Source organism: Mastigoproctus giganteus, chromosome 7 (genome assembly GCF_048544385.1).
Source record: "Mastigoproctus giganteus isolate SK-2022 chromosome 7, ASM4854438v1, whole genome shotgun sequence".
NCBI lineage: Eukaryota > Metazoa > Arthropoda > Arachnida > Uropygi > Thelyphonidae > Mastigoproctus > Mastigoproctus giganteus.
In genome coordinates, this window is record NC_143581.1 from 105,310,221 (window position 1) to 106,435,427 (window position 1,125,207).

The 1,125,207-nt window shown below is 38.2% G+C and overlaps 5 protein-coding genes across 8 annotated transcripts; 2 read left to right on the plus strand and 3 right to left on the minus strand.

Moving 5' to 3' along the window:
- Window positions 1-27,822: 27,822 nt before the first annotated feature.
- LOC150083125 (mitochondrial glycine transporter-like) lies at window positions 27,823-325,918 on the plus strand. Of its 4 annotated transcripts, none has more exons than XM_090377060.1 (11): window positions 27,823-27,920; window positions 77,543-77,613; window positions 91,422-91,534; window positions 114,389-114,473; window positions 146,350-146,420; window positions 182,951-183,056; window positions 217,853-217,922; window positions 263,756-263,854; window positions 286,820-286,986; window positions 305,906-305,998; window positions 325,342-325,918. In XM_090377060.1, exons 2-11 carry the CDS (start codon window positions 77,554-77,556, stop codon window positions 325,366-325,368), a joined length of 891 nt encoding a protein of 296 aa, XP_090233186.1. In that variant the 5' UTR covers window positions 27,823-27,920; window positions 77,543-77,553; the 3' UTR covers window positions 325,369-325,918. The 4 variants fall into 4 exon arrangements, with proteins under 4 accessions (XP_090233186.1, XP_090233185.1, XP_090233187.1 ...); XM_090377059.1 differs by lacking the exon at window positions 27,823-27,920 and adding an exon at window positions 27,962-28,566; XM_090377061.1 differs by lacking the exon at window positions 27,823-27,920 and adding an exon at window positions 28,652-28,794.
- A 29,216-nt stretch (window positions 325,919-355,134) lies between these two features.
- On the minus strand, window positions 355,135-913,763 carry LOC150083126 (ankyrin repeat and fibronectin type-III domain-containing protein 1-like). Its single transcript, XM_090378398.1, has 25 exons — window positions 913,692-913,763; window positions 895,291-895,447; window positions 871,374-871,535; window positions 780,434-780,573; window positions 764,968-765,063; window positions 720,269-720,398; window positions 720,049-720,186; window positions 719,544-719,812; window positions 707,742-707,846; window positions 705,589-705,667; window positions 699,525-699,628; window positions 684,001-684,131; window positions 654,238-654,316; window positions 616,956-617,075; window positions 553,609-553,797; window positions 535,412-535,525; window positions 535,128-535,233; window positions 523,244-523,376; window positions 502,972-503,085; window positions 481,432-481,653; window positions 455,976-456,142; window positions 437,128-437,277; window positions 417,533-417,687; window positions 400,419-400,519; window positions 355,135-356,196 (listed from the first exon to the last, which is right to left on the minus strand). Exons 2-25 carry the CDS (start codon window positions 895,347-895,349, stop codon window positions 355,135-355,137), a joined length of 4,125 nt encoding a protein of 1,374 aa, XP_090234524.1. The 5' UTR covers window positions 895,350-895,447; window positions 913,692-913,763.
- A 1,453-nt stretch (window positions 913,764-915,216) lies between these two features.
- On the minus strand, window positions 915,217-936,155 carry mah (solute carrier family member mahogany). Its single transcript, XM_090378399.1, has 7 exons — window positions 935,878-936,155; window positions 926,912-927,083; window positions 926,096-926,281; window positions 922,903-923,144; window positions 921,296-921,502; window positions 919,104-919,296; window positions 915,217-915,422 (listed from the first exon to the last, which is right to left on the minus strand). Exons 1-7 carry the CDS (start codon window positions 936,050-936,052, stop codon window positions 915,257-915,259), a joined length of 1,341 nt encoding a protein of 446 aa, XP_090234525.1. The 5' UTR covers window positions 936,053-936,155; the 3' UTR covers window positions 915,217-915,256.
- Window positions 936,156-982,268: 46,113 nt separating this feature from the next.
- Window positions 982,269-1,053,308, plus strand: mRpL12 (mitochondrial ribosomal protein L12). The gene is made up of 5 exons (XM_090377063.1): window positions 982,269-982,475; window positions 1,003,580-1,003,718; window positions 1,026,663-1,026,731; window positions 1,040,263-1,040,400; window positions 1,053,074-1,053,308. The coding sequence occupies exons 1-5, from the start codon at window positions 982,357-982,359 to the stop codon at window positions 1,053,188-1,053,190; spliced, it is 582 nt and encodes a 193-aa protein (XP_090233189.1). The 5' UTR covers window positions 982,269-982,356; the 3' UTR covers window positions 1,053,191-1,053,308.
- A 13,567-nt stretch (window positions 1,053,309-1,066,875) lies between these two features.
- Window positions 1,066,876-1,108,634, minus strand: LOC150083129 (ribonuclease P protein subunit p21-like). The gene is made up of 3 exons (XM_090377487.1): window positions 1,108,538-1,108,634; window positions 1,082,504-1,082,586; window positions 1,066,876-1,067,041 (listed from the first exon to the last, which is right to left on the minus strand). The coding sequence occupies exons 1-3, from the start codon at window positions 1,108,561-1,108,563 to the stop codon at window positions 1,066,926-1,066,928; spliced, it is 225 nt and encodes a 74-aa protein (XP_090233613.1). The 5' UTR covers window positions 1,108,564-1,108,634; the 3' UTR covers window positions 1,066,876-1,066,925.
- Between the last annotated feature and the right edge of the window lie 16,573 nt (window positions 1,108,635-1,125,207).

The following is a 1,125,207-nucleotide window of genomic DNA, read 5'->3' on the forward strand; positions in this document are numbered from 1 at the left end:
CACAACTCCAGCTGGCTTCCGTTTTCTAGTCACACCGACCCAGCTGGTCGAGATGCCGAGGCTTTTGCAATTACTAATGACCTTGCACAGATTGTTCATTTACCTACAAGAATACCGAACAATCCTAACCATACAGTCAACACGCTTGATCTTTTTCTGACAAACAACCTTTCTAAGTACACGGTCGAAGTGAGTGGTCCTTTAGGCACTTCAGATCACAACTTGGTGATTGTCTCTTCCCCAATGAAACCTTTATCTCATGGCTATTCCCTACCTCGTGTTGTTTGGCATTACAAGAATGCAAAATGGGATGACCTACGAGATTTCTTTTCTTCTTTTCCTTGGTCGGATTACTGTTTCAAAACTTCTGATGTCAACGTTTGCTCAGATCGTGTCATTGAAATTATTCTTGCAGGAATGGAATCCTTTATCCCACACTCCACTTTAAAATCACGTCCTTTATCTAAACCTTGGTTTTCCAATAAATGTGCTAAGGCTGTTCAAGAGAAGAATGTTGCATATCGTAATTGGCTTGTTTCTAATTCTTCAGTTTCATTTTCTGCCTACACCAAAGCTCACAACAATTGTAAAGCAGTTATTAATCAGTCCAAACTAGAGTTTGAACAGGCTAAGAGTAGAAAACTTGCTTCTTGCGCTAATGGTAACCTAGCATTCTGGTCTCTTGCCAAACCTATTGGCTGCAACTTTTGCCCATCTCTGCTCCCACCTCTGTCCAAACCAGATGGTTCTGTTGTCACTTCAGCCAAGGATAAAGCTGACCCACTAGCATCCCATTTTTCTTTCAACTCATGCATTAACGATCTTGGTAAAACACCTCCCACCATTCCCAACCCGCTCCATTCAATGCCTCCTGTGGTCTTCCGTCAAAAGGATATCAGAAGGATTTTGATGAATCTTGATGCTAAGAAAGCTCCAGGTCCTGATGGTATTTCTCCACTTGTTCTCAAAACCAGTGCTCCTGAACTTTGTTCTCCTATTCTTTGCCGCCTTTTTTCACTTTCTTATTCCAAAGGTGTTTTTCCTTCTACTTGGAAATTTACTCTTATCCAGCCAGTTCCTAAAAAGGGTGACAAATCCCTCCCATCCAATTATCGTCCAATTGCAATTACTTCTGCTCTTTCTGAAAGTAATGGAGAAATCAATTAACCGCCAACTCTTAAACTACCTAGAAACCTTCCGTCTGATCAACGATCGCCAGTATGGATTCCGTCAGTGTCGGTCCACTGGTGATATTCTGGATTATGTTACCCATTTATGAACTAATTCAATGGAAAGGTTCAGTAAAACACAAGTAGTTGCTCTTGACATATCAAAGGCTTTCCATCGTGTTTGACATAAAGATCTTCTAAACACGCTAACATCTTCTGGTTTGTCAACTGTTTTTATTAATGGTTATCCAGTTTTCTCTCTGATCGCTCACTGAGGGTGATGGTAGATGTCTCTCTGTCTGCTAACTTCTCTGCTAATTCCGGTGTCCCCCAAGGTTCAGTTCTTTCCCCCACTCTTTTCCTCTTGTATATCAATGACCTTCCATTGACTGGAAATCCTATCCATAGTTTTGCTGATGATAGCACATTGCATTCAACTTTCCATTTTGAGAAACCTTGCCCTGCTCAATCAGCTTTAACTTCTCGAAAATCTGCTACCAATTTCTTAAATGCCGATCTTCAGGTAATTCATCAGTGGGGCAAAGACAACTTAGTCGATTTCAACCCTTCTAAAACTCAGTCTTGTCTTATATCTCGCAAAAAGGATTCTGCTCCTATGCTTATCTTTAGTGACACTCTGATTTCTAGGCAAAATGATATATCTCTTTTGGGGATTACCCTGACTTTTAATCTCTTGGCACAAGCACATTACAAATATTGCTTCCTCTGAATCTAAAAAAACTTGGTTTTCTCTTTTGCTCTCGGCATTACTTTTCTTCCAAACAGCTGCTCACTTTGTAAATCGAAAATGCGCCCTGCCATGAATATTGTTCCCACATCTGGGGTGGTGCCTCCAAAACCTCTCTCAGGCTTCTTGATTTCATTCAGAAGAGGGCAGTTAGGTTAATTAATGATTTATCTCTAACAGTCTCTCCACTCGCTTTCTCATAGACGTACTGTTTCTGCTGCATGCCTCTTCTGCAGATACTTCCATGGGCACTGTTCTTCTGAACTGGCTTCTATAATTTCCCCTCTCTCTTTCAAAACAGTCTGAACACGTGCTGCCACCAGCCAACATCCATTTACTGTCCAACTTCATACCCATAGAACCAACTTTTCATCTTCCTCATTTATTCATTCAACTGCCGTTTTCTGGGGCAACCTTCCTTCATACGTATTTCCTGAAAATTACAATCTGCAGAAGTTCAAGTCGAATGTCAACAAAAATCTTTCGTCTTCTCAACCTCCAACCCAAGCACGGTACTAAGTACTATAGGTTCTAATACCTCTCGTGTGAAGCAGAATAATGATCAAGGGTCACTCCCTTCTTGTTTTTGATAGGAGTACTGTAACTGCGCAGTTCTACTGAAAACAGATTGTCAAGCCCTATGTGCTACTTTTGAGTGATGCAGTTGGTCCAGATTTTCTTTTAAGGCACAACGCCACTGCGCATAGCACTCAGATAGTGGAGAAATGTTTTGAAACTGAAGATATACGACTGTAGTGGAAATCAGCAGACCTCAGTCCAATTGAGCATGTGTGAAATGCCCTTGGGGGCGCATTTCATGCCGACAGCCAACTCCTTGGTCAAATGGGATTTGTTGCCACAGAATCTTGCAGACACCTTTATATTGAGAATGACTCGCTGCTGACAGGCCTGTTTAGCCGTTGGGGGGGGGATCATATGCCATCCAGATATCATGTGACCATATTTTCAAGCACCTATTGACTTCTGTTGTGTGACCTTTTTGGTAATTCTTATACAGACCCTAAAATGTCTTGCTGTCTCCTCATTTCATTGTTATTCTATGGTACTCCACCGTACCAAATTTTGTCACGCTTTATCGCGAGCTACATAATTTATACCGCATTTTCTAATTTTGTCAACCAGTGTACATTCTAACAGTCGGTCTCACTTGGATTAGTCTATCAGTATGTATCACAATCGGGTAAGCATACTAGACTAAGTGGGGGCTATGTCACAGTCTGGGTAGTCGTAGCATAGTTGCTTTGCTTGATCTCAAAAACATTTTGAGCAAATTTAGAAAAGACTAATGCATCTTATCAGAGATGAGTGGTTGCTCATTTCACCGATTTATAGTTCCACGTTTGGACATTAATTTGTATCTGTGGAAATGGTAATTGGGATAGTCATAAAGGACATGGGCCCAATTCTCATCAGCTCCACGTGGACATTTGGGATTGTCTATGAGACTCAGTTGGCAAAGCTTTGCCTTCAGGAACCATGCCCCATTAGCAAAAATATGTCAAAGTCCTGGAGGAAAACGGGGTTGTTTTGGGAGAATAGGTTTACCTTAGGCAAGAACTTCCTGGTAATTTCTTGAGGTGCCCTTTCCCATCTGCTCTTCTATTGCTGGTAGAGTGTTGTTGATATTCGTTTTCTTTCTTTGATATCTGTGTCAGTTTATGGGAATCCCTAAGTTGGGATTAGCTTTCTGAGTCTATAGTTGAGCTCACTTTTAATTATTTCTAAGTCCAGCAGCAGTGTCCCTGCTAGGACCTGCAGAGCAGGTGTACTGACAGTGCAGTGTTTGCGCTCATGATGGTTAAGAATATAATTTTCTGTATGGAATTTAATTTTCTTTTTTTTTTTTTATCTAAATTGGCTCTGTAGTTACCATATGCCTGCACAATGGGTAATAATTGGGAGGAATATTAATCCAGCAAAGTGCAAGGTCTTGCATCTGTGGAACAGTAACCCCGAAATAACTGATAGCTTCGAGGAGTTGAATTAAACTCAATTGAGGAAGAAAGGGATTTGGGGGTTACGATATTGTCAGACTTTAAGTTCTCCGCAAACTGGAGACAGGTTGCAAGGAAGGCCCACGGTGCCCTATCGATTGTTTACCGAACATTTGTTAGTAGAGATAAGGATGTCATAATTCCACTATATAAAGCTATTGTCAGACAAAACTTGGAATACATTCAAATATGGAGATCGCACCTAAAAAAAAAAAGACTGAGCTTCTTGAGAGGGTCCAAAGACTGGTAACTCATTTCAGCTTACACAAAAGGACCAATAGATAGAGCCACAAACAGACTAACCTATTGGGAAAAATATATATTTAATCATCAAACACAAAATAAAATAAATCTTTACTTTTAGCTTTTCGTCGGCAAAATGGACTAATAATAACAACAGTCTATATTTCCAGTAGCATCAACACTGGAAATAAAAAAAAATAAATAAATCAATAAAATAAAAAAAAAAAAACTTTCTTGCACCTACCTTCCATCAGAAATAAACAGTGTCCAGCACCAGGTTCTGTGACCGACCCACAATTCATTGCAAAATACAGTTCTCTTGAGATCACACTCATACGCATTCCTATAATTACAACATTTACACACATTCATTCAACTTAACAGTGGATAAACACTAGCCAAGATTGGGGTTCGAGACTCAGCAAAAGAAATAGAAATAATAAAAAGGAAAGCCATCTAGTGAGTAAAATAAAATAATTTTCCCACTCAACATCCTTTTTTTCATTCATTTATTAATTACACACAATATATATAGTCTCAAGATTATGTACCTCAAAGTATATACGTGAGTTTTATGCAAGTTATATTTACATATAATTAGATGCTCTGTACATATTAAACACGTGTGTGTTGTTTAATCAGGCATAATCCAGAGATTTGCCGAGATTCTACCTTGAGAACTTGTAAATATAGTCTACAAAGCAGTCCTGGAAAAGTATGTTGAATTACCTAGGTCTGATTTTATTGTAGCGCAATTCGCGTATGAAATCCCGCACCCACTGGAGGTAGTGATACCAGTGAGTGCCAGCAATCCCGCTCCCTGCGTTGCCCATAACGGAGCCAGCAGGAAAAAAAAAAATAAAATATATATATATAATAAAACAAAAATAATAGTAAAAATATAGTAACCTTATAATACCGTGATAAATCTGACTAAAAAATGAATAGCAAATGCTTAGAAAACGGTACTCGCCTTGTATAAAAATCCGCAATAAAATATTTTTGGTAGATGGTGGTTAAATTTAGATTGGAAGAAGAATTAAATGCTTCTTCCAACCTAAATTTAACCACCATCTACCAAAAATATTTTATTGCAGATTTATACAAGGTGAGTACCGTTTTCTAAGCATTTGCTATTCATTTTTTAGTAAAACAAAAATCAGTAGTCTGGATGGCACAACTGTAAACGCCCAACGGGCTAGTTGGGTGGGTAAAGTGCCTGCTTGGCAACCCAAAGGTCGCGTGTTCGAATCCCGCCTCGGGCTTGGATCAAAGTACTGCAAAAAAAACTTGGGAGGTGCATTATGGCCACTAAGCTGATGTGCCAGCAACTACAAAAAAAAAAAAAAAACCTTCAAAAATCACAGTTCTTTCTACATGCATTGGAACTTCCAAACCCAATAAAAGGCCAGCAAATCTCCAACTATACACCATGGATAATAGAACCATTCGAGCACCAGACCTGATGCAATGAATCAGGTCCAGCACCCCAAAATCCAGAAGGGAGTATTCGTGGCTGCAGCCCATGACAACTAACCAGAGCATGAATCAGGTCCAGCAATCCAGTCACCAGGTTTGCCTCTCAAAGAAAGGCTCTGAGAACAGTTCTTGTAAAGACAGCAGCTGAAAACTTAAGTGAATTAAAACAGTCACGATTTGCAATAAGTACATGAATTGTATCAAACGTTAATAAACGCCAGGAATATGTGCCATCGAAGTGTTCCTTTGGTCTTCATACTCCCGACAAAAAATTTACATGCATCCAAGTCTCCTGTTCGCCACAGGTACAGAAAGGATGTCTCCAATGTGCTCATATAATTTGGCCCTAAGTGACCCATGCCCTGTTAACAAAAACAAAGTATACACGGAGGGGGCAAACCAAGATGCCACGGTTTTTAACTGCATAGTTTACCCGGCGAATATATTTCCTCATCACAGCTCCAAGATCACTTTCCCATATGGTCTGCCATAGATCCATTAATTCCATATTCGTTGTTTTTCTTCTTTAATATTATTCTCCAAATCGATTGTGATATCCAAAAACGTTAACGACATACTCTTTTTCAATTTGTACAAAAAACCTCTGTAGACAAATAAATCCAATGGCATGATACCAGGAATTACCTGTATAACAGTGCTGAAGTGATAAAAATTTCGATCGAATCCTAGTTTTAGTTACCACAGAAAACCAAGCAACAGCCGTATTTGCCACTATCTGGAGAAAAATAGTCTTATAATACAATGTCAGCACCCTCATTATTATTATTAGCTATATGGTGCAAGGAAGCCTGAGGCTTAAGCTTCACCAGCCAAAAAAAAAAAAAAAAAAATCCCAAGTTACCCTAAGACGGGAATCACCAAGAAAGAAGAATGATGATATTCAGCTCAGGATCCTGGGTGTACCAAGCCATACCAGCTGTGAGCCCTCTTATTCAGTCCCCACTCCTTACGAGAAATTCTAGCAATGGAGGCTATAAAGTGTCTTACTTTTACGTTCGGGTGTGAAATGTGGCAAAAAGGAAAGTTTGTCATCTATGATTTATCCCAAATACTTAGTTTAACAACATAACGAATCTGAACTTCACTTAAAAGAACTCTTGGAAGTCTGCCGTAATAAAATTATTTCTTAAAAACCAAAAAATAGGTCTTACTTGCAGAGATCTTCAATTTACTCAACTCAACAGCCACTCATAGAGAGGATCCGGACTAGCACAGCAGCCAATAAGACATCTTGTATGACATCACAACGTCCGCCATTATGCTTGTTTGCATCACCGTCTTAACTAATCTTCATTCGAAATTGAGCCAAGACTTAAAATTATATACAGGGTGTCTCAAAAATATTGGTACAAACGTTTAGGGGAGGTAGGTAACATCTAAAGGAATGTGACCCGCATAGGAACCCATAACCGGAAACATCACCGTAAGTCTGTACATGGTGCTGTTCATCAGTTTGCTAGTGAAAATTTCTGGTTTACTCATTCAAGCAGTAGTTGCTGCACAAAGAGCATGCATCAATATACGAACTGTGAGCTGGCAGACAGCACCTAATGTATGCATTAGCAGAGGGCCCACTGTGCTCCATGCGGCACAACATTGCTTCACAATGTGGGCAGGTATGGTTAATGACTGCTTAGTCAGCCCATACCTGTTACCATCCTGCATGAACTCTGCTAAATATCGGATCTTTCTTGAACAAGTTCTACCAGGGTTACTTGACGATGTTCCAGCAAATGTGAGATGCAACATTTCGTTTCAACATGATGGGATGGCTGCCCATTACGGAAGGTGTGTTCGTGACCATTTGAACAGGCGTTTTGTGCATTGATGGATTGGCCGGGTTGGACCCGTTGCCTGGCCCCACGCTCACCTGATTTATCGAGCCTTGATTTCTTTCTGTGGGGAGCGGGCCTCAAATCTATCATGTACGAATTGCCTGTGGAGATGGAAATGGATCTCGTGGCGAGACTCGTCTGCACTGCTGCTGTCAAAGAAACTCCAGGTGTGTTCGACCATGTCTGCCAATCCATGCTGCATTGGTGTCACCCATACATCGTGTCTCATGGTGGAACCTTCGAGCATCTGTTTTAACATCATGAAATGCATCCATCTCGTACTCCCTTGTTAATATTATGTCAAATAAATGTTTGCCACTAATTACTGTCTTGTGTCATTTCTGCCTCTTGTGCCTCTGCTACTACTACTTTCCTGTGACATTTCTGGTTAAGGGTTCCTATGCGATTCACATTCCTTTAGATGTTACCTACCTCCCCTAAACGTTTGTACCGATATTTTTTAAACACCCCATATATCGCCATGGACGTCAGGACCTGTGATGTCAATATTTGGAGGTACTTCTGTACATTGTGATGCACTTGTCATTGTGCTAGTGTCAGATACACTCTAGTAAGCATCAGGTGTTTATTTTGAAACATTTGAAGTCTTCTCTTTTTCGGAGTCCTTTTCGGCTTTTCTATGTTTTCTTTTTTCAAATACTTAGCCATAGATCCTTTTAGGCTACTTATAAATTCTTCCGAAGTCTATCTCTGCTCGTCATTTTATGGCTTGTTACTGGGATTCTCCGTTCGTTGTTAGTCCAGAAGTCTGGTTCCAAAATAATGTCAACCATAATAATTTAAATTTTCAAAATAAAATACTGTATTTAATCACATACCTCCAATTTAGGATGGTGAAATTAAGAAAAAAAGATAGGGTACTCAATAAACGATATCCGCGCACCCCAAATTTCGACCAAGATTTATGAAAAAAGGTGTGCGGCTTATGTGAGTAAATACTGTACTTTTTATTTTAGAAAACAACAGAGGAAAACTAGAGAAAACTGTTACTTAAATTTTACTTACGTGGAGATTATAGGTCACACAACTCAGTAATCTGTGGACACAAACTAAAATGACCCTAATTCTAATAAGGAACCAGCTGTTAAAATCTCGACTGTGACGTGTATACGTGTAATTGGCTCACGAGAATACATTCGCTCCTCATCGGGGTTCGACCAATAATTCGAATGAATGTATAGCATGTAAACACGTGCTTATTGCATGTTTTTGTGGCTACTAGTAATTTTTCATCTCAATCACTTTTTTTCCCTCTGCCATTAATCTTAAAAGTTCATCTGACATCCATTTTTGTTTAAAACAGCGTTTCTCAACCTTGCTTTAATTATCGTGCCCTGAAGGGCTATTTTAGGCAATTTTTCCCTAATGCCCCCCCCCGCGCGAAATTTTAAACATACTTTATACTTTTTTTTTATTCATTGGGATCCCTGAGCCTGATGCTTCTTAGATAAAAGTTCAATGTTCCGTATGACATTAATAAGTTTAATTGTAATGTCTCCTCTTGAACATATTTGAATTCTGTTTCTTTCATTTGTTAATACTTTATTAAGAAGAAGAACTTTATTGCATACAAAAGGCACACGCCGTACACAATACCCTTCATGGCTACAAGCCAGGGGTTTACAGTAAAGGCTAATATCTATATATATATATAACGACTTAATCATAACAAATAATTAATACATAACTATAGTGGTACACGTGATACGGAAGTTGTATAAAGGGAACTCGTAGAAAACACTAGATACCGAAAAAAATATATATATAACATAACTGTTTTGGGATATAACTTAAGGATTTAATTTTTGTTTTGAATTTTATTGAATTAAATCGGAATCATGACTCTGACCAGAGGAGCAAAGCAAAAGGCTCAAGCTAATGGGAGTGCTGTGGTTCAGGGGAGAACTGAGGGGGGCAGTTGCCCTCTGAATCACAGTCTATTAAAATGCACTGTTTGCTTGATGTTTGCGGAGCAGTCGGGTACGGGACATGATACTGCCAAGGGGGATGTCTTTGTGTGTGCACGATGTAAGGAGTGCAAGGAAATCAGGCGACAACTCAGCGTTGTTATGGGCCTTTATGAGAGCTTGAAGGACAGGGTGGATGCCCTCGAAGGAAATAAATTGAGGGGCCCATCAAGCTCTCAGCTGCCCACATCAACGCCAGAGCTTGCACTTGGTCATCAGGCAACACAGAAGCAGCCCCCTAGGCAGAATGCGCTGATCCCACAGGAACTAGTAGTTGTTGGTGACTCTATTGTCAGGGAAACGGGGAACATACTTTGTAAAAAGGATAGGTGGAATAGGACCAGGGTATGTCTGCCAGGGGCAAAGGTTGATGACGTAGAGCGGATATCATCTTTTAAGGGCACAAAAGGTGATATAGTTGTACACGTTGGCACTAATGATATAAAGAGTAGGAGACCGGCGGAATTACTTAGCAAGTACAGGTCACTGTTGAAAAAAAGCCGTGAATTAGGGGTGAACTTGAAAGTGTCTGCAATTCTGCCCAGACACGATAGGAGGGAGTATATGATGAGAGCCTTGTCGATCAATTCGGCCCTGGAGGGATTGTGCAAGGCTCAAGGGGTAGAATTTTTTTCAGCCTGGACTGTACTTGTTAACAGGAGAGATTGCTTCTACAGGGATGGGATACACTTAAATAGAAAGGGTGCAAGAATTTTTGCTGATGCTGTCGAGGCAGTGTTAGGTGGGTCGGAAAACTGCTAGTTGGGGGGATACAAGGACTAATAGATTAACAGTAGCCAGTGGCAGAGGTGGAAGTAATTCTTGCACTGCTTCTATTGAAATGAGCAGAAGTCTGAAAAACAAGATGCAGGATATTTCAGAGACTGCTGCTAGTCATTGCGGTACAAGTAAACACATGGGTTGTGTTAGGGTAGCTAAGAATAGAAACAGGTGCATGTATACCTGCGTGTACACCAATGCTAGGAGTTTGGTAAATAAATTTGAGGTATTGCTCAAAACATCAAAGGCAGATATTGTTGGGATATCAGAGACGTAGTGTCACACAGATATAAGTAATGCGGAACTGGAATTTGGGGAATACAATGTGTATAGAAAGGATAGACAGGACAGGAGGGGAGGAGGGGTTATGCTATTAATTAAGAAACACAAAGTCCAAGGAAGTGAAGCCAGTGGACATCGATGGACAGGGCAGTGTCGAGTCAGTTTGGTGTGACATAAGCATAGGGAAATCAAAATTGAGAGTAGGAGTGTGCTATAGGCCTAATGACTCTGATGAGTATAATAAGATATTGTACAGGGAAATAGAGTGGGCCAGTAAATCAGAGAGTCTTATAATGGGGGACTTTAATTTCCCAGATATTGACTGGAATTTGTGGGTTGGTCACTCGCACACTAGCAAGGCTTTTGTGGATTTATTGGATGATTGTTTTCTACATCAGCATGTTAGTGAGGCAACAAGAAGGAGCAATACTCTTGATCTGATTATCAGTAGTGATTCTTCATGCATTAAGAACCTGCAGATAAATGAACCACTAGGTGGCAGTGATCACAGTGTGTTGAAGTGGGATTTACTCAAGGAGGTAACTACCATCAGAGGTAAAGGGAAGGGTTTTTGTTTTCGTAAAGGCGACTATGATGGTCTGAGACAGTATTTAAATTCCATACGGTGGGACCAACTGATGATGTTACCAACAGCAAACTCAAAATGGGAAGCATTCAAGGAACTAATCTTGGACGCTACCAGGCTTTACATATCAACTAAGAAATATTGTTCAAGGTTTAGGCCTAAATGGTTGTCAGATGAACTAATGAGACATGTGGCAGAGAAGAAAAATGCATGGGATACATACAAATTAATGGTTGACATGGAAGCCTATGGTAGATATAAGTTGGTCTGTAACCGAGTCACAAAGGAGATTAGGCAGGCAAAGGCAGACTATGAAAAATCCTTGGCAAAGGATGCAAAGAAAAACAGAAAAGAGTTCTTTACATACTTGAACTCGAAAAGGAGAGGGATGAATCAGATTGGTCCACTGGATATTGATGGTTCAACAGTTGAGGATCCTGCTCAGGTGGCTAACAATCTAAACGAGTATTTTGCATCTACATTCACGCATGAGGAGTTATTCAGGAAGGAGAATGATGTAGGTAAAGTAAACATTGGCAGTGAGCTGGATGATTTTGTAATAACTGAGAGGAAAGTGGAGGAGAGATTGTTGAGGATAAACATAAAAAAGGCACCTGGGGTGGATGGGATCTATCCAGTTATATTAAAGGAGGCAGCAAAGGAAGTATGCAAACCCCTAGCCATAATTATGAGAGCTTCTTTGGACTCAGGGGAGGTACCCATAGACTGGAGATGTGCAAATGTAACCCCAATTCACAAAGGAGGATCAAAGGCTGACACAAGTAATTATAGACCTGTTAGTTTAACTTCTGTTCCAGGTAAATTAATGGAGGCACTGGTTAAAGAAGCACTGCAGGATCATCTAAACAAGAATTCAGTTATAGCTCAGACGCAGCATGGTTTTGTTAAGGGCAGGTCTTGCCTGACCAATTTGATTTGATACTATGATGTAGTCACAAAAGAACTGGATGCAGGGAATAAATTTGATATTATATATTTGGATCTTAGAAAGGCTTTTGATACTGTTGCACATGGAAGACTGCTGCACAAATTGGAGCAGTGTGGCATTGGAGGCAAATTGCTGCTATGGATAAGGGGATGGTTGAGTGGCAGAAGACAGAGAGTGGTAATCAATGGACACTGCTCAACGTGGACTAATGTTATTAGTGGAGTTCCTCAAGGTTCAGTGTTGGGTCCGTTGTTGTTTTCGGTGTTTATGAATGATATTGATGATGGGATATCAAGTTTAATGTCCAAGTTTGCAGATGATACAAAGGTTGGCAGGGTTGTTAAGGACAATACTGACGCTATGCTGCTGCAACAGGATCTGGAAAGGTTGAACAGATGGGCTGAGAGGTGGCAAATGAGGTTTAACGTCGACAAATGTAAAGTGCTGCATATGGGAAACAGTAACCCCAGAGCAACGTATCAACTCTGCGGTACTACACTGACAGTGGTGGAGAATGAAAAGGACCTGGGGGTAATTGTGCAGGCAGATATGAAGTTCTCTGAGCAGTGCAGACGAGCTGCAAGAGTAGCTCATGGTGTCTTGTCAATGATAAAGAGGAATTTTTCTAGCAGGGATAAGGAGGTGATTATTCCCTTGTATAAGGCAATGGTAAGGCCACATCTTGAGTACTGTATACAGGTCTGGAGGCCTCATTTCAAGAAAGATGTAGAGCTGCTGGAACGGGTACAGAGAAGGGCAACAAGATTAGTAAATGGAACAAAGGGTTGCTCTTACGAAGAAAGGCTTAAGTTTTGCAAATTACAGAGTTTGGAGACTAGGCACCGGCGAGGTGATCTAATAGAGTTGTATAAGGCTTTGAATGGTTTGGGCATGCTCAATGCCAATGGGATTCTTCGTCTTTCTCAGAATAATCACCTCAGAGGGCATAAATTCAAATTGAGGAAGGACGGATGTCGGATAGATATGCGGAAATTTGCCTTTGGCCAGCGGGTGGTTGGTTGGTGGAACCGACTTCCATCACTTGTTGTTGAAGTTGATAGCCTAAACAAATTTAAAGCTGAACTGGACAGGTATTTCGAACGAACGGAGGGGTGAAATGGGAGTGGGTTTTTTTTTTTTTTTTGGCTGATGCTGAATAAGCTTGCTTTCTTGCATCATATGCCTCTGCTAATGCTAATGCTAATGCTAATTCTAATATAATCAAGAATAAGATAGGAGAAAAAAAAAACAATATTATTGCTAATTATAAAAGTGTAGGATTAAACATTGGAGAAAACAATTGTAAATTTACATATGAAAATATATACATAACAGCGTGTTATCAAGTTAAATTATTTTCCAGGGAGCAGGTGCAGAAAGTTGGAACAATGTAGTGAGGGATCCATGGCAGTGATGGACAGGCCCTTGGGAGCAGGTTTTAATGTCCTGTGACATGATCCTGAGAAGGAAGTCGATGGAGTAAGTTCCGCCTATATTTTTTATCCAGTGCGAACTTGTAGAGGTCACCATCCAAGGAGTGTATATACTACAGCATTAGTACGGGTAAGAACCGATTGGATAACTTTAACCGGTTTGGGGTGGCCCGAAAGGCTTGTTACCGGGATTCTCCGTTCGCAGTTAGTCCAGAAGTCTGGTTACAAAATAATGTCAACCATAATTTTTACAGAAAAGACCAGTCTTCTCTCATGGATAATGGCAGCTAACGTCTGATATTTAGAACTGCCGCCATCTGGGTGCTTGGTGCATGGGGAAGCCGAAATTTCCATATGCGAAATATGGAAATTTCAATAGCCAAAATCCTCCAGCAAAAACCCGTCTCAGATGCGCTGCGGCAGTTGAGATCCAGACTTCTGTGCAATAAAGAATGACCGGATAGACATGTCTTAATATATCTGCACCCAACAGCCTGGTCATGGGCATGCATAAGTTGTTGCTTAAGCATCCACCACAGTCGACAGAACTTTATTTGCAGGTGGTCTATGTGTAGTAGAAAGGAGAGCTTGTGGTCAAAAATAACGCCAGGATCGATGTGTTGCTGAACAGCAGAAATCGCGGATCCTCTTATATTGGGTTGCACCACTGTTGGGTTCCGTTTGATCGAGAAAGTGAATTTTTTCGACTTCTTGGGATTGATGTGAAGCCTGAAACCGGAGAGGAAGGCCTCGAGGTTCTGGATTTTCTGTACGATTAATGCATTTTTGTAGGGTTGATAGCAGTGAACAGCTTTATATCATCAGCGAAGGTGATAATATCAGTTCGGCCCATCACGAAAGGCAGAAGAATAGCTGAGAAAAAGATACCAGAGAGGACCCCCACCTTGTAGGACTTCAGCTGTAATAGTTCTGGTGTGCCAATTGGCATCGCGAACAATAATAGTCCTGTTCTCAAGCACTGTCTGAATAAACTAGAGCACATCTCCGCCAATGAAATAGTACTCACGTAGTAGTCTTGCCAATGCGTGAATGGATAACGAATGAAATGCTGCCTGGATGTCGATATAAGTAACGGTGATTTCCGTACCGTGCTCAAATGCCTCGAGGATATTAGTAGTGGTTGTGACTAGATTTGTAGCTGTGGATCTTGACCAGGTGGCGTAGTGGATCTGCAGTGGCTGATGTGACTTTATTTGGGTGGTTAACGTTTTCAGAAGGGATTTACTGAACTAAAACACTTTCACCATACAAAACATTGGAAAACAAAGAAGTACTTTGGCCATTTCAGACCATATTGTTGGATAAAGAAGTTTGGTCGTTTTTGATCCCAGAACTTAGCCATTTCACCATTTTCGAAATTTGTTTGCATTCTTCGTTACATTTTAATTCAATGAGTTCTACAATAGCAGACCTGGCATCACATCCAGTTGGATCGAACGTGCATGGCTTCACTTCCAATGAAATCTAAAAATCTGTGTTTCATTTCATCTTTTAAAGAACGCAAATGAGCTGAACAATTCTTAAGATCAATTCTTGGTGAAGAGATTAATTGATTTCAGCCAACTCTTGCATATCATGAAATTGCTTTCTCATTAAATTGCTTTCAAATATTTCTAGTTTTTCGGTGAAGGATTTTAATACGCGTTTGCAGTCTATCACTGCAATTCACTTGAAGTGAGTTGAAGTGATACTTCATTAAGTTTTCTAAAAATCTAAGCCATATAGTCTGTTGTTTTTGTGTTTGCTGGGACACAGGGAAATCCTTTGCTAAATCTGTGTCTCCTTCGCCTTCTAAAAAACTAATTATCATATCAAAAAGGTTTACAAATCTTGTTAGACAGTTTCCTTTAGAAAGCCATCTAATTTCTGTATATAATAAAAGCCTTACATACTCAAAGTTTTCTGAAAAGAAGATCATATTTGTTATGTGACTTTATTGTATTGGTGGTTTTAATAACTATACTGAGAGATTGATAAAGAACGACTAATATTTTTGCCAACAGATGGTGTCAGTGCCCGATGCAGTGTATTGCAAGAACTTCGGGAGATGCTTCCTTTAGGTGGGCTATAAACCCTGTCTTCCGACCATGGAGGTAGCACAATCAGTGGCATAGGATACCAAATTTTCCAATGGTACATGCTTGTTTTTGTCAAACCATGTTTTTACAGCAGCTAAAATGAATGCTCCAGTTTCTATAGATTTTACAAACAGCATCTCTTCTTGCAATTTACAATCATCATTGAAATAGCAAACATATGCCATTATAAGGGTCTTATTGTCAGTAACTGGATTCGTCTATCTGAATAGAAAATTTTCTAGGTTTCAGTTTGTCAATTAGCTGCTCTTCAATGTAAACTTACATCTCACTGATTTGACTTAACTGAATCATTGCTCAATAGCAATGCTTTTAAAATACTGGAAAGGGTTTGATGCATCACTGTTGAAATTAATCTAATGTGGGTAGTATAACAGTCTCAGCAAATGTTATGACACTACCATTTTTTGCAATGATTTCTGCAGTTTAATAAGACAATCATTCCATCGTAATTTGTTTGTCTGTTCTTCTTAATTAAGGCGATAACAGTGTTACATTGCCCAAAATTCTGCTTTAAAATTTTAAAATATTCGACATGTTTACCAACTTTATCAGGATGTTTCCTTTTAAGTGATATAAAAGTCTTTTTTGATTTCGTAGCCACATTTCAAAAAGAACTATTACACATTATTAATTAAGAATTATTGTGTAAAAAGGATAGGGGGAACAGGACCAGGGTATATCTGCCAGGGGCAAAGGTTGATGACTTTGTAGAGCAGATATCATCTTTTAGGGGCACCAAAGGTGATATCGTTGTACACATTGGCACTAATGATATTAAGAGTAAGAGACCGGCAGAATTACTTAAAAGTGCAGGTCACTGATGAAAAAAAGCCGTGAATTAGGGTTGAATTTGAAAGTGTCTGCAATTCTGCCCAGACACGATAGGAGGGAGTATATGATGAGAGCCTTGTCGATCAATTCGGCACTGGAAAGATTGTGCAAGGCTCAAGGGATAGAATTTTTTTCAGCCTGGATTGTACTTGTTAACAGGAGAGACTACTTCTACAGGGATGGGATACACTTAAATAGAAAGGGTGCAAGAATGTTTGCTGATGCTATCGAGGCAGTGTTAGATGGGTCGGAAAACTGATAGCTTGGGGGGATACAAGGACTAATAGTTTAACAGTAGCCGTAGGCAGAGGTGAAGATGATCCTTGCACAACTTCTATTAGAATAAGGAGCGACCTGGAGCGAGGGGTGTTGGGATTTCAGGGACGCATGGCAGTCATCGTGAAACAGGTGGGTATATGGGATGTGTTAGAGTAACTAAGAATAAGAATAGGTGCATGTATACCAATGCTAGAAGTATAGTAAATAAATTTGATGAATTTGAAGTGTTGGTCAAGACATTAAAGGCGGATATTGTTGGGATATCAGAGACGTGGTGTCACACAGGTATATAAGGAATGCCGAACTGGAATTTGGGGAGTACAATGTGTACAGAAAGGATAGACGGGATAAGAAGGGAGGAGGTGTTATGCTGTTAATAAAGAAAAACATAAAATCAAAAGAAGTGCATCCAGTTGATATAGATGAACAGTGCACTGTTGAGTCAGTTGGTGTGACATAAGCACTGGGAGATCAAAATTGAGAGTAGGAGTGTGCTATAGCCATAATGACTCTGATGAGTATAATAAGAAACTGTACAGGGAAATAGAGTGGGCTAGTAAATCGGAATGTCTTATAATGGGGGATTTTAACTTCCCAGATATTGACTGGAATTTGGGGCTGGTCACTCACACACTAGTCAGACTTTTGTGGATTTATTGGATGATTGTTTTCTGCAGCAGCATGTTCGAGAGGCAACCAGAGAAATTAATACTCTTGATCCGGTTATCAGCAGTGATTATTCATGTATTAGGAATTTGCCATTTCAATTAGATCATAGTACTGACGTGGGATTTTCTTAAAGATTTAATTACCATGAGGGGTAAAGGAAAGGGTTTTTGCTTCCGAAAAGGCGAGTACAGTGGTCTCCGACAGTTTTTAAATTCTGTACAGTGGGATCAACTGACGATGTTACCAACAGTAAATTCTAAGTGGGAAGCATTCAAGGAATTAATCGTGGAAGCTACTAAAAGTTTCATACCTATTAAGAAATATTGTTTCAAGGTTTAGGCCTAAATGGTTGTCAAATGAACTAATGAGACTCGTAACAGAGAAGAAAAATGCATGGGATGCATATAAATTATCAAGCAACTCAGAAGCCTATGGCAGATATAAGTTAATCTGTAATCAGGTCACAAAGGAGGTTCGGCAGGCGAAGGCAGATTACGAGAAATCCTTGTCAAAATATGATAAGAAAAACAGCAAGGATTTCTTTACTTATATAAACTAAAAGGAAGGGGATGCATCTGATTGTTCCACTTGACATCGATGGTTCGACTGTTGATGATCCTGCTCAGATAGCAAACAAACTGAATGAGAATTTTGCATCTACATTCACACGTGAGGAATTATTAAGGTTTGAAAATGGCAGAAGGTTATCAAATTGTAGCAAGATACTTAATGATTTTGTAATAACTGAGAGCAAAGTGGAAGAGTAATTGTTGAAGTTAAATGTAAGAAAAGCACCTGGGGTGGATGGGATCTATCCAGTTATATTAAAGGAGGCGGAAAAGCAACTAAGCAAACCCTTAGCCATAATTAAGAGCATCCTTTGACTCAGGGGAGGTTCCCACGGACCGGAGATGTGCAAATGTATCCCCAATTCACAAAGGGGGATCGAAGGGTGACACAAATAATTACAGACCAGTTAGTTTAACTTCTGTTCCGGATAAAATAATGGAGTTGCTGGTTAAAGATGCATTGCAGGATCATCTAGACAAGACTGCAGCAATAATTCAGACACCGCATGGGTTTGTTAAGGGAAAGTCTTGTCTGACAAATTTGATAGGATATTATGATGTGGTTACAAAGGAACTGGATGCAAAAAATAATTTTGATATCATATATTTGGATTTCAGGAAAGCTTTTGACACTGTTGCGCATGGAAGACTATTGTACAGATTGGAGCGGAATGGTATTAAGGGTAAGTTGCTACAATGGATAAAAGGATGGTTAAGTGGTAGAAGGCAGAGGGTGGTAATCAATGGGTGCTGCTCTTCTTGGACTAATGTTATTAGTGGTGTCCCACAGGGTTCGGTGTTCGGTCCACTGTTGTTTTGTATATTTATCAAAGATATTGATGAAGGTATATCAGGCTTAATGTCGAAGTTTGCAGATGATACAAAGGTTGGCAGTGTTGTTAATGACAGTAATGGCAGTGTGCTACTGCAACCGGATCTAGATAATTTGGGCAGATGGGCAAAGAAATGGAAACTGAAGTTTAACCTTGAGAAATGCAAAGTACTGCATATGGGTAGAAGTAAACCAAGAGAAACGTACCAACTGTGTGGTACTACTCTTAAGGTGGTAGGAAATGAAAAAGACCTGGGAGTAATTGTGCAGGCAGATATGAAGTTTTCTGAGCAATGTAGATAGGCTGCCAGGGCAGGTCATGGGGTTTTGTCAATGATATATAGGAATTTTGCTAGCAGGGAAAAGGAGGTGATTATCTGTCTGTATAAGGCAATGGTCAGGCCACGCCTTGAGTACTGCGTACAGGTCTGGAGGCCTCATTTTAGGAAGGGTGTAGATTTACTTGAGCGTGTACAGAGAAGGGCAACAAGATTGGTGAGGGGAATGAAAGGATCCTCTTACCAAGAGAGGCTTAAGTTCTGAAAATTGCAGTGGCTGGAGACTGGGCACCTGTGCAGTGATCTGATGGAGGTCTATAAGGCCTTGAATGGGTTTAGCACGCTGAATTCTGATGGGATCCTTCCACTTGTTCAGATTACGCACCTAAGGGGGCATAATTCAAATTAAGAAACTTCGTGTAGAATAGATGTGCGGAAATTTGCCTTTAGCCAGCGGGTGGTTAATTGCTGGAAGAAACTTCCATCTGTCGTTGTGGAAGTTGATAGGTTGAATAAATTTAAGGAGGAACTGGACAGGCATTTTGGGAGAATGGTGTGATTTTTTTTTTTTGGCTGATGCTGCATAAGCTCATACATTTGCTTTCTTGCATCACATGCCACTACTACATGACACATAGACTGTCCTCCGTCAAATGGACTTTCAGTAAAACCATAAGCTAGATATTCATCCAGATACTGTCCATACTTTTTCTTTTCAGCAATTGACATGATGGGTTGGATAACTACAAAGAATTAAATAATAAAATATAAACTACAGGTAGCCCCTCGATTTATGTTGTTGTTAGGTTCCTGGGGGGACAGGCGCAAATGGTACCCTTTATATATTGGAGCCAATCAGAAATCACAGGTTTAGGTTTCGGGCACCAACAATTTTACTTGCCACTTTGCATCGATTGTTTTATTTTATTAGCATTCTTCATAGTTGTAGCAATAGTCTATGGAGGCATATTCATAGCCCTACAGAAATTAGGGCAGCTTTCACCAGATTCTATCCTCGGAATATTGCACTAGGATTCAATTAACTATTTTTACCAGACATGGCGTCTTTATTCTATTAAATTAAAATCTTTATAACGCGATTAGAAAAAACTGCACATGGCTATAATTATTATTTAATTTATTAATAGCACAATTAATAAAAAAGAAGTTGGGGTAATAAATTTCAAACACGTGCAAATAGCGTGAACAACAACCAAGTGAATGCTTCACCGCATGGACCTTTACTACCTGTATCCACGAGTGGTTACTTTGAGGGCGGGAATCTTTTTCGCCTCTGATATGAATGCACTAATTGCTGATCGGCTCAGATTGTCCTAAATCATGTGAACAGTGCACGACATAGCACAGTATGATGCCGATAAATTTTGTCTGACGAATTTAAATTTTCAATTAATAAAAAAATTGCAAAAATAAATAAAAATTAAAAGTGGCGTTGTGGTTAGTGATCGGCGCAGCACAAACTGAAGGCTACCTGTATTTTTATTTAACTCATAGCCCGTGTCACTCACAAAAGCACTGTGCATCAAAAATAAACAATTTCCACAATAAAACAATAAATCAATAGTAATTGTCACTTAGAAAGTAGAAACAATAGACGGAAACATTTCCTCATTCAATCGATGCCTCATATGAAACTGATGAAACAAAATAATAAGTAGATAAACCATATTCAGCTTTCGGAAAAGCCCAATGCCAAGGATTGTGGAGACATTACCTCTGAAAAGCAAAGGTGGTTGAATTAAATCCCGCCCACTATCTTCCTTTTATCGAAATTTCGTACTCACTCCTAATAAAATATACCTGTCAATTGTCTCAGGAGAAAAGAAAACCCAATGAGAGAAATTAATATTAAGGAATAAGATGTCATTGGATAGGGATGAACTTTGAAGGATGAACCCATGATTTTTTTTGCCCCCCAAAAACCAGTTTTTGCCCCTGTTGAGAATCACTGGTGTAAATCTTTAACAGTATCTTCTAGTTGTTACAGAAAGATTTATAGCTACTACAATTATTTGTGAACATTTTTCACTTAACATTTTTAGTATTAGTTGGTTGCATTGAAAAGAATTTAAAAACTAAGATTATTTTAATCACCATTGCAAAGGCAAATTCCCTTCCCTTTACAAATGTTATATTTTGTAAGTAAATCTCACATCGCTACACTATAATCCCTGTCACCTACTGTTTCCATTATTGAAGGATTTTCAAAAGTGAGTTTATAAGCAGTGTGTGTGGTGCTGAGGAGCAAAATTTTTGCGAGTTTCAAATTCATATGTGAATATGAAGATTTTGCATAAACCTTTTTAAATTTAACTTTATTTTATTTTTTCTGTGGTGCCCAGTTTATTTCAAAGAGAAAATCAGAACTTAAAAAATGCAAAAAAAAAAAAAAAAATATATCTTCGGGATCTGAATTCTAGACAATTTTGTCTTATAAAAACCAATATGCAACAGAAGTGGCTTGCCGATGTGATTGCCTCGTGGATTTTTAAAATTATTTTCATGTTATCTATTATAACCTCATTGGGAATGACAGTAGCCTTGCACAGGCGAAGTTTTTACTGCTCCTGAAAGCGCCTCCGTAGCCAGGTGGGAGGGAGCAGCAGTGCATAGCACACGCTTCTTGATTAGAATGGGGTTCGAACCCGTCACCACCAAATACGGAGGATGCGGAAAGGTCAGGGAATGACCACCGCATATCCCAGAGCAATATGGCCTTAGTTGCTAATGCTCCTAAAAACCAAATAACAACAACTGCTGCTGAATATAGAGAGGTTTTTGCTATTTTATTAACTTAAATTGGCATATTAACATTTCTAGAGTAGCTTTATATTCCGAGTTACGATACTTGGTTTAAATTTTAACTTAGAGACTTTGTAGGTTATTATTTAGTGTCGGTAAGGATATCCAATCCACGTGTTTACAAATTTTGCGGCTCCGCGGAATGGGTAATTTTTTAGCCAATATTTAGCCGCTTTATTGACTAATTGTTATATTAAATTATTTTGTATAAGTAGCTTATAGATCTAGTCAAGATCCTTGGTATATTCTGAATTGAAATAGCGAGATTTTGGAAGGTAATTAATACTTAAGTGTCCTTAGATTTACCATTCGTAACTTGCTGCCATTGTTATACTATACAACGTTATATCCCGAACTAGATAGCATTAGCTTAGTATAGTATAGTATATAATATTATCAATTAATGAGTAAAATTTATTAATCTTGTTAAACTTGATTGTCAATTAAATTGTACTTTTTAACTAAATACATATAATGACTTAGAGTTTACGAACATAACATAATAAATTAATATATAACTTGATACGGAAGTTATATAAACGGAACTCGGAGAACGGTACTTGATACTTGAAAAAAAAAATATAGATATATAGTGTTAAAACTGTGTTGGGATACAAGTTTAGGGTTATAAATTTGTATTGAAATTTAAATTTTATTGAAATTAAATCGAAATCATGACTCGAAACAGAGCAGCAAAGCAAAAGGCTCAAGCTAATAGGAGTGCTGTCGCTCAGGGTAGAACTGAGGGGGGTCAGTTGCCCTCCGAATCACAGCCTTTTAAAATGCACTGCTTGCTTGATGTTTGCGGAAAAATCAGGATGGGACATGATATTGCCAAGGGGGATATCATGTCCCATGTGTCTTTGTGTGTGCACGCGATGCAAGGAGTGTAATGAAATCAGGCGACAACTCAGCGTTTTTATGGGCCTATATGAGAGCTTGAAGGACAGGGTAAACGCCCTCGAAAGATCTAAATTGAGGGGCTCATCAGGCTCTCAGCTGCCCACATCAATGCCAGAGCTTGCACTTGGTCATCACGCAACACAGCGGCAACCCCCCAAGGCAGAATGCGCTGGTCCTACAGAAACTAGTAGTCGTCTGTGACTCTAGTGTAAGGGAAACGGGGAACATGCTTTGTAAAAAAGACAGGTGGAACAGAACCAGGGTATGACTGACAGGGGCAAAGGTTGATGACATTGTAGAGCAGATATCTTTTAAGGGCACAAAGGGTGATATAGTTGTACACATTGGCACTAATGATATTAACAGTAGGAGACCGGCAGAATTACTTAACTAGTACAGGTCAGCATTGAAAGAAAGCTGTGAATTAGGGTTGAATTTGAAAGTGTCTGCAATACTGCCCAGACACAATAGAAGGGGGTATATAATGAGAGCCTTGTCGATCAATTCGGCACTGGAAAGATTGTGCAAGGCTCAAGGAATAGAATTTTATTCAGCCTGGTCTGTACTTTTTAACAGGAGAGACTGCTTCTATAGGGATGGGATAGACTTAAATAGAACGGGTGCAAGAATATTTGCTGATGCTATTGAGGCAGTGTTAAGTGGGTTGAAAAACTGCTACCTTGTGGGGAAACAAGGATTAATAGATTAACAGTAGGTACTGGCAGAGGTGAAAGTGATTCTTGCACTGCTTCAATTGGGATGAGCAGCAGCCTGGAAAACAAGATGCAGGATATTTCATAGACTGCTGGGATTCATTGCGGTACAAGTAAACACATGGGTTGTGTTAGGGTAGCTAAGAGTAGGAACAGGTGCATGTATGCTAGGAGTTTGGTAAATAAATTTGATGAATTTGAGGTATTGCTCAAAACATCAAAGGCAGATATTGTTGGGATATCAGAGACGTGGTGTCACACAGATATAAGGAATAAAGAACTGGAATTTGGGGAGTACAATGTCTACAGAAAGGATAGGAAGGGGGGACGGGTTATGCTATTAGTTAAACACTTAAAATCAAAGGAAGTGAAGCCAGTCGACATCGCTGGACAGTGCAGTGTCGAGTAAGTTTGGTGTGACATAACCATTGGGAGATGAAAATTGAGAGTAGGAGTGTGCTATAGGGCTAGTGACTGATGAATCTAGAAGAAACTGTTCAGGGAAATAGAGTGGGCCAGTAAATAAGAGAATCTTATAATGGGGGATTTCAATTTCCCATAAATTTAATTTTAATATTGGCTGGCATTTGTGGGTTGGTCACACACACTAGCAAGGCTTTTGTGGATTTATTGCATGATGATTGTTTTCTACATCAGCATGTTCGGCAGGCAACTAGAGGGGATAATACTCTCGATCTGATTATCAGTAATGATTCTTCATGCATTAAGAATCTGCAGAAAAAGGAAGCACTGGGTGGTAGTGATCACTGTGCTGAAGTGAGATTTACTGAAAGAGGTAACTACCATCGGGGGTAAAGGGAAGGGTTTTTGCTTTCGTAAAGGTGACTACGATGGTCTGAGACAGTATTTAAATTCTATAAATTGGGACCAACTGATGTTGTTACCAACAGCAAATTCAAAATGGGAAGCATTCGAAGAACTTATCTTGGAAGCTACTAGGCTTTACATACCAACTAAGAAATGTTCAAGGTTTAGGCGTAAATGGATCTCAGATGAACTAATGAGACATGGCAGAGTAGAAAAATGCATGGGATACATATAAATTAACATGCGACACATAAGCCTATGATAGATATAAACTAATCTGTAACCAAGTTACAAAGGAGGTTAGGCAGATTATGCGCCATCTTTGGCAAAGGATGCAAAGAGTTCTTTACATATGTAAACTTCAAAAAGGATTGAATTAGATTGGTCCGCTTGATATCGATGGTTCAACTGTTGATGATCCTGCTCAAGTAGCTAACAAACTAAATTAATATTTGGCATCGGCATTCACACATGAGTTATTCAAGGAGGTGAATGCCAGAGGTGTACTGTATTCGACTCTGGCAGTAAGTTAGATAATCTTGTGATAACTCAGTAAAGTGGAGGAGAAATTGTTGAAGATAAACACAAGGCACCTGAGGTGGATGGGATCTATCCAGTTATATTAAAGGAGGCAGCAAAGCAAGTAAGCAAACCCTTAGCAATAATTATGAGAGGTTCCTTGGACTCGGGGAGGTACCCATGGACTGGAGATGAACAAATGTGATCCCAATTCGCAACGAACGGCACAAATAATTATAGGCCTGTGGGTTTAACTTCTGTTCCAGGAAAATTAATGGAGGCCCTGTTTAAAGAAACACTGCAGAATCATCTGGACAAGACTTCAGTTATAGCTCGGAGAGAGCATGGTTTTGTTATGGGAAAGTCTTGCCTGACCAATTTGATTGGATACTATGATACAGTCACAAAAGAATTGGATGCAGGGAAGAACTTTGATATTATATATTTGGACCTTAGAAAGCCTTTTGATACTGTTGCACAATGAAGACTTCTCCACAAATTGGAGCAGTGTGGCATTGGAGGGAAATTGCTGCTGTGGATAAAGGGATGTTTGAGTGGGAGAAGACAGAGTGTGGTAATCAATGGACACTGCTCATCGTGGACTAATGTTATTAGTGGAGTCCCTTAGGGTTCAGTGTTGGGTCCATTATTGTTTTCTGTATTTATAAATGATATTGATGGTATGTTAAGCTTACTGTCCAAGTTGGCAGACGGTACAAAGGTTGGCAGGGTTGTTAAGGATACTACTGATGCTATGCTGCTGCAACAGGATCTGGAAAGGTTGAGCAGGTGTGCTGAGAGGTGGTAAATGAAGTTTAACATTGACCAATGTAAAATACTACATATGGGAAATAACAGCCCCAGAGCAACATATCAACTCTGTGGTACTATACTGACAGTGGTAGATAATGAAAAGGACCTGGGGTAATTGTGCAGGCAGATATGAAGTTCTCTGAGCAGTGCAGACGAGCTGCAAGAGTAGCTCCTAGGGTCTTGTCAATGATATACAGGAATTTTTCTAGTAGGGATAAGGAGGTGATTATTCCCTTGTGTAAGGCAATAGTCAGGCCAAACTTGAGTACTGTATACAGGCCTCATTTCAAGAAGGATGTAGAGCTGCTGGAATGAGTACAGAGAAGGGCAACAAGATTAATGAATGGAACAAAGGGTTTCTCTTACGAAGAACGGCTTAAGTTTTGCAAATTACAGTGTCCGGAGACTAGGCACCGGCGAGGTGATCTGATACAGTTGTATAAAGCCTTGAATGGTTTGAGCATGCTCAATGCCCTTGGGATTCTTCCTCTTGCTCAGAATAATCGCGTGAGAGGGCATAAATTCAAATTGAGGAAAGACAGGTGTAGGATAGATGTGCGGAAATTTGCTTTTAGCCAGCGGGTCGTTTGTTGGTGGAACAGACTTCCATCCCTTGTTGTGGAAGTTGATAGCCTAAATAAATTTAAGGCTCAGCTGGACAGGTATGTCAAACGAACGGAGGGTTGAAATGGGAGTGGTTTTTTTTTTTTTTTCTGCTTGATGCTGCATAAGCTTGCTTTCTTGCAACATATGCCTCTCCTAACGCTAATATTAAAAAGCACAGGTTGAACGTGATTGTGGCTGGACACTTTATCTTGGTGCAGACCTTTTCAGCGTCAGAACCGGAGAATGTGGGCATTTCACGTTCAAACAATGGCTGTAGAACTTCAGTCTGGTAATACATTGAGTTGACTTTCACCTTTTTATTGACTCTACGTAACTGAAATTTGCCTTTATAACAATAACCGGCTACTACCATAAAACCTCGGCCAAAACTTTCCTTGCACTGATGCGCCCATGTTTGAAAGGCCTTGTCACCCAGTCGACGGTAATAAATTGCTCGAATTTTGTTGCAATAGGAGAGGTATACCCACGCTTCGTCCAATGTTGCTACGAATTTCACTTTTCAGCTTCCAGAACAAGGCACATTGGAGATATACCTGCAATGTGCCTTGTTCCTAGGTGGTGTACGAAGGACTAGCGTAGCTACCCTTTTTCTGGCTCGGAGGCAAAGAAAATGTTCGGATCCCTACTTAATTAATGAAAATTACAAAAACAGGAGACAGCCAAAGACGCCAAGCCCCTAAGGGGCCCGTAGGCAACTGCCTTGTCTGCCTATTTCAACTGGAGAAGAAGCCTTGTGCTTCTTCTCCAGTCGAAAATTTTCGTTGATTATGCGACAAACGGTTGACTGGGACGTTCTCACACGCGACACTATAGCTCTTTGGATTTTCACCGACAACTAGCGACTGCACTCTTCGTACTACCTTCCTCGTTCGACTTGGAGCAGGTTGCAGTTTTTACGGTGTTTTTCGCCCACTTGCAGAATCTTCGCGGGATTTTCCTTTGCCATTCAAAACTTTATGGATAACGAACTTCGATACACTAAAACTTTTCGACTTGCACCTATCAATAATTTTCGCATAACTGTACCCTTCTTCGGAAAGTGCGGTTATGTAACCTTCCAACTATGGGTACAATTCCCGAGGTATGTCGACATTAAAACAACTTCTACAACTGCTACACCTGTTCATAAGGTTTGGGACTACGCCTGCGGGAAATTTTTTTTTACATTGCTGCCAAAAATCACAAGCAGGATTAATGTCAAAATCGTTGTCAAAAGGCTAAATCAACCCTCCGTACTACTACTGCTAAGAATAGTATAAATCTCCTGTAGTAAAATTGAAGATAGTTCGGAGTGCACAATGCTCATATTTAATCCCGCGTTTACGCTGCTATATTATTCTTTATCACTTAAACTTGTACGACTCGATGTAGCTGGAATATAAATTGAATACTCGTATGCAGAACTTGTACTTAAAAATAAGCTATTTTTGCAAATACATGTATCACTAAATAAGATCGACATGGAAGCTCCGAACACAGAGTAGTAACGTTATCTTTCTACTCTGCGGCTCCGAATTACGTTTTCGTAATAGCAAGTGAATTGGAGCAGTCACAGGTAGGAGCCGAGGTGGAAGGAATGTTGGGTAAAGTAAGTAAAGGATAACCAAACGATCTACTAGAGTAACTAAAGGAATCGCCTGTTGATAAACGATGCTTGTGAGAGTGTTGAGATATTTTTTGTACTAGCATAGTATTTTTTAAAATGCAGCTATCTGCTGTTACTATTCTGTACCTTTCGATGCTAAAGGAAATGGTAATAGTGCAGCTTCTAATGGCAAGATGTTGAAACAGTTGGGGATTATAAAGCCATAGATTACCAAATAAATTATCCAGAATTATTACACAGATTTGTGTCTTTAGCCTTATATTTAATTTATTCACTGGAAACTTTTTAAAGTGATTACTAAGACATTTTTTTTGCATCATAATGACTTCTGCAAATAACTTCTGATTCTTGACTTGGTGGGAGGGGGGGTTTCCTTAGACTAACACTAAAAGCGATCAAAGATTGGAAGAATAGTCTTGATTCATAATAACTTTTAAAAAAAGTCAAACTGGTAGATAGATTTGTTACGTGAAGTGATTTAATATTGAGATTTTTTTCCCATGACGCATTCAAGAATGATACGTCGACCGTGACTTTCTGCTGACAGTGCTGTAGCATTTAATACGAGTCATGATTATGTGATACAACAAAGTGGAAAATCAAGCCTTTATTTCGTGTGTACTTTCAAGTAAGTACACACGACGTATGAACGATTAGAATCAAGGACGTTTCAACCATCCGCAAACATAAATTATGCAACAGTGGTTGACGGTCAGAAAGTGATCATACCATCTGTGACGCATCGCAATATATTTTTTATTTATTTTTTTGTATTACGCGGTTTACTTGCCTTGCGATACAAAATGCTGATTAGAGTCATATCTGTATTTAGATCTGATTAACTTTTACAATACAGGTAAAGTTTCGGGATATGCCATTGCCTACTGTTGTCACTTTCAGTTACACTTTTATAATAATATAACTGTTTATATATATATATATATATATATATATATTAATTTATATTATTATATATATATTTATTTACATATTTTAATTGTAAAGAATTATAAATATATATTTACAAATATATATTTATTTGTTTTAAATATCTAAATTTTCGTTATATTGTATTGAAATGATATTTATTCCTGTGTTTTTAACCATTTATACAATTCCTCACTCCACAATGATACTCATGCTTCAAATATGACACATGGCAGGTTAATTTCGTCTTGTGTGATGTTTATAAGTGATTTTTTTTTTTTTTTTTTTTTGTAAACAGATACCTATGAGAAGTGCTGTTTACTGTAATTATTCATTACCTTAAATTCTAAAGAAAGAAAATATAAGTACAGAACTGTTTTAGTTCGTCATATTGGGATGTAATGTAGTCAACATTTACCCCCCACCCCCACTGCTTCATATCCAGGGAAAAAGTGGCCCCAATATAAGAATTTGGAAAATAAAGATACAATAGAGCATCAGTTATCCAGAATAATTAATGTCAGACTTCTTCTGGATAGCCAAATTTTCTGGATAATTGAACATAAGGTAAGATTAAATAAATTCTGTTATAATGTGTTAAGGTAAAAGACTTTAAAAATCATGAAAAACACAAATTTATTTAATTAAAAAAATAATAATAACTTATACATAACAGTTTGCTCATTTACATATGTATGTATATTCTGATAGGTATTTTACTGCAAATTTTATGTAGAAAAAAATTTAAAGTAATTTTTTAAAATTCAATCGTTTTTTTGTTTCGTTTGTTGTGACTTTTTTTTTTCCCCCTTTTGCTTCTGAATCTCAAATTCCTTAACAATATCACTTTGATTATATTGCATTTTTCCTATTTTTCTGCCCATTTTAATTCTGTTTCTTTTCATTGATATTTTACTGTAAAAAACTGAGAAAAATATTAAATTGCACAGTTTCAGACTGATATTATTCTTACCGAATCTGGAGCTAATACACATAATAGGAAGTGAAGAGAGCAAAATATGCCATGGAAAATTGGGTTCACGGAAGGCAAATGACTGAACTCTTTCATTCATAGTTTCCTAATCCAAACATTTTACCAGATATAGCATTATCAAGGCACATGATGCAAGCTTATATAGCATCAGCCAAAAAAAAAAAAAATAAATAATAAAACACACACCCTTCTCATTTCAACCATCCACTCGCTCCAAATGTTTGTCTAGTTCTGCCTTGAATCTATTTAAGCTATCAACTTCTACAATGACAGATGGAACTTTGTTCCAGCAATCAACCACCCGCTGGCTAAAGGCAAACTTCTGCACATCTGTCCTACAACTGGCTTTCCTAAATTTGAATTTATGCCCTCTCAGGTGATTACTCTGAGCAAAAGGAAGAATCCCATCAGCATTCAGCATGCTCAAACCATTCAAGGCTTTATTTTATTTTATTATTTTTTTTATTAGCCATACGGTGCAGGTGCAAGGAAGCCTGAAGCTTATGCTGCACCAGCCAAAAAAAATTCCCAAGTTTTCCTGAGAGAGAGAGAGAGAGAGATAGATAGATAGATAGATAGATAGATAGATAGATAGATAGAAAGGAATCATGAAGAAAGAGAAGAATGAGGACCCTGGGTGTGCCAAGCCCATACTCACCAGATGTGAGCCCCTGGGGGAAAAATCTTCCTGGAGATGATGGGGTATGAACGCGGGACTTCTCACACACCTTAATCAGAATACCTCACAGATGCCTGGTCTCCAGACACTGTAATTTGCAAAACGTAAGCCTTTCTTCGGAAAAGCAACCCTTTGTTCCATTCACTAATCCTGTTGCCCTTCTCTGTACTCATTCTAACAGCTCTACATCCTTCTTAAAATGAGACCTCCAGACCTGAAGGCCTCATTAAACATGATATACCATCATCAATATCATTAATGAATACAGAAAACAATATTGGACCCAACACTGAATCTTGGGGGATTCCACTAATAACATTAGTCCACGAAGAGCAGTGTCCATTGATTACCACTCTGTCTTCTCCCACACATAGCATTAGCATTTAGCATTAGTAGAGGCATATGATGCAAGAAAGCAAGCTTATTCAGCATCAGCCAAAAAAAAAAAAAAAAAACAACCACTACTTCCATTTCACCCCTCCGTTCGTTCGAAATACCTGTCCAGCTGAGCCTTAAATTTTTTTAGGCTATCAACTTCAACAACAAGCGATGGGAGTCTATTCCACAAACCAACTGCCCGCTGGCTAAAGGCAAATTTCCGCACATCTATCCGACATCCGTCCTTCCTCAATTTGAATTTATGCCCTCTCAGGTGATTATTTTGAGCAAGAGGAAGAATCCCATCGGCATTGAGCATGCTCAAGCCATTCAAAGCCTTATACACCTCTATCAGATCACCTCGCCGGTGCCTAGTCTCCAAACTCTGTAATTTGCAAAACTTAAGCCTTTCTTCGTAAGAGCAACCCTTTGTTCCATTCACTAATCTTGTTGCCCTTCTCTGTACTCGTTCCAGCAGCTCTACATCCTTCTTGAAATGAGGCCTCCAGACCTGTATACAGTACTCAAGGTGTGGCCTGACCAATGCCTTATACAAGGGAATAATCACATCCCTCTCCCTGGTAGAAAAATTCCTGTATATCATTGACAAGACACCATGAGCTACTCTTGCAGCTCATCTGCACTGCTCAGAGAACTTCATATATGCCTGCACAATTACCCCCAGGTCCTTTTCATTCTCTACCACTGTCAGCGTAGTACCACAGAGTTGATACGTTGATCTGGGGTTACTGTTTCCCATATGTGGTACTTTACATTTGTCAATGTTAAACTTCATTTGCCACCTCTCAGCCCATCTGCTCAACCTTTCCAGGTCCTGTTGCAGCAGCATAGTATCAGTAGTGTCCTTAACAACCCTACCAACCTTGGTATCGTCTGCAAACTTGGACATTAAGCCTGATACACCATCATCAATATCATTTATAAATACAGAAAACAACAATGGACCCAACACTGAACCCTGAGGAACTCCACTAATAACATTAGTCCAGGATGAGCAGTGTTCATTGATTACCACTCTCCGTCTTCTGCCACTGAACCATACCTTTATCCATAGCAGCAATTTGCCTCCAATGCCACACTTCTTCAATTTGTGCAGCAGTCTTCCATGCGCAACAGTATCAAAAGCCTTTCTAAGATCCAAATATATAATATCAAAGTTATTTCCTGCATCCAGTTCTTTTGTGACTACATCATAGTATCCAATCAAATTGGTCAGACAAGACCTGCCCTTAACAAAACCATGCTGTGTCTGAGCTATAACTGAATTCTTGTCCAGATGATCCTGCAGTGCTTCTTTAACCAGTGCCTCCATTAATTTTCCTGGAACCGAAGTTAAACTAACAGGTCTATAATTACTTGTGTCAGCCTTTGATCCTCCTTTGTGAATTGGGGTTACATTTGCACATCTCCAGTCCATGGGTACCTCCCCTGAGTCCAAAGAAGCTCTCATAATTATGGCTAGGGTTTTGCTTACTTCCTTTAATATAACTGGATAGATCCCATCCACCCCGGGTGCCTTTTTTATGTTTATCCTCAACAATTTCTCCTCCACTTTCCTCTCAGTTATTAGAAAATAATCTAGCTCACTGCCAATGTTTACTTCACCTACGACATTCCCCTTCCTGAATAACTCCTCATGTGTGAATGTAGATGCAAAATACTCGTTTAGATTGTTAGCCACCTGAGCTGGATCCTCGACTGTTAAACCATCAACATCCAGTGGACCAATCTGATTCATCCCTTTCCTTCTTGAGTTTAAATAGGTAAAGAACTCTTTTCTGTTTTTCTTTGCATCCTTTGCCAAGGATTTCTCATAATCTGCCTTTGCCTGCCTAATCTCCTTTGTGACTTGGTTACAGACCAACTTATATCTATCATAGGCTTCCATGTCACCCATTAATTTGTATGTATCCCATGCATTTTTCTTCTCTGCCATATGTCTCATTAGTTCATTTGACAACGATTTAGGCCTGAACCTTGAACAATATTTCTTGGTTGGTATGTAAAGCCTGGTAGCTTCCAAGATTTGTTCCTTGAATGCTTCCCATTTTGAATTTGCTGTTGGTAACATCATCAGTTGGTCCCACTGTATAGAATTTAAATACTGTCTCAGACCATCATAGTCGCCTTTACGAAAGCAAAAACCCTTCCCTTTACCTCTGATGGTAGTTATCTCCTTGAGTAAATCCCACATCAGCACACTGTGATCACTGCCACCCAGTGATTCCTTTATCTGCAGATTCCTAATGCATGAAGAATCACTACTGATAATCAGATCAAGAGTATTACTCCCTCTAGTTGCCTCCCGAACATGCTGGTGTAGAAAACAATCATCCAATAAATCCACAAAAGCCCTGCTAGTGTGTGAGTAACCAGCCCCCAAATTCCAGTCAATATCTGGGAAATTAAAATCTCCCATTATAAGACTGTCTGATTTACTGGCCCATTCTATTTCCCTGTACAGTATCTTATTATACTCAACAGAGTCATTTGGCCTATAGCACACTCCTACTCTCAATTTGGATTTACCTATGCTTATGTCACACCAAACTGACTCGACACTACCCTGTCCATCAATGTCGACTGGCTTCACTTCCTTGGATTTTATGTGTTTTTTAACTAATAGCATAACCCCTTCTCCCCTCCTGTCCTGTCTATCCTTTCTATACACATTGTACTCCCCAAATTCCAGTTCTGCATTCCTTATATCTGTGTGACACCATGTCTCTGATATCCCAACAATATCTGCCTTTGATGTTTTGAGCAATACCTCAAATTCATCAAATTTATTTACTAAACTCCTAGCATTGGCGTACACGCAAGTATACATGCACCTGTTTCTATTCTTAGCTACCCTAACACAACCCGGGGGCTCACATCTGGTGAGTATGGGCTTGGCAAACCGAGGGTCCTGAGCTGGATATCATCATTCTTCTCTTTCTTGGTGATGCCTTCTACCTCTCTCTCTCTCTCTCTCTCTCTCTCTCTCTCTCTCTCTCTCTCTCTCTCTCTCTCTCTCTCACACACACACACACACACAGTGGGTAACTCGGGAATTTTTTTTTTTTTTTTTTTGGCTGGTGCAGCATAAGCCTCAGGCTTCCTTGTACCATATGGCTAATAATAATAATAATAATAACCCATGTGTTTACTTGTACCGCAATGACTTCCAGCAGTCTCTGAAATATCCTGCATCTTGTTTTTCAGGCTTCTGCTCATTGCAATAGAAGCAGTGCAAGAATCTCTTTCACCTCTGCCAGTGGCTACTGTTAATCCATTAGTCTTTGTCTCCCCCCAAGCTAGCAGTTTTCCGACCCACCTAACACTGCCTCGATAGCATCAGCAAATATTCTTGCACCCTTTCTATTTAAGTGTATCCCATCCCTGTAGAAGCAATTACTCCTGTTAACAAGTACATTCCAGGCTGAAAAAAATTCTACCCCTTGAGCCTTGCACAATCTTTCCAGGGCCGAATTGATCGACAAGGCTCTCATCATATACTCCCTCCTATCGTGTCTGGGCAGAATTGCAGACACTTTCAAATTCAGCCCTACTTCACGGCTTTTTTTCAACAGTGACCTGTACTTGTTAAGTAATTCCGCTGGTCTCCTACTCTTAATATCATTAGTGGCAATGTGTGCAACTATATTACCCTTTGTGCCCTTAAAAGATGATATCTGCTCTACAACGTCATCAACCTTTGCCCCTGGCAGACATACCCTGGTCCTGTTCCACCTATCCTTTTTACAAAGCATGTTCCCCCTTTCCCTGACAATACAGTCACCAACAACTACTAGTTCCTGTGGGACCAGCGCATTCTGCCTTGGGGGGGGCTGCCTCTGTGTTGCAAGATGACCAAGTGCAAGCTCTGGCGTTGATGTGGGCAGCTGAGAGCTTGATGGGCCCCTCAATTTATTTCCTTCGTGGGCATCCACCCTGTCCTTCAAGGTCTCATATAGGCCCATAACAACGCCGAGTTGTTGCCTAATTTCCTTGCACTCCTTGCATTGTGCACACACAAAGACATACCCATGGCAGTATCATGTCCCGTACCCAATTGCTCCGCAAATATCAAGCAAACAGTGCATCTTAAAAGGCTGTGATTCAGAGGGCAACTGCCCCCCTCAGTTCTCCCCCGGGTCCCAGCACTCCCATTAGCTCGAGCCTTTTGCTTTGCTGCTCTGGTCAGAGTCATGATTTCGATTTAAATGTCAATAAAATTACAATTTCAGAACAAAATTAAAACCTTAAACTTGTATCTTAACATAGCAGCAATTTGCCTCCAACACCACACTGCTCCAATTTGTGCAGCAGTCTTCCATGTGCAACAGTATTAAAAGACTTTCTAAAATCCAAATATATATCAAAATTATCCTTTGCATCCAGTTCCTTTGTCACTACATCATAGTATCCTTGTTTGACCAATTTTATTGGTCAAACAAGACTTCCCCTTAACAAACCCATGCTATGTCCAAGTTATAACTGAAGTCTTGTCTAGATGATCCTGCAATACTTCTTTAACCAGTGCCTCTATTAATTTTCCTGGAACAGAAGTTAAACTAACAGATCTGTAATTACCTATGTCTCCCTTTGATCCTCCTTTGTGGATTGGGGTCACATTTGCACATCTCGAATCCATGGGTACCTTACAAGTCTAAGGAGGCTCTCATAATTATGGCTAAGGGTTTGCTTACTTCCTTTGCTGCCTCCTTTAATATAACTGGATAGATTCCATCCAACCCATGTGCCTTTCTTTTGTTTATCTTCAACAATTTCCCCTCCACTTTACTCTCAGTTATTTCAAGATTATCTAGCTTACTGCTATAGTTTAATACACCTCTGGCATTCCCCTCCCTGAATAGCTCCTCATGTGTGAATGTAGATGAAAAATTTCATTTAGTTTGTTAGCTACCTGAGCAAGATCATCAACAGTTGAACCATCAATATCAAGTGGACCAATCTGATTCATCCCTTTCCTTTTAGAGTTTATATAGGTAAAGAACTCTTTTCTGTTTTTCTTTGCATCCTTTGTCAAAGATTTTTCATAATCTGCCTTTGCCTGCCTAATCTCCTTTGTGACTTCAAATTGAGGAAAGAAAAATGTAGGATAGATGTAGGGAAATTTGCGTTTAGCCAGCGGGTGGTTGGTTGATGGAACAGACTTCCATCTCTTGTTGTGGAAGTTGATAGCCTAAATAAGTTTAAGGCTCAGCTTCAGCTGGACTGGTATTTCAAATGAATGGAGTGGTGAAATGGGAGTGTTTTTTTTTTTTTTTTTTTTTTTTTTTGGCTGATGCTGCATAAGCTTGCTTTCTTGCATCATATGCCTCTACTTACTATTGCTAATGTGACTTGGTTACAGACCAGCTTATATTTATCATAGGCTTCCATGTCATCCATTAATTTATATGGTTCAACTGTTGATGATCTTCATTAGCATTAGTAGAGGCATTTGATGCAAGAAAGCAAGCTTATGCAGTATCAGCCAAAAAAAAAAAAAAAAAAAAAACCCACTTCCACTTTACCCCTCTGTTCGTTCAAAATACCTGTCCAGCTGAGCCTTAAACTTATTTAGGTTATCAACCTCCACTACAAGGGATGGAAGTCTGTTCCACCAACCAACCACCCGCTGGCTGAAGGCAAATTTCCGCACGTCTGTCCTACATCTGTCTTTCCTCAATTTGAATTTATGCCCTCTCAGGTGGTTATTCTGAGCTAGAGGAAGAATCCCATCAGCATTGAGCATGCTCAAACCATTCAAGGCTTTATACACCTCTATCAGATCACCTCGCTGGTGCCTAGTCTCCAGACGCTGTAATTTGCAAAACTTAAGCCTTTCTTCGTAAGAGCACCCCTTTGATTCATTCACTAATCTTGTTGCCCTTCTCTGGACTTGTTCCAGCAGCTCTACATCCTTCTTGAAATGAGGCTTCCAGACCTGTATACAGTACTCTAGGTGTGGCCTGACCATTGCCTTATACAATGGAATAATCACCTCCTTATCCCTGCTGGAAAAATTCCTGTATATCATTGACAATACTCCATGAGCTACTCTTGCAGCCCGTCTGCACTGCTCAGAGAACTTCATATCTGCCTGCACAACCACCCCCAAGTCCCTTTCATTCTCTACCACTGTCAGTGTAGTACCACAGAGTTGATACGTTGCTCTGGGGTTGCTGTTTCCCATGTGTAGTACTTTACATTTGTCAATGTTAAACTTCATTTGCCACCTCTCAGCCCATCTGCTCAACCTTTCCAGATCCTGTTGCAGCAGCATAGTGTCAGTAGTGTCCTTGACAACCCTGCCAACCTTTGTATTGTCTGCAAACTTGGACATTAAGCTTGATATACCATCATCAATATCATTTATAAATACAGAAAACAATAATGGACCCAACACTGAGCCCTGAGGGACTCCACTAATAACATTAGTCCACGATGAGCAGTGTCCATTGATTACCACTCTCTGTCTTCTCCCCCTCAACCACCCCTTTATCCATAGCAGCAATTTGCCTCCAATGTGACACTGCTCCAATTTGTGTAGCAGTCTTCCATGTGCAACAGTATCAAAAGCCTTTCTAAGATCCAAGTATATAATATCAAAGCTATTCCCTGCATCCAGTTCTTTTGTGACTGCATCATAGTATCCAATCAGATTGGTCAGGCAAGACTTCCCCTTAACAAAACCATGCTGTGTCCGAGCTATAACTGAAGTCTTGTCTAAATGATCCTGCAGTGCTTCTTTAACCAGTGCCTCCATTAATTTTCCTGGAACAGAAGTTAAGCTCACAGATCTATAATTACTTGTGTCAGCCTTTGATCCTCCTTTGTGAATTGGGGTCACATTTGCCTATTTCCAGTCTATTGGTACCTCCCCTGAGTCCAAGGAAGCTCTCATAATTATGGATACGGGTTTGCTTACTTCCTTTGCTGCCTCCTTTAATATAACTGGATAGATCCCATCCACCCCGGGTGCCTTTCTTGTGTTTATCTTCAACAGTTTCTCCTCCACTTTACTAAAACATTTAACTATTTAAAAGTAAAACTAAAAAACTATTTAAAACAAATACACCAACCGTTTAATTATAATGGTTTAATATTGGAAACTATAAAATGTGCCAAACGATACTACACTGTAAAATGATATATGCAAAATACTGATTTACAAAATAAATATATGATGAAACTTTAATATACAATAAAATATAAATAAATAAAATATTTAAAATACAATAAAGATAAAAGCGATAAAACATTGACTGAAGCTTTCGGAGGCTTCCGCCTCCTTTCTCAACAGCAATGATGTTTAAGCAACACATTCTTAAGTAACAGGCTCACAGCACACGTGGTTGACTAGGCACATGCTGAATATTTCTTTCATACGATCCAGAACCGGAAGCGGCTCGGGAGCATGGAAATATAAAACGCTCGTCTTTTGCCAGGACCACGGCTTCTAGTAGGGAGTGAAATCGAACACCCCTGTCCCTGTTCATGCTATTGTTCTCAGACGAGCCTATCCACAAACTCTCTAACCACTTACGGTCCCAGAACCTATGCGCCCAGTCAAGGATGACAGCATTCACCGGGGAGACCCGATGATGTTTCTCCCAATAATACTTAGCAATGGCGGACTTATTGAACTCTGCGGTCTGTATAGCTCGCATGTGCTCCCCCAGATGGTCTTTTAGTCGCCATCCTGTCTTCCCCACATAACATTTCCCACAGTCCCGGCATTTGATCTCATATACGACCCCACTAATTGGGCAAGTTAGGGCGGATCTTATGAAATGTGGTTACTCCCAGAGGGTCATTGATAAATATAATAGAGGCGTGGAGCCTAATCATGGAATACTGTCCGTTCCAGTCGCCACAGTTTATATTCCCTACTATCCGGGCTTGTCAGATCGTATTTCAAGAATGCTACGTGACTTTCAGGCACGCTGTGTGCAGCTTCCGGGTCGGAAGTTGCACACAGTGTTGTCACAGGTCAAAAACCCCATTCCTGGGGATTCCAGTAGTGGGGTCGTATATGAGATCAAATGCCCGGACTGTAGGGAATGTTATGTGGGGGAGACAGGACGGCGACTAAAAGACCGTCTGGGGGAGCACATGCGAGCTATACAGACCGCAGAGTTCAATAAGTCCGCTATTGCTGAGCATTATTGGGAGAAACATCATCGGGTCTCCCCGGTGAATGCTGTCATCCTTGACTGGGCGCATAGGTTCTGGGACCGTAAGTGGCTAGAGAGTTTGTGGATAGGCTCGTCTGAGAACAATAGTATGAATAGGGACAGCGGTGTTCGATTTCACCCCCTGCTAGAAGCCGTGGTCCTGGCAAAAGACAAGCGTTTTATAATTCCACGCTCCCGAGCCGCTTCCGGTTCTGGATCGTATGGAAGAAATATTGAGCATGCGCCTGGTCAACCATGTGTGCTGTGAGCCTGTTACTTAAGGATGTGTTGCTTAAACATCATTGTTGTTGAGAAAGGAGGTGAAAGCCTCCAAAAGCTTCAGTCAATGTTTTATCGCTTTTATCTTTATTGTATTTTAAATATTTTATTTATTTATATTTTATTGTATATTAAAGTTTCATCGTATATTTATTTTGTAAATCAGTCTTTTGCATATATCATTTTACAGTGTAGTATCGTTTGGTACATTTTATAGTTTCCAATATTAAACCATTATAATTAAACGGTTGGTGTATTTGTTTTAAATTCTGGATATGTACTCTCCCAACTGTAGAGGCCTTTTTGAAGACATCTGACATCTATTTAGATCTAAATTTTGAACAATATTTCTTAGTTGGTATGAAATGCCTGGAAGCTTCCAAAATTAATTCTTTGAATGCTTACCATTTTGAATTTGCTGTTGGTAACATCATCAGTTGGTCCCACTGTACAGAATTCAAATACTGCCCCACACCACTGTAGTCACCTTTATGATAGCAAAAACCCTTCCCTTTATCCATGATGGTAGTTACCTCTTTGAGTAAATCCCACTTCAGCACACTATGATCACTGCCACCTAGTGGTTCCTTTATCTGCAGATTCTTAATGCATGAAGAATCACTACTGATAATCAGATCAAGAATACTCCCTCTAGTTGCCTCCCAAACATGCTGCTGTAGAAAACTATCATCCACAACAGCCTTGCTAGTGTGTGAGTGACCAACCCACAAATTCCAGTCAATATCTGGGAAATTAAAATCCTCCATTATAAGACACTCTAATTTACTGGCCCACTCTATTTCTCTGTACAGTTGTTTATTATACTCATCAGATTCATTTGGCCTATAACACACTCCTACTCAATTTTTCTTTCCCAGTGCTTATGTTACACCAAACTGACTCGAAACTGCACTGACCAGCCATGTTGACTGGCTGTACTTCCTTGTATTTTGTGTTTCTTAACCAATAGCATAACCCCTCCTCCCTTCCTATTCTCTCTATCCTTCCTGTACACATTGTACTTCCCAATTTCAGTTCTGCATTCCTTATATTTGTGTGATATCATGTCTGTTGTCCCAACAATATCTGCCTTTGAAGTTTTTATCAACACCTCAAATTCATCAAATTTATTTACCAAACTCCTAGCATTGGTGTACACACAAGTATACATGCACCTGTTCCTATTCTTAGCAACCCTAACACAGCTCATATAAGAAGTAAAAAACAAGTAGAAATACTCTCGTAACATAATAGAAATTTCTCTCACATACTACCATTAATTAAAAAAAAGAAGAAACCTCGGCCTTTCAAATTATTCTGGATAACCGACTTTCTACTGTATAAATAGTAGTAGTTGTTCTTATTGAAGATCTACACTGGCCATATTGTGTCTTTCAAATAATAGTTTCAAGTTTGTAAGCTTTTAGTAGTGAGACAACATCCTTATTCTCTATAGAAAGGAGAAAAATTCATCTAGGTTTCCTTCATTTCCCAAGGTGTGCTCATTGTTATATGTTCCTCTAAACCTTTTTGAGATAGGAAGATTCTAGCTTTTTCTGCTGATAATAGGAGCAGTCAAGTAAAATATGTTTTACTGCGATAACATTATGGCAGCGAGTGCACCATGCAGGGTCTTCATTTCTGAGGAGGTAAAGATGAGTTATATGAGAGTATCCAATGCATGTTCTTGCAAGAACTACTTCTTTTCTTACTTGCCTTTTGCTAAAGGTTATCCACAAGGATGGCTGGGATCTTAATTTATATATGTTTATTGTTATGTTCTTGCCATGTATTATTTTCATATAATGATTTTGTAATCTTCATATCAATTACATTTGAATTTATTGGTTGTATTGCTACCTGATGTGTGTTTTCATTTCCAAGTATTCCACAATGAGCTGGGATCCAGCAGAATACCACTGTATGTTGTTTTGTTTTATAGCTGGATCACTTTAGATCTGATTTGTTTCAGCAGGGGATGGTAATTGTGTGATTCATTTTGATAGAACTTAAACAATTGGTATTGATGATATGCTGTACACTAGTTTGAGAATCCAGGTGATTAAGAGCAAGGTAGATGGAAAAAGTTCTGCAGAGAAATTGCTGAACTCTGTTGGTAGAGAAGCAGAAACAGTGAAAGCAGTGAGACTGCCATAGCATCAACTGCTTTCTTTGATTTTGAACCATTAGTTATATCTGATTATATTCAGCATAACTGTGGGTGTGGATAGCATGGAGTTGTCCTATATTTAAGCTTTCCAGAGAATGCTTACCCCACTGAGACAGAAAGAACTATCACATTTCACCATAATTGTAGCCCATGTAGGGTTAGTGAAGAGAAAATCTTGATAGATTTTTTTTTAATCTGTACATTCTAGTATGAAGTGATATGGAGTCTAATGCCTTCATGTTTATTGAAATGCAGCTTATTTTTTTTGAACAGACCATTGAGGCAGGAAGAGGTACAGCCAATTAGGATCAGTTGACGGGCTCTAAATTCTGGTTTCTTAGTTTACTAATAAAATTTTCCTTCTGAGATGTAATGGTGGATGGTGACTTTCTGTTATAAGCTTTGAGCTGGGGTAGTTCTAAAGGCTCCTAACACAATTCTGAGAGTGTTGTGCTGGGTAGGTTCAAGCTGTGCTGGTGCACTTTTCCTGGCAGAGTCATAGATGGGAGAGCCACAGTCCAAATGCAATCTAATTAAAGCTCAGTAAGGATAGTATTAGTGGCAAATGATGCAAGAAGGCAAGCTTATATAGCATTAGCAAAAAAAAAAAAAAAAAAACAAACAAACAAAAAAATCACACTTCGCCCATCCATTTTCTTCCAGTCACATTTGTTGTGTGTGGCACCTCCATAGCCAGGTGGGAAGGAGCAGCAGTGCATAGCCCAACACTTCTTGATAAGACTGGGGTTTGAGCCCGCCACCACCAAATACGGAGGATGTGGAAAGGTCAGGGAATGACCACCGCATATTCCCAGAGGAATATGGCCTTAGTTGCTAATGCTCCTAAAATCCAAATATCAACAACAATTGTTGTGGCCATCGACAAATTCCTCCAACTGCATCAATTACATGCTATATGAGCAACATCGCAAAATGTCACACCCAAAAGTTCACTGATCCCATCCTTCCACCTAGTTGCACCTCTTCCCCTCGATTTTTTTCCTTCCATTCTTCAACAGAAAGTTTTCCCTCCTTACTATGTGTCCAAAAAATTTAAGTTTTCTTCTGTTGATGCCACGAAGAAGAATTTTAGACCTGCCAGTTTTATTCGATATCCACTCATTTGTTCTTCGATCAAGGTAAGAAATACACAGTATTCTCCTGTAACACCATATTTCAAGTGCCTCAATTTTCTTCCTGTCAACTCTCTTCAGATTCCATCCTTCACATCCATAAGTGGCAACCGGAAAAATTAACGAATCAGTGATTCTCAGTTTCGTCTTTAGGGGCAGATCTTGATTTCTCCATAATTTTGTCAGATCAGTGATCAACATTTTAGCAATTTCCTGTCATCTCTTTACATTGTTTGAGTAGTCACCATTTTTATTCATTCTTGACCCTAAGTAATCAAATTCATCAACTCTTTGACATCTTGCCCACTAACCTTCACTTTACTAGAACTGTGATTATCACCAATGCCATAATTTTAGTTTTACACATATTCAGAAACAATCCTTTTTTCTCACTTGCTTCACATGTTCTAGTGTTCTCCCCAGGACCTATCAAATGAGTGCCCCCATTTGATAATTCGAATTTAACTGACCACCCTGCTAAAATTTAAGCGATGCTTGCAGTACCATATGGTACTGATCTCGATCAATATTAATTCAAACATACTATGAAATTGAATCAATGTGACAGGAGCATATAATGTAAAATTATGCAATTAATTTCTGCTCTGGATTGATTAAGTCACATTTATAAATAACAGAAAATTTTATAATATTGCAAAGTATTACACGTCCCCACTTGGCTACTTCATAATGGCACCAGGCTGGCAAAATTTTCCGGGGAGAACCCTGTACACTCAAAGTTTCTTTAAGATGATCCTTGGAATTGCAAATTAGCACAGTATCATCTGCCTGACAAAGGTTGTTTATCTTCAGTCCTCCAATTTTGACTCCAGTCTGTAAATCTTTCAAAGCTTCACACATAATATCTTTGGCATAAAGATTAAAAAGGCAAGGTGACAAAATACAAGCCCTGCCTGATGCCGTTACTGATTTTGTAAAAGTTTGTGTTTCCCATGTTGGTTCTCACATTACCTTCCTGTTCCTGTAGCTTTATCAGCTGAATTATGTGAATTGGGAATCCCATAATAGTCTTTGTTTCTCATGTTGAACACAATCAGATGCTTTTGAATAATCTATAAAACACAAAACAACTGGAACTTTGAATTCTTTACATTTTTCAATAATCAGTCATAGACTTAAGATCTGATCTCTGGTTCCTCTGCCCCTTCTGAAACCTGCTTTCTCTTCTGGTATTTCTTCTTAAAGTTTTCTTGAGATTTTGTTTAATTAACCCCAGGGGTTCGTTTGGTGAGTGTGGGCTTGGCACACTCAGGGTCCCAAGCTGGATATCATCATTCTGCTCATTCTTGGTGATTTCCTTTTGACTCACTCACTCACACACACACACACACACACACTCTCTCTCTCTCTCTCTCTCTCTCTCTCTCTCTCTCTCTCTCTCTCTCTCTCTCACTCTCAGGGTAACTCGGGGAATTTTTTTTTTTTGGCTGGTGCAGCATAAGCATCCTCAGGCTTCCTTGCACCATATAGCTAATAATAATAATATTATTTTAAGAAGAATCTTGTTTAGCATGAGAAATTACGCTAATAGTCCTGTAATTTGAGCAATTTTCAGATCTCCTTTTTTTTCACAAGGGAATGAAAATTGATTTCTTTAAATCTGATGGTCACCATCCCGTTTCCCAAATCTTTACAATCATTTTATGAAAAAAACTTGGCGCCCTTCACACCTGTAGCTTTAATCAATTCCACCGGGATTTCATCAATTCCAGGTGCTTTGCCACATGTCAGTTCTCTGATGGCTTTTTCAACTTCTTCCTTCAGTGGAACTGGTTCATGATCACACTTTCGAAAAGGGGATGGCAGATAGCTGTTCACAATACTCTTTCCATTTTCCTTTAATTGTATTCTCATCTATTAAAATTTCCCCCTTGGAGTCCTTAATTCCATTAAGTTTTGGATGGAACTTTTGTATTAATGACTTAATAACATCATACATCTTCTTAGTGTTGTTTCCTTTGTTGTGGTATTCAATCCCTTGACACTTTTGACTGATATAATCCTGTTTGTCCTTGCTTAAACCGCATTTGATGACTTTGCTCAGTTCCTGATACTCTTCGTTTCCATGTACACTCTAGGCCAGTGGTTTTCAACCGGGGTGCCTTACAACATTCTTGAGGTGCTGTGTAATTTGGGTTTAAGTTACTTAAAGTTATTATTATTTTTTTTGAAATTTAATATTTATTTCATTATAAAAATAAGGGTACAATATAAAAGGTACAGTACATTATCCATTGTACCGTATCTTTTTAATTTTGTGGTGATCTATAATTGATCTTTATTTAATACCTCTATATCAAGAATAAAATTATTATATAGGTATATAATAAAAGGTCAGAAACCACTGTGTTAGGTATTTCTTTTGGCCTAGGGGTGCCGTGAAAAAATTACTGGGACAGTAAGGGCGCCGTGAACCGAGAAAGGTAAGGAACCTCTGCCCTAGGTTTTTGCAATTCTTCTCTGATCAATATGTTTAAAAGTGGATTCTGTAATCCATGGCTTCCTGATCTTTGAGATCTCTCTCTAATGTATCTATTTGCTGAATTCTTAATAATGCTTCTTGCATTTTCTGACATTTATTCAGGCAGCATATCATCATCTAGTTCTAATAGAGCTTGAAAACAGTTGCCTGTTTCAAGTATATAATCATTTGGAATATTTTCCGCATCCAATCATCTAGGGTAGGGGTGGCCAACAAGTCGATCGTGGCTTTAATTTCGGTCGATCACAACGTATTTTAAATATATATAAAAAATATATTAGTCAAAATCTAAATGTTATTATTATGTGCTCCACTGCATACGCTTGTTACAAATCGATTGAACTACGTGACTACTCTTGTTGCCGCGTAGGGGCTCTTGTGAAAATTCACGCAGTTACCTTGTGGAGAGCATAGTATACGTGTCTAATTCTTATTTAGCTTACTTAATATTAATAACTGGGCAGTACTAATACTTTAATTTAATACTCTTTGATTTAAAATGAATACTATGAAAAAGAGTAAAACGTATCATTTTCATCAAGAGTGGGAACTAGAATACTTTTTGTATTTAAAGAAAAATGCTATTGTTTCATTTGCAATGCTTCCATGGCAATACCCAAAATAGAAAATTTAGAAAGGTACTTCAAAGCACTCCATGGTAAATACCAATCGGATTTTCAGCCTAATAGTGACCTTAGAAAAAAATAAATTAAAAGAACTTAAATTCAGATTTGCACAACAAAATTTCTTCATGACACCTAATTTACAATCTAAAGCAGTAACTATAGCATCATTTAAAGTGAATCATCTTCTTGCAAAAAAATGAAAACCATTTTCTGATGGTCAATTCATCAGAGACGCATTTTTAGGAATAACAGATCCTCTTTTCGAAAATGTTAAGAACAAAAATGAAATTAAAAGTGCTCTTCAATATCAGCAATTATCTCGAGATACTGTGATGCGACACATCAAAAAAATTAGTAAAAATGTAGCAAACAATTGCGTGCTCATATTGCTAATTGTGTCTTTTTTTCTTTACATCTGGATGAATCTACAGACGTCAGTGATGCAGCTCAATTACTCGTTTTTCTTTGTATGGCTTTCGACGATTCTGCCACTAGAGCAGAACTGCTGGGTATGGTTTTGTTAAAAGAAAGAACTAGAGGTCTTGATATATTTAACACATTAAAAAATTTTATTGAAAAAAAAATGAATTACCACCATTTAAGCTCGTATCAATAACAACAGATGGAGCTAAAGCAATGAAGGGGCATCTAAACGGATTCATCGCATTGTGCCAAGATGATGAATTCCCAGATTTTTTGTTACCACTGTATCATCCACCAACAAGTGTTAACCAGCAAAAGATTAAATACTAAAAGTGTTATGGACATAGCTTTCAAAATTATGAATTCCATCAGAGGACAATCTCTTCAAAGGAGACTTTTCAAAATGCAACTCAATAAAAATGAACCAGATTTGATATTACACACAAATGTGAGGTGGCTGAGTTGGAGTAAGTTTCTACAGAGATTTCGAAATTTGCTGAATGAAATTTAAAAAAAATTTTTAATTAAAGGGGAGGAGATAATTATCAGCAGCTATATAAGATATGGAGTGGTTGTGTTATCTGGCTTTTTTGGCAGATTTTACCAGTAAATTAAGTATCTTAATTTGGAATTACAAGGAAAAAATAAAATGTAGTGACGTGATTAGTAGTATTTCTGCATATAAATATCAATTTTTGGCAATGGCTAAGGATCTCAAAGAAAAAAAATTCGATCATTATGCAAATATGCAAGATCATTATCAACAGCTACATTGTTCAATATATTTCTTATCCGTTTAATGTCGATTTAGATATGAAACAAATTGCAGAAAACATCGTTGAGATCTTTTACATGGAGAAAATATTACTTGAAAATGAAATTATTACATTGCGAAACGATATCTTCCTAAAATCCAGATAATCAGAAAAAGACCTTTGGAAATATGTTTTCTGAGAAAAGTATTCAAATGTAAAAAAATGCAGTGAACATTTTTTTTGGTTCCACATATCTATGTGAATCCACCTTTTTGTATTTTAAGACGAAGACTTGCTCTACTCTTATGGACTTGCATACAGAAGATTCTTTACGGTTGGCCTTATCACAGTATATCCCTTATTTTGAAAGCTTGGCAGATGACACGAAGACACAAACTTCACATAAATCAAATTTAAATATGTATGAATGTAAAATAAGAATTCTGAATTGTATTTAATTTTAAAATTTATAAACAACATTTTTCAATATGTGTTGATTAACTTTTTTAACCATGTACAATGAATTTCATGAGATGGTAGATCGTGGCACATTTTGAAGAAAAAAAGTAGATCGCATCACAGATTCAGTTGGTCACCCCTGATCTAGGGAAACTCATATTCATGATCTTTTCAGCTTCAGCTTAAGAATGACATGGAGATCATTCTTAAGATGATCACTGCCACAGTCTGCTCCAGGAAGTGTCTTTGCTATGATTACACTTGAAAGCCATTTTTGCCGAATAAGGATGTAATCAATCTGATTCCTTGTTTTATGACCAGGAGATTTCCATGTGAAGAGTCTTCTTGGGTGTTTAATGCTAAAAGCATTAAACTTTCTCCTCGTTCATTTCTAGTGGCAAGACCAAACCTAGCACATTCCGGACGACAAGAAACTGTCTTGCCTACTTTTGCATTGAAATCGCCCATCATTATAAAAATCTCCTTTTTTTTTCCCCATCAGATCAAGAGTTGCTTGGAGATTTTTATAATAAAGATCCATATCTTCATCTGTGGATGTTAATGTTGGTGCATATGCAACTAAAACTGTGAGATTTACTGGCTGGCTCTGAAGTTTAACCGTCATCATTCAATTATTGGAGGCCTCCGTAGCCGAGTGGTCAGGTTTTTTTTTACTTTTTATCCAAGAAGAGACCTTGAACATTCCTTCAAATTAAAATTGACAGTGACACCACATTCTTTTACTTGGTCACTTCCAGAAAAAAATCAACCAAAAACCCATTTCCAGTTTTGAAATGACCTCGTCCTGTCCACATAGCTTTGGTTGCTCCTAAAATGTCAATTTTTTACCTATCTATTTCATTGATGACCATTCTTGCCTTCTTTTAAACTTTTTACATTCCATATGGCCACGGTTAGCCTTTTATTTCTTAAATTTAATTTGCAGGGCACACAGTGGCATCCGGGATCTGGTTAACAGCAGTTTTTGGAGTTTTTGTTGTGGTCTCTGTGGCATCAAATAATACTAGGGACTCTCATATCTGGTGAGTATAGGCTTGGCACACCCAGGGTCAGGAGCTGGATATCATCATTCTTCTCTTTCTTGGTGATTCCCTTCTACTTTTTTGTCTCTCTCTCTCTCTCTCTCTCTCTCTCTCTCAGGGTAACTTGGGAATTTTTTTTTTGGCTAGTGCAGCATAAGCCTCAGTCTTACTTGCATCATACAGCTAAAAATAATAATAACAATGTGGAATCTATCCACCCATCCATACTCTCCAAGAATTTGTCTAGTTCTTCCTTGAATTTATTCAAACCATACATTTCCATAAAAACAGATGGAAGCCTTTTCCAATGATCAACCACCTGGTTGGCTGAAGGCAAACTTCTGCTCATCATCCTGCAACCATCCTCAGCTTGAATTGATGCCCCTCATATGTGTATTCTCAGCAAGAGGAAGAATGCCATTAACATTTAGCTTTCTAATCTATTCAAGGCCTTAAATACCTAAATCAGCTCTCTGTGTAGGTGCCTAGGTCTCCAAATACTTCAATTTGCAGAATTGAAGCCTCTCTCTTTTTGTTCCCCTCCACAATCTGGTTGTCCTTCTCTGCATCTGCTCCAGCAGATCTATATCCTGCCTAAACTGAGGCCTCCAGACTTGTATACAGTACTGAAAATGCAACCTAAGGGATAATCACTTCTTTATACCTGCTAGCAAAGCTTCTGTATATCATTGATGAAATCCCATGGGCTGTCCTGGCAGCATGTTGGCATTGCTCAGAATTTCATATCTGACTGCACAGTTACCCCAGTTGTTTCTTATTTTCCACTACCCTGAGTACTGCACAGTTGGTAAATTACTCCGAGATTACTGCTTTCCAAATTCAGTACCTTGGATTTGTCAATGTTAAACATTAATTGCCATTTCTCAGCCAATCTGCCTAACCTTTCTAGATCCCATTGCAGTAGCCTACCATCATTCCTGTCATTAACCATCACTATCATTGATAAATATAGAAAACAACAATGGGTGCCCAACATTGAATCCTGAGGAATGCCATTAATAATATTATTCCACAAAGAGCATTATACATTGATTACCACTCTGTTTTTCTCTCACTCAACCATGCCTTTATTCCATAGCAGAAACTTACCCTTAAAGCCATACTGCTCCAGTTTGTACAGCAGTCTTTTACGTGTAACAGTATCAAAAGTTTTCCAATAACTTTGATATCAATAATGATATAAAAGTTATTTTTTTAATTTAATTTGGTCACTGTATCATTAACATTAGTAGTGGCATATGAGGCAAGGAAGCAAGCTTATACAGTATCGGCCAAGAAAAAACCTTCCTATATCACCTATCCATTCACTCCAAAAGTTTGTCTGGTTCTTCCTTGACTCTATTTAATCTATCAATTTCCACAACAACAGATGGAAGTTTGTTCCAGCAATCAACCATTTGCCGGCTAAAAGCAAATTTCTGCACATCTATTCTGCAACTGTCTTTCCCCAATTTGAATTCATGCCCTCTCCAAATGTATAATCTGTGCAAGAGGAAGAATCCCATCAGCATTGAGCTTGCTTAAACCATTCAAAGCCTTATATGCCTTAATCAAATCCTCTCGCAGGAGCCTAGTCTCCAGACTGCAATTTGCAGAACTTGAGTTTTTCTTGGTAGGAACACTGCTTTGTTCCTCTCACCAATCTCATTCCCCTTCTCTGTACTTGTTCCAGCAGCTCTACATCCTTCTTAAAATGAGGCCTCGGACCTGTATGCAGTATTCAAAGTGTGGTCTGACCATTGCCTTATACATTATATACCTACATCACTATTGTTGATTGATCGGCACCTCCATAGCCAGGTGGGTAGGAGCAGCAGTGTGTAGCACATACTTCTTGATTAGACCGGGGTTCGAGCCTATGAGCCACCAAATATGGAGGATGCGGAAAGGTCAGGGAATGACCACCGCATATCCCCGGAGCAATATGGCCTTAGTTGCTAATGCTCCTAAAAACCAAATAACAACAACTATCATTGATAAATATAGAAAACAACAATGGTCTCAACACCGAACCCTTGGGACTACAGATTCAGATGACTAGCATCATTGTTGCAGGCTCCAGGGTTCCCCCCCTTCTTTGCTGAGTCCTCAGTACTGGGCATAGCCCAAGCCATTACTTCCGGCCAACAACAGAGCATGGTCTACCCTTGGACAGACCCAACAGGCAGTGGTGGATTTAGCACTTGAGAGGCTCCAGGCGCAATTCAATTTTGAGGCCCCCCTCTAAATATTTTCGGTACTACTACAGTGTGAATTCTACGTGCATGTTTTTAGTATGGCACGCGCTGTAGATTTGGTGTTGCGGTTTTAATCATTTTGGTTGCACAATTCTTTCATACATATTTTAACTAATGTTTAAATGAAAAAATGGCACAACTAAGCATTAATGATAATACGTATTCTACTTCAGATTCACTAAGTTCACATAGATATTTCATATCTATGGAGGGATACAAGTACTAATAAATTAACAGTAGCCACTGGCAGAGGTGAAATTGATTCTTGCACTGCTTCTATTGGAATGAGCAGAAGCCTGGAAAACAAGATGCAGGATGTTTCAGAGACTGCTGGGAGTCATTGCGGTACAAGTAAACACATGGGTTGTGTTAGGGTAGCTAAGAATAGGATCATGTGCATGTATACTTGCCTGTACACCAATGCTAGGAGTTTGGTAAATAAATTTGATGAATTTGAGGTATTGCTCAAAGCATCATATTGTTGGGATATGAGATGTGGTGTCACACAGATATAAGGAATACAGAACTGGAATTTGGGGAGTACAACGTCTACAGAAAGGACAGACAGAATAGGAAGGGAGGAGGGGTTATGCTATTAGTTAAGAAACACATAAAATCCAAGGAATTGAAGCCAGTCGACATCGCTGGACAGTGCAGTGTCGAGTCAGTTTGGTGTGACATAAGCATTGGGAGATCAAAATTGAGACTAGGAGTGTGCTACAGGCCTAATGACTCTGATGAGTATAATAAGAAAATGTACAGGGGAATAGAGTGGGCCAGTAAATCAGAGAGTCTTGTAATGGGGGATTTTAATTTCCCAGATATTGATTGGAATTTGTGGGTTGGTCGCACACTAGCAAGGCTTTTGTGGATTTATTGGATGATTGTTTTCTACATCAGCATGTTCGGGAGGCAACTAGAGGGAGTAATATACTTGATTTGATTATCAGTAGTGATTCTTAATGCATTAAGAATCTGCAGATAAAGGAACCACTGGGTGGTAATGATCAGTGTGCTGAAGTGAGATTTACTCAAAGAGGAAACTACCATCAGGGGTAAAGGGAAGGGTTATTGCTTTCGTAAAGGCGACTATGATGGTCTGAGACAGTATTTAAATTCTATACAGTGGGACCAACTGATGATGTTACCAACAGCAAATTCAAAATGGGAAGCATTCAAAGAACTTATCTTGGAAGCTACTAGACTTTACATACCAACTAAGAAATATTGTTCAAGGTTTAGGCCTAAATAGATGTCAAATGAACTAATGAGACACATGAAAGAGAAAAAAAAATTGCATGGGATACATATAAATTATTGGGTGACATGGAAGCCTATAATAGATATAAGCTAGTCTGTAACCAAGTCACAAAGAAGGTTAGGCAGGCCTAGGCAGATTATAAGAAATCTTTGACAAAGGATTCAAAGAAAAACAGCAAAGAGTTCTTTACTTATGTAAACTCATGGACAGGGCAGTGTCGAGTCAGTTTGCCGTGACATAAGCATAGGGAAATCAAAATTGAGAGTAGGAGTGTGCTATAGGCCTAATGACTCTGATGAGTATAATAAGATATTGTACAGGGAAATAGAGTGGGCCAGTAAATCAGAGAGTCTTATAATGGGGGATTTTAATTTCCCAGATATTGACTGGAATTTTTGTGGGTTGGTCACTCACACACTAGCAAGGCTTTTGTGGATTTATTGGATGATTGTTTTCTACATCAGCATGTTCGTGCGGCAACAAGAGGGAGCAATACTCTTGATCTGATTATCAGTAGTGATTCTTCATGCATTAAGAATCTGCAGATAAATGAACCACTAGGTGGCAGTGATCACAGTGTGTTGAAGTGGGATTTACTCAAGGAGGTAACTACCATCAGAGGTAAAGGGAAGGGTTTTTGTTTTCGTAAAGGCGACTATGATGGTCTGAGACAGTATTTAAATTCTATGCAGTGGGACCAACTGATGATGTTACCAACAGCAAACTCAAAATGGGAAGCATTCGAGGAACTAATCTTGGAAGCTACCAGGCTTTACGTGCCAACTAAGAAATATTGTTCAAGGTTTAGGCCTAAATGGTTGTCAGATGAATTAATGAGATATGTGGCAGAGAAGAAAAATGCATGGAATACATACAAATTAATGGGTGACATGGAAGCCTATGATAGATATAAGTTGGTCTGTAACCAAGTCACAAAGGAGATTAGGCAGGCAAAGGCAGAGTACGAAAAATCCTTGGCAAAGGATGTAAAGAAAAACAGAAAAGAGTTCTTTACCTATCTAAACTCAAGAAGGAAAGGGATGAATCAGATTGGTCCACTGGATATTGATGGTTCAACAGTTGAGGATCCTGCTCAGGTGGCTAACACCTGAGCAGGATCTAAACGAGTATTTTGCATCTACATTCACGCATGAGGAGTTATTCAGGAAAGAGAATGACGTAGGTAAAGTAAACATTGGCAGTGAGCTAGATGATTTTTAGCATTAGCATTAGTAGAGGCATATGATGCAAGAAAGCAAGCTTATTCAGCATCAGCCAAAAAAAAAAAAAAAAAAAAACCCACTCCCATTTCACCCCTCCGTTCGTTCGAAATACCTGTCCAGTTGAGCTTTAAATTTGTTTAGGCTATCAACTTCAACAACAAGTGATGGAAGTCGGTTCCACCAACCAACCACCCGCTGGCCAAAGGCAAATTTCCGCACATCTATCCGACATCCGTCCTTCCTCAATTTGAATTTATGCCCTCTGGGGTGATTATTCTGAGCAAGATGAAGAATCCCATTGGCATTGAGCATGCTCAAACCATTCAAAGCCTTATACACCTCTATCAGATCACCTCGCCGGTGCCTAGTCTCCAGACTCTGTAATTTGCAAAACTTAAGCCTTTCTTCATAAGAGCAACCCTTTGTTCCATTCACTAATCTTGTTGCCCTTCTCTGTACCCGTTCCAGCAGCTCTACATCCTTCTTGAAATGAGGCCTCCAGTCCTGTATACAGTACTCAAGATGTGGCCTAACCATTGCCTTATACAAGGGAATAATCACCTCCTTATCCCTGCTAAAAAAATTCCTGTATATCATTGACAAGACACCATGAGCTACTCTTGCAGCTCGTCTGCACTGCTCAGAGAACTTCATATCTGCCTGCACAATTACCCCCAGGTCCTTTTCATTCTCCACCACTGTCAGTGTAGTACCGCAGAGTTGATACGTTGCTCTGGGGTTACTGTTTCCCATATGTAGTACTTTACATTTGTCAATGTTAAACTTCATTTGCCACCTCTCAGCCCATCTGTTCAACCTTTCCAGATCCTGTTGCAGCAGCATAGCGTCAGTAGTGTCCTTAACAACCCTGCCAATCTTTGTATCATCTGCAAACTTGGACATTAAACTTGATATCCCATCATCAATATCATTCATAAACACCGAAAACAACAACGGACCCAACACTGAACCCTGAGGAACTCTACTAATAACATTAGTCCACGTTGAGCAGTGTCCATTGATTACCACTCTCTGTCTTCTGCCACTCAACCATCCCCTTATCCATAGCAGCAATTTGCCTCCAATGCCACACTGCTTCAATTTGTGCAGCAGTCTTCCATGTGCAACAGTATCAAAAGCCTTTCTAAGATCCAAATATATAATATCAAAGTTATTCCCTGCATCCAGTTCTTTTTACATCATAGTATCCAATCAAATTGGTCAGGCAAGACCTGCCCTTAACAAAACCATGCTGCGTCTGAGCTATAACTGAATTCTTGTCTAGATGATCCTGTAGTGCTTCTTTAACCAGTGTCTCCATTAATTTACCTGGAGCAGAAGTTAAACTAACAGGTCTATAATTACTTGTGTCAGCCTTTGATCCTCCTTTGTGAATTGGGGTTACATTTGCACATCTCCAGTCTATGGGTACCTCCCCTGAGTCCAAAAATTTTGTAATAACTGAGAGGAAAGTGGAGGAGAGATTGTTGAGGATAAACATAAAAAAGGCACCTGGGGTGGATGGGATCTATCCAGTTAAATTAAAGGAGGCAGCAAAGGAAGTAAGCAAACCCCTAGCCATAATTATGAGAGCTTCTTTGGACTTCAATGATAATTATGAGGACTTCTTTGGACTTCTTTGAGAGCTTCAATGATATACAGGAATTTTTCCAGCAGGGATAAGGAGGTGATTATTCCCTTGTATAAGGCAATGGTCAGGCCACACCTAGAGTACTGTATACAGGTCTGGAGGCCTCATTTCAAGAAGGATGTAGAGCTGCTGGAACGAGTACAGAGAAGGGCAACAAGATTAGTGAATGGAACAAAGGGGTGCTCTTACGAAGAAAGGCTTAAGTTTTGCAAATTAGTGTCTGGAGACTAGGCACCAGCGAGGTGATCTGATAGAGGTGTATAAAGCCTTGAATGGTTTGAGAATGCTCAATGCTGATGGGATTCTTCCTCTAGCTCAGAATAATCACCTGAGAGGGCATAAATTCAAATTGAGGAAAGACAGATGTAGGATAGACGTGTGGAAATTTGCCTTTAGCCAGCGGGTGGTTGGTTGGTGGAACAGACTTCCATCCCTGTAGTGGAAGTTGATAGCCTAAATAAGTTTAAGGCTCAGCTGGACAGGTATTTTGAATGAACAGAGGGGTGAAGTGGAAGTGGGTTTTTTTTTTTTTTTTTTTGGCTGATGCTGCATAAGCTTGCTTTCTTGCATCAAATGCCTCTACTAATGCTAATGCAATACATAACAAAAAATTGGATACATTGGTGGAACAGGTAGTCAATTTTGGGCACCTGCTAATCCTGTTGTCTTGAGATGTTAAAATTATTTTGTATTTTCCAAAAGTATCTGGAAATGTCAGTTTTCATAGTCCGTTGGACATTTACTGATAAACATACTTAAATAAGTGTATAAGCAAGGCATATGAGCGACAAAAATTAGTTGTTCTCATCATGGCTCTTTAAGTGGAGATGACTGAATATGAGAGGGATGCTATTTTTCGTTGTTACACTGTTAGCTTGTTGATTCATGCAATTGCACGACCTACACCTCTCAGCTGACTGTGTGAGGTTATCATGAAATGGAGTGATGATCCCTCTACTGACCACTAACACACAGGAAGACTACTGAGGTTCACTCCATGTGACCAGAATGTACTCAATAATAAATGGAATTACAATAATGTTGTGAAACATCCATGCAAGCCATGAACCAGGGGTTTAAGGTTCAACAGGGAATTTGGTTTGCATGAATACCCTATATACAGAAGTATACATCCTTGGTTTTATGGCAGAATGCTGGCACATTAGACAAATATTGCAACCACAGTCAGCATTATTGGTTTATGTGGTGCAGTGAATGCTTAATTATCCATAGAACAGTGGAAATTGGTTCAATATAGTGATCATTGTTGCTATGCCCTACTTTGATCAATTTTATTGGTGGGTCGGTGTAAATATGACAGACATCTAGAAAACATCTAAAGCCTGAGTGCAGTGGTCCAACAATGAAGTTTGAAGTGGAAGGTGTGCTGTTTCTTGTGGTAAATTGTCCAAAATGTTAACATTTGGGACAATTCTGTGGTACAGACTCATGTTTGTTAGAAATGAATGGTTAGAAAATCCGGAATTAAAGGATTGGTTGAAAGAAGACAGTAATGAAAAAGGTGCGTCTTACTGTATTTGTTGTGAAATGAAATTAAAGAATGCCATTAAATCATGTTACTAGCGCATAAAAATACAGTTAAACATAAAAAAAAAAAGTGCAAATATTACTGAGACAAGTTCAACGTTAGACACGTTCTTCAAAAACGTAAACCTACGGAGAATGAAGAAGTAGCAAAGGCAGAGTTAACAATTGCTGCACTCATTTCTGAGCATAATATTCCATTTGCGCAATGTGATCACCTTATAGAAGCATGTAAGAAAGCACTTCATGATAGCAATTTTGCAAAACAAGTTCAGATGAAGGCAACTAAAGTCTCTTATCTTATACAAGATGGCATAGCCTATCATGAAAAAATATACATTTCTAACGTATGCAGAAACAACAAGTTTTCAATGATAATAGATGAAAGTACAGATTTATCTTTATCGCAAGTTCTAGCTGTTGTTGTTAGATATTTTGATATTCAAAAACTTGATGTTGTAGATATGTTACTTGACACTGTTTGTGTCGAAAATGGTACTTCAGAAGGGCTTTATCAAGCTGTAAAAGATCTTTTCATAGAAAAAAACATTCAAATAAGTAATCTCGTTGGCTTTGGAAGTGATAATTGTGCCACTATGATGGGTACTAAGAGTGGGTTCCAGTCATTGCTAAAAAAGGATGTACCATCAATATTTATAATGGGATGTGTTTGCCATTCTTTTGCATTATGTGCTAGTCATTCAGTCAAGGTACTACCATCATATCTAGAAATATTTATAAAAGATATCTCTTGTTATTTTTCCCGTAGTAGTAAAAGATTAAACAAGTTCAAAATGATTCAAGATGTTGTAGATACTGCTAAGCATAAAATCCCCAAATTAGCACAAACACGTTGGTTATCCTGTGGCAATGTAATAAAAATTATTATTGAGCAGTGGGATGTGTTAGTTCTTTATTTTCAGTCTCAATCAAAAATTGACAAAATTGATGGTGCAGGGAATATTTACAATACTATGATCACCAAAGGAACTAAGCATATGTTGTTGTTTTTAGGATATGTACTGGAGAAAATAAACTGCCTGAATATTGAATTTCAATCTGAGCATTTCAGATTGCACTTACTTCATTCAATGGTTTCAATTGAGTATAAAAATATTCTTAGTTTTTTCATAAAAGAAGAAGTTATTACTTCGTGCAAGCTGGTTGAAATTGATCCAAGCAATGCAATAAATCATAAGCCTCGGAATAAAATATATTTGGGAGGCCGTTGTATGGCCTTATTAAATTCAACACCACTTGGTGACAGTGAAAGCAGATTTAAAAATGATTGTTTAAAATTTCTTGTTGAACTTTGTATGGAAATCAGAAAAAGATTTCCTCTAAATGATGATGGAATTATCGCCAGTCTCAATGTTCTTGACCCAGCAGTGATACATGATCGTGCCAATTCGCCGTCCTCAATTTTCCATTCTGAAGACAAACTAGATCTAGATGATGAATGGAGATCATTTCGTTTAAATCAAGATTTAGATTTCTCTTACAAAACCATCCCTGAGTTTTGGTATCTGTTACGTAATGTAAAAGATGGCTTTAATAATTCTAAATATGAGATTTTATCTAACTTTATGACCAGTCTAACTATTTTACCTCACTCTTCGACAAGTGTAGAAAGAATCTTCTCCCAAGTAAACCATATAAAAACAAATGCCACAAACTCCCTTAAACCAGAAACTGTGAAAAATCGACTAATGGCAAAACAGGCGATAAATAGATCTAATTAAAATTGCTATACATGGAAACCTAAATCAGAATTGGTAAAAGAAGTCATACAAGGAACTTGTCATAAAAGATACGAAGAACATTTGAAAAAAATGAAAGAACTTCAAAAAATAAATGTGGAGGGAACTGAATGGGATGAAAATTCTGATTACAATTAAATAAAAGATATTTTTGCATGGTAAGTTTTATCTTATTTGTGTTGCTATACTATATGATGAAAACTAGGTTTTTTTTGGGTTTATTTAAGTTGCAATGTAAGTTTTTTTAAAATTTGAGAGTGGGAGCCCTGCATCCCACATTAGTAGCTCAGCATGTCACTATTTTGCAGGTGGAATGGGGGATTATAACTGTCCCTAAAAACATCAAACAGCTGTCGCTTTCACACGTGCAGTTTTCTTGTTTAGTTTATCTGGAGCTTTCAGTTTCGTGCATTCACATCATTTAGTTGAGACTGACAGTTGGGAAAATTCAAAGGTCAGCTGGGTGTGTTTCCCCTCCTGTATGTTTATTTTGTTTTTATTTTTTATTTTAATTATTAGTTTTTGTATTATTTATTTATTTTTTTGCGTAGTGCAACAAAAGCCTATGGACAGAGGTAGATCTGGGATTTTTTCTGGCTTTGGCCAAATATCAAAATGTACCTTTTATTTTCATTAAATTTTATTAACTTAAATTAATTTATTTCATTATAAAATAATGATTTAACAAAATTAATATTATAATTACAATTTAATATTTCAGTTAATTATAATATTACAGCAACTCCCAGACTTACGTAAAGGTTGCGTTCCGTGGAACACTACGTAAATCGGATTTTACGTGTCAGAATTTCCCCCATGCTTGTGCAGCACTTGCAGCTGTGCTCGCTGAATTGATTGAATCAAAAAAAAGTTTTACGAACATGTAAATAGAACTATTTATTGTATTTATTCAATTTTTTATCTAATGCGCAGGAAAAATTACAAAAGGGTGCAATTTAAAAAAAAATTCAAAATTATAAAATTACAAAGAAAGAGAGGAGAGGGGCATAACGTCAGTAAGTTTTACCTCTCGAGCATCATTGCCAGAATTGACATCTTCAGCTGATAAGTACGCCACTGCGGAGGTTGAGGGCTGTGAAGATTTAGAAGGAGTCGGCCGCTCAACCTTACAAAAGAACATATTAATGGATGACTGGATGGTGGCTTTTTTCTTTTCATCGTAGATTTCTTTGTAGCAAGCAAATATGTCATTCACCACTCTGTTACCTTTTAAGAATTGTTCACTGTCAGGATCCATTTTCTCAAACCTCACCATTGCCGATTCAATTTCACGAAATGCCATTACCATCTCTCTGGTGATGAAGCGTCTCGGCTCCTCACTTGGTTCATCTTGAACTTCGTCAGCATTTTCTTCTTTCATTATATGATTCATATTTTTCAAACCCTTCGAAATCTTTTACGTGCCTTGGGCATATTTTCTTTTATGCACCATTAAAACAACTTTTAGTAATTTTCACCCAGGCCTTATTAATGTTTAAGATGGCGTGGTAAATACTGGAAGATTTCGAAAAGTCTCTTAACGTAAAATTTTTCTCACCATCTAGTGCACACTGATCGTGTTTGGCAGTAGAAATATGACTTTCATATTCGAATTGAAATCATCTAGATGTTTAGGATATCCAGGAGCATTATCTAATAGAAGCAAAATCTTGAAAGGAACGTTGTTGTCTTTAAAAAATTTTTCAACCTTGGGAATGAAGCAGCATTTAAACGAATCCTCAAAGAGAGAGAGAGAGAGAGAGAGAGAGAGAGAGAGAGAGAGAGAGATTGTTATCCATGCACTCTGGTTCGATCAGAAATGCACGGGTAGGGTGGCTTTATTGATGCCTTTAAATGCACAAGGAATTCCAGAGTGGTACACAAGCAGTGGTTTTAATCTGTAATTTCCTGCTGCATTAGCCCCCAGCAAGAGCATGGCCCTATCCTTTGACACCTTGAAACCTGGCATTGTATTTTCCTCTTTGGCAATGTATGTTCAATCCAGCATTTTTTTCCAATACAGAGCAGTCTCGTCAATGTTAAAAATTTGCTGCGTTGAATAGCCGCCTTCATCAATTTCCCTGCAGTTGCAGAATCGACACTGGCAACTTCATTACATACTTTAACATTGTGGAAACCAGCAAGATGCTTGATCCTATTAAACCACCCCTTGCTTGCCATGAACTTGGGTTTGTCATAATTATCTTTAATATCTTGATAAATACTTGTTGCTTTTGCTTGAATGGCCATTGGACTCAGGGGCACTCCTGGATCTGATTTTCCATCCATATTATTAACAGCTGTTCCATCTTCGATATAGCACCGAACGCTGTTTTGTGACCACTGTTGATCCTTAAATGTGTCGATCCTTCTTTTATACGCGCACTGTCCTTTAAAATAGTATTCGCTGTTGAAGCAGCGAGACCTAATTCCGTGCAATAGATGACAAACTTTGTCCTGCTTCCTAATTAATAATCTTCATTTCTAAATTAATTTTGTTTCATTTCGTGGCACTACCACCACTTGCACTTTTCTTTGGTTGCTTTCCCTTCATCATTGTAATATGTAAATAGGAATGAAGAGAAGTTTCTGAAAATTTGTTTTTTATATGATTGAAGATTTCAGTGAAGAGGAACGTATTTCACCATAATAGTGAATTTCACCATAAACCCACACAATTTCAGCTCTCGGGATTATCGCAAATGCAATAAGATCGAGTTTACTACCCGTTTATAATTAGATGCACTAACAGAAAAGCCCAATAAACCGGAAAATGTAAATTGTTTTTATTGTTTTTTTGGTAGTGAACTCAAGAAACGTGCTTTAGAAAACTATCACAAAATTGATTCTTATAACGGAACATGTGATAACGATGAAAAGGTAGTGCAATTTCCATTTTATATATATATATATATATATATATATATATATATATGACCTTTTAGAGAGTTAATAGGTTGGTAATATAGTGAAACTTTCAACTTCCAAGAACTTGGAACGAATTACAAAAAAAAAAAAAAGAAAAAAAATGATTGAGTTCACATTACGATATTTTCATGATACTTCCATTTATTCCCAAGGGATGCAAAATACGTACTCCACGATTTTTTTAAGTTTGCACCAGCCGACAAAAACTTACGTAAAGTCGAATTTCCGTAAGTCGGGGAGTTCCTGTAATTAATTGATTACTATTAATGTTGATCTATGGTGCAAGGAAACCAGACCTTTGCAGCAAAAATTAAAAAACCCCACAACCTTGTATTTTATTTATCCTGTTGCTACTGATCTAAGCTATCTATTGAATTTTCCCAAGTCCTCTTCCCTCTTAATTGGAGTTATATGGCCCCCAGTTCAAGTATTATTAATATGTTAAAACTTTTGCCTTTGCTCATCCTATTGGCATGACTCAGAGCCTCATAAACTTCAGTCAGATCTCTTTCTAAGGTATCTAATTACCAAATTCTCTGGCCCACATATTTGAACATACATCAAATTGTCACCTAGTATAGGTGACCTCTTTCCAGTCTCACTAGATGTATTGCTTGTCTTATTGTGCATGTGGCCTCCATTCCTAGATGTAGTGTTCCAAGTGCAGTCCTCAGTTGCTGTATATAATGGAATTGTAACCTCCCATTCTCTACAAGCAATTAAGCAGTTGTTGCACAAATCATTGACAGGACACCATTGGCCCCAACTTGCCACCTGTTTGCACTGCATAGAGAACTTCATGATTACCTGTATCATAATCCCCAAATCCCTTTCATCCTCTTTTGGTTTTAATTTTTTCCTTTTCAAATATATAAATTAGTTTTTACTTTTTATTTCCAAAGTATAAAAGTCACATTTTGTAACATTGAAACATAGTTGCCACTAATCTGACCATCTTTGAAGCCTCTTCAAATCATCTTGAAAGAGAATTACTTATTGCTGGTCGTTAGCCAGTCTCTCAGTCCTCATTTCACTTTGAAAATTGGACATTGCATCCTCTATTCCTTCATCAGTGTTATATAAGAAAATCAGAGAGTGGATCAAGTTCTGATCAATGAGAGTCCCCACATTTAATCCTAACCCATTCTGAAAAGCAGCTATTAAATACACTTATTTAATAGTTGAATGCTTCTTGCCATATTGCACTCCTGTAATCCATTAGAATCTTATCCATGATCCTAATATTTCCAGCTTTTTTACAGTCTCTCATGTGGAACCAAGTTCAACACTTTGCTGAACTCCAAATAAATGTCAGAGTTATATCATGTATTTATTTCATGAATGACACTCCTCATAATAGTTTAAATAAATAAATTAGTAAATAAATAAATCTTTATTTGTCCCACCAATTTATCATAATAGTTAAAAAGACCTTCCCATTAAAAAACTATGGTGAATTCTCTTTATCATTGTCTAGATGATTGTATATTGCATTCAGTTTTAATTGTGGTTCTTGAGGTTGTTACAGACATTCTCTCAGATATGCCAGACAAGCTGTACTGGCTACCTGGGAGTCTAAAATGCTGATGGAACTGATATTCGGGTGACATTCAAGTCGGCGCCTCCATAGCCAGGTGGGCAGGAGCAGCAGTGCGTAGCACATGCTTCGTGATTAGACCAGGGTTCGAGCACTTGACCACCAAATACGGAGGATGCGGAAAGGTCAGGGAATGACTACCACATATCTTCCCGGAGCAATATGGCTTTAGTTCCTGATGCTCCTGAAAACAAAATAACAAACATTCACGTCAAGTGAACCCAATTTTGGCGAAGTCCAAACGGTCTGTGACAACCAAATCCTCTGCGTGCACTTTCACGATGGTGTAACTGTTAGTAATCCTGGGTATAACCTCCATGTACAAGCACACTGTGGGTGACTACCCAGGTGTAAACCAACATAAGCAGGAGTTGAGGTGTGGTGTTCACACCACATGGACGAATACCACCCCTCTGTGTTACCAGGCAATACTAGATGGTAGATGACTCTCATCACCCGGTGCAATACCACCACTTTGCTTATTGGAGGCTTGAAGTGGTGGAACCCATGTTTAGTCTTCAGAGCTAAGTTCCAGTCAATCCTTCCCCATCTCTTCCATCATGCAGTATGACTGATGACTTTTGAGGTTATGATGAACATCATGGTGAGATCCAATCTTCCTTGCATTTCAAGGGTACAGCTCTAAAATGGTGTTTGCAGGCCAGCTACTAGTTAGTACATCGGACCGAACCTATTGGTAACTCTTTAAAAGGCTTCCGGATCAGCTAGTGTATAATTTAGCTACCTCTACTCTCCCAGATAGTGACTGGAGGGAGTCCGAGTAGTGTGTATGAAGGGGAAATTGTCGAGGCCACGTTATGTCAAGGATTTGGGTGTATCCGTATTAGGGCTTGCATAAAACTGAGAAATTTCAAAACCGAGTTTAACCGAAGTTTACTCTTAAAACTGGTTTTAGAACTGATTTTCTCAGACTTAGGGAAAATAATTAAAAGCTTATAACACAGGTATTTATTTTATCTTGGGTAGATTGTACAAATCGCAATCAAATCTTTTAAACAAAATCTATCACCTCTTATAGTAAAAAAAAATAAAAAAATTAAAATGTTCCAAAAAAAGTAACCAGCTTGAGATTATACAAAATTACAAATTGTATTCAAATCCTTAGAATAAAAACTATCTTCTTGTATAGTAAAAAAAAAATAATAGTACCTATAATAATAATAATAAATAAATAAATAAAAATAATGCGAAAAAAAACGGTTTGGGGAAATTACTTTACTATTTATTGCTCAGGTTTTTTCTGAAAATGGTCGTTTAAAAAACACAGTATATTAAGCATTTTTCCTGATAGACTTGATCTTTTTTTTGTGTTAAAGAGACCAGTGATCGAAAACACTCTCTCAGATTGGACACTTGTTGATTTAATGGCCAGCAGTGCTCTATAAACTTTCTCCAGCTTTTCACTTCTACTGCTAGTTACCTCCAAAATTTTAAATTCTCTGCTGATTTCCAATTCACTCGGATATTTTGAAGGCTCTTCAGTTAATCTCTTTGTTACACTATCACACTCTCGCATGAGTGTATCTCCAACATCGGAACTAGACGAATCTTTGTTTTCTTCTAAAAGAACAGTTCGTTTATTTTCAGTTTCTTCATTCAACGCTAAGACTCCTTCTGAACATTTGCAAATAATCTCTGATAAATCTCTTCAGCGTGCTTTTTCAAAACTTGCTTACTTGGAAAATCAAAAGTTCTTGAATCTGAATCTTCTTTCCTAAACTTTTTGGTGTTCTGTAGATAGCTCAGCAAAGCCACAGTTTGGCAATTTCGTCTTGCATTGCAACGCTGCAAAAGGCTTTGATGAAACTTTAAAGTAAATGGGTTTTCTGTTGTATCAAGCTTAGCAAGCAGAAATTCTATTGAAGACTCTGCTTTAAGTAAGTCTCTATCTTCTGAGGTTATAGCCTTCAGAATCATTTCAACTGGTCGCAAAGTTTCACGTAGCAATTCAAGTGTTTTCCAGTCATCGTCAGACACAGCTTCAGTTGACAGTACTGCACATAGAGCATTTGGAATGCAATTTTTCAATTTCAAAAATCTCTCAATCATATAGAATGTGCTATCCCATCTAGTCTTGCAATCTAATATAAGTTTATATTCTTTCCCATTAAATTTTGCTTTAACAAAATTTTGTAATATGTCATTTTTGGTAGGCGATTTTCGAAAAAGCTTGCAAATTTTTCTGACTTTGTTAATAGTTTGTGCAATATTGGCCATTGGATTCAAAAAATAAATGAGCTCATCGGTAACGTCGGTTTGATAAAGCATGCCTTGCTGTCTTTCTTCAACTTCTTCATCATCACTACTTTCTTCATTATTTTAATTGTCTTTGGGAGACTCAGAGACTGTAGCACCATAAATGATTGCTTTTTCATAAAGTACATCTATAACTGACAGATGTATACAATGGGCTATACATTGTTGATGATTAGGCGTAATTTGCTTGCCAAACTTAATCATCATTGCTGCTCCATCGGTGGTGCAGGCAACAATATCCTCATCCGAGTTCAAACCAAATTCCTTCAAGCGTCCATCCACAATTTGCTCAGTTCTTCTGCTATCAAGTGAACCATTAATCTCAATAAGACCTAACGACCAATGATTGTCTTTTGAATGCACATTTATATTCATATACCTTTTATTTTGTATAGACGTATATTCATCTAGAGTCAATGAATGCTGTTACCTTAAAATAAAAAAAAAAAAGATAAAACAGTTGAACGATCCAGACAAATGAGCAAACAAAAGAAAATGGGCGTAACAAAAAACTATATTCGAGGGCTAACTAAAAAAATATTTGAATCCGGTTTTACAAGCTCGGTTTCGGTTTTAACAACTCAATATGAAAACCGGATTTAACCGGTTTATAAAACCAGTTTGCAAGCCCTAATCCGTACCATGTTTTTCAGAATGTAAGAGCAGTGAAGCTCGGTTTCAACAATCCTTTAATAGGGATATGTTCGCGGTTTTAAATATTTTAATATTTAAAGATATATTACATTAACCGGATTAGTTTGATGTGAGTGCCGGGTCAAGATTTTCTACAATAAAGGTATGATATTGATCTTATATTTAAACAATATTCTTACCACATGTACGCCATATCCAAAAATTCCATTACTTCATATAGCATGTCCTCCCCACTTTTTCTTACTATTGAATACACCATGCATTAGCATTAGAAGAGGGATACGATGCAAGAAAGCAAGCTTATGCAGCATCAGCCAAAAAAAAAAAAAAAAAACACTCTCATTTCACCCCTCCATTTGTTCCAAATACCGTCCAGCTCAGCCTTAAATTTATTTAGGCTATCAACTTCCACAACAAAGGATGGAAGTCTGTTCCACTAACCAACTGCAAGAATATTTGCTGATGCTATCGAGGCAGTGTTAGGTGGGTCGGAAAACTGCTAGCTTGGGGGGAGACAAAGACCAATAGATTGACAGTAGCCACTGGCAGAGGTGAAAGAGATTCTTGCACTGCTTCTATTAGAATGAGCAGAAGCCTGGAAAACAAGATGCATGGTATTTCAGAGACTGCTGGGAGCCATTGCGGTACAAGTAAACACATGGGTTGTGTTAGGGTAGCTAAGAATAGAAACAGGTGCAGGTATACTTGCGTGTACACCAATGCTAGGAGTTTAGTAAATAAATTTGATGAATTTGAGGTATTGCTCAAAACATCAAAGGCAGATATTGTTGGGATATCAGAGACGTGGTGTCACACAGATATAAGGGATGCAGAACTGCAATTTGGGGAGTACAACGTCTACAGAAAGGATAGACAGGATAGGAAGGGGGGAGGGGTTATGCTATTAGTTAAGAAACACATAAAAACCAAGGAAGTGAAGCCAGTTGACATCGCCGGACAGTGCAGTGTTGAGTCAGTTTGGTGTGACATAAGCATTGGGAGATCAAAATTGATAGTAGGAGTGTGCTATAGGCCTAATGACTCTGATGAGTATAATAAGGAACTGTACAGGGAAATAGAGTGGGCCAGTAAATCTGAGAGTCTTATAATGGGAGATTTTAATTTCCCAGATATTGACTGGAATTTTGGGGCTGGTTACTCACACACTAGCAGGGCTTTTGTGGATTTATTGGATGATTGTTTTCTACATCAGCATGTTCGCGAGGCAACTAGAGGGAGTAATACTCTTGATTTGATTATCAGCAGTGATTCTTCATGTATTAAGAATCTGCAGATAAACGAACCACTAGGTGGCAGTGATCACAGTGTGCTGAAGTGGGATTTACTCAAAGAGGTAACTACCATTAGGGGTAAAGGGAAGGGTTATTGCTTCCGTAAAGGCGACTACGATGGACTGAGACAGTATTTAAATTCTATACAGTGGGACCAACTGATGATGTTACCAACAGCAAATTCAAAATGGGAAGCATTCAAAGAACTTATCTTGGAAGCTACTAGGCTTCACATACCAACTAAGAAATATTGTTCAAGGTTTAGGCCAAAATGGATGTCAGATGAACTAATGAGGCATATGGCAGAGAAGAAAAATGCATTTGATACTTACAAATTAACACATGACACAGAAACCTATGATAGATACAAGTTGATATGCAACCAAGTTACAAAGGAGGTTAGGCAGGCAAAGGCAGATTACGAGAAATCCTTGGCAAGGGATGCAAAGAAAAACAGCAAAGAGTTCTTTACTTATGGTAACTCTAGAAGGAAGGGGATGAATCAGATTGGTCCACTTGATATTGATGGGTCAACTGTTGATGATCCTGCTCAGGTAGCTAACAAACTAAATGAATATTTTGCATCGACATTCACACATGAGGAGTTATTCAGCAAGGGGAATGCCAGAGGTGTATTCAACTCTAGCAGTAAGCTACAGAATCTTGAAATAACTGGGAGTAAAGTGGAGAAGAAACTGTTGAAGAAAAACACAAGAAAGGCACCCGGGGTGGATGGGATCTATCCAGTTATATTAAAGGAGGCAGCAAAGGAAGTAAGCAAACCCTTAGCCATAATTATGAGAGCTTCCTTGGACTCAGGGGAGGTACCCATAGACTGGAAATGTGCAAATGTGACCCCAATTCACAAAGGAGGATCAAAGGCTGACACAAGTAATTATAGACCTGTGAGCTTAACTTCTGTTCCAGGAAAATTAATGGAGGCACTGGTTAAAGAAGCACTGCAGGATCATTTAGACAAGACTTCAGTTATAGCTCAGACACAGCATGGTTTTGTTAAGGGAAAGTCTTGCCTGACCAACTTGATTGGATATTATGATGCAGTGACAAAAGAACTGGATGCAGGGAATAACTTTGATATTATATACTTGGATCTTAGAAAGGCTTTTGATACTGTTGCACATGGAAGACTGCTACACAAATTGGAGCAGTGTGACATTGGAGGCAAATTGCTGCTATGGATAAAGGGGTGGTTGAGGGGGAGAAGACAGAGAGTGGTAATCAATGGACACTGCTCATTGTGGACTAATGTTATTAGTGGAGTCCCTCAGGGCTCAGTGTTGGGTCCATTATTGTTTTCTGTATTTATAAATGATATTGATGATGGTATATCAAGCTTAATGTCCAAGTTTGCAGATGATACAAAAGTTGGCAGGGTTGTCAAGGACACTACTGACACAATGCTGCTGCAACAGGATCTGGAAAGGTTGAGCAGATGGGCTGAGAGGTGGCAAATGAAGTTTAACATTGACAAATGTAAAGTACTACACATGGGAAACAGCAACCCCAGAGCAACGTATCAACTCTGTGGTACTACACTGACAGTGGTAGAGAATGAAAGGGACTTGGGGGTGGTTGTGCAGGCAGATATGAAGTTCTCTGAATAGTGCAGACGGGCTGCAAGAGTAGCTCATGGAGTATTGTCAATGATATACAGGAATTTTTCCAGTAGGGATAAGGAGGTGATTATTCCATTGTATAAGGCAATGGTCAGGCCAAACCTAGAGTACTGTATACAGGTCTGGAGGCCTCATTTCAAGAAGGATGTAGAGCTGCTGGAACGAGTACAGAGAAGGGCAACAAGATTAGTGAATGGAACAAAGGGGTGCTCTTACGAAGAAAGGCTTAAGTTTTGCAAATTACAGTGTCTGGAGACTTGGCACCAGCGAGGTGATCTGATAGAGGTGTATAAAGCCTTGAATGGTTTAAGCATGCTCAATGCTGATGGGATTCTTCCTCTAGCTCAGAAAAATCACCTGAGAGGGCATAAATTCAAATTGAGGAAAGACAGATGTAGGATAGACGTGAGGAAATTTACCTTTAGCCAGCGGGTGGTTGGTTGGTGGAACAGACTTCCATCCCTTGTGGTGGAGGTTGATAGCCTAAATAAGTTTAAGGCTCCGCTGTACAGGTATTTGGAACGAACAGAGGGGTGAAGTGGAAGTGGGTTTTTTTTTTTTTTTTTGGCTGATGCTCTATAAGCTTGCTTTCTTGCATCAAATGCCTCTACTAATGCTAATGCTAACTACCCGCTAGCTAAAGGCAAACTTCCGCACATCTATCCTACATCTGTCTTTCCTCAATTTGAATTTATGCCCTCTCAGGTGATTATTCTGAGCAAGAGGCAGTATCCCATCAGCATTGAGCATGCTCAACCCATTCAAGGCTTTGTACACCTCTATCAGATCAGATCACCTCGCTGGTGCCTAGTCTCCAGACACTGTAATTTGCAAAACTTAAGCCTTTCTCTGTAAGAGCAACCCTTCGTTCCGTTCACTAACCTTGTTGCCATTCTCTGTACTTGTTCCAGTAGCTCTACATCCTTTTTAAAATGAGGCCTCCAGACGTGTATACAGTACTCAGGGTGTGACCTGACCATTGACTTATACAATGGGATAATCACCTCCTTATCCCTGCTAGAAAAAATTCCAGTATATCATTGATAAGATATTATGATCTACTCTTGCAGACCATCTGCACTGCTCAGAAAACTTCATATCTTCCTGCACAATTACCCCCAGGTCCTTTTCGTTCTCTACCACTGTCAGTATAGTACCACAGAGTTGATACATCACTCTAGGGTTATTGATTCCCATATGTAGTACTTTACATTTGTCAATGTTAAACTTCATTTGCCACCTCTCAGCCTATCTGCTCAACTTTTCTAGCTACTGTTGCAGCAATGTACTGTCATTAGTGTCCTTAACAATCCTGCCAACCTTCATATCGTCTGCAAACTTGGACATTAAGCTTGATATACCATCATCAGTATCATTTATAAATACAGAAAACAACAATGGACCCAACACTGAGTTGTCAAACTAATACAGTAAGCTTATCTGCGAAAAGATCTAAATCTCCCAAACACTTTCTAGTTCATTTCACAAATATACGTGGTCTCAATTCTAATCTCAGTAATGTCCATTTACACTTGCAATCTGCCAAACCCTATGTACTTTTTCTGACAGAATCTCAGTTATCGGTTGATTCAACTACTGCTCATCTCAGTTGCCCAAATTATTCGCTGTATGATTCCTTTCGCCTCAAAGGTGGTACTTGTGCATATGTCCGTTCTGATATTCCGTGTCAGAGACTTGGCAATTTGGAATCTCCTCTCTTTGATCTTCTCTGGCTTAAAATCTCTTCACCTCATTGTGTCAAATTCATCTGTTGTCTCTACCATTCTCCCAACTCCACTAATCACTTTGTGCTCTTGGTCTTCCTCTGTTTGCAACTTTCCTAACAGTGAGGTAATTTTCCTTGGTGATTTCAATGTTCACAACTCCAGCTGGCTTCCGTTTCCTAGTCACACCGACCCAGCTCGAATGTTGAGGCTTTTGCAATTACTAATGACCTTGCACAGATTGTTCATTTACCTACAAGAATACCAGACAATCCTACTCATACAGGCAACATGCTTGATTTTTTTCTCACAAATAACCCTCAAAGTACACGGTCGAAGTGAGTGGTCTTTTAGGCACCTCAGATCACAATTTGGCGATTGTCTCTTCTCCAATGGAGCCTTTATCTCGTGGCTATTCCTAACCTTGTTTTGTTTGGCATTACAAGAATGCAAAATGGGATGACCTGCGAGATTTCTTTACTTCTTTTCCTGTGTCAGATTACTGTTTCAAACTTCTTGTGTCAACGTTTGCTCAGATCATGTCAGTGAAATTATTCTTGTAGGAATGGAATCCTTTATTCCACACTCCACTTTAAAATCTCATCCTTTATTTAAACCTTGGTTTTCCAATAAATGTGCTAAGGCTGTTCAAGAGAGGAACGTTGCATATCGTAATTGGCTTGTTTCAAATTCTGCAGTTTCATTTTATGCCTACGTCAAAGTTTGCAACAATTGCAAAGCAGTTATTAATCAGTCCAAACTAGGTTTTGATTAGGTTAAGAGTAGAAAACTTGCTTCATGCCCTAATGTTAGCCGAGCATTCTGGTCTCTTGCCAAAACTATTGGCCGCAACTTTTGCCCATCTCTGCTCCCACCTCTGTCAAAACCAGATGGTTCTGTTGCCATTTGGCCAAGAATAAAGCTGACCTTCTAGCATCCCATTTTTCTTCCTACTCGTGTATTAATGATCTTGGTAAAACACCTCCCACCATTCCCAACACATTCCATTCAATGCCGTCTGTGTGTGTGTGGTCTTCCGTCAAAAGGATGTCAGAAGGATTTTGACAAATCATGATGATAAGAAAGCTCCAGGTCCTGATGGTATTTCTCCACTTGTTCTCAAAACCTGTGCTCCTGAACTTACTCCTGTTCTTTGCCGCCTTTTTTCACTTTCTTATTCCAAAGTTGTTTTTCCTTCTGCTTGGAAATTTGCTCATATCCAGCCAGTTCCTAAAAAGGGTGACAAATCCCTCCCAAAACAATTATCGTCCCATTGCAATTACTTCTACTCTTTCTAAAAGTAATGGAGAAATCAATTAACCAACAACTCTTAAATTATCTAGAAATCTTCCATTTGAACAACGATCGCCTGTATGGATTCCGTCAGTGTCGATCCACTGGTGATATTCTGCTTATGTTATCCGTTTATGGAAAAATTCAATGGAAAAGTTTGGTGAAACACAAGCAGTTACTCTTGACATCTCAAAGGCTTTTGATTGTGTTTGGTATAAAGGTTTTCTAAACAAGCTTCCATCTTATGGTTTGCCTACTGTTTTTTATAATTGGTTATCCAGTTTTCTCTCTGATCGCTCACTGAGGGTGATGGTAGATGGCTCTCTGTCTTCTAACTTCTCCACTAATGCTAGTGTCCCCCAAGGTTCAGTTCTTTCCCCCAATCTTTTCCTCTTGTATATTAATGACCTTCTTCCATTGACTGGAACAAGTTCATTAATCTAACCCTGTCTTGTCTTATATCATGCAAAAAGGATTCTTCTGCTCCTATGCTGATCTTTGGTGACACTCCGATTTCTAGGCAAGATGATATCTCTCTTTTTGGGATTACCCTGACTTCTAATTTCTCTTGGCACAAGCACATTACAAATATTTCTTCCTCTGCATCTAGAAAACTTGATTTTCTCTTTTGCTTTCGGCTTCACTTTTCGTCCAAACAACTGTTCACTCTGCACACATTACAAATTCACCCTACCATGGAATATTGTTCCCACATGTGGGGCAGTGCCCCCAAACCTCTCTCTCAGGCTTCTAGATTCTGTTCAGAAGAGGGCAATTAGGTTAATCAATGACTCATCTCTAACAGAATCTTTCCACTCGCTGTCTCATATACATACTGTTTCTTGCCATTTTATTTTTTGAATGTTTCTGGATTATGAATACACTGGAATATTTCCCATGCAAGTGACTGACTCCTAAATCCAGTCAAACCCTCATAATTAACCTTAATGGTTGGAATTCTCTTGAAAATAAGTTGGTAAAAAATATCTATTACATGGTTATTAGCTTGTGGCTCAGAAGTGTTTAGCATTAGTAGAGGCATATGATGCAAGAAAGCAAGCTTATGCAGCATCAGCCAAAAAAAAAAAAAAAAAACCCTTCCACTTCACCCCTCCGTTCATTTGAAATACCTGTCCAGCTGAGCCTTAAATTTATTTAGGCTATCAGCTTCCACAACAAGGGATGGAAGTCTGTTCCACCATCCAACTACCCGCTAGCTAAAGGTAAATTTCCGCACATCTATCCTGCATCTGTCTTTACTCAATTTGAATTTATGCCCTCTCAGGTGATTATTCTGAGCAAGAGGCAGTATCCCATCAGCATTGAGTATGCTCAACTCATTCAAGGCTTTGTACACCTCTATCAGATCACCTCTCTGGTGCCTAGTCTCTAGACACTGTAATTTGCAAAACTTAAGCCTTTCTTCGTAAGAGCAACCCTTCGTTCCGTTCACTAACCTTGTTGCCATTCTCTGTACTCGTTCCAGCAGCTCTACATCCTTCTTGAAATGAGGCCTCCAGACCTGTATACAGTACTCTAGGTGTGGCCTGACCATTGCCTTATACAAGGGAATAATCACCTCCTTATCCCTGCTAGAAAAATTCCTGTATATCACTGACAATACACCATGAGCTACTCTTGTAGCCGGTCTGCACTGCTCAGAGAACTTCATTTCTGCCTGCACAATTACCCCCAGGTCCTTTTCAATCTCTACAACTGTCGTTGTAGTACCACAGAGTTGATACGTTGCTCTGGGGTTGCTGTTTCCCATATGTAGTACTTTACATTTGTCAATGTTAAACTTCATTTGCCACCTCTCAGCCCATCTGCTCAACCTTTCCAGATCCTGTTGCAGCAGCATAGTGTCAGTAGTGTTCTTGACAACCCTGCCAACCTTTGTATCGTCTGCAAACTTGGACATTAAGCTTGATATACCATCATCAAAGATTTCTCGTAATCTGCCTTCGCCTGCCTAACCTCCTTTGTAACTTGGTTACAGATCAACTTGTATCTATCATAGGCTTCTGTGTCACATGTTAATTTTTATGTATCCCATGCATTTTTCTTCTCTGCCATATGTCTCATTAGTTCATCTGACATCCATTTAGGCCTGAACCTTGAACAGTATTTCTTAGTTGGTATGTAAATCCTAGTAGCTTCCAAGATAAGTTCTTTGAATGCTTCCCATTTTGAATTTGCTGTTGGTAACATCATCAATTGGTCCCACCGTATAGAATTTAAGTACTGTCTCAGACCATCGTAGTTACCTTTACGAAAGCAATAACCCTTCCCTTTCCCCCTAATGGGAGTTACATCTTTGAGTAAGTCCCACTTCAACACACTGATCACTGCCACCTAGTGGTTCGTTTATCTGCAGATTCTTAATGCATGAAGAATCACTACTGATAATCAAATAAAGAGTATTACTCCCTCTAGTTGCCTCCCGAACATGCTGATGTAGAAAACAATCATCCAATAAATCCACAAAAGCCTTGTTAGTGTGTGAGTGACCAGCCCACAAATTCCAGTCTGGGAAATTAAAATCCCCCATTATAAGACTCTCTGATTTACTGGCCCACTCTATTTCCCTGTACAGTTTCTTATTTTACTCATCAGACTCATTAGGCCTATAGCACACTCCTCTCAATTTTGATCTCCCAATGCTTATGTCACACCAAACTGACTCGACACTACACTGTCCAGCGATGTCGACTGGCTTCACTTCCTAGGATTTTATGTGTTTCTTAACTAGTAGCATAACCCCTCCTCCCTTCCTATCCTTTCTGTAGACGTTGTACTTCCCAAATTCCAGTTCTGCGTTCCTTATATCCGTATGACACCACGTCTCTGATATCCCAACAATATCTGCCTTTGATGTTTTGAGCAATACCTGAAATTCATCAAATTTATTTACTAAACTCCTAGCATTGGTGTACACGGAAGTATACATGCACCTGTTTCTATTCTTAGCTACCCTAACACAACCCATGTGTTTACTTGTACCGCAGTTACTCCTAGTAGTCTCTGAAATATTCTGCCTCTTGTTTTTCAGGCTTCTGCTCATTCCAATAGAAGCAGTGCAAGAATCACTTTCACCTCTACCAATGGCTACTGTTAATCTATTAGTCTTTGTATCCCCCCCCCGCAAGCTAGCAGTTTTCCGACTCACTTAACACTGCCTCAATAGCATCAGCAAATATTCTTTCACCCTTTCTATTTAAGTGTATCCCATCCCTGTAGAAGCAGTCTCTCCTGTTAACAAGTACAGTCCAAGGTGAAAAAAATTCTACCCCTTGAGCCTTGCACAATCTTTCCAGGGCCGGGAAATTATGGCTAAGGGTTTGCTTACTTCCTTTGTTGCCTCTTCTTTTACTATAAATGAATAGATCCCATCTACCCCCAGGTGCCTTTCCTATGTTTATCTTCAACAATTCCTCCTCCACTTTGCTCTCAGTTATTACAAAATCATTAACTCACTGCCAGTGTTTAATTCACCTATGGCATTCCCCTCCCTGAATAGCTCCTCGTGTGTGAATGTAGATGTAAAATACTCATTTAGTTTGTTAGCTACCTGAGCAGGATTATTAATAGTTGAACTTTCGATGTCAATTGGACCAATGTGATTCATCCCCTTCCTTCTAGAGTTTACATAAATAAAGATTACCACTTAAAGATTTCTCGTAATCTGCCTTTGCCTGTCTAACCTCCTTTGTGACTTGGTTACAGACCAGCTTATATCTATCATAGGATTCTGTGTCACCTGTTAATTTATATGTATCACACGCATTTTCTTCTCTGCCACATGTTTCATTTGTTCATCTGACATCCATTTTGGCCTAAACCTTGTACAATATTTCTTAGTTGGTATGAAAAGCCTAGTAGCTTCCAAGATTGACTATATCCCTCTTTTACTAAGGATCTTAGGAATTGGTATTACCATATAATTTTTGCATATCCTGAGAATGGAATCTAAACCTATAATCTGTTTAAACATATGAAATAACATCAAAAGTAAAATGCGTACTGAATTTCAGACAAAAGTTGGGGATTAAATTAGAACCAACCGATCGGGTAGTTTTAATAATCTTTAATTTCTTGTCAGAGCTTTCCATAAAACATAACCTATCATTAGATACATCACCAGAAAATCTGTAATATCAGTCAGCTCAGCTGGTCAATCCACTCTTTGACATTTAACATACTATTTAGACAAAAGGAACTTTCAGAAAAAAATCCTCTTACTAGAGAAAGCATGAACAGCAACAATCAAACCTCTGAATCATCTCTCTCTCTGCCATGATAAAACAGTTCCGAGCCTACCAAAACAAGTTGTGCACATTGTTGAATGGAAATTTCCTAAACAATTAACAGTATTACTTCTGCTTAAAAAAATAAAAAATATTTTGTCTACCAACATTTTAAATATATATAAAATCTGCACACTTTTGATATTGAGTGTTGCTCAATAAAAGCTAACCAATTGGACAACCAGAATGCAGCATCATTAATATGGAGATTGTTCAAACAGTTGGAAAAAAAAAAAAACTCCTTCAAGATCATTAACATGCTTAAGCGTATACATAGATAGTCTTAGTCACTACTGTATTTTTAGCCCCGCCACAACTTGAATCACTGACAAAGGCTCTACCCGAGAAAACACGGTGATCAGAATTAAAATAGACCTCGCCACCACTCTGAATTTCTGATATGCCACAATTTGAAAACATTATCCAGTGTACAGTTGGAACAGGTAGGGAGGAAAGATATTTCATGACATAATCATGACATAAGGTTTTTGGTTTTCATGAAAACCAAAAAACCTTATGTCATTAATAAAACCTCATGCCTCCTCAGGACTAGAATAGCTCACAAAATTAAAATCCTCTATAATTACAGCCATCTGTGCCCTATTGCAACCTAATAAGCCTTGTAAACTCTCAACACTTACTGATGTGGGGGGGGGGACAACAGAAACGTAATTAAAAAAAAAAATCTCTGAACAGTCTTAGTTAAAGTTTGCAAATTATCATAACTAATTTCTCAAAATGTCCTACTGATAATGAACTAACTATTATTCAAATATAAAACAAATTATTGTCTGTTGTGATACAATTATCACAACAGACAATTGTAATTAGTATCCTAACCAAGCACACTGGTCTTGCATGATAAGTACTGAATTTATAATTGCGTAAACTTTGCTATCTTTTCAGCTTTTGAGCAGATCATGTTGTTGTACCAAACTCTAATTTGCTTATATTGCTTATAAATATTGACTGCAAGCAGCTACCATGTTTACTTTCTCAATATCATTGGGATTGGGTTAATCAGTCAGTCTTGAACAAGAGTTACTTTAGTTTTTAATTTTGCTAACAGGGAAACTAACCATAAAATATATGTTTACAGATATGTTATGTTGCTTCACTGCTTATTTTTAACAGAACAAGTTGTAAAATTGCCTTAAACTACTACTTCTTTTTTATATCACAGTAAATATATCTTTTATATATATATTATTTTATTTTTTTCTGAATTTTGCTTAAAAGTAGCTCAACCTTGTAATTTGATAAAAACAAAACATGATTTCCTATTTTTTTTAAAAAAATAGATAAGTGTTATTCTATTTAAGTAAATATTTTATAATTATTTATTTATTATTATTTTTTTTTAATATTATGCCTATCCCAGTAAAAATAAAAGCTCAGTCTTTTGAAATTTCTGATAGGTTTTATTTGCTTAGCATTTATTTTTGTTGTTACTGAAGTGAAGATTTTGAGGTAGGCTGTGAAAGTTGTATTTTTTTTTTTTTTTTTGTGTGTGTTGAAATATCTCCTTAGGAACAAGTACTTGTATTGATAATAGTTGCTAGGAGAAATTTATAAGAAGGGGGGGAGAAGGTTATCATGATTTACGTAAACAGTTTCATCATCTTTTACTTCTCAGGCTTTGCTTGGATGTATCACTTGCAGGAGAGCCAGCAGAAGACCGGTACAACCATGGAGCTAGTGCAGAGTGTAAGTTTAATCTTAAAATGTGAAATATTTAAAAAAAACAAAAAAAAAAAAAAAAAATACACAATTTTGATAATTTTGCTAAGTATGTCAGCTTTTGTTACATTTTTCTTAGATATAATTTAAGCTTCTCTAAATAATACAAAAACTTTTCTTCATATGAAATATGTGATGTTATTTAGATATACAGTCGATTCCCGTTATTTGGGACACATCGGGACTAGCGCATTTTGGCCCGATTAAGCGGCTGCCCCAATTATGCAAAGTTTCATGTAAATAGTTAAAAATACAACTTTGCGATTAATTTTCTGTACGATAAAATCACGTTACGATGGACTCATAATAGTAAAGTACCGTTCACCACAGAGTAATGAGAGTGTCAACTCCCATAGACGATAATGTTAATTCCGTTTACACGTTAAAACGCATAGAAAGTGGCGCCACCAAAATCGGACCTAAGGAACAAGCCTGAACATAGCGAATAGTTCGTGGAACACTTAAAATAATTTTATAATTGCAATGGACAATATATCGATTCACCGAATATTAATATAAAATATTCATAATTAATTACTGTTGCTAGACAAAAAAGAGCACCATGAAAGTCCGGAAGAATAATAAAATATAAACATAAATAGGGATATCGAATTATCTAAAAGAAGTAGCCATAATAACCATGTGGTAAAGTTAAAAGATGCCGTTTTATTCTTCATGTGTTCAAATTCCTCTGTTTTTTTTTTTCTACCCCCCCCCACCCCAATTTTTTATATATTCTTATACTTTAATTTATGGAATACACGTGGTAATTTTGTTGTTTTTCACATATATATTTTTAAATATATAATTATTATGATATATAAAATTTAAATAATTGTTTTACCGGGGTTCAAGCCCCTGACTGCTGAATACGGTCGATCTGGCAACCTGCACCGGACCAGCGTGGCAGATTATGGTCCATTTCCTTCAGCATGAATTGTTGAGGAGGCTTCCATCCTGCGGTGGGTTGATAATGGCTGCACTTTACTTTTTTTTTTTTTTTTTTGCATTAGCATTATAATTTAAGCTTTAGTAGAGGCATTTGATGCAGAAAAGCAAGCTTGTGCAATGCTGCATAAGCTTGCTTTCTTGCATCAAATGCCTCTACTAATGCTAATGCTAAACAGTTATTAAAATATTATATATCATAATAATTATATATTTAAAAATATATATGTGAAAAAACAACAAAATTACCACGTGTATACTTCATAAATTACCGTTTATGAAGATTTACAGCCAAAAAAAAATAAAATAAAATAAATAAATAAAAAATAACCACTTCCACTTCACCCCTCTGTCCAGCTGAGCCTTAAACTTATTTAGGCTATCAACTTCCACGACAAGGGACGGAAGTCTGTTCCACCAACCAACCACCCGCTGGCTAAAGGCAAATTTCCTCATATCTATCCTACATCTGTCTTTCCTCAATTTGAATTTATGCCCTCTCAGGTGATTATTCTGAGCAAGAGGAAGAATCCCATCAGCATTGAGCATGCTCAAACTATTCGAGGCTTTATACACATCTATCAGATCACCTCGCTGGTGCCTAGTCTCCAGACACTGTAATTTGCAAAACTTAAGCCTTTCTTCGTAAGAGCACCCCTTTGTTCCATTCACTAATCTTGTTGCCCTTCTCTGTACTCGTTCCAGCATCTCTACATCCTTCTTGAAATGAGACCTCCAGACCTGTATACAGTACAGTCGGTCCTCTTATAACACGTGTTTACATTACACGAATTCGATCATACACGATTTATAAAAAGGGGAACGTTATCTTTTATAACACGAACCGAATTCGCTTATACACGATTTGCCTTTGTGTTTACAAGAAATGGCAGTCGAACGCGGAATCACCCCAACTGAACGCAACACCATAGGAATGAAGATTCTGAAAATGTATTTATGTGTTTTATATCAGTGAAGGGGAAACACATTTCACCATAATAACGTAAAAACCAACACAATTCCAGTTATCGATATAATAGCAAATGCAATTAGATCGAGTTTACTACCAGTTTATAACAGATTCCACTAGCAGAAACGCAACTGGAAATTGTTTTTATTGTTTTATGGTAGTCACCCCCAGAAATGTGCTTTAGTAAAATGTGAGGTGTTAATAGTGTATCTCGGCCTTTACGGTGTTGTTTATTCAGTTGCTACACGCGCGCAGCTTTGTTTATGTGTATCAAGCGTGCCTCCTCGTTTTATAATTGTGCTTTATTCCTAAAAATGAGTAAAATACTAAAAGGTGTGAAAAGGAAGCGTTCTGGCTAAGACACTGCAGATTCAGTGAAAAAAAAAAAAGCAATATCGATAAACAGAGGCGGACTGGATCAAAAATTCTTAAATGGGAAAATTTATAGTGGCGTCATACTACGGTTTATGGCCAAAATCACACCGGCCTCCGGCCCACCGTGGTTTCCCCCGTAAGGCTTCTGTCCGCCTCTGTCGATAGAGAAAAAATATGAAATTGTGAAACGCTTTGAGCGAAATGAAAGGCCATGTGATATTGCACGTGCTATAGACCTAAATCAGGCAACGCCGAGAATTACAAAGAATGCAGAGAAAATAAAAACAACTTTCATAGCAGGAACAACTCAGTGTAATTAAAATCCATTAGATTAAGACACAAGAATTGGAAGAGATGGAACGGCTGTCATCTGTTTGGATAGAAAATCAAACAAAAAGCAAGTTTGCTTACGATAGAAGCAAAAGCATTAGCAATATTTTATTACGACTTACATATTATAATTTATACTTACGTATTATAAAATACGTAAGTATTTTATTACGACTGTTTTATTTAATATAATAAATTTTTTACGAATAAAATACGTATTTTATTCGTAAAAAATACTTTTTTAGTATTAAAAAATACTTTATTATAATATTTTTATTGCACGATTTCGCATTGCACGAGGGTTTCTAGGAATGCAACTATCGTGCTATACGAGGACAGACTGTACTCTAGGTGTGGCCTGACCATTGCCTTATACAAGGGAATAATCACCTCCTTATCCCTGCTAGAAAAATTCCTAAATATCATTGACAATACACCATGAGCTACTCTTGCAGCCCATCTGCACTGCTCAGAGAACTTCATATCTGCCTACACAACCACCCCCAGGTCCCTTTCATTCTCTACCACTGTCAGTGTAGTACCACAGAATTGATACGTTGCTCTGGAGTTGCTGTTTCCCATATGTAGTACTTTACATTTGTCAATGTTAAACTTCATTTGCCACCTCTCAGCCCATCTGGTCAACCTTTCCAGATTCTGTTGCAGTAGCATAGTGTCAGTAGTGTCCTTGACAACCCTGCCAACCTTCGTATTGTCTGCAAACTTGGACATTAAGCTTGATATACCATCATCAATATCATTTATAAATACAGAAAACAATAATGGTCCCAATACTGAACCCTAAGGGACTCCACTAATAACATTAGTCCACAATAAGCAGTGTCCATTGATTACCACTCTCTGTCTTCTCCCCTCAACCACCCCTTTATCCATAGCAGCAATTTGCCTCCAATGCCACACTGCTTCAATTTGTGCAGCAGTCTTCCATGTGCAACAGTATCACAAGCCTTTCTAAGATCCAAGTATATAATATCAAAGTTATTCCCTGCATCCAGTTCTTTTGTGACTGCATCATAGTATCCAATCAAATTGGTCAGGCAAGGCTTCCCCTTAACAAAACCATGCTGTGTCCGAGCTATAACTGAAGTCTTGTCCAGATGATCCTGCAGTGCTTCTTTAACCAGTACCTCCATTAATTTTCCGGGAACAGAAGTTAAACTAACAGGTCTATAATTACTTGTGTTGCCCTTTGATCCTCCTTTGTGAATTGGGGTCACATTTGCACATCTCCAGTCCATGGGTACTTCCCCTGAGTCCAAGGAAGCTCTCATAATTATGGCTAAGGGTTTGCTTACTTCCTTTGCTGCCTCCTTTAATATAACTGGATAGATCCCCTCCACCCCAGGTGCCTTTCTTGTGTTTATCTTCAACAATTTCTCCTCCACTTTACTCTCAGTTATTACAAGATTCTCTAGCTTACTGCCAGAGTTGAATAAATGATGTTACCAACAGCAAATTGAAAATGGGAAGCATTCAAAGAAATTATCTTGGAAGCTACTAGGCTTTACATACCAACTAAGAAATATTGTTCAAGGTTTAGGATGTCAGATGAACTGATGAGACATATGGCAGAGAAGAAAGATGCATGGGATACATACAAATTAACACGTGACACAGAAGCCTATGATAGATACAAGTTGATCTGTAACCAAGTTACAAAGGAGGTTAGGCAGGCGAAAGCAGACTGCAAGAAATCTTTGGCAAGGGATTTTGGGGGAGAAGACAGAGAGTGGTAATCAATGGACACTGCTCATCGTGGACTAATGTTATTAGTGGAGTCCCTCAGGGTTCAGTATTGGGGCCTTTATTGTTTTCTGTATTTATAAATGATATTGATGATGGTATATCAGGCTTAATGTCCAAGTTTGCAGACGATACGAAGGTTGGCAGGGTTGTCAAGGACACTACTGACACTATGCTGCTGCAACAGGATTTGGAAAGGTTGAGTAGATGGGCTTCGAGGTGGCAAATGAAGTTTAACATTGACAAATGTAAAGTACTACATATGGGAAACAGCAACCCCAGAGCAACGTATCAACTCTGTGGTACTACACTGACAGTGGTAGAGAATGAAAGGGACCTGGGGGTGGTGGTGCAGGCAGATATGAAGTTCTCTGAGCAGTGCAGACGAGCTGCAAGAGTAGCTCATGGTGTATTGTCAATGATATATAGGAATTTTTCTAGCAGGGATAAGGAGGTGATTATTCCCTTGTATAAGGCAATGGTCAGGCCACACCTAGAGTACTGTATACAGGCCTGGAGGCCTCATTTCAGGAAGGATGTAGAGCTGCTGGAACGAGTACAGAGAAGGGCAACTAGATTGGTGAATGGGACAAAGGGGTTCTCTTACGAAGAAAGGCTTAAGTTTTGCAAATTACAGTGTCTGGAAACTAGGCACCAGCGGGGTGATCTGATAGAGGTGTACAAAGCCTTGAATGGTTTGAGCATGCTCAATGCTGATGGGATTCTTCCTCTAGCTCAGAAAAATCACCTGAGAGGGCATAAATTCAAATTGAGGAAAGACAGATGTAGGATAGATGTGCGGAAATTTGCCTTTAGCCAGCGGGTGGTTGGTGGGTGGAACAGACTTCCATCCCTTGTCGTGGAAGTTGATAGCCTAAATAAGTTTAAGGCTCAGCTGGACAGGTATTTCGAACGAACAGAGGGGTGAAGTGGAAGTGGTTATTTTTATTTATTTATGTTACTTTTTTTTTTTTTTTTTTTTTTTGGCTGATGCTGCATAAGCTTGCTTTCTTGCATCAAATGCCTCTACTAATGCTAATGCTAAATCTCTGGCATTCCCCTCGCTGAATAACTCCTCATGTGTGAACGTCGATGCAAAATATTCATTTAGTTTGTTAGCTACCTGAGCAGGATCATCAACAGTTGACCCGTCGATATCAAGTGGACCAATCTGATTCATTCCCTTCCTTCTAGAGTTTGCATAAGTAAAAAACTCTCCTGTTTTTCTTTGCATCCCTTGCCAAAGATTTCTTGCAGTCTGCTTTCGCCTGCCTAACCTCCTTTGTAACTTGGTTACAGATCAACTTGTATCTATCATAGGCTTCTGTGTCACGTGTTAATTTGTATGTATCCCATGCATCTTTCTTCTCTGCCATATGTCTCATCAGTTCATCTGACATCCTAAACCTTGAACAATATTTCTTAGTTGGTATGTAAAGCCTAGTAGCTTCCAAGATAATTTCTTTGAATGCTTCCCATTTTCAATTTGCTGTTGGTAACATCAGTTGGTCCCACTGTATAGAATTTAAATACTGTCTCAGTCCATCGTAGTCGCCTTTACGAAAGCAATAACCCTTCCCTTTACCCCTAATGGTAGTTACCTCTTTGGTAGTTACCTCTTTGAGTAAATCCCACTTCAGCACACTGTGATCACTGCCACCTAGTGGTTCATTTATCTTCAGATTCTTAATGCATGAAGAATCACTACTGATAATCAAATCAAGAGTATTACTCCCTCTAGTTGCCTCTCGAACATGCTGATTTAGAAAACAATCATCCAATAAATCCACAAAAGCTTTGCTAGTGTGTGAGTGACCAACCCACAAATTCCAGTCAATATCTGGGAAATTAAAATCCCCCATTATAAGACTCTCTGATTTACTGGCCCACTCTATTTCCCTGTACAGTTTCTTATTATACTCATCAGAGACATTAGGCCTATAGCATACTCCTACTCTCAACTTTGATCTCCCAATACTTATGTCACACCAAACTGACTCGACACTGCACTGTCCATCGATGTCGACTGGCTTCACTTCCTTGAATTTCATGTATTTCTTAACTAATAGCATAACCCCTCCTCCCTTCCTATCCTGTCTATCCTTTCTGTAGACATTGTACTCCTCAAATTCCAGTTCTGCATTCTTTATATCTGTGTGACACCATGTCTCTGAAATCCCCACAATATCTCCCTTTGATATTTTGAGCAATACCTCAAATTCATCAAATTTATTTACTAAACTCCTAGCATTTGTGTACACGCAACTATACATGCACCTGTTCTTTTTCTCAGCTACCCTAACACAACCCATGTGTTTACTTGTACCCCAATGATTCCCAGCAGTCTCTGAAATATCCTGCATCTTATTTTCCAGGCTGCGGCTCATTCCAATAGAAGCAGTGCAAGAATCACTTTCACCTCTGCCAGTGGCTACTGTTAATCTATTAGTCCTTGTACCCCCCCCCCCAATCTCGCAGTTTTCCGACTCGCCTAACACTGCCTCGATAGCATCAGCAATTCTTGCACCCTTTCTATTTAAGTGTATCCCATCCCTGTAAAAGCAGTCTCTCCTGTTAACAAGTACAGACCAGGCTGAAAAAAATTCTACCCCTTGAGCCTTACACAATCTATTCAGGGCCGAATTGATCGACAGGGCTCTAATCATATACTCCCTCCTATCGTGTCTGGTCAGAATTGCAGACACTTTCAAATTCAACCCTAATTCACGGCTTTTTTTCAACAGTGACCTGTACTTGTTAAGTAATTCCTCTGGTCTCGTACTCTTAATATCATTAGTGCCAACGTGTACAACTATATCACCTTTTGTGCCCTTAAAAGATGATATCCGCTCTACAATGTCATCAACCTTTGCCCCTGGCAGACATACCCTTTTCGTGTTCCACCTATCCTTTTTATAAATATTTTGTTTATAATATTTTGATATATAGTTTATATCATAGAAACTATAATATATAGTTTATAAATATTTTGAATGGTTTTAATAATATAATGGCTAAAATGCAGCATAGGAGGAGATTAATAAAATTCATGTGTGCCCATTGCAATAAAGATTAATAAATAAAGAATTTTACTTACACACTGCTGAGTTCAGGTGAGTAATAATAATAGGTTTCACTACAGTAAGCCCAGTGCACCCCTTGCACTGTAGTGAAACCCACCAGTGTGTATATAAAATTCTCTATTTATTAATGTTTATTGCAACTAGCACATGACTCTTTAACTTCCTTCTCCTGCTAATGTCTGGCCATTATTTTAAATTATTACTTTTTTGATCTTATTTAACTCCATATTTCTACATCTGGTCGCTTGAACTAAAACACTATTGTTTTCGGTTTCCATTTAATGAATTTAACTCCTTTTGATTTTTGTTTTAATTTTTATTTAATTCTTTTCCTTTTCCTTGGGGATTCCTGCTGTGGATGATGTCAATGGAGTGATGTCATCCATGGCAGGCTTCTGCCAAAGGCACTTCCCACTAGTAGTGTGATTAGAACACGTGACTCATTTTTCGTGACCAGTATGATATATTGAGTCAGCCTTGTCATCAGCCCCCCCCTTTTTACGATGATACCTGGATACGATAGTATCTCGAGTTCTAACTTTTTAGAATTTTTTATTAGTGTAATGTCACAATCATACTTCTTGAAGTAAGTATGACTGCAACAATACAAATATTTGTCAACAATTTATTTTTTCGTCTTACATTTTCATAACATTCCATTGTTAGGTGCCCCAAACAGCTGCATATGTCGTTTCAACTATTGTATTCTCTGTATTAATAAAAAATAAATTGGCTATAACAGCAGCCAAACTAAGAAAATGTTTACAATGTCGGTACTTCAATTGACGCTGTTTTCTAGACATTAGATACGTTGCAATCGCAGGTACACATCAATTACTTTAGTTATCATGAATCCATTGTATCTTGTCTTCCAGAAATTATAAAAATTTGCGAATGTTCAATTAAATATTTACAATACAAAAGCTCTATTATTTCGTAATCAATATCCAAATCAAAATACCTAAAAGAAATGCGAAGGAGTCACATAAAACCATTTAATGTGTGCTCAGTACACACACCACTTTTTTATTCGTCTCTCTCTTTTTTTTTTAACAAGGGAAATATAATGCATACATTTTTTTTTTTTTTTTTTTTTTTCAGGATAAAATTTTAATATTGCAAATAAAAAATAACATGAAATATTTCCCATATCACAAAACATTCTACATATAAAAAAAAATATTACATAAAAAACAAACTCTTCTAGAAAAGGTACACAATAATCACAGATTACATAAAAAAAAATATTATACAAATATTCTAAAAATTGCCATATGCAATTTACTTCTTGATTAATATTTGTTGTCAATCTTCTGCTTTGCTCGATAGCTGAGCCAAGATTACAGTGGAATGATTTGACATAACGATCCAGATCAAATTGAAGAAATAGTTTTCCATTTAGATGTATGATCAACATAATCTGCAATACAGTCAGTCCTGGTATAGCACGATAGTTGTGTTCCTAGAAATCCTCATGCATTGCAAAATCGTGCAATATAAATAACAGGCCCTATGGGAAAAATAGGGTTAGGTGCCGACCACGCAAGATTGAACACACATTTGTAACCAAAACATTACCAAACACAATAAATAATCGTAATAAAATACTTGCGTATTTTATTAAGACTATTACATAATAAAATATTGCTAATGCTTTTGCTTCTATCGTAAGCAAACTTATTTTTTTGTTTGATTTTCTATCCAAACAGGTGACAGCCGTTCCATCTCTTCCAATTCTTTGTGTCGTGATCTGGATTTTAATTACACTTTGAGTTGTTCCTGGTATGAAAGTTGTTTTTATTTTCTCTGCATTCTTTCTAATTCTCAGCATTGCCTCATTTAGGCTAGTAGCACGTGCAATATCACATGGTCTTAATTTCGCTCAAAGTGCATCAAAATTTCATATTTTTTCTCTATCAACAGAAGCGGACTGGCCATAAGCCTTACCGGGGAACCCCTGTGCTGGAGGCTAGAAGAGGCCGGTGTGATTTTGGTCATAACCACTACAAATTTTCCCGGGTAAGAATTTTTGACCAAGTCCGCCTCTGTTTATCAATACCGTATTGCTTTTCTTTTTCTCTCTGAATCTGTAGTGTCTTCACCAGGATGCTTCCTTTTCACACCTTTTAAGTATTTTACTCATTTTTAGGGAATAAAGCACAATTACAAAATGAGGAGGCACGCTTGATACACAAACAAAGCTGCGCGCGTGTAGCAACTGAATAAACAACACTGTAAAGGCAGAGACACACTAACACCTCACTAGCTCACATTTTACTGAAGCACATTTCTGGGGGTTACTACCATAAAACAATAAAAACTATTTCCAGCTGCATTTCTGCTAGTGGAATCTGTTATAAACTGGTAGTAAACTCAATCTGATTGCATTTGCAATAATACCGATAGCTGAAATTGTGTGGGTTTTTACGTTATTATGGCGAAAAGTGTTTCCCCTTCACTGATATAAAAAAGATAAATACATTTTCAGAATCTTCTCTTCATTACTATCATGTTGCATTCAGTTGGGATGATTCTGCATTCGACTGCCATTTCTTGTAAACACATAGGCGAATCATGCATAAGCGAATTCGGTTTGTGTTATATACGATATTGTTCCCCTATTTATAAATCGTGTATGATTGAATTTGTGTAGTGTAAACACCTGTTATATATGGTGCCTCCGTAGCCATGTGGGAAGGAGCAGCAGTGCGTAGCACGCACTTCTTAATTAGACTGGGGTTCGAGCCGGTCACCACCAAATACGGAGGATGCAGAAAAGTCAGGGAATGACCACCGCATATCCCGGAGCAATATGGCCTTAGTTGCTAATGCTCCTAAAAACTAAATAACAAACAAACAACAAACACATGTTATATGAGGACTGACTGTATGTTTAATTGTCAACGTTATTCATTTATTTATACAATATTATTCATTACACTGAAGGCACTGCTAATCACAATGGTTTGAAAGATATTTCTGGCTTTTATAATTGAAGAGGGAATTTCACTCGATTTTAAAGTTAAAGTGTCTTCAACAAAATCTCTAAAATGATTAATTTTTATTTCATATTTTATCAGAAAACTTAAATTTCTTATTCGTTTTTCACTGTCTTGTCATGGACACGAAAGTTCTTTCATATTCCACGATTCCAGGTAGCATATGTTTAAAATTTCTTTCAATTCCTCATCGTCAATAGTATTATTATTTTCTTTATTTAATTTAAAATTACTCTGTTGCATTAATAACATGTCACGAGGTAATTTTTTAAATGTGTTCTTACTTTCCATTCCTTCAAATTCTTTCAACTTCAAAATGCTCTCAATTTTAGCTTCATAATTTCCTTCAGAATTTTTCAAATTAGCAATAGCATTGATAGAATAATTAATTTATCTGCTTTTACCATAGTGATTCTGTAAAGCTTCTGAAAGGCATTTTCAGAAGCTTTACAGAAACTTTACTATGGCTTTTTCAAATTTGTGTGATGAATTAGCTTCTACTAAGACAGATAGTGTTCAAAACAAAGGAACAGAAGAAATGTTACCCAGAGTAAGTGAAAGAATATATGGTAATGGTGGTAATTTGTATGAACCTGCAAGAAATAGGCTATGTCCCGAAAATGGAGAACTCTGATTTTTTGCATTACAGTTTAAGAGTATTCAGTTTTGATTACTCTGCATAAAACTGTTTTTAATTTGTTTTTTTCCCTCAATACTGTGTAAAAAAAAGTGATAAATTTGATTAAAATACCTGTTAAGTTGCATTTTTTTTACTGTATTCTCTGTATTAATAAAAATAAATTGGCTATAACAGCAGCCAAACTAAGAAAATGTTTACTTAATTTATTTCAGTTTATCAAAGCTGTCTGACGAATCTCTTGGTAGTGATTAACTGGCTTAAATTTAGCAGGAAATGGCCAATTAATAAAACCGATTAAGTGAATAAAAACAGATTAACAATTAATTGGCCAAGGAGCCGATTACCGATTAATCAGTACATCCTTAGTTATGATATCCTTTTTGTAGAATGTATAAACTATAATTAATGAGATCTGTAAAACTAGGAGACCTTTCCCAGTGTACTTTACTATGGCTTTAAAAATGAACAAGGTCACGAGATTAATCTGTCACAATTTTTTTTTAATAATGTATCTCTATGTATCCGTGTTAACTTGATCTAAGTCATGCAAGAAATTAATGAGATCTGTGGAATTGGTGAAGAGGATCTTGTACCCAACAGCGTGAGTGACTGCATTTGATTTCTTAAGAAGGATCAAGTCACATTTCTTTAGTACAGGTACTTTAGTACCAGGCAGCCATAAGAAATGCTGTTGGAGTAGACAGAATTGGTCAGGATTATGGTCCAGTCTAAATGATGAGTAAGTAGTTTGATAAGCTTCTAGCCTCCACTTGTGTGAATGTAGATACAGAATACTCATTCAGTTTGTCAGCAACCTGAGCAGGATCAACAACAGTTCAACCTTCGATATCAAGTGGAGAAATGTGATTCATCCTATTCCTTCTGGAGTTTACATAAGTAAAGAAATCTTTTCTTTGCTGTTTTTCTATGCAGCCTTTGCCAAAGATTTCTCATAATGTAACTTTGCTTGCCTAACCTCCTTTGTAACTTGATTACTATAGTCTTCTGTGTCACCTGATAATTTATATGTATCCCATTCATTTTTCTTCTCTGCTACGAGTCTCATTACCTCATCTGCCATCCATTTAGGCCTAAACCTTGAACAGTATTTCTTAATTGGGGCAAAAAGCTCCCAATATTATTTCCTTCAATGCTTTCCATTTAGAATTTGCTTTTGGTAACGTCATCTGTTGGCCCCATTGTATAGATAGAATTTAAAAACCGTCTGAGACCACCGTTGTCACCTTTACAAAAGCGAAAACCCATCCCTCTACCTCTGATGGTATTTAAATCTTTAAGTAAATCTCACATCAACACACTGTGATCACTGCCACCTAGTGGTTCCTTTATCTGCAGATTCTTAATGCATGAAGAATCACTGCTGATAATCAGATCAAGAGTATTACTCCCTCTAGTTGCCTCTTGAACATGCTGCTGTAGAAAACAGTCGTCCATTAAATCCACAAAAGCCTTGCTAGTGTGCGAGTGACCAACCCACAAGTTCCAGTTAATATCTGGGAAGTTAAAATATTATTATAGTATATGTTATGTTTATATAGTAATTCAGACAACATCAACCATTGTTCAACTAACAAGGTATAATAGCTTGAGCAAGTCTATTCTAACAGTTCCAAACTGCATTTTTCAAACTGTTGTTTTTCATTAGTTATGTTTATTTTCTTGTGCTTTTATAGTATGAATATAATAACCTTCCATAAATGGCTGATAATAATAACTAATTGAAATGATTAGGTATATTTAAGCGGCATGGTAAATAGTTCTTTTTCACTTTAATCAAGGCATTTATTTTCAACCCTGAGCTAGTGTTGAGTATTGGAATATTTATTAGAAATAGTTATTAGCATTAGCAAAGGCACATGATGCAAGAAAGCAAGCTTATATAGCATCAGCCAAAAAAAAAAAAAAAAATCTAATTTCACCCATCCACTCACTCCAAATGTTTGTCTAGTTCTGCCTTGAATATATTTAAGCTATCAGCTTCTACAATAACAGATGGAAGTTTTCCAGTGATTAACCACCTGCTGGCTAAAGGCAAACTTCCACACATATAGGCGCATTATAGCCCTAGTTGCTAATGCGCCAATAAAATCCAAATCAAAATCAAAACCACACATCTATCCTAAACTGTCTTTCCTCAATTTGAATTTATGCCCTTTCAGGCAATTATTCTGAGCAAGAGGAAGAATCCCATCAGCATTGAGCATCCTCAAACCATTCAAGGCTGTATACACCTTAGTCAGATCACATTGCAGGTGCATAGGCTCTAGACACCGTAATTTGCAAAACATAAGCCTTTCTTCATAAGAGCAACCTTTTATTCCATTCACTAATTTGTTGCCCTTCTCTGTACTTGTTCCAACAGCTCTAGAACTGTAGACCTGTTATTATAAATAATGATGTCTTGCTTATGAGTTGTAATGATTATAAACCTGATCTTTCATGTTTTGATTGGATATTGAATTAGATACCAGTTGTTGAAAAGTGCATTAAATTAAGCTTTTGCTACCAACTTGTTTTAAATGAAACACTTTATTAAGGTTTTACATATTGTATTTTGGTGTTAAATAAAAAGATATGTTAATTTATTCAATAAAAGTATTTAATCATTTGTGATCATTTAGGAAATTTAATGTTTTATTTTCTAGTATCCTATCCTGAAGTCATTCCTTGCAGGTTCTTTAAGTGGAACATGTTCTACCTTATTGTTTCAACCACTAGATCTTATTAAAACAAGGTTGCAGAATGCATCACATAATTGGTTTGTTTAAAGTTTTATAAAGTTTGATTTATTAAATGATTTAATAGTTTTAATCAAAGTTGTTTTTAGCTTATTTAAAAAAAAAAAAAAAAAAAACGATAGAGGATTATGAAATCATTGTCGTTTTTTTTTTTTTTAATGAAAACCCCAAACACGAGAGGTATTGGAACATATAGTACTTAGTACTGTGCTTGGGTTGGAGGTTGAGAAGACGAAAGAAGATATTTGTTGACTTTAGACTTGAACTTCCGTAGACTGTAATTTTCAGGAAATACGTATGAAAGAAGGTTGTTCCAGAAAACGGCAATTGAATGAATAAATGAGGAAGACGAAAAGTTGGTTCTGTGAGTTTGAAGTTGGATAGTAAATGGATGTTGGCTGTTGGCGGCACATGTTTGGACTGTTTTGAGAGAGCGGGAATTATAGAAGCCAATTCAGAAGAACTGTGCCCAGGGAAGTATCTGTAGAAAAGGCATGCAGCAGAAAGAGTACATCTATCAGACAGCGAGTGGAGAGACTCTGTTACAGAGGAGTCTTTAATAAACCTAACTGCGCTCTTCTGAATGGAATCTAGGAGCCTGAGAGAGGTTTTGGAGGCACCGCCCTAGATGTAGGAACAATATTCCATGGTAGGGTGGATTTGTGATTTCTACAGATGGAACAGCTGTTTGGAAGAAAAGTAACGCTGAGAACGAAAACCTCTGCATATAAAAAACTAAGGTTTTTAGATGCAGAGGATGCAGTATTTGTAAGTGCTTATGACAAGAGAGATTAGAAGCCAGGGTGACCCCCAAAAGAGAAATCATTTTGCCTAGAAATCGGAGTGTTACCAAAGATAAGCATAGGAGCAGAAGAATACTTTTTGTGAGATATAAAACAAGACTGAGTCTTAGAAGGATTGAAATCAACTAAGTTGTCTTTGCGCCACTGGAGATCGGCATTTAAGGAATTGGTAGCGGAGGTGGTAGTAGATATTTGAAAATTTGAAGCTGATTGAGCAGGGCAAGGTTTCTTAAAATGTAAAGTGGAATGCAATGTGCTATCAACGGCAAAACTATGGACAGGATTTCCAGTCAATGGAAAAGGTCATTAATATACTAGAGGAAAAGAGTGGGGGAAAGAACTGAATCTTGGGGAACACCAGCATTAGTGGAGAACTTAGAAGACTGAGAGCCATCAACCTCAGTGAGCGATCAGAGAGAAAACTGTATAACCAATTACAAAAAACAGTTGGCAAACCATAAGATGGAAGCTTGTTTAGAAGACCATTATGCCAAACACAATTTAAAGCTTTTGAGATGTCAAGAGCAACTGCTTGTGTTTCACCAAACTTTTCTATTGAATTTGTCCATAAATGAGTAACATAAGCTAGAATTTTTTTTTTTTTGGAAGTTATTGGCGCATCGGCTTCTGTGGCCATAGTGCACCTCCCAAGGTTTTTTGCAGTACTTTGATCCAAGCCCGAGGCGGGATTCGAATCCGCGACCTTTGGGTTGCCAGCCAGGCGTTTTACCCAACCATTCTAGCCCGGTCAGCCTAAGCTAGAATATCACCAGTGGATTGACACTGACGGAATCCATACTGGCGATCTTTGATCAGACGGAAGGGTTCTAGGTAGTTTAAGAGTTGGCAGTTAATCGATTTCTCCATTACTTTAGAAAGAGTAGAAGTAATTGCAGTGGGACGATAATTGAATGGGAGCGATTTGTCACCCTGTTTAGGAACTGGCTGGATATGAGCAAATTTCCAAGCAGAAGGAAAACAACCTTTGGAATAAGAAAGTGAAAAAAGGCGGCAAAGAACAGGAGTAAGTTCAGGAGCACAGGTTTTGAGAACACTGGAAAAATACCATCAGTACCTGGAGCTTTCATAGCATCAAGATTTGTCAAAATCTTTTTAACATCCTTTTGACGGAAGACCACAGGAGACATTGAATGGAGCATGCTAGGAATGGTGGTAGGTGTTTTACCAAGGTCATTAAAACAAGAGTTTGAAGAAAAATGGGATTCTAGCAAGTCAGCTTTATCCTTGGCTTGAAGTGACAACAGAACCATCTGGTTTTGACAGAGGTGGGAGCAGAGATCGGCAAAAGTTGCTGCCAATAGCTTTGGCAAGAGACCAGAATGCTTGGCTACCATTAGGGCAAGAACCAAGTTTTCTACTCTTAGCCTGTTCTAAATTGTTCTAAATCTAGTTTGGACTGATTAATAACTGCTTTACAATTGTTGTGAGCTTTGGTGTAGGCAGAAAATGAAACTGAAGAATTGGAAGCAAGCCAATTATGATATGCAACCTTCTTCTCTTGAACAGGCTTAGCACATTTATTGGAAAACCAAGGTTAGATAAAGGACGAGATTTTAAAGTGGAGTGCGGAAGAAAGGATTCCATTCCTACAAGAATAATTTCACTGACATGATCTGAGCAAACGTTGACACCAGAAATTTGAAACAGTAATCTGACACAGGAAAAGAAGTGAAAAAATCTCTCAGGTCATCCCATTTTGCATTCTTGTAATGCCAAATACGAGGTTGGGACTAGCCATGAAATAAAGGCTCCATTGGAGAAGAGACAATCGCCAAGTTGTGAGCTGAGGTGCCTAAAGGACCACTCACTTCGACCGTGTACTTAGAAGGGTTGTTTGTGAGAAAAAGATCAAGTGTGTTGGCTGTATGGTTAGGATTGTCCGGTATTCTTATAGGTAAATGAACAATCTGTGCAAAGTCATTAGTAATTGCAAAAGCCTCAGCATCTCAACCAGCTGGGTTGGTGTGACTAGAAAACGTAAGCCAGCTGGAGTTGTGAACATTAAAATCACCAAGGAAAATTACCTCACTGTTAGGAAAGTTGGACTGGAGAAAGTCAAGTTGCAAAGAGAGGAAGTCAAAGAACTCCAAGTGGTTAGTGGAGTTGGAAGAATGGCAGAGACAACAGATGAATTTGACACAATGAGGTGGAGAGATTTTAAGTCAGAGAAGACTGAAAAGAGGAGATTCCAAATTACCAAGTCTCTAACAGGGAATATCAGAATGGACATATGCACAAGTACCACCTTTGAGGCGAAAGGAGCAACTGAGATGAGCAGTAGTTGAATCAACCGATAACTGAGATTCTGTCAGAAAAAGTACCTGGAGTTTGGCAGACTGCATGTGGAAATGGACGTTGTTGAGATTAGAATTGAGACCACGTATATTTGTGAAATGAAGTAGGAAGTGTTTGGGAGGTTTAGATCTTTTTGCAGATAAGCTTACTCTACTAGTTTGACAAATCATGGTATATTCAATAGTAAGAAAAAGTCAGGGGACATGCTGTATGAAGTAATGAATTTTTTGGATATGGCGTACACATGGTAAGAATATACGCAGATCCTTGACATAATGTGGCCTCGACAATGCCCCCATACATATACACTACTTGGACTCCCTCCAGTCACTATCTGGCAGAGTAGAGGTAGCAAGATTATACTCTAGCTGATCTGGAAGCCTTCTAAAGTGTTACCAATAGGTTCGGTATGGTGTACTAACTGGCAGCTGGCCTGCGAATACCATTTTAGAGCTGTATCCTCGAAATGTAAGAAAGATTGGATCTTTCCATGATGTTCATCATAACCTCAAAAGTCATCAGTCATACTGCATGATGGAAGAGATGGAGAAGGATTGACTAAAACGTAGCTCTGGAGACTAAACATGGGTTCCACCACTTCAAACCTCCTATAAACAAAGTGGTGATATTGCACCGTTTGATGAGTGTCATCTACCATCTAGTATTTGTCTGGTAACACTGAAGGGCGCCGTTCCTCCATGTGTTGTGGAGGAATGCTGCCCTTCTGACCCCTGCTTACGTTGGTTCACACCTCGGTGGTCACCCACAGTGTGCTTGTGCATGGAGGTCATACCCAGGATTACTAACAGTCCCACCATCGTGAAGGTTCAAGAAGAGGATTCGGCTGTCACAGACCGTCCGAACTTTGCCGAAATTGGGTCCACTTGACTTGAATGTCACTTTTGAATATCAGTTCCATGGCTGGTAATGAAAAACTGAAGCATTTGCTAATAGGAAAAAGTAAACAATCCTGATGTTTCTAAGGTGTCAAGTCATTAGTTGAACTGCAACAAACAAACTTGGATGACAAAATAAATTTTTCAACAGTGGATTTTTAATTTCAATAGAAAGACAATGAAAGAAAAACAGAGAAATTGTTTTCATTATCGACAACTGCTCTATCCACCTTCACTCGGTAATTTCTAAACTTACAAGTGTGAAGCTTGTTTTCTTCCCTGCGAATACCTTTTCTAAATTGCAGCCAATGGAACAAGGATTTGAAAATGCACTACCGAAGGTGCATACTGAAAAAAAATTATATTGAGAATAAAAACGAACCAACCTATAGATTCTGTTAGATTTGCAGATGTGCAAATCAGAGTTAGCATTAGCATTAGTAGAGGCATTTGATGCAAGAAAGAAAGCATATGCAGCATCAGCCAAAGAGGAAAAAAAAAAAAAAAAAAAGCTCCAATTTCACCCCTCCGTTTTTTCCAAATACCTGTCTAGCAAATATCTATCCTACATCTGTCTTTGCTCAATTTGAATTCATGCCCTCTCGGGTGATTATTCTGAGCAAGAGGAAGAATCCCATCAGCATTGAGCTTGCTCAAACCATTCAAGGCTTTTTTCACCTTAATCAGATCACCCCACAGATGCTTAGACTCCAGACACTGTAATTTGCAAAACTTAGGCCTTTCTTCATAAGAACAACCCCTTGTTCCATTCACTAATCTTGTTGCCCTTCTCTGTACTCATTCCAACAGCTCTACATCCTTCTTGAAATGAGGCCTCCCGACCTGTACAGTACTCAAGGTGTGGCCTGACCATTGCTTTATACAAGGGGATAATAACTTCCTTATCCATGCTAGAAAAATTACTGTATATCACTGACAAGACACCATGACATCATTGACAATTACCCCTAGGTCCATTTTGTTCTCAACCACTTTCAGTGTAGTACCACATAGTTGATACGTTACTGTGGGATTACTGCTTCCCATATGTAGTACTTTACATTTGTTAATGTTAAACTTCATTTTCCACCTCTCAGCCCATCTGCTCAACTTTTCTAGATCCTGTTGCAGCAGTGTACTGTCATTAGTGTCCTTAACAACCCTTCCAACTTTCGTATCATCTGCAAACCTGGTCATTAAGCTTGATACACCATCATCAATATCATTTATAGATACAGAAAACAACAATGGACCCAACACTGAACCGTGAGGGACTCCACTAATAACATTAGTCCACGATGAGCAGTGTCGATTGATTACCACTTCTCCCACTCAACCATCCCTTTATCCATAACAGCAATTTGCTTGCACTGCCACACTGCTCCAATTTGTGCAGCAGTCTTCCATGTGCAACAGTATCAAAAGCCTTTCTATGATCCTAATATATGATATCAAAGTTATTCCCTTCATCCAGTTCCTTTGTGACCACATCATAGTATCCCATCAAATTGGTCAGGCAAGACTTTCCCTTAACAAAACCATGCTGTGTCCGAGCTATAACTGAAGTCTTGTCTAGATGATCCTGTAGTGCTTCTTTAACCATTGCCTCCATTAATTTTCCAGGAACTGAAGTTAAACTAACAGGTCTATAACTACTTGTGTCACCCTTTGATTTTCCTTTGTGAATTGGGGTCACAATTCCACATCTCCAGTCCATGAGTACCTCCCCTGAGTCCAAAGAAGCTCTGAGAATTACGGCCAAGGGTTTGCGTATTTCCTTTGTTGCTTCCTTTAATATAACTGGATGGATTCCATCCACCCCAGGTGTCATTCTTATGTTTATCTTCAATTTCTCCTCCACTTTTCTCTCAGTTATTACAAAATCATCTAGGTCACTGCCAGAGTTTAACTCATCTCTGGCATTCCCCTCCCTGAATAACTCCTCATGTGTGAAAGTAGATGCAAAATACTCATTTAGTTTGTTAGCTGCTTGTGCAGGATCATCAGCAGTTGAACCATCAATATCCAGTGGACCAATATCATAATATTGGTCCACAATATCATAATATAATAGTGGACCACAAAATCATAATCTGCATTTGCCTGCCTAATCTCCTTTGTGATTTGGTTACAGACCAGCTTATATCTATGATAGACTTCTGTGTCACCTGTTAATTTTTATGTATCTCATGCATGTTTCTTCTCTGCCACATGTTTAATTAGTTCATCCGACCTCCATTTAGGCCTAAATCGTGAACATTATTTCTTAGTTGATATGAAAAGCCTAGTAGCTTCCAAGATTAATTCTTTGAATGCTTCCCATTTGAATTTGCTGTTGGTAATGTTGTCAGTTGGTCCCACTGTATAGAATTTAAATACTGTCTCAGATAACCGTAGTCACCTTTACGAAAGCAAAAACCCTTCCCTTTACCCCTAATGGTGGTTACCTCTTTGAGTAAATCCCACTTCAGCACACTGTAATCACTGCCACCTAGTGGTTACTTTATCTGCAGATTCTTAATGCACGAAGAATCACTACTAATAATCAGATCATGAGTATTACTTCCTCTAGTGCTGCCTCCGTAGTCAGGTGGGAAGGAGCAGCAGTACGTAGCACACGCTTCTTGATTAGACCGGGGTTCAAGCCCGTTACCACCAAATAAGGAGGATGCGGAAAGGTCAGGGAATGAGCACCGCATATTCCCGGAGCAATATGGCCTTAGTTGCTAATGCTCCTAAAAACCAAATAGCGAACAAACAACTCCCTCTAGTTGCCTTCCGAACATGCTGATGTAGAAAACAATCGCCCAATAAATCCACAAAAGCCTTTCTAGTGTTTGAGTGACCAAGCCAAAAATTCCAGTCAATATCTGGCAAATTAAAATCCCCTATTATAAGACTCTCCCATTTACTGGCCCACTCTATTTCCCCTGTACAGTTTCTTATTATACTCATCTGAGTTATTAGGGTTATAACACACTCCTATTTTCAATTTTGATCTCCCAATGCATATGTCACACCAAATTGACTCGACATTGCACTGTCCAACCACGTCGACTGGCTATACTTCCTTGGAGTTTGTGTTTCTTAACTAATAGCGTAACCCCCTCCTCCCTTTCTATCCTGTCTATCCATCCTGTACACGTTGTACTCTCCAAATTCCAGTTCTGCTTTCCTTATCTGACACCATGTCTCTGATATCCTAACAATATTAGCATTAGCATTAGTAGAGGCATTTGATGCAAGAAAGCAAGCTTATGCAGCATCAGCCGAAAAAAAAAAAAAAAAACCCACTTCCACTTCACCCCTCTGTTCGTTCAAAATACCTGTCCAGCTGAGCCTTAAACTTATTTAGGCTATCAACCTCCACTACAAGTGATGGAAGTCTGTTCCACCAACCAACCACCCGCTGGCTAAAGGCAAATTTCCGCACGTCTATCCTACATCTGTCTTTCCTCAATTTGAATTTATGCCCTCTCAGGTGAATTTTCTGAGCTAGAGGAAGAATCTCATCAGCATTGAGCATGCTCAAACCATTCAAGGCTTTATACACCTCTATCAGATCACCTCGCTGGTGCCTAGTCTTCAGACACTGTAATTTGCAAAACTTAAGCCTTTCTTCGTAAGAGCACCCCTTTGTTCCGTTCACTAATCTTGTTGCCCTTCTCTGTACTCGTTCCAGCAGCTCTACATCCTTCTTGAAATGAGGCCTCCAGACCTGTATACAGTACTCTAGGTGTGGCCTGACCATTGCCTTATACAAGGGAATAATCACTCCTTATCCCTGCTGGAAAAATTCCTGTATATCATTGACAATACTCCATGAGCTACTCTTGCAGCCCGTCTGCACTGCTCAGAGAACTTCATATCTGCCTGCGCAACCACCCCCAAGTCCCTTTCATTCTCTACCACAGTCAGTGTAGTACCACAGAGTTGATACGTTGCTCTGGGGTTGCTGTTTCCCATGTGTAGCACTTTACATTTGTCAATGTTAAACTTCATTTGCCACCTCTCAGCCCATCTGCTCAACCTTTCAAGATCCTGTTGCAGTAGCATAGTGTAAGTAGTGTCCTTGACAACCCTGCCAACCTTTGTATCGGCTGCAAACTTGGACATTAAGCTTGATATACCATCATCAATATCATTTATATATACAGAAAACAATAATGGACCCAACACTGAGCCCTGAGGGACTCCACTAATAACATTAGTCCACGATGAGCAGTGTCCATTGATTACCACTCTCTGTCTTCTCCCCCTCAACCACCCCTTTATCCATAGCAGCAATTTGCCTCCAATGTCACACTGCTCCAATTTGTGTAGCAGTCTTCCATGTGCAACAGTATCAAAAGCCTTTCTAAGATCCAAGTATATAATATCAAAGCTATTCCCTGCATCCAGTTCTTTTGTGACTACATCATAGTATCCAATCAAATTGGTCAGGCAAGACTTCCCCTTAACAAAACCATGCTGTGTCCGAGCTACAACTGAAGTCTTGTCTAAATGATCCTGCAATGCTTCTTTAACCAGTGCCTCCATTAATTTTCCTGGAACAGAAGTTAAACTAAGAGGTCTATAATTACTTGTGTCAGCCTTTGATCCTCCTTTGTGAATTGGGGTCACATTTGCACATTTCCAGTCTATGGGTACCTCCCCTGAGTCCAAGGAAGCTCTCATAATTATGGCTAAGGGTTTGCTTACTTCCTTTGCTGCCTCCTTTAATATAACTGGATAGATCCCATCCACCCCGGGTGCCTTTCTTGTGTTTATCTTCAACAGTTTCTCCTCCACTTTACTCCCAGTTATTTCAAGATTCTGTAGCTTACTGCTAGAGTTGAATACACCTCCGGCATTCCCCTCGCTGAATAACTCCTCATGCGTGAATGTCGATGCAAAATATTCATTTAGTTTGTTAGCTACCTGAGCAGGATCATCAACAGTTGACCCATCAATATCAAGTGGACCAATCTGATTCATCCCCTTCCTTCTACAGTTTACATAAGTAAAGAACTCTTTGCTGTTTTTCTTTGCATCCCTTGCCAAGGATTTCTCGTAATCTGCCTTCGCCTGCCTAACCTCCTTTGTAACTTGGTTGCATATCAACTTGTATCTATCATAAGCTTCTGTGTCATGTGTTAATTTGTAAGTATCCCATGCATTTTTCTTCTCTGCCATATGCCTCATTAGTTCATCTGACATCCATTTTGGCCTAAACCTTGAACAATATTTCTTAGTTGGTATGTAAAGCCTAGTAGCTTCCAAGATAAGTTCTTTGAATGCTTCCCATTTTGAATTTGCTGTTGGTAACATCATCAGTTAGTCCCACTGTATAGAATTTAAATACTGTCTGAGTTCATCGTAGTCGCCTTTACGAAAGCAATAACCCTCCCCTTTACCCCTGATGGTAGTTACCTCCTTGAGTAAATCCCACTTCAGCACACTGTGATCACTGCCACCTAGTGGTTACTGTGTCTGCAAATTCTTAATGCATGAAGAATCACTGCTGATAATCAAATCCAGAGTATTATTCCCTCTAGTTGCCTCCCGAACATGCTGATGTAGAAAACAATCATCGAATAAATCCACAAAAGCCTTGCTAGTGTGTGAGTGACCAACCCACAAATTCCAGTCAATATCTGGGAAATTAAAATCCCCCATTATAAGACTCTCTGATTTACTGGCCCACTCTATTTCCCTGTACAGTTTCTTATTATACTCATCAGAGTCATTAGGCCTATAGCACACTCCGACTCTCAATTTTGATCTCCCAATGCTTATGTCACACCAAACTGACTCAAAACTGCACTGTCCCGCGATGTCGACTGGCTTCACTTCCTTGGTTTTTACGTGTTTCTTAACTAATAGCATAACCCCTCCTCCCTTCCTATCCTGTCTATCCTTTCTGTAGACGTTGTACTCCCCAAATTGCAGTTTTGCATCCCTTATATCTGTGTGACACCACATCTCTGATATCCCAACAATATCTGCCTTTGATGTTTTGAGGAATACCTGAAATTCATCAAATTTATTTACTAAACTCCTAGCATTGGTGTACACGCAAGTATACCTGCACCTGTTTCTATTCTTAGCTACCCTAACACAACCCATGTGTTTACTTGTATTGCAATGGCTCCCAGCAGTCTCTGAAGTATCATGCATCTTGTTTTTCAGGCTTCTGCTCATTCTAATAGAAGCAGTGCAAGAATCTCTTTCACCTCTGCCAGTGGCTACTGTCAATCTATTGGTCTTTGTCTCCCCCCAAGCTAGCAGTTTTCCGACCCACCTAACACTGCCTCGATAGCATCAGCAAATATTCTTGCACCCTTTCTATTTAAGTGTATCCCATCCCTGTAGAAGCAATCTCTCCTGTTAACAAGTACAGTCCAGGCTGAAAAAAATTCTACCCCTTGAGCCTTGCACGATCTTTCCAGGGCCAAATTGATCGACAAGGCTCTCATCATATACTCCCTCCTATCGTGTCTGGGCAGAATTGCAGACACTTTCAAATTCAACCCTAATTCTCGGCTTTTGTTCAACTGTGACCTGTACTTGTTAAGTAATTCTGCCGGTCTCCTACTCTTAATATTATTAGTGCCAACGTGTACAACTATATCACCTTTTGTGCCCTTAAAAGATGATATTCTCTCTACAACGTCACCAACCTTTGACCCTGGCAGACATACCCTGGTCCTGTTCCACCTATCCTTTTTACAAAGCATGTTCCCCGTTTTCCTGACAATACAGTCACCAACAACTACTAGTTCCTTCGGGACCAGCGCATTCTGCCTTGGGGGTTGTCTGTGTCACGTGAAGCCCAAGTGCAAGCTCTGGCGTTGATGTGGGCAGCTGAGAGCTTGATGGGCCCCTCAATTTAGTTTCTTTGAGGGCATCCACCCTGTCCTTCAAGCTCTCATATAGGCCCACAAGAACGCTGAGTTGTTGCCTGATATCGATACACTCCTTGCATCGCGCACACACACAAAGACATCCCCCATGGCAGTATCATGTCCCGTACCCGATTGCTCTGCAAACATCAAGCAAACAGTGCATTTTATAAGGCTGTGAGTCAGAGGACAACTGCCCCCCCTCAGTTCTGCTCTGAGCCACAGCACTTCCATTAGCTTGAGCCTTTTGCTTTGCTGCTCTGGTCTGAGTCATGATTCTATTAATTTATTAATTATAATTAATTATGTTATGTTATTAATTAAGTTATATATAATTAATTATATTACGTTTGTAATCTAAGTTGTTATATGTATTTATTTAAAAGTACAATTTAACTGCTAACGAAGTTCAACTAACGCTATCTAGTACGGTATATAACTATCGTATCATAAAGGCGGGAAAGTTACGAACGGTGAATCTACGGACACTTAACCTTACCGATACTTTTATGCAATTACAAGGCCGAGTAAAGAATAAATACACCAAATTAATCAGAAAATCACAAAATAATGTTATACTACTAAATTTAAATCAAAAGTTTTAGAAAAACAATAATTTCAAATCAATAAATAAGAAAAATCCACTTAGCGGCTTTGAACACGACCGTCTCCTAGTAGCCTCGTCAGCAGACTTCAATCTGCCTTCATTTGTTTGTTTTGAGCTGAGCAATATCTGAAATACATCAAATTTATTTACCAAACATCCTAGCATTGATGTATATGCAAGTATACATGCACCTGTTCCTTTTCTTAGTACCTTAACACAACCCATGTGTTTACTTGTACCGCAATGACTCCCAGCAGTCTCTGAAATACCCTGCATCTTGTTTTTCAGGCTGCTGCTCATTCCAATAGAAGCAGTGCAAGAATCACTTTCACCTCTGCCAGTGGCTACTGTTAATCTGTTAGTCCTTGAACCCCCCTCCCCCAAGCTAGCAGTCTTCCGATCAACCTAACACTGCCTCGATAGCATCAGCAAATATTCTTGCACCCTTTCTATTTAAGTGTATCCCATCCCTGTAGAAGCAGTCTCTCCTGTTAACAAGTACAGTCCAGGCTGAAAAAATGCTACCCTTTGAGCCTTGCACAGTCCCTCTAGGGCCGAATTGATTGATAAGGCTCTCATCCTATACCCCCTGCTATCGTGTGTGGGCAGAATTGTAGACACTTTTCAAATTCAACTGTAATTCACGACTTTTTTTACAACAGTGAACTGTACTTGTTAAGTAATTCCGCTAGTCTCCTACTCTTAATTAATATCATTAGTGCCAATGTGTCACCTTTTGTGCCATAAACGATGATATCCGCTCTACAACGTCATCAACCTTTGCCCCTGGCAGACATTACCCTGGTCCTGTTCCACCTATCCTTTTTACATACCATGTTCCCCGTTTCCCTGAGAGTAGTCACCAACAACTACTAGTTCCTGTGGGACCAGCGCATTCTGCCTTGGGGGTTGCTTCTGTGTTGCATGATGACCAAGTGCAAGCTCTGCCGTTGATGTGGGCAGTTGAGAGCTTGATGGGTATCTCAATTTAGATTCTTCGAGGGCATCCACCCTATCCTTCAAGCTCTCATATAGGCCCGTAACAATGCTGAATTGTCCCCTGATTTCCTCACCCTCCTTACATTGCGCACATACAAAGACACCCCCCTTGGCAATATCCTGTCCCGTACCTGACTGGTACGGACAGGAGAAACTTAAGGTATTTAAGGAGGAACTGTCCAGTTCCTCCTTAAATTTATTTAACCTATTAACTTCCATCTTTGTGGCCCCTACCAAAAAAAAGGCTACCAGCCGGAAATGCGAAGACTTCAGGCTGATCAGTCTAATGAGCCAGGTGCTAAAAGTCTTCCTCAAGGTGATTCAGCAAAGGATAAGATGTAAGTGCGAAAGTGCACTAGGAAACACACAGTTCAGATTCTGCAGGGGACTAGGCACCAGAGAAGCAATTTTCTGTTTACAAATATTGCTACAAAGGTGCTATGAACATCAAAAAGACGTGTATATATGTTTTATTGACTACGAGAAAGCCTTCGATTCAGTAGACCACGACCGCCTAATTGACCGAATGAGAAAACTTGGGCTTGAAAAATAATGATATCAACTTTTATTACAACTCTCTACTGGAATCAAACAGCCCGACTTCGCTATGACAACGACCTGACAGACCCAATTCCAATAAAAAAGGCGTCCGGCAAGACTGTCCATTATCTCCCATTCTTTTTAACATCTATTCGGAAATGATCTTCGACCAAACACTGGCTGACAAGAACATCGGCATAAAAGTTAACGGACACTACATCAATAACTTAAGATATGCCGATGACACAGCACTAATAGCAGATTCAGAACAAGATTTACAGACCATCTTGAACGAAGTGGACATAGAAAGCCAAGCATGGGGGCTACGAATCAACAAAAAGAAAACAAAGGTGAAGAAGGTCAGCAGGACTGCAAGCAAAATCACGATCAAACTAAACAACGAAAAATTAGAGCAAATACACCGCTTCAAGTATCTCGGAGTACTCATTGATGACCAGCTGAACCACGAGGCCGAAATCAAAAGCAGAATTGAACAAGCCAGGCAGGCATTCACCAAATGGAGAACCCTCCTCACTGACAGAAGCTTGAACATCATGCTCAAATTACGCACATTGAAATGCTACATCTGGCCAATACTGCTCTACGGTGTAGAAACCTGGACTCTAACATCAGCCACTACAAAAAAGCTCCAGGCCTTCGAAATGTGGCTCTACCGAAGAATGCTGAAAATTCCGTGGACAGCCAAGATAACCAACGCACAGGTCCTGCAGGACACGCACACAGAATGGGACCTGCTCAAAACCATCATCAGCAGGAAATGCAAATACCTAGGTCACATCGCTAGGAACCAACAAAAATATCACCTACTACCACTCATCCTGGAGGGAAAGATTGAAGGCAAGAAACGCCCAGCAGACCGAAAATGGCATGGCTAGATAACATCAACACCTGGCTTCACATGACAACAGCACAAATTCTACACGCAAAGCGCTAGACAGAGAACAATATCAAAACGAAGTCGCAAACGCCATTCGGCAGCATTAAAGAAGAAGAAGATTAACTTCCACAGTGACAGATGGAAGTTTGTTCCAGCAATTAACACCTGCTGGCTAAAGGCAAATTTCCGACATTTATTCTACATCTGTCTTTTGGTAATTTGAATTTACGCCCCCTTAGGTTCGTAATCTGAACAAGTGGAAGGATCTCATCGGAATTCAGCGTGCTCAACCCGTGGTATCTAATATTATCCCACGTCCATTACATAAGGGTCTGATCTGAATCGTCCTTCTCTTCTTTGAATTCTTTATCCCCCATTCTTTGCTCTCTTTGCCAGCGATTTATTTATTGCTGGTGACTATTGTCAGAGAGATGGGGAATATACTATGCAAGAAGGATAGGTGGAACAGGACCAAGGTATGTCTGCCAACGGCAAAAGTTGATGTTGTAGAGCAGATATCATCTTGACACGTTGGAACCAATGTGTCAAGATGATAATTGATTCCAACATGACACGTTGGAACCAATGACATTAAGAGTAAGACATCTGCAGATTTACTCAAAAAGTACGGGTCAATGCTGAAAAAAGTTGCGAGTTAGGGTTGAATGTGAAAGTGTCTGCAATTCTGCCCAGGACGTTATAGGAGGGAGATGTGATGAGAGCCTTGTCAATCAATTTCGCCATGGAGAGATTGTGCAAGGCTCAAGGCGTAGAATTTTTCTCAGCCTGGTCTGTGCTTGTTGACAGGAGAGAGAGAGAGAGAGAGAGAGAGAGAGCGAGCGAGCGAGCGCTACAGGGATGGGGTACACTTAAATAGAAGAGGTGCAAGAATATTTGCTGATGCTATCGAGGCAGTGTTAGGTGGGTTGGAAAATTGCTAGCTTGGTGGGATACACAGACTAAAAGGTTAACAGTGGCTGCAGGCAGAGGCAAAAGTGACTCTTGCACTGCTTCTATTAGAATGAGCAGCATCCTGGAAAGCAAGGCAGTGGAGATTTCCAGGACTGGTGGGAGTCATAGTGGAACAAGTAAATACATGGGCTGCGTTAGGGTAATTAAGAGTAGAAGCAGGTGCATGTATACTTGCATGTATGCCAATGCTAGGTGTATAGTTAATAAATTTGATGAGCTTGAAGTGCTAATCAAGGGAGATATTGTTGGGATATCAAGAGAAGTGGTTTCACACAGACATAAGCAGTGCAGAATTGGAATTTGGGGAGTACAGTGGGTACAGAAAGGATAGACAGGACAGGAAGGGAGGAGGGGGTTATGCTGTTAGTTAAGAAACACAAAATCTAAGGAAGTGCATCCAATCAATTTGGTGGACAGTGCAATGTTTGGTGTGACATAAGCACTGGGAAAGGGAAAATGAGAGTAGGTGTGTGTTATAGGCCTAATGAATCTGGTGAGTATAATGAACAGTTGTGCAGAGAAATATTGGGCCAGTAAATCAGAATGTCTTATAATGGGGGATTTTAACTTTCCAGATATATTGACTGGAACTTGTGGGTTGGTCTCTCGCACACTAGCAAGACTATTGTGGATTTGTTTGATGACCTGTTTTCTACAGCAACATGTTCAAGAGGCAACCAGAGCGAGTGATCTGATTATCAGCAGTGATTATTCATGCATTAAGAATTTGTAGATAAAGGAACCACTGGGTGACAGTGATCACAATGTACTGATATGGGAATTACTTAAAGATGTAACTACCATGAAGGCTAAAGGGAAGGGCTTTTGCTTTCGTAAAGGTGACTACAGGGGTCTCAGAAACTGTTTAATTCTGTACAGTGCAATCAACTGATAAAAAAAAATAAATAAATTTTCTGTTTATACTCCGGGACGACCAAACGGTCAGAGGAGTTGATGTTGCCAACGTTGAGTTATAAACGGGAAGCCTTCAGGGACTTAATTTTGGAGGCTACTAGGCTTTTTATTCCAAGTTAGAAATACTGTTCTAAGTTTAGGCCTAAATGGATGTCAGATGAATTAATGAGGCTCATGGCAGAGAAGAAAAATGCATGGAACTCAAATAAATTAACAGGTGACATGGAAACCTGTGATAGATATAAGCTGGTCTGTAACCAAGTCACAAAGGAGGTTAGGCAGGTAAAGGCAGATTACAAGACATCTTTGGCAAAGGATGCAAAGAAAAACAGCAAAGAGCTCTTTACTTATGTAAACTCTAGAAGGAAGAGATGAATTATATTGGAGACCACTTCACTTAATTTAAATGGCGTTTTTATTAATGATCATGCTCAGGTAGCTGATAAACTGAATGAGTACTTTGCATCTACATTCAAACATGAGAAGTTATTCAATGAGGGGAGTGCCAGAAGTTTATCAAACTCTAAGAGGGTGCTAAGTGATTTTCCAATTAGCATTAGCAGAGGCATATGATGCAAGAAAGCAAGCTTATTCAGCATCAGCCAAAAAAAAAAAAAAAAAAAAAAAAACCCACTCCCATTTCACCCCTCCGTTCGTTCGAAATACCTGTCCAGTTGAGCTTTAAATTTGTTTAGGCTATCAACTTCAACAACAAGTGATGGAAGTCGGTTCCACCAACCAACCACCCGCTGGCCAAAGGCAAATTTCCGCACATCTATCCGACATCCGTCCTTCCTCAATTTGAATTTATGCCCTCTGAGGTGATTATTCTGAGAAAGATGAAGAATCCCATTGGCATTGAGCATGCTCAAACCATTCAAAGCCTTATACACCTCTATCAGATCACCTCGCCGGTGCCTAGTCTCCAGACTCTGTAATTTGCAAAACTTAAGCCTTTCTTCGTAAGAGCAACCCTTTGTTCCATTTACTAATCTTGTTGCCCTTCTCTGTACCCGTTCCAGCAGCTCTACATCCTTCTTGAAATGAGGCCTCCAGACCTGTATACAGTACTCAAGATGTGGCCTTACCATTGCCTTATACAAGGGAATAATCACCTCCTTATCCCTGCTAGAAAAATTCCTGTATATCATTGACAAGACACCATGAGCTACTCTTGCAGCTCGTCTGCACTGCTCAGAGAACTTCATATCTGCCTGCACAATTACCCCCAGGTCCTTTTCATTCTCCACCACTGTCAGTGTAGTACCGCAGAGTTGATACGTTGCTCTGGGGTTACTGTTTCCCATATGCAGCACTTTACATTTGTCGATGTTAAACCTCATTTGCCACCTCTCAGCCCATCTGTTCAACCTTTCCAGATCCTGTTGCAGCAGCATAGCGTCAGTATTGTCCTTAACGACCCTGCCAACCTTTGTATCATCTGCAAACTTGGACATTAAACTTGATATCCCATCATCAATATCATTCATAAACACCGAAAACAACAACGGACCCAACACTGAACCTTGAGGAACTCCACTAATAACATTAGTCCACGTTGAGCAGTGTCCATTGATTACCACTCTCTGTCTTCTGCCACTCAACCATCCCCTTATCCATAGCAGCAATTTGCCTCCAATGCCACACTGCTCCAATTTGTGCAGCAGTCTTCCATGTGCAACAGTATCAAAAGCCTTTCTAAGATCCAAATATATAATATCAAAGTTATTCCCTGCATCCAGTTCTTTTGTGACTACATCATAGTATCCAATCAAATTGGTCAGGCAAGACCTGCCCTTAACAAAACCATGTTGCGTCTGAGCTATAACTGAATTCTTGTCTAGATGATCCTGCAGTGCTTCTTTAACCAGTGCCTCCATTAATTTACCTGGAACAGAAGTTAAACTAACAGGTCTATAATTACTTGTGTCAGCCTTTGAACCTCCTTTGTGAATTGGGGTCACATTTGCACATCTCCAGTCCATAGGTACCTCCCCTGAATCCAAGGAAGCTCTCATAATTATGGCTAAGGGTTTGCTTACTTCCTTTGCTGCCTCCTTTAATATAACTGGATAGATCCCATCCACCCCAGGTGCCTTTTTTATGTTTATCCTCAACAATCTCTCCTCCACTTTCCTCTCAGTTATTACAAAATCATCCAGCTCACTGCCAATGTTTACTTTACCTACATCATTCTCCTTCCTGAATAACTGAGAGAGAGAGTGGAGGAGAAATTGTTGAAGTTAAACATATCCTGTCCACGCCAGGTGCCTTTTTTTAAGGCACCTGGGGTGGATGGGATTTATCCAGTTATATTAAAGGAGGCAGCAAAGGAAGTAAGCAAACCCTTAGCCATAATTATGAGAGGTCCCTATGGACTGGAGGTGTGCAAATGTATCTCCAATTCACAAAGGGGATTCAAAAGGTGACACAAGTAACTGTTAGTTTAACTTGTGTTGCTGGGAAAATAATGGAATCACTGGTTAAAGAAGCATTGCAGGATCATCCAGACAAGACTGCAGTAATAGTTAAGACACAGCATGGGTTTATTAAAGGGAGGTCTTGTCTGACCAATTTGATTGGATACTATGATGTAGTCACAAAGGAACTGAATGCCAAAAATAATTTTGATATCTTATACTTGGATTTCAGGAAAGCTTTTGATACTGTTGCACATGGAAGACTGCTGTACAAATTGGAGAGGTATGGCATTAAGGGTAAGATGCTACAATGGATAAAGGGATGGTTGAGTGGGAGACCACAGAGAGTACTAATCAATGGACACTGCTCTTCATGGACATGTGTTATTAGTGGAGTTCCCCAGGGTTTGGTGTGGGCCTATTGTTGGTTTGTCTATTTATCAATGCTATTGATGAAATATATCAGGCTTAATGTCCAAATATGCAGATGAAACAAAGGTTGGCAGGGTTGTTACCGACAGTAAAGACAGTATGCTATTCCAACTGGATCTAGATAAGTTGGACAAATGGGCTGAAAAGTGGCAACTGAAGTTTAACATTGACAAATGCAAAGTACTGCATATGGGTAGCAATAATCCAAGAGAAACGTACCAACTGTGTGGTACTACACTCATGGAAGTGAAAAGTGAAAAAGACCTGGGGGTAATTGTGCAGTCAAATATGAAGTTTGTTGAGCAGTGCAGATGGTTCGCCAGGGCAGGTCACGGAGTCTTGTCAATGATATATAGGAATTTTTCTAGCAGGGACAGGGAGGCGATTATTCCGTTATACAAGGCAATGGTCAAGCCACACCTAAAGTACTGTGTACAGGTCTGGAGGCCTCCTTTTAGGAAGGATGTCGAGTTGCTAGAACAAGTAGAAGGGCAACAAGATTGGTGAGGAGAATAAAGGTGCTCTTACCAAGAAAGGTTTAATTCTGCAAATTGCAGCGTCTGGAGAGTAGGCACCTGCGAGGTGATCTGATTGAGGTGTATAAGGGCTTGAATGGGATGAGCAAGCTGAATGCTGGTTGGATTCTTTCTCTTGCTCAGATTAAGAACCTGAGGGGACATTGATTCAAATTGAGGAAAGACAGTTTGTAGAATCGATGTGCGGAAATTTGCCTTTAGCTAGTGGGTAGTTGATTGGTGGAACAGACTGCCATCTTTTGTTGTGGAAGTTGATAGCCTAAATAAATTTAAGGCTGAGCTGAATGGGTATTTGGAACGATTGGAGGGATGAAATGGGAGGGGTGTTTTTTTTTTTGGCTGATGTTGCATAAGCTTGCTTTCTTGCATCGTTTGCCTCTACTAATTGTAATGCTAATTTCTCTTAATCTTCTTTTGCCAACCTAAACTTTTCTGTGGTACTTATTACAGATCAATTTATAGCTGTTATAGGCTTCAATACTTTTTATTGATCTGTAACATTTCCATGTTGTCTTTTTCTGCTCAAGTAATCTGGAAATTTTATTATTCATCCAACTTGAAATCCTCCTCTTGGAGTATTTTTTTTTTAATGGTATAAGTGCATTCAGTGCTTCTGTGATTAATGTTTTTAAGATATACCATAGGTCAGTTGTATTTGCTCTCTGTGAGATATCTACCTAGATATCTCATAGAGGCCATGTAGCCTTAAGCCATCATAATTTCCTTTCCTGAAATTATAACGTATTCCTTTGCCTTTACCTACTGCTATCTGTCTCTTCACTGTCCACCGTAGAACTCTGTGATCACTTCCTGCTACTGTTTCTTGTACTGTCAATCCTATTATGTCATCTGGTTCATGGGTGATGTTCAGGTCTAGAATATTCTTTTCCCTAGTACTTCCCCTGCTTCAACTCTCTCACACCATACAGATTCTATACTAGCATGCAAAACATTTGAATCCGGAAAATCTTTTGTTGTGTTCGGGCTTCTTCTGATAAGAAGCATGTCTCTACCACCTTCTATCTGCTCTGTCCTTCCTAAATACATTGTAGATACCATACTGAAACTCGTTATCTCCTATTTCTGGGTGGTACCACGTTTCCCTAAGCCCTATTACATTAGCCTGATTCGTTTTTCTGCTCATTCTCTTCATTTTTATTCAGGTTTATTCTCTTCTAATTTCTGCACTAATGCCACTATTCCCCAAAGTTCAGTTTTTTCTACCACTCGTTTTTCCTCTTGTATGTTAATGACATTCTATTGACTGGAAATCCTATCCATAGTTTTACTGATGATAGCAGATTGCATCATTCCACCTTGCCTTACACAAACAGCTTAACTTCTCATATATCCACTACCAATTCCTTAAATGCCGATCTCCATGTAAGTATTTCAGTGGGGCAAAGATAAATTAGTTAATTTTAATCTTTATAAAAGTCAGTCCTGTCTTATATCTCACAAAAAGGATTCTTCTGCTCTTATGCTAATCTTTGAAGACATTCAGATTTCTAGACAAGATCACATATCTCTATTAGCCATTAACCTGACTTCTAATCTCTCGTCCTAAGCACATCACAAATATTGCTTCCTCTGCAGCTAAAAATTTTGCTCTTTGTGTTATTTTTCTTCTAAAGTGCTACTCACTCTTGGCTTAAAAATCCACTCTACCATGAAATATTGTTCCTTCATCTGGGAGGGAGGGTGCCTCATAACTTCTCTCAGGTTTCTAGACTCCATTCAAAAGTGGGTAGGTTAATTAATGACCCAGCTCTTACAGTGTACCTTTCATCTCTGTCTTGTAGGCATTCTGTTTCTGCTGCATGCCTTTTCTATAAATACTTCTATGATACCCTTTCTATAGATACTTCCATGGGCACTGTTTTGCTGAATTGGTTTCTATAATTGTCTCTCTCTCTCTTTTCCAAACTAGTCTGAACATGTGCTGCAACCAGTCAGCATCCTATTTCTGTCCAACTGCATACTCTCAGAACCAAGTTTTCTTCTCTCTCATTTATTACCTTCCTTCACATGTATTTCCTGAAAATTATAATCTACAGAAATTTAAGTCTAATATCAACAAGTATCTTCTTTCATCATCTCAACCTTCAACCCATGCATGGTACTAAGGAATATAGATTCTCACCTTTTGTGTTTGGGTTTTTCATGAGAGAGAGAGAGAGAGAGAGAGAGAGAGAGAGAGAGAGAGAGAGAGAGAGAGAGAGAGAGAGAGAGTTGATTTTTTGGTAATTGTAGGACTGTATTTGGAAAGAGTATTCCATCCTTGGAATACTTTTTTCAAGTTGACCATCTAGAGTGTGTACAGGTAAGATATTGATTTCTGCACTTGAAGAGACAAAAAGATCCAAAGATTGGCAAATGGGTATCTATATGAAAATAGATTAAGTAAGCTATTGAAATAGGTACCTTAGAGGTAGTGTAGGGCGGTTATAAGGCTCTGAGACCATTACTAATATCTGAATGGTCCTGGATTGCTGGCACCAGACACCCATCTACTGCAGTTTTTTTTTTATTGTATGTTGTATGGTCCATTGTTTTTGTCTTTTCTTTTTTTCTTTTTTTTTTTTTTTTTACTTTTATTTCTTATATTAAGTAGGTGCATGGTAGTGTGAATCAGTATGCAGTTATCCTCTTTCGAGATACGATTTCTGCTGGCTCCTTTGAGTTTAGCACATTCTTTGCTCTCCAAAATGGTGTAGGATTCTCCCCTGAAGCTGCTGATTTGGGCTTCTGATGCCCATCCACTGTAATACTGGATGTGGGATTGTTTGCTCCATCTATTTTGATGGACATGTGCTCTTGTAGAGGCCCATTACCTCATGTCATGGATGGATATTTGGAAGCAGCCTTCTTGGTAGCAAAGTGGCCAGAAACAACTAAATAATGCATGACATGCATTACACAATCTAGCACTACTCATTTTTAGCCATTTTACAAAGTTACGGGGTTCAAGCCCGTGACCACTGAATATAGAGGATGCAGAAAGGTCAGGGAATTACCACTGCATATGCCCGGAGCAATATGGCTTTAGTTGCTAATGCTCCTAAAAACCAAATAACAAACAACTACGAAGTTATGTATCATCACAATGTCCATGGTGAAGTTGAAATAACATTCAGGAGTATCTATTCATAATGCACATATCCATATCTGAGGTTCAGAAATGTGATTGTAAAATGATTGCAGTTGAAATTATCATCTTTACAAATTATATTAGAACTAGGGAACCGAAATTCATATCGAAGGGGAAGTATTCTTTTTAAGCTAGCAAGTTTTTAATTATTGGAATGTTACTTCCATGGGCAGTTGAGGTTGGCAGCTTGAGAAAATTCAGAGATCAGTTGGATTGACACCTATTTGAGGAGGGAAACAGTTTTTTTTTTTTTTTGTTGTTGTTGCTTGGGTGCAACAAATCCTCTAGTTTTCCTACATCATATATATTGAAGGTAATACTAACTTTTTTAAGTACTTAAAGTTAGTATTAACTCCTTTTAACTCACTATTTCAGTATGAAAATTATAAAATATTTCAGAAACCTTAAATGTTTTTACAGTCTAGTTATTTTTGTGTAATTATGTGTAATTAATGTGTAATTAAGTTTTAATACTGAGCTTTATATTTATTTTATTTTATTTTAGCACTAAGCCAAATGGCATGACAAATCTTTTTATACAAGTTCTGAAAAATGAAAAGCTTGTGGGATTGTGGAAAGGAACTGTGCCAGTGAGTATTTTTATGTTTAACTGTGCCTTTAAAACTTTAAAACTGCTCCTAAAACACTCCTATGTTTTAAAACTTTAAATCACTCCTATGTTCTGATCCAACAAAAACAAGCAGGTGGCAGCAGTATTTTGGTATGGAGGATGTTTTCCTAGGAATTTTTTGTAGCCCTCATACCTCTATACTGGACTCTGATTGCTAAAAACTATCTATCCATTGTGGATGATCAGGTACACACCTTAATGGTTACTGTCTTCCTGAATGCCACAGATGTATTCAGTATTGTTCAAGAGTGGCTTGCCAAACACACAAGTGATTTCTAGGTGCTGCCTCGGTGGCCAAATTTGCTAAATATGAATCCCATAGAACTTCTTGGATTATGTCAGTCAGTAGGTTTGTGTTTGGATTCTCCACACTGTACTAACAGGACTCAATCCTGGTGATATGGTACAACTCGTATAATGTTCAGTGACCTTAGATTCCATGCCTCACCATCTGGTATTGGTACTCGTGGCAAGAGAACAACCTACCCACTATTAGGTAGGTGATTATAATGTTTTGACTGTACAGTGCATATACAGGTGTGTGTGTGTGTGTGTGTGTGTGTGTGTGTGTGTGTGTGTGTGTGTGTGTGTGTGTGTGTGTGTGTGTGTGTGTGTGTGTGTGTGTGTGTGTGGACATGTCATTGCCTCCCTGTAGATATTCAAGTAACATTTATTTTACCCTTTCATTATGGTCTCTAAATGTTCAGTAAGTACTTGAAAGCAAACGTGTGATAAGTGTGAGGAATTTATGATGCTGTATTTGATTTAATTTTTCATTCTCTTGTTTCATAAATCAAAAGTAAAAGTACTGTTTTTTCATATAGTTTATTTCTATATTTAATTTCCCCTACCCCACTCCAAATTCCTATTTTATATAGAACATTGTCAACTGAGATTTTGCCAAATATGGTAGTTTTTAGGAACATACTCATTTTTATTTGCAAGTACTTGTACTAATAGTTTTTAGATTTGAAGGTGTCACATTTAATGGAATTTAGTAGAATAATTGGACTGTTCTGCTGTTTGGTATCATTAAAGTTGCTATACATGCATTATGTATAAGTGTGGATTGGTAAGCAATACAGTCGATTCCGGTTATTTGGGACATGTCAGGACTAGTGCATTTTGGCCCGATTTAGCGGCTGCCCCAATTATCCGAAGTTTCACGTAAATAGTTAAAAATACAATGGACCCCCCCACCCCGCTTTACAATTGGTTCACTGTACAATCAGATCACGTTACGATGGACTCACAATAGTAAAGTATCGTTCACTATATGATGTGTAGTAAGCACCGTTCATTGTGATCATGTTTGTGAATTGAATTTTAATTCTATTAAACAGCAATTCTAATTAGCAAAAATAGGAGGAATATTATCCACAGGCTATAAAAGTAAAGATATATTAAGCTCAAACTTACCCTTTATTACCTTAGCAATTAAAAAATTAAATGATACATGAAAATCGGAAGAATATATGTGATAATCGGAATAATTAATATGTACTGTAATATGTACATACTAACTAGTTGACATTTCTGTTCACTGACATTTGTGGGTGGGGGTTAAAATTTAAAACAGTAAAAATATAAGCAATCTATAACAAAGAACACAGCACACACAAATTGCAAGTAATGCGATATGCGCAAGTGAGAATGGAGTAACAAGTTACGAAGCTTTAAAAATAGGAATGAAGAGAAGATCCTGAAAATTAATTTTTTTATATGATTGAAGACTTCATGGCAGTGTAAACACATTTCACCATAATAACCCACAGAATTCCAGCTGTCGGTATTATCGCAAATTCAGTAAGATCGAGTTTATTATCTGTTTATGTTAGATTGTACTAACAGAAAAGTCCAATAAACAGGTGCCTGCTAATTGTTTTTATTGTTTTATTGTTGTGACCTCTAGAAATCTGACCGAACCACGTGGTATGGTCGGGGACAGTTGTAGGGTTCTCTACTGCTGCGGTCTCCTGCCCCGATTAAACAGCATGCTGTTCCAATTAAGCAAAGTAAACTCTGGTTATTTTCTCGATTGGATTCTGTTTTTTAAGATTTGCCCCAAATAAATGGCTACCCTGATTAACCGGTGGTCCAAATAACCAAAATCCACTGTACTTTAATCAGTTCATTGCACATAACTATCTTCTGGATTTCTAGAAATAACACTTGAGTTTTATGGTTAACTAGTCTCAGGCAGAGGTGTTAGCTTCCCCCAAAAACATTTTTTTTTTTTTTTTTTTTAACTTCAGCATATATATACAAACTGGCCTGTACATGCAGATTACAAATGCAACACAACGTTTTGCTGGATGGAGTGTATTGAAGTTGCAAACACAGTTCATCATAGTACTCTACATGTTTCATTGGGGATACACTGCACATCACATATTTCAAGTTTTTATGCTGAAGCCAATAAATGTATCTGTAGGACATTGCTTCTGAATTACCCTGTTAGTATTAAAGCTCAGTCCTAATTATCTAGTTTGGAAAAATCTTATATTTCCCAAACTGGGAAATATTAAGCATGCTCCCTATAGGTTTTCACCTATAAAGGAGCATGTTTAATAAACCAATGGGAATATGGTGTAGCATCTTATAGCCACAATGGCTTTTTAAATTTGTTTAGGCTCGAGTACACCACCCGCTTCTCATGGATATACCGAAACTCCCCGACTTATGTAATACTCGACTTACCAAATTCGACTTTATGTAAGTTTTTGCTGGCCGGTGCAAACTGAAAAAAATATGGAAACGTATTTTGCATGTGTAGGGATAAATGGAGGTATTATGAGAATATCGTAATGTGAACCCAATAACACATTGGTTTTTTTTTTTTTTTGATTTTTTTTTGTAATTAGTTCCAAGTCTTTGGAAGTTGAAAATTTCACTATATTACTAAGTTATTTATCTTTCTTAAAGGTTATATTTATAATGGAAATTGCACTACCCTTTCATTGTTATCATAAGTTCCTGTTATAAGAATCAATTTTGAATGCCTTTGTGATATTTTTATAAAGCATGTTTCTGGAGGTCACGACCATAAAACAATACAAACAATTTGTACTTTCCAGTTTATTGGGCTTTTCTATTAGTGCATCTAATTATAAACGGGTAGTAAATTTGATCTTATTGCAGTTGCGATAATACTGCAGTTGTGTGGGTTTTTACGTTATTATGGCGAAATGTGTTCCCCTTCACTGAAATCTTCAATCATATAAAAAAACAAATTTTCAGAAACTTCTCTTCATTCCTATTTATGTATTACAATGATGAAGGGAAAGCCACAAACAGAAAGTGCAAGTGGTTATAGTGCCAGGAAACAAAACAAAATTAAGTGAAAATGATTAAGTACGAAGTAGGACAAAGTTTGTCATCTATTGCAAGGGAATTATGTCTCTCTGCCTCGACAGTGAATACTGTTTTAAAGGACAGTACGCGTATAAAAGAACATGTCAAAGGATCAATGCACTTAAGATCAACAGTGATCAGAAAACAGCATTCAGGTGCTATATTGAAGGTGAAACAGCTGTTAATAATATGGATAGAAAATCAGATTCATAAGCGAGTGCCCCTGAGTCTAATAACCATTCAAGCAAAAGCAACAAGTATTTATGAAGATATTATGTATAAGTATGGTGAACCCCAACCCAAGTTCATGGCAAGCATTTGGTGGTTTAATAGGTTCAAGCATCGCACTGGTTTCCACAACGTTAAAGTATGCAGTGAAGTCGCCAGTGCCGATTCTACAGCTGTAGAGAAATTTTGTGATGTGTTGGAAAAAATTATTGATTGTGGCAGCTATTCAATGCAGCAAATTTTTAACATTGACGAGACTGCTCTGTATTGGAAAAAAATGCTGGATCGAACATACATTGCCAAAGAGGAAAAGACAGCGCCAGGTTTCAAGGTTTCAAAAGATTGTGCCACACCCCTTGCTTGGGGCTAATGCTGCAGGAGATTACAGATTAATACCACTGCATGTGTACCATTCTGGAAATCCTCATGCATTTAAGGGCATCAGTAAAGCCACCCTACCCGTGCATTTCCGATTGAACCAGAGAGCATGGACAACAATCTCTCTTTGAGGATTGGTTTAAATGCTGCTTCATTCCTGAGGTTGAAAAATATTGTAAAGATAACGTTCCTTTCAAGATTTTGCTTCTATTAGATAATGCTCCTGGACATCCTGTGCATCTAGATGATTTCAATTCAAACGTGAAAGTCATACTTCTACTAAACAAGACTTCACTCATCCAACCTATGGATCAGGGTGTTATTCTGAATTTAAAAGCATACTATTTACGCACAAGATTTTCTCAGGCATTGTCTGCAGTAGATGATGAGAAAAATTTTATGTTTAAGAGACTTTTGGAAATCTTACAGTATTTACCATGCCATCTTAAACGTTAATAAGGCCTGAGCAGAAATTACTAAAAGTTGTTTAAGTGGTGCATGGAAGAAACTATGCCCACAGCACATACAAAGCTTCGAACGATTTGAAAAAGACGAATCATATGAAGAGGTTACAGATAAGATTGTAAAGGTTGCAGAACTACTTCAGTTGGAGGTTGATGCCAAAGACATGGAGGAGTTAATAGAGGAAGAAGAGAAGGAATTATCTATTGAAGAACTTATTGACTTGCAGGCAGTGATAGTGAAAGAAGAAAATGCTGACGAAGCTCAAGATGAACCAAATGAGGAGCTGAGATGCTTCATCACCAGAGAGATGGCAACGGCGAGGTTTAAGAAGATGAATCCTGACAGCAAACGAGTCTTAAAAGTTAACAGAGGGATGTGCATGATATGCTTGCTGCTACAAAGAAATCTACAATGAAAAAAAAAAAAAAGCCACCATCCATTAATATCTTCTTTTGTAAGGTTGAGTGGCCGACCCCTTCTAAATTTCCACAGCCCTCAACTTCTGCAGTGGCGTTCTTATCAGCTGAAGATGTCGATTCTGGCAATGATGCTCAAGGGGTAAAACTTACTGACATCTGTCTCCTCTCTTTTTTTTGTAATTTTATAATTTCGAAATTTTTTTAAATTGCGTGCTTTTGTAATTTTTCCTGCACATGAGATAAAAAATTGAATAAATACAATAAATAATTCTATTTACATGTTTGTCAAACATTTCTTTTTTGATTCAATCAATTCAGCTAGCACAGTTGCGAGTGCTGCACAAGCATGGGGGAAATTGCGACTTTTGTAGAGTTCCACAGAACGCAACCCTTACTTAAGTCGGGTAGTTGCTGTACCACTTTCCATCCTGTGACCTGTCATTTCAAATGTGGAGCCACTCTTCCATGTACCCCATTTTATGTGGATGACTCTTTTACATCAAAGTAGGGCATATCTTTCTGTACTCTACTAGGCTGTTCATATTTTGTATTATCCATTTTCCTTTTAATTTCCATATGGTTAAAGTATAGATTTGGCTGTTGTAGATACTTACAAATTATATGCTGAAATTATATACAGTAGAAACTCAGTTATCTGGATTTTTGATTATCCGGATTGCACAGGACAAATAAATCATAGATTACCCCATAGAGAAAAATATGTAGCAGGTATTGTGTTGCACAATGTTACGTAATGCGCAGTAGGTAGTGGGTGGTGCTCTTGACAGTATGGCATGTAGCAATTCGGCATTTGGGAATACTTAGTTTTTTTTCATGAGTGGGTATTTTTTTGATTGTAATTTATATAAAAAAAAAAATTGTTTAATACTGATATATCACCAAAAAATAAAATGTGTTGTGCTAACGTTTAAACACAAAATAGTAATAATTGAAGCCTTGAAAAGGGGTGAATTGGGATGCATTTTGGCTGAGAAATATGGAGTTAGCATGTCAACGGTCTTGGACATAAAGAAAAATAGTGAAAGCATTATAAAATTCTCTAATCATTTGATGAATGACGATGGCAGTTTAGCACTTAAAGTTATGAGAAAAGCTCGAAATGAAGAAGTAGAAATTCAAAATTTATCTTCTTGACAGCTGATATCTGGTCCTTGATTATATGAATAAAGAATATTTTTTACTACAAAATTAAATGGAGACCCTAACTTCAAAGCGAGTTCCAGTTGACCCAGAAAGTTTAAAGGTTCATGGTATTTAGAGAACTTGAAATAAAGCTTCTGCCTACATATCTTGAGCAAATGCTTTTATAGAAACATTGTAGTTGTTTTTAGAGGAAGAAGGATACAACAAAAACTTCATTTATAATGCTGATGAGACTTGTTTAAACTGGAAACTTGTTTAAACTGCTCTCCCCAGCAGATCATTATCCTTATGCTGTGAGACTACTACACCAGGGTACAAAACAAGCAAAGAGCTTGTAACCACAATAGTGCCAATTCAGCTGGTAGGCACTGATTGCTTTTGTTTCTTATTGTGAAGTCAAAGTCCTAGATGCTTCAGAAATGTAAGAAATCTTCCAATTACATATGAAAAAAAGACATGGATGAATGTGAAATTTTCAAAGAGTGGTATAAAAAAATGTTTATTCCAGAAGTGAAAGAATATCAAAAATCAATTGGTAAAGAAGGAAAAATATTATTCCTTGGTAACACACCTTTACATCTGTTGATAGAATGCTTAAACTAGATTGACAAAATGGTTACAGTTAAATTTCTTTCTCCAAATGTTACCTGTAATACAACCGATGGATCAATGTGTAATTGAAACACTAAAATGCCTGTATCGGGGGGGGGGGGGGGGAACTCCTTTGATGACTTGTCAAAGGAGTTTTTTTAGCTCTTATTAGTTGATGATAATATTGTGGAATCTTTTGTTTTTTTTTAAAAGAAATCTGGATTTAACTGGATTTCTTAAAAAAAAATCAATTTAAAGGACTGTTGCTACATGTTAGTGAAAGGTTTGAGTTCTATAGATCTATCAACATTGAAAAAATCATGGAATGAAATCTTCAAAAGGCTGTTGGGAAGTTCTGATGATGGAACACTAGTGAATAAAATAGGTCAGAGAAACATTAAATCAAATTTCAATATGCAGAGAATGCAGCTAAGATTATGTCAGTGCATGCTGATTTTTACAATCCTGGATTCCAAATTTTGAATGATGATGAGTCCTTGTCGAACATCTTCCATGTTCAAGAAGTTATAGAGTAACAGGACCAAAAAGATGATGAGGAGGAAAATATTGGTCCTTCACATTCTGAAGCTTTTCAATGTTTAGAGGTTGCTATGAAATGGTTTGAGAGACAGGAAGAATGTGACACAAGACAATTTTTATATTTAAAAAGCATATGTGATTTGGCAGCTACAAAAGGAGAGCAACATTTAAACAGATGTCAATAAGTGACTTTTCCTTGAAACAATAATTTTCTTTATGTACATATGTATGTATTACTATTACATAATTAATTATTTATTTTATTATGTTTAAATATTTTTAATAAAACATTATATTATTAAATTTATTTGTAAAACGATTGTTCAATTATATGGAGGCGCCTCCGTAGCCAGGTGGGAAGGAGCAGCAGTGCGTAGCACACGCTTCTTGATTAGACCGGGGTTCGAGCCCGTCACCACCAAATACGGAGCATGCGGTAAGGTCAGGGAATGACCACCGCACCGGAGCAATATGGCCTTAGTTGCTAATGCTCCTAAAAACCAAATAACAACAACAACAACATCAATTATATGGATTATTCATTATTCGGGCATCTTATATGTCTGTTTAATGTGGATAATAGAGTTCCTACTTACAGCATATTTCTGCTCTTTCTACTTTTATTGAGAGTGTCGATATTCACCTAAACAAATTTTAGGCAAACAGACACTTAATAAAAAAAGAGTTATAGATATTAACAAATAGAACTTCAAGAAAACCACATGCATGCACATTAGGGTTTATAAAATTCTTTATTTTCAGCACCTAACAGGTCAGAAGTGCTGGCACAAACAGATACATTAAAATCAGTATAGTAAGAATATCATTTGTTTTGAAACATATATCTGCTTTTGCGGTGTCTTTATTGGCAAGTAGCTTCTTTGCTGTGTGCTCACTAGCCTGAAAGTGCTTGTTACATGGTCACTTTCAAGGGTGGTTTTATGGCATGATATTAGCCCCTGCTTATCAGTGAACCAGTTGGAGACATAATCTTATTTGCTGTTATGGGATGACATTGTTGGACAGCAAGGGCCCTGGAAAGATTCTGTGTTAAAAGTCACTGTCAGGTAAATGTGTAAATTACCAAATTAAAACAAATGTTATCATTGGCAGATAAACAAATTACATGCAAGAAAATTATAACTTGCCATGCATTTGGAATAAATGCACAAGTATCACAATCTGTTTTCTTTTCTAGAGTGGTAAAATTAATTTTAGTTGCAGCAACATCATGATTGCAAATTTTAACCAGTGGCCTGAACTATCATCTGCATCTTTTTTACATAATTATTGCACAGATTCATTGAGTGCTCTTCAAGTTCTACAACAAACGAACAACCACACTAATGTTGATTGGATCTGCTTTATGCTCATAAGACTGAATGAGAGAAACAGATTGTTCAATTATCCTAAATCCGTGGATGCAGTGGAATGCAGGGAAATGAACTGATCTGGAACACTAGTGAATAAAGTATAACAGAATAAAGTTTCTGCTATAAGATAACAGAAACAATAGCAACCCTGTTAATTTCTCCTGCAGTGTACCATTTATAGATTAAAATGTTGAGATTATGTATCAAACAGTGGCAATCCTCCTGGTATTCCCAGAAAGATAATCCTGTCAAATTAAAGATCTCAAGTTATTGAAAAATAACGTATGCTCTAAAAGTTAATCAGTAATAGTTATTGCCTGTATATATACACTGAGTTGGCTTTGCATTAGCAACACCCCCCTTGTATAGGAATTGACTGGTTTGTTATGCTGATGAAGGTTAAGAGTTGGGAACAGCTGGTATAAGTTTATAGTTCACACATGTGATGGTTTTTCTGTGTCTGCTTGGAAGAATGGATCAGTGTTGGGCTCTTTCTGACTACAAACGTGGAATGATTGTAGGGGCAAAACGTGAAGGTGTTAGTATCTTGACAATGGCCAACGTGGTGAAATGCTCCCACTTCATGGTGTCATGGGTTTACTATGACTGGCTCAACAGTGATTGAAGAACCAACTTTTGGTTTGAATATGGGGAGTACAATGTGTATAGAAAGGACAATAATATGTGTGTACTTCTCTAGGTGACACTAGAGACTGATAAATACGATTAACATTTGTATTAATAATTTATTGTAAACTCCACTGACTTGGTGGTTGTGCCAGAGTGTAAACAAGAAGTACACATATCAACTCCACATGTTGTCTCTTTGTGATGTGTTTCTGTTTTTTTATTTTTTTTATTTTTTTATTTGGTAGTTGTTGGCGCATCAGCTTCTGTGGCCATAATGCACCTCCCAAGGTTTTTGCAGTACTTTTGATCCAAGCCCAAGGCGGGATTCGAACCCGTGACCTTTGGGTTGCTAGGTAGGCACTTTACCCACCCGGGTGGCCCGGTCGGCATGTGTCCCTGTAAAGCTGGTCACTGTGTGCAGTGTCAAGTGTGGGTTATGTTGTGCGTGTTGGCCTCTCAGTTACTTGGACGATAGAGATAACCTGGAAAACAACTTCCCAGCATCCATCCCATGGATGTGAACCTGGGCTGTCTACTGTACACAATTTATGAGAGGCTTGCCTGGGGAAGACTGGGTCAGCCATGAAATATAGAATTTTTGTTGAAGGAGAGAAGGAATGGGTAAAGATGAGTAAGTGGTGGATGGGATAAGGGAGGCATCCACCAAAAATAAAAAATGTTGAGAAGAGCACAGGAAGATAGAATTAGTGTTGGGAGATGGAGACAGAACTGGACATAAAGCAATTGCATCCACAGTGGAGAAGGAGTGATAGATTGGTGTGGAATAAGTTCAAGACTCATGATGGAAAATAGTGCAATGTCTGAGTCCTTGGTGGGTAGGGGGAAATCAGTGGAACCTGAGCACACCAGAGAAATATCCTTCTGGTTGAAGAGGTAAGAAGGCAGGGTAAATTAGTCCAATCAAAGTTAGGTCAGTGATATACATGGAAGTTAGGATGAAGGGTGGTTTTGAGGGAGGAGAAACTGGGGAGACATGGCAGATTAGAAGAGGAATGGGGGTCGGTCCACAAGATCAGAAAGATCTTAGTATTTTCTCAAGTTCTTCTAAATGTAGGGGAGGAGGGGGGGTTAATTGTAGACAATATTGGTAATGGGCGGATTGGGGGAATAGGTCCAGGAAGATCAAGTCATCAATGGTGAAGGCAGATGCTGGGGTTGATTTGTGGACACAGAGCAGTATATGAGGGGATAGGTAAGGATGATGAAGGGTGGAAGGATGAATGTTTTGGAGTAGGGCTATTGTTATGGGAGAGAGAAGTTGTGAAGTGGGCACGTTGGGCATGTTAGACTAGGTGTAATAGCAAGTGCCTGGGGGTAAGGTTAAGGCTGGTTGGGAGAGTAGTCAATATCGTGCAATGAGCAGCTCATCCCACCACAAGTCAAAAAAAGTTTACTAACTCCTTCCAAAATCAAAAAAAGTTTGCAGACCCCTATATATAACATATGCATATATATGTATAAGCCCTTCTCTTTAGTTACATCTTTAAGTAATTCCCATATCAATACATTGTTATCACTGCCACCTAGTGGTTCCTTTATCTGCAGATTCTTAATGCATGAAGAATCACTGCTGATAATTCAGATCAAGAGTATTACTCCTTCTAGTTGCCTCCCAAACATGGTGTTGTAGAAAACAATCATCCAATAAATTCACAAAAGCCTTGCTAGAGTGACCAATCCACATTTTCCAGTCAATCTCTGGGAAGTTAAAATCCCCATTATAAGACACTCTGATTTACTGGCCTACTCTATTTCTCTGCGCAATTGCTCATTATACTTATCAGATTCATTAGACCTATAAACACACTCCTACTCTTATTTTCCCTTTCCCAGTGCTTAAGTCACACCACACTGACTCAACATTGCATTGTCCACCAATGCAATTGGATGCACTTCCTTAGATTTTGTTTCTTAACTAACAGCATAATCCCCCCCCCCTTCCTGTCCATCCTTTCTGTACACATTGTACTCCCCAAATTCCAGTTCTGCATTCCTTATATCTGTGTGACACCACATCTCTGATATCCCAACAATATCTGCTTTTGATGTCTTGACCAGCACCTCAAATTCATCAAATTTATTTACTATACTCTTAGCATTGGTGTATGTGCAAGCATCCAAAGACCTATTCTTACTAGGGCTTGCAAACCGGTTTTATAAACCGGTTAAATCCGGTTTTCATATTGAGTTGTTAATACCGAAACCGAGCTTCTAAAACCGGATTCAAATATTTATATTTATTACTCTTAATGTCTAAGATGAAATCAAATGTATGGAATTATTTTGCTCGAAAAAGCAAAGATGAAGCACAATGTTCGAAATGTCAGAAGATAATGAAGTCGTCTGGAGGATCTACATCATCTTTGATGTTGCATTTAAAGAAAATTCATCAGATTGACATTAAACAAGATAACAGAGAACCTCCCGTAAAAATGGTAAGAACAGAAAACTTTATCGTTAAAAAATCTATGGAAGAAGAGATTTCAAAATTAGCTGCTTTAGATGGATTTTCTTTTAATTCAATTGCCAAGACTGAGTTTATGCAATTAAGCCTTCACCTTCAGAGAAATAAATACGATAAATTACCACCAGCCTCAGTGAATGGAGTTAAAATATGGTTCTGAATTATTATAAAACTAAGAAAGAAGAACTCATTCAGCATTTCAAAAATTCATTGGTTTTGGGTGCACGGTATTCATTGACTCTAGACGAATATACGTCTATACAAAATAAAAGGTATACGAATATAAATGTGCATTCAAAAGACAATCATTGGTCGTTAGGTCTTATTGAGATTAATGGTTCACTTGATAGCAGAAGAACTGAGCAAATTGTGAATGGACACTTGAAGGAATTTTGTTTGAACTTGGATGAGGATATTGTTGCCTGCACCACCGATGGAGCAGCAATGATGATTAAGTTTGGCAAGAAAATTACGCCTAATCATCAACAATGTATAGCCCATTGTATACATCTGTCAGTTATAGATGTATTTTATGAAAAAGCAATCAATTATGGTGCCACAGTCTCTGAGTCTCCCAAAGACAATGAAGAAAATGAAAATAATGAAGAAAGTAGTGAAGATGAAGAAGTTGAAGGAAGACAGAAAGGCATGCTTTATCAAACCGACTTTACCGATGAGCTCATTTATTTCTTCAATCCAATGGCCAATATTGCACAAACTATTAACAAAGTCAGAAAAATTTGCAAGCTTTTTCGAAAATCGCCTACCAAAAATGACATATTACAAAATTTTGTTAAAGCAAAATTTAATGGGAAAGAATATAAACTTATATTAGATTTCAACTTTATTGGAGGCTTGAAGTGCTGAAACCCATGTTTAGTCTCTAGAGCAAAGTTTCCGGCATTCCCCTCCCCCCCATACTTCTCCTTCAACCCATGCACGGTACTAAGTACTATAGGTTTTGATACCTTTCGTGTTTGGGGTTTTCATAAAAAAAAAAAAAAAAAGACTAGAAGGGATAGCACATTCTATATGATTGAGAGATTTTTGAAATTGAAAAATTGCATTCCAAATGCTCTATGTGCAGTACTGTCAACTGAAGCTGTGTCTGACGATGACTGGAAAACACTTGAATTGCTATGTGAAACTTTGCAACCAATTGAAATGATTCTGAAGGCTATAACCTCAGAAGATACAGACTTACTTAAAGCAGACTCTTCAATAGAATTTCTGCTTGCTAAGCTTGATACAGCAGAAAACCCATTTGCTTTAAAGTTTCACCAAAGCCTTTTGCAGCGTTACAATGCAAGACGAAATTGCCAAACTGTGGCTTTGCTGAGCTATCTACACAACCCCAAAAATTTTAGGAAAGAAGATTCAGGTTCAAGAACTTTTGATTTTCCAAGTAAGCAAGTTTTGAAAAAGCATGCTGAAGAGATTTATCAGAGATTATTTGCAAAACATTCCGAAGGAGTCTCAGCGTTGAATGAAGAAACTGAAAATAAACGAACTGTTATTTTAGAAGAAAACAAAGACTCGTCTAGTTTCGATGTTGGAGATACACTCATGCGAGAGTATGATAGTGTAATAAAGAGATTAACTGAAGAGCCTTCAAAATATCTGAGTGAATTGGTAATCAGCAAAGAATTTAAAATTTTGGAGGCAACTAGCAGTAGAAGTGAAAAGCTAGAGAAAGTTTATAGAGCACTGCTGACCATTAAACCAACAAGTGTCCAATCTGAGAGAGTGTTTTCGATCACTGGTCTCTTTAACACAAAAATAAGGTCAAGTCTATCAGGAAAAATGCTTAATATACTGTGATTTTTAAAGGATCATTTTCAGAAAAAAGCTGAGCAATAAATAGTAAAGTAATTTCCCCAAGCTGTTTTTTTTTACATTATTTTTATTTATTTATTTATTATTATTATTATAGGGCTTATTATTTTTTTGTTTACTATACGAGAAGATAGTTTTTATTCAAAGGATTTGACTACAATTTGTAATTTTGTATAATCTCAAGCCGGTTACTTTTTTGGAGCATTTTAATTTTTTTATTTTTTTTACTATAAGAGGTGATAGATTTTGTTTAAAAGATTTGATTACGATTTGTACAATCTACCCAAGATAAAATAAATATCTGTGTTATAAGCTTTTAATTATTTTCCCTAAGTCTGAGAAAATCGGTTTTAAAACCGATTTTATGAGTAAACTTCGGTTAAACTCGGTTTTGAAATTTCTTGGTTTTATGCAAACCCTAATTCTTACTCTTGTTCACCCTAACACAACCCATGTATTTACTTGTTCCATGATGACTCCCAGCAGCCCTTGAAATCCCCAGTACTTTACTTTGTGGGCTGCTGCTCATTCCAATAGAATCAGTGCAAGAATCACTTTCACCTCTGCTTGTAGTTACTATTAACCTTTTACTCTGTGAATCCCCCCAAGCTAGAAGTTTTCCGACCCACCTAACACTGCCTCGATAGCATCAGCTCACACTCTTGAACCCATTCTGTTTAAGTGTATCCCATCCTTGTAGAAACAGTCTCTCCTGTTTACAAGCACAGACCACACTGAAAAAAAAAAAAAATCTACCCCATGAGCCTTGCACAGTCCCTCTAGGGCCGAATCAATTGACAAGGCTCTCATCATATACTCCCTACTATCATGTCTGGGCAGAATTGCAGACACTTTCAAATTTAACCCCAACTCCTGACTTTTTTTCAACATTGACCTGTACTTGTTAAGTAAGTCAGCAGATCTACTCTTAATGTCATTAGTGCCAATGTGTAACAACAATATCACCCTTTGTGCCCTTAAAAGACATCTGCTCTACAACGTCATCAACTTTTGTACCTGGCAGACGCTGGTCCTATTCCAACTATCCTTTTTGCACAATATATTTCCCGTCTCCCTGACAGTAGTCACCGACTATAATTAGCTCCTGTGGGACCAGTGCATTCTGCCCTTAAGGTTACCGCTGTGTTGCTTGATGATGAAGTGCAAACTCTGGCATTGATGTGGTCAGCCGAGAGCTTGATGGGTCCCCCAATTTAAATCTTTCAAGAGCATCTACCCTGTCCTTCAAGCTCTCATAAAGGCCCATAATAATGCTGAGTTGGTGCCTAACTTCTTCGCACTGCTTACATTGAGCACACACAAAGACATCTCCCTTGGCACATTTCTTTAGGCTGTGATGCGTTGGAGAATTGCCCCTTCAGTTCTCCCCTGAGCCACAGCACTCCCATTGCTTTTTGTACGTTGCTTTGCTGCAGTCTGGGTCATGATTTCCATTTAAATATAATTTAATTAATTCAATTCCTACTATTAGTTCACACTCTCCCTATATATATTTATATATCTTGTTCAAATTTTCAATCGTTAATAAAATACTTTTTATTCATCTGCTGAAGTTCAAATAAATTTTTTTAAACTTGTAGTGGATGACACTTGATGTTAATACAGTTTTTTCAAATATTAATTCATTAATTAAATTTAATTAATTAATTTTAGTTTTATATGGGAGAAAAAAATTTCTCTTGTATAAGATATTTAGCAGGATATAAATTTAGGAATAAAATTGAAATCAACAGGCAGTAGCTCAATCGGTAAAATGCAAGGATTTCAGTATTTTTCACGTGAAGGTGAAGAATGCAAGTTCAATTCTTGCGAAAATCAATAATTTTTTGATAAATTATTGACCTAATAATTATTGACCTACTTGTTGACCTAAGTAGGAATTAACTTTAAAAATTTTTTTTTTATATTACTTGTTAACAATGAAAATTAATAAGGTTAATAAATTTAATTGATTAATTTACTATACCAGCGTTTCCCAAACTTTTTTTAGTCAGGGAACACTTTTCATTTCACAACATATTCATGGAACACTTACGAAACACAAGTTTAGCGGGAGTCACAGAACTGTTTGCTAATATTTTATTACATACGACACACTGTGCATTGGCACCTCCATAGCCAGGTGGGCAGGAGCAGCAGTGCGTAGCACACGCTTCTTGATTAGACCGGGGTTTGAGCCCGTGACCACCAAATACGGAGGATGCGGAAAGGTCAGGGAATGACCAATGCATATATCCCCTAGTTACTAATGCTCCTAAAAACCAAATAACAAACAAACAAACAACAGCACTGTGCATCAGGAGCATCTTTATTTCCAACACGTGAAGCCGAAATTCCAATAACTGTCATTATACTTTCGTTTTTGTCTTTTATTAGTTGGTTCCTGTTTTCACTTCTGGTTTTTGGGGAACAAAAGGCTGCGATTGTTCATCACTTTGAAGTGTGATAATATTGTGTTTGTTTTCATCAACCACAGTTGCACTACTGGAAATATTTTGCTTCTCATTTTAAAGTTCCTTTTTTCAACTATAAATCCATGGTCACATAATTTAATAATAATATTTCGAAATACTGATAATTGTCAAAAAAAATTTATATATGGAAGTGAGTTTAGTTGATATCGGTTCGCTTCCCCCTCTCCCTCAACCCCTGTACTCTAGGCTAAATCGCATACGAATGGCATATTCGATCACTACATTGCTACTTTTTCTTAGATGTCATTACCTCTACGCATACTTCTCTATGCAAAGCCTGCCAAAATAAAGTGTTCCGTGGCCTATTTGATTAATTAAAAACCGGAAAAAAAAAAAAAAAAAAAATGTTAAAAATTATAATGATACTTTATTTTTTAAATTATTAATTACGATTTTTCACGGAACAATAGTGTTCCATGAAACCCACTTTGGGAAATGCTATGCTATACTATGCAATACTATACTTAGCTAATGCAGTAATACATATTCCACTATATAGTTTTAGTCATACCATAGCTATAAAATTTGAGATATATGTTATCAAGTTACACTATACCGCAACAATCACAATGCCAAATTATTTATATTCTTAGCTAAATACAAAAGATAATATGCCCAAAAAGTGATTAAAACCTTCAAAATATTTATTACAATTAAAACCCTATTATTCTTCTACACTACGATATTCCACCCAAAACACCAATATGATAGCAGTAAAAGTAGCGAGTGACTTTGTAGCTTACAAAGTCACTAGCTAATTTTAAAAAAATATGCTAACAAACGCTATTAAGCCTATTTAATCTGTTTGTAAAACACAAATAGATTAAACACAAATTAATCCGTTAACTAATCAAAAAATACAACAGATATATGTCCAAAAGGTGACTAAACTCTTCAAAATACTTATTTAAACCTTACAATTCTTCTGAGCTACTAGTTATGCTACAATATTTCTGCCAAAAACACCACTACAATAGCGGTAAGAGTAGTAAGTTGTAACTTACAAAATTATTTATACAATTTACTTCCAATATGCTTAATAATATTAAGAGTAAAACTATTGCCATAGTTATTTTTAAGTAGATTATTTTGTACTGTATTGAAAAAAAAGTTTCGGTACTCTGTTTGTGTAATCACACTACTTTATATATTCTAATGGAATTATTAGGGTTCCAGTATGATAACATTTTCCAGAGGTAACAAATAATAATCATGCCTTTTATCATACAGTTTAATATTATTAGTGTGAGGTATTAGGCAGGTTAATGTTAAGATCTAAGAATCTTGCATTTATCATTCCAGTGTTGTTTTTTTTAAATAATATTGGTAAACACTGGAAGAAAGCAAGCTTATATAGCATCAGCAAGCACACACACACACACACACACACACACACACACACACACACACACACACACACACACACACACACACACACACACACGCCGACCGGGCTAGCCGAGTGGGTAAAGTACCTGCCCGGCAACCCAAAGGTCGCGGGTTCGATTCCCGCCTCGGGCTTGGATCACTGTACTGCAAAAACCTTTGGAGGTGCAATATGGCCACAGAAGCCGATGCGCCAACAACTACCAAATCAAAAAAAAACACACACACACACACACACACACATGTCCAACCCCCTCTAATAGTTTTCCAGTTGATCCTTAATTTTTCTTAAGTACCCACTTCCATAATGCCAGTAGGAAGTTTGTTCCAATGATTAACTACCTGCTGGCTGGATATATCCTGCAAGACTTTCATCAACTGGTGAAATACCACCACTTTGCTTATTGGAGGCTTGAAGTGGTGAAACCCATGTTTAGTCTCTAGAGCAAAGTTTCTGGCATCCCCCTCTCCCCATACTTCTCCTTCAACCCATGCACGGTACAAAGTACTATAGGTTTTGATACCTTTCGTGTTTGGGGTTTTCATAAAAAAAAAAAAAAAAAAAAAAATCAACCTTTCTCAATTTAAATTTATGTCCCTTCATGTGTTATCTGAGCAAGAGCAAGCTTGTGTCAGCAGCATTTAGCTTACTCTATCCATTCAAAGTCTTAAACACTTCAATCAGACCTCACAGGTGAATAAATAGCTTCTAGATGCTGCAATTTGAGTACCCTTTTGTTCCCCCTCACAAATCTCACTGCCCTTCTTTGCATCCATTTGAATAGATTCATTGCTCATAAAATGAGGAATGAATCAGGAATTCATTCATTCCTCATAAAGTGAGGCTTCGAGATCTTTATGCAGTACTCAAGATAAGGCCTAACCAATGCCTAATATAAAGGGATACTCACCTCTATCTCTGCTGAAAAAATTCCTGTATACCATTGACAAAAATCCACGAGTTTTCTTAGCAGCCTGTCTGCACTGTTCAGAGAATGATGTGTTCGACTGCACAATTGCCTCATGTCTTTTTTTATTCTCCACTAACTTCAGTGTGAATACCACACAGTTGTTGTAGTAGCAGTGGAATGTGATGCAAGAAAGAAAGTGTATGAGCTTATGCAGCATCAGCCAAAAAAAAAAAAAAAAAAAAAAATCACACCATTCCCTCCAAATGCCTGTCCAATTCCTCCTTAAATTTATTTAACCTATCAACTTCCACAACAGATGGAAGTTTGTTCTTCGCTGGAACAAACTTGCCTTTGTTCCAGCAAAGCATTAGCCAGCGGGTGATTAATTGCTGGAATAAACTTCCATCTGTCGTTGTGGAAGTTGATAGGTTGAATAAATTTAAGGAGGAACTGGACAGGCATTTGGAGGGAATGGTGTGATTTTTTTTTTTTTTTTTTGGCTGATGTTGCATTAGCTCATACACATGCTTTTCTTGCATCACATGCCACTACTACTACTATTAACCACCCGCCTGCTAAAGGCAAATTTCCGCACATCTATTCTACATCTGTCTTTTCTTAATTTGAATTTATGTCCCCTTAGGTTTGTAATCGGAACAAGTGGAAGGATCCCATCAGAATTCAGCGTCCTCAATCCATTCAAGGCCTTATACACCACAATCAGATCACTGTGCAGGTGCCTAGTCTCCAGCCACTGCAATTTGCAGAACTTAAGCCTCTCTTGGTAAGAGGATCCCCTCATTCCCCTCACCAATCTTGTTGCCCTTCTCTGTACACACTCAAGCAAATCTACATCCTTCCTAAAATGAGGCCTCCAGACCTGTACGCAGTACTCAAGACGTGGCCTGACCATTGCCTTATACAGAGGGACAATCACCTCCTTTTCCCTGCTAGCAAAATTCCTATATATCATTGACAAAACCCCATGACCTGCCCTGGCAGCCTGTCTGCATTGCTCAGGAAACTTCATATCTGACTGCACAATTACTCCCAGGTCTTTTCCATTTTTTTTACCACCTTAAGTGTAGTACCGCACAGTTGGTATGTTTCTCTGGGGTTACTTCTACCCATATGCAGTACTTTGCATTTGTCAAGGTTAAACTTCAGTTGCCACTTCTTAGCCCATCTGTCCAAATTACCTATGTCCTGTTGTAGTAGCACACTGCCATTACTGTCATTAACAACCCTGCCAACCTTTGTATCATCTGCAAACTTCGACATTAAGCCTGATATACCTTCATCAATATCATTGATAAATATACAAAACAACAGAGGACAGAACCCGGTGGGACTCCACTAATAACATTAGTCCCCGAAGAGCAGCACCCATTAATTACCACCCTCTGTCTTCTCCCACTCAACCATCCTTTTATTTATTGTAGCAACTTACCCTTAATACCATTCTGCTCCAATTTGTACAATAGTCTTCCATGTGCAACAGTGTCAAAAGCTTTCCTGAAATCCAAATATGTGATATCAAAATTATTTTTTGCATCCAGTTCCTTTGTAACCACATCATAATATCCTATCAAATTTGTCAGACAAGACTTTGCCTTAAGAAACCCATGCTGTGTTTGAATTATTGCTGCAGTTTTGTCTAGATGATCCTGCAATGCATCTTTAACCAGTAACTCCATTATTTTACCCTGAACAGAAGTTAAACTTACTGGTCTGTAATTACTCGTGTCACCCTTCGATTCCCCTTTGTGAATTCGGGATGCATTTGCACATCTCCAGTCCGTGGACACAGGGGAAGTCCCCCTGAGTCCAAGGATGCTCTCATAATTATGGCTAAGGGTTTGCTTAGTTGCTTTGCTGCCTCCTTTAATATAACTGGATAGATCCCATCCACGCCAGGTGCCTTTCTTATGTTTAACTTCAACAATTTCTCCTCCACTTTGCTCTCGGTTATTACAAAATCATTAAGTTCCCTGCTACAATTCGATGACCTTCTGCCATTTTCAAATCTTAATAACTCCTCATGTGTGAATGTAGATGCAAAATACTCATTCAGTTTGTTTGCTATCTGAGCAGGATCATCAACAGTCGAACCATCAATATCAAGTGGACTAATCAGATTCATCCCCTTCCTTTTAGAGTTTATATAAGTAAAGAAATTCTTGCTGTTTTTCTTAGCATCTTTTGCCAAAGATTTCTCGTAATCTGCCTTCGCCTGCCTAACCTCCTTTGTGACCTGATTACAGACTAGCTTATACTTTGTATCTGCCATAGGCTTCTGAGTCGTTTGATAATTTATATGCATCCCATGCATTTTTCTTCTCTGTCACGAGTCTCATTAGTTCATTTGATAACCATTTAGGCCTAAACCTTGAACAATATTTCTTACTGGGTATGAAACTTTTAGTAGCATCCACAATTAGTTCCTTGAATGCTTCCCACTTAGAATTTACTGTTGGTAACATCGTCAGTTGATCCCACTGTACAGAATTTAAAAACTGTTTGAGACCACTGTACTCACCTTTACGGAAGCAAAAACCCTTTCCTTTACTCCTGATGGTAATTATATCTTTTAGTAAATCCCACATTAGGCCCCTCGACGTGGGCACCTGTACATGGTGAGGGGACCTCCCAGTGACGCTGGTGGACTTCCAGAATAGCATCACTGGGATCCAATGCCCACAGCCCAGGTTCCAGGCTTATATCAATGGAATCCGGCGTGTTTGCGGTGCGCTGCGACCCGTGGAAATTCAGAACGGGGGATCCTGGTGGTTGAGGGGCCCAGCTTCAATACACCACTTTGCCCCCTGCTTCGACAAGATGGGTGGTCCTGGAAGGCCTGGCTAGGATCAATCGGCTAGTAGGCTTGCTTGCGAGGGTCAACCGTGTCAATGCCACGCCCCTACCCTCATGATCCGAGGGACAGGATTCAGGCTGGCGGCGGTGCGGGTATAGTGTCTGTGTAGCCCTGGCGTTCCACTCCTGAGCGCATTTATTGCATGCCGGGTAGTGGACGTCCCTTTGGGCTCTGTGGTGGGTGGGGAGCCCGGGCACTGAAAAATTTAAAAAACTCCACGAATCCTGATAAACTCACTTCTTCAGGGCCCCCAACCCGGTCCCTATCTGAAATCAATGAAAAGGAGACAGATAGCATTATTGCTAAAAAGAGGCAGCGAACCGAATTACCATCAGGGCCTATCCCAAGGTTTTTAATTATGCATTCTACCAATGAGAAACCGATTGGTAAAATGTCACCCTTTTTTATTCAAAAAGGGTTAGATGGGTTAGCAGGTTCACCCAAATCGGTTAAGAGGCTTCGTTCTGGAGACCTTTTAATTGAAACTAAAAATGACAGGCAATCTGAACATCTACTCCGAACAACATCAATCGGAGGAATCCCTATAACAGTGACACCACACAGAACACTCAATTCATCGAGAGGTGTCATTTCGGAGTGGGACCTTCTCGACGTAACCGAGGAGGAAATCTGCACCGAATTAAAACCACAGGGAGTCATTGCCGTCAAGAGAATCACTGCGCGAAGGAATGGAAAAATTGTTAAAACCAGGAGCGTTATCCTGACTTTTAACTCTCTCCTAAACCTCCTGACGAGATTAAAGCTGGATACATCAATTTTTCAGTACGTCCATACGTTCCGAACCCTTTACGGTGTTTTAAATGCCAGAAGTATGGACATTCTCAAATGGCCTGCCGTGGAGTCCTTGCATGCGCTTGATGCGGTGCAAAGGACCACGAAACAACAGCATGTTCAGCCGCAAAACCCACCTGTATTAACTGTGAGGGAGAACACCCGGCCTACTCACGAGCAGGCCAGAGGTGGAAAGAAGAAAAAGAAATTCAACGGCTGAAGGCAGAGCTAAATATATCATATCAGGAGGCAAGGAAATCTGTGAAACCCCTGAATATCAAGAAACCTACCTACGCCCAGAAGGTAGTAGGGAGATGTTCCGGTGGAACTCAGACAGACATGACCATTCCTCCAAAGGAGTCTTTCACTCCCATCGCGCGTTATCTTTTAAGTTCTCAAAAACCTGCACAGAAAAACCAATCAGCTGCCACTCCTATATCGGTACCTCCTAATGCTCCACAAGTAACAAAGGTAATTACGAAAGAAAAGAATAAGAAAGGGGAACTCCCCCCTAGTACCCAAGAAAACATGGATGTCGAGCAGAAGGAGGTACCCGAAGATTCAGTCTTGGAACTCTTTGCGGAGGAAGAAATGGACACGGGACAGCGTCCTTTCTTCCCCAAAAAGGATAAACCCAAGACTGATAAAAGTAAGCCCTCAGCACCTCGGAAGCCGCCTGATGGACCCACCAACCCAAAATAATGGCTAAATTCCTACAATGGAATTGTCGTGGATGCCGGCGAAATATTGATGACATCAAGGCCCTCCTGCAAAAGCACGAGCCAGTTTGCTTTTGCTTGCAGGAGATATATCTAAAGGCAAATGACGATCCCACCATGCACAACATCACAATTTTTCGAAAGGATAGAATTGCGGATGGCTCTGCTCATGGGGGAGTGGCTATCCTTGTGGGTAACCAGACCCCAGTGCAGCCCTTGCTAATTACAACTAGCATAGAAGCTGTTGCAATTCGCCTTACGGTGGGATTTTTTATTAACCGTCTGCTCTGTCTATTTGCCACCTGGGACTGACATCTCCCAGGAAGACCTTGATGATCTTCTAACGCAGTTGCCTCCCCCTTTCTTACTTCTCGGGGATTTTAATGGACATAACACCCTGTGGGGTAGTGCTAACATTAATGGAAGGGGACAAGTCATAGAGCATATGCTAAATGACAATGACCTTTCCCTTCTAAATACTGGAACAAATACCTTCTTCCACATGCCTACTCGTACTTTTTCTGCCATTGATCTCTCTATCTGCTCCCCTTCTCTACTCCCTTCACTCACTTGGGAAGTGGAGGAGAATCCATACGGAAGTGATCACTTCCCTGTGATAACCTCGTTACACAGTGGGAGACCATGTCTTCCCTTCAGGTTACCACGGTGGAAGATTGATCAGGTTGACTGGACTGCCTTCCAACATCAGGCAAATTTTAATCTTAGCACAGTCAAGAGCCTATCAATGATGCAGTTACGTACATCACAGAAATTATTGTCCAAGCAGCTGCGAATGCTGTTCCAAAAACATCTGCCCAGTTTCCACCATTTCCCAAACCTTGGTGGAATTCACAATGCACGGCAGCAAAAAAGGCTCAAAACAAAGCGTGGGGGATATTCCGCCGATATCCTACCACAACCAACCTTATAGCCTTTAAACGCGCACGAGCGAAAGCACGTTACATCCGTCGTCAGAGTCAAAAGGAATCGTGGATCCGTTTTACTTCATCAATTACTCAGTCCACTAGTACTAAGGTGGTCTGGGAAAAAAATCTGGAAAATGAAGGGTAAATACACAGCACACCCCTCATCGGTCCTTGAATATAATGGATGTACTATTGCAGACTCTACTGCAATAGTCAATGCTCTTGGGGAAACATTTTCTAACATCTCTGCAACATCATCTTACTGCCCAGAGTTTCTGGTCTTAAAGCGCAACACTGAAAATCAGGCCCTTAAGTTCACATCGAAGGGTTCCCACCCATATAATGGGCCATTTACTATCCACGAGCTGAAAACAGCACTTGCCCGTACAAAGGCTACAGCTGTTGGACCAGATAACATCCATTATGAAATGATCAAACATCTTTCACCAGAATCCATGGACTGTTTGCTTTTCATGTATAACAGAATCTTCCTTGAAGAGCACTTTCCAGATACCTGGTGCAAGGCAACTATACTTGCTTTTGCTAAGCCGGGAAAGGATCCTAAATGTCCAAAAAACTATTGTCCTATTGCTCTGACCAGCTGTCTGTGCAAAATATGGGAGAGAATGGTCAATGCTCGTCTCTTATATTTAGAATCGAACGACCTTCTCTCCCTCTTTCAGTGCGGCTTCCGAAGAAACAGGTCCACACTGGACCACTTAATTAGACTGGAAACATCAATCCGAGATGCTTTCCTAAAAAGAGAACACTTGGTGTCCATCTTCTTTGACATGGAAAAAGCGTACAACACAACTTGGAGATTTGATATTTTAAAAGACTTTTACAACCTCGGTCTGAGAGGTCACCTTCCCATTTTTATTAAAAATTTTTTATCCTGCCATTATTTCCAAGTTTGTGTAGGATCCTCCCTTTTGCGGCCTTTTTGCCAAAAGGAGGGGGTACCACAAGGATCTGTCTTAAGTGTTACGCTTTTTGCCATTAAAATAAATTCTATTTCTGAACAACTTCCTCCAACTATAAACAGTGCACTCTATGTCGATGACTTCACCATATTCTCTCAATCATGCAATATGAGGGTTAATGAGAGACAACTGCAACAAGCCATTGACCTGGGCCACGGCCAATGGTTTCAGGTTCTCACCGGAGAAGACAGTTTGCGTCCTTTTTTGTCGCAAACGTAACCTCCACCCCGAGCCTGAATTACGACTTGGACAAAGCACCATTCCAGTTGTATCAGAGGCGAAATTCCTGGGACTCATTTTTGACAAAAAGTTGACATTTGTTCAACACATTCGTCAGCTACGTACAAAGTGTACGAGAGGGCTTAACATCCTCGGCTCTCTTCTACCTCTTGGGGTGCAGACCGATGCACTCTACTACGTCTATACCGTGCACTTGTACGCTCAAAATTAGATTATGGGTCTCAGGTGTATGCATCTGCTAGAAATAGCGCTGTTCGTTGGCTTGACCCCATAAATCACCAAGCCATTCGTATCGCTACTGGTGCATTCAGAACATCACTTGTCCAAAGTCTGTATGTCGAAGCAAATGAACCATCCTTGTCGCTTCGACGAATGCAGTTGTCTCTACAATATGCCTTCAAGCTGAAGTCCCTGCCGGACCATCCCACGTGGACATCTGTCTTCAAGCCACGATGGGAAAATCTCTATAACACACGACGGACCGCCAATTGCCCTTTCGGCATTCGTGTTCAAGAGCTACTCATCTTAACATCTCAGTAGACAAGGTTGCTCGATCACCAAAGGAGCCCATTCCACCCTGGCATGCACACACACACCAGCATGTGACTTCTCGCTAAAGGCTGCGACGAAGTCTAATACTCCGTCTTCTGTCTACCTTCAGCTCTATTCACAACACCGTGCAAAACATTCCGACTTCTTGCCAGTTTACACAGACGGCTCGAAGTCAGAATCTTATGTGGGATCTGCTGCTGTCTTTCCAAATAATACCATATCAGAGCAGATACCCCTTGACTGCAGCATTTACACTGCAGAGCTGCATGCTATAGAGTTAGCTCTAGATCACATAAGAAAACATCGTTACCAACGGTGTATTATATATGCCGACTCAGTGAGTGCACTACAGGCTTTATCAGTGATGTCACACACTAATCATCCAACCCTGTCCCGAATTCAGCAGATAATATACAATCTCTATACAAATGGATTCGATATCCGCTTCTGCTGGATCCCCAGTCACATCGGGATTAGAGGAAATGATTTGGCTGACATTGCAGCCAAATCGGCAGCCCTGACAGATAATCTTGACCTGTTAGTCCCCTATACAGACTACAGGCAAGTGATCCGTAGTAACCTACAATCTCAGTGGCAAGATTCGTGGCATCGACTGATTACTACAAACAAACTATGTCGAATTAAGCCTGTGATCCATCCTTGGCGGTCCAGCTTACGCAGGGATCGCAAAGAGGAAGTTGTTCTTACTCGGCTCCGCATAGGACACTGTCATTTGACACACTCCTTTTTGCTGAGGGCTGATGACCCTCCTATGTGCGAGCAATGCGACACCGTTTTATCCGTCCAACACATTTTATGTGATTGTACCAGTTTTATAAATTCTCGTTTTACTGCTTTTACCCATCTGACTGAGCCATATACACTCAGTCAGATTTTAAATGACAACGACAATGTGTCAGCAGTTTTTAAAATCGATCAATATGTATACACTCATATGAAATATACAATTTGCTTTTATCATTGCACTGATTTTATGTGTATATATATATTTTATATATATACACATATATATATATATGCAACTTTAGACGAAGTAACCTTTTTAAAAGAAACCAGTCTAACCTTTTTTTGAATTTTAATCTTTCCATGGCGCACTATAACCTTGCTGTTTTTGCGCCACAAAAATCAAAATCAAATCAAAATCCCACATCAGTACACTGTGATCACTGCCACCTAGTGGTTCCTTTATCTGCAAATTCTTAATACACGAGTAATCACTGCTGATAACCAGATCAAGAGTATTACCCTCTCTGGTTGCCTCTCGAACATGCTGCTGCAGAAAACAGTCATCCAATAAATCCACAAAAGTCTTACTAGTGTGTGAGTGACCAACCCACAAGTTCCAGTCAATATCTGGGAAGTTAAAATCTCCCATTATAAGACATTCTGATTTACTAGCCCACTCTGTTTCTCTGTACAATTTTTCATTGTACTCATTCGAGTCATTAGGCCTATATAACACACTCCTACTCTTATTTTTGCTTTCGCAGTGCTTATGTCACACCACACTGACTCAACAGTGCACCATTCATCTGTATCAACTGGATGCACTTCTTTGGATTTTATGTGTTTCTTAACTAATAGCATAACCCTTCCTCCCTTCCTATCCTGTCTATCCTCTCTGTAGACGTTGTACTCCCCATATTCCAATTCCGCATTCCTAATATCAGTGTGGCACCACGTCTCTGATATCCCAACAATATCCGTCTTTGATGTCTTGACCAACACCTCAAATTGATCAAATTTATTTACTATACTTCTAGCATTAGTATACATGCAAACATACATGCACCTATGCCTAGTTGCCCTAACACATCCCATATACCACCTGTCCCTGAAACCCCCAGCACCCCTCACTCCAGGTTGCTACTTATTCTAATAGAAGTTGTGCAAGAATCACCTTCACCTCTGCCTGCGGCTACTTTTAATCTTTTAGTCTGTGAATCCCCCCAAGCTAGCAGATTTCCGATCCACCTAAAACTGCCTCGATAGCATCAGCAAATATTCTTGAACCCTTTCTATTTAAGTGTATCCCATCTCTGTAGAAGCAGTCTCTCCTGTTAACAAGCACAGCCTATCTGCACTGTTCAGAGAATGATGTGTTCAACTGCACAATTACCTCATGTCTTTTTTTTTTTGTTTTCCACTAACTTCATTGTGATACCACACAGTTGTTATGTTATGCTGGGATTACAATACTTAAACTTTACATCTGTCAATAATGTTATACATCAATTGTCACTTCTCAAGCTATATCTGCCTAATTTTTATAGATTGTTGCAGCACAATCATAAAATGACTGGGCACAATCATAAAATCACAACTCCAGTGCCATAATGCAGTACCACACATGCGTAATGTATGCCAGGAATAGGTGTTTTCACTCTGGAAATGATGGAAAACAATTTCCTGCCACGAAATTGTATGCACCGAATATGGTAAGAGAGTAAAATTCTAGCAAAACAATCCAATGTGCCCGGATAGTAGGTGATGTAAGCAATGGAGATACTCATTATCATGAGGAGGACTAAAGGCAATTGGAGATTGCTAAGGACCTTAGCAATCCCTAATTGCCTATCACTAATGGAATTGGAATGCATCCATGTACGGGTAAACAAAGTATGGGCAGTACTACTTCAATGTCCAGGAGCATGTGTAGACCCATGATCAGTAAATTGGCCTGAACACATAGATTTCCTGAAAATAGAGGTTGCAAAGTGTGCACCTACAAGTTGGATCAGAATGTTTAAGAAAGGAAGGGTATTGTTTGTTTCCAGCTCGATGGTAAATTGAATAAAGAGTGAAAGAATTCAGATACTGCAAAAGTCGAGTTTCTGATCCCTGAGGAGCAACAGCAAAGACATCATCAACATACCAACACCAGAGGGCGATGGGAACAGGTAAGTTCAAAAATGTACAACCTTCAAGTTCCTCCATAGCAATATTAGCTATGACAGAACTGGTGCCCTACCCATAGATGAGTTTTGAATCTGGGCAAAACAGTGTCATTAAATATGATCATGCTACCACTCAAACACAAATTAAGGGCAGTACAAATGTCATCAGTAGAGAGTGAGGTCCTCCTGCAAGGTAGTATCCCCATCCAAAAGTTGCCCCACACAAACAACCTGTTGCACAGGGACAGAAATGAACAGTGAGACCACATCAAAGGAAACCATGACCCTGCCCTCAGAAATAATAAAATCCTTAATAATACATAAAAAGTGCACACTACTACATACAGTAGATCAGTCTTCCTAACAAGGGGTGCTAACAGCTTGAAAATATATTTGGAAAATGCATATGTAGGTGTGTTACAACAAGAAAAAATCACAAAAAGATCCGTAAACCCAAAGTTTACGGATCTTTGGGAGTCCATAAAATTGTGGGAGCTGGAAACTTGTCACACGGAGTTTTCAGCGCATGTTTTTGTAATCTTGTTAGAAAGGAACCATGCGTGCACAAGCTTTATTTACTTTAGATTTCAAATTCCCTAATATCTTAATTTGAGAATCCTGGATGGGTTCATAGAGCTCACGATCTTGCAGAAAATAGAGGGCCTTGCATATATCTTTTGAAATAGAAAGATATTGGATCCATCAGTGTTTTAGACTGAGTATCTGATAACACACAGAATACCTGTTCCACTTTAAGCCCCCAGTACACCTTACACTACTGTACACTAACTAGCTGATGAAGGGACACTTCTCCCTGAAAGTTACTATTTTATCCTCTTTATTGTATTTTAATACTTTGATTTTATTTTATATCTGTTTTAGTGCGTTATTCATGTATATATTTTATATTGTATGTTATTTTTTTTAATAAAGTCTTAATTTAACCATTTTGTTGGTTGTTACAAAAAATTATAGTGAGTGTGTGTGAGTTTATTTTTCTTTCATATTAACTTATACTTTTCAAGGAGATTGCATTTTATTTTTAGTTTAGGGTAGAATTTTACTCTTACCATATATGGTGTGTACAATTTTGTGGTAGGAAATTGCATTCCATCCTTTCCAGAGTGAAAATACCTATTTCATGCGTACATTATGCATGCATGGTACAGTGCTGGCATACATTACGCATGCATGATACTGCAGTTTTTGGTTCAATGGTTGAATCTACTGCAATAGGTTGAACAGTTTTTGGCTGATCCTCTTATATTGAATATGCTCTTTTATTGCTTATACTCTTATAAACAATATAGAAAACTCATGAGCATAAATTCAAATTTCAGGGGAAGGGGTTCAGACTATATTGTAGGACGTTTTCTTTTAGCCAGTGAGTTTTTCACTGGAACGAACTGATTTCTTTCATGTGTAGTTGAGGCTGACAGTTTGAATAAATTCATAGATCAACTGGATAGTTACCTGTGTGAGGAGGGAAGCAAATAATCTGTATTTTCTTATCTATTTTTTTTTTTTTTTTGGCCACTGCAGTTAAAACCTTTGGTTTCCTTTCACTGTATAGCTATTACTATGTTAAATAGGTTAAAATAATGATTTTGATTTGTTCTTACTTTGTTTCATTGATCAGCATTAGAATTAAATTGTTGTGAACAATTCAGAATTTTAAAAAACTCTAAAAAAAAAATTGTTACTTTTTTGATTCGGTAATGTCCTCTTCTGCAATTTATGCATCACCTGATTCAATTTCGTTATTTCTGGATCTCAATTCTGGAGAATAATTTTATTTTGATTTTTGTAAACCCAAATTACAAATGAGATTAACAGCTGTAATATCTCTCTCACTCTCTTCCAGTTTTTAGTTTTCATTCTGCCATCGGTTATAAATTGTCTGCACGTAGTTGGAAACACACATAAGGAATAGAAGCATATGCTGTAAAAAATTTAAAACACTGGACACAGTGAAATATACAAAAGAAATATGTGTTGAAATTCTCCCCTTAGATTATGTTTGTGAAACATTGAAGTACTTATGAAAGGGCTAAGTTCACAAAACAGTAAATTCCTGTTTTGTGATCTCTTTTTTGAGACCTCCATCATATTTTTAATGTTAAAAAAATAGAACAGTGTAACAAAGAAAACTGATGTAGACTGATGATTAATGTCTATACAAATTATCATATAAATGTTCCATGTAAAAACATTACGGTGTTTATCAGATGATCTACTTAGACCTTGCTCCATTGAATTTTTTTGTACAAGTGTATGTTTGTGGGCTGATCTGCAGGAGAAACAAGATTAATTTACAAGGAGAAACCCCAACTCCCACTACCTGAGATTGGCTAAATATAGTATAATTTTAAGTATTTTTATTTTATTATTTTTTTAAGTATTTAAAAAAAAAATTTTTTTTTTTCACCTGTCTTTCACCTGTTGTGTCACAGGTGAAAGACCCCATTTCAAACGAAAATACAAGTGGGGTCGTCTATAGCATTAAGTGCCCGGATTGTAGGGAATGTTATGTGGGGGGAAACAAAGCGGCGTCTCAGGGATCATCTGGGGGAGCACGCAAAGGCGATAAGGAATGGAGAACTACGGAAAATCCGCCGTGGCCGAACACTTTTGGGAGAAGTAGCACCATATCTTCCCGGATGAAGCAGTAATCATTGACTGGTCGCATAGGTTTTGGGACCGCAAGTAGCTTGAGATCTTGCAGATTAGTTCCATTGAGAACAATATTAATAGAGACAGGGGTATGCGTATCCATCCCCTCTTTGAGGCAGTGATCCTTAGAGGGGATGAACGATTCCAACTAATGCGCTCCCAAGCCACTTCCGGTTCCGACACGCACAAGAACAGTGCACGTGCCATCGAATCACGTGACATGTGCCGTGAACCTGCGGGTATTTAAAGTTGCACTGTAAAGTAAAAAAGCGTACTGTTGAGAAAGAAGGCGGAGCCTTCGAAAGCTTCAGTTATTTTATCGCTTTTAACCTGGTATATTTTATTGTATTTTATATTTTATTTGTTTTACAGATATTTTATTGCTTATAATCTGGTATATTTTATTGTATTTTATGATATTTTAATTGTTTTATTTTATTTATTTATTTTTATTTTTTTATGAGAACCCCAAACAAAATTGTTTTATATCCACTGTAAATAGTAATTTATTGTAAGCTTAATTATAAAGTTATCAAATTTTGGCTTTCGTTTTATTTTGTCATTTCAATATACGGTTGGTGAAAAATACTTAAAATTATATTATGAATATACCCAATCCCAGAGGCCTATTTGGAGAATTGGCTAAATATAGCCCTGATTGATGGAAGACACCTTAAGAAATTGTTCAGTCATTGACAGAATTTAAACCTAGGCCTCTCCAAATGAGTGACCACTGGTGTAAAAGCTACACTGTTATGGATTCAGTGTCAGGTGTAGCATTTCTGTTTACACTTAGGTCAAAGTGATTATCAGTCACCTCTGATGTTAGTATTCAGAATGTTAATCACATTTTCATTTGTATATATGCTGTCTCATAACTGATTTATGTAATTTATTTTCAGTCTATGACAAGGTGCGTACCTGGAGTTGGAATGTATTTTAGCTTTTTACACTGGCTACAGACTAATTTCAGGTATGTGTTGTCTTTGTAAATTCCATTTTTCTCTAACTATTTATTTTTGATTTTAGTGGCAGGGAGGTGGGGGGAGGGGAGAAAACAGTATAGAGTGCCAATATTGGAAAGTGACTGTGCAGATAAAGAATGTTGAGCTTGTGGCAATGATAAGTTTTTCGAAATCTTTTTGATTAATTAACACATTAAATTATGCTTGACAAATAGTTTAATAGTCTTTATCATATTTGTTAGCTTATTTTTAAATTTAGCTAGAGATTTTGAAAGTTACAAATTATTATTTGTAGAGCTATTGTACTGATGTTTCGGCAAGAATATCATAGCATGTAAATACAGTAGGGCCTCGACTTACAATGACATCGACATCCGATATTATCAGGAACTGATATACCATCCATACAATCTTTTATTTTAAGGACCGATGATATTTGCAGGTACCGATATAGCTGGAACGATACATGGGTGGAAATTTTCAGACACATGGTGCACGGAACATCACTCGTACAATTGTTCTCAACCAATTAGCATCTTTGTTATTGTTCAACAACATTAGCATTCAACATGTGGTGCACGGAACACCACTTGTATGATTGTTTCAGCTCTATGACTATCTGAAACTTCAAGCTACATCAACCAGTGGCAGCGCTTTGAAGACTTTAAAGCCAGCAGAGGCTGGTTTGAGCGCTTCAAAAAAAGGGTGAATATCAAAATTGTTGAAAGGCATGGTGAGGCATCCAGTACTGCTAATAAAGCAGCTGAGACCTTTAAAATTGAATTCCAAGAGTTAGTTGATCAGGAGGGTTATCTTTCCCAGCAGGTTTTTAACATTTACGAAATCGGCCTCGTCTGCAAGTGAATGCCCAGGAACATGTACCTTTTCTAAGGATGAGACTAGTTTACCTGGGCATAAGCCTATGAAAGATAGGCTCACTCTTGAGATTTTAAGCTGAAGCCTTTGCTTATGTATTACTCTAATACTCCCCATAGAATTTAAACAACAAAAGGTCGGCAAATGCATGCTGGAGTGTTTTGGCAGTAACAAGAAGGCCTGGGTTACAGGACATGTCCTCAATGAATGGGAGCTTGAAGTTTTCTGTCCTTCAGTGAAGAGTTATCTAGAGAAAAATATAATCTTCCTGTGAAGGCACTGCTTCTGCTGGATAATGCGCCAGGCCATGATCCCAACCTTGTTCAATCTCTTCGGGTACAATTTGACTTTGTTCAAGTCAAATTTTTGCCACCCAACACCACTCCTCTTCTTCAACCAAACCAGCAAGTGATTGCAAACTGAAAGAAAATCTACACCATGAAAATGTTTGCAAGTTGCTTTGCAGCGGTCTCTGGTGAAAATGCTCTCACCCTCAAAGATTTTTGGAGGTCAAAGTTCAACATGCTGGACTGTGTGAGGCTGATTGTAAGTTCTTGGAATGATGTTTCTACCAGGTGCTTAAATTCAGCCTGGAAAAAGATCTGGCCTTTAATTATTCTTAATGTTGATGGATTTGAAGATGATGGAAGATCTTGCTAAATCAATGGGTCTGGAGTTTGGCAAAGAGGATGTGGAGAACCTTATTGATGCTCAATTTTTTTTTTTTTTTTTTATGAAAACCCCAAACACGAAAGCTATTAAAACCTATAGTACTTAGTACTGTGCATGGGTTGAAGGAGAAGTATGGGGAGGGGGGGGGGATGGTGGAAACTTTGCTCTAGAGACTAAACATGGGTTTCGCCACTTCAATCCTCCAATGAGCAAAGTGGTGGTATTTCACCGGTTGATGAAAGTCATCTACCAAGTTCATTGGTGTGTGAGCTAACAACGGAGGAGCTACAAGAGTTGAAGAAAATTATGGAGAGTGACACTGGACTTCAGAAAGCCACAAAAAAGTTGTCAAAATCAGTCCATTTGGACAGTTTCATTGCCAGTAGCAACAAAAGACTGAAAAGACACGTGACTCTTGTTATAGTCCCACCACCACTACGCCATCATTGGTTTCATCAGCTCTGCACTTCAAGTCTGTTTTTTTATTTTTTTTTTATTTTAAGATGTTTTATGACTTTATTAAGTAATCTTTATAAAAAAAACTAATTTTTTATATAAAAATGAAGTACAACATGCAAAAAATACCTATTTTATGTGTTGTTGGGGAACGAATTACAGGAAATCAATGTATTATTGGTTTTGGCTTACAATATTTTCAACTACAATGGGTTTTGTGAACAAATTACCATCAGATGTTGGGGCTCCACTGTAGTACTTTGGTAGAACTGTAGGGTTTTAATTGTGATAAATAAGTAACTCGATGGTTCTAATCATGTAGTTTGACATATTTTTAGCTAAGAAATTTTACTTTTAGTAAGGATATAACTAATTAAAAACTCTGTGAACGTAACAGTATAGCATAACATGTAACTTGAACTTGATAGTGTAATACTTATCATTACATTTAGGAATTTATTAGCTTAGTGTAGTATAGTTAATTAATAAATTAAATGAAATTGGGTAATTTTATTAATTTTCATTGTTAATCAATTAAATAGTATTTAAATGGGAATCACATCCCAGAATAGAGCAGCAAAGCAATGGGAAAGTAGCAAAAGTGCTGTGGCTCGGGTGAAAACTGAGGAGGTGATTCTCCTATGAATCACAGCCTAACAAAATATGCAACTTGTGTGATGTTTTCTGGCCTTTCTGCAATGGGACATGATACAGCTAAGGGGAGTCTTCGTGTGCTTGGTGCAAAAATTGTGAAGAAATTAGATGCCTAATCATAATTCTGATGTGCATTTAGAGAGCTTGACAGGTAGGGTGAATGCACTCAAAGGAATTAAAATGGGGATCCCTATCAAGCTTTCAGCTGCCGAACTCAACTCCAGAGCTCACACTTGTGTATCAGGCAACATTTTCAAGACAGAATGTACTGGCCCTGCAGAAGGCAGTTATTCTCAGTGACTATTGTCAGAGTAATGGGAAATATGTTGTGTAAGAAAGATAGGTGAAATAGGAGCAGGATATGTCTGTCAGTGGCAAAAGTAGATGACTTTGTAAGGCATATATCATCTTTTAAGGGCACAAAGACTGATAATGTTGTACATGTTGTCACTAATGTCTACTTACTTAACAAGTACAGGACATTATTGAGGAAAAGTTGCCAGTTAGGATTGAATTTGAAAGTTTCTGCAGTTTGCTCAGACATGATGGGAGAGAGTATATGATGAGAGCCTTGTCAGTCAATTCGGCCCTGGAAAGATTGTGCAAGGCTCAAGGGATAGAATTTTTCTCATCAAGGACTGTGCTTAATAGGAGAGACTGCTTCTGAAGGGATGCAATACACTTATATAGAATATTTGTTGATGCTATCAAGACAGTTTCAGAACACTGTTAGCTTTGGGGGGGGGAAATATGCAGACAAATAGATTAAATAAAGCAGCAGGCACAGATGAAAGTGTTCTTGCACTACTTTTATTGAGAGAGTCAGCAGCTTTGAAGCAGTGTGCTGGTGATTTCAAGGACTGCTAGAAGTCATCATGGAAGAAGTATATACATGAGATGTGTTAGGGTAACTAAGAGTAAAAACAGGTGTATACCAAGGAGCATAGTAAACAAATTTGATGAAGTGCTGTTCAAGACATAAAATTTGGACGTCATTGGGATATCAGATGTGGTGTCATTCAGATATAAGGGATGCACAATTTGAATACGGGGAGTACAATGTATACAGAAAGGATAGACAGGATACAAAGAGAGGAGGGGTTATGCTGTTAGTTAAGAAATGAAAAATCTGATTCCATGTGTCCAGTTGACATGGGTGGCAAGTGTAGTGCTGAGTCAGTTTGGTGTCATGGGAAAGCAAAAATGATATTAGGAGTGTGTTATAGGCCTAATGACTCTTAATGAGTACAATGAACAACCTTACATAGAAACAGAGTGGGCCACTAATTCAGAATGTTTAATAATGGAGGATTTTAACTTTACGGATATTGACTGGAACTTGTGTATTGGTCACTCATGCACTAGCAGGCCATTTGTGGATTTATTGGATGACTATTTTCTACAGCAGCATGTTAAGCAACAAAAGAGAGTGATACTCTTGATCTGATTATCATTGGCAGATTATTCATACATTAAGAATCTGCAGATAAAAGAACCACTAGGTAGCAGTGATCACAAGTACACCGATGTGGGATTTACTTAAATATGTAATGACCATCATAAAGGGAAGCGTTTTTGCTTTTGTAATGGTGACTACAGTGGTGTCAGACAGTTTTTAAATTCTGCACCATGGACCACCTGATGACATTACCTTCAGTAAATTCTAAATGAGAAGCATTCAAGAAAATAATCATAGAAGCTACTAGGCTTTTCATACCAACTAAGAAATACTGTTCAAGGCTTAAACCTAAATGAATGTCAGATGAACTAATGAGACTCATCGGAGAGAAGAAAAATACATAGAATGCATATAAATTATTAGTTGATTCAGAAGCCTATAGTAGATATAAACCAGTTGCAATTAAGTCACAAAGGATTTTAGGCAAGCTAAGGCAGACTATAAGAAATCTTTGACAAAGAAAAGTAGCAAAGACTTATTTTCTTATATAAACCCTAGAGGGATGGGGACTGAATCACATTGGTCTACTTTATATTCATGGTTTGATTATTGATGATTCTGCTGAGGTTGCTGACAAGCTGAATAAGTATTTTGCATCTACATTCCTGCATGAGAACTCTGTAGGGGAGTGGATACCAGAAGTTCATCAGACTCTACCAGGGAGCTAAATGATTTTGTAATAACTGAGATTAAAAAGTGGAAGAGAAATTGCCAAAGTTAAATGTAAGAAAGGCACCTGTGGTTAATGGGATCTATCCAATTGTATTAAGAGAGGCAACAAAGGATGTAAGCAAACCTTTAACCATAATTATGAGAGCATCTTTTGATTCACAGCAATTCCCCTTGGACTGGAGATATGTGACTGTATCCCCAATTCACAAAGGGGGATCAGAGAGTGACATCATAGAACTGTTAGCTTCACATCTGTTCTTGGCAAAATTATGGAGTCACTGTTTAAAAAAAAACAAGACAATTTATACAGGAGTGTAGTTATACTTCAGTCACAGATGGTTTTGTCAAGGGATGACCTTGTCTGATCTAGCTGATTGGATACTATGATGCAGTGACAAGGGAACTGGATGCAAAAAATAATTTTGTTATCTTGTACTGATATTTCAGGAAGGCTCTTGGTACTATTGCACTTAACAGACTGCTGTACCATTTGGGGCATTAAGGGCAAGCATTCCTTTATACCATAAATTTATAGCATACCATAGCTGCTGCTATGGATAAAGAAATGGTTGAGTGGGAGAAAGAGTATTTATCAATGGACACTGCTCTTTGTGCATTAATCTTATCAGTGGAGTCCACCAGGGTTAGGTGCTGAGCCCATTCTTGTTTTTATTTATTAATGATATTGATGAAGGTATATCAGGCTTAATGTCTCAGTTTACAGATGATATGAAGATTCGCACTGTGGTTAATGACAGTATTATTATTATTATTAGCAGCTATAGGGTGCAAGGAAGCCCGAGGCTTATGCTGCACCAGCCAAAAAAAAAAAAATAAATAAATAAAATTCCCGAGTTACCATCAGAGAGAGAGAGAGAGAGAGAGAGAGAGAGAGACCAAAGTAGAAGGAAATCACCAAGAAAGAAAAGAATGATGATATTCAGCTTAGTACCCTAGGTGTGCCAAGTCCATACTCACCAGATGTGAGCTCCTGGGGATATATATGGTATTCTACTGCAACAACAACATCTAGAAAAATTATTCAGTTTGGCCGAGAAATGACATTTGAGGTTTAATATTAACAAATGTAAAGTACTGCATATGGGTAGCAGTAATCACAGATTAACATACCATTGGTACTACACTCAGTGATGTGGAAAATGAAAAAGACCTGTGGGTAATTGTGCATTCTGAAATTCTCTGAGCAGTGAAGTGCTCAGAGAATTTCAGAATGGAATCACTGGATGCTAGGACAGCACGTGAGGTTTTGTCAATGATATACAAGAATTTTGTTAGCAGGGATAAGGAGGTGATTATTCCATTGTGTAAGGCAATGGTCAGGTCACATCTTGAGTACTGTATACAGGTCTAAAGGCCTCATTTCCAAAAGGATATAGAGCTGTTGCAGCAGATACAGAGAAAGACAGTGAGGGGAACAAGGGATAATCCAGTTCCCTTGTCACTTCATCATAGGCTGACCAGGCTAGCCGGGTGGGTAAAGTGACTGCCTGGCAACCCAAAGGTCGCTGGTTCGATTCCCGCCTCGGGCTTGGATCAAAGTACTGCAAAAACATTGGGAGGTGCATTATGGCCACAGAAGCCTATGTGCCAACAACTACCAAAAAAAACTGCATCATAGTATCTAGTTCTGCAAATTGCAGTGTCTAGACTAGGCAGCTGCAAGGCAATATGATTAAGGTATTTAAGACTTTGAAGGGGTTGAGCAAGCTCAGTGTTAATGAGATTCTTCCTCTTGCTCAGACTATGCACATCTGCTTCTTCCAGTCTCATAGCTCCCTGAGGAGCTGTTGTGGCCACCAATTACTCCAACTGCATCGATCGTCTGCTCTATGAGCAGTATCGCAAAGTGTCATGCCCAGAAGTTCACTGATCCCATCCTTTCACCTAGTTGCAGTTCTTTCTTCTGCAACTCTTCCCCTGGTTTTTCCTTCCATTATATTCTTCAACAGAAAGTTTTTCCCTTCTTACTATATGTCCAAAAAACTTGTTTTCTTTTGTTGATGCTATGAAGAAGAAATTTAGGCCTGCCAATTTTATTCAATACCCACTCATTTGTTCTTTGATCCAAGTAAGACTTTTGCAGTATTCTTCTTCAGATATAGTTTTAATACAGTTTGACAATATTGTCTTCTCCTGATCTATCATTGCTGATGGGTTTAGTTTGGGGTAGGTTGATTTGCATTGTCTGCGCTTGGCTCTTCCTTGATAGCAGTTAGCAGACTATGTGAATTGAAGACAAGTTTAGTTTTATATAATATCATATAATTTAACAATCCTTTAATGGGATATGTTTGCGTTTTAATACTTAAAGATTTTAATACTTCATTAACCAAGTTAGTTTGATGTGAGCGTCGGGTGAAGATTTCCTACAATAAAGATATGATATCGATCTTATATTTAAACAAGTATTCTCCTGTAACACCACATTTCAAATGCCTCAATTTTCTTCCTGTCAACTCTTTTCAGATTCCATCCTTCACATCCATAAGTGGCAACTGGAAAAATTAATGAATCAATGATTCTCAGTTTCATCTTTAGGGGCAGATCTTGATCTGTCCATAATTTTGTCAGATCAGTGACCAATGTTTTAGCAGTTGCCTGTCGTCTCTTAACATAATTTTAAACAGTCACTATTTTTTATTTATTCTTGACCCTAAATAATAAAATTCATCAACTTCTTTGATATCTTACCCATTAACCTTCACTTTACTGGAACCAAAATTATCACCAATTACCATAATTTTAGTTTTGCACACACATTCAGAAACAATCCTTTTTTCTTACTTGCTTCACATACTCTCTTCAGAGTTTCTTTAAGATGATCCTTACAATTGCAGATTAGCGCAGTATCATCTACATAATGAAGGTTGTTTATCTTCAGTCCTCCAATAGGCGCCTCCGTAGCCAGGTTGAAGGAGAAGCAGTGTGTAGCACACGCTTCTTGATTAGACCGGGGTTCGAGCCAGTCACCACCACCAAATACGGAGAATGCGGAAAGGTCAGGGAATGACCACCGCATATCCCGGAGCAATATGGCCTTAGTTGCTAATGCTCCTAAAAACCAAAATAACAAACAACAGTCCTCCAATTTTGATGCCAGTCTCTAAATCTTCCAAAACTTCATGCATGATATCTTTGGCATAAAGATTAAATAAGTGAGGTGACAAAATGCAGCCCTGCCTAACACTGTTACCTATTTTGAGTTTGTGTTTCCCATGTTAGTTCTTACAGTTCCTTCCTATTACTGGTACAGTAGCTTAATCAGCTGAATTATGTGGATTAGGAATCTCAGTCATTTCCCATAGTTTCTCATGTTGAACACAATCAAATGCTTTTGAATAATCTATAAAACACAAAATGACTGGAACATTGAATTCTTTACATTTTTCAATAATCAGTTAGACTTAAGATCTGATCTCTGGTTCCTCTGCCCCTTCTGAAACCTTCTTGCTCTTCTGGCATTTCTTCTTCAAGTTTTCTAGAGATTCTGTTTAACATGATTTTAAGAAGAATCTTGTTTAGCATGAGAAATTAGGCTAATAGTTCTGTAATTTGAGCAAATTTTCAGATCTTTTTTTCATAAGGGAATGAAAATTGATTTATTTCATTATCCTGAAAAAGGCTCTGAGGTTGGGCAAATTCATATTTTGGCAATAAATCAGCACATACACCAACCATAAGAATAAGTATTTTACTGTAACTAAAAATTTACAAATTAAAATAAAATAAAATAAATATTTACAAAAACTGCTATTATATTAAATTAAATTATGTACATGTGAAAAACACATTAAAACTGTGATAAAATCCTTGCGATAAAATACACTAAAATAAACCGGATTAAAAGCGATAAAATCTCTGGAGCTTTCGGATGCATCGGCTTCCTTCCTCAGCAGTAACAAAACTTCCTGCAGCACGTCCATATATAACAGGCTCACGGTACTTATACACGTGGTGCAGTCAGCACATGGTCTTTTTTTTTTTTTTTTTTTTTTTTTTAATGAAAACCCCAAACACGAAAGGTATCAAAACTTATAGTACTTAGTACCGTGCATGGGTTGAAGGAGAAGTATTAGGGGGGGGGGGAGAGAGATGCCGGAAACTTTGCTCTGGAGACTAAACATGGGTTTCACCACTTCAAGCCTCCAATAAGCAAAGTGGTGGTATTTCACCGATTGATGAAAGTCATCTACCACCTTAACTGAACTGGAAGCGGAAACAGCTCGGGAACGTGTCAAGCAAGACCGTTCATCCGTACTTAGGATGATAGTTTCAAACAGAGGATGCATACGCATACCTCTGTCCCTATTCATAATATTGTGGTCGGATGAACAGATTCGTAGGCTCTTGAGCCATTTACGGTTCCAGAACCCATGCGCTCGATCCACAATAACCGCATCCTCTGGGGAGATTTGATGCTGCTTCTTCCAAAAATGTTCGGCCACAGCAGACTTATTGTAATCAGCGGTTTTTATAACATTTGCATGCTCCCCCAGATGATCCTTGAGCCGTCGTTTTGTCTCGCTCACATAACATTCCCCACAATCCGGGCATTTTATCCTGTATACTACTCCACTACTCAGGTCCTTTGCTATTGGGTCTTTTACGTGAGACAACACTGTGTGCAACCTCCGCCCGGGAAGCTGCACACAGCATGTTTTATAACCCCGCAAAACTCTAGCAAGATGCTCAGTAAGGCCCGGATAGTAAGGAATATATGCAATAGCCACAGAACAAACAGTTCCTGACGGTTGGACTCTATTCCTCTACTAAAACTGTCTATGATCCTCTGGGGGTATCCGCATTTTCTAAGGTCTGTTGTGACTCGTCTAATTTCACATTCTTTGTCCTCAGAGGTAGTGCAGTGTGACCCTGCGCGATCTAGTAGAGCTTTCACTACACTATTCTTATGCTGCCCAGCTTGTGCTGAACTATAGCAAAGGACCTGAGTAGTGGAGTAGTATACAGGATAAAATGCCCGGATTGTGGGGAATGTTATGTGGGCGAGACAAAATGATGGCTCAAGGATCGTCTGGGGGAGCATGCAAATGCTATAAAAACCACTGATTACAATAAGTCTGCTGTGGCCGAACATTTTTGGGAGAAGCAGCATCAAATCTCCCCTGAGGATGTAGTTATTGTGGATCGAGCGTATGGGTTCTGGAACCGTAAATGGCTCAAGAGCCTACGAATCTGTTCATTCGACCACAATATTATGAATAGGGACAGAGGTATGCATATGCATCCTCTGTTTGAAACTATCATCCTAAGTACGGATGAACGGTTTTGCTTGACACGTTCCCGAGCTGTTTCCGCTTCCAGTTTAGACCATGTGTCAACTGCACCACGTGTATAAGTACCGTGAGCCTGTTATATATGGACGTGCTGCAGGAAGTTTTGTTACTGCTGAGGAAGGAAGCCGATGCATCCGAAAGCTCCAGAGATTTTATCGCTTTTAATCCGGTTTATTTTAGTGTATTTTATCGCTTTTAATCCGGTTTATTTTAGTGTATTTTATCGCAAGGATTTTATCACAGTTTTAATGTGTTTTTCACATGTACATAATTTAATTTAATATAATAGCAGTTTTTGTAAATATTTATTTTATTTTATTTTAATTTGTAAATATTTTAGTTACAGTAAAATACTTACAGGTGACCCCCGCTTAACGCTGATAATGCGATCCGGAAAAACAGAGCGCTAAGTGAATCCGCACTAAGCGAGCGCCGCATTCCCATAAGGTAACATATGTATTTGTGAGTTGCGGTCGGTGCCATAGAATATTTCCTAATCAATAATAAACAGTTGTGAAAAGATGACAAATGTCGGTCAAAATATTTAATATTTGTACATATAAAATATTCTGCATTACATACGTATATAATTATATGGTAACTACTTACATATCAAAATTAAACTTAAAAAATTCCAATTAAAATCATGAATTTAATTGATCTGATTTGATTTAATTTAATTGATGAATTTAATTATGAAAAATATCTCTATTTTGGGTTGAACTTTGGCCCTCTTCCAAATAAACTAAAAGGGGTATTAATTTTAAATCCCCCGCAGTTTAATACGACACTTTAATTTAACAGTTTAATACACCCAACAATAAAGTCATCCGATCCTTCGCCGCTTTGAAACCTGCATGTTTTATTCTTTCAATATGAAACTTCTTTTAGGCATTCGTTTCCACAAAAGTCCTGCTTCATCTATGTTATAAACTTGTTGAGAAGTATAACACACAATATCCCTCTTCAATAATTTTAACAAGTTCTTTTTTGAAAGTTTTTGCTCCTTGATCTGCACTTGCGGCCAGTGTTGCCATTTTAGCGGTTTTCCCGCTAGATTTAGCGGAATTGCTCAAGGTTTAGCGGATAAAAATATGAAATAGCGGATAGCGGATTTTTTAGCGGGAAGAGTATAAATATTCAGCATTTTATGTATTTTGGCAATGTAACATTTATATTAAGAAATATTAAATTAATTGTTCAATTAATTAACAATAAAAATAATTCATAATTGAAATATTAGGGATATCATATTTCATAGTGTTTTTTTTTTTTATAAAGCGAAGAATCGGTTTTATATTATTCTGGATTTCCCTGAGGAGAACCCCAACAATTTTACGTAGTTACGCTCGCGGTCAAACGGCCTGATCATTGGGTCATGGCTTTAAATTGTTGAATCAAATCTAAAAATGTGGAAAAAAATTCTAATGACGCCTTTTTTTGAAACAGCGAAGGAATGGCATTGGATAATTTTTCTTCGTCGTATTTGTTTGGCTTCCAAGAAATGCGATCCGAATTACCGACATCTCTTTCAACGTTTCTAATAACCACAGAGCAATAAGTAATAAGAGTAATAAGGAATAATTATTTCTAATAACCACAGTGTAATAATATCTTAGTATAGTCAGTCCACGTATAGCACGATAGTTGTATTCCTAGCAACCCTCGTGCAATACAAAATCGTGCGTTTAGTAAATCCACCAGCCGACAAAATCAATTCAAATATTTATACAGTGCCATAAACGATGGTGCAGATCCGAAAAAGATAGTGCATTCGTGTCAAACAAGGTGGTTATCCATTGAAATTGCTATAACAAGAATTTTAGAACAGTATATTGAATTAAAAGCCCATTTTGAAATAACTCGTTTGACTGACAAATGTTATACTGCAGAACTTCTTTATTCAATGTTTAAAGATGAAAGTAATTTAGCATATCTTTTATTTTAAAACCTATCTTATCTGAAGTACAAAGAGTAAACAAATCTTTTGAATCAAATACTGCCGATCCTACATTATTACTACATGATTTAAACACGCTATTGTCGATGATTGCCAATAAAATGTTTTTACCAAATACACATATTGAAAAGATAGAAGAGGCCATTAATAATTATTTAGACCCTAAGCCATATTTAGGTTACCAATTTGAAAGAAAAATAAATGAATTAATAATGAATAAACTTATCACAACAACAACGGATGAAATGGCAATAAGAGAGAGATGCCGTAATTTCTTGATTGATTTGTATCACAATTAAAACAACGCCTTCCGGACAACATAAAAGAATTAGAAAAAATGTCATTAATCTCAGTTAACAATATGTTAAAGCAACAAAAAGAACCACTGATCAATTTATTACAAAATTTGAAATTGTCTGAAGTAGAAATTGAAAAAATTGAGCAACAGTATATAAACATTACTCTCGTTAAATGGGAAAACATCAACAATCCAATGAAGTTTTGGTCAGAAGTTTCGAAATATCGAGATGCAAGCGGTAAAAATCCATTTAAAGAAATTAGCGAATTTGCATTGGGTATTTTAATTTTGCCATTATCCAATGCAGATGTCGAAAGAATATTCAGCAACTTAAATCTAGTAAAAAACAAAACACGCAACAGAATGAGTGTTGGCACGGTTAATGCAATCTTATCAGTACGATACGGGCTCAAAAGAGTTGAAAAGTGTTGTAAAAATTGTTTTACCTGAAGAAGTGCTTCGCAAAATAGGTACACAAGAAGCATATGATGAGGAGGTATTGAATTTCGAAATTAATTTAGATTTTTAGATATTGATTTTATATTAAAAACAGAAAAATAAATAACTATTTATACATGCTATTTGTTTGTTTGTTTTTATTCACTACAAAGTACAAACAAATGAAAATTTAAAAAATTTGGCGGGTCAAGTGCTAAAAATAGCGGATTTTGAGTATGCGGCTAGCGGGAAATATTATTAAGAGTTGGCAACACTGCTTGCGGCTTCTCCCTGAATTTTAAATCTATTCAACCAGCCCTTACTAGTTTTAAATGGTTCCAATTTTTTTTTTTTTAGGTGAGTTTTCTTCAGATCATCATATAGGCTAATCTCTCTCTCTTTTTTATTATTTATAATATTTAACTTAACTGAATTCTGCATTGGAATATTATCTTCAATAAAATGAGTTAGTGTCTTTCCATTTCAATCCTAATAGCCGGCCTAGCCCTAGTTGCTTGCAGTGAAACAGCTATCTTTCCCGCTGCTAATATTAATTCTTTATTATTTTTTTTTAATAATTGTTCTTACAGTTATACTTGCAAGTCCCAAATTTTGGCACACATCCGCTTGTCTTTGACCGGAATCGATTTGCTTCAAAACGTCTAATTTGATTTTCAAATTCAGTCTTTTTCCTTACATTTACAGTCTTCGTATTGCGCTCAGATGTTGTTGCTTTTTCATTCTTATCGGCCATTATTAACTCTTCGAAAATGTAACTGCGTTGGTTGCATTAATTATGATACAATGTTCAAGTAAACTGTCCGTTTCGCACTAATACGGTACTGAGTGATCACTAGACTTCGGATAAATGCATATAACGCAAATATTACAAGCAATATACGTGATCATTTTTATTAAAATGTTGATTTCCAAACAACGTAACAAGTCACTGTACTGCAATTAAATTAGCGCGAGAGAGAATTTCACTGAGCGTGGGAATATTTCTCAGGTCTGCCTGGGAAACGTTTTAACCGTATTTTTATATTCATTTTCAAGCTATCCACTCCATCAAATGAAACGATTTTGTTAAATATGCCAAAAATGCAATCTGTAAAAGAGCGTTATAGTGATCTATAACAGCGTTATAGTCAGATATGGGTTATAATATAAGAACAGCGTTATAGCGAATCAGCGTAAAACGAACCGCGTTATAACGGGGGCCTGCTGTATTCTTATGGTTGGTGTATGTGCTGATTTATTGCCAAAATATGATTTATTTCAATCTGATGGCCACCATCCCTTTTCCCAAATCTTTACAATCATTTTATGAAAAAAACTTAGCACCCTTCACACCTGTAGCTTTAATCAATTCTGCTGTGATTTCATCAATTCCAGGTGACTTGCCACACGTCAGTTCTCTGAAGGCTTTTTGACTTCTTCCTTCAGTGGAACTGGTTCATGATCACACTCTCGAAAAGGGAGTGGCAGATTATTAGTGTCAGCAGGTGTTTGGAAGAGCTGCTCACAGTATTCTTTCCACCTCCCTTTAATTGTGTTCTCTGTTAAAATTTCCCCTTTGGAGTCCTTAATTACATTAAGTTTTGGTCAGAACTTTTGTCTTAAGGACTTAATAACATCATACATCTTCTTAGTGTTGTTTTATTTCTTGTAGTTTTTGATTTCTTTACACTTTCGATTGATATAATCTTGTTTGTCCTGGCTTAAACAGCACTTGATGACTTTGCTTAGTTCCTGATACTCTTCATTTCCTTGTACATCCTGGGCTTCTGCAGTTCTTCTTTCAATAAGTTTAAAACTGGCTTCTGTAATACATGACTTCCTAATTGATGTTTCTGTAATGTATCTATTTGCTGAATCCTTAATAATACTTTTTGTGTTTTCCCACTATACACATGCATGGGCATAAATTCAAGTTAAGGAAGTATGGTTGCAAAATAGATGTGTGGAACTTTGCCTTTAGCCAGTGGGTGGTTGATTGATTGCAAGAACAAACTTCCTTGTACGAAGAACTAGACAAAGTGTTGGAGAGTATGGATAGGTGAAATGGGAAGTTTTTTTCTTTTTGTTTGTCTGATTCTGTATAAGCTTACTTTCTTGCATCATTTGCTACCACTAATACTAACAATTTTATTTGTATTAATAAACAGTTCTGAGATTGTAATTATCTGTGTTAGACCAGTGATTTTGCCTTTCAATTAATTTGTCTGTCTTCTTTAAGGAAAGAAGCATCTCAAAATTTCACTACTTTAACATTACAGTTTCTTGTATCATGTAGTAAGATGTATCTGACAAATGTTTTTTTGGCAGATAATATGAGTAGATGGCAGGGAAAAATATAGAGGAATGAGATCCACCAATTGGTTACAACTTCACTGTAGGAATATATATCTTTCCATACATGCACACACATGCATAGTGGTTTGAAGTCTGTTAATTTTTAAAATTATGTAATTATGTATATGAACTTGGTAGTCCACAGAGTTTTCTTTTTGAAGGGAGCAAAAAAGGCTTGGTGAACTACCAAGTTTCTGAGGTAAGTTATACCTTATTGTGGTGAGGAAATTAAATACCACAATAATCCTGAGAGAGCAATGTTGATTGGAAATTAAGCTCATAGCAGGACTCCCCCTCCCCATAAGACAGATCAAGAGATGGGGGCAATACTAAGTGTAGTCCACCACTTTTTACACATAAATGCTAGGTTACTAGCATTTATATGTAAAAATGTTTAAAAATTGTGGTCTGTAATGGAATTTTTTTTTAAGTGGGGTTGCGGGGCTCAGTAGATGACGAAGTCCATTGGGCAAGTTACACGAGTTATATCTTATTGTGGTGAGGAGATTTGAATAGCACAATGATCCCTAGACTAATTTGACGTGAGCTTAAGCTGCTGGTGGGCCTACCAGATGAGTTAGCAGTTACAGAGAGCAACCATCTCTCTCTCTTTGCTATATAATCAAGTGGATTAAAGTTTAAAGAATTAGTGGTTTGTGTAAAGAATTCAATAGACTAATTTTTGCTTTTCCTTGATTTCTTTAATATTGTAAATTTTTTATAAATTTTATTTTTATAATTTTTTTGTGATATTTTTAAAGGTAATTCTGGTTAAGTTAGATTCATTTAGGTTTCACATAAATTTAAATTCTTAAGGCAGTATTTAATAAATTTTTGATATCTGCTTAATTATTGTAAATTTCATTACTGTAATATTTTGCAAAGTTAATTCTGTAATATTTAATAAATTTAATTCTTACATCAACAGTGCTTCTTACAAGATTCACATTGAATACTTCAAGGACGTCACAACTCAGATGGAAATGGCCATAGGCCATTCCCATATGAGTCATGAGTTCAATGCTTATGTAGCCTATGGCTTGCATTCAAGGTCAATCTAGTTACCTGCCTAGTTGATAATAAAAGCTCAACTGATGATTCTTTTCTTTGTTCCCAATGTAAGGAGTGAATTGATTTCAAATTAAAAGTTGATGCGGTGCTAGATTTTGAGTTGTTGAAGAAACAGATGCTTGTCCTAGAGAAAAATAAGCCTGAGAACTCCTCAGGGACTAAAGTATCTAGATCTGCTTGGAGATGCCCCAAATTGAGGCTCCAGAACAGAAGTGCTGCCTCTCTGGTTAAAAAGGATTTTGTTTTATTTGGATACTCTGTTATGAGGGAAATGGGTAAAAATCTTTTCGGATATGTGGACCTAGGACCAAGAAAACAAGGGTGTGTCTTCTGGGAAAAACAATTAGTGATGTTCCCAACAGATTGTCAGTTTGAAGGTTTGGATAAAGCGATCATTATTATTCATTAATAATGAATAATAATGGTTGCTTTATTAATTTTTCATGGGAAATTTTTCTTAGCATAGTCTGCACTTATAGGTAGAAGGAATCTTTTTTGTAGAAACAATACACTTAAACAAAGGTAGTGCAAGAGTTTTTACCATTACCATTGAGAGTACCTTAATGATTTGGGGAAGGGAACAGGGATAATCTGATTATGTGCTTCTCTTATGATGTGGATCAAAGTTAAGCTTAGGCATTTTCAGAAGTTCTTATTTGTTACTGCAACTACTGATATTTGCAAGATCTACTATGGGTACTGACATTTTAAACAAATGGGAAGCTAATGCTAGCAAATTCTTAAATAAATCAAGAGGTATGTCAGGATCTGGTGAGTATGGGCTTGGCACACCCAGGGTCCTGAGCTGGTTATTATCATTCTTCTTTTTTCTTGGTGATTCCTCTCTCTCACTCTCTCTCTCTCTCTCTCTCTCTCTCTCTCTCTCTCTCTCTTGTAACTTGGAAATTTTTTTTGGCTGGTGCAGCATAAGCCTCAGGCTTTCTTGCACCTAATGGCTAATAATAATAATAATAATAAAAAAGAACATATAATCTCAACCATGTATATAGTAATGTCAAGAGTGTCAACTAATGCCGACATAATATAGATAATGGAAATGTGGTACCATCCTGAAATTGGGAAATGCTAAGTTTCACTAAGGTGTTCATGATGTATTTAGCATTAGTAGTGGCATATGATGCAAGAAAGCAGGTTTATACAGCATCAGCCAAAAATAAAATGAACTTCCTATTTCATGAACAATAAACGAAAGGAAACACGAACTACACTTTTTTTAGTTTTTTGAGACTGTGCAGAGCTGAAAGTGAAGGTAAGGGACCAGAAAGTATTAAAAATGTTGGAGAAAAAAGTTCTGTTGTGTCATCAAGTAAAAACAGTCATGTAAGATGTGTTTTCCAAGACAAATGGCTCAAGGAATTCAAATGGGTGTGATACGAAGAAGTGGCATTTTTTAATGTATGTTAAAATATTCTGGGGTTGCTGACAGTAACTCGAGATTAGTACAAGTTTTTCGAGGATCTTTCAAAGTGGAGACATATAGGTTTCCTGAGGTATCCAATTCTCACAAAAAATGCTGTGATATAGACTTGGCCAGAAATCACCCAGAAAACATACCTCTGGCTGCCTGCCAAAGAAAGATGGATTCTAATATGTTTGAACACCCCAAATGCCCAGCAATCCAAAGGCCTTTTTAATGCATGCAACCTTTTATATAGCTGAATTCAATAAACCATTTATTGACTTTGAAAACATGATAGCCTTACTAAATAAGCATGATGTAGATACAGGTCCAGACCCAGAAGAGTCCAAAATTACATGAAATGTAAAGAATTTGTGCCAGTTATTGCTGATGTAATTAAACAAGAATTAGTTAAGGAAATTAAAGACTCCAGTAGAGCTGAGCCTTCTGCTAGATGTGTCTACAGATATTTCAAATGAGGAGGAACTTGTCCTTTATGTGATATACGTAGATAAAAATCAGAAACTGAAAGAGGCATATGTTGCCATAATTCCTCTCCAAAACTCAACAGCTTTCGGGTACTTTTATATATTATAGAGTGAAATGAACAAATCATTCTTGCCATGGAAGACTGGTAATTGATTAGTAGGCAATGGAACAGATGGAGCAGGTAATATGCTGGGATAAAAAACAATGGGCCAGTGGCAAAATTAAAGAGATGTGCCAGATCTTATATCTACACACTGTTATTGCACATAAATTGAACCTGGCTGTTTTAAATTCTATTAAGGATGTTCCCATTGTTGCTGAAATTGAAACTGTGTTTAAAAAAATTATATAAATTTTACCAGAATTCACCAAAAAGACTGAAAGAATTGGAAAAAGTAGCAGCCATGTTACAAACAAATATCCTTAACTTCAAGTATCTTGATTCATTAAGGTGGGTATCTAATAGAGTGGGAGCTGATTGTGCTTGTTAACAACTACTCTACAGTGAAAATGAATTTGAAGGATATAAGCAGTGGAAAAGGGGATGATGCTGCAACATCAAAAGGTTTATTAAAAAAAAAAAAAAAATGAAGACACTTTGCAATAAGAATCCATTTTCTCTTAGATTTTTTTTAACTTTATAAAAGTAACTGTCACTGATTTTTCAAAAGAAAAACCTGCTACTTAGTCAATCAAAATATCATCCATACAGTACCTTGAATGCCCTGAAAGAAATGAGAGAAGCTCCACACAACATTTTGAGAGGAAATTTTTAGGTAACATAAATAGTCTGGGTGTATACAATGGTATTCAGCTAATGCATGCAGACAGCAATTCAAATTTTGAACGAAAAAACTGCTAGATGCGGGAATAAAGTATTTGACAAAAAGATTTGGCGAAATGAATCAGAAATTGCTAAAGCCATCCCAGTATTTTATACATTTACCTGGACTGAAGGTTTGGAAGATTTTGAGGAAATGTTTCAGCAAATATTTTGATAATAATGAAGAAACAGTTTCAATAAATTTTGTGAAAGAGTGATATGAGCTCAAAGTTGTGTGGAAGCATATAACCATACAAGATCTCCTTAAAAGAAAAAAGAGTAATAAGGACAGGTTTAGATTTCTCTCAAAACTTTACTTGAAATTGTAGCCATTTTACCAGCAAGTACTTCAACATGTGAATGAGGTTTTAGTCAAATTAGTCTAATAAAATGGGAGTTGAGGTTATCAGTGATTCCCTCCACTCTGAATGATTTATTGATGATACATATGAATGTTCCTTCTCTGCAGGACTTTATTCCAAATAAATCAGTGGGTAAGTGGTATTTTGCAACCACAAAAAAGACATACTGGAGGGTATAAGAAGCCCTTATGTAAATAAACTGTAAGTGTTAGTGGTGTACATTTTAAACCCATGTAAAGGAAAGGTTATTTCTGTATAATTATGTGTAAGGTGTAGTAAGAATTAAAGAATGTATTATGTTTCTTTTGCCATCATAACATTTAGTTTTTTAAAACGTTACCTATAAAAATATTTATATAAATTAGACTGATAGGTATAATATATATAAATATTTTTATAGGTTATGGGTGAGAATTTTTTTTGTGACTCATAGATTTAAGTTGTGTCTGGAACCCTGGTTATACTCATCACAATCATTAGGCCTTTTACACACTTTTACTCTCATTTTTTCCCAGTGTTTGTATTATATCAAAATTTCCATGCAATGCTGACTCAGCATTGCATGGCCACCCATGTTCCTTGGATTGCACTACCTTAGATTTTGTGCTGCTTAACCTTAAGGGCATAATCCTACAATGTCTGCATTTGTTGATTTAATCAGTACTTCTAATTCATCAAATTTATTTATTATGCTCCTAGCACTAGGGTACATTCAAGTATACCTACATCTGTTCTTACTCTTAGTTACCTCAACACAGCCCATGTATTTATTTGTTCCATGAATACCCATAGTAATGCTTGAAATCCCCAATACCAGTTGTTTTTTATTATTTATTTTATTTTTTTTTATTATTTATTTATTTATTTTGACTGGTGCAGCATAAGCCATAGGCTTCCTTGCACCATGTGGCCATTGTTAATACTAATACTGTAATTTTTGCACAATATATTATGGGAATGGGAAATATATAGCTAAGTGCAAGCTCAGACTTTGATGGAACCTCAATTTAATTCCTTTGATGGCATCTATCCACCCTATTCATCAAGCTCTGATAAATGCCCATCAGAACACCAAGTTCACATCTAATTTCTTTGCATTCGTTGCACCAAACACAAACACAAATAATCCTCCCTTAGCTGTATCTTGTCCTATTCCAGATATTTCACGTATATTCAAACAAGTATCACATTTTGTAAGGCTGCGATTCTTAGGAGAACCATTCCCTTCAGTTCTCCCTGAGCCACAGCCCTCTTTGCTGTTCTAGTCTGAGGCATGATTTCCATTTAAATTAAATTTAATTTTGAATACTACACTAAACTAATACATACCTAAATGCAATAATAACACTTATATTAACAGGTTATGCAGCAGTAATACATATTATGCTAGCAAGTTTACATTATATGCATTATATACATATACAGTAAAGTTATAAATTAGTTATGATAGATAATAAACTTATCTATTAATGGCAACATACATTGTGCTGCTACTTTATTAGGTACACCTAACTAGTAGCGTGTTGAGCCTCCTTTAGCCTTCAAAACAGTCTGAATTCATCAAGGCTTGGATTGAACAAGATGCTGAAAATGTGCAGGAATGGGGTACCATGCAGATATGAGTGTGTAACGCAGTTCCTTGAGATTCGAGGGAGGGGTAGGCCTGCAGCGAACAGCCTTTCCCAGCTCATCCCAAAGATTTTCAATAGGATTGAGATCTGGGTGACTGAGCGGGCCACTGCAGCAGAGAAAAGTCATTGTAATGTTCATGGAACCATTCCATAGTGATTCAGGCTTTGTGCACCGGCACATTATCCTGTTGGAAGTAACCATCTGACTGAGGATAAACTGTAAACATGAACAGATGCACTTGGTCAGCAACGATGTTTAGGTACGATGTGGCATTCAGATGTGAATCTGTGGGTATCAATGGACCCAATGTTGTGTCAAGAAAACATTCCCCACATCCTAACACTGCCCCCACCACCTTGCACATTAATCGTCAGACATGACGGGTCCAAGGATTCATGTTATTTACGCCAAATTCTGAGCCTTCCATCAACATGTCTGCCAGGGGCAAAGGTTGATGACGTAGAGCGGATATCATCTTTTAAGGGCACAAAAGGTGATATTGTTGTACACGTTGGCACTAATGATATTAAGAGTAGGAGACCGGCAGAATTACTTAACAAGTACAGGTCACTGTTGAAAAAAAGCCATGAATTAGGGTTGAATTTGAAAGTGTCTGCAATTCTGCCCAGACACGATAGGAGGGAGTATATGATCAGAGCCTTGTCAATCAATTCGACCCTGGAAAGATTGTGCAAGGCTCAAGGGGTAGAATTTTTTTCAGCCTGGACTGTACTTGTTAACAGGAGAGACTGCTTCTACAGGGATGGGATACACTTAAATAGAAAGGGTGCAAGAATATTTCCTGATGCTATTGAGGCAGTGTTAGGTGGGTCAGAAAACTGCTAGCTTGGGGGGGATACAAGGACTAATAGATTAACAGTAGCCACTGGCAGAGGTGAAATTGATTCTTGCTGCTTCTATTGGAATGAGCAGCAGCCTGGGAAAACAGGATGCAGGGAATTTCAGAGACTGCTGGGAGTCATTGCGGTACAAGTAAACACATGGATTGTGATAGGGTAGCTAAGAATAGGAATAGGTGCATGTGTACTTGCATATACACCAATGCTAGGAGTTTGGTAAATAAGTTTCATGAATTTGAGGTATTGCTCAAAACATAAAAGGCAGGTATTGTTGGGATATCAGAGACTTGGTGTCACACAGATATAAGGAATGCAGAACTGGAATTTGGGGAGTACAATGTATACAGGAAGGATAGACAGGATAGGAAGGAAGGAGGGGTTATGCTATTAGTTAAGAAACACATAAAATCCAAGGAAGTGAAGCCAGTTGACATCGCTGGACAGTGCAGTGCAGTGTCGAGTCAGTTTGGTGTGACATAAGCATTGGGAGATCAAAATTGAGAATAGGAGTGGCTATAGGCCTAATGACTGATGAGGGTAATAAGAAACTGTACAGGGGAAATAGAGTGGGCCAGTAAATCTGAGAGTCTTATAATGGGGGATTTTAATTTCCCAGATATTGACTGGAATTTGTGGGTTGGTCATTCACACACTAGCAATGCTTTTGTGGATTTATTGGATGATTGTTTTCTACATCAGCATGTTCAGGAGACAATTAGAGGGAGTAATACTCTTGATCTGATTATCAGTAGGAATTCTTCATGCATTAAGAATCTGCAGATAAAGGAACCATTAGGTGGCAGTGATCACAGTGTGCTGAAGTGGGATTTACTTATAGTGGTAACTACCATCAGGGGTAAAGGGAAGGGTTTTTGCTTTCGTAAAGGTGACTACGGTGGTCTGAGACAGTATTTAAATTCCATACGGTGGGACCAACTGATGATGATGATGCAAATTCAAAATGGGAACCATTCAAAGAATTAATCTTGGAAGCTACTAGGCTTTACATACCAACTAAGAAATATTGTTCAAAGGTTAGGCCTAAATGGATGTCAGATGAACTAATGTCAGAGAAGAAAAATGCATGGAATACATATAAATTAATATCATAAGCTTCCATATGGAAGCTTATGATAGATATAAGCTGGTCTATAACCAAGTCACAAAAGAGATTAGGGCAGGCAAAGGCAGATTACGAGAAATCCTTGGCAAGGGATGCAAAGAAAAACAGCGAAGAATTATTTACCTATGTAAACTCTAGAAGGAAAGAGATGAATCAGATTGGCCCATTGTATATTGATGGTTCAACTGTTGATGATCCTGCTCAGGTGGCTAACAAACTAAATGAGCATTTTGCATCTACATTCACCCATGAGGAGTTATTCAGGAAGGGGAAGGCCAGAGGTGAGTTAAACTCTGGTAATGAGCTACATGATTTTGTAATAACTGAGAGGAAAGTGGAGGAGAAATTGTTGAGGGTAAACATAAAAAAGGCACCAGGGATGGATGGGATCTATCCAGTTATATTAAAGGAAACAGCAAAGGAAGTAAGCGAACCCTTAGCCATAATTATGAGAACTTCTTTGGACTTAAAGGTGGTACCCCTGGACTGGAGATGTGCAAATGTGACTCCAATTTACAAAGGAGGATCAAAGGGCGACACAAGTAATTAGAGACCTGTTAGTTTAACTTCTGTTCCAGGAAAATTAATGGATGCACTGGTTAAAGAAGCATTGCTGGATTATTTAGACACGACTTCAGTTATAGCTTGGACACAGCATGGTTTTGTTAAGGGAAAGTCTTGCCTGAACAATTTGATTGGATACTATGATGTGGTCACAAAGGAACTGGATGCAAGGAATAACTTTGATATCATATATTTGGATCTTAGAAAGGCTTTTGATACTGTTGCACATGGAAGACTGCTGCACAAATTGGAGCAGTGTGGCATTGGAGGCAAATTGCTGCTATGGATAAAAGGATGGTTGAGTGGGAGAAGACAGAGAGTGGTAATCAATGGACACTGCTCATCGTGGACTAATGTTATTAGTGGAGTCCCTCAGGTTTCAGTGTTGGGTCCATTGTTCTTTTCTGTGTTTATAAATGATATTGATGATGGTATATCAAGCTTAATGTCCAAGTTTGCAGACGATACGAAGGTTGGCAGGGTTGTTATGGACGCTAATGACAGTACGCTGCTACAAAAGGATCTAGAAAAGTTGAGCAGATGGGCTAGGAGGTGGCAGATGAAGTTTAACATTGACAATTGTAAAGTACTACATATTGGAAGCAGTAACACCAGAATGACTTATCAACCCTGTGATACTACACTGAGAGTGGTAGAGAACAAAAGGGACCTGGGAGTAATTGTGCAGGCAGATATGAAGTTTTGTGAGCAGTGCAGACAGTCTGCAAGAATAGCTCATAGTGTCTTGTCAATTATATACAGGAATTCTTCTAGCAGGGATTAGGTGGTGATTATCCCCCTGTATAAGGCAATGGTCAGGTCACACCTTGAGTACTGTATACATGTCTGGAGGCCTCATTTTAAGAAGGATGTAGAGCTGTTGGAACGAGTACAGAGAAGGGCAACAAGATTAGTGAATGGAACAAAGGGTTTCTCTTACGAAGAAAGGCTTAAATTTTGAAAATTACAGTGTCTGGAGACTAGTCACCTGCGAGGTGATCTGATTGAGGTGTATAAAGTCTTGAATGGTTTGAGCATGCTCAATGCTGATGGGATTCTTCCTCTTGCTCAGAATAATCACCTGAGAGGGCATAAATTCAAATTGAGGAAAGACAGATGTGCGGAAGTTTGCCTTTAGCCAGCGGGTAGTTGGTTGGTGGAACAGACTTCCATCCTTTGTTGTGGAAGTTGGTAGCCTTAATAAATTTAAGGCCGAGCTGGACAGGTATTTGTAACGAATGGAGGGGTCAAATGGGAGCATTTTTTTTTTTTTTTTGGCTGATGCTGCATAAGCTTGCATTCTTGCATCATATGCCTCTACTGCTAATGATGCACCAGGAACTTTGACTCGTTAGACCAAGCAATTGTTTTCCAATCCTCGATAGTCCAGTGCTGGTGTTGCTCTGCTTACAGGAGGGATGCTCTCTTGTTATTCATTGATAACAAAGGTGTGCAATGTGGCCATTGGCTGTTGTAGCCCATTCGTGACAAATTGCGACTAGTGGTCCATTGTGATATTTTGTTCTGTGCACCAAAAGTTTGTATTCTGATGTGATGTGTGACATTGTGACCCATCTGTTTGCTTGCACAATTCTAGCCATCCTCCTTTGACCTCTCATCAACAAGCAATTTTCTTCCACGGGAGTGCCGTTGAGAGGATGTTTTCTATTCGTTGCACCATTCTTGATACACCCTTGAAACTGTGGTGCATGAAAAGGTCAGGAGAACTGCTATTTCAGAGATGCTTTGTTCAGCATGTCTTGCACCTACTACCATGCCATGCCATGTTCGAAGTCCATTAGATCACTCCTTTTCCCCATTCTTGCTACGGTTTGTATGCTTAACTGATACTAGAGTTCTACAGCATCTATATCCACAACTGTGGTCATGTGATTTTCAATGTTGTGGGACAAACCATTTGTGTGCACAGCAGGGGTGTACCTAATAAAGTGGCAGCACAGTGTATGTGATTTGAAAATTCATGCTACCTGTTTAACACAATTAAAAAAAAAAGTACAATTCCACTATCATCCACTACACTACTAGTTACAAGGTATGATATTTGTGCCAAATCACTGATTCGAAGATTCTATGAATAAAGTCGTAACTTAAAAAAAATTTCAAAAAAATTTTAAAATATGCTAAAGAACATGAGCAGGACTATTAAAACTATTTATTGAAACTAATTTATTTTGTTAATTAGTAAAAAAGGCAAAATTTTTCCAATAACTTACCTGCTTCCAAGAACTTAAAATGATTTGACTGCACAGTTTATACCCTCGAACTAAGTTGGCAGCTTATGTAATTATAATATAAAATTATTAAATTATTATCTGTAAGAAATGCTTTTTATATAAAAGTGGCAGATTTTATAATTTATTATAATAATAATTTTTGTATTTTAAAAATGAATTATAAATTTAGTTATTAGCTTTAGCATCAGCCAAAAAAAAAAAGACGACGACTTCCACTTCACCCCTCTGTTCGTTTGAAATACCTGTCCAGCGGAGCCTTAAACTTATTTAGGCTATCAACTTTCACAACAAGGGATGGAAGTCTGTTCCACCAACCAACCACCCACTGGCTAAAGGCAAATTTCCTCACGTCTATCCTACATCTGTCTTTCCTCAATTTGAATTTATGTAGGAATTTTTTTATGTAGGAATTTTTAGGTGATTATTCCGAGCAAGAGGGAGAATCCCATCAGCATTGAGCATGCGAAAACTATTCAAGGCTTTATACACCTCTATCAGATCACGCTTATGCCTAGTCTCCAGACACTGTAATTTGCAAAACATAAGCCTTTCTTCGTAAGAGCATCCCTTTGTTCCATTCACTAATCTTGTTGCCCTTCTCTGTACTCGTTCCAGCAGCTCTACATCCTTCTTGAAATGAGGCCTCCAGACCTGTATACTGTACTCTAGGTGTGGCCTGACCATTCCCTTATACAAATGAATAATCACCTCCTTATCCCTGCTAGAAAAATTCCTATATATCATTGACAATACACCATGAGCTACTCTTGCAGCCTGTCTCAGAGAACTACATATCTGCCTGCACAACCACCCCCAGGTCCCTTTCATTCTTTACCACTGTCAGTATAGTACCACAGAGTTGATACGTTGCTCTGGGGTTGCTGTTTCCCATATGTAGTACTTTGCATTTGTCAATGTTAAACTTCATTTTCCACCTCTCAACCCTTCTGCTCAACCTTTCCAGATCCTGTTGCAGCAGCATAGTGTCAGTGGTGTCCTTGACAACCCTGCCAACCTTCGTATCGACATTAAGCTTGATATACCATCATCGATATCATTTATAAATACAGAAAACAATAATGGACCCAACACTGAACCCTGATGAACTCCACTAATAACATTAGTCCACGATGAGCAGTGTCCATTGATTACCATTCTGTCTTCTCTCCCTCAATCACCCCTTTATCCATAGCAGCAATTTGCCTCCAATGCTACACTGCTAAGCAGTCTTCCATGTGCAACAGTATCCAAAGCCTTTCTAAGATCCAAGGTATATAATATCGGAGTTATTCCCTGCAACCAGTTCTTTTGTGACTGCATCATAGTATCCAATCAAATTGGTCAGGCAAGACTTCCCCTTAACAAAACCATGCTGTGTCCGAACTATAACTGAAGTCTTGTCTAGATGATCCTGCAGTGCTTTTTTAACCAGTGCCTCCATTAATTTTCCTGGAACAGAAGTTAAACTTACAAGTCTATAATTACTTGTGTCAGCCTTTGATCCTCCTTTGTGAATTGGGGTCACATTTGCACATCTCCAATCTGGGTACCTCCCCTGAGTCCAAGGAATTTCTCATAATTATGGCTAAGGGTTTGCTTACTTCTTTTGCTGCCTCATTTAATATAACTGGATAGATCACATCCACCCCAGATGCCTTTCTTGTGTTTATCTTCAACAATTTCTCCTCCACTTTACTCTCAGTTATTACAAGATTCTCTAGCTTACTGCCACAGTTGAATACACCTCTGGCATTCCCTCGCTGAATAACTCCTCATGTGTGAATGTCGATGCCAAAATATTCATTTAGTTTGTTAGCTACCTGAGCAGGATCATCAACAGTTGACCCATCGATATCGAGTGGACCAATCTGATTCATCCCCTTCCTTCTAGAGTTTACATAAGTAAAGCACTCTTTGCTGTTTTTCTTTGCATCCCTTGCCAAAGACATAGGCTTCTGTGTCACGTGTTAATTTGTATGTATCCCATGCAGTTTTCTTCTCTGCCATATGTCTCATTAGTTCAACTGACATCCATTTAGGCCTAAACCTTGAACAATATTTCTTAGTTGGTATGTAAAGCCCAGTAGCTTCCAAGATAAGTTCTTTGAATGCTTCCCATTTTGAATTTGCTGTTGGTAACATCATCAGTTGGTCCCACTGTATAGAATTTAAATACTGTCTCAGTTCATCGTAGTCCCCTTTACGAAAGCAATAACCCTCCCCTTTACCTCTGATGGTAGTTACCTCCTTGAGTAAATCCCACTTCAGCACACTGTGATCACTGCCACCTAGTGGTTACTGTATCTGCAGATTCTTAATGCATGAAGAATCACTACTAATAATCAAAACAAGAGTATTGCTCCCTCTAGTTGCTTCCCGAACATGCTGATGTAGAAAACAATCATCCAATAAATCCACAAAAGCATTGCTAGTGTGTGAATGACCAACCCCCAAATTCCAATCAATATCTGGGAAATTAAAATCCCCCCATTATAAGGCTCTCTGATGTACTGATCCACTCTATTTCCCTGTACAGTTTCTTATTATTATGCTCATCAGTCATTAGGCCTATAGCACACTCCTACTCTCAATTTTGATCTCCCAATGCTTATGTCACACCAAACTGACTCGACACTGCACTGCACTGTCCAGCGATGTCAACTGGCTTCACTTCCTTGGATTTTGTGTTTCTTAACTAATAGCATAACCCCTCCTTCCTTCCTATCATGTCTATCCTTCCTGTATACATTGTACTCCCCAATGTATACAGGGAGTACCTGTATACATTGTACTCCCCAAATGCACTGTCCAGCGATGTCAACTGGCTTCACTTCCTTGGATTTTGTGTTTCTTAACTAATAGCATAACTCCTCCTTCCTTCCTATCATGTCTGTCCTTCCTGTATACATTGTACTCCCCAAATTCCAGTTCTGCATTCCTTATATCTGTGTGACACCAAGTCTCTGATATCCCAACAATATCTGCCTTTTATGTTTTGAGCAATACCTCAAATTCATCAAACTTATTTACCAAACTCCTAGCATTGGTGTACATGCAAGTACACATGCACCTATTCCTATTCTTAGCTACCCTATCACAATCCATGTGTTTACTTGTACCGCAATGACTCCCACAGTCTCTGAATTCCCTTGCATCCTGTTTTCCCAGGCTGCTGCTCATTCCAATAGAAGCTGTGCAAGAATCAATTTCATCTCTGCCAGTGGCTACTGTTAATCTATTAGTCCTTGTATCCCCCCCCCAAGCTAGCAGTTTTCTGACCCACCTAACACTGCCTCAATAGTATCAGGAAATATTCTTGCACCCTTTCTATTTAAGTGTATCCCTTCTCTGTAGAAGCAGTCTCTCCTGTTAACAAGGACAGTCCAGGCTGAAAAAAATTCTACCCCTTGAGCCTTGCACAATCTTTCCAGGGCTGAATTGATCGACAAGGCTCTCATCGTATACTCCCTCCTATCGTGTCTATGCAGAATTGCAGACACTTTCAAATTCAACCCTAATTCGTGGCTTTTTTTCAACAGTGACCTGTCTGTTAAGTAATTCTGCCGGTCTCCTACTCTTGATATCATTAGTGCCAACGTGTACAACAATATCACCTTTTTTGCTCTTAAAAGATGATATCCGCTCTACAACGTCATCAACCTTTCCCCCTGTCAGACATACCCTGGTCCTGTTCCACCTATCCTTTTTACACACCATTCCCCGTTTCCCTGACAATAGTCACCAACAACTACTAGTTCCTGTGGGACCAGCGCATTCTGTCTTGGGGGTAGCCGCTGTGTTGGGTGATGACCAAGTGCAAACTATGGCATTGATGTGGGCAGCTGAGAGCTTGATGGGCCCTCAATTTAGTTACTTTGAGGGGATTCACCCTGTCCTTCAAGCTCTCATATAGGACCATAACAACGCTGAGTTGTTGCCTGATTTCGTTACACTTCTTGCATCGCGCACACACAAAGACATCCCACATGGCAATATCATGTTCCGTACCTGAATGCTCCACCAACATCATGCAAGCAGTGCATTTTAAAAGGCTGTGATTCAGAAGGTAACTGCCCCCCTTAGTTCTCCTCTAAGCCACAGCACTTCCTTTAGCTTGAGCCTTTTGCTTTGCTGCTCTGGTCTGAGTCATGATTTCGATTAATTTCAATAAAATTTCAATTTCAGTTCAAAATTTAACCCTAAACTTGTATCCCAACACAGTTATAATGGTATATATATTTTTCAGTGTCAAGTATTAATTATCTACGAGTTCCCTTTATATAACTTCCCTATCCGTTATGTATTAATTAATTATGTTACATTTGTAATCTAAGTCGTTATATGTATTTAGTTAAAAGTACAATTTAATTGACAATGAAGTTCAACAAGTTTAATAGATTCTACCGATCAACTGACAATATTATAACCTATACTATACTAACACTATCTAGTTCGGTATATAACGTATCGTATGACAAAGGCGGCAAGTTACGAACGGTAAATCTACCGACACTTAAGTATTAATTAACTTTCAAATCTCGCTGTCTCAATTCAGAATAAACTAACGATCCTTATTAGGTCTATATGCTACTTACAGAAAATAATTTGATGTAAAAAATATTCAATAAAGCAGCTAAATATGACTAAAAAACTTCTTGTTCAGCAGAGTTGCAACTTGTAACACGTGGATTTGATACTCTTACTGATAATTTTATGCAATTACAGGGCCGAGTAAAGAATAAATACACCAGATTAATCAGAAAATCACAAAATAATGCTATACTACTAATTTTAAATCAAAAGTTTTAGAAAAACAATAATTCCAACAATAAATAATAAAAATCCACTTAGCGGCTTTGAACACATCTGGCTCCTACTAGCCTCGTCAGCAGACCAATTTAATATTATATATATTGAGAAAATTGAGTAGTAGGGGTGCCGCAAAATAAAATAAATTACTTATGAGTGCCGTTATTAAAAAAAGGTTGAAAACCACTACTTTATATGCATCCATACAGTTTTCTTCTCTGCCATGAGCCTCATTAATTCATCTGACATCCATTTAGGCCTAAACCTTGAACAGTATTTCTTAGTTGGAATGAAAAGCAGGACTTCCAAGATTAAGTCCTGTTGGTAACATAATCAGTTGATCCCACTGTGTAGAATTTAAAATCTGTCTGAGACCCCTGTAGTCACCTTTACGAAAGCAGAAGCCCTTCCCTTTAGAATTGATGGTATTTACATCTTTAATTCCCACATCAGTACATTGTGATCACTGTCACCCAGTGGTTCCTTTGTCTGCAAATTCTTAATTCATGAATAATCACTGCTGATAATCAGATCAAGAGTATTACTCCCTCTGGTTGCCTCTTGAACATGTTGCTGTGGAAAACAGTCATCTAATAAATCCACAAAAGTCTTGCTAGTGTGTGTGTGTGTGTGTGTGAGAGAGAGAGAGAGAGAGAGAGAGAGAGAGAGAGGAGAGAGAGAGAGAGAGAGAGAGAGAGAGAGAGAGAGAGAGAGAGAGAGAGAGAGAGAGAGAGAGAGAGAGAGAGACCAACCCACATGTTCCAGTCAATATCTGGAAATTTAAAATCCCCCATTATAAGACATTCTGATTTACTGGCCCACTCTATTTCTCTGCACAATTGCTCATTATACTCACCAGATTCATTAACACTATAACCCCTCCTCCCTCTCTCCCTTCCTGTCCTGTCTATCCTTTCTGTACACATTGTAATCTCCAAATTCCAATTTTGCACTGCTTATATCTGTTTGACTCCACGTCTCTGATATCCCAAAAATATCTGCCTTTGATGTCTTGACTAGCACGTCAAGCTCAACAAATTTTATTAACTATACTCCTAGCATTGGTGTACATGCAAGTATACATGCACCTGTTCCTACTCTTGGTTACCCTATGTATTTGCTTGTTCCACTATGACTCCCAGAAATCCTGGAAATCTCCATTACCTTGATTACTGGGCTGCTGCTCATTCTGATAGAAGCAGTGCAAGAATCACTTTTGCCCCTGCCAGTGGCCACTGTTAACCTTTTAGTCAGTGTATCCTCCTCAAGCTAGAAGTTTTTTGACCCACCTAACACTGCCTCGATAGCATCAGCAAATATTCTTGCACCATTTCTATTTAAGTGTACCCCATCCCTGTAGAAGCACTCTCTCCTGTCAACAAGCATTGACCAGGCTGAAAAAAATTCAACCCCTTGAGCCTTGCTCAAGAGAGAGAGAGAGATTTGAAGAGTCTGAAAAATTTGAAGAGTTTTGTGACCAGTCACGTTAGCAGGAACCTGATGGAAGAATATAAGGCTCTATATGGGAAAAGTAAAATGAAAAGTAAAATTTTTATGGTTGATATTGGGGCCATGAATTCAAATTAAATAGGGAGAACTACATATGGAAAGTTTTTTTCTTTTAGCTAGCAAGTTGTGAATTATTGGATTAAGTGACCTGTAGTCACATTGAGACAGAAAGCTTAACGAAATTCAAAGGTACGGTGTTTTATAAAGTCTAGGAGAGGACTTCCTTGCACTATATGATTATGGCAAAGTTTAATTATTGACACTGGGGTGGGGAAAGAATTACCAGCACTGTAAGCATTTAGAAATAATTTTTGACCTATAGGGTCAAAAACTTATAGTTTCTCTGTAATATTGTAACAGTTTTGCCTATGAACGGTGGCCACTTAATTCTGAATAGTGGCATGGCATAAACTTTTTTTTTTTTTTTTTTTGTGCTTTTATGTAATTTCATTTCATTGACATTTAGGTGATGTTTCAGCCAAACATGAACTAATTTAACTGCAAAAATTGAGATTAACATAAGTGAATGAGTATCGTGGAAAGGAATGTGCTAATTCCTCCAGACTCTAAACTACAGCTAAGGTCATTGCATTTTTTTTTTTTTTTTTTTGTAATTTTGTGTTATTATTATTTTTTTTTATGATGCCATGTGGTGCAAGGAAGCCTCAGGCTTATGCCGCACCAGCCAAAAAAAATTTTCTGAACTACCCCGAGAGAGAGAGAGATAAAAGGGAATTTGTCATAGATCAGCTTGTTTGGTGTGTCAGCTATAGAGAAGTTACCAAGTTATTATCATTGAAAATTTCTTCTTATCGACATGCTTGATGTTACTATTTTGCTTTCAGTGCAACTTCTTTCGCTTAGTTTGCTTGACATGATTGCATTATTCCTATATTTATTTGTTAAAAATTCAAATAAAAATTTATAACCAATTGTATAATGACTTTTGCTGTACCCAGTCCTGAAAAATAATTTATTAATAATAGATTACAAAAAGAAATGTAATTAACTATTAAGGAATTTATTTTGGCAAAAGCCTAGGTTTTGTAGAATATTTTAAATGTATAAAATTTGACTAATGCCGATAAGCAAAAACTCCCCTCCACAACTGAGTGCTTAATTACAAGTGATGGGTGAAAGTTAGAAACTAAAAAGATTATGACCAGAAACATCCCAACTGAGAAAGTGTATAAAACTTCACAATATTTTGTAGCTATATGAAAAATTGAAGTTAATTTATTAAGAACAAGTTCTTAAAGTTTTAACTTAATTGTAATTTGTTGGTGGGTGGCAGATCTAAAGAGCTGGTGAGTTTGGCTGACTGGGTTCTGCTGAGTTAGCATTAGCATTAGTTGAAGCAATTGATGCAAGAAAGCAAGCTTATACAGCATCAGCCAGAAAAAAATAATAAATAAAACCATCCCATTTTGCCCATCCGGTCACTCCAAATGTTTGCTAGTTCAGCCTTAAAATTATTTAAGCTATCAACTTCCACACATCTATTCTACAACTGTCTTTCTTCAATTTGAATCTATGCCTCCCCAGGTCTTAGTCTGAGCAAGCAGAAGTATCCCGTCAGCATTGAGTCTGCACAAACCATTCAAGGCCTTGTACACCTCATTCAGATCACCTCGCAGGTGCCTAGTCTCCAGATGCTGCAACTTGCAGAACTTAAGCCTTTCTTTTTAAGCACACCCTTATTATTATTATTATTATTATTAATGGCCATATGGTACAAGGAAGCCTGAGGCTTATGCTGCACCAGCCAAAAAAAAAAAAAAAAAAAAAAAAATTCCCAAGTTACCCCCTGAGAGAGAGAGAGAGAGAGAGAGAGAGAGAGAGAGAGAGAGAGAGAGAGAGAGAGAGAGAGAGAGAGAGAGAGAGAGAGAGAAGTAGAAAGGAATCACCAAGAAAGAGAAGAATGATGATATCCAGCTCAGGACCCTGGGTTTGCCAAGCCCATACTCACTATTGTTGCTTTCACCAATCTTGTTGCCCTTCTCTGTACTCGTTCTAACAACTCTAGATCCTTCCTAAAATGAGACCTCCAGACCCGTATGCAGGTCTGGAGGTCTCTTTATACTCAAGGTGTGGCCTGACCATTGCCTTATACAAAGGGATAATCACCTCCTTGTCTCTGCTAGAAAATTCCTATGTATCATTGACAAAATTCCATGACCTGCTCCAGCAGCCCATCTGCACTGCTCAGAGAACTTCACATCTGACTGCACAATTACCCCCAGGTCTTTTTCATTCTCCACCTCCCTGAGTGTAGTACCACCCAATTGGTACATTTCTCTTGGGTTACTACTACCCATATGCAGTACTTTGCATTTGTGAATATTAAACTTCAGTTCCCACTTCTCAGCCCATCTAGCTAACTTTTATAGATCCTGTTGCAGTAGCATACTGTCTTTACTGTCATTAATAACCCTGCCAACCTTTGTATCATATGCAAACTTGGACACTAAGCCTGGTATACCTTCATCGATATCAGTGATAAATACACAAAACAACAATGGGTCCAGCACCAAACCCTGGAGGACTCCACTAATAACATTAGTCCACATTTTTTTTTTTTTTTATGTGAACCCCAAACACGAGAGGTATTAGAACCTATAGTACTTAGTACCGTGCTTGGGTTGGAGGTTGAGAAGACGAAAGAAGATATTTGTTGACATTGGACTTGAACTTCTGTAGATTGTAATTTTCAGGAAATACGTATGAAGGAAGGTTGTTCCAGGAAACGGCAGTTGAATGAATAAATGAGGAAGATGAAAAGTTGGTTCTGTGGGTTTGAAGTTGGACAGTAAATGGATGTTGGCTGGTGGCGGCATGTGTTCAGACTGTTTTGAAAGAGAGAGCAGGAATTATAGAAGCCAATTCAGAAGAACAGTGCCCATGGAAAGTATCTGTAGAAGAGGCATGCAGCAGAAACAGTATGTCTGTGAGAAAGCGAGTGGAGAGACTCTGTTAGAGATGAATCATTAATTAACCTAACTGCCCTCTTCTGAATGGAATCAAGAAGCCTGAGAGAGGGTTTTGGGGGCACCACCCCAGATGTGGGAACAATATTCCATGGCACTTTATTCCACATAAAGTAGTGTCCATTTTTTACTACTCTCTGCCGTCTCCCACTCAACCATCCCTTTATCCATTGCAGCAACTTGCTCTTAATGCCATACTGCTCCAGTTTGTACAGCAGTCTTCCATGTGCAATAGTATCAAAAACTTTCCTGAAATCCAAGTATATGATATCAAAATTATTTTTGGCATCCAGTTCCTTTGTGACCACATCGTAGTATCCAATCAAACTGGTTAGACAAGACTTCCTCTTAACAAACCCATGCTGTGTCTGAACTATTACTGCAGTCTTGTCTACATGAACCTGTATCACCTCTTTAACCATTGTCTCCATTATTTTCCCCGGAACAGAAGTTAAACTAACAGGTCTATAATTATTTGTGTCACCTTTTGAACCCCCGTTGTGAATTGGGGATACATTTGCACATCTCCAGTCCATGGGGACCTCTCGTGAATCTAAGGATGCTCTCATAATTAAAGGATTTGCTCCTTCAGTATAACTGGATAGATTCCATACACCCCCAGGTGCCTTTTTTATGTTTAACTTCAACAATTTCTCCTCCACTTTGAGGGCGCCTCCGCAGCCAGGTGGGAAGGAGCAGCAGTGCGTAGCACACGCTTCTTGATTAGACCGGGGTTCGAGCCCGTCACCACCAAATACGGAGGATGCGGAAAGGTCAGGGATTGACCACCGCATATCCCGGAGCAATATGGCCTTAGTTGCTAATGCTCCTAAAAACCAAATAACAAAACAAACAACAACCTCCACTTTGAATGCAGTGCTTGTTGAAATAAAAACTGTTGTTTATATTAATGTATAAATAGATATAACAATATTTTCATCTATTTATTATAAGAATTTATAAGAATGTATGATATAATATGAAATGCTTTTTATTGTTTTTTTTAATAAACGTAAATATGCTACTTTGAAATATAAACTGTTAGTCTTTGATGAGTTGACAATTTGATCCATCATTGTCCATTGTCCTCTACCCTAAAAAAATGGGCCTCACTATTCCATGCAGATTACTGAGTCACTATTTTAGCTTGCTGACTGACCGAAATAGGGACCATATTTGTTGACCATGATCTTCAACCTTAAACTTCTCAGATCTTTCACTAGGGAAGGTACATGCTTTGTACATGCTTAGTGATATGGTTTTTTTTAAGATCTTAATATTTTTAATTTATCCCTCACTTATAATTAACCACACAGAGGTGAGTTTTGTCTTCATAAGCATTAGCTAACCTTTTTGATTAGAATTTGAATTTAACAAAAATGTTAGTTCTTAATATTTTAAAACTATGAAAACTGGAAATAGAATAAATAATAATTTTGTTTCAAGCTAACTCAGACTATATTGCTTTATTCCTTCAAGTGATGGTGATCCTACTCCACTAAAAGCTGTTTCATTTGGTGTCATTGCAAGGTCTTTTGCTGGAACAACTCTTCTGCCAATCACTGTTATAAAAACTCGCTTTGAGGTAATTAATTTTTGTGTATATGTATGTATGTATGTATACAAACTATAGATCTGTGCAAACCCCTATTTTTATTATATTGGGTCAATCTTTGGGCTCAAGTGAAGTCCCAACAGATTAGAGACATGTAGATGGCTCTCCAGTTTACAAAGTTGGGTTGAATACTAAAATAGATAATTACAGACCTTGAAGCTATATTTCTGTGAAATTTCACCTTGAATATTTTAGTAGTCAAGGTGAAATTATTTCTTGTTTTCTGTGACAAGAAAACAGGAAAAGTCGTTGATTAAAGTTTTACTTTAAAAGCATGTTAAAGAGAAATTGAAATTATGTCTAACTAATTCATAAATTATTGGTAGGTGTGAGGTTATCACAAAAAGAACTGTAAGCAAAGAATATTTTCACATATTTTGATCTCAGTAAAGCTTTTGATATTTGCACATTCCCTTTCTGATACTATGCTAGATTCATCACTTCTTTGAAGTGGTCTGAGCTTGATTCCTGTTGAAGACTGCAGGAATTCTTAAAGTTCTCAATACTTAGTAAAACCACCCTCTAGTCTAAGAAACAAAGAGATTACTTTTAAATCACTACAGATTTTTCAACAATATTTTTTTATAGTTTAAGGCATTTAATAGCAATGATATGCTATCATAGGTTTCTTTCATAGCCACTGGGACTGACAGTTTGATATTACCATTGTGGAGCACAACTGCTTCAAAGAGTTTAAGGAGTTTGCTAGCAAATTTCACTTGCAACCTAGATCTTAATAGCTGAGCCTGTTGCTTTGAAAGATTTAAATCCCTAACCAAATCGTTAAGTTCACTTTGCTCAATTAAGTGTGGGGGTTTGTCATTTTCAGGATTGGCAGACATTGAGGGGGCAAGTATGGGCTCTAGCGACTCTTACTCTTCTTCCGGAATAGTGATTTCTTCACAAGGTGGAGGAATAGGGAGCTCTGGTGTGTGTGCGGCACTGGTCTTATTGCAGACGGAAGGTTGGGATATTTTATTTTAACTCTATTTTTCCTTGGAAACCTTTTTAGTATTTGTGAGGCAAAAATAACAATCTTTGAGGTGACCTGTTAGTTTTCACCAGGTCATCGGAACAGCAAAACTTTACATAGCACATTATACAGTACATATGCAGTGCCCACATTTTATCCTGATCACTTATGTGACAACCTAAATAAAACCAATAAGCCTGTTTCACCTTGTCTGTGATTGATCAACATTGCAACTTCACTGTAAATTGTCCACAAACATAGCAAAACTGTATGGTGAATTTTTTTCTTTTTTTTTTTGAAAACCCCAATCATGAGAGGTATTAGAACCTATAGTGCTTAGTACCGTGCTTGGGTTGGAGTTTGAGAAGATGAAAGAAGATATTTGTTGACATTAGACTTGAACTTCTGTAGACTGTAATTTTCAGGAAATATGTATGAAGAAAGGTTGTTCCAGAAAACGGCAGTTGAATGAATAAACGAGGAAGATGAAAGGTTGGTTCTGTGCGTTTGAAGTTAGACAGTAAATCAATGTTGGCATGTGTTCTGACTGTTTTTGAGAGAGAGAGAGAGAGAGCAAGAGCAAGAATTATAGAAGCCAATTCAGAAGAACAGTGCCCATGGAAGTATCTGTAGAAAAGGCATGCAGCAGAAACAGTACATCTATGAGACAGCGAGTGGAGAGACTCTGTTAAAGATGAGTCATTAATTAACCCGACTGCCCTCTTCTGAATGAAATCTAGATGCCTGAGAGAGGTTTTTGGGTCACTGCCCCAGATGTGAGAACAATATTCCATGGTAGGGCAGATGTGCGATTTTTACAGAGTGAACAGCTGTTTGGAAGAAAAGTAATGCCGAGAGAGAAAGAGAAAACTATGTTTTTTAGATGCAGAGTATGCAATATTTGTACTGTGCTTGTGCCAAGAGAGATTAGAAGTCAGGGTAATCCCCAAAAGAGATATATCATTTTGCCTAGAAATTGGAGTGTCACCAAAGATAAGCATAGGAGCAGAAGAATCCTTTTTGCGAGAGATAAGACAATACTGAGTTTTATAAGGATAGAAATCAACTAAGTTGTCTTTGCCCCACTGGAGAATTACCAGGAGATCAGCATTTAAGGAATTGGTAGCAGATATTTGAGAAGTTGAAGCTGATTGAGCTGGGCAAGGTTTTTCAAAATGGAAAGTGAAATGCAATGTGCTATCATCGGCAAAACTATGGAGACTATTTCCAGTCAATGGAAGAAGGTCATTAATATACAAGAGGAAAAGAGTGAAGGAAAGAACTGAAATTTGGAGGACAAAAGCATTAGTGGAGAAGTTAGAAGACAGAGAGCCATCTACCAACACCCTCAGTGAGCGATAAGAAAGAAAACTGGATAACCAATTACAAAAACATTTGGTAAACCTTAAGATGGAAGCAGGTTTAGGAGACCTTTATGCCAAACACGATCCAAAGCTTTTGAGATGTCAAGAGTGACTGCTTGTGTTTCACCAAACTTTTCCATTGAATTTGTCCTTAAATGAGTAACATAAGCCAGAATATCGCCAGTGAATCGACACTGACGGAATCCATACTGGCGATCGTTGATCGGACGGAAGGTTTCTAGGTATTTTAAGAGTTGGTGGTTAATTGATTTCTCCATCACTCTAGAAAGATTAGAAGTAATTGCAATAGGATGATAATTGGATGGGAGGGATTTGTCACCCTTTTTAGGAACTGACTGGATACGAGCAAATTTCCAAGCAGAAGGAAAAACATCTTTGGAATAAGAAAGTGAAAAAGGAAGCAAAGAACAGGAGTAAGTTCAGGAGCACAGGTTTTGAGAACAAGTGGAGAAATACCATCAGGACCTGGAGCTTTCTTTGGATCAAGATTCATCAAAATCCTTCTGACATTCTTTTGACGGAAGACCACAGGAGGCTTTGAATGGAGCATGTTGGGAATGGTAGGAGATGTTTTACCAAGATCATTAATACATGAGTTGGAGGGAAAATGGGATGCTAGCAGGTCAGCTTTATCCTTGGTTGAAGTGACAACAGAACCATCTGGTTTTGACAGAGGTGGGAGAAGAGATGGACAAAAGTTGCGGCCAATAGCTTTGGCAAGAATGCTCGGCTACCATTAGGGCAAGAAGGAAGTTTTCTATTCTTAGTGTGTTCAAAATCTACTCTGGACTGATTAACAACTGCTTTACAATTGTTGCGAGCTTTGGTGTAGGCAGAAAATGAAACTGAAGAATTTAAAACAAGCCAATTACGATATGCAGTGTTCTTCTCTTGAACAGCCTTAGCATATTTATTGGAAAACCAAGGTTTATAAAAAGGACGAGATTTTAAAGTCGACTGTGGAATAAAGGATCCCATTCCTACAAGAATAATTTCACTGATATGATCTGAGCAAACATTGACATAAGAAATTTCGAAACCGTAATCCGACCAAAAAAAAGAAGAAAAGAAATCTGCAGGTCATCCCATTTTGCATTCTTATAATGCCAAACAATACGAGGTTGGGAATAGCCATGAGATAAAGGCTCCATTGGAGAAGAGACAATCACCGAGTTGTGATCTGAGGTGCCTAAAGGGTCACTCACTTTGACTGTGTGCTTAGAAGGGTTGTTTGTGGGAAAAAGATCAAGCATGTTGGCTGTGTGGTTAGGATTGTTCAGTATTCTTGTAGGTAAATGAACAATCTGTGCAAGGTGATTAGTAATTGCAAAAGCCTCAGCATCTCGACCAGCTGGGTTGGTATGACTAGGAAACGGATGTCAGCTGGAGTTGTGAACATTAAAATCACCAAGGAAAATTATCTCACTGTTAAAGTTGGACCTGAGAAGGTTAAGTTGAAAAAAGAGAGGAAGTCGAAGAGCTCCAAGTGATTTGTGGAGTTGGGAGAATGATATAGACAACAGATGAATTTGACACAATGAGGTAGAGAGATTTTCAGCCAGAGAAGATCAAAAGAGGAGGAGGAGATTCAAAATTACCAAGTCTCTGACAGGGTATATCAGAATGGACATATGCACAAGTATCACTTTCGAGGCAAAAGGAATCGTACAGTGAATAATTTGGGCAACTGAGATAAGCAGTAGCCCAAATAAACTGATAACTGAGATTCTGTCAGAAAAAGTACATGGGGTTTGGCAGACTGCAAGTGGAAATGGACGCTGTTGGGATTAGAAATGAGACCACGTATATTTGTGAAATGAACTAGCAAGTTTTTGAGAGGTTTAGATCTTTTCGCAGATAAGCTTGCTCTATTAGTTTGACAATTCATGGTGTATTCAATACTAAGAAAAAGTGTGTGGGGGGGACATGCTGTATGAAATAATGAAATTTTTGGGTATGGCATACACATGGTTAGAATATACCGAGATCCTTGACATAACGTGGCCTCGACAATCCCCCCCCCCGATACACACTACTTGGACTCCCTCCAGTCACTATCTGGCAGCGTATAGGTAGCAAGATTATACGCTAGCTGATCCGAAAGCCTCCATTCGGTATGGTGTGTACTAACTAGTGGCTGGCCTGCAATCACCGTTGTAGAGTTATACCCTCGAAATGTAAGGAAGATTGGATCTCGCCATGATGTTCATCATAATCTCAAAAGTCATCAGTCATACTGCATGATGGAAGTGGTGGGGTTGACTATAACTTAGCTCTGGAGACTAATCATGGGTTTCCACCACTTCAAGCCTCCAATAAGCAAAGTGGTGGTATTTCTCCGGTTGATGAGAGTCATCTACCACCTAGTATTGCCGGGTAACTCAGAGGGGCGGCATTCCTCCATGTGATGTGGGCACCACACCTCGTTCCCTGCTTACATTTGTTCACATCTGGGTTGTCACCCACAGTGTGCTTGTGCATGGAGGTTATACCCAGAATTACTAACAGTCCCACCATTGTGAAGGTGCAAGCAGAGGATTTGGCTGTCACAGACCGTCCAGACTTCACCGAAATTGGGTCCGTTTGACTTGAATGTCACCTGAATATCAGTTCCATCAGTGTTTTAGACTCCCAGGTAGCAAGTACAGCTTGTTTTGCAAATCTGAGAATGTCTCTGACAACCTCAAGGAATTAATGCATGCATGCCGTTTTCACTCCATTTCACGAGTTTTCACAAGACCAAAATGGAATTTAAAAATACCACAATGTACCACACACACACACACACCTAAGGGCTAAAGAAAGCTTGTAAACAAGTTGTCTTCCATAGAGGCGCCTGGCCACCGGAAATATAGTAGGGTCCAAATGTCTACTGCATAATAAGGATTATAGCAGTATAACTAAGAGCAGCCACTCCTCAGGGACATAAAACTAAAAAGAGGTATTAGTATGCCAGATATGTCTCTTTTTGTTACAATAAATTCCACTGGGAAACGTACAGAGTGTGATGTTGGACAATTTCATTGATTTTGAAGCTATTTTATGTTTTTTTAAAACTGTTTTTTCATGTTTCTAAAAAATGTGATGTGATAGAAACTATTTACTGTGATATTCGTAACCAGCACATACTAATTAACAAAAAATGCTTACTTTCACCCATGTTAGCAAAAACCTTGTTGACTAGTGTAATCAGTCTCTGTTTCCTGCTACTCACCCGTACCTTTATCCATAGAAGTAACTTGCACCTAATGCTAGCTGTACCGCTCCAGTTTGTACATCATTCATTCATTCAAGAGCTTTACTGAAATTTAAGTATGTGATGTTAAAGTTACATTACTATTCATTTCTTAAATGACTGTTTTATAGTAACTAGTCATACTGGCCAGACAAGACTTTCCTTAAAGATAAACCTGCATTTTTGCTTAACCACTGACTCCATTATTTTCTGTGGCCTCTGTGAGCTCAAGAATGCCCTTGTAATGAAGACTAAATGTTTGCTTATCTCTTTTGCTACTTCTTTTAATATAACTGTCTAGGTTCAATCAGCCCCTAGGTGCCCTATTCACTTAGAACTTCAATAACTTCTCTTCCACTTTCACCTCAGGTAGCACAAAATTTTAGCAAAAACTTCTTGTTTGAATCCTAAATTCTTGTTTAAATCCCTAAAAACTTCTTGTTTGAATCTAGATGCAAAACATTTATTCAGTTTTATAGTATCAGTGGCAAGTGATGCAAGAAAATAAGCCTATACAGCATCTCAGCAAAAAAAAAAACAACAGTTCCTATTTCACTTATCAATCCCCTCTAACAGTTCACCTAGTTCTTTGAATTTATCCAAACTACCCTTCTCTATAATTTCAGAAGGGAGTTTGTTCCATCAGTGTACCACCCACTGTTGTTGTTATTTGGTTTTTAGGAGCATTAGCAACTAAGGCCATATTGCTCCGGGAATATGTGGTGGTCATTCCCTGACCTTTCCGCATCCTCCATATTTGGTGGTGATGGGCTCGAACCCCGGTCTAATCAAGATAATCTTACACAAACTCTTCTCTGCACCCATGCCAACAGATGTGCATCCTTCTCAAAATGAGGCTTTCAGACCGATATGTAGTACTTAGGTCGTGGTCTAACCACTGCCTTATACAATGGGGATAATCACCTCCTTATACCTGCTGGCAAAATTCTTGTGTAATATTATTGACAAAATAATCTTACACAAATTGTGTAATATCTTGTGACAAAACATTGAATTCAAAGAGAATTCTAACTAAAAGGCCAAAGCACACTTGTACAATCTTAAAACATCATACTCGCTTTCAGTTCACCGAATCCTCCATCCATTGTAAAGGCAGAATATCCAAATTGTCAGGTTCCTCCATATAGCTGAAACCCTACAAGATGTGATGTTTTAAATGGCAAAACTTGGCTCATTCACAGACAGTATGCAGAGAGTTGGCACTGCCTTAGTCTAGAGCAGGGGTGGCCAACTTAATTTGTGATGCAGTCTACATTTTTTCTTCAAAATGTGCCACATCTACCATCTCAAGAATTTCATTGCACATGGTTAAAAAAGTTAACCAACACATATTGAAAATTGTTGTTAATAAATTTTAAAATTAAATACAATTCAGAATTCTTAATTTAAATTAACATATATTTAAATTTTTAATTTATCTGAAGTTCGTATCATCATGGCATCTGCCAAGCTTTCAAAATCGGGGATTTACTGTGATAAGGCCAACAGTAAAGAATCTTCTTGTATGCAAGTCCATAAGAGTACAGTGGTTTTTTTTTTTTTTTTTTTGTTTGTTTCAAATACGAAAAGATGGATTCACATAGATATGTGGAACCAAAACAGAAATTTAAAAGTACTGCATTTTTTTATATTTGGGTACTTCTCTTGGCAAACATATTTCCAAAAGTCTTTTTCTGATGATCTGCCTTTTAGGAAGATATTGTTTCACAAGGTAACAATTTCATTTTCCAGTAATATTTTCTCAATGTGAAAAATCTCAGCAATTTTTTTTTCTGCAATTTTTTTCGTATCTGTGTTGACATTGAATTCACAATTTCGAAAGCTATATCCATAACACTTTTAGTATTTAATCTGTAGCTGGCTAACACTTGTTGGTGGATGATACTGTGGTAACACAAAAATTCTGGGAATTCGTCATCCTTTTGGTACAATGTGATGAATCCATTAAGATGCCCTGTCATTGCTTTAGATCCATCTGTTGTTAGTGATACCAGCTCGAATAGTGTTAATTTAATTTTTTCAATAAAATTTTTGAATTTGTTAAATATATCAAGACCTCTAGTTCTTGCTTTTAACAAAATCATACCCATCAGTTCTTCTCTAGTGGCAGAATCATCGAAAACCATAAGAATGAAAATGAACAACTGAGCTGTATCACTGACAGCTGTAGATGCATCCACTTGTAAAGGAAAGGACACACCATTAGCAATATGAGCTCGCAATTGTTCGCTCACGTATTTACTCATTTTTTCGATGTGTCGCATCACAGTATTTCGAGATAATTGCAGATCTTGAAGTGCACTTTTAAGCCAAGGAAGCATTGTAAATCAAACAACAACAACAACAACATTTTTCTTTTATTATTACAAAAAAGTATTATAGTTCCCATTCTTGATTAAAACGATACGTTTTACTTTTTTTCATAGTCATATTTTAAATCAAAGGGTATTAAATTAATCTATACGTACTGTCCAGTTATTAATATTAAGTAAACTAAATAAGAATTCGACACATACACTATGCTGTCCACAACGTAAGTGCTTGAATTTTCACTAGACAAGACTAGCAGCTGCACAGCGACAAGAGTAATCACGTGGTTCAACTGATTTGTAACAAGCTTATGCAATGGGGCATATAATAATAATAACATTTAGATTTTAACTAAGCTATTTTTTATATATATTAAAATTCATCATGACATGATTGACTTGTAGGTCGCAATCAACTTGTTGGCCACCCCTGGTCTAGAGTATCAAAACAGTGGGCTCAAAGTAACAGGAGTACTGTGGCTTAGGGGGAAAACTCATATGTGAATATAAAATATCTATTCAGTTTGCAAGAAACCTGAACAGATCAGTTATATCATCCCTCTCCTCGAGTGCTTACATAAATGAAGAAATCCAGGGTATGTCTCCCAGGGGTAAAGGTTGATGATGTTGTAGGGCAGATATCAGCCTTTAAGGGCACAATGAATGATATTGTTGTATACATTGGCACTAATGATATTAAGAGTAGGAGACCGGCAGAATTAGGCGCCTCCGTAGCCAGGTGGGAAGGAGTACCAGTGCGTAGCACACGCTTCTTGATTAGACCGGGGTTCGAGCCCGTCACCACCAAATGCGGAGTATGCGGAAAAGTCAGGGAATGACCACCGCACCGGAGCAATATGGCCTTAGTTGCTAATGCTCCTAAAAACCAAATAACAACAACAACAACCGGCAGAATTACTTAACAAGTACAAGACAATGCTGAAAAAAAGCCATGAGTTAGGGTTGAATTTGAAAGTGTCTGCAATCCTGCCCAGACAAGATAGGAGGGAGTATATGATGAGAGCCTTGTCGATCAATTCGGCCCTGGATAGATTCTGCAAGGCTCAAGGGGTATAATTTTTCTCAGCGTGACCTGTGCTTGTTAACAGGACAGACTGCTTCTACAGGGATGGGATACACTTAAATAGAAAGGGTGCAAGAATATTTGCTGATGCTATCAAGGCAGAGTTAGGTGGGTCGGAAAACTGCTAGCTTGGGGGGGGGGATCATGGACTAATAGATTAACAGTAGCTGCTGGCAGAGGTAAAAGTGATTCTTGCACTACTTCTATTGAAATGCAATTGAGAAAACAGCCCAGAAAGCAAGGCAACGGGAATTTCCAGGACTGCTGGGAGTCATAGTGGAACAAGTAAATACATGGGCTGTGTTAGGGTAACTAAGAGTAGCAACAAGAGCATGTATACTTGCATGTACACCAATGCTAGGAGTATAGTTAATAAATTTGATGAGCTTGAAGTGCTAGTCAAGACATCAAAGGCAGATATTGTTGAGATATCAGAGACATGGTGTCACACAGACATAAGCAGTGCAGAACTGGAATTTGGGGAGTACAATGTGTACAGGGAGGATAGACAGGACAGGAAGGGAGGGATGAGGGCTTATGCTGTTAGTTCAGAAACACATAAAATTTAAGGAAGTGCATTCAATTGATGTGGGTGAACAATGCAATGTTGAGTCTGTTTGGTGTGACATAAGCACTGGAAAAGGAAAAATGAGAGTAGGTGTGTGTTATAGGCCTAACAAATCTGATGAGTATAATGAGGAATTGTGCAGAGAAATAGTGGACCAGTAAATTAGAGTGTCTTATAATGGGGGATTTTAATTTCCCGGATATTGACTGGAATTTGTGGGTTGGTCACTCACACATTAGCAAGGCTTTTGTGGATTTATTGGATGATTGTTTTCTATAGCAGCATTCAGGAGGTGACTAGAGCATGTTCAGAAGGCAACTAGAGGCAGTAATACTCTTGATCTGATTATCAGTAGTGATTCTTCATGCATCAAGAATCTGCAGATAAAGGAACCACTAGGTGGCAGTGATCGCAGTGTGCTGAAGTGGGATTTACTCAAAGAGGTAACTACCATCAAGGGTAAAAGGAAGGAGTTTTTGCTTTCGTAAAGGTGACAACGGTGGTCTGAGACAATATTTAAATTCTATATGGTGGAACCAACTCATGATGTTACCAACAGAAAATTCAAAAGGGGAAGCATTCAAAGAATTAATCTTGGAAGCTACTAGGCTTTTCATACCAACAAAGAAATATTGTTCAAAATTTAGGCCTAAATGGATGTTAGATGAACTAATTAGACATGTGACAGAAAAGAAAAATGCATGGGATACATATATATTAACATGTGACAAAGAAGCCTAAGGTAGATATAAGCTGTTCTGTAACCAAGTTACAAAGGAGGTTAGGTAGGCGAAGGCAGATTACGAGAAATCTTTGGCAAAGGATGCAAATCAAAACAGCAAAGAGTTCTTTACTTATGTAAACACTAGAAGGAAGGTGATGAATCAGATTGGTCCACTTGATATCGATGGTTCAACTGTTGATGTTCCTGCTCAGGTAGCTAACAAACTAAATGAATATTTTGCATCGATGCTCACACATGAGGAGTTATTCATGGAGGGGAATGCCAGAGGTATATTCAACTCTGGCAATAAGCTAGATAATCTTGTTATAACTGAGAGTAAAGTGGAGGAGAAATTGTTGAAAAGAAACACAAGAAAGGTGCCTGGGGTGGATGGGATCTATCCAGTTATATTAAAGGCTGCGGCAAAGAAAGTAAGCAAACCCTGAGCCATAATTATGTTTATGTTTATTATTAGCCATAATGCAAGGAAGCCTGAGGCTTATGCTGCACCAGTCAAAAACATTTCCGAGTTACCCAGAGAGAGAGAGAGTCAGAAGTAGAAGGGAATCGCCAAGAAAGAGAAGAATGATGATATCCAGCTCAGGACTCTGGGTGTGCCAAGCCCATACTACCAAATGTGAGCCTCTGGGGTAAATTATGGGAGCTGCCCTGGACTCAGGGGAGGTACCCATGCACTGGAGATGTGCAAATGTTACCCCAATCCACACATGTAATTTCACACCTGTTAGTTTAAGTTCTGTTCCAGGGAAATTAATGGAGGCACTGGTTAAAGAAGCATTGCAGGGCTATCTAGACAAGACTTAATTATACCTTGGGCACAGCATGGGTTTGTTAAGGAGAAGTCTTGTCTGACTAATTTGATTGGATACTATGATGTAGTTACAAAGGAACTGGATGCAAAGAATAACTTTGATATCATATATTTGGATCTTAGAAAAGTCTTTGATACTGTTGCACGTGATAGTCTGCTGCACAAATTCGAGCATTGTGGCATTGGAGGAAAATTGCTGCTATGGATAAAGGAATGGTTGAGTGGGAGAAGACAGAGAGTGGTAATCAATGGGTACTACTCTTCGTGGACTAATATTATTAGTGGAGCCCCTCAGGGTTCTTTGTAGGGGTCCATTGATGTTTTCTGTATTTATAAATGATATTGATGATGGTATATCAGGCTTAATGTCCCAAGTTTGCAGATGATACGAAGGTTGGCTGGGTTTTTAATGACACTGATGCAACAGGATCTAGAAAAGTTAAGCAGATAGGCTGAGAGGTGGCAAATCAAGTTTAACATTGACAAATGTAAAGTACTACATATGGGAAGCAGTAATCCCAGAGTAGCGTTTCAACTCTGTGGTACCACACTGACAGTGGTAGAGAATGAAAAACAACTCGGGGTAATTGTGCAGGCAGATATAAAGTTTTCTGAGCAGTGCAGATGGTCTGCGAGAGTAGCTCATGGTGTCTTGTCAGTGATATACAGAAATGTTTCTAGCAGGGATGAGGAGGTGATTATCCCCTTGTATAAGGCAATGGTCAGGCCACACCTTGAGTACTGTATACAGGTCTGGAGGCCTCATTTCAAGAAAGATGTAGAGCTGCTGGAACAAGTACAGGTGACCCCCGCTTAACGCTGATCATTCGTTCTGGAAAAACAGAGCGCTAAGTGAATCCGCGCTAAGCGAGTGCCGCTTTCCCATAAGGTAACATATGTATTTATGAGCTGCGGTCGGTGCCATAGTATGTTTCCTAATCAATAATAAACAGTAATGAAAAGATGCACAAATGTCGGTCAAAATATTTAATATTCAAATATTTGCACATATAAAATATTCTGAATTACATACGTATAATTATGTGGTAACTACTTGCATATCAAAAGTAAACTTAAAATTCCAATTAAAATAATGAATTTAATTGATTTAATTTAATGGATGAATTTAATCATGAAAAATGTGTGGATTTTGAGTTGAACTTTGGCCCTCTTCCAAATAAACTAAAAGGGGGGTATTAATTTTAAATGGCCCACAGCATTACCACCCAACAATAAAGTCAACTGATCCTTCGCCGCTTTGAAACTTGGCATGTTTTTTGTTCTTTCAATATGAAACTTCTTTTAGGCATTCGTTTGCACAGAAGTCCTGCTTCATCTATGTTAAAAACTTGTTGAGAAGTATAACACATAATACCCCTCTTTAATAATTTTAACAAGTTCTTTTTTTGAAAGTTTTGGCTCCTTGATCTGCACTAGGCTTCTCCCTGGATTTTAAATTTATTCTACCAGCCCTTACCAGATTTAAATGGTTCCACTTTTTTTTTTTTTTTTTTTTATTAGGCGAGTTTTCTTCAGATCATCATATTGGCTAATCTCTTTCTCTCTCTCTCTCTCTATTTTTTTTTTTTTTTTTTTTTTTTAATATTTAACTTAACTGAATTCTGCATTGGATATTATCTTCAATAAAATTATTCTTTCCATTTCAATCCTAATAGCAGGCCTAGCCCTAGTTGCTTGCAGTGGAACAGCTATCTTTCCCGCTGCTAAAATTATTTCTTTTTTTTTTTGTTTTTAATTGTTCTTACAGTTAAACTTGCGAGTCATAAATTATGGCACACATCCGCTTGTCTTTCACCGGAATCGATTCGCTTCAAAACGTCTAATTTGATTTTCAAATTCAGTCTTTTTCTTACATTTATAGTCTTCGTACTGCGCCCAGATGTTGTTGCTTTTTCATTCCTATCGGTCATTATTAGCTCTTCGAAAACGTAACCGCGTTGATTGAATTAATTATGATACAATGTTCAAGTAAACTTTCCGTTACGCATGATGTCTAATACCGTACTGAGTGATGAGTAGACTTTGGATAAATGCATATAACGCAAATATTACAAGCAATATACTTGATCATTTTTAAAAATGTTGATCTCGGAACTACGTAACAAGTCACTGTACTGCAATTAAATTAGCGTGCGAGAAAATTTCACTGAGCGTGGAAAAATTTCTCAAGTCGGCGTGGGAAACCAAACGTTTTAATGCTGTTTTGCTATTCATTTTCAAGCTATCGACTCCATCAAATGAAACGATTTCGTTAAATATGCCAAAAATGCAATCTGTAAAAGAGCGTTATAGTGATCTGTGACAGCGTTATAGCGAATCCGCATAAAGCGAACCGCGTTGTAACGGGGGCCTGCTGTACAGAGAAGGGCAACAAGATTAGTGAATGGAACAAAGGTTTGTTCTTAAGAAATGCTTAAGTTCTGCAAATTGCAGTGTCCGGAGACTAGGCACCTGCGAGGTGATCTGATTGAGGTATATAAGACATTGAATGGTTTGAGCAAGCTCAATGCAATGGGATTCTTCCTCTTGCCCAGAGTAATCATAGGCGCCTCCGTAGCCAGGTGGGAAGGAGCAGCAGTGCGTAGAACACGCTTCTTGATTAGACCGGGGTTCGAGCCCGTCACCACCAAATACGGAGGATGCGGAAAGGTCAGGGAATGACCACCGCTTATCCCGGAGCAATATGGCCTTAGTTGCTAATGCTCCTAAAAACCAAATAACAACAACAACAGCTCCTAAAAAACAAACAAACAAACAAACAAACCCAGAGTAATCACCTGAGCGGACATAAATTCGAATTGAGGAAAGATAGTTGTAGAATAGATGTGCAAAAATTTGCCTTTAGCCAGTGGGTTGTTGATTGCTGGAACAAACTTCCATGTGTTGTGGAAGTTGACAGCTTAAATAAATTCAGGGCAGAACTAGACAAAAATTTGGGGTGAAATGGAATGTTTTTTTTATTATTGTTATTTTTTTTTCATTTGTTAGCTGATGCTATGTAAGCTTGCTTTCTTACATCTTATGCCTATGCTAATTGCAATATATGGTATTAATTTTATTTTTCTTACAAGCCTCACTGGAGTAGTCTGTTCAAGTCTATAGGTATTTTATTTTTAAATTTTATTTGATTTTGTGGAATTGATAATAAAGGAATATAATATATATATTTGTGAATAATTTTTAATAAAATAGTAAATATTTTATGTATTAAATATATAAAAGAAAAAAAAAATCTGAGAAAAAAAAAAGTTATTAGGTTTTAATGTTTGTAAGTACTGTACTACTTAACTACATTATGCATCAAATTCTAAAATAACTACAATATTATTTATGGTACTATTTACATCCAATTCATTGTATTGTCTAAATTCCTAAGAGAAACACTTGCCTGCGATCTAGGAATCTACAACAAAAGTCACCTTTGACATTGGTATATTTATTCAACCATGTATAACGTTTGAAATATTTCTTGATTTATTTCAAAACTTTTGAAAAGAAATATTTCAAAACTTTTTAAATATTTCTTGAATAAAATTTAGAAACAATTGAATGGTGGAGGGGGTTATCTCCAGCCACTTAATTTTATTTTGAGTAATCTTTCCAGCTGGATCAACTTAACAGATTAGCATTAGCATTGGTAGAGGTATATGATGCAAAAAAGCAAGCTTATGCGGCATCAGCCAAAAAAAAAAAACCGTTGGAGACTCTTTTGTCAGGGAAACAGGAAATATATCGTTTAAAAAGGGTAGGTGGAATAGGATCAGGGAATGTCTGCCAGGTGCAGACATTCCCTGTTCCTATTCTGTATTCCTCTACAACATCCTTTCATGATGTTGTAGAGCAGCCATCATAATTTCAGAGTACACAGGTGATATTATTGTACATGTTGGTACTAATGCTATTAAGAAAAGAACTGAGGAAAGCCTTAACAAGTTCAGGACACTGTTGAGAGAAAGTCACAAGTTAGGAATGAATTTGAGATCCTGCCCAGACAAAATATGAAGGAGTACTGATGAGAACCTTGTCAAACAATTCACTCTTGAAGAGACTCTCAAGGCTTATGAGGGTAGGATTTTTCTCAGCACAGGTTGTGCTTGTTAACAGGAGAGACTATTTTTAATGGGATGGAATACACTTAAATCAAATGGGTGCAGGAATCTGCTGGAAGAATACACAAAAAACTGTGGAAGAGGGATACTATTTGATTAATAGCAGCTACAAGCAGAGGTGAGAATCCTTGAACTGCTTCTTTTGGGACCTACAGCAACCTGCAAAGTGGCATGTCAGAGATTACAAGATCTGCATGGAACAAGCAAATACATGTGTTGCTTTATGATTACTAAAAGCAAAAACAGATGCATGTATACTTGCATGAACACTAATGCAAAGAGTATAGTACGGGAGTATGTACACTATGTTGGTGGCCAGTGCAACGTTGGTGTGACATAAATGCTGGGAAAAATAAAATAAGAGTAGGAGTGTGTTATAGACCTAACAACTGAATTGAATTACTTAACAAGTACAGGTCACTGTTGAAAAAAATCTGTGAATTAGGGTTGAATTTGAAAGTGTCTGCAATTCTGCCCAGACACGATAGGAGGACGTATATGATGAGAGCCTTGTCGATCAATTCGACCCTGGAAAGATTGTGCAAGGCTCAAGGGGTAGAATTTTTTTCAGCTTGGACTGTACTTGTTAATAGGAGAGACTGCTTCTACAGGGATGGGATACACTTAAATAGAAAGGGTGCAAGAATATTTCCTGATGCTATTGAGGCAGTGTTAGGTGGGTCAGAAAACTGCTAGCTTGGGGGATACAAGGACTAATAGATTAACAGTAGCCACTGGCAGAGGTGAAAGTGACTCTTGCACTGCTTCTATTGGAAGGAGCAGAAGCCTGGAAAACAAGATGCAGCATATTTCAGAGACTGCTGGGAGTCATTGCGGTACAAATAAACACATGGGTTGTGTTAGGGGAGCTAAGAAGAGGAACAGGTGCATGTATACTTGCGTGTACACCAATGCTAGGAGTTTAGTAAATAAATTTGATGAATTTGAGGTATTGCTCAAAACATCAAAGGCAGATATTGTTGGGATATCAGAGACGTGGTGTCACACAGATATAAGGAATGCAGAACTGGAATTTGGGGAGAACAACGTCTACAGGAAGGATCGACAGGATAGGAAGGGAGGAGGGGTTATGCTATTAGTTAACAAACACATAGAATCCAAGGAAGTGAAGCCAGTCGACATCGCTGGACAGTGCAGTGTTGAGTCAGTTTGTGACATAAGCACTGGGAGATCAAAATTGAGAGTAGGAGTGTGCTATAGGCCTAATGACTCTGATGAGTACAATAAGAAACTGACAGGGAAATAGAGTGGGTCAGTAAATCTGAAAGTCTTATAATGGGGGATTTTAATTTCCCAGATATTGACTGGAATTTTTGGGTTAGTCACTCTCACACTAGCAAGTCTTTTGTGGATTTATTGGATGATTGTTTTCTACAGCAGCATGTTCATGTAGGCATGAACATGCTGATGTAGAAAACATCTCATCTAGGCAACTAGATGAGTAATACTCTTGATTTGATTATCAGTAGTGATACTTCATGCATTAAAAATCTGCAGATAAAGGAACCATAGGTGGCAGTGCAGTGTGCTGAAGTGGGATTTACTCAAAGAGGTAACTACCATCAGAGGTAAAGGGAAGGGTTATTGCTTTCGTAAAGGCGACTACGATGGTCTGAGACTGTATTTAAATTCTATACAGCGGGACCAACTGATGATGTTACCAACAGTAAATTCAAAATGGAAAGCATTCAAAAAACTTATCTTGGAAGCTACTAGGCTTTACATACCAACTAAGAAATATTGTTCAAGGTTTAGGCCTAAATGGATGTCAGATGAACTAATGAGACATATGGCAGAAAAGAAAAATGCATGGGATACATATAAATTAACACGTGACACAGAAGCCTATGACAGATATAAGTTGATCTATAACCAAGTTACAAAGGAGGTTAGGGGCAGGCGAAGGCAGATTATGAGAAATCCTTGGCAAGGGAAGCAAAGTAAAACAGCAAAGAGTTCTTTACTTATGTAAACTCAAAAAGGAAGGGGATGAATCAGATTGGTCCACTTGATATCGATGTTTCAACTGTTGATGATCCTGCTCAGGTAGCTAACAAACTAAATGAATATTTTGCATCGACATTCACACATGAGGAGTTATTCAGGAAAGGGAATGCCAGAGGTGTATTCAACTCTGGCAGTAAGCTAGATAATCTTGTAATAACTGAGAGTAAAGTGGACGAGAAATTGTTGAAGATAAAAACAAGAAAGGCACCTGGGGTGGATGGGATCTATCCAGTTATATTAAAGGTGGCAGCAAAGGAAGTAAGCAAACCCTTAGCCATAATTATGAGAGCTTCCTTGGACTCAGGGAAGGTACCCATAGACTGGAGATGTGCAAATGTGACCCCAATTCACAAAGTAGGATAGACCTGTGAGTTTAACTTCTGTTCCAGGAAAATTAATGGAGGCACTGATTAAAGAAGCACTGCAGGATCATCTAGACAAGACTTCAGTTATAGCTCGGACACAGCATGGTTTTGTTAACGGGAAGTCTTGCCTGACCAATTTGATTGGATATTATGATGCAGTCACAAAAGAACTGGATGCAGAGAATAACTTTGATATTATATACTTGGATCTTAGAAAGGCTTTTGATACTGTTGCACATGGAAGACTGCTGCACAAATTGGAGCAGTGTGGCATTTGAGGCAAATGGCTGCTATGGATAAAGGGGTGGTTGAGGGGGAGAAGACAGAAAGTGGTAATCAATGGACACTGCTCATTGTGGACTAATGTTATTAGTGGAGTCCCTCAGGGTTCAGTGTTGGGTCCATTATTGTTTTCTGTATTTATAGATAATATTGATCGTATATCAATCTTAATGTCCAAGTTTGCAGACGATACAAAGTTTGGCAGGGTTGTTAAGGACACTACTGACGCTATACTGCTGCAACAGGATCCGGAAAGGTTGAGTAGATGGGCTGAGAGGTGGCAAATAAAGTTTAACCTTGACAAATGTAAAGTACTACATAAATGTAAAGTACTACAACCCCAGCGCAACGTATCAACTCTGTGGTACTACACTGACAGTGGTAGAGAATGAAAAGGAACTGGGGGTAATTGTACAGGCAGACATGAAGTTCTCTGAGCAGTGCAGGCGGGCTGAAAGAGTAGCTCATGGTGTCTTGTCAATGATATACAGAAATGTTTCTAGCAGGGATAAGGAGGTGATTATTCCCTTATATAATGCAATGGTCAGGCCAGAACTTGAATACTGTATACAGGTCTGGAGGTCTCATTTTAAGAAGGATGTAGAGCTGTTGGAATGAGTAGAGAGAAGGGCATCAAGATTAATGAATAGAACAAAGGGTTGCTCTTACGAAGAAAGGCTTAAATTTTGCAAATTACAGTGTGTAGAGACTAGGCACCTGCTTGGTGATCTGATAAAGGTGTATAAAGCCTTGAATGGTTTGAGCATGCTCAATGCTGATGGGATTCTTCCTCTTGCTCAGAATAATCACCTGAGAGGGCATAAATTCAAATTTAGGAAAGACAGATATAGGATAGATGTGTGGAAATTTGCCTTTAGCCAGCGGGTAGTTGGTTGGTGGTACCTTGTTGTGGAAGTTGATAGCCTAAATAAATTTAAGGTTTAGCTGGACAGGTATTTCGAACAAATTGAGGGGTGAAGTGGAAGATTTTTTTTTTTTTTTTGGCTGATCCTGCATAAGCTTGCTTTCTTGCATCATATGCCTCTACTAATGCTAACTGTGATGAGTGGAATGAACAACATTTTGGTCAAGTAGAGTGGGCCAGTAAATCAGCTATCTTATAATGGAGAATTTTAACTTTCCAGATATTGACTGGAATTTATGGGTTGGTCACTCACTCGGTAGGTGAGATTGTCTAAATTTATTGAAAGACTGTTTTCTATAGCAGCATGTTAGGGAGGCAACAAGAGAATGCAGTATTCTTGATGTGTTTATCAGCATTGACTTATCATGCATTAAGAATATCCAGATAAAGGAACTACATGCTAGGTGGCAGTGATCATATTATACTGATGTGTGATATATTTAAAAATATAACTGTCATGGATAAGAGCGAAGGGATATTTCTTTTGTAAAGGTAACTGCTGTGGTCCTTGACATTAAAAAATCCTTTTATTGGGACCTACTGATGATGTTACCAACAACCAATTCTAAGCGGGCGGGCATTGAAGGAAATAATCATAGAAGCTACTAAGCTTTTTGATGTGAAAACATCTTTTGCGACACCTACTAAATTTCGGACTGTAGTAAAACCAATTTGTCATGATTTTGATACGTGGAAATGACATTTCCATTAAGTCTACTAACTGACTAAATGAAATGACATCAAATGACACCATTTTCATTAGTAACCTTATTTTTTTAGTAACCTTAACTTGATTAGTAACCTTAATGGAAATGAAGTCAAATTACGTAATTTCCATTAAGGTTGCTAATCTTCGCATTTCTTTTAGGTGTTTTGATTTGTTTATCTTGGTTATGAAATAAGAGCTTTTGTATTTTAAATATTTTATTGATCATTCACAAATTTCCACAATTTCAGCTGGAAGACAAGATACAATCGATTTATGATAACTGAAGTAAGAGATATGAAGTTTTCTGAGCAGTGCAGGCAGGCTGCCAGAGTAGTTCATGGGGTCTTGTCAATGATATACAGGAATTTTGCGAGCAGGAATACGGAGGTGATTATCCCCTTTATAAGGCAATGGTCAGGCCACACCTTGAGTACTGTGTACAGATCTGTAAGCCTCATTTTAGGAAAGATGTAGAGTTGCTAGAATGAGTACAGAGAAGGGCAACAAGACTGGTGAAGAGAACAAAGGGGTGCTCTTATGAAGAAAGGCTTAACTTCTGCAAATTACAGCGTCTGGAGACTAGGCACCTGCGAGGTGATCTGATTGAAGTGTATAAGGCCTTGAATTAGGGCTTACAATACCGCGATCTTAGTAATTTGTTTCCGATATTCAAATACCAGTATTGATACAAAAATATCGGTTTTTCGGTATTAATTTAAAAAAATAATTTATAATTTAATCACATAAAGGTTATGAAATCACCTTTATGTGATTATGACATCCTTATACTCTATTAGCAAATGTTTGATAAATCATTGATAGGACACCATGCAACATTGCAACCTATCCACAATTCTCGGACAACTTCATATCTGACCATATAACTCCCAAGTCCCGTTCCTCCACTACTGACTTTAGTTCAACTCCACCAAGTGTATAAGTTATTTTGGGTTGCTGTTCAACAGGTGTAAGACCTTGCATTTTGCTGAATTAAAGCATATAGCTGCCACTTTTCTGATGAACCCGGAAGTCTATCTAGGTCACTCTGAAGAAGCTCTGCGTGGCGGCGATCGTTAACTACAGTACTGATCTTTACATCATCTGCAAGTTTAGACATCACACCCTATATCCTTTCATAGATATCATTTAAGATAATCAGTTACAACTGTGGTCGGCACTTTTATAGCCAGATGGGCAGGAGCAGCAGTGCGTAGCTCACGCTTCTTGATTAGACTGGAGTTCGAGCCCATGACCACCAAATATGGAGGATGTGGAAAGGTCAGGGAATGACCACTGCATATCTCCTCGGAGCAATATGGCCTTAGTTGGTAATGCTCCTAAAAACCAAATAACAACAGCAACAACAGCGGTCCCAAGAATCTTTGGGGAACCCCACTTCTTACATTAACCCAATCTGAGGAATAATCATTTATCACAATCCCCTGCCTGATGCCCTCAAGCCATCATGCTATCCATCTGAGGATTTTCCCTATGATTCCAGCCTGCTCCAACTTATAAAGTAACCACTCGTGTGGGACTGAGTCAAAAGCTTTGCTGATATCTAAAACAATGTTGAAATTATTGTCTAAATCCAGCTCACGAGTGACCTGTCAAAATTGCTAACCAGATTTGTTAAACATTATTTTCCTTTTATTAAACCATGCTGTGTATCCTACAGAATTCCATTTCCATCTAAATGATCCTGAATTCCACCCTTGAACATTGCCTCCATGATTTTCGCTACTACTGAAGTTAGACTTGCCGGCCGATAATTTCCCGTTACCCTTCTAGGACCGCCTTTATGTTCCAATTTACACCTATCAACGGAATCTCTCCTGAGTCTAGTGATGCTTTCATAACTAGCCTTAATGGTTTAATGCACTCCTTTGCTGCCTCCTTTGAGATTATAGGGTATATGCCATCAACCACAGGAGCCTTACTCCCCTGTGGGCATGAAAATTTTCTCATTAAATCAACGTGAAATTTCAGCATCACTAAGGTAAGAGGATCCCTTCATTCCCCTCACCAATCTTGTTGCCCTTCTCTGTACACACTCAAGTAAATCTACATCCTTCCTAAAATGAGGCCTCCAGACCTGTACGCAGTACTCAAGGTGTGGCCTGACCATTGCCTTATACAGAGGGATAATCACCTCCTTTTCCCTGCTAGCAAAATTCCTATATATCATTGACAAAACCCCATGACCTGCGCTGGCAGCCTGTCTGCATTGCTCAGAAAACTTCATATCTGCCTGCACAATTACTCCCAGGTCTTTTTCATTTTCTACCACCTTAAGTGTAGTACCACACAGTTGGTACGTTTCTCTGGGGTTACTTCTACCCATATGCAGTACTTTGCATTTGTCAAGGTTAAACTTCAGTTGCCACTTCTTAGCCCATCTGCCCAAATTATCTAGATCCTGTTGCAGTAGCACACTGCCATTACTGTCATTAACAACCCTGCCAACCTTTGTATCATCTGCAAACTTCGACATTAAGCCTGATATACCTTCATCAATATCATTGATAAATATACAAAACAACAGTGGACCTAACACTGAACCCTGTGGGACTCCACTAATAACATTAGTCCAAGAAGAGCAGCACCCATTGATTACCACCCTCTGTCTTCTCGCACTTAACCATCCTTTTATCCATTGTAGCAACTTACCCTTAATACCATTCTGCTCCAATTTGTACAATAGTCTTCCATGCGCAACAGTGTCAAAAGCTTTTCTGAAATCCAAATATATGATATCAAAATTATTTTTTGCATCCAGTTCCTTTGTAACCACATCATAATATCCTATTAAATTTGTCAGACAAGACTTTCCCTTAACAAGCCCATGCTGTGTCTGAAGTTTGCCTTTAGCCAGCAGGTAGTTGATTGATGGAACAAACTTTCATCTGTTGTTGTGGAAGTTGATAGCTTAAATAAATTCAAGGCAGAACTAGACAAACATTTGGAATGAATGGATCAGTGAAATGTGAAGGTTTTTTTTTTTTTGGCTGATGCCGTATATAAGCTTGCTTTCTTGCATAATGTGCTTCTACTAATGCTAAGAGACGTATACTTGTAATAACTGCCATGTATCTAAAAACCTCTTAAACACAGCATCAATTGATGTACCTGATCTTGTAGATGAGATTGAGGGATTAGTGTTCATTGTGAGATCAAATGTTTCTTGCATGAAAGTAATTAACTGTTTAGTTTCTTCTGATCAGAAGTTAATGTTGAAATAGCTGCTCATGATCATGTGTATTTTATGTAAATCTGTCTTTAACAGCGCTGCACCTTGAATTGAGTACGTGAGCAAAACGAAATGAATGAATTCAGTTAGACCATGTACAGCCACTCCTCGACTTTACATAAGTTTTTGCCAGCCGGTGCAAACTTAAAAAATATCATGGAAACATATTTTGCATCCCGTAGGAATAAATGGAGATATAATGAAAATATTGTAATGTGTACCCAATAACACATTGTTTTTTTTTTTTGGTAATTTGTTCCAAGACCTCGAAGTTGAAATTTTCGCTGTATAACTAGGCTATTTATCTCTCTAAAAGGTCATTTTTATAATGGAAATTGGGCTATACTTTCATTGCTATTGTATGTTTCGCTATAAGAATCAGTTTTGAACAACTTTGTGATATTTATCTAAAACACATTTTTTAAGGTCACTATCATAAAACAATAAAAACAATTTGCACTTTCCAGTTTATTGGGTGTTTCTGTTAGCACAACCTGTTATAAACAGGTAGTAAACTTGATCTTATTGCATTTTTGATAATGCCGATAACTTGAATTGTGGGGGTTTTTACGTTATTATAGTGAAATGAGTTCCCCCTTCACTGAAATCTTCAATCATATAAAAAACATAAATAAATTTTCAGAATCTTCTCTTTATTCCTATTTACTTATTACAATGATGAAGAGAAAGCGACCAATGGAAAGTGCAAGTGCTGGCCGTGCTAGGAAAATGAAGCGAAACAAAATTGATTTTAAGAAGTACAAAGCAGGACAAAGTTTGTCACCTGTTGCACGGAATTAGGTCTCGCTGCTTCAACAGTGAATACTATTTTAAGGGGGACGGTGCACGTATAAAAGAACGTGTCAAAGGATCAACGCATTTAAGATCAACAGTGATCACAAAACGGCGTTCAGGTGCTATGTCAAAGATGGAAAAGCTATTAATAATATGGATGGAAAATCAGATTCAGAAACAAGTGCCCCTGAGTCCAATGGCCATTCAAGCAAAAGCAAGAAGTATTTATGAAGATATTAAGGATAAGTACAACAAACCCCAAGCCTAGTTCATGGCAAGCAATGGGTGGTTTAATAGGTTCAAGCATCGTGTTGGTTTCCAAAACATTAAAGTATGCGGTGAAGTTGTCAGTGCCGATTCTGCAGCTGCAGAGAAATTTTGTGATGTCGAAAAAAAACCCTTCTAAATCTCCGCAGCAGCGTGCTTATCGGCCGGAGAGTTAATTCTGGCAATGATGCTCGAAAGGTAAAACTTGCTGACGTTATGCCTCTCTTCTCTCTATTTTTGTAATTTTATAATTTTGAACACTTGTAATTTTTCCTGTGCATGAGATAAAAAAAATTGAATAATTCTATTTGCATGTTCGTTGAACATTTCTTTTTTCGCTTCTATGAAATTCGGCATGCGAGTGTGGAATTTCCCTAAATGCTTATTTAGGGAAATTCCGACTTGCGTAGTGTTCCGTGGAACGCAACCCTTATGTTAATTAGGGAGTGGTTGTACATCACTGTTAGGAGAAATATAGACAACCGTTGTATCACTTGGCTGCTGGGTAACAAGCATTCCTCTGTACATATATCACCGATCGGCTGAACATTGACTTCATGACTCCATTTCAGAGTTTGGTTCTAAATTTGTTTGATTTTTAAAACTGTTCTGATTTTCGTCAAAGATGTTTTCACACACAACAGCTTTCGTACGTATGGGTACACAGTTTTTTTATATGAACTAAGATAGTTAAAGGTCTAGATCTGAATGGTTATTAGATGTACTGATGAAACTAATGGCAGAGAAGAAAAATGCATGGAATAATTATAAACTAGCAGGTTAGATGGAATCCTATAGCAAGTACAAAGTAGTCCGCATCCAGATCTCCAAGGGGTGATTAGGCAAGCTAAGGCAGATTATGATAAGTTGTTGGCACTAATGACATTAAGAGTAGGAGACCGGCGGAATTACTTGACAAGTACAGGTCACTGATGAAAAAAAGCCGTGAATTAGGGTTGAAATTGAAAGTGTCTGCAATTCTGCCCAGACACGATAGGAGGGAGTATATGATGAGAGCCCTGTCAATCAATTCGGCCCTGGAAAGATTGTGCAGGGCTCAAGGGGTAGAATTTTTTTCAGCCTGGTCTGTACTTGTTAACAGGAGAGACTGCTTCTACAGGGATGGGATACACTTAAATAGAAAGGGTGCAAGAATGTTTGCTGATGCTATCGAGGCAATGTTAGGTGGGTCGGAAAACTGCTAGATTGGGGGGATACAAGGACTAATAGATTAACAGTAGCCACTGGCAGAGGTGAAAGTGATTCTTGCACTGCTTCTATTGAAATGAGCCGCAGCCTGGAAAATAAGATGCAGGATATTTCAGAGACTGCTGGGAATCATTGGGGTACAAGTAAACACATGGGTTGTGTTAGGGTAGCTAAGAAAAAGAACAGGTGCATGTATACTTGTGTGTACACCAATGCTAGGAGTTCAGTAAATAAATTTGATGAATTTGAGGTATTGCTCAAAACATCAAAGGCAGATATTGTGGGGATTTCAGAGACGTGGTGTCACACAGATATAAGAAATGCAGAACTGGAATTTGGGGAGTACAAAATCTACAGAAAGGATAGACAGGATAGGAAGGGAGGAGGGGTTATGCTATTAGTTAAAAAACACATAAAATCCAAGGAAGTGAAGCCAGTCGACATCGCTGGACAGTGCAGTGTCGAGTCAGTTTGGTGTGACATAAGCATTGGGAGATCAAAATTGAGAGTAGGAGTGTGCTATAGGCCTAATGACTCTGATGAGTATAATAAGAAACTGTTCGGAGAAATAGAGTGGGCCAGTAAATCAGAGAGTCTTATAATGGGGGATTTTAATTTCCCAGATATTGACTGGAATTTGGGGGCTGGTCACTCACACAGTAGCAAGGCTTTTGTGGATTTATTGGATGATTGTTTTCTACATCAGCATGTTCGGGAGGCAACTGGAGGGAGTAATAATCTTGATTTGATTATCAGTAGTGATTCTTCATGCATTAAGAATCTGCAGATAAATGAACCACTTGGTGGCAGTGATCACAGTGTGCCGAAGTGGGAGTTACTGAAAGAGTTAACTACCATTAGGGGTAAAGGGAAGGGGTATTGCTTTCGTAAAGGCGACTACAATGGACTGAGACAGTATTTAAATTCTATACAGTGGGATCAACTGATGATATTGCCAACAGCAAATTCAAAATGGGAAGCATTCAAAGAACTTATCGTGGAAGCTACTAGGCTTTACATACCAACTAAGAAATATTGTTCAAGGTTTAGGCCTAAATGGTTGTCAGATGAACTAATGAGGCATATGGCAGAGAAGAAAAATGCATGGGATACATACAAATTAACACGTGACACGGACGCCTATGATAGATACAAGTTGATCTGTAACCAAGTTACAAAGGAGGTTAGGCAGGCGAAGGCAGATTACGAGAGATCCTTGGCAAGGGATGCGAAGAAAAACAGCAAAAAGTTCTTTACTTATGTAAACTCTAGAAGGAAGGGGATGAATCAGATTGGTCCACTTGAGATCGATGGGTCAACTGTTGATGACCCTGCTCGGGTAGCTAACAAACTAAATGAATATTTTGCATCGACATTCACACATGAGGAGTTATTCAGCGAGGGGAATGCCAGAGGTGTATTCAACTCTAGCAGTAAGCTAGAGAATCTTGTAATAACTGAGAGCAAAGTGGAGGTGAAATTGTTGAAGATAAACACAAGAAAGGCACCTGGGGTGGATGGGATCTATCCAGTTATATTAAAGGAGGCAGCAAAGGAGGTAAGCAAACCCTTAGCCATAATTATGAGAGCTTCCTTGGACTCAGGGGAGGTACCCATTGACTGGAGATGTGCAAATGTGACCCCAATTCACAAAGGGGGATCAAAGGCTGACACAAGTAATTATAGACCTGTGAGTTTAACTTCTGTTCCCGGAAAATTAATGGAGGCACTGGTGAAAGAAGCACTGCAGGATCATCTAGACAAGACTTCAGTTATAGCTAGGACACAGCATGGTTTTGTTAAGGGGAAGTCTTGCCTGACCAATTTGATTGGATACTATGATGCAGTCACAAAAGAACTGGATGCAGGGAATAACTTTGATATTATATACTTGGATCTTAGAAAGGCTTTTGATACTGTTGCACATGGAAGACTGCTGCACAAATTGGAGCAGTGTGGCATTGGAGGCAAGTTGCTGCTATGGATAAAGGGGTGGTTGAGGGGGAGAATACAGAGAGTGGTAATCAATGGACACTGCTCATCGTGGACTAATGTTATTAGTGGAGTCCCTCAGGGTTCAGTATTGGGGCCTTTATTGTTTTCTGTATTTATAAATGATATTGATGATGGTATATCAGGCTTAATGTCCAAGTTTGCAGACGATACGAAGGTTGGCAGGGTTGTCAAGGACACTACTGACACTATGCTGCTGCAACAGGATTTGGAAAGGTTGAGCAGATGGGCTTCGAGGTGGCAAATGAAGTTTAACATTGACAAATGTAAAGTACTACATATGGGAAACAGCAACCCCAGAGCAACGTATCAACTCTGTGGTACTACACTGACAGTGGTAGAGAATGAAAGGGACCTGGGGGTGTTGGTGCAGGCAGATATGAAGTTCTCTGAGCAGTGCAGACGAGCTGCAAGAGTAGCTCATGGTGTATTGTCAATGATATATAGGAATTTTTCTAGCAGGGATAAGGAGGTGATTATTCCCTTGTATAAGGCAATGGTCAGGCCACACCTAGAGTACTGTATACAGGCCTGGAGGCCTCATTTCAGGAAGGATGTAGAGCTGCTGGAACGAGTACAGAGAAGGGCAACTAGATTGGTGAATGGGACAAAGGGGTTCTCTTACGAAGAAAGGCTTAAGTTTTGCAAATTACAGTGTCTGGAAACTAGGCACCAGCGGGGTGATCTGATAGAGGTGTACAAAGCCTTGAATGGTTTGAGCATGCTCAATGCTGATGGGATCCTTCCTCTAGCTCAGAAAAATCACCTGAGAGGGCATAAATTCAAATTGAGTTATTTGAATTTATGCCCTCTCAGGTGATTTTTCTGGAAAGACAGATGTAGGATAGATGTGCGGAAATTTGCCTTTAGCCAGCGGGTGGTTGGTGGGTGGAACAGACTTCCATCCCTTGTCGTGGAAGTTGATAGCCTAAATAAGTTTAAGGCTCAGCTGGACAGGTATTTCGAACGAACAGAGGGGTGAAGTGGAAGTGGTTATTTTTATTTATTTATGTTACTTTTTTTTTTTTTTTTTTTTTTTTGGCTGATGCTGCATAAGCTTGCTTTCTTGCATCAAATGCCTCTACTAATGCTAATGCTAAGTCTTGGCTTAAAATGCAAAGAAAAGTAGCAAAGATTTCTTTATTTAATGTTAATACTAGAAGGAAAGGGATGAACAACATTGACTCACTAGATATGAATGGCATAAGTATTGATGATCCTGTTAAATTTGCTGATAAATTAAATGAATATTCTGCATTTATGCATGAAGGATTTTTTCTTCAATTAGGCTTCTGGGGTTAGGAAAGTTCTGATTCATAATAACTGCTATGTAATACAGCAACCGTACAACTGAAACTTTATTAAAATAGAAATAATATTATAATATAAGACTGTAATAATATTATAACATATAATATAAGATCAAATTAAAATGATGAAAAAAAAAATACACTTTTACAATAAAAGCAGTAAAATAATAAAATATAAAGAATAGCAATTACACTATATGGAATAAAAGCGATAAAAACATCTTTGGAACAAGAACTACCAAATTTCACTTGGTGACCCCATAATTGACTGTTCACATGGATATTGGAACTGCAAATGGTTCAAGAGTTTGCAGATTTGCTCTTCTAAGCATAACACCATTAATAGAAACGGGAATTCATATTCATCTCCTGTTTGAAACTGCATTCTTGGACAGGATGAACAGTTCCACCTGTCATACTACCCAGCCATTTCTGGTTTCCGTGCATGTGTGGAGGATACTGCCCATACTACTGTGATAACACGCACTGCGGGCTCTGATACTGCAGATATTTAAGGATGCACCATGACAAGTTGCCTTACCGTTGATAAAGGAGATGGTTGCCTATGAAAGTTACGGTTGTTTTATCACTTTTATTCCCTATAATGTAATTGTTATTGTTTATATTTAATTTTATATTTTATTATTTTACTGCTTTTATTGTACAATCAGTGTATTTTATTTTATAATTTTTATTTCATCCTGTCTTATATTATAATATTATTTTTATTTTAATTAAGTTTTAGTTATATGATTGGTGATTGCATTGCAGTTATTATGAATCATGAAGGATTTTTCAGGGATGGGAACAGCAGAAGTACACTAAGTTTTACTGGCAGCTAAATGATTTTGTTATAACTGAGAAGAAAATGGCAGTGAAATTGCTGAATCTAAAAGTAAAGGCACCTGGGGCTGCGGGACCTATCCAATTATACACCAATGAGCCAAAACATTATGACCACCTACCTAATATGATGTTAGTCCTCCACATGCAGACAAAACAGCTCATACTCAGTGAGGCATAGATGCTACAAGATTTCTAAATGTGTCTTGTGGTATCTGGTTCCAACACGTAACCAGCAGATCCTTTAAATCGTGTAAGGACCATGGTTGAGACGCCGCAGATCGGAGTTGCTGTTCCAACACAAACCACAGATGCTTGATGGGATTGATGTCTGGGGAATTTCGAGGCCAGGGGCAATACCTGGAAGTCTTCTTCATGCTCCGTGAACCAGTCTTGAACAATCCAGGCAGTGTGGCATGGCGCATTAACCTGCTGATAGATGGCACCGCCAGAGGGGAAGCTGCCATGAAAGGGTGAACCTGGCTAACAGTGATGTTTAGGTAGGTGGTAGACTTCAGAGTGCCCGGCACATGGATGACTGGATCCAGGGTATCCCAGCAGAACATCACCCAAAGCATGACACCACCACCACAAGCTTTTTTTCATTTCATGGTGCTATCACTTCCCCAGATAAACGACGCACACGTACCTGGCCGCCCACATGGTGCAACAGGAAACATGATTCATTGGACGAGACGACTTTCTACCAATCACTCAAGATCCAGTTTCGATGCTCATTTGACCATTGTAGGCTCTGTCACTGGTGAACCATAGTTAGCATGGGCACTCAGAGCAGCCTGTGGCTAAGGAGCCCCATTTTCGGTAGGGTTCGATGTACTGTGTTGTGACACATTACTCCCATCACCAGCATTTCAATTACCGGTGAGTTGTGCCACGGTCACCCTTCTATTGCCATGTACCATCGGGGAGAGCCTTTGCTCACCTCGAGCCGTGTTCGTCCAACACCTCACCAGCAGTTCGTGGGTTTACCCTCCTCAGACCACTTTTGGTGGGTACTAACCACAGCTGACCATGACCGCCCCATTAGCCGTGCCGTTTCAGATATGCTCTGGCCCAATCATCTGGCCATTACAATTTGGCATTTGCCAAACTCACTTAAGTCTGCTACCTTTCCCATCTGAAGGACAAGAGTAACGTTGATTAACAGAGTTCAGTATCAGGTGTTTTTTATACCATGTCCCGACCCGTGCATGCACTGTAGTTCACCTACAATTGCTTTGATTTGCATAACAACTTGCTGGTCATACTGTTTTGGCTCGTCGGTCTATAAGAAGCAGTAGGGTTAGCAAATTTTGGCCATAATTAGGAGAGTGTCCTTGGATTCAGGAGGTTTTCTGTAGGTTGGAGGTGTGCAGATGTGTATTCTATTCATAAAGGTGGACCAAAGGGCGATGCAAACCATTATAGACCTATGAACTTAACTTCTGTTTCAGGGTCATGGTTAAAGAAGTGTTGCAGAAATGAAATTATGTGGAAATCGCAGCATGGGTTTATTAAGGGGGAATATTCAGTCTGATTGGCTACTACTGTGGTGCAGTAACAAAGGTACTGGATGCAATTAATAAATGCGACATCATATAATTAGAGTCCAGTATAGCTTTTGACACTGTTTCACACAAAAATCTGTTGTAGAAATTGGAGCAGTGTGATATTAGGGGCAGTTTACTCTTGTGAGTAAAGGGATGGTTGAGTGGTAGATGATAGAGGGGTGGCTATAAATGAGCCCACTGCTCTGCTCAGACTAATGTTATTATTGGAGTCGATGGTTCAGTGGTGCTTGGCCCTTTACTGTTTATAATATTTATTAATGATGTTAATGGCATATCAAGCTTATTGTTTATGTTTGTAGATGAAAGAAAGATTGGGTGGGTCGTTACTGACAAGGATCAAGACATGCTCCTGCAGAAAGACAAATAAATTAGGCAGTGGGCACTGAGAAGTGGCAGTTGTAGTGTAACATTGGTTGGCATCTACAAAACTTATATGCATCCAATTCATGACCTTATATGATCCAATATTTAAACATAAATATTTATGTTTAAAACACAAAGTTGAATAGAATACATTGAAAATTAAAATACACTGGTTAAAAGCATTAAAAATATACATGAAGAAACTAAAACACACCTGTCCTGCACCTGTCTGTTTCTGATTTAAGTGTGTGTGTGTGTGTGTGTGTGTGTGTGTGTGTGTGTGTGTGTGTGTGTGTAACTCAAATCTTTGTGGGTAAAAGGGTAAGAGGCACAAAAGGGTAAGAATACCCTTTTGTGCCTCTGACCAGTCTTGTTACTTTTCTCCACACCCATTTCAACAGATTTACTTCCTTCCTTAATAAATTGAGGCTTCCAGACCTATATGGGATATTCAGGATGCAGCCTGACCATTGCTTTATATAATGTCCTTGTCTTATCCTTGTTAGCAAAATTCCTATATATATATATAAATATCATTGACAGAACCACCATGAGCTGCCCTAGATGCCTATCTGCACCACTTGTACAATCATCCCTAGATCTCGTTTCATTGTCCATTACATCAAAGCATTCATTGCTCATTTCACCCTCACCTTGTGGTGTGGAATGTGTAAACCCAGAATGATTGGTATATTATTCTGGGATTACTGTTTCCCAAATGCTGGACCTTGCATTTAACGGTGTGAAACCTTACTTGGCACTTTTCAGCTTATCTGCTTTATTCAAGCCTTGTTGGATTACACATCCTGATTACTGTCATTAATGACCCTGTTACCCTTTGTATCATCAGCAGATGTAGTCATTAAACTTGATATGTTTTCTTCAATATTATTAATAAATATTGAGTACTCTAAGGGGCCCAGCACCAAAACCTGAGGGACTTGACTAATAAGTTAAGTCCATGAAATGATGAGCCATAAATAACCACTCTCTCTCTTTCCCACCCCCCCTGCCATCCATTTATCTATAGCCTTTATGTGTTCATAATGCCACATTGCTATGATTTGTACAGCATTGTTTTTTGTGGAACAGTATCAAATGCTTTACTTGAAATTGAAGTACAGCAGACTCTCAATTAACTGGGACACTTCAAGATTCCAAATTAAAAAAAAAAAAAAAAAAAAAAAAAAAATCAACCAGAAATCATAAAATTCAAGTAAATAACTAGAATAGGTATAAACAGATGTTTTGCAAGTCGTAAATAAGCGACAAGTGGCATTATAAATTGTCATTAGAAGATTAGTGTACCTATTTTCTTGCAATCCCCGCTGTCTTCACATCCGCCGCTCAAAAAAAAAATAAAATAAAATAAAAAATAAAAAAAATGAGACCAAATGTTTAGTTTTTTTTTTGATGCGTTGTGTTGATTGTTGTGTTCCACTGCACCGTAAAAAGACAAATTTTGTTTCGTTATTTATGTCAGGGATGTCGTAATTTATTTTTTGTTTAGAAATAGTGAAAATGATGGGTAAACGCAAAAGAATTGCGCTTTTAGTTTAAACAAAAACTTGAAATCATTCAAAAGTTTGAAAACGGTGCATCCGTTAAATCACTAAGGAACCATTATAATGTTGGTGACTAAACCATACGCAACATGCTAAATAATATAGGAAAGCTATAGACTTAAAATCAACATCACAAAAAGGGGGGGGGAAAGCATCGTATTGGACACGTGAGTAGTGCGTGGTAAATTTTTTCGTTTTTTTATCTATCTCCATATTTTTTTACATAGGTTAATGAACATTTTTCGATACAGTAAGTCCCCAACTTACGCAACTACGGATTTACGTAAAATTTTTTTTGACAATTTTTTTTTTTTTTTTTTTTTTTTGTGTTATGATTGTAAAATTTAAAACAAAAAAAAAAAAAAAGTAAAATAAGCAATCAGTAACAACAATCATGGCATGCACAAATTGCACAAGTGAGATGCAGAGTAACAAGCAACAAAATAAGAAAGAAGAGAAGATTCTTGCAATTCATTTATGGTTTTTTTTTTATGACTGAAGATTTCAGTGAAGGGGACACACATTTCACCATAATAACGTAAAAACCCATAGAATTCCAGCTATCGGTATTTTTGCAAATGCAATAAGATCGAGTTTGCTATCCGTTTATAATTAGATGCACTAACAGAAAAGCCCAATAAACCGAAAAGTGCAAATTGTTTTTATTGTTTTATGGTAGTGACCTCCAGAAATGTGCTTTAGCAAAATGTGAGCTCGTGCGGGGTGAAAATAGTGAGTTTTCGCCTAAACCCTGTGAAGTTCTTTACTAAAAATTTCATTTTGACCGTTATTATGGTGCCGACTAAGAGAATAAGTGAAAGCACTACAAGTAAATCTACCAACCAAAGGAAAGCGATCGAGTTGGATCATAAAATTCATATAATAAGGATGTATGAAAATGGTCAAATATTAACAAGTATTGCACTGAATTCAGATTTGTCAATAATAATATAGTAGCAATATGTTATTAGTCATTCCTGAGTTATGTAAAACTCGACAAAGTAAGAAGTCCTGGAACATATCTCTTATGTATGCTGGGGACTTCTGTGTTTTTGGATTTACCGGGAAATCGATTATATATGATATTAAAATTATTTTTTGCATCCAGTGCCTTAGTTACTACTTCACAGTAGCCAGTTAGATTGGTTAGGCAAGTTCTCCTCTAAACAAATGGTGCTGTGATTGTCTTATAAGTGCACCACTGTCAGTATGATCCTGCATTACTTCTTTGACTACTGACTCCATTATTTTCTTTGGATTAGAAGTTAGGTTTACAGGTCCATAATTATTCATTTTGCCTTTTGTGAATAGGGGAGGGGGGGACATTTGCGCATCTCCATCCCTGTCTTTTAGGATACCTCCCTGAATCCAAGAATGCTCTCTAAATAAGGCTAAAGGTTTATTGCCTCTGTTGCTTCTTCTCTTAATATAATTGGGTAGATTGGATTGGACAAAAGACCAATAATGAGGTAGCAGGACATGATAAAAACCGATGTTATTAAGAGAGGAGGAAACTGGAGTGAAATCAACAATGGAGAGAAGTCATGGTGGCGCGGCTTCATACGTCGACCCGTCGAATAGCGGAACGATGACTGATGATGATGGGTTGGATAGTCTCAGGTGCCTTAGTTTTGTTTATCTTTAAAAAGTTATAATTAAGTATACTTCTGGTATCCGCATCCTAAAATTTCTTTACCTGTAAATGTAATATAAATTTTTTATTTTTCAGTGTGTGAGCAACCTAAACAGGATCAGCTGTAGTTATGCCATTCATATTGAGTAGACTAGTGTGATTCCTCCCTTTCCTTCTAGTATTAACATAAGGAAGGAATTCTTTGATATTTTTCTTTGCATTCTTAAACAAAATTAAACTAATAGTTCAGTTTTTGTTGATGATATAAACATATGAACATTTTGTATACTATGCTGTACTTAATTATGATGGGCTGTTTCATTTGCAAGTTATAGTTTGATTGTTATATGAATAAATTTTGTTTACTTTTTCCCCAGAGTGGTGTTTATGCTTATGGAAGTCTTTTGCAAGCTATACAAGTCATATATAAAACTGAAGGGGCTAAAGGTATTATATTTTTTATATAAAGTAGTTTTTCTAATGTTAAGAAATTGCTGGATATTAAAAAGTCTCAAAAAAGGGTTATCATTGTGAACAGATAAAATTTTATATTTCTTTTGTGTAAACTTTAATGTAGATGAGATGGGAGTAAATTTTTCTTTTACAGAGAACTGTCAACTTTATCAAAAATCATATTGGTATTTCCTGACCAAACAGCTTCACCATAAAACCAATAACCATAATGTTCAGTATGGCTGTGGAATATAATTATTATTATTACCAAATATATGATATCAAAAATAATTTTGATATCATATATTTGGATTTCAGGAAAGCTTTTGACACTGTTGTGCATGAAAGACTTGTACAAATTGGAGCAGAATGGTATTAAGGGTAAGTTGCTACAATGGATAAAAGAATGATTAAGTGGGAGAAGACAGAGGGTGGTAATCAATGGGTGCTACTCTTCATGGACTAATGTTATTAGTGGAGTCCCACAGGGTTCAGTGTTGGGGTCCACTGTTGTTTTGTATATTTATCAATGATATTGATGAAAGTATATCAGGCTTAATGTCGAAGTTTGCAGATGATACAAAGGTTGGCAGGGTTGTTAATGACAGTAATGGCAGTGTGCTACTGCAACAGGATCTAGATAATTTGGGCAGATGGGCTAAGAAGTGGCAACTGAAGTTTAATCTTGACAAATGCAAAGTACTGCATATGGGTAGAAGTAACCCCAGAGAAACGTACCAACTGTGCGGTCATCATCATCAGCCATTTTCAATCCACTGCAGGATGAAGGCCTCTCCAGCAACTTTCCAGTTCCTTCTGTTTTGAGCACTGGCCATCCATTTACAACCCAAAAACTCATGAATTTCATATATCCATCTCCGCCTTTGTCTTCCAGGTTTTCTTCTAGCTCCTCTTGAGTACCATTCTGTTATTTTCTTAGTCCATCTGTCTTCGAGCTATGTGTCCTGCCCAAGACCATTTTAGTTCTTTAGTTTTGATAAGAGTGTCCTTTACTTGAGTTTGCTGCCTAATCCATGTGTTCCTCTTCTTATCTAACAGTCTGATTCCCAATATAATTCGTTCCATTCTTTGCTGTGTAGTTCTCAGCTTCTCTTCCATTCTTTTGGTGAGTGCCCAAGTTTCACTTCCATAAGTCATGGTGGGGAGTATACATTGGTTCATTATTTTACGTTTCAGACAAACCGGGATATTGCTCTTCAGTATATGACTATATTTCCTGAATGCTATCCATCCAAAATTTATTCTTCTCTTGACTTCCAGCCATTTATCATTATTACAGCTAATAACTTGTCCCAGATAAGTATATGACTCCACCTTTTCAATTAATGCTCCTTCAATCATTATTTCCCTTTCCGTGGCATACTTGTTCATCATTACTTTTGTTTTAGCCATATTCATCTTTAGTCCAAAATCTTTACTAACTGTGTATAACTGATTAAGATTTTCCTCCAATTCTTTGGGATCGTGGCTTATGACCACAATGTCACCTGCAAATTGTAAATGGTTTAGGTACTCTCCATTCACGTTGACTCCTTTCTGTGACCAGTCTAATCTTCTGAAAGCTTCCTCAAGGGCAGTAGTAAACAGCTTTGGAGATATTGTCTCCTTGTCGAACTCCTTTCTCGATTTTAAATTTCCTACTGTCTTTGTCTAGCCTAATAAAGGAGGTAGCACTCTCATATATTTTCTTCAAAATCATAATATATGGGATATCTATGCCTTGTCTTTCCAGTGCCGGAAACATTGCCTTATGCTGTATGGAGTCAAATGCCTTTTCATAATCCACAAATGCCAGGCATAATGGTGTTTTATATTCATTTGCTTTCTCCATTAGCTGTGATATTACGTGAAGGTATTCCATAGTTGAGAATTCTGTCCTAAAGTCAGCTTGCTCTTTCGGTTGATTCTCATCAAGTATTCTCTCTTATCTGTTAGTAATGACCCTTGTGAACAACTTGTAGATGTGGGATAACAAGCTAATTGGTCTATAATTTCTAATTTATCTCCTTTCTTATGCAGCAAAACTATGATTGCATTGTTCCACTGCTTAGGCGTCAAACCTTTTCTAATGCACTTTGTGAAGAGCCTTGCCAGTTTTTGTGTTATGTCTCTTCCTCTCAATTTTAACAACTCTACAGTAACTTCATCTTCCCCCGGGGCTTTCCGATTCTTCATTTTCTTCAATGCATGTTCTACCTCACCAGGAAGAATATCGAGTATGTTGTATGTGTTGCTACTTTGCAATCCATCTTCCCCACTGCTGGCATTATTCCCTCGCTCCTTGTATAATTCTCTATAGTAGTCTTCTGCTATTTGAATTATGCCTTCTCTGCTGTTTATAAGTACACCATCGCTATTCTTCAGTTTCAGTATCATTTGTCTTTCTGTATTACTACTCATGGCTGCTGATTTAAATCCTTTGTTTTCCCTTAATGCTTGTTCTACTTTTCTTGTGTTAAATCTTCTTATGTCCTCTCTGAGTCTCTTTCTAATGGCTTTGCATAACTCAGTATACTCAGTTTTCTCCCTGTCAGTGTTTTTCTTGCTCTTCATCTGTCGTCTTCGGTTCATCATGACAAGTGTTTTTAGAGTAATTTTTTCCTCTTTGGATTTCTTTTTCCCTATAGGTTTCTTGGGCTTTATCACTTTCAGAAAGTTGTAATATTCCTCGTCGATATCGTGGTCCTGAGCAGTCTGCAGAAGCTCAAACTTGTTCTTAAGTTCCAGTACATACTGCTTTTTCTCCTCCTCTGTTATCTCAAAGACCTTTGTATTATTTACTCGAGTCAGTTTTTTCCTTTCCTACATCTATATCAAGTGTACATCTTACCATTCTGTGATCACTTCCAACATTTACCTTATTCAGGAAGGTAACATCATTCACAATATATCTTCTCTTAGTGAGGATGAAGTCGATTTCATTAGTTGTTAATCCATTTGGACTCTTACATGTCCACTTTCTGTTCACCCTTTTTCTTGAAAAAAGTGTTCATGACTGGCAGTCCTTGAGATTCTGCAAATTCCACAAGTCTTTCACCTCTTTTATTTCTTTCACCAATTCCAAAATTTCCTATAGTTCCTCTTTCTGCGCTGTTTTGCCTTTTTTCAACCTTAGCATTGAAGTCCCCCATAATAATAGTGTAGTGGGTTTTCTGCTCATCTAGAAGACTCAATTTCGGTGTACATTTCTTCAACCTCTTCATCATCATGGCTCGATGTTGGTGCATAAATCATTATAATCTTTAGCTTGTACCTCTTAGAAATCTTGATTATTAGTCTTGTGGTACTACACTTAAGGTGGTAGAAAATGAAAAAGACCTGGGAGTAATTGTGCAGGCAGATATGAAGTTTTCTGAGCAATGCAGACAGGCTGCCAGGACAGGTCATGGGAATTTGTCAATGGTATATAGGAATTTTGCTAGCAGGGAAAAGGAGGTGATTATCCCTCTGTATAAGGCAATGGTCAGGCCACACCTTGAGTACTGCGTACAGGTCTGGAGGCCTCATTTTAGGAAGAATGTAGATTTACTTGAGCATGTACAGAGAAGGGCAACAAGATTGGTGAGGGGAATGAAGGGATCCTCTTACCAAGAGAGGCTTAAGTTCTTCAAATTGCAGTGGCTGGAGACAAGGCACCTGTGCGGTGATCTGATTGAGGTGTATAAGGCCATGAATGGGTTGAGAATTCTGAATTCTGATGGGATCCTTCCACTTGTTCAGATTACGAACCTAAGGGGACATAAATTCAAATTAACAAAAGACAGATGTAGAATAGATGTGCGGAAATTTGCCTTTAGCCAGCAGGTGGTTAATTGCTGGAACAAACTTTCATCTGTTGTTGTGGAAGTTGATAGGTTGAATAAATTTAAGGAGGAACTGGACAGGCATTTTTTTTTTTTTTTTTTTTTTTTTTTTATGAAAATCCCAAACACGAAAGGTATCAAAACCTATAGTACTTAGTACCGTGCATGGGTTGAAGGAGACGTATGGGGGATGCCGGAAACTTTGCTCTAGAGACTAAACATGGTTTTCACCACTTGAAGCCTCCAATAGGCAAAGTGGTGGTATTTCACCTGTTGATGAAAGTCATCTACCACCTGGAATAGTGTGATTTTTTTTTTTTTTTTTTTGGCCGATGTTGCATAAACTTATACACATGCTTTCTTGCATCATATGCCACTACTACTATTATGTGACATATATTATGATTTAATCATAAAAAAGAAAAAAAATACAATAAAATAAATAAAAATACATTTCCTTTCACATGCATGCATGCACACTCACACGTACAAACAGGATGTGGCAGGAAGACGGGTGATTTCAATAATTAAATAATTTTTATTTGCCAGTTTACAAATATGCCATCTTAAAGTATGACTATATAGCATGCCATTTATTTATTTTCTGAAAATGATATCCTGAAGGTGACCTCTGTCTTTGCAGGCATTCTTCTAATTTTCCATGTATTTTTCCCATGATGCCATATCATCTCTGAAGGAATTCTGGCAGTTTATTCACAAATTCTTTCTTTCAGCTCTTCAGTGTTGTGTGGGCAATGAGATTGCATCTTACTTTTTAAAAGCAAGGTCTGAGCACCTTAAAGGTTAAGAAATGTCACCGTTCCTGGAGATGACATGGTTATGAAAAAGCAGTTGTACAGCACTCATTGACGTCCTAACAGTAAGAAACATTGCACCATCTTGTTGAAGCTAAGTATCCTCATTTACTTGAGGAAACTTTGTAGCTAATTCATTGGTCAAAAAAGGTTTGTTAGCATAGCAGTTTGACATCACAGGCAAAAGTTAGCATAGCAGTTTGACATCACAGAGGCAAAAGTGATTCTTGCACTGCTTCTGTTAGAATAGGCAGCAGCCTGGAATCCAAGGTAATGGAGATTTCCAGGACTGCTGGGAGTCATAGTGGAACAGGAAAATACATGGACTGTGTTAGGGTGGCTAGGAGTAGGAACAGGTGCATGTATACTTGCACATAAATGCATGTATACTTGCATTTATTAATTATACTCCAGTGCTAGGAGTATAATTAATAAATTTGATGAGCTTGAAGTGCTAGTCAAGACACCAAAGGTAGATATTGTTGGGATATCAGAGACATAGTGTCACACAGATATAAGCAGTGCAGAATTGGAATTTGCGTAGTACAATGTGTACAGGAAGAATAGACAGGACAAGAAGGGAGAAGGGGTTATGGTGTTAGTTAAAAAACACATAAAATCTAAGGAAGTGCTTCCAATTGATTTTGGTGGAAAATGCCATGTTGAGTCTGTTTTGTGTGAAATAACACTGGGAAAGGAAAAATGAAGTAGGTGTGTGTTATAGGCCTAATATAATGTGTTATAGGCCTAATATAATAGGCCTAAGGGGCTTAGAGGGGAACAGGTATCCTGTGTGTTATCAGACACTCAGCCTAAAACACTGATGGATACAATATCTCTCTATTATAGAAGATTTAAGAGAAGTCCGGTTGGCCTGCCTCCCTAAAATCCACTCATGCACACCTTCTTGATGGTAAGCCCTGTTACGTCACTTAGGTGGCAACGAATGTGTAGAATGGTTCTCTTCAAGACGCCTGGTCAGTGTGAAGAGGAAAAGACCAAACCCTCCAGCATATGACAGCACAACAATACAAATGGCCCTCAGTCCCCAGCAGCTTTCACTCTCCCTCTTACGGCAGTGAGAGGATCAGAGTAGAAGCAGAGGGTGCTAAGAATCTCTGGGTACGACCAGGCTGCCATGCACGGAAATTGAACTTGGCCTGTTATAACGTACGATCACTCATCGGTGAGGACAGGATATTAGAGCTGGAAAAGGAATTAGAAAATGTGAATTGGAATATCATCGGTTTGGCTGAAACAAGAAGAAGAAATGAATCACTTATAAGTTTATCAAGTGAAAATCTGCTGTACACCAATGGAAACTGAAAGGAGTGAAGGTGGAGTTGGGTTTCTGGTCCATAAAGATTTTAAAGACAACATTTTGGAATTCAAAAGTACATCACCAAGGGTGTCAAGACTAATACTCAAGATTTCTAAGAGGTACAAGCTAAAGATTATAATGATTTATGCACCAACATCGAGCCATGATGTGAAGAAGTTGAAGAAATGTACACCGAAATTGAGTCTTCTAGATGAGCAGAAAACCCACTACACTATTATTATGGGGGACTTCAATGCTAAGGTTGAAAAAAGGCAAAACAGCGCAGAAAGAGGAACTATAGGAAATTTTGGAATTGGTGAAAGAAATAAAAGAGGTGAAAGACTTGTGGAATTTGCAGAATCTCAAGGACTGCCAGTCATGAACACTTTTTTCAAGAAAAAGGGTGAACAGAAAGTGGACAAGTAAGAGTCCAAATGGATTAACAACTAATGAAATCGACTTCATCCTCACTAAGAGAAGATATATTGTGAATGATGTTACCTTCCTGAATAAGGTAAATGTTGGAAGTGATCACAGAATGGTAAGATGTACACTTGATATAGATGTAGGAAAGGAAAAAACTGACTCGAGTAAATAATACAAAGGTCTTTGAGATAACAGAGGAGGAGAAAAAGCAGTATGTACTGGAACTTAAGAACAAGTTTGAGCTTCTGCAGACTGCTCAGGACCACGATATCGACGAGGAATATTACAACTTTCTGAAAGTGATAAAGCCCAAGAAACCTATAGGGAAAAAGAAATCCAAAGAGGAAAAAATTACTCTAAAAACACTTGTCATGATGAACCGAAGACGACAGATGAAGAGCAAGAAAAACACTGACAGGGAGAAAACTGAGTATACTGAGTTATGCAAAGCCATTAGAAAGAGACTCAGAGAGGACATAAGAAGATTTAACACAAGAAAAGTAGAACAAGCATTAAGGGAAAACAAAGGATTTAAATCAGCAGCCATGAGTAGTAATACAGAAAGACAAATGATACTGAAACTGAAGAATAGCGATGGTGTACTTATAAACAGCAGAGAAGGCATAATTCAAATAGCAGAAGACTACTATAGAGAATTATACAAGGAGCGAGGGAATGATGCCAGTAGTGGGGAAGATGGATTGCAAAGTAGCAACACATACAACATACCCGATATTCTTCCTGGTGAGGTAGAACATGCATTGAAGAAAATGAAGAATCGGAAAGCCCCGGGGGAAGATGAAGTTACTGTAGAGTTGTTAAAATTGAGAGGAAGAGACATAACACAAAAACTGGCAAGGCTCTTCACAAAGTGCATTAGAAAAGGTTTGACGCCTAAGCAGTGGAACAATGCAATCATAGTTTTGCTGCATAAGAAAGGAGATAAATTAGAAATTATAGACCAATTAGCTTGTTATCCCACATCTACAAGTTGTTCAGAAGGGTCATTACTAACAGATAAGAGAGAATACTTGATGAGAATCAACCGAAAGAGCAAGCTGACTTTAGGACAGAATTCTCAACTATGGATCACCTTCACGTAATATCACAGCTAATGGAGAAAGCAAATGAATATAAAACACCATTATGCCTGGCATTTGTGGATTATGAAAAGGCATTTGACTCCATACAGCATAAGGCAATGTTTCCGGCACTGGAAAGACAAGGCATAGATATCCCATATATTATGATTTTGAAGAAAATATATGAGAGTGCTACCTCCTTTATTAGGCTAGACAAAGACAGTAGGAAATTTAAAATCGAGAAAGGAGTTCGACAAGGAGACAATATCTCCAAAGCTGTTTACTACTGCCCTTGAGGAAGCTTTCAGAAGATTAGACTGGTCACAGAAAGGAGTCAACGTGAATGGAGAGTACCTAAACCATTTACAATTTGCAGGTGACATTGTGGTCATAAGCCACGATCCCAAAGAATTGGAGGAAAATCTTAATCAGTTATACACAGTTAGTAAAGATTTTGGACTAAAGATGAATATGGCTAAAACAAAAGTAATGATGAACAAGTATGCCACGGAAAGGGAAATAATGATTGAAGGAGCATTAATTGAAAAGGTGGAGTCATATACTTATCTGGGACAAGTTATTAGCTGTAATAATGATAAATGGCTGGAAGTCAAGAGAAGAATAAATTTTGGATGGATAGCATTCAGGAAATATAGTCATATACTGAAGAGCAATATCCCAGTTTGTCTGAAACGTAAAATAATGAACCAATGTATACTCCCCACCATGACTTATGGAAGTGAAACTTGGGCACTCACCAAAAGAATGGAAGAGAAGCTGAGAACTACACAGCAAAGAATGGAACGAATTATATTGGGAATCAGACTGTTAGATAAGAAGAGGAACACATGGATTAGGCAGCAAACTCAAGTAAAGGACATTCTTATCGAAAATAAAGAACTAAAATGGTCTTGGGCAGGACACATAGCTCGAAGACATGATGACAGATGGACTAAGAAAATAACAGAATGGTACCCAAGAGGAGCTAGAAGAAAACCTGGAAGACAAAGGCGGAGATGGATATATGAAATTCATGAATTTGTGGGTAGTAAATGGATGGCCAGTGCTCAAAACAGAAGGAACTGGAAAGTTGCTGGAGAGGCCTTCATCCTGCAGTGGATTGAAAATGGCTGATGATGATGATGATAGGCCTAATGATTCTGATGAGTATAATGAGCAATCGTGCAGAGAAATAGTGGCCAGTAAATCAGAATATCTTATAATGGGGGATTTTAACTTTCCAGATATTGACTGGAACTTGTGCGTTGTCACTCGCACACTAGCAAGAGTTTTGTGGATTTATTGGATGATTGTTTTCTACACCAGTATGTTCAGGAGGCAACTAGAGGGAGCAATACTCTTGATCTGATTATCAGTAGTGATTCTTCATGCATTAAGAATCTGCAGAAAAATGAACCACTAGGTTGCAGTGATCATAATGTATTGAGTTGGGAATTATTTAAAGATGTAACTACCATCAAGGCTTAAAGGGAAGAGCTTTTGCTTTCGTAAAGAGTACAGAAGTCTGAGACTTTTTAAATTCTGTACAGTGGGATCAACTGATGATGTTACCAACTTTTACTCTAAATGGGAAGCCTTTAGTGAGTTAATTTTGGAGGCTGCTAGGCTTGTCATTCCAACTAGAAAATACTATTCAAGGTTTAGGCCTAAATGAATGTCAGATGAATTAATGAGGCTCGTGGCAGAGAAGAAGAATGTATGGGATGCATATAAAGTATCAGGTAACACAGAAGCCTGTGGCAGGTATAAACTAGTCTGTAATCAAGTCACAAAGGAGGTTAGGCAGGCGAAGGCTGATTATGAGAAATCTTTGGCAAAGGATGCAAAGAAAAACAGTAAAGAGTTCTTTACTTAAGTAAACTCTAGAAGGAAAGGGATGAATCACATTGGACCACTTAACATAGGTGGGTTGACTATTGGTGATCATGCTCAGGTAGCTAATAAACTGAATGAGTATTTTGCATCCACATTCACACATAAGGAGTTATATAATGAGGGGGGTGCCAGAAGTTTATCAGATGCTAACAGGGAGGTAAGTGATTTTGTAATAACTGAGAGAAAAGTGGAGGAGAAATTGTTGAAGTTAAACATAAGGAAGGCACCTGGGTAGATGGGATCTATTCAGTTATATTATAGGAGGCAGCAAAGGAAATAAGCAAACTCTTAGCCATAATTATGGGAACTTCCTTGGACTTAGTTGAGGTCCCCATGAACTGGAGGTGTGCAAATGTTATCACCAATTGACAAAGGGGGTTCAAAAGGTGACACAAGTAACTTGTGTTCCGGGGAAAATAATGGAATCACTGGTTAAAGAAGCATTGCACGATCATATAGACAAGATTGCAGTTATAGTTGAGACACAGCATGGGTTTGTTAAACGGAGGTCTTGTCTGACCAATTTGATTGGATAACTATGATGTGGTCACAAAGGAACTAAATGCCAAAAAAAAAAAAATTTGATATCTTATACTTGGATTTCAGGAAAGCTTTTGATACTGTTGCACATGGAAGATTGCTGTACAAATTGGAGAGGTATGGCATTAAGGGTAAGTTGCTATAATGGATAAAGGGATGGTTGAGTGGGAGACAACAGAGAGTGGTAACCAATGGATACTGCTCTTCATGGACAAATGTTATTAGTGGCGTTCCCCAGGGTTCGGTGATGGGCCCATTCTTGTTTTGTATATTTATCAATGATATTGATGAAGGTGTATTAGGTTTAATGTCTAACTTTGCAGATGATACAAAGGTTGGCAGGGTTGTTAACAACAGTAAAGACCTTATGCTACTCCAACTGGATTTAGATAAGTTGGGAAAATGGGCTGAGAAGTGGCAACTGAAGTTTAACATTGACAAATGCAAAGTACTGCATATGGGTAGCAACAACCCAAGAGAAACGTACGAACTGTTTTATTAACTTAAAATGGCATATTAACTGATTTTCTAGAGTAGCTTTATATTTCTAGTTATGATACTTAGTTTAAATTTTAACTTAGATAGAGATTTTGTAGGTTATTACTTAGTATTGGTAAGGGTATCCACATGTTTTACAAGTTTTGCAGCTATATTTATCCGCTTAATTGACTAATTGTTATATTAAATTATTTTCTATAAGTAGCATATAGAACTAGTCAAGATCTTTGGTTTATTCTGAATTCAGACACCGATATTTTGGAAGTTAATTAATACTTACGTGTCAGTAGATTTACCATTCGTAACTTGCCGCCATTGTTATATGATACGTTATATCCCAAACTTGATAGCGTTAGCTTAGTAAGTATAGTATATAATATAATCAATTAATCAGTAAAATTTATTAATCTTGTTAAACTTTATTGTCAATTAGATTTTACAAATGTAACGTAATTAATTAATAATAACTTGATACGGAAGTTATGTAAACGGAACTTTGAGAGAATACTTGATACTGAAAAAAAATATATATATAAGTATATAGTGTTATAAGTGCATTGGGATACAAGTTTAGAGTTATAATTTTGTACTGGAATTGAAAAATGACTCAGAGCAGCAAAGCAAAAGGCTCAAGCTAATGGGAGTGCTGTGGCTCAGGGGAAAACTGAGGGGGGGGGAGGGCATTTGCCCTCTGAATCACAGCCTTTTACAATGCTCTGCTTGCTTGATGTTTGTGGAACAATCAGGTACGGGACATGATATTGCCAAGGGAGATGCCTTTGTCTGTGAGCAATGTAAGGAGTGTTAGGAAATGAGGCGACAACTCAGCATTGTTATGGGCCTATATGAGAGCTTGAAGGACAGGGTGGATGCCCGGGGCCAATCAAGCTCTCAGCTGTCCACATCAACGCAAGAGGTTGCACTTGATCATCACATAACACAGTGGCAAGTCCCAAGGCAGAATGCGCTGGTCCCACAGGAACTAGTAGTTGTTGGTGACTCTATTGTCAGGGAAACGGGAACATGGTATGTAAAAAGGATAGGTGGAACTGGACCAGGTTATGCCTGCCAAGGGCAAAGGTTGATGACGTTGAAGAGCGGATATCATCTTTTAAGGGCACAAAAGGTGATATTGTTGTACACGTTGGCACTAATGATATTAAGAGCAGGAGACCAGTGGAATTGCTTAACAGTTATAGGTCACTGTTGAAAAAAAAGCCGTGAATTACGGTTGAATTTGAAAGCGTCTGCAATTCTGCCCAGACACGATAGGATGGAGTATATGATGAGAGCTTTATCTATCAATTCAGCCCTGGAAGGATTGTGGAAAGCTCAAGGGGTAGAATTTTTTTCAGCCTGGTCTCTACTTGTTAACAGGAGAGACTGCTTCTACAGGGATGGGATACACTTAAATAGAAAGGGTGCAAGAATATTTGCTGATGCTATCGAGGCAGTGTTAGATGGGTCGGAAAACTGCTATCTTGGGGGGAATACAAGGACTAATAGATTAACAGTAGCCGTTGGCAGAAGTGAAAGTGATTCTTGCACTGCTTCTATTGGAATGAGCAGCAGCCTGGAAAACAAGATGCAGGGTATTTCAGAGATTGCTGGGAGTCATTGCGGTACAAGTAAACACATGGGTTGTGTTAGGGTAGCTAAGAATAGAAACAGATGCATGTATACTTGCTTATACACCAATGCTAGGAGTTTGGTAAATAAATTTTATGAATTTGAGGTATTGCTCAAAACATCAAAGGCAGATATTGTTGTGATATCAGATACGTGGTGTCACACAGATATAAGGAATGCAGAACTGGAATTTTGGGAGTACAGTGTGTACAGGAAGAATAGACAGGATAGGAAAGGAGGAGGGGTTATGCTATTAGTTAAGAACCACAAAATCCAAGGAAGTGAAGCCAGTTGACATCGCTGGACAGTGCAGTGTCGAGTCAGTTTGGTGTGACATAAGCATTGGGAGATCAAAATTGTGAGAGTATGAGTGTGCTATAGGCCTAATGACTCTGATGAGTATAATAAGAAACTGTAAAGGGAAATAGAGTGGGCCAGTAAATCAGAGAGTCTTATAATGGGGGATTTTAATTTCCCAGATATTGACTGGAATTTGCGGGTTGGTCGCACACTAGCAAGGCTTTTGTGGATTTATTGGATGATTGTTTTCTACATCAGCATGTTCGGGAGCCAACTAGAGGGAGTAATACTCTTGATCTCATTATCAGTAGTGATTCTTCATGCACTAAGAATCTTGAGAACATTAAGAATGATAGAAAATGTTTGTTCACATAAAGTGCAGCCATTATCAACCCACTGCAGGGTGGAAGCCTCCTCAACAATTCATGCTGAGTGAAATGGACCATAATCTGCCACGCTGGTCCAGTGCGGGTTGGCAGATCGACCGTATTCAGCAGTCAGGGGCTTGAACCCCGGTCTGCTCAAAGAGCGTGTGCTACTGCACTCCCGCTCCTGCCCACTCGGCTACGGAAGCCGTGTTTGTTCACATATGTAAGTTGATTCAAAAATAACCAACATTTTTCGGGCAAAATCTTTAAGTTCGTAGAATTTGTCCGAATTAAGAGTATTGTAAAATTTACAGATTTCCTCATGATGGTGCAATTCTCTTAAATCAGTATCACACTGCAGATCTATAATCTGAAGTTGTAGTTCACTCGGTGCACTATCAATTTCTATTGTAAATGGGTCGCGCACTATTGCCAAACTTATCTAAATTTTACGGAAGTCGCCAAATCTTCGTGAAAATTCGTCATTTAAAGCGTTGATAATTTCACAATATTTTTCACATTTATTTTCTGGAATCTTCAGCAACTTCATGGTTGGAAAGTTACCTTGTTAATCAATAAATGTCGAAGGAACAACTGGAGTTTTAATTGAAATCCATTCCAAGTTTTTACCATATCATGGGCATATAAATTTTTCCCTTGTAACACAGTGTTGAAAGTATTTAAGTGTGTCATGATGTCCAGGTAAACGGAAAATCACAAATCCAGTTATTATCAGTTAATTCGGGAAAGTCCATAATATTTTTCAGTTTTAAAAATAGAATGATGTCATCTTTAAGATCCCATACTCACCGAAGAACTTTTCCTAAGCTAACCCATGAAATTTGGCTATAATAAGGAATATCTGTGTACTCAGATTCAATATCTTGAAGAAAATTAACGAATTGTCTGTGTTTCAGGCCTCTCGATCGTATTAAATTTACTAGTTTAATAATACAAGATGTGACATGTTCAACTTTTAACACATTTTTACATAATACTTGTTGATGTATAATACAATGAATTGTAATTAAATTATAATCAGGATAATTTTCACAAATTTTATGCTGAATTTTCTTTACCGCTCCAACATTTTTACCTCTCAAACTTGGTGCTCCATCAGTTGTTATGCTTACCATTTTGTTCCGTTGTAAATTATATCTTGTTAAGCATTTTTCAACTTTTTCAAATATATCAGTTCCCGTTGTTTGGTCTTTAAGAGATTCCATTGAAAGAAGCTCTTCAGTGATTTCGAAATTAGAGGTACATCCACGTATGAAAATTAATAACTGTGCAGTATTCTTTTGGTCATTACTTTCTTTGAGAGCTATCGAGTACCATGCTATGGAATCTAATACTGATAATAATTGCTCATTCAAATTTGTATTGATACATTCAATTCTTCTTACTATGGTTTTTCCGAGATAAACTTATATTCTCAAATGTGTGTTTAATGTCAGGATATATAATTCCACAAGCTTCAGTCACATTCTTTAATATAGTTTCCATCAGAAAAAGGCTTGTTGCTTTTTGCAATTATATGAGAAATAACAAAACTTGCCTCTACAGTAGCTTCTTGTTCCTTAGTTAGCCACGTAAGCACATATTGTTGTCTAGATAAATTTTGAATCAATCCATCAGCAGTTTTCTTTCTTGCTTCCGGAATTAAATTGGCACCATATTCAGAATGTTTAGTAGTGAAATATCTTTTAATATTGTACTCTTTCCACACTGAGACACTCTCCCGGCAGATGAGACAAATAGTCTTGTTATTTATGTTAGCAAAAAAATATTTTGTGTTCCACTCTTCATTGAAGACAGGATGCTCTTGTTGAATTTTTCGTTTTTTACTCATTTTTAAAAGGGTGTAAACATTATTTTTATCGCTACTGGCACCAAGATGATAACCGAAGATAATGCAAAAAACTAACTGCAGGATGACCGTCAGAGAAAACAGATTGGAACTGTGGCTGGTCAGCAGTCCTATCTGCAGCAGAGCCATTGTTGTCATCACTGGTTGTCTGTTATGACTACATATGGGCTCCCATATGTAGTACTTGACAAATGTAAAGTACTACATATGGAAAGCAATAACCCGAGAGTAACGTATCAAGTTTTGCGCGGTTAGTTTATAATTGCAAATTATACCGTTATAAAGCGCCCATTGGCTTGCTCTGGTTTTTGCACAATTTCAAATTCTATCTCAATTTGAATAATACAGAGATGATAAAACAATTTACAAGTTGAAAAATTCTATAATGTATTATATATACAAATTTATTTTTCAAAAAGGCATCGCAAAAGACATAAAATAAGTTAACTTTTTGAAAATACAATTAAAGCTCGCGGACCCCACAAAAATGTGCGGCGGGCCACATGTGGCCCATGGGCCATAGTTTCCCTGGGCCTGATATTGATATGGTACATCAAGCTTAATGTCCAAGTTTGCAGATGATACAAAAGTTGGTAGGGTTGTTAAGGACTCTAATGACACTACGCTGCTGCAACAGGATCAAAAAAGTTGAGCAGATGGGCTCCCATATGTAGTACTTGACAAATGTAAAGTACTACATATGGGAAGCAATAACCCCAGAGTAACTTATCAACTTTGTGGTACTACCCTGACAGTGGTAGAGAACGAAAAGGGACTGATGGTAATTGTGCAGGCAGATACGAATTTTTCTGAGCAGTGCAGACAGTCTGCAAGAGTAGCTCATGGTGTCTTGTCAATGATATATAGGAATTTTTCTAGTGGGGATATGGAGGTGATTATCCCCTTGTATAAGGCAATGGTCAGGCCACACCTTGAGTACTGTGCACAGGTCTGGAGGCCTCATTTTAAGAAGGATGTAGAGCTGTTGGAACGAGTACAGAGAAAGGCAGCAAAATTAATGAATGGAACAAAGGGTTGCTATTACGAAGAAAGGCTTAAGTTTTGAAAATTACAGTGTCTGGAGACTAGGCACCTTCGAGGTGATTTGTTTGAGGTGTATAAAGCCTTGACTGGTTTGAGCATGCTGAATGCTGATGGAAGAACTCTTGCTCAAAATAATCACCTGAGAGGGCATAATTCAAATTGAAGAAAGGCAGTTGTAGGATAGATGTGTGGAAGTTTGCCTTTAGCCAGTGGGTAGTTGGTTGGTAGAACAGACTTCCATCGCTTGTTGCGGAAGTTGATAGCCTAAATAAATTTAAGACTGAGCTGGACAGGTATTTGGAATGAATGGAGGGGTGTAATGGGAGATTTTTTTTTTGGCTGATGCTGCATAAGCTTGCTTTCATCCATCATATGCCTCTACTAATGCTAAGTCCATTAATTGGTTGTAGTGAAAGGTGCAAGAAAACCCAACAGAAATAACAGATGAGGGTAATAGACACTTCTCATCGATATTTACATTTGAAAACAAACTTGAAACTCTGGGTAATGTTAAAGTATCAGACTTCAGTAAAAAAGTGATATAATGATCTAAGACAAGCATTTGTTAGAAAAGATATTGAGATTAAAGAAGAGAAAAGCTCCAGGGAAAGATGGTATATAGTCAGTTTTAATTAAAAAAACTGCATAAGACGTATTAATCCATTGAGAATGTTAATGAGAACATCATTGAACTCTTGGAAGATTCCCGTGTGCTAGAGAAGTGCTAATTGGTAATTGGTTTAAGAGTACAGTCAGTCCTTGTATAACACGTGTTTACACTACACAAATTCGATCATACACGATTTATAAATAGGGGAACGATATCTTATATAACACGAACCGAATTCGCTTAAGCATGATTCACCTTTGTGTTTACAAGAAATGGCAGTCAAACGTGGAATCACCCCAACCGAACGCAACATGGTAGGAATGAAGAGAAGATTCTAAAAATGTATTTATGTGTTTTAAATCAGTGAAGGGGAAACACATTTCACCATAATAACATAAAAACCAACACAATTTCAGCTATCGGTATAATCGCAAATGCAATTAGATCGAGTTTACTACCAGTTTATAACAGATTCCACTAGCAGAAACGCAGCTGGAAATTGTTTTTATTGTTTTATAGTAGTAACCCCTAGAAATGTGCTTTAGTAAAATGTGAAGTGTTAATAGTGTATCTCTGCCTTTACGGTGTTGTTTATTCAGTTGCTACACTCGCGCAGCTTTGTTTATGTGTATCAAGCGTGCCTCCTCATTTTGTAATTGTGCTTTATTCCCTAAAAATGAGTAAAATACTTAAAAGGTGTGAAAAGGAAGCGTCCTGGTGAAGACACTGCAGATTCAGAGAGAAAAAGGAAAGCGATATTGATAAACAGAGGTGGACTGGGTCAAAAATTCTTACCCGGGAAAATTTGTAGTGGCCTGATACTAGTGTTTATGGCCAAAATCACATCGGCCTCCGGCCCACCGGGGTTTCCCCAGTAAGGCTTATGGCCAGTCCGCCTCTGTCGATTGAGAAAAAATATGAAATTGTGAAATGCTTTGAGCGAAATGATAGACCATGAGGCAACGCCGAGAATTACAAAGAATGCAGAGAAAATAAAAACAACTTGCATAGCAGGAACAACTCAAAGTGTAATTAAAATCCATTAGATTAAGATACAAAGAATTGGAAGAGATGGAACAGCTGTCATCTGTTTGGATAGAAAATCAAACAAAAAACAAGTTTGCTTACGATAGAAGCAAAAGCATTAGCAATATTTTATTATGTAATAGTCGTAATAAAATATGTAATATTTTATTACGATTATTTATTGTGTTTGGTAATGTTTTGGTTTGTGTGTTCAATCTTGGGTGGCCGGCACCTAACCCTATTTTTCCCATAGGGCCTGTTGTTTATATTGAACGATTTTGTATTGCACGAGGGTTTCTAGGAACACAACTATCGTGCTATACGAGGACTGATTGTATCACCATTTGTTGAAGACTTGAGCTTCTGGGAGTGGATGAGTTTTTAAAAAGTTTTGTGGTTTATTGACCGAAATAGCATATTAAATTGCTCTCTATAAATTTATGGTCTTAGTCACACTCATTACTTTTTTTTTAAACTTAGCTACAGATTTTGCTAGTTACTACTTAATATATGTAGAACCTTTGTATCGGTGATTTGGCACGAATATCATACCTCGTAACTTTGTACTGTAGTGAATGATACAGTAATTCTAGTGTTTTAATTGTATTGTAGTATATAGGTGTGTCTAAGTTCAAATCACGTAGGTTGGTGTTTATAGATAATTTTGTTAGCCATTATAATTAACTTAACTTTTCAGGCATAACAATAATGTAGCATGAATTGATTAAAGACTAGCGTATATCTACCATAGGCTTCTGTATCAGGCGACACAGAAGCCTATGGCAGATATAAGCTAGTCTGTAATTAAGTCGCAAAGGATGCAAAGAAAAACAGCAAATATTTCTTTACTTATAAACTCCAAAAGGAAGGAGATGAATCAGATTGGTCCACTTGATATCAATGGTTTGACTGTAGATGATCATTCTCAGATAGCAGCCAAACTAAATGAGTGTTTTGCAACTACATTCGCACATGAGGAGTTATTCAAGGAGGAGAAGGCCAGATGTTTATCAAACTCTAACAGAGAGTTAAATTATTTTGTAATAACTGAGAGCAAAGTGGAGGAGAAATTGTTGAAGTAAAACATAAGAAAGGCACCTGGGGTGGATTGAATCTATCCAGTTATATTAAAGGAAGCAGCAAAGTAAGTAAGCAAACTCTTAGCCATAATTATGGCTAAGCAAACCCTTAGCCATAATTATGAGAACATCCTTGATGAAAGTATATCAGGGGAAGTCCCCATGGACTGGAGATGTGCAAATGTATCTCCAATTCATAAAGAGGATCAAAGGGTGACATGAATAATTACAGACCTATTAAAGTCACTGGTTAAAGAAGCATTGAATTATTACTACAAGACTGCAGTAATAATTCAGACACAGCATGGGTTTGTTAAGGGGAAGTCTTGTCTGACCATTTTGATTGGATGCTATGACGTGGTCACAAAGTAACTGGTTGCGAAAAATAATTATGATATCATATACTGGTATAACAGGAAAGATTTTGATACTGTTGCACATGGAAAATTACTGTACAAATTGGAGCAGTATGGCAAGGGCAAGTTGCTACAATGGATAAAAGGATGGTTGAGTGGGAGAAGACAGAGAGTGGTAATCAAAGGGCACTGCCCTTTTTGGACTACTGTTATTAGTGGTGCCCCCCAGGGTTCGGTTTTGGGCCCATTATTGTTTTGTGCATTTATCAAAGATATTGATGAAGGTATATCAAGTTTAATGTCAAAGTTTGCAGATGATAGAAAGGTTGGCAGGGTTGTTAATAACAGTAATGACAATATGCTGCTGCAACTGGATCTAGATAAGTTGGGCAAATGGGCTGAAAAGTGGCAACTGAAGTCAATGATATACAGGATTGCTAACAAGAATAAGGATGTGATTATTCTTTTGTATAAGGCAATGGTCACTCCATACCTTGAGTACTGTGTACAGATCTGGAAGCCTCATTTTAGGAAGGTTGTAGAGTTGCTAGAACGAATACAGAGAAGGGCAACAAAGGAGTGCTCTTACGAAGAAAGCCTTAAGTTCTGCAGATTGCACCCTCTTGAAACTAAACTCCCGAGGGGTGATCCGATTGAGGTGTATAAGGCTTAATGCTGATGGAATTCTTCCACATTGCTCACATTACAAACCTTGAGTGGGCATAAACTGAAATTGAGAAAGACAATTATCAAATAGATGTGCGGGACTTTGCCTTTAGCCAGCGGGTGGTTGATTGCTGGAACAAACTTTCATCTGTTATTATGGAAGTTGATAGCTTAAATAAATTCAAGGAAGAAGTGGATGAATGTTTGGAGGAGTGAATGGATGGGCGAAATGGGATTTTTTTGCTTGTTGCTGTGTAAGCTTGCTTCCTTGCATCACATGCCTCTGTTAATGCACAAATAATTAAAACGAGCTGATCCTTTCTGATCTCTATTATGACTTTTGTCTCCTTGCCAATTTGAGCCCTCTTTGTGTGGGATTGTGAGTGAATGAGTGAGTGTCTTCTGTGTTGAATGAGAATGTGTGACTGGTTGTTTTAAGATTGTCTCAAACTGTAAATCACATATTTATAATGTTACAGTCAGACAGAATTGAATGTTAATGTGAGTTCACACTTGAAAGGAAGTGCATGCTGTCCCTGCTATGGCTGCCACCAGTGGCATTCCTGCCAGTACTGAGTGACTGATGTGGCAAGTGCACCAGTGTGTGAGCTTTGTGTGTAATTGTTGGCTTGCTTATGAGGTGGAACATCTGTCCAATCCTGTGCAGGCATGAGTGGATCGTTTATGAATCTGTGTTACTTATTCTACCCCCCCCCCCAAACTGTTCACTGCTTACAAAACTTCATATCTGACTGCACAATTACCCCCAAGTCTTTTTCATTCTCTACCACCCTGAGTGTAGTACCACACAGTTGGTATGTTTCACTGGGGTTACTGCTACTCATATGCAGTAATTTGCATTTGTCGGTGTTAAACTTCAGTTGGGCAGCCCATCTGCCCAACTTTTCTAGATCCTGTTGCAGTAGCATACTGTCATTACCAACCCTGTCAACCTTTGTATCATCTGCAAACTTGGACATTAAGCCTGATATAACTTCATCAATATCATTGATAAATAAACAAAATAACAATGGGACTCAACTAATAGCATTATTCCACAAAGAGCAGTGCCCATTGATTATCACTCTGTCTTCTCCAACTCAACCATCCTTTTATCTATTGTAGCAACCTGCCCTTAATGCCATACTACTCCAATTTGTACAGTAGTCTTCCATGTGCAACAGTATCAAAAGCTTTCCTGAAATCCAATTATATGATATCAAAATTATTTTTTGCATCCAGCTAGTTAATTTGTGACCACATCATAGTCTCCAATCAGATTTGTCAGACAAGGCTTCCCCTTAACAAACCCATGCTGTCTGAATTAGTACTGCAGTCTTGTCTAGATGATCCTGCAATGCTTCTTTAACCAGTGACTCCATTATTTTTTGCAGAACAGATGTTAAACTAATAGGTCTGTAATTACTTGTGTCACTCTTTGATCCCCTTTGTGAATTGGGGATACATTTGCACATCTCCAGTCCGTGGGAGCTCTCCTGAGTCCAAGGATGCTCTTATAATTATGCCTAAGGGTTTGCTTACTTCCTTTGCCACTTCTCTCTTCCACTGCTTCTATCCAATTGTTTAATATTACTGGATAGATTAAATCCATCCCAGGTGCCTTTCTTATATTTTACTTCCATTTCTCCTCCAATTTGCTTTCAGTTATAGTTTGATAAACTTATGGACTCCGCCAGTGGCAGATCCAGAAACAATGACAGGAGGGGCACCATTTTGCGCCTGTTTTTAGCCGACACAGGCACACAGCTAAACTATGAATTACTTTGAAGTACTTCATATTGCATTATGCATGACCAAACTGTGTGGTGCTTCGAACTATAATGCCGATGACATCAGCAGTGTTGCCAACTGTAGTCAGTTGAAAATAGCTGAGCCACAATGCAAAAATTGATAAAATCTTATATTAACAATGAAAAAAAAATTTTTTTTTTATATAGCCAAAGGAAATTTAAATTATTGATGTATACCTCTGAAAAACGACATGGGGGCACGTGCCCCTACCCTGAATCTACCTATGAACTCTGCTTCCCTACAGAATTCCTCATATGTGAATTTAGATGCAAAATACTTGTTCAGTTTGTCAGCTATCTGAGAAGAACCATCGATATCAACTGCACCACCTGATTCATCCCCTTCCATCTAGAGTGTATATAAGTAAAGAAGTCTTTGCTGTTTTTCTCTTCCTTTGCCAATGATTTTTTTTGTAATCTGCCTTTCCTTGCACAACCTCCTTTGTGACTTGATTACAGAGTAGCTTGTATCTACCATAGGCTTCTGTGTTGCCCGATAATTTATATGCATCCCATACATATTTTGTCTTTGCATGTATGTGTACATCCCATGCATGTGAGTCTCATTAGTTCTTCTGAGATCCATTTAGGTCTAAACTTTGAAAAGTATTTATTATTTGATATGAAAAGCCTAGTAGCTTCCATGATTAATTTCTTGAATGTTTCCGATTTAGAATTTGCTGTTGGTAACTTCATCAGTTAGTCCCACTGTATAGAATTTAAAAACTTTCTGAGACCCGTATGGTCACCTTTACGAAAGCAAAAACCCTTTCCTTTATTCCTGAGAACTAAAAACATTTGTGCTTACTCTTGTAATTAAGGCTTACGTAATCCACCTTCTTTTAAAGTTGTATCGTATATTTAATGGATCTTTTGTAAAAGGGAAAATACACTGTTTTATAATTAATACTTTCACACTATAACTAAGGGCCTCCCTAGCCGAGTGATCAGGAGCGGGAGTGCAGTAGCACACGCTCTTTGAGTAGACCGGGGTTCAAGCCCCTGACTGCTGAATACGGTCGATCTGCCAACCCGCACTGGACCAGCGTGGCAGATTATGGTCCATTTCCCTCAGCATGAATTGTGGAGCAGGCTTCCATCCTGCAGTGGGTTGATAATGGCTGCACTTTACTTTTTTTTTACTATAACTAATAACTGGCACCAAATGAATTGCATCACATGAAGTACACTGAATGAAGATAACGATGACAGTTATAGAAACACAACATGCTTCACTAGGTGATGTAAAGAATGTAGTTGTAAGGATTGTATTAATGAAGGAAGAATAAAAATATATGGTATATGGTGAGGAATTCGGCGTTCTTGTGGGCCTATATGAGAGCTTGAAGGACAGGGTGGATGCCCTCGAAGAAACTAAATTGAGGGGCCCATCAAGCTCTCAGCTGCCCACATCAACGCCAGAGCTTGCACTTGGGCATCGCGTGACACAGAGACAACCCCCCAAGGCAGAATGCGCTGGTCCCGAAGGAACTAGTAGTTGTTGGTGACTCTATTGTCAGGGAAACGGGGAACATGCTTTGTAAAAAAGATAGGTGGAACAGGACCAGGGTATGTCTGCCAGGGGCAAAGGTTGATGGGCCATACTCCAATATACGGTGCCCCCTTGTAATTGGTTGTCAGAACGGGGGGAAAGTAGTGATTGACAGGTTTTGATCCCGCCTACTGACTGCGTCCCCTCTTCGTTTCACGTGGATGTCACGTGACACGACGTCACTGGAGCGCTAAATGCGAAATTCGTTGCGTATATTCTTTCTTTTGAATGTTGTTTTTTAGTGCGTACGGAGGTGAGTTGTTACTTCTTCATTTTCTGGTTATTGCCTCGTGGTTTTCAGTTTGTCGTTATCCCGTTCCGTCCTGCTGGTAAACTGTTTCTTTGTTTATTGCTGCTGTGAGGTGAGTTTAGTTTGTCTTGTATTTCTGTGTTATTTTCACGTATTATTAACGTAGTATTGTGTCCGTTGCGGTTTTTTTTTTAAAAAAAGAAAAAATTCTATGTTGCCGTTTTGTGCTTATGCAAAGAGCAATTTTATTGTTCGTTGCACGTGTTAATTCAGATGTATTAGTGGCCATACAAAAAAAATGTATATTGGGAATTACGTTTTTAATTAATTGTCTTTCGTTTGTGTTTAATTAAAAATGGTAGGTTACCTTTTTGCGGGACTTCGCCAGTTATTTGTCGAAAATTGGTCGTTTGCTGCGTCTCATTATATATTTTTTCGTTTTGAAGAACGTTTTTCAATTGGGAATTACGTTTTTAATTGTCTTTCGTTTGTGTTTAATTAAAAATGGTAGGTTACCTTTTTGCGGCACTATGCCAGTTATTTGTAAAATTGGTCGTTTGCTGCGTCTCATTATTTCTTTTTCGTTTTGAAGAACGTTTTTCAATTGGAATTACGTTTTTAATTGTCTTTCGTAACCTACCATTTTTAATTAAAAATGGTAGGTTACCTTTTTGCGGGCTTCGCCAGTTATTTGTCGAAAATTGGTCGTTTGCTGCGTCTCTGTTTTGAAGAACGTTTTTCAATTGGGAATTACGTTTTTAATTGTCTTTCGTTTGTGTTTAATTAAAAATGGTAGGTTACCTTTTTGCGGAACTTCGCCAGTTATTTGTCGAAAATTGGTCGTTTGCTGCGTCTCATTATTTTTTTTTTCGTTTTGAAGAACGAAATTAGTGTGTTTAATTTGCAATTATTTTGGCTGCTGCTCCGAAAAAATTACTGTTGCCGATAATTTCGTTATTTTTCGGTTCCGCCATACTGTTATGTCGCGTGACATTCGCCACGTGCAGTTGTCGAGAAGAAGAGGGGGAACGCAGTGAGTGGGCGGAGTTACGAACCGTACGTCACTGCTTTTCCCTTCTTCTTCTCGACGTAATTGTCAAAGGGGCACCGTGTTCTGGAGTATTACCGGTTGATGACATTGTAGAGCGAATATCATCTTTTAAGGGCACAAAAGGTGATATAGTTGTACACGTTGGCACTAATAATATTAAGAGTAGGAGACCGGCAGAATTACTTAACAAGTACAGGTCACTGTTGAACAAAAGCCGAGAATTAGGGTTGAATTTGAAAGTGTCTGCAATTCTGCCCAGACACGATAGGAGGGAGTATATGATGAGAGCCTTGTCGATCAATTCGGCCCTGGAAAGACTGTGCAAGGCTCAAGGGGTAGAATTTTTTTCAGCCTGGACTGTACTTGTTAACAGGAGAGATTGCTTCTACAGGGATGGGATACACTTAAATAGAAAGGGCGCAAGAATATTTGCTGATGCTATCGAGGCAGTGTTAGGTGGGTCGGAAAACTGCTAGCTTGGGGGGAGACAAAGACCAATAGATTGACAGTAGCCACTGGCAGAGGTGAAAGAGATTCTTGCACTGCTTCTATTAGAATGAGCAGAAGCCTGAAAAACAAGATGCATGGTATTTCAGAGACTGCTGGGAGCCATTGCGGTACAAGTAAACACATGGGTTGTGTTAGGGTAGCTAAGAATAGAAACAGGTGCAGGTATACTTGCGTGTACACCAATGCTAGGAGTTTAGTAAATAAATTTGATGAATTTGAGGTATTGCTCAAAACATCAAAGGCAGATATTGTTGGGATATCAGAGACGTGGTGTCACACAGATATAAGGGATGCAGAACTGCAATTTGGGGAGTACGTCTACAGAAAGGATAGACAGGATAGGAAGGGGGGAGGGGTTATGCTATTAGTTAAGAAACACATAAAAACCAAGGAAGTGAAGCCAGTCGACATCGCTGGACAGTGCAATGTTGAGTCAGTTTGGTGTGACATAAGCATTGGGAGATCAAAATTGAGAGTAGGAGTGTGCGATAGGCCTAATGACTCTGATGAGTATAATAAGGAACTGTACAGGGAAATAGAGTGGGCCAGTAAATCAGAGAGTCTTATAATGGGAGATTTTAATTTCCCAGATATTGACTGGAATTTGGGGGCTGGTTACTCACACACTAGCAGGGCTTTTGTGGATTTATTGGATGATTGTTTTCTACATCAGCATGTTTGGGAGGCAACTAGAGGGAGTAATACTCTTGATTTGATTATCAGCAGTGATTCTTCATGCATTAAGAATCTGCAGATAAATGAACCACTAGGTGGCAATGATCACAGTGTGCTGAAGTGGGATTTACTGAAAGAGGTAACTACCATTAGGGGTAAAGGGAAGGGTTATTGCTTCCATAAAGGCGACTACGATGGACTGAGACAGTATTTAAATTCTATACAGTGGGACCAACTGATGATGTTACCAACAGCAAATTCAAAATGGGAAGCATTCAAAGAACTTATCTTGGAAGCTACTAGACTTTACATACCAACTAAGAAATATTGTTCAAGGTTTAGGCCAAAATGGATGTCAGATGAACTAATGAGGCATATGGCAGAGAAGAAAAATGCATGGGATACTTACAAATTAACACATGACACAGAAGCCTATGATAGATACAAGTTGATATGCAACCAAGTTACAAAGGAGGTTAGGCAGGCGAAGGCAGATTACGAGAAATCCTTGGCAAGGGATGCAAAGAAAAACAGCAAAGAGTTCTTTACTTATGTAAACTCTAGAAGGAAGGGGATGAATCAGATTGGTCCACTTGATATTGATGGGTCAACTGTTGAAGATCCTGCTCAGGTAGCTAACAAACTAAATGAATATTTTGCATCGACATTCACACATGAGGAGTTATTCAGCGAGGGGAATGCCAGAGGTGTATTCAACTCTAGCAGTAAGCTACAGAATCTTGAAATAACTGGGAGTAAAGTGGAGGAGAAACTGTTGAAGATAAACACAAGAAAGGCACCCGGGGTGGATGGGATCTATCCAGTTATATTAAAGGAGGCAGCAAAGGAAGTAAGCAAACCCTTAGCCATAATTATGAGAGCTTCCTTGGACTCAGGGGAGGTACCCATTGACTGGAAATGTGCAAATGTGACCCCAATTCACAAAGGAGGATCAAAGGCTGACACAAGTAATTATAGACCTGTGAGCTTAACTTCTGTTCCAGGAAAATTAATGGAGGCACTGGTTAAAGAAGCACTGCAGGATCATTTAGACAAGACTTCAGTTATAGCTCAGACACAGCATGGTTTTGTTAAGGGGAAGTCTTGCCTGACCAACTTGATTGGATACTATGATGCAGTCACAAAAGAACTGGATGCAGGGAATAACTTTGATATTATATACTTAGATCTTAGAAAGGCTTTTGATACTGTTGCACATGGAAGACTGCTACACAAATTGGAGCAGTGTGACATTGGAGGCAAATTGCTGCTATGGATAAAAGGATGGTTGAGGGGGAGAAGACAGAGAGTGGTAATCAATGGACACTGCTCATCGTGGACTAATGTTATTAGTGGAGTCCCTCAGGGCTCAGTGTTGGGTCCATTATTGTTTTCTGTATTTATAAATGATATTGATGATGGTATATCAAGCTTAATGTCCAAGTTTGCAGATGATACAAAGGTTGGCAGGGTTGTCAAGGACACTACTGACACTATGCTGCTGCAACAGGATCTGGAAAGGTTGAGCAGATGGGCTGAGAGGTGGCAAATGAAGTTTAACATTGACAAATGTAAAGTACTACACATGGGAAACAGCAACCCCAGAGCAACGTATCAACTCTGTGGTACTACACTGACAGTGGTAGAGAATGAAAGGGACTTGGGGGTGATTGTGCAGGCAGATATGAAGTTCTCTGAGCAGTGCAGATGGGATGCAAGAGTAGCTCATGGAGTATTGTCAATGATATACAGGAATTTTTCCAGCAGGGATAAGGCGGTGATTATTCCATTGTATAAGGCAATGGTCAGGCCACACCTAGAGTACTGTATACAGGTCTGGAGGCCTCATTTCAAGAAGGATGTAGAGTTGCTGGAACGAGTACAGAGAAGGGCAACAAGATTAGTGAATGGAACAAAGGGTGCTCTTACGAAGAAAGGCTTAAGTTTTGCAAATTACAGTGTCTGGAGACTAGGCACCAGCGAGGTGATCTGATAGAGGTGTATAAAGCCTTGAATGGTTTAAGCATGCTCAATGCTGATGGGATTCTTCCTCTAGCTCAGAAAAATCACCTGAGAGGGCATAAATTCAAATTGAGGAAAGACAGATGTAGGATAGACGTGCGGAAATTTGCCTTTAGCCAGCGGGTGGTTGGTTGGTGGAACAGACTGCCATCCCTTGTGGTGGAGGTTGATAGCCTAAATAAGTTTAAGGCTCAGCTGGACAGGTATTTTGAACGAACAGAGGGGTGAAGTGGAAGTGGGTTTTTTTTTTTTTTTTTGGCTGATGCTGCATAAGCTTGCTTTCTTGCATCAAATGCCTCTACTAATGCTAATGCCAAAAAAATTTGTAGTGATTAATTCATTTATTGCCCTTATTGAAGGTGTCAGTTGTTTTCATGCTATTTACATTATTTGAGCAATTCTTTCTCAGCACACTGTGAATTTTATCTACAGTTCGAATAAAAGAATCGCATATACCACTATACACTTCATTTAAGAAAGAAGTTAGAGATGGAAGACAAAGGGATATAATCTTTATTTCTTATTAACAGTTAAGCCTGTAAGTGATTTTTCCTTGAAGAATACAAGATTATTTTTGTTTTTTAAAAGCTTGTTTAGAAAGATATCAGGAAGGAGAATTTTCATTATTTTTATCAGAGAGAGAGAGAGAGAGAGAGAGAGAGAGAGAGTGTTGAGTGAAAGTTCTATTGGAATCTTAATTTTGGAATTATTTATTGTTGAGAGCTTATCTTCTTTCTTTTGGAAAAACTGTGATTAATGCCTGTCAAGATCTTTTGAGCTGTTAAGTTTGATATGGGCTTTTCCATTTTGTAGTTATGTAGCATAAATATATACCTCCTGCTAGGTATTTGATTGAGGAAAGCCAAAATTCTCAAGTTAAATATGGTCATGTTTAACACCAGTTCTCTTGTGTTAAATATGTTAGTTGCTTTGACATAGAGTAACATGTCTAATTGTTTTCTTGACCTCATTATATTTTGAATGGCCAGGGCAGTCATCAAAAGATTTCACAAAATGGACCTTCTTGGAATAATGGTAGGCAGATGTGTTGTGGTCCTCTGCAACAGTGGTTGACCAAGACTGATAAATTATCTTTTAAAAAACTTTTAATTACCCTCAAGATAGGAGAATGCCCTGAGGTGCTTCTCTGTCCTTTGGTTTGTTAGTTTAAGAAAAGGTAGTGCAAAAAATTGTTCCAGATTGTGTGATCCTGGGGCAAAGAATCTGGTTAAAAATGTTTTGCAATGGTTAAAAACATAGACACTGCAGATTTTCAATTTGAAAAGTGGAAATCCACTGGGACCATTCGAAAGTTTGTTGGACAGGCTGTTAACCACTTTGTCAATTCTCAATAGATTTCAATATGTGCAAGCAAGGCCCTGGTGATTTCTATCGTAACATGAAAAGGGAGGTGGGGGTGGGAATGGTGTTGTTCCAGTTTTTGGGTTGAAAGTTGTTTGTGTTCACTAGCAGTTAGTATTATAATGGCTAAATATGCAAGAGTAGACTTTGCTTGTATCTGCCATAAAGCAATATACAGGTAGTTCCCGACTTTGAGTTAATTCATTCCTAGTGCACGCTCATAAAGTGGGAATTTATTTCCCATAGACATAATGTAAAAATAGGGGTTACATTATCAACAATGAAATCAGTTACCTAATTAGTTTATGTTTAAACAATGATTGATTTATCCAAAGAAATGAAAACGTAGCCTGTAAAATCAAGCAAATTATAATAATAGAGAAATTATTTATGACTTATAAATGTTAATGAATGTTTATTCTTCACCATCATCATTGACTAAATGCACACTCATTATTGACTCGGCACTTGTTGGTTTGTTGCACAAGGAGTCATCTTCTTCAGAAATGCTTCAAAGAGATGTTTATTTCTGAGATAATCTTCTCTTTTCTTTTTAAATTTCAATAGCATGCACAAGCATTTTTTTAATGGAACAGGAACACACAAATTGCAAATAACATGATTTGTGCAGGGTAACAAGTTTACGAAGCTAAAAAAAAAAAAAAAAAGGAAAGAAAAGAAGGTTCTGAAATTTTATTTATGTTTTTTATACGATTGAAGATTTCAGTAAAGGGGAAACACATTTCATGATAATAATATAAAAAACCACACAATTCCAGCTATCAGTATTTTTGCAAATGCAATAACATTGAGTTTACTACCCATTTATAATAGATTGCACTAACAAAAAAGCCCAATAAACCGGAAAGTACAAATTGTTTTTATTGTTTTATGGTCGTAACCTCCAGAAATATTCTTAAGAAAAATATCACAAAGCTGTTCAAAATTGGTTCTTATAACAGAACATATGATAATGATGATAGTGTAGTGCATTTTAATTATTTGAATTGGTAACTAATACAATTTACACTATAAAAACGACCTTTTACAGAGTTATATAGCAAAAATGTCAACTTCTGAGGTCGTGGAACGAATTACCAAAAAACAATGTGTTACTGAGTTCACATTACGATATTTTCACGATACGTGGTGTCTCTGGAACAGATTAATATCATAAAGTAGGGTACATTGTATTGTATAGCTACGTGCTTGGTTTGAAATGCAATATTTATGAATGTTTAACATTCATTTTTTGCAATTAATGTTCGTTTTTTTTTTTTGATTTTGTTGATACTTGATAACAAAAAAAAAAAAAAAAAACCCCTCATAAACCTGTGAATTCGTAAAGCAAAAACTCATAAGGCGGGAACTACCTGTATCTATATCATTTGTACTTTCCCTATTGTTGAAAAGTGGCTATCCAGTTCCAATCTGAACTTCACCAAACTCGTCCGAAAATTCTACTTTAACAATTGGGGCAAGAAGTTCACTGCAGTGATCTATAACATGCTGCCTAAAAGTAAACTTTGAGACTCAACCTTTCCTTATCCCTCAGAATTTTGTATGTTTAAGTGGTTCTTCTCTCTCTTTTGTCAGCAAAACTATGCAGTGAAACTATTTTGTAGTGGACACCACTTGGCTAGAAGAAAGTGTCCACTATAGAGAGGTGTCTGCTTTTCTGAGGTCAGTGTGCACGTAGTCAGTTTCATGTAATTTGGAAAAATAAAATTCACTATAACTGGTTGCTTAACACAGACTTTTTTGTTGCTTATTATTATACATTTGTGTTTCAGTTAACTTTTAAATAATGCATAATTAATATTTAATAATAACAAACTTTAATTTGTGTTATTTTTTATAAAACACAGCTTTTAGGAGGAAAAAATGAATATTCTTTTAATGTGTTTAGGTAATCTAATGCCTCAGCATATGTTTTTTAAATTTGGGATCACACTGCTGTGCATCTGGGCGCCTCCGTAGCCAGGAGCAGCAGTGCATAGCACACGCTTCTTGATTAGACCGGGGTTTGAGCCCGTGACCACCAAAAACAAAGGATGCGGAAAGGTCAGGGAATGGCCACCGCATATCCCCGGTGCAATATGGCCTTAGTTGCTAATTAATATTAGTTAGTAGAAGCGTATGATGCAAGAAAGCAAACTTATGCAGCATCAGCCAAAAAAAAAAAACATGCTCCCATTTCATCCCTCCGTTCGTTCCAATTACCTGTCTAGCTCAGCCTTAAATTTATTTAGGCTATCAGCTTCCACAACAAAGGATGTAGTGACCAACCAACCACCCACTGGATAAAGGCAAACTTCCACACATCTATCCTACATCTGTCTTTCCTCAATTTGAATTTATGCCCTCTCAAATGATTATTCTGAGCAAGAGGAAGAATTCCATCAGCATTGAGCATGCTCAAACCATTCAAGACTTTATACACCTCATTCATTTCACCTCGCAGGTACCTAGTCTCCAGACACTGTAATTTGCAAAATTTAAGCCTTTCTTCGTAAGAGCAACCCTTTGTTCCATTCACTAATCTTGTTTTATGGCCTTCTCTGTACTCGTTCCAACAGCTCTACATCCTTCTTAAAATGAGGCCTCCAGACCTGTATACAGTACTCAAGGTGTGGCCTGACCATTGCCTTATATAAGGCGATAATCACCTCCTTATCCCTGCTAGAAAAATTCCTGTATATCATTGACAAGACACTATGAGCTACTCTTGCAGACCGTCTGCACTGCTCACAAAACTTCATATCTGCCTGCACAATTACCCCCCAGGTCCTTTTCGTTCTCTACCACTGTCAGCGTAGTACAACAGAGTTGATATGTCACTCTTCGGTTGCTGCTTCCCATATGTAGTACTTTACATTTGTCAATGTTAAACTTCATTTGCTACCTCTCAGCCCATCTGCTCAACTTTTCCAGATCCTGTTGCAGCAGCATACTGTCATTAGTGTCCTTAACAGCCCTGCCAACCTTTGTATCGTCTGCAAACTTGGACATTAACCTTGATATACCATCATCAATATCATTTATAAATACAGAAAACAACAATGGACCCAATACTGAACCTTGAGGAACTTCACTAATAACATTAGTCCAAGATGAGCAGTGTTCATTGATTACCACTCTGTCTTCTCCCACTCAACCATCCCTTTATCCATAGCAGCAATTTGCCTCCAATGCCACACTGCTCCAATTTGTGCACCAGTCTTCCATGTGCAACAGTATCAAAAGCCTTTCTAAAATCCAAATATATGATATCAAAGTTATTCCCTGCATCCAGTTCCTTTGTGACCACATCATAGTATCCAATCAAATTGGTCAGGCAAGACCTCCCCTTAACAAAACCATGCTGTGTCCGAGCTATAACTGAAGTCTTGTCTAGATGATCCAGTGCCTCCATTAATTTTCCTGGAACAGAAGTTAAACTACAGGTCTATAATTACTTGTGTTGCCCTTTGATCCTCCTTTGTGAATTGGGGTCACATTTGCACATCTCCAGTCCATGGGTACCTCCCCTGAGACCAAAGAAGCTCTCATAATTATGACTAAGGGTTTGCTTACTTCCTTTGCTATAACTGGATAGATCCCATCCACCCTGGGTGCCTTTTTTATGTTTATTTTCAACAATTTCTCCTCCACTTTCATGTCAGTTATTACAAAATCATCCAGCTCACTGCCAGAGTTTAACTCACCTCTGGCATTCCCTTCCCTGAATAACTCCTCATGGGTGAATGTAGATGCAAAATATTCATTTAGTTTGTTAGCCACCTGAGAAGGATCATCAACAGTTGAACCATCAATATTCAGTGGACCAACCTGATTCATCCCTTTCTTTCTATAGTTTACATAGGTAAAGAACTCTTTGTTATTTTTCTTTGCATTCTTTGCCAAGGATTTCTCATAATCTGCCTTTGTCTGCCTAATCTCCTTTGTGACTTGGTTACAGACTAGCTTATATCTATCATAAGCTTCCATGTCACCCATTAATTTATATGTATCCCATGCATTTTCTTCTCTGCCACGTGTCTCATTAGTTCATCTGATATCCATTTAGGCCTAAACCTTGAGCATTATTTCTTAGTTGGTATGAAAAGCCTAGTAGTTTCCAAGATTAATTCTTTGATTGCTTCCCATTTTGAATTTGCTGTTGGTATCATCAGTTAGTCCCACCGTATAGAATTTAAATACTGTCTTACCGTAGTCACCTTTATGAAAGCAATAACCCTTCCCTTTACCCCTGATGGTAGTTACCTCTTTGAGTAAATCCCACTTCAGCACACTATGATCACTGCCACCTAGTGGTTCCTTTATCTGCAGATTCTTAATGCATGAAGAATCACTACTGATAATCAGATCAAGAGTATTACTCCTTCTGGTTGCCTCCCGAATGTGCTGATGTAGAAAACAATCATCCAATAAATCCACAAATGCCTTGCTAGTGTGTGAGTGACCAACCCACAAATTCCAGTCAGTATCTGGGAAATTAAAATTCCCCATTATAAAGACTCTCTGATTTACTGGTCCACTCTATTTCCCTGTACGGTTCCTTATTATACTCATCAGAGTCATTAGGCCTATAACACACTCCTACTCTCAATTTTGATCTCCCAATGCTTATGTCACACCAAACTGACTCGACACTGCACTGTCCAGCGATGTCGACCGGCTTCACTAATGCTCCTAAAAACCAAATAACAAAACAAACAAGCTGTGCATTCTTTTCAGGTTCTTCATGAACTTCTTCCTCCATAAATTCTTCTTTGTTCATAAATTTACTTACAATATCCTATACTTTAGTGTTTATGCCTTCCACTGCTACATTAGAGTGTACAGGAATATTCAACACTGCCCAGTGAAGAATTTCTTAGTGTTTGTAGCAGCCATTAAGAACAGATGTATCAGATGCATCTGCAAATTCACCATCATACTGACTTAACACTCAAATCAAATTTTGTGGATGCAGTTTTTAATTGTAAAGGGACTCTGCATTCCATGCTGTACTAATACAGATTATAGCTTGCAGTACATCTATATTTTTGCAAAGTTTTGAAACAACTTTTTTTCTTTGTGGTTTTGAAATCAGGTGTTAAGGAACCATTTGTCGATGTTTCACCTTTAAGTTTATAATTATTCCTTGATCTGATGGTTGAGAGCAGATGTGATGTTGGAAGTAAAAAACACTATTTCAAAAATAATCATTTTAACGTGTGGGTGTGATGTGGCATTGTCAAGAAATAAAATAATTTTTCTGTTCTGGCAAATCATTCTTTTATCCAACTGGATTAGCCATTCTGTCATTATTTTCCTAGTCATCCAAGCCTTATTGTTTGATTTCCAATGTACATTGAGTTCGCTTAAATCCAAACCTTTAAAATATCTCAGTTTCATAGATTTGCCTGTAACGAGATATTTTATGAGTGCCTGTCATGCTTGTACACAAAAGCACAGTTAGAAGCTCCTTTGCCACTCTCCTTCCAGCACGTATTTCCCCATCTAAGTCACATTTTTTTATCCGGAACTGCATGAAAAAAATACCCATTTCATCAGCATTCAATATATTTTCTGGTGAGTATGCAGTATGTATTGATGGCAGCCTATTTTTCCACTCAGCAACAGTTTCCAAATTAATTAACATCAGTAGACTCCCCACAAATTGCTTTGAAGGAAATATTGTGATCTCTACGGAACTTATCTAACCAGCTATTAGATGCTTTAAAGTCAATGGTGCCAATTTCTTTAGCAATTTTTAAAGCTTTGATTTGAATCATAGGCCCAGAGATGGGAATGTTTTGATTGAATAAACCATTCAAATGTCAATTTATCCACCAAAGCACCATGCCATGAGAAAATGTATGGTACTGCTTTCCATTTTCCTGCCATTGTTTTAACAATTTTTTTGATTTTTAATAATTGCTGCTGCTGAGGTCTTTCCAATTTTGAAATACAGCTATCTTACAAACTCCACACTTGTCTTTTCTAGAATATATTCTAACATTTTTACTTTTTCTTTCAAAGTTAATTGCTTTTGAGACATACTGTAGTACAGTATGAGTAAATATAAATTCTTACCTGGATCTGAAATTGTACGGAATTTGTCCACTTGAAATTTACTACAATACTATAACAACCACACACTCTGAATAAACAAAATTGAGCCTTAACCTTACAAAATAGATAGATGGTAGAGCCAGATAAGGTAATTGCTTTTGAGACATACTGTAGTACAGTATGAGTAAATGTAAATTCTTACCTGGGCCTGAAATTGTACAGAATGTCACATTTGTTTAGAATCTGTCTGCTTGAAATTTACTACAATACTATAACAACCACACACTCTGAGAAAACAAAACTGAGCCTTACAGAATAGATAGATGGTAGAGCCAGATATGCAAGTCAGTTTTTATGCTTTGAAGATCTAGACATACAATATGTATAGTGATGATAGACTATGGAGCAGTTTCAATCAAAGTGACCAATTAATTTTGACTGACAGTTTATTAATGTATCATGAATGTGTAGAGGACTCTAATGCAAATGCATTAGAATCTGTTTGTAGAGTGTTAATTTTTTAAAAAAAAAATTATTGTACAGTACTGTATTACAACTGTATTCTCACATTTACACTAAAACTCTCCCCTTTTTCACTCAGCAATAGTGCAGCTCTCTGGTTTACAATTTTATTTCCTTGTTAAGTGATGCACACACCAGTGTAACTGCTTCAGATGGTCACAACAAAGTTTGTAAGTTCTCTATCAGCAGTGGTGAGCACATTAACAACATATTCTGCAATCTACTCCTTAAGTATTCCATGACTTTTGTCGCTTAATTGCTAAATGAAGACCTATAAAAAAGCGTATGTGTGCGTGTCACCTGCAATCAATGTGTTTGTTCGAAATGTTACCCTTGAAAAACTTTAAGTGTCTGCTGCAGAGAGGTTGAAAAATAAAAAAGGACAGCTAGCAAAATATCCACTTCGGAGAGGTTGCTTAACATGTAATTTAAAATATGTATGGCTGTATGGCTTCTTGTTGCTGACACCCAAGCCTGGGTGTCAGCAACAAGAAGTGTCCACTTTAAAGCTGTATTCATTAAAGGAGATTTCACTGTACTTCTTGTTCATTTTACTGATTCCCTTCTAGGCCTTACATACTTCTATCAGGTCTCTCTCCCCCCTCAATACATCAAGTTGTGAAGCTTTTCCCTTACCAATTTGATTGGCCTTCTATGAACTCTTTATAGAAGTTCTCTGCTTTTCTTCAAGTGTGGCCACTAGACACAAACATAATATCCTAAATATAATCTCAATTTCTTCTTATAAAAATAGAAAATTATATCCTTTTCCCTACTTGTGAAGGTTCTATTTATTATAGGTCACCATGTATCTTCCTAGCCATGCTGTTTATGCTATATGGAAAATTTCACGTCTGACTGAACAGAAACCCCCTAAGTTGTTTTTTTTTTTTTTTTTTGTCCCAAACAACTTTTAATACTACTCACCCTAGCTTATAAGTAACTCCTGGATTTCTATTTCCTGGGTTCAGAAGCTTGCATTTGAAAGAATTCAATTTCACTTGCCATTTTTCACACCTCTTGTGCAATCAATCTAAGTAATTTGAAGCAGAATGGTGTGGTTCTGGTAGTTAACCACCCTTCCTACTTTTAAATCACCAGAAGAGTTTGACAGCTCTCCCTGCACATCATCATCATCATCAATGTCCTTAAGGAAGTTAAGAAACAGATGTGGTTCTGACATTGATCCCAGAGGGACTTCACTTGCTATGTTGGTCCAACCTGAGGTATATCCATTTTTGGTTACCCATTGTCTTCCATTGTCTTAAACCAGCAATATCCTTTGCTGGTTTAAGGGTATCTAACCCTTAAACCAGCAAAGGATATTGCCATTAATCTTAATTTGTTCAAGTTTATATAATTGTGGAGAACTGTATAAAAAACTCTACTGAAGTTAAGGTGAAAATGTCAGAGTTGTTTCTTGCATACAATTGTTTTATTACTTCTGCATAACAATTTAACTAGATTGATCATTCCAGACTGTTAGAAGGTTTTGTTGTCCATTTCCAGTAGCTATATTTAGCAACATATGCTCACTGTATATATATATATATAACCTTATTTTTTAAACTTAATACCAACTGGATAAATTGGAGAAAATTGCATACAACTGGAGCAATTTAATAAGAAGCAAAGGGCCAAGTATTTAGGTAACCTAAGTTGGACTTCTTTGTTGTACCTTATAAATAAACACATAGATTATAATAAAATAGTAAAATTAAAAAGATGATGTAGCTAATTATTGCTATTTGGATACATTGATGGAAAGTTAACTCCACTCAATATATATCCCATCAATAAATTAGCTGAGGCTGTTTGTTTCTATTTGTTATTTGCCAGTTTTTCTAGGTTCAAATATACCGAGAATTTACTGTGAATATTCTATAAATTTAGTTTAATTACTTTAATATACATTAAATTTAGCAGAAAACTGACAGAATAACCGCTAGCCCGACAGATACCAGTGAAAATTATTAATAAAAAATAATAGAAGTGAATCAAGAATAATAAAAGTGAGTACCAACTATTAATTAGTGCAATTTATTTATGTAGTGAAAAGGAAAGGCTTATGCCAAAATTAAGGCGAAGAGGAAAAGGGATAGTAATAGACCTCAATCTCCCTCGAATTACTCTAATAGATTTTGAGATATAACCATTTAGAGTTAGCAAGCAGAAAGCAAAAGCATAGAAACAGCATGTTATATAGATACTTGGGATTTACCGGGAGCATAACTGCCCAACCTTTTAGTAAGGATCCTGGTATTACAGTATGTAGTGATATATGTTGTAAATTAGAAGAAATTTTAGAATACCCAATGTTTAATAAATCCAATAATGAATAGAAAAATTACCTGATATGATAGAAGTTTTATGAATAAGATAAATATAAAAATAGAAATATTATGAATAAGATAAAAATAATATAAAATAAAATAATGAATAGAAAATATCTGATATAATAGAAGTTTTATGGATAAGGTAAAAATATTGAAGATCTTTAGGAAATTATAAGAATAAATCTGCATTTACTGATATAGCAGATGAAATAGTAAATCAAAATTAGTTTTATGTAAAAATAGAAATTAAATAAATCGAAAATGAACTATACCTTCTTGCTGTGGACAACATAGCTAAAAGGATTTATAACTCAGTTTGCTGCCTTATATATGATGAAGAAAGACTGCAGCACCCTCTCACTTTTGGTTATTATGTGAACAATTAAATGTTTAATTAATTTAATAACTGAAATGTGGAAAAATGAAATTATTAATTGAACTACCTACGATGTTAGAAAAAGGCATGTTAGAAATTAAAAATTTCTATGATGTTAGAAATTAAAAATTTGAAAACCTAAATAAGTATTAGAAATTGGGTAAATATAAGAAAATGTAGTATGGTTATGCAGTAAGACAAGGAAAGATAGCAGCGCCCTCTTATTATTGGTTACCTTAAGACCAACTTAAATAAATAAACAATTATTTCCAAGGAAGTCAGATAGAAAATTACTGGAGTTCGTGTAAAATTAAAATGTTGAAAATGAATAGCAGAAAATAACAGACAATAGTATCTATCAGATGTGGAATGCAGAATTGTATCCATTACAGAAAACAACTGAAAATGGCTGTTATATTTTAACTCACTTTAAAAGAAATTAGTTGGTACCCTAATATGAGTGAATAATGTTAAATAATTCAAAAATTTACTACTGCCCCTAGAACAAATATAGGTACAACCTTTCCACAGTGTAAGCTATATGTAACAAGCTCTCAGAATAACCTTTATATATATATATATATATATATATATATAAAATATATATATATACAGGTTAACCACCGGTAATCCGGTTCCACTGCTAATTCGGACATAATTTTGGCTGACATAATTTCAAATTTCCTGGGTCGGCGCATTGACCTGCTGCTACTGTTTTGGTGGTGTTGGTTGCAGCATCAGCTGTTGGCACCAACTCGTAAACACTGGCAAGCCATTCTCGCTTGTTTTTCTGCATTTATTATTATAACCTGCTCACATTTAGCTCCAGATGTGGTTCCAATGCATAAAGGAAGTGCCTCTCGTGGTGTAAAGTGCAAACACTGTACATTGTCCATAACAGATAAAGTTGACTGAAAAAACTCGACAGCGGTCTGTCTGTGAGAAGTTTAATTCTGCTTAATTGTAAATTCCAGTAATTTCTCTCAGTTCCTCTTATCTTAGTCATTTTCTTTTAGCCATTCCTTTTTAGATTTCGTTTTTTTTTTTTTACAACACACTTATACAAACTAGCAGAAAAACACAACACAATATGATGGATAATACAGCGCGCTAACGAACTTGTTTTCACAAAATCTATAACAATACCGACAAACTTATTGTGACGTTTGAGAGTTTATTTTATCGCAATTAGTTTTATTGCAGCGCTCGCCACGGGTGCAATAACCTAATCACAAATGACCGTCATATGTATGCCATAATAGCATCACACATTTGTGGCTGACACAGCTTCTCAAGAAATAAATAAAGTAACCAACATACTTTAGTTATAAAACATATATGCGACATAAAAAAAAAGTCTTTTTTTTTTTTTTTTTTTTTTAATATATATATTTTAAGCGAAAAAATGACAACACTGACATTACAATATTTATTTTAGAATTACTAATCAAATTACTTCCTAAATATTTTTTGGCCCCTGGGGAATTTTTTTCTTAAACTAGCCTGACAGTCAACGTGTTAAAGGTAGAAGGAGGTGGTTAGCTGTTGAAATGTGTGCGCTAAAATAACCACCGGTGAACCGGCAAACTCACTAATCCGGCACCCCACAGATTCCAACGCTGCCGGATTAGTGATGGCCAACCTGTATATATATATACACCACATGAAGTGAACTTGTTCTTTTCCAGGCTCTGTAGGACTTTGTTTATTTAATCTTGAAGATATTTTTTTTGTTAAAGCTTGAGGGTTTCTTCTCTGAGTTAAACCACTGCTTAGTTTTTGAAGAAATTTTAATTTTCTTAGATGTATCATTAGAGATCATTAATTGGCTCTTCAATTAACTTGGAGCAGAGGTTATTATCCCATTTGTTTGCTAGTTTAGTGAAGATGATGCATAGCTTCACCAGGAAAGTTGATAAAAACATTTGTTTGCACTAGTCTGCCAGTTCACTCATTTTGTTCTGAGGCTGCTTTATTACATTGTTTCAAATAGTATTGGAAGATAGTCCAAGTTTTGCAGTTATTTGGAATGATTTGAATTTGCCTGGAGTTTTGGTACCACCACACTGACAAGATGTTGATTGGAACTTGTGGATTGATCACTCACACACTAGCAAGACTTTTGTGAATTTATTGGATGACTGTTTTCTACATAAATCAGCATGTTAAAGAGGCAACAAGAGAGAGTAATGCTCTTGATCTGATTATCAGCAGTGATTATTCATGCATTAAGAATCTGTAGATGAAAGAACCACAGGTGGCAGCAATCGCAGTGTATTGATTTGGGATTTACTTAAAGATATAACTTCCACCAAGGGCAAAGGGAAGAGTTTGTGACTATGGTATCTCAGAGTTTTTAAATTCTATACAGTGGCACCAACTGGGAATGTTATCATCAGCAAATGCTAAATGGAAAGCATTCAAGCAGTTAATCAGAAAAGCCTAGTAGAAGCTACTAGGCTTTTCATACCAAATAAGAAATACTGTTCAAGGCTTAGGCTTAAATGGATGTCACATGAACTAATGAGACTCCTGGCAGAGAAGATAAATGTGTGGGATGCAAAGGATGCAAAAAAAACCCAGCAAAGACTTCTTTATTTATGCAAACTCTAGAAGGAAGGGGATGAATCAGATTGGTCCACTTGATATTGATGGTTTCACTGTTGCTGATCCTGCTCAGGTAGCTGACAAACTGAATGAGTATTTTGCATCTGCATTCACACATGAGGATTCTCTAGGGAAGTGGAGTCGAAAAGTTTATCAAACTGTAACAGGGAACTAAATGATTTTGTAATAACTGAGAGGAAAGTAGAAGAGAAATTGTTGAAGTTAAGCACAAGAAAGGCATCTGGGGTGGATGGGATCTATCCAATTATATTAAGGGAGGCAGCAAAGGAATTAAGCAAACCCTTAACCATTATTATGAGAGCATCCTTGGATTCAGGGGAGGTTCCCATAGACTTGAGATGTGCGAATGTATCCCCAATTCACAAAGGGGGGGGGGGATCGAAGGGTGACACAAGTAATTACAGACAGGTTAGTTTAACTCCTGTTCCAAGGGAAAATAATGGAGTGACTGGTTAAAGAAGTAATTCAGGATCATCCAGGCATGCTGTATCTGAACTAGATCATCTAGTTCAGATACAGCATGGTTTCTTAAGGGGAAATCTTGTCTAACCAATTTGATTGGATACTATGATGTGGTCACAAAGGAGCTGAGTGCAAAAAATAATTTTAATATCACATACTTGGTTGGTTGATATGTTGTTTAATGGCACAAGGACTGCTAAGGCCATATTGTGCCTAAATACTTGGATATCACAAAAGCTTTTGATACTGTTGTACATAAGACTACTGACAAATTGGAGTAGTGTGGCAATAAGGGCAAGTTGCTATGGATAAAGGAATGGTTGAGTGGGAGAAGGCAAAGCGTGGTAATCAGTGGCCACTGCTATTTGTGGACTAATGTTATTAATGGAGCCACTGTTGTTTTCTCTGTTTATCAATGATATTTACTGAAGTCATATTATGCTTAATGTCCAAATTTACTAATTGATAGAAAGGTTGGCCAGTTGGTTAATGACAGGAATGATGGTATGCTACTGCAACAGGATCTAGAAAAGTTAGGTAGATGGGCTGATAAATGGCAATTGAAGTTTAATGTACAAATACAAAGTACTGTATATGGGTAGCAGTAAAAATAGAGTAACATACCAACTGTTTGGTACTAGATAGCGGAAAATGAAAATGACCTCGAAGTAATTGTGTAGCCAGATACAAAAACCTCCAAGCAAAGCAGACAGATGTGAGGACAGTTCACGGGGTTTTGTCAATAATATACAGCAATTTTTCTAGCAAGGATAAGGAGGTGATTATCCCATTGTATGAGGCAATGGTCAGGCCACATCTTAAGTACTCTGTACAGGTCTGGAGGCCTCACTGTAGGAAGGATGTAGAGCTGCTGGAACAAGTACAGAGAAAGACGAATGAGATTGATGAGAGGAATGAAGGAGGTGCTCGTATCAAGAAAAGCTTCAGTTCTGCAAATTGCAATGTCTGGAGACTGAGCACCTATGTGATCTGACTGAGGTGTTTAAGGCTTTGAATGGATTGAGCAAGCTCTTGCTCAGAGTACATGTTAGGGTGCATAAATTCAAATTGAAGAAGGATGGATGGTTGCAGAATAGACGTGCAGAAATTTGACTTTAGCCAGCAGGTAGTTCATCGCTGGAACAGACTTCCATCTGTTTTTGTGGAAGTTGATAGCTTGAATAAATTGAAAGGAATGGATAGGTGAATGGGAATTTTTTTTTGCTTAGGCCGTTTGTCTGAGCCAAATATCCAGAGATGAATCCCATGGCCATCCTTTATTTTGTGTATGTCTTCCTGTGCTTCTCTTAACCTTATCATTGCCTTGTTAGAATCTCCTAAAATGGTTGGTTATATTTCAGGGTACAAGTACACCGATGAGCCAAAACATTATGACCAGTGAGTTGTTATGCAAATCAAAGCAACTGCAGGTGAACTATGGCACATGCACGGATCAGACAGGGTATAAAAAACACCTGATACTGAGCTCCAATAATCAGTTACTCTTGTTCTTCAGAAGCGAAAGGCAGCGGACTTAAGCGAGTTTGACAGAGTCCAAATTTTAATGGCCAGACAACTGGGTCAGAGCATATATGAAATGGCATGGCTGGGGGGTGCTTATGGTCAGCTATGGTTAGTACCTACTGAACGTGGTCTGAGGAGGTAAAACCCAAGAACCGTCGGCGAGGTGTTGGACGACCACGGCTCATCGATGCTCGAGGTGAGTGAAGGCTCTCCCAGATGGTACGTGGCAACAGAAGGGTGGCTGTGGTGCAACTTGCCGGTAATTGGGATGCTGTTGGGCGTAATGTGCGAACACACACAGTACATCGAGCCCTGCTGAAAATGGGGCTGTGTAGCCACAGGCCGCCCCGAGTGCCCATCTAACCACGGTTCACTGGTGATAGCACCTAAAACGGGCACACAAGTATCAAAACTGGAACTTGAGTGATTGAAAGAAGGTCATCTGGTCCAATGAATCACGTTTCCTGTTGCACCACGTGGACGGTGGTATGTGTGCATCCAGAGATGCACACATACCACATGCACACATAACAACTCACTGGTCATAAGGTTTTGGCTCATCGGTGTACTTGTACCCTGAAATATAACCAACCATTTTAGGAGATTCTAACAAGGCAATGATAAGGTTAAGAGAAGCACAGGAAGACATACACAAAACAAAGGATGGCCTTGGGATTCATCTCTGGATATTTGGGGAAGTGATGCCGCCTGGATGCACCGTGGGTCGAAAACAAGCCGGTGGCGACAGTGTCATGCTTTGGGTGATGTTCTACTGTGATACCCTGGGTCAAGTCATCCATGTGCCGGACACTATGATGTCTACCACCTACCTAAATATCATTGCTGACCAGGTACACCCTTTCATGGCAACAGTCTTCCCCTCTGGCAGTGTCATCTTTCAACAGGATAATGCGCCATGCCACTCTGCCTGGATTGTTTGAGACTGGTTTGTGGAACATGAGGAAGACTTCCAGGTATTGCCCTGGCCTTCAAATTCCCCAGACATCAATCACATCGAGCATCTGTGGTTTTGTGTTGGAACAGCAACTCCGATCTGCTGGTTACCTGTTTGTACTAGATACCACAAGACACAATTAGAAATCTTGTAGCATCCATGCCTCGCCGGGTACGAGCTGTTTTGGCTGCTCATGGAGGACAAACATCATATTAGGTAGGTAGTCATAATGTTTTGGCTCATCGGTGTATAAAGTTATCTACGAAGTATGTTTGGAACTACTGAAATGACAAGGCAAATAGACAGAAACATACGTACTTTTTGAATTGAAGACAAATGCTATTAATTGAGATGACATATTAACATGCAGAAGGTGTACATGCTGTAAATCATATGTACATGATTAATTGAAACCTCTTAAGTATTTTTGGTTTAAATGAATTAGAGAGAAAATGATTTCTGAAACCTAGTAGCAGGTAATGGTGTAAGTTCAGATGTGCCAAAAGATGTTACATTTCAACTGCCATTCCAATTTTCCATTTTGATTTAATAATTACTGTTGCGAACCTGCGCAGGTGACTTTTACACTCAACTTCCATATTTCCAATTTACAATTTTGAGTTCCAATATTTAAACTTATTTTTATATGCAATGTTTAATTATAGTTTGAGACTGCTTTGTTAGATTGGTTTTAGACACTGTTGGTTTGAATTGAAGTGGATCACCTTGTCTAGTTAATTTTATGAATTAGTCCATATCAGTACTTATTGTTATGCAGGTGTTTCTGCAGTATTGATTTATATTGTTTAGTATTTCTTCTTCTTGATTGGTTTCATTAATCTTGATTATTTGAATAATCAAGTTTGAATAATCTTGATTAAATGAATAATTATTTGAATAGGTTATTGTCACTCGTCTGATTTCTTATGTTTTGTCAAATTCTTCGTGCTACATGCTAGAATTGTATTCAATTTACAGTTAAGTTATTCAAACAGTTTTTAAAGTTATTCAAAAAAACAAGTTCACATATCTCTGCTTGCACTTGCAGGAAAACATATAATTTGGTTGACATTGATACCTTTTATATAAAGTCACAATGCATTAGATGACATTGGAAGTTCACATCATGTTGAATTTTGTGCTCAACACATTTATTATCATTAATATTATTATTCATTTATTGTAAACAAATTCTCTTGATAAAAAAAATGTATTGTGTTGTATTTTATTATTATTATTATTCATATAATGCAAGGAATCTTGAGGCTTATGCTGCACCAGCCAAAAAAAATTTCCAAGTTACAGAGAGAGAGAGAGAGAGAGAGAGAGAGAGAGAGAGAGAGAGAGAGAGAGAGAGAGAGAGAGAGAGAGAATGAATGATGATATCCAGCTCAGGACCATGGGTGTGCCAAGCCCATACTCACTAGATGTGAGTCCCTGGGGTTCAGATGACACATTTTTGGCTACATGGTGAAGTACATCCTGGGGGAATATCATTAGCAAACTTGGTGAGCATGTCTTTTGATTGTTGGTGGTATCCTTTGCTTCAAATGAGTGTGAATTGTTTAAAAATGCCCATTATTTAAGATATTTACACAAAAAAATATCAGAAGAGGTTCAAGTGTCTTCAAAAACAGATTTAACCTGTCTTCAATAATGCCATGTGCATGCAGTTACCCCATTCTTGTTGTTGGAAATGCCCTTCTTGATTGACATACTATATCTTGCAGTTGGTTTATGATCCTCACAGACAATTCTAGATTTTGCTGGATGTTGATTATTTCTGTACACATTTGCAATTGTACATGATGGAGTGAAATCTTTGAGAATTGCACACTTTCTGTTAGAGATTGGTTATCAAGATCATCAAACCTTATCTCTCCTGTTTTTTTTTTATCCTGTAAGGATATCTTAATAAATATCTTAAATATCCTGCAGAAAAAATAAAAAATAACCAGCATTTATAACAATTCACACTCATCTGAATAACTAAAGGACATTGTCACCATTAATTGCTGATTCTGCAGGATGCATGCTTCACTGCATCACAAAAAATGTGTATTGTCAGGTTTGAACATGTTTAACACTGAATGATAGAAATGATTTGCAATGCTTTGTACAGTCCTTGTGTACATAATAATCAAGTTATATGTTATATGTCATAATAACCTAATTATTAATTAAGATATTTGCTGTTCCTGCAAGTATACCCGGAGATACATACAATTGCTTTTGTGACTTTAAAACGCCCTATAATTTTTATGGAGTAGCTTTAGGATCATATTGTTGAAGTCATATAAAGTAAGCCTTTAACAATGTGATTTGCCATTTGTATGTTATTAAGCATTACATTAAAAGTTCGTTTTTGTTTTGAATAGGACTTTTTTCTGGTTTAATTCCTACTCTTGTGAGGGATGCTCCATTTTCTGGCATTTATTTAATGTTTTATACACAAGCAAAGAAATCAGTGCCCAGCTGTAAGTAATAAAACATCAGTTTTAAGAATCAAGTATTAAGAAGTAGATGACTGTTTGTTTTTCTTAGTAACTTGTGAAATGCTAGTGATCTCACTTTATTTAAAAGACTTATGTATACCTATATATCTTAATCAGAAAGAATAATTTCTGTATATCTGACAGTAAATCTGTTATTTTTAAATCAGTTTTATTTAGGATTATATTTTTTCTGTTTTGTTTAGCAGAGCTCTGAAATAGGTAAGTATTTTGTTAAACTCTGTTTCGGTATTAACTGTGTAAGATACTTAAAATTACTATAATATATATATATAAATATAAATTATGATATTTTAGTAATCGTACTTTAATTGAAAAAAAAAAAAATAGCCTTACTTTATGCTTTCTGTACAAAGAATAGGGCACCGTTATATGAAAATTTCTTATTGAAATAGATTTTCGAAATCATTTTCTGTATTCATTTCTAAGGATTTACCTCTCTGTGATTTATAAATGATTTTAATTAAAATATGGCGTTTTTAGTTTTCCTGTAATATTTATCTGTTCTGCCAGTCTGACTTAACCTTATAGTGAAGCACTCCATTCACAGTTATTTTAAGTAGAATATTTTCCTGTGTTCTGTTAGGAGTATCTTCTCTCACCTTTCACTAGCTGGCTGAAGGAATGTAGATGTGAGTATTCAAAAAGATCTGTAAGCTTTTTTTTTTTTATTTTAAGGATTACTATTAATTGAATATACAGGCAGTTCCCACTTTACGAGTTCTTTTTTCAAGTATCAAGTATCAACAAAATTGAAAATATAAACATTATTAGCAAAAAATAAATGCTAAACATTCATAAATGTGACATTTAAAACCACACAATGTAGCTATACAATACAGTACTACTGTGCATGCATTTGTTTGTTCAGGCAGATGAGAGCATCTCACTGACTTACATAATATAAAGCAATTACCACACTGAAATTACAGAGTGGTTGTGTTGCTCTCCATTTTTGCTGTCTTGTCTTATTTCAAATTTATCTTCCTTATTAATACTGAACAGTATACCAAAATGAAGTAATAACACAGTGAGCGATTAATAAAAATAAAAAGAAACAGCAAATAGGAATAACATTGGAAACAAAATATGAGATGATAAGCAAACATGCGGCTGGAATGACTGTTAAAGATCTTTGTGTGAAATATTACCTAAGCACTTCAGTCGTGTGTACAGTTTTAAACGATAAAGAAAAATATTTGAAGGAAGTTAAAAATGTGTAATCCATGCAGTTTGCATGGTTATGTACTAAAGAAGTTGACAGCATTATTCTTCAAATGGAGAAACTTTTAACTACATGGATAAGTGATCAAACACAATGGTTGAATTTGCCTGTTACCTATGCTACTATTTGTGAAAAGCTTTATCCATTTTTGAGATGCTTAAAGACAAAAAAAAGGGAAGGGCAACTGCGAAGAAACTTTCACTGTGAGTAGTGGATGGTTTGATTGTTATAAAAAAAGAGCTGGTTGGCATAACATTAAAGTGCAAGGAGAATTTGTGAGTATTGATACTGAAGCAGCAAAATTATTTCCTAAAAAATTAGCAGAATTTATAGAAGAGGAGGATTACATGCCATCACAAATTTTTAATGTAGATGAAACTGAGCTCATTTGGAGTTATGCTGTCCAGAAGTTACATTGAAAAGGAAGTATCGTCGATGCCTAGTTTTAAAGCTTCAAAAGATCGCTTAACATTATTGCTTGGTGATAATGCTGCTGGCGACTGAAAATTAAAACCCTTGTTTGTGAAACAGATAAGAAGGGAGTGCTAACTGTTAAAGAATTTTGGAAAGAATTCCATATTTTGGATGCAATCAAAATAATAAAATGAGCCTGGATCAAAATTACAAAGAAGAACATGAAGGGTGTTGGGATTAAACTCTATCCTCAGTTTATTTGGAAAGTTAATTTGGAAAGATCATACAATATGAAACAAACGCAGTTGTTAACATCACTAACCAATTGCAGCTTGAGGTTTCTACAACTGATGTCACTGATCTGCTTCAAACAGTGGAGAGCTGACAAATGAAGCTTCATTGAAACGACAAAATGTGAAGTTGAGGAAGAAGATTTAACAGCTGAAACTCCTGTTCATTCCATCACTCTCAAGGGGCTTTACAAAGCTTTTCAACACAGAAAAAGCAATTGAGATTTTAAATTCATGAGATTCAAATTTTGCACACTAGAAAAGTTGCTACAGATTAATAAAATGCTTATGCATGCTATTGTAAAATTTATAAAGAAAAGAGAAGGCTGCCTTGGAAACAAATGACTCTTGAAGCATTTCTGAGGAAGGAGAAGACAACTCCTTGTGCTTCCAACAAACCAACAACGATTGCCGAACTAACAGTGAGTTTGTTTGTTATTTTTTGTTATTAGCAACTAAGGCCATATTGCTCCGGATATATGCGGTGGTCATTCCCTGGCCTTTCTGCATCCTCCGTATTTGGTGGTCACAGGCTCGAACCCCGGTCTAATCAAGAAGCGTGTGCTACGCACTGCATCTCCTGCCCACCTGGCTACAGAGGGGCCTGCTAACAGTGAGTGATGAACCATCAGCAAGTGACGAACCATAAGATTGTGCATTTAGTCAATGATGAAGAATAAACATTCTTTAACATTTGTACAACATAAACAATTTCTTTATTATTATAATTTGCTTGATGTTAAAGGCTATGTTTTCATTTTTTTGTATAAATAAATCATTGTTTAAACATAAACTATTGTTTCGTTGACCTTTATTTAATGTTACTATGGTAAAATTTCATTGTTGAGAATGTACACCCTGTTTTTAACATTACGTTTATGGGAAATAATTTCCAGCTTTACGAGTGGGTGGCAGCAACAAATTAACTCGTAAAGTCGGGTACTATCTGTAATTGAATGCATTCAATAAATTGAATGTGTTCAATTAATTATTTGAATACATTCAGTTTAATTTTAATTGAATTTAATAATGGAATGTATTCAATTGAATTAATTTATATATTCAATTAATGGAATGTATTCAATATGCCACTTATTCCTTTTCAAACAAAGTCAGTAAAATTAGTTTTCTTTTAATTACAAAACTTTGTTAGTTTTAGGTTCCTGTTACATGACACTTGTCCTTGTATTTGTAATGTTTTATTTCTTTTAAATTTTATCTAAATACAAGTTATATAAATACATATTCTTACTTTGCATATTCTCTAGTGTATTATTTTCAACACTCGTTAAAAATTTTTTCCTTTTTTTTTTTTTTTTTTTTATCTTGTCATTTTACTTAAGGTGTATTAGCAAATCAATTTTTATTCTCTTTACAGATAGGTTGATTTGCAAATGATCAAGTTCAGATATTGATTTTGTTTTTAACAAAGTTTTGCTGAGATTATATGATATGATTATGTCATTTTAATGAGAATCACTGACTTCATGTTGCTACTCTAATTTAATAGAAGTAATAAGAATTTGTCTTTGTAACAAAAAAAAAAAAAAAAAAAAAAGAAGCAAATATTTAATAATGAATTATATTTAAACTTTAGATTTGTTTATAAAAGTCTGTAACAGGATGCCACATTTTAAGTTTGCCTATAGTTTGCTTATAAAGAGTATTTATGTAATATACGGGGTGCTTCAGTTAAAAGACACTGGTCTATATTTTATATTTTTAAGTTGAGGCTATTTGTGGTATGTGGGCTCATTTTTGAATTTGCTGTTATAATTGTACTAAGTGTTACCTTTTAGATTTTGCAATTTTTACTAATTTAATAATCTCATTCGTCTTCCATTCATAATTCCTCCACTACTCAACAGGTACTTTGAACAAACAAACAAATGTCCAGTCAAAATATAGCTCGTGCATACCTGTTTCTGTTATGATTACTTTCTTATAAATTTTGGATGGTGGTTGGAGGGAGACCAAATATAATAGATACCTCTCTGAAAAGGACAACTTGTGGACATTGAGGCTTGGGTCTTGGTCAGAAGTATTATAAATTACACATTAAATGATATTTTCAAAACAGGCACTCTCCAATATGGATGCAGACACTTTAATGGACGTCTTTTTAATAGTTGAAATGAGCAGCAGCCTGGAAAACAAGATGCGGGATATTTCAGAGACTGCTGGGAGTCATCGTGGAACAAGTAAACACATGGGTTGTGTTAGGGCAGCTAAGAATAAGAACAGGTGCATGTACACCAATGCTAGGAGTTTGGAAAATAAATTTGATGAATTTGAGGTATTGCTTAAAACATCAAAGGCAGATATTGTTGGGATATCAGAGACGTGGTGTCACATAGATATAGGGAATGCAGAACTAGAATTTGGGGACTACAATGTGTACAGAAAGGATAGACAGGACAGGAGGGGTTATGCTATTAGTTAAGAAACACATAAAATCCAAGGAAGGGAAGCCAGCCAACATCAATGGACAGGGCAGTGTCAAGTCAGTTTGGTGTGACATAAGCATAGGGAAATCAAAATTGAGAGTAGGAGTATGCTATAGGCCTAATGACTCTGATGAGTATAATAAGATACTGTAACGGGAAATAGAGTGGGCCAGTAAATCAGAGAGTCTTATAATGGGGAATTTTAATTTCCCAGATATTGACTGGAATTTGTGGGTTGGTCACTCACACACTAGCAAGGCTTTTGCGGATTTATTGGATGATTGTTTTCTACATCAGCATGTTCGGGAGGCAACTAGAGGGAGCAGTACTCTTGATATGATTATCAGCGGTGATTCTTCATGCATTAAGAATCTGCAGATAAAGGAACCACTAGGTGGCAGTGATCAAAGTGTTCTGAAATGGGATTTACTCAAGGAGGTAACTACCATCAGAGGTAAAGGGAAGGGTTTTTACTTTTCGTAAAGGCGACTACAATGGTCTGAGACTGTATTTAAATTCTATACAGTGGGACAAACTGATGATGTTACCAATAGCAAATTCGAAATGGAAAACATTCAAAGAACTTATCTTGGAAGCTACCAGGCTTTACATACCAACTATGAAGTATTGTTCAAGGTTCAAGCCTAAATGGATGTCAGATGAACTAATGAGACATATGGCAGAGAAGAAAAATGCATGGGATACGTACAAATTAATGGGTGACATGGAAGCCTATGATAGATATAAGCTGGTCTGTAACCAAGTCACAAAGGAGATTAGGCAGGCAAAGGCAGATTATGAGAAATCCTTGGCAAAGAATGCAAATAAAAACAGAAAAGAGTTCTTTACCTATGTAAACTCAAGAAGGAAATGGATGAATCAGATTGATCCACTGGATATTGATAGTTTAACAGTTGAGGATCCTGCTCAGGTGGCTAACAAACTAAACGAGTATTTTGCATCTACATTCATCCATGAGGAGTTATTCAGGAAGGGGGATGCCGTGGGTGAAGTAAACACTGACAGTGAGCTAGATGATTTTGTAATAACTGAGAGGAAAGTGGAGGAGAAATTGTTGAGGATAAACATAAAAAAGGCACCCGGGGTGGATGGGATCTATCCAGTTATATTAAAGGAGGCAGCAAAGGAAGTATGCAAACCCTAGCCATAATTATGAGAGCTTCTTTGGACTTAGGGGAGGTACCCATAGACTGGAAATGTGCAAATGTAACTCCAATTCACAAACGAGGATCAAAGGCTGACACAAGTAATTATAGACCTGTTAGTTTAACTTCTGTTCCAGGAAAATTAATGGAGGCACTGGTTAAAGAAGCACTGCAGGATCATCTAGACAAGAATTCAGTTATAGCTCAGACACAGCATGGTTTTGTTAAGGGAAGGTCCTGCCTAACCAATTTGATTGGATACTATGATGTAGTCACAAAAGAACTGGATGCAGGGAATAACGTTGATATTATATATTTGGATCTTAGAAAGGCTTTTGATACTGCTGCACATGGAAGACTGCTGCACAAATTGGAGCAATGTGGCATTGGAAGCAAATTGCTGCTATGGAAAAAGGGATGGTTGATTGGCAGAAGATAGAGTGGTAATCAATGGACACTGCTCAACGTGGATTAATGTTATTAGTGGAGTTCCTCAGGGTTCAGTGCTGGGTCCATTGTTTTCTGTATTTATAAATGATATTGATGATGGTATATCAAGGTTAATGTCCAAGTTTGCAGATGATACAAAGGTTGGCAGGGTTGTTAAGGACACTACTTAACTGCAAAAGGATTTGGAAAGGTTGAGCAGATGGGCCGAGAGGTGACAAATGAAGTTTAACATTGACAAATGTAAAGTACTACATATGGGAAACAGTAACCCCAGAGCAACGTATCAACTCTGTGGTACTACACTGACAGTGTCAGAGAATGAAAAGGACCTGCGGGTAATTGTGCAGGCAGATATGAAGTTCTCTGAGCAGTGCAGACAAGCTGCAAGAGTAGCTCACGGTGTCTTGTCAATGATATACAGGAATTTTTCTAGCAGGGATAGGGAGATGATTATTCCCCTGTCAGGCCACACCTTGAGTACTGTATACAGGTCTGGAGGCCTCATTTCAAGAAGGATGTAGGGCTGCTGGAACGAGTACAGAGAAGGGCAACAAGATTAGTGAATGGAACAAAGGGTTGCTCTTACAAAGAAAGGCTTAAGTTTTGCAAATTACAGAGTCTGGAGACTAGGCACCGGTGAGGTGATCTGATAGAGGTGTATAAGGCCTTGAATGGTTTGAGTATGCTCAATGCTGATGGGATTCTTCCTCTTGCTCAGAATAATCACCTCAGAGGGCATAAATTCAAATTGAGGAAAGACAGATGTAGGATAGATGTGCAGAAATTTGCCTTTAGCTAGTGGGTAGTTGGTTGGTGGAACAGACTTCCATTACTTGTTGTTGAAGTTGATAGCCTAAACAAATTTAAGGCTCAGCTGGACAGGTATTTCGAATGAACATAGGGGTGAAATGGGACTTTTTTTTTTTGCCTGATTCTGAATAAGCTTGCTTTCTTGCATCATATGCCTCTGCTAATGCTAATTTTCAGCCATCATACACTGTACACTTTGGTCATGAACACACACACACACACACACACACACACACATATGCATGTTTTCTAAGTCGGTGGGATTTGCAATGAAGGCAAGTGGAGGTCAAGATTGTTATGGGAATACCAATTAGACGTGTGGTGGCCATGGATTACTCAAGCAGCAGATGGTACGGTATGCCATTGAAATGTTTACGAACTTATTTGGACTGTCTGGTTCAGCTCCATTAGCGCACAGCACTTAGCTAGGCAATAAAATTGCTAAACTGAGAGAAGCTGTTTTCCAGAATTAAAAGGATACTTGATTCAGTTTGTGGTACTGTACATAAAAAAAAAAAAGAAGAAGAAGAAGAAAAAGTGGAATACAGCAGTAATACATTTCTTTCAAAAGAAAAAAAAAAAAAAGAAAAGAAACCCTATAGCAGTGGACTGTATAATTTTGACTGGGACTTCTTGTTGACTGCAGAATGATGACAATTTTGCCACCAACATATACCACTTTCACTTAGCAGTGATAAATGCCAGTCATTTAAGTAACAGTGTAAACAGTGTACAAAGGTTTGATTGAAATTTGTTTGTGTATGCAGGTTCCCCTTTGGAATACTGGTCAAAATTTTTCATGTATTGTATTGATTGCATGTTAACTATTATATTACATTTCTTGCTATTTGCAGCAGAGCTGTTTGCAGAAATTTCAAAATGGATGGTTTTTGACCCTTTAAAGGGGGAGGGTTATATTCCTCTGCATCTAAAAAACTTGGTTATCCTCTTTCTCTCTCTGCATTACTTTTCTTCCAAACAGCTGTTCACTCTGTACAAATCGCAAATCCACCCTACCATGGAATATTGTTCCCACATCTTGGGCGGTGTCCCCAAAACCTCTCTCAGGCTTCTAGATTCCATTCAGAAGAGGTGGTTAGGTTAATTAATGACTCATCTCTAACAGTCTCTCTCCACTTGCTGTCTCATAGACCTACTGTTTCTGCTGCATTCCTTTTCTACAGATACTTCCATGGGCACTGTTCTTCTGAATTGGCTTCTATAATTCCCGTTCTTTCTTTCAAAACAGTCTGAACACGTGCAGTCACCAGCCAACATTCATTTACTCTCCTGCTTCAAACTCACAGAACCAACTTTTCATCTTCCTCGTTTATTCATTCAGAAGGCGCATCCATAGCCAGATGGGAAGGAGCAGCAGTGGCATAGCAGACACTTCTTGATTAGACCGGGGTTCGAGCCGTCACCACCAAATACGGAGGATGTGGAAAGGTCAGGGAATGACCATCGCATATCCCGGAGCAATATGGCCTTAGTTGCTAATGCTCCTAAAAACCAAACAACAACAACAACAAACTATTCATTCAGCTGCCATTTTCTGGAAATAACTTCATTTATACGTATTCCCTGAAAATTAGTCTAGAGAAGTTCAAGTCTAATGTCAACAAATATCTTCTTTCATTTTGTCATCCTCCAACCTAAGCATGGTACTAAGTACTATAGGTTCTAATACCTCTCGTTTGGGGCTATCACAAAAAAAATAAAATAAAATATTCCAGAAGTATGACCATTCTCAGTAGGCATGCAGAAGTTGATGCCATCTGTCCTATTTGTGGATCAAAGGATCATGCATAAACAGATTGTTCAGCCCCAACTTCCATCTGCCCCAACTGCAACTAAGCCACCCTGCTTTCTCTAAATTTTGTGAAATGTGGAAAATTGGAAAAAAAATCCAAAAGTACAAAATTGGATTTAGTGTCATATCCTGAGGCATGCAGACAAATTATGTTGACCATGCCCAATTGATCGCATGCATCTCACACCCAAATCTTTCTTTCAACTGCAGTCCAAACAGATGTATCAGTACCGCCCAACACCTCGCTAGCTAACTGGGTTAAAGCAACTTGATTAACCACTGGAAAGATACTTCTAAAATTAAAACCAGCAAAGCCAGCAACACTCCAATTAGTATCCTAACTGATACTACACAGTCTTGAATGATGATGAATTATACTGAAAAATGAATGAAAAATGACTTCAGATGAATTATACTGAAAAATTGAAAACTATAAAGATTCCAAAAAAACCAAATCACCCACAAACAGTATGGAAGTGGATGTACACTCAGATTATGGAACCCATCCTAGAACTCCATGCCAATGATACTATTGATACTGGACACCCCCATATTCCCAAAAAAAGACTGGAAAAAATGACCCACACACAAAAAACAGTCAGATGAATTATCCTTAACTAAATCTAAATAATGCATAACATCATACAGTGGAAACTGCAGAGGACTAAGCAGCTATTCTGATGACCTAATGGATTCACTAACTCAATTCAGTCCCATAGGTGTGTATACCTACAGGTAACATTCTTATCACCCCAATTTTTGCCAAAATGCTCAAATTATGTGATGTGCAGACGAGATAGGAATTCAGACTCTCCTGCCCATGGTGGAGTAGCTATTCCTCTTAACTCTAGTATTCCATCCAGGCTGATCCAATTGAGAACCTCTCTAGGAGCTGTGGCAGCTTATATTGCAGTTGGTATTTCAGTTATCATTGTTTCCTTTATATTCCACCATCTCTACCACTTCATCTTCAGAACTTGACTAGTTGATTACACAAGTTGCTCTTTCTTGAAGAGCAACTTGGCAGACTTTAATGGACACCATCTATTGTGGGGGTCTGCTACAATGGATAGAAGAGGCAAATTGATTGAGGAATTTCTGAATAATAATGATCTTAATTTATTAAACTCTGGATGTACTACCTACACCCACCTACATCAATTTGTTCACCCTCCATCTTTCCAATCATGACATGGTCAGTATTAACCACTCCCTTTGACAGTGGTCACTTCCCAATTATTTGCTCACTACAAACAGGGGTAACTCCAAATCGTGATCAACGATCCACTTGGTATTTTAAAAAGGTGAACTGGGGTGACTATTCTGTCCATCAATATGGCTTTTGGAAGATTAGATAAATGCTAGATGTACTTATCAAAGCTGAATCCGCAATGCCTCTTTCATGAAACAACATCCAGGCATGGCAAATTAGATCTTGAAAAGGCATTTGACACTACATGGTGTCATGGTATTATTATGGACCTTTATCATCTTAGGGGGGCCATATGACAGAAATAATTCAAAATTTTCTGCGTTGCATTCTTTTTAGGTCCGATATAAAAATATACTCTCTGCCTCTCACATTCAGGAAGGAGTTCCACAGGGATCGATACTTAGTTCAACATTATTTGCAATCCAGATTAGCAGCGTGACATGAGATATATCAAAAACCTTTGAAAAGTTATACGTATGCAGATCACCTTACCATTTCTCAGTCTCAAAATATGAATATCATCGAATGGCAGCTCCAACTTGCCCCAACCAAAATAGAATCTTGGACTATATGGAACAGTTACTGACTATCAGAAAATAAATCCACTGTCACTCACTTTTGTAAGCAACGAGCTCTCCATGAACTACAAATAAACAATGCTCCAATCCTGCTTGTTAATACTGTTAGGTTTCTTGGACTGATATTTGACAGCAAACTAAATTTCCAAGCTCACATCACTCATTTAAGACCTACTTGTACAAAGCATTTGAATGTATGCTGATCGGTATACTTTACTGCATCTTTATAAAACTTCAATCTGTTCACGGCTAGATTATGGTTGTTCAGTATATGATTCTGCCAGGAGCACTACCTTAAAACGGCTGAATGTGATCCAGCAGTGCTCTGAGGACTGCTGGGAGCTTTCAAGACTTCTCCGAACCAAGTCTTTATATTGAAGCACATGATCCTCCATTACACCTTCATAGAAAAGCTACTGCTCCACTACACTGCTAAGATTCAGAGTCTTCTATCACACCCCAGTCGGGAGTATCTTTATAACACTTGGCAGGATTTCTTCTATGAGAGTAAACCAAATGAAAATCAACCTGCCTCGCTCAGAATGAAAGAGCTTACTCAGACTTGGAATGGTGATTTAAGTTATTTTTTTTCAGGACACAACTGCACCTGTCCACTTTGAACCTACATTTCTGCCTGTCACGATATACACTTTCTCCAGTGGGGGAAGAATACTATACCTCCCTGCAATATCAGATAGTTATACTCAGCTAACTCTATGCCTCTAAAATACATACCGATGGTTCCAAAACTGACAGCATGGTAAGTGCTGTGGCAGCTTTTCCTTTGTGTACAATTTCGGCCATGCTACTGCTAGTTCAGCGTCTTCACAGCAGAATTATGTGCCATAATTTAGCACTTAGTAAGACTGAGCTTTCCATCTAATCTTCCATAATTTACACTGACTCCCTCAGTGCTGTCTCTGCCATAAGGAAGAATTTGTCATCTTCTCGTCCTATCTTGAAAAACATTCGGTCCCAGCTATTCTCCTGCAGCATGTCCAATTGGTCAATTAGTTTTTGCTGGATCCCTGGCCATTCTGGCATTCCAGGAAATGAAAGTGCTGACCTTGCCACTAAACATCATGAACTCATTCTCTCACAACATCCTAAGGTTCCTTATTTTGACTATAAGTCTATCATTCACAAAGTATGCTATGATAAATGGTCACAGGTGTGGAAAAGTAACACCAACAATAAACTTTACCAGATAAAAGAAGATCCAAAGCTGTGCCTCTCTGGCTTTCGACGAAACTGATGAGAAGAAGTGGTATTGACAAGACTCAGAATTGGACACACTCATCATACTCATCTTTTCCTATTATTGAGAGGAAACCCACCTCAGCACTGATTCTGTCACCGTCAATATATAGTCTGTCATTTTCTGGTTGACTGTCTTTTACATTCAATCATCTGCTCAAACATTTTTCAATCACTTTCCACGTTAAACATCTTACATGATATATCTCACTACTTAGGAAATGAAGCAAATATAGAACAACTATTAATCTATTTAAAATGTATTGGCCTATACAGTAGCATATAATTTAACAACTATAATTATATGGTCATGCAAATAACAGACACCATTTGGCCTCAGTAGTCCTCGTATCATTAATCCCAATAACAACAATAACAACCAATCATCTTATCTCTAAACATACCTGCATCAAACGTTTTATGTTTGATGTCAGAGCCGAAAAGAAATGTGGATCTGTTTTACATCCTCTATTATTGTCAAATGGTCTTTAGAAAGTATGGGATAAAGTCCAGAGAATGAAGGGAAAATATAAATTGCACACTTTATTGATCTAAGATTATATGTGCAGATGCTTAACTTCAAATTAAGTCTTTCACTTTACAAGAGTTAAAAATAGCTCTAACTCTTAAAATAAGTACTGCCTCATCAGAAGAACATTATAAATGATTAAACATCTTCTGCCAAAATCTTTCGATAACTGCTCTTTCTATATAAGAGAATCTTTCTTGAAGAGCAACAGTTTCTGTACTTCTGGCACAAAGCAGTTGCTTTAGTGGTGGCAAATGATACAAGAAAGCAAGCTTATACAACATCAGCCCAAAAAAAGAGAGACATTTCACCTATTCATTCCCTCAAATAGTTTGTCTAGTTCTTCCTTGAATTTATTTAAGTTATCAACTTCCACAACAATAGATGGAAGTTTGTTCCAGCAGTCAACCACTCACTGGCTAAAGGCAAATTTCCACACATCTATTCTGCAACCATGCTTCCTCAATTTGAATTTGTGTCCCCTCATGTGCAGTCTGCGCAAGAGGAAGAATCCCATCAGCATTGAGCTTGTTCAATCCATTCAAAACTTTAAACACCTCAATCAGATCACCTCACAGGAGCCTAGTCCCCAGACAATGCGATTTGCAGAACTGAAGCCTTTGCTAAGTCAGGAAAAGATCCTAAATTTCCAAATAACTATTGTCCTATCACTCCGAATAGGTGCAAAATCCTGATGGGAATGGTCAATATGTCACATAGTTTATGAGCAAACAACCTTCTTTCCAGAATACATGTAGCTCAACAGGTTCATCTGATTAGGCTGTACACAACTACACAATGCAGCAACTGGAAAACAAGACTCATGCTAGAAAAAAAATGATGTGTGAGTAAATTAACCTTGCTTTATTCAAAGTAACTTCCTTCTGTTTCCACACACTGTGTGCAATGACCACGAAGCAACTGAAACAACTGGTGGGAGGTCGTGATTTGTATACTGCTCAATGTTCTTGTTAGGGCTCTTTGAATGGCAACTTCATGAAAATAGCAGCCTTTCAGTTGGTGCCTTGAGCTTCGAGAACAAAAAGAAGTTTGACCTTTTGTTAACGAATATGGAACAAACCATGCACAGACCTTTGTTTTCAAATCATTGGTTATTATTTGTCAAATGGTTTCCTTATTAGCACACAGATTTTCTGAAATCATTCGGAGCATCGCACATCGGTCATTTGTAATGATTTCCTGCACCTTTTCAATCAACTCTGGCATTCAAACTGTTTTTGCTGGGGCCTGGATGTTTGTCATCTTCCAGTAATTCTCCTCCATGGATGAAACATTTATAACATGCATGAGACAGACAGTTCTCTCCATACACTTGCTTCCAGTGCCGACCTTAGCAAATGTGGGGCGTGAATGGAGCACACTGGCAAGGTCCCTTGAAAAATTCAATATTAATCCCTCAATATTTTGAAATAATGAAAAACTAAAACTATTAATAATTGTTTATTATTTTTATATTATTACAGTTTGTTAAAAATTGACCAGAAATGTTGATGATATAAACAAAACTAATCAGAAGGATATTTTTCTTGCCCATTTATCGGTAAAATCTTTCAACACTTTCTCAAAATTTAAATTCCTTGCTTCTCTTTCAGTGGATACAATAGCAAGGCTGGTGAGTCTCTCTCTTGAAGCGTTGTCGACCTTAGATATGTTTTAATTAAATAATTTGTATAATTTATTATTTAATTAATTAAGTTTTAATAAAATTTAATCAGGAAAAGCTTCTTTTCCCAGATGCTACAGTCACTGGAATCGTTAAAAATATTCTTAGCAATCTCAGTAAATTCGAAAATCTAGTGGCTCTATCATTAGTTGCGAAGAAATTGTAAAATATTTAAAGGATTTTCGAAGCATGATTCTGGAAGAACTGAAGAATTTCAGTGCTTCCATTTCCTCCACTAGCATATGGCCATCAATATCTGCCACCTTCACAGACTTGACCAATTTGTTGTCCTCAATGATTTTAGCATCTGAAAGTGCGATTTCTAAATCTGCAGTGTTTTCTTAACTCGTCCTTTGGAATTCTTAGAAATTTACCCAAGAAACCAAAAAGATTAGTATGTTTTATTAACTGCTAGAAACATGACTCTAGAGTCTGCAAAGCCTTGTCAGTTTACCTTGTAAGCTTCCTTAGATTTGTTATAGATTCATCAGTAGGCTGGTAATTGAAGTGCCTCTTTCTTTTTTGTAATCTCATGCAAAATTCTGGAGATAACTACCAATTCTATCGCAAGTTCTGTGGCACCAACTAGTTTGCATGGGTAGCACAGTGATATCGTCACTGTTTTCCCCAAACTGGAAAAGGCCCTTGTTTGAATCCTGCTGACAATGCAAGGAACTTTAATGGGCTTTTTTCACTCCGTGGCTGATTTGGTTGGTCTCGGGCATAGATAGCAAGGTTTTTTTCCATCAGTAACTGAGGTTTTTCATTCAGTAAAACAGAAAATCGACCATAGAACACATGCAATTAACAGACATAAGAGACACAGCATGGCATGTGAATTTAATTATTCAGGTGGCCTAAAAATAATAGTTTGTTTTTTTTTAGAAGCTGATTATAGCTCGAAGTCAGTGCCTTTACCCAGATTTCTAGAATATGCAAAGGATGCAAAATAATATTTCTGCCAGGGGCGCAGGAATACTTTAATCTGGCCTTGTTCCTGATGGCCGATATCTGCTGTACAATCAAGAATAACAGCAAAATACTTGGCGGATTTTGTTGCACTAGAAAATTTTTTTTTCTAGTGCTTCTATGGACTCTCTTTTCCTTTTAGCGTGGCCATTTCGTATGCTCTTATTCTTTTTTTGCATTCTAAAAAGAAATTATAAGGCAACAGATGATTAGAAAAAATTTTCTTGCATGTTTTGTTTCAATTTACTTGTTGTAGAATAATGAAATTTATAAAATAACTGCACTTTGTGCTTTATCAGCGATCAAATATCAACCATCATTCATTAAACTATAAAGCTTCTTATATTTAGCCTATTTAACAGGTGGGTGCGAGAACAATAAGAAAATCTGTTTCGTAGTAGACACTCATCGACACTGTTAGTTGGAATGAATGATATACACACTTGATAAGAAGCAGACAGGGAATCTCAGCCTTTAATTTCTTATACATCATTGTTAATTTAAACCATTATGAATGCATTGTCAGTACAAGTGCAATAAGTTGGTGCAACTTTAATCCATTATTTCTTAGGGATTTTAAAGATTCATATATTTCTTTTGCAATGCATTCATTGAGTTCGATTATGTCAAGAAAAGTTACTACAAATCAATTCTTGAAATTCGAATAGTACTGTATTACAAATCCCAATATTTTTATAACACTAATGTCAATACTTTCATTGATAATTAAACTGAAGTTTATGTTTCCTAAATCAAGTTTTAAATTATCCACAAAATGTGATGCTATAGCATTGCATGTTATTGAAGTACATTTTGTTCTTTGCAGTTTGGAATCCCTACTTACCCTATTGTCCTATTGTCTGAAAAACGAAATTCGCAAATGTCACCCAAATGATCAACTATGCTATTCTGCTTTCTGCCTTTGCAACTTCTGTATCGCCAGTTTTCTTGAATGGCAATATTCTCTGATGCTGAAAACTAATGGGCTCTTCGTCTTTCTTGTGATTAATTTGTAATTGTGATGCCTTTCATTATTACTTAATTTTGCTGTCTGCGTGCATGTACAATATTTTCAAAAAACAATTTAAATAATCACCATCTAATTTGCAGAGTCAGTTCTTATATTTAGTGTTCCTGAACCATTGATCACAAAAGTTTCAGAAAAAGGAAGTTTAAGAGTTCTGAATGATTGGTGCAAATTCATATTATAATTTTTCATATTATAATCGCACACGCTTCTTGATCAGACCAGGGTTCGAGCCACCCGTCACCACCAAATACGGAGGATGCGGAAAGGTCAGGAAATGACCACTGCATATCCCAGAGCAATATGGCCTTAGTTGCTAACGCTCCTAAAAACCAAATAACAAACATATAATCTTTCTCCGATCTGTAAATGATCCACCAACAAATTTTCAATAAAAGAAATACTGATATCAGAGTAATAAAATTACAAATCGTTCTGTCAAATTGTAACAAAATGCAAAGAATAGTAAAAAAAAAAAAAAAAAAAATTATGATATTAAGATCCCCCATAAATTATTACCTCTACCCATATATTTATTTTGTCTGTAAACTGCGTGTTCTCTGGTCAATTTGTGGGGAATAAATTTTGCTGTCTACATCTGAGACAGACTAACTCAGCCACGGAGTGAAAAAAGCCCATTAAAGTTCCTCATGCCATTAACGGGATTCGAATTCAGGCCTTTTCCACCCAGCGTGGGGAGAGGATGGTGGCGATACCACTGTGCTACCCGTGCAGACAAAGAATAGATTAAAAAAATAATAATAAAATAAATCTACAGCAATGAGTAACATTAACCCCAGCAGCTCACATCTGGTGAGTGTGGGCTTGGTACACCAAGGGTCCTGAGCTGAATATCATCATCATTCTTCTCTTTCTTGGTGATTCCTTTCTACTTCTGATTCTCTCTCTCTCTCAGTGTAACTCGGGAATTTTTTTTTGACCGGTGCAGTATAAGCCTCAGGCTTCTTTGCACCATATGGTTAATAATAATAATATATTATTATTATTATTATTATTATTATTATTACAAACTATACGTTTGACAATCGCTGACGTCATGGACCATTCATAATTTGTGAATGGTCCATTATGAAAACTGGAATAATAAAATCACTTATTACAGATTTACTACAAAGTTGGCACTGCATTGCGCACAAAGCAGATCAATGCTTAGTTCTTTATTCAGAGGTGTGCATTCATTGTTCACTAAGCACAAAAAAAAAAAAAGAAAAAAAAAAGTGCAGACAAGAAAAATAGCTTTTTGAAATTCACATTATATCTTTCTGTGATCTGTAAATGATCCTATAACAAATTTTCAATAAAAAAAAAAATTTACTGACACCAGAGTAATAAAATCAAATCATTCTGTCCAATTGCAACAGAATGGAAAGAATAGTAAAATAAATCTGAATGAGAACATATATTAGTATCAGTGAGTAACATATATGTTACTAATATATGTTACATATATTGTTACATAGCAATGAGTAACATATATTAGTATCAAAACTAGACAATGTCGTGAATCATTCATAATTTGTGAATGTGGGCCATCCATAAATTATGAATCCACAATTTGTGAACGAAAACTGGAATAATAAATTTACTTACATCTTCAGCCTTTCTATCACAAGTTGGAAAAAAAATGGTGGTAATGAGTATATTTTTTAATGTTCTGAGAAACTTAAAAATGTAGAATCACTGCACTTGAAAATGTAGAATCACAGAATGGTACATGATGCTTGATAAGAGCTGCATAACTTTTTCTGCCAATAAAGGAAATAAAAATCTCTGTGATTGGCTGAATTTTTTTGTTTCATTTTCCACTCTCTTTTCCCAAGTTACTCCTTCAATTAATTTTGCAGAAAATTTTCGCACCACAAACGAAAACAGAACAGATACAGTACATATATCCAACTCATTAAATTAAACGAAATTTAATTCTTTATAGTGACCGAAGTAGACGCTTTACTCTGCCCGGTCATTGCTTATTCCCTCTCTGAATACCATGGGATAAATGCTAAGTACGGAACGTGTTCCTCCCAATACACTGGTAAGGTTCAGAACGCCATATGCAAGGATCAAATGAACTGTGATTGAAATGTCTCTCTTGTTAGCATAGTAATAACTCATTCCTAAGTCCTTGCAGTTTTTCATTTCAGATGGGAAAAAAAAAAAAAAAAAAGCCAAATCTAGCACGATAGGCATTAAAAATGACACTGTCCATAGCCAGACTGTTATGCTACAAATCTGTGTATTGTAAAGTAAAACATATTACCCTCTGACAACAATCAAAGTATGCACACACGAAAAATGTAAATTCACCAACATTAAAATAAAATCAGACTATGATGTATATTTAATTTGTCACTTGTGTTGCTGAATATTTCATGACTATCTTTTATTTACTAATATTTCTATAAGCTTGAAATCAGTCTAAACAATACTTGGGTGGTGGCCAGTCGCTGGGTCGATAAGAATGTGTTTCATTTAATTTAAAAAAACTTGCTCATTTATGAATTAAAATCATGAATTGTCTAGAGAAATGAATCTGTCTTTCTCTTTCTAGAAAAATGAATCTTTCTCTTTCTGTGTCTAGAGAAATGAATCTGTCTTTCCATTTCAAGCTCGACTCCAATGTAGCTGCATTGGAATAGTAGTTATGCCACTGGGTTTGTGTTGCGTTCCAGTTCCAACTCAATAAATAAAATGAAGAATAATATAAATTTTACTTACTTACACAATAAGGAGCACAATTATTAAAATAAAACACACCAACATTACAATACAACTTTATAGCGATGTGTACTGCGTTCGGCATAGCGAGAGGGGTTGCTCGGCCATACAGCAGGAGCCAGACAAAAGTAATTAATTTTCATATATGTATACCCCACCTTATGTCTGGCCCATACCTAAAGTGGGGTATACATGTGTGAAAATTAATTACTTTTGATATTTCAAATGGTGTGTAAAAACTAGCCTTGAGATAATTACCTAGACAATGGCTAAAATTTCCACACATTTATAAATTATACAGACTTTGCTGTTCACATATTATGAATTAAGAAATAAATAAATAATAATAATAAAAACATTATTTTTGTCTGCATCATTTGTACTCATTAATAAAATGCTAATCATATTTTCTAAACATACGTAAAAAAAGTCATTGTTTCAGGTTTCACAGGAGCCCTTTAACTAAAAAAAAAAAAAAACTTTTTCCTTCTCTTTTTTTTTTTTTTTTTTTTTTCTATTCTTTTTTCATTTAATTTTAATTTTTCTGCCAAGCACAGGGTCCGATTGGGCCCAATCGGCCTAAAGCCGGCCCTGCTTGCTTCACCATTTGAAATGTATCTGTGGTACTTTTGCCCAGTGAAACACAAAACTTGATGCTTGCTCCTTGTTCCATTGTCCCCCCACAACACAGACATAGGAGTGATATGAAGTTCATCTTGCACTGCTTTCTGAAATGGTGACAATTTCTGACAACCTTGACAACAGTCAAGGTTGTCAGAAATGCTCAAGGAACAGACTTTTCATGTTTACCTTTAGTAGATGGCAGCACCAGCACTTATCTCATAGCATCAGTCTCCTTTTCCAAATGCACACTGCATGTATATGATATGATTCAACCATCTAATTAGACTTAATTACATGGTTCAATCTGTTTGATTGAATCATGTAATTAAACTGAAAATGTCTATGTGAGATGATGTTTTCCTAAAACGAGAGCACTGGATGTCCTTGTTTTTTTTGATCTGGATAGAGTACACGGGCAAATTCTTGCACCGCCACTGCATGTGACTGCATGCTCACTCTCTCGCCACTGTTCTCCTAACTCTTAATGTCATTAGTGCCAATGTCATCTTTTCTGCCCTTAAAAGATGATATCTGCTCTACAACTTCATAAACTTTTGCCCCCTTGGCAGACATGCCCTGGTCCTGTTCTGTTCCACCTATCCTTTTTTGCATATATATATTCCCCGTTTCCCTGACAATAGAGCCACTGACAACAAACAACTAGTTCCTGTGGGACCAGTGCATTCTGCCTTGGGAATTGCTGCTGTGTTGCCTAATGTTCAAGTGCAAGCTCTGGCGTTGATGTGGGCAGCTGAGAGCTTGATGGGCCCCTCAATTTTAGTCCTTAGAGGGCATCTACCCTGTTCTTCAAGCTCTCATAAAGGCCCATAACAACACTGAGTTGGCACCTCATTTCTTCACACTCCTTATATTGAGCACAAAGACATTCCCCTTGTCAATATCGATATCATGTTTCGTTCTTTATTGCTCCACCAACATCAAACAAGCAGTACATTTCAAAAGGCTGTGATTCAGAGGACAACCCCCCCCCCCCCCAGTTGTTCCTTGAGCCACAGCACTCCCACTACCTTGAGCCTTCTGCTTTGCTGCTCTGGTCTGAGGCATGATTTCGATTCAATTTTAATACAATTCAAATATAAATTTAATACAATTAAAGATATTAACACTAAACTTCTATCCCAATGCAGTAATAACACTATATATATGTATTTCAGTATCAAGTTTCATCTCTTTCCGAATTATTTATATTAATTTCTTGTCTCCTATCAGTTTAAGTTATATGTACTAAGTTATAATGTTACGTTTTTAAAATCTAATTGGTTATATGTATTAAATTAAAACATTGCATTTGTAAAATTGAAGTATTTATAATAGATAAACAAGGGGGCTTCGCTCGTTGCACTCGCTTCTTTTGATAAAATAAAATACTAACAGAAGCATTCAACACTGTGCGTCTCTCTCTTCCTCAGCAATGAAATACATAAATACGTTACTATATCTATATAATATCTGTGTAGATACACCATAGACAACTCTTAAAGAAAAACTATGATAGTAGTGTGAAAAACATCATTTCACCTCTATCTCATATTGTGCCCATCCTTCACAACGAGTTGTCATGTATTACTTGAATAAGTAACACTTCACTAATAGAAATGATTATTGTCACTTATTCTCAGATGGCACTGTTTCAAACCTAGTTGGCTTTTCATCAGTGGGTGCCTTTTACACTACGATTGTAGTTTTTCTTTAATAGTTGTCGATGGTGTATCTACACTGATTTTTTATAGATATAGAATCTTAAACTCTTAAAATATTATGCCTTGTTGCATTTAGTTTATTTAAAGAAGCTTGTTTTATTATAGTAAAACAAGCTTCTGTTATGTAGTTTTATATTTATGTATTACCACGTAACCCACATCTCTCTTCTCCCATTGGCTGAATAAATATCGTTAGGAGGAAAATTATTTTAATGTATAGAAAGATAAATTTATCTATTTATTGCCACCCACATGGTTCGAACTCTCACGCCAGCTATCTATGCCAAATCACCGATTCTAAAAGCTCTACTAATATTATTGTCGTTCGTTACAGCTACGTAAGAAGTTAAATTATTAAAACATGTAAGTAGTGCTATAATTTATAGTTTATAATCCTCTGCTGACACTAATTACACTGCTACTAGTTACATAGAAACTTTCAGTATCTGCTATACCGATACAAAAAAAACGATGGCGGCAGATTCAAATGCTACTGTCAATACAATGTCAGTAGCATTGACTGTGGTTTTCTGTGCAATTACAAAGCTGAGTAACAAATAAATGAATAAATTAATCAGAAAATCACAAAAATACTATACTAATAAATTTAAATCAAAAGTCATGGGGTTTTGTCAATGATATATAGGAATTTTGCTAGCAGGGAAAAGGAGGTGATTATCCCTCTGTATAAGGCAATGGTCAGGCCACGCCTTTAGTACTGCGTACAGGTCTGGAGGCCTCATTTTAGGAAGGATGTAGATTTACTTGAGCGTGTACAGAGAAGGGCAACAAGATTGGTGAGGGGAATGAAGGGATCCTCTTATCAAGAGAGGCTTAAGTTCTGCAAATTGCAGTGGCTGCAGACTAGGCACCTGCGTGGTGATCTGATTGAGGTATATAAGGCCTTGAATGGGTTCAGCACACTGAATTCTGATGGGATCCTTCCACTTGTTCAGATTACGAACCTAAGGGAGCATAAATTCAAATTAAGAAAGGACAGATGTAGAATAGATGTGCGGAAATTTGCCTTTAGCCAGCGGGTGGTTAATTGCTGGAACAAACTTCCATCTGTCGTTGTGGAAGTTAATAAGTTGAATAAATTTAAGGAGGAACTGGACAGGCATTTGGAGGGAATGGTGTGATTTTTTTTTTTTTTTGGCTGATGCTGCATAAGCTCATACATTTGCTTTCTTGCATCACATGCTGCTACTACTACTACAATACACAGTATATAAAACATTATTCCTTTCTGTTATCAAACATTGTCCAGTTCTGCACACCATTAATGTGTCTAAATAAGAGAATGCCTGTAGCAAGCTAAGAATTACAGGGGTTAGAATAAGGCCACCTTATTCTAATCCCTGTAATAAATCCCAATTCCCGTTGTGTGACATATATGATAAGATCATGGAAGAAAAAACATTTGAGGCTGTGGATCTATCATATGTGGTGGAGATGGCAGTGAAAGATTATATATTGTCAAAGACCAAGTGTAATCTGTAATTATACCTCTGTCTCATGGTCATGGCTACTTCTAGAAGGGCTATAACCCTACCATAAACTGAAGATCATTCAAGAACATGATAATAACTTCTGCAAGTTAACTTTAATTTATTGTGAAAATGTTAATGAGCATATTTATGGAACGAGATCAAAAGGTGTGTATGTGTTCTTGTCCCTCCCCTTCATTCTGCTGTGCAGGAATTGAGGAATGTCATCCAGTAATGCACATGAGCAATGTGCATTATCGAGTGTAGCAGTGGAATGTTACCAGCATTTTGTGAAGACTCTGCCAAATTGAATTGCTTCTGGTATCATATGAAGGTCCTGTTCAGTATTTTTAAAAATAATAAGTAGTAATTAACAGAAATAAATACAAATATATTGAAGTATCTAGTTATGATGTTAAAAAAGATGTTATGACATGTGTTGGTTAAATTTGAGATATTTAGCATTTTTTCCCCCTCCATCTTAAGCTTGGATTGAAACAGTGCCATCTCCCCCATTGAACTTTGGCTGTGGTTTAGTTGCTGGACTTTTGGCATCAGCTATAACACAACCAGCTGATGTTATCAAAACTAAAATGCAATTGTATCCCTTGAAATATGGTCGAGTTGTAACTGCTGCTCTTTGCATTTATCAGGTATAGTATAATGTAATGTTCATGTGAATGTGTATAGTATAAAATAATGTACATATGCAATAATAATAAAAAATATACATATATTATTATTATTTATTATATACAGGCAGTTCTTGCTTTACGAGTTCCCGGGTTTATGAGTTTTTTTTTTTTTTTTCCCAACGAATCAAATATCAACAAAATCAAAAATATGAACATTAATTGCAAAAAATGAATGTTAAACATTCGTAAATACCGCATTTCAAACCATGCGCACATAGCTATACAATACAGTGCACCCAGCTTTACGATATTAATCCGTTCCAGAAACACCATCGTATTGTGAACCGAGTAACACATTGTTTTTTGGTAATTCGTTCCACAACCTCAGAAGTTGACATTTTTGCTATACAACTCTCTAAAAGGTCGTTTTTATAGTGCAAATTGTATTAGTTACCAATTGAAATCACTAAAACGCACAACACTTTCATTGTTATCATATGTTCTGTTATAAGAACTAATTCTGTTATATTGGAGGCTTGAAGTGGTGGAACCCATGTTTAGTCTCTAGAGCTAAGTTCCAGTCAACCCTTCCCTATCTATTCCATCATGCAGTATGATTGATGACTTTTGAGGTTATGATGAACGTTGTGGCGAGATCCAATATTCCTTACATTTCGAGGGTACAGCTCTAAAACGGTGTTCGCAGGCCGGCCGCTAGTTAGTACACCGAACCTATTGGTAACTCTCTACGAGGCTTCCAGATCAGCTAGTGTATAATCTTGCTACCTCTACTCTGCCAGATAGTGACTGGAGGGAGTCCGAGTAGTGTGTATGAGGGGAGCATTGCCGAGACCACGTTATGTCAAGGATCTGGGTATATTCTTACCACGTGTATGCCATATCCAAAAATTTCATTACTTCATACAGCACTTTTTTTTACTATTGAATACACCATGAATTGTCAAACTAATAGAGCAAACTTATCTGTGAAAAAATCTAAACCTCCCAAGCACTTCCTAATTCATTTCACAAATATACGTGGTCTCAATTCTAATCTCAACGATGTCCATTTGCACTTGCAGTCTGCCAAACCCCATGTACTTTTCCTGACAGAATCTCAGTTATCGATTGATTCAACTACTGCTCATCTCAGATGCCCAAATTATTCGCCTCAAAGGTGGTACTTGTGCATATGTCTGTTCTGATATTCCCTGTCAGAGACTTGGCAATTTGGAATCTCCTCTCTTTGATCTTCTCTGGCTTAAAATCTCTCTACCTCATTGTGTCAAATTCATTTGTTGTCTCTACCGTTCTCCCAACTCCACTAATCACTTGGAGCTCTTTGACTTCCTCTCTTTGCAACTTGACCTTCTCCAGTTCAACTTTCCTAACAGTGAGGTAATTTTCCTCGGTGATTTTAATGTTCACAACTCCAGCTGGCTTCCGTTTTCTAGTCACACCGACCCAGCTGGTCGAGATGCTGAGGCTTTTGCAATTACTAATGACCTAGCACAGATTGTTCATTTATCTACAAGAATACCGGACAATCCTAATCATACAGCCAATATGCTTGATCTTTTTCTCACAAACAACCCTTCTAAGTACACGCTCTAAGTGAGATGTCCTTTACGCACTTCCGATCACAACTTGGTGATTGTCTCTTCTCCAATGGAACCTTTATCTCATGGTTATTCCCTACCTCGTGTTGTTTGGCATTACAAGAATGCAAAATGGGATGACCTGCAAGACTGCTTTTCTTCTTTTCCTTGGTCGGATTACTGTTTCAAAACTTCTGATGTCAACGTTTGCTCAGATCATGTCAGTGAAATTATTCTTGCAGGAATGGAATTCTTTATCCCACACTCCACTTTAAAATCTCGTCCTTTATCTAAACCTTGGTTTTCCAATAAATGTGCTAAGGCTGTTCAAGAGAAAAATGTTGCATATCGTAGCTAGTTTGTTTCTAATTCTTCAGTTTCATTTTCTGCCTACATCAAAGCTCGCAACAATTGTAAAGCAGTTATTAATCAGTCCAAACTAGAGTTTGAACAGGCTAAGAATAGAAAACTTGATTCTTGCCCTAATGGTAGCCGAGCATTCTGGTCTCTTGCCAAAGCTATTGGCCACAACATTTGCCCATCTCTTCTCCCACCTCTTTCCAAACCAGATGGTTCTGTTGTCACTTCAGCCAAGGATAAAGCTGACCTGCTAGCATCACATTTTTCTTCCAGCTCACGTATTAATGATCTTGGTAAAACATCTCCCACCATTCCCAACACGCTCCATCCAATGCCTCCTGTGGTCTTCCGTCAAAAGGATATCAGAAGGATTTTGATGAATCTTGATGCTGAGAAAGCTCCAGTTCCTGATGGTATTTCTCCACTTGTTCTCAAAACCTGTGCTCCTGAACTTACCCCTATTCTTTACCGCCTTTTTTCACTTTCTTATTCCAAAGGTGTTTTTCCTTCTGCTTGGAAATTTGGTCATATCCAGCCAGTTCCTAAAAAGGGTGACAAATCCCTCCCATCCAATTTTTTTTTTTTTTTTACGAAAACCCCAAACACGAAAGGTATCAAAACCGCTAGTACTTAGTACCGTGCATGGGTTGAAGGAGAAGTATGGGGGGAGGGGGATACCGGAAACTTTGCTCTAGAGACTAAACATGGGTTTCACCACTTCAAGCCTCCAATAAGCAAAGTGGTGGTATTTCACCGGTTGATGAAAGTCATCTACCACCTGTTTTATCGTCCCATTGCAATTACTTCTACTCTTTCTAAAGTAATGGAGAAATCAATTAACCGCCAACTCTTAAACTATCTAGAAATCTTACGTCTGATCAACGATCGCCAGTATGGATTCCATCAGTGTCGATCCACTGGTGATATTCTGACTTATGTTACTCATTTATGGACTAATTCAATGGAAAGGTTCGGTGAAACACAAGTAGTTGCCCTTGACATCTCAAAGGCTTTTGATCGTGTTTGGCATAAAGTTCTTCTAAACAAGCTTCCATCTTATGGTTTGCCAACTGTTTTTAGTAATTGGTTATCCAGTTTTCTCTCTGATTGCTCCCTGAGGGTGATGGTAGATGGCTCTCTGTCTTCCAACTTCTCCACTAATGCCAGTGTCTCCCAAGGTTCAGTTCTTTCCCCCACTCTTTTCCTCTTGTATATTAATGACCTTCTTCCATTGACTGGAAATCCTATTCATAGTTTTGCTGATGATAGCACATTGCATTCCACTTTCCATTTTGAGAAATCTTGTCCTGCTCAATCAGCTTCAACTTCTCGAAAATCTGCTACCAATTCCTTAAATGCCGATCTTCAGGTAATTCTCCAGTGGGGCAAAGACAACTTAGTTGATTTCAACCCTTCTAAAACTCAGTCTTGTTTTATATCTCTCAAAAAGCATTCTTCTGCTCCTATGCTTATCTTTAGTGACACTCCGATTTCTAGGTAAAATGATATATCTCTTTTGAGGATTACCCTGACTTCTAATCTCTCTTGGCACAAGCACATTACAAATATTGCTTCCTCTGCATCTAAAAAACTGGTTTTTCTCTTTCGTTCTCGGCGTTACTTTTCTTCCAAACAGCTCCTCACTCTGTATAAATCGCAAATCTGCCCTGCCATGGAATATTGTTCCCACATCTGCGGTGGTGCCCCTAAAACCTCTCTCAGGCTTCTTGATTCCATTCAGAAGAGGGCAGTTAGGTTAATTAATGATTCATCTCTAACAGAGTCTCTCCACTCGCTTTCTCATAGACGTACTGTTTCTGCTGCATGTCTCTTCTACAGATACTTCCATGGGCACTGTTCTTCTGAATTGGCTTCTATAATTCCCGCTCTCTCTTTCAAAACAGTCCGAACACGTGCCGCCACCAGCCAACATCCATTTACTGTCCAACTTCAAACCACAGAACCAACTTTTCATCTTCCTCATTTATTCATTCAACTGCCGATTTCTGTAACAACCTTCCTTCATACGTATTTCCTGAAAATTACAATCTACAGAAGTTCAAGTCCAGTGTCAACAAATATCTTCTTTCGTCTTATCAACCTCTAACCCAAGCACGGTACCAAGTACTATAGATTCTAATACCTCTCGTGTTTGGGGTTCACATAAAAAAAAAAAAAAAAAAATTTTTTTTGAACGCCTTTGTGACATTTTTCTAAAACACAGTTATGGAGATCATGACCATAAAACAATAAAGCAATTTGCACTTTCTGGTTTATTGGGTTTTTCTGTTAGTGCAATCAATTATAAATGGGTCGTAAACTCGATGTTATTGCATTTGCAAAAATACCAATAGCTGGAATTGTGTGGTTTTTTGCGTTATTGTGGTGAAATGTGTTTGCCTTTACTGAAATTTTCAATCGTATAAAAAACAGATAAATTTTTAGAATCTTCTCTTCATTCCTTTTTTTTTAAAGCTTTATAAAGCTTAAAAAAAAGGAATGAAGTTCCTTTTTCTTTTTTTTTACTAAGCTTGTTACTCCGTGCAAACCGTGTTAGTTGCAATTTATTGTTGTTGTTATTTGGTTTTTAGGAGCATTAGCAACTAAGGCCATATTGCTCCCCGGGGGATATGCAGTGGTCATTCCCTGACCTTTCCGTATTTGGTCACGGGCTCGAACCCCGGTCTAATCAATAAGCGTGTGCTACGCACTGCGGCTCCTGCCCACCTGGCTATGAAGGCACCGTTGCAATTTGTGCATTCCAAAATACTTATGCATGCTATTGAAATTTATAAAAAAGATAGATTATCTTGGAAACAAACGTCTCTTGAAGCATTTCTGAAGACGACGACTGCTTGTGTAACAAACCAATGAGTGCCGAGCCAATTATAAGTGATCAACGAGTGTGCATTTAGTCGATGATGAAGAATAAACATTCTTTAAAATTTGTAAGTCATAAATAATTTCTTTATTATTATAATTTGCTAGATTTTACAGGCAGCATTTTAATTTCTTTGGATAAATCAATCATTGTTTAAACATCAACTAATTTCATTGTTGAGAACATAACCCCTATTTTTAACATTATGTCTATGGGATTTAATTCCCACTTTACAAGCGTGTGCTAGGAACGAATTAAATTGTAAAGTCGAGAACTACCTGTATTAGTAGTCATTAACCAGCTTAATGAGAATAACATGTATTCCCCACATGCATATTCCCCCTCCCAGTGTTTTTTGAATTAAGTAAATTACTTTGGAAGATAAATTTATAGGTCAGTTCATAGTCAAATATATTTTATCATCAGGGAATATCAATAAAAAAATATGTGGACCATATTAACCCCAATGGCTGACATTTGGTGAGTATGGGCTTGGCGCCAGGGTCCTGAGCTAGATATCATAATTTTTTCTTGGAAAATTTTTTTTTTTTGGCTGATGCAGCAAAAGCCTCAGGTTTCCTAGCACCATATGGCTAATGATAATAATAATATAATGAGATGAGGATGTTCCGTGGCTATCTTTACTTTGTGCTCCATGTTGGAAATTGCAATAAAAGTGGAAAGAACTGGTCACTGACACAATTAGATCTCATAGAGCAATGGCAAACTTTTTCTGGCCTGTGCCCCAAAAGGAAATGGGTGAGGTTGTTGCATATCCTAGTCAAAAAAAAAAAAAAAAAAAAAAAGACTAAAATCAGTAAATAATCTTCATTAATATTATAATAAAAAAAAACTTAAGAATATTTGAAAGTTTCTAATGAGAGCTTTATTGTGCACAATTACACTTATAGCTGTTATATGTGATCGACACAGTGTTGTTCACTTGAGATATATTGAAAGCAAAGTCTTTTCAGCCAGTGAATGGTACCATTGTCAGCCATTTTTTCCCTATAACAACTCAGGTTTAGCATGGATAGACGTTGACTGTGTGAAAGGGCCATTATGGTTTCATTGTTAGATGTAACTCTTCGACCACAGTACAAATTTGCTTTATGATCTATTAGCTCATAAAACAAATTTTAATGGATTTAAAATGATATGATTTAATCCTTTCACACAAAAAATCCTTGTTAACAGTATAAACTGTTTATGGGTGTATGTGTGCCAGTATGTTTTCCTGTACATGCCGTCTTATGTGCCGTTGGATTGCTATGGCTGTCATAGAGTAAGAAGGGCAGGGCATGAGATGTACACATTGAAACAATATACAACATTCATATATAGCTGGGCATAGTAGTGTCAGCTGTGGCCAGCTATAGGTATTGCAAGCACATTGGGTAATGAGGAGAGCATCTTGAATCACATGTATAATAAGCTAATCAGCAATGCACAATAGAAAGTTCTAGTATAGGATGTGGCAGGCCTTTGTGCATGAATCACCTGTTTGTCACTGTTTATGTGGAACAGGTGCAGGTATTACTATAAACTGCCAGTCTGCCATATAGAATTTTCTGACAATTACTCTTTTGCCATTGCAATTAGAACTCTAGGTTTCTGACTATGATAGGGTGACCAGATATCCCAGTATCATAAAATATTTTTTGGATATATAAATGTCCCTGTTTTCAGAAGTTTTAAATGTATGGTTTATGAAGTCAGACAAATATTTCATATTTCTTTGCATAGTGAAATACAGTCATCAGCCAAGAGTCTGTCCTATGACCATGATGAAATTATTGCCATGTTTTGCAAATCACACAATAAGTGAAAATTTTTTTCTTTAGAAGTTGTAACATATAACATTCAAAAACTAGCTGGTTAAGTTTTTAACAAGCACTCAATTGGTATAAATTTATATCACAAATTTAAATAAATACACCAACTGTTTTGATTAAATTAGTTTAATACTGTAAAAATATAAATATGATAAAATGTACCAAACGATGCAGTGGATACTGTGAAATAATATTTACAAAACTGATTCACTATAAAATAAAATAAAATAAAATATATTACGAAAATGTTAAAATACAACACAATACGAAAATTAAAAGCGATAAAACAATGATTGTATCTTTCGGTTGTTGATACAATGATTGTATCGTAGTTGATACAATGATTGTATCAACTACAATGCTACTTGGGCAACACATCCTTTAGTATCAGGTTCACGGCACATGTGGCTGACCAGGCGCATATTCAGTATTACTTTCACGTGCACCAGAACCAGAAGTGGCTCGAGAATGTGGAAACGAGAAGCGTTCATCTCTTGCAAGGACTACAGCTTCCAAGATGGGGTGGAGCTGAACACCCCTATCCCTATTCATGCTATTGTTTTCGGACGAGCCAATCCACAAACTCTCCAACCACTTACGGTCCCAGAACATGTGTGCCGGTCAAGGATGACAGCATTCTCGGGGGAGACTTAGTGCTGCTTTTCCCAATAATGCTCAGCAATCGCGGACTTATTGAACTCTGCTGTCTTCGGAAACCAGGAAACTAGGCTTAGAACTACAGAACTTCCCTTTAGGAAACCAGGCTTAGAACTACAATCTTTAGGAAACCAATGTGTAGGAGCCAGTACACCCATTACAGGTCAGCACAGACTGCCCAGCATAAAAATAGCGTTGCCACAGCACTTTTGGGTAGGGTTAAGACACATTGTAGTACCTCTGAGGAGAGGTACTACATCTGGGGATAACCGTATAAAATGCGGTTATCCCCAGAGGGTCATTAATAAATATAGTAGAGAAGTGCAGTCTAATCACGAAACAACACCGTCCGTTCCAGTCACCACAGTTTATATTCCCTACTATCCGGGCTTATCAGATCGTATTGCAAGGATGCTTCGTGACTTTCAGGCACGTTATGTGCAACTTCCAGACCGGAGGTTGCACGTGGTAGTGTCACAGGTCAAAGACCCCATTGCTAGGGACTCTAGTAGTGGGGTTATATATGAGATCAGATGCCCGGATTGTGGAGAGTGTTATGTGGGGGAGACAGGATGGCGACTAATAGACCATCTGGGGGACGGTCTATTAGTCGCCCAGACCGCATACAGACCACAGAGTTCAGTAAGTCTGCGATTACCGTGGGGCATTGTCGAGACCACGTTATGTTAAGGATCTGGTTATATTCTTACCATGTGTTGTATGCCATATCCAAAATTTTCATTTCTTCATACAGCATGCCCCCCCCCAACATTTTTTCTTACTATTGAATACACCATGAATTGTCAAACTAATAGAGCAAGCTTATCTGTGAAAAGATCTAGACCTCCCAAACACTTCCTAGTTCATTTCACAAATATATACGTGGTCTCAATTCTAATCTCAATGATGTCCATTTCCACTTGTAATCTGCCAAACCCCATCTACTTTTTCTGGCAGAATCTCAGTTATCGGTTGATTCAACTACTGCTCATCTCAGTTGACCAAATTATTCACTGTATGATTCCTTTCGCCTCAAAGGTGGTACTTGTGCATATGTCCATTCTGATATTCCCTGTCAGAGACTTGGTAATTTGGAATCTCCTCTCTTCGATCTTCTTTGGTTTAAAATCCCTCTACTTCATTGTGTCAAATTCATCTGTTGTCTCTAACGTTCTCCAAACTCCACTAATTACTTGGAACTCTTTGACTTCCTCTCTTTGCAACTTGACTTTCTCCACTCCAACTTTCCTAACAGTGAGGTAATTTTCCTTGGTGATTTTAATGTTCACAACTCCAGCTGGCTTCCGTTTTCTAGTCACACCTATCCAGCTGGTCGAGATGCTGAGGCTTTTGCCATTACTAATGACCTTGCACAGATTGTTCATTTACCTATAAGAATACCGGACAATCCTAACCATACAGCCAACACACTTGATCTTTTTCTCACAAACAACCCTTCTAAGTATATGGTTGCAGTGAGTGGTCCTTTTACCTCAGATCACAACTTGGTGATTGTCTCTTTTCCAATTGAGCCTTTATCTCATGGCTGTTTCTCAACCTCGTGTTGTTTGGCATTATAAGAATGCAAAATGGGATGACCTGCGAGATTTCTTTTCCTTGGTTGGATTACTGTTTCAAAACTTCTGATGTCAGCATTTGCTCAGATTGTGTCTGTGAAATTATTCTTGTAGGAATGGAATCCTTTATTCCACACTCCACTTTAAAATCTCGTCCTTTATCTAAACCTTGGTTTTCCAATAAATGTGCTAAGGCTGTTCAAGACAAGATTGTTGAATATCGTAACTGGCTTGTTTCCAATTCTTCAGTTTCATTTCCTGCCTACACTAAAGCTCACAACAATTGTAAAGCAATTATTAATCAGTCCGAACTAGATTTTGAACAGGCTAAGAGTAGAAAACTTGCTTCTTGCCCTAATGGTAGCTGAGCATTCTGGTCTCTTGCCAAAGCTATTGGCCGCAACTTTTGCCCATCTCTGCTCCCACCTCTGTCCAAACCAGATGGTTCTGTTGTCACTTCAGCCAAGGATAAAGCTGACCTGCTAGCATCCCATTTTTCTTTGAGCTCATGTATTAATGATCTTGGTAAAACACCTCCCACCATTCCTAACACGCTCCATTCAATGCCTCCTGTGGTCTTCCATCAAAAGGATATCAGAAGGATTTTGATGAACCTTGATGCCAAGAAAGCTCCAGGTCCTGATGGTATTTCTCCACTTGTTCTCAAAACCTGTGCTCCTGAACTTACTCCTGTTCTTTGCCGCCTTTTTTCACTTTCTTATTCCAAAGGTATTTTTCTTTCTGCTTGGAAATTTGCTCATATCCAGCCAGTTCCTAAAAAGGGTGACAAATCCCTCCCATTCAATTATTGGAATTACTTCTACTCTTTCTAAAGTAATGGAGAAATCAAATAACTGCCAACTCTTAAACTACCTAGAAACCTTCCATCTGATCAACGATTGCCAGTGTGGATTCCATCAGTGTCGATCCACTGGTAATATTCTGGCTTATGTTACCCCTTTATGGACTAATTCAATGGAAAAGTTCAGTGAAACACAAGCTGTTGATCTTGACATCTGTAAGGCTTTCGATCGTGTTTGGCATAAAGGTCTTCTAAACAAACTTCCATCTTATGATTTACCAACTTTTTTTTGTAATTTGTTATCCAGTTTTTTTCTCTGATTGCTCATTTGAGGGTAGATGGCTCTCTGTCTTCTAACTTCTCCACTAATGCCGGTGTCCCCCCAAGATTCAGTTCTTTCACCAACTCTTTTCCTCTGACAAGAGGAAAATATACATATTAATATACATATTAATGACCTTCTTCCATTGACTGGAAATCCTATCCATAATTTTGTCGATGATAGGACATTGCATTCCACTTTCCATTTTGAGAAACCTTGTCCTGCTCAATCAGCTTCAACTTCTCAAAAATCTGCTACCAATTCCTTAAATGCCAATCTCCAGGTAATTCTCCAGTGGGGAAAAGACAACTTAGTTGATTTCAACCCTTCTAAAACTCAGTCTTGTCTTATATCTCGGAAAAAGGATTCTTCTGCTCCTATGCTTATCTTTGGTGACACTCCGATTTCTAGGCAAAATGATATATGTCTTTTGGGGATTACCCTGACTTCTTATCTCTCTTGGCACAAGCACATTACAAACATTGCTTCCTTTGCATCTAAAAAACTTGGTTTTCTCTTTCGCTCTCGGCATTACTTTTCTTCCAAACAGCTGTTCACTCTTTACAAATTGCAAATCTGCCCTACCATGGAATATTGTTCCCACATCTGGGGTGGTGCCTCCAAAACCTCTCTCAGGCTTCTTGATGCTGTTCAGAAGTGGGCAGTTAGGTTAATTAATGATTTATCTCTAACAGAGTCTCTCCACTCGCTGTCTCACAGACGTACTGTTTCTTCTACATGTCTCTTCTATAAATACTTCCGTGGGCACTGTTCTTCTGAATTGGCTTCTGTAATTCCCGCTCTCTCTTTCAAAACAGTCTGAACACATGCCGCCACTAGCCAACATCCATTTACTGTCCAACTTCAAACCCACAGAACCAACTTTTCATCTTCCTTGTTTATTCATTCAACTGCTGTTTTCTGGAACAACCTTCCTTCGTACATATTTACTGAAAATTACAGGCTACAGAAGTTCAGGTCCAATGTCAACAGATATCTTTTTTTCGTCTTCTCAACCTCCAATCCAAGCACGGTACTGAGTACTATAGGTTCCAATACCTCATGTTTGGGGTTTACATAAAAAATTTTAAAAAAATTTTAAAAAAACATCGCCACCACACACACAGTGACTGCAAGACGGGAACTGTGCATGCAGTACTGAGAGGTGTGACCGTATCCGAAGCAGTGAAAGCATTTCGTCATAACAGTATAAGGTCTGTGTCTATGAGAGCTCCAGGCAAGAAATATGCACTCCAAAGTAATTATATGGTTGTAAATCCTGAGGGAAAAACTAACAACCCAGTTTTACAGTTGAATTTGACTTTGCTTTAGTTGAGAAGCAAAAGAAAGTTCTGTTCTTAACCTCCTCAAATATAAAATCGGAATTGCCAAGATTTTTATTATATAAATTTTCAAGTATCTCATCACATGTCAATTCCTTTGGGACATCAAAAATCAGCACAATGGGGTTTTCCTTCCGATGAACACCTGAACAGATACCTGCAGATGTAAAGGACTCCGAGGACATTTTTTTAAGTTGGATTTAAGAGGTTTGGCCACCAATGTCTTAACGTCAGCACTTGACTTACAATCACTGTTTTCAGAAGCTCTAAGAATTGTCAGATTTCACTTTAGGAACATTTGCAGCGGAACGGGCATCACTAAAGGTACAGACAAGAGAGATATCAGTAGCTATGTCTTCCTGCAAAGTTGAATCATCCGAGATAATCAGTGCAGTGTCTCAGTGTAAATCCTGAGAGAAAAACTAACAACCCAGTTTTACAGCTGAATTTGACTTTGCTTTAGTTGAGAAGCAAAAGAAAGTTCTGTTCTTAACCTCCTCAAATATAAAATCGGAATTGCCAAGATTTTTATTATATAAATTTTCAAGTATCTCGTCACATGTCAATTCCTTTGGGACATCAAAAATCAGCACAATGGGGTTTTCCTTCCGATGAACACCTGAACAGATACCTGCAGATGTAAAGGACTCCGAGGAGCACAAACACTCAAGATCTCTTTTAGAGGCCACTTCCGGCAAGACTCCTTTGTTCCTCACTAGCCTAAGAGACTTGATCTTAACATTTTTTTAAGTTGGATTTAAGAGGTTTGGCCACCAATGTCTTAATGTCAGCACTTGACTTACAATCACTGTTTTCAGAAGCTCTAAGAATTGTCAGATTTCACTTTAGGAACATTTGCAGCGGAACGGGCAGCATCAGCAAAGGTACAGACAAGAGAGATATCAGTAGCTATGTCTTCCTGCAAAGTTGAATCATCCAAGATAATCAGTGCAGGGGACACATCTTAATGTAGGTTTGTCTATAGAGGCACTATCATGAACAGATTGTTGTGCCAAACAAGACATATTTGTTGTTATACTGGAAAATATATTTATAACTCTTTCCAAAAGACTGATATGTTTAGGGCCTTTAGCTTTTCATTCTCTACAAGGAGATATAGTGTTACCTGATTGCTTGGTAATCTTATTCCCTTTGTAAGAAAAGAAACTAGAGAGATCCTGTCTCATTTTTGCAGTTCTGTTGTATAAAGTAAGAACATTCTGTCCCGGATCACTTGCCTGAGCATTTGTTGAATTATTTTTCTCATCTGGACCTGCAGTTCCAAGTTTGAAGGGAAATCCTGAGTTTCTTTGTCAAGAGTAGATCGTGAAAGAGAATCACTAGCACCTTTTGAAGATGAACTTTCCTGAGAGGCAATAGTTGGTTCTGGTGATTGAATCAATGGCACTTGAGAGGTCAGAGTGTTGAGATCTCACCAGAAGAGGGCAACGGAGGAAAGTTACCAGCTGCAGAGAGTTGTTTATCATCCATGTTAACCAAAATCAAAGTATATGCGTAGTGCAATTTAATGTCTAAAAGTAATGAGACTGAGACAAAAGAAGAGTTTATCTTGAATCCTGTTCAGTCTTTCAGGAGTCCAGGAGAACAAGCAGAAGTAGATGGACTCTTCATGTCAGATTCTTGCAGTCTGGTAGCTGATCTTGGAAGAAAATGGGCATACGAAGGTCTTTATGTAAACAGTAAAAACTTGTGATGTGTGCATGCTATTAAAACAAGCACTGCTGGCACTGGGCAACAGTAAGTGTAAGAAGGAAGTAAACACCTGAGGCACAAAACGGTGAAACTTGAACGACGTACGTCCAAGGTCACGGAAGGGGGAAAACAGCCCCAGACAAATTAGCGAGGATATAACTGTGGTGGTCAGGCAAAGGAATGGCCACCTCCCTAACGCTTTGGCTATGGCACCCTAAGTGGAGTGACCAAAGACAATAGCGGTGAGAAGAAAATGGAAGATACTCGAAAGAGAGCCTTAAGCTTATCAACAGAATCCTCAAGTTGTGATTATTCATTTGGTAACAAACTGCACTTTTAACACAAAATAAATCCATAGTTCTGACACAATAATACAGGAGCTAAAAATAACGTATCCGCCATGCTACGAACAGTCACTTACATAACCCTGCATACAGGTATGGAGGCCTAATTTTAGGAAGGAAGGAGTACAGAAAAGGGCAATGAGATTGATGAGGGAGAACAAACTAGGAACCTGCGAGTGATCTGATTGAGGTGTATTAGGCCTTGAATGGTTTGAGCAAGTTCAGTGATAATGATATTCTTCCTCTTGGAAGAATTACACATTGGAGGGGGGGCATAAATTCAAATTGAGGAAAGAATGTTGTAGAATAGATGTGTGGAAATTTGCCTTTAGCAAGCAAGTGGTTGATTACTAGGACAAACTTCCATCTGTTATTGTAGAAGTTGATAACCTAAATAAATTAAAAGAAGAACTAGACAAACTTTTGGAGGGAATAGATAGGTTAAATGGAAAGTGGGTTTTTTTTTTGGCTGCTGATGAACTTGCTTTCTTGCATCATATGCCTCTACTAATGCTAATGACTTTAAAGTGATATGCATCACTTGCCCAACTAATTTCATTAAATTAGTTGGGCAAGGAGTAAGCACCGGGATGCCAAGGTCTGGCCGAAGAGGGGCATTTTGTTGTCTGGATCAAAGAATATAGTTCGTAAACACTGGTAGGTTCCAAAACTGTCCTACTTCCACCCTTGCACATCAAACTGGGTTTGATGAAACAGTTTTTGAAAGCTTTACTTCAGGAAGGTTCCTGCTTAAATTGCTTTTCTACAAATTCCCATCAATCAGCCAAGAGAAGCTTAAAACAAGGTATTTTTGTTGGACTTCAAATTCACAAAGTGATGGAGGACCGAGATTTTGAGGGAACTATGAATAAAAAAGAAAAAAAACGCACGGATTAGCTTCAGGTTGGTTGTTGAAAACTAGGATGTTTTTGAGAACAAGAACTGAAAAGACTGTGAAGTAGATGGACCTTCAAGAAAATCAAAGAAATGAAAATTTGATCCATCATAGATCAGTTTTTTAAATGCGAGGTGAGTGTTCAGTGGACTTTTTACCTCACTTCCCTTTTTAATAGTGCTTACAACATGTATTTAAATATAAAAGTCTGGTAAAAGTAGCATTTTGTTATAATTTCAGTGCTCAGATTATACCACAATTAATAAAAAATTTTGAAAAATTAAATTTTCTTTTGTGATTTTTGAAGATACCTGTGATGTGATGGAAATAAATGGAAATCGTTTTTGAAATCAGCATTAGAAAATAATTCAGAAAAATCCTTTCTGAGAAAACATCAGTGTTTTTTTTTCTCATTTTAGTTAATTTTTTTATTTATATGGTGAACTACTGGTATAGTGTTCTGGAATTTAGTGGATATTTTTTCTTGTCTCAGATGTAGTTCAGTACAACTCTGAGGGTTTACTGTGATCCTGTGGTAACGTACACAGACAGACATGCTGTGAGATAGAATCCATACATTTCTGCAAAACATTTGTGAGGTGTATTTTTGTATGTTGTGCTAGTTTATTCAGTAAGACAGTTAACAGTGAAGCTGTGATTGCCATATAAAGAATATAAATGAAAATTTATCGAATTACATCACTTTCTTTGTGAGTTGTAGTAAATTTCATTTCTAGTGTTTTTCCTTTTTTTTTTTTTTTGTACTATTTTTAAATTATTTGCTCATTATTGCTACAAAAAGAAAGAAAAAACATTCATTGTGAAAAGGGGGGAAAAAAAAAAGTGTAAAATCATCCAAGAAGTTAAAAAGAACCTGAACATCCCAACAGTAGAGAAAATATGAAAATTTGACCTTGCACTGTCTCCTTAATTGAACACAATTAAAAATAAAAATTAAGTAAATTAATTAAACGAAAAAAAAAAAAAGATTTTCACTTGCAATTTTTTTCATTAAATTAATTTCTTACTTAATTTTTAATTGTGTTCATTTGATTTTTCATTATTGTTAATTATTTCTTACTGTAATGTAAGATTTTCGATTTTTTTAATTGTTTTCATTTTAATTTCTGGAGAGTATCATATGGAAGTTTTCTGCGTATCATATTGAGGTGAACTTCTCTTATTCTTTTACAAACATTGATATCAATGTAGAACGTATTGAGCATTATAGCTCTGGTTCATACTATCAAAGTTCTTAAAGTACCGTGTTGTGTTAATACTCAATCAAATTCAAAAGTGAAGTTCATTTTTTCTACTTTTATAATTCCAATATGAATATGGATAAGTGAGGTAAGTACCGATAATTAAGCAGTTGCTATACTATTGATTGAGTATTAAATAACAATTATTTAATTATTAGCATTAGCAAAGGCACATGATGCAAGAAAGTAAACTTATATAGCATCAGCCAAAAAAAAAAAAAAAAAAACCCCTTATTTAACCCATCCACTTGCTCCAAATGTTTGTCAAGTTCTGCCTTGAATCTATTTAAGTTATCAACTTCTACAATGACAGATGGAAGTTTGTTCCAGCAATCAACTACCCGCTGGCTAAAGGCAAACTTCCGCACATCTATCCTACAACCGTCTTTTCTCAATTTGAATTTATGTCCTCTCAGGCGATTATTCTGAGCAAGAGGAAGAATTCCATCAGCATTGAGCATGCTCAAACCATTCAAGGCTTTATGCACCTCAGTCAGATCACCTCTCAGGTGCCTAGTCTCCAGACACTGTAATTTGAAAAACTTAAGCCTTTCTTCGTAAGAGCAACCCTTTGTTCCATTCACTAATTAGCATTAGTAGAGGCATACTATGCAAGAAAGCAAGCTTATGCATCAGCCAAAAAAAAAAAAAAAAAACCTCTCCCATTTCATCCCTCCATTCATTCCAAATGCCTGTCCAGCTCAGCCTTAAATTTATTTAGGCTATTAGCTCCCACAACAAAAGATGGAAGCCTGTTCCACCAATCAACTACCCGCTGGCTAAAGGCAAATCCTCAATTTGAGAATTTAAACCTTTCTTCCTAAGAGCACCCCTTTGTTCCCCTCACCAATCTTGTTGCCCTTCTTTGTACTTGTTCTAGCAACTCTGCATCCTTCCTAAAATGAGGCCTCTAGACCTGTACACAGTACTCTAGGTGTGGCCTGACCATTGGCTTGTATAACGGGATTATCACCTCCCTGTCCCTGCTAGTAGAATTCCTATATCTCCATGACCTGCCCTGGCAGCCCTTCTGCACTACTTAGCGAACTTCATATGTGGCTGCACAATTACCCCCAGGTCTTTTTCACTTTCCACTTCCCTGAATGTAGTACCACCCAGTTGGTACGTTTCTCTTCGGTTATTGCTACCCATATATAGTACTTTGCATTTGTCAATGTTAAACTCCAGCTGACTTCTCAGCCCATTTTCCCAACTTATCCAGATCCTGTTGGATTAGCATACTGTCATTACTGTTGTTAACAACCCCGCCAACCTTTGTATCATCTGCCAATTTGGACATTAAACCTGATATACCTTCATCAATATCATTGATAAATACACAAAACAACAATGGGCCCAACATTGAACCTTGGGGAACTCCACTAATAACATTTGTCCACAAAGAGCACATTCTTGTTGCTCTTCTTTGTACTCATTCCAACAGCTCTACATCCTTCTTAAAAATGAGGCCTCCAGACCTGTAAACAGTACTCAAGGTGTGGTCTGACCATTGATATTCACCATGGATAATCACCTCCTTATCCCTGCTAGAAAAATTCCTGTATAACATTGACAAGACACCATGAGCTACTCTTGCAGACAGTCTGCATTGCTCAGAAAACTTCATATCTGCCTCCAAAATTACCCCCTGGTCCTTTTCATTCTCTACCACTGTCACTGTGGTACCACAGAGTTGATACGTTACTCTGGGGTTACTGCTTCCCATATGTAGTACTTTACATTTGTCAATGTTAAACTTCATTTGCCACTTCTCAGCCCATCTGCTCAACTTTTATAGATCCTGTTGCAGCAGCGTACTGTCATTAACAACCCTGCCAACCTTCTTATCGTCTGCAAACTTGGACATTAAGCTTGAAATACCATCATCAATATCATTTATAAATACAGAGAACAATAAAGGACCCAATACTGAACCCTGAGGGACTCCACTAATAACATTAGTCTACGAAGAGCAGTGTCCATTGATTACCACTCTGTCTTCTCCCACTCAACCATCCTTTTATCCATAGCAGCAATTTGCCTCCAATGCTACACTGCTCCAATTTGTGCAGAAGTCTTCCATGTGCAACAGTATCAAAGGCCTTTCTAAATCCAAATATATGATATCAAAGTTATTCTTTGCTATCATATATTTGGTTCCTTTGTGGCTACATCATAGTATCCAATAAAATTAGTCAGACAAGACGTCCCCTTAACAAACCCATGCTGTGTCAGAGCTATAACTGAAGCCTTGTGTAGATGATCCTGCAGTGCTTCTTTAACCAGTGCCCCCATTAATTTCCCTGGAACAGATGTTAAACTAACAGGTCTGTAATTATCTGTCTCCCTTTGATCCTGCTTTGTGGGTCACATTTGCACATCTGCAGTCCAGGGAAGCTCTCATAATTATGGCTAAGGGTTTGCTTACTTCCTTTAATATAACTGGATAGATTCCATCCACCCCAGGTGCGTTTCTTATGTTTATCTTCAACATTTTCTCCTCCACTTTACTCTCAGTTATTACAAAATTATTTAGCTTACTGCCAGAGTTTAATTCACCTCTGGCATTCCCCTCCCTGAATAACTCCTCATGGAAAGTAGATGCAGAATATTCATTTAGTTTGTTAGATACCTGAGCAGGATCATCAGTAGTTTAACCATCAATATCAATTGGATCAATTTGATTCATCCCCTTCTTTCTAGATTTTACATAAGTAAAGAACGCTTTGCTGTTTTTCTTTGCATCCCTTGCCAAAGATTTCTCGTAATCTGCCTTCGCCTGCCGAACCTCCTTTGTGACTTGGTTACAGACCAGCTTATATCTATAATAGGCTTCTGTGTTACCTGTTATTTTATATGTATCCCATGCATTTTTCTTCTCTGTCACATGTCTAATTAGTTCATCTGAATTAATCTAGTTTGATATGATTAATTATGCAGTTATATTTATTTTTGTTATATATGTATAAAGTTTATAATGTTAATATTTAAAGAGTTTTTTAACAGTTTATATACAGTAACTTTATGTAATTTTATATAATTTTACAGAGTCCCTATTTGGTGAAAATAAAAATACTTCCTTAGTTTAAGAAAAGCTATTCCCTAAAGAATTCATGAAGTAGAGATTTCACTGTAGCCTTGTTCACCTAACGTGCAATTTAACTCCTTTTTTTTTTTTTTTTTAATGCCAGTTAAAAAAGTGTCATGTAGAAACCAGTGCATGCGGTTCAATATTTATATATGTTTATATTAATCTATTTAACTCTAATTAAATGTTATTGATAATGAAAACTGCATTTATCATAAAATTGTTTCTGTTCATTCTTGCTTGTGTTTTATTGCCTTTAGGACAATGGTCTCGTGGGTTTTTTTAGCGGATTGGCACCACGTATGGTAAGACGTACTCTAATGGCTGCAATGGCATGGACAGTATATGAACAAGTTAGTCTATATTTTTAGTTTTTAATTAAAGATTGTACTTTGAAATATTGATTTTCAAGAGGCTTATAGTTATTTGGAAATAGAACACTAACAACATGATCTAATTTTGAAACATTTATTTCTGTATCAATACCCTAACATATTCCTTTTTTACAACCTAAAACTTATTACATATCAGTATGATGAGAGAATGTTGTTTTTTTTTTTTTTTTTGGTTCCTCACTCAGTGATGGAATAAAAAAAAAAAAAAAAAAAAAAAACTATATATGCATTCTTCTGTTGTGTTAAAATGAAAAAAGAGCACTGTTGAGATTCGTGAAACAGTATTTTCTTTAAGTTCATTGAACAAATAAAGGCTCTGAAAATTAGATTTTATAGATTTTTCTGTTTCCTTTTCCAGATTATAAATTATTCTGTTGCTGGGAATAAATGCAAAATATATATAAATATGGCCATTGTAACTCAATATTTTTTTTGAGGTTTACAGTCTGTGTTTTTCGGAGCCATGGAGTTACTCAAACAGATTTCAGGGCTTCTGCAAAACTTCAATATTAATTTTTTTATTTAATTCTTTTTTTAACTTGCATATAGTACTGATAATTATTGGCATTCTGTGAAAATATTTTTACAAAGTATTCCATTGCTTGAAAATGTTTTAAAAGCACAGGCTTAGATGTAATGTTTAATATTGGCAAAAATATATTTGAAGTTATATTATTTTAAAAAATAATACTTACACGTACTCTATTCTAAGGAGTTCTTTTTACTCAGAACTTTCTATAAGTAACATAACATACGTTTTTAAACACAAATATAAAGTGTAACTGCCCTCATATAATACAGTTCCCTAAGTACGTGGACGGTAAGATCTCAGAGACACCCATATCACTGATGGCATTACCCCACTTACCCTAATTCATATGACCTAATAGCTTAATCCATATTTCCCACTTGCCCTAATCACATTTCTGTTGTGTGTGTGTGTGTGTGTGTGTGTGTGTGTGTGTGTGTGTGTGTGTGTGTGTGTGTGTGTGTGTGTGTGTGTGTGTGTGTGTGTAACCATATCCCAATTTTTTGGAGCAATAAAAATATAAAAATGGACTTCAAAAACATAATGAAAAAAATAAACAAATATAACATCAAAATAATAATTAATTTATTTTCTTTATGTAAATACAAATTGTTTAAAATACAAATGCCTTGATATCAAATAAAGAAATAAACACATTTAAAATACAAATTATTAAAGTTTAAATTATACTAATCATTTAGTGGAAGAAAGTAACCAACTGCTCGCATAAAAGTATGTAAATTGATTTCCCCATATTGTCTATCTGTTGTTAATTTATTAATTTCTTATATTAATGCCCTCGTATTTATGGTTTTTACAAGGTGGAAGATTTCCAACATTTACTAATCCTATTCTCTTAAGGTTAGCTTGTTGTTTTTTAAATAGGTAATCATCTTCCTTCCATGTATTAACATGATGGTGCCCTACAGATTTATTTAAGGCATAATGCCATCCTTCCACGTGATTTATTGTCCGAGGACCAAAATTAGCATGATTCCACAATGATGGCAGAAAGTGAGCGGTGAGTCCAATCCAGTTTGTTTCTTTTGGCACCTCCGTAGCCAGGAGCAGTAGTGCGTAGCACACACTTCTTGATTAGACCGGGGTTCAAGCCGGTGATCCACCAAATACCGGAGGATGTGGAAAGGTCAGGGAATGACCACCGCTTATCCCCAGAGCAATATGGCCTTAGTTGCTAATGCTCCTAAAAACCAAATAACAATAACAACAACCAGTTTGTTTCAAAGTATTTTATAAGCTCTTCACACTTTTCATATGAAGGATGTTCTGGGTGGGCATTCTTGAATGGTTCTGTCCGAAGCTTCTAAATAAACAAATGTTAATCCCACCATCGACTTCACTAGCTTTCTGACAATTTGTTCCTCTATGTATGTAATTTCAGCATCAGAAAATGTTCTTCTATGGATCTCATCCCAGCACTTTTGTAATCTTGGAATTTTCTTGGTTGATATGTTGTCCCGATTTGCAGTGCTTTCTGTTGAATTAATCGGAACATGCGATTGTACGTTGATTTTGACTTATCTGGAAGAAGAATATAAAGAAATGGAAACATTTGGCCTCTATGCATACTACAAGAATCCCGGATCCAGGATAAAAACGTAGCATCAGCATGGTCTGATGATAGGTATCGGTAAGGTCCTGAACCAGCTGGCACACCAACTATAAATTATAATATTAATATTATAATATAATAATAATTATATTATAATATTTATAATATAATTATATATTATATAATTATATTTATATAATATATATAATAATAATTATAATATAATAATAACCTTAATAGGTATTATTCCCCCGCTGTAAAGAGCAAACGGTGCTCTTTACAGCGGGGTATTTGCTGATTGGCTACTATTTGAACAAATTCTTAGGTCGACAAATGCAGATGGAAACACCGGGAAGGCATTACCTCACTTGCTCATCAACCCCACTGTAAAGAGTCATTAGAGTGAAAGGGATTGAAGGGATGCAATTATATACTTGCTTAGGGTAATTGATAGTAGTACCCCCCCTTTACCATTGGGACAAGATTAGGCCAGGTCACTATTAGGGCATGTACAATTCGGACATGTCACTATTATGGCAAGTGCTCATTAGGGCATGTACGATTCGGACATGTCACTATTATGGCAAGTGCTCATTAGGGCATGTGCGATTCGGGCAGGTCACTATTACGGCAAGCATTCATTAGGACATGTGCGATTCGGGCAGGTCCCTATTATGGCAAGCATTCATTAGGGCATGTGCAATTGGGGCAGGTCACTGTTATGGCAAGCGTTCATTAGAGCAAGTCACCATTAGGGAAAGTGACCATTAGTGCTTCTGAGATTAGGGCATATAAATTATGGCAAGTGAGACTAAACCGCATTGATAAAATCAATAATGTGGTATAAACTCGCTATAGCAGACATCTGACATGCACAAATAAAACTTTAAAATCTTCCTCAAATCGAGACTATAACACTTTTTTTGATCAGTTGTCATGTGTCAGGTAACAAAGATAGCAATCATATAGCCATCCATTAGTTTAAACTCTTATGCTTGGAGGGTAGGTAATTAGAGTTGGAAATTACGTTCTTATGTAAACCAGAATTCTATGCATCAGATGTTACAAATGGGCATCAGACATGAATCTTTATATATTTTGTTGTGAAATGTTTTTAGAAATGAAAGGTTACAATAATTAGATGATCTAGTATTGAAATTTAATCAAATTTGGATTTCTGATTATGAAATGTGCCATGGTGGACTAGTTATGATGCTCCTGAAACATCATATGAACATTAATTGAATCTTTATATATTTTGATGTGTATCAATGGATTTTTTTTATAATAAGGATAAGAGTAGTTGTTACAAGAGCAATTAATTATAATTTTTGAATTTTAGCCCACCTGGGGCACTCTTTATACCAGACACCTAGAGTTTGGTATAAAGAGTTTGAAGAGTTTGGTAAATCCTCTTGAAGGTATTAAATTGGGGGATGCATCAAGCTCTCAGCTGCCCAACTCAATGCCAACCTCACTCTTGTGCATCAGGCAACACAGCAGCAATCTCTAAGGCAGAATGCACTGGTCCCACAGAAGTTAGTTATCGTCGGTGATTCTATTGTCAGAGAGAGACAGGTAATATATTGTGTAAAAAGGATAGGTAGAATAGGACCAGGGTATATCTGCCAGGGGTAAAAGTTGACGACATTGTAGAGCATGTATAATTTTTTAAGGGCACTAATGATATTAACAGTAGGAGATCTGCAGATTTACTTAACAAGTACAGGTCAAAGTTGAAAAAAGTTGTGAGTTAAGGTTAAATTTGAAAGTATCTGCAATTCTGGCAAGACAGAATATGAGAGCTTTGTCAATTAACTTGGCCCTGGAGAGACTGCGCAAGGCTCATGGGATATAATTTTTTGCAGTGTGGCTGTTCTTGTTAACAGAAGAGGCAGGGATGGGATATGCTTAAATAGAAGGGGTGCAAGACTGTTTGCTGATGCTATCGAGGCATCGTTAGGTTGGTTGGAAAACTGGTAGCTTGGGGCGATTCACAGACTAAAAGATTAACAGTAGCCGCTGGCAGAGGCAAAAGTGCACTTTCACCTCTGCCAGCGAAAGAAACTGCTCATTGCAATAGAAGCAGTGCATTCATGCACTGCTTCTATTGCAATGAGCAGTTTCTTTTGCAATGAGCTTCTATTGCAATGAGCAGCAGCCTAGAGAGTAAGTTGCTGGGGATTTCAAGTGCTGCTGGGAATCATCATGGAACAAGTAAATACATTAGCATTAGTAGAGGCATGCAAGAAAGCAAACTTATGCAGCATCAGCCAAAAAAAACCCCTCCCATTTCACCCCTCCATTCGTTCCAAATGCCTGTCCAGCTGAGCCTTAAATTTATTTAGGCTATCAACTTCCACAACAAAAGATGGAGATCTGTTCCACCAATCAACCACCTGCTGGTTAAAGGCAAATTTCCACACATCTGTTCTACAACTGTCTTTCCTCAGTTTGAATCTATGCCCCCTCAGGTTTTTAAGCTGAGCAAGAATCTCATCAGCATTCAGCTTGCTCAACCTATTAAAGGCCTTATGCACCTCAATCAGATCACCTCGGAGGTGCCTATTCTCCAGTTTTTGCAATTTGCAGAACTTAAACCATTCTTGGTAAGAGCACCCTTTTGTTCCCCTCACCAAGCTTGTTGCCCTTCTTTGTACTCGTTCTAGCAACTCTACATCCTTCCTAAATGAGGCCTCCAGACCTGTACACAGTACTCTAGGTGTGGCCTGACCATTGCCTTGTACATCAGGATGATCAACTCCCTTTCCCTGCTAGCAAAATTCCTATATATCATTAGCAAGACTCCATGACCTGCCCTGGAAGTCTGTCTGCACTGCTCAATGAACGTCATATTTGACTGCACAATTATCCCCAGGTCTTTTTCACTTCCCACTTCCCTGAGTGTAATACCACACAGTTGGTACTTTTCTCTTGGGTTATTGCTACCCATATGCAGTACTTTGCATTTGTCAATGTTGAACTTCAGTTGCCACTTCTCAGCCCATTTGCCCAGCTAATCTAGATCCAGTTGGAGTAGCATACTTTCTTTACTGTCATTAACAACCCTGCCAACCTTTGTATCATCTGCAAACTTCAACATTAAACCTGATATACCTTTATCAATATCATTGATGAATACACAAAACGTCAATATTCAACCCATCTATGTTAAGTGGTCCAATCTGATACATCCCTTTCCTTCTAGAGTTTTCATAAGTAAAGAACTTTTTGCTGGTTTTCCTTTGCATCCTTTACTAAAGATTTTTTGTAATCTGCCTTTGCCTGCCTACCCTCCTTTGTGACTTGACTACAGACAAGTTTATATCTGCCATAGATTTCTGTCACACCTGATAATCCCATACATTTTACTTCTTTGCCACGAGCTTCATTAATTCATCTGATATCAATTTAGGCCTAAACCTTGAACAGTATTTCTTAGTTGGAATGAAAAGCTTAGTAGCCTCCAAGATTGTTAAGTCCATGAAAGCTTCCTATTTAGAATTCAATGTTGGTAACATCATCAGTTGAAACCCCTGTAGTCACCTTTATGAAAGCGAAAGCCCTTCCCTTTAGTTACATCTTTAAGTAATTCCCATATCAGTACATTGTGATCTGTCACCTAGTGGTTGCTTTATCTGAAAAATCATAATGCGTGAATGATCACTGCTGATAATCAAATCAAGAGTATTACTCCCTCTGGTTGACCCTCGAACATGTTGCTGCAGAAAACAATCCTACAATAAATCCACAAAAGTCTTGCTAGTGTGCGTGTGACCAACCCACAAGTTCCAGTCAATATCTGGAAAGTTAAAATTCCCCATTATAAGACATTTGATTTACTGGCCCACTCTATTTTTCTGCACAACTGCACATTATACTCATCAGATTCATTAGGCCTATAACACACACCTACTCATTTTTCCTTTCCCAGTGCTTATGTCACACCAAACAGACTCACCATTGCATTGTCCACCAATATCAATTGGATGCACTTCCTTAGGTTTTTGTGTTTCTTAACTAACATCATACGCTTCCTCCCTTCCTGTCCTGTCTATCCTTTCTGTACACATTGTACTCCCCAAATTCCAATTCTGCACTGCTTATATCTGTGTGACACCACATCTCTGATATTACAAGAATATCTGCCATTGATGTCTTGACTAGCACTTCAAGCTCTATCAAATTTATTAACTATACCCGAGCATTGGTGTACATGAAAGTATACATTAACCTGTTTCTTCTCTTAGTTACCCTAACACAGCCCATGTATTTATTTATTCCACTATGATTCCCAACAGTCCTGGAAATCTCCATTGCCTTGCTTTCCATGCTGCTGCTGTTCATTCTAATAGAAGTGTAAGAATCAGTTTTGCCTCTGCCTGTGGTCACTGTTAACCTTTTAGTTTGTGTAGCCCCCGAAGTTAGCAGTTTTCCAACTCACCTAACACTGTCTCGATAGCATCAGCAAATATTCTTGCACTCTTTCTATTTAAGTGTACTCCATCCCTATAGAAGCAGTCTCTCCTGTCAACAAGATAGACCAGGCTGAAAAAAATTACAGACAGGAAGAAAAGTGCACAATCTCTCTAGGGCCGATTTGATCGACAAAGCTCTCATCATATGCTCCCTCCTATCATGGCTGTGCAGAATTGCAGACACTTTCACATTCAACCCTGACTTGCGACTTTTTTTCATTATTGACCTGTACTTGTTAAGTAAATCTGCTAATCTCATACTCTTAATGTCATTATTTCCAACGTGTACAACAATATCACCTTTTGTACTCTTAAAAGGTGATATCTGCTCTACAACGTCATGAACTTTTGACCCTGGCAGACCCTGGTCCTGTTCCACCTGTCCTTCTTGCATAGTATATTCCCCATCTCCCTGACAATAGAGTCACCAACAATAACTAGCTCCTGTGGGACCAGCACATTCTGCCTTGGAGATTGCTTCTGTATTGCCTGATGCACAGGAATGAGCTTTGCTGTTGAGCAGGGCAGCTGAGAGCTTGATGAGCCCTCATATTAATTTCTTCGAGTGTATTTACCCTACACCTCAGTCTCTCATAGACTCCCATCACAGCACTGAGTTGGCGCCTAATTTCTTGATACGCTAGGCATCTATCACACACAAAGCATCCTCCTTGGCTAGATCATGTCCTGTTTTAGAAAGTTCAACAAACATTTCACACTTCGCACATTTTTTGAAATTGTGATGTGTTGGAGAATTGCCCCCTTCGTTTCTCCTCCAAGTCACAGCACTCTCACTAGACCGTGATATTTGCTTTGCAGCTGTAGTCTGGTTCATGATTTCCGTTTAAATACAATTTAATTAACAATGAAATCTAATAAGATTAATAAATATTTTTGATTAATTGATAATACTATACTAAGCTAACAATTCCTAATACAGTGTTGCGTATTAAGCTATCTAGTTTTACCTTATACCTTACACCAGTGGTTCTCAACCTTTTATGCTTCATGACCCCCCCGGAAATGTGTATGTAACTGGCATACCCCTTGTATAGATAGATAAAACTATAGTTATAGTATAACAATGAGAATAAAATAAAACATATATATATATACACACACATACACACATTAAATTTTGTGTTCATAAATTACATATATCGATAAACACAGAGTGACATAAACAATTTAACAAATCTTATAAAATTATAAACATTTCACTGGGTAATCCATGAGATGGTTGCACTTATTTACACTTGCACAGTTCAAAGTGTCGCCGTAAAAAAGATGGTTTCCTAGAATTTTGTGACAGGACTTCAGAGCAAACAACCCACTGGATTTGGTTCTACTAAAGTTCCTGTCCATGTAAAGCCAAATTGTAAATATGATTCATGATATTTACGTTTTTTTATATTTTTATCACTTGATTGTTTAACTTTTAACGTTCTTTTAGTTACTGCTGAATCCATCTCTTTACTCACATGGGATGATGACGTAGTTGTAGATGTTGAAGCAATCAGCTCCGGCTCCACGTTACTTTTCATCTTAATTATCCATTTATCCATGTTTCAGGTCACTTTTGAAACACGTTCATTTAACTTCACAGTAAACTGAAGACTAAAAATAACTTTAAGCACGGCAAGTGAAATAAATCACAACAAATAGATAGAGCAGTAAGAAGGCACATTCACTTAGAATAGATGTTTTGACTGGGAGATCAGCTGTTCGGGTAGATTTGGCTCTCAGGTAGGGAAGGGGAGGGAGGATTGACAAAAGTGTACAGACATGAACTACAGCGGTGTGCTTCGTCATTCAGTTCTCAGAAATTAATCAGTAACAGTGTTGCCAACTTAGCAACTTTTGAGCTCTCACGGCGTACCCCCAAAAGTTTTACCATGTACCCCACGTTGAGAACCACTGCCTTACACTATCAGTTTGAGATATACACGTTAGGCTAGTTCAACAATATTGGCGCCAACACCGGGAGTCGCAAGTTCCAAAAATCACTAGTTAAATTCAAAATAAGAAGCTAACGAACACTACTAAACCTATTTAATATCTTTGTAAAACACAATGTAGTATGTTAATTAACGAAGAATACGGTAAAACTATCAAAAATACTTATCCGTTTACAGCAGCCAAAAATCCACCGACTGTTCTCTTCGATTACATGGGCATATATAGTAAACAGGGTAACTGAGAGTAAGAACAGGTGCATATATACCTGTATGTATGCCAATGCTAGAAGTGAAGTAAATAAATTTGATGAATTTGAAGTGCTGGTCGAGACATTAAAGGTGGATAGTGTTGGGATATCAGAGATGTGGTGTCACACAGATATAAGTAATGCAGAATTGGAATTTTGGAGTGTAATGTGTACAGAAAGGATAGACAGGATAGGAAGGGAGGAGGGGTTATGCTGTTAATTAAGAAAAACATAAAATCTAAGGAAGTGCATCCAGTTGACATAATATGTCAAAGGACTCAAAATGCCCAAGATACCAAAAAGCTGTGAAACAACTCAAGGTCGTTTCACAGCTTTTGGTATGAGTATGGATGCACCATAAAAAAAGGTAAAGTGCAGCCATTATCAACCCACTGCAGGATGGAAGCCTCCTCAACAATTCATGCTGAGGGAAATGGACCATAATCTGCCACGCTGGTCCAGTGCAGGTTGGCAGATCAACCATATTCAGCAGTCAGGGGCTTGAACCCCGGTCTACTCAAGGAGCGTGTGCTACTGCACTCCCACTCCTGACCACTCGGCTATGGAGGCTCCTAACAAGAACTTTTGGTATGAGTTTTGTTCTTTGTTCATGTTAGAAACCAGTTTCTAACAAGAACAAAGAACAAAAAGAGATTCACAATAGAAGCTGATCCGATAGCAGTGATGTCTCTGAATCCAATACTCCCCAGTGAGCTAAAGGCATCCTGAGAGGGGTGCCTCTGTAGCCAGGTGCAGCAGTGCGTAGCACACACTTCTTGATTAGACCAGGGTTTGAGCCTGTGACCACCAAATACAGAGGATGTGGAAAGGTCAGGGAATGACCACCGCATATCCCTGGAGCAATATGGCCTTAGTTGCTAATGCTCCTAAAAACCAAATAACAAGCATCCCTTGAAAAGACTAAGGCCAACAGATGTCCCAAAAATGACCCTCTGGAGGTGGAGATAATCAAAAGATTTGCCTCCAGCCTCCCAGATTACCTAATTTGTCTTTTTAAAAATTGCCTTGCCAAAGTGTATACCCTACCCCTTGGAAGGAAGCAAATCTTAGAGACTTATATTGACAAACCTGGACAAGAATCCAACCAATCTTAGATCTTACCGACTAATAGCTCTGCTGCCTGTGCCTGGGACAACCAGAGTAATCATGGAGAGATTATGCTTGTATGCATTGATGGCTCACTGTGCTCAGGCACACTTACAATCAGATAGAGAGTATGGTTTTAAATCAGGCACTTCCAATGAAGATGTCACGAATTACATAGTTGCTACAGTTAACAGTACAGAGGAAAAATACATGCTGGTTATATCCATTGACTTTACAGCAGGATTCGATGCCCTGTTGTGGCCTAGCATTTTGAGAAGGCTGTGCCATCCAAAAGTACCTATAAACCTATACAGCTGTGTAAAAATCTATCTGCAAAACAAACAAGTCATAGTAAGAACAAAATACCAAGAAATTAGACATCTTGTCATAAAAAGATGCTCTTAGGGTTCAGCAGTAGGTGCATTTTTCTGGAACTCAGAAATCTTGGACAAATTGAAACAGTAGCCTTAGCTGATGTGATGATAGTCAAAGCATCCAGAGCAGATCTAGGACATCAGGCAAATCAAGCATTACAGAAACCCACCAACTCACAGTCTCTTCAGAGAAGACAAAATCTATATTGCTCAAAGGTATATTAAAAAACAGGAGACTTCAAATCAAAGTTAATAAAACCACAATTAAATTGGTAGAAGAACTCTAGGGAGTGTATTTGATAGCAAGCTATCATTGTACTCTCATCTGACAAACCTCACTAAAAAAGTAAGAAACTATGCAGCCATGATCTCCAGAATCAGTAAAACTAACTGAGCATTAAAAAGAAAAATCCTTGCTATTATATATAAATCTGTTTTCCTTCCAGTTCTCTCATGGAGCTGGAATTTGGAACAATAATACATCATTAGTAAGAAACAAAGCAAAATTACAATACATTTCAAAGAGCTATTCTACTTGCCACCACAAGAGCCTGTCATAAAGAAGTACCCTTACCATGCAAGTATTAGCTGGACCCATGCCCTTATATTTGGAAGTTACACAAAGACGTCTGCATTACAAACTCAAAAAAGGAATTCCCACCCAATATATGGGACTTGACTAATAACATCAGACAGCAAAAAGAAGATAAAGAATAGCTATTATGTGGAGTTGGGTGAAAATCCCAGTGCCGCTTGACATGATACACTATATACTTTCAGTACACATTGAATCCCCCCAAATTCAAATTACAAAGGAGGTTAGACAAGTGAAGGCAAGAAATTTTTGGCAAAGGATGCAAAGAAAAACATCAAAGACATCTTTATTTATGGTTTTTTTTTTTTTTTTTTTTGTCCTCACCTTTTTTTATTGTTTTGGCATGCAATTTTTACGGCTGGATGCCCTTCCTGACACCAACCCTCACCCTTTATTCGGGCTAGGAATATGCGGTCATTCCTTGATCTTCCGCATCCTCCATATTTGGTGGTCACAGGCTCGAACCCTGGTCTGATCAAGAAGCGAGTGCTATGCACTACTGCTCCTGCCCACCTGGCTACGGAGGCGCCACGTCTTTACTTATGTAAACTGTAGAAAGAAGGGAATGAATCAGATTGATCCACTTGATATTGCTGGTTTGACTGTTGATGATCCTGCTCAGATAGCTGACAAACTGAATGAGCATTTTGCATCTGCGTTCACGCATTGGGAGTTCTGTAGGGAAGTCGAGGACAGCAGCTTTTTAAACTCTAACACGGAGCTAACCAATTTTTTAATAACAGAGAGCAAAGCAGAGGAGAAATTGTTGAAGTCATAGTTGGATGGGATCTATTCAGTTATCTATAGGGGCAGCAAAGGAAGTAAGCAAACCCTTAGCCATAATTATTACAGCATCCTTGGACTCATGGGTGGGCCCCACTGACTGGAGATGCACAAATGTATCTCCAATTTACAAAGGTGGATCAAAGGGTGACATGAGTAATTACAGACCTGTTAGTTTAACTTCTGTTCCACGAAAAATAATGGAGTTACTGGTTAAAGAAGCATTCTAGATCATGTAGACAAGACTGCAGTAATAATTTAGACACAGCAGGGTTTGTTAAGGGGAAGTCTTGTCTGACCAATTTGATTGAATACTATGATGTGGTCATGAAGGAGCTGGATGAAAAAATAATTTTGATATCGTATACTTGGATTTCAGGTAAGCTTTTGATACTGTTGCACATGGAAGTCTGCAGCACCTCTGTAGCCAGGTGGGAAGAAGCAGCAGTGCATAGCACACGCTTCTTGATTAGACCAGGGTTCGAGCCCGTCACCACCAAATACGGAGGATGCGGAAAGGTCAGGGAATGGCCACCGCATATTCCCGGAGCAATATGGCCTTAGTTGCTAATGCTCCTAAAAACCAAATAATAAACAAACATGGAAGTCTGCTGTAGAAATTGGAGCAGTATTGCATTCAGGGCAAGTGCTACAATGAATAAAAGAATGTTTGAGAAGACAGAGACTGGTAATGAATGTACATTGCTCTTTGTGGACTAATGTTCTTAGTGAATTCCTCAGGGTTTGGTCTTGGGCTCATTGTTGTTTTGTATATTTATGGTTGATATTGATGAAGTTTGTTGAAGATAATACATGTTGAAGATGAAGTTTGTTTGCAGATAATACAAAGGTTGGCAGAGTTGTTGTTGATGATAGTAATGACAGTATGCTACTCCAGCAGGATCTAGAAAAGTTGGGCAGAAGGGCTGATAAATGGCAACTAAAGTTTAAACATTGACAAATGCAAAGTTCTGCAAATTGCAGCATCTGGAGACCTGCAAGGTGACTTGATTGAGGTGTATAAGGCCTTGAATGGTTTGAGCTCTCTCAGTGCTGAAGGGATTCTTTCTCTTGTTCAGAATTCGAACCTGAGGGAGCATAAACTCAAATTGAGGAAAGACAGTTGTAGAATAGTTGTGTGGCAATTTGACTTTAGCCAGCAGGTAGGTGATTGCTGGAACAAACTTCCATCTGTGGAAGTTGATAGTGTAGATAAAATCAAGGAAGAATTGGATAAACTTTTGGAGCGAATGGATTTGTGAAATGGGAAGGTTTTTTGTTTTTTGGCTGATGCTGTATAAGCTTGCTTTTCTTGCATTATATGCCTGTTAATATGTGACAGAGGATGTGGATGCATTGAAGTATTTTATCTAATGCTTCTGCAATATCAGTGACCGCAGAGATCAATAAAAGATAGCAAATCCTTTCCACTCAACAATTCAGTTACATTTGGGTTAGTTTCATAGGAGCAGCACAAAGATAACAGTTTTGTCTTTATATAACTTTAGTAAAAAATATGTGGATAAGTTTCCTGTTTTGCTGAATGGGTATTTTTATAGAGTACTTTGTGAAAAGTACTGAGTAAATGGACTTTCACAAAGTACTGTGAAAATTATAGTTACCTAAGGATATCTTGTGACATTTTCCCAAGATATCCTGTGGTAAATAGAATTTTTTTTTTTTTTTTTTTCAAACTAATTTCCCTCATTATATTATCTTTTTCTTAATTCCCAGCTTGAGAATGAACCTCAAAGTTTTGGGTTTAGAATGTTGGCATTTAAAAACAAGTGAGGTTGTCAAGTAGGTATAGGTCTAATTTATTTACTTGTTAGCTTACTAAAGCATAATCATATTTGGTATCCATTAAATTTTCAGTTTAAACTCAAATTTATATGGAATTAAATGTCCATTACTTTAGGTCATTGTGAGTAATAACCGACTTGATTTCAGTTTAGTAAATGAGTTGTTATTTGCAGGAATAATTTACGGCAACTCGGGAAAATTTACAGGTTAAAGTGTTTATGGTGAAGCGGCACCAGAGGTCTCCCCGAACTCTGCATTTATATCACTGTGCTGAGGTACAGACTCTGTGGAGGCCATAGATGTAAAGTGTTGTGTGAGTTTGCGTAAGTGACATGTTGGGGTATTTTGAAGTGTTCTTCCTCTGGCCATTTAGCTGTAGGGCTCCTAGTGTGATCTCCCCCCCCCCATTGCCTCTCCAGCGTCCTGTGGAGGCAGTACAGGCAGTGATAGTATTCTGGCAAGTCCTGCCACCTAATTGTCTGAGCTTTCATTGACAGGACCTAAAAGAGAGAGAGAGAGAGAGAGAGAGAGAGAGAGAGAGAGACAGAGACAGAGACAGAGTATGGGGTGTAAGAGCACAAGAAGGGAGGGGAAAAGTTCAAAGTATTGAGGATGTAGAGGAAGGCATCCTCAAAGATTTTCAATGGAATTTAGAACTCCATCAGATGAGTGGGGTTTAGGGTCAAGGTGTAACAGTTCACTGAGTAAGAGAACCTGGTGCAGATCAGCATGTGGCAGATACAACATAGCTTGGAGGGTCTTACCAAGATTGGCAGGCAAGCAGTGTCAAGTTCAGTGAAGTTGTTGCCTAAGTTAGAAGGTCCGAATCCATTAGTGGTTTCTGTTCGAGTGATAGTTGTTGCCTAAGTTCAGGAGGTCAGATTCCATTAGTGATTGCTAGTGTGCGTGTGCGCAGTCGGCAGTCACACATTGTTGGCTGTCCTTACATTGGTTAGCTTCATATAGATTGCAGCTCTGCAACGATGAAGGTAATATCAATATCTGCAAAGGGGAGGTGTCCCAGGTGAATTGGTAATCAGAGGATAGTTAAATGAGTAAGAGTTGGTCCAGAGGCTATGCTTATTTGATAATGGTGAATTGATAGACAGGAGGCTACTGGTAAGCAGTTAATGATCATTGTTAGTTTAACATAGTCCTCATGATCCTGCGATGGTTGAAGAGATCCTGTGCGAAGTGGGTAAAGTACTTGTAGTTATCGTGACTGGAGATGAGGATATGTTTCTGGTTCATTGGCAAGTTAGTAATTCATGTGATTAATAGTGACCGAAGATCTTCATATTCTGGGCACTCATACATGATGTGCCACCAAGATTCTTCAAGACCGCAGTGACAAACTGGATCATTGACAATACCCAGGGAGGTTAACTTCTCCCGGATTGGCCCATGGCCTGTAAATAGGTATGTAAAGTAAAGGGCTGGGGAGAACCAGTGTGGGATCTTTGGAAAGGTTGAAAGTCACGTCCGGAATGAATTTTCTGGTGATTATTCCTTTAGTACAGGGGTGGGGAACCTCTTGCCTGCAGGCAAAAATTTTTCTTCCAGTCAAATTTGAAACTGCCCACTGACAATCCTCTAAAATGGCATTTGAAAAAATGGCTTAAGCCTTAAGTGCAAAACAGTCATTTAATATAATTTGCTTTAGCACTCCATAAACAAATTTCTGTTAGCCATAATGATTGTCTTGTGATATTAATCACGAGTCGGAATACATACAAAATGATGATGTAATAGTCACACCATTATTACAGCATTTAGCATTTGTTTCTCCCCAAAACGACACTTGCATGCATTGGTGTGTCTTATTAGGTCTTGTTATTGGTAGCGGATAATCAGTGTTGATTAAGTTTTGTCTAGGTTGGTTGTCGGTTGCATCATTACACATCATTGCAAATTAAGTGCAATAATTTTGAATGCTGGCAACATTTATGGTTTATTTGCTTATTTCTATTTAAGTCGATATTGTAAAGTGCATAAAAGTAATTCCTTTCTGCAATGACTAGTAATAAAAAAAGAAGAGCTGCTTGCGAAAGTTTTTTGTTTGATGAAAAATGGATGAATAATTATTTTTTCATGGAAGCAAATGAAAAGTGTGTGTGTGTGTATCATTTGGAAATAATCGATTGCAGTTTATAAAAAGTACAGTCTTGAACGCCACTATTTGACCAAGCATAAGGAATACAAAAAACTTAGAGACTCTGCATTTAGACAAGGTAACATATTTAAAACAATCTTTATGCAAACAGTAATCTATTTTCAAAAGACATTATTCATGAAAATAAATAAATAAATATTCATTTATTGCAAATACAGCAAGCTTACGGTACAAAGGAAATAAAATAAAATAATTGAATACATAGATCTGTCACACAAGCAAGCAAGTTATGAAGTGTGTGTGTGTGTGTGTGTGTGTGTGTGTGTGTGTGTGTGTGTGTGTGTGTGTGTGTGTGTGTGTGTGTGTGTGTGTGTGTGAGTGAGTGAGTGAGTGAGAGCTAATTGCAAAGAAACTGAAACCACACATCGAAGGCCAGTTTATTAAAGAGTGTATATTTGCTGTTGCACGAATTTTAACTCCAGAAAAGGAAAGATTATTTGAAAATATTAGTTTATCGTGGAGGAAGCTTCTGACCGTATAAAAGACGTGGCTAGCGATATCCAAGTATCCTTAAAACAAACAGCATCAGAATTTGTATTTTATTCCATAGCTGTAGAGAGAACAGATATATCAAATAACGCACATTTGGCTACATCATTTGTACGTGGGATAACAACAGACTTTATATGAGAAGATTTACTTGCTTTAAAATCGATGCTCAGGACTACCACAGGTATATCAACCTGGATAATTTTGAATGTAAGCAGGTAGCCCGCACCTGTTTATCATGAGTATAGGGTTCCTGTATTAACACGATGGGCATGTTCTCTTCATTAGCAATCATTTTAAGTTGATCAGGAATATCCTTCACTTACTGCATGTTAAGTTGAAGGAATTTAATTTGCTGGGTATTGAACTGTTTAGGGTGTAGGCCCATCATCGTCATCAGCCATTATCAATCCACTACAGGATGAAGTGGATTGATAATGGCTGATGGCCCATAGTTGATTATAATTTGTTGTGTTCTCTTTGCCTTTAGATGTATTGGCCAGGTTGAGTCCCTTATTGAGTGATTGTGAGGAAGCTGTGAATTTTTAAAGTTTGAGCAGACGGGCTCGTTGGTTTTGTTGAAGCAATCCTTGTACTCGTGCCCACATGTTGCCTCGCCTCAGCCTGGGTGCAGGTGTGTTGGTGTGCCCAAACCTGCAGCATTTAAAACATTTTGGGATGGCCATGTTTTTTTTTGAAACGGTGGCTATCCCTAGTTTATGTATAGCCTGTCTTGGCTCTTGATTATATTCCAAGTGTGTGGGGGGGGGAGCACAAGAAGGGAGGGAAAAGTTCAAAGTATTGAGGATGTAGAGGAAGGCATCCTCAAAGATTTTCAATGGAATTTAGAACTCCATCAGATGAGTGGGGTTTAGGGTCAAGGTTTAATTCAACAACCAGTTTACATTGGCACCGGACTTGGATTTTGGGTGGTATTCCGGTCTAACAAGTTCCTCATGGGTTGAGTCTGGATGTAACAATTGTAAGTTACGGTAATAAATTTCTTCAGTGATTTGCAATGGAGAAGCCTTTGGAGACATCAAAGATAATCACTGATGGGCCTTTTTTCCCTGGGCTGTTCTATGGTTAGGACAAGGGAAGAGATGGCTGAATTATTCATAATGGCCTCTATTTCTTTGGATGTGTCATTCTCAATCAATACTCCCACATTTCTAGTCTTCCTGAAATGTGGGAGTATTGGTTGAGATTAGTTACAACAGTATTTTTAACTTCTTTGCAAGACTTAATTTCCTCATTGTCAATGGGCTTCAAGATTACAATATTTGGGGTTTTCAATAACGTCTTTCTTTTGGGTGTTGGGCCGGAAGGTTCATTGCCTGTCTTGCTAATGGTCCTCAGTGCATTGGTGTACAAATGAATGCATTGTTGCATTTGGTTTATTAGTTCCAGCATACAGGCCTCTAATATAGCAGAAGCTTTCTCACCCTCTATATGTGAATTTAGAAGAAGGTATTCCATCTTGGACCACATTGTAATAATTTCACCTCTCAGTTGTTGTAGTCAGCCTACATAATGATTACTGGAATTTGCCATAAAGTTCTCCAGCTTGCATCTGAGAGTCAAGACTTGATCCATTAGCAGGCTGTCAGGGAGCATTGGATCTAGACTGGGGAATTCTCATTAAATGTGCTTAGGTGCTCCTGAGGCTCTGTAGGGTCATTGGTTCTCGTTGTCTTGTCTCTTACTATTTTTCTTTTGCTTATTTTTACTTGCAGAGCTGGGTCTGCATTCTTTATGTTCAATGGGTTCAAGATTGTCTTGGTCAGTGCCAGAGCTCTCACATGCACTCATATTTGCTGGATGTCAGTGGGAAGCCAGGATGGAATTCTGTAATTTTCTGCACCAGTAAAGTCAGGGAGCACAGCTGGGATGAAAGTAACAAAGTTCCAATTGGGCTGGGCTACCCTGGGTAGAATAATATTTGTTGCAAGGTTAATAAGTTCAGGTAAAGACCACTAGGGGAGCTGGTATTTATATATTAAATTGAGTTCATGGTATGTATCCAAGGTTGAAGAGAGGGGACTGAATTCGTTAGTTATTCAGCAAACACCCTTAAAATACATTCTATAATCACTAATACAGGCAATATGAATATAAATAAAGTTATTAATAACAGATTGATTTGCATATCCAATTATATAGTAAGAGTAAATTCACAAGTTCCATTAGCAGTACCTGTGCCGATCATTCATTCTATGGTAATGTAATCTATCATTTGAAAACAAAGGCCTTTGTCCATTTATTGGCCGTCTCACAGCTACATAAATTATCTCTAACACAAAGGCAACAGCATAGAAATCCCATAATTCAACATCTTTAAATGTAAAACAGTGTAATAACTAAAAACCTTAGAGTTTTGGAATTCTAATAAACCTACAAAATTGACACGTTAACTAACTTTAGAGAAAATTAGTACTTCAGAAACAACAGCCAGACAAGTACAAGGGGCAGCCATGTTATACAAATGTGAAAGCTGAACTGAACAAAGCAAAATTTTGAAAATCACTGATAACATAGCAATCCCATAAAAGCCTGCCACAAAAAAGGTATTGCAAGACTCACCAACTGCTGGGGAATCTGATGTACATATTTTAACTTACTAAAAACAAAATTAGACAACTTAATATTCCAACTGTTGCAGAGCACTCAATCCAAGTGGATGGTAACATTCATAGCCACCACTGAAGTTTATATCTGCTGGATAGGGAAACCAGAATTTCTGTGGATTGGGGGCATCCCTGCAAATTTATAGGCCAGCTGAATTTAAGGGAGGAGTGAAATGCATTTTTAAGAGTTTCTATTTTGCTGATGCCACAAAATCATGGGCTTCCTCCCACCATATGTCTAACACTAATGTTAATATTTTTGATGATCACCTTTTTTAAAAATTTTCCAGAAATTTTTTTCCAAATAGTAATCAGTAAAAGAACTTGAAGACTGAAAAAGAATTTATTTACAAAATAATTCCTTTGTAAGGATTTGAATACGTTCCAACTTAAAATTCACTTTAAAAAAAAAACTGGTTATATGAACTCATTTCTTCTGAGCTTCAAAGTGATATAATGGATAGTGTGTAATATTAAATAAAAATGCTATAAGTTTTAAATAATTCTAATTGAAAATTTGGTATTTTACTATTGTCTACTGAAAATGCTGTTTCCCTATTATAGGTAATAAAGGCAATTGGCTTAACATGATAAGCTGTTGAATGTCATATTAGGGCAAAGAATTATAAATCAAGTTAATTGAATAGCTGTATCCTGGACAACAGAAAACCTTGGAGATTTCTAATGAATGTGTATAGATTGTTGAATGTACATTATATAAAGTAAGAGAAGTGCTATTGCCTTGAATTTGTCTGTGATGTAAGCATAATCAAATATTTTAAAGTGGAATTAGTTAGTCTGAAAGTAATGCCTTTGACTTGTTAGGAAAAACCTTTCTCTATATTTATTTTAATAATTATACAATTATTTTTGTAAAGTTTATTTTATATATATATAAATTTCAGTAACTTTAGTGTTATAATCTTTTTAACACTAAAGAATATATTAGAGCTGCTTTTATCACACTGTCTCGGCACTTCGGGTGGGGGAGGAATGTGCACAAAATAAAAATAGTTTAAACTATTCTGTTATTTACTGTTACAAAGAAGACATTGTTTCTTGCTAGTAAGTTATGCTGTGTGATCAGAGTAGTGATGTTATTATAAATATAGCTGAAAGAATAAAAAAGCATTTTCATGAAGTTTAAGTGTATTATGTTTTAATTAATTTTACAGCACACATGCACACAGCACACTTATCTTGCCATACATTCTTGATGATTGTTTATTTAGGGGAATTTTAGGATAATCTATCTTAAGAAATCTTTCTAACTGAATGCATATATGCTCACACATACTTGGAAAATAAAAATGTCTTCAGCTTATTTTGTTATAAAAATTAAAAAAAATAATTGCATTACAGTATAACTTTTAGCTCTCATCCTTACTACCATGCCATTTAGAATTCTTGACTGTTGTGACTATACTTAAATCACATTTGGTATCGACTGTCTAGTACTGCCTCATTTAGGATAGCTTTCTGTGAAAGATTCGCTGATATATTCATAATTAGATTTTTCTGCTAATTCTACCCAGAATAAGGTTATTAACCGAAAATTTGCCAAATTGTTTTATTTTAAAATTAATTTCAAGACTAATTACACCAACCTTCAAGGCTTTTTTCTTCCAACAATGTCAAACTTTAAACACTACCAACACCAACATTAAATGGATCCCTAACCTAATTTTCATTTGAATCAAATAAAGAGGAGTAATTAAGGGTAGCCTCCAAAATGTGCAGGTACTGGATAATGTTATATATTTCATTGTATGGCATTTCCAGAAAGTTCACAAGTGTTGAAAATGAATCAATACTTGGTGTGAATTACTTCACAACTCAAGTTTTTAATAAACACTTCAACTCTGTTATTTACCAATATAATTACAGTCACTGCTAGAACTCAAAGTTAGTAAATTCAAATGCAAGAAGACATCTACTATGTATGGTAACATAACTCACTCGGTGGAAATGCCATTTCCACTCAGTGTTAGTAATTTTTTTATATATTATTCGAGTGCCTGAAGCTAAATGGCAACGCACTACTAATTTGAAGACTTGATACCATCAAGAAATAAACTGTTCAAAAATGTTATACACCACAATAAATAATTTTGCTAAACAAGCATCATTATAAACCCTTTACTATGTTCTTGTTCACATCATGATGAGTTAGAACAAGGATTACAAATTAGCCTTTCTCTGGCTGCTGACTTAATTTTAATTGTATTGATGAAAAGCATATTCCATAGTATATTTCTCTCTTTGTTTCTGTTTTAAAGCCACCTGGCTAAATATCTTAAACTAAAAGGCTTCCTTTATATTTCTTTTGCGAGTATCCCCCCCCCCCATATTACTGCAGCATTCCTATCATTGTATGCCTGAATTGAATCATTGAATATGCCTGCATTCCAACAAATGTTCTGCTGATTCTGATCTTTAGTATTCCCTTTAGCTCCTCCATGTTTGAAATTTTCTTCTGGCCTTGCCTATCTATACTTTGCCACATATTTTAACACATAACGCATATTTTTTATATATTATATGCTTTCTGTTATGCCCTAGTGTCAGATCTTTAAACAAATCTTCCCACTTATTAATTAGCTTAAAGCCAAATGGGCTTTAAGCCCATTTGACTTTAATGGGCATTTGTACTTTTTTAACAGAACTCAAATTTGTTGAATTTTAGGATGTGTAGAAGAGGGGTGGTGTTTTTTTTTTAAGGCTGATACTGCACTTAGAGAGTTGGTGTATATTAAGATCTGGAGTGTAGCTAAGTTATATGCATGTTCTAAAGCTAGTTTAATGGCATATAGTTCAGCAGTATATATGCTGCATTCTATCAGTAGGGAGATAGCACCGTGCAATGCATTAGATACAGCTACTGCACCCACAACAATATCAGTTTCAAGCCATTCATTAGTGTAAATTTGATAACAATGAGAATGATTAGTTGGTTGGGCTGCATGTAGTTGCTGGTGGCTAATGTATTTTTCCTCCAACATTTAAAGTAGCCATTGCAGGAAGCAGTTTCTATTTCTTGGTGATTAATGTTAAGTTGAATGTTCCAATTATTCATCAGATTTTGTTATCTTATTCTAGCAGGTTTGTTTTCATTTAGCTACTTTCATAAAATTGAATTAATGGTGGACAAAAGAGGTATTTCTTGACAGGATGTAATGGTAGGCTTCGAATATTAGCTGCATATCTGAGCAGTAGCATTTTCCTCCTGAGATTTAGTCAGCATTTGTTTGATTATATATGAAGACTTTGTACTAGAGATGTTCAAAAAGCTCCCAAAGCAGTTCTTAGAGCACTATGTTTGGTGGCATTCAATTTTATGAGTGCCCTTTCGAGCTGAATCATAAACAGCACCCCATAATCTTCTAAATAGGACCTGATTAGTACATAATACAGATGTAGCCAGGTGTAATGAACAGCATCCCACGTTGTTGCAGAAATACTTTTAAGAATGTTTTTTAATTTTTTTAAACACAAAGTATATAAATGACTGATGTGTGCTACAAATGTGAGTTTGCTATCTAATATTAGACTTAGAAATCAGACATAGTTATTGGAATTAACTGACTTTTTAATTGTAGTTCTGGTTCAGGATGCATGCTATAATTCTTAGAGAAGTGGATAATGGTGGGTTTCTGTCCTCAGAGGTGATATCCATTACGTGACATTCAATATCTTATTCTGTTCACTGAAGTTTTCTTTCTATGGTGTGCTTATTCTGAGAGTGACTCGAGATTGTGAGATCATCAGCATACATCCTTTTTGGGATAACATTTTATTTACTCGAATAGAAAATAATGTATCACTAAGTATTAATCCTTGTGGTGAGCCTTCTTCCTTAACATATGACTGAGATTGTACATTTTTGTATCATTAGCATTAGTAGAGGCATATGATGCAAGAAAGCAAGCTTATTCAGCATCAGCCAAAAAAAAAAAAAAAAAAAAAACACAACCACTACTCCCATTTCATCCCCTCCGTTCGTTCGAAATACCTGTCCAGCTGAGCCTTAAATTTGTTTAGGCTATCAACTTCAACAAGTGATGGAAGTCTATTCCACAAACCAACTGCCTGCTGGCTAAAGGCAAATTTCCGGACATCTTTCCGACATCCGTCCTTCCTCAATTTGAATTTATGCCCTCTCAGGTGATTATTCTGAGCAAGAGGCAGAATCCCATCAGCATTGAGCATGCTCAAACCATTCAAGGCTTTATACACCTCTATCAGATCACCTCGCCGGTGCCTAGTCTCCAGACACTGTAATTTGCAAAACTTAAGCCTTTCTTCGTAAGAGCAACCCTTTGTTCCATTCACTAATCTTGTTGCCCTTCTCTGTACTCATTCCAGCAGCAGGTCTACATCCTTCTTGAAATGAGGCCTCCAGACCTGTATACAATACTTAAGGTGTGGCCTGACCAATGCCTTAAACAAGAGAATAATCACATCCCTATCCCTGCTAGAAAAATTCCTGTATATCATTGACAAGACACCATGAGCTACTCTTGCAGCTCGTCTGCACTGCTCAGAGAACTTCATATCTGCCTGCACAACCACCCCCAAGTCCCTTTCATTCTCTACCACTGTCAGCGTAGTACCACAGAGTTGATACGTTGCTCTGGGGTTGCTGATTCCCATGTGTAGTACTTTACATTTGTCAATGTTAAACTTCATTTGCCACCTCTCAGCCCATCTGCTCAACCTTTCCAGATCCTGTTGCAGCAGCATAGTGTCAGTAGTGTCCTTGACAACCCTGCCAACCTTTGTATCGTCTGCAAACTTGGACATTAAGCCTGATATACCATCATCAATATCATTTATAAATACAGAAAACAACAATGGACCCAACACTGAACCCTGAGGAAATCCACTAATAACATTAGTCCACGTTGAGCAGTGTCCATTGATTACCACTCTCTGTCTTCTGCCACTCAACCATCCCTTTATCCATAGCAGCAATTTGCCTCCAATGCCACACTGCTCCAATTTGTGCAGCAGTCTTCCATGTGCAACAGTATCAAAAGCCTTTCTAAGATCCAAATATATAATATCAAAGTTATTCCCTGCATCCAGTACTTTTGTGACTACATCATAGTATCCAATCAAATTGGTCAGACAAGACTTGCCCTTAACAAAACCATGCTGTGTCTGAGCTATAACTGAATTCTTGTCCAGATAATCCTGCAGTGCTTCTTTAACCAGTGCCTCCATTAATTTTCCTGGAACCGAAGTTAAACTAACAGGTCTATAATTACTTGTGTCAGCCTTTGATCCTCGTTTGTGAATTGGGGTTACATTTGCACATCTCCAGTCTATGGGTACCTCCCCTGAGTCCAAAGAAGCTCTCATAATTATGGCTAAGGGTTGCTTACTTCCTTTGCTGCCTCCTTTAATATAACTGGAGAGATCCCATCCACCCCGGGTGCCTTTTTTATGTTTATCCTCAACAATTTCTCATCCACTTTCCTCTCAGTTATTAGAAAATCATCTAGCTCACTGCCAATTCACCTACGACATTCCCCTTCCTGAATAACTCCTCATGTGTGAATGTAGATGCAAAATACTTGTTTAGATTGTTAGCCACCTGAGCAGGATCCTCAACTGCTGAACCATCAACATCCAGTGGACCAATCTGATTCATTCCTTTCCTTCTTGAGTTTAAATAGGTAAAGAACTCTTTTTTGTTTTTCTTGGTTGGTATGTAAAGCCTGGGAGCTTCCAAGATTAGTTCCTTGAATGCTTCCCATTTTGAATTTGCTGTTGGTAACATCATCAGTTGGTCCCACTGTATAGAATTTAAATACTGTCTCAGACCATCATAGTCACCTTTACGAAAGCAAAAACCCTTCCCTTTACCTCTGATGGTAGTTACCACCTTGAGTAAATCCCACTTTAGCACACTGTGATCACTACCACCTAGTGGTTCCTTTATCTGCAGATTCTTAATGCATGAAGAATCACAACTGATAATCAGATCAAGAGTATTACTCCCTCTAGTTTCCTCCCGAACATGCTGGTGTAGAAAACAATCATCCAATAAATCCACAAAAGCCTTGCTAGTGTGTGAGTGACCAACCCACAAATTCCAGTCAATATCTGGAAAATTAAAATCCCCCATTATAAGACTCTCTGATTTACTGGCCCATTCTATTTCCCTGTACAGTATCTTATTATACTCATCAGAGTCATTAGGCTTATAGCACACTCCTACTCTCATACTTGAAGGATTCTGGGACACTCATACTTGAAGGATTCTGGGAAGTAAAAAGCTTTGTATAAAGCAAGGTAATTTGTCCCCTTAGTCCAAAGGAGTGAAGGTATTGTAAGATGCCGAATCTCCATGTTGTATTGAAAGCTTTTTTGACATCTAGACTTACCACAACTGAATGTTCCTCTTAAATAAATGCATTATGGATGTTTGATCATCATATCGAGTGTAGATCTCTTTCACCTAAATCCACGATTTTCATTTGTTAGATTTTCAGTTTCCAGATACTACGTGAACTGCTTATTTATGTACAGGTTTTTCTAATGGTTTTCCTAAGCAACTGTTGAGTGATATTGGTCAAGAGTTTTCTAGAACTAGCTGATCTTTTCCAGCTTTGGGAAAATTTAAGACAAAGGAATGTTGCCATGACTGCGAGTATGAATTTTCCAGTATGATCCGATTATAAAAAAATTATAATTTTTTAGCAGCAAATTTAAGGCTATTTTATTTTGTTTTAACATAATGTTATATATTCCATTTGGACCTACTGCACTGTTGGATATCCTGGTTAAAGCCTCTTTTATTTCACTTATTATAATCAGGAGATAAGTTAGTTTATTTGTTATTGCTCAGATGTCTTTTTGATATGTTTGAAAGGCTGTTCATATGCAGTTACTGCTGATGCCTTATACAAGGTATCAGCAAGGGCATTTTCTCTCTCCAGAGGGGAGGATATGTCCTGTTCATCACAACTGGAAATCAGGGAGGATATCAGTGGATATATGTCATTTAACAGTGTTTTTTTTTTTTTTTTTTCCCAAATTACATTGATATCTGTCATTAGTAATAGTAAATACAAAATGTATCCATGAGTTTTTTTTTTTTGTAGTTCACCAAATTTGCCTAGCTTTTGCTTCCATTTTCTCTTATAATTGATGAGGTTTGCTGTTGTGGGACACCTACGAAATAAGTTTCAAGGTTTTTTTTTTTCCATGTTTTCTTTATTACAAGATTCATTCCACTACTGACATATTTGTGTTTTCCACTGTGTGACTGGGGTATTGACTTGTAGCTGCTTCTAGTATTTGCTTGGTGATGTATTCAGTTACATTGCCTATGGGTTGGTCATGAAAAATGCGATTGTTAAGAGAGAAGGAGATACCTGCAGAAAATTTTTCCCAGTGTTTCTTTGAAGAATTTCCAGTTTGTTTGATTTTCTCTGTAATGATCTGAATGTCTGTGATTTGCAAATAATAGGAAAAAGCACATAAGCAACATACTGTTGAGGAACATCAATCATACGAAATCAGTATAGACACAGACAATTGGAACCACGATGAAGCAGCGATATAAGATTTTCATACAGAAGACAACCTAGAGGCAGACATGGAGTCTGGATGCTCCCTTTTACAAAAAAAAAAAAAAAAAGGAGGAAAGTAGACAATCGACACAAGCAAGTGAGCAACTCATAAAAAACAGTCCAATTCTTCTTTTTCTTTCCTGAAAACAACATAATGCAACTATACTGATGTCATCTTTTATGTGATCTCTAGATATGATCCTACATCCATCTGCTTGCAAGAGACTAATGTGACTTCTCAGGTGACTCCCAAAATCAAGAACTATACTTTGTACTGAAAAGACAAATGATCACTGCCAAGAGGGTAATTTAGTATAGTCCACTCTATGCTTTGGATAACAGTGGGGGAGCATATAGAGAGAGGTCAGTAGCAGAGGTGTGTTGGGAAATGCATATGAGTTAAGTACTGTTAGGTTTTGCTGATCCAGTAAATTTTCTGTTATATGTCTCCTTTTCTGTCCATGTGGGCAGAACCCCATAATGGTGGTTTTCATTGAAGTTGCCCAATAGGCAGAAGGGAATTGGAGTTGCATTATAATTTATTCGAGTTCTTCAGTGGTATAAATGTAGTTTGGAGAAAGATGTGTAGAAACAACAGTTATTGAAATTCCCAGCAACATGGAAATAGCAACTGTTTCTAGGGAAGTTTGAAGAGAAATTTTAATGGGTGGCACTCTTGTGTGCACTAGAATTGCCACACCACCACTTGCAGAGGAGATTGTATTTCTGTCTTTTCAGTACAAAGTATAGTCCTTGATTTTGGGAGTCACCTGAGAAGTCACATTAGTCTCATGCAAGCAGATAGATGTAGGATCATATCTAGAGATCACATAAAAGATGGCATCAGTATTGTTGCATTAGGTTGTTTTCAGGAAAGAAGAAGAATTGGACTGTTTTTTATGAGTTGCTCACTTGCTTGTGTCGATTGACTTTACTTTTCTCCCCCCTTTTTTTTTTTTTTGGTAAAAGGGAGCATCCAGACTCCATGTCCTCTAGATCGTCTTCTGTATGGAAATCTTATAGTGCTGCTTCATCGTGGTTCCAATTGTCTGTGTCCATACTGATTTCGTATGATTGATGTTCCTCAGCTCAACAATATGTGCCTTATGTGCTTTTTCAGGATGCTGTATTACCAAGATTGTCTGTCAGTATTACGATTGGTACATTATACCTTTGATTTATGAGACTTAGTCTGGAATATGGATGGGTCAAGTGCAGTGGGGGGGGGAGTCACTTCTGTCTGAGGCCCTACAAATTTGTGATTTTTTGAGTATTTAAAGCATATGTAATCTTTGGCGAAGTTAGCTTAAATTATCTCAGCTCTTGGTATGTTATTTTGTTTTCAATGTTATATTTCTGTATCGTCATTATCAGCCATTTTCAATCAGGATGAAGGCCTCTCCAGCAACTTTCCAGTTCCTTCTGTTTTGTGCATTGGAGATTTACAGCCCACAAACTCTTGAATTTCATCTGTCCATCTCTGTTGTTGTTGTCTTCCAGGTTTTCTTTTAGCTCCTCTTGCATATCATTCCGGTATTTTCTTAGTCCATCTGTCATCATGTCTTTTAGCTATGTATCCTACCCAAATCCATTTTAGTTCTTTAGTTTTGATAAGAATATCCTTTACTTGAGTTTGCTGCCTAATCCATGTGTTTCTCTTCTTATCCAATAGTGTGATTCCTAATATAATTTGTTACATTCTTCGCTGTATAGTTTCAGCTTCTCTTCCATTCTTTTGATGACTGTCCAATTTCACTTCCAATTCAGGGTGGGGAGTATACATTGGTTCATTATTTTACGTTTCAGACAAATTGGGATATTGCTCCTCACTACGTGACTATATTTCCTGAATGCTATCCATCCAAAATATTCTCTTGACTTCCAGCCATTTATCGTTATTGCAACTAATGACTTGTCCAAGATAAGTCTATGACCCCACCTTTTCAATTTCTGTTCCTTAAATGATTATATCCCTTCCTGTGGCATACTTGTTCATCATTATTTTTGTTTTAACCATATTCATCTTTAGATTTTCCTCTAATTCTTGGGGGGCATGGCTTATGATCACAATATCATTTGCAAATCGTAAATGGTTTAGGTAGTACTCTCTATTCATGTTGAATAGAGAGTACTACCTAAAGTTCTCCTTTCTATGACCAGTCCAATCTTCTGAAAGATTTTTCAAGGGCAGCAGTAAACAACTTTGGAGATATAGTGTCTCCTTGTCGAACTCCTTTCTCAATTTTAAATTTGCTACTTTCTTTGTCTAGTCTAATAAAGGAGGTAGTGTTCTAAATTGTAGAATAGATGTGTGAAAATTTGCCTTTAGCCAGTGAGTGGTTCATAGTTATGGAGGTCAAAAACTTAAATAAGTTCAAGACAGAACTAGAAAGTATTTGGAGTGAGTGGATGGATGAAATGGGAAGGGGGGTTTTTTGGCTGATGCTATATAAGCTTGCTTTTTTGCATCATATACCTCTACTAATGCCAATGCTATATTTTCTTCAAAACCATAATGTATGCAATGTCTGTATCTTTCCAGTGCCTGAAACATTGCCTTATGCTGTATGGAGTCAGTTGCCTTTTCATAATCCACAAATTCCAGGTATAATGGCATTTTATATTCATTTTCTTTCTCCATTATCTGTGAAATTACGTGAATCACCTTCCTAAAGCCAGCTTGCTCTTTTGGTTGATTCTCATCTATAATTAATGAGGTTAGCTATAGTGAGAAATTTAGAGAACTGGTACCAAGCTTTAATCTTTCTTGATTTCCCAATTGCATAATCCCTACTCCACATTGCAGAGTCATCTACTTATGATTTTGATGTACAGGTAGTTCCTGACTTTACAAGTTAATTCATTCCTAGCACGCACACTCATAAAGCCGGAATTTATTTCCCATAGACGTAATTTTAAAAAAACAGGGGTTACGTTCTCAACAATGAAATTTGACCATAGTAATGTTGAGTAAAGGTCAACAAAACAATAGTTTGCTTAAATAATGATTTATTTATCCAAAGAAATGAAAACATAGCCTTTAAAATCAAGCAAATTATAATAATAAAGAAATTATTTGTGTCATAAAAATGTTAAAGAATATTTATTCTTCATCATCATCGACTAAATGCACACTCGTTGATGGTTCATCACTTGTTGGAAGCACAAGGAGTCGTCTTCTTTGGAAATGCTTAGAGTTGTTTGTTTCCAAGATAATCTTTCCTTTTCTTTATAAATTTCACGATAGCATGCATAAGCATTTTTTAGAGTGAAGGAACGAACAGGAATTTCGGCTGTTTAACTTTCTTCTTCCTCAGCTTCTTCAGATTTTGCCATTTCAATGAGGTCTTCATTTGTGAGCTCTCTATATACTTGAAGCAGATCAATGATTTGAGTTGTAGAAACCTCAAGCTGCAATTGGTTAGCAACATTTATGACTGCTTCTGTTTGATTTTGTACAATCTCTGCCAGTTCTTGAAATCCTTCAGTTATCAATAACCTGATGAGAGAGTTTATTCCAAACACACTTTGTTTCTCTCTGTAATTTTGTCCCATCTTCATTTTATTTTAATTGCATCTAAAATATGGAATTCTTTCCAAAATTCTTTAAGAGTTGGACTCCCTCGTTATCTCTGCCTGAACAAATGCATGCACAGTAGTATGTACTATATTATATAGCTACACGCATGGTTTGAAATGCGTATTTATGAATGTTTGGCATTTATTTATTGTAATTAATGTTCATATTTTCAATTTTGTTGATACTTGAAAAAAAAGAACTCGTAAAGTGGGAACTGCCTCTATTTTATTTTTAATGGCATATTGGCAGCTTAGGCCATAATGTGTTAAGTCAAAAATTGAATGTGCTAAAAGTTATAGACAACAGAATATGGGTTGCCATGTCAATAAATACAAGATGTGGTTTTAAATAATGAGACTATTTCAATAAAATAAATATAATGAAATATTTCTTACCTTACAAGTTATCACTTTCAAAAATAATTGCCTTGGGCTTACACCATTCCATACATTTCTTCCAGACATGGAAACATTTCTGGAAGTCATCTTCTGTAAGCCCTTTTAACACTTCAGTCATTTTTTTCTGGATGTCTTAAGTACAAGAAAGCGAAAAAAGTCACAAGGGACTAGGTCTAGTGTTTAGGGTACATATTCACACACACAAACACGGATGGTTTTTTTTTTTTTTTTTGTTTTTTTTTTCCCTTCAGAAAACTGGCAAACAAAGAGCACACTGTGTTTTGGAGCACATTGTCTTGATGGAATATCCAACTATCCTTCCACAATTCGGGTCTCTTCCTTGAAATTGTTTCATGCAACCTTGTAGAACTTCAGTCAATGTAGCATGTTTGATTGACAGACTGATTTGGTGAAATGTATTCGGCCGTAATAATTCCTTTAATAACAAAGAAAACCAGAAGAATTGTTTTCATTTTGATTTTGACATTTTTGCTTTTTTTTTGGTCTGGGCGATTTTTTTGTCTTCCATTGGATTGACTGTCTTTTAGTTTCTGGGTCATACTGGAACAGCCAACTTTCATTTCAAGTAATTACAGTACTCAAAGTCTGGATCTTCTTCACAAACTTTAAGGCTTCTCATTCTCTAAACTTCATTCAAAATTTTTGGCACCACCATGGAACACTCTTCTCGTGCCTAAATTTTCTGTTAAAATTTATCTAACTGTTTCTTTGTCCATACTTATTTCTGATGCAACCATTCTAATGCTTAAATGATGATCACTTAAACATCTTTACCCAGTCCACATTTTCATCAGTTTTCATGGATACCAGATGGCTTGGTCATTCATCATCTTCCACATTCTCCAATGTGCTTTGATTTGTTTGGTTCCTGTAGAGCTGGCTCTTTGTCAGGTGCCGTAGTGATTGGGATGTTTGTTATCACATTAGTTGTGTCTGAGTGTATTTGTTCTTATGGGTGAGAGTATTGATCAGGTCCAGGAAGCTAAAGTTAAGTTTGGGGCAACCAAGACATCCTTTTGCTGCCCTGGGTTCCAAGAGTTGTAGTGATCAATTTTCCCGAGTGATTCATACAGTGTTTACTCCAAACTACAGTTGTTCTTTAGTTTAAAAAGTTTTTTATGCTTTCTTTAATCAATAACTTAGTCTTATGAATTGTAAGCAAGTTTCAGAAAGGAAAATCACCTTTCTTTTTTTCCTTTAAACTAACGCTAACTTTTATACTGCTTGGTCATTCTAATGGCACTGCTCCTGCCTCCCCAGGGCTAAAAGGAGCAAAGATGAATAACAAAACGTTTCCATCTTTAGAGCCATCAAGCTCAAGGATAATGACTTTTCTCAACTGAAGAGATTGAAAACAACCCCTCAAGAGGAGATACCAGCTTTCCTCATATTACATTCACTATTAGACCAGCCTCTGAGTAAATTATCACCATTCCTTTTGCAAAAGTGCATTAAGACTCTGCAGGTTCACCTAAAATAATTAGGCAACTCCAGTCTGGTGATCTTTTGATATAGACTACCCAACCTCAACATTCTGCAAAGCTATTAAGGCTCACAACATTTGCAGGACACTCAATAAAAATTACTCTCCTATTCCACCCTAAACTCCTCTAAGGGAGTAATAACAAAATGGGATTTATTAACTGTATCAGAGGAGGAAATTGTCAAAGAGCTTCATGAACAAAAGGTCATCCATGCAAGAAGAATTATGACTTTAAAATATGGTAATCTTGTTCTGACAAGGAGCATAATTCTTACTTTTAACATGCTTAGCTTATCAACATCTGTGAAAGCAGGTTATCTGCATTGCCTTGTCTGACCATACATCTCAAATCCCATCAGGTGCTACAAATGCCAAAAATACGGACACTCCCAGGCTACATATCAATGTGAGACAATATGTCCCAACTGTGGGTCAAGAGAGCATAACCAATCTAATTGCACCGTTACCACTCCGCATTGCCCAAATTGTAAGGGTAACCACCCAGCTTTCTCAAAAAATGTGAACTGTGGAAGCAAGGGGAAAAAAATTAAAAAATATAAAGTAGAAAACAAAGTGATGTACTCAGACGTGAGAAGACAAATAATGAAGACAGAGCATATGTATGCCACAGCCGCTCAACATTTCCAGTCAGTGGGGATTCAAAGTGATGTATCAGTTCCTACGAATGTATCTATTGCTAATTGGGCACGTTTGTTACTCTCTATTTCGAAACAGTCTCCTTCGCAACAAACAACTGAACAAGCCAGTAATACCTCCAATTATCATACCAACCGACGTTTCCTCAACAATAAAACCAAGAGAGACAGAAACCACAATCATCACTCTCCACCAGAATGGACATTGATGAACAGCATGATTCAGACAATGGCATATTAGAACTACATGCAACCAGTGAGAAAGACAAAACAAAAATAGATCGATACAAGCAAACTGCAACTAAAAAACTGTCAGAACCGAAAACAATCCATAAAACCACATAATGGAAAGTTTCCTTCAGTGGAATTGTAGAGCCTTTTGTAATACTAAAGATGATTTGCAGGATCTTATCAATAAGTATGAACCAGCTGGCATAGCCTTACAGGAAACTCTTTTAAATTCATGAGTGTCTCCTATTCTCAAAAATTATACTACCTTCAGATGAGATAGGAGTAATGACTTGGCAGCCCATGGAGGGGTGGCGATTATTGTCAGAAACAACATTCCATTCAAACATGTGTCTCTTCAGACTACTTTTGAAGTAGTGGCAGTGTGCATCATAATTGGTATCACTCTTACAATAGCTTCTATATATCTCCGTTCTGCTTACTTGGGGGACTTCAATGCTCATCATCCACTATGGGGGATCTCCAACAGTTGACAAAAGGAGTAAAATAATAGAATCCCTGCTTGATGCTCATAACCTTACCCTGTTAAACATTGGCAACCCCACCTACATCCATTTTTCTACCAGATCCATGACTGCAATTGATCTTTCAATTTGTTCTCCCTCCATATATGCAAATACGGAGTGGAAAGTTCTTGATTATCCACTAAATAGTGATCATCTACTGATTCTTTGCAAGATTCAAACACAAGTAAAGTTGTCCCCATTGCAGTGACCCACTTGGAAATTCTGTAGGGCAAGCTGGAATGAATATGCCTCCCAAATTCAGTTTGATGATATAGTGCAGTCCCAGCCAATAGATATTGTCACCAACCATATAACCAAGATATTACAAGCTGCAAATTGTGCAATACCTAAATCTTTCCCTGGAAATGCAAACACAGCAGTTACTGGTGGAATCAGTAATGCACACATGCTAAACAGACAAAAAATGGAATCTGTTTAGAAAAAAATTCCGTACAACTGCTAATCTCATTAACTTTAAAAGACTCAAGGCCAAGTTCCAAAAAAATTAGAAGAAAAGCAAAGAATGACACCTGGATAAGTTTTACTTTCACCATTAACAAGGACATGGACAACAGACTCATCTGGAAGAAAATCCAAGCACTTAATGGTAAATATGTGCAATCCCCAGCTTCAATCCTAAACTGGAAAGGGCAGGAGTTGTCCACACCAACAGAGATAGCAAATGCATTAGCCGAATCATTTTCCAATATATCAGCAGTGTACACTTACAGCTGAACTTTTCAGAAAATTAAGACATCTAAAGAACAACATAAAATAAACTTCTTTACTCTAGTATCACACTGTACAATCAACCATTAACTTTAACTGAACTTTTAGGGTCTCTGAATAAAACATCCAGTACTACTGCTGGTCTGGACGGAGTCTGCTATATAATTTTAAAAAAACTAAACAAAGCAATAAACTCCCTGTTGAATTTCTACAACAGAATATTTTTAGAAAATGCTTATCTGCACTCCTGGTGCCACTCAATTGTATTTAGATTTCCAAAGCTAGGGAAGGATCATACCATGCCACATAATTACAAGCCAGTTTCACTGACTAGCTGTTTAGGCAGTCTAAGAAAAAATTGTTCAGAGGTGGCTAACATGGTTTCTGGAAACTATCAATCTGCTAAACCGAAACCAGTATGGGTTTCAGAAGAATCTCTTAACCTTAGACATGATGATCAAAGCAGAAACAAACATCTGAAATGCTTTAAGGAGACAAGATCTGGTAATGGTTAATCTCGATATTGAGAAAGCCTTCAATACCACTTGGCGATATGTTGTCCTCCAAGACCTTTGTTCTTTTGGTTTGAGGGGGCGGTTACCCCAATTTACACAAAACTTCCTTCACCACAGAATGTTTCAGATAGATCAGATATATGAACAGTGTATCCAAATCATTCGAAAAAGAGGAGGATGTACTGCAGGGTCCCATCCTAAGGGTAACATTATTTGCAATAAGAATTACAAATATGACATGAGACATACCAAAAACAGTTGAATCATACATGTTTGCTAATGACTTCATTATCTCTTGTCAGTCACAAACTATGAATGCCATTGAAAGGCAACTTCAACTATCCATCACCAAAATAGAATCGTGGGTGCAATGGAATGGCTATTCCTTAGCAGAAAATAAATCGACTGCAGTTCATTTCTGTAAAATACAAAAATCACATCCAGATCCTGAAATATATTTAAAAAACAACCTGATTCCTCTTACCAACAATTTTCGTTTATTGGGCTTATATCTAGACAATAAACTTAGTTTTTCCAATCATATAGCCTACCTTAGAACGGCCTGTGTAAAGAAATTGAACATCTTAAGTGCTATATCCGCTAACTCCTGGGGTGCCAATAGACACTCCCTCTTACATCTTTATAAAACTTTAATTCAGTCCCACTTAGATTATGGATCACCTGTCTATGAATCCACAAGAAACAATTCCTCCTTACATCTGAATACTATTCAACATAGTGCCCTAAGAATAGCTATGGGAGCCTTCAGAACGTCTCCAGTTCACAGCATGTATATTGAGGCAAATGAATCCCCACTGCATCTCAGACAAAAATCCTACTGTGTAGCTATGCTGCAAAAATTAAAAGAATTCCCATTCATTCTAGTGGGAATGGCTGTTTAACCCACAGTATGTAATTCTATACCATAATAAACCTAATTAAAACCCTCCCTGCGGGTCTTAGATTGCAAGAGCTCATGCTCAGTTGGAATATTAACTTCCTGCATAACCTCTAGGACGTTACTCCTCCTGAACATCCATAGATTCAATCGTCACCTCTTTGTAGTAAATTCTTTCTGAGATAGAGTAAAGGCTCCCTGCTGCACAACAACTTCCAGCAGCTACATGAAGCCCACTCCTTAGAAAACTCAGAGAAACTTCATATTTATACTGATGACTCCAAAATAAATTAAGTTGTAGGTGCTACAGCAATTTGTTCTGCGTTCTCAATAGCTGTGTCTCTTCCTACAGAATGCGGTATCTATACCGCCAAATTGTATGCAATAAAACTAGTCCTAGATAATATAACCCAGCAGCAATTCAAGCAAGCTCTTATATATACAGACTCCTTATGTGCAGTCACTGCCATTCAATCTACTACATCCTCCCACCATCCCATTCTGAAACAGATCTGGTCTCAATTATATCAATATCCAACCAGATGGTCACATTCTGCTGGTTCCCTGGTCATGTCAGCATCCCAGGTAATGAAAGTGCAGATCGTGCTGCTAAACATCCTGAGAATGGATTTTTCTGCCATCTAAAAGTGCCATATACTGATTATAGATCCATTGTTAAAACAGCATGTAGGAATCAATGGTCTGAACTATGGCAAACTCAAGTTAATAATAAACTATTCCAGATTAAAAAAGAACCTCAACTGTTGACTTCTAGTTTCAGGAGAAGCAGGTGAGAAGAAGTCATTTTGGCAAGATTCCGAATCAGTCATTCCTGTATAACTCATCTGTTCTTGCTTATGGGAAAGAACCCTCCTCAATGTTCCTTCTGTCAATCCCAATTAACAATCAAACATATTCTCATAGAATGCCCTCAATATTCAAGTATCCGAAAATCCAGTTTTTGCTCTCTATCCAACTTTCTGGAACCTTTAACTTTACTGTACATACTTGGCAATAATGCAAATTGCGAAGCACTGTTTCAATACTTGATAAGCATAAATATATATAATCGCCTCTGATAACTATAATATAAAATATTCAGTCATATGTTCATCATGAACAGGCACAAATGGCCCAGGAGGCCCTTGTGCCAAAAAACCCTCACCACAACAACAACAACATCCTTTTGAATGGCAACTCTTTTGTAACCTTTGATAGTGGCTGCATATGAGCAGGTAGACAGGCATACTTGCTAAGATTTGTTTTCTTGATTCTGGATAAGTTGCTTTGTTTTCTAACTTGTATTTTTAACCCCCCCCCCACAAGTTTCCATAGTTCATAGGTCTTAGAAAAGGCGAGATGATTTCCTTTGAAGTTTGGCCATAGAGGAGGAGAAACAGTACATTCCAGCTGGCCATGTTCTTTTGCCCCACAAAGAGGACAGATCCTATTTCTTCAAAATGTCACCCAAGAATGGGCACATTTCAGGAATTTATAAAATCTAATGGTTTTGATACATAAGGATGAATTCGATGTAACAAATAACCTGCTTTAACTGTTTGTGATAAAACAGGTGTATTGAACATAAGTATGATCTCCTTGTTGGAATGAAATTTCCATCTTTTGTGGTCATAATTCATCTTGCATGTATAATCTCACTGATCTTTAAATTCCTCAACTATTTCCTTCTCTGACATGGTTAATAGCTTCCACCCTGGAAGCATTCGTGGTAGCATGGGGAGTGACTGAAACTGTCAGTCCATCAAAAATGTTTTTGCTTTAACAGCTGCTCTGAATGTCTTGGCTGAGATCTCCAGACTGAAGTCTTTTAACCTTCTTTAGAGTAACCAGCTACTGCCTCAGTCAATTCTTTTCTGTTCAAGAAAAGGAGAAAGTTTGCTTAATGGTTGTGTAACCCAGTGAATGTATTAATAAGAGAAGATAGTAATTCTTTCTGAGTCTCTTCTTTAACCTTTTAGCCTGTGAAACTTGTGGTCCTTTTCATTCATGATATCTAGGTTAGTGCATGTTGGTTGTTATCAGTGGATAAGGGGTGAAATCCATTTTGTGCTCCTTTTAACTATGAATGTTGTCTTTTTACTCACATTTCTAGGCCCCACCACATAGAGTTAGAAGCAGTATCAGCAGTGACCAAGTGGTTGATAAAGTTAGTTTAGTTAGTAAAGAAGTTAATAAATATATTAAGAAAAGATCGGTGGATTCCATTTTTGGGTTCTGACTTTAAGCCTTTATATGGTAACCTCTAAAACCTTTGTATAGAACCAAGTGCAATAAACCGCAGAGAGAAAAAAGGCACTACAAGTAAAACAGAACTAAATCGCTTAGAAAAAAATACTTTATATATCATACAAGAAAATTGCTTATACACTATCAATTGGTACTTGTGGTCTTTTTTTTGTCCAGGCATAATTATGCCAAGAAATGGGATACTGGAAACAGAAGGAAACACATGATCTACCACTTTTGAACTGAAGACGACAAATAAAGAGCAAGATAAACAGACAAGGAGAAAATTGAGTATACTAAGTTATGCAAAGCCATTAGAAAGAGACTCAGAGAGGATTTAAGAAGATTTAACACAAGAAAAGTAGAACAAGCATTAAGGGAAAACAAAGGATTTAAATCAGCAGCCATGAGCAGTAATACAGACAGACAAAAGATACTGAAACTGAAGAATAGTGATGGTGTACTTATAAATAGCAGAGAAAGCATAATTCAAATAGCAGAAGACTACTATAGAGAATTATACAAGGAGCGAGGGAATGATGCCAACAGTGGGGAAGATGAATTGAAAATTAGTAACACGTACAACATACCCGATATCCTTCCTGATGAGGTAGAACATATGGTGAAGAAAATGAAGAATCAAAGCCCCGATGGGGAAGACTAAGTTACTGTAGAGTTGTTAAAATTAGGAGGAAGAGACATGACACAAAAACTGGCAAGACTCTTCACAAAATGCATTAAACAAGGTGTAATGCATTTTCGAATCAGATTGTTAGATAAGAAGACAAACACATGGATTAAGCAGCAAACTCAAATAAAGGACATTCTTATCAAAACTAAAGAACTAAAATGGTCTTGGGCAGGACACATAGCTCAAGGACATTGATGACAGATGGACTAAAAAAATAACAGAATGGTACCCAAGAGGAGCTAGAAGTAAACCTGGAAGAAGACGACAATGACAGTGATGGACAGATGAAATTCATGAGTTTGTGGGTAGTAAATGGATGGCCATTGCACAAAACAGAAGGAACTGGAAAGTTGCTGGAGAGGCCTTCATCCTGCAGTGGATTGAAAATGACTCATGATGTGGGTTTAAATTAGTCTCTTGCAAGCAAATGGCTACTGGCTCATATCAGGAGATTAAATCATAGAAATCATTGATACTGCTGCTTAAACCTCTGCACCTTCGATTGAAGAACATGCTGCATTATTTATTTTTGCTAGTGGAAGATGAATCTATCTGTTTTTCTGAGAGATGTTTGCTTATGCCAATAATTTTTAATTTTCTTTTTAGGGGGGCATCCAGGAGTTCTGACCTTCTCCTTCTATGCTTGAAAGATAGAAGAAGGTCATCTTCTACATATCTATATATCATCTTCTGTATGGAAATCAAGCACTGTTTCACCTTGGTCAGTCATATCATTAGTGTCCACACCATTCTGATTTGCTTGTATTGACTGAACGTCATTTTGCCTCTGTAGTTTCTGTTGTTGTGGTCCAGTAATTCTGAGTGATGAATGCATATGCCCTAGCATAGTTAGTTGTTTTTTCACTTCTTAGTAGGTTACTTTATTTTCAATCTTTTATCTTTGAATTTTTTCCCTTAGTTTCCAAAGATCACTTTTAGGAAAGCTCGCTTTTACAATTGTGGAGATTCATTTTGTGCATGAGTTTCACATCTGCAATTTGCACAAGTATCACCCCAGCAAACTGCCTGGGAGTGTTCAAACTCCTGACATTTGTATCATCGTAAAGAATTGATGTATGGTCAGACACGGAAATTTAATTATCCTGCTTTAACTGAGGTCAGCAAATTTATTGAATTAAAGGTAAAAATGATGTTGCATGTTGGTATTACATTACCATCTTTTTGGATCATTATCTGTTCTGCTTATGCTACCTTCTGATCTTATAAACCTTGGACTATTTGCTCTTCTCAACAGTTTAATAGGTTCCTTTCATATATAATTCCCTTGGAGGAGTTCAGTGTGGTATGGAGAGAAATTTGAACTGGGATTTCACTTGATGAGGTAAGCTTTCGTAAGTATTCTGTTTGGGTTGAGTTGTCTCTATCAGTAGATCACCCGACTTTAGCCTTCTGACCCATTTCTGGTGATTCAACTGCATTCACTAGACATCTCTGTATGAAGAAGGGGAAAGTTTTCCCATTGGCCGAGTTGATAAAGAGTATGTTATCAGGAATGCTAGTGGCTCCTGCTTGCTTAGGTCAGTTTTAAGTCTCTTTGCGAAAGAGGAGTTGTGATCAGTTTTGTGGTTATATCTAAATTGGGAGCTCTTTGGCTCTAATGGTAGATATTCACTTGTATCCATATCTCTAGCACTACCATATGGTGGTAGGAGTGACCAAGCAGCTGGAAATGGTTAATTCAGTTAGTTTTAATAAATAAAAGGAAAAAGAACAGAAAGGTAATTTTCCTTTCTGATCTCTATTGTATTTCTTGTAGAATTGAAGCTGCTGATAACAAAACTCGAAGCCTTGATATTAAACAAAAACTAATAATAAAAAAAGAAAAAAGGTAAACTGCAGCCATTATCAATCCACTTCAGGGTAGAAGCCTCCTCCAACAATTCATATTAAGGAAAATGGACCAAAATCTGCCATGTTGGTCCACTGCAGGTTGACTGTATTTAGCAGTCAAGGGTTTGAACCTCAGTCTACTCAAAGAATGTGTGCTACTGCACTCCCACTCCTGACCACTAGGCTATGGAGGCCTAAAATTTAATATCTTTTAAAGAGAAAGCACTTTATAGATGGTTTGAATTTGCTTAATCACTGAGTCACCTGGGGCTGCTGGTGAAGGCAATTGGCTGGTAAGTGCATGGATTTGTTGTGTCTCTGCCTGGTTTTAATAAGGTTGTGACATGGTCATGGTACCAGTTATCTAAGAATGCATTTTATGTGAAAATACAGTTATATAGGAGGATTAACAAATGAAAGGCCTCATCACTGAGATGTGCATCTAATGCAAGACACAGTTTTGTGGTAAGAACTTTTTATGCATACAAAAGGCAAATGCCTTACACAACACACTTCACGGCTACAAGCCAGGGGTTAATAAACAACTGTAAGGTTGATTGGGAGTGGTATAAAAATTTACAGTCTGCTTTTCAACGCAAGATCTTAATTTGTGGAAGGCTGGCGGTTCTGATTTTATGGCATAAATCTGAGCCAAGGACTTACTTGGAGTGTTTCAGCTTTGTCTGTTGAGAATGAAACTTCAATTAGGTGCCAACTCAGCATTCTGATGTGTGTCTATGAGAGCTTGAGTTGTAGGGTAAATGCTCTCGAAGAAATTAATATGAGGGGCCCATCAGACTCTCAGCTGCCCAGCTCAACGACAGAGCTCATTCCTGTGCATCAAGCAACACAGAGGCAATCTCCAAGGCAGAATGCGCTGGTCCCAAAGGAACTAGTTATTGTTGGTGACACTATTTCAGGGAGACGGGGAATATAATATGTAAGAAGGATAGGTGGAAGAGGACCGGGGTATGTCTGCCAGCGGCAAAAGTTGATGACATTGTAGAGCAGCGGATAAGGATAAATGGGCCTGTTGTAGAGCAGATATCTTTTCAGGACACAAAAGGTGATATTGTTGTAGACGTTGGAACTAATGACATTATTTGCAGATTTACTCAACAAATACATGTCAATGTTGAAAAAAAGTCGCGAGTTAGGATTGAATGTGAAAGTGTCTGCAATTCTGCCCAGACACGATAGGAGGGAGTATATGATGAGAGCCTTGTCAATCAGTTCAGCCCTAGAGAGACTGTGCAAGGCTCAAGGGGTAAAATTTTTTTCAGCCTGGTCTGTGCTTGTTGACAGGAGAGACTGTTTCTACAGGGATGGGATACACTTAAATAGAAAGGGTGCAAGAATATTTGCTGATGCTATCGAAGCAGTGTTAGGTGGGCCGGAAAACTGCTAGCATGGGGGAATACACAGACTAAAAGAATAACAGTGGCCACAGGCAGAGGCAAAAGTGATTCTTGCACTGATTCTATTAGAATGGGCAGCAAACTGGAAAGCAAGATAATGGAGATTTCCAGGACTGCTGGGAGTCATAGTGGAACAAGTAAATACATGGCTGTGTTAGGGTGGCTAGGAGCAGGAACATGTATACTTGTACATACACCAATGCTAGGAGTATAGTTAATAAATTTGATGAGCTTGAAGTGCTAGTCAAGACATCAAAGGCAGATATTGTTGGGATATCAGAGACGTGGTATCACACAGATATAGGCAGTGCAGAGTTGGAATTTGGGGAGTACAATGTGTATAGGAAGGATAGACAGGATAGAAAGGGAGGAGGGTTGTGCTGTTAGTTAAGAAACAGAAAATCTAAAGAAGTGAAGTGATGCAGTGTTGAGTCTGTTTGGTGTGAAATAAGCACTGGGAAAGAAAAAATTAGAGTAGGTGTGTTATAGGCTTAATGAATCTGATGAGTATAATGAGCAATTGTGCAGAGAAATAGAGGGGGCAGTAAATCAGAATGTCTTATAATGGGAGATTTTTAACTTTCCGGATATTGACTGGAAACTTGTGGGTTGGTCACTCACACACTAGCAAGACTTTTGTGGATATATTGGATGACTGTTTTCTACAGCAACATGTTTGAGAGGCAACCAGAGGGAGTAATTCTCTTGATATGATTATTAGTAGTGATTCTTAATGCATTAAGAATCTGCAGATAAAGGAACCACTGGGCAACAGTGATCACAATGTATTGATGTGGGAATTATTTGAAGATGTAACTACCATCAAGGCTAAAGGGAAGGGCTTTTGCTTTCGCAAAGGTGACTACAGAGGTCTCAGACAGTTTTTAAATTCTGTACAGTGGGATCAACTGATGATGTTACAAACAGTGAATTCTAAATGGGAAGCCTTCAGGGACTTAATTTTGTATGCTACTAGGCTTTTCATTCCAATTAAGAAATACTGTTCAAGGTTTAAGCCTAAATGAATGTCAGATGAATTAATGAGGCTAGTGGAAGAGGGGGTGCCTCCGTAGCCATGTGGGCAGGAGCAGCAGAGTGTAGCACACGCTTCTTGATTAGACTGGGGTTCGAGCCCGTGACCACCAAATACGGAGGATGCGGAAAGGTGAGGGAATGACCAATGCATACCCCTGGAGCAATATGGCCTTAGTTGCTAATGCTCCTAAAAACCAAAATAACAAACATAGTGGCAGAAAAGAAGAATGTATGGGATGCATATAAAAAAGTATCAAGCGACACAGAAGCTTATGGCAGGTATAAACTAGTCTGTAATCAAGTCACAAAGGAGGTAGTAGTAGTGGCATGTGATGCAAGAAAGCAAGTATATGAGCTTATGCAGCATCAGCCAAAAAAAAAAAAAAAATCACACCATATCCCTCCAAATGCCTGTCCAGCTCCTTAAATTTATTTAACCTATCAACTTCCACAACGACAGATGGAAGTTTGTTCCAGCAATTAACCACCCGCTGGCTAAAGGCAAATTTCTGCACATCTATTCTACATCTGTCTTTTCTTAATTTGAATTTATGCCCCCTTAGGTTCGTAATCTGAACAAGTGGAAGGATCCCATCAGAATTCAGCGTGCTCAACCCATTCAAGGCGTTATACACCTCAATCAGATCACCGTGCAGGTGCCTAGTCTCCAGCCACTGCAGTTTGCAGAACTTAAGCCTCTCTTGGTAAGAGGATCCCTTCATTCCCCTCACCAATCTTGTTGCGCTTCTCTGTACACGCTCAAGCAAATCTACATCCATCCTAAAATGAGGCCTCCAGACCGGTACACAGTACTCAAAGCGTGGCCTGACCATTGCCTTATACAGAGGGACAATCACCTCCTTTTCCCGGCTAGCAAAATTCCTATATATCATTGACAAAACCATGACCTGCCATGGCAGCCTGTCTGCATTGCTCAGAAAACTTCATATCTGACTGCACAATTACACCCAGATCTTTTTCATTTTCTATCACCTTAAGTGTAGTACCACACAGTTGGTACGTTTCTCTGGGGTTACTTCTACCCATATGCAGTACTTTGCATTTGTCAAGGTTAAACTTCAGTTGCCACTTCTTAGCCCATCTGCCCAATTTATCTAGATCCTGTTGCAATAGCACACTGCCATTACTGTCAGTGTTAGGCAGTTGAAGGAAGATTATGAGAAATCTTTGGCAAAGGATGCAAAGAAAAACAGCAAGGAGTTCTTTACTTATGTAAACTCTAGAAGGAAAGGGATGAATCAGATTGGACCACTTAACATAAATGGGTTGACTATTGATGATCATGCTCAGGTAGCTGATAAAGTGAATGAGTATTTTGCATCTACATTCACACCTGAGGAGTTATTCATTGAGGGGAGTGTCAGAAGTTTATCAAATGCTAACAGGGAGTTAAGTGATTTTGTAATAACTGAGAGCATAGTGGAGGAGAAATTGTTGAAGTTAAACATAAGGAAGGCACTGGGTTGGATGGGATCGATCCAGTTATATTAAAGGAGGTGGCAAAGGTAGTAAGCAGGCCCTTGGCCATAATTTTGAGAGCTTCCTTGGACTCAGGGGAGATCCCCATGGACTGGAGGTGTGCAAATGTATCACCAATTCACAAAAGAGGTTCAAAAGGTGACACAAGTAACTACAGACCTGTTAGTTTAACTTGTGTTCTGGGAAAAATAATGGAATCACTGGTTAAAGAAGCATTGCAGGATTATCTAGACAAGATTGCAGTAACAGTTAAGACAGCATGGGTTTTTCAGAGGGAGGTCTTGTCTGACCAATTTGATTGGTTACTATGATGTGGTCACAAAGGAACTGAATGCCAAAAATAATTTTGATATATACTTGGATTTCAGGAAAGCTTTTGATACTGTTGCACATGGAAGACTGCTGTACCAATTGGAGAGGTGTGGCATCAATTGTAACCTGCTACAATGGATAAAGGAATGGTTGAGTAGGAAACAACAGAGAGTTGTAATCAATGGACACTGCTCCTCTTGGACAAATGTTATTAGTGGAGTTCCCCAAGATGTTGGGCCCATTGTGTTGTTTTGCATATTTATCAATGATATTGATGAAGGTATATCAGATTTAATGTCCAAATTTGCAGATGATACAAAGGTTAGCATGGTTGTTAACGACAGTATGCTACTCCAACTGGTTCTAGATAAGTTGGGAAAATGGACTGAGAAGTGGCAACTGAAGTTTAACATTGACAGATGCAAAGTACTGCATATGGGTAGCAATAACTGAAGAGAAATGTACCAACTGGGTGATATTACACTCAGGAAAGTGAAAAAGACCTGTGGATAACTGTGCAGCCAAATATGAAGTTTGCTGAGCAGTGCAGACGGGCTGCCAGGGCAGGTCATGGAGTCTTGTCAATGATATATAGGAATTTTGATAGCAGGGACAGGGAGGTGATAATCCTGTTATACAAGCCAATGGTCAGGCCACACCTAGAGTATTGTGTACAGGTCTGGAGGCCTCATTTTAGGAAGAATGTAGAGTTGCTAGAACAAGTACAAAGAAGGGCAACAAGATTGGTGAGGGGAACAAAGGGGGTGCTCTTACCAAGAAAGGCATAAGTTCTGCAAATTTCGGCACCTGGAGAGTAAGCACCTGCGAGGTGATCTGATTGAGGTGTATAAGGTCTTGAATGGGTTGAGCAAGCTGAATGCTGATGGGATTCTTTGTCTTGCTCAACCTAAGAACCTGAGGGGGCACAGTTTCAAATTGAGGAAAGATAGTTGTAGAATAGATGTGCGGAAATTTGCCTTTAGCCAGCAGGTAGTTGATTGGTGGAAGAGGCTTCCATCTTTTGTTGTGGAAGCTAATAGTCTAAATAAATTTAAGGCTGAGCTGGACAGGCATTTGGAACAAATGGAGGGATGAAATGGGAGGGTTTTTTTTTTTTTTTTTCGCTGATACTGCATAAGCTTGCTTTCTTGCATCATATGACTCTACTAATGCTAATGTCCTCCATTAATGTTTAATACAGACAAATACAGCATAAGATATTTATTATACATTTCACTGATTTTATTCTAGATGATCTATGTTTTAGAATACCTGCTAATTGTAAAGACAAATCATCTAAACCAGTGGTTCCAAAACAGTGCTCTGTGGATCCCTTGGGATCCACAGACAGTTCACAAGGAATCTGTGAATAATTTCTGTAATGGAGGATACTTTGAATTTCACTTATTTTTTTAAACAAAATCTAAATGTTATTACAGACTGGATGTTGCACTCAACATGAGAAGTCAGTTGTCTACAATTACACCCAACTTTAAAGAACTTTGTGGAAAAAAAAAAGTAACAAAATATTTGAGGTATGAGGTATGATTGATTGTATACTCAAATAGACCAGTTGATTATTCAGTTATGTTTTGAGTCAGTCTTAAAAAGATAGATTGTAAACATATAATAAATCATTTCTGAGATATAAATTTTTAATTTTGGATACCTAATGTCTGGACACCTCATATTTAAGTCAGCTAGGATGTGAGGATCCATGGTTATTTTTCAAAGCCAAAAGCGTCTGTGAACAAAAAAGTTTCGGAAACACTGATCTAGACCACTAAATGCATCTGGCTCTCTAAACTGCAACATACTGGCAGCAGTCAGCTGTCTACAGAAGCTATTCCAAACTGCTTTTCTTGAACTTGGCTTTGTTACATTCATTGTTCCACCAATCTTCTGGATTTGGCCTTCAGACTGTGGACTTTGGAATGGTCTTAGGATTGTTTGTTCAGCAGCTTGCAGTATTCGCTTTGTGATGTTAGCAACACATCATCAAGATGTCCCTGACATAACTTATTTTGTCCAGTGTTACTAGTTGTTAATATTTTTCTCAATTAGCATTTGCAAAATTCCATCTGATGATATGATTAGGGTAATATAATAACTTTCCATTTATCTGACAGATTGTTGAATAATGGTCACTGTACCCAGTACAGTGTTATAAAATGACCAGTCAAATAGCAGAAAGTGAGCTGGAGAACATAAAGAGAGATTGATGCCCAAGCTAGATCCAGTAGGAAAATGAAAGTACATATGTGATACCCTAATAAATGGTGTTAGGGGTAGCCTATCAAAAATTTTTTCTAAAATTTGTCTCCATTTATAAATTGCTTAATAGTTATTACCCCACAAGGGATAATAACTATTAAGATCTCCCATAATACAGAAAGGAAAATGTAGCTGGGGTACTAGATTTTCAAGACCTTCCTGTAAAATATCTTGATTAGGCAACAAATACAAAAAGGTAATGGTAAGCATAAAATTTAAGATATGTAAACAACTACAGCTTCCAGATTTGTTTTCAACATTTTCAAATCTGGAGGAAACATCAAACCTGACAAATCAAAGCTCCATTTCATTAGCCACAATATATTTCCTATGAATGACAGAGTTTGAGCAGTGTGTCAATAGAAAGGTGTTAAATTAGGGTATCATAAACAACGAGACTGTGCTGCACAAGAAGATCCAAAACCAGGCTATACGACAAAAGAAGATCCCAAATGTCAATAACTGCCACAACATCCTCTGCAATTCCACTGAAGGAATGTGGCCATTACTTAGACTTAGTATGATCCTCAGTTTGCTTTATAAGATGTTGATGTTTATTTTATGAAAGCCATCATTACCTTTTCTTTCCTATCCATGCAGTTTTTTACTAATAATGCATTATTTTTTTTTGCTATTTCATTATTACAAAACATGCAATATTTCGGAACAACACATCTGCACAGTCAACACAACTCAGAGTACTACATGCTGTATTTATGCTTATTTGTTTGCAAATGGATGATTATATTGTGTTTCCTACCACTTCAAATTGAAAAATCACATCTACATACAGTATACAAGGCAAACATGTCACTGTTTTCAGATTTTACAATACAAAAATTGTATATCTTTTGAAATTTTACATAAGACTGTTATCTTAGTGAAAGACATTAATTAGCTTTGCACCACACAAGTATAATGAAACAGTTGCACATTACGGAGAACAAGCTATTTTCTTGTGTTTGTTTTAAAATATAGACCAGGCAACATTTACTCTTAAAACTGACTGCCAATTCGTCAACAAAAATAAGCAGAAATTTGCAATTTTTTTTTTTAAATGTCAATTTTAATGTAGTTTTTTTTTTTTTTTTAAAGAATATAGAGAAAACTTGATTTTTAGAAAAAATACAGAAAAGCTCTTTGTCACCAATTATATTACAACAGTGAGATAGTGAAAGGGTCTAATTGAATAAAAATGATGATTCTTTGTCATAAATATGGCAAGTTAGCAATTATGATTATATGCTCTTTGTTTTATGTATGCACTACACTTCATCCCTGGTGGCTATAGGAAGGCTGCTTTTCTGTGTTCTAGTTAGCCTTTTAACAATTTATTTATATAAAAGACTAAGAACAAACTAATGTATTAAACAAGGTGCAATTAGGGTGTGTGCCGAGGAACCTGATTTTCTGGTGACATCATTACTTCATCACCAGAGTGCTTTTCAGTGCCCATCGAAAAAAAAAACTGCTTAGTATTGGAGGAATGGTTGGAGTATAAAAGTCAGGGAAATTTTAGTGCTATACTTTCAGAACCAAAAAAAAAAGTACCTGATGACAAGAAAATCTAATATTAGTATATATCATCATTCTTAGGGGGGACAGTGCATTTTTCATCTGGAAAAGAAGTATTGATATAAAAAATAGTACTCCAGGCAACCTTAGAAAGACTGCTAGATAAATCTAATATAATTTAGTTTGTTTTAATCAGAAATATAGCAGATAGTAAGAAAATTTGGTGTTCTTAATACTTTTTATGAAAATACTTTACCAGTCAGTTTGTTTTTTTTACATTAGGATGAAAAGGTAACATACAAGAAAATGTTAAATAATATTTTGATACATATACAGCATTGGCAGAAGAATATATTGAGAACTTAAGTAGCCGAACAAGCCTCAATATAAAACTGTGTATCTTATCACTTAAATTCTGTAGTGCATATAAAACTGTTTAGTTTATTTTCTGGAGGCACAATTGAGGAAAAGAGAAAAAAAAAAAAAAAGTTTTTCTCTATTTTAAATACACTATCACTTTTTTTTTCTTGTACAATTCAGTCCCTTTTGGATTCCTTGCTGAATGGATGGGTCAGAAAAATGATCAAAATTCTTTTTCAGGATGTAAGTGTAAACAAGACCAGATTATTATACCAAAATTATTACTCTCTTTCACTGGGGTTTCAGAGTATGCAGTTCATCAAATTAGGACTGACAAGAATTCTATCACAGAATCAGTACCTGTTAGTGATCCAAACATTTACATGTATTGACATTCAGATTATAATACTTGCAAAAGTAGTGATCCAATGTTTCTCTGATTATGTTTAACATTATATAAATATGCATAACTGATAACGAAGAAAATTTACAAAAGAAGAGCACCAACAGTATGCATTAAAACAAACCTTCACTAACTATTCATCAGAAGAGTTTAGCATGCCACTTTTAACTTTTATAAACAGTTTTCCTTTGGTCCATGGATTTTGTAAATTAAGAGGTTGAAAGTCATCACCAAGACAACATTCCCGGCTACCAATAACTGCCACTAGACAAAAGTTCTGAAGTTGGTTAGTTCCATAGATTGGACCACCCTTACCTTTTAATATAACTGCCATATTTAATTGCTTTACTACCAAGTCTACTACTTCTCTTGCTGTTGTCTGGGGAGTTACATGCAACTTAACACTAGTTCCACTTGGTAGCCCAGTTTCATAAGCAGCATACACTCGAATGATGCCTGAATGGCTATCGCCACAGAGAGAACTAGAGGATGAGCTTGAATTGGATGAAGATGGCCTGTTCAACTCTGCTGGAAATCCATCCTCCACTTCTTCTAGCTTTCTACACTGTATTCCTTCTCCAACACTGCAAGCACTATCCCTAGAATAAATACTCTCCTTTTCTAGACTGTCTTCTTCCACCCGAAAGCCTTCAGTATCCTGGGATGACACAGACTTAAAACTTCCAGTGCAGCTACTGTTATGGCTTTCCTTACACATTTGCATTTCTCCTTGTTGATCAGTATATTCTTCCTCAGTTTCCTCTTGGTTTTGGCCTTCGTGACTGGACAAAGAATTTGCTTCAGCACACCCGACACTGTCATAATCAAAACTGTTCATAGGGAGTCGAGAAGTTGAAGCACTTCGATGAATTTCAAGGTTGCTACAATCAGGCTTTGTGTCAGAGCATATGTTGCCAATCTGTGAAAAACTGTTTGACTCATTCTGAATCATGGGAGCAGTTAGCTTTTGCCAGACACTTATCTGTTCCTGTAGATGTTCAGGAGAAAATTGGTCATGCTTTTCTGTCCACAGTGTTGATACTGGAATACCACCAGGAGTTTGTTTATCTCGGGCAAAGGTTAACACATCCATGATCCACCGCATTGCTCTCCAAGTGTTGTCTACTTGGGTCTGGAAATCATGCAGCTGACTGAGGCGTAATTTAGCAGATGCAACCTCTGCTGAAGAAAAAGCCTGTAAGAAAGATATTGATATTTTTGGTTTCAAGTTTAACTGGCAAATATAAAAATTATAATATGTTGGGCACTAAGTTGAAAACAACCATTGGCCATTTTATCAAACACAGATTTGGTCAAATGGGAAAGAACCAAAGCCAAAGAAGCAAATAGTGAGAGTTTACCCATTGGTCAAATACTGTATTGGATACAGGAGAAGTGTGGAGAGGATAGGAATAGCATTGCAAATGTTTCTTGACCTCTACAGTAGTATTAATTTTGGCACCATTACATTGTAAATAATTATTGTAGCCTAATATCAGATTAACACTTTCTATTATCCATACACCTTAAGCAGTGACAAAAATTACAGGACTGACAAACTTGAGTTTCCCAAGGGTGGAGGGTGACACCCTGTATACAGGTTGTTAACTTACCAGAGTTTCTGTATATTTTTAGACGTGAACCACTATATGAATAGTGAAAGTGGTGGGGGGGGTGGACTTAGGCCATCAATATTTGCCAATATTGCCAATCAATATCAAGGCTTATCAATATTTGCTAGCTCTGTGTCTTAAATGAAACTTAGCCAATGGCCATTATTGAAATTTGTGCCCAACATATACAAGGTCTGCCAAACTTAGTTTAGTGATTTTACATTTCCTAAAAGTAATGTTTTTCTTTCTCCTCTCCCAGATTAAGGGTGAAAAGTGAAATTTATATCAAGGAGATGTGGACATTGTTTTTAAAAGTGTGTTTTAAAAACAGCTGTCTTATTGTTGCTGCTAAAAGAATATACCAAAGAGAAAAGAATGTTTCTCCTAAATGTTGTTTAAGGGTTTTATAATACTAGGACAAAGGTGAAGATGAGTCTTATCCAACATCTTTATGTGACTCATGTTTTATTAACTTGACAAAATAAATAATTTTTTTTTGTCAAAACAGATTTTTTGTATAAAAGAAAATAGTTCCTCTAGATTTGTAGTTACCTAGAGGGTAAGTGCATTCTGATTATTATATAAACTCTGAAATCAAAGTAACCTTGAATTTCTGAACTGAGGGCATATCAGTAAAGTATGTATGTATTATGTGATGTGCACATACAGATAAAGCAAACACATCTAAGCATACTTCTGTAGTTTATTCTTCAGATGGTAGAAATGCTTGATGATTGACAAGAAATAGCAAGCTTGTCTGTATGTATGAAAGTTTCTACCATAGGAATGTCTTTTGTTATGTTACTGATATGTAATGTAGAAAAAGTTGCACTTAAAATTGATCCTTGAGGTTTGCTTTCGTATGGTGAGTTGAGGATAATGTTTACTGTTATCATACTTGAAAGGTCTTAGGCTGAGAAAAAATATTATGTATCAAGGCAGCTTACCAGTGGGCTCAAGTAGAGTATCCCATGTTTGTAGGTGGCATACCTAGAAACATGTTTTTTAATAAAGGCTTTCTGAATGTGCGCTTTCTAAAAGAGATATCCACATTAGCTTTGTTGTGTAAAAAAAGAATTTATCTAGTAAATTACCTAAGTAAAAAAAAAATTATCTAATTCTTCCTTAAATTTATTTAAACTACCCACTCAAGGCATTTGGTCACCCCCTTTCATTGGCTCATGAGTATCCAACAGTCAAGAGTTACACTTTACAAAATCATTAATATCTAAAATTATTACACAATACTTATGTGTAACTTAATTTATAAAGATATAAAATGGCAATCTATAATTAATAAACAGTAAGTACATTAGCATTTAAAAAGTAATTTGTTAATTAACAAATCAACAAGAATTGTAATAAAAATACCAGAAAATAACTGTCAGATTTTGTTTTATTTAAAAGTTTGGATGCAAAGTCTTCAATTATGTCTTCATATTTTAACGATTCCATAATATTGCTTTCTATTGACATAAATGACAAACCAGTTAAATGATTGTCAGGCACCGTTGTGTGTAATTAATTCTTTATAATTTTGAACTTCAAAAATGACCTCTCTGCAGATACCACTGTCAAAGGCAGGGTCAACAAAATTCATATGGCTATAAAGGTATTTATGTACATAGTTAATATTAGTAAATTAATAAGAGGAGTTTACCTCAATATAGTACGTGGAACACTTCCGTATGATACCCTCCAGAAATTAAAACGGAAAAAACGAAAAAATCGACAACTTACCGGTCCATTAAAGTAAAATATAAATAATTAAATAATCAATTTAACACAATTCAAAATCAATTCAAAACAATTAAAATTCAAATTAACGCAATTAAAAGAATAACGAAAATATTCAAAACGATCTTCCTTCCTCCTGAATATTTTCGTTATTCTTTTAATTGCGTTAATTTGAATTTTAATTGTTTTGAATTGATTTTGAATTGTGTTAAATTGATTATTTAATTATTTATATTTTACTTTAATGGACCGGTAAGTTGTCGATTTTTTCGTTTTTTCCGTTTTAATTTCTGGAGGGTATCATACGGAAGTGTTCCACGTACTATATTGAGGTAAACTCCTCTTATTAATTTACTAATATTATTATCAACGTAGAACATATTGAGTATTACAGCTCTGATTCATACTATCTAAAGTACATAGTTAATAAACAGTAAGTACAGTTTAAGTGATTTTGGTAAATGAAATTCAATATATCTATGGGTGAATATTCTAGGGTGATAAGTTTCATTAAAAACTTAATTTTTCACTCATATCTAGAGCATCAACAGCACTTTCATCACCAATACTCAGTATAACTGCAAATTCCTACAATGATAAAAAAAAAATTGTTTTCTTACCCATTTTCTTCAGTACACTCAAGTTATGTAAGAAACTAAAATATTTACTGTGATTTTTAAGTAACTGACACCTCTCCTTTACAGAAGAAATTGTTTGGTCAAACACAAAAAAAATATTTTTTAGGGAATAATCTTAGGGATTATGAAAACTTGCATCAGCCTGCACAGATTCAAAATTGGTGTTCTTTCTTCTTGGCTGAATTTCTGTCTCTGTTGTAAACGTTGATTCTGCCTCTGTTTCTGTTGGCAGTTCTCGAGCAACTATAATTATTTTATTAAACCTTATTTCTGATCTACAGTCTTCAAAATATTGTTCAATCTGTTTGAGAGACCGTAATGAAGTTGTCATATCCATGGATGGACTTTGCAAAAATTTATTTACTCCGTTTATCTTAAATAGAATGTCATACCAAATTACAAGTGAACAAAGAAATTTGAATTTTTTAACTGTTTTGGATAAACACTTGGCCCCATTTCTGGAGGCAGGATCACACAAGTTATTACCAAATATCTCAAAGAGGGCATCATGAACCTCTCCGATTTGAAATATGAAAAAACTTTTAGGCATTGACACAACTCTCCCAAAATGTATCACCAAGGGTTTTAATGTCATTTTGGGAATGTTCTTAGTGCTTCCCAACATTTACTTGAATCTGAAAAGAAATAATAAATTTCTTGAACAGCAGGAAAAAAAAAAAAAAAAAAAAAAACCTGTTACTTTGCATGATACTTTCACAGCATCACTTACTACTAAATTAAGAGAGTGAGTACAATAAAGAATAAAAATCACCCTGGAGTTCAGGTTTTGTATCCTTGACTGGATGCCACAGTGCTTGCCTTGCATGTTAGATGCATTGTTAACCCTTGGAATCTCATATTGCTCAATGGTAGTTTTAATTTTCTCAATTCCTCCAGCAAAAAAATCTGATAATCTATCCCCTAGATGTATCCTGAACTGTAAAGAAACCTATGAAATGTTCATTGATTTTTATATTTTCTCCTTTGTGAAATGAAATAAAGCAAATGACAATGACTGTTCTCAATGGCGTCTATCAAGAGTGCAATCCATTATAAGTGAATAATATTTTGCCTTCAAAGCCAAATTAATGATATGTTGCTTAATGTGCATTAGCATTAGTAGAGGCATATGATGCAAGAAAGCAAGCTTATGCAGCATCAGCCAGAAAAAAAAAAAAACTTCCACTTCACCCCTCCGTTCGTTCGAAATACCTGTCCAGCTGAGCCTTAAATTTATTTAGGCTATCAACTTCCACAACAAGGGATGGAAGTTTGTTCAACCAACAAACTACCCACTGGCTAAAGGCAAATTTCCGGACATCTATCCTACATCTGTCCTTCCTCAATTTGAATTTATTTGCCCTCAATTTGCGCTCTCAGGTGATTATTCTGAGCAAGAGGCAGAATCCCATCAGCATTGAGCATGCTCAAACCATTCAAGGCTTTATACACCTCTATCAGATCACCTCGCCGGTGCCTAGTCTCCAGACACTGTAATTTGCAAAACTTAAGCCTTTCTTTGTAAGAGCAACCCTTTGTTCCATTCACTAACCTTGTTGCCCTTCTCTGTACTCGTTCCAGCAGCTCTACATCCTTCTTGAAATGAGGCTTCCAGACCTGTATACAGTACTCAAGGTGTTGCCTGACCATTGCCTTATACAAGGGAATAATCACCTTCGCATCCCTGCCACAAAAATTCCTGTATATCATTGATAAGACACCATGAGCTACTCTTGCAGCCTTTGCCGCTTCTGTAGCCAGGTGGGCAGGAGCAGCAGTACATAGCACACGCTTCTTGATTAGACCGGGGTTCGATCCCGTGACCACGAAATACGGAGGATGCAGAAAGGTCAGGGAATGACTACCGCATATCCCTGGAGCAATATGGCCTTAGTTGCTAATTCTCCTAAAAACCAAATAACAAACTCTTGCAGCCCGTCTGCACTGCTCAGAGAACTTCATATCTGCCTGCACAAATACCCCCAGGTCCTTTTCATTCTCTACCACTGTCAGTGTAGTACCACAGAGTTGATACGTTGCTCTGGGGTTGCCGTTTCCCATACGTAGTACTTTACATTTGTCAATGTTAAACTTCATTTGCCACCTCTCAGCCCATCTGCTCAACTTTTCCAGATCCTGTTGCAGCAGCATAGCGTCATTAGTGTCCTTAACAACCCAGCCAACTTTTGTATCGTCTGCAAACTTGGACATTAAGCTTGATATACCATCATCAATAATGGACCCAACATTGAACCCTGAGGGACTCCACAAATAACATTAGTCCATGATGAGCAGTGTCCATTGATTACCACTCTCTGTCTTCTCTCCCTCAACAGGCGCCTCCGTAGCCAGGTGGGAAGAAGCAGCAGTGCCTAGCACACGCTTCTTGATTAGACCGGGGGTTCGAGCCCATCACCACCAAATACGGAGGATGCGGAAAGGTCAGGGAATGACCACCGCATATCCCGGAGCAATATGGCCTTAGTTGCTAATGCTCCTAAAAACCAAATAACAAACAATCCAACAAACCCCCTCAACCACCACTTTATCCATAGCAGCAATTTGCCTCCAATACCACACTGCTCCAATTTGTGCAGCAGTTTTCCATGTGCAATAGTATCAAAAGCCTTTCTAAGATCCAAGTATATAATATCAAAGTTATTCCCTGCATCCAGTTCTTTTGTGACTGCATCATAGTATCCAATCAAATTGGTCAGGCAAGACTTCTCCTTAACAAAACCATGCTGTGTCTGAGCTATAACTGAAGTCTTGTTTAGATGATTCTGCAGTGCTTCTTTAACCATTGCCTCCATTAATTTTCCTGGAACAGAAGTTAAACTCACAGGTCTATAATTACTTGTGTCAGCCTTTGATCCTCCTTTGTGAATTGGGGTCACATTTGCACATCTCCAGTCTATGGGTACCTCCCCTGAGTCCAAGGAAGCTCTCATAATTATGGCTAAGGTTTTGCTTACTTCCTTTGCTGCCTCCTTTAATATAACTGGATAGATCCCATCCACCCCGGGTGCCTTTCTTGTGTTTATCTTCAACAATTTCTCCTCCACTTTACTCTCAGTTATTACAAGATTATCTAGCTTACTGCCAGAGTTGAATACACCTCTGGCATTCCCCTCGCTGAATGTGTGAATATCGATGCAAAATATTCATTTAGTTTGTTAGCTACCTGAGCAGGATCATCAACAGTTGAACCATCGATATCAAGTTGACCAATCTGATTCATCCACTTCCTTCTAGAGTTTACATAAGTAATGAACTCTTTGCTGTTTTTCTTTGCATCCTTTCCCAAAGATTTCTCGTAACCTGCCTTTGCCTGCCTAACCTTCTTTGTAACTTGGTTAAAGATCAACTTATATCTATCATAGGCGTCTGTGTTACGTGTTAATTTATATGTATCCCAAGCATTTTTCTTCTCTGCCATATGTCTCATTAGTTCATCTGACATCCATTTAGGCCTAAAGCTTGAAAAATATTTCTTAGTTGGTATGTAAAGCCTAGTAGCTTCCAAGATAAGTTCTTTGAATGCTTCCCATTTTGAATTTGCTCTTGGTAACATCATCAGTTGGTCCCACTGTATAGAATTTAAATACTGTCTCAGACCATCGTAGTCGCCTTTACGAAAGCAATAACCCTTCCCTTTACTCCTGATGGTAGTTACCTCTTTGAGTAAATCCCACTTCAACACACTGTGATCACTGCCATCTAGTGGTTCCTCTATCTGCAGATTCTTAATGCATGAAGAATCACTACTGATAATCAAATCAAGAGTATTACTCCCTTTATTTGCCTACCGAACAGATGTAGAAAACAATCATCCAATAAATCCACAAAAGCCTTGCTAGTGTGTGAGTGACCAACCCACAAATTCCAGTCAATATCTGGGAAATTAAAATCCCCCATTATAAGACTCTCTGATTTACTGGCCCACTCTATTTCCCTGTACAGTTTCTTATTATACTCATCAGAGTCGTTAGGTCTATAGCATACTCCTACTCTCAATTTTGATCTCCCAATGCTTATGTTACACCAAACTGCTCGACACTGCACTCTCCAGCGATGTTGACTGGCTTCACTTCCTTGGATTTATGTGTTTCTTAACTAATAGCATAACCTCTCCTCCCTTCCTATCCTGTCTATTCTTTCTGTACACATTGTACTCCCCAAATTCCAGTTCTGCATTCCTTATATCTGTGTGACACCACATCTCTGATATCCCAAAAATATCTGCCTTTGATGCTTTGAGCAATACCTCAAATTCATCAAATTTATTTATCAAACTCCTAGCATTGGTGTACATGCAAGTATACATGCACCTGTTCTTTTTCTTAGCTACTCTAACACAACCCATGTGTTTACTTGTACCGCAATGACTCCCAGCAGTCTCTGAAATATCCTGCATCTTGTTTTCTGAGATATGTGCTGAGATATTAATCCTATAAGGTCATTCTATATGTTTTTTCCTCAATAATGTACTTGCATTATAGTATTTTTGGGTCCTCTTTTCTGTTTTTCAATTTTAATAAGTGCTGCTCATTCATATCACTCTCAAAGTTTCCTATCATTTCAATTAATGCTAAAAAAATTTCCATTGTTTGGATTATACAACTCCTCAGAATTTCCTCAAAATGCTAAGCATTGTTTGGCATGATATTGTACTACTCTCACAACCCATTTCATCACTTTATATAAATGCTTTTTTCACTTTCCAAAAGACAAGTTAACGGACTGAATGGTTTGTCATTTTTAAATCTTTTGAGAGTTTCTATCCAATCATCATACCTGAAAAAATGCATTCTACTGGTTTCCTGTTGCTTCAGAACTTCCTTTCTAGACATATTTTTACAATTATCAAAAGCTTTCTCCCCAGATAGACTAATGTCAGAATTTAAAAACAGTTTACAGCAAAAACAAATCGAATTATGTATTTATGAATATACTAATCAATCTCTATTCATTTTCCTCCATTTGGCACAAACCTTTTGAAATTTTTAATTGTTAAAGATCTTCCCCTTTTTTAATTTTAGGAAAACTAAATGCTTGAAACCTCAAAGAGGTCTCCTTGTTAGTGTATATCATGAATGACACGACTTGACATTACAACAGGCCAAGAAACAGGACCACTAGTAATTTTCAGCAAATCAAAGTTGAGTTCCTCTTTAGCTGTTTCACGAAAATGTTTATTGTTAATATTGTTGTGAATGGTTTGGTTTGGGTTCCTGTACTACAGTCTTCGTTACACAACTCTGTTAAATTGCATTATTATCTTTATTCATATCTGCATCTTCATAAAAAGACTGTTGCTGACATAGGTCATTGTCCACAATGTTAGTTTCACTGCTTTTAAAATGGTCAATCTGCCATCTAAATTTTGAAGGATTACCTCCTGTGCTTTTTTTGCACTTCCAATACTAAACTCAATAGATGTTTCTTTTTCTGATTGGCCATTTTAAGGATAAATTTTCTAACTGTGAAAGAAATTTAATATAAGATTTAACTTTTTATACTTTGAAAGTTGTAAGTATATTAACTAAAATTAAATAAAATAACATCACTTTATGAGAGAGTCCATGGAATAACAATTTTGGGAGTTTAACTACAAAACAAATTTTCATTCGATTAATATCCTGCACCAGGTTTTGTAAAAAAAAAAAAAAACACCAAACCATATTTGTAAGACTAAACTTGATAAATGTGTGACTAACTGCTGCATCAGGCTGCTCCTCCGCCTCCAGTGCTGAAACCTGAAGCAATTATCTCACTTGCTTATTGTCTGAAGCTGCCCCTGCTTCTACAGCACCAGGTGGTAATTTGTTTCAACAATCAGTTACTCTCTGGCTGAAAGAAATTTTTGCACATCTATCTTCCACCCATTCTTTTTCAGTTTATATCCCCTTATGTGTGTTGTCCAAATAAGATTAAGGACGACATCAGCATTTAATTCACTCAATCCATTCAAAGCCATAAAAACTTCAATCATGTCTCCTCACAGGTGCCTAGTTTCTAAGTGAGGAAATTTGCAGTTTGTGGTAAGAGTACCCTTTCGTGCCCTCGATTAATCAGGTTGCTCTTCTTTGCACCCATTACAAGAAATCCACCTCATTCTTAAAAAGAGACTTAGCATTAGCATTAGTAGAGGCATTTGATGCAAGAAAGCAAGCTTATGCAGCATCAGCCAAAAAAAAAAAAAAAAAAAAAAACCACTTCCACTTCACCCCTCTGTTCGTTCAAAATACCTGTCCAGCTGAGCCTTAAACTTATTTAGGCTATCAACCTCCACCACAAGGGATGGAAGTCTGTTCCACCAACCAACCACCCGCTGGCTAAAGGCAAATTTCCGCACGTCTATCCTACATCTGTCTTTCCTCAATTAGAATTTATGCCCTCTTAGGTGATTTTTCTGAGCTAGACGAAGAATCCCATCAGCATTGAGCATGCTTAAACCATTCAAGGCTTTATACACCTCTATCAGATCACCTCGCTGGTGCCTAGTCTCCAGACACTGTAATTTGCAAAACTTAAGCCTTTCTTCGTAAGAGCACCCCTTTGTTCCATTCACTAATCTTGTTGCCCTTCTCTGTACTCGTTCCAGCAGCTCTACATCCTTCTTGAAATGAGGCCTCCAGACCTGTATACAGTACTCTAGGTGTGGCCTAACCATCGCCTTATACAATGGAATAATCACCTCCTTATCCCTGCTGGAAAAATTCCTGTATATCATTGACAATACTCCATGAGCTACTCTTGCAGCCCGTCTGCACTGCTCAGAGAACTTCATATCTGCCTGCACAACCACCCCCAAGTCCCTTTCATTCTCTACCACTGTCAGTGTAGTACCACAGAGTTGATACGTTGCTCTGGGGTTGCTGATTCCCATGTGTAGTACTTTACATTTGTCAATGTTAAACTTCATTTGCCACCTCTCAGCCCATCTGCTCAACCTTTCCAGATCCTGTTGCAGCAGCATAGTGTCAGTAGTGTCCTTGACAGCCCTGCCAACCTTTGTATCATCTGCAAACTTGGACATTAAGCCTGATATACCATCATCAATATCATTTATAAATACAGAAAACAATAATGGACCCAACACTGAGCCCTGAGGGACTCCACTAATAACATCAGTCCACGATGAGCAGTGTCCATTGATTACCACTCTCTGTCTTCTCCCCCTCAACCACCCCTTTATCCATAGCAGCAATTTGCCTCCAATGTCACACTGCTCCAATTTGTGTAGCAGTCTTCCATGTGCAACAGTATCAAAAGCCTTTCTAAGATCCAAGTATATAATATCAAAGTTATTCCCTGCATCCAGTTCTTTTGTGACTGCATCATAGTATCCAATCAAGTTGGTCAGGCAAGACTTCCCCTTAACAAAACCATGCTGTGTCTGAGCTATAACTGAAGTCTTGTCTAAATGATCCTGCAGTGCTTCTTTAACCAGTGCCTCCATTAATTTTCCTGGAACAGAAGTTAAGCTCACAGGTCTATAATTACTTGTGTCAGCCTTTGATCCTCCTTTGTGAATTGGGGTCACATTTGCACATTTCCAGTCTATGGGTACCTCCCCTGAGTCCAAGGAAGCTCTCATAATTATGGCTAAGGGTTTGCTTACTTCCTTTGCTGCCTCCTTTAATATAACTGGATAGATCCCATCCACCCCGGGTGCCTTTCTTGTGTTTATCTTCAACAGTTTCTCCTCCACTTTACTCCCAGTTATTTCAAGATTCTGTAGCTTACTGCTAGAGTTGAATACACCTCTGGCATTCCCCTCGCTGAATAACTCCTCATGTGTGAATGTCGATGCAAAATATTCATTTAGTTTGTTAGCTACCTGAGCAGGATCATCAACACTTGACCCATCAATATCAAGTGGACCAATCTGATTCATCCCCTTCCTTCTAGAGTTTACATAAGTAAAGAACTCTTTGCTGTTTTTCTTTGCATCCCTTGCCAAGGATTTCTCGTAATCTGCCTTCGCCTGCCTAACCTCCTTTGTAACTTGGTTGCATATCAACTTGTATCTATCATAGGCTTCTGTGTCATGTGTTAATTTGTATGTATTCCATGCATTTTTCTTCTCTGCCATATGCCTCATTAGTTCATCTGACATCCATTTTGGCCTAAACCTTGAACAATATTTCTTAGTTGGTATGTAAAGCCTAGTAGCTTCCAAGATAAGTTCTTTGAATGCTTCCCATTTTGAATTTGCTCTTGGTAACATCATCAGTTGGTCCCACTGTATAGAATTTAAATACTGTCTCAGTCCATTGTAGTCACCTTTACGGAAGCAATAACCCTTCCCTTTACCCCTAATGGTAGTTACCTCTTTGAGTAAATCCCACTTCAGCACACTGTGATCACTGCCACCTAGTGGTTCATTTATCTGCAGATTCTTAATGCATGAAGAATCACTGCTGATAATCAAATCGAGAGTATTACTCCCTCTAGTTGCCTCCCGAACATGCTGATGTAGAAAACAATCATCCAATAAATCCACAAAAGCCCTGCTAGTGTGTGAGTATCCAGCCCCCAAATTCCAGTCAATATCTGGGAAATTAAAATCTCCCATTATAAGACACTCTGATTTACTGGCCCACTCTATTTCCCTGTACAGTTCCTTATTATACTCATCAGAATCATTAGGCCTATAGCACACTCCTACTCTCAATTTTGATCTCCCAATGTTTATGTCACACCAAACTGACTCCACACTGCACTGTCCAGCGATGTCGACTGGCTTCACTTCCTTGGTTTTTATGTGTTTCTTAACTAATAGCATAACCCCTCCCCCCTTCCTATCCTGTCTATCCTTTCTGTAGACGTTGTACTCCCCAAATTGCAGTTCTGCATCCCTTATATCTGTGTGACACCACGTCTCTGATATCCCAACAATATCTGCCTTCGATGTTTTGAGCAATACCTCAAATTCATCAAATTTATTTACTAAACTCCTAGCATTGGTGTACACGCAAGTATACCTGCACCTGTTTCTATTCTTAGCTACCCTAACACAACCCATGTGTTTACTTGTACCGTAATGGCTCCCAGCAGTCTCTGAAATACCATGCATCTTGTTTTTCAGGCTTCTGCTCATTCTAATAGAAGCAGTGCAAGAATCTCTTTCACCTCTGCCAGTGGCTACTGTCAATCTATTGGTCTTTGTCTCCTCCCAAGCTAGCAGTTTTCCGACCAACCTAACACTGCCTCGATAGCATTAGCAAATATTCTTGTACTTGCAGACAGACCTGTATGCAATACATTAGATGCAGCCTAACAAATGCCTAGTACAATGCACGTCATGTACTTGTTCCTGCTGAAAAAATTTCTGTATATCATTAACAGAATCCCATTAGCTGACCTATCAACCTGTTGCACTGATCAGTAAACTTCATAACAGACTGTAGGATTATTCCAGGTTATGTTATTCTGGGATTAGCATTAGAATTAGTAGAGAAAGCAAGCTTATAGAGCATCAGCCAAAAAACACCCTTCCCATTTCACCCATCCATTCTCCACATGTTTGTCTAGTTCTGCCTTGAATTTATTTAAGCTGTCAACTTCTACAACAGATGGAAGTCTGTTCCAGCAATCAACCACCTGCTGACTAAAGGCAAATTTCCACACATCTATATTACGACTATCTCTTCTGAATTTGAATTGATGTCCCCTCAGGCAATTGATCTGGGCAAGAGGGAGAACCCCATCAGCACTGAGCTTGCTCAAACCATTCAAGGCCTTATACACCTCAATTAGATCAACTCACGGATGCCTAGTCTCCAGATGCTGAAATCTGCAGAACTTAAGCCTTTCCTGATAACAGCAACCCTTTGTTCCATTCTCCAATCTCGCTGCCCTTTTCTGTACTCGTTCCAGCAGCTATACCTTCCTCCTAAAATGAAGCCTCCAGACCTGTAGACAGTACCCAAGGTGTACCCTGACTATTCCCTTATACAAGGGGATAATCACCTCCTTTTCCCTACTAGCAAAATTCCTGTATATTATTGACAATACCCCATGACCTGCTCTGGAAGACAGTCTGCACTTCTCAGAAAACTTCATATGACTGTACAATTGCCCTAGATCTTTTTCATTCTCTAGCACCCTAAGCATAGTTACTCTGGGGTTGCTGCTACTCATATGCAGTACTTTACATTTGTCAAAGTTAAACTTCAGTTGCCACCTCTCAGCCCATCAGCTCAACTTTTCTTGATCAAGTTGCAGTAGCATACTGTCATTAACAACCCTGCCAACCTTCAGATTGTCTGCAAACTTGGACATTAAGCCTGATATACCTTCATCAATATCAATAATAAATAGAGAAAACAACAATGGACCCAACACCAAACACTGGGAGACTCCACTAATAATATTAGTCCACAAACAGAAGTGCCTCTTAATTTCCACTCAGTCTTCTCCCACTCAACCACCCTTTTACCATTGTAGCAACTTGCTCTTAATACTGCACCAATTTGTACAGTAGTCTCACATGTGCAACAGTATCAAAAACTTTCCTAAGATCCAAGTATATGATATCAGAATTATTTTTTGCATCCAGTTCCTTTGTAAGCACATCATAGTATCCAATAAAATTTGTCAGACAAGACTTTCCCTTAACAAAACCATGCTTGAATTATTACTGAAGTCCTGTCTAAATGATCCTGCAATGCTTCTTTAACCAATGACACCATTATTTTTCCAGGAATGGAAGTTAAACTAACAGGACTCTAATTACTTGTGTTACCACTTGATCCTTATTTGTGAATTTGGGTCACATTTGCACATCTCCAGTCCATGGGTACCTCCCCTGAGTCCAAGGAAGCTTTCATAATTATAGCTAAGCATTTGCTTACTTCCTTTGCTCTCTCTTAATATAACTTCCTTTAATATAACTGAATAGATTACATCCACCCCAGGTGACTTTGTTATGTTTATCTTCAACAATTTCTCCTCCACTTTACTCTCAGTTATTACAAGTTTATCTAGCTTACTGCCAGAGTTTAATACACCTCTGGAATTCTCCTCCCTGAATAACTCCTCATGTGTGAATGTAGATGCAAAATATTCATTTACTTTGTTACCTACCTGAGCAGGATCATCAACAGTTCAATCATCAATATCAAGTGGACAATCAGTTTCAAACTGATTCATCCCCTTCCTTCCAGAATTTACATAAGTAAAGAAATCTTTGCTGTTTTTCTTTGCATCCTTTGCTAAAGATTTCTCGTAATCTGCCTTTGCCTGCCTAACCTCCTTTGTAACTTGGTTACAGACCAGCTTATATCTATCATAGGCTTCTGTGTCACCTGTTAATTTATATGTATCCCATGCATGTTTCTTCTCTGCCAAATGTCTAATTAGTTCATCTGACATCCATTTAGGCCTAAATCTTGAACATTATTTCTTAGTTGGTATGAAAAGCCTAGTAGCTTCCAAGATTAATTCTTTGAATGCTTCCCATTTTGAATTTGCTGTTGGTAACATCATCAGTTGGCCCTGCTGTATAGAATTTAAATACTGTCTCAGACCACCGTAGTCACCTTTAAGAAAGCAAAAACCCTTCCCTTTACCCCTGATAATAGTTACCTCTTTGAGTAAATCCCATTTCAGCACACTGTGATCACTGCCACCTAGTGGTTCCTTCTAGTGTATAAGTGACCAATCCACATTTTCCACTCAATCTCTGGGAAATTAAAATTCCCTATTATAAGACACTCTGATTTACTGGCCTACTCTATTTCTCTGCACAATTGCTTATTATACTCATCAGATTCATTAGGTCTATAACACACACTAAACAGACTCAACGTCAATTGGATGCAGTTCCTTAGATTTTACGTGTTTCTTAACTAACAACATAACCCTTCCTCCCTTCCTGTCCTGCCTATCCTTTCTGAACACATTATACTCCCCAAATTCCCATTCTGCACTTGTGTGACACCACATCTCTGATATCCCAACAATATCTGCCTTTTGATGTTTTGACCAACACCTCATATTCATCAAATTTATTTACCAAACTCTTAGCATTGGTGTACACGCACGTATGTACAATCACCTGTTCCTATTCTTAGCTACTCTAACACAGTGCATGTGTTTCTTGTACCATAATGACTCCCAGCAGTCTCTGAAATCCCCTGCACCTTGTTTTCCAGGCTGCTGCTCATTCCAATAGAAGCAGTGCAAGAATCACTTTCAACTCTTTTTACTGTTAATCTATTAGCCTTTGTTTCTCCCTCCAAACTAGCAGTTTTCCGACCCACCTAACTCTACCTCGAGAGCATCAGCAGATATTCATGCATCCTTTCTGTTTAAGTGTAGAAGCAGTCTCTCTTTTCTACATTGCTGTAGAAGCAGTCTCTCTTTTCAACAAACACAGACCAGCCTGAGAAAAATTCTACCCTTTGAGCCTTGCACAATCTCTCCAGGGCCAAATTGATCGACAACGCTCTCATCATATACTCCCTCCTATTGTGTCTGGGCAGAATAGCAGACACTTTTAAATTCAACCCTAACTTGGCTTTTTTTTCAACATTGACCTGTACTTGTTAAGTAATTCGGCCGGTCTCCTACCCTTAATATCATTAGTGCCAACGTGTACAACAATATCACCCTTTGTGACCTCATGGCTTTCTTTGGTAATTGTGATGATTGTTAGAGGTGTCTTTCTTAGTAATTTTGAGGTGGGTTCTTCTTTATCTGTGATTAGTGAAGAAGATCAGTTATTCTCTTCCTGTTTTCTTCATTTGCTAATTAGTTGGGCACAGTTGCTAATTAGTTGGACAATTGGTTGTCCAAATGTCTTGGACAACCTCCTATTCTTCAAGTTCTCATAAAGGCCCACTGAGTTGACACCTAACTTCCCCACACTCCTTACTAGTGGTGTATCCAGGTATCATCAGGGGGCGTGGCAACCAGGTACAGGTATCATTGTAAGGGGGGCATACCAACCAGGCTTTTGAGTTGTTTTTTTAGAAAGCCTCCTGAATTCTTTATCTTTAATTTCAAATTTTTGGTTACGGGGGGCATATCCACCTCTTCCCACCCTGCTCCTTACATCGAGCACACAAAGACATCCCCTTCGCAATATCCACTCCTGTTTCTGATAGCTCCACAAACATGAAACAAGCAGTACATTTCAAAAGGCTGTGATTCAGAAGACAACCCTCCTCAGTCCTCCTCCAAGCCACAGCACTCCCACAACCTTGAGCCTTTTGCTTTGCTTTGCTGCTCTGAGGCAAGATTTCGATTCAATTTCGATACAATTTAAAATATTACACTAAACTTATATCCCAATGCAGTAGCCACTATATATATATATAAATAAATTCACGTCAATTGATTTAATGCTTCAATATTGGTCGATTTAATCTATTTTCTGGTATTTATTTATTAATGTTATTTATTTATTTATAGGTATTTAAGTGTATAGGGAAGAACAGGTTAACAAGTTAGCATATGTGGGCTAACTTTAGCCTGGGGGCCTGTAATTGCAATGGTAATAATTAATGAAGTTAAATATATATATATATATATATATATATATATACACACACACTAATGGTATTAAGCAATGCAAATTTCAGTAAAATATTTTTAGGTAAATCATCAAATATCATTAAATAACATTCTTTCACCTAGTTATCTATCCGCTACTTCATCGGGGGTTTGAGCAGATCGATAGCCAAACTAAAGGAATGTCTCATACCTACATGTTTCTGTTATCCCTTTATCAGTTTTGCCAATTATTGATTTTGATTTACTTTAATTTAATTTAATTTTAAATTAAATTTTTTCTATTCAATTTAATTTTTAATTAAATTTTTTTCAATCATATAGTCGGAAGCAGCAAACTGGTATAGGTGATATAAAGCCCAACGGGTAAGTATCTGAATAAAGGAGAAAGGTTTTTACTTACTGCTACTTGTCCTGTGGTGGTCTGTTAGAAAGGGGGTTATTCTCACTTTCTGTTTGTTTTATTGACAGATCGGTTTTTACTGCGCAGTCGCGCCTATTGCGTGATGTCGATATTGCTGTAGGGCAATATATTTTGCAAGTCATGAGTGGGTTTATTTTTACATTTTTCGGGGGGGGGGGGGGGGGAAACTTTCCAAGTTGAAATGATGCGTTTTTATATGTACAAGTATTGGAAATTACGTGGTGATAATTGATAAAGATGATGTTTTGCTGAAAGGATGATGATGTTCATATACGTTATTTACATGAAATTATTTTGCTATCCCTTGGACTTTCATCATAACATCATTCTTTTCAGCAAAACATCATCTTTATCAATTATCACCACATAATTTCCAATACTTGTACATATAAAAATGCATCATTTCAACTTGGAAGGTTTCCCCCCAACATCAATCCCCTCCCCCGACAAACATAAAAATAAACCCACTCATGACTTGCAAAATATATTGCCCTACAGCAATATCGACATCACACACAATAGGCGCGACTGCGCAGTAAAAACTGATCAGTCAATAAAACAAACAGAAACTGGGAATAACCCCCTTTCTGACAGACCACCACAGGACAAGTAGCAGTAAGTAAAAACCTTTCTCGTTATTCAGATACTTACCCGTTGGGCTTTGTATCACCTATACCAGCTTGCTGCTTCTGACTATATGATTGAAAAAAATTTAATTTAAAATTAAAAATTTAATTAAATAGAAAAATTTTAATTTATAATAAAATTTTAATTTAAAATTAAAAATTAAATTAAATCAAAATTAAGTGCAAAATCAATAATTGGCAAAACTGATAAAGGGATAACAGAAACGTGTAGGTATGAGACATTCCTTTAGTCTGGCTATCGATCCGCTCAGGGCCCCCGATGAAGTAGCAGATAGATAACCAGGTGAAAGAATGTTATTTAATGATATTTGATGATTTACCTAAAAAAAAATTTTACTGAAATTTGCATTGCTTAATACCATTAGTGTATATATATATATATATATATATATATATATTATTTGTACATCATTTATTATTACCATTACAATTACAGGCCCCCAGGCTAAAGTTAGCCCACATATGCTAACTTGTTAGCCTGTTCCATATACACTTAAATGAAGTTTAACATTGACAAATGTAAAGTACTACATATGGGAAACAGCAATGTATCAACTCTGTGGTACTACACTGACAGTGGTAGAGAATGAAAGGGACCTCGGGGTGGTTGTGCAGTCAGATATCAAGTTCTCTGAGCAGTGCAGATGGGCTGCAAGAGTAGCTCATGGTGTATTGTCAATGATATATAGGAATTTTTCTAGCAGGGATAAGGAGGTGATTATTCACTTGTATAAGGCAATGGTCAGGCCACACCTAGAGTACTGTATACAGGTCTGGAGGCCTCATTTCAAGAAGGATGTAGAGCTGCTGGAACGAGTACAGAGAAGGGCAACAAAGGGGTGCTCTTATGAAGAAAGGCTTAAGTTTTGCAAATTACAGTGTCTGGAGACTAGGCACCAGCGTGGTGATCTGATAGAGGTGTATAAAGCCTTGAATGGTTTGAGCATGCTCAATGCTGATGGGATTCTTCCTCTTGCTCAGAATAATCACCTGAGAGGGCATAAATTCAAATTGAGGAAAGACAGATGTAGGATAGACGTGCGGAAATTTGCCTTTAGCCAGCGGGTGGTTGGTTGGTGGAACAGATTTCCATCCCTTGTCGTGGAAGTTGCTAGCCTAAATAAGTTTAAGGCTCAGCTGGACAGGTATTTCGAACGAACAGAGGGGTGGAAGTGGGAGTGGTTTTTTTTTTTTTTTTTTGGTTGATGCTGCATAAGCTTGCTTTCTTGCATCAAATGCCTCTACTAATGCTAATGCTAAATACCTATAAATAAATACTAGAAAATAGATTAAATCGACCAATATTGAAGCATTAAATCAATTGACCAGTATTATTTCATGCACGTATAATGTCAAATTGCCACATGACAATAGCATTAACGTAGCCCGTGATAAAGAAATAATCATATGCAATTTACCAGAATTTAAATCATAAGCTTTAATAAAAACACAATATATATATATTCATATTCATATATATTTCATTATCGAGTTTTATCTCCTACCGAGTTAAGGTTATATGAATTTTGTAACTCCTATCAAATACAGGTGACCCCCGCTTAACGCTGATCATTCGTTCCGGAAAAACAGAGCGCTAAGTGAATCCGCGCTAAGCGAGCGCCACTTTCCCATAAGGTAACATGTATTTATGTGCTGCGGTCGGTGCCATAGTATATTTCCTAATCAATAATAAACAGTAATGAAAAGATGCACAAATGTTGGTCAAAATATTTAATATTCAAATATTTGCACATAAAATATTCTGCATTACATACGTATAATTATGTGGTAACTACTTGCGTATCAAAAGTAAACTTTCCAATTAAAATAATGAATTTAATTGATTTAATTTAATGGATGAATTTATTCATGAAAAATGTGTAGATTTTGAGTTGAACTTTGGCACTCTTCCAAATAAACTAAAAGGGGCATTAATTTTAAATGGCCCGCAGCATTACCACCCAACAATAAAGTCAATTGATCCTTCGCCGCTTTGAAACTTGCCATGTTTTTTGTTCTTTCAATATGAAACTTCTTTTAGGCATTCGTTTCCACAAAAGTCCTGCTTCATCTATGTTAAAAACTTGTTGAGAAGTGTAACACATAATACCCCTCTTCAATAATTTTAACAAGTTCTTTTTTGAAAGTTTCGGCTCCTTGATCTGCACTAGGCTTCTCCCTGAATTTTAAATATATTCTACCAGCCCTTACCAGATTTAAATGGTTCCACATTTTTTTTTTTTTTTTTAGGCGTTTTCTTCAGATCATCATATTGGCTAATCTCTCTCTCTTTTTTTTTTTTTTTTTTTTAATATTTAACTTAACTGAATTCTGCATGGAATATTATCTTCAATAAAATTAAAGTCTTTCCATTTCAATCCTAATAGCCGGCCTAGTCCTAGTTGCTTGCAGTGGAACAGCTATCTTTCCCGCTGCTAAAATTAATTCTTTATTTTTTTATAATTGTTCTTACAGTTAAAGTTGCAAGTCCTAAATCATGGCACACATCCACTTGTCGTTGACCGGAATCGATTCACTTCAAAACGTCTAATTTAATTTTCAAATTCAGTCTTTTTCTTACATTTATAGTCTTCGTACTGCGCCCAGACGTTGTTGCTTTTTCATTCCTATCGGTCATTATTAACTCTTCGAAAATGTAACCGTTGGTTGAATTAATTATGATACAATGTTCAAGTGAACTGTTCGTTACGCACGATGTCTAATACTGTACTGAGTGATGACTAGACTTCGGATATAACGCAAATATTACAAGCAATATACTTGATCATTTTTTAAAATGTTGATCTCGGAACTACGTAACATGTCACTGTACTGCAATTAAATTAGCGTGCCACAAAATTTCACTGAGCATGGGAAAATTTCTCAAGTCGGCGTAGGAAACGTTTTAATGCTGTTTTGCTATTCATTTTCAAGCTATCGACTCCATCAAATGAAACGATTTCGTTAAATATGCCAAAAATGCAATCTGTAAAAGAGCGTTATAGTGATCTGTGACAGCGTTATAGTCAGATACGGGTTATAATATAAGAATAGCGTTATAGCGAATCCGCGTAAAGCGAACCGCGTTCTAACGGGGGCCTGCTGTATAAGTTATATTTATTAAGTTAAAACATTACGTTTGTAAAATCTAAATAGTTATAAAAGGTAATAAGTTTAACTCTCTACTGCCATCTATGTGGTTTGAACTCTCACACTAGTGATTTCTGCACTAGCTATGCCAAATCCCTAATTCTAAAAGCTCTACAAATATTACTATCGTACATTAGGGTCTATGTGACAAGTTAAATTATTAAAACACGTAAGTAGTGCTATAATTTATAGTTTATATTCCTCTGCTGCAAGTTATGTAGAAACTTCCAGTATCTGCTATATCGATATGAAAACAATGGCGGCAGAATTTGAATGCTACTCATACAATGCTGGCCCAAGTTGACTGTGATTTTCTATGCAATTACAAGGCCGAGTAAGGAATAAATACATCAAATTAATCAGAAAAATACTATACTACTAAATTTAAATCAAAAGTACTTGTGATCGTTAGTGTTGCATGTGTAATTTTGCAACAAATTATGACAGAATAACATGATCCAAGTCGTGTGGTCTCTTCTCATATTTGTTAAACCAGTTCTCTTTCCATATGTCGCACAAATCCTTAACAAGGTTCTCTCATTCATCTCTTCATCAGACTCCCTCATTCTGTGTCGCTCATTCGGCCAATCGGGAATGTAAACTACCACCACAGAGCTCTCCAACATGGGCTGTGTAGCAAGTACCAGGTGCCTTCTTGACTTGTGATCTTGATGCTGTTGAGCATGTTGATGGATAGTTTTCTCATAATTTCAGCAATGTTGGACTCATGCATGGTGCTTGTTTATGATTGTAATGATCTGTTACTGTAAATTGATGATCCCTCGGTTCATATTGTTTACGTACTGAATGACATATGCAGCTCAAGAGAATTCTTCTGTAATGAATCATCAATGTTGGCATAATCGTTATACTTTAGATTTTGCCACATCTTGTAGTGAGCAGTGTATTTTACTTTGAGTCTGTCTGTGTTAGGCATGGACTCTATTAAAGTGGTCAAGCAAAAAGGCACGAATGGTGCTTCAAATCGACAAGTCTATCATTTATCCGGCATTATTTTCTTGTAACACATGAATGTATGTTTTTGCGTATGAAGCTTGATGCTACCCGAAGCCTCGCTAACAGACAGACATTAACTTGTCAATCATTGTGATGGTATCTTCTTTGTTCCCACCCAAAGGGTCTTTGGGAGCATTATTTAGTCTCAGCAAAATGTGGGCTTGTGGACTACCACGATGTTGAAATTCTATGTGCTTGAAAAAGTTGACCATGTAAAATTGACCAAAAGTACTCTAACATTTTGGCTGAAATATGTTCATAATTACATCCATAATCTTCTTGAAGTATATTGCATAAGTTACAGCACCTTTGTTCACTAGCACTGCCCCTCTGCACAAAATCCATGTTGCCCATGTCTTCCCCAACATTGCACCCATTATTCCCTAACTTCTACAATAGCTGAAGCAAGCGCATCCAACCAATTTCATTGGCACTCAGTAAAGAACACTGTAGGTTTACCGAGCTTTCTAATCACAGCGAATAGATCATGCTTACGTTGAGCCCAGCAGTAGGTTGTGTTTAGAATTGTCCATATTAAGGCCAAATTTTTTTCAATACAGCTGTTAACGTATTCTTTGGATTGAACTTGCTCATGGGTCAGTTTAGTATCTTGACCTATGTATTTGAAAGCCACTATCAAAGAATCTGTAGTTCTCAATCTCATTATCTTCATTGCAACGTAAAGATGATATGGAGTAAAACCATGTCAGTCAGATTGTGTGAGTTCACTTGTTGCCATCATTGGGTCACACATATATTCTCTCCGAATGTTCTAAACAGTCTAAGATAAATGCTGGGAAAGAACAGTTCCCTGTGTGCTCATCACACAGCTGTGCAATGTGTTACTTTCCCCTTGGGCGATGCTAAGATGTTTATCGTCACTCCCCAACGATGTCTGCTGTTTGGGGATGAGACTTTCCTCGATCAGAACCACTTTGCTTACGTCATCTTTATCCAAATTAATTGCCATGTTACTGTCATCAAAGAATGACTGATTTATCTTGATTTGATACAATCAATAGAGAGGTGTGTCGACCAAATACTGAAGCCACACTTTAAAACCCACTCGCTTTCTTACTAACCTGATCAAAAAAGCTGGACTTAGGTATTTTCCTCCATTTTATTTGCATGTTTATACAATGATCATCGTAAATCTCCCTTGGCTAGCGATGGGCCATCATGTTCACTGACACAGGAACATTGTCAATTGGCCCAGAATGCTGTATTGACCATATGTATGTATCAGGCACCTTATCTGCATGAATGGTAAGTGAGGAGAAATGAGTCTCTCTATCACTAAATCCAACTTGTGTAAAGCAATAGAATTTCTGGTTAGACAAAGCCGTTCGACTTAAATAGCACTGGAATGGTGTTGTTCAGCGATCCTCTACAGCTATTACACACAGAAATGCAGTGCGTATCAAACAGCTGCTAAAATAGCTTTAGAACCTGTTTTATTTATTTTTTTTGTGTCGTTTTCAAACCATAGACAATTGAAAATGTAGCATACAGAACAGAAATTATTTTTTATAAATCTCCTTTCAAACTCTCGATGTGCATTCTTATGTAAGGAAAAGGAGCTTGATCATTTAAACTCATAGGCTCTGCAATTGGAGAAATGTTCCATTGTACACAATTAATACTCACTTCGAGTACATCATTGAGCGGCATTGCTAAATCCAAAGCTTCATTTTCTGTTTATCTTTCATGCAATCTCGATAGTCTTGTTCATTCTCATGCATGTATCTTTATTTTGTTTGGTCTTTTCACTTTCATTCTTGCTCGATACTTTCGACAATGCTTTGCATTTGACTTCGGCCTGGTTGAACACCTTTTTCGAAATTTTAATGTGAAAACTTCTATATGAAACAATACAAATACTTGTAGTGTTGCAGTCATTCTTCATGTAATAGTAACTGCAGGAAGTATGATTGTGATGTCATACTGTTCAACAAATAAAAGCAACAATAAAATGGGTAATTAGGCTATTGGCCTAGATTTTGCTAACCTCTTCCAAGTCAAGGATGTTTTAACATAAAAAAAAAAACATCTTTCATGTGTACTTGTTTGCACGAAAGCATGGGAAGTGCCTCTCGTGGAAGCCACAGATGATGTGAAATGATGTGAAAATGTAAAATTATGTCACATTTTTCATGACCAATCAGATTTACTTGGTTGAGGTGCCAAGGATGTTGAGAAACATCTCTGGTGGAAGCCATGGATGTTTGACATCAAAAATAATTTTAACATATAGGTTAGATCCAGTAAATCTTTTGATACAGTTCCACAGAAAAGACTGATATGCAAATTGGAGCACATGGCATTGGGAACAAGTTACTGCTGGTGATTATAAATGGGAGCTGCTTTTCTTGAACTAATGTTTTTAGTTCAAACATTCAGGGTTTGATGCTGGGTTGCTTATTGTTTTCAATATTTATTATTGATGCCAATTAAGTCATATCAAGATTATTAGTGAAGTAGCATTAGCATTAGTAGAGGCATATGATGCAAGAAAGCAAGCTTATTCAGCATCAGCCAAAAAAAAAAAAAAAAAAAAAAAAAAACACCACTCCCATTTCACCCCTCCGTTCGTTCGAAATACCTGTCCAGTTGAGCTTTAAATTTGTTTAGGCTATCAACTTCAACAACAAGTGATGGAAGTCGGTTCCACCGACCAACCACCCGCTGGCCAAAGGCAAATTTCCGCACATCTATCCGACATCCGTCCTTCCTCAATTTGAATTTATGCCCTCTGAGGTGATTATTCTGAGCAAGATGAAGAATCCCATTGGCATTGAGCATGCTCAAACCATTCAAAGCCTTATACACCTCTATCAGATCACCTCGCCGGTGCCTAGTCTCCAGACTCTGTAATTTGCAAAACTTAAGCCTTTCTTCGTAAGAGCAACCCTTTGTTCCATTCACTAATCTTGTTGCCCTTCTCTGTACCCATTCCAGCAGCTCTACATCCTTCTTGAAATGAGGCCTCCAGACCTGTATACAGTACTCAAGATGTGGCCTAACCATTGCCTTATACAAGGGAATAATCACCTCCTTATCCCTGCTAGAAAAATTCCTGTATATCATTGACAAGACACCATGAGCTACTCTTGCAGCTCGTCTGCACTGCTCAGAGAACTTCATATCTGCCTGCACAATTACCCCCAGGTCCTTTTCATTCTCCACCACTGTCAGTGTAGTACCGCAGAGTTGATACGTTGCTCTGGGATTACTGTTTCCCATATGTAGTACTTTACATTTGTCAATGTTAAACTTCATTTGCCACCTCTCAGCCCATCTGTTCAACCTTTCCAGATCCTGTTGCAGCAGCATAGTGTCAGTAGTGTCCTTAACAACCCTGCCAACCTTTGTATCATCTGCAAACTTGGACATTAAACTTGATATCCCATCATCAATATCATTCATAAACACCGAAAACAACAACGGACCCAACACTGAACCCTGAGGAACTCCACTAATAACATTAGTCCACGTTGAGCAATGTCCATTGATTACCACTCTCTGTCTTCTGCCACTCAACCATCCCCTTATCCATAGCAGCAATTTGCCTCCAATGCCACACTGTTCCAATTTGTGCAGCAGTCTTCCATGTGCAACAGTATCAAAAGCCTTTCTAAGATCCAAATATATAATATCAAAGTTATTCCCTGCATCCAGTTCTTTTGTGACTACATCATAGTATCCAATCAAATTGGTCAGGCAAGACCTGCCCTTAACAAAACCGTGCTGTGTCTGAGCTATAACTGAATTCTTGTCTAGATGATCCTGCAGTGCTTCTTTAACCAGTGCCTCCATTAATTTACCTGGAACAGAAGTTAAACTAACAGGTCTATAATTACTTGTGTCAGCCTTTGATCCTCCTTTGTGAATTGGGGTTACATTTGCACATCTCCAGTCTATGGGTACCTCCCCTGAGTCCAAAGAAGCTCTCATAATTATGGCTAGGGGTTTGCTTACTTCCTTTGCTGCCTCCTTTAATATAACTGGATAGATCCCATCCACCCCAGGTGCCTTTTTTATGTTTATCCTCAACAATCTCTCCTCCACTTTCCTCTCAGTTATTACAAAATCATCTAGCTCACTGCCAATGTTTACTTTACCTACATCATTTTCCTTCCTGAATAACTCCTCATGCGTGAATGTAGATGCAAAATACTCGTTTAGATTGTTAGCCACCTGAGCAGGATCCTCAACTGTTGAACCATCAATATCCAGTGGACCAATCTGATTCATCCCTTTCCTTCTCGAGTTTAAATATGTAAAGAACTCTTTTCTGTTTTTCTTTCCATCCTTTGCCAAGGATTTTTTGTAGTCTGCCTTTGCCTGCCTAATCTCCTTTGTGACTTGGTTACAGACCAACTTATATCTACCATAGGCTTCCATGTCACCCATTAATTTGTATGTATCCCATGCATTTTTCTTCCCTGCCACATGTCTCATTAGTTCATCTGACAACCATTTAGGCCTAAACCTTGAACAATATTTCTTAGTTGGTATGTAAAGCCTGGTAGCCTCCAAGATTAGTTCCTTGAATGCTTCCCATTTTGAGTTTGCTGTTGGTAACATCATCAGTTGGTCCCACTGTATAGAATTTAAATACTGTCTCGTAGTATTTAAATACCATCGTAGTCGCCTTTACGAAAACAAAAACCCTTCCCTTTACCTCTGATGGTAGTTACCTCCTTGAGTAAATCCCACTTCAACACACTGTGATCACTGCCACCTAGTGGTTCATTTATCTGCAGATTCTTAATGCATGAAGAATCACTACTGATAATCAGATCAAGAGTATTGCTCCCTCTTGTTGCCTCACGAACATGCTGATGTAGAAAACAATCATCCAATAAATTCACAAAAGCCTTGCTAGTGTGCGAGTGACAAACCCACAAATTCCAGTCAATATCTGGGAAATTAAAATCCCCCATTATAAGACTCTCTGATTTACTGGCCCACTCTATTTCCCTGTACAATATCTTATTATACTCATCAGAGTCATTAGGCCTATAGCACACTCCTACTCTCAATTTTGATTTCCCTATGCTTATGTCACACCAAACTGACTCGACACTGCCCTGTCCATCGATGTCGACTGGCTTCACTTCCTTGGACTTTATGTGTTTCTTAATTAATAGCATAACCCCTCCTCCCCTCCTGTCCTGTCTATCCTTTCTATACACATTGTATTCCCCAAATTCCAGTTCCGCATTACTTATATCTGTGTGACACCACGTCTCTGATATTCCAACAATATCTGCCTTTGATGTTTTGAGCAATACCTCAAATTCATCAAATTTATTTACCAAACTCCTAGCATTGGTGTACACGCAGGTATACATGCACCTGTTTCTATTCTTAGCTACCCTAACACAACCCATGTGTTTACTTGTACCGCAATGACTCCCAGTAGTCTCTGAAATATCCTGCATCTTGTTTTTCAGGCTTCTGCTCATTTCAATAGAAGCAGTGCAAGAATCACTTCCACCTCTGCCAGTGGCTACTGTTAATCTATTAGTCCTTGTATCCCCCCCAACTAGCAGTTTTCCGACCCACCTAACACTGCCTCGACAGCATCAGCAAAAATTCTTGCACCCTTTCTATTTAAGTGTATCCCATCCCTGTAGAAGCAATCTCTCCTGTTAACAAGTACAGTCCAGGCTGAAAAAATTCTCCCCCTTGAGCCTTGCACAATCCCTCCAGGGCCGAATTGATCGACAAGATTCTCATCATATACTCCCTCCTATCGTGTCTGGGCAGAATTGCAGACACTTTCAAATTCAACCCTAATTCACGGCTTTTTTTCAACAGTAAAGTCAACAGTATTGTCTAAGGTTGCACAAAATACAAAGGTTGGCAGAGTCACTAATAACAGGAATCAAAGCATACTACTGCACTAGAAAAATTAGGAAGAGTGGGTGAAAGGTGGCAACTGAGGCTTAAAATCGATAAATGCAAGGTATTTTGGCTAAGGTAAAGAAAGCCAACACGAAAACGACGAGAAACGTTGGATAACTTACATGGAAAACTAGTTTCCTGACACCGGACTCTAGCGCTGCTCTCTTGGTAAACAGACGGTGGGTGTTATTGTTCTGGAGCCGAAATTGAAAGGATATATTGATTGACAGGTAGGTGTGCCAAACGATGAATGATTGGTGGTGGGCCCAACAGATGACAAGCTACTGTGTAATCATTGGTTTGCATTATAATATGTATTTATGAGTAAAGAATGGTGCATAATAGTTTTGTGATGAATGCTAAACAGGTAATTGTAGCCATGAATCTTTTAAAGATCGGAAAAATTTGTAAGGAAAATAAAACGGTGGTTGATTTTTTGATGGAAACTAAATTAATAAAAGTTTCATTCTGTTCATTTTTATGTTCTTCATTATGTTTTTTTCTCATTATTAAAAGCAGATTTTTGGAGTTCATGAGTGTTTTTACTATATTGTTGATTTAGGTTTGGTTACGAAAAAAGTTAAAAGGTTTCTTTATTTTTCGTTATATTTCGTAATCTGACCTTAAATGATAGGATAGGAAATAATAGAAAAGGTTTCTTTATATTTCGTGACCTAACATTAAATGTTAGGTTATGAAATAATAGGAAAAGAAAGAAAGATTCTTTATATATATATATATAGTGAATAGCAATTGAGGTGTTGATTGACGTTATGATGCGTGTGTGTATCCGCATGAGTATCTTTAAAAATAAAAGTATAGTAATAAAAAATTTATGCGCTAGTCCACCCATGATTTTAAAGAAAAAAGGTTAGGTTATCCCCCCTCCATTTCAGGAGGGGTTCAATGATGAAAAAAGATCAGGTTACCTCCACTTGAATCCCATGGGATTAAGTGGTGGTAACCTGACCTTTTTTCACCGTTAGGGCATATTATTGAACGAGAAAATAAAAATAGTCATAAAAATTTTTTTTGATTGTATTTCTAAATATGACTGATTCTAAAGAAAAAAAGTTAGGTTATCCCCCTCCAATTTGGGAGGGGGTTCAAGCTCCCATAGGATTCAAGTGGAGGTAACCTGACCTTTTTTAACCATTATGGAAAGCATTCATTACGGCAAGTTACCGTTAGTGCTTCTGAGTGCTACAATATGATACTAACCCGATGTTATTGTGTGTTGTGTTTGCGCACCAATCTGCACATCGTTTGCCATGCCTACCTGTCAATATATTGTTCTCGACTTTGCTCCAGACCGATAACACTTACCATCTGTTTACCGAGCGAGCAGCGCTAGAGTGCCATATCGGGAAACTAATTTTCCGCATAAGTTATCCGATGTTTCTCATCGTTCTTGTGTTGGCTTTCTTTACCTTCGCCGGTATTTCATATGGCAGCAGGGATTCTGCTTATGAGGTACTGGGAGCCAGATGTGTTACAAGAAAATAATGCTGGATAAATGATAGACTTGTCCATTTGAAGCACCATTCGTGCCTTGTTGCTCGACCATTTTAATAGAGCCCATGCCTAACACAGACAGACTCAAAGTAAAATACACTGCTCACTACAAGATGTGGCAAAATCTAAAGATAACGGTTATGCCAACATTGATGCTTTCATTGATGATTCATTACAGAAGAATTCTCTTGAGCTGCATATGTCATTGAGTACGTGAACAATATGAACTGAGGATCATCAATTTACAGTAACAGATCATTGTAATGATCTGTTACTGTAAATTGGTGATCCTCAGTTCATATGAACATGGTGCTTGTTCATTACAATCATGAACAAGCACCATGAATGGGTTCAACATTACTGAAATTACGAGAAAACTATCCATCAACATGCTCAACAGCATCAAGATCACAAGTCAAGAAGGCACCTGGTACTTGCTACACAGCCCATGTTGGAGAGCTCTGCGGTGGTAGTTTACATTCCCGATTGGCCGAATGAGCGACAGAGAATGAGGGAGTCTGATGAAGAGATGAATGAGAGAACCTTGTTAAGGATTTGTGTGACACGTGGAAAGAGAACTGGTTTAACAAATATGAGAAGAGATCACATGACTTGGATCATGTTATTCTGTCATAATTTGTTGCAAATTACACATGCAACACTAACGGGATCTGCAAGAAACAACTGTATCCAAGCATAATACCCTATCAAAACTGACATGGCTCAGGATCTCAACAAGTACAAGAGTGAGATGGTAAAGCTGTGCATTCCAGTTCGCAATGAGGAAACAGAGATACTGTCAGAGATAGCATATGTCAAGGTTTATGATGAAAATGAACAGCTCATACTAGAACAGCATTTATTGGGGGCATACAAGGACTAATAGATTAACAGTAGCCACTGGCAGAGGAGAAAGTGATTCTTGCACTGCTTCTATTGGAATGAGCAGCAGCCTGGAAAATAAGATGCAGGATATTACAGAGACTGCTGGGAATCATGGGGGTACAAGTAAACACATGGGTTGTGTTAGGGTGGCTAAGAGGAAGAGCAGGTGCATGTATACTTGCGTGTACACCAATGCTAGGAGTTTAGAAAATAAATTTGATGAATTTGAGTTATTGCTCAAAACATCAAAGGCAGATATTGTTGGGATTTCAGAGACGTGGTGTCACACAGATATAAGGAATGCAGAACTGGAATTTGGGGAGTACAATGTTTACAGAAAGGATAGACAGGATAGGAAGGGAGGAGGGGTTATGCTATTAGTTAAGAAACACATAAAATCCAAGGAAGTGAAGCCAGTCGACATCACTGGACAGTGCAGTGTCGAGTCAGTTTGGTGTGACATAAGAATTGGGAGATCAAAATTGAGAGTAGGAGTGTGCTATAGGCTTAATGACTCTGATGAGTATAATAAGAAACTGTACAGAGAAATAGAGTGGGCCAGTAAATCAGAGAGTCTTATAATGGGGGATTTTAATTTCCCAGATATTGACTGGAATTTGGGGGCTGGTCACTCACACACTAGCAAAGGCTTTTGTGGATTTATTGGATGATTGTTTTCTACATCAGCATGTTCGGGAGGCAACTAGAGGGAGTAATACTCCTGATTTGATTATCAGTAGTGATTCTTCATGCATTAAGAATCTGCAGATAAATGAACCACTAGGTGGCAGTGACCACAGTGTTCTGAAGTGGGAGTTACTCAAAGAGGTAACTACCATTAGGGGTAAAGGGAAGGGGTATTGCTTTCGTAAAGGCGACTACGATGGACTGAGACAGTATTTAAATTCTATACAGTGGGATCAACTGATGATGTTACCAACAGCAAATTCAAAATGGGAAGCATTCAAAGAACTTATCTTGCAAGCTACTAGGCTTTACATACCAACTAAGAAATACCGTTCAAGGTTTAGGCCTAAATGGATGTCAGATGAACTAATGAGGCATATGGCAGAGAAGAAAAATGCATGGGATACATACAAATTAACACGTGACACAGAAGCCTATGATAGATACAAGTTGATCTGTAACCAAGTTACAAAGGAGGTGAGGCAGGCGAAGGCAGATTACGAGAGATCCTTGGCAAGGGATGCGAAGAAAAACAGCAAAGAGTTCTTTACTTATGTAAACTCTAGAAGGAAGGGGATGAATCAGATTGGTCCACTTGATATCGATGGGTCAACTGCTGATGACCCTGCTCAGGTAGCTAACAAACTAAATGAATATTTTGCATCGACATTCACACATGAGGAGTTATTCAGTGAGGGGAATGCCAGAGGTGTATTCAACTCTAGCAGTAAGCTAGAGAATCTTGTAATAACTGAGAGTAAAGTGGAGGAGAAATTGTTGAAGATAAACACAAGAAAGACACCTGGGGTGGATGGGATCTATCCAGTTATATTAAAGGAGGCAGCAAAGGAAGTAAGCAAACCCTTTGCCATAATTATGACAGCTTCCTTGGACTCAGGGGAGGTACCCATGGACTGGAGATGTGCAAATGTGACCCCAATTCACAAGGGAGGATCAAAGGCTGACACAAGTAATTATAGACCTGTGAGTTTAACTTCTGTTCCCGGAAAATTAATGGAGGCACTGGTTAAAGAAGCAATGCAGGATCATCTAGACAAGACTTCAGTTATAGCTCGGACACAGCATGGTTTTGTTAAGGGGAAGTCTTGCCTGACCAATTTGATTGGATACTATGATGCAGTCACAAAAGAACTGGATACAGGGAATAACTTTGATATTATATACTTGGATCTTAGAAAGGCTTTTGATACTATTGCACATGGAAAACTGCTGCACAAATTGGAGCAGTGTGACATTGGAGGCAAATTGCTGCTATGGATAAAGTGGTGGTTGAGGGGGAGAAGACAGAGAGTGATAATCAATGGACACTGCTCATCGTGGACTAATGTTATTAGTGGAGTCTCTCAGGGTTCAGTATTGGGTCCTTTATTGTTCTCTGTATTTATAAATGATATTGATGATGGTATATCAAGCTTAATGTCCAAGTTTGCAGACGATACGAAGGTTGGCAGGGTTGTCAAGGACACTACTGACACTATGCTGCTGCAACAGGATCTGGAAAGGTTGAGCAGATGGGCTGAGAGGTGGCAAATGAAGTTTAACATTGACAAATGTAAAGTACTACATATGGGAAACAGCAACCCCAGAGCAACTTATCAACTCTGTGATACTACACTGACAGTGGTAGAGAATGAAAGGGACCTGGGGGTGGTTGTGCAGACAGATATGAAGTTCTCTGAGCAGTGCAGACAGGCTGCAAGAGTAGCTCATGGTGTATTGTCAATGATATTTAGGAATTTTTCTAGCAGGGATAAGGAGGTGATTATTCCCTTGTATAAGGCAATGGTCAGGCCACACCTAGAGTACTGTATACAGGCGTGGAGGCCTCATTTCAAGAAGGATGTAGAGCTTCTGGAACGAGTACAGAGAAGAGCAACAAGATTAGTGAATGGAATAAAGGGGTGCTCTTACGAAGAAAGGGTTATGTTTTGCGAATTACAGTGTCTGGAGGCTAGGCACCAGCGAGGTGATCTGATAGAGGTGTACAAAGCCTTGAATGGTTTGAGCATGCTCAATGCTGATGGGATTCTTCCTCTTGCTCAGAATAATCACCTGAGAGGGCATAAGTTCAAATTGAGGAAAGACAGATGTAGGATAGATGTGCGGAAATTTGCCTTTAGCCAGCGGGTGGTTGGTAGGTGGAACAGACTTCCATCCCTTGTCGTGGAAGTTGATAGCCTAAATAAGTTTAAGGCTCAGCTGGACAGGTATTTCGAACGAACAGAGGGGTGAAGTGGAAGTGGTTATTTTTTATTTATTTATTTTACTTTATTTTTTTTTTGGCTGATGCTGTATAAGCTTGCTTTCTTGCATCAACTGCCTCTACTAATGCTAATGCTAAATTGCATGAATCAGATGTGGACATTCGCAAAACAATGACAATGCTGACTCTGGCAAAGCATGCGGTAATGACCTGCATAGCTTTGTTACACGACTGCTAGAAGAAGAATGTTTCGAGCCTTTTACAATTATCCAGACAGCGAGATGAATGAGGAGCCAAAGCTCGCCATACTCTACAGACTTCCTGCAATTGCAAAGAAACAAGAAAACTTAATGACCAATGAAGACTTTTGTAACTTAATGAGAATGGCCAACGAAAAGCAAATGTTTCTACTCAAGCAAGTAATTTGGAGTCTGTTAACTCCCAATCACAAGCTGATTCAGACATCCTTGACTGGCCCAACTGGTTGTGGAAAATTCAGGTATTGTAATACCTACATTACATGTGCTTCAGTTGGTAAGGCTGCCATTGCGATAGATGAAACCACTGTGCACACTGCCCTCAATATATCCACTGGTCTGAGCCAGTTTATAAAGTATATACAGTGGGACCAATTGATGATGTTACCAACAGCATATTCTAAATGGGAAGCATTCAAGGAAGTAATGATGGAAGCTACTAGGCTTTTTGTTCAAACTACAAAATACTATTAAAGGTTAAGGCCTAAATGGATATCAGGTGAACTAATGAGATCCGTGGCAAAGAAGAAAAATGCATGGGATGCATATAAATCATCGGGCGACAGAGAAGCCTATTGTAGACATAAACTGGTATGTAATCAAGTCACAAAGGAGGTTAGGCAGGCAAAGTCAGATTACAAGAAATTTTTGGCAAAGGGTGCAAAGAAAAACAGCGAGTTCTTTACTGATGTAAACTCTAGAAGGAAGGGGATGAATCAGATAGGTCCACATAATATCAATGGTTCGACTGTTGAGGACCCTACTCAGGTAGCTGACAATTTAAATGAGTATTTTGCATCTACATTCACATATGAGAGGTTATTCAAGGAGGGAAATGCCAGACGTTTATCAAACTCTGGGAGAGAGCTAAATGATTTTGTAATAACTGAGAGCAAAGTGGAGGAGAAATTCTGCAAGTTAAACATATGAAAGGCACCTGGGGTGGATGGGATCTACCCAGTTATATTAAAAGGGGCAGTAAAGGAAGGAATTTCAGGAAAGCTTTCAATACTGTTACACATGGAAAACTACTACACAAATTGGAGCAGTATGGTATTAAGGGTAAGCTACTACAATGGATAAAAGGGTGGTTGAGTGGGAGAAGACAGTGAGTGATAATCAATGGACATTGCTCTTCGAGGACGATTGATATTAGTGGTAATCCCCAGGGGTTCACGTTGGGCCCATTGTTGTCTTCTGTATTTATCATTGTGTATTTATCAATGATATTGATGAAGGTATATCAGGCTTAATGTCCATGTTTGTAGATGATACAAAGGTTGCAGAGTTGTTAATAACACGAATGAGAGTATGCTACTTCAACAGGATCTATAAAAGTTGAGCAGATGGGCTGAGAGGTGGCAACTGAAGCATTGACAAACGTAAAGTACTGTATATGGTAACAGTAACCCCAAAGTAACGTATCAACTGTGTGGTCCTACACTCAGGGGATAGAGAATGAAAAAGACCTGGGGGTAATTGTGCAGTCAGAAATGAAGTTTTCTGAGCAGTAAAGGCAGTCAAGAATTGTTCATGGTGTCTTGTCAATGAAAATACAGGAATTTTTCTAGCATGGATAAGGAGGTGATTATCCCCTCATATAAGGCAATGGTCAGCCCATACCTTGAATACTGTATACAGGTATGGAGGCCTCATTTTGGAAGGGTGTAGAGCTGCTCAAATGAATACAGAGAGCGGCAGTGAGATTGGTGAATGGAACAAAGGGTTGCTCTTACAAAGAAAGAGTTGTTTTGCAAATTACAGTGTCTGGTGACTAGGCACCTGCGAGGTGATCTGATTGACGTGTATAAAGCCTTGAATGGTTTGAGTAAGCTCAATGCTAATGGGAGTCTTCCTCTTGCCCAGATTATTCGCCTGAGGGGGCATAAATTGAAATTGAAGAAAGACAGTTGTAGAATAGATGTGTGGAAATTTGCCTTTAGCCAGCGGGTTGTTGATTACTGAAACAAACTTCCATCTGTAATTGTAGAAGTTGACAGCTTAAATAAATACAAGGCAGAACTAGACAAAGTAGAGTTAATGGATGGGTGAACTGTGAAGATTTTTTTTTTTTTTTTTTCCTCTATGCTAATGTTAATTCTGACTTCAAGAAATCTGCCTTTGTCGGTGGAAGTCGCACAATAGAGATTGCTGTTTAAGTACAGCAGAGTGCTAATAATTGACGAGGCCACTATGACTAATGTCAAGCTGTTATTGCTAATGGACACAAAGCTAAAACAGATAACTGGAAATGTCGAAATCAGCTTTGGCTGGCAGAATATGTTCCTAATCAGGGACTTTCTCAGCTGCTTCCTATTCGCATGAACCCAGTCCATAAACAGATAAGGCATTGTACTGCCGCCCCCCACTCTCTGGTGTGGCCTCAATTACTACAAGCTCGATCGAGTTATGCGCCAGTCAGACATAGTGTTCTCATCTATGTTAACAAAAATTGGTAAAGGAGCTAAATTAGATCAGAATGTGCAAGAACTAATTGAGTGGCATTTCTTCGCTAGGGAGAAAGCCGATCACCTATGTCCAAATGGTATACAACTCTATTTGCAAAATAATTCCATGAATGAGTAGAACTGCATGACCCTCAATACCACAGTGAAGATAGTGGAATCGGTTGTGGAAGACATCTTTGTGGGCTGCATGAAGGCAGATCAAGAGGCACACGTTCACCAGAAACTATAAAATGTCGGTTATCAATACTGGCAGATGAACTTATGGGCTCTCACTGGTCATCTGAAAGCTGTATATTGTCAATCCAAACGTGGACATTAATGATGTGCTCAATAATGGCACTGTGGGTAAATTATCCAAGTCGAATACAATGAAGAGCAACAGCTAAAATGATTGTTGCTCGAATTTACCACCTCACCTAAGACTGGAAAGTTATCTTGCAAGAAGGCGGCGAGATACATGCAAGCAATCTTGCTACCTCTACTCTGCCAAGTAGTGACTGGAGGGAGTCCAAGTAGTGTGTATGCGGGGAGCATTGTCGAGGCCACATTAGGTCAAGGATCTGGGTATATTCTTACCACGTGTACGCCATATCCAAAAATTTCATTACTTCATACAGCATGTCCCACCCACGTTTTCTTACTATTGAATACACCATGAATTGTCAAACTAATATAGCAAGCTTATCTGCAAAAAGATCTAAACCTCCCAAGGACTTCCTAATTCATTTCACAAATATACGTGGTCTCAATATACAATGTCCATTTCCACTTGCAGTCTGCCAAACCCCATGTACTTTTTCTGACAGAATCTCAGTTATTGGTTGATTCAACTACTGCTCAACTCAGTTGCCCAAATTATTTGCATATCCAAATCTATCCTCCACAGAATCTATCCAGTTATATTGAAGGAGGCAGCAAGGGAAGTAAGGAAACCCTTAACCATAATTATGAGAGCATCCTTGAACTCAGGGGAGGTCCCCACGGACTGGAGATGTGCAAATGTACCCCCATTCACAAAGGGGGGATCGAAGGGCGACACGACCTTCGATCGTGTCACCCTTCGAAGTAATTACAGACCAGTTAGTTTAACTTCTGTTCTGGGTAAAATAATGGAGTCACTGGTTAAAGATGCATTGCAGGATCATCTAGACAAGACTGCAGCAATAATTCAGACACAGCATGGGTTTGTTAAGGGAAAGTCTTGTCCGACAGATATGATAGGATATTATGAGTTTGGTGACAAAGGAACTGGATGCAAAAAATAATTTCGATATCATATATTTGGATTTCGGGAAAGCTTTTGACACTGTTGCGCATGGAAGACTATTGTACAAATTGGAGCAGAATGGTATTAAGGGTAAGTTGCTACAATGGATAAAAGGATGGTTGAGTGGGAGAAGACAGAGGGTGGTAATTAATGGGTGCTGCTCTTCGTGGACTAATGTTATTAGTGTAGTCCCACAGGGTTCAGTCTTGGGTCCTCTGTTAGTTCCCCACTATTTAGCATTTGGGTGTGTTTTCTGGCCTCTGCTCTTATTTTAGTTTTTGAATTTCTTTTTCATCCTTCCACCACTGGCATGCTCTAGAGCAGGGGTGGCCAACAAGTCGATTGCGATCTACCAGTTGATCATGGCTTTAATTTCAGTTGATCACGACGAATTTTAAATATATATAAAAATAGATTAGTCAAACTCTAAATGTTATTATTATTACGCACCCCACTACATACACTTATTACAAATCCGTTGAACTACATGACTACTCTTGTTACCGCGCAGCCGCTAGACTTGTCTGATGGAAATTGACGTAGTTATGCTGTGGAGAGCATAGTGTATGTGTAGAATTCTTATTTAGCTTATTTAATATTAATAATTCGATAGTACTTATACTTAATTTAATATCCTTTGATTTAAAATGAATACTATAAAAAAAAGTGTAAAACTTATCATTTTCATCAAGAGTGGGAACAAGAATACTTTTTTTAATGATAAAAGAAAAATGTTGTTGTTTGATTTGCAATGCTTCTGTGGCTATATCCAAAAAAGGGATATTTAGAAACGGCACTTCAACTCACTCCGTGGTAAATACCAATCGGATTTTCCACCTAATAGTGACCTTAGAAAAAATAAATTAAAAGAACTTGAATCCAGATTATTCGCACAACAAAATTTCTTCAGGACACCTAATTTACAATCTAAAGCAGTAACTGTAGCATCATTTAAAGTGAGTCATCTTCTTTGCAAAAAAATGCAAATCATTTTCTGATGGTCAATTCATCAAAGACATATTTTTAGAAATAACAGATTCTTTTTTGAAAATTTTAAGAACAAAAATGAAAATAAAAGTGCTCTTCAAGGTCTGGAATTATTTTTAAATACTGCCTGTGACACATCGCAAAAATGACTGAAAATGTGAGCAAACAATTGCGTGCTGATATTGCTAATTGTATGTCCTTTTCTTTACAACTGGATGAATCTACAGATATCAGTGATACAACTCAATTGGTCGTTTTTATTCATATGGTTTTCGATGATTCTGCCATTAGAGAAGAGCTGCTGGATATGGATTCAAAAATTAATGCATTCAAAAATTTTATTGAAAAAATTAAATTACCACTATCTTGTATCAATAACAACAGATTGAGCTAAAGCAATGATGGGTCATCTTACCGGATTCATCACATTGTGCCAAAAGAATGATGAATTTCCAGATTTTTTTGAGTTACTGCTGTATCCACGAACAAGTGTTAGCCAGAAAAAGATTAAATACTTAGTGTTATGGACATTGCTTTCAAAATCGTGAATTCCATCAGAGGACAATCTCTTCAAAGGAGACTTTTCAAATTGCAACTCGATGAAAATGAACCAGATCTGATATTACATACAGAAGTGAGGTGGCTGAGTCAGAGTAAGTTTCTACAGAGATTTCGAAAATTTCTAAATGAAATATAAAAAATTTGTTAATGAAAAGGGGAGATGATTATAAGTAGTTACAAGATATGGAGTGGTTGTGTGATCTGCCTTTCTTGGCGGATTTTACCAGTAAATTAAGTGATCTGAATTTGGAATTACAAGGAAAAATAAAAATGTGGGTGACATGATTAGTAGTATTTCTGCATATAAATATCAACTTTTGGCAATGGCTAAGGATCTTAAAAAAAAAAATTTCATCATTTTGCAAATATGCAAGATCATTTGTAAAAATATCCTGTTTTTGAATTTAATAGTGAGAAATATGTTTCTGAAATTGAGAGAGTTGTGGATAATTTTCAAACCATATTCAGCGATTTTAAAACAATTGAAGACATTGTTCAATATATTTCTTATCCAATTAGTGTCGACTTAGATACAAAACAAATTGCAGAAAAAATTGCTAAAATTTTTCACTTCATTTTCAAGAAATATTTTATTCCTTGAAAATGAAATTATTACATTGCGAAACAATATCTTCCTGAAAGCTAGAATATCTGAAAAATACTTTTGGAAATATGTTTGCTGAGAAAAGTACTGAAACGTAAAAAAAATGCAGTGAACTTTTAAATTCCTGTTTTGGTTCTACATATCTATGTGAATCCGCCTTTTCGTATTTTAAACAAACAAAGACGAATAATTGCTCTACTCTTACGGACTTGCATACAGAAGATTCTGTACAGTTGGCCTTATCACTGTATATTCCCGATTTTGAAAGCTTGACAGATGACATGAAGACACAGACTTCACATAAATTAAATATTTAAATATGCATGAATTTAAAATAAGAATTCTGAATTGTATTTAATTTTAAAATTTATAAACATTTTTCAATATGTATTGATTAACTTTTTTTTAACCATTGTGCAATGAAATTCTTGAGATAGTAGATTGCGGCACATTTTGAAGGAAAAAAGTAGATTGCATCACAAATTAAGTTGGCCACCCCTGCTCTAGAGTATGCAGGGTGTTCTCCTTGGCAATTCACACAGATCAGTTTGGAAGTAGAACATTCCTTACTCTCTGGTCTTTCGCACCACATCGAGCACGGGCAGGGTGCGATTAAGCTGTTTGTTCCACATATCTATGTGAAATCACGTCCCCACCTGATGAGAACTCAGGTGGAGACGTGATTCCCATCCTTTCGCATCGATATTCTCTTGACAGCTGTAACTCCTTGGTCTTTAAATTCAGAGCAGATCTCTTCTGATACATGAAGAAGGTCTCACTCTGATATGAACCCTCGTGAAGAGTTCAGAGTTTTGTAGGGGTTGCGGTGATAGGTATTCCCCCTATCGACATGACCTTCAGGATTTTTTCAGCCTGTTTCATGTTGAAGCTTCAACCAAAAGGTCACCAGAATGCAGTTGTTTCATGGATTTTGGAGATCCTGCCAACCCTTCTGGATGAAGAAAGGTGACATTTTCCAGATTGCTTGCTGGCCGGTGGAATGGGGAATGAGGAAGAGCGGTGTCACTAATGGTGGTATGTCTTCAATTCTGGCTCTTTTTACACAGGTGTTTTCAGTATTTTCACTTCAATTACCTTGTTGGGGCCCAGAAGAAGAAAGAGGGATTTAAATTACTCAGGAGTAAAAAAAAAAAGAAAAAAAAAATTTCAGGTGCCCTAAGTACCTCACCAACCACAGAGTCCACTTGGAAACTAACAGGTACTGCCAAGTTCACTTAGGAGCATCATACCCACATTTGCAATAAGCCTTGATCCTGTTCCTGGGCCAAAGGGAGGGAGACTTATTGAAATGCAATTGACCCTAGCAGTAAGAACCATCTGCCGATTGATCCCAGTATGGCCGATCCAGGACCACTCGTCTTGTTGAAACAGGAGCCAAAGTGGTCATTTCCATGAGTCGCAGCGCACAGCTACACATGCCAGATTCCAGTGATGTAACCCTGGAACCAAGGTATGAGCGCTGGATCTCAGCGATTCTAATCTGGAAGACCAGGCAGCATCACTGGGAGGTCCCTTCACCACATACAGGTGCCCATGTCGAGGGGTCACTGCCTGGCTGATGGAAGATGTGAAGTGGATCCACTATGCCTTCTGACTTTGATGCCTAACATAGCATGCATGTGCCCATTTGAAGGCTTTGAATTATTAGATTTTCTGTGACAAGATATTGACAAAATATCCAACCATGCTTGATTTCATTCTTGCATTCCATTCACTCTGGAAAGAACTGTAACCCATTTACATGTAGAGAATGAAGTTCTTCAAGCAAAATTAGTGTGTGTGCAACATTAAATACAAGGGGGAACCCTCAACAAAAAACCATTACCTATGTCCAAGCTGTAAGAACAAGACAGCAGCCGACTAAAGGAAATGCCAGACCAATCACAGAAAATCGTGATAACAATGATGACCAAAATATTATAATCATAAAGTCTCTAAATAGTGAGCAGCATTCTTCCAGGGAGGCTGCAGCCTCAATTGAAGAGTGTTAAAATCAAGACTGTGAAAAACAAGATATCAAGGTATTGCAATTGAGACAGCAGGTAAGGAAGATGCCAATAAAATAAAAAAAAAAAACTTAAAAAGAAATGGAGGATATGGGACTAAAGGCAGTCTCCTAGGCGCAGGAATCCTCAATCTTAGTTTTTGACATAGAAAAAGAAAAATCAATGCAACACTTCATGGAGGAGGTTTATCTAAAGAACTTCAAAGATTATATGACCGAAGTACAGATGGCAAAAGAATTCATTTTAAAGAGAGCTTTGAGATGCAGGTCACAAACACACTGCAACTGTGTTGTATGCCTTTCATCCAGGACTTAGCATTTTGTAAAATCAGGAAAGAATCTACAGTGTCTGGACCACCCATAGATTCAGGAAGCATCTCCCCATGCTAAAATGCTATATTCCAGGATGTTATATTCCTGCACTCTCTTGGCATCCAGGCGCCTCCGTAGCCAGGTGGGCAGGAGCAGCAGTGCGTAGCACACGCTTCTTGATTAGACCGGGGTTCGAGCCTGTGATCACCAAATACGGAGGATGCGGAAAGGTCAGGGAATGACCACCACATATCCTCGGGAGCAATATGGCCTTAGTTGCTAATGCTCCTAAAAACTAAATAACAAACAAACAAACAAACATCTTGGCATCCAGGATCTGCCACTTACGTGGAATTGAAACAACCAGCTAATCATCACATTAATTGTGTGTATTCTGTGTTTGTCTACTTCCATTCTGCATGATTGAAAATCCAAGTGTCCAGAATTTATAAAAAAACATGCAGCCCCTCTCCTGGATGAATTAACTCAACTATGATACAAAAAATGCATAAATGTTCCACCTTAATGGGATTTTGAATGAGGGCAAAAAATACGATGATAGAATAGCGATAATAACTGCTGTGCTTTATTATGTTTTAGTCATCATCATCATCAGCCATTTTCAATCCACTGCAGGATGAAGGCCTCTCCAGCAACTTTCCAGTTCTTTCTGCTTTGAGCACTGGCCATCCATTTACTACTCAAAAACTCATGAATTTCATCTATCCATCTCCGCCTTTGTCTTCCAGGTTTTCTTCTAGCTCCTCTTGGGTACCATTCTGTTATTTTCTTAGTCCATCTGTCATCATGTCTTTGAGCTATGTGTCCTGCCCAAGACCATTTTAGTTCTTTAGTTTTGATAAGAATGTCCTTTACTTGAGTTTGCTGCCTAATCCATGTGTTTCTCTTCTTATCTAACAGTCTGATTCCCAATATAATTCGTTCCATTCTTCGCTGTGTAGTTCGTAGCTTCTCTTCCATTCTTTTGGTGAGTGCCCAAGTTTCACTTCCATAAGTCATGGTGGGGAGTATACATTGATTCATTATTTTACGTTTCAGACAAACTGGGATATTGCTCTTCAGTATGTGACTATATTTCCTGAATGCTATCCATCCAAAATTTATTCTTCTCTTGACTTCCAGCCATTTATCATTATTCCAGCTAATAACTTGTCCCAGATAAGTATATGACTCCACCTTTTCAATTACTGCTCTTTCGATCATTATTTCCCTTTCCGTGGCATACTTGTTCATCATTACTTTTGTTTTAGCCATATTCATCTTTAGTCCAAAATCCTTACTAACTGTGCATAACTGATTAAGATTTTCCTCTAATTCTTTGGGATCGTGGCTTATGACCACAATGTCATCTGCAAATCGTAAATGGTTTAGGTACTCTCCGTTCACATTGACTCCTTTCTGCGACCAGTCTAATCTTCTGAAAGCTTCCTCAAGGGCAGCAGTAAACAGCTTCGGAGATATTGTGTCTCCTTGTCGAACTCCTTTCTCGATTTTAAATTTGCTACTGTCTTTGTCTAGTCTAATAAAGGATGTAGCACTCTCATATATTTTCTTCAAAATCATAATATATGGAGTATCTATGCCTTGTCTTTCCAGTGCCTGAAACATTGCCTTATGCTGTATAGAGTCAAATGCCTTTTCATAATCCACAAATGCCAGGCATAATGGTGTTTTATATTCATTTGCTTTCTCCATTAGCTGTGATATTACGTGAAGGTGATCCATAGTTGAGAATCCTGTCCTAAAGCCAGCTTGCTCTTTCGGTTGATTCTCATCAAGTATTCTTTCTAATCTGTTAGTAATGACCCTTGTGAACAACTTGTAGATATGGGATAACAAGCTAATTGGTCTATAATTTCCAATTTCTGATTTATCTCCTTTCTTATGCAGCAAAACTATGATTGCATTATTCCACTGCTTAGGCATCACACCTTTTCTAATGCACTTTGTGAAGAGCCTTGCCAGTTTTTGTGTTATGTCTCTTCCTCCCAATTTTAACAACTCTACAGTAACTTCATCTTCCCCCGGGGCTTTCCGATTCTTCATTTTCTTCAATGCATGTTCTACCTCATCAGGAAGAATATCGGGTATGTCGTATGTGTTGCTACTTTGCAATCCATCTTCCTCACTGCTGGTATCATTCCCTCGCTCCTTGTATAATTCTCTATAGTAGTCTTCTGCTATTTGAATTATGCCTTCTCTGCTGTTTATAAGTACACCATCGCTATTCTTCAGTTTCAGTATCATTTGTCTTTCTGTAGTACTGCTCATGGCTGCTGATTTAAATCCTTTGTTTTCCCTTAATGCTTGTTCTACTTTTCTTGTGTTAAATCTTCTTATGTCCTCTCTGAGTCTCTTTCTAATGGCTTTGCATAACTCAGTATACTCAATTTTCTCCCTGTCAGTGTTTTTCTTGCTCTTCATTTGTCGTCTTTGGTTCATCATGACAAGTGTTTCTTGACTAATTTTTTCTTCTTTGGATTTCTGTTTCCCTATAGGTTTCTTGGGCTTTATCACTTTCAGAAAGTTGTAATATTCCTCGTCGATATCTTGGTCCTGAGCAGTCTGCAGAAGCTCAAACTTGTTCTTAAGTTCCAGTACATACTGCTTTTTCTCCTCCTCTGTTATTTCAAAGACCTTTGTATTATTTACTCGAGTCAGTTTTTTCCTTTCCTTTCCTACATCTATAGCAAGTGTACATCTTACCATTCTGTGATCATATGTTTTAGTATGGGTGTTTTATTAGTATGCAAGAATGTAAAATTAACTAGCTCATATGAGTGATCTAACAGTACCAATGCATGTTTAACCTAGTTATTCATTTTTGCCTCACTAATAAAAGCACAAGAATTTTGTGACTCTAAACTAAAAACACTGCTTCAGTTATTATGGCTCATGTAATTAAGAACTCCATACACAATTAAATTAAGCACCTACCTCTCTATGAGCATGTTGAGCTGCCATGGTGTCAATCTCAAGGATGGAGGAGAGTCGGGAGTAGCGAGCAATGAAAGTTGCTTCATAGGTAGTCATATGAACTGGAGGAAAAATAAAAATTATATGAATTTTAACTTATTTACAGAGAAATTAGGTGGTTGTGACTTTTTCAGAATAGCAAATTTATAAATACTGTACAGGAAGAGTTTGTTCAACACCACAGATGCATTCCTATAAGATAATACATTAATTAAAACTGCCTTGGTCTCGGTGTATTTAGATATATAGTTTTCCATCGAAATATGTAACGTTGCACTTACCTTTGATATTAATATATTTGATATTAAGCTAGTCTCTTCAGCAGCTTTTAAATATTCCTCCCCTGTAATCCTATCCTTGTGTTCAGTTGATTGGTATATGCATTTATCAGCACAAGGGCTATTAATGCCAAAATGTGCCTATTAAAGTTTGCCTGTGCTGCAGGAGAACATTTTGATGATTATGCTAATCTATAATCTATTATATATTTGGTCTGCTCAAAAAAACTCAAAAAATCATTTAGGTTAGCATCATTTCTTATTAGATATGATACTCTCAGTGGCTCCTCTTACTTTGACAGGAATTGTAGAATTGCTCCTCGAATATCATGATGATAACTACATTGGAGGATATGTTTAACCGAGTTGCATGTTACAATACATGTATTGGGGAGGATTGTCTCCTGTTCACACATAAAATGAGTCAAATGTGTATGAGCAATATGTGTTCTTGATAATATAACCTCTTCCTCTTGAATGGTTCTGAAACTAGGCTGCCATAGTTGTGGTCTTTGTTTAGTCTGGAAAAGTTTAACGTGTCTGATAGATTTCATGCCATTTATCTTTACACATTTTTTGTATTATTATTTTATAATCATGGTGTCAATAATTCTGCTGTATTTGAGCAGGATGTGTGTTTCCCAGCTTTGTCTGCCAGTTCATTCCCTAGGATACCTGAATGTCCAGAGATCCAACCTAACTTGAATGACTGGTTCTTAGTTGTTTTGCAGTCCCATAAACGGGATCAAATTTCTTTCAGTATTGGATATCCAATCAAAGAGCTGTTTATGACAACAGATATCGCACTCATAGAGTGTGTGTATTAAGGTCTGTGAGATGTCTGTGAGTAGTGGTTGTGTTTTTTTTTTTTTTTTTTTTTTGGCTGATGCTGAATAAGCTTGCTTTCTTGCATCATATGCCTCTACTAATGCTAATGCCCAAGTTGTTAACAAGTTGAAGTACTAGTTTGATGGTGTATAGTGCAACAGCGTAAAGACTACATTCAATCATAAGAGAAGCCTAATACCTCTCGTGTTTGGGGTTTTCATAAAAAAAAAAATCATAAGAGAAATAGCAATGTGTAATGTACGAGACACTGCTGCTCTAACAGTAGCATCTGTTGTTTTTGAGTCATCAGTATAAATTTGATATTCTTGGATTTGCATATAGAATGAGGCCATGAGCACTGGCAGAATTATGCAAGGTGGTGTAAGTGCACCACCTTTGGATTTTGAAGTAAAACACAATTTTTAATATTTTTGCTAATTTATGGAAACATTAAAATAATACAGCTAGGCCTTGCATAACGCGAGTTTGATTAACGCGATATTCAGTTAACACTATTTGAAAAATGATACCACTTTTCACTTTACACGATGCAAATTTCCAGTTAACGCGATCTGTTTTTTTTTATGCGATAGTTGAAAAAGATTTGAATCGTGGTAAGCGTTAAGCTTACCATGAGTCGTACGGTCAATAAACAAACGTTTGCCTGCTGCCCGCCTCGGTGTGTTCCATCAACCATCGGAAGAAGACGTGTTTGTCTCCTGCTAATAAAGTCAATGCAGACTTGCATTTAAAAATTCAAATTTTTAAATGAGCCAGATGAAAATGTTACCGCGAAGGCGATAACGGTAAAAGAATTAGATGAAATCTTTCGTATCGCATAGAACCTCAAACAAAAGGATTGATGTTTTCTGCGATATTTATTTCGCCAGGGCCCAGAGAAGATTGTTGTAGGCTATCGGAAATTGATTGATGAAAAGAGAAAGTCAACACTGTTGAAATATTTCCGCAACAGTAATTTCTTCATTGTGTATTTTATGTCAGAGGTTCCCAAAGTTTCTCAGTTCACGGCGCCTTTAATGTCACAGTAATTTTTTCAAGGCGCACCCATACCAAAAGAAATACCTAACAGTGTCGTTTAGTAGTTAAGTCCAAACAACTTAATAAGAAATGCCGAAACTGTGAACTACTTCGGGCTAGTAGTTCGCGCAGTGTCCGACAGATGTCGAGTATCGCTGTGTTTCCCTCGAAAATTTAAAATATTCTGCGGCGCACAGTTTAAGAACCGCTGTTTTATGCAATAAACATTTAATTCCATAATTATTTTCATTATATTTTACATTATATACAGTTAAAAAAAGTTATTTAAAAGGTATTTTTAAAATTCTTTATGGACATTCCAGAAGGTCAAGGACCAATTATAATTTTTCCTATTGGTTATGATATTCGATTAACGCGTTTCTGTTTTGCACGATGCGCTCGCGGGATGAATTAATCACATTAATTGAGGCCCACCTGTACAAATTCTACGAAAAAAAAATTAATTCAAGTATTTTCTCCCGCTGATCACAAAACATTGGCTCAGCTATAGGTGTAAATCAGACAAACTTGACTTAATTAATATTGCATGCATTCGAAAATTTGGTGAACAAAAAATTTGTTCCCATTATTATTATTATTATTAGCCATATGGTGTGAAGAAGCCTGACGCTTAAGCTGCACCAGCGAAAAAGAAATAAAAATATCTGCATTACCCTGAGAGAGAGTCAGAAGTAGAAGGGAATCACCAAGAAAGCAAGAAAGAGAAGAATGATGATATCCAGCTCAGGACCCTTGGTTTGCCAAGCCTATACTCACCAGATGTGAGCCCTGGGGTAGTGCAACACCTTGCAAAATATCCTGCCGGTGCCCATGGAATGAACTGCATGTAATTGCTGGATGTTGGAAATAGCTAGTGAATTTTTTTTCGAATGTTCAAAACAGTCATCCAGCATAGGAGGCCCCAAGCACCCAAGTGAATTTGAGGACAAACAATTACAGTGAAATTTATATAGTTATCTAGAAAAGATTACCTTTCCACTAAAGAGGTACTTAAAGTAGTCTATACTTAAAGTCACAAGTTATAACACAAAGGAAATTTGCCTTTCTTTTCATTATACAGCTATTATTAACTTTACTAACCAACTATTTCTTTCAACCACTGGGCCTCATAGTGGCACTGCTCCTCCCTCACATGTGCATACAGAATATCTCCATGTCAAAAAGGCACAAATCATGGAATATTACAATTGTGCTCCACTATGTTCATAAAAGACTGTGTACAGATAAACAGAAACAGGAATAACATTATTTCTTATCTTGCATTCACTATCAGATAGACGTACAGGCAATTCCCACTTTACAAGTTTTCACTTTATGGGTTCCCAGGTTTCGAGTTCTTTTTTCAGGTATCAGCAAAATCAAAAATATGAACATTAATTGCAATGTAAACATTAATTAATTGCATTAATTAGCATAAATAAATGCTAAACATTGATAAATACAGTATTTCAAGCCACCACCCGTGTAGCTGTACAAATACAGCACAGATATATAACCCTTATATAACATGGTAGATAGGTTCCTATAAAATGTCGTGTTGTGTAAAACTATGTTATATGGGACTAAGAAAAAGGACAAAAAGGGGGGGGGGGGTTAGGTTCCAAAAGCTAACAAAAATACACTATTTTGTTAATAAAGTATTAATAAAACTAACAAAAATACACCATTCTAGATTTCATGTATCTCCTGCTCTGTTTAAAATATCAGTAATCTGGTTTTGTTTGCTTTCGCTTGATAAATCTTTGTGAATTTCATCGTATAGAACTAAGCATTTTTGAAGCTTCCTTTTGAACCCTGGCACCTTTCATTCAAGAATCTGCATTCAAAACATAATATTTTAATTGATCGGCTAAATTTATGTCTTCACGTATGCTTTTAGTGTAAAATTTGAAAGTTTAGAATTGTCATCTGCACTGAATTCCACTGAATTGGTTTTACCTACCTCCGATGCCATTTCCATCAAATATGCTTTGCTAGCCTCTTTTTCTACCAGTAGTTCTTGAACGTCTTCAGTAATCATAACTTTGTTTATTTTTTTTAGGAGCATCAGCGACTAAGGCCTCGGATTTTTCATCCAGCAAAAGAGAAAATCGATCTTGGGACATGCACTTTATAGACAATACACACAGAGTAATATTGTCTATAAATTGCGTGTCCCAAGATTGATTTTCTGTTTTGATTTATGAAAAACCCAAGTTTCTGGGAGAAAAAACCATGCTATCCTCGCCTGAGCCCAACTAACTTAGCCATGTTGTGAAAAAGACCCATAAAAATTTCATCCCCATCATCGATGAGATTCAAACTCAGATATTTTCCACCCAGTGTGGAGAGGAGGAGGGCGATTCCATCAACTGTGCTACCCATGAGGGGCTGCAGTAGTCATATCATCAAAATGTTCCTTCCTACCGATGTAGCGAGTTCTACAACTGCACCGATTCCGTTTTCTGCCGGTTTGACCATATTTCTTGAATGAACTGACTCTGGCCATACATTTTTCCACATGCATTTAATGTTGACAGTTTTACTTCTTTGAGCGATAAAGCTATGATTCTAATACAGTCCACAATTGAGAAATGTTTCCATGCCTCCATTACTTCAATATTGGAAAATAATTGATTCGAAATCAATTATTTTCCAAAATCTGTTATAAGGATTTTGTGATATAGTGAGTTTTAAAGGTAGATATAATGCCTTGATCTAATGGCTGAATGAAAGAAGTTATATTGACCTAGTACAACTCTGGTGGTGGAAACATAACTTCAACGTTTAGATGGCTTAAATCTTTTGGATGGCCTGGTGTGCTATCCAATAATAATAAAACTTTGAAATCTAGATTTTTACACAAGTTCAACAACTTAACACACCCGTGTACAATAGCCCAGAACATAACGGAGATTTCCCAACAAAACGATATACAGGGATTTCTCAATAATTTTTATTTTTTTATTTTTTGACTAGTAATTCAACAGTGGGGATTCAAAAATTGTGGAAATGTTGAAAAATTATATCCAACATACAGTAATAGCAGGGTTTAACCCACACAAAGGCTCAAAAATACCCTGTTATGCGAGATTTGCCAAAATTCTCTAAACGTGTTAGAGCGAAACCATGCTATATAAATACCGTGTTGTGCGAGGATTGCCAAAATTTATCAATCGTGTTAGAGTGAAACCGTGTTGTGGAGGTACTGTGTTATACGGGGGTTGCCTCTACTACACTGCGTTCAGGCAGATGAGAGCATTTCACTGACTCACATAAAGCAGTTACCACGCTGACGTTACAAAGAGTGTGTTGCTCTTCATTTTCGCTATCTTGTCATATTTCATTGAAAACAAAATATGAAATCATAAGCAAACAGCAGTGATCTTATAAAATGAAACAGAAGCAGTTGTTAAAATTGCAGCTTGAGATTTCTACAATTGACGTCACTGATCTGCTTCAAGCAACCAATGGAGAGATCACAAACGAAGACCTCCTTGAAATGGCAAAATGTGAAGAAGCTGAGAAAGAAGAATTAAGCTGAAATTCCTGCTTCTTCCTTCACTCTCAAGTAATTTTATGCAGTTTTTTTAACACATAGAAAAAGTAATTGAGATTTTCAAGTCAAAAGATTCAAATTTCAAGCGCACTAGAAAATTTGCTACAGATTTAAAAAATGCTTATGCATGCCATTGCGAAATTTATAAAGAAAAGAGAAGACTGTCTTATAAACAAACAAACCTTGAAGCAAATCTGATGAAGACGACGACTCCTTGTGCTTCCAATAAACCAACAAAGGTGATGATGAAGAGTAAACATCCTTTAACATTTGTATGACATAAATAATTTCTTTGTTATTATAATTTTCTTGGTTTTAAAGATTATGTTTTCATTTCTTTTGATAAATAAATCATTGTTTAAGCATAAACTATTGTTTTGTTGACCTTTATTAAACATTACTATGGTTGAATTTCATCTTGTTTTTAACGTTACATCTATGAGAAATAAATTCCCACTTTAAGAGTGCACGCTAGGAACAGATTAACTTGTAAAGTCGGGAACTACTTGTATAAGTTCTCTCCACATCTCATACAGAAATGCTTAGAAAATGTATCTGTAATAAAATCGTAAACATCCTGAGACTCTGCTAAAGTTTTCAACCTATGGTGGAATACCATACAAGTTACTCAACATGCATCATCATCAACACTATCCTAACACCTACTTGTACCTGCGCTTCCTGAGCAATAAGCTCATCTGCGCTTTATTCCTCTATCCTATCAATTGTAATCTTTTGATCCTTAGTCATATCCTCCATATGATAAAGCAAACATTGAGGATATGTTACTGCCCCTGCCCCGAAGAGATAGATCTCCACTATCTAGAACTCAATTAAACTTTAAACTTCAAAGGCAAACTTCTATAAATTGTGATTCTTGTTCCAACCAAAATTAAAAAAACTCTAAACATTAAAATTCATCAATATATTTTTTGTATTTTATACTTTTTTCAACATTTCCTTTTTATACAACTATAAACTATAAAATTAATAAACTCCAATTTCAACTCCATAAAAACACTATTTACATATATACAAATTTTTACGATTATCTAATCCTGTTTACTTCTCTAGAGAACTCAGCAAAAGCTTCATTCCATTCTCTATTCTTAAACAAGTCACTCCAGGAGTATGAGTCGGAGCCAATCTGCCTAATTAACATATTCCTTGCTATATCATATCTTACACATTGCCATAAAATATGCTCTGTATCCTCTACCATCCCACAAATACACAGTGGATTTTCTTCTACACCAAGCTCTGCTGGTCTTTTTTTTAACCCATGTCCAGTTACTAACATTGGAACATTCCCAGACCAGACCAAGATGAAATCTCTTTCACAGTTTTCACCCCAGACAGAAAGGCAAAGGTAACACGCCCCTTAGCAGAACCGCTCCATCTTTCCTGCCATATTGTCTATACCACCCCAGGGACTCACATCTAGTGAGTATGGGCTTGGCACACCCAGGGTCCAGAGCTGGATATCATCATTCTTCTCTTTCTTGGTAATTCCTTTCTACTTCTGACTCTCTCTTTCTCAAAGTAACTTGGGAATTTTTTTTTCTGGTTCAGCATAAGCCTCAGGCTTCCTTGCACCATATGGCTAATAATAATAATATCGTGCTGTAACCTTTTCTTTTCTACTTTCAAATCCTGTCTTCCATACTCTGCCAATGACAGTAATGGCAGTGTGCTACTGCAACAGGATCTAGATAATTTGGGCAGATGGGCTAAGAAGTGGCAACTGAAGTTTAACCTTGACAAATGCAAAGTACTGCATATGGGTACAAGTAACCCCAGAGAAACGTACTAACTGTGTGGTACTACACTTAAGGTGGTAGAAAATGAAAAAGACCTGGGAGTAATTGTGCAGCCAGATATGAAGTTTTCTGAGCAATGCAGACAGGCTGCCAGGGCAGATCATGGGGTTTTGTCAATGATATATAGGAATTTTGCTAGCAGGGAAAAGGAGGTGATTATCCCTCTGTATAAGGCAATGGTCAGGCCACGCCTTGAGTACTGCGTACAGGTCTGGAGGCCTCATTTTAGGAAGGACGTAGATTTACTTGAACGTGTACAGAGAAGAGCAACAAGATTGGTGAGGGGAATGAAGGGATTCTCTTACCAAGAGAGGCTTAAGTTCTGCAAATTGCAGTGGCTGGAGACTAGGCACCTGCACGGTGATCTGATTGAAGTGTATAAGGCCTTGAATGGGTTGAGCACGCTGAATTCTAATGGGATCCTTACACTTGTTCAGATTACGAGCCTAAGGGGGCATAAATTCAAATTAAGAAAAGACAGATGTAGAATAGATGTACGGAAATTTGCCTTTAGCCAGCGGGTGGTTAATTGCTGGAACAAACTTCCATCTGTCGTTGTGGAAGTTGATAGGTTAAATAAATTTAAGGAGCTGGACAGGCATTTGGAGGGAATGGTGTGATTTTTTTTTTTTTTTTTTTTTTTTTGGCTGATGCCATAAGCTCATACACTTGCTTTCTTGCATCACATGCCACTACTACTACTACTACTCTCTTCACTCTTCTCTACAAGATTTTATTCCCATAAGTTCTATTCTCTTATTATTCTTAATCGCGTATTCCATTGTCCTTTTAAGTATAACCAGATACACTGGTTCCTTTCCCACAATAACTTGTAGAGAATCATTTGAAATGGTTCTGCAGGACCAAGTCACCGCCAGAAGGGCAAATCTCTGTGCTGCAATAAGATTTCTTTTAACATGTCTATTAGTCACTCTATGTCCCCGAGCCCTACATGCATATGTCACAATTAGTACAAATATACATTTATAGAGGAGGTCTAAGAACTTGCCTTTCACTCCCCATTCTACCCTTGTGACTTTCCTAATTTTTAAATAAATCATCCTTACTTTATCTCTTAATTTTTGCACGTGAGGCAAAAAGGACATCCTTTCATCCACATAAACTCCTATGTACTTGACCAAGGGGGCATATGCTATTGACATACCAAATATTTTTGCAGTCTGCCTTCTTCTTTCACTGCGCTTCCCTTTGAGCAGAACCATGTGAGTTTTATTCATAGATATCTCCATTTTATGGACCTCAGCCCATTTTACCACTTGTCCCATAGCTCTCTTAATTCTTTCCTCCAATTCTTTTCTAGACTTTCCCAACACCGTTATTAACAAATCATCAGCATATGCTACTGGTTCACATCCTACCCACTCCTGAACCAGTAGCTCATCTGATACAATATTTCAATTATAGGGACCTATGATTAAACCTTGTGGAGCATCTCTTGTTACTGCATGAGTAACTTTCCCATATTTTGTTACAATGTAACTTTCTTATCTTTAAAATAACCTTTTGAAACTCCATAGAATTGCCCAGTACACTTAATTTTTCTCATTTTTGCTAGAAAGCTCGGCCACCACATAAAATCAAATGCCCTCTTAAAGTCGAAATATACCCAGGACATAATTTTCTGAAGTCTCTTGTACATATGACATCATTTTAACCATAGCATCTTCAGTAGATCTGCCCCTCCGAAAGCCAAACTGCCTAGGGCTACTCATTCCACTACCCTCGTAATATCCCTCCAAAGAATTTTTCTTACATACGGATGAGATGGATGATCTTCTGTCTGTAAAGCATATATTGCACTTAATGAGTCTGTGAAAATGATACTTTTTACGAGGGAAGTTTTGGCAATGTGATCTAGGGCGAGACTTATTGCAAACAATTCGGCACTAAAGATACTGCACTCTATTGGAAGAGACTGTGAGATTATGCTGTTTGGCAATACAACAGCGGCACCAACGTGTGTGGCCGTCTTGGATCCATCAGTGTACAGATGAGAATTGCATTACATAAGAGGAATGAAGCTGTTTTATATGTTGACTTGGGATATTGTTCTGTTTCCATTTTATGAGGACCATGTCACAGTCAACTGAACTGATTTTCCACAGTGGAAGGGCTGTGGGGGTATCTTGGTAGATTTTATCTATACTTAAGTTCAATTGTGAGAATATTTCTTTCAGTCGGATGCCTGCAGGTTTGCATATATTAGGTTTGTTCGTATATAAATTTTCCCATTTCGGTTTATACAGATATTGCCATGTTGGATGTCCAGGAAGGCTTTGAACTTTCGCAGCATAGTTCATAAGAAGAACTTGTCTACGAAGACTGAGTGGGAGTTCATGGATCTCTGTGTATAGACTATACACATGTGAGGTACGGAAGGCTCCTGAAACAACATGTAATGCATTGTATATTTCTGATGAATTGGATCTAACCAGTTCAACACACTTTTCCTAGCTGAGGAGTAAATGGAAGAACCATAATCTAATTTAGATCTTATCATTGCACAATAAACATGCAAAAGTGAATAACGATCAGCTCCCCATGTCATGGCTGATACAGCTCGTAGAATGTTTAATTTCTTTAAGCACATTGTACGTAGATATTTTATGTGTTCTAGGAAATTTAATTTTTGATCCATGATTAGTCCTAGTAGCTGGATACTCCGTTTGAGTGGAATTTGTTGATTGCTTATCCTTAGTTCTGGATCAGGATGCATCTTTCGTTTTCTGCAGAAGTGTATTGCCACTGTCTTTTGTACCGAGATTCGACATCCATTATAGACGGACCAGGACTCTATTTTGTTAATAGCACATTGGAGCTGCCTCTCGATTGTCCGCATATTCTGTGAGTGACATGATATTGTGAGGTCGTCGGCATATAGGTAGGTTTCAACTGTTGCTGGAATAATTTCTGTTACAGGGTTTATTTTGATAGCAAAAAGGGTTGCACTGAGGACTGAGCCTTGGGGGACCCCCTGTTCTTGATTGTATATTAGAGACAGAATACGATGGTAGCGGACTTGAAAAGTTCTTTTAATCATGAAATTCTGAAGTAACTTCGGTAAATGGCCTCGAAAACCTAATTTGTGCAATTCATGAAGGATACCATATCTCCACGTAGTACCGAACGCCTTTTCTATATCAAGCCATATCATTACAAGGTGTTCGTTTCGGAGAAAGGCATTGCGAATATTTGATTCAGCTTTTGTCATTATGTCTATTGTTGATCTATTTTTCTGAAAACCATATTGACTAGGACTAAGGAGGTTATGGAAGTCAAGAAACCATGTTAACCGATCATTCACCATTTTTTATAAAATTTTACCTAGACAGCTAGTGAGCGCGATGGGACGATAATTATGTGGATTTGAATGGTCCTTCCCAGGTTTTGGAAAGGCCAGTACAAACGAATGTCGCCAAGGGTCTGGATATGTATCCTCAAGGTATATCCTATTATATAGCAGTAACAGCATGCATAAAGAATTTTTAAGGAGTTGTTTAATCATTTGATAGTGGATTCCATCCGGACCTGCTGCACTTTCTTTAGATTTGGCTAGGGCTTTATGCAATTCATTTATAGTGAAGGATTGGTTGTATGAAATCTCATGAGCTGCATGGAAATGAATTTTGTATTTTTCGATTTGAGCTTTATATGTTTGAAAGATTGGTCTGTATGACGTTGTTGCTGACAATTCCTCAAATGTTTCTCCTAGTAGATTTGCAATTTTTTCTGGTTCAGTTATGTCATGATCTTTCCAGCTTATGATCGGTTTAGGGACGGTTGTATATTTGCCTGAAATTTGTCTAATTTTATTCCATATTATTCTGCTGTCCGTATTTCTATTAATTTTGCTTGCAAAAGATATCCAGGATTCTTTCTGAGATTTCCAGTGTATATAGCGTGCTTTTGCTCTGGTTTTCTTATATTTTATGAGATTAGTGGTGGTGGGATACTTTCTGAATTGATTCCAAGCCTTATTTTTTTATTTCTTTGCTTCCAAGCATTCTTCATTCCACCACTGCTTGTAATGTTTATGAGACTGGTTAGCTGTCTTTGGTATTGCAATGTTTGCTGCAGAAATTATTTGATTTGTGATATGAGTAACAGCATTATTGATATCAGTATGTCTTATGATTTTCTCATCTAAAGAAGCAGCATATTGGTATTTTTCCCAGTTTGCTTTGCAAAATTTCCATTTTATACCTCTTATAGGTTGCTGTACATCATTTGCTAGTAGGTGACAAACAACTGGGTAATGATCACTGTTATAGGGATCATCGGAAACAGACCAGTCAAGGAGAGGAAAGAGAGCTGGGGAACAGATGGTGAGATCAATTGCAGAGGTAGTCCCTGTTGGTAAGTGGACATGGGTGTGAGTACTTGTGTTTAAGAGTGTTAGGTTCCTATTATTTATAAGTTTTTCAATCATCTGTCCTCTTTTGTCTGTATGAAGTGATCCCCAGATGATATGATGCCCATTAAGGTCCCCCATCAAACAAAAAGGAGATGGTAATTGTTCAATTAAATCCTCAAATTCTTGCAGTGTATACGCGCGATTAGATAGAAGGTAGAGTGAAATCATAGTCAAGGTAATTCCAGTCACGATGCGTACTGCAACTGCTTCAAGGGCTGTTTGTAGCTGAATATGCTTGGATGGAATATTAGAGTCAACAAGAATGGCGACTCCTCCATGACCTGTATTGGTTTTACGATCTTGCCTATATACATTGTAGTTCTTGATTGAAATACTTATGTGCGGAGTTAGGTTGTTTGTTTCTTGCAAACAGATACTTGCAGGAGCATATACGGAAATTAGACCTTTGATATCGCTTAGATTACTTCGAATAATGCCACGACAATTCCATTGTAGAAGTGTACGCATTATTTGGGTTTAGCATGACTTACGATGAGCTGCTTGTTTTAATCGATCTGTTTTAATTTTTTCTTTTCTGGGGAAGCTTGGTCGGCCACCACTGTCCATGTCATCATTTGCATAAAGTTCCAGAACTGGTTCATTTTCTGTCTCCTTTTCATCAATTTCCATAGTGTCAGTATTTTTTTGTGTTTTTTCAACAGGTTTGGTGGGATTTGTGTCGGTGTTGGATCTTCAGCATCTGGTGAGATTATAATGGGTGTATTCATTGCCTGGTCAACTTTTTGTTTTGTTTGTAAAAGAAGATTACATGCCCAATCTGCTATTGAGATGTTAGGTGGGACTGTGATGTCAGTCTGTATTGCAGTTACCTTTGTTTTCTGCACTGTAGTTGCTGCTGTTGCTGCTGCATATGATCTCACTGCTGGAAATAGTGGTATCTGCTTTTTTGGCTTCTCCATATGTTATCTTATGTTCAGTTTTATATTTTTGAACTTGCTTTTCTCTTTTCCATATATTACAGTCTCTGGAATAGGCAGGGTGGTCTCCTTTGCAGTTTGGGCAGCGAGGAGACTGTGTATTGCATTCTTTACAGGTATGTTCTTTTGAGCCACAAGTGGCACAAATAGCTTGTCCTCTGCATACTGTTTGGGAATGGCCATATTTTTGACACTTGAAGCATCTTATTGGATTGGGGATGTATGGCTTTACCTGGCAATTCAGGTACCCGGCTTTGACTGATGATGGTAGAGTTGGAGTACTGAAAGTAAGTATGATGGTGCGGGTTGGAATGAGGTTTCCATCCTTTTTAATAAGGATTCTTTTGGCATGTATGACATTCTGGTTTTGTAGCTCTTGTACGATTTCTTCTTCAGAGCTGTTTAGGAGGTCCCATTCCACAATAACCCCTTTAGATGAATTTAAAGTGGCATGTGGAGTGACTTTGATGAGAATCCCTCCAAAGGTTTCAAGAAGAAGCTCAGAACGTCGATGATTTGTCATTTCTATCAGAAGGTCACCTGATTTCAAGTGGCGAACCATTTTCGGTGGACCAGCTATATGTTCTAGACACCTTTGTATAACGAAGGGAGAAAGTTTACTAACTGGTTGGTCTGATAGGGAATGGACAATTAGAAAGAGTGGCAAGATGGTTTGGGTCACATCTTTCTTTTGTCTTTTGGCAGTAGATGGAGGATCATCTTGCTGCCGATTATGATCAGTTTGATCCATAATTCCAGGAGAAGCCTGGTTTGCCAAGTCCATTGTTGCTCCTTTTAGCCCTGAAAGGATTATTTTTCCTTTCAGGTTTCCGGCCCCACCACGGGGAGGCAGGAGCAGTGCCACCTAGTGACCAAGCGGCTGGCAGATTAGTTTGTTAGTGAGAAAATGGATAAATATCCTAAAACAGAAAGGTGATTTTCCTTCCTGGGTTCTACTTAAAATCTGCTAAGTGAAGAACCACTTACAATGAACTGAGAATAAAAGAGTGGCTAGAAATGAAACAGAACAAAATCACTTGGAAGGATCACTTTAGAATTCGCTTAAGAAAAATCGCTTGGTCCCTATCACTTGGCACTCGGGGCCTTCAAGAGTCTCTCATCATATCTGTGTTCATTCATCTCCATTTATTATCCATTAATAAATCTTCAAATCTTAGTTGGCCAACCAAGAGTCTCTCATCATGTCTGTGTTCATTGATCTCCACTAATAAATCTCTAGATCTTAGTCGGCAAACCATTTTTGAGGGCCAGCCGCATTTTCAAGACATTTCTGAATCAAAAATGGAGACAGCTTACTCTGTGGTTCTGTGGAGGAATGTAATATTAAAAAGAGAGGAGCAGAATAATCCATCCCTTCTTTTTTTTTGTCTCTTAGCATGGGATGTGTTTAAATCATCATGATCTGGGTTGTGCCTATCTAGATCTGGATCAGAAGATCTGCAGCTGGACTGTTTTGTGTTGTCCATCATTGCTCCTTTTAGCCCTCAGAGAGTAGATTTCTTCTCTCAGGTTTCCAGCCCCACCATATGGAGGCAGGAGCAGTGCCACCAGTGACCAAGCGATAAGGAAAGATTAGTTGTTAATGTACTAATAAGTTAGTCCTATATATAGAAAAAGAAAGGTGTCCTGCCTTTCTGTCAAGCGAGCTAACTTCTGTACTTCAGAAGAGCAAAATTAAATAACTTTATAAAAATGATGCTATACTATTATCAACCACTCTTTTAAGTATCAACCACGCTTTCAAAATCGCTCAGGAATCGCTATAGTCACTCACTCAGCACTTGGGGGCCTGATATTCCGGCATCCATCACATCATCTTCTTTTCCCGGTTTTGTCTTTTTTTTTTAACTAAATTTAACCATTTGTCCATAATGATAATTAATTTTATTATATTTTAAATTTTCAGTTCTATTAAATTTCATATATTGTTACACACTATGAAAAAGCAACGATAAACGAAAAAAAGCAACGATGATGTCAAACTGTGCCAGATATCCCAAGGCATTCTAGTCAGCCTTATCAAACTTCTACTGAGATATCCTTGATGGTTGACATGGTCTTTTTGCAATCTAACGACATATCACAAGTGATCACTCCTGTAGGGATTTTTTTCAACCTCTCGTGAGAATGAAGGGGGGGGAAGAGATAGATCAATGGCAGTAAACATGGGTAGGCATATGGGAAAAAGATGTTCGTTCCCATATTTTGGAGAGGGAGAGAGAGAGCAGTGCCACCTTGTGACTAAGCCGATTGGTTGGTTGTTGTAAGATTTTAGGATCTATGGTCAATTTGTCTGTTTGCTCAATGTAAAACCCAAATTTTCAAGTGAAAAATGAATGCTTCCTGAGACCAACTCAGCTATGCTTTGAAAAAGTCCCATAAATATTCCTCACATGATCAACGGGATTCAAAATCGGGGCTTTTCCACCTTTGTTGGGGGGGATGGCAATTCCACCAACTGTGCTACCACAGTTGGTGGAATTGCACAGTTGGTGGAATTGCCATCCTGTTGGTGGAATTGCTGGATTTCTCCTCTCAGGTTTCCAGTCCTACCATGGGGAAGCAGGTGCAATGCCAATGGTAGCCAAAATATTAAGATTAGTGAGATTAGTAACAAGAACAAAATAGGATAAAAAGAAAGGTTTCCTCTTTGTGGACCACCTTTATTACAATTCAAAAGGTCTTAGTGAGAACTTTAGAAAACTAGATGTAAAACTAAATGTAACTTTAAATTCTCATTGTAATCATTATCAATAACACACAAAAATTGCTTAACCACATGCAAGCAGGGGGACTTAAAATTTTAGTTAAGGTCTAAAAGCTTCTATTTACCATTTAGATTAACTACTAATACAGTATTTCCCAAAGTGTGATACACATACCCCCCAAAGGTTACACCAAAGTGTTTTAAAAGGAAAAGGGCAGAATTTATAAAATAAAAAATTCTGTTTTTTATTTTACTTTATCATAGTTTTTTTGGCTACAGAAAACAATTTAATACAGCGGGTTCTGCTTATAGGAATCACTGGTTAATTGAATCAGCTGCTTTATTGAATCAAAACCTGAAACTCTTCTCTTATTATAACTACAATAATTCAGTTTATTGAATCTGGTGTGTGTGTGTGTGTGTGCGTGTGCGTGTGTGTGTGCGTGTGCGTGCATGCGCACGTGTTTAGTGACCCAAGCAACACATTTTACCACACATCTGAAAATTTCAAAAATCCCCTTTTCAAAAAGTGCATCTTGTTAACTTTTGCCGAATCTTTTATTACTCAGTAAATGTTGTAAGTTGTCATGTAAAATGTTAAAAAAAGTGCTTGGTACATAATAATTTAAACTTCATTTAAATTTATACATATTAATGCCAATTTCAATACCAAAATAGTAAGTATTAAAAATGTACTTTCTTTATTAGCTAATGCGTACTTTAATTTCAGACTGGTACGAATCCACCATGTATATCTATGCTGTCCTGTCAGAATGTTTCTCGATTTATTACTTCCATTTTTTACTTGTTATTTCTATATATAATATATAAATTTTATTATATATTAATGAATGAATACTGTATATTGTACTATATTTGCTCTAGTCCAGATAAAATAGTATTATTAAAACTATCTCCAAATTATCTTTCCCAAAAAGAAATATACCGGTAAGACAAAACTCTCAAAAGGGGCAAGCGATTATTGTAAGTTTGAAAAACACTGTACTAATAAAATAATCAAATAGTGTTTCTATCTGAAAGAGTAGAGTTACTTTCAGATAGAAGCTTATTTATATAATTAACCATTTCAAATTTTTAAATTTGCACTATTTTTACTCCTGCATGTACAGTTTCCTTTTAATCCCTGTATAATACAATTAAAAAAAGTGCTTCTTTTCACTAGAATAAAATAAGAGGTCATGGTAAATGATTCAACCCAAGATCTGCAGATACCTGATGTAATTCTGCAAAATTCTTTTAAATGTCAAGTATGTAATATTAACCAATGTTTATAAATACGTTCACAACATATCTATACTAATTTTTAATTCTTTAGCCACACATTGTAATTGTGATTCCTTGTTGCATAACTAGTATGATTAAAAAAAAAATTATGTATTATGGCATATGACATAATAAATATTTTATTTATGTATTTATACTGTACATACTTATCTCAAAGATCTGCACAGGAAGTAAAATGCAGTCTTGTCTTGACGTTAATTCATCTGTCTGTCCTGGAACAGCAAATACACTTTCAACAGGTGGTAGTAATAGCACAAAAGATACATTTTCATTGAGCTCCAGCACTTCTGCATCATACACCCTAGGAAAAGAACAAATTATAGGACAAATATAAAAGGAGGGTTTTTTGGTTTGTATTGGAGTTGTTGGCATATAGCTATAATTTTCCAGACTTAGGATTAGAAGTTGATATATGTGGTATTTATTCTTGTTAATCAAGATTAAACTATTGTATCTAAAGTATGTCTTGTTTAGGACTTTTAAATTCTGCATTATTATTAGTCTTTCTTCTCCTTATGGATTTTTTCCATTTTGCAGCAGTTACTAGTACCAGGTGCATGGAGTGACTGTTACATCTGGCTATTATTATTGGTTGGAGAATTTTCTGCCTATTGCACAGATAGTCAGGATCACAGCTTTCTGGATTGTAGGTTTATTATTATTACCTTTTTTTCCCCCCTGACAGTGGTTCCCACCCTGTGGCCGGTACTAATAGCAAGTGCACTGGGTGTTTGTTATGCTGGCTATTAGTACTATTGGTTGAGGAACTCTCTGACTATCCTATAGGTGTTGAGGATTGCAAATCTGAAGAAGTTCGTTGTTGGTGTTCTCTGTCAGGCCTATTGCTGCTGGGCTCTTTGGCATCATGCCAGTGGTTGAAATTATTATTATTATTATTGTTATTATTATTATATTTAGCCAATATGGTGCAAGAAAGCCTGAGGCTTTTGCTGCACCAGTCAAAAAAAAAATAAAATCTGTGTTACCCCGAGAGTGAGAGAGAGAGAGAGAGGAACAAGAGTAAAAGTAGAAGGGAATCACAAAGAAAGAGAAGAATGATGATATTCAGGATTCTAGGTACACCAAGCCCATACTCGCCGGATGTGAGGCCCTGAGGTAAGGGTGTTACTTGTTGAGTATGCCAGTATTTGGCACTGCTATGCCAATCAGATAGGTGGCATTTTCCTTCTTTTTCATGAGGGTTATGTCCGGTCTGTTGTGCAGGGCTGTCTTGTCTATTATTAGTGTGTGCTCCCAGCACAGCTTGTGGGTTGGTGTCTCTAGTACAGGCTGTGGTTTGTACTTGTAATACAGTACCCGTTCTTTAATTAACTGGCATTTCCTCGCTAGCTTCTGATGTATTATCCTGGCTACCTGGTTGTGTCTATGGGTGTACTCCATCTGGGTGGTCACCCTGTATTCTGAGGTTGTGGTGGATTCTTTCGGGGGCCAGGTAACATCATAAATGTGTCACCTATCTCTGGGTTGTGTTAATTTCTTCTGTCTGGATGGGGGCCCTCGCTTAGATTGAATGAGGTATCACTATAATTTCTAGTAAAGACCGACAGACTAGTTTAAGTTAAACTTTATTAAAATAAATAAATAAATAGATATATACATGAATAAAGCACTAAAACAGATATAAAATGAAATAAAGGCATTAAAATATATATAAATAAAAAGCAATAAAATACAAGCTTTAGGGGTGAGGTGTTGCTTCATCAGCAAATTAGTGTATAGTGTACTGAGTATATATATATATACATTGGGTAAAATAACAGAAGACGACTGGGCATGATAATAAAATCACAGCTCCAGTGCTCATCGTACTGTAGAATGGCATCCTCCATAATGGGGTGTATGTGAACTCTCCTAGTATGGTTACAGCTGACTATGCGGAGTGCCTCAAGCCATGAGTACTGGCCGTAATCACTGCCAGTGCTCACGAATAGTCGATGGTTTCAATGTCGCATCGGGATCAAGGTTATGTTGCTCAACCCAATAATTTTCAGCAACAGGAGAGCATTCAAAGTTAGCAGTGAGGAGACCCACCTCAAGCTCTGAAGCATGATTTTTTAACCTCCTGGCAGCCTCACCAACAAAACACATGCTGCAATCCGGACACGTAATATGGTATATGGAACTGCTCAGTAAAAAAAGGAGGAATTCATACACCGTATATGGTAGGAGCGTAAAATTTTAACAAGATGTTCCAATGTGCCTGGACAATAAGGGATGTAGGCAATAGAGATAAACTCATTATCATGGGGAGTATATGATTGGGTGACAAAATTACAAGCTTGTAACTCGCACCTATTCAGAACACCAGGAGATAACCGCAATTAGAAAGCTCCATTCTTATTTTAGAAATCTCCAAATGCCTATCGCAAATGGAACTCGAATGCATCCATGCGGGTAAACAAGGTACGAGCAGTGCTATGCAGATGTTCAGGAATGTGTGCAGACTCATACTTCATTGGAGATTTAAGGAAATTGCCTCCAGTGCATACTACACCTATATATAAACGCCTGAAGAATTCATTGATTGCTCCAGAATTATGGCATTCACTAAAATTTCATGAATTAGTACAAGTTGTTTGACTGTCCGATAGTACATATTCTAAAATTCTTATGAAAATAGGCAACGGAGAAGTGTTATTAGCAAATGAACTTAAAATTATAGAATTGAGATTTGTTACCAAAGAAGATGCTACTAATTTATGTCCACTATATCATTATTGTATCATCAGTACATCTTGCTTTGCCTGATGTACTGATGACATACACTAATACTAAGAGCACTATAAATAAATTTGATGAATTTGAAGTACTGATTAAGTCGTTGAATGCAGACATTGTAGGAACAGCAGAGGCGTGGTGTCACTCAGACATCATCATCATCATCAGCCATTTTCAATCCACTGCAGGATGAAGGCCTCTCCAGCAACTTTCCAGTTCTTTCTGTTTTGAGCACTGGCCATCCATTTACTACTCAAAAACTCATGAATTTCATCTATCCATCTCCGCCTTTGTCTTCCAGGTTTTCTTCTAGCTCCTCTTGGGTACCATTCTGTTATTTTCTTAGTCCATCTGTCATCATGTCTTCGAGCTATGTGTCCTGCCCAAGACCATTTTAGTTCTTTAGTTTTGATAAGAATGTCCTTTACTTGAGTTTGCTGCCTAATCCATGTGTTTCTCTTCTTATCTAACAGTCTGATTCCCAATATAATTCGTTCCATTCTTCTCTTCGAATGGAAGAGAAGCTAGTTCTTAGGTTCTCTTCCATTCTTTTGGTGAGTGCCCAAGTTTCACTTCCATAAGTCATGGTGGGGAGTATACATTGATTCATTATTTTACGTTTCAGACAAACTGGGATATTGCTCTTCAGTATGTGACTATATTTCCTGAATGCTATCCATCCAAAATTTATTCTTCTCTTGACTTCCAGCCATTTATCATTATTACAGCTAATAACTTGTCCCAGATAAGTATATGACTCCACCTTTTCAATTACTGCTCCTTCAATCATTATTTCCCTTTCCATGGCATACTTGTTCATCATTACTTTTGTTTTAGCCATATTCATCTTTAGTCCAAAATCCTTACTAACTGTGCATAACTGATTAAGATTTTCCTCTAATTCTTTGGGATCGTGGCTTATGACCACAATGTCATCTGCAAATCGTAAATGGTTTAGGTACTCTCCGTTCACATTGACTCCTTTCTGCGACCAGTCTAATCTTCTGAAAGCTTCCTCAAGGGCAGCAGTAAACAGCTTCGGAGATATTGTGTCTCCTTGTCAAACTCCTTTCTCGATTTTAAATTTGCTACTGTCTTTGTCTAGTCTAATAAAGGATGTAGCACTCTCATATATTTTCTTCAAAATCATAATATATGGAGTATCTATGCCTTGTCTTTCCAGTGCCTGAAACATTGCCTTATGCTGTATAGAGTTAAATGCCTTTTCATAATCCACAAATGCCAGGCATAATGGTGTTTTATATTCATTTGCTTTCTCCATTAGCTGTGATATTACGTGAAGGTGATCCATAGTTGAGAATCCTGTCCTAAAGCCAGCTTGCTCTTTCGGTTGATTCTCATCAAGTATTCTTTCTAATCTGTTAGTAATGACCCTTGTGAACAACTTGTAGATATGGGATAACAAGCTAATTGGTCTATAATTTCCAATTTCTGATTTATCTCCTTTCTTATGCAGCAAAACTATGATTGCATTATTCCACTGCTTAGGCATCACACCTTTTCTAATGCACTTTGTGAAGAGCCTTGCCAGTTTTTCTGTTATGTCTCTTCCTCCCAATTTTAACAACTCTACAGTAACTTCATCTTCCCCCGGGGTTTTCCGATTCTTCATTTTCTTCAATGCATGTTCTACCTCATCAGGAAGAATATCGGGTATGTCGTATGTGTTGCTACTTTGCAATCCATCTTCCCCACTGCTGGTATCATTCCCTCGCTCCTTGTATAATTCTCTATAGTAGTCTTCTGCTATTTGAATTATGCCTTCTCTGCTGTTTATAAGTACACCAACGCTATTCTTCAGTTTCAGTATCATTTGTCTTTCTGTATTACTGCTCATGGCTGCTGATTTAAATCCTTTGTTTTCCCTTAATGCTTGTTCTACTTTTCTTGTGTTAAATCTTCTTATGTCCTCTCTGAGTCTCTTTCTAATGGCTTTGCATAACTCAGTATACTCAATTTTCTCCATGTCAGTGTTTTTCTTGCTCTTCATTTGTCGTCTTTGGTTCATCACGACAAGTGTTTCTTGACTAATTTTTTCTTCTTTGGATTTCTGTTTCCCTATAGGTTTCTTGGGCTTTATCACTTTCAGAAAGTTGTAATATTCCCCGTCGATATCTTGGTCCTGAGCAGTCTGCAGAAGCTCAAACTTGTTCTTAAGTTCCAGTACATACTGCTTTTTCTCCTCCTCTGTTATTTCAAAGACCTTTGTATTATTTACTCGAATCAGTTTTTTCCTTTCCTTTCCTTTCCTACATCTATATCAAGTGTACATCTTACCATTCTGTGATCACTTCCAACATTTACCTTATTCAGGACGGTAACATCATTCACAATATATCTTCTGTTAGTGAGGATGAAGTCGATTTCATTAGTTGTTAATCCATTTGGACTCTTCCATGTCCACTTTCTGTTCACCCTTTTCTTGAAAAAAGTGTTCATTACTGACATTCCTTGAGATTCTGCAAATTCCACAAGTCTTTCACCTCTTTTATTTCTTTCACCAATTCCAAAATTTCCTATAGTTCCTCTTTCTGCGCTGTTTTGCCTTTTTCCAACCTTAGCATTGAAGTCCCCCATAATAATAGTGTAGTGGGTTTTCTGCTCATCTAGAAGACTCTCAATTTCAGTGTACATTTCTTCAACCTCTTCATCATCATGGCTCGATGTTGGTGCATAAATCATTATAATCTTTAGCTTGTACCTCTTAGAAATCTTGAGTATTAGTCTTGACACCCTTGGTGATGTACTTTTGAATTCCAAAATGTTGTTTTTAAAATCTTTATGGACCAGAAACCCAACTCCACCTTCACTCCTTTCACTGTTTCCATTAGTGTACAGCAGATTTCCACTTGATGAACTTAAGTGATTCATTTCTTCTTCTTGTTTCAGCCAAACCGATGATATTCCAATTCACATTTTCTAATTCCTTTTCCAGCTCTAATATCCTGTCTTCACCGATGAGTGATCGTACGTTATAACAGGCCAAGTTCAATTTCCGTGCATGGCAGCCTGGTCGTACCCAGAGATTCTTAGCACTCTCTGCTTCCACTCTGATCCTCTCGCTGCCGTAAGAGGGAGAGTGAAAGCTGCTGGGGACTGAGGGCCATTTGTATTGTTGTGCTCTCATTGATGGAGGGTTTGGTCTTTTCCTCTTCACGCTGACCAGGCGTCTTGAAGAGAACCACTCTACACGTTCGTTGCCACCTAAGTGACGTAACAGGGCTTACCATCGAGAAGGTGTGCATGAGTGGATTTTAGGGAGGCAGGCCAACCGGACTTCTCCTAAATCTTCTGTAATAGAGAGATATTGGATCCATCAGTGTTTTAGGCTGAGTGTCTGATAACACACAGGATACCTGTTCATGTTAAATTTGAATATGGGGAGTACAATGTATACAGGAAGGACAGACAGGACAATAAAGGTGGAGGGGGGTTATGCTGTTAGTTCAGAAGCATATTAAATCTAAGGCAGTGTATCAGTAGTGTACTCTCTTTTTAAGAAAGTAGAACTACTTAACAGAAAGTTTATTAAGTAAGGGAGAAAACAATTAGATAGTATGAATCAGAGCTGTAATACTCAATATGTTCTACGTTGATAATTTTTTTTTTTTTTTTTTTTTTTGGTAGTTGTTGGCGCATCGGCTTCTGTGGCCATAGTGCACCTCCCAAAGTTTTTGCAGTACTTTGATCCAAGCCCGAGGCGGGATTCGAACCTGCGACCTTTGGGTTGCCAGGCAGGCACTTTACCCACCTGGCTAGCCCGGTCGGCGTTGATAATAATATTAGTAAAATAATAAGAGGAGTTTACTTCAATATAGTACATGAACACTTCCGTATGATACAATCCAGAAATTAAAACGGAAAAACCGAAAAAATCGACATTAGAGTAAATTACCGGTACATTAGAGTAAAATATAAATAATTAAATAATTAATTTAACGCAATTCAAATCAATTTAAAACAATTAAAAATCAAATTAACACAATTAAAAGAATCTAATGAAAATATTCAAAACGATTTTCCTTCCTGAAGCTGACAATGCTTTTCGGCCATATATCGTGATCACAGGAATGAAAATTACCAAATTGGGTTAAACCTGAAACTTAAATAGTGATTATCTGTCTTCGCGCATGCGCGAAAAGGTCCACGCATTGGAGATCAAATATGGCCGCCGAACATTAACAGAATTCTCGTGTAATTTAATTTCAACGGTTTCTGCAATTAATAGTCGCATATAATTACGTTGAACGTTAAGTATTTTGGCCTCGTTAAATAAAAAAAGTATGTTTTTCGTTAATGGCATGAAAGGCTAATTCTAATGCTGCTGAACGAGAAGCACGAACTGAGGCTTCATGTTGATTTACACAAATATTAAGAGAAAATCGCGTCGAACCTTGGTAAGACAAGTCGCAATCACCGCAAGAAATGTTGTATACCAGGTCATTAATTTGTGTTGTGAACCTGGAAAGAACCGAGCGATTGTTCAGTATAGTGTGTAACTTCCGTATTGGCCTAGCTACAGTTTTAAATTCGGTATCTTTAAAGAATCTGTTAAGCTGTTTGTGCCACTGTTCAACATATGGGACAGAAATAAAGTATTTTTTGATATTACTATTGTTGATTGGTGTAGTATTTTGTATCCTATCCTTAGCCTGTACCCTAATTCGGTTTATTGTGGTAATGGAATAACTCCTGTTTAAGAATCTGCTAGTTAATATTTGTATTTCTGAGTCCAAAGCAGATTCCGTCGTTGAATATTTATAGGCATTTAGAAATTGATTAAAGATAATCGATCTTTTGTAGGTGAACGGATGATAGCTATTATAAGGTAGAAGCATACAGGTGTTTGTAGGTTTTCGATAGATGCTAAATTGTATTTTATTCAAGTCCCGGGTAAGCGTGAAATTTAGAAAGTTTAATGGCTTTGTATCCGTATCCTCCCTTTCCAATGTAAATTCGAGTCTAGAATGAATATTATTAAACGAATGTAAAATGTCTTGGATAGTACTACTATCGGTAATAACTAGAACATCGTCTAAATACCTCCCATAGTATATGATACGGGGTCGAAAAGGTGTCAAATGTATATGCTCAATCGTTGAGAGATAGATCTCTGACATTAAGCCACTCAGGCTCAAACCCATTGGTAATCCAAAAATTTGTTTGTACACCTTGTCTCAAAAGGTGATGTAGTTGGCCTCAACTAACAGTTTAATTAAGTGAAAAATTTCCTTAATAGGTAGCTTCGTATAATTAATCGGTGTCGAGTTTTTATTTAACATATCCCAAATAATATCTAATGTGTATTGAACATTTACATTTGTATATAACGAGGTAACATCTAGTGAGAATAAATTGTCATTGTCGCCGAGTCTACAGTCTTTAAGATTATTAAATAATGTATCGTACTTCTTAATCCCAAATTGTATTACCTGTCTAAAGGGTTTTATAATGTTATATACATGTGTGGCTAAGGATGAAAATGCCGAGTTCCTGTAGGAAATAATAGGTCGAATAGGAAATCCAGTCTTGTGTAATTTTACCTGACTGAAAAGTGCAGGGATATTGTATGTTCTGGACTTCAATTCCTTTATCTGAACCATAGTAATGTAGTCGTTTTTTTCGATACGTGGTTAACATTTTATTGTATTGATTGACCAAATTGGTAAACAGTGCCGGGTCTACTTCACGATAAGTGGAGGTATCTGACACAACTGAATCTAACTTATTAATATAATCATGTTTATCTAGTATTACCACTGTATCTCCTTTATCTGCCCTCTGTATAACAATGTCCTTATTTCCCCAAAGTTCTCATAAAGCTGAACTGTCATGTGTATTTAATTTAGGAAGTCGCATTTCTTTTATGTTATTCACTGCTTGGTTAACTTGTTGAATAAATACATCTTTTTGTGGAACATTACGAAGTCCAAATTCAATATCAATTACACATTGTTTTTTAGGTAATCACTACTTGGTTAACTTGTTGAATAAATACATCCCTTTGTGGAACATTACGAAGTCCAAATTCAATATCAATTACACATTGTTTTTAAGGTAGTTTTCAAGGTGGTAAATTATAATTAAGTCCTTTGGATAAAAGTGAAATCTGGTCCTGGAAGAAAACAATGAAAACTCAGTCGCAGTAGATAAAAACTGATCTTTATATGCACGAAAATCACTTGGCTATGGAAATGCCTAGCACCTAGGCCTACCTTGTGGAGATCTAATAGAAGTTTAAGGTCTGGAATGGATTGAGTAAGCTGAATTCTGATGTAATCCTTCCTCTTGCTCAGAATAATATAAGATAATATAATATAATAACATAAGGGAGCATAAATTCAAATTGAGGAAGGTGGCTGCTGGTTGTATGTGCCAAAATTTGCTTTCAGTCAGAGGGTGGTTGATTATTGGAACAAACTCTCATCTGGTGTTGCAAGGGTAAGTATTTTGAATAAATTCAAGGAAAAACTAGATAAACTGTTAGAGAGAGAATGACAGGCAAAATGGGAAGTGTTGACTTTTTGGCTGATACTGTATAAGCTTGCTTTCTTGCATCATTTGCCACTACTAATAATAAACATGTCCACATGTGTGTCCTGCAAAGTGGGCCATTAGCTTCTAAATAGCACATGAGGTGAGCACTGATTATTTTTTTACCAGGATCTTGCCCAGCAGCTAGTCAGAGGAATTGGGCAGAATTGTTCTTGATTTTTGGTTTCATTGTTTTTAATGGGCTTTACAGTGCAAGGACCACAAAGCCATAATGTGTCCAACTATGATAAAGTAAATTAAATGGGCAGTTTCACTACTATTAACTACACTTTAACTTCAATAATATTATGTGCACAAATCAGTTCAAATTGTGCTATATCCGTTTGAGGAAGTTTAAAAATTTTAGTTATTTGGTGTATCTGCTAGGAGGTGAACCATATGGAGAGTGGTGTTCATTATGGAAAATGTGAGAAAAGTCTCTCAGTCATTATTGTGTACAGGATAATCAATGAGTACATCTGCACAGTACAGTATGTTTGCTAGATTTGTTTGTGCAGTGTAGTGGATCAGTGGCCACAAGCAGATAAAGCTGCGTCAGGTACGTACGTTTGTTTATGGCCTATCCTAAATCAAGCTAGTTCAACTTAGTCCATTATTGCCTATTAGTTTGATTTGATTTCTGTTTTACTGGTGCAAAACTGCCTGAGACTACAGTGTGCCATCACCACACCATAAAAGGTACAAAAGCATAAAAGAAGAAAGGCTTTTTATAACCTTTCAGCAAGGTTATGTCTAAAAGTATATGCAAATAAAAAACAGTAAAAAGCAGTATGTAGAGGTTATTGCCTACTGGATATCCATTTTAACATCTTTCTTTCTTTATACAAAGCAGAATGTTATTGACTTGGTTTTGCCAGATGTACTGCCATTTTATAACATATCGCTTCTTTACAATGGACTTGCAGTCTCAGACCAGCATAGTAAACAATTGGTCTGTAGGAACTATAGCAGTTTTGACAGCTAAATCAACATTTTCATTAAAAGCCATCTGGTTGGTTGGTTAAGTGTATGGTTTTAGGTGCATCAGCAACTTAGGCCACATTGTGCCATATATAATGTCTGTAAATTGCATGTGTTTTCTGAATGATTATCTGTTTTTGCTAGAAGTAAAACCAGAGTTTCAGGGAGAAAAGCCATTTTATCCGCTCTTGAGACAGACTATCTGAGCTACATTGTGAAAAAGACCGATAAAAATTCCTAACTGATGGGATTTGAACTCAGCTCTTTTACGCCGACCTGGCTAGCCGGGTGGGTAAAGTGCCTTCCTGGCAACCCAAAGGTCGCAGGTTCAAATCCCGCCTCGGGCTTGGATCAAAAGTACTGCAAAAACCTTGGGAGGTGCATTATGGCCACAGAAGCTGATGCGCCAACAACTACCAAAAAAAAACAGCTCTTTTACATGCAGTGTGAGGAGAACTGCAATTATACTACCCACAAGGGCTAAATTCCAGCAAGGGATTTCTGGATCCTTTCCTAGTTTTGGGAAGGCACGTATGATTGCCTTATGCTAGGAATCCAGTGCACTTCAAGATAGATTATGTTGTAGAGACAGAGCAGGAGATTGAGGATTCAGATGAAAGATGTTTAATAATCTCATAATGGATGTCTTTTGGCCCAATAGCATTTACATGAAAGAGAGAAAAATGATTGAAAGTTTCAAAACAGTTTGAAAAGTTTCAATAGTGATATTTCATATTTTTGTTTAAGGGCCAGAAACTTGATAGTATGATATTTCAGCAAATACTTTCTTCCTAGACTGTTGGCAACTGCAATTGATCCTGCAAATACACATCCATTCATCCATTATGTACAAAGATCAATATGAAGGGTGTGCGTGCGTGCGTGCGAGCGTATGCACACGTGCATGTGGACTTAATAGCACATAAACTACTTGGTTTATAATGTGCCCCTCCATTAATGATATAAAAAGAAATTATTACATTCTCTTAATATTAACCACTTCAACTTATCAAAATCTGAATTATAATTGATTAGATATTATAATTGGCTTCTGTAAGTTGAAAAATTCAGTAATGTTTGAACTTTTGAAGTACAGAACAATGTGGACACTGAGGTGGATTATTTCCCACGAATAGATAGTGGGTCAGATAAGTTGTCCTAGTTTTTCCCTGACAAGAACTTCTTCTTGCTGGGATACAGACACTGGGATGCCAAATCATTGCATCTGGTTTAAACTGAAAGAGTTTATTACTGAATTGAGAGTGCTGTAGTGCTTTCCCCTATACAAGGCATTCTGCATAGATAAGACTGTAGTTTGAAGCTGGAACAGTGTTGTTGGTTAGATCTAAGGTGGTTGGATATTTGCAGCTTAATCAACCAGTTCATTCTTCACTAGGCAGCAATGAGCAAGGAACCAACAAAAGATGACCAGTTGATGGCATTCTTCAATTAGCAGTACTAGGCTCTTTATTTTATTTAAAGTCATGAACTTTATAAGGAGTTATGCAATGCCATGATTAAGCTGAGAGAATCAGTGTAAATAACACATTTTAAAGAATCAAAATTGAGATTTTACAAAGCCAGTTAATTAAATGTAGTTCAGCTGAACAGCTACTACATTTAGATGGAAGGAATGCAGAAAGGATTCAGTCATCAGTATATATTGGTGTAAAATCAACAGATCTATCAATGTGGACTGCATGGAGTTGTTTCACACTAAATGCCTGTATTAGGTTCTTCCCTAATTGGCAAAGATAAGTGCCACAGGTTGGACGAGGAGCCCTTGGTAGCTACCCGTGTATGACTCAGTGTTGACTACCTTTTGTATACTCTGTGACATTTAAATTTCAGCACCCAAAAGGAATGGTCGGAAGTGCTTGCAAATCAGCAGATGGATGGCTTGCACAGAGATATACAAATTATTAAAATAAGTGACCAATCGGGCAAAAACTTTGGCTGATATAAAAATAAATGCAGAGACCGTGAAGGTCAAAGCAGTTAACAGACTTCTGTCTTGCAGGAACCGACTTCAGATAAAAGGAGATTGTAGAGAATGATGAGATATCACGTCTGACACCAATATTAACAACTCAGTGACTTCAACAGAGGATGGGTTATTGGCTGGATGGTCGATTCATTGTGTAGCAGAACATGTGGACCATGGCAATGCACAGTGCACAGATGTTGGCAATAATGGCTGCAGAGGACTACAAAATGGGAGGATCGTCTTATTCATCAACAAGTTTACACCACACCTACAGCCACGCTGGCTACCATCTAATAAGCTGGGACATCAGATGGCTGTCAACCCATCACCAGTAGAACCATTGCATGCTGACTGGCAGAAGGAGGCCGTTGTGCATACTAGCCATTTTGTTGATTACTCCGACTACTGCCCATCATCAACAGCATCTGGAATGGTTCCAGGCATGGGCCACCTGGGTTAAAGAATGGCATCAAGTAATCTTCAGTGATTAATCCCACTTCTGCTTGGGATCTGATGATTGCCGCATATATGTGTGGCAATTACATCGTGAACACAATGATCCTAGAGTCATTGTCGAATGCCATACTGCACACCTTGCTGGTGTTATGGTTTGGGAGTGTGATCAACTTTGATAATCAGCCATTGGTATTTGCCAATAGCAATCAACCTACTCACCACTACGTCACTGAGATTATGGAACCTATTGCTCTCCTCTTTTTGAGTAGGTACCTGACACCATTTTTCAGCAAGAAAATTCCACAGTAATTTCCCCTGAGTGTCTTTGTGGTATGGAGATACTGTCTTGGCCAGCCAGGTCCCTGGATTTCACTTCCATTGAGCACCTGTGGGCTATGATTGGATGCTACCTACAGAACCAACTACAACTAGCAGAGACCACATATATTCTGCTGCACCAGGTTCAAAATGCATTGTGGAAAATACCTCAGGAGGCTATTTGACACCTGCTCGACTCAAAGTTAAGATGCTTAGTTGAATGCATCTGTAACCGTGGTGAATTTACATCATATTGATCTGTCCACTTTAAGCATTATTTTTAGTCATTAATTGTGTGTGTGAACACATTTAATGTGTGAAAATATCTTCTCTACCCCTCTGAGAATAATCTGTAACTCTAAGAAATTAAAGGTAGATTACACTCCGCGCAGGTTTAAGTGCTCATTATTTCACCAATTTCCAGTTCTTGATATATTTGCACACTATGCTGCTAAAAGAATATTTAAGCCTGTACTGAGCCACATAATGGCAACTTCACCACATATGTTGACGATACTATACTGAGCAGAGCCGACCGGTGTAGTGGTAAAAATATCCATGTAGTGTGATGATGATGGGTTATGTTGTTTGGGTTATCTTTTGTTTTGTTTTATTTTGTTATGTTATGTTGCGCTGTTTTGAGTTGTGATGGATGATCGGCATCTTAGCCCAGTGAGAAGAATATGCAGCACTGGTTTTGGTCCTGTCTAATAGATGGTCCCATGGAGGTGGGCCATCTGTTATCATTCTAAATGCCACTACTGATAAAAGATCCTATCTTGTGTTCCATGGAAATGGGTTCAACAGAAACCAAATTATAAAAAAATAATCTATAATTATTATAAATTAGTGAAAAATAGTCCTGATTCAACATGACATACTAATTGCTTTTAAAAAAATGTCAAAGCTAAAGGATATTACTTAATTTTTTTTTAAACATATTAGTATATGCAGGAATGACTGACCTCATATAATAAGGGCTGCCCAATTTGGGATGGGGAGAAGGATGGTACACTCAGATAAGTAATGTCAGATCCACAGAGATTACATCTCAGGGGCTCACATCTGGTGAGTATGGGTTTGGCAAACCCAGGGTCCTGAGCTGGATATCATCATTCTTCTCTTTCTTGGTGATTCCTCTCTCTCTCTCTCTCTCTCTCTCTCTCTCTCTCTCTCTCTCTCTCTCTCTCTCTCTCAGGGTAACTTGGGAATTTTTTTTTCGCTGGTGCAGCATAAGTCTCAGGCTTCCTTGTACCATATGGCTAATAATGATGATGATCTCTCAAGTTAAAAATGGTTAATTATTTCACTGTTAATTATAATTATATTAATAATTTTGATCAATAAATGCTATTTATATGAATTAATGTAATTATATATAAATTAATAATTTATTATTAAATAGTTTTTATTGCATTTAATTATTACTTTTATTCTTTTCAGTTTGTATCATTTATGATTTAAATGATCATGAATGATCCTTTGGAAATCAGCGCAATCATACTTCCTACTTATTGCAAGTATAGAGCAAGTATTTTTTTTTTTACTTCATAATGAAAACACAGAGCACTGCAAAGTATAAACTTTGATATATATGTTAACAGGATAGTATGAATCAGAGCTGTAATACTCAATATGTTCTACGTTGATAATGATATAGTAAATTAATAAGAGGAGTTTACCTCAATATAGTACGTGGAACACTTCCGTATGATACCCTCCAGAAATTAAAACGGAAAAAACGAAAAAATCGACAACTTACCGGTACATTAAAGTAAAATATAAATAATTAAAGTAAATTATAAATAATTAAATAATCAATTTAACACAATTCAAAATCGATTCAAAACAATTAAAATTCAAATTAACGCAATTAAAAGAATCTAACGAAAATATTCAAAACGATTTTCCTTCCTGAAGCTGACAATGCTTTTCGACCGACTGTCGTGATCACAGGAATGAAAATTCCTGTGATTTTCATTCCTGTGATCACGACAGTCGGTCGAAAAGCATTGTCAGCTTCAGGAAGGAAAATCGTTTTGAATATTTTCGTTAGATTCTTTTAATTGCGTTAATTTGAATTTTAATTGTTTTGAATCGATTTTGAATTGTGTTAAATTGATTATTTAATTATTTATAATTTACTTTAATTATTTATATTTTACTTTAATGTACCGGTAAGTTGTCGATTTTTTCGTTTTTTCCGTTTTAATTTCTGGAGGGTATCATACGGAAGTGTTCCACGTACTATATTGAGGTAAACTCCTCTTATTAATTTACTATATGTTAACAGGAGAGACTGCTTCTACAGGGATGAGATACACTTAAATAGAAAGGGTGCAAGAATGTTTACTGATGCTATCGAGGCAGTGTTAGGTGGGTCAGGAAACTGCTAGATTGGGGGGGATACAAGGAATAATAGATTAACAGAATCACTTTCACCTCTGCCACTGGCAGAGGTGAACGTGATTCTTGCACTTTCTATTGGAATGAGTAGCAGCTTGGAAAATAAGATGCAGGATATTTCAGAGTCTGCTGGGAGTCATTGGGGTACAAGTAAACGCATGGGTTGTGTTAGGGTAGCTAAGAAAAAGAACAGGTGCATATATACTTGCGTGTACACCAATGCTAGGAGTTTGTAAATAAATTTGATGAATTCGAGGTATTGCTCAAAGAATCAAAGGCGGATATTGTTGGGATATCAGACAGATATCCCAACAATATCCGTGATGTCACACAGATATAAGTAATGCAGAACTGGAATTTGTGGAGTACAACATCTACAGAAAGGATAGACAGGACAGGATAGGAAGGGAGGAGGGGTTATGCTATTAGTTAAGAAACACATAAAATCCAAAAAAGTGAAGCCAGTCGACATCGCTGGACAGTGCAGTGTTGAGTCAGTTTGGTGTGACATAAGCATTGGGAGATCACAATTGAGAGTAGGAGTGTGCTATAGGCCTAATGACTCTGATGAGTATAATAAGAAACTGTATACAGGGAAATAGAGTGGGCCAGTAAATCAGAGAGTCTTATAATGGGGGATTTTAATTTCCCAGATATTGACTGGAATTTGTGGGTTGGTCACTCACACACTAGCAAGGCTTTTGTGGATTTACTGGATGATTGTTTTCTAAATCGGCATGTTCGGGAGGCATCCAGAGGGAGCAATACTCTTGATTTGATTATCAGTAGTGATTCTTCATGCATTAAGAATCTGCACATACAAGAACCACTAGGTGGCAGCGATCACAGTGTGCTGAAGTGGGATTTACTCAAGGAGGTAACTACCATCAGGGGTAAAGGGAAGGGTTATTGCTTTCGTAAAGGCGACTACGATGGTCTGAGACAGTATTTAAATTCTATGCAGTGGGACCAACTGATGATGTTACCAACAGCAAACTCAAAATGGGAAGCATTCAAAGAACTTACATTGGCTTTACATACCAACTAAGAAATATTGTTCAAGGTTCAGGCCCAAATGGATGTCAGATGAACTAATGAGACATATGGCAGAGAAGAAAAATGCATGGGATACATATAAATTAACATGTGACACAGAAGCCTATGATAGATATAAGTTGATCTGTAACCAAGTTACAAAGGAGGTTAGGCAGGCGAAGGCAGATTACGAGAAATCTTTGGCAAGGGATGCAAAGAAAAACAGCAAGGAGTTCTTTACTTATGTAAACTCTAGAAGGAAGGAGATGAATCAGATTGGTCCACTTGATATTGATGGTTCAACTGTTGATGACCCTGCTCAGGTAGCTAACAAACTAACAAACTAAATTAATATTTTGCATCTACATTCACACATGAGGAGTTATTCAGGAAGGGGAATGCCATAGATGAAGTAAACACTGGCAGTGAGCTAGGTTTGGTTTTTTTTTTTTTTTTTAGGAGCATTAGCAACTAAGGCCATATTGCTCCGGTGCGGTGGTCATTCCCTGACCTTTCCGCATCCTCCGTATTTGGTGGTGACGGGCTCGAACCCCGGTCTAATCAAGAAGCGTGTGCTACGCACTGCTGCTCCTTCCCACCTGGCTACGGAGGCGCCGCAGTGAGCTAGATGATATTGTAATAATTGAGAGTAAAGTGGAGGAGAAATTGTTGAAGATAAATACAAGAAAGGCACCTGGGGCGGATGGGATCTATCCAGTTATATTAAAGGAGGCAGCAAAGGAAGTAAGCAATCTGTTAGCCATAATTATGAGAGCTTCCTTGGACTCAGGGGAGGTACCCACAGACTGGAGATGTGCAAATGTAGTCCCAATTCACAAAAGAGGATCAAAGGCTGACACAAGTAATTATAGACCTGTGAGTTTAACTTCTGTTCCAGGAAAATTAATGGAAGCACTGGTTAAAGAAGCACTGCAGGATCATCTTGACAAGAATTCAGTTATAGCTCAGACACAGCATGGTTTTGTTAAAGAAAGGTCTTGCCTGACCAATTTGATTGGATACTATGATGTAGTCACAAAAGAATTGGATGCAGGGAATAACTTTGATATTACATATTTGGATCTTAGAAAGGCTTTTGATACTGTTGCACACGGAAGACTGCTGCCCAAATTGGAGCAGTGTGGCATTGGTGGCAAATTTTTGCTATGGATAAAGGGATGGTGACAGAGAGTGGTAATTAATGGACACTGCTCATTGTGGACTAATGTTATTAGAGGAGTCCCTCAGGGTTCAGTGTTGGGTCCATTATTGTTTTCTGTATTTATAAATAATATTGATGATGGTATATCAAGCTTAATGTTCAAATTTGCAGACAATACAAAGGTTGGCAGGGTTGTTAAGGATGCTACTGATGCTGTGCTGCTGCAACAGGATCTGGAAAGGTTGAGCAGATGGGCTGAGAGGTGGCAAATGAAGTTTAACATTGACAAATGTAAAGTACTACATATGGGAAGCAGCAACCCCAGAACAATGTATCAACTCTGTCGTACTACACTGACAGTGGTAGAGAATGAAAAGGACCTGGGGGTAATTGTGCAGGCGGATATGAAGGCAGAAATGTGATAATATGTCCTTTTCGGGCTGCAAGAGTAGCTCTGGTGTCTTATCAATTATTTTCAGGAATTTTTCTAGCAGGGATAGGGAGATGATTATTCTCTTGTATAAGGCAATGGTCAGGCTGCACCTTGAGTACTGTATACAGGTCTGGAGGCTTCATTTCAAGAAGGATGTAGAGCTGCTGGAACGAGTACAGAGAAGGGCAACAAGGTTAGTGAACGGAATGAAGGGTTGCTCTTATGAAGAAAGGCTTAAGTTTTGCAAATTACACTGTCTGGAGACTAGGCACCGGCGAGGTGATCTGATAGAGGTGTACAAAGCCTTGAATGGGGGTGAGCATGCTCAATGCTGATGGGATGCTGCCTCTTGCTCGGAATAATCACCTGAGAGGGCATAAATTCAAATTGAGGAAAGATAGATGTGCGGAAATTTGCCTTTAGCCAGCGGGTAGTTGGTTGATGGAACAGACTTCCATCCCTTGTTGTGGAAGTTGATAGACTAAATAAATTTAAGACTCAGCTGGACAGGTATTTCGATCGAACGAAGGGGTGAAGTGGAAGGGTTTTTTTTTTTGGCTGATGCTGCATAAGCTTGCGTTCTTGCATAATATGCCTCTACTAATGCTAATGCTAATATATGCATTTGTGAACATACAAAAATATATATTTACTTGAAAGGGTAAATAATAAGTTCTGTATAAAAGATTTTGAAAGGTATGAAAAAATTTGGTTCTTCACCATATATTAAAAGTACTTTTAATATATGGTGTAGAACCAAAAAAGTAAAATGCATGGTACCACTTGGCTGTTGAAACTATGGAGCATCTTTCACTAAACTGATTAGTTATATTCACATTTCGGTATTATTCCTTCTTTTAGAGGGTAACTTTTTATGTGTGTGAATTTTGTATTTTAAATTAGGGAATGGCTACAATTTAAAAGTGTAGGGGGAACTCTCCAAGGAAATACTTCCCAATGTTCAAGGCTATTTCTGTGCCACACAATCGTGGTTCCAGTTTCTATGCATTTTAACTTTACCACCATGCTAAAAAGAGTGCCTACTCTGGTTTCCTTTTTTTTTTTATGAAACCCACAAACAGAAAGGTATTAAAACATATAGTACTTATCACTGTGTGCAGAATGAAGGTCGTATTTGTTAACATTAGTCAGTAATCACGTCAATACAGAAATTACTACTCTATGCCATGTATTGGCCAAGTATAGAGGTTAGTACAATAAGTTGAGCTAATTAAAATTTAAAAAAAAGGTGCATTCCTTTTTCTGCATTCTCTTCTTGGTCCTTTTAAGAAAACCTAAAGATTTATAACTGTCAGACAAAACAGGGAAAACTATCAGTTGCCGGAGAGAAAATGCTCTATAAACACAAGGATCACTTGAGCCACATTTTACAGAAGAGGTGGTGGTGTGGCATCAATGGTGCAACAGATCAAGGACAATATTTAAACTTTGAATATGAAAAATTTTCGATTATTAGTTGTTTACATTATCTTCATTAAAATATATACTTCTTTTAAATAGACAGATTTAAATAAGCTTCATGGCTGATTAATCAGCCAAAATTAACTCTAAATAATGTTAACCAAATCATACCTTATATTTTACAAACTAACAGCATGCAGTCAATCCAAATCAAGTTTAAATAGAATTTTCTGACCCACTCGCTCACCTGTGTATGTCTGCATGTTCAGAAATTTCTAACTGGGCAAGTAAAGAACGTGAAGCTGCAGAGATGGCTCTTTGAAATTTATGTTGAATTCCTGTAGCCGCACAGCAATCTTCATTAGTTTCTAAAGATCGGAGCCACTGCCATTCTTCACTAAGAGATAACAAAAGTATTCATAATTAGTATGCAATCTGTAATACAGATGTGGCTGCTCTTTCCCCCCCCTCACATTTGTTATTTCTTTTGACTCTTAACTAAAATGCTATTTCACTAAACATAGTAATACCAGCAATATTATCTTAAGATATTATTATGAAACTGCTGATTACACTGAATAAATAAAGAGCTCACTATCACAGTTTCATCTCACAGTCAGAAATTCACACAATTGATAAGTCCATTGATATTTCAAGTTTGTTGATGTTTAGTGATAGTAAATAAATAAATTTTATGTGGGACAACCACATATGGTTGGACGAGAGAGAGAGAGAGAGAGAGAGAGAGAGAGAGAGAGAGAGAGAGAGAGAGAGACATATACAAGAACATGATCATATTTAGTAGTCACATGGCTTGAACCACATTCACTCAAAGCCTGTCTATACCTGTACTCTCATTGCTTACCCACTCGGCTATGGCAGAAAAAAAAAAGAAAAAAGCATATAAACGATTCTTTTGATGTAATCTTCAAATGAAATGTGAAAATATGTCCTTTTCCATATAATGCATTGAAAGTTCAGGCAACCCTGGCGGAGGCCAGCCAGAGTATTATAGACAGCCTGGCTCACTTCCCAGTGGTGGTGGTGATGACGGGCAACATAGGGTCCCACTAGGGGGGCCCCTGCTGCCAAAAAGCCAGAGACATAACAACAGAACATAGCACTACTTTGACACAAATCAGAGATTACTTTTTCTGGCTTTTACAGAGATTCTGTACTTCTTCACAAAGTACTAATGCACAGATGTGGGAAACCACTGGTGGCACCTTCCACAAAACACTATGTCCATTTAGGTGTAATATATGTCATTATTTGGCACTAATATGTATGTATTTTACATTTTAGACTGTTTCAACCCACAGGATATACCTGCTAGATATTTGTAAATGTGAAGTACTGTTCATTGTAAAACAAATCAGAAAGTGCAGTGTTGTATGACTGCCCACTTAGTCCAGAGGCACATAGAACACTATCAACCTCTGGATACTGTCCCAAGGCAATGAGGAGCCAGGCCATTTCTACTATTCGTAACTGTATTAATCAGATAGCATTTTGAGCCCAGACAGGCAGCCTTCCCTGGCCTTAGGTAAGAAAAGAAAAGGAGAAGATAAAAGCAAATTAATTGGGATACAGAATGCTGAAAGTTGGCTCTTACATATAGAAGAATACTGGAATGAAGTTGTAGCAAATTTAAGTTCATGGATGAAAACAAGTTCCCGTCTAAGTTCATTGATCATAGAAACATCCACATCAGACATATCACCACCCTCAGTACAAAATCTAACATATTCAAAAGTTTTAAGATACACAGGACAGAAAAAATTTCACATGGAGTATGTTGAGGAAAACCCTCTACTTAAACAAACTGGCTTTTCATTGCTTGATTTACATATGAATAACCTTTTTGTGCACAGTGGGAACAATTACTTTGCTGTAATACTTTTCTGCTGTGTGTTGTTGCACAAACCTGTGGCATTAGTAATGACTCGTTAAAAACTTACAGCCTCTGCAGCCAGTAAAATCTACTCAGAATTCCCAATTCAGTTCTGAATCTTAAAGGAAGTTTCCAAATTCTATTGACACCCAGATCAATGTTTGTTCAGCTTCAAAAAATGCACCAATAAATAACCAAAAAAACTTCCGTGTAAAGATATTTTCTGTCCTGCTGTTTTCCTAATTACATCCAATATGATGATACAGCTGTAGCCTTGAAGATTGTTTAGTTATAAGTCCAAAATTCCTGAGTGCAGAATTTGCTTCAATTAATTCCATGTCCTTAGAGCAGTTGATAAGTACTGCCTTATTATTTCCTTAACATAGTTCACTTTCAGGTCATTGTGGGAAGATTTAATTTTAGTCATGAATATGCTTTTAACATCAGTACTAGAAATATACTGAGAATTTTCATCAATAATGAGTACAGATGGACAAATCTAATCCAAAGCTTGAGACACAATATTTCGCCATATCGCTGAGGTGTTTTTGTTGAAACCAAACTGTTACAACCTATCACTAAAGAGGCATTGTTGTGTTATTTGCACAAATTTTCGCTGTATCGCTAAGGTGCTTTTGTTTAAAAAAAACTGTTATGACTTTTCATTGTATCAGTGAAGAGGCATTTTGGTGTTGTTTGTGAAAGCAGACATGGGTGTGTGTTGTGTCTTATGTAGGGCAGCTCATAAATGTTAGTTCAATGCTGCCGTGCTTCCTTGCAATTACATAAAAAACTCTATAAAATGAGTATACTGGGAAAGCAGCTTCCAATACCCTTCCATGCCACAACTATATAGGTATTATCCCAAAAAAACTCTTCCCATTTCACCCATCCATTAACTCCAAATGTTTGTCTAGTTCTGCCCTGAATTTATTTAAGCTGTCAACTTCTATGTATATCTTAGTGCACTTGCATCATTAATACACAGCCAATTATAGATTAGCAAATATTTGCAATAGCAGCATTGTTTAAGTTACATCTCATATTGTGAATACCTTCACGACGAGTTGCCATGACATTGCACTACTTCGAATAAGTAACGCTTCACCCAAAGGAGAAGACTGTTGTTACTTATTCTCAGTGGATACCACCACCCAGATGGCACCATTTCAGGGCTATTTGGCCCTTCTTCGGTGGGTGGGTAGGTACCCAGTCTTCTCCTTCAGGTGAAGCGTTACTTATTCGAAGTAGTGCAATATCATGGCAACTCGTGAAGGTATTCACAATATGAGATGTAACTTAAACGATGCTGCTATTGCAAATATTTGCTAATCTATAATTGGCTGTGTATAATTAGCATTAGCATTAGCATTAGTAGAGGCATATGATGCAAGAAAGCAAGCTTATTCAGCATCAGCCAAAAAAAAAAAAAAAAAAACCACTCCCATTTCACCCCTCCGTTCGTTCGAAATACCTGTCCAGTTGAGCTTTAAATTTGTTTAGGCTATCAACTTCAACAACAAGTGATGGAAGTCGGTTCCACCAACCAACCACCCGCTGGCCAAAGGCAAATTTCCACACATCTATCCGACATCCGTCCTTCCTCAATTTGAATTTATGCCCTCTGAGGTGATTATTCTGAGCAAGATGAAGAATCCCATTGGCATTGAGCATGCTCAAACCATTCAAAGCCTTATACACCTCTATCAGATCACCTCCCCGGTGCCTAGTCTCCAGACTCTGTAATTTGCAAAACTTAAGCCTTTCTTCGTAAGAGCAACCCTTTGTTCCATTCACTAATCTTGTTGCCCTTCTCTGTACCCGTTCCAGCAGCTCTACATCCTTCTTGAAATGAGGCCTCCAGACCTGTATACAGTACTCAAGATGTGGCCTAACCATTGTCTTATACAAGGGAATAATCACCTCCTTATCCCTGCTAGAAAAATTCCTGTATATCATTGACAAGACACCATGAGCTACTCTTGCAGCTCATCTGCACTGCTCAGAGAACTTCATATCTGCCTGCACAATTACCCCCAGGTCCTTTTCATTCTCCACCACTGTCAGTGTAGTACCGCAGAGTTGATACGTTGCTCTGGGGTTACTGTTTCCCATATGTAGTACTTTACATTTGTCAATGTTAAACTTCATTTGCCACCTCTCAGCCCATCTGTTCAACCTTTCCAGATCCTGTTGCAGCAGCATAGCGTCAGTAGTGTCCTTAACAACCCTGCCAACCTTCGTATCATCTGCAAACTTGGATATTAAACTTGATATCCCATCATCAATATCATTCATAAACACCGAAAACAACAACGGACCCAACACTGAACCCTGAGGAACTCCACTAATAACATTAGTCCACGTTGAGCAGTGTCCATTGATTACCACTCTCTGTCTTCTGCCACTCAACCATCCCCTTATCCATAGCAGCAATTTGCCTCCAATGCCACACTGTTCCAATTTGTGCAGTAGTCTTCCATGTGCAACAGTATCAAAAGCCTTTCTAAGATCCAAATATATAATATCAAAGTTATTCCCTGCATCCAGTTCTTTTGTGACTACATCATAGTATCCAATCAAATTGGTCAGGCAAGACCTGCCCTTAACAAAACCATGCTGCGTCTGAGCTATAACTGAATTCTTGTCTAGATGATCCTGCAGTGCTTCCTTAACCAGTGCCTCCATTAATTTACCTGGAACAGAAGTTAAACTAACAGGTCTATAATTACTTGTGTCAGCCTTTGATCCTCCTTTGTGAATTGGGGTTACATTTGCACATCTCCAGGCTATGGGCACCTCCCCTGAGTCCAAAGAAGCTCTCATAATTATGGCTAGGGGTTTGCTTACTTCCTTTGCTGCCTCCTTTAATATAACTGGATAGATCCCATCCACCCCAGGTGCCTTTTTTATGTTTATCCTCAACAATCTCGCCTCCACTTTCCTCTCAGTTATTACAAAATCATCCATCTCACTGCCAATGTTTACTTTACCAACATCATTCTCCTTCCTGAATAACTCCTCATGCGTGAATGTAGATGCAAAATACTCGTTTAGATTGTTAGCCACCTGAGCAGGATCCTCAACTGTTGAACCATCAATATCAAGTGGACCAATCTGATTCATCCCTTTCCTTCTCGAATTTAAATATGTAAAGAACTCTTTTCTGTTTTTCTTTGCATCCTTTGCCAAGGATTTTTCGTAGTCTGCCTTTGCTTGCCTAATCTCCTTTGTGACTTGGTTACAGACCAACTTATATCTATCATAGGCTTCCATGTCACCCATTAATTTGTATGTATCCCATGCATTTTTCTTCTCTGCCACATGTCTCATTAGTTCATCTGACAACCATTTAGGCCTAAACCTTGAACAATATTTCTTAGTTGGTACGTAAAGCCTGGTAGCCTCCAAGATTAGTTCCTTGAATGCTTCCCATTTTGAGTTTGCTGTTGGTAACATCATCAGTTGGTCCCACTGTATAGAATTTAAATACTGTCTCAGACCATCATAGTCGCCTTTACGAAAACAAAAACCCTTCCCTTTACCTCTGATGATGCAAGTGCACTAAGATATACATAGTCTAACTCCTTCACAGCTTGAGGCATAAGCCCTTAATGCATTAGAGTCCTGACTTATATCATACACCATCAGGCATCTCTCATATTGTGGAGATATACTTCACAACTGTTTTGTCATCATTACATCACTTGGGTACCTACCCACCCACCGTGTGCCTCCGTAGCCAGGTGGGAAGGAGCAGCAGTGCGTAGCACACGCTTCTTGATTAGACCGGGGTTCGAGCCCGTCACCACCAAATACGGAGGATGCAGAAAGGTCAGGGAATGACCACCGCATATCCCGGAGCAATATGGCCTTAGTTGCTAATGCTCCTAAAAACCAAACAACAACAACCCACCCACCGAAGAAAGGCCGGATAAACGTTCCTCTTTCAGTTGCCTGACGAGGTTGCGCTGCTTCAAGGTCTTTCTAGATATTGTAAGTTCTAACATTAAGTTTTCTTTGCTGACCCTGCGAAAGTTTCCAGGCTGGGATTAGTGCCTGCGGGCACGACTGTTGTTACATTTTTTTATTTTTTTTTCCTTTCCCAAAATGAGTTTTTATATACGTGAGAGGACCTTGGAATTCACTCTGGATGCAGAGTGAATTCTGGATGCAGAATGAGTTAATTACTTGTCAATTACCGAGACAAGTAATTGAGGGTTTAGCAAAAAGCATAAATTTATCCAGATTACAAGGATTCACTCTCCTGCCCTTGAGGAAATACCAGATAGTTTGTAAAGACTGCGTGACAAGAGACGCATTGCTGAGGGGCTTCCCTTTTGAAAACCAAGTGATACACCCCCATTTGGTGGGTAGTATCAGGAAATATATCACCATTGAGCATTACCCAATTGAAATGCTGAAGACATATCTAAAAACTTCATTAGAAGCATATGGAAAAGTCTCGAGAAGAGAAATGCACGTGTGGGAGGGCTTTCCAGAGCTGTATATGGGAAAAGTTACAGTGCAAATGGAAATGAGAAAACCAGTTCCAAATATTATCTACGTTATGGGGAATCGATTACTTCTGAATTACAGAGGAGTAGAGAAGAAATGCTTGAAATGCGGTAGCTTAGATCATTTAGGTGTGTATTTCACCAAAGGGGGTTGTTTCAATTGCAGAGAACTAGGGCACATTAGTGACTGCCCCAAAGCGGGCAGCTGCTCAGTTAGATCTTATGCAGATGCCATCAGAGGAAGGGGAAGAAAAGGAGGCGAAGAAAATTCGGAAAAGGGAAGCATGGTCATTTTAAGACCACAGGGAGCCACAAAAAAATACTGTTAGCAGAACCAGCGAAATCAACTACAGGAACAGAGGAAGGGAAGGGAAAGGGGTGATAGGTATAAAACAAGATACCCCCACTTTAATGGAAACAGAGGATATAGCGCGAGGTCAGAAGAGGGGGGAAAACAAAGATGAAGAAAGTCTAGGGGGAGAAGGAAAAAGAAAGAGACAAATTGTAGAAAAGGGAAAGGATATAATACAAGACTTGAATGAGTTAAGTTCAGACGACTCTGAAAGAAAAGGCATTAGGCATGACAAACTACTGGGGGTGGAGCATTTAAAGATACATGTGCCAGTAGGAGCGGAAACATTAGCTGTCAAATTAGCAGAATGGAAGCAGCGGCTAGGGAGGCCTAGAATAGTGTTAGAGCATAATCAGGAAGGCAAAGTAGGTAACATTCAATTCATGTGGAGAGACATATTTTTTGGAAATTTGGTGGGACAGACGCTACTGGGAATAGTTCAGTAGCTAAACAATTCCCGAATTTCATGGTTACTAGGACATGAACAAGAGTTAGGCAGAACCTTGTATGCTTTAATCATATCTCTGACACAATAGATAAAATTTTCTAAGGTAAAGCGAATTGTATATACATGGTAATCATCGGTACTTGGAATATACAGAGCTTTGCTCAAGGGCAGGCTCAACATCATACATGGAGAAGCATGCTATTACTAGGTGTAAAGATCTTATTCATTCAAGAAAGCCACTTTTTTAATAGTGTGCAAGTGCAAAACTTCCAGAACAGATACAAGTGTCTAAGTTTCTGGAGTTTTGGCTCAAGGAATGCCAAGGGGATGCCAAGGGGGTAGGCATCATAGTCCTACTACCAATTATAGGAAAATTCTGCAATCTCCAAAGGGACATAGAAGGGAGAATAATTTGCATTGACTGGAAACTAGGGTTGCACACAATAAGATTAGTGAATGTATATGCACCAAACACTGCTCCAGAATGGAAGCGGATATTCACTAGCCTACATCTTTTTATGTTGGGGGCCCGATTGATCATACTAGGAGGACACTGGAATTGCATTTTAGACCCATTAAAAGACAAGACAGGTACGCGGGATCTAACAAGAGGCACAGGGGGCTCCTTGGAGCTAAATAGTCTGTGCTTAAAACACAACCTGATATATATATATGGAGGAAGAAATATCCCACAAGTGATGGAGCTACCTGGTCTAGGGGAACGTTAGGGACCTGCCTTGACAGGTTCTATGTCCCAAGCAAGATAGCAGACAAAATAAATCGGGTAAGGCATATTAACATTTCGGGACCTCACGCAATAACAGATCACAAATTAGTTATAATGGACTTTCCATTAAGCTTAACTGTAGAGCAGGGGAAGGGCACCTGGTGGTTAAAACCGGTGCTCTTGCACGGTGACCCACAGGATATTAAAAGACTAACACAGCTTTTGAGAAATCCCAATCACTGGACAGAAGGGAGCTGGGCGCACTATAAAAATGCAATAAAAACAGCTTTTCAAAGATTAACAAGGGAAAAGTACCTGGAAAGCAGGAGAGTGCTAAGGCATCTCTATGAAGTTCGAAGACTCCTAAAGTCTTGTCAGGATGATGTGGGAGAAAGAGAAATACAAAAAGAAATCCTGTCGCTATTAGAGAGCCAGGCAGAAAACGAATCTATCCAGATGCGCATATGTTATAGAAAAACAGATAAGTCATCTGCCTTCTTCTACAAGCAATTTAACAGATCACACAGAGACAGCAGTTTAATCCATCAAATACAGGAAGGTCCACACCAATATCAGAACAACAGTGATATTGTTATGTGTTTTGTAAATGTGTATAAGCAAATGTGTTCACAGCATTTAGAGGACCAGCTTTATTAGAAAGATGGGAAATACCAGGGTTCTTGGCAATTCACAGACAAAGACAGGATCAATCTATCCTGTTAAGTGAACTATCATTAGCATTGAAAGAAATGAAAGGAGGTAAAACGCCAGGTCCAGATGGGCTAACAGTGGAGTTTTATAAAAAGTACTGGAAGGAAATTGGGCCAGTCTTGGCCGTCATTTTCTCCAGATTTTTCTCGGAAGGGGTAGTACCGGAAGAATTTATAGAAGCCCAAACCATTTTTCTTAAAATCTGAATTTACCCATAAGGAGTTATTCAGGGAGGGGAATATCAGAGGTATATTAAACTACGGTAATGAGTTAAATGATTTTTTAATAACTGAGAGCAAAGTGGAGGAGAAATTGGATGGGAAAGGTGGATGGGCTCTATCGAATTATATTAAAGGAGGCAGCAAAGGAAGTAAGCAAACCCTTAGCCATAATTATGAGAGCTTCCTTGGACTGGAGATGTGCAAATGTGACCCCAATTCACAAAAGGTGACACAAGTAACTACAGACCTGTTAGTTTAACTTGTCTTTTGGGGAAATTAATTTAGGCATTGGTTAAAGAAGTACTGCAGGATCATGTAGACAACACTTCTGTTATAGTTCGGAATAAATGAGTATCCAATCAAATTGGTCTTGTCTGACCAATTTGATTGGATACTATGATGTGGTCATAAAGGAATTGAATGCCAAAAATAATTTTGATATCATATACTTATGATATTACGAGGATTTCAGGAAAGCTTTTGATACTGTTGCACATGGAAGACTGCTGTACAAATTGGAGAGGTATGGCATCAATTGTAAGCTGCTACAATGGATAAAGGAATGGTTGAGTGAGAGACAACAGAGAGTGGTAATCAATGGTCACTGCTCTTTGTGAACTAATCTTATTAGTGGATTCCCCCAGGGTTCAGTCCTTTGGGTCCATTGTTGTTTTCTTTATTTATTAATGACACTGATGAAGGTATACCAGGCTTAATGTCTAAGTTTGCAATGATACGAAGGTTGACAGGGTTGTTAATGTTATGTTAATGACATTATTGATGGTATGCTACTGCAAAAGGATTTAGAAACATTCAGCAGATGGGCTGAGAGGTGGCAACTGAAGTTTAACATTGAAAAATGTAAAATACTGCATATGGGTAGCAGTAACCACAGAGTAACATATCAACTGTGTGGTACTACACTCAGGGTGGTTGAGAATGAAGAGGACCTGGGAGAAATTGTGCAGTCAGATATGAAGTTTTCTGAGCAGTGCAGACATTTTGCAAGAGTAACTTATGGTATCTTGTCAATGATATACAGGAATTTTTCTAGTAGGGATAAGGAGGTGATTATCCCTTGTATAAGGCAATGGTCAGGCCACATCTTGAGTACTATATACAGGTCTGGAGGCCTCATTTTAGGAAGGGTGTAGAGCTGCTGGAACAAGTACAGAGAAGGGCAATTAGATTAGTGAATGGAACAAAGGGTTACTCTTACGAAGAAAGGCTTAGAATTTGCATAAACTCTTGAATAGTTTGAGCAAGCTCAATGCTGATGGGATTTTTCCTCTTGCCTAGATTAATCACCTGAAGTGACATAAATTCAAATTGAGGAAAGACAGTTGTAGAATAGATGTGTGGAAATTTGCCTTTAGCCAGCATGTGGTTGATTGCTGGAACAAATTTTCATCTGTAGCTGTAGAAGTTGATAACTTAAATAAATTCAAGGCAGAACTAGACAAGCATTTGGAGCCAATGGATGAGTGAAATGGGAAGGTTTTTTTTTTTTTTTTTTTTTTTGGCTGATGCTGTATAAGCTTGCTTCATTGCATCAAATGCCTTTACTAATGCTAATGCTAAAAAGTTCTGGAATATGCAGGGTGAGCACCCTGGAAGTTGCAACACTTTGGTGTGCATTCAGTTTGGGAGTGGTCCAGACAGCTAAATGAGGAGCAAATTGCCTTTCCTTGACATGCTGTTTGAGAATGATCGTACTTCTGGCATTTAAAGCATCTAAGTGGTAGCCAACTTTAACTAATGCAGGGAGATTTGGAGTGTTAAAGGTAAGGATAGCATTTCTTGTGGATGTAAGGACACCATCTCATTTGGTCATTATTGTTTATAATAATAATAAGATTCTTTATTAACATAAATTTTATACACTAGTGATTCCTTACACAGAAAGCCAGAGGAATCTTACAATTAGTTGTTCATACAAGTGATTTTGATTTATAAAAAAAAAAATAAATAAATAAAAAAAAAATAAATAAATAAAAAAAAAAAATAATAATAATAATAATAACTAAATAATAATTAACAGATAAAAGCAAAGATAATAGTCAAAATGTAAAAATGAATGAAGTAGTAATTACAGCAAAAAAGGACTACAAGTTGAGCAGAACATGAAATTACATCGGCTAACTAAGATCAGCACTTACATAAATGTCCTTTACAAACAGCAAGATGGGACAAGATGCCATCGCGATATGCCTTGTCTACAGACCACAGGTCGATGTCGATGTTGAGCGAGTTGAGAGTCACATTTGGGAAGTGTCTTTAAGCACTGATGACACATTCTGCCTTGAGTTCTTCAGCAATTTCATCCTTGGGAACATTAAGGAGGTCCCATTCTGAAATGACCCCTTTTGAGGTGTTTAAAGTTCTGTGTGGGGTTTCTACAAGGAGATCTCCTGCATGGGTTGTGTTGGGGTAGCTAAGAAAAAGAACAGGTGCGTGTATACTTGCGTGTACACCAATGTTTGCATGTATACTTGCGTGTACACCAATTTACTAAACTCTGGTGTTAACTTGCGGGTACACCAGAGTTTAGTAAATAAATTTGATGAATTTGAGGTATTGCTCAAAACATCAAAGGCAGATATCGTGGGGATTTCAGAGACGTGGTGTCACACAGATATAAGGAATGCAGAACTGGAATTTGGGGAGTACAATGTCTACAGAAGGGAGGAGGGGTTTTGCTATTAATTAAGAAATACATAAAATCCAAGGAAGTGAAGTCAGTCGACATTGCTGGACAGTGAAGTTTCGAGTCAGTTTGCTGTGACATAAGCATTGGGAGATCAAAATTGAGAGTAGGAGTGTGTTATAGGCCTAATGACTCTGATGAGTATAATAAGAAATTGTACAAGGAAATAGAGTGGGCCAGTAATTCAGAGAGTCTTATAATGGGGGATTTTAATTTCCCAGATATTGACTGGAATTTGGGGGCTGGTCACTCACACACTAGCAAGGATTTCGTGGATTTATTGGATGATTCTTTTCTACATCAGCATGTTCGGGAGGCAACTAGAGGGATTAATACTCTTGATTTGATTATCGGTAGTGATTCTTCATGCATTAAGAATCTGCAGGTAAATGAACCACTAGATGGCAGTGATCACAGTGTGCTGAAGTGGGATTTACTCAAAGAGATAACTACCATTAGGGGTAAAGGGAAGGGTTATTGCTTTCGTAAAGGCGACTACAATGGACTGAGACAGTATTAAAATTCTATACAGTGGGACCAACTGATGATGTTATCAACAGCAATTTCAAAATGGGAAGCATTCAAAGAACTTATCTTGCAAGCTACTAGGCTTTACATACCAACTACGAATTATTGTTCAAGGTTTAGGCCTAAGTGGATGTCAGATGAACTAATGAGACATATGGCAGAGAAGTAAAATGCATGGGATACATACAAATTAACACGTGACACAGAAGCCTATGACAGATACAAGTTGATCTGTAACCAAGTTACAAAGGAGGTTAGGCAGGCGAAGGCAAATTACGAGAAATCTTTGGCAAGGGATGCAAAGAAAAACAGCAAAGAGTTCTTTACTTATGTAAACTCTAGAAGGAAGGGGGTAAATCAGATTGGTCCACTTGATATCGATGGGTCAACTGTTGATGATCCTGCTCAGGTAGCTAACAAACTAAATGAATATTTTGCATCAACATTCACACATGAGGAGTTATTCAGCGAGGGGAATGCCAGAGGTGTATTCAACTCTGGCAGTAAGCTAGAGAATCTTGTAATAACTGAGAGTAAAGTGGAGGAGAAATTGTTGAAGATAAATACAAGAAAGGCACCTGGGGTGGATGGGATCTATCCAGTTATATTAAAGGAGGCAGCAAAGGAAGTAAGCAAATTCTTAGCCATAATTATGAGAGCTTCCTTGGACTCTCTCAGGGGAAGTACCCATGGACTGGAGATGTGCAAATGTGATCCCAATTCACAAAGGAGGATCAAAGGGCGACACAAGTAATTATAGACCTGTTAGTTTAACTTCTGTTCCCGGAAAATTGATGGAGGCACTGGTTAAAGAAGCACTGCAGGATCATCTTGACAAGGCTTCAGTTATAGCTCAGACACAGCATGGTTTTGTTAAGGGGAAATCTTGCCTGACCAATTTGATTGGATACTATGATGTAGTCACAAAAGAACTGGATGCAGGGAATAACTTTGATATTATATACTTGGATCTTAGAAAGGCTTTTGATACTGTTGCACATGGAAGACTGCTGCACAAATTGGAGAAGTGTAGCATTGGAGGCAAATTGCTGCTATGGATAGAGGGCTGGTTGAGGGGGAGAAGACAGAGAGTGGTAATCAATAGACACTGCTCATCGTAGACTAATGTTATTGGTCGAGTCCCTCAGGGTTCAGTATTGGGTCCATTATTGTTTTCTGTATTTATAAATTATATTGATGATGGTATATCAAGCTTAATGTCCAAGTTTGCAGATGATACGAAGGTTGGCAGGGTTGTCAAGGACATTGACACTATGCTACTGCAACAGGATCTGGAAAGGTTGAACAGATGGGCTGAGAGGTGACAAGTGAAGTTTAACATTGACAAATGTGAAGTACTACATATGGGAAACAGCAACCCCTAGAGCAACGTATCAACTCTGTGGTACTACACTGACAGTGGTAGAGAATGAAAGGGACCTGGGGGTGGTTGTGCAGGCAGATATGAAGTTTTCTGAGTAGTGCAGACAGGCTGCAAGAGTAGCTCATGGTGTATTGTCGATGATATATAGGAATTTTTCTAGCAGGGATAAGGAGGTGATTATTCCCTTGTATTAGGCAATGGTCAGGCCACACCTAAAGTACTGTATACAGGTCTGGAGGCCTCATTTCAAGAAGGATGTAGAGATGCTGGAACGAGTACAGAGAAGGGCAACAAGATTGGTGAATGGAACAAAGGGGTGCCCTTACGAAGAAAGGATTAAGTTTTGCAAATTACAGTGTCTGGAGACTAGGCACCAGCGAGATGATCTGATAGAGGTGTATAAAGGCTTGAATGGTTTGAGCATGCTCAATGCTGATGGGATTCTTCCTCTTGCTCAGAATAATCACCTGAGAGGGCATAAATTCAAATTGAGGAAAGACAGATGTAAGATAGACGTGAGGAAATTTGCCTTTAGCCAGCGGGTGGTTTGTTGGTGGAACAGACTTCCATCCCTTGTCGTGGAAATTGATAGCCTAAATAAGTTTAAGGTTCAGCCGGACAGGTATTTCGAATGAACAGAGGGGTGAAGTGGAAGTGGTTATTTTTTATTTATTTATTTATTATTTTTTTTTGTCTGATGCTGCATAAGCTTGCTTTCTTGCATCAAATGCCTCTACTAATGCTAAAGTCATTTGACCATTTTAGGAGTACCTGCTGCAGCATCTATGCTTTTCTGCATAAGAAATGAAGATAAGCTGTTAAGAGGTTTCGTTGACATAGAATGCAGAATTAAGAAAGCAGGTATATCAGATGAAGAATCATCGTTTTTAATTGCTTTTGCTTGAGATGATTCAAGTTCACGTGAGCACGTAGGCTCTACAGATGGTAAAATTAAAGGATCCATATTTGCCCTGAGTACTGAATTTATACTCAACCCCACCATGTGGAGGCAGGAGCAGTCCCACCAGTGACCAAGCGATAAGAGGTTAGTGTGTTAGAGAAGTTAGTTATACAAATACAAAAGAAAGGTGTATTTTCTCTTGATATGAAGCATACTTCTTTATTTAGAAGTTGCTACAAATAAATAACTTTGAAAGAAAAGACTTTAGAAATCTCTTTAACCACTCATCTATAGAAAGGATACTTTCAAATCCTTTTGGAAAATTGCTAGACCACTTCACTTGGCACTTGGGGTCCAACCATTGCTATCTTCATCTTTATTTTCTTATGTCTTGACCAATACCCTCGACAACACTTTGCACTTGACTTTGGCATCGTTAAACACTGTTTCCAAAATTATTGTTGTGAAAACTTCTATAGCAGCACTTAATAATGGAACGTAATGAAAATGCGAGAAAAAACAGAAACTGATAACAAATATTTGCATTGTTGCAGTCATATGACATTACTTCTATTGTTGAAATTATATTTTCTGCAGCGGCAACTGCAGGAAGTATGACTGTGATGTCATACAACTCAAAAAATGAGTAATTAGGCTACTGGCTTGGATTTCACTAATCTCTTCCGAGCTAAGGATGTTTTCACGTAAAATAGAAAGGGTGCAAGAATATTTGCTGATGCTATCGAGGCAGTGTTAGGTGGGTCGGAAAACTGCTAGCTTGGGGGGAGACAAAGACCAATAGATTGACAGTAGCCACTGGCAGAGGTGAAAGAGATTCTTGCACTGCTTCTATTAGAATGAGCAGAAGCCTGAAAACCAAGATGCATGGTATTTCAGAGACTGCTGGGAGCCATTGTGGTACAAGTAAACACATGGGTTGTGTTAGGGTAGCTAAGAATAGAAACAGGTGCAGGTATACTTGCGTGTACACCAATGCTAGGAGTTTAGTAAATAAATTTGATGAATTTGAGGTATTGCTCAAAACATCGAAGGCAGATATTGTTGGGATATCAGAGACGTGGTGTCACACAGATATAAGGGATGCGGAACTGCAATTTGGGGAGTACAACGTCTACAGAAAGGATAGACAGGATAGGAAGGGGGGAGGTGTTATGCTATTAGTTAAGAAACACATAAAAACCAAGGAAGTGAAGCCAGTCGACATCGCTGGACAGTGCAGTGTGGAGTCAGTTTGGTGTGACATAAACATTGGGAGATCAAAATTGAGAGTAGGAGTGTGCTATAGGCCTAATGACTCTGATGAGTATAATAAGGAACTGTACAGGGAAATAGAGTGGGCCAGTAAATCAGAGTGTCTTATAATGGGCGATTTTAATTTCCCAGATATTGACTGGAATTTGGGGGCTGGATACTCACACACTAGCAGGGCTTTTGTGGATTTATTGGATGATTGTTTTCTACATCAGCATGTTCGGGAGGCAACTAGAGGGAGTAATACTCTTGATTTGATTATCAGCAGTGATTCTTCATGCATTAAGAATCTGCAGATAAATGAACCACTAGGTGGCAGTGATCACAGTGTGCTGAAGTGGGGTTTACTCAAAGAGGTAACTACCATTAGGGGTAAAGGGAAGGGTTATTGCTTCCGTAAAGGCGACTACGATGGACTGAGACAGTATTTAAATTCTATACAGTGGGACCAACTGATGATGTTACCAACAGCAAATTCAAAATGGGAAGCATTCAAAGAACTTATCTTGGAAGCTACTAGGCTTTACATACCAACTAAGAAATATTGTTCAAGGTTTAGGCCAAAATGGATGTCAGATGAACTAATGAGGCATATGGCAGAGAAGAAAAATGCATGGGATACTTACAAATTAACACATGACACAGAAGCCTATGATAGATACAAGTTGATATGCAACCAAGTTACAAAGGAGGTTAGGCAGGCGAAGGCAGATTACGAGAAATCCTTGGCAAGGGATGCAAAGAAAAACAGCAAAGAGTTCTTTACTTATGTAAACTCTAGAAGGAAAGGGATGAATCAGATTGGTCCACTTGATATTGATGGGTCAAGTGTTGATGATCCTGCTCAGGTGGCTAACAAACTAAATGAATATTTTGCATCGACATTCACACATGAGGAGTTATTCAGCGAGGGGAATGCCAGAGGTGTATTCAACTCTAGCAGTAAGTTACAGAATCTTGAAATAACTGGGAGTAAAGTGGAGGAGAAACTGTTGAAGATAAACACAAGAAAGGCACCCGGGGTGGATGGGATCTATCCAGTTATATTAAAGGAGGCAGCAAAGGAAGTAAGCAAACCCTTAGCCATAATTATGAGAGCTTCCTTGGACTCAGGGGAGGTACCCATAGACTGGAAATGTGCAAATGTGACCCCAATTCACAAAGGAGGATCAAAGGCTGACACAAGTAATTATAGACCTGTGAGCTTGACTTCTGTTCCAGGAAAATTAATGGAGGCACTGGTTAAAGACGCACTGCAGGATCATTTAGACAAGACTTCAGTTATAGCTCAGACACAGCATGGTTTTGTTAAGGGGAAGTCTTGCCTGACCAACTTGATTGGATACTATGATGCAGTCACAAAAGAACTGGATGCAGGGAATAACTTTGATATTATATACTTGGATCTTAGAAAGGCTTTTGATACTGTTGCACATGGAAGACTGCAACACAAATTGGAGCAGTGTGACATTGGAGGCAAATTGCTGCTATGGATAAAGGGGTGGTTGAGGGGGAGAAGACAGAGAGTGGTAATCAATGGACACTGCTCATCGTGGACTGATGTTATTAGTGGAGTCCCTCAGGGCTCAGTGTTGGGTCCATTATTGTTTTCTGTATTTATAAATGATATTGATGATGGTATATCGAGATTAATGTCCAAGTTTGCAGACGATACAAAGGTTGGCAGGGTTGTCAAGGACACTACTGACACTATGCTGCTGCAACAGGATCTGGAAAGGTTGAGCAGATGGGCTGAGAGGTGGCAAATGAAGTTTAACATTGACAAATGTAAAGTACTACACATGGGAAACAGCAACCCCAGAGCAACGTATCAACTCTATGGTACAACACTGACAGTGGTAGAGAATGAAAGGGACTTGGGGGTGGTTGTGCAGGCAGATATGAAGTTCTCTGAGCAGTGCAGACGGGCTGCAAGAGTAGCTCATGGAGTATTGTCAATGATATACAGGAATTTTTCCAGCAGGGATAAGGAGGTGATTATTCCATTGTATAAGGCGATGGTCAGGCCACACCTAGAGTACTGTATACAGGTCTGGAGGCCTCATTTCAAGAAGGATGTAGAGCTGCTGGAACGAGTACAGAGAAGGGCAACAAGATTAGTGAATGGAACAAAGTGGTGCTCTTACGAAGAAAGGCTTAAGTTTTGCAAATTACAGTGTCTGGAGACTAGGCACCAGCGAGGTGATCTGATAGAGGTGTATAAAGCCTTGAATGGTTTAAGCATGCTCAATGCTGATGGGATTCTTCCTCTAGCTCAGAATAATCACCTGAGAGGGCATAAATTCAAATTGAGGAAAGACAGATGTAGGATAAACGTGCGGAAATTTGCCTTTAGCCAGCAGGTGGTTGGTTGGTGGAACAGACTTCCATCCCTTGTGGTGGAGGTTGATAGCCTAAATAAGTTTAAGGCTCAGCTGGACAGGTATTTTGAACGAACAGAGGGGTGAAGTGGAAGTGGTTTTTTTTTTTTTTTTTTGGCTGATGCTGCATAAGCTTGCTTTCTTGCATCAAATGCCTCTACTAATGCTAATGCTAATGCTAAATAAAACATCTTTTGTGTGTAGACATGTGGTTTTTTGTTTTATTGGGTTTATTTATTTTTTTTTATGGTGTTTTACTAATGCAGTATGAAAAAATTCAAACAAATGGCATTTGAATTTTGTAAATTGGTTCACTATAATTCGAGATATTGTGCCATTCATGAAAAATGAGTCACTTGCTCTAATCAAACTACTAGTGAGTGCTCAGCATGGGCTAGTGGTGGGAGAATGGGAAATGCCTCTAGCTGAAGCTGCAGAGGCATTGTTTGTGACCAATCAGATTTAGTTCGTTGTAGGTGTCCCCAAGGATGTGTCACATCAAAAACCATGTGTATACCTTGTACGCATGAAAGATGTTTTATTTAAATTCAGCACAGACTCAATACTAAAGAATACACATAATTAGCCAGATCCCAAATCCAGTGAAGGAATGTTTTAAATCAAGTTTCCTTAGTTTAGATTACTATAATGAAAAAAATTAATAATTAATTAATAAAAATACTCATGATATAAGACATGTTTACTTAACCAAAGGTTAAACTAAGAAAGAATGATTAGTACAGAGTTATTTCTCTACATATTTGGCTACTGAATGGAATTAAATTACTACAGCAAATCACATTCAAAAGAGAACTTACAAGCAATTCTGTGACTCTTGGCCTTGCAAGTCAATATCATGAGCCAAGCAAGTGTACATATGCAAGTGTACTGTTGAATGACAACCATCCATGCCAATAAAAGACGACAATATTTTCCTTTTATTAAAATATCTAACGGATATTTTCCCGTTGCCAATTCGAACAGACTTTACATTATGGGTTACATTTGAAATAGCAAGAAAACTTTCTATATAACTTTTCTCTGTAACTTACCATGAAACATGAGGGTTTTCCCGTATTCGACAATATGGAAGCACATTGGGCGCTTTACGTGGTGCTAGTACTCGAATAAGATCAACAGAACTCTTTAATTTTACATAGCCCAAGTAGAGACCACGGGGCAACGAAACAGTGCTCACTTGATTGTATGAGATCATATCCTAGAACAAAAAGAAATTACATCAACCAAGTTTGATAAAAACTAAGCAGAGAACATTATTTAAAAACAGGGAAGTGGTTGTTGCACAGCTCCTCAAAACAATATTAAATTATTTCATTCCTGCAGTTTACAGGTTTCACTCATTTACAAAATGCTACAAACACGCACACAGATATATACAGTATATATATATAAGCATGTAAGCATAGATAAGTCTGATAAAGTTTGCATAGATGGACGTAAAAATTACACAAAGTGCCAAGGACTAGAAGGGTACAGATAGCAGAAAAAACAAGTAATGCAGATTTTAAAAACGCAAAAGAATTTTAATATCCTAAAAGTTATAATGAATTAAGAAAATTATGGGCTGAATTGCAAAGCCAATTTGAAGGTGAAGGAACTGTAAAGTAAAATTATTAATATCAAATGATTAAACAAAATAAAGTAAAATAAAATTAAAGGTGGTAGAGCTGTCATCAGATACGGGTGGGAAAATTTAGTTATAAGTTGAATACAGGGAAGGCAAAAATGTAAAGTTTGATGTCAGCAGAAATAAATATTGATACATGGTTAGGTATTTCATCAGGGGACTATACCTAACCATATATCAGGAACTACATTTCTATAATTGTCCATAACAGTAGAAGAAATGTGAAATAAAGCCAAAAGGCAAAAAGAAAAAAAATTAGCACATTCTTTTACAGTATGGACAAGGTAGTCCCAACACAGTGTCAATGATATGTAAATTGGTAAGGTAAAAATAAGGATAAGGCTAAAAAATATATAATAAGTGTTTTCAGAGTGGGAAAAAGGTTTTGAAATATATGTAAATTTTTGGGTAAATTTGGAAAAATATTTTAGTGTTGGAATTTTGTGGGGATTAGAAGAATTAAAATAAATAGTAACAAGCACATGGTTTAGGGAGAGGTATTAAATTGAGGATGGGGAAGGGATAAAGGTGTAGTTAAATAAAGACAAAAATAGTGATAGAATGAGGATAGTTGGAACATTCGTATCACCCTCGTATCACATTAATAGCTCTACGAGCAGGAGGAAAGTAAAAAGGTAAAAAGTATAGAAAAAGTTATAAAAACATACTGAGCTAGCTGGGTTTGTAAAGCCCAACCTTTTAGTAAGGGCTCTGGCTTTGTAAGAGTTAGTATAAAAAGAAGATCAATACCAAATGCTTGTGCTGTAGGGAAAAAACTGGTAAAAATATGTAAGTCAAAACAGGCCTAGAAACAAACTGAAACTATAATAAGAAAGGGAACAATACCTGGAGTTTTCAAGTAGTATGTAATGGAAGGAAGATAAAACGCACATATTTAGTAGAGTAGATGAATGTATCTAAAGCACAACTACATTAGTAACTTAGTTACAGGATAAAGCAATTTATAGCAGCATAACGGTCTTGACAGAAAGTGTGAAGAGGCGGAAATAGATATGGAAATAGCATTAGCATTAGTAGAAGCATATGATGCAAGAAAGCAAGCTTATGCAGCAAAAAAAAAAAAAAAACCCTCCCATTTCACCCCTCCATTTGTTCCAAATGTCTGTCCAGCTCAGCCTTAAATATATTTAGGCTATCATCTTCCACAACAAAAGATGGCAGTCTGTTCGCAATCAACTACCTGCTGGCTAAATGCAAATTTCCACACATCTATTCTACAACTGTCTTTCCTCAATTTGAATCTATGCCCTTCCCCCTCAGGTTCTTAATCTGAGCAAGAGGAAGAATCCCATCAACATTCAGCTTGCTCAACCCATTCAAGTCCTTATACACCTGAATCAGATCATCTCGCAAGTATGGGATGATCTGATTGAGGCGTTGCAATTTGCAGAACTTAAGCCTTTCTTGGTAAGAGCACCCCCTTTGTTCCCCTCACCAATCTTGTTGCCCTTCTTTGTACTCATTCTAGCAACTCTACATCCTTCCTAAATGAGGCCTCCAGACCTGTACAGTGCTCTAGGTGTGGCCTGACCATCGCCTTGTATAATGGGATAATCACCTCCCTGTCCCTCCTATATATCACTGACAAAATTCCATGACCTGCCCTGGTAGCCCGTCTGCTCAGCAAATTTCATATTTGACTGCACAATTAACCCCAGGTCTTTTTCACTTTCCACTTCCCTGAGTGTAGTACTACACAGTTGGTATGTTTCTCTTGGGTTATTGCTACCCATATGCAGTACTTTGCATTTGTCAATGTTAAACTTCAGTTGCCACTTCTCAGCCCATTTGCCCAACTTATCTAGATCCAGTTGGAGTAGCATACTGTCTTTACTGTAGTTAACAACCCTGCCAACCTTTGTATCATCTGCAAACTTGGACATTAAACCTGATATACCTTTATCAAAATAATTAATGAAGGTATATCATGTAAGGTATACGACTATAGTTACCTCTATAGTCATATTTTGAACAAATAAGAGAGTAGAGATACATAAGAGTAGCGTTAGAAAAGAGAGAGTATATCTATAATGTAGAAATGTGGTTGGAATAAAAGGACTTTACCGATGTAAAGTCAAAAGATATACAAAAATAAAACAGTTCATAGATAAATAAAAAGTATTGAACATGGCTGTAATAAAATGAATAGAAAGTAGACCAGATATGGCTACTATATACTTAGCAAAAAAGGATGTAGTATAATCCTAGTATATAAATTGAAATTATACCAATTAGGTGGGTGGGTATAGCTTACACATAAATAAATATATATATATATACATATATCCGGGAATATCCAGGAAATGAGTAATTACATATGTAAGCAAAAATAGCAGGAAATATGTAAAGAACAACATAAAATCCTGAGATGGAGCGGCCAGATCAGATAACCTGTAGTCCAAAATGGAGTGAAACAAAACTGAAGTAATATCAGTAATCATTTCTGTAAAAATAAATAAATCTATTGTTGATAAAGTAGCATAAATCCAAAGGTAGTTTCAGATATGAATCCAAAGGTGTAATAAGAATCCATAGGAGGTTTTTGATGAGGAAATCTAGTTTAAATCCAGTGATGAAAGAATAGGAAAGAAATCCGAGGATTCATATAACTAGATGACTGTAGATCCAATGGTGGGGTAATTAGGCATCAAATCCTAAGGAGACTAGAAAATAAAAAAAAATTGTAATATAAATAAAGAGTCACAAAGATCCATGGAGTTGAAGAATCCAAAAATGAACAAGTACTGCATAAAATTTCAGTAGTAATGAAAGTGCACAATAGTAAATGAAATTAGTATACATCTAGAGCAAATAAATCCAAAGGTGGATATTCAAAGGTAGAGTTGAAAGATATCAAAACTTTTAGGATACCTTAAAGTAGTTTTATTACTTGAAAGATCCAAGATCCAAATAATGCAATTTAGCTACATATATTATCTGTATATATGTAGATATGTTACAAACCTGAAGGTTGGCTGAAAACAAAAATGAAATATCAATGAAGTCTCAACAAGGGAAGTGAATTATCAGTAATTTCATAAAGGATTGTTAAAACATATATCAAATGAATTCATAAAAGAAGTGGATACTTAAAAAGTAGAAACTTAGTGAGTAAAGAAAATTCCAGTGAAAATGATTGCATAGGAAATCATGTATAGTTATTACTCATCAAGTAGTGGAAATCCCACCAAATAATATTACAACTGTGCAAACATGAATAGAACTGACCAGTTCATAGTAAATTATAACTGAATTTATTTTTGATCAAATGGGAAACTATATTGAAGCAGTATTTTATAAAATAGATAGGATGTTATTATTAATTAGCTTATTGTAAAGAAGTTTAAGAGCTTTGGTGAACAGTAAATATTTACTGCATATGTCAGCCAGTCTAATACAGGCAACCCCCGTATAACACAGTACTTCAACATGGTTTTGTTCTAACATGATTGATAAATTGCTGCAATCCTTGCACAATGTGGTACTTATATAACACGATTAGAGAATTTCGGGAAACCACATAACACAGTATTTTTGAGCTTTTGTGCTGGATGTAATTTTTCAACATTTCCAAGGCGCCTCCATAGCCAGGTGGGAAGGAGCAGCAGTGCGTAGCACACGCTTCTTGATTAGACCGGGGTTCGAGCCCGTCACTACCAAATACGAAGGATGCGGAAAGGTCACGAAATGACCACCGCATATCCCGGAGCAGTATGGCCTTAGTTGCTAATGCTCCTAAAAATCAAAAATAACAATAACAATCAACATTTCCATTCCTTTTTGTGAATCTCCGCTGTTGACTCGCTAGTCGTTATCGCCTTTATGGTATTTTTCTAAAGCACATTTCTGGAAGTCACTACCATAAAGCAATAAAAACAATTTGCAGTTTCTGGTTTATTCGGCTTTTCTGTTAATGTAATCAATTATAATCGGGTAAAAAACTCAATCTTATTGCATTTGTGATAGTTCTGATAGTTGGAATTCTGGGTTTTCACGTTATTATGGTGAAATATGTTTCCGTGAAATATTCAGTCATATAAAACACATAAATAAATTTTCAGAAACTCATTACTCCATATCCCACTTGAGCATACTGTGTTTGTTGCAACTTGTGTGTGTCATGTTCTTTGTTATTTATTAAAGTGGAAAAATCTAGATTTCAAAGTTTTATTACTATTTGATAACGCACCACGCCATCCAAAAGTTTGTCATCTAAATGTTGAAGTAATGTTCCTACCACCTAATACAGCTTCTTTAATTCAGCCATTACATCAAGGCATTATATCTATCTTTAAAACTCATTCCATCAGAAAATCATTACAATGGATTTTGGAAAAAATTGATTCCAAATCTATTGAAGTGATAGAGGCATGGACACATTTTTCAGTTGTGGACTGTATCAGAATCATAGCTTTATCACTCAAAGAAGTAAAACTGTCAATATTAAATGTGTGTTGAAAAAATGTATAGCCATAGTCAGTTCATTCAGGAAATATGGTTGAATCGGCAGGAAACTGAATTGGTGCGATAGTAGAACTTGCCAAGTCGGTAGGGGGGGAAGGTTTTGATGACATCACTACTGAAAACTTTCAAGAATTACTGGTAGAAAAGAGGCTGGTGAAACAGATATGGTGGAAATGGCATCAGAGGTAAACCAAATCAATTCAGAGGATGATAGGCAGTTGAAAATTCTGAAGTTTCATATTTTACACTGAAAAGCATACAGGAAGGCATAAACTTAGCCGAGCAATTAGAATCTTATTTTTTGAATGCAGATCCTTCAACTGAAAGGAGCACAAAGTTCAAAAGGGAGCTTAAAATTTTAGCACCATACCAAGAAATTTACAAAGATCTATCAAGCAAAAGCAAACAAACCCAGGTTACTGATTTTTAAGGAGAGCAAAAGACGCGAAATCTAGAAGAAAGTTCAGAAAGTGATATTCTGCAACAGACAAAACGTTCTCTTTTGATTGTGCTTAGCTGCGATTAAGGGGAAGAAAATTAAATGAATGTATATTATCTGACATATATGTATCACAGTCTGTAAGGTAAGACGTTTGTTCAATTTAAGTTGCTACTATTGTAAAAATAAAGTTAAAATATTTAGTTATTACTATTATAAAAATGAAGTTTCCGATAGTTATAAAAAAATTGTGTATTTTTGTTAGCTTTTGGAATGTAACCTTCCTTTTTGTACTAGTTCTTAGTCCCGTATAACACAGTTTCGCATTACAAGAGATTTTGTAGGAACCAAACTACCGTGTTATATGAGGGCTCCCTGTAGTTTCAAATTATATTTTTATGTATTTTGTTGGAAATATCAGAGTGCCAATTAGTAAGGTAGATGACATCAAAGTTGAATTTATTTCTTTTATCATATATATCAATATTATATGGAAGGGAAGCACTGCTAAGAGTAATATAGAGGTCAAGGAAGTTGGCTGTATGAATAGTAGAGTTTGGTTGTATTTAAAATCAGGATGTCATCTACATATCTGAATGCTAAAAAGTTATGGTTAGGGTTATTTGTGGTGTATAATTCTTCATAATAGTGTAAAAATAGGTTGGATACTAAACTGGAAATTTGGGAACCCATGGGCACACCGATGGTTTGTTTATAAGTAAGTTTGCCGTCAAAGATATAATTATTAAGTAAACAGAGACTGACATAATTATTCCATGTATTATCACTTATATTCAATTTATCTTTGTATCTGTGATTTAGCACAAATACCAGAAGGTTGTTTTAGCACAAATACCAGGTTATGTGGGATTGAAATGAAGAGGTTAGTAAAATTAAAAGTTTCTATGCTGGTTATGGTGATATCAAATTTGAAGATGTTAATGACAGCTTGATTACTGTTTATGATCCAAGTAGATGTAAGATTGTTAAAAACAGTATTGAGTATTTTGAAAAATTGTTTACCTGGGAGGTAGCAGCCACCATTTTTGGAACTAGTAATGAATCTGAAGCCTACAGGTTGTTTATGGAATTTGGCAATCATATACAGAAAGGGTAGGGTTGAGTTCTGTAATTTAGTTTGCAGTTTTTTATGTAAAGCTATTAGCTTTTTAATTGTGGAAGCAGGACTCAGATAGCAGGGAGTAAACAGGCGCCTCCGTAGCCAGGTGGGAAGGAGCAGCAGTGCGTAGCACACGCTTCTTGATTAGACCGGGGTTCGAGCCCGTCACCACCAAATACGGAGGATGCGGAAAGGTCAAGGAATGACCACCGCATATCCCGGAGCAATATGGCCTTAGTTGCTAATGCTCCTAAAAACCAAATAACTAACTAACTAACTAGCAGGGAGTAAAAGTGGAACTATTTTCTATTTCATTTTAAAGTTGGTTATAGTAAAATTGCTTGCAAAAGATGGCAAAGTTGTTGGAAGTTATATCTACTGGGGTGATGATAAAATTGTCTATAATTCTTTTATATGTTTCAGTATGGTGTGTAGCAGTTATTGTACAGTTTGTAGGCCTCCGTAGCCGAGCGGTCAGGAGCGGGAGTGCAGCAGCACACGCTCTTTGAGTAGACCGGGGTTCAAGCCCCTGACTGCTAAATACGGTCGATCTGTATTTAGATTATGGTCCATTTCCCTCAGCATGAATTGTTGAGGAGGCTTCCTGCAGTGGGTTGATAATGGCTGCAGTTTTTTGTACGCATTTGAGATGGCTTTTACAATGTCATGATAGATGATGGTGATCCAGTTTTGGAGTGCTTCGTGTGGAATGGTGTATTTAAAAGCAAGTTTGTTAGCAAAATGCATTAACATTAGATATAATTCTCTGTTGATGCTATTCAAGTTAGCCTTATTTATAGATCTATATTTAAAATCTTTGCTCATAGCAGCTTTTAGGTCATGGTTCTTTATGATATTAAGATTGCCAGTTATAATATGCCCATGATATTGATCAATGGAGCATAGACAGGATTATTGCAGTGGAATGGGAGATTTGTAAGCAGAATATTTCCTATGTTGGTAGCAAGTTGTTTGTAGTTACAGATTTTTAAACCTAATGGAGAATCATAATTGAAATAATGATGTAAATTAAATTTGTATAGGTTATGTGTAGGTAGTAGGTTATTATGTTTATTGAGTAAGGAAGACCAGGGTACTTTGTCGAACCATTTTTGTGCTAATTTGATATTGCAAAATTCAATACAGTGAATTGTTATATTGCCAATTCTGTAAAGACCAATATCTTGTATGATGTGTTTAAGTTGGATATTACTGAATGTGAATTTTTGACTGAATGAAACTAAAGCTTTAAGAATTGTCCCAAGAACTAAGGATATTTTTAAAATCAAATTTTATATTTTTGTAAGGATTATGCTTTTTGTTGCCACATGAGTGTCTGTGGTTTTGAGGCTGCATAATATGACTAAGGATAAATAATTTATAAATACAGTGTTTGGTGTTAAAAGAGCTATTACTTAACAAAATTTTATTGAAGAATTTGTTATTTAGTCCATGTGGATACAGGGACTTGTGAATTACACATATAAATGTTTTCTTAATATTCACATATGAGGCTATTTTCAATGATAGCTAAGATTTTTATGATAGCATTAATGAAATTGTGGTGGTGAAAGTGTAGTAGTTCCCGATCTGTGTCATTATTTTTACTTATGGACAGGTTATTACTTTTTGACCTATGTCCATTAATTCTGATATTTAGGAAGTTTGATGTTTGCCTCCTATACAATTAGTACTGCAAATTTTACAGGTAAGTAGATAGTTAACATTTGTAGTTTTGCAAAAAGGAAGGGAATTTGGACTTTTTTTTTTTTTGTTAATTGTTGGCGCATTGGCTTCTGTGGCCACAATGCACCTCCCAAAAGTTTTTGTATTTACTCTGATCCAAGCCCGAGGCAGGATTTGAACCCGCGACCTTTGGGTTGCCAGGCAGGCACTTTACCCACCCGGCTAGCCTGGTTGGCATTTGAGCTATGGTTAATTTCGAGGTTTCCCACAGAGGGTCAGACAATGTTTATCGTGGCATTTGGAGAAGGACAGTGTCTGATTTAGAATATGCTTATTGTGTCCAAGTTTGAAATGAACAGAATTTAGGTCAGGACCAAAAGATGGATGGAATTCAGCATGCTTTCTAGCAACACTAGAGGTGTCACAGTGCTGAGTCACTGTTTTCTTATCTGGTTTTTTACTCATGTTGTATGGAAGATATAAATTGAATGTAGCAAGATGTGCAAATTCATCATTTCCTCATTCTATCGCTTTGTCTTTATTTAATTACATCTTTATCCCTTCCCCATCCTCAATTTAATGCCTCTCCCTGTACCATGTGCTTGCTACTATTTATTTTAATTCTTCTAATCCACACAAAATTCCAACACTAAAATATTTTTCCAAATTTACTCAAAAATTTACATATATTTCAAAACCTTTTTCCCACTCTGAAAACACTTAATTATATATTTTTTAGCGTTATCCTTATTTTTATCTTAACAATTTTCATATCATTGACACTGCATTGGGACTACCTTATCCATACTGTAAAAGAATGTGCTAATTTTTTCTTTTTGCTTTTTGGCTTTATTTCACATTTCTTCTACTGTTATGGACAAGTATAGAAACGAAGTTCCTGATACATGGTTAGGTGTAGTCCCCTGATGAAATACCTAACCATGTATCGATATTTCCTTCTGCTGACATCAAACTTTGCATTTTTGCCTTCCCTGTATTCCACTTATATACTTTTAGGATATTAACATTCTTTTGCCCTTTTCAAATCTACATTACTTCTTTTTTTTACTATCCGTACCCTTCTAGTCCTTGGCACTTTGTGTAATTTTCACCTCCATCTATGCAAACTTTATCAAACTTTATCTATTCTTACATATATATATATATATATATATATATACACATACAGTAGACTCTCGATTTTCTGGGATAGATGGTAAAAAACAAATCCTGGATAATCGATTTCCCAGTTAATCCAAAAATACAAAAGTCCTCAACATACGTAAGGGATATGTTCCAGGACTTTTTACTTCGTCGAATTTTACGTAACTTGGGAATGACTAATAATATATTGTTACTATATTATTATTGACAAATCTGAATTTCGCGCAATATTTGTTAATGTTTGGCCATTTTCATACATCCTTATTAGTTTAATTTTCTGATCCAAATCGATCGCTTTCCTCTTTGTTGATAGATTTACTAGTAGTGCTGTCACTCACTTATTCTCTTAGTCGGCACCATGATAACGGTCAAAATGAAATTTTCTGAAAAGAACTTCACAGGGTTAAGGAAACACACTATTATAACCTTCACAGGAAACACACTATTATAACCTCACACGAACTCACCAGAAATTAAAGCACATTTCTGGAGGTCACTGCCATTAAACAATTTTCACCTTCCGGGTTACTGGGCTTTTCTGTTCATGCATCTTAATTATAAACAGGTAGTAAACTCAATCTTATTGCATTTGCGATAATACCGACAGCTGAATTGTGTGGGTTTTTACGTTATTATGGTGAAATGTGTCCCCTTCACTGAAATCTTCAGTCATATAAAAAAAAAAAAAACATAAATAAATTGTAAGAATCTTCTCTTCTTTCCTATTTTTTTGCTTGTTACTCACTTGTGTAATTTGTGCATGATCGTTGTTATTGTTTGCTTATTTTATTTATTTATTATTTTTGTTTGTTTTAAATTTTACAATCTTAAAAAAAAAAAAAAAAAAATTTGAATGAAAAAAAATTTATGTAAAACCGTAGTTGCATAAGTCGGGGACTTACTGTATCGAAAAATGTTCAGCAACCTACGTAAAAAATATGGCGATAGATAAAAAACGAAAAAACTTACAACACGCTACTCAAGTGTCCAATACGATGCTTCCCTTTATTTTTTGCAACGTTGATTTTAAGTCTAATAGCTTTCCTATATTTTTTTTACGATGTTGATTTTAAATCTAATAGCTTCCCTTTATTTTTTACGATGTTGCATATGGTTTGGTCACCAACATTATAATGGTTCCATAGAGATTTAACAGATGCACCGTTTTCTAACTTTTGAATAATTTCAAGTTTTTGCTTAACTGAAAATGCAACTCTTTTGCGTTTACCCATCATTGTCACATTTTCTAAACAAAAAATAAAAAAAATTTACTATAAAAAAAATTCTGACATCCGTGACATAAATAACGAAACAAATTTTGTCCTTTTGCGCTGCAACGAAACACAACAATCGATGCTACACACTAAAACAAACTAAACATTTGGTCTTTTTTTTGAGTGGCAAGTGTGAAGACAGTGGGGATTGCAAGATAATAGGTACACTAATCTCCCAGTGACGACTTATAATGCCGCTCGTCGCTTATTTACAACTTGCAAAATATCTGTTTATACCGATTCTAGTTATTACTTGAATTTTTTGATTTCTGGTTTTTTTTTTAATTTGGAGTCTTGAAGTGTCCTGGTTAATCCGATCCCGGTTAATCGAGAGTCTGCTGTGTATATATATATATATATATATATATATATATATATACATATACACAGCAGACTTCGAACTTTAAACATAAAAATTAACATAAAAATATTTAATGATAGTATATATATATATATATATATATATACATACTATCATTAAATATTGACAAAAGTTAAATTATAATAAAATAAATAAATAAATAATTGAGCATTCATTAGAGGCAGCGACTTGCAATTCCTCCATATCAAGCCGAAATATATTTTAAATAAAATAAAATAAAACATAAGCCAGTAGTATGGCAAAAACTGTAGAGCGAAAATTAACATAAAAATAACCAAATAATCAAACGAACGGAAAAGAATAAAAGTTAGACATAAATAACAGCCCAGAAACCCCTATATAATTTCGAACTTTAAATCCAATTAACATGACGTATATAAAATTTAGAATAATGCCAATTACATGTTAATTTAGCGGTACCCCCCCGGGGTATGTCGCTGCCTCTAATGAATGCTCAATTATTTATTTATTTAATTTATTATAATTTAACTTTTGTCAATATTTAATATAATTCAATAGTAGTATGGGTTAAAATGCTAATTTAGCAGTGCCTGTGCTGCCATCTATTTTCCTTTCTTCTATATAAGCTGATTCAGCTTACAGTATGTCAGTGGTGTGGCTCTGCTTTAGAGTGCTGTCTGTTCTATAATTTATTTTTCGCTGCATAAGGACCACCGCCGTGCAAATCCTCTGCATTGGGGGAGGAAGGGTGATTTGGTACTTCGATCTTTTCACCATTGCGACGATTTGTATAGTGATTGAAATGAAGCGATTCCATGAGCATTATTGGCCTCGTGGTCCTCTGTCGATATGGGGCATAATGGTCAGTCTATTTTATTTTAATTTATTTTGATTTTGTTATCTTTCAGTAGTTCCTTCAACCCCCTTTTTTGGTGATATTTCACGTCTTTTGGAACTGGTACCTCTCGGGGGGGGGGGGGGGTACCGCTAAATTAACACGTAATTGGCATTATTCTAAATTTTATTTACATCATGTTAATTGGATTTAAAGTTCAAAATTATATAGGGGTTTCTGGGCTATTATTTATGTCTAACTTTTATTCTTCTTTTCTGTTCGTTTGATTATTTGGTTATTTTTATGTTAATTTTCGCTCTACAGTTTTTGCCATACTACTGGCTTATGTTTTATTTTATTTTATTTAAAATATATATATATATACACACACATACACACACCACAAGGTAGTCGTTGAAAATGTATACATAAAATAATTAAGTTATTTACAGCATTGTAAGGCACCTCCGTAGCCAGGTGGGAAGGAGCAGCAGTGCGTAGCACACGCTTCTTGATTAGATCGGAGTTCGAGCCCGTCACCACCAAATACGGAGGATGCGGAAAGGTCAGGGAATGACCACCGTATATTCCCGGAGCAATATGGCCTTAGTTGCTAATGCTGCTAAAAACCAAATAACAACAACAACAGCATTGTAAATTTTCATTAATTCCAATAAATAACCTCAAAGTGTTAAAAATGATCAAGTTTATACTGATCTATTATATTTAATAAATAATTAAGGGGACTATTTTTCCACAATCTGTTCTGTAGGTTATTTTAAATATTAGTGAATCTCTAGTGGTTCTTGACAGAACATTTAATTTCATGTGTGATAATAATGAAGTGTTTAAACATTGTTCAAGTCCTTGTATATTAACTTTAATCCTTGGGTGTACTTCTTATATATAACAGTTTTACATAATATGTTTATAAATAAACAATAATAAATAAATCTATTACAATATTAATTCTGAATTCTATTTTTTTGCAACTGATATATTTGATTATCCATATCAGTATTTTTTTTTCTCCCAAAGGCAAGAACATTCTAAATGAGTAATAATGATTTGGAAAACAAAGTTTCAGTCAGGTTTGAGTTGTTTAAAGAGAAAACCGTTTTGTAAAACCTAATTTTTTGTATGCTTTATTTATTATTTGGTTACCATAGATAACAAAGGAGCAGTAATATGTGAAGTTTACACCTAAATTAAAAACAGAATTCTCTCTGAGTATTCCTGGCTTTCAATATTATAATTATACAATATGTTTTTCCTGGAAACTCTAACCAATACTTCCTTTGTATATCAAAAAGATTAAGGCCAATTAAAAGGTTTAAGGCCAATTACTAAAGATTTTGAAAGATTTTTGCATGTTTACTCAGTTGAGTTGAGTATTGTACAACTAAATTAACTTTATGTTGTCTACATACAATAAAATTTTTACTATTTCTGTAAATCAATAACAGCCTGAACATAAACATAGATATTAAATAATAGTCTCAATGCAAACCCCTATGGTATTCCCACTGAAAAAGTAATCTGTCTTGATGAATTTCCTAAATAACACCATATGACTGCAGTTTAAATTAAAGCAAGTTATGATTGATGGAATTGAATCAAGATCAGTATGAAAGACACCCACCCGCCTGCTTTGTGTTGATTTCCATAGAAACAAAATGCCACAGGAAGATGAGGTTTGTTGACACTGACCCTTAAGGGTGATATCAATGCAGATCATGAGATAGCTTAAAATTAAAATACTGAGATAATTTTTGCTGAATAACTGTATCTATATTCTTTGATAGGATGTTTAACAGAGTAATATGTCAATAGTTGGTTACTTCTCCTGGGGCTTTTTTGTGAATAGGAAAATTATATGCTGATTTAAAATAGGATTTAAGGATAGATTCTTTTTATTAGTAATTTTATTAAAAATATAGTGTCTTTAATGATTACAAACATTGTATCCAGAACATAAGGAAAATTTCATCAGGTCCCCTGGAGTGATTGTTATATGAATCACTGATTGCAAATGTTGCATCACTGTCTTGCACTAGACAGAAAGAGAATTGGAGAATTGACCACAGCTTTCATAACATCAATGGCACCTCCGTAGCCAGGTGGGAAGGAGCAGCAGTGCGTAGCACACGCTTCTTGATTAGACCGGGGTTCGAGCCTGTCACCACCAAATACGGAGGATGTGGAAAAGTCAGGGAATGACCACCGCATATCCCGGAGCAATATGGCCTTAGTTGCTAATGCTCCTAAAAAATCAAATAACAACAAAACATCAAATTATAACATAAATATTTGTTCTATTATATCACAGTTATTTATTTTTTCAAGGTAGTCTGCAAATGTATTCATTATTTCAATGGCTAAATAAGCTTTATTATTCTTATAGTTTAGATGAGTTCTATTCATTGAATTATTTTTTTCTGGAAGAATTAACTAATTTCCAGAAATAGTAGGAATTATTATTTTTCGATAGACTATTAATCTCACCATCATTCATTCACATCTCTTCAAAGTCCAATAAAAAATTTACAAATACATTTTGAAAATTTTTCTCCGAAATGTGTTTTTCTCAAGAATGATAACTGAGGAATAGTAAAAGAACACCAAAAAGAGTACTGTGAACAATTATAACTCAGTAGTTCATGTGCATTTTTATATGTTCATCAGTAGCGTAGCTACTCTTTTTCGGGCCCGGAGGCAAAGAACATGTTCGGGCCCCTACTTAATTAATGAAAATTTCAAAAACAGGAGACAGCCAAAGACGCCAGGCTCCTAAAGTGCCAGGGCCCAGAGGCAATTGCCTTGCCTGCCTACATGATAGTTACACCATTGATGTCCATCGGTTCAAGTACATTAACCATTGAATTTCTGAGAAAAGTTCTTACACTTGCACTTATGTTTGTGCCCAGAGATATTCTCTCTTTCTGAATACCAGAAGTTAGCATTAGCATTAGTAGAGGCATTTGATGCAAGAAAGCAAGCTTATGCAGCATCAGCCCAAAAAAAAAAAAAAAAAAACCCACATCCACTTCACCCCTCTGTTCGTTCAAAATACCTGTCCAGCTGAGCCTTAAACTTATTTAGGCTATCAACCTCCACCACAAGGGATGGAAGTCTGTTCCACCAACCAACCACCCGCTGGCTAAAGGCAAATTTCCGCACGTCTATCCTACATCTGTCTTTCCTCAATTTGAATTTATGCCCTCTCAGGTGATTTTTCTGAGCTAGAGGAAGAATCCCATCAGCATTGAGCATGCTTAAACCATTCAAGGCCTTATACACCTCTATCAGATCACCTCGCTGGTGCCTAGTCTCCAGACACTGTAATTTGCAATACTTAAGCCTTTCTTCATAAGAGTTCCCCTTTGTTCCATTCACTAATCTTGTTGCCCTTCTCTGTACTCGTTCCAGCAGCTCTACATCCTTCTTGAAATGAGGCCTCCAGACCTGTATACAGTACTCTAGGTGTGGCCTGACCATTGCCTTATACAATGGAATAATCACCTCTTTATCCCTGCTGGAAAAATTCCTGTATATCATTGACAATACTCCATGAGCTACTCCTGCAGCCCGTCTGCACTGTTCAGAGAACTTCATATCTGCCTGCACAACCACCCCCAAGTCCCTTTCATTCTCTACCACTGTCGGTGTAGTACCACAGAGTTGATATGTTGCTCTGGGGTTGCTGTTTCCCATGTGTAGTACTTTACATTTGTCAATGTTAAACTTCATTTGCCACCACTCAGCCCATCTGCTCAACCTTTCCAGATCCTGTTGCAGCAGCATAGTGTCAGTAGTGTCCTTGACAACCCTGCCAACCTTTGTATCGTCTGCAAACTTGGACATTAAGCTTGATATACCATCATCAATATCATTTATAAATACAGAAAACAATAATGGACCCAACGCTGAGCCCTGAGGGACTCCACTAATAACATTAGTCCACGATGAGCAGTGTCCATTGATTACCACTCTCTGTCTTCTCCCCCTCAACCACCCCTTTATCCATAGCAGCAATTTGCCTCCAATGTCACACTGCTCCAATTTGTGTAGCAGTCTTCCATGTGCAACAGTATCAAAAGCCTTTCTAAGATCCAAGTATATAATATCAAAGTTATTCCCTGCATCCAGTTCCTTTGTGACTGCATCATAGTATCCAATCAAGTTGGTCAGGCAAGACTTCCCCTTAACAAAACCATGCCGTGTCTGAGCTATAACTGAAGTCTTGTGTAAATGATCCTGCAGTGCTTCTTTAACCAGTGCCTCCATTAATTTTCCTGGAACAGAAGTTAAGCTCACAGGTCTATAATTACTTGTGTCAGCCTTTGATCCTCCTTTGTGAATTGGGGTCACATTTGCACATTTGCAGTCTATGGGTACCGCCCCTGAGTCCAAGGAAGCTCTCATAATTATGGCTAAGGGTTTGCTTACTTCCTTTGCTGCCTCCTTTAATATAACTGGATAGATCCCATCCACCCCGGATGCCTTTCTTGTGTTTATCTTCAACAGTTTCTCCTCCACTTTACTCCCAGTTATTTCAAGATTCTGTAGCTTACTGCTAGAGTTGAATACACCTCTGGCATTCCCCTCGCTGAATAACTCCTCATGTGTGAATGTCGATGCAAAATATTCATTTAGTTTGTTAGCTACCTGAGCAGGATCATCAATAGTTGACCCATCAATATCAAGTGGACCAATCTGATTCATCCCCTTCCTTCTACAGTTTACATAAGTAAAGAACTCTTTGCTGTTTTTCTTTGCATCCCTTGCCAAGCATTTCTTGTAATCTGCCTTCGCCTGCCTAACCTCCTTTGTAACTTGGTTGCATATCAACTTGTATCTATCATAGGCTTCTGTGTCATGTGTTGATTTGTAAGTATCCCATGCATTTTTCTTCTCTGCCATATGCCTCATTAGTTCATCTGACATCCATTTTGGCCTAAACCTTGAACAATATTTCTTAGTTGGTATGTAAAGCCTAGTAGCTTCCAAGATAAGTTCTTTGAATGCTTCCCATTTTGAATTTGCTGTTGGTAACATCATCAGTTGGTCCCACTGTATAGAATTTAAATACTGTCTCAGTCCATCGTAGTCACCTTTACGGAAGCAATAACCCTTCCCTTTACCCCTAATGGTAGTTACCTCTTTGAGTAAATCCCACTTCAGCACACTGTGATCACTGCCACCTAGTGGTTCATTTATCTGCAGATTCTTAATGCATGAAGAATCACTGCTGATAATCAAATCGAGAGTATTACTCCCTCTAGTTGCCTCCCGAACATGCTGATGTAGAAAACAATCATCCAATAAATCCACAAAAGCCCTGCTAGTGTGTGAGTAACCAGCCCCCAAATTCCAGTCAATATCTGGGAAATTAAAATCTCCCATTATAAGACTCCCTGATTTACTGGCCCACTCTATTTCCCTGTACAGTTCCTTATTATACTCATCAGAGTCATTAGGCCTATAGCACACTCCTACTCTCTATTTTGATCTCCCAATGCTTATGTCACACCAAACTGACTCAACACTGCACTGTCCAGCGATGTCGACTGGCTTCACTTCCTTGGTTTTTGTGTGTTTCTTAACTAATAGCATAACCCCTCCCCCCTTCCTATCCTGTCTATCCTTTCTGTAGACGTTGTACTCCCCAAATTGCAGTTCTGCATCCCTTATATCTGTGTGACACCACGTCTCTGATATCCCAACAATATCTGCCTTTGATGTTTTGAGCAATACCTCAAATTCATCAAATTTATTTACTAAACTCCTAGCATTGGTGTACACGCAAGTATACCTGCACCTGTTTCTATTCTTAGCTACCCTACCGCAATGGCTCCCAGCAGTCTCTGAAATACCATGCATCTTGTTTTTCAGGCTTCTGCTCATTCTAATAGAAGCAGTGCAAGAATCTCTTTCACCTCTGCCAGTGGCTACTGTCAATCTATTGGTCTTTGTCTCCTCCCAAGCTAGCAGTTTTCCGACCCACCTAACACTGCCTCGATAGCATCAGCAAATATTCTTGCACCCTTTCTATTTAAGTGTATCCCATCCCTGTAGAAGCAATCTCTCCTGTTAACAAGTACAGTCCAGGCTGAAAAAAATTCTACCCCTTGAGCCTTGCACAGTCTTTCCAGGGCCGAATTGATCGACAAGGCTCTCATCATATACTCCCTCCTATCGTGTCTGGGCAGAATTGCAGACACTTTCAAATTCAACCCTAATTCTCGGCTTTTGTTCAACAGTGACCTGTACTTGTTAAGTAATTCTGCCGGTCTCCTACTCTTAATATTATTAGTGCCAACGTGTACAACTATATCACCTTTTGTGCCCTTAAAAGATGATATTCGCTCTACAATGTCATCAACCTTTGCCCCTGGCAGACATACCCTGGTCCTGTTCCACCTATCTTTTTTACAAAGCATGTTCCCCGTTTCCCTGACAATAGAGTCACCAACAACTACTAGTTCCTTCGGGACCAGCGCATTCTGCCTTGGGGGTTGTCTCTGTGTCACGCGATGCCCAAGTGCAAGCTCTGGCGTTGATGTGGGCAGCTGAGAGCTTGATGGGCCCCTCAATTTAGTTTCTTCGAGGGCATCCACCCTGTCCTTCAAGCTCTCATATAGGCCCACAAGAACGCCGAGTTGTTGCCTGATATCGATACACTCCTTGCATCGCGCACACACAAAGACATCCCCCTTGGCAGTATCATGTCCCATACCCGATTGCTCTGCAAACATCAAGCAAACAGTGCATTTTATAAGGCTGTGTGTCAGAGGACAACTGCCCCCCCTCAGTTCTGCTCTGAGCCACAGCACTTCCATTAGCTTGAGCCTTTTGCTTTGCTGCTCTGGTCTGAGTCATGATTCTATTAATTTATTAATTAATTATAATTAATTATGTTAAATAAAATTAATTATATTACGTTTGTAATCTAAGTCGTTATATGTATTTATTTAAACGTACAATTTAACTGCTAACGAAGTTCAACTAACGCTATCTAGTACGGTATATAACTATCGTATCACAAAGGCGGGAAAATTACGAACGGTAGCGGAGTTGAAACACGTGGAAACCCTTACCGATACTTTTATGCAATTACAAGGCCGAGTAAAGAATAAATACACCAAATTAATCAGAAAATCACAAAATAATGTTATACTACTAAATTTAAATCAAAAGTTTTAGAAAAACAATAATTTCAAATCAATAAATAAGAAAAATCCACTTAGCGGCTTTGAACACGACCGTCTCTAGTAGCCTCGTCAGTAGACTGACCCAGTTAAGTTAATTGAAATGATGTATGTATAGCATTTATGTAGTTTTTATATAGTGCTAATTGTATATTATGCATTGCTCCCATACTGAATTATATTCTGTATATGCAACTATTATAAAATTTATATGTATAAATCTATTTCTATGTATAATATACTGCCACATTGCTCTGCTAACTTTGCTGTTCATGGGCATGTACCAGTTATTAAACTGAATGAATAAATAAATATTCAATTAGTGAGATAGCATAATTACTTTGACACAGTGCTAACAGCTGTTTTACTTTTTTGATTTTCCCTTAATTATTGAAACAAAATAATTTGTAATTTCATTCAAGTGCTTGTTTTCATAGATATGTTCACAGTTTACCTCAGATAGAGAAGTTTAGCTTGTTCCAGTTGGCTTTATGGAAATTTTTTGTATCTGATTTAATGTTTTTATTAATTATTTGATACATAAACAGTTTAAAAGTGTTGGCTGTGTAATCCAAGGTAAACATTTCTTCAAGCACCTCAGTACTTCAGCTATCACCCATGTTACCCAATTATGAATGTATTACAGTGGAGTATCACAGTGGATATAAGCGTAAGTACTACCTTAATTCAAAAGGAATCATATCATGAATAATTAGACCAAATGAACGTCGGTAAAGGAATTTTGATTTGATTTTCGCATGAAGGTGCATAGTAGGGTTTTACTCCTGAGATGAAAAGGTTTCCTTAAATTGCCTTAAATACACTGGCTGTGGACTGGAAATGTTCTGAATGCCTTCACAACTATCTTTAGGAGCATTATGCTGGATGACATTCATGTGTATTAAAGAACTTTTCTTAGCAGAGTCATTATATTGGTGATCCATAATCAAAATTAAGGTTCTAAAGAGGGAGTTTCTATCAGCAACTCAGAGAATAGAGAAGATGGCTCTTAGAATGTACTTTCCCTTTAACAAACTGTTTGAAGGTAAGCTATATGAATAGCAAAATGTTTATTATCTAAAAATGAACATGAAAAAATGAGAAATAAAAGTTGCTGTTAGAGGAATCAGACTGTTTTTAAATATATTTTTGAATTAAGTTAGTTTGTATTTCTTGACAGAAGTGGATTGAAGTAGATTTATTTTCCATTAGGAAGCAGCCATTCCACATCACGCACAATTCTATTTTGGAAATTCTAAGGAAATTCTAAGCACAATTCTAAGGAAAGCTGAAGTTGCCTTAATAACACTGAACAACAAATTTTGGGTCATATCTTGTTACTGGCATGAAAGCAAGTTTACTTGAGAGATTTTGGGGTGCTAAACATGGAAATAATGCTTAAAATGGCAGACCGGATCTTGTTTTCAAAAAAAGTAATTTTTTATATTTATACAAAGGTATTTTTTATTTATATGGCAGTAAGATGTAGCTATGAACATACCTACTATCAGAGAAAAATGGTCAAGTGGTTCAGGAATAGGTAGTACTTCACCATGAGGCACGGGGTGAATTGCAAATGGTATATTTGGGTATGTCACTCACTGTCCACGTTTTCCTTATTGTCATCCCTTTTCTAATAGGAGGCACCGTACAGAAGTAACAGTCTGTAACGTGATTTGTTGGCTTCCTCCATATCATGGGCACTGAGAAAGGCATAAAACGTCCCTTTTGATTCACTCATGCATTGAGTTTTGATGAACAGGTAGTGCAGCATATGTGTGTGGAGCCTAGTTTTTATCCTGGTCGCCTACCTTATGCCCAAAGTACAAGGCCAAGGCCTTTTTTATGGCTCGAGTTAAGGGACACTTTTTTGAAGCTAACGTGACTTCTCCACATATGTAACAGAAGTCATCCGGACTATTCACACAATTACAGGGCAAATTACAGTCTGGTGATTAGGCACCTGCGAGGTGATCTGATTGAGGTGTATAAGGCCTTGAATGGTTTTAGCGAGCTCAATGCTGATGGGATTCTGCCTCTTGCCCAGATTAATCGTCTGAGGGGACATAAATTCAGGTTGAGGAAGGACAGTTGTAGAATGGATGTGTGGAGGTTTGCCTTTAGCCGGCATGTGGTTAATTGCTGGAACAAACTTCTATTGTGGAAGTGGACAGCTTGAATAATTTCAAGGCAGAACTAGACAAACATTTGGAGTGAATGGATGGGTGAAATGGGAAGGTTTTTTTTTTTTTTTTTGCTGATGCTGTATAGGCTTGCTTTCTTGCATCATATGTCTCTACTACTGCTAATATCATGTCTGTAAATTGTAGGTACATGTGTAGTACTCTATGGCAAGTTTGTCTAATTTTCTTGATGAAAAACCCAAGTTTCTATGTGTGAGGTGGGAAACATGCAACTATTACCCAAGACTGACTAACATAATCAGTGCCTAAAGTATGCTTGCAATATTACGTTATCATAAACAGCTTTGACATCTAAGATTCAAGTTTGGGTGAAATTACCTTGAAAACCTAGGAGCAAACAACCCATGAATTAGATATAAATTTTTTGTGATCTTTATGCTGTATTTTTTTTTAATTTTTTTTTTTGGGATGGGATTGACAAAATAGGCTTATGACTCATGTTATTCTGGAAGATACTCCTCTTGGATAGAAAAAAATTTCAAAGCATAAATTGCAAGTGGTTGCTCGAGCCAGTGATATATGATCATCTATAGGTATGAAGATACAGAGCTTATGCAAGCAGAGGTGGATTTACCATGAAGCTTAAGCTTCAGGCTCCCCTCACCTGTACCAGCCCTGGGAGGGGCCCTAATAATGTGTGTTCACATCGTCACATGTTTTTGTAAAATTTGCAAAAGTAAGATATTTTAACCACAATCAATTAAGACCGCTGTCTCTTTCCACACCAATTTCCCTTTCATCACACTTTCCCTCGTGGCATTGGAGTGGCCGCAAGCATTTTTGGATCTAGCTAAGGGGAAGTTGAGTTGGCGATACATTTAGTTAGTTAGTGCCGACCGGGCTAGCCGAGTGGGTAAAGTACCTGCCCGGCAACCCAAAGGTCGCGGGTTCGATTCCCGCCTCGGGCTTGGATCAAAGTACTGCAAAAACCTTGGGAGGTGCAATATGGCCACAGAAGCCGATGCGCCAACAACTACCAAAAAAAAAAAAAAAAAAAAAAAAAAGATACATTTAGTTTGGGTTTAATGGGATATATTTATGTGGTTTATTAAAGAACTGAGAGAAAACTTGGATAAAAAAATTAATGGAATATGAAACAAAACCGATAAACATGAGTGATGAAATCAACAGAAATTATTCGGACATCAAAAAGCAAATTGTAAAATAAATTTTCAGATGGTACCAAAAGCATTAATTCATTAAGAGGAAGAAATAAATTTTGAATAGAAGTAATGAATAGGCTCTTGAATTGTTTGATTATCCAATTAATGAAGAGGAGTGAATCATATGAACACATTGGAAAAAGATTTAAATTTCTAGCTGATTTGACACAAAAAACTGACATCAACAAAGATAACATAAAACCCATTGCCCCAGGGGCTCTCACATCTGGTGAGTATGGGCTTGGCACACCCAGGGTCCTGAGCCAGATATCATCATTCTTCTCTTTCTTGGTGATTCCTTTCTACTTCTCTCTCTGTCTCTCTCAAGGTAACTTGGAATTTTTTTTTTTTTTTTTGGCCGGTGCAGCATAAGCCTCAGGCTTCCTTGCACCGTATGGCTAATAATAATAATAATATTAATCTTATGCAACACAAATACTGTGCAAAAAGTAATCTCATAGAGAACAACCATTAACTGAGAACAAATCATCCAGTACCTAGCTGTATTTGAGGATTACTGCAACAGAGTTGAAGATGCATATGAGAGGACAAAAACTTATCATGTGATGCAGAGCAAGGCGTCAACTGCCAATCACATGATAAGTGGTGATGGTACTGAAACTGCAGTGTTGCCATGTGTTTTGCCGAGCGCTGTTGATAATTTAGAGTAACTCGCTAATATGTTATTCAAAAACAAGAGCCAATCGACAAATTTTAATGTAATTTTCATGTTCAGCAGAATGAAATTAGTAAAAATTGGGTATTTTTGTTTTTATAACATTTTACATGTATTTTTTATAACATTTTGACCAGTGTAATGATACTCATAATTTGAAACTGACAATGTAATTGTGTGATTAACCATCTCTTTATCCATAGCAGTAACTTGCCCTTAATGCCACACTGCTTCAGTTTTTTTAGCAGTATTTTTTTTTTGCAACAGTATCAAAAGCCTTCCTGAAATCCAATAATGTTAAAATTATTTTTTTGCATCCGGTTCCTTGGTTACTGCATCATAGTAACCTATCAGATTGGTTAGACAAGACTGCTCCATAAGAAATCCATGCTGCGATTGCAATATAACTGCCTGCCTCCCAGCCCAGATGGTTTTGCATTATTTCCACTATTTTCCCTGGAATGGATATTAAGCTAACAGGTATTGGCCTCTCAAACCAAAATAATGAGGAACTTAATGAGGACACCATATTTTTCAGTACCAACTGGTAGTGAAAGCTTTCAGTACCAGTTGGTACTGAAAGCTTTCTCAATATTGAGATTAACCATGATCACATTGATCATGGTTGGTTGATCACGTCTGCATATGAAAGCACTGTAAATGTTTACTTTTACTTTGATCACATCATGTTTAATATGGACCAATTCTACTGACCCCTATTCTTTTGCTGCTTAGCAACTTATTTAGTTTTCATGAACCACGTGAGCTGCTTGTGAACAACTTTTAGCCAAACTTTGCCAAAACAGATAGTAAGTGAAATCGGCTTGGAATAGCAATCAAAAGAACAATCTTTTTCTGCTCATTTTGTCCATTGGAGATGACCTTTTTCTCCAAGGTTATCAACCCCACCACAGAGGCAAGAGCAGTGCCACCTAGTGATCCAAGCAAAAATTAAGGTTAGTTTATACAAAAAAACAAAAAAAAAGGTTAAAGAAAGACAATTTTCCTTATAGGCCCTAATATACAATTATCCTTCTTTAATTCAGATACTCAAAAATTACATATTCACAATTGAGTGTGCCAGGTAATTGCTATGAAAAGGTACTGTAGTCACCAGCATCATTCGAAGCTTTCTAGAGCAAAAGGCTACAAATCACGAAAACATGATTTGTAGTCTACAGAAAGGATAGACAGGATAGGAAGCAGGAACAGATTAAGGTCGGTTGAGGCCTCGGGCGAAAATATTGGGGCCCTTGAAAAAAAGAGAGAGACAGGGAAAATAAAAATACATGTTAACCATTTTTTTAAATAAATAAAAAATATTATGTACTATTGATGTTTTATTTCCAATAAAATTTGAATATAATTAATAATAGCATAATAATAATCACAAAGTTTTGAACTAATAGTTGAACATATTAGTTTAACTATTAGTTGAACTAATATGTTCAACTAATTTGTTGGGGTTTTTGTGTGGGCCCTTCAGAAGTCGGGGCCCAGGGTGCGCGCCTGGTGCGCCCACCGTTAAATCATAAATGAGACCTCCTAATTTATGATTCCAAATTTGCTTCTTGTTCCTCTTCTTTGATTTAAGCATTTTTCAAAACTTCTAGGAAGAAAAAAACATGAAAGACAGTAACTAATGGTCAACATGCTTTTTTTCCCTTTTTTTGTGGTGAAAAGACTAATACACCATATCATTTGCACACCTTATTCAAAAAAGGGTAGGAAGAAATATGGTCATATCTTTCCTCTAGTAGCTCCATTAATAACATGGTTACACAATGTCATTCATTCACAATTTAAAGTTTTTGTTTCTTCTTAAACAACTTTGATGTATGTGGATTCCAAAAATAATTGGTTGCACTGAATTTTTTTTTCAAAACTGTATTCTAAAACAAGAAGTACAAATAATAAGGAAAGCAATCCAAGGATATGGAACTATTTTCACTATAGTGAAATTTCAATAAAACAATATTTTTTGTAATGTCTGTTGAATTACATACTGAGGATTAAGTAGGTATCATGGGCGCTGGCAGCATGGTGCAAGTGCACCACCAATTTCGAAGTAATGCATACTTTTTAATATTTTCATTAATTTATTGAAACAAGATACTGCATGTATTCAAAAATTTGGTGAAAAAAAAATGTATTCCTACATGCACTATCTTGCAAAATATCCTGCCAGTGCCCATGGTAGGTATAATATATTGCAATGGTTGATTATTTCAAATGTCATCCAGTTAGAAAATACACTTACTTGAAGAGAATCAACCAACAATTCATTCGTTGTAAATGTATCTGCAGTCTCACTGCCACCACGCTTTCTTTGTAGTTTTGATAAGGGAAGCCAGCGGACAGAAAGGGTAGTGAGGCTCTTTGGATCACAGATAAATTTTGTTGTGCATAACACCATGGTGCCCTCACCATCCTTCAGAGGTGTATAATAGAGTTGTCCAAGGTCTTGGATACCTAAAGATGCCTGCAAATAATAGAAAACTGTACTTCAGTATTCTGCCTTAAATATTATGAAAATCATGGTTTAATATAAATTCACGAGCAAAAACATGGCCTCCATGAGTAAACAAATCGCAAAGCATCTAGCAGTGATGTCACAGACCAGTGAAACATATATAATGACATGGGTAGAGCATGCCAGTTCATGAAAACAAGATGTAGGATATTTCAAAGACTGCTGGGAGTCATTGCGGTACAAGTAAACACATGGGTTGTGTTAGGGTAGCTAAGAATAGAAACAGGTGCATGTATACTTGCGTGTACACCAATGCTAGTAGTTTAGTAAATAAATTTGATGGATTTGAGGTATTGCTCAAAACATCAAAGGCAGATATTGTTGGGATATCAAAGACGCGGTGTCACACAGATATAAGGAATGCAGAACTGGAATTTGGGGGGTACAACGTCTACAGAAAGGATAGACAGGATAGGAAGCAGGAGCGGATTAAGGTCGGTTGAGGCCCCGGGCGCAGAAGAAAATATTGGGCCTCTTGAAAAAAAGAGAGAGACAGGGAAAATAAAAATACATGTTAACCATTTTTTTAAATAAATAAAAAATATTATGTACTATTAATGTTTTATTTCCAATAAAATTTGAATATAATATATGTATAATACAAAGGGTACTAGGAAAGTTTTGCAATACAGCTTTGTTTATTTAATTTTTTCAAAGTAATTTCCTCTACATTCAATACACCTCTATATCCTCCGAAACCAATCTTTAAACCAGTTCTGCCAAGTTTCACTAGGGAGTACAGCATTGTCCCAAGCCCGTAGAAGGTCCTCATCACTGGAAAACCGCCTCCCTTTTAGCTTCATTTTCACATGCGGGAACAGTGCAAAGTCGCAGGGAGCAAGGTCTGGACTGTAGGGAGGGTGCTCGAGAAGTTTCAGTCCTCTCGTGGTCAAATATTCGATGCAGGCTTTGGCGCAGTGAGCTGGAGCATTATCGTGATGGAGGTACCAGGTGTCCATTCTTGACTTTGGCCGCAGGTTCTTCATAGATCCAATGACTTTAGGCAGGCATTGTTCAGTATACCACTTAGCTGTGACTGTCTTCTGCGTGTCCAAAACGACACGTTCCACAATTCCACTCGATTTGAAAAATACAGCTATCATTTTCTTCTTTACAGATCGGGATTTTCTGACAATTACGGGTGTGTCGTCATCATCAAAGACCCAAACTTTGTTTTGAGCCTTGGTCGGCAGATCGTAATAGTACAGCCAAGTCTCGTCACCTGTCACGATGTTGTTCACATACCGAAATTGTCCCTTATCAAACTTTTTTAACATCTCCCGGCACCAAGTCACACGTTGTGTCATCTGCTCTTCAGTCAGTTGATGCGGCACCCAGAGAGAACAAAGTTTCTTCACATGCAAATGATCTTGCAGAATCGAACGAATTGCTGGTGCATTTAGGCCCAAAGTATCCTCTATCTGCTGGTAGGTCACTCGCCTGTTTTCGTCAAGCATTTTCCTCACAGCAGTAACGTTTTCCTCCGTAACTGACGTTCGTGGCTTTCCCGGCCTCTCAGAATCCTCCAGAGTGAAATTTCCCCTTTGAAATTCTCTATACCACTTGACTATCGTTGTACAATGTGGACAATCATCATCTAGTGCAAGAGTCATTTCTTCTAAGCACTGGTCTATGGTTAAACCACGCACGAAATTATACCGCAAAACTGTCCTTATCTCATTTCGTGACAACGATGCCATCGCAAGCACTTTACACTCTCACTACTAATGAATAACTGAGCCCATCGACTTGGCACAGCGGCTACTATGCACGTATGAACATGTCTCAACATGCAGCAACAAGCAGCTTCCTGTGATTCATTGTTGCGTCATATTGCAAAACTTTCCTAGTACCCTTTGTATAATTAATAATAGCATAATAATAATCACAAAGTTTTGAACTAATAGTTGAACATATTAGTTTAACTATTAGTTGAACTAATAAGTTCAAATAATTTGTTGGGGTTTTCCGTGGGCCCTTCAGAAGTTGGGGCCCAGGGTGCACACCCAGTACGCCCGCCGTTAAATCCGGCTCTGATAAGAAGGGAGGAGGGGTTATGCTATTAGTTAAGAAACCCATAAAATGCAAGGAAGTGAAGCCAGTTGACATCGCTGGACAGTGCAGTGTCGAGTTAGTTTAGTGTGACATAAGCACTGGGAGATCAAAATTGAGAGTAGGAGTGTGCTATAGGCCTAATGACTCTGATGAGTATAATAAGAAACTGTACAGGGAAATAGAGTGGGCCAGTAAATCCGAGAGTCTTATAATGGGAGATTTTAATTTCCCAGATATTGATTGGAATTTGGGGACTGGTCACTCACCCACTAGCAAGGCTTTTGTGGATTTATTGGATGATTGTTTTCTACATCAGCATGTTCGGGAGGCAACTAGAGGGCGCAATACTCTTGGTTTGATTATCAGTAGTGATTCTTCTTGCATTAAGAATCTGCAGATAAATGAACCACAAGGTGGCAGTGATCACAGTGTGCTGAAGTGGGATTTACTCAGAGAGGTAACTACCATTGGGGTAAAGGGAAGGGTTATTGCTTTCGTAAAGGCGACAACGATGGACTGAGACAGTATTTAAATTCTATACAGTGGGACCAACTGATGATGTTACCAACAGCAAATTCAAAATGGGAAGCATTCAAAGAACTTATCTTGGAAGCTACTAGGCTTTACATTCCAACTAAGAAATAATGTTCAAGGTTTAGGCCTAAATGGATGGCAGATGAACTAATGAGACATATGGCAGAGAAGAAAAATGCATGGGATACATACAAATTAACACATGACACAGAAGCCTATGATAGATATAAGCTGGTCTGTAACCAAGTTACAAAGGAGGTTAGGCAGGCGAAGGCAGATTACGAGAAATCTTTGGCAAGGGATGCAAAGAAAAACAGCAAAGAGTTCTTTACTTATGTAAACTCTAGAAGGAAGGGGATGAATCAGATTGGTCCACTTGATATCGATGGGTCAACTGTTGATGATCCTTCTCAGGTAGCTAACAAACTAAATGAATATTTTGCATCGACATTCACACGTGAGGAGTTATTCAGCGAGGGGAATGCCAGAGTTGTATTCAACTCTGGCAGTAAGCTAGAGAATCTTGTAATAACTGAGAGTAAAGTGGAGGAGAAATTGTTGAAGATAAACACAAGAAAGGCACCAGGGGTGGATGGGATCTATCCAGTTATATTAAAGGAGGCAGCAAAAGAAGTAAGCAAACCCTTAGCCATAATTATGAGAGCTTCCTTGGACTTAGGGGAGGTACCCACAGACTGGAGATGTGCAAATATGACCCCAATTCACAAAGGAGGATCAAAGGCTGACACAAGTAATTATAGACCTGTGAGTTTAACTTCTGTTCCAGGAAAATTAATGGAGACACTGGTTAAAGAAGCACTGCAGGATCATCTAGACAAGACTCAGTTATAGCTCACACAGCATGGTTTTGTTAGGGGGAAGTCTTGCCTGACCAATTTGATTGGATACTATAATGCAGTCACAAAAGAACTGGATGCAGAGAATAACTTTGATATAATATACTTGGATCTTAGAAAGGCTTTTGATACTGTTGCACATGGAAGACTGCTGCACAAATTGGAGCAGTGTGGCTTTGGAAGCAAATTGCTGCTATGGATAAATGGGTGGTTGAGGGGGGAGAAGACAGAGAGTGGTAATCAAGGGACACTGCTCATCGTGGACTAATGTTATTAGTGGAATCCCTCAGGGTTCAGTGTTGGGTCCATTATTGTTTTCTGTATTTATAAATGATATTGATGATGGTATATTAAGCTTAATGTGCAAGTTTGCAGACGATACGAAGGTTGGCAGGGTTGTCAAGGACACTACTGACACTATGCTGCTGCAACAGGATCTGGAAAGGTTGAGCAGATGAGCTGAGAGATGGCAAATGAAGTTTAACATTGACAAATGTTAAGTGCTATATATGGGAAACAGCAAACCCAGAGCAACGTATCAACTCTGTGGTACTACACTGACAGTGGTAGAGAATGAAAGGGACCTGGGGGTGCTTGTGCAGGCAGATATGAAGTTCTCTGAGCAGTGCAGACGGGCTGCAAGAGTAGCTCATGGTGTATTCTCAATGATATATAGGAATTTTTCTAGCAGGGATAAGGAGGTGATTATTCCCTTGTATAAGGCAATGGTCAGGCCATACCTAGAGTACTGTATACAGGTCTGGAGGCTTCATTTCAAGAAGGAGGTAGAGCTGCTGGAATGAGTACAGAGAAGGGCAACAAGATTAGTGAATGGAACAAAGGGGTGCTCTTACGAAGAAAGGCTTAAGTTTCGCAAATTACAGTGTCTGGAGAGTAGGCACCAGCGAGGTGATCTGATAGAGTAAAGCCTTGAATGTTTTGCGCATGCTTAATGCTGATGGGATTCTTCCTCTTGCTCAGAATAATCACCTGAGAGGGCATAAATTCAAATTGAGGAAAGACAGATGTAGGATAGACGTGCGGAAATTTGCCTTTAGCCAGCGGGTGGTTGGTTGGTGGAACAGATTTCCATCCCTTGTCGTGGAAGTTGCTAGCCTAAATAAGTTTAAGGCTCAGCTGGACAGGTATTTTGAACGAACAGAGGGGTGAAGTGGAAGTGGTTTTTTTTTTTTTTTTTTTTTTGGCTGATGCTGCATAAGCTTGCTTTCTTGCATCAAATGCCTCTACTAATGCTAATGCTAATACGAAAGCTGTGCAAGTGGAAAAAGGAACAACCTAACAGAGTTTGAATGGGGAATGACTTCTTTTATTATTATTATATTTAGCCACATGTTGCAAGGAAGCCTGAAGGTTTTGCTGCATCAGCAAAAAAAAAAAAAAAAAATTCTGAGTTACCCTGAGAGAGAGAGAGAGAGAGAGAGAGAGAGAAATAAGAGTCAGAAAAAGAAGAGAATCACCAAGAAAGAGAAGAGCGATGATATCCAGCTCAAGTTCCTGGGTGTGCTAAGCCTATACTCACCAGATGTGAGCCCCTGGGATTTGCAGCACTAAGATAGCGGAGGCGGCATCTCATCAACAGGAGGTGTTTTTGACTGTTCGAGGGATGGCTGTTGAGGAGGTGGACCAGCAATGGTCTGAAGAACAACACACAACCACCTAACATACCAGGACTGGGGGAGGGAGGGTGGGAATTAAATTAAGTTAACTAAATTAATGTTAATTTAATTAACGTTAACTAAATCATAATAAACATAAAGAACTTAATATACATATGTGTTGTGATAGAGTATGATGGCTGTAGTTTGGTGGCTTCAATCACCAGTTTAGCTATATCTGGAGGAGCATCGTCTGGAATGGTGTTAGGGGAGTGCCAGCTTGATCAGAGGTTTGTTGCATTGTGCACTATTCAGATTTGGAAAGAAAGGAATGTTGCCATCAGTACTGGAAACAAAAAATTTGAGAAGGCAGGAGGAGCCAATAATTCTGCACCAACTGACTGAAAACATTGAGTAGCTATGAGACTGATACTCTTTGGATTATTTGTCTTCTTCCCCTCTGAGTATATGACTTTCCACATTTTATTTCTGGATTTATTTTTTTTTTACCTTGCTTCTGTAATTCACATTTTGGAGAATGCCAGATGGCCATCTTTTCAATTTGGCCAGCAAGGTTGACTGACTGATTGATTGATTTATGAGTTCTTGGCACAAGAGCTACTATGGCTAAAATGCACCTTGAAGATTTTATATGGCAATTCTGTTCATGTTTGTATTTTGCCAGAAATAATTTCCAAGGGTCAAGGAGTGTGCATAGCTTAATGCAGGGATAATATTTAGTTTCATATTTGGTTATAGAAATTTATTGCCTTGAGGAACTGAAAAACATCTGTTATAGTTTTCTTGGCTTCCAACATGGTTTTGAGAGTGAGAAAGTGATGCTTGGTCATTAACTCTTTAAAGCAGTTTCGGCACTTTGCTGCAAAAGATGGACAAGTAATTAGTACATGTTCTACTGATTGTTGTGTGTGTGTGTGTGTGTGTGTGTGTGTGTGTGTGTGTGTGTGTGTGTGTGTGTGTGTGTGTGTGGCAAGTGAGACATAGAGGGGGATCCTCTTCTTGCAAAAGATGACAGTGGCTGAAATGATTGTGTGTCCTATTCTTAATCTTGCAAGTATCACTTCGCCATGTCTGTTTTGTTGTATGCTGGATTTCCATGGTTGGAGTAAACTTTTAATTTGATGCAATTTGTTATTGGTTAGGACCTGCCATTGCTGCTGCCAGTGTGCTGTAACTCACTGTGATGAATAACTTGCTTGTAGTCTTAAAAAGGAATGTATTCGGGTGCAGAAATATTGCTGTTGGTTTCTTTAGCAGCTTTGTCTGCTTGTCAATTACCATATATTCCGACATGACTTGGGATTCAGCAAATTCTAATGTTATGACCTTGTTCAAGAAGCTTTGATACTTAGCATTGGATTTGTTGCTGGAGTGGGTGTTATTAGAACTGACATTTTGTATATCTATCGTGGAGCTAAGGGAGTCAGTGTTTTGACAGCTTGAAAATTCGATTTGATTTAGTGCTAACACAATGGCTTGTAGTTCTGCAGCATAAATGCTGCAGTCTTTTGGAAGTCTTTGGACCAATGTGAAGTCTGAAGAATAAACTGCTGCTCCCACTTGAGATTCAGTTTTTGAGCTATTTGTATATAGGATGCAATGATCTAAACATTGTGACTTGTAAGCAGCATGTAGATGTTGATAATTCATAGAAGGGACAGCTTGTTTGCTCCAAAAGTGGAAGGAGAAGTTATATGTGGGTTTTTCATTATCCATGGTGGAGTGGTACCTCATCAGTGGAGTAATAAAATCTAGATTAAGATTTCTACTGAGGAGAAGATTTTTAATCTCACATTCGCAGGTTTATTGATTTTTTTTTTGTTGTTGTTGATAATGTTGTTCCCATTCTAAAGTAAAAAGAATTTTCTGAAGGGAGTGACCTGGTAAGGATTTAATTTTAACTGCATAAGAAAGTAATTGATTATGTCTTCTGATTTGCAAAGGAGGTTCTTGGGCCTCTGCACAGGCAAGGTACGGAAGGCACCAAGGGCTATTCGGAGTGCACAGTGATGTACTGGATCAAGCTATCTCAGAGCACTAGGTCTTGCCAAGTCAGACTGGAGCACCATAGTCTAACTTAGACTGGATGAGTAGGCGATATAAATGTAGTACTGTTCCTATCTGCTCCCCAAGATATAGCAGATCGGACCTTTAAGATATTCATTTTCTTCAAACAGTGGACTCTTATGTGACTATTTTTTGTCAAAAACAAGTCATAAGAAATGGACATTTTTAACTGGGATGATCTGTTCTTTCAGCCTGAGTTCAGGATAAGGATGGAGATTCCTTTTTCTGCAGAAATGTATACATATGGTCTTTTGTATAGAAATTCTATATCCATTCTTTTCTGTCAATTTTATGACTTTGTTTATAGCTAACTGTAATTGTCATTCTATTGTCCTCATAAGCAGTGGTGAGCTGTGAATATTTCAACAATGGGCTCGCACGCATTTTGCCGACTTTTGAAGCGAAAATTCTTTAATAGTGCCATAGGCAGTTTTCACATTGGAGTGACTTGCATCCGTGGATTGACAAAAATCGTCACGAAATGATTCCCCCACCCCCCCACCATTGTACAACTCCGTACCAGGCATGAGCTACACAGCGCCATACGTAGCAGTGCCATACAACACAATCAGTACCCCTACAGTGCGACCATGGTGTAACTCGAGTTTACATTTTGAATCGCTATATCTCAGCTTCTAGCAGTCTGATTTAAAAAAACAAATTATTTCTTTTGTCATTCTCTACCGTATTTCATAAAAAAATTTGACGGAAAAAAATTTATAATTCAACATGCCGAAAAGTAAACGTTTCTAAAGAAGTTTCAAACTTCCACTATGCATGCTCAGGGAACACACTTCTTTTTTTTATTCTTATTTTGTTTACAACTAAAGAATTTTATATTTTTTTCATGATCAAATTTTAATATTGCAAATAAAAAATAACGTACAATATTTCCCATAACATAAATAACATAAACAATCACAAAACTTTCTAGAATATAAAAACAAAAATTACATAAAAAAATAAACTATTCTGGAAAAGGTACAAAAAATTACAGCTTACCTGAAAAAAATTATTACACAAATATTTAAGAAAGATTTATTATTCTAAAAACTGCCATATAGAATGTACTTCTCTATTAATATTTGTTGCCAATCTTCTGCTTTGCTCAATAGCTGAGCAATGATTACAGAGGAACGATTTGATGTAATGATCCGGATCAAATTGAAGCAATGGTTTTCCATTTAGATTTATGGTCATCATATCTGCAACATGTTTAATTGTCAAAGATGTTCTTTTTATTGTCACAATGTCATTCATTAGGCTGAAAGCTTGCTCAGCTTCAGCACTGCTAATCGTAATGGTTTCAATGATTTTTCTGGCTTTTTTAATTGATAAGGGAATTTCACTGGAATTTAAACATAAACTGTCTTCAATAAAATCTCTAAAATCATTAATTTTTATTTCATATTTTATTATAAAACTTAAATTTCTTATTTGTTTTTCACCCTCTTGCCAAGGAGACGAAAGTTCTTCGATATACCACGTTTCCGGGTAGAATACGTTTAAAATTTATTTCAATTCCTCATCGTCAGTGATATCACTATTTTCTTTCTTTAATTTAAAATTGCTCTGTTGCATTAATAACTGATCCTTTAAGGATAAAACAATGCAGCTTAACAATTTGTCATGAGGTAATTTTTTAAATCTGTTCTTACTTTCGATTTTGATTCTTCAAATTTTTCAACTTCAACCTGCTCTCAATTTTAGAGCAGGTTGAAGTCGAAATTTCCTTCAGAATTTTTCAAATTAACAAACAATAGCACTGAAAGTTCAAATAATTAATTTATCTGCTTTTACTATTGTGATGCTGCGACTTTGTAAAACTTCTGCAAGGTAAGAGAGCTCCCACAGGATGTTGATCATTAGTGCTAAATTTTTAAGAAATTCGAGATTTAAAAGTCGGTTTAATAATCCCGATTATTTAACTTCTGATGCAAAATGTTTGTACAAAGCAGGATAATTCCCCCAAACCTTATTCCTTTCGCATCAAAGGTGGAACTCAACTAATTGCTTTCTCTGAGGCACCTACCCTCATACACAAATCAGCTTATTTCAATTGCTCATTTATCCCTACCATGTGGCTTAAGACAACCGTTCGGATAGGTTACATGAAGCGCAGCATGCTGAGTGACATTTCATACTCACTCACAAGGCAATCCTGTGCCTGCAGCAAAAGTAATACAGGAACTCTCTGACTTATGTAAGGGTTGCATTCCACGGAACTCTGCATAAGTCGGAATTTTCCCCATGCTTGTGCAGCACTCGCAACTGTGGTTGCTGAATTGATTCAATCAAAAAAGAAATGTTTGCCGAACATGTAAATAGAATTATTTATTGCATTTATTCAATTTTTATCTCATGTGCAGGAAAAATTACAAAAGCATGGAATTTAAAAAAATTTCAAAATTCTAAAATTACAAAAAAAGAGAGGAGACAGGCATAATGTCAATAAGTTTTACCATTCGAGCATCGTTGCCAGATTCAACGTTTTCAGCTCATAAATATGCCGCTGCAGAGGGTGAGGGCTGTGGAGATATAGAAATGGTCAGCCGCTCAACCTTACGAAAGAACATATTAATGGATGATAGGACGGTGGCTTACAAACTTATCTGTAACCTCTTCACATGATTCGTCTTTTTCAAATCCTTTGAAGCCTTTTACGTGCCATGGCATATTTTCTTCCACACACCACTTAAACAACTTTTAGTAATTTCCGCCCAGGCCTTATTAATGTTTAAGATGGCGTGGTAAATATTGTAATATTTCCAAAAGTCTTTATGTAAAATTTTTCTGACCATCTACTGCAGACAATGCCTGAGCAAATGTTGTGCATAAATAGTATGCCTTTAAATTCGAAATAACACCCTGATCCATAGGTTGGATGATTGAAGTCGTGTTTGGTGGTAGAAATATGACTCTCACGTTCAAATTAAAATCATCTAGATGTGTAGGATGTCCAGGAGCATTATCTAATAGAAACAAAATCTTGAAAGGAACGTCGTTGTCTTTAAAATATTTTTCAACCTCGGGAATGAAGCAGCATTTAAACCAATCCTCAAAGAGAGATATTTTTATCCATTCTCTCTGGTTCGATCTGAAATGCATTGTAGGGTGGCTTTATTGATGTTCTTAAATGCACAAGGATTTCCAGAATTGTACACAAGCAGTGGTTTTAATCTATAATCTCCTGCTGCATTAGCCCCAAGCAAAAGCGTGGCCCTATCGTTTGATGCTTTGAAACCTGGCATTGTATTTTCCTCTTTGGCAATGTATGCTTGATCCGGCATTTTTTTCCAATACAGAGTAGCCACGTCAATGTTAAAAATTTTCTGCGTTGAATAGCCGCCTTCATTGATAATTTTCCAACACATCACAAAATTTCTCTGCAGTTGCAGAATCAGCACTGGTGACTTCACCGCATACTTTAATGTTGTGGAAACCAGCGCGAAGCTTGAACCTATTAAACCACCCATTGCTTGCCACGAACTTGGATTGGGGTTCGCCTTACTTATCCTTAATATCTTTATAAATACTTCTTACTTTTGCTTGAATGGTCATTAGACTCAGGGGCACTTGCTTCTGAATCTGATTTTCCATCCATATTATTAACAGCTGTTCTATCTTTGATATAGCACCTGAACGCTGTTGTGTGATCACTGTTGATCTTAAGTGCATTGATCCTTTGACATGTTCTTTTATATGCACACTGTCCTTTAAAATAGTATTCACTGTTGAAGCAGCAAGACCTAATTCCCTTGCAATAGATGACAAACTTTGTCCTGTTTCGTACTTCTTAATCATTTTTATCTTCAAATTAATCTTGTTTCATTTCTTAGCACTACCACCACTTGCACTTTCTGTTGGTCCCTTTCCTTTTTTTCATCACTGTAATATGTAAATAGGAATGACGAGAAGTTTCTGAAGATTTGTTTTTTATACGAATGAAGATTTCAGTGAAGGGGAAAACATTTTACCGTAACGTAAAAACCCACAGAATTCCAGTTATCGGGATTATCACAAATGCAATAAGATCGAGTTCACTACCCATTTATAATAGATTGCACTAAGAGAAAAGCCCAATAAACTGGAAAGTGCAAATTGATTTTATTGTTTTTTGGTCAAGACTTCCAGAAACGTGCTTTAGAAAAATATCACAAAGGTGTTCAAAATTGATTTTTATAATGGGAACATATGATAACGATGAAAGTGTAGCACAATTTCCATTATAAATATGACCTTTTAGAGAGAGAGAGAGAAATAGCTTAGTAATAGAGCGAAATTTAACTTCCAAGGACTTGGAACGAATTACAAAAAAAAAACAAAAAAAAACCACCAATGTGTTGTTGGGTTCACATTACGATATTTTCACGATACCTCCATTTATTCCTACGGGATGCAAAATACGTTTCCACAATATTTTTAAGTTTGCACCGACCAGCAAAAACTTATGTTAAAGTCGAATTTCCGTAAGTTGAGTATTACGCAAGTCGGGGAGTTCCTGTATAAATATGTCCCCATTATATGTAGAGGGCAATCTTTATGAATGTATAAAAATTACTATTGAACCAATGTATGATTTGTATATATTTATTAATAAAATAATTTAAATAATACAACGAATATAATCAGTGCTTCTTTTGGTATGGTACGCAACGGTATGGCGTACCGGCACCTTTATTAATAGTGACATGTGACATTTGGATGCAGTGCACTTCGAAATTGGTAATATTCCGTAAATTTTTTCCACATGTTTACCTACAATTAAAATAAACTTAAAATTATTTAACCAAATTTGCATTTTTCACTGTCTATTGTTAAGATATTTTCTACATAAAACTGTATAATCATTTTTATAATTCTAAATTATTCAGTCGGACCTCTGTTTAATGATGTCCTTTTATAGTGAATTATTTTGAATTCCCCTTGGAAGTTACAATTAAAATACTTTCCGTTGAGCAAAGAAAATTTTCATATAGTGAATGGGGAATTAACTCGGTGAGCACTGTTCGCATTTCTGGCCTTCAGGCAATTTAGGCAATTAGTGCTGCTGTGCAAATTAAGAGAGCTAAAGAGATTACCATTCTACAACTTAGTGGTACCTGGTGAAACCTATCTGACCACCTGTCCCACATAAGGAGAAGATGAAGGGGTATTCCCAATGGGCTCTGGTCCATCGTCTACTGGTACCTCTGTAGCCAGGTGGGCAGAGGCAACAGTGCATAGCACATGCTTCTTGATTAGACCGAGGTTCGAGCCTGTGACCACCAAATATGGAGGATGCGGAAAGATATCCTCGGAGCAATATGGCCTTAGTTGCTAATGCTCCTAAAAACCAAAATAGCAATAAAATAACACCTTCTACTGCAGTGGCATCCAAACTTTTCCCATACAGGGACCATATTCAAAAAAAATTCAAAGTTAGATTTCTTTATGCTGTTTTAGTTGACTTTCCGGTTGGGCCGTAGATTGGACATTACTGTGAATGAACTGTAAGTGCCCCGTTCGAGAATTAGGAGAGCATGATTTTCTTTTACCTCGAAAAATAATCGTCTGTTCTTTCGTGGAAGTGCGTTATCGACATTTTTCCGTAAATTTTCTCTATCTCTGTTTACATGTACCAGTACCTGAATATCTGAATGACACTGCCATTTTGGACAGTTTCAAAAAAAAAAAAAAAAAAAAAATTCAAATTTAAAAACTAATGACAAGAGAAGGAAAACGAGGACAATGAAGGTATTAAACCTTTTATATATGAATTGTTGCCATTTGGTGAAAATGAAATTATAAAATTGTAAATTGCAGTTAAATTAAAGAGATGCAATTCATGGATTTCGGGAATACCTAATTAAAAAGATGGTTTCGGAAGAATTGAAGCATTTGATGGACGCTCTGAGTACGATACCAATTTCATCGAGTCAATGTGAATGAGGATTTTCACAAATGAATCTGATCGCCAGCCCAATAAGAGCTTTGTTGATGACAAAAACAGTTTCTTCACTACTGTTTCTTAAAATTGTAGGCCGCCGCTGACCAGCTTTGATTCAGAAAATATGTCAATTCGTGGCTGCTTCGGACAACAACCGACACACAGAGAGGAAGAAAGAAGTCGGCATAGGGTGTCGGATGAAAACTTAATAAAAATTTGAATATTCTACAAAAACTTTATTATGGAATTATTTTTACTTATTAATTTTAGAGTCCATAGTCTAACGAAGGACCCTTATAATGTCACTCAGTTATCTGTCCGTCCATCTGTCACAGCATTGTATCTCTGGAACCACTCAACCTATTGACTAGAAATTTTGCATGGGTTTGTACATCATGTGGGCCAACATAAACGCCATATTGATTGCTGTTGACAAAAATTTGTCTGAGAAATGGAGGGGTAAATGTTGACAACCTATAGCTTATTATACACCGTTGGAAAGAGCTCAACGGGTAGGTTTAAAACATAATTTTAAAATTAAAAATGGTGGCGCCAGACTGCAACACGTGACCAATTTTCGTGTCCCCACCTATTTCCGTCATTAATAGAGTTAAAAATTTAAAAATCAGATTAGCTATGCATTATTCGATGCTTATCAAAGGAAAACTATTCCCATTGAACTCTATCATTTACTTTTTGTATTAAAAATTTTTTTATTGCACTTCGATAGCATGCTTCTTTGTACTAAGTAACTCTCCTTTTCCTGACAAAAAGGTTGCTAAATAGTTCAGAGTTCAGGTGGCAGTGGAGGATAGGCACCTGTGCGGAGCCTTGCATGGCCCTCACCTGCCAGTTGCTTCTCCCCCAAGGTTTAGTCACTTCTCCAGGAAAAAGTCGGAGTCGCTTCTCCCACCCTTGCCATTCACACCAACTGGAAAGACTCAAATAGACAACGTTTTCGTTAGTTCATCAGTTTTAGGTCAAGCCGGGGTACTAGAAACTTTTTTCAGTTACCATACAGCTTTCTATTTGAGATATTACACTAATGACCATTAATGACTACAGACCTTTCATCCTGAGTGCCCAGAACTCAGTAGTTGACCGATTTATTTACTTATTTTACTCACATTTTACTTATTTTTTTATATACTTGAATAATAAATTTATGCTTAATAAACTGTGTTAATATACTAAATTTGTTGTTCTTAATCCAAATTACCACTAAAGTAACAATATCAGGGGAAAAAAAAATTTAGAGTACTTTTCATATCCTTTTAATTTTCAATTTTTTCTGATAGCAAAGAATGAGTACCGGCACCTATTCTTTTACAAAAAAAGCACTGAATATAACAAAACAAAATATCAAGTAAAAAGAAACTTACAAATACTTGTTTTTATTTACAGAAACTTTGTTCCTATATAAACTACAAAGAAAATATGTACATATAACTACAAAGAAATAAAAAAATAAAAAAAACCCACAGATATCATTGATAGATTAAGTTTATATGTCTAGAATAAAATCATAGAAACAAAATATTGCAAAATATAATATAGAATACTTTGAACATGATAACATAAACTAAAAATATGCAATGAAGATGTATTTTTAACTGAATTTTTTCCACTTTTGCCAAAGAAAAATCATCAATAATGTTATCACAGTTTATGTTTTGTGAAACGTGATTTTCAATGGATATAATTGATATGTTGGTTAGTCGTTCTTGTCCAGTTGTTGATCTAAGGTGATTTTTAATCCATTTAAGTTTACCAAACGACCTTTCACAATAAGCTACTGTTACAGGCAGGGTAAGAAAAAAATCTCAATGCTATTTCTATGTTTGGATAAGATTCTATTAGACAATACTCATGAATGATTCAGAGAAGTTTAAACGGAGTTGGAGATTTTTATATTTTGCAGAATTGATAAAACATGATTTTTGAAATTTTGAATTTCTGTTGAAGTATCTGAGGTATTTAAATCTTTGTTGGGTTTCAATGCAAGGTCAGAAGTAGCCTTCTGCAAAGTCAGATATATTAATTAATGTGAATGAAATTCTGAAGAAATAGTATTCAGTTTTTCAAAACTAGTGCTGAAGTCACTGTTAAGAACATTCAAAATGTATTTAATTTCAATACAAAATTTTTGTTCAGCAGATAAATTGAAATCGTTGGCAGATTTGTAAAATGTCATTTTTCTTTCTTTCTTTCTTCTGGAAATGTAACTGGTATACCCATTTTTTCTGCTGTGGTAACAACATATCCAAAAATAACTTGAAATTCATTTTCCCATATTTCTTTGAGATACGTATTTTATCAATCCACTTATTAATTGTTAAGAGTTATGTACACAAAGCTTTAGTGTGCAATGTCAATGTTATGAAGAATTTTATTCCATATAGCCAATCTGCATAAAAATGGATAGTCTGTTTGTACAAGCAGACTTTGAGCAATACTGATAGTTTCCACATTTGCATACGTATCTTCAATATTAATAAGACTTCATGAACTTTTGTTATTTGTAAGAACAAAGATTTTATAGTGCGTTCTTTGGATGGCGATCTTTTGTCTGTATATGCTGTAAGTGTAGGGCTACTAGACATCCTCATTTCAGAGGACATGTTCTAGTTTTTACGGCGTCCTCGCAGATTTTACACTTGCATCCTAGTTTTTTTGTAATTTAAAAAATCATAAAATGAATTTTCATTAAATATTCTATGCGTTGCACCTTCAGTCAACACAACAGAATAAATCTCGTGTTCTGCCCTGGGCTGGGGCTCCCCAGGCCAAGCCAGCAAACCCTCTCTCTCTTTTATTTATTTATTTATTTTATATATATATATATATTTTTTTTTTTTTTTTTTTTTTCCCTCTCTAAAAATTATCCTGGATTGGGGCTCCCCTGGGCCGGGGGAGTCCTCCTCCTCTCTTCTCTTTCCCCCCTCTTCACTTTGCACTTATTTTCTTTTGCTCCCTGGGAACCTCATTCCTCAGGTAGAAGGGCGAGCAGATAGTAGGGAAAACCTTGCCTTCCCATGGCTAGGGGCGAGTATCTGGAAGCGGTTGCTGCTTCTTGGTAACCGAAAGGCCAAAACACAACACTAAACTACACCACAGAACACACACATAAGCTCACAGAAAAATTCTTTCTGTTCTATCGCTTTCTTCCATGCAGGATGAAAAACTTTTTTTTAATTTTATTTTTTATTATTTTTTTTTCTGTCTTACCTTCCTTTTCCACTATCCCGTTCAACCGGCACGGGACTCTGATCCTGTGCGGGATGAACATCTTTTTTTTTTTTTTTTTTTTCCCCTACACGACACACTGGCCTTACCTCAACAGAGTCTGAACAGAGCAATGAGGCGGAGATGAACTTTTGTTCTTGGAGCCACCCATACTGGAATTACTGGAATAAGTTGCCTACACGGGTGGTAGAGGCTGACAGTTTGGGGAAATTCAGAGGTCATCTGGATAGTACCTTCGGGTCAGGGAAGCGCATAGGAAGATAGCTTTAATTTCCTTTTCTTTAATTAATTATTATTATTATTATTTTATTTTTTTTTATATCATTGTTTAATTCGTTTTTTTTTTTTTGGCTGGTCAGCATAAGCCATAGGCTTTCTTGCATCATGCGGCCATTACTAATACTAAATACTAATACATACAAAAACACAAAATACAAATACAACAGAATAAATAAAAATAATACGCTGGTTGCATTAAGTGGACTGTATTATTAGAAAATTTTACCTTTTTATTATCCTCAAATTACATGTGAACTGTATCTTCATCATTTGTCTACTTGAAAATCGATGATAGTAGATCATTTGACCAATTTATGAATTTTAAGGAATTAGTTTCTGAGAAAATGAGAGATTATAATTGGGAAAATTTATTAGCCAATAGAAAGTCAGCTGAATATTTTAATCAATGCAAGAGTACCGAAGTATGTTCTGAGCTTTTAAAAATTGCTCAATATACATTTTCTATTTTTGCCCACAATAGGAACATAGAGAGTGTAATTTTGTTAAATCAATGGAGTAACATTAGAAATAAAATGGAAACAAATACTGTAAATAGTATTTTATTGGTTACTTATAATTTGAAAATGGATTGTAAAACATTTTATAATTACTTACTTTGTAATCCAAACTTACTGAAAATGATTGGCAGTAACGATAAACAAGTATTGCAATTTTTTAATAATAAATATAATTTTTAAAATATCCCCGTTTATAAAACTGAAAATGTCCTAGTTTTTGAATTCTAGATCTGGTAACCCTAAATTATTGGAAATCTTCAAAGTATTCATTAAAATTTCCCAGCGACTACGGGAACCAGAAAAAAAAAAAAAAAGAAGTAAATATTCTTTGAATGCCAAAAAAACTTATCGTTCCAGGAGTTATCATTCCAGATAAATTTATCATTCCAGATAAATTATGATTATGTGCCGAACATGGTACAAACCTTGCATTTTTTTTTTTTTTTAAATTATTTTGTTGTTGTTGTTGTTATTTGGTTTTTAGGAGCATTAGCAACTAAGGCCATATTGCTCCGGAGATATGCAGTGGTCATTCCCTGACTTTTCCGCATCCTCTGTATTTGGTGGTCACGGGCTCGAACCTCGGTCTAATCAAGAAGCGTGTGCTATGCACTGCTGCTCCTGTCCACCTGGCTATGGAGGCGCCTTAATTATTTTGAAACATTTCCTTCACAGTGAAAGCCTTGATGCTGTTTCAAAATCTACCAATGTTTCATCTTCGGAAAGTTTATTTAATATCTCAGGTGCCCTGTCGGAATCACTCAGATATTCAGCTACTGTGACCGTGTAAACTTAGACAGGAAAAATTTACTGGAAGGCATGTCAGTCAGTCAAACAGGCAGTCAAACAGATGACTGTCTGCCGGAATAAAGGTGAACCACAAAAGAGGTTGACCAGAGGCTTTTATCTGTCTCGGGATTATGCCTCAATCTTCCGACTGGCTATGGAAAGCACATTCTAGCGCAACTTCTCAGTATGTGGGGCAGGTAGCTGCATTGGTTTTATGGGCATCATTAACATTGTGCAATGCCAATCCCTTTAAAACCTTAATTCTAATTGCCTAAAGGCCAGATGTGGGAACAGTGCATATAAAGTTAAGTCTCTCATAATTCGTTTCTTATATGGAGATTTCTTCATTCTACGGAAACTGTTTTAAATGTAATTACCAAGAGAAATTAAAAAATAAATTCCCTATAAATAAGTTCGTGAAACAGAGTTCCAACTGTAATTAAATCAAAAATGAAGCAATTTTGAAATACATAACTGGTCAAGTGCGCCCTTAAAATGCTGCACGAGGGGCTGAGGTCCCTCTTGCCCCACCCTAGTTCCAGCTCTGAATACTCAATAATTGAATTCAGGATTTAATTTGTAACATAAATGACCGTTTCAATGGGCTCACAAATTTTCAAAAAAAATAACAATGGGCTCTTGTGAGCCCAATGCCAGCCCACTATAGATCACCACTGCTCATAAGCAGTGCTTGGTTAGAAATGCTGAAATCATCAGCATAAACAGTTGTAGTGATGTTGTTTGGTATTTGTTCTGTTATTGTACTGAAGTGGACTGCAGAAAGCGTGGCACTTAGTACAGATCTTTGAGGGGCTCCTAAACTTTCGAAAACTCAGTATGTTTTCAAAAGTGTATTGTTTATTCGGACTTGGAAAGTCCAATTCTTAAGAAAATTGTATATGTAGAGGGGTAGATGTCTTCTAAGGCCAAGTTGATGTAACCTTCAAAGGATACCATAGTGTCACGTGGTATCATATGCTTTTTCGATATCAAAATTAACCACGACTTGGTGTTATTTTCTGAGAAAAGCATTTTTTCACTGGTTTTCCAGTTGTATAAGTACATCTAAGGTGGAGTGATTTTTCTGAAAGCCATACTGTGCTGGATTGAGAAGATTATTATTTTCTAGATACCATGTGAGTCTATAATTGATAACTTTCTCAAGGATCTTGCCTAAGCAGTTAGTCAAAGCTACAGGGCAATAATTCTGTGGCTCTGATAAATCTTTTTCCTGTTTCAGGAAAGTGGGTATTATGACATGTTGCCATTTGCCTGGAAAAGAATTTTCAAGGTATATCCTGTTAAATAAATCTAACAGGGCTAATTGAGATTGTTCATTTAATTGTTGTATCATTCCATAATTTATTTCATCAGGGCCAACTGTGCTGTTTTTTGTCTGTAGCAGAATTTGTTTTAGTTCTGCTACTGTGAATGGCCAGTTGTATTGTTTACAGTGGTTGGTGGAAAAGTTTAGGTTTGTTTTTTCAGCCTCATTCTTGTAAGTTTTGAAAGCAGTTGGGTATGCACAATTAGCAGATGTAGTAGCAAAATTTTGACCAAGGAACTGTTTGTCATCTTTCTGATCTTCCAGACGATCCCGGTCACTTTTTTGCTGATTTTGTATACTTTCCTGGCCTTAGCTCTGGCTCTCTTGAATTGGATTTTTTCAAAATAGGTTCCATGCACTATTTCTCTCTTTTTTTTTAGCTATCTGACACTCACTGTTCCACCATGGTTTTGGATACATTCTAATGTTATCATGTGTTTTGGGTATTGTCTTTTCAGCTGCTTGGAGGATGCAATCTGTGACATAAGCCACTGCTATCCATACTGAATCTTGTTTGATAATATTGGGATCTAATTTTGTTAGTGTCCTGAAAGTTTCCCAGTCCGCATCATATATTTTCCATCTAGGATATCTACTGACTTTTGACATGGAGCTTTCTTCGTGATTTTCAAAAATATGGGGTAGTGATCACTGCTCAATGGATTCTCCTGCATGGTCTATAGAAATCATCGGATACAGTGTGGGAGTACACACTGATAAGTCTATTGCAGAGCTGCTTTTTGATGGTAGTTGGAAATACGTGTGCCATCATTCAGAATCATGAGGTTCTTCTCAACTATTATTTTCTCGATTTGTTTACCTTTCTGGTAAATTTTGGGATCATCCCATAGTGGGTGATTCCCATTTAGGTCACCTAAAATACAGAATTGAGATGGCAATTGAACAATCAGTGCTTCAAAATCTTTCAAGTAGAGTTCATGACTAGGAGGTAGATGGAAAGCAAGGGAATGATGCAGCAAATACAGTTTGATTGTGCCATTAGATGCACAAGTAGGGCATGCTGCCTCAATGCAACATGCAGCTGGGTAGAGGCCATATTTTTGGCAACTTGTAGCACCTAATGGACTTAACTGATGTTGCCAAGTTTATTCCTTGTTAGAACAAAACTACCGTCTTTTTGAGTCATGATTCTCTTTGCTTGAATATTTATAGTTACATACAGCTATTGGACAATTTCTTCAATGATGAATTTAGTAGATACCATTCTGAACTTTTAGTGTTAGCCATATGGTACAAGAAAGTTTTCCTGCATCAGTCAAAAATAATTCATTAATCAATGAAAAATATAATAAATAAATAATAAAACAAAATAAACTATTTGACTCACATCACTGATGTCCATTTTCACACCTGGTGTTAAGGCTGGATTTGATTAATAAAATAAGAAATTCACAGTTTTTAAAAAAAATTATGATTTTAATATAGTTTTACAAATTTTCTGGTGCCTCCGTAGCCAGGTGGGCAGGAGCAGCAGTGCATAGCACACACTTGTTGATTACACTGGGGTTCGAGCCTGTGACCACCAAATACGGAGGATGCGGAAAGGTCAAGGAATGACCACCACATATCCCCAGAGCAATATGGCCTTAGTTGCTAATGCTCCTAAAAAACAAATAACAAGAACAACAACAAATTTTCTACAAACAAAAAAAGACAGAAAAAAAAAACAGTTATTGCAAAAAGATGGAAAAAATTTGTTACCAATTATGTGTCATCATAGCCGAGTGGTCAGGCATGAGGGTGCATAAGTACACATGCTTTGAGTGACCAGAGTTCAAGCCTGTGACTGCTAAATATGGTGCTGTTTCTTCTATTCTCTCTCTCTATCTTATGAACTCATCTGACTATTTCATTGTCCCAGGGTATAAACAGAAAATCTATTTATTTATTATTATTTTTTACAACAGTGGGAAAAAAAACAGGGGGTTGAGTCAAAAAGATGCATTCTCCATTGTAAAATTGAAAAGTTGGCAAATATATGATTTTATCATAATAATCATTAATATACCTGCATCTGTTCAGCCGTCTGAAGAAGTTTACTTCTGAAATGAACACTGGAGGAACTTTGGCTCTTTTCCATATCTTGTCTTAACGTCTTTACATCTTCCCACGTGCATGCTACCTGCCCAAAAGAAAACATACCACACAAGTTAATAGGACAAACGTCATTTAGCATTATAATTAAAACTAGATTTATTTATTAGATTACTAGTCGCCTGGGGAATAGGTAATGTGTGGTTAAATGCCCATGTTCAATGAAACCAAAACAGTTCAACCAGAGGATTAAGTTGCATATTGAAAATGATAAATTGAACAAAAGCTCGACAAACTGTGCAGAACTGGAATTTGGGGACTGCAATGTGTGCAGAAAGGCGGGGTTATGCTGTTAGTTAAGAAACACATAAATCTAAGGAAGTGCATCCAATTGATGTTGGTTTAGTCTGTTTGTTGTGACATAAGCACTGGGAAAGGAAAAATGAGAGTAGGTGTGTGTGTTATAGGCCTAATGAATCTGATGAGTATAATGAGCAATTGTGCAGACAAACAGAGTGGGCCAGTAAATTAGAGTGTCTTATAATGGGGGATATTAATTTCCTGGATATTGACTGGAATTTGTGGGTTGGTCACTCACACACTAGCAAGGCTTTTGTGGATTTACTGGATGATTGTTTCAACAGCAGCATGTTCGGGGGCAACTAGGGGAGTAATACTCTTGATCTGGTTATCAGTAGTGATTCTTCATGCATCAAGAATCTGCAGATAAAGAAACCACTAGGTAGCAGTGATCACATGGTGCTGAAGTGGGATTTAAATTCTATATGGTGGAACCAACTGATGATGTTACCAACAGCAAATTCAAAATGAGAAGCATTCAAAGAATTAATCTTGGCAGCTACTAGGCTTTTCATACCAACAAAGAAATACTGTTCAAGATTTAGACCTAAATGGATGTCAAATGAACTAATTGGACATGTGACAGAGAAGAAAAATGCATGGGATACATATAAATTAATATGTGACACAGAAGCCTATGACAGATATAAGCTGGTCTGTAACCAAGTCACAAAGGAGGTTAGGCAGGCGAAGGCAGATTACAAGAAATCTTTGGCAAAAGATGCAAATAAAAACAGCAAAGAGTTCTTTACTTATGTAAACTCTATGAGGAAGGGGATGAATCAGATTGGTCCACTTGATATTGATGGTTCAACTGTTGATGATCCTGCTCAGGTAGCTAACAAACTAAATGAATATTTTGCATCGACATTCATGCATGAGGATTTATTCAGGGAACGGGAATGCCAGAGGTGTATTAAACTCTGGCAGTAAGCTAGATAATCTTGTGAGAGTAAAGTGGAGGAGAAATTGTTGAAGATGAACACAACATCCTGGGGTGGATGGAATCTATCCAGTTATATTAAAGGAGGCAACAAAGGAAGTAAGCAAACCCTTAGCCATAATTATGAGAGCTTCCCTGGACTCAGGGGAGTACCCATGGACTGGAGATGTGCAAATGTGACCCCAATCCATAAAGGAGGATCAAAGGGAGAGACAGGTAATTACAGACCTGTTAGTTTAACTTCTGTTTCAGGGAAATTAATGGAGGAACTGGTTAAAGAAGCATTGCAGGATCATCTAGACAAGACTTCAGTTATAGCTCGAACACAGCATGGGTTCGTTAAGGGGAAGTCTTGTTTGACTAGTTTTATTGTATACTACAATGTGGTCACAAAGGAACTGAATGAAAAGAATAATTTTGATATCATATATTTGGATCTTTGAAAGGCTTTTGATACTGTTGCACATGGAAGACTGCTGCACAAATTGGAGCAGGTGGTATTGGAGGCAAATTGCTTCTTAGGGATGTTTGAGTGGGAGAAGACAGAGAGAGGTAATTAATGGATACTGCTCTTCATTGAATGTTATTAGTAGAGTCCCTCAGGGTTCAGTGTTGGGTCCATTGTTGTTTTCTGTATTTATAAATGATATTGATGATGGTATATCAGGCTTACAGACGATACCAAGTTCGGCAGGGTTGTTAATGGCAATAATGACAGTACACTGTTGCATCAAGATCTAGAAAAGTTGAGCAGATGGGCTGAGAGGTGGCAAATGAAGTTTAACATTGACAAATGTAAAGTACTACATATGGGAAGCAGTAATCCTAGAGTAACGTATCAACTCTGTGGTACCACACTGACAGTGGTAGAGAATGAAAAGGACCTGGGGGTAATTGTGCAGGCAGATATGAAGTTTTCAGAGAGTGCAGACGGTCTGCAAGAATAGCTCATGGTGTCTTGTCAATGATATACAGGAATTTTTCTAGCAGGGATAAGGAGGTGATTATCCCCTTGTATAAGGCAATGGTCAGGCCACACCTTGAGTACTCTATACAGGTTTGGAGGCCTCATTTAAAGAAAGATGTAAAGCTGTTGGAAAACGAGTACAGAGAAGGGCAACAAGATTATTGAATGGAACAAGGGGTTGCTCTTACAAAGAAAATCTTAAGTTTTGCAAATTACAGTGTCTGGAGACTAGTCACCTGCGAGGTGATCTGCTTGAGGTGTATAAAACCTTGAATGGTTTGAGCATGCTCAATGCAGATGGGATTCTTCCTCTTGCTCAGAATAATCACCTGAGAGGGCATAAATTCAAATTGAGGAAAGATGGTTGTAGGATAGATGTGCGGAAGTTTGCCTTTAGCCAGTGCCAGTGGGTGGTTGAATGCTGGAACAAACTTCCATCTGTCGCCGTAGAAGTTGATAGCTTAAATAGATTCAAGGCAGAACTTGACAAACATTTGGAGCGAGTGAATGGGCGAAATAAGGGGGTTTTTTTGGCTGATGCTATATAAGCTTGCTTCCTTGCATCATATGCAAACCAAAGGAAAGGATTAAGTAGCCTTGTTAAAAAGATATATATAGTTGTGGATGCAAACAGTGCATGAGCCTCCACTTCTATAAGCACAAGCTATGAAAACTATTGGATTTCATATTGGAATGAAAAGAGCAATTCAACAAAAACTGTGCACTTCAAAAAAAAAAAAAAAAAACAATTAAACAAATACGTAGTTGCATAGTGTAACTACATGTATTTTATTTATTATATCAGTTTAGCACAGTCACCCAATACAGCCAGTTATGGTTCATTAGGTTACAAATATAATACATAATTTAAAGTTTTGTTACATCATATTTATTGCTAACATGAAATATTCTTTAATTTTATTTTATTGTAATAAACATGCACAATGGCATACTCATTAATAGAACGTACACATATATAATAATAAGGGCATGATTAGTCAAGTAGTTATGACCCCAAACCACCAATATCATGGACAACTGATATTGGTGGCCTGGAATTCGAAACCCACCGTGGGATGAAAAAAAAGAAGAGAGAAAAAAAAAAATCGCTTCACTGGGCCTCCCTCCCTCAAGGTTGAAGTTGTGGCTGAGGCAAAGAGTTAGTTGTATCATCTGCTGCTGCTCCCATAACTACCACCCACGACTGGATGCCAAAGCTAAAGCAGATCCACCTCCATAGCTGTATGAAGATGAGAAGTAGAAATACTGAACCTACTGCATCGTGTGGCACAGAAAAAAAACCAAGAACATGCAAAAGATGTCAGAATGGGAGATTCGGGAGAAAGAAGTACAACAATTGATCAGGAAGTTCTGCAACTAGTGAACCCCAGGAATAGATAACATCCACAACTACTGGTACAAGGAGCTCAGCTGTGCAAAGGGGTATACAGTGGTGTAGTTCACCAAGATGATAAGGCACTCTGACACAACATTAGTCTCTGACTCAAGGTATCACCTACCTGAAGGCTAAGGACAAAGACACCACAAATCCAGCAAAGTACAGACCAATCACCCATTTCCCAACAATGTACAAGATTCCTACCAGCGACACAACTAAAAAAGATATAAGGTCACTTGGAGAGTCAGAACACCATGGTCAGGAAGCAGAAGGGATATAAGCAAATAAGTAAAGGATGCAAGGAGCAACTGGCCGTTGATGTTGTAGTTATGGAGCAAGCCTACAAAGAAGCACCACAACTTGTAAATGGCCTAGAGCAACTACTGCAAGGCCTTCAACTCCATTCCCCCATAGCTGGCTGATAGAGACATTGAATATCTGAAAAGTAACCTGATACTGACACAATTGCTAGAAGCAACCATGGTAAAATGGAGACTACAATCAAGGTCAAGAACATCACACCAGATTTCAAGGAGATTCCCTGAGCCCACTATGATTCTATCTAGCACTCAACCCACTGTCCAAGGCTCAATTACAGCAAGAATATACCCTAAAAGAAGGGAGGAAGAACCTATACACTCTCTCTCTCTCTCTCTCTCTCTCTCTCTCTCTCTCTCTCTCTCTCTCTCTCTCTCTCTCTCTCCCCCACCTTAAGGTTGTACATGGATGGCATCACACTCCACGCAACAACCAAGAATCAACTCCAAGAGCTACTCCAGATCAACGAAGAGTCCAGCAGTAATATCAGGATACAATTTGGCATAGACAAATGCAAGACAGACTGCATCAAGGACATCTAACCAGTGGAAACTACCAGCTGAAGACTAGTGAAGAGATTACGCCATGACAGAGGGAAAACCAACAAATATCTGTGGATGAAGCAGACTCTCCTTAGAATACAAGGAGATCAAGGCCGTCAGACTGAGAAACACCATGTGAGAATGAGAAGCCTAATATAATCAAAGCTGAATGGTGAGAACATTGTCACAGCCATAAACACCCAAGGCTTCTCAGTATTAATGTACTCCTTTGGGATCACAGATTGGACCAACACTGAGCTGGAGGACTTTATGAGATAGATCAGGGTAGTGATGACCAAGAGCTACCAACACTTGCCAAAGTCAGACATCAAGAGATTAACATAGCGAGGGAGGGAGGGAGGAGAGGGGATTGATTGACCTCATTGAACAAGAGAAGGCAATTAAGAACCTGCAGGATTACTTCCAGGAAAACAGAACTAATCTACCAAGCCATAAGAAAGATAGAAAAAAGGTGCACAATGCTCAACCTCAACAAGGAAACCACACTGACACAGACAGAAGAAACAAAGAGAAAGATAAGAGAAGATAGCAGTCCATGGCAGACACTACAATGACTCCCAACAAGACTGCGTAGATAAGATGGCTTCCAAAGCTTGGCTCACAAAAGGAACCCTCTTCCCTGACACCAAAGGATTTATGCTTGCCATCCAAGATCAGGTAGTTAACACCAGGAACTAGAGGAAATACACTGAGTGATTACTGAATTATGACCACCTACCTGATACTTCGTAGGTCCTCCTTTTGCCTTCGGTACAGCAGCTATCCGATGTGGCATTGATTCAACGAGATGTCGAAAGCATTCGGGGAGGTATGGCCAACCAAGCTGTGTGGAATGTGGTCAAGCATCTGGTGTATCCAGATGCCTGATATGCCTTTCCATAGTATGACTATGGGATTGATATCTCACCGATAATAACCCCATAGTCACACTCTATGGGATTGATATCGGTGAGAGTTCGGAGGCCAATCGATATGCTGGAAGTCAGAACTGTGTTCCTTGAACCATTCCTGCACAAAAAGTGTCCGATGGCTTGCCGCATTGTCATCTTGGAAGGCACCATCGCCATTCGGGAAAAAGTGTAACATGTCGTGGTGAACACAGTCAGCAAGCAGTTGACAATAGTGGAGACCACTGATACGTTGTTCCACATGCACCGGAGGTCCAAGTTCCTGCCAGTGAAACATGCCCCACACCATACAACCGCTTCCACTGGCCTGCACTTTTGATACCATGCATTATGGATCAAGAGCCTCATGTTGTTGATGGCAAATCCATACATGACTCATCCAACTAGCACACCTTCTTCCAGTCTTCTAACGTCCAACTTGCATGCTCTTTGCACCAGGTGAGCCTTTTACGCCGATGAACTTTGGTTAGGAGAGGATGCTGTAGGGGTTTTCTGCTGGTATAGCCCATATGTGCGAGCGTGCGACGCATGGTCGTGCCAGATATTATTCCAGGTTGGCCCATGTTCTATTGGGTAGTCAACTCTTCAATGTGCTGTGCCTGTTCGCCTGTATGAGTCATTGGGCCCAGAACTCACCTCCAACAGCAACCTTTTGCTGACTTTTGAAATTTTGCTGTCAGTTTGTTGTTTGACCATTTTGACGGCAGTCCTGGTACACTTTAAGACTGTTCTCGAACACCCCACTAGTTCAGCTGTTTGCGAAATCAAAGCACCAGCTCGTAGAACACCCACAATCTGTCCTTTATCAAAGTCCGATAAATCCTTCCTTTTACCCATCATGCTCAGAATTTTACTACCTACTGAACCACTGACACCTTATTTATGCTATGTAGGTCAACTAACTCCGCACTCTCATACTTCACGTGGTCAACGGGTCACATTCAGTTTTCATAGGGTGGTCATAATTCAGTGATCACTCAGTGTATATTGCCAAGGACTCCAGAGTAACAGATGACATGTCGTCAATACCACCTGGCATCAGAAACAATCCAAGACATCACGGCAGGATGCAGGGTGATCACCCACACTGAATGATCACCCCACAGACAAGACCAGATCTCCAGGATAATACATCAGAAGATAGTGCAAAAATACCAGCTGATTAAAGAAAGTTTACCATATTACTAGTATGAGCCTCAGGCTAAACTAGAGACCTCTACTCACAAACTACACTGGGACCATGCAAATATAATGGACAAGACGACCCCGCACAATAAACCAGACATAACCCTCATTGATCAGGAAGTAATCAGACCTAAGACAGGAAGTCAAAGATACGTAGCATATGGAACAAGTAATGACCATCCCGATCATCGTGTCAATCGTGACCATCCCAATCATTTGGCACCATACCAGAGGTATGGTGCCAAAGGCCTCCATAAGAACCTACCAGCAATAGGCCTCCCAGAGGACAGTTACATCGAACTCCAGAAAGTCATAATCCTGATCAACCATAATCTCGACCAACAGTAATAATAACAATAATAATAGTAACTGGACACAACCAACCACCCCCATGCACTTGGTACCAGTACCCGACATGGAGCAGAAAAAAATCCCATAAAGGAGAAAAGGTTTTAAATCATAATAATAATAGATAATGAGAACAATTACAATAAATTTGAAAATAACACTTACCAGAAAATCCAGGAAATATATAAACTTTCTTTGAGGAACATCCAAAAAGAGATTGTTTGCTTCATTCGTAAGAATAATCTCAGTTGCAATTTTGTTAAAGGCTTTTATCAAATAAGTCTACGTTGAACCTGTTGGAAAGAGGTGAGTCTCCTTCATTGGACTGAATTTCATGTCACAGTTCAGCTGCTCCTTCAGCGAGTATGGAAGAATTCATTTTAAAGGATATTAGGAGAGTCAGATTGCAGAGTGGAGTTTTTAAGAGAAATGATTCCAGATACAGTTACTTCTGATACAGAATGGCTTAAGTTTCAAGAAGACACAGAGATCAGTAGTAGCATATAAGGTAATAGAAAGGATCCCTGAAGGCTAGATATCTCATGAAGTTGCACTGGAGAGCTTTCAAATTTAATTCTTTCCATACTGGAAAGAAATGGATTGAATGCTGCAAAGTCCATCATTGTCTGAAATCTGTACTGGGAAGTTCATTTGAAATTCACTTCCTAATATGAGTTTTACCCAACTGAGCCATATTCCAAACTTGGAAGAATCAATGCATGAAACAAAAGAACATATCTGGGACTTTAAGACATTAACTATTATTTCATAGTGTTATTAAATGTAAGTTTAAAATTCTTTCTAACTGCTTATTTCTAAGCAGTTAGAATTTTTTTCATTTCTTTTATACATCTTAAATTTAGGTTAACATATCAGATTCTGAATTATTCTTTTAAATATTACAATCAAAATGAAAGTTCATCTTTAGTCTTAAAACTAATTATTTGATAAACTACAGTCATCATGCCACCACAAACGTTAAGTTTCACTTTTTTTCACTGTTCCATATCTGTATGCCATTAACTTCTTTGTCTGTTACTTATGCAATCTAGTAAGTTTCCCTTTGTTAACCATTTTATATATCCTTTTTCTTTTATGCAAATTAAATTTTATTTCATACAGGTTTTCTAGCTGATGTGCAAGGAACATGTGCTCCATTTTTGTAACATAAATTTTGATCCTTATGATTTCATTTTGTTCTATTTCCAGGTATATCAATAATATCACTGAGATCACAAACATTTATTTCTATTAACAGTTTTGCAAGCTGGTTAGTTTTATTTCCTGCAATCTGTGCTTTCCATGATTTAATACAGAAGTGCCCAGTAAATGGTGTGCACCTTTGTTTAGCCATTTTAGCATTAGCATTAGTAAAGGCATATGATGCAAGAAAGCAAGCTTATACAGCATCAGACAAAAAGAAAAAAAAAAAAAAAAAATCTCATTTCACCCATCCACTTACTCCAAATGTTTATCTAGTTCTGCCTTGAATCTATTTAAGCTACCAACTTCTACAACAACTGATGGAAGTTTGTTCCAGCAATTAACAACCCGCTGGATAAAGGCAAACTTCAGCACATATATCCTATAACTCTTTCCTCAATTTGAATTTATGCCTTCTCAGAGGATTATTCTGAGCAAGAGGAAGAATCCCATCAGCACTGAGCATGCTCAAACCATTCAAGGACTTATACACTTCAATCAGATCACCTTGCAGGTGCCTAGGCTCCAGACACTGTAATTTGCAAAATTTGAGCCTTCCTTCGTACGAGCAACCCTTTGTTCCATTCATTAATCTTTGTTGCCCTTCTCTGTACTTGTCCCAGCAGCTCCACATCCTTCTTAAAAATGAGGCCTCCAGTTCTGTATGCTGTAGTCAAGGTGTGGCCAGACCATTGCCTTATACAAGAGGATAATCACCTCCTTATCCCTGCTAGAAAAATTCCTCTATATCATTGACAAGACACAATGAACTACTCTTGCAGACCGTCTGCACTACTCAGTCTAACATAAACATTTATCACTGCCACTTAGTGGTAACAATTATCCCCAGGTCCTTTTCATTCTCTACCACTGTCAGTGTGGTACCACACAGCTGCTACATTATTGTGGGATTACTGCTTCCCACATGCTGTAATTTACATTTGTCAATGTTAAACTTCAGTTGCCACCTCTCAGCCCATCTTCTCAACGTTTCTAGATCCTTTTGCAGTAGCGCACAGGCGCCTCCGTAGCCAGGTGGGAAGGAGCAGCAGTGCGTAGCACACGCTTCTTGATTAGACCGGGGTTCGAGCCCGTCACCACCAAATACGGAGGATGCAGAAAGGTCAGGGAATGACCACCGCATATCCCCGGAGCAATATGGCCTTAGTTGCTAATGCTCCTGAAAAAAAACCAAATAATAATAAGCAGTTGCGCACTATGATTAGTGTCATTAACAAATCTGACGACCTTCGTATCATCTGCAAACTTAGACATTAAGCCTGATATACCATCATCAATATCATTTATAAATACAGAAAACAACAATGTACCCAACAAAGAACCCTGAGGGACTCCACTAATAATATCAGTCCGCGAAGAGCAGTGTCCATTGATTACCACTCTCTCTGTCTTCTCCCACTCAACCATTCCTTTATCCATAGCAGCAATTTGCCTCCAATGCACACTGCTCCAATTTGTGCAGCAGTCTTCCATGTGCAACAGTATCAAAAGCCTTTCTAAGATCCAAATATATGATATCAAAATTATTCTTTTCATCCAGTTCCTTTGTGACCACATTGTAGTATACAATCAAATTGGTCAAACAAGACTTCCCCGTAACGAACCCATGCTGTGTTCGAGCTATAACTGAAGTCTTGTGTAGATGATCCTGCAGTGCTTCTTTATTGGTATTGGTATGGTTATTTCTGGCGCAAGGGCTACTTAGGCCATATTGCGCCTATAAACGAGATGAGGATTTCACGGTGTCTGTAAAAACAGTTAGAAACAATTATACAGATTTATTCGTTTTAAGAAGCGGAAAAATTCCGGGAGATTTGCATCATTACCTATGAGCTTGGAGTGTCAAAGGTTGTTGAAGATTACTGAATGAAGCTTTTCGAGCATCAGTGTATAAGGTACATTCAATGAGTATGTGCTTTATTGTGAGAACAGAGTTGCAGTGCATACACTGCGGAGGATCGTTTCCTGTAAGAAGAAAAATATGGGTGAGCTGACTGTGCCCGATCCGGGCTCTAGCCAGGAATCACTTCTTCCTTTCTGTTTACACAAAAACTGGAAACCCATAACTGTGGTTCAGGTTTTATTTCACGGAGCTTGTTATTCAGTTGAGGTTGCTATAGAAGTGTCCATTGTTCCTTACATGTATTTCTTATATGGGATCTGTAGTCCATATGTGGAACATAGTAATCTGGTGATGCTATGTTGGATGAATGTTTGGCTGCATAGTCTGCTTTTTCATTCCCTGATATCCCAGTGCGACCTCGGATCCAGCAAAAGATGACAACTTGTTGGTGATCATGGATATGCATCAGTTGGGATTTTATAGATTTTATTAAGGGATGCGTTGTTGAGGAGGAATTTTGCAAGGCTAAGATTGAACTCTGTGAGTCACTATATATTACACTTTTTTGGATGGACAGTTGGAGAATGTTTTCTAAGGCAAGCTTGATAGCACATAATTCAGCTGTATAACTGCCGCATTGGGTGGGAAGTGAAACAGAGATAGTGTTAAAGGGAAAGACAGCTGCAGCACCGACTTTACTACCAGACTTTGATCCATCAGTGTATACTTGCGTAAAATTTGGGTAATTTTGTGTGTGAGCAGCATGCAATTGCTGCATATTGGTATTTGCAAGCGATTGTTTTCCCCAGTTTAAGAAATAGCTGTCACAGGATGCTTTAATAAAAGACCATGGAGGATCTGAACTGTTCAGATCATGGAGGATTTTGTCCAGATGTATATTCCAAGTTTGTGATAATTCCTGTAATCTGATGCCAGCAGGTCGAACTGCTCTAGGTTTATTTCTGTAGTACATTGGGAACTGTGGATTGTTAAGTATTGGCCAATTGGGGTGAGTCTGCCTTCTCACCCCAATTGGCCAATACTTAACAATCTTGGCTTGAATTTTGGCTGCATAGTTCAGAAGTAACATCTTTCTCCTGAGGCTGAGCGGAGGTTCATGGGCTTCGATATAAAGACTTTGCACTGGCGATGTTCTATAAGCGCCTACAGCAATTCTGAGGGCAGAATGTTGAATAGGGGCAAGACGTGCTAGCACGCTTTCCCTAGCAGAATCATACACCGGGGTGCCATAATCAAGGCGAGATCTGATTAGGGCTCTGTACAAGTGAAGTAAAGTGTGACGATCTGCACCCCATGATGTAGAAGAGATAATTCTTAATAAGTTCATTTTTTTCTGGCAAGCAGTCCTTAGATGTGTGATATATTCTAAGAAGTTCAGTTTATTATCAAAAATTAAACCAAGGAGACAAATGCTATTCACCACTGTGATGGGATGATTTGTTAGTTGTACCTCTGGATCTGGATGCATCTTTCGTTTATTACAAAAGTGAATGACTCTAGATTTCTGATAGGATAATCGGTAACCATTGTGTGTCATCCATAGCTCAATGTTATTTATAGATGTTTGTAGTTGCCTTTCGATAAAGCTCATGTTTTGCGAGCTGCAAGAGACAGTCAAATCATCAGCATAGAGGTAAGAGTTTACAGCTTTTGGAATATTTTTTGTCATCTGATTTATTCTAATTGCAAATACGGTTGCACTGAGTACAGAGCCCTGCGGGACTCCTTCTTCTTGTATGTATGTTTGCGAAAGTACTTGCCGATAGCGGACTTGAAAGGTCCTGTGGTGTAGGAAATTTTGTATGAAATACGGTAAGTGTCCTCTCAGGTCCAGGGAATGAAGATCTCTCAGGATACCAAACTGCCAAGTGGTGTCAAAGACCTTTTCTATGTCTAGACATACCATTACTAGATGTTTGTTTTGGATAAACGCATTCCTGATGTCTGTTTCTGCTTTGATCATGAGATCTAGAGATGATCGGTGCTTTCGGAAACCAAATTGATTATCAGAGATAATATTTTGGGAATCAAGATACCACGTTAGTCGATGGTGTATCATTTTTTCTATGGTTTTACTTAGGCAGCTTGTGAGCGAAATGGGTCTGTAATTGTTCGGAATAGAATGGTCTTTCCCTGGTTTGGGTATCGCCAGTACAAAAGCATGACGCCAGAAGCTGGAGAAGGAATGCTCCATAAATATGCGATTGTAGAAGGTCAGTAGCGAAGATAATGATTTATTGTCTAGATGTTGTAACATTATGTAGTATATTCCATCCAGGCCAGCAGCACTGTTCTTAGCGGTGGATAAAGCTTCTTGAAGTTCTACCAAAGTAAGTGGTGTATTGTATTGGAAAGAGGATGTAGTTCTAAATTTCGGATGGGATTTTTCTGCTAAAGCTTTAATCTTTTGAAATGATGGATCATATGCCGTAGAGTCAGACAACTGTGAAAATACCGTCCCTAGAGCATTTGCAATCTCTGCAGGAGTAGATAGCTCCTGTCCATTCACGGTGAAAAGTGGGGACGACAAAGGGGGAAATTTACCATTTAATTGTCTTATTTTCCTCCAAATAATTCTTACATCAGTATTTTTATTAATTGTAGTGGCGAATCGAACCCAAGAGTCTCTTTTTGCTTTCTTTCTAATATGACGGGCTTTAGCTCTAATTTTCTTGTAATTTATAAGGTTAGTGGTGGTAGGATGTTTGCGGAATAAATTCCATGCACGGTTTTTTTCTTTTTTTATATTCTTACAGTCCTCATTCCACCAATAATTTCTGTTTCTACGAGTGCTTGACTTTGACTGTGGGATGGCAGTGGATGCAGCTGCTAGAATCTGTTTTGTAATATGGTCGGCAACTGTGTCAATCGGATGAGATTTGATGATCTGATTGTCGAAGGATACGTTAGTGGTATACTTCGCCCAGTCTGCCTTGGAAAATTTCCATTTTGTGTGAGTTTCTGAAGGTATGCAGTGTGACGTTTCAATTTTACATATTAGTATTAGTATTAGTATTAGTAACGGCCGTATGGTGCAAGAAAGCCTATGGCTTATGCTGCACCAGCCAAAAAAAAAAAAAAAAAAAAAAAAATCTGAACAAAACAATGATAAAAACAAAAATTAAATAAATAAATAATAATAATTAATAAATAAATAAAAATAATAAAATGAAATTAAAAATTAAATAAAAAGGAAATTAATCCTATCATCCTATGCGCTTCCCTTACCCGAAAGTACTATCCAGATGACCTTTGAATTTCCCCAAACTGTCGGCCTCCACCACCCATGAAGGCAACTTATTCCAGTAATTTATAACTCGCTGGCTAAAATAAAACTTCCTGCAGTCCAATCTAAACATTTCCCTGCGTAACTTGAATTTATGTCCCCTAGTTCTAGCATCATTTATAATCTTGAAAATTTTGTCCTCATTCATTTTACTGATGCCTCTCAGAGCCTTAAACACCTCAATCAAATCTCCTCTAAGGTGTCTAGTTTCCAAACTCTGCAACCCACATATTCGAAGTCTTTCTTCATAAGGACGCCCTTTTGCCGATCTCACCAGGCGAGTTACCCTTCTTTGCACCCTTTCAAGAAGCTCGATGTCTTTCTTTAGGTGCGGTCTCCATACTTGAACATAGTATTCCAAGTGTGGTCTAACATAGGCCTTATATAATGGGATTATCCGTCCCTATCTCTACTTGCAAAAGTTCGATAGATCATCGATAGGACACCATGGGCCTTCCTTGCAACCTGTTTACAATGCTCAGAGAATTTCATGTCTGACCGTATCGTAACACCCAAGTCCCTTTCCTCCAGTACTGGGTTTAGTTGAACTCCACCAAGTGAATAAGTTATTTTGGGATTACTGTTTCCCAGGTGTAATACCTTACACTTTGTTGGATTAAAGCACAGCTGCCATTTTTCTGACCATTCTTGAAGTCTATCTAGGTCTCTCTGAAGAAGCTCAGCTTGACAGTGATCATTAACTACTCTACCAATTTTAACATCATCTGCAAATTTAGACATCACGCCCTCTATCCCTTCATCAATGTCGTTTATGAAAATTAAAAACAACAGTGGTCCTAATACTGATCCTTGGGGAACCCCACTTCTTACATCAACCCAATCTGAGGAATAGCCATTTATCACAACCCTCTGCCTCCTGCCCTGAAGCCATCCTTCTATCCATCTAAGGATTTTCCCAGTGATTCCAACCTGTTCCAGCTTATAAAGCAACCGCTCATGTGGGACTGAGTCAAAAGCTTTGCTGAAATCTACATAAACAATGTCGAAATTATTTCCTAAATCCAGCTCGTGAGTGACCCTTTCGAAATAGCGAACCAGATTTGTTAAACATGATTTTCCCTTTACAAAACCATGCTGAGTATCCTTGAGAATTTCAATTCTATCCAAATGATCCTGAATTCCACCCTTGATCAATGCCTCCATGATTTTCCCTACTACTGAAGTCAGACTGACAGGTCGATAATTTCCCACTTCACTTTTAGAGCCACCCTTATGTATGGGAGATACATTTGCACTTTTCCAATCCAAGGGAATCTCCCCAGAGTCTAGTGATGCTCGCATAACCAGCCTCAGTGGTTCAATGCACTCGCTTGCCGCCTCTCTCAAGATTATAGGGTATATTCCATCAACTCCAGGAGCCTTACTAGTCTGTAGGCTTGAAAGTTTTTTCATTAAATAATCTTGCGAAATTTCAATATCATTAATTACATATTTTTTAACTTCGCTCCCACAATTTCCCATTGCCACAAAAGGCTTTTCATTTGTAAATATCGATGCAAAATAACTGTTGAGGGTAGTGGTCACTGTTGAGTGGATCATCTAGAGCTGTCCACTGGATACTAGGGAAAAGGATTGGAGAGCAGATAGAGAGATCTATTGAAGAGACTGTTCCTTTTGGGAGGTGGAGGTAAGTTGGTGAACCAGTATTTAATATGGTTAAATTTCGTCTTTCAATAAGCATTTCAATGATTTTTCCACGTCCGTCTGTATTGGAAGAACCCCACAATGGATGGTGTCCATTGAAGTCACCCAATAAGCAGAAAGGGGTTGGCAACTGCTGAATGAGATCTTCAAGTTCATGTATGGTACAAGGGCGACTGGGTGGCAGGTGGATTGAAGCAAGTGTTAGGGTAACGCCAATGGCTATTCGTGTGGCAACAATTTCAACAGTGGTTTGCAACTGAATGCGTTTGCAGGGTACTCTTCCATCTATAAGTATCGCTACCCCTCCGTGAGCATTATTAGTAGCAGGTCTGTCTTGCCGAAAGAGAGTGTAATTTTTTATCGAAGTAGACACCTGAGGTGTTAAATATGTCTCTTGTAAACAGATTCCAATTGGTTTATAACTCTTAATTATCTCGTGGATGTCGTCGATATTGCTGCGAAAGCCTCTACAGTTCCATTGGATGATGTTTTTCATTGTTTGGATTTAAATGAAGAAGCTATGTCTGTCTGTTTTTTGGAAATCTGTTTCTGTCGGTCAATTTTTATTTTGTCTCTCTTTGAAAATATTGGTCTGGCCTCTATTACATCTTCTGGATGAATTTCCAGAATGGTTTCCGTTTCTTCATGAGAGCAAGTCTCATTTGTGTCCATGAAGAAAGGTTCAGCATGCTGCTTGTTACCGGGATCAGAGTTTTCTGTTTGAGTAGATCTTACAGGAGTTGTAAGAGTAACAGGAGGTATCATGACTGGTGTGTTATTAGATCTATTAGAAGTCTGTTGCTTTGAGGACTGAGGTACAGTAGAGAGTAAAGTTCGAGCCCATTCAGAAATAGAGATGCTTGGCGGGATTGATGTATCTGTTTGAACTGATATTGAGTGAAATTTTTGAGCAGCGTCGGCATATGTACGTTTTGGCATCGGTATTAGTTGCTGTAATTGTTTTCTGGCTTCGGAAAATGAGACTTTCTTTTCTATCTTGTATTTTTGGATTTTCTTCTCATATTTCCACTGATCGCATGTTTTTGAGAAAGCTGGGTGATTGCCTTTACTATTAGGGCAAAGTGAGGACTGCGATTTACAATCGGCTTGGGCATGTTCCTTCGATCCACAGTTAGGGCATACTGCATCACTTCTACAGACAGTTTGGGAATGTCCAAATTTTTGACATTTATAACATCTTAGCGGGTTTGGGATATACGGGCGAATGCGGCAGTTCAAATACCCGGATTTTACTGATGATGGTAGGTTGGGTGAGCTAAATGTCAGTATGATACTGCGAGTTGGAATAAGTTCGCCATCTTTCTTAATCATAATTCTCTTCGCTTGTATGACCTTCTGATCCTGCAATTCGTTGACAATTTCCTCTTCTGAGACATTCATTAGGTCCCATTCTGAGATAACACCCTTGGAGGTATTGAGTGTTGCGTGTGGTGACACCTTAACAGGGATTCCATTGAATGTTGTGAGCTTGAGAAGGTACTCTGAATGTTTAGAGCTTGAGAAGGTACTCTGAATGTTTAGAGCTTGTAGTCTCAACCAACAGATCGCCAGATTTGAGACGGACCATTTTGGGGGAATCTGCTACATTTTCCAGACACTTTTGTATGAGGAATGGCGATAGATTGCCTAGGGCCTGGTTCCCTGAGGAATGCAGGATCAGGATACTCGGATTCTATTAGGGAATCATCCATCTTCAGTCTCTTTCGGTTGGTTTTGTCATCATTAGGTTGCAGACGACCGGGCTAGCCGAGTGGGTAAAGTACCTGCCCAGCAACCCAAAGGTCGCGGGTTCGATTCCCGCCTCGGGCTTGGATCAAAGTACTGCAAAAACCTTGGGAGTACAATATGGCCACAGAAGCCGATGCGCCAACAACTACCAAATCAAAAAAAAAAAAAAAAAAAAAATTAGGTTGATGCAAATCCTTTGAATTTGGATTTGCTGTCTGAATCGGGGGAAAGTTTTCAAAGTCCATGTTTTGCTCCTTTTGGCCCTGGGAGTTTGCTTTACCACCCAGGTTTCCGGGCCCGCCACGGCGAGGCAGGAGCAGTGCCACAAGGTGACCAAGCGGCTGAGTTAGGAAGTTAGTATTAATATAAAAACAAACAGAAAGGTGGTTTTCCTTCCTGGGCCTTTGCCTACTTCTTGTAGTGTGAAAGAGCTACTTTGATCGAGAAATCAAGAAAAACGGTTGTTTAAACGAAAAAATAGAATCTATTCACTGAAAATCTCTTTAGAAAAAACGATTTTACAGATGCACTAGAATCGCTTGGCCACGGAATGCTTGGCACCCGGGGCAGTGCTTCTTTAACCAGTGGCTCCATTAATTTCCCTAGAACAGAATTTAAACTAACAGGTCTGTGATTCCTTGTGTCACTCTTTGATCCTCCTTTATGAATTGGGGACACATTTGCACATCTCCAGTCCATGGGTACCTCCTCTGAGTTCAAGGAAGCTCTCACAATCATGGCTAAGGGTTTCCTTACTTCATTTGTCACCTCCTTTAATATAACTGGATAGATTCAATTCACCCCAGGTGCCTTTCTAAGCAGTTAGAATTGCTACGTTTTTTGCTGTTTTTATTTGCATCCTTTGCCAAAGATTTCTTGTAATCTGCCTTTTGCCTGCCTAACCTCCTTTGTGACATGGTTACACACCAGCTTATATCTATCATAGGCTTCCGTATCACCTGTTCATTTATATGTATGCCATGCATTTTTCTTCTCTGCCACATGTCTCATTAGTTCATCTGACATCCATTTAGGCCTAAACCTTGAACAATATTTCTTAGTTGGTATGAAAAGCCTAGTAGCTGCCAAGATTAATTCTTTGAATGCTTCCCATTTTGAATTTTTCTGTTGGTAACATCATCAGTTGGTCCCACCGTATAGAATTTAAAAATTGTCTCAGACCACCATAGTCACCATTATGAAAACAAAAACCTTCCCTTTACCCCTGATGATAGTTACTTCTTTGAGTAAATCCCACTTCAGAACATGGTGATCAATGCCACTTAGTGGTTCCTGTATCTGCAGATTCTTAATGCATGAAGAATCACTATTGATAATGAGATCAAGAGTATTACCCGCTCTAGTTGCCTCCTGAACATGCTGCTGTAGAAAATAATCATCCAATAAAGCTACAAAAGCCTTGCTAGTGTGTAAGTGACCAACCTATAAATTCCAGTCAGTATTTTGGAAATTAAAATCCCACATTATAAGACACTCTGATTTATTAGCCCACTCTATTTCTCTATACAGCTGTTTATTATACTCATCAGAGTCATAGGCCTATAACACACTCCTACTCTCAATTTTGCTTTCCCAGTGCTTATGCCACACCAAACTGACTCGACACTGCTCCGTCCACCCATGTCGACTGGCTGTACTTCCTTAGATGTTATGTGTTTCTTAACTAATAGCATAACTCCGGCCCCCCTGCTATCTTTCTCCTGTCTATCCTCTCTCTACACATTGTACTACCCAAATTCCATTTCTGCATTCGTTATATCTGCGTGACACAATGTCTCTGATATCCCAATAATATCTGCCTCTGATATTTTGACCAACACCTCAAATTCATCATATTTATTTACTAAACTCCTAGCATTGGTGTACATGCAAGTATACGTGCATCTGTTCCTATTCTTACCTACCCTAACACAGCCCATGCATTTACTTGTTCCGCAATGACTCCCAGCAGTCTCTGAAATTCCCTGCACCTTGGTTTCCCGGCTGCTGCTCATTCCAACAGAAGCAGTGCAAGAATCACTTTCACCTCTGCTAGCGGCTACTGTTAATCTATTAGTTCATATATCCCATCAAGCTAGTAGTTTTCCGACCTAAGTAACACTGCCTCGATAGCATCAGCAAATATTCTTGCATTCTTTCTATTTAAGTGTATCCCATCCCTGTAGAAGCAGTCTCGCCTATTAACAAGTACACAACAGGTTGAGAAAAATTCTACCCTTTGAGTCTTGCACAATCTCTCCAGGGCCGAATTGATCAACAAAGCTCTCATCATATACTCCCTCCTATTGTGTCTGGGCAGAATTGCAGACACTTTCAAATTCAACCCCATTTTAACTGCGAATACTCAGCTGCCTTCATCTTTATTTGGTTAGAGGGCTAAAGACAAGATAATGTCACCATGTATTGCTACTCAATACAAACATTTTGTGAAGTATGGAATTATCAGTTGGGTTTCAAATTTTTCTGAAACTTCTTGTTGCTTGATTACCCACCAGACATTATATATTCCTTTTAAGTTTTTTAATGTGATTCTTAAATGTGAGCTATCCCATATGATCCATGTGGTATTCAACCCTCTTCACCCCCAATTTCAATTTTTTGTTTTAATTTAAATTTTCCAATTTTTTTATTTTTAAGTTTTACATTAGTTCTGAAATTTACCTGATTTAGATACTAAATTTTTTAAGGTCCTGCTAGTCTGATCTTGTAATTATTCTTGATCTGTCTTTTTATCCGAATATATAAAGACCTCGAGGTCATCAGCATATGTTATTACTGCTGATATTCAATAAAGGTTCAAAAGCAAAGGCAAAGAAGAACCCAGAGAGAGAAATATGTCACAGTTAAGTGTAATTTGCCTTTATTTTGTTCTGCAATCCCATGTTCTGTTAGTGAATTTTTCCAAAATTTTTTCCTTGGAAGTACTCAGAGTATCTGCCGTATTATTCCAACATTTATGTTAGTGATCCATGACAGTAGAGCAGGTTTGCTATTTATCACTCACTTGAAGAGGTCTGGGTTCAATTCCTATCTGTGATTAGAGGAATTCTTCATGTCCTCTTCAATTGAAGCTGCAGTTAACTGATCTTCAGGGGTAGGGAACAGGGTTCCCCATGAGCTATTCTGTGCTTTTCAGCACACAGAGAAATATCTTTTAGAATTAAATACTTAATCTTAGTTATAACTAACAGGAGTCTAAAACTATAACATATTTTACAATAAAAAAACACAAGTCACTGGCTGGAAAAAAGAGTCAGAGTGGACTTATGTTTCATAAACTAATGTTTCATAAGTGTTTCTTCACTTTATTCCAATTCATACGAATGACTTATGAAGGTAACGTAAGAAATGCAAATACTGGAAGCAATAACAGCAAATTACTGCTGGCAAGAAAGGAATAGCTAAAAATAATTATTAATCAAAAATAATGCTATATGCAGTCTTACCTTCATAAGCCAATGAAAGTCAGTGTGTAAAGAGGAAGGGTATGTCTCATCTACTTCAAGGACTGGTAAGGTTTCTTCTGCTGTTACTAGAACTTTATCTTCGTTGTACAAGAGACAGGCAAGATAGGCACCTCTGAGAAATCAAGTAAAACAAGCCAATAAAGAAGCAATTCTGCACAATTTGAATCCCCCAAGCAAAGCTGTGTTAGAGTAAGATATTTTTAATAATTTGCTAAAACATTTCTACACATAATGGCTGAATTTTGCACTTCACAGTGATTGGCATTTTTCCTATACCAATTCATTATATTTTAAATGTGAATGTCGTACTAAGCAACATTCTTAGGATTATTATTATTATTGGCAGTAAAATGCAGCAATACAAAAGTGCATTACCATGCTGAACAGCAATGCTTCTTAAGAAAAACAAAAACACATACACACTGATGTGTACTCAACCGTGAGAGGTGTCAGTTAAACTTTTAAAGTAACTGCATCCTTTGATACAATTAGTTTCCTGAGCTAAGGTAAAGAAAGCCAGCATGAGAACAAAGAGAAATGTTGGATAACCTATGTGGAAATTTAGTTTCCTGACACCAGACTCTAGTGCTGCTCGCTCGGTAAATAGACGATAGGTGTTATTGGTCTGGAGCCGAAATCGAGAAGGATATATTGATTGGCAGGTAGGTGTGGCAAACGATGAAATGATTGCTGGTAAATGCGACAGATGACAAGCTACTGTGTAATCATTGGTTGGCATTATAATGTGTATTTATGAGTAAAGCACGGTGCATAATAGTTTTGTGATGAACAGTAAACTGGTAATAGTAGCCATGAATCTTTTAAAGATGGAAGAAATTTGTAAGGAAAATAAAACGTTAATTGATTTTTTTTGGTGAAAACTAAATTAATAAAAGTTTTGTTCTGTTCATTTTTATGTTCTTCATTATGTTTTTTTCTCATTATTAAAAGTAGATTTTTGGAGTTCATGAGTGTTTTTACTATATTGTTGATTTAGGTTTGGTTACAAAAAAAGGAAAAGGTTTCTTTATATTTCATAACCTGACCTTAAAAATAAAAGTACAGAAATAAAAAATTAATATTTTATTAAAAAACAATTTATGTGCTAGTTGACCCATGATTCTAAAGAAAAAAGGTTAGGTTACCCCTCCATTTCGGGAGGGTTCAAGCTCCCATGGGATTCAAGTGGAGGTAACATGACCTTTTTTCACCATTAGGGCATATTATTGAACAAGAAAATAAAAATACACTCATAAAAAAATTTATTTCACCCCCTCCACTTTGGGAGGAGTCAAGCTCCTGTGGGATTCAAGCGGAGGTAACCTGATCTTTTTTCACCATTATGAAAAGTGTTCATTAGGGCAAGTTACCATTAGTGCTTCTGAGTGCTACTAGACCAATGTTATCGTGTGTTTTGTTCGCACACCAATCAGCACATCATTTGCCACGCCTACCTGTCAATCAATATATCATTCTTGGCTTTGCTCCAGACCGATAACACCTACCGTCTGTTTACTGAGCGAGCAGCACTAGGGTGCTGTATCGAGAAACTAATTTTCCGTGTAAGTTATCCAACGTTTCTCGTCGTTCTCGTGTTGGCTTTCTTTACCTTCGCTGTTTCCTGTTTAATCAAAAACTGCAATCCATGCCCTTCTGCTCATAGTTCTATCCTTGATGCCAGTAGGTCAAGATCCCCCCCCACCACAAAGAATGTTGTTTTATCTTATATTTTATAATTGTACTTTCATGCTGATGCTTGTAAAGCTACCAACATTGAGTGCACAATCCCTCCTCTCTTCCCTCCCCAAACTAAAGTATCTGAAGGTTGTTGTTATTTGGTTTTTAGGAGCATTAGCAACTAAGGCCATATTGCTCCGAGAATATGCGGTGGTCATTCCCTGACCTTTCCGCATCCTCCGTATTTGGTGGTGATGGGCTCGATCCCCAGTCTAATCAAGAAGCGTGTGCTATGCACTGCTGCTCCTTCCTACCCGACTACGGAAGCGGCAGTATCTGAAGGAGATGACCTCTTAGCTCTAGATGATAATGGTCCATAATAATAATACCATTTCACCAGATAGTATAAAATGCCTTTCTGATATCTAACTTGACCATTTACATGTTGTTTCATGACAAAGGCATTGCAGATATTGGATTGAGCTGTAATGAGTATGTTGAGAGTGGATCTGTTATGGAAGTCATACCGATGATCTGATAAAACATTCTCTGATTCTAAGATCCATGTAAGCCTCATATGTACCATTCTCTCAAAACACTTTTCCCATGCAGCTTGTAAGAGAGATATTAGCCTATAATTTTGAACCAAAGAAGAGTCTTTGCTGGTTTTAGTATGGCAAGAATGAAAGAATAACACAAGGAAAGAGGATAAACATTCTCTGAGTAGATCCAGTTATAGAAAATTATAGTTATAGAGTTGAAAGAGATTCTTGCACTGCTTCTATTGGAATGAGCGGAAGCCTGAAAAACAAGATGCAGGATATTTCAAGACTGCTGGGAGTCACTGCAGTACAAGTAAACACATGGGTTGTGTTAGGGTAGCTAAGAATAGAAACAGGTGCATGTAAACTTGCATGTACACCAATGCTAGGAGTTTAATAAATAAATTTGATGAATTTGAGGTATTGCTCAAAACATCAAAGGCAGATATTGTTGGGATATGAGATGTGGTGTCACAAAGATATAAGGAATGCAGAACTGGAATTTAGGGAGTACGTCTACAGAAAGGATAGACAGGATAGGAAGGGAGGAGGGGTTATGCTATTAGTTAAGAAACACATAAAATCCAAGGAAGTGAAGCCAGTCGACATCGCTGGACAGTGCAGTGTCGAGTCAGTTTGGTGTGACATAAGCATTGGGAGATCAAAATTGAGAGTAGGAGTGTGCTATAGGCCTAATGACTCCAATGAGTATAATAAGAAACTGTACAGGGAAATAGAATGGGCCAGTAAATCAGAGAGTCTTATAATGGGGGATTTTAATTTCCCAGATACTGACTGGAATTTGGGGGCTGGTCACTCACACACTAGCAAGACTTTTGTGGATTTATTGGATGATTGTTTTCTACATCAGCATGTTCGGGAGGCAATTAGAGGGAGTAATACTCTTGATTTGATTACCAGTAGTGATTCTTCATGCATTAACAATCTGCAGATAAATGAACCACTAGATGGCAGTGATCACAGTGTGCTGAAGTGGGATTTACTCAAAGAGGTAACTACCATTAGGGGTAAAGGGAAGGGTTATTGCTTTCGTAAAGGCAATAACCCTTCCCTTTAAATTAATAGTATTTAAATTCTATACAGTGGAACCAACTGATGATGTTACCAACAGTAAATTCAAAATGGGAAGCATTCAAAGAACTTATCTTGGAAGCTACTAGGCTTTACATACCAACTAAGAAATATTGTTCAAGGTTTAGGCCTAAACGGATGTCAGATGAGCTAATGAGACATATGGCAGAGAAGAAAAATGCATGGGATATATACAAATTAACACGTGACACAGAAGCCTATGATAGATATAAGCTGGTCTGCAACCAAGTTACAAAGGAGGTTAGGCAGGCGAAGGCAGATTACGAGAAATGGTTGGTTGGGATGCAAAGAAAAACAGCAACGAGTTCTTTACTTATGTAAACTCTGGAGGTTTACATAAGTAAAGAACATAAGTAATACATAAAGTTTACATAAAGTTTACATAAGTAATGAATCAGATTGGTCCACTTGATATCGATGGGTCAACTGTTGATGATCCTGCTCATATCGCTAACAAACTAAATGAATATTTTGCATCGACATTCACACATGAGGAGTTAATCAGTGAGGTGAATGCCAGAGGTGTATTCAACTCTGGCACTAAGCTAGAGAATCTTGTAATAACTGAGAGTAAAGTGGAGGAGAAATTGTTGAAGATAAACACAAGAAAGGCACCTGGGGTAAATGGGATCTATCCAGTTATATTAAAGGAGGCAGCAAAGGAAGTAAGCAATCTGTTAGCCATAATTATGAGAGCTTCCTTGGACTCAGGACTGGAGATGTTTGTTTGTTATTTGGTTTTTAGGAGCATTAGCAACTAAGGCCATATTGCGCCAACTGGAGATGTGCAAATGTGACCCCAATTCACAAACGAGAATCAAAGGCTGACACAAGTAATTATAGACCTGTGAGTTTAACTTCTCTTCCAGGAAAATTAATGGAGGCACTGGTTAAAGAAGCATTGCAGGATCATCTAGACAAGACTTCAGTTATAGCTCGGACACGGCATGGTTTTGTTAAGGGAAAGTCTTGCCTGACCAATTTGATTGGATACTATGATGCAGTCGCAAAAGAACTGGATGCAGGGAATAACTTTAATATTATATACTTGGATCTTAGAAAGGCTTTTGATACTGTTGCGCATGTAAGACTGCTGCACAAATTGGAGTAGTGTGGCACTGGAGGCAAATTGCTGCTATGGATAAAGGGGTGGTTGAGGGGGAGGAGACAGACAGTGGTAATCAATGGACACTGCTCATCGTGGACTAATGTTATTAGTGGAGTCTCTCAGGGTTCAGTATTGGGTCCTTTATTGTTCTCTGTATTTATAAATGATATTGATGATGGTATATCAAGCTTAATGTCCAAGTTTGCAGAGGATACGAAGGTTGGCAGGGTTGTTAATGACAGTACGCTGCTGCAACAGGATCTATAAAAGTTGAGCAGATTGGCTGAGATGTGGCAAATTAAGTTTAACATTGACAAATGTAAAGTACTACATATGGGAAACAGCAACTCCAGAGCAATGTATCACCTCTGTGGTACTACACTGACAGTGGTAAAGAATGAAAGGGATCTGGGGGTGGTTGTGCAGGCAGATATGAAGTTCTCTGAACAGTGCAGACGGGCTGCAAGAGTAGCTCATAGTGTATTCTCAATGATATACAGGAATTTTTCTAGCAGGGATAAAGAGGTGATTATTCCCTTGTATAAGGCAATGGTCAGGCCACACATAGAGTACTGTATATAGGTCTGGAGGCCTCATTTCAAGAAGGATGTAGAGCTGCTGGAATGAGTACAGAGAAGGGCAACAAGATTAGTGAATGGAACAAAGGGGTGCTCTTACGAAGAAAGGTTTAAGTTTTGCAAATTACAGTGTCTGGAGACTAGGCACCAGCGAGGTGATCTGATAGAGATGTATAAAGCCTTGAATAGTTTGAGCATGCTCAATGCTGATGGGATTCTTCCTCTTGCTCAGATTTATCACTGAGAGGGCATAAATTCAAATTGAGGAAAGACAGATGTATAGAAGTGTAGAAATTTGCCTTTAGCCAGCGGGTGGTTGGTTGGTGGAACAGACTTCCATCCCTTGTTGTGGAAGTTGATAGCCTAAATAAGTTTAAGGCTCAGCTGGACAGGTATTTCGAACGAACAGAGGGGGGTGAAGTGGAAGTGGTTCTTTTTTTTTTTTTTTTGGCTGATGCTGCATAAGCTTGCTTTCTTGCATCAAATGCCTCTACTAATGCTAATGCTAATAACAACTGGAGATATGTCTTTTTTCTTCCAGTTTGTAAGATATGATACAGACAAAGGCACATCTGCAGTTGGCAGCCAAAGAGGTTCTGAATTTATATCTACTACAGAAATGTGCTGGAAATGTATTTCCCAAACTCATACTAAGCGTCTGAGACGCAGTCCTACTGGTTTATTATGATTTTGCTTGCGATCATAATTACGTGCATAGTGGATCATGAATAATGGACCAATTTGGATGTGATGGTTGACTGTATATTTTTGGCGCATACATGCATAGTAGATAATCTCGCCGAAGGTGCAGCAGGGGTTCCAATGCATCTGCATACAAACTGTAAATTGGTGACGTTCTAAATGCTCCTAGAGTTATGCAGAGAGCACTATGGTGAATGGTATATAGGCGATGTAACATGCTCCGTCCTTCTGAAGCATATACAGGAGATCCATAATTCAATCGAGATCTAATTAAAGTTTTATATAATTTTAGTAATGTATACCTGTCGGCTCTCCAGGCCATTGAAGATACTGTGTGCAAGATATTAAGTTTTGAGAGACAGCTAGTTCTAAACTTTCATCGTTCATGAAAGTTTAGTTTCCTGTCTAATGTTAAGCCTGTAAGAAGGAGAATTTTCAGCAACAAGTAGAGGAAAATTAATGGGGGCTCACATCTGGTGAGTATGGGCTTGGCACACCCAGGGTCCTGAGCTGGATATCATCATTCTTCTCTTTCTTGGTGATTCCCTTCACTTTTGACTCTCTCTCTCTCTCTCAGGGTAACTCGGGAACGTTTTTTTTTTCCTGGTGCAGCATAAGCCTCGGGCTTCCTTGCATCATATGGCTATTAATAATAATAATAATAATAATAATAATAAGTATAAAACTGGTTCAGGATGAAGACCACTGATTTTACAGAAATGTATAACAGCTGATTTTTTCTCAGATATTCTATATCCATTATTTTTTGTCCATGCTTCTATTTTGCTTATGGATAATTGGAGCTGTTGCTCAATCGTGTTCATGCTTTGTAATTGAAATGAAATGGAAAGATCATCTGCATACATATAGATTTCAAGTGAAGAGGTGATATAACCTTTGTGACATTGTTCATCGTAAGGGCAAACAGGGTTGCACTTAATACTGAGCCTTGGGATACTACTTCCTGTTGTATATGTATTGTAGATAGACACCCTTTATATTGTACCTGAAACGTTCTGTCAGTAAGGAATTTTTCTGTAAACTGGGGAAGTTGTCTTCTGTATCCAAACTGAAAAAGATATCGTAGGATTACAAATCTCCAAGTTGTATTGAAAGCTTTTTCAAGATCTAGATTTACCATCACCATATACTATTTTCTTATAAATGAGTTTCTAATATTTGTTTGACACATAGATCTAGCATCGAACTATTTTTTCTGAATCCAAATTGGTGGGATGACAAAACATTCCCTTTTTCTAGCAACCACGTAAGTCTGTTATGCACTATTGGTTTGAAGATTTTTCCTAAACAGCTGGACAATGAGATAGGGTGATAGTTATATGTATAGGAAGGATCGTTTCTGGGTTTGGAAAATGCAGGACAATTGCATGCCGCCATATGGATGGATACAAGTTGTTTAGAAAAATTCTATTTTAATTTCATCTGTGCCAATGTGTACAACTATCACCTTTTGTGCTCTTAAAATATGATAATCTACTCTACAACATTATCAACTTTTGCCATTGATAGACATACCCTGGCCCTATTCCACCTATCATTTTGCAGACTATATTTCCTGTTTTCCTGACAATAGCTACCTGCTGTGGGACCAGCACATAGCACATTCTCCCTTGATTGTTGCCTGATGTGATAGTGCAAGATTGCATCTGGTGAGTATGGGCTTGGCACACCCAGGGTCTTGAGCTGGATATCATCATTCTTCTCTTTCTTGGTAATTCCCTTCTCTCTCTCTCTCTCTCTCTCTCTCTCGCTCTCTCTCTCTCTCTCAGGGTAACTTGGAAATTTTTTTTTGCCTGGTGCAGCAAAAGCCTCAGGCTTCCTTGCAACATATGGCTAATAATGATAATGTGGTGTTGAGGTGAGCAGCTGCAAGCCTGGTCAGCTACCCAAATTAATTCCTATGGGAGCATCCACCCTGTTTTCAAGCTCTCATAAGTACCATGTTTTCAACCTATCAGAATGCTGAGTTAATGCCCAATATCCTCACGCTCTTTACATTGAACTCACACAAAGGCACCCCCCCATGGCCGTATCATGTCCCATTCCACACAGATCTGCAAACATCAAACAAGTAGTATATTTTGTGAGGCTGTGATTCAGATGACAACCATTCCCCCTCAGTTCTCCCAAAGCTACAGCACTCAAGCTACTTTGAGCCCTTTGCTTTGCTGCTCTGGTCTGAGGCATGATTTCAGTTCAAATCCAATTCAATTACTATACTAAAGTATATTTGACACTTATTGTGTCAAATATACTTAAATGCAATAATAACACTATGCACCAGTTATGCAGCAATTATGTGTACTACATTATCAAGTTTACCTTATTAAATATATATAAATATTATGATATTGTTTACATAGTATGAATCAGAGCTGTAATACTCAATATGTTCTACGTTGATAATAATATTAGTAAATTAATAAGAGGAGTTTACCTCAATATAGTACGTGGAACACTTCCGTATGATACCCTCCAGAAATTAGAACGGAAAAAACGAAAAAATCGACAACTTACCGGTACATTAAAGTAAAATATAAATAATTAAAGTAAAATATAAATAATTAAAGTAAAATATAAATAATTAAATAATCAATTTAACACAATTCAAAATCAATTCAAAACAATTAAAATTCAAATTAACGCAATTAAAAGAATTAACGAAAATATTCAAAACGATTTTCCTTCCTGAAGCTGACAATGCTTTTCGACCGACTGTCGTGATCACAGGAATGAAAATTACCGGATCAGGCTAAACCTGCAACTTAAATAGTGATTATATGTCTTCGCGCATGCGCGTAAAGGTCCACGCATCGGAGATCAAATATGGCCGCCGAACATTAACAGAATTCTCGTGTAATTTAATTTCAACGGTTTCTGCAATTAATAGTCGCGTATAATTACGTTGAACGTTAAGTATTTTGGCCTCGTTAAATAAAAAAGTATGTTTTTCGTTAATGGCATGAAAGGCTAATTCTGACGCTGCTGACCGAGAAGCACGAACTGAGGTTTCGTGTTGATTTACACGAATATTAAGAGAAAACCGCGTCGAACCCTGGTAAGACGAGTCGCAATCACCGCAAGAAATGTTGTATACTAGATCATTAATTTGTGTTGCGAACGCGGAAAGAACCGAGCGATTGTTCAGTATAGTGTGTAACTTCCGTATAGGCCTAGCTATAATTTTAAATTCGGTATCTTTAAAGAATCTGTTAAGTTGTTTGTGCCACTGTTCAACATATGGGACAGAAATAAAGTATTTTTTGATATTACTATTGCTGATTGGTGTAGTATTTTTTATCCTATCCTTAGCTTGTACCCTAATTCGATTTATTGTGTTAATGGGATAACCCCTGTTCAAGAATCTGCTAGTTAATATTTGTATTTCTGAGTCCAAAGCAGAATCCGTCGTTGAATATTTATAGGCATTTAGAAATTGATTAAAGATAATCGATCTTTTGTAGGCGAACGGGTGGTAGCTATTATAATGAAGAAGCATACCGGTGTTTGTGGGTTTTCGATAGATGCTAAATTGTATTTTGTTCGAGTCACGGGTAAGCGTGAAATTTAGAAAGTTTAATGACTTAGTATCCGTATCTTCCCTTTCCAATGTAAATTTGAGTCTAGAATGAATATTATTAAACGAATGTAAAATGTCTTGGATAGTACTACTATCAGTAATAACTAGAACATCGTCTAAATACCTCCCATAGTATGTGATACGGGGACGAAAAGGTGTCAAATGTATCTGCTCAATCGTTGAGAGATAGATCTCTGACATTAAGCCACTCAGGCTCAAACCCATTGGTAATCCAAAAATTTGTTTGTACACCTTGTCTCGAAAGGTGATGTAGTTAGCCTCAGCTAATAGTTTAATTAAGTGAAAAATTTCCTTAATGGGCAGCTTCGTATAATTAATCGGTGTCGAGATTTTATTTAACATATCCCAAATAATATCTAATGTGTATTCAACGTTTACATTCGTATATAATGAGGTAACATCTAATGAGAATAAATTGTCATTGTCGCCGAGTCTACAGTCTTTAAGATTATTAAATAATGTATCGTAATTCTTAATTCCAAATTGTATAACCTGTCTAAAAGGTTTTATAATATTATATACATGTGTGGCTAAGGCTGAAAATGCCGAGTTCTTGTAGGAAACAGTAGGTCGAATCGGAAATCCAGGCTTGTGTAATTTTACCTGACCAAAAAGTGCAGGAATATTGTATGTTCTGGACTTCAATTCCTTCAACTGAACCATATAATGGACCCTGGGTGTGCCAAGCCCATACTCACCAGATGTGAGCCCCTGGGGTTATGTTAATTAAGTCAATAAAATGGCAATTTTTTTCAAAACTTATCTCTTCCCAGTGACTCAAAATTCTCCGACTATTATTATTATTATTAGCCGTATGGTGCAAGGAAGCTTGAGGCTTATGCTGCACCAGCCAAAAAAAATTTCTGAGTTACCATGTGTGTGTGTGTGTGTGTGTGTGTGTGTGTGTGTGAGAGGGAGAGAGAGAGAGAGAGAGAGGTAAAAGTAGAAGGGGAAAATCACCAAGAAAGAGAAGAATGATGTTATCCAGCTCAGGACCCTGGGTGTGCCATGCCCATACTCACCAGATGTGAGCCCCTGGGATTAAGATATAATTTGAAAATATGTCAAAAAAAAAAAAAAAAAAAAGTTCATCTCTCATAAAAATAACTACTGCAGTATTTGGTTTTGTTGCTTTGGTTTAAGTGGCACATGGATACTCTCCACCAGTCCCTTAAAATAATTAAAGGTATCTTAAAGAACTTAAAGAGTTGTTATAAAATATAAAAAACCATGATATATGGCTAGTATGGAACCTTTCTTCCCTTTTTATTTCTAAAAAATTAAGAATAAAGAAATTTATTATTAGAAGTGAATAGTTCAACAGTCAAGACGGTGATTATTTTAAATGAGAATCTAGGAGAATGCGAATAATTTTGAATGAAATTGCTGGAGACATGATTTTTACAAGTAACATTCTTTATTCTCTGACCTTACAAAAAGAATGTTGAAAATGTTTACCATCGTAATCACAACATAACTGTTCTGTGCAATGAAGCATGTTCAGAACACTGCCTGAGATGTATTGGGAGTGATGTTGGATATGCTGCTTTTCAGTTCAAAACACAAAAAAGGACAATGACTACTGTGGTGGCCATATTCCTTTTGAAATTATATCTCCAAACAAGGACAGTGCAGCCATAAAATGCATGCAAAGTGTAACTTATTGTGTTGTTGTCTTACTGAAATAATACTTGAACCATCTCCTCTACAGTGCGATATTACAAGAATTCATGAACTATGTCCATATACAGAAATATACCTCATTTTCTGCAATGAGAGGGTGTGATTTCTCTGAAAAGGATGGTCCCAGTATTCCGTAGCAACTCACTGCACACCATACACCAATCTTCACATGGAGTAGAAAAGTTTTGTATGCTTCAAAAGAAGTTTCCCTAAACATAGGCAAATTTCTCAGAGTTTACATAATGAGCTAGACAAACCAAGCCTCATCAGAAGGCATTTTCAAATAATCATCTGTAGTGTAACAGCTTTGCTGATATGCACTTTGCACAGAACAGTTTCAATTTCCTTGCTGCTGCATGACAATTGTCATATTAACATTCCCTTTTTTTTTTCTGCAGTCCTCAGTAGCAACGTGGACTTGCTACCAGGCTCCCTAACCTGTGCTAAACATTTCTCAACCACAGCAGCTGATGAACAATCATGATACCACTGTCTCCCTAAACATTCTCCTAAGCTTCCAAATCCCATAATTTCACTTCCTTAGATTGTCGAAATTGCCTACAAAATCCATGTTATGGAGTTTTAAAACTAAAATAAATTTTCTGTTTATACTCCAATACACTATATGCACAAACTCATTTGTAGTTTTGCAATTTTTTCAGAAATTTACTTATAAAATTCATGTCTCCAGCACTCTTACTTAAAGTTATTTGTATTTTAATGGATATCCATTTAAAATGAAGCACCCCATATATAAGAACATTTCCATTGGTCAGCATAATAATGAATGGACAAGGCAATCTACAATAAGGGGGGACTAAAAACTACATGGACTCACCTTTTCATTATTTTCTGAAACTTTGGGGAAGGAGTGAAAAGATGTTTGATGCTTTTTCTGACTTGCCGTCGTTGCTGCTGGGGCGTGTCCGTTGACTCCGCAATACCTGTAAATAATTAGAAAACAGAGAATTAGAATTGTGAGTGTTATGCTGTTTTTGCAATGTTAAAGTTGATATGTGGGGTTTAATCAATGCGAGTCCCCTTAGAAATGTCTGTGATAATGGAAACAGGTATATAACTATCAATCTGTCCAGTAACTGTTTTTGAAAAGAAATTCTTTACCTTTGACTTCCGCTGCATGTGCAGGCCGCGAATTGATGATTTGGTGAAAAAGGTCGTCTAATTTCCCCAGATGGCCTTCTGAGCGAGACTTTTTATCATCAACATCTCTCCAGCCTAAACAAAAAAAAAAAAAAAAAAAAAAAAGGGTGGGAAGTATGAAAATAGCAGCAGCAGCAGCTAGCAACATTCAGAACAATTTGGCAATTAGAATCTCCTTACCCCCCCCCATTTCCCAAAAGAACACATGATTTAAACTCTCTCATGCTTTCTTAAATTGTGCTCATAATATGAACAGCATATAGTGTTATTTGTAATGCAGCTCCGGTGTTTTCCCAAACTCTGTGTCAGGCAATGTGATGAATACAGAATTCTGTTGAGGCCAGATTTATGTAGGTTAGTGAGTGTTCATGTAGTTAGTGTGGTGTTGTGTTGTTCATCCAGCCTCTTAGCCTAGGTCTGTGTTTTCACACAAAAACCTCTAGTTTAGCATCCAGCACCACAAGGAGGCAGGCCAGGCAGTAGGGAGTGTAAAGCACTCATGAGGACAAACCCTGTTGATGGGGAAAGCCCAGTTAAAAAAAAAAAAAAAAGTGAAAATGGAAGATACTAGTCAGAAGACGAAGTGGGAGGAGGTTAATAAAATACTGCCCCCCCCCCAAGGACTGGATGTCTATTGTGCCCTGGGGTGAGAGGTGACAGCTGCTCATGGAATTACCACCAGGCAAAAAGGGGAAGGGCACCCATGTTGGGGGGGGAGAGTGAGAGAAAGTTCATAAGGGAAGGGATTCCTATGTTGGAGCACCTCTTTGCTGCTCATTTTCACACTGGTCAGGTATGAGTCCTGCTGACCAATATCTGTGTCCCACACCATGGCAGCGAAATAGCCATGGTGTGGTGTCTGCTTGGGTAGAGAGGGGGGCCATGCTGGTTCATCTGCCCACCAATCAGTCCAGGGGTAAAGGGGGTGACAGGTAAATTTTTCTCACTCAATAGCCATTCGCTCTCCGCTGTCATTCTTGTTTTTTTTTTTTTTTTAAACATTGTCATCTGATTTTGTGCTTTTTTCTTACATTTTCTGCTTTTTATTTTTTTTTCTCTCATTATCCTTCTTCTTTCTCACACCAGGAGGAATGCAATGGTGTGACTGTTTTAACTTATTACTATAATGACCAGAATCATAAAAAAATTCTCTTCAACCCATCCATAAAAGCCAGTGTGATGAATTTTTAATTACCCTGGCCTTTGAAGGCCAAAGTAATATTAACAATGCTAATGTTATTTCATAATGCAGAGTGAAAATAAATTTTTGTTTCTAATAAAATAATCAATCAGTTAATTTCAGAAGCACAAAAATTCTATCAAAAATCTGGGTGCAATTACCATGCTTTATATTATTTATTATTATTATTAGCCATATGGTGCCACTGGGTCCATTGTTGTTTTCTGTATTTATAAATGATATTGATGATGGTATATCAAGCTTAATGTCCAAGTTTGCAGATGATACAAAGGTTGGCAGGGTTGTCAAGGACACTACTGACACTATGCTGCTGCAACAGGATCTGGAAAGGTTGAGCAGATGGGCTGAGAGGTGGCAAATGAAGTTTAACATTGACAAATGTAAAGTACTACACATGGGAAACAGCAACCCCAGAGCAACGTATCAACTCTGTGGTACTACACTGACAGTGGTAGAGAATGAAAGGGACTTAGGGGTGATTGTGCAGGCAGATATGAAGTTCTCTGAGCAGTGCAGACGGGCTGCAAGAGTAGCTCATGGAGTATTGTCAATGATATACAGGAATTTTTCCAGCAGGGATAAGGAAGTGATTATTCCATTGTATAAGGCAATGGTCAGGCCACACCTAGAGTACTGTATACAGGTCTGGAGGCCTCATTTCAAGAAGGATGTAGAGCTGCTGGAACGAGTACAGAGAAGGGCAACAAGATTAGTGAATGGAACGAAGGGGTGCTCTTACGAAGAAAGGCTTAAGTTTTGCAAATTACAGTGTCTGGAGACTAGGCACCAGTGAGGTGATCTGATAGAGGTGTATAAAGCCTTGAATGGTTTAAGCATGCTCAATACTGATGGGATTCTTCCTCTAGCTCAGAAAAATCACCTGAGAGGGCATAAATTCAAATTGAGGAAAGACAGATGTAGGATAGACGTGTGGAAATTTGCCTTTAGCCAGCGGGTGGTTGGTTGGTGGAACAGACTGCCATCCCTTGTGGTGGAGGTTGATAGCCTAAATAAGTTTAAGGCTCAGCTGGACAGGTATTTTGAACGAACAGAGGGGTGAAGTGGAAGTGGGTTTTTTTTTTTTTTTTTTTTATAAGCTTGCTTTCTTGCATCAAATGCCTCTACTAATGCTAATACTAATGCTAAAAGCCTGAAGCTTATGCTGCACCAGCCAAAAAAAAAATTCCTGCGTTACCCTGAGAGAGAGAGAGAGAGAGAGAGAGAATCAGAAATAGAAGGGAATCACGAAGAAAGCAAGAATGGGAAGAATGATTATATCTAGCTCAGGACCCTGGGTTTGCCAAGCCCATACTCACCAGATGTGAGCCCCCGGGGTAATAAGCAAACTAACTATAGAAATCTGAAAATCAAAATGCATTTTTATATTTATAAACCTATTCACAAATATTTGTCATCTTCTTCACTAGATCTTATTTTGTTTAGTTTTCATATTTTTTAACAAAGTAAAAAATTCTAAATTCAATTTATAATCAGTTGCTACTTGCAGCATTGCTTTCAGTATGGAGCTTCCATTCATTTTGCTCGTTTTCTGTCACAGTGTATGTTCAAAGAATGTTTTATTTCCACACTGGCATTATGTTAAAGAAACAGAAGAAAAAAAAAGGGAAAAAAAAAACATATTGGTGCAGCTTCAGGTTCCGCTGAATATGGAAAAGGCCTGGGTTCAAATTTCATCTCAACAGAAGGAACTTTTATCATCTTTTTTGCAATTCAGTCGAGTTAGTCGGTATAAGGTGAGGATCATAGGGTTTTATCTCTCGGAAACCTGGGTTTTATCGTTGAGAAGACCAATCAAAAAATACGCACTTATAGAATATAGGATGCAACATAGCCTTTAATGCTTAATACACTTGCAGTTGATTTAACACTTACTTTTAATACAGTTCCTTTGACACTTAATACACTTTTTCACTTTTTTGGTATTATATTGTTTGATAACATCTTTCAAAGAATGGTGTCCCTTCTCAGCAACTCCAAGGAAAAGAGTGAGAAGAGGTCAGGTGCACTTTATTTAACTTCTTCATTGGACTACTGTTTAGTTAAAAAATAAAATCAATCGGTTTTGAAGAATCTGAAGTCAGGGATGTGTAATCATGACCCATGCTAACATGGAGATCACTACTTCCAGTCGTCAGCTCTCATGGATGGAAAATGTTTTGCTGTCCTTTCCATGAGCAGCAGCATTTTCTGCTTGTATCCAAGGAATGCAATAGCTTGACATGGCACTACCTGCAGTTTACCTTTTAAATGGTAAAACTACAATACCACCAAAGTCTATCATCACTGTGGTGCCAAAAATTCAGAAGACCCAACAATTGGTTCAGTATGTTGTTAAAGATCATAGGGTGGTGGCCAGTTCGCATATTTTGCTACAAGGTCAAATCTGTTGTTTTACTTTCCCAATTTTGTTTGTTTTCATTACTTTGAGTAAGCTTTTATATCAGCACCATCACGCTATTTAAGAGTACAATGCATATTGTGTATACACTTTGCCAAGAAGATAACTTTTTCGTTAAATGAGCATTCCTTCGAATATGGCTCGACACATATTTACTCATAAATATGAGGAAGAACAAATATTTGATGATCCATTTTACCAATAATTATAACAGGCTTCTTCTGCCTACTTGATTATTTAAGGCATGAAAACAGCACTATATGAATAAGTATTGCATGAGCAAACAGACTAATACTTTATTAAATGTCCTTGTGCTTCAACAGTATCAAATGTAACATGTCAAGTATATCTAGTTATCATGATAACTTTAACTGATTAGTTTCAACATTGTATATTTAGTTCAGAAAATCTCAATAAAATTACATCCCCAAAACCTTTTTGGGGAAACCAGAACATTACGGAAAAAAATCTATAAATATTTGGTCATCTATTTATTATTGATACATCTTATTAAAGTCATACAGAATACACTACCTCCAAATGGTATCTGGGTATATGCTGGTCATTAATATCAACTGCCACTCACTTCAAAGCTTGTCATACCCCGTTGACCACTATGACACACCTCCCTGTCCTCGGTAAGCTTTCCATCAATATAAGACAGTGGATATCGCAATTCAAAGAAATCTCTTCTGAGTCCACCGATGCTCTCATAATTAATCTAAATGGTTCAAAGCACTCTCTGGCTGCCTCCCTCACAATTACTGGGTATATATCATCAACTCCAGGAGCCTTAATTTTAAATGCCTTTAATTGCATAGCATTAGCAAAGGCACATGATGCAAGAAAGCAAGCTTATATAGCATTAGCCAAAAAAAACCAAAAAAAACCCCTTATTTCGCCCATCCACTCACTCCAAATGTTTGTCAAGTTCTGACTTGAACCTATTTAAGCCATCAACTTCTACAACGACAGATGGAAGTTTGTTCCAGCAATCAACCACCCACTGGCTAAAGGCAAATTTTCGTACATCTATCCTACAACCATCTTTCCTCAATTTGAATTTATGCCCTCTCAGGCGATTATTCTGAACAAGTGGAAGAATCCCATCAGCATTGAGCATACTCAAACCATTCAAGGACTCAATACACCTCAATCAGATCACCTTACAGGTGCCTAGTCTCCAGACACTGTAATTTTCAAAACTTAAGCCTTTCTTCGTAAGAGCAACCCTTTGTTCCATTCACTAATCTTGTTGCCCTTCTCTGTACTCGTTTTCCAACAGCTTTACATCTTTCTTTAAATGAGGCCTCCAAACCTGTATACAGTATTCAAGGTGTGGCCTGACCATTGCCTTATACAAGGGGATAATCACCTCCTTATCCCTGCTAGAAAAATTCCTATATATCATTGACAAGACACCATGAGCTATTCTTGCAGACCGTCTGCACTCTCTGAAAACTTCATATCTGCCTGCACAATTACCCACAGGTCCTTTTCATTCTGTACTACTGTCAGTGTAGTACCACAGAGTTGATATGTCACTCTGGGATTGCTGCTTCCCATATGTAGTACTTTACATTTGTCAATGTTAAATTTCATTTGACATCAATCAGCCGATCTGCTCAACTTTTTTAGATCCTGTTACACCAGGGTACTGTCATTAGTGTCATTAAGAACCCTACCAACCTTCGTATCATCTGCAAACTTGGACATTAAGCCTGATATACCATCATCAATATCATTTATAAATACAGAAAACAACAATGGACTCAACACTGAACCCTGAGGGACTCCACTGATAACATTAGTCCATGAAGAGCAGCGTCCATTGATCACCACTCTCTGTATTCTCCCACTCAGCCATCCCTTTATCTATAGCAGCAATTTGCCGCACGCCCAGGGTCCTGAGCTGGATATCATCATTCTTCTCTTTCTTGGTGATTCCCTTTTAACTCTCTCTCTCTCTCTCTCTCTCTCTCTCTCTCTCTCTCTCAGGGTAACTCGGGAATTTTTTTTTTTTTGGCTGGTGCAGCATAAGCTTCAGGCTTCCTTGCACCATACAGCTAGTAATAATAATAATAATAATAATAATAATAATAATAATAATAATAATGTGAAACAGTATCAAAAGCCTTTCTAAGATCCAAATATATGATATCAAAGTCATTCTTTGCATCCAGTTCCTTTATGAATACATCATAGTATCCAATCAAATCGGTCAGACAAGACTGCCCCTTAACAAATCCATGCTGTGTCTGAGCTATAACTAAAGTCTTGTCTAGATGACCCTGAAATGCTTCTTTAGCCACTGCCTCCATTAATTTCCCTGGAACAGAAGTTAAACTAACAGGTCTATAATTAACTGTGTCTCCCTTTGATCCTCCTTTGTGGATTGGGGTCACATTTGCACATCTCCAGTCCATGGGTACCTCCCCTGAGTCCAGGGAAGCTCTCATAATTATGGCTAAGGGTTTGCTTACTTCCTTTGCTATCTCCTTTAATATAACTGGATAGATTCCATCTAACCCTTTCCATCTAAGCCTTTCTTGTGATTATCTTCAACAATTTCTCTTTCACTTTACTCTCAGTTATTAGAAGATTATCTAGCTTACTGCCAGAGTTTAATACACCTCTGGCATTCCCCCCCCCTCCCTGAATAACTCCTCATATGTGAATGTAGATGCAAAATATCCATTTAGTTTGTTAGCTACCTGAGCAGGATCATCAACAGTTGAACCATCGATATCAAGTGGACCAATCTGATTCATCTCCTTCCTTCTAGAGTTTACATAAGTAAAGAACTCTTTGCTGTTTTTCTTTGAATTCTTTGCCAAAGATTTCTCATAATCTGCCTTTGCCTGCCTAACCTCCTTTGTGACTTGGTTACAGACCAGCTTATATCTATTATAGGCTTTTGTGTCACCTGTTATTTTATATTTATCCCATGCATTTTTATTCTCTGTCACATGTGTAATTAGTTCATCTCACATATCCATTTAGGCCTAAATCTTGAACAATATTTCTTAGTTGGTATGAAAAGCCTAGTAGCTTCCAAGATTAATTCTTTGAATGCTTCCCATTTTGAATTTGCTGTTGGTAACATCATCAGTTGGTCCCCCTGTATAGAATTTAAATACTGTCTCAGACCACCATAGTCACCTTTACGAAAGCAAAAACACTTCCCTTTACCCCTGATGATAGTCATCTATTTGAGTAAATCCCACTTCAGCACACTGTGATCACTGCCACCTAGTGGTTCCTTTATCTGCAGATTCTTAATGCATGAAGAATCACTGCTGATAATCAGATCAAGAGTATTACTCCTCTAGTTGCCTCCTGAACCTGCTGCTGTAGAAAACAATTATCCAATAAATCCACAAAATCTTGCTAGTGTGTGAGTGACAAACCCACAAATTCCAGTCAATCTCCGGGAAATTAAAATCCCCCATTATAAGACACTGATTTACTGGCCCACTCTATTTCTCTGCACAATTGCTCATTATACTCGTCAAATTCATTAGGCCTATAACACACACCTACTCTCCTAGGTGCTTATGTCACACCAAACAGACTCAACATTGTATTGTTCACCAACATCAATTGGATGCACTTCCTTAGATTTTATGTGTTTTTTAACTAACAGCATAACCCCTCCTCCCTTCCTGTCACGTGTATCCTTTCTGTACACATTGTACTACCCAAATTCCAATTCTGTACTGCTTATGTCTGTGTAACACATGTCTCTGATATCCCAACAATATCTGCCTTTGATGTCTTGACTAGCACTTCAATCTCATTGAATTTATTAACTTTACTCCTAGCATTGGTGTCCATGCAAGTATACATGCACCTGTTTCTTCTCTTAGTTGCCCTAACACAGCCCATATATTTACTTGTTCCACTATGACTCCCAGCAGTCCTGGAAATCCCCTTTACCTTGCTTTCCATGCTGCTGCTGCTCAATTGTATTTCAATAGAAGCAGTGCAACAATCACTTTCACCTCTGCCAGCGGCTACTGTTAATCTATTAGTCCATGTATCTCCCCCCAAGCTAGCAGTTTTCCGACCCACCTAACTCTGCCTCGATAGAATCAGCAAATATTCTTGCACCCTTTCTATTTAAGTGTATCCCATTCCTTTAGAAGCGGTCTCTCCTGTTAACAAGCACAGATCAGGCTGAGGAAAATTCTACCACTTGAGCCTTGCAGAATCTCTCCAGGTCTGAATTGATTGACAAGGCTCTCATCATATACTCCCCCCATCATGTCTGGGCAGAATTGCAGACACTTTCAAATTCAACCCTAACTCACAGCTTTTTTCAGCATTAACTTGTACTTGTTAAGTAATTCTGCCAGTCTCCTACTCTTAATATCATTAATGCTTGAAATACTAGGCTTGAAATGACAGGCCAGGCTAGCCAGGTGGGTAAAGTGCCTGCCTGGAAACCCAAAGGTTGTGGGTTCGAATCCTGCATCAGGCTTGTATCAGAGTAAAATGCAAAAACTTTTGGAGGTGCATTATGGCCACAGAAGCCAATGTGCCAACAACTAACAAAAAAAAAAAAATTCATTGTAGGGAAACCACGATCACTGACGTTTTCCTTTATGATAACATTTACACGTTCCCATTGATGTGTTTGCTGTTTTCTTTGCATTCTTTGTCAGAGACTTCTCATAATCTGCCTTAGCTTGCCTAATCTCCTTTGTGACTTGATTACAAACTAATTTATATCTACCATAGGCTTGTGTATCACCTGATAATTTATATGCATCCTACTTTCCTTCTCTACCATATCTCAATAGTTCATCTCACATCCAATTAAATCTAAGCCTTGAATAGCATTTCTTCATTGGTATGAAAAATCTAGTAGTTTATTGATTACTCTCCGTTTAGAATATGCTATTGGTAATATTATCAGTTGGTCCCACTGCACAGATTTAAAAACTGTCTGATACCACTGTAGTCATCCTTACAAAAGCAAAAGCCTTTCTCTTTATTCTTAACACTAATTGGTATTGGTATATATTGGAACAATTGGTAAATATTGGTATAATACCAATACCAATTGGTATTGGTATGGATGTTTAAGGGCATAAAGGTCAGCTGAGGCCAAAATGTGCCAGTTCCTATATTATCATTCTACAGTAATATAATAATTTTGTCCAGTTTGGCATCAATTCATATGTATATATTTGTTTAAGGAAGGTATCGAGTTTGGCTCAATCAGCACTATTTCCAATGATGTGGGTAAGCGATAATCATTCTTGCAGCCATGACCGAAAGTGGAAACTATTTTTTCTGAAATGGGAATAGTGCGTACAATCTAAGAGTATATGTTTGACTGTAAGTGGTAAAATACAATGCATGCATCGAGGTGGGTCATCCCCTACGAGAAGAACCATATGGGTTAGGTGTGTATGTCCTATTCTTAGACTTGCTAGTACAACTTCTTCCTGTCTGTTTTGTCTGAAGCTGGAAATCCATAATGGTGGTTCCTCTTTGATTTGGAGCAATTTGTTATTCTTTGTGACTTCCATATTTTTGACCACTGAAATGTGCAGACTTTTTTTATATACTTCAAATAATCCATGTATGGTACTTGATAAATTGCTCATGTTGTACTGTTTGGTTGTTTGGCTGCCTGATCTACTCTTTCATTACCTGTTATACCAGAATGCCCAATTCAACAAAACTTCACTGAGTGATTTTATTCCATAGATGGTTTTAATAGGAAAGGATTTGTTTTATGATGGGATGCAATACCGAAAATTTATTCTCCAATGCAGACATGGCACTTATGGAATCAGCGTACAAGCTGGCCTCGATTAACACAATTAATTCGTCCCACAAGCACATCGCGCAAAACGAAATGCATTAATCGAATATAATAATCAATAGGAAAAATTATAATTGGTCTGTGACTTTCGGGAATGTCCATAAAGAATTTTAAAAATACCTTTTAAATAACTTTTTAACTGTATACCATATAGATTGTAAAAGATAATGAAAATAATTATAGAATTAAATGTTTATTGCATAAAATACACAATGAAGAAACTATTTTTTATGGAAATATTTGAACAGAGTCATTTGAACAAATGAAATTAAAAATCAAATTATTATATTAGGGTTACCTGTAATTCAATACATAAACCCATATTTGTGTCTGTAAATTGCGTGTGTTCTCCGGTTGATTTACCTGTTTTGCTGGACAAACCCCCCCCCTAGTTTCTGGGGGGAAAACCTTGCTATCTACGCCTAAAAAAAAAAAAAAAAAAAAAAGTAAAGTGCAGCCATTATCAACCCACTGCAGGATGGAAGCCTCCTCAACAATTCATGCTGAGGGAAATGGACCATAATCTGCCACGCTGGTCCAGTGCGGGTTGGCAGATCGACCGTATTCAGCAGTCAGGGGCTTGAACCCCGGTCTATTCAAAGAGCGTGTGCTAGTGCACTCCCGCTCCTGCCCACTCGGCTACGGAGGCCTTATCTACGCCTGAGACTGACTAACTCAGCCACAGAGTGAAAAAAGCCCATTAAGGGTGCATACACTGACATGTACTGAATGGTGTATTGCAGAACATAAACTTTTGGAGTTTCATAATAATTTGAAGTTTCTTAATAATAAAAAAGACTGCAATTGCTTTATGTCATTTAGTTGTGACAATTAAATTTAAAACAGGCACAGGACTTTATGGAGTACCATTTATAAGTAAGAGTATATACAGGGTGTTTCAAAAGTGATGGTCAATAATTTAAAGGTGAACTGTACAGACTACAATATGCAAAAAAAGCCTAGTAAACATGGGTCCTTAAGTGAATCGTTTTTGAGATATTGCACATTTCTAGTTGGGATCCACCACTGACTTTGTTTAGGTTAGGTTTTGTTCATTCTCTCCCTTTCCCCCCTCTCTCGATGCTCTGAGACATAACAGGCATATTAGTCAAAGGATAGTCAACATGGAAAGAGGTTACAGCAACGAAGAGTAGGCAGACATGCGCTTCTTGTATGGTAAAGCCAATGGCAGTGCACTTGAGGCTACATGTTTGTACCAAGAAGCATTTCCCCGCTGAAGGCAGCCCAACAAGTGCACATTCATCAGGGTACATCAACGCCTTAGAGAACATGGGTGCTTCACACATGGAGTACGAGCAGGTAGGCCTAGAAGCATAACACTTGATGTTGAGGAAAGGGTGTTAGAAAGAATAGAAAATCCAGGAATTTCAACAAGGAGGGTTGCTCTGCAAGAGCATGTACTGAGTCATAGCAGTGTGTGGGGAATTTTACATTGCCAATTACTGTACCCCTACCATATCCAGTGTGTACAAAGTCTCAGCAATACAGACTACCCTCCCAGAGTGAACTTCTGCCAGTGAATGCAATAACAATGTGTCCTGAATCCCCAATTTTTAAACAACATTTTGTTCACTGACGAAGCTGGGTTTACTCATGATGGTATTTTTAATTTTCATAACTGTCATGTTCGGTTTGATAAAATCCCAATGCAATTCACGAGTCACGACATCAGCAATGTTTCTTGTTGAATGTCTGGGCAGGAATACTAGGAGACTGTCTAATTGGACCACACTTTCTGCCAAACAGGCTAAACAGGAGAGCTGTACCTTCAGTTCCTGCAGAATGTTCTTCCAGACCTCCTTAACGATGATAACGCTCCACTTCAGCAACGCCAGAACATATGGTTTATGCATGATGGTGCACCGGCACATTTTGCATAAGTTGTGACTCGGTATCTAACTATAAGGTATGGTCAATGGTGGATAGGTAGAGGTGGGCCTACAATGTGGCCTCCCAGATCACCAGACTTAAATCCTATCGATTTTTGTATCTGGGGTCATGTAAAAAGCTCAGTGTACACTTCTGACATTAACACAGCTGAGGAATTGCAGTGTCGGGTTGAAGGAGCCTTTCAGCAAATCAGAAATGACCCAGGAATGCCTGAGAGGATTTGCAACTCAATGCAGAGAAGACTATAAAGCTGTATACGATGCAAGGACAGCATTTTGAACACATTTTGTAACATCCTGTGGTGTTGAAACCAAAAATTAAAAATTTATTATCTTATGTTTAATAAAACCACCCTTAAAAAGGAGTCACAGCTTTTTGCTAAACTAGTGCTGACATAGTCAGTGGCGGATCTTAACAGAAAATGTGCATTATTTCGAAAATGGTTCATTTGCAGCCCAATGTTCACTGGGACTTTTTTTGCTTATTTTAGTTTGTACTTTTCACCTTTAAATTATTGACTATCATTTTTGAAACACCCTGTATATAGATAAGAGTAAGTAAATTAAAAAAAGAAATATACTCTTTATTATACAACAACAGAAATGAATAGTACTATGTACAAGCCCTTCATAGCCAAGAAAGCCAGGAGTCAACAATTAAAGTACAATAATAACACTACACTATACCTAAGTTACACAATATAGTATGTACTACACTACAAAAATAGTGTTATAAATTTAGGTTATAAAATTATTATAAATTTATAATTTACAGACCTAATAAAAACACTTCTATTATTAATTATACTACATAAAAGAATATTAAATATTGTTTATATCATTCACATATTTTATTCATTATCATACTAAATGGGATTAAAGCTTATATAAGATGTACGAGACAGAAAAAGATAATACATAAAGTCAGTAAATGCAGAACACTGTAAATAAAATTTACATTATAAAGCTCAATATAAAGGCGAAAGCAAAATCAGGAGATATAAAATAGTGAAACTCTAAATAATAAAATTTCTTATTAGTAAATTAATAAGAGGAGTTTACCTCAATATAGTACGTGGAACACTTCCGTATGATACCCTCCAGAAATTAAAACGGAAAAAACGAAAAAATCGACAACTTACCGGTACATTAAAGTAAAATGTAAATAATTAAAGTAAAATATAAATAATTAAATAATCAATTTAACACAATTCAAAAACAATTAAAATTCAAATTAACGCAATTAAAAGAATCTAACGAAAATATTCAAAACGATTTTCCTTCCTGAAGCTGACAATGCTTTTCGACCGCCTGTCGTGATCACAGGAATGAAAATTACCGAATCAGGCTAAACCTGCAACTTAAATAGTGATTATATGTCTTCGCGCATGCGCGTAAAGGTCCACGCATCGGAGATCAAATATGGCCGCCGAACATTAACAGAATTCTCGTGTAATTTAATTTCAACGGTTTCTGCAATTAATAGTCGCGTATAATTACGTTGAACGTTAAGTATTTTGGCCTCGTTAAATAAAAAAGTATGTTTTTCGTTAATGGCATGAAAGGCTAATTCTGACGCTGCTGAACGAGAAGCACGAACTGAGGCTTCGTGTTGATTTACACGAATATTAAGAGAAAACCGCGTCGAACCCTGGTAAGACGAGTCGCAATCACCGCAAGAAATGTTGTATACTAGATCATTAATTTGTGTTGCGAACTCGGAAAGAACCGAGCGATTGTTCAGTATAGTGTGTAACTTCCGTATAGGCCTAGCTATAATTTTAAATTCGGTATCTTTAAAGAATCTGTTAAGTTGTTTGTGCCACTGTTCAACATATGGGACAGAAATAAAGTATTTTTTGATATTACTATTGTTGATTCTATTGTTGTTGATTACTATTGTTGATTACTATTGTTCAACTATTGATTACTATTGTTAATATTGTTGATTACTATTGTTCATACTATCTAATTAATTTTCAAACTCTTATTGACTATTTCATTCACTTCCTGTCTCTCCAGTAGTATACAATCGATACACACAATTATGGGAGATTTTTTGAATGGCTTGGTACAAAATTACATTAAATCTACACTAAGGTACTCGGCCCAAAATTACCATATTTCTTTCCTAAAATATTGCCTTCAAAACAACATCGTTCCGAAGTTTGCCAGGGTGAATTTAAATCAAAAAATTTCAGGCATAAAACAACTATCACTGGCGACATCGCGTAATATTGTTAAGCTTGCCTTAAAATCTCGATATTCGGATAAATAAAAATACCTTTCCCAGGTTAGGAAGCTTCGCGATAAATTAAAAAATTATCTACATCCGAACGATTGGTCTGTATTGAAGACCTCCATAGATTTGCGACGGGAAGCACAAGCCTCAGAAATAAAAAACAGACACGTTAATAAGTTGCAAACATTATCGAATAGTTCAAGACACGTTCATGCGAATTCTAACACATTGTCGCGAGCTTGCGACCAAGTTCACACGAGTTGGGTGACATCCCCCCCACAGACACATAACGCACTACCACAGAATATGTCGGCTAGTTCACGAACACCCCCTCACCCAGTATCCAACGAACCAACATATCAACAGGTTACAAATCTTTCCTCGTGTACACTATCGCAGGACCAGATTTCACTTTTATCCAAAGAATTAAATTATAATTTACCACCTCGAAAGCTGCCAAAAAAACAATGCGTAATTGATATTGAATTTGGACTTCGTAGTGTTCCACAAAAAGATGTATTTATTCAACAAGTTAACCAAGTAGTAAATAACATAAAAGAAACGCGACTTCCTAAATTGAATACACATGACAGTTCAGCTTTACGAGAACTTCGAGAAAATAAGGACATTATTATACAGAGGGCAGATAAAGGAGATACAGTGGTAATACTAGATAAACATGATTATATTAATAAGTTAGATTCAGTTGTGTCTGATACCTCCACTTATCGTGAAGTGGACCCGGCACTGTTTACCAATTTGGTAAATCAATACAATAAAACGTTAACCACATATCGTAAAAACGACTACATTACTATGGTTCAGTTGAAGGAATTGAAGTCCAGAACATACAATATTCCTGCACTTTTTGGTCAGGTAAAATTACACAAGCCTGGATTTCCGATTCGACCTACTGTTTCCTACAAGAACTCGGCATTTTCAGCCTTAGCCACACATGTATATAATATTATAAAACCTTTTAGACAGGTTATACAATTTGGAATTAAGAATTACGATACATTATTTAATAATCTTAAAGACTGTAGACTCGGCGACAATGACAATTTATTCTCATTAGATGTTACCTCATTATATACGAATGTAAACGTTGAATACACATTAGATATTATTTGGGATATGTTAAATAAAATCTCGACACCGATTAATTATACGAAGCTGCCCATTAAGGAAATTTTTCACTTAATTAAACTATTAGCTGAGGCTAACTACATCACCTTTCGAGACAAGGTGTACAAACAAATTTTTGGATTACCAATGGGTTTGAGCCTGAGTGGCTTAATGTCAGAGATCTATCTCTCAACGATTGAGCAGATACATTTGACACCTTTTCGTCCCCGTATCACATACTATGGGAGGTATTTAGACGATGTTCTAGTTATTACTGATAGTAGTACTATCCAAGACATTTTACATTCGTTTAATAATATTCATTCTAGACTCAAATTTACATTGGAAAGGGAAGATACGGATACTAAGTCATTAAACTTTCTAAATTTCACGCTTACCCGTTACTCGAACAAAATACAATTTAGCATCTATCGAAAACCCACAAACACCGGTATGCTTCTTCATTATAATAGCTACCACCCGTTCACCTACAAAAGATCGATTATCTTTAATCAATTTCTAAATGCCTATAAATATTCAACGACGGATTCTGCTTTGGATTCAGAAATACAAATATTAACTAGCAGATTCTTGAACAGGGGTTATCCCATTAACACAATAAATCGAATTAGGGTACAAGCTAAGGATAGGATAAAAAATACTACACCAATCAACAATAGTAATATAAAAAAATACTTTATTTCTGTCCCATATGTTGAACAGTGGCACAAACAACTTAACAGATTCTTTAAAGATACCGAATTTAAAATTATAACTAGGCCTATACGGAAGTTACACACTATACTGAACAATCGCTCGGTTCTTTCCGAGTTCGCAACACAAATTAATGATCTAGTATACAACATTTCTTGCGGTGATTGCGACTCGTCTTACCAGGGTTCGACGCGGTTTTCTCTTAATATTCGTGTAAATCAACACGAAGCCTCAGTTCGTGCTTCTCGTTCAGCAGCGTCAGAATTAGCCTTTCATGCCATTAACGAAAAACATACTTTTTTATTTAACGAGGCCAAAATACTTAACGTTCAACGTAATTATACGCGACTATTAATTGCAGAAACCGTTGAAATTAAATTACACGAGAATTCTGTTAATGTTCGGCGGCCATATTTGATCTCCGATGCGTGGACCTTTACGCGCATGCGCGAAGACATATAATCACTATTTAAGTTGCAGGTTTAGCCTGATTCGGTAATTTTCATTCCTGTGATCACGACAGGCGGTCGAAAAGCATTGTCAGCTTCAGGAAGGAAAATCGTTTTGAATATTTTCGTTAGATTCTTTTAATTGCGTTAATTTGAATTTTAATTGTTTTTGAATTGTGTTAAATTGATTATTTAATTATTTATATTTTACTTTAATGTACCGGTAAGTTGTCGATTTTTTCGTTTTTTCCGTTTTAATTTCTGGAGGGTATCATACGGAAGTGTTCCACGTACTATATTGAGGTAAACTCCTCTTATTAATTTACTAATATTATTATCAACGTAGAACATATTGAGTATTACAGCTCTGATTCATACTATATAAAATTTCTTATATAACAGACATTTCGATTAACAGAGTAATAAAGTGAAACTCTGCAGAAATGATTAAAAAAGAGGAACTTCATAAAATCATTGACTTGTTGCCTTTTAATAATCTCTAATTAAATCCATTGTTAAATTATGAATGGATCCAACTTAAAATCATTAATCAGTTTAAGCACTTTTGATAAAGGGCGAAATCTGTCACACTCTTTTTTTTTTTTCAGAATTGATTTTAAATAATGTGTGTTGTCAGGCGTCTTTGAAAGGAGCATGGAAATGCACTGCCGATAAGGTGCCTTGTAAATTAGGGGATTGCATAAAGCATTATAAAAAAAAATTAAATTAGCTATGTCTCCATGTGTTTCTTAGTGCAGGAGATTATATCTCTCAAAATAACCAGAATAGTGATGTTTACAATAGAGAAGTTTGCAATCATTCCTAGCATATAGATGCAATGAACATTGAATAATGAAGATAGAATTCTGTACTAGAAGCCAGAATTGTTTTGAGTGTTTGGCACTGAGGTGTTTCAAACATTCAAATTGTAGTAGTTCAATAAAAAATTACTTAAATCTACCACATGATATAAAATGTAGTCTCAATTAATTAATTATCTCAAAATGATGAACAATCACATAGATCCCCTCTTCCAATTAATTAGAATTCTCCTTCAAATATTAGATCTTTTTACATACTGTACGTAAATTTACAGCATATAATATCAGAGTAGATACACCATAGTTTACCCATAAATTAAACTACGTATGTAGTGTGAAAGGCATAATTTTTAATTGTATCTCATATTGTTTTTAATTGTATCTCTACCTTCAACAAGATATCAGGTATTGCACTACTTCGAATAAGTAATGCTTCTATAGTAGAGAAGACACCCAGACGTCACCACTTCAAAGCTGTTGGCTTATCATCAGTGGGTGGGTGGGCAGGTACCTAAATAATGCAAACATGCCATCACATTTTCAAAGTGGTTCCACAATAGGAGAGATGCCAAATGGTGTACAGAATGATACAATATTTGTAGATTGAATGCACAAGGCATAATATGATATGGGTTTAAATTAACTATATAATACAGGTGTTATGTTATTTGGTTTTTAGCAGCATTAGCAACTAAGGCCATATTGCTCCGGGGATATGCGGTGGTCATTCCCTGACCTGTCCGCATCCTCCATATTTGGTGGTCACGGGCTCGAATCACTGTCTAATCAAGAAGCATGTGCTACGCACTGCCGCTCCTGCTCATCTGGCTATGGAGGCACTAATACAGGTGTATATACACCATAGTTTACCCATAAATTAAACAATGTAAGTAGTGTGTGAAAGGTAGCCACAATATGCGATATAGTTAAAAATGATTTAACACTACGTACATAGTTTAATTTATGGTGTATCTACACCAATATTATAATTTAAACCCATATGATATTATGCCTTGTGCATTTAATCTTCAAATATTGTAAATTTACAGACAGTTAGCAACCCTAGTGGGATATCTCATTCCAAGACAGAAATATTCTGGAAGAATGCAAGATGATGGCAGCAATGTGAATAAAATTAATCAAAATTGACATCCTCAAAATGGTTTTGAAGATTCAGAACCATTAAAAATGCATCTTTGAAAAGACACATTTCTTAACTGATGCTGTTGAAATGGAATTCACATAAAACAATATAAGATCCAGTTCATCCGATAATTAAGAAATTTATGCAAATCAGAAAGCAAAATCTAAAAAATAAAAACAAAGCTTTTCAGATCTCTAGATATGTATGTAAATTCCACTGACCTTATGTATAAACCAGGGCATAAACAGAAAATTAACTAAAAACTGTACATTTAATTTAAAATGTACTTACTTGATGGGGTTGCTGAAAGTGGAGCTGCACAACAGTACGTGCTGTAACCTGTGGAATTTCCCGCAGCTACTCGAACAAAGTAAGTGGTGCCTTGGGTGAGATCAGGGATAGTAACTTCAAGTTTCTGGATGTCAGAAATTTCTTGAGAACCTGCTAGAGGTTTAAAATCTTCATAACAGCTCCATTCCACTATAAGAAAAATAAATAACCAGATACTCTTCAGCAAAGATTTAAGCCATTGAAGAAATGCTAAGATGAGAACACTGCAATACAAACAGTTGTTGGTTATGCTCCTTTCGAGCTTTGGCTAATTTCGTGTCCTTAGCAGAATTGTTAAGGCACATTAAGGCGCATCTTTTATTACTACAAAGTTAATGAATGATGTATCTGATATTATTATTATTGCTGCTCTTATATTATTTCTCCCTGATTGGGGGTTCCACCTCGTGACGAGTATTGCTACCAAGTACACAGGGTGGTTGTTGTTATGTCTGATGTTACTGTTGAGCGAGGAACTCTCTGACAATCCTACAGATGTTCAGGATTGCGACTTTCTGGAATTCCTTGTAGGTGTTTGCTGGGAGATCTATTGCTGCTAGATTGTTATGTAGAGTCTTTGGAACCATATCTGTGGTTGACATGATGATTGGGATGGTCTTTACTTGTTGAATATGACACATCTCTTTGATCTCCTGTCTTAGGTTTGTGTACTTCCTGATTTTTAACCCCCATTATTATTATTATATTAATAATATTATTGTTGCTCGTATATTATTATTTCTCCCTAATTGGGGGATTCCACTCCATGACGGGTACTACTACCAAGTACACAGAGTGGTTGTAATTTCTGGTGTTACTGTTGGTCAAGGAAATCTCTGACTATCCTACAGGTGTTCAGGATTGTGACTTTCTGGAGTTCCTTGTAGGTGTTCTCTGGGAGACCTATTGCTGCTAGGCTGCTATGTAGAGTCTTTGGAACCATGCTAGTCGTTGACACGATGATCGATACTTCTTGCATATGCCACATCTCCTTGACCTCATGTCTCAGGTTCGTGTACTTCCTAATTTTTTCCTCATGGGTTTTCTGGACATTGCTAGTTTTGGGCACCGCTATGTCAATCAGGTAGGTAGTCTTTTCCATTTTGTCCACAAGGATTATGTCCGGTCTGTTGTGTGGGATGGTCTTATCCGTTATTATTGCGTGGTCCCAGTACGGCTTGTGGATTCGGGTCTCTAGTACTGCCTAGGGTTCATACTTGTAGTATGGTACACTTTCTTTGGTCAACTGGTATTTCCTCGCTATCTTCTGATGTATTATATTACCTGGTCTTGGATGGCCAACATGAATCCTTCGGTCTCAGGGAAGAGCGTCCCGCTTGTGAGCCATGCATTGGAAGCAATGGTATCAATGTAATCTTGATGTTGGTCACTGTAGTGTCTGCCATGGAGTGTCTTCTTTGTCCATCTTTCTAAGTTCGTTTCTTGAGCTGTCTTGGCGGGAGGGGTTCCTCGCTTAGGTTGAGTGGGGGTATACCACTTATCTATCTTCCTTATGGCCTGGTGGAGTGGTGCTGCGTTGTTCTCGAAGTAATCCTTCAGATTAACTATCGCTGTTTTCTGTTGCTCTATCAAGTCTATCAGGCCACTACCTTCCTCTTTGCGAGCTATTGTTAGTCTCCCCACTGCTGACTTCGGGTGGTGTTGGCAGCTCTTGGTCATCATTGTCCTTGTCTTTCACATGATATCTTCTAGCTCGGTGTTATTCCAATCTGACCCCGAAAGTGTAAGTTAGTACTGGAGCTGCATAGGTGTTTATGGCTTTAACTGTGTTCCCTCCGTTCAATTTTGCTTTCAGCAGGCTCTGAGTCTCTGATGATATTTTTCGATCAGGCACTTCTTGATTTCCTTGTGCTCTAACTGCTGAGCCTGCATCATCCCTAGGTAGGTCTCTCCTTCTGTCATAGCTTCGATCTCTTTACCCGTCAGCAGCTGGTAGTTTCGGCCAACTAATTTTCCCTGGTGCAGTGTGTGGGTCTTGCATTTGTCTAGACCAAATTCCATCCTGATGTCCTTGCTGAATTCTTCGGTGATCCGGAGTAGTTGCTTGAGTTGCTTCTCATTTTCTGCGTAGAGCTTGATGTCATCCATGTACATCAGGTGGGTGAGGGTGTACAGGTTCTGTCTTCCTTCTTTGAGGTTATATCCATACTTGCTGCCATTAAGCATGGTGGATAGCAGGTTGAGTGCTAGACAGAACCACAGTGGGCTCAGAGCATCTCCTTATTATTATTATTATTAGCTATATGGTGAAAGGAAGCCTGAGGCTTATGCTGCACCAGCCAAAAAAAAAAATTCCCAAGTTACCCTAAGAGAGAGAGACAGAGAGAGAGAGAGAGAGAGAGAGAGAGAGAGAGAGAGAGAGAGAGAGAGAGAGAGACAAAAGTAGAAGGAAATCACCAAGAAAGAGAAGAATGATGGTATCCAGCTCAGGACCCTGGGTGTGCCAAGCCCATATTCACCAGATGTGAGCCCCCAGGGTTATATACTGTAATCATAATCACAAACAGAAAATCTTATAGAAGTTTTGAGAATGCACAGGGCAAGAAGGCCCTGTGAATTAATATATAAGTGGAGCAGAATGCCAACAAGTGCATTTTTCCTATTCCTCTTTTTTCTTTTTTTATAAAACAATGGCAGAACCATCTTTATTTTATTATTATTTTTTAAATTTTTCTTTGCACTGAAGTATGGTTGCAAGAGGTTGCATAAATAAACCTGACATTTCTGGCAGCTACGTTAAAAAAATAAAATAAAATAATGAATGAATAACTTTTAATTAGTTAAAACGTATCTTTCCGTATTATAGGAGGTCACTGTTACTGAAATAAAAATGAAGAAAAGGCAATGGATAAAAGGAAAAAGAAAAATGGAGAAAAGCAATATTACTGAAATGAATATGAAGAAAAGGAAAATGAAACGAAATTTAGAGGTGAATGTTTTTATTTATTTATTATCACAAAAATTGGGGATTAAACTCCACATAAAACATATGGGACAGAAAAATGCAATAAATAAAGACCAACTACAGAACACTGTAAATAAAATCTAAATTAAAACACTAAATATAAATATAACATTAGAGATATAATATAGTAAAACACTAAATAATAAAATTTGTTATATAACAGACATAGATTTAAGCCATTGAAGAAATGCTAAGAGAATTATAAAATGAAACTATTAAGAAATTATAAAAAAAAAAAAAAAAAAAAAACTTGACAAGAGTATCCTTGTGCCAATCAAAGAATTTTCAGATGCAAGAAATGGATAAGTTCTTCAAAATTGTTTTAAAATAAAACATTAAAAATTGCCATTTTATTGACTTAATTGTCATATTAAATCATATTGACATTAAATCATATACTATAAGTAGCTTTATAGTCCTAGTCACCTTTATATTGTTTGAATCTTATTCAAACAATACAAAGGTATTATTGAGTGAATGGTTAGGGAATTCTAAATTTTAATTATGGTAAATAGGTAGCTCTAAATTTACAATCACACAGGTTGGTTGTTGTATTTGTTTTTTTTTGCCTCAAGGGCCTCTTGAACCAAATTGTGCCTGTTTGTGATTTATTTATCACTAATTTCACATGTTAATATAATCAGAGACTATTATACAAATTTATGCATTTTAAATAGATAAATAGTTCTTGGAAATTTGCATAATTTCCAAGAAATGTGCTAAAGCTGGATTTTTAGATAGTTGGAATGTTGGAGATATTCCACGAGAATATGTTTTATTGTTAGCTGCAACTAGCAAAAGAAACACTGAAGAGGATTCTCTCCTATAAGCAAAAACAGAAGAGTCGGATGGGAATAATCAATGCGGAGGCTTGTCAGAATTACTTCTTCTTCTTCTTCTTCATCTACTTCTCCTGAAACTAGATGCCAACAGCTATGGCCCTTTTTTTATCTGCAGTAACTTATTATTGATTTGAGTTTGCCAGAGTTGGGACCATTGTTTCTTACATGCTGTAATGGATTTATAGTCAGTGTAAGGCACTTTCAGTTGAGAGGAAAATGCAGTGTCAGGATGTTTAGCAGCATTATCTGTACGTTCATTACCTGGGATGTTGACATGACCAGCAATCCAGCAGAAGGTAACTTTCTGGTGGTTGGCTATTTGGTGAAATAATATAGATTGGATCTCTTTAAGAATGGGATGTGAGAGGGAACATGTAGATTGAATGGCAGCGATTTCATCAGATCACTATCAGAGATTGCTTAATATGGTGGTTGTTCATTTTATCTAGAGCTAGTTTTATTGCAAACAATTTTTTTTTTTTATTTATTATTTTTTCCCCCTCACTGGAACTGTCTGCGAGCTTTTTTTTTTTTTTTTTTTCTCCCTGTGAGCACTGACAGAATTGTCAGTGAGGAATTTTGTTGCAGCAGTCCTGAGGAGTTTTTTTTTTTTTTTTTTTTTCTGTGTGCTCTCAGGTGTGGGCAGCCTGACAGCTGGATTTGCTGGCACCTACCAGTCTTACACTTCACTGGTAGTGTGCCGGATTTTTGATGTTTTTAATGCACAGACATTGATAGTGGAGCCGGGCCCGGCTCCTTGTGCCAGGGATGGGCACTGGGAGGCATCTGCCCATGTGGTGGTTGTTCCCTGGTGTCAGAGTTGCCTGCCTATTATATATTACACTACAATTTACACACACACACATATTCTTTACACATTCTGGCCATTTATACGCGAAAAGTTTTGTTTTCGAATACAGATGGAGATAGGCGTAAGCCTGGATGCCACTGCCGACAGGATTATATATACATATACAATATACATATACACATGCCAAAACCCGTACTCCATACGACCAGACTCCGCTGTACCCATTAGTAAATTTCCCATAGAGCTGATTAATAAATAAATGTCCTAATTTTTTTGTAAATCCTATATATTACGGAGCCATTTGCTATACAATCTGAAGGGTGTACTCATAAGTAAATTTCTCGAAAGTGACCGGTCAATGCCATAAACTATACTCACTGCCTCTCATCCCTCTTCTCTTCACTTGTATGTTTCATGGGAGACAACTGCTTTCCCGTTCTGCTCCTTGCCTGCACTTTTGGCTCTACGGCTGTCTCTTATGAGAAATTTATTTATGAGTACACACAAAATAGAACAAAAAAGATTATAATGGTATGGACATGTTATTAGAATGGGAGGAAGAGACACTACCTAAAAAGCAATAAAATGGACACCCCCCCCCTAGAAGGAAAACGAAAGGAAGACCTAGAAGGATGAAGAAGAAGGGTGCACACTCTCACACTCTCTCTCTCTACGGCTGTAACTTAAAGGGACAGTGTAGTCCGGTATTACGGCAACAGTCAGAACTCACTTAGCAAGAACTTTACTTATGGGTACCGTCTCCAGACTGAACAGCAAATGGCTCAGTAAAACAGAGGATTTACAAAAAAAAAGCAAGCAGGACATTTATTTTTTTAACTGTACTCAGTAACACCAGGCTCCACTGTACCCATAAGTAAATTTCCTGTCCTACGTTCAGAGATCCTCATTTTCTTTGAGGCTACATAATTAGAAATTGTTACGAGCCAGCGAGTTAAGAGATCTAAGGCAAGTTGATTATCACATTGCTGAAGTGCATGCCAAGGAATTTCAGTGGCTGCTTCTAGACATTTATTAATGTTGAGTAATTTTGGGCTCGTTATTACTTCAGTTGTACCCGAGTCGAGACGTTGTAGTTTTGAGTCGGAAAATGTAAGTTAATTAAAATAGGCATGTGATCAGATTGAAAGGCTGTTTCTGCTGTAGAATCAAGTTCACAGTTTCTTGATGACATCACAAAATCAAGATGGTGGTCATTCCTGGTCGGGAGATTATTAATTAAATGGATTCCTAATGGGTAAATGTTATTTAGCATTCTGGACTGAAGATGAAGAAGTTGAGGGGAAAAGTTGAAGTCTCCACCGATAACATGCCTTACCGAGTGATGAAGCCCATGAATGAGCCAATTAGTCATCTCATCTATGGTTTCAGCATTGTGTCTGGGGGGGGGGGGTATATATCTGCAATATCAGTGTGAGCAGATTTAAATTGGCATGACGCAATTAGCCCTTCGAATTTAGTGGAATGGCTTTTGTAAAGGTACGTGTGGTGTTTTATAGAAGAGGCCTACCACCTTCCCTTTTGTCCTGTTGGGAGCAGAGAATCACGTTATAGCCAGCCGACAATGCATATGGAAAATCCTCTTCATTCCAAGCAAGGTTTCTGTTATGCAGAGTCAAAATTGTGTGACAATAAAAGCTCTAATACAGTTTCAAGCTTGTTATGGGCATTCTGATAGAATATTGACAGGCTATTATGTTTGGGGATCTTCCTTAGTACCCTCTATGTGTCATTTTCTGTCTGTTCTGGAGGTTTCTTTGAAATATGCTAACAGAAATTGTGTATTGGCTTCCATCTATGATTTCGGTACTGAGTCAGCTAGTAGGGCTGACTAAGACCCTGAATGTGACCGTGGCATGTTTGGCTGTGCATCTGAAGTCTGGCGGGAGGTGAGGATTGAAAGTAGGGCCTGATGAGGAGCCCTCGAGGTCAAGTGGATGGCTGACACAAGATTTTGTATTGGGTTCTGTTGCAGTCTAATCTGAAAGATGAATAGGAAGACCATTTTGTGGGTAGTTGTTATACACCAACAGATATGTTAAAATTATATATTATGCCATTTTTAATTGCTCAGAGGTTGTGTGTGGAGCCAATCGTAAAATGAATAGGCTTTTGCTAGTGGGTTGTTGTGGTCGACATGTGCTGCGTTGCCACTAGTCTGGAGCCAAGTAGTTCGGGCCGTCCCAGTTATATGTGATCGTCTCGATCTCTTGTTTCTTTGTGTCTGCGGTACTGTCCTTGCCTCTTGGGTTTTGCGATTTTCCTTCGTTGCGTTTCCTCTGGATATGTGAGGGGATGGCCCAGCGACAACCTCAGCCCAGTATGAGGGCCAAGGTCAGTATGACGTTGAGTTTCTGTCGGAGTTTCCTGATAGTTTTTAATAACAGAATCGGGATGAATGGTAGGCATCATCATGAATCTATCCAAGACTTGATTTGGTGTGTCGAGTTGGTGAGGTGTGCATGTTCGTCCTGCTGTAGGGAGAGAGAGCTAGGGGATTTTCACTTACAACGTTACTTTCATCATTTGATTTTTCATAGGTTTCTTTTTGATTCCGCGTTGGGTTCTTTGTCAGTGCGGAAGTCTGATTGTATGCAGTTACACCACCCTCCTTATGTGTCATCCCATCACCCTGTTTGACTGGGATTAGTGGGGCTGCCGCTGTAGCTGAGTGGTAAGTTTTTGTTCATTTCATTGGTGGGTATAGAAGAGGCGAACGGGAGTTCGCCTCTTCTAAGCCCACTTCGGGATCACAATGTCACGTGACATTGTGATCCCGAATAACCAGCATAATTGTTACTTGTTCTTCAAAGCGGGACAATGAAGTCTGGAATTATGGAAGCAGAGGAAAGGACAATTGCTTTCTCTCCTCTGCTCCTCGCCTGCACTGTCGGCTCTATGGCCATCTCTTACGAGAAATTTATTTATGGGTACATTCTCTATAGCCATCAATTATGGGATGGCTCTCTGGTATTAAGGCAGCAATCAGCAGTCAGTGAGAAATTTACTTATGGGTACCCCTTCAGACTCAGACAACAAACAGCTCTGTAAAACAAAGGATTTACAAAAAAAAAAAAAAAAAAAAGCAGGAAATTTATATATTTAACCATACTCCTTAACACTGTGCCCATAAGTAAATTTCCCACTGTACTCTGCTGTACCCATAAGTAAATTTCTCGTTAGTTGTCCTTTAGCGTTCCTTTTCCTTCTTTTTGATGTCACGTGATATTGTGATCACCTCATTGGTCACCTGTCTGATCCCTTCAAAGTTACATTCTGGACAGTAAATAGATCTATGATGCTATGCAGTATTTACTCAGATGTAAGGATGCATAGGCACCTCCATAGCCAGGTGGGAAGGAGCAGCAGTGCATAGCACACGCTTCTTGATTAGACTGGGGTTCGAGCCCGTCACCACCAAATACAGAGGATGTGGAAAGGTCAGGGGCGTTTGTAAATTTGTAATGCCCATGCATCATGGGCATTTGCTAATGCTAACAGTCCATTCGTCTGTCAGTGCCATCTTCAGCTGGTGAACATTTTTTGGTGGATGTGAACGTGCCGCTAGGCGTCTCTCCAGAGCGACCCATATATGTTCGATGGGATTTAGATCAAAGGAATGGGCAGGCTAGTCCATACGAACAATATTCTCACTTTCCAAAAGCATATCAACAGCTGCAGTGCGATGGGAGGTAGCGTTACATCCATAAACACGAACTCGGAGCCAATGGCACCTCGGAACAGATGCACATGGTGAAGTATTACCTCAGTTTAGTAGCATGCACCGGTTACAGTACCGCCTTTCAGTATCTGGAGTTGTGTACATCCATCCATCTAAGATAACGCTTGCCCAGACGAGAACACCTCGACCGCCATATCGATCCCTTTCAGTGATTTTTTTTTTGATTTGGTAGTTGTTGGCGCATCGGCTTCTGTGGCCATATTGCACCTCCAAAGGTTTTTGCAGTACAGTGATCCAAGCCCGGGGCGAGAATCGAACCCGCGACCTTTGGGTTGCCGGGCAGGTACTTTACCCACTCGGCTAGCCCGGTCGGCCCCTTTCAGTGATGATACCATATGCCAACCTCTCGCCAGATTAGCTGACATCCAGAATGGCTGCTGAACCTGAATCTACTCCCATCAGTAAAGAGTACCTTACCCCATTGCGCTGCTGTCCAGTCCTTGTGTTCGATGCACCACTGTAAACGGTGTCTCCGATGGGCAGGTGTTAAAGGGACACAGCGTACTGGCCGTCGTGCAAACAATCCACCTTTGTGGAGTCGCCTGGCCACAGTAAACGGCGATATCTTGCGTCCTGTGCAGCTGGTTTGTAATGGATCCCGCTGTCTGGTGTCGGTCCCTCTTGGCCTGTAGGAATATATAGCGGTCATCATTGGGCATTGTTTTTCGTGGATGACCACCACTGGTCTTTCAAACAGCTGTACCTGTCATTGTTAAGGAAGACCACGCACGTGAGACGATGCTATGGGCGAAACTGAACTCTGCAGCCGCACTCCTCGAACTTCGACCTTCCTCGAGCTTCCCAATTATTCGACTCCAGGTAATATCATCCAAATGTCGTCTACTAGCCATTTCGTTGTCTGTAGCACTGTATCAAACCAATCGAACGTCTGTAACAATCGTGCTCACTCTTTATCTGTTTATGTGAGCCCTCTCATCACGATTCAAATTTTTGCATGTGCATCAGCTTTCAACTGAATGGTCACAGTTATGCAAATCGCTACAGGCTGTTTCGTTTGATTTTGTGGTTGTAACCTTCAGAAATAGTGTTAGTCCTTAAATTTTGTACACCAGTGTATATATTCCTGAAATTGTTAATCAACACATTACAGCTGAAATGTTAAATCGCTAATTGATTGAATTTATTATTATTATTATTATTAGCCATATGGTTGAAGGAAGACTGGGGCTTATGCTGCACCTGCCAAAAAAAAAAAAAAAAAAATTCCAGAGTTACCCTGAGAGAGAGAGAGGAATCACCAAGAAAGAGAAGAATGATGATATCCAGCTCAGAACCCTGGGTTTGCCAAGCCCATACTAACCAGATGTGAGCTCCTGGGGAATTGTTCCTTCTTCTTCTTCCAATCACATAGTTCCCTGAGGAGCTGTTGTGCACACCAACAAATTCCTCCAACTGCATCGATCGTATGGTATACGAGCAGCATCGCAAAGTGTCATGCCCAGAAGTTCACTGATCCCATCCTTCCACCTAGTCGAATGTCTTCCTCTGCACCTCCTTAACTCGGTTTTTCCTTCCATTATATCCTTCAATAGAAAGTTTTCCCATCTTATATATGACCAAAAAAAAAAAGAGTTTTCTTTTGTTGATGCTGTGAAGAAGAATTTTAGGCCTGTCAATTTTATTCAATACCCACTCATTTCTTCTTCGATCCAAGTAAGCAATACGCAGTATTCTCCTGTAACAGCACATTTCAAATGCCTCAATTTTCTTCCTGTCAACTCTTTTCAGATTCCATCCTTCACATCCATAAGTGGCAACTGGAAAAATTAACGAACCAATGATTCTCGGTTTCGTCTTTAGAGGAGGATTATGATCTCTCCATAATTTAATCAGATCAGCGACCAACGTTTTAGCAATTGCCTGTCGTCTCTTTACATCGTTTGAGCAGTCACTATTTTTATTTATTCTTGACCGTAAATAATCAAATTCATGAACTTCTTCGATATCTTGCCCATTAACATTCACTTTACCGGAACCGAGATTATCACCAATCATCATAATTTTTTTTTTTACACACATTCAGAAACAATTCTTTTTTCTTACTTGCTTCACGTACTCTCCTCAGAGTTTCTTTAAGATGATCCTTAGAATTACAAATTAGCACAGTATCATTTGCATAACGAAGGTTGTTTATCTTCAGTCCTCCAATTTTGATGCCAGTCTCTAAATCTTCCAAAGCTTCATGCATGATATCTTCGGCGTAAAGATTAAAAAGGTGAAGTGACAAAATACAGCCCTGCCTGACACCGTTACCTATTGTGAAAATGTCCGTGTTTCCCATGTTCATTCTCACAGTTCCTTCCTGTTCCTGGTAAAACTGCAGAATGGAGGCCTCCTCAATAATTCATGTTGAGGGAGATGGACCATAATCTGCCACGCTGGTCCAGTGCCGGTTGGCAGATCGACCGCATTTAGCAGTCAGGGGCCTGAACCCAGGTCTACTCAAGGAGCGTGTGCTACTACACTCCCGCTCTTAACCACTCGGCTACGGAGGCGTAGCTTAATCAGCTGAATTATGTGGATTGGGAAACCCATAATAGTCATCGTTTCCCATAGTTTCTCATGTTGAACACAATCAAATGCTTTTGCATAATCTATAAAACACAAAACGACTGGAACATTGAATTCTTTGCATTTTTCAATAATCAGTTCCTTTGCCCCTTCTGAAACCTGCTTGCTCTTCTGGCATTTCTTCTCCAAGTTTTCTTGAGATTCTGTTTAATAAGATTTTAAGAAGAATCTTGCTAGCGTGAGAAAGTAGGCTAACAGTCCTGTAATTTGAGCAAATTTTCAGATCTCCTTTTTTTGGTAAAGGGATTAAAATTGATTTCTTCCAATCTGATGGCCACCTTCCCGTTTCCCAAATTTTTACAATCATTTTATTAAAAAAAACTCGGCGCTCTTCACACCTGTAGCTTTAATCAATTCCGCAGGGATTTCATCAATTCCAGGTGACTTTCCACACGTTAGTTCTCTGATGGCTTTTTCGACTTCTTCCTTCAATGGTACTGGTTCATAATCACACTCTTGAAAAGGGCGTGGCAGATCATTAGTGCCAAGCAGGTGCTCGGAAGAGCTGCTCACAGTATTCTTTCCACCTTCATTTGATTGTATTCTCCTCCGTTAAAATTTCCCCGTTTGAGTCCTTAATTACATTAAGTTTTGGTCTGAAGTTTTGTCTTAAGAGCTTAATTACATCATATATCTTTTTGGTGTTGTTTCGTTTGTTGTGATATTCGATTTCTTTACACTTTCGATTGTCCTGTTTGTCCTAGCTTAAACAGCGCTTGATGACTTTGCTAAGTTCTTGATACTCTTCGTTTCCTTGTATTCTTTCGAACTGGGCTTTCGCAGTTCTTCTCTGTTCCAATATGTTTAAAAGTGTCTTCTTTAATCCGAGGCTTCCTAATCATTGACCTTTCTCTAATATATCTATTTGCTGAAAAATGATTCTGCTGTCCGTGTCCTTGTTTGTACAAGAGGAAAAGCTAATCCAGGCATCTTTCTTTGCTTTTCGTCTTATTTGGTGGAACCTGGCTTTCAGCCTTTTAAAGGTAATTAAGTTACTAGTTGTGGGTAATTTGTGAAACAAGCTTCATGCTTTATGTTTTTCCTGTTTAGCATGTGTATAATTTTGATTCCACCAGCGATTACTGTGTTTGCGCTTCCCCTGCAAAGATCTTTGGTATTGTAGAAGTGGCAGCTTGCAATATTTGATTACTTGCGTGTTCTGTGATATTATCTATGGGCTGTGATTGGACTATTTCATAATTAAATTGGATATGAGAAGTATATTTGTTCTAGTGTGCCCTATGAATTTCCAAGTGGAGCGACGCAGTGAAGGGAAGTTTACCAGGGTTGGCAGCTTGCAGAGGATCGGTAGATGATCCCTACTCGTTGGAATTTCAAGAACAGACCACTTCGTATTGGTATACATATGGAGGGAGAACCGATTGAAAGATCTATTGCACTCATGGATCCTGTAGAAAAATTATTATTGTTATTAGCCATATGGTGCGAGGAAGCCTGAGGGGCTTATGCTGCACCAGCAAAAAAAAAAAAAAAAAAAAATCCCACGTTACCCTAAGAGAGAGAGAGAGAGAGAGAGAGAGAGAGAGAGAGAGAGAGAGAGAGAGAGAGAGAGAGAGAGAGAGAGAGAGTCCCACGTTACCCTAAGAGAGAGAGAGAGAGAGAAGTAGAAGAAAATCACCAAGAAAGCAAACAAGAAAGAAAAGAATTATGATATCCAGCTCAGGACTCTGGGTTTGCCAAGCCCATACTCACCAGATGTCAGCCCCTGGGGTTATATAGGTAGGCTTGCCATTGTTCAGAAGGGTAAGTTGCCAAACATCAAGAAGTGATTCTATTGATTTACCTTTCTTGTCAATTGTTGGTGATCCCCACAAAGGATCATGTGCATTGAAGTCTCCGAGCAAGCAGAACGGTTGTGGTATCTGGTCTATTAGATTTTCTAGGTCATCTGAAGAGAATGAGAAATTAGGACGAATATATATAAATGCTATTGTAAGGGTGCTTACACGTAGAACGCCCAAACGGAAACCAGCAGCGACATAAAAGCGGAAGCTGCTCACTGACTATGAACACATAGAAAACAGTTGACCAGTGCAACTTCTCGGTATGAACACATAGAAAGCAGTTGACCAGTACGTGTAAGTACCCATGGCATGGATGCTAACAAGTAGAGCGGAGGTAACCGCTTACCTGGAACCAGTAGCGACTTGCAGGTAAAGCTTCTCACTGGCTATGAACACAATAGAAAGCAGCTGACCAGTGCAAAACTTTACCCCCATCGCATACCAGAAGTTGCATTGGTCAACTACTTTCTATGAGTTCATAGCCTATGAGAAGTTTCCGCTTTATGTTGCTGCTGGTTTCCGGTAAGCGGCTATTTGCGTTCTACGTGTAAGCACACTAAGAGTAGACCTAATTACAGCGAGCACTGCCACTACTTCAAAAGAAGTTTGAAGAGCAATATGTTTGGATGTAAAGTTGTTTCTAGTAGGAACCGCCACCCCTCCACAAGCTGGAGTCACTCCTGCCTCGTCTGAAAATAGTGTAATTTTTAATGGTAGGACGCACATGTGAATTTAAATAAGTTTCCTGAAGGGATATGCCTGCTGGATCGTAGCGTTCGATGAGATCATATAAATAATCTTTTGTGTTTCGAAAGCTACTACAATTCTATTGAAGTATTCTGTCCATCAAGCGGTTTTGTTAGTTGTTTTTGTTTCTAACTGATTTTCAGTTGAAGCTTGTTTGTATCTACCTATTTTTGCTTTTTCTTTCTTAGGAAAGAAAGGACACTTCGTGTCCATTTCATCGGTTGCATGAAGTTCAAAAATTTCGTCACCGGAATTATTCTATTGATCAAAATGATCAATAGAATAATTCCGGTTGAAATCGATAGTTGCTGTTTTGTGGTTTCTGTCACTTTTGGTTTTGATGTTGGAGGAACATCGGCTGGAATGGTAATTGGGTGTTACCGGATTTTCCGTTTTCTATTGCATTGGACACTGTTTGGAAGTAGAGAGTATGGAACGTGCCCAATTAGCGATGGATATATTTGGAGGAACTAAATCATGTTTGAATAGCTATGGACTGAAATTGTTAAGCAGCTGTGGCATATGTATGCTTTGGCTCTGTTTTTATTGTCTTCTCGTCTCTAAACATGTGACTTTGTTCTCCACTTTATATTTTTGGATTTTTTTTTTCTTTTTTTCTTGCTTCCATAAATCACATCTTTTGGAGAAAGCCGGGTGATTATCCTTACAGTTTGGGCAATGAGAAGTGGTAGCAGTGCATTCAGATTGATTGTGTACCTCTGATCCACAATTAGGACATATTGCCTCACCTTGACATGCAGTTTGGAAGTGTCCGTATTTTTGGCACTTATAGCACCTGATGGGTTTTGGGATATAAGGACGGACACAGCAATGGAGACATCCTGCTTTGACGGTTGTGCGTAAAAGTGAGGATTATGCTCCTAGTTGGAGCATAATACCATGATCGTCCTTGCTTGGATGACTCTGTGTTCAACTAGCTCTTTGACGATATCCTCCTCTAATACCGTAAATAAATCCCATTTGGAGATTACTCCCTTTGAGCAGTTTAGGGTGGCATGGGGAGTAGCTTATATTGGTTTTCCGCCAACTTTGCAGAATGCTGGGATTTCATGGTCTCTACTAGAAGATCCCCAGATTGCAGTCGCCTAAATGATTTTGGTGAATCTGCAGCACACTCAATGCATTTCTGCACAAGGAATGGGATAGTTTACTCAGGGGCTGGTCTGAGTGAGAGTGAAGTAGGAGGAATGTTGGTATCTCCTCTTGAGGGTTTGTTTTCAACCTCTTCAGTTGAGAGAAGTCATTTTCATTGTCATTTGTAGGTGGTCTTGAACTCGATGATTCTAAATGTGGAAACACATTGTTATCCATCTTTGCTCCTTTCATCCTTGGAAGAGAGTGAATTTATTCTCCCAGGTTACCGGCCCCTCCACGGGGAGGCAGGAGCAGTGCCGCTAGAGTGACCAAGCAGTATAAAAGTTAGTACGTTAGTTTAAAGGAAAAAAGAAAGGTGGTTTCCTTTCAGAAACTTACAATACTAAGTATTACAATACTTAGTATTACTTCGTAATACTAAGTTTACTATTACTTAATGGGAATGTAAAAAAACTTTTACATATGAACAAAACTGTAGCCTTGAGAAAAACGCTCTAGAAATCACTGAAGAGGATCGCTTGATTGCTATAACACTTGCCACCCGGAGCCCAAAGATCCACGATTCATACAATGCTCCACGCCTGCAGGACACTCTCAACTGATACCCTGCAAGTCATTGCTGGAGTACTACCTCTGGACTTGCATATTTTACATCGTGCCTTCGGTTACTTCCAAAAATATTAAACCTCGATGGAATTCTACGAACAGAATGATATTCTTGCAGACACCAAAGCTGAAAACGCCCGGATTTGGTCAGAATTAATAAAAATTTGGCAATATCGTTGGGAGACAACTTTTAAAGGCAGAACTACATATAAATTGATACCAGATGTCTCCTTTACTGCCAACAAGAAACATTCCCTATGGTTCTATCCAAACCTTTAACACCACATTTATCATAACTGCACTTGGCACTTTTAACTCCAACCTCTTCCAGTTCAGAATAGTGATAGATTCTTGCTTTTGTCTCCAACTGGAGGACTGGAATCACCTGCTCTATCACTGCCCTTTGTACACTGATCTACGGAAATCCCCACAAGCCCGGATAAACAACCTTCTCACCTGGCAATGTAAAACATCTAGTAGAATCTGTTTCACACCTCGAAATCCTACAACAATTTGGTTCTGATTTATATACTAGAAGAAAAGTTCTGTTGGCCAATCCCACTTCTGCTCCACTTCAACCAGCACCTTCAATACTTTTGAAGTCAGCTTCAACATAGTGTTATGGAAACTGAATAAAGAACGACGGAAGATGGGGATATGTGATTTTTGTAACAGAAAGAGCGAATGAAACTGAAAAACCATGGAAAGTAGACGGCAGCATCCTAGCCATTGACCACGATATATCCCCATCGCTGACGTCATTATCGCCTGCCGAACCTCCTCATGACTGTGTTACTAACGAAACGGAAACGAGATATCTTGTAATGGATCCAGCACAAAAACTATTATTTATTTATTTATTTTTTATGTGAACCCCAAACACGAGAGGTAGTAGAATCTATAGTACTTAGTACCGTGTTTGGGTTGCAGGTTGAGAAGACGAAAGAAGATATTTGTTGACACTGGACTTGAACTTCTGTAGATTGTAATTTTCAGGAAATACGTATGAAGGAAGGTTGTTCCAGAAAACGGCAGTTGAATGAATAAATGAAGAAGATGAAAAGTTGGTTCTGTGGGTTTCAAGTTGGACAGTAAATGGATGCTGGCTGGTGGCGGCACGTGTTCGGACTGATTTGAAAGAGAGAGCGGGAATTATAGAAGCCAATTCAGAAGAACAGTGCCCATGGAAGTATCTGTAAAAGAGACATGCAGCAGAAACAGTACGTCTATGAGAAAGCGAGACTCTGTTAGAGATGAATCATTAATTAACCTAACTGCCCTCTTCTGAATGGAATCAAGAAGCCTGAGAGAGGTTTTAGGGGCACCACCCAAGATGTGGAAACAATATTCCATGGCAGGGCGGATATGCGATTTATACAGAGTGAGCAGCTGTTTGGAAGAAAAGTAACGCCAAGAGCGAAACAGAAAACAAAGTTTTTTAGATGCAGAGGAAGCAATATTTGTAATGTGCTTGTGCCAAGAGATATTAGAAGTCAGGGTAATCCCCAAAAGAGATATATAATTTTGGCTAGAAATCGAAGTATCACTAAAGATAAGCATAGGAGCAGAAGAATCCTTTTTGCGAGATATAAGACAAGACTGAGTTTTAGAAGGGTTGAAATCAACTAAGTTGTCTTTACCCAACTGGAGAATTACCTGAAGATCGGCATTTAAGGAATTGGTAGCAGATTTTAAAGAAGTTGAAGCTAATTGAGCAGGACAAGGTTTCTCAAAATGGAAAGTTGAATGCAATGTGCTATCATCAGCAAAACAATGGATAGGATTTCCAGTAAATGGAAGAACGTCACGGATATACAAGAGGAAAAGAGTGGAGGAAAGAACTGAACCTTGGGGGACACCGGCATTAGTGGAGAAGTTAGAAGACAGAGAGCCATCTATCATCACCCTCAGTGAGCGATCAGAGAGAAAACTGGATAACCAATTACTAAAAACAGTTGGCAAACCATAAGATGGAAGCTTGTTTAGAAGACCTTTATGCCAAACACGATCAAAAGCCTTTCAGATGTCAAGAGCAACTACTTGTGTTTCACGGAACATTTCCATTGAATTAGTCCATAAATGGGTAACATAAGCCAGAATATCACAAGTAGATCGACACTGACGGAATCCATACTGGCGATCGTTGATCAGACGAAAGGTTTCTAGGTAGTTTAAGAGTTGGAGGTTAATTGATTTCTCCATTAATTTAGAAACAGTAGAAGTAATTGCAATGGGACGATAATTGGATGGGAGGGATTTGTCACCCTTTTTAGGAACTGGCTGAATATGAGCAAATTTCCAAGCAGAAGGAAAACAACCTTTGGAATAAGAAAGTGAAAAAAGGCGGCAAAGAATAGGAGTAAGTTCAGGAGCACAGATTTTGAGAATAAGTGGAGAAATACCATCAGGATCTGGAGTTTTCTTAGCATCAAGATTCGTCAAAATCCTTCTGGCATCCTTTTGACGGAACACCACTGGAGGCATTGAATGGAGTGTGTTGGGAATGGTGGGAGGTGTTTTACCAAGATCATTAATACATGAGCTGGAAGAAAAATGGGATGCTAGCAGGTCAGCTTTATCCTTGGCTGAAGTGACAACAGAACCATCTGGTTTGGACAGTGGTGGGAGCAGAGATTGGCAAAAGTTACGGCCAATAGCTTTGGTAAGAGACCAGAATGCTCGGCTATCATTAGGGCAAGAAGCAAGTTTTCTGCTCTTAGGCTGTTCAAACTCTAGTTTGGACTGATTAATAACTGCTTTACAATTTTTGCGAGCTTTGGTGTAGGCAGAAAATGAAACTGAAGAATTAGAAACAAGCCAATTACGATATCCAACATTCTTCTTTTGAACAGCCTTACCATATTTATTGGAAAACCAAGGTTTATATAAAGGACGAGATTTTAAAGTGGAGTGTGGGATAAAGGATTCCATTCCTGCAAGAATAATTTCACTAACACGATCTGAGCAAACGTTAACATCAGAAGTTTTGAAACAGTAATCCGACCAAGGAAAAGAAGAAAAGAAGGTCTCGCAGGTCATCCCATTTTGCATTCTTGTAAGGCCAAACAACACGAGGTTGGGAATAGCCATGAGATAAAGGTTCCATTGGAAGAGACAATCACCAAATTGTGATCTGAAGTGCCTAAAGGACCTCTCTCTTCGACCGTGTACTTAGAAGGGTTGTTTTTGAGAAAAAAATCAAGCGTATTGGCTGTATGATTAGGATGTCCGGTATTCTCGTAGGTAAATGAACAATCTGTGCTAGGTCATTAGTAATTGCAAAAGCCTCAGCATTTCGACCTGCTGGGTCGGTGTGACTAGAAAACGGAAGCCAGCTGGAGTTGTGAACATTAAAATCACCAAGGAAAATTACCTCACTGTTAGGAAAGTTCGACTGGAGAAAGTCAAGTTGCAAAGAGAGGAAGTCAAAGAGCTCCAAGTGATTAGTGGAGTTGGGAGAACAGTAGAGACAACAGATGAATTTGACGCAATGAGGTAGAGAGATTTTAAGCCAGAGAAGATCAAAGAGAGGAGATTCCAAATTGCCAAGTCTCTGACAGGGAATATGCACAAGTACCACCTTTGAGGCGAAAGGAATCATACAGTGAATAATTTGGGCATCTGAGATGAGCAGTAGTTGAATCAACAGATAACTGAGATTCTGTCAGAAAAAGTACATGGGGTTTGGCAGACTGCAAGTGGAAATGGACATCGTTGAGATTACAATTGAGACCACGTATATTTGTGAAATGAATTAGGAAGTCCTTGGGAGGTTTAGATCTTTTCGCAGATAAGCTTGCTCTATTAGTTTGAAAATTCATGGTGTATTCAATAGTAAGAAAAAGTGGGTGGGACATGCTGTATGAAGTAATGAAATTTTTGGATATGGCGTACACGTGGTAAGAATATACCCAGATCCTTGACATAACGTGGCCTCGACAATGCTCCCCGCATACACACTACTCGGACTCCCTCCAGTCACTATCTGGCAGAGTAGAGGTAGCAAGATTATACACTAGCTGATCCGGAAGCCTCCTAGAGAGTTACCAATAGGTTCGGTCCGGTGTTCTAACTAGCGGCCGGCCTGCGAACACCGTTTTAGCGCTGTACCCTCGAAATGTAAGGAATATTTGATCTCGCCACGACGTTCATCATAACCTCAAACGTCATCAATCATACTGCATGATGGAAGAGATAGGGAAGGGTTGACCGGAACTTAGCTCTAGAGACTAAACATGGATTCCACCACTTCAAGTTTCCAATATGCAAAGTGGTGGTATTTCACCGGTTGATGTGAGTCATCTACCACCTAGTACTGCCTGGTAACATAGAGGGGTGGCGTTCCTCCATGTGGTGTGGGCGCCACACCTCGATCCCTGCTTATGTTGGTTCCCACCTGGGTGGTCACCTACCATGTACTTGTGCATGGAGGTTATACCCAGGATTAATAACAGTCACACCATCGTGAAGGTGCAAGCAGAGGATTTGACTGTCACAGACCGTCTGGACTTCGCCGAAATTGGGTCCACTTGTCTTGAGTGTCACCCGAATATCAGTTCCACCAGCGTTTTATACTCCCAGGTAGCAAGTACAGCTTGTCTGGCATATCTGAGAGAATGTCTGTGACACCCTCAAGGACCATTATTATGCCTGAAAGCCCGATGGTCAATACTGACCAAGTAATCACCAACGAGTTAATAAGTAGAAGCCTTACAGACATCATCACTGAGCACACGAGAACTATCACAGCCCTACAAACAGATAATGTAAGAATCACGTTAGGCAAGAATGAAAGAATTTTTGAATGTGTCGCTGACCTCTTCACTGAAAACCAGTTCCCGAAAAACAGAGATCCTGCAAGAAGTATCTCATCTGAAGAGCCAGCTTGAAGAACTTAAGTGCATTACTATGAATTGTATCTATTCGAAGCCTAGTCAATGTGGAGGACTCCCGTTCGCCTCTTCTATGCCCACCAATGAAATGAACAAAAACTTACCACTCAGCTACAGCGGCAGCCCCACTAATCCCAGTTAAACAGGGTGATGGGATGACACATAAGGAGGGTGATGTAACTGCATATAATCAGACTTCTGCACTGACAAAGAACCCAATGCGGAATCAAAAAGAAACCTATGAAAAATCAAATGATGAAAGTAACGTTGTAAGTGAAAATCCCCTAGTTCTCTCTCTCTCTCCCTTCAGCAGGACGAACACGCACACCTCACCAACTCGACACACCAAATCAAGTCTTGGATAGATTCATGATGACGATTACCGTTCATCCCGATTCTGTTATTAAAAACTATCAGGAAACTCCGACAGAAACTCAACGTCATACTGACCTTGGCCCTCATACTGGGCTGAGGTTGTCGCTGGGCCATCCCCTCACATATCCAGAGGAAACGCAACGAAGGAAAATCGCAAAACCCAAGAGGCAAGGACAGTACCGCAGACACAAAGAAACAAGAGATCGAGACGATCACATATAACTGGGACGGCCCGAACTACTTGGCTCCAGACTAGTGGCAACGCAGCACATGTCGACCACAACAACCCACTAGCAAAAGCCTATTCATTTTACGATTGGCTCCACACACAACCTCTGAGCAATTAAAAATGGCATAATATATAATTTTAACATATCTGTTGGTGTATAACAACTACCCACAAAATGGTCTTCCTATTCATCTTTCAGATTAGACTGCAACAGAACCCAATACAAAATCTTGTGTCAGCCATCCACTTGACCTCGAGGGCTCCTCATCAGGCCCTACTTTCAATCCTCACCTCCCGCCAGACTTCAGATGCACAGCCAAACATGCCACGGTCACATTCAGGGTCTTAGTCAGCTCTACTAGCTGACTCAGTACCGAAATCATAGATGGAAGCCAATACACAATTTCTGTTAGGATATTTCAAAGAAACCTCCAGAACAGACAGAAAATGACACCAGAGGGTACTAAGGAAGATCCCCAAACATAATAGCCTGTCAATATTCTATCAGAATGCCCATAACAAGCTTGAAACTGTATTAGAGCTTTTACTGTCACACAATTTTGACTCTGCATAACAGAAACCTTGCTTGGAATGAGAGGATTTTCCATATGCATTGTCGGCTGGCTATAACGTGATTCTCTGCTCCCAACAGGACAAAAGGGAAGGTGGTGGGCCTCTTCTATAAAACACCACACGTACTTTTACAAAAGCCATTCCACTAAATTCGAAGGGCTAATTGCGTCATGCCAATTTAAATTTGCTCACACTGATATTGCAGATATATACCCCCCCCCCCAGACACAATGCTGAAACCATAGATGAGATGACTAATTGGCTCATTCATGGGCTTCATCACTCGGTAAGGCATGTTATCTGTGGAGACTTCAACTTTTCCCCTCAACTTCTTCATCTTCAGTCCAGAATGCTAAATAACATTTAGCCATTAGGAATCCATTTAATTAATAATCTCCCGACCAGGAATGACCACCATCTTGATTTTGTGATGTCATCAAGAAACTGTGAACTTGATTCTACAGCAGAAACAGCCTTTCAATCTGATCACATGCCTATTTTAATTAACTTACATTTTCCGACTCAAAACTACAACGTCTCGACTCGGGTACAACTGAAGTAATAACGAGCCCAAAATTACTCAACATTAATAAATGTCTAGCAGCAACCACTGAAATTCCTTGGCATGCACTTCAGCAATGTGATAATCAACTTGCCTTAGATCTCTTAACTCGCTGGCTCGTAACAATTATGTAGCCTCAAAGAAAATGAGGATCTCTGAACGTAGGAGAGGATGGTGTACTCCTGAGCTGAGCAACAGTTTTATGCTTAAAAAAAAACTCTACAAACAATGGAAAATGACAGGACTAATTCCAAACCGAATTGTATACTCCAAAGGACAAGCAAGCTTCAACCGCCTCAAGTATCAAGCCATAAAACATCACGCTGAAATCACACTTCGTTAGGGCGGTCCATCATACCCACAGGTATACTGTGAACTTCCCTGACAGTTTGATCCTGTGATGTCTGAAGTCTGGATGGACTTTATTGTACGAGTTCAGCGAAATCACCATGAGCCCAGTGATATTCCCATGTCTGATGATGATATGCCCAGAGATGCACTTGAAACCATCGTATTAACATGACAAGGCCTTTTATCTGCGATTAATAAATTGCCTGCAACTGGCACTGCGGTAATCGACAAAGTACCACAGTTTATCATTAAATGTTTGAGCCCATATCTAAGTGATCAGCTCCTAGTAATTTTTAATACTATATCAAAAGGAGAATTTTTCCCTCCAACATGGAATATGAATTATGTTAGGCCACTCCCACAAATTTCGCAGCCAACTGAAGCCAAGCACTTTAGACCCATCTCTCGTTCCTCATGTTTATTGAAGTTGCTTGAGAAAACAGTACTGAAAACCCTTATTACGCATATTCTCCCTCACAGGCCTCAGCAAATTCATTGTGCTTTGCACGAGAGATCAACAATTAGTAATCTGATCATGACTATCAATGCCATCCTTGGATCGCTTGAGAAGAAAAAAAAATGGCAATCACATGTCTAGATCTACAAGTTGCGTTTGATAGTGTCAACATCCCAGCCTTGCTTAAACGCTTTCAAAATTACTGCTACATCACAGGCCAAGTATCGAAGTTTCTGGCATCCCTTCTTCAGAATAAAACCATCCAAATGTCCATAGGAAAGCAAAGGTATACTAGACAAATACAAGCAGGCGTGCATAAGGAGGAGTCCTGTCTGGAATTCTTTTCACAGCTATCATTAACCCGCTAATACACAGTAGAACAGATATTGTATCATATGCGGATGATTTAAAGATCTTAACAAAAATAAATTTGACCAACGAAGCAAAAGACACCACAGTAACCATCAACAAGACCTTATCAGAAGTACAGCAGTACCTCACGAAAGGTGACCTGCAAATTAACCCTGAGAAATCTGCCATCATGGTATTCTCACTTAAACCCACACCAACCATAATTCAGCCTGCGATTGACGGAGTCCTGATCCCCTGCATCTCTAAAAGCAAAGAGATCTGGGAGTGTTCTTTGACAGAAAATTAAGATTCCATCATCATATAGAACAGGGGTGGCCAACTTAATTTGTGATGCGATCTACTTTTTTCTTCAAAATGTGCCGCGATCTACCATCTGAAGAATTTCATTGCACATGGGTAAAAAAGTTAATCAATTTTTAATTTATGTGAATTTTGTCTTAATGTCATCAATTTGAAAGCTTGGCAGATGTCTTAATGTCATCTGCCAAGCTTTCAAAATCGGGGATATTATTATTATTATTATTAGCCATATGGTCAAAGGAAGCCTGAAGCTTATGCTGCACCAGCCAAAATATATATATATATATATATATTTCTGAATTACTCCGAGAGAGAGAGAGAGAGAGAAGTAGAAGGGAATCACCAAGAAAGAGAAGAATGATAATATCCAGCTCAGGACCCTGGGTGTGCCAAGCCCATACTCCCCAGTGTGAGCCCCTGGGGTTAAAAAAAAATAATAAAAATAAGGTCAACCGAAAAGCATCTTCTGTATGAGTAAATCGTCTGTAAGCGTAGAGCTATTCTTCGTCTTTGTTTCAAATACGAAAAGGCCGATTCACACAGATATGTGGAACCAAAACAAGAATTTAAAAGTTCACCGCATTTTTTTACATTTGGGTACTTTTCTCGGCAAACATATTTCCAAAAGTCTTTTTCTGATGATCTGGCTTTTAGGAAGATATCGTTTCGAAATGTAATAATTTAATTTTCAAGTAATATTTTCTCCATGTGAAAAATTTCAGCGATTTTTCCTGCAATTTGTTTCTTATTGAAGTCAACATTAAATGGATAAGAAATATACTGAACAATGTCTTCAATTGTTTTAAAATCACTGAATCTGGTTTCAAAATCATCCACAACTTTCTCAATTTCAGAAACACATTTCTCACTATTAAATTATTCAAAAACCGGATATTTTTGCAAATAATCTTGCATACTGTATTTGCAAAATGATCGATTTTTTTTTCTTTTAGATCCTTAGCCATTGCCAAAAATTTAATTTTATATGCGAAAATACTACTGATAATGTCACCCACATTTTTATTTTTTCCTTGTAATTCCAAATTCAGATTACTTAATTTACTGATAAAATCTGACAAAAAAGCCAGATCGCACAACCACTCCGTATCTTGTAGCTGCTGATAATCAATCATCTCCCCGAAAAAGTTTGATCAACAATTTTTTAAATTTCGTTCAACAAATTTCAAAATCTCTGTAGAGACTTATTTTGACTCAGCCACCTCACATCTGTGTGTAATATCAGATCTGGTTCATTTTCATCGAATTGCATTTTGAAAAGTCTCCTTTGAAGAGATTATCCTCTGATTTAATTCACAATTTTGAAAGCTGTGTCCATACCCCAGGGGCTCACATCTGGTGAGTATGGGTTTAACACGCCCAGGGTCCTGAGCTGGATATCATCATCATTCTTTTTCTTGTGATTCCCTTCTACTTCTCTCTCTCTCAGGGTAATTCAGATTTTTTTTTTTTTTTTTTTTTGGCTGGTGCAGCATAAGCCTCATGCTTCCTTGCACCATATGGTTCTTCTTCTTCTTCTTCTTGGTCCTTAGCTGGCAGCTGGGGGAGGCGGTTGGCCACGCAACCAGTATGCTGCTGTAGGTGCCGCAGGGTTTCGAACTTGCTCTGTGATGTTCTTCCATACTTTACAATCCATGGCGTCAGTACTGGCCTGGTTAAGGTCGAGACGTCGGCTCTTCAAGTCATTTTCCACTTGCTTGGCCCACGTTTTCCTAGGCGCGGTCCGTTGGATGCTCCATTGGGTGGGTCGTTGTCTCCAAAGGAGTGTGGATGGTATTCTGTTCGTGCCCATTCTACATACGTGGCCTAACCATCTAAGCCTTCGCTTCTGGATTTGGTCGGCAATGGTTGGTTGCTATTGGCATCTGGCGCGGATGGTATCATTAGTGATGCGGTCACGAAGTGAGATGCCCAAAATCTGCCGCAGGCATCGCATTTGGAATACCTCAAGTTTGTTTAAATCTAGCTTGAGACAAATCCATGTTTCTGATCCGTAAAGGAGAATGGGCAGGATCAAAGTCCGGAAGAGTCGGATTTTAGTCTTCGAGGAAATGTTGGTCCTCTTCCACAGACACCGTTTGAGCGAAGCGAACGCAGTGGCCGCCTGTCCAATTCTGCTGTGGATTTCCATGGTGGATGCAACTTTCTTCTCCTGGACCAGCGACCCAAGGTATTTAAAGTCCTGCACTTGCTCGATCTGGACGCCTTCGAGATAGATGGTGGCGTGCGACCCATCTGTTGTCAGGGCCTTTGTCTTATCAGCATTGATCTTCAAACCGTATGGCCGGGCAATGTCGTAGAGGATGTCCGTGGCTTCAGAGTCGTTACCAGCAAAGTTAGCACTATCATCGGCAAACATCAGGTCAGTCACATAGCGATCCTTGTCATATTGTATGCCCCGTCTGTTTCCGAATGCTTGCCTCATAATGGCGTCGACCACGATGTTGAAAAGCAACGGGGAGGCTACATCCCCTTGGCGGACTCCAGTTTGGATGGTAAATTCCTCAGATAAATCGTTCTGGATGCGCACCTGGCTGGTTAAACCATTGTGTGCAGTTTGGAGGAGTGTGATGACTTTTCGAGGCACATGTTCGACCTCTAGTAGTTTCCATAAGGCAGGCCGATGGACACAGTCGAAAGCAGACTTAAAGTCAATGAAAACAATGACGGTTCGCTGTCCACACCGGATCCTCTCCTCCATCAGCTGACGGATGGCAAAGATTTGATCACAGCATCCTCGCCCGGGTATAAATCTCGCCTGTTCTTCTCGACTGGTTTGCTCGCGATGTTTTTGCAGCCTTGACTGGATGATCTTCACAAAGACCTTTCCGATGATGGAAAGGAGGCTGATGCCACGGTAGTTCTTGCAATCCCGGTTATCACCTTTCTTGTGGATCGGTACGATAATGGCTTTCCTCCATGTTAGCGGAATTTGTTCAGTGCACCAGATGGTTTTGAGCAGTGAGTGTAGTCGGCGAAGCAGTATATCTCCCCCAGCTTTGATCGCTTCTGTGGTGACTTGGTCCACTCCTGGTGCCCTGCCATTCTTTAGGGATTGTATGGCTGCTTTCACTTCTTCTACTGTAGGCTCAACATCGACCATGGAGACTTCAGGGGGATCAATCGATAGTGCGGCTTCTGGCGGTCCCAGAGGTGGGTCGTGATTATACAATGCTTTGAAGAATTCACTCCACCGTTGCAAGCGTTCGGACGGTGATCGCACGAAGGTCCCATCAGCATTCTTGATGTTGTCACTAGTCAATTTGGTCTTTCCACTCAGACATCTGAAGGTGCGGTAGAGAGTGCGGTACTCGTTCTTGAATGCCGCCACTTCAAGATCGTCTGCCACTTGGTTCCAGTATGCTTCTCTTTCCGCTGTCATCCTCTGTCGGACTTCTCGGTTTAGCTGCCGGTACCGTTCAAAGTCGACCAACTTTGCCTGCTTCCGTTTGTCCACGAGGTCGAGGCACTCGTCTGATATCCATGGTTGCGTTCGACGTCGGGCAGGTGGACATAGGGGCTTGGCACATTCCAGGATGGCATCAGAGATCTGCTTTTCTTCTTCATTTATATCCTCGGGCACGGCTAGCGTCTCGAAGCGGTTGGATAGGGCGATCTGATATGCCCCTTTGTTGGCAGTATTCATTAGCTGCCTCCAGTCCAGCTTGGCTGACCGAGATGACCTTTTTGCATGCCGTAATTTGAGCTGCACCTTAGCCCGGATGAGGTAGTGATCAGATCCGCAATCAGGTCCCCTCATGGCACGAACGTCCATGAGTGATGAGCGAAATCGGGCGTTGATCAGAATATTATTATTATTATTTTATTATTTATTAATACATTTTATTAATATTATTATTATTATTATTAACCATATGGTTAATAATAATAATAACACTTTTAGTATTTAATCTTTTGCTGGCTAACACTTGTTGGTGGATGATACAGTGGTAACTAAAAAAAATTGGGAATTCGTCATCCTTTTGGCACAATGCGATGAATCCGTTAAGGTCCCAGGTCATTGCTTTAGCCCCATCTGTTGTTATTGATACGAACTTAAATAGTGGCAGTTTAATTTTTTTCAATAAAATTTTTGAATGCGTTAAATATATCAAGACCTCTAGTTCTTTCTTTTAACAAAACCATACCCAGCAGTTCTTCTCTAGTGGCAGAATCATCGAAAAACCATACGAACAAAAACGAGCAATTGAGCTATATCACTGACGTCTGTAGATCCAGCCAGTTGTAAAGAAAAGGACACACAATTAGCAATATGAGCAAGCATTGTTCGATCGCATTTTTACTCATTTTTTCGATGCATCGCATCATAAGATAATTTTAAGATAATTGCAGATCTTGAAGAGCACTTTTAATTTCATGTTTTTTTCTTAAAATTTTCAAAATGAGAATCTGCTATTTCTAAAAATGCGTCTTTGATGAATTGACCTTCAGAAAATGGTTTGTATTTTTTTTCAAGAAGAAAACTAATTTTAAATGACTACAGTTACTGCTTTAGATTGAAAATTATGTGTCATGAAGAAATTTTGTTGTGCAAATAATCTAGATTTAAGTTCTTTTAATTTATTTTATCTAAGGTCACTATTAGGCGGAAAATTATTATTTACGGCGATTGTTATTTACCATGGAGTGCGTTGAAGTGCCTTTCTAAATTTCCTTTTTTTTTTGGGTATAACCACGGAAGCATTACAAATCAAGCAACATTTTTCTTTTATCATTACAAAAAAAAGCATTCTAGTTCCCACTGTCCATGAAAATGGTACGTTTTACTCTTTTTCGTAGTATTCATTTTAAATCAAAGGGTATTAAATTAACGTATAAGTACTGTCCAGTTATTAATATTAAGTAAGCTAAATAAGAATTCGACACATACTCCCACAACGTAACTGCGTGAATAGACAAGTCTAGCGGCTGCGCGGAAAAAAGAGTAATCATGTGGTTCAACGGATTTGTAATATGCGTATGCAGTGGGGCTACTAGATATAGAAAAACTCTGTGCCACATTCAACTGGTGGGTGCCAAGCAGCACTTGCTGCACATTCAGAACACAAACCTGATAAAAATGTATAGGTGTAAAGTGTATTCGTGTCAAACAGCGCCAGAGATTTCCCCCATCTCCATGTTGCTTTCATTGTGGGTATAGTACAGTTCACTGCAAAGGCCAGAGGTTTAAAAGTGTATGGATATTGTATTTGTGTAGTGTTGTGTATCGTTGTTCATCTGGCCATTTAGCCGCAGAAGCCCTGCTGGAGCATAAAAATGTATATCAGGACGATGATTTTCGGAGCTGTACTACACCGGTGTGGAAAACTTAAAGACCAGTCAGGTTTTCACCTGAAGCTTCTCATAGGAGTGGCCTGGATATGGGAAAAGCATACCAAAGGAACCTTGTGAGGTACAGAAATGATGAAAGAAACAACACCGACAAAACAACGGAAACAAAACGGTACAGAGGGACTTTATTCAAAAATGGCAACGTAGCACTGGCTGCCATGATACAGATGCATCACTGCGAAAGATGGAACAAAGGGAAGAGGTGGTCTAAGTAGGAGATATGGCCATCCCTAATGTCGATGCAGGCTTCGCACCGCCTGTCCATACTTAGAACAATGTTGTTGATAAGTTCTTGCGGTAACATCGTCTATTCCTCTGTCAGCGCCATCTTCAGCTGGTGAACATTTTCTGGAGGGTGTGGACGTGCCTCTAGGCGTTTCCCCAGAGCGTCCCATATGTGTTCGATAGGATTTAGAACTGCGGAACAGGCCAATCCATACGAAAAATGTTCTCACTTTCCAAAAGCATATCAACAGCTGCAGTGCGATAGGGTGTGGCGTTATCATCCATAAACACAAACTCGGGGCCAACGGAACCTCGGAACAGACGCACATGGGGAAAGATTACCTCAGTACAGTAGCGAGCCTTCCAGTATCTGGAGTTGTGTACGTCCATCCAAGATAACGCCTCCCCAGACGAGAATACATCGACCGCCATATCGATCCATTCAGTGATATTTGCGGAGTGATACCGTGTGTCAACCTCTCGCCAGATTAGCTGACGTCCAGAATTGCTGCTGAGACAATCTCTCATCAGTAAAGAGTACCTTACCCCATTGCGCTGCTGTCCAGTCCTTGTGTTCGATGCACCACTGTAAACGGTGTCTCCGATGGGCAGGTGTTAAAGGGACACAGCGTACTGGCCGTCGTGCAAACAATCCACCTTTGTGGAGTCGCCTGGCCACAGTAAACGGCGATATCTTGCGTCCTGTGCAGCTGGTTTGCAATGGATCCCGCTGTCTGGTGTCAGTCCCTCTTGGTCTGTAGGAGTATATAGCGGTCATAATTGGGCGTTGTTTTTCGTGGACCATCACTGCTCCTTCGAACAACTGTACCTGTCGTTCTGAAGGCCGACTCCGCATGTGAGACGATGCTATGGGCGATACCGAACTCTGCAGCCACACTCTTCGCACTTCGACCTTCCTCGAGCTTCCCAATTATTCGACCCCGGGGAAAGTCATCCAGATGTCTACTGACCATTTCGTTGTCTGTAGCACTGTATGAAACCAATCGAACGTCTCTAACAATCGTGCTCGCCATTCGGTAATTTGCACTTAACTGCTGAAATGCTGCTTTTATCTGTTTATGTGAGCCCTCTCATCACGATTCAAATTTTTGCATGTGCACCAGCTTTCTACTGAACGGCCAGAGTTATGAAAATCGCCACACACTGTTTCGTTTGATTTTGTGGTTGTAATCTTTAGAAATAGTACAGAATATTTTCGGGTCTAACGGCACCAGGGATTTACCCAATCTTCGCGTATGTTCTTTGTATCGTGGACCGTAAACTGTGAAGGACAGAGGTTTAAAAGTGTGTGGGTCATGTGTTGTGTAATATGTTGTGCCCCTTGTTCATCTGGCTTGTTAGCGGCCAGGCCCCTGATGGGACCCGACATTTACGTGCTCCGTCATGGGAAGCCCAGCCAGGTGTTCCGTTAAAGTTTGCTCTGGCAGGTCCTACCACCTACTTTCCTGAGATTTCAGTGGCTAGGACCTAAAAAAAAAAAATTATTTTCTTTTGGGTGCAGTTGGGACGGTATATTATACGCTGTTTATAGGGACTATAAGAGATATACACTGGAAGGGATAAGATTTCCTAATAGGTCGGACATGAATTTTGGTGTTTTAAATTTGGACGTCTGGGACAGGCGCTGAAGGGAAAGAGCTGGGAGGGGAGGCAGAAGACTGGGGATTTGTAAATTGGAAGTAAGGGGTCGATAGGGAAGATGACCCCTGTTGAAATAGTGGGGCATGCCCATGTCCCATCAGAGGAGAAAGAGGGGTGGCAGGAGGGGGGGAGACAGCAGGCTGTCCCCTCCCCCCTGCAAGGGAAAGAACAGTAAAAGGCAGGATAGGCAGTGTCCAACCAGGGCGCCATATGGCTGTATGGCATCATAAGATGCAATGTTCACCTTTGTGTTAGCCCAGTGAAGGTCCGAGTTTAGAAATAGTGTTGGTCCTTTAGTTTTGCACACTAGTGTATATGTAGTAGAGTTGTGGGGCTTGGCTGCAAACACAATTAAACCATTAATCGCCGCAGAATACTGGCTCCTGAAGTGGGTGACCTGGAAGTGTCATCTCCTACCACAGCAACACACAACGCCAATAGCCAAAGGGCTGAAGTTAACAAGGTTTTCAGCATTAACGCATGAGAGAAGACTCATCTTCGTAAAAATGTTCGCTGGGAGAGTCTCAGCGCCCAAAGTCTGGCACAACGTGTGCTGGCAGGTTCCCCAACCAGCGCTGCCCTCCACACCCAAGCTTCTTGCTCTTCTTTCGAGGCTGCATTTTAAAGATCGTTTCCTCTCGTATCAAAAGCTCCATCTACTTGAATACTTGGATGCTGACTTGTATAAAATCGTAAAGGATAAAAAGCATAGACTGCTCATCCTAGATCTGCACGCGGTCTCCACAACTACTAACTGATTTCAAATCGTTACAGGGAACTTCACGGAACACTGAACTCAGAAAACTATCTTCCAAGTTAATATTATCTGCTATATGAATTGGGATTTTTTTTTTTTTCCCTGCGGCTTGTTAACCCCTGGCATGGTGCCGTGGTTCATTACTGCCGTGAAGGGTATTGTAAAGTCGTGGTACCTGCATGTACCGGAGAACCTTACAATAAAGATCTTATTTATTTATCACCTTACCTCAGTGAGTGGTGTCTTACAAAGCTGAAACCTTGTCACCTTGAATAGCTGTTAGATGATCATCCTTTTGAAGATCGGCCCTACATTGATCCAGTTTTTTTTTTTTTTTCTCTTTTATATTTATTTCCCCTCAGGCCTGGGCAACCTGAGGATTGTTGGCACCCAGTGGTATTGCACTGCCTCCAGCGGGTGCGGGATTCCCCATTCCTTTTATTCCATTTCATATTTACCATTATTATTTTATCTCTATTTTTATACTTCTATTTATAAATTTATATTATCTTATTTATTCTTTCCTACCTTATTTTATTTTTATTGCACGCCTCAGGGAATGAGGTGTGCAATAAAAAGACAAAGTTGGGTGAGGATCTTCGCCCTCTCCAGAGCGGACAGAGTTAGTAAGAGACACTTCCAGTTGTGGCCCACCTCCTTGTGGTTATAACAGGCACCAGGCATGCCTTTCCGGTGACAGACCAGAAACAACTAAACAACAGAACACATACTCTACGCAAACATAACACTACACACATTTCTTGCAGTTCTACACAAGTTTTTTTATCATCACAGAGTGCCATGGCGGAGTTCAACTAATGTTCCTGGAAAAAGATACTATACATGTCTACATATCCAGGGGCCCTCTGATGAGATGTGATAAAACAGAAACTCCCGTTCTGCTCTGGAAGCTAATGCTCAGCGTGTTTTGTAAGATCTCTCCATCTGGACTAGGCTAAATAAGCTCCACATAAATCCAACCAAATCCAAAATGATGATCTTCAAGAACTTGACCTGCGGGGACCCTCGCAATTCAAGATCTTGGGTGTGCAACTGCCCTTAGTTAGCAGGCAAGGGTATTAGGAGTGAGTATAGCCTACAAACTCTTTTTCTTTCCAAACATTCAACGTCTCAGCTTCAAAGTTAAAGGTTTTTCTGCCTCCGTTCTCAATGCCTCTCGAAGTGATTGTGGTTTGTACAGGATAACGTTAACCTTGCATACAAAGCAGTATTCCTACCCATCATAACGTAAACCACCGGTGTGAGGTTCCACCCTATAGTTATTTTAAAAATGAGAAACAAACTCAAATTCGGTGGGTGGCCAGGGATTGATCCTGGCTACCCACCGAATCTGCAGGACTGTCTCCACTGCAGCATTCAGGAACACTCCCGCTTGATCTGATTACAGTTTTCCGCGGGCGCTCTCTCTCTCTCTCTCTCTCTCTCTCTCACAAACACACAGCCCTGAGACTTTCTTCTTGGTGACCGGTCATGGTTCTGACCTATGCTTTTGTGGAGCCAAAGAAAATTGGTACCATCTTCTTTTTGACTGCAATTTGTATCAGAATCTCAGAGATCAACTTCGGAGAGAAATTTCCAACTTCTCCCGAAACCCGGTGGACCAACTAATAAAATAAATAAATTTTCTGTTTATACTCCGGGACGACAACACGGTCAGGGCAGTTCACAAGGTAGAGAGAATACAAGAAACAGCACCGTATTCAGCAGTCACGGGCTTGAAACGGGTCACTCAAGGCACATTGATCTTGACTTATCCACCAATGACATTGACTTATCCACCCGCGCGCCTAATCACTCGGCTACGGCGGCCTTCCAGACTCCGGACAATTTTTCTTCCCTGCAGGCCTCTTGTATCCGGCATTTTTTCTCGGGGAAAGGCCTTGCATGTCAATACTAACCAAAACCAGACAAGCGATTCTACAGTCTAGCCTAGATTTCACTGGTGTAAAGACTAAATTCCTTATATATATTCTCATATTCCCTGTCAGACATTTAGTAATTTGGAATCTCCTCTTTTCGATCTTCTCTGGATTAAAATCTCTCTACCTCACTGTGTCAAATTCATCTGTTGTCTCTACCGTTCTCCCAACTCCACTAATCACTTGGAGCTCTTTGACTTCCTCTCTTTGCAACTTGACTTTTTCCAATCCAACTTTCCTAAGAGTGAGGTAATTTTCCCTGGTGATTTTAATGTTCACAACTCCAGCTGGCTTTCGTTTCTAGTCACACTGACCCAGCTGGTTGAGATGCTGAGGCTTTTGCAATTACTAATGGCCATGCAAAGATTGTTCATTTACCTACAAGAACACCGGACAGTCCCAACTATACATCCAACACGCTTGATCTTTTTCTCACAAACAACCCTTCTAAGTACACGGTCGAAATGTGAGGTCCTTTAGGCACTTCAAATCACAACTTGGTGATTGTCTCTTCTCCAATGGAGCCTTTATCTCATGGCTATTCCCAACCTCGTGTTGTTTGGCATTACAAGAATGCAAAACGGTATGACCTGCGAGATTTCTTTTCTTCTTTTCCTTGGTCGGATTACTGTTTAAAAACTTCTGATGTCAACGTTTGCCCAGATCGTGTCAGTGAAATTATTCGCGCAGGAATGGAATCCTTTATCCCACACTCCTCTTTAAAATCTCGTCCTTTATCGAAACCTTGGTTTTCCAATAAAGGTGCTAAGGCTGTTCAAGAGAAGAATGTCGGATATCGTAATTGGCTTGTTTCTGATTCTTCAGTTTCATTTTCTGCCTACACCAAAGCTCGCAAAAATTGTAAAGCAGTTATTAATCAGTCCAAACTCGAGTTTGAACAGGCTAAGAGTAGAAAACTTGCTTCTTGCCCTAATGGTAACCGAGCCTTCTGGTCTCTTGCCAATGCTATTGGCCGCAACTTTTGCCCATCTCTGCTCCCACCTCTGTCCAAACCAGATGGTTCTGTTGTCATTTCAGCCAAGGATAAAGCTGACTTGCTAGCGTTCCCTTTTTCTTCCAACTCATGTATTAATGATCTTGGTAAAACACCTCCCACCATTCCCAACACGCTCCATTCAATGCCTCCAGTGGTGTTCCGTCAAAGGGATGTCAGAAGGATTTTGACGAATCTGGATGCTAAGAAACCTCCAGTTTCCGATGGTATTTCTCCACTTGTTCTCAAAACCTGTGCTTCTGAACTTACTCCTATTCTTTGCCGCCTTTTTTCACTTTCTTATTCCAAAGGTTGTTTTCCTTCTGCTTGGAAATTTGCTCATATCCAGCCAGTTTCTAAAAAGGGTGACAAATCCCTCCCATTCAATTATCGTCCCATTGCAATTACATTTGCTCTTTCTAAAGTAATGGAGAAATCAATTAACCGCCAACTGTTAAACTACTTAGAAACTTTCCGTCTGATCAACGATCGCCAGTATGGATTCCATCAGTGTCGATCCACTGGTGAAATTCTGGTTTATATTACCCAATTATGGACTAATTCAATGGAAAAGTTCGGTGAAATACAAGCAGTTGCTCTTGACATCAAGGCTTACAATCGTGTTTGGCATAAAGGTCTTCTAAACAAGCTTCCACCTTATGGTTTGCCAACTATCTTTTGTAATTGGTTATCCAGTTTTCTCTCTGATCGCTCACTGAGGGTGATGGTAGATGGCTCTCTGTCTTCTAACTTCTCCACTAATGCCAGTGTCCCCCAAGGTTCAGTTCTTTCTCCCACTCTTTTCCTTTTGTATATTAATAACCTTCTTTCATTGACTGGAAATCCTATCCATAGGTTTGCCGATGAGAGCACATTGCATTCCACTTTCCATTTTGAGGAACCTTGTCCTGTTGAATCAGTTTCAACTTCTCGAAAATCTGCTACCAATTCCTTAAATGCCGATCTCCGGGTATTTGTCCAGCGGGGCAAAAACAAATTAGTTGATTTCAATCCTTCTAAAACACGGTCTTGTCCTATATCTCGCAAAAAGGATTCTTCTGCTCCTATGCTTATCTTTGGTGACACTCCGATTTCTAGGCAAAATGATATATCTCTTTTGGGAATTACCCTGACTTCCAATCTCTCTTGGCACAAGCACATTACAAATATTGCTTCCTCTGCATCTAAAAAACTTGGTTTTCTCTTTCGCTCTCGGCGTTACTTTTCTTCCAAACAGCTGTTCACTCTTTACAAATTGCAAATCCGCCCTACCATAGAATATTATTCCCACATCTGGGGTGGTGTCCCCAAAACCTTTCTCAGGTTTCTTGATACCGTTCAGAAGAGGGCAATTAGGTTAATTAAAGATTCATCTCTAATCGAGTCCCTCCACTCGTTGTCTCATAGACGCGCTGTTTCTGCTGTATGCGCCGACCGGGCTAGCCGAGTGGGTAAAGTACCTGCCCGGCAACCCAAAGGTCGCGGGTTCGATTCTCGCCTCGGGCTTGGATCAAAGTACTGCAAAAAAAACCTTGGGAGGTGCAATATGGCCACAGAAGCCGATGCGCCAACAACTACCAAAATCAAAAAAAAAAAAAATCTGCTGTATGCCTCTCTTACAGATACTTCCATGGGCACTGTTCTTCTGAATTGGCTTCTGTAATTCCCGCTCTCTCTCTTTCAAAACAGTCCCAACACGTCTGCCACCAGCCAACATCCATTTACTGTCCAACTTCAAACTCACAGAACCAACTTTTCATCTTCCTCGTTTATTCATTCAACTGCCGTTTTCTGGAACAACATTCCTTCATACATATTTCCTGAAAATTACAGTCTGCAGAAGTTGAAGTGCAATGTCAACAAATATCTTCTTTCGGCTTCTCAACCTCCAACCCAAGCACGGTACTAAGTACCATAGGTTCTAATTCCTCTCGTGTTTGGGCTTTACATAAAAAAAAAAAAAAAAAAATATATATATATATATATAATATATATATATATATATATATATATATATATATATATATAATATATATATATATATATATATATATATATATATATATATATATATATATATAATATATATATATATATAATATATATATATATATATATATATATATATATATATATATATATATATTGTTTTGAACTCCGGGAACGGGTATGGCCTTTTTGAAAATTTTTTATTGCTATTATTATTTATTTATTTTATTTTATTTTTTCTTACACTGCTATGTTTTTTTTTTTCTCACAACCAGCACTACGGGTGGGTTTTTTCTCTCTTCTCTTCTCGCTTCCTTCTGGAATGATACCCGCAGAGGATCGTGGCTCGGGTATAAAGACATTTCTTTCCCCCCTTATGCTATTTTCTTCTTTATTTCTTCGTCTTCTGCTGTCCTGTCTTCTGGGAATGATTGTGTGTGTGTGTGTGTGTGTGTACGCTGTTGCTGGCACGGGGTTCTTTTGAATGGTTCATTGCGTGACTATTGAGGTTGGCCATGGTACATGCGCAGTTATAGCCTGTCGACATGCGGACTGGGGCAAAATTTCTTACCGGGGAAAACAAATAGAATGTATCGGAGCTCAGAGTGAAATATTGAAAATCACACCGGCCTCCGTCTCACAGGGATTTCCACCGTAAGTCTTATGGCCGTCCGCTCCTGGGTCTACCTCCCCGTGGTGTAGACGGACACTGGCAAGGTTTCTAAGTGATCTGTTTCCTGGTCACAAATGGCCAGAAACAACACACACTGCACAAACATGACATGACATACATTTCTGGCCTTTTACACAATTCTGTATTCATCAAAGCGTATCAAAGCGGAGTTGAATTTTCGTTCAGGTGGCGTCCTACATAAGATAATATACATAACAGTTGTTTTTATTATATTTCACATTTTTTGGCCTCAGCGTTATCAAGTAGGCGCGGGTCTAAATTTATCATTTATTGGCTTATTATTTTGGCTTTATATGCCTTATATCTAATATTTTTAATTTTTATATATATACTGGTTATATCCGTGGCGAAATTTTCGCAATTGGTAGCAGAGTTTGTATTTCCTGATATTTTCACGAAAGTTTTTGGACAATTCTTGTCATCTGTATATAAAGGACTTATATAAGCAGGCAATGAAACTGTAACCGGCAATGAAACTGTACCGTTTTGGAAACATGTAGAAAAACGATTTTTTCACACTTAATGTAAGGCTTGACAATGAACACACCTTTCACTAAGAAAGCCAATACTGTGACATATTAATTCTTTCGGATCCTTAAATGCACATTTCAAATCGATCCTAAATACATTTTCAGAAACACGAAAAACGCGTGTTCCTTCTTTGCCACAAGGTACGTTCAACACGACCAGTCAGAGTAACATGGCGGCGCACACTTCTTCCGCGTTCAGACTGTGACATACTGCAAAATCCTTCGAACTACTTACTTTAGATAACCTCAAAACAAAGAACAAATAAACTCGAAATTGATAACGATAAAATGATGAGTTCTAACGTATTAAACTTAATGAATGGCAATGAGTGTATGAGCTCGCGTGCGTAATAAGCGGTGCGAGCAGTGCAATGGAATCCCAACAATTAGTTCTTTCTTTGAAGGTAGACAGCGCTAGTAGAGAAACTTGGCCCATTCTGTATAATAAAACTATTCGGAATTTTTATATTTTCCCATGTTCTGCACACCTAGGAAGAAATATCTTCAATCTGAGAAAGGATCAGTTCTATCGTACGCAATGGCTACAGCTAGATGTACCCGTTGCGAAAATTTCGCAAATGCTAGCAGAGTTTTTCTCTATTATCCTATTATTTCTTTTTTTGGAACAAAGGATACGATTGTGCAAACGTGCAAATTGTTAAATCAGAAAAAAATACCTTATCAACTTATACAACTGTTTGTTTAACAGTTAACTTCTATGAAGTGAATGTTCAACTATTCTCGTTTGTAGTACAAAACTGGCCCGTTCAGTAAAATAAAACTATTCGGAATTTTACCATCTTTCTAGGAAGATATATCTTCAATTTGAGACCACTTTCAGCCTAGTCGATTAGGCCTATTGTTCACATTGACCGTCTCAAGAAAACGGCTTCCGTATTAATATATAGATTCCTGCCACATATTTTCATTCTTCTATTCTGTCTTTCTTATTTATTTATTTGTTTCTTTGCTCTCTTTCCCTCTAATTTATATTTCATTTATATTTTGCACGACATATCGGATAATGCTTTATGCAGCCACTTAAGTTCGTGGTTATCTATTCTTTTTATTTCTTTCTTTCTTTTTCTGAGCAAAGGTGAGCAAAGTGACATGTATGGATATATAAGCTAATTAAGCTAGAAAAGTTATATGGCAAATTCACTTTTATATGGCATTTGCAATTTCTCTTTTTCTCTCGCTTTATTACTTCAACCTTACATATATATATATATATATTATTCTTTTGTATTATCATTCTATTGTGGTTTAATTCGTCTTTGTTCATCATTAATGTCATTGTTTTACGCCATGATGGCTAATTAAACATTATCCGTGCCGGTGTTTTTTACCTACAGATATTATAGTTAATACATTACTGGTCTTTAAGCTAGCCTATTCTCGGTTATCTTAATTTCCCGTGGCCTATACATTTAGGATTTTGCAACTTGTTGCGTATTGCTAAAGAAATTGTCATAACACTTATTGATGAAAAACTGTAGCAATAGGCAAATTATCAATACTATTTTATAACTATATAATATAATTTATACATTTTTATACATTTTTGTATTACATCACATGGACGTCAATCCCCTACTTCATCGGGGGCTTTGAGTGGATTGACGGCCCATTCGATGTAATGCATTTTTTTACTTACCCGTTTCTGTTTGCATCTATCACAGCTTTGCTATTTAATTAATTCTAAATTCTAAGGTTCTTTTTGAATTTTTTTTGGACTTATGTTTATCTTATTCTTCTTAATTGTTGTTAGTTAAATTGGTATTATTTATTATGAATTAAATTAATTCTTTATAATCTCTACAGCAACTGTTATAGAATACACAAAGCCCTACGGGTAAGTTTTTTTGTATTGCAATACTATTACTTACTTGATGTGTTCCAGCGGAGGTCGAAGAGGCGACAAGGGAAAGTTTCCCGCCTTTAACTTGTTTTAAGGATGGCTATTTTTATGGCGCAGTCGCATTAACGTTTCACTGTGTGCCGATGGTGTATTGGCCGAAGTCCCCGATTTTCAGGCCAATGTCTATTATGGTGGTTTTGTTGTTGATTCGATGAATTTATTTATTTGTGTATTTACATTATTTTTACATTTGTTTTATGCCTTACCTCGGACAGTGCCGGTACCGCTTTTCCAAGGCGTAACAGCACTTATTTGTCCAGAGGCAAAGCTATATACATATATACAGCCTCTTACTATGGGGGGGGGGGTCAATTTTGGCAATAGGTCGTAGTGAAGTCAGGCGACGAGCCTCGCCTGAGTGCAATAAACCTAGTAAATAAGGGGATACTCTTCTGAGTAATTACTATTTTATTTTTATTTTTAGTTGGTTTTTGATAAATGTATGTGGGTCTACATTGGGGTGGTGTTTTCTAATATTTGGTCCTTGAGGTTGTCACAGACATTCTCTCAGATATGCCAGACAAGCTGTTCTTGCTACCTGGGATTCTAAAACGCTGATGGAACTGATATTCGGGTGACACTCAAGTCAAAGTGGACCCAATTTCGGCGAAGTCCGGACGGTCTATGACAGCCAAATCCTCTGCCTGCACCTTCACGATGGTGGGACTGTTAGTAATCCTGGGTATAACCTTCATGCACAAGTACATGGTGGGTGACCACCCAGGTGTGAACCAACGTAAGCAGGGGTCGAGGTGTGGCGCCCACACCACATGGAGGAACGCCGCCCCTCTATGTTACCAGGCAGTACTAGGTGGTAGATGACTCACATCAACCGGTGAAATACCACCACTTTGCTTATTGGAGGCTTGAAGTGGTGGAACCCATGTTTAGTCTCTAGAGCTAAGTTCAGGCCAACCCTTCCCTATCTCTTCCATCATGCAGTATGATTGATGATTTTTGAGGTTATGATGAATGTCGTGGCGCGATCCAATATTCCTTACATTTCGAGGGTACAGCTCTAAAACGGTGTTCGCAGGCCGGCCGCTAGTTAGTACACCGGACTGAACCTATTGGTAACTCTCTAGGAAGCTTCCGGATCAGCTAGTGTATAATCTTGCTACCTCTACTCTGCCAGATAGTGACTGGAGGGAGTCCGAGTAGTGTGTATGCGGGGAGCATTGTCGAGGCCACGTTATGTCAAGGATCTGGGTATATTCTTACCACATGTATGCCATATCCAAAAATTTCATTACTTCATACAGCATGTCCCACCCAATTTTTCTTACTATTGAATACACCATGAATTGTCAAAATAATAGAGCAAGCTTATCTGCGAAAAGATCTAAACCTCCCAAGGACTTCCTAATTCATTTCACAAATATACGTGGTCTCAATTGTAATCTCAACGATGTCCATTTCCACTTGCAGTCTTCCAAACCCCATGTACTTTTTCTGACTGAATCTCAGTTATCAGTTGATTCAACTACTGCTCATCTCAGATGTCCAAATTATTTGCTGTATGATTCCTTTCGCCTCAAAGGTGGTACTTGTGCATATGTCCGTTCTGACATTCCCTGTCAGAGACTTGGCAATTTGGAATCTCCTCTCTTTGATCTTCTCTGGCTTAAAATCTCTCTACCTCATTGTGTAAAATTCATCTGTTGTCTCTATCGTTCTCCCAACTCCACTAATCACTTGGAGCTCTTTGACTTCCTCTCTTTGCAACTTGACTTTCTCCAGTCCAACTTTCCTAACAGTGAGGTAATTTTCCTTGGTGATTTTAACGTTCACAACTCCAGCTGGCTTCCGTTTTCTAGTCACACCGACCCAGCAGGTCGAGATGCTGAGGCTTTTCCAATTACTAATGACCTAGCACAGATTGTTCATTTACCTACAAGAATACCGGACAATCCTAACTTGATCTTTTTCTCACAAACAACCCTTCTAAGTACAAGGTTGAAGTGAGAGGTCCTTTAGGCACTTCAGATCACAACTTGGTGATTGTCTCTTCTCCAATGGAACCTTTATCTCATGCCTATTCCCAACCTCGTATTGTTTGGCATTACAAGAATGCAAAATGGGATGATTTGCGAGACTTCTTTTCTTCTTTTTGTTGGTCTGATTACTGTTTCAAAACTTCTCATGTCAATGTTTGCTCAGATCGTGTCAGTGAAATTATTCTTGCAGGAATGGAATCCTTTATCCCACACTCCACTTTAAAATCTCGTCCTTTATCTAAACCTTGGTTTTCCAATAAATGTGCTAAGGCTGTCCAAGAGAAGAACGTTGCATATCGTAATTGGCTTGTTTCTAATTCTTCAGTTTCATTTTCTGCCTACACCAAAGCTCGCAACAATTGTAAAGCAGTTATTAATCAGTCCAAACTACAGTTTGAACAGGCTAAGAGTAGAAAACTTGCTTCTTGCCCTAATGGTAGCCGAGCATTCTGGTCTCTTGCCAAAGCTACTGGCCGCAACTTTTGCCCATCTCTGCTCCCACCTCTGTCCAAACCAGATGGTTCTGTTTCACTTCAGCCAAGGATAAAGCTGACCTGCTAGCATCCCATTTTTCTTCGAGCTCATGTATTAATGATCTTGGTAAAACACCTCCCACCATTCCTAACACGATCCATTCAATGCCTCCTGTGGTCTTCCATCAAAAGGATATCAGAAGGATTTTGATGAATCTTGATGCTAAGAAAGCTCCAGGTCCTGATGGTATTTCTCCACTTGTTCTCAAAACCTGTGCTCCTGAACTTACTCCTATTCTTTGCCGCCTTTTTTCACTTTCTTATTCCAACGGTGTTTTTCCTTCTGCTTGGAAATTTGCTCATATCCAGCCAGTTCCTAAAAAGGGTGACAAATCCCTCCCATCCAATTATCGTCCCATTGCAATTACATCTACTCTTTCTAAAGTAATGGAGAAATCAATTAACAGCTAACTCTTAAACTACCTAGAAACCTTCCGTCTGATCAACGATCGCCAGTATGGATTCCGTCAGTGTCGATCCACTGGTGATATTCTGGCTTATGTTACCCATTTATGGACTAATTCAATGGAAAGGTTCGGTGAAACACAAGTAGTTGCTCTTGACATCTCAAAGGCTTTTGATCGTGTTTGGCATAAAGGTCTTCTAAACAAGCTTCCATCTTATGGTTTGCCAACTGTTTTTAGTAATTGGTTATCCAGTTTTCTCTCTGATCGCTCACTGAGGGTGATGGTAGATGGCTCTCTGTCTTCTAACTTCTCCACTAATGCCGGTGTCCCCCAAGGTTCAGTTCTTTCCCCCACTCTTTTCCTCTTGTATATCAATGACCTTCTTCCATTGACTGGAAATCCTATCCATAGGTTTGCCGATGATAGCACATTGCATTCAACTTTCCATTTTGAGAAACCTTGTCCAGCACAATCAGCTTCAAGTTCTCGAAAATCTGCTGCCAATTCCTTAAATGCCGATCTTCAGGTAATTCTCCAGTGGGGGAAAGACAATTTAGTTGATTTCAACCCTTCTAAAACTCAATCTTGTCTTATATCTCGCAAAAAGGATTCTTCTGCTCCTATGCTTATCTTTAGTGACACTCCGATTTCTAGGCAAAATGATATATCTCTTTTGGGGATTACCCTGACTTCTAATCTCTCTTGGCACAAGCACATTATCAGGTGGTAGATGTCTTTCATCAACCGGTGAAATACCACCACTTTGCTTATTGGAGGCTTGAAGTGGCGAAACCCATGTTTAGTCTCTAGAGCAAAGTTTCTGGTATCCCCCTCCCTCCATACTTCTTCAATCCATGCACGGTTCTAAGTACTATAGGTTTTGATATCTTTCGTGTTTGGGGTTTTCATAAAAAAAAAAAAAAAAAAAAAAAAAAAAACATTACAAATATTGCTTCCTCTGCATTTAAAAAACTTGGTTTTCTCTTTCGCTCTCGGCGTTACTTTTCTCCCAAACAGCTGCTCACTCTGTATAAATCGCAAATCCGCCCTGCCATGGAATATTGTTCCCACGTCTGGGGTGGTGCCCCCAAAACCTCTCTCAGGCTTCTTGATTCCATTCACAAGAGGGCAGTTAGGTTAATTAATGATTCATCTCTAACAGAGTCTCTCCACTCGCTTTCTCATAGACGCACTGTTTCTGCTGCATGCCTCTTCTACAGATACTTCTATGGGTACTGTTCTTCTGAATTGACTTCTATAAATCACTCTCTCTCTCTCTCTTTCAAAACAGTCCGAACACGTGCCGCCACCAGCCAACATCCATTTACTGTCCAACTTCAAACCCACAGAACCAACTTTTCATCTTCCTCATTTATTCATTCAACTGCCGTTTTCTGGAACAACCTTCCTTCATACGTATTTCCTGAAAATTACAATCTATAGAAGTTCAAGTCCAATATCAACAAATATCTTCTTTCGTCTTCTCAACCTCCAACCCAAGCACGGTACTAAGTACTATAGGTTATAATACCTCTCGTGTTTGGGGTTCTCATAAAAAAAAAAAAAAAAAAAAAATTTGCGTATATGGCAGTTTTTATGTGATATCTACTGTATTGTTTGGGAATTTTGTTTCTATCTAGTGTTTTGATGAGTTTTTGTATTGCTATTTTTCCGCTATTTATATTGTTGCATATTTTTAATAGTCTGTTTGTTTGATTTCTTATGGTATTACCATGTATATGCTTTGATATGTTACTTTCCCAGTGTGTGAGTTTTATTGTTTCGAAATTAAAATGGTCTCTTTTATCATGGTGATGTGTATATATTTTGTCTGGGTGGATGGCAATTTCGCTGTCTAAGTAGACAGCTTTTTGGTTGTTATCCGGATTTGTACATTCAATTTTTAGGTCTGCTGGGTAATGCATTACATCGAATGGGCCGTCAATCCACTCAAAGCCCCCGATGAAGTAGGGGATTGACGTCCATGTGATGTAATACAAAAATGTATAAAAATGTATAAATTATATTATATAGTTATAAAATAGTATTGATAATTTGCCTATTGCTACAGTTTTTCATCAATAAGTGTTATGACAATTTCTTTAGCAATACGCAACAAGTTGCAAAATCCTAAATGTATAGGCCACGGGAAATTAAGATAACCGAGAATAGGCTAGCTTAAAGACCAGTAATGTATTAACTATAATATCTATAGGTAAAAAACACCGGCACGGATAATGTTTAATTAGCCATCATGGTGTAAAACAATGACATTAATGATGAACAAAGACGAATTAAACCACAATAGAATGATAATACAAAAGAATAATAATAGGTACTCTGTTCGTACCCATGCATTGCTAAAACAGCTACTGAGACAACAGAAAAAGCTAGAAAGAAATTAAATAAAACTACTATAATAGAATATTAAAAATAAAATGCGAATTGAACCATCATAATACAAAAGAATAATTATATATATATATACACAGGGTGTCTCAAAAATACACGTCATAACTTCAGGAATGAGTTCCTCATATGCAGACAATAAAAATATTTTATACCAACATAGTTCCGGAAATGATTGGTTCCCGAGTTATTAACCGGAATTTCTTATCTCCCGCAGGTGATTTCCTTCATCACAAGGTACTGACAGAATCTGGTGGTTTTCTATTCCGACCATGTACTCAAATCAGGAGCAAGCGGATATGCACTTTATGTACGGTTTGGCTAGATGTACTGGAGGCAATGCTCTGGAAGCTCGTCGTTTGTATCACGAAAGGTTCCCAGAACGAAGATGTCCAGACAGGAAAACGTTTGAAGGTATCCATCGCTGTCTTTGTGAACATGGGACCTTTACACCTCGTGCTCCAGGTCGGTTGATAGGTAGAGGTGGACCAACTGCCTGGCCTCCACGCTCACTTGATTTAAACGCACTAGATTTCTTCTTGTGGGGCCATTTAAAGTCACTGGTGTATTCGACTCCGCTAGCTGATGTGGAAACTCTCCGCAATCGAATTGTGGCAAGTTGTGAGACAATACGAAACATGCCAGGAATTTGGCATCGTCTTCGCGAGTCCATGAGACGTCGATGTGAGGCCTGTATTCAGGCAGAAGGTGGACATTTTGAACAATTACTGTAAGGTAAGGTGATGTGAACAGTTAAAGTGTCACACACAGACCTTCAAAACTCGGAAACCAAGCATTTCCGGAACTATGTTGATATAAAATATTTTTATTGTCTACATATGAGGAACTCATTCCTGAAGTTATGCCGTGTATTTTTGAGACACCCTGTATATATATATAGCGGAAGACAAAAAAAAAAAAAAAAAAAAAACTGTATCATCTTAAGAAAAGTAACATTTGTAGTGAAACGTATAAGATACTGTATTATTTGATTACAGTCATTTTGTTTGTCGCAAAGCAAAAGTATTGCATCAGATAACGCTTCTATTTCATCACACAGTAATTGCAAGGTACTGCATCAGCCCTTTCTATAAATGTGGCGTTGGAATATCCTTCCAACGCTCATTAGTATCCTGTTTTGTGGAGGTGTAAGCATGGCTCCATATGTTCAGAGTAGAGTGTAGAGTGTGTTTAGTGTCAAACGGCACCAGGGGTTCCCCATCTCCGCGTGCTATACATTGTGGGTGTGAAACAGAACACTGTCAATGCCAGAGATTTAAAAGTATATGGATTTTGTTTTTGTGTAGTGTCATGTACCGTTGTTGGCTCCATACGTTCATAGTGGACATACTGTTATTGCTATGCGGTTCCCGTGGTTTCCCACAAATCCGCGTTAAACACTCTGTTAACACAGCAAAGCCAGTCAGTGTGAGTAGCTCCACATATTCAAAAGTGTATAAAGTGTGTTAAGGTCTAACGGCACCAGGGGTTTCCCCCATCTCCATGTAGTCTACATTGTCGTGTGTTACAGAACACTGTAAAGGCCAGAGATTTAAAAGTGTATGGATATTGTTGGATGTAGTGTTGTGTACCGTTGTTCATCTGGCCATTTAGCCGCTGGACCCCTACTGAGGCCCAAAGTTGCCCACACTTAGCCCCGTGGAGGCAAGCCAGGTACACCAGTATTTTTAAATAAGTACTCTGGCAGATCCTGCCACCTAATTTCCTGGGATTTCAGTGGCTAGGACCAAAAAAAAAAAATAATAAAATAAAATAAAAGGTGCGCCAGAGGTTGGGTCAGGCCAAAGGAGTTTTAAGTTATATAGTGTGGAATTAAGAATTTTGGGTGTAGGGCTAGGATAATTTTGACATGGGATGAACGCTAGTTGGAAAGCTAGAGGGGGGGGGAGACTGAAGGCTGGGGGGTGAGAGACAGAAGTATAGGGTCGATAGAGTAGATGACCCCAAAATCAGTGAGGCAGGCCCATGCCCCACCAGAAGGAAAGAGGGGACGGTGGGGAGGAGACAAGGGAACCTTCACCTCCTCCCCGCCAAGACAGGGAAGAAACAGGGCCGTGCAAGGGAGCACGGGTTCAGGATCACCACGTGGCATTGGCAGCAATGCTGCGTGAAGTCATAGTTGGCAAAGTCTAGTCCGAGAAGGTCAAATTCGAGTAGTGCAATCCTGGGACAGACAGGTCCCATCCAGGTGGTGAAGTCATTTCAGTAGTGAGCTGTATGAAGATATATTTGGTAGAGTCAATCCGAGAGGATCAAATTCGAGTAGTGTCAATTCTGGAACAAAGAAGTCCCATCCAGATAGTGGAGTCATTTCAGCCGGAGCGGCAGTCATGGTAGATCGGGGTTATATTGAGGCTGCATTGTAAAGGCACAATTATTGTGCAGGTTGAAAGTCTTCACGGGGATTGCAGTATGCTGAAGCAAGTAGTGGTCTTGACACATGGCTGATTGGGCCGTTTCATTGTCTGGTTGGGTCTGATTCTGAGGTTGTGGTAGGGTTTTCCCCCTCGTGAAGAGGCCCTGAGCAAAGTTCGAAAAGGCTGTATAGGTATGGTGGTCTTCCAGAAGATGTTGCTCGTGGTCTCTCAGGATGAAATGAATTTGTGTGATGAGAGAAGGTCTGAGGTCATCATATAGTAGGCAGTCATGCATCAAGTAGTCCCAGGTCTCCTGAGCACCACAGATGCAAAGGGAGCTGTCGGAAAGTCCAAGAAAGTTCGGTTTTCTGCAAAAGGCACCATGCCCTGTTAGCAGGTACGTGGTTAGAAGGCCTGGGGAGAACCAGGACGGCGATTTGGGATATACTTTACATATGTCCGGTATAAATTTGCGGGTGATGGCCCCTTTGGTGGATTCAGACCGTCTAGCTTGCCAGGTCTGTTGTAAGTAGGTTAGGAGTCTGCTTTTTTTCACTGGAATAGGTGTTAGCAGGATCCGTGGTAAAACCAATAAAGGTGGTAGACTTTCCTCTGCTGAGCTGATACAGCATCCCAACATAGGCCATCTCAAGGTCTAGGGGCAGTACACTGGCGAGGACCTGTAGAGCGCGCGTGCTGGAGGTGCAACATGCTCTGGTTATCGCAAGGAGAATTGGCCGTTGAATGATGTTCAGCTTTCTTCGTCCTACCACAGTGGAGGCTTTGGTGAACCATATGCCAGAACCGTAGGTGATAGCCGGTATGAATATGACTTTATAGAGTAATGCTAGAGTGCGTTTTTGAGCCCCCAATCTCGGCGGGTCACCCTGGCAACCAGTGCAATGTAATTTCTTATTTTCTTCGGTAGATAGTTGAGATGTGGGAGAAATGTTAGTTTGCTGTCGATGATAATGCCAAGGAGTTTCAGCTGAGTAACAAGCTTGATGGTTGTACCATGTATCTTGATTTGAGGCGGCCTCCGCGGATCAAGATAGCCCTTCAGGAGAATGGATTGGGTTTTAGTGGATGAGATGCTCAGATGGTTTTTCCGGACCCACTCTTGCAGGGTAGTAAGAGCTCTGTTGGCAGATACTTCAAGATGAGCCCTGGAGTCCCCTGCCAGGATCAGGGAGAGATCATTAGCATATGCCAAGGTCTGGACATCGCCTAAGTCAGTAGTGAGAAGCTCGTCGAGTACAGAGTTCCAGAAAAGGGGACCCAGAACAGAGCCCTGAGGGCAACCTCGGTGGACACAACATTCCACACTGGAGAAGGGAGCCTGAACCACAATGCTCCTGTCACTGAGGTAGCTGACAATGCAGTTGTAGAGATTTCCTGGAAGCTCGGCGCATCTCCATATGTTCAGTTGATACCAAGAAAAAAAAAAAAGTGTAGCTGTTGCTCTGTCCCAGGAAGGCTTTCTATGCGTGCTATCGCTGATAAAATAGGCTGCCACCAGTCAACAGTATCCCGGATGCTGCAATTAAAGCGTGAAACCGGCGATGTGAAGAGAAGACCTAGATCAGGCCGTAAGAGAGTGACTACGCCTTCCCAAGATCGATATTTGAAACGGCTATGCCTTCGTAATCGCCATTGATGATAGAGAAAGCTGGACCACTTCAGACCACCGTGTAATAACTTTCCAACTGCACCAATCAGTAAGCCGACATCCAATTATAAGGCAAACTCTACATAGATTTGCAATTGACAAGGCAAACTGGCAGCAATTTAAGGATTCACTGATCATGGCCTCAGCACAGTTGGACTGAACGCAGACCAGCACCAAAAGGCAATTGTAAGCCTAGTCACTGAAAGCTCAATTAACTCTATTAAAAGGAAGAAACGTTCTCTTGGAGCCGTACCTTGGTGGTGCCCAGAGCTCCAACAACAGCGACGGAAAAATTTTCAACGCGCAAGACGGACATGGCCGGAAGCGGAAGTAGAGTATCTCAAGCAGCAGTAACGAACGGCAAGAAATGAATACACAGCCCTGATTAAACAAAGGAAGAAGCGCTCCTGGGAGCATCTAGTCTCCACAGTTGGAAATTCTGCTTCATGGGGAGTGGTCTACAGAGTAATCACAAACAAACTCCCCAGGGGAGAAGTCATCCCAGCCACAAGGCACATGGACATGGTCCGAATCTATAAATAACATCCTTGACGCCATGTTCCATCAACACACGCCACCAAGCACCCCAGAGCAAATACTACTATGTGAGGAAAACAGCACATACACCACGGTCCAAGTGGAAGACAGCCTCACCAAGGAAGAACTGGACACCGCTGCAGCAAAAATAAAAAACAAGAAATCTCCAGGAGGAGATATGCTGGAGCCCGAGATCGTAAAGAAGGCTGTTGAAACCATCCCAAATGAGATCCTAAACCTCTTCAACCACTGCCTTGAAGCAGGCCATTTCCCAGCAGTATGGAGATCTGCAAAATTAAGGCTTATTCTCAAGAATCCGACAAGACCTTCCGGAGTCATACCGGCCGATCGCTCTTCTATCCATACTAAGCAAACTCCTAGAACATCTTCTAAGCAATAGAATAGAAATTCATTACTCCAAGGCTGGCTTTCACTCTGACAACCAATACGGCTTTAGAAGGGGATGCTCCACGGTGGACGCCTTAGAGAATATCGTCAAAGCAGCTATCACTACCAGCCATAAATACTTCCTTGTCATTTCAGTGGATTTTGCCGGGGCGTTTGACTCCCTCTGGTGGCCAAGCGTCCTCGGCAGACTCCGGAAAGCAAAACTACCAGCTAATTTGTACAATTGTATAAAACCTATCTTGCAAACAGAACAGTAACCGTCAGTGCTCCGTACTATTCAGTCACACGACCAGTCTATAGAGGATGCTCACAAGGCTCAGTACTTGGCCCACTTCTCTGGAACGTGGTGCTCGACAGCTTTCTAAACCTCGACATTGATGATGTGAGGTCACAGGCGTATGCGGATGACCTGATCCTGATGCTGGCGGCAGACTCAAGAACTCAACTAGAGATCTCTGCAAACCGTGTTATAAATATCCTACAAGACTGGGTCACCCAAAACCACTTAAAGATATCCCCAACAAAAAAAAAAAACCTGCTCCATCCTACTTAAAGGTTCTCTCAATATCAGAAGGCCTTCCCAGATAAAGATTCAGGAAACAACAATTAAGCTTTCCACCGAACTTAAATATCTTGGTATTCTGCTGGATAAAAATCTGTCATTCACACCCCATCTTACTTACCTCCGAAGCAAAATCAAAAAATACTCCGCACTAATAGCTAGAGTCACTCGTCGGGACTGGGGGCTTAAGAATTAAGAAGAGGACCCTAGCCCTCTTCTATAAGGCAGTCTTCTTACCAGCAATAACATACGCATCAGGAGTCTGGTTCCACAAGGCGGTAACAGCAGTAAACAAAAGGAAGCTAGAGACCATTCAACGTTCAATCCTACAGACAATCTCGAGAGCCTGCTGTACTGTAAGCACCCACGCCCTCCGACCTAGGTCCTCTTGGGCGCTCTCCCCCTGGACCTGGAGATTGTCCGCTGTGGGTTGCTTTATCAACTATCCAAAGGCAAAGCAATCACCTGCCTAGACTACACAACTGATCCGGCGAACGATCGTAAACTCGAGAAAAAACGCCTTCTCACCCACCTACAGCAGGCCTGGCAAACCCGCTGGACGACTTCGACAAAAGGGGAAGTCACCCGAAAATTCATACCGGATAATCAACTAATGTTTCCCAAAAGCCCAAACTAGTTTTCTCCGGACTGCTGACATCTTACCTACTCACGGGACAAGGCGCAATAAGAGCAAAACTCTCCAGTTTCGGATTGAGTGACACCCCTCTCTGCCACTGTGGACAGCCAGAGACATAGGAGCACCTCATGCACCACTGCCAACTATACGAAGACCTCCGCTGCCTCTTAATAACTAGAATAAGTTTCTCGCCAATAAACCAAGAACAATATCTCCTGGAGAGAGAGGACAACTATAAAGCCTTAACGCAGTTTGCGCAGGATCTTTTTACTAGAAGAAGAACATACCCACAACCTTAGCAGGGATTTTCCCACAAAGTAACCACCCGTCATCCATAATAAAGATCCTTAGATGTGTCAACCAAACAAAAACCTAACAGGTACAATCTGAAGAACAACTAATTATTAACTTAACCTGGAACTGACCACTGGCTTAAACTGGAGTCATTATCTGAACTTGACCACTCACACGGACGGGACAACATGTCCCAGGAATGGCATACGAAGACATGACAAAGCCATTGTGCAGTTTGCTGCCGAAACATCATTAGGCGATCTGAACCGGGTACCCTCACTCGGTTCACTTTCCTTCCCTTCCCTTGGCAGGGGGATGGTTACTCTGTACCCTCGCCCCCTGCCATCCCCTATCTTCACCTGGTGAGGCATGGGCTTGCCCCGCCGACTTTTGGGGTTATCTTCACTATTGACCCCATATTTCTGTCTTTCATCCCCCCCCCGTCTTCAGTCTTCCTTCCCTCTCTAGCTTTCTTGCGACTAGCGTTTGACCCCTGTCAAAACTACACAAGCCCCACACTTAAAAAAAAAAAAAAAAAAGGGAAAAGGGAAAATTAACTCTACCCCGCATAACTTATATCTCTTTCGGCCTGACTCAATTTCTAGCGTTTCTTCCCCCCCCCCTTTTTTTTTTTTTTTTTTTTTTAGGTCCTAGCCACTGAAATCTTAGGAAATTAGGTGGCAGGACCTGCCAGAGTAAATAGTAAATCTCTAAAATACTGGTGTACCTGGTCTGCCTCCACGAGGTTTAGTGTGGGCAACGGTGAGTCTCATTTGAGACCCAACGGCTAAAAGACCAGATGAACAACGGTACAAAACATTACACACCACAATATCCACACACTTTTAAACCTCTGGCCTCTACAGTGTTCTGTATCACACCACAATGTATACTACGCGGAGATGGGGGAAACCCCTGGTGCCGTTAGACCCTAAACACACTATACACTATGCTAATCGCCATTGATCTAAAACTGGACTTTGAGATGGCCTCTGGTGTTGAAACAAGTGCACGAACCATCCAAAGACGGCATTCGGAATGTGGTCTGCATACCTATCGGCCCAAGAAGAAGCCTTTGTTGACCCAAAAAATGAGGAAGAAGCGACTTGCTTGGGTTCAAATGAATGTTTCATGGACAAAAGAGCAATGACACCGTCATCTTTTCTGACGAATCGAAATTCAACCTGCATGGCTCTGATGGGAAGCGATATGTCAGAAACGAAAATCCTGTCCAAGTCCATTTGAGTTCTCTAGTTTTGATAAGAATATTCTTTACTTGAGTTTGTTGCCTAATCAATGTGTTTCTCTTCTTATCCAACAGTCCCATTCCTAATATAATTCATTCCATTCTTCACTGTGTAGTTTTCAGCTTATCTTCCATTCTTTTGGTGAGTGCCCAAGTTTCACTTCCATAAGTCATGGTGGGGTTCATTATTTTAGGTCTCAAAAAAATTGGGATATTGCTCCTCAGTATGTGACTATATTTCCTGAACATACCATGCTGACTTAATAACATCGACTGTAAAGTTTTCCGGTGGTCAGATGGTCTGGGGATGCATGACAAGCAAAAGGGTGGGGCGAATTAAGTTTATTAACGGAACGGTGAATGCAGAAACCTACACTGCTATTTTGCAGCGGTGGCTGAAAACCGTTATTAAGGATCACCACACAGACGTCCAAAACTGCATTTTTCAACAGAAATGATACTATGAGAAATGGTACTATCTGGAAAGACTGCAGTTGAATTGGCAATTGTCGCAGTTTTCGAACCATCAGTATGTGCAACAAAAATTGACTGATAAACATGTGGCGGAGTTTTTCCTTGTGAGAGTTCCAAAAGTACGGAGAGAGAATTTCTATGGACAGGTCAAGATCATTCAATAGCTATTCAGCGAAGCATGCACACTACATTGCCACATCTTCTCGTCAATAAACTGTTGCTTTAAAGAAACCTACTGCTTACGTAAGCAGTCCACACCACGAATTATGTGGTTGATTGAGAAGAGGGCAGCTAGCAAATGGCCGTGAAACTACCTCAAGAATTTCTATACTCTATTATCAGGCTACCAGATGTTAAGTACATCCTTTCGGGCGTTTATAGACGTTTTTTTTTTTATAGAGGTACGTTTGAAATTATGGTGGCATAGTGTTTTAAAAAGAATAAAGGACTCACAGTGCTGCTCCCAGTGTTTACATGACCTGATGAAGAATTATTTTACTGAAAGGAAGGGGCGGATAAGGTAATAACAAAGCATCAGGTGTGGGTCCGACGGGTTCATTATTCGGCCCTTTGCTTAGAATTATGAGTTTCGCGAGATATTAAATTTGCATTCAGATAGCAGCATAATTATGTTATGTTAATGGTTTTTACATTCAGAATTATGAACAAAAAGGGCTACGTTCAGTTCTTTTTAAAGTTTAAAAATTTTGTATTTTAAGATATATCGTTTTAGTTCACTCAGCCATAAGTATGAATAGCGGATTGCAGTGTACTGCAATCCGTTATCCATACGCATGGCTGAGTGAACTCTCTCGTGCCTCGTCACTGTGTGCTATTTTATCACAAAACTAGTTGTTGTTTGGTTTTTAGGAGCATTATCAACTAAGGCCATATTGCTCCGGGGATATGCGTGGTCATTTTCTGACCTTTCCGCATCCTCCGTATTTGGTGGTCACGGGCTCGAACCCCGGTCTAATCAAGAAGCGTGCTGCTACGCACTACTGCTCCTGCACACCTGGCTACGGAGGCTCCACAAAACTAGTACAGTAACGTAAAATCCGACTTACGTAAGGGTTGCATTCCGTGGAACGCTACGTAAGTCGGATTTTACGTACGTTGGAATTTCCCCAATGCTTGTGTAGCACTCGCAACTGTGCTCGCTGAATTAATTGAATCAAAAAAGAAATGTTCAACGAACATGTAAATAGAATTATTTATTGTATTTATTAATTTTTTTTTTATCTCATGAGCAGGAAAAATTACAAAAGCGTGTTGGCGCCTCCGTAGCCAGGTGGGAAGGAGCAGCAGTGCGTAGCATACGCTTCTTGATTTAGACCGGGGTTCGAGCCCGTCACCATCAAATACGGATGATGCGGAAAGGTCAGGGAATGACCACCGCATATCCCCGGAGCAATATGGCCTTTGCTAATGCTCCTAAAAACCAAATAACAAACAACAACAAACAAAAGCGTGCAAATTAAAAACATTTCAAAATTATAAAATAAGAGAGGCATAATGTCAATAAGTTTTACCTCTCGAGCATCGTTGCCAGAATAGACGTCTTCAGCTGATAAGTACAGCGCTGCAGTGGTTGAGGGCTGTGGAGATTTAGAAGGGGTCGGCCGCTTAATCTTACGAAAGAACATATTAATGGATGACTGGACGGTGGCGTTATTCTTTTCATCGTAGATTTCTTTGTAGCAAGAAGCATATCATTCACTCCTCTGTTAACTTTTAAGAATCGTTCGCTGTCAGGATCCATCTTCTCAAACCTCACCATTGTCGATGCAATTTCACGAACTGCCATTGCCATCTCTCCGGTGATGAAGCGACTCGGCTCCTCATTTGAGTCATCTTCAGCTTCTTCAGCATTTTCTTCTTTCACTATCGCTGCCTGCAAGTCAATAAGTTCTTCGTTAGATAATTCCTTCCCTTCTTCCTCTATTAACTCCTCCACGTCTTTGGTATCAACCTCCAACTGTAGTAGCTCTGCAACCTTTACAATCTTATCTGTAACCTCTTCATATGATTCGTCTTTTTCAAATCCTTCGAAGCCTTTCACGTGCTGTGGCCATATTTTCTTCCATGCGCCATTTAAACCACTTTAAGTAATTCCCGCCCAGGCCTTATTAATGTTTAAGATGACGTGGAAAATATTGTAAGATTTCCAAAAGTCTCTTAACGTAAAATTTTCTCAGACAATGCCTGAGCAAATGTTGTGCGTAAATAGTATGCTCTTAAATTCGAAATAACACCCTGATCCATAGGTTGGATGAGTGAAGTCGTGTTTGGCGTCAGAAATATGACTCTCACGTTCGAATTGAAATCACCTAGATGTGTAGGATGTCCAGCAGCATTATCTAATAGAAGCAAAATCTTGAAAGGAACGTCGCTGTCTTTACAATATTTTTCAACCTCGGGAATAAAGCAGCATTTAAACCAATCCTCAAAGAGAGATATTATTATCCATTCTCTCTGGTTCAATCGGAAATGCACGGGTAGGGTGGCTTTTATTGATGCCCTTAAATGCACCAGGATTTCCAGAATGGTACGCAAGTAGTGGTTTTCTTCTTTCACTATCGCTGCCTGCAAGATTTCCAGAATGGTACGCAAGTAGTGGTTTCTCCCACTGCATTAGCCCCAAGCAAGAGCGTGGGGCTACTGCAGCGGGACACCTTGAAATCTTTTGACACCTTGAAACCTAGCATCGTATTTTCCTTTTTGGCAATGTATGTTCGATCCGGCATTTTTTTCGAATACAGAGCAGTCAAGTCAACGTTAAAAATTTACTGCGTTGATTAGTCGCCTTCATCAATAATTTTTTCCAACACATCACAAAATTTCTCTGCAGCTGCAGAATCGGCACTAGCGACTTCACCTCATACTTTAATGTTTTGTAAACCAGCGCGATGCTTGAACCTATTAAACCACTCATTGCTTTCCACGAACTTAGGTTGGGGTTCGCCGTACTTATCCTTAATATCTTTATAAATACTTGTTGTTTTTGCTTGAATGGTCGACTCAGGAGCATTCACTTCTGAATCTGATTTTCCATCCATATTATTAACAGCTGTTCCATCTTCGATATAGCACCTGAATGCTGTTTTGTGATCACTATTGATCTTGAGTGCGTTGATCCTTTGACATGTTCTTTTATACGGGCACTGTCTTTTAAAATAGTATTCACTGTTGAAGCAGCGAAACCTAATTCCGTGCAATAGATGACAAACTTTGTCTTGCTTCGTACTTCTTAATCCTTTTTATCTTCATTTCTAAATCAATTTTGTTTCGTTTCCTAGCACTACCACAACTTACACTTTTCGTTGGTCGCTTTCCCTTCATCATTGTAATACGTAAATAGGAATGAAGAGAAGTTTATGAAAATTTGTTTTTTATATGATTGAAGATTTCAGTGAAGGGGAACACATTTCGCCATAATAACCCACACAACTGCAGTTATAGGTATTATCTCAAATGCAATAAGATCAAATTTACTACCCGTTTATAATTAGATGCACTAACAGAAAAGCCCCATAAACCGGAAAGTGCAAATGTTTTTATTTTTTATGGTCGTTACCTCCAGAAACGTGCTTTAGAAAAATATCAAAAAGGCGTTCAAAATTGATTCTTCTAACGGGAACATATGATAACGATGAAAATGTAGTGCAATTTCCATTATAAAAATGACCTTTTAGAGAGATATATAGCTTAGTAATACAGCGAAATTTTCAACTTCCAAGGACTTGGAACGAATTACAAAAAAAAAAAAAAAAAACACCAGTGTGTTTGTATTCATATCACGATATTTTCACGACACCTCCATTTATTTCTACGGGACGCAAAATACGTGTCCACGATTTTTTAAAGTTTGCACAGGTCAGCAAAAACTTACGTAAAGTCGAATTTCCGTAAGTCGAGTATTACGTAAGTCCCGGAGTACTTGTATAATTTAACTGGGGGGTGGGGGGACGAAGTTCGAGTCGGCCTTGTTAATGTTTTGCATAAGTTGTTAAGCATAAAATAATTATAAAATTACTATTATTCCGGGGATTATTAGGAGCGATCATTAAAATCTTAGCTGACAAATTCCCATCGATAAAGTAGCAGGAGCGCTAAATCGCCATTTCCTCATCTTAGCAAGTCACTCAAAGACTGCATTCCATACTGATTTAGAATGGCCCAATGAATCGTACGTAAAAGAATAAAAAAATTACAATTTAAATAAATAAAGTCCAGAGAGGTTATTCTAACAGATAAAATAGCTGCTTCTGTAAAGACGCAGCACCGAGATACAAACTTGTCTAACTACATTACATCCCTCTTAAATATGGGTCACACAGCGAGGCGACACTGAGCTGTGAACAGCAGTCATGGAGATTTATTAATGCCTATCAGTAACAATAAATCCTACTCTACCCTTCCAATGTCTACTCCTTTTAGCCTCAATTTATTCACTTTTTTTAATGATCAAATCAATGCGCAATGAGAAGTCAGGGTGAAATGGCTGAAGTTGTATTTACATATCTTTCAGCAACTTTTATTGAACTGTGTTATTGAACTGCATGAACTGCCTTCATGTTAATCCGTTGAAAGAAGATGAAGATATTAATTTTCCCGAAATCAAGTGAAATGCAAAGGCACAGTGTTATGCCTTTCCTGCATTCTCATATTTAAGAATAACCTTTAACTGCACTGTCTGGTCACTTGATTAGGATTATGGACATTGAAGATATAAGCAACAATCTATGAAAAATATGTAAATCGAAGAGATCACATTGTGTGTTACGCGTGAAAAAGCGCTTAAAACTCTATGACCTGACTAGCGCTAAATCAGTAACCGACAACGGTGAACGGACAATTACACTTCCTTCAAAGAAGTATGACTGTCAATGCAGAGAGGACGGGTGCACTGGTAGAGGAAAGTTGACAAGTGTGACAACTTTCCTCCATCAGTGCAGCCAATCCCCCACCAAACAAAATTTCTGGGTGCGCCATTGAAATCCACACAGCCATTAAATGATGAGAATATAATCGTATAGGGCGGTTTCACATCACTTTCACAATCGAACAGCATTTTTTTTTTTAAATTGTAGCTGGACACATTGTTACCGAAACTATGAATGGATAGAGAGATGGGGATATGTTGGAAAAGTTCATTCCAGAGTTCAGATAGAGAGAAAGTGTTGTTGGCCCAGGTTCTTTTTCAATAAGAGAAGGCCTCACACATATTAATCTGAGAATTGGTGCACTGGTGTATGTGGTGCATTTGGAGTTGTCCACTTTGTTTCTACTGATATAACGATAGAAACAAAGTGGACAGCTCCAAATCCTGCTAATTACTGGTTGTGATCATAACTAAAAGGCTGCGTTACGGATATAGAAAAAAAGATATGGATCACCTCCTAAAAGGGCGATTCGTATTTGTACTAAATGACTTGCGATGCCAGAATAAAACTTGGCTATCATGCTGTTTTCTTGTACATATATTACTATTTTTACTTCAAAGCACTTAGTTTTAAATAAAATATTAATTTATATTACTAAACTAATTTATGACCGCCCTGTACACAAAATGTACGTAGGTACGAAGAAAGATGGCGTGAAAAGAGTTTTGGTTTTGAATGTCACAGAAATAAAATTCTTTGGATGGTTGAAAGCACGAAATCCCACCTCCCGTCGCCTAACAACATTGATATAAATACTGTATTACTTAAAATGCGTACAGCATTGGGTTAAGTTAAAAATTTTAAACGGCTTGTTGATACCAGATTTATGTATCCTTTCAATGTCAATTACTAAATTTGATTAAAGCATTGTATAAGATTCAAAAAAAAAAAAAAAAAAAAAAAGACAACAGAATATGCAAGGTCATGGACGTGCATGAAAGAGGAAACTGTTGAGTGCCTGCTTATAGAGAGGGTAAAGGATAACTGTCAGCTGCGTGTGGCATCTGAAGCATATTGGAGATGCGTATGCGGAATCTCGAAGTATTTCATCCTCTCGTCTGTTTAACCAATTACATGAGTTCCAGTACTACAATTCTGGTTTGATTTGGAGAAGTTTATTGTTAATTTTATCCTGCTAGATCTGTTACCAATGGTATTTTTGGGAACGTAATATTTTGAATTTACAATCACTGTATGGAAGCAGTCTTTAAATAAAATGATACTTCAATAGATAACACTTTTGGCAGCTTCATCACCACATTCATTTCCAGTGATTCCAACATGTTTAAAAATCCAACATATTCGGACAACCTGATGATTTTCTCCCTGAAGTTTTTTTATAGTAATCTGAATTTTATTTAGCAGAAGACATGAAGATGAGTACTCTGCCATTTTAATGCACATGACCAAGAAGAATCATATGCAGGAGTACCGTAATCCATTCGGGATTTTATCAGAGTTCTGTCGACCCATATCGTTTTTCCTGATATAACTTGGGATAATATTTACCAGTTCATGCAGGTAACATAAACCTCCATGAAGTTTTTTCCAGAGTAATGGCAAAATATTACACCAAAAGCAAAGGGATTCATACAATTCTCTAGCTACATGATTCTTTCCTGCATAAATGTATTCCAATCGTTTTATGTACAGACAGCTGATATTCATTATTCAGAATCCATGTTTATATTTTATTGATTGAGCCTTGTAGTTGACGTTCGATATTGTGCATGTCTTGCGATTTACTGGAGATTATCAGCATATTAATAGGAATCTACTGTGTCAGATAAACAGTGTCACTCAGAGCTGAGGCCTAAAAACTCTCTCTTGGATATAGTTACTAGGAAGGGTATTACTTACTCGAGCTTGAAAAGTTCCATTATATAAGAAGCTTTGAATAAATTTCGAGAGATGCCCTCTTAATTCAAAACTTTGTGTCAAAGGCTTTCTCTCTGAAAAAACAAACCATGAGCAGATGTTCGTTTTTCGGGAAGTAATTTCTGATATTTCTTCTGCTTTGACAATCGGATCTAGCGCTGATATACTTTACCGCAAGCCATTTGTCTGAAAAAAAAAAAAAAAAAAAAAAACACAAGTCTGAGTATCAAGAGGCCACACTAGTTTGCTGTTTATAATTTTTTCCAGTACTTTTCTTGTAAGAGAAATAACTCGATGGCGGTTTGGATTTGTGGAATCTTTGTTCGGTCTCAAGAAGGCAAGAATAGGACAGCCAGAGTTTTAGACAGACATTCTTAGTATGTATATATATTCTCTTCTGTGTGTGTGTGTGTGTGTGTCCTGGACAACGCGACGCTGTCACCCCTCCAGGTGGGTTCGTCAACCTTGTGGTGAACGAACCCACCGCTTGGCAGGTATATAGGTGCACTGCATTCACGTAGACGGTAATTCGATGTCAGTATAGATAAATGTCGTGGGTTAACAGATTTTGAAAAGGGATGATGACTGATGAGGAGCCAATAAGGTACCGTATGGGATATGGTATCCGCTGAGAATAAGTTACAATAGTCTTCTCCTATGGTGAAGCGTTACTTATGAGATATACTTAATGATGCCAATTTATAACTACTTAAGTAGTTGGCTACGCACAGAAATGATGAAACTGCACTAACTTGTACGCTAGTTAACTTCCTACGTAATCTGAAATTTTAGCCGTAAACTATTCTGCATTTACAACATCTTATTAGGTTTGAATTGTATGGCTTAACCTTGAGGTTTAAATAACCAGGTTTCTTCAGTCAGGGTTGGACTAGGTGAACCAAAGATCAGTATCGCATTACAAGGTGGTATAATCAATCCATCTCGTTTTCTGATAAATTCTTTCTCGCTTGTTTCACACCTTTATCTTTCAGTTACAGTCGTATTTACTTATCTGATATGACAGGTAAGTCGACCCCTTAGACCTTTTCGGGTTGTTTAACGTAGCATGTGCAGTAACTAGTGCACATGGGGATTCCGCTGAATGTAAAAAAACCTTAAGATTTTTTTTCAGAATAATGTTGGCTGTTTTTTTTTCTTCCAATATTAGAAGGAGAAACAGTTAGCGAGAGAAGGCATTATAAGAAAGGGAAGAGTATAGGCCTGTACAGTTTTCGTTTTCTGGTGCTTCATAGAAGACTGTATGGAGTTATCCTCGTCATGTTTAGTCATTTGGTTGAGGGTTTGTGGATATTCCTTGAGCAGCATGGTACGTATGTAAACTTGTGTTATTTGAAGATAATAAAGCACTCAAACCTACGTTGGTTTAATTATGTTTATTTCCGATTTGGAAATATGTACATAATGGATTCAAACTGGTATTTTCTTACCACTTCTTCAGTTACTGCAAAGACTAACTAAGAGTGGAATTATTGTGGAACCCTTAAAAAATTCTAGTGGAATTAAATTTCTAAAAATTATTATGGAATTCTTAAAAAATTCTAGTGTAGTTAAATTTAAAAAAAATGTCAGTAAATTAAACTCGGGTGTAATTCGAAGAAATTTGTTTTAAGGTTAGTTTTAATAAGTAAATAATAAGTTGGTTTCTTCCACGTTGGTTCGTTTTATCCCTGGGAAGGGAAGATTTCCTTCCATGTTTATTCTATTCTTATGGCTTTTTTTCTTCCGGCGTTTATTTAAAGAGATTCGATTTTAAATTCTTTTTTTAAAGAAGGATATAGAATACTATTCCATGGATATCGCTCTATAGCTCGCACTGGAAAATCGCTCAGCACTCGGGGCTAAACGGTCGTACATTTCCTTGGCCATGCCAATTCTGGAACACCAGTTTAGTTAGAGCATTATTGCAAATATACGAGAAGCCTCTGAGAATATTCGAAAGGATGTAGATTACGGCATTTGTCTGCAATTTGACAGAGTGAAGATTACTCCACGTCACTCACAAAAATTAGTAAGAATTTTTACTCACACCCCATTTAGTATTACTAAGTTAATTAGATCTAAATGTTTTTTTATCTGCTTGCATTATCTTACAAAAATCAAATTAGAATTTAAGTCTATTTGTATTTGTTAGTTTTATTGCCAGTTAATTTTGAGAAAAAATTATAAGTTTTATTTTTCAAGGAGAGAATAATGTTGATTTAAATATAAAAAATTATGCATTCTTCTTCTTCTGGCGTTATAACTCAAGGTGGGTCTTAGCCTTCTCAACAATGTTCCACCAGTAAGCCCTCCCAGAAGTCAAACTTCTCCAACTTCTTATTCTCATGATCTTTAAGTCCTCTTCTACGTCATCCATCCATCTTTTCCGCGGTCTTCCTCTTGCCCTCCTACCGGTAGGTTTCCATTTCATTATACTTTTAGTTGTACTACTGTTATCCATTCTCATAACATGTCCTAACCAGGCAAGTCTCTGGCTCTCACAAATCTGACGATGTTCGCACCTGAATATTGGTTAAGTTCATGGTTCATTTTGATCCTCCAGGATCCATCAACGTTTTGTACAGGCCAAAAAACTTTTCGTAAAATTCTACTCTCGAACACTTTCAACAACTGCTCATCTTTACTCGTTAATGTCCAAGCTTCACAACCGTATGTCACAACTGGTCTAATGAGACTTTTGTATATTCTTAATTTTAAATGTTTGTTCAGTATTCTGGACTTCATTAGTTTTTCATGTGCATAGAAACATCTGTTTCCACTCAGGACTTAATTTAATTAGTAATAGAGTTGAACTGGTTTATCTGCTAGCCTAGATAGGTGAAATTTTGAACATGCTCAAACGAGAAGCCGCTGGTTGTTAAATTTTCCATGTTATCTGCCATTCTTCGAACTTCCATATATTTTGTCTTCGCTTCTTTTATCCTAAGTCCTCTTCTTTATGCTTCACTATCCAGCCTAGCCACTGTTTCTTCCAGTGCTCCATTAGTCCTACTGATAATATAGCGACATCGTCAATATATGCACAGACCTGCACTGTCTTCGTGCCTATGTGCTAGTCACTTCTAATTTTCTGACAGCCTCTAAAACCACGTTAATAACACAGTAGAGAGTCCATCGCCTTGTCTAACACCAGCGTTAATGTCAAAGGGAGTCGTCAACTCGTTATCAATTCTCACCACCGCCTTAGAGCCAGCCAGGGTTGCTTTTGTGAGCCTAACAATCTTTGCAGATATGCCCAAGAGAAAGGGATCATTTATCATTTCCTCTCTTTTGAGGGAATCAAAAGCTTGTTTGAAATCTACATATAGGTTAAATAAATGTATATTGTACTCAAATGCTTTTTCCTGTATCTACCTCAAGATGAAAATCTGATCAGTTGTTGAGCGATAAAAATAATATATAAAATATATAATTTGTAGAACAGTAAATATTCACTCAATGTTTTTGCGCTTACCTCTATACCTAGTGACGATACTGCTAGCGTCATTGGCAGTTTCAGGTTCCACGAATTTTACTTTGAGTGAACGTGTTCCCACCACCTCCATCTGGACTGATGTTGGAGGGTCGGGGGGACCTGGGGGGAAAAATGCGAATTATTTCTCACTTCAAGCCAATATACAAAAATCCTGCACTACATGAACTATGGTACTTCGGTAGTTAATTCCTAAAAAAATATTTACTAAACTAGCAGTTCGGGTGTTAGTGTTTTTTTTTTTTTTTTTCAAACATGACAACACACCATAAATCACCCGCCATTACAGTTTGAAAAAGTACCCAGTTTACCAATCTAATGAGACCTTGGTTTATCTTATTAATCCCCACCTTTAGAACTTCCTGTCAACTGAATACTAACCCAGTTTTTACAAATATTTCTGATATCATGGAATTCTAATGATCTGCATTTCTTATTCCCTTTAATATTGGACATGAAGTACGGAAACCTGATTGTATGAATTGTATTGAAACCTGAATCATTCATTCGGATAAAACCACGAAAAGAGAAGGAAAAATATAATGAAAGGTATTCGTAACGTATGGGGGAGCAAATAAAAGTGTTTTTTTTTAAACGATAGCTTAAAAAATCTGTTTATAACCTTTTAACAAGTTATTCGGGTATTTAGAATTACAAAGAAAAACAAATCTACCTGTAAAAGAAATAAAAAAAAATTTACATTAACAAGATGAGTATACAAACAAACCTGTGAAAAGAAAATTCAAGAGAAGAAAAGTTTGTTATTCATATAGATGATCAATTTCAGGCAGATTTAGTTGATATGCAAGAGTATAAATCGTTTAACAACAATTACATATTAACAGTAATAGATACGTATGTTTTCTAAGTATGCATGGGCTATACCTATTAAGAAAAAAAAAAAAAAAAACAGATATCAAAAACAGTGACGAGATATCAAAAGCTTTTCACATTACATTTGCAGAATGAATTCCTGAAAAAATACAAACAGATAGGGGTACTGAATTCATAAATAAAAAATTGCAACAACGTTTTAAAATATGACGTTCACTGGTTTACTACTGAGAATATAGGGCGCCTCCGTAGCCAGGTGGGAAGGAGCAGCAGTGCGTAGCACATGCTTCTTGATTAGACCGGGGTTCGAGCCCGTCACCACCAAATACGGAGTATGCGGAAAGGTCAAGGAATGACCACCGCATATCCCGGAGCAATATGGCCTTAGTTGCTAATGCTCCTAAAAACCAAATAACAAACTGAGAATATAGAAACTTTCTTTATATAGCACAAACAGTAGAACGATTTAACAGAACTCTGAAATCAAAAATGTGGAAATATTTTACAGCTAATAATACTAAGAAGTGGATAGATGTATTAGACAAACTAATTTCAAATAATAAAAATTCATATCACAGATCTATAAAAATCGAAACCTATAGAAGCAAGTAAAGCTGAAAATGAAAAAACAGTGTATAATAATTTTTACAAAAAGGAATTATCTGTATCTTAACACAAATTTCATATTAATGATAAGGGTTAGAATCAGTAAATACGAAAGTGTGTTGATAAAGGGTTATTTACCTTATTTTACTGAGGAAATATTTGTTATTTCTGAAATTTTGAAGACGCCTATTACATATAAGATAAGAGACTTGAATAATGAAGAAATACAAGGTTCATTGTATGAACAAGAGTGAGTAAAATATAATATGCAACATGATGTTTATCAAATAGAAAAAAGGAAATAAATATCTAGTTAATTGGAAAAGTTATTCACATTGGTTTAATTCATGAATAGATAAAGAAGATTTAATTTTAAATTGAATAATTACCCCATGCTAATGTATGAATTTTATGTTCTAAGATACATATTTTTTCATTAAAAGGACATTAAAATTGGTTTATTCAGTAGAAGAAACATTTTTGTTTCTTCTACTGAATAAACCACAATTTTTTATTCTTATTAGATTTATAGTCATCAAACATTATTCTTTCTTTTTAATTACACATTTTTTAATTCCTTTTGATTTTTTTCCCAATTTCTCATAAATTTTATATGTATACATTTTTTCTCTTAAACCTATGAATTCATTCATAATTTTTCCATTGCATTCATCTTTCATTTTTCCAATTTTTTTTTATTTACTCTAGGCATGCTATATACAGGATGTCTCAAAAATATTGGTACAAACGTTTAGGGGAGGTAGGTAACATCTAAAGGAATGTGAATCGCATAGGAACCCATAACCAGAAAAGTCACGGGAAAGTAGTAGCAGAGGCACAAGAAGCAGAAATGACACAAGACAGTAATTAGTGGCAAACATTTATTTGACATAATATTAACAATGGAGTACGAGATGGATGCATTTCATGATGTTACAACAGATGCTCCAAGGTTCCACCATGAGACGCGATGCATGCGTGACACCGACGCAGCGTGGATTGACGGACACGGTCGAACACACCTGGAGTTTGTTTGACAGTAGCAGCATTTCCAAAAACGAGATCCATTTCCGTCTCCACAGGCGATTCAGACACGATTTATAAGTCAACCTTCATCCCAGCAATAATCTACACAGCTGCAGTATGGTACACCAAAACATCACTGGTAACCAACAAGAAAATCCTGGATATGACACATAGGACCATCCTATTGACAACCACACGAGCTTGCCGCACGGTAAGCACACCTGCACTGCAGGTGCTTGCTGGAGCGCTACCCCTGGATTTAGAAGCTGTGAAAGCAGGACTGCTCTACCTGCACTCAAAGGGAGTGGCCGCAAATCATGAGGACTTCACAATCAACCCAGAAAGCAATCAAAAAACGGAAAGAGCACGGCTACAGACCTACCTCCTTCAGGAGTGGCAACAAAGATGGACAGAGACGACAAAGAGCGAGATCACTCGTAAATTCCACCAGAACTGAACAAAATATACCCAAGGCAACCGGGCTGGTTCTTCCCGGGCTTGCACCTGACCTCGTTACTCACAGGACATGGACCCTTCAACCAGAAACTGTTCAGCTTCTGCCTCGTCGATGACCCAAATTGCACGTGCGGGGAGGAGGTCGAAAGCTGGGACCACCTGCTTTACGACTGCCCACAATACGAAGACCTCAGATGCACCCTCATCACGAAAATCCATTACCTCCTCAAAGGACTTGAACATCACTTCACTGACACGGAAGAGGAGTACCGCGCGCTCTCCCAGTATGCACAGGACCTCTTCACAAGGAGAAGGGTGTTAATTGCCATACACCGAGACTGATAGTACAGTAACATAAATCGCATAAGACAGAGAACTCCTGGAAAACAAAACTGTGGAAGAAAAGAAAATGAATGGAAAAGAAAGGAATAAAGAAAAGAAGAAGGGAAAAAGAAGAAGAAAATAGAATTAACGGAAAAAAAAAGGACAGGGATTGCCTCATGAGTGTCCCAATCTGAATCAAGTGGACAAAAATAGAGACAACAAACAACAAACTGCAGCCTAGCTCCCAAAGCCTCACGGCAGCCTGAAGAGGGCACCCTAGCCCCCTTCACCTTTAAACCCTACTCCCCCGGGGAGACGATTCTCTCGCCCCCCCTCATTTCTACTCTGGTGGGGCATGGGCATGCCACACTGAAACTTGGGGCTCTCTTCCCTATTGGCTCCATACTTCTGTCTTTCTCCCCCCCCAGTCTTCAGCCTCCCCCTTCTATCTTCACGCTAGTGAAGCCCCACACACCTAAATTTAAATACATCCAAAATATCTTCACCCCACGTTCTGGCCCAACTCAAGCGACGTCAACCCCATAATTGACGTTGGTATGTGTATGCACATTGTGTGTATATATGTACTTGTATGCACGCATATATACACCCAACTCAAGTGACGTCAACCCCACGATTGACGTTGGCACATGTATGCTGTACATATGTGCATGTGTGTGTGTATATATGTGCTTATATGCACGCATATATGCATGCAATATAAATACAATAATTTTTTTTTTAGGTCCTAGCCACCGAAATCTCAGGAAATTAGGTGGCAGGACCCGCCAGAGTAACTTAAGCTTACTGGGTTCCTGGTCTGCCTCCACGGGGCGAAGGTGGGGCAACGTTGGGCCTCAGCAGGGGTCCAGCGGCTAAACGACCAGATGAACAACGGTACACGGCACTACACATATACAATACCCATACACTTTTAAATCTCTGGCATTTCCAGTGAAGTGGTACATCCACAATGAAAACTACGCGGAGATGGGGGAAACCCCTGGTGCCGTCTGACACTAAATACACCTTACACCTCACCTTACACGATAGATTTGAGGCTCCCCCCCGCAGAAAGAAATCAAGGCTCGATAAATCAGGTGAGCTTGGGGGCCAGGAAACGGGTGTAACAAGGCCAATCAATCGACGCCCAAAACGCCTGTTCAAATGGCCACGAACACACCTTCCATAATGGGAAGGCGCCCCGTCATGTTGAAACCAAATGTTGCGTCAAGTAACCCTGGTAGAACTTGTTCAAGAAAGATACGATATTTAGCGGAGTTCATGCGGAATGGTAACAGGTATGGGCCAACTAAGCAGTCACCGACCATACCTGCCCACAGATTTATTGCGAAGCGATGTTGCGTCGCATGGGGGCGCACACCGTGTGGGTTATCGTGAGCCCACACATGAGCATTGTGCTGATTGAATAATGCCTTCCCGAGTGATATAAGCCTCATCCGTGACCAAAACATAGGCTGGAAAATTCAAGTCTTGAACACTTTCTTGGAGAAACCTTGGTCTTGGGGAGCAGTAACTGAACCCTTTAGAGATGAAAGGAGTCGTCGTGCCAGACTCGCTGTACACTGCAACGAGACACTCCTAAGGCAGAGGCAACGGCACGTGTGCTGGTAGTAGGATTAATCTGGATGGCATTCAACGCACTTTCTTCCATGGTGGGAGTTCGCGTCGAACGTGGTCTGCCCGCACTAACTACTCTTGCTACCTCTAAATGACCCATAATCGCACAAATTTTGATGCACACGCTCAAACAAACGGTGGTCCGGTACATGTCTGTCTGGGAAGAGTTCTCCATAAATTCGTCGAGCGGCTTGTCTATTGTCCTCTGCTAATCCATACACTAGGTGCATGTCTGCCAGCTCACAGTTCGTATATCGATGCATGCTCTTCGTGCGGCGACTACTGCTTGAATGAGTAAACCAGAAATTTTCCCTCTCGCGAACTGATGAACAGCGCCGTCTACCGACTTACGGTGACGTTTACGGTTATGGGTTCCTATGCGATTCACATTCCTTTAGATGTTACCTACCTCCCCCTAAACGTTTGTACCAATATTTTTGAGACACCCTGTATATATTATTTTCTGTGTAATCTGGTGTATCAAAGTAACGAATCATTTCTTTCATATCATCATAAAAGTCGTCAGTTTTAATATTATATATAAAACTAACTGTATATACGAGGGGGGTATCAAAAAGTTCGTACCATAACCTAGATAAAACATCAGTAGGAAGGTGTCGTTTTTCATATAAGTTGTTACATATTCAATAGCTAACATACGAAATGCCATTAAGGTAGGTGATCGTACAACAGAGGTGGAGTCTGGAATCTGAGGAAGGACGCTATGGTTGACAAAGTGGAGTATCGAGCAGTGATCAAGTTCCTGCATTTGAAGGGCAAGAAAGCTCAGAAAATTGACAAAGAAATGAAAGCTATGTATGGGCAGAATTGTTCACCTATGACACTAAAAAAGTGGAAACGGGAGTTCCAGTGCGGTCGTTAGAAGTGTCTTTGGCGAGCCAAGAGGTTTGTTTGTTATTTGGTTTTTAGGAGCATTAGCAACTAAGGCCATATTGCTCCAGGGATATGCGGTGGTCATTCCCTGACCTTTCCGCATCCTCCGTATTTTGTGGTCGCGGGCTCGAACTCCGGTCTAATCAAGAAGCGTGTGCTCCTGCCCACCTGGCTACGGAGGCGCTAGAGAAGGAAGGCCATCAACATCCACAGACAATGAGACGGTTGCAAAGGTTGAGCAGCTGGTTCTGAGTGACAGACGTGTGGCAGACCCATAACTAATTCCCACCGCATCGCAAATGCAATGGGAATTAGTTATAGGTCTGCCCACAGCATTTTACATGACCAGCTGCACATGTCTAAGGTCTCCGCACGATGAGGTCCAAGATTGCTGACGCCTTTGCAGAAGCAATGTCGAATGCAATGTTCTCGCCAACTGTTGGATTTGCGCTACTGCAGCACCCACCCACCATATTCTCATGACCTAGCGCCGCCAGACTCTTGTTTCGAGAAATGAAGAAACCATTTTTTGTTTCGAGAAATGAAGCGTGGAAGCCGCTTTGATTCGTCTCAGGAACTCAATGAAGTGAAATCGTGGTTTCAGGCAAAAAAAGTGCGAACTTTTATGATCAAGGCATTAAACAACTGATCCATAGATGGGAGAAATGTGTTACTATACTCGGAGAGAGTACACAGAAAAGGATTAGAGTTCCTGTTAAGTTTCACCTTTCTAGGGATATTATTTCTAGGGAAGGGTACGAACCTTTCGATATCCTCTCGTACAAGATTTAGATTTGTACCATATTTATGTTTCATAACATTATATTGAAAATTATACATCAGTAGTTTAGATATATCTAAAATACACATTCCAACATAAATAGGCTAATCTAAAGTTACTAATGTTTTTTCATATGAACTGCGCATAAATTTTCGTCAAATATATCTCGTTTCTTAAAGTGAGGTTTAGCTATTATTTTTTCTACTTTATTTCCATCACAAGATAATCTAACATCAACTTGTTTTCTTACATTTTCCATAGTTTTTCCGTAAAACGAATTATTCATTAACTTATAGAAATCTTTCTCGAATGTGTTATTAGCTTTAGTTCTTTTAACTGTATTAAAAATCTATATGATTTTAACCAATTAGATTGCTTAAATTCTAACACTCTATGCATTATTGTTAATTTTAACCCTTGGTTAAAATTAACAAAATTAACCCTAACATCATCATCATCATCATCATCATCATCAGCCATTTTCAATCCACTGCAGGATGAAGGCCTCTCCAGCAACTTTCCAGTTCCTTCTGTTTTGAGCACTGGCCATCCATTTACTACTCAAAAACTCATGAATTTCATCTATCCATCTCCGCCTTTGTCTTCCAGGTTTTCTTCTAGCTCCTCTTGGGTACCATTCTGTTATTTTCTTAGTCCATCTGTCATCATGTCTTCGAGCTATGTGTCCTGCCCAAGACCATTTTAGTTCTTTAGTTTTGATAAGAATGTCCTTTACTTGAGTTTGCTGCCTAATCCATGTGTTTCTCTTCTTATCTAACATTCTAATTCCCAATATAATTCGTTCCATTCTTCGCTGTGTAGTTCTTAGCTTCTCTTCCATTCTTTTGGTGAGTGCCCAAGTTTCACTTCCATAAGTCATGGTGGGGAGTATACATTGATTCATTATTTTACGTTTCAGACAAACTGGGATATTGCTCTTCAGTATGTGACTATATTTCCTGAATGCTATCCATCCAAAATTTATTCTTCTCTTGACTTCCAGCCATTTATCATTATTACAGCTAATAACTTGTCCCAGATAAGTATATGACTCCACCTTTTCAATTACTGCTCCTTCAATCATTATTTCCCTTTCCGTGGCATACTTGTTCATCATTACTTTTGTTTTAGCCATATTCATCTTTAGTCCAAAATCCTTACTAACTGTGCATAACTGATTAAGATTTTCCTCTAATTCTTTGGGATCGTGGCTTATGACCACAATGTCATCTGCAAATCGTAAATGGTTTAGGTACTCTCCGTTCACATTGACTCCTTTCTGCGACCAGTCTAATCTTCTGAAAGCTTCCTCAAGGGCAGCAGTAAACAGCTTCGGAGATATTGTGTCTCCTTGTCGAACTCCTTTCTCGATTTTGAATTTGCTACTGTCTTTGTCTAGTCTAATAAAGGATGTAGCACTCTCATATATTTTCTTCAAAATCATAATATATGGAGTATCTATGCCTTGTCTTTCCAGTGCCCGAAACATTGCCTTATGCTGTATGGAGTCAAATGCCTTTTCATAATCCACAAATGCCAGGCATAATGGTGTTTTATATTCATTTGCTTTCTCCATTAGTTGTGATATTACGTGAAGGTGATCCATAGTTGAGAATCCTAACCCTAACATGTGAGTATAACCTTTATTTATACTCACATGTGCAGGAGATAAAGGTGATTCATTGTGTAAATAATGTAATTATTTAGGAAATTACAAACCTACTTCTGAAATATATCCAGTTTCATTATTATCAGTTATCTGAGTTACATCTATATTTGTATCTACCCATTTAAACCCTCCATAAGGTAAATATTCACTCATTGCCCATCCGTGTAAGTTATTTGCATCTAAATACATTACAAATGATGATAATTCATTTTTATTAAATTCTTTTTGATATTTGCCATTTGCGTTTATAACACTTTATTGCAGTTATTAATAAAGTGTAATTAAAAATTTGTCATCTTTACCATTGCATTTAAGATAAACTAGGAGCTGTATAATAATACCAAGCAGGATCTAATTTACACGCGTCTAGACAAACATCTCTGAAAATTTCAAATATATCAGCTAATAACACATCAGTTTTTAATTACAAATCAGAATAGTCACCCGTTTTTTATGTTAAATTCTTTCCACGATTTTTGTGCATGAATGTAATATCTTCAGATGTATCACTGTCGTTTAATGTGCTATAAAAGTTTTCCTTTTCAGGTAATTTAGTTTCTTTACATTTTTCTAATGAGTTCATATCATAGGGATATACACATTTTCTTATCACTGAATCCAACTTATCTTCTGAAAAGTGTTCCTTTATGTTTTCGAACTGTTCTTTTTAAAGATTATTAGCAAGTTTATCTATACTAGTTCCCATAAATCTGAATGAATCTATAAATCTCAAATAATGTTTTGGTAATCGCTGTTTAGAATTTTCTTCGTTGTCAATAAAATATTCATCTTTGAGTTTAATTTCCTTATCAAAACTGATATATTTTTCACCATTTTTGCAATAACTTCAGTATTATCATTATTAAATCCTAATTCCTTAATAAATACGTGTGAATCATAACCACTTAAATTATGTATAATTACTGGAATAAAATCTGTAATTTTATACTTCAAATTACAACAACTATGAGCTGTACCTCTAAATATTTCTGTTAAGTGATTAACTTTCCGTAATATTTTTTTATTACATTCATTTGCAAATTCACTACAAATTTCATATCCACAAATATGACAAATTGTTGCATTATCATAATTTATTTGCTCTTCTTCTGAAAGAGGTAACATATCTTCCTTTATATTTTAGATTCGAAATATCGTTTATATTTGTCTCCTTTGTACTGAATTTATGTCCCTAGCCTAGCGCTGTGATGGGCTTGCTGTATTTGCAATAAATGAATATTTATTATTTATTACTTCTGTTTGACAGTACTACTTTGGGCAGCACTGCATAAAGACGTGGGCAAAGACATGGATAAAGATTTTATTATTTTTTTATTTATCGATTTTTTTATTTTTTGTTTTATATTTATTTATTCTTATTTTTATTATTTTTATTTTGATTTATTCTTTTTTTAAATTTTTTTATTATTTTTATTTTGATTTATTCTTTTTTTAAATTTTTTTTAAAATTTTTTTTAAAATTTTTATTTATTTATTATTATTTTTTTTTACTTTATGCTATTATCTTCCTTATTTCTTCTGCTGTCCTGTCTCCTGAGAATGACTGTGTGTGTGTGTGTGTGTGTGTGTGTGTGTGTGTGTGTGTGTGCGCGCGCGCTGTTGCCGGCTTGCTGTTCTTTTAAATGGTTCCAAACTCTCCTTGGACATTCAGTGCGCGATTGTTGATGTTGCCCATGGCACATGCGTGGTTGTGGCCTACGTCCCTGTGGTGTAGACGGACACTGGACAGGCTTTCCAGGTGATCGCCTGCCTGGTGCCAAAACGGCCAGAAACAACTACACAACACAATAAGACACACTGCACGAACATAAAATTACACACATTTCTGGTCTGTTACAGTGCTCTATAGCCATCACAGTGTACAAAGGCGGAGTTGAACTTTCGTTCAGGTGCCGTCCTACAAAAGATACTATACATCCTACATATAGATACTGTCTACACACACTCCGCGCCGCGCAGTCTGCGTGGGTAGCACAGTGGTATCGTCACCGTCCTCCCCACACCAGGTGGAAAAGGCCCGGGTTCGAATCCCGTCGATGATGTGAGGAACTTTAATGGGCTTTTTTCACTCCGTGGCTCAGTTATTCGGTCTCAGGCGTAGATAGCAAGGTTTTTTCCCCAGAAACTGGGGTTTTTCGTCCACAAAAACAGGCAAATCGACCACAGAACACACGCAATTTACGGGAGACTCTAATATAATATAAAATGTGCTCCGCGCTTTTTGCGCGAATCACACGCAAGGAATTGGGCTTGAGGAGAAAAATCCTCATCCTCTATTATAAAGCTATTTTCCTGCCAGCGATTACATATGTTGCTGGAATATGGTATCGCAAGGCCACCACTGCAGTGAACCGGAAAAAACTGGAGACTACGCAGCGATACATACTCATAACCATCTCGAGAGCACGTAACACTAAGTACCCACGCACTCCAGGCTCTAACGGGTTCCCTCCCTCTGGATCTGGAGATTATTAAGAATGGACTACTCTGTCAACTGACCATAGACCTGAAAAATGATCCCAAAGTAGAAAGGAACCGTCTCTCCGCTTACCTCCAACAAACTTGGCAGGTCTGCTGGGAGACCTCCAGCAAAAATGCAATAACTAGAAGATTTCTACCCAACATACGGCTGGTATATCCGGATTATCCACCATGGCTCTCACCAGGACTCTACACCACCTACCTGCTGATGGGAGAAGGGGCGATTAGAGACAAACTACAAGGATTTGGACTGAGTGAAATGCCGTTTTGCCTCTGTGGTGAAAGTGAAACGTGGGAGCACCTAATATACAGTTGCCCACTATATGAAGAACTCTATTGCAGGTTCATCACTAGAACACATCTTAACCTCCGTACTCAAGAAGACCTCGCCATAACTGAAGTCGACACATACAAGACGTTCGCACAGTTGGCCCAGGACCTCTTCACAAGAAGGACGCTCCCACAGCCTCGCCACTGCAGTAAACAACCATGCCGTGCAGACCAGCAGAAAGTCTACACAACCACAAAAACCTACCCAGATGAACTGGACATGACCAGGGTGAAACAACCATGGAATCAAACATCACAACTGAGTCTGCCTGAAGTGATAATCTCTATGACAACCTGACGTGACAACCCCATCACAGCTGTATCCACCTGTATCCATCTTATCCATATCACGTTCAACACATGAACGTGATATGGATAAGATAACTGAACCTGACCTGGACGTAACCAAATAAAAAAAAAACAATCACACTGTGACAACCCAATTAGACGATCTCATCCAGCACAGACATTTGACAAACTGATCAAGACAAAAAGACTACCAAGCAAGGACTCAGAGAAATGACTGCAGCACATTGCTGCCACCTAGCCACATGGCGATCTGGGCTGGGCACCTCGACCAGCCTTCTTTCACTCCTATTCCTTGGCAGAGGGGGAGACGGCTCGCTGTCTTCTCCCCCTCCTGCCACCCCCCTCTTTCCCTCTGGTAGGGCTATTGACTGTAGGGGCCATCTACCCTATCGGCCCCTTACTTCTCTTTCTTCCCCCAGCCTTCAGTCTCCCTACCCTTCTCTTGACTATACACTGCGAAGCCCCAGACATTCAAATTTAAATTAACACCAAAATTATTACCCGACCCATTAGGCCTCTAGAACTTATCATCTTAGCGTACAATCCCACGGTAATTTCAGCGAACAAACCCCACATACTGTCTCTTAACAAAAATACCACCGCTATTATCATTTTTTTTTAAATTTTTTATTAGGACCCAGCCGCTGAAATTCCAGGAAATTAGGCAGCGGGACCTGCCAGAGTACAAATAATTACAGGGTACACCTGGCCAGCCTCCTCGTTGGCATAGTACGAACAACGTTGGATCCCATCAGGGGCCAGAAGAACAACAGGCACAAAATACTACACAACTCATGCCAGTGGGCCAGAAGAACAATAGGCACAAAATACTACACAACTCATGATCCACACACTTTTAAATCTCTGGCCTTGACAAACAGAGTACTGGCCCTCGATACAGCGAATACTCGCGGAGATGGGAGAAATTCCTAGTGCCGTTTGACCCTCAACACACTTTGTACTTGTACCAAAACATTATTGCTGACCAGGTACACCCTTTTATGGCAACGGTTTTTCTCTCTGGCGGTGCCGTCTTTCAGCAGAATAATGCGCCATGCCACACCGCCCGGATTGTTCGAGACTGGTTCGCCGAACATGAGGAAGACTTCCAGGTAATTTGGAGGCCCTGGCCTCCAAATTTCCCAGACATCAATCCCATCGAGCATTTATGGTTTGTGTTGGAACGGCAACTCAGATCTGCGGCGTCTCAACTACGGACCTTACAGGAGTTAAAGGATCTGCTGGTTACGTGTTGGTACCAGATACCACAAGACACATTTAGAAATCTTTTAGCGTCCATGCCTCGCCAGGTACGAGCTATTTTGGCTGCACATGTGGACCACCATCATATTAGGTATGTGGTCATAATGATTTGGCTCATTGGTGTACACAGAAACAATGCCCAGAGTAATCTTTGAACGTATCTGCAGTATCTGTAAGTTTGGATTTAATTTTTACTGCAGCCACTGCAATGAAATAAAAATTCCTATTATTTGACAGTACTGAATCCGGAGTAAGAAAGACGGACTTATTAATTACTCTTAACCTCTATCATTGATTAAGTTGGTGGCAGCGCAGCAATATCGGCTATAATGTGCCAAATGCTATTTTCCTCCTTAAGTTTAAATATGTTTAACTTGAAATATTATACAAAAAAGTATGATATGTTAAATATATAATAAATAGAATACGTATAAAAATTAGTAAATATTAGAATAATATAAATTCGTTCGTTTTATAAAATTAAAAACATTAGACACATTATCATCGCCATATAAAATCTGTCTGAATGTATACGGCTCAAAGATATGTTTAAGAGTTAAAGGTGATAAAAGACTCACTGCGGTCAGTGATAAAATGTGAACGATCAAAGAGTAAATGCTGAGCGGTTCCACAATATTCACATGAAAGTAGAGTGGGGGGTCAGTAGCTCGCAACAAAATGGGGTATGTGAGGTAGCTACGCCCAAAAAAGAGTTGCTAGTCAGGCCAGAAGGACCTCTTCTTTATGTACTTTGCGTTGCTTAGAGAAGTTTAATCCATGATTTCAAATTTAATCTAACTTATTTCTATCCTGTGTGTGTGCCAGAATGTTTGCCATCGTGCCCGACAAAGGCTACGTATGATGGGAATATAACCAGCATACGGGACAAAAGTACTCTGGTTGTTCACTCAGGAGTTTTGGATGCCTCATCGGCCAAATCGTTTCCCTTGATTCCAATATTGCTCTGAATCCAGCAAAAGCGAATGTCCACCCTCGATTTCAACAGGGAGCAAAGCATTTTGCGAACCCGACACTGAACTGGATGGGGGAGAGGGATATACATTGTATCTAAAGCCTGTAAGCCATTCACGCAGTGTATGTATACCATACACTTCGAATACAAATTCAGTATGTATCTCTGCCTTGTAGATGCTACACTCAAGAGGAATTTGTTGCGATATGGTGCTGTCATGGAAAACCGCTGCAGATCCTACAGAAGATTCAGTCTTTCACTCGTCTGTGTATATCATTCATTAATTCTGACTAATGTGAGAAAGCGTCGAATAATTATCCAGGGTAAAACAAAATTATCTAGAGAACGACATGAAATATTTTCATTATGGAAGACTGATATAGATTCAGTAACGAAGGTAAGGCATTTAGTTTGGTGCCTGTCAAATTTAAAACTTTTTTCTTTTTTTTTTCTTTTTTTTTTCATGAAAAAATATGTTATCCATGTGTATTTTGTAGTAACGAATACGAATATTATCTTAATATTTTATATCGCGCCTGGATTCTGAAAATAAATTTATATTTTTTACTAATTTATTAACATTTAATAAGCTTTAACAAAAAACGAATTTTTGAGCATAAACTGTTTTGAACCCTGATTTTAGCAAAATTGACATACACCAATTCTACGAAGACAACAATACATTCAATAATACACTCTTATAAGCATCTCCTAGTAATGAAGACATTGCTAGGAGATGCTTATAAGAAAGCAACCACAGCAGGCAAATGTGCCTGATGGTTGGTTGTAGATGTTCATCGGCACAAGGGCAACTTAGGCCAAAATGTGCCTATTCTGGTATTTGGATAATGCTGAAAATTTGCTTTATTTGATTTTAGAAATATTCATATAGTCTGGTTTGTTTAAGATAAGCAAAGAGCTCGTCCAGATTAGCATTGTTTCCCAACAGGTGGGTTAGTGATAAGGGTTCTTGCATTTGCGTCAGAGAGCGGAAAGTATGATTTCTGATGTAAGAATGAATTGAACAGTCTAAGAAAATATGCCGAACTGTAAGTTGTGATGAACAATGCGTGCATATAGGAGGGTCATCGCCCATGAGCAGGAACAAGTGGGTCAAGTGTGTGCGCGTGCCCTGCGCGTAGCCTTGCCAGTATTACCTCTTCATGCCTCCGTCTGTAGCTGGAGTTCCATGGTTAATTTCAAACAATTTATTGTTCATAAGTGTCTTCCAGATGTTTAACCACTGGTCTCTACAGATATGTCGGATATGTGTTAGTAAATCTACATAGGGTACTTGGTAAGATGGAGGTGCGGTACTGTTTGGTTGCCTGCTCTGCCGTTTCGTTACCTACGATGCTAGCATGCCCTGGAATCCAACAGAAGCTTACAGTATGACTCATATTCTGTAAACGATTTAGACCAGACCGGATTTCCTTTACCATTGGAGTTGAGAATTTATTACTTATTGCGGACAGCGCACTCATGGAGTCTGTATATATTAAACTATTAGTGTTCAGATGGATATTGATATTGTCAATAGCTAGCTGGATTGCATACAGTTCTGCAGTATAGCTGCTGCATTCAGTCGGGAGAGAGATACAGACACTGTGAACGAGGGAAAAACTGCTGCACCGCCGTCTCATTTTGAGCCATCAGTATATATTATGCAGCTATTATTTATTATTTGGTTTTTTTAAGGAGCATTAACAACTAAGGCCATATTGCTCCGGGATATGCGGTGGTCATTCCCTGACCTTTCCGCATCCTCCGTATTTGGTGGTGACGGGCTCGAACCCCGGTCTAATCAAGAAGCGTGTGCTACGCACTGCTGCTCCTTCCCACCTGGCTACGGAAGCGCATTATGCAGCTCTGCGCATCTCTATTAAGCATGTCCTTCGTGCAGTTGTTTGATGTTACAGTTTTCCAGGGACTTTTTCCCCCATTGTTGGAAATATGTGTCCCAGTAAGGTAGGTTTGTGGACCAGGGTGGATCAGGTATTTTAGTTTCTTTGAGCGTGTTTTCAAAATGTACGTTCCAGCAATGAATCAACTCTTGTAGTCTAACACCAGAATCGTGGGTTTATTTTCAGTGGGCTTATTGTTATAAAATGTTTTCCATTCAGGATTGAAGAGCAGCGGTTGATTGGGACGATCTGGAAGGCTTTTAAGTCTGGCTGCGTAAGTGAGTAGTAACATTTTGCTCCTGAGATGGAGTAGAGGTTCGGCAAATGTGCCTGAATGCATCCATTCAATCCAAGAACAAAAGTTAGGGCTTTTAATTTTGTTTTGAACTTTGCTACGTGACATAAAAAATTTCTAGTGAACGATACGCTGGAAATGAACTTAGGTATGGCCAAATGACATCCCAACAAGAGAAAGAAATAATGTCTGTTCAATGAGCCCATCCGAAGGTGGAACAAGTAATGTATGTAAATATAAAACCAGTTGAAAACTTATGATATTCAGTTATTCAACTGATAAAAGTAAAAACTGTAAAATAATATTAACAGTGAATGCAAACATGTGAATATAGCGCAAAAAAATAACTACTATATATTATTCAAACTGTTTTGTACGTACAAAACCAATCCAATTTATATCATAATGCAACCACATATAAATCAATGTTATTCCAAAGCCCTGCTTCACAACAGGGTTAGCTTTCTCGAAAACAGCCGACCGGGCTAGCCGAGTGGGTAAAGTACCTGCTCGGCAACCCAAAGGTCGCGGGTTCGATTCCCGCCTCGGGCTTGGATCAAAGTACTGCAAAATCCTTGGGAGGTGCAATATGGCCACAGAAGCCGATGCGCCAACAACTACCAAATCAAAAAAAAAAATCAATCAATTTCTCGAAAACAAGTGGTATAAGTGAAATGTTATTAAGAGAATAACAATTTTCCATATTCAATGAACTATTGAAGAAAAACCTTGAAAAAAATAAGTAGAGTAGCAAATATTAAATATAACAGTTGGTAGAAAAACAACTATTATATTTAAATAGAGCACTTGTGAATATACTTAATTTTGCATAAATAACGTAACAACTCAGCTATATAATAGCGTAATAATAATAGAAGATTGAAACTTCATGAATCGTGGGTTTATTTAACATGTAACCATTCCCGTTAGGCTTATGGAAGGAATTAAAATTACAGAATAAAAAATGTACATTTTTTTTAAAGTCTATCACAGCCATGATGCTTTTTCTATTGTATGTTGTTAACATTTGTAGGATTTTTTATGTCCCAGTTTTATGCCCCCCCTACTCCTTTGCACGTCTTCTTTTTCAGCAAAGATAATCATTTCACTTCTAAATGGGAATTCCAAACATGTCCTTAGCTGTTATTAATTTTTGTGATTGCTGTTTTAGCATTCCTCAGCCTTAACTTGCAGTCTCTGATTTTCAAGTTCCAGGAGTTCTCTGGTAATCAAATCCTCACCACGTGATTCAAGTAAATCGACCACATCAGCCTCCTCAGCATTATCCAAGCCAGCCTTTTTTGCAGTCTGTGTTTCTTTATATGTATCCTGCGCTGGCTCTCCCAAATCAGGGTAATTTTGCAATTAAGCGATACTTTTCTCCAATCTCCAGCCATATTTGATGTTTTTCTGCTCCCCATTTTAAAAAGAACTACTGAAGAAAAACTAATAAGTGAACCAAGTAAGAACAGAATAAGTGAAACAGCGTATCAGTACTATTTCACTATGAAATAGTACTGTCAACTTACTAAATGACGCTTCAATTTGGCTATTAACGTCGCAAGGTTGGTTTATTTTAATCAGCTTAGAGAGAGAGCTGCTATTTGGCGGCGCACTTTTCAATCGGTAGAAATTATTTTTGAGTATCGTTATAACGAGGCGAGGAATATGACAAACTGAATATTGGTGGAAAATTGAGTGTAATGAAATGTCGTTAAGATATTAGAATGTATACTGAATTTCTATAACGAAAGGCACGCTTGACAGTTATTTTATTTCCCATCCTAGCCAACTGGCTCTACTAGGGTGAATATAGAAACCAAATTAATAATTATTATTTATATTAATAACATAACCCAACTGGTTGGAACATGGCGCGGCATATCGTGACCAGTCAACAGTAACGAGTATCACCTAGACGCATTAATAACTTAAAGCCAATAGGTTTCTCTCTGAGGATGGAAATACACAGCTATCGGCGAAACCGTTAGTGATAATAAACTTTAACTGTTACTCACTTAACAAAGTAAGCAACAGTCACTTATTACTGACGTGTAATTCGTTCCTTACGAGGCTTCAATCTTCAGAAAAATGACTTTCTTGTCCTATCACATAAATGCAGCTTGTCATATAATATAATGAAAGATTTTTTTAAAAAATCTAACGCGATGGTCATTTTTTTGTAACCAAGGAGATAAAGCTCATTAAATTCGGTTCATTTTTACTCAAAATAAAAAAAAAATAATAACAAAAATAAAGAAATCACCTATACTGACGACGCTGTTCATACCCCAGCGTTGATTGATCGATCTGCTCGAAATTACTTCTGCATTCGACCTGCTGCTCTTCCAAGGTGAGGCACTATCGGAGATCCTGTTTACTGCAATCTCTGTCCCCTTCATTATGAAGCGTCCACGACATTATAACCAAAGGCTGACCTCAACCACATCAGCTCTCACTAGGCCAGCAGAAGCCGGCCGACCTAGAAAACTACCTGAAGCACTTCAAACTATCAATCACTCTAAAACAGCACAGATGATTTTTGGCTTTGAGCAAAACCCCCTTTCACTTGCGAATATCAATTGACGGTATCCTTATTCCTAATGCAATGCAACACTCAGCCCTTGGAATAACATTCGACCCAAAATTGATCTTCAGATCTTACAATGGCAACCTTCAGATTTTTAATCAGCTTCACTGACTAACAAATAACCAATTAATTCATGTCCGTGATTCTGAACTAAATATCCTGTGGGCGTCTTCTGCCGCAATCAAAGTAAGGTTAATCTATACAGCAGAATACTTGTTATTAAGATGCGCCTCATATATGCTCCGAATTACTCCTCCCCAGAGAACAAGATAAGAAAGAATGCCATTCTTGGTTGAGGAAAAAAAACACTAGTCTTCATCCCAAGAACGATCGGATCGGACTGATCTCCCTCTCCCCGAAGCCAAACCTCTCTGAAGCAGCACCAGGAGGACTCCAGAACTACGCGCCACACCCGTGGTTATAGCCAGGCTTGCCTTATCTGATCGATTCCTATCCATTCAAATGCTACAGAGAATTGATAGCGACCTTAAATTTGCCGTCAATAAGAAGTACAGAAGCAACCTGCTCAATCCCCTTCCCTCAGATGATAACTGGCAACACCGGATGTTACCTGAAAGCAGATGGACTAGCTATAACTCAATACTGACGCCTAAGGTCAGTAACATGTTGTGCATGAATAAATTCCTAACGATCTCCTAATGTGCTATATTTAGCTATGTAAACTATATGTAGTTATTTTTGTCCTCTAATCCTTGTCCTTTAATACTATATGTCTGTAAATGTTTCTTTAGGTTATCTTTGAACTTTATGCTAATATTATGTAAATCCCTGGAGTTCTCGAACTGACGGGCACTACTGAACTTAATGTTACCTATACAATTAAGATCGTTCATTTACTTTATTACCATTTTAGACACTCTGTAATCTACTCTTCATTTCAGATGTATCTCAACAATTCGAGTAGTCTCACAAGAGAACAATTCCTCTTGTGAGACACTACTCCCGTCTCACAAGTAGACGAATAATCCTGTACGCTCTACTTCCAAAATGCTATTGAATTTGCATAACGCTTATTTTAAATGTTCAAAAATTCTCAACTATATACGAGCATATACACATACTGCCCTACTTAATATTCCGGACACCTGCATAACACCAACAAATATATATATATATATATTTTTTTTTTCTACAGGAAAACAAAAAACGTTTGCTTTAAACTTTTAGCCTTTATGACAGCCTGTAGTCCATGAAACAATCTCCACCAGTTTTCTGGAAATGTCCGACATTTTCCGCCTTTCGGCCTTCAAAAGCGGCAACCAGTTCAGCTCTCTTTTTGGGAAGCTTTCTTCACATGCACCCGACGATCCAGTTCATCCCAGAGATTCTCTACAGGATTGAAGTCAGGGCTGTAGGCTAGTCACTCCAACTTTTCGACGTTCATGCCTTCAAACCAGTCCATCTCAATGCAAGCAGTATGAAACGGAGAGTTGTTCTGCTGATACATGGATCTTTCCCCGAAGTGAACGTAGGTAACGCGTGTTGTCTACACAGGCCTCAGCATTCATGGTTTTATCCATAACAACCAATGGTCCCAGGCCAAACCATGAAAAACAACTCCAGACCATCACGCTGCCCCAACCAAACTGCACTGTCGGGACAGTACAGTCTGGCAGATAGCTTTCTCCGAACACTCGTCACACTAAGGCACGACCGTCAGACTGACAGACCTAGTGATCTTCAGTGCGGTTGAAATGATATGTATAAAACGATTCCTTATGTGAAACCTTATTATCATTTCCCCGCTGGAAGTTTGTTAATTCCGTCGATCGCAGCATCTTGCATTCACAATCATCGTACCAATGTCTCCTAGAAGGCCCACGAGCATATTTATAGCTGTGTCTGACACATGGTACTTCGATAGGCCATGACAAACTATCAACGGAGAGTTTGTCACAGTTATTAATGGCAAAGCAGTGCCACCAACCCAGACATTACGAGGCAACGCTCCTACAACGCAAAGTGCTTTTGAGTCAAGTGTAGTAACATTTTCAATATACGAGGTAACGTAGGTAACGCTCGTACAAATAAATAATGGAAGGACTCTATAATGGACAATGTATTCTTACATGTTCTAAACATACTTTTCACTCATTTTTAATGGATGGAAGACTACAACACCTCTATGCCATATTTTTTTGAACAGAACTAGGCCAGTTTGTTAGTACTTGTCAGAGAACTCAAAAAGTGTCCTAAAGATATTTGGAAACCATCTTGGAGCAGTGCAGAAAGGGGGAATAAAAAGAGAAATTAGTATCTAATGTAAAGCGAAGGTAAAAACTGAATGAAGCGTCTTGAAGATAATGACACAACCTAGCTCGCAGTGTCGTTATTCCTTACTCAGAAGACTAATTAGTCGAATAGTAAAATGCAAAGGTACAGTAGTACATGTGTTTGAATTAACGATGGTTCTAGTAGAATGACTGCTAAATACGCCGAGGTTCTTGTATTATGGGTATCCTTTAAATCTCCTCAGACCTATATGGGCGTCCCGAAGTGCAAAGAGATTTTTTTTTTCTTTTCTTTTCTTTTTTTTTTTTTACATTTCAATATTTATACTAACGCGTTGACCAGATAATAAGCATCTATGTCCTAGGTCAACAGAAGAAATGTCATTGACACTTTGAACTCAACAAACATTATTACTACGTTTCATGCAGTACTACTATTTCATTATTCATTTCCTGATAATATCACAACTATCAAGAGAGGAATTTAAGAATAGGTTTCTTCTGTACTCAAAAGCAAAATAATTCGCTTCAACCGGGTACGTGACAGAAGTTAGATAAATATATCCTGTATAAAGGCACGTGTAAGTTTACGTACAAAACGCCAAAAACTTCTGGCTGCTTCTGTACGTGTAAAAACATCAATTACACTTGAACAATAATAAAATTGAGTTTCTTTCTCCTTTTTTTTTTTTTTTTTTTTAATTTCAGCAGTTACATCTTTATTTTATTATAAACTCTCCGGGAATTGCAGTAGGTACCCCTGTTTTATTATAAATAAGGGTACTACAATTCCCTTTTCATGCACAGTACTTTTCAGGCAGCATTAATGGTTCCTTCACCTTTCGTACAACTTAAGTGAGGTCACACAGCCAATGAAGGTTAACACCTGCAGTTCATTAGGAAATTCGAGAAAATGCATGACCTCTGACTTAGTACCGGTCGCTATCCCTGACCTGTGTACATTAGTCGTGTCATGCGGTACCGGCACACATGTCCTTTTTCACTGTCAACTCCACAAACAGATACAGTTCCACAACAGGCGACCTCAAGATTCATCATCATTTGCTTCATTAAAATTAATTCTAATGCTGATGGCTACAGCTGTTACTGCATTACACATATCCTTTTTATATTTAAATTTCTTTGAAATAGGGCAGTAACAAGAAGACGTTTTAACTTCACTGGTGCAACACACTATATAGAAAAATTACACACAATTGTCCTAGCCTGATCACTGGTAACGGAAGTTACGTGCCAGGGCAGTTCAGCATTTGACATTGAGATTTATTAAGGCTACCGTTAAACTAAACGTAGGAAAAGTGCCAATCAATTGATATAAAAGCAGCTTTCCTACAGATAAGAAACAATATCCTCATTTTCCTTTCCTCCTCTTCAAAGAGGCTGCACGTCTACCCATTCTGAATTTTTCCAACTAAGCTACTTTTATCTTTTTGTAGTAATCTCCAGCTTTGTCATTTATTTCAGCCACTTTCGTTAATGTTTTATACAGATTTCTGCTGCCATTTAGCATCACTTTCTTGATTTTCGTGTAATGATTGACTCTTCCTCATTTTTCGAATTTGAATGTAATGCTATGCTGGACGTTTATCAAATTCCCAGCGGGTTTCCAGGTTGCTGTAACTTAGAAGAAAATCTTTATTGCACTGCATTGCGTACATGGGAGATATACAACACAGATATAATATGTATACGTCAAGGTCAGGAATAAGCAATTCGTCAGCAGAGGCATGAGGAAACTTCTAAAAGGTGGTTGTCCCCTGCAGGTCAGGAGGGGTACCTGTTTACACGAGAACACAACATACATTCCAATACCGCACACATTTACACACCTGCCAGTCATACAAGCAAACAGGACGTTTTAAAATTTTTTTGATGTTTATTCAGGGCACATGCAGAATATTAACTTTACCTAGCATTTACACATCTGTTCCCATTCGCTCCTTCTTTCATACAGACAGCACCCCGAGTATGGACATAGTGTATATAGTGTTTAGGGAGTCAGGTGCCACCAATGGTTTCCCACATCCGCACCATAAGTATCTCTTGTGATGAAATACAGACACAATGTAAAAGCCAAAAAAATGTTGTGTTGTTTTCTCCGTTCAAAGATTCTGCGCAAAACGGGAGAAGGCTTTATAGTGATGTGCATCATTGATGTAGATATACTCGTGTCCTCGAAGGATATTTTGAATTTCTGTAAAAAAAAAGGGTGCATCGAAGATCGTCGTAGCTGCGGCAATCATAAACGATGTGGTACCACTCTTCTGGCTGGCCACAATGACAGAGTGACTCTTGTGTGATTCCCATCGATGCTAATTTATCCTTGATGGAGCCGTGACCGGTTATCAAGGAAGTAGTGTGGAGACCAGGAGAGAACCAGGACAGAGATTGGGGGTTATTTGGCTAATGTTTGGAATAAACTTTTTTATTATTTGGCGTTTCGTTGTTTCGAGCCATCGGTCCTGCCACGTCTGCTGGAGGTACAGTGAAAGGCGCTTTCTCTCCGCTTTGATCTCGTTGGCGGGATTATAGGTGAATTCCTGTCTTCCTTCCCAGGAAGGAAGCAGGAAGGCCCTTCAATAGATGATAGTGGAGTCTTCGAGAATTCTTAGCTAATTCCACTCTTACATTCGTCAACCTGCCCCACAACCTTCCCACATTCTCCAGCACCCTGCGGGAGACTTCCATAGATGTAACCCTTGCTACCAGATCAATGGCAAGCTACCTCCAGAACTGGGTGGTGCAGGAGGCTTGGACCACCTCTGATCACCGAGCTATTACCTTTGAAATGAAGCGCTCTATTGCCCGCACTCTCATCCAACGATTGATGATAGAGAGATATGCGTTCAATAAGACCGGGCCCTTTTTCCAAAAACCCTGTGCGACCTCTTCCACCAGTTACTAGCAGATGATCCTAGGCTAACTGACCCTAACCGACATCAGAAAACTGTCACCAACCTCATTACTAGTGCGTGTGACACAGCAATGAAGAAGAAAAATCCTAGACCAGACGCTGTCCCCTGGTGGTCCGCAGAGTTACAGAATCTTAGACGGGAGGTGAACCAGAGGAGGAAAATCTTCCAGCGTGCCAGGAGATCTTGGCCTGCCGCTGAGGTTGTAGAATTAAGACGACAATACAGAAACATCCGAAATGAGTACACTGCTCTAATTAGAAAAAGAAAAATCATGGGAAGATCTTGTCACCTCAGTTGGAAATCAAGACCCCTGGGGAGTGGTATAGAAGGTTACCACCAACAAACCCCTCTAGGGGAGAAGTTATCCCGTCAACTAAAACACCAACGGGAAGTATGAAAAACACCTGGACCAGCTCGATAAATAATATTTTTGATGCAATCTTTAAGCAGCCATCAATGGTAACAATCCCACAGCAGCAACTTTGCTATGCAGAGAAAATGGTGACTACAGCACGGAAACAACGGAACCACCATTTACTTTGGAGGAACTTAACTTAGCAGCAGCAAGAATTAGGACACGCAAGTCACTTGGTCTGGACAAACTCGAGCCATAAATTGTTCAGAAACTAATTTAGTATACCCCACACCCTATCTTGGACCTTTTCAACCACTGTCTCCAAGTAGGATATTTCCCAAGCGCATAGAAAGCAGCAAGTGTACGCTTGATCCTAAAAAATCCAAAGAAGCCGCCAGATAGACCAGACTCCTACTGCCCAATTGCTCTTCTCTCCTTCCTAAGCAAACTTTTTGAACATCTCCTACATAGCAGAATAACAACTCATTATGTCAACGCCAATCTCCAGTCACAAAACCGGTACGGCTTCAGGAAGGGACGGTCAGCTGTGAACACCCTGGATAACATCGTCACACCAGCCAAAAGCTCTACCGAGAAATATTTCCTTGCAATCTCAATTGATTTCGCTGGCGCGTTTGACTCATTCTGGTGGTCAAGCGTCCTGGGTAGACTTCGAGCCACAAACCTGCACCAAAACCTATATCTTTGCATCCACAGCTATCTCTCGAACTGCAGCATAACTGTCAGAACACCATACAACCAGATCACCAGACCGATCTACAGGGGCTGCCCACAGGGGGTCCGTGTTAGGGCCCCTCTTCTGGAACATTGTCCTAGACGAATTCCTCTCAGGCATACGCAGATGACCTGGTCCTTACCCTGGAAGCCGATAACAGAGCACAGCTTGAAGATATAGGAAATAGAGCACTTGCTACCCTACAGAATTGGGCTAATGAGAGCAACCTCCAGATCTCGCCGGATAAAATCTGCTCCATACTTCTTAAAGGAACGCTGGATATCCGGAGACCTTCACAACTAAAAATACATGTCAGAACTGTCAAGCTTGCCACCGAAATGAAGTATCTAGAAGTCATCCTGAACAAGAACCTATCCTTTATCAAAATACATATATGGGTATATATTAGAAATAATGGATGGCCCTAATATAATAGTTTGAGTTTGATATTACTTCTCTAAGGGCAAAGAAGTATCAATCGTGGATTACACAACAGACCCAGCTAACACAACTAAAGCAGAGAAAAAACGCCAAGCCCATTACCTATAACAAACCTGGCAATCCAGGTGAACCAACTCCGCTAAAGGAGAGATTACGAGAAAGTTCACTCCCGACACACAACGGTTTATCTGAAAATGCCGAAATGGTTCGCCCCTGGCCTCCATGCCACGTTCTTCTTAACTGGCCATGTGCCCATCAAAGGAAAATTACAAGCAGTACGCATTATTGATGACCCCCCCATGCCACTGTGGTTCCCCGGAAAGCTGGAGACACTTAATGTATGACTGTGAGCTCTATGAGTACTTAAGATGTACCCTCTTAACCAAAATATATAAATAAATAGTAAATAAGATCTTTATTGTAAAGTTCATCGGTACACGCAGGTACCAATTCATTATATTCCAAAACACCGGGAACAGCAAGTCCTTGATAACGCCGAAGACTACATTGTCTTCACGCACTTTTCTCAAGAATTGTTCACCCAACATAGGGTGCTTCCACGAACACAAACTTGAAAACTGTAAAGTACCACCCACAACTCACGACGCAACTTTCAATCACTCACTGGAGCTTCGACTGAGAAAGAAGTTCCATTAACGCACAGCGGACGATAAGGAAACTCACACACTCAAACCCCCATCAAGCGCTGTCAGGCGATTTGAACTAGGTGCCTAACCTGATTCCCTTTAAATTCTCTTCCCTAGGCGGAAGGAGGATACGGGTTTCTGTCTCCTCCCCTTTGCCTCAAAGCCCCTGGTGGTGACTACCAAGTTTACAGAATTTCAATATTTAACCAGTTTTTCATGTTTTCTACTATAATCGAATTGATTTCTTCAGTGGAATAAGTGCATTTATTTATATTTCTAGATGTAAAAAAAAAAAATAATAATAACTAAATAAATAGTTATTGGGCTCTGGTGAGTGAATTTTTGAGTTTAACTGTCTCCTGGCTTGATTCTTCAATCAAGAATCACCAAAACCTTGTCCGTTTTCCTTCTCAACAAGAACTGTACTGTTTCTTTGCTCTATTCCCTATGTTAGAGGTATCCTACCACAAAGACAATGTGAACGAAAAATCTTTCTATTCTCATGGTGCTGAGAGAGAACCCTCGGACTCTTCGTCTGATCATAATTCCAGACGGGTTGCAGATGTCCCGCTAAAGTCTATCCGGAAGACACGTCCCAAGGTCCTTTCAGATTCGAACTCCTGTCCCTCTTTGAAGATGAATGAAAATCGAGAAAAACAAAATATCAAGTCATTCGGCTTCAGCTGTTGTCAAGCTGAATGAAAATCCAGGAAAACAAGTTAATAAAAACAGTCAAAAGAAATTTAGTGATTTGGCACCAGAACAAACTTTCAAGACAGTAAATATTGGTATAAAAGACCTCAAGATTTCCTCAGAGATTTCCTCTTCTGAATCTCACGAAAGTACAACCTTAGAAACAACAAACAAATCCACTGGCAAGGAAGCTCCTAAAGTAGTTTTAAGTTGCTGTGACCAAGTTGTCCCCCCAGAGGAGATCAAACCAACTACCAATCGCAGAGCACTACTGGTTAACCCACCACGATCTCAATCCCAAAGCGGGACTACGAAGTAATTGACCAGGCCCGACACTTTCGCCACCGCCTCTGGTTAGAGTCACTCAATATATTATGTAATACGGGAGCCATGAACCGCAACAAAGGCATGAGACTACACCCTATCTTAGAGGTAACTGTTTTTTGAAGGCAAAACTACGCACGTCCATGCAACAACAATGATCACCAGTTTAATGATTGAATGGCCTGCCTCGTGCCCTCTCACGACTCACTGCACGCTCAACTCTGTGTCCGTTAAATAATTTATCTGTAAAGTTTCCATTTGTTGATAGAGGCACGTTCAGCCTCGAAAGCTCCAAAGTCAATTAAAATATTTCACTGGATATATGTATTATTATTTGTATAAGTAAATTTGTTATGACAGTTAAGAAAAGATATACAAATTTTTTGTATAAATCAACCAGTATAGTTATCTCTTTAATTATTAAGATCAATTTTATTTTAAGTGAATTTTAACTTGCTGTGAAGTAAATATGATTATCAATTTAATACCATTATTGTAAATATCTTGAAAATTTGTATAAAATTGTATATGATGTATATTTCAAAACATATGTACACTCTCCTAGCCCACTGGCTGTACAGGGGGGTGAACCTTGGATAAATAAACTAATAATAATAATAATAAATGAAGTTGTACCACGATGTTAATACAGAGCCTTATAAGAGCAACGGGTGTACGATTCTCATTATTCTCACTATACTTAAATGCTCAATGAGTGCAGTTATGTGAGGACTACTTTTCACTTCTCATATTCAAATACATTAATTGCGCTGTAGAAATCAGATTGGAATGGCATTGTAAAGTGATTCCAAGGTCACTCACTTGCGGAATTAAGAAGTAAATAGCAACATTTTGAGAAAAGTTTTACGCTGTATTTTCAGCAATGAGAAAACCCGAAGGTCTAGAAAATTGTGTCACGGTCACCACGCTCATATCTGAAAAGAAACCGAGGTAAACGATATGCCGAAATGAGGGACAGAGATACTTATTATGAGATGAATAAAGGGAGAATCACACGGCATACAAAAAAAAAAAAAAAAAAAACAATCAGAACAGCGATGGAAAGGACTGTATTTTACAAATTTCAAAAGGTGGCTGCATTTCTAGTATACAAAATATAGTAATAAAGTGACTCGCAGTGTCATGAAACATTTGTTTGAATAGTTATTTCTCACAAATAACTATTCAAACTAACATTCTACTGCTGTTTTCCAGGCCAGAACTCGGGACTATCATCCACAGATTCCGGCCTGGAAAAGATGCACGTTCTGTCGCATACAAATCTTTCGAAACTACTTATACTGGTTAAGGATTAACTAATATTAATGTTTTGTGACCGGGAAATAAATTTCTGTTTATACTCCAGCACGACAGCCAAGTCAGTGGAGTTTACAATAAATCGTCAATACAAATATTTATCGTATTTAGTAGTCACGGGTTTGAACCCCGGTCTACTCAAGGAACGCATACAATGCACTCTTGCTCCTGACCACTGGGCTACGCCAGGCCTTACTGGTGTAGAGAAAATTTCGAAACGCCACGGGAAGTGCTGCTCTGGGGTTGGACCTACCTTCATAAGCTGAACGCTTCGCAAAATCTTTTGACAATTTTATTGGAAAGAAAATTTATCCACAAAGTGACATTTTAACCAAAAATCGTTTCTTACCGCTTTCGAATAGCTTATTTATAAAGTTGGAAGCCATCTGAATCCAAAGGGGCCTGTACACAATCTGGTCCTAGGGTCATTGGTCACATCACATAAACAAAGAGTTTTTTTCCACCTTTCGAGAATCCTCTTGCGCAGTAGCACAATACCGTCCATTAGGTCCTACACATGCAACAGTCCCGCACATCTTGTCTTCCTCTCAAGCACTTGGAAAATGTACACATCGCCTTCGATAATCCGTTTTCATTATACCTTAAGCAATGCGTAGAAGCTAGAGTTATTGTGGATGTTCTCTTGGGAATCGGCAATGTTTGTTTTCCTTACTTTGGGCGTTACGTCAAAAATATGGACTGCCGCTATAGCTGTAACGCGTGAATGGTTCTCCTCTAGTCTTCCGTTCCAGTTCATATCGATTTACCATTCAAGAAAACTTGAAGAAGCTTGCTTTTCTTTGCAGTTGTCTCCCTGCTGTTAATTTTAAAACAGAGGGTTCTACACAAGCTTCTTCGGGAAGAGATGGGATGGTACTGAGGGGGGGGGGACTAATTCAAAGCTTATGCTGCATACTGTTACAACCTGCTCTTTGATGCATTTTTTTTAGCTCCGATACAAAGTATATTTAGATACCGTGCTAATTTGTCTTGTATTATTTGATACCTCCCCTCATCGTTAGCAAGAATAAAATTCCGAGGCTGTTTAAAAGAAAAACTTTTTCTGAGCAAACTAACATCTCACGACCTCGGTCTCGGTACTCTGAATGGAATCTCTTGCCAAATAGGACCCAGAATGAGATGAACCCCTATCGAAATATCTTGAATGGTGCTTTTTTTTTTTTTTTTTTTTTTTAAAGAATTTTATAGTTCTTCGTTGTCACAGGTCTCCATTTTCTTTATGTCAAAAATAACAGATATAAATTTAATACGTCATTTTTTTACAGTTCTACACCACATACAATTTAATATAAAATGAAAGGTATAAAACAACGACATTTGATGGGAAACTGCATTTGATGGTGAGGAGGAGGGGGGGGGAGTGAAAAATGCTTCATCAAAATCAATACGAATCTTATAGTATCCCAAAAATGGTTTTAACAAATACAGATATAAACGTTTCCCTGATTTTAAAAAATCGGGTTTGGTTCCTGAGTACAGTAATAACATTTCAACGAATACACACTCTTAAGTCTGATTGCGGTTAACAGACAGAAAAACGGTCGTCTGTCATGTATCAAATTAGTGCAACTTAGATCCTTCTCTGTTTCAAACAAATCAATAATGCACTTACTGTAACTTCTTTTGGAAAAAAGTGTTCGCTTTCAAAATACTGTTTTACGCTTGTTGTTGTTGCTGCTTGGGTTTTATTGGCGAATTAGCGACTAAGGCTATAATGCGCCACTGTTTTACGCGGCGAGATATGTTTGAACCATGGCCATGAGATGACATAACCTTATGACCCAAAAAACATTATGACCACCTACCTAATAGCACGTTGGGCCGCCTTTCGCCATGATAACCGCTTGTACCCATCGTGGCATCGACTCCATGAGATCGCAGAAAGTGAATCAGGTATCCTGGACCAGCTGAACAAAAGGACGTTCCGGAGTTCGGCAACAGAAAGCTGCGTTCCATCACTTCCCACAAGTTGTTCGACAGGATTGATGCCAGGGGAAAACACGAAATGCTTGGACATGATCCTCGAAACATTCCTACGTAATGCTGGCCTTATGACACGGGCGGTGTTTTGCTGAAAGAGTCCAGTGCCATCTGGATATACGGTCACCATGCAGGGGAAAGCTTGGTCCAAAACAGTGCTGAGGAAGGATCTGGAAGCAAGAGTGTGTTCAATGGGGATGAGAGCACTCAGTGATGTCTAAAACAACATCCCCCCAAAACCATGAAACCACTACGGTCGGCCTGATTTCATACCGTGCAGCCTGGTTGCAGTTGTTCACCTGCTAGCTGACGAATACATACCTGTCCATCGGCATTATGGAGCTGGAACTTTGATTCATTAGACCAAACGACTCTTTTTCCAGTCGTCCCATGTCTAGGAATGGTGCTCCCATTCTCATTGCAGACGGTGGTGTCGATGACGGTCAGTCAACATGGGCACATGAACAGGCCTGTCCTCAAGAGCGTCCGCTGGATGATGTGCTCGAAAACGTTTCTCTGTGCGCTCTGGTTGTAGTCTGCAGTTAATTGGTGATAATCTGAGCCGTATTTTGTCCCGGACAACACGTAACAACTTCCGTTCACCTCGACTGTCAACAGTAGTGCTCTCCCGATCCCGGCAAGTTAAATGGTTGTGTCCCTTCAGACCATTCCCGCTACATCTTCACTAAGACGACCTCCATACAGCCGCTTACCGAAACCACAGCATAACAGGAAAACATTTCACAAACATACTTCGCGGAAATGAACTATCAAGAAACAATCCAAGCGTCGTTATGACTGAGATCGGTACACACGCAAGCATCGAAAAGCGAAAACTCAAGATCGATAAGTTACATATGCCAGAATGGACATGATTCTACACGTTGGCGAAGCGTTTCGATGTTGTCAATGAATGTCACACGTAAAATTTTGATTTCAGATGACCTCACAAGAAAAAATCGAATACTTATCAAGTATCAATATTTATGATGCAATGTTTCCCATTTAATATCGTCAAGTCTTCAAAAAGCTTCAAGCCTACATCAAAATAATACTAATAGTGGGCGATCCAAAATTCATGCAACCCAAATTGTAAAATATTAATTTATCACTAAGAATTTGATGCAATTTGATTCTAAACGCTACATTCGCAGCACTGTTCATCGCCCCATGTCCAACGGCTGTTGCTGTTATTATATGTTGGTGCTCATTCACTGACCAAAGTGCTTTGTGCTTTATTTACAAAGTAGGCATCAAGTCATTTTTTTCCAAGGCACAATACATGTTCATTATTGACTTATCTTTCGGAATACTTAAAAGGAGTGGTACACACTCACAACCTTCACATCTTGAAAGAATTAAAAGTCAGTATCAAATTGGAAATTTCAACGATAACATATGTCAAATCTCATTAAAAGTTATTCAAGGAACTTCAAAAACCATCAGAATCTCAAAATGGACAAAACCATGATTCTCAAGAGACCTGAAGCCCGCCTTCCTAGATAGGCAGCGTGCCTTCAGGAAATGGAAGAGTTCTGGAACCACACATGATATTATTAACTTTAAAAAGAAACGTGCATTTTTTCTGAAGCAAAAACTTTGCTTCAGAATAAATGCTATCTTTGTACCAACAATAGATATATAGCTAACAAATTAGTGTGCTCGAAGTGGCCGTTTGCAAAGCACCACAGGGATATTCAGATGGATGAGAGCCGCTTCATCGAATGGGCGACAATACGTTTGGTGAAAGTTCCGTAAAGGAGGAATCTAATCGTCCCCTCTTCATCCCTTTATGTGATTTGACTCCCCTCTCTACGCTTAATATCACGAAGGAAAATCTGATGAAAGTTATCAACCAACTACCAAACAAAGCTATTCGTCGGGCCTGATGGGTTTTCCTTATTTATCATTAAAATATCCTGTGTCTTCATTGTGGATGTTCTTTTACATACCTTCAAGGAAATTTTGCGAACATCTGCTGTGCCTGAAATTTGGACACAATACTGCGTAAAACCAATTCCAAATAATTCGAGGCCTAAAACTGCGAAAAATTTTCGCCCGATCTCAGTGGGCTCTTCGCTCCTTAAAGTTTTTGAAATGGCAATCCTAGCGCAATTTATTGAGCACTGTTTTCATCACAGACCTTGCCACCTACAGCGTTATCCCTGGGAGATCTACTACCACCAATCTCCCTCAAATATTGTTTCACATACAGGAAGCGTTGAATTCTCGAACGCAGCTAAACATAATTTATCTTGACGTAAAATCTGCATATGATAGGATTTCCATCATATCTTTACTTAACATCCTGAAGAACTACTTCAAGACAACTAAGTATATCCGATCTTGTGTTACGTAAAACTCCCCTCTCCATCCCTCTGATAACCTCTTCTCTGTACCCAAAAAAAAAATTGCAGGAAAGACGACTCCTTGTTGAGCATAATGGTCTCTCACGATCATTTACTGTCTTCAGAGGGGTTCCACAGGGTTCCGTTTTGTCAGAAGCGCTGTTCGCAGCAGCTTTGGAACCTCTGCTAGCAAATTTCCAAAACATGACATCGTATGCCGACAATCTGAAGCTTTTCATTCTTTCGGATCAGCCGGAGCAAGCGTTCTCTATCCAAAGAGCTGCAACAAAACAAATCTTTGAGATAAGCACCTTTCTTCAATATATTGGTCTTGAACTAAATGCCGAAAAATCTGCCCGGATGACGTTTACAAAAAGGAGAAGAATAACCCCAATGCACATCTCTATAAATGGACATCAAATTAAACTTGTCAACTCTCACAAGGACCTAAGGCTTGGTGTGGGATTCGAACCTGTCTTTTCAGGAGCACTTCAAGTAATCTAGAAAGAAATTCTTCTCAGCCCTTTGGTCAGCTCGACAAGAACTGGTGGGTTACCGCAATTGCAAACTGACAACTAAGTATATCCGATCTTGTGGAGTACCGGCGGCTCTCTGCGAATCGAAAATCTGGTCCTCTGCCCCTCCAACTTACCTACGGCAGTTCTTGGGGATTGAGTATTGGCTTCTTCGATCCCTCAATAGGACTTCAGACATCCCCTTACTATCTCAAGGGGTATACTACATTCGCTGCATGGAATGATCCCTTGGAAGCAAATCTTCACCACTAGCAAAATAATTACCCTCTCTAAGCTCGCAGCATCGATTGCCTCATCATTCTGCCCAAGAATAACAGAAGAATAAGTAACCGGCAAACATCTGTGATCCAACCTGCCCTCAACCAAATCAGCTCGCTCAGTCATATGTTCCCAGCAAACATGATTAGACTTCTCAACGACTTAAACATCAACCCTGAGGCAATTTGCGTTGACAAGACCTAGAGAAAAAAGTTTTTGCAGATACCTACGCTATCCTACAATTATAGACCTTCATTTCACCATCATCCTAGGTGGCTTCTGTAATTGAGGATCATCTGTACTCCTCAATTACAAAAATATAATGGATGATATAGGCTCCAAAAATATGCAAGATGATATAAGCTGAGTGGAACAGGATTTCTCCTGTTCCAATCAGCCTATATCAACCTGCCGGCATCCCGGCGCTCTGCTTGGACAGCCGCTGACTGTATATATTGAGCATCTATGTCCAACATAATCTGTTTTCGCCTTGTATCTTTATCTTTGTATATTTTATATTACTCAATATAGATTTTGTATTGCTCTGTTATGGTTTTGTTTAACCTCCTAGCATCTGATTGCTGTCTAGGGGTGAATGTAACTTTTACTTTATCTGAATTAAATAAAAATAAAAAATAAAAATGATGAAGTGTGCTTACATTTGAGAAGGAGACCATGTTCAGCATTTACCGCAATCTATTATATTTATAATAATAATTTAAATAAAACTGAAATATGCTATTTATTGTGCGAATCACCTATAACAAGGCTTGCGCCCATTTGACATCACTCGATAGCAGGCTGCAATTCGCTTGTGTGTGTGGGGGGGGGGGGCATTTCTTATGATTGATTTCTCATGTGCAGCAGCGCAGTCATCATGAGTTGTCACGACCTATATTATACAATTAAAATGCGCCGCATGGGGGAGATTAGTGTCTTTCAGTGATAAGTGATAATCCGAACTAAATGAGGAGTGACCAGTGAACGAACCGGAAACCAATTTGTCCACTTTGATCAGTTGGAAAATAAAGTTTAAAGGCCATTTCTCCCTTTTAAAACCTCAAGTTGGAGATTTTCCAAAATTCAGTTACCAAACATGTATCTAACATCTTACATTAATCGCATCCATTTCGTCGTTGATTCTTCAAAAAAAAAGGGGCTCACATCTGGTGGGTATGGGCTTGGCAAACCCAGGGTCCTGAGCTGGATATCATCGCTCTTCTCTTTCTTGCTTTCTTGGTGAATCCCTTCTACTTCTCTCTCTCAGGGTAATGCGATGCGGGAATTTTTTTTTTTTTTTTTTTTTTGGCTGGTTCAGCATAAGCCTCGGGCTTCCTTGCACCATATGGTTAATAATAATAATAATATATTCTGTGCGTTGGCTTAAAAAAAAAAGGCCACATCGTTTTGTCAGTTCTTTTAGTCTGCCAGTTCCTTGAATGATTTAACTGACGTCACAGTTGTATATTTATTTATTTGTTTGCTAATAAGCCCACCAAAACAATAATTTCTTACTTATATTAGTAAATTAAGATTCTCGACTTCATTAAAACAGCAAAAAAGCATGATTCGAATCACTTGTCTATTCATTCATGTTCATTTATTTTTCTTCTTTAAATCAGCTTTCAAAATACAATTTATATTTGAAATTCTTAGTTCATACGTTACAGAAATGAGCATAGTCTGGTCTAGTGACCTTAAAACTTAAGAAAGAACAGTGGAAGCAATTCCATAATCTTTAAATTATAAATACACGAACAGGAAAATAGGCTGCGGCCATGCTGATTTGACAAGAATGCAACAGTTGGGACTGGAAACCAATTCTTTGCTGTCCTGTGATCCGGACACAATTGCATTAAACATGCGAGTACTTTTCGTCAAAACCATTCCAGAAATTACTGTGTACATTGTCCCAGTAAAATGATACAATGCCATTGCTAGAAACAGTGAGTATTGTTTCATGTCATACAGTATTCGAGGAGGGTGTAATGGTAAATCCCGTGCCTTTATTTTTCTAGCTACTAGAAACTAGGTATTCGTGCTATTACAAACGGAAAATTAGCCTAATATAATTGCTTAAAAAAATAAATTAAATAAACATTCGTGAAGGATAGTGAAAATTTGAGCACTTCAAACATAGAGTAAAATCTGTCTTTAATTTCTTAACAGAATATAGATAATTCTCAGATGTTTCTAGTAATTTCCGTACCACTTCGTCAATGACAGAATATCACACGTCTGTGAGGTCGACATTATCAATATGGTTGTTAGGGAAGCAGTGACACAGATTCCTTGGCTATAAGGCGCCTCCGTGGCCAGGTGGTCAGGAGCAGCAATGCGTAGCACACGCTTCTTGATTAGACCGGGGATTCGAGCCCGTGACCACCAAATGCGGAGGATGTGGAAAGGTCAGGGAATGACCACCGCATATCCCCGGCACTAGCAACTAATGACCTTAGTTGCTAGTGCCCCTAAAACCCAAATAACAACAACATTGTTCCTTGGCTATACGCGAGAGTTGATTGAATAAGTCAGTATATGTAGGCAAGAATTGTGTCCAGTATGATTCGGCTTAATCAGCGCATCACACACATACACACCGCAATGTATGGGCGGAAAGGAGTTGAAAGAAAGAAAGACTGGAATCGCAATTACTTCATGGGTCGACAGAATTCCACTTGCTTCAGAAAGATTAATTTGTAGTGTGATCCGGTATAGACGAGTAGGTGGCTGGGCCTTAAATCATTTTTTTAGCATTTTGTGACAATTGTTCGGTTGTCTACTGGATCAATTCAAATCAACAGTTTTAAGTCAAGGCCGAAATATGCTACGAGTATTCTTAGCAAACGGTTAGAAGAGTAGACAAGTATGGGGAGGAAGAAGAGCGATTGATTTTTTCCATGTTATATATTGAAAATTCCATGTTATATAAATACTGTTAAAAGTACGAAATGCCTATTTGTTGGTACCAAGATTTTCAGAGTATTTTTTTTTATACAAGTGTTACGCGATGTCACCAAATTCTAAAATATTAAACGTCTATGAGACGTAGTTTTATTGCCAGCAGCTCTTAGTCCCTAGAAACACGAATCATAGAGTTTATCATCGAACCATCCAATAATATCATAGCTTTGAAGCAAATACGCAGCTTTGAGAAGTAAAAACTTGAAGTCAATACATTATATATGTCGAGCCTTACGTAACACTTGAGAATTTGTCCAGTCTTTGACAATATTAGAAACCAGATCTCTCTCAACAAGTGAGAAGCGAAGAAACCACTATACTATCGAGGAAGACAACTATGTTGGAAAAAATATGCTAGGAATCATCTTTTTACTTCCATAATTCATAACTGATCTTTGGCTCATTCCTTTTCAAAAGTAGTCAACACAGCTTTCCTCGCTGGAAGCAAAACAAGTTAGTATATTAAATGCAGTAACCTGTTTTGCATAAAAAGTTATTTACAGAAATTGTATCTAAAATCAAAAATGCCCAACTGAGAAATCTACAATCATACCTTTCGGGAATACGTTTACAGCTAAACTATGACAAGACACCACAGCTGACAATAACTGATAAGAAGAGTAATAATCAAACAGATTTACATATTAATGGATCACACTAATATAAGAAAGTCACCTCTTACTATGGGAGTGAAGTAGAAAGAGAGCCTAACGTTTCAACAGCACTTTCAAAGCACCAGAATAAAAACTTTTAACTACCATATGGGCGATAACACAATGAGATAAAAAAGGAACTCGTAACCTTGAAAATTTGTGCGTCTTACAGAACTGCAGATTAATATGGAAACTACACTAAATTGAACGTTATCGTTTTTAATTACTGAATCCATAAATTAAGGGAAGAATTGGCAGATATCTCCATATTAATGATATTTGTAAAATAAGGTTTTATGGAATGCGCGATAGAGAAAATGCTCACATTTTTTACATTAGTAAATACTGTACCTCAGAGATCGCATTTCAATAATATAAAATTCCTTACGGAAATGTTGTTACTTACGTATTCGGTCAAAGCCCGCTTTCATCCGCTTTAGAAGCTGATATCTTCGTTGCCATAAAGACAGTTGTCTTTCTTTTTCCTACAACAAGAAAAAACAAAACGAATAAAGGTCACTAGAGGATCTTGAAATTCAGAACCACAAGTCAATGAGACTATACACAAGTATTTATATTTTTATAAAAGTTTTACTGCTATTTTAATACCAATACAAATTTAGTATTAAAACTAAAAACTCAGTGGATTTAAGCAATCACAAGTATTCGGAATTCCTGTAGCCAGAGCACCTCTATAATGACAGCAACAACAAGCATTAGTTGGTATGATTAATACAAAAGAAGAAGAAGAAAAAACATTAGAGTACATATCTTGTGCAATAAAAATTAACTCAGAGGTGTGAAAATAAAAATTACTTGTATAATGCTGATTAACAATGACAATGCATAAATAAATCTGTGGCTAGGAAATTAAAAATTAACGAAATGAAATAAATTTTGAAAATAAATTTTTAAAATACAAAGGCATAAACGTTTGTAATATAAATAATGTCATTACAACAGAACTAAGAAGGCCAATTTGGCTTTATTTTACATTCGTTTGTAAGTAAATGCGTTATCTTGTGTTTTATTATTGGACTGCCCCCATTTAAAATCTGTAGAAGAAAACTGGTCAGGAATTACCAAAATGCAAACCCATTCTAAAACTGAGCGTGTTACACACATTACATAACACACCTATTATCTTCATCGTGTCTGTCGCATATAACAAACTCGACTCCGAATAGACAGATTTTCATAAAATTTTATATTTGTACCTTTTAAAAGTGTTTGTGAAGCCATTCCAAATTTCATTTAAATTGGACCAATAGAAATATGGCAAAAATCTCTTTTTCTTGTTTCTTATTTTTGTTATTTCACGATTGAATTTTCGTGAAATTTCATGCTCTGTTATAACGCTTTGTCAAGCTTTCCCAAATTTCATTAAAGTCGGACCAAGAGAATTCCGACAACTTTAATTAAAGTTGGCGATTGTTGAGTTTTGCATCATACTATATCCATAAATTGTGTTGAGAAGCTAATTCACAGTATGCCAAAATAGATGCAAGATAGTCATCAAAAACAAAGACTGTCCCATTAAATATTGACAATACAATACCAAATTAATAATTTAAAATATGTCAAAAGTTAATAAGTTTTATCCAGTGCTGATTTTTCAGCATAGGATTTTTTACAAACTGCTGTCACAAGCTGAATGAGTTGGCGACTAGTTTTACTTCTTTAAGAGAGAGAGAGAGATTTTTTTTTTTTTTTTTTTGGCTGGTGCAGATAAGCCTCAGGCTTCCTTGTACCATATGGCTTTAATAATAATAATAATAATAATAATAATAATATGTCTTCATATTTTGAAAAATTTAATCGATTTCATTGCATTCAATAATATCCTCGTGATTTTCACTCATTTCAATTTATAGACCTATTTAATTTAATAAGCATTATTAATTTTAATAATAATAGTAATAATACCCGGTACTTTACAATTCAGAATTCTTTCAGATCTGTCATATTTTATAAAAAAATAAAAAATAAAAAAACACACAATTTTAAAATCCGGAAATATTAAGAAAATAATCGGCACTTGTATCGACGATCTCATTTGTCTTTTAAGAATACACGCGAAAGGGGGTGATATTTCTCTCTTTTTAAGTTTCTTGCATTCGTCCTCTTGTCTCCTTTTTTTTTTTTTTTTTTTTGGTAAGGCCATCTGTTTAAAAGTAGTGCAATAACAGGGCTCCTCATTGCAAAGGCAAGTTTGTTCTGCTGTGAGAATTAAGACCATTGCATTATCACTGACTTAACGGTCTCAATGGTTTAAATCTTGCAAGTCGCAAAAATAGATGAAAAGACAAGACAGTTCTGCAAACATCTTATAAGCTTTAGTGCTATATCTTATTCAGTAAACTCCGTAACTTAGCTTGGACTGCTTTTGCAAACTGCATGAGTTGCGAGAGTTTTACATCAATTTAAGACATCTGAAAGCACAGAGAGAGAGAGAGAGAGAGAGAGAGAGAGAGAGAGAGAGAGAGAGAGAGAGAGAGAGAAATGTCCAGTGTAGTTCTTTTTCTCTCTGCTATAGTTATGGTGTTAAAAACGAAAGATCTTAATTATTACGTATATAAGGTGTGGTACCACAAATTTGAACATATACACCAACCTTAATTATTTAATAATAAAATAAAATAAAATAAAATGATACAAAAGACTGTAAAATAATATTTACAAAAAATATGATTATTTACAAAAAACTAATTTACAACAAAAATAAAATAAAATAAAATAAGTAAATAAGTTAAAATGCATTAAAATATAAATTTAAAATCGATAAAAACACTATTATAGCTTTCGGAGGTGTCTGCCTCCTTCCTCAGCAATAATGAAATTTAAGCAACACATCCTTAAGTACCAGGTTCACGACACACGTGGATGACCAGGCGCATACTCGGTATTCCTTTCACTTGTACCAGAACTGGAAGTGGTCTGGGGACGTGGAAAACTAAAACGTTTATCTCTGGCAAAAACCACCGCCTCAAAAAAGGGGTGAAGCCTAACTCCCCTGTCTCTGTTCATGCTATTGTTGCCAGAGGATCCAATCCACAGACTTTCCAGCCACTTGCGGTCCCAGAATCTATGAGCCCGGTCAAGGGCACTACCCGATTGGGCTCTTCCTCTCTATTGTATTTATCAATGACCCTCTGGGGGTAACCGCACCTCATAAGATCCGTCATTATTTGCCTAATTTCCTTCTCCCCCCTCCTCAGAGGTTCTGCAATGTGTCCTCACCCTACCCAAAAGTGCTCTGGCCACACTATTTTTATGTTGGGCAGTCTGTGCCGTCCTATAATGTGTGTACTGGCCCCTACACATTGGTTTCCTATAAACCTTAATTCTAAGTCTGGGGCCTTCTCTATATACCATAATGTCCAGAAATGGGAGGGTACCATCTATTCCTACCTCCGAGGTGAATTTTATAAAGGGGGAAAAACCATTGAGAAACGAGACCACATCTTTCCCTCTCCCCTTCTTTACAATAGTAAACGTGTCATCAACATATCGTTTCCACTTACGCATAGGGAACTCCAATCTCGCAAAAACCCTATTCTCTAGTTCCTCCATCTGATCACTCGCCAACTGCATGTAAACTATCCTTACCGAGCAACTCCCTTGGGTTACCTGACGAGTACTCCGCTGAATTGCCTAGGATAGCCTTCTCTACCAAATATCTGAAGCCAGAGATCATTCTCCAATGCTTGATTGGGTTTGACTGGGAGCGTCTCTATTCTCAGCCGTTGGAGGATGCCGTTATGCTCTTGTAGGAACAACTGAAGTTAATTGCGCTACAGGGTGCAGCCAGAATCACCAGGATTGGTAACAGGTCGAATCGGGGTTTCAATAAGGAAACTAAGATGGCTTTCATCAAGAAGCAGAAGGCCTACCAGAAATGGCAGAAAACTCAACTTCCCTCAGACCGTTCATTTTTAAGAAAGAAAGAGCTTGCTTCTTGAAAAAGAAAAGGCAGGTCCTTAACCAAGCTGTTCTCAATAGGTTGAAGAGTGGTAGAAGGATCCTTTCACATCATCATCTAGCCATTGACAAAAAAGCTTGTCAAGGAATGGGCACAGTTCAACTTACTGCAGGCAAATTTTCCTGACTCTGATTCCTCTCTCTCTCTCAGGAGGACTGGCTACCTAGGGCACACTTGTCTGAAATAGAAATAACTAGAGAGACCCTAATTGATGTCATCAATAAACTACCCAACAAAGCCACTGTAGGTCCAGATGGTTTCCCACTCTTTATTATCAAAATTTGCAGCCCATATATAGTCGACCTTCTCCTTCACCTTTTCCGACAAATTCTGCAATCTGGAATAGTTCCTTCAATTTGGAAAACCTACCATGTTAAGCCCATTCCAAAGATCAAGAAACCCAAATCTCCTAAAGCCCTGCGACCAATATCCATCAGTTGTTCTTTACTCAAAATTTTTGAAAAAGTAATTCAGCCAACAATTGCCCAGCATTGCTTTGCACACAGGCCCGAGTACCTGCATACCGTTCTACAAAGGAGATCGACAACTATCAATCTTCTGGATACCCTCTTCAGAATTCAGCGCACCCTTAACAACAAATCACAGATTGATATCATATTCCTCGACATAAAATCGGCTTATGACAGGATACACCTCCCAGCTCTTTTTACCATTCTGAAACACTACTTCGGCCTGGCAGATACCTTATTTCAAATTTTGAAGTCTATTTTACTTCCTAGACATCTGTCTGTGACCCACAATGACTTTCAAGTAACTATTGACGTCTCAAGAGGCATTCCACAAGGAAGTGTACTGTCAGATATCCTGTTTGCAGCAGTTTTGGAACCTTTCCTTGCTCAGAATCCGAACTTTGTCTCTTATGCCGACGATCTGAAGTTCTACGTGAGCTCAGATCATATCAACGAATAAGCTTCTAGGCAGATATTAAGCTTGGAAAGTTATCTTGCCACAATTGGGCTGCATCTGAGCTCTTCCAAATCAGCGCAACTGACGATAACCAAGAAGAAAGTCAAAAATGATATCCAAATCTTTGTTAGTGGGGAACCGGTGCAAAAAGTGACCTCTTATACTGATCTTGGCCTCACCTGGGACGTTGGGCTCACATTTCAGCCTCACTTTGCCAGGATGAGGCAGAAGACGTACGCTGCTCTTTGGGCAGTGCGTCAAGAGCTCGTTGGTGTGCATCAGCCAGCACTGCTTGTTCGGCACATCCTGAGGTGTATTACGCCGATTCCTCTCTATGCTTCAGAAATTTGGTCATCTGCCCCTGCCTCATACCTTCAGAAGTATCTCAGTTTAGAGTACTGGTTGCTTAGATGGATGAACAGGGTGGTAGGCCATCCCCTAACTATCTCCAGATCTATCCTACAAGCAAATCTGGGCACCACTCCCATATCACCATGACAAAAAATGTCTTCACGCTTGCACGGCTTATAACGAGGCGAATTGATGCTCCATCGGTATCCACATTAATCTCTGGACCGAGGAGGGCAGGAGGGGAGCACCCCGACTCCTGTCTCCCTCTACGCCTTACGCTGTCAAACACTGATTCCCTGAGGAACATGTTTCCAGCCAATTGTCTTCGGATCTTCAATAAATTTAGGATCCATCCTGATAGGTTCTGTGAAGACAAGCCCTACAGGAAGGAAATCCTCAAGAACTGCTACCAGATTATGAACTTATAATACTCACCTGCTCCTGGACAGGACTGACTGTTTTTTTTTTTTTATATTTTGTATATTTTTGTATGTTTAATCCTGTAAATATCTCGGGTCGAGCACGCATGTACTCTTGTCTATTGTACATGTGTTCCTCGCACCTTAGTCTGTAAATATTCGCACCCTTCTGGCACAGAGCCGTCCCAGGGTGACTCAAGGTTTCTTGGGAAATAAACTGATTTAATAATAATAATAATAATAATAATAATAATAATAATTTGCAACAATGGCGCTGATTGGAGAACCCATGGCTGTGCCGTGAACCTGTTTATACATCACTCCTTGGAAAACCAAGGTTGTACTGGAAAGACATAATTCAACAGCACAACATATATATTCTATGTTTAGGTGGGATCTAGCACTTAAGGTATTATTATCCTTCTGTAAAGCCAACTTCACACATTCTACCCCATGTGCTATGGGGATACACGTGAATAATGATATGACATCTAATGACATCATCATCATCTCGTCCTCTCCGATATCTTGACTCCTTACAAAGTTCACAAATTCCACACTATCTCCAATAACCAACGCGGACCGACCCACAACCGGAGAAATCAGCTGCGCCAGATATTTAGATAGAGCATACTTAGGGCTACCAATGAAGGAAACTATGGGCCGTACTGGAACATTCTCCTTGTGCGTCTTAGGTAACCCATAAAATCTGGGCAGCAGACACCCTGTTGCATGCATGGACCAATACTTGTCCTTCGGAATCTTTTCCATTTTTATGGAAAATGGAAAATAAATTAGGCAAATAATGACGGATCTTATGAGATGCGGTTACCCCCAGAGGGTCATTGATAAATACAATAGAGAGGAAGAGCCCAATCGGGTAGTTCCGCCTGTACCGCTTACCACAGTGTATGTTTCCTACTATTCGGGCCTGTCGGATCGCATTGCGAGGATGCTTCGCGATTTTCAGACACGCTGTGTGCAGCTCCCGGGCGGAGGTTGCACACAGTAGTATCACAGGTCAAAGACCCCATTACTAGGGATTCTAGTAGTGGGATTGTATATGAGATCACATGCCCGGATTGTGGGGAATGTTACGTGGGGGAAACAGGACGGCGTCTCAAGGACCGTCTGGGGGAACATTCAAGAGCGATACGGACCGCAGAGCTCAATAAATCCGCCATTGCCGAGCACTATTGGGAAAAACAACACCAGATCTCCCCCGACAACGCTGTCATCCTTGACTGGGTGCATAGATTCTGGGTCCGCAAGTGGCTGGAAAGTCTGTGGATTGGATCCTCTGGCAACAATAGCATGAACAGAGACAGGGGAGTTAGGCTTCACCCCCTTTTTGAGGCGGTGGTTTTTTCCAGAGATAAACGTTTTAGTTTTCCACGTCCCCAGACCACTTCCGGTTCTGGTACAAGTGAAAGGAATACCGAGTATGCGCCTGGTCATCCACGTGTGCCGTGAACCTGGTACTTAGGATGTGTCGCTTAAATTTCATTATTGCTGAGGAAGGAGGCAGACACCTCCGAAAGCTATAATAGTGTTTTTATCGATTTTAAATTTATATTTTAATGCATTTTAACTTATTTACTTATTTTATTTTATTTTTGTTGTAAATTAGTTTTTTGTAAATAATCATATTTTTTGTAAATATTATTTTACAGTCTTTTGTATCATTTTATTTTATTTTATTTTATTTTATTATTAAATCAGCTATAAACGGTTGGTATATATGTTTAAATTTGTGGTATGAATAATCCCAACCTTAGAGGCCTTATTGCAGATATAAGGTATGGTAATTAAATAACGCGCACAACGCGACTACACACCAAATGCAACCTGTGAAAACTCTACAAAGTGAAGTTAAAACATGCTCATTCGCCATGCAGTGAGACAAGTTTTCATTACCTCTTACTTTTGCAGTTTCCGGAATAACGACAACAGAATCACCCTCAAACTTTTAACAAAACTAAAGAAAACACCAATATTATGAGTTGTTACGTCAAGTTTATGGGGAATATGCCATATCAAGAGCTCGCGTGTTCGAATGACAAAATATTTTAAAAGGAAGGGAGAATAAGGAAGACTGAACGACCAGGCTGTCCAATATCCATGAAAACTGACGAAAATGTGGATCGGGTAAGGACATTGATTAGAAGCGATCACTTTTAATCAATGTCGTTTAATGTCTCGTTTAAGTATTAGAATGATTTATCATGACTCAATATTGACAAAGAAACAACTTTTAAGTGAAAATTTAGCAATAATGAGAAATGTGTGTGCGAAGATGCTGCCAAAAGTTTTGAATAAGAAGACTCCAAGTTCATGAAGATATTTTGGAAAAACCTGAATACGATCCAGACGTTTTGAGTACTGTAATTACTTGCGATGAAAGCTGGCTGTTCCAGTACAATCCAGAATAAACGATAGGAAATGCAATCCCCAGACAAATAAAAAAAAAGTCAAAATCAAATATGAAAACCATGCTTCTTGTTTTATGCGATATTAAAGGACTAATTATGGCTGACTACATCCCACCAAATCAGATTACCAATCAAACGTACTACATTGGAGTTCTGACAAGGCTGCATAAAAAAATTCGAAGGTAGAGACCTGAATTGTGGAAAGATGGTTGAAAGGCCATCTAGACAATGCTCCAGCATACAACGTGCCTTCAATGAAAACTGGCCAGTTTCGTCAGTTTCTGGCTAAAAACAAATCCCCGAGTGTGAACATGCACCCTACACCCTACTCGCCAGGCCTAGCCCTTTTGACGTTTTTCTCTTCCCTAAACTGAAAAGTATATTTGAGGGAACCTATTTTCAGTCCATTGAAGACATTGAGAAAAAACGACCGAAGTGTTAAAAGGACTTACAAAAGATGACTTCCAGAAATATGTCTGTGCTTAGAAAAAATGTATGGAATGATGTGTACAAGCCCAACGCGCCGACCGGGCTAGCCGGGTGGGTAAAGTGCCTGCCTGGCAACTTAAAGGTCGCGGGTTCGAATCTACTCTGATCCTCGGGCTTGGATCAGAGTAGAAAATGCAAAAACCTTGGGAGGTGCATTGTGGCCACAGAAACCGATGCGCCAACAACTAACAAAAAAAAAAAAAAAAAAAAAGCCCAAAGAATGCGTGTATTCAGTGTAGTGGCGGCACCTGGAACAGAGTTCAGCTCCGCCAGTTATCATCGTATTGTTTACAGAATGCTGTGGTTTGGCCAAATGGAAATCACATGTGGTTTGTATGTGCCACCTTAACCGGGCAGCAGAAAAACGATACCCATCCTCAGCACGAGGAGGTGGGCCTGTATTAACTTACTTGCCCAAAAAGGAACAGATCCCGCACCCACCGAGGGCAGTGCTAAATCGGTGGGTGCCAGCATATTTCTTTAGTTGCCCATACTAGAGAAAAAGAAAAGGAAAGAAAGAAAGAAATAAGTCACTGAATGCTTCTTGAATATCAGTACTACTAAGGATAATCTTGATAGGCAAGTAGGATGAGTGAAGAAAACAGTTGTCAGTAACTGCCTTTGCTGAAAACGTCAACAGAAAACTGTTGAAAATGGTTGAACATGCCTAAGGCAATGATTTGGAGGGGATAACTTACAAGGAACGAAATAATAATTAATTTTTTATTTTATTGCAACAGTCTTGTTATTTAATATCCACACCTCGTATTATTAAAAGCAAAATGTCATGTAAACTGGTAAAGAATGCCTCGCTATAATAATGTTCCTTAAGAAAATTAGTACATTTTTTCTTATTATCCAATTCGAAAATCTTTTCTCTCTGAAGCACAGTTTGCTGTGACTCTGTTTAATGTTATTTACAAAACAAAAACTCTTATTTACATTTTAACTGGTACAATATAGGGAACGAGGGAATTATATAAGGAGTTATATGGTATTATATAAGGAGTTATATGGTATTACATAAGGAGCATCGAAGTAAATGAAAAATCAGAAAGCCCTGGGTGAAGATGAAGTTACTGTACAGTTGTTAAAACTCGGAGGAAGAGACATGACACAGAAACTGGAAAGACTCGTCACAAAGTACATTAGGAATGGAGTGACGCCTAAGCAGTGGAATAATGCAATCATAGTTTTGCTGCATAAGAAAGGAGATAAATCAGAAATTGCAAATTATAGACCAATTAGCTTGTTATCCCATATCTACAAGTTGTTCACAAGGGTCATTACTAACAGATTAGAAAGAATACTTGATGAGAATCAACCGAAAGAGCAAGCTGGCTTTAGGACAGGATTCTCAACTATGGATCACCTTCACGTAATATCACAGCTAATGGAGAAAGCAAATGAATATAAAACACCATTATGCCTGGCGTTTGTGGATTCTGAAAAGGCATTTGACCCCATACAGCATAAGGCAATATTTCGGGCACTGGAAAAGATCAGACATAGATATCGCATACATCATGATTTTGAAGAAAATATATGAGAACGCTACCTTCTTTATTAGATTAGACAAAGAAAGCAGCAAATTTAAAATTGAGAAAAGAGTTCGACAAGGAGACACAATATCTCCGAAGTTGTTTACTGCTGCCCTTGAAGCTTTCAGAAGATTGGACAGGTCGCAGAGAGGAGTCAACGTGAATGGAGAGTACCTAAACCATTTACGATTTCCAAATGACATTGTGATCATAAGCCATGATACTGAAGAATTAGAGGAAAATCTAAAGATTAATGTGGTTAAAACAAAAGTAATGATGAACAAGTATGCCACAGAAAGGGATATAATCATTGAATGAGCAGAAATTGAAAAGGCAGATTCATATACTTATCGTGGACAAGTCAGTGATAAAAATGATACATGACTGGAAGTCAAGAGAAAAATAAATTTCGGATGGATAGCATTCAGGAAATATAGTCACATACTGAGGAGCAATATCCCAATTTTTTTGAGACGTAAAATAATGAGCCTAATGTATACTCCCCGCCATGACTTATGGAAGATAAGCTGAAAACTACACAGTGAAGAATGGAATGAATTCCATTAGAATCACTGTTGGATAAGCAGAGAAACACATTGATTAGGCAGCAAACTCAAGTAAAGAATATTCTTATCAAAACTAAAGAACTCAAATAGACTTGGGCAGGACACATAATTCGAAGGCATGATGAGAGATGGACTAAGAAAATAACAAAATGGTACCCAAGAGGAGCTAAAACAAAACCTGGAAGACAACAACGGAGATGACAGATGAAATTCAAGAGTCCGTGAGCAGTAATTGGATGGCCATTGGACAAAACAGAAGGAACTGGAAAGTTGCTGGAGAGGCCTTCAATCCTGCAGTTATTGAAAATGGCTGATGATGAAATTGAGAAATTGAAAATTTCTTTTCAATTTCTCAATTTCATCATCAGCCATTTTATTGAAAATGGCTGATGATGAAAAAAGCTGATGATGCTGACTACCTTTTCGCCACTATAAACGTTTACGGATGTAAATGGCTCAGTTGTTAGTGAAAACGTTCAGAGAAATGCGTTTCTCTAAAACTGCTCCACCACCAGGTACACCTCTCTAAAATCCGGCACTCTCAATCCCCCAGGGTGCCGAATTTTAACGAGTTTACTCTATATATATAATACTGAAATCTATAAATTGTACTTTATATTAACATATAACATGATATAGTTTCTCTGAAAAAAAATATATAATAGCAATAAATATTTTTTAGATTATGCATAACGCGAAAATGACTATAGAATGTGTGGTTGGTAGCATCCATTCGTGAACAAGAAAGGTGTAACTTGCCGACAAGTTTTGACAAAGTTAAAGTTCCGGAAATGACAAAGGTAACTTTTAACTTCCAAATTAAAGAGGGAACTGCTTTGAAGGGCTACTGCCCTTCAAGGCAGTTTCCTCGGGAATCTCTACACGAAGTAATTCTCTTCTTTTAAAACTGGAAGCAATTCTTGAACTCCTTTACTGATATCGATTTTAGTCCCTTCGACGTACGCTGCTGGACTTCCTCCAGATTCAAAATATGTCCTTGTAAGCAGAATGCTCACAGTTGGGAACGGAAATAAGTTGGATGGAACAAAATCTGGTTGGTAGGGATAACATTCCACCTGTAGGCATGTTGTTATTGAGTGGTATCATTCATATAGAAGATCTTCCCTAAATATCGTGTGGTATATTTACATGAATGGTTTCATATAAAGATACCACATGATCTTTAGGGAGAAGCAAAATATCAATTTTAACTTAGTCATAAAGTCATTTCTGAAACTTTCCAGCCACACGTCATATGCTGCCATTCTGTTGCTTCCAGACTGGAAAGTAATGAGCAACAGAATGACAGCATATGAGATGTGGTTAGAAAGTTCTATCCATAACAATCACCTTTGAAGTCTGAGTGAAGGTTTCCAATACCCAAAAGTGAGAGGAATAGGTTCCTCCCCATCGCTCTCTTGCTGAAGAAAATTTTCACTATTTAAACTCTTCACCACTCGGCAATAAAGAAACGTGCAAACAAAATTGCCTAAGCGACTTTGGATACAAATTTTTCATTCTAGAGATACATATATCACATATAAATCGATTGATATGAGCTGTCATCGATAACTATGAAGAAAGAACAAGTGATCAACATTTCACAGTGAGCTATTAGTCAATAAATGCAAAGCAGTACAAGCGTTTCCGTTAATTAACAGTTAGTAAAAAATCAGAGTTACAGGGCTCAATAACTTCCACGATTTTAATATATTAAAAAGTAAGAGATTACCTCAATATTTTTCGTGGAATGCTTCCAGTCAATTCTCTCTCATATGTGACGAATAAAATAAGATGAAAAAATTGGAATAAAAACGAATTAATGAATTCCTTTACTCACAGAGATACGACCAAAAGGAACACGGCGACCAACGAAAAGCGTGGTCTGCTTAAGAAAGGGAAACAGCTGTGCATTTCGTTTAATTTGAATATTAATCCAAATCGTAACTTTTAATCCGTTTAATTTTAAATAGTTTTTAATCTTTTTAATTGTGATTTTAATAGTGTTTTTAACCAGTGATTTTAATTATTTATTATCGGAATCAGTTTTAACTATTTATTGTGACACAATGTCTTCTCGCACTAATGGTCTTGCTGCGGTGGTTTGATGTGTTTCGGGATCGGGTTGGGGCTCTCGGCTTTTGGTTCCGTTGCGCATCGGATTTAGTCGTATCTCTATGAGTGAAGGAATTCATTAATTCGGTTTTTTTTTCCAATTTTTTCATCTTATTTTATTCGTCACATATGAGAGAGAATTGACTGGAAGCATTCCACGAAAAAAGATTGAGGTAATCTCTTACTTTTTAATAAGTTAATTAACAATGGCGTTCTAGCCCACGTGCAAAATACATTTTAAACAAAATTTTTTTTTTTTTTTTTTTTTCAAGTGAACACAAGTTCTACATTAATTAACAATGGCGTTCTAGCCCACGTGCAAAATACATTTTAAACAGAATTTTTTTTTTCAAGTGAACACAAGTTCGACATTAATTTTTCTAACATTCATCATGTTAATAGAATTAACTGCCGCATATTTACTGCGAAGCCCACTTGTAAAATCAGAGCGTACATTACAGATCTCTTAATAAAATTGTTATATGCGCCATATTCATTTAGCAGGTAAGAAATCATCGTACTTGCGGGGAGGTCATTGACTCGTAGAAGACGTCTATGATAATAACAAATCAGTGCAAGTGACCGCAACTCTTTACCCAATGAAAATTCAGAAGTACGCTTTTAGACTAACTCGGCAATCATAACATTTATTACGGTGCACGCAAGGAGGGGAAAATTAACAGCGTAGGTGGCCTCGCTACAGGAATGGCAATTAAATGGAAGACATGCAAGTAGAACTTCTGTTAGACATCTTTGTGGAGCAGAAGGAGGCGGGGGGGGGGGATCATTAAAAGAAGTCACTGTTCAGCACATCTTTTGTCAGGAGTGTGTATTGTTGTTGCAGTCGTTTCTGCTGTCGAATATGGTTTCTTTTATTGACCCAATGCTCTCTCTCTACCATCGTTCCCCCTCCCCTCCTATAGTACGTGATGTGTAATAGTTTAAGGCTATTTAACGGAATGGTGAGGAGGAACAGGAAATACATGGGGCACTTTTCCAAATCGGAAGGGTGGAAGCCTTGTGACAATGATTTAAGCTCTTCCTGATGCAAGATGGGATAGAAAAACGTTCACATTTGTTTATATAAAAAACATTCCAGAAGAAATTTTCTTTCCAGAGGACTCATACAGGACTTACTTGAATTGATGAGTGCAAAAATAAATAAGAATAAAATAAAATCTGAATAGCTGCTATGTTAGACTTACTCAGTAAAGCAATAAGGGGAGGGAAAAAGAGGGGTATAAAAGAGAACAGTCTGGGGGAGTTCTCCTTTATACTCCTCGTAAGAAATCGATTTCTGAGGAATCGAACAGTAAAGAGGAATTCTCTTTACTTTTAAAGAGGGTGATTAGGGTGATTACAGGCTACTACAGCAGATGGAAATAATATATAAAATAAAAAACCGCAGACTATCAGGTGGGTGTGTTTCACCTCTGCAGAGCTCTGATAACCAGAAACCTAAATTGCTTCCAGGGTCAATATATAAATATAACTAAAGAATTATAGTAAACTGGCATAACTTGGTTATTAAATATATAAATATTTTCTGTTTATACTCCAGGACGAGTATATAAGATAAAAAGTTAACAAAATATGTAAACATGTATAGTAGCTTATGTAGGGCGACTCCCAAACGCTAAGCAACAAACATCAGGAAGGCGCATCCTGGTACACGTCTACGCCACGAGGAGGAGGGCCACAACTGAGCGCAAACCGGGGAAAACCTCGAGTGCCACGTACTGAATGTCCAAACCGTTAAAAAAAATTGAGTAAATAAAATAATAAAAATTTTAAAAATTAAAAAGTAATAAAATAAATAGTATAAATAAAAAATAATTAAAAATAATAAAATAAAAATAAGAATTTAAAAACCAATTTTAAAAATTGATAGAAAACTACCAATAAATCCTGCACCAGTGCAAGGCCGGTGCTAGCAAGGACAAACACAATAGAGGAAAGAATAGCAGAAAAAGCGGGGAAAATAAAAAGTAAAAACTGATAGACAGATGAAAAGGAAAAGACAAAAAATAAAAGGAAATAGATGGAGAGAGAGAGAGAGAGAGAGAGAGAGAGAGAGAGAGATACAAATTACATACAGGACAGCCTGTGCCAGTAGATGATCCGGCCTCTCGGCACCAGCATAAGACAGGAAAACACTCTAGTCGTTCAACGTTCTACGAATATGCTTAGAAACTGTCCAAGTCTAAGGTGATGGTGTTAGCTGAACTAAATACGACGGTAGTGACGACGATGGTGGTATAAAGAATTGAAGACAATGGAGGTGGTGGCCTGGACTGAAGGTGGAACTGGAACAGAAGTATTTCCAGGAACTGAAGTACTAATGATGAGTTGTTCACGTCTGGTGAAAGCTTTATGGGCAAATTCTTGCAAAAGATTAAACTTTTCTTAGGAGTCCAAAAGAGATGTTTCATTGCCAGGAGAAAATGGTTGGCATGCAGCAAGCAGGGGCTGACGAAGATCCAAGTAATATGGACAAAAACAAAAGTATTATATTAGGGTCACCTGGAAAATAACTTTCAACCCCATGTGTATTGAGTCTGTAAATTGTTTTGTTCTCTGGTCGATTTGCCTGCACGAAAACTCCCAGTTTTTTTCGGGGGATAAACCTTGCTATCTATGCCTGAGAGTGACTAACTCAGCCTTTTTTCACTCTTGGAGTGAGAAAAGCCCATAAACGTTTTTCGCGTCATCGACGGTATTCGAACCCGGCCTTTTCCACCCAGTGTGAGGAGGACAGTGACGACACCACTGTGCTACCGGGCAGACAAGTAATATGGGCAGATGAAAAGAACACACTGTCAGTCTTCTGGGCTGCCATAGTTACAGAGAGGAGAACTAGACAGATTAAACATAGAAACTTTAGTGCAAAGAGAACTATGGTCAGTGAGAAGAAAAAGATTATGGAACTCGGTCAGAACCATTTTAGAGTAGACTTTTGTAAAGCAAAAGACACAGATGTATAATAAACTTTCTTGGGACCATACCTTTGAAAGAAGACCACCCATTTTGCCAGAGTTGCACTAGTTGGATCCAACAACGAGTCCTTTCAGTTTTAGAATCGCAGTGAATATTAAGAGTTATGCCTAAAACGTCAACGGAAATGGCGTATCTAAGATAAAAGCAGAAACATCGATAAACAATTTGGAGGTCCGAAGGTAGGCAACCATTTAAAACCTGCAGCGTTGCTCTAGAGACTGCTGCCACAGGAACGACTCATCATTAAGAACATACGTCTTTGGATACATAAGATTTTCTCTTGGATAGTAACCATCTTAGTATACCAAATCCAGGCACAAGCGCCATAGGTACTGATCGTAACAAACTCCACTTTGTACAAAAGACGAAGAGTACGGCGGTTAATACTCCAAGAATGATGCGACTGACGGACATACACATAAGAATGTTTGGCTATTTTAACATGATGGTGGAAGTCATGTTTCTGAAAGTTTAATTTGCGATCTAGAATAATACCCAAAAATTTAAGAGTAACGAGAGAGAGAGAGAGAGAGAGAGAGAGAGAGAGAGAGAGAGAGAGAGAGAGAGAGAGAGAGAGAGAGAGAGAGAGAGAGAGAGAGCATTAGCGCAGGCATATGATGCAAGAAAGCAAACTTATACTGTATAGAACTGTGAGAGTCAACAGATTTGTAAATTTCTGGAGGGTGAACCTTGTTTCTAGAGAGAATCGATGAACCAGACCCCAAGAGTCATAATTACCTACAGTTAGAACAAATGTTCTCCAAGGTGATCTTTTACTGTCATTTATGGTCTTGACGTTTGAGGTTGCGATATTCATTTTTAAGCTGTACAACGTCTACGGTTGGCCAGCTCGTATGATGTCGCTGGAAGGACCACAGAGCACGAAAAACACGACAGCGTAAAATGGTCAAGTCCTGACTTCACCATGGTGTTGGATGTTTAGGCAACACTTTCCTCTTAGCATCATGAACAGAGTTCCCGAACATAAAGTGCATAGTCAGATGCAGAATAATTAGAAATAGTATTCAAGATGGAGTTCGAGAATGAGAATCGAAGAGTATCATCAAAAAAGACACCAGAATATACATTTAAGGAAAAAGCGGCGAAGGTCCTGCAGAGGAAAAGAAGTATCTGAAAAGGAAGACTTAATCACAAAAGTAATAGCTCTGTGATCACTACAGCAAATGCCAGAGTTAAGAGACCAGTCAGAACAGTGGAAGCATTGTACTCTCTCCAGAGTAGAGCTGAAGATAAAAGGCATGTCGCGCTGCTTGGGAGTAATAAGGTGACGAGAGAGTGGGAATTCATTCATAGAGAAAGAAGAAGAGGAAAACCAGAGTAGAGACTTCACATTGACATCTGACATGATGAACAGGCGTGTGGAACCAACAGTAGCAATAACATTATCAAAGTATCGAAGATAAACAGTGACATCAGAAGCAGCTGAACAGTATAAAATCTCGACACGTAATAGATCAATTTTTGTCACACGGCTTACCCCACAGAAAACAGTTGAACAGACGAGATCATATCTGAATAGGTATAGATGCAGAAGTTACTAGGCTTACCACCAAACAACCATACTATGCATCATTCAAAATCACTTCTGCGGAATCTAATTACAAACTAATCAGCCTTGCATCATCTTGGCCTGCCGGGGCATTTGTGAAACATTTCTACCCTTCCAAGCGTCTCTCTACCGGGATGCAGTTTCCTGAACGGTATGAAACCACGACTAAGGAAAGGAAGAGCTGACTCAGACCCACTATCAACTGTAAGAAAGGGGAGAAGCATTCAGGAAGCAGAAGTTCGGAACAGTAGAACTTCTACTGTTCCGAACCTCTCCAAAGGTCCGAACAGCCTCATAGAAGCAAGTCAGCGACAAGAATACCTGCTACCAACTGCTGAGGCACATATGAAGATTAAAGTGAGGATTACTTCCAGAACGAATCAAAGCCGATATTCGAAGGCCACCAGAGCTCCAACAAATGCCAGAGAAACAAACACGTTGAGAGAAGGCGACGTCCTCTTCTATGATGTGCACTATTTTCTACAAAAACGCTAGAAGCCTGAGAAATAAGCTTCAGACAATGGAAATTCTTCTCATATCAAAGTTGTATGACTCCCCTAATGAAGAGGACCTCGCCTTCTCTCAACGTGCTTGTTTCTCTGGCATTTTTGCTCAAGAGAGCGGAGGACTGGCGGCAGTGTAGGCATTCTCTTCAACACACACAGCAATTCTCAATGACTAGCTCAGCCACTTTGAAGACGGAACTGTTTTAAGCTGCACGAGTCTCACTCAGTGTCCAAGACAACATTGGCGTGTGCACAGGCTACATCCTCCACACCCTCAGTTAAGAACACTATACAAGAGGTCTCTAACTGGATAATTAATCAATGCCACCCCAAACCAACTTTACTTGTGTGTGAGAAGACTTCAACATTAGCTCAGACCAACACAGTCTTCGCCAGACTGTTATACTCTAATCTGGATGCAGTAGGACTGACCCTCCAAAACTTTGCCCCTACTAGAGGCATTAACCTGTTAGACCTAATCTTTGCAACAGATACCCTCAACTTAGACAGCCTACATGTCAGACCACTTACCAGTAGCCCTCTGACTCCTAATGGCATCCAAGACACCATGGCATGATCAGATATCAATTAAGAAAACTGATTAGCCCTTCACTCCTCAACCCACAGAAATGCTGCTTTTCAGCATCCATCTTTCCCTGGGATGCATTAAACCAATGTCATCCACAGCTCGGGCTGCACTTTTTTACCTGCTGGCTGAATTCCATTGCTCGATCTGCAGCGTCAAAAAACCGCGTCAATTTCTCGCCGGAGCAATGAATGGTGGAACCAATAGCTAAGTCTCGAATTTCAGAATAAGCAAAGGAAATGGAAAGCCACATCAGACCCAATAGACAGGATAGCATACTCAAGAACCCGTGCTCAGTTTAACAGAAGTAAATCTAAAGCCATGAAAGCCTACATTGATAAAACAATCAAGGTAGGGAAGACACCGTTTAAGGCAAGACATGATGATTTCCCTGAACAAATTAATCCGATCGATTTAATTGACTACATTACAATATTCAAGCCAAGTCTGCGTTAGACCGTAAGAACCTTCACAACAGTTGTCAGCGAGATACCCTCACATCCATCATCATTAAAAACGGAGAGCTCAGCCAGGCCATCAATAGTATCCCACCAAAGTCATGTATTGTATCTGATGGGATCGCACAATTTATCCTTAAGAGCATAAGTGTTTTCATCATAATGCGCTTCTACGAATCATAAATGGAATTCTCACAATTCAAAGTTTCCCAACAGCCTGGAACCAATATGTAGTTCGGGCAATTCAAAAACGCATGGAGCTACCTCAGTATCACAGTTCAGGCCAATTATGAAAGCGTCATGCACCGTCAAAGTTATGGAGAAGTGCCTTCTTCCATCTTAACCAACCAGGTTCTGCCATGTAATTCACAATCTATCCATTACGCACTGAAACGCAGGTCCACCATAACCAACCTGCTGGCAACCACTAACACCATTCTGGAGGCTCTACAAGACAGGCAGGAGACGGAAATTGTGTATCCAGTCTGCCTTCGACTGCATTGACGTCCAGCCTCTCCTTCAGCTTTGTGAGGAGGGATACCAGATTAAAGGAAATATCCTTGAATTCTTAAAGTCGCTTCTTACAACAAGGGTTTTTCACTTGACGGTGAATAAAAAATCCTTCACTAGGAAAGTCAGAACAGGCGTTCTCCAGCACGGAGTTCTTTCTGGGCTTCTCTTTACTGCTGCTATCCACCCATTCCTGTGCCAGGAAACCGATTTTCTCAGCTACGCAGATAATTTGAAGCTCCTCTATCGGATCCATGGGACCGATCAACAAAATTGTCATACACTACCCTTCCGAGTAGACCGTGTGTCACGTGGAGCGACTTCCGCGATCTAACTATGCGTTGCTGTAAGTGGTGATATGAGCGATACGTTTCCATTTCATAATGGCATAACCGACGGTCGAATTTTGGCGGGATAGGCGTTCAGAAACTACCCGAATCAACAAGCCAGCAATACTGGTTGGTTGGTGTCAAGATTATAGGTGCAAAAAGCTACTGAGGCTATATATTGCATCTTTCAAATTCATCATTCCAGCTTTATATATTTTCCCATAATCCTTTGAAACTGCTATCGGAATTTCCTCGATACCAAAATTTGAGATAGAAACCCGTTCCCAGACGGAGATAAGGGAAACGCAGGAAAATCTCACAGAGATTACGACAAAGGAGACTAGCGACGACAGGACACAGGACAAGACACAGGAAACCTTCCTGGATCCTACCTTACCCGAGGGTACAATGCATGAAAAATCCCTGTTCCTGAAAACTGCTCTAGAATCCTCTTTAAAGAGCAAACAAACAGAGTCACCACTGCACTAAGGGCTCAAATAATAACACTGTGGAACAAACTCGATGCACTCCTTGTCGAAGCCTACCTCGAGAGCGAAAGGGCCAAGGCTAAACTGCAAGCCTCCGCTGAATGTGGGGCAAAACAAATGCCACAGCGTGCACCCACATATGCACAAGCGCTGAGGACCACTGCTCCAGATACCTCTCTTCAACTGCCACGTGTGGCAACTACTACAAAACGCTCCTGCCGACTCCACACCTGGTAATATTAAAACCGACCTCAACAGCACAACACCAGATTAGTGAAGAGGTGAAACAAACCATTATGAAGAACCTCACACAGGATCTAAAGACTACAAAAATCAAATCTGTCCGAAAAATAAGGAATACAGGTGTGATCATTGAAACCCAGACGAAGGAAGACGCAAACGAAATCCTCAACAACCCAAGGATCCAAACACTTGGTTTAGAGGCAGCGCCCCCAAGAAAAAGGGGCCCAGTATGGTCATTTTTAACACGAGCAAGTATCTAACACCAGAAGCTCTGCAGAAGGAACTATATTCCAGGAACCTTCAGCATGAGTACCCAAACGTGAAACCAACGACCCTAATCACCCCAAAATTCCAAACAAAATCCAGGACAGGAGACCACACAAATTGGGTGGTTGAACTTACACCAGAGGCATGGAAAACGATTGCACAAACAACCAGGGTTTTCATACATTGGGGCAGCCATCGCTTCAAAGAGCATGTGTCTGTTCCCAAATGCTTCCGTTGCTGTCGATTTGGACATACGACGCACACCTGTGCCCTACTTGCGGCCACTGTGCAGAGAAAGGCCATGAATTTGGCACCTGCCCTAAAAAAGATGATCCGCCCACCTGTGTAAACTGTAAATCACAGAAGATGCCAGCGGACCACTCACTAAGGGATAATCAGTGTCCCATCTACATCAAAGCTAAGGGTGCATACCAAATGAAGATTGATTATGGACGCACGCCTTAGACCTTTTAACCTAGACAGGGTAAACTTCGCGCAACTAAACGCACAGCGATCTAAGGCCGTGGCCGGACAACTCACCAAGAAAGCGAATGAACAGAACCTCGACATCCTACTTATCCAAGAGCCATATGTGCACAGCCGGGGGGTGAGAGGATATCCCCTATCCTACAAAATAGTTCAGGATAATAGAGACAACCCCTGGGTTTGCATCCTGGTTAAGAACCCTAGTATCACTGTAACCAAGATTTCCAGCTACTGTACATCCTGGGCCGCATGTGCCCATATTATAACTTCGCTCGGGGAATTCTATGCAGTCTCACTGTACTGCCGCCCAGGGGGAGATATCCTCCCAGCTACCAGGTACCTGCAGAGTTTACTCACAGAATTCCAGAATGCCAGGATCGTCGTGGGAGCGGATGTGAACTGTCGATCCCCGGCGTGGTTCAGCCAAACCCGAGGGCATCACAGCGCCACAAATGGACAACACCTAGAGGAGTTCCTGGCAAACAGTACCTTCACTATACTCAATCAGCCAAATAACCCCACCACCTTTTTCAGCACAATGTGGGAAGCCACAATCGATATTACACTCGCCTCAAGGTCTCTGGCTGGTCACCTCTCGGGATGGATGGTCAGGAAAAGCTGGACCACATCGGACCACAGGGTCATAACCTTCACGCTTCAACGCACCATAGACAGACAACAACCAACCCGACAAATCCAACATAGATACGCCATACAGAAGGCAGACTGGTCTCTCTTCCAGACTACCTTAAGAGAAGCAGCACAAACCCTCCAAATAGAGGGGCTGAGCCCGGAACAGCACCAAACCGCCGTGGTGGATCTCATCACTGCCGCTGCAAACTGCTCAATTAAAAGGAAAAACCCAACTCCAGGGGCCGTCCCCTGGTGGTCCCCGGAACTACAACAGCTCAGACGCGAGGTGAACACAAGGAGAAGACTATTCCAGAGAGCACGACTTTCCTGGCCAGCAGCAGAAATAGACCAACTCCGCGACCACTATCGCACCGCAAGAAATGAGTACACGGCTCTAATCCGACTCAGGAAACAGCGCTCATGGGAGCAACTAATTTCTACAACCGGAAACGAGCACCCCTGGGGGGTTGTCTACAGAATAACGACAAACAAACTCCCCAGGGGAGAAGTCATCCCTGCAACAAAGACGCCGCTAGGCACTTATACCAAGACCTGGCAGGATAATATCAACAACATCCTGGACAGCATGTTTCCTGGACATATTACTCCCACTACCCCAGAACAGAAAAAATTATGTCAAGACAATGATACCTATACTACCACCAATAAGGAAGAACCACTGACCATCACTGAACTTCATACTGCTGCAGCAAAACTGCGCAACAAGAAATCACCGGGTATCGACTTACTGGAGCCTGAAATCGTCAAGGAGACCATCGAGACAATTCCAGAGGTAATACTCACCCTCTTTAATCACTGCCTTAATGAGGGATGCTTTCCACAAGCTTGGAGGACTGCCAAATTGCGCTTAATCCTGAAAAGTCCAAACAAGCAACAGGACCTTCAGGAGTCATACCGACCAATAGCCCTTCTCTCTGTACTAAGTAAACTCTTTGAACACCTCCTCAAAGATAGAATCGAAATTTGCTACATGGCTGCAGGCCTACAATCACAGAATCAATTTGGCTTTAGGAGGGGCTGCTCCATTCTGGATGCCCTGGAAAACATTACCAGAGCTGCTGAAACAACAAACCATAAATATCTACTTGTAATCGCAATAGATTTTGCCGGGGCATTTGACACCCTGTGGTGGCCAAGCGTCCTCGGCAGGCTCCGGAAGGCCAACATCCCGGCCAACCTATACCAATGCGTCAAAACATATTTTGACAACAGAATGGTTGTTGTAGAAACTCCATATCATTCTATTTCCAGACAGATCTTCAGAGGCTGCCCACAGGGATCAGTCTTGGGTCCGTTCTTGAATGAAGATCCTCAGGAATGAAAATCCTCAGGATTTTCATTCCTGTGATCACGACAGTCGGTCGAAAAGCATTGTCAGCTTCAGGAAGGAAGATCGTTTTGAATAATTTCGTTATTCTTTTAATTGCGTTAATTTGAATTTTAATTGTTTTGAATTGATTTTGAATTGTGTTAAATTGATTATTTAATTATTTATATTTTACTTTAATAGACCGGTAAGTTGTCGATTTTTTCGTTTTTTCCGTTTTAATTTCTGGAGGGTATCATACGGAAGTGTTCCACGTACTATATTGAGGTAAACTCCTCTTATTAATTTACTAATATTATTATCAACGTAGAACATATTGAGTATTACAGCTCTGATTCATACTATCTAATTACTTATAATAACAAGAGCCTGCAATACTGTAAGCACACACGCCCTCCAGGCCCTGACAGGGATTCTTCCCCTAGACCTTGAAATAGTCTTCCGCAGCCTAATATATCAACTCTCCGAGGGACGTGAGGCTAACCATCTGAACTTCACTTTGGACCCTGAAACTGACCACAAATTGGAACGCAAACGTCTCCTCACACATCTCAACCAGAGCTGGCAAACCCGCTGGCAGACATCAACCAAAGGTGAAATAACTAAAAAATTTATTCCTGATTTACAACTGGTGTACCCAAACTATCCACCTTGGCTTTCTCCTGGACTTCTCGCCACCTACCTGTTGACCGGCCATGGCGCCATAAGAGGAAAACTCCATGGATTCGGATTGAGTGTCCCCCCCCCCCTATGCCACTGCGGTCTACGTGAGACATGGGGGCACTTGATGTACGACTGCCCACTGTACGAGGATCTCCGCTGCCGATTTATAACCACCACCCAAATAATGCTAAGAGACCAGGAATATCTGATACTAACTGAAAAAGATACTTATAGTGCCTTCACTCAATATGCGCAAGACCCCTTCACAAGAAGTGGACTCTCCCGCATCCACCACCACAACAGCAACAACCATGAAATGAATAACTTATGAGAGCAAACAGTACAAACCAACAACTAACTTCCTCAGGAAAGAAAGGAAAAGGAAGAAAGAAGGAGGAAGAAGGGAAAAAAAAAAAAAAAAAAAAAAAACAACATGATAAGATGACCACACGAACCGGACATAACCCACGAAAAGTGCACACCGTATATTTGGACCCCCTCCAGATGGGACACAGCCTCATGAGTGACTTTCTATCCAGCTGAATTCCAACCAGCCCAATGAGACCGCAGAGCTTTCTGCATATGCCAGCCATAGTGGCAATCGGTGCCGGCGCTCTTGCTAGACCCATCTTTCTTTCCCCCTCCCTCGGCGGTAGGGAAGGAGACAGGAGGATACCCTCCTGCCTCCTCCCCTACTCGCCAACCCAGATTTCCTCCTGGTGGGGCATGGGCATGCCCCACTGACTTATAATGGGGTCTCCTCCTCTATTGACCCTATTTCTTCTGTCTTTCTCCCCCCAGTCTTCAGTCTCCTCTCCCTCTCTACCTGCTCGCCAGCGTATATCCCACAGGTCAAAATTTAATAGCTCCAAATTAATTTCGCTCACATTTCGGTCTTTCAATCTAGCGATCAACCCACGCAAACTTTTTTTTTTTTTTTTGAGGTCCTTGCCACTGAAATCTCAGGAAACTAGGTGGCAGGGCCTGCCAGAGTAAAGCTCCATACTACTGTGTACCTGGTCTGCCTCCACGGGGCGAAGTGTGGGCAACGTTGGGCCTCAGCTGGGGTCTGGCGGCTAAATGGCCAGAAGAACAACGGTACACAACATCACACACCTCAAGATCCATATACTTTTAAATCTCTGGCCTTTACAGTGAACTGTATCACACCACAATGTAAACTACGCGGAGATGGGGAGACCCCTGGTGCCGTTTGACCCTAAACACACTTTACACTTTATTGGAATTTCCTGTTATGATTTTTTTACGGGATAACTTTACGTGCCTTTGTTTTATTTTTTGTTCTTCGTAATATTCATATAAATATTTATTGGTTTTAGACATCTGAAAAATTCTAATACGTTCCATTGTACAAGTGTCTTGTAGAGTTTTAGAGCGTAGCGAACTTGTGCTCTGGATAGGGAGAATGCTATTTGTTGCTCTCAAATAAACTCTGGGTAGTCAATGATGAGTACAGTATGACAATATTTGAGGAGATTTTTGAGTCCTCTCCTCAAAGTAAGTGACAGCCTAAGTTGAAATGTATCTCGTTCCTAATCTGGCTAGAATGACTTCTTCCTGTCTATCCTTTCTCATGCTTTTTTTCCAGAGTTGTAGTTTTGGTTTGATGTGTCGAAGTTTGGTTTCGGTTTGATTTTGCCACCGTTGCTGACATTTTTACTTTCCGCTGCTGTGAATGACATATTTATAGTCTGTGAATGGTATTTTGGAATTTGAATTTGTGAGATTTGTTGTGACTTTAGCTATGTCCTAGACTGGTTCATTTCTCGGGATCCAACAGAATATTCAATATTTTGTAAGGCCTGAACTGAGGGAATCTGAAAATTACTGTACGGAATATTTTTACTGCATATTTCGGTCATTGCTAATTGCAGGGCGTTTAGTTCGGCAGTATTCTGGTTGCGTTCTGTTGAAAGTTGCTGTGATACTGTCGTATCTGGAAAAGCTGCTGCAGCTCCAATCTCGATGTCTGATTTGGAGCAATCTGAGTAAATTTATGTACATATATTTTGATATTGTTATAGTTAACTGGTATGTAACTGTGGGTAGCAACGCTATGGAAGAGTATTCTAACCACATTTTAGTATAAGAGATCACAGATTGTGATTAGTCCACTGTGGTAAAGGAGCACTGGGGACAATTGCTAAGTTGTGAAAATTTATAAACTAGTTAAGCAGCATGCTTACTGCTCTATTAATGGTTAGACGAGCTCTAAACGCTCACGCGCGTACGCGTGTGTGTGTTTGAGAGAGAGCACGAAAAATCCATCAAGAGCAGCGATTCAAATTTCATGTTTTTTTTTAGGTTCTTAAAACTCTTTTTCTTCTTTTATTTCTCATTCTTTTCTTTTTCTTATATACTGTATATTCAAATATTATAGCAATATATATATATATATATACACATATACATATATATATAATAAGAATATATTATTATCAACAGTATTTCCCTTTCACATAAAAGGGTCTTACTTTTTTTTTTTTTTTTTTTTGGACAGCGTTACTGAATTTAAAAAATGTTGCAAACTCCTCAATAATTAAAAATAAACGATAGCTATAACTATTATGCAAAAAAACATTAACGTTTAGTTTGTAAAAGTTAAAATACTGAATAAACTGTGCTGAATTGGGTCTAAACATGATTTTAATAAAATAATTATAAGTGCAGATAAAAACATGGTAATGGTATTATTCGTCAGTAATTCGCCTATACCATTTTAACCAATTTAATCTCACATGTCTACACTTTATTTATTTATTTTACAAAGTTCAGTTGCGCACGTGAAAATGCTTATACTCCAGGACGGCCACATAGGGTCAGGACGTTTATAATATGAAGAGAACAGAACAGTACCTTGTTTTGCGGTCATGTGGGCGTAAACCACGTTAATTTCAAATGCGTGTACTACTGGATCCTCGCATTGGACTACGGCAGCCTTCTCCACTAACCAGAAAGTACGATGTTAAGATGCCGAATGGATCGGGATATTAAATATATGACTTACCTGCATACATAAATAAGAAATTTTGCTCAAATATTTGAATATGCAGTATATATACAGCTTAAAAATCGATTTGGAATTCAATGTATCTGACGATATATACAACTGTATTTGTATATTTGTATTTTTTTAAGTTGTATACACACGCGACTTAAAAATCGGTTTGGAATTCGATAATGGACGAAAACAATGAAAGACCTTTGCGCTTATTTCTTAGAACATAAACAACTAAGTAAAGCTTGGGGTATAAATTGTGCGCTCGTTATTTATTTATTATCATTTTTTTTAATTTAGCGATTAAGATTAACCAAATTAACTACTTTTCTCGATTTGGGAGAGTTTGCCAATTTGAACATTACATATATCAGCTGTTAGGTGTTGATGGTTTTACAATAATTTCCACACAGCCGTAATTCATTGTTTATAAAGATTTTAGTGGGCGTTGGAAGGGTTTTGTATGAGATTTGATGAGTCTGCTTCTCTTCATTTGCATACTTTCAACTAATGTGACCCTGGAGATTTTTTTTAAATTAATTCTTCTAAACAGCAATGCTCTAATATATGACGAACTATTTTCATTTTGAGAAGCTTTGCTCCATTAACAGAAACACAAATTTTCGTTTATAGACACTGATTCTAAGAACTATAAGAGGAAGTTAGAGGGAGCCTGGGGCAGGTTATTAAAGGCAATATGAAAGTTAACTGCGATCACGCGTCCTTGAAGAGGTATTTCACTTTTTAACCTCAGTAGACTTCGTTAAATTGAAAAAGCCACGTCATCGGGAGCAAGGTTTTTTAACGTCAATAAATTCAGAAACTTTGCCAAGGTCCTGAATCAGAGTTCACTAACGGCAAACATCAGATCAAAACAAAACCCTCAAAGGAACTGCCACCCAAAAACGGAGTTTTAATACTAATAAATAGAGATGCGACAAAAGTCTTGCACGTCTTGCTTTGCATGAATTATGGACGCTCTCGCATGTCGTGAACAAGCCAGAAGTGACTTCCACTCTCCAGGATGAGAATTACAGCTATACAGCCAGATTACACAGGGCGTGAACTACGATCTTGAATTCATGAATGCGACAGGTCACCAATAATAGTTTGCTTAGAATGAGAAAGTGTTTACACGCGAGAGTGTATCTCTACTTCACGAAAACAAAGTATAGTAAGGAGAGCTGAAATGAGGTTATGTCACTACAGAGATATACAGTTCGTAAAAATTCTGCATCCATTTCATTAATTGTTCCAAATCCTTGAATATTTAACTGTTTAGCAGCCATTATCAAATTAGTGATTAATTTTTAAATTGCGACTGTTTTTGTTAGAGCTCCTCAAGGAACATTCAAATGAGCGGAGACTGCGTGATTAACAAGCATTTGGCGAGGATGCAATACTTAATAATAAAATTTTGTTGCCGAAATCTGAACAGTTTACAACAGAAAATAGTGAAAATATTGTTCTCAACCCGGGAAAATTGATACATTTTTATAGTTCATTGATGAAATTTTCAGATGCGAATTTTCAGATGAACACCTTAAATCACATTGCAGTAATTTGCAAACAAAATTAACAGATGAGTCTTCGCATGAAGTGATGTAAATGGCGACGAACTTTTGGAATATCTGAATTCATTAAAAACATTAAACATTACCCATTCTGGTTCAAAAAAGATGTTAAAACATCATTTGAACATAATGTGAACATAACAGTGCAGTTGGGGCAGTCCTTCTCCTGGACTGCCCCAACTGCACTAGCACTCTTCTTTCTCCTTTTCGCCTGGGGGGATGCCTACACTCTGCCATCCCCCACCGCCCTCCACTTTCCTGTCTTCTCTGCTCTTTCCTTGACTCCTCCCCATTCTCGCTCCTGCAAGAGTGTGGACGACCCGTCAGATGTTTTTCGACTGCCTGGCCCGGCTCCTCGTGCCAGTGGACGCATGCTGGGAGGCTCCTTCCTGGTGATCGAGCCTCCCAGTAACGAAGAGGCCTACTCACACAACCCACATTGACTGGGTTTGCAATGTTTTGCAGCATCACAGAGTACTTAACGCGGATTTGTGGGAACCACAGGAACCGTATAACAATAACACTGCGTCCACTATAATGTGAACATCATTTTTAAAAAATGAAATACCAAATATTGCAAATAAAGAAAGAAAATTAACATGCAAAATTATTAGCCTAGTGGTCAGACGCGCGGGTGCATGAGTACACGTGCCTTGAGTGACAGGGGTTCAAGCCAGTGACTGCTGAATACGGTGCTGTTTCTTGTATTCTGTCTATCTTGTGAACTCCTCTGACCGTTTGGTCGTCCTGGAGTACAAACAGAAAATTTATTTTATTATTATACTTTGCATTTTTCATCCTTTTATTTTGTAACTTTCATCCCATAGAAAAAGCAAAAGATTTTACGCTTTTTCTATATAATATTTTTTAGTATTTTACTGCGTGTTTCATTTACTTTTGAACGCATAAAAAATGGTAAGTTTTGCTTTTTATTTATCATTGGAAAGGGCGCATATTTAAATTTAAACGAGCCATATAACTATAGGCCCGGGGGTACTCACTTCAATGACTAACCATCCCCCCCCCCAACTCGTTCCTGGGTACTAACCACATTTTGAAATTAAAAGATACCTCACTCCTAGAGAGGCGGTTCGTGATTGAAATTATAAAACGCGGTTTGATATAGCAGAAGCAGTCGTCTGGTTTCGTGGAAGTGGCGTTCATAATCGTATTCCATGGATTGTCTGTTTACATAGGCAGTAAGCTACGATTTCGTGAGTCACGATCGTGGTTTACGCTCCGTGTAAACCCAGCTTAAGTGGGTACGCAGGCGCGTGAGCATATCCTTGTTCAACACTACACTTAGAAAAGGAGTTCAAAAACCCATTGAATATGCATCGCTTATTATTAAGGTCCTATTCTGTTGAAACACCTGCACGGACACCTGTCAGTGAACAAAGAATAGAAGAAAACGTTTTCTTACCTTTCGCCCCATGTCCCTATCGTACAGTCTCCGCACATCGCACTGTGTGCCGACGTCCGATTGCAGGTAGTTCACCTCGCCCAGCTTACCCACACCGTTCTGCCCGCCACTAAACATTTCCGCGAAACTGGGTCATGCTGTGACCGGAAGGCTGTAGGGTGGTCCGCAGCGACTCGAGGTGTTTGCAAGCGTCTACCAGAGTTGAAGCTACTAACCAGTTTACTATAAGAAAATAAATAAAACTGACCTTGAGAAGGGCAGTAGAGAGACTACCGTTGGTGGCAGCACTGAGCACACAGGTCGTCAGGTCCTCCACGCACCTCCCAGCTTCCTTCATGAGACTGTTCAGGTGGGTTGCTCGGCTATCCTGGCTCGTGACTGGGGAGGAGATATAAAAAAGTTCAATGACCTAAGTGATACTCCTACGTCTAGAGAAGAACAACTTAAGTAGACGGCACTACACCAGCAAAACATATAACAATAATATTGCTTTACAGATGGACGCCGAACATTTGTTTTGGAAGACACAGTGGCGTCATCTAGCGCAAGAATCTTAAACTAAAATGTTAATTGGCAATCACGGAACTAATTATATGAATTTTCAGAGAAATGTTAGTGGTGAAACCACTAACAGTTCTCAGAGTGGTGTAAGTCAAATTTACACTCATCCGAGTATTTTAGTACACCACAGAAAATTCAAGAAACAAGGTGAAATCTTAGTAACTGTTATTGTTACAGCGAAAGAGTTAAACTATCATGGAAGATTACTAAGATTACAAAAAATAGAAAAAAATGTATGTTTTAAATGGCAAAAATGGCTTACCCCACTATTATATTCAAGGCTAATAAAAATAAAATAAGAAAATATAATACTTTAAATTAATTTTAGTATGAAATAAAAAGATAAGCAAATAAATTAGAAAAATACTCGAACTTTCAATAGTGAAAAAATATTTTGAATAAAACAGAAAGGAAAACGGCATGATTAAATTCTGGCCGATTCCTTTTAAATCTATTCTTCTTCATGTAAGTCTAATGGTATCTCATCTTCTTAGTTCCAGCAAACAGTAAGAATAAACAGCAAGTGTTCTATCACATTCCTTTTCTTCAAATTCTTGACATAATTTCGTATGCGATAATTGACACCAATTTTAATTATTTTTTAAACTCAAAAGCTAACCAAATTTTGCGTTTGATTAAAATTTGGAAAATCCACAAAATCTTAAAGTATTTCTTTGTACAGAATTTCAAAAGGGAGAAGTACATTTTTAACAGTTGCGACCACGGATCCCTACATGTCCGCTACAGCAGGGGAAGACCCCATTCCTACTGGTTTGTTACTGTTGTTAAAGATCACGTGGGAGAGAGAGGTAACCTGACGAGGGTGGGGAGAATTTATAGTTTCCCCATTGATTTTTAATCAGCTGACTGGCGAATTTTCCAGTTTTTTTTTTTTTTTTCCCTTGACTAGTGATATCCTTTTCTACGGGCGTTGTAGAAAAATACTCTTCACAATGTATCTTACAAATAATAAACTTTTCTTGTTACGAAATGATGTGCCAATGTTTTCTATTTTAATATTTTTCGTTCATAAATGTCATCATATGATATAATATAAATATAATTTATATAATATAATATTATGAATATTAAGAACCTCGAGGTTATCTAAAAAAGATTCCTTTATTTAGTAATATTTTAAATAACAGTATAAGTTGGTTTTACTAAATTTAAAGTTTTAAAATTACGCGTGCAAAATAACACTACCCGACAATTTTTTTTTTTTTTTTTTTTGTCATACCTCTGGAACGAAAATTTGGTTATTCTGAACAAAATTAATGTCCTGGTTATGAAAATATCAATCTTTTACTTCTGTCACGCCTACATCAAAAGATATAAGCATTTTTCAAATTCCTTGTTTTTAAACAATACATGGTTATAATTATTACACACAATATATGTTATTTAGACATGTTTCCCACTCAATAATTTCCTTTTATACTCCAGATTGCTTGCCCGTTTAAGGAACCAACAGTAATCTCCCATCATGGCAGAGTCCCAGCGACCTTGGTATCGTTTTTCCATTGTAGATACGTCCTGGTGGAAGCGCTCTCCTTATTCATCACTGACATCTGCTAAGTTTTCAGGAAAAAATTCCGGTTGGGAATGAAGGAAATGCATTTTCAATGACATTCAGCACCCCATGTTCTTGTAATATTTCAGCAAGTTTGTCACCTGTTGCTCATAGTTCTCTTCTTTTCTCTTTCCACGGAATCCGTGTACCACAGCCTTGAAAGATTTCCGCGTAGCCAGTTCAAAATCATTCAGGTTTCTTTGAAATTCTTCATCTTTTAGGAGCTTTCTTATTTGAGGACCTATGAAAATTCCTTCCTTCAGCTTTGCATGAGATAAATTTGGAAACATTTTCAGTAAATATGTGAATCCTCTTCTTTCTTTATCCAGTGCCTAAGTGAAATTCTTAATCAGTCCAAGCTTGATGTGTAAAGGGGGAAGAAAAACCTTTTGTGGATCAACCAATGGAACATACTTTACATTATTTTTGCCGGGAATATATTCATCTCTCTTTCTTGTCCCAGTTGTACGACGTAGTGTTTGGCTGTTGCACGACTATCTCACAAACACAGGAAACAACAGTAATTAGTGAAACCACCTTGCAACCCAACAAGCAGTCCAGTCACTTTGAGATCACCACAAATATTTCAACCATAGTCATTGTAACGTAGAGCAGCAAGAATTTGGGGACATACTATCGTAAGTTTCTTTCAGGCCAACAGCATGAACAAGAGGAATTAATGGTAAAGTATTTCCATTATGAAGCAATACTGCTTTCAAACTTGGCTTTGACGCATCAATGAACAAGCGCCATTCAGAAGTATTGTAGCCGACCGGGCTAGCCGAGTGGGTAAAGTACCTGCCCGGCAACCCAAGGTCGCGGGTTCGATTCCCGCCTCGGGCTTGGATCAAAGTACTGCAAAAACCTTGGGAGGTGCAATATGGCCATAGAAGCCGATGCGCCAACAACTACCAAATCAAAAAAAAAAAAAAAAAAAAAAAAAAGAAGTATTGTGATCAATGTTCAGTTCGTGCATAAGACCAACGACGTCTTTGCAGACACATGTTGTTTTCCATTGCAAAATATCTTAAAAATCTTAAAATTCTTCATTTCGCTTACGGTATATTGTAATGTTTGTACCTTCGGCGAGTAAATTTCTAGGTGGTAGATGACTTTCATCAACCGGTGAAATACCACCACTTTGCTTATTGGAGGCTTGAAGTGGTAAAACCCATGTTTAGTCTCTAGAGCAAAGTTTCCGGCATCCCCCTCCCCCCCATACTTCTCCTTTAACCCATGCACGGTACTAAGTACTATAGGTTTTGATACCTTTCGTGTTTGGGGTTTTCATAAAAAAAAAAAAAAAATTCCACTGTTGCAGTCTGGATCCGAGTAATTCGGCCTTCTCTTTGGGTAAGCCCAAGTCTCTGATCAAGTCGCTTAATTCTTCTTGTTCAATGTAGTGTGGGGCCTTTTCTTTTTCTGGCTCGTAGTCCAAATCATGTGAAGTACATGGTTCTGCGACATCTGGTAATACGATTTCTTCTGTACCTTCATCACTACTTCCAATACCCTAAGATTTTGATAGCACAGGTACTGGCAGTTCTTTACCGTGTGGCATCCCCACACCGGGTGGAAAAGGCCCGGGTTCGAATCCCGTCGATGACGCGAGGAATTTTAATGGGCTTTTTTCACTCGGTGGCTGAGTTAGTCGGTCTCAGGTGTAGATAGCAAGGTTTTTTCCCCAGAAACTGGGATTTTTCGTCCAGCAAAACAGACAAATCGACCATGGAACACACACAATTAACATAAGACACACAGGACGGCAGATGAATTTAATTATTCGGGTGGCCTAAATATAATAGTTTGGGTTTTTTTTTACCGTGTGGCACTGGCCTAATTGTTGATAGGATATTTGATGCAGTGCTTCCTCTTTTTGGAAACACCTTTTATTTTTGTCATGCAGAAATAGCAGTCGTCGAAATGATTCATGGGCTCGCGCCACACCATAAGTTCGTTGTACAAGTAATACAACAGATATGTGGAGCCCAATTTTTTTCTTGTTCACCGATCTTGCAGCCGAAGTACAATGAATATGCAAATTTTGTGACATTTTATATTTTCTTCCTATGAGTTTTTGGGGTTAAGTGTCATAGCAGAAGTAGTTGTCTGGGTGATTGACGCAAGTTCTGTGCTTTGTCTTCTCCATTTTAACAATGCATTAATCTAAAAACAATAAAAGCAATTGGTACATCTGAACTCAAGGTAAATTCTTGTAGCGTAGTTTACCGTACACTATATATTGAACAGTTGGTTTCATGGTGTAATAAAATTAATAAAAATACTGACTTGTCTGGAAAAGTGCATCAAAGTCAAAATATACTATATTGCAAGAACAGTAATGATGTACTTGCTTAACTTTTAGCCCAATAAACAAAATCAACCAAAAGTTAATAAGTTTAAAAATTGTATTTCAAACAGTAATGATATCTTTGTACAGAATCCACTTATCTGTCTATATCTTATAATTGAGACGTTTTAGGAAACGTGAGACGTGATAGGAAATTTTTATGAGCGATTTTAAATTCTATACATAAAACTTGACTAGAAACAACCACTGATTTGCTGGAGGTAAAAATCGTGTTGGGTAGTGTAACTAGTGTAATGTGTAAAGGCAATTTCCTCAATCAGAAAAATTACCGCTTTCACGGTGTAAACATAATCTTACACAACTCTTTTTGAAGAGTTTCTAATTTTCACCCAGTATGATAATGACCGTTTCTCATTTCTCTGTGATCACTCGTAGAACTAATGACTTAATTCGTTCGTAAAATAAAAGGAAGCAAGGTTAAGGAACATGCACGTAGGTATCATTTTTTTTAACTGATGATTTACACTGTTATGATTCTTACTGGCTGAAATGTAGAAAAACTGATGACTAAAGTTCTGCCAAAATATTTTCATATCAAAGATTTAGTACAAAATCGTTAATACTTCAGCAATACAATAAAACTTGTTTTGCTCATTCAACCGAAGTTGTCTAAAGCAGCTTCAAATATACACCGCTCAACAAAATTGATAGAAGAAAATGTTTTTCGTGAATATTTTATGTGAACAGTGTCACTGAAGGCGAATATTTGATATAATAGGCATCCCGGCATACAAATTCCGAGTATCCAATAAAAATCGATCTACAACCTTTCAGAGCCGCACATTATGCAAATTATTCATGCCTATAGAAACACGGGTTGCGACCACATCACTTCATTTCCGTTTATTGGCTTGCTCAGTGAAACAGTCACGTCTCCAGTACCCAGGATAGCACGTCATCGTCGATCGGACGATTCTTTGAGATGGTGGGCTGTTGGACGACTTGAAGCCGGGCAGTCACAGGCGAAGATGGCACATTGGCTTAACGTGTCACGCAGTGTCGTCTCAGTTCTTGTCTACTGAAACTGCTTCCATAGAAGCAGTTTCAGGAGACAAGAACCATTACAAGAAAAGCTGGCCATGGTTGCCCGAGGTCTACGTCAACCAGAACAAGACCGCTATCTGGCTCTAACAGCAAGACGAAACCTTACGATGCCCTGGCATCAACTGTCTCTTGAGGTTGTTGCGGTCACAGGTGAAAACATTTCCAACCGGACTGTGCTAAGAAGACTCAATTCAAATAAACTATTTTGCAAGGAAGCCAGTGGTTTGCATTCCATTAACCCCATGGACGATCGGTTGTTTCATCGCTCATGCCCGGTATCTTGTTCAAAAAAATTAAAATACTGACTGGAAAGATCATGAGACTCTCCAATAATGTATGGGGTATAAAACCTGTCACTTTAAAGTTGTATTGCAAATGTGTCTTCTTACCCATTATTTGCTATGCTGCTGGCACTTGGGGCTTCCAGATAAATAATAACTCAGTTAGAAAATTTATTACTCAGGCTCAGCGCTTTTTTTATTCTGGTCATAACTAGGAACTGCGTCTACGGTAGCTCTACAGGTACTGAATGGTAGGCTTCCTATTCAGTATGTTTCATTTCGTGTGTCATTTATCATTATTTACAGTTTTTTCGTAGGAAGGCTATTCCTGCAAGGTTAGAAGAGTATGCTATAGATTTGGATATGCCTGTCAAGGAAGGTAGTGAAAGAATTAGGAGAGAACTTATAAACAGTTGGCAGTCTTCATGGACGGCTGCTGATTTAGGTAGAGCTACATTCAATTTTTTTTTTCCAAATGTGTCAGAGTTTCCTACGCAAAAGGTGTCCTGGTTTTGTCCAGGCCTAAATTTATCATTTCTACTTTTAGGGCATGAAAATCTGAACTCCAAGCTGTTTGCTTTGGCTGCCTCGCCACTTTTTATGTGTGGTGTCCCAGAAACAATAGAACACTTAGTTTTTAATTGTAACTTATACGTAGATCTAAGACAGGAATTACAAGTCCTGACTGATGTTTACCTGGAGGATGAATTACCTCGTTTGGTGGAGACAAAGGAAAATTATATGGTTTTCTCTAGTTTTGTAGATAACGTGTTTAAAAGACGTAAAAGACTTTTGGGTAGAAATCACTAGAGTTTATTAATTTAGTGTGGTTTTGGTTTTCACCTTGTTCTGGAATGGGTACGAATTTTCTTTTTCTAACTGATCTTTTGAAGCTCTGTTCCTTGTTGAACAGGCTTGAATTAGATTATTTTACTTAGGATTAAAGATGGACATAACGAACTGATAGTTTTGTTAATGGTTTTGATTTCTTTGAAGACAAAGTATAAGTGAACATATTTGGGTTGCCTTGATATAGGTCAACCGAAAGAACTGATTAGAACTGCGAAATATTGAAATGATTGTCTTAATTCCACACATACAATTTGTGGGTACTTGAAGTTCTTGAAAGACTGACTATATACATGTAATAACACAGCTGTCGGGTTGCCTATAGGAAGTTACCATATAAGCGAAGAGGTAATTTTGTATGGTAATTTGTGAATGAAGTTAGTACAATTATGATGCTGTTGTGTCAAGGAGTTTAAAACTCCTTTAATTTAATAAAATTAAATTAACTTTAATGCATAGTTTATTTTTAGTTTTTGATTTATCTTATATTTATTTCTTTCAGTTGCACAGTAAAATGAGCAGTGCAAGTAAAAAAGTTCGTCAGTATTCAGAGGAATACTTAAAATTTGGTTTCATACCCGCTGTCCACGATCAAAGTCACCTTTTTGTCTTTTATGCCAACAATGCTTGACCAACGAATCAATGAAGCGAGGTCGTCTTGAGGCGCATTTGAAGGCGAAACATAATGCTCATGTAAATTCAGATTTAAATTACTTTCAAACTTTAAAGAAGAATTTTGAAAAAAGAGCAACATTAAAGTCTCTGTTTATTGCTCATACTGCAACTGTCAATCGTACTCTTGAGGCTAGTTATGAAATTTCTTTACTCGTTGCTAAATCTGGGAAAAATCATACTAGAGGAGAGAATTTAATCAAACCATCAATATCAGCATTTCTTAAAACAGTTCTGGAAAAAGATGACGAAGACGTGAAAGCTATGCCACTCAATAACAATACTGTTAGCAGAAGAATAGATGAAATTAGTGAAGATATTGAAATACAACTTGTTGGAAAGCTGAAAACAAGAAAATTCTCAGTTCAAATGGATGAATCAACTTTGAGAGACAGTGAAGCCGTATTGATAACTTATGTAAGATATATTGATAAAGGTAATTTTGCTGAAGAAATGTTATTCTGTAAATCATTAGAGAGCACCACTACCTCCAAAGATATATATAATAAGCTAAAAAATTACTTAGATGACAATAATATACCAATGAAAAATATAACATCTTGCGCTTCAGATGGTGCTCCTAATATGATGGGCAAGAAAAATGGCTGCTTAAAATTGATGAAAGATGAGAATCCAGAAATGCTTCTTGTGCATTGTGTTATTCATAGGGAAAACTTGGTAGCTAAAAATATTTCGCCTATTCTTAATGAAGTACTAAAATCAGTTATAAAGTGTGTCAATGCTATTAAAGCTAATGCAAAATGTGAGCGTCTCTTCAAGCTTTTTTGTGAAGAACAAAATGCAGACCATGTGAGACTTTTACTTCACACTGAAGTAATGTGGCTCTCGAAAGGGAACTGCTTGAAAATATTTACGACCTATTTGATACTATTAGTGACTTTTTAAGTGACAAACCTGAAATGAAGCATCTGTTAACGGTCGATGGTAAAGCATTTGTGAGTTATTTAGTCGATATCTTTGAAAAACTCAATATATTAAATAAACAACTTCAAGGAACAAATAAAGCTCTCGTCGATGCAAAAGCGAAGATATTTGGTTTCATTACATTTATTGAATTATGTCAAAAATATATTTGTAACAAAAATTTTGAACAGTTTCGTTGGCTGCAAAAATGTGAAGTGACTGATACTTGTTATTGTCGATCATCTGAAAATTCTGTCCGCTGATTTAAAACAAATTGATTTTCCAACCTGGATGATGCAACCAATGTTAGTGGATTTGTCTGATGTATCAATGCAGTACCAAGAAGAACTCTCAGAAATGCAAAATGATGAGTCAGTTAAAACTTTATTCAATATAAAAGGAGCGATGGCATGGCTTTGTGATGAAACAGAAATTAAATACCCAAATTCAACCAACTTTGCAAGAGAGCTATTGTTACCGTTTCCATCTTCATATTTAGCTGAATGTGGATTTAGTGCCATAAATGATTTGTTACTAAAGAAAAGAAATCGACTGGATATCACAAAACGGGGAGACTTGAGACTGAAGCTGACTAAATTGGAGCCCAATATAAAATCTCTCTGCGACAAGCATCAAGCACAAGGGTCTCACTAAATTTAGTGCACTCATCTAGAAGTGACTTCACATGGAATGTTGAAATTATTAAACAATTAAATAATAATTACTAAAAATTAAAATATTATAGAAAAATCTTTCATATAAATTATTTTGTACTTGAATTTTAGTCGTCTATTATATGTTTTGAAAATTTACTTACTGTTTTTTTCTTAATAATTTCATAATGATTTCTTCCTAAAACCTAAGTCTTGTGTCCTGAACAAGTTGTAATTAGGCTTCATTTAGGGAATAATTCAATTTTTGAATATAAAAAATATGTATATGTTACATAGGGGGCATCAGAATTTTAGAAAGACTTAGGTGGGGCATGGTAAAAAAAGAAAGGTTGGGCAACACCGATCTAGACCAAGGTTACATGTTGGTTCTATATCCAAATGCAATAGTATAATTTTATTGTATATAGTTATTCTTGAATTGAGGTTAAGATGTAAATGAGTGCAAAATTTGAAAGATTTGGTATATAGCCATAGGAAAGAATTTTTTTTTTTAAGCTCCCTGATTCAGATGAGCTATTTAACTTTGATGTTTAACAAATGATGTGATGAAATTGCTGTTTTAGCTCCATATAGTGCTGGCCATTCAAGTGTGGTTCATATCTAGTTGGAAGGATGTTTATTTGGATTTGCTCTTTTCTGACAAGACTTCCCCTTAACAAACTTATGCTGTGACTGAACTATTACTGCAGTTTTGTCTAGATGATCCTGTATCACCTCTTTACCCATGTGACTCCATAATTTTTCCGGGAACAGAAGTTAAACTAAGTGGTCTATAATTCCTCGTGTCACCCTTAGATCTCCCTCTGTGAATTGGGGATACATTTGCACATCTTCAGTCCATGGGGATCTCCTCTGACTCTAAGGATGCTCCCATAATTATGGTTAAGGGTTTTCTTACTTCCCTTGCTGTCTCCTTCAATATAACTGGATAGATTCCATCTGCCCCAGGTGCCTTTTTTATGTTTAACTTCAACAATTCTTAAGTTCTGCAAATTGCAGTGGCTGGAGACTAGGCACCTGCGCGGTGATCTGATTGAGGTGTATAAGGCCTTGAATTCTGATGGGATCCTTCCACTTGTTCAGATTACGAACCTAAGGGGGGCATAAATTCAAATTAAGAAAAGACAGATGTAGAATAGATGTGCGGAAATTTGCCTTTAGCCAGCGGGTGGTTAATTGCTGGAACAAACTTCCATCTGTCGTTGTGGAAGTTGATAGGTTAAATAAATTTAAGGAGGAACTGGACAGGCATTTGGAGGGAATGGTGTGATTTTTTTTTTTTTTTTTTGGCTGATGCTGCATAAGCTCATACACTTGCTTTCTTGCATTACATGCCACTACTACTACTACCACCACTACTTTCTCCTCCACTTTGCTCTGAGTTATTAAAAAATCACTTAGCTCCCTGTTAGAGTTTAATAAACTTCTGGTATTCCTCTCCTTAAATAGCTCCTCATGTGTGAATGTAGATGAAAATTACTCATTTAGTTTATCAGCTACTTGAGCAGGATCATCAATAGTCGAACGCCTTACGTAGTTACATCTATATTAAGTGGACCAATCTGATTCATCCCCTTCCTTCTAGAGTTTACATAAGTAAAGAACTATTTGTTGTTTTTCTTTGTATATTTTACCAAAAATTCTCGTCACTTGATTACAGACTAATTTAAATTTTTAAAAAATTTTAAAAATTTTTTCTGTTTATACTCCGGCACGACAACCAAGTCAGTAGAGTTTACAATAAATCGTCAATACAAATATTTATCGTACTTAGTAGTCACGGGTTTGAAACCCGGTCCACTCAAGGAACGCGTGCTATGCACCTCGCTCGTGAACACTCGGTTACGTCAGGCCTCTTGCTTATATCCCGTGGGCTTCAGGGTCGCCTGATAATTTATATGCATCCTATGCATTTTTATTCTCTGCCACGAGCCTCATTAATTCATCTGACATCCATTTAGGCCTGAACCTTGAACAGTATTTCTTAGTTTGTATGAAAACTTAGTGGCCTCCAAGATTAAGTCCCTGAAACTTCCCATTTAGAATTCACCGTTGGTAACATAACCAGTTGATCCCACTGTACAGAATTTAAAAACTGTCTGTCACCTTTACGAAATCAAAAACCCTGCTACTTACGCCTTACGTAGTTACATCTTTGAGTAAATCCCACGTCAGCACACTGTGATCACTGTCACCTAGTGGTTCCTTTATCTGCAGATTCTTATTTTTGATACATGAGGAATCACTAGTGATAATCAGATCAAGAGTATTACTCCTTGCCCCTCGAACATGTTGCTGCAGAAAACAATCCTCCAATAAATCCACAAAAGTCTTGCTAGTCTACGAGTGACCAACCCACAAGTTCCAGTCAATATCTAGAAAGTTAAAATCCCCCATTACAAGACATTCTGATTTACAGGCCCACTATTTCTCTGCACAACTGTTTGTTGTACTCATCAGAATCATTACACACTCCTGCCATCATTTTCCCTTTCCCAGTGTTTATTTTTTATTTTATTTTATTTTTTTTAGTTGTTGGCGCATCGGCTTCTGTGGCCATAATGCAGCTCCCAAAGTTTTTGCATCTTACTCTGATCCAAGCCCGACGCGGGATTCGAACCCGCGATCTTTGGGTTGCCAGGCAGGCACTTTTTTTTTTTTTTTATGAAACCCCCAAACACGAAAGGTATCAAAACCTATAGTACTTAGTACCGTGCATGGGTTGAAGGAGAAGTATGGGGGGAGGGGGGTGCCGGAAACTTTGCTCTAGAGACTAAACATGGGTTTCACCACTTCAAGCCTCCAATAAGCAAAGTGGTGGTATTTCACCTTATCACCTTTTGTGCTTTTAAAAGATGATATCTGCCTTACAATGCTATCAACTATCGCACCTGGCTGACATACCCTGGTCCTATTCCACCTATCCTTTATGCATAATGTATTCCCCGTCTCCCTGACAGTCACCAACAATAACTACTTCCTGTGGTACCAGCGCATTCTGCCTTGGAGATTGCCGCTCTGCTGGCTGATGCACGGGAGTGAGATCTGGAGTGAGATTTGGCAGCTGGGAGCTTGGTGGATCCCTCATATTAATTTCTTCTAGGTCATCCACCCTACACCTCAAACTCTCATAGACGCCCATCAGAACGCTGAGTTGGTGCCTAATTTCTTCAGTCTCTGCACCTAGCACACACAAAAACATCCTTCTTGGCTAGATCATGTCCTGTTCTAGATAGGTCTGCAAACATTTTACATTTCGCACATTTTTTTAGACTGTGATGCGTTGCAGAATGGCCCTTCGGTTCTCTCGCGTACTATTTCCCACAGTTCTACCGCTACTTTGTACTCGCTGCTTTGCTCTCTAGTCTGGGTGATGATTCCGTTTAAGAACAATTTAATTAACAATGAAATTTAATAAGATTAATACGTTTTACTGATTAATTGATAATACTATACTAATCTAACTGATTTCTAATACAGTGCTACGTATTTCGCTATTTAGTTTTACGTAAAACCTTAAGCTATTAAGTATTTTTTTTTTTTTTTTTAATGAAAACCCCAAACATGAGAGGTATTGGAACCTATAGTACTTAGTACCGTGCTTGGGTTGGAGGTTGAGAAGACGAAAGAAGATATTTGTTGACATTGGACTTGAACTTCTGTAGATTGTAATTTTCAGGAAATACGTACGAAGGAAGGTTGTTCCAGAAAATGGCAGTTGAAGGAATAAACGAGGGATGAAAAGTTGGTTCTGTGAGTTAAAAGTTGGACAGTAAATGGATGTTGGCTGGTGGCGGCACGTGTTCGGACTGTTTTGAAAGAGAGAGAGCGGGAATTATAGAAGCCAATTCAGAAGAACAGTGCCCATGGAAGTATCTGTAGAAGAGCCATGCAGCAGAAACAGTACATCTATGAGACAGTGAGTGGAGAGACTCTGTTAGAGATGAATCATTAATTAACTTAACTGCCCTCTTCTGAACGGAATCAAGAAGCCTGAGAGATGTGGGAACAATTTTCCATGGTAGGGAAGATTTGCGATTTGTACAGAGTGAACAGCTGTTTGGAAGAAAAGTAACGGCGAGAGCTAAAGAGAAAACCGAGTTTTTTAGATGCAGAGGAAGCAATATTTGTAGTGTGCTTGTGCCAAGAGAGATTAGAAGTCAGGGTAATCCCCAAAAGAGATATATCATTTTGTCTAGAAATCGGAGTGTCACCAGAGATAAGCATAGGAGCAGAAGAATCCTTTTTGCGAGATATAAGACAAGACTGAGTTTTAGAAGGATTGAAATCAACTGAGTTGTCTTTGCCCCACTGGAGAATTACCTGGAGATCGGTATTTAAGGAATTGGTAGCAGATTTCGAGAAGTTGAAGCTGATTGAGCAGGACAAGGTTTCTTAAAATGGAAAGTGGAATGCAATGTGCTATCATCGGCAAAACTATGGATAGGACTTCCAGTCAATGGAAGAAGTTCATTAATATACAAGAAGAAAAGAGTGGGGGAAAGAACTGAACCTTGGGGGACACCAGCATTAGTGGAGAAATTAGAACACAGAGAGCCATCTACCATCACCCTCAGTGAGCGATCGGAGAGAAAACTGGATAACCAATTACAAAAACCAGTTGGCAAACCATAAGATGGAAGCTTGTTTAGAAGACATTTATGCCAAACACGATCAACAGCCTTTGAGATGTCAAGAGCAACTGCTTGTGATTCACAGAACTTTTCCATCGGCAAAACTATGGATAGGATTTCCAGTCAATGGAAGAAGGTCATTAATATACAAGAGGAAAAGAGTTGTGGAAAGAACTGAACCTTGGGGGTCACTGGCATTAGTGGAGAAATTAGAAGACAGAAAGCCATCTACCATCACCCTCAGTGAGCGATCAGGGAGAAAACTGGATAACCAATTACAAAAAACAGTTGGCAAACCATAAGATGAAAGCCGATTAGAAGACGCTTTATGCCAAACACGATCGAAAGCCTTTGAGATGTCAAGAGCACCTGCTTGTGTTTCGCCGAACTTTTCCATTGAATTAGTCCATAAATGGGTAACATAAGCCAGAATATCACCAGTGGATCGACACTGATGGAATCCACACTGGCGATCGTTGATCAGACGGAAGGTTTCTAGGTAGTTTAAGAGTTGGTGGTTATTTGATTTCTCCATTACTTTAGAAAGAGTAGAAGTAATTGCAATGGAATGATAACTGGATGGGAGGGATTTGTCACCTTTTTAGGAACTGGCTGGATATGAGCAAATTTCCAAGCAGAAGGAAAAACACCTTTGGAATAAGAAAGTGAAAAAAGGCTGCAAAAAACAGGAGTAAGTTTAGGAGCACAGGTTTTGAGAACAATTGGAGAAATACCATCTGGACGTGAAGCTTTCTTAGCATCAAGATTTGTCAAAATCCTTCTGAGATCCTTTTGACGAAAGACCACAGGAGGCATTGAATGAAGCGGAAGCGTGTTGGGAATGCTGGGAGGTGTTTTACCAAGATCATTAATACATGAGTTGGAAGAAAAATGGGATGCTAGCAGGTCGGCTTTATCCTTGGCTGAAGTGATAACAGAACCATCTGGTTTGGACAGAGGTGGGAGCAGAGATGGGCAAAAGTTGCGGCCAATAGCTTTGGCAAGAGACCAGAATGCTCAGCTACCATTAGGGCAAGAAGCAAGTTTTCTACTCTTAGCCTGTTCAAACTCTAGTTTGGACTGATTAATAATTTCTTTAAAATTGTTGCGAGCTTTGGTGTAGGCAGAAAATGAAACTGAAGAATTAGAAACAAACTAGTTACGATATGCAACATTCTTCTCTTGAACAGCCTTAGCACATTTATTGGAAAACCAAGGTTTAGATAAAGGACGAGATTTTAAAGTGGAGTGTGGGATAAATGATTTCATTCCTGCAAGAATAATTTCACTGACACGATCTGAGCAAACGTTGACATCAGAAGTTTTGAAACAGTAATCCGACCAAGGAAAAGAAGAAAAGAAATTTCGCAGGTCATCCCATTTTGCATTCTTGTAATGCCAAACAACACGAGGTAGGGAATAGCCATGAGATAAAGGTTTCATTGGAGAAGAGACAATCACCAAGTTGTGATCTGAAGTGCCTAAAGGACCACTCACTTCGACCGTGTACTTAGAAGGGTTGTTTGTCAGAAAAAGATCAAGCGTGTTGACTGTATGGTTAGGATTGTTCGGTATTCTTGTAGTTAAATGAACAATCTGTGCAAGGTCATTAGTAATTGCAAAAGCCTCGGCATCTCGACCAGCTGGGTCGGTGTGACTAGAAAACGGAAGCCAGCTGGAGCTGTGAACATTAAAATCACCAAGGAAAATTACCTCACTGTTAGGAAAGTTGGACTGAAGAAAGTCAAGTTGCAAAGAGAGGAAGTCAAAGAGCTCCAAGTGATTAATGGAGTTGGGAGAACGGTAGAGACAACAGATGAATTTGACACAATGAGGTAGAGAGATAGTATAAAATTATACTATCTCTCTATAACAAGGTAGGTATAAATTTGTTTCTCTGTATAACATTACCGTTATGCAGAGAACGTAGTTTTCAGTAATGAGGAATTTTCTTCGGCCTGTCAAATATTCCAAAAATTCATGTGGTCCGCTTCTCTAAAAGTGTGGGAACCCCAGCCTTATACGGATTCAACAATTTGTATGGTAATAGAAAGAACTAAAGGAAGATTCCGTAATTCTTTCCATTACCAACTCATTCCATTTAATGCAATCTTATTTAAAATTACTTTTTTCCAAATGGCCAATATATTCCTTAAAAAAAAAAAAAAGGTCGAATAAATTTACTTACATTTCTCGCTCTCTGTTGCTCCATGGGACTGAAGTAGCTTCACCATGGTAACGTTATTTGTCATGGCAGCAATGTCTAACAAACTAAAACCGTCGGCATTCACACTGTAAAATATTTCATTAGTAATTACTGGTTGTTGTAACTATGCAAATAAACATCATAATAAATTGAATTATGAAATACAGTATAAAGTTCATTATTACAAGCTAAGTTGGTTGTAAGTCATGTTGACCGAACAATGTACAATCAACGTGGCCAATGGAATTCATTGTTGATTGTAATGCTGCAGATGGACCAGCATAACAATCAACAATGGGACGTATACTTTGTGGCAGCAAATCCGACGTAGTTCAAATTTAAAAGGTGTAATGCTATTCATACATTTTATCAGAAGCAATGATTTTTTTATTTCATTAGAAAGAATAAACATAAAATATAACACTTCTTAAAAACTGTACAGGATGCACCATAAAGTAATTGAAACCCCATTTAAATGCATTACGTAACTTTAAAAATGCAACTTTAAAAACTATCTGCATGAAAGAATACTATTTCAATATAAATGTACAAATCATGCTAGAATACAGATAAATTTCAATAACGTTAGATGGAAATCAACGTTGTGTAACAAGAAATTGTAAAAGGCACCAGAACAAAAGTTATATTCCGCCAATCAATACAACGATAATTGCAAAGTGGTTATAAAAGTAATATTAATGGTGTTTTTTTAAAGATAATAATATGTAGTAAAAATAATTATGTTTAACTTGTTTATTTTGTTTGCTGAAACCAACGGCGTCTGGTTTTTCTCAAGCACCAATATTTTAGCGACACCTGAAGCTTTTATTGTTTTGCGACATTTATATGCAGTATTACATAGGCGAGTACCAATCTGTGATATATATATAAGAGCCAGGGGCATAGAATCAATATCAGCGTAGACAAGAACACCGAGTAGTGCATTCAACCTTGACCAATCATCATTGAACATGGTATAAATTCCCACTAAGTAACTGGCAGAGTGCTCTAGGAAGCCCTGAACTATGAAATCCCCCAGACTAACCCCAAAAGGAGTAGAATAACTGCTAGCAGTCCACGGACTGCAGGATCAAAACTAGCTGACGAGCTGCTATGCTTGTCAGCTAGTCATCGGGTAGGAATACATCAGCTAGTCAAGCTTGTCATCGGGTAAGAATACATCAGCTAGTCAAGCTTGTCATCGGGTAGGAATACTGCAGGCGGTCGCTGAGCGCGGGATCCTCGGAGAAATTCATCGCTGCTGGCACCCGACTGGGATCCGAGACCACCATCTCAGCGTGGCCAATGAAGCTCACACAGGGACATCTTCCTCTGTGACTACCCAACCCATTTCCCTCACTGCTATTTGGTGGACTCTCTACTCTATGGTATCTCGGGTTAGTAATCTCAATTTTATGGCAGAAGGCTGCGAGACAATTCTAGTTGATAAACAGGAGAACTTCTTGGCTTTTGCAACTGCAATATTTCTTAGGCGGAAGACTCTTCTGCATCTGGAAGCCTTGGATTTGTAATGTGGTATGGTATAGTGCCGAATTACCTCAAGTTCTGTAAAATCGTGGAGGCTTGAGTCTGCTATAACCACTGCAACTCCAGCTCCTTTATGCTGGTATTTCTGTTCTCGGCAGCTCCTTGTGCTGGCATTTCTATTTCTATTCTCGGCAGCTCCTTGTGCTGGCATTTCTATTTCTATTCTCGTCAGCTCCTGGCTTTCCAACAGACTGTGAACAGATGTAGCTCTTTCCAATGAAGTTTGGACTTTGTCTCAAATTTAATTATATATATATTTATTTATTTTTTATGGAATTTGATTATTTCCAATTTGTTCATATCAATCTTTTTTGGTCATGGCAGGTTTTTTCCTCTCCCTGCACAGGAGAGGAAGTATATAAGAATACTGCTAAATTATGTTTAACTGACAGCGGGGTTGCCATTGGTTGGCTGGAACCGCTTTAACTAATAAATGTCAATCAATCAATCAATAAATACCCTCCTTCATATATTCCCTGTGCTCTTTTCTAATAAAAACCTTTTTTTTTTTTTTTCACTTAGCTTCTGTCAGGAAGCTCAGGCGACCCTGGCAGAGGCTAGCCATAGAGTAATCCCTACCGACCTGGCCGCCTCACCGTTTGCTGTGGACGGTAAAGTTGGGTTCCAGCGGGGGTCCTCAGCCAAGTGCCAGAAAAACAGAACAACCACCACACTACCCGACACAAACTACACATTTCTGGCATCTACAGTCTGTAATCTTCACAAGGGTGCTAACGGTGCAGTGGTGGGAAACCACCGGTGGCACCTACTCTCAACACTATGTCCACTATATTCGTATAATAAGTTTTTTTTTTTTTTTTTAAGTTAGCTATGGCTACCAAACGAAGCTGTATTTTAACTGCAGAACTGATCTACTATGTCTGTGAATATTACACATGTCCGGAAGCAAATGAAGAATAACACTGTTGATAATACCAAGTTTTGCAGTGCATATGGAATGCCTGTCGGCGACCAAGACGATTTGTGCCCACCTCACTTCTACTGTGATATTTGCAGGTCAATATTCGAGGGGTTTCATGGCAGTCGCAAGAGTATGCCTTTCACCATACTCGAACATGGGAGAGCCCACAAACTGACATGACCAAAGCCTATTTCTTCAAGTGCCACACAATGAAAACCTGCAAATTTCCACTCCACCTTCCAAAGAAGGATCTTCAGAACAGAATAATTGGTATTGCACCTCAGAAGCCTGTTAAAATAAAGCGCCACATTTCTCTGATCAGCAAGAATTGAATGACTTAGTAAGGAACTCAGGTTTAACAAGTGCAATGGAGATTTGTTTACATCTATCATTTATATGGATCTCAGGTGCAAGACACGTCACTTATGCAAAATTACAGAATCCCTTTGCTATCGTTTTATTTTGTCATTACATAGAAATATATTAGTCAAGAGTAAAAGTTTGAAAACCGTCTTGCTTCACATGGGAATATACACCAATCTGGACCTGTTGCGCACCCTTTTCATATTAAATAACACTACGGAAATATAAAGCATTAGAGAAGATTATGTCTACCAGTATAAATGTGATGTCTGTGGGCACATCAAGATGCTGGGGATCCTTCTTGTTTGCAACGTGGTTTCATTGCTTTTTCTGCCTCTGGCACAGTAGGGCAGTTGATAAACACTACAGGAGGAGAAGGTGTTCTACCAGAACTGAGCCTGGAGCACATAATTTAGTAAACATTCCTTTGGTTCCATGAAACAGTATTGCTTCCACCATTCCATATCAAGCTGGCACTGGTCAAACGATTTGTAAAAGCATGCATTGAATTGGTGATACCAATTGAATTGGTTAAATGTCATAATAGAAAATCATTAAATTTATACACCTAATATTATGGAACAATGGCATAATCAAAGGGGAGGGAGAAATATCTATTTTACCCATTGCTACTAAAAAATATATATTAATAGTAACTTTAAAATTAATAGATTTCTTTAAAAATTTATTTAAAAACAAAAATGTAAATTTCGCAATTAAACTTGAACGTTTCTTACTAAAGTACAATGTGTTAGATGAAGAGATCCAACCAATGAGATATACTGTGATGCGTGCGAACGCTGCATTTTGATTCGCCATGAGCTGACTGGCGTTCTAGACTTCAGACTCACGGTTCTATGAACCGTGAGTCTGAAGTCTGATTCGGTTACTGTACAGTCGATGTGGTATTATCATATAGTCTTCTGGAGAACGAGCGTTCCGGTACTATTTTTTTTAACAATGCACCTACATTTTGTTTCTGGTGTACGAAGTAAAATGTGGCATATTTATTGGCCCACAAGTTAATATAATATTACAGCATACATTTCACTTTTCTTTAATTTCTGGACAAACTGTTGATGTTATGCAAAAACCAAGACCGTGTACTGGAGACAATGGAAACAGCCAGTTTTTTTTTTTTTTTTTTTTGCACGAGCCATCTCGATTTCTGTTCCGCTCCTCCAAAGACATAGGGAAATGTTTCTCTTGAACTGAGGATACTGATAGCATCATATGAAGTTGTGCCTTATCTTGTCATCTTATGTGAACTAGGGTGATCGTTATTTGTATATCATTTTATTTATATATCTTGCACTTTACTTTTATGTTACTTTTTCTAATTGCACATTAATCTATCCACAACCTTTATGTTATACTCCTGGCATAGTCTACAGTGGTGGACAATTCTATAATAATAATGATTATTTATTTATATTCGGAATCAGCATACTCGAAATCAAAAAAGAAACGATAAGAAACAAATAATCAGCACCTTTTTGAAATGTTATGTAGTGTAATTTATTCTTTATAATAATAAAGCAGACAATGTCATATATGTACACTGAGTTGGCTTTGCATTAGTAACACCCCCCCCCCCCATCCCTGTGTAGGAATAGACTGGACTGTGACGCTGGTGAAGGCTCAGAGTCAAGAACGGCTGATATAAGATTGCAATTCGCGCGTGTGGCGATCAGTTTTTGAGTGTTTGCGAGGAAGAATCAGTCAGCGTTGATTTTCCGACCTTGAACGTGGAATGATTGTAGGAGAAAGACGCGTAGGTGCTCGTATCTCGACAACAGCCAACATGGTTAAGTGCTTCTGTGGTGTCACCAGTCCACCGTGACTGGCTCAACAGCTATCGAACAACTAGCTAAAGGTCACAAGTGGGACAGCCACGTGTGGTCGACCCCGTGGTGAGTGTCCATACAAGGTACCATTTATTAATGACTTCCCTGTTAGCTCCTTTTTAAAAATTTCATCAGGTACTGATGCTGAAGAGTGGTGTCAAATTTTGTTTCATGAAATGAAGTCACACAAAATGCTTTTCCACTTGTGTAGCCGTATTTGATTTATATCGCCATTCATCCGTTAAAGGGATGAAGTGAGTAATACAGACCACCTGTAAGTTTGGCTTCTATGACAGGGAAAAATAATGAAATCATCAGTTCAAGAATACAAGATAATCTCAATATGAATAAAGTCAAAAGGCAATCCTAGCCGGGATTTCTTAAGGAGCGGAGTGTTGATCATGTCTGACGACTCTAATAAGAGTGGTCAGACATGATCAACAGCTCCTCAGCTACTCTGAAGTTTCATAAAGGAATTTGATGTAAAGAATATTTCGACATCATATACTTGCTGATGGAATCCTTCCTCTTTACACAAGAGGGGGCAAATTCAAATTGAGGAAGGACGGTTGCAGGTTTGATGTGTTGTGGAAATTTACCTTCAGCAAAAGTGAGTAGTTGATTATTGGAACAAACTCCCATCTGGTGTCGTAGAGGTGGGAAGGGTTCAGAAATAACATGCTTTTGAAAATCTCGACACTAATTAGCTATCTTATATTTAAATCTGCGTCTGTTGGCTAGCTTAAAGGTTAGAACTTCATTACATATAACTGATCTGTTACATTTCTACAACAGCTTTTTTAGTATGATATTTAATGTAATGATGATGATGTACTGGGCAGTATCAAAGTTCGCGGGTTCGAATCCCGCTTCGGGCTTGGATAAACGTACTGCAAAGACCTTGGGAAGTGCATTATGGCCACAGAAGCCGATGCGCCAATAACTACCAAAAAAAAAAAAAAAAAAAGTATCAAAGTGGCAACTTATTTTATATCTGATCTAAGTGTTTTATGATCTAAGTGTTTTAAAATCCTTATGAGAAGGCAAATTTCTTGCGGGAAGTATTCAGTATTCAGCTTTGGTATTCAGATATACCCAGCTGGTATATCTGAATACCAAACTTTATGTCGCTACCCAGTTGATAAAGCTATTACTTTAAAATTTCATCACACAAATCGGTTATCTGAACTCACGTGATAAGCAATTTCGATGTCTCTAAACTCTTAAAGAAGTAATCAAGACAGATTGGGGAATATGCCAGGAGAGACGGTAACCAAGTAGATTTTATGTAACAATGCACTTAATTATTTCCTAATTTTGAACTGTTTCATTTCATTTAATTGGCCAGTTAAGAAGAAAACCTCACCTGTTGATATCAACTTCGGTCGTTTCCAAAATACTCCGAGCACGATCCTCATGTTGATGTTCCACTGCAGCGAAGACAGCTGAAATTATAAAATTACCCATTTAGCTCTAGATGTGTGGTATTTACTTACACACGATTACAAATACCAGATCTGATTGTAATATTTCAGCTAGGTTAGATTAAGTTACACATTTCGGGTTGGTTACATATTCTACGACCAACTTGATTACACAAAGCGATCACAAAAATTGAACTCAATTTCTCCACAAAATAAAATGTGTACTGCCGTATTATTGAAGCAAAGCTGGGCATTTGATAATGAATATATTTATGTCACGTTTTTAACTCATAAACATTAGACAAAACTTAGGTTCCAGACCACAACACATAGGAAATGGCTAATAAAATTTGGCCGCAATTAGCGTGCTACATTTTCACTCACACTGCACTCATCGGAGGAATAAATGGCATTGTAAAGTTAAACTATAAAATCCTCGTGAAGTCATTTTAAAAGTAAGCTACTATGATGCCTTCCACTATGGAAGCTGCAAGCTGTATTTTAAAAACATTTTAAGCAGTGTGTTTCTTTCAGAGTCGATCGTTTTTTTACGTTACAGTTTGTATCATGAAATTTGTTTTGTGAATGTGTTTCTTAGACTTAAAGTCACTGGGTTTGATGAATTTCTTCCCGATGGTGTACTCTCCTCGATACGATCGTTCCACATTAAAAGCTAAACACAGAATACTAAAGAGTCTCCTGACAGTCTGAATTGACATCCGGCCTTTTCACACGGAACTTGTTACACGAAGAGGCAAATATATGTAAACTCTGACGATGAGTAGCATGGGTATTTTGCAATGATCTTTGCAATTGAAGCAGAAGACAATGAAGAGGTCAGCTTGATATAAATTTTAGTAATACAAAGATCACTATATTAATTGTCATTGAGTTGTACAAAAATGCGGCACATAAGTGTATCAAACCGTCAGTAATGTTGAGATCGTCGTGAAATTATGGGATGAACCCCTTGGACAGGAGAAGTGTTTCCCCAATCCATAGGAAGGGGGATCTAGGAAAGGGATGAGAAACTGAAGATTGGTGAGCAGGGACGTAACAAAACTTGAGTAAGGCGAATGTGGTCCTCGCCATTGACGCCAATGGGACGAAATGGAGTACAAAACGCCTATTTATTAAATTTTTGAATATTTTCTTAAATTCTGACAAGACAGTGATGAAGTACCCATTAAACTGTGGATTCAAAACGTATATATATATATATATATATATATATATATATATATATATATATATATATATATATATATACACACACTATCATTGAATTATATTAAATAAAGTTAAATTATAATGAAATGAATAAATAAATAAATAATTAAGCATTCATTAGAGGCAGCGACATGCAATTACTCCATATGAAGCTGAAATACATCCAATATTTTAAATTAAATAAAATAAAACATAAGCCAGTAGTATGGCAAAAACTGGAGAGCGAAAATTAACATAAAAATAACCTAAAAATTAACATAAAAATAACCCAAATAAACAATCGATTGTTTATTTGGGTTATTTTTATGTTAATTTTCGCTCTACAGTTTTTGCCATACTACTGGCTTATGTTTTATTTTATTTAATTTAAAATATTGGAGATATATATATATATATATATATCAGTATCCTTACCTTAATATTATGCAATATAAAGCTTCCCAAAGATACAAATAACAGGATAATGGGAAATTTGAACCACTCAAAATGTGAACTTTATACGAATTTCTATTCTTCGGTTACGAAGAATAGAAACTTGTCTAAAAGTGCCTCTGATAAAACAATCCAATTTTCAAGTAAAATTAGTTTCACAGCCACAACGTGGCTGCGATGAAAAAATTCCTCACGTCATCGACGGGACTCGAACTCAGGTATTTTCCACTCAGGTGTGGGGGAGGACGGCAATCCTACCAACTGCGCTACACCCAGGAAGCTGTGTGTGTGTGTGTGTGTGTGTGTGTGTGTGTGTGTGTGTGTGTGTGTGTGTGTGTGTGTGTGTGTGTGTGTGTGTGTGTGTGTGTGTGTGTGTGTGTGTGTGTGTGTGTGTGTGTGTGAAAATAAGTAAAACAAAAGTAAATCGATTTACCTTGCAGATCGATGCTGAATTTGCTTATTTTCTCTTGTTTCTTCCGTTCAGCCTTGTTCAGAAGAAGGCTGTCCACCAAGGGCTCCACAATTCCTTCACTTGGGACTGCAATGAACACCAAAATGATCAATCGGATTCAACAAATACTTGAAGGGGAAAATATCACATTTATAGAACAAATTAATTTAGAAGAGTACAATCATATATTAGTAACGCGTGTCATTAAATCATGAACCATTATAAAGAACTAAGTACGATGGTTGTGTGAGCTACTATGCACAGTGAGGTAGATACAAGATAGTCTACTACTGTCAATATGAAACGTCTAGAACTCCCCATACGAATGGAGAGAGAGAAAGAGAGAGAGAGAGAGACAATCAAATAAATTATGTATGTTATATAAGTTTTTGTCCATAACTACTAGTCAGGACAAAAACTTATATAACTACTAGGATTTTTAGGCATGTTTAGTTGTCCATTCCATACTGTTTGAATGCTTGTTCTCTGCAATGGAGAAGCAGAATTGAATCTAGGAGTATTTTTAGCTTGTTTTCGAATACGTCTCGCTTGTATTTGAGATTTTCAGTAGTGGTCTAAAATAGATCTAAGCTCTTTTTTGTAGCCCTCTTGTTCCATGCATTCCTCTTCCACTGAGACTTTGATCTTAATGGAAATTGGGTTGAGGAGTTTGTGGAATTGTCTTCACCACTTCTTGAATGAGGGGTTTCTGTAACACAGAAGAATGTAGGTGTAACACAGAAGAGTGCAGTCCTTCAATACAGACCAGTTCAGTTCTTCATGATCGAAAATATCACCAATCAAGTCTTGTCGTCATACTGTTCGTGCAGAAAATCTTCTGCACGAGCAGTTTTTCCTCTTATAGAATTGCAATTGCTGTGTAATCTTGGGTAGGAAGAGGTAACCAGGAACCACACAAGTCTTGGTCCTTTCTCCTTGAATATTCCTAAAAAGTGACTGTACGGCAGACATGCGTGCAACTGGAATACAAAGAGACAAACACAATTACGCTATTATTATTCTGGTGGATTTCAGGGTTTATCGTGACGACGTGTAACTTGTTCACCAGCCAAAGTAACGTCTGCTCTATCAACAGGTTTTTTAAAAAATGCAGTGTCATTGCATACAGTTCTCCTCGGTTTATTTCGTCAGATTATTTTGATTAGAATCATCTTTACCGAGTTATTTTGAGCGTGACCGACCGTCTTTTTTCTATTTTGTAAGTAATCAGTGAAATACCAACCATACAGGCGACCAAGTGACAAAGTTCGATGGAGCCCAGAATAAATATACGATTGTTTGGCGTTCCTACACCACTACTACTACTAAGCCATATCCTATCTACTTGGTGTCAGCTGTTTGGTTTATCCTACGTATACGAGATAATTATACAATGTTCTGTGATGACTTTTGGTGTAAACAAAATCCTCTAGTTCGGCTATAGATTAAAAAAAAGTAAAAAAGGAAATCCTCTTCCTTCTAAGAATCAGATGTTCCTGGAAATATATACTAATTTACTTTGTAGATATTTGTGCATCGGTATTAGATCCTCCAGGCATGAGAGAGAGAATTGCATAACATCACAGGTAATTCCGTTTCAGGCTCTCAAACGTTATTTACATCTTTCCCAAATGTGCCCAGTCATCCATCTTAACAAATGACATTCCAGTAGCTGCCTGTCCAAAGCCTTCATTACGATAAAGTGATATTTGAGAAATTCTCTACCGTTAACTCTAACATCTAATTTACAGCAAGATTAGATTAGGTTTCTTTCACGCCTATTCTTCAGTTTGTATTACAAAAGAGCAAAGAACAGCAAAAAAAGTAAGAAGTGCACTGAAATTAAAAATATGACGTAATTCTAAATGCGGAACAAAAGATAGTATACTGCCAAAGTCATTAATGAGCGAATTTACAGAAGCGAGTTGCCTTCTGCAGCATAAAATCCTTGTGGGGAAAAACAGCAACTTTATCTTAGAAATTTAAAATTAAAATTAACAACTACACAATTACAGTTTGTTTACCAATAGTAAACAAACTGTAATTGTGTAGTTGTTAATTTTGTGTGAGAAAAATTTCTGAGTTTTGTAATTTTACTATGCTGTGCGAATCGCAAACCGACATTTTCACTAAGGAAATTAGTTATGAATTTTTCTAAAACACAAATTGAGGATATGCATTCTGCGGCCACTTAATAATAAATATCACCAAACTAATTACGATGCGACACAGAGATCTTAAGAGGGCACTCTTTTCATGTCCATTTCTTCCAATTATAAATGAAATGAAGGTTTTAAAAGAAATGCAAGTGTTTGGTACTATTTTTTTCTCTTTAGGTGTGAACATAAGAATTTAAATACCTTCAATATCTCGTAGGCACAAATCTCTCGAAATTTTCTTTCCTGTTATTCTCCATATAGAATTCAGCGATTTCGAAATAACTAAATTCAAATTCTCTTTACTGCTGTTTCGAAAAAATCATGCCAGTGACTGACTACCTTCACACGCTCATTTTCAGAACATAAAAGTTTATAAACACTTATACAAGATTTTTTGATTATAAAAGGTTTTCATATCTGTTCGCTATTATCACCAGTTGATATTAGCAATTATTACAATTTTCATTACTTTAAATGTCCTGTATAAATTGCTATTTATTCAGTAAATAAATTAATTGGCTCGGTAAAATAAGTTTATGTATGTTGTATTATCTTCTGTATTTCCCTCCTAATATAAGAATGAACGTTTGTAACCTTATCAACATTTTCCAGTAGGAATTTCACATAAGACTTGATATAACCTATTAAATTTATTCCTTTAAATGTGTACAAAACATAAATGAAGCACATGTTCATTAGGCAATGGTTTCTTCAAAGCCTTCAAAAATCGCTCTGCAACGTCTATCTTCGCATAGGTGGTAGATGACTTTCATCAACCGGTGAAATACCACCACTTTGCTTATTGGTTTAGTGAGGGTGACGATGTTCCAGGTGGTAATTAGAAGCATCCATGAAATTGTTTCCAAGAGTGAGAGTAAGGCTGCTTGGATATGGTGGGAGGTTTCTTACTTGCATGTATTAGTTTTTAAGGAGAAATACTATTACAAAAAATAAATAATCAAGAGAGAAGAGGCAGGTGAAAGGCGACATGTTACAGAAATCATATGAACATCTTCCGTGTCATTCAACAAGCACTCAAGCTGATTTTTGGTGCAAACATATATCATAGTGAAGTTTGACTCTTCATTAGATGTTTTGGACCACTTTCCTCAACATCACGGTTACAATGCTCATTCTGTTAACATTTCCTAAAGGAATTCGTTCAAATCTAATTTAATGCTTAAATAACTTAACCAGATCATGAATTTTTAAAGCAAGGTGAGAAAATTAGCAGCGAATTTATGTAAAAGACAGAGTTATGAAGATAATTTAAACTGAGCCCGGTTTATGAACCTCTAATCTGTTCGAATAAAGAATACAATACGCTTATTTAATTTCAGGTGTTCTTAAAACCTTGCTAGACCTACTAGCAAACCCAACCTAGAAATTTGTTTACATGTAACTAATAAAAATTTTGGGGCAGAAAGCTTCAAACTATGACACTGTTAGTCGAATATCCACTACCAATTCCTTAAATGCCGATCTCCAGGTAATTCTCCAGTGGGGCAAAGACAACTTAGTTGATTTCAATCCTTCTAAAACTCAGTCTTGTCTTATATCTCGCAAAAAGGATTCTTCTGCTCCTATTCTTATCTTCGATGACACTCCGATTTCTAGGCAAGATGATATATCTCTATTGAGGATTACCCTGACTTCTAATCTCTCTTGGCACAAGCACATTACAAATACTGCTTCCTCTGCACCTAAAAAACTGGGTTTTTTTTCTTTCGTTTTCGGAGTTACTTTTCTTCCAAACAGCTGTTCACTCTGTACAAATCGCGAATCCGCCCTACCATGGAATATTGTTCCCAAATCTGGGTTGGTGCCTCCAAAACCTTTCTCAGGCTTCTACATTCCATTCAAAAGAGGACAGTTAGGTTAATTAATAGCTCATCTCTAACAGAGTCTCTGCACTCTCTGTTTCATGGATGTTCTGTTTCTGCTTTTCTACAGATACTTCCATGGGCACTGTTCTTCTGAACTGGATTCTATAACTCCCGCTCTCTCTTCCACAGCAGTCCGAACACGTGCCGCGACCAGACAACATCCTTTTACTGTCCAACTTCAAACTCACAGAACGCAACTTTTCTTCTTCCTTATTTATTCATTCAACTTCCGTTTTCTGAAACAACCTTCCTTCATACGTATTTCCTGAAAATTAGAATCTACAGAAGTTCAAGTCTAATTTAAACAAGTATCTTCTTTCATCTTCTCAACCCATGCACGGTACTAAGCACTATAGATTGTAATACCTCTTGTGTTTGGGATTTTCATAAAAAAAATAAATAAATAAAAAGTTTTCTTTGAAGCTTGAAGATGACGAAACAAATACCAAAAAGAATGGAAGATATTTATTTAAATCTTGATAAGGATAAAGCACAACAACTGGATCGAACACCAGATGCAGAAGCTGTACCAGAAATTTTGGTAGAAGAATTTTTTTTTTTTTTTTTTGGACTGTACTTTATTTATTTATTGTACTAGGCAGTCCCGGCCAGCTTTCGTAGCATCCCCTGCACTAATCACAGTACTGTTCAGATATTTAGACTTACAGCAATAATTCCCGCTCCATTACAAGATATTGAAGTTCTGCGCTTCATGTTCCAGCACCATTATAAGACATTAAAGTGCTGCATTTCGTATATGATGAATTTGGAGTCCCTGCTACGGAAAGTAGCTAGTAAGAAATTGCATACAATTTCCAGTATGAGAAAATGTCCAGTAATGTCCAGTATGAGAAAAAAGTCTTTTTAATAAATTAAATCTAACCTGGAAAGCTGAATTCCACACCATGGAAGTATTCTACAAAGTAAATTGCAGTCAGAGCAGGGAAGTATTCTCATCATTAAATTGTAGTCAGAAGATGAACACAGATCCGTTGCAAATGTGTCAGCTTAATAAGCGTTGAAATATGCTTAGTTAGAGGTTGACGTTTCCAATGGACTCGTCGAGTACCTCGAGTTAAAAGACCAATCAATGATGAAACGATAGAAGACATAGCAGATGCTATAAAATCAATGAAAAATGGTAAGGCAGCAGGACTCGATAAAGTCACTGTTGAAATGTTGAAACCTGGAGACCAGCCGGAATGTAAAGCTCTAGCCAAACTACTTGAAAAATTCCTTTTACTTAAAAAAATACCTGCAGCATAGAAAAATGCAGAAGCCATTCTACTGACAGAAATTGTGACAAGGCAGATTTAAAAAACTAACGACCAATAAGCCTATTGTCAGTTGTTTCCCAAAGGTACTTTCAAGAAGAATAGGCACAATAGTTGATGCGGCACAACCCAAAGAACAAGCAGATTTCAGAAGCGGCTTTAGTACAATGGATCACGTCCAAACAGTACAGCAAGTTTGCACTGTTCGGATGTGAAGCAAAATTAATACAACCTTCCATTATGTATAGCCTTCATCAACTATGAAAAAGCATTCGACTCAGTCACAAAACCTGCAATAATCAACGCTCTAAACAACCAAGGTGTGGAAGGAGCATACATCAATATTCTCCAATCAATATATGAAAAGGGTGATTGCATCAATAAGGGTCAACGATGATAAAGTTCAGATAACATAGAAAAAGGCATCCGACAAGGAGACACAATCTCCCCAAAACTATTTTCTGCATGTTCAGAAGGAAATTTTTGCAAACTAAATTGGGATAATAAAGACTGAAGATAAATGGAAATTAGTATTAGCATTGGCCATATGATGGTGCAAGCATAGGAAGCCTATGGCTTCCTTACACCATGTGGCCAATGCTATGCTGCACCAGCCAAAAAAAAAAAAAAAAAAAAAAAAAAAGAAGAAAATAATAATAGGAAGAAAATTTTAAAAATAAAATAATTAATAAAAGAAAAAGAAATACAATCTATGCGTTTCCCATATCCCATCGGTAACCCCAGCTGACCTTTCAATTTCCCCGAACCACCCATGTAGGTGCTCATTCCAGTACTTTATAGCTCGCCGGCTAAAATAAAACTTCCTGCTATCCAGTCTATACGTTTCCTCCCGAATTTACATTTATGACCCCTAGTTCTAGAATCATTTATAACCGTGAAAATTTCGTTCTCATTCATTTTACTTATGCGTCTTAAACACCTCAAGTGAAGTCTCATCTAAGGTGCCTAGCTTCCAAGTTCTACAATCCACATATTCGAAGTCTTTCCTCATATGGCGATCTCACCAGGCGAGTTACCCGTCTTTGGCCCTTTCAAGAAGCTTAATGTCTTTCTTTAGGTGCAGTCTCCATAACTGAACACAGCATTCCAAGTGAAGTCTAACATTAGCCTTTTATAATGGGATTATGACGTCCTTATCCCTACTTGCAAACGTTCGATAAATCATCGATAGGACACCATGGGCCTTCCTTACAACCTGTCTACAATGCTCGGAGAACTTCATGTCTGACCGTATCGTAACACCCAAGTCCCTTTCCTCCACTACTGACTTTATTTAACTCCACCAAATGTATGTTATTTTTGGGTTGCTGTTCCCCAGGTGTAATACTGGATTAAAGAATAGCTGCCATTTTTCTGACCATCTCTGAAGTTTATCTAGGTCACTCTGAAGAAGCTCTGCTTGGCGGTGATCATTATCTACTCTACCAATCTGCAAATTTAGACGTCACACCCTCTATCCCTTCATCGATGTCATTTATGAAAATAAAAAACAACAGTGGTCCTAATACTGATCATTGGGGAATCCCACTTCTTACATCAATCCAATCTGAGGAATAACCATTTATCACAAAACTCTGCCTCTTGCCCTGAAGCCATCTTGCTATCCATCTAAGGATTTCCCCTGCGATTCCAACCTGTTCCAGCTTATAAAGTAACGCTCATGTGGGACTGAATTAAATGCTTTGCTGAAATCCAAATAAACAATGCCTAAATTATTCCCTAAATCCAGCTCATGAGTGATCCTGTCAAAATAGCTAATCAGATTACTTAAACATGATTTTCCCTTTACAAAACCATGCCGAGTATCCCTCAAAATTCCATTTCTATCTAAATGAACCTGAATTCCATCCTTGATCATTGCCTCCATGATTTTCCCTACTATTGAAATTAGACTGACCGGCCGGTAATTTCCCACTTCACTCTTAGAATAGCCCTTATGTATTGGAGATACATACATTGGAACTTTTCCAATCCAATGGAATCACTCCTGAGTCCAGTGGTGCTCTCATAATTAGCCTCAGTGGTTTAATGCACTCACTTTCCGCCTCCCATAAGATTATAGGGTATATGCCACCGACCCCAGGAGCCTTAACTGGCCCGTAGGCTCAAAGTTTTTTTATTAAATAATCATGTGAAATTTCAATATCAATTACATATTTTTCAACTTCACTCCCATAATTTCTCTTTGACATAAAGGGTCTTTCTTCTGTAAATATAAATGCAAAGTAACTGTTGAGTTCATCTGCAACATAAGCTGGTGTATCTAATACTTTCCCACGTCCATTACATAACGGTCCGATGTGGTTTGTCCTTCTCTTCATATTTATATATATGAAGAATTCCTTATCCCCACTCTTTGCTATATTTGCCAGCGATTTCTCAAAATCTGCCTTTGCCAGTCTAACCTTTTCTGTAGCAGTATTACAAATCTCTTTGTAGCTTTTATAGGCTTCAGTACTGATTATTGCTCTAACTTTTCCGTGCCGTCTTTTTCTGCTCTGCTTTTCTGCTTCTGGGCCAAGCTGATAGAAATTTCCCTCCAAAAGCCTTCCAGAGTCCTTCAAGTCTTGAGTTAATCCATAAAGCTTTCAGTAAAAAATCCTATCGTGTCTGGGCAGAATTGCAGACAGATAGACATTGTGACTTGGTGACTTCATTAATTATTGTTCCCGTATAACAATTGTGGCAAGTTACGAACGGTAAGATCTACGAATACTAAGTATTAGCTTTAAAAATCGTTATCTAAATTCAAATACAGTGGCGGGCAAAAAAAACTGCATCACTTGTGAATTTTTGCAAATAATGTGTTTTGCGCCGCATTGTGGGTTGCAGAAATGTTCGAAATGCATTTGTTAGAAGGGATATATATCTCTGTGAATGAAATCCAGTAAAAAGACTCCACCTGATATACCTCCTTGCCATAAATATCTTCCCAAAGGGTAAAATGCGCAATTAATGGAAATATGAGAAATCATGCAAATGCAGTTTTGGATGTCTGTGTGGACATAAAGAGTTTCAGGCACTGCTCCAAGATACCAATGTAGGTTTCTGCATTCACCGTTCCGTTAATAAACTTAATTCGCCCCACTCTTTGCTTGTTATGCATCCCCAGACCATCTGACTGGCGGGGAACTTTGCAGTCAGGATGATATGCCTCCGATTTTCGTCTTCTGACATATCGCTTCCCATCAGAGCCATGCAGGTTGAATTTCGATTCGTTAGAAAAGATGACGGTATCATTGCTCTTTTGTCCATGAAACATGCATTTGAACCCAAGCAAATCGCTTCTTCCTCATTTGTTGGGTCAACAAAGGCTTCTTCTTGGGCCGATAGGCATGCAGACTACATTCCGAAAGCCGTCTTTGGATAGTTCGTGCACTTGTTTCAACACCAGAGGCCATCTCAAAGTCCAGTTTTAGATCAGGACCACTAGCATGGCGATTACGAAGGCATAGCCGTTTCAAATATTGATCCTGGGAAGGCGTAGTCACTCTCTTACGCCCTGATCCAGGTCTTCTCTTCACATCACCGGTTTCACATTTTTTTCAGCACCCGGGAAACTGTTGACTGGTGGCAGCCTATTTTATCAGCGATAACACGCGTAGGCGTGCTATCGCTTACACCTTCGCAAAACAGGATACTAATGAGCGTGTATACCCTTCCAAGGCCGTATTTCTAAAAACGGCTGATGCAATACCTTGCAATTACTGGCTCATTCAATAGAAGCGTTATCTGACGCAAAACCTTTGCTTAGCGACAAACAAAATGACTGCAATTTTTTTTGTCCGCCACTGAAAGTACTTTTGAACCACAGTAGTTTGCACTTGGTTATTCTGTACTGGGGCCCGAATCGGCATCACTTGGTAAGTTCCTAGTGTCTTTAAAAGCTGACGAGCTCACAGTTACATTATTCTCGAGGGAAAGCGCCAATTTTTTCAGCAACTCAATTTGTTCTAGCAATTCGCCAAATTTTAACTTAAGATCGGTACACTCCGTACAACGGTGAGAAAGAAAAGCATAGCCAGGTGAGCTATGATTATCCACTAAGTCGACTTTGAAATACATTTACATGCCACAGGTTCTGTAAAGTATAAAATTATGACTCACCCGGAAATCGCCATTGGCTATTTCCGTATGAGCCATGATACCCTCTGACTAAGTGTTCAAGACGGGTCTTATAACAACCATTGTAAATTTTACTAAATATTAATTAACTTTCAAAAAATTATATTTACTATATTATAAAAATCAAACTATTATAGGAAAAAAACTTAAATCAAACTATATACTTTACAATATACTAAATAAATTATTTAAAAGCAATATTCAAACCTCTTTAATCCTACTCTACTCCACTAATCCCCTCTAATCTAAAATTCTCTGTAATCACTATGAAGAGCACCGTGAATCGCTTACGATTTGCAGATGATACCACTCTCTTTGCCACTGATTAAGAAAAATTCTAGCAAAACATGGAATGACTCCAGCACGAAAGTAAGAAGTTTGGGGTTTGAAGATCAGGAAAACATAGGTTATGTTCAACAAATTTACCAGACCAAAGAAAATCATCGTTGATGAACCAAACTAGAAGAACTGAAAAGGTATACCTTGGACAGGAACTTTCAATAGGTGGAAACATCATGATGGAAATTGAACGTCGCATAAAATTGGAATGGCAAGGTTAGTCTTCAAGACAAACTTGCCACTCTGTCACAATCGTATCAATGTATAGATCAATATATCCTCCCTATCTTAACATGTGGTATGAAACATGGAGATTGAATGCCAAAGCTTCACAAAGGCTGTGGGCCACACAAAGGAGTATGGAGCGCAAAGTTTAAACGTAACCAAAAGAGACCGAAAAACACGTGCATGGATTCGCCAACAAAGGTCTGTAACATCAATTGAAAGAACAAAATGTTTGAAATGGAAATGGGCAGGTCACATATCAAGAAGAGTTGACCAAACGAAATGGATACCGTTTGATTCTAAATGCCCAAGGAAAAAACCAAAGATGAGGTGGATCGATGAAATTGGGAAATTTGCTGGCGCACGATGGCAACAGAATGCACAAGACCGCAGTTGCTGGAAGGAAAAGTGTTGAGGAGGCCTTCATCCTGAAGTGGATGAAGCCTCCTCAACACATTTTTCGACAATGGCTGAAGATGACGATGATGGTATTATATATACACCTAGATCATAAACTATAAAGAGATATATAAACAAGTACTTTTATACGGAAAATGAAGGCTGTCTGTCTATTTTTTATCTACTCGGAATCTCTCAGGTACCGCTACAAACAAACTTGGCATGGCTTCTTTAACCAACCAACCTTTCATCGAAATTATATTGAATTATGTTAAAAACATTCTACCAAGACGTAATTATTCTTAACTCCAAAATAAATTAGAAATTACCCAACCCATTCATCAACGTAGGATTTAATTTCAATAGACGTGCATTGGAATGGCGTTTCCATAACACGGAGGTACTTTAAAGCAATAATATTTAATATAAATGGTTGTGGAATGCAAATGCATATTAAACATAATCATTCGTTTATATGGAAATATGCACAATTTGAAGTTGCTATCTAGGCGTGGTAAACAGAGTGGTATTCAGTCTCTTGATTATTTTTGACATATTGAGAAATAGAATAGGTTTAGTAAGGCTGAAAAAAAAATAGGCTCAGTATTAAGCAACATATTTGTTTACTTTTGGGAAAATAATCCTGATTTTCCATAGAAAGAAAATTTTCTGTGTGCCACACTTATTAAATGAGAAGCAGAAAAAAAACGGCAGAAAGCGAGTAGAACCTGCACTATCACTTCTTTCTGGGCAGTTTACAGCACGTAGTGACATATTAACACAGAGAGAGAGAGAGAGAGAGAGAGAGAGAGAGAGAGAGAGAGAGAGAGAGAGAGAGAGATGTATATAAAAGAACAACGCTAATAAAAATGATGCATATTCTTTAACTGTAAACTCTTGGAGACGCAAGTTGTCTGTGGAAAGTTAAATGCAGCTTACCAAACTGCGTTTCAGTACGGTTAGTCCATATTTCTCCAAAATGGAACGACTTCGATCTGCCATGTGAAATTTCTTAGCTGAGACAAATTTCAGGATTGGCCATTCTAACATCTCAAATACAGCAAGCGAATTATGAAAGACTTTCCACCATATTTTTGTGCAGAGAGCGGTTGCAGAACCAAAGCCGCAGTCTGCAATCGTACAATTAAGTCGACTAAAAGCTAGTAATTCACTTCGATAAGCAAGTACCGGTTCATGGACACATACTCTCCCTTATAAAGATCTGAATTTAAATTTTATTGGGAGAAAAGCTTTAAAACAAAAGATCTTCCTAGGCCTTGCCACAAGTTTACAATTACAATAAAAGGAGTCTAACCTATTTGAAGCATTTAAAAACTAAGACAAAAATCAACAGACCTGCCAGTTCCTTGGTCAGCTTGCTAGGCATACTGGGAGATGTAGGAATGTTTTCCTTCTTGTGAGACTCTAACTTGGCTGGGACGCTAGGAGACGATGTAAGCAGCTTTATGGAGGTGGGTACGGCCAAGGTACCGGAAGCATCAGAAGCTGATGCGGTAGATGAGATCATGTTTCCTTCTGAGGTAGCAGAGATGTTTAGGTTGTAGGCAGTGGTGGAGTCGAACAGACTGTCTATGCTGCTTGCTTTCTTCATACTCGATACCCCTCTGTTCCAGGAGAAACAAGACCTGCAATCAGAACGTTGTACATCTAACAGAATCTAAAAGTGTAAATGTGTGACAGAGGAAGACAAATCAATTTTTCCACACAAATTGCATCCGATCTTCCATCGTAGTGCCTCAGTCATCACACGGACACTCCCATTGAACAGCTATAATAATCATTCTCCCATTTACATGTATGCAAGTAAGGCTACATAAATAAAGGATCTGCATGTACTTACACTTCCCTATCAAGAGGACTATCAGACATTGAGGAATTCTTTTCAACGGGTGGCTTTTCTTTAGGGATAAGAAGTTTTGCCAATTTCGACAGACCAGCTCGAGAACTTTGACTTCCACTAGCTGCAGCTTGGAACCAACTGAAAGTAGACAAGAAAATAGTGTGAATTTTTTTTACCATAGGAAGAGCTGTCGCAACAGAAACAATGAATTCAACGTTACCTTTGTTTTGTCGACTCCTTGCTGGTGGAATGTTGGGAAGATCCAGACCCTGTAGATGAGAGGCTGTGTCTTGGAGAGATACTAGGAGACTTAGAGGATGCCTGCTCGTCTTCTAACATGAGGTTCCATTCTGGAAATACAAGAATTGCAACTCTAAATTTTCAAGAAATTAATGTGGTTGTTGTAATAGTATCTTATGAGCATCAGCGACTAAGGCCATATTACTCCATATATAATCTCTGTAAATTGCGTGTGTTCTGCAGTTGATTTTGTTTTACTGGACGAAAAACCCAAGTTTCCGGGAGAAAAACCATGCTACCCTCACCTGAGACCAACTGAGCCACGTTGTGAAAAAGCACCATAAAAATTCCTCACGTCATCGACAAACCGAACTCAGGTCTTTTCCACCCTGTGTGAGGAGGAGAAATGAATGTGGAATATACTGACACCAGTCAGGTGTCTCTGATCGCTTGATATAAATAAGTATAACGACTGCATTACTTATCATAAAATAACTAAGCAAGGACGAAACGGAACTCCAAGAGGGCCATTTGAGAGTATAAAGGCATCTCTCAGTAAACTGCGAATGGAAGGGGCAAATCGATATTCAGCGACCGGAATCAATCGCAGAGTAATAAAAACAAGTGGAAGTTTAACGTCTACAACACGCCCCATCACTTTATGAGGACTTTGTAGTGGGTTTCATTCTGAGCAGTAAGTGGGACACTATTAATGGCTATTTTACGTAGTACCTTTAGGCCAGCACTTTTCAACTTTTGGCCGCGAAACACCCTTTTCTAAATCGAGGTAAACTATTCCTAATAAATATTAGAATTCCAATTTCTTCTATCAGCCTCACAAAACTGATAGCGTCTCGGGTTCTCCAGAACCCAGGGTTCTGGAGAACCCGAGAACCCAATTGAAAACAACAGCTCTAGACAGTTTTGAAAACTTGATATTTCTTATTCCATATTAAGAAATGTATAATATTTCTTAATAAGAAATATATAATATAATGTTATATATATAATATTTCTTAAACCTTATTAAAATATTGTTAATATACCAAAAATCCTCATCCCAGCCATTTTTCTCATTATCTACTCCTCTTTCTTTAAAAAACAAATTTAACAAAGATTGTAAAAATCACCTCTCGTTTAAAAATCTCACCAAACCCAGTTTTAAAACCTATGCTTTAAGCGACTGCTACGTGGGCTGAAAAACCTGGAATAACTCACGAGGAAAATCCTACATCCTACGCCTGAAATCGGTTAACTATAGCGGCGAATGAAGAGGCGTGTAGAAATTCATTCAGTCTTTGACGGGAACTGAATCCAGACTTGTCTAAACGAGTGACAAATGTATTCTGCTGACTAGGCTGCCATGGAGGGCATCTCTCTGCAGTTGGAACAGTTTGGTTGAGAAGCTGTGCATATATTGTTTTTGTGATCTTTTGAGCTGCATCTCACACAGGCAAACATACCACAAGGATGTTTGAGAGTGGCCATACTTTTGGCATCTTAGAAAGTTTGGAATCCAGCCTAATACTGGACAGTTTTATCCCATTTAGACAGATACTGGAGGTGTTGGTAGATTACGATAAGGATTACGTTCCTCTAGCACTAGCACCCCATTCCTGGCGTAGATGCGTTTAAATAGTGACTACCACTCTCTGGTCCGATAGTTCCAAGCAGATCTCCTCTTTCGACACGTCAAGCAGTTCAACTGTTAAATTACACCCCCCATGATAATAAAGGTATTATGGAGAATTACTGTAATGGGTATTCCACATATCGTCGCGTTCGACATATCGTCGCGTCTGAGTGTTTTCAGGAAATCTTTGTTTCCACAAGAATGTCTCCAGAACGCAACTGTTTCGCTGACTTGAGCAAGCTTTCCAATCCGCAAAGAATAAAAAACAAAAACGACATTTTTCCAATTGTTTGATGTTCTGTAGAGTGTATAAATTAAGGAAGCTGATTTTACAAATGAGGTAGAGGCTGTTCTTTTTCGTTTTATGGAGGGAATGTCTGTCTTCAGGCGATTAGCAGTCCTAGGCAGTCACGAGGATTTCGTCTCAGTGAATGGTCAGCTATTTGAGTGGACCGGAATTCAAGCCCGTGACTGCTAAATACGATTAATATTTGTATTGATGATTTATTGTGAACTCCACTGACCTGGTGGTCGTGACGGAGTATAAACAAGAACATTTTTTAGACCTGACGTAGCCGAGTGGTCCGGAGCGAGACTGCATGCGCTCTTTGAGTGCACCGGGGTTCAAACCAGTGACTGCTAAATACGATTGATGTTTCTATTGATGATTTATTGTAAACTCCACTGACCTGGTTGGGCCGGAGTATAAACAAGATAATTTATTAGTAAAATCTTCATAGAGATCTCAGAGACGGGAGGAGTAGGACTACTCATATTTTAGTTTTTTTAGCCCCGGAAGTGTTGCTTTACTCCTCCAAGTTACCACTCAACCTCGGGGGAAAAAGAGTGCCACTTAGCGACCAGAACTTGAAGTTAATGTAGTTAGTGTGAACAAAAAACCGAAAAAAAAAAAAAACTTTATTATTTACTTAACTTTTTAATTTTTTTTTTATTACTAACACTTAACAAACAATGCAGAGGTGCTATTATATCACTTAGAAAGTCGCTACAATTCCTAATAAACTCGGGTGACACCAGATTAATGGGCATTTGATAAGCTTACAAAACTACCTATAAAGGAACGAATCGTACACGAATATCGCGAATCGGTTCCTTGTTTGTCGACTGCTGTCAAGTCACAGGAGTGAACGCGTTCACGTGCAACTCGATTTAGATCAACGTAGAGCGGATGCAAATCAATATTTCCCCCAAAGCAGAGCGGTAAGAGGAATGCGTGTCTGTGTACACCAGTAAGTTATGCTTCCTATGGTGGATCAAAGGGGCGGCGTAAAGCGTTGCCTAACGGAGAAGGTGCGAGACAAATTGACGTAGACAGCAGGGATTGAGTGGCATGCACTTAATTCGATTACTAGTTACTTCGAGTAAAATTGCTTGGACACGATTATTAACGGTACGTAATGGCAGCGTTAGGAACACTTAAAATAACAGACAAGGAATACGGATAAAGACAAGCAGAAGGGAGGCTAAAAAATATGACAAATCAGCGAATTGGATTTTCATATTCAAAATTAGGGAAAACTCTGGAAGCTGTTTTAAATGGGGGAGAGGAAATATTAAAATAACACACAAACCCCCGTGAAGAAGGTGGAAGGACCTTGGCTGTTAATATAAACGATCAGAATCAAGAATGAAAAATGTTAATTAGCTGAGAGAGTCGATCGCCGGCAGTTCACTAACGGGAAATGTGTTAATTCAATTCATTCACACAAACCCGGTACTTAACCTGTTCTACCTGCAGCAATTCAACCATCTGCAAGCACAAAAACACACTAGAGTAAATCCACGCGGAAAGGAACTATGACATTTAACCGCCGAAAGGAGATATATTATAAAACCGATTCTGCCGACAAGAGAGAGGATAACACAAAATCTTTGTGTCTCGGATACCAGATATGTCTTAACTCTACTATCTTTCAAATTATCATTACCATTAGGAAATCGTATATTAATTTATTACCAATTGGTTACTGCCCCTGGAACTGCCAGATGGCTAAACAGGTGTACAGTGATTTTTTATTTACAGGAAAACATTGTACAGGCTGAAGGAATATGGCACAGCTGAAAATAACTAAATTGATAAAAAGATTAACAAAACAGAAAATTGTAGGAAACATCCCCCCCCCCCAAAAAAAAGAAAGAAAAAGCAATAACCTTTCTAATATCGAAGCGGAATCTTTTGTAGATCTTGTAGAAAGTCAATATCTAAATATAAAATCGACTCTCGATTTTATATTTAGATATTGACTAGTAATAGCAAATCATATTACTAAAAATAACAATACGTGCAAACAACAGGAGTACCCGTTGACAATTAACACCGAGCTCCTCAATCCTAGCAAAAGACAACTATGCAGAGGTCCGAACTTTTGGATCTGACCCCCCCCCCCCCCATGCAGTGACGCAATTTAGCATTCAGACCCAAAAGTTTATGCCAACCAATTACGCTGAGGCAAATAAGGCTATGAGGCGTCCGTATGATGTGTTTGTAAATGGTGCGTATTTTCAGATCAGTTTGCAAAATGAAAAGCTCCCGCTTCTGGGAAGAAAATAAAGCAACCCAAAACCTACCAATTTGACCCACGGAAAAAAGTACCCAAGTTCCTGCTGTCCCACGGATTCGAACCCAGGCCTTTTCCACAATTGTTGACAGAAATGGCAATTGTGGCCACTGTGCTATTCACAAGAATTTATTTTATTGCATGATGCAACAGAAGCGATGAAATATCATAATCAGGAAATTTTAAAGGTATAAATCATATCAATGTTAACAACAGATACAAAAAAAAAAAAAAAAAACTCTAGATTTAAAAAATTTTAAATTTGTTTTTCATAAATAAGGTTTTAAATTTCATAAATAAGGTTTTAAGTTTCATAAATAAAGTTTTACTCTCCTAAAAGAATTTAAAACTGCAGTTATGAAAAACAAAAAAAAAAATATATGTTTTAAAACAGAAGACAGATTGGCCCAACTAACCAGAACAGAACATCAACATTGTGAACTACATGCACAAAACTGCAAATTTACCAAGATTTTTTTAATGGCTGCAGTCATATCGAGATGACACCTTGGCCTATCTTACTGTATCTAAGGTACAGGCGTGCAAGTGCGGGTCCTAGTATGCTGATGTCATTTTATGTTATGCTTAATTTGTAGGCTTGTTTGTTTTAATTAAGATAATTTTCTATTCTGATATTTTGTTTTTAATGATTATTTTGTAGGAACTTTGTATTTCTGTGCTTGGTCACAAGTATAGTTAACGTTTTGCAAGATTCCTCTGGTTATCTGTGAATGGAATCACAAATGTATACGATTTAACTTAAAGAATTTTATTATTATTATTATAAATTAGATAACAAGAAGAAATATAATAAACTCTGTAAAATCCGGCGCCCTTGAGGATTGATAGATGCTGGATTTTGAAATAAACGAATTTTTGAGAGGTATACTTAATGGGGGCGCAGATTTAAACGATCCTATTTCAATGAATATTAACCCCAAACAAAAATAATTTAAAAATTAAATTTAAAAATATTAAAAAGTAAACATTTATGATTACTATCTTGTCTTTTCGTCTGCTTTTAAGAGCAGAATTTAAACTGCATCTTCTTAATTCTCACAAAATAAACTTGCTTTGCAACGGATTGCCATGGTTTGAAACTTTGAAACTGATTTTGTATATATACCGCATGCCAATATCGAACAACTTCTTTGCACTACTTTGCGTGCAGTTACCATAGATTACTCTGACGACGGACCATAAGCCCTGAAACAGGCTATCATTGCAGTCTCGTCTTTTAAATAAATGGTTAATTTACCTGAACAGCGAGCCATCTATTTGAAAATAGTGCAATAGTGCATAACAAACTTGTCTTTGCAACTCAGCAAAGGCAATGTTGTTCTTTTGTGACAGTTAAGACCACTGTCCATTGCTGCTTGCCGAAAAAATAGATAACATGATAAGACAGAGCTGGGAAAAAAAAGAAACGCCACTCTTTCTTTTTGCATGGATTCTTAAAGACAAATGCGATCGTTTATACGAGTGCCGGATTATTTTCTTCATATTGATATTTTTTTCTTTTATTATTTATTTATTTGTAAAATATGCAGAATTTTGAAGTATTCCAGTTTCTAAAATGCTGAATTTTAAGAGTTCATTGCAGATATAATAGTGAAATTAAAGAAATTACAGTTGCAACCTGTCTCTCTCTTCTTTCTTTTTTTTTTTGGGGGGGGGAGGAGGTTAGGACCTGTCGATGACCTAACAATTTCTACCATAAAATAAATAACATAATTTTAAAACACGTTTCGTTATTATTATTAAAAGGAATATACTGTACGTAAATAATGTTTGTGAAAAAACTGAAATAATACAGTTAACGTTTATGAAAATTTCCAGATTGGTATAAGTTGCAGAATTTTTGGCATGTGGGGATATGAAATGAACAATGATGTAACGAGAAGATATTTATCAACGCCTATCCAGAAGTGGGTGAATATCTTTACTATTGAGGAGGGGCCCACAACCAGAGCGGCTGCGTCTTTGGATCAGTTTTTCGAGGCCTCCGTCCAATTTTCTTCTGCACCACTGCCTGTGAATCGCATTTTTATTTTACTGTAATTTTTGTGTCCTCAAATTTAATCGTGGCATAAAAAATGCCTATTAATATATTCAACTGTTACTGTGTAATGAATATAAGGACGAAACGGTTGTCCTACGAACTTGTTTTACCTCACTGTTGTAGGGAATGGAACTAGAATGTATGAAACACGGCGCATTAGAACGACCAGCAATTGCCGATTACCCTTAATGAGATTCGTAATGAGATTCTGCATCAATGTCAAAAGCTAATTTATAGTTAACTAGTTACAGACAATTTTAGGAAACCTGAGGTGGGGGGAGGAACTAGAGTAAAGGGCTTTCGTTTGCCGTTCAGCTTATTTACACAAGAGTATATTTAAAGGCTGAAGTCTTGTCGTTCCTGAATTCCCTTAAAAATTTACTGTACAGAAAAAAAATATTCATTCCCTCTGCTCATTGCAATTCGGAAATAAAAACGCGACAACAACGTCACATTCTTCCTAATGGTTGTGGGACAATATTTTTGGAGCTTCTTGTTTTTTGGACAATATTTTTGGAGCCTCTTCGGCCGAAAAGGCGCGACCATACCTTATTTATGTGATATATTTCGTAATAACAAAACTATCTCAGTAAATATATATATATATGTACAGTATATATGAATATACGTAACTCTGTCAATGTTATTGTAAAAAATAAGAAGTCACAGCTCGTTAATACACAATTTATGAGTATAAAAAGAAACTCATAATAAAAAATATGATTAAAATTGTTAAAAACATTTTATCAGAATTAAAAGAGAAACTTGTAATTTAAAATTTAGGTCCCATAGCAAGTAAAAAACAAAAATAAAATAAATATAAAATTGCGAAAATATGTAACTAAAAAAACAATAAAAATAACAACTTCAATAGCCCAGTTTGTCACTCATATCCGTACGTGTACATGTACTATAAACGCACAAGTGCATGTGTGTGTTCACGGGCCGATGTGCATATTATGAGGGGTAAAAACTCCGGTATAACCAAGGGGGACCTTACTTTCCCTCTGCTTGAGATCGATCAACTACAGCCTCAATTGAAGAAAAGCTTATAAATTCCTCCACTCGTCGAGGGGAATCAAACCCAGACTTCTCCAAACAAGTGAAAGACGGCGGGGAGACACAACCTGCTTATTCAGGATCCACTGATAAGTACCAAATCACATTAAATCTATTTATAACTTCACTAGTTTAGTTTGCAATCCTAGACTTCTGAATATCCCGGCGCTTCAAAAACCAATACTGGCAGGCGAATTCAAAAGGGTCTAAAGTGGGCCACCCATAAACGCCAACTACCCCTACCCGTTACAACTAACAACCTTACTATGGTCAAACAGCTAATCATCCCGTGGCTTCTCGATATAATCACAATTTTAGAATTCCATTTTAGAAAACCGCTGTCAAGATGTTCACAGCAGGATTACCTCCCCTAATTTCTGGATATCTGCAAATGGAACAACTCTCCTCCGCGATCGAGGCAAAACCAAAACTTCACTTAATCGAGAATCGCAAAGAGCTCTCCTACAAGCTTCTTCCTGGGCAGATGCTGCTAATAATCCTCTTACTTCGGAACATTGGATCAGACTTGAATAAATTTTCTTGAAATCCTGCATATCGTCTCTTTTATTCTCGACCTAAGATCCAGACGATGTCTACGTATTTTCTGACCACCAATCGTACAAGATGATCGCGGAGAGGTGTGGTATTCCATTTGCTTCACTAGACTCTCTGCACCAATCAATTCCTGCTATGACTCTCTTCTTCCTCCAGTGCTCGAGACATACTGAACTCAATTTGTCCTGAACTTATATGCTCAAAATTGACCCTGTATCAGCTCAGGTATGTGAATTCACGTTAAGCTGCATGTTATGATTATATATTTTTAATGATACTTCCATTTCATATTACATAAAATCATCTGCGAAACCTTTTATAAAATGTAAATTTTTCACAGAATATTTTTAACAGTAAATTGAAAATAGTAATTGAAAATAGTAATTGAAAACAGTACACAAATCAAATAAAAATCTGACGAAAAAAATTAGAAAAATAACGGAGCACAATTTCAAAACATCATAGTTCCCCGGAACCGTTTTAAAAGCACTACTCTAGGTAATTCTAAACCTTGGATGTTAAAAAAAAAAAAAAAATTATCCCAAAACTTTTTTTTTTTATATTATCTACTCTCCTGTCTTTCATTTAAGGAAGTAAAATAAACATAATAAAGATGGTAACATCACTGTCTCTCATTACAAATCCCAGGGAAGAGCCTAGAACGAATAACCAACGGCGGTCACATAAACTGCATCCTCCTCCTCCTAAAGTCACACATTTCCTTAACTCCGTCTATAGGTAAAATTACATCACCTCAAGACACTATTATAGCATCCTGCAAAGCTAGTACGATATCCTCATTCTGTAATAGTGGTATTGCATCATTTTGTTTATAAGAACATTCACCTGCTGCTATCTTCACATCCTATGCAACAGCGGTATGGCACATACTCAGTTAACTCCAAGGAAGAAAAGAGTATTTTAGCAGTAAATACGCTTTTCTTGTCAACATACAGCTGCAGAAGTTTGCTGTAGTAACTAGAGTGTAACTAACCAGTCTACGGTGTCAAAATTACTTAAAAAGAAACGTGAGACCAGAGATGTTAAAAGAAAATCTGAAACCGAACTGAAACTAAATATTGCAGCACAGGACAGTTTTGACGCGTCTATGCCAGTTCCACAGACCTAAAATCCATGGAAGGAACTTACTGGAGTAAACGCAAATGATGATAGAACTCTCCGACAAAAACAACTTGTAGCATTCAGAAAGGCATATCGACCTCGTAAGAAGCCCTCAACGACAAAATCCAAGAGTTAAAAACGACTAACCTGGACTAAAGGATACGCTAATTGGACAATTAAGCGATGTGAATCTGTACCATTCTCTGATGAATCCAAATTTAACCTCCACGGATCGTATAGTAAACGTTCAGCGTAGATCTAACGAAGCTTATCACCATGACTGTATTCAATAAACAGTAAAATTTCCATTGGGCCAGATGGTTTGGGGGATGCATAACGAGCAAGGAGCAACATTTTGTAAATGGTACTGTTAATGGTCACTGCCACACGAAAGTTCTAAAGGAGACGCATCTTCCCGTCATTAGAGACCTCTTTCTAGGAACAGAAAATTGTATTTTCCAACGTGATTCTGGGCCTTGCCACACTGCAGGAAGCAGTACCGATTGAACCCAACTGAAAAATTACTGGAGTGTTATGGGACAGAAAATTGCTGCTAAAAAGCCATATATATAACATTGCAAGAAACCATTATTAATATCTGGGACCTGAACTAAGCAGAGATTATATCAAGAATCTAACACACTCCATGCCACAGAGGTTCAAGGGGTTAACTAAAGCTCATTGTGTGTCAAAAAATACTGATATCTGTTATGGAAGACCTAATGGTATCACAAACGTATTTGTTTGTTGCTGGTATTTCTCCCCATCATCCTATTTCAATATTAATTCTTTAATTTATTTTCTTATCAATAAAATGCATAATCATTTTACAGCGTATAACATATTTCAGACTATAGGGGCAATTATTTCGATTGTAACGCTTGCTTTGGGAGAAAATTTCAGTGATGCAATTTATGTAACGGTCACTGTTATGATCTATATATAATCTTCAAGTAATGCTCCAAGCTCTGTTGGCCGTGGGTGAGAACCAAAACTTCATTTAGTCAAGAATTGCCTTAAGCTCTCCGACCAGCTTATAACCGAGAAGCTGGTCAGGGAGAATCATATCGGAGAAAACTCTACATTAAAGATTATTCATAGAAGAGAGAGAGGCATACTTTGCTAAAATAATGATACGCTGGCATGATGAGTTCATTCAGGGTACGCCTAGATTGTAACTAAAGACTAATAATTATTTACAATTTAAACACAGCCTTTTAAAGAAAAAAAGTTTTAAAAATGATTATGTTCAGTAAAAAGGTAAACTGCAGCCATTACAACCCACTGCAGGATGGAAGCCTCCTCAACAATTCATGCTGAGGGAAATGGACCATAATCGGCCACGCTGGTCCATTGCGGGTGGGTAGATCGACCGTATTCAGCAGTAAGGGGCTTGAACCCCGGTCTACTCAAAGAGCGCGTGCTACTGCACTCCCGCTCCTGATCACTCGGCTAAGGAAGCGTAGAGTTATGTTCAGTATCGAGATCATTTCATTACAGGAACTGTCTACCAGGGGTGGCTAACAAGTCGATCGCGGCTTTAATTTCGGTCGATCACGACGAATTTTGAATATATATAAAAAATAGATTAATCAAAATCTAAATGTTATTATTATTGTGCCCCCCCCACTGCACACGCTTATTACAAATCCGTTGAACCACGTGACTACTCTTGTCGCCGCGCAACAGCTAAGCTTATCTAATGAAAATTTAGGCAATTACGTTGGGAAGAGCATAGTGTGACGAATTCTTATTTAGCTTACTTAATATTAATGACTGGACAGTATTTATACGTTAATTTAATACCCTTTGATTTAAAATTAATGCTACGAAAAAGAGCAAAACGTACCATTGTCATCAAGAGTGGGAACTAGAATACTTTTTTGTAATGAAAAACGTTGTTGTTTCATTTGCAATGTTTCCGTGGCTATACCCAAAAAAGGAAATTTAGAAAGGCACATGGTAAATACCAGTAGGATTTTCCACCTAATAGTGACCTTAGAAAAAATAAATTAAAAGAACTTAGATCCAGATTATTCGCACAACAAAATTTTTTCTTCGAGACACCTAATTTACAATCTAAAGCAATAACTGTTGCATCATTTAAAAGCGAGTCTTCTTGCAAAAAAATTAAAACCATTTTCTGATGGTCAATTGATCAAAGACGCATTTTTAGAAATAACTGATTCTCTTTTTGAAAATTTTAAGAACAAAAATGAAATTAAAAGTGCTCTTCAAGATCTGCAATTATCTCGAAATACTGTGATGCGACGCATCAAAAAATGAGTAAAAATGCGAGCTTACAATTGCGTGCTCATATTGCTAATTGTGTGTCCTTTCCTTTATAACTGGATGAATCTACAGACGTTCAGTGATACCCCTTAATTACTCATTTTTATTCGTATGGTCTTCGATGATTCTGCCACTAGAGAAGAACTGCTGGGTATGGATTCGTTAAAAGAAAGAACTAGAGGTATTGATAAATTTAACGCATTCAAAAATTTTATTGAAAAAACTTTATTTAAGCTCGTATAAATAACAGCAGATTAAACTAAAGCAATGACGGGGCATCTTAACTGATTCATCGCATTGTGCCAAAAAGATGATAAATTCTCAGATTTTTTGAGTTACCACTGTATCATCCACCAACAAGTGTTAGCCAGCAAAAGATTAAATACTAAAAGTGTTATGGACATAGCTTTCAAAATCGTGAATTCCATCAGAGGACAATCTCTTCAATGGAGACTTTTCAAAATCTCGATGAAAATGAACCAGATCTGATATTACACACAGATGTGAGACGGCTGAGTCGGAGTAAGTATCTACAGAGATTTCGAATGAAATTTAAAAAATTGTTGATCAAAGAAGCACGATATGGAGTGGTTGTGTGATTTGGCTTTTTTGGCTGATTTTACCCGTAAATTAAATGATCTGAATTGGGAATTACAAGAAAAAAATAAAAATGTGCGTGGCATGATTAGTAGTATTTCTGCATATAAATATTAATTTTTGGCAATGGCTAAGGATCTCAAAGAAAAAAATTCGATCATTTTGCAAGATCATTTCCAAGATCATTTGCAAAAATATCCTGTTTTTGAATTTAATTGTGAGAAATATGTTTCTGAAATTGAGAAAGTTGTGGACGATTTTGAAACTAGATTCAGTGATGATTTTAAAACAATTGAAGACATTGTTCAATATATTTCTTACCCATTTAATATCGACTAAGATACGAAACAAATTTCAGAAAAAAATCGCTGAAATTTTTCACATGGAGAAAATATTACTTGAAAATAAAATTATTACATTGCAAAGCGATATCTTCCGAAAAGCCAGATCATCAGAAAAAGACTTTTGGAAATACGTTTGCCGAGAAAAGTACCCAAATGTAAAAAAATGCAGTGAACTTTTAAATTTCTGTTTTTGTTCCACATATCTATGTGAATCGGCATTTTCGTATTTGAAACAAACAAAGACGAAGAATAGCTCTACTCTTACGGACTTGCATACAGAAGATTCTTTACGGTTGGCCTTTTCACAGTATATCTCCGATTTTGAAAGCTTGGAAGATGACATGAAGACACAAACTTCACATAATTTAAGAATTTAAATACCAATCAATTTAAAATAAGAATTTTGAATTTCATTTAATTTTAATTTATAAACAACCTGTGTTGATTAACTTTTTTAACCATGTGCAATGAAATTCTTGAGATGGTAGATCGCGGCACATTTTGAAGAAAAAAAGGAGAGCGCATCACAAATTAAGCTGGCCCCTCCTGGTCTACACCATCAACAGACAAAGTTTTGAATATTTCAAGTTTTTGTTCAAGCACTAAACAACATGCATCCATTTCACCTCCCATAAATTAGTGTCACTCAAACTTTTCAAAGTAAAAATAAATAAAATTTGTATTTCGGGACGACCACACAGTAAGAGGAGCTCACAAAATAGAGAGAATACAAGAAAGAGCCCCGTATTTAGCAGTCACGCGACTTGAACAACGGTAACTCAACGCACATGTACGCATGCATGCACCCTCGTAAGTCACCACGCGGCTACGGCGGCCGGCGCCTCCGTAGCCAGGTGGGCAGAAGCAGCACTGCGTAGCACATACTTCTTGATTAGACCGGGATTCGAGCCCGTGGGCCACCAAATACGGAGGATGCGGAAAGGTCAGGGAATGACCACCGCATATCCCCTGAGCAATATGGTCTTAGTTGATAATGCATCCTAGAAACCAAACAACAACAACAGCTACGGCGGCCGAATCTCCACTTCATGATCTAAAATAAGTTATAAAAAAGAGAAAACAAAAAGAGAGAGAGAGAGAGAGAGAGAGAGAGAGAGAGAGAACTCGCATCACACTCAGACATTTCTACTAACGGGGTGAATTGCAATACTCCAAATGGCGTACGTTCTCGAATTGCAGTACTCGTTCTAGGTGCCGCCCTAACAACAGCAAAAATAAAAAAAAAGTACCTTGAATTAAAAATAGTCATATGGCCATTACTTATTACAAGTTCGAGCATATTCGCAATCGTGTTGAATGTTGTAATCAATGAAAACTAGTTCTGCGAAGTATTAGACAAACATTTGACAAAAAAAAAAAAAAAAAAAAAAAACGCTTAGAATGTAACTTCTCGAAGAAAGAGCTGAATGAAAATTAATAATCATAATACACTTAATTGTAATGTAATGATATGCCCGTTAATACCTACAAACTAACTGTGAACAATTCGCATAAAGGTTACAACAAACGATGCAAAGTAGCAAATTCATCGGGGAATTTGCTACATTATGAAATATGACATGAAGAAATAAAGCTTTTTTCACATTTTTCTTTATATATATATATATATATATATAAAAGTAGATTAGAGTATGAATAGAAAAATGCTGATCGCATCAGATTTGGTAACAATGAAAAAATTAAATAGGTACCTGTAGAGTAAAAATAAAATTAAATTAAATAAATAACTTTTATTTTATTTACTTATTTTATTTTATATTTCATTTAATTTTATTTTACAGGTATCTATTTAATTTTTTCCATTGTTACTATATCTGATGCATTTCTCCATTCATACTGTAATCTACTTATCTATATTCCATTATGGTCGTTGGGTATTTCTGCTATTACTAGCAGTGCCCCTTGTCCATAAACCATCCCAATTTTTTTAATTATCATTCTTTTCAAGCCGTTACTATTCACTACAACCATTTGTTATTAATACATTATATATATGCCTGGAATCGGTAAATTTATAAATTCAGCAATTTATAACTTGTATCTATTTGGAGATTTCTTCTGCTTTGGTTATAATTGAGCTGAAACGGAAAACACGTTGAAGGAAGGGCTTGATACCAAAAACGTAGACTCTTGGAAATACTTTAAAGAACATTCAGTTGTCTGGTTATAAAAACTTCTTAAGAAGGGATGCGCCACGTTTGAAAGATTATAGAATATGATTATTCGGTTTATTGAGAAACAAAGCACCGTAATCTCCTTTTGTTTTCTCTTCCGATTATTTATTATAGATTATTTATTTTCTACAAGGTTAATTTTCTGTCAGCATTCTTAATGTAGTTTTATATTTGTCCTAAAATGTCATAAGCTACATATACACCTTTTTTTTTTGTTTCAGAATAGTGCGTCCTTGCACTTTACTTTCCGTAAACTGCAGGTTCCAATAAGTGGTTATGAAATCCGCTCAACTCGTATCATATTGTGAGTCAGCTAAGGCAACTATAGTAAGAAAAAAAAAAAAAAAAAAATGCACGTCGCAGTTTATTTACTGCGCATATAATATATATATTTTTAAATCTGTTTCATCCCAACATCAAATTACTCTTTTAATCACCAAAATTTGTACAAACGGTGTAAAGGGGGAGGGGAAGCTTCAATAATTAATAATTCTAAGCAATACAGGAAAACAATAGAAAATGGATAAAAACTTAACTCTCCGAATTCTCACGAATTCGGAGAGTTGTACTGAAAAATTGTTAAAACTATGAATTCAACCACCTATCTACTTAAAAATTCACAAAATGCGAACTACTCCCAGTCTGGTTCGAGATGTTACAAGCGGAACTAACGTACCTGCAGCAGGTGGATTCGGAGACTGGCACGGTATCAAAACAGACCCCTGGAGTGTGACAGCGTGCTTAGACTACTGACACGCTTCGGGAATTGCTGAGACGTTTTTGGTGTAATCATACTACAGAGGGGCAACATGACGACCGGGTACAGCTACAATGTTGACGGCATGAGCGTGCTGTACTGGCACGTGACTCCTGAACAAAGTACAACGGAAAATTCTTCCCACTGTCATTTCATTGAGGGGCGTTCTTCACACTATTCTGTAACAAAGTCATAGGTAGAGTTTCCATCCGAGTACAGAAAGATTTTTTAGTAGTGGCGCTTTAGTCGTTATTACCCGCCATCATTGTGAGTCTCTATTGTACGGAAAAAACTATACAATATATTAAAAATGAATGTTCAGACTTCCGTATAATATCTGTACATGATTTTTTTTTTTCTTTTTCAAACGATGGTTAAAGACGATTATAGTTACATACACTTCAGGTAGCAAAAAGCTCAGATTAGCATCATTTCCAAGAATATGCAGTTAACAGTTCCTGTATATTGGAGATGCAAAGCTACCTAAGAGTAGCGTTACAGTTATTTTACAGTTTTGTTGTTGTTGTTTTGTTGTTTGGTTTTTAGGAGCATTAGCAACTAAGGCCATATTGCTCCGGGATATGCGGTGGTTATTTCCTGACCTTCCCGCATCCTCCGTATTTGGTGGTGATGGGCTCGAACCCCAGTCTAATCAAGAAGCGTGTGCTACGCACTGCTGCTCCTTCCCACCTGGCTACGGAGGCGCCTATTTTACAGATAGAGTGATGGAATCGAAGGATGTGGCTGACTGTAAGTTGGGTCACCATTCGCAATGTACAATGAAAACCAGAAGTGGCAGTTCACCTGCTACTTTCCATTACGTGATCATTCTGATTCCCTTTAGTAATCAAAGAATGTAAACTATCTAAAGTCATATAAAATTTTTTTTAGAGTCCGAGACGTCCATATAAGGTCAGAGGGGTTATTAATTATTTAATCCCTCTGGCTAATTATAATTGGAGTACCTCTCACCACAATTCGTAATACCTCAAAGGGCACGCAACTCACATACCATAAGGGAAATCACCCTACAATCACGTAGTGTTACTGAAAATCACTGCATATTGTGCATAAGGTAAACAAGCTTCACTAGATTCGAAGAAATCTGAAGTACGAAATTTCTGCATCCTTCGCGAAGAATTATTTTCAATGCTGGATACTTACGGGGTATTAAAGATGCGGGATTTCCTAACAAATAAAACGAGAGAGAGAGAGAGAGAGAGAGAGAGAGATTAAATTGAAGAACATGACAGTCTCAAGATTCAATTCAACAAGATTCAAAAAGACCCGAAATAATGGTAAGCTGTTACAGTCAGAAAGCAGGACGTCATAAATTCTCAGTTATTATTCCTCGGAGTAATCTTGAGAATGATATCACAAGGTGCATCATGAAATAAATATCACAAGATGCATCATGAAATAAAGTCAGGTTCAAACCCTTTTTGTTTCTGTATGTGAATCAGCATTCATCCATCGAGCAACAATTTAATGAAAGCAATTATTTTATCTGTTGGCACTTGGATGACAGGCAGTTTGTTTCAAAGTGTAATTTCTGGGTCAAGTTTTCGCACTATCATCAACAGATGACGAGGCTTTGACTAGCTTGTCTCATTATGCATGTGCAACGAAACGGACCAACGAAAGATTAATTGCCCCTATGTTGTTGAACTGTGGCAGTTCCTGGAGAATGTCGATCAGTGGTGGGTCATGTTGAGTTCCTTTCATGATAAAGGAGGTTGCAGTTTTCGCAATGCTGTGTTGGTTGTTATTGGGTTTTAGGAGCATCGGCGACTAAGGCCATGTTGCTCCGTGTATATTGTTTGTAAATTGTTTTCATGTGTCCTGAGGTCGATTTTCTGTTTTCTGGACGAAAAAAGCCGAGTTTCCGGGAGAAAAAACCATGCTACCCTCGCCTGAGACAGACTAACTCAGCCACGTTGTGAAAAATACCCATAAAAATTCCTCCCATCATCGACGGGATTCGAACTCAATCTTTTGAACCCAGTGTGGGGAGGACGGTGATCCTACCAACTGTGCTACTCACGAGGGCGCGATGCCGTGTATGTCTCTTTACAGTTCCATGTGACCTGTCGTGCATGCAATTAGGAACAGTGAACCACACTGTAACTGCAATGTGGTAGATTCTACTAGTAGTCAGAAAATCGATCTTTACGTTAATTAATGTTTTTAACAAGAAGCCTTTACCTTTAAAAAGACCGTCTTTATTGATCTTGCTGTGCTTTAATTCGAGAAGAACTTTTAATACTAGCCTTTTAGTCAGAAGCGTGCTTCAGTCAGACTTTGCAAGTTCTATATGGTTGTATATGAAAATAGCTGCATGGTAATAATGTAACTATCTCAGAAGATTAGCTGTGCCTCTAGGATATCACTAGAGGATTGGCTGACCAACTGATGAAATATATGGTTTAACAACGAATCTAAAGTCGCCTTGAGGAAGAATCAATACTTATTTGGAAAATAGAAGAAGACAGGAGAGAAATCCCATCTGAAAGAAAATAAGAAGAGGAGATCCATCTCCCTGAAGGTAAACAAGAAGATGAGACTGCACTGAATAGGATCAGACTAGACAAAGGATTGAAGGCACCTTTCAAGGATAAACTTATGCTATATTCAGGAAGAGTTTAGAAATACGATATACGCATGTCTCTCACAAAATAAGACTCTAAAACCTCCGATGAAGTATTTTAGTGTCAGCAAATATCGTATCATATCGTAGAGGTAGTCAATAAACTTCCGAACAAGCCAATAGCAGGTCCAGATAAATTCCCATTCTTCATTATAAAAATACGCTCTATTTACATTACTGACAGACTATTACTGAAGTTTTTGAAAATTTATCAACGGTGGAATAATATCAAAACATGTGGGAGGGAGGAAATCATAAAACCGATTCAAAAAAACATCATCATCAGCAAAAAAGTTGCAGACTAACAGCAATCGGTTGCTCACTGCTCACTGCTGTAACAGCAAATGGTTCCATTTGCGGCTAGTCGCCTTTTAGAACGAAGAAAGAACGAAGAAAGCGTTGGTTGGTTGGTTGGTTACAGCATAAGAGTTTAGAAAGGAATAAGAACTTAAAAAGTGCAGAACGAATAGGTACTGTAACAGCAAATGGAACCATGTAACAGCAAATGGTTCCATTTGCTGTTACAGTACCTATTCGTTCTGCACTTTTTAAGTTCTTATTCCTTTCTAAACTCTTATGCTGTAACCAACCAACCAACCAACGCTTTCTTCGTTCTTTCTTCGTTCTAAAAGGCGACTAGCCTTTTACTTTCCTGAAGAGATTCGTCACTTTCTTCCATTTAAAATATTTTAAAATAACAGTCACCTAGGGAAAAAAAATTCGTAAACAATCAGTAGAAATAAACTTGAAGATTACTTGAACGAGTCCTCCATGACAGTATAGTGGTTTCGCCACTTATCACTCATCTAGACAGGTCCGTGTTCGAGCCCCATCGATGACTACGGAACATGGATGGAACTCGAACTAAAGATCTCTTCAATCGGGTTGTAGTTAGTGATCTCAGACGGAGTGAGTAGAATTTTTTCCACGTCAGTTATTCCAGGTTTTTCATTCTGCACAACATGCAAATCGTCCGTTAACACACGAGCTTGCACAGACATAATTGTACACTTTGTACACAGCTTGTACACTAAGGCCTAAGTTGCTTATGCACCTTTAAAAAAAAAAAACTGAATATGACCAGTCAAAGGTTAATATACTTCCGTGTAGTCTAATTAAATAAGATTAAGTAATTCTATTCGCATTATACCCACAATCAAATATATATTGGTACCGTTGTATCGAATAATGCTGCATGCCATAAGCAAGCGTTTCACATACCACAAGGCACTCTTCGAACGTTGCATGCAATGTCACTGCGCGACTTCATGTTCACACTGCACATGTCAACGTCCCCCTTCTATCAAGTTCCTACTGTTGCAAATAGTTGCCACAATGGCAAGCGTAATACATAGAAATATGCGAGCTTTATTTTCAAAAAATATAGTTTCATCATGTTTCCATGCTAAATTTTGGTCTCAAAATTTAGCTTATGATGTTACATGGGGTTTCTCTTGTAATATGGTAACTTAACTAATTTTACTATGCTGATTTCAAATTCGGCATTATTTTTAATTAATGAAATAATAACATTGTGTAGGAAAATTGAAAAATGAGAATTTTGTAAATTCCCAATTTGGGAATCTACAAAATGCACTTATTCTGCAAATTTTGTTTCATTTATGAAATAACAAAGTGAAACTTTTTACATTAATATAGATAAAACCCAAAGGGAAGAAAATGAAGAACATTAATAGGTGTACGTGATGCAGACTGACAACATTTCTAGAAATAAATTCTAAATGTTTTTGGTCTCAAATTTAACGTTTTGTTGTTTCTTTTACAGATTACGTGGCAGCCTCCATTTCCAAAGATTAGTAGAATCTGCTATCCCTAGTAATTTCTTGCCATTTCCTTTATATCTTGGTGGAATCGCTCCCTCAGCTCCTCCTATGGAAGAAAGATTTTACAGGGAAGTAAATTTGTGGTAGTGCAAGAAATGAACCGTTGAGCTCATCTTACATCCCAATTACTGAGAGTATTTTCAACAATACTTTCATAATTGGCATCTATCTTATTCTCGTGCATTTTTATGCCGAAATAGGCACTGTCGTCATATACATTACATTCATAATCTGATGATGAAATTTTATGGAGAGGTTCTGATGGAACTCTCAATAAAATACAGTTTATATTTCTGTCACAGGTCATACAACGAATGGCAGATCTGGATAAGAAAAGTCCTTTTTATATTTAAATATATATAAATTTATATATATTTAGACTTACGATGGCACACGATGCAAGAAAGCAAGCTTATGCAGCATCAGCCAAAAAAAAAAAAAAAAACTCCTCCATTCATTCCAAATCCTGTCCAGCTCAGCCTTAAATTTATTTAGGCTATTAGCTTCCACAACAAAAGATGTAAGCCTGTTCCACCAATCAACTACTCGCTGGCTAAAGGCAAATTCCCGCACATCTATTCTACAACTATCTTTCCTCAATTTGAAACTTGGTCCCCTCATGTTCTTAGTCTGAGCAATAGGAAGAATCCCATCAGCATTCAGCTTGCTCACGGCCTTATACATCTCAATCAGATCACCCCGCAGGTGCCTGGTCTGCAGCACTGAAATTTGCAGAACTGAAGCCTTTCTTGGTAAGAGCACCCCTTTGTTTCCCTCATCAATCTTGTTGCCCTTCCTTGTACTCGTTCTAGCAACTCAGCATCCTTCTTAAAATGAGTCCTCCAGACCTGTACACAGTACTCTAGGTGTGGCCTCATTGCCTTGTATAACGGGATAATCACCTCCCTGTCCCTTCTAGCAAAATTCTTATACATCATTGACAAGACTCCATGACCTACCCTGGCAGCTCGTCTGCACTGCTCAGCGAACTTCATATTTGACTGCACAATCCCCCCCCCAGGTCTTTTTCACTTTCCACTTCCCTGAGTGTAGTACCACACAGTTGGTACGTTTCTCTTCGGTTATTGCTACCCATATGCAGTACTTTGCATTTGTCGATGTTAAATTTCAGTTGCCACTTGTCAGCCCATTTTCCCAACCTATCTAGATCCAGTTGGAGTAGCATACTGTCTTTACTGTCGTTAACAACCCTGCCAATCTTTGTATCATCTGCAAACTTGGATATTAAACCTGAGATACCTTCATCAATATCATTGATAAATATACAAAACAACAATGGGGAACTCCACTAATAACATTTGTCCACGAAGAGCAGTCCACGAAGTCCATTGATTACCACTCTTTGTCGTCTCTCACTCAACCATCCCTTTCTCCATTGTAGCAACTTACCCTTAATGCCATACCTCTCCAATTTGTACAGCAGTCTTTCATGTGAACAGTATTAAAAGCTTTCCTGAAATCCAAGTATATGATATCAAAATTTATTTTTGGCATTCATAAACGCCTTAATTAATAAAAGGTAAAAGTGAAAATGTTTGAATTGAACTGCACGAAAAGTATAAAAAGCAGGAAAAGATTCCCAGATCAGATTAATGCCATCAAATTAGTGATTAAACATTACAGCTGTCTGTAAAATAATTAAAACAGTATATAAGGTAAGGATTTAAGATAAAGGATTTGAATCTGCTTAAAGTACAATATTGTACAATAAAAGCTATACCATAGAGCCCTAAGACCAAATTAATTTGCATACAGAGTTAGCCTTTAGGCCAAAAAGGAAGATAAGATTTCAGAATATACATTATAAAAGTATACCCGGTGAGCCACGAGGCCAAAAAACTTAGACAGCCTGAGCTAGTTTATTTAGTTATACCCTATAAATAAACAAATAATTAATAATAAAATGAATGCAAATTAAATAAAATGATGATAATGAGGCAAATTATTGACATTAGAATACATTTAATGGTAAGTTTATGAGGGCTAGCAGGCGCCTCCGTAGCCAGGTGGGCAGGAGCAGCAATGCATAGCACGCTTCTTGATTAGAGCGGGGTACGAGCCCGTGACCACCAAATACAGAGGACGCGGAAAGGTCAGGGAATGACCACCGCATATCCCCGGAGCAATATGGCCTTAGTTGCTAATGCACCAAACAACAACGAGGGCTAGCACCATCACAGCAAAGCCCGCGAGGATCATCCACGATGTTCAGAAGCAAGTTTGTGATTTATGGAAAGTGGTGTATAAACCTGGGCTTTACCATGCTGGAGCTTTAGGATAGATCTAGGCTATTTGATGTAAGAATTTTTTTAGCGATGGATTTATTGGTGGTGTTTTCTTGGTTAATAGTGAAATCTGGGACGTGGTAGGGAGTCACTTTGCGAGCCGGTAGTGCACGCCTTTGCGAATTATCTGCAAGTCCAGAGGGAGAATACCCGCCAGGACTTGGAGCGTTGGGTTGCTTACCGTGCAGCAGGCACGTGATAGTGAGAAGGATATTACGCTGAATGGAGGTGAGCTTCCTTTGATTACGAGCAATGAGTACACGATGATACCAGACGTCTGCACAATAGGTTATAGTGGGAATAAATACAGATTTGTATAGCATTTACAGTGAGCGGCGATTGAGAGCCCAGTCAGATCTGCTGATCCTCATTACCACTGCGGTGTAGTTCCTGCGATGAAGGTAGTCTAGATGCGGGTAAAACGTAAGCTTGGGATCGAGAATTACCCCAAAGTACTTCAGATCAGTTGCCAGTTTGATGGTTCTGCCAGCAATTTTAATCTGCGGCAGCGTGCTTATTTGAAAGGTCCCTCTGAGTAGAACTGAAGTGGTTTTCTCAGGGGGTATATGAAGTTTGTGGAGGACAGCCTATTCTTGTAGCTTTGTTAGGGCTTCATTGGCTGTTGTTTCGAGGGAACCTCTGGAGTTTCCAGTGACTCTCAGAATCAGGTAATCTGCGAAGGCTTGTGTGGAAACACGGCCCGGTTCAGGAACTCATCCATGACCACATTCCATAGGAATGGGCCAAGTATTATATATATTTTTTTATTTTTTTACCTTGAATCAATTTCCGCAAATTTTAAAACAGAAAAGAAGACTGTTTGGTGCCCACTTCCTTGGTCACCAATTTAATCCCAAAATAACAACAATAGGCATTTTTAACAAATTCTATAAATGTTTTTCCTCTCTTTTCTTACAAATAAAGCTGCCACAAATACAACAAAATGTATCAGATTCATTTAGCATCGTTCGGTTGCCATACTGTTCTACGAAATTAAAAAGACAGAAATAAACTGGTTTTACTTGGAGTGTACAGGAAAAAGCATTTGAGTATAATATACACTTATTTAACCTATATGTAGATTTCAAACAAGCTTTTGATTCCCTTAACGGAGAAGAAATGACAAATGATCTCCTTCTCTTGGGCATACCTGCAAGGACTGTTAGGTTCGTGAAAGCAACCCTGGCTGGCTCTAAAGCAGTGGTGAGAAGAGCATTGGCGAGTTGACGACTCCCTTTGACTAACGCTGGTGTCAGACAAGGCGATGCACTCTTTACTGTGTTATTTTACTTGGTTTTGGAGGCGGTAGTCAGAAATTTAGAAGTGACTGGACTGGGCAAAAAGACAGTGGGAGAATTTAACAATCAGCGGCTTCTCTCGAGCATATTCAGAATTTCGCCTATCTAGGTTCACAGATAAACCAGTCCAAATATATTACCAATGAAATAAGTCCATATCCTGAGTGTAAGAAGATGTTTCTCATGCACATGAAAAACTAATGAAGTCCAGAGTATTTAACAGACAATTAAAATTAAGAATATACAAAAGTCGAGTAAAGATGAGCAATTGTTGAGAGTGTTCAAAGGTAGAATTTTACGAAAAGTTTTTGGGCCCGATTATCCGGGAATTTTGATTTACCATCTATCCCGGAAAATCGAGAGTCTACTGTATTTTGAGTGAAACAAATGTTTCAGATCAATTTTACAGTAGCTTTCATTAATCTTGTATATATCTTTTCGTGCTTCATAAATATAAACTGTTTTTGCTTTCAGCATTCGCGATTAACAATATAAAAATCGTGTTCAATGGATTCCTCAAATAAAACCTCTTCCAAACAATTTCCTTTAAAAAGCCCAGTGTGTTTTTTTTTTTTAAATTAAAAGTCGTGAATATGAAAAATACAGTATTTTGGAATATGAAAATTTGACCACACTTAAGCGTGTTTCATTAGTTATGGCAACACTTCATACAAATACCATTTAAAGCATTTGAGGATCAGCTTTTAAAAACCCTTTTGCAGTGATATCGTAGACAACAAACAAGTAAACGTTCCAATGACAGCGATAAACATAATTGTTAAAAATAGAATTAATAGGAAAGACTTAACCCCTTTCTCTTCCACCGTTACCATTTGGTATATTTAAGTTTATTCTGAATCTGAATACTTTTAAGCAGAAATTACAACATACAATTACGTTGCAATTCCTAGAAAAAGTTGATCGTAGAAATTTTTTATAAAGCTCCTTGCTCCAGAGCACAGGAATCTTTCCACGACCTTCGCATTTAGTGCTGCTTCACAGATATTCATGAACGTAACGATCCGCGAATTTCTGAGAGACAAAAAATTATCAAAAGAAAACAAGAACTCGTTAGATAATAATATTTCGCATCAATTTACAGTTGATTCAACTAAATATGCCTTAACAGTGCGAGCAATTTCATACAACGAGATACTGAAACTCATAGCAATATTTGAAAAAATGATGTTGCTAACTATAGTTACAACACCTAGCAACAGTAGATATGTTTGTATAATACAAACTTTTTGATAGAAAATAATTGATAGCTGTTCTTAGTGTAATAAGATTTTTCACTATTAATCCCAGTAACAAAAAAGGGTTGTGCTTTTTCTTCTGCTAAATGAAAGACTATTTAAAGGATTGATATTGTGATATATACTTACATGTGATTGAATGAGGGGCAGAGGGGTGGGGAGAGCGGAAAATAGTAGGCTATTATTCGTACTTCTCATATAAAAAAAATGTATGTCAAGTATATCAGCAGTAGGAGGTTGTACCTGAATTTCATGCAGAATATCCATAAAGAACTTCCTACGATGTTTTCGGCCATGTTTACAGGTAACCTAGAGTCGCCTGCCCCTCGTCTCGAACCCACGCCATTAAGATTTTACCTGGCTATACACCTGTACTTACGTGGTGAGATTCCTGGGAGCTGGCAGGACAAACTTCTCGGTCGACACACTGTTTTTCCTTCTCCGCTGGACAAGGTGATGTCTGACGCTGTTGACAAACGATCTTCGTCGCCAAACGTACAGTCGATTGTGCTTGTCCTCTTGGGCGTCCATTTCCGAAACTTCCTCCATATTGCCGGCAATACAAGGGATCTCTTTGACAGGTGTGTTTGTTTTTTGCATGCCATCCAGCGTGGAACGTTTCGTGTTCGCGGGGATTCGCAATGCAAGTTACTCTTCCATCGGTGCCAACAGACGCAAGATTTCCGAAGATGCACGTGAAAGTATATCTCTGCAGCTACAGGGAGTCGGCGGCCCACGCTCTCCACAAAGCAGTGCCGTCTCTATGACAACCAGGAACACAATTTAATAGAAGGAGAACGGCGAGAATAAGTGTGTCCCTTCAGAACACAGCAACAAGATGACAAGTGGAGTCAATAAAGAATTGAATTCTTTCCTTAAGCGACACAAAGCTGGCAGAGAAGGAATGGAAAAACAGTGATAGAGTCACTTAATTGGAAAGGGGGGGGTGCAGTCGGGCAAACTGAGTACTTGCTAATCGTCAGACTTCGCAACCACTACAATTTCAGACAAAAACCGCATGACGAGATTATATGGTATGCAACCGGTCCATGTTTTGTATGTGTATGCTATCTAGGGCAGCTGAGAGAGAGATTATCCTTCACTTGGTATGCACGAAGAATAGACATATTTCTAAATATACCGAGGAGAACAATCAAACCATAACAGTATTAGAACGCAAATAGTGTACATTAGTCTTGCAAGTCATTTTGATAATGTGGTGTGCAGCATGACAACAAGAGCCTTGCCTGAACCAGTAACGGCACTATGGGAATGAGACTACATTTTCAGGCGTGAACATCACATTACTTTAGGAACTGTATTTTAAAGAAATCTGTTCGGAAAAATTCTGCATAAGCAAATTCACTAAAGGACAGTTTGAGAAAATATTCGTGGCTGTAGATCCTCACCCACGGTGTCTTTCTTGGTAATATATGTTTCCATTTAAATAATCCCCTCGCTTTCACCATCCCGAACGAAAGCGCCGTTAGCATGCATTAGCTGCTTGTGGGACTTAAAGAAAGTGTGTACGTTTAAAACTTCGCATGCTAATGTGCAAGAATAAAATTACAATGTTCTATCGAACTTTCCACGTATGGATACCTAATGCAATAAGACAACCGAACTTGTTCTGTCATTCAGTGTGGTGTCAGCTAATTTGAAGCTATAAGTTTCAAACAGGTAGACAGGACCGAAGTTGATTTAGTAAAAATGTAGTTGGGGATTTTACGAGGTGTTTTTCCACAGAATTTTACCTTTAGTAATTACCAATCTTATACCACGCGTTGGAATTGCGTACAATTAATCCCGTCGTCACGGAATGGTGGTGCCAGGAGTTTACAATACATATTTACATCCATAGCGACTTAAGAAATACATACATATTACATAATACATACCCATACATATATGCAACAAATACATAAATAAATAATTGAATCATTACATTAACCGTAACTACAAATTTGCAATGAGATATTAATGAAGTGGCCGAGTGGCAAGCTGGACAAGCGTGGTCACATGTGCCCACGGCGTTTAGCACATGGAGGACACATCTGTGGTAGTCACGGGTGTCGCTACTGCAAGGCAAAGTTTGAAATTTTTAATGTAACGAGGATCCCTTTCTGTATTTTTTGTTGTTTCCCACTTCTTAGAGACCACCATCTACTTTGGCAGGAATCTGTCGATCAGTACTAGCCGGTTATGGTCTGTTAGCAGCTGTGCTGAAGACCGGAGATAAGGGAGAAGAATGCGCCAACAGCAGTGATCCCAAAAATTCGGCTCTGTAATTTTACCCGTGACCATCTTGATTGTGAATAGCAACCTTCTTTCTTCGATGTAGGATAGGAGCCTATGCAGTTGAAGGGCAGCTGCTAACTGAACCAGTTGGTCTGAAAACTGGATAAAGGTGGAGTTTGGTGTTGGCCCATTTTAACTGCCAGAATTCGGCAGAAATTATCCTTTTAAGGTTGGATTCGGCAGCCGAAGCCCATATCTCTGAAGTGTATAGTACTGTCGGATATATACGGTATCTTTTTACCAGGTGTGGAGCAGCTGTATGAGGTTAAGGTGATCGGTGAAATATAGATTTGAGTCGAAAGCGTCTCCCAGATCTTTGTGAGTTTGAACACTTGGAACTGAGGAGCCATTGAGCGCAGCCTCCAAAATTAATGGGCTGCCCTTTAGCGAGAAAATGATTTGTCGTGATTTCAGAGGATTGATTTGAAGGTTGAATACGTTGAGGTACTCACGTATGTACTGTAGTTTCCTGTTGATTTGCTTTCGGCTGCTGAGTGCCGATATTCTATCCCACTCAGCAGCTGATCACATATGCTGACGATGTCAAGGAACTTGACATCGTCAGTATATGTGATCCAATTGCATTTGTTGACCACACACGGCACCATGATTAACTTGGGGAACACCAGCAGTTACTAGAAAAAAAAAAAAATATATATATATATATATATATATATGTATATATATTGCATTAGAGTCACCCGGAAGTTATTTCATATAACCATGTTTATGGCGTCTGCACATTGCCTGTGTTGTTGGACGAAAAATCTTAGTTTCTGGGGGAGGGGGGTGAACCCTGCTATCTATGCCTCCGAAAAACTAACTCAGTCACGGAATGAAAAAAGCCCATAAAAGTTCCTCGCGTCATCGATGGGATTCGAACCCGGATCTTTTCCACCCGGTTGGGATGAGGACGGTGACGATCTTAGTTAACTTATGTAATTTGTTTCTGCTCAACTTGTATTCCTTTTTCGCTGTAATTACTACTTCATTCATTTTTACATTTTGACTATTATCTTTGCTTTGATCTATTAATTATTATTTAGCTATTATTATTATTTTATTTTATTATTATTATTTTTTTTTATAAATCAAAATCACTTGTATAAACAACTAATTGTAAGATTCCTCTGGCTTTCTGTGTAAGGAATCAGTAGTGTATAAAATTTATGTTAATAAAGAATCTTATTATTATTATTATACCACTGTGCTACCACGCAGGCACACACCAGCAGTTACATGACGTATAAAGGTCTTCTTTCCGATCTTTAGCACAAGTGTCCTCTTGGATAGGAGAGATTCTAGGAAACAGAGAACATTACCGGGGAAATTGAAGGAGCTTTCTAAGAGATGTAGGAGTGAAGTATACAGATGGAATCTTAATTGCCGCTGATTTGTTTCTGTTGAATTCGGCTCTGGAATATAAATGAGATCTTGGATGCCGCCAGAAGCTTTCCATTTGGCGTGTGTAGTGTTTGGAGTGGAAATTTTAGTTGAGTTGGAGCGTCCAACAGGCTCTGGAGCGCGGGGTGATGGTGACGGTCTTGGTAGCGGTGTGAAGGGTGATAGTATTGATCCATTTGGTCACTAGATCAATTTCGAGGCTCAGTTCGCATCTGTCTAAGATGTGCCATAGGAAAGTAGATGCAGCTTCAATGCAGCGCACTAGATTCAGATATTGTGGGGAACCAAGAACAAAACAAAATCTGTGTGACCTTTTTCGCACAGATTTTGTTTTGGAACTAATGAACTTTTTTTAGGGGTAGGAGAGTTATAAATATGATTCAGCTGGTGGCCAGATTGAAACTTGTCGCCTGTGGTTTCTTCGAGTTGACATGTCGCCAAAGAGTAGACTACAGGTTTTGGTTTCTCGTTGGCCGGTAGTTAACGTGGAAGATTTGGAGTGACTGGAGAGCTTCTGTGAGCCGACTTTTGTGGTATTGGATAGAGGGAAGAATTAAGTTTCCACGCATAATATGGGTGACTGCTGGGTGCAGTTTATTTATTAACCAGTTAGTGGCTACGTCGTTAGCCCTCATAGTTGATGCTGGAAGTAGGTACACGATGCGACGTCTATAGTGGTATCTTGATGTTTCAGAGCTACCATTACGGCTTCGACGTCTTGAGACAGAGCGTAAGATGGAGAACTTTTCTATATTGAAAATTAGAACAACTCTACCAAACCCCACCCCCTCCCTCTGCCGTTATCGCGAGAGGCGGCCAGTACATGAAAACCTGCGAGAATGGAGCAACTTATATCCGTCTGGTTTGGCTCTAGCCATGTTTCAGCGAGGCACAAGAAGTTTGATAATAGAATCTCTTCCAGTGCATTAAGTTTGTTTCTTAAGGACCTGATATTCTGAAACATTATCCAGTACAATACACATATTCCTCAGGTTACATCTGATTCTGATCTGGGTGTGACATTTGACCCAAACTGCGATTTAATCTGCAGATTGAAAAACTGTCATCCCGTGAGGCTGGACTGAGATGGATGGCAAAACGAGATATACAATATATTAAGGATCGCGTAATAATAAAGAAGTATATCAGGACGATATCTTATCCACTACTATTATATGGGGCTGAAATAAAGGTTCAGTAGCCTCAACGACAATAAAGCCACTGTTGTCAAATGAGTTTTGGTTGCTAAAATGGGCAAACTGGAAAGCAAGGCTTCCATAACAAGAGCACGCTAAAGCCATGACGATGGAGATACAGCGGATTCCTCAACTCATTAAGGCACAGGCGATTCTCATTACTGAGAAAACGCTCACTGGACAGATTTAGGCACCCTTAATTTTGGACACTTACTAATGGCGCATCCCACCGCCTGACCTTCTCTACACTCCACTCCAACGTTGGAAACAACCAAAACCCGTATAGGCCACACATAGACCGGGTTTATTCCCTTATCAAATGCTGCATACTGTGCAAAGGCTAGGTGTCGACCTACAGAAGTTTGCCTCTAATCGCACCTATAGGAACAGGACATTGGCATCTGGTACCACCACTCCTCTTTAAGACGCCGAATAAATCAAAGACCCTCTGATTGCAGTGTTATTAAACCGTCTGCCAAGCTAATTTTATTGGCAACCATCCATACAAAGTAATACGACCTGGAACTGTTTTTCTGGTGCCTTACGCAATTTACTTCTAGTAAAAATGCAATTCTTGTGCATGTAAAATTACACCGTACGCCAATCCTATGCCATGTCAATAAATTCGTGCAACTTATCAATTAACTAGCAAACTTAACTTTGTTAAATTTATTATTTATTAATTGTTAAATTATATTTTAAGTAACCTTAGGAATGTATATGTTTTTATTTCAAAATCTGTTCTGTGAACCCTGGGCGTGATGACATTAATTGTAATCACCTTGTGTATATATAGTTGCAATAAAGATTCTCTCTCTCCTCCTATCTGATGATACGATTCCACAGGGGATCAGGAAATATCGCCAAATTATGGGTTAATTGCAAAGTTTAGGTGTAGATTTTATTTATACACTGTACAGACAAATATATTTACTATCTGTAACTCCCTTCTAAATCAACTTACTATTTAAGTGGTTAATTAGTGTTTTCTTTCGTTACAAATGGCGTTTACACGTGTACAAGCAAGATCAAGATAACAAAAAAGTGGGCGATTTAAAAAATAACAACAGTAAATTGGTACATGTGTCAGCACTACCTCTAAATGATTTTGCAATGACGAACTTTCAGAGAGAGAGATGACAAAGCTGAAAGTAAAGAGTTAAGGAAAGTCAGGAAATATGGAGAAGAGATACAGTAACTGTGTAAATGTTTCCATACATTTACAGCTTTATAGAATGCTATTTAAGAATTTACAGCTCTGTAATAATCGAAAACAAGTTTCTTAATTTCTAATTTTGAAGATAATCAGTTTGTTTCTGATCACTCATTGTAGGCGTCAGTAAAGTAGTCAACGGTGTATCGCATTTCAGTTCCCTATTACTATGAGAAGTCTTTTTCTCTACTACTTATTTCTGCTCTTTCAATACATTCCATCTGATGTTGACACATATACCTCATATACACTACCATGTCTCTATGTTCTGCTTTTACCTTCTCCATCATTATCTTATCAATAACATATTCAACCTCTTCTGCACCCCCCTTACTTCGTCATTCAACTGCAATATCATTTCTTCTCTCTTTCATCACAATACAAATTCGAATCCTAACTTCTAAAGTCCTTTTCCCCTCATACAACCTTACCACATCCCGTTTACTCCTCTCCATCTGTCTTCTAATGTCTTCCAATTTCCCGTTTTCCTCATCGTTCCTTATTCCCTATTGCTATACTTATTCTACTTCCTGTCCCTTCTCTTTCTCAGTGAAGAGGATAAACCTGTTTTAAATCTGCTCTTTTAGCTCCCTTTTGTCTCTTCCCAAAAGTTCCGGCTAACTACAATCTCTGCGTCGTTGAAGTAAACTTTTTGCACGAAAGAAATAGCAGGAAATCGTCCAGTAAACTGACACACGCCAACTACTACCCCCCCCCCTTCAAATTAAAGGGCACAAGTCTGAGTACGTCAACCAAAGGAGTTGGCAGAAATACCTGTAGGCGCGTGTGTAAAACATTCGTAAGAAGTGACTGCTATGTTTGGTAACCTGGCAACCAAACAACTGCCATATTTACCTCATTTGCCAGGTAATACCTGGGATGCTCTGTTTACCTTACATTCACAGTTGGGAAGTAAGCGATTGTCAACTTCATCATGCTGCATTCTTTGTTCAAGCAAGAAAGCGCCATCTAGTGGAATTTATAACTCGATATTATATCGATCACAGTCAACAGATTTCTAGCTGTGTGATCGAGCAGTAAAGAAAGAAAACACCTTGTAACTTGTAGCTCGTGATGAATGGCTGTCATGGCAACCGGCTACATGCTGACGGTGAAAAAGTGAAGTGCGACACTTAAGTGACAGAAGTTTTGCGTTCAAAGAAAACGACCTTGTAATTACCGTTTCCATATACTGCCAGATTTCAACCGCGTTTTGTAATGGGTATTCAGCAAGGAAATACAGTTAAGATTACATAACACCACTAAACGATATCTGCACGGTCCACTGAAATGAGTTCCACCTCTACCCCATCGCAGAATGCTCGTGGATTTGGAGATGCCAAACGGAAATGAGAGAGAGCGTACTCTTGGAGACAAAGGATGCTGGTTAAGGGCGGTGTTGAAGAAGGAAACTGAAGGAATGTACAGAGACAAAGAACTGTAATTACACTTTAATGAATGAATTCCATCACTGAATATGGAAGAAAACTCTTAAGCATACGTTTATTGTGTAGCAGCACTAAAGGTAATAAGTCAGGAAGGGAAAAAAAAGAAATTTCTGCATACGACATTCACAGTAAATAAAGCGATAACAAAATTCGGGAAAACTCTGCAAAATGCGGCACCTTACAATCCAGAATTCTTTAAAATCCGGTACTTATTTTACAATCCGGAATATTAAGAGATCTTGATGTCAATCCGGCAATATCAACGATGACGTGTGTCCATGAGAAAAAAGGATGATATTTCTCTATTTTAGTGCTATTACCTATTCAGTAAGCTTAGCGCAACTACTCTTACAAATTAAAGCTATGTGGCTAGTCAATTCAGCACGTGGGTGAGACGGGGTGTAACCAGTGTAATCCCACTTTAGGCCAGCTGAGAGCGAAGAAATAGAAAATGCCCAGTGTGGGTACAACTGGAAAAATGTGGTTAATCTTCTCCATAATCAGCAAATTAGCTCAAGTGCATAAAGAATAGTCATAATGACATAGTTATAATACAACCAAGGCTTGTATTGACAATATAACTATAACAGGAAGAAAACCACAGGCAGTTCAGTCGTGCAATCGGCCTTCTCTCCCGCAGAATCAGGACAGGGTTTGAAAACAAGCGACCGTTAGGCCGCCTGTTGTTCCCCACTCACTTCAGTCATGTAGCTCGTCAACTGCATAACTACTTATAATGGCGGCTAAAAGAAAACTTGGTGATTATTACGTGCGAGAAATTGAATGAATTTCTCGGCAGCATATTATTAAAATCAAAATGTCACCTAAACTGACAAAGATTTCATATGTCTCGTTGTAATTATTCCTTAAGAACAACAGCATACTTTGACTTTTCTAAACTTACCTCCTGATAGTTAAATAGTTATGGAGGCAACCTAATAGTTACCTACGTATAGTTAAATCTCTGTAGCGTTGGGAAAAAAAAAACACATGAACGGGGAAAACAAATTCTGAATACTCTAGGGAAAAAAATGCCCTTCTCAACAGTTCGTCTCAAGAAGAAAGAGGACTAACGTTGGTGTTCGCGAGCATCATCTGTTGGTTCGAACTCTGTATGTCCGAAGTGAACTTCGTTTTAAAATGAATTTGGTTCCCCTAATGAATACAAAGTGCGCAAATAAAAATCTGACAGTATTAACTGTCGTATTTGTGAAAAATTGACAGGAAGCTTAACGTTGAGAACGTTAAGCTATGAATTCTAAAGAAATCATTCAACAGCCAAAGTTCCATAAGTAACTTATAATTTGAATTAAGCTTTATCAGAATCTCAACGTGGGAAAAGAAAATGCAGCTTCAAGAAATGAATCCTATATACACTTCATTTACAATGGAAGCAAAATGTTGTTTCAAAAAAATTGCCTCAAAATTGAATTACAATATCTAATCAGCGCACCCTCGTGTGTAGCACATCGATATGATCAGCCTCCTCCCCACGTCGGGTGGAAAAGACCTAAGTTCATTTCCACAGGAAAACTAAGGATTTTCGGCAAGCAAACAGGAAAATCGACCACAGAATACACCGCATAATATGGCCCTTAGTGGCAGATGCGGCTAAAACTCTACAACAACCAACCAATCAAATCAGCGTATTTTCCAATAAAAATTATCCGTGCCGCCTTCTGCGCGGTAGCACAGTAGTATCGTCACCATCCTCCCAACATCAGATGGAAAAAGCTCAGGTTCGAATCCCGTCAATGACGCCAGTGACTTTTATGGGCTTTTTTTTCACTCCGTGGCTGAGTTAGTCGGTCTCAGGCGTAGATAGCGAAGTTTTCCCCCGGAACCAGGGTTTTTCGTCCAGAAAAGCAGGCAAATCGACCAAAGAACACACGCAATTTACAGACACAATTCACATGGCTAGATGATATAACTTTCCGGGTGACCCTAATAAATAGGTTTTTATTATTTTCTTTTAACCGTGCAGCCACATTTATAATACAAAATCAGAAGGAAAAAAATAGATTAATCTCCCTCCTCGCATTGACGCTGTCTATTGCACAAAATATTAAGATGATCCTTCATATCACAGTTAATATCCCACCGACTGAAAAGCATTCCAATTACAGCAAAACTGTAATGAGTGCTATATTAGCAGTACTACTGTTAAATACGGATCTACCGCAATTTCGATTATCAGAGCTTACTATCACCAAGTTAGTTTTCGTACAAATTATTCTATCACTGAACTCAGCCAGTACGCACATTGGTTTTTCCATAATCTCTCAGTAGACCCCGCTATGGTTCTGATAATACTTACAATTTACTCACATATAGCAGCTTTGACTATTGATAATTTCGTCAGAACTGGCAAGCTAATACTGGTCTCACTGGTCCCAATTTTTCGCAAATATGCCAGTTAAATCGTATCAAACTTCCGATTCGCGCGCTTGAAATGCATCATGTGAACTAGATTCAGTTTAACAAAGTCCTCTCCCAACATTTTATTTATGAAAACCCCAAACACCAGAGGTATTAGAACCTATAGTACTTAATACCGTGAATGGGTTGGAGGTTGAGAAGATGAAAGAAGATATTTATTGACATTAGACTTCAGTTTCTGTAGATTCTAATTTTCGGGAAATGCGTATGAAGGAAGGTTGTTCCAGAAAACAAAAGTTGAATGAATAAATATGGAAGAAGAAAAGTTGGTTTTGTGAGTTTGAAGTTGGATAGTAAAAGGTTTTTGACTAGTTGCGGCACGTGTTCGAACTGCTATGAGAGAGAGAGAGAGAGAGAGGAATTACGTAAGCCAATTCAGAACAGTGCCCACGGAAGTATCTGTAGAAAGGCATGCAGCAGAAACAGAAAATCTATGAAACAGAGAGTGGCGAGACTCCGTTAGATATGAGTCATTAATTAGCCTAACTGCCCTCTTCTGAATGGAATGTAGAAGAAGCCTGAGAGAGGTTTTAAGGGACACCTCCCCTTAAAAGATGTGGAAAAAATATTCCATGGTAGGGCGGATTTGTGATTTGTACAACTGTTCGAAAGAAAAGTAACGCCGAGAGCGAAAGAGTAAACCGAGTTTTTTAGATGCAGAAGAAGCAATATTTGTGATAAGCTTATGCCAAAGTGAGATTAGAAGTCAGGATAATTCCAACAGAGATATACACTGGTGTGCAAAAATTAAGGACCAACACTATTTCTAAAGGTTACAACCACAAAATCAAACGAAACAGCCTGTGGCAATTTGTATAACTGTGGCCGTTTAGTAGAAAGCTGGTTCACATGCAAATATTTGAATCGTAATGAGAGGACTCACATAAACAGATAAAAGCAGCAGTTATGTGCAAATTACCGAATGATGAGCACGATTGTTACAGACGTTCGATTGGTTTCATACAGTGCTACAGACAACGAAATGGCCAGTAGACATTTCGTTGTCTGTAGCACTGTAGACAACGAAATGGCCATTAGACATTTCGTTGTCTGTAGCACTGTAGACAACGAAATGGCCATTAGACATCTGGATGACTTTACCAGGGGTCGAATAATTGGGAAGCTCGAGGAAGGTCGAAGTGCGAGGTGTGTGGCTGCAGAGTTCGGTATCGCCCATAGCATTGTCTCACATGCGTGGTTAGCCTTCAGAATGACAGGTACAGCTGTTCGAAGGACCAGTGGTGGTTGTCCACGAAAAACGGCGCCCAGTGTTCACCGCTATATACTCCAGGCCAAGAGGGAGCGACACCAGACAACGGAATCCATTGCAAACCAGGTACACAGGACATCGCCGTTTACTGTGGCCAGGCGACTCCACAAAGGTGGACTGTTTGCCCGACGGCCTGTACGCCGTGTCCCTTTAACACCTGCCCGTCGGAAACACCGTTAACAGTGGTGCATCGAACACAAGAACTGGACAGCAGCGCAACGGGGTAAGGTATTCTTTACTGATGAGAGTAGATTCGGTCTCAACAGCGATTCTGGACGTCAGCTAATCTGGCGAGAGGTTGCCACACGGTACCACCCCGCAAACATCACTGAAAGGGATCGATATGGCGGTCGAGGTGTTCTCGTCTGGGGAGGCGTTATCTTGGATGGATGTACACAAGTACATCCATCCATACAACTCCAGGAAGGCGGTACTGTAACCGGTGCACGGCTACTGTACTGAGGTAACCTTCCCCATGTGCGTCTGTTCCGAGGTGCCATTGGCCCCGAGTTCGTGTTTATGGATGATAATGAAAAATCACCACATTGCACTGCAGCTGTTGAAATGCTTTTGGAAAGTGAGTACATTGTTTGTATGGATTGGCCTGCCAGTTTCCTCCGATCTAAATCCCATCGAACACATATGGAACGCTCTGGAGAGACGCCTAGCGGCACGTCCACACCCACCAGAAAATGTTCACCAGCTGAAGATGGCGCTGACAGAGAAATGGACAATGTTACCGTAAGAACTTATCAACAACATTGTTCTAAGTATGGATAGGCGGTGCAAAGCGTGCATCGACATTAGGGGGGGGGGTGACCATATCTCCTACTGAGGACCACCTCTTTGTTCCATCTTTGGCAGTGATGCATCTGTATCATGGCAGCCAGTGCTATGTTTCCATTTTTGAATAAAGTCTCTCTGTATTGTATTGTTTCCTTCATCATTTCTGTACCTCACGAGGTTCCTTTGGTATGCTTTTCACATATCCAGGCCACTCCTTTGAGAAGCTACAGGTGAAAACCTGACTGGTCCTTAAGTATTGCACACCAGTGTATGATCTTGCCTAGAAATCGGAGTGTTATCGAAGATAAGCGTAGGAGCAGAAGAATCCTTTTTGCGAGATATAAGACAGGACTGAGTTTCAGACATACACCATTTGAACCAAATGACAGAAGTCCAATGTTAGGACTCCTGGTCCTTTTCGTATTCTCACATATTTTAACATGTACTTCTCAATAAACCGTTGAGAAGTACACTTTTTATGGAAACTTCAAATGTTAATCAATGACGAAAAGTATTTTAGTAACACGACGAAAGAACTGAAAAATGCTTTCGTCTATTTTTAATTTTTTTTTTCAACACAACAATGATTAACACCATACGGAGGGCAATTTTCAAAAGATAAGCTGTGCTATTTCATATGAAAGCCAGTGTCTCGAAACTTACAGACAATGCTATAAAAAATTATCTAAGAAGAACAGATACTTCATTTTTTTAACCTCCAATGCGAAAATATTTTTTTCTTTGAAGCACATTCATTGATATTCTTTCTGATGCTGTACTGGACCTGCATTTAAAATTGAAATTACCGTACATGACAACACTTGCTGTTACTATTCACTATCATTTATATACATTCAACAAACTGAACTATTATTTACATTTTAATCACTAGTAAGTAGCTGAGCAGTCAGCTCAAGAATGTAGTATTTTCGTAATCGTGTTTAGAGATGTAAATAAGTTCCGTTGGCGCTTAGTGTTCATTGAAATGCGCTTCTCCAAAACGCACAACCACTTCTATTACCTCTGTAAAACAAAAATCCGGCATTTCTGAATCCCTAAAAGTGCACGATTTTAAAGAGTTTAATGTAAAAACGGGGAGGACGGGGTTCAAAAGAACAGAACTGCTTTAGAGCAATTATGGAAAGGGAAAAAAATAACGAAGAATAATAGTAGAAATCTGAAGACTGAAGAAATCTTAAACAATTAAAACTGCTGAAATATCTTAAACGCCGATATTTTTATGGTTCATAACGAATTGTAGAATTATTTCTTCCAAAATGAAGAACTATTCACTATTCTTAGAAACACATATTGAAGTCGACAGCTTAACGCCTTAGCCAGAATGAAATAACTTTAACAAGCATATTGGTGGTAGCTCAAAAGTAAATAGTGCATAAAATTCCAGCTAATATACACTATGTAACATATTGTTAAGCCATTGTTTACATATGCACACTGGTGTTCAAAGAAAGTGCATCACCCCTTAAAATTGTAATTGTCGTCCGAATAACCTAAGTATATGGCAATATATCTTACAGATTACATCAGATAAGATTTACACGCGTAGGTAATGACGTAATATTGCATCAGCTGTTACTTTCAGCTATACAAGCACGCTCTGCAAGAGTTGCAGTCATTCCTTGCTTGTGTCAGGATGGCGAGTTACGTGCAGTTGACGCCACGAAGAAAGAGTGCTATGTTTGCTTTACGTGAGGAAGGATGTTCTTCCCGTCATATTGCTTATACAGTTTCTTGTAATCAGTCGATAGTGAGTAGATTTCTTTCCAAACTCAAGAATACTGTTTCTGCTGATAGGAAAAAAGGAACCGGACGCAAACGAGTCTCTACGGCAAAACAGGACCGCGTTTTGAAGCGCTTATGCCTTAAAAACCGTAACGCTTATTCATCTGAGCTGAAAAGAGAATGGGAAGAACATACAGGAGTGGTACTTTTTACCACTCCTGTATGTTCTTCCCATTCTCTTTTCAGCAAGTGCAGTGCAGTAACAGTCAGAAAACGCCTCTTCAAAAATGGACTTGTATCCCGTAATCCTAAGAAGAAGGCCCCCCCCTCACAAAAAAATTAAAATGGCCCAATTAATTTGGTGTAAGGAGCATGTCCAATGGACCTCCGAGCAGTGGAAGTCAGTTATTTTCTCGGCTGAGAAGAAATTCAACCTGCATGGCTCTGATGGGAGACAAACGATCCGCCGTAGACGTGATGAAGAATACCATCCAGACTGTACGGTGTCTACAGTGAAATTCCCTACCAGCCAAATGATATGGGGGTGCATTTCGTATTGTGGAGGTCACCTGCAGTTTATAAAAAGTTCCCTAAATGCCAATGGATATTGGAAGACAAATTGCTGCCAACCATTAGAGACCATTTCAACCTGCCAAGTAACTGCATCTTTCAGGACGACTCTGCTCCTTGTCATCGGGCGAAAAGTGTAAGTAGGTACTTCTGTAGTTACTTTAGCTTCATTTCTGCATTAGAGGTGCGACAGTAATGTATTTACATTTGTTAGAGGTGAAAAAATGGTTGGAAGAACGGTCTATTACAACTCTTAGCAGGCCAGGAAACAGTCCGGACCTGAATCCTATAGAGAACTGTTGGCATCGTGTGGAATCTGCAATTGCCAGAAAGAAACCAAAGACCCTTCGTGAACTTCATAATTCGTGTTTAGAACCACGAACTATCAGTTGATTATCTTCAGAAATTGATCTTGTCAATGCCTGGACGTTGTGCTGCTGTCATCAGGGCCAGAGGCGGTTCAACTAAATATTAATTTGCACCTGGTGAATTTTTCATTTTGTTTTCCATTTAAAATGATAAACTGAAGCAAAGTGAGGACTTCATGACATTTCAGCCATAATTGTCGTGTTTACCAAAACTGTTGTATAAAGGTTGCAAATGCTCATTTTGGAATATTTTGAGAGCACCTGTCAAATATTACTTAGATTTGCCTTAACTATTAATAAATATCTTTTGTTTTTATTTCTATTTGCGATGCTAGTCATTAATGTAACATACCATCGCGAAAAAGGGTTATAAATATGAAATTCCTAGGTGATGCACTTTCTTTGAACACCAGTGTATATAAACGAGTATATCGCAAAATTCATGGCATTATACCATAAGGTTTGAGCATAATATACAAGCAATATATACAGAGTAGGGCGTCAATTTATTTAATAAACTCCACTCCTCGTGATAACCCCATACGGAGAAATACTGCTAAGTGACTCAATTAAATTTATTTCATGTATTTTAATTAAATTTTGGTTAATATCATAAAATCGGTTCCTTGTCACGAGCTTCACAATGATATATATCGTTGTAGATGCAAAACTCGAAGTCATAATCGTGGAGTAACATATTCAATAAAGGCTTTAGTAACGTACGATAGATTGATTAAAGAGAAGTGCTGTTGGTGGCGTGAGCTGTTCGCATGAAACTCATTCCAGCGTTGTATTTGACGGCATCCGCGTAAGCCTTAGCAGACTGATAATCTGACGCGACAGAGAAGCTTCTCGGTTTATTTTTGAATGCAGTTTATTCTGTTCTTCACATAATTGCAACTTAATTATCACAGCATATGGGATTATCCTCAACAGTGGATATGCTGCCAAGTTACCCAATATACTGAGATCCGGGAAAGTGAATAAGCCCGCAAGTTTTAAATGTATACTATTTACTAGTTGAAGATTAGCTTGAAAACAACTACAGAACAAAAATTTGGGTTGATACCTTCTACCTTCTCTATAATTCAAGGTTAACACTTTAAGAGGCACCAGAAAGATAACTAATTGCCGCAATGAGAGAATTCCATGTCCACAGCCGACAACGCCTGTTCATTTCTGACATGTTTGTTATTTTAATTTACTCTTGTTGTTTTTTTTTTAATTTTTTTTTTATTCTCAAAATTTTCGTAACTTCATACCGAATCTCCAATTTTATTATTGCCATACACTGTTCATGTTTTGAGTTTTATAATCCCATTGTAACTCATAAATGAACCGTAACTGAGTAAACTCCGCCATCACATTATTATCCTGGGGTGAGACGATGGTGGTCTCAAACTAAATAAATAAAGAAATAACATACTCGTGCCATAATAATTAAGTCCCAACTAGCTTCCAAGCCCACCTAACATGCACAAAATTTAATTCATTACAATGAATTCAGTACCTTTCCCACAAGTTGCAGCAGTTATTTCTTCTGGTGTTCATAGTTCACATGGGGGAGGCCCCCCATGTAGACGTCACGTACAACAAATAATATAATACAATAGCCATAGCTAGCATAATGAACTTATTATCTTCACCATATTCGACTCCCAGTGAACGGATTTTTGTGAAATTTTATACGTGGGCCATTTCGTTGAGCCATCCCATATTTCATTAAAATCAAACCAATAGAAATTCGAAAATTATTCTTTCTTTTTTCCCATACATATCACGCAGGCTAAATATATACCGTATATTGCGTCTGAAGCAGTGGATATTGTCCTTGTTGCCTTGCACTGATTAGTGAAATGAATGGGCAATGTGACGAATGCGCCGAAAAGTATTTTTTCTCGAGAGTCGCATAAGAGTTTAATAAATTAATAACCATCAATTATTTCTATTTGCTAACACACCTTAAATGTAACGCACTGCATATATTAATAACTTGTTTGTTAAGTTTGTAACAAAAAAAAAAAAAAAAAAAACTCCATGTGTACCCCTGTAGGCACGAAATATGTTTTATTTTATATGAAAACATCCTTAGGAATGGTACACTTGAGATTGTATTTTAAACACTTTTCACAATTCGATAGTAGACGACGAAAGAAAATAGAAACCAATTCAATTTTTAAAATCGAACAGTTAGAACCGAAGTTATGAACGATGTAACGTTTTATGCTCACGCCCGCTACTTACTCTACAGAATCAATGTTAGTGACTCAGTTAGGGTTATTAGAGTCATCTAGGAAGTGACGTCATTTCCGTCACAAATCGGGTTTACTGAAGTCTGAAAAATTTAGCAGGCGCCGCAAAAATGTTTTCTCATCAAAAAATCAATTCCAGATGGAATTGAGAAAAAAAAAAAACGCAGAATTAACGTTATCAAACCTCTTTAAATAAGTACAGAAAACCTCTACTCACAATATTAAGAATGCTAATATTCTGAGTAGTTTTAGAATATCAGTATCCTGAAGTAACCGCCTGAAACCAAAGTACTTCTAAAACCAAAGCCTATTTAGATGTGCGAGAAGAAACTGCCGTGATATCGTGGAAGGCAGACTTACCTTAATCTCTGATCAGTGTAAATAAAAGGAGGATGAATTATGAATGATTTATAGTGTCATCCATAACATTATTCTATTTCAGTTACCCTCAAAATGTCGATGAATGCTCTAGAGCAGGCATCGACATTTTGAGGGTAATTGAGCACGTGTGCCACCAGAAGGCGCGCAAGATTTTATGCGGCATCCTGATGCTTATTCGAATTGCTTATTTTTACGTTCATAAATCGGCCACGCATGTATGAATAAAAAAGTTCACACGCATGAAGATTTTTATTATCGTAATGATCACAAATGACACTCACAAGGTCGCAGACCCCTGCTTTAAAGCATGAAAAATATATCAAGCTGACGACTAGCAATAACGTGGAAAGGGCTACTTACTTTTTATTACTGCAATCAATAGTACAGTATGTGGGACTATCCAGCACCCTCAACAAAATATTCTTGAAATAGTTCACGTCTGCCATATTAGTTTCACCAAAATGAATGCGTGTGAATAAAGAAAACCTACATAATGATAATAATAAAATATAAATACCGAAGCTAACATGCAAGAGCTAGGACTTAGACAAGCACAACATATGGAATCCTTACAAAACTCGAACCCGCCAATGAGATAGAGAAGGAACCAGACAAATCACGCTATAAAATGATGACTATTGACCGACCATACAAAAACCTTTCGCTACTTTCCATATAGACGTTTCGGTGCTCATTGGCACCACATCAGTGGGTAGTTTAGGCATAGACTAAAAGACGTGAGAATGAACAGAGTTATGCTCACTAACAAATCAGTGAATCTCACTCACGGAGAATCACTGATTTGTCAGGCGAGTTTGTTCAGATTCTTTATATGTTATGTATAATTTGAGGTCGTCTGCATATAATGAAAAATCAGTGTACCTTGCGAGGAAATATTCAAGGGCAGCGGCGAACAGTAGACCGGACAGGACATGAACTATGCCTGCTTCTCACTGACGAAGCGCAAGAGCCGAAAACAGCTGTATAGGGCGTAGCGAAAAGTTTTTGTATGGTCGCTCAACAGTCATCATTTTACAGCCTGATTTGTCTAGAGGCCAAGCTCGAGGCCCTTCATTAGCCGGTTTCGGCTTGACTCATTATCCAAGGCATCAACTTGTAAAAAGGGTTTATGTAGATAATAGCGCGAAAAGGCGTTTATTCGTAAAGTTCATACGTAATTCTGCAATGGTAAGGCGCAAGAAATGAGAGCATTTGGGAATTTTCAGTATCTAATTCCTGCCTCTGTGATCAAGTGGTCACTGTGGTTTCCCAAAATTTCTTTTTTTATATGTCTGTATTCACCAAAAAGTTTGTAAGGATGGAGGGGTTTCTTTTCAGGCAGCAGTTGCGCCTTACCACCGCAGGATTCTATGCTGGTGTGCTTCCTCGGGTAAGTGCAGCCACCTGCTTGTCAATAGTATTTTTATTTTGCTGTTTTCATTATGTAGGTTTAATTTTTGATATGTTAGCGTACAATTTTCAGTTAGCACCTCTCTAGTAATATTTGTTGCTATTTGCAGCAACAAATTTTACAACAAATTTTGGGGCAAAAGGGGAAGGTACAGGAGGTAGATGATAGGAAGACTTCCACTTGGAGATAGAAAGAACAAGGGGATAATTGGGGTACCCCTGTAAAGGCAACCCGCCTTCTCCTGTTAACATGGGGGGGGGGACTGTTAAGAGGCAGACACAGAATTAGGGTGGTAAGGCCCACCAAGCGAAAAGAATGGGAGAGAGGATGTAGGGGACAGAATGAGCAGGGCCTCTGGGAAGTGGTGGAAAAAGAACAGCACTGCGTCAGCACAGCCACGAGGGGCTTCCAAAAGATGGTTCAGAGATAGAGAGAGAGAAATCGTGAACACAACCCATTCTTCTACCATCAGAAAAAGGAAAAGTACTGTGGTGGCCTGATAGTAGCATCATGATGGAAGGCCGCGCCGATCTATATATCCTTGAGGAAGGCACCATAACTGTTCAAAAACACAGGAATGAGAATCAGATGTAAGGACTTTAAGAAGTGAGAGGTGTCATGGTTTCTGAATTCATTCCACGGACAGTATTGCTCTTCGACATAATACTCAGCTAGTCGAATTCATTCGAAGAGAGAATATGGTCTTCAGATGGAGCGGATAGCCATATCTACCGACCTGAATGCGACTGAGTATACGGAATACTTCAGAAACAAGAACTTCGATCTCTTCCTCATAAATCTTCCAGATCCTAAGATCTACTACTGTAGGAAAGAGGGATTTATTATCACAAGGCCCCCTTGTTAGAATACACTGAGATTTTCTGCTTAAGGTGTGATCATATTAAGTGTGATCAGCAATTTTGCTAGAAGGGTGTTTATTCTCTAACAATTTTACAATTTTTAGTTATGCAATATATCATTTTAAAAGTGTCCAAAATAATATATTATCAATATCTATCACAATTTATATGCAAGTTGTTTAGCAATTCAATTTTGTTGCAGTTCATGTTGTTTCATAAAAATTCGCTTTCACAAAAGACCCGATATAATTCTATCAAGTTTTCATTCTATCTCAAATGATATAATGGGATTTATATCATCTGATTTATATTTATGAAACTTGAAACGGAACTTTTTTCGCATCAGTTTAAATGGTAGAATAGAAGTTTATGCCTTTACAAGCCCGACAGAGATAACAGTTGTGAAAAATTCAATACAGTTAATCTCTGCGCAATCATGAAAGCACAATTATGTTTTATTCTGGTCAGATGCACAGTATAAAAATAATACTCACTTTCTGTACTTGGGGATGAACTGGAACGATTACCTGGAATGGACGCATTTGTTTTGGTTCTGTAATCACCAGATGGTGCTTTGGTATGTCCGGAATCTGAAATGTAGAACAGCGATTATTACATTTCCATTTTCGACAAATGAGAGAAGTTATTTCGTTAGATATAATTCTATTTTATTTTCTTCTCTACTTAAGAATTTAAAATAAATATGCAGGCCGTTAGATTTTGTATGCGATACGAAATTTTCACCTTTGATTTTTAGAAGAGTCGTCAGAGAGGAAACGAACTATAATAAAATTCTCGCCGTAGCCAGAGTCAACTTTGCAACAAGCCAATGAAATTAATTATTTTGTATTAGCTTGAGCTTAATTTTCTTCTTATATATAAACCTTCGATTTATATAAATAAATTATAACTACGTACAAAATAATGCAAATATATTTATGTAAACAACTTCTATTTATGTAAATAATCTCCATATTTCTATCTATGCACCGGTAGCCTTATTTCCAACATGTATTCTATGTGAATTGTAATAATAATATAATGCAAACAAACTGTCTTTTTTGTCTGGTACAGCATAAGCCTCAGAGACTTCCTTGTACCATGTGGCTAATAATAATAATAACAACACGTTAAATATCTTAAGAATTTGTGTAACTGCACTGTGCATAGGATACGAGGTATTTGTACATTCTCCTATTCCAAAGGCTGCACAGTGAACTAATAGTTAATAAACATATTCAATAATAATAGTAGTAATAAAAATAAATTGTATTACTAAGAACATGAAGAAACACAAGTGGAATTATGACATGATATTTAGATTAATTCCAACACTTTTTTCCCCACGTGAGCGTACTGCTGAAATTACATCAAGTATGTTTGTCAAATTGCCTCAATCAAATTGCCTGCCTACTGCCTGAGCAAAAACAAAATAGTTACTGTAGTTTCAGCAATAGGTTCACATAGCAAGTTTTATTTCAACACTTTATGTAAAAAAAAACCCTTCCTATATTTCAAGCAGGCTGGTCCAAGAATCGATAATACTAGTTCATGGAGCAGAACCTGACTGAAGAGTTCCTCTAAGCCTATTTAATTCAGGCACATCTATTTCTGTAATTCTGTAAATACTTGGACCTGCCTGCATTTGACAGTTGTACTGTAACCTTTATCTCATCTTTTATGTGAATTTATATTGTATTTTTTTATTTCCAATTTCGTTTATGAATATTTCTTAGCAAGTGTCTTTTTCTACAGGGTGTCTCAAAAATATTGGTACAAACGTTTAGGGGAGGGATGTAACATCTAAAGGAATGCGAATCGCTTAGGAACCCATAACAGGAAACGTCAGCATAAGTCGGTAGGCGGCGCTGTTCATCAGTTCGCGAGAGGGAAAATTTCAATGTTTTGTTCACGGATGAGGCTTATTTCACTCGGGAAGGCTTATTCAATCAGCACAATGCTCATGTGTAGGCTCACAACAACCCACACGGTGTGCGCCCCAATGCGGCACAACATCGCTTCGCAATAAATGTGTGGGCAGGTATGGTCGGTGACTGCTTAGTCGACCCATACCTGTTACCATCCCGCATGAACTCCGCTAAATATCGGATCTTTCTTGAACAAGTTCTACCAGGGTTACTTGACGATGTTCCAGCAAATGTGAGACGCAACATTTGGTTTCAAAATGACAGCGCCTGCTCATTATGGAAGGTGTGTTCGTGACCATTTGAACAGGCGTTTTGGGCGTCGATGATACTAGTTCATGGAGCAGAATATTGGCCGTGGATGGACCCGTTGCCTGGCTCCAACGCTCACCTGATTTATCGAGCCTTGATTTCTTTCTGTTGGGGGGCCCTCAAATCTATCGTGTATAAATCGCGTGTGGAGACGGAAATGGATCTCGTGGCGAGACTCGTCTGTGCTGCTGCTACTATCAAAGAAACTCCAGGTGTGTTCGACCGTGTCCGCCAATCCATGCTGCGTCGGTGTCACGCATGCATCGCGTCTCATGGTGGAACCTTCGAGCATCTGTTGTAACATCATGAAATGCATCCATCTCGTACTCCATTGTTAATATTATGTCAAATAAATGTTTGCCACTAATTACTGTCTTGTGTCATTTCTGCTTCTTGTGCCTCTGCTACCACTTTCCCGTGACGTTTCCGGTTAAGGGTTCCAATGCGATTCACATTCCTTTAGATGTTACCTACCTCCCCTAAACGTTTGTACCAATATTTTTCAGACACCCTGTATAGGATTTTCCATATTTAAAACATATAACATTGGTCGTTACTATTGTAACGAGCAATGTTATGTACTTATCATATTTCCCTAGAAGTTATAATAAAAAAATACTTTTTTTTTCTTTTTTCTTAAATAAAAAATAAATTACGCGCTTTCTCCGATTTAATCTCTGGTCACATAAATCATGTCTGTAGCTCACTGCAGCTTAACTGGAAACAGACTACCAGTTATCATCACCACGTAAATAATTTCTAAATGCTTTCTTTTGCATTCTTCATGCTAAGGGATATTCCCAAAGTTAACAGTACCTTTCTGATTTGTCCAGTAAACATAGATAAACAAGCAAGATGCATCTCTAAAGTGTAATAATTAAATGAAACCTCTTGCATTAGCATAATAAGACAAAGAAACTCCAGAAAACATAGATAAACAAGCAAGATGCATCTCGAAACTGTAGTAATTAAATGAAACCTCTTGCAGTAGCATAATAAGACAAAGAGACTTGAAAGAAATACAATTAACAAATTAATACCTTGCATTCCTGAGCTTCAATAACCAAACTGTTTTCTTTACTAGAGCGAAGCGGAATTGAATATCTCATAGTGTTAGGGTCGGGCGCCACCTGTGGTTTCCCACATCTGCGCAATCTCACTTATATTTTCTGTAAAATCCATTTTCTATCTACATTCAAGAACCTCCATGCCTCAGCGATATCTCCCATAAAGATTTTTCTCCGCCGACAGAAGAAAGAATTGAAACACCCAACCGAAAAAGTGAGCATTCAAAACTGTCTCTGCCTTCAGAGAAGAGGACACAGACAATCAAATAAAGGTTTTGTGAATAATTCCCACTAAAGACTCTTCAGCTATCTTGAATTTCTAAAACTAATGAACCCATAGTCAAAAAACCTATCCTTATTATGGATTTTGACATTGAGCTACCGAGAGAGAGAGAGAGAGAGAGAGAGAGAGAGAGAGAGAGAGAGAGTTATTGCGTGCGCATGATTCTGGAGAACCTGATAAGAATCCTGTTCTATCTGAAGCAGTTCATCATATAAGAATCGCTAACAGTCAGCCATCGCCAAATTCCTTTACTCACCATAACCCCTATTAACTCTGTGGCAGCAGTTTGGAATTGCAGTCTAGATGAGTCGTTCCAGGTGACTGGAATCGACAAGGTGCATTTGAGTGATTGGTTGTGCAGAATTTTAGGCGCATCAGCAACTAAGGGCCACATTGTGCCGGCCGTATATAAATGTTTGCAAACTGCGTGTGTTCTGTGGTCGATTTTTCTGCTTGCTAGACGGAAAAACCATGCTACCCTCGTCTTAGACCGATTAACGTGGCCACGCCGTGAAAAAAAAAAAAACTATAAAAGGTCCTTTGGCGGGATTCGAACTCGGGTATCCCCCCCCCCCCACTGCCTGGTGTGAGGAGGTCACTGATTACATAAACTGTGCTACCCATGAGGGGCATTTCAGTGGTGTTAAGGGTCACCCTCTTGAGCCAGACCTGCCCTATGGGCAATCCTCTGCCAACTGAGCTGAGAAGAAAAAGACTAGAATAATAAGCCTATACGCAATGAGCCCCCCTCCAGGAGGGCCTAGCAAGTTAATGTTGATTTATACTACTCACAGTGAGTGACCACATGGTTTCTTCCTACAGGGATCTCTGCCTAGAAAAAGAAGAATCTCTGTCTCTCATTTACTTACTCACATTCATTGAGGCCGAATTTGCAGACCCTCATTGAGACCGAATTTTCGAATAATTTCCGGATTTCTATTGGAAAGGCAATATAAAATTTCATGAAAATCCATCCACTTGAAGTCGAGTTATTCTATGCGAACTGATAGACATGGTGAAGACAACAGGCGCTTTACGTATATATATATGCAAAAGAGCCCAAAAATGTCTGAGCCTACTATGATCTATAATTACATTTCTAGAAACAAAAACCCTATTACCTTTGCCAATAGTTATATCTTTAACTAAATCCCACATCAATACAGTACTCTATGATCACTGCTACCTAAAGGTTCCTTTACTTTAAGATATTCTTAACACATGATAAATCACTATTGATATGCAGATCAAGAATACTGCTTTCTTTTGTTGCCTCTCTGACGCGTTGGTGTAGAAAGCAGTCATCCAGCAAATCAAGAAGTGTAAACTACTGAGTAAACTGCCAACCCACGAGTTCCAAGTACATCTGGAAAGTTAAAATCCACCAAGATAAGACATTTTAATTTGATGCCCCATTAATTTCTCTGTACAGTTGTTCATTATATTCATTACAGACATTTGGCTTGTAGAAGACTTCAAGTCTAACTTTTGTTTTCCAAATGTGTATATTGTCACACCATAGTGACTCAATATTACACTGGTAACTGTGTCTACCAGTTGAACTCTACCAGTTGACTTTAATCAATACATCAAATATTTACCATTTCATATTATAAGTGTACAAGCAAGTAAACGTGTGCATCACTGTTTTAGCCTCTTACACAGACCATGTAATTGTTAATCCAATGTGAACCGTCATCGGGCCTTGCAATATCCCCTTCCTGCTTTTTAGGCTACTATTGCAAAACAGAAGTAAAAGAAAGAATTATTTTCACCTCTGCTTGCGGCTATCATTAAAGTATTAGTCCATATATCTCTCCCAAACTAGCAGTTTTCCGACCCACCTTAACATGCCTCGATATCATCAACAAATATTCTTATGCTCCTTCTATTCATCCCATCCATGTAAAAACAGCCCTCCATTAACAAGTAACGGTCACGCTGCGAAAAAAAAAATTACTCCATGAGCCTTGTACAATCTCTCCAGGGCCTAACTAATTGACAAGGCTCTCATCATAAACTCCCTTCTACTGCGTGGTAAAACTACGTTCCAACTACTTTAAAATTCGACCTTAACTTGCGTCTTTTTCTCAACATCACCTCACACTTTTTAATTAAAACCTCAGAAGGTCTATTCATCATTAGTAGCAACATGTACAATATCATAACTTTTATCCCTGGTAGACATACTCCTGATGCTATTCCATCTATCTATCCCTATATATAAGACGGGAAACTCAGTACTTGATGAGTCAATGATTTAATTCCTTCGAGGAGAAGGACCCTTTTCTTCAAGTACCCAAATTCGTCCAACAAAATGCAAAACGTTTGCTTAATTTTCTCTCTCTCTCTCGTATCAAATCATCTCCTGTAAGCATTATCCAGCTACAGTAAACTCTGCACACACCACAGCACATACAATAATTTGTAGAACTACCACCACGAAAATTTCACCCAGAGCCAAGACATCCTCGCTACTCTGGGGTCATAAAGTTTGCTGCAGTATTTATAAACATAATATCAGTTAACTTAATTTAAAAAAAAAGAAAACTGAATTAGTCCTACAGCACTAAACCTGAATACTGAAAAACTACACAATAACACTGTAATACTATAGTATAATAGTAATAGTACAGTACTACATACATTACACTATTCCAGCTAATACAGCAATATATGTATTACGTAATATTTATAAAACACTGCAATATTTTTAATTATATACGCACGAAGCCTCACAAAAGAAAATATTCAACAAGGATACTTATCGTCCGGATCTGTTTACAAACTACTCGCGACATTAAATATTCCGATAACAACGGCCAACTTTGCTTTTATGTTTAACTTCACAATTATCTAGATAAACACAGAAATAAACAAATACCCGCATAAAGGTACTCAAAACTATTCCTTTGCTATAGATTACAACGTCTGTTAAGCAAAAAAACTTAAAAATTATCGCACGTGTCCTGAATTTACGAACGTCCGCCACAGAATAGCTTCGTTCCATAAAATTTTTAAAAAGTTTCTACCATATTCTCGACAAATTGAATCATTCGAACGAAAAATTACACTCAAAATCGCTAGTAAATGCCAGTGCGAGAACTTAGCTGCGGAAATTCCTTGGATTAGATAAAATCTCCTTGATCCGAGTTGAGAAGTTACGGTTTTAAAAACTGAGTCCATAAAATGAAACGAGAAACGAATAGTTGCAGTTACCGTAAAACGTTGATAGGCCGAAAATCGAATGGGATTAAGCCAGGGCAATAAGATTTAGCCGCGATAAAGTGAATGATGATTCAACCATGTTATTAATAATTTTAAAAACAAAATAAATGGCACGTAAAGAAAAAATATTGCATTACTGCACGGATTTCTTTCTTTGTGAAATTTTTGATTTTGGAAGCAACAAAAATGATAATATTAAAAATATTAGTTTGCAAACATATTTTTTTATAATTTAGTATTTATGCGTTGTTTATTTTATTGTCAAATACTGTAATGAAATAAAAGTATAAACTTTTCAAATATTAAATTTACCATCAGAAGCATTACGGGAGAAATCTTTGGGCATGTGTCTCTTGAGAATAGTTAGAATCCCCGCAATAGTACCTTAATTGCGGGGATTTGTTTATTTTTGTGTTTATCTAAATAATTATGAAGCAAAGTTGTCCATTGCCGTTGGAATATTACTGCGATGCTTGTATTCTGAATAAAGGAGAGTGCTTCTATATGTTTGTGAACACTCATTTGTCATTCAGATACAAAATTATATATTTTTTTCCATTTCACTACGGTTTTGACCAGATAATCATGTACTAATTTCTTAGGGCTTTTCTCAGGTCTGTTTCTGGAACTACGATCCGTTTGATGCATATTCTGGACTCTTCCATAAAAGTGTTGGGTTAGAATAGAATGATCGTAGTTGTAATGGGTTGCTGCGTGTTCGTACTGTGTTCGTTGAGCTCCACATACTGTAAGATGCAGTAATGGCAACAGAGAGTGGAGAGTTGCATGCAGGCGGTTCGCTTCTAATCCTTTTAATTTCTTCGTTTAGGTCACGTTCTTTACTGTAGTGATTTCCAATCTTTTTTCACTAAAGTTACACTTGGGAACCACTACACTGGAAAAAGGTTATTTGATTAAGACTGCCTCTGGTTACTGGTTAACATACATCGACTTTACTACTACGCTTTTCACTCTGACATTGCAAGACAAAGAGATTATTAGAAAAAAGTTCAAGGACCAGCTAATTGTTTATTTCCCAGCGCCCAACACCATATCAACAATTACAACCCTAATGCCAATATATAAACACAACTACAAGAAAATGTGCTGTTTTAATTTATCATAACAATGCAATTTTACTTTTGTTATGAAAATGAAGTTTTAGGACTTCGCATTTAAGCGAAGTCCTAAAACTATATGCGTCCAAAGTACCGTATTGCAGTGAGGTAATGAATATACGAGTACACAAATACAGAATCTTGGTCGGATTACTGTTTCAAACGGCTAGTTCAGTGACTTGATTCTCAAATTCCCTTGTCATCTTGGGTGATAACAGCAGATGGATGCCTTTCACATAACTGAATCCTGACATTCCGTCTGTATTCTGCCAGAAATATTTAAAATTTCGAGCAAAAGTAGGGAAAGTAGTAGGGAAATCCATTTATTCATAGATTTCACGGCTCAATGCTTTTAATTAGTTAAATGGGAACCATTAAGAACAATTTTAATTAGGTAAATGGGAACCATTAGGTAAATGGTTTCCCATTAAGATTAACACGTTATTTGGAACAATGATTTCCAATTTCAAAAAGTACATGAAATTAATTGCAGGTTCTCTACAAATAATAAGTTCCGATCGATCCCGAGTTTAGAATCCTCATCAGGAAATATGGCAACCGATGGGTCACCATAAACAGCTAACAAATTCCTGCTTCCTCCTGCCACCGCCATTCATATCCGGAACTGTCAGCAGGGCGATAACGCTTAGTGAACTCTCTCTCCCGCACATCCGTGCCATCACCGATAAATGCTCATAATTATTCGAAATATGGAATTCATATTATGAACTCCATATTTCCAACTGACTTTAAATTTACATATTATGTAAATTTAAAGTCAGTTGAATGAAAGATACGCATATAGAATAGCGGGAAACTTCCTTGAACACTCGAGGTAAATTGTTGTAAAATAGTGAAAACTTTCCATTCCATATGGCAACATATTTTTTCAACAAACTTTAAAATAAAAAAGGTTTAAAAGAATGCCACCGCTTTGATAGCTGTTTTATTGAATGGCACAACAGTTGGACTCTGACAAAATAACTAAAATATAAGTATAGTTAGGGGAGGATGTTACGTGGTTGTTTTCCATTAATATTATTACTATAATTAATACCACTCATACCACGTGAAATTAATAATATAGTTCATTATGCTATTCGCCTAAATCGCTATATAGAAACCTGAAGTTCTGGGAGCATTGGCAAGAGAAGTCTGACAGCAGTATGGTCTGATGATGGGTATCGGTAAGATGCCTGAAACGTCACCTTAAATTGAATAGTGATTTAGGCGAATAGCTTAATAAACTATATTATTAATTTCGCGTGGTATGTGAGTGGTATTAATTATAGTGATAATCTTAATAAAATACTAACGAGCTTCGCCGCCTGCCCGCTGCGCTCGCTTCTTTTGATAAAATAAAAAAAAAAAAATACTTAAAGATTTCGATACTGTATGTGGCTCTTCCTCAGCTATGAATACATAAATACGTTACATATTGAAATCAAGAATGGTACCGCGTAGTCATGCTAGACGAACAAAGCTCGTGCACGAGGTTTATCTAGCATGAACACGCTAAATCAGAAGCTTGTTTTGATTTAAAACAAGCTTCTGTTATGAATTTTAGTATTTGTTACGTATTACCACGTAACCCGCATCCTTCTTCTCCCACTGGCTGAATAAATATCACTAGGAGGAAAATTATTTTAATGTATAGAAAGATAAGTAGTTTTTCGAGAGCTACTTTTATGTGAACAGGTTCTTACGAAAATTTTAACCAAAGAGAACTACAGGAGAATGAGGGATACGAATTTATCTTTGTAGAGGGCTTTTTATTTAAAAATGACTCAGTACGTGACCATTTGTCGTCAATCGAGGAACTTAAAATCACTAAAAAAAAAAAAAAAAAAAAAAAAACGAACATCTTTTTCAGCAACCGGAAACAATAAAAAGGAAGGAAACAGTTCGACTGCACATTCTACACGAATTCATATGCCTTGTTTCAGGAAGTCGAAATTTTCATGTTTCTGAAATGCCGCTGACATCACTGAGCGACATCAATGACACAGCTTGATCAGCGCGAGTACTACTGCCCATTGGTACCACGCCACGGTGTAGAAATTTCTGGAATAACTTCGCAGCCATCTTAAAATCATTCTTTGCTAAGATTTTTGAAATATGATTAAATTCCCTTTTGTTCCTCGTCTGTGTAACCTTGACCAAGTATGCATTTCTTGTAATTTAAATATTTCAATGCTGCAATAAAATTGGCAGCAGCCATAGTTTCAACCTGACTCCACGTCTGTTATAACGAACAAGCGTCTCACAGCCGAGTGTTCAAACCCTAGGGTAGAATAGTACACACATTTCAGTTTACCGTAGTTCTATCTCACGTGACTGCCTAAATTTGGTGATGTTCTTGTATGCTCCCTCCATAGCAGTCCCAGACTACAAACAGAAAATTTATTTGTATACGTTTAGCAAGCTTTCAGTATTGGAATTGGTTGTACACTCCGTTAATACAGAACGCTTTGATGTTCTGAAGACATTTTTTGTATCTTAATCACATGACCTGAAGATAACCGGGTGATCTCGATCTTTTCAGTTCAATACTGTGCAACTCCGCAATATTACATCAGACGCGCTGAGAAACATGTATCAAATATCTGTTAACATCCTTGGTATCGCAATGTGCGTACCCGTGTTCACATATGTTACCCCAAGACCACAGCCGTCCCTAGTTACCCCAACATCCTTTTCACTTCAGGCATATCCCGTCGCTAAATTGAATTTATTAGTCGATTTTGAATTTAGAGTACTTATACTTTTGGACATGAAATTTCAGTCACGTTCACTAATCATGAAAAATACAGATGTTAGAATATCTTTAAATAACGTTTTAGCGTATAAAAAAAAAATAAATAAAGGTGCTTCTTTTCTCCGTACAAATGCAAACCTTTTCGAGCTTTCTCACATAATCAATATTGGATTACGCTTCGTATAACGTTGGTTAATGAAGTAGTTAATGAGGTAACGAGACATTGATTTATCTTTAATAAGTTTTCGCATTTATGAACAGCGAATGAAGTGTTGTGTTATGAATATCCCTCAACAAAATAATTACTTCTGATTTTTTTTTTTTTTTTTTTTCGTGGAGGAGGGAGGGGATTTTGCGCATCATAGTACTCTAGTACAAATCGTCTTAGGTGCTGCCATCTTCAGAGTGTATTACATTTATAAAAGTACGTCTGCGCATACCTTTATGTCGTTTACTTTCAGTTGAAAAAATAAATACATAAACACCCATCTTCCTGACTAATTATTTGTTTTCATTGATATTTCGCGTATATATTTTTCTTTTTTATTTTAAAGTGTATCAAAATATCGAAATGTAGATAAGAGGTAAATTTGGGTGGAACATCCGTTGAAAAACACTGCCCTATTTCCACTTGAGGTCGACTTACTACAGTCCCGATTTCAAAGACCTTTACGAATTCCTCCAGTTCACACCTAGACCTACTTTTCACTATACAGTATGGACAGAATAACAGAGAATGACAACGACAGCCAAATGACTGGAACAGGAGAAGGAGCACAGATGATTCTCAATTACAGAAGCCACGTAAGAGAATGATGACACGAAGGTCTAAAATTGCAAGATAGCGTAAGTATTTGCAAAAACTTTTCTTCTGTGGGTCTTGTCAATGCAAATTGCCTCAGGGTTGATGTTTAAGTCGTTGAGAAGTCCAATCGTGTTTGCTGGGAACATATGATTGACGGTTACTTATTCTTCTGTTATCCTTGGGCAGGATGATGAGACTATCGATGCTGGGAGCGCCTAGTTTACCGGAAATGAGCTTAGACAGGGTACATATGTTGCGAGTGATGATCTGCTTCCAAGGGGGTCATTCCATGCGGCGAATGTACTATACCGCTAGAGATAGTAAGGGGATGTCCTGAAGTCCTATTGAGGGATTGAAGAAGCCAATACTCAATCCCCAAGAACTGCCGTAGGTAGGTTGGAGGGGACAGAGGACCAGATTTCCGATGCGTAGAGAGCCACCGGTACTACACAAGATCGGATATACTTAGTTGTCAGTTTGCTGTTGCGTAACCCACCAGTTCCTGTCGAGCTGACCAAAGGGCTGAGAAGAATTTGTTTCTAGCTTCCCTGGTGTGCTTCTGAAAAAACAGGTTGAAATCCCAGATCTAGGTCCTTGTGAGAGTTGACAAGTTTAATTTGATGTCCATTTATAGAGATATACATTGGGGTTATTCTTATCCTTTTTGTAAACTTCATCCGGGCAGATTTAGTTCAGACCAATATATATAAAGAAAGGTGCTTATCACAAAGATTTGTTTTGTTGCAGCTCTCTGGGTAGAGAGCGCTTGCTCCGGCTGATTCGAAAGAATGAAAAGATTCAGATTGTCGGTATACGATGTCATGTTTTGGAAATTTGCTAGCAGAGGTTCCAAAGCTGCTGCAAACAGCGCTGCTGACAAAAAGAACCCTGTAGAACCCCCTCTGAAGACAGTAAAGGATCGTGCTCAACAAGGTGTCGTCTTTCCTGTAAATTTTTTTGAGTACAAAGAGGAGGTTATCGAAGATCCTGAAGTAGTTCTTCACGATGTTATGGAGATCCTATCATATGAAGATTTAACGTCAACATAACTCGAGCTGCGTTCGAGAATTCAAAGCTTCCTGTATGTGAAACAATGTTTGAAGAAGATTGGTAGATCTCCCAGGGATAACGCTGCGAAGGTGGCAAGGTCTGTGATGAAAACAGTGGTCAATAAGTTGCGCTAGGATTGTCTTTTCAAAAACCTTAAGGAGAGAAGAGCCCACTGAGATCGGGCGAAAATCCTTCGCAGTTTTAGGTCTCGAATTCTTTGGAATGGGTTTGACGCAATAGTGTGTCCAAATTTCAGGCACAGCAGATGTTCGCAAAATTTCCTTGAAGGTATGTAAAAGAACATCCACAATGAAGACACAGGATATTTTAATGATAAACAAGGGAAACCCATCAGGCCCAACGATAGCTTTTGTTTGGTAGTTGGTTGATAACTTTCATCAGATTTTCCTTCGTGATATTAAGCGTAGCGAGGGGAGTCAAATCACGTAAAGGGATGGAGAGGGGACGATTAGATTCCTCCTTTACGGAACTCTCACCAAAAGTATTGTCTGTCCTACGTGGCTTCTGTAATTGAGAATCATCTGTGCTCCTTCTCCTGTTCCAGTCGGCCTACAGCATCCTGCCGGCATCCTCGCACTCTGGACAGAGGCTGACTGTATATATTGAGCATTTATATGCAGCATAATCTGTTTTCTCCTTGTATCTTTATCTTTGTATATTTTATATTACCCAATATAGATTTTGTATTGCTCTGTTATTGTTTTGTTTACCCTCCTACCACTTGATTGCTGTCTAGGGGAGAATGCAACTTTAACTTTATCTGAATTAAATTAAAATAAAAAAAATCCCCGAAAGTAACAGAACAGAATGAGCGAGATTTGAGATGCGCTAACTTTTTTAACAGTGCCAATCAGTGCGCGTTGATTGGCTATTAATCGTACGCTACTGCCAACAATGACAGCCTAGCAGCTTTCAAAACACGAGCTACAGCCAGATAAACGCTTACTATGGTACTAATGTGATCTCGTAATTCGAACTTGTGCATTCATCCAGTCCCGAATGCCAATCACCTCAGAGAAATTTCTTCGCCTTACCATTCCTATCGAAAATCGTTACTGCATGTAAATGTTATCTAAGGTCACGGCCCACATGGCAGATATCCGTGTTTGAAATCGTAACGAAGCCTTTCTCACTCTTCATTTTCAGAAATATTCGTTAACGATGGAGTTTGTTGTGCTACTATGCAACCAACTGCAGATAACGTTCATTTTTTCCTGTGTGTAGAAAGAGATTGGAAAAAAATAAGTAAAATTCCTGTATCCTGGACATATTGCATTAAGTTATTATACCCAATATTATAAATAATGCATACTGTGAAATTCACTCAGTATACATTATCGTAATCCATATAACCTGTTTTATTAATGAGAGTTTTCTGGTTCTCAGATGCACTAACAGATAGCACCACCATGCAGTCATGAGGAGAGAACAAATACGAATTACACAAGCGTAAATCACTGTTGAAACAGAATGAGTAATCATTCCAAGAATCTGCCTTTATCTGAGGTTTTCGAATTTTTAATTAACAGCAGGCTTGGCTAAATATCAATGCTAATTTCAAAATAAAGGCGTCCAGCTAAGCTCGCTGTTAATTTAAAATTCGAAGACAGCAAACGTGGAACACAACAAGATTGAAAGCAACGCTACCTAGGATATTAACTGGCTCGCTCAACACTCTCTAGGACAATAAAAATAGATAAATACCCAAGTTAACAAAGAGCGTAAGTAAAATTTTAATAAACATTTTCTATAAGTAATACATTTATTTTATCTACATGGAATAAAAAGAAGTTGGAAAATTAACGGAAATATTTAAATAGTCTTTGCTGAACAATCCAATATCGCGTGGTTGTGGCAATCTTTTAAAACAATCTTGATATGGAAAGGCCATGTTCGTCACTGGTGAAACGTGATTCTGGTTGATGTCATCCATATATTACATTAAGACAGCTTTCCCCGTTCCAAAATTTTATATTCCCCATGACATTAACTTTACAAAATTAAATATATTCACTCTTCCCCAAACTCTCTATTTACAGCATCACTGAAAGAGCCAGGATGAAGTATTCTAGGTCTGAGAAAATATCTCCACAAACAACTAACCATATTTATTGGCAGGGTACCATTAAATCTCTTAAATCTTGCATCTCCACTAACCTTTCGTCCAAGGCACCAGCGTCGGCCAGTACATCTCACTGCTGTACTGAGTGAAACGAATTGTAAATAAATATTTAAAACGCAGTTTTTGCATAATACAGTATTTTTTACAATTTCATAATCATAAACTGAAGAGAAAAAAACCAAGCGCATTTTTTGATCATTTTCACTAAGATCATTTTCTAAATTTAATAAAAACGATGCGCACAGTTCAATGAAGAAAACGTTAGCTTTCACTGTGATAGCACCAAAACAAACGAAGCGCACAAAAAATGTACGTTCTGCTCAAAAGAATGAAAGTATATGAAAATAATCGCTTAAAAACTTCATTTAAGGTCTGCTAATTTAATTAAAAAGATGTATGAAAGGGGGGGAAAAACTCATTTTTACGATTCGTATATAAAGCATTTTTATTAACCTTTCAGCATTTTTATTAAACTTGTTAAAAAACAAATTGTTGCCAATGAATTTTAATTAACGTCAATCTACCGTTATAATTAATTCACAATAAAATGAATTATTTTTTTAAATTCAAAATGACTGTAAGATTGCTTCTGCTGTTGAAGCAATCAAATTTTTTGCAAGATAAGTAAAATGTTAGTACAAAGGTTTAATAATGGGGATCCCGTAGGATTTATTTAATAAAAATATACGCAACATAAATTTCAATACAATATACACTTACTAAATAAGATAAAATTAAAAACTCATACATTTCAATAAAGTAATTACATTTGAAATTATTAAAAAAAAAAACGGGTTTTTTTTATAACTTCAAATATCTTAAGCGCAGTTCAAGAAGATCTAGGATCTTGGCTAAATTCCACTGATTCACGACGATAAGCGTAACTAATTTTAAAGGGCTCGCTTTTTCCGAATTCTGTATTTTACTCACAAAAATAAAATAAGAAAAATAAAATAAAATAAAATAAAAATTCTTTGCAGTGATATTAAACAATACATCAGCAATAATGTCTAAAGCAAGCTGTAAAGACATGATGCAAAGATAAATTTCTCGGCAGAGAAATTTCTCTTGCAGGCACTCTATATTTTCCACTACATTACGGTTTTAATCAGATTAATATGCGCATATATTCTGGTCTGCGTGTTACTATTGATGTATTTTCTTGTCCTAGCTGCTCATGACTGTCAAGAAATATGTACAGTATTTAATAATACAAGGTCCATAAAGATCATTTGCAAATGTACGATCTAAGCAAAGGCCAGATGACTTACCTGGACGGGAACTGAGAACATTGGTAACTTCCAGCTGTGCTTGGATGATACTGAGGCTAGGAGTAATGATAGCAGGCAGAGTTTTGGCACGTAGTAGTGGAGGTTTCTTCTTCTTTATTGAAGGCTTGTCTGTCACATGACTACAGAAAGAAAAATTGCCACGATTGATTATGCAGGAAAAAATTCAGATCAGAAATTTGTACATTTGTACATATGTGAATATTCCCTAAGAACTAATTCTACTCCTTAGTTTCTGACCATTCTTTCCCTTCTTTCGATCTCTTCTAATCAGGGGTGTATTGCTAAAAACAAATAGTACCAGAACCTCGTCGTAAAAAATATAGAACCGGAACATTCGTTCTCCAGAAGATTATATGATAATGGCACATCGACTGTACAGTAACTGAATCAGACTTCAGACTCACGGTGCATAGAACAACCAGTTCTAACGTTCAGCTCATGGCGAATCAAAATGCAGTGTTCGCACGCATCACAGTACATCTCATTCATTGGATCGCTTTATCTAACATATTGTACTCTAATAAGAAACGTTCAAGTTTCATTGAGAAATTTGCATTTTTGTTTTTAAATAAATTTTTAAAGAAATCTATTAATTTTAAAGATTACTATTAATATATATTTTTAGTGGCAATGGGTAAAATAGATATTTCTCTCTCCCCTTTGATTATGCCATTGTTTCATAATATTAGGCGTATAAATTTAATGATTTTCTATTATGAAATTTAGAAAAAAGTACGTCGTTCCGGTGCGTTCGGCCCGAATACATCACTGCTTCTAATCCACAATAAGGATCGAAAGAGCCTTTCCTTTACCCAGATTATTCATATGAGTATAGCGTATGACACAAACTTCAAAACATATTCTTAATTAAAATATTTCAATTCAGGTAATAAAGTAGACAATTAAAACAGAAATCAATCAAACAGGAGAGGCATTTGAAAAATTCGCGCCCTGAGTGTGAAGGATTTAGTGAGGAGGCTGGCAACATGTTATCTTTCAACATAGTATCTTTTGGAGTCAATACACTTTTGCCACCGATGCTGCAATCCGTTGATTGCAGCTGCGAAGAAAGTTTTCGCTCGGACCTCCACGAATGCATCTACTGCAGCAATGGCGACACTGTAGGTAGGAAAATAGATGCCAGTCAGGTATTTTTCAAATTATGAAATAGGTGCAAGTCTGATGGTGCTAGGTGGTGGACGGTACAAGATTTCAAAGTCGCACTCGTATTGTGTAAATGGCATTGACAGACTTGGAACAGGAGCGTTGTCCTGGTGTAGCAAAGTCTTTTGCTGAGTCTCCCTCGGCGTTTGTCATTGACATTTTCACGAAAACGCCTCACATGGTCTGCGTAATAAGCCCTGTGACTGTCTGGCCTTTCTGAAGATAATCCACTTGTAACACTCCATCAATCGACTTGGCTTTCTTTGGAGAGGGAGAAGAGCTGTGTTTCCACTCTTTAGCCTACCTCTTTCGTCTCTGGCTGAAAGTGATGGATTCTCTCATCCACTGTCACAAAACGTTGTAAGGAAATTTCTGGATCTAGTTGAACACGATGGAAGGGTTCAATTGACTCGACAACTCTTGTGTGTTTTTGAACTGCTGTCAACAACTTTGGAACCCATTGTGCTGACATCTTTTTCATAGTGAGAACCTTTGTTATTATGCGAGGTTCAAGCGAAATGCCCAAGATGCTAGCAATGTACCTAAGTGTCACTCGTGGATAACTCTTCACCAGATCATGCACACTGTCAACAACTTCTGAAGTGATGGACGTTGCAATCTTCCATAGCGTGGGTCGTCTTCCAGACTCTTCCTCACCCTCCCCCACGTTTAGATTCTGTTACTTCTTAACCATGGTATAGGCAGAGGCATCATCCCCGAATGTTGTAATCATATTCTCGTGAATTGCCTTTGGCTTTAGTCCCTTTTTGTCTAAATATTGGATGGTTGCATGGTGACTGATTTTGTCCATCTTTCCTCATTCACTCATTTCCTCATGTTGACTTCAGGACTTGTAATTTAAAAAAAAAAAAAAAAAAAAAAGACGTTACTGAAACTGCATGAAACTTGGTAGGTTACTATTTGAAGTATTATACTTTTAAGTACAGAAAATTTTAACACTGTACCACTATTCTTTCATACTCAGTCCACAAAGTTTACAAATCACTCCCACACACTTATAAACAATAAAACGGAACAAGAATAAATATTCGAACTTTACGATTAAAGAAAAAGAAATATATATTTTTATTTTCCCCATTCTGTTCCCTTTTTAAATCAGCACGGATAATCTACACCTCCAAAACAGTGCAATATGTAAAAAAAAAAAGAAAAAAAAAGGTAAATGAGGGAAAAGATGAGGGAGAAGAGGTCCAGAAGAAGTTAAAGGAAATCTAATAGATGAATGCAATGTGAATCGAAGATGGGGTTGGATATGGGGAGATGAAGAGAACCGCTCATGATAAGGAGACGTGGAGGAGTAGTTCAATGTACGCGTTGATCTGCCCTTGGAAGAACACCGATAATGAATGAAATGAAAACAAATAAATAAATTAATTAAGACAAATAAAATATTACTTCCAACAAATTTCATAATAAATACAAAATATGTAAAAAATACTTAAGCAGAGTTAAAGTAATAAAAACTGAAAGAAAAATGGGAGTTCAAGCACATTATTTAAGCACATTTATTATTTAAAGTTTTAATATTAAAACTTTAAATAATAAATTTAAATAATAATATTAAAACGGGATAATAATAAATAGTAATAATAGTAAAAAGTTTTAAATAATATTTAAAGTTTTAAATAACAGTCATTGACATCCGTATTCTATTTTAAATGTAAATAAAAAATTATTTATTATTTCTAGTAAAAAGCGGAGGTAGATGAAATCGGAAGTGTGATAAAAAATAAAAGTTCGAGCAATAATTTTATTGTGAAGAAACGTATTTAAGAAGCAAAGGCATGCCACAGTTCTTTTGACCAACGGCTTTAAACGATGTATTAATAAATATTCATTATACTTTTACTTTTATAAAAGTATATTTCTTTACTTTTTTAGAAATGTATTTCGCCGTCCAGGCTTGTTTTCTTGACTGCGCAAAACTGATTTTTTTTTCCTAATACAGATACGTACGATTCAGGGTGTGATAACCAGATGGGCGCCGCAAGTTCCAAACGTGACAAGAGTTATGTCGTATATATTGTACAATACAGTAGAGAAAACGAAATGGCGAAATGAATCTGAATAGAAGACCAAAATCTGATATCACCGGCGAATCTTTAAAAAAAATTGTCATTAGAAGAACACGAGACACCGAATCTTTGCAATGATGGACCCTTGAGATTAGGATTTTATTAATATCAGAGTTCCTATATTTGCTATGGAGATCAGCAAATGCTTTAGTTTGACATTTGAGAGTATTTATTATTAAGTTACTGTTTGTGCCCAAATATAGAATCTAAAGTATTTAGTAAATTGTCGGCACTGTCTTTAATAACAGCGGTCATCAGCATACAGCAAAAAACTGTGGGAGCAAGGAACGATGGCAAATATTGACATTAAAATTAAATAACAGTGGTCTGAGGGTAGCCACTTTTTTTTTTTTTTTTTTTTGCTTTATTTCAAAATTATGCAGTATTAAAATAGAGGGCCACGCATGGCTGTTTCCGTATTGGATTATAGGGTATGGTCCGATCATGTTAATAAACTTGGAATAACTTATTTTGCTCCCTCCTCCTGTCATCCATTGACTACAGGCTTAATACCCTTTACAATTTTTCAAATCTCCGAAGTGTTTTGAACAAAGGCTTCTTCAAATTAGTGACAAGTGGTAAACAGATTCATCATGGAAAAACTGCTAAACATGCTCGAGAGGTGCATTTATCAGGCACGTGAACACAGCGAGTGATGTGTTTTCACGCAATGACTAGTATAAAAGAGTCGGGAATGGAGAGTACAACTTATGAGAGTTGGTGACATGAAAGTAAACCTTAATAAATTAGGAGGAATCACGACAGATGGGGTTCTGATAGGAAGAAAGTGACAGATTGCTTTAATTGAAGTAGAAAGACATAGAAGTCACGCATCAGTTAGCAATGTATTACACCAGTCATGTCTCTATGCTAAAACAATAAAGATGAACACTGAAATTAACACTATTGTGTCTACAGTAATACAGATATATCTTTTTATCAGCCAGTTTCAGGAACTTTTAAATGACAATGATGCATACTGCGGGTTCGTAATCAGAGAAACAGAACCGTGAAGTAAATGTATGAATAAAGAAACATAAGTATTCATGGAGATGGAAAGTAGACACTATGGTTTGCTAATGAAGACTGATTTTGAAACTTGTCCTTCCAAAATAAAGACCAACTAACAAATAACACATCCTTAAGGCTTTTGAACTGAAATATATGGGAAATGCAAAACTTGGAAATTTTAAACTTAAAAGTTGGAATTAAAATACTGATCACATCTTCACACAGCGCATCGAAGTAGACATTGAGTCAATATCTGAAAGATCGACTGGAACTGCAGTAAAGAGAAAAACAACAGATGGCCCAAGTTAACTCAACTTGCTCCCCAGTCCGTACTAACGCTATGGAATAAAAAAGCTTAATAAGTAACCTTGAGCAGTCTGTTGTTTTCCCCCTGCTACTGTTTGTTTGTTATTTGGTTTTTAGCAGCATTAGCAACTAAGGCCATATTGCTCCGGGGATATGCGGTGGTCATTCCCTGACCTTTCCGCATCCTCCGTATTTGGTGGTCACAGGCTCGAACCCTGGTCTAATCAAGAAGCGTGTGTTACGCACTGCTGCTCCTGCCCACCTGGCTACGGAGGCGCCGCCCCCCTGCTACTGCCGAAGAGCAACGCAATCTGCATTGCTAGGGGCACTTGTTGAGGCACTGCTTTTTTCTTCGCAATCGCTCCCAATTCCTAAAATCAATCTGTTACGCTTACAGCTTTGTTTGGAGTACAACAGTTTATATCTCGATAATTGTCTCCAAAAATGAAGTACTGCACACCAAAACTCAGTTGCTAGGCTTACTGAGAATCATCGTTCATACAAACCGAAATTTCAACCAACATCACCGAAATGGTAAGAAAAATAAATAAATAATAAAATTTTTAAAAAATGCAGATCAAACAAGAAACAGCGGCCATAAACAGTATAAAACTGTCATAAATCTAACATACGGTGTTGAAAAATTACGTAAAATTTTGCAAGCAGAAATGGAACACAAAACAGCACTTCTCGACATCTGAGAGACGACACCTCTATTCAATGCAGTGATACATCCAGCTATCATCTATGGAGTTGGGGTCGCTATGCGACTGAGTCTCCTCTCTGCGTCATCAACATCAAAGAATATTGGATGTTCGGGTGGGTGGCTGTCGTTCAAACGCCAAATCAGTGAGAAAGTTCATAACTTTGATACCGAAGATATTAAACACTGAAAAATTCAAGCGAACATGGAACCGAAAATGCTCGTCATAGCAATAAAAATTATTATCCGTTTATTAATCAAATACCGCCGCTGTACAGAAATTTATCTAGGAGGACGATGGCACATTCACATTCGTCAATGTTCCTTCTTCAATACTTAATAGAAATACCGAACAACCATATATAGTTTCAGTAGGGTAGCTACCCTTTTTCGAGCCTAGAGACAAAGAACATGTTCGGGCCCCTACTTAATTAATGTAAATTGCAAAAACAGGAGACAGCCAAAGATGTCGGGCCTCTAAAGGGCCCTGGCCTGGAGGCAATTGCCTTGCCTGTCTACATGGTAACTACGCCACTGTATAGTTTCATACATGCAGTTATATTACACTAATTAGTTGACTCACAGGAATTAAATCTTTTGTGCAGACTTTTATCAATCTTTTAAGAGCCTTTTTCAGATACTTATAGTTTCTACGTGTAAAACACTGTTTAAATGGCTTCAACAATGTTCTATACGTGGATCCTTTTGTTTTCCTATTATTTTTTGTCTGTTTCTTCATTAAATTTCGAGTTGGGTGCAATTTCAGCCGATACGATCTTGTCATAGGTTTTGTCATGGCAGTACCAGTTCGGGTCGATTTTTACCCATCTAGAAAGTTCCAGGGAATCCTACTAATACTATGCTAACGCGTCCCACCTATGGGAACAGTTATTCCTACTTTCAGGACGTCATGTCATCACAAGGTTCTCAATCTGAAAGGTATCTGAACTGCCAAAAGTTGAGCAAAGGTGCTCAACTTTTGGCAGTTCATGATCCAAGGTGCTAAGTTCACGTTGTAGCCGAGTGGTCAGGAGCGGGAGTGCAGTAGCACACGCTCTTTGAGTAGATCGGGGTTCAAGCCCCTGACTGCTGAATACGGTCGACCTGCCAACCCGCACTGGACCAGCGTGGCAGATTATGGTCCATTTCCCTCAGCATGAATTGTTCAGGAGGCTTCCATCCTGCAGTGGGTTGATATTAGGTATTAGGTATTAGGTATGTTCGGGGTCTGACGGCACCTGGGATTTCTCCCATCTCCGCGTATGTTCTCTGTATCGGACAAGCCAGAGATTTAAAAGTGTGTGGGATATGTACTGTGTAGTTTGTTGTGCCCATTGTTCGTCCGGCCTGTTAGCCGCCGGGCCCCTAGTGAGACCCGACGTTACCAATACCTGCCACAGGGAGGCCGGCCGGGTGTTACCAATATTTGTACTCTGGCTGGTCTTGCCACTTACTTTCCTGGGATTTTAGTGGCTAGGACCAAAAAAAAAAAAAAAAAAATCGAGGTTGATATTAGTGATACAAGTTAGTATTAATATTGCGCGACGTGGGGCTGTGCGGTGAAAGTGAGTTTTAAAAACCAAATAGGTTCGGGCAAGAATTTTGATGTTCTCTTTTGATTTTGACATGTAGGGCTAAACGCTGTGCAAGACAAAAGTTTGGGGGGAGGATGAAGACTGGGGGGAAGAAATTGGAAATAAGGGGCCGACAGAGTAGATGGCCCCTGCAGGTAGTGAGGCATGCCCGTGCCCCACCAGAGTGAAAAAATTGGGGAGGCAAGGAGAGGCAAGCCTCTCCTCCCCAGGAGTTTGGAAAGAAAGATCCGCTCAAGAGAGTGCGGATTTGGGTCGCCAATAGGCTGTTCCGGCGGGAGAGTGCCACGTATGTCGTCTCCATCAGTTTGCAGGCCCTAAAAAATTGGCCGTTGAGTCTCATCTAGGTGGGACACTAATAGGGGATTAAATCTGGATGTCATCCTTCCAGACTGCATGTGGTCTGGGGCTTATTTTCTGGTCATTATCTTGGGGTCATAATCAAGTCTACTGGCTGTCATTATGGGGTTTTATCCCTTCCGTGATGTTTGCTAGTCCTTACACTACCTTTTGTCATTATGTAGTGGGTCTATGCTGCAAGGTCTTGGGGCAGTGTCCCTTTGTTCTGATGTCACGACTATTTAAAGGTGTTTTTTCGCTTCTATTGGCGGTAATCATGACTCTTGTAGTTCGACAATCTATTGTCACTTGTCTTTTCCTAGTGCATTTTGTAGTCAGTCCAAGGTCTGTATAGTCGGTTCCTCTGTGTCGTCTCGCAGCTATTTGCAGTTTTGTTTTGTCTCATTCCGTTAAGGTCTTCGGTATATGGCGGCTAGTGTTTGGCGCCTGCTAAATAATCCCTGGGCAAAATCAGTTAAGGCTAAATATTCTTCTTGTGTATCTAGTAGATGTGACTCGAGATCCCTCGGTAAATAGTGAACTCTAGTTATTAGTCTGCATCTAAGGTCTTCGTATTGGACACACTCAAACATAATGTGCACCCAGCTTTCTTGTTCCCCGCAAGTACAACGCGGATCCTCCACTATTCCCAATGCTGTAAGCTTTGCATTGAAAGCCCCATGACCCGTAAGGAGGTAGGTCGTGTAAAGTCCGGGTTGCAGCCAGGTTGGAAGAATGGGGTATACTCTGTCTACGTCCGGGATGAACTTTTTGGTGATGTTCCCTTTTGTTGTGTTTGTCCAGCGGTATTGCCAGGTTTCTTTTAGGTATTTCTGCAGCCTGTTCTTTTCAGCCTTGTGGGTTGCATTGTTATCCACTGTGTAGTCTTGGTGGGTGCAAGGCATTCCTTTGGTTATATAATAGGCTATTCCAGTACGTATGATGTCCAGGTCAAGGGGAAGGGCTCCGGCCAAGACCTGTAGGGCAACAGTGCTAGTGGTGCTACAGGCTCTGGTAATGGTTAACAGGATAGTTCTATGGATTGAGTCGATTATGCGTCTATTTACGGCGGTTGATGCCTTGTGATACCAAACCGCAGAGGCGTATGTTATAGCTGGTAGGAATGTCGTTTTATAATATAAGGAGAGCACGCGACGTTTAAGTCCCCAGTCCCGACGAACCACACGTGCTAACAGTGCAGAGTACTTCCTTATCTTTGTTCTTAAATGTGTTGATAATGGCTGCACTTTACCTTTACCTTTTATGGCTCGTGATATTATGGATTCTATTCATTTTTGACAATTCCATTCATCTATCTGAGCGCCAAGTATTTTAGGCCAGAAAACTTTCTTAAATAGGTATTTGGAGCAGAGGAACAAATTGTCCAGTTTCCTTAGAAGCGGGATCAATATATAGCCACTGATTACGAATCCCAGTTACACCTGTTTTGTAACCATAGTTTTTATTCTAATATTTCGAAAGTGCTACTGAAAGGTGAATCCCTCGTTCCATGTCACTTCCAGATCAGAATTTCTTAATATTGTCCTCTAAACTGCACGACAAAATTAACAGAACATGTAGAAAACTGGTGTAACATGTGCAGCTTGCGATGAAGCGGAAAAAATTTGTTGTGGTGATGGTGTACCATAGAATAACGATGAAATAAGGAGACAGCGAGAAACTTCGGACAGAGACATTTGTAGGAATTCTATACGAATTACCAAAAAAAGGTCACATTACAGAATTCGATACGATATTCGAAAATATGGTCACATGACATCAGTACGGAATATGATCCTCTCCAAAGGCTAAACAGTCCTGACAACAGTTAACTATGCGCGATATAAGTGGGCAATAAGATTCTCTGGCGACAAATCCCATTCTTCCACCAGCGCAGACCTTAGCTCACAAAGTGACCGAGGAGTTGGCTGTCGGCGTGAAATTCAATGTGCAAGGACGTCCCACACATGTTTGATTGGATGATTTAAGTCTAGTGATCATGCTAGCCACGGCAGTAGTTGACTATCTTCCGTTTCAAGATGTTCCTCCACCATTTGAGCTCTATGTGCAGTGGACCAAGCGCACCCCTAAAAAAGTCGTATATACAGTTCGAGAATCTGTTCTCGGTACCCCTGAGCAATCACAGTACCCCTATCAAAAACATGAAGAGAGGTATGTACGTCCCACAAGAGAACACTATCTCCACCGTGTCCCTTTTACTAATGTTGGAAGAATGGTACAGCATTCCTGGTTGGGGTTGTCTCCAGATGAAATAATCTAAAATCTGTATGCAGGTTAAAACGGAACTAAGAGAACAGAACTGTACCCCATTTGTCAAGGCTCCAAGTCACATGTTCATGGCACCAGTTTCGCGAGCTCTGCGGTGGTCTGGGATTAATGGGATACAAACCACTGGTTTCCTTACGTAGAGTTTTGAATTGAACTTTCGTAACACAGTTGAAAACATTTCCACTGGTGGAAATGTTTTCACCTGTGGCCGCATCAACCTCAAGAGATTGATGACAAAATATCGTAGGGTTTCACCTTGCTGTTAGAGCCATATAGCGGTCTGTTCTGGTTGATGTAGACCTCGGTTGTAGACGACCTTGGTCAGCCTTCTTCCTGTCTCCTGAAACTGCTTTCATAGTAGCGAAACGACACATCGTCGTTTAGATGATTCTTTGAGAAATGCGGGCCGCCTGCGACTGTCTGGCTTCAAGCCATCCAACGACCCGCATTTCTCAAAGAGTAATCTAAACGACGATGAGTTGTCATTCCTGAGTACTATAGATGTGGCTATCCCATGGGAATGAAGTGATGCAGTCGCACCCGTGATTTTATAGGCTTGAATAATTTGCATAATGTGGGCTTTGTAAGGTGCTAGATCTGTTTCTATTGGATATTCGGAATTTGCATTACAGGATGCCTATTATATAATAATGTAATTCTTTCTCTTATTAATTATGGTCAGCTGTCAGAGTGAAGCTGTAAACCTATTTCAGGCAAATATAATATATAAATCATAAAGTTGAGCGTCAGCATGTGTATTGGCGACAGGCGCGAGAGCTCTTTCATTAGATACAACAAAATATTTCATATCCTTCGGTATAAGAAATTAAATTACGATGCTGCTATTTATAGCTTCTCAGCTGCTATTTTTGTACTGCTATTTCTAGCTTCTCAGCTAGAAATAGCAGCACAAAATTCGTTAAAATACGAAGAAGTCTGCACAACATATACAAAAAAATATCTAAGACAAGAATGTGTCACCTTACAGTTCGGCTCTGGCTTTCATTCTAACACTCTGGGAAAAAACACCAGAAGCTTCATTGGGGAATTCTGTAATGCATCTCATTATAAATTTTATTCCTTCTATATTATATTTTTATTATATATAGGGATCTTTATTCGCTATACACTTCCACCTTTAGTTATGTGGATTGTCAAATAATCTACATTCCCGCCACACTTCAGCACAGCGGGGGTCCTAGCGATGTCAACAAAATACTTAGTATCTTACTTTAACAGAAGTAGCCAAGGCAGCCTGCAAAGTCGCGCCCACGAAACACAACTCATCCATTATGGCATTAGAAACGAGAAACTCCGAAAGATGTTTTCTGGACATGATACTTCGTCCAGTATTCTGCTCATAGTCTTCTTTCGCATCTCGTACGGCAAAACAATCTCTTAACTCTCACATTTTATTCCTGTTTCTGATGGAAAACAGTAATTATATGCATTGCGACAGTTAAAAGTGCAGTTTGGAAAAACAAGAAGTTCGCTGCGAATAGGAAATCGGGAGTTAACCAAATAATCTTGTCCACATTGATATCCTCTTTTACCAACTAATCTCTTTCCTGTAAAAACTTTCTTCATACTGATTTATCGGTATGAGCAAGCACACCAATATCTTACTTCTTCAAAGAAAGAGTTCTGAGAAAAGACACTTTTCTTAGAACTTAATTCACTTCCATACGACTGCAAGTTACTGCATTTCCACAAAATAATGACAATATACGACCAGTAGTTATGCTTAGCGCACGTTCTCGGTGCCTAATAGATATGGATATATTAGTTGTAGCACGTATTTAGTACTAATGAAATCCTATTTAAACGTGTAAGATGATCCATGCAATCAAGCTACTACTTAAGAAGATAACTGCGTAAACTGCAAAATTATTCAGAAAGATTAAAATATTTTATAGTGAAACAGAACACAAATTAACAGCTAAGATCAAGTTTACCCCTTGGCCTCTGTTTGGAGTAGCTGAAAGGTATACGTTATTACAACGCATTGTAAGTTCCTCACACATTTCTTAAGGAATTTATAAACCTTCTCAGCAACAAACTGACCATCAGCAAGTATCTTACAATGGCATTACCAGAGCCATAACTAATCTAAGTAATATCAGGACTTTAACTGCCCATTTCTTAACACAATGCGCCATCTTTAGGGAAAATACCCGAAATTTACTTAAAGTTAATTTTAAAGTTAATTTATACTTCATCATACTTAAAGCAGCTCAATACTTTATTCAAGGGATTTGTGAAGCGTATAAAGATACAGCCACAGTCCATGAAAAACGGGGGTGGGGCTGTTGTTGTTGTTTGGTTTTAGGCGCATCGGTGACTAAGGCCATGTAGCTCCGTGTATATTGTCTGTAAATTGCGTGTCTTCTGCTCAATTTTCTGTTTGCTGGACGAAAAACAAGTTTCCGGGAGAAAAAACCATGCTACTCTCGCCTGAGACGGACTAACTGAGCCACGTAGTGAAAAAGGCCCATAAAAATTCCTCCCGTCATCGACGGAATTCGAACTCAGGTCATTTCCACCCGGTGGCGGTGACGGCGATCCTACAAACTATGCTATCCACGATGGCGGGATGGGGTCCTTGTAAAATGCTACAGAATCAGATTAAACTACAGGCTACTCACCCAAAACATAGAAATGACAGAAAATATGAGAATGAGATTTTTTTTTTTTTTTTTTTTTTGATTTGGTAGTTGTTGGCGCATCGGCTTCTGTGGCCATATTGCACCTCCCAAGGTTTTTGCAGTACTTTGATCCAAGCCCGAGGCGAGAATCGAACCCGCGACCTTTGGGTTGCCGGGCAGGTACTTTACCCACTCGGCTAGCCCGGTCGGCATGAGAATGAGAACTTGAATGAAAACAATCAAGCAGAGAATGAGAAACTGGGCATCGAATAGGAAGGCTATACTCTAATATCGGTGCAGAGACCAACATCACAAGGAAAGAAACCCTTCAAGACTACGGAGTAATGGTATTCCGAAGTTTCAGCAAATATTGTTTTAGATGGACTAGTAGAGGGAGATCACCTAATCCCCTTATTCGGGGCCAAATATAATCCCCAAAAAATATTAGATTGCTTGAATGAACAAACTACTTCGGGTGAAATATCACCTGAAGCAACTTAATTGCAATCATATGATGCATTTCTTGACAGCAGTCGTTACAAAAATAGAGAACATGCATCAAGTCAGGTTGGGATTATGAAGATGTGATAGCAATTTCAGTTAGGAGATATACCTTTGGCACAGGATGCATCCTGGAATGGGAATGCTATTCGATCCCAGGCAAAAAACTATCAATGGACACAGCCAATGGGTTCAGCTCAGAAAATCTAATATAATGACCCGTTAACACCAGCGGATACCAGACTCCGAAGACAACAGGGTCCCCCTTGACTTCCACACCACTGAGAAAAAAAAATTCTCTAACCATGCTCAACATCAACGTGGAAATACAGGGTCAAGTGTCCAACAGGATCAGTTGGTGGGCCATATCTTATTTTGAAACAACCACAAATGTCCCACAAGAAGATAACATCAGCAAGGGCAGTATTAATCAGACACTCACATTTACACAGGCGGCGTCAGGCTCACACCCACATAAACAAGAAATGTTTCCTCACTTCGAATCAGAGCAGAAATAACTCTAAATTGAGAAGAATGTGACTGTGGCAAACACCGTCATGAACATCAACGCCGCCCATCGAGAGACAGACAGGATGGCCGACCCAAGAAGAACAGCACCATCGTACGGAAACTCGACGACTGGAATCAATGTATAACATCACCGCTGTCCTCAGGGAACAAGTCTCGTTGTATCAGCAAGGCAAGTAACACCAGAGACATCTTTTCTACAGAGTAAGGAATCCAGAATGATGTAAGAATGATCCAAACCAATAAGCGATTCTTTATAATCGCTTATTCACAGACAGCTTAGAGATTGTTTTGGGCTCTTGACACCTGGTCTCCTGACATTAAGCCCGTTCTCAAAAGATAAAAGAGAATTACTATCACAAAATAAGAAATGATGATGCAGCAACAGAACAACCAAATAAACAGGAAAGGTGTTCATTCATAAAGATACTTAGAGATGTTATATCCAGAATGTTCACAGCATTTTAATAATGCTTCGGACATTTTGTTATACCCAAAATGTCCGGAACATTATGAACAATTGCTAGCGAATACTAAAATACAGATGCTCATCGAATTGGTAGCGAAGCGCGACGGGGGACAACAAGAACGTGAGGATCATCTTATCCATCGACAGGTTTACACCGTACCTACGGTCATGCTGTCTACCTTCAAATGAGCTGTGACATCAGCTGGTTGCTACCCCGTCATCCGTCGAATCATGGTACGCCAACTGGCAGAAGGGGGCCGCCGTGCATACCGATCATTGCGTCGATTACCCCTTACGGCTACCAATCGTCAACAGCGCCTGGAATGGTGCCGCGTACGGCCACCTGAGATACACAGAATGGCGTCAGGTGGGCTTCAGCGATGAATCTTGTTTCTGCTTGGGGGCCCGATGATCGTCGCATACAAGTGCGACGACGACATGGTGAACGCAATGCTCCAAGAACCCATCACTACACCCCTTTCTTACTGAGATGCCTGACGCCATTTTCAAGAGGACAACGCCCGAACACTAACACACACACACACATAACGCAGGGGTTTCCTCTGAGTGTGTCTTCGTGGCTGTCTTGGCCAACCAGTTCTCCGGATTTCTCCCCAATCGAGCTCGTCTGGGCCATGATTGAACGCCATCTACAGAGCACCAGAAGTCATCACAGATCACGGATGTTCTGGGGATCGGATGCAAGAGGCTTGGTGGGAAATACCGTAGAAGGCTAGTCGACACCTGTACAACTCAATGAAGAGACGCTTAGCTGAACGTATCATTATAATCTAAATCCCCAAGCGTGGTGGATTTAAATAAATCTTTATTTGTCCTACCAAATTTAAAATATAGGTGTACATTGGTAAGTGACAAATTCCCTTCACGGCAGACAATGCCAGGGGATTATCATAAAATGTGAATAAAAGAATGTCTAAAATATACAAGAAAGGTTAAATATACACGAAAAGATGACATTTAAACTACATTACTCTTCACTACATTTCTGTCTAGAGTCCTGGCAATTGTAATACAAAAGTTCATCTTAACATCACATCCACTGATCAACTTGTGCGAGATATACATTATTCAATTGCGTACACACAGTTCGACAGAAATTCACACAACTACTAGGCAACAGTAGCCTCAGCGAGCCACACTGCGGTTTGTTTCCTATATTTCCGGTCTTCGATGAGCCTTAGTAGGTCAATTCCAATATGTGTTAGGCACTGAATTGATTCTAACGCACTGGCGGGTATAAACCTGTCGGCCATCTTCAGTCTGTTGGTCTTCATTCTCAAGGATTTTGTACCTCTTAATGCAGATGGCGGGATGTGCCACTCACAAAGCTGCCAGAAGCATGGTGATGATATCGTGCCAGTCATCATTTTGATTGTAGTTATTAATCGTTTCCAGGAAATGATGTCTGGTAAACGCCGCAGTTTAAGCTGTTCAGAGAGCTGCGTGGTCCTTAACTGTTGAGGGAGGTGGTGCTTATGGTTTGCCCACTTCAGCAGCCAGAATTCACTCGCATATATTCTCCTAATGTGGGTAGGGGTGGCTGACGCCCACAATTCAGCGCCATACAAAATGGCCGAATACACTGTGGTTCTTAAATATCGTGCGGTTGTTGCAGTCTGTTTCACGTGCAAGAGGTGCTGTTTTGTTGCCCACCGTAAGTAGTTCATTTTCTTCACAATCAGGTCAATATGAGAGTTGAACGTAAGTTTCGTATCAAATGTTACTCCGAGATCTTTATGCGTCTCAACAACTGGGATAGGTTTGCCATTAAGTTTCGGGTGTACGAGCGTAGGCGATTTTTTGAGCGAGTACACCATGATTACTGTCTTCTGCGGATTTAGGGTCAAGCCAAATTTGTCTAAGTACACGAAAAAGTTCAGAAGCTTATAATTAATCTGCTCACACAATGCCCTGTTGTTCATGGACGGTTGGATGGGTGTTAGGATCTTAATGTCATCTGCATAAGTGCATACATCATCCCTACCGTTGCAGAACGGGATCATCATGGCGGTAAAGAGGAGTCCTGATAAAACTCCACCCTGTGGAACTCCTGCATGGAGTTGGCGTTGGAGGATCTGACTATCTGTGCGGTAATAAATGGACCGACAAGTAAGTAGGGTCTGTAGGAACTTCAGCAAATTTCCTTTTATTTGGAAGGCGTGTTGGAGCAGATGAAGTAAGGCATGTACATCCAGACTATCGAAGGCTGCTTTTATATCGGCATAAATTATTGCCATTTCCTTTCTGGCTTGGAAAGCATTTAGTATCGTGGCCTGAACTGTGAGGAGGTTAGTTATTGTTGATCTTGCAGTCATTGAATAATGAATTTGTTGAGGTTGCCCAGCCAGTATCTGATTCGACAACTTTGGCAACAGAGCTTTCTCCAGTACTTTTAACAGGGTAGATGAAGTAGATATTGGCCTATAATGCTCCACAAGGTTAGGCTTTGTAATTTTCGGCATTGGAATTACAGCGTACTTATTCCAGCTTTCAGGGAAAACTCGGCAAGCAAGGATAGAGCTATAAATTGCTTGGAGTGGTTCAATTAGGTAAGGACTAAGACACTTTACCATGAAGTGGGTCACTCCATCAACTCCAGCTGTGTTAGTTGGCCTGAGGGAGTTAATACTCTGTATTAGTGCTTCTTTAGTGATAGGAACAGACTCCATCTCATTGTCAACTAATTGATCCCACTCAAACTCCTTGACTTAAGACTGTAGATCAGATTTACTGTAGATCATAATGATCTGTCCATTGTAAGCATCATTTTGTGTCATTAAATACGTTCACACTCGCACTCCTCATGGGGAGAGCAGTCTATTTGATATCTGCGTTCAGGAAATACACACACGCACGCACACTAGGCAAAAAATACAAATCAGGCCGCCTTTGTTTCGAATAACAGCAAGTGTGCGGCGCAGCATGGATTGTATAAGGCGTTTTATTGCGTTTTGATCTAATTGTAATCATTCTTCCAACAAAATGTCTCATAGCTGCGACAAATTTGAAGGAAAAGAACTTCATTTCAGAATAGCTCTCTCCAGCATATCCCACACATTCTCAATAGGATTGACATCAGATGAATGTGGGGGCCAGGGAAAATGGTGAAAATCTGTGTCATGTTCTCCAAACCATTCTTGTACGATTCTGGCACGATACACTGTTGTATTGTCACAACTAAAGTGACCATCACCTTCGGGATAAAAGTGTAACATTGCAGGGTGCAGTAGATCTGATACAAATTCAGGTATTTTCTGGATGATATTCGACCTTCCACCAGTATCAACGGACTCGGTCCGTGCCAACATTATCTATAATCCTATACCATGATACCACCTACCAATTGCACACTTGAATTGTCTTAACAAGGCAAGCAGGATCCATCGCTTCATGAGATTCTCGCCACACTCTCTGCTTACCATGAGTGCAAAACAAATAATCGTGATTCGCCTGACCACATGACTTTCTCCCACTGTTCTACTGTCCAATCACGACGTTCTCGGCACCACTGAAAGCGGATTTTTCTGTTTTCTCAGAAAAAAAAAAAAAAAAAAAAAGGTTTCCGAATAGCCAAGAGACTGCCAATGCCCAATTTCTTCAATTCCCTGCGAATGGTATGGGTTGAATTTAGATACCGAATTAGAATTTAGATTTTATACAACTTGGTTGAATTTAGATTTACTGCACACTGGATGTCCTATTTTTCCGTTATAGTCCTCCTTAGAGTACGACGACTTGGCTCTTCAAGTATTGTTTTTCCTGCCACCTTTACGCCTTTGAGATGTGAAAGAACGGCTTACTTTCCAGTCATTAAAAACCTTTCAGATGGATACTTTTGCGAAGTGGATGCTTTATGTCTTTCTTTTCCTGAATCGTGGCCAAACGTGCTCTCACGATAAGATCATTTACAAAGTTGATCATGCATTTTCTCCATTCTGGCCTTCAGATTACTATAGTCGAACGGCCTGTGCAGTCTTTATATACTCAAGGAGGCAACACATCACCTTACGCACAGTTTTCTTTGCATTTATTTTGTCTGTAACTGTCTTAATACAAAAGTTCGTATTATTTTTAGCCAGTGAGCGTATATCATAATTAATTGTATACTGTAGGATGGCCATATACTTTCGCACAGGATTATTTTGCCAGTGAAGCTTTTCGGTGGCAGAGGTAGTGCCAGCAAGTTACAAGAACTGCAGCATTCATAGTGATCACTCAGAATTCCCAAGAACAAATCTTAGTACAGCAGAAGTTCACGAATGTGATTTTTAATTATGATCTCAATGATTTCATAAAAGTTTTGAAATAAGTATCAAAAAGGCATCATGAAAACAAAGATCTGGTTGTTTCTGCATTGACGAAAAAAACGATTCCTGACATCTCTGTTTTTGCAGTCCCCTCTGATCCTTGCATCTTCACAATTATCGATTATTTTCCGTAAGAACTGCCAACGTTTACGTAAGTGACCTTCGAGACGTCCAGAATAACTCCTTCCCTTCTCTACAGCTGCTACCTGACATTTACCATGATCGCGTCATTAAGAAAAAAATACCAACGGCAACTGAACGAATTTATTCTTTCCATGTATAAATCGGCCCTAGGACACACTTCAACCGCTTGAAATAAACGATTTTTGCATTGTATAAGATTTTTCGACCGCTGAAGGAGCAATTAGAGTTAGATTAATCAAATTACCAGTTAAAATAAATACATCAGATTAAATTCAGTTACGATTGGGGTCGAATAAAACGGATACTGCTCTGATTCGTTATTCGTCAAGATTAATACTTAGGAATATCAAAAGTCAATAGCCTTATACTAAATTTTGTATACTTGGGCTTCTTAGCCATATCTTACCGACTTACACGAACATTTTCAGCAATTCTGTACTACGTAAACTCTAGCAGTTCCATGAAAATGATCCTACTTTTATCAGCATCACAATAATCTTGGCTCCAAAGCCAGGCTTTTGAGCGGTTTCAGGAGAATGACGTTGCCCTAGTGGTTGGCTGTTTTTTTATGCGCTGACAGTTAACATTGGGCTCGTTAAAAAAATCAATGAGCTCACTACCTGAGACTAGTAATGGCATAATCAAATGATCATTAATCGAGATACTTGAATAATCGAATGATTAGTAGTTACTAACTACTGAACATTTGAATTGGGTATAATCACAATAATCTATTACGACCGCTCGATTACACCGGGTGGAAAAGAGTTGAGTTCGAATGACGCGAGGAATTTTTATGAGTCTTTTTCACAACGTCGCTGAGTTAGTCGGTATCAGGTGAGGGTAGTCTGGCTTTTCCTCCAGGAAATTCGGGTTTTTCCAGAAAACAGCAAATCGACCACAGTACGCACGCAATTTACAGACATATATAAATCGCAATATAGTTGAAGTTGTTGAAGCGCATAAAACCCCACAAAAACCAACCAACTTCTCGATTATGCCATCACTATATGCGTAACTAACTGCCTTAACAAAACGCACGGAAAAACAACAAAAATATATTCAGGCTCTCGCACGAACCCACTGAGCCCGTGGCGACACATCCCTGCTGGCTAACACTGAGTTCTAAATTAATTCCACGAAACATTTCTAGAGAAGCGTTGAAAGTCCATATCGATACATACATCTTTGATTATACACCTGACGACTGTTTTGAAAGGGTTGAGTCCAAACACCAGCTCGCTACTATCTGAAATTCGCAGGATCACTGCCAGAAGCCCATAATTGTGTCATTAATGCTAAAGTTTGGCCCACCCATTATTAATTTCCTGAATTCCTGAAAAGTGAATTAATTTCACTTTACTGAACATCGCCGCTAAAGTATAAGGGTATTTATCATGACTTTTCTGCCGAATCAACCCCAACATGTAGAGAGCTTCGAAAATGTTTAATATTAAATCAGAAATATTAATTGTTTTTTTTTAAATAAAATTATTCCGTAATACTGTGAGTGAGTCAATGATTAGAGAAAAAAAAAATTTGCGACATTAAAGCTCTAAACTGCAAGCAACCTTCCCTCATAGGAAATATCTGCGAGGGAAGATTGCTTTGAAGAATAAAAGTGAATGAATGAAGAGGAAGAGATAAGTTGGTTCAGTTCGTTCGTAACTAAACATGAACGGGTGGCGATTGTTGTCCAAAAGTTATTCCAGAGTTAGGAATGAAACCCTTCCTTCGTCGAATGCGTTGTTTTTTTCGTGTGCTACCTTTGAACTATGCCCAGTTTTAAAGTTTCCTATAACCATCGAACCTTCAATACAAGGCATGATCGGTTACATAATTCCATCCCTCCCCCCAGTAATCGAAGATATCTACAGACTACAGCTTCAACAGACGTGCTCTCTCCTTGTCAAAACAAGCCCTAGTCACTTCAAAAAGTCTACTTGAATGCGGAATACTGCGCATGAAATCATATCTGCCTTCACAAGTGCTCCTGCTGTTCTGAGACCAGGTAGTCATCATTTCAAAGAAATTGATAAGCTAAAGAACAACCAAAATATTTCCTTTATCAGTTTTCTTTCTTTCTTTCTTTCCAAAGCTATAAGGCCATGATGTGATGAGCTTGCCTACATTTTTTGTCAATAAAATTAGGATCTATTTAATCATATTAGATGGATATGTAAATTAACTTCTATCCTCATCGGCCATCGATGTGAAGAGAAAAATCTAATTGATTTCTCCCAGATATCACCCTGGCTCAAATGAGACTAACAGAAAGATGTTGGCACAAAATCCTTAACTTACAAGTAGATCATAACGTAAGTAACGCTTACAAAGTTACTTAACGTAATCTTAAAAACAGCAAAGACGGTAAATTAAAATTTGCACCAAGCCTGATCACCATCGAGCGAAAGCAGAAAAAAATCGGACGTGCTGAGTAGACCACCAACGACTTTATAAATTCGAATCAGATTGGCCCATTTCTTTTAAATTTTCCAAAACTTGAATGAATTCTCTTCAATTTTGCATATAGTCTGGCAGCAATTCGATTGACATCATTTTTATGAGTTGGTCTGTATTTACCAACATAAATTCCTAGTTATAATGATGAGGTCAAAGGATTCCCTAAATCATAATTATGTACACTGATTGAACAAATGTCTGTCATGATTTTTTTTTTAGGAGAGTTTAATTTTCCAAATACACTTTGTGCATTTTACGTGTAATTGTGCATAAGCAAAGAAAGCTTCCTAGCGTAACTCTTTCCCAGATGGCACTTGGAAATTCATAAAAAGTGATACAAGCCATGACTGGGCTCATTTAAGCAACTAACTTCAAGATACAAAATAAAGCAGGACTTCTCAGCTAAAAGTAACGTAACCCATTGGCCACCGAGGCAAATGGCCGTTGCAGCATCCCGGTAGTTTATCAACAGCATTAACAAGGCAGCAGCACCTCCAAATGTATGTTTACACTAGCTCATTCCGCATCCAGATGTGTTGTGGCCATCTGCCGAGAGAAACGCTATTATTAGTATGCAACCCCTACAGTGACCTGCAACCTCCTTTATGAGAAAATAAAATATTGCAGCCATTTAGAAATAGCATTCCTGTCAGCGATCACCACGTCAGAAGATCCAGCTTTATTTTATTTATTTATATATATTTTATTTTTTTATTTATTTATTTGTTTTTCGGGCGGATGTTGCAGAGGTAGGAAGCACAGAGAACTTTCTGTAAAAATCATTCGTAAAGGATATACAGGTGAGATTGACATTTATGATAATGCACTTCAATCACTGAGAGGGAAACACTTGCGTGCGAAATGAAGAAACATAATCATACTCAGTACATGCACAGACATTAATCTCAGTACCCGTAACACTTTTCTTTTGTTAATTTGGTGCCTAAACATTCTATTAACCCATTTTGGATAGTGGGGCTTAAATAAGTTATTGAACCAGATGGCTTATTAATAATTTGTTTCATTATGTCATCATAGTAGGAAAGTAAACGGACTTGCGATAAAAAATTGCCGTTGTAATCTTCCGAAAATCCTTCCCGATGACCGCGAAATGCTAAAGAATTTTTAGCCAACATAAGCGTTATCCGAAATAACCGTTCTAGTACCATTTTCCAGAACGAGGATCTGTATCTTACTTGTTCCTCAAGATCTTTATCAATCGTTGCGTTCTTTGTCAGATTTCATGTATAGCACATGCCTCGATATGATGTTGAGAAACACTGAGTTTTTATCCGAAAAGATAGATTTTTCCAATCTCATAGTCCGGAGTAGCACAGCCACAAACGAAGAACTGGACCATACGTTGAAGTAGTATGTCACTAAAACGTTCATTTTTTGTTCAGGATCCCTTGGAAATGGTCCTTTAGGTCTCTGAGGTGAAAAACTCATAATATTTCTTTTTGTTTCATCGGAAATGTTGATGTCCACGTATTCTCCAAGATCACTTGGGGGAATAAACGCTGCAGTGCGTTCAACACTAATTTCCGACGAAGGCATATCTATAATTGTTGAATTGTTTTCGTTTGATGACCCTGCTTGATTTAAATTATCCGCAGATATATTTACACCAGCAGCAGCATTCTTTTCCGCATTTTCCGATTCAATACTGGTCTTTTCTTTACTTTCTTCTGGACATAATTAATTACTGTGTTTTGTAAAGAAATGATCTAATTTAGGTAATTTATTGACTGCTTGTTCTTTTGCTTTCTTCATTGTTCTTTTTGGGCTCCACTTTTTCCCTTTTTCTTTTCATCCATTTTTAACTAAAATTTTTATTAATTTAATTTTAAACTTTATATTTTAAATACAAATAGCAATAATAAACAAATACATTTTTGTATGTCAATTGCTGTTTTGATAATGACTTGAACAAACTTGAATTGAAATTAATCAACTAACAACTTTTGATCAAGTATATGGCTAAATGTTCGTATACGATGGGCCATCCCCCCCCTGTGCTCCTGTCGAGTTGGGGAATCCCGAACACCATACGATAAGACGCATACACATACAGTAACCGAACGGATGTTTGATCACTATACAAAGTTGCATCTGTAAAAGCAAAATAAAGACTGCCTGGGTTTGTTATGTTTTGGCAATAAGATCTAAGAAGAATTCCTTCCTTATTCTAGATCTATAACATTATTGAGGATCTCAGTGAGAAAAATATTTTCATTACATGTTGCGTCTGAATATATAGGCCCTAGCGTAATAGGGGCGACTCCTACTGGCATCTGTTTATGGGCACTAGTAAAGTAGGAACCCTAATTCACTAGGGCCCCTAGGCTTTGCCTACTTTTGCTATACGGTAGCTACGCCCCTGGTCACAGTACATGCTCAGATACCGTATATTTCATTTTATATCGATCTTTTAATAGCTCACTAAACCAAAGCCCTGTTCTGGAAGTCTTCTGGATCGTCATCCTGATTCATGCGTGATCCAGTTATGTACAGAAATCGACAGATACCATTGGACAGTCAGGAATTTCATAAAATTATGCAAACTTCTACAGCTGTTCAAACCGTCCAAAAAGGACAGTTTGACCTTTTTGTATTGAAACTAGAGAACCGGCACAGAGAAGTATTGGAATTTAACAAAATTCCATTCTAAAGAACAGAATTTTGGAAACTAGAGAACCGGCAGAGAGAAGTAATGGAATTTTGGCAAACTTATGACTTTGTTCACATTTTCGTTCATTAAAATTGGCTTAAAAAATAAGAAATATTTATTGTATATTTACCCAGTCTTCCAGCTTATCAGGGAATACCATGGTGGGATTTTATGGCGCAGTTTGGCCGTCAATCTCTGCTCTGATGCACCACCCTGTTCATTCCATTAGACAAGTCTCCAGCACCAGCGAATAAACTCTTCCATAGTCAAGTCTTTGCCCCTACGGTCGAGTAAATTAGTGCTCCGTTATTTGAGTTAAATCGAGTTAATTATTTTGCATTTCTCGGAGTAAATTCTGGTGTACTACAATCCATATGAGAGGGTGAGTCTTTTGGTGTCTTTTTCATGCTGAACTTCTAAGACGTTGAACACAAATGGAGATTTTAAAAATTTCACATTATGTCGTTTTTCTCTACGACGTGCACTATGGCGACGCCCTATAGGTCGGCCGTTGTTTTTCAGATTCTAATTAAGTATAAATTACAGGTGCTTCAGATTTAAATAACTATAACCATTTTAAATCTTCTAATAGAACTGCAATGCCTTTTTAAATTATGTATCCTGTGAGTTTATCATTGTAGTGGTAGTAGTAGCATGTGATGCAAGAAAGCAAGTGTATGAGCTTATGCAGCATCAGCCAAAAAAAAAAAACAAAATCACACCATTCCCTCCAAATGCCTGTCCAGTTCCTCCTTAAATTTATTCAACCTATCAACTTCCACAACGACAGATGGAAGTTTGTTCCAGCAATTAACCACCCGCTGGCTAAAGGCAAATTTCCGCACATCTATTCTACATCTGTCCTTTCATAATTTGAATTTATACCTCCTATAATCTGAACAAGTGGAAGGATCCCATCAGAATTCAGCGTGCTCAACCCATTCAAGGCCTTATACACCTCAATCAGATCGACGCGCAGGTGCATAGTCTCCAGCCACTGCAATTTGCAGAACTTAAGCCTCTCTTGGTAAGAGGATCCCTTCATTCTCCTCACCAATCTTGTTGCCCTTCTCTGTACACGCTCAAGTAAATCTACATCCTTCCTAAAATGAGGCCTCCAGACCTGCACGCAGTACTCAAGGCATGGCCTGACCTTTGCCTTATACAGAGGGACAATCACCTCCTTTTCCCTGCTAGCAAAATTCCTATATATCATTGACAAAACCACATGACTTGCCCTTGCAGCCTGTCTGCATTGCTCAGAAAACTTCATATCTGACTGCACAATTACTCCCAGGTCTTTTTCATTTTCTACCACCTTAAGTGTAGTACCACACAGTTGGTACGTTTCTCTGGGGTTACTTCTACCCATATGCAGTACTTTGCATTTGTCAAGGTTAAACTTCAGTTGCCACTTCTTAGCCCATCTGCCCAAATTATCTAGATCCTGTTGCAGTAGCACACTGCCATTACTGTCATTAACAACCCTGCCAACCTTTGTATCATCTGCAAACTTCGACATTAAGCCTGATATACCTTCATCAATATCATTGATAAATATACAAAACATCAGTGGACCAAACAACGAACCCTGTGGGACTCCACTAATAACATTAGTCCACGAAGAGCTTCAACCATTGATTACCACCCTCTGTCTTCCCCCACTCAACCATCCTTTTATCCATTGTAGCAACTTACCCTTAATATCATTCTGCTCCAATTTGTACAATAGTCTTCCATGGGCAACAGTGTCAAAATCTTTCCTGAAAACCAAATATATGATATCAAAATTATTTTTTGCATCCAGTTCCTTTGTAACCACATCATAATATCCTATCAAATTTGTCAAACAAGACTTTCCCTTAACAAACCCATGCTGTGTCTGAATTATTGCTGCAGTCTTGTCTAGATGATCCTGCAATGCATCTTTAACCAGTGACTCCATTATTTTCCCCGGAACAGAAGTTAAACTAACTGGTCTGTAATTACTCGTGTCACCCTTCGATCCCCCTTTGTGAATTGGGGATACATTTGCACATCTCCCGTCCGTGGGAACCTCCCCTGAGCCCAATGATGCTCTCATAATTATGGCTAAGGGTTTGCTTAGTTGCTTTGCCGCCTCCTTTAATATAATTGGATAGATTCCATCCACCCCAGGTGCTTTTCTTATGTTTAACTTCAACAATTTCTCCTCCACTTTGCTCTCAGTTATTACAAAATCATTAAGTATCCTGCTACAATTTGATAACCTTCTGCCATTTCCAAACCTTAATAACTCCTCGTGTGTGAATGTAGATGCAAAATACTCATTCAGTTTGTTTGCTATCTGAGCAGGATCATCAACAGTCGAACCATCGATGTCAAGTGGACCAATCAGATTCAACCCCTTCCTTTTAGAGTTTATATAAGTAAAGAAATCCTTGCTGTTTTTCTTAGCATCTTTTGCCAAGGATTTCTCGTAATCTGCCTTCGCCTGCCTGACCTCCTTTGTGACCTGATTATAGACTAGCTTATATCTGCCATAGGCTTCTGAGTCGCTTGATAATTAGTATTAGTAATGGCCGAATGGTGCAAGAAAGCCTATGGCTTATGCTACACCAGCCAAAAAAAATTTCGAACAAAACAATGATAAAAACAAAAAATAAATAAATAATAAAATAATAATAATAATTAATAAAAAAAAGGAAATTAAACCTATCATCCTATGTGTTTCCCTCACCCGAAGGTACTGTCCAGATGACCTTTGAATTTCCTCAAACTGTCAGTCTCTACCACCCATGTAGGCAACGTATTCCAGTAATTTATAACTCGCTGGCTAAAATAAAACTTCCTGCAGTCCAATCTAAACATTTCCCCCCGTAACTTGAATTTATGCCCCCTAGTTCTAGCATCATTTATAATCTTGAAAATTTCGTCCTCATTCATTTTACTGATGCCTCTCAGAGCCTTAAACACCTCAATCAAATCTCCTTTAAGGTGTTTAGTTTCCAAACTCTGCAACCCACATATTCGAAGTCTTTCTTCATAAGGACGCCCTTTTGCCGATCTCACCAGGCGAGTTACCCTTCTTTGCACCCTTTCAAGAAGCTCGATGTCTTTCTTTAGGTGCGGTCTCCATACTTGAACACAGTATTCCAAGTGTGGTCTAACATAAGCCTTATATAATGGGATTATCACGTCCCTATCTCTACTTGCAAAAGTTCGGTAGATCATCGATAGGACACCATGGGCCTTCCTTGCAACCTGTTTCCCAGGTGTAATACCTTACACTTTGTTGGATTAAAGCATAGCTGCCATTTTTCTGACTATTCCTGAAGTCTATCAAGGTCTCTCTGAAGAAGCTCAGCTTGACAGTGATTATTAACTACTCTACCAATTTTAACATCATCTGCAAATTTAGACATCACGCCCTCTATCCCTTCATCGATGTCGTTTATAAAAATTAAAAACAACAGTGGTCCTAATACTGATCCTTTATATGCATCCCATGCATTTTTCTTCTCTGTTACGAGTCTCATTAGTTCATTAGATAACCATTTAGGCCTAAGCCTTGAACAGTATTTCTTAATAGGTATGAAACTTTTAGTAACATCCTTTTGTGTACTCGTCCAGTTTTTTTTTTTTTTTTTTTTCCCGGGAGGTGCTAACTGCTTAGAAAATACAACCACGTGGAGGTGGCCATTCCTTCTTCCCTAGTTGAAGAATAAAGGGGTTAGTCTGCGGTGCTTCTGTCACTTGACTCAGTTCCCATTGGCTGACAGTTCCTTGGTTGAAGTAGTGTTTGATAGCTTATTTTAGTAATCAAACTGAACCCAATCTAATGATGATATCACGATATGGAATTAATAGTTGATTTTTTATTAATATTATAGGCATCTATTAATAATGATTTTTGATCTTTAATCGGGTCCTAATTAATGCTAGTTTGTACTGACGCCATACTCCACTGGCGTATTACAGTGACGTGTCTTCTAACAGAATACAGTACTGAATTAATTATGGTAGATTATGACGCCCCCTTCTGGAAGTAATTGCAATTAATAAATACCAGAAGTAAATCTTTAGCCTAAAATAACTTATCTGGAAACTGACACTAAAATCGGTAGACTGCGCTACCTTATCGGATTTTCATCCAAACCAGCACAAACAAAGTATGAGTTCTCGAGAAGAGTCCAGTTCCTCAGCTCCAGAAGATGTTCCTGAGGATGCGAGGGATGAGGCTTCGGGCTCCCTCCTCCCTAGGGCGCCAGTAAGAACTGCTCCCAGGAAGAAAGGTAAAAAGAAATCCAAGTACCGGGAGCCTCGCTCGCCCCCTCTGCTTCCCTTTGATGATAACAGTAAGTCTCCTTGTGCCGACCCCCCAGATTCTGACCCAGACCCGCTGGTGTCATCAAAATTAGAATTTAGCATGTCGACACCAGTTGCCAATTCAACTACTAAAAATCCAGCTTCAGACTGTTCACATCCACCTGCCTCCCCACCACTTCTGAAACTGGCCACTAAGGCTTCTTCTGCATCTCCAGCAGCCCTCCAACTTGCTGCAGTTCAACCGATATTGCCAACCCCAAAAGCAGCTACCACATTACTCTTGGCAAGCGATGCTACCCCAGTTCCTGCAGTAACTACTAGCAATACAGCCTCTACTGCCCAATCAAGCTCTTCAGCTGCAGCCACTCCTGCTACTCTAACTGCTGCTGCTCTGGCACAATCGGCCCTTGATCAAACTATAGCGGCTGGAATTCAAACCTCCAGCAAGCTGGCAATTCCATCTACATTAGTCCCAACTCTGACTGTCAACACTAATAATACTTCATCTCTATCCCTGAATCAGGTAGTAGCAATGCTACATAAAAAACTGGTTGCGTTCCTTAACCAAGACTCCAATAGGATTACAAAGTCAGCTAGCAATACGGTACAAGAGCTTTGGAATAATTTGGAAACTATCTCCACAGCTCTCCTAATAGACAATGAGAAACTCAAAGCAGTTAATGCTGAACTCAAGTCCAAAATCCAGCTATTAGAAAAAGTGGTTGATACAGTCTCCAAGTTCTCACCAAATCTCCCAAAGAGTTCTGAACAAGACGTGAGCCATCCTTTGGAAATCCCACTACCATGCACCTATGCTGCTGCAGTGTGAACACAGCCGTCCGGAACTAGCCCAGAACCAACCTCCAACCTACGGATAAATAGATCAGAAATGCAGAGCCCGCAACACGTCCTACTACTGAGAGCCATTGAAGATTCTGAGTTAAAAACAAGTAGCGCGGTAAAGAACCTTGTTCAAAACACCCTGAAGAATGAGTTTAAATCGATCAAAGTCAAGTAACTGCGCCCTATAAGAAACAGGAGTTATTATTGAAACTGCCTTAAAACAGGACCTGGAAAACATCTCTACAATGAGTTCATTTCAAACTGCTGGGGTTACAGCTGGCCCTCCAAAGATGATTAACCCATCAGTGATCATCTATACTTTCCCCAATTCAATGACCAACGACGAGTTGGCAGAAGACATGTACCACAAAAACCTGGTGGCACCTTGGATGAATTAAAGAAAGGAGTAACATACAGATTCTCCACAAGTGCGACAGGCAGCTCTACTGCCCACAGAGTCATAACACTAGACCCCTATCTTTACAAAAAAATTATATCGCTCAACAGAATTTTTCTGGGCTGTAGTTCCCACAAGTTCAGGCCGTTCACTGTGCTAACCAAGTGCTTCCTTTGCCTGGGCTATGAGCACACTTCGGTCCACTGCACCCACACCTCTCCAACGTGCGGACACATTCATGCTGAATGTCCGCACCGAGACGAACCTCCAAGCTGCATTAACTGCAAACGGAGAAAGAAAGACCATCAACACTCAGTTAGAGAGGTAAATTGCCCAGAGTATCAACGAGCTCTATAAACGGCACGGCAAAGGACCACTAATGGATAAGAACCTAACTTCTCAACAACAGCTCACCAGACCTGCCCGGCAGCATCATCCTCAGCAGCCAGTAATAGCCAGAACTCCAGCCAAATTAAATTACGCGTCATGCAGATAAACGCTCATCGTTCCCGGACAGCTGCAGATGAAATATAACAGGCAGCCGAGGCTCAGCAAATCGACATAATTGCAATACAGGAGCCATACACCATCAAAGTCCCAGCAGAAAACATTCAAAAAGATAGTGGGCTATTTAATGCAGACAAGAGTTATACAGCCAGCTAGCACTGACCCTAAGACCTGCATAGTTGTACTCAACAAGAAAATTGATGTCCTTATAATTAACAGGCTATGCACAAAGTTTGCTACTTGCGTCCAGGTTAGGTTCTTTTCAATCACACTATATATCATCTCCCTCTACTGTCCGCCTTCCAGGGATATAGATGACTTCCTAAGATATATTGAGTTTGCCATTGACCTTTTTAACTCTAACAGTATACTAATAACAGCAGACGTTAATGCCAAATCCCCATTATGGTTCTCAACTTCCTTGGATGCACGTGGGCGACTTCTAGAGGAATTAATTCTGAACAGAAATTTAACCATCCATAACCTACCCAACAACCCTCCGACATATTGTAGCACCACTGGACAATCTAATATTGATGTCACACTAACCACCAATGACTTACGGACATGCGTCTGGGATTGGGTTACAATACCGTACTGGACGATAAGTGACCATCGGGTCATCTATTTTCATATTGGGAACAGACGCCTGCCGACAACTACTAAGGAAAGAATGCCAGAATTAGTAAGGTTTTCCTAAGAACAGTCGACTAGGATGCCTTCGACTACTCCATCAATAGAGACTTTCCAACACAGTTCAGCATTAACTGCTTTGAGTTTCTCATATTGAACGTCTCCAATATGAAGAAGCAACACCAGAAGAATACAGTGAAATAATACAAACAGCAGCAATTACCAGAGCCTCGTATAGAGCAACAAGGAAGAAAGTTCCATGCAACAGACTTTGTGCATTAAGGAGGGACACTAAGGAGGGAAGTCCATCGCGCACGAAAGCAGTATCAGAACTGACATAACTGGCCAGCAGCAAACGTCGAAAGACTACACAGGGAATACTTGAATAAAAAGAACATATACACCAAGGCAATAGCAACTAGAAAGCGAGAAACCTGGGCTACATTCGTCCTAGAATCTGGAAATTCAAACCTCTGGGGGTTACTGTATAAAATCACACGGGGAAAAACCTTTACAACAGATATCTCTGGCACTGTCCTGGCTGACCAAAATGAAACCACCAACTGGACTGACTCTGTCAGTGCCATCATAAATAAGCTTTTCCCGGACGACAACCCTCAGAATGACTTGCCGGAACACAAAAGTATCCGGAAGAAGAAGAATGCCGAATATATAACACAGACCCAAGCTGAACCCTTCAGCAGTCTGGAATTGAATCAGGTCCTCAAAAAGGTAAATACCAAAAAAAATGCCCAGGGCTGGATTTAATTGAATATGCCTTCATCATTAGATTTCACAAATTAAAGCCAGAACATCTATTATTGTACAATAAATGCCTCCAAAAATCAAAGTTCCCCCAGCCCTGGAAAGTTGCACTGCTCCACCTAATACCAAATAAACCAATAACGAACCCTCGTTCGTACAGACCAATTGCCCTGCTGGCAAACCTGGGCAAGACCTTGGAAAGACTAATGGTCATCCGAATCACGAATCTCTTTCTCTCCACAGGTATGATTTCACCAGCCCAATATGGATTCACCCAGGGCAGATCACGTGAAGATGCCCTCTCTGATTTGATCCTGCATCTGGAAACTTCGCAATCCAAATATAAACTCGCTCTGTTTATTGACTTCGAGGGGCCTTCGATAATGTACGGTGGGAAAGTGCACTGGAACGTCTTCGCACAGCAGAATGTCCAAACTATCTTTACTATCTGTTCAGAAGCTACTTCTCACAACGCATAATAGTAGTTAAGTCAAAATACCACCAAGTCCTTAAACCCATCCACCGGGGGTATTCCCAGGGGGCCCTTAGTGTGGAATATGGTACTCCAGAGCTAGCTCAGTAACAGTTTTGAAAAAACGAAAATCATAGCATTCGCCGACGACCTCGCCATCGTGGTCGCTGGTCATTCCAGAGCAGCCCTCGAATCCACAGCACTGAGAGTACTCAACCATCTCTACCTGGACAACAATCAACAAATTGCAAATTAACCCTACCAAAACTAAGATGATGGTGTCTAAAAACCAACTCGACTTAAGAAGACTCCCCCCCCCCCCAAGTCAAAATCAATGGAACCCAGCTAACCTTCATAGAACAGACAACCGCCTGTCTTTCTTCCCCCATTTACAGCATCTGAGTTCCAAGACCAAAAAGTTCTCCGCCGCAATTATACGGATCTCAAGAAGTGAGTGGGGACTATCAAAATGAACCCTTCTTCTTTATTATAAAGCTGTCTTTCTCCCAATAGTAACCTATGCTGCCGGGGCCTGGTTTCACAGAGTACCCATCATTAATATGAAAGAAAAGCTACTCTATACAAAGAGCTATGTTACTGGCGACCCATCGAATCTGCCGTACAGTTTCTACAGCAGCTCTCGAAGTTATAGCAGGCACCCTCCCTCTCGACCTTTATACAATCTACAAGGGGCTCTGCTATCGAATTAAAAAAAAGGTATTCCGGCAACGATCCTGGATATAGAACTCTCAATAACTACGGATATAAAGCAGGAGAAATCTCGATGTCTCAATAAACTCTTCAATGTACAGCAGATCAGATGGGGTTCTTCTACTGTAGGGGTTGTAACTCGGAGTTTTCTTCCGGGGGTAACCTTTGCAACCACTAAAAATAACGCCCGATGGTTCTTCCTCAGCCTCGAATCTTCCTTTCTCATTACCGGACACGGTTCTCTAAATGAGAAACAGCATACACTGGGACTCACTGACATCTAATCTAATGAAATTTAAAACAAGAAGTTGCTGTAATTTCTCCATTTATTGAAATCATCAGAACAATACAACTTCTTAAAACAAGACTTGCGGGTTGTACTATTATACGTGAGAAAATTAAGTATTCTCTTAAACCATGATGAACATAATTAGTTTGATGAAAGGAGGTAAAAGTTTCCAGAAGCGTGATTAGCATTACGAATTACCTTTAAATGGGATTCGCTGGAGTGAATTCTGCGTGTTTTGATTACAATTAGCACCCATCAAGTCAATTAGCGAGTGCAGGGTACCTTATTAAGTCATTTAATCGCCTCCTGCTTTTCCAGATGACAGTTGGTCTACCGACAGCATAGTGCTTACCTGCCACAAACTAAGTGGAACAAAAACGGGATTAAACTGTCTCATTTACCTTCATCATTTACCTTCAACATCAATCTTTAGTTTACATTTAATCAAAAAAACAAAAAAAAAAAAAAAAACTAAAGCTCTTTATGATCTTGCAGCTTGAACCTGGAACACTGACCTTTTAATGAAAGTGTGATCAGTGATATTTTTCTCTAAAATGTTATGAAAGACAAAAAAAAACAGAAGATAACATGCATAACACAATAAAATAAAATGAACTGCTACAATTCACAGCAGTTTTAATGTGTTGGAAGGCAAAGCTAACACGTGTTTTGCCCTTTCAAACAACATATCTCATAGCGAATGCACACACACACTAGACTACTAGAGACTTCCTGCTTGTAGTAGCATGTGCAGAATCTATCAACAAGATAACGTTTATGAAGTGCCTAATGGGAGATTGTACGTTACACTGCCCCCATTATTTCCGTGGATCAGCCACTGCTGACAGTGCCACAGTTTTACGACTGTGCATTTCTTTACGCATATCACTGGAAATGGCTCTAAGCCGGACTCCTGGAAAAAAAGTTTGATCGCTACGTGAGAAAAGCAAACTCAGCAAACAAAAAAATGTCTCCAGAAAAGTTTTAGAAAGCGAAACAAAAAAACGCGATTCGGAATCAGTAAGACAATAATAGAAACCATCTAAGTTCCTTGTGGATGATAAACCAACGTTACATCTTAAAATTTTTAGAGCAAGCGTTTCCGAAACTAGGTATATTTTTTCGGGAAAGAAATCTCGACGGAGATTTCTTTCCAGAACACTTGATCCTTTTTACTAGTGAAAAAGTTCATTTAAACAAAATTCTACTGAGCTGGGACACTTAAAGTAGCACAAAAGTGTGCTACTTTAAGTATCTTTTGGTACTTTTGTGCTCTTTTAAAGTATCATGAAAGTAACTTAGATTGCCTCGAAATTATATTAACACATTGCGTGTGCTTTTTCGGTGTACAGTAAACCCCCGCTATTCGCGGTATCTGTATTCGCGGTTTCGCGTATTCGCGATCGCCGATTTAATATAAAATGAAACCTAAAAAATGTGAATTTTAAAGCGCCGTGAATATTTTCCGCCATAAAAAAACATGGACGTGGCTAAAATTATCTTTCCCGGTCAAAACAGCGCTCAGTGGGTGGGGGGAGAGGGGTGACAAAATCGCGAGCGTGAATGTTTCTCGCTAATCCTTGTTCAATATGTGTTATGCGCTTGTTATGGAAGGTTTCGTCGTTTGCTTTTAATTTATATGCTTATAAATTGAATAAATTTATCAATTTATAAATTGATATGCTTACAAAAGTGATAAATCTACCGTTTTGCGGTGAAAAACAGACTTTTTCGAGTGTGTTAACGGAAGAAAGTGACTTTGTTGTGGACAAGTTCTTTCTAACCCCTACAAAAATATCACTACGAATAACAAGAGAAATGTGAAAATATCAAAGAAGGTGATGACATTAGCGAATAAAATTGAGTTATTAGATAAAATTTCTAATTCCTCAGTGGCAAAACATTATAAAATCAATGAGTCAACGGTACGATCAATCAAAAAATCGGAAGAAAAAATCCGCCGTAGTGTCCGTGAAAACGCGCTAATTGCTTCAAAAATTTGCTCTGTAACTCGTGATGTTAAATTAGAAAAAATGGAAAAAGCTTTAAATCTGTGGATAGAAGACCGAACTCAAAATAAAATTCCGTTAAATTCACTCATCATTCGTGAAAACGCAAAACTCCTTATCAACGCTTTAGCGAAACTGGTGATAGCACTGGCGGGATAGGTTTTTTAGCTAGCAAAGACGCTGGTTTGAAAGATTTGTTTGAAATTTCTAATAAATATTACATTTAATATTAAATTGTTTCTTATTTTCATTTCGATGCCATATGCTTGCATTTCACTATGTACTGTCTATGTATATAGTCATATTATGAAGGTACATATAATACATACATAGACAAAATTTTAGACTAGTTTTTCTTATATATTTCATACTTTGGAACGGAACCCCTTTATTACTATGGGAGCCATAACTCAGTATTCGCGTTTTCGGTATTCGCGGCATTTCTCAGGAACGTAACCCCCGCGAATAGCGAGGGTTACCTGTATTTTCACTAGATGAAAACACGGGACTTATCGAGAGGAAGATCCCTAAACCTTAACCTAATGCTGTCGCATATTAGCATATTTTCCTGATAGTGTAGGGTAAATAAGGTCCAAATAGGATTGCACAAGATGATCTTTGACGCCTTGGTCTGTATGGAAAGTTTCTTTACACACAACAGAAGATTGCTGCGATATGGCATCTGTTGCCTGAGTTTCAAATGCTATTATTTTGTGAAATCAATGTTGTATTGTTGTTGCCTTCCACCTTGTTGATGAATTCAGGAAAACATTCTGACCACCTTTTCCAGCAGTGAATAAAAGCTACTGTGTATATATAATCTTCAATTAAATTTATGCTGAACATGTCCAGTTAACCATAAGAGAAAAACACATGGAGGGTAGGAGCGGCGACTCAAGAAGCAACCTATTTATTTTCTGATTTCCTGCTTACAAGTTAAATATTTACAGGTTGTTGTAGGGTTTTTCAGGCGGATCAGCAACTTGCCAATATTGCTCCATATATAATTCTGCATATTGTGTGCTTTCTGCGGTTGATTTGCTGTTTTCTTGACGAGAAACTCGAGAAAAATCCGTGCCACCCTCGCCTGAGACCGACTACATCAGCCACGTTGTGAAATAAGGCCATAAAAATTACTCGCATCATTTACGGGATTTGAACTCTGGTCTTTTCCACCCGGTGTGGAGAGGACAGCGACTCTACCAATTGTGCTACCCAGAAGAGCTATACAGGTTCTGTGAACGAAGGCCACATTGCATCCTCCGTATTTGGTGGTCAGGGCTCGAACCCCGGTCTAATCAAGAAGCATGTGCTACGCACTGCTGCTCCTGCCCACCTGGCTACGGAGGCGCCGGTTCTGTGAACCTGCTAAGCTAGAGTTAATAATTTTTAATATGTTTGTGGAAAGTAAAGAACTCGCCTTGACATTAATGATTATATCCATAGACTGGCCATCTGTATCCACCAACATGCAGCACTGGGAACACTAAATGGGAAAAAATAATAATAATCTGGTCAAAAAAAAAAAAAACTTAATATCGAGATGAACTGGGGGGGGCTACCACACAATTTGACATATTGAGACCGGAATCTTGTTATGCTCCTTTAATAAGTCTGCTTGAACTAGTTCGGACTCTCAACTGTCATTCCAAAGTCTAACAAAGAATTCAGATCTAGATTATGAGCTAGAAATAACAGGTGCATCGCATTATTCTCATAAAACCATTGTAATCATTGAACAAAAAATCACCAGGAGAGGATGGCACCAAAATAGAATTGTTCAAATATGCTGACAATTCTTTAAAACTAAGACTTACGAAATTCCTGACTCAAATATAGCATAGTGAAGCCCCACCAGCAACTAGGCAGAAAACCATAGTCATTCTAATATATAAAAAAGGCAATAGCAAAGACTGAAAATTACAGAGGAATAAGTCTTTTAATAGTGTCTACAAAACATTTGAAAAAATATAGTGATAAAACTGGAGAAGAATAAAATGGATTTAGGAAAGGAATATCTTGTGCTGATGAATTTTTTACTCTGCAGTTACTAATCGAAAAATACAAGTTTCACAGACAACACACATAGCATTCGCATTGATTATAAAAAAAGCCTTTGACCTTGTAGGAAGAAATAAACTTTTAGAAATACTAGCTTATTATGAAACTCCCAACCAAATAATAGCTGTAATCCATGAATATATATATAGACGGAATGCAATTGCAGTTAAATTGGGAACAGAAATATCAAACTGGGAATAAATAAATCGTGACGTCCGACAAGATCATCCCCTATCTTTATTATCTTTCAACATATACAATCAATGCCACTGTAAAACACTGGAAGCTAACAATCCACATAAGTATTACGTTACCAAATGGCAATCACCTTGATATTTTACTATAAGCTGACAACAAAGTGCTCCTGGCCAATAAAGAACACGAGTTACAGTACTCAATACACCATCTAAATCTTACTGCAAAATAATTTAACATGGAAATATCAACTGCAAAAACAAAACTCATCGCTTTTCAAGGAAAGGAACCCGTCCAAAGCAAAATTTGTATTGGTAATGCAATTCTTGAAGAAGTAAATTGCTTTAAATATCTTGGTTACAGCCTGATTTATGACAAATAATAAAACGATATTAGTAACAAAATTCAACACTATAACAGAACACTTAGAACAGGGACATATCAGAATAAAAATATACAAGACAGTAGCCAGACCAATACTCATATACGGAAGTGAAGCTGGACCATCAAAAAAACAAGATGAACATCGAATCACTTCGGTGATATGAAATTTACGAGAAAAACTGCAGGATTTATTAAAATACAAGGACACACTAACAGGCTGTCTAGTAGTCCAACAGTACAGACAGAAATGGAAAAGAATGAAAACAGTGAAAAGAATGGATAAAACCAGGATACCTCGTCAGATTTTCCGATCCATCCCTAGAAGAATGCCAGGAAGGCCAACCAAGAGATGGCGGGAGACCGTAACAGGCCAATAGGCCTACTACCTAATACAATGATGATGAATCATTGTACCGACTGTGCTTTGTAAGATGCGGCTCCCTCCCCAAAAACATTGCAATTAATGCAAAATGCAAGTAATTGTGCCGAATGTCAGAACAGACATTGAGTTCTTAGTTTCATCGATGACAACCATGACTATGATATTTAATATTCATTTTAGTGATAATTGTATCCAATTAGGCTACTATTCACCTTGTTGTTTTACATAAATATTTATTTTAAATAAATTAAGAAATATTACTGCTATTGTATTAGTTATAATAACTTGTTGGCTATGTTTACTTGAATTTAAATTCACCAGATCAATTTGTTAACTTATTCGACTTCAATTGCATTGGTAGAAAGATCCTTCTTATTCATTTTATCACGTTTGTAATCACGGATGTTGTTGGTGAATCTTCTACATCTCAAAGTCTCTTCTCCCAAATTTATGATGGCTTCGAAGGCAGCACAACATAATCTTCGAATTTTCTTCAATAATTTTCGTATTATTTTGAAGCAGAAATTTATCCAGTACATATTTTTCTAAGAGCCGCAGATAAAATGTCAAAGAGTCATATGCTTAGTAAGCCAAGGTTCGTGTGGCTTGGCAAATATACAGAGCGTCTATCTTGAGTGATGAACTTTGATAATGCGAATAACTTAAATATGTTAAATATTTAAGTTTGTGATGTGCAATCACGCAATAAGCCAGGGAATTACTGATAACAACACTACAATCAAGAATAAGCATCATGTTATTTCTATATCAGTCATTTTATGACATGTATCTTCATTCAATACTAATACACAAAAGGAAATTTCTCATTGAATAAATCTGGTATCAGTTAAAAAAAATCCATACATACTAGAAATATGGAAAAAAAAACATCGTGGCATCTTTGATAACCATCATCCACAGCTACGATTTCATATGAGAGATTACGGTTTCGTAATCCATGGGTAGAAAACGTCCAAATCGACAAAAATGTGCTTGTAGACTTGTACATCCAAATAAAAACGCAGACGTACGCGGCACTTTTGGCAGTGCATCAGCCAGTGCTGCTTTTTCAGTACATCCTGAGGTGCATTACCCCTATCTCTCTCTACGCATCTGAAATTTGGTCATCTGCTCCTGCCTCCCACCTAAAAAAGTACCTCAGTCTGGAATATTGGTTGCTCAAATGGATGAACAGGATGGTGATCCATCTAGATCCATCCTCCAAGCTAATCTAGGGACCACTGCCTGGAGACTTCTCATTACGACAAGAAGTGCACTCATGCTAGTTCGGCTTATCACAGGCCGAATAGATGCTCCATCTGTATCCCCGTTAATCTCTGGTCCAAAAAAGACAAGAGGTGAACGCCGCGACTCCTGCCATCCTCTGCGGTTTACACTTGCAAACACTGATTCCCTTAGGGGAATGTTTCAGGCCAACTGCCTCCAAATATACAATAAACTGAGCATCAAACCTGATAAGTTCTGTGAGGACAAGCTCTACAGAAAGGGATGCCTCAAGAACTGTTATCAACTATTGAACCTGTGACGATCACCAACACCTGGTCTTTCTGCCTGCTGCATTTTTTTTTTTTTTACTTCTGATGTCTATTGCTATAAACTTTGTTTTTATTTCAAGAGTATGTAAGTACAATTATGTAAATATCTCGGGTCGAGCACGCATGTACTCTTGTACATTGTACATGTGGTTCCTCGCACCTCAGTATGTAAATCTCTCACCCTCCTGGCACACTGCCGTCTCGGGGTGACCCACAGTTTCTTGTGGTTAATAAACGGATAATAATAATAATAATTTTGATGTATATTTTGACTGTCTTCACAAAATGATTTGGATTTTTCTATTTTATAATCTGTAGATTATAAAATAGAAGTGTCAGGTTTTTCTTGAAACTTATGCTAACATCGGTCTCTACTGGAAATGTTCTTAGCAACTTTTTCACTGCAGAAATTATTGCTTCAGTTGTTATCGGTATTCTAATTGAACACTAATGAAGGAAACTTTTTCTTCATACACCGATATGCGATTTATGCACAATATCTGGCCAGAAAGACAACAAATCTTGCAGTTTCTTCTGACTTTGAAACCGCCTCTTCCAACCCGTTCTTTGGAGACCTTGCCTTTATCCAATGATTAGATCCATAGAATAACCATCTCTAACCTCAAACATGCAGCACTGGGAACACTCATCAGCTACGCAGTCCCAGGTGCCGATGTTTTACTCCTAACAACTCGAGATTTTCATCCGGCCAAACACATAAACTGATCATAGAGCTGATCGATTTGTGTACTTTGCCTCGTAGTCTCCTCGAAAATTCTAGACAACGAAAGTTCGGTCACCAACAGTCCCTCTCACCGCTCGTCATCAACAATTCCTTTCGTACGATGAGACATTCAAACACAATTCAGAAAACTTCCAAATATTAAAAAAAAGAAATGTTTCACGATTCAACTAATACGATATGAAATATGACGATGCTATAGTGCAGTACTGATTTATGTAAGTCAGTCGTTAAAAAAATATTGGCGAATATCGGAAAACAACTTCGTTTTGAAAGTTGAAAAAAAAAAATGTAGACGTTTGCTGAGAAAAATCAGCTCGGTCTGTTCAAACATGTTATTAAATAAATGAGTATTCCTGCCGCACTTTATTACACAGAATATTATTACACTGTATAATATTCTATTTTTAGTTGTTTTTTTTATTAGGCATTACGTAGTACTAGGCATGTCTATAAAGAATAAAATCAAAGATGGTCTAAGAAAGCGCTAGTTGTACAGAAATTACCTTCAAATAAGCAATTATCTTTTTACTCCGATGAAGGAACTATACAGCGTTATTTTGCTGGGTAGTTGCTTCATCCCTTTCTCTCTTCTGCGTGTATGTGCGCGCGCGATCGGTGTTTATTCCACAAATATATATATTCTTCATAAATATGCGTTAAGTTCTGGGATGCAAATCAATGACGTAATACTTCAGTGATTGTCGCACGATGCAACACAATAGTCAACTAAGACATTCAGCTGAACAAAAAAAAAAAAAAAAAAAAAAACCTAAAAACAGGAGCTACTCACCCGAATTTTCTCTTCTTCTGAAATACTCGTTTTATTCTAATGAGGAGAAAAGCAGCCTTGTCAAGAGTTAGGATATTTCCTGAGGGTGGCATGGATGCAGTTGCCATATTACCTGCTTGACGGAAGCAGAAGTGAACGAAAAGTTTAAGAAGATAATCTACCTAATTCCGTCAACTTTCTTTGAACCTCGTATTCCCGTATAAGTCCTCATCGCAGGACTGTTCCGTTCACACACACAACCTTAAGAACAGAGTAATTCCTCTGCCAGTTCCAATGCAAACAGTTGTGAGGTACCCTGATTTGTCCGTCATCGTCGTACAGCACATTGGCCCTAACGTAACACCCTCGGTTTCTCTAAACAAATAGAGAACATCAAGAAACTGCGAGAGCCGATACGTACACCTCTATTCCCTTTCTCTGTGCCACGAGACATGCGCGAAGCACGCAGTTGCGTGAGAGTTGGGCAAGTAACTCCGTCCTCACTACCGTAAGCATCCACAGGCCAAGGAACTGCAGGAGCTTACTTGGGATTTCAGCGATCTTCGTGTGCAAACCTTAAAGGTTCTTCTGTGGAAAGATTTTCAGCTGAAAGTGATTATTGGATGACTTTTCATTGAAATCCTCCTTGTTCTTAAACAAAAACAGGAAGTTCGCAAGCTATTTACTTTTGCGAAAATCGCATGAAACCCATTTCGAATATGCAAAAAAACTATTGCCCATCACAGTGATCACTGTTCCTCCCTAGGAAATGAAAACAGTTCAAATAACACCAACAGTTCAGGCAGATATATTCTGGAAACTAAAGCGCTGCTAATGATCAAACGTTCAAGGAAAGAACACAGACGCCTAATTCTCCTCTCAAACTGTACAGCTGCATTAGGCACCTGTATTAAAAATTACAAGACGTTTCGTGGTCCAATTTCTATAAAAATACACTAAAGATACGGAAATCATTCTGCAACAGACTTCATTTATTACCAGTCGTCATAATACCGATCCAGATCAAATTATACGCTTTATTTGGATCTATTTCACATAGAACATAAACTGAGAAATCAATCTGAATGTTTTGCCTTGTAATAAACTGCGACGTGATACTAAATTTCCCATTACTTATTATTTCACTGCCACCACGCAAGGTGTCTTCGCTAACACACTCCCTTCACAAGTACTGAGTATGAACCACGCTCGCTTCTAACTCCTACGTGATAGTTTAGACTCCTCCTGTCTGCTTAGCTGTGACACCCTGTACGTGGGACAGCAGACAGATGAACCGCCAAGCCTCATTCAGGATTTAAAATTGATTTGAGGGACGTAAGCAGTTCCCGTCTCCAGGATGGAGTCAGCAATTTGTTTTCTAGCCACCTGCGAAGCCGAGTGATTTGCAAAATTTCTCCAAGAGCTGAACTTCATTCTTTACTTCCCACTGCAGGACGAACATTTGAGATATGCTGTGGGACTGAACGTCGATATCAGTGAATGACTCGCTTTAGAATTTTAATTTTGACAGTCGTCAAAATTAAAATCGTAAAGCGAGAATTAGCATTAATAGCAAATTTGATAAGTAATTCAGCAAAAGTTTACTCTCAAGAAATATTAAATATTTCATCGGCTCTAATCACTCCTGATAGAGTTGAAAGATCTGGAAACCAATTATGGTACAAGACAAAGCTTAAAATAACGCTGGCTGGCTGAAAAATTAGCTGTGAAACTCATACAGTCGCAACTGTAATAAATACGTTTTCTCTTTTATCGCTTAATATTTATTATTTAATATACACATAATAAACAGTTATACATTTAAATTTAATAAGTATATTTAATCCTTAACAATAATAAATAAAATAGCTTTTATTTACGATTTGTGTTGCACAGCTGTCTACTACGTTTCATTTTCAGGGGACGTCCCAAATGCATAAGATAAAAAATAAACTAACAGCAAGTACATCTGCCGCCCCACATGTTAGCAATTCCAATTCCATGAGCGGATTTTCATGAACTTTTCCTTTTGGTTCTTTTAGAAAGTTATCAGCTATTCCTAATTTCATTATAATCTAATCCAGCGGTTCCAACCTCTTTTGCCTCGCGAACCCATTTCAACGTAATATTTTTATCGCTAACCCATAAGCCTATATTTTCTGAAATTGTATAATAGTTCTGAACTTTTATCATAAAATATTTCCATTACTACGTTTTTATAAGCAATATTGCGTAATAATAAAAATTATTATAAAGTACCTATACATAACAACGGTCTTTGAGAATGAAAAAACATTTAGTATGGAAAAACACACTTATTTAACAGGATAGTTAACTAATTATAAGGAATTGTGGAAGATGTGGTTTCTTTCGTTGGCAATTCTTTACTTTATATTTAATGTTATCTGACTTTATTCTTTATTATTAGTTATATTTTGTAGTTTACGAAAACATATGTAAATCTAAGCAGACGCCATTACACAATTTTTAGTGCGAAACCCCAGGGGTTCGCGAATCACCGGTTGGGAACCTCTGAAATTTATTCTAATCTAACAAAATCAGAGTATTATTGAAACAAAAAAAAAACTTTTTCTCCTTTATGGGATTTTACCGCCCCGTAACAGGTACTGGTATCAAGTGTATAGGGTGGTTGTGCTAGGTTCTTATGGAGGGTCTTTGGCACCATGCGGGTGGTTGACACGATGATCGGGATGGTCATTATTTGTTCCATATGCCACATATTTTTGACTTCCTGTCTTAGGTGACTACTTCGTGATCATTTCCTCGTATGTTTTCTGGAGGTTTCTGGTGCTGGGCTATGTCGATCAGGTAGGCAGTCATTTCTTTCTTGTCGATGAGGGTTATGTCTATTCTGTTGTGCGGAATCGTCTTGTCCGTTATTATGGCATAGCCTGTGAGTAGAGGTCTCTAGTACGACCTGAGGCTCATACTGGTAATACGGTACATTTCCTTGTTCAGCTGGTATTTTTGCGCTAGTTTCTGATGTAGTATGCTGGCCAGCTAGTCGTGCCTGTGAGTGTAATCTGTCTGGGTGATCATCCTGCGGTGATGTGCCAGATTGTTTCTGGGGGCAGGTGTTATCGTCGACATGTGTCATCTGTTACTCCGGATCCTTGGCGATATATTTCCTGTAATTCCTAGTGTCGATTACCTGGTCTTGGATGGAGATCATGAATCCTTCGGTCTCTGAGGAGAGCCTTCCGTTTGTGAGCCAAGCGTTGGAAGCCATCTTATCTATGTAATCTTGATAGAGGTCACTGTAGTGTCTGCAGTGGAGTATCTTCTTCGCCCGTCTTTCTGTCTTTGTTCTGTCTATGTGTGTGTGTGTGGTCTCCTTGTTGAGGTTGAGTGTTGTATGCAGTTTGTCTATCTTTCGTATGATAATTGATAATTTATTGATAATTTATTTATCCCTATTTTGTGTTACAATTGTTGGGAGATAACAGCAAGAAGGGAGGGAGAACACATAAGCCAGAGGCTTTTTAGGGGGTGTTCCCTTTGAAAAAGATAACAATAAAAACAGATACATCATGAATCGGACATGTTTCTACATTCCATTACCGAGACTACGTAAGCCAACCACACATGTCGCGTGGTTAACAACAGTACATACTTATAATTACATTGTGAGTACTTTTACAATAACAAGTATGAAAGAAAAATTATGAAATAATTGCATAGAATGTTACAATTTATGACAGCTATTCCTTCAACTTGTTTACACAATTTCCAAACTGGTATGCATTGTGGAAAGTTCAGGAGTTGAGTGGAAGGTGATTTAGATCAGACCTCTCTGGTGATGTGTTCAGTCAGGAGCTTCTTGAACTTGTTTAGTGAAATGGCATTTTTGATGTTTTCAGGAAGATTATTCCAGGTTTTTGCGCCTCTGTATTTTATATTTTTCTGGCCTATGGCTTTTCTGAAAAGCGGAACCTTGTAGGTTCGCTTCATTTCTTAAATTATATCTTATTCCTTCTTCTTCTATTGTTATAAAAAAGGATCTGAAGAGAGAAGGAAAGTTTAGTGTTTTCAAAGCATTGTAGACAAAGACCGCTTCAGCTTTTTGTATCAGTTGGTAGATGCTTAAGAGTCTCGCTTCCTTATATCTCGAAGTCACCGATGCATTCCAGGGAAGGCCCAAAATTGAACGAACACATCGATTGACAATTGAATTGATTCTCGTAAGGTTATATTGACTGGTCGTACCCCATGAGATAATTCCATATGTGAAGTGAGGCTGTATTAAGGAAAGGAATACTAGTCTGAGAAGGGAAGGAGGTACCCAGGCAGATGCTCGGGCGAGTATTCCTGCTAGTGACGAAGTTTTCTTTCGTAAGGTGATCATTTGTTTATCCCAACTCAGCTTGTCATCTAGCCAGATTCCTAGAAACTTGGTATCATTCACCCTTTCCAGTTGTTTTCCTTTGTATGTTATAATTGTTCTGTCTATGTGTGTGTGTGTGGTCTCCTTGTTGAGGTTGAGTGTTGTATGCAGTTTGTCTATCTTTCGTATGGCTTGATCGATTGGTGCTGTGTTTTCCTGGAAGTAATCACCCAGGTTCTTAATCGCCTTCTTTTGTTCAATAAGAACAGTCAATCCCCTCTCTCCTTCTTCACTGGCAATGGCCAGTCTCTCGACGGCCAACTGTGGTGTTGGCGGCTCTTGGTCATCATTATCTTGGTCGATCCCATAACTTCCTCCAGCTCAGTGTTGGTCCAATCTAAGGAGCACGTTAGTACTGGGACTGCGTAAGTGTTGATATCTGGGACCATGTTCCCGCCATTCGCTTTGATTTTAGCAGGCTTCTCAGTCTTAGATGATATTTCTCAGTCAGGAGAGCCTTGATCTCCTTTTGTTCTAACTGGTGGATCTGCATCATCCCCAGATACATGTTTCTCCCTCTGTCATGGCTTCAATCTCTTCATCGGTCTTCAGCTGGTTGTTTCGTCCGACTGGTTGTCCTTAATGCAATCAAGGAGTCTTGCATTTGTCTAGGCCAAACTGCATTCTGATGTCAGTTCTGAACTTTTCAGTGATCCGGAGTAGCTGATAGTTAATTGAATATGATACAGGCTAGTTAACCATGTGATACGCATGAGAAGGAGCACATGATAATGTGCATAAAAAGTAATTAAAAATTATTTCTAGACTTCTTATCAGAAAATAGACGTAATTTCATTAATATAATTTAATTAAATAAGTAATTTCATTTAAGAGTAATTATAAGATAAATAAGAACAATGTTTTAAGAAAGAGTGATAAATAATGCAAGAAGCTTCAGAATCTATATCATCACACACAGACAAACTGGTTACGACCTCGAGTTGCAGCACAATCTTCGTAGTATCGCCCTTTACCCTTTGCTTAGCATTGAATTCAGTCACCCAATTATTATTCATCAGAATACTCCAGAAGATTGTTTATTACCTAAAAATTAAAATCTGCTGGTATGTCTCAATGGTTGCGGAAAAACAAAAATTATATATATATATATATATATATATATATATAATTTTTTTTTTTTTTTCCAGCAACCACAGAGACAAACGAGCAGAAATAAACTTTCCCATTACAAAATGTAGCATTGACAGCAAGGGCTTTATTAGTTCGACACCTGACCACCAATATGCTACGTGCTCGATTTGGCCATCTTTACCTTACTGTGTCCGAAACTGCATGTACTCTATACTCGTTTTGCCTCTTTTACTGGATGAAAATCTTTCCGCGAGGAAAAAAAATTGTGCAACGACAGCATTGCACCTCCTTCTAACTCTCCCAAGGTGGAGATGAAACGCTTCCATCGTGACTGGATTCGAACAAAGGAAATACATAAATAGTAACCACTGCGCTGAACGTACGATTTTTTGTACAGCGAATAAAGAATACTACAGTACAAGCAAATTTCAGTTCTCTTCTTAGATGGCATTTTTTGATAATTAAGAAGCGTTTCAAGCGCCCCATTTGACAATCCGTAATATACTCTATTTAGTATAATTATTATAATAATAAACACAATGGTGTACTTGCTTATCAGCCTAAATTTCGAACTGAGTAAAAGAATATCTTCAAGGTTATTCATATATAATTTATTTCAAGTACTCTTAATTAAATGACTTCTTATTAACTAAAATTTAGAGTGATAACTAATCTGAAGTTATTGCATTACTTCAGCTTAGTAATCACAACGATTAAATAAATTTAAAAAATGAAACTATGGTTCAAATTCAACAATTTTGAACAATGCGAATGCGTTGGTTTACAACAGCTGGCTTGACTCCACAAATAAATAAATTTTAATTCTAAACAAAAAAGAAGCACTAAATCACAGCCAAGAACTCTGTTGTTATAATTCTGCAGTTAGCGCACGGAAAGACGGCAATAAACTAGTGCGAAGAGCAAAAGTTTTACTACGGTGTAGAGCGCTCTTTCTTATATTTCCTGGTTAATTCAGGTGCAAAGATAATTAACGTCATTCGTTCAAGCCAAACTTCAGTTCGTCGAGGATTACGTGTTAATAAATTCCTCATTGGGCGAACTAAAGACTGGCTTAATCTTGTCTGACTCAATCTGGTAATATTCGCCCAAATGACACAAAATAAACACTTCAACGAAGAGCATGCGCAATTTGCACACGGATGAGAGAAGCTAATGAGTTACACGCGCCTAAAGTTAATTAACATAGTCATCACAGGAAGGTTGACAAAAATAACAAGGGAAGCGCGCTAATCATAAGTTAATACGTGAGGTGTTCTTTGCAAATATTTGAATTTGTCTGAAGAGAATCATGGCACTCCCAAAACACATTCAACTAGTCAGAAGCCACAAGAAGAGGCACAAAAATTACGCTGAAGTAGGATGCTTCTTAGTGAGCTTCATCAAAATGAATTTAAATTATATATATATAAGAACAGTGATGACTATCGTTCACTTCACTAAGGGAACATCGCTACTCATACAATCTGATGAATGAGGATGATTTCGCATAATTTGTTCTGTAAAGACAATGTGTCCAAAATGAGAAAATACTGCAAATGACTTTCCCGAGCAGTCATGTGGGCGGGTGTTATTTTGCCAGTGCTCAATCACAAATACATGCGCATCTGTGATTCCTTGTGTTACGATTTATTTTTCACCTTCACCTCTTAACAAATAAGGAATGTGGGGCGGGGGTGGAATCCATTCAACTACTCAAGGGGAACAATTTCTCATAAAGTTTTTCGTGTATGTAAGAAAACCTCTTCAAAAGTGCGAAAGTAAAACTGACAGTATTAGCAGAGAATACTCTCTTGGCGGTACTACTAAGTCTGCAGTTAGTTTAATATTATTATTTAAATATAAGGAAATAATGGATTCATGTACTACCATCTTATCGTAGCGAGGAAGCTTGAGTACCGCAATGAGCCCGAGAGTTATTCTGTCAGGGACTCCCACAACTAGGACCACAAAGGTTAAAGGAAATTTAGCCCACCATCGAAGGGATGGCAACCCACCCTTTAGATTTAATATTTCTCAAACCGGACTAGAAATATGGAAGCGACTTCGGACAGTTTAAGTGGAACTAATAAGAAAGAAATAATAACAGTAAGAACATGGGATGTAAGGTCAATTAATGAGAAAGAAATAGCATGGGAATAACCAAACTGATAAAAAAAAAAAAAAAAACTGAGAAAGAGGATAAGGATTTTAATACATGAATTATTGAAACGAAACATAGCAGAACAATACAATCTACAGAAAACAAGATAATCTAGAATCAGAAAGAACATTGCAAGTTTATTAGACCTTTCTTTGATGAAAAAAAGCCAACCTCCCAGCAATCCCTGCTAACTCGTCCTCTACAATAGCAATCATCTATTCCAAAAAACCTCCATCCATGCCCCACATTCAGGGTCTTCTCGCAAAATGTGCGCAGTATTGTTAACAAATTGGCCCCTCTGCAATCTCTCCTCCTGCTCGACGAATATGATTTCATCTGTATCCAGGAAACTTGGCTTAACCGTGGAAGACAACTTACCCACATGGCCACTCCCCACCAATAGGGAAATGTTTGCAACGGCAGGGACCACAAACGTGGAGGTGGCGTCTCCATCATTTACAAAGACATCCATCACCTTGTGTGTGCACAACGCAGCGACTCCCCTGCATTTGAAGCCAAATCTGCAAATTTTAAAGTCAAAGAAGTGAGGACTCGAGTTGTAGCTGTATATTTACCTCCTGACCATAATCCCAACACAAGGGATGATCTAACTACCTGGATTATAATCCACCTCAAGCCTCACATGCTCATCTTTGATTTAGGAGATTTCAACATGCCCTCCCCAAGACACGAAGCTGCTATGAAGGACGTCGTACGCTCCTTCTCATCTCTAGGCTTTAGACTAACCCATAAGCAACCTACAAGACGACATCAAAACCTCGACCATCTCACTCTCAAAACGCCGATTTTTAAGTTTGCAACAGATCACCTCCCAATTGCCATTGATTGTGAAAGCCTATGCTCTCCCCGACAACTTGAACAACATGACCATAAAGAATCCCAACTCAAGACTTCTCATTAAAATATATGCAACCTCAAATCATCCTACAAAGACTAAAAGACTGGAAAAAAATTGCTGCTAGCCATCCTGATCAAATGCTTACCAATTTAGCTAACTTGTTAAAAGACATAGCCCGTGAAGGGGCCTCCAAATCTGTCCGCCTGTCTCCCAGGACCAAGAACTGATTTACCAGCGACGCAAAACTCGCTTTCATCATGAAACAGAAACTATACAGGAAATGGGAAAGGATGCGGGATCTGGCCGACTACCAGCTCTATAAAAACATCGGGCACGCTTCCTACGCATTCGGAGGAAGGTGCAGAACGACTGGATTGCACACAGAATGAAACTTGGGAAAAGAATCTACACCAACAAGAACCAACAGTTTCCCCCCCCCCCATGACCACTGACATCTTCCTCGCGTGGGCTAACTCGCTCGAAACTAAGCCCCTACCTGTCCCAAACCCCTTTATTCGGGTTAATCCACCAGCTAACCAGACATCACTGGATAAAATAGCCATCACAAAGGAACGCCTTACTGAGGTCATCAACAGTCTTCCCAACAAGTCTACCACTGGCCCGGATGGATTCCCTGTTTTCATGATTAAACTATGCAATGTATATATCATAGACCTCTTGCTTGACGCATTCAACTCCGTCCTCGTTACAGAAGTTTACTGCTATCTGGAACACATATTATGTTTCACCCGTTCCAAAAAAGTCTAACCCAAAATCGCCTAATGACTACAGACTAATTTCCGGAGGATGCACTTTCTTCAAAATCTTGGAAAAAGCCATACTTCCTGCTCTCACCCATCACATGTTCAGCCAAAAACCTCCATACCTCCATAGTGTACTACCTGGACGATCCACGATTACCAGACTCTTGGACACACTGTTCAGAATTGAAGGTATCTTAAGCAACAAAGATCTGTGCTGCACGACGTCGTATTGCATGCGGGTTCTCAACCGCCCAGATATGGTCGTTATGCGTGTTGAAAATTCCCTCCCTTGTGAAGGATGCCTCATCGGAAAACAACACTTCAGCAGGAAAAAGGGGATTTGTAGCACATTTTCCAAGGTACCACTGTGTGAAAGCAATACGAGGTTGAAGAAACTTCGAACACTTACTTTAATCCATGTACCTTTTGCTTCTTTTCATGTATTATTAAAACGATTTCTCACTTACGGTCTCTTTTCTTTATGGTGCTTCTGTGTACAACACCGCTTCAGGAAAGCATTTCCGACCCCACATTGCTATATGATTTCGAGTTGTCAGGATGTACCCTACCCCTCTTAGTTCTGAAACGTTTAACTGAAACAGGGTGTCTCAAAAGTTTAACTTTTGAGACACCCTGTATATATATACAGGGTGTCTCAAAAATATTGTTACAAACGTTTAGGGGAGGTAAGTAACATCTAAAGCAGGGGTGGGCAACAGCCGGCCCGCGGGCCACATCCGGCTCGCGACGATGTTGAATCCGGCCCCCTCGGTAAATGCATAAATATAGAAAATCCATACCTGACTACACTCGCCGTAAACGTTCGGCTTAATTCGGTTCAATCGGGAATCGCGGCCAGTAGAACAGTAACCAAGTGATTCTACGCAGCGTCAAAGAGTTATTTCCTAATTATTATTGTAGCATCGATCGAACGAAGTTCCTTTGGGTTTGACTTCTTATTGAAAAAAATTATATTGGTGCGAGATATTTTATGTTTTATGCCTTTTCTAATTATTACAATTTTTAATTTAATATAATTTATAGCCCATAAAATGAGCCGATTAAAAAAAAAAGAAAAATTGATGCCGAATACCGCATTTTCAATGATAATTGGACATTCAGATATTTTTTTAAAAAATACATTAATAATTTGGTAATTCAAGTAATATAATATTTTTAAGGTTCTGATTTTTTTTATTAAATCATTCAATCTATTCCGGCCCGCATCATGATGCGAAAATTTCATTCGGCCCGCATCACGATGCGAAAATTTCATTCGGCCCGCATCACGATACGAAAATTTCATTCGGCCCGCTGACGAAAAAAGTTGCCCACCCCTGATTTTAAAGGAATGTGAATCGCACAGGAACCTATAACCGAAAACGTCACGAGAAAGTAGTAGCAGAGGCACAAGAAGCAGAAATGACACAAGACAGTAATTAGTGGCAAACATTTATTTGACATAATATTAACAATGGAGTACGAGATGGATGCATTTCATGATGTTACAACAGATGCTCCAAGGTTCCACCATGAGCCGCGATGCATGCGTGACACCGACGCAGCATGAATTGGCGTACACGGTCGAACACACCTGTAGTTTCTTTGACAGTAGCAGCAGCGCAGACGAGTCTCGCCACGAGATCCATTTCCGTCTCCACAGGCGATTCATACACGATAGATTTGAGGGCCCCCCCACAGAAAGAAATCAAGGCTCGATAAATCAGGTGAGCGTGGGGGCCAGGCAACGGGTCCACTACGGCCAATCCATCGACGCCCAAAACGCCTGTTCAAATGGTCACGAACACACCTTCCATAATGGGCAGGCGCCCCGTCATGTTGAAACCAAATGTTGCGTCTCACATTTGCTGGAACATCGTCAAGTAACTTGTTCAAGAAAGATCCGATATTTAGCGGGATCGTAACAGGTATGCGCCGATTAAGCAGTCACCGACCATACCTACCCACACATTATTTATTGCGATGCGATGTTGTGCCGCATGTGGGCGCACACCGTGTGGGTTGTCGTGAGCCCACACATGAGCATTGTGCCGATTGAATAAGCCTCATCCGTGACCAAAACATAGGCTGGAAAATTCAAGTCTTGAACACTTTCTTGGATAAGCCACTGCGCAAAAGCCACACGTGCAGGATGATCTTGGGGGAGCAGTTACTGAACCCTTTGGAGATGAAAGGGGTGTAAGGAATCGTCGTGAGGAATCTCGTTGCACGCTGTACACTGCAACGAGACACTCCTAAGGCAGAGGCAACGGCACGTGTGCTGGTAGTAGGATTATTCTGGACGGCATTCAACACACTTTCTTCCATGGCGGGAGTTCGCGTCGAATGTGGTCTGCCCGCACTACCCCTGTTACCTCTAAATGACCCATAATCGCACAAATTTTGATGCACACGCGCAAACAAACGGTGGTCCGGTACATGTCTGTCTGGGAAGCGTTCTCCATAAATTCGTTGAGCGGCTCGTCCATTGCCCTCTGCTAATCCATACACTAGGTGCATGTCTGCCAGCCTTACAGTTCGTATATCGATGCATGCTCTTCGTGCGGCGACTACTGCTTGAATCAGTAAACCAGAAATTTTCCCTCTCGCGAACTGATGAACAGCGCCGTCTACCGACTTACGGTGACGTTTCCGATTATGGGTTCCTATGCGATTCACATTCCTTTAGATGTTACCTATCTCCCCTAAACATTTGTACCAATATTTTTGAGACACCCTGTATAGTGTGTCCCAGGAGGAAAGGTCAATATTCCAGGAGGTGAAAGGATAGGTCATTTTAAGCAAAAAAGTTTATATAAACATGTGCCCTCTCCCGAATGGTTTCCGAGATAGAGGCATTTGAATATTTATTTTCCAAGTAACAAATTTGGAACAGTTTATAATAAATTTTCAAAAATGTCACCATCAACTTCAATGCACTTTTCTACTCTCATGAGAACATGGCGTGTTGCTTGTCTAAGTGTATCTTCACGTTCCTTTATATGGGCAACAGCGTCCATTATGCGAGCTAGCAGATCATCTCTTGTATCCACCTTTCTTCTGTACACTTCACTCTTCATCCAACCCCATAAACAAAAATCTAATTGGGTTAGGTCTGGAGATCTTGGTGGCCAGTTAATGGCACCACCACGACTATTAGGGAAAATTCAGTCCAGATATTGCTTCACACATCTGGTAGAATGGGAAGGGGCACCGTCATGCTGAAAGTACATAGCACACCGTGTGGCCAAAGGAACGTCATCTAGTTGTTCACCTAATGTATTTTGCAAAAATTAAAGGTAATTGTGTCCTGTCATTCGATGTTCTAAAATAACGGGACCTATCAACAGGTAATCGATCATACCGCACCACACATTGATTGAGAAACGAACTTGGATATTTTTTTTCCACTGTACCATGTGGATTCTCGTGCGACCATCGATGAGTGTTACGTGTGTTGTTGATTCCATTCCGGATAAACGTGACTTCATCAGTAAATAGTATTGATGGAAGCACTTCACGATTGGCATTTAACCAATGACAAAATTCAAGACGCGTGGCACTGTCCCCTATGTGAAGATTTTGCACATGCTGTGGGTGAAATGAGTACAAGCTCTCTTCATGTAGTGTTCGCCGTACACGTGTTCGTGAAACACCGAGACGTGCAGAAAGTCTTCGCGTGCTAACTGTAGGACTACGCTGAACCATGTTCAGAATGTATTCCCGTTCCTGCACATTTTCTTGACGTCCTCGTTCAGATGAAACATGGGCACTGGGAAGTATACCACTTTCACGCGTGTTGAAGACTTTGGAAAACACTCTACGATCCGGAAATCGACGCGTGGGAAAGCGCCGACGGTATTCTTCAATAGCAGCAGGGGCACTACCATCGCAGAAGCCGGAAACATACAGCATATCTGCATATTCGATACTATTATTATTGTTTACTATTATTATTCCTGTAATCCAATGCTGTTTCTATAATTTATACTCTCCTCCCTCCCACAGCAGTGTGCTGGGGGAGGGGTATACATTTCGAGACTGTTTATAACTTCAAATGAATTGTTGTTTGTTTGGTTTTTAGGAGCATTAGCAACTAAGGCCATATTGCTCCGGGATATGCGGTGGTCATTCCCTGACCTTTCCGCATCCTCCATATTTGGTGGTGACGGGCTCGAACCCCGGTCTAATCAAGATCAAATAAATTAAATAAAATAAACATAATACTAAAACCTCACAGTCTTAGTTGCCTCAATGTTTGCTTTAAACAATCTAACTACACTCAGCCTCAAAAAAAACAACTCTTGAAGCAAAATTTTATGGGAAGTTATGCAGTTAACTGCTCTGATCAGACTGCATAATAACAAAACAGTATTCGTAATAACAGCGTATCATATACAGTTTCTACTTCCATGAGAAGTTGAAAGATCGATAAAACTAAGGAACTGCTGATTCAGAATATTCAAATGCAAGAGTCTTTGTATCGGTTTATTATTAAACACAGATATACCCCAAATGTCGTCGGGACTGCGTACATCAACGAGGGATCACAAAGTTCAGTGAGTTCTACGAATGCTGGTGTACTCCATTAAGAAGTCGACTTTGTACGGACGACGTTTTATTATAGTAACATATGCGTAATTTCTGCGTAGCTCGTGACAGTACCAAGAGCAACTTCTCTAAGACAGAACTGATCGATAGGATCTCCTTGACCTCTACAGAGGTGACTGTCTGTAACAACCGGACGAAGGAAAATTATGGACAGTCGTTAATCGCATTTAGCCACACAAGCAGCCTCATTAAAAATGAATTTATTTAGAAACAACGCTTGACTGAATTGTAAATTATTACACAATTAGTTATTAAAAAAAAAAAAAAAAAAAAAAAGGAAAACGCAACAGCCGAGAAACTATGCATAGTTAGGATTCCGATCGATTTTCTCAGTTCGATTGCAATCAGTTCTCCACAGTAGTTACTTGTAGCACGCTATGTCAATAAGTACGCTCCGTAAGCGAAAAAATGCGAGTCTTCAAGTGTGAAATTACGGCGCACAGTTGTGAAGGAAACAGCCACTGGCTTAAAATAACGCATAATGAGTGGGAGGAGGGGGAGATATTGCCATAAAACCTGGAAACAGACTTTACATGTGGTTATTTTATGAAAATTATAAAAAAACGCACAAAGTAAACTGCATTACATAATTTAATTAGAGAAATGAAATCATTCCAGTAAAAATAATACAAAAAAGGAAAGGAAAACAGAACGGGGGCTCGAAATATCGGCTATCGACAGGAACAGTTTTAGGGAAAAGTTATTCTATAGCAACACAGTGAGTGGGAGAACCTAATAATGGTTCAGCTTTGGGTTCACAAAAGGTGGCCCTGCCCTTACAAAACAACTATAAAAGCCGTATAGGAATTAATTACGTTATCAATTCCCAATTCCGTTCTTGAAAATACTGTATGTTTGTTCACGATATTGGATCAGAATTTTACATCTACAAAGATAAAATCATATATCATTCGAAAAGTTTCAAGCAGATCGGGTTTGTGACAGAGGTGTGCCTTTCATGAACGAACAGGTCATCGAGATGCGTGTATGTTCCCGAATCTTTTATTTCAGTGAACGATTGTTCACTGTTCCTGACACTGTCCAAATGTATCGGACACTGTCCGATACATTCGCCTTCGCTGGCTGCTTTTGAAAGATCACCTGTGAGGGCATCTATACGTGAACGATCCTACGTGTCCCTCTATAGTATTCATCTTTGGCAAATTCAACGGAAAAGTGTCGTGAAACTCCAGCAGTAGCTCTCGACTTTTCCAAAGCGTCCATCTTATGGGCCGCCAACAGTTTTTACAATTTGGTATCCCGTTTTCTCTCTGACCGCTTATTGCAGCTGATGCCAAAATGGCTCTGTTTTAACTTCACATATTCTAGTTTGCCCCAACGTTCAGTCCTTTCTCCTGAACTCTTTTCTTTGCAGTGAACTGCTGTATGCATCACAGAGTTACTACGTGGAGTTGGGAGATACCCTCGGTGCCACCAGACAACAAACACTGTCTTTACATCTTACTTTATATCAATGACGTTCTTCCACTGACTAGAAATCCTATCCATAGTTTTGCTGATAATAGCACGCTGAATTCCACTTCCTTGGTTTGCACAAACAATTTCAACTTGTCGAATATCCACAACTAATTCCTTAAATTGTGATCTCTGGGTAATTATCCAGTGGAGCAAAGCTTGCTTATTTAGTTACGATCCTTCTAAAACTTAGTCCTGGCTTATATCTCGGAAAAAAGTCTACTGCTCCTATCATTAGGTATTGCTCCTATCAATAGGTATTGATATAATGCTTATCTTCGATGACAAGATTTATAGACAGACCATATATCTCTATTAGGGATTACACTCTCTCTCTCTTAAAAAAGTTTATGATTCAAAAATCTGGTTTTTCGGTCTGGGATTTACTTATTAATGAGTCGTCTCCTACGTAGTCTCCCCACTTTCTGTCTCCTAGAAGTTCAGTTTTGCTGCATACCTTTTCTATAGATACTTCCATGGGCACTGTTCTGAATTAACACCTAATTCTACCGCTCTCTTCCAAATCGGTTCGAACATGTGTCTCAACTAGTTGATCCATTCACTGTTCAGCTCCAAACTCGGAACTCACTCTTTCCTCTTCCTCACCCAATCCTTCTATTCCCTGTAACAACCCTCCTTCACATACATTTTGCAAAAATTACAATCTACAAGAATTCAAGTCTAATGTCAACTAGTACGAAAGGTTCTAATGCCTTTCGTGTTTCGGGGAGGTTCACAAAAACACATTGTCCGATAGTTTCGTATTCATTGGTTCGTTGTGTTCAGAAATAACCAATGATGGCATGAAAAGATCGCTCGCTGTTTTTTCGAACGCCATCCGATACCATTCACTGTCCTAAACCTTCATTCACTGTGTTCCCAACAAACTCTGAGAAACATGTCAATGGTTTTATTTTTAACCAGTAATTTTATAGTAATTATACATTTCTGAATTCCAGTATGCAATGTCCAGTAATCCGTGACAGGCGATTTTTAAAATTTCCTTTATTTGAAAAAAAAAAAAAATTTTATCGCATTCACTGATAAGTGATATCTTTTAGTCTCTGAAGAAAGCCCTTCTAGTTGGGATATCTTGCGTAGGAACTTACTTAAACACGACTATTCAAAAGAGTAGATTTAATAAACTATAAAAACAAAATAAAAGAGAAATAAAGCAATAGTTTAAATCAGTAGTCTCAAACTGGCGGCCCGCGGGCCGCATCCGGGCCCCCGAAGCAATTTTACAAGGCCCGCGAATACATTTCAATTATGTATTTGTTGTAAATACGGTGCTTATAGTTTTAGTGACATAGAGATATGGACTGAGCCTGTGCGCGACTGCTACTGAAGGAAAAACAGATAGAATGAATAGGTTGGAGCTTTGTCTTTGTCACTGTATGCTTGTATGCCAGACCACGTGACTGGGGTAAGGTGGGAGAACTTCCCACGTCGGTACAAGCAGTAAATTTAGTTCGCCAGCCGACAGTTGGTGGCGCTTCAGTATTCTGGTGTTTCCGATTTTTTCTATTGAGTTGGTACTTCTGATATATATTTTTCTTGAGTCACTCACTCACTAGTTGGTTAGCTGGATACACAGCTGCGCAGTTCATATTGCTATATAGATGGAGACAAACTAACGTACGGCTTATAAAACCTGTTTATTTGTGCTTGTTGTTAGATCTACAATGTAGATCTAACGACAAACGATAGGTATTGATATAATGTAGATTCTACATTATATCAATACCTATCGTTTAGAATTGTGCATAACTTTTGAGTGTTGCTTTCATACGAAAATTCATCTTGTTAAATTAAAGTTGTAAATAAAATTATAATAGTGATTTTAATTAAGAGATTAAACTGCAAGCCATGTCTTTAACAAAGAGTAAAAGAAAAGTGGATGAAGGACGCGTTTTTCAAGATAAATGGGAAATTATGTACTTTTGTGGTGTTGTGCGCAATAAAATTGTGTGTTTTATTTGTAATAAGGGAATATCAGTTACAAAAGAATACAATTTACGTCGCCATTACGAAACGAATCATAAAGAACATTTGAAATGTTGGAAGGCAAATTGAGGGAAGAAAAGTTACAGTTTCTGAAATCTGGCTTACAACGACAACAATTTTTTTACTGAAGCAAATAAATCCAGTGAAGCAACAGTTCACGCAAGTTTTGCTCTCGCGCACATCATTGCAAAACGATCAAAACCATTTGCTGATGGCGAATTCCTTAAAGATTGTTTGATTAACTCTGCTGAACTTCTTTGTCCTGACAAACAACAGTTATTTAAAAATATTAGTTTGTCAGCCAACACGGTAGCGGAACGTATTAACGAAATCGCTAGTGATTTACGATATCATTTAAAAGAAAAAATTATAGATTTTGCAGCATTCTCAATATGTTGAGAAGTTGATGCGAGTACTGACATCACAGATATAGCACAACTTGCCGTTTTCGTACGAGGTGTTACTGATGAATTTGAAGTAATTGAAGGATTATTGGAAATAATTCCTATGAAAGGAAAAACTGATGCGCAGGATATTTTTTCTGAAATAAAAACTGTATTAGATAAATATAAATTAAGTTGGGATAAAACATTCCAAACTTCATCAGAATCGAAACGCCATCAAGTGTCAAGTTGTAGTAAGAAATAATGAAGTTTATAATTATTTACATACAAACATGTATTTTTTCTGTATGCGTCGAAGAAAAATTTAATAAATAAAAGAAAGAGAATATTATGTCACAAGGTTGTTATTATTTATTCTCAAGTTTTGTCCCACTTGGAAAGTTTTCATAATTTGTTTATTTTTAGTTTAAGTTAAAAGTAAATTATTTAGTGGTTAATTCAACATATTAGAATTATTTGAAATAAATGTCAGTCTGAAAATTTAATATTTAGCTGTCAATACGTTTGAATTACAAAGTGTAATCAACAGAAATTTCTTGCAGGTACCAACCTTTAGATTTCAGATAGAAAATAAATATAAATTTGAATTTTTTCCTTCGCGTTATTATTATTATTGTTTATGCATGTTTTGATAAATATTTAGTAAGTGATTGGGCATCTAGAGAAAATAGAAAATAAAATTTAACCGAAAGAAAGAGTCTCATAATTTTAGCCAGGGAGAGAAGGAGAAAAATATGTTTGAGAAATAAAAAGTAAATATAGAGGAAAACATTGTAGAAAATACAATTGAACATTATTGAAATAAATTTTCAATTAACCCATGTTCGAGGCAAATTAAATTTTAAAAGTAAAATTTCCAAACTTCTTATAAACTTACGCGCAACACACCACACACACGCGTCACACCAGGTTATAAAGGGGTGGTATCCATACATTAGGGGTAAGTACGGTGCAATATATATATATATTCACTCTCATTTTGTTAAAAAAAAAAATTCCGGCCCGTCAGCTGCTTTCAGATCGTGCATTCGACCCGAATGCAATTTGAGTTTGAGACCACTGGTTTAAATAATGTGTGCTTGTAAATGTTAAGGGTTAGTATTATAAATTTAATATTCATTATTAAATAAAAATTCATGTACAAGGCAGTACTTCAAATCTTAGCCAGCAATAAGCCGAGTTGGGTCAACTTGTGATTTACAAAATTAAACATTGTTGTGCATAAGAAAGTTTTGCATGATAGACGTGTTTAATTTGATTACAGTTACTAAAAGTTAAAAAGGCATATCCTCAGTTGCTGTAAACAAACACGAGAATAACAGTAACAAATTTGATGGATTGGAATGCACTACTGGCTAATTCACTAGATGATTACATAATAGGGATTATGCAAGCAGGTAAGATGTGTATGTAAAAAAAAGACAGGCATGCAAAGAAGGGGGGGACGGAAGAGATGATCACTGCCCTGATAAATAAATAAAAAACAAATGGATTCACGAAGAGTTTATCCACTGCATGAGGACCATCAGAATAATTACTGAGTTAGTGCAGTGTGATGTAAAGAGTAAAACAAACAAAAAAAAAACTGTACTGGAGTATGCCAAAGACCTAACAAATGCGTTCGGTGTGATCACCTACATGAATAACTACAGTGGCAAAAAAAAAGTCCCACGACTGAGCTAGAGAACGTAAAGGTGGATTTAAATAAACAATAGAGTCCCAAGGTTGAAACAGTCACTGAACTAAAGGTTCCACATGGAGCAAACTGATCACTTATTCATCGAGGGCAGCTGTATACAGAAAAGATAAGTTCCTTGGTTAGTGGAACAGAACCATTTTTTTACATTAAAATTCATAAGTCGTTAGAAAGAGATTGAATAGCTGAGAAAATGCGGGTTCGTGGGAGACCGCTACAAAAAAAAATTTAAAAAATCCGCGTGGGCACTTTCACAATACAAAGTTCAGTATGAGAAAGTTACTAGGAGGTCGAAGACATGATAGAGAGACACGATGTAACTGTGATCACGGTAGAGGGAGAAGAATGTCATAATGAAAGATTAAATCAAGAAACACAAAAGTCAGAGGTTCCGGTTGCGTCTACATCCAGAAGGAGAAGAAAGCAGAAAATATTCAGGCTTAAGTTCGTTGACTTCACACTAAGCGAACATGTGAACAGAGACCGTCAACCGGCTGGTAATATCAGACTTCAAGTCGCCTCAACTATGACGAAAAACAGCGTACCGTTTCAAGGCAGGCTTTGCAAGAGACGCCTAAAGAGCATCATTATTCTGGCCTATGTACAGAGCAGTATGAGTACTGATGGGGCGATTACATCAGTGTGTGACCCTGAATAACAACTCGCAATGACTGAACATTATTGCTCATTTAAAGGGAATGAAAGTTTGAAAATGTGCTGTATATTGCAGGGAGTTATTTTTATTTTTTTTTTTTTTGATTTGGTAGTTGTTGGCGCATCGGCTTCTGTGGCCATATTGCACCTCCCAAGGTTTTTGAAGTACTTTGATCCAAGCCCGAGGCGAGAATCGAACCCGCGACCTTTGGGTTACCGGGCAGGTACTTTACCCACTCGGCTAGCCCGGTCGGCCCAGGGAGTTATAAAGTGGGTATCGGGTTATCTAAATCTGCATTGATATGCGAAATCTGAACAAATTAGGTTAGCAAGAAAATGTTTAAAATCGTATGCACATTATGTGTCTGGAATACATTATGTTCAGCTGAAGAAATTTTCTAGAGCTTAGGATTTCCCCATCCCCCAAAGTGCTGGTGAAGGAATTTCCAGTTCAAGTCTAGGAATTTTGTAGTACCACCTTCAGCGTTCATGAGCTCCCTAAACATGATACTTAAAATTCCTGGTGTTCTTTAAACAAGGTTACAGCAGGTGGCTAAAACTGTATTATATAACTAACTTTTAAGTTTTCCTCAATACGGTGATAGCCGTAAACTCTTCTCAAAAATTATAATTAAAATAAGGAAAAAATTATCCTGCGGATCATTTTTAGGCGCGTTCTCGTAAGTACCTTTAGTTGTTGTTGTTATGGGGTTTTAGGCGCATCAACAGCTTAAACTACAGTATATTGCGTATTTATTGTCTGTAATTTGAGTGTGTTCTGTGGTCGATTTGCTGTTTGCTGGGCAAAAAATCGTGCAACTTTCGCCGAGACCGACTAACTCAGAAACTTTGTGAAAAAGATCCATAAAAATTCTTCGCATTACTGAAAAGATTAGAACTCGGGTCTTTTCCACCTGGTGTAGGGAGGATGGTGATTATACCAACTGTGCGACACGCGAGGACAAGTACCTATTATCTTCACCATGTGCACCAATCTCTGTCTGTTCGTCCAACGTTTAATAACTCGACTCCCAGTGGGCAGATTTCCAAGAAATCTTACAAATGTTGCTTTTAGAAAGATTTGTCGAGCCAGCCCAATTATCATTAAAATCAAACAAACAGAAATTTGGCAATTATTATTTTATTTTTATACATATGGAATCTTTATTGTATGGGTATACGGTAGTGCACAGTCTTTCCAGGTATATTTTATAGTGTAGCCTGATGTACTGTAGGTTCTGTGCCCACTCTGTGATTCTGACTTGAAGCGGCAGCTGGTGCTTGAAGTTCAGCCATTTCAGAAGCCAATTCTCTACTGAAAAAAGAGGTTACAGGGTTGTAGGTGCGGCAACACCTACAACCCTGTAACCCCCAAAAAAAAAAAAAGTTTGTTTGTTTTTTTTTTTTTTTTAGAGAAAAAACTATGATGGCAGATTTGGCAGGGTTGATAGTCAGCGAGAATTGTGCCGCGTAATCAGAGAAGTTGAAGTTGCTGAGAAATTTGTCTATTCTATTGGTAATAAACTGATGATCACGTGTGGAACTGATAGTAATAATAAATTCGATGTCATCAGCGTATCATAAGCACTCTTTCCAGTGAACAGAAGCCCAGAGAGAAACGGCGAGAGAATGACTGGCATCCAGCAAAAAGGTGTACAACTCTGGAGGTCGGAGTGAGCATGGGAAATGCCAAGGCATTTCCTCTAACCTGAAAGAACCTTTCCAAATCTTGAGACTGTTGCTATTGCATTGATAATCGAGAATGAGAGGTTAAAAGCAATCCATGATGAAATTATTAAGAGGGCTCAATTATTGGAACAGGTTATATGTACGTGTACTTCTTCAACATTACCTATAAAAAAGGTAGAGGTTGATAAGCAGTTGAGTATTTCTTTATATGAAGCTGAGGAAATCGAAGTACACCGGGATTGAAGTCAACAAAACCTACAGAAGCCAAATTATAGACCAAATCTGGACTAAATCACCAGGATTGCTGTGAAAATTGAGCAGTTTTTATTAGAAATTTGATGATATGACCAAATAAAATGCAATAATGTAATGAATAAATAAATCTGTTATGTTAGTTACTGATAAAGAAGTCAACCTATGTATTTAACTCTTCACTTATCAAGATTATGATATTTCAAAGTGAATACAATTAAGCAAATGTATATATCTATTTAATAGTTTTTATTATACAATAATTATATTGTAAAGAGCTGAAAATTTGTACAAAAGTGTATAATGTATATTTTATAATTTCTGTATACCCTTCTAGCCCACTTGCTGTACAGGGGGTGAACCTTGTGTTAATAAACTGATAGTAAATAAAATAAAAAATAAATAAAATAGTGAACAGTTGGTTGGCAAAGTTCCCAGGCGTTCATATGCTGATACTGTTAGGGAACCGCAGAAAAAGGTAAGTGAGCGGACGAGAATGTGATGATACTTAGAGCTGCAGATAACAGACTTGAAAACCAGTTTGGAAATAAAGAACGCAGTGACATATACTTTAAAAACTAAAATTAAAGCTAAATCATTGAGAATGGTTCGGAATAAGGGTGTTTTACTTGTGACGGATTCAAAGTCAGATTTAATAAATATTTCATCATCAGGTGACTTGTCTGCAATGGGAATAATTACAGGGGCCCCTAAAAGAAATAATCCTGCTATTATAATTTATGATATTCCTAAGGATATGAATCAGGACGAAATTGTTGAAGATCTTTATTGTAAAAATCTTGAGGAGTACGGGTTAACATTTGAGGAGGTTAAAAGAGAAACGACATTTAGATTTATGATGAGGTCAAGGAATTCAACTACGGTCCATTGGGTGATCAGCTTTTCTCTGAGATATATAAATATATTGCTACATTAGAAAGAATATATTTGTCATTTAATTCGCACAGACACCGTCCGTTTACAATTGTGTCAAATGTTTCGTATGTCTTGGTTATGGGCATACAACTAAATATTGTTCTCATAACTTCTCATAACATGTCCACTCCTAGCACAATGTCCATCTTGTGGACATTGTGCTAGGAGTGGACATGTATTTGTGGAGTGCCCGAATAAAGACCAGGAAGCGTGTTGAGTTAACTGTAAAAGGAGACGGGATTTCCATCATTCAGTCGGTGATATTAGGTGTCCTGAGTATGTAAGAGATATGGAGTTAGTTAAAGCAAGAACAGCAAATGAATAACACATCATTACATGATTTAGGAAGCAGCACTGGTTCAAGTTATTTGGGAAGTGATGAAGGAACATTACCTCGGGGAAGTTCTGTTAGAACTAGTATAAGTATTAATGCACAACGTTAAGGCTAGTGACAGATGAAATATGTCGATCTACTGAGGAAAATCAAATTGATATAGTAACACTGCAAGAGCCGTACTGGATGAGGGTGCCCTCAGATCAGTCAGCTAAGATAGTAGGATATTCTTTGCGCTCTTGAGTAATATAGCCTGTTCAAGATGATCCTAAGGCCGGAATAGTTGTTATAAATCAGGATATGGATGTGGTTGTTGTTCATGGCCTGTGTAATGGTTTTGCAACTTGTGTTATGGTTACTTTAAATTTTTTGACATTTTATTTAATATCACTTTTTTGTGCTCCATCTGAGGATTTTAATGATTCAATGAATTATTTGGAGTATGCGTTAAGTTGTTTAACGTCCAACAATATTATTATTATTGTTGATGCCAATGCAAAATCCCAGTTATGACATAGCCGAATAATGGATATGCGTGGTTTACGACTTGAAGAATTAATTGGGAGTTACAATCTACATGTCATTAATACACCTAATCAATTGTTTACTTTCTATGGTCCAATGGGAGAGTCGAATATTGACGTACCCATAATAACCGCGGGCCTGAGACGGCAAGTACAAGATTGGCGAACAATAGCGCACTGCACGTCGAGTAACCATGGCTACTTTGTTTTATATTGATATTTTTCCACAGTCTTCAGCTGGGCAGCCTCGACTTCCCAAACTTATTAGGTTCTCACTTAAGACAATATATTGGTCTTCATTTAATGATTCTATTCGTCTTGATTTTCCTGTGTATAAGCAAAATCAGTTGGTTGGCAACTCTGCAGTAGAGTTAATTTTGTATAAACATCTATTTTACGGGCAGCTTATAAATCTGCTAAAAAGAAAGTTATCAATTCAAGATCTTGTCCATGGTGGTAGATTGGTTTGGTTTTTTAAGGAGCATTAGCAACTAAGGCCATATTGCTCCGGGTCATGCGGTGGTCATTCCCTGACCTTTCCGCATCCTCCGTATTTGGTGGTGACGGGCTCGAACCCCGGTTTAATCAAGAAGCGTGTGCTACGCACTGCTGCTCCTTCCCACCTGGCTACGGAGGCGCCTCCATGGTGGTAAAGAGAACTAACTATTTTACATAAATCTGTAAACCGAGCTATGCGTCAATATCAACATCATCGGACTCTTAATGAGGTGAATCGGCTGCATGAAGTCTACATACAGGAATGAAATTGCAGATTGGAAGCGTGACACATAGCGTTTATTTATTCAGGAATCTGGGAATGCTAACCCATGGGGATACTTTATAAAATAACTATAGGTAAACTGCGAAGTGGAGAGGTTTTTGGAACAGTTACGTAAGGTGATCATGAGACCGTTGGTTGGAAAGATTCTATTGAAGTTATATTAAATCAGTTATTGCCAAAGGATGATTCCACACATGACACTCAATTACAATTGGATATTAGATCTGGAAATCGTGAATATGGAACAAATACGGCTACAGATCCATTTTTACCTAAATAATTATTGGCAATCATAAAGAAAGTTAAGATTAATAAGTGCCCTGGGCTGGATTTATTGGAAAATGAAAATGCTTTCATTTTCCCCTAGCTGTTTCCAAATGTGCTGCTTCTGATGTATAATAAATGTTTAGTTGAAGGTGTGTTTCCCAGTGATTGGAAAATGAGTTTACTAAAGCTTATCAAGAAACCAGGGAAGCCAGCATTTGACTTCCCTGGGAAGCCGTCCTGTGACTCTCTTAACTAACTTGGGGAAAATGCTTGAACGGCTTATGGCATTACGAGTCTCTGAACTGTTGACATCTAAAAACTTGATATCCCCTAGAGTCTAGACAGTATGACTTCACGCCTAGAAAACCTTGTGAAGATGCTTTGGTTGATTTCTTGGCGCACACTGAAAACTCTGAAACTAAATATGAATTAGCTATATACACAAATTTTGAAGGGGCATTTGATTCAGTCTGGTGGGAGGCTGCTCTGGCTCATTTGAGGCGTGCAGAACGTTCATTTGAGATCTATAATCTCTTCAAAAGTTATTTCTCTGACAGGTGTGTTATAGTTAAATCTAAGTACTTTTATGTTAAAAGACAAGTGATACGTGGGAGGGCCAAATCCAGGTGATACCTGGACTTGGCCCACCTTCCCGTGATGTGGACAAGTACTCAGAAGCAGATTTCCCAGTGATTGCTGCTTCTGGATAGCCAATAGGCCAGCACCACACAACACACACTGATTACACAAACATGACATTAATACACGGTTGACCTATTTTATAGAGTCTGTTCAATTAACATGGACACGAGGCAGTTTTGAACGGACGTTCTAGGTGCCGCCCTTACACATGTCCATGAAAGAACCTTTCCAGTAGCCGGAAAAGAACCCCAATATTTACAGCGTTAAATGCCGATTGCATGTCAAGATATACAGCAGCAATTTCAGAATTATTCTCAAAAGCTTGCATAATTTTCGAGCGTGCTGATCGGAGGTTGGTGACTGTGGATCTGTGCTTGAGGGCACATTGACTTTGGCGAGACACATCAGGAAAAAACTGGTAACTGTATTTTTTTCAAGAAGCTTAAGTACACTAGACGCTTTAGATATGGGCCTGTAGTTACTGATTGATTTTGGTCTATTGGATTTCGAAATAGACATTACTTCACAAATGTTCCATTGCTGCGGAAAGTAGTTTTCTTTTATCAGAGTATTACAGATTGTTAATGAGACATCAGCAAATACGGACTTAAGCATTTTAGCATGAAGTGCCCCCCATATACCTACCGTGTGTTGTAGCTGAAGCACTGGATATTATGCTTAATACGTTAATAGGAGAAATGAAAGGAAATATGGCACATGATCAAAACCGAGATGTTCTCCGTTTGCGCATAAGACGGTCTTTGAGAAGCTCATTATTTTGTTTTCAATAAGAGTATGTAACGCGAATTATTACCATTTGCTTATTATATTAATCACAGCAGAACGTAAATTATAACAAATTACAAATCCAGAAACTTTTCACTTATATTAATTACAGAAAAATAAAAACATTCGGGTTGGACAATGTAACGCACTGCGTACGTTGCCTAACTTGGCTGCTTACAAAAGCTTTCTAAGTTACAATGGTCTTTCATTTGCAAATCACTGCCTTTTATTCAGTCTATCAGATTGTGTAAATTTTATAAATTTACGCAATCTGAAATCAAATAATTCAGCGAGTTAAAAATCGTAAGTATCCAGGTAAAACAAACGTCAAAAAATTTGATGCGTCAAAAGCTTGGGGGGGGTTGTTTTATTTATGGATTTACCAATCCATTTAATAGTACTTCGCCACAGTTAAATGTAGGAAAAGTCAACATTTTGACTTTGTCATAATAAAACGTTGAAAAGTCAACGTTTTATTATGAAGATGCTTATTGGAATCTTCATAATAGAACTTTAGAATTTTTTTAAAACACAATGTAACCCACCATTCACAAAAAAAAATGTTATATTGATTTACGAATCTCTCTCTCTCTCACACACACACACACCTTATAATACATATTTAACAAAACCGAGACACATATTTTCCTCCCAGGAAATGCATAGATATTAAAGTCATTTCTGGTAAATCAAAAGATGGAAATCAGCAGGCTTATAATTCCAAATGAGTTAAATATCGATTATTTTCGTTATTAGACTGCCTTTATTCAAGCTGTAAAACATCTTAATAATTTTAATGTTAATTATGCTTGAAAATTAATTTATTTTAAATTATCTACAAGCTTATCCTTATAATGAAAGATACTTATGAATGCCAGTTTTTCGAGCATATTTACTGTTTAAAATCAGAGCCGATCGTGAATTTCAGGAGTGAAGAATTAATGTTGCGGGTAAAGGATGGAAACGAACACCCTTCTTTTATGACCCCCCCCCCCTTTTCAATATGGGGTCGGTATGGATTGCACCTGCTTCAGCCCCTAAGAACTGACCCAGTTTAAAAAATAAAAACCTATACTACACAAAAAAATGCAGGATCTTTGTACTAACAATATTCATGAAGAGTCGTGTAATTTATGAATGCTTGCGGAAATTTAAGAGTCTGTTTTATTTAAATAAATTTTATAAATTTTACTATTTTTATATAACACTACGAACTTATAAAACAAGCAACACTTAATGCTACACAATAGACATTTGAGGGCTGCACTCTGCCCGTTTTGTATACCTTAAACCAAGTGACTCACCCCTTCCAATAAATTCTCGTTCTTATATCAGTTATATCATAAGATTATAAATAAAACCAACAGATTTATTTAAAACCTTATGGTTTAACTGATATAACAAAACAATTTTAAAAAATAAACCATTTTACATTTACGAATACTGCTTTTTTAAAACTGGACTAAACTTTTTTCGAACATGTAAATATTTCATTCTCAAGCGCACGGAAAATATCAGGGCAAAAGCCCTTAGAGTTTCCTACATTACAGGGTCTTTTTCCGACCTTGTTTGCTCGTGGTTCATTAATGAACAGATTATTTTGCACAAACTCATTATACGCTAACAGCTCCGGTCTTGGTCATTATGGAAGAAGAGAAACACTATAAGGCTTATTCAATTACCGGTTTCCACAAGTTTTATCTTTGTGAACATTAAGTCTGTTGAATGACAGAGGTCAATTTATCAACCTTCAAAATACGAAGCCTAACGAACAAACGACTTTTCTCAACTATCATCAACGTATTCACTACCAGATATTAAAATGAAGTAATGGTTTAGGAAAGGATATAAACTACAAAAAATGCATACAGTATAAGCGAAAAGAAAGTGTATGCATGTAAAAGGAACCACACACATACACACTTCCGCAGAGACGGATATTAACAGCCTTGATTACAAATGAGGTGGCAGTCACGGAAATTGATAGGCAGATAATTTAACTCAATTAACAATATTGTGACTATATCAGGAAACAAAACAGAACGTGTGATTTAGAGGACAATCTTTGTTGGGATAAATAATTACCATTAACCCACTGCCAATATGAAGCATGAAAGTTAAAAATGTCATTAAAAATCGTCTTAAGCTTAATCGGTGTAGATTGGCTACTAAATACAAAACACCTTCGGGGAATGACATCAATCACTCCTGCTGAAAATTAGGACGATAGCATTTAAAACAACAAATTTTCATAAATAATAAGTTTTTTTTTAATATTGAGAATACAATAAACTAGTTAAGTGATGTACACAGTGCGTCACATTTCAGGCGCATTAGCAAATAGGAATAATTCATGATTAATAACAAAAAAAAAAAAGAGCAAAAAAATAACTTTTACGTGCGATCCAAGTTTCTGCGGATCCGCCACATTGACCATTCATTCCTTCAATCAATACATGGAACCAACAATATCTATTTCTACAGAAATAATATTCCGGACCAACTGTTAAATAATAATTGCCGGTTTTCTATTAGCCCGATTTTAATGAAATTTTGAAATCGTTCTAACAGAGCGAAATATAAAATTTCATGAAACACCACTGGGAGTTATATTGGGATGGACGAACAAATAAATAACAATTGTCGGCTTTCTGGTATGATTTTAATGAAATTTGGAATGACTCCCTAAATCTTTCTAAAAGGCCAAGATATAAAATTTCATGAAAACCATTCCACAGGGAATCGAGTTGTTACTTGGGGACATAAGGGATGGTGGGGTGAGAGAAATAAGAATTTTTGGATTTCTACTGATCCGATTTCAATTTGTTGAGCCATTCGAAATGAAATTTGAATCAAATATAAACTTTTATACAAATCCGTCCACTGGAAGTCGAGTTGTTACCAGACGGACAGACAGACAGACAGACAAACCTGGTGAAAACAATACGGGTATTATGCATATATGTTAACGCGCCTAATAAAATTAATAAAATGTTGTTATGCTATTACCAGAATAGTATAGTTCGTTTTTTTTTTTTTTAAATTTAATTATCAAAAAAGGTCCAAAAAAGTGATACAAAGCGAAAAACTATTGATTAATCTTTAAATAAAAAAAAGAATAAAATCGGTGCATATCAGCATGAGTTTGTTGGACTCTGCAACGTAATTTATTAACATATTTTCTATAACTTTCTCTTTTCCTTTTGGGAGCCCCTTCAGCTCAGGAACTTGATGCAGGTGTGCCGCTGAATAAAACTGAGGCAACTACTAATTCTATTAGTACACATGTAATTTATGTAGAAAAATAATTTTATTTTTCTACGTACAGACAGTGGTTGCCACAAGCATTTGTAGCACCCACTGTTTGCTACGACACTGGCATATTGGGCTGCCCAAGATTTATTTATACTTGATACAGCCGCAGGGCTGTATCAACTATAAAAAAAAAAAAAAAATATATATATATATACACACACACACACACAGTGGCGGACAAAAAAACTGCATCACCTTAAAAAAAAGTAATATTTGTAGTGAAACGTATAAGATATTGTTTGATTACAGTCATTATTTTGTTTGTCGCAAAGCAAAGGTATTGCGTCAGACAGTAATTGCGAGGTATTGCGTCAGCCTTTTCTATAAATACGGCGTTGGAAGGGTATACACGCTCATTAGTATCCTGTTTTCCGGAGGTGTAAGCATGGCTCCATATGTTCAGTTGACACCAAGAAAAAAAAGTGTAGCTGTTGCTCTGTCCCAGGAAGGGCTTTCTACGCGTCCTATCGCTGATGAAATTGGCTGCCACCAGTCAACAGTATCCCAGGGTGCTGAAATTAAATTGTGAAACCGGTCATATGAAGAGAAGACTTGGATCAGGCCGTAAGAGAGTGACTACGCCTTCCAAAGATCGATATTTGAAACGGCTATGCCTTCGTAATCGCCATGCTAGTGCTCCTGATCTAAACCGGACTTTGAGATGGCCTCTGGTGTAGAAACAAGTGCACGAACTATCCAAAGACAGCTTTCGGAATGTGGTCTGCATGCCTATTGGCCCAAGAAGAAGCCTTTGTTGACCCAACAAATAAGGAAGAAGAGACTTGCGTGGGCTAAAACGCATGTTTCATAGGCAAAAGAGCAATGGGACACCGTCATCTTTTCTGACGAATCGAAATTCAGATGGTTTGGGGATGCATAACAAGCAAAGGGGTGGGGCGAATTAAGTTTTTTAACGGAACGGTGAATGCAGAAGCCTACACTGCTATCTTGGAGGAGTGCCTGAAACCTGAAAACGTTATTAGGGATCACCACACAGACGTCCAAAACTGCATTTTTAAACAGGACTGAGCACCTTGCCACACAGCAAAATTGGTAGGTTTTATGCTATTTAGATTTAATAATGAGTCTGGCTTCTTGTCTCACAAGCCTTAAAACATACACCAATGTTTTCCCTCGTTTTTCTCCCTTAAGGTGCAGTCATCCCTCAGAAATGCTGGCATTACAGTGTTGGACTGGCCAACACTGTAATACTATTACGTTAACTTGTCCTTTCAGTTTGTACACGTAAATCCAATAAAATGTGTGTTTGGTTGTCATGAAACAGGTGCCTAGTTTCCATTAATTACGCATTTTACCCATTGGGAAGATATTTATGACAATTAGATATATCAGGTGGAGACTTTTTATTGGATTTCATTCACAGAAGTATATATCCCATCTAACAAATACATTTCGAACATTTCTGCAACCACCATGCAGTGCAAAACATGTTACAAGAACTCCCCGATTTTCGTAATACTCGACTTACGGAAATTCGACTTTACTTAACTTTTCGCCGGTCGGTGCAAATTTAACAAAAAATCTGAGCAAAGCATTTTGCATCCCGTAGGAATAAATGGAGGTATCGTGAAAATAATCTGAACTCAATAACACGTTGCTTTTTTTTTTTTTTTTTTTAATTCATTCCAATCCTTGGAAGTTGAAAATTTCGCTTATTACTAAGCTATATTATTCTAATATTGCTAATTATTCTAAGCTATATATTTCGCTATATTATTTATCTCTCTAAAAGGTCATATTTATAATGTAAATTGCACTACCCTTTCATCGTTATCACACTTTCCCATTAAAAAATCAGTTTTGAACGCCTTTGTGATATTTTTCTAAGGCACATTTCTGGAGGTCACGACCATAAAACAATAAAAACAATTGTTTTTTTCGACTTTTCTGTTCGTGCATCTAATTATAAACGGGTAGTAAACTCGACCTTATTGCATTTGCGATAATACCGATAACTGCAATTCTGTGGGTTTTTACGCTATTATGGTGAAATGCAGTAGTGCAGCATCATCAAAAAAAAAAAAAAAAAAAAAATTCAAACAATTCCCTCTAAATGTTTGTTCAGTTCCTCCTTAAATTTATTTAACCTATCAACTTCCACAACGACAGATATAAGTTTGTTCCATCAATTAACCACCCGCTGGCTAAAGGCAAATTTCCGCACATCTATTCTACATCTGTCTTTCCTCAATTTGAATTTCGTAATCTGAACAAGTGGAAGAATCCCATCAGAATTCAGCGTGCTCAACCCATTCAAGGCCTTATACACCTCAATCAGATCACCGCGCAGGTGCCTAGTCTCCAGCCACTGCAATTTGCAGAATCTTGTTGCCCTTCTCTGTACACGCTCAAGCAAATCGACATCCTTCCTAAAATGAGGCCTCCAGACCTGTACGCAGTACTCAAGGCGTGGCCTGGCCATTGCCTTATACAGAGGGACAATCACCTTCACTGAAATCTTCAATCATATAAAATACAAATTTTCAGAAACTTCTCTTCATTCCTATTTACGTATTACAATTGTGAAGGGAAAGTGATTAACGGAAAGTGCAAGTGGTGGCAGTGCTATAAAACGAATAAAATTGATTTAGAAATGAAGATGAAAATGAAGCACGAAGCAGGACCTCGTTCAAATCTATTGCAAGGGAATTAGGTCTCGTTGCTTCAACAGTGAATACTATTTTAAAGGACAGTGCTCATAGAAAAGAACATGTCAAAGGATCAACGCACTTAAGATCAACAGTGATCACAAAACAGCGTTCAGGTGCTATATCGAAGATGGCACAGCTGTTAATAATATGGATGGAAAATCAGATTCAGAAACGAGTGCCCCTGGGTTTACCATTCAAGCAAAAGCAACAAGATATTAAGGATAAGTACGGCGAACCCCGCGGAAACTCCGTAGCCGAGTGGTCAGGAGAGGGGTACTCAAAGAGCGTGTGCAGTAGCAGAACCCCGGTCTACTCAAAGAGCGTGTGCAGTAGCACACGCTCTTTGAGTAGACCGGGGTTCAAACCCCTGACTGCTGAATACGGTCGATCTGCCAACCCGCACTGGAGCAGCGTGGCAGATTATGGTCCATTTCCCTCAGCATGAATTGTTGAGGAGGCTTCCATTCTGCAGTGGGTTGATAATGGCTGCACTTTACCTTTTACGGCGAACCCCAACCCAAGTTCGTGGAAAGAAACGGGTGGTTTAATAGGTTCAAGCATCGCGCTGGTTTCCACAACGTTAAAGTATGGGGTGAAGTCGCCAGTGCCGATTCTGCAGCTGTAGAGAAATTTTGTGATGTGTTGGAAAAAATTATGACGAAAGCGGCTATTCAACGCAGCAAATTTTTAACATTGACGAGATTGCTCTGTATTGGAAAAAAATGCCGGATCGAACATACATTGCCAAAGAGGAAAATACAATACCAGGTTTCAAGACGTAAAAATATAGGGCCACGCTCTTCCTTTGGGCTAATGCAGCGGGAGATTACAGATTAAAACCACTGCTTGTGTACCATTCTGGAAATCCTCGTGCATTTAAGGGCATCAATAAAGTCACCCTACCCGTGCATTTCCGATCGTACCAGAGAGCTTGGATAACAATATCTCTCTTTGAGGATTGGTTTAAACGCTGCTTCATTCCCGAGGTTGAAAATTATTGTAAAGACAACGACGTTCTTTTCAAGATTTTGCTTCTATTAGATAATGCTCTTGGACATCCTACGCATCTAGATGATTTCAATTCGAACGTGAGAGTCACATTTCTACCGCCAAACACGACTTCACTCATCCAACCTATGGATCAGGGTGTTATTTCGAATTTTAAGCATACTATTTAAGCACAACATTTGCTCAGGCATTGTCTGCAGTAGACGATGAGAAAAATTTTACGCTAAGAGACTTTTGGAAATCTTACGATATTTACCACGCCATCTTAAACATTAATAAGGCCTGGGTAGAAATTATTAAAGTTGTTTAAATGGCGCATGGAAGAGAATATGCAAACGACACGTAAAAGGCTTCGATGGATTTGAAAAAGACGAATCATATGAAGAGGTTACAGATAAGATTGCAAATGTTGCAGAGCTACTTCAGTTGGAGGTTGATGCCAAAGACGTGCAGTTAATAGAGGAAGAAGAGAAGGAATTATCTAACGAAGAACTTATTGACTTGCAGGCAGCGATAGTGAAAGAAGAAAATGCTGACGAAGCTCAAGATGAACCAAATGAGGTGTCGAGACGCTTCGTCACCAGAAAGATGGCAATGGCATTTCGTGAAATTGCATCGGCAATGGCGAGGCTTGAGAAGATTGATCCTGACAGCGAAAGATTATTAAAAGTTAACAGAGGTTGAATGATATGCTTGCTTGCTACAAAGAAATCTACGATGAAAAGAAAAAAGCCACCGTCCAGTCATCCATTAATATGTTCTTTCGTAAGGTTGGGCGGCCGACCCCTTCTAAATCTACACAGCCCTCATCCTCCGCAGCGGCATACTTTCAGGCAACGATGCTCGAGTGGTAAAACTTACTGACGTTATTGCCTGTCTCCTCTCTTTTTTTGTAATTTTATAATTTTGAAATTTCTTTAAATTGCCTGCTTTTGTAATTTTTCCTGCGCATGAGATAAAAAATTGAATAAATACAATAAATAATTCTATTTACATGTTCGTCGAACATTTTTTTTTTTTTTTTTTGATTCAATCAATTCAGCGAACACAGTTGCGAGTGCTGCACAAGCATGAGGGAAATTCCGACTTAAGGAGCGTAAGGCAACCCTTACGTAAGACGGGACGTCTTGTATTTGCAAAATTCACAAGTAATGCAGTTTTTTTGTCCGCCACTGTATATATGATGTAATAGTTAAACAGCTGGATGCAGTTAACAATTTTGGCATTATATATGTAGACTCAGTGGCGTAGCTACCATGTAGGCAGGCAAGGCAATTGCCTCCGGGGGCCCTTTAGGGGCCCGGCGTCTTTGGCTGTCTCCTCTTTTTGCAATTTTCATTAATTAAGTAGGGGCCCGAACATGTTCTTTGCCTCCGGGCGCGAAAACGGGTAGCTACGCTACTGTGTAGATTTCAGTAAAGCTTTTTATACTGTCCCTCGTGAAGGCTGCTGTATAAACTGGAAGAAGTTGGAAATACTAGTAAGATCCTACGTTGGATCTCAGGGTGGCTAAAAGAGGAAAAAGAAGGCTGTCAAATAGCCAGTCTCTAAGATGGACTGGTGTAACTACACGAGATCCCTCAAGGCTCGGTGTTAGATTCCCTTCTATTTCTAATTTTCAAATGATATTGAAGAATGTAACCAAGGGAAGTTGTCCAAGGTTGCTATGGTTTAAAGTTGCGAAGGTGGTTAACAATTTCAGCCAGGCCATGATGACTTGGATTGGTATGCAATACGAGTATATAGTCGTATATGCCACCTAGTCGAGCATACAAAATGCTAACCAAATTTTTATGCTTCTAAATGTAAGGTTGTGCATTTTGGAAATAAGACTCTCGGAATCAAATATAAACTAGGGGAAGAGGAGGGTTTCGACACATTTTCTATGCAGCGTAAACAGACGGCTAGTGTGGCCTGTCCGTGATTTACAGGGCCTTTGTTAGTAGGCAGACGCCTTCTTTATCCCTCTATAAGAGAGGACGGTAAAACTATATTTGTATTCAGGCCTGTAGACTGCATTTGTAAAAAAAAAAAAGAAAAAAAAAAAAAAATACAGAAATTCTGGAGAAGTTCAAAAAAAAAAAAAAGACAAGATTAGTGATGACAGCAAATCTATGATGGCTTAGAAGATGTAGTCCGAAAAGTTTGGCTGCTAGACAGCTGAAGGGAGATCTGACAGCTGCATAAAACACTGAAGAAAGGTCTGACTCCTTCGTAGATGGAACAAGAACCATAACAGACATGGAATCTCGGAGAATAACAGAAGACTGAACAAGTATATCATGAAGTTCGTCTATGGGCAATGGGTTCTGAACACTGGATTCCAAGTTTCCTCCAACGTGGCAGAGACAGTGTCTGCAATTCAAAACCATCAAATTTAAAGATGAACTTTATATATATATATAAAGTGTGTTGTTTATTCATTAATATGACATAAAATATATACTGTTTGCATAACTGCAGCGTACATGTTCCATGTGTTCAAATAAAATTTTAATGTTTAGTGGCCGTTTTGATTACATGAAAAACATTTTTTTATTGTAAAAACAGTTTTCGTTTTTTTTTAAATACAAGAATGTCGGGATTTTGGGCGGCACCGGGTATTGGTTTTTTTTTTTTTTAGTAGTTGTTGGCGCATCGGCTTCTGTGGCCATAGTGCACCTCCCAAGGTTTTTTTGCAGTACTTTGATCCAAGCCCGAGGTGGGAATCGAACCCGCGACCTTTGGGTTGCCAGGCAGGCACTTCACCCACCCGGCTAGCCCTGTCGGCACCGGGTATTGTGAATTGCACAGGCTGCTCATTTTAAAAATAAACCACATTATTTGTAAGTGCTGTCAAATAACGATCGTTGGTGTAACTCTGCTCTGTGAGATCGCGCTTGTGGAAGATGTTACGTAGCTGGAGGAAGTGGTAGTTTTTCCATTTCAAGTATTCAATTTGTCACAATTCGTGTTTGAAGTTAGCATTATTGAATAAACACAGTATACCATCGAGCAACTTTTTTTGTGTAATCTTTACTTGGAAACGAACTCTTACAGCGAATATCAAAAAATTCCCTAATACTAATCGTCCGTGCAAAGCAGCAATTTTCAATATAATAAAAGAAACTGCATGAGTATGGATCAGTTGGGAATAGATAACATGAAAAGAGAAGTGTCTTACGTGTCGTTAGATGACATTAGACAAACAATTTTGCAATCTACAAACAAATCCGTACGAAACTCAGTATTCAACAGGGGGATATCACTTCTTTCAGCTCATTTCGCTGTAAGAAAACAGATTTTTCCCATACCGAATCCACAGTATGCATAAGCTTCAATTTCAGGATAATGTTAAAAGATTACAGTAATGAAGTAAAGTGTAATCTTAAGCAAAACTGTCGCTGGCTTAAAAGTTTACTTCAACGTGCAGGTATTGAAATGTTGGATAAAATTTATTTCACCTACGAAGCGTAGTTTCGACTTAATTGCCACGTCAACAGTCAAAATTGGAGAATATGGAATGCTGAAAATCCTCACGTTTTTGAGAAACCCGTTTATGCCCAAGAAAAACCGATGCTTCATGTGGCATATCTCGAAAAAGAATAATGGCAAGGAGGTTCAGTTTTACTGAGAAAATACGGGAACACAGGTTTATTAAAATCCTTTTAACAGGAAACACATAAGATAGTTTTTTGTATTAACGCTTTCCAACTGATTTGGGGAAATTTATGCCCCAAAGCTATTGATGTATGTTTAACTTATTTTTACTTATCTTATGTGTTTCCTGTTAAAAGGATTTTAATAAACCTGTGTTCCCGTATTTTCCAGTAAAATTGAACCTCATTGTCATTATGAACCCTGAGAATAGAGGCCTCTTTAACTTAGTTTGAAGAAGGATAGTTGGGCCGATATTTTTTGGGAAAAAAACAAAAACTGTCACTCTAATGTTTATCACAATGCAGTATATTGCATTACTAGAGGCAAATGAAAGAGACCTCTGGCTTGACCAGGACAAGGAAACCTGCCATACCGTACGCTCGCTTACGAGAGCAACCGACAAAAGCATTCAGAAGCTCAAAAACAGCAATGAAAATACAGTCATGAGTGTATAGAGACACTTCCTCGCAACGTAATCAAAAATGTGAATTTATGTATTGCTAACAACGGAGAATACTTCTGGCATATTCATTATTTGTTAATTATTCTGATAATAAATTGTATTTTTCATTGAACGTTCTTGGGTTCACTCTTAAAATGAACACCCTGTAGATTGTGTATAATACGAATTGCAATGTATATGTATATTGCGAATTGCAGTTTACGTATGAGTCTTCTGTAGTGTTATGAAAACTTAAAAGTGCTTCTTAAATGAAAGAAGAATTATTTATGAAAGCGTAATATGAATTGACTCGCATTTATTTAGATGACAATTTATCACTTAAGAGAGTGTGATTACAGAACACTTTTATGTTGGCAAGATTTTGTTATACAGTTCTATGAAGTGACTACTGTTTCTAATAATAATTTGCTTCTTGAGAATTGTTGGTAGCGTGAAAAGGGTGGTCATGAAACCTTGAATAATAGGTATTAATATTATAGGTTTGGCTGGATTCGGCACCACTGTTTAAGAAGCAGGTTTATATATCGGGATTACTTGTGATTAACTGAAGTTGCATTGTACTGCTGATTAAGAGAATTTTTAAATGAATGAAAGAAGTGAATAATGAATGTAAATTTAAATTAGTCTTTGTTACGGATAGTTCCCTTTTGCGTATATGTATGTATGTATATGTATAATAAAAGAGATATTTTCGGCATCTTCTGATCATAGTGAGAATTAATGTAGTAGTCAGTTTGCACTGCGGACCTTAGTGCTTTGAGGGAAGCTGTTGTCTCAATTCTCAGTGAACAGAGAGATACAAAGGACAACATAAATAGAAAAGGTATTAAAGGAATAGATAAAAAAAAAACAAATATACAAAGAGGTGGAATAAAAGCTTTCTCTCTTTCATGTATACCTCTCAGCAACGCTTCTCATTGACGCTGGTGCTGCGCAATATTCACCAAATAGGCCTCCTAAGTGTCTTCCGACAGGACAACCAATGAATGAGAAATTCAATGGCCTTACCAGACTTCTTTTTTTTTTTTTTTTTATGAAAACCCCAAACACGAAAAGGTATCAAAACCTATAGTACTTAGTACCGGGTATGGGTTGAAGGAGAAGTATGGGGGGAGGGGGATGCCGGAAACTTTGCTCTAGAGACTAAACATGGGTTTCACCACTTCAAGCCTCCAATAAGCAAAGTGGTAGTATTTCACCGGTTGATGAAAGTCATCTACCACCTTTAATCGTCCTACTACTTTAATTTATAGATACGCTAATGCTTATTCAAATGAACATATATGTACAGAATATATACGTTTATATGTTTTGAATATTGCAAGAAAAAAAAAACATAGGAAGAAGAACTATCTTATGACCGAAGAAAAGGTTCGACGAAGGAAAAATACCTCAATTTCAGTTTATTAAAATGTGCTTCTTATTTATATATATAAAAAAGTAATTTCTAATGCAGTAGTAGAGTGTTAATAGAATCTGAAATGGTTTTTTCGCTAAAATAAACAATTTTAGTATTCGTTTTGAATTTTGAGAATGAGAGAACTTGCAAAATTCAATGTTTTCCTAATTTTAGTGAAAATTTCCAAAAATACTTGAAAATTCTATAAATTCCTGCGCTATTAATAATTTTCGAATTTTCCGAAAGTTTTCCAGTTATCTTTTGTTGCCCTTTTTTTATTTTATTTATTTATTGTTTTATTTTATTATTTATTTATTTTTGCAATACACAAGACCGAATTAACTCAAGACGCCAACGCTAATATTACCGTAGTTCATAAAACATTGATTTTTTTTTTTTATTCTGTAGTACAGGTAGTTCACACTGCACTCTAAAATTAATTCATAGTAGCTGGCCGACTAATAAAGCACTGCAATGCACACACCAGATTTTCTAGATTCCCAACCAAATGCAATTCTTATTTTTTTTAATCCGTGGAATTACTTCCAGTGCAATTCGTATGTATTTAACACGTCAACTCCACTCCGTATTGTACTCTCCATATACACAGACTTAGCATTTAATTCACGAATTGGCAGCGGCACCGTACAACCATTCAAGTTTCGAAAAATGGCCACTAGATGGCAGAGGAGCATATCCAAGAATAAGATGATACAGTTGCAATTTCTGGCACGTTTCGTAATGGCCTTAAGTTGAAACCAAAATACGAATTTTGTGAGCTGCATAACGGTAGATCTGAAGTCTCAGTACAGTTTTGCTATTCACTATTGCGTTCGACGTGGCATGAATGCTACAAAACAGTGTGAGAGAAATGTCAGGTTTTCAGAGATAACTGTTTGAAAAAAACTGCAATTTTAAAACTGCACAAGCATTGCACATTAAAAAAGGTCCAGAATCTGTGGCCACAACGACCACTCTCAAAGGCTAATGAAGAAATGGCTTCCGGGAGTGTTTCTATGAATGTGTATACATTTCGACGGAGGTTGTTTAGAAAAGGAGAGAGCACCAGCAGACTTTAGCAACGGATATTAAAATTAAGGTAGGTCCACTCCACTAATTATATGAACAACTTGTGTGCTTACTTACTTGTTTGAATTATTTCGACCGCCCATTTCAACTAATGCAGGACCGTACAAAAGAGCCATGCACTAGATGAGAAGAACACGGAGTCTAAACACAGAAAGAGGAAAGTTTCTTTAACGATAATAATGTACATGCTCCTCCCAAAACCAACTCCAGGACACCACTGCAAAGTCTGAGTTGGCATAATGTTTAGGTTTAAGCAGCATCGGTGAGTGGACAAGATGAAACATCTTGACATACAAGTAAAGTGTGGAGAAGTTAAGAGCATAGTTGAATAACGTAGAATATAAGAAAATCTAGAAACGCTTTATATTTATATGGTATACAGCCTGAAATCAAAATTTATTTACAATTGCATTCCAACCGATTTTCCGTGGTAATAAAGAGCTGGAATGTGCTTAAGGTAATACCATATATTACTGTACTTTGATTTAGGAAAATTTTAAAAAATATTCATCTCCGATACAAAATCAGAATCAAAGAAAAACTGCTCCTAGAGAGAGAGAGAGAGAGAGAGAGAGAGAGAGAGAGAGAGAGAGAGAGAGAGAGAGAGAGAGAGAGAGAGAGAGAGAGAGAGACTGGACCCAGATATTACTGTCAAAGAGAAATATTAGTATTAGTAATGGCCACAAGGTGCAAGGAAGCCTATAGCTTAAGCTGCAATAGCAAAAATAATAAATAAAAATATACGTATACCTTATAATTTAAATTTCAACCCTTATCTTCTATACCGGCTTTTCAAATCTAGCACGTGCTGCATATATTTCATGCTAGAAACAGAGGCCTTACTTCTTACTGCTTTTTCCTTTGATTTCGGCGGCTGGCCCTCGAAGAAGACGTTGAAATCATAGGATACGCAGCATTAAGTACTTCTAATTACTTCTTATTAACTTCTGTACCTTCCTTGTTCTCCGATTTCAGTTCCGTTAGCCCTTTACCTATTCCACTCTCTACCGAAAAACTTTTATATATATATATAGTCAGAAAAATCTTCTGATATGGATTTAAACGAGAATTTATCAAATATTCTACTAATGATATAGATGCTAGACATTTCGGTTGAAATAATTCAGTTTCTTTATACTCACCATCGAGAGGTAAAATTCTATAATAATAAAAAAATTATTTGGATATTTCCGTAATATAAATTATTTTGAGAATACTCTATTATGCATTTGTGCACCTTAATAATGCTTCTAAGGTTAATAGATTATAATCTTTATAGGTTTAAAATTTATGTTTATTTATTAAAAACATATTTACAATAAGCTGTCCTTTTTTCTTAATATTTGCTCAGAATTTGTTTTTTATTATTTTAGCCAAATCCCTATACATACAATTTTTAAAATAAAAAAGCCTCAAATCAGTATTGCAAGTTTCTATATACATCCACCCGCCACGCCCGTTATTTTATCTATGATTCATAAATTTATAAACGCGCCGTGAATAGGCCCGCCAAATTGTTGAAACCACCACAGAGTGGCCCACTCAACCAAAACAGGAAGAGCCCTAGGTTCCACTAGAATATAACACGAAAACTTGTGGCAGCATTATGAAAGTTTTTTTTTTTTTTTTTTTTAAATGAATAGTACTTTTCAAGAAAAACTGTTCCAATACTTTAATACGCCGCAATAAATATCATGATGTACAAAGCATTGGGACACCGTAGTTTAATTCTTTGAGGATATCACCCGCAGAGAAGAAACCTCATTTAAAACCATGCTCCATTGAAATTACCTAATTATTATCCTTCACCGAAATTACCTAATTATTATCCTTCATTTAAATTATCGTCATTATCCTAATTATACATTTACGCGCATTGTGATTTCTACAAGAGGAACCAAAATGAATGGATCTTCACCTAAGGGCTTTCAAATAATCTAAGACGGTTAATCACATTCATTACTAATGATTGCGATTATACATTTTTTTTTCAAGAAAATGTAGGAGGTCTGAAACTGAGTTCCAGCCCGGTTCGAACACAGCAGTACATTCTCATTATTGTGGGTGGTAGAGGTGAATAGAGACTGGTACTTACTTCGATTAGTAAGTACCGTATTCGTAAGCATGCGTATTCGTTTGTCGCGTAGTTTTCAAAGGATTTTGAACAACAGTAACGTCACAGTTAGTACATAGATGGCAGCACAAGCGATTAACTTGTATATCGGCTTGAGGCTATTAACTTGTATATCGGCTAGGGGCTTAGAGGGGAACAGGTATCCTGTGTGTTATCAGACAATCAGCCTAAAACACTGATGGATCCAATATCTCTATTACAGAAGATTTAGGAGAAGTCCGGTTGGCCTGCCTCCCTAAAATCCACTCATGCACACCTTCTCGATGGTAAGCCCTGTTATGTCACTTAGGTGGCAACGAACGTGTAGAGTGGTTTTAAGAAGAACTCTTTATTGCATACAAAACGCACATGCCGTACACAATACCCTTCACGGCTAAAAGCCAGCGCTTAAAACCAGGGGTTCTCTTCAAGACGCCTGGTCAGCGTGAAGAGGAAAAGATACCAAACCCTCCAGCATATGAGAGCACAACAATACAAATGGCCCTCAGTCCCCAGCAGCTTTCACTCTCCCTTTTACGGCAGCGAGAGGATCAGAGTGGAAGCAGAGGGTGCTAAGAATCTCTGGGTACGACCAGGCTGCCATGCACGGAAATTGAACTTGGCCTGTTATAACGTACGATCACTCATCGGTGAAGACAGGATATTAGAGCTGGAAAAGGAATTAGAAAATGTGAATTGGAATATCATCGGTTTGGCTGAAACAAGAAGAAATGAATCACTTATAAGTTTATCAAGTGGAAATCTGCTGTACACCAATGGAAACAGTGAAAGGAGTGAAGGTGGAGTTGGGTTTCTGGTCCATAAAGATTTTAAAAACAACATTTTGGAATTCAAAAGTACATCACCAAGGGTGTCAAGACTAATACTCAAGATCTCTAAGAGGTACAAGCTAAAGGTTATAATGATTTATGCACCAACATCGAGCCCTGATGAAGAGGTTGAAGAAATGTACACAGAAATTGAGAGTCTTCTAGATGAGCAGAAAACCCACTACACTATTATTATGGGGGACTTCAATGTTAAGGTTGGAAAAAGGCAAAACAGCGCAGAAAGAGGAACCATAGGAAATTTTGGAATTGGTGAAAGAAATAAAAGAGGTGAAAGACTTGTGGAATTTGCAGAATCTCAAGGACTGTCAGTAATGAACACTTTTTTCAAGAAAAGGGTGAACAGAAAGTGGACATGGAAGAGTCCAAATGGATTAACAACTAATGCAATCGACTTCATCCTCACCAACAGAAGATATATTGTGAATGATGTTACCGTCCTGAATAAGGTAAATGTTGGAAGTGATCACAGAATGGTAAGATGTACACTTGATATAAATGTAGGAAAGGAAAAAACTGACTCGGGTAAATAATACAAAGGTCTGTGAGATAACAGAGGAGGAGAAAAAGCAGTATGTACTGGAACTTAAGAACAAGTTTCAGCTTCTGCAGACTGCTCAGGACCAAGATATCGATGAGGAATATTACAACTTTCTGAAAGTGATAAAGCCCAAGAAACCTATAGGGAAACAAAAATCCAAAGAAGAAAAAATTAGTCAAGAAACATTTGTCATGATGAACCGAAGACGACAAATGAAGAGCAAGAAAAACACTGACAGGGAGAAAATTGAGTATACTGAGTTATGCAAAGCCATTAGAAAGAGACTCAGAGAGGACATAAGAAGATTTAACACAAGAAAAGTAGAACAAGCATTAAGGGAAAACAAAGGATTTAAATCAGCAGCCACGAGCAGTAATACAGAAAGACAAATGATACTGAAACTGAAGAATAGCGATGGTGTACTTATAAACAGCAGAGAAGGCATAATTCAAATAGCAGAAGACTACTATAGAGAATTATACAAGGAGCAGGGGAATGATGCCAGCAGTGGGGAAGATGGATTGCAAAGTAGCAACACATACGACATACCCGATATTCTTCCTGATGAGGTAGAACATGCATTGAAGAAAATGAAGAATCGGAAAGCCCCGGGGGAAGATGAAGTTACTGTAGAGTTGTTAAAATTGGGAGGAAGAGACATAACACAAAAACTGGCAAGGCTCTTCACAAAGTGCATTAGAAAAGGTGTGACGCCTAAGCAGTGGAATAATGCAATCATAGTTTTGCTGCATAAGAAAGGAGATAAATCAGAAATTGGAAATTATAGACCAATTAGCTTGTTATCCCATATCTACAAGTTGTTCATAAGGGTCATTACTAACAGATTAGAAAGAATATTTGATGAGAATCAACCGAAAGAGCAAGCTGGCTTTAGGACAGGATTCTCAACTATGGATCACCTTCACGTAATATCACAGCTAATGGAGAAAGCAAATGAATATAAAATACCATTATGCCTGGCATTTATGGATTATGAAAAGGCATTTGACTCCATACAGCATAAGGCAATGTTTCGGGCACTGGAAAGACAAGGCATAGATACCCCATATATTATGATTTTGAAGAAAATATATGAAGTGCTACCTCCTTTATTAGACTAGACAAAGACAGTAGCAAATTTAAAATCGAGAAAGGAGTTCGACAAGGAGACACAATATCTCCGAAGCTGTTTACTGCTGCCCTTGAGGAAGCTTTCAGAAGATTAGACTGGTTGCAGAAAGGAGTCAATGTGAACGGAGAGTACCTAAACCATTTACGATTTGCAGATGACATTGTGGTTATAAGCCACGATCCCAAAGAATTAGAGGAAAATCTTAATCAGTTATGCACAGTTAGTAAGGATTTTGAACTAAATATGAATATGGATAAAACAAAAGTAATGATGAACAAGTATGCCACGGAAAGGGAAATAATGATTGAAGGAGCAGTAATTGAAAAGGTGGAGTCATATACTTATCTGGGACAAGTTATTAGCTGTAATAATGATAACTGGCTGGAAGTCAAAAGAAGAATAAATTTTGGATGGATAGCATTCAGGAAATATAGTCACATACTGAAGAGCAATATCCCAGTTTGTCTGAAACGTAAAATAATGAATCAATGTATACTCCCCACCATGACTTATGGAAGTGAAACTTGGGCACTCACCAAAAGAATGGAAGAGAAGCTGAGAACTACACAGCGAAGAATGGAACGAATTATATTGGGAATCAGACTGTTAGACAAGAAGAGAAACACATGGATTAGGCAGCAAACTCAAGTAAAGGACATTCTTATCAAAACTAAAGAACTAAAATGGTCTTGGGCAGGACACATAGCTCGAAGACATGATGACAGATGAACTAAGAAAATAACAGAATGGTACCCAACAGGAGCTAGAAGAAAACCTGGAAGACAAAGGCGGAGATGGATAGATGAAATTCATGAGTTTTTGGGTAGTAAATGGATGGCCAGTGCTCAAAACAGAAGGAACTGGAAAGTTGCTGGAGAGGCCTTCATCGTGCAGTGGATTGAAAATGGCTGATGATGATGATCGGCTTGAGAAGCTCGTAATATAGTGACTGGATCGTTTGTCTTCTTTTCAACCTAAGGCATGCTGAACTTTGTACAACTTAATTATAAGTTCTTGGCTAACTTTCACCCTTCCCCTGAACACACTACCGTTGGCTACATTAAGAAGTTAACCACTTATCGAATATGTAATGGAAAAGCTCGTGAAAGCTGTGTAAGACAAAGAATTTTCATTTTGTCCTTTTATAAAATCTACAGCACTAAGTAGCAAGCATGATTTTGCACTAGCCAGATCTCAATTTTTCTCATTCGGCTTTCAATGGACAGCCAGATGACTTCGTGTGAATTCACTCGAGGCCTACACGAGTTAAGGAGCTGACAAGAACTGGACAAACAGTTGCAAGAGTAGTAAAGCTTTCTTAGGTTACTCAAAAAGTGGGGAGCACCGCAATGAGATACCAGGTAGCGCATTATACCTTCATGGGGACCAAGGCAAAATGGAATTTTGGGGCCCAAAACGAAGAAGGAAACGTTTCGTTTTTTTCTTCGTTTCGAGTCATTCCAAATTTCATTAAAATCAGACAAATAGAAATCTGGCAATTATTATTTCTTTCTACCATACAATTGTTATGCAAAAGAACTTCATAGATAAAACTTTACTCTTAGCCACCACCACTAGCTCTATCCTCTCTGCGTTTGAATCTCATGCAGAGCTTGCAGTCACCTATGTAGACCTCGCAGCAGCTTTCGACTCAATAAACGTTCCTGCAATGCTGAAGCTACTTTCAGACCATTATCAAATCAAGGGAGACACTCTACAGTTCCTCACTTCACTCCTTCAAAATAGAATAATCCGGCTTACTGTCCACGGCCGAACATTCGAGTGGTGTCTCTTCAGGCGTACCACAGGGTGGTGTCTTATCTGGGCTCTTATTTACAGCGCTTATCTCGCCGCTTGTTGAGTCCAGGCAGATACTCTTTGTCATGCTGATGATATGAAATTCCTCACACTGATTTCTCCACATGATGATCTTCTCATGATAACAGCATCAATTAACAATATACTCCTGGAATTTTCAAACTACCTCAACTAGTTTGGACTAAAAATAAATCCAGAAAAGTCTGAATTTATGATATTCTCATTAAAGAAAACGCCTTCCTACATTCAGCCAACACAATGTAATTCTCCTATTCCCATCGTCAAGAAACATACCGATTGGGGGTTATTTTTGATTTCCATGTCGGTAACCACATGGAAAAGCTGCTCACCCAGGCAGCTCGACTCCGATGGATGGCCAAACAGCATTTGCATTATATTAATGAAGTAACAACCACCAGAAGATATATATAAAAGCACAGTATACTCTCCGCTTCTATATGCTGCAGAAGTATGGGCATCTGCTGCCCCTAGCACAATTCGACCACTCTTTTCTACTGCGTTTTGGCTCTTAAAATGGGCCATAAACAAACATGAACTTCCTCCAGTTAAGGACAACTGAAATGGCCAGTTTGATAAAACTTCACAGGCTTCCCACTCTGATTAGGGTGAAATGCCTTACCACAACTGTAATAATGATCACTGGCAAGATTTCGGCATCATCCTTCTGGGACCTGTGCTCTTGGAGAGTCCCTCAGAGCGACTCCAACTCTGTGCCCACATCTCAGCCGTCTCCAATCTGATCCGATAGGTTTCTGCCATTTCAGCTACTTTCATGTGCCCAGTCTTGGATGCTGACCTTAATAAGTTTTCTTGTGATAAGGAGTACAGACGCCGCATTCTTAAATTGTACTTCCCTGTCCCTGATCCTTCTCCTTGAAGCTCATCTTAATGCTGCAAGCCAGCAATATGACATGAAGATAGCTTACCAACAAACCTTGCAGTTTTCCACATATATATTCTTTGTACATTGTGATGTTTATAATTGTATTATACTTTGAGTGTTGAGCTGTATTTACTTTTATTCGTTCACATATGCATTTTTTTATATTTAATTTCTTTGTCTTACATATTGTAATATTACTGTTAACCCCTGGCCTTGTGGCCGTGAAGGGCTACACTGCAATGTATCCATTATATTATTATTATGATTATTGTTGCGATAAAGATTTCTAAAATGTACATACACTGGTGTTCAAAGAAAGTGCATCACCCCTTAAAATTGTAATTGTCGTCCGAATAACATAAGTATATGGCAATACTTCTTACAGATTGCATCAGATAAGATTGACACGCATAGGTGATGATGTAATATTGCATCAACTGTTACTTTCAGCTATATAAGCACGGTCTGCAAAAGAGTTGCAATCATTCCTTGCTTGTGTCAGGATGGCGAGTTACATGCTGTTGACGCCACGAAGAAAGAGTGCGAAGAAGAAAGAGTTGTTTAATGTGAGGAAGTATTTTTGTTGTTCTTTCCGAACAACAAAAATACTGGTTCTGCTGATGGAAAAAAACAGGAACCAGAAGCAAACGAGTGTCTATGCCAAAACGGGACTGCGTTTTGAAGCGCTTATTCCTTAAAAACCATAAAGCTTCTTCGTCTGAGTTGAAAAGAGAATGGGAAGAACATACAGGAGTGGTAACAAGTGCAGTAACAGTCAGAAGACGCCTCATCAAAAATGGACTTGTAGCCCGTCGTCCTAAGAAGAAGCTCCTCCTCACACAAAAAATGAAAAAGGGCCTTTTAATTTGGTGTAAGGAGCATGTAAAATGGACTCCTGAACAGTGGAAGTCAGTTATTTTATCGGATGAGAAGAAATTCAACCTGCATGGCTCTGAAGGGTGACAAACGACTCGCCGTAGACGTGGTCAAGAATACTGTCCAGAGTGTATGGTATCTACAGTGAAATTCCCTACCAGACAAATGATATAGGGGTGCATTTCGTATCTCGGAGTAGGTCACCTGCAGTTTATAAAAGGTTTGGTAAATACCAATGGATACCTGGCTATATGGAAAGGCAAATTGCTGCCAGCCATTTCAACCTGCCAAGTAACTGCACTTTCAGGATGACTCTGCTCCTTGTCATCGGGCAAAGAGTTTAAGTAGGTACTTCTGTAGTTACTTTAGCTTCATTTCTGCATTAGAAGTTTGACAGTAATGTGTTTTCATTTGTTACAGGTGAAAAAATGGTTGGAAGAACGGTCCATTACAACTCTTAGCAGGCCAGGAAACAGTCCGGACCTGAATCCTATAGAGAACTATTGGCATCGTCTGGAATGTGCAGTTGCCAGCAAGAAACCAAACCCCCTTCGTGAACTTCATAATTCGTGTTTTGAACCACGAACTATCAGTTGATTATCTTCAGAAATTGACCTTGTCAATGCCTCGACGATGTGTTGCTGCCATCACTGCCAGAGGCGGTTCAACTAAATATTAGTTTGCACCTGGTGAACTTCTCATTTTGATTTCCATTTAAAATGATAAACTGAAGCAAAATGAGGGCTTCTGATAACATTTCAGCCATACTGTCGTATTTACCAAAACTGTTGTATAAATGCTCATTTTGGAATGTTTTGAGAGCACCTGTCAAATATTACTTAGCTTTGCCTTAACTATTAATAAATATCTTTTGTTTATATTTTTATTGGTGATGCTGGTCATTAATGTAACATACCATAGCAAAAGAAGTGTCAGAAATGTGAAATTCCTAGGTGATGCACTTTCTTTGAACACCAGTGTAGTTTTGATGCAGTATTGTTAGCTTTAGGCAGGTCTGTGCACGCTTCGCGTGTATTGTTATGTAAGACTCGTGAACGTGGTGCCGCTTGTGATTGTTTGTTTTGATTTTATTGGCGCATTAGCTACTAAGGCTATAATGCGCTCCGCTTGTGAAGAGATACATATACAGAGAGAGAGAGAGAGAGAGATTAAAAAAAAAAAAGGGCACACCGACAAAAAGTAATAAATATTATACAATAATAATTAAACTGAACGGCTAAGTTTAGAGAAATTAAAACTATTGTTATTGAGTTACTGAATACAGTTAGGGAAGGACATTACGTGGTCGTTTTCCATTAAGATCATTACTATATTTAATACCACGTGAAATTAATAATAGTTTATTATGCAATCGCCTAAACCCCTATACATTAAGGTGAAGAATACTATCCAGAGTATTTCAGGCATCTTACCGATACCCATCATCAGACCATGTTGCTGACAGACTCCTACTTGCCGATGCTGCCGGAAACCAGGAATACACATCAGGTTTCCGGCAGCTTCGGCAAGTAGGAGTCTGTCAGCAACATGGTCTGATGATAGGTATCGGTAAGATGCCTGAAGCGTCACCTTAATGTATAGTGGTTTAGGCGATTGTTTAATAAACTATATTAGACTAGAAAAGAATAGCGAAAGCTTAAAATTTAACTATATTATTAATTTCACGCGGTACATGAGTGGTATTAAATATAGTAATAATCTGAATGAGTTATTGAATGTTATTTAGTGTTCTATAAAATTATAATCTTAGTAATTAGTTGATAAAAAATCACTATATTTACTTTTCACTTCTATTAATCACAGAAAATGAAAAATAATTTAAGAAAAAAGTCGAATGCGCCTGAAATGTAACGCACTGCGTCCATAAACTGACGTGTTTCTTGTTACAAACAGTTGCTGCTTGTATAACTCATAAATTCATCCACCACGAAATACTTTTCACACATCTGGGATGGTGTTCTCAGAACCTCGCCAGCTGTTACACTACCCACAAGAGGCTGATTAATGACCCATTTCTTATAAACTCTTTCAACACACATTCAGATAGATATAACCATGGGCACTATTCATCTGAATTGGCAGCTCTATCTCATTCCCCAAAACCAATCCACTGCCCCAACTAGTCCGCATCTTCCCAAAGTTCAACACCAAAATTTCCTCCTTCCACGTATCCTTTCTAGAACAAATCTTATTTTGCTAGAATTCTATAAGTTTCAATACCTTTTCGCGTTAGGGGTAACCCTAAAAAAAAATAAAACAAAAGCTTTCGGAGTATATGACTTTGCCATTTTGGTCATTTGGCAACACATTCGTTAAAATCCCTTAGATATAAATAAAATGCAAATTAAACAATCGGAACTCCTGTGATCTTGTGAGGCCACAATAGGATCAAAGGAATTTTGATTGGTTGAATCAATTATTGACAATCTATATTCAACGTCAGACTTTTGTTTAGAAATTACTTACCTTACAGCTAGGATGTCATCTATCCCGTCGAATTCCTCCATTGGAAATCCATTTAGATGAATTCCGTGATCGGCATCAGCATCGGAGTCATCTATTCTGTTCTGATTACCGTGACAACAACAAGGTCCTTCCGCATTGCAGATACAGTCGCATTCTTCTACACTGCAAATGACAATTACAGTTATTGCAATAATCCCCTACTTTAACAAATTAGGGCATAACATATGCCCATTTATACACAGCAAACACTAAGTAAAATATATTGACCTCGAGAAAATGATTTAACCATAAAATCTACAACTAATCTTACATACAAGTGTCGTCTTCTTTATCTAGTAAGCAGTATTGGAGAACTGATCAAGCCACATCTGCCACCGTTGGCAAATATGACTGTGATCAGGTGCAAGCAAAATTACGGAGAACCCCCCGCCCAGGATGTTAAGAAAAGAACAATGTAAGTAATCCATGACATAATAATAATAAAAAAAACTTTATATGCTATCGCAAAAAAACACGTAGTTTTCTCTATCCCATGATTATCCTTATGAGGTCGAAATCTGTGAGTGGGATCAGCTGCTCCATTCAACTTGAAGCGCCTTTACGCTGCAGAATGTACGCTCGCTATGAAACATCCAACGGTGTTTCATGATTTACGCGCTCGCGAGCATAACTATGCATGATACTCCAAACTTTCGTGCATTATCCATGATGAGGCCACTAGAGCATTATTACGAAAGTTCTAAAAGGATGAATCGGTTATCCCAATCGTCCAGACGTCTGCAGCTGGCGCATCCTTGTTTGTTCGTTTTTGGAGTTGCTCTCCTTATGCTCTTTAAATATCGGGTTGCACTTAGTAGATAGGTTGCTACCTGCCAAAATACTATCTAACCAGTACAGACAAGCTGCCATGACAGCTCATGAAGTTTTATCGATGATATACAATAATTTTGCCAGCAGTGATTAGAAATTGACTATCCCGTTGTGCAAAGAAAATATTAGGCCACATATTGAATACTGCATACAGGTCTGGCAGGCTGATGTGCTGAAGGATGTGGACCTGTTGGAACAGGTACAGAAAAGAGCAACAAGATTAGTGAGCGGAACAAAAGGGTGATCTTAAAAGGAAAGCTTCAGCTTTTCAAATTGCAGAATCCGCAAACTAAGTGCCGACGAGGAGATTTGATTGAGGCGTTTTAAGGCTTTGAATGGATTGAGCAAGCCCAATGCTGATGGCATCCTTCCTATTGAATTTATGCCCCTTTATGTGAAAACACATATAAAGGGCATAAATTCAAATTGTCTTTGCCTTCAGCCAGCGAGTATTTGATTGCTGGAACAATCTGGAATAATTTGGCCGATGCGGTATAAACTGGCTTTCTTTCATCATTTTACATTACTAATACTGTAGTCTTGACGTCCATCTGCTCAAAGTTTACGACAGCACCATAGATCTTATGAAATAACTCGCAGGGAACATTTTTCCCACGTTCCTTTATATTCAATAATGAACAAACATTCGACTGATGTGATTATACCATTTTTGAGAGTTTCCCATTATTATCATTAGCTATATGGTACAAGGAACCCTGAGGCGTTCGCTGCACAAGCAAAAAAAAAAAAAAAAAAAAAAAAAAATTCTGAGTTACCCTGAGTGAGAGAGAGAGAGTCAGAAGTAGAAGGGAATCACCAAGGGAGAGAAGAATGATGATGATATCCAGCTTAGGACCCTGGGCGTGCCAAGCCCATATTCACCAGACGTTAGCCCCTTACCCAGACAAAGGTGAAACCAACCAAATGGTCCCATTTTCTCCAACAGTGGCGTTTGATTTAGATGTCACAAGCATTTCTGTAAGTGGCCCTATTTTTTTTTTTTTTTGTTTTCGAATGATGTAAGGCAATAGACTTTCTACATCTGCAAAAGAAAAAAAAAAAAAAACTATCACGCATACCTTCCCAGTCGCCACAGAGTACCTATGCAATAGCGGAGATGGGAAACCCCCCTGGTGCCTTCAGACAACTAACAGTACCTATGCAATTCTGCTTTGAATTTTACCAAACTATCCGCCTCGACTAACTGTGACAGGGAATTTATTCCACTGATATAAAACACGCTGCACGAAAGTAAACTTCATGAGATCTGGCCTTCACTTCCTCCCCAGTATGAATGAATAAATATTATTTATTTGGAAATTCGTGCCCGCTGGTCCTTCTCTCTTTTACGAATGAAAATATAAAACTCATTTTACCGATTCCTTTCATGGCCTATAAATACTTCTATAAGACCGCCCCCCCCCACAAGATGTCTAGTTACCAAGCTTTGAATTCTGCACCTTTTCTAAGCCAATGTTCATATGGACATCGATTAGCACTCACTCACTGACCAATCTGGTTGCCCTTCTCTGAACCATTTCTAAAAGTTCTGTCTTTCTTCAAGTGTGGCCTCCCGATCCGAACACAATATTCTAAACGTGGTCCCACTGTCGTTCTTTTATGAAGGGACCATGGCATCTTTTTTTTTTTTTTTTTTCCTACTTTCCAGGTTCTTTTTTTAATCACAGACAGAAACCTTACGGCCAGTTTACACTGCGCGGAAAATATCACGTCTGACTGAAACATAATCCCTAAGTCTTTTTTGGTCCTGGACCACTTTTAACTCTTGCACCCCTTCCCCAGCTTACAAATAACATATGGATTTCTGTTCCTTAGGTGCAAAACCTTACATTCCAAAGCATCAAAGTTTAGTTTCCATTTTTCAGCCCATTTGTGAAGTCTATCTGTAATTTTTCAGCAAAATGGCCTGATTTTTGGTAATTTACAACCCCTCCTACTTTTAATCACACCAAACTTCGACAATTTCCCCTGCATTCCCTCATCAGTGTCACTAAAGGAAGATAAAAAACAGAAGTGGAAGGACTCCACTTGCTACTTTGGTCCATTCTCAGGTTTTTTTCATTTATTTAACCTCTGTCTCTTTATCTTTTAAATCCGACAAAGAACCTTGATATTAATCCCAATTGGCTCCAGTGCATATAAGGGCCTTTCAGTTCGTCAAGCTGACTGCAGAACAGTAAATCATTGCCATTTACTACGATGCTTATATCTGCAGCATTTCGTTTTGTAAATATGATGTACTAAATACATTTTAGATTAAAAGTACTTAAATAAAGCAAACAATCATAATAAAATAATGTTTAATATCTGTTCTCTATAGACACAATATCTGATAATATCTGAACATAAATATTAAATAATTCTTATTTGCTATCGCAAAAGTTGCTTTCATTTCTCTGTTCACCGTCTATATGCATTCTGTGTGTTTCTCCTCTAGCCTTCTTCCGCGTGTGATAGGGGTGAGTTGCGTCTCTCTCCCTCTTTTTGTCTTTATTATTGTAAACTTGTGGCATATTTCTTGCCACCAACGGTATTATTGTTTGTATATGTTTTCTCCATACCCAAAAGAAAAAGACATTTATAGTACTGACACTACTAAGAATAAGTCACAGAAATTAATAAGAAATAAAAATTATATTTTAGTTAATGTTTTTAAGGATTCTGCAAAACATTCGTCCGGGCCTGTGCTTTACATCCATCTGTTTGTTGATTAGCGGTGTATAATTCAAAGAGAGCATATAATTGTCCAAAATACTAAGGTGGGGATCAGTGTTCATGGTTTCAAAAGGCTTTGCCTATGCCACGAAAACAGCGCCGCACCATATCCACCCCTCCGAACTTGTAGGCATCATCTACATTCATTTGATTGACATAGGGCGTAGCGAGATTCGTCACTCCGTATAACGATTTCCACTGCTGTATGGACCAATTATAGCATCCGTCGCACCATGCAAAGCGAGATCGCTCAATGCAATTGTGGTGTTTGGCTTTTCTCTGCGCTGCTGCTCTCTTCCATGAAAACCGAGACTATGGAGCTCCATACGACACATCATCTGTCCTAACACACTGAGGTCGCAGTGTGTTAGGACAGACTGCGACCTGCTAGCGCCTTAAATTCCTGGTTGATATTTTTCCAGGGATGCCTGGCGAAATTGTAGTACTATCCTTCCGAGTAGTCTCTGGTTACGTGGAGTGGGCTTCGGTGTTCTTCCTGGACGGTAAGGCGCCTCCGTAGCCAGGTGGGCAGGAGCAGCAGTGCGTAGCACACGCTTCTAGATTAGACCGGGGTTCGAGCCCGTGACCACCAAATACGGAGGATGCGGAAAGGTCAGGGAATGACCACCGCATATCCCCGGAGCAATATAGCCTTAGTTGCTAATGTTCCTAAAAACCAAATAACAACAACAACCTGGACGGTAGTGGTACTTACATGCTTCCATTACATGACATCGGCGACAGTCAACCTTGGATAATGTAGGCTGTCGGCAACAACTGCAAAAATCGACAAACCAGCAGCATGGTTTCCTATACACCCTCTCAAAATCAGTCTGATTATCTCTACGTACCATAACGAAAACCACTCAATGATTTGCTCCCACCGACTGGAAATTTTGCACATTCATTATGAACAATGAACCATTCTCATACGCCTTCCTTAATACACTGCTTTCAGTTGCATCTTTACCCAGAAGGTCCGATGACAATGAAATCAGGGGTATCCGTATATTTTTGGAGTATAGTGTGAGTATATGCACACACAATCAGAGTTTGTAAACTACACTGACAAAAATTGTAGTGGTTCTATGTGCCAAAACAAGTGAAAAAGCTCATATAAACATGTGTCCGGTTATGAAAGATTAGGGATTTATAGAATTTTAAATTATTAAATTAAATTAAACACACACGTAGTTATGAATAAATATTTACTAGATACGCACCTAAATAAATAAATTTTCTGTTTATACTGCGGGACGATCACACGGTCAGAGGAGTACACAAAATATATAGAATACAAGGAACAGCACCGTATTTAGTAGTCATGTGTAGAGGCCCGGTCACTCAGGGCACGTGTACTTAGGCACCCTCGCGCCTGACCACACGGCTACGGCTTATTTTTTGTTATTATTATTATTTTTTTTTTTTTGCTATTCAAAATTCCATAGATTTTTTTTTTTTATTCAAACGGCCACAGTTTCATAACTGTTCAGAATTAGGCACATATATATATATATATATAGTAGTCATGTGTAGATATATATATATATATATATATATATATATATATAGTAGTCATGTGTAGATATATATATATATATATATATATATATATATATATAAAGCATCCATAATATTACTGAGTTTAGGTTGTAAAGATGTAAAATTATAGTTAAAGTGTAATATATAGAACACCCAATTAATGCCATCAAACGATCGAACATTACATCGGACGTTATGTATATACTAAATAGATACGTTATAGTGTAAAGTTAATATCTTTAAAGTTTGAAAATCCATATAGCCATAGTCCTGCCATATCTCCAGTATACATGAAAACCAAAATATAAATCATATTAAGTAAATTAATAAAATAATAAAATAATAAGCCCAACACAGGAAAATTATTTTGCAAGGAACTTTGTCGAGGGCTAAACCCTTACAAAATAACCAACCCATGCTAGACTGAGCCATCGGTTTCTGTTATCATCTGCCTGTATACTAAAGCCAAAATAATATAATAGTGGAAATGTGGAATAATTTAGTATAACATTAACGTAAGATTTGAGACAAATGTAAGTCTAGAATGCCAAAACAACAAGTGTCGTACCGTAATACATAACAATAATTTATAAATGATACAGGCTGGATGATATTTAGCCCGACCGATCGCTACCACATTATAAGCACAACTGAGTAATTATTATTAGTAATTTTAATAATTACTCAGTTGTGCTTATAATGTGGTAGCGATCGGTCGGGCTAAATATCATCCAGCCTGTATCATTTATAAATTATTGTTATGTATTACGGTACGACACTTGTTGTTTTGGCATTCTAGACTTACATTTGTCTCAAATCTTACGTTAATGTTATACTAAATTATTCCACATTTCCACTATTATATTATTTTGGCTTTAGTATACAGGCAGATGATAACAGAAACCGATGGCTCAGTCTAGCATGGGTTGGTTATTTTGTAAGGGTTTAGCCCTCGACAAAGTTCCTTGCAAAATAATTTTCCTGTGTTGGGCTTATTATTTTATTATTTTATTAATTTACTTAATATGATTTATATTTTGGTTTTCATGTATACTGGAGATATGGCAGGACTATGGCTATATGGATTTTCAAACTTTAAAGATATTAACTTTACACTATAACGTATCTATTTAGTATATACATAACGTCCGATGTAATGTTCGATCGTTTGATGGCATTAATTGGGTGTTCTATATATTACACTTTAACTATAATTTTACATCTTTACAACCTAAACTCAGTAATATTATGGATGCTTTATTAATTAGGAGTTTGCCTTTGTATTGACTGGTCTGCAAGGATTCTCCTTATCGTTATCGTTATCTAATTACATTAAATTTCTACATCTTTTTATATCAATATTTTTGTTTTCGCTATATTAAAGTATAAGGATACTATTATGCTAGTTATCATACTCTGTGAGTTTGGTAAGATATATAGTCGATGGTTAACTGTATTTCCCCCATTTTTTAGTTATTTTTACCTTATAATACTATCATGAGTTACTACACTTTGAATAATCATAAGATACTACGTCGGTCGCGTAGGCTAAACTGTACCGCGGATTCTACTATGGCTATGAGTGATCCGATAAGTAACCAAAATAGCCATGTTGCATCTAATGTATTAGGCTTACCAAGTAACCGCCCGGTTAATGATACTATAGACAATAACTTACATTTGGACACGAGGACTTTTGCATCGGAGCTATACTTAAAATTCAACAAATGCAACAATATGAGATGTCAAACTTGCCCGGCCATGAACATTAAACATGTCTCCCATAATACCTATGATCCGGTTTTCTGCCATTCTAGGGGAGCTATTTACCTAATTACATGTAATACGTGTATGGCTAAGTATATTGGACAAACAGGAGGTGAATTACATATTAGAATTAATGGGCACAGATCCCATATTAATAATTTTGTTAATAAAAATGACATTGAACTGCAGCACTTCCAAACACATAGTTTCGATAATATTTCTATTACTATATTAGATATTGAACATAGACACAGCATTAGATTACAACGTGAAAACTGCAATATTCTTAAATATAAAACCCTGTACCCTTATGGTCTCAATAGTTTGTTTAATGGACGTAATTATAATATTGGTAGTTTAGATACTTGTGTTTATAAACTTTTTCATATGGCTAATAGATCCCAGCCTAAATTGCCACGTAGTAAGATGAGAAACAAAGTTTTTAACAATACTGGTACTGGCATTCAAATGCGCACTAAGCATACTTTAGGAAAATTTACCGACATGCTGGATACTTGGGATAAAAATGTTATAAATATTAAACTCATACATGATATCTTATTCGGCCTCAAGCATAGCAAGTTAAAAGCCTTAGAAAAAATTAACCAGACATATTCACATCGTAACCAGCATCTTGACCACTTACTTAGGGATATTTTTAAATATCGTCTATGTAATAAACCTGTTATCCATAACATCTATATCAATATTAAATTCAGTAACATTATATTTGACTACTTACCGTTAAAGGAGATATTAAATAAACATGTTAGCAGTTTTCCACTCAGTAATAGGAATATAGTAACTAGGTTTAGTTACAATAAACCTTTTGGGCTTACTGCTTGTAATTATAAGCAGCTAGCCTGCAACTTAGATAATGTCTACCAGGATGCTATTTGCTACTGCCACTTACCACAATACCATGATTTCGTTGACTTACATCATGGGCATGTAATTACTGGTAATCTTAACCTGGTTCCTCACCAGGAATTGAGATCTGTTCTTTCCTACGGTTTTAAATACAGACCTAACACTAGCCTTAATGCTAATCTTATAACCAAACTAATACATTCTGACCTTATGCATTTTTGCCTTAAATTGGCCTATAAGTTTAATTTACCACTAGAGGCCTTCTATAATTGGCTAGTTCTTACTAATAGCGATTTTAAACAACATATATTTAGTATGCTTTTACATAGGAAGCATCATACCATTAGAGATAGCAAAAGATATAATATGCAGTTAATCAAACGACATTTAAAGGAGTTACAGGATATATTTATCATAACAACTATAGATAAGGCCGCTAATAATTACAGTTTCATCTGCAAAAAATTCTATGCCACACTATTATACAATGAACTACATAGCAGTGCTACATATACTAAATCTAACTGTAACCTTGGTACTATTACCAAAAAGCTACTGGCTATACAAAAAAGGTTAAAAATTAGTAACTATAATACTAATTTTCCGTATTTGTATGGTATTCCCAAGTTTCACAAATCGCCTATTAGTTTCAGATTTATTACATCTTGTAGAAATAGCTACTCAAAAGTCCCACATAGTAAGCTAGTTGAATTGCTCAGCATGATTTTCAAGGCTATAGATTCCTCCAGAATTATTAATAACAATAGACCTATTTTAACCTTTATAAAGAACAATATGAATAGCATCAAACATATAAATACATATGATTTCAAAAATTTATTTACTAGCATCCCACATGATAGTCTAAAATTGGTGTTAAATAATTATTTTACAGAATATAGCCAAATTTTACCCTGCCAACGTAATTATTGGGATAACTTGATTAATCTTTGTATTTCCAACAGCTATATTTATAATGGTAGTAATATTTTCATACAGCATGCTGGCATTGCCATGGGGGCGAGTAGCTCGTGTCTCATCGCCAACTTATATCTGCATCATTTTGAAAACAACTTTGTTAAAGATATCCATATGTTCAGATATATTGATGACCTAATTGTGTTCAACAATACTAGCTTTCTTACAGAAGCGGTTAAACACTACCCGCAGGAGTTGGTTCTAGAAGTCACTAACAACGGTGACCCTTTTAAAGTAGCATATCTGGACATAGATATTCAGATTAATAATAATACACTATCTACCAAGCTATTTGACAAACGCAAAGAATTCAATTTCAAAACTATAGACTTAACCCGTTGGGGTACTAATATCTCTGTACGTATACTTAAAAACATTATAGTGACACAAACTATCAGAAGAGTATATATTTGTAATAATAAAAGTGATGTTATATATGCGCTTATCGATCTTAAGCATAAATTATTGGATAACGGTTTCCCATATAATTTCATTTTGAAACATATGAGTACTGCTTTATCCATAGCACTAAAAAAGTACCACGATAATTTAAACCAGTTGGAAATTATCGAAAATATTAGGCAGGCAGTTTATTAAACTGTTATATACATTTTGGATATTGCCGTGGTCTTAATGTAATCATTATTGTTTTTTAATATAGGGTATAGATATAGCGAGTGGTGTACTAATTAGCCTTTGTATATACATGTACATACTAGGGACTGCTGTTTTGAACTCGCTATATATAGCTTACGCCTTAGAAAAGTGGTACCTATATGGGTTCTTTACAGTAGGAATGAATTCTATATTATACTAGGATTTCTCTTCTACATCTGAGTATTATTGGTTTTGTTTTCTCTATTATAGAGGGCGCTATTATGCTTTTGTTCATCCAAAAAACACCGGCTAATTCTTGACAAATCTTAGGTGGCGCATGACGCTTTGTAGTTATATAAGTCTAGTGAGGTTGCTGCAGGCGTTTTGTTTTTCCCGCCTTGGGCTACGGTAAAGTATGCTTGGTAGATTCCTTACGGGGTTTTTACCATGTCCCCTCTTTTGTTCTCTAAGCATTACTGACAATTCGACCTTATCTGACAGGTTCCGTCTTTCGTTCTCTTAGCATTACTGGCAATTTGACTTTATCTGACATTATTTATGTCATACTTAAAGTAAACTTTATTAGGAATTAGCCATTCCGTTTTTTCCTTTTTCTTTTTCTTCTTTTTCTTTTTATTCGATTGATATATTTTTACAGGCCTTTACTACCTAACCAGGATCCCTACTTTTAGGGTCGGGAAGTTACGCTCCCGGTTAATATCCGATGTACTATCGATAAATTGACCTTTTCTTTCTTTTTGCTTTTAGCTTTCCTCTTGCCTTATTTTTCATACCTCGCGAACTATTAGAGTAATTCGAGGGGGAGTGAGGTACTATTGCTCTACTATACATTTTTCCGTTCTCCTTCGGTTAGCTTTATTAGCTATTTTCTGCAAAATTTTATGCTAAATTGTGTTCAGCAAAAATTTTAATAATTACTCAGTTGTGCTTATAATGTGGTAGCGATCGGTCGGGCTAAATATCATCCAGCCTGTATCATTTATAAATTGTTGTTATGTATTACGGTACGACACTTGTTGTTTTGGCATTCTAGACTTACATTTGTCTCAAATCTTACGTTAATGTTATACTAAATTATTCCACATTTCCACTATTATATTATTTTGGCTTTAGTATACAGGCAGATGATAACAGAAACCGATGGCTCAGTCTAGCATGGGTTGGTTATTTTGTAAGGGTTTAGCCCTCGACAAAGTTCCTTGCAAAATAATTTTCCTGTGTTGGGCTTATTATTTTATTATTTTATTAATTTACTTAATATGATTTATATTTTGGTTTTCATGTATACTGGAGATATGGCAGGACTATGGCTATATGGATTTTCAAACTTTAAAGATATTAACTTTACACTATAACGTATCTATTTAGTATGTATATATATATATATATATATATATATACACACACTTATATTTGAATAATGTTTGAAATAATTGAAAACTGAATCTTTCATAATAAAAGTAAAGTAAATTAGAATGATAATTAAAAAAATAAAAATAATACCAGTAGCATGGCAAGACAGAAGAGCAAAAATAGACAAAATTAAACATAATGATCAAACCAACAGGGAGGGAAGAGAAGAGTAACAAGAGTAAAAATATTGCAGTAGAAACTCTCCAAGATAATTTAGAAATTCTAAATACAAAGATAATAATCAATTAAATTTTGAAAGCCAATTAAATAGAAATTTAACGCCCCCCCCCCCCTCTGACGGGCGCCAAGTCCAAATTTATGAGAAATATCACCAGCAGAGAAGTAAACCAACTACAATAAAATAAAACAAAAATAGACTGACCATTACGCTGCCAGTGTACTGGCAATATTTTTATTTTTTTTAATTATCATTCTAGTTTACTTTACTTTTATATTTCAAGCATCATGTAGAGGAATATGCTTTTTTGTTGCCTCTGATGTTTGCTTTATCTTTATTTTTATTATGAAAGATTCAGTTTTCAATTATTTCAAACATTATTCAATTATAAGTATATCACATGGCAGTAGTGGGCGGATTTGCTAACGCTGCGTCTGTGCTGCCATCCATAGTTCATTATTCGATTATATAATCCGACTATATTTTTTGTCAGTGGCATGGCTTCGCATTGGAGTGCTTATATCTGTCCTATTTTTAATTTTCAATGCATCAGGACCACCGCTATTCAAGTCTTCTGCATTGGCGGTTCGATCTGTGGATCGGATGGCGGACTGATCTTTCGATCGACTGGCCTTTGCGGCGATTTGTCTAGCGATCGAAATCCAGCGATTCCCTGACCATTATTGGTCTTGTGGTCCTCTGTTGAGATGGGGCGTAATGGTCAGTCTATTTTTGGTTTATTTTATTGTAGTTGGTTTACTTCTCTGCTGGTGATATTTCACATAAATTTGGACTTGGCGCCCGTCTGAGGGGGCGCCCTTAAATTTCTATTTAATTGGCTTTCAAAATTTAATTGATTATCTTTGTATTTAGATTTTCTAAATTATCTTGGAGAGTTTCTGCTGCAATATTTTTACTCTTGTTACCCTTCTCTTCCCTCCCTGTTGTTTTGACTATTTTCGCTCTTCTGTCTTGCCATGCTACTGGCATTATTTTAATGATTCTAATTTACTTTACTTATATATATATATATATGAATGTATGAATGGCGTGTTTTTTTTTTTACTTGCTGTGGTATGTAAAACTACCTTTGTAAATCTTGTCAATATAATTTAGAAACACCCTATGTGTTTATTACTCTTAAGTTTGAATTATCTCAAAATGAGAGAGAGCAACGAAATTTTCAATACTATGTCATTATTTCAATTTTATTCTTTTATTTATTTATTGTTGTTTATTAAGGAGAATTAAACTTTTTTGCTCTGGTGCTGGAATACAAAGATACAGCTCTGAGTTTTATGCTCGCCCCCCCCCCCATATTTAACAAGGAACAGCACCGTAAGTTGATTAATAACAGCTCTGTCCAAAACTTCGGGAATTTTGGGAATCAGTAATAAAGAAAATGTTCTAATAAGGAGTCCTAAAATGCTTTCGTCTTCAATTAAAGCTTTATGTATATAGAGCTGTTATAACTGGATTGCGAATCAGGAGTTTGATATGAAACTATAAATTATATTTAAATAACAACACAAGTGGTAAATAAAATAATTAATTACGTTAGAAATTTTTCAGTTGGCAGGAATGATCGGTTTAACAGGAGCAATAAAAACCTCAAGTTTAGAATTTACGCGAATGCATTGTTTTAACTTATCAAGTGTTTTTTTTTTTTTTTTTTTACGACTTAGCAACACTCTCCACATCGCCTGTCAAAAATTAGTAGGCTTAGTAATGATATTTTACTTCCTGTAATAGAACGTGACTAAAAGGTTGTACTTACCAGTAAACTGTAATTAAGTCCGTTCTTAAAATTATCGGATAGAAATGCATTTCTAATCGTCTTGTGCACCCTGAATAAATATTGGATAAAGTAAACGAAAATAATTAATGTATTATCCAGACTTTTGCTTGTGAACTGTTGCTTTGCGAACTGGCGAGCGTTTGTACTTAGAGCGTATTGGGTACTGGCGCTACAAGCGTTGAATGAGGAGAAGTAAGGTAAACTCTGATAAAGGCTTTTTGTTTAATTTTCTAACCATTAATTTATTTTGTGATCGTTTTAAAGTTAGAAAATTATTGTTTTAAAAAAAATAATGTAAGAGGATATACTGCTTTTTATGTAGTGTATCAATGCGCCTTACGTCACTAAGGTAAGTTAACTATCTCGTTAAGAAAGTACTGTATGCCGATGCATCTTTATTAGAGGTTTATAATGGATATATTTATTTTGAATGACTATTTCCACATTCCCGAATCTGAAAAGTAAAATTCTCATTATATTTAACTATTTTTCTCTCTTATATTTTAACCAAGCTGTTAATATATGCACGATATAAGCAATTTTTCCCCCATATTTTGATGTTCACCAATCTTAAAAGTGAAACCATTTGAACACAAAAATAAAACTCGTAAATAAATGAAATTCAGACAATAAGCTCATTAATAAGTTTAATTATGTAATTTCAGCGTCATCGATTTTGAACGGGTTATTTTGCACGCTCCTAAAATGGCAACTCTGTGGACAAGGGCTCACATCTGGTGAGCATGGGCTTGGCACACCCAGGGTGCTGAGCTGGATATCAATCATCATTCTTCTCTTTCTTGGAGATTCCCTTCTACTTCTGACTCTCTCACTCTCTCTCTCTCTCTCTCTCTCTCTCTCTCTCTCTCAGGGTAACTCAAAAAAAATTTTTTTTGGCTAATATAAAAAGGTTTAATAATATTTTTGAAATTCCTGACAACTTAAAATCTTATAACTTATTTACTTTTAACTATAAATACGACATTGATCATACGGTATTCTTTCTTTGGGGGGGGGGAGGTACTTTTCTATAAACTCTGTACAACCACTCGGTGACAGCCCCCATCCCCATGGCAACTGTTCTAACAGAGCTCAATTAACATTTTTTATTTGTTCATTTTTTGTGTATGCATCAGTAAATAAAAATACAGGAAGTCCTTGTTGTTCGTCGTTTCATTAATTCGCGAACACTTGTCTATCACGTGTACGCCACAGTCCATAATATATTATCGGTGTAGTTATTGAGAATTTCTCAGAATTTCTTTTAAATTTTATTGTAACTTTAATGTTATTTTTATTTATTTAAGCATTTTCAAAAATTATTTTAAAAGCTAAAAATATCATCAGATGTTTTAATACACTTCTTCTTATTATTAATGAAATTATTGAAAAGATCTAAGTTTGGGCGTATTTGGAGAAACTGTGTTCTGTTTGATCATGATGTTTATCGAGATTGTTTAGAAAACAACTTTGAAATTTGGTTGGTCGATCTGCAAAATCTGCTTGAAGAGAACAAAAGGCAAAGATAATTGGAAGTGCTGCACATGTATGCAATAAAGAGTTCTTCTTCTTCAAATGTTACTATGCAAGTACTGCCAAAGTAACAAGAAGTAATGTTATGGGAAACTTTTAGCTATCTGGATTCCTCAGTCCAAATGGCTAAAAGTATCAATCATTCAAGAACATATGCTTATTAAAGGTTTCGGTAATATAAAAACATGCACAGTATAACAAAAAGATAACATGAAATTAATTAAAAACGTAGCATTAACATTCAATAGATATGAGTATATCCAATATTTTAAATTAAATAAAATAAAACATAAGCCAGTAGTATGGCAAAAACTGTAGAGCGAAAATTAACATAAAAATAACCCAAAGACATAACTCCAAGACAAAAAATAACCCAAATAAACAAACGAACGAAAAAAAAAGAATAGACATAATAGTAGCCCGATAACCTTTGTATAATTTCGAGTTTTAAATCCGATTAATAAAAACTATACAAATTTTAGAATAATGCCAATTATATAATAATTTACTCCCCCCCCCCCCCCCCCCCGAGAGGTACCAGTTCCGAAAGACGTGAAATATCACCAAAAGAGGGTTAAAGGAACTACCAAACAATAACAATAACAAAATCAAAATAAATTAAAATAAATATAGACTGACCATTATGCCCCATATCGACAGAGGACCACGAGGCCAATAATGGTCATGGAATCGCTGCATTTCAATCGCTTTGAAATGCAGCGATTCCATGACCATTATTGGCCTCGTGGTCCTCTGTCGATATGGGGCATAATGGTCAGTCTATATTTATTTTGATTTTGTTATCGTTTGGTAGTTCCTTTTAACCCTCTTTTGGTGATATTTCACGTCTTTCGGAACTGGTACCTCTCGGGGGGGGGGGGGGTATCGCTAAATTATTATATAATTGGCATTATTCTAAAATTTGTATAGTTTTTATTAATCGGATTTAAAACTCGAAATTATACAAAGGTTATCGGGCTACTATTATGTCTATTCTTTTTTTTCGTTCGTTTGTTTATTTGGGTTATTTTTATGTTAATTTTCGCTCTACAGTTTTTGCCATACTACTGGCTTATGTTTTATTTTATTTAATTTAAAATGTTGGATGTATTTCAGCTTCATATGGAGGAATTGCATGTCGCTGCCTCTAATGAACGCCTAATTAATTATTTATTTATTTATTCACTTTATTATAATTTAATTAATGTTAATATAATTCAATGATAGTAGATATGAGTATATACATAGTTGTGAGACAGACAGTACAACACGTTCATATGTACAAAGCACATATTTCACAGGCGTGCATTAAGTTGTATACGGTTTCGCATTATCTTGTGAAACAGTTCGTCGGTGTACCTGCGACGTGCCGCTCTGCGCCTCATAGCAGGTGGAGATGCCGACATCAGGGGCCAAACAAAAGGGGAACATGTTCGGCCAACGAGCGCCTGTAATTGCGATCCGAAGCGAATTTCTGGAGATCTACTCCAATCATTAGCAGGGCTTGTATTGTAGGAAGTACTTGGCTAGGTAGGAATCTATCACTGATCTTCAGCCTGTTCCGTTGTAGCTGAAGAAGAGGGGTGGCTCTTAGGGAAGGAAGCGGAACATACCCCTGACATATATCCCAGAAGTCAGGGGAGTTGATTTTGCCAACCAGCATTTTGACTGTGGCCACAGTTCTCCTCATGCCGATTATTTGAGGCAGCCGCGGGATTTGAAGTTGGTCGGCCATTCTGGTGGTCCTCTGTTGAGGGGCGGGGAGTCTATGTTTGCGAGTTGCCCACTTCAGTATCCAGTATTCGCTGGCGAGGATGGGCTTCATGAGAGAAGGTACCGCGGAGGCCCATATTTCAGAGGCATACAGAAAGGTAGGATACACAACGGTTTGCAGATAACTGATTGTAGTTTTTGCGTCTGTGTTATGAAGAAGATGTTGACGGGGTAATCCAACGCATTCGGCTGATCTTGCGTAGAACACATTCGATGTGACAGTTGAATCTAAGGTTTGGGTCGAAAGTTACACCGAGATGTTTGTGTCTTTGTATTACACCGAGATCTTTGTGAATTCTTTGTGTTGGAATTATAATTATTCCAATTATACTTGGAATAATTGCACCCTCCAGTGAGGGTTGTATGAATGTGGGACATTTCTTCAGAGAGAAAACCATAACAACGGATTTTTGAGGGTACAGTTTAAGACCGAAATGGTTGAGATGGCTAGAGAAAGCTGTGATCTTATTACAGGTTTCCGATGTGATCACTCCTCTGTCGGCTGATAGTGGTATTTCCGTTAGGAACTTTATATCGTCGGCGTAGGTAATAACATCATCTCTGTTACAACAAACGGAATAAAGAGGGCAATAAAAAGTAGCCCCGATAAAACGCCACCTTGCGGCACACCTGCATTGATGGATCGGGTATAGGAGAGGTTGCGATGAGCGAGGTACATTGTTCTATTCCAGAGGAGCGAGTGCAGAAAAGCGAAAACGTCACCTTTGATCCGAAAGAAATTAGAAGATTCAGAAGGGCTGTGATGTTAAGGCTATCAAACGTAGCTTCGATATCGGCATAAACAACCGCCATTTCTGATCTAGCCTCAAATGCATTTAGAATTTCCGTTTGGACTGCCAGAAGGTTGGAGACAGTTGATCTATTAGGGAGAACATAATGGAGTTGCTTTGATGGTTGTGGAAGAAGATGGCGTGTTATATGCGGAGGAAGGACTTTTTCCAGTAGCGCTTTAGGAGCGTGGATGCAGTGGATATCGGTCTATAGTGCTTCGGCTGGCTTGGTAGTTGAACTTTAGGTAGTGGGGCGAGAGCGTATTTGCTCCAGGATGCAGGAAACACTCTATGAGAGAGGATGAAGTTGAAAAAGCAGAGCAGAGGATCAAGGATATATGGACTGAGGCACTTTACGATGAAATGCGGGATTTTATCGACGCCAGCGGTGCATGACGGACGCAGCGAGTTGATGGCTTGAAGGAGCTGCTGTCGATCGATTTGAATGGAAAACAGCTCATCATCTGGACCAGAAATGGAGTCTGGTTGGTAATCATATGGTTGTGTGGTGTTGTCTTGGAATCTGGCTACATAGTTGATCCATTCAACTGGATTGAAGTTGGAACCTGGTTCAGAGTTACGGGTATATGGCTCTTTGCCTTTGGATAAGGTCTTGTCAGTATATTTTTTAATGGCTTGAGACTTCAGTCTCTTAAACAGTGCTCTAGCTTTGGAGTACTGAATTCGGTCATATGCTGTACCAGACTGTTTCCATTGTTTATGGAGGGATTGTTTGCATTTGAAATTGTAATTTAGCTCCGAAGACCACCAAGCATTAGTTCTAGCGGAGATACTGACCTGTTTAGCTGCTGAGAACATGGTAACAGTATGCAACCATCTAGTTAATGTCTATAGTCAGTTCCGGATCTCCTGATTCAAGAACTCCCCAGGGAATTAATCTTGCTGCATAATGGCATCTGTTCGGTTGTAGGAAGGTGGAAGAGATGATAATCTTCCTTTTCACGTTGTGGGAGACATTAAAGTTGGGCATTGGGAGCTGCAGTAGGACTACGATAGGTTCATGATCGGATTCAAAGTGAGTTTCAGGTTTAATGTCGACGCTACAGGAAACAGACGATAACATGAGGTCCAGGCGATGAAGACCTCTAGTTGGGACTTCATTTATGATCCTGAGGCCACTAGGTGCAATCTTAGCCATAAGTCACTCATGAAGATTTTGGAGACTTAAAATCTCCGCAGATGAGGTGGATGGCAGATGTGTGGAGCGTATTTATTAGCCAAGACGCAATATCATTGATTGTCTGAGCATCAATGCTTCGAATAGACTGGATTTGCTGGAGACTACATGTACGAACTCAAGTCTGCTAGCACTTATGATAAGAGCAACAACACCCCCACCACAGGTGTGAGATCGGGAGGTGAAGAAAGATTTGTAACCGGCAGCTTGGGCGGAGGCAATTGATTCTTGTTGTGGTTCCAGCCAGGTTTCAGACATGCAGATGACATCAGCCATTTGGGACAGGAGTATCTGCTCAAGTGTCTCAAGCTTATTACGAATACCACGAACATTACCGAGTTTACATATGCGCGTAAATCAAGAATTGGGCGAAAGTACGAATGATTTTAATGGTAGTCATGGATGGTTTGATCGCTTTAAATGCAATTTCCTGTTACGAAGAACTCTACTACGAAAAAGAAAGACAAACAAAACAACCGAAAATTAGTTCTTTCTCTCAAAGTAAAATGAGGCCAATGTATTCAAGTCGTTACGGAAATAAATTGGTAACTATTTTGTTTATTTATAGTTCACATTACATGAAATTTATACAAAGGAGAAAAACAGTTCGACTCAAGAACACGAATGGCGGGAGAGGGCAACTCGTACACAGAGTTAGAAGGGGGGGGGGGGTGATATGAGTCGCTAATTGTTTTTCTCTTTAGAAATTCTTTTATATTTGTACTGTTTTACGCAGAATTTTTTTTTCTTTGGAATATATCTTTCACCCAGTATATGTCACATACAAGTCAATACATACGAGGCTGATCGGCTCCGTTGTTCATCTAGGAATTTAATTAAGATAAACAGTGAAGACTTCCTGTATAAATTACGTATAGGAAGAAAAGAGTTTGGTCAAATATCAAAAAACGCTAAATTTAAACAGGCAGAGCATGGATTCCACCACCAGTATAAGTGATACATTTCTTACAAATTAAGTCTTTTATATTACTTTCTTCCCACCATGAAAGATAAGTAGAAGATCATTATCACAGCGCTCCAGATATCAGAATCATGTTAATAAAATTTTGCGTCCAACTTAGTCAATACACAAAAGAAAATAATGGCCTTTTCCCAGAAATGTAAGAATATTTAAAATAAAGCAGACGTGGAAACACAGCACTCTTCGACATGAAAACCGAACGAGCTCTAGGACATTATCAAGAAATTACTATTGCCACGTAATAGTATACTTTGGCGATGTCTCTTCTTGGAATACTGAAAGGAATTATAATAAAAATCAGGAGGGACACACAAGAATTCGCAGATTTCTCCTTCCGGAGGTTAGGCAAGCTGTCAAAGAAAAACAGGGGGGAAGGGCACCTTGGCACCCTCTGAACTCTCGTTAAGATCTCAGCACAGATCCAAACAAAAATGCTTTTATTTTCTCAGGGAAAGTTTTCTTTCCAATCCGACCCCGCTTCAAGCAACAGCAGAAAAGTTGGCTATTATTTTGCCAAAATGTGTAGTTAAATGAGAACGTTAGATGGCAAAACATAAATAATAATAATATTCAGGCACCTCTATCTTCATTGTGATTAAGGTAAAAATCGTTGCAATTATAGCGTATTCACAATGGAAAACCTTCCCATAGCCAGTACCCATGTTATATGATTAACGGATCGTTGCCAACCAAATTCCAGAAAGTATTTCTCTCTCTCTCATAGTAACCAACCCTAAGAAACTGTTTCAAACTTTTCATCTCTCTCTGTTTGGCATAGAGATACATTCTTATCCGGACATAATGTAATAATAATATCAAAGAATGTGGTTCTTTTATTGAGACAATTGTAGCTCCTTTAAGGTAACAACATGAAAATTAAGGAACCAGCAGCTGAAAGAAATTTTTCTGCAGAAATAGGCGCAGTAACTAAGTACACGTGCCTTGAGTGACCGGGGTTCAAGCCTGTGACTGCTGAATACGGTGCTGTTTCTTGTATTCTGTCTATCTTGTGAACTCCTCTGATCATTTGGTCGTCCCGGAGTATAAACAGAAAAATTTATTTATTTATTTATTTTACTAGAAATGGCTTGTGCCACATATAGCACACTATAGCATAGTTAGAACGAGACCTCCAGTGTTACACACGTCAAAGCATAGAAATTTATGAAATTACCTTGTATACTTAACATCGTCAGTGGCCATTCTAGTGCAACAATAAAATCAGCATATTTTGACAAACACATCTTAATTCTAACTCCATAGGGGCTTTTAATATTTAGAGCAGCTAAAAGCACAGTCGTTGTAATACTTTCCAAATTAAGTAATTGATTATTAATAAATACTTCTTCCGTGAATGTCGTGTGGATTCGTTATATGTAAATTACCGACAACTTCATTCGGTTTAGTTGCATTGACCTGAAACCCTATTTCAATCAAATAACTTCAAGCAGTTTTCAGTTGGATTTTAATTGCAGCTGCGTTTTTGCCCATTCTGATTTTATTAGTCAGCATAATAAAATTCCACTTACTATTGAACGCAATTTTGCTTAATATGCCTAACATTGTAGTCATAACAAATGAATATACTGTAATGAATATTTAGCCCATTGTGGTTCAGAAATGAATTTAGCCCAGAAATGAATTCCTAAATTATTTAGGAATTCAGAAATGAATTCCTAAATAATTTTAACAAGTTAGTAGAATCTGTAAGTAACGATTGTATGTAGAAGGAATTACCGGTGACCCTTCATTATCAGAAAGGCTTCATTATGGAAGTTTCCTGGGATCGTGCATGTCTTCGATTAGAAAAGAAATAAATGCACAGATGTATGACCTTCTGCAAATTTGAAATCACATAATATCACTGCAGACATTTACACGGAAGTTAAAGAAAGAATTAAAGTTTCACTTTCATAAACTAACTGCAACGAAAGTGAAACCTTCGTTAGGGTGATTACTCTTTAATTTTTGCAAATGTCTACAGCGATATCGCAAAATAATGTTGACTAGCATCGACTCATGGTCGAGCGACTTATTTTCTCCGGAACAAAAGTCAAGTTCCGGAGAAAATAACGATCTCAATGGTTAACGAAGCAGGAGTATCTTGACAGGAATGTAGTTATATGGAAATCACAGCATGCATTTGTTAAGGGGGGATATTGTTTGATCAATCTCATTAGCTACTGTGACGCAGTTAATTGAAGAACTGGATGCAAAAAATAATTTTGACACCGTATACATAGATATCAATAAAGCTTTTGACACTGTTCCATATGAAAGTCTGGTATACAAATTGGAGCAGTGTGGAATTAGGGGAAAGTTACTGCCATAGATGAAGGGATCGTTTCGCAAAAGACAGAGGGTAGTTATTAATGAGCACTGCTCTTATTGGAATAATATTATTAGTGGAGTCCTCAAGGTTCAGTGCTGGGCTCCTTACTATTTTCAGTATTCATTTAATGATACTGATGAAGGCATATCAGGCTTAATGTCTGCCTGCTGATGACACAATGGTTGGCAGGATGGTTAATGACAGGAATCAGAGAGTGCTGCCGCAACAAGACCTAGAAAAATTAGGCAGATGGTCTGAAAAGTGACAATGAGGTTTAACATTCATAAACACAAGTTGTGCCTATGGATAGCAGTACTCTCAGAGCAACGTACCAACTGGGTATGATGCTCATTGATAATTTACACTGAAACAGTGGAGAATGAAAAAGACCTAGGGGTAATTGTACAGTCCAATATGAAGTTCTCTGAGTAGCGCAGATAGGCTGCTAGACCAGCCCATGTGATTCTGTCAATGATATACAAAAATTTTCCTGACAGGGACAAACAAGTGATTATCCCGTTGTATAAGAGTCCTCAAGGGACAAGTTAAGTATAAGGTGATGATTATGTGTTACAGGTCTGGAAGCTCCATTTTAGAAAGGATGGTGGATCTTTTGGAAGGCCCAGAGAAGAGCAAGGAAAGTTAGTCAGGGGCACAAAGGGTACTTTTATCAAGAAAGTCTTCGGTTCTCTAAATTGTAAACTAAATACTCACGGCATCATTATTCTTTCTCGGATGACATACACACACAAACGGGGCATAAATCAAAATACAATTTGTATGAAAATTAAATTTTTCTTCAGCCAAAAAGATATTTATTGTTGGAACAAATTTTGGTCTTGTCTTGTGGCAATGGGTAATTTGAATAAATTTAAGGAAGGTTTCGACATATTATTATTAGAGAGGATGGACAGATGATTGATGTTGTTGTATGAGCTTGCTTCCTTGCATCATTCGCCACTACTAATAATTATACTAACTAAAACTGTTCAACCTTTAAAATATTGCGAATTTAGTACTCCTAAAATGCGAATCAAATAAATAAAAGTCTGGCTAAACAGATAGCGCGTAAGCAAGTAGCTGCCTTTTCAGCATAACTATGAGAACCAGACGCAGGCAGATCTTATGTGCCCTCTGTCGGTTCATATATGATTTGTCAGGACTAAAGAATATCTTCTTACTGAAAACTAATAACGTAAGAAAAGATTATACATCGGGTAGAATGTAAACCATCCGATGTAATCCTTATCTCTTCAATATCCCTCGCACGAGAGGAAAAAATCGTGTGGCAGATTTGGAAGCAAAATTCTGTTGTCTCTCCTACGTATTTTTATAAAGTTATAAGATTACAACTTTATAAAAAATACTTGATAAAACTTTATAGTTTTACGTCCTCTAAATTTAAAATTCAGATTAATTTACAACTGTATAATATTTATTACAGTTCTCCTGTATAAGTCTCCTTTCTCTCTGTGTATCTCTTCACAAGCGACACCACTTTCATAAGTCTTACAAAACAATTCACGGCAGGCACTGGCTAAAGGTAACAATGCGGTATTTAAACTACATTAAATCTATGGATTTCTCTTTCACATATAATTTATTAATTGTATTATTAAAAAGATATTAATTGGCAAATTTCTATTCATGCGATTTTAATGAAATTGGCTTGACAAATCTTTCTGAAAAAAAAACAAACTAAACATAAAATTTCACGAAAATCTGTCCACTAGGAAGGAGTCAAGTCATGTGGACGGACGAACGATCGGACAAAGTGAAGGCAGTAGGCGCTTATGCATATGTACTGTATATATGCAAACGCGCCTAAAAAGGTCAGATTAAGAAACCCGCATACGCTGGCGCATAGATTTTTTTGTAGAACCCCCGCCCCAATAAGTAAACAACTGGATAATAACTATATACGTGTAGTTCACGAAATCATGTTTCTCAATCTATATAGTGTATGTAATTACTTTAACGAAACGCAAAACAACAAAGCTTAATTAATATTGTTCAATTAGTAATTATGTTGATTGAAAAACTTCGCACCAGACTTTCTCAATCATCATCAATCGTTCTTAATCCGAGATTATCGTTAGTTTAATGACATATCAGCAACCTATTTATTTATTTTTTTTCTGGTTTGAGGGGGCAAACGGTTCCACCACATACTGGAGGAACGTATTTCCAATCGTGAACATATTTTAACTGAAAAATTAGAAACAGAAATCTTTTTATTTCCACGTCTCTACACGAGTAATTGGATACTGCAGTCATTGGAGGCATCAGGATAATTATGTATGTATCCTTCGGTCGGTTTGTTGATCGAAAAAACCCCAAATTTCCGGAAGAAAATCCATGCAGCCCTCACCTGAGTCCGAATAGAAAAGCGACGTTGTGACATAAGCCCATAAAAATTCCTCAGGATTCGAACTCAGGCCTTTTTCACCCGGCGTTGGACGATGGTGATTATAAACACTGTACTACCTGCCCAGGCCATAACTGATATAACTTGGATATAAAGAATGCAATACTTACATTGTGATAATGTTGGGCTTGGCAATCATGGGGAGCCACTGTGGAGTATTTGTTCCCATGGTTATCTCGCACTCACAGCAAACGCATCTTACACTTTCGAACCCTCATCTTTACCAGATGCTGCGTTTTTTATTCGCTCATTCCGACGTCAGTTAACCTATTCAAAATTAAATAGAAAACAAAAAATATACGTATTATATAAATTACTTATTAGTAAGGATATTAAGAAGCAATATATAAAGGAAAATCAACAGTTTAAGGATTATAACACTTTCTATTGTAGTTATTATTATTATTATTATTAAAATCAGTTTATTTCCCAAGAAACCTTGGGTCACCCCGGGTTGTTTCTGTACATTTAAATACAAACTGACAAAACGCACCATAATCTCCACTTTGGAGTAGTGTAAAGTGTGTTAGCTGCCTAACGGTACCAAGGGTTTCCTCCATCTCTACATTGTATGCTTTGTTCATTTGACACAGAACTCTGTGGAGGCCAGAGATTTAAAAGTGTATGGGTGAATGTGGTGTAGTGTTATGTAGCGTTGTATCTCTGACCATTTAGCGGTTGGGCCCTAGTGGACCCACAGCACCCAGTGGGTCTAGGGCACCCAGTGCCCTAGTGGTCAGCCACCCAGTAGATTTATAAGTACTCTGGCAGGCCTTGCCACCCAGTTTCCGAAGATTTCAGAGGCAAGGGCCTCAGGTTTCAACCCCAACGCTAAAAAAAAAATATATATATTTTTTTTTTTAACGTTGGGATTTATTTAAGGTCAAAAGAAGTTTATATTTGCATGATAGTTAAATTTGGACGGTGATTTTGGTTTAATTCGAATTAGAAGTATTCGCGGTAGGTTTGGTAAGTCAGAGTGCGGAGGGAGACTGAAATGGAAGGGGGTTATAAAAATGGGGATGAAAGGGAAGGCATCCCCAAGTAATCAGTGGGAACGGGCCCCACCAGGAGAAAGGGGGTGCAGGAGGTGGGGACAGAGAACCACCCCCTTCCCAGGGAAAGAAGGGATACAAAGTGAGAGAGGCTAGTGCGTCGTGCTCATGACGTTAAAATGGCAACACAGGCAACAGATCAGCTGCAGTCTCTGGTGAGGTGTCCCATCTGTCCTCCCAGCGTCAGGTCCAGTTTAGAGCGTCAAGATCAGTAGGTCATTCATGGGACAAAGGTCCAATCACGGAGACTATTATATGCTGTTTGTAGCTCAGGGGTTCCTACCCCGTTTTGAAAGTCGAGTCCATCCAGGTGTCTTTGGTATCTCATGGAGCATAATGTAGTCCTCTTAGGAATACATCCTGTTTGGTCTAGAGTTGGTTTGTTTGGATCTAATACTCATATCCATGCTTTTGGCATGGATATGAGCTCCTTTGTTTTGTCACAGTCAGGTTGAAACTTACGTGAGTTTCAACCAGGTTATGTCATGATGTTATCATTGTCCGGAAGACCGTTCCTCTGGCTTCTATATTAGAGTTTCTTCCCCTAAGGTTTGGTTTGGCGGATTTTAGATTTGCGATTTATTAAAAGACAAGCTGTGATCGGTGACTTTGCGTCTAGCGGTCCTCAGGATTCCGTGGTTTTTAAGGTCGTGGGAAAGTTCTTTGTCTTCAGAAGAGCTCCTGTGCAAAGTGCGCAAAGGCATGATAGAAGTCTTCATTTCGCAACACGTACTGCTCCTGGTTCCTAAATGGAAAGTAAATCCTCGTAGAGGGGACATTCATGTGTGAGGTGGTCACACGTTTCCTCCTCTCCACAGTGACATTGTAGTATCTCAGAGATGACAAAATCAAACAGTTTTCTCCTGAAGGAACCGTGTTCATAAGGAGGAAGGTGGTATAGAGCCCTAGGTCGTGGGTAGATGCACTGAATGTCCGGGAAGAACTTCCGCGTTATAGCCTCCCTTGGGAGAATCAGACCACCTAGTCTGCCAGATATTTGGAGTAGTGATGCTAATTATTCGTTTCACCAGATTATCTCCTGCTCATTGTTTAGGGAATTCAAGGGGTTCCTTGGTGTATCGACTACTTTCTACTTTTTTTTTTTTTTTAATCGGGATTTGCATGTTGTGCAGGCTAGAAACCCTACTCCCTAAGGAGTGGGTTTTCCAGAAAGTTTTTAAAAAAAGCCTATAAACTTTCTCGTTTCAAAAGGCGGTTGAAATACTCTCACCCTCATGTTTTGATGAGCAAAATGAAAACAAGATCTGAGAATGATGGTTCCCAATGTAGAGCAAAATTAAATTTGGTCCATGAATTTCATGAAGAACCACCAATTCCATATTTTATTTTCAATCGATTCATCCAGAATGGAGCTACTATATTTCACATATGCAGTTGGGCCGAAACGGGAAAGACTTAGTTTCTTTGCCCACCCAATGAAAATATTGGAAGACAATGCTTGCCAATCTTTTAAAGAAAACAAAATGGCAATAATCAAATGAAAAGTACAAAAAAAAATTACATCACGAGTGACGTGATAGGAAAAAGTATTATAATATTCATATCTTATTTTAAAAAATATATCATTTGTCAAATATTATGCTATTTGATGTAAAACACTTCTGTTTGCGATTCCAAATGCATAAACTCCTTCTCTTTTGACATGCGGTCACGATATCTTAGAATTATTTTCTGTTTATTTTACATGTCTTCCCAATGTAGGTTCCCAATGGGTTCTCAAAGTATGTTCTCTACTTGCATCTCCTAGCGGCCTCAGCCCAGACCAGCATCAATGTGCAATTACACAGCTCGTCAGTAATGCTGCAAACAAGGCTATCAAAAAGAAGAGATTCACACCTGGTGCTGTCCCCTGGTGGTCACCTGAACTCCAGGCTCTTAGACGCGAAGTCATTTACCGACGAAAACGCTATCAACGTGCAAGAAGAACATGGCCTCCAGAAGAAACAGAGGCTTTACTGCAGCAATATCGAGTGACCAGGAACCAGTATACCACAACAATAAAACAGCGCAAAAGGCGCTCATGGGAAGCCCTGGTAAGCACTGAAGGGAACGCCGATCCCTGGGGGATTGTGTACAAAGTGACCACTAACAAGCTTCCCAGAGGCGAGGTCGTATCAACCACAAAATTACCGAACGGACTGTATACAAGATCGTGGCAAGATACTATCAATAATATTTTAGACGCTACATTTCAGCAGCCTGCTGACCCACACACACCGGAACAGCTACAGCTCTGCATGGAAAATGAAACATATCACACAACTGCAATTGAAGAACCCTTCACCACAACCGAGCTCAACTTAGCTGCATCTAGAATCAGAAACAAGAAGGCTCCGGGCAGAGACATGCTCGATCCAGAAATCGTCCAGAAGGCCATTGAACTTATTCCCACTACAATACTCAACCTGTTAAACCACTGTCTCCACCAAGGATTCTTCCCCACACAATGGAGGACTGCAATCCTTAGACTTATATTGAAGAATGCAACCAAACCACATGATCTGCCACAATCTTACCGGCCCATTGCACTGCTGCCAGTCTTCAGCAAACTTCTCGAAAGGATGATCTCCCATAGAATAGAAGCCCACTACAATGACGCTGGTCTCTCCTCACCTAAGCAGTACGGTTTCCGGAAAGGACGCTCCACGATTGATGCACTGGAAACAATCATTGAAGCTGCTACCAACTGCAACTCCAAATACTTTCTACTAATCTCCTTTGACTTTGCTGGTGCCTTCGATTCCCTCTGGTGGCCCAGCGTCCTGGGCAGACTCCGAAGAGCGCATGTCCCAGAAAACTTATATAGATGCATCAAGACCTATCTCCAGGACCGGCGAGTTGTCGTGTCTGCTCCCCACTGCAGTGTCTCCAGACCAGTCTTCAGGGGATGCCCTCAGGGATCTGTCCTGGGGCCTCTCCTCTGGAATCTGGTGCTGGATGATTTCCTGAACACCAAACTCAACAATGTACAAACCCAGGCCTATGCAGATGACCTGGTCATGCTCTTTTCTGCCAATAACAGAACCCAACTAGAAGCAACTGCCAACCAGGCCATCTCCACCCTTCAAGCTTGGGCAGAGCATAACAACCTAAAGATCTCCCCAGAGAAAACCAATTCGATCCTACTAAAAGGCACCCTTGATTTGAGAAGACCACCCCAAATCAAGGTCAATGGTGTTACAGTAAAACTAAAAACAGAGCTTAAATATCTAGGTTTGATCTTAGACAAAAACCTTTCCTTCACTCCTCATCTAGACCAACTCAGGATTAAGATCAGGAAGTATGCTGCCCAAGTCTCAAGAGTTGCCCGGAAGGACTGGGGCTTAAAGAAGAGAACGCTGTCACTCTTCTATAAGGCAGTTTTCATCCCGGTTATCACCTATGCTTCTGGAGTCTGGTACAAGAAGGCCAATACCGTAGTAAACAGATCGCGCCTAGGAACTATCCAGCGCTCTCTTCTCCTTCTGTCCTCGCGTGCTTGTCGCACTGTCAGCACCCATGCGCTACAGGTCCTCACTGGATCTCTTCCACTGGACCTGGAGATTGTTCGTCATGGGTTGCTCTACCAAATAGCCAAAGGAAGAGCAGTTACTTGTGCAGGTTTCACCACTGACCCAGCAAATAATAGAAACGCTGAAAAGATGAGACTTAATGAACATCTAACAGACACCTGGCAAGAAAGATGGCAGACATCAACTAAAGGCGCTGTCACCAAAAGATTCCTCCCTGATGTCAGGGCCTTCTACCCCCTCACACCTGTCTGGTTTTCACCAGGACTCTATGCTACCTACCTCCTCACTGGACATGGCTCCTTCCAGAAAAAACTACATGACTTCAGAATTTCAGACTCACCCCGCTGCCACTGTGGAGAGGATCAGACGTGGGAGCACCTTGCCCACAGCTGTGAAATCTACGAGGACTTCAGGAGGATCCTAATAACAAAACTACGCTTCAACTACCAAAATCAAGAACACCTCACCCTACAGAATGAAGAAACTTACCGAGCTCTGACTCAATTTGCAATGGACTTATTTACCAGGCAGAAAGCACTACCACCACCTTAGTATCCGAATCAATAGGTCATAACAACCATGACTGCCAATTGTTGCTATTCATCATTGAGCCATGAATGCTAATGCCTTGGACCAACTTGCACAAGACTTGACCAGCAGTGCAATCAAAGACAGGGTCCACACATACTTTGACAAATTCCTCATCATTGATTCCTGGACAAACTTTTCTCGACCAGACGTGACACATCTCATCAAGAAGAGGCCTAGCATCGATCCCTGGACTTGACCATTAATCTTGGACTCCCGGTTTTGACCACCCCCACTGTTCGTTCTGATGGACTACTGGACCAGCCTTCAGTCTGGATGCGACAAAGACTCACCAAATGGAGTCCCAATGACGGCACCTGAACTAGACCTTACTGAACATGACCTATCCACCATAGCAGCACTCGCACTGCTGGATTTCCAGCAAGTTGTCGGCTGCAACTGACTGGCCGTGCTAGCTGTACCTACCCTGAACTTGCGGGGTATATCTCTCTCTCATTTTTTTTTTTTTTTTTTTTCCGGCTTTCTTCTGTTTCCTGCCATCCGTTCTTTACTCCCCCCCCCCCTATTTTTCTCTTACAGAATGATTTTTTTTTTTTTTTTTTTATTTATTATTATTATTTTTTATTTTTATTTATTTTTTTTTTTTTGTGGGGAGGTGGTTTTCGTCCACCCGCCACCCCACTCTTCTCTCTGGTGAGGCGTTGGGCATGCCACACTGTCATCAGGGGCCATCTTCTCTATTGGCCCCTTTCTTCTGTTTCCTACCCTCCAGTCTTTTTGCCTTCCTCCCTTACTTTTCTCTTGCACAACGTTTTTTTTTTTTTTTTTTTTTTAGTTTATATATATATATATATATATATATATATATTTGTGTGTGGGTGTGTGTGTATATATATTTTTATATACACACACACTCATGCCCCCACAGGTCTAAATCTAAAAACATCAAAATTACTGCCCGACCTATTTGGCCCTAGAACAAGTTATCAGCGAACAACCCTACGCTCTGTTAAAATTACAACCGTTGCTCAAGAAACAGCGATCATCTCATTCTTAAATCTGGTCCTAGCCACTGAAATCCCAGGAAAGTAGGTGGCAGGACCCGCCAGAGTACTCTAGCTACAGTGGTACACCCGGTCAGCCTCCCCGTGGCATGGTGTGGTAACGTCGGGTCCCACTAGGGGCTCGGCGGCTAATAGACCGGAGGAACAAAGGGCACAACACAATACACAGCACATGACCCCCACACACTTCAAATCTCTGGCCCCGATACAATGTACACCCGCGGAGATGGGAGAAATCCCAGGAGCCGTTAGACACTAACATACCTTATACCTTATACCTTATACCTTATACTTGCATCTCCTAGAGGACGAAATCTCGAAAAGTGTCGAGTTCTCTCGGATGTCGAAATCTCCTTAAATGAATGTGATGTGAAAGAAGCTCCTGTTCACAAGCTGTGGTTCTCAATAAGAGGAATCTCCTCTTCCCACTCCTTGTAGAAACATTCATGCTTGCCCTGGAGCTAAGTAATTTTGTTAATAGCAGCCTAAAACATTCTCATCGTTTAAAGTTCGCAGCAGAAATAGCTCAGGTTATGTTTGTGTTTAATGCCAGAGCAACTAAGGCTGTATTCTGTGGTAAGTTTTCTAGACGAAAAACCGGAGTTTCTGGGAGGAAAAAACTTGCAAACCTAGCCTAAAAACAGACTAAATCAGTGACGTGGGGATCCCTTAGAAATTACTGAATTGGGAATTCAGATAACATCCTTGATAGACAAATGGTCCAGGACAGTGTACAGCTGGCTGTTCCTTATATGAGTAATACTTATTATGACGTGACTTGTCCCACATTACAATAGCAGTCCCCTCTTGATTTTGATGTCGATCAGTGGCTTCATCTTCTGTGATTCCCTTGGTTCTGTCGTCGATCAGTGGTTTCATCTTCAGACAGTGAAATAACAGATTACCAGTGATATCGTATATGTAACCTCCCTCTATGTATATACGTATACATATGAATACTCACTAGTCACATCTGCTCATCCACAGCGTGAACGTGTTAAATAAATTTAAATATATCATATTAGGGTTACCCGAGAGAGAACAAATTCAGCCACTTATGTGTACTATCCCCGTAAATTGCGTATGTTCTGTGATCGGTTTGCCGGTTTTGCTGGACAAAAAAACCTCTCCATCCTCGCCTGAAATGGACTAAATCAGCCACGGTGAGAAAATGGCCCATAAAAGTTCCTCGCATCACTGATGATTCATACCCACAACTTTTTTTCAAGCGGCGTGGGGAGAAAAGCGATTATAACCGCTGAGCCATCTGCAAGAACATTATGAACGTGTAATTAACTGTTATTTTTCATAACCAATGTAGCAAACACGGTCTGCGCGGGAAGCACAGTGGTATCGTCACCGTCCTTCCCACACCGGGTGGGTGGAAAAGGCCCGGGTTCGAATCCCGTCGATGACGCGAGGAACTTTATGAGCTTTTTTCAATCCGTGGCTGAGTTAGTCGGTCTCAGGCGTAGATAGCAAGGTTTTTTCCTCAGAAACTGGGGTTTTTCGTCCAGCAAACAGACAAATCGACCATAGAACACACGCAATTAACAGACATAAGACACAGCGCGACAGATGAATTTAATTATTCGGGTGGCCTAAATACAATAGTATTTTTATATAGCAAACATGGGATGATATGAGAAGAGTCTCATAATTCTTTCATCATCGCATATCAAAAAACATCGGTTACCTCCCGTAATTTAGATGAAGTGATTGAACCAAGAAGCTTTCTTCGGTATCAGATGAATCGCATCTCATGGCCCAAACAAAATTAGACTATAAATGATGTCTGTTTCTATGGTCAATTTTCCCGTTTTCTGGATAAATAAATATTCAACTGGAGAAAAGCTCACTTAACACTCGCCCAAGACCTATTAACTGCAGGAAACATTGGCAAATAGTGATCAGACAGTCGTTAGTTGGAAGATAAAGAAAGACGTTACAGTCGTTAGAGGTAAAGGCACAAGTATTTCAGATAAGGAGACTATAACAGTTTAAGGCACTGTATGACATCTGTCAATAGGACGGATTCCAAGGTAGGAGGGCAAATACATTAGAATTATGGAATACTTTTAAAGCCATAATCACAGAAGCCATGAACTAGTATAACATGAAACTAATATACCATTAATAAAATATTGCACCAGGAAAATGCCGAGATGGATGAATACGGAGCTGGCCAGTCTAATAGAGCAGAAAAAGGCAGGGCGAAAGTTACAGAGGGAGAAAAACTACTGAAGCCTACAACAGCTACAAGTTCATCTGAATGGTACCACAGATAAGGTTAGGGAGAACAAAGCTGAGTATGAAAAGGCTGTTTTTTCACATACATGAAAAACAATGAGTTTTTCATGTATGTGAATACAAAGAAGAAGAAAACTAATCAGATCGGACCCTTGTGTACTGGGTGAGGGAAAGTCTTAAATAACCCAGCTGATAATTCGTATGCATTAAACAGGAACTTCACATCGGCCTTTACTGACGAAAGATCCTTCATGCTGAGAAGAGGCTGTGCGACTGAGGCCGAGACATGAAAATACAAGTGTAGTTATTTCGAAATTTCAGATGACTACTTATTTGAAAAACTTTCGAGTCTAAAGACATATCTCCTAGAGGTAATTGCATATACCCAGTAATTTTCAGAGAGGCGACCAGAGGATGTATTGAACCAGTGAGGTTAATAAAGAGGGCATCATTGGAGAGATTTCTTTGGATTGGAGTAGCGCCAACGTATCGCTAATACATAAAGATGGTTCTAACTTCAGTAGTACGGAATACCTTGGAGGCAATGATTAAGAGTTCAATCCAAGGACATTTAGATAGAAATGTCATTCTTAAAACTTTTGTTAAGGGAAAATGATGTTTACCTAACCTCGTACGCTCTATCAGCACATCCAACTCTGGAGCTGGATGTAGGGAACAATTTCGACATAGTTGATATGGATTTTAGGAAGACATTTGACTCAGTCCCTCATAAGACATTATAAACTGGAAGCTGGAAATGTATAAGCTGGAACAATATTGAAATTACTGAAAAGATTCTAAGATGGACTGCGGAGTGGCCTCAGGGGTGGGATCCCCCAATGATAGGTTTTTGGACCACTGTTTTTTTTTTTCTGATTTTCATAAACGACATCGACGAAAGAATAGAGAGCGTGATGTCAAAATTTGCAGAAAATGTAAAGATTGGGAGAGTCGTTAATGATCAGTATCAAGCAGCGCTCCTTCAGGATGACTTTAACAGGCTTCAAGAATGATCAGAAAAGTGGCAGCTATGTTTTAATGCCTTACACTTGGGAAACACAAAACAACTTATACTTCTTCTTCTTCTTCTTTATCTTCGCCTTCTTCCCACGTTTATATGGGCTCGGCATTTCCGTCCTTAGTTCTTTTCCTCCATTCCTCCCTATCCTGGGCTTCCTCTCTCCTCCATCCTCTCTCTTTTAAATCCTCTGCCACCTTGTCCTTCCATCTCAACTTAAGTCTCCCCCTCTTCCTCTTCCCTATCACCTCCAACTTTTCACACCTCTTCCCCACATACTCCTCAATTCTTCGTTCCACGTGTCCAAGCCACCTTAACCTAGATTCCTGCATTTTTTTACTCAGAGGCCCACCTTAACCGTACCTCTGATGTAGTCATTTCTTATCCTGTCCTTCCTCGTCACACCACACATCCACCTTAGCATCCTCATCTCCGCCACTTCCGTCTTCTTCTCCTGGGCCCTTGTAATCGCCCATGTCTCAGCACCGTACATCAATGCAGGTCTAACCACAGTTTTATACACTCTTCCCTTCATTCTACAATTTACTTTCTTATCACACAGCACCCCACTCATCTTTTTTCCAGTTCAACCATCCACATTACACTCTATGCTGTATTTCTGCACTCAATCCTCCATCCCTCTCAACGTTCGATCCCAGATACTTAAATTTCGAAACTGATGGTAGCTTTTCCTCCTGCAGTTTTATAGAACTCTCATCTTCTCCATTCAATACCATATATTCTGTCTTTGTTCTACTTATCCTCATGCCTCTCTCTTCCAACGCTTTCCTCCACTCCTCCAATTTCATCTCTACCTTTCCTTAGGATGGTTCGCACAGTACGATATCATCCGCGAACAGCATGCTCCATGGTGCTCTACTCTTCACTTCTCTCACCAACACATCCATTACCAGATCAAACAGATATGAGCTAAGAGCTGATCCCTGGTGCAGTCCAACTTCTACAGAGAACCCCTCAGTCATACCTACACTACCTACTCTTAACCTGAGTCACCGCTCCCTCGTACATTTCCTTCACAAACCTTACGTACTTTTCTGATGCACCCTTCTCCCTCATGCATCTCCATACCTCTTGTCTAGGAATTCTATCATATGCTTTTTCCAGGTCTATGAACACCATGTGCAACTCTACTTGCATCCCCCTGTATCTTTCCATCACCTGCCTTAAAGCAAAGACCGCATCTGTTGTTCCTCTTCCCAGCATGAAACCAAACTGTTCCTCTCCTATTTCCGCCTCCTGCCTTATCCTTCCTTCCACAATTCTTTCCCAGATCTTCATCGAATGAGATATTAACTTTATTCCCCTGTAGGTTCCACATTCCTGCACATCACCCAAAAGTGTATATAAGTTGTTTTTCCACAAAATAACTTATCACTTTGTGTCTAATAGCAACACAAAATAATTATACACTTGGTGGGGTTTAATTAAAAACAGAGGCCGAAAGAGATTTGGGAGTTACAGTACGAGCAGATATGAAGTTCTCTGAGCAATGTTAATAGGTGGCCAGCAAAGCCCATGGTGTTGTATGGCTGATTTATCGAACAATATCCAGTAGAAATATCTTTATTTCTAATTTCCGGAATATTTCCGGTTGAAATAATAATCCCACTGTATAAGACAATTGTATGACCACATTTGCAATACTGTGTCCAAGTATGGAGACCTCATCTAAAAAGAACAAGACATTAAGCTTCTTGAAAGGGTCCAAAGACGGACAACTCGCATAGTGAGATCGACAAAAGGGCGACCGTACGAGGAAAGGCTTTAATTATGTGGGCTACAGCGCTTAGCAACCAAGACCTTAGAGAGGACCTGCTTGAGGTTTATAAGGCTCTGAGAGGGGTTTGTATGAAGGTGGAATTTTCATTGTTATAAAGAATTCCAGAACTGGGGGTCCATAAATTCAAATTACAGAAGAAGTTTAAACTAGATTGTAGGAAGTTTTCTTTTAGCCAGCGAATTGTTGTGGAATAAGTTGCCACAGCAAGTAGTTGGGGGCGAAGAAAAACGCTTAATTTGTATTTTATCTATTTTTTCCTTTTTTTTTTTTTTTTTTTTTTTTTTTTTTGTGGCCGGTTCGGCAAAAGCCTGTGGCTTCTTTGCACTATATGGCTAATACTAAAACTGCCACAGAGTGAAAATGGCCCACAAAATTTCCGTCTGCTGTCCTGACGAGAAGTATTCCTCTACATGGATAGGATCTGTAATCGAACCGAGGCGATTTCGATAAAGTATGGAATACATTACTGAGAGTAGAATAGCAGTTGTAATCCACCGTGCTGACCGTAAATGCATCCTTTCGACTAAGTTTTCTTCTTTTTTTCCAGTCTGTTTAATGTATATTTTACACCTTTTTGCTTCGTAGAATTTGACAAGTGTATAAAAGCATTACAGCTACAACTTCAAATGCAGTATAGCCACATGGTATTGGAAATTAATTAAAATGTTAAATCCGTAAGAATCAAATCGAATAAAAATATAATAAAATGCAACTTGGAGATTTATTTACTACCATTTTCTTGGAAAAATGTGTGAAGGCATTTGTAGAAAACAGCCTACCTGATTCGTACATCATTAAACTCAAGATATTTTTTAGGAGCACCGGCGACTAAGGCCACGTTGCTCCGTGTATATTGTCTGTAAATTGCGTGTGTTCTGAGGTCGATTTCTGTTTTGCTGGACGAAAAATCCAAGTTTCCGGGAGAAAAATCCATGCTACTGTCGCCTGAGATATTTATATCTTAATAACAACCTCTGTCTTATTGGAACCATGTGGAGCGCATAAAAAAAAAATTACCTCGAAAAGTTATTTAATCTAGCCATGTGTATTGTGTCTGTCCTCTGATCTATTTGCTAAACGTAAAACCCCAGGTTCGGGGGAAACCTTGCTGTTTACGCCTGCGACCGACTAACTCTGCTACTGAGTGAAAAAAGCCCATAAATGGTCCTCGCGTCATCGACAGGATTCGAACCCGGTCCTTTTTCATCCGATGTGGGGAGAACGGTAACGATACCACTGTGCTACTTGCGCAGACTGCAAAGCGCATAAGAAGTCTTTTAATGTGAAGTGGAGATAAAAAGATAACTATCCTATCCTATGTTAGGATAGGATAGTTATCTTTAGGAGTGATTCACCTGGTAGACACACAGCACCACTGAGTAATGCCATCCAACTGCATTTTTCTGTGATGAAGAATTTTGAAGCGCATATACGGTAATTTTTTGTTGACTTTACTGTTCAAATCAAAATGAGCCTCAACAAACATCTTGATTGTCTTCAAATATGCTTATCGTTGTTTGACAGGAGTGAGATCTGTTTGCTTAATCTGTAGGTTCTCTGTTTAAGTTCTCGATAGGTTAGAGCTCACGGGAAAAAAAAAAAAAAAAACAACTGAATTTTTTGGTGCATTCTCCTGACACTTGTCGATTAACGTTTGTCATTTCTGACAATCTTTTTATAGATTTTTCGTGTCTTTGTTAGACTACAGCCCTTACTGGTGGTTATTTTTTCATTATGCTAATTGGCGGCCAGCGATACCTCTATCTCTGTGTATCCACTGCACTTTGAGCAATGCGCAGATGTGGGAAGCCACCGGTGGCGCCTGACCCCAAATACTATGCCACTATGCACTCTGAGCGAAACAATGAATCGAATTTTAAAATTAACCAAAATTTTAGTTCTTTCCAACAAGTTGCCGGTATTCATAATAATTCCAATTAAAATTCCAATTACTGGCGTTCAGTTGTTGTTGTTTGGTTTTTAGGAGCATTAGCAACTAAGGCCATATTGTTCCGGGTATATGCGGTTGTCATTCCCTGACCTTTCCGCATCCTCCGTATTTGGAATGGCGTTCAGTGGGATCATGAATAATAGAATTTGAATTAATGTCACAAATGTTATCAACATTTATGATTGTAACACGATTCTTGGCCACTTCTTAACATTCTTAATGATATTCTCGGAACCGAAAGTTATCAGTTCACACAAGAGGTGTATAACTGAAGGGTTTACTTCAAATCGAGTTCATTACAGTGCTACTTAGAGAACTGCACAGTGGTGGTGATTAAAGTACTTCAAAATTAAGATTATTTTTATATATTTATTTATTTTTATTTAAATATTTTTAGTTTTAAGTCTTAGCTATGAAAAGTATAAATTATCATTTTCAGTATCGTCACTTGGAATTTAATGATATTCGAACACTCGAATATCATTCGAAAGAGTGTTTGTCGTGTCGCAAAACTAAGTCAATTAAATTCATGTGAGAATATTCAGACTTCTTTGGAAAGCTGGATCTCGACAAAGTGCCAAAGATTTTCTTCACTTATTTTCCATCGTCCTGCGGAAGTCTGAATAAGCATAAGTCAGTTTCCGCTACTTATGATACAAAAAACTTTAATGCTTATCTGATATTAGCAATCGTATATGGTCCTTTAAGTGTTCAAGCGGAAGAGTGCAGTACTGCACAAGACTTGAGTGGGCCGTGGTTCAAGCTCACGTGACTACTGAGTATGGTTAATGATAGTATTTTTTGTCAAAGTAATTACCATATTTTCTGCATTGACACACAAGATGCACTTTTTTCCCCTGGAAAATGTTGCCTAAAATTGCCCTGCGTCTTATTGCCCTTACTGTCCTAAGGCTAAGTGCGCGCAGTCATTTCTTTATCTTTAGCCGTGACTAGAGATGGCACGTCCAGGTGGCCTTTCCATCAGAAATGATGACTGTAACAGTATCAATGATAAAAATAAAAGCTGTTCAACAAACGCTCGTGAATCTGTGTTTCTAATATATGCAATGAAATATTTTTCTCAAAATTTACCTTCTAAATTCTAAAACAAGGGTGCGCTTGTCGCGTGGAAAATACGGTAATTATAAAATCCTTTGACAGCGGTCGTGCCTGATTATAAACAAGAAATCATTTTACTGGATTTATTAAATTTTAATTAAATCATCATTAACACGTATACACACAACCAGTGGCAGACTGGGTCTAAAAATATTGGTTACCAGGAGACAAAGGGGGCCCACCCACAACTATTATATTTTCACGCTGCTAACATATTGTCTAATGTTATTGCAAAGGGGCCCACTTGCCATTGGGCAAGCTGACACCCTGACCATTCCGCCACTGCTGACAAAACATTTATTTTGAAACAGTCTAGTCCTAGCCGAATACTGGAACATTTCCCGTAGATGCGTTTACCTTAAGTGATTGCAAAACATACAGCGGTAGTCCTAGTGTCTTTAAAAACAGCACTTCCATCATAAGTAAGTTCGTTTACGAAAGGGGTTTGTGATGGTTCTTTGAAAACGGGTACACTAAAAGTCACGAGGAATGATAGCTTAGCTGTAATGACTTTACAAGTAATTTTATTACAAATCACTGGAACATTATTTCTTGATATAACTCCTGGATAGATCGCACTGGAGCTATGGACCCTAAGCAGTGGTATTATTCGAGAATACAGTAGAGTTACAGTTATCAAACTACCACCTATATGAAATGTTATTTTTAAAAGCCCCCCCCCCTCTTAATTTCACTTAAAGTAATTGACGCATATTATTTAACATTTACGTGTGAAACACAAAACCATCATATAAATACAATAAAATCATGATTTCCACTAATGTAAAGCATTATAAATGAAACAAATTGTTAGTTGCTTCAGTTACCATCCGGGTTATCACTTTTTGACAGTCAGTTTTAATTAAAATTTAATTTTAATTAATTTATGCTAACGAAATCGGACAGGAACTGAAAATTAAGAGGAATATTATAATGATAGAAGCTATGGAAGCGTTGTCACACACTTCACAGCTAGTAAAGACCGCCAGACCACTCCTACACGGACCGAATCATAAGAACTGAATACGCATGAATAAAAAATTGATAATTAAATTTCTCCTTTATCGTTTCAGTTATCCAATAATTCTGTATATATTAATCTCATTTCATATGTTAAATAACAATCTTTATAGGTGTAAATATTTATTATTATAAACGAATACTGTAAATATTATTGTAAATCAACACAATCTATGTAGCTATCCACTTGCACTTCTCTAGCTTGTAAGCCGTACAGAAGGTGAATGTAAAAAGCATACTGAATAACAACAAACGCTGCACTGACGGAAGGTGTTCGATGTTACGGAGTTTTAGCGAAATACTCGTTTAAGGGAACGCTTGGAAAGGATGTTGAAATTTAGTTGAGGCCAAAAAAATCAGATGCCCTGCCGGGAGTCAAACAATGCATTAAATCAAAGAAAAGATTTAATATAACTGCTACGGACAATATAGACCGTCAATGTGAATTGTTTCTAGCTCCCACCTCCTTATCTGGAAATTAGGGAAATTTAAGAACCCACTTGTTTATTTTACACTTGCTTTTCTGTTGTTTCTAGACTCTCCCTCCTTTTTTGGATAATTTTCTGTCATTTAGTTGATTAATTATATCGGATAGCATTGCTTCTGTTATTATTTTCTGCGATTACCTTTGTATTACGATTCTGTTTATTTTGTTTTGCATATTTCTATTTAGTCTGATTAATCGATTCGCCACTAGTCGTTATAAAAATTTACATTTTTTAATTTGATTATGTGCAACCTTACTGTATTATCCGTGCTTTCCTTAGTTCCATCTTTCACAGGTTGTATGGAGGGGGAAGAGCCAGTGAACGGTTGGCTGCATCTCAGCAGTTCCTCCCCCTCTGGGAATACGACCTTTTGGGGATTTGTTTGTACTTTTCTTTTGAAATCATACCTGTTATTTCCTTCATATTTCTTTTAATTTTATTATTTTTTGTTGTATGAGGTATCTACAGTCACTATTACACAGTCTACCCGCTTGATTATAAGCAGTTGCACCATTATAGCGGAATCTGCGTTGATCGCTTTTCATGGTGAGGGTAGACACTTAATTTTTAATTTTCAGCACTTAATCATTTGTGTTTTTTTTTTTCTGTTTGCTTGTTTGCAGCTAATAGTAGTTGCAACCAAAATACTTGCTTGTTGTTTCAACAACCATGCTCACGTGTTAGAAGTGCTTAATCTTAGTTTAAACCATTTTGAAATGTGCATCTTTTCAGTACAACAATAAGTTGAGATTCAAGCAATACACTGATTTTATTTCTGGAATATTAATGTGATTAATAAATTTAATTAAACGATTAGCTAGTGAATACAAAAAAATCCAAATCTACTGGCATATGCCGATGATTTAAAGTTATTTATCATTTCCAAAGCCAGCGATGACATTCGCAAAGTTATCAATGAAGCGAATTTACAGATTTGTGAAATCAAGTATCTGAAAGATATCAATCTGACTATAAATGCAAGCAAATCTGCTCAAATTACTTATTTCCTTCAGAAACAACCCAACCACATAGAAATAAAAATTGCATGTCCCACTCCCAAATGTTTATGTCCGCACAGACCGTGGAGTTGTTTTTTGATAAAAATTTCTCCTTTAATACCCACTATTTATATGTTGCTCGAAAATTTCAAAAAGCAAAACGGTTAATCAAAGAAACAGCAGCGATTCAAAACAGAAAAACAGTCATTAAGAATGTTCAAAGATGCATCTTTCCTATGCTTTCGAAGTCTGGTCTGGTTCTCCTCAAGTAACCGTTAAGAAATTCCTTGCCCTAGAATATTGGGTTAAGACTTAGATGGCTCAATAGTAAGCTTCGTTTTCCCCATACAATATCCAGGCAACAGCTTTATGAAAACTTAAAAACAAAGCCTCTGCAACAGATGATCAACGAGTCTGGAGTCACGCTTCTTGCAAAGTTAATTACTTCTGCATGTGATTCACCAAACTTAGCCAATATAATAGCTGCTCCCAACAGGAAAAATTCAAGAAACCAACAATTCAAAATCCAATCTCTCCAGGCTCAAACAAATGGACAGAATGTTTCCCAATGCATCCCTTCACCTCATAAATCCCAACAGGTTACTCAACTCTGAAGCCTACAGGAGTCAGATCTCCGATAAAATCAAGAGAAATAAAAACAGCACCCTGCTTCCAACTGCAAGCCAAATGTTCTGTTCTGCAAATTCTTTTTTTAATTCAGAAGTATAATTCCTAGTCATTGTTAATTATGAAATCTGCTATGTATTCGATTATTTTATGTGCTGTATTTGCAATAAATGAATATTTATTTATTAATACTCTGCCATATTATTCTCTATTACATTCGGAATTTTAATTTCTCCCTATTCTCTATACTGTGAAATCCTTGAAAGAAAAAAATTGTTTTAATTAATGCACTGAAATCTTAATAAAGAATGAAAAATAAAAAAAAAAAACTCTCGTGATGAATAGTTCAGCAGGTTTAATTAACCCATATATATATATCCCTCTTAACGAACACCCGAAGCCGAAGCCGTTATTTTGAGTATAGGGGAACTGCCGAGGCAATTATAATCATCTGAAAAACACTCCAAGATATAAAAAGATGCATACCAAAGATGCTATAGGATGCATACCAAATGTGTATATGAAAACAGCCTAATCCGAGAAGAAACAGCATAAACGAGAAAGCGCACGCCACATACAATCCCCACACATTTACTTGCATATTTTACGTTCAGGCCGAGAAGGAAGTAATGAACGGAATGTATAGCGGTGACAAACGAATTTCACAAATGTGCAGTCTACAAACTTGCAGATGGCAGTGAACTTGCATTGGCTCACCCACTTGTAGTAAATCCTTGAAAAGTAGTGACACAAAAGATCCTTATCTTCGAATGTAGAGACAGGCTGAGAAACTCCACCCAGACTACGAAACCGCTGGCAGCAAGGAGTTGCGCAGACTGCGTTAGTCATTCGACCAACAAAAACTGTGGCCTTTTAATTTTCCCAATTGGTTTTTTTTTATCTCTCGCAGCAATACATATTCGACCGTGCACATACACATACCCGCCTCTGTTGCACAGCGTGTATTTAAATATGCATGCACCACACTGAAAACAGGAGGTGAGAATATCATCTCAGACGTCTTACAGGGACACTTACCTGTTCATCCTAGCGTTCTTAAATACAGCTAGAAGCGATCAGAGACCCTGCCGTCATCTGCTGGTGGCTCCCTTTGTTTCTTGAGATAAGTAAACTTCTAGCTTGCTTTGGACGACACCGATCGTGAAACTTAAGCCAACCTTGTGCATGCATGCACGCACACACATGAGAATAGTTACGAACCTTCAGTCATTTGGAACAGTCATGGAGGAACGGCTGAAGGGTAACAGAGAGAGCATTCCGCGAACTGCACTACCTAGGGTTACACGAACCTACAGCCCGTCTGATGCATGCCTCAGAAGCGAAAGTTGTCGGGACAACATCACAACTCCAGGTAGCAGAACCTCCTTGGGATAAGGCAGCTGGGCTGAGGGGCGGGACCGACTGCATTTTTCCCCGTCTTTGCCGTCGGCGACACGCTGCTGCCGCAGTTCAGATCATTCTCCGTAAATTGTCAGTCCATAAGTTTCGACCCGAAGAGCGGCTAAAACGTTTCGCGTACCTGCGCTTGGTAGTGTATGTCACATCCACAGACAGACACAGGTAGAACGCATGGTCCACGTGTTTGCACAAAGACACCGTAATGGCCGACAGCGGCGCTAACATCGCAAACCACCTGCTGGAATGCGCTAGGCCAGGACAGGCCACTGTATTTAGTGCAAGCCAGGCGTTTTTCACGGAACGAAAACCCCTTTTATCTGAAGAAGACGGCCGTCATAAAATGAGTTTTTTTTTTTTGTTGTGTTTTTTTTTTTCTTTACTTATTTTGTATTTTAGGTACTTCGCTCTTATTTGTCTGTCTGAAGGCACCGGAGATATTTTCAACCGGAGAAGAATAAACGCAACGAATGAAAGCCGTGAACTCAACACGTCATTTATAAAAACTAAGAAATCTCTTGCTAGTGATTTTAACTTTGCTGTTGCTATTACTCTGAATTCAAACAGTTTCCTAAACTGTTTGTTTGTAAATTTTTTTGAATTAAGTCTTTGGATGAAAGGATATAATAAATACACATAAAAAACTTACTGAAAATTTTATTTATGTACGTCCTCCTAATAATAACAACTAAATAAAATAAGAATCAAATAATTTAAATTAATTACAAAAAAATTGAGGAATTCTTCGGGTACAGTTCCTTCCCTCCTCCCATAAGTTAAGAAATTAAGCTTTGGGATTCATTACAGAGGTTTGAAATGCTAGTAGAAAATATCATTAAACATTTCAATAACGTACGCGATACAGTAATGTGTTGGAACTGCTAAGAAGAACGGCATATTTTTATACAGACTCAAGTTTTGTATGCTATTCTTTTTTTTTTTCTCGTTATATTTGTCTCTCAGAGACAATCAATAAAATTAAAGTGATGACAGTTTTCAGATGATTTTTTTCCCTTTATAATACTGCACACCCTTTAAACATTTTAAATACAGTTAGACGTGTAGATTCCGGCTTCTGAGTAGGCTTTTGGCTAATTACTGAAATTCACTTTTCCATCCTTCTTCGCAACTTCTACTTCCAGTTTAATTTCTTTCCTTTGGATCGATGTTTAAGCGGACTTTGTCTCTTAACCCGAGCATGTAGCTCCTTGACTGACATTCACATAACACGGAGGAGTAAAAGCTGAAGGTTTTACAATCTCTTTGACTGCCGTGTACGTAGAAATGGAGCCTCCCAAAATGCCGATTACCATAATCTCGATTAGAAGGGTCTTCACGTGAAGAGGAATAATCCTGGAAAAAAAAAATAAAAATTATATTAATTTTGGAACAAAAAAAAACAAAAAAACAAAAATGGATTTGGGTAACTTATGAACAAATAATACATGAATAGTTCGGTATGTTAACTAGCGTGGTTTACAGCTGAGCCACTATGTGGAGGGACTCTGAGAAGAAATTAGTATTAAAAGTATGCAACAGGTGCTTTCTAAAAAAAAAAAAAGTCTTTCTTTAAATAAAGAAAGAGTTGTCTTTGTCAAATTATAGGTAGAGAGAGACTGACGACTCTCCATTCCATTCAGGTTGTTTATGTGGAGTTTTTATTAAAATAAAAATCTTTCTGTGCCTCTTTCTAATTCGAGTGCCTGATCTCGTTCTTCAACTGCCATATGCAGTGGTCATGTATCAAACTCGGCGAAAGCGTCACCCTTTTTGATAAATAAAAATGAAGGTGAGGCAACACGTTATCAGGATGCTCTAAATTGCGTGATTCAACAACTCCAAGAGTTTGCTGGGGTTTTTTTTTTTTTTTATGCTTTTTCTTTGTGCCTTTAACTTAAAGTCAGTTACAAGACCCACAATGTCCGGCGTGATACTTGTAATCAGTAAAGATTGTTTATTTATATTAGTGCATACGATTTTGATGATCATGAAGGTAATCAGTGTCACTCTAAACACAATGAGGCATGCCTTGACCCAGTGGCGCCTTGGCATTGGGGCAGGTGCCAAGGGCGCCGACAGGAGAAGGGCGCTACTGACAGACTACATCAGTACAGTGCCAAGCTATTTCGACACCCGAGGCTAGCTAACGAATCAAGATGACAGCACAAGGAGGATGAAAATTAATTTTCACACGGTAATTCAAGCCTGTATGCATCCTTACATCCGAGTACATACTGCATAGCATCATAGATCTATTTGCTGTCCAGAATGTAATTTTGAAGGGACCAATCAGGCGATCGCTTCATCAGCGCATGCTCGAATGCACAGTAGTTCGCAATTCACGCATTGTGTACAAACTGAATAAATTAGTGTTTTTGTGATCGCTATATAAGCAGGTAATTGTGAATATTGTGATTTATAATTTAAATAAATTAATAAAAGCCAAATTAATTTTAAACATGCCACCAAAGGAAAAAAGTGGACATCAGTACCGCGTAGAAAGACTGCATAAAGAGGAAATTAGAAAAAAAAAAAACATTCCGCTAGTTAACAAAACTGGCTTACAACAAGCAACTCCAAACCTGAAAGTGACAAAGAAAACGAACATGATTCGAATGAAGATGAAAGAAATGATGATGCCTCTGAAATGTAAGTCCAAGAAAAAGCTCAAACAGTTGAAGTTCTTTTAAAAGAATTAGAAAGTGTGGACAATACCAACAACAGTTGGCAGAAGAAAATGATGGCAGCAATAATATTAACATGGAATATATAAGTCTGAATTTTAATGGTCCAACCACATGGAACTTTAAATACCCACAAAAACAGATCTCTTATGGTGCAACACGGTCTCGAACATAGTCTTAATTTCGTACCCTGTCACTAATGGCCGATGTTTCAATAATTCGTGGAAATACAAAAATGAAGGTATTGAAAAAAAAGAGAGGAAATTGTTATTTTGTTGCAAAAACAAATATGCAATATATTGTTTTCTGTGCCTCTTATTTGTATCTGGCACAAATAATGTTCCATTTTGCAGCTCAGATGGATTTAAGGATTGGAAACATCTAAATCCAAACATTCTTTTTCATGAGAATTCATTACAACACAAACAATTTCACAAAATGGAAATTAGAAAAGGGTCTTCAAAAAGGTGGACTAATTGATGATGCTGCTGCACAAGCAAAAAAATAATATTGAAACGTATGTTGTTCTCTGCTGAAAATAATTTGGCATTTCGTAGATATGCTAGTAATATCGATACCGAAGAAGGGGGAGAGAAAAAAAAAAAAAAAAAATTGTGGTGTATTTAAACTTGATAAAATTTGTCAGCCAATTTGACGTTGGTATGAAAAATGCCCTGGAATCGCATATTAAACACCACACTATTTATCTCCAGAAATTCAGAATGAATTTATTAGCAACAAAGTACGAAGTGAAATAATTTAAAATTACTAAATGCAACAAGGCATAAATGTTAAGAGTAAGAGTTTTATATCTATATAATATCGGTGTGGATACGCCATAGATAACTCTTAAGAAAAAACTACGAGAGTAGTGTGGGAGGCATCATTTCCTCTGTATCTCATATTGTGCTTGATGATAGGCCAATAGCTTTGAAACGGTGCCGTTTAACTTCCACGAAACAACAGATGACCGCTTGTCGGGATAAAGGGAAACCACTCTTCTAACTCTCTAACAGGGTGATTACAATAGAAGGTTGACCAGAGCCTACTGTCCGAATGTTTAATACACCTTGGTCAGCCCACTGGCTATGGATACACAAAGTAGTTGACCAGCTCGACTTCTCGGTATGTGGGACAGGTAGTCGGATAGGTTTTACCGGTCCCACTGAGTTGCAGATGGTAATCTATCTTTTAATTCGGGTGTAACAACAGCACCCGAATAATTTATGCTTTCTGGTGTAACAACAGCACCATGGCCTTCAAGTTTGCTTGAAGGGTATGGGTGCGAACGATGTACCCAGGTAATTCTCGTAATGCATTCGCTATATGGAAAATTTTATTGGTTCTATGAACGAAGAAAATTTGTTTCCATAAAATGAAGAAATAAAAAATTCGGCAAAGCATGAAATTCTATTTAGCGAATTCTAAAAAAATTCGGCAAAAAGAAAACATTTATCTCTAAATAGAAAAATTCGCTATAAAGAAGTTTGTTAAAAACAGCGGTCCGACTGTGCTTATGATTTTACCAATTACTGTATCGAAAAAAGACGGTAGCCACGAATTTGCCAAGGGCGCCGAAAACCTAGCTACGCCTCTGCCTTGACCTCCAACACAAACAATATCACTGAAAAGGGTCATCACGAACGATAACTTGCACAGGTAGAAGCTCGTAATAAATTCGATTTATGAATGTAACTGAATGAGAATCTTTTGCCTTATTCATTTCATTTAAGCGCAGACAACAGCCTGCATTTAAATGAAACAAAAGTTTCAGTCCTTGGCCGACTAACCCTAACATCAGCTTCACTGCTGTGTTTAGTAATTGGCTTCCTTTCTTTCTTTGTGCTGTACTTCTTTTCTGTGCCCTATCTGATTTCGATTGCTGCCATCAAACAGGCACAAAGTGTTTCCAAATAATTTTTAAAATTCTTTTTTCTTATATCTGCTGTTCGTAAAGTGTATTCAAACTAAAACAGCATGTCTGGCGTATTAGTCCTCGCAATTTTGCTACATTCATTTTGATTTAAAAAGAGACCCGACATCACTTATAAAATTTCATTTTTGTCATAAACTGAGAATATTTAACCTGTTTTTATTTTCGCTATGTCTGCCGTGCATCCGTTTAATTTAACAGGTGCATAATAAATAGCCATATTAATTATACTGAGTCAAGAGTGGTGACAACAATTTCATTGTAATTATTCATACACTGAAGGGGGAAAAATCTAAGTTTCGATATGATTTTCACCATTTCACAATACTGTTATCTTTTACATTTTGTTCCTTCTTCGTTTCTTCCCCTCGGATATATTTGTATTAACAAATCATTACATGAATGTTAAACACTTACCGTTTCGGCCAATCCGGATGCTCCTGTTTACACAGTAACAGATAAAACAGAGGAGGAAACACAAAAGTCATTAAAGCTACTGTAGATCCTCCCACAAGATTAAGAATCTTTCCAAAATGTGGTACAGTTTCTGCCACGAATACCACCAATCCCATAAGTCCCGTCCTGATAACGCATCGCCTCCATCCAAAACCTAAAACAAAAATCAACGCTTAAATGTCATTACATAAATTTGCTTGAAATTAAATGGAGTTAGCACAATCAAACAATTATGAGCATTGGTACAATATTATTGTTAAACTGTACTTACGACTGAGCAAGGCAAAATATTTGCACTGGCCTGAACACAAATCAACAGATCAGTGCCATTTGACATTATGAACATAAAACTAGACAAAATGTTAACGCGCTGTTTAGTTGGTTGGCGAGTGTTAAGGGCAAAGGAAATTAAGGCCATGTGGCGTCAGTATATTTTGTCTGTAATTGCGTTTTTCAGTTGTTTTTCCTGTTTTCTCTATGAAAATTCGAAATTTCCCAGGTATAAAAACCGTTTAACTCTACTCTGTTGTGAAAAAAGTAGATAAAATTTCCTTCCATCGAGAAGGGAAATGTGCGATCTGAAAATCCCATAAATGTGGGAAAACACATACAATAAAGAGCATTAAGTAATGATTAAATGGCAAGAATACAGCATACAACGAAAAATATACCTCTTTCTCTGCTTCCTTCTCTAGTAAAAACAAAACAAATTTTGCAAAGTCTACTTTTAAAAACGGTCGACTGACTTAATTTGATGGGGGTTTTTTTTTGTTTGTTTTTTTTTTAAATCTGGCTTTTGGTGTTCAGTAGTTTCCACTCGTACTCATATGCAAAGAAGAATATATCAATGAGTTTTTTTTTTTTTTTTTCATAATTATGCAAATCTAACTTTATATTCATCAGGAAGAGGTTCCATAAGTGAAATTTTTCCACGAGCTCTTTCTGCTCTTAAGGTACGCTAATTATTTTTACTACAAGTTTTTGAAAGTGTGCAAATCATATTTAAAAATAATTTAAAGGGTGAATGAAAGAAAAGTAAAAATTTCAAATGGCACTGGCTACTTACATATGCACGCTAAATTAAAAAAAAGGTAAATTATTCACATACATTTCATTTTTTCACACCCAAAATATAAATATATAAAAATTTTCATAATTAAAAATAAAGCTCGAAAATGCAAGAGCAGATTAATCTCAGGGGTCAGACTAGTAGATTTTGGACCCATCTGAACCACTTATGTCATGTCATCGACTACTAGTGGATGACCCAAATTTTCTGTTGGGCAAGATTACATCCCAAAACATAAGATAATAGATTACATCCCATGCAAGATTTTATAATGGTAATATATTTAAATGTCATTGTAAATGTTTGTTTGTGAGATATGTATGGACAAATAAATCAATCTCGTTGGCAAATGTGCTCAGCGAGTTCCCAACACATGCATCGAGGAACTGACCAATAATGGCTTTGTATTATAATAATATTTTAATATTTAAGAAAAATATTAAAAACAAGTTAACTGCCTCAAAAAAAAAAAAATAAAAAAAAAAAAATAAATAAATAAACCATGAATAAAATACATGGAATAATACGCACATAAAATAAAAAAGTAAACTTACAAAAGTAAAATACATTTCATAAATAAAATCTTAAATGATACAAAAGAAAAAACAGAAAAGCTTGCGTAAAAATAGCACAGAGGTACTTTTTAAAGTAATTAAATATGTACAAGTTAGTGCAAATGCATCATATTAGTACACAGCTAAACTCTGAATTAGCACATTTTTGCAAAGGCGGTATCATTTAAGTTATATCTCATATTGTGAATACCTTCACAACGAGTTGCCATGATATTGCACTACTTGTAATAAGTAACGCTTCAGGGCTATTTGGCCCTGAAACGGTGGGTAGGTACCCTAGTGATTTAGTAATTAAATATTTAAGGTACAAAAATGGATCAAGGTCTAAAATATGTTAAAAATTGCGTCTCATGGACTGCGCAATTCGTTCTGAAATTTATAAAAAATAAATAAATCAGTTACTCTCAGTTAGTGCTTAAGGATATTTGCTTCGATATGAATTTTATTTTCCATCTTATATAGAAGATATCTTTTCTAAACAGGAAAAAAAAAAAAAAAAGGCAGCATACCTTTAGGGAACTTTAAAACTTCCTCTATTTCTTGGGCAGTTGGATTTATTGCTATCAAAAAAGCAAAGAACAAGTGAGTGATGAGGAATCCTTCAGCAGGTTTACGAAGCTTTCCATTCTTTACAGACATCAAGATATTGTCATTCAGGGCCGAACCGTATTTGTAGTAACCAGCTGCAGCAACCGGCACGTACAAGATAGCAAGTACTGAAAATAAATTAGAAAAGTTGGATTAGGCAACAGGCCAGAGTATCTTATTTAAAATTCAAATAGTACTGATGTTTTCAGTCAGTCATTTAACTTTATTTTGCTTCTCAACCCTTCTAGATTCAAAACTTATGAGCGTTTGGTGTTCGGTGGCATTATGTTCGCCATGTAAGCTCCATCTCTGCCATGGGAACAATTGCTGTGCCATTCCTTACATATTGTCGAAGTAATTACGCCCAATCCTGTTACTGACCGGATCCCAGTAAAAAAAAAAAAAATTTCCTCATTAGCAAGGAAACAAACTTTTTCTGCCAAAAAAATTTGGCATCAGCCAAAAAATAAAATAACAATAAAACAGAATATTCATAAATGAACTTTGCCATTCCACCCAAGTAACCATCCAATTTACCTCTTCCAAGGTGGAGGGCAACTTATTCCACTATTCAACAATCTGCTACCTATAAGCGAATTCACGAGTTTCAGTCTAAAACATATGTGCAGTCTTGCAGTCTCCAGGCCTAACAATCGCCTTGTATTTTTATAATACAACTCCAACAACAGAAACGATCTGGTAGAGAAAGCCAAATCGTTTCTATTGTTTGAACCATTCTTTCATATTGTTGCAATGTCAGCTAAAGTCGAATTCTTAAGTTTCAACGGAATGGGAGCAGCACACAATAACAATAGATGATATTGTATATGAGCGAGAAACCAATCTTCGGAGGCAGTCAGACTCATTTTGCATAAGAAAATAAATGTGCTCACCATAAAAGCCCTAGTAGGAACGTCATTATGGGATGAGTCTCAAACTGGGTTCGCAGTCTATAGTTTTGAATCGTTGTTGGTTTCAAATTAAAGAGGAAAATAGATCCGGGATTTGCTCTTTAATCTGCCCTACGCACCCACGTTGCGGGTGCGTGGGACAGATTTTTGTAGATTAACACTTTACCAAGTATTTCAAAGATTTTCGTTGTTGAGAGAACTTGAGTTGGTATGCATCCGTCGCTATGCTTGAGCCTGTAAGTTGTGCAGGTGTATAAAAGCCCTAGTAGGAACGTCATTATGTATGATATACATGATCATGATATATCATGAACGTCATGATATACATGATCTGCAGAGATCATGTATATCAGCAATTTGGTGGCAATTGCGATGGATAGCCTCTTAATCTATGTTTATAAAAAGGCCCATTTTTAAGAACCAATATTCCAATGCAAAGACGTGTTTATACCACTGTGGCAGATGAAGTCCATAATTCTGTAGCATAAAGGATGGATTAATGAATATACTATTGTTCTGAGATTGATATGTATCCAATATATATTTATAAATATGTACAGACAAGTAAATATATCAATTGTCTATACAACATAATTAAAATTATGTTTTAATCTTACCTGCAAAGCCGATAGTTGCGGCTTTCGGAAACTGACGTTTATCTCTCATGTCATTTTGGAAAGTGGGAAAAACCGATGCTCCTCCAAACGAGAAGAGTATAGTCCCAAAGGAAAGGAATACGGATAAAAACGATGGCGCATTGTAGTGCTGTTTTGTTCCGTTCCCTTCGTCAGTCAAGATTCCAACTAAAGTTAGCAGGCACGCCAGAACTGTAGTTACTAAGGCTATTACAGCAGCGAACCTGCGTAGAAATCAATTCCTTGAAATCCGAACATAAGTTAATAAAGGATAATTGGTATATTTGATTTAGGTAGAAAATTGATATATTTAGGATAATTGGACCATTAAAAGCTCATATGTTATGAAAGTGTTATTTAAAGAACACTTTCATTAAGAGTAACTAGTCAGACAATTCAATTGATCATATCTAAGTTTTAAATAATTCAATCGAAAATGTAAATTTGTATCCATTCTTCACTGTGTTTAAATTGCTCGAATCATCAATGGATGATCGTCTTAGGAAAGTTGTTCACACGTGCAGTCAAGCAATTGAGATTACTGAAGTAAAGACACGAACCATGACTGCGGTTATGGTTCGTGGTTAGTCCGCACTATTGGCAAACGCTTAAATAACAAGCATGGCGAGTCAATAAATAAAGTAAAATATTCACTTTTCACATGCTAAGTACCCATTATTGAGACATCTTTATATGTTATGACGCATTTTGTTTCCGCTATCTGCACTGCTGTTCAAAGCAAAATGATCTGCCGAAGCTTCTGTTCATATGTTTTGTTATGATTTTATAACTTAGTTATGTTATGATTTTATAACTAACTAGAGTCCCCTCAGGGTTCAGTGTTGGGTCCATTATTGTTTTCTGTATTTATAAATAATATTGATGATGGTATATCAAGCTTAATGTCCAAGTTTGCAGACGATACAAAGGTTGGCAGGGTTGTTAAGGGCACTACTGACGCTATGCTGTTGCAACAGGATCTGGAAAGGTTGGGCTGAGAGGTGGCAAATGAAGTTTAACATTGACAAATGTAAATTACTACATATGGGAAACAGCAACCCCAGAGCAACGTATCAACTCTGTGGTACTACACTGACAGTGGTAGAGAATGAAAAGGACCTGGGGGTTATTGTGCAGGCAGATATGAAGTTCTCTGAGCAGTACAGACGGGCTGCAAGAGTAGCTCATGGTGTCTTGTCAATGACATACAGAAATTTTTCTAGCAGGGATAAGGAGGTGATTATTCCCTTGTATAAGGCAATGGTCAGGCCACACCTTGAGTCTGGTGGCCTCATTTCAAGAACGATGTAGAGCTGCTGGAACGAGTACAGAGAAGGGCAACAAGATTAGTGAATGGAACAAAAGGTTGCTCTTACGAAGAAAGGCTTAAGTTTTGCAAATTACAGTGTCTGGAGACTAGGCACCGGCGAGGTGATCTGAAGAAGTGTATAAAGCCTTGAATGGTTTGAGCATGCTCAATGCTGATGGGATTCTTCCTCTTGCTCAGAATAATCACATATGAGGGCATAAATTCAAATTGAGGAAAGACAGATGTAGGATAGACGTGCGGTTTTGATTTGATTTGATTGTTGTTGGCGCATCGGCTTCTGTGGCCATATTGCACCTCCCAAGGTTTTTGCAGTACTTTGATCCAAGCCCGAGGCGGGAATCGAACCCGCGACCTTTGGGTTGCCGGGCAGGTACTTTACCCACTCGGCTAGCCCGGTCGGCTAGACGTGCGGAAATTTGCCTTTAGTCAGAGGGTAGTTGGTTGGTGGAACAGACTTCAATCCCTTGTCGTGGAAGTTGATAGCCTAAATAAATTTAAGGCTGAGCTGGACAGGTATTTCGAACGAACGGAGGGGTGAAGTGGAAGTTTTTTTTTTTGGCTGATGCTGCATAAGCTTGCTTTCTTGCATCATATGCCTCCACTAATGCTAACTTATTAATTCCTAAAAGTTATACTTCAGAGCGAATTCTGTATATAAAATATTTTATTATTGTAATTATTTATACTCATTTGTTATATATATTTAATGTCTGTATACAAACTTCACGTAAAGAATTTTATATGCTGTCTTTGTGATATAATAAAAAGAAATTAACTGACCACAGATACATGGAGAGTATGCTGAGATGGCGCGATCTGTTCGGAAATGGTTGATGAATTTCGGTCTGATAGATCGGTGAAAACAGCGACACCTAAAACAGTTTAAAGTGCCGAACTTGTTTTTTTATTTTCTAGACTTTGCAAGGAACATTTGTTTGTTTTCTAAATTTGTTCAAATGGCATTAGTTTGGAAGAAATACGATAAAGTAAATGCTAACCAGCAATTGGGTACAATATGTGTGGATCTCCAAGAACAGGAATTATCCTGAAGGATTGCTTGCTCCCATATTGCGAGGTCAACACTTCGTTATATCTAGGAGACGAAATTCCGGATCCTACCACATCCACAGTACAGTAGTAAAACGTGTAGGAAATTTTCCACATTCGTGCAAAATATTCCACACTCTTCACGACTTTTATTTTCTCTGGTGGAATCAAATCTTCAGCGATTGGAAAAAGTGTGGAAGTAGAGCTTGTTTGTTATTTGGTTTTTAGGAGCATTAGCAACTAAAGCCATATTGGTCCGGGATATGCGGTGGTCATTCCCTGACCTTTCCGCATCCTCCGTATTTAGTGGTGACGGGCTCGAACCCCTGTCTAATCAAGAATCGTGTGCTACGCACTGCTGCTCCTTCCTACCTGGCTACGGAGGCGCCGCAAAGTGTAAGTAGAGCATGATTACGTTTCAAAATAGTATCTACCCGTGTATCAGGAATAAACCTTTTTAAGCTAAAGGAAAATTCACATCTTAATAGCCTCATACATCCATATGGTATACTTGGATACATTTTTTTTCGAAGTCACATTATTCCTTCCCTTTAATCTTCAATGATTTGTTAACCAAACCACTAGCAGCTTGGGCTTTTTTTTTTCCCTATGTACAGAAATAACAGTAGCACATAACAAGCAAAAATTGCTGTAATTACTGCAATATTTTCATGTGTTAAAAAAAGGTGTTTAATTTCAATTTAACCATCATTATAATCTAGCTCTCTGCACAATATATAATGATAGCACTGTATTCCTAAAAACCTAGAGCGATTAAATGACAACGCGCACACTTACCAGAAATCGTCTGGAGTACCAAGCCACGTCAGAGGACATAGAACTGCACCTACTATAAGAATCCAGAAGCATAATGACAGTTTAACATATTCACAAAGCAAGGACTGGATCATCTGGGAGCAGAGCAGAAGAAATACTGTGGCTACTCCGAACATAGTGATATTGAGGCAAGCTGACACAACGTACCTGTGTGAAGACCCATTTAGAAAACTATTAATTACTCAATTTTTTATAATTTTATTATATTAATTGAAATTCTATTACAATTTTTACAAGATAACAGACCTAGGAGTGTATGCAGTTCACAGGGATGATGGTACCGATGCTTTAAAGTTGACTTTCCACTAACAACTTAACATTTCTTTCGTTATTGTTGTAACGACATTAACATTAGAAATATTGCTTATTCGTTATCTAACGGCGCAGAGATGACCTGGACCTTACAGATTCGTGAACCATAAAATTCTATTGTATTTTTAATATATTTCTGCAAGCTCCTTTTTCTAAAATTTGTAACAGACCTTTAAAGTAAACCTTTGTTATTTCAAATCCATTAAAACATAAATCGTTACTGGTATTCACTACGAACTTACACTAATGTGTGTACACCATAATCATGGAAAACTACCCGGAATAATAATAGCCGAACAATTCCATATTATTAGCTGTTTATCCACGGTGGGGTGGGGCTGGAAACTGATTTCGGTAGCACTTTCTATTCGATACAAATATTAATTTTCAGGAATTTTTAAAAAATGTTATTTATTTATTTATTTTTGTCATCGCTCTTACAGTACCGTAGAAAGAAACACTCACCTCATCCATGGACGCACCGCACGTGCACCAATATTTGGATATGGGTACCGATTCTTTTCTTCACGATATTCCACCCATCTTTCCTCTAGAATCAACCAACAACGTCCTAGGCAAATTCCAGAGTAAAGTGAAAGGACTGAGCAGGTTAAGATTATCAGAATTCCGATCCATCCTGGGAAATACAAGAAAACATCCTTTTGTCTATTTATCTAACTGAAGTACAAAAAATTAGTTAACAAATAATCAAGCGATCAAGGTGCATTCCAAGTAAACCTAAGGTTAGGTTTACTTGGACGAAAGGACGCACAATATCATTAGTCAATTTGCTATTAATACTTAAAAAAAATTAAGCAGGCTCCACAAGCTGTTTTTAAGAGGGATAAAAAAATTCTAAGTAGCTATATACAAGTTTATGTATATAAACAGTCTATATGGAAGCATTTTTTGGATTTTCAATATGGTTTTTACTATCTAACACAACAGTATATAATACGAGAGAAGACCGAGCGCATACAATAGCTAGCAATAAAGTAAAATAACGTATATTAATTTCGCTGGTTTTGGATGCTGTTAGAAATACAAGACAAAGCAGTTTAAATTCGGTTCAAGACCAATGAACAGTTACGTTTGTTGGTACAGAAATAGAAGTTTAGTGACCCACATTCGATGGACAATTTATTATTATTAGGAACATCACATGCGAATAAGTCGAAGCTACCGTTACGCGATTTCTGAGCTGGATCGTTTAAAGTAGGCATGCAGGCAACTTATGCCTGCATGCCTACTTTAATCGCTCATTCCACCTTCTTCCACAACTACCAAAGCCATTATATTCTCCCTAATAATCAACTGTCCCCAACATTTGATTATTATAGATTATTCTGGCAGTCCAAACGGCAATTCTAAATGCATTTGAGTCCAGAGCAGAAATGGCGGTTGTTTATGCGGATATAGAAGCTGCTTTTGATAGCTTATATTTTACAGCCCTTCTGAATCGGCTAACCAATTTCTTCCGGATAAAAGGTGACGTTTTCGCTTTTCGGCACTCACTCCTCCGGAATAGCACAATGTACTTCACTCATCGCAACCCGATCCATCAATGCAGGTGTGCTGCAGGGTGGCGTTTTATCGGGGTACTATTTACCGCCCTCCTTATTCCGTTTGTGTGTAACAGAGATGATGTAATTACCTACTCCGACGATATAAAGTTCTTAACGGAAATACCGCCATCAGCCGACAGAAAAGTAATCACAACGGAAATCTGTAATAAGATCGTAGCTCTCTCTAACTATCTCAACCAATTCCGTCATTATGGTTTTCTCTCTTAAGTGTCCCACACTCATACAACTCACTTGAGGAAGAAATTATTCCAAGTGTAACTAAACACAAAGATCTGTGTAACTTTCGACCTAAGGCTTAGGTTCAACTGTCACATCGAATCTATTCTACGCGAGATAAACCGAATGCGCTGGACTGCCCGTCAACATCATCTTCATAACACAGACGCAAGAACTACAATCAGTTATCTGCAAACCGTTGTGTATCCTACTTTTCTGTACGCCTCTGAAATATGGGCCCTCGTGGTACCTTCTCTCATGAAGCCCATCCTCGCTAGCGAATACCGGATACTGAAGTGAACAACCTGCACCAGGTCTTCCCCAATAACAGAGGACCACCAGCATGGACGATCAATTTCAAATCCCACGGCTGTTTCAAATAATTCGCATGAGGAGAACTGCGACCACTATCAAAATGCTGGTTGGCAAAACCAATTCCCTGTCTTCTGGAACATATGTCAGTGGCATGTGCCACCTCCTTCCTAAGAGCTGCTCTTCTACTTCAGCTACAGCGAAACAGGCTGAAGATAGGCGACAGATTCTACCCGGCCAAGTACTTCCCGTAATACAAGCCCTACTAATGATCGGAGTAAACCTCCAGAAATTGGCTTTGTATCGCAATTACAGGCGCTCGCTGGCTGAACTTGTTCCGCTATTGTATGACCCCTGATGTCGACTCTCAAACTGATATCCCTACCTGCCATCTGAGGCCTAAGAACCATGCATATACTCAAAGCTATACCACGTTTTATATTATATATACCACGTTTTATTTTTTAATTTAATGTGATGTTTAATTTCGCATAGATGTTTTTATATTACCCTATAACCTTATCAAGCCCCTGGCTTTCTAGCTGTGGCGGGCACATTGTATTTTTACTGTACAAAGATTTCTTCCTCTATATTTTAAGAAATTAAATGTAAAGAATTTTACATTGTCAGATTCGCTTTCGTCCCCTATCTGGGAACTGTCGGACTTAATTTGACCCTCATTGCGCGCGACTCCAGAATCTCGTGTAGCCTCCCAAAGCGAATTTCTGCGGTTTTGGAGATGTCACATACTAAGTTGATAACCTAAAATATCGAGTAATTATAAACCACAGTTGCTTTATCAAAACTCAATTTTGCTTTTTTGGTAAGTTAGCATTGAAGAACAGCAGTCTGTATTCCATTAAACGTAACAAAATAAAATAAAAATCATTATACACATTATATATAATTTGACAGAAATTAAGATATGTCGGTTATTGGAGTTATCCGCTCGCTGCCACTGAATTATTTTTCATTTGGAATACCTTTGGCCCTTTTATCATTCGTTGCATATACTATATCACAATGACTTGCCATTATCTACATCACGTGCACTAAAATTATCTTGCCTTCAAATATTAGATAATAACAGTGAAGTTACTAAATGTGCATTCGCAGGAGCGATCTTGTAAAGATAAAACGGTAGTGAAGAAAATTTCTTTACCGCCTGTTCACTGTTTCGTTAACACCAACACTGGGGAGAGATGTCTTATTGCTGTTTTGAGAAAAAACAAAAAATCCTTGTCCATCTGCTTGGTTCTTATTTTATATCAGACGTTGCCGTGAGATTAACCCCACCACTTATAAGCTGCCAGTGATTTGTCTTTTACACCTCTTTTCAAAGAAACTTTGTGAACAGCGAAGCGTCAGTTTTCATTTCATCGCGTTTTTCCTGTGTTCTCGGAATACAGTAGATGGATCGAGGCATTGAACTTCCTGCAGGGGATTTATCATAGGATGCTTTATTAGCAGTCAAACTGTTCGTGTTATTCAGCAAAACCTCAATTTAATTAGTGTGTTGAGTGGACCACTTTGGATAGATACAAAGATCTGGCGGCCCGCTGCAATTTTTATATATATAAATTTAAATATCAAAAAGTATTTATTTACTTAGATATTGTTAACATACGTAGACTAATACTTAATAAAAATTCAGGCAAAAGCCTCAGACGGAGGGAAAGTTTACAGACATAAGTTGTGCAAATGGCTTTAAGAAAATAACTTGTAAGTTTGCCAGCTAAGTAAAGTTTGATTGACAATATCTGCCAGGATTGACAATTTGATTGACAGTTGTTAATCGTGGTGAGCAGAAATCACTGAAAAACTAACAACATGTAGTGAGACTACCAAGCTACGTACCAATCATATCGAAGATATGGGAAGTTTTCCGTAGCGTTAAAAAAATTCGTTTAATTTACTCCTACCGAGAACTTATTTACCTTTATTCTGACCTTTAAAATGCAGTTCTTTTATAAGATGCTGGCTTTGAACTATGAATAGGACATCAATATTTGCTTCTCTGAATATTAATGAACACAATACAAAAATATACACAATTCAAATTGTACTCTTCAATTTTCAAACCAAAAACTGTCTAACCATTTAATTTGACAAATCTATATTAATTCTTTTGTCTGTTTGAATTTAATAATCTCTTCACAACAGTTAACTAATTTTATGTAAAAATCAACAAGTGAAATTTCACCTCTTATTAAAGGACTCATTTTGTTATTTCTTAAGCTAAATAGACGTTGAAGTTTATCGTAACGGGCAGTTTGTTAATCCTCTTAAAATTGCTAAGTTCATTCATTATCAGTTTTGTTTATTAATGTCAAATTAGTATCTTCCAGCCGAGTTTAAGATGGGGTTTATTCTGATAAACTGTAATGAAAATAAACATATACATTGTACTTCTCACTTCGTCTAATCAATACCCCTAGAAAATACCAATGAGACCCGTAATGCTCTTTGAATGACAGAACGCCAAAACAATGAACATGTACTTTACATAGAAAATAGGCTCTCCCATCCTCAATTACCTCTTTATTTGGCTATATCTATTTTATGGGTACACCTTGTCACCGTGTCGCAGGCGTAGCGGAAGAACGGAGTGATTGTCCAGTCGATTTCTGTAATTGGGGCGAGTTTTCTTTGTATTCAAATAATCATTTTTGGTTAGTGAAAAACGGTTATGTTTTACGCGACTTCGGGAGAGATTCAAGCAAAAAATCGGTCGTTGGCCACGGCCAGGACTGCCTTCTTCCTTGTCGAAATACGGAGGTGTACCAATAATCTGGAGCATAACCTTTTATTTTATGGCTGGTTGTTATAAACTTTGTTTCCTTGCGTCGATTTTATTTTGTTATTACTATGTCCTGTAATCCGCTCTGACTAAAAAAGGCCCACTTGACATTAGCCCACAAATGACTATTTCGCTGAGTATAGAGAAAATAGATCTATTTTGGGTTAAATTTAGAATAAGGATCTTGCCCGTGGATCTTTGCGAGAAGTGACAGATCTAGCTAATTAGTATTTTAATCCGTTTTATAGGCTATTTATTGGCTTTTATACGCATTCCAAAGCAACTGAGCGGTAGTAGCCGCTCAGTTGTTTTGGAATGAGTTAAATTCGCTGTAATTTACCACTTTTTTACGTTGGTATGCGTTTGCTGGTCATTTGCTCTTAGTTACTCTTTTTGCTGCCGATATATTATTTAAAGGTCAGGTTAGTTTACGCCTCCCCCCAAACGAGATATTCAAGTGAAAAACGGTGTCCATAATATTCAATAGATTGCTGACACCGTTTTTCACTTAAATCGGTCCCGATTTGGTTGCGCACTAACCTAACCTTACACCGAGTGATCACTGAATTATGACCACCTACCTAATACTTCGTAGATCCTCCTTTTGCTCTCAGTACAGCAGCTATCCGACGTGGCATTGATTCAAAAAGGTGCGGGAGGTATGGCCAACCAAGCTGTGTAATGTGGTCAGCAATGCAGGTGATTGATATCCAGGTGCCTGATATGCCTTTCCATAGTGTCCCACAAGTGCTCTATGGGACTGATATCGCGGGAGTTCGGAGGCCAATCGATATTGGAAGTCAGAACTGTGTTCCTGAAACCATTCCTGCACATCAAGTGTCCGATGGCTCGGCACATTGTCATCTTGGAAGACACCATCGCCATTCGGGAAAAAGTGTAACATAGCGGGGTGTACACAGTCAGCAAGCAGTTGACGTTAGCGGAGACCACTGATACGTTATTCCACATGCACCAGGGGTCACGTTCCTACCAGTGAAACATGCCTCACACCATACAACCGCCTGCACTTTTGAAACCATGCATGATGGATCAAGAGCCTCATGTTGTTGACGCCAAATCCGCACACGAGCATCCATAGTGTGGAGTAAATAACACGACTCATCCGACCAGCACACCTTCTTCCCATCTTCTAACGTCCAACTTTCATGCTCTTTGCACCAGGCGAGTCTTACGTCGAACCTTGGTTAGGAGAGGATGCCGTAGGGGTCGTCTGCTGGTATAGCCCATACGTGCGATGCACGGCCGTGCCAGATATTGTTCCGGGTTGGTCAATGTTGTATTGAGTAGTCAAACTCTTCAACAGTGTTGCGCCTGCTCGCGTTGTCGGACCTGGAGCTCACCTCTAACATCAACCTTTCGCTGACCTTTGCAGTTTTGTTGTCAGGTCGTTGTTTAACCATTTTCACGCCAGTCCTGGTACACTTTAACAACAGCGGCTCTCGAACACCCCACCAGTTCAGCCGTTTGGGAAATCGAGGCACCAACTCGTCGAGATCCCATAATCTGTCCTTTATCAAAGTCCGATAAATCCTTTTACCCATCATGCTCGGAATTTTACTACCTACTGAACCACTGACACCTTATCTATACTACGTTGGTCGACTAACTGCGCACTCGCGTACCTCACGCGGTCAACGGTCGCATTCAGTTTTCATAGGGGTGATCATAATTCAGTGATCACTGAATGTATTTCACTAGTCAAAGTGAACGTCTATTAAAAAAAAAAACTGCACTTATTTCGCTTGAAATAATTCCTAGCCAAAGGAGGGAAAAATATTGAGATTGTAAGTCCACTACAAACGAACGTTAGGTTTCGCGACCTGTACATCGTATTTCTGGCGGCTGCACTTGTTTACAAAAGGGTATGCACGCAAAATCGTGCTGATTAGCAGCCAATCACTGCCGAACTAGATCTGCCCACTTTTTGTCGCAAAGATCTATAGGTAACAGCCTTATTCTAAAGCTTACCTATTTTGAATATTTTAAAATTATCCTATTGGAAAAATGACAACCGATTCTTTAATTACGGTGTAAAAGACGAGTGGTTATCTTATTAATTCTGACGTGATCCTCTGGCTTTAATATGTCCAGTTTTCAGTATCAAAGCTATTACAAAATCAGATTATGTTGGATCCCAGGTCACACAGGAATAACTGGAAACGAAAGAGCAGACAAAGCAGCAAAAGAAGCTTCCACCTCTGATTATGCCTTTTACACAATACCATATACAGATTACAAGTCCTTAATCGACCAAAGCATTAAAGAAACAATGGCAACAATACTGGCTAGATCAGCGTAACAACAAACTTCGACCGTGGCCTACTAGCTTCCGATCGAATAGACGGGAAGAAGTGGCTGTTGCTCGATTGCGAATCGGGCATACACATGTGACTCGCTCTTACCTACTCAGAAGTAAAGACACCCCCCCCCCTCAATATCAAAATTGTCAAGTTCCTCTAACTATACATCACTTCATGGTGAAGTGTCCAAAATTTCATAGAGAACGACTAAAAGCCTTTAAAACAATAATGAATGCACAAAACAACTTAATGCTAACAATTTTAGATAACCGTCCAAATATCACTGACGAGTTCTTCTTCTTCCTTTAACTGGATACTTCCAAAACATAAAATTAATATGTATACCATTTATAGAGAAGCTACATGATTATAAAGCAGAATCTTGGCTTTATTCTAAACCACAAAAGTGAAAAATGCTGATATACGAAACTCTCCTACCTATGCTAGGCGCATTATAGCTCTTGCGCCAATAACTCTTAAACAACAACCACTTCTGGCCATGACTGAACAGTTGCAGCATTACCCATACCCTATATTGTATTCATCTGGTTGCAATAAAAGCGCTCTCTCTCAGATAATTTAAAGCTTTCAGTCTCACGTCTAAAACCACATGCCTATTGAAGCGACTACTATTACAGCAATCAACAATACCATTAAAAAAGAATTTTTTTGTAGAATTTAAATCACAATAGAGCTAAACCAAAATATTTCAGACACGTTCACACAAATAAAAGGACGCATTCAAAATCTAACAAATTTGTTATGTATACCTAAAGAATCTATAGTTTCCGATAACTATTTTTAAATCAATCTTAATTCCAGATTAGTCAAAATACGAACTTTCTGAATAACCCACATAACTGAGTAACAGTTATACATATGTCATATTTACACATTTTGAAGATTTTGTTAATGTATTTTTCTCCCCCTGCCTATTACCGTATGTCTATTTCTTTCATTTTAAAATTTTACTTATATTATCGCATATTTCATCAATCACTTAAACAACTGTATTGCAAAAATAACTTTGGTACAATGCGTCAGTATAATGTTTGTTAACTCGATCTTAACACTTGTTTTTATGTTCTGTAATGGTGAAAACACGGGAACGAAGTTCTTAAAGATTACCTGTCTATTAAATTATTTCTTAAAATTAGTTCTTAAAGATTACCTGTCTATAAATTATCTATTAAAATCTTCTAGCCATTTTTTTTTTTTTCAGCATAAAATAATCACTGTTCTAATTTCCTCCGATAGTCGCGTTACAATACATGTTTTTTCGCTTTATTCTTACGATATTTTTTATCATGAGATCTACATTGTTCTTTAAATTTACTCGCTCGTTATCTAAAATGTGTATGGCTATCTCAGATAATTCAGGGTATTCAGCCTTATGCCTATTATAATCACGTTTACGTGCTTCTTTTCTATGAGTGGCAAGATCTGTTAAAATTATCATGGAAAAAAAAAATGTTAATTGAGGCCCGTTTAGCTGGAGCACACCGGAACGCCATTCCGATTAGTCATATGCGTTAATAATATCATGTACATATACTTGATTATTAAAAATATGATATTTTGTTAATGAGCGATGCGTTTCGTAATTTTAGGTCTCTATCTCTATATATATAGATAGACCTAATTATCTATCTATCTATATATATAAATAGAAAGAGAGAAAACTGACACAGTCAGACTCATTGCTCCACTTGTCCTATTCTACATGATAAAACTTGCTTCCCTGGAAGGGGGGTGACTGCATTATTCTGTTAAATTACAATAACACCTCATCCCATTTGTGGAACATTAATGTTCCACAAATAATAATAATAAAAGGCGCCTCTTTTCAGTCAGGCTAATATTATTGCTATTATGGTTTATATAGCACATAAGGCCACATTTCTGTGTGGTCCCCCACCCGAGAATAACTCAAGGGAATAAAATCACCCTAGTCTCTACATCTGCGATCTGCTAACTACAATTCCGACTGAAGAAGCCCATAAAAATTCCTCTTCCTCCTTGGGATTAGAAACCAGGCTTCACCAAATGGGTGACAGGTGGCAAAACTGCTGTACTGTCAGGGAGAACCCTCGGTTAGGTTTACAGTTAAAAATGTGCCTATTTTTAATGCAATGTTTTAATTGAAACTTTTCTAGAAGAGAAAGTTATTATTTAAAACGGTATATTCTTACTTACCCGTGCCTTCAACTGCTTTAGGAAGAGCGAGAACTCCACTTCCTGCCATTTCTCCAACGATAAACACGGACGCTGTAAGTAGAGATAGTCCTTTCTTCTTGTTTTTCGTATCGGTAACGATGATCGAGTCGCTTTCACGAATATCCTGAAGAGCTAAGTCGTTGTTATTACTCATTGTGGTTTTTAAGACTTTCTGTATGCCTTCGATAAGACTGTGATCTACAAATGCTAGCAATAGTAGTGTTTGCCGATAATGGATTGATTTAATCAGCTTTTTCGTCACGTGTCTCAGATCAGTGGCTAAATTATGGTTGGTTGGTTGTTTAGAATTTCCGATGCGGAAACTATGATTATGAGGTGTCAATGTAATGTTTGAAAAACTGCGCGTATTTTATGATCAGCGCACGCGCACACACTCCTGTAAAACCAGATTGTTAGTGCTAATAAATCAACATTGACAACCTAATTCAGCACTGCATTAGCCTTAATTACGAAGAGTGAATTTCTGACAGCAGCTGAATGGAAGGATTGAATTTTGCTTGTCACTTCATTACAGAAACGAAAGCATGTACAAGCAGCCCCGCCAAATTATCACTGAATTAAAGCTCTGCACGGAAGTTCGCTCGTCCCTAATGAACTGCACAACGTAGAGAGGGGAGGGGGGTGAAACATTCGAAGTGTGATCTTGATTTAGTAAAAAGGTGAACACTGCTGAAAAAAATCGTGATATGGGCAGCTGGGGTTGCACAGGGTGCTGCTGCATGGCATGCGTACATACCCAAAATGACGGTGTAAAGTGACGAAGAAATTTAGAATACTACCCATACAAATTTCATCGCACCCACCAGATCAAAGTATTACTTTTGTATTGCGATTTCTGACAAGTGTCCAAGTTATTACTGAATTTCCGTGGAACATTTCGCGGTTGGAAGACGTAACTTGCACTTAAAAAAGTGTGGTAAGCTTTCATAACGTTTAACTGTGGAATATGGGACAAATAATACATCCATTCACAGTTCAAAGCAATCTTTATTCTTATTTAAGATGGGTTTGTTGTACTGCTTAACGGAAGCCCCCCTGGCCCTCTCAAAGAAACATGGATTTTTTCATCACTGCACTACCTGGAGGACTCATATTCTCTATAAATGTAATTATAAAATACGAAAGAACTAATTTTGTTACAACAAAATCGCATTTTCTGATAATAACAAAATGCACTAAACTCGAAGCGATATATCACTTAAATGACAGATACCGTTATTATAAGCTTTTTTTTGCTTCAAAATTCAAACAGGCTTTGCATGGTTGGTTATTGCCTTCCTTAGGGACCTGCAATAGTTAAAGTTGCCCTGAATTGTGCCTTATCAAATGAGCCCGTCATTGAAACAATATAGTGTCTAAAAATCACATTCTTTATGAGGTCTTGAACACTCCACCTCTCATTATTAATGTTGTCAAAAGCTTTGCTGAAAGGTGCACTCATTTTTTTTTTTTTTTTCATTTTACCAGTTGCCACGTTATATCCTCCCCCAAACCAATCATAGTGCCCGTGAATATTTTGGTTATGTAATTACTGTATTTAAAAAGCATATGTACCGCAGCTTACAAGGGAAAGCATTTCCCATGATATCAGCTACCTCGTTCTAGACATATTACTGTGTAAGGTCCCAGCCTTACAATAATTTAATAAAGTTTGTTAAATATTGGAAGAATTAATTGTGGCGTATATAGTTAGTTTCAGACAAGTATCATTTGTTAAGAAACACTGAAATTCGAAGGTTAGTCCAAACACACCCAGTTAGTTAAATCTCGGTTGTATGGAAAAATTCCTTAAGCGAGTCAGTAAAAGCAATCATAATGGACCGAAACAAATCCCACTTAAGACAGGAGCATATACTCTATAGAAAGGGCACTGAGTGCGGAAGTGGCCCTATTATAGATTTCACGGTTCGACCTCTAGCAGGTGTGGGCGACTAGAAATGGATATGGGGGTGAGGTCACAAAGAAAGCCTGAAACTCTCTTAGCTGACCGGAACTTACGTTTAATTTCGAGAAATTACCAGTATTTTCCAGATTATCGGAAGTTCGGTCACACTAGGAAAAAGAAAGCACGCCCACGGAAATGAAGGGAGACGAATAGGATCACGAAGGAAAGGATAGGGAAGTCAACGATTGGCCAGGAAGAAAGCGGTGGGAAATTTGAGAGAAAGGAGAGAAGGGAAAAAAAAAATTGATACTGATCATTCGGAGAGGAGTTTTTGTGGTGGAAGCAGTCCTGGGGAGATGGAAGCTGTAGTGGGAGAATTGATTATAAGAATTTTTTTTTGTGAAAGTCTAGAGTCGGAAGTATCGTTCCCTTGAAGAAGTTAATGCAGTCAATGGAGGAAGAATGGTGAAACACCCTAGAGGCAAATTTCTCGATTGAGCAGTTGAGTGACTAGTCGACCCGGAAGGTATCCCAGTCCTCGGACGCAACGCAGATGGAGGAAGAAAGGAGATAAGATCCGGTATTATCTTCAGCCGTGCAGTACCCGGTAGAGAAACCCAGGATAGATTACTGTGTTCCCCGGATGAGCAACCTTTCGCTTTCCAGTCCTCACCCCGAACAGATAGGAAGAGAGACCGAGCAGGGAGGAATACCAGACCATTGCGTAAGTGTTAGAATAAGTACTGAGAATATAATTTGTAAAAAAAAGGGGAACTAATTTAATAATGAAAAGGACTCTAGGAGGACGCTATAAGTTTAAGAGAGAATGTCAAAGTACTAAATATATATACATATATATTTGAACGAGTGTAATACTTAAGGAGTGATAATTTAATTTAGTATAGAGATCAGAGTAATGCAATTTAAGAGTAAGTTAATCTGTAGTAGGAAGTAAAAATTTTGTCCTTGAATTATTGTGAATGTTAAATTGCTGTGAGTATGACTTATTTGGAGAAAACTAAAAATGATTAAACAGGTAAACAATTAAATGAGCATCTAGCCCTAATTGTGAAATAGTGGATTAATTGAACGGAAAGGTAACTAAGTAAATTGGTTGGATATTGTTGACTGTTGACATGTTTGCAAGTAAGGATTCTGGAATGAATATACATGTATTTCCTAATAAGTTGGGAAACGAGCACTTATGAAATTATATTTTGTCTGTTCATTGGCTGATGGTGGTTTATTGACTTACATGGACTGTTAAGGAGCAAAGAGACAGATTGTGCATTGTGAGGGGTAATAAATGCCCGGACCTACTGAAATCTTTGTAGAGCAACATGAAGAGACACAGTGATATATATGTAGATATATATAAGTATTAGGATTTAGTAGTTCTTTTGATAACAAGGTTGACTGTAAATTACAAGATATATACACATTTAAAAATTAGTAAAATAACAAGTGTCAAACTAAATACTGTATTCTGTTAAAGGTTATTGTAATTTTCTTATATATAATATGACAATAAAAAACAAATTTGTATATTCTACATTCTTGTGTGTGTGTCTGTCATTTCTAAACTCAGCCAGTCCAGTGGAAGAATACCTTAATATATTAGGGGTCCCCGTGAGTCTGGGAATTTTCTGAAATCAATCAAGTCAGGTGTAAAAGTGGGAGGGGTTAAAATAAGGGGATATAAAAAAAATATAACATAATATAATATAATTGTAGGCCTCTTTGAGGAATAGGATTTTCAGAATAATAAAGATAACGAAACCCACCCCCACAATTGGCGAGCCAGAGCCAGGATAATTCTTCACGACGGAAGGCTGAGTTCAGAACGACAAAAAAAAAAAAAAATATATATATATATGTATATATATATGTAATCCAGTTGCTGAAACTGATAGAAAAAAATTCAGCTGGCGAGCCAGAAAGTGAAAAGTGAAAAAACGTAAGTAGTTAAAGGTTAAAGTGGGTACTGAATTAGAATTTCATGTGTTTTAGAATTAGATGAAATAAGTTATAGAATAAGAAAGGTATTGATAGAAAATAGCTAGTTAATTAGAATAAACCCCACCTCGAAAGATAAGTCATGGCTACAAGGAGAGCGAACAGCAGTAGGGATAGAGAAAGGGAGGAAAATATCAACGGGCAGGAGACATCAGGAGAAACAATTGTTAGTATAGGGAATGATAATAGGGGCCCAATTAAGTTAAGCAAATTTTTAAAAGTATTTAAAGGGGAACCATCAGAAAATGTGGAACATTTTCTGAGAAAACTAAAAATGATTAAGGAAAAGGAAGAATTAACGGAACTAGAAATAGTCATGATGGCGGAATTCAAACTGGAAGGCAGGGCCCAGACTAGGTATTTAGAGGAGACCCAAGGGATGGAAATAGAAACATTAGACAAATTTGAAAAGATATTAAGGAAGTTATTTTCCCCAAAGATCACGTTCCTTGAAGGAATCGGGATATTAAATAATTGTAGTCAAAATAATCGCGAAAGCATTGAGGACTATTACAAAAGATTTTTAACAGTAAAATTAACAACAGAAGTATCGGAAAAAGAAAATAGCGCCTTTGACAAAATCCTGATGGGACAATTTTTGATGGGGGTCAGGGATAAATATAAGCGAGAGATTCTAAGGAGAAAACCCAATTCATTAGCCGAGGCCATGAAACTAGCCACTGATGAGGAAAAGCTAGATCTCCAAGGTCGGGGGGCAATAAGAGGGGACATAAATGTATTAGCCACAGGAGAAGGGACAAAACCGAAAGGTAATAAAGAAAGGGAAGGCGAAATTAAGTTAGAAGGGCTAGAAAAACAGATAGCGGGAATGGAAATAAAATTAAATAAATTATTAGAGCAATTAAACACAAAAAAGAATGCACTAGATGAAAATAATAGGCAGGGGGGCGAAAGACCACAAACAGGGCAGAGCACAAGAGGCAAGTACAACACAGAGGGGTGGAAAGGGGAAGTCAGAGAAGATAGGCGAAATGGACAGAAGAGGTGTTACATATGTGGGGGCAAGGAACATCTCGCTAGATATTGTCCACACAGGAATAGCCAAAGGGGATACCGCGGAGGTAGTAACTACAGCCAGGAGCAAAACCCTGGGAGGAGTGAACAAGCATTACACATAAACACAGCCAAAAGAAAAAACATATCTTTAGGCGCTGTAAGTGATAACGGAAGGGGGAACGACCTGTTATATGTAAAGGGAAGCTTAGGAGGGGTACCAGGTAAATTTCTTGTAGACACAGGAGCCTCGAGGTCAATATTAATGTGGGATTACCTCATCAGATACTGCAAAGGGTCAAATAACGGAGATGTGAGATGTTGCCGCGAATTTCTTGTGAAAGGGGTAGGTGCTGAAGAAATTCACACCAACTATATAGTCAAAGACAAGATAAGAATACAGGGATGTGAAATCATGATACCCCATTCATATTTAGTGGCAAATAGGGTGAATAGTCGTCGACATGACGCAATACTAGGCACGGACCTACTAAAGAAGTTAAGAGCCAAGATAGATGTGGGGAGTGGCTGCATTAACTTCGATAATGATACCCCTGTGAGTAATAAAGTAGGCAGAAGGCAAAATGCTGGCGGCAGAGCCCAGTATGAGCCAGAGAGAGGGGAATCTTCAAAGGGAACGAGTGTGAAACAATTAGAAGGGTGTAAGGCAAACACTGTTAATAAAGTTCTGGTGGCACAAGAAGAATTAAGGGAATTGAAGAAGAACAACAAAACTAATAAGAATAATGAGAGAAAGTGTCGAGAAAGTGGAAGGATGCTACACGTGGGAGTTTTGGAAATGAGAGAAAGGGTCAATAGAAAATCTGGAAAGAAAACGTCTCGAAGGGAAGAGAAACGTGAAGACAGCGAACTGTTAAATAAAGTGGAAGAAAGTGGAGGTGAAAAGAATGACAACTTGGTAGATGAATCAACAGAGCCGAAAAGAATCGAATGGCCATGGAACCACAGAGCTGAAACTTCCTATGGGGAAAGGGCCCTCAAGTTGAAAGAGACAAACAGGCTACAACAAATGTATTTAGGAGCAGTATTTAATGAAAACATAGGATGGGAATAGTTTAGTGGAAAAAAAAAAAAAAAAAAAAAAAAAAATTTATGCAATTAATTAATGTACATGTATATAATTGTATATAGAAAATTTAGAAGGGGAGATAGATTGTAATTAATAAGTAGGCCCTGGAAGAAGGCACATCCGCCTGAGGACATGTATAAAATTTATATATATGGGATATAAATTTTAGGGGGAGAGGAATGCAATGTAAGGTCCCAGCCTTACAATAATTTAATAAAGTTTGTTAAATATTGGAAGAATTAATTGTGGCGTATATAGTTAGTTTCAGACAAGTATCATTTGTTAAGAAACACTGAAATTCGAAGGTTAGTCCAAACACACCCAGTTAGTTAAATCTCGGTTGTATGGAAAAATTCCTTAAGCGAGTCAGTAAAAGCAATCATAATGGACCGAAACAAATCCCACTTAAGACAGGAGCATATACTCTATAGAAAGGGCACTGAGTGCGGAAGTGGCCCTATTATAGATTTCACGGTTCGACCTCTAGCAGGTGTGGGCGACTAGAAATGGATATGGGGGTGAGGTCACAAAGAAAGCCTGAAACTCTCTTAGCTGACCGGAACTTACGTTTAATTTCGAGAAATTACCAGTATTTTCCAGATTATCGGAAGTTCGGTCACACTAGGAAAAAGAAAGCACGCCCACGGAAATGAAGGGAGACGAATAGGATCACGAAGGAAAGGATAGGGAAGTCAACGATTGGCCAGGAAGAAAGCGGTGGGAAATTTGAGAGAAAGGAGAGAAGGGAAAAAAAAAATTGATACTGATCATTCGGAGAGGAGTTTTTGTGGTGGAAGCAGTCCTGGGGAGATGGAAGCTGTAGTGGGAGAATTGATTATAAGAATTTTTTTTTGTGAAAGTCTAGAGTCGGAAGTATCGTTCCCTTGAAGAAGTTAATGCAGTCAATGGAGGAAGAATGGTGAAACACCCTAGAGGCAAATTTCTCGATTGAGCAGTTGAGTGACTAGTCGACCCGGAAGGTATCCCAGTCCTCGGACGCAACGCAGATGGAGGAAGAAAGGAGATAAGATCCGGTATTATCTTCAGCCGTGCAGTACCCGGTAGAGAAACCCAGGATAGATTACTGTGTTCCCCGGATGAGCAACCTTTCGCTTTCCAGTCCTCACCCCGAACAGATAGGAAGAGAGACCGAGCAGGGAGGAATACCAGACCATTGCGTAAGTGTTAGAATAAGTACTGAGAATATAATTTGTAAAAAAAAGGGGAACTAATTTAATAATGAAAAGGACTCTAGGAGGACGCTATAAGTTTAAGAGAGAATGTCAAAGTACTAAATATATATACATATATATTTGAACGAGTGTAATACTTAAGGAGTGATAATTTAATTTAGTATAGAGATCAGAGTAATGCAATTTAAGAGTAAATTAATCTGTAGTAGGAAGTAAAAATTTTGTCCTTGAATTATTGTGAATGTTAAATTGCTGTGAGTATGACTTATTTGGAGAAAACTAAAAATGATTAAACAGGTAAACAATTAAATGAGCATCTAGCCCTAATTGTGAAATAGTGGATTAATTGAACGGAAAGGTAACTAAGTAAATTGGTTGGATATTGTTGACTGTTGACATGTTTGCAAGTAAGGATTCTGGAATGAATATACATGTATTTCCTAATAAGTTGGGAAACGAGCACTTATGAAATTATATTTTGTCTGTTCATTGGCTGATGGTGGTTTATTGACTTACATGGACTGTTAAGGAGCAAAGAGACAGATTGTGCATTGTGAGGGGTAATAAATGCCCGGACCTACTGAAATCTTTGTAGAGCAACATGAAGAGACACAGTGATATATATGTAGATATATATAAGTATTAGGATTTAGTAGTTCTTTTGATAACAAGGTTGACTGTAAATTACAAGATATATACACATTTAAAAATTAGTAAAATAACAAGTGTCAAACTAAATACTGTATTCTGTTAAAGGTTATTGTAATTTTCTTATATATAATATGACAATAAAAAACAAATTTGTATATTCTACATTCTTGTGTGTGTGTCTGTCATTTCTAAACTCAGCCAGTCCAGTGGAAGAATACCTTAATATATTAGGGGTCCCCGTGAGTCTGGGAATTTTCTGAAATCAATCAAGTCAGGTGTAAAAGTGGGAGGGGTTAAAATAAGGGGATATAAAAAAAATATAACATAATATAATATAATTGTAGGCCTCTTTGAGGAATAGGATTTTCAGAATAATAAAGATAACGAAACCCACCCCCACAACTGTAGGTTTATATGTCAAGATTTGACCAAGAAATCTGATCTCCAGTGATTAATTTGCATATTTCCATATGAATCATCGATAATCATTTTCACAACATTAATTCCCTCAAAGTCAGTGCTGCAATTGGTCCAGACTATATTCAATTCGTGAATTGAGATAAACTACTTCAAGCAGAGAGTATCAGTCAGTAGCCAGCGCAACAAGGCCATCTTTTCTGGTTTTATTCTATTGTACAGTGCCAGTATGACGGATAAACTTGCAGACATCTCGTTGAGTAGATCCATTAATACTTCTAGCATGACGTAACTGGCTATTTTAATACAAAGTACAAAAATTGGGTACACAGTATGTCCAACTTTAATATTAATATAATTATTAATTTTAAAAATGTTTGAATTTTCATTTTATTATTAATTTTAATTTGTTTAATATTAAAATTTTAATACCAATATTAATACTAATATTTTAATACTAAATTGTCAAAATAAAAAATTAACAATCGAACAAAGATTTTCAACCCGTCGCAATCTGCTATCCCCTTTTAAAATTACTTGTAAACACTATCTACAAAATCTTGTAGGCGCCTCCGTAGCCAAGGTGGGTAGAGCAGCAGTCCGTAGCACACGCTTCTTGATTAGACCGGGGTTCGAGCCCGTCACCACTAAATACGGAGGATGCGGAAAGGTCAGGGAATGACCACCGCATATTCCCGGAGCAATATGGCCTTAGTTGCTAATGCTCCTAAAAACCAAATAACAACAACAACAAAATCCTGTCACAACAACTGTCCAATAAATGGCTTTCCATTCAATATTGTGACAACCTAACATTCTGACGACACAAAAACAATCTACATCATCACCCTCTCTAACAAAATCGCAGCCTCTGACTATATATGTATAAGCTTCGTACTGGTTTTGCTAAAAGACTTCTATTACATCTTAGGTCCTTTACACAAGTTTCTAAAGCGAATAATAAACAAAAAAATTGATATTCACAGATAATGCTTACCTCTTCATACATATCAATAATGAAAGCGTTTCTCAAGGACTCTCCCTCCCTTTTACTGTTCGCTGATGTCTCTATTGTTTTCGCTTAATCACATCCCGTTTTGTTTACTTCCGCAGACGATGTCAAATGAAAAGAATATGTTTGCAACCAATACGCCCTAGAAGAATCATCGGGCTATGCCTCTCTTTTTGGATTACTGCTCACGGTGATAATCCAAAAAGAGATCATTCGCAGCGCTTAGCTGAGTGGGCAAGTTCGAGAGCACAAGACATGAGCTTGAGTGGGCCCACGTGGTTCAAGTTCGCGTGACTGCTATGTGTGGTTAATGATTGTATTCATTGTCGAAATGATTAAATGTAAATTTTTCTTACATAGTGATCGTGTTGAAGTATAAACAGAATATTTTCTGCAGCGAGAAACGTTTTTGGGCACTTCAGTCTTCTTTTCCAAAATTTGGCTGATTTTTTTTTTTTTTTTTTTTTTTTTGTCTTCACTGGTATTCAGTGGCGTAACTAAGATTAGACAGCCTGGGTGGCACCTAAAGGCTCATACCTCACAGGAAGTCGGTAGAGTGGACCGAAAATGGCAGTGAAAGGAATAGAAAGAGCTATTGTGACAAAATTATTGACAATTATGTTATTGTTATTATTATTTATTAGTTATAATAAGAATAACATTTTTGTGTAAGTGCATTTCACACTTCTCAAGTGTTTAAATCATTATTAGGAGTCATTCCAGGGTCTCTTTTTTTGAGGGGGTCTTGATCCCGGCCGGGAAAACTTCTCCTTGCTGTTGTTTTCTCCAACATTCTGGTACCCTCATCGAGGACTAGTCCTAATCCCAAAATCAACTTGTTACTTACTCTTCCCTTACTTGTTACTTACTTACTCGCACTTGTGGAACATTGTTCTATATGACTTTCTCTGCAAGGACCTGGGCGACGTGGAGGCACAGGCCTTTGCTGATGATTTTATCTTATCCAAAGCAGCGGACTCAAGAGCAAACCTGGAAAAGCAAACAAACAAAGCACTGTGAACCCTACAGGAGTGGGCCAAAATAAACAATCTAAATATAGCACCGGAAAATACCAGCTTCGTCCTTCTTAGAGGAAAGCTTAAATGAAACAGGCCGCCACAAATCAAAATAAAAGGTACCACTGTCAGACTAACCAACCAGATAAAGTACCTAGGGATAATTATAGATAGCAATCTCTCATTTAAACCCCATCTAAATTACCTCAGGAAGAAAATACGCAAATACACAGGACTCATACTAAGAATAACGCGAAAGGACTGGGGAAAAACAAGAGGAACCTTTCCTTATATTATAAAGCCTTATTTATACCGGGAATTATCTATGGCTCACCCGTATGGATGAAGAAGACCAAACAGCAACAAATGGGAAAATACTAGAAACAATAAAAAGGAACACACTACTGATTTGTGGTGACCTTCTGGTGTCGAGAGAGCCCTTGAGGAGTATTGAGGATGTCTTGGTTGGTGATATCATTAAGTGGTTCTGTTTTGCCCACGTTTGCAGGGAGTCAATTGCCTGAATTTGAAAAAATTCAGGCAATTGATTCCCTGCAAACAGATTTAAAAGTGTATGGATATTGTACATGTGTAGTGTTGTGTTCTGTTGTTCATCTGGCCGTTTAGCCGCTGGACCCCTAGTGAGGCCCAACGATGCCCACACTTGGCCCCGTCGAGGCAGACTAGGTACACCAGTATTTTTAGATAAGTACTCTGGCAGGTCCTGCCACCTAATTTCCTGAGATTTCAGTGGCTAGGACCTATATAAAAAAAAGGGAGGGGGGAATAAATGCTAGAATCTAGTTAGGCCGAAAGAGATTGCAAGTGTGTCGAGTTTGGCATTTAAAATTTTTCGTTGTGTGGGCCATTCGCTTTTCGCTGGCGATATAGGTAGAGTAGTGAGGAGAAGCGGAAGGTTGGGGGGGGGAAAGACAGAAATATGGGGTCAATAGGGAAGGCGACCCCAGGTATATCAATGGCACAGTGCTTATTTGCAAGACGACAGACTCTACCTATGCCACCAAATCCAGAACAACCAGAATAAAACAGCATACATACATACTGAAACTGAATTTTGATCCATGGACAGGACATTGATCCCATGAGAGAACTGAACCAACGAATGACATCACCTGCATGGACCGCCACCCAAATCCTGGCTGACTGTCCGGATTTCCTACTTGCCGATCTATGGACGGAGTCACCACCGACGAGGACAAACTCACTGAACAACGACCAACGGACGGGACTTGTGTCCCATGTGGAAATACTTAACCAGAACTTAAATAAATCACTACCAAACCTAGACCAAAACCTTGGATGGAAACACCCTCGCTGGGTTCCCGGATGGCACAACCCTGTTGCCTCGGCATCTGGCCTGCAGCCTCTTGCATCCACGCCCTATTGGCGATCTGGGCCAGTCCACTTGTCTGGCCTATTTTTCCCCTCTCCCGGCGGGGGAGGAGTGGATGGTTTTGCTATCTTCTCCCCCTTCTGCCACCCCTTTTTTCCCTCTGGTGGGGCATGGGCATGCCCCACTGTAAACTGGAGTTGCGTTCCCTTTCCGCTCCATATTTCTATCTATCTCCCCGCAGTCTTCAGCCTTCTTCCCACTCTATCTGACAGCAACGTGAACACGCCCAACACAAACTAAAGTCACCAATCTAAATTAATTGCGCCGAACATTTCGGACTTCTCCCTAGCGCTTCCCGCGACGCGTACGCGATCAATTTTTTTTTTTTTTTTTTTTTAAGGGCCTAGCCATTGAAATCTCAGAAAATTAGGTGACAGGACCTGCCAGAGTGAACTATATACTAGTGGGTACTTAGTCTGCCTCCATGGGGCGAAAGTGGAGCAACGTCGGACCTCAGTAGGGGTCTGGCGGCTAAAAGACCAGAAGAACAACCGTACACAACACTACACATCTACAATATCCATACACTTTTAAATCTCTGGCTTTTCCAGTCAACTGGTTCACCCACAATGTAAACTATGCGGAGATGGGGGGAACCCCTGGTGCCGTTTGACCCTAAACACACTATATCAGTGGGGAATGGGCATGCCCCACTGATATACCTGGGGACTCTTGGACAACGTCCGACCACAGAGTGATAACCTATGAAATACGACGATCACTAGACAGGACATCAGTACCCAAGCAGATGCTAAACCGTTTCGCGGTTTGAAAAGTCAACTGGGATCTCTTCGGGATGCTGCGGCCCAGCACTTCGCCAATATGAACCCGCAATCTGACCCACCCGAACGACACCCAAATGGGAGTCACCAAGATCTTAACCAGCATTAGCTAAGCTGCAATGAAACGAAAAAATCCAACACCGGGTGCGGTTCCTTGGTGGACCCCAAATATCCAAAAGCTAAGGCGCGAGGTGATTAGGCGCCTCCGTAGCCAGGTGGGAAGGAGCAGCAGTGCGTAGCACACGCTTCTTGATTAGACCGGGGTTCAAGCCCGTCACCACCAAATACGGAGGTCAGGGAATGACCACCGCATATCCCGGAGCAATATGGCCTTAGTTGCTAATGCTCCTAAAAAAAAAAAAAAAAAAAACCCCAAACCAAGCGAGGTGATTAGAAAAAGAAAACAGTTTCAGAGAGCGAGGCGCTCATGGTCGGCCGCAGATTTTGCAGTTTTGAGAGAAAGCTATAAAGACGCAAGAAATAACCAAAAGCAAGTGTAAGGCCAGGGAGACATTTGTAGGCACAACCGGAAACGCTCAACCCTGGGGAGTGGTGTACAAGATAGCGACAAACAAGCTCCCCAGAGGGGAAGTCATCATGACAACAAGAACACCGCAGAGCACCCCGACTACCACATGGCACCAATGAATAAACAATGTACTGGACACTACTTTCCCGGAACCAGGCATCCCGACCTTACCAGCCAGAACAACTGCAAATCTGTGTTGAGAACAATGAATATACTACAAACCGACGTGAACCACCATTTACCTTGGAGCAGTGTTTCCCAACGTGGGTCCCACGCCCCACATGGGGGCAATTTGATTGTTCAGGGGGGCAATTCAAAAATTGCTCGTCTAGAGTTTAAAACAACCGCCTACTATGATTTAACTTGTACAAAAGAAGAATTGTTGGTATCTCAATTTTAAATAAGCATTCGTTAAATGTTGTACTTTCTATAGAGCTGCACTTGAAAGTTTGGAGTAATATCAACTACAGTTTGCTCGGAGAGTATTGCTTACTATGCCTAGTGAAGGAATAGTACATACTGTATTGGACGATTGCTTATGGCATATGCAATGTGCAAGCAAAGTGGTTGTCTACTGTAGCCTACCGCAAACTCAGCATGTTATATGAAATAGGTAATTCCTTTCATACAAACGCTCGTTTGGGCATCGTGACTGTACATTTGGATAGGTTTGACGATCTCAGATTAAAATAAAAATTACTTTGTCCACGCACAGAATTATTATTAATGAAGAACCGTGATATACAATGGTATGTATTTGTCATATATGTATTTCTGTGGTCTCAGTAAATAAGCAAATAAGTCCAAAAACTCGAATTTGCAGGAGAGGAAAAATAAACTTCACACTCTCATATAAACACGCATATATTCGAATATACAAATATTTATTACTCACGCTAAAACTAAAATAACGAAGATAGCTGCGTGTCACATAATAGTAAATAATAAATACTTTATTATAGTGCACTTATCTCATTTTTGACAAATTAGACTTATCTGCTTGTTCACAGAGACCACAGATTTAATAGCCCGAATTCAGTAATTCGTGTGATTTATTCATTCAAAAAGCGTACTAATAATTAATTTTGATATATTAAAATTAAATTAAATTAACTTTAATGCATAGTTTATTTTTAGTTTTTGATTTATCTTATATTTATTTCTTTCAGTTGCACAGTAAAATGAGTAGTGCAAGTAAAAAAAAAGTTCGTCAGTATTCAGAGGAATACTTAAAATTTGGTTTCATACCCGCTATCCACGATCAAAGGTCACCTTTTTGTCTTTTATGCCAACAATGCTTGACCAACGAATCAATGAAGCGAGGTCGTCTTGAGGCGCATTTCAAGGCGAAACATAATGCCCTTGTAAATTCAGATTTAAATTACTTTCAAACTTTAAAGAAGAATTATGAAAAAAGAGCAACATGAAAGTCTCTGTTTATTGCTCATACTGCAACTATCAATCGTACTCTTGAAGCTAGTTATGAAATTTCTTTACTCATTGCTAAATCTGGGAAAAATCGTACTATAGGAGAGAATTTAATCAAACCATCAATATCAGCATTTCTTAAACAGTTCTGGAAAAAGATGACAAAGACGTGAAAGCTATGCCACTCAATAACAATACTGTTAGCAGAAGAATAGATGAAATGAGTGAAGATATTGAAATACAACTTGTTGGAAAGCTGAAAACAAGAAAATTCTCAGTGCAAATGGATGAATCAACTTTGAGAGACAGTGAAGCCGTACTGATAACTTATGTAAGATATATTGATAAAGGTAATTTTGCTGAAGAAATGTTATTCTGTAAATCATTAGAGAGCACCACTACCTCCAAAGGTATATATAATAAGCTAAAAAATTACTTGGATGACAATAATATACCAATGAAAAATATAACATCTTGTGCTGCAGATGGTGCTCCTAATATGATGGGCAAGAAAAATGGCTGCTTAAAATTGATGAAAGATGAGAATCCAGAAATGCTTCATGTGCATTGTGTTATTCATAGGGAAAACTTGGTAGCTAAAAATATTTCGCCTGTTCTTAATGAAGTATTAAATCAGTTATAAAGTGTGTCAATGCTATTAAAGCTAATGCCAAATGTGAGCGTCTCTTCAAGCTTTTTTGTGAAGAACAAAATGCAGACCATGTGAGACTTTTACTTCACACTGAAAGGGAACTGCTTGAAAAGATTTATGGAACTATTTGATACTATTAGTGACTTTTTAAGTGACAAACCTGAAATGAAGCATCTGTTAATGGTCGATGGTAAAGAATTTGTGAGTTATTTAGCCGATATCTTTGAAAAACTAAATATATTAAATAAACAACTTCAAGGAACAAATAAAACTCTCGTCAATGCAAAAGCGAAGATATTTGGTTTCATTACATTCATTGAATTATGTCAAAAATATATTTGTAACAAAAATTTTGTTACAAAATTTTTGTTAAAATTTTTGTTACTGATACTGCTGTACTTGTTATTGTCGATCATCTGAAAATTCTGTCCACTGATTTAAAAGAAAGTTTTCTGATTTAAAACAAATTGATTTTCCAACCTGGATGATGCAACCAATGTTAATAGATTTGTTTGATGTATCAATGCAGTACCAAGAAGAACTGTCAGAAATGCAAAATGATGAGTCAGTTAAAACTTTATTCAATATAAAAGGAGCGATGGCATGGCTTTGTGATGAAACAGAAATTAAATACCCAAATTCAACCAACTTTGCAAGAGAGCTATTATTACCGTTTCCATCTTCATATTTAGCTGAATGTGGATTTAATGCCATAAATGATTTGTTACTAAAGAAAAGAAATCGACTGGATATCACAAAACTGGGAGATTTGAGACTGAAGCTGACTAAATTGGAGCCCAATATAAAATCTCTCTGCATCAAGCACAAGGGTCTCACTAAATTTAGGGGCGCCTCCGTAGCCAGGTGGAAAGGAGCAGTAGTGCGTAGCACACGCTTCTTGATTATACCGGGGTTCGAGCCCGTCACCACCGAATGCGGAAATGTCAGGGAATGACCCCCGCATATCCCGGAACAATATGGCCTTAGTTGCTAATGCTCCTAAAAACCAAATAACAAACAACAAATAAACACTAAATTTAGTGCACTCATCTAGAAGTGACTTCACATGGAATGTTGAAATTATTAAACAATTAAATAATAATTACTAAAAATTAAAATATTATAGAAAAATCTTTCATATAAATTATTTTGTACTTGAATTTTAGTTGTCTATTATATGTTTTGAAAATTTACTTACTATTTTTTTCTTAATAATTTCCTAATGATTTCTTCCTAAAACCTAAGTCTTGTGTCCTGAACAAGTTGTAATTAGGCTTCATTTAGGGAATAATCCAATTTTTGAATATAAAAAATATGTATATCGGTGTTTCCCAACATTACATAGGGGGGGGGGCATCAGAATTTTAGAAAGACTTAGGTGGGGCATGGTAAAAAAAAGGTTGGGAAACACTGCCTTGGAGGAACTCCGACAGGTTTCAACCCTCATACAAAACAATAAATGTCCTGGCCCAGACTTACTGGAGCCGGAAATTATTAAAAAAGTAACGGAAATCGCACCGGAACTACTACTCAATCTGTATAGCCGATGCCTTCAATCTGGCACCTTCCCAAGACAATGGAAGCAAGCGAATGTAAAACTCGTCTTTAAAAAATCCGGCGAAGCCACCTGACTCGCCGAAATCTTATCGACAGATCGCGCTGCTACCAGTTATAAGTAAACTGTTTGAGAGACTGCTATACACAAGAATTAGCCAACACTACCAAACAGCTGGACTTGACATGGCAACCCAATTTGGCTCTAAACCACAATCATCTACTGTGGTAGCTCTAAGAAATCTGTTAAACTCTGCAACCTCATGCGGCAGCAAATTCTTTCTTGTCATATCAATTGATTTTGTTGGGGCGTTCGACACCATTTGGTGGCTGAGCGTCCTGGCGAGACTGCGGCCGGCCCACATGCCAGAAAACCTCTACCAGACTATCAAATCATATCTTTCACAGAGGACAATGAGCGTCATCGCATCTTATGGGAAACTAGATCGACTGGTCCACATAGGCTGCCCCCTTGGCTCTGTTCTTGGCCCGCTCCTGTGGAACAGGGTCCTTGATGAGTTCCTGGCCATGGACCTGGGTGAAGTCCACTCCCAGGCTTTCGCGGAAGACTTAATCTTAATGGTCGCTGCAGACAGCAGGGCCCAACTGGAGGACAAGGCGAACCAGACTCTGAGGATACTTCAGGAGTGGACACAGACTCATCTACTGAAGATATCACCGACCAAAACTTCCTCGATTTTGCTCAAAGGAACACTAGACCTACGCAGGCCACCGCAAATCAAAGTGGAAATAAGACTATCAAACTAGTGGACCAACTAAAACACCTCGGCCTTATACTTGACTCTAAACTATCATTCAAGTACCACCTGACATACATCAGAGCAAAGATTAAAAAATACTCTGCATTAGTGGCCAGAATCACAAGACGTGATTGGGGGCTCAACAAACGCACCCTGTCACTGTATTATAAAACAATCTTCCTACCAGCAATAACCTACGCCTCTCCAGCTTGGTTTCAAAAAGCCGTAACCGCCGTAAATCGACGGACACTGGACGCCACTCAACGGACAATACTGCTAACCATTACCCGTGCCTGCTGTACCACCAGCACTCCCGCCCTACAGGTATTAACAGGGGCCCTCCCCCTGAACTTAGAGGTTATTCGCTGCGGCATCACTCACAGCATTGCAAAAGGACAACCCTGCACCTTCCTTCGCTTTACAGTAAACACAGCTGCGAATCAGAAAGAAGAAAAAATCAGACTACAAAGGCACTTATAGCAGGTATGGCAGGATCGATGGACTGCCACAACCAAAGGCGAAATTACAAAGAAATTTCTGCCCACCACAGACAGGGTGTACCCCAAGCCCCAACCCTGGTTTCAACCCGGCCTCTTCACAACCGATTTGATGACAGGCCACGGAGCGTTCAACGCGAAATTAGCATCTTTCAGAATCCTAGAGGACCCACATTGCTCCTGTGGGGAGTCAGAAACCTGGACACACATAATGTATGAATGTAGAAACTATGAAGACCCATGCTGCAGATTTATGACAGCAACCACGTACTTCCCAAGACATCTCGAGTCGCACCTACTAGATTCATGCGAAGAGTACAAAGCACTAACCAAATTCGAGCAGGAGTTGTTTACTCGGTGCAGAACACAAATTGCTGTTCACAGGGAACCACAATAATAAGTAGAAACTCGCGCAAGAGCTGCTTACACCTCCAGCGCAAAACACAACTGCTGAATATCAGCAACTTCAATAAGGAGGGACCTGGCGGACTCTTAGTACTACGACCTACCTGATAGAGATGCGGAAATATGACTGATATGGCGTGTGAGAATACCCGTTCGTGCATTGCCTGCACAAAAATGGATATGCTAACTACTAGACAGGTGGCTTGGACACTTCAACTACTGTGAGTACACGCAGCTTTGTTGCCGACGCCATAAGGCGATCCTACACCTGTGCTCACTTGCACAGGGCTTCTACTCCTCTTCCTGGGCGGGGGAGAGAGGGGACGGCTTTGCTGTTTCCACTCCCCCTCGCCCACCTCTCTTTTCCTCCTGATGGGGCATAGGCATGCCCCACTGACCTTCTCTGGGGTCATCTACCCTATTGACCCGATATTTCTGACTTTTCCCCCCAGTCTTCAGTCACCTCCCCACTCTGAATAAACATCATAGCGTATGCCCCACACTACCAAAATTTTAATTGTTCAAATCAAGTCATGTATGCCCTTTTGGCCTCTACTAATCTCTTTAGCGTCTTACCCCGAAAGTGTTGCATTATTTTTATTTATTTATTTATTTATTATTTTTTTTTTTTACATAGGCCCTAGCCGCTGAAATCTCAGGAAACTAGGTGGCAGGGCCTACCAGAGTAAAGCTTCATACTACTGTGAACCTGGTCTGCCTCCACCGGGCCAAGTGTGGGCAACGTTGGGCCTCAGTAGGGGCCCAGCGGCTAAATGGCGAATGAACAACGATACAACATTACACTTATACAAAATCCATACACTTTTAAATCTCTGGCCTTCCCAGTGAACTTGCACACCTACATAGCATAGCATAGTGCTATGCTATGTGCACACCTACAAAGTACAAAGTGTGTTGAGGGTCAAACGGCACAAGGAATTTCTCCCATCTCGGTGAGTGTTTGCTGTATCGAGGGACAGTACTCTGTCAATAGCCCCTGCAGTCAGTCGGGCATGCCCATGCCCCACCAGAGGTAAAGAGGGAATGGCAGGAGCAGGAGAAGACAGCGAGCCATATTTCCCCTGCCAAGGAATAGGAGTGAAAGCAGGCTGGTCAAGGTTACCAGCCCAGATCGCCATATGGCTAGGTGGCAGCAATGTGCTGCAGTCATTTCTCTGAGCCCTTGCTTGGTAAGCCTTGTTTTCTTGATCAGGTTGTCAAATGCCTGTGCTGGATGAGGTTGTCTAATCGGGTTGTCACAGTGTGATTTCTTTTTTTTTTTTTTTAGTTGGTCACTTCCAGTTCAGGTCCAGTTACCTTATTCATGTCATGTTCATGTGTTGAATGAGATTGTCACGTCAGGTGGAAACATCTGTGGGTTATCATAGAGATTGTCACTTCAGGTAGACTCAGTTGTGAGTCCTTGGTTGTTTCACCCTGGTGTCAGTTCATCATCTGGGTGGGTTTAAGTGGTTGTGTAGACTTTCTGCTGGTCTGCACGGCATGGTTGTTTACTGCAGTGGTTGAGGCTGTGGGAGCGTCAATCTTCTTGTGAAGAGGTCCTGGGCCAGCTGCGCGAATACCTTGTATGTGTTAACTTCAGTTATGGCGAGGTCTTCTTGATAACGGAGGTTAAGCTGTGTTCTAGTGATGAACTTGCAATAGAGGTCTTTATATAGTGGACAACTGTACATTAGGTGCTCCCACGTTTTACGTTCACCACAGAGGCAAAACAGCGTATAATTCAGTCCAAATCCTTGTAGTTTGTCTGTAATGGTCCTTCTCGTCAGCAGGTAGGTGGAGTAGAGTCCTGGTGAGAACCACGGTGGATAATCCGGTTATACCAGCCGTATATTGGGTAGAAATTTTCAAGTTATTGCACCTTTGCTGGAGGTCTCCCAGCGGGCATGCCAAGTTTGTTGGAGGTAAGCGGAGAGACGGTTCATTTCTACTTTGGGATCATTTGACAAATCTATGGTATAGTCGAGGCATGTTGCCGTTCTGCCTTTGGTCAGTTGATAGAGTAGCCCATGCTTAACAATCTCCAGGTCCAGAGGGAGGGATCCCATTAGGACCTGGACTGCGTGGGTACTTACGGTGTTACATGCTCTCGAGATGGTTATGAGTATGCGTCGCTTCGTAGTCTCCAATTTTTTCCGGTTCACTGCAGTGGTAGCCTTGCAATACCATATTCCAGCAGCATATGTAATTGCTGGTAGGAAAATAGCTTTATAGTAGAGGCTGAGAGTTTTTCTCCTCAAACCCCATTCCTTGCGTGTGATTCGCGCAAAAAGCGCGGTGTATCCTCTAATTTCCTTTCGTAAGTGCACTATATGTGGTATAAAGCTGTACTTGCTACCTGAGAGTCTAAAACGCTGATGGAACTGATATTCGGGTGACACTCAAGTCAAGTGGACCCAATTTCAGCGAAGTCCGGACTGTCTATGACAGCCAAATCCTCTGCTTACACCTTCACGATGGTGGGACTTTAGTAATCCTGGGTATAACCACCATGCACAAGTACATGGTGGGTGACCACCCAGGTGTGAACCAATGTAAGCAGGGGTCGAGGTGTGGCACTCACACCACATGGAGGAATTCTGCCCCTCTATGTTACCAGACAGTACTAGGTGATAGATGACTCTCATCAACCGGTGCAATACCACCACTTTGCTTATTGGAGGCTTGAAGTGGTGGAACCCATTTTAGTCTCTAGAGCTAAGTTCCGGTCAACCCTTCCCTATCTCTTCCATCATGCAGTGTGATTGATGACTTTTGAGGTTATGATGAACATCGTAGCGAGATCCAATATTCCTTACATTTCGAGGGTACAGCTTACTGTTAGGTATATAATAGTGTACTACTTCTTTATTGTGCTGTAGCATCAATGCAAACCCTGGCTGCTGTGTAACAAGCTCTAGATCTTGGCCTGCTAATCCAGTCAAACCTACTATGCTCTAAAACGGTGTTCTCAGGCCGGCCGCTAGTTAGTATACCAGACCGAACCTATTGGTAACTCTCTGAGAAGCTTCTGGATCAGCTAGTACAGGGGTTTTCAACCGGTGTGCCACGTAATTTGGGTTTAAGTTACTTAAACTTATTATTATTTTTTAATTTATATATTTATTTCATTATAAAAAGGTGTACAGTATCTTTTTAATTTTGCGGTCATCTATAATTGTTTACTTAGTACCTCTATATAAAGAATAACACAATATATTGTATATATATAATTTGTATTATGAAATGTACTTTTTATAATTATATTATTATAATAAATATATTTTTTAATATTATATATATATATATATATATATATATATATATAATATATATATATATATATATATATATATATATATATATATATATATATATATATATATGCAGAGAGAGAATCGGATCAAACAGGCAGAAAATCAAGTAGGGGTGCGGTAAAATAAAATAAATTACTTAGGGGTGCCGTTATTAAAAAGAAGTTGAAAACCACTGAGCTAGTGTATAATCTTGCTACCTCCACTCGGTGGGACTTACACCTTCACCATGGTGGGACTTTAGTAATCCTGGGTATAACCTCCATGCACAAGTACATGGTGACTAGAGACACACCATGATAGTGACTGGAGGGAGTCCGAGTAGTGTTGAGGAGCATTGACGAGGCCACGTTATGGAAAGGAACTGGGTATATTCTTACCATGTGTACGCCATATCCAAATATTTCATTACTTCATACCGTATGTCCCACCCACTTTTTCTTTCGATTGAATACACTATGAATTGTCAAACTAATATAGCAAGCTTATCTGCGATAAGCTCTAAACCTCCCAAGCACTTCCTAATTAATTTCACAAATATACTTGGTCTCAATTCTAATCTCAACGATGTCCATTTCCACTTTCAGTCTGACAAACCCCACATACTTTTTTTTTCAGAATCTCAGTTATCAGTTGATTCAACTACTGCTCATCTCAGATGCCCAAATTATTCGCTCTATGATTCCTTTCGCCTCAAAGGTGGTACTTGTGCATATGTCCGTTCTGATATTCCCTGTCAGAGACTTGACAAATTGGAATCTCCTCTCTTTGATCTGGTCTGGCTTAAGATCTCTCTACCTCATTGTGTCAAATTCATCTGTTGTCTCTACTGTTCTCCCAACTCCACTAATCACTTGGAGCTCTTCGACTTCCTCTCTTTGCAACTTTACTTTCTGCAGTCCAAGTTTCCTAACAGTGAGGTAATTTTCCTTGGTGATTTTAATGTTCATAACTCCAGCTGGCTTCCGTTTTCTAGCCACACCGACCCAGGTGGTCGGGATGCTGAGGCTTTTGCAATTACTAATGACCTTGCACAGATTGTTCATTTAACTACAAGAATACTGGACAATCCTAATCATATAACCAACACGCTTGATCTTTTTCTCCCAAACATCCCTTCTAAGTACACGGTCGAAGTGAGAGGTCCTTTAGGCACTTCAGATCACAACTTGGTGATTGTCTACTATTCTCCGATGGAGCCTTTATCTCATGGCTATTCCCAACCTCGTGTTGTTTGGCATTACAAGAATGCAAAATGGGATGACCTGCGAGACTTCTTTTCTTCTTTTCCTTGGTCTGATTACTGTTTCAAAACTTCTGATGTCAACGTTTGCTCAGATGGCGTCAGTGAAATTATTCTTGCAGGAATGGAATCCTTTATCCCACACTCCACTTTAAAATCTCTTCCTTTATCTAAACCTTGGTTTTCCAATAAATGTGCTAAGGCTGTCCAAGAGAAGAATGTTGCATATCGTAATTGGCTTGTTTCTAATTCTTCAGTTTCATTTTCTGCCTACACCAAAGCTCGCAACAATTGTAAAGCAGTTATTAATCAGTCGAAACTAGAGTTTGAACAGGCTAAGAGTAGAAAACTTGCTTCTTGCCTTAATGGTAGCCGAGCATTCTGGTCTCTTGCCAAAGCTATTGGCCGCAACTTTTGCCCATCTCTGCTCCCACCTCTGTCCAAACCAGATGGTTCTGTTGTCACTTCAGCCAAGGATAAAGCTGACCTGCTAGCATCCCATTTTTCTTCGAGCTCATGTATTAATGACCTTGGTAAAACACCTCCCACCATTCCTAACACGCTCCATTCAATGCCTCCTGTGGTCTTCCGTCAAAAGGATATCAGAAGGATTTTGATGAATCTTGATGCTAAGAAAGTTCCAGGTCCTGATGATATTTCTCCACTTGTTCTCAAAACCTGTGCTCCTGAACTTACTCCTGTTCTTTGCCACCTTTTTTCATTTTCTTATTCCAAAGGTGTTTTTTCTTCTGCTTGGAAATTTGCTCATATCCAGCCAGTTCCTAAAAAGGGTGACAAATCCCTCCCATCCAATTATCGTCCCATTGCAATTACTTCTACTCTTTCTAAAGTAATGGAGAAATCAATTAACTGCCAACTCTTAAACTACCTAGAAACCTTCCGTCTGATCAACGATCGCCAGTATGCATTCCGTCAGTGACGATCCACTGGTGATATTCTGGCTTATGTTTCCCATTTAAGGAATAATTCAATGGAAAGATTCGGTGAAACAAAAGTAGTTGCTCTTGATATCTCAAAGGCTTTCGATCGTGTTTGGCATAAAGGTCTTCTAAACAATCTTCCATCTTATGGTTTGCCAACTGTTTTTAGTAATTGGTTATCCAGTTTTCTCTCTGATCGCTCACTGAGGGTGATGGTAGATGGCTCTCTGTCTTCTAAGTTCTCCACTAATGCCGGTGTCCCCCAAGGTTCAGTTCTTTCCCCTACTCTTTTCCTCTTATATATTAATGACCTTCTTCCATTGACTGGAAATCCTATCCATAATTTTGCCGATGATAGCACATTGCATTCTACTTTCCATTTTGAGAAACTTTACCCTGCTCAATCAGCTTCAAGTTCTCGAAAATCTTCTGCCAATTCCTTAAAAGCAGATCTTCAGGTAATTCTCTGGTGGGGTAAAGACAACTTAGTTGATTTCAATCCTTCTAAAACTCAGTCTTGTCTTATATCTCGCAAAAAGGATTCTTCTGCTCCTCTGCTTATATTTGGTGACATCCCGATTTCTACGCAAAATGATATATCTCTTTTGGGGGATTACCCTGACTTCTGATCTCTCTTGGCACAAGCACATTACAAATATTGCTTCCTCTGCATCTAAAAAACTGGGTTTTTTCTTTCGCTCTCGGCGTTCCTTTTCTTCCAAACAGCTACTCACTCTGTATAAATCGCAAATCCGCCCAGCCATGGAATATTGTTTCCACAGCTGGGGATGGTGCCCCAAAACCTCTCTCAGGCTTCTTGATTCCATTCAGAAGAGGGCAGTTAGGTTAATTAATGACTCATCTCTAACAGAGTCTCTCCACTCTCTGCTTCATGGACCTACTGTTTCTGCTGCATGCCTCTTCTACAGATACTTCCATGGGCACTGTTCTTCTGAATTGGCTTCTATAATTCCCGCTCTCTCTTTCAAAGCAGTCCGAACACGTGCCACCGCCAGCCGACATCCATTTACTGTCCAACTTCCAACCCACAGAACCATCTTTTCATCTTCCTCATTTATTCATTCAACTGCCGTTTTCTGGAACAACCTTCCTTCATACGTATTTTCTGAAAATTACAGTCTACAGAAGTTCAAGTCCAATGTCAACAAATATCTTCTTTCGTCTTCTCAACCTCCAACCCAAGCACGGTAGTAAGTACTATAGGTTCTAATACATCTCGTGTTTGGGGTTTACATAAAAAAAAAAAAAAAAAAGCTCAGGTTCTTCTCTAGTACCACTCCAAGGTGCTTTCATTCGGTGGTAAGCTTAATTGGGTTACCTTGTATCTTGATTTGAGGGGTCGTCTGGTATTTAGGGCTCCTTTTAATAATATAGTTCTTGTCTTCAAGGGTGAGATCTTGAAGTTATTGTTTTTAGCCCAGTCCTCTAGAGTTTCTGTTGGTCTGTTGGCAGTATTCTCCAGTTGCACCCTAGACCCCCCCTCCTCCCCAGGCAGCATCAGAACCACATCATCCGCATAGGCTAGGGGGACGACGTCGCCGAGTTCCAGGTGAAAAATGCCGTCTAAAACCAGGTTCCATAGAAGTGGATCCAGGATTGAGCCCTGTGGGCATCCTCTGAATACTTCTCTTGTTACTGAAGAATATAGTGCTCTGACTGTGACGAACCTATTCGACAGGTAGGACTTGATGACTTGATACAGATTTGACGGTAGGTTGGCCTTCCGGAGTCTGGCCAGGACGCTTGGCCACCATAAAGTGTCAAACGTCCCAGAAAAGACTATTGCTATGACCAGAGAGTATTTCTGATCTGAGGTAGTTGCAGCATTAGTAATATTTTCCGGGACATCCAGGGTTGAGCGTCCCTTCCTAAATCCCTATTGTTGGGGTGACGGCAAGCCGGCTGCAGTGTAGTGGATCCCTATTCTGTTTCTTAATAGCTGCTCAAAGAGCATGCTTAGGACTGATAAGAGTACTATGGGTCTGTATGACCGCGGAAGGTCCAGTTGTTTGTTGGGTCTTTTAGGAATGAGGCATAAGTTTGCAGTTTTCCAGGCCTGGGGGGAACAGGCCTTCTATGAGGCAATGGTTGTACCTATACAACCATTGCCTCTGGAATGGTTTCGACGGCTTTCTTGACAATCTCTGGTTCCAAAAGATCAAAGCCAGGAGACTTCTTGTTTCTAATCCTCATATGCAGCTGTTTCCAGTTCAAGTTTGGTGAAAGGGTCTTCTGTTGCAGTCGTGCAGTAAGCTTCATTGTCCACACAGAGGGTTATCTGCTCTGGGGTAGAGGGGGCAAGATGGTCTTGAAACATGGTATCCATGATGTTAATAATTGTTTCCTGCCAGGTCCGGGTATAAGTACCCTGCCGTGTCCTCGTCGCTGGTATGGTCTCACCCCTGGGGAGTTTGTTTGTGGTTACTCTGTATAGCACACCCCAGGGGTTATCATTCCCAGTGGTAGAAACAAGGTGTTCCCAACTGCGCATCTTACGCTGGCGTATGGTTACAGTGTACAGGTTCCTTGCGTCCCCGAAGTTCTGTCTTAGTGTCTACACTTCCGCTGCCGGCTGGGAGCGCCTTGCCCGCTGGAAGAGTTTCCTTCTCCTGTGTCCCTCCTGCCTAAGCCTCTGTAGCTCTGGAGACCACCAGGGTACAGCCCCTGGGGTTGTTGGATTTTTCTTTTTAATAGGTTTGATTTAATAGGTTTTTAAGAGGTATTGGCAGCTTCAGTGATGAGACCAGCGACCGTCATCTGGTGCTGATCCGGGCTGAGTCCAATGATGTTTAGCGATTGGGCTGCTGTGGTCAGTTTGGCTTGGAAGAGTGGCCAATCCGCCTTCTCTATGACATTTCTTGGCTGTGCTTGCCTCACTGCTTGGTGTCGACTAAGTGAGCGTTGGAGCTCAAACGTGATGGCCCTGTGGTCCGATGTGGTCCACGATGTTATGTGGCCAGCGAGGGATCTGGTCGCCAGAGAGACATCGATTGTGGCCTCCCCCCATCGAACTAGAGAATTGTTGCCAGGTTGTTTGGTCGGTTGAGGACTGGCGCCTCCGTAGCCAGGTCGGAAGGAGCAGCAGTGGTAGTACACCCTTATTGATTAGACCGGGGTTCGAGCCCTTCATCACTAAATACGAAGGATGCGGAAAGGTCAGGTAATTACCACCGCATATCCCGGAGCAATATGGCCTTAGTTGCTAATGCTCCTAAAAACCAAACAACAAACAAACGGTTGAGGACTGCGTACGGACTATTCGCTAAGTTATCTTCAAGTCGTTGCCCGTTCTGTACTCCACGTCTATCCGTGGTCTCGCTGAACCACGCCGGGGAGCTGCAGTTCACATTCGCCCCCACGACAATCTTACTGTTTGGAAAGTCTGTCTGCAGGCTCCTCAGATATATGGTTACTGGTAGTATATCTTCACCTGGGTGACAGTATAGCGATACCGCATAAAATTCACCCAGGGGCGTGATAATATGGGCACATGCAGCCCAGGAAGTGCAGCAGTTGGTTAGTTTTGTTGCTGTTATATTTGGATTCTGAATTTGGGTTACCCCTGGCCTATCTTATAGGCCAGGGGGTAACCCATGACCTCCTTGCGATATGCATATGGCTCCTGGATGAGGAATATGTCGAGATTTGCCTCGTTCGCCTTCTTTGTGAGCTGCGCCGCTACTATTTTGGACCGTTGTGCGTTCAGTTGTATGAATTTTACGCTGTTGATATATAGGATTTAAGGCGTTAAATCCTATAATATCAACAGCGTAATTTAGTCTCATTTGGAAAGTGCTGTTTGCTTTACAGTACACTGGACATTCGCTGTCCCTAATTGAGTGCTCTGCTGGTAGTTTATGGAATTTGCAATTTACACAGGTCGGCGGCTTGTCTTATTCGGACACGTGTTGAAGTCGTGGCCACAAGTAGGTTGGGTTTGGGCACAGATATGAGTGGTATGCCTCAACCGGCAACATTTGAAACACTTATGGACAGCTACGTGCTCCCTAAAGCGGTGACTGCCCGTTTATAAACACTCTGTCGGTCTGGCTAAGCGTGCCCCAGGCCGCTGGTGACAACTCCATGATCCAGTGGTATTCCCTGTTCTGGCTTTCGTCTTGAACTTGGGAATGATCAAGTTGGCAGGTTCTTCTTCTGGATGTGCGTGCTGGAGTTTTCTGCGATACAGCTCTTCCTGGAGAGCAGTTGGTGTCAGATCATTGTCGAGGTTATATATCCTTATGCTAGGTCCTTTGCATCTAGTGAGGTAGGGCTTCAAGTCCGAGTGTTTGAATTTTCTCATTTTGTAGGATTTTTGTTGCATCCTCTTTTGTTTGAGTCTCGATGATAATCCCTACATTTCGGGTCTTCCTTACCGATTTTATTTTTACATCTCTGAAGTCGTCTGCCAACTTTGTGACCACCATTTTTGATTTTTGACCTGCTTGCTGGTACTGTTTTCGTCTGTGGAGGTCGGGCGCAGTATTACCAAATGTGGTGTTGGCAGGAGGGTCCTGTGTTTCATCGCTGTAGTCGCAGTTGGAGTTGGGTCAGCAATCGGTCGGGTCCTCAGCGCTTGCGCATACGAGGGAGCGCGCTGTGACATTTGGTCTGCTCCCGCAGATTGGAGGGCCTCCAGTTTCGCTTTAGCTGTTTCGCACTCTAGGTTGGTTTGGAGTAGGACTGTCTCCAGCTTTGTCCAGATGGACACTATTTTTCCTCGAAGTCCAGTAGTTATTCTGTTGCTGGTATTTTTAAGGAGGTTCTCTAACGTAGTTCTGAGGGAGAGGGTCTTTTCCAGTACCGTCCCCTCTGGGAGAGTCGGATCTAGCGACTCTATGTTTTCGTCCTGCTTTACATTGTCGGTGTATTCTGCTTGAGAGCAGAGGATGTTCTGACTTCCTCTCGTCCCTTGCTGGCTTCTTGTCTCTGTGTCGCTCTGTTCGACGACCTGTTTTTATTATTTTTCCGCTTGGATGCAGAGTTCGTTTCCTCTGTATGCTGAAGCTGCACAGTTTCCAGTAGGGTACTTCCTGCTGTTTCCTGCGGTGCAGTGTTTATTTAGGGGGTGTTGCTATCAATATCTTGTGGCATCTTGCACCAAAATTCGGATTACCGAGCTATTCCAGATAAACGAATGTAATGCGTACCGTTGTGGAAAATGATTCACAAGGTTGCCAATGGTGTTGACTACAAGTTCGTAGCGCAAGTCCAAGCCGAGATATGGCGTGTCAAAGTTTTAGCTCACCCCCACAGGTCACTGAAGGGGGGGGGGGAGAACACCAGATTTAAAAGTTCACCGAGGGAGCTGGGACTACCTTTAATAGGTTTGGGGTCAACAAATACGACGATAATGTTATTTCTGTCTATGGTGCATGGTTATCAATCGCGTCTTTAACATTTTAGGTTCCATGTGGGGTGGGGGTAAGCACATTACAAATTTAGAAATCATTGTTCAGTAACTGTAGTGGTAGTGAACTTCTTCCATTCGATGACCAGAGGGAAAAGTTTCAGCAGTGTGCACACCTACAATTAAAGCAACGCGGAGATGGGGGGAATCCCTGGTGCCGTTAGACATCAATACACTTTACACCAATCACAACAGATCGCCAATATGGCCGCCGTTGTGATAGAATGTACGATTCATCGCTCCGTAAATTTTTAGTCAAAAATGTGTTTTAACTATAGATTAAAATTTACAGTGTGTTCTCACAAGAAGATAAACAGTACAGGAGTCCCTTGGTGAGAAACGTTTGGTATTTTATTCGGTGTTTTTCCAGATATAAGCGTCATTATCTGTATCCTCTGTTGCCAGACCGCATGGTCACCATGTGGCTGACGACAGGGCTATAGAGAGGTAGCCGTTATTGCGCGGCTGCCACGTTTCTATCTGGCACTTGACTGGGGAGTTGTCCCAAACAGTGTGACTTTGGACAAAATTTCTGTCCCAAAAATTTCGACGTGTTTTGTGAGTTTAATACAAAGAATAATGACTTTAGTGTTTCCTCCCCCCCCCCCTTTCTGCCATTGACTTACCATGGACAGAACGTATCAGCGTTTCTATACGTGCAGTGATAAAGCCAAGCTCAAAATTGCCACCTGCTGTAGGTATAGAAACGCCCTTTAGAAAGTTGTCTAGACTCTCTGGGACTATTTTTAAACTTCGATGTTTCCCCCCCACCTCTGGACAGTAGGGGTTACCCCAAATATTTAAATAAATAAATATAAATATGATCTTTATTGTAAGGTTCCTAGGCACACGCAGGTACCCTACCTTTACAAACCCTTCACGGCACTAAGCCAGGTGTTAACAAGCGGCAAAGATATCATCGCACCGGAAATGTAATAAATACGTAATAGGATAAATAAATAGCATACAGCAGATTGAATTTAGTTAAAAATAAAATATAATAACAATAATACATCAGAATAAAATAAATTAAAATAACACATGACATTTTTCTTGAATTTAAGTTTCCCTGAAATTATTGCCGAGCCGGAGCGATCTCACATCAGTTGATGGTTGTGGAACACACGTGCAGATCCACGATGCGCCGTCTGTACTTTTGTCATCGACGATTTTGCACAGGTCGTCGTCCAAGGACTCAGCCAGATGGAGCTTCTGATAAGGGAGGAACCGATCTTTAAAATGTAACCTCGACGGAAGAGCAAGAAGCTTGGGAGTAGAGCGGAGTGCTGGTTGAGGGATTCTCCAGCACAAGGTGTCCCAAATGTTGGGCGCTGAGATTCTTCCAGCGATCATTTTGATGGTGAAGATTAGTCTTCTTTCGTTCATTAAGGCTGCGAATCCTGTTAAATTCAGTGCTTTGGCCATCGATATTGTGCGAAGTTGTGGTGGGAGATGACACTTCCAGGTAGCCCACTTCAGGAGCCAGTATTCCGCAGCGTTCAATGGTTTGATTGTTGTGTCTGCGGCCGAGCTCCACAACTCTACCCCACACAGTAGACCTCCGAAGATCATCGTCCTGATTTACGTTCTTATCAGATTGGTGTTATGAATATGTAGCAAGTGCTGCTTGGCAATCCACCGTTTCTTGTTGAATTTTGCACAGAGTTCTTCAATGTGATGATGGAATCTTAATTTTCAATCAAAGGTCATACCCAGGTCTTTCTGCTTTTCGACGCAGGGGACCAAGACTCCGTCTATCGCAGGTTGAATTATTGTTGGTGTAGGTTTCAGTGAGAAGACCATGATGGCGGATTTTGCACGATTAACTTGCAGGTCAAATCTCATGAGGTACTGCTTTATTTCTGATAAAGTCTTGTTGATGGTTGCTGCTGTGTCTATTGTTTTATCAGTTGATTTTATTTTTGTTAAGAGCTTCAAGTCATCCGCATATGATCACATATCTGGTCTGTTGTGTACTTGCGGGTTAATTATGGCTGTAGAAATAATTCCAGACAGGATCCCCCCCCCTTGTGGCACCCCTGCTTGTATTTGCCTAGTATACTTCTGCTTTCTAATGGACATTTTGATGGTTCTATTCTGAAGAAGAGATGTCAGAAACTTCAATACTTGGCCTGTGATATGATAGAAATTTTGAAGGAGCTTAAACAAAGCAGGGATGTTGACACTATCGAACGCTGCTTGCAGATCCAGGTATGTGATAGCAATTTCTTCTTTCTCCTCAAACGATCCAAGGATGGCATTGGTGGTCATATGCAGATTGCTAATTGTTGATCTGTCCTGCAACGCATAATGAATTTGATGTGGCCTGTGAGGGAGGATGTGTGTGGTAAGCGTTTTCAGTACTGTTTTCTCAAGCAGCTTTAGTAAACACGAGTGCGAGAGATGGGTCTAAAGTGCTTGGCTTCAGTTGGCTGGGAGACCTTTGGGGAGTGGCCTGACGGAGTACACATTCCATGCTGGAGGGAAAATTCTCCTTTTAATATGTTATTAAAAATTGTTAAGAGGGGATCAATTAGATATGGACTCAAACATTTTATTATAAACTGTGGAACTTCGTCAATCCCTGCAGACCAGTTGCAGGCAATTGATTAATTGCGGATATAAGGTCATGTCTTGTGATTAAGATGGTTGCAAGTGCATCTCTGGGAACATCACTGGGCTCATAGTTACCTCGCTGAAATTGTGCAATAAAGTCCATCCAGACATCAGGATCGAGCTGTGAGGAGAGATCACAATGTTTCTGTCGGTATGATGGGGCATTCTTACATAGTGTGACTTCAACGTGATGTTTTATGGCTTGAGACTTGAGTCGATTGAAGCTTGCTCGTACTTTAGAGTAAGCAATTCGGTCTGGGATTTGTCCCAGACCGAAAAGCTGTTGAAAAGCTGTTGTTAAAGCTGTTGCTGAGCTCAGGGGCCACCATCCTCTCGTGCGTTCCGAGATCCTTATTTTCTTTGAGGCTGCAAATTTGGAAATTGTGACGAGCCAGTTAGTTAACAGATCCAAGGCAAGTTGGCTATAACCCTGCTGAAGTGCATTCCAAGGAATTGCAGTGGTTGCTTCAAGGCATTTACTAGTCTTGATTAATTTAGATCTGGTTATTACCTTTGTGTGGACCCTAGTAGAGAAATTGTAGTTTGGAGTCGGAAAAGACACGTTAATGAAAATTGGGATATGATCAGATTGAAAGGCAGTTTCTGCTATTGAATCAAGTTCAGAGTCGCTTGATGATAGCACAAGATCAAGATAGTTGTTACCCCTTGTCGGGAACTGATTGATTAGATAGATTCCTAATGGATGAAGGCTATTTAACATTAACTGAAGATGCACAAGTTGAGTGGATAAGTTGAAGTCTCCACAGATTACGTGCCTTGCCGACGGACGAAGCCCATGAATGATCCAATTAGTTATCTCATCGATGGTTTCACCATTGGGTTCTGGGGGTTTGTATAAATAACTGCAATATCAATGAGGGCTGATTTAAATTGGCATGACGCAATTAGTCCTTCGAACTTATTAGAATGGCTTTTGTAATTCTTTGTTACAACCATGTGTGGTGTTTTATAGAAAAGTCCCACTCCACACCCTCTTTTGTCCTGTCGGGAGCAAAGAATCATATTATAACCAGCCGAAACTGCAAATGGAAAATCCTCTTCATTATGGTCAAGCCAAGTTTCTGTTATGCAAAGCACATCATAATTGTGTGAGAGTAAAATCTCTTCTACAGTTTCCAGCTTATTACGGATGCTACGGGCATTCTGATAGAAGAGGCCAGGCTATTACATCTGGGGATCTTCTTTAGTACTTTTTGCTTCTGTGGTCTGTTTCTTTTTATTCTGGAGATGTCTCTTTGAGATATTCTCACAGGAATTGTGTATTGTCTTCCATTCACGATTTCCGTGCTGAGTCAGCTAGTTGGGTTACCTGTACCCTTAATGTGACCATGCATTATTTCACTGTGCTGCTTATGCCTTAAGGCGGGGGATTGAAAAAAGGGCCTGATGAGGAGCCCTCGAGGCCAGGCAGATGGCTGAATCAAGATTTTGTATTGAGTTATGTTGCAATCTAATCTAAAAGATGAATAGGAAGGCCATTTTGTGGGCCATTGGGATACATCAACAGATAGGTTTAGATTTTCTTTTATGCCGTTTTTAATCTGTTTTGTGGAGCCAATCGTGAAATGAACAGGCTTCTGCGAGTGAGTTGTTGGTCGACATGTGCTGCTTTCCAGCTGGACTGGAGCCAGTTAGTTGGAGCTGTCTCAGTTACATGTGATCATCTGGATCTCTTGTTTATTCGTGTCTGCGGTTCTACCCTTGTCTCTTGGGTTTTGTAATTTTCTTTAGCCGTGTTACCTCTGGATGTGTGAGGGATTCGCCTAGCGACAACCTCAACCCAGGAGTGTGGGCCAGAATCAGTATGACAATGAGCTTCCGTATGGATTTCAAGATAGTTTTTTAATAACATAATTGAGATGTCTAGCAGGTGTAACTATGGATCCATCGGAGGTTTGTTTTGGTGCGTCGCTTGGGCGAGTGGTGCGTGTTAGACCTGCTATTGAAAGAGCTGGAGGAATTTCACTCTCAACATTACTTTTATAGTTGCTTCTTTATAGGTTTCTTTCTGAATCCGCATTGGGTTCTTTGTCAGTGCGGCAATGTGATGGCGTTCAGGTTCATCACTTTCTTGTAGTGTCCTCCCATACTGATTGATAGGGGTTATCATTGGACTGCTGCTGTAACTGAATGGTGAGGTTTTATTCATTTCATTGGTTGACAGAGAAGAGGCAAACGGAAGTCGTATCTCTCGGCCAGGTTTCAAGTGGGTACAGTTCATGGTCATGCTCTCAAATACTTCAAGTTAGCTTTTCAGTTGGGATACTTCTTGGAGGATCCTTACGTTTTGCGCTCGTAGGAACTGGTTTTCCGAGAAGAGGTCAGTGACGTTTTCAGACATTCTTTTCATCTTGCCTAACTTGATCCTTGCATAATCTGTTTGTAGGGCTGTGATAGTTCTCGTGTGCTCGGTGATGATGTCTGTAAGGCTTCTAGATATTAAATCATTGATGATTTAATATCTATTAAATCATTACTTGGTCTAGGTTGAAGTTCTGGCTTTCGAGCATACTGGTTTGTGTGCTGGATTCCTTAGACGCGATCCTGGTTCCATTGTCGTTAATACAACAGTCATGAGGAAGTTGAGCAGGGGCTAATGACGTCAGTGATGGGGATTTATCGACGTCAGTGGCTAGGACGCTGCCGTCTACTTTCTGTAGATTTATAGATTCATTATCTACCTTGATTATGCTCTTTCTATTACATAGCTCGCATGTCCACATTTTTCGCCGTTCTGTATTCAATTTCCATAGCACTGTGGGGGTGCATGGCTTACAAAAACCCCGCTTGCCCAGAAGGCAGCTGAGAAATACAGTTGATTTCACCTTACGAATTGCGCAGATACATTGATTGTTTGTCATTTTAATGCTGTGTTTGTTTCGAAAGCTTTTAAGTTCAGTTTCCACGAAGCGCGTGATCGAAGATAAGGCTATACCAAGAGAGTGTTTCGTTGGGAGAAAGCTGGAGGCAAAGATTAACTTTACCTCCTTTTAGCAGGTTACCCTTGGGAATTAGTGTATTAGGCACACCTTTGACATTGTCCTTCCAACGTACAGAGAAGGGGTTAGCTTGACGTTGTGCTATACACAACACAATAGCACAGCTTCTATATTCTTTGCAACAGTCTTAAATAAAATTAATATAAAAGATTGCCTGGTATCCGTCAAGTTCAGTAGATGTGATCATCAGCTCCATGACGATGAGACGGACCATTTGACATAAATTTCATACTTGGGAAGATAAGAATCACTTTAAAATTGCATATTATACGAAGAGCTCACTTTACAAGCAGCCATACACTGCACGCGCGTGCGCAATGAACCCAGCAAACAGCAGGAATCTGACAGAAGTGCTGGTAGTAGGTCTTTACTGAGAAGTAACGGCCTACTACCAGCCTTCTACTACAGCTACGAACTTGTGATGGGTATCATTTGTCATACCTTTCGAAGCTCTACCTAACAGGAACAAAACAATCCCAATAAACCGAATGTCTCATTTATCCGAATACTACTAAAATGGACGATGACTATATCACGATACTAGACCAACACGAGGATTCTGGGGCCTTTCAGACCGGAAAGAAAAAGAACACGAAGCCAACGATTCTGAAATTGGAACGGGGAACGAGTTCCCAAACCGAATTAAAGGACACACCAGAGAATACCACAACGTCAAAGGAGGCTAGCGAAAAGAAGCAGGAGGAGCCAACCCTGAATCCTACACTGCCAGAGGGTACGATATATGAAAATCCACTACTTCTAAACACAGCTTTCGAAAACATTTTCAAAGAACAGACAAATAGAGTTACTACCGGGGTAAGGGCACAAATAGTGACCCTTTGGAATAAACTGGACACGCTCCTGGTGGAGGCCTACCTCGAGAGTGAACGCGCAAACGCAAAACTCCAGGCCTACATTGACTGTTAGGCAAAACAAATGCTACGGCATGCACCCACATATACCAAAGCGCTGAGGGTCATGCTCCGGATACTATATCCCAAACACCGCAAACGACAACTACAACCAAACGCAAGTTTGTCTTGCCGACGCCGCACCTGATCATTTTCAAACCAACCTCAACTGATGAGCATCGCACCAGCGAAGATGTCAAGCAAGCCATAATAAAAAACCTTTCACAAGACCTAAAATCTACAAAGATAAAATCTGTCCGTAAGACACGGAATGCAGGTGTTATTATTGAAACGCAAACTAAGAAAGATGCTAACAAAATTCTGAACAATCCAAAGATTCAGCCACTCGGCCTGGAAGCTGCGCCCGCCTAAAAGAAAGGGCCCCAGCATTGTAATCTTCAACACTGACAAAGACCTAATGCCAGAGGCACTGTATGCCAGAAATTTACAGCATGAGCACCCAGAAATGGAACCAGCCACTTTGATAACTCCTAAGTATCAAACAAAGTACAGGACAGGAGGCAACACAAACTGGGTTGTGGAACTCACACCTGAGGCATGGAAAACCATCAACCAGAATCTTCATACAATGGGGCAGCCACCGCTTTAAGCAGCACGTGTCTGTCCCCAAGTGTTACCGGTGCTGCCGTTTTGGGAAAACCACACACACCTGTGTCCAGAAGGAGGCTACCTGCAGCAACTGCGTCGAGAGGGGCCATGAGTTCGGCACATGCCCCAAAAAGGAGGAACCGCCAATCTGTGCCAATTGGAAGTCACAGAAGCTGCCAGCGGAGCACGCACTTAGAGACAACAAGTGCCCTGTGCAAAGCTAAGGGTACATATGAAATGAGAATTGATTATGGCCATACGCCTTAAACCATTCAATCTCAACAGGGTCAGTTTTGCACAACCAAACGCGCAGCAATCTAAAGTAGTAGCTGGACAACTTACCAAGAAAGCAAATGAAGAAAATTTAGATATCTCCTTATCCAAGAGCCATACGTACACAGCAAGGAAGTAAGAGAATCCCCTGGCTTACAAAATTGTACAGGACAACAGAGAGAGATTCCCTGGGCATGCATAATAGTCAGAAACCCGGACATCACAGTCGCTAAAATCCCCAGCTATTGTACATTATGGGTCGCTTGCGCCCACATTATCACTCCACTTGGCGAGTTATATGCAGTCTCGCTGTACTGCCACCCAGGGAGGGACATCCTCCCAGCTATCAGGTACCTGCAGAATATTCTCACTGATTTCCAGAACGTTAGGATCGTCGTGGTTGCTAACGTCAACTGTTGATCCCCGGCGTGGTTTAGCGAAACCACAGAGAGGAAAGGTGCTTTTTTTTTTTTTTTTTGGCAGTTGTTGGCGCATCGGCTTCTGTGGCCATAATGCACCTCCCAAGGTTTTTGCAATACTTTGATCCAAGCCCGAGGCGGGATTCGAACCCGCGACCTTTGGGTTGCTAAGCGGGCACTTTACCCACCCGGCTAGCCCGGTCGGCGAGGCAATGTGCCGCAAATGGGCAACGCCTGAAGAACTTCCTGGCAAACAGTTCTTTTACCATTCTCAACCAGCCAAACAATCCTACGACCTTTTCCAGTACGAAGTGAAAATCCAGGATCGACATTACATTAGCCTCAAGATCTCTGGCCAGCCACCTCTCTGCATGGATGGTCAGGAAACGCTGGGCCACGTCGGACCATAGGGTCATAACTTTCGAACTCCACCGCACCATAACCAGACAAAAACCTGTTCGAGAAACCCAACACAAATATGCCATACACAAAGTGGACTGGCCATTATTCCAGACGACGCTAAGCCAAACAGCCCTAACTCTTCAAACAGAGGAACTAAACCCAGACCATCATCAAGTGGCTATAGTGAGCCTGATTACCACGGCTGCATTAAAAAGAAAAATCCTATTCCTGGGGCTCTCCCCTGGTGGTCCGCGCATCTACAGCTGCTTAGACATGAAGCTAACAGAAAGAGAAAGCTATTCCATCGAGCGCGATGTTCCTGGCTTGCAGCAGAAGTAGCCCAGCTCCGAGAGCAATATCGCGAAGCAATAAACCAGTATACTGCCTCGATCCGTCGGCGGAAGCAGCACTCTTGGGAGAAACTAATCTCTACAATGGGTAACGACAACCCCTGGGAGATCGTATACAAAGTTACAACAAAGACACTCCCGATGGGAGAAGTCATTACCGCAATCAGAACGCCACAAGGGACTTACACCAAGACGTGGCAAGAGACCATAAACAATATTTTGGACAGCAAGTTCCGAGGACACCTCACCCCATCTACTCCGGAACAAATATCATTATGCTAGGATAATGACACCTATTCCACCACCAACATGGAAGAACCACTCACCAGAACTGAACTTGATATCGCCGCTAGGAAGCTACGAAACAAGAAATCACCGGGTGCCGACCTCTTGGAGCCGGAGATTGTTAAGATGGCCGTCGAGACCATTCCCGAAGTGATACTTAACCTATTTAACCACTGCCTCAAGGAGGGATACTTTCCGCAAGCCTAGAGGGCTGCCAGGCTGCACCTTATTCTCAAAAATCCAAACAAGTAACAGGACTTCCTGGAGTCATACCGACCAATAGTACTTCTCTCTGTGTTAAGTAAGCTCTTTGAATACCTTCTCAGAGACAGAATTGAAACTCACTACTCGGCTTCAGGTCTGCAGTCACAAAATTAGTTTGGTTTCAGGCAGGGCTGCTCCACCCAAGACGCCCTGGAAAACATTACTAGAACTGCAGAGACAACTAACCAAAAATACCTTCTGGTAATAGCAATAGATTTTGCCGGGGCATTTGACACCTTGTCGTGGCCAAGCGCTCTCGGCCGACTCCAGAAAGCCAACATCCCAACAAACCTCTTCCAATGCATAAGGACGTACCTCACTAACAGATCGGTCGCCGTTGAGGGCCCATACTGCTCTATTACTAGACAGATTTTCAGAGGCTGCCCTCAGGGCTTAGTCTTGGGACCGCTCCTTTGGAATATGGTCCTCGACAGCTTTCTGAATCTGGACCTTGGCTGTCACATCCCAGGCGTATGCGGATGACCTGGTCCTGGTACTGAGGGAGGATTCCAGAGCCATGCTGGAAGCTTCAGGAACCCATGCCATTAGTGTCCTACAGGAGTGGACCGACAATAATAACCTTCGCATATCCTCTACCAAAACCAGTTCAATACTACTGAAAGGAACCCTAGATATAAGGAGACCTCAAATCCGCAATCATGGAACCACCATAAACCTCACAAAGGAACTAAAACACCTCGGTGTCATACTGGTCAAGAACCATTCATTTACGCCTCTCCTGATCTACATTCAAAGAAAGATTAGAGGATACTCTGCCCTACTTGCGAGGGTCGTCTGCAGGGACTGGGGCCTGGGAAGGAGAACTCTCAAATTATTCTATAAAACTATCTTCGTGCCTGCCATTACATATGCTACCGGCGTGTGGTACCAAAAGGCCAACACCGCCGTTAACAGAAGAAAATTGGAAACTACTCAGAAGTACATTATACTCAAAATCTCAAGAGCTTGCAACACTGTAAGCACACATGCACTCCAGGCCCTAACGGGGACTCTTCCCCTCGACCTGGAGATTGCCTACCATGATTTAATATACTAACTCTCCAAAGGACAAGGAGCTACCCACTTGGACTTCATTGTGGACCCTGCAAACGACTCCAAATCAGAACGTAAACGTCTCTCCATATACCTTCAGCAGGTTTGACATAACTGCTGGCAAGCATCAAGCAAGGGTGAAATTACTAGAAAATTTATACCCAATTTACTAGTATTCCCAAATTATCCACCATGGCTCTCTCCCGGACTCCGTGTTACTTATTTGCTAACTGGACACGGCGCTATAAGATACAAACTCCAAGGATTCGGACATAGCGACACCCCCTTATGCCATTGTGGCCAACGGGAATTATGGAGACACCCAATGTACGACTGCCAACTGTACGAAGACCTCCGCTGCCGACTCATAACCAGCACCCAACTAATATTACAAGACCAGGAGCCCCTCCTACTAACTGAAGAAGACACCTACAATGCTTTCACCCAGTCAGTTCGCACAAGATCTTTTTACAAGAAGAAAGATGTTCTCACAACCACAACTGCAGCCGTAAAGAGACTACTTGGCATAAACTACGGCAAACCACGGCATAGACCTGATACCAACATAACCTCGAACGGCATGAACTGCACGCAAACAGACTACACCACCGACAGCTTCAACTGTAGTGAGTATAAGAAGCAAGAAATGAAGACGATATGGACGGGACTAGTCCCATGAATGACTACTAAATAAATTGGACCTTTGGATACCTTGGTCGGGATACTGTCCCATGAGTGACCTTCCACCGACTGATGACACAAGCAATGCTGGCGGTCTGAGCCGTTGCCTGGCCCACCTTTCCTTCCCTATCCTCGGCAGGGGAAGAGTAGACGGTCCACTTGTTTCCTCCCCTCCTCGCCACCCCACTTTCTCCTCTGGTGGGACATGGACATGCCCACCGATATCTAGGAGTTGTCATGCTTGTTGACTCCAATATTTCTGTCTATCTCCCTCCCCCACTCTATCTGATGCAAGCGAATGCTCCACACTTTCCAAACCTAATCACATTCATCTAAATTACATTCGCCCAATAATATTTCCAACTTTTCAAATTCTAATGCTATCCCCACAACGCGATTATTCCCTTTCTTTTTTTTTAAGGTCCTAGCCGCCGAAATCTCAGGAAATTAAGTGGCAGGACCTGCCAGAGTAAATCTTAGTCTACTGGTTTTTCTGGTCTGCCTCCACGGGGTTAAAGTGGGGCAACGTTGGGCCTCAGCAGGGTCCAGCGGCTAAACGATACATGACACTACACACTACACAAATACAATACCGCACACTTTTAAATCTCTGGCATTTTCAGTGAACTGGTACACCCCCAATGAAAACAACGCGGAGATAGGGGAAACCCCTGATGCCGTTTGACCCTAAACACACTTTACACTTTAGCAATCACAACTAACTGCTTAACCCTCAATGTTACCAATGATTGGAAGCAGGAGCAAAAAAGAATTGATGCACACCTAACTCACATTTGGCAGACAAGGTGGAATGATGCCACCAAAGGAGCAATAACACACAAATTTCTAACAAAGATGTACCCAAATACACCAACATGGATCTACAAGGGCCTGAACACTACCTGCTAATTAACAGGCCATGGCCCGTTCAAAGATAAACTAAACACAATGCGCATAATAAAAGACAGGAATTGTCCATGTGGAGAACCAGAGACTTCGAGTCACGTCATGCATGACTGCGACAACTATGAAGATATAAGAGCAAGTCTTATTGTAAGAATTCGATATAACCCAATCCACCAAGAGTCCCGACTATCGGACACTCAGGAAGAGTACACAGCGCTAACTAACTTCGCAATACAATTATTCACAAGAAGGAAAACAATTATCGCTATGCAACCTGATCCTTGGGAGTACAATAACACCCAATAGATATATCACAAATCAAATGTCATAGACGAACTAAAAATAAAGGAGAGACACAGAAGAGTCAAAGCAAGAGCAAAAGAATAAAATCTCAGCATGAAGAAATAGACACGCCATTTGAGCCTCAAGAGACCTGCACAGATCTACTCCTCCTGGGAGAGACCAAAGCAAGAATCCTACGGACCGACCATTTCGGACTTGATACAAACGCCACAACGATGCAGTTCCTGAAAATGATAAAAACTGGAATGACATCAGAACTAGATCTCTTTAAAACCCTAATCCCTGGCAGAGGGAGAAACACTCGCTCACCTACCAACCCTATTTCCCTCTGGTGAGGCATGGGCATGCCCCACTGAAAAACGGGGTGGTCACCTTCCCTAACGGCCCCTCTGCTTCCTATATCTCCCCCCAACCTTCTGCCCTCCCACCCAAATCTGTCATCTGTCATCCCACCCAAAACTGGTATACATAGTGGGTTTTGCCCCACTATGTATACCAGTTTTCTGCTAACAGGGCACGGGTCGTTCCGGGATAAATTGTATTCTAGGGGGTTGGAGCCAGATCCATGGTGTTCTTGTGGAGCGGTAGAGACTTGGCAACACATTCTGTTTTCTTGTCCTTACTATAATGTTGAAAGGCGTCTTTTGAAAGAACAGATATCTAATCTTGATGAAGATAATGTACATACATTGGTACAAGGAGTTAACAACTTTCAAGCCTTACAGGTTTATGCAAATGCTGTGTTTTCCAGAAGATGTATAATAAGAAACCTTACGGACATTGAATTGGCTGTTTACAACCAGAATCTTCATTGATTGCATCTGGGCTTGGGAGCTTCAGACCTGGAAGTCTTTGGTCGGGTCTGGGGCTCCTGGGCATGGACCACTGCAGTGGTTTTTTTTTTTTTTTTTTTTGTTCAGTTCTTGGGTTTGGGCGGCCCAAGTCTGGACAGCTGGCACTCAATAGTATTGCACTTTCTCTTTTGAGTGTTCAATTGTGCTTCGGCGCTCCAGCTTTTAAATATAGTACCAGGTCCGGCTCCTCGTGCCAGGGACGGGCATCAGATTGCAGTTGAAAAGTCCAGCTGCTTTCTGATGACAAAGTGACCTGACATAAACAACATACTACACTCACAAACATATCTCTTTTATATATACTTTTATTCTTTCCTATACAAAAATCATTTATACACTTGACTTAGCTTACGAACTTAACTTAACTTAACTTTAAAAAAATTTTATTATTTTTTTTCCCTCCTATTCCTCTTCAAAATTGTGCTTTTGTCTTCTTATTTCTTAGTTATCTTTTTATTTATCAGGTCCACTTTACAGATTTTCTGTTTAAAATGATTTAGGTGGAGATGGGCTTTTGCCTGGGAACCACACACACACACACACACACACACACACACACACACACACTTCCCTGACGGCCCCTCTGCTTCCTATATCTCCCCCCAACCTTCTGCCCTCCCACCCAAATCTGTCATCTCACACAGTGATTAGCCCTACATCAAAATTTTAAGCCGCACCAAAAGCAAGGACTTGGATGCGAACAGGGCCGACCACAAGCATGTTTAACCTGTTGAACATGCTTGTGGTTCAAAAAAATTCGTTCCTGATATACCTAAACTATTTCCATCATCCACCAGAAAATGGTTTTCATCCTCACTGTTTGCTTTCTACATACTAACTGAACATGGTTTGCTTAACGCTAAACTTTACAAAATCAGCCTTTCTAATAGGGTCTCCTGTCTATATTGACTACCGGAAGACTCTTCTCATGTCCTTTTTGAATGCTCTCTTTAGGAGGACCCAAGATTGGCTCTTAAGGCAACATTTCCAAACTTGTCTCCTCGATGTGAGAAACTACTCATATCTATCAATAATTTTCACGCCCTTCAAACCTTCTTATAATGCTGCTTTTAATCGTAGGAAGACTTTCAACCACAACGTTAATGCATACAATCAAACTAAAAATACATCATAAATGAAAATTCAACCTGCTGCCTTGTCTGTGGTCCTGATGACGTCATGGACAAAATTTTGCTAGTTATTCGACAACACGCGAAGAAGGTTTTAACAGAAGTTACGTTTTTCTGGCTCATCCTTTATTAAGACTCTCCGCAATTCAGTTTCTCCTCTGCACAGTGACAGCCATATCAACCAGCGACTTCTGCTACCACTCAAGTTTAACAGATTTACATCTAGAATTTATTCCTGCCTTGCTGATATTGTTTTTTGATAACTTCAATGCTGCTGTTTGAAGACTTTTTCTCTTTGTGGACTACTTTAGACAGCACTGTATAAAGACATGATAGAGCAGTATCCCTTGTCTCACTTCACTTTTCCTTTATGCTATTTTCTTTGTTTCTTCGACTTCTGCTGTCCTGTCTCCTGGATGAACAGTAATGACAGTGTGTGTGTGTGTGTGTGTGTGTGTGTGTGTGTGTGTGTGTGTGTGTGTGTGTGTGTGTGTGTGTGTGTGTGTGTGTGTGTGTGTGTGTGTGTGTGTGTGTGTGTGTGTGTGTGTGTGTGTGTGTGTGTGCTGATTAGCATTAATAGAGGCGTATGCTGCAAAAAGCCAGCTTATACAGCATCAGCAAAAAAAAAAAAAAAACTATCCATTCACTCCAAATGGCAACTTCCACAACGGCAGATGGAAGTTTGTTCCAGCAATTAACCATTCGCTGGCTAAAGGCAAATTTCCGCACTTCTATTCTACAACATTTCTTTCCTCAGTTTCAATTTATGTCTCGTCAGGCAACTAGTCTGGGCAAGAGGAAGAATCCAATCAGCATTGACCTTGCTCAAACTATTCAAGGCCTTAGATACCTCAATCAGATCACTTTGCAGGTACCTAGTCTCGGGACAGTGCAATTTGCAGAACTTAAGCATTTCTTTGTAAGAACAACCCTTTGTTCCTTTCACCAATCTCGTTGCTGTACTCATTCCAGCATCTCTGTATCCTTCTTAAAACGAGGCCTCCAGACTTGTATACAGTACTCAAGGTATGGCATAACCATTGCCTTATACAACGGGATAATCACCTCCTCATCCCTGCTAGAAAAATTTCTGTGTATCGTTGACAAGACACCATGAGCTACTTTTGCAGATTATCTGCACTGCTCAGAAAACTGCATATCTGACTGCACAATTACCCCCAAGTCTTTTTCATTCTCCACTACCCTGAGTGTAGCACCACACAGTTGATATATTACCCCAGGGTTACTGCTACTCATATCCAGTACTTTACATTTGTCAATATTAAATTTATTACCTCTCAGCCCATCTGCTTAATTTTTCTAGATCCTTTTGCAGTAGCGTACTGTCATTAGTGTCATTAACATGTATATCTGAGTTTGACAAATGACAAAATGACAAATGGCCACTGGAGCTCTATGTGCAGCATCGTTGTCCTGCACGAAAAGAAAATGTGGGCCAACCGCCCCCCCTAAAAAGTCGCACATGGGCTCGAGGATCTGCTGTCGATACCTCTGCGTGGTTACTGTACTATTATCAAAATCATGAAGTGGAGTGCGCTCGTTGATCATTATTCCGCCCCACACAAGAACACTGCCTTCACCGTAAGTGTCCCTTTCTCTGACGTTGGATGAATGGTATGGCATATCTAGTTGACTCCAGGTGAAACAACGTCTAGAATCTGTTCGTAGGCTCAACAGAGAATAGAACTATACCCAATTTGCGGGAGCTCCAAGTCACATGTTCATTGCACCAGTTTTCACGAACTCTTCAGTGCTTTGAGGTTAATGGGATACAAACCACTGGCTACCTTGCATAGAGTCCACTTGAATTGAGCCTTCTTAACATAGTGCATTTGTCAATGTTTTCATCTATGGCCACAGCAACCACAAGAGACAGTTTCACATCGTATGGATTTGCTGTTAGAGCCAGAGAGGGTTCAGTTCTGGTTGACATAGCCCTCGCACGAACTTGGCCAGCTCTTCTTGTAATGGTTCCTGTCTCCTGAAACTGCTTTCATAGTGCCAACAACCACAGGGGCTCACATCTGGTGAGTATGGACTTGGCGCACCCAGGGGCCTGAGCTGGATATCATCATTCTTCTCTTCTCTTCCTTGGTGATTCCCCTCTCTCTCTCTCTCTCTCTCTCTCTCTCTCAGGAATGGTTTTTTTTTTTTTTTTTTTTTGGCTGGTGCAGCATAAGCCTCAGGCTTACTTGCACCATATAGCTGATAACAATAATAATAATAATAAGATGCCATCTTCGCCTGTCTGGATTTAAGTTGCCCAACTGCCCGCCATCTGAAAGAATCATGTGGCTATCCCGCTGAGCAAGCCAAAAACGGGAGTGAAATGATCCGGTCTCAACCCATGTTTTTATAGGCATGAATAATTTGCATAATGTGCGGTTTTTATGGTGTTAGATAGATTTCTATTGGATACGCGGAATTTGCATGCCAGGATGTCAATATCAAATTTCGACTCCGGCGACATTGTTTACGATTCCCATGTGGGTAGCAGAGTTGATAGGCTCGCCGTCTTCCCCACGCCGGGTGGAAAAGACCTGAGTTCGAATCCCCCCAAATGACGGGGGGAACTTTCACAACGTGTTGCAAAGTTAGTAGGTCTCAGGCGAGGGTAGCATGGGTTTTGCTTACGGAAACTCGGGTTTTTCGTCCAGAAAAACAGAAAATCGACCTCAGAGCACACGCAATTTATAGTCAATATACGGCGCAATATGGCCTTAGTTGCCGTTGATCCTGAATCCCAACAACAACAGCAACTGTTCACGATATTCATGAAAAACATTTTGTTCTGTTGATTTTGTCGAGCAGTGTAGTTGCAGTGCAAATTCTAAAGCTTAACATATGCATTAAAAGAAAATTTTTAAAAAATAATAAAGTGGAATTATACAAAACCTCTCTTGATAATGGGCAACTCCGCTTTTATTATTATACTGAAAGTATGGTATTAAAAGCCAATGAGGGCGCTTAAGCTCAAAAATAAAGTTTATTACGGAGCTAGAGGAATACCCATGTGCTGAGTTATATTTTTTGGCCTTAAAAATTGTAATGGTGTGTTGATATCATAGTTGTATAGTTATAAAGTATTATTCAATATGTTTCAAATTAGAAATGTCCTCAGAAGGACTTTAATGCTTCGATTCTCCCTTCAGACATATAAACAGCGATCATTACCTATGAATTCTCTTGATTCAGTTGCTGTGTTTAGCCGTAGGTAGGTTACAGTTTCTTATACGATGTTGCCCATGAACTTTTATTTATCAAGTACTTATGTGCGCGCGCGTGAGATATATATTTATATAAAAGCAAACCTATTTTAGTACACTATTTCTAAAAAGTAACCGGCACTTGATACAGTACAGTATTAATAATTTGGCAGTTATCCTTTGTCCTTAATTAGACATTTGTCTTCATCTCTGAACCAGTTTTTGAAAACGGAAAGGTTGTATTTTGGTTCGTTCCTCTTTCATCATAATGTTCAATTCAGCCACTGGTTGTGTGGGCATGTTGGCTTAGCTAAAGCTATTGTTCCAGTTCATTGTGAAAGGTGTTAAATGGGGTTAAGATCAGGGATTTCAACAGATCCATGAATTATTTGCACGTCTGTGTGTCGTCAGCTCAAGTCACAACAGGCTGTGCAATATGAAGTAGGACATTGTCACGTTAAGACAGAAAAGGGTCCAGTAAAGTGTCGTACTGTTCCCACAGTGTAGGAGGAACAAAATTGGCCTGTAATGATGGCAGTGGTTCAAACCATTGGAGACAACCTTAAATAGTGAGAATACATCTGCTAAACTTCACAGTTCAGATGACACACTCTGGTAAATAATGTTCTCTGCTTGCCTTTTAAACCCAAATAAAGTCATCAGATTGGAAAACCATCTCCTTAACATACTTTTCTGAGACTAGGGACCTATTACAATAAGGATAAATATTCAGTTATGGGTGCCCCCTCCAGAATGGTGAAGCGGAGGAAAGCAGTGATTGATAGGTGGGGTGGCGACTCGGCCCACTCACTGCTTTCCCCCTTTTCTCCTCGACTAAAATGCACACGACATGCAACCACTGATTCTTCTCACCCAAATATTACTAGATGAATTTGCAAGCCATTAACAATGAGAATTTTCTTTTTGTTTTGTTTTTTTTTTTGTTGGGGTCTTCCTTCCCCAAATCCCTGCTTTTGTGCCCATACATTACTAGATGATTTCACATGAAAAAGACAAAAGAAAAAGAAAAAAAAAAGACAAAAGAACAACTCACCTAACTAGAGTGATGGCCTCAATCAGTCATGTCCTAAACTGCTAACTTGAACGGAGAAGGAACGGAAAAAATCACGTTATGAAAGAAAAAAGCATGGCAGCAGCATGAGGATATCCACACAACAAAGGCAAACAAAAACTGAATCACAAGCGAAAGTAGGAAATGATGCATTCCTAATCAGATATCTCATCTGGTGACATTTCTTTATTATTTTTTTTTTTTTTCATTTTTTTTTTAAATTAATACATTTTTTTAATTATATCTCAATATGAAATAGAATTAAAACTACAGTGGTAGTAGAAATGATGTGTGTACATTACTCATACAAAAAATAAACTCCTTCATACTCTTAGGCATTTAACCAAGAAATATCTTTAAAATTAAACCATCGGGCATCTCTCATATTGTGGAGTTATACTTCATAACTGGGTTGTCACTATTGCAACACCATTGTACCACCCACCCACGGAAGAGGGGCCAAAAAGCCTTGAAACGGTGCTGTCTGAGTGGTGGTATCTGCTGAGAATAAGTAACAATAGTCTTCTCCATGAGTGGTGTTAATTATTCAATGCAGTGCAATACTGTGGCAACTCGTGAAGGTATTCACAACATGTGATATAATTAAAATGATGCATTAAAACTACCTTGCATCAATAGAAATGATGCAAGGTAGTTTTGGGTAGAAATGATGTGTGTGCATTCATCATCATCGTCATCCATCTTCAATCCACTGCAGGATGAATGCCTCTCCAGTAACTTTCCAGTTCCTACTGTTTTGTGCAATGGCCATCCATTTACTACCAACAAACTCTAGAATTTCATCTGTCCATCTCCATTGTTGTCCTCCATATTTTCTTTTAGCTCCGCTTGGGTACCAATCTGTTATTTTTTTAGTCCATCTGTCATCATTTCTTTGAGCTTTGTGTCCTGCCCAAGTCCAAGATCATTTTTTTGAGCTTTGTGTCCTGCCCAAGTCCATTTCAGTTCTTTAGTTTTGATAAGAATGTCCTTTGTGTTTGCTGCTTAATCTATGTATTTCTCTTCTTATCTAACAGCCAGATTCATTCCATTCTTCGCCTGTGTAGTTTTCAGCTTCTCTTCCATTCTTTTGGAGAGTGCCTAAGTTTCACTTCCGTGACAAATTGGGATATTGATCCTTACTATGTGACTATATTTCCGGAATATTATCATTCAAAATTTATTCTTCTCTTGACTCCTGGCCATTTATCATTGTTACAGCTAACGACTTGTTCAAGGTAAGTATGTGAATCCACTTTTTCAATTTCTACTCCTTCAACGGTTGTATCCCTTCCATACTGTGGCATACTTGTTCATCATTAATTTTGTTTTAGCCATATCATATTTAGTCCGAAAATCCGTAATAACTTTGCATAACTGATTAAGGTTTTTCCTCTAACTCTTTGGGATCGTGGCTTATGATCACAATGTCATCTGCAAATCGTAAATGGTTTAGGTACTCTCCATTCACATTGACTCCTTTCCGTGACCAGTCCAATCGTATGAAAGCTTCCTCAAGATCAGCAGTGAACAACATCAGAGATAGTGTCTCCTTGTTGAACTCCTTTCTCAATTTTAAATTTGCTACTGTCTTTGTCTAGTCTAATAAAGGAGGTAGCATTCTCATATATTTTCTTCAAAATCATAATGTATGAGGCGTCTGTGCCTTGTTTTAACATTGCCTTGTGCTGTATGGAGTCAAATGCCTTTTCATAATCCACAAATGCCATAATGGTGTTTTATATTCATTTACTTTCTACATTAGCTGTCGTGGTGCCTCCGTAGCCAGGTGGGCAGGAGCAGAAGTGCGTAGCACACGCTTCTTGATAAGAATGGGGTTCAAGCCTGTGACCACCAAATACGGAGGATGCAGGAAGGTCAGGGAATGACCACCGCATATCCCCCCCCCCCCGGAGCAATATGGCCTTAGTTGCTAATGCTCCTAAAAAAACCAAAAAACAAATAACTAACAACCATTAGCTGTGATATTACATGAAGGTGATCTGTAGTTGAGAATCCTGTCCTAAAGCCAGTTTGCTCTTTTGGTTGATTCTCATCAAGTATCCTTTCTAATCTGTTAGTGATAACCCTTGTGAACAACTTGTAGATATGGAACAACAAGCTAATTGGTCTATAATTTCCAATTTCTGATTTGTCTCCTTTCTTATGCAGCAAAATTATGATTGCATTATTCCCCTCCTTAGGGATCACACCTTTCCTAATATATTTTGTGAAGAATCTTGCCAATTTCTGTGTTGTGTCACTTCCTCATAATTTTAACAATTATACAGTGACTTCTTCACCTTGGGCTTTTTGATTCTTTATTTTCTTCAGTGCATGTTCTATCTCATCAGAAAGTATTTTGGGTATGCCGTATGTGCTACAAATTTGTGATCCATGATCCCCACTGCTGGCATCATTCCCTTGCTCCTTATATAATACTTCATAGTAGTCTTCTGCTATTTGAATTATGCCTTCTATGCTATTTATAAGTACACCATCACTATTCTTCTGATTCAGTATCATTTGTCTTTCTGTATTACTGCTCATGACTGCTGATTTAAGTCTTTGTTTTGCTTTCCTTGTGTTAAATCTTCTTATGTCCTCTCTGAGTCTCTTTCTAATGTTTTTGCATAACTCAGTATATTCAACTTTTTCCTTGTTGGTGTTTATCTTGCTTTTCATTTGTCTTCTTTGGTTCATCATGACAAGTGTTTCTTGACTAATTTTTTCTTTGGATTTCTTTTTACCTATAGTTTTCTTGAGCTTTATCACTTTAAAGCTCGAGAAATAATATCAACCTTTCAGGAATCTTATTCCTGAAAGGTTGACGTTGTTTCTGCAAACCTTTAAGGAACAATATCTTGTTCCTGAAAGGTTTGCAGAATCTCAAACAAACTTAAGTTCCAGTACATACTGCCTTTTTTGCTCTTCTGTTATCTCAAAGACCTTCATATTATTTACTCAAGTCAGTTTTTTTCTTTCTTTCCTTACATCTATATCACGCGTGCATCTTACCATCCTGTGATCACTTCCAACATTTACCTTGTTCAGGATGGTAACATTGTTCACAATATATCTTATGTTGTGAGGATGAAGTCAATTTCATTAGTTGTTAATCCATTTGGGCTTTTTCGTGTCCACTTTCTGTTCACCCTTTTCTTGAAAAATGACCTTCCTCAAGATTCTGAAAATTCCACAAGTCTTTCACCAATTCAAAGATTTCCAATAGTTTCCCTTCTGTGCTGTTTTGTCCCTTTCCGACATTAGCATTCAAGTTGCCCATAATGATGGTGTGGTGAGTTTTCTGTTAGCATTAGTAGAGGCATATGATGCAAGGAAGCAAGCTTATGCAGCATCAGCCCCAAAAAAAAAAAAAAAAAAACTTCCACTTCACCCCCTCTGTTCGTTCGAAACAGCTGTCCAGCTGAGCCTTAAATTTATTTAGGCTATCAACTTCCACAACAAGGGATGGAAGTCTGTTCCACCAACCAACTACCCGCTGGCTAAAGGTAAATTTCCACACATCTATCCTACATCTGTCTTTCCTCAATTTGAATTTATGCCCTCTCAGGTGATTATTCTGAGCAAGAGGCAGAATCCCATCAGCATTGAGCATGCTCAAACCATTCAAGGCTTTATACACCTCTATCAGATCAGATCAGATCACCTCGCCGGTGCCTCGTCTCCAGACACTGTAATTTGCAAAACTTAAGCCTTTCTTTGTAAGAGCAACCCTTTGTTCCATTCACTAATCTTGTTACCTTTCTCTGTACTCATTCCAGCAGCTCTACATCCTTCTTGAAATGAGGCCTCCAGACCTGTATACAGTACTCAAGGCGTGGCCTGACCATTGCCTTATACAAGGGAATAATCACCTCCCTTGTATATTATCCCTGCTAGAAAAATTTCTGTATATCATTGATAACACACCATGAGCTACTCTTGCAGCCCGCCTGCACAATTACCCCCAGGTCCTTTTCATTCTCTACCACTGTCAGTGTAGTACCACAGAGTTGATACGTTGCTCTGGGGATGCTGTTTCCCATATGTAGTACTTTACATTTGTCAATGTTAAACTTCATTTGCCACTTCTCAGCCCATCTGCTCAACCTTTCCAGATCCTGTTGCAGCAGCATAGCGTCAGTAGTGTCCTTAACAACCCTGCCAACCATTGTGTCATCTGCAAACTTGGACCTTAAGCTTGATATACCATCATCAATATTATTTATAATATTGATGATTTATAAGTACAGAAAACAATATCTTCAACAACACTGAACCCTGAGGGACTCCACTAATAACATTAGTAAACGATGAGCAGTGTCAATTGATTACCACTCTCTGTCTTCTCCCCCTCAACCAGCCCTTTATCTATAGCTGCAATTTGCCTCCAATGCCACACTGCTCCAATTTGTGCAGCAATCTTCCATGTGCAACAGTATCAAAAGCCTTTCTAAGATCCAAGTATATAATATCAAAGTTATTCCGTGCATCCAGTTCTTTTGTGACTGCATCATAGTATCCAATCAAATGGTCAGGCAAGACTTCCCCTTGACTCGAGCCCGTCACCACCAAATACGGAGGGTGTGGAAAGGTCAAGGAAATGACCACCGCATATTCCCGGAGCAATATAGCCTTAGTTGCTAATGCTCGCAAAAACCAAAACAACAACAACAACTTCCCCTTAACAAAACCATGCTGTGTCCGAGCTATAACTGAAGTCTTGTCTAGATGATCCTGCAGTGCTTCTTTAACCAGTGCCTCCATTAATTTCCCTGGAACAGAAGTTAAACTAACAGGTTTATAATTACCTGTCTCTCCCTTTGCTCCTCCTTTGTGGATTGGGATCACATTTGCACATCTCCAGTCCATGGATACCTCCTCTTAGTCCAGGGAAGCCCTCATAATTATGGCTAAGTGTTTGCTTACTTCCTTTGCCGCCTCTTTTAATATAACTGGATAGATTCCATCCACCCCAGGTGCCTTCTTTTGTTTATCTTCAACAATTTCTCCTCCACTTTACTCTCAGTTATTACAAGATTATCTAGCTTACTGCCAGAGTTGAATACACCTCTGGCATTCCCCTCACTGAATAACTCCTCATGTGAGAATGTCGATGCAAAATATTCATTTAGTTTGTTAGCTACCTGAGCAGAATCATCAATAGTTGAACGATCGATATCAAGTGGACCAATCTGATTCATCCCCTTCCTTCTAGAGTTTACATAAGTAAAGAACTCTTTGCTGTTTTCCTTTGCATCCCTTGCCAAAGATTTCTCGTAATCTGCCTTCGCCTGCCTAACCTCCTTTGTAATTTGGTTACAGACCAGCTTATATCTGTCATAGGCTTTTGTGTCACGTGTTAATTTATATGTATCCCATGCATTTTTATTCTCAGCCATATGTCTCATTAGTTCAAGGTTTAGGCCTAAATGACATCCATTTAGGCCTAAACCTTGAACAATATTTCTTAGTTGGTATGTAAAGCCTAGTAGCTTCCAAGATAAGTTCTTTGAATGCTTCCCATTTTGGATTTGCTGTTGGTAACATCATCAGTTGGTCCCACTGTATAGAATTTAAATACTGTCTGAGACCATCGTGGTCGCCTTTACGAAAGCAATAACCCTTCCCTTTACCCCCGATGGTAGTTACCTCTTTGAGTAAATCCCACTTCAGCACACTGTGATCACTGTCACCTAGTGGTTCCTCTATTTACAGATTCTTAATGCATGAAGAATCACTACTGATAATCAAATCAAGAGTATCACTCCCTCTAGTTGCCTCCCAAACATGCTGATGTAGAAAACAATCATCGAATAAATCTACAAAAGCCTTGCTAGTGTGTTAGTGACCATCTCACAAATTCCAGTCAATATCTGGGAAATTAAAATCCCTCATTATAAGACTCTGATTTACTGGCCCTCTCTATTTCCCTGTACAGTTCCTTATTATACTCATCAGAGTCATTAGGCCTCTCCTCTCAATTTTGATCTCCCAGGGCTTATGTCACACCAAACTGACTCGACACTGCGCTGTCCAGCAATGTCGACTGGCTTCACTTCCTTGAATTTTATGTGTTTCTTAACTAATAGCATAACTCCTCCTCCCTTCCTATCCTGTCCATCCTTTCTGTAGACGTTGTACTCCCCAAATTCCAGTTCTGCATTCCTTATATCTGTGTGATACCACGTCTCTGATATCCCAACAATATCCACCTTTGATGCTTTGAGCAATACCTCAAATTCATCAAATTTATTTACCAAACTCCAACATTTGTGTACACGCAAGTATACATGCACCTGTTCTTTTTCTTAGCTACTCTAACACAACCTATGTGTTTACTTGTACTGCAATGACTCCCAGCAGTCTCTGAAATATCCTGCATCTTTTTTTCCAGGCTTCTGCTCATTCCAATAGAAGCAGTGCAAGAATAATTTCACCTCTGCCAGTGGCTACTGTTAATCTATTAGTCGTATCCCCACAAGCTAGCAGTCTTCCGACCTACCTAACACTGCCTCGATAGCATTATCAAATATTCTTGCATCCTTTCTGAAAAAAAGTTTTGTAATAATCATCCAACTTCTCCACTAATGCTGTTGTTCCTCAAGGTTTAGTTCTTTTTCCCCCTCCTTTTTCCTCTTGTATATTAATGACCTTCCATTGACTGGAAATCCTATCCATAGTTTTGCTGATAATAGCGCATTCTATTCCACCTTCCAGTTTGTGAGACCTTGTCCTGCACAAAAGCCTTCAGCTTCTCGGACATCCACTACCAATCCTTTAATTGCGATCTCCATGTAATTGGGGCAAAGATAACGAAGTTGTTTCAAGCCTTCTAAAGCTCTGTCTTATATTCTGTAAAAAGGATTCTGCCATTCCTCTGCCAATCAGATTTGTAGACAAGATCACATATCACTTTAGGGATTACCCTGAAGTGATTGGCATAAGTATTACAAATATTTCTTCCTCGCATCTAAAAACTTTTCTGCTTTTTATTTATTTATTTATTTTTTTTTTTGTGTTACTTTTCTTCCAAACAGCTGTTCACTCTGTACACATTGCAAATTTGCCCTACCATAGAATATTGTTCCAACGTCCTGGGTGGTGCCCCCATAACCTCTCTCAGGCTTTCTAGACTACATTGAAAAGAGGACAGTTGGGTTAATTAATGATATATATCTCTAACAATGGGTCTCCAATCTTTGACTCATAGATGTTCTGTTTCTGCTGATATTTCTATAGATATTCCACTGGGCACTGTTCTTCTGAATTGGCTTCTATGATTCCCCCTCTCTTTTTCAACCAGTCAGCATCCTTTTACTGTTCAGCTTCAAGCCCACAGAACAAACTGTTCTTCTTCCTTGTTTATTCCTTCAACACAACAAGGAAGGATGTTCCATGTTTATGGAACATCCTTCCTTCACAGTATTTCTAGAAAATTAGAATCTACAGAAATTCAAGGTTAGTGTCAACAGGTATACACCTAATTCTGTTTTTGCACGAACTTTTTTTACACGAATTTGATTTAACACGAATTCAAAATAAATATTTCATTCTCTTTTTACACGAGTCATTTTGATTTAACACGATTTCTATGAATTTTTTTTTGCCTAAATTGTAAGAATTTTTTTTTTATTTGTGGCATATTAGTATCATTTCTATATTACACGCACCAATAGATTGGATAACAGCTAGTGTGTGCGTTTTGAAACGCGTGCTTTTGCTTACCAATGTGTACGTCTAGGTATCTATGAATCATCAACGTTTTTATTGAATTTGGTGCACATTTACGGTATTCGTGCATTGTACCTTCGGAAGACATGTAGTAGTAAGCTCTATTTCAAAGTGAAAGAATCTTTAGTGAAATTTGTGCACATATAAATTTATTAATTTTGCCAATAGTCAATAAATTGTAAGTTTACAAATTTTTCATACCTTTTTTTTATTAATTATAACTGAGATATTTTTCGGTAGCCCTTATATAATGTCGAATAATTCGCCTATTACCAAAATGAAAAGGAAAACGATTTCTTTGGAACTTAAAATTCAAATTTTAGATCGTCTTGCAACTGGACAAGTGGCTACGTCTCTAGGAAAGCATTTTGGTGTACATGAAGCTATCGTAAGAACTATTAAGAAAAATGAAGCTGCAATTAGGAAGTCGGTATGTTCTGGAACAAAAGTAAGTGTTAATTCATCATCATATACAAGAGATATTGTCAAGGAAAAAATGGAAAAGGCTCTGGTAATATGGATAGAAGATCAGTCACAAAAAAGAGTACCAGTAGATGGAAATGCCATCAAGCAAACAGCACTAAGAATTTACAGACAGATTAAAGAAAAGGAGCCAAGCATTTCATCTCAGTTAAACAGAAAGTATGAATTTTCTGCGAGTACAGGTTGGATGACAGGGTTTCTTAAAAGGAATGCTCTTCATAATATAAAAATTAAAGGTGAAACTGCATCTGCAGATGAATCGGCTGCTAAAGTATTCCAGCAGGAACTTGCAAAAATTATTGAAGATGGAGGATACACTCCTGATCAAGTGTGGAATGCAGATGAAACTGGTTTCTTCTGGAAACGAATGCAACAGAACGTATGTAGCCAAATCGCAGAAAACTGCTGGTGGTTTTAAGGTAGCTAAGGATCGCGTGACCTTATTTTCCTCCAACGCTTCAGGAGATCGTATGTTGAAACCACTGCTGGTAAATCGAGCCCTAAACCCACGTTCAATGAAAGGTGTAGATATCAATAAACTGCCTGTTCACTGGATGGCAAACAAGAAGGCCTGGGTGACCACTACTATTTTTACAGAATGGTTCAACAAATGTTTCGTCCCAGAAGTCAGACGTTATATGAATTTGAAAGGTCTCGAATTTAAAGTTCTTCTGATTCTTGACAATGCACCCGGCCATCCTGTCTTGGAACACCCAAACGTTCAAATTTTATTTCTGCCACCTAATACTACATCTTTGATACAACCGCTAGACCAAGGTATAATTGCGACAATTAAAACATACTACGTAAAACGAACATTCCAACACGTTTTGGACAAACTGAACGATGAAACACTAACAATCATTGGTGTGTGGAAGAAATTCTCAATTATGGATTGTATCAATCAAGTTGGATTAGCGTTAACTGAATTAAAACCAGCAACTTTAAATAAATGCGTGTTGGAAAGCGGTTTGGCCACAATGTGTAAAAAGCAAAGATCCCATCATCCCTAATACGACCGAATTTCCCAACATCATTACAATGGCACACAAAATTGGTGGAGAAGGATTCGATGATCTATCGTTTGAAGATATTGATGAATTGTTAACCGACAAAGCCCTAAGCGAAGATGAAATATTAGAGGTTGTCCTTGGGACTCCTTATCCCACAGAACGTAGTGATAATGAAGAAAATGATCCTGTTCTAAATGCAGATTTAATAAAAGGTCTGGAACTGGCCAGAAAATTAGGTAATCATTTTGTCAAAAATGACCCTAATGAGGAACGTGCTGGGAAGTTTCAACGTGAACTGAAGTTGTTGACAGCCTCTTACAGAGAATTATATAACGGCCTAACCAAAACACGAACACAACGATTAATAACTGAATTCGTTCGTAAAACCGGTGAAACATCAGCACCAGAGGAGACTCGTGCTGATTTTGCTCAAGAGATCACAGACAGAATTTCATTAATAGAGGAAGAAGACGATGTCCACAACATTTCTAGTGATGGCAGTGATATTCCAGTTGTACGCAAACATATGCGCCGTTTATTATCAGAAAGTGAAAATGAATAAAATCTTGTTATGTGTAAAACAGATTTTTTTTGTTCATGAAGAATTTTTTTTCATTTCATATGCATACAAATTTATTTTAATACATTTTAATTACATATTATTACATGTGTATTTTGTTTAAATAAAATAATAAGCTTAAAACGAATATTTTTATGTGTTTTTTTTTTAATTATTTTTACTGATTTTTTTTAGATCCGGAACCAATCTTCTTTTCTTCCATAAATACAATGTCTTTTTTTACACGAATTTTTTTTACACGTATTTTTCAGGAACGTATCTATCGTGTAAAAACAGAATTAGGTGTATATTCTTTTGTCCTCTCAACCTTCAAACCACACACAGCACTAAGTACTATAGGTTCTGTTACCTCTCTTGTTTGGGGTTTTCATTTTAAAAAAATGCACATATATATATGTGTGTGTGTTTTGTATGAATGTATTGTGTTTGTGTGTGTGGGTGTGTACACACCTTTTAATTGAAACAGCCTACACATGTGTGAGCATGCATGCACACATATACATATTGCTTCAGTTAAAAATTACTGAGTATATTTTGCTTATTTTTAGGTTTAATTATTTGTCATCGGCAGTTTTTTTTTTTTTTTTTTTGTCATATTATTTTGGAAGAAATTTTTATTTTAATTTGTCTAATTGGCTTTTTTTTTTTTTTTTTTTTTCATTGGCAAACGTTTTTCCTCAACTTTTTCCCTTATTTAGTCTAAAAACGTCATTGATGTACTACTAAAATGAATCTAAACCAATTTTATTGGAGAGGAAGAAAAAAAATAATAAATACAATGGTTGTAAGTATGAAGAGATGTGACATAACTGCCCTTAGCATTAGTAGAGGCGTATGATGCAAGAAAGCAAGCTTATATACCATCAGCCAAAAAAAAAAAAAACCCGTCCCGTTCCACCCATCCATTCACTCCAAATGTTAGCATTAGCATTAGTAGAGGCATTTGATGCAAGAAAGCAAGCTTATGCAGCATCAGCCAAAAAAAAAAAAAAAAAAAAACCCACTTCCACTTCACCCCTCTGTTCGTTCAAAATACCTGTCCAGGTCAGCCTTAAACTTATTTAGGCTATCAACTTCCACGACAATGGATGGAAGTCTATTCCAGCAACCAACCACCCGCTGGCTAAAGGCAAATTTCCTCACGTCTATCCTACATCTGTCTTTCCTCAATTTGAATTTATGCCCTCTCAGGTGATTATTCTGAGCAAGACGAAGAATCCCATCAGCATTGAGCATGCTCAAACCATTCAAGGCTTTATACACCTCTATCAGATCACCTCGCCGGTGCCTAGCCTCCAGACACTGTAATTTGCAAAACTTAAGCCTTTCTTCGTAAGAGCACACCTTTGTTCCATTCACTAATCTTGTTGCCCTTCTCTGTACTCGTTCCAGCAGCTCTACATCCTTCTTGAAATGAGGCCTCCAGACCTGTATACAGTACTCTAGGTGTGGCCTGACCATTGCCTTATACAATGGAATAATCACCTCCTTATCCCTGCTGGAAAAATTCCTGTATATCATTGACAATACTCCATGAGCTACTCTTGCTGCACATCTGCACTGCTCAGAGAACTTCATATCTGCCTGCACAATCACCCCCAAGTCCCTTTCATTCTCTACCACTGTCAGTGTAGTACCACAGAGTTGATACGTTGCTCTGGGGTTGCTGTTTCCCATGTGTAGTACTTTACATTTGTCAATGTTAAACTTCATTTGCCACCTCTCAGCCCATCTGCTCAACCTTTCCAGATCCTGTTGCAGCAGCATAGTGTCAGTAGTGTCCTTGACAACCCTGCCAACCTTTGTATCATCTGCAAACTTGGACATTAAGCTTGATATACCATCATCAATATCATTTAAAAATACAGAAAACAACGATGGACCCAACACTGAGCCCTGAGGGACTCCACTAATAACATCAGTCCACGATGAGCAGTGTCCATTGATTACCACTCTCTGTCTTCTCCCCCTCAACCACCCCTTTATTCATAGCAGCAATTTGCCTCCAATGTCACACTGCTCCAATTTGTGTAGCAGTCTTCCATGTGCAACAGTATCAAAAGCCTTTCTAAGATCCAAGTATATAATATCAAAGTTATTCCCTGCATCCAGCTCTTTTGTGACTGCATCATAGTATCCAATCAAGTTGGTCAGGCAAGACTTCCCCTTAACAAAACCATGCTGTGTCTGAGCTATAACTGAAGTCTTGTCTAAATGATCCTGCAGTGCTTCTTTAACCAGTGCCTCCATTAATTTTCCTGGAACAGAAGTTAAGCTCACAGGTCTATAATTACTTGTTTCAGCCTTTGATCCTCCTTTGTGAATTGGGGTCACATTTGCACATTTCCAGTCCATGGGTACCTCCCCTGAGTCCAAGGAAGCTCTCATAACTATGGCTAAGGGTTTGCTTACTTCTTTTGCTGCCTCCTTTAATATAACTGGATAGATCCCATCCACCCCGGGTGCCTTTCTTGTGTTTATCTTCAACAGTTTCTCCTCCACTTTACTCCCAGTTATTTCAAGATTCTGTAGCTTACTGCTAGAGTTGAATACACCTCTGGCATTCCCCTTGCTGAATAACTCCTCATGTGTGAATGTCGATGCAAAATATTCATTTAGTTTGTTAGCTACCTGAGCAGGATCATCAACAGTTGACCCATCAATATCAAGTGGACCAATCTGATTCATCCCCTTCCTTCTAGAGTTTACATAAGTAAAGAACTCTTTGCTGTTTTTCTTTGCATCCCTTGCCAAGGATTTCTCGTAATCTGCCTTCGCCTGCCTAACCTCCTTTGTAACTTGGTTGCATATCAGCTTGTATCTATCATAGGCTTCTGTGTCCTGTGTCATGTGTTAATTTGTAAGTATCCCATGCATTTTTCTTCTCTGCCATATGCCTCATTAGTTCATCTGACATCCATTTTGGCCTAAACCTTGAACAATATTTCTTAGTTGGTATGTAAAGCCTAGTAGCTTCCAAGATAAGTTCTTTGAATGCTTCCCATTTTGAATTTGCTGTTGGTAACATCATCAGTTGGTCCCACTGTATAGAATTTAAATACTATCTCAGTCCATCGTAGTCGCCTTTACGGAAGCAATAACCCTTCCCTTTACCCCTAATGGTAGTTACCTCTTTCAGTAAATCCCACTTCAGCACACTGTGATCACTGCCACCTAGTGGTTCATTTATCTGCAGATTCTTAATGCATGAAGAATCACTGCTGATAATCAAATCAAGAGTATTACTCCCTCTAGTTGCCTCCCGAACATGCTGATGTAGAAAACAATCATCCAATAAATCCACAAAAGCCCTGCTAGTGTGTGAGTAACCAGCCCCCAAATTCCAGTCAATATCTGGGAAATTAAAATCTCCCATTATAAGACTCTCTGATTTACTGGCCCACTCTATTTCCCTGTACAGTTCCTTATTATACTCATCAGAGTCATTAGGCCTATAGCACACTCCTACTCTCAATTTTGATCTCCCAATGCTTATGTCACACCAAACTGACTCAACACTGCACTGTCCAGCGATGTCAACTGACTTCACTTCCTTGGTTTTTATGTGTTTCTTAACTAATAGCATAACCCCTCCCCCCTTCCTATCCTGTCTATCCTTTCTGTAGACGTTGTACTCCCCAAATTGCAGTTCTGCATCTCTTATATCTGTGTGACACCACGTCTCTGATATCCCAACAATATCTGCCTTTGATGTTTTGAGCAATACCTCAAAAATGTTTGTCTAGTTCTGCCTTGAACTTGTTTAATTTGCTGACCTCCACTACAACAGCTGAAAGTCACCCACCCGGTGGCTAAAGGTGAATTTCCGCATATGTATTCTACAACTGTCTTACCTCAATTTGAATTTATGCCTCCTCAGGTGAATAATCTGAGCAAGAGGGAGAATCCCTTTAGCATTGAGCTTGCTCAATCCATTTATGGCCTTATACACCTCAGTTAGATCACCTAGCAAGTGCGGCACCTTCGTAGCCAGGTGGGCAGGAGCAGCAGTGCGTAGCACATGCTTCTTGATTAGACCGGGATCCAGGACATGACCACCAAATACGGAGGATGCAGAAAGGTCAGGGAATGACCACCGCATATCTCTGGAGCAATATGGCCTTAGTTGCTAATGCTCCTAAAAACCAAATATAACAAACAAACAACCTCGCAGGTGCCTTGTTTCCAGAACGCAATTTGCACAACTTAAGCCTTTTTTGGTAACGCCAACCCTTTGTTCCACTCACCAATCACGTTGCCCTTTTTTGTATTTGTTCCAGCAGCTCTACATCTTTCCTAAAATGAGGCTTCGAGACCTGTATACAGTACCCAAGGTACGACCTGACCATTGCCTTATCCCTGCTAGCAAAACTCCTGTATATCATTGACAAGACACACGAGCGACTCTTGCAGCCTTTTTGCACTGCTCAGAAAACTTCATATCAACTTCAGTTACCACCTCTCAGCCCATCTGTTCAACTTTTCCAGATCCTGTTGGTAACGCCAACCCTTTGTTCCACTCACCAATCACGTTGCCCTTTTTTGTATTTGTTCCAGCAGCTCTACATCTTTCCTAAAATGAGGCTTCCAGACCTGTATACAGTACCCAAGGTAGGACCTGACCATTGCCTTATCCCTGCTAGCAAAACTCCTGTATATCATTGACAAGACACACGAGCGACTCTTGCAGCCTTTTTGCACTGCTCAGAAAACTTCATATCAACTTCAGTTACCACCTCTCAGCCCATCTGTTCAACTTTTCCAGATCCTGTTGCAGCAGCATACTATCATTACTGTCATTAACAACCCTGCCAACCTTTGTATCGTCTGCAAACGTAGACATTAACCATAATATAACTTCATCAATATCATTGATAAATGCTATTGATGTAGACAACAATGGGCCCAACACCGAACCCTGGGGAACTCCACTAATAACATTAGTCCATGAAGAGCAGTGTCCAATGATAACCACTCTTGGTCTTCTCCCACTCAACCATCCTTTTATCCAGTGTAGCAACTTGCCCTTAATGCCATACTGCTCCAATTTGGCAGATATAAGCTTGTCTGTAATCAAGTCACAAAGGAGATTAGGCAGGCGAAGGCAGATTACGAGAAATCTTTGGAAAGGGATGCAAAGAAAAATAGCAAAGAGTTCTTTACTTATGTAAACTCTAGAAGGAAAGGGATCAAACAGATTGTACTGCTTAACATAGGGTTGCCTGTTGATAATCATGCTCAGGTAGCTGATAAACTGAATGAGCATTTTGTATCTACATTCACACATGAGGAGTTATTCAATGAGAGGAATGCCAGAAGTTTATCAAAGTCTAACAGGGAGCTAAGTGATTTTGTAATAACTAAGAGCAAAGTGGGGAAGAAATTGTTGAAGTTAAACATAAGGAAGGCACCTGAAGTGGACTGGATCTATTCAGTTATATTAAAGGAAGTAAGCAAACCCTTAGCCATAATTATTAGAGCTTCCTTGGACTCAGGTCCCCGTGGACTGGAGGTGTGCAAATGTATCGCCGATTCACAAAAAGGGTTCAAAAGGTGACACAAGTAACAATAGATCTGTTGGTTTAACTTGTGTTCCGGAAAAAATAATGGAGTCACTGGTTAAAGAAGCATTGCAGCATTATCTACACAAGACTGCAGTAATAGTTATGACACCAGCATGGGTTTGTTAAAGGTAGGTCTTGTCTGACCAATTTCATTGGATATTAATGTGGGTCACAAAGGAACTGAATGCCAAAAATAATTTTGATATCATATATTTGGATTTCAGGAAAGCTTTTGATACTGATGCACGTGGAAGACTGCTGTACAAATTGGAGAGGTATGACATTAAGGGTAAGCTGCTACAATGGATAAAGGGATGGTTGAGTGGGAGATGAGAGAGAGTGATAATCAGTGGACAGTGCTCTTCGTGGACAAATGTAATTAGTGGAATTCCCCAGGGGTTTGGTGCTGGGCCCATTGTTGTTTTGTGTGTTCATCAATGATATTGATGAAGGTATATCAGGATTAATGTCCAAGTTTGCAGATGATACAAAGGTTGGCAGGATTGTTAACGACAGCAAAGACAGTATGCTACTCCAACTGGATCTATATAAGTTGGGCAAATGGGCTGAGAAGTGGCAACTGAAGTTTGACATTGACAAATGCAAAATACTGCATATGTGTAGCAATAACCCAAGAAAAATTACCAACTATGTGGTACTTCATTCAGGGAAGTATAAAGTGAAAAAGGCCTTGGGGTAATTGTGCAGTGGAATATGAAGTTTTGCTGAGCTGTGCAGACGGGCTGCCAAGGTAGGTGATGGTGTTTTGTCAACGATATATAGGAATTTTGCTAGCAGAGATAGGGAGGTGATTATCCCGTTGTACAAGGCAATGGTCAGGTCACACCTAGCGTAATGTATACAGGTCTGGAGGCCTCATTTCAGGAAGGATGTAGAGTTGCTAGAATGAGTGCAAGGAAGGGCAACAAGATTGCTGAGGGGAACAAAGGGGTGCTCTTACCAAGAAAGGCATAAGTTCTGCAAATTGCAGCACCTGGAGAGTAGGCACCTGTGAGGTGATCTGATTGAGGTGTATAAGGCGTTGAATGGGTTGAGCAACCTGAATGCTGATGGGATTCTTCCTCTTGCTCCGATTAAGAACCTGAGGGGGCATAGATTCAAACTGAGGAAAGACAGTTGTAGAATAGATGTGCAGAAATTTGCCTTTAGCCAGAGGGTGGTTGATTGATAGAACAGACTTCCATCTTTTGTTGTAGAAGTTGATAGCCTAAATAAATTTATGACTGAGCTGGACAGGTGTTTGGAATGAATGGAGGGGTGAAATGGGAGGGTGTTTTTTTGGCTGATGCTGCATAAGCTTTCTTTCTTGCATCGTATGCCTCTACACAGGGCCAGTTTTGGACTGTAAGCCGACTGCGTGCTAGAGATATTTGGCCGCCCCTATCAATGCTCACTTGGTAGTAATGAATTTTTTGCTGTGAAAATGTTGAAAACAGTCGACAAGAGAATTGATTGTTGGGTGAATATTTAAATTAATAACGTTCATGCACATTTCTCTCTTTATAACATAAGCACAAAACCTTGTACCTATGTTATTTAATGAAACCATTCGCAATGAATTACGTAAGTGTAACCTTAAACTTAATCATAACACGTTAACATGAAAGTTTGCAATTCCATGCTTTTATGATTTTGTTTACGTTGTCTAAAACAAGACAGAAGCGTAGAGGTTATATAAGTCCCATTGTTCAATCCTTCTCTGTTTCAACGGATGAATCCACCATCGCCTGTGCTTGCACTTCTAAGTTTTCTGATGCAAAACACCTAACATATGTGCTTTGGCGTTATTTATAGCCCTAAACTGCATGGCTATATCTTGCAAACATCAATTTTTTGAAGTATGAAAAAAAGAGCATGTTGTGTTTCCACGGTTACCAAATATGTTTATGTTCCCATTGTGGATGTCGGTATGACTTCTTAATTTAACATTTGTTACGTTATTTTTATGTTTAATTTTCATTGTGAATGAGCCTTTAGAGAATACAATATTGTTTATTAACAATGCCACATTTGCTATTTCATCGCCGACCACTATATTAAAATATTAAATTACGTTTTAATTTTATTCTTTAAAGTGCACAATCGGCCACCCTAGGGATTTGGCCGCCTGCGTGCATGCATACACTGCACACCTACCAGAACCAGCCCTGCCTGTACATCGTATGCTAATACTAATTTGTACCGTAGTCTTCCATGTGCCACAGTATCAAAAGCTTTCCTAAAATCCAAGTATATGATATCCAAATTATTCTTTGCATCTAGTTTCTTTGTGACCACATCATAGTATCAAATCAGATTCCCACCCCTCTCGTCTGGTGGGTTTCCACTGCCAGCTAACATATTCCACCCATGGAGCAGGATGGGCAGTTTGACCTTCCTACCGGACTCAACACTATATGGAACTGACAACCATCATCAACAAAGACTTACTGTGGCTTTGCTGCCAACACTCCATTTGGCGATCTGAACTGGGTACTCAAACCTGGGTCCCTTTAAAACCTCATCCCTGGGCAGGGGAGGGAGGAGACAGGTCTCTGTCTCCTCCCTCCCTCCCTCCCTCCAAATAACATTGAAGTAACAGACAGATGGCCAAGTGAGGGAATGTTATTTGCAATTTACATTGTTTATTATCATTTTTATTGTTATTTTCAATATTTAGCATCATATTATTTTTAATACCATTTCATTAATATAACGTTTATAGGCCTCCCAGGCTAAAGCTAGTTTACATTTGCTAACTTGGTAGCCTGGTCCATATACACCTAATTCCCTACCGATAAATACCATTTAATTAAATAAAATCGACCAATATATATATATACACACTGGTGTTCAAAGAAAGTGCATCACACCTTAAAATTGTAATTGTTGCCCGAATAACGTAAGTATGTGGCAATATTTCGTACAGGTTGCATCAGATAAGATTGACACACATAGGTGATGTCATATTGCATCAGCTGTTACTTTCAGCTATATAATCACGCTCTGCAAGGGTTGCAGTCATTCCTTGCTTGTGTCAGGATGGCGAGTTACGTGCAGTTGATGCCGAAGAAAGAGTGCTATTGTTGCTTTACGTGAGGAAGGATGTTCTTCCTGTCATATCGCTTATAGTGTCTTGTAATCAGTCGACATTGAGTAGATTTCTTTCCAAACTCGAGAATACTGGTTCTGCTGATAGGAAAAAAAAGGAATATCTACGCCAAAACAGGCATAGATTTTAAGGCATAAGTGTTTTAAAGCACTTATGCCTTAAAAATCATAAAGCTTCTTCGTCTGAGCTGAAAAGAGAATGGGAAGAACCTACAGGAGTGGTAGCAAGTGCAGTAATAGTCAGAAGACGCCTCTTCAAAAATGGACTTGTAGCCTGTTGTCCTGAGAAGAAGTCCTTCCTCACACAAAAAATTAAAAGGGCCCAATTAATTCGGTGTAAGGGGCATGTCAAATGGACCCCCGAGCAGTGGAAGTCAGTTATTTTCTCAGATGAGAAGAAATTCAACCTGCATGATCTGATGGGAGACAAGCGATTCGCCATAGACGTGGTGAAGAATACCATCAAGACTGTATGGTGTCTACAGTGAAATTCCCTACCAGCCAAATGGTATGGGTGCATTTCGTATCATGAAGTAGGTCTCCTGCAGTTTATAAAAGGTTCCGTAAATGTCAGCGGATACCTGGCTATATTGGGAGGCAAATTGCTGCCAACCATTAGAGACCATTTCAACCTGCCAAGTAACTGCATCTTTCAGGACAACTCTGCTCGTTGTTATCGGGCGACGGGCGAAAAGTGTAAGTAGGTACTTCTGTAGTTAGTTTAGCTTCATTTCTACATTAGAGGTTCGACAGTAATGTGTTTACATTTGTTACAGGTGAGGAAATGGTTGGAAGAATTGTCCATTACAACTGTTAGCTGGCCAGGAAACAGTCTGTACGTGAATCCTATAGAGAACTGTTGCCATCGTGTGGCATCTGCAGTTGCCAGAAAGAAACCAAAGATGCTTCGTGAACTTCAGGAAGCCATAATTTGTTTTTAAAACCACAAACTATCAGTTGATTATCTTCAGAAATTGCTCTTGTCAATGCCTTGACAGTGTGCTGCTGTCATCAGGGTCAGAGGCGGTTCAACTAAATATTAGTGGGTGAAAAGTTCACCTGGTGAACTTTTCATTTTGTGTTCCATTTAAAATGATAAACTGAAGCAAATTGAGGGCTTCTGATAACATTTCACCCATAATTGTCGTGTTTACCAAAACTTTTATAAAGTTTGCAAATGGTCATTTTGGAATATTTTGAGAGCACCTGTCAAATATTACTTAGCTTTCCCTTGACTATTAATAAATATCTTTTGTTTATATTTCTATTTGTGATGCTAGTCATTAATATAACATACCATCATGAAAAAGGGTTGGAAATGTGAAATTCCTAGGTGATGCACTTTCTTTGAACACCAGTGTATATATATATATATATATACACACAGTGGATTCCAGTTATTTTGGCCGCCGGTTAATTGGGGCAGCCATTTATTTGGGACAAATCTTAAAAATTTTTTATTTTTATTTTTTTTTTTATTTATTTTTTAATAGTAATATTTATTGACATTCAGATTTAACAGTGTTTTTTTCTTCATCAACGTTTGTAATAGGCACAAATGTTCAGAAGTCCTTTTACCGCCTACACCTATCAATGAAAGTAAAGAATATTCTACAAAAATCAAAGATCTTGTGAAAGAAATATCCACGCTCACATTAATTGAGGTGGCAGAACTTAATGAGTTACTAAAGGTAAGTAGTAATTGTTTAGAGTGTATATTAGCATTAGCATTAGTAAAGGCACATGATGCAAGAAAGCAAGCTTATGTAGCATCAGCAAAAAAAAAAAAAAAAAAAAAAAAATTACACTGATTACACCCATCCACTCACTCCAAATGTTTGTCTAGAATCTGTTTAAGCTATCAACTTCTACAGTTACAGATGGAAGTTTGTTCCACCAATCAGCCACCCGCTGGCTAAAGGCAAACTTCCGCACAGCTTTCCTACAACTGTCTTTCCTCAATTTGAATTTATGCCCTCTCAGGCGATTATTCTGAGCAAGAGGAAGTATCCCATCCGCATTGAGCATGCTCAAACCATTCAAAGCTTTATACACCTCAATCAGATCACCTCGCAGGTGTCTAGTCTCCAGACACTGTAATTTGCAAAACTGAAGCCTTTCTTCGTAAGAGCAACCCTTTGTTCCATTCACTAATCTTCTTACCCTTCTCTGTACTTGCTTCAGCAGCTCTGCATCCTTCCTAAAATGAGGCCTCCAGATCTGTATGTGGTACTCAAGGTGTGGCCTGACCATTGCCTTATACAAGGGGATAATCACCTCCTTATCCCTGCAAGAAAAATTCCTGTATATCATTGACAACACACCATGAGCTACTCTTGCAGACCGTCTGCACTGCTCAGAAAACTTCATATCTGCCTGCATAATTACCCCGAGGTCCTTTTCATTCTCTACCACTGTCAGTGTAGTACCACACAGTTGATACGTTACTCTGGGGTTACTGCTTCCCATATGCAGTACTTTACATTTGTCAATGTTAAACGTCAGCTATGCCGACCGGGCTAGCCGAGTGGGTAAAGTACCTGCCCAGCAACCCAAAGGTCGCGGGTTCGATTCCCGCCTTGGGCTTGGATCAAAGTACTGCAAAAACCTTGGGAGGTGCAATATGGCCACAGAAGCCGATGTGCCAACAACTACCAAAAAAAAAACGTCAGCTGCCACCTCTCAGCCCATCTGCTCAACTTTTCTAGATCCTGTTGTAGCAGTATACTGTCATTAGTGTCATTAACAACCCTGCCAAAATTTGTATCGTCTGCAAACTTTGACATTAAGCCCGATGTGCCATCATCAATATCATTAATAAATACAGAAAACAGCAATGGACCCAACAGTGAACCCTCAGGGACTCCACTAATAACATTAGTCCAAAAAGAGCAGCGTCCATTGATTGCCACTCTCTGTCTTCTCCCAATCAACCATCCCTTTATCCATAGCAGCAATTTGCCTCCAATGCCACACTGCTCCAATTTGTGCAGCAGTCTTTCATGTGCAACAGCCTGGAAAGCAAGGCAATGCGAATTTCCAAGACTGCTGGGAGTCATAGTGGAACAAGTAAATAGTTAGAGTAACTAAGAGTAGAAACAGGTGCATGTATACTTGCATGTACACCAACTAGGAGTATAGTTAATAAATTCGATGAGCTTGAAGTGCTAGTCAAGACATCAAAGGCAGATATTGTTGGGATATCAGAGACATGGTGTCACACAGACATAAGCAGTGCAGAACTGGAATTTGGGGAGTGCAATGTGTACAGAAAGGGTAGACATGACAGGAAGGGAGGAGGGGTTATGCTGTTAGTTAAGACACACATAAAATCTAAGGAAGTGCATCCAATTGATGTGGGTGGACAATGCAATGTTGAGTCTGTTTGGTGTGACGTAAGTACTGGGAAAGCAAAAATTCGAGTAGGTGTGTGTTATAGGCCTAATGAATCTGATGAGTATAATAAGCAATTGTGCAGAGAAATAGAGCGGGCCAGTAAATTAGTGTGTCTTATAATGGGGGATTTTAATTTCCCGGATATTGACTGGAATTTGTGAGTTGGTCACTCACACACTAGCAAGGCTTTTGTGGATTTATTGAATGATTGTTTTCTACAGCAGCATGTTCGGAAGGCAACTAGAGGGAGTAATACTCTTGATCTGATTATCAGTAGTGATTCTTCATGCATCAAGAATCTGCAGATAAAGGAACCACTAGGTGGCAGTGATCAGTGTGCTGAAGTGCAATTTATTCAAAGAGTAACTACCATCAAGGGTAAAGGGAAGGGATTTTGCTTTTGTAACGGTGACTACAGTGGTCTGAGACATTATTTAAATTCTGTACGGTGGAACCAACTGATGATGTTATCAACAGCAAATTCAAAATGGGAAGCATTCAAAGAATTAATCTTGGAAGCTTACTAGGATTTCCATACCAACAAAGAAATATTGTTCAAGATTTGGGGCTAAATGGATGTCAGATGAACTAATGAGACATATGGCTGAGAATAAAAATGCATGGGATACATATAAATTAATATGTGACACAAAAGCCTATGATAGATATAAGCTGGTCTGTAACCAAGTTACAAATGAGGTTAGGCAGGCGAAGGCAGATTACGAGAAATCTTTGACAAAGGATGCAAAGGAAAACAGCAAAGAGTTCTTTACTTATGTAAACTCTAGAAGGAAGGGGATGAATCAGATTGATCCACTTGATATTGATGGTTCAACTGTTGATGATCCTGCTAACTAACAAATTAAGTGAATATTTTGCATCGACATTCACAAATAAGGGGTTATTCAAGGAGGGCAATGCCAGAGGTGTATTCAACTCTGGCAGTAAGTTAGATAATCTTGTAATAACTGAGAGTAAAGGGGAGGAGAAATTTTTGAAGATAAACAAAAGAAAGGCACCTGGGGTGGATGGAATCTATCCAGTTATATTAAAGGAGGTGGGAAAGGAAGTAAGCAAACCCTTAGCCATAATTATGAGGGCGTCCCTGGACTCAGAGGAGGTACCCATGGACTGGAGATATGCAAATGTGATCCCAATTCACAAAGGAGGAGCAGAGGGAGACACGGGTAATTATAGACCTGTTAGTTTAACTTCTGTTCCTGATAAATTAATGGAGGCACTGGTTAAAGAAGCATTGCAGGATCATCTAGAGAAGACTTCAGTTATAGCTCGGACACAGTAGGGGTTTGTTAACGGGAAGTCTTGTCTGACTAATTTGATCGGATACTATGATGTAGTTACAAAGGAACTGAATGGAAAGAATGACTTTGATATCATATATTTGGACGTTAGAAAAGTCTTTGATACTGTTGCACAAATTGGAGCTGTGTGGCATTGGAGGCAAATTGCTGTTATGAATAAAGGGATGGTTGAGTGGGAGAACACAGAGAGTGGTAATGAATGGACACTGCTCTTCGTGGAGTAATGTTATTAGTGGAGTCTCTCGGGGTTTAGTGTTGGGTCCATTGTTGTTTTCTGTATTTATAAATGTTATTGATGATGGTACATCAGGCTTAATGTCCAAGTTTGCAGACGATACAAAGGTTGGCAGGGCTGTTAATGATACTAATGACAGTAAACTGCTGCAAAAGGATCTAGAAAAGTTGAGCAGATGGGCTGAGAGGTGGCAAACGAAGTTTAACATTGACAAATGTAAAGTACTACATATGGGAAGCAGTAATCCCGGAGTAATGTATTAACTCTGTGGTACCACACTGACAGTGGTAGAGAATGAAAAGTAACATTGGGGTAATTGTGCAGGCAGATATGAAGTTTTCTGAACAGTGTAGACGGTCTGCAAGGGTAGCTCATGGTGTCTTGTCAATGATATACAGAAATTTTTCCAACAGGAATAAGGAGGTAATTATCCCCTTGTATAAGGCAATGGTCAGGCCTCATTTTAAGAAGGATGTAGAGCTGTTGGAACGAGTACTGAGAAGGGCAAGAAGATCAGCGAATGGAACAAAGGGTTGCTCTTACGAAGAAAGGCTCAAGTTTTGCAAATTACAGTGTCTAGAGACTAGGCACCTGTGAGGTGATCTGATTGAGGTGTGCAAAGTCTTCAATGGTTTGAGCATGCTCAGTGCGGATGGGATTCTTCCTCTTGCTCAGAATAATCGCCTGAGAGGGCATAAATTCAAATTAAGGAAAGACAGTTATAGGATAGATGTGCGGAAGTTTGCCTTTAGCCAGCGGGTGGCTAATTGGTGGAACAAACTTCCATCTGTCGTTGTAGAAGTTGATAGCTTAAATAGATTCAAAGGAGAACTTGACAAACATTTGGACCGAGTGGATGGCTAAAATAGGGTGTTTTTTTTTTTTTTTTGGCTGATGCTATATAAGCTTGCTTTCTTCCATTATGTGCCTTTGCTAATGCTAACAGTATTAAAAGCCTTTCTAAGATCCAAATATATGATATCAAAGTTATTCCCTGCATCCAGTTCCTTTGTGACCACATCATAGTATCCAATCAAATTGGTCAGAGAAGACTTCCCTTTAACAAACTCATCCTGTGTCTGAACTGTTACTGCAGTCTTGTCTAGATGATCCTGCATCACTTCCTTAACCAGTGACTCCATTATTTTCCCTGGAACAGAAGTTAGACTAACAGGTCTATAATTACTTGTTGCCCTTTGATCCTCCTTTCCTCTGAGTCCAAGGAAGCTCTCGTAATTATGTTTACCTTCAACAGTTTCTCCTCCACTTTCCTCTCAGTTATTACAAAATCATCTAGCTCACTGCCAGAGTTTAATTCACCTCTGGCATTCCCCTCCCTGAATGTGTGAATGTAGATGCAAAATACTCATTTAGTTTGTTAGCTACCTGAGCAGGATCATCAACAGTTGAACCATCGATATCTAGTGGACCAATCTGATTCATTCCCTTCCTTCTAGAGTTTGCATAAGTAAAGAACTCTTTGCTGTTTTTCTTTGCATCCTTTGCCAAAGATTTCTCATAATCTGCCGTTGCCTGCCTAACCTCCTTTGTGACTTCGTTACAGACCAGCTTATATCTATCATAGGCTTTTGTGTCACATATTAATTTATATGTATCCCATGCATTTTTATTCTCTGTCATATGTCTAATTAGTTCATTTGACATCCATTTAGGCCTAAATCTTGAACAATATTTCTTTGTTTGTATTAAAATCCTAGTAGCTTCCAAGATAAAAAGTAGCTTCCAACAGCAAATTCAAAATGGGAAGCATTCGAAGAATGCTTCCCATTTTGAATTTGCTGTTGGTAACATCATCAGTTGGTTCCACCGTACAGAATTTAAATAATGTCTCAGACCACCGTAGTCACCTTTACAAAAGCAAAAACCCTTCCCTTTACCCTTGATGGTAGTTACCTCTTTAAGTAAATCCCACTTCAGCACACTGTGATCACTGCCACCTAGTGGTTCCTTTATCTGCAGATTCTTAATGCATGAAGAATCACTACTGATAATCAGATCAAGAGTATTACTCCCTCTTGTTGCCTCCCGAACATGCTGCTGTAGAAAACAGTCATCCAATAAATCCACAAAAGCCTTGCTAGTGTGTGTGTGTGTGACCAACCCACGAATTCCAGGCAATATCTGGGAAATTAAAATTCCCCCATTATAAGACTGATTTACTGGCTCACTCTATTTCGATTTTTCAGAGCTTATGTCACACCAAACTGACTCAACACTGCACTGTGCAGCCATGTCGACGGGCTGTACTTCCTTGTATTTTGTGTTTCTTAACTAATAGCATAACCCCTCTTCCTTTCCTGTCCTGTTTATCCTTCCTGTACACATTGTACTCCCCAAATTCCATTTTTGCATGCCTTATATCTGTGTGACACCACATCTCTGATATCCCAACAATATTTGCCTATGATGTTTTGACTAACACCTCAAATTCATCAAATTTATTTACCAAACCCCTAGCATGTTTACTTGTACTCCAATGACTCCCAGCAGTCTCTGAAATCCCCTGCATCTTGTTTTTCAGGCTGCTGGTCATCCCAATAGAAGCAGTGCAAAAAATCACTTTCAACTCTGCCAGCAGCTGCTGTTAATCTATTAGTCTGTTTATTCCCCCAAGCTAGCAGTTTTCCAACCTACCTAACACTGCCTCGATAACATCAGCAAATATTCTTGCACCCTTTCCATTTAAGTATATCCCATCCCTGTAGAAGCAGTCTCTCCTGTTAACAAGCTCAGACCAGGCTGAGAAAAATTCTACCCCTTTTTATATACATATTGTAATTACAGTAGGCCCTTGTTATAACGTGTTCGCTTTACGCTGATTCACTATAATGCTGTTCTTATAATATAACTCGTACCTGACTATAACACTATCACAACTCAATAGTGCTCTTTTACAAGTGTGCTGATTGAATTTTTAAATTAAATTCTTTTACAGATTGAATTTTTTGCTTTACAAAAACTTTTTTTTTTTTTTTTTTAGTTGTTGGCTCATTGGCTTCTGTGGCCATATTGTACCTCCCAAAGTTTTTGCATATTCTACTCTGATCCAAGCCTGAGGCAGGAATCAAACCTATGACCTTTGGGTTGCCAGGCAGGCACTTTATCCACCCGGCTAGCTCAGTTGGCCAAAAATGTTTCATCTGATGTAGTCGATAGCATGAGAAAGAATAGCAAAACAGCATTAAAATACTTCCCATGATGACTTGAGAAATTTTCCCACGCTCAGTAAAATTTTCTCCCGTGCTAATTTAATTGCAGTCCTTTGACATGTTACATAGTTCCGAGATCATTATTTGAAATAATGATCAAGTTACGGAATATGCAGTGTTGCTTGTAATATGTGTGTTATATGCATTTATCGAAGTCTAGTCATCACCCAGTACAGTGTTAAACACCGTCCATAACAGTTAGTTTACTTGAACATTGTATCGTAATTAATGTATCAGAGTTACATTTTCATAGAGTTAATAATGCCGAATAAGAATGAAAAGCGACAACATCTGGATGCGGTACGAAGACTACTACAAAGATTAGAAATAGATTGAGTTTGAAAATTAAATTGGACATTTTGAAGTGAATTGATTCCGGTCAACAACAAGTGGATGTGTTTAATAATTTAGGACTGGTGGGTTCAACTGTAAGAACCATTATAAAAAATAAAGAATTAATTTTAGCAGTGAGGAGGACAGCTGTTCTACTGTAGGCAACTAAATTGACTAGGGCTAGGCTGGCTATTATAATTTAAATGAAGAGACTTCTAAATAATTTTATTGAAGATAATATCCAATGCAGAATTCCATTAAGTTCAATTATTATTAAGGAGAAAGTGATTGGTCTATATCAGAGGTTCCCAAACTTTCTTGGTTCACAGCGCCCTTAGTGTCTCGGTAATTTTTTCAAAAACTACACATATCCATGCCGCAACAATGAACACGTTTAATGATTGATTGGCCTACCTCGTACCCTCGCCCAACTGTGTCCGTTAGAATAATTTTATCTAAAGTTTCCATTTCTGTTGACAAAGAGGCATGTTCAGCCTTGAAAGCTACAAGTATCTATTTGTTAGGTCCAATCAACTTAATAAGTAATGTTGAAATTGTAATAATGTTGAAACTGTCAACTACCTCGAGCTAGTAGTTCGCATTGTGTCCAACAGATGTTGAGTATTGCTGTGTTTCCCTTGGAAATTTAAAATATCTCGTGCTGCCCCTGTGAGTTTGCTGCAGCACTCTGGGGTTCCCAAACTGTGGCCCACAGTTTGGGAACCACTGGCCTATATGAAGATCTGAAGAAAGCTCACCTCGAAAATAATGTGGAACCATTTAACACTAGTAAGATCTCGTTTGATAGATTTAAAAAGTGCTATAACCTACACAACATAGCAATCCAGGGAGAAGCTGCAAGTGCAGATCAAGAAGGAGCCGAATTTTTCAAAAAAGAACTTATTAAAATTATTGAAGGGGGGGCATTATACTGCTCAACAAGTTTTTAACATAGATGACACAGGACTTTTTTGGAAATGAATGCTTAAAAGAATAACAAATAATTAGGCATATAACCAGTAAAATAAAATATCTTTAATCACAAATAGATGCTTGTAGCTTTCAAGGCTGAACATGCCTCTTTGTCAACAGAAATGGAAACTGGGTGAGGGTACGAGGTAGGCCAATCAATCATTAAACATGTTCATTGTTGCGGTATGGATATGCGTAGTTTTTTCTCCAGCGCTCATCTAGACTTAAAACGGTTGCCTCCAAGATGGGGCGTAGTCTCATGCCTTTGCAGTGGTTCATGGCTTTCGAATTACACAATATATTGAGTGACTCTAACCGGGGGGGGGGTGGCGAAAGTGTCGAGAGTGGTCAGTTACTTCGTAGTCACGCTTGGGATTGAGGTCGTGGTGGGTGGACCAGAAGTGTTCCGCAATTGCAGACTGGTCAGTCTCAGCAAGGCGAATCGCTCTGTCGTGTTCTGCAAGGCTTTTGAAGACGTCTCGAGGTCTCTCCTATGTAGCAGCTGTCAGCTGTCATAACAGCTTTGCAGGCTATGCCGTATATTACACTGCTGCGTAAGAGAGGGGTGACTGGGGTCTTTACATTGGAAACTAGAGAACGTAAGTTTCTACCAGGCAGCTGCACGCATTTTATGCAGTATTCTTGGAGGAGTTTTGAGATCTGGCCCAACATGCCTGGATAGTAGGGAATGTAGGCAGTAGGTACATTGTCCTGAGTTGATGGCGGTCTCAGGTGGACTGTGAGCTCCTGTGCTTGTAATAAGCACTTGTCTAATATGTGGGTTGGGTAGCCACAATTGATCAAGTCTGTCCTCACTCTAGAAATCTTCTTGTGCCTAGCTTCATCTGTGCTGGAATGGCTCCAAGCCCTGGAGAATAGAATGTGGGCAGTGCTGTTGAGATGACTAGGAGCATGGCCGGATCTGTAGTTTGTGAACTGACAGCACCACATTGGCTCACAGTATACTGAGGTTTCCAAATGTGGGCCCACGCGTTTTACTGGGACATCCAGGAATGGGAGAGATCTGTCTACTTCTAACTCTAGAGGGAACTGGATGAACACAGACAGGGAATTGAGATATTCTAGCAATGTTGTTTCAGAGCCACGTGGGATGACGGTGAAGATGTCATCAACATATCTGCACCATGTTGTAATAGGTACTGGTGGGTTCAGGAATATCTGTTCTTCCAATTCTTCCATGGCAATGTTGGCCACAACGGAACTAACAGGGGCACCCATGGCAGTGCCATGTACCTGCTGGTATATGGAATCCTCAAAGGTAAAGACGCTGCCTGACAAGCTCAGGTTGCGGGCAGTACAGATGTCGTCAGTGGACAGTGGTGTTCTGTTAGAAAGGTTTGAGTCACTCACAAGGAGCCCCTTGGTGCAGTTTATGGCCTGTTGGACAGGGATTAATGTAAATAGCGACACTACATCAAATGACAGCATAACAGCGTGTCAAAAATTGAGAGCTCTTTAATAAGGTGAATGAAGTCGCCGCTGATAGTGTGGGTGGTATTTCCTACAAGAGGTGTGAGGAGTCTTGCAATAGCAGAAATAGGGAAAATTTCCATTTAGAGAATTTTAAAATTCTCTAAATGGGAATTTATATCATTGAGAAATTCCTGTATATCATTGAGAAAACACCACAGTTTGTGGTGTTTTCTCACAAACAGAAATACTTGAGCTAGTAAGGATAAGGGGGTGATTATCATTGTATAATGATAATCACCCCCTTGTATTTAGGAAGGATAGAGTAGATAGAAGGGGTGGTGGGGTAATGCTTCTTATCAGAAGCAGCCTGAGTGCGACGATAGCTTTCCCAGATTCAGACATTTCACATGCTAGTATAGAGTCTGTATGGTGTGAGATAGTTGGAAACAAAGGTACAATGTGAGTAGGCGTAATCTACAGACCAGGTGATTGTGAAGACTATGACAAAAGCCTCTACATGCAAATGGAATGGGCAAGTAAGCGTCAATGCCTTATTATGGGTGATTTCAATTTGCCTCTAATTGATTGGAGTAAATGGGAAGGAAACTCGACATGGGGAACAAAATTTTTAAATCAACTAGATGACTGTTATTTGTATCAACATGTCAGGGAAAGTACTAGAGAAAAGAATATCCTAGACCTCATCATCACACATGAATCAGATGACATAACAGGGCTGACAGTAGAGGAACCAGTAGCAGGAAGTGATCACGGAGTTCTACGGTGGATGATAACGAGAGAGGTAGCAAAAGTAAAAGGCAAAGGAATGGGTTTTAATTTCAGAAAAGGAAATTACGATGCCTTAAGGTACTACATGGCCTCTATTAACTGGGTAGATATCGCGCAGAGAATGAATACAATTGAACTGTGGTACGCTTTTAAAACATTAATCACAGATGCCTTGAATGCGTATATACCATTAAAAAAATACTCCACGAGAAGGGTTCCAAGTTGGATGAATAGTGAAGTTGCCACATTACTTGAGCAGAAAAAGGTGGCATGGAAACGTTACAGAGCAATAAAAAGTACTGAAGCCTATAACAGCTACAAGGTGATGTGTAATAGAGCCACAGAAAAGGTTCGACAGGCAAAGGCAGTTTATGAGAAATCACTAGCAAACAGAGCAAAGAGAGGGGATAAAGAATTCTTCACATATATAAATGCCAAGAAGAGCAGGACAAACCAGATCGGACCTTTACGTAAGGGAAAGGGGATAGTAATAAATACACCAGCTGCCGTTGCAGATGAACTCAACAGTTATTTTGCATCGATATTTACAAATGAAAAGCCTTTTGTGGCAATGGGAAATTGTGGGAGCGAAGTTAAAAAATATGTAATTAATGATATTGAAATTTCGCAAGATTATTTAATGAAAAAACTTTCGAGCCTACAGACCAGTAAAGCTCCTGGAGTTGATGGAATATACCCTATAATCTTAAGAGAGGCGGCAAGCGAGTGCATTGAACCATTGAGGCTAATTATGCGAGCATCATTAGACTCTGGGGAGATTCCCTTGGATTGGAAAAGTGCAAATGTATCTCCCATACATAAGGGTGGCTCTAAAAGTGAAGTTGGAAATTATCGACCTGTCAGTCTGACTTCAGTAGTAGGGAAAATCATGGAGGCAATGATCAAGGGTGGAATTCAGGATCATTTGGATCGAATTGAAATTCTCAAGGATACTCAGCATGGTTTCGTAAAGGGAAAATCATGTTTAACAAATCTGGTTCGCTATTTCGAAAGGGTCACTCACGAGCTGGATTTAGGGAATAATTTCGACATTGTTTATTTAGATTTCAGCAAAGCTTTTGACTCAGTCCCACATGAGTGGTTGCTTTATAAGCTGGAACAGGTTGGAATCACTGGGAAAATCCTTAGATGGATAGAAGGATGGCTTCAGGGCAGGAGGCAGAGGGTTGTGATAAATGGCTATTCCTCAGATTGGGTTGATGTAAGAAGTGGGGTTCCCCAAGGATCAGTATTAGGACCACTGTTGTTTTTAATTTTCATAAACGACATTGATGAAGGGATAGAGGGCGTGATGTCTAAATTTGCAGATGATGTTAAAATTGGTAGAGTAGTTAATGATCACTGTCAAGCTGAGCTTCTTCAGAGAGACCTAGATAGACTTCAAGAATGGTCAGAAAAATGGCAGCTGTGCTTTAATCCAACAAAGTGTAAGGTATTACACCTGGGAAACAGTAATCCCAAAATAACTTATTCACTTGGTGGAGTTCAACTAAACCCAGTACTGGAGGAAAGGGACTTGGGTGTTACGATACGGTCAGACATGAAATTCTCTGAGCATTGTAAACAGGGTGCAAGGAAGGCCCATGGTGTCCTATCGATGATCTATCGAACTTTTGCAAGTAGAGATAGGGACGTGATAATCCCATTATATAAGGCCTATGTTAGACCACACTTGGAATACTGTGTTCAAGTATGGAGACCGCACCTAAAGAAAGACATCGAGCTTCTTGAAAGGGTGCAAAGAAGGGTAACTCGCCTGGTGAGATCGGCAAAAGGGCGTCCTTATGAAGAAAGACTTCGAATATGTGGGTTGCAGAGTTTGGAAACTAGACACCTTAGAGGAGATTTGATTGAGGTGTTTAAGGCTCTGAGAGGCATCAGTAAAATGAATGAGGACAAAATTTTCAAGATTATAAATGATGCTAGAACTAGGGGACATAAATTCAAGTTACGCGGGGAAATGTTTAGATTGGACTGCAGGAAGTTTTATTTTAGCCAGCGAGTTATAAATTACTGGAATAAGTTGCCTTCATGGGTGGTAGAGGCCGACAGTTTGGGGAAATTCAAAGGTCATCTGGATAGTACTTTCGGGTAAGGGAAGCGCATAGGATGATAGGATTAATTTCCTTTTTATTTAATTTTTAATTTCATTTTATTATTTTTATTTATTTATTAATTATTATTATTTATTTATTTATTTAATTTTTGTTTTTATCATTATTTTGTTCGGATTTTTTTTTTTTTTTTTTTTTTTGGCTGGTGCAGCATAAGCCATAGGCTTTCTTGCACCATATGGCCGTTACTAATACAAATACTAATACTAATAAGGCAATGGTCAGGCTACGTCTTGAGTACTGCATACATGTCTGGAAGCCTCATTTTTGGAGGATGCAGATTTCCTGAAATGGGTACAAAAAAGGACAGTGAGACTGGTCAGGGTATCAGAGGGGTGCTCTTACCAAGAAAGGCTACAGATTCTGAAACTTTCACCATCTGGAGACTAGGCACCTGTGAGGTGATCTGATTGAGGCTTTGATGGCTTGAGCACACTCAATGCTGATGGGATTCTTCCTCTTGCTCAGACATGAGGGGACATAAATTAAAATTGAGGAGGAATGGTTTGGAATATCATCAGTTTGGCTGAAACAAGAAGAAGAAATAAATCACTTATAAGTTTATCAAGTGGAAATCTACTGTACACCAATAGAAACAATGAAAGGAGCAAAAGTGGGGTTGGCTTTCTGGTCCATAAAGATGTAAATAACATTTTGGAATTCAAAAGTACATCACCAAGGGTGTCAAGACTATTACTCAGGATTTTTGAGATACAAGCTAAAGGTTATAATGATATATGCACCAACATCAAGCCATGATGATGAAGAGGTTGAAGAAATGTACACCAAAATTGAGAGTCTTCTAGATGAGCAGAAAACCCACTACACTATCATTATGGGGGACTTCAATTGCTAAGGTTGGAAAGAGACAAAACAGCACAGAAAGGGGAATTATAGGAAATTTTGGAATTGGTGAAAGAAGTGAAAGACTTGTAGAATTTGCAGAATCTTGAGGAATATCAGTAATTAACATTTTTTTTCAAGAAAAGGGTGAAGAGAAAGTGGATATGAAAGAACCCAAATTGATTAACAAGTAATGAAATTGACTTCATCTTCACTAACAGAAGATATATCGTGAATGATGTTACCATCCTGAACAAGATGAATGTTGGAAGTGATTGCAGAATGGTAAGATGCACACTTGATATAGATGTAAGAAAAGAAAGGGAAAAACTGACCCGAGTAAATAATATGATGGTCTTTGAGATAACAGAAGAGGAGAAAAAGCAGTATTTACTGTAACTTAAGAACAAGTTTGAGCTTCTGCAGACTGCTCAGGACCAAGATATCCACTAAGAATATTACAACTTTCTGAAAGTGATAAAGCCCAAGAAACCTATAGGGAAAAAGAAATCCAAAGAAGAAAAAATTAGTCATGAAACACTTGTTATGATGAACCAAAGGCAACAAATGAAGAGCAAGATAAACACTGACAAGGAGAAAATTGAGTATACTGAGTTATGCAAAGCCATTAGAAAGAGACTCAGAGGACATAAGATTTAACACAAGAAAAGTAGAACAAGCATTAAGGATAAACAAAGGACTTAAATCAGCAGCCATGAGCAGTAATACAGAAAGACAAATGATACTGAAACTGATGAATAGCGATGGCATACTTATAAATAGCAGAGAAGGCATAATTCAAATAGTAGAAGACTACTATAGAGAATTATACAAGGAGTGAGGGAATGATGCCAGCAGTGGGGAAGATGGATCACAAATTAGTAACACATACGACATACCCGTTATCTTTCCTGATGAGGTAGAACATGCGATGAAGAAAATGAAGATCAGAAAGCCCTGGGGGAAGATGAAGTTACTGTAGAGTTATTACAATTGGGAGACATGATACAAATACTGGCAAGACTCTTCACAAAATGCATTAGAAAAGGTGTCACGCCTAAGGAGTGCAATAATGTAATCATAGTTTTGCTGCATAAGAAAGGAGATAAATCAGAAATTGGAAATTATAGACCAATTAGCCTGTTATCCCACATCTACAAGTTGTTCACAAGGATCATTACTAACAGATCCAGGTGGTAGATGACTTTCATCAACCGACGAAATACCACCACTTTGCTTATTGGAGGCTTGAAGTGGTGAAGCCCATGTTTAGTCTCTAGAGCAAAGTTTCCGGCATCCCCCTCTACTCATACTTCTCCTTCAACCCATGCATGGTACCAAGTACTATAGGTTTTGATACCTTTCTTGTTTGGGGTTTTCATAAAAAAAAAAAAAAGATGAAAAAGAATACTTGATGAGAATCAACCGAAAAAGCAAGCTGGCTTTAGGACAGGATTCTCAACTATGGATCACCTTCACGTAATTAATGGAGAAAGCAAATGAATATAAAACACCATTATGCCTGGAATTTGTGGATTATGAAAAGACATTTGACTCCATACAGCATAAGGCAATATTTCGGGCACTGGAAAGACAAGGCAATATATTATGATTTTGAAGAAAATATATGAGAACACTACCTCCTTTATTAGATTAGACAAAGACAGTAGCAAATTTAAAATTTAGAAAGGAGTTCGGCAAGGAGACACAATATCTCCAAAGTTGTTTATTGCATTCAGCCCTTGAGGAAGCTTTCAGAAGATGTGACGTCGCAGAAAGGAGTCTATGTGAATGGAGAGAATCTAAACCATTTACGATTTGCAGATGACATTGTGATCATAAGTCATGATCCCAAAGAATTAGAGGAAAATCTTAATGAGTTATGCAGAGTTAGTAAAGATTTTGGACTAAATATGAATATGGATAAAACAAAAGTAATGATGAACAAGTATGCCACAGAAAGGGATATAATGATTGAAGGAGCAGTAATTGAAAAGGTGGAGTCATATACTTATCTGGGACAAGTCATTAGCTGTAATAATGATAAATAGCTGGAAGTTGAGAGAAGAATAAAGTCTGGATGGATAGCATTCAGGAAATATAGTCACATGCTAAGGAGCAATATCCCAGTTTGTCTGAAACGTAAAATAATGAATCAATGTATACTCCCACCATGACTTATAGAAGTGAAATTTGGACACTTGCCAAAAGAATGGAAGAGAAGCTGAGAACTGCACAGTGAAGAATGGAATGAATTATATTTGGAATCAGACTGTTAGATAAGAAGAGAAACACATGGATTAGGCAGCAAACTCAAGTAAATGACATTTTTATCAAAACTAAAGAACTAAAATGGTCTTGGGCAGGACACATACCTCGAAGACATGATGAGAGATGGACTAAGAAAATAACAGAATGGTACCCAAGAGGAGCTAGAAGAAAACCTGGAAGACAGCGATGGAGATGAACAGATTTGAAGTTCTGGAAAGTTGCTGGAGAGGCCTTCATCCTGCAGTGGATTGAAAATGGTTGATGATGATGATGGTTGCAGAATAGATGTGGATAGAATAGAAGAATAGATCTGCAGAAGTTTGCCTTTGGCCAACAGGTGGTTGATTGCAGGAACAAGCTTCCATCCATTGCCATGGAAGTGGATAGTTTGAATATATTGAAGGAAGAACTACACAAACTATGGGAGGGGATGGATAGGTGGAATTGAATTTTTTTTTTTTTTTTTTTTCTTCTGTATTATGGGCTTGCTTTCCATCTGTCATTGTAGAAGTTGATAGCTTAAATAGATTCAAAGCAGAACTAGACAAACATTTGGAGTGAGTGGATGGGTGGAATATGAAATGTAAACTACATTTTTTCAGATGTTTAGATTTTTTTTTTTTTTTTTAATTTAAAAAATTACATACAGTAAGTACTGAAATCTATTAAGTATTAGTAAATTAATAAGAGGAGTTTACCTCAATATAGTACGTAGAATTAAGAAAAGAGAAAATGTTAGTATACTGCAAGCCAAATTTTAAAAAATCAAAAAACTTTTTCTGGAAATAAAAAAAAAACATTTTGGGATAGTGTCACATGCAAAGTAACTGTGTTTGTAACAAACTGTGGTGTGATTGCTGATGGGTTTAGAAAGTTGTTAAGAAATCACACTTAATGTGTGAATATTGTTTTAATAGTTTTATTAATTGAACAAGGATAAAATTATTCCAAAACTTTTCTCTAATCAGTACAGTAAAATATGTTGGAATATCAGAGACATGGTGTCACACAGTTGTTGTTGTTTGTTATTTGGTTTTTAGGAGCATTAGCAACTAAGGCCATATTGCTCCGGGATATGCGGTGGTCATTCCCTGACCTTTCCGCATCCTCCGTATTTGGTGGTGACGGGCTCGAACCCCGGTCTAATCAAGAAGCGTGTGCTACGCACTGCTGCTCCTTCCCACCTGGCTATGGAGGCGCCGGTGTCACACAGAGATAAACAATGCAGAATTGGAATTTGGGGAGTAGAACATGTACAGAAAGGATAGACAGGATAGAAGAGGAGGGGTGATGCTGTTAGGTAAGAAACACATAAAATCTAAGGAAGTGCATCCAGTTGACATTAGCATTAGTAAAGGCATGATGCAAGAAAGCAAGCTTATACAGCATCATTAAAAAAAAAAAAAAAAACGCCCTTCTCATTTTACCCATCCACTCACTCCAAATGTTTGTCTAGTTCTGCCTTGAATCTATTTAACCTATCAACTTCTACAACGACAGATGGAAGTTTGCTCCAGCTATCAACCACCCGCTGGCTAAAGGCAAACTTCTGCATATCTATTCTACGACTGTCTTTCCTCAATTTGAATTTATGCACTCTCAAGCGATTATTCTGAGCAAGAGGAAGGATCCCATCAGCATTGAGCATGCTCAAACCATTCAAGACTTTATAGGCTTCAATCAGATCACCTCTTGGGTGCCTGGTCTCCAGACACTGTAATTTGAAAAACTTAAGCCTTTCTTTGTAAGAGCAACCCTTTGTTCCATCCACTAATCTTGTTACCCTTCTCTGCTCATTTCAGCAGCTCTACATCCTTCTTGAAATGAAGCCTCCAGACCTATACAGTACTCAAGGTGTAGCCTGACCATTGTGTTATACAAAGGGATAATTGACAAGACACCATGAGCCACTCTTGCAGACCATCTGCACTGCTCAGAAAACTTCATATCTGCCTGCACAATTACCCCCAGGTCTTTTTCATTCCCTACCACTGTCAATGTAGTACCACACAGTTGATATGTTTCTCTAGGGTTACTGCTTCCCATATGCAGTACTTTACATTTGTCAATGTTAAACTTCAGTTGCTAGCTCTCAGCCCATCTGCCCAACTTTTCTAGATCCTGTTGCAGCAGCGTACTGTCATTAACAACCCTGATGACCTTTGTATTGTCTGCAAACTTTTGCAAATGATATGATACTTATTTTGCTAGCAAAATAAGTTTACACTTACATACAGAAGCTTAATTAATACATACTAACTAGTTTATAATATTTCTGTTCACTGACAGTTTTTGGGGGGTTGTAAAATTTAAAACAGTAAAAAAGATATGCAATCAATAACAAAAAACATGGTATGCACAAATTGCAACTAACACGATATGCGCAAGTGAGATACGGAGTAACAAGTTTACAAAACTTAAAAAATGGGAATGAAGAGAACATTTTGAAAATTTGTTTTTCATACGATTGAAGATTTGAGGAAAGGGAAACACATTTCAGTATAATAACGCAAAAACCCATAGAATTCCACCTATCAGTATTATCGCAAATGCAATAATATCGAGTTACTACCTGTTTGTAATAGATTGCAGTAACAGAAAAACTCAATAAACTGGCAACTGCAAATTGTTTTTATTGTTTTATGGTTGTGATCTTCAGAAATGTGCTTTAGAAAATATCACAAAGGCATTCAAAATAGATTCTTATAACTGAACATATGATAACAATGAAAGTGTAGTACATTTTAATGATTTGAAATTAAAGCAACTGATTACACTAACCAGCGATCATGTTAACTGGCACCTACTTATTTCACTTTACAATTGTCTCCGACCGGACCACGTGATCCTTCCTCTCAGCCAATAGCAGCATTTGTAAACGTGTTGGCAGCTTGTTTTGTTTTTGCATCCTTTAGTTGAAGTGTTTTTTTTTTTTTTTTTTTTTTTGTGTGTTGTGCTTTAATCAGTATAATAGTTTTAATATATTTTTTTTAATCAATATGTATAATTTCCATTATAAAAATCACTTTTTAGAGAGTTCAGTAGCTTAGTTATATAGTGAAAATTTCAACTTCCGAGGTCTTGGAACAAATTACCAAAAAAAAAAAACAGTATTATTGCGTTCACATCACGTATTTTTATGATGCGATGGTGTCTCTGGAACGAAATAATATCGTAAAGCAGGGGTCCACTGTACTTTTACCTAATAAAAAAATGGATCGAAGGAACTGAAAAATGAGACTTATTTTATTAGACATTTTTTATTATATGTTGGATGATGTAAGGTTAAGTAAAGTTTATTGAAGTTACACTATTTTTCAATTTTATGAATAAAGAATGAATCCAGAGGTTTTTTTTTTTTTTTTTTGCTGTATTTTTTCAGATAAACTTGTGTTCTAGCATTTAGTTATGGCTTTAACTTTGCACTTAACTTTTGCTGCACAATCATGAAGAGGGTCATTCTCACAAGAATATTCAAGTGCTTGGTCGATTTTCTCAATAATTTAATTGAAGGAAGCCATTGAGAAAAGAAAATATCAAATCCTCATAACTGCAGGGACTCCCTGTACATAATGATAATTATTAGATTTTTATGTTTTTTCACATTGTCAGTCTTGGTGTTACATAAATTATTATAGTGTGGATCCCCGTCAATGCAAATGAATTACTAATGTGGCTCGCGCTCTCTCTCTCTCTTTCCAGTTGGAAGTGACTGATTATTTAATAAAATTTGTTTTCTGCCTTCAATAACATGAAAATATTATTTATTTATATATAAATTTTCTATTTGTTATCTTTTTATAATTTATATGTATAATCGATATAAAACTGTGCATTTAATTTTTTTAAGAATTCTTTATTAGAAAAGTTGAAAGGTATGATTGTACTTTACAGTAGGTATTTATATAATTGCATGATTTCAGTGGTCTGCATCCAGTACCAGTCCTTTGTGGGAAAAAAATATGTCCTGAGAAAATATACAAATAATTGATGATTCTGTTATTATTATTTTTATTATTGCACAGCATTTATGAATGGAAAGTCATGCCTTATAAAAACTTTTCTTGAATTTAAGCAAATACTGTCAGAGACAGTTGCGCACACACCAGTGCACAGTATTCCTGCAGTTTCAGTTTATGACTTGATTGCATGGTAATTGTCATGCTCTCAGGGGAAAGAGCAGCTTGTAGTGTCAAGGGTCCTGAGCCATACAATAAGAAGCAGCAGCAGCACCACTACCACAACCCCCAGCTCTTCTGAACTTCATTGTTGGCACAATGTACTCCGGAATCAATCTCCAGGTATCCTCCACACCCACACCTGCCTATCTTATTGGAATAAAATGTGGTGTGATTCTTCACTTCGTAAAACTGATTTTCACTGCCCTATGGACCAATTACAGTATTTGTTGCAAGGAAAAACTGCTGATTATGGTTGATGTTTGCCCTATGTGTTGCCACTTTCTCATCAAAAACCAAGGCTATGGATTCTATACAAGTGAAAATGAGGATGTGTTTTCAAATAGACCTTCCTTTTGACTTAAATTGTTGATTGATGTTTTGCACGGATGTCTGCCGAGATTGTTGTACTACCCGTCCAAGTACACTCTCATTATATAGAATGAGTTCCTTGTGTCTTCCTGTGTTACTGTACTGCCATCATGGTTCTATTTCATAATGACATCACTGATGGTCAACTTTGTATGGTGTAGGCTATCAGCAGTTGCACAAATCTACAAGCCTGCAGTGTGACAACCAACAATAACCCATTTAAAAACCAGTCAGCTCTGCTCTACATGCCACGAAGAGAACAGCTAACTTGTGTGGCTAATAAATTTTACTTATATACCGGTCTGAGTCATTTGTTTATCCAGGAAGGTCCAATGGGCTATGAAAATGGGGCTGTTTGAATATTTTCTGGAAGGTGGTATATTTTAAAATACAAGTCATATTATGAATTTTTAAAATAATTGTTATTTCAACTTGTGCTTTGAAATCATATTATTATTAAATTGCATTGAAAAGTTAAAAAAGAATGTAAATAAACTGTAGAAATGTTGCAGAATATCTGAATATGAACAGTCAAACTATATATATATATATATATATAGATATTTAGTATTGGTTTATCTAAATGTATGTTGTTTCCGTAAGCAGTCCATGTCTGGCTATACAGCTAATGGGAGGCAAAGTTAGGAAAGTACTTAGGATAGCAATAGACACTCCTGCTCTCGTATTGGATATAGTTCAGAGTGTTGAAGAATTTTAGGGGAAGGACAGTGAAAAGAATGATTGAAGAAAATACAATTGGTGCTCAGGTAATCCGGGGGTAATAAAATATTTTATTATTTTATAATAAAAGGTAATAAAATATTTTAAGTATAAGTAATTTTTAAAAAATTACTTAAGCAAATAATCCCTTTGAATATATATATACAGGGTGATTCACTACCAGTGCGACAAACCTGCAGGAGGTGTAGGGAGCACAAAGACGAATCGGAATCACATAGCATTGCAGGGTCCGAAATGCCTTCGTCATGCGGTAGAGGACGTTGAACTTGAGGTCGCGTGAACAGCGATCCCGCTGGAAGTCAGCATTTGCGAACCGTTTCTGTTGAAGAAACGAAGTAGCAAAAGTCCTCCGAAGTGGATAATCCGCATGCTCCAATGATTGGACGCGTTGCACATAGTATGAAGTCAATTGGTTTGTTGACAGTATCCTCCATATAGTGGATTGGGAAATACCCAATCGTTGGCCTATCGCTCGAGTACTCGTACTCGTATTGCCTTCTGCAAGATGTAGGACATTCTCCTCATTATCTGGCGTCCTCGTCGTTTGCTATCGATTGATGGTACCTCTCGTGAAACAACCAGTCTCACGTAACCTTCTGTGCACACGTGCGAAAATCGTATGATGAAGAGCACACCTGTGCATGAAATGTTCCTGGTACAAGCGCAGAGCGGCGCGCCTGTTACAGTCCGCAGCTCCATACGCGAGGTGCATGTCGGCCAGTTCAATGTTTGAATACTCGTCCATCCTACTGCCTCGGGAACTGGTTCGCAAATGCTGACTTCCGGCGGGATCGCTGTTCACGCGACCTCCCGTTCAACGTCCTCTATCACATGACGAAGGCATTTCGGACCCTGCAATGCTATGTGATTCCGATTCGTCTTTGTGCCCCCTACACCTCCTGCAAGTTTGTCGCACTGGTAGTGAATCACCCTGTATATATATATATATATATATATATATATATATATATATATAAAATATTTTAAGTATAAAATATTGTAGGTAGAACGTGTTAAAGAGCTTTATGTATAGAATTAAAACTAATGAATATACCGTATACCCTGGGAGCGATATATGTTGTGAAAGAAGTAGGGGGAATGAACCGGAAAATAAAATGATAAGAATTGCAAAAATTTAAAAAATACCAAAAATTTTTTTGAAAAACGACCAAGGTGAAAATAAATAATCCCCCCCCCCACCATATCATATAGCTTCTCTATATCATTATTCTTGATTATATATATATATTTGCTAATATTTTATAAATTGTTGTTTATATTGTACTCTCAAGTAATTCAATGTGAATCTTTCTAGTACTTTATTATATATTGGAATCATTATAATAAACTTAGGCTGTGTGCAAGAAAGTACCTCACCTACCACAAGGCATTCCTTGAATGTTGTATACCATGACAGTAAGAACTGAAAGTGAATTGAAGTGGGTGCTTCAATTCAGTTTTTTGCAGATAAATATATTAAAATCTTGCATAATGTGAGTACAAAGCTTAGTCATCACATTTGTAGCTCTCATGTCTCTGATAATGATCCTCAAATCCTAGCCTCCAAACAATGCATCTCATATGGATGGATTCTCATGAAATTTTATATTTAGGCCTTTGAGAAAGATTTGTAGACCCATCACAAATTTCATTAAAAACAGACCCAATGAAATCTGACAGTTATTTGTTTGTCTGTCTGTCTGTCTGTCTGTCTGTCTGCCTGCATGTAATAAGATGACTCCCAGTTGATGAATTTTTTGTGAAGTTTTGTATTTGGACCTTTTAGAAAAATTTATTGACCTTTTCCAAATTTAATTAAAATTAGACCATATTTTTATTTACTATTTATTTTTTTCACATATCACATAGGCTATCCATATATTGTATATTGCAGCTGAATATTATGGATATTATGTTTATTGTCATGTGCTAGTTAGGAATGAATGAGCAACAATATGCCAAATACACAGAAATGAAATTTTCTTATTTTTTGTCATTGCTTTTTTTTTTTTTTTTTTTTTTTTTTTTTTTTTTTTGGATCATGAATTATTACCATTTGCTAATGTGCTTGAAATGTAATGTACTGAGTACTTAACTAACTTGGTTTTAGCTACATAATGCTGAAGAACAAAATGCATGGATCAAGTTGAAAAAAATTTTTCCTTTGTGCTTTCTTGGTTAGACTAAATTTGTTAGTTTGATGTAGTGAATGTGCTCTCCGTGTTATTTATTGCTTGTAGTAAAAATTATTTTGTTCATTAAAAAATTTTGATATATTTGTTTTTATGCACTTAAAAAAATACCTTGCTATAGAGTTTCCATATACAGTGAATCGTTTAAATTTCAATATTATACAGATTCAGTTTGTTTCGTTTTTTTAATAGAAAACTCTGAATATCCAGGACACTCCGGTGATGTCATTTGGAGCTATGCCAACATCTGCATCAGCAGAGGTAATTTTATATTGTCTACTATAAACCTGACAACTCAATAAAATTAAACTGTCATAGACAAATGCAGTACCAATATAAAAAAAAAAAAAAAATGCTTGTGACACGTATAGATTTAGTAGAAATCATATTATATTTTTGTTTGAGGTCTTTGGTCTGATTATAAAATTAAAAAAATCCTATTTCCCATTTGGTTTATTTCTTTCAATTTTAGTTTTTTCTCAAACAGTAATGTTGTCAAAACTGACTAGAGAGGAAATGTGACTTAAAAATTTTGAAGTAATAAAATAAAACCTATATAAAAAAAGAATAATAGGAAAAGAAAGAAAATGCTAAAAACCAGTGAGGGGAACCTTTGCAGGGTTCCCAGCAAAGAGACATACCATCTCACTATTTTTATCATTAGATATTAGATATATTTGTTATAGGGTTTCCCCATAATAAAAACAATCAAAAAGGAAGCTATTCAAATGTAATCAATCATATTGAGATTTCTTTCGGTAAAATAGCATATGATATTGGTAATTATATATGCATAGCATATTTTAATTTTATTGCAGTCAACCAATCTTAATGCAACCTTTGGTATTGGTATTCTCTTTTTGTGTACAACAAATTGAAAAACAGGGTTTTTTAAGAACTATTTCATTTTGTAGTCTTGTCTTCATTGAGTAAACTTTTTCTAACGTATGATGTGACTAAAAGTAATTGTGCATTTTTTTTTTTACTATAGCACTTTTACAAATGCAGTTCTAACCACTTTTTTTCACCTAAGCTAAGCTAATTTTTATCAATATTTTTTTAACTATTAAGCTACAAAATAGCTGTTCTAACTAATCTTCTTACCTTGTGTGTGGCACGGTTGTTATGTAGATGTCATGTGATTATATGCTGATACGGTGTCATTCCTACATTAATACTTTCTGCCCATTGTTGTAATCACTAAATATTATACTCAAGATAAAATAACTTCAAAGAGTATTGGTTTATTTAATCAAATTATCAATTTTATCTAATTTATAGCAGAACTGTTAAATGAATTAGGTAGATTGAATTTGCCTTTTTTTTTTATTATTATTATTGTTTATCTTAACTATGTTGACAGCATTATATGGTTTGGTTTAATTCTCCATAGTGCCTTCAGTATTTGCTTCACAATTTGACTCTATCCATGATATAAATATAAGTTTAAAATGTTTCGTAAAATAATCATTTGTGTTTTGTTGTTGGGTGGAGAAGGTGGTAGTGATAGCCATTTGCACCTTCACTCTCAACTCCAGTTTCCTCCAAAGATGTCCCTAGCATAAGATACTTTTGAAATGAAGGTTTATGATTTTACTCTTGTAAAGAAAATTTTCATATTGCCCTAGTTTGTTAATGAAGCATTTCTAGACCCATGTTCAGGAACACCAAGTATAACAGTTGTACTAGACTAGAGCAACCAAATGTCTTGTTTTTAATGGGGTTGCTCTGTTTTTGAGTGAGGTATCCCATTCTCCTGACAAAAATCAAAATGTGACACCAAATAGATAATTGATGCTTTTTCCAATGTTACCATTTTATTTATAAGTTATGTGAAAATTTTTGTTAAATATGCATAATTTTTAGTGGTCCTTTCACCCCCCCCCTTCCAGTTTTATTAGATGTTAGTCAAATTGAATGCACAACAGGAAATAATTGTTGACATTGTTGGGATTAAAATACCTTTTTTTTTTTTTTTTTTCTTTTTTTATGTAAACCCCAAACACGAGAGATATTAGAACCTATAGTACTTAGTACTGTGCTTGGGTTGGAGGTGAGAAGACGAAAGAAGATATTTGTTAACACTGGACTTGAACTTCTGTAGACTTTAATTTTCAGGAAATACGTATGAAGGAAGGTTGTTCCAGAAAACGGCAGTTGAATGAATGAACGAGGAAGATGAAAAGTTGGTTCTGTGAGTTTGAAGTTGGACAGTAAATGGATGTTGGCTGGTGGTAGCACGTGTTGGGACTGTTTTGAAAGAGAGAGCGGGAATTATAGAAGCCAATTCAGAAGAACAGTGCCCATGGAAGTATCTGTAGAAGAGGCATGCAGCAGAAACAGTACGTCTATGAGACAGCGAGTGGAGAGAATCTGTTAGAGATGAATCATTAATTAACCTAACTACCCTCTTCTGAATGGAATAAAAAAGCTTGAGAGAGGTTTTGGGGGCACCATCCCAGACGTGGAAACAATATTCCAAGGCTGGGCGAATTTGCGATTTGTACAGAGTGAGCAGCTGTTTGGAAGAAAAGTAACGCTGAGAGCAAAAGAGAAAACCAAATTTTTTAGATGCAGAGGAAGCAATATTTGTAATGTGCTTGTGCCAAGAGAGATTAGAAGTCAGGGTAATCCCCAAAATAGATATATCATTTTGCCTAGAAATCGGAGTGTCACTAAAGATAAGCATAGGAGCAGAAGAATCCTTTTTGCGAGATATAAGACAAGACTGAGTTTTAGAAAGGTTGAAATCAACTAAGTTGTCTTTGCCTCACTGGAGAATTACCTGAAGATTGGCATTTAAGGAATTGGTAGCAGATTATCGAGAAGTTGAAGCTGATTGAGCAGGACAAGGTTTCTCAAAATGGAAAGTGGAATGCAATGTGCTATCATCAGCAAAACTATGGATAGGATTTCCAGTCAATGGAAGAAGGTCATTAATATACAAGAGGAAAAGAGTGGGAGAAAGAACTGAACCTCGGGGGACACCAGCATTAGTGGAGAAGTTAGAAGACAGAGAGCCATCTACCATCACCCTCAGTGAGCGATCAGAGAGAAAACTGGATAACCAATTACTAAAAACAGTTGGCAAACCATAAGATGAAAGCTTGTTTAGAAGACCTTCATGCCAAACACGATCGAAAGCCTTTGAGGTGTCAAGAGCAACTACTTGTGTTTCACCAAACCTTTCCATTGAATTAATCCATAAATGGGTAACATAAGCCAGAATATCACCAGTGGATCAACACTGACGGAATCTATACTGGCGATCGTTGATCAGATGGCAGGTTTCAAGGTAGTTTAAAAGTTGGAGGTTAATTGATTTCTCCATTACTTTAGAAAGAATAGAAGTAATTGCAATGGGACGATAATTGGATGGGAGGGATTTGTCAACAGTTGGCAAACCATAAGATGAAAGCTTGTTTAGAAGACCTTCATGCCAAACACGATCGAAAGCCTTTGAGGTGTCAAGAGCAACTACTTGTGTTTCACCAAACCTTTCCATTGAATTAATCCATAAATGGGTAACATAAGCCAGAATATCACCAGTGGATCAACACTGACGGAATCTATACTGGCGATCGTTGATCAGATGGCAGGTTTCAAGGTAGTTTAAAAGTTGGCGGTTAATTGATTTCTCCATTAGTTTAGAAAGGATAGAAGTAATTGCAATGGGACGATAATTGGATGGGAGGGATTTGTCACCCTTTTTAGGAACTGGCTAGATATGAGCAAATTTCCAAGCAGATGGAAAAACACCTTTGGAATAAGAAAGTGAAAAAAGGCAGCAAAGAACAGGAGTAAGTTCAGGAGCACAGGTTTTGAGAACAAGTGGAGAAATACCATCAGGATCTGAACCTTTCTTAGCATCAAGATTTGTCAAAATCCTTCTGACATCCTTTTGACGGAAGACCACAGGAGGCATTGAATGGAGCGTGTTGTGAATGGTGGGAGGTGTTTAACCAAGATCATTAATACATGCCTTGGAAGAAAAATGGGATGCTAGCAGGTCAGCTTTATCCTTGGCTGAAGTGACAACAGAACCATCTGGTTTGGACAGAGGTGGGAGCAGAGATGGGCAAAAGTTGCGGCCAGTAGCTTCGGCAAGAGACCAGAATGCTTGGCTACCATTAGGGCAAGAAGCAAGTTTTCTACTCTTAGCGTGTTCAAACTCTAGTTTAGACTGATTAATAATTGCTTTACAATTGTTGCGAACTTTAGTGTAGGCAGAAAATTAAACTGAAGAATTAGAAACAAGCCAATTACGATATGCAATGTTCTTCTCTTGAATAGCCTTAGCACATTTATTGGAAAACCAAGGTTTAGATAAAGTACGAGATTTTAAAGTGGAGTGTGGGATAAAGGATTCCATTCCTGCTAGAATAATTTCACTGACACGATCTGAGCAAACGCTGAACATCAGAAGTTTTGAAACAGTAATCCGACCAAGGAAAAGAAGAAAAGAAATCTCGCAGGTCATCCCATTTTGCATTTTGTAATGCCAGACAACAGGAGTTGGGAATAGCCATTGGAGAAGAGACAATCACCAAGTTGTGATCTGAAGTGCCTAAAGGACCTCTCACTTCGACCATGTACTTAGAAGGGTTGTTTTTGAGAAAAAGATCAAGCATGTTGGCTGTATGATTAGGATTGTCCGGTATTCTTGTTGATAAATGAAGAATGTGTGCAAGGTCATTAGTAATTGCAAAAGCCTCAGCATCTCAACCAGCTGGATCGGTGTGACTAGAAAACGGAAGCCAGCTGGAGTCGTGATCATTAAAATCACCAAGGAAAATTACCTCACTGTTAGGAAAGTTGCAAAGAGAGGAAGTCAAAGAGCTCCAAGTGATTAGTGGAGTTGGGAGAACGGTAGAGACAACAGATGAATTTGACACAATGAGGTAGAGAGATTTTAAGTCAAAGGGAGGAGATTCCAAATTGCCAAGTTTCTGACAGAGAATATCAGAACGGACATATGCACAAGTACCACCTTTTAGGTGAAAGGAATCATACAGCGAATAATTTGGGCATCTGAGATGAGCAGTAGTTGAATCAACTGATAACTGAGATTCTGTCAGAAAAAGTACGTGGGGTTTGTCAGAATGCAAGTGGAAATGGACATCGTTGAGATTAGAATTGAGACCACATATATTTGTGAAATGAATTAGGAAGTGCTTACCTATCTCTTATCTGTAATATTTGGTATTATAAATAAAGTATATTACATGGATAATATTTTAGGTTAAAAGGATAATGTTTTGGGTATTTAAAGAAAGCACTTATGTTTACTGATTCAACTTGTGTTCCCAGTAAAAGCATGTTGTCACCTGTGGTAGACACTTGGTTTCAAAAATAACTTGTATGGCATTTGTGTTCACAATTTACATGAGAACCATGCAGTCTCACCTGTTACAGTGCTGGTTCGTGAGGTGTGTGTCCCATTTTTTTATTTTATAAAAACTTGTCACCCTATTCTGGACAAATTAGTAGCAAATGATTATCAGCCTTGTAATTATGAAATATGCGGTATTTTTCCTTATTTTACTCAAAAACATAAGAGTATGAAATTTTGCAAGCTCACAGCTAATGCGCCAATAAACACCAATGTGCCACACACACACACACTAAATTTGCAAAAACGTTAACATGACGAAACAAAAGCAGATGACATTTTTGATTTCAGCTTGCATGATTTACTAATAGGCACTCACCAAGGCTTCATATTTCCTGCAATTATTCAGAAGCCATCCTTGCTGTAAACTCTCAAAAGCATGAGCAAAAACTGGTTAAATTACTATTTTATATCACATTGCTCGGGAGCTTTTATTTCTTTATGTATGTTTCAGCTTATTTGTCATAAGACATTCCATGAGTTAAGTGCCTAGTTAATTTTAATAGCATTTAAAATGGATGACTGCTTAAATTATGAAGGGTTTCAAGGGCTACCACCCTTAATTATTGTTATAGGTTATGCTTATAGTGATTATAGCATTACTGGTCAGGAAGGAAAAATAATAGTAATAATGATAAATGGTTGTGTGCAGTTGTGTGATAAATTTCTAAATGTTCAAATGAAAATGTCCTCTGCAGCTGTTGAATTCTCCCCCCCCCAAATAACTATTGTGTTTATTAAATATATTTTTATTTTTTCAGTATATATAGTATTATTAATGAGAACACAATCTTAAGCAAAAAACTCGGTTGCAGTATAATGAAATAAAATTTTGGTGTGAGAATCAGCTATTGCGATTGATATTATTAAGATTTTAAAAAATATAACATAGTACTGTATTGATTATTCAAAGTGAATGGCACTGAGACTGTCTTGTAAAAAATCGACCTTGGATAGTTGATATTACATTTGAATTTCTGTAGATTGCAATTTTCAGGAAATACATGTGGAAGAAAGGGGGGGGGAATTGGTTTTATGAGTTTGACAGTGAATGGCTGCTGACTAGTTGTGGCAAACATGGACTGTTTTGAAAGGGGTGTTAGAAGATATCAATTTGGAATGACAGTGACCAAAGAAGCATCTATAGGAAAGGTATGCACCAGGAACTGAACATGAGACAGAGTAGAAAGACTTTGTAAGAGATGAGTCATTAACTAGTCTGATTATTCTGATTAATAGAGATAGACAGAAGTTGTAGTTGGTAGTTTTTTTTGGGGGGGGGGGTGTTAGCGATATCAATTTGGAACAACGGTGACCAAAGAAGTATCTATAGAAAAGGTATGCACCAGGAACTGAACATGAGACAGAGTAGAAAGACTTTGTAAGAGATGAGTCATTAACTAATCTGATTATTCTCTTTTGAACAGAGTCTAGAATTGTTTAGAAGAGTAATGCTGAGAGGAAAAAAAAAAATTCAGTTTTTTTTATTATTTTTTATGTAAAGGAAGCAATTTTGTGATGTGCTGATGCCAAGAGACATTAGAATTTGTGGTCATCCCTAATAAAGACAACATAACAATATGTTATGTTGTCTGGAGTGTCATTGAAGATTAGCATAGGATTGATTGCATTAAAAGGATTGAAGTTAACTAAGTTTTCTTCATCCAGTTGGAGAATTAGAGAATTATCTGGTTATCGGCATTTAAGGAATTGGTGATGGATATCGAGAAGTTGAAGCTGTTTGTACTTGGCAAGCTTTTTAAAACTGGAAATCGGAATATTGTGATGTTTCTATCATTAGCAAAACTATGACTAAGATTTCCAGTCTGTAGAAGGTCATTAATATACAAGAGGAAAAGGGTGAAAGAAAGAACTCCAGCACTCCAGTTCTTATAAATGTCAAGAGCAACTGCTTGAGTTTTGCCAAACTAAAATCAAATTTGCCCGAAGATGAGTAACATAGTGTCAATCCACTGGTGAGTCCACCAGTGGATTGACACTGAAGGAATCCATATTGGTGATCATTGATCAGGTGGAAAATTTTGAGATTGTTTAAGATGGCAATTGATGGTTTTCTCCATTACTTTGAAAAGAGTCAAGGTAAATGCAATGGGATGATAATTGGAAGGGAGGAAGGGGTTTGTTGCCCTTTTTAGTAACTGGCTGGATACAAGCAGATGGAAAAACACCAGTGGAATAAAGATTCCCCTGGTTTTTAAATATTAAGTAATAAATAAAAATTAAGAAGTGCAAAAAGATAATACAGAACATGTACAAGTTCAGTAGCACAGGTTTTGAGAACAATTAGAGATATGACATTCAGGACCTGGAATTTTCTTGGCATCAGAATTGTTCAGAATTCTTCCAACATCCTTCTGTTGGAAGAATGCAGAAGTTGTAGTTGATAGTTTTGGCAAGAGACCAGAATGCTTGCCTACAACTTGGACAAGAAGCAAGTTTTCTACTCTTTGCTTGTTCATAATTGAGTTTGGACTACTTACTAACTGTTTTTGCAGTTGTAAGTTTTAGAGCAGAGAGAAAAAAAATCTGGAGATTTGGATAGCAGCCAGTTGTGATATGCTACATTCTTATCTTGAACAGCCTTAGCACATTTATTCAAAAACCAAAATTTAGATAAAGGATGAAATTTTATGGTGGAATACAGAATAAAGAATTCAAGGATTTCCTACAAGGATAATTTCTCTGACACGATCTAAATAAACATTGGGATCAAGATATTTAAAATGATAATCCAACCCAGGAAAAGAAGAATGGAAATCACACAGATCATCCTATTTTGCGTTCCTGTAATGCTCAACAAAACACGGGTGAGAATGAATGTGAGAGAGAGAGACCATCACAAAGTTGTGATGAGATGTTTCAGGAGGATCACTAATATCAGCTGTGAGTTGTTGGTAAAAAAAAAAAAAAAATCAAGTGTGTATTTGTGTGTTTAGGATTATCTTGGTAGGTAAATAAATTGTGAGGTCATTAATAATTGCAATTCGCTAAGAATCTCAATCACCTGGATCCATTTAGCTAGAAGACAAAGCCCAACCGGAGTTGTGAACATTAAAATTACCAGGAAAATTAACTGAGTATTAGGAATGTTAGATTGGAGAAAGTCAAGTTTCAAAAAAAGGAAATCAAAGAGTACTGAGCAATTAATGGAGTTGAGAATAATGAAGTAGCAGTTGAATTTGAGATTCTCTTTCCAGTTACCAGCTGGCAGAGTAGAAGCAACAAATTATACCATAGTTAATCCAGATTCTTTCTAGAGAGATTACCAGTAGGTTCGGTCCAGTGAACAACACAGAAGCCAGCAAAAACCATCTTAGAGCTGTACCCTCAAAATATAGGGAATATTGGAGCTCATTATTATGCCCATCATAACCTCAAAAGATGAATTTGTATGATAGAAGAGACAGGGGTTGCTTGAGCATTTCTCTGGAGATGAAACATGGGTTTTGCCATTTCAAGCTTCCAATAAGCAAAGTGGTAGTATTGCACTTTGATAAGTCATCTACTGCCTAGAAGGGCAACATTCCTCTGTATGATATGGATGCCACATGTCAACTTCTGCTTACGTTGGCCTGGGTGGTCCCCTCCAGTATAATATATAGATGCAGTGTTTGGGGCCTTTAACATGAAGAGTATAATTGGGATTACTAACAGTCCCACCTTCATCAAGGTGTAAGCAGATGATGTTTGATTGCTGCAGAATGACTGGATTTCACCCAAATTCAGTTCATTCAATTCATAAATGGGACCTAAATATTAGTTTGCCATTGATTTCGACTGCTTAATATCAAGTGTCTTAGCTTTTCAAAATCAGGACAATGTAACAAGCCTTGGAGACCATGTAAGAGTATTAGCGACATTTATTCTGAAAGAACAGACATATTCGTTAACCTATACTGAATTTATTTTAGAAATATATAATTGTTGTAAATTTTATTAGTGCAAGTGCTTAGCATAAATTCCTTTATGTAATTAACAAAATTGGTGGCACCAGGCTGTGTGTGGGTGGGTGGGGGGTTTAGGTTGTTTGTAAACAAAGAACAATTTTTTAAAAATTAATTGGTAAACAATTTTAACCCTAATGCATTCTTTGTATGCATTAGGGTTAATGCATTCACACAAACATGACTCCTCTGATCTGTAACTCTTGGCGTGGTTCCAGCAGCTCCTCCTGGATCTGTCTCTAGGTGGAATGCTGCAGGAAAAAGTCTGTCCCTGATATACAGGAACTTTGTTAGCAGAGATAAAGTGGTGATTTTATCATTGTACACAGCAATAGGATAATGTACATATCTAGGCCACTAGGAAAACTGCATACATTGGAAACCTCAATTAGGTATGATATAGCTAATTGGTATAGGTGCAGAGAAAAAGCAACAGGGACAATATTATTTTTTTCCCAAATAGCTTGGGGCACAAAAGGATATTCTTACTAAAAAAGAATTTGAGCTGTCAGTGTCTAATGCAGGATGTCTGCATTCCAAATACTGCATATGGTGACCTAAATGAAGTTTGTTTGTTGTTTGTTTTTTATTTGGTTTTTAGGAGCATTAGTAACTAAGGCCATATTGCTCCGGGATTATGCGGTGGTCATTCCCTGGCCTTTCCACATCCTCCGTATTTGATGGTGACGGGCTCGAACCCCGGTCTAATCAAGAAGCGTGTGCTACGCACTGCTGCCTCTTCCCACCTGGCTACGGAGATGCCTCTAAATGAAGTGCATACGACTTTAAAATGATTAAGTAAACTAAATGGCAAAGGCGTCTTTATTTTTTTTTAGATGATGTTAGTGATATGGATAAAGTACATAAATTGAAATGGATGGTTGTAGAATAGACTTGGTGAAATTTGCTTTCAAAAAAAGCAATTAATTGTTAGTATAAACTTACACCTTCCATTATTGTAGAAGAGGGTAGTGTGAATAATTTTAAAGGATCAAAGAAATTAGAAGGAATGGAAAAATGAAGTGGGTAAAAAGTTTTTTTTTATTTTATTATTTATTTATTTATTTTTATTATTTTCTTTAAGCTTTAATTCTCTGCATCATTTTGAAAATACCGAGAATCTAGGAACAATCTTGCTGATTCAGGCAGGCTGCTTTTGATAAGAAACATAACATCACTCTATCTCCTCCACTCTTTTCAACCTATCTCCTGTACTTGCCATAATGAAAGTTGTCATTCTTGCAGAGCACACTATATCTTGTTGTCTTAACCAAGAGCTTGAATTCAACAAATTTATTTTACTTCTGACACTATAAACAGATTAAGTTCTTTGTTTATGTGGTTTTAACCCTAATGTATTCCTTGTGTCCACTCAAACATGACTTTTCTCGTTATCTTTAACTCATGGCAACTTCTATTTCCCCCCGCCAGCAGTTTCCCTAAACCCATAATTCCTCCTGTCCCACAAGCCATTCAAGGCCCTCAAGTCTAGCTACTTGACAAGGCTCTCATCATGTACTATAGGCAGAATTGCAGATAAATTTACATTTTCTCCTAACTCATGGCATTTTTCACCACAACCTATATTTCTTGACCAAGTCTTCAGTGAAAAAAAAAAAAGAAAGAAAGTCTTTGGTACATGTTAATAATGTTATTTTTTTGTTTAAAAACCGATTAATAATATAAATTTTTGCACCTGGTGGAAATACAGTAAAACCCCGCTATTCGCGGGGGTTACGTTCCTGAGAAATTCCGCGAATACTGAGTTATGGCGCCCATGGTAATAAAAGGGTTCCGTTCCAAAGTATGAAATATATAACAAAAATTAGTCTAAAATTTTGTCTGTACGTATTATGTGTATTTACCTACATAATATGACTATGTACATAGACAAACGTAGAGAGTAAGTACATAAAAAAAAAAAAAAAAGCATAAGGCATCGAAATGAAAATAAGAAACAATTTATTAAATGTAATACTGTACATATTTATTAGACATTTTAAAGAAACCTTTCAAAAACATATCAAGAACATGGGTTGCTGGGCGAAAAATAACCATATCGATTTTTAAATCTTTCAAACCAGCCTTTGCTGGCTAAAAAACTTATCCCGCGAGTGCTATCACCAGTTTCACTAAAGTGTAGTGTTGATAAAGGTGTTTTGCCTTTTCACGAATGATAAGTGAACTTAACGGAATTTTATTTTGAGTTCGGTCTTCTATCCACAGATTTAAAGCCTTTTCCATTTTTTCTAATTTCACATCACGAGTTATAGAGCAAATTTTTGATGCAATTAGCGCGTTTTCACGGACACTACGGCGGATTTTTTCTTCCGATTTCTTGATTGATCGTACCGTTGACTCATTGATTTTATAATGTTTTGCCACTGAGGAGACACTTTCACCATTAGAAATTTTGTCTAACAATTCAATTTTACTCGCTAATGTCATCACCTTCTTTGATCTTTTCACAGTTCCCTTTTTATTCGCGGCCATATTTTTGTAGGATTAGAAAAGAACTTGTCCACAATAAAATCACTTTCTTTTAACTTTAACACGCTCGAAAAAGTCTGTTTACATCAACACACTGCAAAATGGTAGATTTTTCACTTTTGTAAACGTATCAATTAAAAGCAAGAGATGAAACCTTCTATGACAAGCGCATTACACATACTGAACAAGGATTAGCTTGAAACATCCGCGCTCGCGATTTTGTCACCCCCCCACCCATTGAGCGCAGGACACTTCCTTTTTACACCTTTTAAGTTATTTTTACTCATTTTTAGAGAATAAAGCACAATTACAAAATGAGGAGGCACACTTGATACACATAAAGCTGTGAGCGTGTAGCAAAACAAATAAACAACACCATAAAGGCAGAGACAACTCTATTAACACCTCACTAGCTCACATTTTACATTTCTGGGGGTTACTACCATAAAACAATAAAAACAATTTCCAGTTGCGTTCCTGCTAGTGGAATCTGTTATAAACTGGTAGTGAACTCTATCTAATTGCATTTGCGATAATACCGATAGCTGTAATTGTGTTGGTTTTTAAGTTATTATGGTGAAATGTGTTTCCCCTTCACTGCTATAAAAAAATAAATACATTTTCAGAATCTTCTCTTCATTTCTATCGTGTTGCGTTCAGTTGGGGTGATTCCGCGTTCGACTGCCATTTCTTGTAAACACAAAGGCGAATCGTGCATATGCGAATTCAGTTCGTGTTATATACAATATCGTTCCCCTAAATTGTGTAAGATTGAATTAGTGTAGTGTAAACACGTGTTATAAGACGACTGACTGTACTACTCTGTGGACTGGGCAAAATGATTTTAGCCACACCCATGTTTTTTTCATGGCGGAAAATGTTCCGGCGCTTTAAAATTCACATTTTTTTAGGTTTAAATCAGCGACCGCGAATACGCGAAACCGCGAATACAGATACCGCGAATAGCGGGGGTTTACTGTACTCTACCTCAGTTGAGCTACACAATGAAAACTACATTTTTTGGAATTTTATGATTGGCAATGTTCTTTTTATACTCTGGCATGATCAAATAGGTCAGAAGAGTTTACCACCAGTTACTTGACAAGAATATCATTAACTGTATTTAGTAGTCACATCATTTGAATCATGACATATTGGACACATTTACCGTTGTACTCCTGTGTTAACCATTCATCCATAGTGATGGATTGATTCATGCATCAGCCCATCACTATAGTCAAATACAGAATAACATTCCCCAGCATAGCGTTGGATGTGAGTAGCTGCTAAGCCCTCAATTCATTTGGTTCCATTCACCTCAGCGACTCAGTCTTATTCATGAATATGCCAAGTTTTTATATAAGATCATAACTCTCCCTGCATCTGCCATACAAAATTAGTTCACTGTCAGTTGTGGCTGAAGTACTGCAGCCGGAAGAGCTGATTTTCTTAATGTTGCAATCACAACAATCCACTAAGCCCTCATCAGCTGTCCGTACTAGTTAGATTAACTTAATCTTAAAATAGGCAAGTTTTTCTACATGCCGATAAATATAACAACACTTTATTGGTAAGTAAACTAGTGACCTACTTTTGAATTGGGTACTAAAACAAAATCTACCAGTCCTTTCCTTATGTACTAATAATATGAAAGTGAATAGTAATATAGATAGTGAATTAACTGTTGGCTCAAATAAAGAAAATTAGAACTTACATAACTGTACCAAAAGTAAGTTGAATTATGGGATCTTGGTGGGCTAGGACTTATTTCTATGTGAAAAATGGCTGAAATATTAAGATAAAACAATCCTCATGTGCATACCAAAATCAGTACAAGACAATAAAAAAAATATATAAATAAAATAACAAATAACTTTACCATCCTGTATTCTAATAGACAAAATTTATTTTAATTAGCTTTAAATAGTATAATTTTGTTTTACAGGAAGAAACAGAAGAGGAAATTGATGTAAAACAAGTTAAGGCTTCATTTACAGTGAGACTTGTGAAATATGATGAATCAAAAAAAATACCTTTAATAAAAGCAGTCAAGACATTCATTGAGGGCATGAATTTAGTTCAGGTAGTTTGCTTTTGTTGAATTAGCTAAACAGTCACCTTTTGCCTTTAACACTTGCATATTTTTATTTTCAAATAAATAAGTAAAATTTGAATTTAACAAATATAATAATTACATGGAGAACAAAAACATTTCAGGTAAATGGAATTTTATTTTCTGTTATTATATATGTGAAAGTGATTTTTAAACTGTTTATATGTTGGGTATTTTATTTCAAACTTTCTGGATAAAATCCAAACTTTTGCAGTGACCAGATAGGACTAGAGTGACTACCAGAAGAAATTTAAGAAATAATTATGGCAAAGATTCATGCAAGTCCTTGCAAGTCAATTAGACAGATCATTGCTCAATGGGATGTTCTGAAGAGTATAATTCATAGTCTTTCTTGCACAGATGTTTCACCCATGCTAACCACAATTTTTTTCATCCCTTTCAAAAAATGATCCAAACAAACTTGCTGAAATGAGCATGTAGTTTGTAGACAGAATTGACGAAAATACAGATTTCCTGAAGGGAGTGTTGTTTTCTGATCAGGCTAACTATTATGTAAATAGAATGGACAGTGAATAAGTTACAATACCTTTACTGGTTGCAGGAAAAATCCTCAGTAGCATGTTGGAAGTAAGCAACAAGGAGCAGAGAAATCGATGGTTTGGTGTGATGTACAAAATTTAAATATTGTTGGACCATCCTTCTTTAAAAGCACTGCAGCTGGAGAGGATTGCTTGAATGTGTTTGGTAATCATTTAATGCTTCAACTTCACGCCCTGGGAGGCAAACCTGACTGGGTTAAGAATGATGGCTCATCACTGCATTATGCACTCTCCCATTCAGTGTTAGTTAAATTTTCCTTGTTTGATCAGCCAAAGAGGAGTAGTGGAATGGGTTCCAAGATCGCCTGATTTGTATCTCTTAGATTTTGCTACGTGAGGTTATTTGAAGTTAAAAGTTTGTTCTGTAAAAGTTACAAGCTCTCAACATCTTAAGAATAGAATTGTATGTGTAGTTTCATCTATTAATGGTGATATGTTGAAAATTATTCAGAGAAACATCATGTATCATTTACAGAAATGTATTGATATTGTCAGTGACCATTTTGAACAGATAATTGTAATATGTTTTAAAATGAAATGTTTTTGTTGATTCAAGACTGTGGATACCCTGTACTGTCAGCTCTGTTGGTATTGAAGGAGTAAATTAACTTATTCGTAGTACAGGAGTTAAGATTGTAGTTATCTGATATTACAACTGTTGATAGGCACCTCCGTAGCCAGGTGGGAAGGAGCAGCAGTGCGTAGCACACGCTTCTTGATTAGACCGGGGTTCGAGCCCGTCACCACCCGATACGGAGGATGCGGAAAGGTCAGGGAATGACCACCGCATATCCCGGAGCAATATGGCCTTTTGCAAATTTTTTTTTGTGTTCACTTGATTTTTAATTATTGTTAAGTATTTCTTACTGTAATGTAAGATTTTTGATTGTTTTTTTTTTTTTTTTATAATCGTTTACGTTATAATTTCTGGAAAGTATCATACGGAAGTGTTCTATGTATCATATTGAGGTAAACTTCTTTTCTTTTACAAATAATGATATATATATGAAGATGTATATATGATGCTACTATAAAGAATTATATAAGGAGTGAAAGAATAATGCCAGCAGTGGGGAAGAACGATCACAAATTAGCAACACTTACAATATACCCAGTATCCTATGTGATGAGTTAGAACATGCATTGAAGAATCAGAAAGCCACGGGTGAAGATGAAGTTACTGTAGAGTTGTTAAAATTGGGAGGAAGAGACATGATACAGAAACCGGCAAGACTCATTATGGAAGGAGTGGAATAATGCAATCGTAATTTTGCTGCATAAGAAAGGAGATAAATCAGAAATTGGAAATTATAGACCAATTAGTTTGTCGTTCCACATCTACAGGTTGTTCACAAATGTTGTTGCTAACAGATTGGAAAGAATACTTGATAAAAAAAAATCAACCGAAGGAGCAAACTGGCTTTAGGACAGGATTCCCAACTATGGATCACCTTCATGTAATATCGCAACTAATGGAGAAAGCAAATGAATGCAAAACACCATTATGCCTGGAATTTGTGGATTATGAAAATCATTTGACTCCATTCAGCATAAGGCAATGTTTTGGTTCCAGATGAGGCATAGATACCCCATGCATTATGATTCTGAAAAAAATATATATGAGAATGCTACTGACTTTATTAGACTAGACAAAGACAGTAGCAAATTTAAAATTGAGAAAGGAGTTCGACAAGGAGACAATATCTCCAAAGTTGTTTACTGCAGCCCTTGAGGAAGCTTTGAGAAGATTAGACGTCACAGAAAGGAGTCAATGTGAATGGAGAGTATCTAAAACATTTATGATTTGCAGATGACATTGTGATTATAAGCCATGATCCCAAAGAATTAGAGGAAAATCTTAATGAGTTATGCAGAGTTAGTAAGGATTTTGGACTAAAGATGAATATGGCTAAAACAAAAGTAATGAACAAGTATGCCACAGAAAGGGATATAATGATTGAAGGAGCAGTAATTGAAAAGGTGGAGTCATATACTTATTTGGAACAAGTCATTAGCCGTAATAATGATAAATGGCTGGAAGTTGAGAGAAGAATAAATTTTGGATGGATAGCATTCAGGAAATATAGTCACATACTAAGGAGCAATATCCTAATTTGTCTGAAATGTAAAATAATGTACCAGTGTGTACTCCCCACCATGATTTATGGAAGTGAAACTCTGCCATCCTTTTGGTGGGCACTCTCCAAAAGAATGGAAGAGAAGCTGAAAACTACACAGTGAAGAATGAAATGAATTGTATTAGGAATCAGGCTATTAGATAAGAAGAGAAACACATGGGTTAGGCAGCAAACACAAACAAAGGACATTCTTATCAAAACTAAAGAACTGAAATAGACTTGGGCAGGACAGCTTGAAGACATGGTGACAGATGGACTAAGAAAATAACAGAATGGTACCCAAGAGGAGCTAAAAGAAAACCTGGAAGACAATGATGGAGATGGACAGGTGAAATTCATGAGTTTGTGGGTAGTAAATGGATGGCCATTGCACAAAACAGAAGGGACTGAAAAGTTGTTGGAGAGGCCTTCATCCTGCAGTGGATTGAAAATGGCTGATGATGAAGATGTAAGTTTACATATGCAGTGAGATGGCTTAGCTGTGACAGTTTAAACTGTGTCATGAAATTGATATTTTTATGACAAAAAGGCAACTGACAACAAATGACAACTGAAACAAAATTACGACTGCACAACATCACTTCAAAACCAGCCCTCTTCTACAGCTGTGTAGAAGAGGGCTGGTTTTGGGTCATAATTAAGAAAATGCACACAATCTAGAAGCAGCACAAATGAGATGTTTAAGACCATTATTAGGCTTTACAAGACTAGACTACCAAAGAAATTTAGATATCTGCGAGAAATTAAAAGTAGATAACATAGTAAGTGACATAAAACGGTATCAGGAAAAATGGATCAACCACATAGAAAGAATGAACCCAGACCGGATCCCAAAATTAGCCTTTAACTACAAACTTACAGGCAAGAGAGATGTTGGTTGACCAAGACAACGATGGCGAGATCAAGACCACCTCCAAGAGCTACAATGGAACAGGTCTTAAAAGACCTAAGCCAGACCAAGTTCATGATGATGATGATGACAAAAAGGAAAACCAATAAAACAAATATCAAATATGGAGTGGCTGTTTGATCTTGCAATTCTTACAGACATTTCTAGTCATTTATATGCTCTTAATTTAAAACAAGGGACAGGAAAATTGGTCACTGATTTGTATGGTGACATCAAATCATTTCAGAATAAGTTATTATTTAAATCCCAAATTGAGCAAGACAATTTAGGTCACTTTGAATGTTGTACTGAGATAAAAGAGAAACACATTTCCAAAGAATCATTGCCTCTTGTTATTACAATTACTTTTTGGTGAGCTTGAAAGTCAATGTGCTGATATAAGATCCCATGAAAACGACATAAGCTTGTTTGAGAATCCATTTACTTTTGCTGGAAACTACGATCCCAGCTTTCAACAATTAATTATTGATTTTCAAGCCAAAACATGGTTCAAAAATAAGTAAATGGACTGTGAAAATAAACTACTTGAATGATAGTTGAGAATAAACACAAGGCTTTCCCATCTTAAGATTTTCCACTAATAAAAAAAATGCCACAAAACTGGCTACTTTGTTTGATCAACAAATGTTTTTGAGCAAATTTTTTCATGCATGAAATCAAATAAATATTTAAAAACAAACAGAATAACAGATGAGCATCTTTATTTCATATTGAGAATTGGCACAAATTTGAACATAAATACATCTATACATAAAAATATTTAGCCTCAGTCATCATTAAATATTAATTGTTCAGTAAATGTTATTGTGTATTGTACTTAATGATAAAATTTTGGAATATTTTTTCAATTTGAGGTGTATCATTATATTTATTTATTCACCTTAATATTGAAAAGCAGCGTGTGATCTTTTCAAGTTGTAAATTTTCTAAAGTGAGCATTTAAAAGCAAAAGTAAGGGTTTTTTTTTTTTTTTTTTTCAGAAACAAAAGTAAAGTGTTTTTTTAAAAATAAAAGGAAGTTATATATTTTTGTTCATAAAAGTGTTGGGAATTTGCATTTTTTATATATAGCCTGAAAATATAAAACGGTAACATGAAAATAGAAACTTCCTTTTGCATGTAAAAAAATATGGAAAATATAACACTTATTTTTCTCGAATCACTCAGTGTGCCCTGCAAAACAAATCTAACTTTGAATATGACCCCTGTACGGGAAAAGGTTGCACATCACTGATGTAAGTAATTTTCTAAAGTCTACTACATAAGCCACTCATAAATTATGTAAATATAAATGTATATTCCATCTATAGCCACATAATGCTGTTTGCAGTTGATAAAACAGGCCTGGGTTTTAAAACTGCATAAGTTCTGGCATTTGTGAAAATTTCTTATTGAATTTTTTTATCTGGTCACTATCAAGTTTGCAACATTAATAATATTATATCTTATTCATGATTGCAATTATTTTTAAAAAATTATTCGTTTTGTGTCAATTTGATGCAAAGTTTTGTAATTTTTATAACTTTGCTTTTTCCAGGTATTTTTTCTTAAACTTTTGTTACCAGATTATATGCATATCAAAGAAAGATATTACCATAACACACTAATTTTCCAAGCATTTATGAAAAATTTCCTCATTCCAGATCAGCATTATACAGTAAAAACCCTGAACTTCTTGGGGATGCATGAATAATTTTTTTGTATTCAGATTTCATTTTAATGTATATCACTGAATATGAATTTAAAAAATCATCATTTGTGTAAATAATTTCTGCTTTACTTTTTTTGCTATATATAAACAATATTTGCTGCTTTATTTTACTTTTATAGAGACTAAAATCAGTAATAATTAAATAAAATGATGTAATGTGTGAATTAATAACACCCACTTGGACAAATTAATAACATTTTGTCAAGTGGGTGTCATTTTAAATCATATTTTATTTATAAGAAATAGTGCAACTGCCTTTCTCCCCCCCCCCTTCATGGGAATGCTTGCATAGCCATATTTACAATACAGGCTGTAGATAGTATGAACCAGAGCTGTAATGCTCAATACGTTCTATGTTGATATCAAATATTTTAAAAATAATAAGAGAAGTTTACCTCGATATAGTACGTAGAATACTTCCATATGATACTCTCCAGAAATTAAAATGAAAAAATTTGAAAAACTTACATTAGAATAACAAATAATTAAAAATCAATTTAATGCAATTAAAAATAAGAAATTAATTAAAAGAATTAAACGAAAAAATCGCAAAACGATTTTCCTTCCTGAAGCTGACGTTTTTCGACCGTATGTTGTGATCACAGGAATGAAAATTACCGAATAGGGGTGAGCATGAAACTTAAATAGGGATTATGTGTCTTCACGCATGCGCGTAAAAGCCCACAAATCAGAGATCGGATATGGCCGACAAACAACAGGATTTTCTTGTAATTTAATTTCTACGGTTTCTGCAATTAATAGTCGCATATAATTACATTGGACACTTAGCTGATTAACACGAATATTCAAAGGAAATCGCGTCAACCCTTGGTAAGACAAGTCGCAATCACCGCAAGAAATGTTGTATACCGGGTCATTAATTTGTGTTGCGAACGAGGAAAGGACTGAGCGATTGTTCAGTATAGTGTGTAATTTCCGTATTGGCCTGGCCACAATTTTAAATTTGGTATCTTTAAAGAATCTGTTAAGCTGTTTGTGCCACTGTTCAACATATGCGACAGAAGTAAAGTATTTTTTGATATTATTATTGTTGGTTGGTGTAGTGTTTTGTATCCTATCCTTAGCTTGTACCCTAATTCGCTTTATTGTAGCAAGGGGATAACCCCTGTTTAAGAATCTGCATTTCTGATCCCAAAGCAGATTCCGTCTTTGAATATTTGTAGGCATTTAGAAATTGATTAAAGATAATCAATCTTTTGTAGGTGAACAGGTGATAGCTGTTATAATGCAGAAGCATACTAGTGTTTGTAGGTTTATGTGATAGATGTTAAATTGGATTTTATTTGCATCCTGAGTAAGCGTGAAATTTAGAAAATTTAATGACTTTGTATCCATATCCTCTCTTTCCAATGTAAATTTGAGTCTAGAATTTTATTAAACAAATGTAAAATGTCTTGGATAGTACTACTATCAGTAATAACTAGAACATCATCTAAATACCTCCCATAGTATGTGATACAGGGTCGAAAAGGTGTCAAATGTATATGCTCAATCATTGAGAGATCTCTAATTAAAAAAAAAAAAAAAAAGCAGTGCATAAGTGATACTGAATTTGGACTTCGTAATGTTCCACAAAAAGATTTATTTATTCAACAAGTTAACCAACTGGGAAATAACATAAAAGAAACGCGACTTCCTAAATTGAATGCACATGACAGTTCAGCTTTACGTGGACTTCGGGAAAAATAAAGACATTATTATACAGAAGGCAGATAAAGGACATTCAGTGGTAATACTCGATAAACCTGATTATATTAATAAGTTAGAATTGTTTCAGATACCTCCACTTATCTTGAAGTAGATCTGGCACTATCAACACAATAAAATGTCAATCAATCAACACAATAAAATGTTAACCACATATCGAAAAAACGACTACATTACTATGGCTCAGTTAAAGGAATTGAAAGCCAGAACATAAAATATTCCTGCACTTTTCGGTCAGGTAAAATTACACAAGACTGGATTTCCTATTCGGCCTATTGTTTCCTACAGAAATTTGGAATTTTCATCCTTGGCCACACGTGTATATAGCATTATAAAACTCTTTAGACCAGTGTTTCCCAACGTGGGTCCCACGCCCCACATGGGGGCAATTTGATTGTTCAGGGGGGCAATTCAAAAATTGCTCGTCTAGAGTTTAAAACAACCGCCTACTATGATTTAACTTGTACAAAAGAAGAATTGTTGGTATCTCAATTTTAAATAAGCATTCGTTAAATGTTGTACTTTCTATAGAGCTGCACTTGAAAGTTTGGAGTAATATCAACTACAGTTTGCTCGGAGAGTATTGCTTACTATGCCTAGTGAAGGAATAGTACATACTGTATTGGACGATTGCTTATGGCATATGCAATGTGCAAGCAAAGTGGTTGTCTACTGTAGCCTACCGCAAACTCAGCATGTTATATGAAATAGGTAATTCCTTTCATACAAACGCTCGTTTGGGCATCGTGACTGTACATTTGGATAGGTTTGACGATCTCAGATTAAAATAAAAATTACTTTGTCCACGCACAGAATTATTATTAATGAAGAACCGTGATATACAATGGTATGTATTTGTCATATATGTATTTCTGTGGTCTCAGTAAATAAGCAAATAAGTCCAAAAACTCGAATTTGCAGGAGAGGAAAAATAAACTTCACACTCTCATATAAACACGCATATATTCGAATATACAAATATTTATTACTCACGCTAAAACTAAAATAACGAAGATAGCTGCGTGTCACATAATAGTAAATAATAAATACTTTATTATAGTGCACTTATCTCATTTTTGACAAATTAGACTTATCTGCTTGTTCACAGAGACCACAGATTTAATAGCCCGAATTCAGTAATTCGTGTGATTTATTCATTCAAAAAGCGTACTAATAATTAATTTTGATATATTAAAATTAAATTAAATTAACTTTAATGCATAGTTTATTTTTAGTTTTTGATTTATCTTATATTTATTTCTTTCAGTTGCACAGTAAAATGAGTAGTGCAAGTAAAAAAAAAGTTCGTCAGTATTCAGAGGAATACTTAAAATTTGGTTTCATACCCGCTATCCACGATCAAAGGTCACCTTTTTGTCTTTTATGCCAACAATGCTTGACCAACGAATCAATGAAGCGAGGTCGTCTTGAGGCGCATTTCAAGGCGAAACATAATGCCCTTGTAAATTCAGATTTAAATTACTTTCAAACTTTAAAGAAGAATTATGAAAAAAGAGCAACATGAAAGTCTCTGTTTATTGCTCATACTGCAACTATCAATCGTACTCTTGAAGCTAGTTATGAAATTTCTTTACTCATTGCTAAATCTGGGAAAAATCGTACTATAGGAGAGAATTTAATCAAACCATCAATATCAGCATTTCTTAAACAGTTCTGGAAAAAGATGACAAAGACGTGAAAGCTATGCCACTCAATAACAATACTGTTAGCAGAAGAATAGATGAAATGAGTGAAGATATTGAAATACAACTTGTTGGAAAGCTGAAAACAAGAAAATTCTCAGTGCAAATGGATGAATCAACTTTGAGAGACAGTGAAGCCGTACTGATAACTTATGTAAGATATATTGATAAAGGTAATTTTGCTGAAGAAATGTTATTCTGTAAATCATTAGAGAGCACCACTACCTCCAAAGGTATATATAATAAGCTAAAAAATTACTTGGATGACAATAATATACCAATGAAAAATATAACATCTTGTGCTGCAGATGGTGCTCCTAATATGATGGGCAAGAAAAATGGCTGCTTAAAATTGATGAAAGATGAGAATCCAGAAATGCTTCATGTGCATTGTGTTATTCATAGGGAAAACTTGGTAGCTAAAAATATTTCGCCTGTTCTTAATGAAGTATTAAATCAGTTATAAAGTGTGTCAATGCTATTAAAGCTAATGCCAAATGTGAGCGTCTCTTCAAGCTTTTTTGTGAAGAACAAAATGCAGACCATGTGAGACTTTTACTTCACACTGAAAGGGAACTGCTTGAAAAGATTTATGGAACTATTTGATACTATTAGTGACTTTTTAAGTGACAAACCTGAAATGAAGCATCTGTTAATGGTCGATGGTAAAGAATTTGTGAGTTATTTAGCCGATATCTTTGAAAAACTAAATATATTAAATAAACAACTTCAAGGAACAAATAAAACTCTCGTCAATGCAAAAGCGAAGATATTTGGTTTCATTACATTCATTGAATTATGTCAAAAATATATTTGTAACAAAAATTTTGTTACAAAATTTTTGTTAAAATTTTTGTTACTGATACTGCTGTACTTGTTATTGTCGATCATCTGAAAATTCTGTCCACTGATTTAAAAGAAAGTTTTCTGATTTAAAACAAATTGATTTTCCAACCTGGATGATGCAACCAATGTTAATAGATTTGTTTGATGTATCAATGCAGTACCAAGAAGAACTGTCAGAAATGCAAAATGATGAGTCAGTTAAAACTTTATTCAATATAAAAGGAGCGATGGCATGGCTTTGTGATGAAACAGAAATTAAATACCCAAATTCAACCAACTTTGCAAGAGAGCTATTATTACCGTTTCCATCTTCATATTTAGCTGAATGTGGATTTAATGCCATAAATGATTTGTTACTAAAGAAAAGAAATCGACTGGATATCACAAAACTGGGAGATTTGAGACTGAAGCTGACTAAATTGGAGCCCAATATAAAATCTCTCTGCATCAAGCACAAGGGTCTCACTAAATTTAGGGGCGCCTCCGTAGCCAGGTGGAAAGGAGCAGTAGTGCGTAGCACACGCTTCTTGATTATACCGGGGTTCGAGCCCGTCACCACCGAATGCGGAAATGTCAGGGAATGACCCCCGCATATCCCGGAACAATATGGCCTTAGTTGCTAATGCTCCTAAAAACCAAATAACAAACAACAAATAAACACTAAATTTAGTGCACTCATCTAGAAGTGACTTCACATGGAATGTTGAAATTATTAAACAATTAAATAATAATTACTAAAAATTAAAATATTATAGAAAAATCTTTCATATAAATTATTTTGTACTTGAATTTTAGTTGTCTATTATATGTTTTGAAAATTTACTTACTATTTTTTTCTTAATAATTTCCTAATGATTTCTTCCTAAAACCTAAGTCTTGTGTCCTGAACAAGTTGTAATTAGGCTTCATTTAGGGAATAATCCAATTTTTGAATATAAAAAATATGTATATCGGTGTTTCCCAACATTACATAGGGGGGGGGGCATCAGAATTTTAGAAAGACTTAGGTGGGGCATGGTAAAAAAAAGGTTGGGAAACACTGCTTTAGACAGACAATACAATTTCAATTTGGGATTAAGAACTATGATACATTATTTAATAACCTTAAGGACTGTAGACTTTGCGACTATGACAATTTATTCTCATGAGATGTTACCTCATTATGTACAAATGTAAATGTTGAATACACATTAGATATTATTTGGGATATGTTAAATAATAACTTGATACCGATTAATTATATGAAGCTTCCTATTAAGGAAATTTTTCACTTAATTAAACCCTTAGATGAGGCCAACCTCCCCTGATGGTATTCTCCACCTTGTCGTGGTGGGCTTGCATGTCCCGATGACCAGGAGAGCTAAGTTGTCGGTAGCTTAGCTACTGGTAGGGCCTTCCAAGCTGGACAGGTCAAAGGGTAGGGGCCAGACTAAGAGAGATACCCCAGCTCTCCAGGTTGGGGGTTGCTGCAATGGGCTAGCTCCTCGTTCAGTGTAAAAAATACACAAATACTAAACAACCTGGAAGTGAAAATGAAAATGGACTGCACAGATGAGGCCAACTATATCACCTTTCGAGACAGTGTTCAAACAAATTTTTGGTTTGCCGATGGGATTGAGCTTGAGCAGCTTAATATCGGAGATCTATCTCTCAACGATTGAGCATATACGTTTTACGCCTTTTCGACCCCGTATCACATACTATGGGAGGTATTTAGACAATGTTCTACTTATTACTGATAGTAGTACTATCCAAGACATTTTACATTCTAGACTCAAATTTACATTGGAAAAGGAGGATACAGACATAAAGTCATTAAATTTTCGGCATTGCTCGATTTTATCTCATATTGTGGCTATCTTTATAACGAGATACTACTGTATTGGACTACTCTTATTTGTTCTTGGTGGGCGGGCAGGTACCCTAATAATGCAGACATGCCATCATGGTTGTGAAGTTAATTCCACAATATGCCTTGTGCATTTAGTCTTCAAAATATTATCATTGTCTTCACCATTTGGCATTTCTCAAATTGTGGAATTAATGCAACCGTGATGGCATGTCTGCATTATCAGGGCACCTGCCCGCCCATCCACCAATGAGTGCGCCAACAAGCTCCGAAACACCGTCTGAGTGGTGGTGCCCACTGAAAATAAATAACAGTAGTTTCCTCTACTAGGGACGCGTTATTTATTATTATTATTAAGCTATATGGTGCAAGGAAGCCTAAAGCTTATGCTGCACCAGCCAAAAAAAAAAAAAAAAAAATTTTTCCCGATTACCCTGAGAGAGAGAGAGAGAGAGAGAGAGAGAGAGAGAGAGAGAGAGAGAGAGAGAGAGAGAGAGAGAGAGAGAGAGAGAGAGAGAAGTAGAAGGGAATCACCAAGAAAGAGAAGGATGATGATATCCAGCTCAGGATCCTGGGTGTGCCAAGCCCAAACTCACCAGATGTGAGCCCCTGGGATCTACTCTGCCAGATAGTGACTGGAGGGAGTCCGGGTAGTGTATATACAGAGGGCAATTTATTCAAAGTAATGCAATACCTAGTGAAGGTAGCCACAATATGAGATAAAATCAAATGATGCCATTACATTACTTATGTAGTTAAATTTATGGATAAACTATGGTGTATTTACACCGACATTATACATTTGAAAATTAAAATTTTATTCAGTTTCATTTATAAAAACTGAAACCTGGCAACCCTGAAATGCTTCTTTTAAGATGTAATAGTGATTGAAACTGCAATGTAAGTTTCCTCGGTTGGAGGGAAATAAATTTCTGGGAAAGACTACCTTTTAGTTGGCAGCAGACCAGAAATTTACATTTTTTTAAGGATGTAGTGATCCTTAATGTTTTGCTGGGTGTTTTGATTAATAGAAGTCATGTAAATGTCAACAGAAGTTTCAAGGCTAAATTATTTGTATTAAAAACTTCATTTTTCAGTTGAAAATTGGAAAAGCTTAATTTTTATGTTTAGGTTAAGTGAAAAATATCGCTTATTACATGTAAATGTTGAGCTGTATCCCATTTCTTTGGTATTTTTAGGCAAAAAAATTTGTGGAGTCAGTCCCACAAGTTGTAAAAGCAGACGTGGGAAAAGATGAAGCAGAAAAATTACAAAAGGAGTTGGAAGCTGTAGGTGGTGTATGTGAAATTGAATGAGCATATTTTCCACGTAAACCTGTAGATAACTAGAGAAGGTGCCACTTTATATTTTTACATTTGTTTTAGAATGTATGTGCTTTAAATAAAATCTAAAAGAAATGGTGTTTATTTTATATATACTTTGTATTCTTCTCGTTAAGTTTCATATAAAAACTGAGTAAGGATAAATTTGGATTATACTTTTTGTATTAAGACATGCTTTCCAGGAAATGTAATTTTCCACTCATAAGAATTTCTTGTTTTAACTGAATCCCCCCCCCTGGTTTTTAAATCTGAAGATACATTGAGTATTATAATTATTCATTCTATAATGTACATTTAATCCATTTGGCTTCTCATTGTCTAAGCACAAACAATTACAGAAGTTGACTGTTCTATACTAAAAGTGTGCTGTGAATGGATAAATAAAATTTCAGCTCATATCTCAAATTGCACTGCTCACGAGGCATGATGTTTGCTCGGCACTTAAATTATTAAAGGGTTCATTGATAACTGTCATCTATTAAGACTTGGAATTTATGGGAATAGTTCTGGTTTTTATTTTTGCAAAAAAATTCTTTTCTCCCACCCCTTCTGCATGCAGTTATGTCACTTGGTAAGCCCCAATACACCGGCAATACACCTCCATTCATTTAGAAATGAAAGAAAACTTAAGTGACATTCTTTGAATAGTATATCCTTGGTGCCTTAAAATGCATGTTGGACTGTTTATTTTGTGTTTATATTGTGGTTGCCTTCACAACCACAATATGAGATACAATTAAAACGATGGCTTCTATGCTACTCACTTAATTCAAATTTATGGGTTAACTATGGTGTATTTACACCGAATACTATATAGTTAATTACCAAAACCCATAAGTATGCCTAGTGCATTTCATTTTCAAATTAAATTGAATGTAACCTGGTGGGGGGGGGCCTTTTTTTATTGTTCTTGATGTAAAAAAAAAAAAAAAAAAGCTTTAATACAATATACAGTACTGTACAATATAAAATTATTAAATTATAATAAAGAATAGAATATATATTCTGTTGTAAATATAAAATGTTGCAATTTGGCCTTTGACTTACGGATATCAGAAACAGTTTTTTTTACGCCGTAAATTTCACAAGCACTTGCCTTGTTCTCATTTCTCAATTAGCTCTAATTTTTGTGCACATTAAATTCACACGCTTTCTTTTAACTCTATCACTTGATGCCATTTTAAATTGTAAGGATTCTAAAATTATTTAATAAATAAAGTTAATTGAGAAATAACAGAAACACTCTGTATACAACCTGACCACACAATAGCTTGAAGCAGACTGAGACCGAAATAAAGTGAGTCGGTATACCTGCGGTTTAGTGTCCCGAATCATGTTCAGCTTGCAAGTCTCCACCTGCTCTTATCTAATCGGGGAAAACAGCTATTTGAACACATTTTCAGAAAGAATAAAAAACAATTTCCTGAATAAGTTTTGTATAACCTAAAAAAAATATGGTTCAGATTAATATGTGCATACTACTGTATTATTATTTGTCCGGTCCGAAATCCATTATATTGGTGTCTATTAAATCAAGGGTTTACTGTACTTATGTTCTTCACAGAGCAGTGTTCTCCAAAATTGTGACAGCATGACAAGTATTTTTCTTCAAATAAAAAAACTCTTCCCTTGTGAGAACATTTTTCACAAGGAAAACTTGACCTTTTTTTTTTGATGAGTATGCGATCAGTGCTTTAATTATCAGCTCTCCTCTGTTCTCTATGGTTTATTTCAAGCTTCTGAAATATGCAGATGAATGTTTTAACTGTTTTAAGAAAACCATAAATAAATTTAAATAATGACAACAGATTTAAATTTTTAACGGACCTATTGTATTCACTTTCAACATTTTTTGTTGCATTTTATTTTGTTTTCAAATTACCCATTAAGAAACAGCTTCTCCAGTCACCCATACACAATGCCATTTCAAGATGAACTGATATTGTGCGTGCGTGCACACAATGCACATGAACATCAGCATGTGCATTGTGTATCAGGAACATGGTTTCTTGTATCATATGCCACTAATAGTGGCATATGATGCAAGAAAGCAAGCTTATACAGCATCAATCAAAAAAAAAAAAAAAAAAAAAAAAAAAGGAAAACCCATTTACCTCTCCATCTGCTCCAAAAGTTTGTCCAGTTCATCCTTGAACTTGAATTTTTTTAAGCAATCAACCACTTGCTGGCTGATGGCAAATTTCCACACATCTATTCCACAACTGTCTTTCCTCAATTTGAAAGACAGATTATGCTCAGATTATGCACCCTCAGGTGCATAATCTGTGCAAAAGGAAGAATCCCATAAGCACTGAGCTTGCTAAAACCATTTAAAGTCTTATACATCTCAATCAGACCACCTGTTCCAGCAGCTCTATGTACTTCTTGCAGACCTGCATGCAGTACTCAATATGTGGCCTGCCCATTGCCTTATACCAGGGGATAATCGCCTCCTTATCCCTGCTAGCAAGGTTCCTGTATATCATTGTCAAGACCCCCATGACCTGCTCTGACAGCCTGGCTATACTGCTTTGAAAACTTCTTATCTGATGGCACAATTACAACCAAGATCTTTTTCATTCTTCACTACCATGAGTGTAGTACTGCACAGTTGTTACGTTACTCTGGGGTTACTGCTACCTGTATGCAGTACTTTGTATTTGTCAATGTTTAATCAGTTGCCATCTCTCAGCGCATAATGACAGTTAACAACCGTGCTACCTTTTGTATCATCTGCAAACTTGGACATTAAGCCTGTTATACCTTCATCAGTATTATTGATAAATATAGAAAACAACAATGGTCCCAACACCAAACTCTTGGGGACTCCACTAATAACATTATTGCACAACGAGCAGTGTCCACTGTCTTCTCCACCTCAACCATTCTTTTATCCATAGCAGCAACTTTCCATTAATGCTGCACTGCTTCAATTTGTACAGCTGCCTTCTATGTGCAACAGTATCAAAAGCTTTCCTGAAATCCAAGTATATTGTAAATTATTTTTTGCATCTAGTTCCTTGTAACTACGTTGTATCCAATCAAGTTGGTCAGGCAAGATTTCCCCTTAACAAACCCACGCTGTGTCAGAACTACAGCTGCAGTCTTGTCTAGATGATCCTGTATTGCTTCTTTAATTAGTGACTCCATTGCTTTCCCCAGAACAGAAGTTAAACTAACAGGTCTGTAATTACTCATGTCATCCTTTGTGAATTGGGGATACATTTACACTTCTCCACTCCGTAGGGACCTCCCCTGAAACCAAGAATACTCTCAATAATTAATGCTAAGGGTTTATTTCCTTTGCTGCTTCCCTTAATATAACTAGATAAATCCCATCTACTCCAGGTGCCTTTCTTATGTTTAACTTCAACAATTTCTCCTCCCCTTTCCTCAGTTATTACAAAGTCACTGAGGTCCCTATTAGAGTTGGCAAAACTTCTGGCCTCCACTTCTCTATATAATTTCTCATGTGTGAATATAGATGCAAAATAATACTCATTCAGTTTGTCAGTTATCTGAGCAAGAACAGTTGAACGGTCGATAGCAAGTGGACCAATCTGATTCGCCCCCTTCCTTCTAGATTTTACATAAGTAAAGAAGTCTGCTGTTTTTCTTTGCATCCTTTGCCAAAGCTTTCTCGTAATCTGCCTTCACCTGCATAACCTCCCTTTTGTCTTGATTACAGACTAGTTTATATTTACCATAGAATTCTGTGTTGCCTGATAATTTATATGCATCCCATCCATTTTACTTATCTGCCATGAGATGTCGTTAGTTCATCTGACATCCATTTGAACCTAAACCTTGAATAGTATTTCTTAGATGGTATGAAAAGTCTAGTAGCTTCCAAGATTAATTCCTTGAATGCTTCCCATTTAGAATTTTTTGTTGGTAACATCATCAGTTGGTCCCACCATATAGAATTTAAAAACCGTCTGAGACCACAATAGTTACCTTTATGAAAGGAAAACCCTTCCCTTTACACCCGATGGTAGTTCCATCTTTAAGTAAATCCCACATCAGTACATTGATCACTGCCACCTGGTGGTTCTTTTATCTGCAGATTCTTAATGCATGAATAACCACTGCTGACAATCAGATTGAGTATTACTCCCTCTGGTTGCCTCTCACACATGCTGCTGTAGAAAACAGTCATCCAGTAAATTCTCAAAAGTCTTGCTAGTGTGCAAGTGACCAATGCACAAGTTCCAGTCAATATCTGAAAAGTAAGTTGAAATCCCCTATTATAACACATTCTGATTTACTGGCCCACTCTATTTCTCTGTAGTTATTTTTTGTACTCCTCAGTGTCATAGGGCCTATTACACATTCCTATACTCATTCTTGCTTTCCCAGTGCTTATGTCACACTAAACTGACTCAGCATTGCAATGGCCACCCATGGCAATAGATGCACTGCCTTAGATTTTGTTTCCTAACTAACTGCATAACCTCTCCCTTCATATCTGTCCATTCTATACTCCCCAAATTCAAATTCTGCATTCCTTATATCAAATTTATTTACTATACTTCTAGCATTGGTGTACGTGCAAGTATACATGCGCCTGTTCTTACTCATAGTTGCCTGAGCACAGAACATGTATTTACTTGTTTCATGATGACCACCAGCAGTTCTAGCAATCCCTATCACCTTGCTTCCCAGGCTCCTTTTCATTCCAATAAAAGTAGTGCAAGAATCACTTTCACCTCTGCCTGCGGCTATTAGTCTGTGCATTCCCCAAGCTAGCAGTTTTCCGACCCACTTAACAAGCCTCGCTAGCATCAGCAAATATTCTTGCCCCCTTTCTATTTATATGTATTGCATCCCTGTACAAACAGTCTCTCCTGTTAACAAGCACAGACCACACTGAGCAAAATCCTACCCCACGAGCCTTGCAGTCTCTCCGGGGCTGAAGTGATTGATAAGGCTCTCATCATGTACTCCCTCCTATCATGTCTAGGCAGAATTGTAGACACTTTCAAATATATTTTGATAAGAAATTAAACTTCCAGGAGCACATAAAATATCTAAGAACCACTTGCACAAAGAAAATGAATATACTCCGGGTCATCTCCAGTACATCTTGGGGTGCAGATCGTTATACCCTGCTCCACTTATATAAGTCCCTAATTAGATCTCGGCTGGACTACGGGGCGCCTGTTTATGACTCAGCTAGGGAAAGCACTTTAGCCCATCTTGCACCCATCCAACATTCCTCTCTTAGGACAGCCCTAGGTGCATGCTATGAGAAAGGAAATCCCTGATAATTATTTGGACATTTCTATCAACCTGGATGCCAGTGTTAAGGAGGAAAAACTTAGAATCTGGAATGAACTAATAGAGATTTGGAGGAATCGGTGGAATTCGTCGGAGGTGGGAGTAATAACTAGGAACATTATTCCTGCTGCGGACTTTGCTACTTCTAAAACAGTTTCGTCACGGTTTTGTCCTTCAATGTTCACCAACTATGTGCTGACAGGACATGGGTCCTTTCGAGACAAATTATGTTCATGGGGTCTGGAGCCAGATCCGTGGTGTTCTTGTGGTGAGGCGGAAACTTGGCTGCATACACTGTTTCATTGCCCATTTTATAATGTTGAGAGGCGTCGTCTTTTCGAACTGATTCCCGATCTAGCTGAAAACAACGTGCAGGAGTTTGTGAACGGAGTGTCTAATTTTCAGGTTTTTGCTGCTGCAGTGTTCTCTAAGAGATCAATTATAAGGAACCTATCAGAAAATGAACTGGCAGTGTATGTTGGGAGTTTTGCTTGATTGCATCTGGGCTTGGGAGCCTCAGACCTGGAAGCTTTATGTCAATAGTATTGCACTTTCTCTTTTGGGTGTAGAAACAGGTTAATGTTTCTAAGTGTTATTGTTAAGTTAATGTCATTCTAAGTGTATGTATTTGCTATTTACATGTAAATGTTTGTATAATGTTGCTTTTGTCTCAACAAGTATACATTGTTCTTAGGTGGAAATTTTTTTTTTTTTTTTTTTTTTTTTTTGCTGGCCTCAAAGTTTGGGCAGCCTTGGGGGCAGGATTATTGGCACCTACCAGTATAGCACTACTTCCGGTAGGTGCGGGATTTGTGCATTACAGCACACTCCGAGAATGGTTGATCCAGGTGTTGGTTAATCCCTGGTGGCGAAATGGCCTGAAATAACACTCTTTTTCAGGCCTGTTTTGCAGACGTTCTGAGATTTTACAGGAGTAAAAGGTGGAGATGGGCTTATGACTAGGAGCCACCCTTCTTATCAGGAGACACACAATCAAATGTACAGAAAGACTACAGTATATATAAGAGTATGTATATAAAATCTGTATATAAATATTGTATATAAATTGATTAATACAGTTGATAATATTGATTAATACTGTATAAATTGAATAATACTGTATACAAAATGCCTTCAGGCATTGGTAAAAATTAAAATCTCTCTCTCTCTCTCGTACTACTGGACACAAACAGAGTATACTTTATTGAAAGACACATTCAGAAATGAATGAGGAGCTACAGACTGTATTGCAAGCTGCTATCAGTTAACTATGTAAAAAACAGTTCATTGAGAGGAAGATTTTGCAAAATTATGTGATGATATGAAGGCAGAGCACATAGCACTCCTATGTAATTGTGAAACACCGTGGCTCTCTTGTGCCATGGCAAACTCTAAAAGGAAGGGGATGAATTGGATTGGTCCACTTGATATCGATGGTTCAACTGCTGATAATCTGAATGATTATTTTGCATCAACATTCACACATGAGAAGTTATTAAGGGAGAAAAATGCCAAAAGTTTATCAAACTGTAATGGTTTTTAATAATTTTGTAATAACTGAGAGCAAACTGTAGGAGAAATTGTTGAAGTTAAACTTAAGAAAGGCACCTGGGGTTGATGGGATCTATACAGTTATATTAAAGGAGGTGGCAAAGGAACCAAGCAAACCCTTAGCCATAATTATGAGAGCATCCATGGACTCAGGGGAAGTCCCCCACAGACTAGAGATGTATAATGTATCCCCAATTCACATAGGGGAGATCTAAGGGTGACATGAGTAATTACAGGCCAGTTAGTTTCACTTCTGTTCCACGTAAAGTAATGGAGTCACTGGTTAAAGATGCAATGCAGGATCATCTAGACAAGACTGCAGCAATAATTCTGACACAGCATGGGTTTGTTATGAGAAAGTCTTGTCTGAAAAATTTGATTGGATACTATAATGTGAATACAAAGAAACTACTATCCATTGTAGCAGCTTAAGGGTAAGTGGCTACAATGGATAAGAGGGTGGTTGAGTGGGAGAAGACAGAGCCATAATCAATGGTCCATGAAGAGCACTGCTCTTCATGGACTATTGTTATTAGTGGAGTTCTGCAGAGTTCAGTGTGGCCCACTGTTGTTTTGTATATTTATCAATGATATTGATGAAGGTATATCGGGCTTAGTGTTGAAGTTTACAGATGATATAAAGGTTGGCAGGGTTAATGACAGTAATGGCAGTGTGTTACTGCAATGGGATCTAGAAAATTTGGGCACGTGGGCTGAAAAGTGGCAACTGAAGTTTAACACTGACAAATGCAAAGTACTGCATATGGGTAGAAGTAACCCCAGAGGAATTTTCCAACTGTGTGGTAGGGTGGTAGAAAATGAAAAAAACCTGTGAGTGATTGTGCAGTCAGATATGAAGTTTTCTGAGCAATGCAGACAGGCTACCAGAGCAGGTTATGGAATATTGTCAATGATATATAGGAATTTTGCTAGCAGGGTAAAGGAGGTGATTATCCCTTTGTATAAGGCAATGGACAGGCCATGCCTTGAGTACTGTGTATAGTTCGGGAGTTTTTTTAGGAAGGATGTAGAGTTGCTTGAGCATGTACAGAGAAGGGCAACAAGATTGGTGAGGGAAACGAAGGGGTCCTTTTACCAAGAAAGGCTGAAATTCTGCAAATTGCAGTGGCTGGAGACTAGGCACCTGCTGCTTGGTGATCTGATTGAGGTATATAAGGCCTTGAATGGGTTGAACACACTGAATTCTGATGGGAGTCTTCCGCTTGTTCAGATTACGGACCTGGGGGTATAAATTCAAATCGAAGAAAGACAGTTGTAGAATAGACTTCAAGACATGCTGCTTACGCAAATGACATCCTGTTAGATAGAAACAGAAAAAGGCCAACTGCTCCGCTGAACTTTTGGAAATGATCACATAATTTCTAGAGACTTTCCACAATTCTGGCTAGCCCAATTACCAGATCTCAATCCCTGTGATTTCTGGCTATGGGGATACCTGAAAGGCAGTTTACAAAAAAGGAACATGCTCTTTTAGTAAAACTGTTCTACCAGAATAACAGTAATGCTAATGCAGCACTACATGAATGGAAACTTAAAGGTTTGCATAAAGGACCTTTGATGTCAGTGGGGCTTTGAAAACTAATAAAGAAATTTGAAGCGACCAGGGAGTTACGTGTAATTCTAGGAAGGGGATGACCATGTATTGGAATGAAGGTAGTGGACGAAGTGGCGGTTGCAAGGTCAGAATGAAACACTACCAGAAGTGTGTCAAGAGACTTGAACCTTCCTTGGTCTACCGTTTGTAAAGTGCTTCGAATAATTTTGTGCTGGCTCCGTACAATAACTGAAGTCTTGTGATCGGCAACAACGAATAGATTTTTCTCTATAGTTTCTGGCTCGTATGGAACTTGACAATACATGGGCTTGAATGATCCTGTGGTCTGATGAGGGACATTTAACTCTTCGTGGGGCTGTAAATGCACAAATTGCAAAATATGGGGAACTTCTCATCCATTTGCTGTTCATGAAAGACCACTACAAAGTCCATACATTATAGTATGGTGTGGATTCACAGCAGTTTATAATAGGACCATTTTCTTTGAAGAGTCTACATTTCACGGCCCCTTAATGTGCATGGTACTGCACTCTTCTAAGAGATCACATTATTCCCACTGCAAGAAAGGCAATGCTTGGAGACTGTAGTGTGGATGGTGCTCCTCCACACATTAGTCGAAAAGTGAAGGAACTGCTCTGTTCAACATTTGGAAATGATCACATATTTTCTGCAGTTGTGGCCAGCCCGATCACAGATCTCAATCCCTGTGATTTATGGTTATGGGGGATAGCTGAAAGGCAGAGTTTACTGTGGCAGCATACAGATGCTTGTCAATTTGAAAGCAAGCATTAAACAGCATGTAGTTAATGTTTCCAATGAGATGCTATGCAGAACTGTGTTGCACGCAGTCCTCTGTTTTCAGAATGTCATCTCAGGTGAAGAACAATATCTGTAGCTTTCTAAGTTCTGATAAAATCTAATCCTAAGTTAAGTATTCCATCTCGTGTTTGCAGTGCCAATTTCTCCCCTGGTGGCAGAACTTTAAACTTTTTTTTTTTCTTCTACAAATCGCTTCCCCATAACCCAAATGACATACCCACCTATTTTCACAGCGCTATCTCTAACCGTTTTGACCACTAAGTACATACTATCAAATCATAGGCTTATAGTTCACCAGCATTGTGTGAAGTTTCTGGTCATAGAGATGGTCATTATTACATTAACTGTATTTTTATCCCCTTCTCCAAACCGTAATTTTCAATCTCACTTGAAAATTGTCCCCCACCAAGAGAAACTAATAATTTCCATAATTTCTACTCAATTCACAAAATTGAAACTCTCAATGAACAGAACAGAAGTATATTCTTTGATTTCCTACCTTTAGTGCTCAGCAAAAACTATTAATTCTCTAAAACAGCAAAAATGTATGATCACATTTCAATTTATTAAATTTTGATGTCGGCAAAACAAAATCCAAGCTTTGAAAATAAAACGCGTTACAGCATTAGTTCAAAAATTTGCGTGTCAGCTCGGCACCTCTGGCTAAAACGAATCAACAGACGCGGAGAGATAATTGACTGGTCAAGCTTACGTCAGTGTTACCATGGTGATCCAAGGAGAAAATAAAAAAGTAAACTTTCGTGGAAAACAAACAGTTGAGCATCATTACTTGCGAACAGTAATTTGCATGGCGCTTTCACAACATTTTGCTTTACTGCTTTTCGTAATTGTTGTACGAAAGAATTGCAATCAGTTGTTTTTGAAAAATTAAAATATCACATTTCCTTTCTTCAATGTGTATTGTATCTACTAACAAAAAATCAAGGAAATTCATCTGTTGGAAACCACAGTGGAAACGGAAGTTAAAGTGTCGTAAAACTGACCACTACAATGCGCATTTCATAAAAAAAAAAATTCACTTTATTGTAATTGTTTTTAGAGGACTAAATTGGAACAGCAGTTTCATGGATGTATATTTGATCTTATGAAATTTCAAAAAAAATTTTCTATTCATAGCTGCGTTATAACCTTTGAAAACTGATGTTGAAGGAACTTCCCATGCATCTCACCTGGTGTGCAAACGAAAAAAATATGCTACGAGTAACGCATTGTTTTCACAATCCGTTACTCGTCTTGTAGTAACGGATTAGGAAATTGTAAGTAATTGTTATTGAATACTTCGATATTTCCTTGATATACATTTGATACCATCAAAAAATTTTGAGGGAAAAACTGAATTTTCATTATCACACACACGCCCAAAAAATTCACCAAGTGTCGTGTTTGGATGCCTGAATTTCATTCTGAACTGCAATTTCACTTCTCCTGCACTGACAGAGTAGCTGTTTGCCAAAAGAAGGAAAACGATTAATTTTCCTGAAATTTCCAGTTCCTTTCATTCACTTGGGGAAAAAAACCTCTTAGGGTGGATTGTCAAAGGTCCAGAGCTGTAACTACTTTGAAGTGGTTACAGTCCCTAACTTGGCAATGTTATTATGAATGAAATTCTGATCTTGGGCAATTTTATAAAAATAGTGTAATTTTTATTTCTAAGTAAACAATATATTATATTATTATGATATCCAAGCAATTTATCAATAAACAATCCTTCATGAATAAGGTTTGTGTGCAGTGTATTCTTGCCCTGTGCAATTGAATTTCAATATTGCAAGTGAAAGTCTTGTTTTGCCTTATTGAGTTTGAACTGAAAAGGCGAGGCTTTCCAAGATCTGATTGTGTTCACTTTTTTTATTGTAGTACTTAATTTGTCTCTTGTTTATGAAATTATAATAGCTGTAATTTATTGATATTTTATGCAAATAAGAAAAAAAAATAAGTAAATTTCGGTTGTCATATTTTTAACACAGTAAAACCAAAGGCAGTTCAAATAATTATTTTTATTTGTATCTGATATTTTCATAGTTTGAAATTAATAACAAAATATTATGAATTCTCAAGAACATTTCTGTTCATAATAATTTTTGCAACTTTTCTAATTAGTTTCATCACAGATGCTGAAGTTCTAATGACCGTTTCTTCACAGACTGAAGTTGTAATGACTGTTTCATCCCAGATGCTGAAGTTCTCATAAGTGCTAACTTTATCAATGGATGAAAGAATAAAAGTAATAGAAATGATTGTGGGGAAATCTACAATTCCAGATTCTATGGACTGTTATTAGATGCATAGGAACTGATAAACCAGCAAAAACCATTGATGACGCTGAGTTTTGAGAAAGTGAACATATCACAGCAACACACACTGAAAGTGTGGCTATATCGAAAAGAAGTCACCAAATGAAGAAAAACTGCTGGCCTCCAAAATATTCACACAGCCCAGAACATTATATGTTGGCGCCTCCGTAGCCAGGAGCAGTGCGTAGTACACGCTTCTTGATTAGACTGGGGTTCGAGCCCGTAACCACCAAATACAGAGGATGTGGAAAGGTCAGGGAATGACCACCGCATATCCCCGGAGCAATATGGCCTTGGTTGCTAATGCTCCTAAAAACCAAATAACATTATATGTCAGGTACGAAGGCTGAAGCAAGAACGCCAATCACTAGAAGATTGTCCTTTCGATAATGTAATGTTAATCCATGTAGTGATTCATACCAGATGTTAGAAGAACAGATGACAATGAAATTAGCTTTCTAGCACTTTTTTTAGCATTGTATCATTCAGGAAGTTAAAACTTGGAAAATATGTGGAATAATAATGGTTGGTTAGAAGTAACAGACTCAAAAGACAAAGAATCAGACCGATTAGCAGTATTTTTTTTTTTTTTTTTTTGCTTTTGTTTTTAGATAGATGCCAAACAAATTACATTGCGTTGGAATAAATGTTCTTTTTTTTCCCACCGAATATGTACCAGTAAAATAGCAAAATATGAACTGCATACTACATTATGCAAATATGATGATTCAATACACACTGAATATGGAGATTTATGTAGGAAGACAAAAGCCAAACAACTTTTCGAACATGTCTGGATGTGATGAATCATCGTTTGCCCTATTGAAGAAACTAATCATAATATGCTCCTATAACGCTTGATTCTAGTGTTGTCTTTGACTACTAAAATGTTACGAGGAAACACTGTTTGTCGGTTCACAGAAAGAAAAAAAAAAAACTCCCAGATGAATATCACAAAAAAAAAAAAAAAAAACAAATGTGGTGCCACCCATTTTGACTGCTGTATAGATAGCAACAGTGGTGACAGCAGAAAGCCAGAAATTGCGTTTCAATATGAACTAATGTGGAATAGACCCATAGGATGGAATGTAAAAAACCAAAAATGACCAATGGTGTTTTTTTAAAGATTCTTGACATTTCAGGAATCAATGCCATAAACATCCCGTACAGCAAATATCCAGAAGTGAAAAATACACACAGAGAGCTTCTCATAGAGATTGGCATCAGTAGTGAAATCACACAACTCTAAAAAAGAGTTGCCATTCGGCCTCTGCCAAAACTGCTTCATGTAAAAGTTGCGCAACTATAGTTGCATCCAACTAAAAGATTTCTGGGCCTTCTCAAGTAGTGGTGCACCAGGAAGAAAGAATAAAAATAAAGCCTTCTGCAACATGTTATTCTAACTAACCTGAAAGAAACACACCACCTCTGAAACAATGTCTCATAAGAAGTGACCTGCTGAAAATTTTGTAGTAGTGACATATAAAAATTAAAATTACAGCATATATTTTATACTGTTTTATATTAGCATACATAGTTTTTGCATATATATATATATGTGTGTATGTGTGTGTGTGTGTGTATATATGTATGCTAATATAAAACAGTACAGCTAAATAAAAAAAGCCCTAAATTGTTTTTTATTCATCACTACTTTCAACATAATCTGTAGGTATCTTCTTAGAACATGGTTTCAGAGGTGAAACACGAATCAAGTATCGTGTTTCATAAGCCATTACTTTGTTTAATTGAATACATTAAACAAATGAACAGTTTTAGTCAACAATTTTACCTCTTTCACAGGTTGGTCATTTTCTTGATTATATACCTTTTCATATCACCTCTAAATAAGCATCGGCTTTATCATCTTTCCTTCAGCGTACAAGCAAGAAACAAAAAAAAAAAAAAAAAAAAATCCCACTGCATGTTCATAAATAGATCATACAGCCATTACAAAAATTACTACTTTCATATAAGTTCTTCCATTATTCTGTCCACCACCTCTGTATGTCACCAGTTAAATTAAATCTTAATAACCAACAGAAGGAAAGTGATTCTTGGATACTATAGTTACAGCCTGTGCATGTCTTATCAAACCTTTATTACATCCTGTAGAATTGGGAAAAATAAACAAATAATATACAGCTTAGCTTTCTTCACTATGGTTTTATTTAACTTGTGCTTCTAGTTTACTATGCCATAATTGGTAATTACATCTAGTGAGGAAACGTTTTTTTGCTCCACATATTAAGCAGGTTATTGCAATGTGCTTTGATCGTTTTTCTGTAATAAAAGAAAAAGAAACAAATTGTATCAGAAAGTATTCTTGTAATTTTATTTTTCATACATACAGCTGAATTAAAATTATTAATTTAAATCATCATTAATAAATATAATTACCAAAGACAATTATGTACAAATAATAAGTACAATTATTTAGAATATTTTTTTATATATATAAGGCAAATGTAGTTTACAAACCCTTTGTAAGTTAATAAACTTAAAAGCTACTTTTTTGGCAATGGCAAAAACCAGATTTTTGCAGTAGCAGCTTAAGCACCTGAAAAATGTCTAGATAATCTCTGGAGATGGGGCTCAGTGAGGTTCTTGGCATTATTGATGAGCACCGCTTAGAAAATAAAGTGGACACAACACCATATCCTTTAAAGGTTTAATAACAGAGTACTGGCTAGAAGGCTTTTTACTTTTGCAAGTATAATCAATAAATTAAATTTTGTTTAGTACATGGTGTAGTGTTTCCTCATTTAAAAACTTCTAAAGCATTCCAATCAAGTTTCTTAAACAAATTACAGATGCTGTTTTCCTCAAAATCAGTTCTGTTGGACAAATAAGAGCAGTGGATTTGGAATACACCAACTATTTGAAATATGTTCCACAATAATGTTACACCATGTTCAAATAACTGAAGCAGAGCCTCATTAGCATAGGCATATGATGCAAGAAAGCAAGCTTATACAGCATCAGCCAAAAAAAAAAAAAAAAAAAATCCATTTCACCCATCCATTCACTCCAAAGGTTTTTCCACTTCTTACTTGAATATATTTAAGCTATCAACTTCCACAACGACAAATAGAAGTTTGTTCAGCAATCAACGACCCGCTGGCTAAAGGCAAATTACCGCACATCTATTTTACAACTCTTTCCACAATTTGAGTTTATGCCCCCTCAAGTTTGTAATCTGAGCAAGAGGAAGATTCCCATCAGCATTGAGCCTGCTCAAACCATTCAAACCCTTATACACCTCAATCAGATAAACTCGCAGGTACCTAATCTACGTGCCGCAATTTGGAGAACTTACGCATTTCTTCGTAAGAGCCCCCTATTGTTCCTCTCAACAGTTTTGTTGCCCTTCTCTGTACTTGTTCCAACAGCTCTACATCCTCCTTAAAATGAGGCCTCCAGACCTGTACTCAGTACTCAAGGTGTGGCTTGACCATTGCCTTATACCCATATGCTTGTATGCTACCCATACAAAGGTATAATCATCTCCTTATCCCTGCTAGCAAAATACCTGTATATCATTGACAAGACTCTATGGCCTGCTCTCGCTGCCTGTCTGCACTGCTCAGAAAACTTCTGACTGCACAATTATTCCCACTACCCTGAGTGTAATACCACACAGTTGGTACATTTCTCTGGGGTTACCCATATACTTTGTATTTGTCAATGTTAAACTTCAGTTGCCACTTCTCAGCCCATCTGCCCAACTTTTCTAGATCCTGTTGCAGTAGCATACTGTCATCGGTATCATTAACCCTGCCAACCTTTGTATCATCTTCAAATTTGGACATTAAGCCTGATATGCCTTTATCAATATCGCTGATAAATATGCAAAACAACACTGAGCCCCGAGGGACTCCACAAACATTAGTCCATGAAGAGCAGTGTCCATTGATTATCACTCTCTGGCTTCACCCGCTCAACCATCCTTTTATCCATTTTAGCAACTTTCCTTTAATGCCATACTGTTCCAATCTGTACAGTAGTCTTCCATGTGCAGCAATCGGGTATGGGACATGATACTGCCATGGGGGATGTCTTTGTGTGTGCGCGATGCAAGGAGTGTATCGATATCAGGCAACAACTTGGCGTTCTTGTGGGCCTATATGAGAGCTTGAAGGACAGGGTGGATGCCCTCGAAGAAACTAAATTGAGGGGCCCATCAAGCTCTCAGCTGCCCACATCAATGCCAGAGCTTGCACTTGGGCATCGCGTGACACAGAGGCAACCCCCAAGGCAGAATGCGCTGGTCCCGAAGGAACTAGTAGTTGTTGGTGACTCTATTGTCAGGGAAACGGGGAACATGCTTTGTAAAAAAGATAGGTGGAACAGGACCAGGGTATGTCTGCCAGGGGCAAAGGTTGATGACGTTGTAGAGCGAATATCATCTTTTAAGGGCACAAAAGGTGATATAGTTGTACACGTTGGCACTAATAATATTAAGAGTAGTAGACCAGCAGAATTACTTAACAAGTACAGGTCACTGCTGAACAAAAGCCGAGAATTAGGGTTGAATTTGAAAGTGTCTGCAATTCTGCCCAGACACGATAGGAGGGAGTATATGATGAGAGCCTTGTCGATCAATTCGGCCCTGGAAAGATTGTGCAAGGCTCAAGGGGTAGAATTTTTTTCAGCCTGGACTGTACTTGTTAACAGGAGAGATTGCTTCTACAGGGATGGGATACACTTAAATAGAAAGGGTGCAAGAATATTTGCTGATGCTATCGAGGCAGTGTCAGGTGGGTCGGAAAACTGCTAGCTTGGGGGGAGACAAAGACCAATAGATTGACAGTAGCCACTGGCAGAGGTGAAAGAGATTCTTGCACTGCTTCTATTAGAATGAGCAGAAGCCTGAAAAACAAGATATTTCAGAGACTGCTGGAAGTCATTGCGGTACAAGTAAACACATGGGTTGTGTTAGGGTAGCTAAGAATAGAAACAGGTGCAGGTATACTTGTGTGTACACCAATGCTAGGAGTTTAGTAAATGAATTTGAGGTATTGCTCAAAACATCAAAGGCAGATATTGTTGGGATATCAGAGACGTGGTGTCACACAAATATAAGGGATGCAGAACTGCAATTTGGGGAGTACGTCTACAGAAAGGATAGACAGGGGGGAGGGGTTATGCTATTAGTTAAGAAACACATAAAAACCAAGGAAGTGAAGCCAGTCGACATCGCTGGACAGTGCAGTGTTGAGTCAGTTTGGTGTGACATAAGCATTGGGAGATCAAAATTGAGAGTAGGAGTGTGCTATAGGCCTAATGACTCTGATGAGTATAATAAAGAACTGTACAGGGAAATAGAGTGGGCCAGTAAATCAGAGTCTTATAATGGGAGATTTTAATTTCCCAGATATTGACTGGAATTTGGGGGCTGGTTACTCACACACTAGCAGGGCTTTTGTGGATTTATTGGATGATTGTTTTCTACATCAGCATGTTCGGGAGGCAACTAGAGGGAGTAATACTCTTGATTTGATTATCGGCAGTGATTCTTCATGCATTAAGAATCTGCAGATAAATGAGCCACTAGGTGGCAATGATCACAGTGTGCTGAAGTGGAATTTACTCAAAGAGGTAACTACCATTAGGGGTAAAGGGAAGGGTTATTGCTTCCGTAAAGGCGACTACGATGGACTGAGACAGTATTTAAATTCTATACAGTGGGACCAACTGATGATGTTACCAACAGCAAATTCAAAATGGGAAGCATTCAAAAAACTTATCTTGGAAGCTACTTGGCTTTACATACCAACTAAGAAATATTGTTCAAGGTTTAGGTCAAAATGGATGTCAGATGAACTAATGAGGCATATGGCAGAGAAGAAAAATGCATGGGATACTTACAAATTAACACATGACACAGAAACCTATGACAGATACAAGTTGATATGCAACCAAGTTACAAAGGAGGTTAGGCAGGCGAAGGCAGATTACGAGAAATCTTTGGCAAGGGATGCAAAGAAAAACAGCAAAGAGTTCTTTACTTATGTAAACTCTAGAAGGAAGGGGATGAATCAGATTGGTCCACTTGATATTGATGGGTCAACTGTTGATGATCCTGCTCAGGTAGCTAACAAACTGAATGAATATTTTGCATCGACATTCACACATGAGGAGTTATTCAGCAAGAGGAATGCCAGAGGTGTATTCAACTCTAGCAGTAAGCTACAGAATCTTGAAATAACTGGGAGTAAAGTGGAGGAGAAACTGTTGAAGATAAACACAAGAAAGGCGCCCGTGGTGGATGGGATCTATCCAGTTATATTAAAGGAGGCAGCAAAGGAAGTAAGCAAACCCTTAGCCATAAGAGAGCTTCCTTGGACTCAGGGGAGGTACCCATAGACTGGAAATGTGCAAATGTGACCCCAATTCACAAAGGAGGATCAAAGGCTGACACAAGTAATTATAGACCTGTGAGCTTAACTTCTGTTCCAGGAAAATTAATGGAGGCACTGGTTAAAGAAGCACTGCAGGATCATTTAGACAAGACTTCAGTTATAGCTCAGACACAGCATAGTTTTGTTAAGGGGAAGTCTTGCCTGACCAACTTGATTGGATACTATGATGCAGTCACAAAAGAACTGGATGCAGGGAATAACTTTGATATTATATACTTGGATCTTAGAAAGGCTTTTGATACTGTTGCACATGGAAGACTGCTACACAAATTGGAGCAGTGTGACATTGGAGGCAAATTGCTGCTATGGATAAAGGGGTGGTTGAGGGGGAGAAGACAGAGAGTGGTAATCAATGGACACTGCTCATCGTGGACTAATGTTATTAGTGGAGTCCCTCAGGGCTCAGTGTTGGGTCCATTATTGTTTTCTGTATTTATAAATGATATTGATGATGGTATATCAAGCTTAATGTCCAAGTTTGCAGACGATACAAAGGTTGGCAGGGTTGTCAAGGACACTACTGACACTATGCTGCTGCAACAGGATCTGGAAAGGTTGAGCAGATGGGCTAAGAGGTGGCAAATGACAAATGTAAAGTACTACACATAGGAAACAGCAACCCCAGAGCAACGTATCAACTCTGTGGTACTACACTGACAGTGGTAGAGAATGAAAGGGACTTGGGGGTGGTTGTGCAGGCAGATATGAAGTTCTCTGAGCAGTGCAGATGGGCTGCAAGAGTAGCTCATGGAGTATTGTCAATGATATACAGGAATTTTTCCAGCAGGGATAAGGAGGTGATTATTCCATTGTATAAGGCAATGGTCAGGCCACACCTAGAGTACTGTATACAGGTCTGGAGGCCTCATTTCAAGAAGGATGTAGAGCTGCTGGAACGAGTACAGAGAAGGGCAACAAGATTAGTGAATGGAACAAAGGGGTGCTCTTACGAAGAAAGGCTTAAGTTTTGCAAATTACAGTGTCTGGAGACTAGGCACCAGCGAGGTGATCTCATAGAGGTGTATAAAGCCTTGAATGGTTTAAGCATGCTCAATGCTGATGGGATTCTTCCTCTAGCTCAGAAAAATCACCTGAGAGGGCATAAATTCAAATTGAGGAAAGACAGATGTAGGATAGACATGCGGAAATTTGCCTTAGCCAGCGGATGGGTGGTTGGTGGAACAGACTTCCATCCTTGTGGTGGAGGTTGATAGCCTAAATAAGTTTAAGGCTCAGCTGGACAGGTATTTTGAACAAACAGAGGGGTGAAGTGGAAGTGGGTTTTTTTTTTTTTTTGGCTGATGCTGCATAAGCTTGCTTTCTTGCATCAAATGCCTCTACTAATGCTAATGCTAACAGCATTGCAAGCTTTCCTGAAATCTAAGTATATGTTATCAAAATTATTTTTTGCATCCAGTTCCTTTGTGACCACATCATAGTATCCAATCAAATTGGTCAGACAAGACTTCCCCTTAACAAACACATGCTGTGTCTGAATTATTAGTGCAGTCTTATCTAGATGCTCCTGCAATGGTACTTTAATCAGTGACTCCGTTATTTTATCTGGAACAGAAGTTAAACTAACAGGTCTCTAATTACTCGTGTCAGCCTTTGTGAATTGGAGATACATTTGCACATTTCCAGTCCATGGGGAACTCCCGAGTCCAACGATGCTCTCATAGTTATGGTTAAGGGTTTGCTTACTTACTTTAATACAACTAGATAGATCCCATCCACCCCAGGTGCCTTTCGTATATTTAACTTCAACAATTTCTCCTCCAATTTGCTCTGTTATTACAAAATCGTTTAGTTTGTTGCCAGAGTTGAATAAGCTTCTGTTCTCCACTTTCTTACGGAATTCCTCATGTGTGAATGTAGATGCAAAATATTCATTCTGTCTGTCAGCTATCTGAGCAGGATCATCAACAGTCAAATATTGATATATCAAGTGGACCAATCCCCTTCCTTCTAGAGTTTATATAAGTAAAGAAGTCTTTGCTGTTTTTATTTGCATCCTTTGCCAAAGATTTCTCTTAATCTGCTTTCGCTTGTCTAACCTCCTTTGTGACTTGATTACATCTAGCTAATATCTACCACAGGCTTTTGTCACCTGATAATTTATATGCATCCCATGCATTTTTATTCTCTGCCACAAGTCTTATCAGTTCATCTGACATCCATTTGAGTCTAAACCTTGAACAGTATTTCTTAATTGATATGAATAGCCTAATTTACTTCTTGAATGCTTTCCATTTAGAATTTGCTGTTGGTTAACATGATCATTTGGTCCTGCTGTATAGAATTTAAAAAATCTCTGCGACCACTGTAGTCACCTTTATGAAAGCAAAAACCTCTCCCTTTACCTCTGATTGCCATTACATCTTTAAGTAAATCCCACATCAGACAACTGTGTTCACTGCCAAGTAGTAGTTCCTTTATCTGTAAATTCTTAATGCATGAATAATCACTGCTGATAATGAGATCAATACTCCCTCTGGTTGCCTCTCCAACATGCTGCTGTAGAAAACAATTATCCAGTAAAGTCTCGAAAGTCTTGCTAATATGCGAGTGGCCACACCACAAGTTCCAGTCAATATCTGGAAGTTTAAAATCCCCATTATAAGATAATCTTATTTATGGCCCACTCTATTTCTCTGCAGAGTTGTCCGTTGTACTCATACATAAGTCATTAGGCCTATAACACACTCCTACCCTCATTTTTGCTTTCCCAGTGTTTATTTCACACCAAACTGACTCAACATTCACTGTCCATCAGGGGCATAGCTACCTACAACAAAAGTAGGCAGTGATAATGATAGCGTAAATTGTTGTTATAACGTTAAGTATCCAATCAAATGTGGGAACAACATTCCATGATGTGGAAACAATATTCCATGATAGGGCAGATTTGCGATTTGTACAGAGTGAACAGCTGTTTGAAAGAAAAGTAATGCCTAGAGCGAAAGAGAAAAACCAAGTTTTTTAGATGCAGAGGAAGCAATATTCGTAATGTACTTATGCCAAGAGAGATTAGAAGTCAGGGTAATCCTCAAAAGAGATATATCAACTTGCCTAGAAATTGGAGCGTCACCAAAGATAAGCATAGGAGCAGAAGAATCCTTTTTCCAAGATAGAAGACAAAACTGAGTTTTAGAAGGATTGAAATCAACTAAGTTGTCTTTGTCCCACTGGAGAATTACCTGGAGATTATCATTTAAGGAATTGGTAGCAGATATACAAGAAGTTGAAGCTGATTGAGCAGGGCAAGGTTTCTCAAAATGGAAAGTGGAATGCAATGTGCTATCATTGGCAAAACTATGGATAGGATTTACAGTTAATGGAAGAAGGTCATTAATATACAAGAGGAAAAGAGTGGGGGAAAGAACTGAACCTTGGGGGACACCAGCATTAGTTAGAAGACAGAGAGCCATCTACCATCACCCTCAGTGAGCGACCAGAGAGAAAACTGGATAACCAGTTATAAAAAACAATTGGCAAACCAAAAGATGGAAGCTTGTTTAGAAGACCTTTATGCCAAACAAGATCAAAAGCCTTTGAGATGTCAAAGAGCAACTGCTTGTGTTTCACTGAACTTTTCCATTGAATTAGTCCATAAATGGGTAACATAAGCCAGAATATCACCAGTGGATTGACATTGACGGAATCCATACTGGCAATTGTTGATCAGACGGAAGGTTTCTAGGTAGTTTAAGAGTTGCCGGTTAATTGATTTCTCCATTATTTTAGAAAGAATAGAAGTAATTGAAATGGGACGATAACTGGATGGGAGGGATTTGTCACCCTTCTTAGGAACTGGCTGGATATGAGCAAATTTCAAAGCAGAAGGAAAAACACTTTTGGAATAAGAAAATGAAAAAAGGTGGCAAAGAACAAGAGTAAGTTCAAGAGCGCAACTTTTGAGATCAAGTGGAGAAATACCATCAGGACCTGGAGCTTTCTTAGCATCAAGATTCGTCAAAATCCTTCTGACATCCTTTTGACGGAAGACCACAGGAGGCATTGAATGGGGCGTGTTGAGATTGGTGGGAGGTGTTTTTCCAAGGTCATTAATACATCAGTTGGAAGAAAAATGGGATGCTAACAGGTCAGCTGTATCCTTGGCTGAAGTGACAACAGAACTATCTGGTTTTGACAGAGGTGGGAGCAGAGATGGACAAAAGTTGCAGCCAGTAGTTTTGACAAGAGACCAGAATGCTCAGCTACCATTATGGCAAGAAGCAAGTTTTCTACTCTTCGCCTGTTCAAAATCTTGTTTGGACTGATTAATAACTGCTTTACAATTGTTGCAAGCTTTGGTGTAGGCAGAAAATGAAACTGAAAATTGGAAACAAGCCAATTACGATATGCAACATCTTCTGAACAGCCTTAGCACATTTATTGGAAAACCAAGGTTTAGATAAAGGACAAGATTTTAAAGTGGAGTGTGGAATAAAGGATTCCATTCCTACAAGAATAATTTCACTGGCACGATCTGAGCATTGACGTCAGAAGTTTTGAAACAGTAATCCAACCAAGGTAAAGAAAAAAAGAAATCTCGCAGGTCATCCCATTTTGCATTCTTGTAATGCCAAACAACACGGGGTTTGGAATAGCCATGAGATAAAGGCTCCATTGGAGAAAGGACAATCACCAAGTTGTGATCTGAGGTGCCTTAAGGACCACTTACTTCAACCCTGTACTTATTAAGGGTTGTTTGTGAGAAAAAGATCAAGCATGTTGGCTAGGATTGTCTGGTATTCTTGTAGGTAAATGAACAATCTATGCAAGGTCATTAGTAATTGCAAAACCCTCAGCATCTCGACCAGCTGGATCGGTGTGACTAGAAAACGGAAGCCAGCTGGAGTTGTGAACATTAAAATCACCAAGGAAAATTACCTCACTGTTAGGAAAGTTGGACTGGAGAAAGTCAAGTTGCAAAGACAGGAAGCCGAAGAGTTCCAAGTGATTAGTGGAGTTGGGAGAATGGTAGAGACAACAGATGAATTTGACAGAATGAAGTAGAGATTTTACGCCAGATAAGATCGAAAAGAGGAGATTCCAAATTACCAAGTCTCTGATAGGGAATATCGGAACGGATATTCCCTGTCAGAGACTTTTTCACCTTTGAGGCAAAAGGAATCATACAGCGAATGATTTGGGCAACTGAGATGAGCAGTAGTTGAATCAACCAGTAACTGAGATTCTGTTAGAAAAAGTACATGGGGTTTGGCAGACTGCAACTGGAAATGGACATCGTTGACATTAAAATTGAGACCACGTATATTTGTGAAATAAACTAGGAAGTGTTTGGGAGGTTTAGATGTCCAGTCACTATCTGGCAAAGTAGAGGTAGCAAGATTATACACTGGCTGATCTGGAAGCCTCCTAATGAGTTAGCAATAGGTTAAGTCGGTCCAGAGCTGTACTCTCGAAATGTAAGGAAGATTGGATCTCTCCATGATGTCCATCATAACCTCAAAAGTCATCAGTCATACTGCATGCTGGAAGAGATGGGGAAGGGTTGCCCAGAACTTAGCTCTGGAGACTAAACATGGGTTCCAGCCTCCAATAAGCAAAGTGGTGGTATATGCACCAGTTGATGAGAGTCATCTACTACCTAGTATTGCCTGGTAACACAGAGGGGGGGCATTCCTCCATGTGGGGGCACTACACCTCGTCCCCTGCTTACGTTAGTTCACACCAAGTGGTCATCCACAGTGTACTTATGCATGGGGGTTATACCCAGGATTACTAACGGTCCCACCATCGTGAAGGTGCAAGCAGAGGATCTGGCTGTCACAAACTGTCCGGACTTTGCCGAAATTGGGTCCACTTGATGTGAGTGTCACCCGAATATCAGTTCCATCAGCGTTTTAGACTCCCAGGTAGCAAGTACAGCTTGTCTGGCATATCTGAGAGAATATCTGTGGCAACTTCAAGGACCAGTGTGACAACCTCAAAGACTAAATGGATGCTAACGAATCTTACTCAGTCACTAACATTGATTCAGTAGAGTAAGCAGCAGGTAGTAATATTATGCAAGAATAAAAGCAGAATATTATGCAAGAAAGCGTGTAGTAATGTATGCAAGAGTAAAATACAGACTTTAATAAAATCTTCTTCTCAAGATTTTGATCAACATTAACCTTCAAATTTTACTGGGAATCTGAAGTTACATTAAAAAAAACTCCACCCTACTCACTGGTCTGGTAGATTACAATCTAGAACGCTACATAAGTAGGTAAGTTTTGATCAAACCGTTCAAAAATTTAAAAAGTTTTACTCTAGTGCCGCCATAGATGTTTTCACATAGAATAAAAATCTTTTGTGCAAACAGGGTACACACACACTGTTTTTTTTTTTATTTGACTTTTTAAAAATTTACTTTATTTATGTTATTTTTTACCCTGCCCATGTCAGCTGCCTCAGCCAAAAGATCATTTAGTAAATTACAAATAATAAAAGACTATAAAAGAAATGCTATTTGTCAAAGTAGACTGTGCAATCTTGGCTATTGAACATAAATATGCCAGTAAAATGGATTTAAAAGATATTATTAATGATTTTGCAAATGTAAAAGCACAAAAAGTAACTAACTTTTTTTTAAAATTTATTAGTTATAGTATAATTTTTTATGTTTGTCAAATTGTATTTAATAAGTAGTCGTATTGTAATATTAATTTTCATGTTTTTGATGTTTGTAAAATTATAAAGAAATCGTAAATAAAATACATATGTTATTAAAATGATTCATCATTTTTTTTATATTATACCTAATTAAAATTTATTTTAATAAAAATAAGTGGCCCAAAATGATTTCTTGTCTAAGGGCCCAAAAACTTAGCTACGCCACTGCTGTCCATCTATATGAACTGGATACACTTCCTTAGATTTTATGTTTCTTAACTAACAGTGCAACCTCTCCTCCCTTCCTATCCTTTACGTACACATTGCACTCCCCAAATTCCACTTCTGCACTGCTTATATCTGTGACATCCCAACAGTATCCACCTTTGATGTCTTGACCAGCACTTCAAATTCATTAAATTTATTTACTATACTCCTAGATGTACATGCAAGTATACATGCACCTATTCTTACTCTTAGTTACCCTAACACAGCCCATGTTTTTACTTGTTTTATGATGACTCTCACCAGTTCCTGAAATCCCCAACAACGTGCTTTCCAGGCTGCCGCTCATTCCAAAGAAGCAGTGCAAGAATCACTTCCACCTCTGTCTACAGCTACTATTAATCTATTAGTCTATGAATCCCTCCACCACAAGCCAGCAGTTGTCCAACCCATCTAAACATTGCCTCGATAGCATCATCAAATATTCTAGCACCCTTTCTATTTAAGTATATCCCATCCCTGTAGAAGCAATCTCTCCTATTAACAAGAACAGACCACAGACCACGTCGAGAAAAATTCTACCCCACGAGCCTTGCAAAATCTCTCCAAGGCCAAATTGATTGACAAGCCTCTCATCTTATACTTTTTCTCTCATAAGATTTTCGATTTTTACGTTTTAATTGCTGGAAAGTACCATACGGAAGTGTTCTACGTATCATATTTAGGTAAAATTCTCTTATTATTTTACAAATATTCATATCAACATAGAACATACTGAGCATTACAGCTCTGGTTCATACTATCAAATAGCAGTCTTATGTGCAGCAGTATCAAAAGCTTTTTCTGAAATCCAAGTATATGATATCAAAATTAGCTTTCTGCATCCAGTTCCTTTATTATTGCATGATAGTATCCAATCAAACTGATCAGGCAATATTACCCCTTAATAAATCTATGCTATGACTGCTGTAAAACTGCACACTCCTGTTTAGATGGTCCTGTATTAACCAGTGATTCCATTATTTTCCCTGGAACATTTAAAAGTGATTCTTCAAAATTTACTTTAGTTTACTACTATTTAAAATCTAAACTTTACTATTATCAATCAAAATTACACTCCATGCACATTTAAGTGCTCATTATTTCAATTTCCAAAATTTACTACTTTAAAAAACATTTTACCCATAACGTTCAAGAGAAGTAAGTTCTTTTAATCTTTTTTTGCTACATATCAGTTGTTTTATTTTCAAGCAACAATGAATTTCATCTAAATTATAAATATCTTTAGATTAATACCAATGCAGATCCTTTTCAATTTTGTTTTGCATTGTCAACAGCTAACAAATTTCATTTGGCCGCTTTCACCGCCATGCCATTTTAAAAATAACTGAAGCCATCCAACAGAAGCTTTAAATTCATTTTTGCTAAAGCAAATATTAAACCCTTTACTTGGCTATTGTGTGTGTGTGTGTGTGTGTGTGTGTGTGTGTGTGTGTGTGTGTGTGTGTGTGTGTGTGTGTGTGTGTGTGTGTGTGTGTGTGTGTGTGTGTGTGTGTGTGTGTTACTTACACAATGATCAACAAAAAATTTGATTTCATCACTTGTTGATCTCTTTTTTTTTTCCGATTCTCAGGTAAATTTTTTTATAATAACTTTTTGAGCAAATGGCAATTTGTTCAAAAATATAGTCTTATTTGAACCATGTTTTTTGTATAAGTTTAGTTGACATCAAAATTTAGCACTATTTTTAGTAGTTGCACTTTTATTTTTTGATTCAATTACATCTATTCTTTCTTTTAAAGTTAAAAATTTATACTGTGACATTTTTAAACACTGCATAGTACTACAAAGCAAGGTGGTAAGTGTTTTATATTTGTTCTTTGTTCCGTACTTTGTTCACAAAACACATCAAAACCAAAATTTTACAATGAAACTATATCACGTGGCTCTCGTTAATGTTATATGTTCACATTCCAGGTTGCCAGTTAATGTAATGTCACTGCACTGTAAAGTTTTCATTTAAACAATACCTAAATTGAATACCACATTTCACTCCTTTTGAAACTACGAATTTCTTATAAAATATGATTTCAAAAGTTTAGTTTTAGTCCACACAATATTGCTGTTTGTGTTACAGTATCATTAGTTGTTGATGATAAAAAGAGAAAACAGTAATTTATTTAGTTGACCAATGAAAACAGCCAGTCAAAATATTTTAAAAAACACTAAGCTTTCAAAAAACATGGAATTGAATGTACCAAACAAAAATGATTGCTTATTACAGGTGAGAATTACCTTTAGGTGACTGAATTCTGCTTTAGATTCACATTAGAAAGGTTGGTACGTAGGAGGAATTTAGAAGGGGATAAAAAATCTGCTGCTTAACAAAAGGTGGTTTTAGGGTGATGAGATGTCCTGATTTTTAATAAATAGCAACACGTGCATACACACATTTTACATCTAATACTGTTCAAGTATGAAGGCAATATAATAAAGCAATCAATAGAACAGTATTTTTGCTTCCTCATAGACTACTCATTGACACTGTTGTTGTACCTGAACTAATCATCACTGCAAGCAGAAGCATAGTACTGAATATTTTATAGTAGACACCCAATTATCTGGTGTGGCTAGAAAATAAATTTAACTAAATAATAAAAACCCTGGTGTGTGTGTGTTTCCAAGAGTCATGGAATGACTATAGCTTCCTGCAGAGATATCTGGTTTTGTATTTGATTATAGTAATTTATATCCTTGAGGAACTGAAAAACATTCTGCTATATTTTTCCTATCTTCCAGTATGGTTTTGAGAGTGAGGAAGTGTAATCAACTCTTTGAAGTAGTTTCAGCACTCGGCTGCTAAAGCTGGGTAGGACATAGAGGGGATCCTCTCCTCTCTTCGCAAAAGATGAGTGGCTGAAATGCACGTGTCCTATTCTTAGCCTTGCAAGTATCACTTCATCATATCTAATTTGCTGTATGTTGGATTTCCACAGTTGGAGTAAACTTTTAATTTGATGCAGTTTGTTACTGGTTAGTACCTGTCATTGCTGTTGCCATTGATGTATCCCACTGTGTATCAAAATTCCTTGAATTTTGATACACAGTGTGTATCAAAATTCACTGTGTATCACTGAGTATCAAAATTCAAGGAATTTTGATACTCAGTATTGAATTTGCTGTTGTAGTGGATATTTGTTAGAGTTGATATTTTGTATCGCCATCATGGAGCTAAGGGAGTCGGTGAAAATTATGCTGTTTTGGGAACTTGAATGTTCGATTTGGTTTAGTGCTAACATAATGGCTTTCCTTCTTTATCTAGTAGTTTCTTTCTTTACTATAGATTAGTTAATTGAGTGTTAAATAAGGAAACGATTTAGTGAGGTCCCCTCTCAAGTGACTAGTTTCCAGGTGCTGCAATATGCAGAACTGAAGTCTTTTAATGGTAAGAATACCCTTTTGTGTCCTTGACTAATCTGGTTGCTCTTCTCTGCACCCATTCCAAGAAATTCACATGTTTTTTTTTTAAAATGAGGCTTCCAGACCTGTATGCAGTACTTAAGATGTGGCTTAACCATTGCCTTATACAATGGGATACTCACCTCTTTGCCACTGCTGGCAAAATTCTTGTATATCATTAACTGAATCTGATGAGCTGTTCTGGCAGCCTATCTGCACTGTCAAAGAACTTCACATGGTTTGTACAATTACCCCCAGGGTATTTGATATGATATGGTATTCACTATTTCACTATTTTCCTCCATGTTACCCTCTTTCCTGTTAGATCCTTAACTCTAATCAGAGAAATCCTTTATTTCTTCTAATGCTTGCTAGACACCATCTGCTCTACCTTCCCCTTGGTCTGCCTTTGAGTATATATCCTCATTTATTTTGATTCAAATATTTGTTTAGCTAATTTCCCTTCTCTTATTATCTTAAGTTCACTTCACCTCCCTCTGACCAGATGTTTGTTATTCCCAGATTTTTTTCCTTTTAACAACACTACTCTTGTCACTATCTTCATGCATGGACTAAAAGACAGAGACATGAAAGTTTAAACTACGTCTCCTGAACCCTCTTTGTCATGTCTTTAGTCTACAGTGTCCAATTTTTGTGAAAAGATCCTGTTTTGGTTTTTGAGAGAAAGCATATTTCCAATCCTTTGAATTGGCCATTGTTCTAGTAACAGTTTTGCCAACAATGCAGATTCTCATTCCTAGTAGCATACCAAACATGCCTACTCTCTGATCATCTACTTTCATGGTCCCTCCAGAAATATCAGCAATATTTATTGTTGCATACAGCAGTGATTTCACTTCTGTTTTAACTACTTTTTCTTGTTTTTAATTTTTACCTGGTCTGCATTTTGTCTGAGCCAAAATTTCCCTTTGCACATTTAATCAGTTCCTATTTATAAGTCTCTAAAGGGACAATTTAATTATAACCACTCGTATATTAAAAAACTTACTTTTGTGCCTTGTTGACGATGTGATGCCTGGATACAAAATAACTTTACAGCTTTTACAGATCTGCCGCTTTATTGTGATATCTCTAGAATAAAAAATAATCAATTAATCATTTCTTGTCTTCTTTTAAACTTAGTATTCATTTTTCTCATTTTTTAGGAAATACTAATACTTAATTTTCTATTTTGGAGGTGTTTAAATGATATAAAAATGCAAGAATCATATTTGAAACAATATAAAGGAAAATTTTATTTCACGACAGGATAAAACAGTGCAGAGTTGTTGTTGTTTTTTTTTTTTTTAAATGTCTTCGGAAAAGCACCTGTTCTGAGTGATAACTGAATAACTGATGAAATGATAACTCTTTTCATTTCCACTTCAAAATGAAGTGGAATGATAACTGAAATGAGTCAACAAAGTTCTTACAGACCTGAAATTAACTGTAGACATCCAAAGTACTCTGAGCCTCTAACTTTTGAACATTATCTGAATTTATTTAAAACACAATAAACCAACAAAATGACATCACCTCCTTGGCTACCTACTAAGCACCGGAGAAGAGCCAATGCAATTCAGGTCCAGTGGTTAGCATATGCAAGTAAAGAAGTTGTGGGTTCTACGAGAAGTGCATGGCTCACTGTGAACTGTGGTGCCAAAAATCTAGCTGACCTTAGAATCTAAAACTAAGAACCGAAACACTACCTCCCTTATCAATAAATTATTAAATACTACCTTGTCAATCACAAAAGACCGATGAGGGACATGTGTAGAAATAATACGTAATGATCATTAAAACCACCGTTGTGCCACTGAGGTGTGTATTTTGATAAAATCCAATAAAGTATTACTACTTCAAAAATTTAATACACTTATAGCAGAAGCTGTAGGAATTTATGAATAAATTCGGTAAATAGTTGGGTTGCCAGCTGACTTTTTATCATAATTTCCTTTGCCCAAATTATGTTTCCTTGTGGCAGCTGAAAGTTTGTTAGCTTCAAACAGAATTCATATATAGCAAAATTGTCAAACCAGGTTATCAGAAGCATTAAGTTAAATATTATTTAACTTTAACTTAAATATAATTGTATTTGAAGAACAAATTTGTCATCCAATATCACTATTTGGAGAACAAGATTTTTGACCCAAATTTAAATGAGCTGATTTCGTAAAGGTTTCTAGTACTTCACAACATCACTGAAGGTAAAGAAATAAATATCTTTGAAGTGTCAGTTTCAGTGTGAGACCCTACCAGATGGTAGGGGCTCACATTGCCTTATACAAAGGGATAATGAAAGAATTGATGTATGGTGGACTTGAAATATAACAAATTATCCCAAGTCATTGTTATCTTAATAATTCTTCATATTAGCATTAGCATTAGTTGAGGCAAAAAAAAAAAAAAAAAAAAACACCTTCCCATTTCGCCCATCCGGTCACTCAATTTTTCTCTAGTTCAGCCATAAATTTATTTAACCTATCAACTTCCAAAACAACAGATGGAAGTCTGTTCCACCAATCAACTATTCACTGACTAAAGGCAAACTTCTGCACATCTATTCTACAACTGTCTTTCCTCAGTTTTTATCTATGCCCATTCAGGTTCTTAGTCTGAGCAAGTGGAAGTATCCCATCAGCACTGAGCCCGCTCAAACCATTCAAGGCCTTGTACACCTCAATCAGATTACCTCGCAGGTCCCTAGTCTCCAGGTGCTGTAACTTGCAGAACTTAAGCCTTTCTTCAAAAGCACACCCCTTTGTTCCTCTCACCAATCTTATTGCCCTTCTCTGTACTTGTTCTAGCAATTGTACATATTTCCTAAAATGAGGCTTCCAGACCTGTACACAGTACTCAAGGTGTGGCCTGACCATTGCCTTATACAAAGGGATAATCACTTCCTTGTCTCTGATAACAAAATTCCTATATCACTGACAAAACTCCTATGACCTGCTCTGGCAGTCAATCTGCACTACTCAGAGAACTATCTGACTGCACAATTACCCAGATCATTTTCATTCTCTGCCTCCCTGAGAGTAGTATCACACAGTTGGTACTTTTCTCTTGGGTTACTGCTACCCATATGCAGTACTTTGCATTTGTCAATGTTAAACTTCAGTTTCCACTTCTCTGCCCATCTGACTAACTTTTCTAGATTGTGTTGCAGTAGCATACTATCTTTAGCATCATTAACAACCCTGCCAACCTTTGTCATCTGGAAACCTCAACATTAAGCTTGATATACCTTCATCAATATCATTGATAAATACACAAAACAACAATGTGCCCAGCACCAAACCCTGGGAGACTCCACTAATAACAGTCCACGTACAGCAGGGTCCATTTATTACCACTCTCTGCTGTCTTCCATCAATCTTCGCTTTATCCATTGCAGCAACTTGCCCTTAATGCCATACTGAGGCATATGATGCAAGAAAGCAAGTTTATACAGCATCAGTGTATAAACTTGCTTTTCGATGAATATAAACTCTGATGAATATGCCGTCTCAACCGATATTTCAGAACTGGTGGTTGGTTTTTCCAAGGGTGAGGCACCTCGTTGAAATGCAAATTCCGAATCGCTCGGAATTGGGGGGGGGGTGGCAACTTCCAGTATGAACCTGCTAACATACAGAGATCAAGAGGTTGGTCATCTTCGTGGCTCGAAAACAGTTCAGATTCGGAATGCCAATGAGACAATATGGTAGTACTTCCAGTTTGTACAGCAGTCTTCCATGTGCAACGGTACCAAAAGCTTTCCTGAAATCCAAGTATACAATATCAAAATTATTTTTTGCATCCAGTTCCTTTGTAACCACATCATAGTATCCAATCAAATTGGTCAGACAAGACTTCCCCTTAACAAACCCATGCTGTGCCTGAAATTTACTGCAGTGTTGTCTAAGTGATCCCATACCATCTCTTTAACCAGTGACTCCATTATTTTCTCCAGAAAAGAAGTTAAACTAATAGGTCTATAATTATTGTGTCATCCTTTGAACCCCCTTTGTGAATTGTGATTTGTACATCTCCAATCCATGGGGTTGGAGATGTGCCCTGAATCTAACAATACCCCCTGAATTCCCCTGAATCTAATAATACTCTCATAATTATGGCTAAGGGTTTGCTAACTTTCCTTGCTGCCTCCTTCAATATAACTGAATAGATTCCATCCACCCCACGTGCCTTTTTTATGTTTAACTTCAACGATTTCTCCTCCACTTTGCTCTCAGTTATTACGAAATCACTTAGCTCCCTGTTAAGAGTCTGATAAACTTCTGGCATTCCCCTCCTTGAATAACTCCTCATTTGTGAATGTAGATGGAAAATATTCATTCAGTTCATCAGCCACTTGAGCGGGATCATCAATAGTCGAACCAACTATGTTAAGTGGACCAACCTGATTCATCTCCTTCCTTCTAGAATTTACATAATTACAAGAAGTCTTTGGCAAAGATTTCTTGTAATTTGCCTGCCTAACCGCCTTTGTGACTTAATTACAGATTAGCTTATATCTGCTGTAGGCTTCTGTGTTGCCTGATAATTTATATGCATCCCATGCATTTTTCTTGTCTGCCACCAGCCTCATTAATTCATCTGACATCCATTTGACTAAACCTTGAACAGAATTCTTAGTTGGTGTGAAAGCCTAATGGCCTCCAAGATTAAGTCCCCAAAGGTTTCCAATTTACAATTCACCGTTGGTAACATCATCAGGTGATCCCACTGTATAGAATTTAAAAACTGTCTGAGACCGCTGCGGTCACCTTTACGAAAGCAAAAACCCCCTCCCTTTACCCTTAATGGTAGTTACATCTTTAAGTAAATCCCACATCAGTACACTGTGATCACTGTCACCTAGTGGTTCCTTTATCTGCAAATCTTTATTTAACTGATAATCAGATCAAGAGTATTACTCCCTCTGGTTGCCTCTCGAACATATTGCTGTAGAAAACAATCCTCCATTATATGCTACATGTGAAAGAATATTAACCCAGAAATCCAACCAAAGATTTCCATGTACTGCAGGCCCAAATGCAAAATGAAGAGAGAGATGATAGTGATAATGTAATCTCCAATACCCATTCAAAAAAGCACTGTGCAAAGGCAATAAAAGTAACAGAGGGTTCTGATACCAATGCTGAAAGAAGTAGTCATGTAGAAGTAGTCTTTGTTATTCCACCACTAGTTATAAGATTCTCAATAATAAAAAGAGGGCAACTTAGTTTGTTGTTTGATAATGTTTCAAATGGGATTAGTTTGTAGGTGCCCAAACTTTTATACCTTGATTCCCCTTAAAATTTTTCATAAATTTTGCTTACCACCCAAGTTCCAGAACAAGTGCGAATAAACATATCCGACCTAAAATTTAGCTACAAATATACACACTTCTTATTATAAATAGTACAGGGATTACCTTGGTCTCTTTATAGCATTAGCAAAGGCACATGATACAAGAAATCAAGCTTATATAGTATCAGCCAAAAAAAAAAAAAAACCACCCTTATTTCACCCATCCACTCGCTCCATTTTCGGAGAGTTGGAAAAGAAGCATTCCTTCTTTTCCAATAAGAAGTGTGTATATTCGTAGCTAAATTTTAGGTCGGATATGTTTATTTGCACTTGTTCTGGAACAATTACAATAATAAAATTTCATTTTTTTTTTTAATGTGTTCCATACCGACAGCTCGTCCATGATTCAGAATCACCGTTGAGGCCTCAATCCGATCCCTAAAATACTATCCGTGATGCAACTGTCAATGTCGAAAAACATTATGTCAGCATTGACAAATAAGTTAAAACAAATATGAAAACGTGAAGACAGATACTTTCCGATGCCTTGTGTTCACAGGACAGAATAGAAATAAAAATTCGCCGATGTGTTTGTATTTAAAATAAATTTAGTTCTCATCACATGGGCTTATAGGACCAATCATCTGATATCAAAAAAGGGCTATGAATGTTAATCGCATTTTTGCAGTTTCATTTCAAGGGTTTCAGCAATAAGTAATTTACTATAATTATGTTGAACATTAATTATTTTAGCTTCATTAAAAAGGAAAGAAAGGAAATGTTCTTCATTTACGGCATGAAATGCCAGCTCTGAGGCATTTGTTCTCAATGCACATACTGAAGCTTCATGTTGTTTCATGCAAAAATCTAACACTACCTGAGTGGATCCAATATAAGTCAAATCACAATCTTTACAAGGAATGCTATAAACAAGATCATGTATTTGTTGAAAGGAAGAATTAGTCACACATTTCCTTAATAATGTATACAATTTATCTGTGGGTTTAGCTATCACTTTCATATCCGTGCCCTTACATAAATAACTGTTTGTTATACTAGTTTTCAACATATGGAATTGTAATAAAATGCTTTTTTTCAATATTTGTTTTCTGATTATTATTGGTTATCTTTTCCTGGGCAATCAGTTTAATTTTTTCGTAGAATTAATTGGATAACGTCTATTGAGGAATCTTTTTGTTAGTTCCTTGATTTCTAATTGTAGCACATTCAATGTGGTTGAATATTTAAAAGCATTTAAGAACTGATTAAGCATGACCAATTTTTTTATGTATATGGATGATAGCTATTATTATAATGGAGTAACATGCCCATATTAGTCGGTTTCTTGTAGATACTAAAATTTAGTTTTTTCCCCACCCTCTGTAATGTAAAATTAAGAAAATTAATAGATTTAGTTTCCTCCGTCTCGATTTCTAATGTAAATTTTAATCTAGTACGAACGTTATTAAGAACTTCTAAAATAGAATTTATAGTACAAGTCGACCAGCACTAATCCAGTTCCACCGGTAATTCGAACATAATTTCCATGAAGGAAATTTCAAATTTCCCAGGTCAGCGCACCAACCTGCCACTACTGTTTTGGTGGTGTTGGCGCAAACTCGTAAACTCGGCATCAGCTGTTGGCGCAAACTCGTAAACACTGGTAAGCCATTCCCATTTGTTTTTCTGCATTTATTATAACCTGCTCACATTTAGCCCAGCCATGGTTCCATGCGTAAAGGAAGTGCCTGTTGTGGTGCAAAGTGCAAACACCGTACATTGTCCATAACAGATAAAGTTGAACTTCTGAAAAAACTCAATAGCGGTGTGTCTTGTGAGAAGTTTTAACTCATTGTAAATTCCGGAAATTTCTCTCAGTTCCTCTTATCTTAGTAATTTTCTTTTAGCCATTCTTTTTCAGATTTTTTTTTTAACAAAAACTTGCAGAAAAACAACACAATATGATGGATAATACAGCGCACTAACGAACTTGTTTTCACAAAATTTCTATCATCATCATCAGCCATTTTCAATCCACTGCAGGATGAAGGCCTCTCCAGCAACTTTCCAGTTCCTTCTGTTTTGAGCACTGGCCATCCATTTACTACTCAAAAACTCATGAATTTCATCTATCCATCTCTGCCTTTGTCTTCCAGGTTTTCTTCTAGCTCCTCTTGGGTACCATTCTGTTATTTTCTTAGTCCATCTGTCATCATGTCTTCAAGCTATGTGTCCTGCCCAAGACCATTTTAGTTCTTTAGTTTTGATAAGAATGTCCTTTACTTGAGTTTGCTGCCTAATCCATGTGTTTCTCTTCTTATCTAACAGTCTGATTCCCAATATAATTCGTTCCATTCTTCGCTGTGTAGTTCTTAGCTTCTCTTCCATTCTTTTGGTGAGTGCCCAAGTTTCACTTCCATAAGTCATGGTGGGGAGTATACATTGATTTTACGTTTCAGACAAACTGGGATATTGCTCTTCAGTACGTGACTATATTTCCTGAATGCTATCCATCCAAAATTTATTCTTCTCTTGACTTCCAGCCATTTATCATTATTACAGCTAATAACTTGTCCCAGATAAGTATATGACTCCACCTTTTCAATTACTGCTCCTTCAATCATTATTTCCCTTTCCGTGGCATACTTGTTCATCATTACTTTTGTTTTAGCCATATTCATCTTTAGTCCAAAATCCTTACTAACTGTGCATAACTGATTAAGATTTTCCTCTAATTCTTTGGGATCGTGGCTTATGACCACAATGTCATCTGCAAATCGTAAATGGTTTAGGTACTCTCCGTTCACATTGACTCCTTTCTGCGACCAGCCTAATCTTCTGAAAGCTTCCTCAAGGGCAGCAGTAAACAGCTTCAGAGATATTGTCTCTCCTTGTCGAACTCCTTTCTCGATTTTAAATTTGCTACTGTTTTTGTCTAGTCTAATAAAGGAGGTAGCACTCTCATATATTTTCTTCAAAATCATAATATATGGAGTATCTATGCCTTGTCTTTCCAGTGCCCGAAACATTGCCTTATGCTGTATGGAGTCAAATGCCTTTTCATAATCCACGAATGCCAGGCATAATGGTGTTTTATATTCATTTGCTTTCTCCATTAGCTGTGATATTACATCAAGGTGATCCATAGTTGAGAATCCTGTCCTAAAGCCAGCTTGCTCTTTCGGTTGATTCTCATCAAGTATTCTTTCTAATCTGTTAGTAATGACCCTTGTGAACAACTTGTAGATATGGGATAACAAGCTAATTGGTCTATAATTTGCAATTTCTGATTTATCTCCTTTCTTATGCAGCAAAACTATGATTGCATTACACTGCATAGGCATCACACCTTTTCTAATGCACTTTGTGAAGAGCCTTGCCAGTTTTTGTGTTATGTCTCTTCCTCCCAATTTTAACAACTCTACAGTAACTTCATCTTCCCCCGGGGCTTTCTGATTCTTCATTTTCTTCAATGCATGTTCTACCTCATCAGGAAGAATATTGGGTATGTCGTATGTGTTGCTACTTTGCAATCCATGTTCCCCACTGCTGGTATCATTCCCTCGCTCCTTGTATAATTCTCTATAGTAGTCTTCTGCTATTTGAATTATGCCTTCTCTGCTGTTTATAAGTACACCGTCGCTATTCTTCAGTTTCAGTATCATTTGTCTTTCTGTGTTCCTGCTCATGGCTGCTGATTTAAATCCTTTGTTTTCCCTTAATGCTTGTTCTACTTTTCTTGTGTTAATTCTTCTTATGTCCTCTCTGAGTCTCTTTCTAATGGCTTTGCATAACTCAGTATACTCAATTTTCTCCCTGTCAGTGTTTTTCTTGCTCTTCATTTGTCGTCTTTGGTTCATCATGACAAGTGTTTCTTGACTAATTTTTTCTTCTTTGGATTTCTGTTTCCCTATAGGTTTCTTGGGCTTTATCACTTTCAGAAAGTTGTAATATTCCTCGTCGATATCTTGGTCCTGAGCAGTCTGCAGAAGCTCAAACTTGTTCTTAAGTTCCAGTACATACTGCTTTTTCTCCTCCTCTGTTATTTCAAAGACCTTTGTATTATTTACTCGAGTCAGTTTTTTCCTTTCCTTTCCTACATCTATATCAAGTGTACATCTTACCATTCTGTGATCACTTCCAACATTTACCTTATTCAGGACGGTAACATCATTCACAATATATCTTCTGTTAGTGAGGATGAAGTCGATTTCATTAGTTGTTAATCCATTTGGATTCTTCCATGTCCACTTTCTGTTCACCCTTTTCTTGAAAAAAGTGTTCATTACTGATATTCCTTGAGATTCTGCAAATTCCACAAGTCTTTCACCTCTTTTATTTCTTTCACCAATTCCAAAATTTTCTATAGTTCCTCTTTCTGCGCTGTTTTGCCTTTTTCCAACCTTAGCATTGAAGTCCCCCATAATAATAGTGTAGTGGGTTTTCTGCTCATCTAGAAGACTCAATTTCAGTGTACATTTCTTCAACCTCTTCATCATCGTGGCTCGATGTTGGTGCATAAATCATTATAATCTTTAGCTTGTACCTCTTAGAAATCTTGAGTATTAGTCTTGACACCCTTGGTGATGTACTTTTGAATTCCAAAATGTTGTTTTTAAAATCTTTATGAACCAGAAACCCAACTCCACCTTCACTCCTTTCACTGTTTCCATTGGTGTACAGCAGGTTTCCACTTGATAAACTTATAAGTGATTCATTTCTTCTTCTTGTCAAATTTCTATCAATACTGACAAACTTATTGCAATGTTTGAGAGTTTATTTTTTAGTAATTAGTTTTATTGCAGCACTTGCCGCAAGCACAATAAACTAATCACAAACGACCTTCATATGTATGCCGTAATAGCGTTACACGTATGTGGCCGACACAGCTTCTTAAGAAATAAACATATATGTGACATAAAAAAAAAATACTTTTTTTTATATATTTTAAGCAAAAAAACGACAACACTGACATTACAATATTTATTTTAGAATTACTAATCAAATTATTTCCTAAATATTTTTTGGCCCCTGGGGAATTTTTTTGTTAAAATAGCTTGGCAGTCAGCGTATTAAAAGTAGAAGGAGGTGGTTAGCTGTTGGGTAAAATGTATGTGCTAAAATAACCATCGGTGATCCGGAAAACACCCCAATCCAGAACCCCACAGGTTCCAACGCTGCCGGATTAGTGATGGTTGACCTGTAGTATGATTTGTTATGACAAGAACATCATCTAAATGACTGCTGTAATATGAGATTTGTGGTATAAATGGATTCAGATATATGTTCTCTATTTTATCCAGATATAGCTCTGCAATGAGTCCACTAATACTAAGGCCTATTGGTAAGCCAAAGATCTGTCTATATATTTTATTTTGAAATAAAATTTAATTGGCAGTAACTAATAACTTGGAAAGTTCAAAAATCTTATCTCTGAGGAGTCTGGTTTTTATAATATTAATATTGTTATCATTAAGTAGGTCCCAAATAATATCTAGTGAGTATGGGACATTAACATTAGTGTTTAAAGATGTTGCATCTAGAGAATATAATTTAGAGTCTTCCTTAATTTTGCGAGTCATAATTTTTTATATTATATTTTAGAATCTCTCTAAATGATTTTATAATAGAATAAATAAACATAGCCAAAGATGAAAAGGCTGAATTTTTATAAGAAACAATTGGGCGGATAGGATTACCTGGTTTAAGTAACTTAACTTGGGTGAAAAGGGTGGGAACATTATAGGTGCGGGCTTTAATCTGCTTAAGTTGTGACATTGTAATATAGTCATCCTTCCTATATAATGTTAGGGTTTTGTTATATTTATTTAGTAAATTATAAAAAACAGAAGGATCAACCTCTTGATATGTTGTTGCTGATATGATGATATATAATTTTTCGATATAATCATTCTTATTAAGTATGACCACTGTATCTCCCTTATCAGCCTTTTGCATAATAATATCTTGATTATCCCTCAATTTACGCAATGCTTCAGATTCATTTTTGTTCAATTTCGGAATACTTGAAATATTGGCAAGATTTATAATCCAATTATTCTGTTGAGTAAAATTATTTCTTTGTGGTAAATCTCTAAGACAATACTCAAGATCAACAATTAACTGTTTCTTTGGTAGAATACATAGTGATAAATTGTAATTTAAACCCTTTCCTAGTTCCCTCAGCATGAATTGTTGAGGAGGCTTCCATCCTGCAGTGGGTTGATAATGGCTGCACTTGACCTTTACCTAGTAATGTAACTTGATGGGGTGTAAGAGTATATGACAAAAGATTTTTTACTTTTGTCATATACTCTTACACCCCATCAAGATGTTATTAACTGATGTAGTTAAAAATGATAATTCCGTATTGTCTACATTTACTTCATTTTCAATCATGTTATAATCAGAAGGTAGCATGTTGCAATGGTTTAAAGTGCTATGTCGATTATTCATCGTATGATTGGTCACGTTACATCTGTAATGGGGTGTAATAATGCTGCTATCAATATTATTCTGTATACCTTGAAGTGATTGTAATTTATGAGAATGCCTATCTTTTAATTCTTTGGCTAAAGCTTCTAATTTTAAATTTATGGACTCCCTTTGTAAATTTTAGGATGATATTCTCAGAGAGACATTGCCTTAAAAATAAAATATGATATTTTTGGGCAGAATACTTAAGTGTAGTTCTAGTATATTCGTGCTTTAAGTTGGCTACCCAATCTCTCATAATGTTCTTGTGTCTATGTATGATAAAAATTGTATTTAAACAAATATATAACTAAACAAATGCATAAATAAATGTATGTATAATTAAACGAGTGTGTAAATACACTAATGTGTAAGTAAACGAAGGCACCTCCATAGCCAGGTGGGCAGGAGCAGCAGTGCGGAGCACACGCTTCTTGATTAGACCGGGGTTCGAGCCTGTGACCACCAAATACGGAGAATGCGGAAAGGTCAGGGAATGACCACCGCATATCCCCGGAGCAATATGGCCTTAGCTGCTAATGCTCCTAAAAACCAATATAACAAACAAACAAACAAACAAAGAACAAGTAAATGAATATATAGCTAAAACAAATATGTAGATAAACAAATGTATAGTTAAATGAGTATAATTAAAAATTATGATAATGGCTGTGTAATAATGAAAAAGTGTATTTAAATGCATAAATACACTTGTAGTACAGTCAGTCCTCATATAACACGTGTTTACACTACACGAATTCGATCATACAGGATTTATAAATAGGGGAACGATATCTTATATAACACGAACCGAATTCGCTTATGCATGATTCGCCTTTGTGTTTACAAGAAATGGCAGTCGAGCGCAACACGATAGGAATGAAGAGAAGATTCTGAAAAACTATTTATGTTTTTTATATCAGTGAAGGAGAAACACATTTCACCATAATAACGTAAAAACCAACACAATTCCAGCTATCGGTATAATCGCAAATGCAATTAGATCGAGTTTACTACCAGTTTATAACAGATTCCACCAGCAGGAACGTAACTGGAAATTGTTTTATGGTAGTAACCCCTAGAAATGTGCTTTAGTAAAATGTGAGGTGTTAATAGTGTATCTCTGCCTTTACGGTGTTGTTTATTCAGTTACTACACGCGCGCAGCTTTGTTTATGCGTATCAAGCGTGCCTCCTCGTTTTGTAATTGTGCTTTATTCCCTAAAAATGAGTAAAATACTTAAAAGGTGTGAATAGGAAGCATCCTGGTGAAGACACTGCAGATTCAGAGAGAAAAAGAAAAGCAATATCGATAAACAGAGGCGGACTGGATCAAAAATTCTTACCCGGGAAAATTTATAGTGGCCTCATACTGTGGTTTATGGCCAAAATCACATTGGCCTCCGGCCCACCGGGGTTTCCCCGGTAAGGCTTATGGCCAGTCTGCCTCTGTTGATAGAGAAAAAATATGAAATTGTGAAACGCTTTGAGCGAAATGAAAGACCATGTGATGTTGCACGTGCTACAGACCTAAATGAGGGAACGCCGAGAATTACAAAGAATGCAGAGAAAATAAAAACAACTTTCATAGCAGGAACAACTCAAAGTGTAATTAAAATTCATTAGATTAAGACACAAAGAATTGGAAGAGATGGAACGGCTGTCATCTGTTTGGATAGAAAATCAAACAAAAAACAAGTTTGCTTACGATAGAAGCAAAATCATTAGCAATATTTTATTACGTAATAGTCGTAATAAAATACTTACGTATTTTATTACGATTATTTATTGTGTTTGGTAATGTTTTGGTTACAAATGTGTCTTAAATCTTGGGTGGCCGGCACCTAACCCTATTTTTCCCATAGGCCCTGTTCTTTATATTTCACGATTTTGCATTGCACAAGAGTTTCTAGGAACACAACTATCATGCTATACGAGGACTGACTGTATAATAAATGTATGATTTTATGTTTAAGGCAATGTAAGAACAAATGCACATGGATGTACAATGAGAATAGAATATAGATAAACAAATACAGATGAGTTATTTACAAATAGTCCAATTAAACGAATGTGTGAGATACAATTAAATATGTGTGTTATAATTTTGAAATGGAGGGGAGAAGCATAATATGAAGTCAGATATATAAGCAAAGTACTCTAGTTTTAATAAGAGCTATTATATGCTCAATATTTCCTATATTTTTTTACAAACTATAATAAATAATACACGGATTAACTTAGTCTCTTTATAGGAATGCTTCTTTTCCAACTCTCCTAGTCGATCACGTAAAAATTTAATTACAATGAGGAGGAAAATATGTCTTCATGTATTAATATTTGTTTTAACTTATTTGTTAATGCTGACAATGTTTCCCTATGTTGATAGCTGCATTGCGGCTAGTATTTTAGGGGTCGGGTTGGGCCTCACGGCGATTCCGATTTATTGAATCGCGCACGAGCAGTTGGTAAGGAACACATTAAAAAAATGAAATTTTATTATTGTAATTGAATTCTTACGTGATTGACTAGGAGAGTTGGAAAGGAAGCATTCCTATAAAGAGACCAAGGTAATCCCTATATTATAGTTCGGAAAAAAATATAAGAAATATTGAGCATATAATAGCTCTTATTAAAACTAGACACTTCTTATAAATTAATATATACTTCAATCATTTAATCTTGTAGAAAAAAAACAAAAATAATAGATATACAGGGTGATTCACTACCAGTGCGACAAACTTGTAGGAGGTGCAGGGGGCACAAAGACGAATCGGAATCACATAGCATTGCAGGGTCCGAAATGCCTTCGTCATGCGGTAGAGGACGTTGAACGGGAGGTCGTGTGAACAGCGATCCCGCTGGAAGTCAGCATTTGCGAACCGGTTCCCAATTCAGTAGGATGGACGAGTATTCAAACGTTGAACTGGCCGACATGCACCTCACATATGGAGCTGCAGACTGTAACGGGCACGCCGCTCTGCGCTTGATTGTTATTTGGTTTTTAGGAGCATTAGCAACTAAGGCCATATTGCTCCGGGATATGCGGTGGTCATTCCCTGACCTTTCCGCACCCTCTGTATTTGGTGGTGATGGGCTCAAACCCCGGTCTAATCAAGAAGCGTGTGCTACGCACTGCTGCTCCTTCCCACCTGGCTACGGAGGCGCCTCTGTGCTTGTACCAGGAACGTTTCCCACACAGGCGTGCTCCTCATCATACGATTTTCGCACGTGTGCACAGAAGGTTACGTGAGACTGGTTGTTTCATGAGGTACCGTGAATTGAGAGCGAATGACGAGGATGCCAGACAATGAGGAGAATATCCTACGTCTTGCAGAAGGCAATCCTAGTACAAGTACTCGAGCGATAGGCCAATGATTGGGTATTTCCCAATCCACTGTATGGAGGATACTGTCAACAAACCAAATGAGTCCATACCATCTGCAGCGCGTCCAATCATTGGGGCCTGCGGATTATCCACTCCGGAGGACTTTTGCTACTTGGTTTCTTCAACAGAAATGGTTCGCAAATGCTGACTTCCAGCGGGATCGCTGTTCACGCGACCTCACGTTCAATGTCCTCTACCGCATGACGAAGGCATTTCGGACCCTGCAATGCTATGTGATTCCGATTCGTCTTTGTGCCCCCTACACCTCCTGCAAGTTTGTCGCACTGGTAGTGAATTACCCTGTATATAAAAAATGCTTTATACCTGGATGGTTTGTGATTAGTGGGATAATTTGGCCATATTTCATTAAAAAAAAAAAAAAGTGCTTCTTGAAAATAAGCCCCTACCCACAAAACCAAGTGTGTGGGGGGCCACACTGCATACTTTGGGAACCTCTGGATTACTTTATTAGGTTTATATAGTAACCATATTTATTCATATTTAATTTCAAAAAAAATAAAAAATTGTCAGAATGCGTGAGATACAATTATCCAGGAAATTTACATGGTTTGTATGGTAAATTAGTATTAGTGCTGGAAAACGATGCAAGAAAGCAACTTATTATAGCTTCAAACTACCTCCTTCTACAATACTGGACAGAAGTTCGTTCCAACAATGAAGTACCTGCTGGATGAAGCAATTTCCACATATCTATCCCGCAACCATCCCTCCCTCAATTTTAACTGATGTTCCCTCGTGTAGTTTGAGACAAAAGGAAGGATTCCGTCAGGATTGAGATTACTCAATGCATTAAACAACTCAATCATATTTTCTTGAAGGTCTAGTCTCTAGGGCATTTCCTGGTAGAAGAATCCTTTGGTTCTGCTCACTAATCTCTTACTTCTCTGCAACCATTCCAAAAGATTTATATCCTTCCTAAATGAAGCTTCCACATCTATATACAGTACTAAGTTGTGATCTAACCATTGCCTTATATAAACAAAACATTGCCTTCCTATCCCTGCTGCCAAATTCCTTTATATCAGTGACAATGTCATGAGCTGTCCTGAAAGCTTTTCTGCACTGCTCAGAGAACTTCATATCTGACTACACAATTACCCCTTAGGTTTTTTTCATTTTCCACTACAATCACACATAGTTACATTAATCTGGGATTACTGCTACCCATCTTGCTTTTGTCAATATTAAACATCAATTGCCATTTCTCAGCCCATCCGTCTAATTTTTCTAGATGTTGTTGCAGTAGCATTGCAGTTGATCTTGATTACTGCCATTACCCACTCTTACCATGGGGGTGGATGGAATCTATCCAGTTATATTAAAGTAGGTGGCAAAGAAAGTAAGCAAACCCTTAGCCATAATTATGAGAGCTTCCCTGGACCCAGGGGAGGTACCCATGGACTGCAGATGTGCAAATGTGACCCCAATCCACAAAGGAGGATCAAAAGGAGACACAGGTAATTACAGACCTGTTAGTTTAACTTCTGTTCCAGAGAAATTAATGGAGACACTGATTAAAGAAGCATTGCAGGATCATCTAGATATATCTAGATCATCTAGACCAGGAGTGGGCAACTTTTTTCGTCAGCGGGCCGAACGAAATTTTCGTATCATGGTGCAGGCCGAATGAAAATTTCACATCATGGTGCGGGCCGGAATAGATTGAACGATTTAATAAAAAAAATCAGAACCTAAAAAATGTTATATTACTTGAATTACCAAATTATTAATGTATTTTTAAAAAAAATATCTGAAAGTCCAATTATCATTGAAAATGCGGCATCATCATCATCATCATCAGCCATTTTCAATCCACTGCAGGATGAAGGCCTTTCCAGCAACTTTCCAGTTGCTTCTGTTTTGAGCACTGGACATCCATTTACTACCCACAAACTCATGAATTTCATCTATCCATCTCCGCCTTTGTTTTCCAGGTTTTCTTCTAGCTCCTCTTGGATACCATTCTGTTATTTTCTTAGTCCATCTGTCATCATGTCTTCGAGCTATGTGTCCTGCCCAAGACCATTTTAGTTCTTTAGTTTTGATAAGAATGTCCTTTACTTGAGTTTGTTGCCTAATCCATGTGTTTCTCTTCTTATCTAACAGTCTTATTCCCAATATGATTCGTTCCATTCTTCGCTGTGTGGTTCTCAGCTTCTCTTCCATTCTTTTGGTGAGTGCCCAAGTTTCACTTCCATAAGTCATGGTGGGGAGTATACATTGGTCCATTATTTTACGTTTCAGACAAACTGGGATATTGCTCTTCAGTATGTGACTATATTTCCTGAATGCTATCCATCCAAAATTTATTCTTCTCTTGACTTCCAGCCATTTATCATTATTACAGCTAATAACTTGTCCCAGATAAGTATATGACTCCACCTTTTCAATTACTGCTCCTTCAATCATTATGTCTCTTTCTGTGGCATACTTGTTCATCATTACTTTTGTTTTAGCCATATTCATCTTTAGTCCAAAATCCTTACTAGCTGTGCATAACTGATTAAGATTTTCCTCTAATTCTTTGGGATCATGGCTTATGACCACAATGTCATCTGCAAATCGCAAATGGTTTAGGTACTCTCCGTTCACACTGACTCCTTTCTGCGACCAGTCTAATCTTCTGAAAGCTTCCTCAAGGGCAGCAGTAAACAGCTTAGGAGATATTGTGTCTCCTTGTCGAACTCCTTTCTCAATTTTAAATTTCCTACTGTCTTTGTCTAGTCTAATAAAGGAGGTAGCACTCTCGTATATTTTCTTCAAAATCATAATATATGGGGTATCAATGCCTTGTCTTTCCAGTGCCCGAAACATTGCCTTATGCTGTATGGAGTCAAATGCCTTTTCATAATCCACAAATGCCAGGCATAATGGTGTTTTATATTCATTTGCTTTCTCCATTAGCTGTGATATTACATGAAGGTGATCCATAGTTGAGAATCCTGTCCTAAAGCCAGCTTGCTCTTTCAGTTGATTCTCATCCAGTATTCTTTCTAATCTGTTAGTAATGACCCTTGTGAACAACTTGTAGATGTGGGATAACAAGCTAATTGGTCTATAATTTCCAATTTCTGATTTATCTCCTTTCTTATGCAGCAAAACTATGATTGCATTATTCCACTGCTTAGGCGTCACACCTTTTCTAATGCACTTTGTGAAGAGCCTTGCCAGTTTTTGTGTTATGTCTCTTCCTCCCAATTTTAACAACTCTACAGTAACTTCATCTTCCCCCGGGGCTTTCTGATTCTTCATTTTCTTCAATGCATGTTCTACCTCATCAGGAAGAATATTGGGTATGTCGTATGTGTTGCTACTTTGCAATCCATCTTCCCCACTGCTGGCATCATTCCCCTGCTCCTTGTATAATTCTCTATAGTAGTCTTCTGCTATTTGAATTATGCCTTCTCTGCTGTTTATAAGTACACCATCGCTATTCTTCAGTTTCAGTATCATTTGTCTTTCTGTATTACTGCTCATGGCTGCTGATTTAAATCCTTTGTTTTCCCTTAATGCTTGTTCTACTTTTCTTGTGTTAAATCTTCTTATGTCCTCTCTGAGTCTCTTTCTAATGGCTTTGCATAACTCAGTATACTCAATTTTCTCCCTGTCAGTGTTTTTATTGCTTTTCATTTGTCGTCTTCGGTTCATCATGACAAGTGTTTCTTGACTAATTTTTTCTTCTTTGGATTTCTTTTTCCCTATAGGTTTCTTGGGCTTTATCACTTTCAAAAAGTTGTAATATTCCTCGTCGATATCTTGGTCCTCAGCAGTCTGCAGAAGCTCATACTTGTTCTTAAGTTCCAGTACATACTGCTTTTTCTCCTCTTCTGTTATCTCAAAGACCTTTGTATTATTTACTCGAGTCAGTTTTTTCCTTTCCTTTCCTACATCTATATCAAGTGTACATCTTACCATTCTGTGATCACTTCCAACATTTACCTTATTTAGGACGGTGACATCATTCACAATATATCTTCTATTAGTGAGGATGAAGTCGATTTCATTAGTAGTTAATCCATTTGGACTCTTCCATGTCCACTTTCTGTTCACCCTTTTCTTGAAAAAAGTGTTCATTACTGACAGTCCTTGAGATTTTGCAAATTCCACAAGTCTTTCGCCTCTTTCATTTCTTTCACCAATTCCAAAATTTCCTATAGTTCCCCTTTCTGTGCTGTTTTGTCTTTTTCCAACCTTAGCATTGAAGTCTCCCATAATAATAGTGTAGTGGGTTTTCTGCTCATCTAGAAGACTCTCAATTTCAGTGTACATTTCTTCAACCTCTTCATCATCATGGCTCGATGTTGGTGCATAAATCATTATAATCTTTAGCTTGTATCTCTTAGAAATCTTTAGTATTAGTCTTGACACTCTTGGTGATGTACTTTTGAATTCCAAAATGCGGAAAATGCGGCATTCGGCATCAATTTTTCTTTTTTTTAATTGGGCTATAAATTATATGAAATTTTATGGGCTATAAATTATATGAAATTAAAAATTGTAATAATTAGAAAAGGCATAAAACATAAAATATCTCGCACAATATTATTTTTTTCAATAAGAAGTCAAACCCAAAGGAACTTTGTTCGATCGATGCTACAATAATAATTAGGAAATAACTCTTTGATGGTGCGTAGAATCACTTGGTTACTGTTGTACTGGCCGCAATTCCCGATTGGACCGAATTAAGCCGAACGTTTACGGCTGTAGTCAGGTATGGATTTTCTATATTTATGCATTTACCGAGGGGGCCGGATTCAACATCGTCTCGGGCCGGATGTGGCCCACCCCTGATCTAGACTATAGCTCAGACACAGCAGTGGTTTGTTAAGGGGAAGTCTTGTCTGACAAATTTGATTGGATACTATGATGTAATCACAAAGGAACTGGATGCAAAGAATAATTTTGATATCATATATTTGGATCTTAGAAAGGTCTTTGATACTGTTGCACATCGAAGACTGCTGCACAAATTGGAGCAGTGTGGCACTGGAGGCAAATTGCTGCTATGGATAAAGCGATGGTTGAGTGGGAGAAGACAGAGTGGTAATCAATGGACACTGCTCTTCATGAACTAATGTTATTTGTGGAGTCCCCCAGGATTCAATGTTGGATCCACTGTTGTTTTCTGTATTCATTAATGATATTGATATATCAGGCTTAATGTCCAAGTTTGCAGACGATACGAAGGTCAGCAGGGTTGTTAATGACAGTACGCTGCTGCAACAGGATCTAGAAAGGTTGAGCAGATGGGCTGAGAGATGGAAACTGAAGTTTAACATTGACAAATGTAAAGTACTGCATATGGGATGCAGGTAACCCCAGAGTAACGTATCAACTGTGTGGTACTTCACTGACAGTGGTAGAGAGTGAAAAGGACCTGGGGGTAATTGTGCAGGCTAGATATGAAGTTTTCTGAGCAGTGCAGACGGTGTGCAAGAGTAGCTCATGGTGTCTTGTCAACGATATACAGGAATTTTTCTAGCAGAGATAAGGAGGTGATTATCCCCTTATATAAGGCAATGGTCAGGTCACACCTTGAGTACTGTATACAGGTCTGGAGGCCTCATTTTAAGGATGTAGAGCTGTTGGAACGAGTACAGAGAAGGGCAACAAGATTAGTGAATGGAACAAAGGGTTGCTCTTACGAAGAAAGGCTTAAGTTTTTGCAAATTAGTGTCTGGAGACTAGGCACCTGCGAGGTGATCTGATTGAGGTGTATAAAGCCTTGAATGGTTTAAGCATGCTCAATGCTTATGGGATTCTTCCTCTTGCTCGGAATAATTGCCTGGGAAGGCATAAATTCAAATTGAGGAAAGACAGTTGTAGGATAGATGTGCGGACGTTTGCCTTTAGCCAGCATGTGGTTGATTGCTGGAACAAACTTCCATCTGTCATTGTAGAAGTTGATAGCTTAAATAGATTCAAGGCAGACCTAGACAAACATTTGGTGCAATTGGATGGGTGAAATTAGATTTTTTTTTTTTTTTTTTTTGCTGATGCTGTATAAGCTTGCTTTCTTACATAATGTGCCTTTGTTAATGCTAATGCTAATCTAACGTTTAAGCCTAATAACAGTGACAGTGAATTATTACACTGATGGAATACCTGGTTCCTCGGCAAAGCAACATTGTCACCCCTCTCGCTAGTGGACGAAACCACCACTTGGGGGGTAGGTACACTGCATTCACGTAGATGGCAATTTGATGCCAGTATGGATAAACATCGTGAGTTAACTGACTTTGAAAGAAGGACAGTAATGGGTGCCCGACGCATGGATCACTCTATTGTGAGGTGGTACAGAAATTGCACTATCCCCATTCAACAGTATCAAGAGTGTATCGGGAATATGCCATTTCCAGAATAACATCTCACTGTGGAGAGTGCTGTGGTTGGAGAAAGGTGGTGGATGAATGCGGCCATCGACATCTGTCTCACATTTTTTCACCCAACTGGAGAGCAACAGTGGCACAAATCAATGCCGACTTCAATGAGGAAGGTGCCAGAAACGTCTCTACCAAGGCCATCAGGCAATCATTAGCCACAATAGGTTATGGGAGCAGCCAACCTACCAGAGTCCCATTGCTAACACCACAAAACAGGACTCTATGCCTCAACTCGGCAAAAGAACATCGACACTGGACCTTTGATGATTGGAGATGGGCCAACGAGTCCAGTTTCCAGTTATTTTGAGCAGACGGGAGGGTGCGTATCTGGTGTAAACTGCAAGAAGCTATGCACCCGTCATGTTGTTGTTGTTATTGTTATTTTGGTTTTTAGGAGCATTAGCAACTAAGGCCATATTGCTTCGGGGATATGCGGTGGTCATTCTCTGACCTTTCCGCTTCCTCCATATTTGGTGGTGACAGGCTCGAACCCCGGTCTAATCAAGAAGCATGTGCTACGCACTGCTGCTCCTTCCCACCTGGCTACGGAGGCGCCTCCCGTCATGTCAACAAGGAACTGTTCAGGCAGGTGGACAGTGGGTAATGGTCTGGAGTGTGTTCAACTGGCACACACTGGGACCTCTGGTACGTCTAGATGCATCTCTGAACAGTTCAGGTTACATGTCCATCCTTGCAGACCATCTGTATTGCTGCATGGTTATCATGCAGCCACAGTGCAATGGACTCTTCCAGCAGGACAATGCGCCTGCCCACAGAGCTGTGGTGACTAGAACATGGTTCAAAGAGTATTCTGATTTTGCCACCGAGGAATGGCCTCCCTGATCACTGAACACCAGCCCTGTGGAGCATCTTTGAGATGATGTGGCAAGGTCTGTTCGAGCTTCAGATCCTCCATCCAGGAATGCAACGAAATTATGGATGGTGGTGCAGCAAAGCATGGATGGAAATACCTGTGGAATGATTTTGTGAACTAGTGTACTAAAGCCTTGCAGTGTGACTGCCCTTATCCGGGCGAAAGGATTGCTTACTTTGTTAATCTGAATGCATCTTACTGTGTAGGTAATTTGGATAATATTAAACTTTCCTTATTGCATTTGTAAATGCTGTACAATTAGCATTAGTAGAGGCATTTGATGCAAGAAAGCAAGCTTATGCAGCATCAGCCAAAAAAAAAAAAAAATAAATAAATAAATAAATAAAAAATAACCACTTCCACTTCATCCCTCTGTTCATTCGAAATACCTGTCCAGGTCAGCCTTAAACTTATTTAGGCTATCAACTTTCACGACAATGGATGGAAGTCTATTCCAGCAACCAACCACCCGCTGGCTAAAGGCAAATTTCCTCACGTCTATCCTACATCTGTCTTTCCTCAATTTGAATTTATGCCCTCTCAGGTGATTATTCTGAGCAAGACGAAGAATCCCATCAGCATTGAGCATGCTCAAACCATTCAAGGCTTTATACACCTCTATCAGATCGCCTCGCCGGTGCCTAGCCTCCAGACACTGTAATTTGCAAAACTTAAGCCTTTCTTCGTAAGAGCACACCTTTGTTCCATTCACTAATCTTGTTGCCCTTCTCTGTACTCGTTCCAGCATCTCTACATCCTTCTTGAAATGAGGTCTCCAGACCTGTATACAGTACTCTAGGTGCGGCCTGACCATTGCCTTATACAAGGGAATAATCACCTCCTTATCCCTGCTAGAAAAATTCCTATATATCATCAACAATACACCATGAGCTACTCTTGCAGCCCGTCTGCACTGCTCAGAAAACTTCATATCTGCCTGCACAACCACCCCAGGTCCCTTTCATTCTCTACCACTGTCAGTGTAGTACCACAGAGTTGATACGTTGCTCTGGGGTTGCTGTTTCCCATATGTAGTACTTTACATTTGTCAATGTTAAACTTCATTTGCCACATCTCAGCCCATCTGCTCAACCTTTCCAGATCCTGTTGCAGTAGCATAGTGTGAGTAGTATCCTTGACAACCCTGCCAACCTTCATATCGTTTGCAAACTTGGACATTAAGCTTGATATACATCATCATCAATATCATTTATAAACACAGAAAACAATAATGGACCCAATACTGAACCCTGAGGGACTTCACTAATAACATTAGTCCACGATGAGCAGTGTCCATTGATTACCACTCTCTGTCTTCTCCCCCTCAACCACCCCTTTATCCATAGTAGCAATTTGCCTCCAATGCCACACTGCTCCAATTTGTGCAGCAGTCTTCCATGTGCAACAGTATCAAAAGCCTTTCTAAGATCCAAGTATATAATATCAAAGTTATTTCCCTGCATCCAGTTCTTTTGTGACTGCATCATAGTATCCAATCAAATTGGTCAAGCAAGACTTCCCCTTAATAAAACCATGCTGTGTCTGAGCTATAACTGAAGTCTTGTCTAGATGATCCTGCAGTGCTTCTTTAACCAGTGCCTCCATTAATTTTCCAGGAACAGAAGTTAAACTAACAGGTCTATAATTACTTGTGTCGCCCTTTGATCCTCCTTTGTGAATTGGGGTCACATTTGCACATCTCCAGTCCATGGGTACTTCCCCTGAGTCCAAGGAGGCTCTCTTATGGCTAAGGGTTTGCTTACTTCCTTTGCTGCTTCCTTTAATATAACTGGATAGATCCCATCCACCCCAGATGCCTTTCTTGTATTTATCTTCAACATTTTCTCCTCCACTTTACTCTCAGTTATTACAAGATTCTCCAGCCTACTGCCAGATTTGAATACACCTCTGGCATTCCCCTCGCTGAATAACACCTCATGTGTTAATGTCGATGCAAAATATTCATTCAGTTTGTTAGCTACCTGAGCAGATCATCAACAGTTGACCCATCGATATCAAGTGGACCAATCTGATTCATCCCCTTCCTTCTAGAGTTTACATAAGTAAAGAACTCTTTGCTGTTTTTCTTTGCATCCCTTGCCAAAGATTTCTCGTAATCTGCCTTCGCCTGCCTAACCTCCTTTGTAACTTGGTTACAGATCAACTTGTATCTATCATAGGCTTCTGTGTCACGTGTTAATTTGTATGTATCCCATGCATTTTTCTTCTCTGCCATATGTCTCATTAGTTCATCTGACATCCACTTAGGCCTAAACCTTGAACAATATTTCTTAGTTGGTATGTAAAACCTAGTAGCTTCCAAGATAAGTTCTCTGAATGCTTCCCATTTTGAATTTGCTGTTGGTAACATCATCAGTTGGTCCCACTGTATAGAATTTAAATACTGTCTCAGTCCATTGTAGTCGCCTTTACGAAAGCAATAACCCTTCCCTTTACCCCTAATGGTAGTTACCTCTTTGAGTAAATCCCACTTCAGCACACTGTGATCACTGCCACCTAGTGGTTCATTTACCTGCAGATTCTTAATGCATGAAGAATCACTACTGATAATCAAATCAAGAGTATTACTCCCTCTAGTTGCCTCCTGAACATTCTGATGTAGAAAACAATCATCCAATAAATCCACAAAAGCCTTGCTAGTGTGTGAGTGACCAGCCCCCAAAATCCAGTCAATATCTGGGAAATTAAAATCCCCCATTATAAGACTCTCTGATTTACTGGCCCACTCTATTTCCCAGTACAGTTTCTTATTATACTCATCAGAGTCATTAGGCCTATAGCACACTCCTACTCTCAATTTTGATCTCCCAATGCTTATGTCACACCAAACTGACTCGACACTGCACTGTCCAGCAATGTCGACTGGCTTCACTTCCTTGGATTTTATGTATTTCTTAACTAATAGCATAACCCCTCTTCCCTTCCTATCCTGTCTATCCTTTCTGTAGACATTGTACTCCCCAAACTCCAGATCTGCATTCCTTATATCTGTGTGACACCACGTCTCTGAAATCCCCACAATATCTGCCTTTGATGTTTTGAGCAATACCTCAAATTCATCAAATTTATTTACTAAACTCCTAGCATTGGTGTACACGCAAGTATACATGCACCTGTTCTTTTTCTTAGCTACCCTAACACAACCTATGTGTTTATTTGTACCCCAATGATTCCCAGCAGTCTCTGAAATATCCTGCATCTTATTTTCCAGGCTGCGGCTCATTCCAATAGAAGCAGTGCAAGAATCACTTTCACCTCTGCCAGTGGCTACTGTTAATCTATTAGTCCTTGTATCCCCCCAATCAAGCAGTTTTCCGACCCACCTAACACTGCCTCGATAGCATCAGCAAACTTTCTTGCACCCTTTCTATTTAAGTGTATCCCATCCCTGTAGCAGCAGTCTCTCCTGTTAACAAGTACAGACTAGGCTGAAAAAAATTCTACCCCTTGAGCCTTGCACAATCCTTCCAGGGCCGAATTGATCGACAGGGCTCTCATCATATACTCCCTCCTATCGTGTCTGGGCAGAATTGCAGACACTTTCAAATTCAACCCTAATTCACGGCTTTTTTTCAACAGTGACCTGTACTTGTTAAGTAATTCCGCCGGTCTCCTACTCTTAATATCATTAGTGCCAACGTGTACAACTATATCACCTTTTGTGCCCTTAAAAGATGATATCCGCTCTACAACGTCATCAACCTTTGCCCCTGGCAGACACACCCTTGTCCTGTTCCACCTATCCTTTTTACAAAGCATGTTTCCTGTTTCCCTAACAATAGAGTCACCAACAACTACTAGTTCCTTTGGGACCAGCGCATTCTGCCTTGGGGGCTGCCGCTGTGTTGCGCGATGACCAAGTGCAAGCTCTGGCATTGGTGTGGGCAGAGTTCTCTCATCAGAGTGGCGTATAACATTGCTAAAGCTGTAATGTGCTGCATATCTTAATAATATGTGAGAGTGAGAGGCGAAGATTAATACTATATTTTTTAAACAGATTACTTTTATCTTTTCCTTTGATCAGTTACATGAGAAGTGAAAAGTACTAACTTGGTCATTAACAACAGAAATTAGCTGTTGGATTCAGTTTTTATCCAAACACTTGGGAAATTAAAGTTTGTTGCTTTAATTGGTTTTTATGCACTAACGTCTGTGGAATATAGATGACATAGCACTGTCTTACTATTGTTAAAGTTTGTATAGGAGGCATACACTGAGTGGACAGAAATCATGGGATACCTACCTAGTAATAAGGTAGACCCACTCTTTGCCCGGATAAGGGCAGTCACGTGGCAAAGCATTGAGTTCACTAGGTCACAAAAGTGTTCCACAGGTATTTCCATCCATGCTTGCTGCACCGCTGTCCATAATTCCGTTGCATTCGTGAGAGGAGGATCCAAAGCTTGAACCACAGACAAACCTGCAGGTTTGTCTGTGGTTCTAAAAATATGCAAATAGGCAAGTTGGGACAGTATGAGGAGCATTACATATTCCACATTTAGAGTGAACATAAACTAAGTACAACCTCTCCTCAACTTTTACATTATCATGGAGAGAGAAATATCTTATATATATAAAACATACTTACAGTTTTGTTTGAGTTCTCTGTGACATCTGAGTGATTAAATGACCATAAAAACATATTTGGCCGACTACATTAGGGTTTTTGGATAACAAAGTATGAGCAACCTAAAAATAAAAATAAAAAATTTGCAGACACAGGGTATTTCAATTAACGAGGTACCAAGGCCTATCTTGTTTATTTTTAGATTTCTGCTATTTATCTGGATATTTTTTGTCACATTTGGGTTGAAAATTTCGAATTTGATGGTAAAATTGGATTAAGTATTATCATTTACATTTTATGATTTCTAAATTAAAATACTGCCTAATGAACTGCTTTTTTTCATTTGTTCCTTGTCTTCAGTTTAGTATAAAAATGTTATCACTATACGTCTAAAACATTATTTGAAACAAAAATATAATCAAATGTAAGTTGTAACATGAGGAAATGCAACACAGACACATTCATAACCAGCCATTCAGAATTAAAATCTAGATTTATCAATATTAAACCTAAATTGCCATTTTTCAGCCCATCTGCCTAGTTTATCAACTTTTAGTTGATGTAACAGACCTGATTAATGTCACTAACCACCCAGCCCATGTTGGTATCAGTATCTAAATCAATAAAATTCCTATATCAATAATTTTATTAAAAAAAAAAAAAAAACTGAACAGTTTGTTTCAAGATGGTCAAAGGTGCTTGAATCATAACAATGGCAATTATAATTGATTACACCACTATTTTTAACTTTTATTTATTTTTATTTTTTTATTATTAATACCTCAGAAGTACAAAATTAGTGGAACACTGTATATTCTTTTTTTTTTTTTTTTTTTTATTTGGTAGTTGTTGGCGCATCAGCTTCTGTGGCCATATTGCCCCTCCCACAGTTTTTGCAGTACTTTGATCCAAGCCCGAGGCGGGAATCGAACCCGCGACCTTTGGGTTGCCGGGCAGGTACTTTACCCACTCGGCTAGCCTGGTCGGCCAACACTGTATATGGCATAATGTATTTATGGGACACCAAATCTATATAAATGTTATTTTTTTTCACTCACTTTTGGCACAAAAAAAAAAAAAAAAAAGGCTTGGTCTTCTTGAATTAAAATCAAAATAACTCAAATTGAATGCATCACCTACGTGGTAATGGCGCATTGCACTAAACAACGTCACAGTTTACATCACAAGTTGTTTTTAGTATAGATGTATCATGTATATATATTGATTGAAAGGCATAAGGAAATTAACAATTAAAAATTAATTAAAACACTAACTCCAATTTTAAAAGAAACTGCTTATTGACTGATTGCAATATTGAGAAACAGTACATCCAGATCATTCAACATACTCAATTAATTATTTATTAACAGATGACATTTCTAAATCCACTTTGGGAATATATATCAAGCTTAAATTTATTTTTTAATTTATTATCAAGTTTAGCAAAATGTATTTATAATCCAACAACATATGTTAATTCAGATATTAGGATATAAATTTGATGAGCAAAATAAGAAAATTTTCATAAAAAATATATTAAAAAAAAAAAAAAAAAATACAAAGAGTTCAAATCAAACAGAACAATGTAATTTTTTTAAATTAATAAATTTTAAATCTAAATTTAAGCAAATGTAGATAGCCATTCTACAACTTCACTGTCTATTTTGGAAGAAAAAAATCAGAAATTTTCCATCAAGGTTTTATTGTATTGTCATTACATAAGAATTTTCATGTCTCTCATGTCTCTCTTTGGGCACAAAATTTTTGAATTATGCATAGGAATTAGAAAATTCAAAAAAACAGCTTTTTCCATGCTCATAGTCTTGTACTTACTCCACTTTACTTCAAATTTTCAATACAGTTTATAACTATTTTAATTTTAATGACAGAATTATAATTTTATATTATAAACTTATATTACTGTAATAGGTTATAACAACATTGTAATACACACTGTGATGCCACTTTATTAGGTACACCTACCTAGTAGTGTTGAGCCTCCTACAGCCTGAATTCATCTAGGCATGGATTGAACAAGATGCTGAAAACATTGTGCAGGAACAGAGTACCATGCAGACATGTGTGTCATGCAGTTCCTTGAGATTTGATGGAGGTGTGGGCCTGCAGCGAACAGCACTTTCCAGCTCATCCCAAAGATGTTCAATAGGATTGATATCCAAGAACTGAGCGGGGAACTGCAGCAAAGAAATGTCATTGTAATGTTCATGGAACCATTCCATAGTGATTCGGGCTTTGTGCACCAGCACATTATCCTGCTTGAAGTAACCATCTGACTGAGGATAAACTGTCAACATGAACGGATGCATATGGTCAGCAACAATGTTTAGGTATGATGTGGCATTCAGATGTGAATCTATGAGACCCAACATGTGCCAAGAAAACATTCCCCACACCATAACACTGCCCCCACCACCTTGCACAATAGTCATCAGACATGACGGGTTCATGGATTCATGTTGTTTTCACCAAATTCTGAGCCTTCCATCAACACAACACCAGGAACTTCGACTCATCAGACCAAGCAACTGTTTTCCGATCCTCGATAGTCCAGTGCTGGTGTTGTTGTGCCCACAGGAGGCGTGTTCTCTTGTTCTTCATTGATAACAAAGGTATGCGATGTGGCCTTCAGCTGTTGTAGCCCATTTCCGACAAAGTGCGACTAGTGATTCGTTGCGATATTTTGTCCTGCGCACCAAGGTAGGTTGTATTTTGACATGATGTGCGACATTGTGGCCCGTCTGTTTGCTTGCACAATTCTAGCCATCTTCCTCCTCTGACCGCTCTCATCAACAAGTGATTTTCTTCCAAAGGAGTGCCATTGAGAGGATGTTTTCTGTTCATTGCACCTTTCTCGATACACCCTCGAAACTGTGGTGTGAAGTTCAGGAGAGCTGCCGTTTCAGAGATGCTTTGTCCAGCACATCTTGCACCTACTGCCATGCCACGTTCAAAGTCCATTAGATCACTCCTTTTCCCCATTCTTGCTGTGGTTTGTATGTTTAACTGATAATAGAAAAGTTGTGCTGCATTTGTATCCACAACTGTGGTCATGTGACTTGCAATGTTGTGGAACAAACCATTTCTGTGTACAGCAAGGGTGTACCTAATAAAGTGGCAGCACAGTATATATTATATACAGGGTGGGCCAAAAGTAGGTATAAGTACTGAAAGGGCCATGTTTAGTCTCTTAGGTGCTCAAAATGTCCTCCATCAATGTTTCAACATTCCTGGTTGTTGTTATTTGATTTTTAGGAGCATCAGCAACTAAGGCCATATTGCTCCAGGGATATGCGGTGGTCATTCCCTGACCTTTCCGCATCCTCCGTATTTGGTGGTCACGGGCTCGAACCCCAGTCTAATCAAGAAGCGTATGCTACGCACTGCTGCTACTGCCCACAGAGGCGCCTCAATATTCCTGGAACCTGTCCCTGACACACAGTAACACACAAATTCTGGTTAGCACCAATGTCGATAAATGCTTGAGATGAACTCCAATTCGTCCACACTCAAAAACCTTCTCCTTTACTAAGCCCCAAAAAAAGAAATCCATAGGTGTCAAGTCGGGTGAACATGACCGCCATTCAATGCTGCCACGTCGCCCGATCCAATGTTGTGTCAAGGTAGCTCCATACCGTCAAAGCAAAATGAGGAGGGGCCCCATCTTGTTGAAAGAACAGTTCGATTAAGTCAGCCCTGGTTGCAAGTTGTGGCACCACCACATTGCGTAACATGTTTGGATAACTGTTACCATCCATAGTTGTTTCAAAAAAAACTGACCCCGTGACAGCATAGCTGGGCAGTCCACCCCACACAGTGATGCTTGGCTGGTTCAGTTCAGTTGTGATAGTTACATGAGGATTTTCATCTGCCCAGTATAAACAATTATGCCTAATTCACATGGCCTGACAACTTGAAACAGGCTTCATTTGACCAGATGATCTTATCAAGGTTCTTTGTTGGTCAGAAATTTGATTACACTTTATCTTGCAGAATTGCAACCGTCTGAATCATCCTCCAAAAGGCCATGTAAGAGTCTTGGATGGCATGGCTTCAATTTCAATTTACGCATTAAGCATTGCAAGGACGTTCTCAGTATGGATAGTTCCTGAGATGCACGTTGCATGGACTTTTTTCAGACTGCTCACGAATGTCAGGGTGACTCATCTCATTCTCCTTTGTCACGGATGTCCAAGGACATCCAGATTTTGGCACATTAACCACTGAACCCGTTGCATCAGATTTATCTCTGATACGAAAAATTTGTCAGATGTGTTGGTGGAGTGGTGTCAAATACCTCTTGCCACGCTCTGAGCACCTTTTCAGCCTTCCAATACTGCTTCAGAATCCACTTTCCTTGTTCTTCACCCAGACTCCCTGCCATCGTTCAATATACATGTAACATAAAAGAAATCATAATGAAAAATAAAATATCCTTCTTATTAGTATTAGTAACGGCCGTATGGTGCAAGAAAGCCTATGGCTTATGCTGCACCAGCCAAAAAAAAAAAAAAAAAATCCGAACAAAACAATGATAAAAACAAAAATTAAATAAATAAATAAATAAATAATAATAATTAATAAATAAATAAAAATAATAAAATGAAATAAAAATAAATAAAAAGGAAATTAATCCTGTCATCCTATGCACTTCCCTTACCCGAAAGTACTATCCAGATTACCTTTGAATTTCCCCAAACTGTCGGCCTCTACCACCCATGAAGGCAACTTATTCCAGTAATTTATAACTCGCTGGCTAAAATAAAACTTCCTGCAGTCCAATCTAAACATTTCCCCCCGTAACTTGAATTTATGTCCCCTAGTTCTAGCATCATTTATAATCTTGAAAATTTTATCCTCATTCATTTTACTGATGCCTCTCAGAGCCTTAAACACCTCAATCAAATCTCCTCTAAGGTGTCTAGTTTCCAAACTCTGCAACCCACATATTCGAAGTCTTTCTTCATAAGGACGCCCTTTTGCCGATCTCACCAGGCGAGTTACCCTTCTTTGCACCCTTTCAAGAAGCTCGATGTCTTTCTTTAGGTGCGGTCTCCATACTTGAACACAGTATTCCAAGTGTGGTCTAACATAAGCCTTATATAATGGGATTATCACGTCCCTATCTCTACTTGCAAAATTTCGATAGATCATCGATAGGACACCATGGGCCTTCCTTGCAACCTGTTTACAATGCTCAGAGAATTTCATGTCTGACCGTATCGTAACACCCAAGTCCCTTTCCTCCAGTACTGGGTTTAGTTGAACTCCACCAAGTGAATAAGTTATTTTGGGATTACTGTTTCCCAGATGTAATACCTTACACTTTGTTGGATTAAAGCACAGCTGCCATTTTTCTGACCATTCTTGAAGTCTATCTAGGTCTCTCTGAAGAAGCTCAGCTTGACAGTGATCATTAACTACTCTACCAATTTTAACATCATCTGCAAATTTAGACATCACGCCCTCTATCCCTTCATCAATGTCGTTTATGAAAATTAAAAACAACAGTGGTCCTAACACTGATCCTTGGGGAACCCCACTTCTTACATCAACCCAATCTGAGGAATAGCCATTTATCACAACCCTCTGCCTCCTGCCCTGAAGCCATCCTTCTATCCATCTAAGGATTTTCCCAGTGATTCCAACCTGTTCCAGCTTATAAAGCAACCACTCATGTGGGACTGAGTCAAAAGCTTTGCTGAAATCTAAATAAACAATGTCGAAATTATTCCCTAAATCCAGCTTGTGAGTGACCCTTTCGAAATAGCGAACCAGATTTGTTAAACATGATTTTCCCTTTACGAAACCATGCTGAGTATCCTTGAGAATTTCAATTCGATCCAAATGATCCTGAATTCCACCCTTGATCATTGCCTCCATGATTTTCCCTACTACTGAAGTCAGACTGACAGGTCGATAATTTCCAACTTCACTTTTAGAGCTACCCTTATGTATGGGAGATACATTTGCACTTTTCCAATCCAAGGGAATCTCCCCAGAGTCTAATGATGCTCGCATAATTAGCCTCAATGGTTCAATGCACTCGCTTGCCGCCTCTCTTAAGATTATAGGGTATATTCCATCAACTCCAGGAGCTTTACTGGTCTGTAGGCTCGAAAGTTTTTTCATTAAATAATCTTGCGAAATTTCAATATCATTAATTACATTTTTTTTAACTTCGCTCCCACAATTTCCCTTTGCCACAAAAGGCTTTTCATTTGTAAATATCGATGCAAAATAACTGTTGAGTTCATCTGCAACGGCAGCTGGTGTATTTATTACTATCCCCTTTCCCTTACGTAAAGGTCCGATCTGGTTTGTCCTGCTCTTCTTGGCATTTATATATGTGAAGAATTCTTTATCTCCCCTCTTTGCTCTGTTTGCAAGTGATTTCTCATAAACTGCCTTTGCCTGTCGAACCTTTTCTGTGGCTCTGTTACACATCACCTTGTAGCTGTTATAGGCTTCAGTACTTTTTATTGTTCTGTAACCTTTCCATGCCACCTTTTTTTACTCAAGTAATGCAGCAACTTCACTATTCATCCAACTTGGAACCCTCCTCGTGGAGTATTTTTTAATGGTATATACGCATTCAAGGCATCTGTGATTAATGTTTTAAAAGCGTACCACAGTTCAATTGTATTCATTCTCTGCGCGATATCTACCCAGTTAATAGAGGCCATGTAGTACCTTAAGGCATCGTAATTTCCTTTTCTGAAATTAAAACCCATTCCTTTGCCTTTTACTTCTGCTACCTCTCTCGTCATCATCCACCGTAGAACTCCGTGATCACTTCCTGCTACTGGTTCCTCTACTGTCAGCCCTGTTATGTCATCTGATTCATGTGTGATGATGAGGTCTAGGATATTCTTTTCTCTAGTACTTTCCCTGACATGTTGATACAAATAACAGTCATCTAGTTGATTTAAAAATTTTGTTCCCCATGTCGAGTTTCCTTCCCATTTACTCCAATCAATTAGAGGCAAATTGAAATCACCCATGATAAGACATTGACGCTTACTTGCCCATTCCATTTGCATGTAGAGGCTTTTGTCATAATCTTCACAATCACCTGGTCTGTAGATTACTCCTACTCGCATTATACCTTTGTTTCCAACTATCTCACACCATACAGACTCTGTACTAGCATGTGAAACGTCTGAATCCGGGAAAGCTATCATCGCACTCAGGCTGCTTCTGATAAGAAGCATTACCCCACCTCCCCTTCTATCCAACCTATCCTTCCTAAATACATTATACAAGCCGTACTGAAACTCATCATCCCCAATTTCCGGGTGGCACCACGTCTCTTATTACCTGTAAACTAAAAAGAAATAATAACGAAAAATAAAAATAAAATAAAAATACCATAACCCGACCAGTACCGTATACCTACTTTTGTTGGGGAGTTACTCGACGACGATCAGATCTACGAATTTCACTCAATGCTAATCATAAAGGGAGTAATTTTCAATCCATTTTTAAATTTTTGTGCATATCCCAAATATATACGTACCTGGAAAAGAAGTTGTTCTGCATGTATATCAAATATGAACTTGTTGGAGATAATTTCTGACCCGGTGCTATACATAAATATTTATCTTCAGACCATAATAATGTTTTTCGTTGAATTAATGATGGTTCATCATCATCACTGTTGACAGGTTCCACAATTTCATCTGAATGTTTCTGTCCACTATCATCATTCGTCCCCAAGAAATCATCACTCACTTTTATACTGTAGAATTTATATAAGGGTGAATTTATCAAATACCATAACCATATTTTCACTATTTTTTTCTGTTAGTTAGTTAGTTATTTGGTTTTTAGGAGCATTAGCAACTAAGGCCATATTGCTCCGGGATATGCGGTGGTCATTCCCTGACCTTTCCGCATCATCCATATTTGGTGGTGATGGGCTCGAACCCCGGTCTAATCAAGAAGCGTGTGCTACGCACTGCTGCTCCTTCCCACCTGGCTACGGAGGCGCCTATTTTTTTCTGTACACATAAATTCTGTACTCATACATAAATCATCATATCTTTGTAGATATGATGATTTATGTATGAGTCTTTGTTTTATATGTACATTAATGGCATAATCGTCATCTAATTCTCTACGTAATTGATAAACCATTGTATTTACATTAACTGGTACATTTATAACTTGTCCAATGATCTCATATTGTCCATGTTCTTAACATAAACGACAAATTTGCATAAGGGGGTAATCATGGTGACATCAACCGTTCAGTAACAACATCCAGTAGAGGCAAATCAGTAAGATATGTTGGATATATAAATCCAATTGACATGGCCACAGTTGGTATCCGTCCCTCTTTTAGTGAACTATGACATGTATTACACATAAATAAATAAATTTTCTGTTTATACTCCGGGACGACCAAATGGTTAGAGGAGTTCACAAGATAGACAGAATACAAGAAACAGCACCGTATTCAGCAGTCACAGGCTTGAACCCCGGTCAGTCAAGGCACGTGTATGTATGCACCCGTGTGCCTGACCACTAGGCTACGGCGGCCTCATGAAAGTACTCACTTTCTGTAAATGAAATTCATTTTGAAGAAATTCATATGAAGTTGAATCGTTTCAAATCTAACTGAAACCATAAACGATCACAAACATTAAAACTAAATCCAAATGGGTTTTTGTATACTAGTTTTTTAAACTCATTGTCAGCTCGTGTAGGCACTATAGGGATGTAATCAGGAATCTCATTATTAGCCATTTCTAATTTCATTTTTTTTCATGCATAATATTCCTTTATTCGTTCTGCTGGAGTTTTAGATTCCTGATCACTATCATTATGTACATAGTATAACTCTGTGGTTGACAAGTATCAGGCATAGTAGAACTCTGGTTGAATTTCATTATTATTCTGAATAGGTTGAATTTCTAATTTCCTTTTCTTCCGTTCACGATATTCCTTTATTATTTCAGCTCGAGTTTTTTTGAGTTCAGTTTGAGAAAATCCCAGGCATAACGAAACATTCTTGTTGAATTTCATCTGGATTCACATTTCGGTCCAACTTCCCTTTCTTTCACGATATTCCTTCAAACGCTGTGCTATAGATTTTGGCACAATCACTCACATATTAATCATGCTGATATAACTGTATAACACAGCACATCACTGCTCAATTGGACTTGTTGTGTCACTGCAACTTGTTGCATCACTGCACTTGTTACGTACAATTGAGTTTTCTTGGGTGCATTCATTATACTTGCTGCGTCAATGCACTTGTTGCATCACTACAGCAACAAGTACAATGCATGCGCATCAGGTTTTGTGACGATTTCTAGGTAACAATTTTTTCCAAATAACGTCAGCAAAAACGTTCTTAACATAAAAAAAAAAAACACTTCTGTAATCAATCGTTAGCACTTAAAAAACAGAGGAAACTGATTAATCATACAGGTCAGAAACATCAGGTTACAGGTGTCTTTGTATTTTCCAATTACAGAAGTGTGGTTTTTTTCAAAATAATTTTTATTTTGTGCTAATTAAAAAAAAAAGCTTTTTTCCCCCCACTTAAATTCTCCCAATTTGGGGCACATTCAAGCAAAAAATGGTGTGTCTATTTCAGACAAATTTAATCATTAAAATCAGTCCCGTACTTACTTGTGTGACCTAACCTAATCTTTCTTCACTAGCCGAAAATGAAAGTATACTAAAAAACCACACTTATTTCGCTTGAATAATCCAATGCCAAAGGAGGGAAAATATGGAAATTGTTAATCTACTAAAAAAAAAAAAAAAAAGTAGTGCATCATGTCTCTGACATAATATAATAATAATAATAATTTTAGACTGAACTCCAGATTATGGGTACACCTTGTCATCGCGTTGCAGGCATGGCCAAATTTGGGGCAGATTCAAGCATACTAACAATGGGCTTTTTAACAGACTTTCATTTTTGGCTAGTGAAAAAAGGTTAGGTTATGTTACACCAGTAATTAAGGATGGACGGATCAAAGCAAGATTTTCAACAATGCGCTTTTTATTAACCAAAAATCCAGCTGAATGAAAAGAAACAGAAAGGGGTGACATTATTTGAATACCGCCCTTGTGGCACCCTTTCTACAGTGGTATTATAAGTGAGCCACATCTGCAGCAGTTGTCAGGAAATAAAACATACGTTTCCGCCCCCCCCCCCACAATTGGAGGTCACTTCCTCTGAACATGTACCCATAATTTGGAGAATAATACAATTTCAATATTATAGTAAGTCACTTCCTCTGGACATGTACCCATAATTTGGAGTATAAACCAATTTCAATATTATAGTAAGTGTCCCCAGGCACCTGTTATAATATTAAAATGAAAGAAATTTAAAACAAAAAATGAATTTTAAAATGGACAGTCACTACGGTGTTAAAAAAAGCAACCCTAATTGAGAAGATGGGCTGAGAGGTGGCAACTGAAGTTTAACATTGACAAATGTAAAGTACTGCATATGAGTATCAGTAAGCCCAGAGTAACGTATCAACTGGGTGTACTACACTCAGGGTAGTGGAGAATGAAAAGGACCTGGGGGTAATTGTGGAGTCAGACATGAAGTTTTCTGGAAATGCAAAAAGACTGCAAGAGTAGCTCATGGTGTCTTGTCAATGACATACAGGAATTTTGCTAGAAAGGATATGGGGGTGATTGTCCCCTTGTATAAAGCAATGATTAGGTACTTGCATCTTCTGGAGACTACATACCTCCAGAAGATGCAAGACACCTGCGAGGTGATCTAACTGAGGTGTATAAGGCCGTGAATGGATTGAGAAAGCACAATGCTAATGGGATTCTTCTTCTTCTTGCTCAGATTACTCACCTGGGGGGTAATAAATTCAAATTGAGGAAAGACAATTGTAGAATAGATGTGCAGAAATTCCCCTTTAGCCGGTGGGTGGTTGATCATCATCATCAGCCATTTTCAATCCATTGCAGGATAAAGGCCTCTCCAGCAACTTTCCAGTTCCTTCTGTTTTGAGCACTGGCCATCCATTTACTACCCAAAAACTCATGAATTTCATCTATCCATTTCCGCCTTTGTCTTCCAGGTTTTCTTCTAGCTCCTCTTGGGTACTATTCTGTTATTTTCTTAGTCCATCTGTCATCATGTCTTTGAGCTATGTGTCCTGCCCAAGACCATTTTAGTTCTTTAGTTTTGATAAGAATGTCCTTTACTTGAGTTTGCTGCCTAATCCACGTGTTTCTCTTCTTATCTAACAGTCTGATTCCCAATATAATTCGTTCCATTCTTCGCTGTGTAGTTCTCAGCTTCTCTTCCATTCTTTTGGTGAGTGCCCAAGTTTCACTTCCATAAGTCGTGGTGGGGAGTATACATTGATTCATTATTTCACGTTTCAGACAAACTGGGATATTGCTCTTCAGTATGTGACTATATTTCCTGAATGCTATCCATCCAAAATTTATTCTTCTCTTGACTTCCAGCCATTTATCATTATTACAGCTAATAACTTGTCCCAGATAAGTATATGACTCCACCTTTTCAATTACTGCTCCTTCAATCATTATTTACCTTTCTGTGGCATACTTGTTCATCATTACTTTTGTTTTAGCGATATTCATCTTTAGTCCAAAATCCTTACTAACTGTGCATAACTGATTAAGATTTTCCTCTAATTCTTTGGGATCGTGGCTTATGACCACAATGTCATCTGCAAATCGTAAATGGTTTAGGTACTCTCCGTTCACATTGACTCCTTTCTGCGACCAGCCTAATCTTCTGAAAGCTTCCTCAAGGGCAGCAGTAAACAGCTTCGGAGATATTGTGTCTCCTTGTCGAATTCCTTTCTCGATTTTAAATTTCCTACTGTCTTTGTCTAGTCTAATAAAGGAGGTAGCACTCTCATATATTTTCTTCAAAATCATAATATATGGGGTATCTATGCCTTGGCTTTCCAGTGCCCGAAACATTGCCTTATGCTGTATGGAGTCAAATGCCTTTTCATAATCCACAAATGCCAGGCATAATGGTGTTTTATATTCATTTGTTTTCTCCATTAGTTGTGATATTACGTGAAGGCGATCCATAGTTGAGATTCCTGTCCTAAAGCCAGCTTGCTCTTTCGGTTGATTCTCATCAAGTATTCTTTCTAATCTGTTAGTAATGACCCTTGTGAACAACTTGTAGATGTGGGATAACAAGCTAATTGGTCTATAATTTCTAATTTCTGATTTATCTCCTTTCTTATGCAGCAAAACTATGATTGCATTATTCCACTGCTTAGGCGTCACACCTTTTTTTAATGCACTTTGTGAAAAGCCTTGCCAGTTTTTGTATTATGTCTCTTCCTCCCAATTTTAACAACTCTACAGTAACTTCATCTTCCCCCGGGGCTTTCCGATTCTTCATTTTCTTCAATGCATGTTCTACCTCATCAGGAAGAATATCGGGTATGTCGTATGTGTTGCTACTTTGCAATCCATCTTCCCCACTGCTGGTATCATTCCCTCGCTCCTTGTATAATTCTCTACAGTAGTCTTCTGCTATTTGAATTATGCCTTCTCTGCTGTTTATAAGTACACCATCGCTATTCTTCAGTTTCAGTATCATTTGTCTTTCTATATTACTGCTCATGGCTGCTGATTTAAATCCTTTGTTTTCCCTTAATGCTTGTTCTACTTTTCTTGTGTTAAATCTTCTTATGTCCTCTCTGAGTCTCTTTCTAATGGCTTTGCATAACTCAGTATACTCAATTTTCTCCCTGTCAGTGTTTTTCTTGCTCTTCATTTGTCATCTTCAGTACATCATGACAAGTGTTTCTTGACTAATTTTTTCTTCTTTGGATTTCTGTTTCCCTATAGATTTCTTGGGCTTTATCACTTTCAGAAAGTTGTAGTATTCCTCGTCGATATCCTGGTCCTGAGCAGTCTGCAGAAACTCAAACTTGTTCTTAAGTTCCAGTACATACTGCTTTTTCTCCTCCTTTGTTATCTCAAAGACCTTTGTATTATTTACTCAAGTCAGTTTTTTCCTTTCCTTTCCTACATCTATATCAAGTGTACACCTTACCATTCTGTGATCACTTCCAACATTTACCTTATTCAGGACGGTAACATCATTCACAATATATCTTCTGTTAGTGAGGATGAAGTCAATTTCATTAGTTGTTAATCCATTTGGACTCTTCCATGTCCACTTTCTGTTCACCCTTTTCTTGAAAAAAGTGTTCATTACTGATATTCCTTGAGATTCTGCAAATTCCACAAGTCTTTCACTTCTTTTATTTCTTTCACCAATTCCAAAATTTCCTATAGTTCCTCTTTCTGCACTGTTTTGCCTTTTTCCAACCTTAGCATTGAAGTCCCCCCATAATAATAGTGTAGTGGGTTTTCTGCTCATCTAGAAGACTCAATTTCGGTGTACATTTCTTCAACCTCTTCATCATCATGGCTCGATGTTGGTGCATAAATCATTATAATCTTTAGCTTGTACCTCTTAGAAATCTTGAGTATTAGTCTTGGCACCCTTGGTGATGTACTTTTGAATTCCAAAATGTTGTTTTTAAAATCTTTATGGACCAGAAACCCAACTCCACCTTCACTCCTTTCACTGTTTCCATTGGTGTACAGCAGATTTCCACTTGATAAACTTATAAGTGATTCATTTCTTCTTGTTTCAGCCAAACCGATGATATTCCAATCCACATTTTCTAATTCCTTTTCCAGCTCTAATATCCTGTCTTCACCGATGAGTGATCGTACGTTATAACAGGCCAAGTTCAGTTTCCGTGCATGGCAGCCTGGTCGTACCCAGAGATTCTTAGCACCCTCTGCTTCCACTCTGATCCTCTCGCTGCCGTAAGAGGGAGAGTGAAAGCTGCTGGGGACTGAGGGCCATTTGTATTGTTGTGCTGTCATATGCTGGAGGGTTTGGTCTTTTCCTCTTCTCGCTGACCAGGCGTCTTGAAGAGAATCACTCTACACGTTCGTTGCCACCTAAGTGACGTAACAGGGCTTACCATCGAGAAGGTGTGCATGAGTGGATTTTAGGGAGGCAGGCCAACTGGACTTCTCCTAAATCATCTGTAATAGAGAGATATTGGATTCATCAGTGTTTCAGGCTGAGTGTCTGATAACACACAGGATACCTGTTCCCCTCTAAGCCCCTGGGTGGTTGATAGTTGGAAAAAACTTCCATCTGTTGTTGTGGAGGTCAGCAACTTAAGTTCAAGGTAGAACTAGACAAGCATTTGGAGTGAATGGATGAGTGAAATGGGAAGGGGTTTTATTTTATTTATTTATTTTGGCTGATGCTATATAAGCTTGCTTTCTTGCATCATATGCCTCTACTAATGCTAAAGTTGGTGCACAGCATCATGTTAGTTCATAGAAAATCAGCGTCAGCGAAGCAGATGAATTTCACCTACTTTAGTGATTCACTATGAATTAACATGATGGTATGCACTAATTTGTTCGAGTGAATTTTCTGTAGTCTGAGGTTTTCAGACTTAAACCCTTTTTAGTCTTCACTAAAGCCACTATGTAACCCAGTATCATCATAAGGGGGTGCATGATGGCCAAGTTTTTGTGGGTTTTTTTTTTTTTGTGTTTTTAAGGAGAGGCATATGCCCCTCCCCTGAATAAGCCCCTGCTAAAAGTAACATTACTAGAAGGTTGTCACACAGCAGCATAAAACAATCACAAAGAAAACTGTCTCTTCAGTTATACCAACTCATTTTCATTCATTTATTTATTTATTACAAGCAATTCACCATTTCAAGATTATATACCTCAATTTACATACAAGATTTATTTACATATATTAATATGCTCTCTGTACAATCTTAGTTCATATATGTGTAAGTGTGTATTTTCTTGTATCAGGGCAGCTCCCAAGCCCTTCTTCACCTTGGTAACTTGTGTTATTGTTGTTGTAGAAACTACATAACTGGCCTGATGATTATTCAGAATAAAAGTGTAAGCTGGGCCCTGGTTTATTATCGCTGTATGTGCATATTGCACGAATGGCACACCCACAGGAAGTAGTGCAATACCAGTGGGTGCCTGCAATCTCGTTCTCTGGCCACCCAAACCTGACATAAAAAAAAAAAAAAAAGTTGTAAATAAACTGTGAGGCCACACATTGCAACAAAATTCAAGTCTAGCCTGCCAGAATCCAGAAAGATCTCCAAGAACCAAGGAAACAAGGGTTCCAGGTCCGAGTTTCAGAATCAAGATAAAAATTCAGTGATCACAATAAAAATCAAGTGCAAAGTACATCCAAACTAAGCCCAGCACAATGAGCTGGGTTCAATGCACATCAGACCACAAGTTTGTCTTTTGAAGACTGCAATTGAAAACTGCTGGAACACGAACTTATCAATATCCTCAAGAATGACAAACACGTTATCTTCCTTAAGCCAGCCAGCGCAATGAGCTAGGTTATATGCATAGCAGATCACCTTTTGAAGACTGCAATTGAAAACTCTTAGAACATGTTGAACAACTAAGAACTTAATGTCCTCAAGAAGGACAAGTCAACATCCTAACCAAGCCCAGCACAATGAGCCGGGTTCAATGCATAGCAGATTGCACTACAGTTTGTCTCTTGAAAACTGCAATTGAAAACTCCTGGAACACGAACTTTTCAATGTCCTCAAGAAGGACAGACAGATTATCTTCATTTAAATTTGGAATGCAGGTCAAGAGAAGTCAACATTCCTCTGTGTGTTTAACACAACAGAACATAACATGTGTTTATGTTTCATGGGTCCCACAGGAACAGAAGGGGTCTGGCTCCAATCCTCTCCCAAATAATGAGAGAGAGAGAGAGAGAGAGAGAGAGAGAGAGAGAGAGAGAGAGAGAGAGAGAGAGAGAGAGAGAGAGAGAGAGAGAGAGAGAGAGAGAGAGAGAGAGAGAGAGAGGGGGGGGGGGGGGAATCACCAAGAAAGAGAAGGATGATGATCTAATATATTCACAGGGATGCATTTTCGTAGTTTATATAGTAAGCCTTGGTAAGCATATACAAGTCTAGTGGTAAAAAACGTGCAGTGTATTATTCGATACTATGCTAGGTACAGAAATTATTATCAACAGCACTGTATGCTGCAATGATAAGAGCTTTGATGCAACCCTGACTATATTCACCCTAAAGAACCAACATCCAGCTGATTAAGACAATATCGGTAGAAATATTGTATTGTAATAAAGGAATAAAATCTTTTTACCCAATCCCCACTCTTTTCTTGAAATCTGAGCAAATGAAGCTGTAAAAATTTTACCTTCTCATTTATTTTTGTAACATGTGGCAAAATTGATAATCTATCATTGGGGCTGATAATCTATCAGTCCCAAGTATTTCATTTGGGAAACGTGGGAACCTGGACCCCATTCAAAAAAGGACACAAGGTGGACTACGATACTCAAACTGCTTTCAAAACACCATGAAACAAGTTTTGCTGGGTGAAATTTTTATTTATTCATATTTGCCCACAACAAGTTCTCCAATATAAGCTGTACTATATTTTCCAAATCAACCCTGGAATGTCCTTGCATTCCAATAATCAAGTCATCTGCATAAACTATTTTAACATATCCCTCGTGATTTCTAATCAACCATTTATTCAACAGAGGACCCTAAACCAATCCATGCGGTCATCCTCTAGAGATGGATTTAGCATTAGCATTA

Excerpts from the sequence above, each read along its gene's own strand:
- LOC150083125 (XM_090377060.1), top strand. The coding sequence starts at position 77,554 with ATGTATCACTTGCAGGAGAGCCAGCAGAAGACCGGTACAACCATGGAG. Across the intron at positions 114,474-146,349 it reads TGTGGAAAGGAACTGTGCCA|TCTATGACAAGGTGCGTACC; the intron begins GTGAGTATTTTT and ends ATTTATTTTCAG. Across the intron at positions 263,855-286,819 it reads AAAGAAATCAGTGCCCAGCT|CTTGGATTGAAACAGTGCCA; the intron begins GTAAGTAATAAA and ends CTCCATCTTAAG.
- LOC150083126 (XM_090378398.1), bottom strand. The coding sequence starts at position 895,349 with ATGGGAACAAATACTCCACAGTGGCTCCCCATGATTGCCAAGCCCAAC. Across the intron at positions 720,399-764,967 it reads TTCATCCCCAAGTACAGAAA|AATGGAACCTCATGTTAGAA; the intron begins GTGAGTATTATT and ends TTGTATTTCCAG. Across the intron at positions 617,076-654,237 it reads AGCGGGCTTTGACCGAATAC|GTCCCCCCGACCCTCCAACA; the intron begins GTAAGTAACAAC and ends TTTTCCCCCCAG.
- mah (XM_090378399.1), bottom strand. The coding sequence starts at position 936,052 with ATGAGTAATAACAACGACTTAGCTCTTCAGGATATTCGTGAAAGCGAC. Across the intron at positions 921,503-922,902 it reads CGCAACTATCGGCTTTGCAG|TACTTGCTATCTTGTACGTG; the intron begins GTAAGATTAAAA and ends ATTTATTTTCAG. Across the intron at positions 915,423-919,103 it reads CATCCGGATTGGCCGAAACG|GATTATTCCTCTTCACGTGA; the intron begins GTAAGTGTTTAA and ends TTTTTTTTCCAG.
- mRpL12 (XM_090377063.1), top strand. The coding sequence starts at position 982,357 with ATGTTTCAAATTAGAAATGTCCTCAGAAGGACTTTAATGCTTCGATTC. Across the intron at positions 982,476-1,003,579 it reads GTTGCTGTGTTTAGCCGTAG|GCACAAATGTTCAGAAGTCC; the intron begins GTAGGTTACAGT and ends CGTTTGTAATAG. Across the intron at positions 1,040,401-1,053,073 it reads AGGGCATGAATTTAGTTCAG|GCAAAAAAATTTGTGGAGTC; the intron begins GTAGTTTGCTTT and ends TGGTATTTTTAG.
- LOC150083129 (XM_090377487.1), bottom strand. The coding sequence starts at position 1,108,563 with ATGTCACAGAGAACTCAAACAAAACT. Across the intron at positions 1,082,587-1,108,537 it reads CAGAGAACTCAAACAAAACT|AGATATCACAATAAAGCGGC; the intron begins GTAAGTATGTTT and ends TTTTTATTCTAG. Across the intron at positions 1,067,042-1,082,503 it reads ATCGTCAACAAGGCACAAAA|AAAAACGATCAAAGCACATT; the intron begins GTAAGTTTTTTA and ends CTTTTATTACAG.